This window comes from Psittacula echo, assembly GCF_963264785.1.
Source record: "Psittacula echo genome assembly, chromosome: 2".
Lineage (NCBI taxonomy): Eukaryota > Metazoa > Chordata > Aves > Psittaciformes > Psittacidae > Psittacula > Psittacula echo.
The window spans coordinates 95,149,063-96,280,580 of record NC_137737.1 but is presented as its reverse complement, the minus strand read 5'-3'; the positions used below and the strand labels follow the sequence as shown (position 1 = coordinate 96,280,580).

Sequence of the window (1,131,518 nt, the reverse complement as noted above, 5' to 3'; positions counted from 1 at the left end):
ACGTGATGGCAGCCCCCTCCCCCGGGACCGGAGGGGAGGTGAGGGGTTTCTTCTCTCTCGGCGGGCAGGGAGAGCGGCGGCGGCCGCCCCACGGGGAACAGTAGAGGGGCAGGACCCGCGCGCAGCGGGGGGCCGGGCCGGTGTTGGGTACCGCCGCCGAAGGGCGTGCGGGGATAGTACTGATGGGTGCATGAAAGCCGAGCGGGTCCCGAGGGGCGGCGAGGAAGGCGGACCCCTGGCACGGCGTTCGTCATCCCGGGAGGTGGTTTGTTATTCACTAATAAGCCGGCGTGAGTGGGGATGGGGAAGAAAGCAAAGAGAGCATCTCTGTGGCTGATTAATTGTAAGGGTTGTGTTTAATATTTACTGAACAGCACGTATGGCGGGAGCATTTGTATCGATCCAAGTAAATAAACATGTTTACAGTGAAGGTAGTGACTTCTGTAACACTGTGCTTTTACCGTCTAAGGGTTTTTCCAGCCTCTGACATGGGAATGCTTCAAAGGGTCAGAAGCACTGCAAGGGTACAGAGTGCCAGGCACATCGTACCTTGTGTTGCTGTTGTTGTCTGGCTGAAAGCTTTGTGTGAATTGACAGCACTGTTACCATTTTCACATAGGGAAACCAGAGGACAATGCTTTATATTCAACAAGACTTTTTCCTGCCTCAGTCGTCACTGACATTTCATACAAGTTTTTTAATCTACTGTACAAACTGTTTGTACTGCCCATCTGCTTGGTTTCTCTGCTGCTGCATGTCACCAGCTTGCTGTAAGGTATAGCTCTTCTGTGAATAGACCTTTGAGCAGTTCGTTAAGCTGAGCAGTCAAGAATAAGGCCATAAATCCTGCTATAGGCTTTGGGGTAGGCACAGTGGTCAGACACATAAAGTCATATCATTGTCTTTTTAAATACAGTGATGAAGAGACAAGTCCTGTAATACTGTGACTGAGAGAGCAATTTCCTTTTGGCATAGGGGGTTTTACTGCCTCTGCCAAGCAAACATTCATATCATAGAACCACAGAATGGTTTGGGTTGGAAGCCTTAAGGTCATCTTGTTCCAACACCCTGACACAGGCAAGGACACCTTCTACTAGACCAGGTTGCTCAAAGCCCCATCCAACCTGGCCCCAAACACTGCCAAGGATGTGGCAGCCACAGCTTCTCTGGGCAACCTGTGCCAGTGCCTCATCGCCCTCACAGTAAAGAATTTCTTCCTTATACCTAATCCAAATCTACCCTTTTTCAGTTTAAAGCCATTATTCCTTGTCACATCACTAGTTCTTCTGTCATTACTTGCTCCTTTTGCTAGCACCAGTGCTAGACATCGGAAATTCTCTGCTCATCAACAAAGTGAGGCACATTAACCTGCATGGAGCCTGTTCTGCTGTAACTGGGCTGCTGAGATACATTGGCCAGGATGTTTCAAGCTTGCTCGATCTGCATACAGCAATCTGGTCGGCTCTTAAGCTGATAAACCTTTTAGATCTTTAGGCCACAGGACAGGAACAGATCTTGTGTTTTGAAGGTAGTACTTTGCTGTTGTAGGAGCAAATACTCCATATAACCCTTTCCATAAACACAACTATATCCATCTTACTCTAATTATGCTATTTTCCTGCACTTCTTGCTGGAGGGCTGGAACTGCCGTCACATTTATGTTAGAAAGCTCCTTCTAATGCCCAGCCTGAACACATTCAAGACCAGTTCATATCCACTTGTCCTTTTGCCATACGGTGTTTCAGTCAGGCATTGCTCTTTCCCTTGCATTTAAATCTACAATGGATTTATAGGCAGTAGTCATAGCCACTCTCAACTTGTCTAGCCTATCAGGAACTTTTGTTAGTCTCTTCCTGTAACAGAGAGCCTCTGTAACTCAGATTTTACTGCACTAGATACAATTTGAAGTCAGCTTTTTTTAGCATAGCTGATATGCAATGTGCAAGTTTTTCACAAAGTATTGCCAGTCTTTGCAATGGAGGTAGTCTCTCTTGATTTCTTCCAAAACTACCTCGTCTCATACAGCCAATTTGCTTTTTATATCACCAAATTTCACTGATGGCTCAGGGTCATGCTGTGAGTGACTGATACAGGCAACTACTTCTTGTTTGTCTGTCATATACAGTCCATAATAGAAATGCTTTTTATAAATGTCTAAGTGCACAACCTCATCTTTTCTATTATTGAGTTTTGTCTCATTTCTGTTATTCCAGTCCTCAAGATTATGTAGTCATCGCTGTAGAATATTTTCTGAACCTCCTTTCTATCAACAGTTCTGCCCAGTTCTTTCTGTCCGGAGCACTCCCACTTTCGCAATATTGAAAATATTTGCTAATACAAACTATTGCTCCCAGAACAAACTTTAAGAATCAGTGACAGTACTTCTCCCAGTTTAAACATCCCCTTCTGGGACAGTGAATAGGCAGCTGCAGTGAGTTCCCAACTGAACTTGCAGCTTTGTCTCAGTTCCCCATGTCTTTCAGCTTAACTAGGCAATCCGTATGAAGGCTTTTAACAAGTTCAGATAAATTGTAAGTAAACCTCAAGGGGTTTGACTTTGGGGTTTTTGTTGTTGTTATTTTTTGACCTCCTGGGATGGATGGGATGCCAGGTTTTTTTAGCTAGAAAAGCAATGTCTGGGTTGTGCTATCTGTCTGGATGCATCTCCAGCTAGTCTTAAGTGAGTGATACAGTCATGCTTGATTGGCAAATTCACACTATGCCAGCTGGGTATTCATTCTTATTCTGTTCTTTGATACATGTATTAAAAAAAAAAAACCCTAAACACTTTCCTGCCAGCTCAAGAAGCAAAAGAACTCCACAAGAATTTGAACAAGCTGCTTTTGCAACACAAATTGTTACAGGAGGAGGGAATGCCACACCAACGAAATGGCAGATCTGGTATGTCTCTGTCACATTTGGTACCTTCCATCTTTGGCAAGTAGATGTGTCTTTATTGCAATTATAGAATAATTTCACTTCTGCTCACCCCCAACTGCTCTCCTGTGAAAGTAGGAAGCCCTAAAGATTGACGAAAATTGTCATCCTCGGTGAGCTCTTGAACACCAACAGCAGCTTTTCAGTCCGCTGCTGGTGCAGACAAAAAATTCTGCTTTCCCTTATTTTTATCCAGTAATTGTAGGAAGGAAGATGCACAACCAAAGGGAAGCAGGGAATATGCAAGAGCAGAGAGGAGCTGCCAGACCAGTGAGAGCAATTTAATTTGCAGGAGATCTGGATACAATGCAGATATGCTTAACTGTGAAAACACTGCTTTATTTTATCTTAAGAGAACAAAATGGAGAACAGAGATCTATTGATTGAAGTGAATTGAGTGAAGCCATTAAATTGTTCTTTATTGCCCCTGCAACCCTATGCATCAGGCAGTAGAATCCTGCCCTTGCCAGGTATTTTGCCAGAGTATTGTGCTTATTAATCTCAATTTTAATTCTTACCCAAAAAAATGTTTCCAACTCCTGTAGTTGTGAAGAAGACATCAAAAATATTAAGAGGATAAACTGGAACAGTGCTTATATGAAAAAAAAGAACACAGAAAGGCTGAGGCCAAACAGAGCAGGCTGCACAGGACCATTCCCGGCTTTTGAATATCTCCAAGGTGGGAGACTCCGCAGCCTCTCAGGGAGACCTGTGCCAGTGCCCAGTCACCCTCATGGTAAAAAAGTGTTTCCTGATGTTCAGGAGGAACCCCTGTGTTTCAGTTTGTGCCCATTGCCTCTGACACCAAACCAAAGACATCGTCTAACCAAACGCAGAATCAGCCTCAATGAAACACTCAAAACATGGGAGTTCTGTCATATAAACTATTTCACTAATATTACTTTATTAAAAATGCTCAGTTTATCCAATTGTTGAACTCATTTATCTGTCCCAGTTTTTATCTACTCATCTTCTGTGCCCAGATTCTCAACTGACACCTACCTAAACCTGCCACCTTCATAATTTCCAACTTGGATAATACAAACAAGGGTCCCACCATATTCTGATAATACAAAGGGAGTGCGTGCAAAATCAAAACAGTCAAGAAAGGACCAGGTGGTATTGGCTATGTCATTTTATTTTCACATGTAGCTCATTAGCTATTAAATATTATATTTAATTAATTGACATTAAAATTCTTTTTTCAGCTCCACATAATTTCGTCTATGTTATTCCTGAATGCTTCAGCAATCAAATGCATGGCCCAGGATTTAGAGTGAGGTCACTGTAGGACATGAAGGCCTATCCAACAAGTCCCGCACAGATTTATCTTCCACACTCACCACCTGCCATGCAGACATAATTTTGGAGAAGTTTTCTTGCCTGGAAGGCTTTTTTACTGAACAGAAAGAATGTTTAGCACAGTACTCTCTTGCTTCTTTCAATTCAGGACTAAGCATGTGGCACCAGCCTCAGATCAGTACTTGCCCTCTGTTAAAGTTTCACATGTCCAGAAGCTTGATCAAGTGATTCAAGTATTGAAGACCTCTCAAAGCTAGGAAAAACCCTCACTATTTAGGCCAAACTGAATTTGCTGGCACAATAATACAGACAGACTGAGGGCAAGAGCTCAGGAAAGCCAAGCTTGAAGCTGCTGCTCCGAGGAGGCAGGAAATAGAAGTTTCATGACTGCTTGTGCCCTCTCCCCACCAATATAACTTGATCATGGCTCTGAGGCAGGCAACACAGGCATTGGCGCAGTGGCCATTTTACTGACCTCCTAGAGCCCTGCTGCCCTGTGCAGCAGTGTCCTTTTCCAGCACATAAAGTTGTCCCAGTGCCTCACCAGTTTTTGAGGCAGCAACACATTCAGGCTAGTTGTTCTTGAGAAGCCGAGATCTCTTTCCCATGTTTTGCTATGCCTCTGTTTTGAATCTTACACTTCACTCCTGTAGTTCTTCTCTTTGCTTCCCTGTTTTTCTCTTCACCTCTCATTTTCCAAATGTTTACCTACATTTTGTTTTCTTCTCTGATTTTCTGCTTTTCACTTTTCCACTCACCATGGTGCCAGATCTGTTTCTCTTGCAGTTGTTTTGCCTCTCATTTCCCAGAATATCTCCATTCAGTCAAAAGGCACAAGTAAAAGCCCATTTAGGTCGATAAGATGATATTTAAGAACCAGATAGAGATACCTTTCTTCTCATTACAATTTAAGTACCTTTCTCAATAACTTTCTACCCTGTTACAATGTCCCCTTAAATCAAGAAGTGTTGCTGAGCCCATTTTGCTGCTGAAAAAACTGGGGCACCAAGAGATTTATTTTTTTTTTTTTCATCAGGAACCACAGGATACAAAGGAATCTGTAGCCATTGCAAACCAAAATCCTTAACTTTCAAAACCCAGTTTCAAACATAGGCTTCTCCAGCGCCTTTTGGTTCCTCTCAGCGCTAACACCTTCTGTGAACTTCTGTCTGAGGGTGGTGGCAGAAAACATTCTCAGGGCCAGCACAAATATGATTGCCCATGTCACTTGTTCTCACTCATCCATTCCAAACAATCTTTCTCCTTTCTTGGCTTATATAATAAAATACAAGCTGTCATTTAGCACCTTCACATAATTAGGTCTTTTAATCTTTTCTCATTAATCAATTCTTCAGCACGTTAATCAGTTTGTTACCCTTTTCTCAGTTGATTCTGATTTGTTGACATCTTTCCCTTACTCAAATCCTGCCAGTCTCCAACTGCTGATTAGTAAAAGTGATTTCCAGACACTGATGAATGCATTTGTCACTTATTGACCAGACTACTTAAATTCTTGTTAGTGTGGACCCCAGTGAATCATACTTTGACTGCAGCTAATTTACAGCACAGTAACCTGTATGCCTCTAGGTGTACCAGGAAGGTCACACCTTACTCAGTTTTTCCACTGTATCCATAACACAATGCCGAGTTATCAATACTGCTTTCAGCTTTTGGCATCTTCAAAGGCAAATACTTCGTATATTTCACTGAACTTGAGCTGCATTGCCCCACCGGCTTTCTGTATTCTTAATCAGATGGATATTCAGTTTGCTTTAAGTGTCATCTTCCATTAATAAATAGTGTTACGGCTCTTGCCAGTTATGCCATTTGCTTGGAGAATACCTCTCACGTTGTTATCTGCAATTCTTAATCAAAATGTAAAAGCAAATTAAAGTACGTCATGTTTTATGCTGCATTTAATTGTCCCCAGTGACTGGTTTTAGTAGTACATTATAAAGTAAAATATTCTCAAACATTTTTGTCAAGGGACTCTGTCATTTCAATTTTATTTGATTTTGTTTTAATTTTTGCATCAGAACCACACAAGTGAATGCAGCACACAGTTTGTCAGCCCACTGAAGACATACAGACAGGGACTATTACTTCCCTGTGCTGTGAGAGTGAGTGGTTCAGAACTGCATAAGCTTTTCTTTATTGCTATATTGCATTGCATTTCCCAGACTAATTTTCTTCAGCCTTCTGCTGTTCTCATACTCTAGTTTTGCATAACTTTTCAAAGTTTATTAACCATTTCCATCATGCTGTACATTGATTTCTATCATTATAGTTAGCCTTCTCAAGCATAGCCATATGTGTTGTTATGAACAGCTATATTTCTCACGCTTGTATCATTACTAATCTGTCTAAACTGCATCTTATTAGTTATTGTAATGTTTACACAAATGCGACAGCTTACATTGTCCTTGATCCATGTTATATATAATGCTTATAAGCACAAAAGCAATTACATTATCATTATGTTAATACGTAACTATATACTTAGGAAAAAGAAATAACTGTCAAGAAGGAAAAACAGAAAATGTGTGGGGTTTTAACACGCACAGTGATTGTGGCATGTAAGATAAGAATTAGGCAAGGTGCCAACTCTAACCTAATGCAAGTTCAGGTTAATGAGAGATTAAGGGTCTAGAATAATGGCATTCTTAAATTATAATCTTATCTTGTTTCTCCACAAAAATTCAGAAAGAACTTCCAAATCTCATGGAAGCTCAGTGTGTATCCATTAAGATAGTAATATGCTTGTTCTAGTGGAGCACATCTCTAAGTATTTGCAAACCATGACTTATAAATGGGAGGTTTATTGGATTTCCAGAACCTCGTGAAATCTCCTTTGGTAGATAATAAAGCCAAATGAATACATTTCCATAGGAACTTGTCTAATATGATTACATTTGTGTCCAGAAATATGAGACTATTAGAGATTTAGACTGTCTGGAGCATCAGCTATCTTGCTTCATGTGTTTCTCTTAACCTGCTGGAAGTTTTCAAGATAAGAACACGACCCATTGGGTGAACTGTCACACCATCTGACAAGTGATAGTGAGGGTGCACCTGGAAATATGACACTTCTGGCCAAAGGTGGCTTTGTAGTGAATTAGGATGATTTTGCAATGGCTTGCCCATCTTGTTTTAAAGAAAGCTATCTGTACCAAGCATTGCCCATCAATCACTTACACAACTGTAATAAAGGTCTGAATTCAGCTTCAATCTTTTTGACAGAGTGATTTAATAAGTAGTCCCTTAACATCAGTAGTGAAATTTCTGCTTGGAAAGGTAGGAGATGAATATAACTTTTTGAAGGTAGAGCAGATCTCTTGACTTACTGTAATCACATGATTTGTTTGTATGCATTTGTGTTTCCCATCCTAGCTTCCCCTCAAGAAATGTTATGCTTCTTCCCTTAGATGGCTATATTGTGATGACCATTAATTTGCTCCAAACCCACCTGTTTCTGACAGATTAAATGTACTTTCTGCTTAAAGACTGGGCTTCTTCCACAGGATACTCGCATGACAGTTCTGCTGGGTTGAGGTGGCCAGGAGCTGCTCTCCAGGCTTCCCTGACCATCAGCAGGCTGCCTGGCTTTCTTTCTTCAGGCTGCTCTGCCACCTGACTTGGGCACAGATGACTCTGTTACAGGGATGAAACCTCATCACCAAGCTGCCTAAATATCTGGAGGCCCTGTCATCTCCTAACATATCTCAACTATATATCAACTGGAGTTGGAGCCGCTACCTATCCCTTTTCTGAGGCATGTGGCTGACGTGTAAACACAACACACAGCATTTGCATATGCTCTTGAAACAGCATTGCTCTGTGTTTAATAATTTTGGGTTCTTTTGTAGCAAATGCAGGCAGCATTAGAGTGTAGATTCAGCAGGTATTGGAGTATAGTATTAATTACACACAGTGTTTGAGTGTGGAACTTTCATCTGTATCGCAGGGTGCTTCTAAGCTTGTAAGGTTCACATAAGTCCTTCTCCCTGCCCCAAGATATGTATTTTGTGTCAGGAAGTGGCACTAATTGCTTGTAAGTAGGAAACAAGCTAAATTGGCTGAAATATATCAATCAATATGAAAGCACTGGCTAAAAATATTAAGAGAGATGCACTACATCTTACATAAAGAGAAATGACAGGACTATTGTGCAGTCCCAAGAGATGCAAGGAAATATTACTCCTATTTGATTATTTCCTCCCTGCCTGAAAGACATGGTGTTGAAGATACCAATGCGAGTCATAGTTAACTTTCAGAATATCATTAATCCCTTTGTTCTTCCTCAAGTCATGCATGCTATTGATGCTTGAGATGATGAAAGGAGTATTACTTCACAAGACCCTGAACTTGTCACACTTCTTGCTTTTACAAAGGGCTAAATGGAATTGCATCAGAACCACAAAACCTGTAGATTGCTCTAAAAAGACATATTTTTACCAAAGCACTTTCTATGCCTAGTAGCATAATCTGTAGTGGACTTATTGTTGACACAGCTCTGGATATTTATATTCCTTCTGAAACAGCACAACACGACTCTAAATATCGTGTGGAGCCTTACAATAGGATTGCTACCGAAGGAAAGAGAACTGGTTCTGAACCGTGTTCTGAATTTCAATATGCACACAATGAACTTTCACATGATGGCTGAGGGGAAATGAGAAATGACTTGCTTTTGTTAGTTCAGTTGAATTTTATGGAGCATTTTTTTCATCCTTTATTGATTAGTGCCCAGTATCGCCCGGATAACTCATTCTTAAAAGAATGTTTAAGTGAATTTGTAGTAATGATGGTAGCATGCAGTCTGCTTTTAAGGCTCCATTCTTGGAATAAGAAATGTTTCCATTTATTCAGTATAATTCAGCAGGAAGATATATCACAGTTTTTAATTCTATTTTTATTTCTGTCACTTGAGGTGTTTGAAATGTGCAACATCTATATTACTTAGGTACATTACTTTGAAATATATTTTAGTATGCAGGAAAGTATGTTTTCCAGATGGATATATTAGACATATTGGTTCCAGTACCCCCAGATATGCTTGCACCACTGTGGGTAAGATGTCATTGCTTGAAATGGCTTCCTGTACATACTGTCTTTTCATGTTATACCCACTTTTAGCAAGAATCTATCCCTGGGAACAAATAGTGGAAGGGCTGTTAAAGTCTGCTTATGCTGTACAATATCACAGTTCCTCCAGCATAACTGCTGCTGGGATGAGCTCAGAGCCAAATACGGTCAGTGTAACTGAGGAGAAAATGTTTAAGCTGTTCTCATGCTAAGAACCAAGGTGCTTACAGTCTGCCCTCCAGAATGCATATGCGCTCTTGCATAGCCTCAGCAGACATGAGGCTCCCAGCCCACCAGAACGTTTTTTTAATCCCAGTCTCCACTTCCTTTTCCAGGACAAGATCCATATGTTGAGGTCGTGCTGCTCACCCACTCATGAATATGAAGAGGACAAGTTTGACACTAAGAGAACCAAAAAGGACAAATCAATGAATATGTCTCAGAGATGGATTTGCTGTTGTTCTCCTTTCACTGTGCACCACTAGATAGGATCAAAATCCAACTTCTATTTGCCTTCTGGGAACCTGCATTATCCAGAGCTGTCAAAGCCACATCCTTTCTGCCTTTCTGAAAACCCTCTCTGCAAGGCAGATGGTGGGCAAGGAAGGAAAAGGAACCCTCATCTGCCATGCAGGCCTTTGTTTTTGGAGTTGGGAAGAGTCTGAAAGCTCCTCAGCGGGTATAACTTGACAGACCTCCCCACTCTGCTGAGACACTGGCCAGGGCAAGGCTGGCATGGCGAGAAGCACTGCAGCTGGCGCTTACGACAACCCCGTTCTGACAAATCAGGAGAGAAACAGATGTGTCACGTCCCCGATTTATTTTAGTTTACTACTGAAATGAAAGACGCTGAATTGAAATGAAAGATGCTGAACTGTGAGGAACATTGTAGTCATAGTGATGATGAACAGCACAAGTGCAGGTGAGCATGTATTTTATTAGAAAACTGTTGCTGTACATGTTCATTATTTGCTGACTGACTCCTGTAAGAAATAAACGCTCTTCTAAAATATCACTGTCTTGGTGGCAGGCTTTTCCTACATTATTTTAAGCTGAAAAGGCTTAAATCTGCAGAATCTCGCCTCAATCAGCACTTATGTGAACTTAGCTTTATGTTTTTCAAAAAGATGATCAGAAAAAACATCTGTTTCCTTCAAGTATTTATACGCTGAGTTGAAAAGCAGCTTACAAGTACCTATGATACATAGCTAACAATCCCATCTAATTCTATCATATGCACTTGGACATCTAAGAAGAAAACAATACAGCTGATTTGCTTCCATTGTTCTAAAGACTATTGTGAAAAAACCAGGAAAAGTCTCCTATTAATGTACGATATCTGGGGGAATGATATTGTGAGATGTCTTCACAGGAAAGAATTAGAAGTAAGATAAATATTTAATAAACTAGTCGTTATTGTTGTTCAAAAAGTTCTTATTTTTATGGCTAGACAAATGAGCATAAATTTCTAACATGTGTCCTGGTTTTGGCTGGAATATTTAATTTTCTCTCTAGTAGCTGGTGCATGCTGTGATTTGTATTTAGTATGAAAATAAAGTTGATAACACGCTGATGTTTCACTTGTTGATGAGTAAGGCTTACTCTAAGGCAAGGGCAATTCAATTTCCCATACTCTGCCAGCGAGGAGGAGCACGGAAAGCCAGGAGGAAGCAGAGGCAGGACACCTGACACAAACTGGCCAAAGAGATGTTCTATACCACAGCACATCATGCCCAGTATATGAACTAGGGGGAGTTGGCTGGGATGCCCTGATCACTGCTTGGGTTAGGCTGGGTATCAGTCAGCATGTGGTAAGCAATTGCGTTGCGCATCACTTGTGTTTTTCCTTGGGTTTTTTTTCCTTTCTCTCTCTCTCCCACTCATTTTATTACAGTATTAATATTATCATTATTATTGTTGTTTTTGTTATATTGTACTTTATTTTAGTTACTAAACTGTTATCTCAGCCTGTGGGTTTGTCCTCGTTCAGCAGTAGCAGTCAGTTTTTCTCCTTCTTAGTAGCTGGTGCAGCACTGTGTTTTTGACTTTCAGCCTGGGAACAGGGCTGATAACACCGATGTTTAGACTGACCAAGGACTTTGTGAGTCTCATGCTCTGCCAGGGAGGAGGAGAAGCCGGGAGGAAGCAGGGACAGGACACCTGACCCAAACTGGCCAAAGAGGTATTCCATACCACAGCACGTCATGCCCAGGATGGAGAACTGAGAGTTCCCGGAAGGGCTGGATCACTGTGGGGTGGGGGCGAGGTACCGGTTGGTGAGCGGTTGTATTCTCTTCCCTTGTTATTTCCTTTATCATTATTACTATTAGTGGTAGCAGTAGTGATTTGTATTATACCTTAGTTATTAAACTGTTCTTATCTCAACCCGTGGGAGCTGCATTCTTTTGATTCTCCTCCCCGTCCCTCCAGGAGCGGAGGGAAGAAAGGTGGGGGGGGGTAGTGGACTGCATTGGTTCTGATTTACGGCCTGGGCTTAAACCACGACAGGGTTTTACTTTTTCTGAGTCTCCACACCATCCCATCAGAGGCAGTCTGGGGGAGTGAGCAAGTGGCTGCATCGTATTTAGTTGCCAGCTGGGGTTAAACTGCAACATGTTTAAAAGGCACTTTTCCACTAGGGAAGAGAAAATAATCCAGCAGTACAACAGCATGATGTTGCTGTTTCAAATGTTTTATCACCAGTTTGAGGTATCTGACTAATGACACATAGTGAGAGCTTTCTTAGGGAATAGAACATCATTTTAATATTACAAAAACTGCATTAGACAAAGAAATGTAATATGAAATTAAGATAAATGTAATATGAAGATATAAAATAAGTACTTATTTTGTATAAGCTCTAACATATATTTATAAATCTATTGACTCGTCATAGTTTAACCCAGCTGGCTACTAAGTACCAGAGAGACACTTGCTCACCTCCCACTGCCCCTGGTGGGATGAGGAAGAGAATCAGATAAAGGTAAAACCCATGAGTTGAGATTACAACAGTTTCATAATTGAAATAAAATATAATAATAATAATTGTAATGAAAAGTTACACAACAAAGAAGAGAGAGAGAGGAATAAGAGCCTATAAACACAAGTGATGCACAATACAATTGCTCACCACACGCTGACTGATACCAAGCTTGACAGGAGCGGCGATCAGTGGCTCCTGGCCAGCTCCCCCCAGTTCTCCATCCTGGGCATGACGTGCTGTGGTATGGAATACCCCTTTGGCTAGTTTGGGTCAGGTGTCCTGTCTCTGCTTCCTCCCGGCTTCCCGTGCCCCTCCTCACTGGCAGAGCATGAGAGACTTAAAATGTCCTTGATCAGGGCAAGTGCTACTGAGCAACAACTAAAACATCGGTGTGTTAACAGCATTGTTCTCAGACTAAAGCCAAAACACAGCACTGCACCAGCTACTAGGAAGAAAATTAACACTATCCCAGCTAAAACAAGGACAATTCATAAGATAGAAAAGGCCAGTCTTGTCTAGAAATATCCTGGTGCTCCAAAGAGCCCAGCAGGTAAGCAGTTTCCAAATCTGGGCTTTCTGGAAAACCTGTCCGCCTATTTCCATATCTAAATGCCAATAGCTTACTGACCTCTACTGAAAAATCCAGTGCTTAGAGTCTGCTTCAGTTATTATCTATTTAAAATAAAAGCTGTGACAAAGACTGTTCTAACTATCAGAGAAATACAACTTCTGTTGCAGCATCTTCCCACCTCCTTTCAATTGCTCCTAACTTGGGTACACTTAATTTATTCTGGGTACTAACGTTCCAATTATGCCTTCAGCACAGCAGCATTTTCTTTTGAAGTGAGTCAGCAAGCTCTGTGGTATTATTCTAAACTCTGCATGCTAAGGCAAGAAGTGGTGATACCTTCATTTCAAATAACCAGCATTTTTCTGCTATAAAATGCCTTGCAGCAATATTTTAAGTAACTATGTGGTTTCTTCAAGGTTTACTATTTGGCACCAGGGTTGTCCTTGAGTCAAAAAGCCAGGAACCCTTTTGCTGGCTGTATGAAAAACAGAAAAGGGCAAGTTACCAGCTTCCAGGCCCTGCCATTTTCCAAGTGCGATTTGTTCCATCTGACCTGAAAAACTGGCAAAACCTTTTAAAATGCCAAAACCCCATGCCTATGCTGCTCCAGCAATTCAAGATAGCATTGTGTATGGAGGAGGAAGAGATGCTGATCAACCAGCCACTCTTCTGTCCCTTCAGATCACCAGAATATCCCTTAGTTGATGAGAGATGTTCCCTGAGCTTTCTGTGCGCAATGTACCTGATCACAGAGCACACAGCAGTGCGCGCACTTTCCTAAAGCCACATCTGTAGCCGGAAGGATAAAAACTTGAGAATGAATTTGCCAGTGTGTACAGAGAGCAGATCTGTAGAGCAGTTGGTTCTGAGAACCAACCTCAGAATCTGTACCTGCAATACACATTTAAGGATGTCCTCCTTCAGCCAGGTTAAAGTTGGTCCCCTGAGCTGCACACATATTGGCATCTGGATTACACCTTCCAGTTTAGTTTCATGCAAAAGGAATCAAATTTGTGTGTTCAGGGAGCCCTCTGTAATGTGAATCAAAACACGATCATTAAGGAGGACTGGGAAATGCACTCTGGGGCTGCACTACTGATCTGGACTCAAGGTGAATAAAATCAAAACACAGTAAATGGCTGTGTTTTCTGTGTCTGAAAGGTATTTCTCTCCAGGGAGGTTTACTGTGTTCTGCTCCACAGGAGTGTGCTTCCAGGAGGAAGATGATGAAAATCCAATGCTGGGTAAAGAACTGTGGCTCTGGTGCATTGCTGTGGTTCCTCAGGTGAACTGAAGTGAGTGGGAAGCGTCAAGGAGAAATGAAGAGAAGGCTAACCTATTGATATTTACAAATATTACATCTTAAATTATATCAGTCTGAACATTTGCTTTACTTATTATTTATTAGTAACACAGTGTATGAACCCACAGAAAGCAAATGGGGGACTTCTGAGCTTTGCTCTTTGTTTCTAAGGCAATGGCAGGAAAGGGATGGTGTACTGCTGTGTGTTTACAGAACACTGTTAACTCCTGCACCCTTACTGATCACCTTATAATGTCAAATTGTGTAGCATAGTTGTATCTTTTATCTTTTAAAGAGTTGTTCTATAAGGTCTAATCACCACATTTCCATTGAATGCAAAGCCCAGCTGATCAAAGTGCAAATATATGGCTGCTGTGGCCAAATCATCCTTTGATTTTGAACTAACTAGTCCAACATCCCTCAAGCCAAGACACAGCCCTGAGAAGATCACACAGGCACATCCCTGTCAGAAATGAACAGTGTCTAAAGAGCTAACATTTATCAGTCACCATGAAAAGTGTACCTGAAGTAGAAGTTCCCATTTACTTGAAGCAAAAGGTTTCACAGCCCAATGCAACACCTCACTAATGACTGCAGCTAATATTGTGAGATGCTACTTAACGAAAATGCCTGTGCGATGTACTAATAATTAGTCAGACTGCAAAATATAAGTATATGTATGCTTGAAAGATCTGCTCATACAGGGCCTGGATAACAGAAAACCAGACACACACCCCCCTTCATAAACATTTATTTTTCCATTTGCCTGTATAGGATTGTCCTGGATCCTTGGTTCCTTTCTTTAACTTTCCCTCTTTCCTTCCCTCTGCCCTTGAACTTTTTCCGCTGTTGGGTTCAAATGCTGAAGTCTATTTATTATTAATCTTATCATGGCACTTTGGGACAGAAGCATGGCCTTTCATTCAAGCACTTGGAAAACAACATGAAAACACTTCAAGCAGAAATTAGTCTCCTGTTTTTACTGCTTTTAGGGTGGTTTTGGCCTTTCAGGGTTTTAGCAGAGCGCTGCCTGCAACTGTCACATAGTTTAGCAACTCTCCCTTCATGATGGCAGTACCATATCTGAGCTGGTTTTAACCTGTGCTTAACTTTTCAGGCGGTACATTACCACACAAACAAAAAGATCTGAGCTCTATTTTAACAAGATACCTATGGGATGACAAAATCCTGCAGGTGCGCAGGCTGATCCATCTTTTTCCCGACATATTAACTGTTCTCAGATGTATGCCAGGCTATAATACAAATGTAAATATTTCTCTGGTACCAGCTTCTGCAAGAGCTTTTGAAGTCTGACTTTTCTGAGCAGATTTTAACTTTATTAGGTGCTTATATAGGAGCTGCATAAGTTATTTAATACCTTTGTTAAGGTAACTTAACTTGAATTTCACTTATCAGCTTCAGGTAATTTTAAGTTTTATTCACTGATTGAAGGATACTTGAGCTATAATGTGCAAGTTAAAAATACAGCAAGACTAATAAATAAGAAGTATCATTATTATGCTGAAAGGAGCGCAAGGGAGGAGGTGCTTCAGGTGCCTGAGCAGAGACTCCCCTACAGCCCCTGCAGAAGACCATGCTGAAGCAGTCCACCCTGCAGCTCCAGTGGACGTCACACCACAGCAGATGAATGCTTCCTGAAAGAGCTGTGACCCTTGGAGAGCCCACACAGGAGCAGGTGTACCCTGAAGGACTGTAGCCCATGAAGGGACTCAGGCTGGAGCAGGGGAACAACTTGAGGAGGAAGGAACGGTGGAGAGGAGCTGTTATGGATGGACTGCAGCCCCCATTCTCCATCCCCTACACCACTCGGGGTTGGGGAGAGGTAGAGGAGCTGGGGCTGAAGGAGCAAAGTTGACCCTGAAAAGAAGGCAAAGGCATTTTAGCTTTTGCCTTTGTTTCTCACCATTAAAAGCTATTTTAATTTGCAATTAAACTACTCTTCCCCAAGTTTTCTGTTTTGCCTGTGAGGATAACTGGTACATGATCTCCCTGCCCTTATTTCAACAGATCAGCTATTTCAATCTATTTCCCCCCATCCTGTTCTAGTCACCCAAACTAGAAACCTGCCAAGGTCAACCCACACAAGCAGTAAGTATCCCAGCCCAAATAGAAGGGGGCAATCAGAAAAGTTTTCGGAAGCTGAGAGCTAAATCATATACAGTCAGAAAGCTGATGACTTCTGAGTTCATGGGAGTTTGATGTTGCCTTGAGCCTATGACTGGAAATAGAGACACTCTGTATAACCTAACCTCTGATAGCTGCAGAGCACATGATGTATTTTAAGGTGAAATAGAGAATATTTTTAAGTCTACCAACTGAAGCTCAGCTGAAAGGTTTAGTGTTAGTTATAATAAACATTTTGAAAAATCTTGGGGGAAACACTTGCAAATGCCTTTGGCAGGACGTTTCCATTCCTCTATGACAGAAGGGCTCAGTAGTGTTTGACAAGCTGTTTGTGACTCAGTAAAAAATTCAGGAGCAATCCCTGTGCCAGGACTGCATGGACATGACTGGCAGCTGGGCAGAGCTGGAGCAGAGGTTGCTCAGTAAATCCTCAGCAGCATGAGGGAGCAGGCCAGGAAGCACCAGACCCTCGAGGATCCAGCTGCATACCAAGCCCACCACTATTCCTCAACAGATCATCTGGGAAGCCACTTCTGTTTGCGAACTGCATTTTCTGCATCTCACCATTCCCAAGCAAGCAGTATATGTCCTGCAGTTGCTGCCCTTGTTCCAAGGCCTCAGAAGATTCAGACTCGTATTTTAACTACCGCATACACAAAACGTGTTTGCATTTGTTTGCTTACTTGACAGCGTTGCAGCCATGCTGGAAAACTCACTTTTACATCAGTTGGATCCTCAATGCTGAGTCAGAAAAATTACATTCTTATGTATGCGTCATCATCAATTTCACCACTTTAGATCAAAGAAAGCAAAATCATCCGGATTTTGTGGCTTCTGCGGCTTACAGAGTTCCAATAAATCTAAAGTCAGTTTGTGCACATACTGAAAGAAAGTTGTATGGGTTTCTGAGGATTCTAGGTCATATGAGATGCAATTTTCTTTAGCTGTTTCCATCTTCGTATTTCAGAAGCTGATATTTGTGTCTACTTAGGTTGGTATGCCTTTTCTCCACTTGCATATGAAATGTCAATCGTCTCTGCTTTCAGTGGAAATAAACAGCTATGAAATTTTCTGTGGAGTGACACATACGACATTGTACAAAGAATCTCCTTCTTGTCTTGTCTAAAACTATCCACTAATCTGAACATAAGATACATATTGTAGCTTCTTAACTGAAACATAACTATGCAAACATATTCTATATTCAGGGAGGTAATCAAGTGCTCCTAGCTACATGCAATATTGTGCAAATTTTGCAGCTACAGTTTACAGACTAAGACACTATCCATCTTAACAAATGAGAATGTAGTCCAAAATCATAAAAAGTGTGAAAATATTATTGATATCTGAGGTTAGTTTTGATCACAGCCAATTATTTCACAATGACGGTGGTCTTTTCACCTATTTCCTAAATAAAATCCTGCTAAGCAAGCAAGAACTGGTACAGAAAATAAACTCCCTCATGTTTCTATTCTGGATCAGTATGTATTGTTGTTGCCACAATGTAACATTAGAATGAATTGTTCTTTAATGGATTTCATTGGAGAAAGAACTGTCATAAACATTTCCAGGTTTGGGTTGTTTTTTTATTTTGGGGGAGGTGGGTTGGTTGGGGTTTTTTTTCTATTTACTTTGCATGAAATTCAGAATTTAAATACAGGCAATTTTACTGCATAGGTACACAAGTTGTGACTGATGCCATTTAAGCTGCCTAAATCAAACACCCAGCTTCTCCGGGCTCAGCTGGTAATTAGTACCAGAATTACACTTAAGCGTACAGCTACACTGGTAATTTAGATCAATCCTGCAAACCATTTCACATGCTGTTAAGCCGTTTCTTTTCTGTGTCACTCCTTAGTTGTAATCCACATAATTCTTCTGATTGTTGGACCAGAAAATTGTCTTAGTTTCTGCGAATTTTTCTAGTTTCTTCTTTCCACCCTGTCCCTAGTAAAGGGCAGAGGAAAGGAAGCAGGGTGCAAAGACCAAGTGTGGTACCTGATATTACCAGTTTACCAGTCACGTTGTGCATGATAATTTGGCTTCAAAATAGACAAAGCTGTGTGGACATATGAAGAAAAAAAATTATCATGGTAACTGCCCAGGGGCATGTTCCTACCCTGGAGTAAATGTGGTATGCCTTTATGAAGAGGCAAACCATCTCCTGTTTACCATGAGGAAATAATGTGAACCAGGGTCACTGGCACTGAGCAGCTGATGCATAATAATTTCTTATCCTTTAGCAAGTTATTTCTGGATCTGCAATTTCCCCCCCCCATACAGTATCTGCTGATTCCCTGTCCTGGGTTCAGCAGCAGCAGTCAGTTTTTCTCCTTCTTAGTAGCTGGTGCAGCGCTGTGGTTTTGACTTTTGGCCTGGGGATAATACTGATAAAACCGATGGTTTTAGTTGCCAGTTAGCCAGAGGGCAAAGATTTTGGAATGTCACCAGAGGAGGAGGTGATGCGTGCTGAAGAGGCCCCACCATATAATAAACTGTCAGAAAGTGAAAAGCAGTATGCCTTGTTTACTGATGGGTCCTGCCGTATCGTGGGAAAGCATCGGAGATGGAAGGCAGCCGTATGGAGTCCTCAACGACAAGTTGCAGAAACTGCTGAAGGAGAGGGTGAATCGAGTCAGTTTGCTGAGGTGAAAGCCATCCAGCTGGCCTTGGACATTGCTGAACGAGAAAAGTGGCCAGTACTTTATCTCTATACTGACTCATGGATGGTGGCAAATGCCCTGTGGCGGTCGTTGCAGCAATGAAAGCAGAGCAATTGGCAACGCAAAGGTAAACCCATCTGGGCTGCCGCACTGTGGCACGATATCGCTGCCCGGGTGCAGAACCTGGTGGTGAAGGTACGCCATGTAGATGCTCATGTACCCAAGAGTCGGGCCACTGAGGAACACCAGAACAACCAACAAGTGGATAAAGCTGCTAAGATTGAAGTGGCTCAGATGGACTTAGATTGGCAACATAAAGGTGAATTATTTTTGGCCCGGTGGGCCCATGACACTTCAGGTCATCAGGGCAGAGATGCAACATATAGATGGGCCCATGATCGAGGGGTGGACTTAACAATGGACACTATTGCCCAGGTTATTCATGAGTGTGAAACATGTGCTGCAATTAAGCCAAACGGTTAAAGCCTCTTTGGTATGGAGGACGATGGCTGAAGTATAAATATGGGGAGGCCTGGCAGATTGATTATATCACACTCCCACCAACCCGCCAAGGCAAGCGCCATGTGCTTACCATGGTGGAAGCAACCACCGGATGGCTGGAAACATACGCTGTGCCCCACGCCACTGCCCGGAACACTATCCTGGGCCTTGAGAACCAGATTTTGTGGCGACATGGCACCCCAGAGAGAATTGAATCAGACAATGGGACTCCTTTCCGGAATAACCTTATAGACACTTGGGCCAAGGAGCATGGCATTGAGTGGGTATATCACATCCCCTACCATGCACCAGCCTCTGGGAAAATCGAACGGTACAATGGGCTGTTAAAAACTACACTGAGAGCAATGGGTGGGGGAACTTTCAAGCATTGGGATACACACTTACCAAAGGCCACCTGGTTGGTCAACACCAGAGGATCTGCCAACAGGGCTGGCCCAGCCCAGTCAGAACTTTTACATATTGTAGAGGGGGACAAAGTTCCTGTGGTGCACATGAAGAATTTGCTGGGGAAGACAGTCTGGGTTATTCCTGCTTCAGGTAAAGGCAAATCCACTCGTAGGATTGCTTTTGCTCAGGGACCCGGATATACTTGGTGGGTAATGCGGGAAGATGGGGAAGTCTGATGTATACCTCAAGGGGATTTGATTTTAGGGGAAAACAGCCAATGAACTCAATTGTATGCTGTTGCCTGCTATGTAATACTTTTATAGCCCATCAATTAGAAGTCTGCAGGGCACCAGCGACTGGCCCTGACTTCCCTCTGACCATCATCCCAACAGAGAATGAACTTTGATAGAACCAGACAAGTTTTGTGGTAAAGGAATGATCAGCATCAGCAGGCAACGATCCCACACTGCACACAGCCTCTCCTGCCCTGAAAGACCGTTACAAGAGGTGGAGCCCAACATCATGGACCAGATGGACTCAGCAGCTTTATAGGAATTTGTCCATGCACTAAGATAACAGTGCACTGAGATGAGAGGGAGGGTATATTGAAAATGTGAGATCTGAGCATGACGTGAATGGTATGGAATAAGGGGTGGATACTGTCCTGGGTTCAGCAGCAGCAGACAGTTTTTCTCCTTCTTAGTAGCTGGTGCAGCGCTGTGGTTTTGACTTTCGGCCTGGGGATAATATTGATAAAGCCGATGTTTTCAGTTGCTGGTCAGAATGTTTACCCTGACCAAGGACTTTGTGAGTCTCATGCTCTGCCAGGGAGGAGGAGAAGCCGGGAGGAAGCAGGGACAGGACACCTGACCCAACCTAGCCAAAGAGGTATTCCATACCACAGCACGTCATGCCCAGGATGTAACTGGGAGTTACCCGGAAGGGCACGCTCTCTGCTCTGTCGGGCTCGTTTTCGGTGGGTGGTATCGTATTCTCTTCCCTTGTTATTTCTCTTATCATTATTATTATTGGTGGCAGCAGTAGTGATTTGTGTTATACCTTAGTTACTGGACTGTTCTTATCTCAGCCCGTGGGAGTTACATTCTTTCGATTCTCCTCCCCATCCCTCCGGGGGCGGGGAAGTAGAAACTGCGTGGCTGACTTGCCGGCTGGCTTAAACTACAACATTTCCACAGATAACAGCAAAATCTCATGTAGCAACTGGGTCCATCCTTACACCAGCACTTCTGTATGAGGCCGTGAGGCAAAAGGCTTGAGATGAAGAGGGCAGGCTTTCTGCTTCCTGGCATGTGGGAAGAAGATGGAACGGGTAAAGACACTTCAGTTTTTCCTGTGTAAAATGGAAGAGAAGGCCAAGAAGGTAGAAGTATGCAGTAAAAAATAATAAAGGACCCTTGGGGCTTGGAAATGGTGGTGGTAGCATACAATTGGAAAACAGGGTTTGGAGGCTGGATAGCAGAGGAGTAAGGACTGGTATGGCTTCTGGAAGTCAGAGGGATTGGAAAAGGATAAGAGAGCTTCAGAGTTGGGATCAGAGCAGATGGTGTAACAGTGGGGTGTTGTCAAACACTTATGTAGAGGACTAACCAGCTGGACATAAAAGTAACTCAAAATCAGTCTGGCGTTCTCTACACACACTGCTTTTAGAAAACAGATCTTACATCTCTGCACAAAAATGGAGCAATGCAGACCTGTCCTGGTATCTGGAACACCCGTTGGGGGCATCAGGGTCCTCCATGCACTCTCCCATGCAGTTCAGCTGCACAGCCTTGCTGCAGACTGCTCTGGAATGGAACCTTCTTGCTCCCTTTTGTCTGTCTTTCTCACAGTTTAACATTGCACAGAACAATTGCATATCTACCAGGCCAAGGAGAAAGTTCTCTTCGTGGAAAATGAGTTACATGCTGTCAGCCAGAGGAGGGCACTGGTTTTCCAGCTGTCTTTTGTGGACTATAAAATCTGTGGCATTTCCCCAGGTTTTGAATAAAAGAGAATGCACAACACATATTTTAGCTTTTACAGCTCTCTGAAATAAAAGCCTGTTCTACGATTTTTGTTTGTTACAGAAAGTGTTTATGCACTTCAAATTAAGGTTAAAATGTTTGGGGTCAATGAAACCCCAAGTCCCTGCAGTCCAGTGTTAGGTGGCTAAATGCTAAGGATGGTGCTACTCAAGAGATTTCACTGTTTCCTATGAGCTAGATGAAGTGACTCTGAGTTAGAGTTTAGGCTTTTGAGCATCCTGATCTTAGATACCCATATCTCTTCAAGGAGAGAAAATACATTATGTGGAAGAGAGGATCTTGCAAATTTTTCTAGCTGATAATTAGGCATGTTAGTTCCCTAAGGAGCATCAGTGAGTAGCGTTCAACAGGGGGATGTCCTTAAACTGACAGTCCATCTAGACACCAAAGCCCCAAGTCTTCCAGATAAGATTGGCTCTATTGCAAGCTGTATGACTTTCAGACTTCATAACTGCGGTTGTATGAAAAATAGCCCCAAATATTTCAGATTTATAGAGAATAATATTAGTACTTTAAAGAAGGAGAACCTTCACAATGAAAACGTCGCTATTAACATTTTGAAAGAAAAAGAATTATGCACTTGAGAGAAGTTAGTTGAGTAGCCAGTTATAATGGCTTTATTAAAACTCACAGCGCGCTGAACTCACAGCTTAAGAAAAGAGATTCCTGCCGGTGTTTAGAGACATTAGAATTTTTTTATGAATACAAAAATATTTTGTATCCATATTAAATGATTAAAAAGAAAACCGGGCAGCCAGTGTAATGAAACTGCTAAGACGCTTGTTAAAACACTTCAAGGAACAAACGCAGCCGCTCTTTCACTGCTTGTTCTTCTCCTGATGGCAAATGGGACGTTCCAAAGATCCTCAAATAACTTATATGCAAATCCAGTCTCATACAGTGATGTAGACTTTTTAGTCTGAGATCTAACACCAGATGTCTCATTTAGGACAAGACTGAATCTAATCTCTCAAAAGATGCCAGTTACACAGCGCACGTATTTCCACATACTTTCAAACGCACAGCCCTTTTGAAGTCTCCTTTTGTCTTTAAAAGTATAGCCAGACCTTACGCATTTCCTGCCCAAGAATATTCTACATGAACAGTTAAAAGTGCTGCATCTTGTTTTTCATTTCATACAATACGACAGTAAATGTAACAAGCTTTTCTGGAGGCAATGGGAAGGTGCATGTCTGTGCAGTGGTGAGAACTTTCTGACAGCATGGCTGAGCCTTCATTTGCAACTAGCTTTACACAGTTCCCATTTCTCTAAGATGTATGTGCATGGCATAGCAATATAATAAATCTAATGTAGGCAAGCAAGAAAGTACAATGTGTTTTCTCTTAACTATACTATCAGTCATTACAGTCTCTGTTATATTGACAATGCAAAACATATTCTTACAGATTTTTCTTTGCTAAATCCTCATACTTACAGGCTGCATGTTTTAAAACAGGGCCAAGGACTATTCTTTGGCCATGTAAGGTCAAACGACACAGCACGATCTTTCTCCCGATGACTCTCTCTCCTCTCCCCAAACAGAGTGGCTTTATCTGCACCACCTTGGGATAATGCAGCACTGGTGAGGCCACACCTTGAATACCGCAGTCTGTTTTGGGCCCCTCAAGAAAGACATTGAGATGCTGGAGCAGACCCAGAGAAGGGCAAAGAAGCTGGTGAAGGGTCTGGAGCACAGGTGTGATTAGGAACGGCTGACATACCTGGGGGTGTTTAGTCTGGAGAAGAGAAGGCTCAGGGAGGACCTTACCACTTTCCACAACTACCTGAAAGGAGGCTGTAGTGAGGTAGGGATCAGTCTCTTCTTCCAAGTAATAAGTGAAGGACAAGAGGTAACAGCCTCAACCTGTGCCAGGGGAGGTTTAGGTTGGGTATTAGGAAAAATTTCTTCACCGAAAGGGTTGTCAAGCATTGGAGCAGGCTGTCCAGGGAAGTGGTCACCATCCCTAGAAGTATTTAAGAGATGGGCAGATGTATCACTTGGGGACTTGGTTTAGTGGTGGACTTGGCAGTGCTATGTTAACAGTTGGCATCAATGATCTTAAAGGTCCTTTCCAACCTAAGTGATTCTATGATCCCTTCCAATGCTTCATCTTGAACATTTAGCACATATCTATGCAATGCTTTTTCCTCTAATTTGTGAATGAGTTTCTATTGCTGTGAAAGAACTTGGATCAGACTAGGTTGAAATGGTATATTTCCAAGTTCCTTTCAGTACTTTAGTCATCCTAAAGCAGACTTGCCTGTCTAATATTGATCTAATATTTATGGTGTTGCAAGGTATTATGGCTTATATGGTAAGGAATTTGGGTTGAACACACATGTTTCACTTCATCTGCAGTCCATTCATACTCCAAAACTGTCAGTAACAACAAATCGTGTATGAGCTTTGAACTTCACTATCACACTCTGAATGTCACCCAGTCCTTGAGCCAGGGCCCCAGTGTGTTTTCTAAGTGCTGTGCATTAGCCAACCAGGGGCTCCAATTATGGCTTCACCTTATGTTTACGTATGTCCTGAGAAAGATATGTGAGGACACTGAAGAATCCATTTGAACATGTTCACAGATTGTGACAATTGTTTTGAAGGTACTTCAGCAGTAGCTAAGACCTAATTGCTTCATTACTTTTTCTATAAAAGCATCGTGTCAGGGCCTGGGTAAATCCAGCACAGGGCATTTTGGTTATTACTGACCTGCTGCAACCACCTCTAAGAGGTTCTTTGCAGCATTAATTAAATAAGCTATTAGAGGCAGGAGTAGCATAAGCCATTCCTCATTGCTGTCATCACAAGCATACTGAAGTCACTGAACGTCTTTTGATTGATATTCAGTGAACTTTGGATCAGATCTTGGGTATAGCTCAGTTATGGCAGACAGTAATGATATTATGCTCTTGTGCTGATACAATATTATTATGTAGTATTGTAGAGTTTGGTATATTCGTAATGGAGTCTGTTCTGCACTTTCAACCAAAGTGTATACATAACAGACACTGCACCTGGTTCGTCCTGCTTTTTCTCATTTCCATAATATTCCCATGCCATAACAGTAACATTCTTCAGTTCCCTTTCAAAGCCTATTGGACTTTCTGACCCCATGACATTTTTCGGTAACTACGTGTTTGTTTTGGCTGCAGTATATCATTTATCAATTTAAAATATTCTGTTTTCACATTTTGTGTTCTGCTTTGTTACTCTTCAATCTTCACAAAGTCTGCTTACTTTACAGTATTGATACATAGAACTCACACAATATTCCTCTTTTAAAATTCTTATTATATACAGATTTCTCTCCTCTCCCACATATACTCTCTTAATTTTCAGCACCGCTGTCAAACTTGTCGAAAAAAATGATCAAAACTGAACCAAGAATTCGGGCAGCAGATGCGCAGTAACCATATAGCAAGTCACACTTTACATATATTTTCTTAGGTATAGTCAAGCCTACTGCTTCTCTTATAAAGCTAAAGAGATTTTGGTCTGCTTAACCACTATGAGGTATGACAGTATGTATAGTACTGCACAGTTATGGCAGAGCATTGCTATCTGTCCCTGACATAGTAAGGTAGATCACAGATTACTGTTGAAAAGGTGGGTATGCTATGTACCGTAAAATTCTCAGACTGCTCATCAGCCCCACTAAAGGATGCACCAGAGGTGCTTTTCTTCCACTACTGCAAGAAGGAAAACCTAAAATTCCCTTTCCTATGCTGCTGCTCTCAGCAGAAAACAAAAAAGTAGACTGCCCCTTCATGTAGCCACTGCAGCTGCTCCTGGAGGGAGAAGACTGCACAAAGCAATGCACAAGAAAGTGGGTAGGACAGAAGACCAAGAATGCTGTGCTGTGGAAGATCAGGATGACTTCATCTTTGGCTTAAACCTTTAATATCATCTGCTTTTCTCTGAACACATTGCAGCTGACTCCATGGGGAGTCCACTCCTGCACTGAATCTCTCCATCGCTCTACTCAGCTTCCCTGTGTGTGGCAGGACTAGAATGGGAAGATGTAGAAGACAATCCTTCCAGAATCAAAAATGCATCTATGCTCCAGCTTCTGGTAAAGGAAAATATAAGGTATCCCTGCCCATGCAACACAACCATCTCCTGACCCTGTGAGGATGCTAGAACAAGTCAAAATCAGGAACTGTTCTTTTTGCTTGCCTGTTAAGCAGAGCATGGGGAAAAGAGCATGGCAAGTCTATGCTCTCATTCAGTAACAGCACAATTCAGGTGCTGGTCACAAGTCACAGGCTTCTTCTCAATGTTCCCTGACAATACTCAGGCACTGAGTCTGCTGCACGTAAAGAAAATTATATTTCTAGAAGTTACCACTGCTAATCTCTTCTTAGAAAAGTTCATTAAAACCTCATCTTCATTAACATTTTAGTGGATTTTACCTTTTTAATGAACTCCTCTGGACTTTTTCAAATAGAACATGTGTCTTCTCCAGGAATTTATCTCTGACCCAGAACATAGAGGTCAATTAGTACAATCCCAATTTCTTTTGCCCTAAAACATTATGCTCCACTTTACTTTTCTTGCTTTCTTTATTCTGATGCATGCTGATTTAACTTTTGATGTGTGGTCTTAAAGAACAGAAATAACAGCTGTATAATTCAGACTACAGCTATAATTTTGAACTACATAACTACACTGGTTTATTTGCCTTTAGAGGTCCCCCTATAGTTTTAGTAAGTTTGGCGGTAAAAACTGTACTCCTCAAATTTCATTAGAAGTATTATATTGCAGCAGCCTCATCTCTGTGAAATGACTTAATTCAAGTAATTTTTCAAGTTAGTTTTCAGTTCACAGTGGTTTTACAGAGCTGTGTTTGGAGGGCACAATTAAATAAATACATTTCTGCTGCTGTGCTACAAAACCTTGAGATTATTCAATTTTTGCTAAGCTGAAATGCAAAACCCCTTTCAGGGACTACTCAGGAATTAGATGGCACTTTCTTCTTACCCTTGCTGCATCTGCCATTCCTTTCTTTAGATAATTGATAGAATGAATGGGGTAAAAGCAGCTGCTCTTCAAGAATACTATTTTTCCTGCTTAGAAGCAGAGAATATGGATAACTTGTAACTATTCTTATTTTTTTCTCAGTAATAATGGGGCCATGTATTTAAACCAAATGCATACCCATTATAACAGCAGCCCATTTGCAGCTACTAAACAGGCAGCATAATAACTTATGCAGGGATAATTGTGTTTAACCAATATTAATAGATAAAGAATAATTAATATGATGATTGATATAGCATGTGTAAGTTTTTATCAATGCCAACCTTTAGCCTTGTCAAGAAAAGCCCCCAAAACCCAAAGTAAAAAACCTTACAGTGCTGGACTGCTGCTCAGAAGAAGCCATAAAAAATTACTCCAGGAGGGAAAACAAGGAGACTGAGCCTTAGAATTGCTCATGGAAAGAAACCAAACCACTTCACTCAGATGTGGAAGCATCATACTCTGCAGTATTGCTCTTCTGTGGAGACAGAGATGATAGAACCCTGTTGTAAATGATCCCTGGTCAAGTGTCCAAGTGTGCTGGGGAGACTTTCTGTTTATCCATGGACATCAGTCTGTCTTAAGCTGACAGGTTTATTAGCCTCATAACTAGAGAAAATAAAAAAGTGCTCATGTTAAAAGATGGTGAATATTTCTGCTTAAGATTTATGAGCTTTTTCATGAAAAGGAGAACAAATAGTGTATTCTCATCTGAAAAGTCACTTGTCAGTGCTCAGGAGTATAATAGGCTTGTTCACATATTGTGATACTGCAGATCATTTAACTGTTGGTTTGCTCTACATGTGAATATATATGTCTTATACAAATATACATATAAATATATGTATGTGTGTTATTTATACAGGGAGCACTCCAGGTGCAGTTAATGATGTTTTCTACAGAGCAAATGAGGGAACAAAGATCCATTTAACACATTTTGAGATTTCCTTGAAAAGAAAGAGGGAAGGAGATGCTGACATTGAATATTCCAAATAGTCAGGTTAAAGGGCTTATTTATGAAGCAACTTCCCATACATCTTATTAATGACATATGCTAAGAGGGTTTTTATTAATACTGTGACTAAAATTTTTACCATTAAAAAATATTACTGCAACTGTGATGTGACTTACTAGCAATAACTGTCATTATTGCAATGTGATGGCTTTTCTAAGCAAAGTTTGTGATGACATGGTTGCATCTGTGACACTGTAGCTCCTAAACTTTTTGTAATATTAATTACATTTCTATATTCTCAAATTACACTTACATACTTTAATTAAGCTTACATACTTTCAGTGATTATCTATGTACTGATTACCCAACCTTATCCTAAATCTCCAGTGGTTTGGTGGATAAACACCACCACCATATGCTCAAGAAGTGATTGATATGATTTGACTGTGATTTGTGAATTTATGCTTCAACATGTCCTGCTTGGTTCAGCAATTACTGATACAGGCCAAGACCAAATTTAATCTAGTCCTTGTAAGAAAATTCACGTGTAGTCTAGGGATACAAAGGATTATATTAAATAGAGCTTAGAAAAATAAATAGGAGACAAAGAAAACCTGTGACTGTTAACCTTCACAAAAGCAAACTATGAAATGTAAGTTTTAACAGCAATATTCAGTGGTATACTCACATAAAAAAAGAAAAAAAAAAGAGGCAGAGAGTGTTTATTTGATCTATATCTAATTTTATTTATATATTTCCAATACTTGGCCAAATGAGTAGTCTAGCTAAGATGACAGACACTTGAAAAGCTTTAACAAGGTATAAAGGAGTAACTCTTTGAAGAGACAATCTCTGTTTTCATTTCATACCTTTCTTAGACCAGATAAATATTCAAAGCTCTCAGGCCCATCATTTTAGATTATATTTGGACAATAACCTGAAATGTATAATTTAGTTTCTATTTCATTTGGTCACACGCTTCATATGTGAAAGAATAATCATTTTGACTGTTACTACAGAGGGATAGTCTTAAAATGCTTTGCTTCATTCTCAAGTATTCCACAAAAGGCTTTACTTTCCTTGGTAAGGAATTACAAATATTGAGTTTATGGCTGAATCCAGTCTATTTAAAGAGTTTATATGACCCACAACTACTTATTCAAGTCCTGAAAAATGTAGTGTTCTAGAAAAGTGTTCCACATTCCAATGAAAAATATATGCAAACTTCAGAAATGTATTATTACTGGGCTGAATTCACAATCAGAATGCTACAATGCATTTATAAATAAGAGAAGAAATTGCCTCTTTTGAACTATTTCCATCTCTCTCATGGTGTCAGAATTCAACAGTCTCTCACCAGGTTCTTTTAGATATTCCAACAAGGAGGGTTTAAGGCCTTAACATCTAGTTTGCCTATTGATCTATTTGGCATTATATGCCATTTTGATTTAGAAGTGTAAGTCAGCAAACGCTGAAATCACAACACAAGCATAATATAGCAACACACAGTTAAACCATAAGACAAATGGCATGTCCATTGCTGGCCCCCGTGTGCTCACTGTCACAAAGCACATTTACTCCTTTGCAGTGTTTCAACAGCCTTTGCCATGAGACCTCCCCTCTCCTCATAGGTCATGGCACACTAAGACTCAGGAAGCTGCATACTGTTCTTGCTCCACAGGGTTAAACTGGTACATTGAGGCTTAAAAGCATAAGGTTTGGATTTTCCTAATTCTTGGATATTTGACATTTCAGTCCTTTCACATGGTTATCTCCACACAATTTAAAATTTACAATATTACGCAGAGGAACCAAGTACCTTTGTAATCGCATTGTACTAGACACTGTCTGAGAGCTCATGAATATACGTTTCAGATCTTTAATCTCAGAGAAGAAGTGACTAGGATACAGATTGCATGTAGACTATATTATGCTAAATGTATCCATCTGCTTCCTATGCACTTTCTAATTTTCCCTTTTGCAGAACCTTATTCCTCAGCACAGACTTTCAATCCAGTATATTTGCAGAACTTCAATTTTTCTAGTTTACTGAGCTATCTAGATGTGTTATCTCTGAAAAATTACCCATGCCTTTCAAAGGAAGAGTTAAGGACTAGGAGACCTTTACTCTTAAGGACCTAGCATTTTTAAGCAATTCATAGTGAAAATTGTATCTTTCAGATAGATACACTGCTTAATACTCTTCTCGATCTGTGTCAGTTCTCCTCACACAGTAATGGCTAGTCAGGACTCTGCGATTTTAAGAACAAATTCTTAGATCAAAGTTCAGTGACTCCAAAGAAGACTAACACCGCTTCAACATCACCCACCACCCAGCTGAGCCAAGCGATGCCACCACCTGTGACCCCCAAGACAGCCTATACTCCTCAGTCTGTGCTGGTTTCTAATCTAGACTTTAACAGAACAGAAACTAAACCTAACAAGCAAAGGTCCTGTGGCTGCATTTGTTCAAGGGAATAGAATGTAAATGTAGGAACTCAAGTTCCTCTGTCAAGCACAGTCCTCTCTAGTACACCTTTGTGCAGCTCAATTATAACAGTTTTCAACATCTTATTGTTTTCTGGTCTGCGGTACACCATTCTCATCCACAGATTTTCTTTCTTTACCCTCATTTCAATTACACTCTCACAGATTTTTTTCTCTAGCAATAGTTTTGTCTTCTCTCAAGTTCCACATCTTTATCTGAAAAACTTTCAAATTCAGCATGCATGAACGAAAGCTGAACTCAGCATCTTTCCCCTAAAACTCTCCTCCCCACTTCCTAGTCTCTGTATCTAATTACAGGGTCACATATTTGCTTTAAACAACATACTGGTGAAACTCATGGCTAAACCAGCAAACAGAGGCAGTATTGAATTGCATATGAATTATCAGCTCCAAAGAGACATACTATGGAAACATAGTAGGTATGGGTTTAGGGCAAAGATTTAGGAGTTAAACTTCTGCCCATTTCAGTGAGTCACAGAGCTCAGGGAGGGATGAGAGCTGGAAGCTGCCCCATAGCTGCAGCTCACCTGGGCTACCACTGAGATACAGGGGACGTGGTCAGCCCTGGTTTCCAGACTCCTGGCCTCTGGAAAGTGGCAGATGACCGCATGATACCTGCCAGCCCACTTCTGGTCTACTGGGTTGCTACATGATAATACAGTAATTCACATTAGAAGGGACCTAAAGAGATAACCTAATCCAACCTCCTGCTACCATCCAAATCAACTTGGCCCTTAAAGTAGTCTCCATGAGTGTGACTCAGTGGTTCCTACACTGCTAACAGCATGTGAAGAGGATCCTGCCTACAGTCCTCCTCTCTGACCTGGGAGAATCTTGCTTGAAATGTTTAAAAGAAATTGAACTGCAAGTATTTTCTTCAAATTAACATTATTTTTAAACTAATTGGTGATATTAGTGCTGGTTCCCCTCTTTAATTAACAATGTACAATGCACCTTTAACTACAATGTAATTACATTATGAAGGCGGAAGGCATTTTCTGAAAACTCTTGAATATTTTTCTCTTGCTCTTAGGGAATTAATCCCGTTAGTATTAATAGTTTATCTGCTTCAATTCCTTGTGCATTATTATGAGAACTGAGCTCAAAGTTTAACTGTTCTAAAAAAAAATAATGTAATGGTTGTAAATTGAAAATGTTCTACTAAATCTTAAAGACATGAAAATGGAAAGAGATACATGGAATTTCAATATGATTTTGGCTAACTGTGTTAGAGAAACTGAACTTTAATTCTCCTTAAGAAACATTGCATTAATGTACATGATCAAATTTCTCAAATTGAAAAGAGTCAGTATGCTACTTTCCAGGAAGATTTTGACATTGACAGAGGACACCTCTTTCCTGCCCAGACAGGAAGGTGTGAAAGCATTCCTATTTACATTTCTCAAGAGAATAAGCTGATTCTTCTCCCCTTGACTGCATCAGGAAAGACTCTTCACCTTAGCTCCTTGGTGTTAAGGTTTAGATGGCCAAATGCATGGTATTTTCTCAAAGTGAGACATCAGAGAAGTGGCTTTTGGTGTTGGTAACTCCTTGACATGAATGATTCAATGCACGTCTTAAAGCAGCTGTCTCAGGCTATCTGTCATCTTAGGTAGATAAATTTCTTTGGTTATACATAGTTCCAATGAGCTGATAGGCTAGAGATCCATCTGTACAGAAAAAAAAGAGAAAAAAGTCCATCCCCAAAATCATGACATTCTGATGCACCTATCTAACTTTCAAAAACGGTTCAAAAGGTAAGAAACAACATATCCTAAAACTCACTTTGACCTAACCTGCAGAGGAAATTCAGACATCTGCAGGAGGGTATAAGCAGAACACAAGAAAATCCATTGCATCCCCTCAAGTGGGAAATTTCAGAATAACCACCAGAGGCAAAACACCAGCAACACATTGATCACAGCTGCAAATGTGACTCTAATGAAAATGTAAATTTCCTTTAAACGTACAATGTGCAACTGGCTCACAACTGAATGTGAGTATATGTGCGTCATGAGTGCAAACACAAAGGTTTGAGTTGAAGAAGCCAAGGAGTAAAGAAACCAATACTGTACTCTCTCAGACAAACACTGTGAGGTAAGCCTACCCCAAATTCCCTAGCTGAAATCGGCTAACCTCAAGAGGAAACTGGCTGACTGACGGAACACCCTCTCTCAACCACTGGAATGAGAAGATCCAAATGCATTTTTCTGAGGAGACTGATGCAAATGAGTGGTTCCTACCAAAGTTTCTCAAAAGCAAGTTCTACAAAACAAGCTGAAAGAGCTCCATTCTTCCTTTGTGTATGCAAGGGGAAAAGTATTATTAGAGAGACATTTATCCAGGTAAAGAAACCCCTTCAATTTCTATAAACACACTTGAAAAGCAATTGCAACAAATAGGAATTTGGTTTTGATGGAACAGTATGCTCTGACAGAGGTTCTGAAATGAGGAAAGGTCTTTTTCCACGCAGTCAGGATTTCCTCCAAATTTCTGGCTCCACTTCTGAGGACCTTCTGTGATAAACAATGCTGAAAGCTGGAGCAAGAGGTCTGAGTAAACTTATGACACCCTGACTACAAAGCATCTCGGTAAAACTGACTATGGAGCAGGTGGAAAGTATCCTCCAGAGGAGAAGAGGCCTTCATAGAGGCTGCAGCTTTCTGTACGCTGATGTAGCCTCAGTCTCTAAGGCAGGAAGTTCTTACAAACCCAAGCTAAACCAGTGGCATCAACTTTCCCATACACATTTCTGGGTGCAGAGATCATCTCAGTTGTTTTTAAATAGAATCCTTAAAAATACTGACCCCTGGTGAATGCGTAACTGTGATACACAGACAGACTACAACAACGGCGGGATTTCAAGCATTGTTGTGCAAACAGCTCATTCTGAGTAGTCTGATTGACACCTGCCCTCTGAGAATACTTCTGAATAACACTAGCTCATGGATACCTAGGGCAGACCCTCAGGAGAATTGATCTTCCTGTATATAATTTCTTCGAGACCCCTGGGGAGACCTGAGAGGTAATTTGCGATCTTCCTGCTGCCAAGAACGGCTTTGGAAGTGCTGCAGTACTGTATATGGCTGTAATACTTTTGGATAACTCGAGGCTTGGTGATGCATTTTTGTTTAAAATTTCTTAAGCCAATTCGACTTTGTCAGCTTTGAATGCTTCTAATGTAACACCTTAATCACTAGACTATGAGTAATAAGATGAAAAATGAAATGTAGATGGAATTGATAAACTCTCAGCTAGTACAATAGTTCCCATCAATAAACAGCAGAAAAACCTCTACTGGGTGTATTCAAAACTATACTGAACAAAAAGGTTAAGGATTGGACTTCCAGGCATACAGAGCTGATCTTTTCCATTTTCAATTTTTGTGTAATTTGATTGATACATATTTCCTGGTTTTAATCTTATATATTGTACATTATTTTTCTATACTTAGAATTCTGCCTGTGTCTATAGTAATCAAGGTCATAACTATCCACAAGAGGTCTCTAAATTATTAGGTGGATAGTTAAAGCTTCAGTGAATCCAATACAATTGAAACCTACAGCAACTGATTTGCAATTTATTGCATTAAAAGCTACACAGCATGTATACAGATGAGGTAGTTTACAAAATGAATTAACTTCCCATAAATCATGGGAGCACTAAAATAAAATCTTGACTCTGTAAATTTAACACTGCCAATTTATATATAGATGTGATGAAAACACAAAATAAGAAGCTAACTAAGTATCAGCTGAGTATATTTATTACTTACAGATGACACTGCAGTCATAGTAAATACACAAACATTTTATCTGGTGGTGGCAAAGAACAAAAGAAATTCTAGAATCATAAATGCAATTTAAGATTATTTTCCTTGTCTTAAATATCAGACATATATCAGACACCTGAGATTCAAAGTGCAAAACAAGAAAAGCGTAAGACATAAAAAAACTATGACATGTTTAAAACCAGAAGCAGAAATAGCAATGAAAACATCAAGAGGACTTTTTTTTTAATAAAACACCAACAGAAAAAAATAATGAAGTTTCTGTTTGCTTGTGAATGGCTCACACACTCAGGCTTCTATGGCTTCTGACTTCTGTGAACAATCTTGTTGAGCAAATTCAGCCAAAAACAAAGTCATAAGTATGTGCTTGCACAAACTGCCAGTGTCAATGCTGGATTCAGGTGAGAAATGTAGAAAATGACTCATATACACTACTGAGCTGCAAGAAAGAATTACTAAATTAACACTGGCTGTTATTCGACTTTTCTGAATACAACTTTGCAGTATTTCTATTGCAACAGTCCATTTATTAGTTGCTTTCCCTGCACTGCTTAAAAACTCTTACTTCTCTATTTAACTCTACTGTTCCCAAGCTGCATTCCAATTTACTAGTAAGGTTATTTGGATACACAACTTCTAGTCTTTAATCTAGAGAAATCCTTTCACCAGATCATTCCCATTCCACAACAGGGCTCATAATCATTCTACCTTACTGAAATGAGACAAAACCAAAGCCGACAATATTGATTTTACAGATATTTGAATAGAGAGGGAAGTACAGAACCAGATTCACAAGAGTACTAAGGCTGAATGTGTATTTGGAAGCTTTATTTCCTATGAAACCAGGGAGTGGCTGGTGTTAAACCAGAGTCTGATATGTAAACATCCATAAGCACTGTGGACTATGAAGAATGTACATTATAATATCTCGGGCACCTCTTAAGACCTTCCTCCAGTTGTACTGATTTTGCCTATCTAACACTGAGATGGATTACTCTAACCTTTGTCTTAAAATTGCTTCGTGTACAATTGCTGTATGATCACATCCTTTCTCCACCATCACTTTGCAAAAGCAATGTGACTAATCTTTTCACCTTTGCAATACAGATATAATCAAAGCAACACATTTATGAATACTTCATGTTTCCTTACCGAAAGCACTACAAAACTTAAAACTTGTTTTGACTAAAAGCAGCATTCCTATTTCAGCCCTTGTCTTCCCCCTCCTTTTACCTGAACCTCAGACACAGACACAGGTTCTTTTCCAATTCAACCTTTTGAGAATGTCAAAACAGGGAATAATTTATACTTCTCTTTGAGTTACATCTCAGAAAGTAGCTTTTGAAAACAGTTCACTGGAGCAACTAGTCCTTATGTTTCAGAGAGAAATAACATATCCTTTACTGTTATCTGGGAAGTTCAGACTTCAATGCTCTAAGGGCTCCCTTGGTGTCTTATTCTTTCCTAGCCTTAGTCAAAGCTAAATGGTCAATCAAATGCCTGCTTAACTTTTACAATAAAGGCAAAAATGAAAGATGAAGGGTCTCTAGTACTTCAAGTTCTGGAAGCTGAAGCAACAAAAACCCCAAGAAAAAGACAACTGGATTTTGAATTTAGTGAATAAGATAAAGTTAGTCAAATTATGACAAATGCAGAATATCAAGAGACATTTCCAAATAATAAGGTCTATTAAAATGTGCATTATCTTATGCGTAGGAAGAAAAACTTTCACCACTGTAATTAAACCTTGACTAGTGTGAAGATAATGATAGCTGTAGATACAGAAGGATATCACTTCCTCATTTTCCTACGTGAATTAATTTCTATATTTTAAGAATGTTTTAAAAATACAAATATATACAACCTCCAAACCCCATAAATCACTATGAGGACAAATACTGTGAATTCAATCAGGAGTTTATGCTTGTCCGGCTGCATCTTAGTTATCAAAACTGCTACGAGTCTGTGCTGACACACTACTGGTAAAAAGAAATCAGTGGCTATTTAAGTGAAATTTCTGGAAAATAAACTTCATTGCTGCAATACCTTTCATAATTCTCTGAGAAGATGAAATGGGTGATGATCAAGCCTCTAAAAATGTCCAAGGAAATTTTTTATGTTTTTAGTATAGCTGTTACCAGCATCTGTTAAGTAGTCACAGGAAAGATCATAGAAGTTAAGACCAAACAAGAATACAACTTGCTTTTCTATGAGAAGAAGCAGTTAGCACTGAGTTTCAGGAGAAGCACGATCTTGTCACAAGCTATCTGGAGATCTACTACTATCTCACACATAGTTATGGCAAAAAGATGTCAGTAGACATTTCACTTCAGTACATCAGTATTTTTGAAACACTAACCCTTCTAAAAGACTTGTGCAGCTTTTCTAACACGATGAATCTGCTTAAAGTAATGGTTTTAGCCTAGTTTAAAATTGCTTTGGTTTGAAAATAGTCTGCTGATTTAGATGTGAACAATGTTCTAAACATTCAATACATATCAATACCAACATAATCCATGACCAAAGTTTTCTTTCATCAGCTTACATTTCACGTAACTTTTTGTGATCATCTGCGTTCTTAAGTGGACTTGCACCTTCTGGGATTCAAAAGGCTGCACAAATTCATGTTATATTTTAAATTACTTTAGTCATCTTTTTAACACTCCTATCTCCCAGAATTACATTTACTACACTGATTCTATATTGTATTATTTCACAACTACTGAGCTGGTAAATAGCACCTAGACATTTGATTACCTTGCTGTTGCAGTCCTAATAATAATACTTTCTTCCTAACTTTTCCAGGAATCACTGATTTAACATACAAATATATATATAAAGGAAAACGGCATGTGTCTTGTCTTGTTATGTAAAGCATCACTATGAATCTCTAGTGGATTTGTTAGGTATAGAAGCGGTTTTCCGAAGAATGCTGCACCCTGCTCATGACAGTGGCTGTGGTCCTGCTGAAAACAGGCAGTGGGATCCGCCTGCAAGTGATTTTAACCCTTGTTACAAGCCTGAGCTGCTGTATCCACATCAGTTAATCTACAGAACTCCCTTGTCTGCTCCTTTCCATCCAGCTTTACAATGATCCTGAGTTAAATATATCAGTACATACCATAAGCCCCCACTGCCACAAGAGCTCTATAGTTTCTTAACACCTTCACAACAATTATGCAGATCAAAGCCTATCATTCAGGAAATTCATTCTGTATTCAAGTTATTGATACTGCAAGTTTATTGACCAAAACTCTGTAATACTACCAGATAGTAACTGTTTGCTGTGATGCATGCATTGACTGGAGTAGCTCATATTTGTCTAAATGTCAGATTGATTTACAAAGGCCTGCTATCTCTCCAATTTTATTTCCTGACTTTTTTCCCCATCAGTAAACTTAACATTTTGGTATTAGAGGAATATATATTAGTGGAATATAAGCTGGGAAATCTGCAGAGGTTTCTGATGCCATTATTTTAAAATGGGAGATTAAATCGTTAGATATTTGATGGAGTACTGCAATGATTAGTTATTATAGCCACAAAGAGGTTTCCAAGCCATGGAAGGTTTACCTTTTTTTTTTCCTTTTAAAGGCTTGTTCATACCTGGCAAGTCTTGTTTTATGTGCTAAACAACAAAGACTCTTTAAGCAATGCTTTCCTTCACATGTGGCTTGTGCACCCATCCTAGATGTCTTACTGAAGCTTGTACATATTCTTTGTGAAGCAAGACACATTTTTATTAATAGGGAGAGTAAAGGGCACTGATCATAGTGAAGACAAAAAGGTATAGAATGAATTTGTTACTTGATTGGTCCCCATTCCCCACTGACTTTCTAAAGAGGAGAAGATTCATTTTGTCCGCAATTCATTCAGACTATGAATTCTGTATGGAATGAAGATTCAGGATACCTTCTTGATACGCATGCAGCGCTATCGGATGTCGAGGGGTTTGGCAATAAGTGAAAAGCCCTGATCTGTACAATATACAGTACATGGAAAGAAATATGATTCCTGACAGTTTGTAATTCTGCCAATGCTATAGAAATTTTTATAATGGCAGTAAAAAGCATCTCTGTAACCCAAAGACTCTTCCTGCCAAGCTTACAAAATGTGCAGCTAATCATGATGGAATTGGAGCTGTTAAAGTTACAACCCTTTTTTTCTGTTAAAGAAAGCACTAGACAAACTGACTTAGAGGTTGCTATTCCTATCACAATTCCTATACAGAAATGAAATAATTATGTCAAGCAACTGCTTTTCAAATAAAAATATGCTTGCTAATTTTTAATGTATGGTTCTAAACAACTATCTATACTGAGGATTGGAAATGCAGTGCTTATGTTTAGTTTGATAATACACCAAAGATTTGCAAGCTTCTGACTCCCTTCTAGAGTAAGGCAGGAATTTTTCAACAAATTATTTTCCTGAAAAAATGTGCATCCTCTATGGAACCACCCCTTAAGTACTGGAATACTGTGATGAGATCCCTCCAGCCCCTCTCCTTTCTAGGGAGAGACAAACTCTGTCAGTCTGTCCTCACAGGGCAGGTTCTCCAACACTTTGTTCACCTTCATGGCCCTCCATTAGATCCTCTCCTGTCAGTCTGCTTCTTGCTTGAACTGCAGGGTCCAGAATTGAACACCGGGCTCCAGGTGTGGCTTGACAAACATTGAGTAATTGATCTTGTGAATTTTACAGTTTGGAATTATTTTTATTGATTAGGATTTCTTCTTCCGTGGCTTCTAACCCTATTTTTAATGATATAAAATTGAGGAAACTATAAAATTTGAATCAGTGGATTTTAGGCTTGAGAAAAGAGGTTTGGGAAGACAGGATGTGCTTCAAAGAAAGCAGTACCTAGTGCTAGAAGACACAAACTGTAATTCATATAAAAATGTACACAGAGAAAATTACAAGATAATTGAAAATTGCAGATTTGGATCAACACACACCGTGTGATAGCAAAACTGTGTTTGGAGAAAAAAAGTTGAAAGGAAAGAAACACTGCTTCATCTGTTTTAGAGTATGAAGTGTTGAAACCATCTCACTTTCCATATAGTGATATCATAATTTATATAGTTGTAACAGTCACAAAGGGAATGATGTTTTTAGGAGAAAGTTTTTAACTATGCTTTTTTCTGATTGTAGAGAAAAAACTTTCAGTCAAAATAACTACTGCAAACGTAGTTAAAGACACCACAGATAAATCTTCTAAATGCAGTTTATTCATATGAAAAATAAGATGGTATTTTAGATATTAATAATGGAAAGCTGCTAAGGCTTCTGCAAGAATTCAGTATCCAAAATATTAAAGACTGGCAGCAGCTTATTTTTTCCTTCTCTTCAGTAAGTAATATGTGTCTTTTCTTTCCTTATTCAGAAACATACCTTCAGGTCTGAATAACTCATTATCCTTTTACCATTTTTAAGGCTTTCAAACCTAACAAGTTTTTAAAGCTGCTCTTCTGCTTTTGCTTCCTATTTATCTATTTTCAAGGAAGATGGTAGACTTTTTAAAGTCTCTGCTTCTCAGTTCCTAATCGTAAGGTTTTGCCTCGTTAAAATGTTTGTATACATGTTCTTAGAGCATTTACTTAATTCAAAAATTGTTATTTTTTTCCACAAAAAGACCCTACATATAAAAATATTTTGTCCAGAATCTGTAAAATTAAGTTTTTGAAAATAATGATCAAAACATCTGCGGAGAGACACAAGGAATATAGACAGCTTAAAATACTGTATTCTAAAAATTAAAAAACCTTGCCAGTAATGAATACTAACAGTATACTGAATGATATGATGATTTGCAGCTGCATCCTCAGCTGCCCATGGTTAGAATGAATAGTACATATATATAGAACAATAATTATTGAGAATCCACCCCAACGTTGTATCTCAGCTTCAAATGAACAACATTCTACGTGGACTTGGTAAAGTATACATTCAGGTACTAAATTATCATCATAGAAAAGTGAGAATTAACATTTTAAAGTATGCTTTCTTTAATGATTAACAATGTTATTTGCAGTAAAATTTGGAAAGTTAAGGTATTCCATAAATAATACTATATTCTAAAATGCCATTTGGTTGTCATTCTGTCAGCAACAGTTTTCTCTCTCTTCCACCTGGTAACAGTTTTGTATATTACTTTATTTTAGTAACTGAAAAAGACTCACATCCACAATCTGCTGTTGTGCAAGCAGGCAACCAAAGAACCCAGGTAACTGAGTGGCTACCATGGAGAAAAAGATAAGAAAACATGACTGTTTACCAAAGGCTTGTTCAAAAGCCTGAGGAACAAAGCTGTGTAGGGCCCAGGAATACTACCAAACTTCAGTAGTTAGGTTGATCTCAGTTTATCCTCCTATTTATTTTTCACTTTCAAAGGAAATTGTCTGATCCATGAGCCATGACTGTGATACACAACAAGTTTTTGACAAGTTTTGTGACATTACCATTGCCCTTCTCTACCCCTCAGTTTGATTCTGGACTAAGACAAGATGCATTTCTGTTGCCAGGAAGCACAAAATCAAACACTAGGGCTTCCATTATTTTTGTGCTGGAGCAAATTTTCGGTAATAATGACTCCGTGGTTAGCCCCTTCTCTTGCAGCTTACATAGCTGACAGGAAGATCTTACATGTAGTCAAGAGGATACTGCCAGCTTAAGTCATACCTTTACATCTTCAACCAAATTATTCTAAGCCTCTCAGCAACATATTTTGTATGTATGTATACATGTCTGCTTACTTACACATTTGACATTTCAAATTGCTTCAGTTTGCAAACTAACTAAACATACTTTGTAGTATGTGATAATGGACTGTCCATAAAGAAGCACTTATTTTTTATCTTTGTATAACTTGTGGGCTGACACAAGCTCATTTTACAACATATGGTGACTGCATTCGTATCTGGCATCAAACCTCAACTACCAAGTTCTTTGTGAAGACTGGAGAGACAAGCTCTGACTCAGTAATTTACTAACATGGTCTCCAGATTTCAGACTAGAGCAGATCCATGTGCTCTTTACTCAGAATGCAGAGAGCTTGTTGGTACCTGCCATCCATATAACACTGCAGCTGTGCTTTACAAAGCTGTCCACAAACTAATTACTAATGCGACTTTTGTCAGTATTTTATTTTATGCTGTTGGACCACTCCTTTATCCTTCCTTTCTTTCCTGCCCAAAGGAAAAATAGGACAGAACAGAATAAAGAGTATTTCTGTTCGAAGGGACCTACAATGGTCATCTAGTCCAACTGCCTGACCACTTCAGGACTGACCAATAGCTAAAGCCCTTCTTGTTATCTGACACAACAATGGCCATTTTCAGCTCTAATTGAGCTTTGGCCTTTTGTGTCTTCTCCCTGCATACACGAACCACAGATCTGTATTCTTCCTGCAAAGGCTGACCTTGCTTCCAGAGATCATACAATTTCTTTTTCCTCTTGAGCTTCAAGAGAACCCTGTTCATCCTAGCTGGGCTTGCGCTCTGCTTGCCTGACGAACACAGTGGGATTGCCTGCTCCTGTACTTCTAAAAGTTGCTTCTTAAACTCTGAGCATCACTTGTGGACCCTAAAGGCAGATTCCCAGGGTATTCTGCTAAGAAGATCCCTGAATAGCTTAAGCTTGCCCTCCTGAAGTCCAGGGTAGCAACTCTGCTGAACTTTTTTCTCATTACACTGACAATTTTAAACTCAACCACTCATGATCACTGTGGCCACCTACCATCACATATCCTACAGGTCCTTCTCTAGTCACAAATAGCAAGTCTAGGAGGGCACCTTTCCTAGTTGGCTTACTGAGTACCTGTGACAAGAACTTACCAACACCTTTTAAACTGCAAGAATTTCCAAGACCTGCCCATCACAGCAGTATGCTAATCCCAGCTGATGTCTGGGAAGTTAAAATCTCCCATAAGGACAAGGAGTACTGATCCAGTAATTTCTCCTAATTCCTATGGGAAACTCATCAGTGCTCACTTCCTGGATGGGCGATAGGTAGTAGACACCCATCACAATATCTCTTTATATTCCATCCTCCTACACCTCACCCAAAGGCTCTCAACCACATCGGCACAGTCAAACCTCTTCCTTATGTACAGTGTGACACCTCCACCTCACCTGCCCTGCCTATCCCTCCTGAAGAGTGTGTAGCCCTCCACCTCAGCACTCAATCATGGGATTTATTCCACCAAGTCTCACTGATATCAATTACATCAGTTCTGGGAACTAATCAGCACTTCCAGTCATCCTGCTTGCTTCTCATACTGTGTTCATTGATGTATAAGCATTTCGGAAATGCCTGTAGAAGGAACAGAAAGTAGAAGAGATTGGCACATACAGGTCACAGAACAAAGTAATGAGAAAAGCATTTGCAGGAAATAATACAGCAACCATTGCTCCAAAAGCAGTATTAGATCTCTCTGTATTTTGTATCTTCCTTTTTTGTGCTTTCTCTAGCTGATGAATGCAGCTTTAGCAATTGTGGAGGTTTTATCATGAGTCCAGAAATACATGATAAAGTGTGAAATATGATCCAGAAATATCTGGCGTTCAGCTTTTTGAGTTATTTGAAAAAGTCTGGTTTAAGTTTATGGGCTCATGATTGTAAAAAAAAAAAAACCAACCTGAAAGCAGAGATTGCTGAATCTCTGACAGAAGGTAACTTGTATTATTATTTCAATCTTAGAAGAGACTTCAAGTCACTCAGGCTTGCTTTTAGCATTTGGCTCAGTGTTTTTTAATACTTATGATTAGTGATTCTTGGCATTCTCTTTTCCTTGTCCATTTCTGAAATACTAATGTGCATGTGGATCAAATTTTCTTTTTTTCTTGCCCCTGAAACTGCAAGAGCTTGAAATGTATTTTAAAGGTATAAGCACTGATATTAATTTCAACAGACGTAAGCAGAACTTAGGGGCTTTAAAGTAAACATTAGAAAACAAAATTCAATATGGAGTCATGAATTCACAAGTAGGTATTAAGTCCTCTACACCAAATAAATTCCATGTAAATTCTTACATGTTCCAGCCTGATGTAGATGGCTTTGAACACTTCCAAGGACAGTAATTCATAATCGAGTAGGATTTTTTTAATTTTCTTTTGCTGTCACTCATGCTCTATTTCCAATTTTGTTTCTCTATTCTACTTTTGCACAGACATCTTGAAAGCATCAGTGGCATAGGAAACAGTATCTATTATCAGTATGTAGAATTCTACTATTTTTTGCATGTAAAAGCATTAACATATTTCTAGTAACTTTGTGTGATTGACTCAGAACTGGGAGTAGTAACTGGATTACTCTGGAATTTTGCGGAGTAGTTTGCTCTCAAGCTGAAGAAAGGAAAACAGGCAACTGCCTTACAAGAAAGTTCAAAACTGAGTAGGATGAAAAATATAAGAAAGTTAGAATCTGGAAATTCTCTGATGTCCAAACAGAAGAAAGCATTAAACTAGTCACGGTTCACAGCAAAACACAAAGTGAAAGACTTAAGAGAATCCAGATGACTGAACCCAGACAAACTGTAAAATCTTAAGTAATCCACCAGCACTCATTTTTCACATGGCTGAAGACCCACCATTCAGGGTACTAAAGGACAGACTGCCGTTCCTTCTGGAAGGGACTGCTGAGAACTAAAACCGCAAGTAACAGCTGAAAGCATAGGAAGCGCAATAGAATTTGACAGCTGTGACATTAAAAGTACTTATGTAGTTGTATGTCTGAGGCAAATACTATTGTATCTTAAAAGGTTAAGTTAGGAGAGCATGTTTTAGCTGCAGCTTTCAGGCCATCAGATCACCTGAAACAAGTCAGAGTGAAAAAGTGAGTGCAGCACAGCATTTAGTGTGCTGTCAGTGCCCAATAACAGATACAGTGCTTACAGAGCTGTGGTTTTTGTTGTCATTGTCTGGCATCAAGATCATTTGTTTTAATGCCCTTCTGCCACCATGCAAAAGCAATAGTTCTTTTGATTGGACGTGTAGTAAAATTAAAGGCTAATTGGTATTCCGCTGATGATATACAGTAGGTGGCTCGTTGTGCTGCTGACAAGATCTTACGGATGCTGCTTCAAGAACACACAGTTTTAATGGAAATTAGTTTGATACGGAAAAAATTGCAGTGCCACATTTTCAAGTTATCTACTAGTGTTCTATTTCATGAGAGATATTATAGCATCCAAATTTAATACATACCAGGCAGAAGAAATCAGAATTGCCATAATCCTAAATATTACTGTGGCATCTGTTATATACTGCATGGGGTTTTTTTTGTATCACAGTTTTGAAACAAGTGCACCTGAAAACAACAATAATTTAACAAGACTGAAGACATCAGAGCACCAGTTTATCAAAACAGGCAAGTGTTGAGGCCAACAACAGGTCTCCCACTCACATCTCTTCTTGCCCACTAGAAATGTTAAAGGAGTCATGAACATTAGAGCTGGGCTGCTAGACATGTAAAAATCCTGCATATGCTAAGCAGTTGCAGAGATGTAGCTTATCTAGAGCATTAAAAGTGCTACAGGTGGTTTTAGAGTTAATCTAGTTATATACAATTAGTGCAAAGCATTTTGGACACTATTCTGCAAAACATAAACAAGCTGTTGTGTTGGGTAGGTCTTGGGACATGCCACATGTGCTGCTATTTCTTTCCAGAAAGGACCAGAGAGAAATACTGCAATAATTTTAATGCATAGACTATACAGTAAACATCTGCATCTGTGATCTAGCCCTTGTGTCAGAACAGGTTTGCTTCAAATACTACCTTAATTGCAATCATAAAAGCTTTACTGATCAGAATGAAAGCTTACGTTATTCATTAAAGACAACCTTTCAGAATGCCATGGGAACTCTAGAACCAGACTGTAAATAACTGGCTTTAGATTCTGAGATGCTGAGTATCCATTACCTTCAGTGATTTCAAAGGCCTCTGGGTTTTAAAACTTTGATTTTAAACTTGAAATTAGAAGGACAACTTCCCAAATGCATGCCTTCCAATTATCTTCCGTATACAGCAGAGAGCCTACAATACAGCAAAAACTACTGTGCTCATACACTCTTTTTGAATCCAGCTCTTAACTGTCCTAGCTTTGCAAAGTAACATGAACACTAAAAATTTATCCCAACAGTACATTAAGAAGTTATGACTTCCATTATTACAGTCATTTTCAAAACACACAAACTAAAGTGGCAACATTTTTCTATTACAACAAAGCAAAGCAGGGTACAAAAAAGGAACAGACTGTGTCAAAGTTAAAGGTGGCATGCCATAAATCCAGCGCTGGGTTCAGCCCAAATAAAAAGAGTCTCAAGAGAGTTCATCCCAGTGCAACATCCATTTTACAGGATGCTGCACCTAGAACTGGAGGAAATATGTTACTACCACAAACATCATCCCTCACTCACCATGAATTTTCTCATTGCAAGTGTATGCTGCATTGTTGGCTGAGGTAAAGAAGTGAAGATAATGAGTGTCAAAAAGCCCAATGCTACCCCAATAAGATTGCAGCCCACCTTTGCTAACAGAGACAGAACATTTGAAATTCAGGCTTCCAGTTATACAACCAAATGAGGAAAAAAGGAACAGACAAATGAGGAAACCACCACTTCTGTGTTTTTTCAAATATATTTTTTTTTCTAATTAAGCAAAAGTGTTGATGAAAAAATCGCTACCCGTTTTTTAGACACACATAAAATGTTCTATGATGCAGACTCTCCTTGCCAACTTTTATAGGTAAATAAGAACTCTAAGCTCCAGACGATAAACTGTACCCAGACACCTTAACTGTTATATTCCTATGGCATCAAGGACCAGAATCTCCATCTTGGGATACCTTGTAATTATGCTGTCGATTCCCCTGTGAAGATATGTAATAACTTCTGCTACTTACAAGCATGCCGTGTATGAATAAATGCCCTTATTCTCTTCTTTCAGCATCTTCCAGTCAACGGCATTTACAGTAACATATAAACTTGCTGTATATTACTGTACTGTGCATACTGTATATACTGTGTATATATAGCCTTGCTAGATAACAAAACACATTATTCTACAGTTCTGAATAAGCCTCCCTGGAGTGTTTATCTCTTTCTTTTTTTTTTTTTTTTTTTACTTATTTTCTCCATATTCTTTTCTAGTATACTTTGCTGCTGCTTATATTCTTTTTCTTCCTGAAAACTCAGCCTTTCTGTGTCTAGATCTAATATCACAATACCCAACAACAATTACTACAGGTCACTGAATCTCATTGCCCAGTAGAGGCCACGCTGCCACTGCTCTGCATCCAGCCAGTAGCAAGGCTGAGCATGTTTTCTGAATAAGTGGAGATGCACACTATACACACACACTATACACATACAGATACACAGACAGAAAACACAGCCCTCATATTATCACCAACAGCACCAGCAGCCACATCATGTTTCCCTGTCTGGTTAGGATGAAAGCCTGTTAGCAAGGGACACATGCATGCATACAATACAGATCCCTCCAGCAGCTGGTCTTAGACACTCCATCTGTCCAGTAACTGGCTGCTGGATCCTCTGGTGTCTCTAGTTGCTGGCATCTGGACTTAAAAGGCCCTGAGGCCCATAGTCCCACAGGGGTTGCTGGCACTCAGGACCCCAGTGCATGTGCACACGTGTACACTGACAGATATACTACGACTCTCTCAGGTAACTAGCCTTAGTCAATCTAGTATCTGGCCCCTGAATCCCCTGGTCTGACAGCCACTTCATATGCAAAGGCTGTTTCACAGCTGGTCCCCTGATCCCATGGGTCCTTCTGACAGCTGGCGTGGACCTCCTGATCCCTCCCACAGACAAAACCCAGTGTGCTCTGGTCTCTCCAGCATGCAGCCCAGGCTTACGGATGCTCCAGCACTTGGTTCCCAAGCCTCTTATCCTTACTAGCCTGCTAGTCCAGCTTAAGGTTCATTAGCAATTATACACATGGATGTCCACAGCCACACAATATGCATGCACACAATATGCAAGTTGCTGCCACTCCACAGGGACACCTATGATGAAGAGCCTTTGTCCAGCTGGTGGCACTCAGACCTCCACGCATTTCAGCCTCTTCAGCTGCTGGTATTACAGAACCACGGGCCCCTGTGATCCCTGGTCCCTTCTCTGTGTAGTGGCACTCAGATGTCTACCTACACAGGACAGGCCCTTGCCCATGAAAAGTTACAAAATGAGTTCACTAATAAGACTGGACAAGCAGCATTGATCACACATAGGGCATGGCCAGAGTAGCATACTGACCAGCAGCCCTGCAACTGGCCTCTTTTGTCATTTCCTTCCCATCTTCTCATATTTGCTTCTCAAATCACCTTGGTCCTCCTTTCCCCACTTTGGTCCTTTCCCTAAACATTTTATAAAAAGTCTTAAACAATCCAAAGACTCTCATACATCCCGTAATGACTCCAATGTCCTTCTCAGGGTGAGCAGGTGTCTGCTGTGACCCAGGGACCCTCTTCCATTAACTTGTCTGGTGAGTTTTGCACTTGGAAATGAGGCTAATCCTCCCTCTCTGACAGGCCTGGGTCCAGGTCAGGGTGTTTACACTGACTAGGTCGCTGGAGCTTCACAGCCTGTCACTGCTCCTCTGTGCTCATGGCAATGAGCCTCTCATCATGTCATGTACAGCTTACACTAATATACTTTTCTATGTAACTGTTACATTATCAAGCAAAGATTTAACAATTTACAAATTATTTTCAATATTGAAATTCTAGATAAGACATAAGCATCAAAGAACACAAAATACAATAAAATTACTGAAAACAAGAGTGCATCAGACCCAACCTGGAAAGTTCGTGGCTTATAAATACTCCAGTCACTAAGAGTTTTCCACCTACTTCAATAACTGATGGAGGAGGCTAAAGGTAAAAGATGTTCTACCAGGAAAAAAATAGCAGAACTTTAATGGTTTACTTCTATTCTTTACCATTTTAAGAATTTCAGGATTTATTCTAGTAAAAAGGTCTAAATTGATATGTCCTGACTACAGCCAAGATTTGTAAGAAAATGATACATGTCAAAGCCCAGCCCTGGCAGTTAGTGCTTCCCCAGGCATTTGTGCAGCTAAACACAGCACAAAAAGATCTCATGCTCTTGCTGTGCAGATTCCAAGTAACTGTTTCTTTTCTTAAAACCTATTTCTGAGATGGAAAAGAATTTGTTGACACGAGAATGAGCCACTAAAGAGAGATAGGATCACAGTAGAAGGTCCTGGAGACAATTACATAAGGACTAAAGATATATTTTATATATCACCAAATATGCAATTGTTACATCATTGTTCAGTATCGTATTGGAGAAGACACCTACTGGAAGAAAATCAGAAGGCATTGCTGCTTTGTGGATTCCTTTATAATTGTGAAACGCTGGTAACAGAAGGATTACTGGAGATTTTAAAGCAAAAGCTTGGACAAGGTTACACCTGTTCACAAGTTGCGTGGTAACAGCTTCATAGTTTAAGGCAAGTATTTTTGTGAATTTCAGAGTTTTCATTTATTTTAGACAACATTTAATATTTGTAGTTACGTAGCTGTTCTCAATGAAAAATTAAAATGCAAGGAAGTATTAAACCTTCCAAATCTCAAATTTGGGTAGAATCTTAGAAGGACCACAAGCAGAGTGGTTCTCAGCATCATGCTCAGGGCCACTTCCCTGCCCACTTACTCATCCTCACCTCCACGAAGTGTGTAATATTGCACTCATACAACACATTTGCAATGAAGCCTTGCAACAGCTAGCAACTACAAGCAAAGAGACTAGAATGGCATGAACAGCCAGCTCCTTACTGGTCCCAAACTGGTAAGCTTTAAAACACTTGCCCTGATAGACACTCAGCAAAGCAATTAAGAAATCTCTGGGCAACACTAGTTGCGACAGTTAAGGGTAGGATTCAGCACCGCCTTCACACTCCAGCAAGCTGGAAAACATTGGCAATTGATCACACAAAAGAGGCCAAATTCCAAAGTCAGCTGGAATGTGTAAGCAGAACTGTAGCCACTGTACCAGCAATCTTAATTGATGTGACGGCAGAAAGTAAAACTCCGGAAGCAGTGGAAGAAGAGAGGAAACACAAGAGAGACTGTGCCTGGGACATACAGAGATTACAGGGTCATGGCCAGTTAACAGAACTGGTACAGCAGAGCGAGATTTGAAAAATACAGTATGCTTATTCAGAAGAAAGCAGCATGTTCCTAGCAAGTTCTGAGCCCTGCTCTGAGGCAATCTCAGTCCTTTCTGATTGCCTCTTCATCCAGTTGTGCACAGAGCAGTTTTATTTTGCCACATCATTAATGACAGGTTCAACCAAACAGCGCTCATTGCAATACCCTGGTACTTGTAATCTAACACTGGTGTTGCCTGCCATTTATCTGCACCCCGTTTACAACCCCTCGGTCCACTTCCAGTCCTTGCCTGCCCACACACAGGTACTCTTTCCAAGACTGAGAGTCCTCATACAAAACCCTCCTCAAGACTCTGAGAAGACTGCTACCACACCCAGCGCCTTCACCTAAACCACTGCAAGCCCAGAATGACTTGTGGTTTCAAGGAGCATTGATTGCTCCAACTCTCATCCACAGTTAATTTTAACTCTCTTGGGAGTATTTCACACATCCCAGCAAACCTTTGTACTCTGATGAATGCTAAATTCCCTCAGGATTCCACCTCCCTCCCACACCACCCCTGACTCTCACCTGCCTGGCCTTTTACTGGCTCCTCCTGGGCCCTCCCGAGCCCTCTAGGCAGACCCTTCCCTTCCCCTTTCTTTTCTTTCCCTCTCCTTCCCTTCACCTCTTTCTTCCTTTTCCCCTCCCTTCCCTTTTCTCCCCCTTTCCCTTTTCTTTCCCTTTTCTTTCCCTTTCCTTCCCCTTTCCCTCCTCAGGGGCCGCGGGACAACTCCAGCCACCATCGAAGCAACCCGCGAACCGCCACGCGCTCCGCCGCACCCATGTGACACCCGCCGCGCTTCCCCATTGGCAGCCGGAGAGGCGCGTGACGGCCGCCGCACCCGGAAAAGGAAAGGAAGGGGGCGGTGGTGTGGTGAGGTTGGGTTGTGCTTGTGCGTGGCAAGGCAGCAGTGGGGTAAGAGGCTGATGGGCAGCGGCCGGTGAGGTAATCTCCCTCTTCTCTTCCTAGGGCGGCGGGGGGAAGCCCGATGTGCTTCCTGGCTGGGCAGGGGCGGCAGCCGCGTGGCGCCGCGCCGTTGGAATTGCCGCCGGGTGAGGCGGGGCCATGCTCAGCGCCGCATCGTTCCGGAGCTGCGCTCGTCCAGCCCAAGCGTGCGCTGGCAGCCGCGGGTAGCGCCCCGGGAAGCGTCGGGCCAGCCCGGGGCCTCCCCTCCTGCGGTGAGGCGGGCTGGGCGCGGTTACGGCGTCGGGGGAGCGCGGCGTAACGGGGATGGTGCTGGTGCTTTCCCCCCTGTCGGCGCGATTTGTAGCGGGGCCGAGGATACTGGCGCGGCCTGCGGGTCCCGGCGGCAGTGCTGGGATTTTTAAGCGTAGTTGTAGGCTTTATGGAAACCGAGAAGTTGTCTGCATTACGTTGTGTTTCGTGCTTCCCTAGGGAAGGGTGGAGGCATCCTTCAGATATGGTACGTGCGCAGCCTGAGTACCGGTTAATTCATAGTCTTGCTAGGAGTAAGCCAGGGAACAGGGCTTTGAGCAACCTGGTCTAGTGAAAGGTGTCCCTGCCTGTGGCAGGGGGGTTGGAGCTAGATGAGCTTTCAGCTCCCTTCCAACTCAAACCATTCTGTGATTATGGAATAAAATACACAAGTGTAGACACTTGTAAGCGTTTGGTCTGCAGCCGTGGTCTGCCTGCCTAATGAAAGGAGCTGTAGGATCGGCAGCAATGTTAAAACATGCAGACAACATAAACGCGTTATTTTTCTGGAGTGCTGAAAGCTCACCCTGCCAAAAACTCCGGGAAGTTCAGAGATGGAAGGTTGGGAATTTTGATTTTTTTTTAGGCGTGAACATACAATTTGTACAACCTATTCCTTGCTAAGAGAGAAATTATAAGGCTTGTTTTTACCACAAGGAAAGCCTATTGTAGAACTCAGTTGGCACACCCTTGAGGGTGTTCTCTCCTTGTTTAGCTTGTGTTAAGAGGACTGGCTCAGGCCAAACTAAACAAAGGTAAGCTCACACCTGGGGGGTGTTTATGGCCAGTGATTTCTCTGTGGTATGCAGCTTCATCTCCTGCTGCCTGAGGCCATGGCACCTGGGAAAAGGTGATGAATGTGTAAGATATTTAAATAGTTGTTTGCTTACTGCATTGATACCTTGAGTAGGGTTTGTTTTGGTTAATTGTAGGTTTCTTTTGTTTAAGCAAATTATGAATGTCTGTTACAGAGGAAAATGTGATCGGTTTTATGGAAACTGTTAAAATTTTCTTTTTTTAAAAAAATTTTTTTTTTTTGGTAGAAAGAAACTGTAATGGAGAGTACAGTGTCAGTCACTTTCCTTCTATCGTTTTCCATACTACTGTGTGAAGTTTATCATCATGGAGTGGAGATGGTTACTGTTGTGCATACGATGGAGAGAACTTTTCCAGAAAAGGCAGCTGGTGTTAATATTGATTTGGCAGGCTTAATACGAAAGTTTCACCTTCAAGAACTCTTTCATCGTTATGGAGAAAACAACTCGCTGTCAATTGATGGATTTAAAAAACTGCTCCAGAACATAGGTATAGATAAAATGAAAAGAATTAAAATAGAACATGAGCATGATCATGACCATGACCATGATCATCACCATCATAATCATGTGCTGTTGAGTAAAACCTCCGAGAAGACTGTTTGTCCAAACCACGAATTGGATGCTAACAAAGACTACAGGAACAGTCACTCAAAGGAACCTCATAAAATACAAAATGCAGAACATCAGCATAACTTTGTACGCAGCAAGAATGTGGGTAGTGAAAGAACGGCATCCTTCATCACTGCTACCACGGGTGGCCACTCTGAGTTACAGAATGTGCAACCTGGAGAAGTGAAGCCTGCTACTCGTTTAGGTCTGTCCAGTCCTAATACCATTAATGTCACAGGTGGCAGCAACTCAAGCTCACCTGTGAACAGCAAAGCAAATGAATCTCATGCTTCCCCGAAGGAACTGGAAAAAGGGAGTTACCTGTATTCTAAACTGAAAAACCAAAATACACAAGAGGTGAGGCTGATTGTCCTGTGTTCTTGAGAATCCAGATCCACTAGGAATGTTGTTATGGCTTATTATGGTGCTTACTATTTAACTGGGTGAGTGTTTTGTGGTGTAACAGTACTTGTAGCCAAACGCATGCAGACAACTTCCCTTGGAACTTAATGTTTTGAAGGAATGTTGTGTTATTCTCGTGAGCTCGGAGGAAAATATATATGCAATCTAATTTTTAATTTTTCTGAAAAATATGTAAATACATTAAATATAAATGTACACTTTTATATTGCTATGTATTATTTTTAAATACTACTAAATGTGAAAACACTTTGAATTTAAACCTGCTGTTCTGCCTTAAAGCCAGAATCTGTTGTCTTTCCCTAATGATGTGGTGAAAGTGGAAAATAATCTAGCTAAAATACTGTCATTCTTATCAGAGCTACTTCACAAATGCTAAATAACCCTATGGTGGATAGTGTAGAGTTGCAGGGAAGTAACAGGCACCTTCTTCTTTCGACTCTACCCTCCCCATCTTGTTTAAGACTGTATGTAGACCAACTGTGAAACAGATGGCTGCAAAATGTTAACTATTACTTTAAAATGTTAAAAATTGGTATTGCTAATAAGGTCTGTAGTGCTTTAAGCAGTTTTGTTACACTATCAGATCCTTCTCCATTAAATGCTTTCAAAAGCAAGTGTCTCTCTGGGGTCTTAATGTATGCAGCCATGACAGATAATTCATTGGGTGTTGTGTAGTTTATTGTAGGCACTGTATTCACAAGGTTACTGCATTCTGCACAGTCAGAGCAGCAGTACTCCTGTTATTTAAATGCAGCAAGACTGTAGGTCATACATTGGGAAACTTCACTGTAGGAAGCACATGCAGAACACATCCTGTACAAAACTTTCCGTGGTTGTCACTTCTATAAAAAGGGATTTAACCTTCTTACTACTTCTTTATATGGCGTCTAAAACTCGGTGGAAAGTGTTAGACTTTTGCTTGCACAGCAAAGCATCTGACCCCCTTGTTTTGAGGAGGAGTTATAATTATGCTCCATATACCAGGACTCCCAAACTAGCTTTCTGAATGGCGTGGAGGTATAGTTCTTCCTAAATTGCTTTGTTACCAGTGTTTAATTTCTGTTGATACAGCCGTTTTCATCTCGTGCATTTCAATTAAAATAGGATGTACAGGCCTCTTCAAATATATCAGGGTGTTTTGGTTCTGATTAATCTTTAACACATCTTTCCACAGTGCTCCAGTGCATCAAAATTGATGCAGTCCCATGGAATAGGCACTCAAGTATTGTTGACTGCTACAGAATTTAGTTACCTCTGTCCAGCTCTTATTAATCAGATTGATGGCAAATACTGCATAGTCCATGCAACTACTGAAAAAGCTGAAACTCCTCCAAAGAGTTACTCTCTGCAAATAGGTAGGTTGTGGGGTTTTTTGGTTTTTGTTTTTGTTTTCTTTATTATTTTTAACATGGAATAAAAGCTTACTGAAAACCCATTAATGTTGGTTATAATTTTGAGAAACGTGTTTCAGAGTTGAAAGGAGTTTGTCATTTTCTGTTAGCACTTGACCATGTGTACAGAGAAATCTTTGTGGTATACAAGTTGTTAACATCTGATTAATTGAATGGTCAGGAGTATTTGATAGCAGGAATGTCAAGCAAAAGATCTCATACAGCTGTTATTTATTCTTGTTACTTTTTTCTTTCAAACCAGCTTGGATCGGTGGCTTTATATCCATCTCCATCATCAGTTTTCTTTCTTTGCTGGGTGTTATATTGGTACCACTGATGAATAGAGTGTTTTTCAAATTTCTCCTAAGTTTTCTTGTGGCATTGGCTGTGGGGACTTTGAGTGGAGATGCTTTCTTACACCTCCTTCCTCATGTAAGTATTAATTACTGTTTCATTCATTATCTCTAAGCAGAGAATTTGTCACCTGTCTGTACTCCTTAGTGATAATTTTAATCCTTGTTAATTAATGTCTATTTGGTGGGTCACTTCTCAGCCTTGTAAAGTAGATTATTTGATGGAAAGGTTTCCCATTTGAAACTGTATTACTCATTTTGCGGTCCTTATAGTGTAAGAACTTCACGCATTATTCCTCTATCTATTTGCTGTTCTTAGTCGTATATGCTGCTAAATCACTCTTGTTCCTTGCATGCGAGGATTTTGCATGTGTTTAGTCACTTACTGTAATGCCTATTTTATTTTTCCAGTTTAGTGAACTTCATAGATACCAGATATTGCTCACTGTACATTTTAATGTGGAATAGATAATCCATTGTTTTCTGTTATCACCCACTTATCTTGATTGCTTATTCACTGCAATTTTTTGGTTAGAATAAAACATTGCTGAAATCCTAGGAAAACATTACTTGGTGGATTTTGAAGTTAAGTGTGGACAATGAAATTGGAATGTGATTGCTAAATTTCCACCTTTCTTTGGAGCTCTTAACCTGAAAGCTGGAGCTTTTTGTCAAAGATGAACAAAAAGGACTGCAGGTAGTTTGAGACCTGCATGTAATTCATTAGGTTCTTTTTTTACTTTTGCTGTGTGAGGCTGTGTAAATGTAAACATGAGTGGGGGAGGTGCCCCCACATTTTTTTTTTTATTGTGAACTTACCAGTAGCCAGTAAGGAGGGGAAGAATGTCAGTTCCTTTAGAGAAGGAAATTACTGCCAAGTCCTTCATACAGAAACTGTAAGCTGTCTTAGATGGGAAAGTAATTGGTGTGCTTGCTGTGACTAAGTACGTAAGATGCAGTTCCTTGATGGTGTCAGGAGTTTTTGTGGGGACAGTTGTACATCTTATATTGAGCAGAATGCATGTAGCTTCTGTAAGAGGGTGAATACCAGGCCTACTCTTGATCCCTGCAATGTTTTTCTATATCAGCAGACTTATTTGTGATCATTTGAGTTTGTATCCAGAGCATTTGCCCCATGAAAAGTGGCAATTCTGGACGTGACTTGGGGAAAAGAATGTGAAGAATATCTTGTGTTTCTTATGTTATCAGTTCTGTTGAATATAATGACTTACCCGTTTGGTTCTCCCCTCAGTCTCATGGCAACCATCACCATCACCACGAAAAAACTCTGCTTGAACAAAACAAAAGCTCTATGTTCAAACATCTTGCTTCTCAAAGTGTAGAGGAGAGTGCCAACTTGGATTCTACATGGAAGGGACTTACAGCACTTGGAGGCTTATATTTCATGTTTCTAGTGGAGCATTTGATCACTTTAATAAAGCAGTTTAAAGACAAGAAGAAAAAGGTACAGAAACTACTACTTGAAGCTATAGTGCATTGCATGATTTCTAAATACACTTACAAAAAAATCATTTATGAATACCATAGATCTCTGATTTAATAGTGATTGCTGACTTGATTAGTGTTGTAATTTCATTTATATTAGTGACACGCGTACTTTGTGTAATAACTTTTTGTGTGGTTCTGTTATGGAAGAGCTCTTGAGCTATTTCCTTAACCAGACATATAGTACAGGCTTGACACAAGAGTGAATTGTTTGAGCAAACATCCATTTACATCCTTTGTTTTAACAGTGGTTTTGGAAGTTCTAGTTCATTATTGACTTCTGACGTCTCAAGGCAATTGCACAACTACTTGAATCGTTTTTATTATTATTTTAATTCTCATACTGGATGAAGTAAGATGGACTCACAGTTATTGTACTGTTGTTGAGGGAGGCACTTGCACAAATAGGGTAAGGGTTGGCAGTAAGTGCATACATAAATGAGCATTCAACTACACTGCAGAAAGTGACTTCATTAGATAAGTGTTCCTTCTGAAAATACAGTCTGTCCAGCCTCTTGTTTCTTTCCCTTCTTTACCTCTCTTCACCCCCTGAAAAACAAAAAAAACAAACCCAAAAAACCAACAGAAACCAACCAAACAAAAAAAACCCAAAAAACCCAAAAAACAATGTAGCTTCTAGATTACTATGCTGGTTTCGGTTTGGTTTTTTTTTTTTTTATGTGGAAGGTAAATTATAACTGAATTTTGATAGATCATAAGTGCTGTTAACTTACCTATTATTGGTAATTGAGGTCTTTAAACTGTAGCCAGGAATAAACAATGATGTAAAAGCTGTCTCAATATAAAATGATACAGTGAAAGTTGGTGATATATTAAATTTTGCTTGAAGACAGTTAGTAAAGTCCGAACTACTTAGTTTAAAAATAGCTATTTTCTATGCTACCACAATGACTGATAATGTCTGGATTTATTATTAAATTAGTCACTAAGGTAGCAGTCTCAGAGCAGATGCCATGTAAGCTCTTGGACTTCGGTCATGGGAAGTTGTGTTGGTGTGGTTTGTACTGAAGCTAAGCTAACTGCGCGAGAGAGAGAGGATTGTTTTCCCTGTCTAGTTATATGTAATTGCCAGGAGAGGTTCCAAGCAGAGTTCCAAGCAAAGCGAATATTTTCAGGGTCCTCTCAGCCACTGGCAATAGACTTCCTGTTAGACTAAGTATGCCCTTCTAGATACGGAGTCACTGATCACAAATTGTTTCAATACAGACATCAGTGAGCAATGATTAGACATTTTAGTTGGTTTTCCTTCAGTGCATTAGAAGAAACCATACTGATGTTGCAATGGAAATGAGTAAGTGGAATAACTCTTACTCAGTATTTGAAGTATTCCACTTTTCAGATAAACCTATCTGTTTTATTCCTTTTTCAAAAATGTGGGATATTTATATGTGTGGCTTTTGTGGTTTTTTTCCCCATCCTATGGAGCCTTTTTCATCTTACTGTACTTAGCTGAGTTTCTGATGTTCCTCTTCTGTACTCTTTATATGGCTTCCATGTTGTCCTCTTTCTGTGCAGGCTGCATAAATGTTGTGAATATAATGTTGCACATGTATATCCTGAAAAATAAGTAAAATATTCATAACTACAGTATTTTCTTTTGAAATAAGAAAAAAAATGAAGATGATGGAGAAAATAAGAAGTTTTCAGCAAACGAAGAAAAGTTAGACACAGATGATCGTAAGTCTCAGTGACCTTGCACAGTTGTTGTTTTGTGGCAATGCCGTTTAAAAAACAGCTGATCCATGGCAGCTCATAGAGTTGCTTCTTACCATGGGTTGGGTCACTACCTACTTGAATTCTTTTTAATACAAGACCTGTCTGTGTGTTGCTATGTAAAGGACTAGTTCTATTTGCTGCTTCACTTTAGAAAGGATTGATAGGTTGGAAGTGGTGAATTCAAAATTTTGAAACCTTAAGCCTTTTAGTTTTGGATTTAATAGCAGAAGCTGAAGTCATTTCTGAAGCAGTTCCGGCTATGCCTGTTGCAAATACAGCTGTACCTGCTGGTACAGACTGTTAGATGTTATATATGTGTTCTATTATTTAGACTTCTGTATATCTTAAGTCTGGGTTTTGTTAGTTTGAGTATTTATGACTTGAATAGTCTAAAATCTTAGAGGTTACTTGAAGTATTTGGGACTGCAAATGATCATTTTCCCCAAAGTCATAGTGTGAGCCAAAACACCTCTCACTGGGTACTTGTTAGCTCTTGTGGCTTAAAGATGTGTTCAGTTTTTCAGAATAATCTTATAACTAAAGAAAGAGTTGTCAGTAGTGCAAGGCGGGGAAAAAAGTGTATTTGTTCACTTAATCGCAGGGAAAGAACTTAGCAACTTTTAGGAGTTAGTTAAAATAACTATCCTTAGTGTGTCACTCATGTTTATGTGAGGATGTTTCCTGGTCTGTGATGATGGCTTTATTTTTGGGTGTTTATTTTTAGGTGTTCGAACTTAAGCTCCTGTATTATGTCAGTTACAGGAGTTTCCAAAGTGATCTATAATGTAATCCTCTTTGGCATTCTTATTCTTCAGCTCTAAGATGAACAAATGGCATATGCTTTCCTGACAGCAGTTTGTCATTCTGACACAGTTAAGCTAACAGCCTTCATGCTGTGAAACTGAGACGTAGAGCCGTATGCTGTTGTGTTTAAATTGCACAGGGTTTGAGAGTAAAAGCTTTTTTACCTTTTTAGGAGGCATTTGTGGCCTCCTAAATGTAGGGCCTGCTTCAGTAGTAGGGATAAAAACTTAAGTTTTTCTTATTTTGAGCTATTGGGAATTATCTCAGAAATTTAATGAGGAAAAAAAAAAAAAAGCTGTGGAAACCTTTGTGGGGGGATGAGGAGGGAGAAGCTTCTCGTGTATCACAGAATGCTTTGGGTTGGAAGGGACCTAAAAGTTCATCTATTTCCAGCTAGTGGCTGGGACACCTTCCACTAGACCACATTGCATGAAGCCCCATCCAAGCTGGCCTTGAATATTTCCATGTCTCGGTTTCTAGACTTACTAGTTTTTTCTTTACTACATTGCTTAGTCAGCTTACTGTATCTTTGGTTCCTAGGTGATTTAAAAAATGCATAATATTTTACTCTGGGTTTTTGTAACAGGGCCTGAGGGCTACCTAGGGACAGACTCTCAAGATCCATCAACGTTCATTTCTCAGCAGCCAACTGTACAAGAAGAAGAAGAAGTGATGATAGCTCATTCTCATCAAGAAGAGGCTGAAAATGAATATGTGTCCAGGGGCTGTAGAAACAAATGTCATTCTCACTTACATGATACTCTGGGACAGACAGATCATCTTAGTCATCATCACCATGACTACCATCACATTCTCCATCACCATCATCATCAGAACCATCATCCCCACAGTCACAGTCAGCGCTACTCACGTGAAGAACTGAAGGATGCGGGGATAGCAACTCTGGCATGGATGGTGATTATGGGAGATGGACTACATAATTTTAGTGATGGCCTAGCAATTGGTAAGTGTGGGCTTGGATACTGCAGCTTTTTTGTATGCAAAGACATCAAAGTCTTCTTGCTGTTACTTGTCTCTTTATTAGGAACATAACTAATTAATGGTGGATCTTTGAAGCCTGAGCTAATACCTCATAGCAGCTGTGAATGAATAAGAAAAATCTCCAGTTTAACAACCTGTAGATCAGTGGCAGGTGAAACAAGTTATGTGCTTACAGCTGTGTTTCTTTAGGAAGACTATAAACTCTGCTGTATTTCCTACTTTTAGCAAAGTTAAAGCTAATGTTTTTCAAAACTAAAGCTAGGCTTATAAAAAGTATTTAGGACTTAGAGCTGACTTTATTTCAGTGTCTGTAAGTGCTCAGCAATTTTGAATTTTTTTTTTTTTTTGTGGGGGGGTAAGACAAGCTTGTCTTCTTAGTTACATAAAGTAACTCTGGTTTTTCCACTTTAGTCAGGCCACTAGTATCACTGGCTTCCTTTATTTCTTTCTCTTCCATCTTCACTTGTTACATAGCAAAGTCAGGTTCCATACTTTGCATGTGTGGCTTTGCCTATGATGGGCACTGGTTACACACAGAATCACAGAATGGTTTGGGTTGGAAAGGACCTTAAGATCATCTAGTTCCAACCCCCCTGCCATAGGCAGGGACACCTCCCATTTTTAGACCATGTTGCTCAAGGCCCTCTCCAGCCTGGCCTTGAACACTGCCAGGGGTGGGGCATTTACCACTTCTTTGGGCAGCCTGTTCCAGTTCCTCACCACCTTCACAGTAAAGAACTTCTTCCTTATATGTAACTTAAACTTCCCTGTTTGTTTTGATCCATCTCCCCTTGTCCATTGCTGCAGTCCTTGGATGGATAGATACTGGAACGCTGCTAGAGGTCTCCACTCAGCCTCCTCTTCTTCGGGCTGAACAGCCCCAATTTTCTCAGCCTGTCTTTGTACAGGAGGTGCTCAAACCTCCTTATCATCTGTACTTGATCCAGCAGCTCCATGGTCTTCTGTGTTGAGGGCACCAGAACTGTACACAGTACTCCAAGTTGAGTCTCACAAGAGCTGAATAGAGGGGCAAGATCACCTTCTTTGACCTGCTGGTCGACTCCTTTTGATGCAGCCCAGGATATGGTTGGCTTTTTGGCCTGTGAGTGTATCACATTTAAGTTTGCCCAGAGCACTGGTGAATAGGGAGGTGGGACCCTTCATCATGCTTTAGCCTGAAGATCAACCCGGTGGATTAGGCTACATATATGTGTGATTTTTTTTGTGCTGTGGTAGGTAGGTGTAAGTTCATTTTTACTGTAAAATGAATTTGCTCCAAGGCATAGTGTTCTCTAAAGTGCTTTTATGCTTTTGCATAGGAATCCAGTCACAGTCATATTTTCAGATCCTACTATCTGCTGAAGAGCAGCATTGCAGTTCTTGTGCTTGTACTAACCTTCAGAGAAGGTCTGTGCTGCTTTTTGTATTCTAAGAATGTGAGAGTAGGCCATTAATTAGTAGGACAGAAATTAGCTATTATCTGTCAGAAATTGAATCATGGAGGAGATACCAATAAAGTCATTATATGTTGCCTTTATGCAGATTTTTTTGATTAAGAGGGTCTATATCAATTAGAGTGTAGCATAAGTAGATTGCTTCAGATGCTCAGTGTGCTGTTCTGTCTCAAAACAGGCTCAGTCTCTTGGAAAAAAAATTTGTCTTTTAAAATGTTGTACTCAAAATCTTGATCTTAAAATTGAGATGTTTGGGTTTTTGGTTTGATTTTTTTCTTTTAATTTATATCAGTATAAACTAGTACAAATTTTTTTTAATATACATAAGTATAAACTAAATTATTTTACATCTAAACAGACTTTTTTATTAATGTCCCTGTTTTTTCCCCTTGCATGTTGTAGTTCAGTCTTTTTTGAAAATGCTTCAATGAAAATATTTCTTTATCACAAAAATAACTTTGAATATTATGTTTTGGGTTTCTGGGTGGGAAGTCAGGTTTGAAAATTCCCTTCTTTTTTCTAAGAGAGCTAGACTACAGGTATGTTAAATTGAAATGCTAAAGTAAGTTATAGAAAACTAAGTCAAATCAGTAATCTTCAGTTCTTAACGTTAGTCTTTCATAACCTTGACTTTAGTATGTAAGACTAATCTTTACCAGTATTGGATTCATTTCTAGCTTGTATCGCATACTGAGGTCAGTCCATCAGTATCAGTCTTTCTGTAACTTTTATTGTAGAAACAAGTTCATTCTTGTTTGAGGAGAAACCCCAGTAATAATTTTCTCTCACAGCAGTATTTGCAGTTGTTCAGACTCAGTCAAAGTAAAATGTGAAAAGAGACTTTCTGATTTAATCTTATTTCTGATGAAAGTTGCAGCATGAAATGTAAATTTCCTGGCTGATCAGTAGTGAAAATGTGGTGGGAGGAGGAGGATGATTTGCATACAAATGACACATGGTCAATTACCTCCTAGCATTAGGTAGATATGGGAAGGAGCTATGACTTTATACTTATGAAGGCAAAAGTATGAGGAGGGGTAACAAAGGCTTATTGAGCAAGTGTGAACTACAGCTTTTAGATGTCCTGCTGTGTAGCTTGTTCAGGCTAATGGAAATGGGTTTTCTTCAGTTCTGGATATGCTCACAACATCAAAATGATCTGAAAATGCCAATACTACTTGTGTAGTGTTTTGCCTATATTTAAATGAAGATGTGAATGCTCCTGTGAAGATAGCTTTAGCAGTTCACTAATTTCATGTGATTTGTTATCCATAACTTCCCTCAGGTTTTTTTTTTTTTCTCAAATATCTTGTGCTAATCATGTAGGAATAAGATTTAAAAGTGCTTATTTCTCTATTAAAGCATGGAATGGTTGCATCTGACTAATTTGTCAGAAACTGTCTTCTGTGATTCAGACTTTTCTGTGTAGCTTCAAGAAATAACTAAACTGCAGAACACTACCCTTACATATATATTTTTTTCTTCGGCTTTTTTTTGAGAGAACTGATGTCTTAAAAGTGTATTTTAAGACACTATTAAATCAGTTTCTCAAGAGGGGATAATACCAGATATATATTTCAGCTTGTCAGTGTTTCAAGACATCTTTTTAGCAGTGAAAAAATGGCTATTCCTGTTGTTTTAGGTTACCTGGGGACAGAGGGTTCTCCCTGTTGCCAGGCTTCACTCTTTTCAAATTTTACCATTTCAGGTGGTCGCGTTTCCTTTTCGAGTGCTGCTTTGGTCCTGCTTTCCTCTTTAGTCTGAGACTCTCAGCTCTGTAGAACCCCTTCTAAACACTGTCTCAATACCCTGTTCATTATCCCTCATCCAGAGATGCCTGTATCTCCTTCAGTGCTGCTGTTATTACTGCATGGAGGAGCACCAGTCATTTCTTCCAGATGAAACCTGGATAGCAGTGTAAACCCCCAGGATTTACGTCTGGATAGAGACTACTGGACTACTTGTGGGTGGTGAGCTCAGCAAATTGAGGGGATTGTCTGCTGTGGTCTTACTGCCATTGTAACTCTTCCTCTGTGAGCAGTACTAGTGGGTCCCATGTGTGCCAGCTGTGTATGCCATGGCCTTGAGCCTCGTTGCTTATTGGTAGCACCCTGTTTGCTGGCATGCTCCTGGTACTGGATGAAGAGGAAGCTGGACACAGTTCTGCTTCACCCCTTGGTGAGGCCCTCCATGCAGCTGGTGACCTCCTGTGCTATGTATGAGATGTAGCTCAGCTCTTCACCCCTACTGTGTGCTGCTTCCTCCTGAGAAAAATAGCAAGCAACAGGAGTGGAGAAAACAAGAAAAATTACTTGGACTACTTTTAAGGGTTTCTTGTGTGGGCTTTTTTCCTCCATTCCAAGTATGATAGTTCACTTACGTGCAAGCTGCCTAGAATTCACAATCTTTCACTCCTGATTTCATATGACTATGTAGTCTCTCTTGCTGTTGGCTTCCCTTTTTCTGGTGCCTGACTCTTAAAGGCAGTTGAGCTGCTACCTTCTCTTTGTTTTGTTAAAAAAAAAAAAAAGTGTCTTTTCTGACAGTATTTCCATTTATTGCCTTTTTTTTTTTGGGGGGGGGAGGGTTGTGATATTAAAAGGTATTGGGCTTAGGTGAGAAATAAGATAATGAAATTTGCTTTAGATTCTGAAGGAGGATTTTGAAACTTATGTATCCTAAACAACAGCTGTTTAGCTGAATTTTAAATGCTTCCATAAGTATAAATAAAATTTGAGTGAAATTAATATGTCCTAATCTGATACAAGCAAATGCAGCAATGCTTTGGCACTTGATGTCTAAATGTGCAGTAATGTTCTTACTGTTTTCTCCCCCCTTGTGTCTTTATAGGAGCAGCCTTTACTGAAGGGTTGTCTAGTGGTTTAAGCACTTCTGTGGCTGTGTTTTGCCATGAATTACCTCATGAGCTAGGTAAGACCCCAGTGTTTCCGTATGCTGCAGGTATAGGTACTCAAAGGTGTAGTTTGGAGAATTTTAAGTGACTTTATTCTGTGGCACAGTAAAATTTGATCAGAAAACTTTGTGTGTCAGATTGTCTACTCAAGGGTACTTTTAAGAAATAAAGCAGTCTTTAAGTTAATTTAATCTTCCTTTAAAAAAAAAAAAAAAAATCTAAGTTCAGCTACTCTGTCTGAATTTTCTTTCCCCCAGTAATTACTGATTTTATGAATGGGGGAAAAAAAAAGGCAGATAGCAGTGTAAAAATAGCTTGGTAATCTTGTAAGAGAACTCATGAATACTCCAGTAGTTACATGTGGATGAAAACTTTGTTTTGTCCCTGTTGTAGGAGATTTTGCTGTACTTCTAAAAGCTGGTATGACTGTCAAGCAAGCTGTGCTTTATAATGCTCTGTCAGCTATGCTGGCCTACCTTGGGATGGCGACTGGGATTCTCATTGGTCATTATGCAGACAATGTTTCCATGTGGATATTTGCACTTACGGCTGGCTTGTTCATGTATGTGGCTCTTGTGGATATGGTAAGTGGCTAGACCTACTTGAATTGTATATAACACAGTTTAAGAATTAATGCTAATTACATTTTGAGCTCAAATTCTTCCATCTCTTTTCCCCTCAATTAATTTTTTTATGCACTTGAAGATGCTGATTAGTACGCAGCATAAGTGCTCAGTTACATGTTCAGGTGGATGATTGCTTTTGTTTAGTTTACTGTAGGTACAGAGATTTTCTCTCTCAGTTGTTAAACAGAAGCAGTTAACAGCAGAAGTAGAGTAAAAGAATTGCTTCTGACAGTGGCTAGTATAGGAGGTAGTCAGTAAGAAAGCAAGTGGCACACTATCTGCACCACTAAATATGCTTCAACTTTTGCATTAAACTATTATTGCTTATTGGCATAAAGACAGAATTGTATTAAAAACTATACCTCAGAAGTATGTTTGTACAGAAGTACAAAGTACTTGGTAGATACTCATAAAAGCTTAACTTTTGTCTTAAGAATAGAATTCTTTGTGTGGCTTGATTAAATCAGTTGGTAAATAGTCATATCCTGAGTAAATGGCTGGCTTAGGACATCAGCATAATTACCGTGAAAACAGTAATTGGAACATTACAGATTCTCTGTCTCTAAATATGAGAGTAGCCTCTGATAATATTCTTCATGTTGAGTGACACTTAATTCAAGGAGTAATAGTGATGTAATCAACAGGAAAGACTAGAGGAGTGAGGCTCTGCTACCTCATGCCTCACGGCTGAAGAACTGAGTTTGAAGTAACTGTTTATTTTGAAAGCATTTAACACTTTATTGTTTGTTTAGGTACCTGAAATGCTCCACAATGATGCCAGTGATCATGGATGTAGCCGCTGGGGATACTTCCTGTTACAGAATGCTGGGATTCTATTGGGTTTTGGGATAATGCTGCTTATCTCCGTATTTGAACATAAGATTGTTTTCAGCATAAACTTGTAATCCTGTTTGTCAGGAAGAGAGCTTGATGTTAAATTATAAGTGGTAGGGTTTTTTTTCTATTCAGTTCCCTAGTGGAGAGGTACAGTTGATATAGACTAGATATTTTTATTGGTGTGCTGTTGTTCTCCCTTCTCCCCTGATAGAAACAAACACTGTACGGTTGGGGTTTTGTTTGTTTGTTTGTGGTTTGCTTTGTTTTTGGGTTGTTTGTTGTTTTGTTTTTGGTTTTGGTTTTTTTTTGTTTTTTTTTTTTTTTTTTAATTTAGGATTTAGCATTGCATGCGGTACTGTGGAAAGCTGTACTAAGTAAAACATGCTGAAGGTGCCAAAGCTATTAAAGGAGTATTGGCTGCAGGGTTAAGGTTTGTGTTATGGTTCGGCTTTTAGTAAATTTATTTACTGTATGTAATTAACTTTTTTACTTCAGGGTTTTGTTGGTTTAAAGTAGTAAAATGACAGTAGTTTTTATTTTAGCACAATCAAAATTAGTGGACACAGAGTGAGCAGCGTAAAACGAGATGTAATGTGTAGTGTGTGTTTATATTGGCAGAAACTTATTTCTTCTGCATCCACCTAGTTTACAGGGAGTGGCAGATGAGTCAACTCCATCCTTTTTGCGGTGGTTCTTCTCTCAGTCGCTTGTGAGTTTTGTGTCTCATTCAAGCTGGTTTCTACTCCAGACGAAATGCTTACTTGTTCCGTCCCTTCTGATCAGTTATTAGACCATGAAAGCATAGCTCTGGCTCCAGTATATGTGAATTCCATCAAAAAGACTTAAAAGTAGTGCCGTATCCCACTTAATGCTCCCTGAAATGGCAAAGGTATATTAAATTCTGATATCAAGGGGAGGAGTGCTACAGGCTGAGACAGACCGTGATTTTCTACAACAGCTTCCTTAACTAAAGCATTGATTTAGTTTGGGAAATAGCTTGAGCAGAGTAGGAGAGCTGATGATTTCAGTGTGATTGCACACAAACCTGTGCCTGCGAAACAGTTACGGTCTTTGCAACAACTAAAGCTGAGAAATCCAAAATAGCAAAATTGCTTTGGGAACATATATAGGGAAGCAGCATGTTAATAGTAAGCGTATACGTAAGTATATAGTTCAAGCTTAATGTTTTAATTACCCTGAAAGTAAGGGAAGGAGAAGGATTAAAAAGGCAATGGCAAAATAAATTCTGCATTTGCAGAGAGTATTGCCATGGTACAGTAGCCCTCTGCTTATGTTTCTGTAGGATCTCCTTGATCACCCATCCAGTGTTCTTTTTACTCTTATAGCAATAGTATTCTAATGTTTCTGAGCATAAATTAGTAGTAGCTGTGAGTACGATGAAAATGGATAGGTCTATATATCTACCCATTGCTTTTCTATCTTCTATGCTATTAAACTGTTACTTTGTTTGAACTCTGAAGAGAAAGTAACTTGTGGGGTTTTTTTAAGTCTAAATTCTTATGATACTTATGCCCTTACCTCTGCAATGTTAACTTGACTGTTGTAGCTAAACTCTGCCTAAAACATACCTATTGATCTTCATCTTTCCTTTGCTACTTCTAGTGCTTGAATACCATTATTTTTGGCTCATCAAAGCTGTTTTGTTTCTGATATGTACACATCGCTGCTTTCTTCATGAAAACAAGTAAGTTCAAACCAGCCACACTGACCACCATGCTGACACACATACATACACAAAGCATGTCAAAATGGAATTTTTCATACCTTGACTACTGCATTTTTCTATACTGATCTCCCATCCTGGCAGTCCCACCTCATTCCAGATCTCTTAAAATGTGGCTGGTTTTCTTCTTGGAGGTCTCTTCCTGATGTCTCTTCATTGCAGATGAATGTGTTGCCCTTTGGAGTGGTCTGATTTGTCCCTGACCTGTCTAAATGAGTCTTGCCTTTGCTGGCGTCATGGTGCTGGTCTCCCTTGGAGCTCATGTGCCTCAGTTCATGCTCCAGTGCTGTTCCTCATGAGCTAGATACGTTCCTGGGCAAAAAAAATAATCAGTGAGACTTTTTCCTCTCATCACAGCTCTGTTCTGCTGAGGTGTAGTGTCTGAGGTGCAACCTCACTGCATCCTAGTGGGTTTTGTAGGGTTTGGGTACTGTGTTTACCAGCGGTCTGGTAAACCACCATAAATTCAGAGTGCTTTAGGCTATGGGTCATTTGCCTTCTGTCCCACACTTCAGCTCTTTCAGATGTCAGGCATGCTCTGTCTCTTTGGTCATGAGTACTTCTTAGTACATCAGACTTCTGTTTGTGTGCTGGATGTGACACAGGAAGCAGGCATGTAACCTAGGGTTGCACAAGAGATTTTAAGATAGATGATTAAGTGATGGAGATAAATCTACTAATTTCAGTCAGTGTTTCACTGGGTTCCTGACAGCTTTTGATGTAATCAGCTGACACTGAAATATCTGCATGTCAAAACACATTGCTAATGTAACAACATGACAAATTGCCTTTAGAGCACGTCAGCAGAAATGGCTCAATAAGCTGGACACAAGCATATCCCACTCATTCAAGTGATCTTCAGTCTTTGATGGAGAGAGTTCTGGGATGGACAGCTGTCCAGACTAAAACCTCCTGTAGGTTTGTGCCAGCGAGATGACAGAAGTTTAGTTGTTTTGTGGTTTGGTTTTTTTCTTTGTCAGCCTTATAAAGTAGAATCTGCATCTGTTGCAATGTACTTGCATTGAAAATACTCCTGGTTTGGTAAACTGGTGGGGCAAAGCCTCTAGGCAGCTCTTTACTTTTATGCATCTATTTTTCTGCAGCAGTGTGTCATGTGCCTCGCTATCTCTGTTTTGTGTATGTCTGTTAATAATGGTACAGACCTTAATTTTATATGCTGTTTACAGCTGCCTTATCTACTCCCTGGGCTAGATGCTGGGAAATAGAATAGGCAGATAGGGCTGGAATCAAAGTTGGGTGGCTTTGGGGTTTTTCTGTTTGGGTTTTTTGGTTTGATTTTCTCTTTTTTTTGTCTTTTTTTTTTTTTTTTTTTTTCCCTAACATGCTTTCCTAGTGGTTTTGGCATGTGTTTGTACAGAAACTGTCTGTAGGTAACTGTGTGCAGTGAGAGCCAAACCCGACGTGCCCAAGTTCTCACCTGCCTGGGCTGTGGTGTTGAGGTTTCTTTGGCCCTTTGTGGCCAACGTGCTGGGAGTGATGCCGATCTTCTTGTGGGAACACAGCTCAGTTTTGTTCGTATAAAATATGGTCAAGGTTAACATGGAATCCAGAGAGGCTCTCCTCCTGCCTGAACTGAGTGACCAGAAATATTACAGTTTTCTGTGGAAAAACTGTGTGATTGTTTGCCACAAGCAGGAAACAAAAATGTTTTCATGAAATGTGTTTTTATTTAAAATACTTTTGGGGTATATATATATGAGCACTGTAGTTATGACTGTATTGCTGTGTACTAGAGAAAATAAACCACTGAACCAAAGGCTGGGTTTTGAGTGTTTTCCTCGCTGGTTTAGTTTAGAAGACAGTAGCCTCAAGTAGGTTGGAAAAGACCTTCAAGGTCATCAAGTCCAACCATTAGCCCAGGACTGCCATAGCTACCACTACACCGTTTCACTGAGGCCCTCATCTACAGTTCTGAACACTTCCAGGGATGCTGCTTCCACCACTTCCCTGGGCAGTTCCAATGCATGAGCACCCTCCCTCTCTGTGAAGCTGTTTTTCTGAATATTCAATCTAAACATCCTCTGGCACAGCTTCAGGCTGTTACCTCTTGTCCTATCACTTGTTACTTGGGCAAAGAGACTCACTACATCCTCCTTTCATGTAGTTGCAGAGCCATAAGGTCCCCCCGAGCCTTCTCTTGTACCGCCCAAACCCCAGTTCTCAGCCGTTCTTTATGAGACTTGTGCTCCAGGCTCTTCCCCTTATGGCCAGTTACATCTTTCACTCGCCTTCTCGGAATGAATAAATAAATATGTAAGATGTTACTTCCTCACGGTCAGTAAACCCGGCTGCCTTCTCCCGCAGTGCCTTTCCCGCGTACCCGTGTGGTGCCGAGCCAAGGGCGTTGCCATAGTCGCGCTACCTCCACGGGCACAGGTGCTGGCGCCAGACCCGGGCGGGGCCGGAACCGCCGCCATCGCAGCGGGGCGGGCTGAGGAGAGCTAGGCGGGCGCCATGGCGGCGGCGGCGGCGCGGGGCGGTGCGGAGCGGTACTTTACGCGCTGGTACAAGCCAGGTACCGCCGGGCGGAGCTGGGGATCGGCCGGGAGGGACCGGAGCGGGGCGGTGACTGGTGTTTGTGCCCTATTGCAGACGTGAAGGGGCGGCCGTGCGAGGACTTCTGCGTGCTGCAGCACTCCAACAGGCGAGTGTCGCTCTCGGGGGCTTGGGGGGCTTCGGCGGCCGGCCCGCCCGCTCCCCCCAGGACGGGTGTGTGCCTGCGGCCGGCCCAGAGCCGCCGCGTTCTGGCGCTTAAGAAACCTCCGTCTTTCTGTAGCGAAGGAGCCGCCGCTGCTTTCTTCCGCTCCGGGCCGTGCAGGCAGCGTATCGAGGGGCCGGGCCATCGTCAGCTTGCCCTCCCGCTGCTCCTCCTCTTGGCACTCGGTAGGGAGCAGCCGATGCTGCTGCTTTTTGGCCGTGGGGCTGTTAAACCAAGGGGCATCGCTCCGGCCGGAACGCCTGGAGGAGCGGAGCAGGGGCGAAATACGGGCGAGACTGGGTTTTTCCGGAAGAGGGGAGGGTGGGAGAGCGGCAAATCTTAGCCTTCCTGTATCTCTCTTCAGTTACTACTCCAATAAGAACAGAGGAGCTTGAACTTTCTCCCCACACACCGTGTTGCTCAGGAGATGTTTATAAAGGCCCCGGCAATATTTGCAGTGTTGCATCCCCTCCTGCTGAAAGGTCCCGGTACATCGTCCTCAGTCACAGACATGAAGCATTTCAAGGGCTTCTCTGTAACGACGTTTAGAAGTAGTGTGTGTAACTTACTTTCTAGGAAACTAATAGCCTCCGTTTGAACGTTCAGCTTTTTCTATATGCAACTTAATTGCTTTTAATTACACATTTGTGTGCCACAGACAGTGAATGCAAGGTAGGAAATAAAGTGTCAAATAGTTTCCACTCTGATGTAGGTGGATATCCAGTCCTTTGGAATAAATCAACTCTGTACCTGGTGTAGGCTCTAACACCATACCTGTCCTTCCCCAGCTCCTGCCCTGCTGCTGCTGAAGCCTGTCCTCAGTGCAGGGTGGGTGGTGGCGTCATGAGTGTTTCTCGGGTGTTGAGTCCCTGAGGGAAGGACAGAACTTAACTACTGTCTGTGCAAAAACTGTCAGTGCCAGTTGCTCATGTGTTGAGGGACAGTGAGGAGGTGTCAGTCATTCCCAGGGGATTTCTTGCTCCTGTGAAGAATTTGGAGGATTGGGGTGTTCTTGGCACAGGGCAGAACTAGCGCCTTGCTGTGGCCTTCAGAGCTGGGGCTTCTCTGTGACTGCTTTATGCAGCTTGCTTTCTTGTTCTTTGGGAACAGAAACCCAACCTGGGAATAACAGGCCTGACAGCAGCAGCAAGAAAGGACACCCTCACATTTGCACTATGTACTCAATATGTCTCAGTTGTCCAATATAAACAACAGTTTAAATCCTGTTGATATGGGAGAAATAAAAATATAAGTATTTGTTCAAATATCTATAAAGATTATTTGGCCAATTTGAATTCTGAAATATCGAGGCCCTTGGCTTCTACAACAGCTTAGCCAAATGCTCTATAAAGTATTTCACCATTATTACATGTGGGGCTGTGGCTCAGTCTGGTCTTTCTAAGCAGTGTAAAATTCTCAGTTGATTTTTTGTTTTGCCAGGTCTCAGCTCTAATAGCTAACAGCTCAAATAGGTGTTCTGTCATCTTCCCCTCGGAAGGAGGCTGGGGTCAGGAGGAGGTAGCTGTTCTGGTTCCTTTGATTTGCGGGGCATGCTAAAAGGATTCGTCAGGACCCAGCTCCCTCTTGTGGGGAAGCTGCGCACAAGAACTTGCAAAGAGGAGTGCGGAGAGATGGATGCAGCATCCACAGGGAAGGACCTTCTGTGCTGTGGTTTTCTGTACAGTTAGCGTTCTGTTAATTCTGATCCTTGCTTTAGGTTTTAAACTCTTCTTAAACAGAATAGCTCCACCTCTGTTCGTTTACTGGAAAGTTCTGAGCTCTTCAGGTTTGTGCATTCAGCATGGTTCTAGCCCAGGTATGAAGGTGGACTGAGTCTTTACGGCTGGGCTTGTCTCAGCATCTCCAGTTTCATGACAAGAAACGACCCTCCTTTAGAAGAAGATAAAACTCAAGCAGCAGGTTTAACTAAAGCCCAGATCACCAAATGATACATCTGCTGTAACTATTCACCACTAACAGTCTTTAGCTGTTCTGAGGAAACATTGCCTTGGGTTACATTTTCTGACAAAAGCATACCGTACTTTACTTGATCATCTTCAGTGAGTATCTGCTTCAGCCATCAGCAGACAAGTGAACCAAGTATGCTCCTGTGGGGTATAACACAGGATAGAAAAGCTCTAGCTGTTTTAAATAAAAAGCTGTGGTTCTGTTTAACAAAGAAGTGTACAGCTTTTGATCAAGTCTGGTATTGTGGAATAAAGCACCTTTTGTGGGGGTTCTGTTAGGTCAGAATGCAACTTTCATTTGGGTTGGTACAGCAGATGTTGAAGATGCTCTGAAGAGAGTGAGTCTGATTTGATCCTGTATCTAACATTTTTGTAAAGGGGGAATTAAAATTTGTCTCTGATCTACAGCCAACAATTATTCTCCGTTCTCCTTTGTTAGCTCAAATTGTGTTCTAAGTTACCCTAAATGATCCTCATGCTGTCTCCCTGACCTGTCCTTGCTTCCACCCTGAGCCTGGTAGGTGCCTGCCCTGTGACTCCCACTGCAGTAGGCTGAGCTATCAGCTTAACTTTCCTGCTAAACTGTAAAGGGAAGAATATTGTGCTATAAGGAGTGAAGGCAGACAACAGCCTTCACAACACTTAAAGTATGGCTAGGATTTTGGAGCAGGAGCCCAGATGAAGCAGTATCATTTCAAATCCCACCAGTAGAGGCAGAGAATGGTGTTGAGCTTGCTTAGAGCATGGTTTCTCACAACTACAGCATAATAATTACATTTCCTTTTGCAGAATCTGTGTCATCACCTTGGCAGAAGCCCATCCTCTTCTTCAAAGTGGAAAAACAATTAAAAGCATTAATTACCAAATCAGTGCCAACTGTAGCAGACTCCAGAATAAAGTCTCTGGGAAGTCAAAAAGGGTATGGCTTTTTGGTTTGGTTAGTTTTCCTTTTACTCTCTCACACTGTCTGAAACTTTCTGTCCTGTCTAGGCTACAAACTTGCCAAGTTACCTTTGCATTCTATTTTAAAACAGCTCCTCCATGGTTAAAAAATACAGACTTTTTCCAGAGGTGCCTGTTTAACTGCCCCAGCCAGGGCCCTACAGTGCTCCTACAGCACAGGAAGCTTCCAGTGGGGCTCAAACCAAGGCTAACACTTGTGCTAATCATTTTTTTTTCATAGTATACCGGGGCACTTAAACATCCCTGAAAAGATGGAAATTTTTTTGCCACCAAAATGCCGAGGATTTGGAGATACTCTTTTTCTCGAACAGACCTAGAGAGCAGATGGGCTAGTTCAGTGTGTTTCATGGTGGGCTTTCAAATATGTGTAGCTTAACCTGGTTATACTGAAATTAATGGTGATGTTTTTCTCCTCTCTTTCCTGATTTTAATATGCTGAAACTACAAGTCTGTTATTCCACAAGAAATTTAATGATGACTTAATTTGTAAGCTCTTAACAAGCCTCTCTTTAATTTGTGTACATAACTATGTTGTGTCTTCCCTTCTACAGGGAAGCACGGCAGTGTAACTTGCAGTGACTTGTGACTATCATGCTGCCTTACTTTGTTCTGAGCAGCTTACAAACTTCTGTGGCTGCTGGTAATCCTTTAATAAGACCCATGTAATTAGAAGTATTTATATGTTTGTTTCTTTTTCAAATGCAGGGAGCTCAGTTTTTAACAGAACTTGCCCCTCTGTGCAGGATATCTTCAACAGATGGCGAGGAATACACCATTTATAGGTAAAGTTTTTCTCTTTCTCTTTGACTCACCTTGTGCTTCTGCTGAATCTAAACTCTTTTTTGCAGTTGTATACGAGGGCGACTGATAGAAGTGAATGAAAACATTCTCAGCAATCCCACTATTCTGCAAGAAAAGGTAAGACACTTTCTTGCTTTGTATTTTCCAACTTTTATTTCACTGCTAACTTCAGCATTGCTTTTTAGCCATCAACTGAGGGATACATCGCAGTGGTTCTACCCAAATTCGAAGAAAGCAAGAGTATAACTCAAGGACTTCTGACGCAGAAGGAGTATGAGGAAGTTTTGTTGAAACGTCTTAATTCTTCTTCATGAAATTAGTGATAGGGTTATCATCTGTATTTGATACTAAATAAGCTACTTTTATTGTATGCTGTAACATTCATAGTATTGAAATGCCTAATGCCTGTTTATAGAAGTGGAACTTAAATGCGTGATTCATACAAGAATAAACCAGTTCAAATGGTTTGTATATTAAGATTTGTTTTCTCTTTTTTCTCTGAATTCTAGCACTACAAGTTTTTAAATAAGCACAGGATGTGTTGTAGAGTACTTACGTTCCACAGGCAGCTTTGTTTCTGCTCTATGCAAGCATAATACATACAGAAAAATTATATTATTTAGCCATCACTTAACTTAGGTAAACTAACACAAGATGGAGTTTGACAAATGTGAACTGAAAATAAAAATGCAATGGAAGCCTATGTACAAAGAGCATATAAACTGAAAAATATGTATTTCACACTAGGTTGTATTTTCATGGTATCCTGAAGTCAAATAATGCCCTTTGTACAGAAGTTTGCCATGATCAGTATCTACTTTCTTAAATTTTAAATGGCATAATGTAAAGTCTACATAATACTTCTGTGATTCTACATAAAATTCAAATTATGCTCAGAAGTTTTAATAAAAAAAGGAAACAACTGCCATCTACAAGTAAAGAGGGTAAAAAGAAAAAGGGTTTGAGGCAAGACTATTAATCACTTAGAAATACACTTTTGGAAACATGAATCATTTCAACAAGATTAAAATTCAGTGATGCAGCTACTGAAAGAGTTCTGGCTTTTTTATTTTTTCCTAGAACTACTTCATTGCAGGTGTAACTCACAACTAAGATAAGATTTCAGTGCTTTAGGCCACAGCCTTTCAGACTACATTCCTGATTCTGCTTTATCCAATACATAGACTGAAATAGGCCAGAGATGAGTATACAGACTTCAACAGCAGTGTTACATATAGCATATGCAGCACAAGGTTCTTTATGTAAAATGTCTATTAGCAGCATCTTTGGGTTGAAACATCCATTAAGACATTCATAAGCATTAATTACAAAACCAGTATCAATAGTGAACATAGGAAAGGCATTCACATTACAAAAATACATAGCAATTAAACCAGTTGGTGTTGTAATTGCCAAGTAAAGGGACATCTATTAGATGTGACAAAGGTCAACAGTTTTAATTCAAATTAACCTGATTTGACTTTCCACAAATGAAAGCAATATTGAAAATTCACCAAGTGTTATTTTCAGATGGGAGTTCCTGCATTTCTAAGTGCTTTAATTACTTGCTCTCTAAAAATGTCATGCTTGTTACATGGTTTTCTAAAGACTTGATGCCAAATGTTTCAGCTCTCCTTTCTGGTGTATGTGCATTTGTACCAATCCGTATTCTGTCTTCTCTCCATGGTGGAGCAGGTTTAAGGCAGCCATTTCCTGCTTTATTCTGCACAAATTAAAAAAAAACATTAAAATATTTTTAAAGAAACAAAAAACAGCAACAACAAAAACCCCAAAACCCAAAATTGAAAACACTGCAGATTAGCCAAGTACTCACCTTTCTCAGCAATTTGCAGCAAAGTGGAAGAAGTTGGCATAACAGAGTCATCATGTTCCTTGTTTTCAGAATGCACGCATCAACCTAAACAAGTAAGACCACCCATTACTAGGCAATTTTTTTTAATGCATGAGATGATAATCTATTTCAAGCTTGAACAGGTAATATCTGTCCTTCATAAATACGTTCTAATCAAAAGACTTTGCCTACCCTTTTTGAATTTAAATAGTATGTGTAAGGCAACAGCATCCCTTCTGTTAACCCAAGACTTGAGCTAGGAAGTAGAAGGGAATGACACACATCCCAGGAGAAGGAACTAATAATAATACTATATTAAACGGTAATGTAGGTGTCTTGGAAAGAAGCTATTACCATCTAAGTATGATTAGTCACAATTCTTCATGTTTTTGCTTTAGTTTTATGTTCTGTCAGTTCTATGATTTAGAAAGCCATACATCATGTAAGCTTACCCTAGGAATTACAGTAAAGGTCAACTAAATCTTAGAGCATTTGAGTTTATGCCTCAAGTCTAACACTCAGCACAGGTCACAAGCCTGGGCCCTTGACAAACATTAATTTGATAGCCTATTATCTCTCTGTAGTGATACATCACGCTGTATAAACAGACTGGGGCTCCCACTTAGTTTAGCTAGAGAGTGTAAACCAAACCAAGCAGTAGCCCTGAGCTGCTCAGTTTGGACCTGTGTGGCTCAGATGCTGTTGCCAGTTTCAGTCCCTGCTGTAAAATTGAAACATCTTTTCCATAACTCATTAGAAACAAACATCCAGGTGCATAGGAAATGGTCTTGCTCACATTGATCATACTGAAAAAAGAAAAGGCTACAAAACAATAGCACCTGTGTTGAACAAAACTCCCTCTCGCGACAAGATAGTGTGGTAAATGGTTTGGATTATAGTTATCAGTGAGGAATGTCTCAAGAGACAAAACGTTTTCAACAAAAGTAACAGTTCTTACTGTTCTTCCTCTACACACATCAGCTTCTCAAATCATGCCAAGTGCAAAACAGTACTTCAAGTTGAAGTAAACTTCTGCAGAAGGAGCAGCACCAATTACATAGTGCATAGCAGAAAAATGCTTGCACAACAGCATCAAATTTTGTACTTACTGATTTTTATAGTCCTCCGTCAATCCAAGAAGTTTGCCTGTCATGGACTGTTTCATATTTTAGCAGGAACATAAATTAATAAGTTACTGTATTTCAAAAGCACTTAGGTCTTACTTTCAGGAATATATATAATTTTTAGCTCACCTTTGTAAATGTAGCACTTTTACCCTGAACAGAAGCTTTAGCTGTTATCTGGAGCTGCTTGCACATAGAGATCAGTTTTTCAGCCTCCAACAGAAGCAAAGGTTTATCATCAACATGTACCTGAAATGTGTTTCAGGAAGACAAAACCACTGTATTAAAGACTCTGAGATTAAGTTAATGGAGAAGACAGCACAACCAGCTTTTAGGCAATATTACAAGTGTTGAAAGCTGAATAGCTGGTTTAGAGGTCATACCTCACCTGATCAGAAAAGGCATGAAGAGCTGAAGCAAGCTTTGTGCCCTCTGTAGCAAAAATCTGAAATGCAGAGAAAGCATGTAACAAAATGAACCACAATAAAAGATGAGGCTCTTTTCCTTTGTTGTTTTAATAGTGCGCTATAAAGTAAAAAGGTAGCCCGAAACATCTGTAATAGTTGTATACATTTATAGTTAACAACTTAGCAGTTTGTGGCGACTTCTGAAATAACAGACTACACTACTAATTCTCCCAGATAAGCAAAGTATAAAGCCCTTTCCTTTACATATAAAAAAACCTGGCTTCCAATTATTTTTTGCACCGGAGCAGCTCACAAGAGTTTTGTGGGTAGATGACACCTGCCATTTGCTTATTGTCTTGACAAAGGTAACCAGCCTCCTGTTAAATACAGGCACATACTTTGGAAATGTCATACCACATTCCTCCATTTGTGCCCTTTTCTTTGTATTCTTCAAACTTTTACATCTTCTTTCTTTCCCCTAAAAATACTGCTGCTCAGACGAGGATGGAGTATCCATCAACACTATCAGGGACTCAACTGTGACACAATGAATACTACTAATGCATGGAAGTCCACTACATTCGCTATAATGCCAGTTTGCTATTCCTACTCCAAACTGGAATCTCTCAGTTTAATGAATGCTGTCTTACACTGCTACTGGAACACTGAAAAGCTAGCTTTCAGAAGTACGCATCAGAGTTTGGCTACTTAAAATCTACAGATCTATAGTTGCCAGTCAGTGCATTGCACACTGTACCTATGTGTAAGGAATCAGAGAGTAAGGTTCATAGAATCATAGAATGGTCTGGGTTGGAAGGGACCTTAAAGACCTTAAAATTCCAACACCCCCCACCCCCCCCCCGCCATAGGCAGGGACACCTTCCACTAGACCAAGTTGCTCAAAGCCCCATCCAACCCGGCCTTGAACACTGCCAGGGATGGGGCAGCCACAACTTCTCTGGGCAACCTGTGCCAGTGCCTCACCACCCTCACAGTAAAGAATTTCTTCCTTATATCCCTACATGTCCGTGTAAAAAGTCCCTCTCCAACTTTTGCACAGGCACCCTCTAGGTACTCGAAGCTGCTCTAAGGTCTCCCTGGAGCCTTCTCCAAGCTGAACAACCCCAACACTCTCAGCCTGCCTTCCAATGTGTTCTGCACGGAGTGCATAACTCCTATTTTGTTAAAAACATATTACCTCTGCTTGATGAAATAAATCTTGAGTAGTTTTCAGAAGTCCTTCTCCTCTGTGGGAAATAATGAAAGAGAATGTATGACATGTATAGATTGCAGATTATTTTGCCTACTACTTGCACACTTTGTAAGTATCTCCCTCTCACCCCATTCACTCTACTGAACTGTAAAGTATCACTCTTTTAGAAGATACTATGCACAACAATAACTTACTACAGGAACTGCATTTGAAAAATATAAACACCTCGGTGGTGAGGGCACTATTCAGGAATAAGCAATGGTTCAGTTCTCATCAGCTGAACAAGGACAGAAATCTGTGTCTCTGGCATACTGAGTATTATTGGGATAGGAGGTATGAAAAAAATCTCAAACCCTTCTCTCTTCTTAAAAACCCCTAAATTCTTCAAATAAGAGAGCTGTCATTGCATGGGCAAGTTTCAGAAGAGCACCTTTCACTACAACAAAGATCTATCTACCGATATATGCCTGTGCTTTAATCCCCTGAATTTTGAATGTATTTACGAACATGCTTTTTAAAATGTTTTCTGTACCCAAGAGATACTTAAATAGTTGTTCTGCAACAAAACAGATGCTTAGCACTTAACCCCCCCTTAAATTTATTACTAAACAGCTTAGAAATTTACAAGAACTTATAACGTAAGGATAGAAATTAAAGCTCCTTTCTGAATATGCCCCAATTATTATACTCTGAAAAATTAAACTGTCTTATTTCTCACAAACACTGTTGATGCTGCTCTTCCCACCAAAGCATGTTGTATATGGTGTAATTACCTGGTAAATAAATACATGGAGTAGGCCATACTTGACATCCCTTGTCCATGTTGCACAATCTCATTCTCCTGATCCTCCCATTTCTCTGTCTCAGAATCCACATCAGATGTGAGCAAATGCAATTCTAATCCAAGTTTTGCAATTTTTGCCTGTTCCTGTAAATGACAACCATATTTATGGCACTTGAAAATACATTCTTCAGACAAAATCAAAATACTAAGAAGTTTTTTTACTAAAATGATGGCATCTTACCTCAGTATCGAGTTTGACTGGCTTTAATGCTTTCAGATTTGCATTATGCTTCTGTTTCAAACAGAAAATAGTATTTTTAAATAAATTAGTAATCATTTTAGTAACAGATCATAAGAAGTAGTGCTATACTCAAGAGACAGACTTAGCAGGCGAGTTCCAGTGGTTCAGATAAACTTCCCAGTAGAAGATGAGAACCTGTTCTCATCTGGCTGTCCCCCTGAAATGGCATGTGCAATCGGGGGCTGTGCCTACAGACACCCCAAGGTTTTAATGAAAAATCTCTTCCACAGTTCTCAGACTGTACTTCCTCATGCAGTACCATCTCTTCTCCTTACCCTCTAAATACTCAGTAATACTTAGGACTAAATAGTCTTCATCAAGTACTACTGCACGGATTTTTCCATCAAAGATGATACTGATGTAACAGGGACTTGGAAGTTGATTTAGCTAGAAGCAAGCTGATCTAGGGTACAACCAATGTAAACGCTAGTGTGATGATGTAGGTTGTTATTCTGTGTCACTTTGTTGAACTAGCTGGAAACAAATACTGACACTTTGGTCTTTTCACGGGTCTCCTTCTTTTATTTAAGTAATGAACTATCTGAAATACCAATCTGGCTGCAAGCTAAATATTGGCTTAGATTAAACAACAATTAGTGGTGCTGATGTGAGCAGACTATCTGCTAAGGCAGAGCTTGCCCACCGAGTAACGCATAATGCACAGTGATGCATGATTTGCTTCAGATCAATTCACATGTAGAAAGCAGCAGTTTCTGGCTTTGTGTGCTGGTGCTGTCACTGTGCAGAGACAGCAAAAACTAACAGACATGGGAGCCACAGTCCACATTCAGAACTGCTCTGGAGTGCAGAGGAATGGAAAGTACAAGCTGGCATCACAATTTGGAGAGGTGTGAGCTACTGGAGGAGGTTGGATGCTAAGAGCGCAGGACTGAGATCCTTGTCTGACAACCTGGAAAGAGCTGCTATTCAGTAGTGGGAGTACTTGGGCAAATAAATGCAGTAATACCTGCAAGGGGAGCAAAAAACACTATCTAATGTGAACAGCATCAGAAATAAGGTTCAGGTACCATCTCCATCTCTCACTTCAAGGGTCTGAGCAAAAAAAAAGTACCACTATTCAAGTTCCCACTGCATTCTGCTGCTCGGTTTAGCTTTCATGCTATTTGTCTTTTTCCATCCCAAAATCTTTAGATATTCTGAATCTTATGAATATCTTCCCAGACCAGACACTGTAATTCTGCCTATGTATTAGAAATGCAGATCTTGTATCAAAAGATTTCGCAAAACAAAAAGCTTTTCTGTCCACAGATAACCAAAGAAATCTCAGGATGTTCCTCTGATCTGTAGTCTTTTCCATTCTGGTGTTCACTCACACGCTGTCTGAATATGAAAATTGGTAAAAATCAGGTAAGAAGTTCTTCTGCTTTTAAAATACGATTTGACACCTAATACTATAGAGAAAAACATACCTGTGCATTAAGCACATACACGAATGATCATTCCTGCTCTGTCCTCAGCTATGACCCTTGTCACCAGCAAACAGCACAGTCACAATGACACAGAGGTAACAAAATATGTAACCTAGTTAGATCAACAGGAACAGTGTGGCTCCTGTGCAGGCACAGTATGGGCATTAGCCAGGCACAGCAGACCTCTGTGATGGCAGCAGGGAGAGAAGAGGCAGTACTGGAAGTCACAGCACTGGGATGAGGGACAATTCCAAAGGTTAGTGCATCTGTTAGGCAAAGAAATTACTTTGTGAAGGAATCTGTTGTCTTAAGGATGTAATCTATATTTCCTTTCCACTGTCAAACTGTGTATTAATCATAACTCCTCCAAATCTATGTATCTTGCAAAATTCAAAGGGCGGCAGCAACCTGCCAAACAGCAACAAAGCAGAACTGCTTAAATCCTGGGAACAAAGTTAAAAATAAAGAATAAAATCAGATTACCACAACTTCTTTTCAGCATGTTATGGTGTATTCTTACTCTTTTCATTGTAACAATGCATTTTTTATTACATAGCATGACAGTCAAGTACATGGTAAAAAAAAAAAAGTTGTATTAATGAACAGGAATTAAAGCTCATGTACAATCAAAGCATACAATGTAACTAGTTACCCTAGTTTTCAGGATGTTTGCTATTAATTTAATAAATTGACAAAGTTTGATATTTTACTGTCAGCTATTCAGTTAAGATGCATGTTACCAAGACACTGCTATGTCTGCATCAAGGTGTGACACGGAAAGAAGACAGTTAATAGCAGATACAAAGTAAATACAACAATTCCAAAAGCAACTTACCCCTGGTCTGGGCAGTGACAGGTAGACACGCTTCTCTCCTATGAAGAACACACACGTTTACAACATAATTTGTATGCAGATTTTAATCTATGGGATCACAGGGTCTTACTTCATCCTCCCTTAAGTCGCAGTAATACAAAAGCCTATTACTTACCTGTAATTTCTCATCTTTAAATATTGCAGAGAGCTCCCTCACTGTGTCGTGCTTCCAGAGAGAGACAAGCCAAGAACCCTGAACTGCTCTGATTTTATCCCTCAGCAACTGGTAGTTAAGAAAGCTTCACTGAATTGTTTCCCTCAGATTTCTAGTCCTCTGCATGCAATCCACAAGTGAGTGTGACTGAGTAGCTACCACTACATGCACTCATTTTGTTGCAAAGTACAGAACATACAGTGGTAATTCCACATAAGGCTCTTCCCGGCATGAGTTAGATGATCTGAAGTCTGGAGTAGGCAATGCCTCTAGTGAGAAACCTAGGCAGGTTTTTTTGTAAGTAATGACAATAAAACTCTCGTGTTGTACTGTACTACATGTATCCTGTGTGCACTGTATTTTATAAAGGTTCAATAGCACTTTACACACCTATTGAATTACTTCTTATATCCTCAGGAGCCACAGATATTCCAAGTCTGAGCAAAGCAAATGGAGAGGAAAAGAAACACCAACCTTTTAGGTGCCACCTTAAAGTGGGTAAGAGTTTATCGGCAAGAGGAAACAGTGCCTGGGCTAACAGCCTGGGATTAGAGCCCCAGTTACCGGAAAACTTAGTATCTATGAAGACTTACATTTACTAAGGTAGATTCAGGAGAGCAAAATCTGCTAAATAAAATAAAACTAAAATAAATAAAACCACCTTAAAAGCTAGTAAAAACCAGATTTTTCACTACCTGAAGAAACAAAGGGCTACTATAATGGATATCAGTACCAAGTTTGCATAGAGATGATGCGCCTTGACAGACGGAAGGACAAGCAACATCCGCCTCCGACAACTGCTATTTCCTCCTCTTGTATGAGCTCCTAGAAAAATTCCATTCTGAGTCCTCACAGGATGGTTCTCCTGTGCATTCATGATTTTTTTTAAGTGAGCTCTTTATCTCCCGGCACCACAGAAAAATCATGAGCTCCATGTCGAGGCAACTGACTCCCTAAAAACCACATTTCAGTAATTAACAAGTGTACCTCAGTCCTCTTGGTCTTCCAGTTTTCCACTTTCCAGCAGCCCCAGTCATGCCTTTCTCTTCAAAATGTCTCTATTTCAACCTCTAAATCTTGCTCTTGACCTCAGTTCTTATCGGAAAGTAGGATAGCTGCAGCCCTGCTTCACCCTTCTTTCTAGAACTCCAATTTCCAGATTCTGTTCTGTATTCCCTATTCACCAAATACGGCCATCCCAAATCTTCATGGTCATCTAACTCCTCTCAAAACAAGTGGGCAAAACAAGAGGAGGGGAAAAAAAAGCCAGTTACCTTCATACGTTAATTCTTCACTCCTGACCAAGCTACAAGGGAGCAATTGGGTGATTATTCACATCCAGCATGTTGAAAACCAAGAAGTTAGGAAAAAAGAGACTGTCTGACAGTCAACAGATGGGATGGTACTTTCCTTTGGTGATTCATCTCAAAGTGCCAGAGCCTCAAAGTTAAGTATCTAACCTAAACCTTCCAGCTGACAGAAGTCTCTCTCACAAGACTCCCAGCACTCTCCTCAGCCCAGACCAGCCATGCAGAGATTCAAATGCCAACACTGGGCAGAAAGGGCCTCCTCACTGTTTTAGGATTAAGCAAGAGACGGCAAACTCAACCTCACTCTCCCATTCTGCATAGCACAGAGGCATTTTCAAAACCCACATGAAGGTTACTGGGCTGTGTTGTGCTCACTAGCATCCTCCAGTCCTTTCTGCACATGCACCCCTCTCTTCAAGACAAGGCCATTTCAACTTGGGCATGATCTGGTGCGATTACATTAAAATTCAGTAAAATATTGCTTCATTTCCAAGCAAAATCTGGTGCTCTGTCCATGTGAGATTTGAACCTCAGTATGAGAAATACCTAATTTGCTGATAGGAAATAAACCCTGGATAAGGAGTTATGCAATTGCACGTAACAATAAAGAAATAAGTATAAACAATGTGAATCTAGTATAATCAGAAAAATGTTTCTTTTATTTGATGTGTCCAGCACATTTAGTCACCACTCGATTTTTGCCTCTTAAACTGTATTCTGAACTCTCTAACAAAGCCAAACATTTAAGTTGGTAGTACAAAAATACAAGGTTTTAAACTGAGGAGAAAAAATATATATACCTTCTTATTTAATACTATCTTTTCTTACACACAATCACAACTCTACTAGAAATAAAGCACTTGTTACATTTTAGTCTGTAAAATAAAGACACTTTTACCAACGTTAACATTAAGATAAGTATCATGAGTTACGAGAAGAGCAAAATCTTACAAAATATTGGGAAACTTCACTGTGTTTGGAGACTAAAGTTTTGTGAATGCCACTCTTATAATCTCTTAGCAAACATGTATTTTAACTTATTTATTGGGTCACCAGTCATGTTTTCTAGAAGAAAAAGTGTTGAAAGTGGCAAGATAGACTTAGGATATTTCCTGGAAGCAAAAAGGTAGAGGTATTTAGGTGAGATTTTTGTCTTTTTCTTTTTTGGGGCAAGAGTCACTCTGATGTCCAACAAGAGATCACAACCAAGCAGAAAAAAAATAGCTGACAATACAGAAGAAATCTTTGTAGAAGATGAATGGACATAAGACACCAAATTCTTTGTAAGGAGATAACTGACAGTTAATATGAAACAATCCAGATCCAATGGGAAGTCCCTTACTAGGCTGGGACACGAGACAAGGAAAACAGACATGATTTCTTAAGCATTGTTTTGGCTATACAAGACCTAATGCACCTAAGGCCATTTAAAGAACACAAGCTGTCCTTACTATCTTACCAACAGTGATACCAGAACACTTCATGCTGAAAGACAGACTGAGAAAACAAGAGACACTAACAAGAACAGACTCATCTGGCTGTGCTAAACATAAGTCTTCACTGCAGCCAGGCCCACACACACTAACAGCCTCCAACGTGCTCAGCAACACCTACTCATTCTCTTCTCTCTCCTTCAAGCAATGACATTGGGTTGCCTTGTGAAATGATGCTTTAAAGAAACTGTAAACTACCACTAGCGGAAAATTGCTGTTACCTGCTGTCAACAACCACAAGAGCAAAGAAAGTTACCAACTAGAGGAAAGGCTGGGAATCTGCCACGGCATTCAAGAACTATTTGTTTGGAAAGCCAAGGACACGCTTTGCTGTGGCTGTATGGTTCCCATCCTATTATTTTTAAATACAGTAATACATACATGTATATGCACACATATATAAGATAAGTTTTTCATTCAACCCTGCTAGACCATTGTATGAATGTGAAAAAAACAGATAATGAATGGTCAGTCCTGCAAATTCCAAATTTATGATAATAAATTAATATTAGAGTAATACTCTATTTTAAGTCACATGATATAAAACGTAATGGTATGTTTAAATTAAGTCAGTATATCCTTGGCTCCTAAAACAAAAAAAAATCCCACTGAAAGTTAAAAGGCCCATAAACAGGATCTCTGATTGCTACACATCTTTAGATGGTATTCCAGACCAATGTGGACAAACAAGAGTAAGATAACAACAATCATGTGTTTCTCGAACACGTCAAATACCCACACACTTGCAAGGCACACAAATACTGTAAACCCACTCAGAATTTCAATATATGTTTTCCTTTTACAAGTCTTCAGGCTCAGACACACATTCATCTTAAGTGCCCTCACAACAAAGCTGGCAGGAAAGAACTGCTTACAGAAAAAGCTGATCAAGCACAGAAAGTTAAACTGACAAAATAAACTCTAAAAATGGAAAAAGGTTTCACATTAACACCAAGATGAAGCATTGCATCATTGATGAAGTGTCATCTAACCTGAAAAAGGATTTACTTTTTGTGTATCTTGTATACAAAACCAAAGTTCCTGTATTTAACTAAATCTAAGCTTTTAAACCTGAGTGATTTTCTCAAAAATACAAGACATTCAGTATTATCATATATTACATTCTACCTGTATGCAATTATACTTTGAAGACTGAAACAAACACGTAGCCGCAATAAATATGACAGGCTACATAAAGACAATCATCTGGAAAAAAATTATGTTAGATAAAAGTGAAAAACAATATGGTTTCCATTTAAAGGTAAACTACCCTATGCTTAAAGTAAACACAGATTTATTTTCTTTTTAAGATTCCAAGGTTTTCTTCTACATGTTGTACAAATACCAGTAAACTTACCAACCAGAGAAAATATCCCAAGATTGTGCAGTCATCAGAGATTCCATCCACGAGAAAGGACAGCAGTTTAAAAATCAAATAACTACATTCACTACATTATGAAGTGAATACAAGGCAAGCTGACAGCATAGAATATAGATAGATAGATAGATAGACAGATAGATACAGTTTTTCCCCCAGGAATACAGGAAATGAATTAAACATGTTACACAATTTAAGTTATCTCTTCACTGCAATAAACTGGTATGCCCTAGACAAGCTGAAGGGTGGGATGAAAGCCCTACATCCCTAATACTTGGACACCGCTGGCAAAGAGCAGTGTGGAATGCTTCTCTGTCTTTGGAACAATTCCACTTGATTTTACTAATCACAGTGTAGAAAGTTAAACATACCTCATTTTACACAAATCAGACCTTTAAATTTTTAGCTGTTTTTCTTTGAAAAAAGAAAAATCCTGTAAGCACCCAAATTCAACACCTATACAAAACCAATAAATTTGTGTATTGGTACCTAGATTCCACACTGCCATACGACATGTGGGACTGTCTATTGTGCTCTTAAGAAAACTGTACTTCCTGAATCACACTTAAAATTCTTAGACTATATGTTTTGAAAACTACTTTTCTATTTCTACATAGCGTTCTTACCTCTTCTTCCTTCAAACACATCATTGATTTCTCTTAACAACATAGACATGTCACTCAGTTGAGACTCCCAGGCCTCACAGAACACCTCAAGATTTTCTTTTGCAATCTTGCTAGATGGATGCAATGCCAGTGTTTCTGCAGCAGAAATTATCTGGACAGAGAACAAAATATTTGCTATTGGTAGTCATAGTACACAGCCTTGCACGTGAATTCACAAATGCCTTCGCAGGCAAACCACAAAATTGAACTGCTACTGCTATGTCTATAGTGTATTCATCTGACACCTGCAGGCTTGATGATCTTCCTTGTGCATTCATTTAGCTGCCACCCAAGATTAAAGTGTAATTTTTTCTTAATATTGTTTAGAACAGTTCAACATTAGGTCTTCAAAAAATTCATACAAGTAATTTTTATTGATTTACGTCCAGTAGAAGTGTCCAGATAAAAGCTAAGCATACCTGTGGGCCAGTGACCTGGAAGGTATCTTCTGCATGTATGCATGTAATCTCGAGGGGCTCAGTTCCAGAAACATGTCTCAGTAAGCGACACATCTGAATATATTTTATAAATTAAAGAGAGAAAGGAATGGTTAAAAACATGCTTTCATTAGTAGTGAGGAAAGGTGCACATGCACAAAGACACACACAGAGCCACAAAGTTATTGATGGTCCTTTCAGAAACTTGGAGACCATACAGCTGGGTGTTCCTCAGGGAGCATTTACAATAATAACAGGGCTAAATCCTGACTTGGAATGTGTAGAAAATCACCAAGAGCAAGAAAAGTCTTAATAAACAAATAAAAATAAGCCAACAACAATTTCACATATTTATGACCGAACAAACCTGAAAGCTAATTAGGCACCTACAGAACTTGGCAAAACTGTAGCATAAATGACTTCACCAAAACAGGCTGACTCAGCAATTAGTAGCCATGTGGAAAATTCAGGATTTCATCACCCAGGGGAGTGAATTATTTTTGAGCAAATCACCATCAAATTACTTTAGGGAAGAATTGTTTTCTTTCACAGTAAGTAAAATGTAGTTTTTGTTTTGTTGGCTTTTGTTTTTTCTTGTTAACAAGATTAAGAGTGAACTTTGGCCTGAAAAAGAACATTGAAGTTTTCAGATCAAAAGGGGAATTTAAAAGACAGAGACAGCAAATATGAAACTAATGGCACTCTCCGTCATCAAAAATGCTACAAGGCCTCATACAGAAACATTATTTAATCTCACAGTTATGGCTGGAAAAGAAAACAAAGAAAAAATCGTTGTCTCACTGGAACACTACTTAAGTCACAGAAAAAGGAGACAGCAAAGCTGAAATTAAAAGTCCACAGCGTTGATTTGCCAGCCCCAGAAATTCAAGGGTGATGCTTCTGCATATTCGTACTCCTGGGATGAATCCTCAAGCCCCATATGGTATCAGAATTTTTTTGGAAGTTGGTAAGACTTCTATGCCACGAAAGTACAAGTGTTGGCATCACCATGTTCCAGATCAAAGTGATGTATCTCTGCATGTATCCTACTGGTAGAGTTACTTCTGCTCATCTGTCAGATGAGAGAGCATGAGATAGATGGCAGTCACCCTCTCCACAGGCACTCCTAGAAAGCACGATCTCCTAAAAGCCACAATCTCTCAGTAGTCTCAGAAGCCCTATTTGTTCATGTGTGTGAATACTACGCATATGAAACCGTGTTAGTACATGAAACATACAGACTGCTTTTCACAAAGCAGAAAGATTTTCAGTGGCCCTCTTGTCTGACAAAAACTACATAAGATCTTCAAAACCGTCAAGTTCACTGCATTAAGAAACTTCACCTTACATTCCCAGCACTCTTAAAACATGTATTTGGATTCAGCTGTTGCTGAATGCCTACTGCACAAAAGAAAAAGGCTATCATCTCTATTTGGATCTAGAAACCTATTTTTATAATGACTGTTTTAGTCACAATATATACATAAAGATTGAAGCTAGTTTCAGGAGGAAATTGGGTATGGCCGTACATCCCTTCTACAACAACTGTATGCCACAGTGACACCTCTGGCTCAGACCCTACCAAGAGCAATACAAAATTCAACAGTATTATCAGGAAAATAAAATAAACATCATAAAAGCACAGACCAAAGCCTTCCTAAATAATAGATTAAGACAAATCTGGCTACCCATTTTCCAAGTGCCTTACAAAATGAAAGCAGCTGTGAACTCACCTCAACAAGTTGTTCTTTCTGCTCCGATAGCTTGCAAGTATATTCTGCTACAGCTTCAAGATTTCCTTCTACTCCTGTGATTTTTAATGCTTTGAGAACCATATGATCCGTATGGTATTTTAGCAGATCTGCTGCCAAAGATGTTGCTGCACTGTGAACCTTGAGTAGCATTAAAAGAAGAAGGAGAGATAAGCCGTGGAAAGAAAAAAAAATTCATCCAGTACCAAGTAAAATAAGATACAAACTGATTTTTCCAAGAAACAAAAAATATACTGCCATGAAAGCTCCTATACAGCCTGCATATTTTCTGGGACTTTAATTCTTCAATTACTATTCAAAGGACAAAGATAAACTCCAATGCACTCAAAAAAACCCAACCCCCACAAGTAAATATGGAGAGAAACAGAAGGGGAGCTGGGTGAAATGAGGACATGAAGTTATGATACTACTGCTTACTGATAATGCTACAGCTGGGAGAAAACCAGGTGCATGAATTTGTGCAGCACCAAGTTCAGCGTAAGCATAGCACAAAGGCTACTCCTCATGGAGAACACACACTGAACTGCGGATCAGACTGAAGCCACACAGCATCTGAGATTATAATCTATTAGAAATTAAGTTCCTATGAATAAATTGAAGTCTCAATTATGCAAAGAAATATAATCAGCTTGTGACCTGGCCTTAGAAAAGTAAAAAGCATCTTTTCTGCAAGGAGACTCAAGCCAGAGATGGATCTTGAAGAAGTGTCATTCTCCATACACTCCTGACAAGCAAGGAGAAGCTTCCTGTTGAAACATATCCCTAAATCCAGATCCACTATCAGACCCAAGGATCTGCTGAAATCATGCTGTGAGGAACTCTGCTTGACAACAGCTATCAGTGACAGCTGCTTCTAGTTCTACAGTGACTGGTCATAATAGGTTTACCTGTGATTGACTTGACTTAAAATCAGCCTATTTTAAAAACGTGAGTGAAACCAAAATAGTGATCTTTGTAGAAACAGCAGGGCATTCTTTTGCTCATAAGACTATTATGATTTTTGTAATAGTACCCTCACTTTGCCAGACTGCACTGAATATACAACAAACTTGGTTATTCATGAAAAAAGTTATTTTTCAAGTTCTTATGAATACAGTGAGCTTGAAACTGTGCCACTGGTGGGCCTCAACTCTGTAGATAAGAGAGTGTTTACTAGAATGATATGTTGGGGGGGTATTTATTCCACTGGTCTCTACCCTATTTTATCCCCTTCCCCAGCAGTACTTCCTCTGCAGTCCAGAATTAAGGTTGGGTTTTTTTGCTTTGTGGGTGGTTTTGATTTGTTTTTATTTTCATGCAAGAAACCTGAATTGTTGCCTCAAAACTTTCTGTGACTGTTTTCTAGAGACAAGAGAAAAGCTATGACAATCTGTTGTAAACTATTTTAAAGCATTGCTCGCATGCCATTAAAAATCAGCACAAACCACTAATATCATAAATGAAGTCAGGTCTGAAGAAAGGATATTTTCAAGGCTTGTAATGTTACAGTAGGAACCGGCAATTCTCATTTATATATAGCCTACATAGAGATTACTTTTCATCAGAGATTCTTTTCATCCTGATCTAAAAAAGAAATGTGCTTCTACTTAATGCTGCCTCTCATTGTTAGAAAAATCATCTCAAGGAAGGAACATACCTTTTGTTTCTTACATAAAGTGACAGAGATGGGAAAGAACTACTTTTAACAGGGCTGTCTTGTGTTCTCAGCCACCCAGGCTCTCTCTTTAGAGTCACAATACTTCAATTTCACCAATATAGATCCTGGTTTCTGGCTGATACATTGCAGCACCCGAAGTCAGACTGATACACAGTCCTCCTCAGCCACGTACAGAAGCATGGCTACCCTGGAATCAATCTAATCACTACACAGAGAACAAGGAAAACAACATAATACTCTAAATTTACCTCTACAAGCAGCATGAATCCTGTGTATTTTAAAAAAGCCTTTAGTAAGCAAACTTTCATGCTCTAAAGATCACCAAAGCAAGTCATACAGAACTTGGTATTTGTTTGTTTAGAAATCCACACCCGCTGAATTTGCTCCATTTCTAAACCAGCGTGCTACATTTCCCCCTGCATTGCTTTCAATATGGAGCTACACCCCAGGGCACAGGTAACCCTCTGTTTTGTATTTTATGCCATCTCTGTTTGCTGGTTTACAGAAGGTAATTTTCTATTATTGTCACCTGAAAAAAACTCTTTAACTTAAGTGTGGTAAATGTGTAGTCTTTGTTGTATAACATCTGTACAAATAGAAACCTGTGGGCAGGACAATAAGGTAAGATTTACATTTATGAAGCTGCAAGAAAATACAGGATATTAATGACTTCTTCCACATACCATATTCCAGCCATGTTTGGTTTTATGATCTATGCAATTATATGGTCACATACTATTTTGTCTAGGAATCTTCCCTCCTCATTCAGCACATGGGAGCAGTTACTCAGAAAGGATGATCTTACAGTTAAAGCAGCTGAACGCCACTCCAGAGAAGCTCTGCTACTGACTTCCTACATGATATTGACCGAACAAAAAAACCATTAATCAAAGTGTACTAATAATGTACCCTCCATTTCCTGGGAGCCCAGCACACTGCCTGACAGCAGCAGTGTAAAACACTTAACTGCAACTGAAATAGGTTCAGAGCACTGTTCAAATCTTCAGGACAGCTGCAAGAATCACAACCCAGAAAAGGAAATTTCTCATTCTGCCCCTATTAAAAAATATGCAGCACGATTTTTTTGAGCAGTTGTGGTTTTCCAGTTACAGCAGCTGAGAATTCAGTCTAAGCAAGCTCACCATACTTCCTTAACATCTTTGCACTGTTCTGTAGCCTAGTGTTGAAACCCTCACTGTTCTTAGTCGTCATTTCTCCATCTGTTGTCTTACTGTAAAGGAACAGTAATGTGAAGCAGTTATTGCAAGTATTTTGAAAGCTGCCAGAAACCAGTAATTCTGTATTTGGCTCAAATCTGTAGAACAGACAAGGCAGCAACGCTATCCATTAATGGAGAGGGGGACAGATGAATGCACACACATGACACTGATCAGCAAGTGCAGTCCATCCCATGTACCAAATGAGGCAGCTATCTCGTATGTGTATGTAAGTTGACACTCAGCATGCCTGCATTTAGGAAAAAAATGATTTACAACAGGAACATACAGAGCTGCCAAATGTCTAGAAAAATACTTGAGTGTAAGGCACTATCATAACACATTTCTGCTATAGAAATCATAGAATCACAGAATAGTTAAGGGTTGGAAAGGACCTTAAGATCATCTAGTTCCAACCCCCCGCCATGGGCAGGGACACCTCACACTAAACCATGTCACCCAAGGCTCTGTCCAACCTGGCCTTGAACACCGCCAAGGATGGAGCATTCACAATCTCCCTGGGCAACCCATTCCAGTGCCTCACCACCCTCTCAGTAAAGAATTTCTTCCTTAGATCCAGTCTAAACTTCCCCTGTTTAAGTTTGAACCCGTTACCCCTTGTCCTGTCACTACAGTCCCTGATGAATAGTCCATCCCCAGCATCCTTGTAGGCCCCCTTCAGATACAGGAAGGTTGCTATGAAGTTATCAACAGAACAGGTTAAGTACAAACAGCAAATGTGATTTATTCATTTAAGCACACAGTACACGAAAAAGTATTTAAAACAGTGATGCATGCATCTCCAGGGAAACTTTAGCCTTTACATTTAAAGTAGTGATTATATACATAGTACTTATGTCCAAATACCTTTTTTATTGTTGTCAGAGTTAGCAAAGAGCCTACATCTCTAACAGATTTCTAAGCATTTCTAGTAAGGACACAGAAGATGACTGCATACCAGCTCCCAAATGTAATTCTGATTTAGCTACTCTTGTCTATAAATAGTTCCTATCTTTTGAGGGTACACGATCCTATTTTACAATTTCACATACAACAAGCAAGAGAGTCAAGCTTTTATTCAGTTTATGCTTGCTTGAACTAAACTTACCTCCCTTTTCAGTTCATTCATGCACTGGCATGTTTTTAAAATGGCTACTTCCAAGTCTTCCATGAGATCCTTTGTCTTCTGGTTTTGCTACAAGTCGAAGAAAGCAACCAACAAAACATTACACAAATACCCCAGCAAATCCCACCCTCACATCATGTGTCATTACTTCAAGTTGCTTTAGAAGACAGCCTTTCCTTCCTAGATGTGATGTTTTCATTTGCACATCCATGTGTATTCTACTTGAAAAAGTCTTTTATAGAAACAGCTATCAAAAAATCAAATCTAAAAATAATAGTGATGCAAATTAATTGACTGTTTCTGCTCAATAGGAATTTATTTCTAAACCTGAGGTTTTTGGGTGGTTTTTTTTTTTTTTTTTTTTTTTTCAGGAAATTCACAACTTCCAGAATTGTTCTGTCTAAACATCCTAAAGGAGAGGAACAGCTTAAGGCAATTTTTAAGTAGCTTTGAAAAGACAAAGACCCTTTTAAATTAAAGTGGTACCTAAAATGTCATACCGAAAGTTCTATACTAGACTAAAAAAAGGTAACTTAAAGCATCCTTGTAAGACTCTAGATCATTGTCCATATAAATTAAAGGAGTACAGTAGCCTACAACATTTTATTAAGGGAGCTCCAAGACAGAGCTCCCACTTCCGCAAACAGCACCTATCTATGGAACAACCCAAATGCCAAGAGACATACATTGGGAAAAGAGTTAAGTAGCAGTAATTTTGCATTCTTCCCTGAAATAGATTGGAAACAATTATGCTAGCTGGGACTGTTAAAATGGCCATAGCTGAAAATATTAGTGTCTCAGAGTCTAAATTAACATAGACATACACAGACAAAATATGCGTAGGTATAGGCATGCATACCCTCCATTTTATTTAAAGGAAAAATCACCCACCCAAGCAAATATGGCAAGTTTTCCAGGTATTCTTATCTGTAAAGCTCTGTCTCAAAGCCATTTATCTCTCAAATTTAATGCTTTAAGTAATTTGTGTAAGTGCATTCCATGTGCAACGTTTTTAAAACACAAAGTGAAGGAACTGGCTAGCCAAAATATGGTTGCAGGAAAACAGGAGAGTATCTTGTGACCTTATGAGCTCAAACATACACAGGAAGGATATTAGAAATATTTAAAATTAAATGAACAGCAGTAGGTTATCTGTTTTGCTCCAGCTTCACTAACATACAGTAATACAAGAAAGAGCAGTCAGTGATGTGAGTCAAACCTAGACTTGAGACTTCTGTTGAAAAACACTCTTCACTGAAGACTCACAGTTACTCTGCTTGCTGAAAGGAAGTATGGTGAGCAAAAAGGGACTCTAAGAGCTCTACATATCCCCCAGTTCATGCACCCTAATCAATAATCCATCTTGAATTACATTAAGTTCCTCAGAAAATATTCACCTTCTGATGAAGCTGCTGGATTATTCATTAATGAAAACACTCAATGCGCAAGCACACATGTGCGTGCCCAAATATTTTCATGGATCATATATATGCATAGTCTTGCACTAGGCTCTCATTTCTATCACTTGAAATGCGGCATGTATGTTACTTACAGGTGACCATTTTCTACTAGTAACAGAACTTTGAAATATCCAAGTGCACTGGTTTTGGCTGGGATAGAATTAATCTTCTTCACAGTATCTGGTATGGTGCTGGTTTGGATTTGTGACAAAAATGGTGTTGATAGCACTGGGAAGCGTTAGCTATCACTGAGCAGTGCTTACACAGCTGCCTATCAATCAGGGCTAATCACCAACACCAAGCTAAACACAGTTTTAGTTTTTTATATGGAGTTAAGGAGTATACGCAATTGTTATTCTGTATGTGTCTTCTCTGTAGTAACAGCAGTCTGTATTATCAGTAAGATTTATATGCTGTTCAAACTGCATTACTGCATTAAGAACACCTGACTGCAGCATCTGATTCAAACAGGAGAAACGGAACAAAAATGGTTTCTCGGAAGTAAAGACACTCAGTTATGTAAGTACCCTACACTAGTACACATCTGCCATATTTCACAGTTTTGGTAAGATTTTGTGCTATACGTTTTCCCAGGAACAAGACCAAAAGCAAGTCAGCATCAAAGAGGCAGCTGCATTTTCCACCTCTGCTTTTCCTCCCCCTTTTGCATTTATGTTCTATCATCTTCAAGGGACAAGATAAAACAACTGTCAGAGGAAGGCTTAATGTGCTACTTCTCTAAAAAAGAAAATTATTGGTTAGATCTTGTGAAAAGGACACACAAAAATTCCCTGTAAGTCTTCGCGTGTCCTTCCTCTCTTTCCACAAGATTACAAAAATGTGAATTTTTTAGAGTATTTTCCTTTTCAATAGTTCAGGTGTGTTCCAATATTCTGTTGAAAACACGTAACAGAAACTGGTCACTGCCATGGGACCAAGACAACTGAAGTCTCTGAACTACTCCACCAAAGACCTAACTGTTTAAGACTGAGCAATACTTGCATTTGCCTTCTTGTTTCCACTTACAGATTCATTAGCCTACTGCCACCAGTAGCCTAATTTAGCCATCAAAGAATCAATGAAGCAACACCACCGGGGCAGGGACAGGACATATTGAAACTGCAGAAGCACAGAACAAACTCTGGCTTCCTTGATCAGCTCTCACTGTGAGGAACACACAGAGTTCTCTCTTCCTAGACCAGAAGAAACACTGCATTAAAAATGGCTTTCCAAAGTAGAGGCGAAAAGATTTACTTTGCTAAAAAGCTCTTACAGCTTGCATCCACACTGAAACCAGCTGCTCTAGTTCCATTTTAGCCTGTTTAGACAGCTCCAAAATATGTTCTCTGTGCTCATGACTGGTATAGGCAGAGTCCGTGAAGTCCTCCGTATGTTCCAGGATAACTTCCAGCATTGTTGAAAGGTTCTCTTTTGAGAGAAAATACAGATTCTCACGAAGACCCTCCACCTTATTCTGAAAAAGAAACACAGCAGTTCTTTGAGAATTTATGTGGCTGCACGGTTGTGACACAAATGCAGAAAGCAGATGCATCATTTTACGTTTTCTTTTCTCCTCAGTGCTTTCTTAATTATTCAGGTTTCTCAGAGTATTCCAATGATTTGCTTTATCCAGACATCCAGTTAAGGGTTTGGTATTTTTTTTCTTAATTTAAATGTAATAACACCATCAGCAAATTACTGGCCACTTAGGGAAAGTAACAGCAAATACACAACCGTTCCACTGCCGTCAACAAACACTTTTAAGCTCAGTAAGTTTCAGAAATTGTGTATTCAGGTTTTGTTCGATCTTCCCACATCTGTATCATCTCTTTTGAGTATTTTTCTAAATATTTACCCGTAACAAATTGAATAATCCGAGGCATTTCACAAAAAAATTCAGCCAAATTCTAAATGGAGTGAGGGAGAGAATGAATAACAAAATAGAATTAAAAAATAATAAAAATGGAATAAAAAAATTAAAAAAGTCACAGACTCCTAAGAAATAAGACATGGCTGCTCATAACTGTTCTCAACTGAGTAGGAAATTTAGAAAAGCCTTTATCAGGAAAAACTGACTGCGCTACAAGATGATACAATTTCAACTCACGATATTGCCTTTGACTGACGGTTTGCTTTTTTAAATATTTGGATTAACATTTTTGTGTGCAGTTTTAAAAATACTACCAGTTAAAAAGCAAGAATTCTTCTTCAAGAACTATTTTAATGAAGTTCTGATAGATATCCTGATACTTAGGTTTATTCAGCATCAAGGCATCACCTCAACAAACATTAAGAGTGCTGAATGCATCCTGATACAGGCGGAGATGGCAAGTATCAAAAGGTGCCTTTTGGCAACAACAACGAAATTATAACCATCTCTTGCCAGATTCTCTACTATTTTGGGACAGTTATTTAAGTTAACACTGCCGAAAAGATGCAGGTCTGCCACTCTGAATTTAAAAAAGCAGAACAAAACAACACAAAACCTTTACATACACACCCACCCTTCTAGTTTTGAGATAACTTATTAGGCCCTAGAAAACCATACTATTTATTTCCACGCTTACCTTGAACTCTTTGATACCAGAATATATGCTGATGGGGGCCATCTCATTTTCTCCATTGGGTCTTGAGTCAGTTACAATTTCTATTACCTGTTCCAAAGCTAATCTCATCCGATGAAAAACTCCATCTTTGTTTATACGAGCGGATTCACAGTCTGGATGCCTCAGACAAGTCTTTTTAAAGAAAGCAAAGTTAAGTATTATGAAAGAGCACACATGCAGTATAGCAAACTGAATGATTTCTGCTAAGGCAAGTCTAAAGAATGTGTTAGAATATGATTAATTCTTTGTGTTAAACTTCTATTGTGTTAATTCATACAGTTACTCAGAATATAAAGATTTTCCTCTACTCATGCTTTACTCTTACACCCGTCTTTAGCATGAAGTTTAGAGTGGGGCTGAGAAAGAAGAGTCAGCTATCCTGCCAGACACCATTCTCTGTGACTTATCTAAGCTGTGTAAAAGCATGCATACTCACTCACCTTTGAAGCAGTTAGAAGCATCATGGTGCACTTCTCAAGAACAGCCCTAGATGCTGCCATTCTAGCCTTTTTCTTCTCATCCTTCAAATCCTAAACATGAAAAGATGACCTGAGTATTACACAGTATCTAAAATGTTAACTGCTTGTGAGAATGGAAAAAGGAAACTCTTGCAGATAGATGTGTTGTAAGAAAGTTTCTTTATGTCTGACAGCTGCTATTTTCAGCCTAACTCATGATCCAGAACTTGATTTTCAGACAGATTTTAACTTATGCATTTATTCTTGGCTCTATTCAATTGATATTTCAAAGAAGGAAGATCTCAGAGATACAGAGCTTGTTATGTAAACTGCCACTAATCTGCTATCTTTATCACATAGCATTGTTCGTAAAACAGAAAAATGAGGCGAAAAGAATAGCTGACTAAAAACATCTTTCGTCTACCTGAGTGTTATATTTACTACATAAAAGTAATAAAGAAAGTTTTAACAGTCTAAAAAGAACCCCACTTCCTCTGTAGAAAGTCATTAAGTACAGAAACTTTTCAAGAACTCCCAGGCACAGGGATATACCTGCAAGACCAAACTATACACCCAGAAAAGTTAATCAAAAGGGAAGAATTTAGAGTCCAAATTGGGATAGGGGTGGGAGAGAGGAAAGAGGGGAAGACATTAATCCCTCAACATGTAAGAGGGTCTAACGAGAGGAAGAACTCACAAAACTGCAACTAAGATCTCAATGCTCACAAAGATAGCTGAATGCTATTTGAGTGTTAAACAGGCAACTGAATGGGACCAGCTGAAAAGGGAACTGTTTACAGGATGGAATTAATCCCAGTTTACTGTAGTCTAGCAAAAAACACGGATAAATCACAGCAGCAGTGTGCTTTGCCACCTTAATAAAAATCTTACTTAGCAACTGCAGAAAACCTTTAAGATCATAATCACCACATTAAAAGCAACTAAAACCAAAACAACCAACCCACCCCAAAACAGCTGATTTCTGGAATTCTGACATTACATTCTGATAAATCTGACAACATCAAGAGTTTCTAGCATACTTATTATTAATTATACTAAGGAAAAATAATCCAAGTAAAACTAACAGTGCTACATAGCACACTGTACACACTGTAAAGTGAGCATATCAAGAAAGTCCTGACACAATTTAAAAAACAGTAATGAAACACTCTTTCCAAAAGAAACAGGTGGGCAATGACAAGAGAGCCAAAGGCCAGAGGTAGTTGAAAAGAATACAACTTACTGGCAATGCACCTTTCTCTTTCCAAGGAAGAACTGCTATGAATATTTCAGGGAAAAATAAAGACAGTTCGTTTCCAGGTAGGTATTTCCTTTAATTATATGTAGCTTTTCAGAACTTATTCTTTCATACTGAGCATGTACTTGAACAGACTCGGAACACATCAACAGTAAAAGGAGATGCATGAGGCTGGCCAACTGCTTATACAAATTAAACTCTGAATTCTGCTGGATATGAGGGACCCTTCATATCTGTACCAGATCCTGGTTCAGCTCTGACTGGGTGATTTCATTGCCAAGGGGAAGCAACTAGAGCTCACAGCAGAAGTCTTAGGCCTCAGCAAACCTTTTATTTACTCCAAAGTAGCAGAAAAAAGCTTCCTGCAAGAACGAAAGGCTCTTGAAAGAGTAGCTGCCTGAGAGAAGTAAAAAAGCCATTACCCTGACCTTAAGGAAGTTTTGCTCTAAATGTAGAAAAATATGCAAAAATAATAATAAACAACCAACAAACAAACCCCAACGCAAACCCAGTAAATGCCCTATTAGGATGTAAAGATTTCTCGTTTGGAGTTTTCTAAAATAATTACTCCTCCTTCAAATCCCTTCACTGTGAGCAAACATCAAATGTTTGTCAAGTCAGAACAGAAGAATTCTCTACCAAAGTAATAAGCCTTAAAAGTTAGAGCCAAAAGATAGTGACTGAAGCTAAAAGAACACCTCAAGTAACACGCACCCAGGCTTCCGGAATATACATAGATCAAACAATGCAGTGATATTTCTCAGGCTGATCTTTAAAAATCAAAAGACGTCCTTCAGGTAGAGGAAGGAGAAGTTAGGCTTCAGAGGCAGGACACCAGCAATTTTTTATTAATCATCCTACAAAAACCCAAACCTTCCAGTGAATCACCAGATGAAAGCGATACCTTACAACATCTCTCACAGCTTGTTATTAATACTTACATTTTGCCGATCTCCAGTTAAGTGGGCAAACTCTACCATTTCATTTCCAAACTGGCTGAATATTTGTACAAACTCCTGGAAACTACTGACTTTTTCTAGTTGTTCCATTGTTGCAAGAACCTGCAAGATAAGGGAAAATACTGTAGATTACCAAGACACTAAACAGAAAACATTATTACTAAACTAGAAATATCTGCAGACACTTCTAAATCATATTGTTTAAAACTGATAGATTTTATATACATTCATAACTCAACAGCTGGAAATCAAGCCTAGATTAACAACCATGCTTCATTCAAAATGAGTTATTTGTTGTCAAACCCCAAAAAACATGTTCCTCACTCTTTCCAGTATAAACAGTAACAGTATTGCAGGATTCAGTTTCCAGATTTAGGAAAAATGTTATTGTCATTAAATTGAAAAACAAGTGGTTGAAATAAATATACAGATTATATCCCTATGTTGTGACACTCAAAGTTCAATTTCAGATGCATAAGTCTAAAACCAGTCAAACAAGTGTTCTAATGGCTGTGTGCATTAAAAAAAGCTCAACAGCATTCCATAAAAGAAAACAAAAAACTTAGAAATTATTTAAGATACAGCTTTATACTTTCTATAACAACTTACTCTAAACTCTGAAGATCTTTATTAGCTCTATGCAAAACAAAGACCTAAATGTACCCAGGTTGTATCAAGCTCTTACTCGAGCTACCTAAACGTATGCAAAAATCAGCATTTTAAAAAAAAAAAAACTTTCAGCAAAAATTATCATAGAGCTTATAAATTACTGAAGCTATCCTGCTGAAGTCACTGCAGTATGATTTATAACAGAGATTAACATTGGGGTTTTTCAGGTTAGAGGTAGAGCTGCTAATCCCAAAGTAATCTTTTAAAACCACTACATGCCTTCAGCAGGGGTGACAGTCAAAACAGGTTTTCTATTGTCTTTCAGACTGGAGATAAATAAGACACCACATGAAAATTTAACAAACTACTTGAAAGGGAGAAACTTGAATTTATTTTTCCTTTCCTATGCCAAAAGTATCTCTCTTCCCCTCCTCCCCAAAATAAGAAAGCATTCTACATACCTGATTAGGACAAACTACCCCTTCCCTGCAACCCAGGCAAACCCTCTTAGAAGCACCTACTATTTTGTAATACAGCAGCTGCTCAACCTCATAGTTATAATCTATGCAAAGCAAATGCTCCACTAAATCCTGTGAGTACTGTGGAACTGACTGTTTTATCACACATTACACTGCAGTATCCAAGTGTCTGATGTTATGCAGCCAGTTCCACAAAGGCTTCCACGAGACGAGAAGAAGCAGAGAACCACAGGACTAGGAAAGTGAGGATGTAGAAAAGTGAACGTGCAGAAAGAAGAAAATACACAAATTAAGGTCCAACTCTTTCTTCTAAAATTATTAGATTAAAGAAATATAGTAATTATGCTCAATCATTCTTGGTTTAAGCAAGTATAGTACTTCAGGAGTATGGTCTTGGTTGCAAGCAGTTCTATTGCAGTTACCCTAGAGCAAGTGTTTCTGTCAGGACAAATCTCTTGTCAAATAAGAATTTCAGTGAAAGCACATGCACTTCCATTACAGCTAACAATTCTAGACATTTCAGGCAGAGCTGACATTCCAAGAAACTACAATCAGGGAGAAACCATACAGACAGCTCTAGATTTGTCTAAAGCTTATTCAAGAAGCTGTTATAACGCAAAATTCCTGTTATGCCTTCATAATTTTTCATTTAAAACGTTCTTCAACATGAAAGGCAGAGACAGTAATTAAAAATGTTGCAATGTTTTTAAATACAAGGTTAAAATATGTATCAAAAAGGCTTTACGTTCCTATTAATAAATAGCTGAATTAGAACTTAGTATCACACAGCTACTGCTGCACTATGAACACTACCTTTCAGACAGTGGTTGTAGGCTGACATCACTTCAGGGCACATCCATATTTTGATCCAATCCACACAGTGAAGCAACAAACCCTGTCACTTCCTTGTTCATTGTTCTGACACTCCTAACCTGACTGATGACAGTAAGCGGAGCAAGACTTTAAGCTCACTGATGCAGTGACTAAGTTTGACGGACAGCGAAACAGATTTTGTAAGGTAGGAAAGACGTGGGCAGGAACTTAAGAAATGCACACAGTCTGAGAACACAGGGATAGTATATATGGTGCAGAGGATGCAGAAACAGGAATAAGATCATCAGGATTATCAACTAGAGGTTGGGTTCTGGAGCAAATCATCATTCCAGAAGATCTCAATCACTTCATCAGTCTATGAGATTGGGCATCCAACCACTAAGCTGTTTTTCTGTCCTTTGCCCTTGGTTGACTTTACTGTTCTTGATTCATACGAGGAAGATGATGATGATAATGAAAACTAAGGTGTTCAGAAAGAGGCAGCAAGAAAACTGGCACTGAAAGCTCAACATTGGGCATTCTGAAGGGAGCCTACAAAGATGCTGGAGAGGGACTCTTCATCAGAGACTTTAGTGATAGGACTAGGGGTAATAGGTAACGGGTTTTAACTTAAACACAGGGAGTTCAGGTTAGATATAAGGAAGAAGTTCTTTACTGTGAGGGTGGTGAGGCACTGGAATGGGTTGCCCAAAGAAGTTGTGAATGCTCCATCCCTGGCAGTGTTCAAGGTCAGGTTGGACAGAGCCTTGGGTGGCATGGTTTAGTGTGAGGTGTCCCTGCCCATGGCAGGGGGGCTCAAACTATATGATCCTGAGGTCCTCTCCAACCACAACCTTTCTGTGATTCAGTCTTTCAAATGAAAATGCGGATGAGATCTTCTGGAACAGTACCCTGCTCCGAGAAGCCAGCATCTGCTCCAGCTGGCAGCACTGATGATCCTGTTCCTGCCTTTCCATCCTCTATCCCATATTATACTACACTGTCTCTCAGTATTTGTGTGGATTTCTTAAGACCCTGCCCACATCATCCCTCTACTACAGTATTTCTTACAGGAAGAACTGCTTTGCTATCCATTATACCAGTATCTGACACACTTCTCCAGAGTGCACTCTATAAATATCAGAGTGTGCCTGTATAAGACACCATCATTTGTTTAATTTAGTACTAGAGATGTGAATTGCTCCACTGGTACCATAAACAGAAACACATACAGACTATGTGTAGAAAGGAGAATTGAGTAAAACCCAAAAGACCACTAAGACTAGGGTGACTTTGGCAATCAGAGTGAGACACACTTACTCTGGAATATGAGGCTTCATTTTAAATACCTTCAAAATTAAATCTTGTGCCTATCCTTACCATATTCATATCACTATATATATGGTGACAGTTTCACATATATTTAAGACTATCATAAACTATGCCCTGCTGCTGAAAGGATATATCCCTCCTTATCTTTTCATGCATTGGTATAAGCATTTGCACAGTTGCTCTGTAGCCTAAATCTGTGTTAGCACTTTTGGAAAGGTAAATTAACTCCAATCACTGCCTGGCTGCAGGTGATGGCAAAAGAAAAGCTCATAAAAGGCAGCAAAAGGTATTAAATGCACCATTTTGGCCTCCAGTGCAAGAAAAGACCAAAGCTGCAAGTAACTTCAGAAAATTAATATTAATAAAACTGTGGCCACCTTCACCTACCACTGGGAGAAGAGCACTAAGATAGTAAATCAGTGCTGCTAAGTCTAAAGCCAGCCTGAAGCAGGTATTACCATGCTTTCTGAATCCTAGACTCAGTAACTAAGTGTCCTGGATCTAGAAGATGCAAAATAGAGACCAGCATGTCTGGAAAGCAAACTAAGACAAAGGAAAAGAGATAGCAAGAGGAGTCAATGGAGGAAAGAGGGGCACTGCTCTGGATGATGAGTTGAAAATTAATGGAAAAGCCCAGGCCTTATCAAGCTCTCATTTTTCAAATATGAGGTTTTTCTATTTTTGTTTTAGCACATCAGAGGAGCCAAAAAAGAAAGAACACCCTGGAGGCAAGACGGTGCAGTACATGAAATGTGTTACACCTGGGGTTAAATGGACCTTCATACATTATTTAAATCAACTAAGTAATTTCAAGACATGTTAAACAGCACAAAAAACTTTTCATGTGTAAACCTCACTTCACTAGCACAGACTGCCACCAGCATTCCTCACAGCTTCCTGCCTTAAGACACACTCATAATGCTCTCCTTGTTTTGATCCTGACAATACAAACATCCTGTGCTTAGCAAGTAGAAGCTTTTATTGGCATTTTACTGACAGACATACTTTCCACCTCACAGCAAACAAAGTTAAATAAGCAGTAACACAGCATCTTCTGCAGCATACTAAGTCAACAGAGCAATACAGGTCAAACCAAATGCATGAAGTCACTGAAAACTCTTATTTTATTCATCCTGGCTTATAGCTATCCCCTTTCAGATATCTGGTAGGTGAACATGTGCAAGGCATTCACTTTTACCTCTTCTTTTTGCACTTTCCCTGAAGATATAATGAAAATATCATTTCTTTTACCACCACTCTTTAGCATTGACAGCAGGTATCAGTTAAACAAAACAAAAAAGAAGCTACAAATACCTTGTTTCTGGAAGTTATAATTTGCTTAATAACAATTCTGTCTGCTAACACCAGCACCTTTGTGACTGAAGACAGCAACAGCCTTGCAGCTTTTACCACACCCGTTTTGTCTGTAAAGATTGTTATGTGACTATCCGATTCTGGGTGATCCAGGCTTGCCACATCTGTAAGCTGTGCGATTGTTTCACCTAGAGGGAACAAAAGAAATCATTAGCACTTCATACTTACAAGAAGAGATACCGGGCCATTAAGCATTCCTAGCTTTTAGTTTTGATGGTTAAAACAATTTCAGAGCTACCTACGACTTTCATATTTTACTTCACTTCCTTCTACTGACTGTTGGTGGCACCCTCTCCATATTTAATTATGGGCCATTGTTCAGTACTGCTTCATTCTTCCATCTGTAACACACCCTAATTTTCTTACAGTAGTCTACAGATATTTGAGGCGGAGGGGGTGGAACCGAGGAGTGTGGAGGGAGAAAACTTTCAATGGGAGGTATTTTTCATATTTTAATAGCAAAAGTCAAATCAGTGGCAATGCAGCATCAACCCACAGAGTGGGATGCAGCAAGGAAAAACTACAAACTCCCCTCTGCTTTTGGAATTTCAGGTAGTATTCCCATAATTTATGGATTTCCTATTGCTACAGAAGTCTTCAGGCAATAAGAACAAAGAGGTTAAAACCAGTAACTTTATAACTTATAGGACTGAAGCATAATAGGGAGATTACTGCATTTATGTTCAGAAGAGGACCACCAAACAGTATGTTGTCAGAGACAGGAAAGAAAAAAAGGCACAGAAGCACCAACTCTCAATTCCTAAGCATCTTTTTATCTTATCAGCATTTAAAGTGATAATAGTTAAATAGGCCTATTTGACCGCTTTTATTTTTTAAGTGGTTAAAAGGTCTACAATGAGCTGAAGTCAACCTCCTCGTCTGATAAAAATCGAAGGCCCCAATCCCATTAAATCTTCTGGAGTACCCTACATAACAGTGCAATAGAGGAAAGGCATAGAGCAGTTTCCTATTCAATAACCATAGGAGGAGTGCTGGGAGACTCAAATAAGGCAAGCTCTGAGACATGCTTTTTGTTAGCATGCAAGACAAGACGATCAACGATCAACGCTCAACTAACTTGCAGATCACCCCTGAAGATAAAATCTAGGACATCTGATTGAGTCCCCTATGACTCATCTTCGAAACCTCAACTACGGTAATCCACCTAAGCAGACAAAATACTCCTAAAGCCTGGTAAAGCCTGCGGTTCCGTACAAAGAACCTGAGGGTGCATTATTACTCCGGAAATACCACACACAAACACTATGGAACAAGAAAGGCCTGACAGCCCTTCAAACCACAAAGCTCCACACTTCATAGTGTTTATGGACAGCTTTCTCTCTGACAGCTGTAATCCCTTGAGCTCCTAAATTGCCTGAATAGTTACTGCACTATGGTAAAGAATTTCCAGTACTTGTGCTAGGATCAGGCCAGGTCACAAAAACCATGCCCCAAATAATCAGGGGGTCTCACTAGTGTAAGTATGCAAATACGATAAACCAAGGAAAGGAAGGATACACAGCATCATTACCCCATTCCTTATGCTCTAAGATTCACCTTCTTGAAGACGAATTATCAAGTCATAGGTGAAGCACCTAGTTATACAAAGAGTAATCAGAGAACACAGAAAGAGCTGCAACATCTGCCTGTCAAAAGCTCCAGGCAGCCCTAGAAACTTGAGATTTCTGACAACGTAACAAAGGCTTCCTTCTCTGCCTGCAGCTTTGCAACTGCAGGAACAGGAATGGTGCCGCTGGAGTAAGCTATAAGGAGCAAGACCTGTTAGAGTAAAAAGACTAAGCTAGGGACTATTTAAGCCAGTTAGGTATATACATCCACAGGACACATCTGAGAGTGTCAAAGAGGCAGATCACTGTAATTCTGCTATCATGTCTGGAAGATTGTGGCAATTAAGACAGATTTCTAATACTAGAAAGGCAACTGTCAGACCCATCTTCAAGAAAAGCAACAAGAAAAATTCAGGCAATTTTGGGCTAGTCAGCCTCACATAGTTTCCAGGAGTATTATTAAAATCATCTTAGAAGCCATTATCACATACAGAAGAAAAAGCCAATTGGGAAAAACCTGTGAGGGTGAATAGTCTCTTACTAACCTGAATGTTTTATATGATGACATGACAGTGTCTCTAGAAAAGGAAATAACGGATGCCATGTACCTCAACTTCAGCAAAGCTTCCAATGTGATCTCCCATAATGTCCTTACAACTAAATCATGAGATATGGACTGAACAGGTAAACAATAAGGTGGATATGAAATGGACCTGACCGTTGGGATAGAGGACAGTAATAAGTGGTACAAAGTCCAAAAGGCAGTCAATTAGCAGCGGGGTCCCTTGGGGACTGATACAGGGCATCCAGTGGTGTCCCTCAGGAACTGATAAAGGGCATGAAAACTGTTCCCTGGGTGATGGGCCAGCATGTTCAGCAAGTATGTGAACAATACAAAACTGGGGGAATGCCCGATACGCTGGAGGAGAGGGCTGCTAGACAGGGGGATAGGAAGCTGGAAAAACTATCTGACAGGAAGCTTGTGAAGTCCAACAAAGGTGATAATACCAAGCCCTGCATTTGGGCCAGGATAGCACCACACAACAGTACAGGCTGGGATCAGCTGTCTACAGAGAACTTTTGCAGTGAAAGACACAGTAATCTCAGTGGACAAAGAGTTGAACTCACGGAGTCAGCAATGATGGCACACTGCATGCTGGGTTGTTAGTAGGGGTGTAACTGGCAGGCTGCAGAAATGATTCTTCCCTTCTGTTTGGCACTTGTGAGAGAGCAGCTGGAGTATCATGTCCAGTTCTGGGCTCCTCAGTGGCAGGGAAAACACTGGCACTGGGGCGTATGCGATGTAAGGGGTGAGGCTGAAGGAAGCAGGTTTGTTTTACCCCAAGAAGAGAAGGCCAATGGCAGTTCACTGTGGTCTACAACTACCTACCTAATGGGCAAGTATGGAGAAGACAGAGACAGACTGATCTCAGAAATGCGTGGTGACTGGACAAAAAGCAATGAACAAGATACAAGAAAATACTTTTGCTGCTGTAAGTGTGGTCAAACACTGTAAAAGGTGTACAAGAGACTGCATGTTCTCCATTCTTGGACTTAAATATCCCTTCAAACCTAAGTTATTTTGTGGCTCTATTTGTCCATTTTAAATTGTTGGTTTTCAACCTTCTTAATTTAGTCCTCTGTAGAGGAAGATAACGCATTTTATTCCATGTCTTTCTTTAGGACTATGTAGTCAACTGGCAGAGAATACTGCAAATGTTATGACACTAATTCATTCCTGACATGTGTTTTCCCTTTTAAATTAACCAGCTTTTCCTAGTTCTGGGAGGAAAAAAAGAAAATCCAAAAATGTGCTTCGAGTCACATTCCACTCCTATACTGACACCGTAAACACTGACATACTGCAAGACTAACATTAGGCAAAATCTGTTACATGACCCTTTACAGTGTTTTATGATTCTATTTTGAGTCAATGAAATTACAAGGTTTATTACAAGGAAATAGTCATAACAAGTCTGAAACACTTCAGATCACTGATTACACCCTTCACAAGAGACAGATATAACATCTGTCATCCTTCAAAGCCTCTGCATGATATGCAATTGATTTACAGACTTCCTACTTAACAACTGAGATGCTTAATGTTGTAATTCCCTTAGTGTTGAAATCTATCTTTTACACCTAACAAAGTACCCCTTTTTTGAAGCACTATCTAGTTTATTTGTTAAAAATCATAAATAAATGAAAATAATAAAAGCATAAAGATCTCTGTAACATTGTCTGTCCTAAACAGCAAGGGTCCTCTGCTGCCCAGGCCACCAGGACACTGAATTGTTTTATACAAGTCAATACTCTTAGCTATAATTGGCCAGGAGATTTTTATTGGCTTGCTTGGGAACACCAAAGTTGTTCAAAATGGCACCTGAGCAACTGCGTTCAGAGACTGAATTCAGAGGACAGTTATCCCTAAGAATTTAACTGCACTGTCTTATCTTGTCCAACACGTCCCAGTCCACAGAGATAATACCGGCACACGCAAATAAAACCCGCACCAAACTAAAAACCAGCAGCAAACGTTTGATATAGTGAATTTCCCACGTAAGTTGTCAGTTAGCTCTCAGGTAGATAGCTCAGAGAGCATAACTGACCCATGCTAAGGTAAATGTGAGGCTTGCCAGGAAAGTAAACAGCCTATACCCTGACTCTTCTAGACTGAGGTACGTTACTGCATAACAGGGAGTAAAACTTGCAATGTAAAAAAGCATAACTATTTGGTGAGAGAAAAATACTACAGACTATTTTAGGTTTTGAGCTCCTCTAAGATACGGTGACAGAGAGAAAAAGCACTTGGCCACAGGGTAACTAGCAAGACAAGAAACAGAGATCCAGACTGCACAGCTCTTTTAGGAGCTGAGATTATCAACGAAAACTTTGGCTTGTCAGCATTTTGCTTGGATCTCTGAAGAGAAAACACATGCTTCACCTAACAAATGGAATGTTTTCAAATTAAGACGTTTCTGTTTGCAGCCAAGTTTACTGGAGCAACCATGAATTTTCAGTCTGAAGTTTATCTAGGACAGTCCTTCAAATCACAAAAACCACCATTCAGCAGCAGCATGTTTCTAGACATCGTGGTTTGTTGTCAGGGATTTTCAGAGGTTTTCTTACAGTAACATGCCCAACTTCTAAGTTTGTTTTTTAATCGCAAAAGTAGTATGAACTGCATTCCCAAAGTTTGAGGCCAGCACAGTGATTCAGCAAGAAATACACCAGCACATTTCTCAGACTTCTGAGGTTACTTAAAAGCCAAATCCACTGTTAAACTTAGCAGATCAATTTTAAGTGCAGTAACCCATGTCTTGGAGTAGACTACTATTCCTTCTGCAAGCAGCACTTTAGTGTTGAAAAGTCATTTATTTGTCTCCACATTCGGAAGCCCCAGATCACCTCCTTGAAGCCACAGTAAGCAGAAAGTCTGTCACACCTGCAGGCATGTTCACCTCCTTAAAGAGTTGGAAAGCTTCAAGTAAGATTTCCCATGATCCATAGGTATTCGTAGGAAAAAAACCAAAAACCCACCACCACTAACAACAAAAGGAACCCTCTAATAACAAAAGGAACACTCTTCTAGTTGTCATCTCCTTGAAGGCTGTGCCTACAGATGTGAAATGTGCATTTACGAAGAGCCACTGAAATACCATGCAAGCAGTAGCACTTAATATCTAGGAAAGTAGTCTCTAGCATGACATTGGTATTCTTTTACAATGTCAGAGAATGTAATCCACTACAGAAATTATTCACCTAGACAAAGGCTTCTGAGGGGAGGAGGGTGACAGCTGGCAACTCAATCAGCTATCCATACTTCACATTCAATATACATACACGGCAAGTTTGCAAGAAAAGTAGAATTGAGCAAAAATACAATATCATTTTCATTCTATTGAGGGGAGTCATCAGATGACTGATGTGAGTCATCTTACTGAGTCTTGATGAAATATAGGTTGACACTGACCTTCATTCAGACCTTCAGATTTAGAACACAGTGACCTCAATAGTGTAACACTCAAATTACTTTAACTACTCCACTGTTGTAGCTTGAGAGCAATAAGCTCTAAAGTTGTACTCTCAACACTCTGCTCTTTGTAGTCACAACATAAACAAAGAGCAGTCAGGTAATTCCTTGTGGCAAAAGATCCTATAAGAATCAAAGCAAACACACAATTCCATTCCCTGTGTGTGAGATGACAGCAATTTAAGCGACAAAGTCAGATAACAGATCAGCCCTTGAATGCACCAGCAGAAGACAGTTAAGCAATCAGATAATAAAGTTCTTACACTATTCCTGACACTAAAAATAGAGTGCCAAAAATGGCACGAGCACAATTTCATGAGTAACTACATACCTGCTCTCCTTGCCTCGATGCAAGCAATACTCATTTCCTCTTTCAATTCATGATTTTCATTGGCTATAGCTTCACCTACTGTAACAAATCTTCCAACTGCCAGGTTAACTGCTTGGCCCACTCGCTGAATTGCTTGCAGAGTCTTGTCTGAACGCTTTGGTTTATCCTTATGATTAATAAGAGTAGTTATCTGTGAACAAGAAGAGTTAATTAGAACTGCATGCAAGAAGACACTTTAACTTCAGCATTAAAGGCAAGTTTTGAACTGAACTCAGTAATAGATTTTTTTACCATACTTCACTAATAAAATTTAGTGTTGAGTCATGAGATATCATTTAACTTCTCAGAGAATGAAAAAAATTTGGAGTATGACTAAGTTTGCTCATCTGCTGTGATCTCAGCTAATCTCACATCTTAAATGACCTGAGGACTTCTTTTTTCCCCCTCCTATTTGCAATATCAAAATAAGCTGTCCTAGGTCTCTCAACTGGCTGTCACTCTACAGACACAGTAAAAGCTGAGGAGTCCAATAGCAGACAAATCAACATCATTTTGTGTTTGCCAAAGTTTTTGTACTGCCAGGTATTTAAACCCATCAACTAGGATTCTGGAGCTTTGGTTCTTTTAACTAACATAAGCCTTTATAAATGATGTTTTATACAACTGATTAAGGCAGGCTGTAAGAAAGAATGAGTAGTAGCACAGTCTTTAAACAAAAAAGAACCATTCGTCTTTTAGAAATAATCTGAAGTATTTGAGCCCTCTCCCCATTAAAATATCCACTGTACTCATACCTTAAACACTCTCAATTACACCTGTTTTCTAGAGTTTAGAACAAGGTGGCCATTTAGATGCATGTTATTGGTAAAACAATTTGTGAGGACATTTGTACTTTGAACTCCACATCTTGTATTGGCTTTTCTGCCTGGCACTACACCAAACTGTACATTCCTTCTTGGATCACACTGACCAGAGATCAGGCTGCACGCAGGCTGCAGGATACTGAATATTTGCCCAAAACACCAAACATGAGGTAACAAACAAAGTAATACCTCTCCCACCCAAAGAGAAAGGCAGGATTGCAGAAGTAGGCTTTCAACCACAGCATTAAATAAACATGAGAACAGCATGCAATCCTGTCACTCAGAATTAACTAATTACAATGTGCATAACAGACAGTATAGGAGCTTTACATTTTTGGTATGACAACCATATTCCAGTGAGACGAAGGACAGAAGTTGAACTCCGTAGTTTCAAACATCCTACACCAGCATAAAAGCCATCCTTCCGTCCTCCTCTCATTTTTGCAATTTGGTGTGGGTCAAACCTGAGTTGTGAAGAAGTTGATGTTGATTCCACACAATCAGTTGCCCAGTCCAGTTCACTGCGTAGCTGTATGAACACTTTTGGTGGCAAAAGGGAAAAGGTACAGACAGAAGAAAGAAAGATGGGCAGTTCCTTTCAGCAGTAATGCTCCTTTTAGCAGCATCATGGTTTAAAATGCCCACAGAACTGCATTGTAAGCCACATCCCCAGGAACTTAAAGATGTCTGCTGAGACAACCTCAGAATTACATTAATTACTTAAGTGTCTGAACACCTCAGCTGTATCAGAACACCTCAGCTGTATCAGCTTACCCACAGACGCTCTTCCCTGTTCCTCAAAATAAACCATCATTCATTAATACATTCTTCTATCTTACCAATCAAGCCTACGGTAGGGCAAGAGCATAGAAGCTGTACCTGTAATGCTCACATTGACTCCAAGCACAGCGCGGGAAGCAGTGTAGGAACTTTTCCACTTCATAATTTGGTCAATGCCCAAGGCTTACCCTCATTGTATTTCTGGGGGGGAAAAGTAGTGGTGCTCTTTAACACCTTACTGTGGCTTGTTTTCACTGCCAGCACCTGGTTTAGCAAGTCTGCAGTATTAAACTCTCTGCAATGGAAAATGTCAATACTTCATAGAGCACTTTGCACCAAAAAACCCCAAACAAAACATTCTAGATGCTTCAGGTATACCAAACTAGCAAATACCCGACACTTGACAGCAGCTAATCTAACAATCCCAGCTGGGAAATTCTTGACAAGCAAACTTGACATGCCCAGCTGGCATGGACAAGCAAACCTAGAGACAGCATTAGACCAAATGCTGAATAAAACCAATTTGAAAGAGTCACAACTTTGTTTCCTTAACAGATTTTTAAGCAAACAGCAACCCAATCCTGAGCAAACAAAAGGCTAATATTACATCCATAGAGTTAATGACTCCTCAAGAGTATACATAAAATAGCAATGGCCTAAGACAAATAGAACACTAGTTGGAAGCACGTCCTGGCTGCAAGTTCACCTCCCACAGCATTTTATACCAGTAGAAGTTTAAATATGTTCTGCATAACCCTGGAAAAAACGCTTATGTCACACTACAGAGTGAAAGGAATCCCACTGTCTTAACAATCATCAAGGGCATTTGAATCCTATACGTTACTGTAGAGGTACTCAAATGATAAAAATTATGAAGATATCACAGTTTAAGTTGCTTGAATAATGTCTTACAAAACATTTTCAGAAACTCTTTCATTTGAGACATGGTTGAAGTTTACAATGCTATGACTTCTTTAGCACTTTCTTCAAAGGCGATCATCAGTTTTGCAGAAAAAGAAAACCCCTATACCCCCTCACATAAGGTGAAGCAAGAACCAGCAGCTGTTTTGGCAGATCACCTCATGAAGTTCAGCAAGGCCAAATGCAAGATCCTGCACCTGGGCTGCGACAATGCAGACTGGGGGACGGATGGATTGAGAGCAGCCCTGCAGAAAAGGACTTGGGGATACTGGTGCATGAAAAATTAGATGTGAGCCAGTAACATGTGCTTGCAGCTCAGAAAGCCAGCCGTATCCTGGGCTGCATAGAAAGAAGCATGGCCAGCAGGTCAAGGAGGCAATTCTCTCACTTTGTTCTGGAGAGACCCCACCTGGAATACTGCACTCAACTCTGGAGTCCCCAGTACAAGACAGACACGGATCTGTTGGGGTGCATTCAGAGTAGGACCACAAAAAATGGTCAGAGGGATGAAGCACCTCTCCTGCATGGGAAGGCTAAGAGAACTGGGCTTGTTCAATCTGGAGATGAGAAGACTTCAGGGAGACCTTACAGCAGCCATTCAGTAGATAAGGGGAACTTATGAAAAAGGACGAAGAAAAGACTTTTTACCAAGGCCTTGTATCCTGAATAAAACCCTTGTTCAGGGGATAACGGCTTTAAACTAAAAGAGTGTAGATTTAGACTGGACATAAGGGGGAAATCTTTTATGATGAGGGTGGTGAGAACCTGGCACAGGTTGCCCAGAGAAACTGTGGCTTCCCCAGCCCTGGCAGTGCTCAAGGTCAGGTTGGACAGGTCTCTGAACTACCTGATCTAGTGGAAGGTGTCCCTGCCCATGGCAGGGGGTTTGGAACTAGATGATCTTTAAGGTCCCTTCCAATCCAAACCATTCTGTGATCCTGCTGTAGACAGCCACTAGAGTAGCTTGCATATGCAGTTTATATACAGCAGCTGAGGCTTTGCAAATACCTCCCAGAATAATGAACTCTTAGTTAAACAATACAATTTCTTCTCAGACTGGCTAACTTAAGATCACTACAAGTAGTATCTAAGTAACTTTCTTAACATTAGAATGCAGAGAAGTTTGTTGAGCTCTATCACTTTTTTTCCCCAAAGTAAGAAACTATATGGATTGCCAGTTAAAAACAAACATTGTGAAAGAAACTACAACAGAAGTTGGTCAAGAAGTTTGAGATATATCAAGACAGACAGCTTCATATAACACCTTTTTCAAGTGTGATCAACACTACTTAGCAAATGCAGCCCGTACTAGTATAGTAAAATTTACATATGCTTCTTACATAAAAAGTAAGTAACAAACACTCCAGAAGTAGGAGTAGGTAAGTCATTATGAAAGAAAGAGATAGGTGAAGATATGAAATACAGATGAGCTGAAGAAAAAAGGGCTGTCTTTGGTTCTAGAAACATGAGTATAGACATATACCAAATGTAAAACGCTTAATAACATCAAAAGTGTGAGGAAAGTTCTTCAGATACAGATGGGCTTCTCAGAACTTGCCACCTGCAGAAAACATTGGTGTGCAAATGAGGAGAATGTATAATTCATAGAATCATACAATAGTTTGGGTTGGAAAGGACCTTCAAAGGTCATCCAGTCCAACCCCCCTGCAATGAGCAGGAACATCTTCAACTAGATCGGATTCCCCAGAACCACATCCAGCCTGGCCTTGAATGTCTCCAGGGACATTAATGTGCCAGTATTTTACCACCCTCATTGTATAGAATTTTTCCGCTCAGATCTTTCTCTTTCCTTCAAGGAGTGTAAAGAATGACAGGTATACACCCAGGTATATCTATCCTCCATTTAAAATAAAGTTATGAAAAAGCAGAGGTAATAACAACTGCAGGTTCAGATTCTTTTCAAGACTTGAACTTATACCCAGCAAATTAAAAATATGGTTTTTTTCCCCTGCAGCCCATCCGGTTGCAACCAGACCAGCACACAACTGTTGTGTTTCTTTCAGTTTTGTTTTGGTTGGTTGGCTGGGTTTGTTGTTGTTTTGTTTCCTCAAAACAAACCTGTGACTCCAAACACATTATCTAAGCTCTCCTTTAAGCTTAGCACCTCCCAGATATTTAATACGTTGTATTCCAATCATGTATTACCCAGTCACTAACATCCGTGGTGTTTGGGCAGGAGTTAACAGCTAAAAAGATTACCTCCAAGTCTCTTTGAACACGAGTAATACGTTACATGCTGTTTACTCAAGGATTTACTGATCAGGTCATAGAAAAGAAACAGTCCTTTTGATGGTACTCATGCTCCGTTTAATGTGAGCTCTTACACTATTTCCCTGGAATGCTTATCTGAGATTTGAGACAATCAGTTTAAGGAGTGTGCAGTTTCAAGAAACTGCCAGTTACAATCTTTTGTTACTTGTTAGAAGGAGCCCCAGAAAAGCAGCCTTTTCCCCAAGTACTTCACTGAAACTAACAGTTTCTATATAGCCAGGATGTATCAAGATGTACTTCATATTTTAGAAAAATGAGCTCAGTTGTGGCAGTTTCAGCAGCTGTTTTCAGAGCTTTTTGAGAGTGTCAGATACTGACATTTAAGTCGTTATATGCTTCCTGCACAGGAAGCATCATGACAGCATGCTTAGCTAAAAATATTCTAATGTCTATTTATTATCAGTGTAATTAAGTCTTGCATGACAGAATTAAGTGATACTTAAAGAGACAGGAAGTATTTATAGATAACTATAAATAAAAGCAGGGGAAACGTTGCTATTTCACAGCCACTGCTACAAACACCAGAGTTAAAGCGAGAAGTCTTATTGGAAGATACCCTATCCATCTTTCTCCTGGGTGGATATTGTGCTTAATACATTGGACGATTTAGACTCTCAAGAGTAGTATTTGAGATGTTTACTCTATGCAATGAGGATTAGCATCCTTAAAGTAACAGCTCCTCTTCCACTTTGTGTATTTTCTGCTTTCTACTTTCCATTAATTTCATAATGGTAGCTTTATTGGGGCTTTGAGCATCCTGGTCTGGTGGAAAGTGTCCCTGCCCATGGCAGAGGGCTTGGAACTAGACGATGTTTAAACCTCTACCATTCTATGATTTTAAGAAAATGCAACAGCAGTACATACTAAAGAAGGAGCTACAAATCTCTACAATAGAACTGTGTTGTAGAGTAAATTTAGTTGCATTTGTCAGGACATGTAGGAAACTTGGTCAGAAAGACCTTTCCCACACTGTTCATACTTTCATTAGTTCATCTTGAGTATGTGGGTGGGGAGGAACTTCTAATATTACATTTTAGGAACTCGCTCATTAGGTCTTGTGCTTAAGGACAAATAGATCTTCAGACTCATTAAGGCAGAGAGGGGCACAAGTTGTTCCAACACCCACATCTGCTACAGCATACAACCATACATGACAGCACACAGAAGCAGCAGCTGGCATTTGACATCCAGTCCATAATGGCTACAGGCAGAACCGTCACATAGATTTCTCATCATAAAAGATGAAATTAAAGGATCTTGAGACATGAACAAGGACTACCTGCTTACCTGTCCTAGAAATCAAAAGTCTGTTAAGATCAGATGCCCACCTAGACATTACTGAAAGCCTTCCTTAGCATTTTCTAGGATCTCAATCATTGAAGTATTTTTTAGAAGTCTAGCTAACGTGCAGATTTTTAGAATTGGAAATTGGAACGCCTTATCTTCCTACTCAGTTTCCATTTTGCGGAAAACCCCTGCAAACAGACTTTGCAGAAACTCAACTTTGAAAGTTTTCAAAGGCTGGAAAAGAATAACTAAAACCAGACACAACTGCATTAACTACTAATGCACTAGTTTATTGTAAGAACCCATATTCTATTTATCCTGAAAATCTTATTTAAGACAACTGCCTCTGCTTTACAGACACTTGAACCAGAACAGTTTCATTAACATGTTGTTACTGAAAAGAGGCCATCAATCCCTTCTTGCAGAAGTCACACAGCCCTCAATGCATCATTCAGGAGCTCGAGCCACCAGTTCTGTAAAAGAACAGCTTCCAAGAAGTGGTAGGAGCCTGCTACCTCCTATTTATGTATTTTTCCCATAGAGCCTATGCACCAGTGTCTAGAAGGGCAGTACAAATACACTGCATGCCAAAGCCCGTCGAGTTCTGTTATGTCTGTGGTATTTAGACTGTTGTATCTTTACTTGAAGGCTTCTTAAAAGCATCTTCTCATTGCTTTTGTACACATCTTTCATAAAAGCCTTCAGGGAAGCAAATGAAATAAACTAACAACCTCCAAGTTGGTTCACTTGTCTGCAGGCAAATGCTAGCATGCTTAAGGGAGCCTCAGGCAATCTTTCACATGTAGAGTCTAACCAGCTGATAGGCCACCTCTGGAAAGGAAGAAGGAACAATCCAAGACCTGCAGCGACAAGCAGAAGCTGACAAGCAGCACAAGAACAGCCCTACCAAATCAGATCACTGGTATACCTAACCTAGTATCTTATCTCCTATCTACCCAAACATGCATACCTAAAAAAAGAACATGAATAAAACAAGCAAACGAGACAGTAGCTATATTGCAGTTGTGACCAGATTTTTAGTTAACTGCAACTCGTACATTTAATTTTAAAACACCATACCATTTAATTGTGCACTTCTCACAAGCACAATAGCCTCAACAAGTAGAAAAATATTATTTGGAAGGGGTGAGAGCAGTCCTTTTCAGATCTAGGCTTCTAAACCTACTCTTTGTAAAGCTTGCAGGAAAGACAAAAGTACACAACTTCAAATTCGAATACACACCTCGGATTGTCAGTACCACTGCTATGTACTTGGTACACATTCTTGGAATTGTTAAGAGATCAAAAGAAAGGATTCAACTCACAGCAAGACCAGTAGTGAATACCCTTTCTTTATGCTGAATGCATTCCTGCAAAACCAAGAGCCCTTTAAATTTCAAGATCCAAACCAAACACAATCAAGAAAATTATTATCTAAAATGCAATACAAATGGATTTGTTCAACTGAGATGTAGTACTTTGATGACACCAATTTATTTTCTCCAGTGTGCGTTATTTTTTGGTTTGAGGATTTTTGTCATTTTTTCAAAGTAATAAAAACTCTGGAAAATTCAGAAATTCATCTTCACTGGGATTAAATTATTTCCAACTTTTTCTGCAAGTTCTTGTGAAAAGGAACTCCAGAGAAAGCAAAAAAAAGGAATAAACACAGCTGATCAGTTCTTGCAACCTGAGGACTGTTAGATATTATGTGGAGGTTTGAATTACTTTAATAATGTTACTGAAGTAACACTGTAGTAGAAGAGAAATACGCTTGCTTTTTAACGTTCACTTTTCAGACTCCTTAAAATTAGGGATCTCCATTGGTCTGCAGATACAAAGCAGAAAAGTACATGAAAACTGACCTGCGCTCCTGCCATCCTCCCTACTTTTCTCCACACACAGAAGGATCACCAGTGAGACTTGACCACCAGTCAAAGCTACCTCATTTATTATAAACAGAGAACCGCCCTACCTTCACCCTAAGAAAGTTGCTTTCAGAATGTCTATAGAAATGGGTGAGGATGATATTTTCAGATAACTCAAGTTAGAGCTTCCTTCTCTTTCTGAAGAGATGTATAGAAATTCACAGACTGAAATTTGCACCTTTGAGCAACTTGACATGAGCTGGCAAAACTAATTTTTCAAACTGAAAGTCCAAATGAACCTCTTCTGATTATACGGTACATGCATCAACAGGTATACTTAATATCAGAAAACATGTTTACCTACCATAAAATGATCTAAAAACAAAAGGGCCTCTACTGTGAATTGGCTTTCTAACTCAACTGCTGTCTTGAAGTTTGCTGAAATGCACAACTACCTCATGAGAAAAAGTGAATTTAAGCTAAGAGACTCAATTTGGTTTAGGGGTATATGAACCAGTACATTTTCCTCCCCTCCTGTTGCCCTCCAGTTCAGTATCTTCTTACCCAAATGGGTAAATTAACAAACAAAGCTATTACCCTTTTTCATTCTACACCTAGAAATCCTGGGCACAAGCAAGCCTAAGAAAACAAAACCAACTCAGAGGGAAGCTCGTTGTTTAAAATGTACTTTCAGATGTGGTCAAGTCAGATGCACACATGATTTCAGCACTAGAGAGATGCAAATCTCAGAAATAATTCCATTTAGTAACATGATCAAGTAACCTCAAACCCAGAGACTGAATGGCAAAGTATTATTGTGGCTTTCCTCACTAACTTGCCTTTGCTAACTAACCTTCTACTGCTTGTGCAAACAATGCCTGAGCCAGCTCTGAGCTGTGGAACTAAAAATTCACATACTGTAATACAACAAGGACAAACACACTGATACCATCTGTGACTGAGAACTTTCTATGCAAACTGGGATTGGCTCCTGAAAATGCAGAAAAGATTGCTTGTTAGTTCCATAAACATGCAGCTTCACCAGCACAAATACCAGCCATTCAATCCATCTTGCACTGCATGTTGCAGAGAGTTCCTCCAGCCTTTTTCAGAGAAGGTTTCCTTAGCAGCATTTTAGCATACCACTTCAATTCAGAGCAACACCTGGTATTTCATCTTGAAAAGGACACACTTGCCCTAGGGATTAACACAGAAATACAGTGTGCTCTGGAAAAGGCTATGCAAATCCAACTCCTATCCACCTACAGGAGTGCAAAACAAAACAAAAACTTCATATAATCCAGGAACCATTATCTGATTTATGTTAAAGAGCCTGTATATTCTTCTGATTGCTTCCTTGAAGAGCTCAAGGGCAAAAAAACCTCACTTAGTTGGAAAATTCAAGAATATTTAAATGTAACATTGAAATACAATAAAGAATCTTTGATAATTAAAAGGGAACATTCCATACATTGGTCTAGCTCCTACATGTTAAGCACTAGAAACTTTGGACAGTATTACCCTTCTAAATGATTTTGACACCTGTGAATTAAAAATAAATAAATAAATAAAAACACCACTCCAAAACCTACATTTACAACATTATGTTACTGCGGCACAATTTTAATTTACTATTATTTGAAAATACAAGATTGGTGTAGTTATGTTCATTCCGCTTAATACAAAAAGTCAATACAAAAATGCTTCTCTAAGAAAAAAAGCAAGTGTTATTTTTTATTTTTCTATATACATCTGAAAGAACTGTGAGATTTGTTCCAACATGATTTTGTAACTTGTGTTTAGGACTTATTTTACCATTTGAGAATTCATTTTATGTATAAAGAATAGAAATCATAGAACCATAGAATCATAGAATAGTTAGGGTTCAAAAGGACCTTAAAATCATCTAGTTCCAACCATGCCATGGGCAGGGACACCTCACACTAAACCATGCCACCCAAGGCCTCATCCAACCTGGCCTTGAACACCACCATTCACTATCATCCCATTCACTATCTAAAGTAGATTAACATTTACAAGTTGGCACCAGAGCCTATAACACTCATTCATCCACTAGCTTTAAACAAGGCTGGTGATGGAATGCAATACCATTCAATGAGTAAAAATCACCATTAAAGGCTCTATCTAGCAAGGGTTATGTGTTGTCAATGAATTAATAAACACAAAATAAATCCATGCATAAAGCCTTAGGCTCAGGGTACCTACAGTAGTTTTACTAAACTATAATCAGAGTTGTTTGCAATCATTAATTCATAATTCATCCTTTGGGGATTTCCCTACGTAATCTGTCTAAAACCATCTGTTAACAATGCTGATTAGCAAGAAGGCTGCTCTAATTCTTTTTGCGCAGGATCACTGTGAGGCAGTTTTGATTTAATACTCACTCAACTGCAGAACTACAAGAAATGTATTTAATCTATACAAAACTCATTAATCAGATCTCATAAATTTGAAATATCCCACTGAAAAACAGCAATTGATTTTTAGCTATGTCAGTAAGAAGCATCTTACTTCAGCTACTTGAAATGCTAGTCTGACTCATCTATCACATCAAAGACTAAGGTACTGAACATTATAAAGCAGTAGCCAAGTAACTCGAAGCCAATTTCACCATCCAAGGGTTCACAAAAAAAACCCACCCTGAAACCACAGCTATTTCATGGTAGTGCTGTTGCTCACATGATAAAATATTCAAAAACAATTTTCATGTAAACCAGAATATTATTAGTGATATTAACATTATTATTAATGTAGGAAAATAATTTCATTTACCTATTTAGGATACTCTAAGGTAGTCCTGTGCTCTCCCCCAGCATACCTTGAAAACCACAATTGTAAATTATTATCTATTTCCCTTTCACTATTTCATAACAATGTAGCTTCAATGACTAAATAGCTTTCAATTAAAAACCAGCCTCAGTAAAGGGAAACCTGCAACCACATCAGCCTAGAAATACAACTGATACTGTGACTGAAATGAGCATACTACCTACAGTCAAATGATAAACTCATAAGATTAACTTTTCTGCATAAATCAAAGAGAAAGACTCAGCATCCTTTAAGGGCACAGAGTACCAACTGCAGGCCGCGTAACAGCTGAGCTGCTGCAAGCTTCATTTTCCAGAAAAAAAGAATTTATATCAAGTGGACGATTTGTAATACAAACCACAAGCTCACAACTTAACCAACAATGCCTATGGAACCAAACGGAGGGGAAGAGTCAGCGAGTTAGTGACTAATTAAAACTAATGAGGTGCAACTCTATACACAGGCAACATACCACATACTTCCAGAACGGTCAGCGCGTATTACTCTGCATTGATGGCAGTTTCTCTGTGGTACAGGATGTAAACTAAGAAGAATTTAGCAGGAGGTTTGCTTCACTCAGTACAAGTTACAGTGCAAGCCTCTATAGCGTAATTCATAATTTCATTACTCAACAATAGCGGCGAGTCTCAAGTCTAAAGTGAGTACCAAATTAATTCACAAAGAAGAAAATCCTGGAAAAGGGGAGAAACAGCTTCTCAAAGCTTGCAAGTTACCAGAAGTACTGAACAATAAAGATTAGCACCCAAGAAGCATTTTAAAAGGACGGCACTCAGGAGTTCCCCCCCCCCCCCCCCCAGATGCACTGAAGAAAGCAATAAGACAAATACGGATTACACTACTTTTTCTGAGGAGGAATTTCCTGTCCTCCAAAAAGAGATGTAAGGGGCAAAGCACAAGCCCTGGCACCATAAAGAATCCTTTAGCATCTTAGAGGTGGGGAAAGGAAAAACCTGGAGGTACCAAAAAATGCCTAGGGAGGCTGCCAAGGCAGTCAAGGGACTTGCTGGAACAATTCTCTCAGTCTATCTGCTGCATGGGAAATTGAAGTTGAAATGCACAAGAGCTTGGCCTAAATGCTGAAGTTCAGGAAGGCAGTGAGGCTACACATATTCCTTAATTTTATTAATGTTGTCCAGAGAGTATATGAGACACTTCTATTTAGTCTCTAAAAGAGGGAGAACACATTTGATTCTAAACAAATTCAAAAGTAGGTATGCAATGATACTGTACTGCAATACAATAATACGACTACAATACTACAACTGTGAAGGAAAAACACATAGGAAAAGCATGGTGTGCATTCCCACCCACCCCCCCACCCCCCAGTTTTTGTAGACTTTCAAGAATAAAAAGCGAACGATACCAAGTTAGAAGTCTAACAGTGCTCTTACTACAGGACTTCCTTCTTTAAAGCTGTCTGCAAAAAAACCATTAAGACAAATCCATGACTAAATAATTCCCAAGATTACTATTACAGCTATCAAGTTTAGAAGAAATGAGCACTCATCAAAAGGTATCATGTGTATGTATCTCACTTATACAGAAACCTCTTACATAGGTTTTGGCCAGTGTTAGCACTACATGTGTACATCCCAAAAAAATAAGCCTTCTGAAGCTCCTTTGCTATATACAGGGGAAATATCCTTCACTAAGGAGACATACTAAGGTCCATTTCTACAAGCATACTGAAGAACTGAATGTGAGTTGCTGTTCAGAGTTGTTCTACCGGTTACAACATAAGCAACCTAGTAGGTTCCAGTCACCTGAGGACTTCCAAGCCAAGACCAAAAAAGCTTTCTGAAAGACACTACTAGAAAGACCAGCGTCACGGAGCAGTAGCATGCTGAACTCCATGTCTACAGTTTTAAATCTCTCTCTTTGATAAAACATGCTTGTTCAGTTCCATGGAGAATAACATTAGTTCCACTAAACATACAGTAACTTATCAGCTATTGCAGTGCATTTAGTCAGGACTTATAACTCCGATATACTCAGTTACTTAACACAGCTTTGCCCCATCCCTTGGACAGACAATAAGAACAGAGGAGAGCAGCTATTCATATTTGTGCTCAACTACAAAAGTAAGTGAAGCGATCTCTGCTCCAGAATGTATCTATGTGAGGTACGCAGAGAATCTGTGTGGAATCAGTGACTGCAGAGGAGGCTATGAAAATATTAGATAAAAAGGACTGGAACAACTTACCAACATTAGATGCCATTCACCAAGATTTCAAGGGACTTGAAGATGCAATGGATTATATCAGCTTTCTCATGCAATATCCTGCTTGAAACTATATTGACAGGTGAGGTAGGAAGTTTGCCCAACAACCCTGGTACATGGCAAATCAGTAAAAAAAGTGGGAAGAACAGAAGTAGCAAACACCCAAATAAATATGTACTGGCAAAGACTCAACACGGTGTTTGTTAAAGGAATTCCTGCCTCACAAAACATTGATTTCTCTGTAGACATCGCTGATTACATGGATAAGGAGGTACTCTGCTTAAAGAAAACTGGGACACAAAGTCCATACCAAAGGTTTCAAAAGACACTAAGCAAGTCTCTGGGAGGGTAGGGGGTGGAAAGAAGGCCTTTTGAATAAATATTTAACTCATTAAGAGACAGAATGGTGAGAAGGAAGATGAAGGAAGTAAATGATTGCTTACTTTAATAGAGGGAGATGACCAATGGAGTTTCACAGAAACCTGTGCTGGGATATAGATTTATTGGACATAATCATACAAAGTGAGGAGAGATAAGCGGGTAATAAAATGATGAAAATTTGCTGGTGATCCTAAGTTATTCATGACAGTAAAGATAAGGTCTGACTACAGAACTGCAGAAACATCTTGCAACACTGACCAGGAAACAAAACACCAGACAAAAAAATCACTGCAGATTAAAGATGGGAAAGTACCATCCTGGCTGCCTATATGAAAGCTAGGTCCTAGGTGACCATTACTCCTTATTACAACACATACCTCCATGAAAAAAATCACTTGTTTATTATGAAAGGGACTTTCAGGGTTATCTAGTCAAGCTTCCTGATCAAACCAGGTACAGTTAGAGCATGTTGTACACGGCCTCATCCAATTAGTTCTGAACATCTTCAAAACTGCAGACTCAGTAGGTGCTCTACACACCTCATCCACTATTTGACCACTATTACATTAGAGAAGGCCTTTTCCTAAATCTCACTTTCCCATGTTCCAACTTCTGTCTATTGCTTATCCAATCACCACGCAGCTCTGGGATCACTCTTCCTGTCTTCTCCACATCTGGCCGTTAGGTGGTTAATTGCAGACCACAGTAAACTCTGCAACTGGCCAGATGAAAATTCACTGCAGATTAAAGTGATACAGATGGGGAAGTACCATTCTAGCTTCCCATGTGAAACTTAGGTCTTAGCTGATCATTATATTTCCCCTCGAGGCAAAACAAAACCCGCTTCCTTCAACCTCATCACTTACATCGTATGCTCCCCTATGCCAGTGTTTTCCCTGGTACTGAGGAGCCCAGAGCTAGACATGATACTCCGGCTGCTCTCTCCCAAGTGCCAAACAGAAGAGAAGAATCATTTCTGCAGCCTGCCAATTACACCCCTACTAACAGCCCAGCACACAGTGTGCCATCATTGCTGACTCCATGAGTTCAACTCTATGCCCACTAGACCACTATGTCTTTCCCTGCAAAGGTTCTCTGTAGACAGCTGATCCCAGCCTGTACTGTTGTGTGGTGCTATCCTGGCCCAGATGCAGGGCTTGGTATTATCACCTTTGTTGGACTTCACAAGCTTCCTTTCAGATAACCTTTCCTGCTTCCTATCCCGCTGTCTAGCAGCCCTCTCCTCCAGCATATCAGACATTCCCCAAACCCACCGTAGGAGAGTTCACATGCCTGTCGAACATGCTGGCCCATCATCCCAACATTCAGATCATTCATAAACACATTAAACAATATTTGCCTCTGTATCAGTAATTCCCTGAGGGATGACAAAATAAAATAGAGAAAGGCTCACTGTTTATATACGGACCTCTAGCCTGATCCAGTATGGCTATTCTAAAGTCATTACTTCAGTCTTCAGTAAACGGCATCAATGAGCTTTCCACATAGAAAGGGAAACATCTGCTCTTGGTTCTTCTTTGGGCTCTAACACATAACTCCAGAAACTTTTGGAAAAACACAATATTGGCAGAACATTATGTAACATTATATAACTATACAATTTTTACTGAAATGGGAATTATTTTAGCTAGCTTCAGAGAAAGCAAGGAAACAATACCATAATAAAGAACTATCTTTATCCACCTCAAGGCATATACCACTGAATATAAAACTGACAACAACAAAATTCAGAAACATTGGTATCATGGGCTTTTTATAGTTATTTACGCTTTTATTTTGACTATATAGGTCAAGCCAATACCAAAAGCTCTGACAAGATCTCCTGAAACAGAAGTTGGGAAAAAATTCTGTAATATATGGGCACATGATCATTCTCCAAAGTGCCCATGACAAAATGGGCTTTTTACAGGTTGAGCAGCTAGCTGTAATCTTACAGGTCTACACTCAGGATGTTGGAGAACAAGTCACCTTCAACCACAAAAACTGACTTTGTTCCTTTGTGAACATATACAGACAAAGCTATTTCTCAGTGAACTTTTCCCAAGTACCTGACTATGAAGGTTGACAAAAATCTATTCTGCAGTTTCTCAGCATGCTTCCTCAGAAGAGATCCAGACAGACTCCTACAGCTGTGAAGATACCAAACCGCAGCGAGACTATCAAACAGGTATATAATGAAAGCTGAGGAAGTCCCTGGTGGAGCCACATCCTGGAAAGTGCTTTTTCCATGTCTTTGCCTTTCCTTAACTGTTTAAATGACTTGTTATTAAATGAGTCAGCACTGGTCACTTTAAACACCCTTCCTGACTTTTGTTGCCAAAAACTTTCCATAAAAAATAAAACCCAACATAAATAGACTGGAAATAGGTAGCAGCAGTGAAGGAGATGTCTAGATTTTAAAGAACACTCTACTAGTTACATGTAGGGCGGTTAACTGAAGACACCTATCGAGGCAAAGAGAATTCTACTAATTCTGAAGAAAACTGTGGGGTTTGGCCCCAAAAGCTGTGTTTTGTCAACTGCATGCCACATGCTTTGCACAACAGTGTAGAATGAGCCACTTCAAAGCACAAGTATGTAGATCGTGGAAAAAAAAAGTATTTGCAAATAAGCTTAATACCGTGGCTTAAATCTGCGCCTTCTTTTGCCATCTGTGGCCCTATTAGAAGAGGGCCATATAAGGGTCTGAACAGATCTAGAGAAAACAAAGACCTAGCTTAACTCTGTAAATAGTACGGTTTAAAAACAAATTTATTAATAAACATATCTAGTAATGACTCCAAGAGTAATTACTCCTGCTGGGAGAACAGGAACCTCGTCCACTGAAGCAGCAAATACACTCTGATACTACACAGTCTATCAGAAAAATCAAGCTGCAAAGTGCAATTAAACAAATCAAACCAAAATAACCCTCATATTTGCTGAGTAAGAGCACGAGGTCAAACATACATTTACAGTATTACACACCAATTAGGACGACGTACTATATGGTACATGAATTTAAATTAGAATCAAAGCAGCCTCTTTTTTTTTATTCCCCTTTGCTTAAAGAAACTAGATTTAGCTTTGCAAGAGAAATTGAAAGCAAGTTTGTCAGACAGAGCACCTTTTGTTTCCTTAAGATAAGTAGTGAAAAGCAGTAGCAACATTCTATTTTTTTTCCCAGTAGTACACAAGTATCACATAGCACTTCTCAGCTTTTAACAAAAGGGTAAACTGTGAAGTTATTTTCACAGCAAGAACAAACCCCTTTGCAAGTGTGTTTCATACAAGCAGAAAAACAAATTCCTGACCTTTACTGCTGATACATAGCTCATGCAGAATATAAAAACAAATTCTGAGATTAAGTACTCCATAAACACTCTTTCTTGCCTAAATACCTAAAAACAGGCAGCCAGTGAGACCTCTACTGAACAATCTAGATGGAACAGTACAGACAGAACCGATAAACCAGCAAAGCAAGTGAGGCATTTCATGAGGCAAGTGCAGGAAGCTACTGCTAATACACCATCAGCAACTTCAGCCTGAATGTGAATGGAGCTCAGCACTCAGGCTTCAAGGGAACACGCTCATCTGCAGGCTGGGTCGCTTTACCGGGATCACAGTAAGCTCTGATAGTCCACAAATGCTCAGGCAGCTCACACTCTGTACAGGGAGAATGAAAGATGCTTAGCACTTCTGGAGGACGCAGTTGTAGGTTCTGCAGTCAATGAAATAACACATACGACGTATTACATATGCAATGAATCCACAGAGGAAAAGACTGCTGTTCTTAAAGAGTATTCCAGGGGGATAAGAATGTGCACATCTCCACAGAAATCTGTTGTAAGTAAGAATTCAACATATGCAATTAAATTCAGCCTGTGCAATTGGAGCTTCTGTTTGCTCTTAAGCTTCCAAAAAGTGGTCTCCGCATTTTACCCCTCTCAATTGTTTCAGAAACAGAAAATTCACTGAACTTTAATTTTACTTTGCCTTGGAACAAGTGGTTTAATCCCTTCGATTGGCTTCTTCGAACTGACTTCTCCAAACAGAGAAAGACAGATTACCCTAAGTACAGAAACAAAACTACCCATCACAAACCCTTCCTGCAGCCCAGCTGTACAAATGCAAAACAAGCCTTACAACAGTTTGTTTCCAGATGGGCTACGATGGTATAAACATAACTTGACCTCACCAGGACTAGTTATTTTTATAGAGCTGTTGCACATTCTTTAAAAAGATTTTGAACAGATAGGTTTTGACTTGCTAAGGTTAATAATCAGTGTTCAAAGTACAAAAGCTGCTATATAGCAAACTGTGCTGTTTTCATGCACTATTTGGCAAGAAAGGAACATTACACTGGGTACATCAAATGCCAACTTTGTAACTAAAAATCTAAAGGGAGGGGGAAAGAAAAGTTAAAAGAAAAAAACCCACCAACACCGAAGTGGTTGGCACATAGCTACTTAGCAAACCTGAAAGCCCGTTTTCTCTTTCTTAAGCTCATTTCGCACGTCGTGGTACATGCTGAGGGGTCACCGAGACACACTCTGCACGTTATTCAACTTCTCAAACCCCAGGTGCTCCCCTCGGGCGCAGCAGGACCTCCAATCACTGCACCGCTCTGACCAGACCTCCAAAACACAAAGCTCCGCCACCCCCCTGGGCTCCGGCCGCCCCCCGCCCCGCTAGCGTCAAGCTGCGGGGAAAGGCGAACACTCCCGAACGGAAAACCATTGGGCAAGAGACCGGTGCGGCCAGGGCAACAGGAATTAGCGCGGCGCGGCTCCCGGCGCCCCCGGCCCCTCGCCTCCCCTCCCGCGGCGGCACCCTGGGGCTCAGCGCGCCGACGGCACCGCAGCGCCTTCCCGCCGCGGCCGTTACGCAACGGCACCGCGACCTTGCGGGGAACTCCGGAGCCATTCCCGGGAGGGAGGTGCGGGCAGCATCCCCCCCCCCGCGCCGGCATGGGCACTCCGGGACCGAGATGCGAGGGAGAGACGGAGGGAGGGAGGGAAGGGGCGCGGCTGAGAGAAGCCACTGCTGCCCCGTAAGATATGGGGTACGAAGCGCCGCGACCCGAGCGCGCAAACTTCGGCTCGGCGGCGGCTGAGCTCCGTCCCGGGCGGGAAAGTGGAGAGGCAGCCCCCTGAGACGGGGAGAGGGAATCGGAGGGTGGGATTGGGGAAGGGGGATGGGGCTCTCACGGCGGCATTCCTACCTGCGACACCAACGGCACCAGCGTCTGCTCCACGGACCGCGTGCGGATCTCCAGCCCCGCGTCCGCGCCCAGCCCCGACGAGGACGACGAGGAGACGCCGCTGCTGCTGCACGGGGACGTGGCCATAGCGGGGGAGCCACGCCGCGACCCCCGCCACCGCGATCACCGCCGCCACCCTCCGCGCACCCTCCGCGCTCCCTCCCGAACAACTCCGCTCCTCTCCCGCCGACCGCCCCTCGGCTCGGCTCCGCTCCGGCTCCGCTCCGCCCGGCACCGCCCCCCGCCGCGCCCCTCCCCCGCCCTCCGGGGCACCGCTGCCTTTGCCGGGGCGCCCGGCGACGCCGCGCGCGCGCGCTCAGCCCCCCCCCCCCCTCCCCCCGCCTCCCTTCGCGGCCCCTTCCCCGCCCCTCGGGACGGGATTTAAAGCGGCAGCGCCAGTTTGCGCCCTCTCTCTCTAGCGGGCACCCGTCGCCCCGCTTGCTTTCCCTCAGGAGGAGGGGGGCGGAAGCTGGGGCTGGTCCCTTCCACCACAGCTCCCACCGGGAGTTTGCTCCTCGGGAGGGTCTCTGCCCGAGTGGGGCATCCAGGCTGGGCGGTGGCTGAAGGGTTCGGGTGGCCTCCAGGTATAGGAGTCAGGCTTGGCACCCGGCACCACGGCCCGCCGTGAAGTCGGGACGCCGGTGCGGTGTAAGGGAGGGCGGGCAGCGAGCTGTGCGCTCCCTGAGGGGTGATGAAACTCCCCCTCTGTTCGCGTACTTACAGCCTCTGGGAGGAGTGGTGGGCTTCCTAAGCTAAACTCCATCGGCCTTTCTCCTAGCAGCCGCCCACAGAAGGGAAGAAAAGGGTTTCTGCCTTTCAACGACCGGTTGAAAGCGGCACGGGCCGCTTTCGGGGAACAGCAGCCGTGTGTGTCCTTGGTGCTAAAGCATATACTGATCTGGCAAGAAGGCGGCAAAAGTAACTTCAGAGGAATAAAAGTCGGGTTTTGGCGGGATTTATTTTCAAGTTTTTCTTTGGGTGTTGTTTTTTGTTTGTTTCTGGTTTAAAATGAACTAAACCCACTTCACATTGCCTTGCACCCTGCTTTTGAAAAGTATCAAGACAGGAATGCTTACTGGTCTAATTAGGCTGCATGTATTCCGTATCTCTGATTCATCTACAGGCTTGTCTACATAAGACTGTGGAAGCAGAACAGAAGTCTCCTTGGCTGTGGTCCAAGCTGCCGAGGTGCAAAGCAGCACCAGCCCAGAAGTGGGTTAACTCAGTGTGGCGCTGTGCGTGAACCAACAAGCCCAATGTGGGGTCTGGGCTAGTAAACAACAGATCACAGAATCAACTAGATTGAAAATGACCTTTAACATCATCAAGTCCAATCACTACCCCAAGACTGCCAAGGCCACCGCTGAACCATGTCATTGGGGGCCTCATCTACACAGATTTTGAACACTTCCAGGGATGGTGATTCCACCACTGCCCTGGACAGCCTGTTCCAATGGCTGAGCACCCTTTTGGTGAAGACATTTTTTCTAATATCCAATCTAAGCCTCCCCCGGCACAGCTTGAGGCTGTTAACCTTTTGTCCCATCCCTTGTTACCTGGGAAAAGAGACTGACTCCCACCTCACCACAACCTCCTTTCAGGTAGTTGTAGAGAGCGATAAGGCTCCCCCTGAGCCTTCTCTTCTCCACACTAAACACCCCCAGGTCCCTCAGCCCTTCCTCATCAGACTTTTTCTCTCTGACACAACTGTTTGGTGTCCTGGTAAGAACTGACAATTTGTGTTTGACTGCTCAGCTCTCAGACAACACAGCACTGTAAAGTTGTCCTTGGCTTTCTGATGTTGTTAGATCAAGGACTTCTGACCTCTTTTGCACAGTTTTGAAACCTAGACATAAAATAAAGGACAGCATTTGTCATCCTTTGGAGTCCTATGGAGGTATCCATATTTATTAAAAAAGAAGATTGCCAGAACTGCAAGTCTAACCCAAGGTAATGATACAATCCTATTTCTAGCTCTTCAGGAAATTGGTTTCCAACATGGTATCATATTTTCTAAAATGACATCTTACATAACATCAAGTGTTACAGGAAAGAACTGAAGGCTTAAATCTGCCATGGTGCAAAAACATCTAAATGTTGGTGTAGACTTAAAATAAATGCCAGTCATGCTTGATCAAAGCTCACTTGAGATTTTTTGGGGGGTTTCACCTAAAATTTTCATTTTCTTACATCATCTGTCATTCTTTTTCAAGTCATTTGTTTTCCCTTCTCAACACCTAGATTCTAAGCCTCTGTCAGCAACTGTTGTTCTCTTGGTTTCAGTGGAGTACCCAGGTCAGGTGTGGTTGTAGCCTCTCCAGGGCTGTACGCTGGTTCAGGAGACTTGTGAATCTTGTCAGCTAAAGGGTACACCAGGGAAAGTGTCAGTAATACCAGAGAGAGAGAAGAGCTTTCTTTTGCCCTCTTCCCCCTTGTACTTGAGGTTGTTCCTTCTCTCAGAATCGTTAATTCCCACTCGTTGACTATTTTATGAACGTTACCATAATATCAATTATCTGCATCATCAACATCTACAGATATGAAACTATGATTTGCATTAGAAATGAACTAGAAGCACATGCACACTTGGATGCAGATGTAGTTTATAATTTGATATGGTCAGCCAAGTCTGTGCCACTTAATTTCAGAGGCAGCTGCCTGTCTTCTTCAATGAAAAAACAGATCAGACTTCCCAGGGATGACATTTTCTGAATCAAAGCAGAGTTAATATCAGAGGTTAATGATGAATTTTAAAGATTTTAACTTCACATTTTAAAAGAAAATAAGTTTTCTATAAAATATGGTAGCAAAAATAGCAGTTTAAAAATAATTTTCTACACAGATGGGACAACTGGTGGGAACTTTGCAGTGCCTTTCCATGGACGGAAGTCCTATTCCCGATTTACCAATCTCTTTTCCTGCTTTCATTTTGTTTTCACTAGAGAAGCTGCATTAGTGGGTGGTGCTAGTGACAACACTGCCTAGTTCTCCCACTTTTCCTCTTCAGGTGCTTCCAGTTTAAACATGGAAACCACATGCTCTGCTTCTGTGTCCTGTGCTGGGCAAACAGAATGCATGTTGCAAACGTTGTAATGTAACACACGCATGCTGCAGACTAACACCTTTGATGACACCTTGAGGAGATCTTCAAATGTGATAGCCTGGAGCTTAACTGTGCTTTTTAACTATATTAAGATAATTTGAGTAAGCCCGTGCAATAGATTGCAAACACACCTTTGGCACGCCAACACATACTTCTGGGGGAGCACTCTAAATGTGCAATGCACAGCACTAGGATATTTTGCATGCAATCACTTTCAGCCCACGTGGTGAACTTGGAAAAGCAATACCCCATCACCTCAAAAAGAATCCCCTCATGCCTATAGGATGTGAGGACCACTTGCCATGGCAGTATCTATATAGAGAGACTTAACCTATATATAGAGTGGTACTGTTTAGCTCTGCCTTGCATCTGAAAAGCATTTGAAGTATAACGATAGAGGACAAGAGTCCTCTAATGGATTATATTTCTAACTTCATAACTTTGTCGGTGGTCAAGGGGAAGGAAGTGACTCATATCTTTGTAGCATTATGAACGTGTCAATCTGTTCCTCCTCATATTGTTTCTAGACTTCACTCAAGAATGTGACACCTTCTGCTCCTCTGCTCAGGATCTCTCCACAACCTTGGTTTCTGTGACTGGTGACAGGTTCCCACAGAGACAGTAAGCCATTTTTTCCTTATCTAGCTCTTCATCTTTGTCTTCCATATATTAAGCACCTTTTGCAGGATAAAACATTACTATGACTTTTTTCTAACGTAGTGCCCCCCACAGTCATCCTGACAGTGACAGTACTGCTGAGAAGGATGTTTTGAGCTTTTATGTGTAGTTAGGGGTCTGACCATTGATGCTGGCTTCTTAGCTTTGATGGGAATGATATGAAATGTACTAATGAGTAAGTGTATCTTATTCTACCCACACCATGGCTTGTCTGAGGAAGCTGTCAGACAGTCTCAGTTTGATGGACTAGCTAGCACCTGCTCATACCTTCCAGCTAAGTCGTGTGTGTTCCCTGGTCTGTTTAAAACAAAACGAGATGGGTAACACTTAAGCAGATTAAATAATGTTTTTGCTAGTCTGGTCATACTGACTGATGTAAGGTCAGTGATGAGGACAGAAACCTTTTCCACAGGAAGAAACCTTGTGTCTAACCCTTTGGAAACAGGTTACAGTTGCTGTATGTGTGCTGTTGAGGCACATGCAGCAAAGTGGATGCCATTTAAGCAGTCAAGATGGGTTTGATCTTGTGTGCTGTGAAGAGGAGTTTAACGGTTTCTGGCCACAAAAAGCCAGGTCTAGGAGACAGAAACTGCAGGGAGATCAACGAAAACAGTGGTAAAAGACAGCTGATGGGATAACAGGGCCTTTCAGTAAGTTTTGATAATGAGCACTTTTCCATGCGTGTTTGCAATGAATCAGATAAAACATAGGAATTCTCTAGATTAATAACACTTTGAGGATGAATTCCAAGAGCAGGTAATTGCTCTTTATCCTCCCATAGAGAGCATCCCAAATATCCAGGGGTGAGAGGAAGCAGTGCCTCTGTTGCTTTCTTATTTACCAGCTGCAGTCTGGAAAGCAGAGCTGAGTGGGCTGAGTGTCAGATTGCTCCTTCTCTTCCCTCCAGGTGAGATTACAGTTAGAGCAGTGTGGGAGGGGAAAGTGCATCAATCATCTTTCCAGGCAAAATTTAGAAATCCACTCTTAAGATTAAACTTCTCCCCCGTTTACCTCCAGTTTTCTCTAAAACTTTGCAAAATCATATTTTTTCTTTTGTTTTGGTGAGGATGTTTTGCAGGCAATTTGTAAAATCAGTGTCCTGGTTTAGCAGTAGCAGTCATTTTTTTTCCTTCTTAGTAGCTGGTGCAGCGCTGTGGTTTTGACTTTTGGCCTGGGAATAATACTGATAAAGCCAATGTTTTCAGTTGCTGGTCAGAATGTTTACCCTGACCAAGGACTTTGTGAGTCTCATACTCTGCCAGGGAGGAGGAGAAGCCGGGAGGAAGCAGGGGCAGGACACCTGACCCAAACCAGACAAAGAGGTATTCCATACCACAGCACGTCATGCCCAGGATGTAGCTGGGAGTGACCCGGAAGGGCTGGATCACAGCGGGGTGGGGGCGAGGTATCGGTTGGTGAGCGGTTGTATTCTCTTCCCTTGTTATTTCTCTTATCATTGTTATTATTGGTGGCAGCAGTAGTGATTTGTGTTATGCCTTAGTTACTAAACTGTTCTTACCTCAACTCGTGGGAGTTGCATTCTTTCGATTCTCCTTCTCATCCCTCCAGGAGCAGGGGGGAAGTAGACTGTGTGGTTCTAATTTACGGCCTGGGCTTAAACCATGACAATCAGTAATTTTAAAGATAACTAAAAATGTTAGGGTTTTGAGAAATGCCAAAAGATGGAAGGCAAGCATTGCTTGAAATATCAAATCCTGATTACTAGTGGTTATTAACTCCAAAGTATGTTACACTTCTTCATAAAACCAAACAATCTTTTATGTTTGCTTTGTAACCCATAGTAAAATACTTCACTTTTCGAAGATAACATTACCTTGTTTACATAGATAGCATTGTATTAGACTGTGACTGTATATTTTTGTCATTTTGTGAATTACTAGTTTCACGGTCACAGAATCATAGAAAGTTTTGAGTTGAAAAGGACATTAAAGCTTACCTAGTTCCATCCCCCTGCCAAGTGCAGGGACACCTTCCACTAGACCAGTTTGCTCAAAGCCCCTTCCAGCCTGGCCTTGAACACTATCAGGGATGGGGCAGCCACAACTTCTCTGTGAAGCCTGTGCCAGTGCCTCACCACCCTCATAGTGAAGATTTTTTCCCTAATATCTAATGGGATTGCAACAGTCATTACAGGAACAATGAAGAGGAAGAAGTGGGATTTAAAATAATGCCTTTATCACACAGGCTGTAACTGAATGCAGCCAGAGGGTGATTTCAACAGTGGCTTCCTTTGAGTTTACAAGGTTGTAGTTGTCAAAATCCTCAGCAAATAACAGCTATTTGGCCATGCTACCAAATGTGGTACCTGTCCAAAACACTTCTGTTCCCTATAACAGTCACAAAGAAAACGAGGGACCCTGTTTGCATCATCAGCTATTAATAACCCATTGTGGCTTGACTGCCTCTTTTACAGAGCATGTAAAAGTACAGTTACCCATGGCAGTTCTCCAACAAGTGTAATGAGCCAGTGTGCTTCATAAATCCTAGCACCATCAAGAGACTTTTGTAATGAGTAGCTTAATTTTGAGAGTACAGACGTGAAGCATACATTTCCTGTGCATCCTACCTTTTCACTGATGTTTTGTATCCAAACCACCTAAACCTGTAAGAGAAGCGTGCCTGAGATAGGGAAGAGCAAGGGAGTAACTTTCAGTCCTGTGATATTTTACTTTTTTAATGACAATATGAGATTTTATTGGTAAGGAAATATCTCAGCCAATGGATAAATGGATATTGCTAGAGTTGCCCAAGACTTTCCAGCATAAGACCCATGCTTTTGGCTGTATGTGAATATGCTGAACTTCAAAACTTTGGTGTGATTCTCTGGCAGGTGTTGTCTCAGAATAATTCATTCTTTCATTTTTCAGAAGAAATGACATAGCTTTGTCTCAAAAAAAGAGAAAAAGTCACGGCAAAAACCTGAATAATTCCTGCCATTGCTTTGCTGAGAAAATCCAGGCTGGCTCACAAAGGTGAAATTTAATGACATGCATGTAAATGCAATGAGACAGTCAGAGAAATGCCTTTTGTAGTCTTGGTACAGTTTTCCTAAATTTAGCTGGAGAAAAGATTTCTGAAAACTTTTTTTTTTCATACATTTTGGAGAATTTATTTGTAGACTAACAAGCAAATTTTCTGAACCCTTCACATACATTGAGCGGGACTATTTTTTGAGAGCCTGGCATAGGGGCCAAATGTAAGGAGTAGGAATAAATGAGAAAAGGGCAGGCTGAAGGAAAGCACAGCAACTCATGTGAAGATAAGGGACAGATTCTGAGGGAGACACATAGGAGGAAACAAGTATTGTGCTAGTCAGAGATTTTGGTGTTCTCCAGCTGCAGAACTTCACAGGGTCTTGTCTATGTGATAGGCAGAGAACTGCGACTTTTACACATGTATGATGTAAAAGGACAAGCTGAAGCTGTTCTGTAATCAAGCCTAGTATTTTTTCCTTTATTTAGCATTTCCTTGTGCTGTCCTTTAATAAATGTTAGTGGTATACGGACGTGAGTCTAACACTGACATTGGTGTGACAGCTTTTGAAGGTGAAAAGTTTCATCAGTTTAGCTTTAGCTGTGAATTGGATCTTATTTCAGAAGAGACAACTGAAAAATACAGTTTCATTCTGAACCGTTAGTAGGAATTAATGTGCAGTTTTATAAAACCATTGCCTAGAAATTGTAGCTTACAGGTCCTTTTTCAGACTAACACTATATAGATTTATCAATGCATCAATATACTCTTTAAGACAGCGCTGCTGCAAATTATCAGGCAAAATCAACTAGATGATTAGTTCCTAGATGCTAAGCAATAATTTGGGCTTATTTTCCTTGCAGTCTGTGAAGTTCTTCTTTCATACATGTATATTTTTCAGAGGACTATGGCTGAGGCTTATTTATTACAGCAAGGACCCTGTTCTAAACAGGAGCCGACACACTAGTTTTAAAAGAAGGCATGAGCAGCCTCACAACATGCAGATATACAATAATCATACCTCATGAAAGTCTTGAACTGACCTGTAGTTAGGGGTGGGATTAAGCTTTGACTCGAATGTGTTATCTCTTTCACATCTTCTATCATCCTAGCACTGAATGGTCTGGGTTTGTCTTTTTTTCTGATAATTCCTGTGGGTTATAAAATAAATATGGAGGATTAAAGGTTTGAGGAAATCTCTAGCCTGCAAAATCTTTTAAGAGCATTTGCCACCTAGCAACAGCCAGGAACATGTGTTTCCTTCGAACAATCTGCAATTGTATGATTCAGAAGAAACCTCCACAGTGTTTGTAACTGCAATTGTAACTTATGTAGGAAGGGAAAATGCAGCAAAAGGCTCCGGTTACATCACTGACAAAAGGAATTCATTACCATAAGAAGTCCCTAACAGGGTGACAAATAATCAAGATTAAAAAGAATGTGTGGGACCAGCAGAAAGGGAAACAATGACATTCCTATTATAGCTGTGGCCTTTACAATAAATGATATGTCAGCTTTTTCATTTTGAATTGTGCTGGATAACTTGGTGATTTTAATTCATCAGCAAATGAATACTTAGATTAGAAGCTATTTTCTTTTCAAATATGCATTTGCTAGCTTAGTCATCCAATAAATGCCACATTCCTTGAAAAGCTTGAGTTGTCTGCCTATTGTTTTTAAATATACTGTTTATAGATGTTAACAATTTAAAAATATTCACGGATACTGTGTTAGTTTGCACAGATATCTGAGGAAAGTACTGGGAACTATGTGAGAGGAGGATAATTGCAACATGCATGAGCTGGCTCTCAAAATCCCATTGGTCTGCAGTTTGTGATGTTAATGAGATTGTACGAAAAAATTACACAGATACTAATGCACATGGGTTCTATTTTGACTGCTGTCATACATAATTCTTTGCAACATCTAAGAGTATGTTTTACTGGGTATCGGTTATCCCAGTTGCTCTATTTTCCTTTTTTCTTTTCCCGTACCTCATGAAGGAAAGAAACTGGGGATATCCAAGGGCACCGTGTCTTTCATACCTCCCAGACCTCTGCACTGTTGACACTTGTTAAGGAATTTTACTCATGTGACATTGTTAAATTAACCTTGATCTGTTTAAAAAAATTAAATAAAAGGTCAGCTTCTAGAGTTGTGGTCATTGCATTACTTCAAATTGCCTATTAAAAAGGTACTAAAAATTACTTTGGTTTAATATATGTTCTTTATAAAACACAGGTCATAGTTTCTCGGTTAACACACCAACTTAAACCCAACAAAGACATTAATATGCATTACTAATAAAAAACATCTAATGCTAAAAGATAGACAGTGCATTGTTGCTAAATTAGACTAATGTACTGTTTGGAGAAATCATTAGTCTAACCCCTTACAGGCAGCTGGTAAGATTCAATTCTGTTTCTGGCAGCAGGAGAGTACATGCTGGAGTATCAGAATTGGAGCAGAAAATTGTAAGTGCAGCTGAAATGGAAAGGGAAGCAGCAAGCTATTGCCAAGGGAACACAAGGATTTTTGTAATAAGTACATTCAGTGAATTTAATACTAAGTATAAAATGTTCTAGAAAACATAATGTAAGTAACTGGAAATTTAGAAACCTCTCCTTTTCAGTCATGTTCGACATACTAAAAGAATCAGAACTTGACATTTGCACTGACTTACCAATGCAATATCAATCATTTCTGCGAAATACCGTAATGCGCACAGGCCCTAATAAGCAAAAGTTTTGAAAGCAGGGGTTTCTTTGACCCTGTTTATTTATAAATAAATGGCAAAAATCCTGCTTCTCTGAAGGCAAGATAAACCAAGTGATAGGAGGCAATTTGTGTTCTCAGAGTTTTGAGCTTCTTGCCAGCTATTCAACTTACAAGTGGCTTCAGGATTCTCAGGACCTCATTTCACGTCTATACCTATATATATGTACCCATTCCGATTTCTTACAATACTGTGTATCTTAGCAGAACAGCATAATTAGAAAAGTGTCACTGTTTTAAAAGTATGGGTTTTTAAATTTAAAATATCACAGAGTAATATGTATTAATGCTTACATCCTGATGGAATTGCTCCTTACTCTACCTGTCATGCTAACATACTGATATGCATTGGGTAGGGAATCTCAGCCCTTCCCATAGGACCTGTTCAACAGCTGTATTCTATCTACTCTGTCGGTCTCAAAAGTTATGATCAAGGTGCTGAAGGAATACAGCAAATGATGATATTCTTTTAGCTGTAGCAGAGCTTGTCCTTGACTTTGAAAGATGGCAATTAGGATTCGTATGGGTTTTTTAAATGGGCATGGCAGAGACAAGACAGAAAGTGAAAATCCACATTGATCAGTGCAGTATGGTGTCCAGGTCACTTAGAAGTCTACTGAACCTGATTTAAATCTCTATTTAGTCAGCTTTAGGCCGTGTCTTGAAACTGAATTCCCAATTCTCATGTGCGTGCTCACCTGTGGAAGTTTCAGGGTGGTGTCTCTTTTTTTAAAGACATCTCAGACAAGCTTTGTCTTCATCCTGATACAAAGCAGAAACTGCTGCATTCCCTACAATTAGTTCTCACCTAAATCTAGGAAAAAATAATAGATTCAATAGGAAATTTTCAGTCCTTACATTTTACTAATGTACATGGTTTAATGCCCTTTTAATTTCAAAATTTAGTTTGAGACTGTGATCTGGAGCAGCTCGTATTATGTTTTGCAATGTTCCTGCCAGTTTGCCTTTCATCCCCAAAAAATGGTGCTAGAGTCCACTAAAGAGTATAAGCATAAATGTTTCTTTCTTCACTCCTAATGTTCTTTTAAATATCTGAAGATACTTTAAGATGCTTTCCCCCAATACCTTCCTAATGAAACTGAATAAATACTTTTGACTTCTTTTGACTTCTAAGTCATTTTGGTCATTTCTCTTCAAACTTTCTTAAAAAATGTCATATATGAATACAAGTTTTAGAGAAAGTTCACCATCTCAAGGACACCTTATAAAATTCATGAGTTCCTGTCTTCAAACAGGAATTTTGTTTATATAGGCTGATGCTAACAGACTTAATGTGCATGATGAAATTGTACTAGAGCCATGCATTTTGTATTAGACTGTTACTTTTATTTCTCTTATCACTACTCCTGTCCAGTTAACATCTTCCTCATTTACATCTTGAGTTTGTTATCCCTTAGGAGATTTTTTTATTCAGCTTTTACAGAGCAAAATGTTTATATGATTAGAGTCACTGGATTGGCATAGTCCTCATTTTAATACAGCAAACCTGCTTATAGTTGGTTCTGCTATACTTGGTTGCAATCCTCTAGCACAGAAGAATAAAATCCAACAAACTATTTTGGTACCTTACACTTCTCCTATTAGGATTCCACTGAAGGAAATTCTCTAGTAAGAGTCAGACCCCTTCAGACACCCAGACACTAAAATTATTCCCATGGAAGTCAGCTGTCATCTTCTGAGTCCTCTGGGTCAAGCACAGGCCAGTAAAGAGCACTTTTGTGAATCTCCCCTTCCTAGAGCTTATCTTCTAGTAATCTCAAACACTGTTCTTCAGAGACTGATGTATTCTGGCTTCCTACCACCTGGTAACTTTTCTCACTTGCTAAGGTATTCTCTGTTCAGCCCTATGGATGCTTTCATGTTTTCTCAGGCTAATGTGGAATGATTGCTAGAAGGAATTAGGCACAGGGAACTTGCACCTACTGAACCTTTCAATATTTATTGTCGTCATGACTCTGCTTTTGTATTGTGTTTCTAGGTTTGATAATGAGAGACATTTCATCCCTATTTACTCATCTTTTCTGTATTTATTCCCTTTCTAATGAAATGGATGCAAAATGGGGAGAGAGGAGAAGAGAGGAAACCTTTCCCTCTCTCTTTGATTATGTGACACGGCTGCTCACCTTGAACAGTGCTGATCATCAAGTACCCCAGTAGCTGTAGGGACAGACTTCACCTTCTAATCATGAATATCAGTTATGCCACTGCTTTTCAGACACACAGACTCTTCCAGCCAAAGATCAATGACAACCTCCAACAGAGGGGAAGTAGATTTGCTCTTCCTCTTGTTCCCTTTTGGCAGTTTTATCTCAGGAGAATTGGTTACAGATTTTCTGGGAACTTTTTTTGAAGAGTTTCCCTTTGATCCTAAGAATGCACCCAAAGCTGATCCAAACAAAGCTGATCCAGCCATAGCTAGTGTTCCCTTCTCTGGATTATTTGTGTGTGGCTACTGAAAGAATTGATGCATTCAGTCCTCTGGCTTTTACTTTCTATAGACCCTAAACTTGGAAAGCATCCTAGGTCAGAAGAAGTAGTGAATGGTATTATTGTCCTACAGGACCTCATACTACTTCAAAAACAAAAGCAAGCTGAGTAGGTGTTTAATGATTTCTAGTTGAGACAAGTTGCTGCGTACACTTTTATCCTTTTCCAGTGGATGATAGGCAAAATTTTGAAATGGTTAATTAAAGGGAAACTTAGAAGAGTCTGTTAAATGGGAAAGTAAGACTGTATTAATTTCAGCTGTGGTAGAAGACAATACCAGGAACTATTATCAAGGACAAAAAGGCTAAATTTAGCCCATTCCTTTCAATTTTTTTATCTGAGGTCAAGGTCTTATTGTTAATAGCTGCCTTTCTGCTAAGTCATGCAGTTTAGGTTATATGCTTCTATATCAAAAAATATCAGTACGTTCGAACATGAACATTTAGAACTCTTTATATGTATCCAACCATGCAGCTGTTAAGCACTAACCAGTTCACTGTAGCCATTTAATCTGAGAAGGCATTCTTCAGCTAATTTGAATATTATTTCATGGAAGAGTTCAGTATTTGGAGGCATGTTTAAAATCTAAGCTTGTTGGGCAGAGACAGGCTTAGCCGCCTCTGTTCCATAGCCCTAAAACACAAGGGACAAACAAGGCAGGCAGACAAAGCAGTTTAATAGAAAAAGCTTTCTTTTTAGAACAATGTCTCTAGCATATTTTGCTAAGCTGTAAGATGGATATACATGGAACTTGTTGCTCTGGTATAAGGCAGAGCAAAGAACCTACAGCTATCACCAATTCTGACCTAGGACTTAGATACATGGAGAAAGCTGTGAATGACTCAGTCTGAGATTCAAACAGGAACCTGGAATTCTGTAACAAACTTAAGTTTTCAGATACTCTATGAATATAGATATGTAACACATCTTAGTTCAACAAAATAAAGAGATAACAGATTAAATTTCAGTATCTAGTACTATGTTACAAAGCTGGTAGTTCATGAAAATGCCTTTGCATCTGAAAGACTTGGGAACTATGTATCAGGTAAGGAAAACCTGAACTAGCAATTACATGAAACTGGAAGTGTCTTTGTGCAGCGGCAACTACTTATGTGCCAGTAATATGGTCCAGACATCTGTGATGTCTTAGGGAAGACTATAAAGTACATTAGAATTGTTTGCTGACAGCCTGTCATATAATTTATAACAGCCTGACGCAATGAATGTAACTTCTTAATTATTTATTTATTTTCCCAGTACAAGCTTTACTGGAAAACATTAAACAAAGTTTTCATTAATTTCTTACACTCTGCTGTTTGCTATTTAAAAGCCAAAAATTAGGCTAACATCATTGGTTATAGATTCTCTGCTAACTTCTCCTTGGTTGAATGTAGACTTTTACCAGATTTCTACAGTTAATATTTTCCAAAGTAAATTCAGATTTATTTTCAACAAATAGTTCATAGTGAGACTGAAATCAATTTTATGCAGACATACGACAGATGGTACCATTCAAATGAATGAGCGTAGTAATGCATAAAATTGATGCATCAAATTAATTTAAATATTGTGGGGGAAATATATCCGATACTCTTTTCAACAGATTTTGTATCCTTTCAGAAAAAAATGCCAGTCCCACACACTAGTTAGGAATTGAAATGATGTTCTTAAAGAAACAGGTCTTTACATCATGAAATAAAGCCTCACAGCTCCTAAGCTTGCCTTCCCTATTAATATCTCCTAAGTGTACTTTTTAAAAACTCTTCTTTCAGCAACTAATGTGTCTAACCTGTATTCAGAACCAGGGAGGCTGTGAATGCTCCATCCTTGGCGGTGTTCAAGGCCAGGTTGGATGAGGCCTTGGGTGACATGGTTTAGTGAGAGGTGTCCCTGCCCATGGCAGGGGGGTTGGAACTAGATGATCTTAAGGTCCTTTCCAACCCAAACCATTCTATGATTCTATGATTCTTCTCTATAATTATTTTCTATATTTTCTCTGTAATCATTTTCTATGTCATTTATCTCAAGGGAATTTGAATGAATCAAACAAGTAGACCCTATTTTGTCAGCATTTTAATGGTATTATTTTGATAACTTCTTTCTTATTTACCGTAGTTTTATGGATCCTGTTATCCAATAATGCACACCGCAATAACTGAAAGCCTGCTGCTGAAATTTCTGTACTTAGATGAGTTCCCTGACGTTTGTCACTTTTCCCCTGAAATGAAATTTACCCAGTGCAACTGGGATATTAGCTGGTGAGGAAGGATGGCTGGAGGACCTGTGCTTGCAAGGCTCCCATTCCCTGCCATTGCTCAGATGATCAGGTGAGCAGAACATCCGTCACTTCTAGCAGGTGAGTGGTGCTGCTGCCTTCTAAAGTGAGAGACCTGAAGGGACCCTACCTGCAAAGGGCTATTTACACTGATGGTGTCGAACTGATTCACCTATAAATCTCTTCCAGGCACAGCTTAGGACTTCCAGCTTGGTTTTGTATAAAAAACGTAACTCGAGTTCTAAATATTTCTGACTGATGTTAATTCTGTTTATCAACAGGTGCAGGTGCACTATGTTTGGTTATAACTGTTAAGTTACAAAAGATGCTTTTTTATTCACTTTAAGAAAAGGGAGGTGACTTTTCTATGTTTTAAATATGTAAAACTCATGAGTACTTGTAATTGATGCTGCAACCTGTGCTTTTCAGTTCAACTCTGCTTGATAACATTTTGGTTTTGCACAGTTCAATGTAATGCTTTCCTATTTATATATTTATTTATTTATTTTTACATTCTAATGTGAAAAAACATAGCTTTCAGTTTTGGCTAGAATTGTTGTTAACCAAAATGACACAGGTTGCCATCCCCTTCAAATTAATTTCTCAGGTTTCAATGTGGTCTATGCAGTTAAACATGGCAATAAAACAAATAGTCTTATAAATTCATATGCAAGATGTTCCAGGAATGCAGTTAGAAGAAAAGGAGACAAAGAGGACTGGTGGATGATAAAACACAGTGCAGGCTCATTAGCAGTTCCACAGTGAACGCCTTTATGTGGCTAGTGCCTTTCTTTTCCCCTCCTTCTCAAAAGCAAGAGACTTTCAGGAGAGACTGAACTTTAAATTCGTTTTGGCATTCTTACAGGGAGGAATTTACTAGTAGCTACAGTAAAAAGAGTTAGTGATTTAGGACTAACTTCAGTGTATCTGCTTTTCCTTTAACTCCTTAAAGACAAGACTTCTATTTTACAACATAGCTAGATTTTTAATTTTTTCCCCTCTAATTTGCAGACTGAGTTAGAGGAAAATAAAGAGTTCCATTTATTTGGACTTCCGCAGCAAATCTGTAACTAAGTCAGAAACAGATGCCTGGATTCTTCTATCTCCTGCTCTAATCATGAAACTCACAGTGTGTTTTTGCTGATACATACATGATAACTCATGGTTTTTGAACGGACAGCATTCTGAACAGTTAGGAAGCTGCCCAAGTAGAAGCTGAGTCATTGGTGGATGATATTTTTAACTGGTATCATCATCTCACCATCCACTCTACCCAGCATAGGCTTGGCTGTGTATTTCCTTGCCGCCCATCCATTTGTTTCTACTCCATTCCTGCCAGAGAGTGTTTCTAAGCTGCTCTTCAGTATGCCCCACTACTTATGCAAATCCCGTAAGATATTATACTGCTTAAGAGAAGCTAGAAACCTGAGAACTACATGAGAGGCAGCTAGGCATCATTTAAATCTAGAATTTAATTCTGATTAATTACAAAACCACAAAGATAGTACCTGTATTGTAGATGGTTCCTTAATAGGCATATTTATTATAGTAAAGGCTGAGGATGCTTCAGGCTTACTTTCACACTGACTGCTACTACCATTAGTACAGTGAGAAGCTATACCCGCCAAAAAAAAAAAAAAAAAAAGGAGAAGTTATCAGTTCCACAACATGTAATAAAGTTTCATAATTACAGAACTGAAGGATTGCTGCAGGGACAGATCACGGCAACCGAAGAAGCATAAAGGCTGAGTCAAGTGGCAGGGATTTTTAGGTGTCAAGCAAATTGGAAAGTTGACTAATATAACAGTTACACTTTGTTGTAACACAGTGCTAAATGGAAAAACACCCTTCAAACACTGATATTGTTGGATCTCATGGGGAATCATTCCAATCCTTGCATAATACAGTGAAGAAGTTTTACCACCCTTCACCAAAGGAAACCCAGAGCAGATACTTTTAACAAAAGGATTTAACTGTTTCTCTCTAAAATAAACCCAGACCATTGGCTTTCCACCAAGCAATTTAACCTATATAAAGGAGAAGGATAGTTGAACCACCCTGGAACTCTGACTCACAGTGTCAGGCATCCTCCTTGTTACAGAGGGGAAACAGTTTGCACCACCCTTTTTCCTGGCACAGCCTGTTTCCTCCTCTCCCACTTCAGGACACAGCCCAGCCTGCTGCAGCGATCGGACAAGGGAGAATGGCTTTAAGCTAAAAGAGGGTACATTTAAATTAGATATTAGGAAGAAATTCTTCCCTGTGAGGGTGGTGAGGCACTGGCACAGGTTGCCCAGAGAAGCTGTGTCTGCCCCATCCCTGGCAGTGTTCAAGGTCAGGTTGGACAGGCCTTTGAGCAACCTGGTCTAGTGGAAGGTGTCCCTGCCCACAGCATTGGGGCTGGAACTGGATGATCTTTAAGGTCCCTTCCTACCCAAATTAATCTGTGATTCTATGAATTTCAATACAGTGGAACATCTGTTGTTCTCACAGAGTCCAATTACTCTGTTAAGGGTGCTAGAAAAGGTATATTTGCCACTTAAATTTATCAAATACGGTCGCTGAATATGAGTATGGACAGGGCTTTATGCTAGCCCTCCCAAACCTGACCTTCAGTTCTGGTTTACTGGTCTCCTGCCCTACCCACTGATGAACAAATTAAATTGATGGGTATGCTCTCAGTTCTGCCGTAATTAATTTTTAAGGTCAAGTAAAGCATCATGAGGTCAGCTACTGATGTGGTACTGGTCCTTTGCAGCACAAACTTTACTGTCAGCCTGCCTTCCAAGACACACAAACTATATCCAGGCCCTTAGCAGATCTCTTCATTTAGTCCCTAGTTCTGTAAGTTCTGTGATTTGCACTTGATCCTTAGGGCTCCCTTCCAACTCAAGATATTCTGTGATTCTAAGTTGGACCTCTATCTCTGCAAATTGCATCCCTCTCTTCCTGTTTTCCCCAAACTTGAAGCACTGGGAAAAGTATCACAGGTAGACCTAGACCTTGTGGTTCTCTGGTATAGCAGTCTCTTTCCAAAAGTAGTTTAAAACACAACATAACTGTCCTTCAGTGTCTTGCCCAGGAAAGAATCTACTTCACTCCCTTCTTCTTCTGCCTCAGTCCTTTAGGAGGCCTCCTAGGTGAGATCTAACTTTTTCCTCTCCTATCTGTTGGTTTATGTGCTGAATCAGACCAGGGATAGATCAAATGATGATGGTGATCCCCTCCAGCAAATATCCATACATTGCCTGTGCACCTCAGAGCTAGACTGTGGCAACAACCCAGTTATGACTGGGTTTCCCACCCACTGAGAGTCTGAGATTGATACAAGATGGATGGCTTCATTAAGCAGGATATTTTACTGTCAGCAAGTGTATCAGTGCTTTCTGCTCTTCAGCAATTGTTTGAGCATTATGGCTGGGGATTCAGAAGTGTTGCTTTAAACATATAAATCTCTAGCTGGCCCATGACTTATTTTCATGAGACTGTATTTTCTCCTGTATTGTGCTACTTCGCAACTGTCATGAGACTTTTAGCTGAAGTGCTTAGTGGCAGTGCTTTCTGTGCCGTTGTTATTTGTTTGGAAGGGGATTTCCAAGCATTGTGGAAATTGTCATTAGTTCCGTCATTGCATTATGGTTCCTTTTATTTTTTTGCAACAATGACTCAATTCCTTCAACCATATTCCATTGCTGTATCTTTACAGAAAGTTGGTATCAATGATAGTCTACCAATCTCAGAATCTTGTTCTGTTGCTTCTTGAAAAGGGGAAAATATCCTTTAGCATTTTAAAAAATCCTTTTTCTTCCAGCTTACACATCTTGTAGACAGATGACTAAAATGTACCGTGGGCATGGCAATGACTTCATAGTTACTGCTTCCCAGTTTAAATTGTAAATCTTCTGACATACTCCATAAAAATATCTCGAAAGTTTTTCTCTTATGGTGAATTTTTATTATAAACAGCTTTATAAATTCATCATGAACATAAAAGGAAAAATTCATGAAAGCTGAGTGCACTATAAGCTGTACTTGGCAGCTGCACTGGGTAATATACATGGCAGAAAAATAGAAACAGAAAAATTAATAGACAGTGGATATGAACATGAACTATGTCGGAGTTGCTCTAAATCACTAAAGTCTGACAAAAGATTCGTTCTCCAAAGATAACTTTTAAATGATTGGATTTACACCACTTTAGAATAAATTGTCATTCCTTTGAATATCCTTTGGAGAGAAAGTAGAGATTAAAGGAAAATATCAAGTTTACTTTCCAGTTAAACTCCAATAATGAAACACCTTTATAGAGATGCATTTCCTTCTCGATACAGGTTGGGATAGTAAAAAATTGTACACAATTTGTTTTCTTAATAAAAGACATTTAGGCCAAAAATTTCACACTTGTTTCATTAGGAGATTTTGAGGGTGGCTGACTTGGAGTGAGACAGCTTGGTCTGAAAGGTTTTCATATCTCATTTTGAATTACGCTCAGTCAGGCAGTGTCCCCTGTCATAAAGATGGTACAGTGAACTGTGGTGGGCCCCAGGCAATTGCAGAACCAACCTGTCTGGGAAGCCCAGACTGTTGAGAAGAATGGGAACACAAGTTGCATCTGAGGTACCATGAGAAGGAGAAGGGACAAGTTAGCTTCAAACCAAAGCAGCTCTACAGGTCACAGGGGCACAAGGGCAATAGCTTTCCAAATTGCTCAATTGCTAGTGCTGTTTCAGAGGATTTATTTCAGATTTGTGACTGTTCTGGGTCTTGAGCATCTGGGCTGTCCTGTGAGTCCTATGCCAATGCTGTGAGGATCAGGATGGTGTAGGAACCTAGTCTGAGGTAAAATGGCAGGTCGCTGTACAAAGCTGTGGACTAAGATTATGGGGATCTGCTTTACAGCTTTGTCTTCTTATGCTTGGCTGCTTGCTGGCTTCCTAAGCCTGTATTTCATTTGTATAAAGATACATTTCACATCCATGCCTGTGACAGCCAGCATGCCTTGTCTATTGGAACAAACTAACAGTATTCCATACACAGCAGCTCCCAGAGGGTCCCAGAGCATTTGGGATCGGTGCCTTGGCAAAGAAATGCTCTCATTGCTACAAGGAAAAGAATCCCATGGAAGTAATTCTTCTGTTCAGAGTATTTGTTGTTTGGTTGTTTTGTTTCCTTAAACAGTTTTCTTCATTTTCTCCCAAGGACTTCCAATTTCTACATTTTCCCATGCTGGCATAGTCAGGACTCTGTGTTATTCCAAAGCATTTGCATTTTGATGTGAGGATAGTGCATCCTTCTGTTAACACAGAACCAGAGCACAGCCTGCAATATGCAATAAGAAGAGCTTTCATAGATATAGGTAAAATCCTATTTTGAAGAATTTACCTCTAAGCCGTGTGATACTTCTGAGTATTTTACTTTCTAATGCAAACTTCAATATAAGCTTGTATTCATAGACATTGCTGTTAAATACCACTTGCTGAACCCTTGCTGAATGACATTTTAAGTTCCTTGTTTCCACTCAGCATATGTATTTGGAATCCTCTTTTTAAACATTATCAGAGCCACTATTAAGAATCCCCACCTTCCCATCACTGTCTTTCACAGAGTCTCCACAAAGAGAAACTCCTGGCTGATGTTAACTGGCATTTTTTTCTTCCACGGCCAACAGTTTCTGTTTCTATTTAAGAGAGGATGCTGCAAACTGGCTTCTTCTTGGACATGAGACACTGACTGCCTTTCTTTTTAGATTATCCGTGGGTTTTGTAGGATTGAAGTAATGAGGAGAGATTGACACTTGCCCAGGTTCCAAGGAGAGGCAACTGAGCGTGGACCAGCTGAGAGGTTGGCTGGGCTGTGTCACAGGAACGTCCATAGGATGGTTGAGGTCAGGAGACGGAGGACGGATGCAGAAGAGTTAGAAACTGTTTGACAAGAAAATGAGAAAAAGTATTAAAGCCTTGGAGTAGGAGGCACATGTTGGCTTTGGGAATGTGAGATGTTGGGGAAGAGGAAGCAAGAGAGGAGAAAGATAAAGATTGAGGGGAAGAGGAAGGGATGGGAAGGGAAGGGGAAGGGTTGGGGAAGAGAAAGGGAAAAGATAAGCTGGGGAATGCAAAGCATGTGGTTGGCTCATTTTTTTTGGCCTAATACAGAGCTCATGGTAAAGCCTGATGTATGCTTGGGAGCAGTGCCATCAGGAGAAAGTGAGAGCAACATGTATGCCAGATACAATGGACAGGAAGAGATAAGGGCTGTCCTGCAGCCATTATCACCTGCAGCTGGTATCTTCTGCAGCCATCATCTCCTGTATTTTTAAAACAGTCTCTGTGGGCAATTTTTGTTGAGTCCATTGATTCATGGAGGCAATGCAGACCAAGCTTCCAAGCTGGAAGGTATGCCAGCTTGCCCCAGAAACTTTTGGAGTGGATCCAAGAGCAGCAGGACTGCTGAGGGTTTCATGCTCCCTGGTGTTATACCAGTGATGCCCATACCATGATGTAAGAGGGAGGAGAAGTACTCTTTCCCTGGGCTGGGGACCTGTCTTGTACACAAACACTAGAGAACATGTGAGTCAGTGAGTTTGTGGGTTAGGGAATTTGTGAATTAATGAAGTAGTGAACTAGAAACTTAACAAGTCTGTTAAAAGGAAATTGAGTCTTTCACTTTTACCTATTGAGCTCATGAATTCAAGTTTGACTCACAGGGTTTGTTGTCCTGTAAATTTGAGAGGTCAAAATGAACCATGACATTAGGAACTGGCACAGTGTGTAGGTGAGACACAAGCTGCTTTTGTTTGCATGTTTGGGAGGTTTATTGGTTGATTTGTTTAATTTTACACTGACTCTTCTTTCCATTTTTCTGTTTTCTAGTGCCCAATGGCAAATTTTTTGCAAGCATTCTGGACTTTGTCACTTCATTACTTCAAATTTACTGGTGTTTTATCTGAGCATAATTTGCTGTTGGCAGACTGTTCTCCTCAAGCCCACAGAAAAAATTCAACTCACTCCCTGTGCTCTCATTCCCCTTTATTCACCCCATGTAAATGGTTTTGTGGATTTGAACATAACTTCTTCGGAACAAGGGATGACAGAGCATGGGGGACAGAATAGAAAATAACTGGGCCTTACAGCAGGCAGCCAGGTACTATCTTAATTAAAAAAAAACCCCAAACTTCTTAGCACCATCTAAGATGCTGAAGATGACACCAGATATGTCAAGTTCCCAGGGAAGGGGTCCACATCTATTTTTTAAATTAGCTTTGGCTGGTCAGAGGCATGAGGCTCATGTCAGTGGCCCAGAGGTTTTATTTTGCTGAATACCTAGTCCTGGTTTCATTTACATGAAAACACAGGCATCTTGAATTATTTATACCTGGGAAATTAAAGAGTAAATAAACTACCCAGATGAAATATTCAGTGTTGTTATGACAGAGAGAGGACACAAATATAGGTCTGTAGGTTCTTTGGGGATAAGGCATGGGGACGCTTAGGAGAAGCACCTATTAATTTATGCATACGGGTAATTTTCCCTAATATGCATATTTTGGTTTTTAGAATGTTTTAGAAGGGTCTCCAAGTCAAAGCATTGCTACTGGTCATTGCTGCTTCCCCTGATGACTGATACTGCTGCTAGCTAAGTGGATGGCATAACTGTTCAATGCACCGAGAATAATGAGTGTGAAATCACTCATTACCCATGAGACAAGCAGCTACTGCTCTCATCCCATACTGATACACCCGAGGCATGTGAAACTAGGATGCTGTAGGAACTGCTCGGCTAAGAAAATTTCAGTGGTCCTACACTCTGTGTTAGCTGCTGCTGACCTGTATTCAGATTTTGCCTCCAACTTAGTAGTCTGAAGGTCTGCCATCCATCAGAACATAGGAAGTGCAAAGTTTCTGTCACAGCTGAGCAGTTTTGGCTGCACTATTGCCTTGTGTCCTCACTGCCTTGGGTTACACCACTGCAGTTGCACTGAACTCCACATAGATACTCCTCCATGGCAAATTCCAGGTGCTTTTTGGAAACCTTTCTCGGAGTTTAGAAGACTGTGAGTTAAATTCTGCAGAACCTCATGCTGTTTTCTTCCAAAATTGGAAATAGGAATGAAAATATGATCTTTTTCACAGGGTAAAACAGCTTCTGGGAAGATTCTGGAAATCTGCCACAGGTTTATGCAGCAGCTGTTGTGAAGTAGAGGGAATGGTAGAGAGCTGGGAACCAAGACCAACAGCTGCAGAATTCTTTTTTACAGCTGTCTCATGCTCTTTTCCTTTGATACGCTTCTTTTGGTTCTGTGGTGTTTGAGAGCAAACCCTATTCCTGTGTCAGGGGTGCGCACCCCATAGTGACAAGAAGGTTCCCTGGGTTTTTTTGGTGATGATCTGCCTGGAGAGCACTTCCTCCGGGTTGAGAGATAAAATGCTTTTTCTGAGAAGTACAAGAAATAAGTAATTTCACCTTTCGAAGACTTTCCGTAGGTGATACTACTGAGGAAGGCTGCCCAGTGAGAAACGAAGTGCAGCCACCCTCTTGTTCTGTGTCTGAAGATGTATGCTGTTCAATGAGATGTTCAATGTAAAGCTACCAGCTCCTGAGCTGCCCTTGTATAGCTCTTATTCTTACCTCCCAACTAATGCCTGACTAAGGTAGCCACTATGCCATGACAGAATTATACAGACCTCTCCAAGTTTTGCAGGAAGGCACTGATGGAGCCCATATGTCCTTTCTGTGTGGCACCTCTTCCCAAAGTCCAAAGTACCAAAACTGTAATGGGTTTCACAGGAATGCAATAGTAACTCATTGCAGTGGGTATGTGAAGATGTAGGTAAAACTTCTCAGAAGATTTAAGAACTCTGGACTTAGCAAGAGCCATTGAAGTGATGTGATCACCTTTAGATGGAAGGAAAGAGGATAACTATGCAAAAAAAAGATAATCGGAAAATGTTTTAAGCAGGAGCTCTGTAAGCTTTAGGTGTACATTCACAGCTCCCCTAGATAGATAATTTTCTACTGAATCTCTCAACACTTACTATTCTTCATACACATTATTATTAAACAATCCAGTTCCAGCCTTTTGTCACATTTCAGCTCTTCAGTCATACTTATGACATGTTGAAAAGTGATACTTTTTTCTACAGGAGGTGGCTGAAAATCTGATACAAAAATGCCACTGAATTAATCCCTTCTCACACCTTGTGCTTTGTTTTAATGTGTTTCTTAGATAAAAGTTACAAAAGAATTTGTCATCAGCTCTGTGTCATAACACTCTCTGCAGAGACTACATCATTTCAGAACCCTCAGCATATAAAATGAAATTGCTCTAAGATTACAGCATTAAAAGACTTTTAACACAATGTAAAAGAAAATAAGTAGCATTCAATTACCAAAAGTGGTTTGGTAACCACCCACCCCTTCATCATCTTTAACCAATTTAAAGATTGCATTTGATAAATCTTCACCTAACATACAGAAGCAACCTAGAGAAGCTGGAAAAGCTTTTACGTGCCTTTCAATGGCATTACATACAGACAGCGATTTTTGGTGAATAAGCCTCAGAATATTTCTTTATTCTGCTGACAAAATGAAGCATATTCTGAAATTCCTAGACTTTTGGCCATATAAGAATGACTTTAAGATCAAGAGTTATCAGTTATGTATGTCATTGATTTATGCAGCATATGATCTGAGCAGTTAGATAAAAGAAAATATTCTTGTATTTATTAGCATAGTTACTAGAATATTCCCCTTGTAAGCCTATATTAACATGACCATGATAGCTATTTAATTCCAATTATCAAAAGTATCAGAGGCCACTGAGAAAAGTACATCCTTTTCATCAAAGTCTTTAATTATTTTCTCCATTTAAAGAAGGAGCTATTATAATTTTTTAATTATATAAAACTTTTTTTCTCTACAAGTTATAGGAAAAATGGTCACCCATTTCATATTAAATAATCTACTGTCAAAAATCATTCTTTGCTCGGCACACTTTTTATTGCTTCTGTAGCAGTCACTTGGCCTTTTTCTTACCAACAAAATAAGCCGTTACTTAGCAGAAATGCTGGACTTCATGATTTTCTCTTTTAATATACAATCTTATTTCTGACAATCCAGCATAAAAAAATGGAAAGCTTTTATATATTTTGATCTACGCAGAATTCTTCTGCAGTGAAGGGGTATCTCTTGTTTTGCAGATGCGATATTTCAGTCATCTTTAAAGTTATGGTCACTATATATAGGTATACAATTCAACTAAACAGAAATACGTGAGGGCCCTAACTCATGATCACTTACCTCTTTAGTGTCTGTCCATAGACAGGTATCATATTTGACTGTATATGACATTTTAATCAGGTAGGGCAGCACAATCTTTACAGAGGGTAATTCTAGCTGAAGACCTTGGAAGTCAGATACAGCTTTTCTGGAAGATACCTAATGTAACATCTTTCTTACACTTCAGCAGTAGCTGAAATCTTTTCCATATGAAGTTTACGAACAAACATACAAAATTTGGGATTCAGGATTTAATTCGATCACTCATAAATCACTCTAGGAGTGAGCACTCATCACACTTGTTTAAGCTGTTCCTGGTCTTCAGAAACCAGAAGGAATTTCCACGTCAGGGTCTTCTGGAGGATGTACTGTCTTTGGAATGCCCATGAGGTCTTTCTCTTAAGCTCGGAAGGGTCCCAGCTTGCTTTCCACTTCCCTCAAAAGGCCACAACTCTTATTTGTACAATTTGATGGTGTGTGTTGGAGAATACATCAGTGACCCAGTAAAACCCTCAGTTGCTGAAGGTCTCCTTTATTTATAGGATCTCCTTTATTTATAGGATGCCAGGCCTGTCATGAAACTTCCATAAAGCTCTAGTAAAGCTGCTACTTAAGGAAGAAAAAATAGAAACTAGAAGGGCTGGTTTCGTGTTTCTGCCCTTCCCACAGTACTCACTGTGCAATAAAGCATATTGGACTTCAAATAGCGTTAAGCGTTGTCTATTCACGTAGCTCTATGTGAAACCTTTGACTGTTTTTCTTTGTGTGCCATTTCCTTAACTGGGTTACAAAGGCATAAATGAAGTGTGGGGGAGCATCAGTCTTCAATAGTCAATGGCTCAAAGGCAACTCCACACCCATGAATTTGTATTTCAAGTCTGTAATTCGGGATGGCCACAGAATAACAGAAAATTGTATTTTTTCCTATGCTTTTTCTTTAGACTTTTTTGAAGGGTTTTATTTCCTCAGGCTGAACTCCAGCCAGAAACAGGGTTTACTCAGCAAATAGATCTGGTTGTGTTGGCTAGCAAAATTCACGCCAGTAGCATTTGACTGAATGGTTCAGCCTTCTCCATATCCTTCTGATGAAAGAAATAAAAATGTCCCTTACATTTAAGGAAGTAGTGCGCCCATGGTGAAAAGGTTCTTCTGCCAGCAGGGAATGCTGACCCTCATGCGTCCCATCAGCCTTTACAGACAGAAGCTGCCCATTTTTTGACATTGTCCTTAAAACCTACCTCTGTCCTTAAAAGCTGCCTGCTAAGCCCAGGCAGATGCTGGCTCACTCAGACTGTGTTGTCATTAATGATGTAGTTCAGGTCAGAATTATGCTTCTGAACCGATTCTCCTTATTGTGTCCACTTACTGTGCTTTGGTTCACATCACAGAGAGGTCTTGGCATTTGTGGATGACGTCTTCTTAAGGTCCCTGCAAAAACTTCCCCTTGGATGAAAGCAGACCAAATGTTTGGTTTGGTTTCATCAAACGGTATGCTTCAGTACTGCACTAAGTGTGCTCCAGCCACAACCAGGCAGTCAGTGCAGTCAGACAAAAGCTGAGACATGTCTAATGTCAATGTTGGATCATCACCACAACCTTGGACTGCAATCTGCAAAGTTGGATTCACTCCAGCTGCATCACAGAACTAGCTAATATAAACACAGCCTTGGCAGGAGAGAGATGGGAGACTTCTTTTTTTAGGGGTCAGACAAAAAAGTCTTTATGGGGGCAGAGTCTGATGTTCAAGAGTACATTGTTCTAGTCATCATGCTTCCTGTGTTTGCGCAATAGGTTTTGAAATCAAAAGGAGGTTTTGGACATGGTAAATGGGAGGACAGTCTGGTGTTCCATAGCCAAGCTGCTTGATTTTATCTGTAATGAATCTGCCACTAAGTCATGACGTCTCCAGGCACATGCTTTCAGACTGGATGTTGGGAACTCGTAAAAGACTTCCAAATTAAAATTGGAGTTTAAAAAATAGGTCACTTTACCTCCCCCTTATAATAGAGCAGCAATGTGTGCATTGGACCCAACTTGAATGAAGTGGGAGGTCACCACTGGTGTATGTTTGCACCTGCTCATCTTTGCTGTGAAACATTGTCCTCTCTTGGAAATTACAGCATAGCTGACCTTCCAGAAATGGGATAAAATCCTGTCTTCTGGGTTGCAATGTTACCATCATTAACAGTTTACTGTTTCCCTCCTTGGCAAAGTTTTAAGTAAGTAGCTGAGTTCAGCGTCGCTCTTATGTCCTCTAAATGTTGATTTTTCCTTTTGCTGTGATTTGGTTTCTCTGCTCCACTGCCACAAGGAGCTTTGAAGCCGGTGATGGGCCATGAGAAAATTTTGTCAATGGGGAGAGAAATACAGTGGGCCACAGATATTCAGCAGAAGACCATTCAGCATGTTGCTGACCCCACTGGAATTCAGATCATCCCTGGTAAAATAAAAGGACAGCTGGATATGTGCAGCAGTTATTTTTGGCTCTGGAACAATCTTTTTGGATTAGAGAAAGCTAGGTGCAAATGAAAGAGACCCATAGCTGTCTCACATTTTGAGGATTAATGACTAGTCAGTTAGCCCTAAGAAGGGTGAACAGGAAGATGGAAGACAATCTGTTTTAGCAGAATTTGTGAGTTGTATTGTCGCCAGCGTTTGCCCATAAGAAACATTCAGGCACATCATGTTTACAGCAGCTGCTCTGAAGTCTGAACAACCAAATCAAAACGCAGATTTCTCCCGACGCCCTGAAACTGAAGCAGGCCATGCTGAAACTCCCATGCGCAGATGGAAACTCCCAGCTATTATCTTCTGTTTACTTACCATGCCTGTGGAATGGACCATGACAATCTCCTGGTGATTGCCAGTCCATCCCGCTGTGCTTGCGTGGGCAGAGCCGCCACGGCTCTCTCACAGCGATGGGAGGCAGCCAGGCTGCCTGCAAAGGCAATGCTGAACACAGCACTGGGTCTATCACTGCCCATGGCAAGAGCCAGGATTTCCAGCCCGCGGTGCTGAGCGGGATGTTGTTTCCTGTAGCAATCCTTCCCCAGGATGAGTGATAAGGAGAAGATTAAACTTGCAGTGTGATCCTGCTTCTGGCTGTTGGAGGCTTTTGAAGAGACTGTGACGATGATCACTTATGAGCTAGGAGATTAAAAGTAGCTTCTCTTCTTTTAAAATGCAGAGCCACCACTCTGGTTACAGTGGATGGGAGACCAGCCTGGTTACAGAAGAGGATAAGAGCTCACTTGGACTTAATCCAGTCCAGCGACAGAAAGAAGTACAATGAAATCAAGCGTTTCAAAACACAATTACTGCCTGAGACAGTAAACTGTGCCCAAAGGACAAATTATGCACCAAAATTTCAAACCCTGCCTGTTTATATGCATTCAGGAACAATTTTACATCAAAGCAAACCTTTTTTTTTTTATGATGGCTGAGTCAGAAGGCAGTGGAATTTTGTCTGTAGAGAGAGCTCTACAGCTTTTTCTTTAAAGAAGAAAAGTCTTCCATAGTTGGCATCGAGTGGAAATCAGGAAAGCTGCTAGATCAAGAGTCGTCAGAAGTAGGATTTCTTATCTAGATGAGCCTGCTTGTGTTAAAAACCACCAAGAGGCTGTAGCAGAGGAGTTGGCTAAAGTCCAAATTACTTCTGACAGCTTTCACAGTACTACAGCAGGTAGATTCTACCCTGACAGAATGAAACTAAAGGGCATGTTTCAGCCTTCAGATCCATGAACACAGCTTGATGAACTGCATTTTACAGAATCTCTTTTGTTTCTTTCTGATGTATGAGTAACTGAGCTGGCACCTCCAAGCCATTAAGAGCCCAAGACTGCTCCATGGGCCATGTGTAAGGTCCTTTACCCTTTGTTTCCAGCTTAGTCTCAGGATTTATATGACCGCAAAGACACTGTAGTCTGACAAATCGTAATATGCTCATTCCTTGAACAGGAATACCCACTAGCCAGTCTAGTTTCCTGACAACTAATGACCTTCTTATCTGGCTTACATTTCTAAAACAAATTTTCAAACACAAACTCTTTCTTCTTCTATTGATTTGCTCAGCCCTGCTCACAGGCCTGCAGGGTTACAAACCCTCTCTGATCATATTCTAATGAGTCATTAGTACTGACTGTCTGTTAATGTGAATAAATCACTCCTTCTTAGTCACTCTTTGTCCAAATAAAGAAGTCTATTCTGATAACAAAAATGTTACAACCAGCCAAGAAACAGTTGGATAAAATTAGACCGGCTCTTCCTCAGGGCTGCCAGGAGCAGGGCTTAGCTCGCTCTGCCTCTGCCGGGCTGGTCCTCACTACCTTGGCCCCCTTGGTTTATTCCCTTGTTTTACTTAAGCATATGTGTTCCCTCAACTACACTTTGAATCTAAGGTTGCATAATTGTGTTTCAGTCAGATGGCTAAGAACAAAAGGTCAACACTGTTACTAGCTGTATAGCTTTACTGGAGTGTGACTTTTTACCATAAAATTGGCACAAGGTCATTTTAAGATATTTTTACACTTTCATTGGCAAAGAGGAATTGCCCATTCACTTCGGGACAAGGTTAAATAGCTGACAACAGCTACAAGTTAAATATTAAGCTGTTGGCCCTTCATTTCAGGTAAGAAATTGCAGTAGTCTTCAAAAACACTTGAAATTTCAGGCAGAATCTTGGAACTGGTACAATGACAGACCACTGTTAATTAGCACCCGGGAATTGTACAAATTTTGAGCCAGACTACTGTCTTGCACCTTCAAACAACTTTGCAAGAGTAACAAAGGCCATCTATTGCTGTTTGAAAACCTCATCATATTTTTTCAAGAACAGTGTTTTCTTGTGTTGTATTCAGCAGGACTGAAGATGCAATCAGATGAGATGGCTGAGCTGACTTCACAGCTTGCTACTGCTAAAAAATTGTTCTCTTTCTGGTTTAATTTATACCACTTCTATGAGCTTGGCCACCCACATGACATCCTTATCTCTAAATTGGAAAGACATCAATTTGATAGGTGGATCACTCAGTGGATAAAGAACTGGCTGGATGGCCGCACGCAAAGAGTTGTGGTCAGTGGCTCGATGTCCAGTTGGAGACCGGTAACGAGTGGTGTCCCTCAGGGATTGGTGTTGGGACCGGTCTTGTTCAACATCTTTGTCAGTGACATGGACAGTGGGATTGAGTGTGCCCTCAGCAAGTTTGCCGATGACACCAAGCTGTGTGGTTCGGTTGATACGCCGGAGGGAAGGAATGCCATCCAGAGGGACCTCGACACGCTTGTGAGGGGGGCTGATGCCAACCTGATGAAGTTTAACCATGCCAAGTGCAAGATCCTACACCTGGGTCGGAGCAATCCCAGGCACAGCTACAGGTTGGGCAGAGAAGAGATTCAGAGCAGCCCTGCAGAGAAGGACTTGGGGGTGTTGGTCTATGAGAAAATGAACATGAGCCGGCTGCAGTGTGCGCTCGCAGCCCAGAAAGCCAACCGTATCCTGGGCTGCATCAAAAGGAGCGTGACCAGCAGGTCGAAGGAGGTGATCCTGCCCCTCTACTCTGCTCTCGTGGGACCTCACTTGGAGAATTGTGTGCAGTTCTGGTGTCCTCAGCATAAAAAGGACATGGAACTGTTGGAACAAGTCCAGAGGAGGGCTACGAGAATGGTCAGGGGACTGGAGCACCTCCCGTACGAAGACAGGCTGAGAAAGTTGGGGCTGTTCAGCCTGGAGAAGAGAAGGCTGCTTGGAGACCTCATAGCAGCCTTCCAGTATCTGAAGGGGGCCTACAAGGATGCTGGGGAGGGACTATTCATCAGGGACTGTAGTGACAGGACAAGGGGTAACGGGTTAAAACTTAAACAGGGGAAGTTTGGATTTGATATAAGGAGGAAGCTGTTTACTGTTAGGGTGGTGAGGCACTGGAATGGGTTGGCCAGGGAAGCTGTGAATGCTCCATCCCGGCAGTGTTCAAGGCCAGGTTGGACAGAATCTTGGGTAACATGGTTTAGTGTGAGGTGCGCCTGCCCGTGGCGGGGCAGTTGGACCTTGATGATCTTAAGGTCCTTTCCAACCCTAACTATTCTATGATTCTATGGTTCCTTGAAAGGTCCGATAGTACCAAGTTAGCCCAGGGAAGAGCTGGGCACAATTGGAGTAAGAGGAAGAAGGAGAATAGCAGTGATAAAAAGGACAGCGAGTAGGACTGCCCCTTTATCAGCCCTGAACTGCTGGATCAGTTCAGCCTATTTGTTCTGAGTGAACTCTTGATGTTCTACAGTAGACCTGCATGAGCCCATCCCCACAGTTCAAGTGTTTAGACACAGATTTCATAAAATGTTTAGGCTCCTGAGGTTTTTTTCATTTGCTAGATTTGTAACTTCCTTTTTGATTTGCTTTTCAAAGAGCTTAGTAACAGCTAGGATCTATGCCTTATTGTGTTTGTCTCTGTGTAATTGTGATTATGGTGATAACTTTGAAAATACAAACTGAGTTCAAGTCATCACAGCTTGCAGTAATAGCTACCGTAGGGGGTAAAAAGCCACCTTTGTTTCAGATAGGGACTGTGTGCTTCTAAAGTGCATGATTTTTGGCTTTTTTTTTCTAAAATGTTATTGAATTTGGTATTTGTACTCTAAAATGGACCAGCTCATTGCACTGGGTCACCACCCATTTCTCATCCCTTTGTATGGCCAGGACGTGCTTGCAGCTCAGTTTTCCTTCCTGGTTTTCCTCACATGGCTTTCCAGGATGCCTGAATTGCACCACATGATGTCTGAACTGCTAAACCTTTACATGAATAAAAGCATATTCCCTCATTTACTATTCAGCCATACTAGCAGCCCTGGGCTATAGTGTGCTCCAGCTTAGCTCTTGAAATCTCACTGGGGATGTGGTTCAGAGCAGAGGCAAGAGACGCAGCCAGCATTTCTAAAGGTGGCCACGACCCACGTTCTGCACAGTCTTTGGCTTGAATAATGAAGTAAGTCAGGCAGAAACACAGGCTAAAAGGTGGCAGTCTGTAGCTGTGTAGAAATAGGGAAATTATTTAAACTGCACTGTACACGGGTAGCCTCCTAATTCACAAAGGTTCAAAGTCAAATACATTACCTTACTAGAGTTGTGTTTAAAATTGCCTTGATAAGGACTGGAAAAGTTTAAGTGTCCCTGGATGGCCATGCGGCCATTTAGGGAAGTAAAATGCTTCAGCTCACTTTGTGGTCTCCCAAAAAATGCTGACCATGTGAGTCCTTCTAGTTTTCTTTAGTTCAAACTAGAAAAGATCCTTTCCACACACCTACTTAAACTTGTGCTAAGATGATGAGGGAACTTCCCAGAGAAGAGCTGGCTGTGTAAAGATTGCTTAAAAGCTTCTCCTGACTGCACCTTACATGCCAGCTGCTCTTGGCTGGCTGAGTAGCACCTGGCTGTATGCTGATGTGGTCAGGTCATCCGTGGGTTAGGCAGTTTACTGGGAGAAGGGTCCATGCCAAAGCCTGGATGTAGACATGTTTCAGTGGTGCTGCAGGCTTTGTATAATGGGGAAATAAACCCTAAAAACTCACTATCATAATGTTTTATAAGCAGTATCTATTGTTGCTTTGCTTTTGATAACAAGTACTTGGCTATTGATGTAAAATTTCTACGAGGCCTCCCTTATATTTTATAGATGTCAGTGCCAGTCTGATTTACTGTGACAAATGACTGAGGACACAGTCCTCTTTCCAAACAGAAAGAGGTGTTCTGTAACATTTTCTGGACACATTTGCCTCTGTTTAGGGGTGGTGATCACAGCAATGGGACTGCTTTTTCTTAAGTAATACTCTAATTCATTTAATAATGCAAATGTGGTCCCAATAGTGCAGCTTTACTGCATAATGCCTAATCTCTGTCACAGCAGGATGCCAAGAATGAGTTTCTCTGGGAAGCTATGGGTATGCATAATGAACAGCTATCCCTAATAACATCTTTTTATCAGGAGCCTTTCTCAGATCAACTGAGTTAAATGAGTTTGCACTTTGTAAACACAAGGGTCCCTAGTCTCTGACCTAGGTAAAACACCACGTCTACTCTGAAGTCAGAGTACGCATGACATCCTGGGCTTAAAAGTTAACCTTTACGCACACATGTATAACAGGAAAGCCCATGTAAATCTATAGTTCTCCCAATTAATTTATGTAGAGTATGTGATATTGTTTTTGTGTATGCGCTTTGCTTTCCCTCTAACAACCTTTGAACACAAGTCACAGCCAAGGACTCTGTATCTGTCAGTACCTTTCCATCAAATTCAAAACCAAAAAGACAGATGTTTCAAAGATGTGATTTTCCTGTACGTTCAAAGAAATCAGATGAGAGAGAGACCACATGTATGGGTAGTACTCTAGTACTTTTTTTACGTACTAATTTTTAAGCAATTTTCCTATATGCCCACTCTTGCTCTGTGTAGTTTCATGTCTTCGGGTGGTCTCAGTGTGTACAAAAGGGATTAATCTGAAAAGATGAAATTGGACTGGGAGATGCTCTCCAGGATTGTCTTTAATATACTTCCATCACATATAAGCATATAGTTCGTAAGACCAGGAAAGGGATGCTCAAAAAAACTCAAAGTGTAGACAGCAGAGACTGCTGTCCTGTTCCTCTCTACAGACCCGGTCCTACTAGTCTGCACTTGCTTGCTCATACAGCTGTGGCCATCAGTGCCCTCACCTAAGACACCTCATCCTGGTTGACATCAAACAGTCTGTTAGATGCTGTCTCTGACCCAGCTTCAGGAAGGCTGGAGTTCATAACTTATTAGATGCTGGGGAGCCTAGTCTTCCATCAAAATGTGTCTCTGTTGACTGCACCTCAGCAGGGAGATCCCACTGAAAGCAAGCAGGCCTCCTGAGGTCTGGTGTTCAAAGGACTACCTGTTTAATAGAAACAGCTCTGCTTCCAGTTTGGGATTTGTGCAAGTATAACTGCTAGGAAAATCTGTTCTGGGAGTCTGGAACATTGGAATTGTTCTTATACATTAGAAATCACTTCAGGAACACATTAGGTGTTTGGGAGGCTGTAGTCCCTTGAGGATTTGCAATTGAATGGCACAGCATTGCAATTAGACATGAGAATTGGTAAGTAAAAATGACAAGTTTGACTTTGATGACCATCCTGAGTGTCGAGGCCCATAACCTTTTAAAAATGAAGGTATAATACAGGTATAACAGACTAATCTTTTATTCATAGGATCGTCACCAAGGAAATGAATCTGTGCTTCTTAATATAACCACTGGCTTGACAGCATTTTGCAGGCTTACCCCAAATTCAGGTGCATCTTTTCCTTATTTCTTTTGTTAAAGAGAAGTTAAGTCTGCTTTGTGTTCCATTAAGAATAATAATCTAAATTTCCAGTACAGGCAGACACAGGAGAAGCTCTTTTTCTCTATTCCTTTGCCTTGGCTGTTTCTACATTTACTACAGGGGTCATAATGGCCAGTCATAAAAATTCAGATGCTATTGGGGTCACAGTCACTTTTAAAAGGCTGGAAACACTGGAATTTTTTTTTTTCCCTACTGATTTAATGAAGTAAGAAAGTTCTGTCAATGCCAAAGACGCAAAGGAGATGTGCAGGATCAGTTAATAATTTCTAACACCATTTGCAAATACCGTCCCTCTAGAATTTCACACCAAACAGGTTTTGTAAAAGTCTAAGCCTCTAAATTTCATCTCTTAATTTTTTGTCACACAGGATGTGTCTGGCAGAGGGGAAGCCCATAGCCCACCAAGGGACATCACACCAACTCTGCACTTGTACTGTATAAGCACAGCAGCATATTCCACTCTGAGGTAGAAACATTTCTATCTTCTCATGGATATCCAGCACAGCAAATCTCTCTTCTGTTAAAAGCAGGGGGTTGCCTTTATTTTCTGGCTGTGATGACATGATTTATTTTTTTCTCACATACGTGTCCAGTTAAAATTCTAATTATTGCAAAGCCACGTCTGGCTTCTCTGGCTTTAAAGTCCTACAAAGCAAGTCATCATCAGGATGGGAAACCCAGGATGGTCTGTTGAAAAGCTGATTAAAAAAAAGTCTAAATTTGGTGACACATAGACTCTTAAAAGAAACACAATAGGAACCTGCCCGGTTTGTCTTTTGGATTCCTTCTCCCAGTGCTTGATGGCAAGCGTAAACCGTGAGGACTGTTTCAGAAGGCAAGATCTTTTTGCCTGAAGTTTTGATCAAGTCTTCTGGACGTAGACCTCCTTCCTGTCATGCTATGTGAAAGGGTACATGAAAACTATAGAAATGTGTCACCTAATACAGTGTTCTGCCAGTGAGCAGCAAGGAAATCTGGGAGGGACTACTAGATAAGGTTTATAGAAAAATTCATTATAGACTACAAGCCTGGTTAGGGGGGCTTGCTGCAAAATCAGATGTGGGATGTTCATGAGAGGGAAGTCTAGCTCATGAATATTATGTGAATTTTTCTATTTAAGCACAACCACTATCCATTTGTGTGTGTGAGATAGAAAGCTAGAGATAGATATCATTTCCATTTACCATATTCAAACTTTTCTCTCACCTGATATGACAGATCTTCAAGGGAAAATGGGCTGAAAACTACTATTTTGTGAAAGTGATAATTGACAAACTGGTCTGAATTTCACAGCCATTCTCAGGAGCTATCTGAATACGGCCTGAAAATGAAATAGGTTGTTAAGGATATTTCTTCTAAAGAGATCACCTGAATTTTTTTCACTGGAGTTATGTGACCTGAATTAATTTTTTTGGCAAGGTGTTGCTAACATAGAATCATTTGTTATGTTGATACTTTTATTTCCCAAACCTACGTAAACCTACAATCTATGTAGCTTAAATTGTCACTGAAACATAAATCGAAGGCATTAGTATACCCCTTCTGAGGATGGAGTATATATTAAATGTCTGTACTCATACACTAGATTAAATCTCCTAATTAGCAAGATGCAATAAGCTTTAAGAAATATACTTACGAATGAGAGTGCTCAGAAGCTTTAAAAAATTATATTCCTTATTAATACATTTGAATAAAGTCTGTTACTGTGAGGAAAAAAAAAAAGCACAAATATGGAAGTTTAAAGGGAATCTTGTCTCTAGTCTGCCCTGTAAAGACCAGCTTGTTCACAGCATGGCTGGAACAGCAAGATGTTCTGGAGCCTGCCTGAGATGGCTGATGATCACAGGTAGGTGTCTCTGGCAGGAAACCTGCAGTTGAAGAGGGATGCTTGAGTCTTGATGTGAAGTGGGGACCCAAGTACTCCAATTACAAATCTGGCACAAGGACTACTGGTGACAAAACCAGGAAAACAAACAGCATTTTGCTGGTTGCTGAGGGATGCTCTTTGCAAGGAGATTCTCAAGTCTTATTGATACTTTTATAAAGCTGTTGTCTTTATAATGCTTCAGGAGTCTCAGATGTTTTGGGGAAAATTGCTTCGCTTCCACTTTCAGACACTGGTAATGTTGTATTCCTCACCAAAAAGTATCTTTTTTTCTCTTATGGTCTCAAACAGATGCCCATTTGGGATCCCAAACAATCACAACCCCTAATGTCTAAAATTCCTGTAAATTGCTAACACTGTTTACCATTATGACCAGGATAAGAATTTTGGAGAGAAGGCTCAGGTAGCACCAAACAAGAGCAAGGAGTAACTGTCCAAATCTGTTCTGCAGGCATTCTGCAAAGCACTAAAGGTTGTTGCTCACTGCTGGCTACAGCCTGTTTTCTGCCTGTTTTCTGCTTAGTTGCTGGTTTGTTTTTTTTTTTCATCTGGCCTTTTTAAAGATTTAATAGATTCTATTCCAGGTTCTCTAAAATAATTTCTTTTAGCTAATCTTCTCTCTTAAATGGTCTGAAAACATTAGCCAAAGGCTAAAGTGTGAAGACAGCACAAGCACAACAGTTCTGCATGCTGTTTAGTAAAATGGGAAAAGAGAGTTCTGTTTCTAGAATGCTCATATTATTTGAAAAAGTGTTCTCCAAGTACCTTAAATCTCAAAAGCTGTATCATGGCACTTCCATTTCATCCCTAGGCTACTGTGAGCTAGTACCACATTACACCCACCTTTATCATAGGGCTCTGTATTATGGAGGTAGTAATGGGAATATTTAAAAATTGCCATTCCTCAATGAAGTGAGCACAGCCTGTCCCAGCTTTTATGTAATCACAGTAATAGCATGTGGTTGCTGAATGCAGGATAGTCCTAGGTTCCAATGAAGAGCACCCACTGTGTGAGAGGACCCATAACAACCACCTTATTTGGGGAATGGTGTTTGCCTTGGATATATTACAGACTTTTTCCATCTTTTTTAAATTGTATTGAGAAAGCAAGTAAACGTTCACACTTAAAAATACTTTCACTGCAGAGGGATCTGGACAGGCTCGATCAGTGGGCTGCAGCCAATGGTATGAGGTTCAACAAGGCAAAGTGCTGGGTCCTGAATGCTACAGGCTTGGGGAGGAGTGACTGGAAAGCTGCCTGGGGGCAGGTAGCAGATGAAGCTGAACACGAGCCAGCAGCCAAGGCAGCCAGTAGTATCCTAGTTTGTAGTGTGGCCAGCAGGGCCAGGGAAGGGACTGTCCTCCTGTACTCAGCCCTGGTGAGCCTGCACCTCAAATACTGTCTGTAAGACTGAGGGATGCTAGCACCTGACAGTTATCTCAGGCTGGGACGTACAGAGCCTTGGTTAACAAAAAGGAATAATGACAAACCTGAACACATATGCTCTTAGTTTCCAATTCTCTCCATGTTGTAGAGGCTTGAGTGTAGTGGGAGTCTCCCTTTCTCATATAAGTTTCAGCCAAAATACTCCAAAACAGTCTGGAACATGTAACACTTTGGAAAGGTTGTTTGCCTTGCATGGTGTGGGCAGCGGTGGTGCTACAGGCTCAGACCCAATCACACACCCTACGAAAACTGTCTTCTGCTCCCAGAGTCCTGAAGTTTTCTCATGTGTCTCTAGAGAACTGTTTTGGTTGCTTTATTCTTCCATCAAGTGCATTGTGCTGTTTCCTACAAAGATGCATCATCTATTTAGATAATAATATTAAAAATGGATAAAGATACGGCATTTGAAGTTCTTCTGTTTTTCCCGGTGTTAATAGTGGCAGATGGTGGAAATCAATTTGTCATTAATTTACTTTCATGTCAAACACTCCATATAATTAAGCAAAGTGTCATCTAAACTCTGATTACTTACTTTCAAATTAAAATGATGTGTAAAACAGACTCCTAATTATCATGCTAATACCTGTGAAATGTTGTTTTCAGTTTCCAAGCTTCATAGGCTTTTTAGTGTCAGACTTCAAAGCCTCCTGACAGGAATTATGGGTAGGAAGGTCAGGACTTAAAGTTAGATTTGTTTAATATTATCCTTCATGTGGGAGCAGTCAGTTCAGTTGTTAATTCCCTTTGCTAAGTTTCACATATGCAACGAAGCATGACTGTCTATCTGTGTTATACTTGGATACCATTTGCTCCACTTGCACACATAAAGAAAAAATGGTATTCTCCCCGATACTAATAAATATTATCCAAGTGCACCACAGGCATGATTTAAAACCTCAATGCAGTCTATATCACTGCTTATATTAGAAAAACAAAATCTATTCGTGTTAGTATTAATTAAAGCTAAATTAGAAGAACAGAAAAACAAATCTGACTGAGGAAAACATCATCATGCATGCTATTTGCTTTGTAATTGTGCACATACCTAATTACCCTTCCACAGAAACGAAACATCAGAAAGGACTCTCAAGCCCTTCTGCTCATTATCTGCTTTAGTCCAACATTTTTTCCTCTATAATCTATCACAGCCAATTGTGTTTTCAATGTTTCAGGCTACTGAAAATTATTTTTTTTAATTCCTTCTGGGAAAAACTCTGTTTAACCTTTTACAGACTGACCAAGAAAGTGTTTCCAGACACTCACACAGGCTTTCTTATTCCTCTGAGTCATCCAATCCATCTTGTGTCTGCTGCTGGACTTCAAAGTAGGATTATTATATCTGGCTTACAGCCTGCAAACTGGAAATAGGATTAGCCATTTTAGCTTGATCCTACCTGATAAACTGTGAAATAGCAGTGGGCGAAGAAACCTTTTCCAAGTAATAATTCTCCAGATAAGCAATGTCTCTGTAGAAATATTGCTGCCTCAAATAACAGGCGAAAATCATAACAATCACTGGGAGTGGGAGGGAGGATGATCCATGAAAAAATTCCTTCTCATTGAAATTTCTTGCACAGGTCTGAAAGTCAGCCTCAGCTGAACAACAAGGAGGAAAATCAAGGAGTAGGGCAAAGACCAGCAAGGCTACCATCCTGCTTCCTTAGGAGAGATTATGTGCCTTCCTAGCACAGCAAAAAGCAACCTAGAGGCAGAAGCTCTTTTCATCAAGGGGGAGACTAAAGGAGATCCACTTGCCAAGTTTTAAGACAACTAGCCACACAGGGCTTCGACTAGCCTATCAGTGGAAGACCGAGGACAGACTGTGTACAGGGTACAAAAGCAGCTGTGGGAGAAGTTTCTAGGATGTCTCATACAGTCTTGGGTGATCTGCTTTTATAGAGCTGACAAAACTCAGGACTGTCCCCAGGGCTCCTGACAGCGCCCTACATTCAACAAAGCAAAAGCACTTGGCTCTTGTGAGACCTCACTTGGAGTATTGTGTACAGTTCTGGTGTCCTCAACATAAAAAGGACATGGAACTGTCGGAACAAGTCCAGAGGAGGGCCACGAGGATGATCAGGGGACTGGAGCACCTCCCGTATGAAGACAGGCTGAGAAAGTTGGGGCTGTTCAGCCTGGAGAAGAGAAGGCTGCGTGGAGACCTCATAGCAGCCTTCCAGTATCTGAAGGGGGCCTACAAGGATGCTGGGGAGGGACTATTCATCAGGGACTGTAGTGACAGGACAAGGGGTAACGGGTTAAAACTTAAACAGGGGAAGTTTAGATTGGATCTAAGGAAGAAATTCTTTACTGTTAGGGTGGTGAGGCACTGGAATGGGTTGCCCAAGGAAGCTGTGAATGCTCCATCCTTGGCGGTGTTCAAGGCCAGGTTGGATGAGGCCTTGGGTGACATGGTTTAGTGTGGGGTGTCCCTGGCCATGGCGGGGGGGTTGGAACTAGATGATCTTAAGGTCCTTTCCAACCCTAACTATTCTATGATTCCATTCTATGATTCCGTGATTCTATGATTTTACTTTTGAGATTAAATTAATTTTTGTCATTTGCAAAGTTCCAACCTCAGTGTACTGTGGGTAAGAGCCATGCTAAAGGCTACCTAGCTTCCACCATACACCCTGTGTATAGTGCAGCTTATACAGCGGTCACATCAGCAGATGTGGGGCTCAGAGCACATCACATTCAGACATCTTCATTACCTCCTTCCAGGCCTTTATAAATAACACTCATTTAAAAAAAACATGTTTATTTTAAACCAAACTATACTCAAAAAACCCAGACCAAATCCACAAAATCTGCACTTCTTAAGTCGCACCAAAATTATTTTATAAGAGCAATGCTTTTTACTAGAGATGCTAACATTAAATATAAAAGTACTTGGACTCAGGAATGTAACCAAAACTTTCCTTTGTGTGGGAGGGCACTTGCCCAAACAGATCAAACCCATCACAGTGCTCAGAAGTGCAGAAGATTGGGGTCATAGGTATTTGCTAAATGATGTAGAATGACTTCATGACTGAAATCAATGACTACTTGAAACCAAACAACATTGAAAAGATGGATATGCTTTTGAGAGCTAGACATGCTTGTGCAAATTTGTGTTGCATTTGAGAAACTATATATGCACTGAGAGACAGCGGCCTTGCCTACCTAAGAGTGGTACTCAAATCATACTGACATTGAATACAAACTAGATAAATATACAATATATATTCTTCACCACCAATGTCTGTCAATGAGATAGGAATGGAAACAAAAGTATGACATTGTGTTTTAATTGAAAACATAACTGTACTTGCCTTGAAGGAACTCTGTTGCTTACTAAAGGTAGAAATATCACAACATCTCAGATAAAAGATGCCAGTTCTGAAAATCTGTACCTTATTATGTGGCAGCTGTGAAAGAACACTGTACAGAAAATAATAACATTTCTGACAGATAAGAAGCATCCTCATTTATGAATGTTGTGTCTTGCCTGGTTATTATATTTGCTGTATGGGTTGAGGGGATTGATCAAAAAACTCAGGCAAAACTTACTGCAGCAATTTAGGAAATAACAAAATGCACGAGCCCGCTCTGCACCTCAGAACAGCAGGAACAGCTCTCTAGTGCCGAGCTGGCAGGACAGAAGCATTTGATCAGAAATTCAGTGCAAAGCCTGCCATCCTAAGATGCATTCAGGTTACTGGACTTCAGATCACCGTTGGTCTTGCAGGTTGGCACATGTATCCCTGACTCCATAATAGGACAGGATTGATGCAGTGGGGAAAAATGGGAGAAATGCATTACCTTCCACTGTGCTCCTCTTTCTACAGAAAGGACATGGGGATGGGAAGGACAAGTGGTGGCCGATGATGTAGACGCTAGAGAACAAGGACGTAGCGTTAGGGATTCAGCAGCAGGTATTATACTGAAAAAGGAACATGAAGAATTTGTAAGGGTTGAAAAGTTTAGGCTCTGAGAAAAGCAAGAAGATGAGCCAGCTTCACTGGTCAGAGCTGAGAAGGCAGAGCTAATTACCATGAGATGTTAGGGTGTTGAGCAACCCAGACATGTCTATGGAGTATTTCTCCCTTAAAAATATTTTACAGTGAACGTTTCTTCTCTTGGTTCATACAAATTCAGTTTAATTTGGGAAAGCTATAGATGACCAACTTGCCACTGACTCCAGAAGGGGAGAACTGTAAATGACCAAACTCCATCAGATTTACAGGATGGGGAGCAATTGTCGTGCATTGATACAGGCAAGGTTTAACCAAGTATTTTCTCAGACATAAAAAACTTCTGTTGTCTCGTAACAAATTAGCTCAGAGTCTAATGTTCCACAGTATGTTTGAGTTAAAATATAATTCTCCTTTTATGGCTATTATAGATATAAATGCTAAACAATTGCCATACTATTAAATTGTGTAGATTAATGTATTTTGTAGCTGTGTATACTATTTGGTTTGCCACTAGATCTTACTGAGAATTCAATGATACTCAGAATGAAGCAGATCACTTATTTAGCAAAACAATGGCTAACACATTTAAGATCTTTAGACACAAAAACAATGTCTAAAGTTTTGAAAGGCCAAAATATTAGCTAAGATCATGTACTGAAAAGTAAAACATTCACATGATAATGTGCTTGTAAGAATCAAGGTAGGACTTAAACTCACTGGAAAGATAAGAAAGAAAGGGAACTATTATATAAGAAAATACGGACAAAACAACAATTGATAACCCCACACTGTTTATCTGAAAAAAACAATAGGCTTTTCATGCAGGTAACTTCCTTTAAAATGTAGGATGATGTTTCCATTTGGAAATGAACAGTAATGTGAAATAATGGTGAAACCCTCATTAGTTGTTCTTTATTTATTAAAGCTTCTTCCAACATATCGTCAAATTGCATCTAATGATCTCTTTTGTAAAAATGAACAGTTCTGGACAAATAGAAATAACAGTGCATGGAATAACAGTGGTGCAGAAAATAGAAAAGAAGAAAAGGAATTTTAGAAAGATACATGTAGATGAGCTATTTTTAGTGTCTGGAAAGACTTGGATACAGTAATCTGTGATAAAGTAGAAAAGGTAGATCCTGACTGCATGCTATAAAAGCAAAATAAAAAAACAAAACAAAGGCAAATTTTTGCCCAAAAGACCTCTGATCCTTTTTCTTTTTTCAATTTCACAAGTGCCCACCTAAAATTTATTCCATTTGTTTTCAACCTGCAGAAATGAAAAAGGCAGATTTCCAACATTCAGAAGAGGATTTTTATAATGTAATATGGATACAAGAAGATAGCAAAATTGATTTATGACACAGTTTACCAGGAATATTGAACACTTACTAAAGCAAAGAAAAACAATGCCATTTTCTTTCTCACAGTCCAGAGGCAAACCCTCAGAAGATGCAAACAATCAAAGGTTTGCTTCAATAGAAGTGTAATAATTTATATCAGCCCTTGACAACTCCTGTAATGCTTTGCATGTCTAGAGAGACATTAGGTTTATTTTAGGAATTCTTTGAATCATGACTCAATTAAATAAAGGAAAAAAAAAGTTTTCCTGTATGTGATGGAAATAGCAAGAAGGAAAACATGTTCTCTTCACAGATCTCAGGGAAAAAAAAAAAAAGGATTGTGGTTTTTGGGGTTTTTTTAATATATATTTGGGAAAAAAAATCATGTTTAAAACATTTTCTTAGCATTTTCTGGAACATCAACATCTTACATACAGTACAAGAATATCTGTCTTTACTTCCTAACAGATGTTACATGTTTGAAAGGGGATCAGAAAATATCGTTTAGATATAAATTTTGACGCATAAAGTGACAAACATACAAGATAGAAATCATAATGACTCTTACATATCCTAAAACTAATCACTACCTCATGCCACAATTTTTTATTCACATTGATGCCTTTTATCAGGAGAGTTTGGAAAAGGCTGTGATAACAAGTCCATTGGTGTACACCTGGAAAAAATACAGCTAAGCATGACAAAATTATTGCAGATTATATCATTCAAATACGACCTGGCTGGCTCTCTGGTTTTAGAGTTTTCCGGCTAATATTTCAGTTGGTTTTGTACTGTATTATAAAGTAAGAATGTTGGTTTTATTATAATTAAGTTAGTCATTCCTTCTACTAAAAACTGCATAAAGATGACTAATGTTTGATGCAGTCGGATGCAGGCTGTAATAAAGTCCAAGTAAATAACACAATTTCTTTTTTGGCTCCAACATAAATGTGCCAGCTTCTTTTTCAGTTTTCCTTGAGGCTAAAGGTTTATCCTTTTTTTGCCATCCTTATTATTACACTCCAGTGTTCAAAAGGTAGAACTGTGCTAGGGGTAACAACACCATCTATTAAGCTCATGGTGTGTGCAGACTGTTACAGACCACCCTGGGGCTCATGCTTTTTCCTGATAACCCATCTGACGCTGTCCTATTGCAGTGACCTTGGGTTTGCTGCAGGCTTAGGAAGAACTCTCTTGCAGGAGACCTGTGGTGGAAAAACTTCTCATTAAGAAGAAAGTTTTGCCATCTGTCACAAGCCTCATGTAAACAGCTGAAGTAAAATGCCTTGGCTTCCCTGGATCCTGAGCACTTCCAGTACAAGTCAGGTAATGGCTAATGACAGTCAGGAAAAAAAACAGGCAGAAAGCCATTGAAAACAGAATAATTTAAAGCCATTCTCACAAAGTGCTAACAACAAAACAGAAAAATGGGCAGGTAGAAGTCATTTCAGCAGCTCCCCTTTTTCTTTCTTGCTTGCTATATGTTTCTGGGTGACTTGGTGGCATTTATCAAGCACATGTAATGTATGATGAATGGTCTGGGAATGACACACAGCTACCTGGCTCAGTGTAGCTGGTTTGAGGCAATTCTTAGTGCAGAGTTTTCAACTTCTACAGAACCCTTTTCTGATTTTTGTTTTGTTTTGGTTTTTTTTATAATAATATAAACTCAACTAATTTACACAATTTAGGGAACATGCTATAGTTTGAAAAATGTAAATGCAGTGCAAACGCACTGAGGTGGGTGACAGAGTCTTTCAGTCCCTGGTACTTGGACTTTATAGTGTCTCGCTAGCATCAAAGTCTTAATACAGTCTGTGTCTCAGGGCTGTGAGGTAGAAAGTGAGTTAAGAGAGGTGGGCTGAGGGTACAGGGTTATAGCAGCTGGTACCTGGAGTGGGGAAAAGGCAGAGGTTTTTCTGCACCAAGGAAGGGGTTGAGGTGAAGGGGGAGATGGATGGAGCAAGGCTACTTATGGATATTAAGAAATTCCAGACAACAAGAAGCTTAATAAAATAGCAGGTTTTGTAAGACAGGATAATAAGAGGAATATAGATAGTGAGTACATCTTACATCTCTTCAGGTGCTGAGCACCCCATGTTCATGCAGCATTGGATGAGGCCCAGTCTGATTTTCCCAAGGGGTGCTGTGCAGCACAGATCCTGTCCATAGAGAGGGTATTATCTGGGTAGTCTGTCCAGCTAACAGACAGCTTCCCCAACAGGCTGGAAGGTTATCTCCATCCTAGCATACACCAGCTCAGGGTGGTGTGGGGCAGCAAGCTGCCATGCAGCACCTGCTCACGCTAACAAATGGGCTGCTCAAGTCCTAGTTACCAGGCACAGTACAGCAGGCATATTCAGGATCGCTAGCTTCTTGAATACAATGTCTTCTACAGGGTGCCCAGTGCAGAGGTTAGGGTAACAATGAAGTGAATAGGAGAAGGGAAAAGGAGAAGGAAAAAAGAAGTTTGTGGGATGTAAGGACAGAGTAAGATCAGGGAAAAGATCATAGAATACCTCAAGTTGGAAGGGACCCATCATGATGATCAAGTCCAACTCCGAGTTCCTCACAGGACTAGCTAAAATTACAGCATATGACTAAGAGCATCATCTAGACAGTCCTTGAACTCTGACAGGTTTGTTCCCTCAAGAACCCAAAAGTAAGAGACTGGAAAAGAGCAGGTGGATGCAGGTTTCTTCACCTGTAGGAGGTCTGAAGCAAAAGAAAAGTTTTGCTGTTGCTGATTACACAGATGACGGACATTTTGGATGGGATAAATGGGAGAACCGGGGAAGGAACCATGAGGAATGTTGTTGGAATTTACTTTGCTAGTATTCCTTAGTAAAATGGCAATTTTTAACGTATTCAAAATAAGGTAAAAATTCACTCTAGCCTGTGTAAGTTTAGTTTTGTTGACCGTTAATGCAGCATGAAGCATAGACATCTACTCTCTGAGTATTATTACTACTGACTGTGCAGAAGTTGCTTCTTGTGAGTGAATTTCACTGTGCTCTGCAGGCTTTTGGTATGTGCCCCTTCTGCTTAGTTCTTTCATGCAAAGCTATTTGCAGAATGTCCTGTAAGTCTCACTAGTGCAGATATTGCTTTTGCCTTCATTCTCTAGACACTCCCACTTCAGTATTTTGCTTCTTTAAATGGTTATATTTGTGACTGGAAATGTAAAGAAAAAGTAAACAAAATAACTTACCTTGAAAAGCATTAGCATGTGGGAGTTAAAACTCATGTGCTTGGAAATGCCAACTTGAGTTATGTTGTATGTCCAAATGATTAAACTAATGCAGCTATCACTGTCTCTGTAAGTCATTATTTCAAAATTTCTCAATTTCATGGTGTTTTCCCAATGCAAACTCTTTTTATTTTTTTTTTTTTTTTCTATTTAATTCAGGGAGTCAAATTAACTGTGGCACAGATTAAGCTGAACTATGTAGGCATGGATCTTCAGAGCACTTAGGCAATTGCATAGAAATTGGGTTCCTAAGTCATGCTGGTGATTTGGACCTTGGTTTTAACATTTCTCTTCACCTCTTCGACAGTTAGTTTGATAAACCAGTTAGGTTTCATCTCATATGTGGTTTTGCTTAATTTGGGAGGGAGGAAATAAGAATGGTAAAATAATGATCTATGTCTCTGTTTAACGGTGATTTCTGATATTTAGGGTATATTGTGTGGCTGTTTGATGTTTAAATTTCTTATGGTTGCTTTAGCTGTATATTTTCATATGTGAAAAGTATCTGTGTCATCTCGTAAATAAAGTAATTTTGCATAATGAAAAGAGCAACTTAGATATGACATTTATTGATGGATATCTTGTTATTTTAAGTATCAAAATATTTACTCAATGCCCAAATAGCATGGGTTTCTAGAATTATTATACATAAAAAGGAGGTTGAACTCCAGCTTTAGGTAAAAGGCTACTTTAAATCTGAATTCACTACTTTAAATCTGAAGATATATCACAAGTTCCTGTTCAGTTAGGAACAGGAACTTGTGATGTAGAAGGAACCAGATATAGAAACTGCAGCTTCCTAAATCTGGTATACTCTGATTGATTTACCATTGGGATTTTTTTTCCTCATGTTCAGTCAATATTTTTCTCTTCTAAGTTTCCTTCCCATCAACCATCATTCAGTCTTATATCTCTGTAAGAAACACCTCTTCTGTTAACAATGCTTTCTTAATGCTAGTGGGTATGAAGTCGTCTTCTGACCTGCTTATTTAAGCCAAGCCACATTAAATAGGACACACTTTTTCCACCCTTCAAAACATAATTATTTCCCTGCTGTTGCCCATGGCATCTGTCCAGGTGGTGTCCCACTGTGGGTCTCAGAGGGGTAAAATAATACCAGTCACCTACGATGCCAACTTGAATGGCACAGGGCACTTTGTGGCCACTGCGGGAGGACAGGTTCAAGCCTGTGGTTAAACCATGGTTCTTAAATATTCCAGATGGCATTTCCATGTACTCTTTGTTTTGTACGTGTGTGTACGCACGCCCTCTGGAACGCACGCCCTCTGGAACGCACGCCTATTATCAAGTCTCCTTTTAGAGCTTCTGCTTCAAAAACATAATGCATAATCAGTTTGATTATGTGACAAGCTGTTTCATCCTTTCTCTTTTTTTCTCTCCTCCCAAGCGATTTTCTAGGTCATGCTTTCATTAGGTCTTCTTTTGAAAAAAAGAAAAAAAGTCAGAAAAAAAGAAGAAAATCAGAGAGATTTTCTGTGGAATGTCTTTCAGCCAGCAATTACAGCCATTGTTTGGAGAGCTAATTTTGATGGTATTTCTAAACAATTAAGTTTATTTTTTCTTTGGAAAATCAGAAATCCATTTAGGCAGTGGGAATGTAAGCCATTCATAGAATGCTTAAAATACAGCCTTCAAGAAAAATGGAAATAGCTATAGTTAAGATTTGTTCCATTCAACCACTTTCACCCACATCATTTAACTTTCAGTCTTCAGTGAGATGAATTAAAGGAGAAATTGTCTTTAAAAACTTGTTGTAAACACTTTAAGTCCATGTAAGTGGCAATATCTACTTTTTAATCTTAAGAAATGTATTTGAAAAGGATGCTTAAGACTTACATTATGCTCAAGATACACTGGAAATCTTTTATTGAAAACAGGACCCACAATTCCAAAACCAATTGGTGGCAGTTAAAAACTAGCCTGACTCTGAATTTTAATGGATCCAGTCAGTAACTTTGGGAATGACACTTGTCCTTGGTTGTCCCTTCTGGCACTGAATCTTGTAGGTGCAGGCTCAAGGGAAAGAAATCCCAGCAAAGCCATGTTAGTGTTCCTTGCAGACTGAAACACCTTCTGAATCATATTTCACAGGTGGCAAAAAGGAGGAGGCTGGATTTGTACTTGAGAAAGTCAAAGACAATGGAGTGGTTCCTAGCTGTTGTATGGGGTATCCCTGTGAAGCTGGAAAATGATATAAACTCATCTTTATGGCTTTGGTCACTAGTATTTATTACTTATTTTCACAGTACTCCAGCTCTGATACCTAAGATGAAACCCTGGCTCTGCAGAAACAGCCAGAAGTGTTCCAGCACTAGAATCCTATTTCCAAGTTTTGAAGGCTTGCAATCTCAGCTGGAGGCAGTGGGTGCTGTGGGTGGTTAGCCCCTCTCTTGAATGCTATCCTGCATCTTCCACATTGGGCACTTTATCACAGAAGAACTATGGTGCTTTTGTTATGAATTCTGGTCCAGGAAGAAACTGTCACTTATAAAATGAATATAATAATAGCCCTCTGCCTAACAGTGATATTATGAGACGTTCAGTCCCTGTGGCAGTAGAAGTCACACGCACAATAAAAGAAGGCTATTAGAAAAAGTCTATTTCTGTGCTAAGAATACTGCAAAGCAAATGAGGCCTAGGGCCACAACATAACTAATACATAGAAACTGAAATAGTGAATAGCTGCTTCCTAAACCAGGCACTGTTCATCCAGGTTGCTACTGGAGGCAAGCAACGTACAGTAAAAATAGCAGGCAGTAATTTGAATATGAGATAACTTCACTAATGATTACTTCATAAGGCATGTATACAGTGAAGACACATGAAGTTAGGCTAAGTTCAACAACCTGCAAGAACAAGGCCCCCAACCTTTTTGTACTTGGCTTTGGTAGTTTATCAGCATTTAAGCATTCTTCTAGAAGATTAAACTGCATATAATTAAACTTTAAACCTTTTCATAGTATCACGCAGAATGACTCATGTCTATCCATCTATATTCCTTTATACCAACATGACCCCACACAATAAAGGAAAGCAAAAAACTTTGATTTAATATATCAAAGATCAGATTTCTTCTCAACGTGCATTCAATTAACAATACATGCAATATATTTCCAACACTGTATTTTACTCATAAAACAAGAAAAGAAAGATGAGGCTAAATATGTTGTGCAAGTTTCAAAACTTGTACGGAATGAAAACATATTTGCAACATTATTACATTTTCATGTCATTGTATAGATGTAATTAGATAAGTATATTAAATACTATATACCATTTTTTTACTAGTGGTGTATTTTCTCAGTCTCTAAAAGCTTGAAGGCATAACTGGGTTGAGTAGAGAGCACATGAAGATTACTAAGCCACCTCTGCCTGGAAAACCTGACTTGTAGACATGAGTTTACCATCAAAATGGCTATTTTACTACTGCAACATGGGCCACAGTGCACTCACAACCTCAGGCATGATGGGCACCTCCACACCTGTCTGACACAAACATTATCCAGGGCCAGCCCGTTTACAGGACAGCAGCAGCCGCAGGTTGTCTGTCAGATGAATAAACTTTTCATGACTCAGAGAAACCCCCCCACAAATCTATCTTGGAAAAGCCTAGACTTCTGCCCACAACCACAGTCGGAGCCAGCTTCGTTCCCACAGCAACAAACACAACTCCTGTAACATGCCCCAGCTTTTTCACAATGCCCGACCCCCTTCTGCCGGAGCCCCGACTGCAGCCCTGGCAGGGCATGCTGAGAAGGGGGTTGCTGCGCAGCCATCCACGGCAGCTCGGGACAGCACTCCTCAGTTAAAGCACGCTTTGATGACTGGATCCCTACATTTTTCTGCAAGGAGTCATTTGTTCCCTTAGCAGCTAACGTTTCTGGCTGCATCTTGTATGCGATCAGGCACAGCTTCTTTCCTCTCGTACTCACTGGAAAAAGCTGTGCCTGGCTACAACATTTTTGTGTCAGCTTACAGGGTTACCGACAGCCAGTATTCATGAACATGCAGGCACACCGTGGGATAAAGGCCAGGCATTAGGGTCCAAAGTGTTACCTCTACTATGCACAGTGCTTCCCTGGATGACCACTTGCTTTCTGCTGTTTCTCTTTCTGCTCTTCCCCACCTCCTCCCCATTCTCTGCACAGCCACGAAGAACTGTCTTCTCCCTCCACCCCAGCCATCCCAGCTTTTCAGTTCAGCTTTGATTATTCCAGGAAATCACAGGTGTGATCTGTAGGCAGGAGTAGTCTGCTTTATATGTCAGCCCAGCCTCAGCTGTAGGGCCTTCTACCTGTGTGGAGAGCAGTGTTTGGAGATAGAGTGGATGTCTTGGAGGTCCTGCTGAGACTCCCACACAGCCTGTGGGATAACAGGTTGTAGCCACTGGGAACTGGCAAAGTCCTTGAGCCTTCGAAGCCAAATAGCCAAAACAATTCACAGCACGTCCAGCTCACATAATACTCTCTAATGATCCCATTTCTTTAGGCCGGTGACCACACAAGTAAAAAACTTGAACACTACTGCAGTATTTATCTTTCTTAGGTTTAATTTCTTGGGCAGGGAGGATAATAAATACATCAAGAAACAATAACAATTTAGAGAAGTAACAGATGTAATTCTCTAATCTGCTATAACCTCATCTTTTTTCTTGAAATACAGAAGTATGTAAACATATTCAGAACACCCCACTGGGGCTCTGGCCATTGCTCAGTTGCAAATTCTGATGCTTTCTATGACAGTAATTGTAGGTCATCATAATACACTGTAATATAAATACACCCTGAGCTCAGTGATTTAAGAATGATTATCAGAGGGAGATATTACAGGTGATGGAAACAGATCAGCAATGGGCAATAACAGCATGATCTGTGGTACTCAGTTCAGTTCTTTCCTAGCATGTGTAGGGTCCACTTCTGTGCACGACCCCCCCTCAAAACCAAACCAAACCAAAACCCAACCCCAAACCAAACAAAAAACCTGACAGAAAAGTTTTAAACTTCTTAAACCTTTGAGTATTTGACAGAAGGTGCAATGAAGATTAAAACTCTCCCCTAAAGAAAAAAAAATCAACAAAAAACCCCGAAACAAACAAACAAAATAACACAAACCAAATCAAACACCCCTTCCTCTCCTCCAACAAACTAATTGCAGTTTCACTGTTTTTTGATGCCCGTTTTAAGCTCCTCCGCCAGTGGAGGGGTGCTGCGCCGGCGAGGCCCGGCCCGTGGGACTCCATCACACTAAGCCCAGCGCTGGAAGCCTAACGCCGGGCTCTCCCTGCAGCTTTCCGGGCTCCTCATACGGACTCTCCTTCGCCCCGTGGCTACAAAGGTAGGGCAACCCGGCCGAGCCGGGCCTTGCTGGGCCTTGTCGTCTGAGGCACCGCCTCCTGGGACGCCGCCGAGCGGGGGTCCTTGCTACGGGAGCTGCGTGAGGTCACGTATGCGGCGGGGAGGAAGATGGCGGCGCCCGTGGAAGTCTGTCACGTTGCGTGCTGCGCCAGTCGGGCGGGCGGCGGGGTCGTGTCCTGGGGGCGAGGGGGGCTTCTCGCCTTCGGCAGCTGCCGCGACGTCATCCTCTACGAGCCGGCGGTGAGCTGATGCGGCCTGGGGCGGCACGGACCGGGATTGGGCTTGGGCCTCATGTTGGTGTTTTCTGTCTGTCCCGCAGATGAGGCGGGTGGCCGCCGCTCTCCGCGGGCACGGCGGCAGGGTGAACTGCGTGCGCTGGGTCCGCCGACGAAACGGCGGTGAGTAGCGCTGCCTTTTTACCCCGTCTCTTTGTCCCTTCGGGTCGGGGTCGCCGGTTTCGGGGGGAAGGGTTCTGTGTGTGTGTCGCGGCGGGGGCCAGTTGCCGTCGATGTTGCTGGTACTGCTGACCTGCCCCTCGTTGGGGAGGAGAGGCAGGGAGTCTGGCAATAGGTGTAAGCTGAACGAAATGGGGAGCTGACCCGTTAGCAAGCATCCTCTCGCCTTAAGCCCAGTTTCCCTATAGGGAATTTAACAGATGGCTCCGCAGGAGCCTTGCCCGCCAAACTCAGGTGAGCTGCCGGGTAAGAGCGGGGGTTATGTCGGGATGTCTTTTCAGAGCCCCGCAGCCGTCGCCCGCCCTGGAGGCTGTTTTGCCTGGGGCTGCGGTGGCTCTGGCAGATGCTGTCGCCGGGCTCTTCAGGAAGGGTCTGGAGTTCTGCATGTTTTGACTTTGTAAAGTAGTTTGCAGTGTTTTTTAAGGAATTTCTGATTGTAAAGGTTTCAGTTGAATATAGGTAATATACGTGAAAAAATAATCACAGGGTTGGAAGGGTCCTCTGGAGATCATGTAGCCTAATGCCCTTTCCAAGGCAGGTTACAATCCAGCTTACACTGGATCCTGTCCAGGTGGGTTTTGAAGAGGGAGAGTCCACAACCTCCCGGGGCAGCCCGTTCCAGTGCTCTGTCACCTTCAGTGTGAAGAGGTTCTTTCTCATGTTGAAGAGAAACTTCTTGTGTTTTAGCTTACTGCCGTTGCTCCTCATCCTGTCACTGGGCACCACTGAAGAGAGTCTGGCGCCATCCTCCTGGCATCTGCCTTTGAGCTATTTATGTGCATTCTTTCAAGCTGGGAATGTTTGAGACCCTTATGAGGCTTTTCCTTTATAGTAATTCCAGGTTTTAAAGTTGGTTAGTGGAGGCTTTTCAAAAGCACGTATTCTTGCCCTTAGGCATTTATAGAAACTCACTGACAAAGAGAAATGGAGCTGTTGATTAGAATGTTAATGTAATATGCCTGTTGGTTTTGGGGGGGAGAGGAGTACTTAAATGAAAACATTGCTTTTGTAATAGTGATATAAACTCCCATCCTTTCAGCTGGTTGCACTAAAACATTTTTCTTCTTAAAATTTAGTAAAAGAAATTACTTTCAGGGAACTTGGGAGTTGAATTTTTACATGAAGCTTTGAATTCATTTTGGTTAGACTTCTCTTGCATTATTTTCCTAACTTCCAAAAAGACCAAACAAAAAGAAGGAAAATATTACACTGTTGGATTTGAGAGTCTTTTTTGGAAAGAGATATCTATTTATACAGAGTGACTTTTATCTTTATGTTTTCTTAGTGAATACCTTTGCTCTTAAGCTGTCCTGCATAGTGCAACTCAGCCATGCTTTATTTTGATGAAAATTTACAGTTTGATAGATGCTTACAGTTGATAGATTATATTTTTGTGAGTAGTAACCGATATAACTGCTTATGCTGTTGACTGCTGTTAAAAAGTATGTGTTTACAAAACTTGCCAAAACATATTTTCCAGCTTCTGAAACAGAGTTAATTTCTGGTGGATCTGATAAACAACTCATTCTTTGGGAATGGAATGGAACAGGAGCATGGAACGATCAGGTGAGCAGCAGTATCCTGTTCGTAAAACTCCCCCTGCTGTAGTACACAAAATACCTCTTTTGTCTGTATTTCTTATTCATATATCTTCATTTTACCTTGACTTTTGAACCCCCTGTGTGTCTACTTTAAATTGTTGATATTCTGTCATGTGGTGTGTTACTTTAAATGTTGTTTCTTCTGTCATTTATCTTTTTCAAATCAGCCTTCATTAAGAAATTAGCTAACCACTTGTCAGGTGGAATTGTCTAGCATGTCTAAAAGACCATCTGTCTGTTCTTGAGTCATCAGTTTTCTGATCTCATATAGCACTTTCCTTCAAGCTGCTTTAAAATCTGCAAACCATGAGGTTCATTTTGAGTTGATATTTCCTGTACCCTTTGTCCTCCCTTCTTTATATCCATTTCTACTGATTTCTGGTCAGTCTGTGCAACAGCGTAGTGTTTGTATATAGGTGGCCTTGCCAGGATGATATCCAGGTTGGGGTAGGTGTTTAAAAAAAAAAAAAATTTGGCTTTTATGTCATTATTCTGAAGGAGTAAAAGGCTGTTTTGATTTGTGAGATCACACTAAACATTGCTGCTAGAGCTGCTGTAGCTGCTGCTTATTCCATTGTGTTCTCTGCTCTGTGTCCTTCACTAAGGACAACCTCCAGACTTTTATGAGATGTTCCTTAGGGTGAGGGGCAAGAGAAGGAGGAAAAGAAAGGAAAACTACTATTCCTAACTTCTATTTCCAGCTTTCCTCAAGGAGTGGTGAGGTTTGTATAGTGTATACATGAATGCTTAATTCTGTTCAGCTTTGAACAAAATCTTATATTAATAGTCATTATGTATCCCTTCTTTGTGTTTTCCTGGAGTATGCTGTAGCTTAAGCATAGTTTGGCAGATGCTCTGCCTGTGCAGCTATACAGTTTGTTTCCAGTGTTAAAATATTTCTTAAAATGTCTTTAAAAATTGTCTCGAATAAGTTACTGGAATTTAAAGCTTTCTGATGTGTTCAGCTTGTGAAAAGCATTCTTCTCAAAGGCCATGCTGAAGCTGTTTGTGCTGTGGATGCTGTCTACCAGTCAGAGGAACCTGATTTAAATCTGCTAATAGCTTCTGCAGCTTCTGACTCTACTGTGAGAATCTGGTCTCGGCAAGGTTCTGAAGGTAACTATTTTAAAAAGCTTAGGAACAACAAATGGCTTAATAAAAATGATGCATGCTTATCCATTGAAGTACTCTGCTAAATACTAACATCTTTTAATGCAACTACATTGATTTCTCCTGCAGCTTTGGTACATCAAACTACTGTATTGCTCTTTGAAAGCTAAGGGTTATGCTAGTTAAACAGCTTCGGGTCACTGTTGTTCTGCAAAATGATGTATCTTTGTTTTTCATTAGTGATGTGTGGCTGAATTTACTTGTTTCTCTTTAATATATATTGAGAATCTGATAATCCAAATTCGGTCATCTCTCTATCTGCTCAGTTCATGGAATGAGTTTTAGCTTTCTGTGTAGTGAATGCTGTTGCCACAGGATATTATTTGCAATATTTATCGCTTCTGATGTGTTACCACAGTGAAGCTGTACAACTTTAAGACTCAGTGGAGAATAGCGTTTTAACTTTTAATTGGATGAGTTTCTGTGGCTCCACAGAAGATAGTGTTATTTAGGCTTCTGAAAAAAGTGAAAGTTTTTCAGCTCCTTAAAATAAAATTGAATGAGAAATTTTAGCTACATAATGAGGTAGGAAATGAGTATATAACTGTAATACTTATGATGAATGAGGTCAACACTGTCTGTTCTTGTTTCCTAGCTAAATGCATTGAAATTCTGCAGTTTGGGAATGGATTTGTTATGGATGTCTGCTTATCTTTCTTGCCTGGCAGCAATGGTAAGTGCGACTGCACGTCTTGAATATCAATGCAGGATACGTAAAATCTAAAAAATCCCCCCCAACAGATTTTAATTTGACTGACTTCAGACCCTTGTACTGTATTTTTTTTTTTCTACAGAATCAGCCTAAGCTGCTGCTTGTATCTAAAGATTTTCACTGGTATCTTGTATCTAAGGATTTTCTTCTTAGGAGTCTGAAAAATATTGTCTGATTACAGTGTCTTCAAAATGCTGCTGAAGTGGAGTTCTTTACTTGAACTCTTGAGACAGAGAGGTTAAAAAGGGGGTAGCAGGGCTATAAGTGAATGGGATAGGATGATGCTGTTTATTTCACCCACTCCTTGTGATGCTGCTGCATATACTTGTTCTTGTTTGGCTTGAAGGGCAAGATCCAGAAAAGGAATCTACAGGCCTGCATTAAAAATTGCAGATTAATGAGCAGTATTTTTCACCTGTTCAGTCTCAAATAAGAAAAACTTGAAATACTGGACAAGTTTAACCTGACTATTCAGTATGATTTGTATAGTTTTATATTGATACAAATGTTCAGATTTTGTAGCCTGCCACAGACACTTTCTTCTATTGCACATATGTAGAAGATTTAAAAAAAAAAAACCAACCCAAACCCAAAAAACCTCAAACAACTAAATGTATCATCAAGCCAGACATAATGTGTTGAATTATATTTGTGTTTAAGTATCATTAGAGCCTTTTGGAGTTTCTTGCTTCATCTAGAGTTTTCAGCTATTTGCTGCATGTGTTCCACGCTAATGTGGTGTTTGACTGCATGCCTCCAGAGCAGTTATACAGGAGCTTATTTTGTTCTTTGGCTTGTGATAATTCTGGGAGATATGAAAGCTCTATCAAGATGTGTTGCCCCGTCTGAAAATGCTAATGTCTGATATCAAAAGCAGCATCTGTACAGCTAAAGAACTTTAAACCTCTTTTTCCTGTAAATATGCTAGCAGGCGGTTGTTGAGCTGAAATAAAAAGGCTAGGGGGCAAATAAAAATCATTACCTCCATTGTGAACTTTTGTTAGAAATGAAGTGTCTGTGGTGCCAGTTTAATGAGTATAGAACTCATATTGCAGAGCAATAGATTATTTCTTCATTTATGATACTGTACAGTTAAGAGATTCTCACTGTAATGCTCTAGAATAGTGCTCCTTTTTAGTGTTGAAATCATGTTATATGTAAAAGAAGTGAACATTCATTTTGGAAACATCTTAAATGAAGACTATCATATTTTTAAAACTAAATGCTTCTGAAAAACCAAAATTGCATGGAGTGCTTGAAACTTCTTTGAATGGTGTCATAGCAAGCATTTTGTTCTGTTGTGATGGTCACCAAAACCCAGTGTTGCTTGAAGTTGCATTCGGAGCAGAACAGTCCTTTATTATGGCATTTTATTATTTGTTAAAGAGTACTTTACTTTTCTGAAATACTTCACTTTTCTGAAGAACTGAATTTATTTTCAAATGAGAAATTATTTGTGAAGATCTCATATGGAATTAAAAACAACCTATACATTTATGTTTTTAATGCCAGTTCCAATATGATTTGTGCTGCTAAAGTTGTAAAGAAATCGTTTAGATTTTGAACCATAAATGTATGGTTAGAGATGTTTCCCCTTAGAAATCTATAAAGGGTCTTTTAATATAGCAGAGCCATGTTCTGTGTTTTCCCCCCTAAACCTGACAAAGTAGCCCATACAGCTGAATTGTTTTTATTCAGAGTATGATGTTAATTCTAAAATCTAAATGAAGTAGCTTAAATATATCATTAAAAATCTCACTGCTGATCGTTTTGTCCGAAACTTTAATCTGTAATGTTAGTTTGGAATTCTGATGAGCTTCAGGGAAAAAATGATCTATGATAACTTCAGGAGTTGCTCTGAAATCCTTATGAAGGCTATGTTGGCAGCTGTATTAAGATTTAAAGAAGCTTTTCTCTTGAGGACAATCCACAGTTCTTGAGTCAGGAATTAAATACAGATTTGGTTTTCTGAAAGTCGTAAACTACTCTCCTGAACTAGAAGCGTTTACAGTAGCCTCTAATTTTACCTATCAAAGGAATTTAAAGCTTGCATTGAAAATTGATTCATATGTAATGGATGCTTTAACTTCCAAAAGACATTGAAGTTCTTGATGCCTAGTATTTTAACTGATTGTTCTTGAAAATAAATTACTAAAAAAAGTTAAGAGCCATTTTTGTGAAGAAGTCAGATGGGGAAAGCCTATAGACTGTTCATAAAAACTTGAAAAATCATTTGCTGCTGGAGTCACAACTTATGCACTTTACTGGCAGCCATTTAGTTAAAGAGTTTCTTTACAGCTATTTTCTAAGTCTCGAGGAGGTGCTTAATCCTGTTTTGTTTGGTTGGTTGCTTTTTGTCTAGCAATGTCTGCAGAAACTCTGCTGCTAAAATGCTGGGAATGGGATTTACTGTTTCACTGATCTTGATCATCTGTTTTGTCATGTACTGTGATTCTTCCTACCACCTGGATAATTGTATTGCCATAGCTTGGACTCTGACAAGTAATTGTCTCCTCAGAACTGAATTACAACAGGTGAAAATAAAAAAGGAGCAAGTGAATTTCAAGAGCTTTGCCGGTCACTGCCCCCCATTGCAATTGGACCACAGTTTCCAACTTGACTGCTGAGATCAATAAAATACACATAATTAACTAAAATCTAATACTTGAACTTCCCACAGATATGTGAGTTTGAAGGAAAATACTCTTTAGCATCTTAAGTATTTGTAGTTATTATTTACATGCCAAAATAACTTCAGAGTTTTGTGTTATTGAGATAATAGTTTATTTCAAATAGTATTTGGTCTCTACATAAACATAAAACCCCATAAAAATAGTAGTATCATGCTTGCCTGTCTATATTAATATATTTCTTGATACTGTATTGTTTACATATTTATGTATATCCTACAATATTAGATTTTGTCGCTTGCGTAATGGAAGACTTTTTCCTTTCCAGTACCAATACTGGCTTGTGGTGGTGATGACTGCAAAATAAGTTTGTTTATACAGCAGAATGATCAGGTAATTAGTTTTTGTCTTTGCTCAGAACATTGCTCATATCTTCTGCTTCTTTTCATTTGTGCTGCAGATTTTTTTGAGGTTCTTCAGTAGCTTCTACATCTCTAGATAGCCATAACATACAACTACCTAATTAATCCATTCCCTAGTAATGATGAAATGCAAGTGCAGAATGTTGAAGTTGGATTCAGTGCATATAAGTGTTAGTTTTTCTTATTTTTTTCCTTCTATGAAGATATCCTGTGTTTCTATTCCCACTGATATAAAATAGCTGTGACGCTCCTTCTGTATTCAGTATCCATGCATTGAGTGGTTCATATGGAAATGATGTTCCTTTCATTTTATAAACTCTTAAAAGAAAACTGTTGCAATTTCTATCTGTGGAACTATACGTTTGTTGCTAAGTATGCTCTTTGTGCTGAATGCTTGTGAATGCCAAAGGAAGTATTTGAAGGGGTATGTGATCTTCTAAAAGCATGCACATTTTTAATGTATTATTTGGAAGCTGGCAATCTTAAGTTTTTCATACAGATAAATGTTCCTTTGAAGCCCTAGGAAGATTCTGTCCTCTCTTGCATCTGTTTTGCATTTGCATTTGTTAGACTCTAAAGCATATGTTGAATGACTGTTTTCCAAAACAGAAGTCCGTGTCACTTCTTTCTCTCTATCACTCCCATAAAAAACCAAACAACCCAACTGAAGCTCAAACCACAAACACTGACTCCAATCACCAATGAACCTACCATTCAGAAGCCTCCATTGAAAATTACGTATGTAGAAATCACATGCTCTTCTGGATTTGTTCAGACACAGTGACCTTAGAGATTAAAGAATGAATAGTCCCTTTTGCTTTTTGAGAAAGTTAAAAGCTACCTTAAAGATAATTTTGCCTGTTCATACTGCCATATACAATAGCAAGATCTTGTTGTTGTTGTTTATTAAATAAATACTTCAGCCTTTATCTCCTATGTTCAGTGATTTCTTGACCACTAAAAGAAAGAAGGGTTGATTTCTTAGCTGCACTTTTTTTTTCCACCCTCTATATAGCTTATGAATCAAATCAGTTTAATGAGATTCTCTGAGAATTAGCAATGGCAAAATGCTACTTAGGATTCTCATCATGCTGAAGAAAGACTTTTATCTCAGGGCTGTGCAGTTAATTTTCCTCATTCAAGATCTGGAACTTGTTTTCTTGTATGGTTCAAATTAACAAATAATATGCAGTTTGAGTGCTAAAAATGTTTAGATATACCTAACTTATTTTGCCAGTTGTTGACCAAATTTTTGAATATAACAACATTCTTAGCTGTTCTTAAATACAGTCAGTGGAGGGTAAAAGAAAGTAACTGGAATAAACAAGCTCCATGGTAAGGTTCATAAGTAATTTATGGTGCTGTCTGTTTTTGGAGGTAGGAGACCTTGTTTATACAAGGGGTGAGGAATTTTCTCTTACTTTACATGTGTTATTTTTCACACCTTCAGTTTTAGGAAGTATTTTCACCAACTGTCTTGGCAGAGTTGGCATTCAAAGTCTCTTTTTAAAAATGAGGTGGGACTTCTGGTTGATGTCTGTCTTAACTTTCTAGAACATCTCTTTTAGATCTGTACAGTCTACTTAGTTAGAAGAGCCCAAGTCTGATTCCATGTGGAGTAAAAGTGCCTGTGTAGTGCGTTGCGGCTGTTAACAGAATGAACACATCTTTGCAAGCCTTCTAATACAAATTCCTTCCTAGGTGTTAGAGGGAGGTTCTCCTCTTTAGTTGTGTTCTCTCAGATCTGCTGACACTTTTCTTTAATGGCTTCTGTAGAACTTTTAAATATATTTGAAGGATGTTATTTTCATCCTGCCATTTATTACTAGAACTTAGCATAGAAGAGCGAGTGGAATCTAAGCTTCTGCATCATTCCCTTACTGATAAGGGCCTGTAGCTCTGTCCTGTTAGTTACGACTCTTGGAAACCTCTTCTATTGTTAACATCCTAAAAAAGATTATATGAACCCAAAGGCACAATTTAAGTTAATAATGGGATATCCTAATGAAGCTTGGAAGGCACTGTTACACTAAGGGAGGATGACGCATCTTCAGTTAGCTGATTCAGGCTGACTTTTAGTAAACTCATTAATTTTCCAGCTAAAATATATTTATTCATAAAAACTACTTGGTTTTTGAAATTGAGTGGGCAGGCTTCAAATCCTTTAAGACTTTCTACCTGTAGATCCCTTACTGTGTTAAACGGTAGAGAGAAAATGAACTCTTTGCTTTTCCGAGTTCTTGAAAGAAGGTATTGATTTATAAAAATACCTAGGGAGAAATCTTTCAGAAACCATTATATATCTGCCTGCTTGAGATATTACAAGCCTACAGAGAGGAGGCAAGTAAACCAGAGAATCAAAATAGAGCTTTAAGACAAAACAGTTCTATGCTGAGCTTGGTTTCTGAGAGAAGATATTGCAGTGCACATTTGACTGTGTTTCCCCCAAAGAATTAGGCCTAATTGAAAAGTGTAATAAGAGACTCAAAGATAATTCAGGCTCTTTCTGATTCCATTGCATTAACAGCTTGGTAGAGGAGGGGTATCATTTCTAGGGTCCAATGGAGAAAAGATGGAGAAGTCTTGGACCTCTGTTGCCAAATTTGCCAAGCAACAACCAGCCTGGTCCTGAAGGACTTGAACCACAGTGTGTGCAGTTAGTTATGCAGACTGTGCTGAGCATGTTCACAAACAGTCTGGCTTCATTAGTTCTGCTACCTACAGAACAGCTTTATTCTTTATCTAAAACAGAAGGAACTGGAATGCTCAGAAATTAATTAAGAGCCATGGGAAAGCCTGGGAAGTTGGTGAGTCAGACCATGAGCTTTTGTTAGATTGAACTGTTGGTTCTGTAACTTCATATGTATCTAGTGAGGACCAAGGGGAAAACTGAAATGGAGAAGGAGAAATATGAGACTATAGAAACAAAATCTTTGAGAAGAACAACAGATCAAAATGTGTATTTACAACCTAGGCAATAATAAAAACTTTGAATAATTTACAAATAATGACCATGTGCATCTGCAAGAAGCTTTAAATTGATGCAGTTTTAGAACAGAATACATCTGAACAATGTGTGATACCAAGGGACACAGACTTCAAAGAAAATGCCAAAAGCAATACAAAAAAACCCAAGCAGGAGGCATGACAGCAGCATTACTCCTTCCTCAGTTTTAGTGGACAGTTTTTATTTTTATGGGAAGCAAAATATTGAAAATTTTGAGTGAGTGCTTGTTCTGTAGCACAAAAGAGCCGCATGCTTGACTTAACGTTAAGTAGTGCCTAAATCATAGAATCATAGAATAGTTAGGGTTGGAAAGGACCTTAAGATCATCTAGTTCCAACCCTCACACTAAACCATGTCACCCAAGGCTCTGTCCAACCTGGCCTTGAACACCGCCAGGGATGGAGCATTCAGAACTTCCTTGCGCAACCCATTCCAGTGCCTCACCACCCTCACAGTAAAGAACTTCCTTAGATCCAATCTAAACTTCCCCTGTTTAAGTTTGAACCCGTTACTCCTTGTCCTGTCACTACAGTCCCTGATGAATAGTCCCTCCCCAGCATCCTTGTAGGCCCCCTTCAGATACTGGAAGGCTGCTATGAGGTCTCCACACAGCGTTTGGGAAATGACTTAAAAACCTCGGGTGGTATTAATAACCCCAGAGTAAACAGTTTTACTCTTTAAAAAGGGAAAGTAAATGTCTGCTTTTCTTAATAGTTCTCTGATGTGAGACAATAAAGGTAATGTGAGAAAACCTCAACACTTTGAAAACAGGAAAATTATTAGATGTGTGTTTAGATTAATAGTAAAGTCAAGTTTCAGGAGATAATGCACACTGTTTAACATAAAAGTAACCATAAACGACAAGAATGCTAGCAACATTTCAGCCAGAACCAATCCTTCAGTTGGGACTAAATTTGCCACCTAACATTGGTTAATGTGAAATACAGAGCATTGAGTCAAAGGTCATATAAGTGAATGAATAAGTAGGTGTTTTATTTATTATCTGAAATATGTATTGCTAAAAAGTTTTTGTTTATTTGTTTTTTTGGTGTGGTTTTTTTTTTTTTTTAATTTATTTTTTTTAAAATGTATTGCTAGAAACATGCAGTGTTCAGAAAAACCTTTAGGTTGCTGGTTGATCTCTCTTCCTGGGCTGATTCTGCCTTTATTTACAGATAACCAGTTGGGTGTTTAACATAAACATCTATCTGGAATGCCACATCCAGAAGTGCCAGTGAGTGCGGAAATGACTAGCCAGATGAGGCTTAGGTGGCTGTGAGAACACGTTCTTAAGACCAGAACTGTGTGATTTGGAAGTTTCTGTTAAGCTATTCTGGTCATGTGTCTCATACACAGATCATGCTGTAATATTAAGACTGCAAATGCAGAACAAGGAGAAGCTAAATGTTGTTGTTTGATGGGAAGGTGGTTTTAGAGAACAGCAGGAATGTTGGACCAAAGAGAGGCAGTAATTTCTGAGTTTGTATTTTTCATACTCATACAAATTGGGTGAGTCACTGTTGCTGTGTTGCTCACCATCTCCTCTCTAAAGGCAAAGACAGATTTTGAGCAGGCTTTTTTTTTTTCTTTTTTTTTTTTTTATGTTGCAGGCTTGCCAATAGCAGAGCCTACCATTTAATCTTAACCCTTAGTAGGCCTAGGTAAGGGTTTTAGCAGAATACAATGCCAGAAGTAATATGATAGTTATTCATACTAAGCTACGCTAATGTTTTAACAGTAGTGGTCATTTCAGAAATTTTAAGTTAATTTGGGATCAAAAGATGTCATGGAAATAGGGCTTTTTCTGGGGAAAGAAAAACAAATGATATGTGTATCACAGAAACATAGTGGGATGGCTTCTATGACTGGAGTGTTGGAATGGAAGGTTACAGACTCTTTAGAAAAGACAGGCCTGACAGATGGGGAGGGGGAGTTTCTATTTATGTTAGGGATAGGCTGGAGAGTATGGAACTCTGTCTGGGAACAGGTGAGCAGTCAACAGAGAGTTTGTGGGTCAAGGTTAAAGGGAGAACAGCTATAGGGGATGTTACTATGGGGATCTGTTACAGACCGCCTGATCGAGAGGAATCTGTGGATGAAGCGCTCTATAGACAGATAGGAACAGCCTCATGCTCACAGGCCCTTATTCTCATGGGAGACTTCAACCACCCTGATATCTGTTGGAGGGACGGTACGGCCTGGCACAAGCAATCCAGGAGGTTCCTCAATTGTGTGGAAGGCAACTTCCTTCTGCAAGAAATAAAGGAGCCGACAAGGAGAGGTGCCGTGCTTGACCTCATGCTCACCAACAGGGAAGGGCTGGTTGGAAATGTGATGCTCCAGGGCAGCCTTGGTTGCAGCGATCATGAGATGGTAGAGTTTGAGATCTTCAGGACAATGAGAAAAGCGTGCAGCAAGCTCACTGCCCTGGACTTCGAGAGAGTAGATTTGGCCTCTTCAGGAACCTGCTTAGTAAGATTCCATGGGGTACAGCCCTAGAGGGCAGGGGGGCCCAAGACTGTTGGTTGTTATTCAAGGATCACCTGCTCCAAGCTCAGGAGTGTTGCATCCCGACTAGAAGGAAGTGCAGCAGGAGGGCCAGGAGACCTCCCTGGATGGATAAGGAGCTGCTGAGGAAACTTAGAGGGGAAAAAACAGGCTTATAAAAGGTGGAAGCGAGGACAGTCAGCCTGGGAAGAATACAGGGGTGTTGTCTGGGAAGCTATGGACCAGGTCAGGAAAGCTAAGGCCCAGCTAGAATTAAACTTGGCTAGGGATGTGAAGGATAACAGGAAGAGATTCTATAGGTACATTGCAAATGAGAGACAGACTAGGGGCAGCATGGGCTCTCTCTGGAAGCTATCAGGAGAACTGGCTACCCTGGGTTTGGAGAAGGCTGAGGTTCTTAATGCCTTGGTCTTCACTGGCAAATGCTCTGGCTGCACCACCCAAATCTTGGAAGGCGGACGCAGGGACTGTGGGAGTGAAGACCCTAGGCCCACTGTAGGAGAGGATCTGGTTCGAGACCATCTTGAGAACCTGAATGTACACAAGTCCATGGGACCTGACGAAATCCATCCGCGGGTCCTGAAGGAGCTGGTGAATGAAACTGCTGAGCCACTGGCCATCATATTTGAAAAATCATGGCAGTCAGGTGAAGTTCCCGATGACTGGAAAAAGGGAAATATAACCCCCATTTTCAAGAAGGGGAAAATGGTGACCCGGGGAATTACAGACCAGTCAGTCTCACCTCTGTGTCTGCAAAATCTTGGAGCAGATTCTCCTGGAAGGCATGCTAAGGCACATGAAAAACAAGGAGGTGGTTGGTGACAGCCAGCATGGCTTCACTAAGGGGAAATCCTGCCTGACCAATTTGGTGGCCTTCTATGGTGGGGCTACGGAACTGATGGACAGGGGTAGAGCAGTTGACGTCATCTACCTGGACTTGTGCAAAGCGTTCGACACTGTCCCACACGACATCCTTGTCTCTAAGTTGGAGAGACATCAATTTGATGGGTGGACCACTCGGTGGATGAAGAACTGGCTGGATGGCCGCACGCAAAGAGTTGTGGTCAATGGCTCGATGTCCGGCTGGAGACCAGTAACGAGTGGTGTCCCTCAGGGATCGATGTTGGGACCGGTCTTGTTCAACATCTTTGTCGGTGACATGGACAGTGGGATTGAGTGCGCCCTCAGCAAGTTTGCCGATGACACCAAGCTGTGTGGTTTGGTTGATATGCTAGAGGGAAGGGATGCCATCCAGAGGGACCTTGACACGCTTGTGAGGTGGGCTGATGCCAATCTGATGAAGTTTAACCATAGCCAGTGCAAGTACTTGAGGGTGTTGGTCTATGAGAAACTTAACATGAGCCAGCTTCAGTGTGTGCTTGCAGCCCAGAAAGCCAACCGTATCCTGGGCTGCATCAAAAGGAGCGTGACCAGCAGGTCGAAGGAGGTGATCCTGCCCCTCTACTCTGCTCTCGTGAGACCTCACTTGGAGTATTGTGTGCAGTTCTGGTGTCCTCAACATAAGAAGTACATGGAACTGTTGGAACAAGTCCGGAGGAGGGCCACAAGGATGATCAGGGGACTGGAGCACCTCCCGTATGGAGACAGGCTGAGAAAGTTGGGGCTGTTCAGCCTGGAGAAGAGAAGGCTGCGTGGAGACCTCATAGCAGCCTTCCAGTATCTGCAGGGGGCCTACAAGGATGCTGGGGAGGGACTCTTCATCAGGGACTGTAGTGACAGGACAAGGGGTAACGGGTTAAAACTTACACGGAGGAAGTTTAGATTGGATCTAAGGAAAAAATTCTTTACTGTTAGGGTGGTGAGGCACTGGAATGGGTTGCCCAGGGAGGTTGTGAATGCTTCATCCCTGGCGGTGTTCAAGGCCAGGTTGGATGAGGCCTTGGGTGACATGGTTTATTGTGAGGTGTCCCTGCCCATGGTGGGGCGGTTGGAACTAGGTGATCTTAAGGTCCTTTCCAGCCTTAACTGTTCTATGATTCTAAGTGCTAACTAAGCAGTAAACGTGTAACTGAATCAAAATGTAGCATAGTAATGTTGCATGTTACGAATGAAAATATAGTACTGTATATTTCAGTTTTCACACAGTTTGAATTCCTCTGTTCTTGAGCCTGTGTTCGTGCAGTTTACCATCAGCAGATACAGTTCTTGATGTATGCCTTCCTTAGAAATTTAGTCAATAATCTTAAGAAACATAGAGAATATTTTTACCCTCATAAGTAATTCTTATTAATAGTATTGTATTACAAGTTAATTATTGAAATAATTTCAAAACACCTACTCTTCTTTTTACACTTGATTTTATCTGCATGAAATTTTCACATTATCTGTGGTTGCATCCATTTCACGCATGTAATAGGAATTGTTTACCATGTCGTACCTGCGTTATGTTTTTCTGTGTGTACCATTATAAGCTTGATTAAAAAAAAAAAAATCATCTGTATCATTGAGAAACTGTAGCCTCTTCAGGGTAAGCATCTTAAATTCTCATTTTATCCTGCCTGTAGGGGAAGTGCCATAATGTGTTACATCTTTACCCTGTGGTGGCAAACCCATAAAGGTCTATTTAGAATCTATCAGCAAATTACAATCCTTAGTAGCAGCTAATTTTTCCAGTGTCATATAATAGAAGCTGTAAATGTAAAAGACTTGAAAATCCAAAGCTAATTGCTGATATGTGTGTTGCAATTGAGTGCATTTCCATGATGTAACAGGAGTTTTTATTCAGTTTCAGAAAACGTTAATGCTCCCTGGCCATGAAGATTGGATAAGAGGCATTGAGTGGACAGCCTGTGGTCAGTATGAAAGATGAGTGAAGTGGAATACTAGTTTAATGACAAGTACTGCTGTTTTACCTATCCAACAGATTGCTTTGGTGCACTGTAACACCTAAGCTTTTGTGGTTGTGGGATTTTTTTTTTCCTGAGGTGGTGGTACAGATACTAAAAATCAAGATAGAAGTTGTGTCATGTTAAAACATAAGAACTGTTGAACTTAACACTGCAGTTATATTTTAGTTATCAAAATTATGGCTACTGTAGTATTACAGAATACTTGCATCCTTCATTTTGTCTTGCTTTCTTCAAGTATGTTTACCTGACTAGTACCTCAATGCAAACAACTAGGACTTACAGCAGCTTGTCCTTTTCAATATGCAAATGTCTGTACCTGAATGAGGAAGAGCTGACTGCTTTTTCAAAGAGGGAAATGGTACTTTTCTTCTCCCCTCTGTTTTAGAATAGGAAATTAAGAGGAGAACCTATTCAGATGTTCACTAATCAAACAGTTCCAGTTCTTACAGTGACAGAAGATGAAATAGAAGGAATTAGAGGATGCTACAATCCTGAAAAAAGAAAAGGATGAAAGAAGTTCTTGAACAGTATTGGAGCTGTCAGAATTTTGAGAGTAAAGGCCATAAGTAGTAGGGAAAAATACGTACAGTTTTTGCCGTGTTTTCCATGTCTTTTTAAGTAGGGGAGTGTGCATAGTCAGTGTGTTACAAACTAGCAGAGTTTGAAATGGGAGAGTGAGTTGATGTTGAAGTAAGACAGCATTTTAAAATGCTGTGTACAATAGGAAAAAATAGCATAATGCTGTACCACCATGTTTGCAAAGATGGTAGGTTACCCATCAGTTGGAAAAACAGTGAAAACATAGCTCTAATTTTTTTTAATTTCTTTTTTTTTTTTTTTTTTCCACCAAATAGGTGCAGACCTTTTCTTAGCGAGCTGTTCTCAGGATTGTTTGATCAGGATTTGGAAAGTGTGTACAAAATCAAAGCAACTTCCAGAAACTGAAGATGATTCCATAAGACTGAAAGAGAATGTTTTTATTGTCAAAGGTAGGTAAACAGCTGTAAAATTCTCTTGTACGGATTTTCATTCATGTATCTGTTTGTTGTTTCAGGGGAGCTAACAAGGTGATGGTTACCATCTAATTTGGCTTGTTTCTTGTATTTAAAGAATCTGAGAGCTTTTTGACTGCTATTTTTATTCTGCTGTTAGAAAAAGGTGGAGTTACTGTTTCAAAGCCATGACTATGTAAAGTTAATTATGTTTTACAGAAAAGGTAAAGCAGGGAGAGAGCTTAATACCAACATGCATTGTGACACGTATTCCAAATGCAGTATGTAGGAGCTATGTTTGTCTGTGGGAGGTAAGCTGTACTGCAGTTCTCCTCCAGTTTAATAGCATACCTTTAATTTTCTTTCAAATTCAATACATTAAGAGTTACTACAATTACTTAAATCTTAGAAAACTACTGGAGAGAACAGATAAGAATATACAGGATTACATAATGGTTATTTAACATGCTGTTTGAGCGCTGTAACATCAGAGGCTTGCAATGCTGATATTGTGAGGTAGGTTATTAGGCAATTTAGGTAATATAATGAAGTTTGCATGATGTTATGTGTAGAAAGTGCTCATGCTACTTGCTGCAAATTCTGATTTGTCATTTGAAGTATCTTAATGCTTATATTTACAGTCATTTGGAGATGTAAATATGATTTAGAATAGGGGTAGAGCCAGCGTCAGAGCATTTATTTCAAAATGTTTGAGAGCTCTCCAGGAGTTCTGTGCTACCACTCTGAGTGACCTCTTAGTGTTAACCTGCTACTTGAGGCTTATGGCAAAAGCAGCTTTTCAAGGAGCATTTCAGTGTCAATAGCCTATTGAGATATTGGTAGATGATGAAAGATAATTTTGTTTTCACTGAAGATACCAGAAATGACTTGGTCTTTCTTGGCTTTTAGAACGAAATATGCTTTTCTCTGATTTGTGGTAGATACTGATACAACATATGCAATTACTTTGGAGTCGGTGTTGGCTGGTCATGAAAACTGGGTGTACGCAGTTCACTGGCAACCTTCATTTTTCAAAGGTAAAATGATACCAAGCACTTAGCACTTACATTAAGGGTTGTGTATGTTGTGTACATAGTGTACATCACATGCCTTTATATTGCATTTGTACGTTCAGTTGTCACTATGGAGTATGAAAATGTTTAAATTCTGCAAATAATGCTTTATATGTAAATGGATTCTGCCTTTTACTTATATTTTCTCTAATGAATGAAATAACTGAGCTGTACTGGCTTTATTGTAACTGATCTATTATTTATGGAGTACAAATTAGTATAAATTAATAACTCTAATAGTTTACCTTGATACATGTGTTTGAAATATCTGTTCTTTAGAAGGTAAGCATTAGCTCAGGAACACTCCTTTCTTTTTCTTGGAGTAGAAAGGAACTAATAGCAACATTCAGAAGATTACTCTTCAGTCTTCTGTGCATTAATATAACATGCCAGGGATTCCTTAAGTATCAGTTTTCTCTTACATGTAGTTTTAAGGCATTAATGCAGATGCTCATTGGACAAAAAAATCTATTTACAGTTTAATTTTGCATTTTGCCCTAGCCTTTATCTTTCTTTTTAAATCCTTAAATTCTGACAGCCTTGTTTGCAGTACTGATTTGCTGGTGTGCATTTGCCTGGTGTGTAAGAGAAGGAGATTCTTCTTGATTTGACATGCTTGCACACTCAGAATGTGCTTGTGTATTTGTACTGGCAAAGGTGCCTTTTTTTATTCCCTGAGATGGGTTAGAGTTACTGATGGCAAATGACATCACCAGTACAAAATACAGCTTTGCCAGCATATATACAACACTTGAATGGTAGAGTGCAATTAGAATGTCAAAATACCTTTGGTGAAAGACACAGAACTTGCTTAAGAAATATTAGCTGAGTTGCCTGTTCTTTATATTTTTTTTTCTTTTTTTTTTTTTTTTTGTAGACAGCAATGAAAGATTTTGCCTGTCAAAACAAGGTTTAGGCACAATATAAGCATATAAGTCTTCCACTACAATTTCAAAAACTGTTCTATTAAGGCCATGAAGTTTTCCATGTGTCTTACGTTATGCCTCTGCATGCATGCAGCTGTTTGCATTCTGTGGCCTGCCCAATCTTGGGTTCCCCAAAATAGCTTCTCCTCTTCAGTAGAGGCAGCCTGGTCTGAGAGACATACTCTCAATGCATAAGGTAGGAGGTCTGGTGCTGACATAGGATACCACCTCATGAGGTGCCCACCAGTATCTCTGTTCTCAAGAGAGGTTCCCCAGTGGTTCTCCTATGGATTTTTCAGTTGGGTGATGAGCCAGCTCCATCCTCTCCATTCTGGCTGTGTTGAGCAGTTGTCTGGAATGTTTCACTGCATTTTGGGGAGTAGTCCTTGCTACTGTATATATTGCAAAGTGCTACAGTCTGTTGAAGTCTATATTGAATCTAACACTTAATTTTGAAAAAACCCCAGTGAATATTGGCATAGAGATTATTTTGTTTTAAACTGTAATCTCTCAGTAAAAATTTATTTGGGGAATAAAACTGATAACTGCTATACAGTGTCTCTGTGAAGCTCTGGCTTTTTCTTCACATTACATTTGTTTCAATATCAATTTTGAGTGAATAAGCAGAATATGGTTGTTCTCGTGTATGTGTTTTACATTTTCTTTGGGACATTGTGGCTGAAAAATACATTAACTTCTAATGAATGCTTGGCCAGAACCTAGAGCTTAAGTTTGGCATTTAAGTACTACATTGCATGTCTGATACGGAACAATTTTCTTAATGTGTTGGGATTTCAGTATGATCAAATACTCTTAGAGTATTCTCGTAGGTTGTAGGATAATTGTTTTCCTTGTACTGTAGATGGCAGCATGCAACAACCAATGCGGATAATGTCTGCGTCAATGGACAAAACTGTGATCATCTGGGAACCTGATAAGGAATCTGGAGTCTGGCTAGAACAGGCAAGTGTAAAGTCTTTCTCACAATAATGTACAGTGTTCAAGTTGCATTTCCAGCATCGTGTGTATAGTGTAGGGAACAAAAACTCTACAAAATACTGATATGAAATGCAAAAGCACCTTCTTGCAGAAGTACTCGTTATGATGCTGTGTTGTGAGTAAAACTATATTTTTCAAAAAGGATGTGATGCAGTATGATTTGTTTGCTTTCTTGTTACCATATTGAAGAGTTTCCAAGGGGAGTTTGTGCTCCATTGTTATTTATAGTATAGCAAGCTAGGTGTTGTATGGTAACACATGTTGTGTACTCCTGGCAAGAAGAAGAAACCTTTCTGAATTATTTGTAGTAATCCTCATGGGAATGTGTACCCAAGCAGTTACTACAGAGCAGCTGACATGCAATTCACAAGCCTGGTTTTACTCACAGTAATTTGTGCATGGACTGCGTCACTAGGTTTTTCTGCCATGTGGTCTGGTTTTTCACGTTTCACTGTAGTATTTTGAATGCTGTTCCGATGTGGATCATCCTAAATAAACGAGTAGTACAACGAGATTTATCTAGTCCTGTGGCAGATGTCTTTGTTTTCAGTTGACCTGCTTTTCCAAATTCCAGTAGTTTGGCTGAAATTGTTTGTGTTGGCTTATGCCAACCATTGTTTATGATCTTTCCGGTCACAGAGAAAATTCTAATCCTTTCTTGGGTGAAAAAGAATTACAGTAGTGTGTTTACTTTTTCCTTTGTTCCATTGAAAAGCTCTTATGCCTTTCTACTTGAAGTAGAAATTGCTTCATAATAGGATGATCACATAGAGATACCATGTCCCTGGTTGAAATGCTTAGTTGTGGCTAAATTTACAAGCTTCTAAAAAGGGGTTGTGCAGTAAAGCTTGTTGCGTGGTGTTACTCTTTGTTTTTACATTCTGTTAGCATTGGCTAGACCTCAAATGTGCAGCTTGCAGTTCAGATTTGAACTGCAGCAATCCTTTTTGCATTGAGGGAGGGAAACCTGAGCTGGAAGCCTGCAGGGAAGAGGGGCACAAGGGGAATGTCACATTTTCTGTCTTTCTCATGATAAACAAGAAGTCTTCACAAAATCATTCCCATGCTCAGAGGTGAGACTAGAATTCTGCCTCTGTCATGGCGTATCAAAGTCACTTCCGTGAGAGAAGTATATTTTTGAATGAGTGCTAATAAAATGGGCATATTAGTCCACAGCACCGTTTAGAATGGTGTAGGTTCATTTCATTGTGATCTTAAAAGCAGCTGTATAATAATGGGGGAATTGTAAAGAGTTTAGCTTGAAGGGAATTGTGGTCTTGTCTCTTGAATAAAACTTGATAATTTAACTTTAATCTTTTAATGTAATTAAAAACCTGGAAGAGCACTACAGGAACTATAAGGCATTTGTGTGTGTATGCACACATGCATGTCTCAAGGGAAGCGCAAAACAGAGGCCAGAATAGGCCACAACAGGAATGCAGAGCAAATTGTAGGGATTCATGGAGAAACAGGGAAGTGGAAATATGGTAGTGAATTTTGGAAATTAAGGCTTGGAGGGGCAAATAATTGGGAACTGTTTTCCTTTGGACCATTTTTCCATTTTGTGCAACAGATGACAAGAAACTGTTGCATCCAACGGAAGGGAGTGAACCACAGGAAGATTGTGTTCCCCATTTCATCTAGTGTAGTGTTTTCTTTCCCTTGAGGGATTGAGCAAGATCCTGTCCTTTTATGAAGGGAGAGGCTCCATTAAGGTGGCCTGCGGCTTTAATTCCCATGATATTTTAGTTCTTAATTTCGCAATTAAAATACTCTTTAAATGTATTTTTTTGTGTAATGCAAACTCTAGCCTACAGCTAAATTTTCATCTCATGAGGTTAGGATGTGTTTGTATGAATGGGAGACAGTTTTCATGGATATTTAACTTCTGATTATTAATTTAGGTGCGTGTAGGTGAAGTGGGTGGCAATACCCTTGGATTTTTTGACTGCCAGTTTAGTCCAGATGGTTCAATGATAGTTGCTCATGCTTTTCATGGAGCGTTACATCTTTGGAAACAGGCTACAGGTAATAAGGTACGTTGGTTTTTTTATTAGTACTTAAAAAATTACACTTAGATGTCACTTGAAGTAAGTTCTGTTCTTACTATAAAAATTTAACAGTACAAGCTAAAATTAATAATTTAAATAGTCCTTCTCTGAATGTAATATTCTGTGTGGGGGTCTTGTGCCTGCACAGAAGGGGGATTGCAATCTCCCATGCTCTAAAACCGGTTGCTTCCCTATGGAATCATAAAGTCACTGGAATGCACCAAACTCCTTAGGGGGGATGTGCTTTGTTCAGAAGTGGCAGCTAAACCAATAACACAAGTTTCTTTTAGGCTGGAGCAATAAATCAATATTTGTGTCTCTTTCACCACTTCGAGTTCTAATAATTTGCTGTTTTCAATGCCCTTTTTCTGTTGTTTTCCCCCCCCCCCCTTTTTTTTTTTCTTTCTTATAAGGGCACTGATACTTTTATTTTGGTTAGAATGTGTCAGTCAGTCAATTGCAAAACCCTTGCTGCTTTCTGACTTTTGTAATAGAAAGAATGGACTCCAGAAGTTGTGATTTCAGGACATTTTAACAGTGTAGAGGATGTACAGTGGGACCCAGAAGGAGAGTTTATCATCAGTGTTGGTTCTGATCAAACTACTAGACTCTTTGCTCCATGGAGAAGAAAACAAGAGACAGAGGTATGATCTTCAAAGATTTTGTGAGCTTGGTAAAGAGTGCTTGTCTGTCCTGAGTTTGGAACAAGTCACCTGAACATAACTCAAACCTTGAATTGTCCCCAGGCTATGATATATTCAAAATTGCTTGTGTAAATGCTTGGATTAGTCATTGAGTATGTGCTAGTTTTGCTTTAAAAATGCTATTGGCAGAGTTTTAGCAATTGACATAGCATGACTGCTGTTTAATCCTGAGCTTGCCTCCAGATTACCTCCAGTTAGTGTTCTCTCAGGGTCTGCAGTAATTCAGAACGTATACATGGCTGATTCCAATAACCATCTACTGCCCTTATTTAACACTTGTCTAAGGACTGCTGCAGGTAATCATAAAGTAATTCAGCTTTGGTTGTGTTTTATTACACAAACCTAATCTAAGCAAAATTCTCACTGTATTTTTTACACTATTTAGGTTATGACTCTGACTGTTTTACCAGAATGATTATCTGAACTTCCTGAGCGCAGTTGGTACCTATGCAGGCAACTTTTCAGGAAAAATTATTCCTTGCTAACTTTGTATATGCCAAAATAAGTCTAAATCATGGTAGGAGAAACCCTGTCTAAGAATGTAAATATTTGTTTCTAGTTGCTCACACATTTTCCTCATCTACAAGTACAGCTTTTTCTGGCAGAGCAGTATGGATGTTCCATTCAGGAAACTGGCAGAAACTAGATTGAAATCATGTGAGGCCCTGTGCAAGCTGTGCTATTAGTTGAGGGAGGCAACAGGTGGATCTTACAGTTGTCTCATCAATGCATCTGTAGTGTGACCAGCACAGGATGTCTGATGTTTTTCAGAGTGAATTTGGCATCAATGTCTCCATTTCCTTTTTTCAGGCCACACAGAAGTGGTGGCGAACCCAGTTCAGATGCTAAGCTTTGCCTTGTGTGGTAGGAAGGGCATCTTCAATTTCCTTCTCAGTCTTTTCCCCCAGTCTCCAATCTGGAGGGTACAACAGCTCTGTGGAAAAGGTAGTATGTTGAATTTGATGTATGGTCGCAAAGTCCAGGGCTAGCACATGATGTAAGTTGGCAGCATTCAAAATGGTTGTCAATACCGCATTCTCTGTGACATACTCAAGTACTACTCTTTATTACACATACTGCTTGCTAACATTTAATCCTATTTTCTGGCAGACCTGAGCCCTTCTATGACTTACATGTACAGCTGTTCCTTCTTTCTCTGAAACTTTTGAATTAATTGATTTAGCATAGTGATTGCAGTCTTCATGTTGAAGTTTGGTGTGAACTGAACTATTTTACTTCCCTTACCTGTTCTGACACAATATCATGTGGATATTTCAACTAGGTGTAAATCCAAGTAGCATCAACACTTGTTGTTGCACAGGGTGTGGGAGAAAGCTATAGTATCCTCCTGTTGGTGGGTTGAGGTGGAAGGCTAAGGTAGAAATAGATCATTTGAAGAGGTGTATTCAGGACTTCTGAACCCTGAAAACCAGGTTAGTTCTGCTGCTCATGAACTTAGATTTCAGGCTTTTAAAATTGGCTACTTTCTTTACCATGCTGGGTTTAGCATCTGAAAAATGTAACAGGTGACATCTGATGTTTACAGGACACAATGAATTGTTCAAATAGTTATGAAAAATACTACAGCTCAATGTTCATGTTTTACTCTGTAAAGAGAACTATGTGTTAAATGCAAATAATTATCCTGTCTTGAAACCTCAATTCTGATGCCATACTGGGCTCAAATATCAGAAATGAGTGACAACAATTGGCTTTGATTTGTCATGCAGATTTGCACCCTGATTTTTCTGGAAGAAGCTTATTGCATGACTTAACGCAGCCCTTTCTTTGTTTTGGGGTTTGGTTTTGTTTTTCATTCCTGTTTTGTGCGTGGTTCCAAAGTATGCAAACATGTACCTAGTAAAGGGTAAGAAGGGTTTATAGCACTGTTTTCATGTAGATTTGTTTGGTTTGGTTTGGTTGGGTTTTTTTTGTTTGTGGGTTGGGTTTTTTTTAGGGGGGGGTGTTTTCTTTGTTTTTCTGTTAAAAAAATAATGCCTTTTTCTCACTGGAATAATCGAGCTCTTGTGAAAACATGAGATTTTGTAGGATCCCATTCAGGTTTCAACATTTGAAACTTAGTTCAATTTTTAGTGTGATTTATGCAAGTTCACAGGCAATGTGAAGCCTTTCCTTATGTTTGTATATCTAGTACAATGTGAATTCTATCTTGGCTGCAGTTTTCCAGGCATAGTAACACTGATCTAATTCTGCTAGTTGTTAACTCAAAAGTACACACTGTATTTTTCCAAATGAACAATCATGTAGGAATAGTAGAAAATGACACTAAAAATCTTTTCCTGAAAATGTGTTTTCTAGAAAATAGACGTGTGGGGTTTTTTTGTTTTAGAATAATTTTTTTTTCATGTCTAGAGTAAATGAGATTTTTAGAAAACCAGTCTAAATAATGTATTGTATTTTTTGCTAATATTCTTTGCTTAGTGTGACTGTAAAACTAGCTTGTCTGTCTAATTTTTGATTAGCTGTCAATTCTGGTTTTCTTGGATTAGGACTTGAAGCATGGGTATGATTATTTTGGGAAACTAGAAAAAAAAAATTAATAATTAAAATGAAACGCTTCTAAAATCATTAGGATTTACCAGATGTTTTTTCTATAAGAAGCTATTTTGGTTTTGTCAGTGCTTTGCGAAGCTTCTATTAAATGGTCTCACTAAAATCAAGTATTTAATGAAAGAGGGGAAGTAGGAACCTGCAGCCTGCTGACAGCAGTGCTGCTGTACTTTGTGAGAGAGAGATAAAGGAAGCAAGGTAATTATAACTACCTGTCTTATGTCTTTCAGAGCTAAAGTTTTGAAAGTAGTAAATAGCATACAATCCTCCTTTTGCTTAAGCAAATTATGTCCCATTCCTGATTATCTAGTATAAAGAAGTCACAGTAAAAGGCAGTGTGCCCTTAGTAACAAAGGTAAGCAAATGCCTTAAACATATTTGTGCAGGGTCACAGTTTACTAGTTACAGGAATTGTTTGGTGGAAAAATAGGATTTAACTGGTGTATGTGAGCATACATCAGTTTTATGAATCGTGTGTAGAAGGTTGCTATAAACTTTATGTTAATAAATTCAGCAAGTAAAGTGTTAGTACTTCTTTCGAACTCAAAATCTCTAGTTACGAATTGTGTTTTAACCGACTATCTGTTCATCTAGGTAACCTGGCATGAAATTGCAAGGCCTCAAGTACACGGATACGACATGCGTTGTCTGGCAATGATTGGCCGGTTTCAGTTTGTGTCGGGAGCAGATGAAAAAGTGCTTAGAGTTTTTCGTGCTCCCAAGAATTTTATAGAAAATTTCAGTAACATCACTGGTATTCCAGTGGAGAAGCTGTGCTCCCACGTAAGTGTGCTAAAGCAGTGCTAAATGAAAACACCCCTCTTTCATGTAAATAAAATTAATGCCTTAGAAAATGTCAAATTTCACTGAACTGCATAAAAATTATATTAATAGTTCTGAAACCTTAACCTGGTTTTTCTTTTGCCTTTTATTAGCTTCAGTGTGTGGTTTTTTTATATGTATTTTTTGGTGTCATCTTATAAAACAGATTGCATTTGGAACTTACCAAGACCTAGTGTCTGAAGGTTGAAAAGAGCACGGGTAAATTTTAAAGTTGTCACACCAAGTAGACTACTGCACACACTTTGTGGTTTGAAAGCAAACAATAAGGACTGGGAATGTGCTTCTTAATTTAAGGGTATAGTAGTCTTGTCTAGATGTAATTACGGTTGTGTGGTTATGTATCCTTTGTTTTGGGTTTTTTTTAATTCTATGCTTGGAAATAGCATAAAGCTTTTTCAGTACTGTTGTTAGTTGTTACATGTAAATATTTATAAATATGTACTTGCTCATGCTTTATTTCCTCTTGGCATTGAAAATTTTCTTGAGGCCTTTACATTCCAGTTCTTAGTTGTCAATAAGTGTAGTTTCCTACTCTGTGGAAAGATAAGACTGCTGAGTTGCTGATCTTTCCTCCCCATTTGCTTTAAGATCTAGTTCTGTTTTTCTTTGCATTTTGTACAGCAGACCTCATTCAAGGTAGCTGCCTCTGTACGTGCCTTGCATGCTTTTTGCATTTCTGGTTCAAAAGCAAACGGTGTTTTCTGTGCAGCTTCTCAGACATGGATTAGACTTTCCATTTAATTTAACAATTGAGATATGTGGGAAAGAAATCTATTAATTTTTTGATAGCAAGAAGTTACTTAAATAGCTGTTTAGTGCTTTAATTCCATCAGACTTTGTAAGCATGTGCGTTAATGATATTGTGCTTTCATAATGCTGGCAGATGTCATTAATTTGCTTTCATGCTGACTTTCCTTATCAAGCCTTCCTCTGAGTGCTACTTTTTGATTCATGATATCATAGTGTTTCATATGGGCTTAGTTTAAAGAGGAAGGTTTTATTAACTCTAATATACAGCTGCTCTTAAAAAAACTGTATAGCTCAAACAGAAAAGTAATAAAACCAAAAAAAGCTATCTTAATATTCAAAAAGGGTTGAATAGGATTATATTTAGTTCAAATCCATGGGATTGTATTACACCCTGGGTTGTAATGAAGAACCATTTTTGGTTTAGAGGCCTTAGACTTGTGTGTGTGTCTCCCACGTTTTCTCATCAAATTATGAACATTTAAATAAATAACATAGTATTTTAAGTTGTCATCTAAATTATTAGTCCAAATCTGGAAAGCAGTCTTTCTTTGAACTTTTCGGACATTGTAAGGAAAGGGGTTTACAGTTGTTAAATCTAATCTTTTTCCATCTCTGCACAAAGGCCCTAAGTTCACTTACCCTTTCTAAATTTTTGCTTTTATCCCCATACCTTTATGGAAGTATTTGCTGTGATGATTTGTCTTTCCTCTGTGCTGTCTTGAACAGGCATGTACTCTGGTCTGTGCTATGTACCAAGTTGTGTGTGAAGCTGTGGGCACAGGCACTCACCCTCTGTCCCCTTTTCCAAAATGCTGCTTTATTATTTCACCTCAAAACAGACCATTTCCCAGTCCTATGGTGTTAAAAACTGCAGTGCTCTCAGTTAATTGATTACTTAACAGATTCTGGATGAGTTGGGAGTTTTACAAAGCGCCTCCCTTCACCTCTCTAGAAGAGTCACTCTTGAGGGTTCCTTGGACTGTGGACTTTGAAATCTGAACCTACATGACAATTCATGTGTAAACTTTATTTATTTACTTATTAAATTCAGCAACCATCTGATCTTCCAGAAGGCGCAACTGTGCCAGCTTTGGGATTATCCAATAAAGCTGTTTTTGAAGGTATGGCTAATGAAAAATAATGGTGGTGGTGTTTCATGTGGAAACTTTGATTTAAATGATTGTTCTAGTGTACATCTTTTTGTTAGGTGTGTCATTGTAAGCTTGACTGCAAGTTTAGAATCTTAGAAATAAAATTGTTCAAAGTGTTTATTTTTCTGGTAGCACCTAAATACAGTGCTTAAAAAATAAAAAAGCACAAGTCAGGATCTTTCCTCCCTTTCTCTGTCTTTGGTTTCTCCTCTAACCATTCCCTAATGTCTCTTGCAAACCTAAAATACTCTTTTCCTGGTTTCCATATTGTGTCCTGCATCTCTCATTGAAGGAGCCTCACTCAGTCTGCACAGTGCTCCTGTGAGCCTCTGCTGTTGACTGATCTTGATGAGTTTCACGGAGATGCTGGGGCACATTGCTCTTCTGTGATGGTTATGGGAGTAACCACAGCAGGGTATTATTAGAATTTCCCCACCTGCGTTTTCTCCATGCACATTACGCACCCCTCTAACCCCCTAAGAAGTCTGGTGACTTTTAGTCAAAAGAATTAGTGTTGGATAGCGTACTGTAAAAACTAGGTTCAGAGTTGTTAAAGCTGGACTATCTGTTGCTACTTGTGGTTGCTTTGTAAAATACTGCTACATTCTGGAGTCCTTTTCAGACTTTCCTCAAATGTTAGCCCCCTTGTAGAAGCTTAATGCTGCTTTGAGGGGGATCAGTGGCATGTTTTCTGTTCCAGTGAAAGTAGCCATAAACGTGGTTTTTTTCTTCCAGGAGTGTGTTGCCTTGTGAAAGTATTTGAGAAGGAAGAATTAATTGGCCAGCAGTAGCTAATGTTCTGTTGGTGAAAGGCTTGTGAGATGCCAGATGAATTTCGTTTTTCTACTGCTTTTTCATGAGCTCTGCTGAGAGGGAACAATACTTCTTTTTCCTAGAGTATTGTCACACAGAGAATAATTAATTTCCATCGATTTCTGGGTACACCCAGAAGAGCATTATTTTCCTGCGTTGTCCACCGTTGCCCACCCAGTGCTGTCAGGTGCTGATGGCTTATGTTAAAGCCCCATAGACCTTCGTTCGTGCTTACTCTGCAGAGGAATCTTCCTCGTGAGTGTTGATCATCAGATAGCAGTCTCCAATTAGATAAATATTGTTAATTTCATTTTCAAGAGAAGAGAAGACAGGATGAATGAGAAGAACAGTTTTTCTGTTCTGCTTTTTCTGTACCTGCTTTTTTTAACCTGTGCTGTATTTAAAATGTGCATTTGGCAAAAAGTTAGATTCTGTCTGAATTCCCCAACTCTGTATCTTTTTCTTAAATAATACCTTCAAAATGAAGGACAGGGCTGAATTTTAACTTAACTGGAGTAGTGTCAGTTTCTTCTGGTACTTTTGCCTAAAGCTAAGGACTGAGCCCTTGGCAGTTCTGCTGAAGTTTGGTGATTGTAGGTAAGTTTCTGCAAGTATGGCTTTTCATTTAGGGATCTACAGTAAATTTAGGAATTCACCACTTGGCTTTGAGATTTTTTGCCTTAGGCATTTTCAAATACAGAAGGAGAGGTCTAATGTTGGGGAAGCACAGGTTCAACTCCTGGCAACTACTTCTTCCTGGTAAATCAAAGTCTGTTTTAAAATCTCTGAAAGAGACTTGTGCTGTTGGAGACAGGTCAGTCTCAGAATGAAATTAATCCAGAGGTTAGATTTTATTTTTTTGTCTTTTTTTTCTCCTTCTCATTCTTTTGTACATTAGAATAACTAGATTCTAATATTCATATAATTGTAACTCTAGAAACAAAGGAACCTGATTTCCATTGCTTATATCATAAACCCAATAGATTTGTTTTTTACTTGTCTAATAAGTTTTTTCCCTTATATCAAGTATTTTCTCTTGAGCTAATGAAGTCCTTACTTTGAATAGGAGATATAGCTGTTCAACCAGTTGAGGATGAAGAAACATTTAATACCATTTCGAATCAGTATCCTGAGATTTATTTTCAACCCTTGATCCTTACAGGTATGATATTAATTTCTATTGTAGGAAATAGAGAATGAGGTTCATTGGATATAAACTTGAAGCATTATTTGGCTGATTTTTCAGATTAGTTAGTACCAAATTTGAATATGTTGTACAAATGTCTTTTAGAACCTCCCCCAGAGGATCACTTGCTGCAGAATACCTTGTGGCCTGAAATTCAGAAGTTGTAAGTTTTATTTTCCATTTTTATTTAATTTATGAAATTTCCAGAAAGCTATTGCAACATAGTCATGTAGTCTGGTCTTATAACTCTTCCTGTTTTACTACCTGATTGACCTTGTGTGCAGTGTGTTGCTTATAAAATAAATAATTTATATGTATAGAAAAATGAGGAAACAATGCAAAAACTGGCAGTTAGAACTGATGTGTCACGAAGTTTTATTTCACTTGTTGTTTCTGTACCAGTGAAACATGCATATTTTTTAGCACAAAGCTAAGCTTTTGAATTTGTAATGAGCAGACTTTAATTGTTCCTTTAGATGCTTGTCTTTTGGAGGTTTGTTTAGGGCACCGATCCTTGATATTTTCATCTGTTCCAAGAGAATAGTAAGGTTTGCTACAAGGAGCTGCAACATGTTCTCGTGGTCTTATCTGTGCTCGGGAATGTGACGGGCCTCTCTTTCCATGCTGCAGCCTTTGTTTATATCTGCTCAGCACATCTGCTTAAAACCTTGCCTATACTGAATGTGTCTTGGCATAGGGAGTTTTCTCTCTTTCCACTTTGTGGCACTTGCAGATCAAGTCTGTCTTTCTGATACAGAGGTAAAGGCTGAGGCATCAATGCAGGAGCTTCCCCTTAAAGCCTGACAGAGCTGTAAGGTGCAACAGATGGAAGCAGCAGTCAATATCAGATGTGTCTAGTGGTAGAGCAAAGTGATGAATATTGAGTGAGATGGTTACAAACCCAGTTTAGGTATTGAATGCTGACAGAGCAGGTTGTGGATTGCAAAGATAATAGTTACATAGTCATGACGGTAATTGTTTTGAGGTTGAGCGATTCTTCAGCTATGTTTTGTTCCTTCTTTCCTGAGATTCACAACAATTTGCAATTGAAGGTTGTCGCCTTATTTGTTCTGTAAGGATCATGGTAACACTGTGCTACACTTTCACAATCTTCAAAGCTTTGGTATCAGTCTTCAAAAGAAATGAGTCATCTCAAGATCTTATGGTTTATTTATCTTAATCTCCTGAAAGAGTGGTCTCAGGCAGGAGCAAGAATAATGTTGAGCCTTTGCTGATGATTACAATCGCCTTTCTACATTACAAGTTTTGTGACTTCAGTTGGAGGGCAGGAAATAAAAAGCTTTGTGAAAACAGTTTGCAGGTTGTTTTAATTTGACCGAGTAGGAGGTTTTGTGGGAGCTCATCTTTACCTTCAGTCGGGCAGTTAATTTTCTTTGAGTGCTTTTAAGCTCTATTACTGTGTTTGTACTCAAAAGTGCTTATAGGAGGCAAGCTGCTGGATATTGAACCATACCTGTACGTTTTGTAGTTTCTAACCATTACATTAACTGCTTCTCCTGTGTGTGCTATGGCTGCTAATGTACCCACTCACATAAAGATACCTTATCAAACTACTTACGTAGTGAAAAGAAGCAGAGGCCAAAATTTTTCTTCATTTAATTTTGACATTTCTCGAAGTCTAGTGAGACATGAATCTTTGATATTCTGTTAACAGGAGTACTGCATATCTGCTTTTATATCCTGCATTCATTAAAATAACTGCATTTTATGATGGTCTTAGGTGACTTATCTGAGCAATTTTTTCTGTTTTTAGAGACACTGCTAGTGATAGGGACTCTTTTATTCAAGGGCAACAAGATGTGAAGCATTCATAGACTTTCAGGTTTTTTCCTCAGGATAATCTTGAAAGAAATAACATGAAATTGCATAATGTAGATTTCAAGTTGCCATAGCAGCAGAAAAACAGTGTGAGGAACTGGCTTGCTAAAAATAGCTTGTTTGTCATTGACATTTGTGCATTTCCAGCTCTAACTTGATACCAAATTTTGAAGGATTTGTGTTGGGTTTTGCAAACCTTTTGCTTAAGTAGGTTTTAGTATGAAGAACTTGCTGATTTTTTTACATAATCTAATAACTTTAAAATAAAAATATGATAAATCCTGTGAGAGTGTGCTAGTCTTTATCTTCTTGGAAAATTACTGTAGACAGTTCATGTGCAGCAGGCTGAGATTAAAGTGTTGTCGTAAACACACATGCTTGTATGGATGTACATTTCATGTAATACGCTTGGAAGTCTTGAGGAATCCCTTTTGACATTAGAAAATTACTGTAATCATTTGTCTGGACACCTTGAAAGTCCAGTTTACCACTGCATAAAAATATGCTATGAATTGCACATTGTTAAGGCAGAATCTCTTGTGTTTGAAAGTGTAATTTCATTATTGATTGATTCTCTCAATTGTGAACATTTTTTTGGTATTGTATGACATAATGAAGAGATCAGATTGCACATATGGGGACATGAGAGGGGGTTGTACTGGAGCTTCTAAACTCGTGAGGCTGATACTTGTTCATACAAACATCTCCTCCTGGCAGCCACTAACTTTATTCTCTTTACTGGAGGCAGCACTGACCTGTATAGGCTGTCAGTCTGACCTCTGGTAGTCCTGCTCATGTGACTTTGCAGAAGACAGTATTTTAGGTTTTGTTTTGATTTAAAGATTACATTTTGGTGGTTCTGTTTAGCAAGAGTAAAGTTGCATGCAGGAGCTCAAAATATTTCTGTCAAGTGCTCTTCAATATTACATTTAGGAGGTAATACCAAAGTAATTGAGGACTTGTTTCACAAGGTGTTCCACAGATTGTTTTTTCTTTTTTCAGACTTTTCATGGAATAAATACTTTTCAGATTTAGACAATTGACTTCAATGGTTTTTGCTACAGAATAGTCCCCAGGAATGTGCTTTAAAAGTAAGCATTACAATAAAACTCCTGCTGGTGACAGATTAAGAGGAAGACTCGCAGTAGTACCTTAATCATTATAAGATGCAATCAAATTTGCAAATTAATGTTCCAATTAAGCACAGCCACCAGTCCCTCTCCCCAGGCACAGTTACCCTTCATGAAAAACCGGTGCATCCCCAGTCTTCAGACATTAAGGTGGGAGTCTGTCTGTGGGATATGCCCAGCAGCGACTCTTCTGGATTCCGTTCAACAGATAGAGACAGTAATTTGTCATTGAAGCAGATGGCTGTTTTGGCTGCAAGTGAAATCCTATGAATATCAATCCCTTATAAGAACTTTGCAACACTCCTGACCAAAGGAGTTTATTAAGGGAACTGCCCATCTCTTCAGATATAGGAGTCAAAGGAGCAACACCTCCCCCTCCTCCCCCACCCACCTGGCTGGTATTTAGACGATATTTGTCCACTGTTTATAGGTTTCATCTCCAATTTTGCTTTACTTCCATTCTGTTTTCTGACTGTTTTTAATTTGTGTTAATCTGTGTGACCTTTCTGCTTATCCGCTAAATCCCAGTCCAGAAATATGAGCTTCGGTCCCAGCACAACTCGTGCAAAGACTGATCAAAAATATATTTCTGGAGAGAGCTACAAGGTTTGGGATTTTTACAGTGTTGTATTTCATCCACAACATGATTTTTGTCCTCTGGTTCAGAGATCTTTTGCTATTTCACAGAACAGGCATGCTTTGGCTGAGTGTTTGTGGTGGATTTCTTTGGTGATCTTCAAATGTATGGCTTCTGATTTTTTTAATGGTAGTGTTAAAGCTGCTTTAGAAGAAAATAAGAATACATTTCATGCTGTTCTAGTCTGCTTTGTTAATCCTTAGCATGGCTTCTGCAGTGCTGATGTTTTAGGACTAGGGAATGGGCTGGGCAATTTTTTCTGTAGTCAGTTCCTAAATGTGGAAGAATTTATGCAGATGTTTAAATTTAATGCTGAACATGATGAGGAATTACTTGGACAAAGTACTGAAACACTGGTGAGAAGTTCCTGGAAGGTGCCTTTCATGTTTGCAGAGGGATTTAAATTAACGTAAGAACCTTGATGCATACTGCAAAAATGACTGTGATGTGTTATATATCTTTTCACATTTATTTCAGATACGGACATGGATATGAAATTTTTTGTGTTGCTTGCAATAATTCAAACACTTTAATTGCCTCAGCGTGTAAGGTAAGAAAAGATTCTAGCACCATCTAGTGAAAAATGCCACCATGCTTCCAGGGCTGACAGAGCAGGAATCAGAATTTGGTTTGAGCTGAATCCTGTTCTGTCACTTAAATGTGAAAAGATTTTGTATAAATGATAGTTGTCTTGCAAAGATGAGAGTGAATGCAGATAAATTATTATTCATAACCTATGCATGATTCATTTGAAGATATTAGTAAGATAAATTCTAACAAATACAGGTATAAAAAATTTACTTCCTGTAAAATCAGTGTTAGCAGAAAGTAACAAAAAAATCTTTAAACTTTTCAGGGGAAAGCGGGCTCTAACTTAATTGCAAGCCTTAAAACATGCACCCTGACATCTTTGTCTTTTGAAATGTGTGCCTTTTGTATTTGCTTTTGATAATTCTCACTGATACTTTTTTTCCATCAATACAGGCTTCCAAAAAAGAACATGCAGCAATTATTCTGTGGAGCACTGCTTCTTGGAAGAAACTGCAGAGTTTGTCGTTTCACAATCTGACTGTTACCCAGCTGGCATTTTCTCCTAATGAGAAATTTTTATTAGCAGTTTCTAGAGACAGGAATTGGTCACTGTGGAGGAAGCAAGACTCATCAGAGTCAGGTAAGCTATGTGAAGTGGATATACACATTTGAAGACTTCATGGTTTGTTCAATACTTTTGACTTCAAAATACTTGAAAGAGAATTGGTAAAAATATTTTAATGGACATTTTCAGTACAACTTTTAAGAGTTAATAGTATTGTAGACTCCTAGTGTTTTAAAAAGTGCAGTTAATGGTGTATAGGAAAGCTAGAAAGGGAATTAAAAGTGTGGAGAAGAATATAATCAGGCCTTAAATACTGTTTAATTGATGGATGTAATGAAGTCTGCTATTTGTCTTCCTGCCTCCTACTTCTGAATATAGGTTTCAGATTTACTGAAATCAAGCATCCATGCTGGACTGTAATGCTGGAACCTCAAACCAGTATTCTGTGAAGGAAAACCTTCATCTCAGTGTTATATGCAGGCAAGGCTTTGGAGGTTCATTGCTGTACCCGTGTCCTGCATAGAGCTGCCTTGTTCCTGTTTGCAGGGCATGACACTTTGAGACTCTTGACAGGATTAATCTCTGTCTTTGGTGTGGCTTTCTGATAATCCTGCACAATTAATTAATTTGACTAGGACTGTCTCTGTCTGGAATAAATGCTGATAATAAAGATTCAGTTGACTTTTCTCATTAAGACTTTGAGCCTTGCAAAATCATGAGGAGATTGCTGTTGAACGCTTAAATGGATTCCTAGAACAGATGCTTGTGCTGAAGGCGATTATCTTGCACTGTTGGCTTAATAGCACGTAAACACTACTGGGGTCTGTAGTTTTCCTAGAAACCTGGCAGTGAGTTTTGGTCTGTTCATACAGTGTCTGGTTGTATCCTGGCTTGAGATTTGTGTTTTTCAGACTTCAGTTCTAAAGCCTGGTGTATTGCCCACCATAGTTACACAATGTTTCAGGATAAGGAGTACAAATTCTCACAGGAAGTAGAGGAAATCCAGTTTTCATCTGTTCATCAGTAACTTTTCTGTCTACAAAGAACATTGTTATCAGTATAAAGCAAAACTGCTGGTATTGGCATCGTAAGAAGTGGTGATGCAAAGTTTATGTTCCAAATATTTTCTGCTACTGCTGAACCCAGGACAGAAAAGTATTCCCATTTGCTGGTCAGCTTTATTGCCTGTTCGTATGTATATTGAAATGGCAGCCTGTTTCTTTGAGAACAGATTAATCTTTACATTATTATGATTTAAGTTCTTGGGGCTTTACTTTGCAAATAAGTACTGTTGTTAAATCATTTAGGATACATGTACACAAAATTTTTGAAGTCAGTGTTTTTATGAAAAACTTCTATAGAAAGAACATGAAAATCTTATATTTGGACTTACATTCTTCTGAAAGAGGTCTGGGTGTGAAAGATCAAACTGTTACTGTTTCAGTGTTATAAGGGCTGACTGATACAGTGTTGAACAGGTGCTAATTATCATTGTGATATGTGTTGGACAAAATATATATATGGTGACGAGTATTCACAATTGCTTTAAAGATGAGTGGAATAATGTCTTGAGTATTCCTGCAGTTCTTACTGAGGGTTAAGAGGAGTAACAATTACTTTTAACATGCAGGCATTTTTGTCTGTTTTACTCCAGGACCAGTCTTCAGTTGCTGTGCATACACAGACAAAAATACAGCTGTTCACAGTCGAATCATTTGGTCTTGCGATTGGACACCAGATAGCAAGTATTTTATTACTGGCAGTCGGGACAAAAAGGTAATTAATACAAAAGAAACTTTAAAACCCCAGATTTATTTTAGAAGTATTTTTAGATTAGCAGGTGCTGTGTTCTAATGAGCCCGTGTTCTATAAATACAGAAAAATCTTCGTGTGTGTATTACACAGAAATCAGTGAGACTTTCGTATGCTAAATAAAGTGCTTGTACAAGACTGTGGTCTGCCAGTTGGACCTTCTCCCTTCTTTTGTCATGCAGTAAGACAAGCATATGTCACATAACTCTCATGGGTCTCTCAGTTGTTCTTTAACTTTCATAACAGAATCTGTTTTTGCTGTCAATATCTTTAATGAAATCAGACAGACTGTCTCAAACGTTGAATCTTTGTAAATAGGCATTTTTTTATTGGTTTGGGGGTCATCCACTATTTTAACTAAGTTATTTCTTATTCTTTTGGAATCATGGAATCATGGAAATTTTTTTCTAAAATGCATTTACAAAAATACTGAAGTGAAAATTCCTAGATGATTCTCTTTCTTACAGGTCATTATATGGGGCAATTGCGATTTATCTGTGAATACTGAAGGGAATATGTCGGATTCAATCAAGCCTTGTTCAGCAGTACTGGATGCTGGGGATTCTGTTACTGCTGTTAGTATCAGCCATGTGCTTACTCCTGATGGAAGGTATTGGTTTTTTTCTGTAATGCTGTTTTGTGCTATTAGGATTTTTTCTGCTTTAGTCATTTTTCTGTGGCTGAAGAGGCCTTAAAATCTACTGGTAAAAAATATTTTGACCATTCTTTAACTGAATGGCCTCTACTTTTTTGATTTCAGAGCTGACTTTTCAGGTGTATGGTGACCTCTCCATACAGTGTAACAAGGAAAAAAAAATGTCATGAGCACACCTGAAACATATTTATTCTTCCAACAGCACTGACTGCTCTGATGTTCTAATAACCTCCTTTTACCTAACCAAATATTTTGTATGCTTCTGCTTTGCAAATTTTTTAATGAAAAAGCTATGATACAAATTGTGAAAAGTAAATATTGTTTTGAAGGGCAAGGTGGAACACAGTTTTGAGTATTAGTTCTTTCTAGCTTGCATTAGAGCCAGCTTCACTGAGCTGCCTACTGTAATCTCTTTCAGAACTAATGCAGTTATTCTCTTGATAGATATATTGTTGCAATAGGCTTAGAGAATGGGAAAATTACGTTGTACACATGGAAGCAGAGTGAGCAAGAACCAGCACTAGCTGATTGGACCGTGTGTGTTGAGATGGATAACAGGTATGTCTTGAAGTAGGTTAAGTGCAAGGAAGTATTACTCTTGAGACTCGTGCTGGAGTTCTGTTCTTATAGTATAAAATGATATGAAACTGGTTTATTTTTATATTGAAAATCATTTTCCTTTTAGGAAAAGGTTGATCCCTGAAAGTCTAAAGATGTCTTTAAGGCAAAACCTGGAAATAAAAATACTGGTTATTCAGATCTATTAAAAAAACAAAACAGAAAACCCCAGCAAACCCCAATGAAATACAAGGGGGCAGCTTAAACCACAAAATACTTCAATCTGTGCAAATACTTTGAGAAGACTTACCCTTTGTTTGCCCCACAAAAAAACCTTTATTATCTTTAGCCATAAAATAAGGTGATAGAATACGCTGAAGTGTCTGTGTACATCAGCAGAACATTTTGAAGTGGATGACAGCAAGCTTTGAAGAGCAGCTTCTAGCAGAAACCAAAGGAATGACAAGCTATATCTGGTGCTGCAGTGGTGACAGCTAGAGAAACTCTCTGTAGAGAGACCTTGATGTTTCGCTTGAAGCACTGTCCTAGATTTTTCTTTCACATACTGGCATTGGTAGTACCAGAAATGAAAGTTGATGGTGACTTTGGCCTGCATGTGCTTGAAGTGCATTGGAAAAAGACACCAGATAACAGGAAATCATAGGCTAAAAGCCAGAAATCTGTCATATCTCAGTAATTGAAATGCTAGACCTGCAGCTTAATGTAGTAAAACTTGAAATCAATAGCTGTTTGAATTATTGATAAGTGAGAGAATAAAATGTCATTAGTGTTAATGGCCCTACTTGTTTTAAGAACTTAGTACCTGCTGGTTGTCACAAGTCAGTTTTTCCCTCAGTTGGTAGTGTTAATAGAAAAGTACTAATTATATAAATGTTGATGTTTAGACTCACATGCCCAACTGTGTGTGACATTTTGTAGCTACCTATGGATTTCTTTTTGTTGCAGCCAAAGTCATGCTCTTGCTGTGAAACGTTTATGTTGGAGACATCATGCAGGCAGAGCTGGACATAATGATCAGAACAACAGTGAGTGGTTGCAGCTTGCAAGTTGTGGAGCTGATCACTGTGTTAAGATATTCAATGTCAACAGATTTGCTGTTTAGCAAAGGCAGCCGGCCTGTCTTTGCAGAATGGATTCACAACATTTTATTTCAGCATTTAGCCATGTTGGTCGTTGAATTTTCTGCTTTCTGCTGTGGAAAGTGAAGCGTATGACATGTAACTTATTAAAGCAACTTTCGTGGTAGTTTGAAATGTCAAATATTTTTTTTAATTCTGCAGTTCCAGAAATATGAAGTATTTTATATGTTTTGGTTGGTGGATATCCTGGAATTGAGGGATGGGAGGTGGGGTAGGGTGTGGGAGAAGGATAATGAGACAGCTTTGTTCACTGTGACTCCAAGGGTAGGTGGGAAGCTGCCGGTACTTGTGTAGTTCTGTGCTTGGGTTTGCAAGTGGAATACTGATTTTTTTTTTTTTTTTTTGAACCCTTTATTCCTGTTAAACTTACCTGTCAGTCAGCCTGCTGGGGCTGACACTGTGTATTTAAGTATGTGCAGAGATCAGAGTTAATATACAGCTTTCTCTGATTGCCTTCTGAATGTATATTACAGCCCTGGTCCCAAGTCTCAGACCTCCTTATTTTCGAAGGAGTAGTTTGTGCTTGCATGCTTGGACAGGCCTGCTTGTTTGTTTTTATTCCTTTCTTCTGCTGTGCAGAGTGCTGGGCTCATGCTTCTTTGTCATATGGGGCTTAAAGCTTACTGCACAGACCACTTAGGTCTTCTGGTGTCTCCCTTGTGTACCTGTGAGCCCTCTCTCAGCAGAGTGCTCTAGGAGAGCCACCTCTTACTCTGCTTGAAGGCTGTCCTCTGTGGTTTGGGCTGGAAAAGCTTACAAATACCACTGGGAAGGAGCTAAAGGGTGGCAGCCATTCCTTACACTGCCTTTGGACCCTAATTGACTTTTGAGTGCCTTATCTATTCTGGGGTCTTACCTATTCTGGTGAAAACAGGTTAACTTAGTTGTCTGATAGTGTTGGAATGTAAATAGAATGGTAGTATATGGTGAGTACTTCAGAACTAAGCCTTTACCTCAGCAGGTCTGTACCTGATTCCAAAGTCTAATTTAGAAATCAGTTTGTGAATGAAATAATTTTTGTTCCAGAACCGCTTGCTACCCAAACTGGTAGCTGTCATGGTTTAATCCCAGCCTGCAACATGCAGCCACTTGCTTACCCTCCACCCATGGTGGGATGAGGAGAAGAATCAGAAAACAAGGTAAAACCTGTAGGTTGAGATAAGAACAGTTTAATAATTGACATAAAATAATAATAATAATAGTAGTAATAATTGTGATGAAAAGGAAGACAACAAAAAGAAAAAGGAGAGAAATAAAATCCAAGATGCAGAAATGATGCACAAAACAATTGCTCACCACCCACTGACCGATGCCCAGCCCATAGTGGTGATCGGTGGCTCCCAGCCAACCCGATTCCAGTTTATATAACGAGCATGACAATCTATGGTATGGAATATCCCTTTGGCTAGTTCAGGTCACCTGCCCTACTTGTGCTCCTTCCAGCTTCTTGTGCCCTTCCTCACTGGCAGAGCATGGGAAACTGAAATACCCTTGATCGGGGAAAGCACTACTTAGAAACAACTGAAAACATTGGTTTGTAATCAACATTATTTTCAGACTAAATCTAAACCACAGTTACAGTAACTGTAACTAAATCTAAACCACAAGCTACTAGAAAGAAAATTAACTCTATCCCAGCTGAAACCAGGACAGTCATGCAAAAGTAATTTGAATTGTGTTTAATTCTTTACTGTTTTGCATCTTTAGATAAAGACTACAGTTCTTTCAGAGCGGTCCAAACTCTTTTCAGAGTAATTACATAGTTTATGTTGTAAAGGTTTTTATATTTTAGCTTTTTATTTTCAATTCTGTTTTTCAGCATTAAAAAGTTAATGGTTCAAAATTACTTAGGGGAATAAAACTGCAACTTCTTAATAAAGATGCTTTGCTACATTTTACTTGTGGTACCTGGTGCTTTCCTTGCATGTGTGCTTTAAGCATTTGAGTAGTGTATTTTACTTGTTCCTCAACAACTGTAGACTGTATCTTGGCAAAAGAAGGACATTGCCTATCACTCATGAGGTTTCAGAAAGCTGCCAAAAGTGGAACTTTATTCTATGTCACAGTTGTAATTTGGTATCTTACCTAAAATTTGATGATAGTACTGGATAATATTTTCCAATATTGGTACATCTTGCCATGTGGCCACATTTGTGTATAGGCAGAAGTGAAATGTCCCTTTCTCTTATTTTGTGAAATGCTGTCATTAAACAAGCATCAGCTTTTGTATGATTTAGTAATCCATTCCATTACCCCTGGGACTTTTATGACTCAATCACATTGAAGAATATACCTCATTGTTCCATCTTTAAATACATCAGATTAGTCTGTTGATATCCTAAGTCTAAATGTTTATGATAGACACTTTTTATTTTCAGTCAAGCTTGAGGCTGTCAAGAGACACCTTGACACACAATATTTTTTTTTATGTACAGTGTTACCACTTTGCTCACATTTAGTGGGAGTGACTTTTACATATGCCTTTATCTTCTCAGTACATCCACTAAAGTCTTTTCAAACCATCATGTAAATCAGCATCAGGATAACAAGTCAGGTAACTGACTTAATTATCTCAACTAGTGTCAGAAGATTATTTGGATCAATGTAAATGTGACACCAAGGAAAATTCAGTGTTATCATAGTGATTCTTTAGGGGTAGCATTGACTGCCTTATCAAGAACAGAGCTCTTTAAACAGCAAAATGGAGTCCTGAGAAAATTTGTTTTCTCTTTTGCTTGGTTTCTTTGTTTAAAAAAATGGAGAAAAGCAAGCATTTGCCAGTTATTTACTATACTTACTGTATTCATTCTACTTCATTATTCTTGTTTTATTGGTTTGATGAAAGCTGCTGGAATCAAGTGCCTTATTGCCAGATTTATTTGGTTTTATTTTTCCCCAAAAAATGTTTTAATTAGGTTTTTATTTGAAGAATCTATGGTTGGTTTTGTCCACAGAAAGAGGCTCTCGCTTTTATTTTCTTCCATGTGTTTTTCTTTTGTGTATACTTACTCAGAGAAACTGTATTTAATTCATTAAAAGTAGTGTGTACATTCACGTACTATTTAATACCTTAAACAAAAATACTACCTGACTGACCTGACAGTATACTGCTTACATATAGCAGTTAGACATCTTAGAATGTATCTGTTTTTATTTCTACAGTTTCTATGGTTTTTGTAGCCTCCCTTAAATGAAAATTCTGATTGCACTCAGGTGTGTTTTGGAAGATGGAGTTAGCCTCTATACTTTGCAAGTTGCTCATGTCACCTTCTTTATAGCAGGTGGTTCAACATTGTCACAATATATACAAAGTTGAGGTAAGTGTAGTCTTGTTTACTTCTTTCTATTTCTCTTCAAGACTATCAGATAAGCCCTGCCAACTCCAATCTTGGGGATATCCAAGTTTTCACAGTGCAGCCTCTGATGTTGCGTTTGTTTTCCCTTAACAATGTGATGCAAGATGATGTCCGATAGTCAGGGGTAAAACTTTACTGTCTGGAATCATGATGGTTCCAGCCTTGCCACTACCCTTTCCTGCCAGTCCTAAGGTGAGATGTAAGGGTGGTATTCAAGGGATGAAAGCCCAGAGGCAAATGGTACACATCAAAATGCACCCATCTATAGCAGCCTCATCCTCTGGATGAATTTTCTAACCAGTAGCACATTACATATTTCTGAGTTTCTGTCTGTATTCCTGTTATCACTTTGGACAAGAGCAGTGTGTTTATTTTAACCCTTTGTGATCTAGCAGGATGCCAAGATGATACAGCATCCCCTGCGATCTGAGGCTCTCCGTAGTGCTATTCACACTTAACTCTTCAGGCCTTTTTAACCAACCTTTGCACTGAAATGCACAGAACTGGGTCTATGCAGGTTTAGAGAGATAAGCGTAGTGCCTCTGCAGCCCTCAAGTGCTACTTTCTGAAGCACCATGGTCTGATGGACATATGTCTTTTCTTCCTTACTGCTAAATACTAGCGTAGATTTAATTAGATGTTGCCATAAGCACTGTTGTAGCTGAGGCCTTGTTTCCCACTTGGGTCCTTTGCAGATTGTGAGTTTTTCATTATTTTTCCTGTGATTAGTTACTTTTCACAGCTTTTATGTGTAGATTTTCATCCCCAGCATGTGAGCTCCAGGTGCAGCTTCTTGTCTAGACACTGATGGAATTTTTTTTGTTCTTTTTCAAGTCTGTAAAATCTGTGGATTTTTTCCTTTGAACACTCTGCCTTACAGACAGACCTGGGTGGAAATGATCCAGTTGATTAAAATAAGACATAAGGGTGCATGCCCTTGTGTGTAATCTGAGAGACAGGTTTGATGTACTCTTTAAGATCAGGGTAAAAACCCCAATTTACAAATATGTAACTAAAGCTCTGACAAAATATCAGCACACACCTCATATTTTGCCCTTATGCAGTTAATGCTTTAACTGATTTCTTTTAATGATGGTCTTTAACAATAGGTGTAAAGCTTTCATGATACCAAAGTAAAAACAACACAGAACACTCATCTTTAAAATCAGTTTATTGTATTGTCCTTATAGTTGCTATTGGAAAGTATAATAGTGGTATTGGGACTTATCCTCAATCTCAATTTCAGGAAGCAGATTGCTTCCTACACTGCAGCTGGTGGGTAAGTTTCCAATTTTTTTATTTTTTTATATCTAAATTTTAAAATATGAGCTGTTGCATCTTTCTGCATCAACTGTATGAAGCCATAAATATATTTCAAGAGCCTGTAATCATCCCAATCTGAATCTCGGTGGCATCTGCTTTCAGATGCTACACACCATAGTGTTTATTTCCGCTCAGAGTTTCATTGTAAAGTTACTTTGCCGCTTTACATCCCCTTACCTGATTCAAAGGCGATGCAAATAAGCTGACGCCATTAGGCCCTCCAAGGTGTCCCATTACAGACCACTTGGAAAATGCACCATTAGGAAGGAGAGTATCATGTTCTGCAGTGGGAAATCTCAATTCTAGTATCTTTAGATTTATATCAGAGCAAAGATGTTTAAAGACTTCCTTAGGATTTACAGGTTAAAGGGCTAATATACAGGAAAGACAAAAGAAGAAAATATTTTGAACCTTTTTCCTTTGTTTTAGTGAACATGTAAGAGCCCTTTCTACTACTGAGAGTAAAGCTCTAGATTATTTAAAGATCAAAACTTAAGACTTGACACTGGTCAAATAACTTAAAAAAGAAAAATTGTAAAATAGTGTGCAGTAGAAGAAAGTGTAATAACCTGTAGTCTTTTGAACTAGACTGAAATAATGCTTTAAGAAATGAGCTGTTAACAATATGCATGGTGCTCTGAAATCTGCTGCTTATTGTTCAGTGCCATTGGCAATGGGGTTGAAAAAATCGATGGAATAAACTGAAGTTCTGCAAAGAATACTCTAATACCTGTTGATATATTTGAGGTAAAGCCATTCCATCAATACTTTGGATGCACACTATCAGAAGTATTTTACTGGCCTGTGTTTGTTCTGAGGAGACTTCATGGCCAAGAATATGAACAGGTTTAAAGGAGTAGGTTTGTCTTGACTTACACTACAGGCATCTGCGAAAAAGCAGCAAGGAATAGTGTGGGTCTTGTTGATTGTATTCTGAAATCTATAACCAAAATCAAATAGTTACTGAGATTATCCAGAGCCATCTTAAATCTGTCAGTCCAGAATGCTGGCATCCTCAAGTCTGTGTTGGACTGAAGAGGCATGCTAACACTGACTTTAATGGCAAGGATGCTGTGGAGTCCACTGGGATCTGGAGGATGAAATGAGCTGCTTGTGTAAACTGGGAAGATGAGAGAAGCTGACATTCAGCCTTAGGAACACCTGCCTGGTCTCCCTGTGGCAGGCTCTCTGAGCACTGCTGCCAGCAGCAAGCTAATTGATTGTGTCTATTTCTTCAGTTAGGAAATGGGAAAGAAGGAAGAGGTTCCACATCAAGCTAAGATTTAGAAAAAATAAAGTACAATCTGCTGTCATCTGTCTTGCGGGCTGGGACTTCAGAAGTAACTAGCAGCTAGTGAAAATCTCAAGGAAGCCAATTATTGAGCTCTCAGCTATTGAAAACATCACTTTGGCAACTCTGAGTAATCTCTGTTTTCCCAAATATTTAATGGGAAGAAATGAGAATGCTCTAAGGCTTGCTGCCGATTGCAGCTATTGCGGAGATGAGGAGGAAACAGCTGCGTCCTCATTTAGACTCAAATCTCACTTTAAAGAAGTGGCTGTTGCAAATAAGGAAACTTTAAAATAACTGAAATGGGCAGCAAAAATATTGCTTGCTCTGTTTTAAGGAGCATCTGGAGCTGTGCAAAAGATGAGACAAAATTTCTAACAGCACGAAAATCAGAATTTGCCTTTAGTGCATTAGGAAGCTGTTAGAGGTGGGAGTGTTGAGCACAGCTTAGCAGTGCTCTGCTACTGCTAATTTACTCAAAGTATGTTATTAGAACCTGCAGCAGTAGTTTTGAGCTGGATGGGCAGCTTGTTAACCCCATGAATTTCCTAGCTTGACCATTCCCACTTGTGCCCTGTACATCCTTGTACAGTTGTGGGACCTTCCTTCAGACCCTCCTCTTCCTCAGCCTTTGTGCAGACTCCTCTTAGGCTCCTTCTGCCTTTTCTGGTAGAAAGCCTGGAGATCTCTGGGCTCCCTTTGCCAGTCTCTGATGCTCACACTTGAGCACAGTTTCTGCTCTTGGCTTGTGTGACCAGCTCTGGTGACTGTATTCAAGTAGTTTGTATTCAATGGCATTTTCAAACTTTGCTGGCATCGTTCTATTTTCTGCAGTAACTCATCCACACTGTAATGCAGCAATAAAACTAAAAATGCCTCTTGCTCTTTCTGGAAGGAATTTAGGATAGACCATAGGACAAAGCCTTGATGCTGTACCATAATAGTGGGCCTAGCTCCAGTACCTCGGGGTAGCTGTACCAACCGGGCATGCCCTGGAGTTTAAGTCCTCTAAGAGAGCAGCTCCATGTAATTTGTGTTTGTGTGACTCAGCCTACATTACTGCTGAACAGAGGAGAGGAGGTGTTATGCCCGAGGTAATTGCCATGTTGTGGAAGTGTCTCCCTTATATAGATGCCAGCTGATCCCAACCGAAATAACGAGGGATGCAGCAAACAGATTTTTTCTGCAGAGGAGCTATTTCCCCTTGAATCAAGGGCTTGTGCAAACAAGGATGCCTGATCTGATTTTTTTCAAAGCCTTTTCTCTCTTACGCACTCCTCCTCTAAGACAGTGCTTTGCCTTCTTAGCCTCTTCTCCATTCTTGCAGGTTCCTAAATCCTCATATAATCAATCCTTATTTCCTCAACATCCTCTTACTTCTTCGTATTGTTCTTGTAAGATAATCCTACACTTTTTCATAGATGATCCTAAGAGATTTTATATGTATCGAGTATAACATTCTCTTGGTATTTTCTCATCTGCATTCTATCTCTCTGTGTCTGATTCTTCCTCTGCTGAGTTTGGGCTTTTGGCATTTACGTAGGCTGTCCAGTCTCATTATCTCCTTTTTCCCTGTCAGCAAATTACTGGCGTATGTGCGAGCAGCATACCCTCCCTCTGTTGCTAAAGTATAAGTTGTCTACCTGCCACTGGGGGGAATTTTTCTCCTCTACAAAAATGAATTGACTGCAGTCTCCCCAAAGGAAACTCTTTTCGTACTTTTCAAGATAAAGCAATCGTATGCTTGCCTTTCCATTTCATAGTCTTGGAGTGTGTCCATCCTAGGTGTTTTCGGATAAAGATGTGTCTTTCAAAGAATTTCTGTTGTTGAGGACATCTGTACTCCACAGATACACTTTTTAGAGCATGGGAGCTTTCTGCTGTGTAAGATCTTTGCTCTGACATGGCAGGCATCCTATATGGGGCAGTCACCTATTGATTCTCTGGTTGCTGGAAGTCTTCACCACTGTCTGCAGAGAGCACAGGGCTGCACCACACGTTTCTCTTTCTCTGCAGGAGAGGTTCAGCCAGGGAGGTTGAAAAAGCTGCAGTGCAGGAAGCGTCTGAGATGCCTGTATGCTGCTTTGTGTAAGTCTTCAGGGTGGGTCTGTCTGACCCACACAGGCACTAAAAGTGCAGTGTAGGAACCAATCATAGGTACTTCAGTCATACGTCTTTTTTGGCATGTGCATACAGTCTCTCTGCATCACAAGTGTTGCTGTGCCTTCAGTAACAGTTCCAGTTCACTAAGCCCATTAGGATTAGTTGAGGTGGGAGCCCCTCTACAGCTGGTGAGCATAACTCCTACAGTTATAGCTATGTGAAGCATAGCCTGGCAAAGCCAGTGAAAAGGCGTAAATGCTCGTTTTGTTTAGCTGCTGCTAGGCAAAGGGCAGCTTCTACTTTTTCAAAAAGAATTTGGGTATGTTTTGTGTAAGAAGTAGTAGTATAGCTCAAAACAGGAGTCATGTCCGGAATGTGAAATTCTGCAACTCCCATTAATTGCTCAGGAGTGCATTTCTGTAGGAGAGAAGTACTGAAAATTGTTAGCACGGTTTTTGCTAACTGAAATAAAAATACATTGTGGTTGACAGAGCAGTAGGGTCACAGGATTATTAAAATCGTAAAGGAGCTCAGGAAGCCTGTAGTCCAAGCTTCTGCTCCAGGCAGGGTCAGCTGTGAGATCAGACCAGGCTACTCGGGACTTCATCCAGTCTGGTCCTGAAAACCTCAAAGGATAGAGACTGCAGAGCCTCTTTGAGCAACCTGTTTCACTGCTGACTGTCTTCACAGTGAAAAAGTTGCTTCTTATATCACCTCTGAACCTCTCTTGTTTCACCTTATGCCTTTCCTTCCTGCAGCTCGCCGCTGTGAAGAGCTGGGCTCTATCCTCCTCCTTAGGTATCAGAAGGCTGCTACCAGGTACCTCCAGAGCCCTCTCTTCCCCAGGTTGAACCTGCCATCCCTCTGCCTCCCCTTACAGGGCAGCTGCTCCAGCTGCTTCACCACCTTGGTGGTACTCTGAGGTACTTGGTCCAACTTAACATCTTTCCTGAATTGGGGTACCCAAAACTGGACCAGTACTTATGGTGCCATTACAGTAGACCAGTTTAAAGTCTATTGTGCAATTTCTTTCACTGGTGGCAATTCAGTTCTGAGACTGAGATTTTAATGTGTTTCTGGAGAGCTGGGGCCTTCCTGCATCCACTGTGCAACGTACTCTGACAACTCTGAGATATAAATGCAGACATTGCTCCAGTCATGTGGCAACATTGCTTCTGGGAACAGAAGAGCCCTCTTCATGCTAGTGAAGTGTCCTTACACCATGTTTCCGTCACTAGAGAGGTGGCAAGGGCAGAAGGAAGAGATGATGGTTTAACTCTGGCTGGAAGCTCTGCTCCTCTCCTGCCTCCATCTGAGCGTGGGTTGCCAGCACAAGTGGGTGGCCAGAGCCTGCAGTACAGCTGCAGTCCATATTAACCATTTCCCTGTGACATGGAGTGGCCCTTGCAGCCATTATTTAGATGATCAAGAGCTGACTACACTACACATGAACTATAGCATTGGTGGTAAATCCAAACAGCCCCTAACCACTACAAATTCTGTATTAAAAAGTACTTATCTTCCATCTTGGAGGAAAAGTAATGAATGCTATTTAAAATGCCTAAACTGTGGTCATTTAACTGAAAAAAATTGGCGTTTATTGTTTCTATGTGCCTAGGACCACCAGGTGGCAATATAAGAAAAAGGATAAGTCCCTGTCTCCAGCACTTGCCATGTCTACCCGAAAAATCAAAATAGATTACAAATATATTGAAAGACAGGTATGTGGTCTCCTCTGAGTTGTTTAAATGCAGTATTTCAGTGATAAGCATTTCGCATCATGAAATGCTGATTTTGGAAGCATTCTCTCTTCTCATTTGGTCCTGGAGTTAGAAAAACTGTACAGTTTCAGAAAATTATGAGCACCTCCTAATCACACAGGGCCTTACTGTTTGTTGCACACATTCTTCTTCTGCACAACATCTCAGTCTGAAGAGTATATAAAAAATTGTGATTTTCTTACTTTACCTTGATGAAGTGTAAAATGGGACTTATTTTTCCTGCATCTGTTTCCTTTTCTGTGTTTTGTATTCTGAAGGGTTGTGTAACCATGTGGATGCCCAGGAAAGGTTTAAGCTCATGAAGTCCCATGAACCTCCTGCAGGCAGCTGTGATTTGTATGTGAAGAGTGACGATATTGGATAGTATGGTGAGACTCTCACAGACTCCAGTGACTTATGTTTCAGAAACATCTTAATCCAGAGGAAGCCTCCTTTTGCTATTAGCAAAATTTCCTTTTCCTTCCATAGGTTTGTCCAATAGCTTTTTGAATCCATGCAAGCCTGTAATTCCCCCAGTGATTAGTGAGAAAGAATTCCCCAGGTTAAGTCGGTGCCAATGAGAAGATGCATCTCTTGTTTGTTTTGAACATTTAATCACTCCTTGTTGTTCTATTAGAAAAGAGAAATATTAGTTGGTTTTCACTGTCTCCTTGTCATTCCTGATTTTATAGACCTTTAGCATATTCCCCACCCGTGGATTTCTCCTCCAGTCTGAAGAGTCTGCTGTAATTAAGTGTCCCTTTTATGGCAGCTGTACTCTTCCTTTCGTAAAACTTGCTGCCTTTTCCTCAGTACTACCATATTTCTACTAAATATTCTACCATATTCCTACTAAATATTCTACCATATTCGAATAAATAAAGAAGTATTTATTACTCTTTTTGCACTTTTTGATTTATTGATATTTTCCCAGGAGTGTCTAGTCAACCAAACTGTTTATTTAAAGTATTGGCAAATAATTTTCTTTCTGGTTTTGAAACAAGTCAAAACTTGAGGCATGTGAGGCTCGTGATGCTGTCTTTTGGGTGTTTGTGACAGCCTGTAGCTTCTTGTCTTTGGACTATTTTGTTCTTTCCTCATTTAAGCCATAAATTGATTTTTCTAACATTATTCTGCAGTGGCAAGTTGCAGAGGCCTCAGAATCACCACACAGTGTGGAAGGATTAGCACTTAGAATCATAGAGTCATAGAATAGTTAGGGTTGGAAAGGATCTTAAGATCAAGTTCCAACCCCCCTGCCATGGGCAGGGACACCCCACACTAAACCATGCCACCCAAGGCTCTGTCCAACCTGGCCTTGAACACTGCCAGGGATGGAGTATTCACAGCTTCCTTGGGCAACCCATTCATTAGCCTCAAACCATTAGCCTCACCATCCTAACAATAAAGAGCTTCTTCCTTATATCCAATCTAAACTTCCTCCGTGTAAGTTTTAACCCGTTACCCCTTGTCCTGTCACTACAGTCCCTGATGAAGAGTCCCTCCCCAGCATCCTTGTAGGCCCCCTTCAGATACTGGAAGGCTGCTATGAGGTCTCCACGCAGCCTTCTCTTCTCCAGGCTGAACAGCCCCAACTTGCTCATCCTGTCTTCATACGGGAGGTGCTCCAGTCCCCTGATCATCCTCGTGGCCCTCCTCTGGACTTGTTCCAGCAGTTCCATGTCCTTTTTATGTTGAGGACACCAGAACTGCACACCATACTCCAAGTGAGGTCTCACGAGAGCAGAGTAGAGGGGCAGGATCACCTCCTTCGACCTGCTGGCCACGCTCCTTTTGATGCAGCCCAGGATACGGTTGGCTTTATGGGCTGCGAGCGCACCCTGCTGGCTCATGTTAAGTTTCTCAACGAGCTTGCTGTTAAAGGATAAACCTAATACTAAAATAACAGGGTAGCTGCAACCCAAGACTGAAGGTACTGGCAACCTATGTTTGGGATGTCTGAGCAGCAGCTGATATTATGCTTCCTGCTTCTTTGCAGATCCATCAAAGAATCAGTCAGTCATGGTGGTGAGAGTTTCCTTTATCAACTCAGTAAGAATAGAGGAGACTGGTGAGTGACTTCTGTGATTCAGTGAGAGACTGTCCAGCCATGTCAGGAGAGAGTTTTCACACTGTGTGGAAGGCCTCCCAACAGACGTGGCAGATGCTGGAAACCTTTTCCAGTTGACCTTCCCAACAACATCAGTGGAGAGGAAACAGTCTCCATAAGATTTTACAGATTTAAAAACAAATCATTGATTTTTTAAGTCCAGAGGAAAGTGCTCTAGCTCTTCAGCTTGTCCTTTTGCATAACATAGGAGGGAATTGTACTCTGCCAAGTTACTGAGCAGTGCAGTGACTTGTAGGTTTTTTCCATGGCAGCACTTTGTTAACCAGGAAGATATTTCAGAAAGTAGAAAGATTGTGTTGTTGGTCTTAAGACTTGTTCTGTTACAGTGGTGCTGGGGTTGACTGGTCACCTATAAGACATCCAAACTTTGTCTAATGACCATTAAGAGAAGTCATGTAAAAAGGTAGTACATGCTTGTCTTCATGTGTATTGAAGAAGCAAATGAAAGTTTGGTTTTGATATGCCTCTAAGACAAAACAAATGTTATAAATACATTGCCCAGAGTTGTCCCTATCCCTTTCTCCTCCCGTTGACTATTAGATTGAGAATGGGCATCCCAGACACAGGCAAAGAGCCATCCCAAACCAGGCAAAAATGCCTGACTTCAGCCTGAACACAGCTTCAGTGTGGCAGAACAACAACAGATGAAGATCTTGCAGAGTTTTGAGATTTGCCTGGGTGCTCAGTAGCTGCAAACCCTCTGCCGCACCTGAGAGCAGACTGTACTCTGCTGTGGTGATGACGATGGTGTGTGTGTGGGGCCTGTTCTGCGCCTTGTGCTTCTGTGTAGGTGTGGGAGAAAGGTGAGCATATGTTTTTGAAGAAGCTGTGGTATCCCTGTTTTCTCCTAAAGGTGCCATATGCATTCTGTGAGTCACTGGGACATAGTTTACCCTGTGATAGAAGTATGTCTTGACAGCACTGCTGGTGTAGCAGGCTCAGAGGTCAGTATGGAGGCTGATGTGCTTTTGGATCTGAGATTCATACTCTGCACCATCCCCTCACTAGCGGTGATGAAAAGGCTGGTTTTCCCACAGCTGGGCTGTCGGGGCTTAGAGTCATTCTTCTCTGGATATTTTTCTTATAGCTATCTTCCATCTTGTATTGCAGCCTGGTGGAAACCCTTTTTTTAGGCATGTACAGCATTTTCTCAGCAGGGTGGTATTGAAACTGGCCCGAGTTATGCTGTGCTCATGTTCAAATCTCAAAGCAGTTTGACATGTCTCATGGCAGTGTGTCTGCAGACGACCAATTCACCTCTGCTTCAGAAAGCACACCATGTCCTGGGCAGACATTCTCTTTTTAGCCATCAGCTGCTGGCTAATATAAACAATATTCACTTCCCAAGTGGCACAGATATGCAAATGAGCCTTTCATAGGATAATGGCCATATGAAGCTTTGCTAGCAGGCATGCACGACATGTGGAGGCATGTTGGTGCCAGATGCTTGCAGGGTTTTGGCTGTGCTATTCTCTTTTCCAGTAGGATAGTCAGTACCAGGCTATTCTGGGAGAGCCACTGTGGGCCCAGATCAATGATTGGTGCTTCTTTAAAATCTTCAGGCGCTAGTGCTCTCCAGGTTGCCACAGGATTAACTGGCCCCTATACTGTCATTCTGTCTCCGAAAGCCCTTGGCTTGTCTAGCTGCTATGAAGTCTTTTGCAAACACTGAACCAATGTCACGTTGCAATATCTCTGAAATGTGATAGCCTTTCATGACACAAACAGAATAATGCATCATTCTCAGCGAAACCTTCTGGGGAATCATGCTGGGATGGGATGAGCAAAGCTGTAATGAAATCATCAGATTCTTTTGTCTTTTCAAAGTAGGGTAAAAATTTGTATTGTGTATATCATCTTTTGTAATGAGGTAAGAGCCATTCATATCGGTATACATGGAACTGTGCAATTTTTCTTCTTTATTTGTCAGGTTAAAAGTCTGCCAATATACTGAGGTCTGTTGCTTTATCACTCATAGGAAAACACCAATCTGCTTTCCCTTTTTCTTCTTTGAGGCTTAAAGCTCACCTAAAATAGCTGAATTCAGTCTGTAGCTTGGCCAGCAGCAGCTGTACAAATGAGATGGTTCTGACGCTGGTGACCAAGCCAAACTCATAGTCTTTGCTTGCATTCAAGTTACTTCAGAAAGTGACCAGGTCCCATCTTAACCATTTAAACCTGGCACTTCCACTTCCATCCCATCCACTATCAATGCTGCAGGGCAGCAACTGTGGTAGGACAAGACAATTCATTGCTCTGGGAGACCAGAAACTGGAACTGAATCCAAATGCCCACTGCACAGATCTTCCCCTAATGCCCACTACTGTGCACTGGGAGGGGGAAAGCAGTAGCAATTGTAATGCAGTGTGGTCCATATGACTTCCTTGCATTAGGGACACCTCCCAAGACATCCCTAGCTTTCAGCAAGTTTGTTGTCAGGAGAACAGGTACAGCTCTTCTCATCAACTGTTTTGCTATTTGAGTGACCACAGATGAGTTGTCCTGGGTTTCACCTTGCCATTGTGCTCTTTGCAAAGTGGAACTACAAGAGGCAGCAGGGACAGCAGGGAAGCCAAAATGTGTTGTGGATGGTACAGTGGTTTTCAGTATTCAAAGCTATCCAGGGCTTTGGGCTCTTCTTCATTCTGCTCACCACAGAGCTAACACTTTCAGGCTAAGGGTGACAAAATTTTTTCCTACATAAAGAACAGAACTGTGCTACATCACCCTCTCGCTGAGAAGATCCCTGTCCAAACATCTTTGTCCATGGAGCTGGAGAATCAGTGCTTTGCCTGTTTTTGTGTGGGATTGCTAGGGACAAAGAAGAGCCCTGAGTGGTCTTTTTTCTACCTAATCCACCTGCATGTCCTGCTGTTGGGCAGGCAGCCTGCTACTGCTTGTCCAGCGATCGAGTCCTTCTCAAGTGCACTGGTAATACCAGCATTTTTGCACTTATTGTTACCCATACACACCTCACAGTGCTGCTTTTCAATAGATGATATTTCCTCTGTAAATGTCTATTTTAAATAGAATACGGTTGACTTTAAGTAGACAGAATGTTTGAAAGGCCTTTACTTGCATTTCTGACAATGCACATGATTTTTCCGACACCAGTATGGCTGTTTTGTTTGTCAAATGCTGATCTATCTGTCTACTAGCTTGAAAAGCGGTATAGCTAATGACAGTGAGCCCCAACAGCTTTTCCAGTTGCCTGTTGTTGTTGTGAACCACAGTAATTTTCTATTTTCTTTGTTGAAAATGTAGAATTGGAAGAAGAGGTTATTCTAGTGATCAATATTGGACTATTGAGAATAGCCAGAAATTAATCTGCCGTCAGGAAAGCAGAACTACAGCCTTGTTTTTTGGTAGTGACTCACTACATAAATTAAGCAGGATGGTCCCCATGGCTTAGACTTTTCATGCACTCTGCATCATGTTAGAAACATTAAAATATTAACAAACTTTGATCCCAGTGCAGCTGAGTGCTCGCTCAGCTCTGTTTTCAAGCTAGAATGCACTCCATCTTTGGAGTTTGTCGCAAACTTTGGAAAACTTAGCCTGAAAGCCAGAGCATCACCTTTCAGCAGCATCTACACTCCCTCTTCACTCTGAGATCCTCTGGAGTTGTGTTATAGATGTTTGTTGGTGTTATATTTTTTCCTTGCAAGACACACCAGACTTTTGAACTCTTCCCCTCACCAGCTCCTGTGAATGAGATCATTAGTATTTCTAATCAGCAATCCTACCACTTCTTTCACCCGAATGCACTGAAACTGTCGATGTACTTCTTGTGTATATATGTCATAAGGATGAGACCTTAAATATCTCAAAGGCATTAGTACGTATCTAGTGGTTCTCACACCTGAAAACCACTGAGATCAAGTTTCAGGAAGCAAAACAGGTGGTTGACGGAATATACCTTTTTTCTTTCTCTGAATATTCCAACAGGAGCATTGGGTACTGGCCAGCTTGCAACACCTTGCTCTTTCTCACACGCTCTTCTCCCTCACAGCCCTTCTTCCAGGAACCTCGGTGGTGGCTGCAGTGAGAGAGCGCCTGTGTGAGGAAGACAAAGAAAATCACTGCCAGCTCTGCCTCCTGCACTGAGCTGCCAGTCCAGCACTGACTGCTTTCTTCACAGGCTCCTGCAGCCCCATTGCATAAGGCTGTCATCACAACCAGATCTGAAGGGCCCAGAGAAAACTAACTGCTTGCGATAGCAGCAGTCTCAGTGTTGGTGTTGCCTGACAAGCAGGTAGTGAAAAGCTAGAAAGCAAAGAGATAGGTAGTAGCCTGTGTTCCGTTATGCTTTTAAATCTTCCCCTTCTCACCCGCCACTCAAGGCTGATTGAGCCATGTCTAAGGAAGTTTGGGGTATTTCTGAAACACGTTTTGTTTTGAAAAGGCCTTCTGAAAATTTTCCACCAGTTACAGCCATGTGAAATCACACATCAGAAAGAGCTCTGGTGTGGCAAAACTACATGTCCATCATCTCCACATTTCTCCCTCTAAATGTCTCTCAGCATTTCTCCTTTAAACTTCAGCAATGCCCTCACCCTGTTTTGATTGTTGCTTCTCTTTCATCTTTGCACAGCAAATATTTTTGAGACACCTTCACCAGAGGAAGCTGAAGTATCACCTAAGGGTGATGGAGAAGGGGGAATAAGTGCACACCTGGGACAGGTATTTAGAAGGAAGTAGCTCCTGCTGGTGTTTGGGAGTCCTCAAGTGATGAGTACCTCTGGACTTGTACTTCCATCTGAGGGGCAGCTATTTTTACTCACTGCTGTGAATTTATAGATCATCAGACAGACATTAAGAAACCCTTCTCACTGTGGACTGGCTGTGAACTGAATGAAAATGAAACAATAATCAAAATAGGCAATTCTGAGTCTTTTGTTATCGTTGGCAATCAGGTTACTAGCAAGTGGTTTTGGTGACCCTGGGATTAAAAGCCACTGAAACTGGTGAGATAATTAAGGAGGGAAGGAGATGTGGAGGATAATGTATGCAGACCTCCAGTAAGCTGAATTGAATGCAGATCACAGCTTTGCTATATTTGTCAGAAATTTTCAGTGTGTCACTACACTTCTGTTCCTCAGTTTCCCTCAGAGAATGTCTCTGTCACATTTCTGCCTCAGTAGAGGGACTAGCTGATTGCAGTTTCAAAACACTTCATATATATGTATTTCTAAGTGGTTACACGATGCTTTATTTAAAAAGTACTGACTTCCTTACTGTTGGTCGTACAAACAGACTTGACTGTATTCACAAAGGGCACCTCCTACCTGCAGAAGGATGAACAAGCAAGTTAAAACTGCCTGAACAAACCAAGTAACATTAATTCAAAGAAATGAAACCTTAGCAAATAGGCTAACGAAAAAGTACCTGAAAGAATAAAATTGCTTTCTTGCTGGTTAAGCAGCTGGTCTCCATTCAACTACCAGCCATGTGATAAAGTGGATTTTTCAGCCTCGCTTGGTTTTATTAGCAAATAAAATCTAAGCCTGATCGCAAAAACATAGGTGACAATGCCATGTTCCTATCATGGGCAGAATTAATGCTAATGGCATCAGATGAATGAAAACAAAGGGACCTGGCCCAGGCTGGCAGCACAGCTTGCTACATACACACCTTAGTTTGCTGAAAAGGATCCTTGACACGTGGGATAACTCCTGAAAGGGCCAGGTGTATGTGCCCAGTGGATGAGTGGTTCATGGAGTGCATCAGACATTTAAATGCAGTACCAGGGTGACCAGGAAAAGGATAAAGCTGCAATGCAGAATGTGCATAATGGAAGCTGTGGCTCAGTGCTTAGGAGTCTGGCTGCCAGGATGCCAGCCACCACTTGTCCGTGTTAGGCCAGCAATATGCCTGCCCACCTGCCACCTACCTAGGTGAATAAAAACTGAGGATGAATTGGGTACCAAGCTGAAATCAGCAGGTTTGAGGATCCGTGGCTATGGGGAGAGGCAGACCACAAGGGAAAGAGAACAGATGTAGCTGCAACAAAACCTAACGTGTGGCTTAGACATCTTTTCCAGGCTCAGCTTTTCACAGTGCTTTCCCCACAGGGCATCTCTCTCTGAAAGCGAGTTGCCTCTGCTCCCCAGGAGATGGCAAGCGTCTGTGGGTTAATGAGAGTTACACCTGCTACTGAAATGAAGCTGTAATTATCCTGCATTTCTACATAGAGCTGGGTTACCTGGCTGCAGGGTGGCTGCGGAGGTGTTGCTTTCCTGGGGAGGCTTTGGAGGCTGCTGCAGGCTTTGAAAGGGGGAAAGTATTGTTTATCTGCTGGATAAAGCTACCAGAGGGCAGGTAAAAAGATGTGTGTTCATTAGGAGCACAGAATGTATAGGGTGCTCTTGATGAATGCTTTTCTGTGCCGAAGCGTCATCTGGAAAGCCACTTGTTCACCTAAGAAACCCAGTGGAAACTGTGAAATGGGATTTTGAAAAGAATTGCAGCAAGGGATATGAATAATTTAGTGATTTTGAGAATGGCAGGAATGGACAGAAGGACTGTACCTTGGCACTGCTATCTTATTTGTTCTGGAGTTAGCATAGTTCTTTTAAGTCCCTTCCTAATATAGGGGGACAGAGAGTAAAGGTAACAGAAATTGGCAGGGGAGTGCATTAACAAATAATTTGAAAACCAATGCTGTATACCTGGTAGTATAATGTATACATACTATACATTGTATGTACACTATACATATATATACTATATATGTATATGTACTATACATATATATACTATACAATGTAGTATACCTGGTGTCTCGTCACCAGCTGTCCCAGCAAGAGGCAGGTTTCTTTCCCTTTCCTGCCCTTCCTTCCACGCTGGGATCCAGGACAGTTTCTCCTCCCAGTCCAGGTGAGGACAACAGAAGCAGTGTGGTGAGGGATCAGCACTGAGATGGGTAACAGCAGCCCTTTTCAAAACAAGGCTTTCCTGATGAAATGTTGTTCTATGTAATTTAAATCATTTACCTGAGTGTGATGATTGGTTATTGTGGATGCCAACCGTCAGCTGATCTTGGAGTAGCATCACCCCAGGTAGCTGACCACCAGCAGTATCTCTATGCTTTGCTGCCCATGCTGTTGCCCAACACACGGTGAAGAAGCATGGATGCTATGTGGAGCTGCTGTGCTGTTAGCAATTCCCCCCTCCTCAGCAGTCTTTCTTGGCAATGAAATCGTCTTGCTTTTCAACAACAAAATCAATCAGCAGGCTCCTCTGGGGTCTCATCACCACCTTGCTGCTTACGTTACATAAACCAATTTTTAACGTTCTGACTTCTTTCTTCTGTTTTGCTGCATTATATATAACAATTCTGCTTAGTACTAAAAATGAAGAAGTAAGGAAGATGCTTTTACAGACCACCTAGACAGCTACAGAATCACCCACAAGCCCACTCCCCCTGCGACCAGCTGTGGCACAGTAAAAGTCCTTGATATTTAGTGTGAAATTGCATCAGGATAATCATCCAGGTGACAACCGATGTCGATTTAGGCAGAAACCAGTGTTTTCCTGCAAGACTGCAGGAATGCAGGTTAGAATCCTATATCTGAATCCCTCTGCACCCAATTGTTTTGTTTTCCTTTAAAAATATATGAACAGGTGAAGTACACTGAGAATCTTGCGTCTGTAATCTGCAGTCAGGGATCAGAGCTGGTGATGGCTGCACTTTTGCTACAAGTGAGTGAGACACATAGCGGTTAAATTTTATTTGGGTCACTTGTAACATTTCATTATCACAGCCAGTTTGGTTGGCAGAATATTTGATTATATATTTTTTTTGCATAACGAAGCAATGGAAATCTGCAGCGGCCCTCCTCGATGAAAGGCGGCGTGATGGTACATATTTAAAACCTCTGCATGGGCTTTCCTGTAAGCATGAGGCTTGGGAAGGGAGGCTTTTTCTCTTGTCAAATGCAGCAGAGCGGAGCTAGGCCTTTTGAAAACTGTAACAACCCTCAAAGGGAAGAAAGAGATGTAAGCTACAGTGATGTGAGGGAGGCAGGAAAAAACCCCACACCCTGAAATGTGTGTAAAGGCATGTGAGAGCCAGTCCTCTGAAACAGAGTGCAGGCAGGATCCACCTCTTTTGCTGGTGGAGCAAGAAAGGATTTACATTTCATTTGTGCAATCCTCTGGGGCAGGAATTGGAGCTAAACAAAGGCGTCTTCTGCACGACAGAGGAGATCACCACTATTTACGTAACAGCTACGTTTTATTCTTGGTGCAGAGGACTGGACTGCGCTGTACCAATAGCCTGCTGCCCAGTCAGTCTGGGCTGCTGGCACTGGGGAAGTGCAGCACCCGACGCTGGCGTGCCTCAGTGGCTGGGGTCAGCTGCCAGCAGCAGCATCCAAAAGCATCTCACTGGGCTCTTGGAGCCTTTGTGGTAGGGGAAGCAGAAAGGCAGCAGGTTGTGTAAATTCGCAACAAAATGGGTATACTGAAATTGCAGCGCTTCTATTTCTTCCTTCTGAGCGTGGGCATAAAAAATACTTCTTCAGTAGGCAGGGAGTGGGCGTGTGAGAGAGCAGAGTGTTTGCTCCCCATTCCCACCATCTGGAAAAGGGTGGACGTTTCAGGGGAAAAGATCCTGACAGCAGAGTTCATCTTTGATTAGCACATCGTAGAGAACTCACACGTTGCGTTGCCCGGTCTTGCATGACTGCTGAAGAGATTATGGAAGGAATAGACAAAATGAGCATTACCAGATCACCAGGAGTGGAAGATATTCACCCAAGTCTCCTAAAGCAGACTGTGAGGATGCAAAAGCTGATCTGCATGCAGCAGACTGCAACCTCTTGCCTACAACCAGTTTGCTGTCATAAGCCTGTTACAAGCATGATGCCAGTTCTTTAAAAAGGTTTCCAGGTGAGTGAAGGGAAACTGTAAGCCGGTAAATTTGACACTTATGCTGGGAAAACTAATAGGACCTATAAAAGTAAGAGAATTAGTGAACAGACAATAAAAATGACAAACAGAAACGTTAGTGTGACTTTGTGCCCAAGTCCTGTCTCATAAATATATCAGAGTTCCCTGAAGGTGGGTAAGGCTGGGCTGATCTATATCATCCTCTTGGATTTCCTAAAGACTTGTTAGGAACTGAGTTGCCAGGCTGTAAAGGTAACTTCACCTCTGGTAAGAGATGGTGAAGATGATGTGAGGGTGCAGCTAGTAAAGCAGGAGGCTGTGCAGTGGTAAGAGTGGTAGAGTGCAGGGAGAAAGGCATAGCAAAATGGGGACAGGCACTGGATGGAAATAATCCAGGAAACAGGACAAGGAAGGAGACCAGAGAAGGGAATAAAAGACGTGGGAGGCAGCTGTGTACTGTCTTTTTAACTTCTAATTATGAGAAGCTGAAATGCAGGGGGGCAGTAGGAGTAGTGCTGACAGAGGCAGCCAACAGAGTGTGCTGGTGGCCGTGTGCAGGTGCACTCCGCAGGACATGGTTCCCTGCAATGACTCCAGCAAGAAGCCTTGGCACGGCAGAGGCCTTGAGTCAATGTCATCTCCGAAGGGAGGATGCTGGTTCCCAGTGGAAGGATAAGAGACAATGGGCAGAAACTGAAATATGAGAAATTCTATTTACACATCAGAAGGATCTAATTTATGGTGAGGGTCGTTAAACATAGGCACAGGAGGACCCCAGGAGGTTGTGGAGTCTCCCTCCTTGGAGATATTCAAAACCCACTTGGACATGGTCTTGAGCAGTTAGCTTTAGATGGCCCTGCTTGAGGGGGTGGGTCGGACTGGATGAGCTCCAGAGGTCCCTTCCCACCTCAGTTTTCTGTGAAGAGGAGGATAGGCCTCTTGTTTGCTTGCGGAATAGCAATGGGAAGAGAATAGCAATGGTGAGAGTAAGACCATGCTTTTTCTGTGTATGATTTAACTTCCAGATTTCTAGATGTAAGCTTTTAGTGAAGACCTCTGAGAATTGAACCAGCCCTGTTTTTGCCAATCAGTAACCAGTACAAGAGCTTTGGTCTTTCCGAAATTTATTGGTTACCTTGTTTTTTCAAATCTGCTGTTTTTCCTCCTAGGAATGAACCTATCAGTTAAATTGTAGTTAACCCCATATTCTACATTACATAGTGATCTTGAGTTAGTTTCTTGGTGCAAATGGAAGTACTCCAGAAAGCAGTTAAAGTTCTCAAATATCTTAAAGCCCAACTTTCTCTTGAGTCATGTGGTGACAATTAGAATTGCCTGAAGCATTAAAGCTGACATCTCACAGTGTAGCTGAAGGAAGTTGAGACACAGGGTATTTACAACAGAGGAGACCTTAACCTTGGAAATAGCTTTTCTGCTTGTCCTTCAGGGACTGTACCGGTCTGTCTGAAGAGTTTTGCTGCAAAATTTCCTAGGTGAGAAGAATGGCATAGATGAGAAGATGCTGATGGTTGGGAGTTAGTTGGTTCATGAATGGTTGATGATGGTTGATGTTAGCATAATTGTTAATATTTTCATCTTTTAATATATTTTACTTTTGAGCCCAGAGCTTTGGATGACTTAAAATACCTATTTTATGTGTAGTTTAAAAGCAGACAACTTTGTCAGTAAGCCATTTAGCTAGAAACTTTCTTTAACTCCGTAGTTAAAGACACCATGTGGCATCTTGTTAGAAAGCCTAAACAGAGTTGATAAGAGCTAGGTAGGACTGCCAACATCTTTGTATAGATAACTTATTTTCCTAAATTTAGAAAGCTATCTAGAGACAGCGCATCCTGCTTTTCTTGAGTGTGAGACCTCCTGCCTTAAGTTTTCAGACATGGCTGATAGTTTTTAGATGCCTCAGTTTTGCATGTCTGATTACAGACTGCTCTAGTGGTCAAGTGGTTTTGAAAACCGAAATCCCTCAAAATACATTTTGGACAGTCAGCCTCTTCAACTGGTTTTCTCATAGCTGTTAGGTCTTATATTGAATAAGTCACTTTTTCTAGGTATATGCTCTGTTCTTTTTGCTAATTCTTGCTACGGTTTGCTGGGGAATTGTTCACTTACCACAGGTTTTCAAGTACCCAAAATGAAGAAAGCTCCTTTAGGTTTGCAAAAGCTAGCCTGCTGTCTCCAGAAAGATATCTTTCTAAAGGCTCAACCTGCTATACCATCACCAGTGAGGTAACAGCAGAGACACAATCAAACAAAACAGTGTCAGCAACTCTAAGGCCTGGCTACCTGTCACAGAATCACAGAATGGTTTGTGTTGGAACGGATCTTAGATATCACCCAGTTCCAACTCCCTGACACAGGCAGGGACACCTCCCACTAGACCAGGTTGCTCAAAGCCCCATCCAGCCTGGCCTTGAACACTGCCAGGGATGGGGCAGCCACAGCTTCTCTGGGTACCCTGTGCCAGCACCTCAGGACCCTCACAGGGAAGAATTTTTTCCTAAGATCTAACCTAAATCTCCCTCTGTTAGCTTAAAGCCACTCCCCCTTGTTGCTGTAGCCAGTCCTCCTGCTAATGCAGCCTCTTGCTTTGAGGATGCCTGGTGCTGCCCAAGCAGCTTCCTGCACACACACTGTAGTTAGGCGGAGAAAGCATTGGCTATGAAGACATCACCTGAGCATCTCCTGCTAGTTAACACTTCTTGATGTGAAGGTGGTTTAGGCTGCGGAGGTTGGGGGGAATGTTTCAGAAAGCTAATGGTACAAGGCACTAATTGACCTCCAAGTCCTTCTCCCACTAGGTGTTTCTCTTTCATTAGTTTCATTGCCTGTTTCTCATCCCCAGCAAAGTAACTGGGATCATTGCACTCTTCAGTAGCTGTTGAAAGAATTAAACCTCTACACTTTAATATCCATTATGGTAAAAGGTCTTTTAAAATACAACAGAAGAAAACATCCGGGCTTACATATACTGCAGCAAACATGAATGGATGACTGAGGAAAAACTGCTTCAGTAGTTCATTCAGCTTTCACTGTGCAGTCAGACTGTCTGGTAGGGCCTGCCATCGTGTAGAACCCTCCCATCTGGCTCATCCTTTTGGTGTACACTTCTGCTCCCTTCTCTGAATTTGGCCGCTCGAAGTATCTGTAGTGACAGAACCTAAAACTGGTATTTTCATGTAATTTAGAAACCTTCCAGCTGTCTGACAGATTGTTACAGAGGTGAGGGTATGTTATAGACCTATAAATACACAGTACTCTTGTAATAACATCAGAAAACCTGTGTCAGTTTTCTTCTCCCATTTGGCAGGACTCCAAGCATGTGCTGTCTAAGAACACCAACTTATTGTAGCAAATTGGTATACTGAACCAGAATAGGTCCAACTTTCTCATTCCATTAGTGACTGGGAAAAAAAACCAAAACAGAACAAAAATTGCTACCAGACAAGAGAAGATAATGAGAACTATGAGGTCAGAGTTATGTTCCTTATAACATAAGACTCTGGTAATAATGCAGACATCACATTAGATTTTATTAAAAAATAACAAAAATCCCAACTCTATTCATTTTTTGGGCTGAGCATCCTCCCGTGATGGGTCTGGGAGTAGCTAGGTCAGTGTTCGTCTCTGTCTGATTAGGGTATTGGGGTTTGGCTGCCTGTCATCACTCCTCTGTGCTCCTTTGTGTTGGTGGACATGGGATCTTTGTTGGTCTGACTGCTCTCCAGTGGTGCCTGGGCATTAGCAATGTCAGGGTGCTCTGTTTCCTTCACTAGCAGTCATTGTGTGGATGAATCTTTAATTGCATAACCTAACAGAAAAGACACAAAATCGAGCTCAGTTTTGGTAAATCAGTTGCAAAGCTGAGGTTTTATAGCGAAGAAATTAAATCTGTGTTAAGAGAACTTGCAGAGTTCTTCTTTTGCAGGAAGGCTGCACATCCACAACTGTCCTTGCAGTTAACAGGAGGTGAAGCTAATTAAAATTGCTTGGGGGTTATTGCCAGCAAAATTACATGGAAGCATGGTATTCATTATTTAGTAAGCTTTGTACCCTAAACGTTACCACATAACCTCACCATCATAAATCACAGTACATTCAAAGAGCAGCTAAAAGGGCTTGGATATTGCCATATGCTCATTTCTCATTCGTTTAATTCTTGACTCATGAAGCTATTTTTGTTTCACACTCCTAAATTAAAAATGAATTGGCCCAAGGATGTCAATTTGAAGTTAATGATTAAAAAAACCAAAAACAACAACAAAGTAAGGAAAATGTATAAAGGCAGGACAACAAAAGCTACTGACAAAGCTAGCTATAAATCCTGGCATGCTGTGTAGTAACACTACAGGAAATCATAACTACTTGCTGGTGTTGTTCACCCCACATTTCTGCTTTACAGAAATAGTAACAATTTATAAAAAATGTATGAGCCCAGAACATCCTGTCAAAAATTCCTTACATGATAAATCATAATAATATTTCTGTAATATTTGTTATCAGACTATGGATATGGGTTATATTAATTCTGCACATAGGACTTCAGTTTTCCAAATTTGGCAGCAGAGAGGTTTAATTCTGCACTATAAAATCAGTGTCCTTGTATGAATCCAACTTGTCAATACATCCAGACAGCAGTTTTTGATATAAAACTTAGGTTAGAAAAAATGTGGAGACTTATTCTATATTTCTTTATAATTTTTCTGGAAGACTAACTGATTTTCTAAAACTGCTTTTAATATATGCATCCATACATATGTTTTCCCCCTTCTCCAGACTCTGTTTTGTTTTGCAGTAAACTCTAACCCTGCTTTATGGTTTTCCATCTGGGAAACCATATGAAATAACCATGGCTCAATATTGAATCGTCTTCTGCAAGTAATGTTTTCTGCCTGGTGACTTGTTTGACCAGCATAGCAACTGGTGGAGGAGGGGTAAGCAAATGGTGGAAAATTCAGTCTTTTTTACATTCTTTTATATGTAGTTTTTTTGCTTGTTTGTTTGTTTGTTTTTACCATGTTTGAGATGTTGTTCAGAGTGATCTAAAACCTGAGTATGAAATTGTTATTTCCCAAGGAGAAGGAAGGGAGAAAGCATTCTTCTCCTTTTTTTCATTTTAATTTTGTTTTCTGGATACTTGCCTGTGTTTAGAGAATTGATTAAAAAATGATCATAATAAGGCAACAGTCTGTTCTCCCTTATAGATGACATGAAGTTGTTTCAGCAGAGTAAACCTAAGATGAATTTACAGTGGCATAAACGCTAGAAATAATGGTGAGTGCTGAGGGAGAAGCAGGAAAGTACTTCTCATTGTTGTCAGCCTTTTTATGGTGATTTCAGGGAGCATTGAATCATTTACTTTATGTAACTCTGAGGATATAGACTTATTTGTACAGAAAATACCTTGTATCTCACAGAGCTAGTGAAGTCCACTCTCCCTCTCTCTCTGGTGCTAATGCACTAGAGGAGAAGAGCAGCAGACACATGCCTTTTTCAGGTGATTGAACCACTTGAGATGAAAGTTTTACTTTTTATCTGTTTTTATCTGTTGCTTTAGACTGAAATTGCATGAAATTTTTGTGGGCTTTTATGCACACCTTTCCTGTGCCTTTCTGGGCCCTAAAAGGTCAACAATGCTAGATTTCCTTTAGAAGAAAGGGTTTACAGTGAGCTGTTGGTCACCTGAATTCTTCACCAGAAGGAGTTAAGTTGTGGGAGTGGGCTCCCTTGCTCCAGTCCTGGGTTGGTTTATGGGAGTTATCTTTGTGTCTTCCTAAACAGTCGTCTGTTTAGCCATTCTTTCTTGTTGACAAGCTAGCTAGTTTTCTTGGACCTTTACTCTATAGAGTTAAACCTTACCACTGCAGTCAGCTTCAGGCTAAAGAAAAGAACAAGTCAATCAGTTATTACCAGCTCTTCAGTGATTCTGCGGCCATAGCCAGACTGAGATCAGAGCTGCCGAAAACACAACACAGTAAGTTCTGATAGCAGAGTCATTGGTAAATGCAGATAGCGTAGTCCACTACTAGCAATAACAACATTGATCTACTGGCTTACATCTTTGACAGAGGTTTCGCTCTTTGGATTCATGACATTTCACCTGCAAAAGAAAGGCTCAGTCAGTAGTCTAGCAAACTGTTAGGTGGCCAGATACTCCAGTGTGAGGAGCAGTTTTAGCCACCAAAGAAGCCCAAAGAAGTGAACAGGATTGGAGGAAACCAAGGAGGATGCTAGGTAGGGCAAGAAGGACTAATGTAATTTATGGGTAGCCAAATGACTGCCTGAGAGGTGCAAAAGATAGCAGATTGTGGGATGTTTTAATGCAGAAATGTCTGTCATTGGGAAAGTGCAGCTCTGCCCACAGCTATTGCACTGGGAAGTGCCAGAAGGAAGGTATACATGACAGAGGACTGTCATCAGCAAAGAGGCTTCCACTGTATGCTAAGCCAGTGATCTGTTTGTTAAAGAAAACTACAGTGCACAAAGCAGGGTGTTGCTTGATGTACCACAAACATCCAAACAAATCTTTGCCCATTAAATGAATACATCCATGAGAATCATATCAGGCTACTCTACTCTTCTTATGGGCTAATGCTATCTTACTGGGATGTGCAAGTTAGTGATAGCAAATTTCTCTGTCACAGATGCAGGAGTGGACATCTATCTTAGACCACCATAGTTAACATGGTGCAGCTTACAACATTGCATGTAAGTGGAGACATATGCAGATGTATCCTGAAAAGTGTGGCAAGTTCCATAATGAATAAATTCCCCTGGTCAAGGGTGTCTGCCCATTCAGCATGTGGAGTATGAGGGTAAAACCAACATCTCATCATACCAGCTATGTCAGGAAAGAAGAGAGCAGTCTCATGCAGTGTAGCAGAGGAATCTCATGATAGGAGTCAAGTGAGGCAGTGGAGTCTGAGAAAAGTACTTTTTAAATAATAAGCTGGTGACTGGGATTAGCAAGGCTAAAAGACAGCCTAAAGTTTTGGGATGAGGATCACTGATGACTGATTCATGTAATGAAGTTCCTACACCAGGGAGAGGAAGATGCTTTCCAAAAAGCGAGTTCAAGACTGGAATGGACTTTTGGAGGAACTAACGAGCTCCATAAATCTCTTTCCCTTTGTTATGGTGTGAAACACGTTTCTGGACTTCTGTGATAAACATTAAGTTTGTAGTGTAAGTAAAAAAAAACCAACTCCTTTCCTTACTCCTCTTTAGTCTTTCTAAGTACAAACGTTGTACTGTAAACACTGTTCCCCTACAGGGACTGAAAAGGGGAAAAATAAGATGAAGTCCTTATTTGCATGACTAGTGTAATGCTAGTAATGTAATCATAATGAAGGTAATATAACATCTATTTAGAACAGAGTAAAAGAACTGAATGTCAGTAAAAGGAAAGCATTATTCTGAATGAGAGAGAAATTAATGAGAAACATCTTTTCATCATTTTGAATATACCCCGTTAAATTAATTGGAGCAAGGTTGTCTAAATTCTGATATGTTCACAAATGTTTTCACGCATACCAAGCTGAACTAGGTTCTGAAAGAAAGAAAAGTGCCTTCCTAGACTCTTTCTGTACACACAGCCAGAGCAGCAGGGTATTCATCAAAGCCATGAGCAAAGTGCATAACCAGAGATTTAATTCTTGAAATTGCATTTGACTACAAAACTTTCAAAGCCATGTGGAGAAGGCCTTTATACAGAGTGCCTTACTGTAGCTGTAGAGTATGATGAACTGAATTAATTCAAGGAATTTATTATTGCTTGCAGTTTGCCTGTGATGAGGGCTGGGACTGCGTTTTCTTTTTGGAGCTTGGATTTTAATCTATGTTAATATTCACATCAACAGGGTAAGTTAATGAGGCCCAAGCTCATTTTATTATCTTTTATCTGACTGAAGCTCTAAGCTTCTACCCGCACAGCCTGAGATACGCGCTCTGCATGCTGGATGAGGAGAAGCAGTTTGTACTCGAGCATTTGTACTGCACAGACACAACTGCTCTGTGGTTGGTGTTCTCCATATGGGAAAGTTCATTTTGTTTCTGTCTTGCTTGAAAACAAACAAGCAATAAATCAGCAACGTGACCACATAAAAGAAAAAAACCCCAAACAACCAAACAAACAGAAAATAAGGGGTATGAAAAAATAATGCAAGCATGCCTGTGCGGTCTGACCCAGGCTGGGTGCCCTCTTTTTTTTTGTAGAAGACAATGAGTGGTTGATGATTGCTGACGTACACTGGGAAAAAAATGGAGAGCTTTTTTAAAAAGAGGCTGTATTAAAATAGGCACTTTTTGATTCTTGAAATTATTTTTGTCACATTTGGGACTCCTGAAGTGAGTGTTTGCTCCTAATGATTTCTCGAGTAAGGACTGACAGCCTTTTCAGAAGGATTTGAACATATCATGTATTCCAGCACGCAATAACAACTATGCAAAGAATAATGGAAGTTGCTTTGAAGCCAAGATGGTAAAGAAGTTGAAAATATAAAATGAAAAGAGGAAAATAAAAGGAGAGGTGTTGCATTGCCGGGAAATGTTGTTTGGAAAGGGTCTGGCTGGCTGCCTAATGTCCCAGCCACTTTACCTGCCTGTGAGCACATAGGATGCAGTAGCAGAGTTGAGCAGACGCTTAAGGATGAAGGAGAGGTTTGACCTTCTTGGTATATTTAAAAAGACTCAGCCAGGGGTGTTTATTAAAGTCTGGAAGCAGAGGGGAGTAGTGAGTCTTGCTGTCCTGGGATCAGGTTGGAATAAAATGCAAAGAAAATTTCTCTTGAGAGGAATAGGTGGACATCTGATGTGACTGCTCCCATCCTGTGACAAAACAAATAACCTAATGTTCAGCAGGGGGAGATGCCTCTGGATTAATCAGTTTGCCACTCCTAATACTGAATTGCTTTGCCACAGACCAATTAAATGAATGTCTTCATATGCCTTTCCACCCTCATTACAGTTTTACTTGTCCTTAATAGGAGTACTTTTATATCAAATGGCAGTATCATAAAGAGCATAATGGGATGGGAGGAGTGGCAGCCCAACACAAAGCAAGAAAAGGTCTATGGAGAATTCAGATGTGCTAGTCTGAATTTCACAGTTAATTCATTCATCTTCAAACTCTCACAAGCCAGTTTTTGTGGAGGTGAGGGCAGCTTTAATTAGCAGTGAGCAAACAGGCCCCAGAGGGTTGAGCAGTTGGGTTTGTTCTTGACTTGTGGCAACCTGAATCAGACGCTCAAGGATAACTGAGGGCTGACTTTGTCCTTTAACTCAATGGTCAATTAAACCTGGGACATATTTACACGATTTTGCTTGGAAATTTTCTCATTTGACGTAGTGAAATACCTCTGAAAGTCTTGAAATGTAGCAAGTACTGTTCTTACTTGTTTACATAGATTATGCTGGAACAACTCATGCGTTTTTTCCACTTTGCTGAGCTTCACTCTCATCATAAATTGCTTATTTACGTTCAAGTGTCAGTTAATTCTTCAGTAAATAAATTCTTGGGTTTTAAAACTAAAACAAAGCAATAAAAATGGAATATTTAGTGAGTAGAGGAGGAGGGAAAAGACTGAAAAGTCCTCAAAGAAAGAATGGGGATGTTTGTTAGAGAAATATTTCTTATTGCAACAGCACTATGACAGATTTTCAGCTGTACTTGAAGTTGGAGAGTCTGTAATCACAAAGGAAAGTTCTGTGCAGGCCTCTAAACAGTAAAATGTGTATATGTAGGGAGAACAGTGAAATATGCGCTCTCCCCACACCGTGACTAAGAGAGAGCAGTTAAAAACCACATTTCTCTCTGTGTGTGAGAACCAGTTTCTGTAAGATTTTCATAAGGATTGGCAATGTATAAACTTCATGCTTCTGCAGCCCTCCAGTAATAAGGAAAGCCTGGAAATAGCTTGGGCTATGGAAGTATTGAACTGAATTTCAAAATTTGAGCCTACTAGAAGCTGAGGTAAAAATTTGGGGAAAGTTGCTCCCATTTTAGTGACTAGCAATAGAGGTAGTTAGTGATGGTTTTGGCTTCAGTTCTGACAATTTTAACACCTTCACTTGTACAGCAAACTTTGTGGGGTGACAGTGACTGTCTTTTCCTGGGGGTGCTTTTGTCTGATGCTGAACATTGATGTGTCTTCCTCAGAAGTGATTGCAGCTGAGTCCCTTGTTCGTTTGCGTTTTTATGACTCCCAATCCATCATCTTGTTCGTGTGTGTTGGTTGTTTTGATATTTTTTTTCCCTTTTCTCCCATTAGCTCTGTTACTTTGCTCAAATAGTGTCTTCCACTGACCTAAGTATGAGGCAAGGCAAACTGAAGAGGATTTCTTTCCAGTGTTGAGAGTCAGGATAAGTTATGGAGCTTACGGAATTGTTAATTTAAAAGCTTTTACCCTCAATGTCATCACGCCCCCTCTGCAGCACTACTGTGAAGGTATTGCCCTTGTCCCCCCGTTATGGTTAGTGTCACTCTACTTCCCTTGTCAGGGTGAGAGTGGAAGTCTTTGGAAGTGTGACCGCCTTTAAGATGAGCAACTAAGACTTTGCTTCCTTTTATCTTTCCTGAGGAGAAACTGATCTATTCGCAGCAATTTGCTTTTCTCTGCAGGTCCTGTGGTGGTACCTCCGTCTGCAGGTGCCCCTCAGAACACTCTTGGGTCCTAGCACTGCTGCTCCACTGGCTTTATCTCCTGAACTGCTCAAGAGATGACTTCCACCTCTGCTGTTGTGTCTGTGGCTGTCTGCTTCAGACACAGCTCTAGTAGGGGATAAAGGGATCAGTTTCTCAGGCTGGAGGAACAGCAAGAGCTGTGCTGGTGCTGTGTTGTACAGATGTAATAAGATGTGGTGTCCAAAGTAATAAGAAGGTTTCTCAAAAAGGGATGTTCATATGCTGGGGATGAATGCTTTCTTCTTACAAGGCTTGTACTTGCTTGCATAACCCATTGATAGGCTACTTAATAATGTGGACTAATCATTATGTCAGCTAGCTTATTCGGTGAGGATGTGAGGTTTCTCCCTCCACGCGAAAAGATGTCTCCGTTCCTGTCTGCTGGGAGGGGTACCTGCTATTTGGAAATACTTGAGTACCCTTAGCTAGGGCAGAGTAGGAATCAGTTGGGTAACAGTGTAGCAGAGCACTTCATGAGTACAAAGCCATACATGTATTTCCTACCTGCCCTTTTCCAGTTTTTAATTTCTGCTTTATGCTCGTTTTTCCTTAAGCTTGGACAAGCAGGGGATGTTCAGCTGCGGAGGCTCAGGAGTTTGCATTGTTTGCAGAGCGGGCCAGGGCCAAGGAACATTGATTCTGAGCTGGGGATGGCTTTGTGGTGTATGTCCTTAGAATGGGTTTTGCTTTTAGATGGTTGACAAACTGCCAAAGCAGGAGGTAGCATGGATGTCTCTGCCTTAGCCCTTATGATGTTTTCCAGGCCATTAATGCTGGGCTGCTTGCACTTGCTCGGTGTCCTGCCAGTGCTCTCTTCAACACACATGCTGTTTTCCAGTCAAACTTGGCATAATGGATGACTTCATGTCTGTGAGGTGGTTTGCTACCAGCGGCAGCTCCTCTGCTCAAGCAGGCATCACACACTGCTGACTGCAATAGCAGGTAGGAGGATGTTCTAGTCTCTGAAGTGCTTAGAGCTGTAGGTTGTAAACGTAGGTGATACTTTCCTCAGTTTAAGTTGCACTCAGGAAGTGTGGGTACAGGGTTCAGCTACACAACCCCTTGCCAGAAGATAAACATCCTCAGTTCCAGCCAAAGCCTGTCTTTGCGAAGTCATGAAGATGTCTGTTCTTTCTCCTGAAGCTCAAGGTCATCTGAGCGCCTTTCTGCTATGCTTCTGCTAGGGAGCCAGCTCAGAGGCTGCTTGCTGCTTGTACCTAAAGCTGACGCTCCCACCTCCTGCTCCTGTCCTCAGATCTGTTTGACCTCTACTGAATTTAGCCTTTAAAGTTCAGTAGGTTGTTTAAATGCTTTTGTGCTGTTTGGCTTTGATGGCTTTAGTAGCAGCTGCTTTCCTGGGAGTGGTGAAGGACACAGTGATTGGAGATGCTTCTCCTTTTTCTGCCTACCTGCCCTTCACTGTTTTCCTTTGTTTGGCCCACTTCAGCACCCCATCACTGGGGGGTGCGAGTGTGTGTGTGTGTCTAACCCAGGTGTAGTTTGTAAAACTGGTGGCTCAAAATATCTGCAAGTAAGAGACGTCTGAGACGACACTAATGTGATGGTACTGCCACCCAGGGTTGCCTCAGTGAAAAACCCAACATGGGCTCTGTCCATCTCTTCCCCATCTCTCCCAATGCAGCCCCAGACCCTCTGCATTGCAGATCCTTTGCAATGTCATTTGGTGAGTAGCGATAAGCACAGTAAACTGGCAGAATCCCGATCGGCTCAAGAGGCGGTAAGCTCTTGAAAGTGCACTTGTGAATAATATTCATGCATATTAAAGTAATGGCCGTAAGTACTATTCACATCTCAAGAGATGGAAAAGGCAGTCAGTAACTGAGGACCAAACTTGGATAAAAATCATAATGTTTAATCCACTGTAATAAACCTGTCAATCTTCTCGGGCATAGAGAAGAAAATCCCTATTAAATGAATCAGTGACAGGGAGAGTCAGTACACTGAATGGGCAGACCGGCCCATCCTTTGGGCTGTGGAATGAGTGCACAGTAAAGCCCTGCTGATATCCAAAAGGGTGCTGTGGAAGTGCTGAGACAGGTCTTGCTGGGCTGGCTTCCAGTAGCTAAGCAAGCCTGAGCAGATAGGGACAGAAACACTAATCCAGCCGTGTGGAGAACAAGAACACCATACTGGGATTTGTAATGAACAGACTCTGAAAAGGCCAGAAAAGATTTGATAAACACTTAAGAAAAGCTGCTGTATCTTTTAGAAGAAAGATAAAACTGAAAAAGTGCCTTTTTTGGTCCTCCCTCACCATCCTTGACTTAACTATTTGAAAGGAGAGCTGCAACATTAGTAATCTTCCATTAATTCAATAACAGTTTTATGATTTTGAAGGAAATGTATTTGCTGTAACTGTGGAATCTCAATAGTTCAAATAAATCTGCTCCTCTGACATCTCCCTCTTATTTTTATTCCTAAGACCTCTTTAAGCAATGTCTTGCTTTGTTCTGGTTTCCGATTATTCTTGAGCAGCTCTAAGTTGTTCACATCCTCCCACAATTTCTAGTTGAATATAGGTTTCATAGGTTTCACAGGTTTCACAATAAAGTGGTCTAGATTTCTTTTTTTCCCTTTATTGGATGAGATCTGATGTATCTGAGTTTCTCCTGCCATCTGGTACTGTGCATTGAGAGCCACAATCCATGCTGTTAACTCCTCACTGGTATTTTCTCTTTTGCTTGTGTTCGATGGGACTCATAAGCTGCATTAGAATTCTACAGAAAACACATTTGTGGTGGCTCTGAACTCCCTCATCTTGGGCTTCATGTCACTTTTTGCTGGCTTGAGAATGTTCCTGTTGAAAAGCAAACTAAAAATGCTCTTTCCTTTAGCTGGCTCATTGCATTACATTCCTACCCTCTTCCTGTTATGCCATGCAAAAGAAGCTGATTTAGGATACAAAACCCACCACATGGATGGAGAGGTTTAGTGTTTGCCTTCATGAAACAATGCTCAGAAACTTCTCATTTGCTGAAGTGTCAATTTTACTGTAGAGCTAAATATTGGCATGACCAATAATTTATGTGAAATAGTAAAATCTTGGTTTTTCTCCTGAATTCATACTGGCTGTGGTGCAAGAGAGAGTAGCGCACGTATTAATTGTGGTATGGACGTAAATGTTCAGCATATGTTTGATTATTTTCCCATTTGAAAAAGGGCTTAGACTGCACTCATGAGTACAGCAGAAATTGTATTTCAGAGCAGAAGCTCATCTATCTATTTTCTCCAGATGTGAGACCTTCAGCTTCTAGGATGTGTATTTTGACTTTTTGTTACAATATGGTGGTGTAATAGGATTCTTCCTTCTCCAGAGGTGCTTTTATATGTACATATGTTTATATATCTACACACGCATTAAAGATGGCATCAAGTGCGAAAAGCTAGATTTTATATATTTTATTCATAAAAACAGATTTGCAACAATTTATTAAAAATTGATCTCATGCAGTATAAGGTTATACAAGAAATTCTTCATTTACATTTTATTCTGGCAGTTCCAGTCTAGTTTAAAGCATTTGTGCACTAACATCATTGGAAAATGCCATTGGGGCACAGCCTCTTCATAAATTTACAGTACATTTTTGCTGCAGTATAAAAGAACAGAAACATTAAATAGCTATATTCACTTGGTTGGTCTTGTTATCTGCAGTAAAGTAAAAAAAAAATGTTATGGGAGAAACTACAGTATCATTGAGACAAAGAATGTACTGCATGGTTTAAACCTAATAAACGTCGCACAGTCAGTATTCACGAAGTTACAGACACACACACACACACTCACCTCCAATGGTCCGATACTTCTGGTTTGTTTTTTTCCTGCTAAGTTGGAATAATATTTCTACAGAGATCTTTGTGTACACATTATATACAATATTGTAATTTTCTCTTTTTAAAAATTAACATTCCTTTTAAAATAAACCAGGCCCTGATGATATTAATAAAGCAAGAGAATACTGTCAACACACATTGAGTGACAACGTCAGTGTTTAGTGCTTAAACAGAGTAATGAGTTCTATTTTATCTGTGTTTATACTTACATGTTTTTGTTCTAAAAGCTACAGATATTTCCATAACCTCTCTTACTGTATGTGCCAAGTGAAATATTTTGTGATGCTCCTGATTGGAAGATTTAGATATGTATTCATGTTGGTTTTGGCCACTATGAGGTGTATTTTATTTTTAATGGAGATTTATGCTAGCTTTTCAAAGCTGTGGTTAAGCCCCTCAGCTAATGAACCTCTACAGCTGTGCTTCAGTCATTGCTGATTTGTAATCCTTTATAGGAATGTCATTCCAAAGGTTTGGTCTGACGTGCACAGGCATTGCTCAGAGAAAACTGAGAGCCCAGTGGGTGCTTCATGTGTACTCTTAGCAAACAGCCCTGGCAGTGAGATGCCACATTTCCTGTCCCTTGGAAAAAGAAGCTGCATGTCTGTCTCACCTGTGCCCGAGGGTTTGGCTCCAGAGCTGGTCCAGATAGTATGCCACTATTGTTCACCCTAATTAATTTGGTTCAGGGGATGGAGCTAATGTATTAAAACCCATTGCTTTTTTACAGTCCTTTTAGGATTCAGATAAAGTATTCGTAAATTTGATTTGTCCTCTCCATTATCCGCTACAACTGTCACACGCAGGTACAAAGCAAACATAGTGTATATTCACATCTATGTGCTCTGCAGGCTTTGCCTGCAGCAGCAAAGTGCTGTGCCCTAAGCCCTCCCCCCCCAAGTCCACTAAATTAATTTTATTGTAATGTGTAACATAATTCAAACAAACTATGAAAAACAATCCATCCTGTGACATTAAGACTTTACTACCCATCTGTCCTCAGCTTCTTGAATTACCATCGCTAGGACTTTTGCTGACAGTTTAGTACAGTACAGTTGGTGGTGTTTATTCTGAAAGAGATGCAGAAACTTTGCTATAAATAAAGCTGCAGATGGTCAGCAGTCACTACCATCATCCCTGAAGAAGGGTGAAGTGCTCTGCTCCCAACCATCAGCCCTCCAGCTCAGACAACTCGGAGTTGGAGCTTCAGCCTCTGCTTGGGTTTCACCTACAGCTGCAAGTTAAGAGTGACCCTGCTCACAGCACTGCAGAGTCTCAATGACACCCGAGGAACCATTTCTCACGATCCTTTCCTATCAAACACCGTCTCTGAAATGAAAACAAGCAAGACTAACCAGTGCAGAATGCTTCCAGCGATTTAAAACAACTCTTGTAAAAATGAGTGGATCTATTTCAATAAATATGGTATAGCTCAACCATTGTATTTTCCTTACATGGATACAGTATAGAATTGCATGTTCTCAGGAGCCACATAAAGCTCAGTGACATTTGATTGTTTTGTTGTTTTTTTTTTTTTTTTTTACCAGTGTCTTATTTGCAAAATCCATATTTCCCATCCTCCTTGTTGCTAGTAGAAATTTGGGAAGAAATGTTTTTCAGTGACTTCTATGTGAAGAAATAAAAACTCCATGAATAAGGCTACAGATCAAACTCCTTGTGTCCATCTCCTTTGCCTTCCCACACGAGTTACGCGGACACTCCTGTGATGACGGCCTCAGTGGTAGTTCCTCTGCAGTAAGAGCCAATGTTGCATGTTTGTAGCAGAGTTCTAGGTCAGATGTTTAGTCCAGTCATTGAGTATTTAAAAGCAGTTCAGGAAGCATTAATCTCCCTTTCCTACAGCCCCGAAACCATTACTCGGAAGGAGGGTGGCACATGTCTGTGCCGAGGGCTGGCACTGGGGCTTACGCAGGGACTGGCACAACTAGCATCAACTCCTCCTATGGATGGCAAGTAGGCATGATGAAGAATGGGCAGCTGCAAAGACAGCCGACGCTGTATGCTGCGGGAGAGACACAGGGAGACGAGTATTAGGCAAGAGGAAAATGTTATACGTTACATGCTTGATATGTTTGCCGGTTGCTGTAAGGGTATTTTCAGTGCCTGCTGCTGTGGTGGAAAGGGTCAATGCCAAGAGAACTGCTCTCACTGCTGTTGAGCTGTGCTACTGCATTATTTCCCCTTGGGGATTTTTTTCTGACAGGGTAGACATGACAAAGGAATCTAAGTTCTCAGAATCCCACAACCTTCTGAAATTCCCAGGCACTCTCAGGTTAATTGTTTGACTGCTAATACCCGAAAAAGGGAAAACCTTAAGTTTGCAATGAGGGCATATGACTTAGCAACCCCCATGGCAAAGTGATCTCTTGCAATGCGGAGCCCCAGCTAACTGTGGAGATACGCAGAAGGTTGTGGCTGAGTTTTAAACCATGCATCACTTAGCACAGGGATGTTAGATTGAAGAATGGTATTTTTGCAAGCCCAGCTAAGGCAAACGTAGGCATATGGATGGAGGGAATTTGAAATGACAGCTTTTTCCAAGTAGTTGCTCTTTGCAGTTTAGGTCTGTGCTTTTGAGGTGCTGGATGCTTTTGGGTTCCTGCAGTCAGTGTCATGGAACTGAGGAGTTGGCACTCTAAAAAGAGTCTAACCTGCCACCCACACCCAAATTAAGTAGTTAGGAACCCAATATTCTGTATCCAACTTTCCAAGCAGATTGACATCATAACTGGTGAGGTTTTGTTTTGTTTGTGTTTTTTAAAAGGGATACTAAACCATGCTCAGAGCTAACCCCTCTCTGTAGAGAGCATGGTGCCGTGAGACAAGGGCTGTGCTACCCCCATGCTCTGGAGGTACTAGCACCTTTCACAGCATCAAAATCCAGATGCGATTTGTTAGTGCGAGAGATATTTCATTGATTAAGATGTTTTCATACCTGGACTGCTTCTACATTTGGAAACATTCACTCTTGAAACACAGAGGCACTTTTTCAAGCAAAGACAGATGTCAAAGTGACAGAGCTGAACTGAAGCTTGGCTTTTTGATTCCAGAAGAAATATGCCAGTTCAAAGCATTGTATCAGTACAATCATAGAATCATAGAATAGTTAGGGTTGGAAAGGACCTTGAGATCATCTAGTTCCAACCGCCCCACCATGGGCAGGGACACCTCACACTAAACCGTGTCACCCAAGGCCTCATCCAACCTGGCCTTGAACACCGCCAAGGATGGAGCATTCACAACCTTCCTGGGCAACCCATTCCAGTGCCTCACCACCCTCTCAGTAAAGAATTTCTTCCTTATATCCAATCTAAACTTCCCCTGTTTAAGTTTGAACCCGTTACCCCTTGTCCTATCACTACAGTCCCTGATGAAGAGTCCCTCCCCAGCATCCTTGTAGGCCCCCTTCAGATACTGGAAGGCTGCTATGAGGTCTCCACGCAGCCTTCTCTTCTCCAGGCTGAACAGCCCCAACTTTCTCAGCCTCTCTTCATACAGGAGGTGCTCCAGTCCCCTGATCATCCTCGTGGCCCTCCTCTGGACTTGTTCCAACAGTTCCATGTCCTTTTTATGTTGAGGACACCAGAACTGCACACAATACTCCAAGTGAGGTCTCACGAGAGCAGAGTAGAGGGGCAGGATCACCTCCTTTGACCTGCTGGTCGACTCCTTTTGATGCAGCCCAGGATACGGTTGGCTTTCTGGGCTGTGAGCGCACACTGCCGGCTCATGTTCATTTTCTCATTGATCATCTCATCAATCACCTGGTGCAATGATTGTGCATAGTCAGACTTTTATAAAAAGTGTATGTTTGAAAACTTGCCTTTGGACAGCCTTCCTGATTCAAATGATGTTTAAATTCTTTTCTTGCTTTGTTAGGAAGTGGAGACAGCTACCAAAACATCTATTGCAGTACCTGGGGACCAAGCAGTATAGCTTTCAAATTCAAACAGAAAGAAATGTGATGTTACTTCTTCACTACAAACTAAAGCAGTGGAAGTAGTTGTAATCTGCCTAGCTGGGAAATTCTTTCTCATTTTCTCATCCCTCAAGCTCCCCTTAAAAGTTTGATGAAATATTAATCCAGGGTGTTGATCATTGTACTGCTGGCAATGCATTCCTGGGACTAAACAAAATCCATTCATTCTTACTTTGCTACTGTTCGTGACTCTTCCTGGCGCTATCAATGAAATCGTGCCTCGTTCCCAAGGAGTGTAGAAGTGGCGTGGCTCGCTGCTTCCATGTGCTGCATCCTTATGAGCTTGACACTGCAGATTGTCATTCTGTCTCTTGTTACAGGGTCAAATGCAGAATTGCCCATGCTTATTTTCCCACGAGTGGAAATGCTTACTTTGTTCAACTGTTATAGACTACTCATTAAAGAGCTTTTTGAAGCTATTCCAAGAGAATCCAGTTGCATAATCAAGTAAATGGGATTTTTGTCACTCATTTAAGTATTAGCCATACCACGGACAAAGCATGTTTATTTGGCTATGCCGATGGTGGCTGCAGTGGGTAGCGAATTTTGCTTTAACTGTACTTAAAGTTTATTGTCACTTGAAAACTTTGTTCCTGGAAATTGAAGCTGAGGGGTGTAGCCTGGAGACTTGCACACAATTAAGAATTTGGGCAAAACTCTTAGGAGGGAACACAAAACAAAACAAAAAGTAACAAAATCCAAACAAACCTGCTATTTTCTCCTTAAGCAAAAGTAAATCTTGTACCTTGCCTCACTCTGTAGACTTTTTTTTTATTCAATATCAGTGGGTGTCCTCTTCACCCACCCCTGCCACATTTTGTCAGTGTGTTTGGGGCAACGTCTGGTATCAGCTACTGGCCAGGGGATGAAGGGATTTAGAATACCCCTGAGGAGAAGGACTGGGGGGTACTGGTAGATGAAAGATTTGACATGAGCCGGCAGTGTACACTTGCATCCCAGAAGGCCAGTTGTATCTTGGGCTACATCCAAAGAAGTGCGTCTGTCAGGTGAAGAGAGGTGATTCTGCCCCTCTATTCTGCTCTGGCGAGACCCCACCTGGAGTACTGTGTGCAGCTCTGGAGTCCTCAGCATAGGAAAGATATGGACTTGTTGGAGAGGGTCCAGAGGAGGGCCACAAAAATGGTCAGAGGGCTGGAGCACCTCTCCTATGGAAACAGGCTGAGAGAGTTGGGCTTGCTCAGCCTGGAGAAGAGAAGGCTCTGGGGAGACCTTAGAGCAGCCTTCCAGTACCTGGTGGGGGCTTATAAGATAGATGGGGGGGGGGACTTTTTAGTAGAGGTTGTTGCAATAGACAAGGGGTAATGGTTTTAAACTAAAAGTGGGTAGGTTTAGACTAGATATAAGGAAGGAATCTTTTATAATGATGGTGGTGGAACATTGGCACATGTTGCTCAGAGAGACAGCAAATGCCCTGGACATGTTCTAAACCAGGTTGGATGGGGCCATGAGCAACCTGATCTATCTGAGGATGTCCCTGCTCACTGCAGGGAGTTTGGAATGGATGGTCCCTTCTGACTCATACAACTCCATGATTCTATAAATTTGTTTCAAGTTGTCCATACAATATAGATGTGTCAAAGCATATATATGGTCAAGTATGTTGGGGAGGGAATGGTTAGTATTACTGGTTTTAGAATCAGAGGAAAAAAGACAACTTCTGAAGAAGATGGAAAGGAAAGGTGGTGTCACACACAGAGCAGCCACTCATCAGGGTATTGTGTTAGAATAGGGCATATATCCTCAGGTCAGTACAAAAATGCCATTTATTAAGGATAAACAAAATCAAGTGAAAGCTTGACTTTCAATGTCAGTGCTCATAGGAACACAAGGCAATGCACATGGGAATACATGATTCTACATCACGGGTAGAGGTATTTGAAAAACGTTTTGGTTCTGCTACAGAAAACCACTGACGAGATCCATTGGTAAGTAGGGGGGACTGAAAAAACTGCATTACAGTCAAACATCTCAAGACGTGCAGGAGTGTGTAAACTGTGTCTAAACATTCAGGGATCATTTCAGTTGATTCTTCAGCCCATTAATGGAGAAGTTCTAAAAGACTACAGCAAAGCAAGATGTACTAGCAAGTAAACTAGTAATTCTATATCCACTTTGTTTTAATGACAGATTGAGTAGGATCATCATCATCCTCAGAGGTGTTTTAAAGACATGTAGACGTGGCACCTAGGGACATGGTTTAGTGTTGGACTTGGCAGTGCTAGGTTAATGGTTGGACTTGATGATCTTAAAGGTCTTTTCCAACCTAAATGATTCTATGATTCTATAGATAGACTAACATGAACCACTGTCAGGGAAGAAATCGAATAATAGAAGCATGTTCATGCTGAGCCATATGACTGTCATGCAAGAATCCAGTCATAATTAACTTCTTTTGATGAGAATTTTTGGTTACTAAAATTGACATAACTGGCTCCAGCAGGGTATTTTACTGTCTTTTTAAATGCTGCTAAAAGCAGAGCTTTAATTCAGAAAAATAAAAAATCAAGTCAGTTTCTATGATAATGGTTACAAGGTGATAAGCTGCTTTGAAGGTTACAAAAATGACCACATAAAGGAAATAGTCTATCAAAATGGCAGGTTTTAGCAGGGTCCTGCAGAAATCTATCATCACCTTTACTCAGAAATCTGGAAAACTGTTACATATTGTTGCTCTTAAAAATAGAACAGTATAAATTTTAATGGTGCCAAAACCTAATTCACCAAACTTAGGTCACTGATGAGATAACATGCAGGAATGAAGATGCTTAGAAGAAAGTCTTTAAGGTCATGGAAGATATCCCATTGAATGTATTCATGTGGCCATCTTACAGATAAGCTGTGTGTGATCTAAGATGTGATCTTTAGATAAGTAAGCAGGACTGCCAGCAAAAAAGAGTTGACTTTGTGTAAGAGACACCGCAGCCTACTGGGAGATGAATGATTATATGTATTCTAAACTGGTTCAAGCTGCTGTCTAGACTTGAGATGAACTGGCATGGTGCTGCTTCCATCCATGCAACTAAGCTACCCAAACAGGGTTTCTGAATACCAGGTTGAGCCTGAGCATTACCCAGGAGAGCCCAAGTTGATACAACTGTGCTAGGCAGTATGCTAACAAGCGCCATGGAAAATCAAAGTGCAGGGCTTGAGCCTGTGCACCAACACTGCTTTGCCTACCAGAGGAAGTGTTAATTTACATTGTGTAGTTGGTGTGAACAGGAAAGAAAACAGCCAGCCCCAACTTTTCGCTCCTTGTATCTGATGGTCTGACTTGGGTACGGCATATTTTACATGCCACATGGATAACCTACTGGGTCCTGCCCAGCAGGAAAGGGAGCTAGAGGCAAAGGGAATTGTGAATCATCTATATTCATGCTCTAAGTCTGTCTTACCATGATACAGACTGCATTTTTCATAGATCAGGGTTCTAAATCTGAGCCAAGAACAAACCAAATGCTTTTCACATTCTGACTGAGATGACTACAAGGGCATGTAGCGGTAGAACAAGGGGGAATGGCTTTAAACTGAAAGAAGGCAGAGTTAGGTAAGCTATAGGTAAGTTGTTTAAGTCCCCCCCACATGCCAATGGATCTCATCAGTGGTTTCTTGTAGCAGAAAATAAATGTTTTTCAAATACCTCTGCCCCGATATAGCATCATGTATTGCCATGTGCATGTCCTATGCATGCAGTGAAATGAGAAAGCACAAACTACAGCTTGTCTTTAACATTTTTTTTGTGTGTTTGTTTGTTTCTTGACAAAAATGTTATATTTAATAGCTGTGGAAGGACAGAAGTGCTGCCAGGCAAGTTGAAAATATGTCTTGCAAGGACGATATTCTTAAAGATCTCGAAGTTTGGAAAGAGGCAACCTTTTGTCAAAGAGAGGGAATCACAAAACCCTAGTCTTGAAGATGGCTACAATTCTCGCCTCTGGCAGTTCCACTGTGCCTGCGTGGTGTGGCTGTGGTATCCAAATTACCAGCTCATCCTCAGGGGAGATACTGACCCTTGGACCTGGCACAGTCACAACTGTGCAAGTGCTGAATGACACAGGTTTGATTTACAGGACTTTATTAATTGCTTTCCACAAATGTCAGTGACCATTCAGATTTGTACTGACCTGCTCTTTAAGACCTTTAGGAAATCTCAGTTTTCCCCTCAGTTACCACTAGCCTAGAGGAAGTTCTGTCATTGGTAAATGTTGGGGTTTTTTTTCTTCTGTATTAAATCTGTATTGGGACAACTGAACTATCTAAGTGTCTGTGTTTTTCTTAGCATCTCTCTTAATGTAAGAGGGTCACGTGCGGATGAGCCTGCATTCACACTACATTATTTCTGACAAATGGTGCTGCAAAAAGACAGACCTCTAATAGCTATGCATTAAAGCACTCTGCTGACCCCGTAAAGTCACGAGAGCTTTCTCAGTGAGAGCCCTGGTTCTGTGAAATAACCAGTTATTTCAGCTAATAGGGGCTTTTTTTTTTTTTTTTTTTTTGGTGCATACATGTGCACTTGTGTGTGTATTAGATCTCGTGCATGTTTGGATTAGGGATAATTTTGAGTGCAAGGACAAAGTGAGAAACCCATGTGTTTTTCTGCACCAGGTAGTACAAGGCAGTAACTGCTATCTGCAATCAGGTTTGCTGTCACTGATGTAACACGTGACTCAGCCTTGTAGTTTGTTTAATTTATTGTGGTTTTAAATTAACTTTTAAGATGCCTGTGTACAAAACAGGAGTTTGACAGCTGTTAGCCCAGAACCTGATGAAGTGGTACCTGGGTAACTAGGCTGCCATGGGGAAATGGCTGATCCAAGGACAAATGAGCATGGTGCTTCCCTGAGCTCTGGCCCACAGAAGGCCCTGTTGAGCTGGAGGAGGGTAGTGTGTGATTTTATTGTACAGGTTCCTGGAGGGAAAAGCTGATACCATAAGACTCTTTTCTCTTTATGAAACTAGCAAGTGCTTTGTGCCATCCTCTCCTTGTAGCCGCAGCATTGTTTCTAAGGGAAACTACTTGGTGCAGGCTTTCCTGTGCCAAAACTCAGTACCAGCTGCTATGGCAACATTGAAAAGCCCTCAGACTGTTTTATTTCGCAGCTAGTTTAAGATTGAAAGAGAACAAAATGGCTATGTACACCATGAACTCCTCTAGCTGGTGTGTGAAAAGACTTGAACTTTGGATAATAGCCATGGCACACATGCACACATATCTTTAGACATCGTGTTATGGATGTTTCTAACAAGAGAAAAGAATTATGCTAGTCTGCCTTTTGGGGCACCTTAGGATCTAGTGCCCTTGATGTCTTTTACATTTGGTGGGGATGGTAAGCTGGTGGCATGGAGGCATCACAGTACAACACTGGTGCCTCAGAAGTTGCCATCCACATCTGTTGCTGATGGTCCAGGCTTTCTGTGTAGCTGGTGCTGGCTGAAAACGTTTACAGCGAAGGTCTTCCCATAAAAATTCACGAAAGAGTAATAGGGGTTTTGATGAAATGTAATAATTTAAATTAACATCAGCCAGACAAATGGTGTCCAGGAGGGAATTTATGGCTAAAACAGCAGAAAGCACACATGTCCGAGCACAGGTATGATGAGAGCGTGCATTTCTTTCTGAGAAAGGAATGCCTCTTTCTGTACCAGTATGTAATGGTGTATACTTACTGTTCTGGAGAGTTGATGTCTTCTATAGGATCTTTGCTTGTTCTGGAAGGGTCTGATGAGCCCCATTGTGCTGGTGGATTTTGATCAAGATGATTTTTCAAAATGGCTTTCTCACCATCTGGATGGACAACACATTCAATTTTACCTTACTGTGACTGAGTGACACCATTTTTAAATTGCTTCACCTTAAAATTTCACAGATGCTAATAATGCCATGACATAAGCTCTTTATGCCTATATTCCAATACAGAGTCAGGTTTCCCTGTGAGTCTTTGGTACTCTTATGTTTTTGATGATGTTCTCCTTCATAGGAGATACTATGGGGAAACAGAAAAGGGACAAAACCTCTTTCGCCCTTCATTTGCTCTCCCCCACCCCACTTCAAAAAAACCAGACACAAACCAAACCTTGTTGCTCATCTCTGTGTAGTTCTATCATGCTTTCTTACCCATTCGAGGTTGCTTAAAAAAATAATGTAACTGCAGCATCATATTAACTTGCACTCAAACATTGTTACCTTTTCTCATGAAGAAAACCTCTTATTTTAGTGTTTTCCTAGAAAAACTACAATCTCATTGACGTATAAAACCTTGGCACTCTTGCAATCTCATAAGCATTTAAGTGCCGTCATTTAACTATCTGCTATCATTTAGCATGGAAATATGATTCGTATCAGTTGCAGTGGTCCATAGGCTGCCTGCAGGAAGGACAGCTAGTGATTTCATTAAGCTTTCCCCTGCTGCTCTCATTTCTGCATAGTGATAATACAGAAGATAATAATTTTCCCTGTAGGTAGCTTCATTTGTTTCCCCTGGGTGTCCCAGGAGTCCCAGGCTAGCTGCGCTGAACCCTGTGGCATTGGTCCCCCTGGGAAACATGGATGAACACAGCCATTTTAAGAAGTCTGCCTTCACCAGGGATCCCTTCTGTTCCTGCCTGCTTTTCCAAAGTCTCCTCCTGTGTTAAGCCAAATAAAGTCATATGGAAAACATCTGAGTAATGAGGACAGTGCACAGTTTTCATAAATAATTAGAGAGCAGCTCCAAATCCATCACAGGCAGTTGTTTGCCACACACACAAAGAAACAGTGATTGCTGCAGGCACTAAGGCAGCATGGACGAGGACTTGAAGGTAAATTCTTGAAAAGGACACTGGAGGATTTGAATGCAAAAGATGGGTATAAGGAGGAAAAGACAGAAAATAGCATAGAGAAAATGAAAATAGCATAAAAAACCCCAGTGTGCATTGAAGGCTTAAGCTGGTTTTCTGTTCTACTAACGCTCAGAAGCCTCAAATAATGCTTAGGTCCCAGCATGCTAGGAATATATACGTTATCAACAAGCACTGGTGGGACAAAACAAGCAGTAGAGACAAAGAACAAGGAAAGAAGCTGGAAGCAGAAACAGAAATGTTTTGAGGGCAAACTCCAATATGTATAATTGCCCTCCCAGCATGGTCATCACTGGCATTATTTTGTAGCATTCACTTTCTGCTGTTAAAAATCTAACAAGCAGCCTGGAAACAAGTAAACAGGTGAGGATGCAAAAATGTGCAGGCATGGGGACGTCTATAGCTCAGAAGAGCAGGAGGGATTATTTTTCACTTATGTTGCATGGAAGTGAAGGGTCTGAGAAGGGAGGCATCCAGAACACATGAAGCTTCTTCTGTTGGGGCAAGAAAATGTCAGTAAAAGAGAGCTAAAGAATTCAGTTGTAGCACAAAGAATGCTTAAAAAGATGATACAACAGGATTCAGTGATGGTTTAGATGTGAAGGGAGGACAGCAAAGTGTCACACCTGACAGCGGCTAACATAAGCAAGTCTATCATCTCAGGGCAGGCTGAAGTTTGCTGGTGTGGCATTTGCTGTCACAAGTTTTTATTTTCCATATATCACATTTCTATGTATATTAAGCTTGACATTTGCATAAAAGCCTTGTGATGTCTATAAACAGACACGTAGAAAAGAACACTTTTTACTTCCATGATTAAAACCAACATTCAGCCCTGAGCTGATCTAAGCTGACAATGAAAACTGCTGACTTTTCGATATAGACCAAAGTTAAAATTTGAGTAATCCTTGTAATTAGGGATGGAAATGTATATTATTTAACTATTTTAGGGTTCCAACTCCTTTGGCCAAGATAAGTGATTTAATCTTTTACAAAGCCACTGAGGATACAAATCTTCATCCAATGATGGGAATATGCAACTGTTTGGCTTCTGAAGTATGTTATTTCATATCTGTGTTGTACGCTCCTAAAGGGGTTTCTTTATACTGTGAGAGAGAGAAGGAGGTGGTCCCTGTCAAAAAGGTGGGGGATTTAGTTTAAAGTAGAGCAGTAATCATATATTCTCTGCCTACTCACCCCTCAACACCAACTGCCCATATGTCACTGTGTGTTATTCTTAATAGACCCTTTCCTACCACTCTTGCAGATGACTCTCCCTTAATACACTGCATAAATTTCTGTATGTAAAGTTACTATATACAAGTTTTAATGTATATGTATAAAATACAGACAAAATCTACATAAAACCTGCCACAATGTTGAGATTTTTTTTTCTTTTCCCTCTGCTTCTTTCAAAATACAAAAAATTTGGGCAATTCTTATTTGTTAAGCTTTTTGGGAGAAGAGTTGTTAGATTTTTATTCTGCAGCTATGGAAACAAGGATATCTTTATTTCTTCTTTTTTTTGTTTTTCATTTACCTTTCATTTAAATAATGGAGAACAAAATTCTCACTAAGTCATATGCTTCCAGGAGCTGGAGCTTAAAGAAAAAAACGCTATTACCATAGGCACTTCAAAAACTTCAGGAAACTGATTTTATATACATGAACAACTGACAGAAAATAAATTAAGGGTACCAGTAAACATTTGAGTTCCCAGCTTCCCCTGGAAAGTGTAGCACTGCTTTTGGTACTTCCACATCTTTTCTTTCTCCGTCCACTAAGTATGCCACTTGAAAAATGCTCTTCGTTCTTAGCCTAGTGTCTGCCACTACAGATGCGACTGAACAAGTTGCACTGTGATGATCTATCTAGCTCCCTTCAAAATTGAATTTACATTAGCCAGAAGCACTTTCTAAGTAGTTGTCACCTTCATAGACCTCAATCCGGAGCTCAGAAGTCTAGATAAGTGATGCCGGAGCACTTTCTATTTGGAAAACTGTTGGGAAAAAAAGGCAAACGGATCTCAAGGGCCTTGCATGACGCTCACTGATGGGTTCATTAGAAAACAAAGCCTGCTGCCCAATTGTCAGTGAGAGCCAGAAGGCTTTGGCTCAGGACCTTTGCCTACCTGCAGCAGAGAAACAATTTCCAATTACAAAGCTCTGAGCTGAAAGAGCACATCTGATGCTGGCTGTGGGGAGGCTCAGTGAGGAGGTCACTGTTCCCAGCTGCTTGCCTCTCCCTCTGCCAGGGGTGATGCTCGTTTCAGACCTGCTGTACGTATAATCACCCAGCAACCTGGTGCTGTCAAAATTACCTGGGCTGGCTTAAATGCACTGTGCATTTTAATGCCTTTTCAGCTGCAGGCAGAAAACACCAGGTGACTACCACTGCTGCTATTTCTTCCTAGATTTTAGAAACTCTATTTCTTTAACTAAAAGTGTGTTTTGTTGCTCTTCGTACACTGCAGCTTTATTAAACATCTTCATCATTACGTTTTAGTGGCAATATTCCTCCCATGGCTTACAACTGGATGGCAAAACTCCTTTTTGCCCTGCATCCTGCAATTCCACTGTCGTTTTCTCTCTGCTAGAAAGCATATTTTATGCTCCACAAAGAAGCAAATGTGGTTTAATAATGACTTATAAGAGGTGGCAGAGATAACCTTGCTGATTTACTCAAGAACTCTGGAAACTTTAAAGCTAGAGGTAGATTGTTAAAATCTGCTGTAATTTTTCACAGTTCTGTTTGGACTGGGAAACATGACTAGCCAGGAAAAATTAAAATGAAAGGAAAGACTAAAAGGATCACACTGTCTGCTGGGTATATCAGAAAAAGTCTCCTGAACTAAGCTCATAGCACCAGGCAGTCTAAATCATGACATTTGATTGCTATGTTTTGAAAGGAAGAGTTTTTAAAAGAAAAGCCAGCAAGATTCTCCTCTGATTTATGCTACTTTAAATCAGAAGAAACTCCCTTTACTAGAGATTTATTCTGTGCAAAGAAGGGCAGGCACTGAACCTCTGGCAGTTTGGTTTCCCTGTTGAACTAGAAACAAGCTCCAATTTCAGATTGGGAATCCATTTGCTAGGCTTCATAGAAACTAGTGAACGTATCTCTATATATTTCTATGTACAAGGCATATAATGAACTATATCTTTTCCTTAAAACAGTGTTCCTTTAAAGGGGTTATTTCTGAAAGCCTTTCCTTTGAATCTGTGGTTTCAATCTCAGGTTTAATGCTTGAATCACACTAACTTCATAGAAGGAATATTTCTCCCCTCTGTCACAGATGAACTCTGTTTTGCTTGACGTTTATGAGCAACATGCCTTTGAAATCTGTTTTCCTTTGAGCTGCTTTTCCATGGGGAAAAACTAACACTAGAAAACATTGGAGTGGGGTGACAACTGACAGTATGTAGGCATATCTGACATGTAAATGAATGCTCCCAGTCCATTTACAGCAATGAGTAAAGGCTGTCTTCAGGCTCAGAACAGAAAAAGCTTTCTGAGCAAGCAAGGGTGCCTGCAGAGAGAGAACCTGAGAAAAGGGTTTGTCCATAAGTGGGGACTATTGCAAGGCTGCCTCTTGTTTCTTATGTACTTTCCATATGATGGCTGTCATTCATTAATTTCCCTAATGCGCTACTCTGAAATGTACTGTCAAAGGTAGAAATAAATGGAGATTCTTCTGCAGGATTTCTTCTGAGCTTGGCTTTATATGAACCCCTTGCAATCTATGAATCATTCATGTAGAAATAATTTCATATAATAAAATGTCAAATAGAAGTCAAATGGAGTACGATTGTACGATTCCAAGCACAGCAAAATTATCCAACCTCTCTCTCCCTCCCCGCCCCCCAACCACATAGGAAATTCTCTTTGTATTTTTTCAACTTTTATCTCTGCAAGGACTTGCACAGTAGAAATAACTTCTACCTTCACAAAGTCTCTCCTGCTTCTGGCACACCAGCTATGTGAGTGCAGGGAGCCCTTTTGGGAAGCTCTGGTTTGTGCCTGTGCCAGGGCATTTCTTCCCTGGAGCTGTGCAGCACAACCTTCCTCTTTACACAGCATCACAGTTACAAGCGTTTGTCCTCCTTTTTCCAAATGTTAGCCTGGAAAACTCAGCCGTGTCTCCAAGCTTGGCTCTTTTTGCTGAACGGCACTGCCAGTTACAGAACTGCCCGAACCAAGTGTTGGTCTCACCCACAGCCCATCGCTGCCTCAAACCCAGGCTGTAATACAGCCCTGCTGCTCCAGCAAAGCAACCAGATTCCACAAATGCCAGGGGAGAAGTTCATGTTGCACTGTGCACAGAGCTGAGGTCACTAGCAGACACAGTGACTTAACATCATCTGAGGAATGTATTAGAAGTTAGAGTGATGCTCTTTTAAATTCAGCTGAGGAAGCCACTTGATTGAGGTCCCAGAGCTGCAGTCCATGGAGCTCGCTGGGAACTGCTTGACCACACAGAGCTGTCTAGCAGTGCAGACAAAAAGCCTGCATTAAAAAGTAAGCAATCAAACCATAAACTACAAGCCACATTTTCCTAATTGCTTTTCTTACATAGCCAATTGCTATAGGTGTCTCAGGGACATTAGAGGTTTGTGAACAAGAGATGAGTGATTCTGATAATATCTGACTTTAAATGAGATCTACTGGAATGAGCCATAAAGAAGTCCCTGTGTTGGCAAAGACCTCCTGGGCTACACCAGGAGCTGTTGCTGTTAATAACTAACCAGGAATCCCAAAGTTAGCAAACCTTGCCTGAGGTCAGGCAGTTATAGGAGTAAACAGCTGTGTCTGCCTATTTTGGTTAAAGTAATTTAAATTTTGTATCTTAAATCCATATTTGATGCAAATAAGGGTGGTGGGAAAGAAAGGGGAAAATTCAAATAACCTCCTCTGGCACTTGGCTTTAAAAGTTAGTAATTTTAACTCTGGACAATTTTTACAGATGAGAAGCCCACTGAAGTGTACTATGACACTAAAGTTTTATTAGGACTTGTTTGAGATGCATTGCAGAAGTCCAGTGTTATTATCAGTTCTCTGAAGTGCAGTGAATTTGTGTAAGCAATAACAATGGAATACACTACGTGAAATTGTCTATATGAACTCCTTAAGAACAGCAAGACATTTTATAAAGGAGACTGACAGGATTCATCCATGTCCACAATACAAATGTGGCAAATGATCTGCTATGATTTTTAGCTTCAAGTCAGCTGCTATTTTTAGCATCTCTCTTCTCCATCCTACTCCCACTCTCTCAGCTCACGTTTTTTTACGAGGTCTAAGGTAGGCACAAACCTTGTCATCACCTTAAGAATGCTGGACTGGCTTCCTCAGCTGCACGGTGGAGGTGAGAGACTTGGTCATTTCCAGAGGTCATGCTAATTATTCACAGTTCCAACACTTTGCTCAAGTACCATCAAGGACGCATAATTTCAAGGTTCTGTACTTTCATTTACAGAAAGTTACATGAAATACATAGCTACAGAAAGCATAATTATGTCAGTCAGAGTTAGCTTTCCTATAGCCGTAAGGGCAGGAATTTTTTTAAGTACCATTTATGTGATGTCTGTTTGCATCTGCACAGAAGCAGCAGTGAGTCAGCAGCATGAATTCTCCAAAGCCTTGTTATTTTGATTGGAATGGCAAATTTAAATTAAGCACAGAGGTTGACTATTGGGAATGGATGCAATGAGAGAAATAGCAGATTCAGACATGTAGCTTAGGGACGGGGAAATAAGGAGAGAGAGAGAACATGAGGCAGAAGAAATGGAAATGGAGGGACGGAAAAAGGCTAGCAAGGGTTGGGGACATGGTGGCTCAGAGCCTGGACGTATGAATATTTGATATCACTTGAGTCAGGATCAGAATACTTCATAATGCTCATGCTTGGGGCATTCACCACCCAGTGTGGGACCAAGATTCAACTACCTTCTGCAAACTAGGATCCAGGTTCTTCCTCATTCCAAGATTAATAGATGCTCTAACCTGTCCAGTATAAAGAGGGCCAAGGAAAAAAGTCCTTCTTCACCTCCCTCTTTTGTTTGGAGCTTTATGTAGTAGGCCCATTCAGAAAACTGTGCCCCGTGACTTCAGCGTGCAGAAGAATATCTACCCTGTAAAGCCTGATAATGCATAGTTGCAAGCTACTCTGTACATTAGGGCTTAGTACTTACAGGTGATTTTAAATATATACCTCGCAGCAGAAATATAGAATTTGAGGAACTGTACTGAGGGAAAATAGGAACACGGACAACCTTGGATTCTGCTGCTTAAAGCAGCAGTTAGGCATCAATGTCTTTTGTAGATATAGCCACAAGTGAGTGCAGAAAGGTTATATTTTCTCCTTGATTTGTTTGCCAGCATCTTACTGCTAATGGAGTGCAACCTGCTGTGGGAAGCATCCCATCCTAAATTTATACCCGTTGTATCTCTTGAGAATAATTTTTGTTTCTCCAACCCAAACTCAGATGGGCATTTGGCACAATGTACTGTATCTTTTTTGCTTGAAACATTATTCATGATTTACCATTTTTCCTGGAGCATCTGACATGAGTGGAACATTCTATGTGTTCCTTTCAAACACTTGGTAAAACTGCCTCATCCCACTCACTGATGTTAGTTCTTGCTGCTGATCTCAGCCCAATAATCACACGCCTCCAGCAGCTATTTACGTTTTCCTCTTCCTCCTTTCTCCCCTTCTGTTTTTTAATTTTAAAAAGGACACTGGGAACTCTATGGAGCTCTTCCTTTTTTTTTTTTCCTCACAAGTTACACAACCAATTGTATACCCAAGCTGAAACAAAAGGCGCATGAAAAAGTAACCTTATCCAACCAAAACTTCAATAGGCTTCAAAAGCATATGTGAACCATTGCTGTTGTTCTAAAATTATTCTTCAGCAACTATATTTACAGGAGGAACTTCTGTTCTACTCAACCAAGCTTATGCTGCCACATCAACAGGAAGCCTGAGCCTCTCATTGCAACAGACATGTAAGTCTACGACTTCCCAACACAGAGCAACTAGTTTTTCACACACTATAGTAATATTCATCTGTACAAAGTCATTTGCCAAAAGTCACAAAGTAGATACATTCTAGAGTCAGAAATGGAAGCTGGGTGTCCTGGCTTCCACTTTATTGCACTATGCACCAGATCTTATTACTTCCCAAAAGCAAAATAGCCTTAATGGAAGCAATTTTTTCACATGTATTTCTTTAGGGAGCAATGCAAGAGACACAGTAGAAACAACTTAGGAATATTACAGTGATCATGAAATCCTTTTTTATCAATTCCTAGGGAAGAATTTTCATACATGAGTGCCTTCAATTCTACATTTAGAGTCCAAATCATCACTGAAATATTTACATGCTTCTCTTCTATGTGCTTGTTAGCAGTGTCCAAAAGCAGGATTTGAGACCCTACTCAGACAAGCACATATTAAACTGGGCTGAAACATTCTGTGACTTTCCTCCCTCCAGACAGCAAAGAAAACTTCTGAACACAAGTACACTTTTGTAAGTTTTCCACTTTACCATGTGTATTACACACACAGGGCATACAATAGAAGAAAACGTTCAGAGAAATAACAACTCAGTGGGTACCATATAGCTTATTACGTGAATCTGCATGCTTTCTGCAACACAACCAAAATATTTAAAGCTCTGGCTTACTAAGGTCTAAGTGCTCAGGAACTAATCTGATGAAACTGCTATTCAAAATCTGGGTGAGTTAAGTGGGTTTTACTAACTCTCACCTTTACTGTCTGTAAAGTTCCGTATACTAAGAATGTCATTAAGATCTTGATAGTGGTTCTGCTTAATGTATGTTGTTTTCTCAGGAGTGTCCTGAAGTTGCATTGTGACCTCTTCCAAGTCTTTGTCCAGCTGCAAAAGAGAATGAATATGAATCCCTAAAAATTCAAGTCTACACTTCAGGTATCTGCAATGACTTCATGGCTTTCTGTAATTAGACTGGAAGGCAGGTGGTAACGCAATTTCCACACTGTGCCAAATACACCTTTCTTATAGCACTACAACACTACTTCTATAAATCATATTACAACTAACAAACTGAATTCAGTTGTGATATTGCACACAGGACATAAGAAGAATAAGCTTCTGTAGATGACAGTTTAAACAATTCAGATGTAGTGAAGAATGAGAAAGAAATGGGCATTAGAAAGCCCAGACTGAAAACCTCTCAACTATCTATTATTTATGCTTACAAATGTGGCATGCATAGACATTACCATTTTGTTGAGTCAAATTATTGATCATACAGGAGAATATAAGTGAACTACAGCATCAGGGGCATGTCCAGCCATGTGAGTGACTGCAGTCAACTCTACAGGAATATTTTGTTTTCCTAAAGGTTTATTTTCACTCCTTTTACCTTAGAGAGACAGAGCCCTGTTCGACTTTCTTTGCTTGTGCCTCTGTGTGTGTGAAATTTTGAAGAAAAATCCAACTCACAGTTTTTAGTTTTCGATTTGAAAACTACCCCATGTTTTATATCTTGTGTCTTAAACTGCGTTATCTGCTAGTTAGCACTAAACTGCTGTTGCAAGCATAATTTTCAAAGAGTTAGAAAAATGGAAATAAGACATGGGGGAAGAAACAAAAAAGGCTAACTTGTATTCAATTGGCTACAGCTCTAGTAGAAAATAACCAGATACAAGCATCATAATGGTGTTTTGGGATGCTCTCTGTGAACAGTTGTACAGGATGTGGTGTTCAGAGTATATCTCACTCACTACTGGCTTATCTGAATTTTAAAAGTGCTGAATTTAAATTTACACTGATTCCTTATGGAACTGGGACATAGCAACTTAAGGTAGATAAGCCAGAGATGTAGCTGCCAGCCCACAGTAAAGCATGCTCCAAATCTCCTTGACAATGAAACACTTATTTGGACCTACTGGTGCTGGGTATTTAATCTATTTAAGCAAAGTCTACAAAGATCAGTAGTGCACTAATATGGTTCAGTTGACCTGACCAGACTTACCTGGGAGCCTTGCAAGACACAGGCTGAAATCTTGTGAGTTAAGAGACTTAGTAGCAAAAAAAAATACAGTAGGGTAAAGAAAGTGAAATAGCCAGTAGCCAGCTGAGCCTTCATTAGAAACTGCAAGACTCTCACACGAAAGGGAACTGGCAAAGCTGAACTAAATTTCTTTAACAAGACAGAGAGAACTTTTGGTTTTGGGGTCTTTGTTAGTCTGAGTAAACATCTTTTGGTTACTTAGGCAATTGTTAGTTAATATCCAGATAAAGAAGTAATGGTTGCAATAAAATACCTTTTCTTCAATGTATAAGAATACTTCATGAACTAGGCAAGAGCAGGTTAATTTTTTGTAAGATATAGATCAGTTATGGTTATCTTGTCTCACAAAATGGGCAGTATTCAAGGCGGATTTATCATCGTTTGAGGTCCTGAGCAAGGATGGATATAATTAAAAATATACATGTTATAGCGCCATTGGAATTCATGCACCCGATGTACTTAGCCTTTCTCTCGGTAGAGACTGAAGAAACTTCACAGCTTTTGTGCCAAAAGGATCAGCTTACATGACCGTAAAGGCTTTTTCCACCTTAAGAAAATACGTAATTCTGTTTTGTGGTAGATGTAAAAATCTGTCTAGCAAGTTATTGAGTGAACTCTCAAAGAGGTTGACAAGTAACAGCAACAGCAGTCTCTGAGCTCAGCCATAAACAGGAACAAAGATAACTCTTAAGTTTACACTTGCATGTAAAGGTTATACTTCTAGAGCTATTGCTCTATGGTGCTCAGCACATCCATGTGGAACAGCAGGGTAATTTGCCTGTTACAAATAAATAGGGAAAGTTTCATTTTAATTTGCCAAGGTGCATTTTCATTTTATCATACCTGCCAAGTATCTGCTGTATTAATTAGTTATTCATATAAATCATCTGCTTCTTATTATTTCAGTATCTTTCTGTTGAGAAACAATTTTATTCCTCTAAAAAGTAGTCAACATTTAAGCAGATTGTAGAATTGTAATGAAAAACAATAATTAAAAAAAAAAAAAGCCTGGGCAATATATACACTAAACAATACCTCTGTAATTTTCATTCTCAAGCGGTGGTTCTCTGACTGCAGTCCTTCTAGTCGAGATGTGCTGGCCTGGTTGACGCTGGTGACTGATGTTGATGTTTTTGAATCTTCTTTCTTTTGATTTTGAGTGAACTGAAATCGTCTGTTCTGTGTGGCTGCATCTGGATTTGTCCTTAGTGTAATGAGCTGAAAGGTTGAAAAGCCTTAAGAAATCCCGTCCACAGTTTTATTTTTGCAGCTATTTCTTTTGTAGCTCAAATTATTGAAAGGCAAACAAAGAGTTCCTTTCTGACTTTCAAGTACAAAATTCTGGAAAGTGAGCTCTGCTTGCCATATACAGTACTTGAGACAATTTCTGAGTAACTTTACAGAATAGGTTGAACTAAAATGATTTTGCAAAGGGAAGTGTTAAAAAAATTAAGAAAAATAATTTTAAATATATTTGAATTATTTTCATTGCATTTAAAATATGTTTTAATATTTCATCAAGCATTTTTTTCACCTTCTTTGAAATCTTTATACATTCAAAAGATATATTCCTTCTTTAGGAAAAAAAAATCCCCCACCAATACCACCTCTTCCCAAGCAGTTTCATCTGAAATTTCTCCTTTCCTGCTGTTACATGTAATGCTCAAGCAGAGAAAGGCATGAAGCAGGAGTATTAACCAAAAGAATTTATGGGAGATTGCACTCTGGAGATAACAGAAACTTAATTAGGTTTTATTGACCCAAAATAAACCAAATCTGTTCTTATAAATTAAACAAGTCATCTAAGGTTAACCTTAAACGTATTTAATTTAAGCAAATATAAGTAAGATTTAACACTCAGTGACAATGTGAAAATATTACCTCTACATGAAGGAAAAAAAGCTACTAGCTGTTTGGCAAGGGGGAGAGAGTTTCTCAGATTACTCTAGAGAATACAGAATTATCATTACTTGTCAAGCAGTGTACATATATATTTATATGCAGGCAAAGCTGAAGGAGCTCCCTTCCCTGAGAGCATAGGCATGGCATTATAAATCCAAACGTGTGGAGTTTTCTGGAAAGAGAGATGGGACAATCTTTCTGTAAGCACAGCCAGATTATGTGGTATAGCCCCACTTTGGAATTGGTTCCTCTTGTTCCTCAGAGCATGAAACTGCTCTGCATCTGCAGTGGCATGAAATAAGGACCTAACTTTTGATCAAGTAGTGAAGTAATGATTCTCCTGAAAAATACTATAGGCACGTTGGCCCTTAAAAAGGTAATTAGACCTAATTGACTTCTAACCAGAAAAATATATATAATGTATTTGAATTCTGCAGATCACTTCTGCAAGATATCCTCAAACCCAGAAATCTGTAATAGTTTAAAAAATATTTGGACATTTTTTTGATCAGACAATAAGAATATCTACAGTTACTCAGCTACTGTAAGTAAGACACAGTATAATGGCTATCATTTGTATTTGAGGATACCTTAAATGGAAAAAGCAATGGATATTTTTCCTCTGATCTATCTTACTCTACTACGGGATTTTCCCCACATTTTTCTGAGGAATTTGGTGCTGAACAATTCACATCAGTGAATGAGGTGAACGTTTAACTGGAGAAGTACAGTAACTGCCATGTTATAAGTAAGTAAGCTTAGTAGAGCCGACAAGAAGAAAGGGGAAAATGCCGTGTTTCGTTCCTTAGTTTGCTTACCTTATTGAATAGTTACCTAGTCAGATTCATAAAAGGGCTGTGGGACAAAATTAAATTCCAGCACTGCTGGCCCAAGAGGCAGCTGAAGATAAGTTAAAAGGAATACGTTTTTACTCTGTGTAGCAGAGAAGTAGCTCATCTGCCCCAAAACAACATTACTGCTTGCATCTCTCTGGCTGCAGTTTAATAAACGAAAAGTGTAGTCTTCCTAGATTCATTATCATCTCCCACACTTGATGAGCCACAGACTTTAGGATTGCACCAGCAATCTCCCTGTCTCCAGAATCATAATAATGGACTACATACTTCTTAAGGGGAGAGATTTGGTGCCTGTGTCACATTGACATCTTACCTAGATGTACAAATTGGGTGGTGTCAAGTGTAATCTTCTGCAGGGTCCAGGCAGGCTATTGTGAAACCTGTGCTGGAGCAGGCTGAAGGAGAGAGTGCTTGCCAGCCATCCTGCTGTGTCACAGCATGGTGAGAAGAAATGTGGGGCAAAATATACGAGTGTAAGAAGAACTCTCCGGCTGTGAAAGCACTCACATGAGCATTGGAAGTGCTGCATTCCAGCTCCTGCATCAAACTCTTCTTTTTTTTTCTTTTTTTTTTTTTTTGTAGCTTATACATTGACCATTTTTAATGCAAAATAGCTGAGCATTTGGAAACCTGACAATACACAGAAAGAGATGAACTTCACACTAGAAGGCTATGGTTCACACTTGTATTTTGAATAGAAAGAACTGAGGGTAAAAATAAGGGCAGGGTAACTGGAGTTTAAAAGAAGAGCAGATGAAGGGGTTAAAAAAGGAAACAGAAAAGTCATTTCAGAGCCTGTGGCAGAGAGAAGAAGGATGGGCAAAGGAGCATGAAAGCAAAGGGGCAGAAGAGCATGTCACAGTACTAATAATATTTTCTCTTTGAAGAGAGTTCTGACATTCTGTGGAGGTATTTTTTGACATCAGAATTTTAATATGCATTTTCATGCAGCTTACACACTTAAATTTTGCAGTAGTTTGAAGTACTCTCCATTGCTGTGTTTGTGAGTGTACTCTTAATTTAGAAAGAAGCTGTGATTCTTCCCTAAAATACAGAATAAAAATCTGACTATGTACGTCTGCACGGCTTTTTAATATTCGAAACCTGAATTGCAGAACTTGTAAAAACATCCTGGCTAGTCAGTCCTGGAGAATGAATTATTTTGCTATTTTGCAGATCAGAAGTCAGCTTCTGTTGCTAGTTTGTACCTCTAATTTCTTTCAGAGGGAAAACTTTGAGATAAATTTATCAGCTTGTTCCTTTTGCATGTATAGTTCCTGGTCCTCCTGTTAGAATCATCATCGAGGTATGCCATTTAGCAACAGATTTATTTGCTATAGTTTGCTCAATACATGATTGAACATGGACCAGTAAAGAGTCACAACATTTTTATCACTGTTCTTTTGAAAACTTATTTTCAGATTCCAGAGGTGCGAGGATCTGCATCTTGACTCCTGCCTTGCAAATAATTCATACACCCAATTGGACGCACAATTACAAAACAGAAGGAAAAAAATCCAGACCCGTGCTAAACAAATTCACTTACCTTAGGTACAAACACAAGGCAGAGAGTAATGGTGCTGCAGAATATTATGACTAAAGCAACGATGCAGAACTGCACATTGGGTTGGTCCCGAGTAAGGAATGAAACAGCAGCACCAATAATGCACATTATTCCCACGTTGTATACGCTCATTCCTATGTACTTGCTGTCATTCAAAGCAGGAATGCTGACATTTCGTGTCTCCCAGGCTAGGAAACACCCAAATAACTGAAATGGTAAAAAAGGAAAAAAGATGATAATTATCAGAAGAATTGGCTGGCATCCAGAAACAGCATTAGTTTAAAACTGGTATGTTTTCTAACGTGACAAATACAGATGAGATTACAATACAGAGATAAACACCTACCTTTTACCCAATATCTAATAACCTATGTGATTTGTTTTGCTCAGTTAGGACAGATTCCTGCTCTCATAAGAAAAGTGAAACTCAGAATTAATTGTGATAGGAATGTGGTTCAGATTCCTCCGAATGCTATGGCCTTCATTATATCACACTTTCAGTAATTTTTACAGACAGTCTTTCCTGTTTGTTTTCAAGGATTCCAGTAAAGACACAATGTGCATTGTTCTTTTAGCTATTTTTAGCAGCTGTTCTCAATATACTCTTATCAATCCAGTCATTCATTTTATGATTATCACCTACATTAATAAACAACAGTGTCAAGATATGTCTCGTGGGAGACAAATATACAGTGTAGAAAGTGTCAACCTAGTTGTTCAGACTGAAATTATAATGTCTTTTCTTATAGTGTGAGCTGGTAATGGCCTTTCAATTGCAATTGTCTAATGATTTCTGGCATAAAACATCCTTGTGGCATTTTTTTTGTTTGCTTTTTTATTTGGTGTACTTTTAAGTTTTAGATCCTTTGTTATTTGCAATATGCTTTTTGCAATTCAGCAGGGGAAAGTCTTTAGTGCCAGGAAGCCGTCTGCATCCCTTGAAATTTAATTAGATTTTTCTACATCATGAGCTGCTGGAAACAATTATTTTCTTTCTCTTGCATTCCTCAGAGAAATTCTGGCAATGCAGTAGAACCAAAATGAACTCAAGATGTTGTAAATAGGTAACCCAGCTTACAGTCTAGGCAAAGCATGTTAAGAGTATATGGTGCCCTGGGTAGAATGGCAGACAGCAGATGATGTTGGAAGGAAGGGAAGGACAGATTGAGACCATCACCAAGACTAACCACATCATTTCTGTGTTTTCTAGCTTTTTCTGATTATACTGTAGGGACCCTGACAATGTTCAAGGCCAGGCTGGACATGGTTTAGTGTGTGGTGTCCCTGCCCATGGCAGAGGCTGGCTGGAACTAGATTATTTTAAGGTCCTTTCCAATCCTAACTAGTCTATGATTCTATGATGGCAGACAAGAAGATGAAAGAAAAAAGGTGCACTCCCATTTGCCTTGGTACCCTTCCTCCCAAACTATCACATTTGCCCACTGCCATGTGGGCAAATCTCTTTTCTACAACTGCAACCTCTGTTGTAATCCAGGAAATTAGAGGTTTATGATGATGCCATTTGGGGATTAGTTGCAGTTGCCTAATAAATATTTACCTTCTCTTTTTTTCTCCTTTGGGAAAAAATACGAAAAATGTCAAAGTCAAATAACCTGGACTAGAAGAACACTGGTTGCTATGTCAAGTGCAAGAGGGTAGGGAACTGACAGATTTATGTTTCCTGTACAAGCTCAGTTTTGCCCTTATGTGCTTTCAAGTGTAGTAATAAACGGACATTAATAACTGCAAATTTCCTTGATTATTTGCTTAGTTTTTACCTAAGCTGACAATGGCAACAAACCCAGCCATTTGTGATTCAGCTGCTTTGCACTCCCACAGAAACTAGCAGGCTGCAGCCACCTACCTACTCACCCAGGCACTTCAAACCAGGACTTACTGCTGAACTGCCAGCCCTGCCCTCCCATTGCTGAGTTTGTCTGCAAGCTTATTTCGTTCTCTTGCCTACACCACATATGTTACCCTGCCACATGCTCATGAGTGGAGCTGGCATGGAAGCCCATGAAGGGTGGCGGGCTGGAGATGCTGCCTAGTCTAGGCAAGCCTTTTGATCACTCACTTGCCAATGCTGCCATCACTGCCACAATCCTTATCATGATACATAGGCAGGGGTGCCCCTTTCCAGAACAACAGCAGCAGCTGTCCTTGCAGTCCTTACCTAAGTCTTCCTCAGCACCATTCCCAACCTGCCCCCTTCCTACCCAGGGCACTCCCATGCCTCCTTGTTGCAGGACCATCTCTTCTGCTTTACCTCTAGTAGGATTAGAAGTCACACCTCACCCCAGCACCATGCTTCTTCCCCTGCCCTTCCCAGTAGCCTAAGAAGTGCAGGAAGGAAAGTAGTGGATGTTGCAGGTGGAGCATGGGAGGGAGCTGCTCTTGAGAGGCCAAGGCATATGTAGACATCTAGCTGGAGCAGAGAGGAGTCTCAGAGCCATTCAAGTAAGGCAGTTGAGGTGGGTAAGCTGTTTGTTAAGTTAGGTAGCTTTGTGCCAGAGAACAGGTCATGCCCTAATACATTTTGAGAGCTCTCATGTACCCAAGATGATACTTTCAATAAGAGTGGGTTGCAGGGGGCACTCCTCTGCTGTTGGGTCTGGCACTGTGCACAGACGGAGCAGGGAATGTACAGACTCCATTACAAGCCCTGCAGAAGCAAATTGTCCACTGTATTGACCTGGCTGCATCAGTGACACCTTCTTTCAGGATGCAAACATATTCCTCCCAGACTCGGCAGTTGCCTGTTGTGCACTCCCTGCACTCTTGGTCCTTCACTGTTTAGCTGTGCTGCAAACTTACTCTTTGCCAACACCTGACGTGACAAACAGGCTGGTCTGAGCTGAGCTGTTTTGAGGGGTAAGAAGAATACTTCTGTGTATGTCTAGATCATGTTTTTAAAAGGTTGAGACCTTGATTAACTATGGCAAGATTTCTATCTTCTCTTGCTAGAGTTAATTATTAATGAGATTTTTAGGGTTGCAGGTCGTCCCTCACTCTCCCCCCCTTCTCCCAGTATGAACAGATTTCCTTCCAAAAGCATTATTCTGGGAATACAGCCAACATACTTAAATGAGGCCAGCATTTATTACAAATAATGGGCATGAATTTATTGCTGAGGCAGTTATAAAGTGATCTAAAATATCAATTATAATGGAAAAAAGATCATTTGAACAGTGTTGTGGAGGTTATAGTTTGGCCCATTCTCATTTATAATTGAGAACAGCATGGAAAATGGTTAAGTGTCTTCCACATGAAAGGAAGATATTTATTTACAAGATAACTAAAGAATGGGAGAGGCTCTTGCAGCAAGTGGGTTTCCTCAGAGTGGTGCACTATAAATCTGAGAGCATTGTTTTTAATTTTTATTAGCATTATGGTTAAAATGCTTGCCTCAGGAAGAGATCTCTCCTTTTCTAAAAGTCACAGCTCATCTTTGAGACTCAAACATGGATAAAAGCTGAGTTTTCTGCAACCTCCTGCCAGGATATTGGTGATTGCAGAGGTGCTCCTTTTTTGCCTGCTACAAATGCCTGCAAGGCTCCATGAGGTTGGGAAGATTTCTCCTTTGAGAAAGAGCTTTCCCAAGAGAATATGACACTTCTCTTTCTCTCCATATGCCCTTCTTATTCTCCACTTTCCTGAAGCTCAGCCAATCTGTACAAATAAAAGATTGACTTTTATGACAGCAAAAAACCCTGAAAATATGTAAAATGGCTTAATTAAGGCATAGGACACAGACGTTGTTAGTGAAAGGTCCTGATTTCCACGATTCCTTGACAAGTTTTGAATACGAAACTCATGAGCTCTAGCTCAAACCATGGACATTTAGTACCCCAGTTCAGCTGCTCTTTACTCCTGGTACTTAAACTTTAAACGTTAATCTTCCCCAGATATGTAAATCACGCTCGTCATTATGCTTGTGGGCACCTATGTCTTGAGATTGCTGTGCAATTTAAGGACTATTTGATATTTAAGGCTTCCTGCTGGGATTTGCAGTGCAGCAGTCTCTCTTCCTATTGCTCCTGGAGAGTTCAAACTGGTAAAGGCTTCTCAGAGTATGTCTACCAGTTTAGCCTCCCTCCCCCCCTCCCCCCAAAATACAGTAGCAGACATCTTCATACAAGACAATGATGCTGGTGATGACCATTGCACAGGGTCACGTTTTGACCACATGGTGCAATTCCTAATTTTGCCTGAGATTTAGTTCCTAGGTCCAGAGTAGAGATTGTCCCTTTGGGGGCACATCAAGGATGAAACTGGGAAGGCTTCCTACATTGTTAGTCATTAACTTCAAACATTTTCCTATTTTGGTCTACTAAATACACATCTTGTTGATGTAGAAAGCATCATAAAATGTTGGTTTAGGTTTTCTCTGAAGGGGTGAATTGTACAGGCAAGATTGGTTTGCTTCATCTTTGAAAGTAGGCAGCTTCTATTTGACACTACACTGATTTAGAATATAGTCTTTATAGCAGTTAATATGGTGTGTTTAGGCTGTGTTGTCAATGAACCTAAATAGGTTGTGGGACAATCATTGTATGAATTTGGGGAAAACAGTATCTGAAGACAACAGGATTATACCACTGTGACTAAAGATAGAAATCTGGTCACTGAGAAGAATCTGTATTAAAGTCTTAGAGGGATAACAGGACTATGGAGAATACAATATATGCATTAACAGAGTTTAACAGGCAAACTTTATTTTTTTTAGATCTTGTACTGACTAAACCATGATAGCTGGGAATATAATAGAAATGTTTGTAGCTGAGTTACTGGAAAGCATTTAACACCATTTTTCAAAACTCTACTGGCTAGTTAATTTTAAATCTTGTTCACCAGAATTACTGCTAAGCACAGTAACGACTGCTTACTGATCCACAACATACATTAATGCAATCAAATGTCTAACTTGCTATTGGGCCACATAGACTGTGAGATGACACGCAGGAAACTGTTTATCTTCCTATATTCCCTCTTGCCCTGTACTGCCTTTAAACCATTTTGTCTATCTGTTTCATTTCAATGTCATGTCTGCTTATACTTTGAACATTGGTTGCGAGCAGTATTAGGAAAGAAAGAAAAAGAAAGAAAATTATACTGAGGATATCAGACAAGAGCAGAAAAATAGCAGAGGAGAAGTCTCCAATCTTGTCAGAAGTCATGCTTGCCAATATCTAGAGCGTATGGTTTTGGAAAGATTATACATTGGACCAGGCTGCAGCTTTGCAACTCATTACTGTACTGTAATAGCACTTACTGTGCTGACCTGTGGATTATAGCCTTGTTGTTCTGCGTGAAAGACCAAAAGCAAGCTTTTACTTCAGAATCTTATATCTGGAGATTTTGTTTGTTGTTGTTATTTTGGGTTTTGTTGGGTTTTTTTGTTTGTTTCTTGGCTTTTGTTATTTTTTCTAGCTAGATTATTGGGACACTGCCTATCCTGCCACCCTTAAAACAAAGGCAGTTCTGGACTCTGGCCTGTAAAGACCCCTCAGTCTGAAGTAACTGTGAAGCTGGACTTATGGGTTTGCCTGCTCATGTTCATTCATTAAATCCAGAACATCACAGGCATATTTTTATTTCAATGAAATAGCTGCAGATTTTTTTCAATGAAAATTTTCAAAACATTTTGATTTTTAGGTGCTCACTGGAGAATTGGGCCATAAAAATACTGAGCAGTTTTCAGGAAGATGCAGTGATTTGTTTTTTAATTGCCAGCACACCAAGTAAGGTTAGCAAACTGAAAGACAAACTATACCCTTGTAGGTCTCCTATCTTCACAGTCAGTACAATCTGGTGTCAAGCCATCATCACTTTCTCTCTGATCTGGTATGAGTCAGCTGTGTGTTTAGTTCATGTTCACAGAACTGCTCTGGATAGACAGTACTAAAGGGAAGCTTAATATTTCTATTGAGCATCAGGATAATAGCTAAATATTTTTGAATTGCAAGATATGATAGTCAGCTATTGAGTGACGGGCTTTCTTCTTAAAGGTCTTGGCAAAGTCCTTTACACTGCAGGGCACTTAATATAGTCCTGGCCAGGGCAAGATGGAAACCCAGCTGCACAAAGCTATACATGTTAGCATGCACCCAGACAAAATTTTCCACATTATACCTCAGCCTCCCAAATCAACAGGTTAATAAAATATTTTCCCTTCTTTCTATTCAGACTGTATTTGGCTTTCATCCATGAAAATCCTTCTTAGTCATGAAACACATCATAGTAACTAATTTGAAAGACATATGCAATTGATTATTAGAAAATATCCATTTGGAATAGCTCTACCTTTATTCTGGCATAAGATTACCACAGACAATCACAGCACCGTAAAATGATAGATCATCTCTGATAAAAATAAGAGTGTGCTATAATTTAAATCTATTTTTGCTATATAAAAACTGACGCCAAGAGACATGTAAGGGAATACTGCAATATCTGCAATATTTCAAGAATATATTTAAGGTTTCCTTATGGTCATAGTAGGGAAAAAATTATCTTACAAAACCATATGGTAACTTATGTTTTGGATGCTAAAACACTGTCAATGATTTATTAAAGTTATACAAATATCTGATGCCACTATAAACTACCCCCTCTACCGTGTCTTGCACCACCCCAAGCTTAACTCTCTTCCTCTCTAATGACTGTAAGACGGGACAGATGGGTTGGTGCTAAACCCACCAAAAATGTAAGTTGGAATAGTGCAGATTAATGGAGAAGGAGACAGTCCCTTCTTCTGAATACTCTTTTCAGTCATGAAAGCCACGCCTGGAACACTTTTCTGTTTTGGTCCCTGCTATACAAAAAAGATGTGAACAGACTGGAGAGGGTCCAGAGATGGGCCACAAAGATGATTAAAGGACTGGAAAACTGCCGTGTGAGGTAAGTCTGAAAGAACCAGCTGTGTTCAGCCTTGATAAAAAAAGGCTCAACAGCATGTGCCAGTATTTAAAGGGTGGCTACAGAGAAGACGGAGACTCCCTTTTTACAAGGAGTCACATGGAAATGGTGAGGTATAATGGGTACAAGTTATTCCTGGGAATATCTCAATTGGACACAGGAAAATTTTTCACAACGAGAAAAATCAGCCATTGGAATTCACCAGGGAAGTGGTGGATTCACCAGGGTTGGATACGTTCAAGATTTAGCTGGACAGGGTGCTGGGACATCTAGTCTGGGTCATGCTTTGCCAAGAAAGGTTGGATCAGATGAACCTTGAGGTCCCTCCCTTCCAAACTGGGATTCTATGATTCTACAAAGAGAATTAGGAAAAAATGCAAGTAAATGTGTTAAAAATCAAAGCTATTTTCAGAAAATAATTAGGAATTTTAATATAATCTGGAGACTATTAAATTTTTCTACATATAGAATGTATTAATTAAAGAAATTAAAAAGCGACTGAAAGGTGTTTGGGTATGTGCTGTAAATGATCTGCACCAAAGTCTGTAAGTGTAAAGAAGTTTTCCTTACTCAAAAGTTGTTTTGGTTGTTATGCAATTTAAAACAAACAAGCAATAAAATTAGCCAAAGACTAGGCAGAATGCAACAAAAGTTAAAGAGAGGAAATTCATAAAAATGATTATGAATTAAAGTTCTAAAATACAGATAGTGGAAAGGGAAGTTAAACATATAGTAGAAAATGAACGGCTAGCAGCATTAACAGACTTCATACAGATTTCTAAAAATGTATGTGAAAACAAGAATCCTAATAATGATTCATTCCTTGGAAGATGACAAATTCAATAGTGATGATGCATGATAAGATATGTTTAATGAGTATTTTTGTCTTATGTTTATATAGAAATGGAACAATCCCTTCATGTCTTGCCTTGCCAAAGCAGCAAAATGTAGTTAATTTCAGCAGTAGGAGAGCTCTTGAAGACCCTGTCAAGACAAGCTGTTGTAATCAGAGGGATCCAGTAACTTGCATGCAGAACTTCTAGGGATTGATTTAGAAGTTGTCTGGACTGATGGACTTATTTGTTGGTATCTATTGGAATTCTGGCAAAGATCCACTTAAGATATAAAAAGGCCATATGGGAAAAGAGAAAGTAGAACATCTTCAGCGATTATGGAGCTATTACGGTAATTTCTAGCCTAAGCAAATTAATGAAATGGCTGATACATGAACTCAGGAAACAAATGACAAAAATAAAAAACAAAGAGAGATATAATTCAACATGCTATTATTTTTTTTTCAATGCGATTGCAAGACTGAATGATCACATTTGTGCCTATTTGGATTTCTCAGTAGTGTTTGTCTTAATACTGCTCAGTACTGTTATTTAAAAATAGTATGTCACAAAATTGATAAAACAAATTTAAACTGATCGAAATCTATGTGATAGATCTCAATGTGCAATTAATAAGAATTAATGAGAAGCTATTGACAAAAGAGATTATCCAGTTCCAACCCCCCTGCCAATGGCAGGGACACCTCCCACTAGACCAGATTGCTCAAAGTCCCATCCAGCCTGGCCTTGAACACTGCCAGGGATGGGGCAGCCACAGCTCCTCTAGGCACCCTGTGCCAGTGCCTCATCACCTTCGTAGTAAACAATTTCTGCCTTATATCTAATCAGCAACATAACAAAACTTCCAGCATATGGACACCTTGAATCTAATGTTAAATAAACACATATTAGAAAGAGGAAAATGAAACTGTACACAAATCTAGTGTGTATGGTTAATAAGCAAAGCACTCTCATGGAGTCCAATCCGTCCTTAATCTGGTATTGTTCTGGCTGAAATCATAAAAATAATTCGTACCCTCAGAAAGATTTTAGTGCACTCACTAATAACACACCACTGGCAAATTTAAGATGGTGTGATTTCTATCATCCTTTGGAATATATGAAATGGTTTTCAACCATGTCTACATCATCAGAAATCAAAGCTAAACATACTGCAACTGAAGGTCACCATGTACAAATAGACAGACCTTGAACTTGTAGGTAACCTTTTAGGAGCTGAACCTGAGATGGGAAAAAAGCTGAAACCCATACGTATGGTGGGACTTGGCCAGTGTCACTAAGACTAATACAGTAACAAGATTTAGAATGGCTGTCTTACTATTATTATCTGGTCTCCAGTCTTGAGGAATATGAATCCAATAACTGAGAAGCCTTCCTGCAGTTACTAAGCATTTCCTTACATCCCTTCAAAGACAACTGAAGAATCACGAATCCGACTTTTAATGTTTGCTTAATTTACTGTAGAAGGAACAGGTGCATTCTGGAGAGTAATGCCTTGTCTTATATTGCCTTGTCTTGCCTTCAGTGCCCTTTCCTGTCCTTCTGTGCTCTCCTCTACCTTGAGTGACTTATATGTATCAGTTTTAAGTCACCAGAACAGACAGTATTGCTTTACATCTTCAAGCCAAAAAAGAAAAGTTCTTTTTTAGGTTAAACGGATTTTCTTATTTTCATTTAGAGATGAGAGGTTGCTATAAATAATTTTGGACTGAGTAAATCATTAAGCCATTTCACCTGAACTATTTCATTGTACTGTAATTAGCAATGCTAGCTCTTTATTATAAAGTAATTATAAAGTTAAGTTAGAGGTATTTTATTATTACAAACAGCAGAATTTTGTATTAGCTAAACCCTTATAAAACGATACAGTAACATGAGAGTTTCTGGGTTTGTTCTGAAGGTAAAGTTTGTGTGATGTACAGAAACATCATTGGTGATGAGATAAAAACCATCAATCCTGTTGTCCTTATATAACTCACTGTAGCAATTATTTAAGTGATTCAGAAGAGTATCTTCCTTTTTAACATGTATCAATTTCTGTGATAAAAGGGCACTGGAGTAATAAAAAGTGTATATTTCACCGGTAGTTATGAAACCCTGTGTGCCTAAAATAAGTGTAGTGAGTAATGCCAAATGGCATTTGCAAACTTGAACAAACTGAGTCACATATCTTGTAGAAAACAGTTCAACATACATGACAACTAATCAATCTCGGGCAAAGGACTAGTGAGAACCAATGCAGCTTGATTACTATCCAGCACAACTCAAACTTGAAAGAAACTTTAAAGAAAATTACTGGAGAATGGTTTTTAAAAATATATAATGTTATTTTCCCTCTTTAATTTTTAATAGAAAACATAATTGAAGTTATTTTTACAAAAAATCCCCACTGCTTGAATTCTTCAATATTTTTAAAGGAATGTTATTTGTTCATTTACACCTCTCTAAGTGAACCAAACATATTTACTTGTTTACTTTTCAAACAGAAATCCCTTGATGCTGTGCTAGAAGTTGAGATTACTGTGAATCCAGAGCCACTCAGAGCTGTGCGGTAAGACATGTTGAGATGTGAAAACTCTCGTAATTCCTGATCCCTTTGGGAGGATCAAGTAAGTACTAGCTCTTGAGTTCTCAGCCTGCTTGGGCATTCCCTGAAAAATAGGCATCTACACCTAAAATAGCTTCTTTTTTTTATTGGCTTTTTTTTTTTTTTTTTAAATGGGAAGGTGGGAAGGCTTCCTTTTGGCTAGTCCCTCCAAGATCAGAGCTCTCACCTGGGAACTGGAGACACTTGGTGTTGGTGCCTTCTCTGCCTGAAGGCATTTCCCAACCCATTCTGACCACAAACCTACTGATTATTTAGAATTATAAAAAAAAAAAAATAAAAAAATAGCCCTCATCTCTTGCTATTGAGCTTCATATTTCAAGATCTTTCAGCCTGAAAAAAAGCAGCATGACTTTGAAGCCCAGCAAAGCAGTCATTCGATGTGGAGAGGGAAAACAAGTACTTCATTCACCAGCAGCTCCCTCTCCCCAGCTTCCCCCAGGCAGCAGCACCAACCACTCTGAGAGGAAGCAGCTGACCCAGTCTTTCACGGGTGTCCTAATGAACAGGCATGCTGCAAATACACGGAACAGATTGAACCCTTCGGGTAGTGTAAATGAGTGTTTATCTAGATTTAGGATCCAGATGGGACTCAACTCAAGATAGGTGTTCAGCTGGTCAGTGCTGTCAAATTCAGATGTTTTTAAAACCTTCAGGCTAAGGAGCTTTTAATCACTAATAGTCACTATTACAGTGTTTTAATCAAGGTTCAGGATTCCTGGCTCCCAAGGTTTTAGTAATCTTTTCGTGGAGATGGGCTTTGGTGACAAAGGGGTTATTTTGATCCAGGCTTCAAATTAACATTGTGTCTCCTGCGGCTGTTCCTGAAGGACATTTGAAACTCAGAGACAAGCATCTAGAATAACCTAGTCTCATCTTTTTGGAAAACCTAAAGGAATTCACATGATTGGTCTTCTTTACTTACAAAGTTGACGCCCTCATGGATCCATCTTTTTACTATTGAATTTCTTGGTTTGCCATATATCTGTATTATTATCTTTAAGTGCTGTTAATGTCTTATTTATTTTGCATATGCATATATCCATATATTACTACCAAATAAAATTTAGAACTGGTCCAATTATAGAAGATGTATTCAAGGAAGTTTTAACTCACTCCCAGCCATCAGAAAAGCAAATATAATTCAGTTCACGCCTATCAGTAAATAGCAGCTTGAAGCCAGTGTTGTGCAAAACAAGCTATGCTTACCATCAGCAGCCCTTTATACGCATAGACTATCCCAAGCCATATTGTCATGTGGGTGTTTTCGCAGTGCTCCAAGATTGGTCGGATGGAGATATCTCTGCCCGCAGGGTCCGGCTGGAAAAAGAAAGGGTGAAATATTTAGAGTCAGATTTCGTTTGTATCCACACCTCAGAGGTACTTAAATCTATTATCAGTAGATTGAGGATGTGCAGAATACAGAGTGGACAGATTTAAACTAGCAATGACTGCGGACCCTGCGGACCCTGACGAACCTGCAAAGGAATACAGTCAATAGCAAAGATCTGAAGAAACAACTGCATGATAGCTACCCCCAACTGAGGTCACCTTTATTGCAAATCAGGAAGAAAATGTCTGAAGTCACTCTGTCTTTAACAATGTCAGTCACATTTATCAACTTTAGGACACCTAATTTTTCTACAAGGCAAACAGCTTGAATGCACAGGCATGAGAATAAATGTACTTAAGGCCATCTGTCCTTTCACCTGAGGTTCTTGTGTCACTGGCAAATAGCTGATAAACAATGTATGAAACACTGCTGTGTTTCAGGTGTTTTTTCACTGATAACCATGAGCTAAAGCAAAGACCATTTACTATAGAATCCACAGCAACAGCTCAGAATAGAATACAAATCATCAAAAATCTGGGAAAAACGTGTCCTTTAGAGTGAGTGAACATCAATGAAGAAGAATTTAATACTGCTGGAAGCTTTGCAGGTTTCCATTTATTTTGAAAAGGATATTGTATAGAAGTGCAGAATCAAGACAACTTGCAGCCTATGAGGACTGTTTATGTGAGATGGAAGTTATAATAAGGACTCAGAGAAAACTGTAAGAACCATCCCCCTCAAACTTCTTTTTAATGGTGTACGTTTTATAAGAACACAAGGTGCTTTTCATGTAACATACTAACAGATTCCGCAGAATATTCCGGCTGGCTATGTGTGTACCTACAGTCTGTTGTACATTACAGGAAACACTGAAATACTGAAAGCTGTATTTCCTTTCTACTTTGAAACACTGAAATTCGGCTCAGCTAAGATCAACCCAGACCTAACTTTCTGTACCCAACTGGGTACAGTGGGCTTTACAAATTTCCATTTTTGATGAATAACATCTGCAAAATGTCTCATACAGAAGTATGAGATTATTATAAGAGATAAGGAAAAGTCATGTTTTCACCAACTGAAATGTAGAATTGTGTGTGGAAGGACTTCAGAGAGATCTGAATAGTTTCCTAAAGCTTCTTGCTGCCTCTGATGCTGCTATGAATTTTGCTATGGATTTCAATGGTCACAGCATTAGTCCTTAGCTCAGTTTCTTTTGTCAGTCTTTTTGTATAGGAGGCACTGCTTCTGACCTCATACGGTGTAAAAAAATAATGTACCGGTAAGGAGGATAGGAAAACACAAACAACCTTGTGCTGTGCACTGCACAGTCAAAGGATTCACAATTTTCTTTGAAAACCCTGCAGTAGGCAAGACATTAGCATTTAAAACCTTTTCTGATCCTGGACTTTTGTAGAAACCCTGAACAGGAGAATAAAGATCTTCAATAAAAGGTGTCCTAAATCAAAATAAGATAAAAACCAAGTAGAAGATATTAACTCTCCCAGAGAGCTTATGACTCCATCATAATGGTTGCTGATGGCAAGCAACCAACAATTAGCTGAAGAATTTAAATGACTGCAAAGATTAAGTGGCATCACAACATTTAAGATGCTATGAATGTTTGTCTAGGGATCAGTTGAACTACCTCATTTTCCTTCATCAATGGCAAAAGCCCACTGCTAAAATCTAGGTGCACTGAAGGGAAAGTACCCTTTCATGTTAAAGTTACATACAGCCTGCTAAGTTGAAAATAATTTTTGGCTAGTATGAGGTAAAGTTCACATGACAAGTCATTCAAATATAGCTTTGAATGTGTATCTGATGTGTCAATAGGACTGTACTACAGAGAAATTCTTCTGAAATTCCAAACTACACAAAAATTTCAGTTTTGTGCTTTTGTGAAACAATAAAATATATAAATAATGGTGACTTCCACCTGGTGTGATGGACAATGTAATGTGGTTCGTTTCCCTTGTCCCTGCATAGAAACCTCCACTCACACTCCACCACTTTTAACCACCTATAAGCCACTGAAATTATTCCTTATTTTGAAAAACATTACTGAAATGAGAACTCCTACTTGGTCAGTGGCAGATAATATTTTTTATTTTTATTTTCAGTATGCGGTTATTCTCTAATGCAAATTTGCTTCAAAACTGGAAAGTTTATATCCATTTATTACTCAAACCTGAAAGACCCAGTCAGAAAAATAATGAAATGGAAAACATAACTTGTTTTCAAATATTGTTAAAGAGAAAGAAATTGCAGCATATCCTATAGTAGGAAGGTTGCCAGATTTTATTAGGCAATGATATTTTTTAAATTATGTTAATTAAAATGGTGCATTCAGATTTCATGTCCTGTGAAATGCCTAGGGGGAGTAAGAGAAGAGAGAATACTGATTGCGGCATCAGCAAAAGTGTATATGGGGTAACACTTCTTCCAATGTACTTTCCAGGTCTGCAAGGTGGTAGTATTTTAAACAAAAACTTGCTGAGGTCTTGTGCATGTGGAGTTAAGCTTTGGCAGGTAGCAGTAATTTTGCAGTGAACTGATTTTGCTGATTACTTATCGCTACTGCAAAATGACATTCCTGTTTTACTGCTTTTAATTTGCCATTCTGTTTCTTCACTGATTTTGCATGAATTAACTAATCACAGCAAAAAGCTGGGTTAAAAAAACATACGATATTTTCTGATGTCAAAAGAATTTTTAAAAACTCTACAATTACAGCTGAATGGAGCACTTCACTGACCTCTCTAATCATCCACCATTTGTGCACTTTGTTATTGCTTTAGAGAGGATGACAACATAAATGCTACCAGTGATTATATATGTACTGGAAATTTGCCCTTTCCTTTTATAGAAAACAATCTAAATGCCCTTCAGATGTCATTCCTAAAAGCCTGAAGACCTCCTATCTTGTGATTAAGCTAAAGCTTTCCTACCTCTTCTGAAACCTAATAGGGTTTCTGACATTGACATAAATTTCCGGAGTATTTTCAGCAGTTGAACATAAACAGTTTAATCTGTTCACTTCATACAAGAGCTGTGTATCATCCCCTTTAAAATGCTTGTTTTACATTTGATCTGCTAGGTCTAGAAAGCAACCCAAACCAGTAAACAGACTGCCTACAGAATGTTTATATCTGTTCTCTGTGCATGTTCAAATCCTTATTAGTCAATTCTGTACTTTTGTTGCTTTTTCATTTTCTTTGCTCTTTAGTCTGCTCATGGGCTGGCAGAAACTCATCATAATAGGTGAGTGATGATTTAGGTGGGTACTCCAGAGGGAGGACTGAAGTTTAAAACCACCTGGAACCAGCATGGAAATTTGCAGGAGGGACCCTGGCAGGGGCAATGACAGAGATTGCCAAGTGCCTCCTGCCTTCCTACACGTCCTCAAAATAACTACGCAGCAATGAGCCTCTTGTTTCCTTCACATATCTGTGGATTGCAGTACAGAACTACAGGCTGGTTTAAGCTGCTTTTTGAGAGTGGCCTGTGTGAGGGAAGCAGAAAGGCAGTGCTTCAAGTGCAAGTGTATTTTTCACTGAACAATAATCTCCAATTCCTTTAAGGATCCGGCTTTGCTTGAGGAAACAAATGTATGCAATGTAACAGACAGCTTTCCTTGTCTCAGGCTAAGGTGTGAGAAGATAGAGCAAATCACCTTGAGGCACCTGTGCATTCTAGACATGATGTTACTTGATCCATATATGCTAGCTCCTATCTCCATTTTTTCATCTACAATTTCTTAGTGGCTATTATACTAGCCAAAATCCCTCTGGAAAAGACCCTGTGCAGTGGGGAGATATTTATGTGAGGATTAATTTATCACTGACTTATTTTGTGTCTTTATTGCTATTCCTTCTTTATAGCTCCACATAGGTCTTAAAAGGAGAAAGCATCATGAGGCATTTCACCCAGCAAACCACAGAATCATTAGGGTTGGAAGCACATCTGGATATCATCTAGTCCAACCCCCAAAAAAACTGTCTGTGAAGAACAGATTGGGCCACCACACAGTATCCAGAAGACCTTGACCTTCCTAAGCTACTTCTTCTACATGGTCACCTCTTCAGGTCCCATTGTTGGTATAGCAGGTGATCCTTATTTATGGAGTTGTGGTGCTGCTGTGTAACATAGCTCACAGGTGGGAAATCTCAGCAAGCTTTCTGAGAAACATCGCAGCAGATTTCCAGTATGACATTTTGTCATTTCTGCAGCTGCAGTTTCGTAAGTGAGAATATCAGAACATTAGGGCTCAGCCTTTTCCAAAGATGGATGCGAAACATAAGATAAATAGCTGCAGCTTCTGTTTACTAGGTTTAAAATAAACTGTACGGTTCCCATAGCACAGAAAATACAGGATCTTCAGTCACACTGTTAAAATGATCTTCGTATGCCATCCCACTCTCTGTTTTATTTTCTTTTTAAATGGCTTCTATCTAACTGGCATAATGACTGTATACTATTGCTAGTCTTCAGAATGAATTAGACATCTCTGGCATTTTCAATTCGGCATATTTAACAGTCAAATGGAGCTCCAATGTGATTTCTTATCTGAAAACCCAGACTTTGCTAAATTAGAAGATCATCCTTACTTCTTTTAAAATTCACCCCTCCCCCCACCCAAGTATAAATATAGTTAGTTGATGCTATAAATTCTGTAAAGGTGTTCCACAAAAGGATTTAAACAATTTTCACATGCACTTTGTTGTAGCTGGGCTCTCAGTTATTGATAAAAAGAGAAAGAGAAGGATCAGAGGCTGTCTACTTTTCAATTACTTAATAATTCGAGGGCATTTCTAGAGGAAAACAACTGTGATATGGAAAAGAAATTTGCCGGGAAATGGATACTTTTATTTATTTTTTACTTTGTGTATTCATACCTGCCATGAATGCAAAATAGCAAACGCAGTGGTACGCTGGAGTAGATCACTTGGAATGTCTTCCAATTAAAAATTTACTAGACAATGTAGAATAAAACATTGTTTGTCTTTGATCAACACTGAGATTGGGTTCAGACACATTATGAATCAATTGTATGTTATATAGTAGCTCAGCCAAGTACAAAATTGGTCCTGGATTCTTGCAGTCCAGTGACCAATTCCATTTCTTTTCAAGATTAATTGAGAAGTTTGGTCACTTCTGTAATACTCTAATGATTCAGGACAATGATTGATTTAAAGACTTTTTCTCCATGTATTTTTCTTTGATTCAAAGTCATGGGACAATACGATCATGCAATGGAAAATCAGCTTTTAATAGCTGAACACAGTACTATTTCATATAAAAAAGGCTGGTTTCCAGTATAGAAATGCAGGATTCTGCTAATAAAAATGCAGCCTTCAAGTAAATAACTATCCTTACACCCAGCCACTCCATGACTCCTGCGTAAGAAACATAAAACTTCTGACCTCATGCGAAGCTAAGGATGAGGTCCTAAGCAATCACAACGTGCAGTGCATCCCGCATGCATGCCTGATGCTCTCTCATGCAGGTCCCAAGAAGAAAATCATTTTAGACTTGAATTTAGATACATTTTTTTTCAAATTGGTTAAATAATGTTATTTATATTTGTAAAAACATTTACAGTTGATGACTATTGTCTAAAAACATCGGTGTTATCAGTGTTGTTCCCAGGCTGAAAGCCAAAACCACAGCAATGCACCAGCTACTAAGACTGAGAAAAATGACTCCTACTGCTGAACCCAGGACAAATATCAATACATAACTGCAGCAAGATAGCGTGCTATATCAGTTTCCACCTGAATAGAAAACTTCTCCTAAGGATCAAAAGTTTAGGAATGTTACTTTTAAATTTTTTTTCCATAATCTGAAGTGCAAGGTAAAATTTTATTTCACTAAATGGTTACAGCTGCTTCAGCCCAAAATCTGCGGATTTGTACCAGAGCAATGGATTAATGCTCATGGCATTATCAGAAAGGGAGCTGTTGCCTCATTTCTCATTTCACTGCATATTACGTCTGAGAGGTATTCAGCCTATTGTGCCTTACTTCTTTGAGTTAGAAAAAACCATCTTTCTTTCCAATAATTATGATTACTAAAAATTCTCACTCCAGTTTTTATTGCTCCAGAGCTAGATTCAGTGCTTTTACAGTAAATGTCTAATTAGAATTAGGAATTTCTTAAACTCTAATTCTATTTATAATTTTAAATTGAAATTTGCTAGAAAATATGTTAAAGAAAAATTCTCTATTTGATTTTTTTTTTTAAAAGGATCAGTTTCAATAAATTTAATAACTTGAAATCATATTTAAAATCAGGTTTGTAATTCTTTATGATATCCCCCTGCAAAGTTATTTAAAATGAAAATGTATGATTTTTAGGTTTAAAAAACTTAAAATGACCTTTTAAAATTGTATTTATTCATATTAATCATAGGGACTAAAGATAAATTCCTGGCATTTCAAATTGATGCGAAACAAAAAACAAAAGCTGCTTAATTTTATCTTGAAGAAGATTCCATCCACTTTAAGTATGTTAATGAATGAGGCTAAGGATTGCCCTTCATGTTTCCAGTGGTTCCACGGTGGTGACGAGCACTGCAGCAATGCAGTATAGCAGTATTATTTTAAACTCTAAGCCCACTGCTTACGCTCAGGTGGGAATTAGGTGGCCCAGCAGTCAGCCTTGGGAACAGCACGCCCCGAACAGTAGTATGCAGTTCAGCAAACGCTATGCACTCAACAGGAGTGGCTCGGTGGAGTCCTCTAGAGGAGGATTTGCACAGAGCCACAGTATGGAGTGATTCAGGACGCAAGGTTTCTCACATAGATCTCCATATACCCCCCTGCCCCTGTGATGTGAAGTAAAGGATATTTTGAAGTTACCCAGGGTGATTTTAGGTTATTTCTGATTCAGTTGTTTTCTTGTTGTACTGAAACTCAGCTCCCACTACACCTCAGTCAATGGACACTTCAAAAATAAGCTCTTCCAACAGCTCAGAAGAAATCCTGTTCATACGGTAACTCCTAAAAAACCTTCATTCCAAGTGGTATTGTAGCATAGCATACTTATGGGACAGTAATTCTGTAATGGTTGCCTAACTAGAAATCATTGCACAATGAAATAACATTTGATTGAATACCAACCTATATATCCCTATTTTTTTATCTGATCACTTTTTTTCAATCTGGTTTTCTAACACATGGAAAAGATGTGCCACATAAGCCAAGGAGAAAAGTACTAACACATTTTGGGGTTTCAAGAATTTCAACTGTAGTTATTTTATATCTCTCAGTTGCTGCAAATACAGAATTCAAGTCTAACTTTGAAAGTGGATGAGAGTGAAGAAAGATAGAAAAAAAAAAAGAAAACACGTTAGAGAAAATCACTGTAATTCCTGGTAATACAATCATAGTGATAGTCACACTGTAATATCTTTAAAACAAACCTACTTTCTATCTCCCCATCTGTCTCTTGTACAACTAATTCCATAAAGCAGGAAACATAAATACTGTAAGTTAGTGTGATTTAAAGATGATAAAACGGCAGAAGAGCTATTTATAAGTCTTTGTATTTTGATTATGTCCATACACTTACTCATAAAGAAAATCTCTCAGCAACATTATTTATAGCATCACTTAACTTAATGATTTTTATTTTACTGTTGTGGTGCTTCATTTTTGTTTAAATGACACAGTTTTTTGAGACCCAAAAGGTTCCCAGAGATTTATTGATATTTTTATTAAGATCATCCCCTAGTCCAAGCCGTTTCATTTATTTGCATTAATGGAAAATGCAAAATAATGGGTTAGAGTGAGTAAGAAACCCCTGCGATCCCTGTAAACAAATACAGACAAGCAAAGAAAGGGAAAGGCAAAATTTTCTTGCATCATGGAGTGGTTCAAATAACTGTGACTAAGTCTTCCCACTCTGCACCCAGCAGTCTCTCCAGTAGAAATTTTACATTGTGTTATTTCCTCAGAGAATGTTGCCCCAATTACTTATATAGGGACTGGCTAATGAAATGTTTCTGTGTTCTGCATGAGGCAGACTTAATAAATCATTCTTGGCAGTAAAACATGTTTTCTTGGAAGGGAAGGCAAAAGGCCAAGATAGATGAGAAAAGCAGGTTAGAGGAATGAAGACTTTTGTTACCACCCAGGCCCTCCTGCACTGCACATTCTTCCAGAAATGTGCACTTCCTAGTATCAGCTTCACAAACTGAAGAAGATTATTTTCCTCTCCTTTCCTGTGAAGTTGCCCAGAATTGTGGCTGACAAGCAGGACTTGCAGCTTCTTTCATTTGTTTTTTTTCCTTACAAGGTTGCCTGCTACACTGAAGACCATGCCAGCCGCTCTTGTTGGTGGCCGGAGCAACTCAATAACTCCTTGCTTACAGTAATGGAAACAGACAGCATTAATGTGGAAGTACAGCAAGTGTGTAAAGGAGAACATTAGAGCAAAAATGCAGCAGGCAGCCAAAGACAAACTGTAAGGATTGCCCCAACACGAATGAAGGCACAGGCTCTTTTTGCAGCTAATCTGTCAGTGAGTAGGCTTTGACTTGTAAGCAAGGATACGACTTACTGCTCCTTCTGTGGCATTTAGAGAAATAGGATTTAGCACTTTTCCTGTAAATAAGTCAGGTTTGCACCCAGCAGCTGGCAGAACCTATCATCCGTTGCTCCTCCCAATAAGAAAAACCTCTCAGGTCCCCAGTTCTGTCCAGCTATTTGGGACAAGAAGGGAAACAATCTCACCTCTTATGTTTGTGTTTAGTGCTGAAATTCCTTTGATTTATGGATTCTGACAATATTTATTACCATGCTTATTTGCATTGCAGTGACAACAACAACAAACAGACACTGTGTTCTTGCCAAAAGTGAAAAATCCATTCCTTAAGAGGATTTAAAAGCACACATTTGAGTTGCAGGAGAATAAAGAAACATAAAATAGGGTTTTTATGACATTTTCAGAGGCAAACATCAGTTGGGACCACTGTCCCCCTATGCAGTCACTGACAAATGAATATATTCCTGGCTACGGCAAATAAAAAGGATTACATCTCAACATGAACGAGATTTTAATTTCCTCAACTATTCTTTTATACTCTCTAAAATGGTTATATGACAGTCCATCATCCCACTAGTGGATGATTTTGCTGATATTTTTATGAATGAACTAAGACATCATTCAGAAATTGTTGTATTAAGTGCAGGCCTTTGTTTTCAAAAATTTTGAGCAAATCTTTAATTCATAAATGCTAAAACAGCTTAAGCATATTCTCATAATTACATCACAAGAGTTGCAGCAGAAGCACCCACATCTCCTCCAAAGTCTTTCTAGAATTAGGTGATTCAACTTCCCCATCACAATAATTGCTCTGTCTAAAAATCAGCTCCCAATTTCTTGTTGACAGTCAAATGTAAGGTGCATCTTAGTATATGAAAGTACATGAAAAGATTTGTCTCAGAAGAATTTTGAACATTATTTTTCTCACCCTGCAACAGTAGATATGTCTGAGATATAAGCATTTTTACATACCTTCATCCAAAACCTGAATGGATGAATAAATCAATAAAGGTCAGGTCAACAGAAATATTTTGATTACTTCAACAGATTTAATTTGGTTTTGAACTTTTAAAACTGTTAGCCTTATTTGATATAACCTAACACCATTTTGAAAAGAAAGGTCATTTTGAAATAAGAAGAGATGTTCTTTAGTTAACAAAGGTCAACAAGAACATTTTTGCACTTTTCTACCAAAACAATTCTGCATGGGGAAGCTCACTGAGACCGACTTTTTCTTACAAGTAAATAAATCTTAAGACTACTCAGTGTTTTCTAAGAAAAATATCTTAATACCTAAATTAAGGAATATTATCAGCAGTAAGATTGTAAATTGATGGTCTTGACAGATTACTTCTGAAAATTCACACTTGAAATTATAACTGATCCTGTACTAGAGCAGAGTGACACCAATGAATGAGCCACACGCCTTTACAACTTTTACTGGCATAATTTTGCCAGCAAAGCCTACAGTCTAGGGGCGAGTATAGGTGACTAAAGATACACAAAGTATGCCTTCATCTTTGGTAGAGTCCTGCTTCAGCTGTCAATGATGTAGCACTCAACAAACTAAAATTACTCTTGGAATCTTAAATAGATTACTTTCCTGCCATAGGAATCTGAAATGAGGCTTAAGATTCCATAGTTATATTGGCATTACAGTTGAATGAGACTGTTTTGATAATTGTCTCATCTTGAGCAAAACACAGGATGTAGATTTCTCTCACATTAACTCCAGTTTTAAATGCAACAGCACTTTAAGAAAAAAACACTTAGTGTTGATGAGCATATATAACTCTCACTGAGTCAATTCTGTTGACTGCAAAAAAATTGGCCCTCATTTTGCTCCTTATTTCTAAAGTGAATTTACTGTCAGGTTCCTTTAGCCCTTACTATGTTTTGCCTAACGAATTGAAAGGCTACGTAACAAAATTTTGATGGTATGTATAGATTTTGGCCCAATAAACTCTTAATGTGGTCCTTGATAAGCTAAATATTGAGCTCCCACTGTTCTTTTAGTCTTGACATGTTTTATATTTCTTTAAAAAAATCTTACTTCTCTTCACTGGGCTATTGGACCAGCATATTTCCTGAATTCTAAAGAGCGGAACAGAGCACACTGTGCTGGTTGCGGTTGCCCTGGAGCCATACCTAGGATTAATAGCACTGTAACACCCAAGGTTAAGTTAGATCAAAGTGTATGTATGAAACCTGAAATGCCAGAAAATTTCTCAGTTTCTCTTTTCTCTAAAACCTATAGAAAAGAAAATAGATAATTTTGAAATCTTATTCACCAAGTATTTCTCCTGATTTCATAGGAATAGTTGACATGAGTAAGAACCATTAATAGTTGCACTAAGCTACCTTGAAAGTTACGTGCCCCCAAAACATAAAAAGAATAGCAGTTACAGAAATTTTTGATTTTTCCATTATGTCTTTCTTCTACAAAATAGCTATTTCAGTGTTGCCACTTCTATTGACGTTATTCAGTGCAAAGCAGGTAGTCATGGGAATTTATTCTTTCTCTCAGTTCAGTAAAACTTCTATGCAATATTTCTCTTAAATAATTTATCTTCTTTCAGCATCTGTCAGGCCAGATTTCATTTAACACAAGCCTACCACACACTTTAAATGTTGCAGGTCCTTTACTCTGATATACAACAGAAGAATTTCCAAGAAGGCAAGCCAATATGAAACAAAACCTAGCAACCATAAAATCAATTTTATATTTCCATAGAATTGTTTTTTACATTGTAAGCTCCATATCATATAGTTGATTTTCTTGGCTTTTGTAGCATATGCTTGATATATATGTAGTACAAGCAAATAACTCCGAACCTACTCTGCCTTGCAATTCCTACATCTTCTTGACAAAAGTAGTACATTTACTTATTTATAAGATTATGTTTCAGTGAATTCTTATATTAAAAGATCTGGAAGAGACAAATTGCTTATTTTCAAACCAAAGATTTACAGGAAGCATTGACCTGCAACCATTATCTGATGTATTTTTGCATTTTTTTCTATAACTAAATATACAATGTATATCATTAACTATACACTTTTTCTGTTATCACATGAACTTTAAGTTGTCTTGGTACATACAGATGATCTTACCTACAGGCATCTTTCCAGTACAGATGTGTCAGGCATCAGTGTGTTTCAGGAAAAAGGATTGTTTCAGGAAACAGGATTATTTCAGGATCCAGTACTGGTAGCAAAATTTGTAACTTTTACTGGCCTTGATGGTTCACTGAGGTGGTTATTTCTGAAGTAAAGTGTTTACACCATCCTCTGAACCTATATCCATCCTTTTTTTTCAATTATTTTTTCAGGAATGCCTATTACATAATTTTATTTTAGCAGGTGAGCATTTGTAATTCTTCTAGGACACTTCTGAAGATGACATGAAAGCCCTCAAGAGCTCTTTCCCAGCACAGCCCCCAACAGCTTACGTTTATACCCAAGTTCTTATTTCTGAGATCAAGGCACTGAAAAGAAACAGTAAGTGGATTCATGCCTTTGTTCTTGATACCATTTTCACTGCTCACTGAAAGACAGCCAGAGGAAAGATAAGCACAGGCTGACAGGCAATATCAGCATGAGGGCAGGAAAGGCAACCTATTTCTGAATGGTGATGGCTGGTGTCAGCTAAGTTTGTTTGACCTGATATTCACCTCCTTTGTGGTACTCACTGACAGCCAGTAACCTGTCACACATTCCAGGACAAACTTCAGTTTGAGCTACCAGAGCAATAGACAAGACTTTAGGAGAGGCAGAAGTTGCAGCCTTCTGGCTCTTACACTGGACTGTGCACTATAGTGCTAGAAGACTTCCTTGGAGGAAGGCCGGCCTAAGTAGCTGGGTAAGATTGAGTGGCAGCAGTACGACCCCAGGAAATCTCAGCTTTGCCAGTGTGCTTGAAGAAGCTAAGGAAAACGCAGAATGTTCTGCCACAGAGCTCTTAGTTGATCTTATGCAAAATAAACCCACGCTGAGGATCTTTAGAGCAGCTATCGCAAGAGCCAAAGGATCCAGCTTGGCAAGGTAGATGTCTTAGCTTCTCTGCTGGAAAAAGCTTTCCTTACCAATGAGAAACTGAAGCTTGAGCTTGTGTTCACAACTCATATGAAGCTTAAAAAGGTGTCAGTGGTGACAATTCTTTGTCATTTGATTATCTATACAGCAGAGCAGACTTTTGATAAATTAATCAGAAGATGAAGTAAGAGTGTCATAAATACATCAAGGATAGAAACATTGGGAGAAATTATGAGATCTAACGGAACAAAGGAAATATTGAAAACTTCAGAAGATTGAAACATCAGAGCATTTTGTTTTAAGAAGACTGTGGGGAAGAAATGAAATGGTGGTGGAAATGTTCCCTTTTGCCTGCCAGACTAAGAAAGGGAGGAAGGAGCTAAACCAGAAAGAGGCCAGGTTCACAAGCTCCTCCTGAATAGCATCTCCTTCTGCCACTGTCTGCAACAGATAGTGGAGCATGATCTGACTCAGCACCTATACACATTCCCCCAGTTAACAAATATAAACAAAATATAGAAAATAATTCTTTCCAAAACTTAATAAATATCTAAAACCAAATTTTATCTTTTAATGAACTTTATAAAAGTTACTTTTCTTTTTAAATTGTGTTTGTGTAAGTAAACATGTATTTCCATGGCAACAAGGCCTGTTGTTCCCACAATCACCTTGACATTATTTTATGAATACATCAGACATTCAATACAAGAAATTAAACAATAGCAACTATCAGTTAGAAATGGAAAACCGCTTTCTTGGAAGGTAGTCGAAAGCTATGAAATTCACCTTTATATAAATCAGAAACTATATTATTATTTTAGAAATAGGAACTCCTATCAAGGCAACATACAAGTGCAGTGTTTTAATCTCGATTTAACAAAAACTGTCTCTATTAGCTTGAAAAAAAACCTTCCAATGTTCCCATTCAGGGAAGAATGGACAATGAAAGACGTATGACAGTTATTCATACACTTCTTTATGAATAAACAAGTGTGTCCACCATTGAGCAGTGCTGGGATATCATCAGTGGGATGAACAAATGGAAAAAATTGAGTGGACCATGATTTAGCTAACCTGTTAAAACTCCAAGATTTATGTATTACGCAGACTAAATAAGTAGCATGGTTTGTTTTCATACAGTATAGGGATTAGAACATCTATTGGTCATGAAAAATTTTACAAGCAGCACCAAACAAAAGGTTCAAAGTACTCATATTTTTGATTCATTTTTTATTTTTGGGGAGGGAAGGGAGACAACAAACCGAAACAAAAACCCCCAAACCCCATTTCAGAATAAGTTTTCATGTTTTTACCTGGACTTTTTACCAGAGTTAGAAGTTACATGAACCATTTCCTTACAGACAGTTTAAGATAGCTTTCCTCAGTTGAATAGTATGAAATTCCACAAATAAGTCTCACTGTAGTAATTTGGGCAATGTGTGGAATAAAGTCTAAGTAAAAATTAATAAAGATATCTGAATCTAGTGCTTAAAAAACAGATAGTCCACATTACCCAATTTGCAAGTTAAATAGTACCTTAGTGCTGTAGGAGCAAACTGTCACAACCTGGTCCTGTGCATTGAAATTTTTATGGAGGTATATTAACCTCTAATTCTTCTTTAAATACCTTTTTTTTTTTCACCCAAAGAAATTAAGTGTGTGGTATCTCGATTACTGTATCTGCTAAATATGACTAAATAAAAGGTTTTAATTTTCAATGTAGCATATTTAAATATACTGCGTTCAAGTACTGTGCCAAATATAGGAGTCACAATATGCAATTTGAATTGAATCAAGAAAAAATGAATCTAAACATTGAGATATGGATTGTTCACATGTGAATCAAGTGAAACCCAAGGACCAGTGCTTTGTGACATGCAATAATAGCTTCCCCAAATACACTCTGATCTGTATTAGCTCTGTAAAAACTTTCTTTTTAATTAAAAAGTATATTCTCATGATGCAGATGTTATAGTTTAGTTTTTATTCCCAACATATTTTCATGAATATGACTCCTGATTCTCGCTTTAATAGGTTTTATGCCTGCCAAAATAGTCTCGAAAGAGTCCAATACCATTTCATTCCATGGGTAAAATCATTTGCCTATGCCACGGGTTATAAAGACGCAGCACATAGTCTACAGACTGAAATAAAATCCACTGGGTACCATTTGTTGCTTCTGGATTTTTTTTGCCAGCATTTTTTACTTGATGGGGACTTAATATAAATTTATACCTGAAATTTCCTAATTAAACATTTGCCTATATGGACATAACAGTATCTTTACTGGTGTTGCCCGGACCAAGATGTGGGATTCCCCTCTACTTTGCCTTGGTGAGGCCGCATCTGGAATATTGTGTCCAGTTCTGGGCCCCTCAGTTCAAGAAGGACAGGGAATTGCTTGAAAGAGTCCAGCGCAGGGCGACAAAGATGATTAGGGGAGTGGAACATCTCCCTTATGAGGAGAGGCTGAGGGAGCTGGGTCTCTTTAGCTTGGAGAAGAGGAGACTGAGGGGTGACCTCATCAATGTTTACAACTATGTAAAGGGTGAGTGTCAGGATGATGGAGCTAGGCTTTTCTCAGTGATGTCCAGTGATAGGACAAGGGGTAATGGGTGTAAACTGGAGCATAAGAGGTTCCATGTGAACATCAGGAGAAACTTCTTTACTGTGAGAGTGACAGAGCACTGGAACAGGTTGCCCAGGGGGGTTGTGGAGTCTCCTACGTTGGAGATATTCAAGGCCCGGCTGGACAAGTTCCTGTGTGATGTACTCTAGGTTACCCTGCTCTTGCAGGGGAGTTGGACTAGATGATCTTCTGAGGTCCCTTCTAACCCTTGGGATTCTGTGATTCTGTGATTATCTGCACATGTGACTGGCTATCTTCAACCTTTAACATTCCAGCATTATCTAAATGAAACAATAAAAATAGAAATAATAAATACACAGATGAAGGACATGACTGAATATCCTCTTTTTTACCATTATTGTGCCACTTATTAACAAATGATGAACAGTCACACCTGTACAAAATTGTGTTTAAAATTGCTATGTTAGCAGGTGCAGGCTGTGGCAAACAAGCTATGATGTTATTAAAGCTATCCATTAAAGTGACTGCTCAGCAGGGTTAATACTAAAAGGTGTGAAAAGGTGCATTTTTTTTAGCTCTGCAGATAAGTGTAATTCAGAATACATTATGATTTTGGATCCAGTGGCCATGTCTAAAAAATCGAGTGCTGTAGTTGTTCGCTCTTGTCACCCAGCTGTCAGGACAGGGAGAGTGCCTACTCTAGGTATGATAGACCTTCCCTAAACTGAACAGGAATCTTATTTTTCACTTTAGTGTAGTCAGGATTATGCATGTGGTCTTTTGCATTTTTCAAGCTTAGTGGGGTTCCTACAACTGCAAATACTTTCAATCAACATGTGTATCACTTTCTGGGCTACACATGCCTCTTCAAATAAAGTTGTGTGGTCTGAATACCCACCAGTGTCTGGAGCACACTAAGCAGACTTTTGGAGCACACCCGATTTAGTTTCACTGAAAAGGACATCAGTTCTTGTCTTCATCTCTGAGAATTATTCCAGAAGTGCATTCCCAAATCAAAACATTGACGCAGTCAGGCACAAAGTTCCTTGGGGAAGGGAAGCCACTTCATATCATAAATAAGTTAAGACATAGATTGAACTGCATAGCTTGCATTACCAAATGTACATGTGTGTATGTGTCTACAGTTTCATATGACATTTCTCTGACTTCTTTATTTAAAGAGGAAATTGACATTTAAGAGGCTGCAAGTTAAAGATTCAATTTCTCTTTTAATTTGCATTAGGATGCTAAACTATAATTTAACAAGAAGATCAAAACAGAAAACAGAAAACCCAATCACCTTACAAAAGCTCTTTCAAGCATGTAGAGATTCAAAATGTTTCTGTAAATTGCAGTGTTCAGGCTGATTAGACATTTGCCATGACAACATGACCACGGACAGAAACCTGGAGGGTTATTTTAGCTATATCCTCACTCTAGATCTATGGTTTTTAGAGTATGCCAAATAGTGATAGCACTGTATTTTGTATGGTAAGCCTGATTTGTAAGTGTAGCTCCTGTGTACCATAATACAGAACGCTAGTAATTCTTGGTAGCTCCTTAGAGATGTTGCATCCAACCCATCACTCGTGATATGTAGTATGCACAGGTACACACGTGCACTTGCAAGAACTCCAGGACTTGCTGAAAATGATCAAGAGAGAAGCCAATATGCTTTCTTCTCCTTAGTGTATACAGCTTACACAGTCAACACGTGGAGAACCTAGTAAAAAGCAAGGCCCCCAAGTATTCTTTCTTACAACCAAAAGAGTGTCTTGTGGAGCAACTGGCAAGTTTTGGAGTATAATGCAAAGTGCATACTTTCAAATCCTTAGTCTCTGTTAAATCCACAGTGCATGGAGAATGGGGGTAAGGGAGTGGAATTTAGCAAAGTGTGCTTTCCTGTCTTTTTCACTTTATATTTACATCTTCTGAAGAACATCTATAGCTCAGTGGACAGACTGTTGGAAGGGCAACATAATATCAGGTTATTCACATATTCCAGTTTCAGGGAACGATGAGGTCAGCTAAGGCCGGCCACATACTGTGGTCTTTTCTGGTGGTATGCAGGGCCTTCCTAGAAGGGACTTTATACTCAGCTTGCTTGCCCATAGCTGGCAAAACTGTAGTGCTGTGAGTGAAGATTAGGGTAGCTGGTGGTACAATTAGCTCAGGCCCAAGTTCCTGTCTTGTCCTGAAGTTTGCATAGAAATACTTCAGTATTCAAGTGTGGGCTTTGGTCTGCACTCAAAATAAAGTATAGATATGCCAGTGGAATATTCCATTCACAGATCTGAAGAAAAAAAATCCCATGTCTTATCTTCTGCTCTGTGTTCATGTATATGGCTTTTCCTCCAACATATGTCCCTGATTCCCAAAGTGCTGGGTATACTGAAAATTTATGCATGCTTTACATTTAATTTAAGCATTCCCATAGCAACTGCTAGATTTCAGGGTGTTTTACTTTCCTTCCAAGATCCAGAGTATATCCTTCTCAGAACAGTTTCCAAGGTTGTGTTTAGCCACATTCATATGACTTTCTACAATTCAATTTTCAATGAAAATTACCGTATCACTTACCAGAAGCAAGAGTTTTAATAAACAGACTGTTTTATGACCTCTTCCATCTCGCTCTGTGTTTAAACAAGTAGTTCTGCATCAAATGTAGCTAATGAAGACTGGTTGCTTAGAATCAATGTTTTTGACTGACAGATACAGGATTTAATAAGGTCCAACTCCCAGCTGACATGTTCTTCACTCCTGGAATACCTCACAGATGTGTCTCCCCCTCTCCTTCTCTCTCTTTCCCTTTCCCTCTTTCTTTTACACAGATCTTCTACTGTCAGGAGAGTCTGAAGGATGAACATGGTTACCAAAAGCCTGATATTCATAATGACATGAAGATAGGTAAAACAAACATATGACTGTCTGCATGCTGAAGTCTGGAACAAAATTAAAGGGACTTGAAGTGAGGTATGGTGCACCTAGCAGTAATGTATTGACCCATACTTTCCTATGGGTGACCTTAAACCACTTTAAAAAACATCAGATTCAAGTAGGAGCAAAAAATACAATACAGGTAAAAAGATAAAATACATATACAAATAAAGGAAAACGGAAGGTGTGGGAAAGAACATCTTCCCTGCAAATATTAACTCGCTTCTCATCTGCATTTTGACTTTCTAAATGTCACTTCTGAAAAGGATTCCATAATTGCAAGTTATTCTTCCTGCTCCTTTCCTGTCACAATAGAAAACTTTCATCCCATCTGATTCTTGTTCCACAGCCACAGCTGGTCAGCATGCATCTTTTATACTGGTATATCTCCATGAACAGTCAGCATAAAGCACAAACCTAATGGAGGTGAATGAAGAATTTAAATTTGACACTAGGTTTCACACACATCACCTTCATTTTGTGCAAGTAGTAATGCCCAAGCCAAGTGGTGAACAATCAGGCTTCCTATCCTGTTAGGCAGCAACCTGATGCTTTACTTGCCTGATATGTCACACAAACCTAAGCTGCTATGTAAACAGCAATAAATAACAGAGAAGTGGATGGTGTCACATTTGCATTTGCCACTTGCACGTTTCTTCCAGTCCCCTTACTTTCGTTCTAGGAAGCAAGCAAGGCAGTAAAGAGATTCTCAGTACTCTCAGGATCCTGGCAGGCTCCAGGATATAACCATCAAATAAATCAATTAATTTATCCCTAATGTAATTATCTGCTTTAGATGAAGGGTGATTTCAGCTTGCTGAATTCACTTATAAGATCAAACAGTTATCCTAATAAGTTTATACTGTTCTAAAGATGATGGTATTCTCAGCGGCCCTGGTACAATTCCAGTGGCTTGAGCGGAGCTGCTATACGCTTACATAAATGAGAGCAGCTTTCAGTCAGGCAGCAAGGATTTTATTTCTAATTAAAAAATAAGTCTTCAGATATAAAGCCTACCATTACAATTAAACTTTTGTTGGATCTATCTTTCAATAACAGATTCAAAATCGAAACTGTTTCCCTTGTTTTTCATGCCCAATCCATTGCTATTGTAAGTTGCAGTGTCCTTGGGAGGAAGGACTGTTGGTGAGGATCACAGCAAGAACCTAGGATATTAAACGTTACAACTCAAAGATCTGCTGCGTTGGGGTTTCCTTTTGGAAAAACAGGGTAAAAAGGAGGAACAGTGACAGACAGGGATTCATAAAAACTGACCACTTCATTACAGGGATGTGGCATTCTCAGCTCCTGATCATGTAAAAGAAAGGCCAAGGTACTTTTCCAAGAAATGCAATAAAAGCCAGGAGAAAAATTGATATATGTTTGTCCTATATTCCCATAGGTTATTAAAGAGACTACTGCTTCTGTGATATCTGTTTTCGGTTCTTTAATGCAGACAATGTGTCCAAGAGCACAAACAGAAGATCAGAGGGAGGAATGCTCAGACTGTGAGCAGAGGTGGGGAGAAGCCTGGCTGCTCAACAACCACCAAGGCGTAGACAGTTCTCCCTTAGAAATGGCACTTGGGCATCTGAAAAGCATAAGAGCTAGAATTTCAGAAGCCTGAAAGGAAAAGTGGAAACTATACTAAGGTTGTGAGAAGGTTGATTTTCACTTAGGTGCCTATGAAGCATAGAGGCAATTAATAATTCAGATTAATTTGGGATCCTTACCCTCTATTCACAACCTACCTCCTGCAGTGATTTGCCTGTTGCTGGCTTTCCAAGAACAACGCACCACCATGCAACAAATAATGCCAACGCATAACCAATGTGTCTGCTGCCACCAGCCCCTTTTATTCTGCTTCCTTTGCCACTGTCCATTTTTCCTGTCCAAAGGAGATCCCCTTGTTAGCTCTGAACATTTTCTATGTAGCTAATTGATTTAATTCCTTTCATTCTTGGCATCTGTAGGCACATTCTCTGTTTACAATTTCCTTATTTTCTGGTGGTGGAGACAAGAACGAAACACCCAGGTTGTTCCGAGGCTGAGAAAACCTGAGAAGCCACATTGTCTGTGATGTCTGAGGTGGGTCAACCCATGTGAAGCCTCCATAAGCTGACAAGCAATCCTTTATTCGCAGCATGTGGAGAAGGGAAATAGATGTCTGAGAGAAGGTTGTAACAGTAAGAGTACAGAAACCCGGTAATAATTGCCTACTGCTTCCAGAGCTCCCCAAGCCAAAGAGAATCTATTATGTTCAACTTCAAAACTAAATGGGTGCTCAGCCCATCTGAAACACAAACTTGGCAGGTTATAATGATGGTCTCTAAATCATAAAAAGTATTGAACACATAATACCGAAGGAGATACATGGCAGCTGAAGCTAATAAACTGTTGGTAATGTATTATTTCAGCTATCCACATATAGACTGGTCAAAAGTCATGCTGCGACAAAGTTTAGAGAAGAAATTTCTTTAAAAAATAGAAGAATGTCTAAAGCAAGACCTAGGTCTAAGTACTGAGAAGAAGGCATGAATCTCAGCAACAAAAGAAAAAATTACTTCAGCTAGAATGAATTTGGACATTATTATTCTAAAATCATAAAGGCTACACAGATTAACAGCAAAAGAACCAAAGGTAGTAATTGATTTAATTATTTCAGTTCGTGTTTATTTGCCACTCAGTTCTCAGTCCTAAAGCTAGAAGCAGAAGTTCATTTTAGCAGTAGCTGGAGTTGAACCTTAAATAATAATTAAAAGCAATTTCCTTGGAGGAGAATAGATAATGATACAATGCAAATCCTATTTATATCTATCATGAAAATTCAAACCCATCTCAAACACAGCCATTAGAACTGAAGAGCAAACAAGTATATAGACACAGGAATACATAGCAGGCAATTCTTTTAAATGTGTTAGATAGAGGACATTTTATGAGACCATTCTCATCAAGACTAAAGACAACAAAGCAATTAAGGTGGAGAGAACTGTCACAAAGATGCTCAAGGCTGTACTTACAAAGGGAACAGGAGTGTTGTGTTTCAAAAAGGATGCATGTCCATCATTTTGATTTCACTAATATCTATAGCAGGTCAGCTCTGCAGGCGCCTGATCCCTGCAACACCCCAGTTTCCTTGGCAAACATTTCTAGGAGGAACCTCTGTTTCTGCAGCTAGATTTATGTGTGGTACCTGAGGAAATCCATTCACCGGTAGCTTGTCATATGATGAGCCTTACCACAAGTTTCCCAACTGGCTGACTTGTGGGATTTGATTTAGTAAAGCTGCGTTGGTGGTACCTATCCCTGTGTAAAACACAGCTTGAGGGAAGAAAAGGAAGGCATCGTTTTCTTATTCCCTCTTCCCATCTTAGTCTTCATCTATCAGGACAGAAGAGAGATTGTATCAAAACTGTCTTCCACCTCATCAAACTTGAATCAGGACCTTTTATTTGAGTACTCTAATCTGATTGAGTATGGTAGTGTTTGAAACCTTGTACTGAAATTGGGAAGAGAGAGCATGAGAGAAGCTGTCACCTTCTTGTGTACCCTACACCGTGATGTATAGCTGTCCACAGGGGGATAGGACATGCACAAATAAGGCACTCCAAGCCCCAATTTGGGTTCAGAAGTTCTATTAACTCATGCAGGTACCTGAAAATGGACCCAGTTCTCTGCATGGCTGAGCAGAGAGAGGAAGGAAGGTGACTAGCTAATGGCAGGGTTAGCTGACTGGGGAGGAGGTAGAGAAATTTTGAGAAGGTGTACTGGAATATGGGAATCACTGGCCATTAAGTGCCTCTAATCCTCTTGTATTTTTGGTCTAACATTTCATTACATATGGCCCAGAAATCAATCCTGCCAGCTGTTTTGCTGGCTTTAAGAAAGAGAAAAACAAGTTCAAAATGCGGTAGAAGTCAAGATAAATTAAACATTTCTTGACATCACAGTATCACAGTATCACAGGATGTTAGAGATTGGAAGGGACCTCAAAAGATCATCTAGTCCAATCCCCCTGCCAGAGCAGGAACACCTAGATAAGGTTACACAGGAATGTGTCCAGGCGGGTTTTGAATGTCTCCAGAGAAGGAGACTCCACAACCTCCCTGGGCAGCCTGTTCCAGTGTTCCGTCACCCTCACTGAGAAGAAGTTTCTTCTCAAGTTTAAGTGGAACCTCTTGTGTTCCAGTTTGTACCCATTACCCCTTGTCCTATCATTGTTTGCCAAAACATACCACTGTATGACTCGAATAACTTAAAAGGTAATAACAGGGCAGCATGGCCATCAGCACTATGAACTACCATCAACCAACCTTTTCACACTTTTAAAGTAAAATTATCTCCAGTGCCTGCTTGTGCACAGTAAACATAAAATTTCTCAATGGGAGCATTGCTGTTCTACGTTCGGAGACAAGTCACTTTTTGAAAAGATCTTAACAAGAAAATACATATGCACCATCTACATTAACTATTTGAAATCATCTGTTCAATCAACAGTCAGTGCCTTTAATTTGTTTCCTGAGGATGAAGACAGCTTCTATGGCTAATCCTGACTTTAAGTCCTTAATATTTTAATCCTTCTCATACATGGACAACACTTGATTAGAGGTAAGCTGCATTTCATTTGGTAGAATATGAAACTGCTCAATTATCTGTGTCATCATTCAGTTGGCTGGCAAAAAAGAGGAGGAAAGCGATGCATTTTTCATAGGAATATTGTAAGAATGACAGGAAATATCTCAAAAACATTTTGCAATTCATGTTATAAAGTAATAAAAAATAAAACATTTTGCCCCACTCTCCAAAAAACAAGGCAATGATTCCCTGAAAGAGATGGTTATAAAAAATAAGGGTATCTTTTATTGAAATTTTCCCAATCCCAATCCCAACAACATCTTCAATATTTTGAAGAATATAAAATATTCTTCAAAAAAATATTCTTCAAAATTTTGGAGAAAATAATGATTGTCTGATTTTAGTGGTAGGGAACTATGAAAGTGAAAGTTTTAAATAGATTGTCCAAAGTCACAGAATCATAGAATCATAGAATAGTTAGGGTTGGAAAGGACCTTAAGATCATCTAATTCCAACCCCCTTGCCATGGACAGGGACACCTCACACTAAACCATGTCACCCAAGGCCTCATCCAACCTGGCCTTGAACACCGCCAAGGATGGAGCATTCACAGCTTCCCTGGGCAACCCGTTCCAGTGCTTCACTACCCTCACAGTAAAGAACTTCCTCCTTATATTCACTCTTAACTTCCCCTGTTTAAATTTGAACCCATTACCCCTTGTCCTATCACTACAGTCTCTAATGAAAAGTCCCTTCCCAGCATACTTACAGGCCCCCTTCAGATACTGGAAGGCTGCTATATATATCATAACCACAGTAACTGCACTCCAGACTGAATTAGAACTCTGCCTCTAGTTATCAGACCATTATGCCAATCTACTACCCTGGGTATCAATAGCTATGATTGAGCTTTGTACTGAGCATCATCAGATCCTACCTGTACCTTTCTGTAAAACAGTATAAATGGCAACTACTGAACTAGTGTGAAGGACACACGTAGCAGGAAAATGAAGCTTTAACCTTACACTTTGAAATCTAAAATGTTTCTGAGAACTGGGAGGTAGGAAAGGAATGACCTTACCAGAAGTTTCATGATAACATATAAGCAGCACAAACTTCTACTGTGGTAGCAGACTTGCTTAAATTTATGTAAAGAATTAACATATTGCGGCTAGTAAAGAACATTTAATTTCATTTAAGTGGACCTCAGATAGAACAGTACAGAAAAAGTTGGGTCTTTTTTATTGTCATTGCTATATAGTAGTGCTCATCTTTCACGAAGAAAGACAGGTGTGAATTTAGAACCACAGAATCAACCAGGTTGGAAGAGAACTTTAAGATCAAGTCCAACCATTACCCCAGGACTGCCAAATCCACCACTAAGCCGTGTCACTAAGGGTCTCATCTACACAGTTTTTGAACACTTCCCGGGTTGGTGATTCCACTACTGCCCTGGGCAGCCTGAACAATGCCTGAGCACCCTTTTGGTGAAGAAATTTTTCCTCATATTCAATCGAAACCTCCCCTTGTTTATGAGGTGGCAGCATGAGGCCATTACTTGGGAGAAGAGATCACCACCTCCTTGCTCCATTCTCCTTTCAGGTAGATGTAAAGAGTGACAAGGTCCCCCTTGAACCTTCTTTTCTCCAAATTTACACTTAAAAACTCAGTGGTTTTGCACTTTTTAGATTTATTAATATATCTTTTGCAGCACAGCAAAAACATAGAAACTGTCACTGCAGATATGACCAATAGCCCAGTTAGCTGGTTCCTTGCTTCAAGAGGTGTTGTGAAAATGCAGAAAACTTGCCAGCTAACCATATTTCCAGCTGAAAAAACCCAACCCTTTTCTCACGGTGCTGGAACTGTTTTTTCCTGTGAAGGAGCAGTAAAATCTTTATTACTTGTATAAGGTTAGACTCTTCTTTTTTTTTTTTTTTTTTTTTTTTCTACTGCACCTTTTTCTTCTGTATTTCTTACACAAGTGAGTTCAACAGGTTAATTACGCATAGTCTACAAAGTACACCCTTTCATCTGTTAAAAAGGTGTTGGTAGAATTTAGGCTTCTGCTGGCAGTTTGCTTATGTCACATTAGAAAGTAAATACACTGTTTGGCCTTTTTCACCATCAATTATTTTATATACTGCTATTGTATTAGTCCCTATGTATTTTCTGAGTTCTAGAAAGCGTCTCAACTCAACTCTTCACAATTTTTGTTATCCTCCTGTAATTTTAATTTCTTTTTCATCTTTGTTTTCTTGCCTTCCTGTATTTTATACGTTCATTCACTGTGTGCCATTCACGTTTACCATTGTTATCAGCTATAAAATAGCTCTTCAGAACGGAAACTCCAACATTATGTTTCTTTTTGCTGCCCTTCCTTAATCCTCTTAAATTGTCTCACAACTATTTAAATTTAACTGGACTAATGAACTCATGGACAATTGTAAAGTTTGCTACTTAAATATTCACAACAACTTTAAAACTTCCAAAGTTACTGTGATCTTCATCCTGATTTTGAGGCATTTCATTGTTAGGTTAAACCTATACATTTTTCTATTTATTTCTAACCGATAGATGTATGAAGCCAGCTTTTTCTGAACTGTTAACTGCTTTTTGAGCTAGAGTAGCAAACCAAAAGCATCATCACCTGACTTCACTATTAAAATGTAAGGTAATAATAATACAATCTATTTTTTGTATTAGAGTAATGATTACCTGGATCAGCAGCTTATATAATACATTGAAGTCCTTTTCTTTGATATACTTACAACTTGATGTCTTGTGATAAGAGAGATAGACACTGTAAAAGAGCCTTTTGAAAATGTATGAAATTGCTCAAATCTGTATACACTCAAATTCTGTTGCTCTTCATATTTTTTCTCAGGCAGTCTTGAGAAGAGAATATTTCAGTATAACGTATCTATGCACAAAGTACTTTAAAGAAAATATGAAGGACTGGAATGCTTTGCTGTTTTTGTGATGTCTGAAAGGAATGGTAATCTCATATTCTTTCTGAACACCCAAAAGGTGTTTGAAGGCAGGCTATTTCACCTTCTGCTGTACTTGAAAAGTGAAACTCCAAAGGTATCCTCTTTGCTACACCTTTTATTTATTAGAATTACATTTCTTTCTAGGATTCACACTTGAAAGTGGGAGGTTTGTCCTACAAAAGTGTTTGAAAGTTTCTACCTTCTTCATATATGACTATCAGAGCATGTAGGATATATTTAGGTGCTTTTTTTACAACTGGATGTAGTGACTAATGCTTTGTGGCTGTTCTTTTCATTTTCAAAGCAATTATTCCTGAAAAGGCTCATATACTGAGGTTGTCAGCTAAATATTTCTTACATGCCTGAAAAGAACAGGCATCTTTGCAGAAACCCATCATTTGACAATTTGCTAGAGTCTGTGCTAGTGTTATATTTCATTGAATATTTCAGTTTGGATTTCAATAATTTTTGTTCGTCGGTGCTAAATTAATGACATGACAAATCCAGGACCAAATTAATCCCTGATAGAAGCATAGATTTACTACCTTAAAGCAAGTCTCTGTTTATTAACAAAACTAACGTCAAGAACAAGAAGAAACCTTCAGGGAGTACTTAATTGAAATGAACATGTCCTTATACTGTGTAGTTAAAGCATAGAGAAAAGAGAAGTTATGTTTAGAGCTTCTTCTGTGGTAGCCACAAATAACCTGTATTTTAAATAGGCAACTCAACAGTATGTGAAATCTGTTAGCACATCTCATGTAGGATTTTACCCTGCTGGCTGGGAAAGAGAAAACTGACAGCCACAGCAAATTATCTTGAGGAGCCCTTTCAGACTAAGCAGAAACAACTCCACTTAATGTGAATCTTACATCTAAATAAAATGCAAATAACTCCATAAAAGGCTACAGAGCTTCAAAGATTTAGATTCATTAAGCTAAATTCTTTAAAAAGAATGAGAGAAGCAGAAGCAACCCATTCTAGTGCATAGCCAGCGTTACACAAGACACTTTATAAGTTCCTCTGTCAGAACTTCTTATGACTGTAATTCTTCCTTCCCAATGTCAACCTTGCTGTAGACATTTCCATGCCTGTGACAAGGAAAGGAAATACTATTCTCCTGTTGCTTTTGGGATCATTACGTATAATCACAGTAAAGCTCCTTTATCAGTACAAATCCAGTTTAGTGTGACACTGTTGGAGGTCTCTTGGGATGGCTAAACCTTTGAGGTTTTCTCATGTAACTCTTACTGTGTCAATATTGCTTTTAAGTATGTTTCTGACATACTGATAGACAGTTTTCCTTTAAAAAAATGTATTGTAGGTTTACAGGAATATTCTAGTTGAAAGGGACTTCAGGGACCTATCTCTAGTTTAACCCACTGCTCAAAGCAGAGTCAGCTATGAAATCAGACCCTGTTACTCATCCAGTCCAATCTTAAAATGGACAGAGACTGTAAAGCCTTTCTGGGCAACCTGTTTTAGTGCAGGATTGTGCTCACTGTGAAAAAGATTCTCTTTGTGTCTGGGCCAAGCCTTTCGTTTCAATTTGTGCCTGTTTTTTCTCATCCTCCACTATCCACTTCCGAGAAAAAGCTCACCCTGCCTTCTCATTAACTTCCTTGTAGCATTGGAAAGCCGATGTTAATCCACCCTGAAGCTTCCTCTTCTGGAGGCTGAACAAGACCCATTCCTTCCACCTCTCCTCTCAGGTCAAGTGCTCTGGAAACTACCATGTTAGTGGCTCTCTGCTGAACTTGCTTCAGTAAAAAGCTCACATACGTTCAGAACGTGATACTGCTTTACTTGAATTCCTGCAATAATACAGGAATTCTACAAGTCAAAGAAATGGTATTCCAAATAAAATTGCAATTTTTGGTATCACCAGTTATGTAGGAGGTATGCTGATTGAAATTTTAATCACATGCATTTTAGACATTAACAGCAGGAATTTTAGGACCACAAACTGGTCCTGTTCTAGTTTCTTGCTTCATCAGACTTAAGATCACATGTGACCTAGCTCACAAAAGAATGTTAATTTTACAACCTCCATTTAATGTGAATTATGGTTGACAGGTGGATATATATGTTTGTAAAATCAGCAACTCTACTTGAATGCTGACAGTGAGTAGCTGATTCTGTAGGACAGAACTGCAATAAAAGGCTTTCACATGCAACAAACATGGTGAAAAGCATAAAGCAGTTAAGGTTTATTCTGAAGCATCTGTCATGGTTTATACTTTATCTGAAATGAAGTCCAACATAAGAAATTACCTATTTTTATGCTGGCAAACACAGGTTTTTTTATTGTCTTTACCCTGAAGATAGTTAGTGACAAAGTTATATAATAATTTGAAGCATGATGAAAGCGCATGGTGAATTCTCCGTTTTTTTTTTTTTTTCCAAAATGATGAGATGTCTTGTTGAAAGACCTTCTAGACAAAACAATACCTAAGCAGAGAAACTACAGTAACTGTTGCTCTGGCATTCAGATTAGAAATGCCCCTGACATAAAGTATATTGATCGAAGAATGCATTTTGAAAAAATAAGGAAAGAAAACCAGGACTAAAAATATGAAAGAAAAAAAAAACCAAACCAGAAAAAAAAATATGTTTAAGGAGAAATATTTTTAAAACAGAGAAATCTGAAAAGGATGGGTGCTAATATTGGACTGATTGTCCTACAAGTCAGGTGCTCAGCCTTTGCTCCTGAGGCTATGAGCACCCTGCCAGGACACTGATTCAGCCCAGAGTGGCCCTACGTGTTCCTGAGACCAACAATGTACCACAGGCAGAAAATGTGTGTTAGACCTTTATGGTGAATGAGCAGCAATGTCAGAGCAGCCAGACGTGCACAATGCGATTGATCTGAGGATACGCAGCCCACCTGACCCTTCAGGAAAGCAAGGGGTGTGTTATGCAGGCCCAAAATGGGTTTAATACAACCATGCTATAAAGAACGGGATGTGGTGAGATCACAGGTAAATAGCACTGTGAGAAGGGTGGATTGCCATGCAAAAGGATATAAATAAGAGGTATTCCAATCTCTCTTCCAAGAAATAAGCTACACTATTTTGCACACTCAACCCGCTCATTACCGTTCTGCATCACTTATTTATTTAATTACACGGAGGTGACAATTCAGAACAATAGAAAATAGAATAACTACACATACCATTGTTTCCTGCAAACAGATAACTTCCCAGATATTTCTCAGGCAAATGGATGTGCCAGAACTCTGAAAGAAGGATAAAAACTCTATCCTAGTTTCCTGCTTCATCAGACTGAAGATCTCATGTGACCTAGCTCACAAAAGAATGTTACTTTTATGACCTTCATTTAATGTGAATTATGGTTTTCACCATAAGGAGGGATTATTATGGACTACAATATGTACTATTATAGATTATAATTATGGATTTCACTGTAAGTGAAGGATTTCAGTGAATTCTGAAATTCAGTGCCTGAATTTCCAGCACTCCCTTTAAACTCTGCTGCAAAGTATAGGTGGAGTACTTTGTGAATTCCTTTTTTGAAATGCCATTAGGAATATGAGTACTTAATAAGATATCCATCACTTGGAATTAAGGCTGTGAGATTTTTTTAGACTTAGATGAATCAAACAAGATTTGACTCAAACATCCACATTTGACATGGATCACATCTTTTTTGTCCTACTGTGCCTGAAAGATAGTCATTTTCTGTAAAAAAATGTAACAACATTTCATTTGCCCTTAGAGAAAACACTGTTCCAGAAACCTGTTAAAAGAACAATGCTAAAGAAAGCCTGGACTCACCAAACCAGGAAGAAAGGATGGGTTCATTCAACCATTCAGGGATTTGCAGCTAAGGAGCTCCAAGCTCAGATGTCTTTGCTTGAGGATATCTGAATTTCTAATTCCTACCTCCCTAGAAAGTGCCTTACCCTGCTGCTGTAATGGGCAGCATGCTTTGCATTTTACCTGTTGATGTTCTGTATTAATAGATGTTAAGTGTATTAGTAGATACTAACTCAAGTGAACACTGATGCATGTACTGCCTACCCAGCAAATGTCCCAGCCACGTGACTGGAGAATCAGTCACAGGCTGCTCTCATTTTTGTGTAATTATGTCAGTATTTAATAAGTAATAAAACAACCTCAAGGGGGAAGAGTGAGGAAGCTGTTGTTCAGAATGTCGTATAATCTGATTATCGGTACCACCTCCTCAGGCTTCAGTCTTGCAGAGGGTGGATTTTAACATTGCTGAGTCGAGTCCCTTCCAGTCTATGACATTGCTGTAATGCCTGAGCCAGCAGGCAGATACTAATTCCCCTTGTGTAGCTCAAACTCCCTTGTCTGGCTGAAGCGGGCTTTTCTTCACAGGAAATTATTTGGTGAATTGGGTTTACATCTGTAAGATATTTCAGAGCAAGTGAATTTTCCCTTCGGAATCATTCCACTTTTTATGGCTAAAACAGTTTGTCCAGCTCTGTCATAACAATAACCCTTGTTAATAAATAGTTTGGTGAAAAATAACGACAATCGCACACCTAAAAAACTAAACACAAAAACAACATAAAGAAAAAACAGCACGAAAAATTAGAAGGCCACGCAGATTTTGCAAATAGAAATCCTAAGAATAATAACCAAAGGAACATTTCAAATAGAGTATTTTGGGTTCTGTACGTGAACATAGCAGCACCGCTGCTAATACCCACCAGGTGGCTCTCCACTCTGGAGCATAGCAGGTTGTAAGAATCGCTTTTAGTAGGAGAAAGGGGCTTGTGCCATACCCCAAATTACTGAAGTTTGCTTTTTGCATTTACATATCTACCTCAGCTGTTGAACAGATGCTCAGTCTGGGAGACAGTGTGAAAGCCTCACACCCAATTCTTCTGTTTATTTTTAGGCTGTTATTGTTGAGTTATTGTTCTGGATCTGGAGGACTGTAACTCCCTGCTTACTCAACTCCAGATCCCATAGTATATGCAAACACAGTGTATGTTGGAGTTTTCTGAGTGCCTGTCTACAGTAAACAAGTAATAAAGCTGAAGTCTTACGCACTGCTAATATCCCAACTGAAGGATTATACCACCTGACCTCTAAACTGTGTTTTTGTTTGTTGTCTGAAACTTGTATTTCACTTTAAATCTTTCCTATCTTTACCCATGACTGTTTAAATTGTTCCCATGATTTCTCTGAAATAAAGCTCCTATTCCTTAGTCATGGACTATACTGTCATTCTATCATGGTGACAGGCATTTATAATGTTGTTTTGTTCCCCATCCCTGCTTACCTGAGGTAACAACGATTATCAAAGTCATCACACTAAACTGAGGTGTCGTTACTTGGTTATAGTCTGAAAAGAGTGCAGCGGACAACATCATTCTTATGTTGGCCCAAATCCTGCTTTAATTGAAGGGCACAGCAGAATGGCTCCTGTCTCTCTAACTTCAAATGACCTTGGTCTTCACTATTTTGAAGGAAGACAGAGTTTTAAAGTCTGAGAACTTCATTTTTTCATACCTCGCGGCATTAAGCCATCTTTTCCCCTCTGCCCATTTAACAAGGTTTTAACACTGAGAAACAAGCTTTGTCCGAGAGCAACAACAGTGGAGACACAGTTATGTTTGTTTTCTTTCTCATCCTAATTTTTCTTTTCGTATTGATTCTTCATAATGCTGTCACCCGGGCAAAAAAACAGCACTTCACAGCCTGGCATTGCTTCTCTGTGGGGTTATTGCATAGTCCTCATTTCAATCTTTATAGAGCAGCCGCTTTTAATGCACAACATTATCACCAAAGCAAGCTAACAGAAAGAGATGAATTTACTGAGAAACCAAGGCTATTCTTATAAAACTAGGCATACTTACTGATATTAATGGGATTGCTGTGAAATAAGCTAAAGTGAGTATATGAAGAGATAATCCGTGAACCAGGTTGCAGGTGCGGCTTTTTTTTTTCTCAGAATCCAACTCCACATTTCGTGGGTTGGATCTATCCTCTAGGTACAATGTATCATATAATAACTATGTATTTAGAGAGAATATATGTTTATAAATACCTTTTTTCTGGTTTTTTGTTTGTTTGTTTGTTTTGTCGTGGGTTTTTTGTTTTTGTTTTGTTTTGGTTTTTTGTTTGGTTTTTTTTTTTTTTTTTTTTAAAGTAATAAGACTCCTAAATTCAGTGCTAAAATGAGGAGCACAAACTGCCTGTAGCTGAAGACAAGGTTCTGGTTTGTCCTCTTCTGTGGTTAAAGTCTCATAAACCTGCTATATTTTACTGGGTGCAACACCAAGAATCATCATTCTAGCACGCTGATGTTGCACACAAGGAAGTGGAAAGTACATAGGCAATCTCCTGGGGAAGGAACATGATCACACTCTTCTCCACTCAAGGATGCTGAGAGAGAATGTGGCCATGGCAACAGCAAAGGGATGGATGGGGCCTGCCTCCTGGGAAATGCAGAAAAATCCCTTTGCCAAATAGCACATATGTCACAGATGGTGGTAGCATGGGCAACCTAGGGATGCTTTCTGCCAGCAGCAAGTGTGTTTCCACACATACACCCGAGCCCACTCTATGGAATTACAGTTGACAGGATTTTAAAGAAATACAAGAATTGCCTCCCAATACTCTGTTCTACCTTAAGGTGCAAGGGTCAAAGAAATATGTAGAACTTAAAAACTTCATTTATGTCCCTAGTTTATCCCTTCTCTAATCTTAGTTTATGTGTTTGTAAAATGTATATGAGACTTCATAGGCACTTAAACAAAAGTTTAAATATATTTATTCTTTTAATGACAAGACTACATATGTTCTAAGGATAATTAAGGGGACAGTGAAAAAAGCAGCAGTCCCACATTTTTTAGAATGTGCAATAAAGAGCAGACTATGTAGTGTCAGGAATGAGTTCATTTCTAATTTCAAAGAAATATGGCCATGACAGAAATGTTAATCATGAGAAGTATCCTGCTAAAATTAATACAACAAAGAAACCATTTCAAATAAAGGCAAAATTTTTCAGGAGAGGAGATAAGAAAGCTGAGAAAACCCTCAAAAGCATGAAGCTCATGATAACATCATCAAAACTTCAAGGCAATAAGCTGATATTCCTATGACTAAATCCAGCTAGACTTACAGATACATACCTAAGCATCTTTAATATTACCTGGTAATATTTCTGAAGCTAGAATATTACTTCTTGACTTTCTGCTTTACCAGTGCTTTTAGATTTGTGATACAGACGTACCAGCATAGTTTTGGCACTCATTCTTCTTGCTGCTTTGCATTGCCATGAGGAAAAATATAAGAAAAAACTTTCTGCAATTCTAACCATTACCAACTCAACAACCCATGGGGTTTATGTTCACAAAAATCTCTGGATGTGTGTCAAGTTCAGACTTGCCTCTTTTTCCCTTGGGCATTTTTCTGCAAGGCTAATTCTATAGGCCAGAAGTACATTTTACTCAGACAGCCATTTTTAGTGGTTAAAGACCACTTTTTTTTTTTTCAACGATGAAAGCAGTACAATTTGCAGAGTAATTGCTCTATACAGCAAACATTATACAGATATCCCAAGTGTGCAGAAAAGGCATCTGCACTTGTCCTCTGTCCTTGATAGTGACAGTTGTTGTTTTTTTTTTTTTGTATTGGTTTGGTGTTTAGAGATTCTGGAGTGCCTAAAACACAGTCCCAGTGTTTTTCATGTAGAACAATTCCAGCAGCATCCTGATATGGAAGTTCTTCCTACAATCAGGTCAAACACAAAGAATGCAATATTCTAATAGTGGGAAAGGCCAATCATATAGGAAGCACTGTTTTGTAGCGTAAGCCCTATTAAGGCAGCAAATGTTAGAGCAAATTACCACAAAGAATGAACAAAGCTGGCTTTTGAGCACTTACCAAGTGCTTCTTCCAATCCCTGCTGCCATTCATTATATCTCTGGGAGATGCACTTCTAAAAAAATGGAGCTGGGGAATTTCACATCTCCAGTCAACAGAGTATCAGAGAGGCTGATATCTGTCAATAAAACTGGTATTTACAGCAGAACAAACCATGATGAAAACTGAGATACAGATGCAGCTGAATTACCCTTGGTATCCCAAACAAGGAGATAGAGTGGAGCTCTCCTAACAGACAAGACTTGCCTGCTGATCCAGGAAGATAAGCATTTGAAAAGAGGCTATCAAAAGCCACTCGTGAGCAGTCTTTTCTTCCAAAGCAGTTTTCCTTGAGGATACAGGAAATCAAGTGTTCATTGATAATGTTTACTTTGTAAAGCAGTCATGTGGGCCAGATTATCAGATCCGCTTCACTTACTCTCACAATTCAACCAGTAGCAAGGATTAGAGACACATTTTGTCAGTTTGAGATTCTTTTGGTACAAGACAGCTCATTATCATCACAAATACAGGAATATCCACCACTCCTAGCAAAAGAAACTGTGTTGGAAGGGCTGTAATTTTCTTGGACTCTGCTTATTTTGGCAAACTCATTTAAGCCAATTGTTAATCAGCAATGATCAGAACAACCCTAAATTCTGCAAATGCCATAACCCATGCAGAACCGTCCCCAGAATCAGGAACCAGGCAGTCTCAGCCATGATATTCAAGAATGGAAAAACAAGCTTATCACAATAAATCATTTTGTTCTATGAAAAAATATTACATATTTTAATTTTTGCTAGCTCAGAGCAAATACAAATGTTAAAATAACTAAATTTTTTTGAGACAGTTTTTCCTCCACAGCCTCAAAAGAGATCCAGAGCAGCGCCTTGCTTAATAAAGCTATATAATTCTTTGCCTTGAATTACAAAGATGATTCTTTTTTTTTTTGTTTTGTTTTGGATCAAGAGTATAACACACAGGTTATCCACAGACAGAGAATTTGTGTGCGTCTCATCTATATCTTAATTATTGATTTTTAAAATAATTTAAATATGTAACTATGGATTTATCCCCTCCAAGTGTCTGACTTATTGTGTAACTGTCTTGGTCATAATAAATAGCTGACTGGGTACAATTCACATTTTCAGTGCTATTGAAAGTCATTTTCAGACACCTCTGATCATACTCTTGAAAAAAATTATGCTGTCACCAGGAACAATTATAAGTGACTTCTCCTTTTTGGTGTCATTCTGATTATATTCACTGTTTCCCTTTATTTTGTTCTCCTTGCTGCTTGAAAAGATGAAAATTACCCATGCCTTCAATTAATTTCTCACTCTGCAAATAAAACTACCTGAAAATTTTTCACTTATAAATGAATTTATTACTTTTGCAACTGGAATCAGTCTGCACCCAGATAATCTCATCTTCATTCTCTCTCACAAATATCCACTAGTCTCAGATGGCTGCACTTTATTATGCCCAGTTATGGCATTATGATGGTCATTTAGAAATGGGTGAATTTAGAATAAACAGATATATTTTTTTTAAATCTGATCCCTACCTACAAAGTTGGACTGTGCTGTTTGGAAGATACTCTTTGGTTATGTGGAGCTTCACAAGAATTTGTGAGATGCTAAAGGTTATAGTTTACTTTTTGTTGGGACAGAAAAGGGTAAGTAACATTTGAACAGCAAGATTACTGAACTGAGCAGACCCTCGATGCTGTGGACATGCAACCTCTGTGTATGATACTAAAAGTAAAAAAAATGTTTTCATTTTTTCTACAAAGGACTGGAAAATGTCCAAAACACAATAAAGTGTTTGGAAATGATTACCAGGGGAACTTGCTCTATTACCTCCACAGGGATTAAGGTGATGCTGACTGGCCCGTATTTCCCTGGATCCTTCTGCTTGCCCTTACTGAAGGCAGCGGTGATCTTTGGCTTTTCCAGTCCCCTGGAACTTCCCCCAGTCACCACAACCTTCCAAAGATAATCAGGAGTGGTCTTACAACGACATCTGGCAGCTCCCTTAGTCCTCATGGACACACTCAGTCAGGTCTCACAGATTTGTGTATGTCCACTTGGCTTAATGTTCCCTAATGTGATTCCCCTAACTGAGCATAAAACTTTATTGCTTCAGACTTTCCTACTAGTCTTAGCAGCCTGCAGTTCCTCAGGGCAAATTTTATCAGTAAGGACTGAGGTGAAGAAGGTATTGGATACCTCATCCTTCTTCATGTCCTTGGTCACCAAGTTCCCTGCCTCATTCAGTGTAAGGCCCTTATTTTCCCAAATCTCTGCTGTTCTGTTGATGAGACTACAAAAGAAAAGTCCCTCATGTTTGCTTTCTGTCTCCCTCAAGATTCAAATGCAGATGGGCTTTAGCCTTCATAACACCCTTCCTGCACAATCAGAAAGCTATTCCAGCTTTCACCTCTTGTGCAAGTCCTTTTTAGGTCTGAATCAGGAGCTCCTCCTCACTCATCTGTGCAGGCCTCCTGCTGCTATGGCTTGATTTCTTCTACAATGGCATGGCTCACTGTTGTGCCTGGAGAAGGCAACCCCTGAAAACCAGCTCTCCTGGTCTGCTCTTTTCCCCATGGCCATCTCCTGTGGGACCCTTCCAGGTAGATGAAGTCTGTTCTCCTGTAATCCAGAGCTGTACTCCTTCTATTTGCTGCCTTTTCTGCTCTCTGGTTTGGAATCTCTACCACCTCATTCCCCCAACTTTTATATCCCAACTTTTAAATCCTCAACCTTTCCTTGTTTGTGAGCGTCCATTCAAATGGACCGTCAGCCACTGCTGGATCACAGCTAGGAAGTTCTCATCAGAGCATTCCATGTATCCCCAGGATTTCTTCTTTAATGCTGAGTTGCTATCCAGCACATATTAGTTCCCTCATGAGAAACAGGCCTTTTGAACATAAGGTTTCTTCTCCTGTCTGAAAACAGCAACATCTTCTTCCTGATCAGGCAGTCTGTAGCAGATATCTGCCACAACATGGTCTGCCCTCTAATCCTAATCCATGAATCACTGACTGGCTCATTGGCCGTCCCAGGGCAAGGTTCCATGAATTCGTGCTAGTCTCTCACAAAAAACTAAATGCCTCACAACTTTCCTCACCTGTCCTTGCAAAAAGAGCATGTGTCCATCCACTGCAGCACACTGGCTGTGGGAGTCTTCCCACCATATCTATAAGGGGTCATAGTCCTACAACTGCATACATGCTTTTGATTCCTCCTGGTTTTGTCCCATGCTACGTGCATGCTTCAGTATAATGGCATTTCAGAGAGGTGCTCCAGGCTGCTGATTTCTCAGACAGTATGACAGCTTCCCCCATGATGCTATCAGCTTGGCACTTCCCTCTTTGTATGCATGTGCTTGAAGTGGGCCTCTTCCACCCTGTTTTGTCATTCTGAAGCTCTCTCTTGTCTACCATACCCTTTGTGCTTTCTTGCCAACACAGCCCACCACTGTGGGTCATCATCTCCCTTCACCCCCTCATTCCTAGTGTCAAGGCCTTCTCAGCAGGCTTTGCTGCCAGTCTGTTGGCAGACATATTTTCTCCTGAATCCACCTAAGAGCTGTTTTCTAGAATCCACCTAAGTACTAATTTCAGACATTTGCATTACTAAGTAGAAATCACACAAAGCTAGGCTGAAAGAAACCTCTGAGACAGGATGAAGTGTACCCAGCTCACTCTTGATTACACATTCATCCAACGTGTCCTCAAAAACCTCCAGTGAAGGAGACTGCATAGTTAGCATGTTCCAGCACAATCTGTCCCTACACTTACTTTTTCTTAGCATCTAACTTAACTCTCTCTTGGGTAAATTAAGCTAAATAACTTTCTCCTATCCTCCGAGGAAATTCTAATTTCTTCTCACTATAATAATCTTAATATTTTTTCCTTCTTTTTATGACAGGCTTTCTCATATTTGTTTAGTTTAGAAAGAAGAGGGCACAACAAATCCACAAATTCTCAAATCTCTCTCACAAGCCATTTTCTAAACTTCTCATACCTCTTCTGACTCTATTCTGGACTCTTAGCAACTTGTTTACCTTTTCCTGAAATCTAAGAATCTGACATAATGCTGTAGTTAAAATGACATGTAAAATAAAATATCTCCCCTCTCCCACACTCTACATACAAACATTGTTATTCATCTGCTCCTTATTTTTGTAGCAGCAGTATTAAACTCTAGTTTCATATCTGGATTGTGATCCACCCCTGCCCCTTTGTATGATATTATCACACTTATCAAAAATTTTCTTTTTGGACATTTTATTCTTCCTTAGTAACAGTAGAACCTTTTTGCATGTTTATTCAATGTAATTTTACTGATTTTAGATAACTCCTTTGAACTTCCATGACTTTTATATTTTAATCCTGTCCTCCAAAATATTCCCTTCTTATAATTAGAAAAAAAAAAAAAACACCAAAAAAACACCAAAAAGACCCAACAAAATACCCACAACTTTTTGATGAACATTTTCTGCTCATTAATGAAACTGGAACAAAACAGAGGAAAAGTCTGTAAAGCATATTATATAAAACATCTTCTCAGTTTGAAAGTGAACTGTCATAACTATTTCTTGCTACATTTCTGTAACAAGTGGGTGCACCCACCAGATGGCAATTTCTTTCAGAACAATTCCCTAAGTTGTGTATGAGAACGCATCTGGTAGTGTGTCAAAAGCCTTATTAAAGTCCAAATATGGCACATCCATTGCTTCCTTTGAATCCACTAGGTCAGTTATGCTGTCAAAAAGGAAAACAGATTGATCTGACCTGATATGTTCTTGATGAATTGATGTTGGCCGTTTCATATCGCTGTGTTATTTTATTATCTATGTGCCCATAAACTGATTATTTAATAATCTGTTTCAGTAACTTTTTGGTTATTGAAAGCAGTGTGACTGTTCTACAATTTATATTTTGTCATTGGCAATATTTTCATTTTGTCATTGGCAATGCAGTTCTGGTGTCCTCAACATAAAAAGGACATGGAACTGTTGGAACAAGTCCAGAGGAGGGCCACGAGGATGATCAGGGGACTGGAGCACCTCCCGTATGAAGACAGGCTGAGAAAGTTGGGGCTGTTCAGCCTGGAGAAGAGAAGGCTGAGTGGAGACCTCATAGCAGCCTTCCAGTATCTGAAGGGGGCCTACAAGGATGCTGGGGAGGGACTCTTCATCAGGGACTGTAGTGACAGGACAAGGGGTAACGGGTTCAAACTGAAACAGGGTAAGTTTAGATTGGATCTAAGGAAGAAATTCTTTACTGTTAGGGTGGTGAGGCACTAGAATGGGTTGCCCAGGGAGGTTGTGAATGCTCCATCCTTGGTGGTGTTCAAGGCCAGGTTGGACGAGGCCTTGGGTGGCATGGTTTAGTGTGAGGTGTCCCTGCCCATGGCAGGGGGGTTGGAACTAGATGATCTTAAGGTCCTTTCCAACCCTAACTATTCTATGATTCTATGATTCTAATATAGAAAGATGCAAACAAGAAAGGGATGATTTTGCTTGGTTATAAAGTAAAGATGATTATAATGAAATCTATGATTTTACAAAATGATCATCATTTCTATTGCAGGCAACGCATTCTTGAATGCCCAAGTTCAAAGTCAGCAATTTATAATGTAACTAAATATTATACATTGTTTAAATTACAAATTCCAACTGAACTTGTGTATCTCTGTCCTGGCTTTTGTATTTTGGTTTTGCCTTCTATTTCTTCTACTATTGCAATTGTGCCTGCTCCAATCGTGTCTCTTTGTGAGAAAAAGTAGTGAGGACTCTACAGGTACATTTCTGAATTCCTTCTCTGAATTAGGTCACAAATCCCTTTTCTTATTCTCTTTCAAAGTCCTCCTCAGGAAGATCTTCCCTCATGATCCTTATGCAGCATTAGCAAACCAAAAGTAGTTTGCTATAAGCTTGTCTGCAAACTCCTAACAACGATTAGTAAAACAAAACCGTTGATGACATGATTTGCCCTTCCTTTGCCAACTGTCTTTAAACATCAAAAGGGTTCAAGAATTCAAAACATCTCACTGCTTGGACAGTGAAGCCTGATGAACTAAACAAGAAATCCAGTAAGATCTATGTACAGCAATCTGAATTATAGATCTACTTTTACTTCCAAACTTTTTCTTCATGTTCAGCCTGACTAAATAAACACTGAACAGGGAATCAGTCACTTCTGAGGAACAACAGTTTTAATTAGATCACAGTACAATGCAGTGCAGCAAAGGACTGTGCGAAATAATACACTAGGAAGTGCTTCAGCCATGACACAATATTGCCTACAAGTGTTAGTCTTACAAAAACTTTCAGTAAAAAAACCACTTCAAGGTTGCTGTAAAAAATCTGGATGCTCTGAATGGCAGGTTAGACCGTTGTGTTGTCTCTGTTTTTAACCATTATTCAGAACAGTGTCCCCTTACTGTGTGACTCCCAGGACTGCTCAGGATAGTGTTGGGAAGACAAGGAGTTTCCTGTCTGTCCTGGGTTCAGCAGCAGCAGTCAGTTTTTCTCCTTCTTAGTAGCTGGTGCAGCGCTGTGGTTTTGACTTTCAGTCTGGGGACAGTACTGATAAAGGCGATGTTTTCAGTTGCTGGTCAGAATGTTTACCCTGACCAAGGACTTTGTGAGTCTCATGCCCTGCCAGGGAGGAGGGGAAGCCGGGAAGAAGCAGAGACAGGACACCTGACCCAAACTAGCCAAAGAGGTATTCCATACCACAGCACGTCATGCCCAAGAGGTAACTGAGAGTTCCCGGAAGGGCTGGCTCACTGCTGGGTGGGGGTGAGGTATCGGTCGACGGGTCATGAGGTGTTGTATTCTCTTCCCTTGTTATTTCCTTTATCATTATTATTATTGGTGGTAGCAGCAGTGATTTGTGTTATACCTTAGTTACTGGACTGTTCTTATCTCAACCTGTGGGATTTACATTCTTTCAATTCTCCTTCCCATCTCTCCAGGAGTGGGGCGAAGAAGGGGGAGAATGAGTGAATGAGCTGCCTGGTTGGGTTTAAACCACGACAGTTCTTTTTGGCACCCAATGTGGGGCAAGAACCCACGACCCTGAGATTAAGAGTCTCAACCCTTCATTCATCTTGTTTGAAGCTGCTGGACTAGTGGAGCGTATTATCCAATACTTGGATGAATTTAGCACTCAGGTGTTATACAATTCACCAAGCCAGATTTCATCGTCCCAATTTATATTAGAACTTGTTTTAAACAGAAGAAACTCCTCTTCTTAACACAGGGTTTGCTTTCGGTTGGCCAGGCTGCTCCTGCACTCTAATGCAGAGACCAGTCCACTTCCCTATGCTGCTTCCTCTCCACTGCAGAATTTGCCAAAATAAGGTCACTGTAATGCACTTTTCAGAAAGAGCTTGCCTGTGAAGCCTGAGATACTGAAACCTTGTTACATAGAAGGATGAGTAGGAGTTAAGCCCATTACACTACTACCTTCAGCACCACTGTAGTAGCCTCCAGGGAGCTCCTGGGTGGAAGTGAAAGGGACAATTTAAGCCTATAAAGCCCTAAATAGTCTGACAAGGATCTAAATAGTAGCAACAAAGTCCACTACTTCTGTTCTTCAGCATCTAAGCATACCAGAGAAGCAAAATCTCTGCTGAAGATGTGACAGGTAACTAGAATTTTGCCCTAAGAGATCTTCAGTTTTACTCTTCTCACTCATGCTATTTGTCAAACTTCATCATGCTTTAACAACTAATACAATTCTTCTGTATTTCAGAGGAAAAGGCAAGATCAAAGTTAGAGAAGGTGGTGAATAATTGATGTAAGTATACATGGAGCACAGAATTAGTCAGAGCACAGCCATATGTGGGAATCTGTAACTATTGCAGCAAATCCATGTGTTCATACTTTCCCATACCAACATCTACGAAAACTATCTATTCAAACCTACATACAAAAGACTGCCAAATTTAATCCAAAACTTATTCAAACAACTAAAATCACATTAATGCCAGTTCACAAGCATTTCCTCAGTCATGCCTCTCTCTCCAGATCTCAGACAAGCAATATAAAGACAAGACAGTTGATCAAAGTAAAATTTAACTGCCTGTGGCGGAGATTAGAGAAAAAAAGTAATAATTGCTAAATGAGAGAAAGCACTTCCCAGTTAACAGGCACACAAAAACCTTAGGTCTGTATTTGAAACACTGTAGACTTCACAAGTTGGGGGAAGGCTCGCATGACATTAACTGAGCGGTGCTTGGCACTCAAGGGGACAGAAAAGCTGCAACCAATAAGTATTCAAAACTTGAATACTTAAACTTGAGTTTGAAGTTGTAATTGCTGTTTTAATCATTATTGTTAGAGGACAGGAATTCCTATGAAACAGAGTGCCAGGTAACTGGCTTGTTTCAACACCCTTCACATTCCTGTTAAAATTGAAATGGGATAACTTCATGTCAGTTATTTTGCACTTTCTCAGCCCTTTCTCTTTCTGCTTCTGCTATTTACAAAATAAAAAAAGGGAGCACATAGATTTATTTATTTTTTTTTTTCCCTTCATAACTGCACACTCCCTCCCACCAAAATCTGCAATTTTGAGATCCATGCAGTTTCCATAGAGGACAATTGAATCTAGTAATTCCTCTAACATACTTCAAAGTGTGTTTACCCTGTGCTGATACTATCACTTGTCACTCCACAGGGAATTGAAGACATTTCAATACAGAGCACTCCTGAAGTTCTTTTTTTGTGTGGAAAAGTGGCTTGAGCTGTTTCTGATCCCTCTGCTGTTTAGCGCTGGCCTTCACTCTCAAAAGAAGAAACAAGTTCTAATACTTCTTTCAATCCCCTAAATAAACTATTTTATTGTATAAACATATTTATGAATGGAAGACATGCATTTTCTTCATGCTTATTTTAAGGCAAATGTCTTCAAAGAGTCAGGTTTGTCAAATTAATGTGTCTTTGCATGCCATGGAGTCTAGAACAACTATACTGTGTTTTACAGACCATGTTATCATGAATAGACCATCTTGGGAAAAATTCACACTCAGTATTAGAAGAAATGCTCTTCTCTCCTCACCCTTTTCCTGTCTCTAAGATGCCAAGGAGAGGATATCAACAACGCAGACAGACGGAATTAGAGAAGTTTAAAATGAATATGTTGCCTTTTGAGATAACTAAAACTGATACTTCTTAACTTCATTCTGACCTTTACACCACGTATTTTTGCCATTGATTTTATTTTTTTAATGTTTCCATCTGATATGCTAACTTTGACAGCAACAAGGGTCCTGCTCTGCTTGGAATACAGTTCGCTGCAGTGCTGTCAGATGCTACATGCCTTTGCCACTTCTCTCCATGCTTTAAAAAGATGTTGTTGAGTGCTCTTTTAGGAAGATACTTTGAATGTCCCATGGCAAGGAGGAAGATGAGGGCTGGAGGGAGTTGAAGAAGGGTAGAAGGCCTGGGCAGTAAAAATGGTAAAAGAGAGAGCTGAAAATTATTCTTTGGATGTTTGTAGAAGAAAAGAAAACATTACCATGTTTCTCTACTGACCCTGGACGGGTTCTCCTTTTCTACTCCTTCCATATGAAAAAGATAGGTATGTGGCACATAAGACAGAGACAGTAATGTCAGTGTTTCTGAATGAAGGGGGAGCAGCCTCTGATCTCCCCAGGATTACAGTGTGGCTCTTCAGACTCCACCCCAGTCATGAAGAAGTTTCACTTAATTAAGGCAACTGAGATGCCTGAATTATGAGCATAGGGCTCAGATACTGTCAATGGAGATTTTACAGAGTGAGATAACACAAATGTCACCTTAAAAGCTCCTGCCTCATAAGAACTCTTCAAATATGGATATTCAGATTAGGGCTTGTATTCTTCTTTCTCTACGGCCCTTGCCCAGGAGCCAGCAGCTCTGCCGAGGCGAGCAGGGACCCACAGGGGGCGGTGCCAGGAGGGACGGCACCGCCCTGAGTGGGGAAAACACTGCCCAGGGAGCGCGGTAAACAGGGCGTGGAGAGCAGGGCGAGCGGAGGAGAGGCGTGGCAGCCAGGGGGCCACAGACCGGTTTCACCTCTGTGCAGAGCAGTGTCTTGGAGCAGATTCCCCTGGAAGGCACGCTAAGGCACATGAAAAACAAGGAGGTGGTTGGTGACAGCCAGCATGGCTTCACTAAGGGGAAATCCTGCCTGACCAATTTGGTGTCCTTCTATGATGGGGCTACGGAACTGATGGACAGGGGTAGAGCAGTTGACGTCATCTACCTGGACTTGTGCAAAGCGTTCGACACCGTCCCACACGACATCCTTGTCTCTAAATTGGAGAGACATCAATTTGATGGGTGGACCACTCGGTGGATAAAGAACTGGCTGGATGGCCGCACGCAAAGAGTTGTGGTCAATGGCTCAATCTCAGGCTGGAGACCAGTAACGAGTGGTGTCCCTCAGGGATCGATGTTGGGACCGGTCTTGTTCAACATCTTTGTCAGTGACATGGACAGTGGGATTGAGTGCGCCCTCAGCAAGTTTGCCGATGACACCAAGCTGTGTGGTTCGGTTGATACGCCGGAGGGAAGGGATGCCATCCAGAGGGACCTCGACACGCTTGTGAGGTGGGCTGATGCCAACCTGATGAAGTTTAACCATGCCAAGTGCAAGGTCCTACACCTGGGTCGGAGCAATCCCAGGCAGAGCTGCAGGCTGGGCAGAGAAGAGATTCAGAGCAGCCCTGCAGAGAAACACTTGGGGGTGTTGGTCGATGAGAAACTTAACATGAGCCAGCAGTGAGCTCCATGGCAGGGGAGTTGGAATTAGGTGATCTTAAGGTCCTTTCTAACCCTAACTATTCTATGATTCTATTCTATAATAAAAAACTAGCAAGCAGATTTCCTGTCAGGGCTTGAGTTATTATTATTTTTTTTTTTTTAATTTGTACTGGTTTTCTGGTTTAAAACTAATCAGAATATCAGTTCTGCTTACTGAACACTACGAAGTTAACATCTACAGGCAATTTTTCTGCAGCTTGGCAATGCAATGCATCCATCTGAACCCTATGTTACATCAATTCCTTTGACATTTGCTTATTTTCTTGATAGAGACTACATAAACAAATTGCAATACTGTGAAGTATTATGATGGTGTAGGTAGGTTACGTCTAACAGCATTAAGAATTGCATGAAGCTCATTTAGTATGTCTCTCTGTACAGGCATTTAATAAAATAGAAATTTTATTGTTGTGCAGAGCTCTAAAATAAAACAATTGCTCCACTTTTGGAGCACATATTTTTAACCTGACTTACCTCAGCAAAAATCTGCTGCTTTTCCTTTTAATAACTGTGCTCTTCTGAGACATGCCTTTTCATGTGGAAGCTGTACTATATAACATTATTGCTGCCTGTATGTGTGCACAGACACACAACACAGGCAGGACAATCTATGCCTGTGTTTATGCATATAGTCCAAAGCATATATGAAGTGTGTTACATAACTGTAGTTTAAAACATGAGTAAACTGATAATCACTAAACACTATCAAGTTTAATTAGAATGATAATATCAATGAGGAGGAATTCTGTACCTGGATCCGGAAATGGTATCTTGTACCATTGTACTACTCATAACCTGACCCTCAGTGCTCTACTGAACCACTGGATGGCATCAACCTATAACATAATCAGTTGCTGTTGCTTTTATAGTTTTACAGTTCTACTGATTTCTACCATTTGCAACCCTTTTATATAATCTGTGCATTCTTCATCTAATACCTGTAAGTCCTGTAAGTCCATCTCTTTGGGAAAAAAGTTATCAGAGTTTATTATCATAATAGTGACACTGTGACCTTATCACCATTTCAGTAACTAATTTTAATTCTGATACAACATGCAGCACCAGCTGCACAATACTGGAATAGAAAGGTTTTGTTCTCATTTATACAGTTCATAGAATCTAATAGAATCATTGAGGACTCATGATCCCTTTATGCTCAACAGACTTTTAAATAAAAAAATAGTTTTAGATTATGAAAGCATGTAGTGTCAAAGAAACTTCTTGTTTTATATCTGGCATTATCTGATGGTAAACCAGAGCTACATATCTAATTATATTCTATGAAGAAGGAATACTGGTTTTTAAAATTTTCTGAAATTCAAATATGGGAATTTTTTACAAAACACTCCTTTCTAATGGCTGTGAAAAGCCATGTGTCTTGTGTTCAAAAAATTTCCCTCTTGTCAAAGGTATTGATTTCATAAAACCGTACATCTGGCCATAACGTTAATGCTGTCAATGGGACTCTTTATACGATGGGTTATTTGCATGCGCGTCACACTTTACAGGAATGGGGTCTTTATGGACTCAATTCTGCCTTCAAGTATATTTGAACAACTCCATTTCAAGCCAATGTAAATTAGAAAGAAAAACTGACTGCTGTTTTTATAGTTTGGCATCACTGATAGTCATCTTCTAAGGAGAAGAAGAGTGCTTGACTGGGATGACCAGATTGTTATAAATAAATGTTGAAATTCACTGGCTCAGCTGTAATGCTGTTGAATCTGTACGTGAATTTGTACATACTAGTCCAGTTATGCTTTATACATTTGCCATGGCCATGACAAAACCCCCCATATAACTGAATAGGACTAACAGCAGTTTTTATGTACTTCCTATAAAATTACAAGCTTTTCCACTGCCCTCACACGGTGTACTGGTAGAAACCTCACAGTTCTAATTCATGTTAGAATTTGCCATCTCATGCCCATCAGTGTGTCCATCAGTGTTTATGCCCTCATGCTGTTTGTGCTTCACTTGAGGGCAGAAGTCAGCTTCATTTATCTCTGAAGTATTCAACAATGAGCATTCAGTAACAGTCCCTATAATTCATTTTGTGCTGTCTTAATTAAAACGAGATTTATTAGAGAGAAAGAATCAAATTAAACTTTAAGCAGAGTAAAAACATAGTTAGATTAATGTCATGATAAATTTAACTCTCTGGGCCAGACTCTTTCTCTTTTTTAAGGTTGCAATTTATTAGATAGATAAGAAGGAATTTTAAAAACCTGCATTTCATAAAGTTAATTTGCTGCTGCCCCACAGCAATGTGCTCTCAAGGCTGGATCCAATAAATTATGATCTCAAAAGTAGGGACAGGGATGGCTATCTTTCAGGCATCTGCCTTCACAGGTTTGGTGGCTAGATTAGATTTGTGGACATAGATAGATATCCTCAAATGGGAATCAGAACAATTAGTATCTTGAGTGGAAAGCTGCCTAGAATTAGGCAATAGTATAGCAGGATCATTAAATCTTGCCTTTTAGGCATATCACCCAGATCCTTTTCTTTTTTTTTTTTTTTTTTAATTCATCACAAAATTCACTCATCAAACGTACCTCTGAGCTTTTCTTTAAAAACAAATTTACACAAGAAATGATCTTTCATTTACCCATAAAAATTGGTATCTTAGAGCACTGATTACAGAGAGGGAAACCACTTCCTGGATCATTGAATAAAATGCAAAAAAAAGGTAACCTTGAGGTTAGGGATCAGTCATCTACAAAGACAGTTTGTGTCTCAAATCCAATAATGCAAAGTGACATAATTTTCTAGGAAACAGAGAAATGTTCCTACAAGGAGAGTCAATGCTTGGTGATTAGGGCATTGATTGATGAACCGCGAGCTTAAATGCTGTGGAGAGAATTGAATCTGGTGTCCCAGTTCTTGGGCAAACAAGCTTACTATCACCTTCTGCTATATAAATGGTTATGTTTTATAAGGAAGAGAACTACAATAACAGTGGGATTTTTTTGACATCTGAGTTTGTCAGAGTGAGTTAAACCTAATGATGTTTGGATTAAGCTGCTCAAGCTTAATAAGGGCTGCTCAAGCTTAATAAGGGAAGTGATGCATCCTCTTAAAGTATGGGGGGAAAACAATGTAAGAGTGCCTCCATTCTGCCTGAGGCATACATTGTGTGTATTATTCTGGAGGCTTTTAAAGCAACAATGGGAGAGTTTCTGGTTTAGGTGACAGCTGTGCAGTAGTCTTCAACAGTTTTGGATGCAATTCCAATAACTCTGCTCAAGACTCAATTAATGTCCTTCAATTTCAGTTTTCAATTTGTCTGTTGACTTTCTAGGGTTTTTTCTCTATAGTGCATATCAGCTCAGCATTGGAAAGCTAAGAATAAAAGAAAGCAATAGGTAATATTTATTCTGTAGGTCTAAACTTCTCTTCACAAAGCCGCAAGTCTTAAAAATTACTTACTACTTAGAGGTTGCTGACATGGAGGGGTAGAACCTCAACTTTGGTTTCCTGCTACTTTATCTCATCACAGCATGGAGATGCCATTGCCACTACTGGCTTTTTGTTCATATACAACTAAGTAATGCCTGAAAGGATCCCTGGATATGTCTACAGCAATAAACTTCTGCAGATATGTACTGCTGGAGTAGTGGTGTGCCTTTTCGGTTGAAAGGGAGTCATCTCTCAGAAATAAACCACCTTTTTTAGTCTGACTTGCTATGATGACTGACTTCAGGTTATGTGGAAGAGGCCAGTTCTGCTAGTGTGCAATAAAATATCATCATGTCAGCTGGTAATGTACTTCTCAGTCCAGAATTCCCATCATATTCACTTCTGCAGAGCTGCTCTGGCTAATTGACTGCATATCATGGTCCATAATGTTCCTGTTAGTAGCAGTGTGTTTAAAGACATGCCTCTAGCAATGCAATGACAGTATCAGAACATGTAATTGTGAGGTTTCTGGGAAAATCCCTTTTTACCTCAAAAGTCAGGAAAATGCTTTTCTCTGCGCAGTAAGGAACACCTCCCCTCCATTTCCCCACAGGAGCACTGGGATGCAGACACGCAATAGTTTTAGAAAGTAGCCTCAGAATTTGAGGATTCAATTTTTAGGTTGGATTTGAGACCATTAAGGAATTATTATGGCCTTGTATTTTCATCTCAGATATACAGTCTTACTCTTATATTATTTATATTGGGTAAGGGAACACAGATTAAAAACAGATTTATACAGGATAGACAGAGGCCAGATTAAAATAGCCTGTCTGAATATTTTATGTAGTCTGACTCTCTGGAAGGCTCATATAGATTAGTTTAGTTATACCGAAAAAAAGATTACTTTTCTAAGAAAACACATTTTGCTTTTCCCCCTTTGACCCCTTCAATCTCTCTTTCTGTCAGCTCATTCTAGATTAAATCCACTTTTCTCCTCAAATGCCAGTCTTGTGAGTCCATGCTGTTTGCTTGTAAAAATCTGACAGAATTCATCATCCTATCGGAGAAACTGGAACTCTATCACCATTACAGTGATACAGTGTCTGATCGAGTGCTCTGTCTGAAGTGGGTAGAATAGTTTTTTGTTCCTAGTAGATTAGCCGTATGTCTCTTTTCTGCTGACATACATATCTAGCTGCAGTTGTACTTCCCAGTTCTACCAAAACTTAATATTTCAAGTGCACCTGTCATGCAACTGGTATGTTACTCAGACAAGAGGTCAAGGTGCATGAACCTAGGATGACATTTCGATTATTCTTGCTTGAAGACAGATCATGTGTTTTGTCTCTGTGTCTTAAAAGAAAGGGTCCATAATTCTAATTATTTTTGCCAGCATGTATTCTTCTCTTTATTAAAGATGAATTATTTATAGATTTCATAGGTTATAAACTGTCATAGTGTTGAGCAGTTTAATGTAAAATATTCTATTCCAACATTTGCTGAACAAATCCAGATAAATGCTAGCACCTTCTCTCACACCAAAAATAACCTGAAAACAAATAACAAGCCACTTACCAAAGCAACAAAGAAATTGCGTGTTCTAATTTATATCTTATGAGTACTGTTTGAATTTCCTGCATGGATGATTCATATTTTACAAAAAGGAGAATGAATAGTGGACAGTAACCATGCTGAAAAAACAAATTTGCTCTATTAATAAATAGTAATTTGCCATAAAATTTAGAATGTTTTTAGATTTGAGAAGAATTTTGCTAGGTATTTTAAATTTCAATCCAGAATAAATAAGGGCCTCACAACGATTTGCTAACTAGTACAACAGCTAATCTATTATATTACTTATAAAAACATCAACAGTATAAATGTCTTTATAGCAGTGGTATAACTTAACAAGAGAGACACCAAAAATCACAGAGATAACATTCAGATTTGCAGACAGACTTCAGAAGAGGAAGAGAAATTCAAAAAGTAGTGAAATAATTGAGGTTATTTCTCTATAATGCCTCCTCCCACCAACAAAAGCAGCTGACATCCATATATTGACTGAATTTACTATAACCACAGTTCTCTGAAATATTTGTCTCTAGGTATCCCTTGTATATAGGGATACTTTCCTATTTCTCATACTTCTGGCTGGTGTGTAAGGACTTCAAATGTCTCATCTCAGAGACATTAGAAACTTGTATTACATCTTTCCATACAACACTATTAAATAATCCTAGAAGCACAGAGATGTGATGGTGTAGAGAGAAAGAAAAACAGATAATAGGGTCCACATGGACAAAACATTCCAAATGGCTTTCATTTCTTAAAAGCAAATAGGTGTGGACTCTGATAATGCATGGCTTTTTATAAGGATGCCAAAGGGCTTCTCATAGAGGGCCTGGAGTGCAATCTCTTATGGCATGGAATAGTATGTTTTCAACTCATTACTCATTCTCCTTCTTGTATTGGCTGCACTGGCCTTTCACATAACCTGGCAGCCTGAGGATTGTTGACTGCTTAAAATAGTCTGGTGGGTGGTTGTTTACACCTGGTAACTGCTGTGCTGTAGCAGTTATTTCACGCTGAATGTATAAGGTTGAAAACTGCTGCCTTACACAGTGAATACAGCCAGTGTAACATATACCGTGCAGTCTGTCAGGATGCAAAGTGACTTCTTTTTTACAAGAATGAAATCTTTGCAGGTGAACGGGATTGTCTGAGTTTCAATTCATTTTCAGGAAGAGTGGACGACGAGGGCCCACATGCCTTCTGTTTGCATGTGTTGAGGCATATATTAAGAACATATATGTTGAAGCATCTATGAGCCATGATGAACTACACCATAACTACAGAAGTCAGTGTGACTTTGAGCAATTTCAGAATAAAGCATTAAGAAACAAGGATAGAGACATTAAATGCAGGAAAGCATTCCACAGTAAAGGTATAATGTCAATATGATTGAAAATTATAATGTCAGTCCTGAGCCTAGAGAGATGTAAGCAACAGAACTGATAATAAGTATCAGATTCTTCAGTGCTAAGGAGTTCACAATCCACCTCCTTTCTTTACTTGTCTGATCTTTATTTTCCAAGAAAAAAGTCTATTTAACCAAAGCAGGATTCCTGTAGGAGAGAAAAATCACACTATTCTTCTATATGGTTTGGATACAGTAACATGTAGGAAGAGGAGAGTCCTGATAACTGAATCGCTATACTGAAGGCAATTTTAATGGTAAATCAGAATATGTCTTTTACAGAGATTGAACTCTCTAAGGAGGAAGTTACAGAGCAATTATGGATGCAATTACAGTAAGTCATCAGGACCAGATGGTATTTCATTCAAGGATTGAAAGGAATAATGTGAAAGAATGTACTGAAGAGGATATTTATTCTTCAGCTTCCAAGGAGGCACGCTTCACTCTCTCAGCAGAATGAACAGTGCACTGAATAGTCACTGACAGTTGTCCAAAGGGACACTAGTGACAAAAGAATGAGCTCTGGTCTCCGGGTCCTTGATGCTCCCTGAGTAAAGGAATGAGTCTTACACTGTACCTCTGAAAATCAACACAATTGGAATGAAGAAAATTTGACATTCATATGGAGTGATTTCTGATGAGAAAATGGGCTTCATGAGGTCAAGATGAAAATCACTAACTTCACCACAACCTCAGATATCAAAATTAGTAGAAATGCGGAAGTATTGCATATGTTCCTTCCTGAAATAGGTAAGCTGTGTGGTTCAAGATGGATTAGTTGTATCTATGAAGTAAAAATAAAACTCTGGCTAGAACACCAGCGCAAAGAGACAAACTGTGGCTGACGTGCGATGTGCAAACTGCTGCAATGCAACTCTCATGGCAAGAGTATGCTACAGGTTTACAGGATTACGCAAAAGAATATTGCCCCATCCCAGAGCAAGCCATATGATTCTTCTAATTAAAACCATTTCTTCCCTGTGAATTAGAATAATAGAATCATAGAATAAACTAGGTTGGAAAAGACCTTTAAGATCATCAAGTCCAACCATTACCCCAGGACTGCCAAGTCCACCACTAAACCATGTCACTAACGGCTTCATTTACATGTTTTTTGAACACTTCCAGGGATGGTGATTCCACCACTGCCCTGGGCAGCCTGAACAATGTTCCAATGCTTGAATACATTTTCAGTGAATACATTTTTCCTAATATCCAATCTAAACCTCCCCTGGTGGAGTTTGAGGCCATTACCTCTTGTCCCATCGTTTGTTACTTGGGAGAAGAGACCAACACCCACCTCACTAAAATTTCCTTTCAGTCAGTTGTAGGGAGCAATATGGTCCCTTTTGAGCCTTCTCTTCTCCAGACTAAACAACCCTAGTTCCTTCAGCTGTTCCTCATAAGGCTTGTGCTCCAGGCCCTTCACCAGCTTTGTTTCTTCTCTGGACCCACTCCAGCACCACAGTGTCTCTCTTGTAGTGAAGAGCCCAGAACTGAACACAGTATTTGAAGTGCAGCCTCACCAGTGCTCAGTACAGGAGGATGATCACTGCCCTGGCCCTGCTGCCACACTATTCCTGATACAGGCCAGGATGCTGTTGGCCTTCTTGGCTGACTGGGCACAAGCTGGCTCATGTTCAGTGACGGTCAGTCATCACACCCAGGTTGTTTTCCGCTGAGCAGCTTTCCAGCCACTCTTCCCCAAGCCTGTAGCATTACATGGGGTTGTTGTGGCCCAAATGCAGGACCCAGCACTTTGCCTTGTTGAACCTCATACAACTGCCTACAGCTCCATCCTGCCTAGCTCCTTTTGCAGATCCTTCCTACCCTCAAGCAGAGCAATGCTGCCAGCCAATTTGTTGTCCGCAAATTTACCGAGGGTGCCCTCAATCCTCTCATCCAGATCATCAATGAAGATATTAAACGACACTGACCATGTACCAAGCCCTGGGATACACCACTAATGACTGGTCACCACCACTCTTTAGGCTTAGCCATCCAGCCAGTTTCCAACCAAGTGAAGAATACACCTATCCAGGCCATGAGCAGCCAGTTTCTCCAGAATGTTGTGGGAGACAGTGTCGATGCTTTACTTAAGAACAAATAGACAATGTCCACAGCCTTTCCCTCATCAATCAGGCAAATTGTCCCTGAAACTCTCCTTGATTCTGTTAAGTGTGATATTTTTTGTGGCTGTTGACCGTGAAGAGCTTTGTCTCATATGGTCTAGAAGTTTGTGCTGGGTTTTGTGCCTTTACTTTTTTGGCTGCCCAAAATTTAGCATAAGCCTCTTGTCTGCAATGGTAGAGAAGAAAACTTTAGCTGAACACAAAGGAAATAAAAATAAACACACAAATGTATAAAGACATTTATAATTTTTTTAATTTATAGCAGTATCAGATTACCTTATCTGTCACAATGATCTGAGAGGGACATTTGGGAGGCATGATATTTTACTTGCCATAGTACCAGTGGTTAGGAACTAAATAGCCTTGGGCTACAATGAAAATGATGAAGTGGGCCCAAGTCTGTACAGATAACTTCACGTGACACAATATTATGGTATTCAGTACTAAAGACTCAAAAAGGTTTAATGGGTAAAAGGTAGAATAGATGCAAGCGATGTTAATATCTGGAATTCAGACCTTCAAGACCAGTAATGACTATTTCAATAGGCAGCATACATAGGATTTTACACTGTATGTGCATATATTTCAACTGTGCTATGCTGTCCAGTAAGAACTGATTAAATACGGAAGATGAAATCCACCCCTAACATTGAATAGCTAGAAAACATGTTTCCTTTCTTTTTCTATGTACTTCTGCATATTGAGCTAGCTCTACCATATATCTGGAAAACACTGTGCATAATCCAGTGCAATTAAACCCACTGTTTATGCAAGTTATTCTTAAAACCAGCAACTATTTCTAAAGATAGCAAAGCTGCTCCTAGAAAGACAATCTTATAAGCTGTAGATAGAAGCAACTTAAATCAGAGCCAGGGAAACTGACTGAGAATCTAGTTGAGAAGTTAGTAAGACACTGATAGATACAATTTGAGATAATTAAATTTAATATTTGGTCTATCAGATAAAACAAACAAACAAACAGGTAGCGTGAACTCTGGCACATTTTGTCCTCCCTCAAGTGTGACTGTACCTAGGGCACTTCTCTTGTGTGAAGCATCTCTGCAGCAATACCCCAATAGTCTCTACTCAAAAAAACAATCCCATTCTTGGATGCCCAAGGTGTAGCTGATAAATCAATAGAGCGACAAAGTGTGCAGATTTATACTGGGTTAGAGCACACAATAGCAGGAAAACGCCACTTTCACATTATTCAGCAAGGTTAAAGATTAAAAGGTTATAGCCTTCAGAGTTAATGTAAGCCATACTTATTTTACATATTTATAGAAAGGGAGGACTGGGCTGTGCATTACTGAAGTTTGCTGATTGCACTAAATGGTTTCAGGCATAAAAATACTACAATGGACTTAAACTACAGAAGGATTTGCACGAACTGTGGGGGGGATCGAGCTGTCTTACACCAGATGTTGCAGAAATGAGCTTTTTGCCTTCTTAAAGCACTATGCCAACATTAACTAATCCCTTGAAAAACTTACTTTGGTTTGGGCTGTGCAGGAGTATGAATAAATAACTTTGACAGCATAGGTGGGAAAACAGAGACAAAAGATTATGCCGGTAATAGTATGCCAGATTTTTGATTCCAGCGGTTCCAGGGCACTCATCCATACTTTTAAAGAATACTATCCATATTCATGCCCATATATTTATAATTTTGAATGCATAGTTGAAACTACAAGATGGAGCTGTAAGATAATGCACATAAACAAGCCTGCATTTTTAAATTTTATCAACAAGACCCAAATCTGTGGCCTGCTGGAAGGGAAATAAAACTGGGGTGGGTAATACAGAGTTCACTAGCCATGTAAACTCTGAAGTCAAAATAAAAATTCTGTACTGTTTATATTCTATTAAAATCTTTATTATCCCCTCAGAAAAAATGCTGGATATAGCTGGACAATTTTCAGAGCATCTGAGATGGAAAACCTGTTAGAAAGTAACTATATATAACCTGTTTCATTTAACAATTTACCTATATTTACCCACGTTTTGCAAGGGCTGCAGAGATGAGCAGCCAGAATGCTTCTGTGCTTTGATGGTTAATTGGGATGAATCCTTTCCTCAATATGTGGAAAGGCAGAGATGGGTTTTGCCACTCTTTTTCCAGCCCTGCGACAGGCAGCTTCAAATCCCGTTTGATGGAGCCTGAGCATGGATTACTACATCTGTTCTCTGACTTAGTCCTTCCCTATCTCTGCTCAGTTCTTTCAATGTTTTTACCTGGTAGGATGGCCTTCAGTTCTGCAGGAGAGCGGGCTTATGGATAGTTTGTTCAGCTGTAACCCTATTTTATGTAAAACTGCTGGCACCCCTGATCTGAAACCATGCTTCCTCAGTTGTCATCTTTACAGTCTTCAGCTCCCTCACTAGATAGGTGAAATACCACTGGCAGTCAGATGAGAGAGTTATTTGAAAGACAAGAGAATTTTCCACAGAAAGTGCTGCAGGGAAAACACCATGAAATTACCATCCCAGGAAATGTTTCATGCAACATTAGCAGCTCTAAAGGAACGACTGTAATGCTGATATTGCTGACTCACAGTGAGGACTGCAGTAGGACGCCTGAAGCTGTTGTATACCTTTGCCAAAGGATGGTTGAACCACACTGGAAACATTCCCAAACTGCTGCAAAAAGTAGCCTGACTGACTATATTATTTTCCATTTTCTGGATTGTAAACTTCATGTGTGGTCCTCACTTTGGAAGGGGCAACATCTGGGGCTAGAGGTGGGAAAACTGGTAAAAGCAATATGCACTTCTGCCATATCTTAATTTACCCTTCGTCAACTCAACTGGATTAAAACAGCAGGGAAGAAAGGTAATCAGCACATCAACCTGGATGAGTAGCTACACATGGTTTCTCTGTAGCATGAACTTGAATGCTTCAGGCTAGTTCATCAGACTGTGAATTGGTACAGGCAAAGCACATAAATAGATATTTTGCCAGCCCCCTGCTCTTTTGCACAGTAGAAGATAGCTTGTGATATTCTAATGTGATCAGCACTGTAAGAGGTCTGTGAGGTGTTTTTAACTGAAAACTAACATAGAATCATAGAATCACAGAATCACAGAACAGTCAGTGTTGGAAAGCATCTAGTTCCAACCCCCCCTGCTATGGGCAGGGGAACCTCACAATAGACCATATCTCCCAAGACTATCCAACCTGGCCTTGAACACTGCTGAGATGGAGCATTTGCCTCTTCTTTGGGCAACATATTCCAGTGAGAATGGTCAGCAGCATCTTCTGTTAGCATATATAATAATATAAATCTGCTTGTAAATTACAAACAAAAATGATAATATCTTCCTCTCCTATCCCAAAACACATAAAACATTGCCAGTTTCTACACAGTCTTGCAAATCTTGGTTCTAGGGTTGTTGTGGCTTGGCAAAGGAGAATGTCAGTCTGTATCAAACCATCTAATCCAGTCCTCGTATTAAGTTTCAGGGCCACACTCAACCCAGATGCAGAAATACAGCTTACTGTGTCAGTCTTCATAGTAATGAGAGTAAAATTTTAGCTACAATAAAATTCAAATGGCTACTGTGAAGGGATCTGTGAGTAATTTCCAGATTTTGGATGTTCATGCATGCTCCCTGAAACAATATTACTGCTTATCTTTCAGGAGTACTGGGAAACAAATAAAATGATTGTAATACTTTGTCGTGGTTTAAGCCCAGGCCATAAATCAGAACCACGCAGTCTACTTCCCCCCCCAACCTTTCTTCCCCCCACTCCTGGAGGGACGGGGAGGAGAATCAAAAGAATGTAACTCCCATGGGTTGAGATAAGAACAGTTTAATAACTAAGGTATAACACAAATCACTACTGCTGCCACCAATATAATAATGATAAAGGAAATAACAAGGGAAGAGAATACAACACCTCACGGACTGGTACCTCGGCCCCACCTCGCAGTGTTCTAGCCCTTCCGGGAACTCTCAGTTCTATCCTGGGTATGACGTGCTGTGGTATGGAATACCTCTTTGGCTAGTTTGGGTCAGGTGTCCTGTCCCTGCTTCCTCCCAGCTTCTCCTCCTCCCTGGCAGAGCATGAGACTCACAAAGTCCTTGGTCAGGGTAAACATTCTGACCAGCAACTGAAAACATCACCTTTATCAGTATTATTCCCAGGCCGAAAGTCAAAACCACAGCGCTGCACCAGCTACTAAGAAGGAGAAAAAATGACTGCTGCTGCTAAACCAGGACATTCTTCTTGATTTTTTTTCTGTAAGTCAAAAGTTAATTACTTCACAGATGGCAGAATGGTGAATGGAATGAATGCAGTCAACTTGCCTAGAAAACTGGATTCTAGAACATATGCAGTGAAATGAGACAGAAAAAAAGGACTGGCAAACAATAAATATCTCTTTCCTTTTTGCTTTAAATAGACTAAAAGGTCAAGAGAAATATATGACTGATATTTATCGAAGTAAGTAGCAATTACATTACTAGGTATATTGGTCCACAAGCAATCTCATACAGAGGGATGAGCACTAAATTGGCTAGTAAAAGATATTCTTCCATAATATTTTATTCTTTCATATTCTCTAATCAGAATAGATTGAGATAAATAGTCCTAAAGTTCACTGCTATTCTGCCTCATTGCTAACAGTTATAGAGGTCAAGTTTTTCTTACACATTTAAGGGATATAAAGAAAATATTTTCATGGGTTTTGAGTGTATTCTATGTAGGAACATTATAGACAGTAATTTATAGCATTCATGGTTGGCACACATTTAGTAGCCATAGCAAAATATTCCCTTTTATTCTTTTGTGCCAAAGTTGTTTGACTATCATCTCAATGATTTAATAATGAAACACTACCAGTAAACTATATTAATAATGGGAATGGCTAAGGCATCCTAAAATGAAACAAGCTAAAATATTACGGAGCTAACATTAGAGATGGGGCTTAAAATTTACAAAAGTAATCTACCAGTTCTGGCTAAATTAATCAGGTATGTCTACACAGCTGCACCAGAAATAACAGATGCAAGTGAGTGCTATGGTTTCCTTAGTCCTTTACTTAATCTGCTAGGTTTAATTATTTCAAATATTATATTGTACAGATTTATGCATGCCCATCAGAGCCTTCCCACAGAAGCCCACCAACTAACTCCCTTACACATTGCCTGAGGTTAAGGAGACAGTGTATTTTAGATCAGCTGTTTGAATAGCCACTAAGCAGCTGATGTAAAGATGAATGAAACAACTTCTACTGTTTGAATTGCAATACCTCATCATTAATTTGTTTTAAACTTGTTTGTATCTGTGATAAGAGTTCTTAATGATGAAAGGTAAGGAGCCTCTGAACTGCTGTTGTATGAACTTGGATAGGCTGAGTCTTCAGTAAAAGTTTTGGGATCATTTGATTTGATCAGTCAATGTACATTAAATATTTTCCACATTAACTTTATGACATTGATAGCATTTAGATAGCCACCCATGAATCCCTTATGCTACAGTTGGGACAGTACAATTTTTATTTTGATGTGATACTTTGGCAACTGAAATGATATGATTTACACTCATTTCTAACTAAATTTTTCATATGTGATAAAACATCTCTTGGACTTGGAAGTGTATGTACAGCTTCTGTTGTGTTCAGCAGAACATGAGAATGAAGATAACGCTCTATGCAACAATTCAGATCTACACATGAGCCAGTGACAGTGACACATCCCTGCTGAGCTGAACTCTCAGATATGGCAATGCTTTTGGGACCCGTGAAATCCTAATGGCAGGATATGGCAGGCTGAAGAGTACATAGATGAAACCAGCATATTCTTGCAGAGATCCTGGGTGCTCTGCTCAGGATTCATCCTCTACAGCCAATCATTCTTCAGCAAACACCTTTTAAAAGGGCAGATCACAGTTTTCGTTTATGTTATAATCACTCTCAGTACAACAATTTTTACCTACCCTCAGTACAATAATTTGTACCTTAATATGAAGCCTTTGTCCTGATGGAATTTCACTGTATAAGCAAGACTGCAAAAGAATCTCGGAGGTTTAAGTGCCTGATTCCCTTAACTACCAACTGGGACTTAATACATATTTTCTCCACATCCTTTAAATATTGTAGTCTGGGGAGAAAAGAGTGTGTTTTGGAAAACAGATATATTTAAAAAATAGTTAAAAAAATTGAATCTTATTTAAGCATAACCACAGTTATGCCTGTATTTTTAAAAACTCCAGGGCTTGATCTTGGCAATTCTAGGCCAATAAACCTCACATCCAAACCTGGCAAATGGGTTGAAATGATGAATTAAGCAGAATGAAAAGAGACCTGAGAGACCAGGCTTGCTGACATGATCTAGTTGGCATGGATTTTGCAAAGGAATTATCTCTTACTGCTCTTTGACTGTAAATAAAATAGTGGCTATGGGAGAAAAAGTTAATATATTCCATTTAAACCCCCAAGTTTCTACAAAAGAGGTTACTGTAAAACTGTGAGGTGAAGGGCAAAATACATGCAAAATCAATGAACCGCAAAAAGATAATGCCAATATGCACATGACACAAGGAGCTTGATTGCAGACACCTGCTTTAAAAACCTTGTAGTGAAGGGTGTTTGTGAGGGTTTTTTTTGTCGTTGTTATTTCAAAACCAGAATAATTTAAAATACCTAGGTATCAAAGTATCTGAGTTAGACATTTAAATTCCCAGTGCAGTCAGTGACAGCTTTACAATCTCTCTGCAGTCTCTGGGAATTCATGAAGATCCAAAAGGCCACCAATCTGAGCTGTTTACCTCTGAAGAGGTTATTGGCACTGTAGCAGACATGGTAGAATGAATGATATACTTACTGCAATTCAGTGCTCACACCTTAACTTAAAATCACTGCTGACTTTCTTTTAGGTTAATAACTTAGGCAGAACACTGTGGCAGCTAAAATGTCATTCTATCAGTTCTGTTAGAGATCTGGAGAGCCCCAGTAGGTATCAGGCTTGGATGTTTAGTGGCAGTAAATTGCCCAGAGACCATCCGCTAGAGGACAGCTGACGGCAACTGTGGTGCTTTTAACAGGCATTTCAATGTTCTTCTGTAGTTGAAACTCCTAGAGGCATGTTAAGCTGTGCCTCACCACCAACCCCTCCCAGATGCTCCAGCTCTTTGCATGCTGGGCACTTTGGTCTGCTCAGATCCAGAACTGAGAATCCTCCTCTACAGTTACCTGCCTCTCCTTTCAAACAGGAGAAGGGCTGCAAGTACAGTAAGCAACAGCACTGAATAACAGCAAACTCAAGAAAAAAGAGGAATTCCTAGTATTCTTCTTGTTTACATAGACCTGTCTCCACACAAATGCCAAAAAGAGTTAAAATGCACTGGTTAGCTAAAGTCCAAGAGAGACTGTGGAGAGAGCACAGCTGGATTTTGATTGTACTTCAAGAAGACTCTCTTCTTTCCACCACAAAAAATGGGTGATATAAAATACCAAAAAATCTGATTTCATGAATGGATTATGCTAAATAGATTACCTTAACACAATCTCATTCATCTGCTACAATTGCATATAAAGAATGCATATGAAAGAGAAGCAGCAAACAATGATAGATTTGAATCTATCCCCTTCAAAATTAATGAGTGAAATGAACATTGAAAACCTAGTGCTATTTTGTGACCTGAATAGAAACTCTTTGTAGAGCTATACAAAGAAACCTGGAATACAGCATAGGACACAATTTTGTTTAGTATCTATGTAACAAAACCTTGGTTACTGTACCAAAACCTAGTATTACTCTGCCAGTCTTCATAGAACTCAAACAGATTATCTCTGCAAAGCATTAGTAAACTGTTCATCCGGCCTTCTAGTTTCATCATTTGCATGTGGTTGCTACATCAGCTTTTCCTTTAACCTCACACACATATATAGAAAGGAATTCCTCAAAAAATAGCTTCATGGCACACATACAGAAAATATGGAAATATGTCAGGTGTTCTGCTCTTCCACACAGTACAATAACAGCAGTTTTGTTATATTCAAGCTTTTCCAGCATGATTTTAGATCCAAAGCTGGGAAAATACTCCACTACTTAACCATATGCTTCTCTTAAAGTATGAATCACCTGTTGACTTCAGTGAGACTACCCATATGCTGAAGGTGTACAACATATTGAAATACTTGGTTTGGAACCAAAGTTAGAAACAAGATACATCCTTCTTCTAGAGATCTGAAATGGTGTGAAGTTCACAATGTGAAAGATTTACAGATTGTATCAGGCTAATGAAAAAGAGAAAATAACTATCAGTGTAATTGGGAAGATGAAAAAGAAAGGGATTACAAAAGGACAAGAAAACTTCTATATTCTGGGATGACTAGAAGAAGATTAATTTATGGTAATACAAAATCGAATCATTATGTTTTCTGAGGCTTGAATGCTACAGAGCACTGCTGAAATGAGGGTTGCAAAGAGAGAGGAATTTACTATACCGTCAGGATGGTTTAATGGTGCATTTAAAATGTTCTGCCTTGCTTCTAAATGTGGACATTAATAATTTTATTGTCATTCAGTAAATCACACTCTTCTTTTTTGCCAGATCGAAAGCCTAGCTAACTTGTATCTTTTACCTGTGTGTAGGCATTTCTGAATTTGCCTTAATTTTGATTTTGAAAATAAGAAGGCCAGGTGGCAGCAACTGGCAGAAATATTAGATGAGGCTCTAAAGAACTCAAAAATAAGCATCAATGCAAGACAACATGGTTATGAATTGTGTATATTTAGGCATTCTAAAATTGCACTTGATACCTTTTCCAACAGCTATTTATAACTCAGAGGAATATTCACTGAGCTGTGCACTCTCCCACTTACGTATGGTAATATTTCTGAGCATTCAGATTCTTTAGCATCAGTTAAGACCTCTTAGTGCTGTTGTTCTGGAGTAAATATGTATTATGCATTTTATTCATAAGGTCACCTAAGGATATTTTAGGCATAGCTGAGCATAAACCCCAGGTTTTTAATGAAACAGCTACAAATTTCCTAAAAGATATGCAACATTACTGTAGTTCCAGCTCAAGTGTTTTAATGACATTGAGAATAACAGGTTTTGTAGGAGGAGGCAATATATCTCATTAGATTGACTGGAAAAAATCAAATAAATCTATGGATTTATGAGCTTGCCATAAGGTCTGAAAAGGAAGCAAGAATTTTGACCTAATGCAGGAAGAGAAAAAAAGTTCCCAGTTAAACTTAATTTTGTTAGGTACTTAAGATAACTTGAGACAAATAGACAGTTATCACTAATGGCTAAAACAGGCATTTTTATCACTTACTTGTTCCTGGATTAAGGAAGACAAGCTAGGCATCAAATACGTAATTTACAATTTCAGTATTATTTATGATTGCAGTACTTACTAGGCACTGTGCTATGGTTCTTCTTATAGCACTAAAAGAAAATATTTGTTCTGAAAATCAGAGAGATCAAAAAGTTGGAAAACTATTTGTGGTCCAGGGTATTAGATATATAAATGACAAGACTGACCTAAGGAGTACCTTACCTGAAGCACTGCTCTAGATTTTGTATACCTGACGATATCTATTGTGGTTTTTAAAATTTACTTTTTTTATAAGTATTTATAAGTAATACTAAGCTAGCATTTTCTCTTTTGGCCTCACTGGCAACAGAACATCTCTCTGTATAATATCTAACGTACTGCAGCCCAGTTCAGTAGAATGCTAGAGCCATTCTTGCTTAAAATATTCAACTGACCTTGTTGGCTACTGGATTCAGCCTCCCTATCTATCAGCATGGTCTGCATGCTTACTGGAAAGCCAGAGTTGCACAAATCATTGTGACTGAAATACCTATTACCTACAGAAGTTCCTTCTCCCTCCTGGATTTAGTTTGCTTACAGGCCACTGTGGGACTGTGGACAAAGAGCTTCATTCACCAAAACTAGCAGCTGTTACTCTTTCATCAGTAATAACTCTGTATGACAGAAGGTAGTCTTCAGAGAAATCTGCACATTTTTAATTTTTTAAAAAAGCCATGAAAGAATTAATGGCTAATGCACAATGTGGGTCACAACTGTAGGTAATAGGGAAAGCTCCTCTCATTAACTTGGGATTCTGCACTACAAAGGACATCATGCTACCCTGCTTTTAAAGCACCACTAAAAAACAGATCTGGTTTTCACTAAAGCAACTCTACCCTGTCATGTATCTGCAAAACACCCAGATCTCTGAAGGACTCAAGTTCTGTTTCCAGATTTCACCTCTGGTCTCTCCACTAAAAAAGGTTATTCAGTATGGTTATACTGGGAGTACACGCTTGACTGCCCTTCTCTCCTCAGTGCAGTAAACAGCTACAATGAACATAGAAAACCTGCCTGTTATGAAATTCTTTTCCCTTCCAAGGTTCTTCCTTAATTCCAAATGACAACTTGCTCAGTCTTAAAAAGGGTGAATTTATATATCCAGACTTTCTCAGAAACTGCCAGAAGTATGCGTGAGGAAGTAAACTTTCTCCTTTCCTAGAAACAGACCAGATGATTTCTTCATATCCGTATTAATCTGACAGATTTTAAACTTTTGAAAGCAACAGACCTCATAAAAGCAGTTTTGAGAAGACTAATTATCTAGTTCTATGATATGAAATCTGTGCTTTGTTAGTATATAATCTTATAATCTATTTCAATTAACCATGAAGTGGAATGTTAATTACTGTTGTCATTTCATTTGAGACAGTCAGATCAATTTCAGAATGGACTTCAGTGGAAGTTATTGAAAACACATTTCAAAATCAAACATGTGACAAATTAAAGTGTTTTAAATAAGCACCATTCAAATTCTGTTCTGCAAGTAGGTGAGAAAAATAATTTTGGTCTGCAGCCTAGATCCTGGATGTCATGTCACTGTAAGGAAAAGCTTCTGTGGCAAGGAGATTAATATACACAGTGCTTTATTTTTCTACTTAACCAGAATTTCTGCAGTAGACTGAGGCTGCATAGACATATTCTGGAAGGGCAAAAAGAAGAGGGGCATTTCTAGACAGAAATCTTCCCTCAAGTATTTTGGAATATTTCCTTGTCCTAGCCCAAGCATTTGCTTATCTGCACTTTGCAGCTGTCTAGCAGACACTAATGAGAGATTTCATGTTCATACAAATTATTTGAAATATTTGATGTCCTTCTTAAGGTGCATTTACACATCAAAGAAATTACTCAGTCCAAGCATGCCACAATGCTGCACAGGAAAAGAAAAAAAGTTTCCACTTTGTGCTGTAATAGAAATTATTTGAGTTCTGCTGTAGCTAAGGCTACATCATCAGTTTTATTTTAAACTTTAATTTTCAGAGGTTGATAACCCAGGGCAAAACTGCTGTATACATACAATTCTGAGTAGATAGCATATCTGGTAAACACTGAAGCCATACTCTCCTTTGCCAGTTAATGATGTTCTCAGGTGGACAGCAATCAGGATCCCAAAAACACTTTGGACACAACAAAAGTAAAAGATGCTGTGTAACTAATAGGCAGTTGAACTCTGAAGCAAAATAACCAATCTTGTGATATGCAACTACAGTGTTGGAGATCAATTTTTAAGGTCTGAGTCAAATCACTAAACTTCTCTGTCTGTAAATACACCCTTATGGAAATAATAAATTATTATCCTTTATTGGTTTTACTAGAAATCACTCGATAACATTCATAAAATGCCTCTGTGAAGAACACTGGGTGTTAATTAACCTTTTATAATTTAAGAAGAGTTACTGAATCAATAAGTTTCAGTTGGTGAGAAAATTATAAAACATGTAGGCTAGGTTGCTTGCAATGTGTTGCAGTGATGATTGCCAGTAACTTTAGTAGTAAGTCCAAAATGTATAAGATCTTTTAGTATTTCTTTTCTTTTTTCATTTTTAACTAAGAAAAAAAATACTCAGCCATATTTACCACAATGTACATGAAATGAATGGAAACCTGGGTTTATTAATTGAAAGGATCCAATTAATTGTATATCAAACTCATTTTGTGTACTACTGTCTTACTGTAAGATTCTGATCATGGCGCTCAGGGTGGCTGGTTATAGGTCACTGTTGCTTATGTGTGTACTGACTTGCCTCTGCCTAAGCCTGCCTACAACAACAGCATTTCTAGTTGGTGAGAAAGGATGTGATCCATACAGAAGTCAACAGATCAGCTGGGTGGCAAGAGGTGAGCCCAGCAATGCCTGCATGAGCCATCAGGTACTGAAGCACCCTCCCTTCACTGCACCAAGAGGCGACCTCTGTCTTGCCATTTTCCATCCAAAGAAATTGGTGTTATTGCTAGAGATGGTTGCTCACAAAGACATCTTGCCCTCAGTATATAAACATTACCTGAATTTAGCCTCACATCCTTTAAGGTCTTATTAGATCTGTCTCTGGTAAGTAAACATCTTTAGCTGTTAAACTGAATAACACACATATTTCCTAGCACACATATTTCAGTGTCTGAGTTTGGTTTGCAGCTAAAATCTGTCTCCCATTTTTTACTGTTTTGAAGAGAATTTCCTGTCTTGAAGTTACGGAAAAAAGAAACTAATGTGTTAGTCTTTGAAAAGCAATATAGTTCAAAGTATTGCAAACTCCCTGCATTTTATTTTGATGGGTAAGAGTTGATATTCAAAACAGTCTAAGGAAATCTTCTTGATAATAAAACTGACAGTTCTGTCTTTAGTAAAATACATACTTGTCATTCTGTTTAAAAAAATTAGTTGCTGAATTTTCAAGAGTAAATTTGGTATTAATAGGACAGGCAGTCTCTGTCTGATTTATAGGTCAGATGAGAAAAAAAGGTTCCTTTGACATCGTTAGCAAGATTTCCAAGTACCGGCATGCAAAGGAAAGACCCAGCACAGAGAGGGAGCTATGATGGGAAGTGATGATTAGCAGGTTGTGCCCGTGTGACTCAACTAGAGAAGCTCAACAGTCCAGTTGGGGAATTTGGCATGCCTGGAGACCATCAAATTGTCCAAGTCCCTCATCTGAAGGAGGCCTGCCCTGCCTCCTGCCGGTTTGTCTGATTACAGTTTCTTCCCCCAAAGGGCAGTCAGGCATTGGAACAGGCTGTCCAGGGCGGTGGTGGAGTCACCATCCCTGGAAGTGTTCACAAACCGTGTAGATGAGGCCCTTAGTGACATGGTTTGGTGGTTGCCTTGGTAGTACTGGGGAGCGGTTGGACTTGATGATCTTGAACGTCTTTCCCAACCTGGCTGATTTTGTGATTCTGTGATTACCAAACCCATGACTGGACACGGCTGCCTTAACCTGCTACACACTGAAATAGACAGAGCTAAGGCATTTAGTGTGAAGCGCGTTCCTGCAATGCACAACAGATGAAAGAAATGACTCAAGTGCCATCTTTCAGCATTTAGTTTCTGTGTGTCTTAGATTAAAAATGTAAAGGTGTGTCATGCAACAGGCACAGTGTGAGACCCAGCATTGCGGTGCCTGACTTTGAAGTCGTTGGCATCCACTTCTGAAGTGCAATCCACAGTCCTGCATTAGCTGTCTCTGTGGTGTTCTGAATGAGATTCAAAGCAGCAGCACACTGAGCAGTGAGCCACAAACACTACTCCAAGGAAGAAGCTAAGGAGAGAAGTATGTTTAAAACCCCACGCTCCTTCAGCCTTGGAATCGCAGAAGAGGATTATCTGTGCTGGGGAATCACACACTGGAGTCTCTCCAGTACGGTAAGACATATTCCTAACTTAAGACAAAATCTGTGGAGAGTCTATTCAAAACTTTTTGGACTGGGACACCCAGGCAGCACAGCTGTAGTAATCCCCAATTGTGTAAAACATGTCTTACTGAAGACACGGGACTGTAGATGTTGAGAAGCTCAATCACCATCACACTTGCAGTCCCACCTGCAGAAACTGCTGTTGGTCCTAACAGAAACCATCCTGGATATACTGGGCTACAAAGAGAAAGAAAAAGGTAGCACAGTGCAAAATGTAGGCTGATGGGGAACATCTCAGTTAGGGTGGTTGAACCAAGAACAGTTCCCCTGCTTTTTTAATGAAAGCATCTGACACTGCTGTGTTTTCAGTGGACCTCATTCTACTTGCATGTATTAGACTTGCTCTGACAACATACACTAGTATAAATGCCTAAAGAAATATGTGTAGGAAAAGGCCTGAGGTACAATGTGAACTTCCACTTACATGGGGTATGTGCAGATGCAGAATTCTAGGTGCCAAGGAACTAACTAGTGGAACTGAAGTGCCTACAGACCAGTTGGGCAGGGATTTCTAAGAAAAGTATAAATACTGCAAAGATAAACAGAAAGAGTCCGCGTCCTTTTGTCTTCTCAGAAGATGAAATCAAATCATGGTTTGATATGGAATCAGAGAATACCAGGTTGGAAGGGGCCTTGAGGATCATCTGATCCAACCTTTCTTGGCAAAAGCACAGTGTAGACAAGATGTCCCAGAACCCACCTTGTTCAGCTGAATCCTAAAAGATGTTGGGGAATCCACCACTTCCTTGGAGAGATTATTCCAATGGATGATTGTTCTAATTGTGAAAAATTTCCCTCTGTGGTCAGTTGGAATCTCCCCAGGAATAGCTTGTGCCCATTACCCCTTGTACTTTCCATGTGACTCCTTGTAAAGAGAGAATCTTCATATTCTTTGGAGCCACCCTTTACTGGAACGTGGTTATAATACTGGAACATGGTGATAAGAGAAACTGAGAAACAGGAAAGGACAGAACTGAAGGAAATACCAAATAAATGATGAAAGGTAATTCTGATTTTTTGTAAATAGCAGAGGTGCAACTATAGTGTTACTTACATGTGAAGTGTGAATTAGTGTACGTGTATGTGTATGTGAATATAATAGCTGTGCTGAGTACATACAGGCCACCACAGCCTGCCCTTAAAGGCTGAAAGCGAATAAAATAATATTAAATAGAGTAAGATATGACACAAAAAAGTGAATGCAAAACCATAAAACAAAAAAATGGCAAAACTCACCACTATTTTGGTTATGAGAACACTTCAGAAACTGGTACAGGATTATATGCTCCTGTGAAGAGTACTGCACACATGGGCAGAATATTACTCTTGCTTTTAAAGAGTTAAGCCTATCAAAAAGCCTAAATAATATACTAATTCATATGTGTTGTAAGGAATGTAAGAATTTGTGAGTTTTAGATCTCATTCATTCACCTTTGCCTGTTACAGCGACTAACCAACGCTACTGCTGCTCTTCATCTATATTCTTCTTAGTTCTCACTTGAGTACTCATGACTGCTTTTCTCCTTGTGCAATGAGGCATACAGATGTGCACCAACAACTGGTAAGACACTGTCCTTCTCATAATATTCCAGAATCTTAACAACAAAAATAAAAAGCTAAGGAAAGGAATTCATCTTGAAGGCAGAATGGCAAAGGTGATGCTTGGTAGATTTCATTTTAGTGCATACATATAATGCTACTAGACACTCCTTATGTACAAAACCTCCCTGCATTATAAAAGATCAATAAAGTTGTAACGTAGTATTTAAGGATAAGTCTTTATCTCTGTGGGTGTTATTTGGATTCCTACAAAAGCTTGAATATTGTAGCAAACTTTCCTGGTACAGCTTGTTCTGAGTTGAAAAGTCATACTTAAAACCTCAATCCAAGCACTGCTTAGAAACCCACTCCTGAAATCAGATGGATGCTTGATGATTGATTAATTCATGCAACAATACCACGAAGGCAAAAGACACAAAATGAATACCCCAGAAGAATAAAGGAGAGAACTATTATCAAATCCAATTACATTTACAGCCGTAGGTGACAGGTCCTTTCCCTCACAAGTTAGACTTCTAGGTCGACAACTGCTACTGTCTTTGGTGAGAAGCTTGTCATCTCAAGCTACTGAGCAGTGCTGACAAACACTGACCTTGCTTAATCACGGTCATTAACTATGTTCACAACCACGTATTTAACAGCACTTCTGTTTTACACTACTTTCTCTGACTCTTTTTTTCCTGGCATCTCAGACCTGGCTCGGAACTCTTCTTTACCAGGATGAAGCCTCAGTGTCAACTTTTCCCAAATGTTTTTTGTTTATTTTTTTTCCCCTAATCTGTGACCTGGCCTGGATGGCTAAAGGGAAGAAGCTCAGCAGTCTGTCAGATTTGACAGCTCCCACAGGCTAGAGAAGCAGACGTGGCTCTTTCAAAATGTATTAGAGTGCCGAGGGGACTATTAAGAACAGAAAGGAGAAGGGAAAACAGTCCACTGGGTCCTACTTTCTGAGAATGCAGTGTGGAATAAAACACTTCATGTCCTAAGTTTTGAAGGCCAAACAGAAAAGTGAGCTCCCTATGGGAAAATAACAATGATGTGTTTCTCGCATTCATAGGTACAGAGCGTAGTTATCCAGGTAGTTCAGCTTTTCACAATATACATTTTATTTAAGGATTTTTTCTATGTTACCCTAACTCAAGTATTAAATTATTAGATGCATTTGTGCAAAATTTCACACTAAAGAAAGTGTATGTGCTAATTTGATACTGTTGGTCGCAGTTTGGTGGATGGGAAATATGCAGCAGTGAGAGGCAAGACTTGAGTAAAGGGAAAAAAATAAACACCATAAAATACAATACATTAAAATATCATTGGTTCACAAATCTCACTACTGTTGGGATAAGCTGATAACAGCAAGCAGCGGGAATTCTATATTTCAACGAAAAGCCTGTATATTCTTCCCTAAGTGTCAGATATTTGGACTCTAATGATAAGCATGCATAGGTTAATTAAAAGAATGTAGCTAAAATGTCAAAGGTGTCAAGGTCAATTTGCTCTACAATTTATAATCTGGGTGTCGCCTCCAAAACTAAAATATTTCTTGGAGCACAAACCAGTGTTGCCTGCATCTCAGGAGAGCCTTGCCAGTGAGGAGTCTCAAGTGAATTATGATGGTCTCCCATTCATCAATGAGGAGGAAATCTATAGTCCATTGTTCAATGTTAATAATTATCTTTATATAACAACATTTTTTAAAAAAAATTACAAGGATATTTACGAAAAATGTCCGATTTATTGCACATTGAGAATATGCTTTGCCTGCAGCAGCCATCTGTCTATGCACTTCACAGCTCTGTTTTCTGTAGGAGACAGGCTGTCATATGAAACGTTTCTGCTTTTTATTTTGGGATTCTCAATTTGAAGGAGTTCAAGTATTTTATATATTTTTCAGCACAAGAAGATGTATTTGAAGGCTGGCATATGAATCAAAGGCCCAGAGAAGGTGTTAAGATTGTATAAGAGTTTAAGTGGAAGTGAAGATTGGGTCAGATAACTGTCAATGGCTGGAAAAGCTTTCAAGAAAAATGCCTTAAAGGAGGGTAATACTCATGTTCAAATTGTAAAGAATCAGGGTGCTGAGCACAGCAGTCTGGAAAACCAAGTATATTGCTCCGACACCAATTCGTACTCTTTTGACATTGCAACTACAGCAAGAGCGCCCTTTAATAATTCTCTCCAAACAAGCATTGTTTGCATGTATGAACATTTATGATGGAGTTCTGCTAAGAATGTGTATTGTTAATATCAGAAGATGAATTTTTTTTTTTCTGTTTTGTTATTAAGATTCTGGGATTCTGTGGGGACAGTGTCTTCCCAGCAGTAGCTGCACATCTGTATGCCTCACTGTTACCTATATCTGCATATAAATGAAAGGGAGGCTCCTGAGTGAAAAAAACCCAAAGGAAAAAAAAAAAAAAAAAAAGGATAGTTTCAGAGGTTGATAGAAATCTGACCTGTCTTGGATGTAGATATTTCAGGAAGAAAAATAGAGGGGGTGTTTTACAGCTTGTTTTGCAGCAATATGGCCAACTTCAAAACTGCAGCAGTAAAAAAACCAGTAGCAATAAACCTAATGTCTCTGCTGTTGAACCACATTACAGAACATTCAGCTGGGCAAAATCAATACATGCCTCACTAGATACAGAGGTAAAGTAGCAGAAAAAGAAGTACTTGATTTAGCCAAAGACAGGTGTGTCCTCAGCAGAGAAAAACAGGGATCTTTCCTTGAAGGAGGTGTAAATGCAAGATTTCAATGGCAAAAGCTGAGATAAGACATGTAGTATGTTAAAAATGTATGAATAAAGAGGAAAGGAATAATCTGAAAAGGAGGCAGCTGAAAGAATGAAAAGGGAAAATGCAAAATATACAGAGAGAGAGGGAGGAAACCAAGGAATGAGGGGAGAGAAGAAGAACATTTAAATACTTATCTGGATCAGTACAAAGCCACTAATTTCTGTAATACTTTTTCATCACTTTCAGCAGGAATTGACTCAGGGTTATAACTTGAGTTTATATTCCTATTAGACATGCAACTGTACACAACAAAAGGAAGAGAATTTGCAGGATCTGGTTGTTTTAAGATAAACAGGAATGCTAGGCTGACAAGCCACAGGAAAAATAATTCTGCCCAAATAAGCAATAAAATGGCTTAGAGCATATTCTAGTTTCATGTGTGTTTCACATGGGTTCAGTTGGAAAGACTGTGCAGATGTGAACATACACCTCACTGCTCCTTTAGTGGTTGTGGTTTCTTGAGATAAAAATCCATTCAGGACAAATTGATTATTGAAGGGGAGAAGAAACAGCAAAGAATTCTGGTATAATTTTGTCAGATATTTGCAACATAAATGGAACAGATGCATCTTGAGATGGAAATGTGCACTGTGTTATGAAGTGAAGAAAAGGCTTGGAAATTAACTCCTCTTCAGGGCTTAGGTACAGGAAGTCCATAGTCTCTTCAGTTTAGTGACATATGTTTTTATGTTTTTTTCTGCTCAAAGAAGCAAACAAAATCTAGAACCCCTAACCTCAGTGTCCTGGTTTAGCAGTAGCAGTCATTTTTCCTCCTTAGTAGCTGCTGCAGCACTGTGTTTTTGACTTTCAGCCTGGGAACAAAGCTGATAACACCGATGTTTAGACTGACCAAGGACTTTGTGAGTCTCATGTTCTGCAAGGGAGGAGGAGAAGGTGGGAGGAAGCAGAGACAGGACACCTGACCCAAACTAGCCAAAGAGGTATTCCATACCATAGCACGTCGTGCCCAGGATGTAGAACTGAGAGTTCCGGGAAGGGCTAGAATGCTGAAGGGTGGGGGTGAGGTACCGGTCGGTGAGCGGTTGTATTCTCTTCCTTGTTATTTCTCTTATCATTATTATTATTGGTGGTAGCAGTAGTGATTTGTGTTATACCTTAGTTATTAAACTGTTCTTATCTCAACCCGTGGGAGTTGCATTCTTTTGATTCTCCTCCCCATCCCTCCAGAAGTGGAGGGAAGAAAGGTGGGGGGGGAAGTGGACTTCGTCGTTCTGATTTACGGCCTGGGCTTAAACCACGACAGTGGCACTTCCTTCAAGGTCAAATCAAATAAATAACCCAAAGTGCCAAATTCTGAGAAGTTCAAAGGAGACTTGTTACATTGGTTCACCAAAATCCACAATTGCAGATAACTTAATGCAGGAGCAGATGTAACTTCTAGCAACAGCGAGCATTTATTTTATTCAAATAGAAGCAATACAAATAAAAAAAAAAAAAAAAGGAGAGAGAAAGAAAAACAAAAGGGAGGAGAAGAAGAAAAGAAAAAAAAAGGAAAAGTATAAAAGGAAAAGGAAAAGAAAACCTCACCAAATGGAATAATCTTAACTCAGAATCTGGTGGTAAAAGGAATACTGCATGTGTACTCTGGGTGTTAAGGACAGGGATTTCTACCAGTAGTTTTACACTACTATTTTCTTTTTCAAGTGCTAAACATTAGGTACAACAAACTCTACAGTTTGCACTGGCCGTGTCGATGATGTACTTTGTTTCACAATGGTCTTCTACCCAATCTCCAGGAGGAATATTTGTGAACAGCCAATACTTTCTTTTTAAAACTTAAGCAAAAAATTACAGTGAAATTCACCTGTGTGTAGGACAGCCATTGAAGCATCAATGTGTTCTTAAAACAAAACCTAAATGATAGATAGTTCTACTGCTCTTATTAATATCCTCTGTGCACACACCAGATTCCAGAAAACATTAAAATGTATTATTGTATAAAGATGATACTAGCAATAAACCTAAGATAACAGGGAGAAATTACAGATATTAAGAGAAGATGTAAAATACCAACCCATACAGTTTTGCATTCAGGCATACTTCTGTTACTTTCTCAAACATTCAGTGAAGTGAGCAATAGTTTTTGTTTTATTTATCATCAATTTGCCTTATTTAGTTCCTCATTCCCTTGAGAAACTACTTGTAGGCTACATTACTTGATTTCTTCTGCTTCTCTGCGTTTGGTTCCATGGCAACCAAGGTAAAATTAGTAGCAGAGAGGAAATCCCAAGCAGCCCTGAGCTATAATCTTAGGCAACTCACCTTTTCATTTCAAAGAACCAAAGAATCGCAGAATGGCTGAGATGGGAAGGGATCTCTGGAGGTACTCTGGTCAGCAGGGCCTCCTAGAGCAGGTTTTCCAGGACCGTGTACAGATGGCTTTTGAGTGTCTTCAAGATGGAGACTCCTCCACCTCCCTGGCAACCTGTGCCAGTGCTCAGTCACCCTTACACTAAAAAAGTGTTTCCTGATGTCCGGAGGGAACCTCTGTGTTTCAGTTTGTACCCATTACCTCTGGCCCTGTCACTGGGGGCCACTGAAAAGTGCTTGGTCCCATCCTGTTTGCCCCCTCATTCAGGTATTTATATACATAGATAAGATCCCCCTCAGCCTCAGCTCTCTCAGCCTTTCCTCATAGGAGAGATGCTTCAGTCCCTTTGTTTTTGTGGCTCTTCATTGAACTCTATCCAGTATGTCCATGTCTTTCTTGTACTGGGGAGCCCAGAACTGAACACAGCACTCCAGGTGTGGCCTCACCAGTGCCGAGTAGAAGAGAAGGATCACCTGCTGGCAATGCTTTGCCTGATGCAGCCCAGGATACTATTAGCCAGGAGGCTGCCTTTTCTGCAGGGGCATACTGCTGGCTCACATTCTTCGGGTCCATCAGGACCTCATGTTCTTTTAGTCAAGCTGCTTTCCAGCTGGTCAGCCTCCAGCACATACTGGTACCTGGGCTTGTTCCTCCTCAGGTACAGGACTTCGCACTTCCCTTGTTGAATTGCATGAGATTCCTGTCAGCCCATTTTTCCAGTCTGTGTAAGTCCATCTGGATGCATCACAACCCTCTGGTGTGTTGGCCATCACTCTCAGTTTTGCGTCATCAGCAACCTTGATAAGGGTACAATGTGCACCATCATCCAGATCATTATTGAGGATATTGAACAGGACTGGACCTAATATTTACCCATGGGATACACCACTAGTTACCAGCCTCCAACTGGACTTTGTGCCAGTGATCACAACACTTTGAGACCAGCCATACAGACAGTTTTCAATTCACCTCGCTATCTGTTCATCCAGCCCCTACATCAACAGCTTCTCTATGAGGATCTTATGGTAGACAGTGTCAAAAGCCTTATTCAAGTCAAGGTAGACCATATCTACTGCTCCCCCCTCATTCACTAGGGCAGTCATTTCATCACAGAAGTTTATCCTCCTTATTTAAAAAGGATGATGTTAGACTGAATGTGTGGTTTGATGAGATAACTAGTTCTATATCAGGATTTCTGAGGAATGAAAATTGCTAGTATACCTGTATACAAAAGCCAGTCTTTAAAGCACCAGTGTACTTAGAGAGCCACTGAAACTACCCAAGTATCAGAAGCTACATTGTTGGAAGCACATTCATTTGAAAAATAAAAAAATTTAAGAAACGAAGCTAGAAGAAATTGAATTGCTATCATTTAAACAGATTAGGATGGAAAATACCATTTAATCAAAAAATATCTGTAAGTAGTTTTGTCTGAGCTTCTCTCTGGCATATGAAGCCACTGTAAAAAGCTTTGCTGTTGCCAGGACTGCACTGCCATATGACAAGATAACATGAAAACTTAAGCATGGAGTTCCAGGGAACAGTTTGAAATTTCTGTCCTTTTCATTTATCAGGCCATGAGCTAATTAGTTGGAGTAAGTAAGAAACTTCCCTCACGGCATATTAATTCACAATGCATATTCATGGGGGTTCCTACTCAACCTCTCAAGCATCCTGGACTGCCTACTGAGAGGCAGCATGGTTTGCCCTCCAGTATTGCCCTGCAGAAAAGTGGGTATAACACCACTTACTGTGTTTTGAAGTCTAATTAGCTGTTTGCAAAAAGAACTGAGGCTGGCAGATGAAAAGTGCTTCAGAAATGCAAAATATTATTATTACTATTATTAATAATAAGAAAGAACATGCACAAAATAATTATCATAGCAAAACAACACCAATGGTTTTATAAGGTTCCCAAACTATCTGAAATGAATGTTAAAGGAATTTAGGAATATACCTTCTTTTCTTTCAGCAAAGCCACTTATATATAACTGTGTTTTAGGGTTTTTTTTAATAGATTCTGTTAATAATACAACTAGCATTAAATCTTATGCATAGACTAGGTGACTTTTCTAAATAGAGAAAATAATATGTCTAATGTTTTAGAAACAAGTCCATATTAGGTTAACAAATACTGAATGTCAATCAGGAGATTTTCCAGATTCTCAAGCACTGAATTGGTTGGTCTCTTGAAAAACATGACCTATTTTTAAACACTGATCTTCAAAATGCTCTACTTACAGTCTTATGTTCAAAGTATTAAGCTGAAAGGTTTGGAACAATCTAAATAATTGATGATCTTCTAATCAAAAGGGACGTACATCAAAGAGGAAAAGCTACAGTTCTGTTCATTGAAAGGCTTAGGCAAACATGGAAAAAATAAAAAGGAGGGTAGTGACCAAAAATGTGGGAAAAAAAGAATTAAATCATTATTGAATGTTTTTTTACAGACCACTCCTATCATAAATCCCACAAATTGTTTATGATGAATAATTCAGTTGAAAATATCAAGAAAACACCAAATCCCAAAGCAAACAAAATTTTTACTTGATTTCCACAGGTCAAACTTTCTATCCCTTTGTACACAAACCAATAATAGACCCTAATCTAAGTATTCGAATGTCTAATAGACAAGATTCCAATACTTCAACTTATTCCACCTAGAGTGAATGTGTCTTTGTGCCAGGTAACTTGCTAGCTTAAAAATTCATGGCTTCCACATATAATAAACATCACTGATTAAATAAGTACAAAATATTTTGGTTACACTGGTGAAAAGAATTGCAGAATTAGAAAAAGGTTTTACATTAATAACTGCACACCAGCAAGAGCTCTGATACAAATTAAATGGCTATAACCTAGGTCAAAACCAAATTAGAGATGTCATAAAATATATTCACTTCAGAACACACCTTAACGTAAACCCTCTTAACTTCATATGTAAATCATGTCAAGGAATACTGAGGCATCTTAAATCTTTCAGTACCAATGGAGGCAAATTTTCATGGATTCTAATGATAAAAGGAAAATAGTATCAATTTACATAGGTGCAGGGTATTCCTAACACAGAAGAATAATGACATCCCTTCACCATACAATTTTCTGAACAGATCTGTTAAGGCAAAAGTCTTCTTTTTAATTAATATTTACTAACTGCACTAAAATAGTCCTAACTCCAAAACACGCTCCAAACCTGCAATTTTAATGGCTAGACTACATTAACCTTTTAAAAAGGATCTATTCAATTACTACATTGCAGTCCATGTCTGAGACAATAAAAGAATTGTCTTGGTATTTTCTTTACAGATGTGTCTTAGATATGTGCAGGCACAGTTATTTTCACTGGTAGCCACAAGATGCCTTGTCATCTTTGCTGGATACTGGGACTCTGATCCAAAAAAATACTTACCTTTTTTCATTAGACCACCCTGACCTTCACTCCTGTTGCTCTTGGTTTTGATCAAGTAAAAGCAATAGAAAAGAACTTCTTGTTTTTACATCAGTGCATATAGTCAACCTTATCACTCAGAAAAGTTTAAAATATTCTGAAACATTCTAATATTAAATTAGTTTTTAAAAGAGATGTAGTTTTTAATCTGTTTTATGGGTTAACTCTACCATTATAAAAGTAACCTTTTATAAAGATAATTTTTTGTCCGTTCTAGAGCTTTTATGCAGAGCTTTATAATAAGGCTGTATTCTCAGTGAGCTAAATATGGTGCAAATGTATGCTGGAGTGTCCATGACATGGAATGTAGGATTGCAACTAAACAAGTTGGCTTTGCGTGAACACCTACCAAACACTTGGTAAGGTACATTGAAACCAGAGAAAAGGAAGTGTGGATAGCGCAACTCATGTACCCTAAGGCAACCAAAGCCGTACGCCGCAATACAGAAACCTGGAAAACAAACTCCTTTTGAAGAAAAAGATTATGAAATATATTTTTGTCCTTTATGCCTTCCACCATTTGGACACAAAGGCAAGATTTCCTACAACTCTCCCACATCCAACACAATTACAAAAAAAAAAAAAAAAAAGTAAATTTTCTTCTAACTAGACTGTATTACAGGGTGAAAAAAAAAGCTCAGCACCTACACTTGCCACTTTCCCTGATACACACATGCATGTTTTTCCCATTTATCCCTCAATAACACTGTCAGGCTTTGAATAACATCAAAATAATAAGTGGCCACTTCCTCTAGCTGTCTCTCCTTTCAAAACTGGAATATAAAGGAAAATAGACAAAAATGATTAAGCTAGTTTAGAATATGGGCTGAATGTCAGATGCTGAAATCAGATTTTATTCCCAGACTTGAAAAAGGAAAGGTTTGGGAATAGTCACACACTGGACAGCCTAATAGTTTGGTATCTCTCGTGTTTGAATTACACCCAAAGACTAAACTAAAAGCTCTCCATGTAAAAGAGCAAGAGTCTGAAGATCTACAAAGTTGCCTTTTATCACATTCTTGAACCTTCATAGTAAGTTACTAAAGGGAAAGTCAGAGCCAGACTTGATTTAAAAATGGTACATGCTTTCAAATCTTCTTCAAATGAATGAGAATTGAATGTCTTAAATTATTTACTAGGGTCCTGTTTCTATCTAAAGCTGAATATAGAGGGTCTTAATTAAATTGTAAAATTTCCTTTCGCTTCAGGATGTCAGCATGACACTATTGTTAACAATGCGGGGTGTTGGAAATGCAGAAATGCAAGATGTAAGAGGAGGATGCTGATTTACAACTCAGCCTCTTGGATTGCATTAGTCCATTTCCCATTAGATATCAAGGTAGGCAAAATGACTCTTTTCTTCTCTACCTGCTCCAAAACATGGAAGATAATTGCTTTGTAATGAAAGGAATTAGTTTAAAAATCATGCCATTTTCCATAAACTTAATAGTCATGAGAAGTCACAGCCATATTTGCTGGTCAACATTAGGTTCATTCACCAATATAGTTACTAGTTTGTTTCAAATACAAGACTGGTAACAAGAAACTGAAGATGTTTTCCTTTAGCCCCTTCTCATGACTCATGCATGAAATCCCTGACACAAATTAGAGTACACTGCTCGTAGTTAAAGTGTGTCAGCTCTTTGCTGAAGGACTGGATGTATCCCGCTTTTAAACACTTCTGACATGCAGTTGGAAGCACCTTAACTCTGACTTTAGGTGAACATGCCTTTCTTTCACCAAAGATTAAACAAGTCTGTCACATTGTAGGCCATTGTTTGGCCATTGTTTAACTTCTCCTATTAGTTTCTACAATATGCTGTGATGGTTTGATAGATTCAAAGCCCTAACAGTATCTCAAAAAACCCTCTTACGTAAGATGAAGATAACTATTTCAAATAGGTTAAATATATTTACAAGTGCACATATATATAAAAGAGGTTTTGAGGTTCCCAGATGTGTATTATTCTGTGTTGGCCTACTGAAAAATAGCTGTGATCTAAAAGAGACTTTATTCAGCCATGCTTTTATTTCTCTGCATTTAGTACAGCCTTTTACTTTCCTAGTCAGCAGCATGCCACCTGCTCTTTCATTTCCTCAAAGTAGGTCAGCAGTCAGCCATCAATCTTTCATCTTCATTACAGCTAAATCCTAAAGCCTGAGGCAAATGAACCATTTTAAAGGAGATGCAGTGATAGCTGTGGTATTCTGTCTCTTGTGTTAGCCACTTATGGGTGAAAAAATATTACAAAATCCAGATGAAGCTAGCCAGCCTTTAACTGGAAAATAACAGGAATCCAAGCAGTTTTCCCGAGGTTGTTGCAAAAATCTGGGCCCAGTTCGTACACAGAAAGATGGGTCCAGTCTCCACATCATATAATCCCCTTCATATACTTATTAAACTCTGAATTTCAATTGTTAAATTATTAGCCCCACAAAATAAGACAATTCAAGATCTTAAACTAACTTAGTGCCTTAAAAACATCTCACTTCCAGCTCTTTACTCATGACCAATTTTTAACTATTTTTCTCATGTGTCAGCACTGACGTACAATTTGAATGCCTCATTTCCCCTCTTGTTCTTTAATTTTCCATGAAATTTAGAGATGGCAATCATATATACACCTGGCATCAATTCTGCAAAATTAAGCAAGCTGTACTTTTGCAGACTTCTTTAATAACAGATGTTTTCAATTTTTTTTATTGACCCAACATTTCTTGCACGTACCTGTTCCTTTGTGAGTTCATTTTTGATCACAGATTTAAACAAAATACCACTACTAAGAATTTTTTAACAAAGTTAGTGGAAATTGGATTTTATGTCTAATAATTGTACATATTTGTACTGAACCCTGAAACCCGCCTTCTTTCACACAACACTTCTATTTCTTTAAGTCAGTGAAGCACTAAGCAGTTTTCAGAAATACGGGTGTCTCATAATTTCACCAGTTACATGCAATAACTCACTGATCTTTTCTTCAACAGCGGAGGACCAAACAGAATGAGACAGACAAGAAAGATCTTTAAAGCAACAAAACAGGATGGAAGGAAGCCCACGTGAAGCGTATGCATGCAAATGCCAGGATGACAGGGGGGAAGAGAACAGTGGGGGAAGCATTCACACTTTTTCTGGGAAGTCAGCATGATGGAGCATCTCTCTGAAGTGCCTGTGTACCAGTCACAGAATCATAGGATCACAGAATGGTTAGGGTTGTAAAGGGCCTTAAGATCCTCCTGTTTCAACCTCTCTGCCACTGAGCATCATAATGACATTGTCTTACAACTATGTACTACTGTATTGAGATTTTTGCCATCACCCAGCATTTATTTACTTTCAGTCCCACCTATCATTTATTTTTTGTTGAAAACAGAAATCTTGCTTGGGATTTCAATTTATGAAATCAGTGTCATAGTGACTTGTGAAAATGACCTCTTAAAGTTCATCATTTTAACAGCTTAAGTAATTACCTCGATAATTTCTGATATGACTCTCATTTCAGATTAATTTAAATTTTATGAATTTATTAAAGAAAATCCAAAACCAAAACACTAGCAAAATAGGAAAAATATCCAAATTATCACACTCCTACCCCTACAGTGATCTTTTCCACCTTGCTCCAGCCTAAATCTTTTGTAATACCATTTCTTATAATGTTTTTGATGATCTGCCATCATACATACATTTCCATATTGAATGTGTCTCCACCGTGCTTTCTTCTATATTAGTATATGTAAATGAAGAATATGAAAAAAACTTGCTTTAAAACTTTGCTCACAGCATAATTGGAAATTAAACTGCAATGAAAACATTAAGGATATATGTCTTCAACCTATATAACAAAGCTGAAGAACACCTTCATGTTGGCAGCAAAAAAATTTCATTTTGCTTTCATCTGCTGCACAACATTACTTGCTAGCTCAATGGCATTATTGCAAACAGAAAAATTCACAGTAAATTATTTTCTATCATTAGCTCTATAAATTTATGATCTAGGTGTTCAGTTTCACTTTTCATTGCAAAAGTCCCACAAAATAAGAGGACTAATCAATGCTGTTAGATCAAAATTCCTTTTCAGCAGAGAAGTAACCAGCACACAGAAATATGTAACACATGGGATATCCAGCTTTTTGCCTACACAATCAGAATCATGGGTTGTTTCCATTATGGTTAGGTTCTATAGCATTCCATAACAGATTCTTTAAATTCACATGAGCTAGGAGCATACACATTCAAGACTACCAGAAAGCAAAGGAAATTCTCTCCCCTGTGCCTCTTGGAAAAATACATGTACATCAAGTTTTAGAAAAAGTAGAAACTAAACAAAAAAGGAATTCTTTAATTGGACACATGGCCATCTGAGTTATCCCTGACCAGATACCAGAACTGAAACATCTACAGTGAAGATATTAAATATGTATGTATATATGTACCCTACATAAATAGTACATCTATATGCAACATACTGAAATTAAATATTCAGAGAAGCGCTTTTTTTTTCCCTCCTCCACAAATATGTGCCTTTTCAAGTATCTAATTCAGTAGCACATATCAGAAGAGATTCTTCCACACTGGTAAGAATTGCACAATATTTTATTCATTCCTGAAAAAAACAGGCATAATGATTTTAAAATGCAAGCAGGATATTTCAATAAAATGAGTCTTCTAGCCTTGTAAACCCTAACATGATATAGTAACAGTAATAAAGGAACTATTAACCGCTGAGAAAGTTTCTCTGATCTTTAAAATTCCTACTTGGGTCACAGATGCTGCATGAGAAAGCAATAAAAATATTTCAGAATGAATAGAAACTGTTGAATAAAATGGCAATACTATAGAAATTAGTATACTAAGGCACTTAAATCCAAAATGTTATTTGAGATAGCTAGGAGTCCCTTATAATATAATAGGTTGATGTAAAAAAAATTACGCATTGCAAAAGAAATTATATGAGCAAAATTAGGATGGCTAATACAGGTTTTCAAGAGCAAGTAGCTAAAAGACAACATGGAATTTCTTTAAATATATGTGAAAATAAAAAAAACGGATCCATGACATTGCCGGAGTTAAGGTGAGAAGCAAAAATGACAAAAGAAGTCAGCATTTTCTGCTGAAGAGACTGTGGACAAAATTTCTACACCAGATCCTTCTTTGCAGGTAACAAATTATTACTGCACCAAGATTCAGAAGACTAGTGTTAGAGTGGTATTAGAATGATGCCTAGGAATATATAGAAGCACTTAGGCAAGCTGTGAGATGGCTGCCCTTGGTCAGGGATTCACTTAGACATGGACTTCATAAGGTGTTAGGTAGGCAGCTGCTACAGGTCACAGAACAGCTCCTGTGAGGTGCAGTACTCTTGCTGTCTATGTAGCCTATAAAAAGAGGAGACAGTGCTGGCTGGATAGACTACCACCAAAAAAAAGAAGAGCAAGGAGGGCTGCCAGGCAGCTACAGCTGTGTGGAGCGGGTCTCTATGAGATACTCTTTCCACATATCTCTGCCACACAGCGACAGCAGCAGGCCCAGCTCTTCCCTGTCCCCTCCAAATCTCTGACTGTTCTCAGTTACCTTTGGCCGTTATCATCTTCCCAAGTTCTTCAAGATCTTCATCTCAGGCTTCATCCCAACCTCCACTAGGAACTAGCTCCACCACTTCCACATAATTAAGTTAGTAAACATTTATATTCAATTCTTACTACAAAGATTAAATCAGGTCTTACTGGGAAGCCTTGAGTTGACTGTCCACAAGCACGTCAACACCAGCCAAGTAGTACCTAAAATATGGCTACCTGCAGTCAGGTCATTGCCAGTCTGTAATAGCTTCTCATGTGTAGGTACTGACCTAAAACTGCTGTCCTGTCACACAGTCAATTTTAACAATGACCAGCAGATTATGTGACAGTAAAAATGAGCATGAGGTGAGATTTGATAAGCATGAGAGTTCATGGACATAGCCAGGAGAAAGCATTTCAGGAGGGTGGAGACACATGGAAGGCAGGCATGCACTTGCCAGAGTACAGATGCAGCTGCTGAAGGTATAGGAACAAAGTCTGGAAAGTAGACTTTAGGGTGATTCAAGCCATTACAAAGCAAAAAAAGCCTCCTGTTTTTTAGCTGTTAAGAATACATGTATCACTGAAGAATTGCTAATGCATATTTGCCCCATTAACAATGTGGTTAACAGCTATTATGTGTTTCTTGTCTTTTCTCCAGGGAAAGAAGGATATGCGTTGAGATGTTTTAAAATAAAAATACATATGCATAAACACATTCTGCTGGATACTGATGCTGAAAAGAGCTAATTCAGAAACAGTCCTTGCTCTTGTAGGAGTATCAGGAGACTTGTGACAATCTGCATTTTTTGTAGAAAAGTTCATTCTAGTGTTTGGCAGGTACCAAAAAAGCTTTTTCTCACTTCCATATGACATATACATTTGAATTTTTAGAGTATGCTTATCAGAGAAGAAACAATTTTACCCTCTAAGGCAAAGCAATCTTTACATATATAAAATATAGATATCCAAAGGTCTTGATTTTCTACTTTATGGGAAACCAAAGCAAAGGATGGCCTAAGCCGCTTGCAGTAAATATCCTGTGCTGGTACTTGCAGGTTTTTAAAATAGTTCCCTAAATGTCTGTATTTTCCTGTCCAAATATATTGCATTGGTTCTTTGCAGATGATAAGATATAAACAACTAAGAACGCATTGCTTTGTCACAGTTGGACAGTCTTCCAGGTTTAGGTACCAATATGGTATAGTATTTCTTACGGATTCTGCTCTGTAAGAGTGCTTAGCAACAGTGAGAAATCCAGAACCAAATACGGAAGTGAAATGACCTGTAGTGCATAGACATAAAGAGGATGTCTTTGTGCATGCAAGTTCTTCCTCAGGCCCTCTCTCCACCAGCATGAAATCTGTTTTACATGGGTTAAGTTTCCAGCACTCCGCCATCTGCTTATTGCCTGTGTGTGTGCCCATGCTGTCTAACTAGTTTATTGAGTGTCTCCCTGTGTATGCTGGAACAGAAGTGCTCTGCATGGCACTTTGCCTCTAAGTAAAAGTACATCAGTACCTATTAAGTTTGAGCAGCACTGAGGAGATTTCAGTGCTAAGCCAAGGTGTGTCTTTTAGATTGAGGGAGCATTACTTCGTGGTCAAGCATGGCATAAAGTTCTTGCAGCAGGTGAGTAGATGCTTGTTTCTCCCCATGACAGCAGGACTAATCCATCACTGCCATTAATGCGTTTCAGTACAGTGTCTTGGCCACAACTCAAGATGTTCCAGATAAATGATACTGACTACAATCACTTTATTATAAGCTGAGGCTTGTCGTCTCCATAAGATTGGTCATGACTAAAGGCATAGGGCATAGTTTTGGAGTACCAGGATACCCAGGGTGTGTCTTTTCAGTATCAGCCTATTAAACATTTGAAGGAACAAGGGAATATTCTTCCCCCAAAGAAACATTAATTACATTAGACAATTTGTTATCCTTAATAGCTATTTTAAAGCAGAATTTGCTACCTTCAGAGAAGTCTGATAGAAGATTTTATTGGTCTCTATTGCAGCCTCAGCATATTCTTCAACTAATTCATTATACTTCATTTCATCTGCACATCAGCATCTGTTTCCTGACATAAGCATTAATATCTTTCTTTATACAGTGGTGTTTAGTTCCAGAAAACAACTGAGAGATGTTACAGGGCTAGAAAGTGCTGAACACTGAATGCCCAGGACAGAATGCAACAAGGCAGATTAATTAGTTCCTGGAGTCTGTTTTCTGGAAGTTTTTTATCAGGCTTTGGTTTTTGATGGAGGGAGTTTTCTTGCCTTTCTTACTTCTGATATTAAGAGCAACTCAATTCAGTGACAAAAAAACCAAAATATGTTCCTGTCTGGTTTATAGTGCCTCTAAATCTTGACACTTAATATGTATTTCAAGTAAAAATGTGTTCAGAGATCCTTCAGAGATTTACCTTTGAAAGAACAAGGAAAGCAAGTGAGAAGATGAGCTTCTAAGTGTTTCCAAGTGTGGCGCTGCTGAACAAATGCTGGAATATCCTAAAGCCAAGTATATTACTATTTGGTAGGCAGTTTCTGACTGCCAAAAAGCATCACTGTTGTCCTACACCACCTCTGTAGCTGTTTGCAGCCTTATAAAGGAGCATAAAATTAATGTTAATTTTGGCTTCAGCTTCAGAGGAATAAAACTGAATGAATGCACCCTATGTATTTGAAGTTTAAAGTCAAGAAGTGCAACTGGGTCTATCATATACTGAGCTTCCTCAGTTAATGAACAAAACTGTCACAGTGCCTTCTGTTTGAACCAGCCAGGTAACACAATGATAGATGATATGTCTGTTGCTTTTAATGATGATTAGGTTGTGAATGATTCACTGGTAGTGTCACACTATACAGAGCAACCTCAGCAGTGTTGTTACCAAAAGCAGTACATGGCTGCTTTTAATCCACATGTAATGACTTCACTGGTGTTAGATAATTGCCATCTGATTATCTTTCCTCCAATAGTCTATTTCTCTTAGGACTGGGGATTATACCTTGAAATCCCAAAGGGAGAACAATAGTCTACCAAATGCAGTGGAAAGGATGGGTCCTGTTGGGTACCTCTGGTAGCTGAGTCCTCTGAACAGTGAGTTGCTACAGCAAAATGTTCTCAGAGCATCAGCAACATGCCAGAAGTGTGACTACATAACAGCAGCACAAGTAACAATAATTATACATTTAAAAGAACAGTATCATGCTTTCATATTTCAGAGTAACACTTCATCTCTAAGGACCATAATTCCACACTAAAATCAGTGTTGCTCAACAGCACAAACATGAAAATATGCAGACAAAGATGTTCAGGTTAATTGAGTCTAAAGATCTGTAAGGAGAGTAACTAAGATGAGTAGGCTATATGATGACAAAGGGAATTCAATTTTAGTAACCATAAAGCCATTTTCACCTAAAACCAGTGGAACTACTTACACATTTTCTTGGGGTCTTGATTAGAGCATAGAAGTGTCAAAGTGGAATCACTTCGACAGTAAAGTCCAACATTTCATATAATGGTGTATAAAAGTGAAAAGGAATACACTAAATATAAGGAACACGATGAAAAATAGATAAAACCATTGTGCAATATTAGCCATCCTAACTAAAACCCGTACTTTAAAGCTTCTATGCCATAGGAAAAAGAGTTTAACAAGATCTGCTTATAAAAGACAGAAGAGGAAAATAAGATTCAATAGTAAACACTCAGATATATAGTAATGAATGGTACTGTAAAACTAGATGTGGAAAACTTGGTTCTTCCTTTCCCTAAAAGAAAAATAACGCATGTTCGGTAGGACTGTAAAGCAACATTTCCTAATCTGAAAAAGGAAGTTCTTCACACAGTGCCTAATTAGCAACTACACTGAACTGTGAAAACTTAGCAAGAATCAGAAACAACTGACATCTATGGGAATAACAAAAGTATTCAGATACTGAATGCATAAACCAGTTATGAGGTATACACAACCATACGTTTGAAGTCACTGTTCATTGTGAACCATGGCTGAAAATTTAAGCATGACAGATGAACTCTCACATGTGCACTGCACATTTCTATGATCCACCTCTGAAAGTATTTGTGCCAGTCGTTGTAACCAAGACACTGAGCAAGACAAATTACAACTCTTGTCACCAATAGTGGTTCCCATGTTTCTGAGGTTGGAAAGTAGTGCCTATTGAGAAGTGAATAATGGAGGCAGAACTAAAATTCAAATTGCTTACTGAAAAGGGACAAATACCAGCAAGCCTCATTTTATTAAGTAGCTGAAGCAGCAGCCATTCATCCTGCCATTTTGGAACTGACCCTGCCCTACTTCTTTATTTTTGCCAATTTGATACGTGTTTCCATAGAAACAGAAGCAGGACTAGCCACCAGCTGAGTCAATCCCAGCTGCTGGCTCCCAGTTCTCACGTTTTGTTCCGTTTCCTTGGAAACTGATGTCAAACAAGAAAGAGAAGTAAACCAGCTTTTGCTCTTTAATATTTACTCTTTCTTTGGACCTGCTCTAGATCCTCTGGGCTGGTGGAAGGTTTACAGCTGACTCTAATAGCCATTCATTTTCCTCTTCTCTGGAAAGGCTGCTAGCCACTGGTGGGACCTAGCAGATGCAAGTAAGAGTTCTCAGTTTCAGCTACTGCTGGGGGATGCCTGCTGTGAGCTACAATGGCAGGGTTTGAAAGCAGGCTACAGATTTCAGGAGACATTTGGCTCCCACAGTCTGTAATATTACAAATTGGAAGGAAAGAAATTAAATTTATTTAAAAAATAGTAGGGGAAACAGATGAGTGTAATGATATTTAGAGAGCAAATTGACTAACAAGCTCTGACCTGCATTAGGCTGAACACCCCAGAAACTACTTCAGCCAATTATATTCTTCATTTCATAATGTACGTTTGACAAAGTTCTTTCTAATCCAGCTGTTAGCTGACTGAATAGCCCAACAGCACAATGTAAACACCCCCTAAACACATCTGTTTATGCATATATATATATATATGCAGAAAGAGAAAATAACATGATTTGATTGTTTCAAAACGGCAAGGAATCTGCATAATTCTACTTAAGCACATGAACGTGAGCCAGACATCTTTACTAATTTCAGACCTATGTTACTCCCATATATTTATCATGTATATCCAAACACACCCATCCTTCCTCCTCTGTATGTCATTTTAGGCCAGGGTATTTTCAGTTCTTACAGCAGCAATATGATTGAAGATGAATATTAAAGAAAAAAATAAAAAAAAATTAAAACAATATTAAAGATTATGAAAGAACACTGGAAAAGCAAAGCTGCAAGTAATCTATGACTTAAGTAATGTTTTCTATGAAAATGATACTTGATCTACATCTGTGCAGTTGAATCCACAATTTCACGTATTTTTTTGTTTAAAAATGTAGAGACAAATCAATTTCACAGGACAAAAAGCTGTCTTAAAGAAAAGGTTTTTTTTGGGTGGCCTCTGATCTTAGTTAATTAGCCTGACAATTTGGGTACTGCACCATGCTCACCTTGGACATACTTTTACCCTTCCTTTTCTTTCACACCTAAGCTATGAATTCCTTCTTGTGTTTTCATTACATCACATCTCAGTCACATTCACACGACTCTCACTTATCAGTGGACTGGCATTACTACCATAAGTAACTTCTATAATTGCTTATTTAGTTGAATTCACATATAGTCCAAATAATATCTCTCAAATGTTCATTTCTTCAGGTACTACACTAGGAGAAGTCTCACAGAAAAGACACTCAGATATCCAGGAACAACATTTATTCCTCCAGACTTGTTGAAATTGCATCTATCTACTGTGAATAAGCTCAAATATCTCAGGGCACTCATAGAGTTGTGCTGAGTCAGCTCACACTGTGATTTTTTTTCTGCATTAGTTATTTGAATAAAAAACTTAGGCAGCTGTAATTGCTTTAAACCAGGCTTATTCTGTTTTATTCAAAGAGATATAAGACATACTAAATTTACCTAGTATTATTTATGGGTTTCCTCCAGCTGAATTTAAAATCAAAACCTAAAATCCCATCTTCCTCTATATCAATAGACTTCGCATAGCAAATGACATAATAATCTTTAGGTTTGCTGCTGCAGCCGCAATCAGGAAAGATCATTTAGCTTTATGTTGAGTTTTGCAATGTCCCTCCAGAATTCTTCACAATAAACCCTCATTTTTATTTTTTGAAACAACTTACTATAACTACTAAAATATTGTCATCTCATGATTCACTTCTTCTTCCACTGAACAGCGCAAACCTCAGCACAGGGACTTGTCCTGAAGGACTCTACAGGCTACATGCCTCCTTCTTGGAAAATTAATATTTATTTCTTCTTTAATCTGTTTCCTTGTTCTAAAGAATTTTATATCCATTTGAGGGCTTCACTCTTTCTCCATGGCTATTAATTTCCTTGAGAGCCTTTGATGAAAGAAATTGCTGAGTCCTTTTTGGAGGTTTTGCAGGCCCTGTCAGCCTCTGTTCACATGCCTGCTGGCTTCTTCAAAGGACTTCACTGAGTTTCTGAATAATTTTTTCCTCCACAAGTGCCGTGTCAACCCTTCCCTAATGTAGCATTTTGAGTTTTAATTCCACTCCTGATTTTAATTTTTATAAGTTGGCCTGCTACAGGCATTAACTTACAAGTTTGAGGCTTCCACTCTGTCTTAAAAACATGGCAAGACATTTGCAACTTTTCACTCAGATATCAAAGCAGTTCTGAGCTAATGATTGCATACTGCTCTCAGTAGTTTGACTATTACTCCTCTGGATTGCTTTAGAAAGCCTGGGATAAGATAATCTGTTCCCAGTGATTCATTTCTGATCAGTTTCTCTGTTCCTACCAGCAACTCCAGTTACTCCTCAGTGAGTTCATCAGAAGGCTTCTAGCATAGCAATCTCCACAAGCTCTTCCACAAAGAATTGTGCTGAACAAAGCAGCAAGGTAATCTTTTAATCAGTCTACGATTGTTTTCTGCAAGTAATGCTCTTCTATTCTGACCAAATATTGTCCCCAAAGATTCTCTGGCAAACCTCCTGCTACCAATATTTAGAGAAGGATTTATTATCCTTTTTTCTTTTTTTTTGCCTTTTGCAAGATTTTTTTTTTAGACTGCTTTATTGTGTTCTAGATTTAACTTACTAGAATTTAAGATCCTTCCTATTTTCCCCATTTGGATACAACTTCGTTTTTTTGAAGGATATCTTCCTGCTGTTTCTTCATGCTGAGCCTCTTTTTCAAGACTTACTTGATGTGTGGCATACATTTACTCTGTGTCTCCAATTTGATATTCTTAATACTCTCTAGGCCACCTGCAAAGATTTTACTCTCTACAGTGTCCTCTTTAGCATCTATTTAAGAGGTTTCCTCAGTTTTATGTTGTTCCCCTTTTTGAAGTTGAGTACCACTCTACTGATCTTTTTTGGTTGTTGCTTTTTCAAAGCTAAGAATGATATATTTGCAGCTACAGAAAAGTCCTTCATAAACCAACGCTTTGGAACAGATTCTGTATGCTATTGAGAATGAAGTCAAGGGTAATTCTCTCTTTGTGGGTTCTCTGATATTTCGAATTACAAAGCGGTTGCTGCTCTTAAATGAGTTAAGTCTGAGCAGCAAATTTGTCTAATTTACATAGCCATTTTTTGCTTTTGCAATGTCTATGACTTCCTCAGCATATCAGTCAAAGCTGACATTCTGGCTTGTTGGTTAGTAATATGTGTCCGACAGCATAGTCATATCTTTGGAATTCATAGGAATTCTGCTTCACTCACTGAAATGAATTATTTGCTAATCTGAATTGACTCCTAAGTTTTCTTTAACAGAGTGCACATAAATGCCACTAGCATGGCCTACTCAATCTTTCCTTCATATTGATTTTTTTGTTATAGCAATGCCCTCATGTAAAGTTGGGCATTCTTAGTTTCCACATTTTATTTCTTTATCAATGCTAGAAGCCCAAGTAGGATGTCTCATTGATTCGCTTTTCCCTTCTGCATCTTCTAAAATGGCACTCTCTCTTCTGTTTTTTTCTCCATTTCATGTTTCACATCATCCCAGGACAATTCAGTGTGAAACCTTAAATACCGGTATTCCAGATACCAGAACAATGTTTATTTTTAAATATTGGTAATGCCATCATAGGATTGCATAAGAGGGCACACTACAGAGATAACTAAGTAACTGGTACTATGACATCAAGGAACACAAAGGTTGCTGCCCTGGATAAAAACGTTTTAAAATTTAACAATAAATATTGGGATCCAGTTTGCAAAGTGCTAGTCTTGTTGAGTGTAACACTAATACAAGATCTTTTTTTCCTTGAGAATTAAAAAATATAGTCCATCTCTCCTAGTATACAAGTTCCTATTTATTAAACTTTATCATCTGTTACTTCCAAGGCCACAGTAATTCAATCTGCGTCATAGATATTTGTTTTGGAAGCAGACAAGACAGTCAGAGGCTTTCAAGTTAAAGAATTACTACACCATTGTATTATGAGCAAGACATGAGTGTGACTATTTATGTCTGTATGTCTACACACAGACTTACTGAACTGTAGTAAGTACCTAATTGAATTATGATACAGCTATTTCACAGGGAGAAACAGATTCCACTTGCAAAGGATTTTGCTGTTTCAGGCTGTGGTTTCATTCCAACATAGGTGTATCAGTCAGCAACTGAAATTAGAGCAAATTGGTTTCCTATGTATTTTTTGTCTTCTGGCTGGTTTCTCTGTGTCTAATTAAGTGTGAAGACCCCCATAACAGCTAACTTATGATGTTTGTCTTTAGACAGAGGGATAAGCTCACTCTGTGACCCTTTCTTGTGGGGCACATTACCGGAACCTCTTCTCCACAAAGCTGGCTGTTTCCATCAAATCTGTAGCAGTGCTAGGTGCTTAAGAGCTGTATCTGATCTGTCAGGTTTAATTGAAACTGGCAAACAACGTTTGTCAGGCAGCAGAAAAAAACACACAGAACACCCTTGCACATAAAAATTGCTGTCTTAAGAAACCAGGACAAAATCCAGATGGTTGGAAAAAGGTGGTAAAGCCTTGCCACCAGGGCAAAGGTCTTCCACAACCACATACACAGAAGCATCAGAATTCTTCATGGCCTGTCGAGCCAAAAACCTGGTTGGCAGGATGGTGGGAGAAAATGCGCTCCAGTTCACATGACTGGGAGACACTTAGTCTGGCAGGAAGCTAGTCAAGATCTGATATATCTGTAGAACATCCTGATTATGACAAAAATGGTGAATTAAGGTGAAAAAGAAAATTTAAAGTTCAACATAGGAAGAAGGAAGTGATTGGTCTCATCACTGGTCTGAAACCTTAGGGAAAAGAAAAACAGTTGCAGTTGGTTTAAGAAGTAAACCAAGTGAACAGTGGTAACTTTTTGGATTAATTCCCATTTTTTACACTGCTGTTTGAAGTTGAGATGCATTTTGGGTTAGAATATACTTCTGTACTACGTGAGAATCAAACCTACAGTACACTTTATGAAGTGTGTATAGGTGGAACCTTACAGTTCTTCTGCAGGTGATTAGTGTACAGTTACAGAAATTTTAAAGTATTTCCTGCCTTTATCTGTAAGCTGTTTGCTTTTATCCAATGATTTTATTGACTATATATCATATATCAAATAACTGGCGTAGTTATGTTTGGAGAATCTGAATGCTTTATGGCTCAGTCATTAAAAATTTTAACATGGTCTCTTATGGCAACCACAGATATACTTTTCATAAGGATACCTGACATTAGGGTAAGGATGCCAGACACAACTCTGCAAATTTACATACTCAACATCCCATCTGATTTCTTCCTTCTGTCAGGGGCAGAAAGTCACCACAAGTGCCTTCACTTCCTTTTGTACTTTTAGATGTAGACAGTCCATCCTCAGCTTTTAACTCCTGGGTAGGCTGACTTCACAGACAGCTCTGGAAAAAGAGTCTGGATTTTTAAAAAGTGCTTGATAATTTGCTGGTGTTTATATGCAAATAAATTATTTTGTGGATAATGCCTAACAACTAAGGACACCATAAGTTTTTAGCCTACTTGTCTTGGTTACTTTGATTGACATGTTTATGAAGACACAGTTAGCAGAAGGCCACCCAATAGGAGCCAAATGCAGAGCTGTCACATAGGCAGCTGATGAGCATTAGTAGTTAAAATAGCACTGTAATAGTTCATTAGCTAGAATGACTAAAAGCGTTCATAACTTTGGAGCCTACATTTAGTTTAGTCTCTATCACTTAGATCAACTTTAACAGAGAGGACATACGCCTTTAAAATTACTTCATAGAAGCAACTGAAACACGAATATACATGACACACTGTTCCTGAAATAAAACAGAAACTTGCCTCCAGTAGTGTTTACTATGTGGTAAGCACTTTTCAAACACACAAAAGATAATACCTGCTTAGGCAACCTCAATTAAAGAATTCACCATTACAGAATGCACTCAAAACTCACTAAAATTTAACAAAGCAAACTAAAATAACAATGATAATAAAAAAACCAAATAAAATTGTCATTTGCTTTTGCTAAGGAGTTTCTGAGATGTGAGGAGGCGTACTTTAGGAAAGCAAACTGCACTTCACCTCACTGCTTATATAAGATAAAAACATATTTACAGCATTTTAATGACCAACTTTTCTTGCATAATACTTTTATTACCTTCCCTCCTTAAATCCATTAGCTTAAAAAAACATCCTGCACAACTTACAGCTAAGAGCTGAAACAGCAAGTTTAAGTCAGTTCTATGCTGAGTGTTCAAATCATTAGACATTCTTGTGTGTGCAGTCAGTGACTGTGAGTTTGCATGGGCTTACATAGTTCACAGAGAATTTCAGTTCTGAATCAAAGTTCAGGCAACTGGTGTGAAGCCCTGTAGTCTAGGTAGCACCAAATGTGGAACAAACATACTATGTTTTTAGTTGTAAACATCACACGACCAAAGAACATGCACTGGTAAGTTCAGATGGAAACTGCAGTCATTAAGAACTACAATAAATATCATTTTTCAAATATATGATATTTATGGTTTGCTAACTTCACAGTTACTGCTACTGTCAACAGAAATTTCACTCAAGTGATTCGGACAAGACCAGGTATCAGGATCTTTAGATATGGTTTCCCTCTGATCAGGGAAAAAACGTAAAAGTCCTTCTAACTCATTCACCCACAGTATTAAAATGAACATTATTTCAATTGGATTTTATTACTACTCATCATAATATGTTTGGTTATATATGAGCAGTGAAACTGTTAACACCACTAACAATTGAAATATCAGTTCCAGTACAGCTGGAATAAAGTTAAGTAAATAAGGCTATTGACAAGATGCTGTTTCAAGCTCTGCAAATATAGAGCAGAAGCGTTTCACATGGCAAATTTCAGTTACATTTTCCATTTTTTATTGACAACCATGGCAACTGGAAAGTCTCTCCAAAATAAAGTTTAAACTCTAGGGAACGACTGAGACATATCTTTTCAGACCCTAAAATGATTTCTTGAGAGGCATCCCTTGTGGTTTGGAAGTCATCATTATAAGATATCTTCTACAAATTATATTAAAATAATTTATTTCTCTTAATATAATTAAAATATTAAAATAATTTTATTTATCCTAATAAAATTCCAGAGGTACACTGCACAATAAAGACAAAGTAAAAATAATGGAATAAAATAGCATATCTTTTCTTTCAGACATTAACATCAGAAGAGAAAACTACCATTCTTTTACTTTCTGATTGCCAACTATTGGAGAGTAGAATAACACTTCTAGATTGTCCTCATATAATCTAGTTTTTAGATATCACCAGTTTCCATGTTGGAGTTAATAAACTCTCAAAGACTGCCGATCTGCATACAAATAGATTTTTTCCCCGTAGTTCTGCATTGTTGCTTCCGTGTTTCTTTCTGTCAGTTTGTTTATAAAGCTCTACTTCTAGCAACCTACCAGAATGCTGGAAAACTCGTACGTGTGGCATTAAGCTATTATCTTTTCCCTATCAAAATCTCTAGCATGACCTTTCTGGGACTGACAGAATGACATTAAAATAGGAACAATCAGCGTGTGTATGCACATGCTATTACTGAAAATAAATATAGCAGTAGGTAATGCAATTCCAGAACATCTCCACAAAGAATGCAGTCTAAGCAGAGACCTCTTCTGCACTTATCTTGAATGAGCTCTTACTGAAATCTGCTAATGGGTTCTGATAATCTATTATTTATTGCAGCAGACTCTAATAGAGAGTCTTAGCACAGGAGTCGCCTGTGTTTACTACACTTTCACCTAAAATCCCTCACAAGTGGCAGAAATATGGCACCTTCAACTGCAGGTGCAACTTCGTTTGGTTGCAGTTATTTCATTTCTACTTGCTTTTAAAAAACAGAACCCCTCTTGCACCCCCAAATACGCAGCTTGACTTGCTTTCATATAACCTAGTGCATCTTTATCTTGGTCTTATAGAAAGCTGTAGATACTAATATGCAACCATAAGTATTAGTTGGGCTTGAGGACATACCTCCATGTTATACTTTTCCACTGTCCTTCTCAAAGGATCCACAACCTGCCAGCAAATCAGGATGCAAAGATCAATCAGTAGCATCCCTCCAACTATCACCAATAGCTTCTGGTCTTTAATGATCTGGAGAGACAGAAAAAAAAAAAAAGAAAAAAAAAAAGGGGGGAGATTCCCATGAGCCATAGACAGATCCCTGTACAACTTTATTCCTATATAGGGAGAAAAGCACAGGTTGCTAACAAAAAGGTTTTTAACAATGAGCGAAGGAAAGTTTCAGAAATATCAAAAGATGAATGCAAGAAGACACAAATTATTTCTGTTTGTTTCATGGTTATTAGAAGTATCTAAAGTGCATTCTGATTTCTAAAAAGAAATTGGGAGGACTCTTAAATATTAATATTGATGTCCGAGTTTAATATTAACTCCTGGAAAGTAAAAAAAAAACCCAATTCTAGAGAGCCACTACTGTGGTTATGTATGCAAATGTGGAAACGTGTTCAATACATTTCTCAGAGTAGTAGGAGTTGAGATAGTTTTTACTAAGATTTAAAGTGTTCATTTCTTCATAACTTTCTTGGATGTAGAAAACAAACTTGCAAGGTATTAAAAGATAAGTTCATTTTTGAGGTTTTTTGTGTGTGTATGTTTAACATTTGCCTTTGTTACCCAGGGAGCAGAAAGGGATGATGTATTTTTTTTTATTTTACAAAGGTTAGACACTTCTATGCACATGGAACTTAAAAAGTTTTTGATTTTGCATGGATTTTGCATTCAAAAAAGAAAGTAAGACTTGCTAACAAAAATAACAAGCCAAACCATGTATTACAGTCTTGCATAGCTGCATGCAATCCCAAATTATTGCTACTGTTATACACATAGCAATACAGGAAAAGTACACTGCAAGAACAGTATTTCAGTTGCAAAGTTGTATACATGTTCAAATGTCAGGGTTAAATTAACTTTGTCAGTCCTCTTGTGCCTACATTCATGTTTTTTAAATTAATATGTACTTTTATTGCTAATGAACACTCATCTAACATTCAAAAAATATTGCCAAATTGTTTTAAAATAGACAAACCCACATATTTTCCCTAGTTTTGATTCTCAGAAACAGCTGGTTTAATCCAAATGAAATATTAAAAAATATTAAGCCTGAGCAGCTTAATGAAATTGTGATTATTTCAATTCAATTTGATACACTTGTTAGAATTTTAAAACATATTACAAACCCAGAAGTGTCAGCTAATCTCAATACAGGAGAGGCTGATATTTCTGCCTAGAATAAATAATATTCCTATCAAGCTTAAGGAATTTATAAAAATGAATACAATTTGAAATAATGTAAAAGGAGCTTTAGAAAATTTGTTTTTCATATTACTCACTGAGATATATCTTTTATTTTGAAATATGTTTATGCAATATTGTGCACTGCTTTGTGTTAATATGCTAGTTTCTTTTATAAATCATTTGGAGTAAACTAAGTGTAAAACAAAGGCTTGCAATCAGAGTGACTTAAAGGACTTGATGCATTATTTTCATTTCCTGAGACCAGTTATTTAAATACATGTAGCTACCATCACCATAAAGAACCAGAAAATCATGCTTTCCACATGTTTGTGGCAGCAATAAAGCACTACATCCATCTCATCACAGATAGTACAGGCATGCCTGGAGAGGGCAGGTGAAGGGAAAAGGTGCAGTTTTCCTAGTATGTCTCACTGATGGTTGGTTTGGCAAGGAGAATGTCACAGGAAGGAGGTGTCTTAGCGGGAAGTGCAAGGGAAGGAAGACTGTTCCAATGTGTTTCTTCATTAAGCTAAAAGGAAAGTGGATATTACACAAAGATTCTCAGACATAGTTTGGTCCCTTGTCTTCTTTGGGAAAATGTTAACTATGCCTAACCTTTCATTTGTTTACCAATCTGCAATCAAAACTGAAAAGGGACTATTAAGCACTCAGGTTCCTCTCTGTAGAAAAAGCCAATCCATTTTTTGTCTCTTTTCTAGTGCCTTTAAACAGGACTTGGGTAAGACATACCTAGTGTTGCTGCTAATATGAGTGGAGATAGGAGAGAAAACCATGGAAAAACAAGTTCAAGAGAATTTGGATTTAGGTGAGAAGCGGACACCTCAACCCAAATTACTTTTTCTCCCTCTTAAATGGATAGGTAATTTATTTTATTGGCGTATTCTTAGTCTTTCTTTTTAACTATAGGGTTTATTTTACTGAAGTGGGCTGTTTAACCATTGTGCGTCTAGCTTCTTTCAACACCCAGTGGGCAGATGCAGAAGTCTTTAAAGGACAATTCATAACACCTATCTTGGGTACAATTTAGGATCAGAGAAATTACTGTTCTAAAACATCTCACTCTCTCACCCCCTCTGAGAGGCTGTGAAGACAATTAACTTCTACTAAAAACACGCATTTGAGAAACTTAGAGCTATTTGAAGAAATAGCTTCAGAAACAGAAATGTTTCCCTCTGCTCTACTGAACCATGAAAGCTCCTTGCAAAAACCCTGAAATATCAGTAATGATGCCTTATCTTTTCTTTCTAATAAAAATAGTGAACATGTTATCTAGCACTAGTAAAACATGTGGCAGCTAGCCCATTGTATTCCAAATTTATATGGACTATCCTGACAGCGAAGGTAGGGTTACATTAGATGCAGTTTTCCCAACACCTAGAAATATTAATCAAACTTGTACAGTAATGCCAGAAGCAGGAGTGAAAGCATCCTATTAAAAGCAGTATTACTGACAACCCAGTCACTATCAGGGTCAAAAAAATCTCATGCCTATTCACCCTTTGTTGCTTTTGTGCATCTTTTATTTGTACCTGACCTTGCAATACCGCAGGTTGATACTCATGTTTTAGTTCACGTGTAAGTATGGCAACCTTTTTGGGTGGCAGATAACTATTAGAATGAATGAAAGCTGAAAGACAGCAAACACTGGAGCTCTTCCTTGAATACCTCTTTGAACATTTTTTACTGCATTACATTGTGAACGGCTCTTTCAGGGACAGAAGGGGAGAGATGCATAACAGCAGCTGTCACTAGCAGCAGGTGTTATTTATCCTTTACTTCTGTCAGCCAGCCAGGAGGAAAGCAAGCAAAAGAAAGGCCATAAGATAACCTGAGGAAGTGATCTGTGCTGCTGTAATGAGCTCTGCAAAATCCAGCGCTACCAGCGCTGCATGCAGGGTGATTGGGCTGAAAGCAGGGCTCCCAAAGCTGCCTCACATACTCATCAAAACGCTGGTCGGTCCCTGGCAAAACCATTGCAGTAATGCAGCTCTGAAGTAGAACTCTTCACCTAAATGTTGGCTTTTCAGAATGAGACATTGGAATTCAATTATTTCACTTCTGCCAGTGATTAGCAGTTTTTCCTAACATAAATTTGCTCTGAGAAATGCTGTTGGAGTATCAGTAGCAGCATTTCTAAAGCCTTGATGATCTCCCCCCTCCACCCTCAGGAAGCTCAGCTTTCCCTCTCCCCAGCCTTCACTCCCACCCACAGGCACTCCTTAAGATCAGTACATTCACTCCTTGGGAAACACCAGATGCACTGAAGGAGTCTTGACTCAGATCTTGTGAATTCAACAATTTCTGTCTGACAGAAGAAAGCTATGAGCAACTGAGGCTCCTTACAAACAAATATTCTTCTTTCAGAGGAAGGTTCTTATTTTTCCCTTTTCATCCTCCTTCTAGCATAGAGGAAATCAGCCTTTGGAGAAATGCATGGTAGCTAATAAAATCCATTTTTGTGAGTGCTCCTGACTCCTTGCTGAAGCCAAGCTCTCTTACAGCAGCTTGTGAGTAATATTTTCTACCATCTGTGATTGGATAGGTGAATCTGTCTTATCCTGGCAGATCTGCCCACTGTTATAAATGCCACTGTTACCAGTCTGGACTATATATCTGTATATGAAGCTATCTGTCCTCAAAACAAATTCACTCAAAAGAGAAATTGGTAGGCCATTTTCTTCGCAGCCACATCACTGTATGAGCAAAGCAACACAGACCTTGCAGTTTGATCACAAGAGATATAAAATCTGTCTAAAGTTTTGAGATGAAGTTTCTGCTCATGAAACTCTTGGGCATTTTCTAGAACTATCACAGGCTGTACTACCTGCCATGGCAACATCAACTGTCCACTTGGTTATGATTTCACAGACCTTTTTTGGGGCTTTTTTTCATTTGCTTTCTAAAGCACATTCATTGTGCCCTGCAGCATCCTATCCTCAACCAGTTGAGGATAAACCAACAATAATTAAACATTAGGCTTGCTTTTTGTAGTTAAGCCGAGGAAAACTTTTTGTTATCTTTTACATTATTAGAAACCAGCTCTGCAAATGTGCATGACCTGGGCCTTAAAGCTGAAATCCATTCTAAACCTTACATATGAAAACTTACCCTCTTCTCATGCCGCATTAATCTCTGAGTATAAATAGCTCTTCAGCATGGACTGAATAGTTCATTTCCTCCTACCTTTTTTTTAGAGTTAGTCTTTGTTGCCAAGAACTTCACCTCTCTTTTTCAGAATAAAATATCTTTAAATTTAAAGGAAGATCTATTAGCTAAGTCTTGGTGCTTTATATGCTTGCTTCTTTGTTTGTTTAATTGAATTCATAGAAGCATAGCAAGGCCAGGAGTATTTTTGCATCTATTTATAGGTTTTGAGATAATTTTTTTGTTGTTGTTTTTTACTTGAAAATTTTGGGGTATTATTTTCTGTTTAAGAAAGAAATTCTGGTTTCTCTTATGTAGATCGACCCTTTCTAGTCTCACTGACAGATCTGGCCCTTGCCTTCTGCCACTATCTGGATAAGCATTTAATGTTATTCAGCAATTTATTTTTTTTTCCAGTTTCCTCAGATGGAATCTCTAGAGAGAAACCCTCTTTAAAGGATCTCTCTGTGAAGCTTCATAGACCTTATTCCATTAAATGAATAGCACTGACAGCAATTATTGAAGCTCTCAGAGTTTCGGGGAAAAAATTATGAAGTCTGCAAGGTTGGAAAAAGTGACCATACAACCACTCTTAAGCTCAGGATATTCTCTCCATTGCATAAACTACCCTTTCATTTCTCTCAGTATGATTAGTAGGCATAACAGGGTTGCTCTGCTACATTTAGTGGGTCAGCACAAGTAGGATGATGCCATGAGGCTGATGATACAGAATCAGTGGTAGATTGGTGAACTTTGCCATACATGGGCCAAGAGAAATATCTATCTTTGAGTTATTAAAGCCATTAATATTTTAGAGAACTATTCTGTAATACATTCTTAATTTCTATTGTGTAATGGAATGAGGAAAAAGGACTATTGAAAACACATTATGCATTGCTCCCAATAACACCACAATGTTTTTTTCAACTGCTATTACGAGTATGTTTTATTATAGGTTCTATGATTAGTATTGGGAACACTTTTCACACTACAATTACATGAGTTTTAATGACTGAATGCTAACATTTTAAAAAGCATATTTGAATTAATAATTTGAATTATTGTTAATTGATTTGTATAACTACTTACAAATTAAAAAATAATTTTTTTTTTCTGTGAGTATCTATGGTGATCCCTGCAGTCTGAGAACTTGATGATTGTTACTGCTTTTCAGGATAGTGGAGTGCAAGGTATACTAATAATAATGGACAATTAGATATGATCAAAGAGGTGGGTTTGATAATTAAATAGCTACAGTCACTAGTCTGCTAAAGCACATATTTCTAGAATGTGTCTTTTCTGACTCATGCTCAGGATATTGCAAGGCGTCTTTGGGCAGACTCACCCTCTCAGTTACTGCATTGCAAATGTGGACGTGCTGAGTCTATGCCTTGCTGCCTGGAGAAGCTATCCAATTAAAAGACATTTTCAATTCATATAAAATAAAGGGGGAATATCCTAGGGGAAGGTTCCCTAGGGGGAGCAGAAGACAGAAACTTTACAGAGGTTAGAGAATGAGAGGGATTCAATGGCAGCTTAAAAAATTATAAAAATCTTAATATTTGAAAGCCTGAGCCTCTATTCTGGCTACAATGTGTTAGAGAATTAGAGATTATTGTTTTACTAACATTGCTAATTCAACCAGAAGGAGCACATAGAGTTCTAAAACATGGCTAATTTCACAAAACTCTCTTGAAAGAAGAAAAATGAAAACCATTGTAGTCTTAAAAATCAAAATGGCACTAAAGAAATACAACTTGACACCATTAGAACCAATCATTCCTGCTGTACAAGGTTTTGGAGTCTTAGAAACAAACCTCAACATCATGTTAACTTCTGCTCACTACCATAAGTAAATCAAGATATGCTGCCTCGAGAGAGCTGCATATCCCATCAGCACAGCAGGTCAAATTCACATTTGAGAGAAATGTTTCTGCTGAGACCAAGATTCCATGGTCCATAAGTGTGGAGGAATTTCTACCAGGGATGTGAATTCTCATCTTTAGTGCTAAAAGGGATCCCATCTTCAGGAAAAAAATGCACAAAGGATTTGAATGGTGTGGAAGAAATATTCTGATTTTGTTTGAGATAACATTAAAATACCTAGACTTTAATATTTTCTTTAATGAACAATTCTGTGGGAAAGCATACTGCATTGTTACCAAATAGCTGGGGACATCAATGCACTTGATTACATTTACAATCCAATTTCAAGCTATTCAGGAATAAATTGCCTCATACTGTAGAGCGACATGTTCTTTATTTCTCTGTCATCCATTAGTCTCATAATACGTAGAAATTATGGTTGTAGAACCATTTATGAGCAGTTAAATTTCACACAGTTTTCATTGTTTCCAGTGCTACTGAGGTTTTGCTTTATCAAACTGTACCATGCAGAAATTTATATACATAAATCTCTTCAAAAGCATATTTTTCTCCTAGATGTACAGTTTATTAGCTCAACTTCTTTCTGTGACATGAGCTTGGATTTAGATCCATGATCCACATTTATATGAATGTAAATTTTAGAAATGTGATTCCTATTGTTCGCTGCTTGGCATTTTGGCTGATTAGCTCTGATGAAAAACAAGATGCTTATTTTACATCTAAATATGGATTCTAGGATTACACTGACTATTTTTGAAGCTTTGGACTTAAAATATGTAGTTAGAACTATTTCAGGGAAGAAATTATTAGATAATCAGATTTCCACTTATATCACTTTAGAAAGTACTATACATATATATATTAATAACACATGAAGCTTTAGCTGAATAATTTACACTGCACTGTAAGCATTATGGATTACTTGGTCCGGTGGCAAATGTTCATAATGGAAAAAAATGGCTCCCAAACATAAGCAAATTTCAAATCTCTGTTGTCTTTCTTATGCTCAAAGACTGAACAATAATGCTGAACATTTGTTTAGGTATCCATATGCTGGTTCATTTTCAGCAGATGGTCCCTAATAGATTGTTGCACTGTTGATATGGTTACCCAAAGCACATTTTTGGATCCTGACACATCTCCTTTTCAGACTTATGATCTTTCATACATACTTAGTGAAATACATGTGTATCCTAGGGGAAATCCAGCATATAGCTTTTTGTTGTACACAAAAAAACCTCTAGCTAGATTGAAAAAAATGTCCTGGAGGAGTATAAATATTTACAGTCTGAAAACTGACCTGGAAAAATATTTTATAGCAGTAATTACAGAAAGAACTAATGAGGTAATATGAACTACATTTATGCTAATACAGAATTACACTACAAAGGCATTTAAGCAAGTAAATAAGATGTGGTCTGTGAGGTTCTGACTTAAACCTTAAACAATATAATCTGAAAAACTTTCCTTCATCTATTTTTAAACTATTAAGATAGTAAGTAACTTATTAAAGACCTCTTTAGGACTTTTGTGAAGAAGATTATAAATTGCAATAAATTCTAAATTCCATAGGTGGCTTGAAAAGCCTATAGAAAAATTTACAACTAGAGATTAAACTCATAAACTTTGTTGCATAGGTTTACAAACGAGGGATGGGGATAGCAATAAACAGAGCCAAGTTGTGAGGGGAAGGCGGCTGCGCATAAGCTTGTAATCCTGTGGCCTTCAGCTGTTTTCTTCTCAAAGCTGCTTCATTCCGTCTGGGACGCTGTGCCGTTGCAGGTACTGACAGCTTGCCTGCAACTGGTTCTGCAGGGTGATAGCACACAGCCAGCTGCTTCCTATCCTGGATGGAGGGGTCAGGACCGGGTGCTGCTCAGAGCAACCCACATGCCCCATGCTCCAGAAAGAGCGTGGATGATCTCTTACCCTTCCCAGTCTTCCATGTGCCTCAGCTTATGGACCATAAAGTATAAGGATTAGGGAGGTGGGGTGGCCAAATTTGTGTTAAAAAAATGGAGTGGGACAGCAACGAGGTTAAAAGTTTGAGAATTCCTGCACTGCTTCACTCAGGTAATAAATTAGCTTCTCAAAAACAAGTGCTATCCTTTTCTGAAAACCGTGCTCGTACAGATTTCTAAGCATAACAAACAATTATGGCAATTAATTATTTTTCTTCATGTTGGCACTTAACTGTCTTATACAAGAGACCACCTTTCTCAAAACTCCTACTGCCTTCTTCATTATGTATTTTTTTCTGGTTTAAGTGAAAACTACTGCAACAGAAAACTGCCTTTTTTATTACCCTTTTCCATTGCATGCTCAGACCAGGCTGATCGTGCCTGGTCCATGACACTGGCATCCTGTAGGAAACAAAGGTTGCACTAGTGTCCTAATAATGCACATGGGGCAGCAAACATACACTTCTAGAGATCCTAGCAAGCTGTAGGTTTTCAACTATTAACTTCTTATCCATAACATAAGCTTTTTAACATTTTCATGAGCCCATTCTTTTTAAAGAAAATGAAAAGAAAGAGAATTCAATTATAGAAAGCTGCACTCATCAGCAAAAGAAACCTTTAGATCTTTGCACACCTCATCAGCTGGAACTAAAAGAGTAACTAGCAGCTATCATGAGCTGTACAACAGCATAATGGGACAACAATGCACATATTTTGCCTCTAGGTGTTAGAGATACATAGTAATGGAAAACAGAACAGTGAAACTGTAAAATCCTGTGTTCAGTTTCTATGCTTTGCCCAGACTTCTGTGCAACCATTCTGGCCAGTCCTAATTTCCTAATTTCAACCTTCTCTTGCCTGTTATTCCTTTCCCATTCCTATGTTACTTTCCCAGTCTATGTCCCTACTTTTAAGCCCTACCAATCTGCCTCAAAATTGCAATCTTAATCTAATTTTAAATCAGACCTAGTCCCTCAACAAGAGTTTGCCACTTGAATCCCAAACTCAGGCCTTACATCCCACCATACACAGCTTTTTTGAGGACTTCTTACAACCCTCCCCGCCCCATTCAACTCTTTGCTGGCTCTCAGTTTTCCTTTAACTCTCTGGGAATTCCAAATTCAGTTCCTTCTTCAACTCTTTCTCCTGTCTATAATCCCAAGCTTTTCCCTATTCTTTTTATCTGGACAGGCTCCCATTCCCTCCAAAGCCCTTAGCAGCTAATCCGATTTCTCATTCTCAGTCTCTCCTCTGCTCCTGACCTCTTGGCCCTGTGGTTCCTTTTCAGTGCCAGACTCCCTTCACCCTTCTAGTGTCAACAAAGTAGGCTGTACAATCTCCTATCTGTCTCTGCAGTGCCTGAAGACCACAGCTCCCTTCAGAAGTCTTTTAAGGACTTAGTAGGCTGAATGGAAGAAAGTAAGTTTGCCAGACTGCAGCCTGACAGGCATAGCTAAGGCAGCCTGGACTGATAAGTCATTTTTCTGTGTTGCTTTCTAAGTCTGTGATAGTACCCATATCTCAATACTTGTTTAAGTTCTTTAACTCCTTCTCATCTGTGAGAACTCTACAGTCACACAGTAAATTTATGAACAGAGAAAAGCTTACAAAATATCATCGATGAGTAGAATAATGTTGGCAAAACTACAGCAGTCTTAAAAAAAGATGCTATGACATATCTGTTCTGCAATTATATTCTCTGTTTACCTTGCAACAACTGTCAACATAAAGACATATGCCACCAGAAGTCTACAGTGGTAGAAGTAACTGATTAGATTGACAATATTTTCAGTGAAAATTAAACATAAACCATCCCTATCCTGAGGTCATAGTTACAGAATTAAATACAAGTAGAGAGACCTTGAGTGTACTATATTAAAGGCAGACGAGCTTATAACATCAACTAAGAAATATTGAACTTTGAAACACAAACTACAACAAGCAACATTGTAACCCAGATCATCATGCATTATGGCATTCACTTACAAATGGTCAAATACATGTCTCTAAACAGAATATATAATGTTTATGGAGGCTTTAAGTACCACTGCTTTGAATTTATTGCTATTCTGGTTATTTATTGAGAGTGAACAGTCTTTATTTGACATACTAGAGTTGTGCAGAAGCAGTCACTGTGCAGGGCTGTTTTAATGCTCCCTAAAACCTAAGATACTGCAGTTCCCATCAAAAAAGAAGCTTCAAAAACTTCTAAACTTATGCTAGCCAAGGCTTTCACAGGACATCACATGCTCTCCTGCCACTGATATTCTCCAGTCTCATTCCTTACCCATGGCCAGTCCTTCTGCTGGCAAGGGGAACGTAGAAGCACGCCCCATCTCTCAATTGATAAGAGTCCCCATCCTTTCACATCCAGAAAACCAACAGAAAGGAGACGTATCAAAACCAGAATTGCACTTCAATTATAAGTGTTACAGTTACTTTTAATACTAATTCTATTCTACTTTCCATTATCTCTATTAACCTTTTTAAAACTAAAAACTAATTTATTTCCCCTACTGATTTTGTCATTTCCATTTGACAAAAATTGATTCCCTTGCACCCCTCTGTTTCAGATTCAGCTAGAATTAATACATTTTAGTTTGCTTCCTTTGAGCCCTAGCAGGATCAAAAATGGTAACAGAGCTCTGGGAATTTTGTAAAATTAGTCTGTTATTAGCCTGATAGCAGAAGGAATATATTCTGAATTTTATTAGGGTTTTTTTTTTTTTCCAATAACAAAAGAGTAGATGTATTAAAGGGTGAAAACGAAAGAGATTTTTGACAGCTTTATAAATAGAAGCTAATAAAAATTTTCAACTAATTTAAGACCCTCTAAATAATTTAGTTTCACTTTCCACTGCACTAAAATATAATGTATTACTATTTATAACTCTATACATTTTCTCACAATAAGAGAGAAATCCACTCATCTCTTCACAAACCCATGTTGTGCATTTAAGATAAGTGCCCAATAAAAGTTTGGAAGCAAGCTTGCACTATCTTATGAAGATAAACAGATTCACTCCTAATACCCACTTCCATGAAATGAATAAACAAATATTTTCAAAAGCTGTACAGACAGTCTTTCTCTCTCTGAAGAAATTTCACTCTTTGGAAATTTTTCCTGATGAAAATATTCAGGATAACAGGCAAAAGTTGTATATATAAAGGTGAGATTTTACTGTTATATACAGGTGGAAACTGAAGCGATGAATATGATGAATAGGATCCATGGTACTCAGTTAATTTTGGAACTTTGTATTCTCATATTGAAATGCCAATCTGTTCTGTCATGGCATACTTAGTTCAAAAAACATTAATGTGCTTCTTCATGCAGCACTAACTTTGCTTATTTACCGGTTTAGATATTGTTTCTGAAAATGTCTACTACCTTCCATAGATACAAAATACTTTGTCTGTAAACTACATCTGTTGAAAATGAAATGTCCTTCTTGTAAGATGTAAGTAAAGAACGCCATGGTTTTCAATCAGCTCTTAAAACCAGTTTTATCTGTCCTGGCAAATCAAAGACAAGAAATGTATGACTAGTAAACGTTTATTATGGATAGGTAATTTGTTTTGCATTAAGAAAACTGTTGTCTTTTATGATTCATGGTCATGTTCTGGAGTGGGATATTCAAATAGAGCAAATAAAGATAATTCTGTGGAAAAGCCATTCTTTAAAGTTGACAGAACAAAGAAGTGTTATTTTCTTAATCACAGAATGTTGAATAAGGTGTCCTAATAGACTTGACATTTCCTGTATAACTCAGAGTAAAGCATCTTATTGGTCAGCATCCAGATGTCTGAAAATTTATTTCCTGTATGCCAGTCAATGTCTTTTTAACTGATTTGAAATAATCTTTATAATCCAGCTATGAATGAAGAATTGAAATTTGCAGTTGTTGATGGGCCTGTTGAAGAATAGGCTCTATGTAGAATTTGAGGATTATGTTTAATTTACAGGCAGCAAAATTTATTGAATAGCAACTGGAAGCTGTAAAATGAAATGTTTTCTGAAAAACAGAAAAGAAAATACTTAGTGACAGCCCACTGAAGTACCTGTTCATTCCGATTTGGAGTAGTCTGTATTGTAGAAATGATAAAATTCTCAGGATAATAAAGGTTATAAAGTAAAAGCTTTTATGTGTTACACTGGCGGTATCTTCTATAGCTTCATTAATTTACAAAGATTTGTACCAATATAGCTGAAAATATATTTGCAAAATAAAATTTCACTTTTCAAGAAGGTAAAATACTGACTTAACTTTGGTTAAAAATCTTTAATACAGGAAGTGTAAGATCCTTGAAAAATATACACTGGACTATGGTAGCATAAACTGTATTACGATGGGTATTTTGCTCAGGTGCAGAAAGGATCATCTCCACTTCCCTCCATCCAGAGTATCCTCTTTCTAGTGAAGAAACTTCTTATAATCTTAGTTACTTTTAAGATATTTGTTATTTACTCTTCCTTACTTTTTATACTGAAAGATGTTTGGGATTTAATTAGCAAAAATTTAAGCAAACTTGACATGAGTAGGGGTAAATGCTAGGTGGTTGTGTTGTTAAGGTGCTAGAGTGGTAGGACCAATTCAAGCCACAGCACATATTTCCTTAATTATGTAAGACATAAATCCCCTTAGAAACTGAATTAACTCTCTGCCTATCTGAAGTCCAAACCTTTTCAGGGAAAGGTGTATCTTGTGGTGACAGCAACTCCCTACATGTTGCAACTGTGGAACAAATGACATAGGTCAACCAGAAAAATAGTAATACAGTTCTTCCATGACCACACACTGGGAGAAACTAACAGGAATCTGAAGAGGTTTTGGAATATTGTTGTACTTATTTTGAATGTAAATTAGTTTTTAACACTTATTAGAATAAATCTATTCAGCTGTATATAGGAAATGCATTTGGCACTACTTTTCTCTCTAATAATAATTTAATTTCTCTGTTTCATGCACATTTCTCTTAATGTTTTTTTCATCAAAATGATTTCTACTTACCAGTTTTCCAATTTTTAAATAAAACCATAGGATTAAAACCACTTCATGTGTGAAAAGAAGCTCTATGGGAAAGATATCAAATGAACAGTGAATACGTGAAGTGCTGTACTACTCCTGAGCTGAGACTAGCATTTTACAGAAAATGTGCTGTACCAAAAATGCTGGATACAATTACTGTGGTTCAGTTCCTACCAGTTTTAGGGTAAGTTTATGCAATTTCAATCTAAATTAGAAAGCAAGCTGTATAAACAGCACTTTTTCTTGCCTCCTCCAACCAATCCATGAGAAATGTATGTGTAATACCTGTATCCCAAACAGACATACACAGAAAACACTTCATAACATCTGTGAATCTACCAGGAGAGACCTCTGGATGCTGAAACAACATAATAAATAAGAGTGAGGATCCAAATTCACTTTGACAGTTAACAGCTATCTCCACTGTCCACCTCTCATTATAAAGATTGGAGGGCTGATGATCAACTCCAGCTCTCTAAAAAGGAGACCAAGAAAGCCCTCATATCAAACCATCCAGAATCTTTGAATGTGACACATGAACAGTCAGCACAAGTATGGCCATCCAGGAAAGGTAGCAAACCAGAAAATTATATTAACAGGGCAATAAGAGTTTACTTCCCCTCACCTTCTTCTTCATTTTTACATTTTTGAAAATTGCATGAACTCTCCACGTTTTTGCAAACATTGCTCCAAACGCAGTTGTGTATCCCACCGTAAGAATCCATGTTCGGACCTAAACAAAAAATAAATATATATATAAAATAAGACAAAGCTACTTAATTTTCAGTAGATAATATGGATCTCATAATTTCAGACAAAGTTTTTCTCAAGACCTTGGGAAAAAATATTCAAAGAACTTCAGAACATGTTGTCATTTCAGAATTGTCTCTTTCTTGCTATTTTCCTCCTTCCTCCATCCTCTTTCCAAGTATAACAAATCTGGATGCTGAATTAACAATCTCTTCCTTATATAAAATTACAACTCTTACAATATTCTACTTTTTTTTTTTTCAGCTTTGTTGTGTTCTGTGGAGACAGGAAAGGAACTAGTGGAGGAAACCAAAAGACTGAGACTATAAAAAGTACCCAGGGAGCCAATATTAACATTTTGAACAGAAATTAACAGAGAAGTAGAGATGTTATTCAGACTAAATAAGAAGAAATTATACTATGGGAGGTATGCATCACTTAATGCAGACCCTGAGCATTCTGAAAAGAAAAATAGACCTTAAATTTTCATATACAGAAAAATGGCAAGACAGGAACATAGCCTTGGTGAGCAGGCCTCAGCGACAAGACCTGAATCAAAGATAATACCTGCAATACGGGCCTAAGAAAAAGCAGATGGTGAGCTTACACAGAACGATGGAGTAATGGGATCTTGAGCTGGCCACAGCTTTGACATAGACCTATCTAGATGTTTTCGTCATAGACAGCTTCCAAGAGAAAACCAGATTCTTAAACTAAAAATGACTTGATTTCTTTAGAGTAAAAACTAGAATTACTTCTCTTTTTTATTTTCTATTTTTTATTTTTAATAAAAAACCCTCAAATTTCCCAGGAAGGACAGAATACAAGTCATAAAAGCTATTTGTGGAATTTCCCACCTGCCCATAGCATACTTGTAGGTAGCCCTCACTTTCATCCTTGGTTTTAGCTAAGCCAGTGACTTTAAGAGTTATAGTAAGCTCTGCCTGCACAGCCCCTTCTAATTCCATGGAAGTTTCTCTTTTTGTTTCACTGAAGGTTTTGCTGTTTGAAAGCTTTTCTGTCTTGAACAGACTATTTCCTTGTCCAAAGAGGGACTAGGGACTACAGAGTGCAGCAATGTTGCAAGTGGAAGACCATGAGAGAGGCACAGCCGGCGAGCTGGAAGCTTGCAGCTGAATCTGAGAGCTTGAGAAATCACAAGGAAGATGAACAATTTCCTCTCCCTCTAGAGACTCCACATGGGCTGGCTGTCAAAAAGGGAGACTGCACAAAAGGGAACAAAGAAGTAAAAATAAAATGCACTGTATATTGCAGATGGAAAAACATGGGGAAAAAACAATGGCTAAAGACGGTGAAGGCAAAGCTAGAAAAAAGGCAAGCCAGTCTTAGCCATGTTGACCACGCACCTTTGGCCACTAGAGATAAATTTTGATATAAAAGAATCTGATTTATGAAAACCAGGACGTTCTGAAATAGGATTTAAAAAAATTTCTTTGGATGACCTAGAGGCAATGTTTTTCACTGGAAACCAGCCTAGTTTCACATCTGACTTCTGCAGTGTTTGGGATTTTGAATTTGTAACTTTAGGACATGCATATTGATGAGAAACTAAGTGTTGCAGTAGGATGCAAAATTTGGGATCTATTATAAACATTAAGAGTAATCTCAGCATTTCGCTTCTAAATACATGTTATCTATTTTTTGCTTTTCCACACATCTTCAGAATTTCAACTGTTTAAATTCAAAATGTGATTTTTTTTCCCCCCAAATTTTCTGTGGAATAGAAATTCTGATTTTTAGTAATCACTAATGAGTGGGTATCAAAGTGAAAAATAAAAAAAAAGTTACGTGACTCACTCAAAAAATATTGGTAAAGCAATAAGAAACATAAAATGACTACTGTTCCTAAAAATAAATATGCATGATCAAAAATGGTGAATCAGTGAGATAGAAGTAGGCACAGCACCTTGGGTCTTGACAAATAAGAATATATATGAATTGACAACCAAAAACTGTTTGTAAGGAAATATGCCCAAATCTGGTAACACTGTGCACCACGCAGGGACACACACCTCAAGTGTGAAGTGTGAACTCAGGGGTGTTGCATCACCCGTGTGGGCATTGTCAGTTTGCAGAGGTATATACCAGGGCACAGAGCCCACATGTCTCACAGAATGTGTATCTGGGGGAACCTTCCCCCTTAGAAGAAAGGGTGTGCTGGTAATCCATGCATCCTGTGAGGAGATTCCTGCTTGTAACTCAGACTGTGCATTTATTAGAAAATGTTGGGATTGCGCATAGAAGACTGTTTAGATACTTGTATGTATGCATTAACATTTTATTAGCATCTAATGGTGTGGTTTATCTGTTGCATTGCCAATACTGATCCTGAACATATCATTCACTGTCTGCTGATTAATCTCGTTAATAAAACCAGTAAACCAATCGCGATTAGATTCAAACCACGTGAGTGTTACCCCTTTGTAATGTTTTTTTAATGTGGTATTAGAAAAGAACCCCGTAACCTCCCAAAAATGGGGATAGGTCAGCAAAGTATTATTTTGAATAATTTTTCATACTATTTTCGTGTTAATATGTTAAATATTTTTTCAAGTCTTTCTTGCTATACATTATCATACATTATACTAATAAATTCAGTAAAACCAAAGTTTGATCTGCTCTGAGTGATTTAAAAAATATGTTTCATATCAACATGTTCGTATTAGCCAGTTACATCTTTTTTACTTCACATCAATTGAGCACTGATAACCGTACTTAGCATTCAATGTCTTTGCTGCTATTAATAAGTATTCAGCTCTTTTGTATACAGTTTAGTGATATATTTGGCAAACAGATACATGATATTTTCATGTCTCTAATAAGACACTGTTTTGTTCTCACTGAAACAGTAATTGCCTCTTGGGAATAGTAATAAAATCAATTATGGTCATAATATGTTTCTAACACAATATTCAGAAAAATGTTATTTCTACAATTTTTAGTTGAAAAAGTGTTATGTATTCCTGATCTGGATTGTGTAAATTAGAATAATATAACTATTGGCTATATTGGAAACATTATATTTTAAACATACCAGGAGATTTTGTAAAAATGATATCATTGCTGCTAAGAATGAGACAATAAGTTTCAGATGAAAATAAATTTTTAATTTTGAAGAAAATGACCTCGAATTTGTCAGCTATAATTCATTAGTGCATGTAGCAAAATGAAAAATTTAGAAAACAGCAAAAGCCTCTGAAATTCATATATCTGCCTATTTATATTGTTAAATGTATTATACCTACAAATCCCACTCATTTGAAAGAACATGATAAAAATAACACTAATAATTGGAGTGCATGACCATGATGTTACACAGTAGATCAGGAATTCTCTCATGTTGGAAGTTTTTAATGATGCATTTCAATAGAAGAAGCTGAGGAAGACCACTCTCCCCTCAGTACTTACCAAACAAACAGGAAAGACATCTCCTTAGGAGATGGGAAACTTGCATTCAAATCCCTACTCCAAACTAGACACAAAATCCTGAAAATATTCCTGTGTTCCTATAGAAGGATAATTTGTAAAAATAGGTTGAGTCATTACAAAATTTCTCATGCCTGCACAGAATTTTAGGATATGCCTTCAATTATCTGCTTATATTTCTTGGTTACTACTACTTTTTTTTTTAGTAAGATGTCTTGACTACTTGAACCTCTCCTCTCACAAGTGTCAAAGGAGATAATACTGTTTGGTATACAACAACCAAGTATGTCTATGCAGATGCTAAAATGCAGTTTTCTATTTTTTTTTCCTTATCCTTCTTACACTATATTGGTGTGGGGCCTATTTATGAAGATACTGTGTATGCACGCATGACTGGAATTTGTGCTTTTTATAAATTACTTGATTGAGCTCTTGCAAGGTGCATTACTTGTGATAACTGAAAAAGCTAGAAATACGTGGGGTTTTTTTATTAGTGGACAACACAGCTGAATACCACCAAACACTGAAAGTGTCTCCACAGAGAAACAGAACATTCTGGGTTATTTCCAGACTTGGAACAGTTATCAGGTTTATTTTAAACAAACAAAATTTGCCTTTTTCAAACAATGTTTAAACAAAGGTTGTAAAGTGTTTAAACAAATGTTGTAATTTTCAGCTACAGTCACTGCATTTATGAACATGATATTATGTCCTTACGTCCTGTGGGAGCCTTTCTTTTCAACTTCCCTTTGCAACAAAACGCCTGTTTTAAATCTATCCATAAGGTGCTAAGTAAGACTATTCTTCCATCATATAATAAGCACTTATAGCTTAACAGCTTTCTATAAAGTTACTTCCATTGGAATCATATTTCCTCTCAACTTTGAGCTTTAGCTGGTTAACCTATGTTTTGAATGCTGCTATTTGATATTTTCACATCTATCTGCACCTTTCCCATCATCTCGTTATGTGAATGGTGAAGTGGTTACTATTTATATATCTGTGTAACAGACCTATAAAGTTATTTGATATTACAACTCATTATTAACAAAAGAAGCCATCTAATTGTGAGCAATGAGTTATTAACGGAAAATTAGAAAGTGGTGAAGGCATCAGTAACATCCTGAACAAAGTAAAGTCTGTCTTTGCTTATATACTCTTAAGAATGAAGCTTACAAACAAAACCGCTATTTTAGGTACTGCTAACTTTCAGACAACCAACAATAATATTTATTTTAAAAATATTTAAATGCAACTAAGACTTTACATTAAATTATAAAATAAGGTTATCTTGGAAAACAGACTGAAATGATGAAAGCTAAAAAGTTTCACTTTTAGAGAAGCTTCATTAATTTCCCGGGTTTGGCCATCACTGCATATGCATTCAGAAGACCACAGTCATGAACTCACAAGGTATGCCTGGGAGGGTACCGTGCTCATGAAAGCAATAATAACATTTTCAAATGCAGTTGATTAAGAAAGTGATGTATTTTATTCCTGTGTTAAACTGCAAGAAAAAAGCCCCAAAGCTAGCCTCCTGAACTGAATACGCTACAGAGTCCTTTTTTGTTGTTCTCACAATTTTAAAATTGCAAAAAAAAAAGAAATTGGAATGAAGAATAAAAAAAAAATAATGTCAGCACAAAGAACTTCCATAAAAACTTGTATAAAAAGCTATAAACTTATCACCTCTCCAGTTAGCAAAACATTTAGATTATGTTTCTGCAAACAAATCACCCAAATTAAAGATTCACGTAAGCATTATGTTTACCTTCTCAAGATCTTAATTTTTATGGTTTCTTTTAAATAAAAACTATCAAATCTGTCTTTCATAGGATTTGACATTCCACTCTCCAGCTCAGTTCAGTTTGTGAGACTCAGACTGAATCCTTTGGAGAATATCGATAATTACCTAGTTTTGCACACGCACTGGGTTTGAAGCTGCAGTGCTGACAGGGTTAGGCTGCTGAACATTAGTGCTGAGTGGCTTGGTGGCATCTTAGTACTAGACTTAGGTGCTTAAAAGTGACAAACACAAGAATAAACCGTGCTGTGCGTTTAGCCCCTGAGACCACAATTATCTTTAACTAGACAATTCTGTTGATTTCTGTGGACTACTCATGAGCTGAAAATTAAGTGCTTTATATTTTTCTTGGCAAACTGGGAACATAAAGGGTAATTATGATGAACAAAAACGTGTCATCTCAACAAGTTTTCACTGGGGTTTGATCCTGCTTCTACTAACCATGGCAAAATCCCCAGTGTGAGCACAGGAATGAGTTCATCCATTTGAATTATACTTTTCTCATTTATATCAAACAGTTTTTGACATGTGTTTATGACTTTTAACTCATTCTTCAGAATTTGTGTGGCACTGGCACAGTTCTTGTAAAACGTAAGTGGCAATAACATTAGAGAATTGAATCCTGCTGTTTTCACATAAATTAAGTACAGCGGCACTTCACATGCTGTGAGATCTCCTGTAGTGATTTCTTAATATATTTCAAATCATTTTTCAGAATTAATCCATGGGTAGTGTAAAAGATATTGCAATTGCTCCTGATTCTATAAGGGGCTTTAAAATCTGTCTGTTGTCCTACAGAAGGAGAGGCAAAATCTTCTAAAAATATTATCTTACTAAATAAATCTCTGGCAAGGTTGTGGTGCATTTGCCTCAGCATATGAATTAATTTAATTTCAAGGATCCATTCAATGTTGTAACTTTTGTCTCTACTTTTTTTATTTCCCCCCCCCCCCCCCAAGAAAAATGTCATTTACTAAAATAGAAGCTGATCAGGCTCATGTTAAACTCAGTAACAGAATTGTCTTTGAATTTAATAGGAGTGAGATCAGTCTCAGACTGAATGACAGAGAGGACAATTATGGAAGTGATTATACAGAAAAAGGAGATTAAAATTAACAGCTAAACAATCAAGAAGGAAACAAACTAAAGAATACACACAAAATTAAAAAGTCCAGACTAAAACCACAAAAAAGGTCTATGGTTTGGAGAGACAAAGAAATGGACTAGAGGTCCAAATCCTTTTTCATTTCAGTAGGAGCTGAGTCTCTTATCTGCCGCTTTTTTAATTCCTGGCCAAAATTAAACCATTTCAGAAAAATAATTAGGTAAATATAAAGTCTAAAGAGTGAAAAAAACCTTCAAAACCAATGTCAATCCCTGAAGAGCATAAAAAGTACGAATAAGGAGCACATCATCAGCTGCTAACCAAAAATCAAGGCTAGATGGCATTTGGTCACACAGAGTCTATTCCAAGTGGTTCTTACCCAGAGTACACAGAGACAGCACCAGTTTTGAGGTGGCACTGCCCAATTTCCTTTTAGTCAGTCCTCACAAGAATGGTCATAAAGAGAAAACTCAAAATGACAAGGCATAAATAAATAAATAGAAGGTTCATACATCTTCTTCTTCTGCCTCCTCTACCATTAAAGGCAAGTCCTTTCTTCCAGAGCTACTTTCAGCCGCAATGTTCAAATTGCCCAGCATCCCATTCACCCTGCAGCCTGTCCCCATCCCTAAGAACCTGTTCCATAACCTCTCACACATGGCTTTTCCTTCCTGCTCTTCACTGCAGTCTCTCAGTCTTTGTTTGATGTTGTTTTCAGGATGTCTCTCCACTCTTACACTACCCTGGAGTCTTCATCTTGCACAGGTTCAGGGTTTCACAAGACAAGGTGCAGTGTGGACCATAGAGTTCCACCTTGCCTAGCTGTTCTCTCAGTGAGGCAGACACAAGGCTATGAAAAATCAGTAAAGAAAGACAAAATCTGCCTTTCATGTTGCTCTAAGACACAGTGTATAACATATGCCATATGTAGATGTAGGTGTAGAAAATTCAAAAAGACTAGATATTGCAAAGCACTTCACCTTCCAAAAAATGTTACAAACACTGTGCTATAGACGAAGCACAGACAATAAGTTTAGAATGTAATAGCCACAATCTGGAAAACATTTTTCCACAGTTTTGTGGGTTGACTCAGGAGTATTTAAGGACCTTCTATAAGCGTTGTAAAAAAAATTATAAAAAAATTAAACAGAGACCATATATAATATATATAATTAAATAAGCTTGAGATTGTGTTTGCACTGCAACTGGTGAGATCTAATAGCTTTTGAAATATAGAAGGCAAGGAGGGTGATTACTTGACTTAGAGAGGGGATAACACTAATGACAGTTTTTAGTTTTGCTTCTACTTTCAAAAGCTGAATCAAAATTTTTATTTTCATAAAAAAAATAAAAAAAAAATCTCTCCCTTCATTTTCATGACTCTTCTCTGTGCCTGAAATGTAGTTGTTATAGGTTTTTGGCTCAGTTGCTTTTTATGATCAGTCACCATTGTAGCTGGTTCTTTTAAAAACTAAGCCAGTCTTGCATAAAAAGGGAATTTTAAACTAATCTCTAATATGGGCAGAATGGGTAATAAAAAGAATGCATTTTCAGAGAAATGGATGATCAAGACAGGTTTGTACTGCCCTCATCCTATAAGAACTGGTATCTGTAAGTAGTCCTTATGAAACCACTAAGTATGTTGCTCATATGGAAATACAAATGTTCATGGTATGAAGCCAAATGTATATGTTGTACCCAGCACTTAGTGGATATTTTGGGGAGAAAGAAGGAGAGACTGAAGAGTTATTAAACAAAAAAGTGGGTTTGTCTCCCATATTTATGAATTCTCCAGCAATACTTCAGAGTTTTCTAGATACAAGGAAAGTGCATTGCCACAGTCAATGGTGGCCATATAAATGATTTGTAAGAGAAGCATAATCTACCCCATTGAAAAAATTATAATTGGAGGAAGAAATTTTACAAGAATTGTTTTAATGAGCATGAGGTTAGAATAGGATTCCCTGGTAGGTTGATTCTGAAGGGTTTCTTGCATTTATAAGTGTAATACTAATCACTGACAGAACTGGGATTCATAAAATAAATCAGTAGCCAGGCACGAGAAAGCGCAATCAGAAATGCTTCTGTACTGGACTGAAAAACCCAGACAGCCAAGACTGGGGAGAAATCTCTCAGGCTCTGCTCTGTTTAACACAGTGAAATATAACATTTCACTATATTAAGATAAAAAAAAACAAAACAACTCTTCTTTAAGACATATCACGATATTTCTTAATCAAAGTTTGGCTTTAAGAACACAGTATTCTGCCCTACTCCTTTCTTTTATTGGTCAGTTAAGTAGTTAGCTTACTCAAGTGCCCATTCAGATATTTCCCTCTCTGGCAGACAGAAAAACAGACTTAACATAGTGTGACAGATACAAATTGAAGGGGAAAAAAAATAAAAAGAAGGAAGAGGTATGTAAGATCAGACAGACCTCACTTAAATTTTGATGTATTTAGAATATGAAAGTAGCGGTTACATTTTGAGAAGCATATCAGAGAAAAATCAGATAGCAGAAATGTTCTAGCTCAGAGGCACAAGATTTTGGATGATGGTTCATTTTTCAGAGTAAATTCTGAGCTGTTTCACATTTAAAGGGTGATGTAAATTTAGTTTTATATAGCTAAATCTGGATGGAAACCTGTTCTGTAGAACAGCTCCATGATAGGTACCTCTGGTTCCCACTTTCTTTCCTTCTGTTCCGCAGTGCCTGGCTGCTTCAAAAGGAGGGTTGTAGGATAGTCATACAATGGCCTACAACCTGGCAGTGAAGTCAGGAGCTCTGAATACAAGACCCTCAAGGCTGAGTAGACACCAGGAGCTAAAATTTGCACCTCCTGCCACTATATTCTTCTACAATGGAAAGCCAGAAAAGAATGGAGATTTATGCCAACAACTGGTTTCCTGATGACACTTCAGCTCCATTAGAAAACTGTTTCACAAAAAAGGGCCATAATTGCTGGATAAAAAATGGATGCTGGCATCTTCCACTTCCTATTGTTCCCTATGTATTCAGGCAGATATATGCTAGTTTGGGAGAGGTGAACAGGATCACCCTTTTGAAGTCTTTGAGGCATCTCTTCTAGCTCTACAGAGAATTTGTGCTCTAGCTGTAGGAAGACTAGGTATTTTCTCCTTCTTTCTTTTGCTGCTAACATTTAGTGTCTAAAATACAGTTGTGTCCAGGTCTAAATGAGAAAGTTAAGACTTTGCACAGAAAACCCTGTAAGTTTACCTATACTATAACTTCTAGTGCATATTAGCATACACTAAAGTGTTCTCCAGTGTTTTGAAATGGTATAACTGAACAAGTCGCATGGTACTTAATTTCTATATTGGTTCTAGTCAGTATGAAGAATTTCAGTTGAAATACTGGGATGTGTCTGCATCACCTAGGTTTAGGCATCCAACTTTCACGCTTTGAATTATTCTCTGGAAGTAAAGTTTCTCTTTTTCCAATGCCACCATCTGAAATTCAGACTCCTAAAAAAAGGTGCTGTGAAGTGCAACTTTCTAGAGACTTGAATTTGATCCTTGTTACTCAGGGTACATCTGAGGCAATGGGCCAAGCATAGTCTTAGAATTTTTTGAGGAGAAAATATCTGATACATTCAAATGATGATTGTATTGGCTTTGGAAGGAATATCCTTGCAGTGAAGTTCTTTTCCTTTCTTTGCAATGGCCTCTGTAAGCCAAGCTACTTCTTACAGCAAGCTATTAAGACAAGCTCTAGGTGGACATGTTTAATTTGGTTTCAGAACAGCTTGTTTGGATTTAACTAGAATATATTCTACATGCATCTATGCTTGTGTGAGTGTATAGTGTAGCCTAGAAATAGTAGAAGTCTTTGGAGATTCAGCCAAAAAGACCCAGACAAGCAGCTGTCACAAAGTCTAAAATAATATGGAATCCATGAAGAAAATGTAGAAGCTTCACAGACATCACTAGTTATCATGCTACAAACACAACCTTTAACAAATCATCTTCATATGTATAATTTCAAACCAAGAAAGTACATCTACTCTTTTAGTCTGAGGCAAAATCCCAATTCACTTGAAGCTTCCAATAATAATAATAGTAATATCATTAATACAGCTTTGTGCATGTTTCAGAATTTGGACCCAAAGAATATCTCAAGGAAGAGCTAAGAGAATCAGTGATTAAATGGAATGAGACATCCAACTAATGAATGTTTCTATTTGCATTTCTTGTAAAGCCTCCTGCAAGACTATCTTCAACTAGAATACACGGAATTACTTACTGTGCAAAGTGTCTCAAATGTCTTTTCGGAGACAAAGGATCCATCAAGACCAAAAAGAAAAATAGATGCATAAGAAAGCATCCCTCCAAGGATAATAAGGTTGTTCATGTAGGGACTGGACATCTTTATTAGTCTATGGACAAAAGGTGATAGTGCATTAAAGAGGAAAAGATTACTACTAGGCTATCAAAACAATAAAGAAGAGATTTTTGTAACCAGGCAAACAGATAACCTTTCCTGTAGAACTCTATGAAATCTATAGGCATGCACTATAAAACTGTTTGCAGTTTTAGAAAGTCTAGCACTGCTTCAGGTTTTTGAATGTTTTGTAAAAAGACCTCCTATTTTACTGATGGATTAATTAGCTATGGTTAATGTGACTAGCAGACAGTCAAACATAAATTAAAATAAATCCACTTTCCAGGTAGTATAAAAGAACTTGTCTTAGCACATAGACAATCTGTTTCAATGTTAATGTATTACACAATGATTTCAATTAAACATTTCTAAAATATCATCTTTCCACATCTTTCCTTATATACATGGCATTTAAATACAAAAAAAAGTAGTGATACAAGTAACATGAGTGTCTTACTTCTGATTTCTGTTTTTGATGTTAAAGAACAAGAAAGCACTGGCCATTATCATTCCTAGGATTGTGAGGGCAGAGAGGATGCTGTAGAGAGGCAGGGAGATCTTGCGTAGCTCCTCCTGTATAATTGTTTTGTCCTTTGGAGGCTCAAGTCCTAGAATTACAATAAGAAAAAAGGCTAAAGCTCAGCCAGATGTAAAATTTCTCTAAGAAAATTTGCCTCTCAAGTACAATACCGTGATCTGCTAGATTTGGCAACTGTGAGTCATATCAGGAGCTGATTAAATCATTGACTTTGACAGGCATGTGTTAGTCACATTGATTGACAAGAAGGTTTGTGGTTATGGAGCAGGTGAACAACTTCTTCGAAAGAAAAAACCAGCAATACCTTGATGCAGAGCCCCATGAAATATATTCTAACCATCCCCATTTTAAAGTGCAAATAAGCACAAAAATTCATCCTATGACTTTAAAGTTTACCAGGAGGTTATGCTTTCCTGAAACAAGTGACAAAGCATTAAGTAGAAAACAGAGAGTATTGTTTCTCTGCATAGTGTCAATATTACAAGGGCAAATCCAAACAGCCTGTGTAGATACCTACCACAGCTGTAGGCAAGCCTTGGGGTGGCATCACTGGCGCAGGGACCAACAGAGCTGGGGGGCTGAAATAGGGTCCCAAGCTGAGGCCAGGGTAGGGGAAGGCCCAGGACAGGGGGAGGCAGGGCTGTTGGTGCCCTTAGGACTTTACAGGGTAAAATAATATAGAAAAATGGATAGCAAAGGTTTTATAGGGACAGACCCACTTTGCAAGTCCCAGCAGATGTGGACTTGGATGTCTCAAGTTAGAAACTATGTTTAAAGCCGTGCGCTTGATTGACAGTCTAGTCTCACTAATTAAAGGCTTCTCACTTTAATGAGAATTACTTTCCGATGATTGCAATAAAGCTCTGCATCCCCTAGTTCCCACACTCCATTTTATCTGCTTACTAATTTTTTCCTTGGTACAGGCGAATGGCAAAAAGGCCTTTTGCACCACTGTCTTCCTTCAGAAAGGAATTTGTGTGCCCTACAACTCATAAGCCTATTCTGTCATATCAGACTTCCACGGGGCTGAAAGAATGACCACCCAGGGCCAAGAAGCTTCTTATCATAAAATGGGTCCACAGACAGAAAGAGCTCTATTGACCAACTGATCACAGAGTTGTACATAACTGACTAGCACCTGCCAGCACTAATTTTTATGTCTACTCTTCTGTTTTTCACCTAGAAGAACATTCAAAGATTTACACAATAAAATAGCTTTATCCATATAAGTTAAGGAGAAACAATTCTGGTAATGGAAACTTGCTATCCTTTGGTCTTTACATCCAACATTTTCTGCAAAAAATTTCCTTTCATGTTGTCACAATGAAGTGACAGTCAAGGGACCATTTGCTAATTTCATATTAGAGAAAAGTACCTGAAATTTCCTCCTTTTCCCTTTCCCACCACAGAGCATGCATTTACAGGGCAGATGGACAAGCAGTCACAGATAAGATCACTTCAGGGATACTCCAGTCATGTTCTTGTGGACCCTGGGGGTTGGGACACTGGAAGCAAGTGTAGCAGAGCACAGGGTACAGAAACTTGATACTCATCCATCACTCCCAGGGGCAACCACACAGATCTCACGAAGCTGGCTTTTCTTTCTGTTACTAAATTGCACCACAGCAGAACTTCAGATTAAATCTTAATTATTAGCTTTAAAAACAATCTATATGCCTATATTCAACAGGAAAGACCCTTAAAAATAATTTCAGCTGACGTCTGGCTGACATGATCATAGTCTCAGAAAGATGTGGTTATGCCCACACTTCAACTGCTATGAGGGCAGAGTAAGCCCTCCTGCTAACTTTGGAGCAGCATGGAATAAAAAATGGTAAGAAGGTAAACCAGCACAGCCCATATGTCTGCCAGGGACCTTGAGAGTGCTTCTGGACTCAAAACCCTCTGGCCTTGTTTCACACAGGCCATCTTAAAGCTATCTTCGGTATCTGGAAACCTGTTTTCTAACTGCTTAACAAACACTTCCCAGAGAAAAACAGACACCTTCTTCTTGTTTGTGCAAACACAGCACAAAAGAGCAACCGTCAGGTGTGATGAACGAGGGGACTGGGAAATGGGGATAAATCAGAACATTATTCATTGGTGTAGATGAAGAAAATCATTTGTATACACATATAAATTTGAATTTGTCCTAGCCATTGGAATGAAAAACAAGTATACAATATCAAAATGTTGCAATTTTCTGTTCAGAATTCTCCCACTTCTTTTTTAAAGCACAGCTCAGTTCCTTTTCTCTTTATACAGTGTCATATCTTTTTGATATTAAAAATCCTAAACCAATTCTTTACACAGCACACAGTCTTATAAACTATATACAGCTATCCATGTCAATCCTGTACCTCTTTCCAGTTTTCTCTCCTACCTTGGAACCTGATGCTGTTGTTGATTATTTCCAGTGTGTCAGCCACAGCATTGTACTCTCCCACTTTCACTTCCTTTCTTTCTGCAGAGAAACAAACAAGAGCAGTTGTTTATGGCAGTTCACATATTCTCAATTATTTAACTGATTTTGCCTTCTTTTTTGACAGTACGTTAAGAAAACTGCATGAGTTATTAAAGCAGAATGCCAGACAGCTGATATCATTAAAAGGAATATTTTCTTTGAAGAAATGTAAAGTATTTTTGAGAACTCATTTACCTACTCAGGGAATTGTGTTATTGGGCACAGAGATCTCCAGCTTAAAGATCAGATGCCTACTTACTGGCTTATATCATGCAGGACATTTTGTTGGGAGAAAAGACATGGCTAAATCAGACATTCTGCTCTCATTTAAACCACTGGGACATCTTTCTTAGTGAAGTATTTCCCAGGGGAGTCATATTGGCAGGCTCCAGTCAGTACAGAGTAGACAGGCTCGTTAATACATATGCTGGGAACCTAATCTTTTATGCTGATTGGGAATTAGCAACTCATTACTACCCTGACTGCAAAACGTACTATGTTATATAATTAAAACCAATGTGCACTTGAACTAAAATCTTACTATTACTCTCATCTGCTATTTTAGGACTATTGTCACATAGATTGCCTTCCTGTACCTAATGGAGCAGAGTAATACAGATATAGGAACTTAATTGGTTTGGCTGCTGCCTTGGCCACTGTAGCTGAAACTCCAGCACTCCTTGTCCCACATGAAAACATCTGAAAACATCTGGCACCAATTAATTTCTGCTATTTCTGTTGGGGTTTTGGTGTGGCTTAGAAGTGCAAGAAGTTAATAAAGTATAATTAAATATTAATTTTTATAATTAAATATAATAAACTTCTACACTAAAAGTTTTGCATTTTGATCAGAGATTTATAAATCACAGACATAACAGCTAAAGTTTTCTTTTATGAGCTGGCTCAGCAGAGCCAAAAAATTTCCCTTCAGGCCTCTGTGTCTGGGCATTCACAACCCAATTTAGACTTAAATTTTGAGCTCATGACCATATTTGTGACACTGATTTTGGGAATTGATGATCTTGAACTAGATGGCAAATTTGAAAAGACTGTATTTCACCCAGCATTTCCATCTTAACCCTTTCTCCTTTCTTGCTCAAAGCGATTGTGCTCATTCAGTTCTGCCGAATGGAGCAGCTACCTCTATTTTAGTAAAATCTACAGGGTGATTAATACTAATCTGAGAACTCACAGGAGGCAAAACTTTTCCTTACATAAACCGCACATCTTATTGTTAAAATTGTTTATGCAGAGTTGTAGAGGGGGCAGAGATAGCTAAGCGTTTGCTGTACCCCTGTGAAAAGATGGAGTCTGCAGTTCTAAAACCTGATTTGTCTTTCACATGAGCATCATCCATTTGTGGGACCCTAAAACTAGTTTGGAATAAAATTGCAATCCCCTGGTCTGTGTCTGTAGGAAGAGTTTCACAAAGGTCGTTCACATACTCTTAGAAGCAAATGTCACAGGCCAAAAATCCTCTGTGAAATAATTAAAGGCATAAATGCTTCACAGTCTTACACAATAAAATCTTCCCAAAAATCATCTAAAAGCTAAAATCGTTACTGCTAAAAACTGGACCAATTCACTTCCATCTGTATTTGTAGCATGACAGCTATTATCTGTAGTTCTAAAACATCACAACCTAGAGAGAAGAGAGACAAACACCTGAATACATACCAACATACACTTTGCATATTAGATGCCAGATTGTCCACAGCATCTACTTATAACCAAACTGGGAGGACATACACCTTGGTATTGGTCTAGCCACAACTTTACAGCAACAGGCCAAAATCTGATAGCTCTGATGGGCAAGAAGAGAAAAGGGCAATTGCTTCAAAAACATTTCTGTATGGAATACTTACCGGGACTAGAAACACATAATATGGGGGGAAGCATACACAAAGAGAATCTGTGGTATGTTTAAAGTCCTGCAATTGAGAACTTTTCCTGTGATTGCTTCATGTGACATACAACATCATTCCTTTTCAAAATTTATAAATTCTTACGTGGCTTCCTTTACAGTTGAGGTAACATTGAGAATGTGCCTATGACAGTCAGGGGCTGGAGCACCTTCCATATGAAGATAGGCTGAGAAGGCTGGGGCTGTTCAGCCTGGAGAAGAGAAGGCTGCATGGAGACCTCATAGCAGCCTTCCAGTATCTGAAGGGGGCCTATAAGGAAGCTGGGGAGGAACTCTTCATTAGGGACTATAGTGGTAGGACAACGGGTGATGGGTTCAAACTTAAACAGGGGAAGTTTAGATTGGAAATAAGGAAGAAATTCTTTACTGTGAGGGTGGTGAGGCACTGGAATGGGTTGCCCAAGGAAGTTGTGAATGCTCCATGCCTGGCGGTGTTCAAGGCTGGGTTGGACAGAGCCTTGGATGACATTGTTTAGTGTGAGGTGTCCCTGCCTATGGCAGGGGGGTTGGAATTTGATGATCTTAAGGTCCTTTCCATCCCAACCATTCTATGATTCTATGGTAACTGCATTGTAGTGCAGTATAGATAAGGTAGCCTACAACTAGCCAGCCTGGGTGCCAGGAGCTAGCCCTTGTGGGAATGGAGTTTTGTAGAGCTGCTTGGAGAAACAAACTTTCATGACAGACTGAACTTAAGAGCAAGAGTTATTTGGACTTTGAAACTTAAGAGTGTGGGAAAAAAAAGCATTTAGTACCTAGGAACCACATGATCAATGTCTCATCCCTTACAAATGGGAAAGGATAGTTCATAGAGCACATACCAATGCTTATTAAAGTCAAGAAAAGCAATAAAGATGTTTGATATCTTAAAGAAGTTACAATGGTAGAAAGTAGTCAATGAGGGAAATAAATCATATTTTTATACAGCAGAAGGATATTTTATCCATACAGGGGTGTTGAGAGGGAGACACAAATAGTCTTTTTGCTCTTTTGTACCCCCAGCTAGGAGTGCAAATACAGCTATTGGTTTTTCACTTCTCCAAGTGCAAGTGCTGAGCAGTGACAGCCAGCTCCAAATATTAATTAAAGGAAGCAAGGAGGCAGCACTATGGCTCTTTGCTCTCTTGCACAAGCCGACATAGCTAAGGATAGGACAGCAGGCTCTACTTTTCTACATGCCATTCGCTTTGGAAATTCTGAATTATTCAAGTCAGTATACTCTTTGTATAATGTAGCTCATATCTGTCAAAATCTTTCTGTGTTCAACAACAAAAGGACAGGAGGAAGTGGAACTCCTCCAAATAAACACACCAATAAAATGCTTTGCACAATATTCAGAATATGCTGTTCCTTCTTTCTATAGAGCTTTCATTATTTTTAAATTATATTTCAATGCTCATGATCAATAGACTGTATTGAAAGCCCCCTTTTTAACCTGCTCAGGTTAAAATGCAGAAGAAAACATATGAGGGAAAATATATTTGTTTTGTGAGATAATGTTTGTGAATACCATGACAGGAGTGTTGGGATTTTAAAACATGAATCTGCAGCTGTTCTTTCACATGGAACAGAAAAATATGAAAAATGGCCAACCCAGAGAAAACTGGTCCAGAACTATATGACTCAATTTTATGCTTAACAGAATCATAAACAACTAATCTTTGTTGTTAATTAATTGTCACAGAATAGATTACTTACATGGCCAAGATTAAATTCTTCTGCCACCAAAAACTAACCTACTCTTAAATGTGAATTAAAATGTTTCCTTCTTCATGTTTTATTGCAGAATTAACAAAAACATGATGACATACTACCACTTCATTAATTGGGTCAAATTTCACAAAGTTAATTCAACAGATGCTTAATTGCGTATCAGGTAGCTACATGTTCTTGTTGAATAAAGGCAATAGTTATCCTGCAACCGACATCAGCTGAGTAAATCAAACTTACCAAAAAGCACATGAGTATTATGATTGCCAGTATTACTGTTACATACTCACACTGATTTCCATATGACTTTATGCTTAGTTTCAGTTCCATTCACTGCATATCATAATTTCTATTTCCACTACATTTTTATAAGTGTGCTTATTCACACCTCATGAAGATATTTTATACTAAAAGATATTTAAGGATGAGAGAAAACACTTGTAATGTGTACAAGATGCGACAGATGGATTTCCCTCATTACCCTCTATATAGACAATACTGGTCAGGTCCTAACGACACTAAGACTTTGTATATATATAAGGTTTCTGATGGAAATGGTACAAATAACCCTAGCAGTGATACAGTTGAGCCAACATAAAAATAATTACACCAGTATAATCACTACACAAGTACTCACATGTTCAAAGACACATTTATCCTATTTGACAGTTTAGCATTCACAAGCTATTGACAACTCATTGAGAGGTTCAGTCCAGAGACAGAGTGAAGGGTGTACACACATATTACATTATGGTGTCCTGAGGCTTGCCTTTCTCCAATTTGACTTCTGGTCACATTCTCTTTTAAGAAGTGAATGTTTTCTCAGCACTTTATCGGTCACCTGGCAATCAATTGTCACTGAGAGGTCTTTGCTCTTCATTCTCCTTCCCTCTATCACCTACTGTGAAGGCTCCTGAAGAGCTAATGCGTCACACTGAGCGACAGCAATCCTGTGACCAAGGGTATTCAGAGAACAAGTCCAAGCAAAGAAGATGGGCCAAACACAAGTAGTGGAAAATCTAAGCTGGAAACTTTAAATTGATGGCAAATCTGAGAACACTTTCCATATTTCAGTAAATCCTGTGCAAATTGCCTGAAAAGTCTCTTCTAACCTGTTTTACCTTTGTTTCACTCATTTAGAAAGTTGTTTCACAAACTAACGATCTACCACAATAGCTGGAAGTGCTGTTTTAAATGCCTTTACATTGCTGAACAAAACCAAGAGTCATGAAAGCTAATTTTCTTCAGTATAAATACAGAAACATTTCATGTTATGGGCCCTGTAGAAACTCTTAGAAAATTAATGTACTCTTAAATTTCATAATATATCCTTGTCAAACAGGATGGGAAGCTTTTCAGTTTTGCTTATTACATATCGGCAATAACCAAAACAAGTTGAAAATTTACAATTAAAAAAAAAAAAAAACAAAACAAAAACAAATCACAAGAGAAGCTTATAAATAATTAATGATCAAAGCCTTTTTCATGATTTTCTATCTACTTGTAGGCAACCATTTCTTTGTTTAAAGACAGAAATGCTAAGATTAAGAATCGCCGTTCAAATAAGGAAGAAAATGTCAGGTCAGATAGAAGATTAGTCCTCGGCAGAAGCTGCCAGAAAAGAAAGAATCAAGGAAGAAAAATATGTTACCTTTTCAAGAATTTGAATTACCTGAGGTTTTTTTACCCTTGTAATTAGAGTTAAAAATCTGTTTTGCCCAAAGAAATATTACCTTCAACTCCTGCATAACTATTTCCTTCATTTGAAGATCTGATGGTTTATTTCTGAAATCCAGAATTCCAGGGCACGCAGCATATAGAAAATCCTGATTTATGAACGCAGTATGTATAGCAAGTGATAATTGCTTTTCATAGCCAGCTCTCAAGTCCTATCTTTCATTCATCCATAAATCAAAACAGACAGAGAGGTAAAACCAGCCAAATGCCAAATAGTGTATGCCAACCTTAGAGTCAGGATAAAAGCTAAGAAGTCTTAACCCTGGGCTTATTTCACTAAGCTAGTAATGGTATTTAGCCAACAAGACATAGCAAGCAAGTAGCACATAAAATGTCATTAAGTATCATGCATTCATAAAAAATCTAGTTGTTTTATAGCCCAAGAAGATTTTTCCATAAAAAGTTCAAGCATCTACATTCTTAAAAGCTTATAAATTTTATTTTACTGATTCTTTATAACCTTTGTTTTTACCTCCCTGATTTTACATTTGTCTCCTATTTTACTTGTCAGACTGGCTTCTAGCTCTGCGTAGAAATTTAGTAATATAGTTCATGTGGATTGATACTTAAATATCTTGGTTATTTATATATTATTCATCAAACAGCTATAAAATGAAATAAAAATAATGACTTTGAGTTTAAAACAATTGCTTCTTAAAATCTGAATTGTTAACACCATCATTATACCTTTCATTCAGGAAGCTGGGAAAGGCATAAACAAATATACAGTAATGAAGGCAGATTATCCATGAAGTATAATGGCTGGTGTGATGAACCAAGTATAAAGAGCTTACATTAATTTTTCTAAAAAGAAGTTCCTGTTTTTTAGGATGCTTAATATATTCCTTGATAGTTTGAAATGAAGTTGTATATAAGATCACACTTTTTTGAGGGTTTAATACTGCTAGCATGAAATCTTAACCAAGAATTATAATCAAACTGTATAACCACTGAAACATATGCCAGTAATATGAATTATCTTTAAATCCCTTAAGGAAGTTAATAGATACGAAAAAGAAAATAATTCAGATGGGTAGGGTATGATTATGTTTTAGGATACTTGCATGTGCAATATCTGCAACATCTCAATCCAGCTAAGGGTTTTCTGATGCTATTGTTTGTCCTTTTTTATGAGTAATTAACTTTTCAGAGAATTAAAATCCTCATCATTCTGAGAGTTTATTTGCTGTAAATTATTCATTGAAGTCATCAGTGTCTCAGAGTGTAAGTATACATACGGTTTTTAATATTAATACGTGTCTAAATGTAACATGGCCTACAAACAAAAATTGGTATTTATTTCACTTATCGCTTGGAATCACCTCTTCCTAGCAGAGTCCAAAACCAATGTGCTTTTCTTAACTCAGAATTCACAAGTGGGAAATAGCTCTGCCTATGTAAAACTACAGGCAGCCACCACGAGAAGGAATTTTCTCAAGTATTAAATAATAACATAACTCTATTAATTGTTGTGTGCCTTTAAGTACCTTTACTTTCATACACTCATCTACTTTCTACAGTGGATGTGACAGGAAATCAACCTGTGGAGACACAGAGTCTTGGGCTGGCTTCCCGGGACACCGCCCAGGAGCTTCCCAGGTTTGAAGGAACATCCCGACAGTGACAGGTTTGGATACAGATGCCACTGATGTGTGAAGAAGTCCCTCTGGCAGCAGCCCAGGGCCCAGCAGCAGCTCCATCTGTCAGAGTCTCTCCAGGAAAGGGACAACTGAAGCCAGGACTGCACAGGAGGTGAGGGTGCCAGTGAGAGAGGCTGCGGCCACATTTTGTTACTTCTTGAGCTTTATTTCAGAGTGCTGAAATGTCAGACTGAGAGGCACAATTCAAGAGATACCATGATACTGCACTAACTCAAACACAAGGGACAGCAAACCATAGGATGGCAACATATATATTTTGACAATCTATGAGACTTCCAAAGAAACCCAAGATGACAGAGCAGTAGTGTTTCCAGACTTCTTATCCAAGGAGAAAAAAATGCAATTATTATCTCTCCAGTGCCGAGTCTGATTACGCACAGTGTGCACTATCAGGAGAGTCTGGCAAAGGAAAGATCTGAATCGTTATCAAATGGACAGAAAATGTTGGGCTATTTTTTTTCTTTTAGTTAACCCAAAAGCTACTCATGAACTAAAGTCAAATTCACCAAGCAGTGTTATTTAGGGAAGAAACACTGGGAATAGGACTGCTGTCAGTCTCTTCTGACTCACCAGGTTGAAGTCTGTCAGTAGCTGAAAAACGCAAAGCACCAAGCCATCAGCCTAATCTCAGCTTCCATCTGCTGGCTCAGCATTTAAGCTTTCCACACAAAACTGGCAGAATATGTGACTGGCCACCATCAGCGGATGTCTTGACAGGAAAGACAGTCCTGGGAACCTGGATGACCCTGACTCCAGCCTGGCTGCATATGTTAGAATCAGACAGAAGATCAGGGTGATCTTTTCCTCCTCCAGTAGGTTCAATATTCTAGTATTTAATTTTATTTTTCTCACGCATGCCCAAAAGAAATGTTTCACTGCGTTTACCTCGACACATTGCTTGCCTAACTGAAAGTTTAAATTTAATTCAATGTGGAGTATCACTCAGTTTTTGCAGTTGAGAGAACAAATAAAAAAACCCCAAATCAGTAACTTAGAAAAACTCTTTCCCTAGAGAGGCTTTTCTTCTCAGTGTGGTGATGCACAGCATGACCACTGACAGCAGCCGCAGTCTGTGGACAGCTCCAGCTGACCTGAACAGTGCTACCAAGTCACTGCCACTGGGATTTTGGTGGCTGCTCAGACATACAGACCAAGCTGCATGACACAGTCCTCCTTCTGAGGGCTGGGTGGCCCTTCCTAATTAATTTTATAACCAGACTTAAATGCATAAAGTGACAGGAATAAAAATGTCACCTGCCACAGAAGAGGTGTGCTTGGCCAGAGAACAGGAGCAGAGCAGCATGCCAGCTATTGCACAGACATGACAAAGTGACTGAGTGGCTCATATCAAGGTTGTTTTCCCTCTGCTTAGCAAGGCATGCCTGCTTTCTGGTAATCTCACACAACACAGAGACAAAACAAAGGCTCTATTATAGCACATTTGGATGCATACCTACGATTATATGATTAGGGCCTTCCCTTGCCATCTGTCAGGGTTGTGCTTCCCCTCCCCTGGGAAGGGAGAGCTGAGCACATGCTGAGCAGCTTCTCAGCAGCCTGTGCCTGGCCTGCTCCAGCTGAAAGGTCAGAAAACAACATGCTTCGGCTTCTTCCTTATGTTCTGCATCCATAAACTTTTCCACATTTAAAAGTGCATTACTTAGAGGTTGGAGTTTCACAGTTACCATGCCTGAAATGGGAGGAGAGCAGCAGCTGTTGTGCATATTACGAATGTTGGATCTGAGCTGCTCGCTATGTCCTGGAATATCTACTCTTGCCATAACACCAGGTGGCCTGTGAAAACACTGTTGCACGTAAATAGCTTGGAATATCTTCTTCACGATTCAGGGTCATACCCAAAGGCACAATTCCCACTGGCCTCATCCTGAGACACAAAATAAGGTAGCTGAGGCAGTGTTAAACACATTTATACAAAGCTACAAACTACATGCTCTTTTCTGTCTTGGAATTTATACAGTGACTGCCAGGGCTTTTTCCTGTAGAAAAAAAGCCAGGTTTGACTCACCCAGGCTGGTCTATTCCAAATACTTTGTTCAGGAAGAATAGTGGAAGGATTACAGAAAAAAAAAATTTAGGGCAACAAAAATCCCACTTGTGTAACAACCTGTATCTGCAAGCGACCCTTTGCAGAAACATAGGAGAGACTATAAAGGCACCTAAGTAGTGATACTCACCTAGATCACTCTTCCAGCTTCTACTGCTGAGATGAACAAGAGAACTGTCACTCAAAGAGGCACTGAAAGCCACAGACATTGAACCTTTCAAGCTCTAACCATTCCCTGACAATCAGCTCCCTGTGCTTAGGGGCTAGAGCCACATGGGATCACAGATTGTATTTCCTTGTCCTTGGGGAGGGTAGCTCCCTGTCGGGGTCACTGCTACAGTTAGAGACAGCACACCAGGGAGTGAGAAAACAAGAAATGTTATACAACCCCAGGATGCCCATTTAACCGAAGAATTGCATGATTCATAGGGTGAGAAAAGCGTGTTCATGAGTAATACTTTGAGTGTTTTTACAAGTACAAGTGGCTGCTGGGAAATTCCTCTTCGAAATCTGCATTTCTTGCCTGTCTTTTTGACCCCAAAGAGGCTACCTGAGGAATTTGCAAAGTTTGGGGTGCCCACCAGGAGGAGGGGTGCTTGTGAGAATGTAGGCACATATGTGAGGAACACAAAGCCTGGGGCACAGGCCAAAGGGTGCAGGCAATGAGTCTGTGCAGCCTGACATGAAATCTCTGTATGAAATATCGGCAGCTAGAAAAAATGACTGTGCCCTGCTCAGGTGTCAAAGGCTTTAAGAGACTGATCCAGGAGGTGAATCTACTCACAGGAGACTGCTGACCTACAACAGAAGTGTTGGGTTTTCGAAAACCAGTGCTTGAAATTCTCTGTCTACGCCTACAATGATATTTCTCATTTTATGAATTTCAATTTGACGCCCATTTTGTTTAGGTGTATGTGAATTTTATGTCAGGATGAGGAGGCCAAAACAGTTTTGAAACATAAGAGGATACTAACAGGCAAGTCCGAATTTAACCCACCCTGACACACATTTCTCATGTTGGTAGAGATGTTTGCCTTCCTTCAGTTAATACCAGTACATTTTAGTAGGATGCATTCTTATCTTGAACTTCAAAATTTATCACCACCACTATTTCTTTATTTTTCCTTTAAAATTCTAATGGTGTTAAAAATCACAGGAAAAGATGCCCCAATAATATTTGCAAAATAAAGCTCATTCAGGAAACTATTTTGGTTTGGTTAGATTTTTTTTTAGCCTGTAAGCTAATCTTATATTGAAGAGGAAAGAAACACACTACAACTTCAACTTGTTAAATGTTCCAGAGAAATACTCTGTTTTCCTGCTATTTCAGCGAACCTCCACCTGCTTTAAGCTGTTTTAAGTAATCTGCTCGCACTACTAACCCCCTAGAAAAAACAGAAAGGAGATAAAAGCCTACAGTAATCTCTTCTTAGTACTAATTAGGAATAACATGTATTTTACTAAAAGCAAAGCAAGTGATGCAGAAGATTGATTAAAATATAAAGAAGAGTTTTGAAGTGATAGTCCCTGATTTTATCTTTAGTGATTTCTTCAAAATTTTCCTAAAATATGGTATGCTTCATTGTTGGGGTGGTTAATTTTAAATTCTTTTGTTTCTTCATCAGAGATTGAATATTTACAAAAACCAAGCCTGCATTAAAGGAAAAAACCTCCCATGGAAAACTACAGCCATTAAACTACAATTACTCTAAATAATAAAAGATTTAATAATTAATATAGAGCTGCTATATAATAAACCTGACAGACAGCTCTAGAATAAAGTTGCCTGGCAAAGCACAGCTAGAGCACACAAGTATTTATACATAAGCATAGCGTTATTTCTGTGCATAACATTAAATACGCTCATCTAAGAGTTTCCAGAATCAAAACAGACATGTCAGGTACCAAGAGAAAAAAGTCTGACAAAACATTCATAGTCTGAAAGAAACTATTCTGCCCAGAACATTGATAGCATACAGTAATGATGATTTTAGTTTCTACATTAACTTTGTCATGGTTTAAGCCACTTGTAAATTTAGAAAACTGGGCCCTCCACATTTCAGCTACAGTCGTTTTCTTATTCTTAATGCCTTCCTCATCTCAACAGTGCATCTAGCACATCCTGACTTTCTCGAAGGAATGAAGATGTCCTACTCTACATCCTGGCAGAACCAGGACAAGGAGAGAGAAAGGACAATAAAAAGGCCTGGATTTATGATCTCTTTTACATGCCACAACACGTGCTAAGACAGGGTTTCCCAGTGCCAAAAGCCCATGCTGCTTAAATCACTTTTTCACTCAGCTAGACCATGCTATTCCTCATTTCATCAGTAGCATGTGTAAACATGGGGAAAAAACACAGCTGCTAAACAGAACAGTGCTCGTGTGGCATCTTCCTCTGCTCTGGCATTGCTGCAAGAGGAGTTGCTGGCTCCTTTTCAATCACACTATTCAGAGGCGGTCATTGCTGCTTGGCAGTGCCCCTGTTTCCCGTGTACAGCATCAACACTAAACTGTAGCTTGCCTTGCCCTGCCCTGCTGAATAATTTCTGGAACATGGCAGTGGATATACACGTAGAAATGGAAGTTTCTTACTTAAATGGAAAATATTCTATAACTTCCACAGCCTATTCCATCACATTGACTGTTTCTGCAATTGTTTTTCATACCTCAGCTGCAGAGGATAACAGTGTTGCAATTCACGCAACCAGGGTCAAAGTGATTCCCATTTCTGCAGCCGGTATTATCCTTTATGGACTCTTCTGGACTAGCTATTTACATCACAGTCCTTTCCAGTTCATGCTTCTAACCTCAAAATACTGAAACCCTTCACAACTTTCACACCCCTCCCCTCCAAATACATGAAAAAAATAATGTTTATAGAGCAATATACCTCAACTGTCTCTAACAAGACCAACAAAAATCTTTACCTGTGCCAAAATTTCATTGTTTTTCATGGTCTGTTTTTAAATTAGAGCAGGGTTATAGGGCTGAAAAACATTTTAAAGGACCAGGAGATCTGACAGAGAGATCAGAGACCAGAAAAAGCCAAGAGAGCAGCTAACGCATGTACAACTGCAGAACATACACAGCTCAGTGGTCAGGTAGGGCAACAGCGCTGATCCCAATGACCAGAAGGCACAGGTGGTGGGAGGTGCAGAGAAATGGTGTGAGGACAAAGACAAGCTTTGCCATGCTTCATTATCAAAAGTTATAGCAGCTAATCTCGGAGAGACGAGCCCTGAGATCCACGGAGGTCTGTGGTCCTGGTTGTAGATCCATAATCCTTGTATACCTATGTCGTGGTTTAAGCCCAGGCCGTAAATCAGAACCACGCAGTTTCTACTTCCCCCCCCACCTTTCTTCCCTATGCTCCTGGAGGGGCGGGGAGGAGAATCGAAAGAATGCAACTCCCATGGGTTGAGATAAGAACAGTTTAATAACTAAGGTATAACACAAATCACTACTGCTACCACTAACAGTAATAATGATAAAGGAAATAACAAGGGAAGAGAATACAACCGTTCACCAACTGGTACCTCGCCCCCACCCCGCAGTGATCCAGCCCTTCCGGGAACTCTCAGTTCTACATCCCCGGGCATGACGTGCTGTGGTATGGAATACCTCTTTGGCTAGTTTGGGTCAGGTGTCCTGTCCCTGCTTCCTCCCAGCTTCTCCTCCTCCCTGGCAGAGCATGAGACTCACAAAGTCCTTGGTCAGTCTAAACATCGGTGTTATTAGCCCTGTTCCCAGGCTGAAAGTCAAAAACACAGTGCTGCACCAGCTACTAAGGAGAAAAACTGACTGCCACTGCTGAACCCAGGACAACCTATCATTAAGTCCTTCTCACATGTAAAGAGTCTAAGTTCCTCAAAACTGATCAACTGGTTTGGGCATATCATTACCATTTTTAAGTTTTCCAGAAAAGTTCCAAAGAGTTACAGGTCTTGTTCAGCCAGGTTTGGGTCAAAACAAGCAATTCACCAACAAGAACAGTGCACCTACTCAGCTTGTGATTTTTCTTTATACATCTGTCTTATTGAGTTCCTGATTTTGCTTATAAAAATGAAGTAATGAACAAACAGAATAAACTGATATTGTATTTTTGATAATATATAAAATCAATGTGATTTTCCTAAGTCAGGATGTGATGTTTGCGGGTGTAGTGTTTCTATTTCCTTCAGTGGGATTTTCCATGTCTTAGCAGTTTTCTACAGGAAATGCTATATAACCTGAAAGGTAAGTGCATTCAGCTGAAAGCAAAAACTAAATCCATCTTATGATCTAGCTGGCACATTGTCTGTTACCTTCAACAATACTGTTTTTGTGAAACCTGCCCACTTATTTTAGTAGGTCTGGTTTGAAGTCATCCAACTTCCTGCTCCTATTTTCTTAATAAAAGCCTCCTTCTTTACATCTCATCCAAACCTTTCACTAAGCTTAAACACAAAATTACTTGCTATGTGAAACCCAATAATACGCTTCTTAATTATCTAATTCTTATTCACTTAAAACAAATGATAATCATATATTCTATACCTTGACCTAGCGCAAAGTGTAATTTAATAATCAAGAGAGCACTATACACATAATTTGAAATGGTGAAAAATCCATTTGAAGAATGTTGAATTTCTCTGCTTCTTGCATGAAACCTTTTCATAGAGGAATCTGTGTATGACTAATTTAGTTCTATATTGGAAAGAAAACAAGCTTTTTGAAGATAAAGTTGTACAGAATTATCACAATTAATTTTTGCTAAGAGTATGCCAGCTCAGATGATATTTTTTTAAATTATATTACTATAGCTTTCATAGCGATAACAAGTTTTAAAGCCAATTTTAAAAGAGCTATCCAAATCAAGTTACAAATTTTCTCAGTATTTCAGTGGAAATATCTCATGGATTAACAAAATGAATTTATTGTTCTCATTACTGTATAAATGATTTTTTTATTTTCTTGCTAAAAATTCTTTTCTAAAAATAGTTTTCTACTTTTCTTCAAAAAATAAATTAATCTTGCAACTTTTTTGAGCAAAACCAAAAAGTGCAAAACATACTTAAAATATTTAGATCTCTTTCCCAGATAGTTAAATGGATTACTAAATTTAGCAAAATTTAGTAAACTGTAACAAATATATGTATAAAAGCTTCAGAAAAGAAAGATTTAAAATTCCATATTTATAGCCAAACATAGTGGGTTGTTTGCTTTTTGGTTTTGGGTTTTGCTTGGTTTGTTTGTTGTTTTGTTTTTTCCTGCCGAGATGTAATCGTCAAAGTATTCTGTGTTGACAACAAATTGGTAAAAGAGAGACACAGGACTCTGTACTCAGGTCACTAGGTAGCAAACTGGCTTACCGCACTGAACAGCAGGTATCACAAGGGAACACATCAGCCAACGAGACCACCCAGAAATGTATGAGAACACCTAGTTCGTCCTGAGGTACTAAGGCTTAGATGTGCCATATTTTAGTGTGAGTCCAGAGCAGACAAATGTTTGTGTAAATATGGGCATGCAGGGAATTAAAGACCAGGCAAACATCTGAAGAACTGCTCTGAGGATCTACATTCTTAATCTCGTGTAGCAGGGTAAAACAAAGTCTCTTTAAATGAACTCCAGTTCATAGAAAATCAAAGTCTCTTTCAGTACCGCTCAGTTACTGAATAAAACAAATTTATCATCTGAATTTAGAAGGTCATTTTCACCTGGCAAGCATAGCCAATTTGTGCATGTGTCGAAACTAAACACAACCAAAACCACATTCAAAATGACATGTGATTAGCTAGCTGTACAGGCACTTTTGCAAACACTGAATTCTAAGCACACCTTTTGCATTAGTTCTCCTCTGAGAAGGCATTGGAGCAGACTTTCATATGCCTGGTATATCTCTGCATTTCAAGGAAATAAAGATTTGGATTTCCTATGCCTCAAGAACATAATTTCTATAATTGGGTACTTATTAATATTGATTCATTTTTTTAATATATACAATGATATAAAAGAAGGCTGTGGAACAATTCCTCAAAAATTAAAATTAGCTATAGCTCCAGATGAATATTTAAGACGTGCAAAATGAGTTATCTTACATTGTCTGTCAGATTAAAGGTTTGACTGCATGAGATGCTGCAAGTCCTGAATGTCTAACCAATTTAATGTTTCAGGATCTACTCAGAACTTTGCTGGATCAGAGTTTACAATGGTACAACTACAGTGCCTTCCTAAAGCACAGCTTAATTAAAGTATTTATATACACAGCAGTAATTCATCATACCACAATAATTGCTGATTAAAACCAGTAAGCTGGTTTTAAAACCTTGTGCATTCATTACAATCAACAGTACGGAGGACTTCTAAAGGCTTGACCCACTTCCAATGCAGTTTGACCCAATTCAGTGTGATGCAGCTCCATTTATATTTTATCTGTTGATTGAGTTTTATCCAACACAGTATCACAGTATCACAGTATGTTAGAGATTGGAAGGGACCTCAAAAGATCATCTAGTCCAATCCCCCTGCCAGAGCAGGAACACCTAGATAAGGTCACACAGGAATGTGTCCAGGCGGGTTTTGAATGTCTCCAGAGAAGGAGACTCCACAACCCCCCTGGGCAGCCTGTTCCAGTGTTCTGTCACCCTCGCTGAGAAGTTTCTTCTCAAGTTTAAGTGGAACCTCTTGTGTTCCAGTTTATACCCATTACCCCTTGTCTTATCATTGTTTGCCACTGAGAAGAGCCTGGCTCCATCCTCGTGACACTCCCCCTTTATATATTTATATACACTAATAAGGTCCCCCCGCAGTCTCCTCTTCTCCAAACTATAGAGACCCAGCTCCCTCAGCCTTTCCTCATAAGGGAGATGCTCCACTCCCTTAATCATCTTAGTTGCCCTGTGCTGGACTCTCTCCAGCAGGTCCCTGTCCTTCTTGAACTGAGGGGCCCAGAACTGGACACAATATTCCAGGTGCGGTCTCACCAGGGCAGAGTAGAGGGGGAGGAGGACCTCTCTCGACCTACTGACCACCCCCCTTCTAATACACCCCAGGATGCCATTGGCCTTCTTGGCCACAAGGGCACAGTGTTGGCTCATGGTCATCCTGCCATCCACTAGGACCCCCAGGTCCCTCTCCCCTACACTACTCTCTAACAGGTCGTTCCCCAACCTATACTGGAACCTGGGGTTGTTCCTGCCCAGATGCAGGACTCTACACTTTCCCTTGTTATATTTCATCAAGTTTCTCCCTGCCCAACTCTCCAGCCTGTCCAGGTCCCACTGGATGGCAGCACAGCCTTCTGGCGTGTCAGCCACTCCTCCCAGCTTAGTGTCATCAGCAAACTTGCTGACAGTACACTCAATTCCCTCATCTAAATCATTGATGAATATATTAAATAATACTGGTCCCAGTACTGACCCTTGAGGCACTCCACTAGATACAGGCCTCCAACTAGACCCTGCCCCATAGACTACAACTCTCTGGCTTCTCTCCTTCAGCCAGTTTGCAGTCCACCTCACCACCTGATCATCCAGGCCACACTTCCTCAGTTTAGCTATGAGGATGCTGTGGGAGACTGTGTCAAATGCTTTGCTGAAGTCAAGGTAGACCACATCCACCTCTCTGCCCTCATCCATCCATCTTGTTATTTCCTCATAAAAGGCTATGAGGTTGGTCAAGCATGACTTCCCCTTGGTAAAGCCATGTTGACTGCCCCTCATAACCCTCTTATCCTTGACATGCCTTAAGATAGCATCAAGGATAAGGTGCTCCATCACTTTTCCAGGGATGGAGGTGAGGCTGACCAGTCTATAGTTACCCGGGTCCTCCTTCTTGCCCTTTTTGAAGACTGGAGTGACATTTGCTTTCCTCCAGTCCTCAGGCACCTCTCCCGTTTCCCAAGACTTGGTAAAGATGATGGAGAGTGGTCTAGCAATGACTTCCGCCAGTTCCCTCAGCACCCGCGGGTGCATCCCATCTGGACCCATGGATTTATGGATGTCCAGATTGCTCAACTGGTCCCTAACCCATTCCTTGTCGACTACGGCAAACTGCTCCAGTGACCTGACTTCATCTGAGGTCTCAGGAGTACAGGGTTCTTCAGGACTGCCTCCGGCAGAGTAGACAGAGACAAAGAAGGCATTCAATAACTCTGCCATCTCTGTATCTTCTGTCACCAGGGCACCCATCCCGTTCACCAGTGGGCCTACCTTGCCTCTGGTGTTAGTTTTATCAGCTATGTATTTGAAAAAGCTCTTTCTGCTGTCCTTGACCCCTCTTGCCAGATTTAATTCTAAGGAGGCCTTAGCCATCCTAGCTGCCTTCCTACATCCTCTAGCAGCAGCCTTATATTCCTCCCAAGTGGCCAGCCCCTCCTTCCATGACCTGTAAACTCTCCTCTTCCACTTGAGCATACCCAGCAGTTCCTTATTTAGCCACACAGGTCTCCTGGCCCTCTTCCTTGACTTCCTACATGTCGGGATGCTCTGCTCTTGAGCTCGGAATAAGAAATTCTTGAATGTCAACCAACTATCTTGGGCCCCTTTACCTTCAAGCAGCCTTGCCCATGGGATTTCCTCTAGCAATTGCTTGAAAATGCCAAAGTTTGCCCTGCTGAAGTCCAGGGTTGCAATTCTACTTGCTATTGTACTGGTCCTACCACACAAGATCCTGAATTCCACCTTCTCGTGGTCGCTGCAGCCAAGGCAGCCCTCAACCTTTACTGCTTCTACCAGCCCCTCCTTGTTAGTGAGGATGAGATCCAGCAGCGCTCCTCTCCTGGTTGGCTCATCCGCCATTTGCATCAGAAAGTTATCATCCATACACTGGAGGAACCTCCTGGACTGTGGCTGGGTTGCTGAGTAGTCCTTCCAGCAAACATCAGGGAAGTTAAAATCCCCCACAACAACCATGGTCTGTGACTGTGAGGCTGCTCTCAGCTGCTTGTAGAAGGCCTCGTCAACTTCCTCACCCTGATCTGGTGGCCTGTAACAGACACCCACAACAGTATCGCCCCTGCCAGCCTGCCCCTTAATTCTCACCCACAGACTCTCAACTCGCTCATCCCCTGTCCCTGGACAGAGCTCAGTACATTGCAGCTGCTCTCGCACATAAAGAGCAACCCCACCACCCCACCTGGCTGGCCTGTCTTTCCTGAAAAGGACATAGCCCTCCATGAGTATATTCCAGTCATGTGAGCTGTCCCACCACGTCTCTGTAATTGCCACCAGATCATAATCTCCTGACTTAACACAGGTCTCTAACTCCTCCTGCTTATTTCCCATGCTGCATGCATTGGTGTACAGGCATTTCAAGGAGGGAGCTGAGCTCACCGATTCCACCCTAGGATTATAGGAGGCCTCCCAGTCTTCATCAATCCTAGAGTGCTGCCCCAATCAGATCAGCTATTGATTTCCACAGAACAACATAATTTATAGAATTGTCTGAGATGAAAAGGAGAAACACCTATTGCTTGGTTTTGTTTGTCCTTGGCCACTCCATCAGGATTAATTATCTAATATCATCTTTAGTAGAACAAAAGCCAGGCTAGCCTGTTCTGAAGAAAGAAACGTGGATGGGATAAACTTCCTGGCAGCTTGTTCTACTGCTTGACTATTATGTAGAGTTACCCAATGACTTGGCTAAAATTTCTTCCTGGTTTTGACTGGGGTAGTCATTTTTCTTCCTAGTAGCTGGTGCAGTGCTGTGTTTCAGCTTTTGTCTGAGAATAATGCTGATAACACACCAATGTTTTAGTTGTTGCTCAGTAGCGCTTACCCTGATCAAGGACTTCTAGTCTCTCCTGCTCTGCCGGGGAGGAGGGGAACAAGAAGCCGGAAGGAAGCAAGGACAGGACACCTGACCCAAACTAGCCAAAGGGATATTCCATACCACAGCACGTCATGCCCAGTATATAAACTGAGAGGGAAAAAGCTGTGAGGGGCTAATTGCTTCTCGGGAATGGGCTGGGTATCAATAAGTGGGTGATGAGCAAGTTATTGTAAATCACTTGGTTTTTGTTGTGGGTTTGTTTGTTTGGTTGGTTGGTTTATTTCTCTTTGTTGTCTTCCTTTTCATTTCAATTATAAAATTATAATTATATTTTATTTTATTTCAATTATTAAACTGTTCTTATCTCAACTCAAAGGTTTTACCTTCTTTCTGATTCCCCTCCCCATCTCACTGCAGGACAAGTAAGTGAGTCACTGTGTGATACTTAGTTGCCGGCTGAGGTTAAACCACAACACAGTTAATCTAAATATTCCCTTACATCTTCATCTAGTCTCATGATTGTGGACTAGAGGCAAAAATCATATCCTTAAGAATGGCAGCTAAATTGTAGTATAGGAAGGGAAACCTACCAGGTGTACAAGCCAGGAAGCTTTCCTTCTGTTTTAGACTTTTATGAGGCACCTGCATCTTTTTGTTTAGGTAATCAGTGGCAATTTCATGACCAGCAATTCACAAATCTTAGATGAGGACAATTGCCAGCAAATCTTATCATCTGAGAAAAAGGGATACACAGGAGAATATTCTAGTGAAAGCACAAAGGAGTTTTCCAATATTTCAGTGACTGATTCTTACTGGCCTTCTACAAAGACTGGAAAATACACACATGATGGTGACAGAGGGAATACTGTATACAGTTTGTGCTGAATCTGAAACAGTATATGTAAATCACTATTTTTAATACAAAATTTAACCAGTTGAGAATTTCTCAGCATTTTTGTCAAAGGAAGAACTGAACCTAGTTTTTAAGGTCTAATTTTCTAGCAGTCCTCTGCTCTGGGAGGGTATCAACAAGGAGGAATAAAAAAGGACTGACATAGGGGAAATTCAGAGAACCCTGTAATTTGCATTTCCTTTCTGCCCATCTTGTGCAGCCTTCCTGTTTCTATATTAGTCAAGAAACTGTAAATGCTAAGTGGCAAACCATTTGACTGAATTAGATTAACATTATGAAACACTTCAACTCTGCGTTTCCATCTCCATCCTTAGCAATCTAAAACATGGACAGAATTTCACTTTGTTAATGCAAAGTGACTAAAAGCCACTCTATGACCTAATCTTTCACCTAGTTAAAATTGGGTCTGTCAGCATAGAGTATTCCAGTTTCTTTAACTGGACCTTGAATGAGCTTACCTCAGCTGCTTGTAACTTTTGAATTGCTAAAGATTATCAGCGTTAGTCTTCTTTATACTTAAGAAGAGAAGGGAAAAAAAAATACTTATGAGCTTTTACATTTGATCTTGTAATTGCTGATTTTTGAGTGCTTGGTTTATGTCATGCAAGTATCACATCTCACTCCCTTATTCCCATCTCCCCCTTTTTTGCTTGTTTTTAATAATTGTTGCAAAGCCAAGAAGATGAAAGGAAAGCAAGCAAATGGAATATATCTACTCTTAAAGCATTTCATATTTCACCCTAAATTTATCCAAAATGATGAGAATACAAATGCCACCTGGAATGAATATTGCTTGAATGAGTGTAAATTAAAGGCAGTCATGAATCGATAATATTGTAATGAAGGATACTTCTGAGCCACTTTTACACCTGTTCTTTTTGTGAGCTGGTGAATGCACAAAGCAACAGGTACTGCTCGGGCTAGAAATCATCTCTTCTCTCACCTTCCTTTGCATCCACAGCTTGTAGTTATCTGAAGTTCAGGAAAAGCACTGTGAATTCTGGGCTTCAAACAAGCATCACTTTATTGCATGCCAAGAGTTCATCACTGGCGGCAGCCCTTGGGGTAAGTGCACCTTCCCATAGCCCATGCCTGGCTATGACAGAGCTGGTTGAGGGAAAGAGGCTGTACCTAATTCCTCACATCTGTCATGAAAGGGGTAGCATGCATTTCTGCTAGTATCTTCTGCGCAGCACATGGTGGTACATATGCAGATTGTGAAGGCTCAAGAGTTATTCTTCCATGGCTATCTGCCTATGGCCCTATAGCATACGAAGTCCTGTCAGGGGTGCTAGCTGAATTGTTTTGCATAGGTGCCTCTTTAGGCAGCAAAAAGAGCCTTTTCTTCCAACTTCTCTGCCCATGCAAGAGCAGCCAAGGTTTTGCAAGTGGCAGAGCCCCAGGCCAATTACTGCAAATAAATTGAAAGCGATGGATCATTTATGACAAACTTTTATTCCTTTTAGAATCTCATGCTAAGAAAGTCTCAACATAAAGTTTCACAAGGCAGAGCCAGGAGCTTTGCAATGCTCCTATGTAGACTGTTTTTCTTTCTTAAATCAGTAAAACACCAAGAAAACTATCAATATTGTGGCAAGATCTCCTTCATTATCACAACAAATATCTAAGGGGAGAAAAGCTTGGAAAACTGCTTACATATTCAAGTCTTCAATTATGATAATGAGGGAGACACATTTATCTGACTATTTCATCTTACAAAACAGTTATGTTTCAGACTTGCTCTAGTTGGGGAGAATCCAGTTTGGGTAGCATTTTCAAAATAACTAGCTGATTTAGAAATATAAGTCTTATGACTCAGTTGTCTTTCCCCCTAATATCTTATTTTTATATTTCTTAGATTTAGTCAGCTTCCTCCATACATATAGATAGATCACAGAGGGCTAAAAACAGAACTTTTCTTAAAAAAAAAAAATTATTGAAGTACTAATCCATAAGAGAAACAGAAGCACAAGTCCAAGCCAAGAGTCGGGATGCAACATTCTACTTACCTACTGGTCCATGGCATCAGTAGGGCACTCTATATCCCATAGGGCACGTTTATGACTTGTGAGCCAAGAGTCCTTCCCAGAACTCATGCTTCTGTAAACACCACTAATTCCAGAGCCAGCTCACAGTCTGAGTTATGTGCACCACCGATTTTAGCTATCAGTACATCATAAGCTGGCCTAAAGCTGCCTGAGTCTTGGGAGGTTTTCAGTGATTAAAATAGGCCTACAGTGCTGACAAATGAACCTGTAATGCACAGGCAATAACCTAGTAGCATTTGGCTGCAGGTTATCACTTAGATTGTCAGATGAATTTATCAAACCTGGATATGAGCAGTTAAAAAGCTTTTGATGATCTATAGCCTCTGTATACAACTGCAACCTTAAATCCAACTTAACATTTCCTGGGTGTGAAAATTCATGACTGATTTTTCAAAAATTTTGCTCTCTTTTTTGAATTCAACAAGCTCTTCATGGATTTACTGACCCTTGTGATTCACACTTCGGGGCTTTTCAATAGTCTTTCCTATTTGAGGGGCAAAGCACAGACTAAATAAATTGTGAACAGCTTCCTCTTCTTTATCAGGCCCTCTGCCATTTACTAACACAATACAACATTCACCTGCTGTCACATAAGACTGCCACAGCCATGCTCCAAATGTCACATTAGCAAAGTCAGGTTAAAATCACTTTGTGTTATAACACTTTCTGCGCTGACCTTTTGAAGGGGCGGAATGACAGGAAGGCTTAGTTCCTCTTTCTCTGCACAGGGAGCCTTTCCTTATTTTCTGTCGTAAATGCTTTGTACTCAACTGTGTGCCGAAGTTGCCAGCTTCTATGAATATACAACATCCCATCGAAGTTACTGTAGCTCCATCCTATAACCTATGTGGCACAAGCAGTCTTGTAAAAGAGTAAAATCGATTGCTCAAGGATTTGGGTCTCTGTATATGTTAGGCACCTCGTTCTTTATGATATGCAGATTGAGGAGTACCGGAATTTGCTTCCCCTGATGTACTGAGCTTTTCATGTTAACACTGTTTAGGGTAGAATTGGAAGCTATTTGCCTCACCAGGCTTAAAAGTAACCCGACTTTCTAAAATGAGCAGAACAGGGAGGTACATCCGGCTCAGAAGTCTGGTACAGGAAAGATATGGACCTGTTGGAGAGGGTCAAGAAAAGGCCCACAAAAATGATCAGAGGGATGAGCACCTGAGATAGTTGTGGTTGTTCAGCCTGGAGAACAGAAGGCTCCAGGAGACCTTATTGAGGCTTTTCAGTTCTTAAAAGGGATCTATAAGAAAGACAAGGAAAGACATTCAAGGCCAGGCTGGATGTGGTTCTGGGCAATCTGATCTAGTTTAAGACGGCCCCGTTCCTAAGGGACTAGATGACCTTTGAAGGTCCTTTCCAACCCAAACTATTCTATTATTTATTATGAGAAACTTAACATGAGCCGGCTTCAGTGTGCTCTCGCAGCCCAGAAAGCCAACCGTATCCTGGGCTGCATCAAAAGGAGCGTGACCAGCAGGTAGAAGGAGGTGATCCTGCCCCTCTACTCTGCTCTTATGGGACCTCACTTGGAGTATTGTGTGCAGTTCTGGTGTCCTCAGCATAAAAAGGACATGGAACTGTTGGAACAAGTCCAGAGGAGGGCCATGAGGATGATCAGGGGAGTGGAGCACCTCCCGTATGAAGACAGGCCGAGAAAGTTGGGGCTGTTCAGCCTGGAGAAGAGAAGGCTGTGTGGAGACCTCATAGCAGCCTTCCAGTATCTGAAGGGGGCCTACAGGAATGCTGGAGATGGACTCTTCATTAGGGTCTGTAGTGATAGGACAAGGGGTAACGGGTTCAAACTTAAACAGGGGAAGTTTAGATTGGATATAAGGAAGAAATTCTTTACTATATGAATGGTGAGGCACTGGAATGGGTTGCCCAAGGAAGCTGTGAATGCTCCATTCCTGGCAGTGTTCAAGGCCAGATTGGACAAAGCCTTGGGTGGCATGGTTTAGTGTGGGGTATCCCTGCCCATGGCAGGGGGGTTGGAACTAGATGATCTTAAGGTCCTTTCCAACCCTAACTATTCTATGATTCTATTGTATAACAGGGAATCTGCATGACTAATTTGGGACCTATAGCATACTTTTTGCAAAGACTCACCATGGCTTAATGATAGATGGGAATGTGTTTCCCTGGGAAAAGCTACCCAGGCTGATCAGTTCAAAAGCTGGTGTGCACTGTGCAGGAGGACTTTATGGGATACCCTTTCAGTGAGGTATTGCTCTTTTTCCTCCTCCTTCAAACTGGCCCTTCTTGGTAGCCCAAGACGATTTGCGGTGGCCCAGATATTGATAGATAGGCTGTGCCAGAGCTTTCCATGTCAAGTGGGGTTTCTGAACCCAACTAGTGAGACCAAGCAAGTCCCAAATCTGGAAAAAGTAAAGGAAGTTGATTATTATACATATATGCTTCTACACAAGGGATTAACCAGAGAAGACTGTATACAGTCTGTCAAGGTCAAGCAAGGCCTGGGTAGCTCTGAACTGGATATGCAGAAAGCAGCTCAAGGAGGAAAAACGTGCCCATGGCACAGAGGTTAAAAAAAAGGAGGGAGCATGTTTGTGAGAACACAGCAAGGTATCAAAGAGCTTTGTGTCATTAGTTATGAATCACATAACATAATTGTTTTATGTACAAATGAAAGTTCCATATTCCTCGCCTGACCCTGTTTCTTACACATACAGTATAAATTCAATGCATTTTTCATTCTGGCAGTAGCTTAAGCCAAATTACTGCTAAATCATCTGTGGTGAAATCAATTCTTTACAGGTAGATGTACTAGATCAATCTAATGATATAATTTACTTATGAAGAATTCATCCATCCCTTGCGCTCCATAATCATTTAAGAAAATAATTATACATGCACTCCAGTTGAAGATAACAAAACCCAAGATGAATGGAATTGTGAGCAGACATTTTTCTCAACAGTCCACATTCATGTTCTCTCTTCGGTTTCAATTTTTGAACCAATGACTCAAGAGTAAGAAAAGTATGACTCAGTCCTTTTGTTCCAGGGGCAAGGGGAAATTAGGATTCATAGTGAGGTTTTTAAAGATGTTTTGCCTAAGTCCTAAACATCTGGCCTTTTTTTTGACTCCCAGTGTCTGCAAGAGGGAACTTTGAATAATGAGTTTGCTGTCAGTCAGCTTATGTGACTAATCCTTTGTGTATACTTCCACCAGGAATGAAGAAATACAAAGCTACTATTTCCTGAACTGGCATCCCCACTTCATTTCTTTTGAATGCTTGTCAGCAAGTCAGCAAAATTCATTGAAAACAGAGAAATGCTTATCACAGAAGTATAAAGAATTTAATATAGTTACTTCAAATAACATGTTTCGAGACAGAAAATGACACCTGTACTGTTAGAGAGTGTTACTTAAGGTCAGACATATAGAAACAAAAGTAACTTTTTTTTTCTCCTCCTAAATCTATTAATTACATGTATTCATTTTCTATTACCATGCTTACATAATCAGAATTCATTCATTTCTGAACTCAACTCCAGTGATCATGTACTGAAACAGATTGTTTTTACAGAAACTAAAATGTCAGCTTGGAGAACAAGATGCCAATACAATGACTGCATGATCAGGTATGATTTGAAATTAAATTAGCAGTTGTGATGACAGAACAAAAAGAAACTATGATTAAGATGCAAAAAGCAGGACTAGTAAATTTAGTAGATTTGAAAAGCAAGTTAGTCTTTTTGTACATTTAATAAGGGACTAATATCTGAATTAATCCTGTTCCTGTGCTCTCAAAGTTTAGTACCAATGACTGTAAGAATTCTGCAGCATACGATCCACAGCTGTCTTTGGTCACCTATACAGTGAACAAACTAATCTTCACTGTTTTTTAGAAAGTGCTCCTTCTTTATCTCCCTTATCTATGACAGTTCTGCCTGTCACCTCTGTTTTCTCATAACATTGTGGTAATACTGCCTACCATCCCAGAAGTAGTTATCTAAAAGGAACTTTTTGTCAAATATTCTGTTATAAAATTCCATTGACTTGGAGATCTGTCAGGTGTTATAACCTTATTTCAGTACCTTCAGCCTACAACTACACAAATCTTTACGTGCTGGCGCTGTACTAATAAATAATATTCCATTTTTTCAAATGCTGTAATGTCAAGTAATAAATCTGTCTTTTTAGTGACCCAGATAAACTTGATTTTCTTCTTTTCCACTCATTAAGAATTAACGTTGTTCTATTTCATGGGTTTGTATCTCTTGGGAAATATTTGAACTACAGGTTAAGGACAATGTCAATGCAATAGACTGCCCTCTCTATCAATTACCTTAAATGAAATATTTTCCCATCATATATACCAGAATCTGATGAGTTTCTCATAATTCTAAAGGCTCCTTTAATCCCCCTGTAGCTGTATTACAACTCCTTCCATAAAAAAGTGCATCTCTCTGAGATGCTGAGAGGAGAGACTCACCAGAACACAGCTCTGTAGAGAGCGACAGGTTGGGGCAGCTCCACAGCCCTCAAGAGATACTCTGCCTCTCTTCAAAAGGTGAGGAGGACTAGGTGCTGAAAATGCACTGCGCAGCATTGTACATCACCTGAAATGAAGCACCTGAACGAGTTAACTCTAGTAGAGGTAGGATTCTGAATACTGATTGCAAAAAGTTAGATGTTTTTTAAGTTGCAGTAAAAGTAGAAGAGCTCTGAAGGAGACAGCTGTCAGTTCTTTCAGGCCCTTTTCTGACACCATTTCTTTAGTGATTTCTGTTAACTTTCTGGAGCTGGATACTTCAAATTTTGTATAGGCTAATTATTGCAAATTTAATTTTTGTTGCTTTTCTGCCATTTTTCTTTGATGTTACTTTTGAAACAGTGCTTTTCTTTGGTATTTAAGGCAGCTCGTAGGACATTTTTGCACAAAAATAGGGAGACCTTTATCAGTTCCTATGAAATACTGTGCCTCAGAGCATGCCAGATAAACTGAAGTGTAATCCTATAAAAACTACAGCTATTTCTATAATTTGTGTGCTTGTCCCAGAAATAATTGTTTGCACAGTCCAAACCACTTCTTAGTGGATGAACTGCTCTATAAAACACAAGCACAGACACACAGCAATAAATAGGTCTCCTCTGCTCCTCACATATGCCTTCCTCTCATGCCTGGGGGGAAATAATGAATTCAACTCTTCTCAACGACTCTGTCACACTTACTACAATTTTGGGTGGTGCAGAAGTACCCAGCTAGCCTTACATAGCTGGCTTAAATGCCAACATCAGCAAAGTTATGGTCTCCCACAGCTGTGCTCCCAAGGGAAAGACTACCTTATGCTTATTTTGGTCCTGGGCAGATTTCCAGCTTATAGTATGCTCCATGTTATTGGTGCCATGCTGCTATTAGAGACAGCAGACAGATAGACTGCTGGTAGAGAAGGCAGTCTATTGCAATGACATTGTCCCTAACCTGTAGCTCAAATATTTCTCCAAGAGTTACAAACCCATGAAATAGAATAACTTTAATTCCTAATGAATTGAAAAAAAAGAAAATTAAGTTTATCTAGGTCACTACAAAGACATTGACTTATTACTTGACATTACAGCAACTGCAAAAACTGAATATTATTTAGTAGTACAGCATGCCAGCATGTAAAGATTTGTGTAGTTGCTAGCAACACCGCAGTTGGCCTGTTTAAAGACAGCTCAGGTAAAACAAAATAAGCTGCTGTGAGAACCAACAGCTGCAGTATCAGTGTACCCTTTAGTATGTCCTCCCTGCCTTTGCAGTTTATATCCACACAATATGGCTTGTTCCAAATCAGGTAACTCTATCAACTCCACACGCAATCCCGTTAATCTTCCTTTATAAGCAATATCCCAAGACCACAAACAGTTTCTGTCCTTTCTCCAGTTGACAGTACATGTGAAGAACTTGGGTACCTGAATCTTAATACATTATTCCGTGCTTATTTATAAATCAAAATAAACAAACAAACCCCAACTACTAGTAAACAATACTAGTAGAATAGATTACAAAAGCAATAACTGGCTCAGGGCAAAATACTGCTGCTAGTGCGAATAGAACAAAAAAAGAGAAATTGAACAGGAAATGTGTCTAAAATAATCTTACAATAAAAGGGGAAAACAGCTATAAAAGTTCATAAAAATACAATCTCCTTTATGCTTACATCTCATAGAGGACTGGTATAAAGGTACCCGAGATACTGATAATAAAACGTCAGGTGACTTCAGGGCTAGTAAGGTACAGAGTAACATACAAGAGACAAGAATATCAAGTATACATATATAGAACCAAGTGGTTGGTCCTAATTATTTAGTAGCATCCAGGATGAGACCATGGACTTATCATGGCCTTTTCTTTGAAAACATCAGTACCATGCTCACTGGTAGCCAAAGAAGTGAAGAGAGGGTGAATGTGGTAGAACAGAATATTCGGAAAGCAGTTAAAATAACACAGAAAGGTCACTCAGCAGTGTGAGGTATAGAAGTGGATATTTCAAAGCTATGTGTGGCTCTCATTAAGCTCTTGCAAAAAGGGAATATGAGTATCAGGAGAGGTAGGGGATTGTTAGAATTACAAAGCAGCTTGTACATGATGAAGAAACTAAAAGGATGACAAGGACTCATATTTCTAAAAGAAAGTCATTGAAAGAGAGATCTGTAAATTGTGAATGGTATGAAGAAAGTGACTAAGACACAGTTATACATTGCTTCTCACATTACAAGAATAGCGTACGCCCAATGAAATTGTGAGATAGCTAGTTTAAAAGAAACAGATGGGAGAGTTTTAATCATTACATGCATAATTATTTTGTGAAACTCATTGCCACTGGATGTGTTGAAGGCCAAAAGTATAAATGAATTCATAAAAGATATGTCAAATTGATAGAGGATAAATACACGTGTAACTGTTAGCTCTGATGGTCCAAAGAAACCCTCTAGCTCAGAAAGTCATGAAAACCCTTGCTTTGGGAACTCAGAATGTAAAATAGAGAAAAAACAATTATATACATGCATGTTTTGATATAGTTACCCATTATTGCCTCTGTATCCACTACCTAGCAGATATTGAGCTGGACAGAGCTTGTTAGCTGACCCAATATTGCAATTCTTTATACACTAAACATACAAATAATTATGGACAGAGTCAAACAGGTTATCAGGTGTCACATCATTAGGCATTGAAGCACCAAAATCTCTGCACCCCAAATACCACAGCTTGGTACAGACAAGGGATAGGTTTCACCTGTCCTATTTGGGGTTGTCAGGTGGTAAATAGTGTCTCTTGATAGATTCCTTAATATTATGCAAATGCTTTAGCTGCAATTCTCATGTATTTCAACCATCTCTTTTCAAAACAGCCTAGATCATCTGCTTTTCATAATGAGACATATTTTTAATCTTTACACATTTTCCTTATGTCAGCATTGGACACAGTAGTTAGCTATGGCATTTTGGCACTGGGTAGTTTAAAAAGATACTATTATTTATACATCCCAGTACAGAATTTTTCTTTTTTCACCTGTTCTTGTTTATGTTTATTCATGTTCAGCCTGTGACCCACTGTAACCTCTAATTCCTTTTATGCATAAGTATGGCCTGGTGAATTGCTCCCCTCTTTGTACAGCAGTTTAGTCCCAGCATAGCACCAGACATTTCACCTAAATAAACAGCATTCTTTTTTTTTCCCTGATTACTTCAATTTGTTAATATCTTTTCAAATCCCTGTCATCTTTGTCGAGTTTCCTTATGTTTGCTGCCTCCTTCAGAGACCATTGTACATTTTATAATCGCACATTCTAGTTCAGCTTCTTAATAAGGAATGGCAATATTCAGTGACTCCAGATTTAAGGCACACTGTTTCAGGACTCTACTTGGTATAACTCTCCATATTAGGAGGCTATTTTTTTTTTTTTTCTTTTTTTTTTTTTACCTTTTTTTTCTTTTCTATTTTTCTTTCTTTTTTTCTTTTTTTTTTTTTTTTTTTTTAATCGGTTTTATGGACACCTATAGTTTCATATAGACTATGCTATCACAAATTGCTCAAGAAAATTTCTTTGCCAACTAAAAAGGGTAGTGGTAATCTGCAGAGGTAGTGTTACTGAAATGCAATGCCCAAATTACTTGTTGAATAAGCTTGTTCTACGTGACAAGTTATAAGACACGATAGCACCAGTGGGTTTTTGCATACCACAGTTCTGACTACCAGGATGAACGACACCAAAACACCTGGTAGCATGTAGAAAACTATAATTTAGGGGAACTTCAATTTGTAGGGACTTATTGGAGTTCCCACATAGTCACCACGAACCTCCCTGGAACTGAAAAAGCAGTTCTGGGGAGGTGTAGGCAGGGGTGCTCACGTGTATGGTGTGCTGGAAAATTGCTAAAAACCACTGTGGGTACTGTTTAACAGACTTAATTCAACAAGGAATTGATCACGAAGTTGAAAAAAAAAAGAGGTCATAAAGATATGAAGGGCTACAATCTAAGTACACGACTCATGCAGATAAAATTGAATGGATATGGTACACCAAGAAGTCTACCCAACACACATTTTTGTGATTGCAGACAAGCACTCCAGTTAGCATGTACCAGAAGTAAGCTTTCTGACTCCTTAATTAGTTCCCTTTTTTGTGTGCAAAATGATAGTCCTTAGTGACAGAATGATCTTATCCAGAAGAATCCAGCTGCTCAGGATGAACAGCATGCAGTTTGTTTTACATCTGTATTGTTCATCACATAACACTAGAGATCATTTACTGTTCGCTATTCAAATTCTGCTCACCCAACAAAATTCTGTACTACTTTATTTACTTTCCCCCTAAATTCATATGTGGCTATTCAAAGGTACTTCTTAATCTCTGAAAAAAAATTAATATTTGTAAGGAGATCTTATTCTGACTTTGTAGGTATGCTGCAGAAACAGATAAGGCTGAATCCACTGATTCTGAATATTTGACACCACAGATTCCAGATATCTGACACGAGATATTTCAAATTTGAGTTTTCAGAGTTGTCACTAAATATTTTCTCTTTATTGGATTATATTCCTTCAACATTATCAGAGACTAAAAATCCATAAACTGATTTTATGAAGTATATACTGGACAGACATTAAAATTAAAACAAAACAAAACAAAACTGAAAAGCAATTAGTCTCATTATTTATATGAATGCTTATGGAAGCAAGAACCTTCAGTAGTTAAGAGTCTGCTAGATTGTATTTAGAATAGTAGAATGATGCTTTTCCAATGTTGGACTGATGTCCCTAGAGAACAAGTTATTGTATATGTAAGTGATTCTGCAGAATTGCTAATGTCTCCTTCATTGAAGCAGTTGCAGACAGCAGACAAGTCAGAATTAGACAGATGAACTGAGGCTCCAGGAAAGTAATGCTGGATTCTTATGTACATTGCTCTTGACTGTACAGTACTTATTTATCTATTTCTGTAGATTAAACTCAGAGAAGAATAATCACTGGGTTTACTGCAGAAATTCAGTAAGGCCTTTTATAAGAAGATCTATGGTGTTACACTTGACAAGCCGTGCTCTCACTCTTGCTTGGCACCCAGATACACTTTCAACACTAACAGAAGTCTTATCATGTTACCTGGCTAAATGAGTTGAAACTATTAAAATATTCCCAGAAAGACACAGCAGACGACCGCCCACTTTCTTCAATATTTTTCAGTATGCAGTACTACAGACATTTGTTCCCATCTACAAGAAGCATGATTTATGCACATTTCAATGGTGTTTGTTTACAATTCAGCTTTATTTTTTCCTTTTTAACTTGTTCTACCACAAAAGTCTCTTAGGTTTTCTCTAATGCCTGACAGAAATAAGACTATGACTGAAAGCAAGGTGCCTTTAAAGCACCTGTGAGATTCATCAGAAAAGGTCTGCCAAAGAGAAACCCTCTGAAGGACAGGTATGTATCTGTTCTTGCAGCCTCCTGTATCACAGCAACATAAAATGTCAGTTTTATTCCTGCCCTTCCTGCTCCATGATATACACACAAAAGTTGCCAGGACCCTCTTTCAGCTCTCACAAACTGAAAGATTTTGGCCATCTACTCCAACTACATGTTTGACAGTGACAATAGTCCTTTAATTGCACCCATGGAAAAACTGCCATTCATTTGGAAGGATGCCAGCTTCAAACAGCACTTGGATATTTGAGCTAGACTGACAGACTGCTCTTTATTTGCCAGTAAGGTAGGTGCAGAAAATGCTATTACATGTCTTTTGTATCCCCTGCTGCATACTAAATCGTTCCTGGGTGGTATTCATGATCCATAAAGCAGTAACTACTTCGGCCACAGCTATCTCTGGCACCATCTGTTTGATCACTTGCAAAACTAACAAGCTGCATAGAAGCTGGAAAAGAGACATGACTGGCATGAGTTTGAGGAAAACGACATCTAGATTCAAAATTAAACCAGCTATTCAAAATTTAACCAGCTATTCAAAATTTCATCATGGCGTGTCAGGCATCCTGCAGTTACCCTCTGAACTCTCACAGGCTGGTCTTCCCTTGCTGCTGGCAGACACAGCTGGCTGCTTTTTCCATAGCTAAAATGTTTGTAGAAAGTCTCATTAACACAAAAGTTTCCAGAAAAGAATGGAAAATGAAGCTCCTGAGTCCACTCTGATGATTTTCCACCCGGACAAATGAGAAAGGGTGGTTTTAGCCAAGAAATCCTACTTCTGATATATTTACCTGATTTATTTTTCTGCATTGAGTTATTTGTGGTAACTGGGCATTTTCATCTGAATTGTTAACAAAACTATAAAGCACTGTAGATGAAGAAATGACTCTAAAGGTATAGAACACTAAAACCGATGATTCCTAACTACTATGTTGGGATAATAAGCTTCTTTGAACATATGATGTACTCAATTACAATTGATATCGTAAAAGCATTTACAAGACATCTTGCAATGTAAAAAGACCATTTGGTATGGTCTTTTTTACCTCAAAATCAACATGATTGGTATTACATTCTAAAAAAAGTGTAAAGAGTGAGGTGTATCTCTGTCTCAAGCTTGATAGCACCTAGCAGCTCTAACTACAAATGAAGAGCCCATTTGCCATTTTAAGTGCTGGACTTAATTAATTTCTTTCCATTATAAGTAACATCCCCAGTAGTCCAAAATTTATTAAAAGTTAATGAGAATGTTTCAGAAAGCTTCCTAACCAATAAAGAACTCTTTTGAACAAATTAATAATTTCTACAATTATACCACAAGTATTGAATATAAAAACCCTGTATAAAAAAAAATCAATGAAAGAACAAAGAAAACAATTGTTAATATATAGAACAGAATTTGCAGTTAAATAAAAGGTGATTACTTTCACCTATGTTGTTATACTTTTCCTTATTTCAGGTTCTCATACATTTTTGTACATTTCTTTATTTCCAAAATTGGTAAGAAACCAAACAAAACTTAAGATCAGGCTTCAGATGTGTTGACAGACTATTGCTGGCATGAGAGATAATCCAGCACTTCTCCTGCATGTCTCCATAGGATGCCTGGGCTATTTTTTCCCATAGGTTAATTGGAAACTTTGGTTGATGATCAAAGTCTTGTGAATGTGCCCGAACAAGGGGTAAGGGGTTAAAACTTAAACAGGGGAAGTTTAGATTGGATATAAGGAAGAAATTCTTTACTGAGAGGGTGGTGAGGCACTGGAATGGGTTGCCCAGGGACGTTGTGAATGCTCCATCCTTGGCAGTGTTCAAGGCCAGGTTGGATGAGGCCTTGGGTGGCATGGTTTAGTGTGAGGTTTCCCTGCCCATGGGAGGGGGGTTGGAACTAGATGATCTTAAGGTCCTTTCCAACCCTAACTATTCTGTGATTCTATGACTCTATGAATCAGTTCTGGAATTTTGTAATTGCAAGGAATTAAAAAATGGGCAGCTGTCTCCTATGTTCTTATTGACCAAACAGTACTTCAACTGATGGTAAAATACTGGTGTTAAATAACAACTGATGTGAAACTGAAAGCATATAAAGAAACTCAATCTGAATGGCTGGAAATAAAAATCTATGCAAAATCAACTATCCTGTAGATTAGTTCAGAAGACACAGGTTGCACCTCCCCACATCACCCCCTTAAAGCACAGAGGTAAGGTGTCAAACTTTCTCCTCATTCAGGTCCTCTAGAAGGGTACACACAGGAGCCTTAGGCATAATGCACAACGGCTCCTTCAGACAAAGGAAAAAAACACCTCTTGTAAAATCCCCTTACAATATTTTCTCATTATTCTTTCATATATCTGTAAACACTGCTGCTATAAAAAAAGGGGGGAGGGGGAGAGTACAAGGAAGAAGAGGAAGCAATTGATATTTATCACTAACGTTGAGCAAGAATTTCTAAACTACATTATCGTGAGATGATGTCTGCAAAGTTTTAGTGGGTAGAAATGCTTCAGGGAGCATGAGTTAATAGCATCAGTTATAGTTGTGAAGGCAAGAGCAGTCCTGAAGATAGCTTCAGTAATTTAGAATGGATAACAGATCCCCTTAAGTGCATTGTTGTTCATTAATAATGATGCACATACAGTAGGCGATTTCTGTTTAAAGGATGAACCTTTGGTCAGCAGGGTTGTGTTTAAAGTGATCTGTAGAGAAAGGGAGTGCAAGCTTCTTTCTCATGCATTGTCTGAAAAGGTTTGTTGCCTTTCTCACTACTACTCTCACAAGACCATCCAAATGCAATCATTTCCAGTTTAATCTCAACCTCAGTTTAGGAACAAAAACATGAATTGCATTCTATGAACTGTAGACAAAACTACATGTTTTCTCTGAATCACTATTTTTGCAGAAAACTCTCCCAAGCAAGCACCTCATCCCAGCTGCAAACAACCCTTGACAAATCACTACAGCTGCAAGTGTGGTCTCTGCTGCTGAGACCATTCCCGCAGGGGCACCTTGGGCTGAGAGGATGCAGCAGGCTTGGCAGTTCACACTGTGGAGTGTGTTGCCTCCAAGAGATGGGGTCAGCAGCTTGTGTCCTCTGCACACTGAGGGGCTGACTCCTGAAGCAATTTCTTTAGCAAGCAGTTGTAGAATGTCAAGAGCAAGTCTTCAGAGAGCACAAACACTAACTCAAAAAAGCTTAACAGCAAAAATCCTCTCTAAATTCCTCTTCAGATTCAGTTTTCCAAAACAACTGTATTAAGAAGTGGGTTCTTAGCTAACCAATAGAGTTTTTGCAACAGCTATTAGCTGATATAGATCAGTAGTTTCTATAAATGTATAGATTTTCTTCTAGAAAAATTCTTGGAAGTATCTGGGTATACCTCAGAACACTCAAGGTTCAAAATACAGTATTTGAAACAGGTAACAAATATATCTAGGTACCTTGTTGCATCTTCCAAGCACTTCATTTTTAAAATAATTGTACAATTTTAAACACCTTGAAACAAATGCAACTGACATACAAGTTTGAAACTGAACACATAATAAATAAAATATCGTAATAATGAAAATTAAATTGTTTGCAACCTACCTTGGAATTGTGTAAATTTGATGGTTCCCATCCTCTCTCCATTTCTGAAAACAACTTGACCCTAAATAAAATAAACAAATAACTTAAAAGTTTTATAAATCTCTCATAATATAGTTTAATTAGCACTGCAATTATTTTCCATTCACTATTAAAATTTTCCAAGCAAGTTTTAAAGTTTGAAGATAGCAGACTCAATAACACCTCCTTAAAGCTTTCTTCCACAGACTTCAAATGGCTTTAGAAAGCTGACCAGTGTTATCACTCTCTTTTCATGGATGGAAATGTAGGTACTATAAAGCCAGAAACTTATTGAATCTCAGATTATGAGAGATATGCAAACAACTGATTTTTACTCTGTGACTGTTTTTATCAAGAATACGTAAAAGCTATCAAAGACCACACAAGAAAACCATTCTCCATTTCATTCATCATATGGTTTTTTTCAAATGGCTCTATAACCCACTTTTATCATTTCTTATATACTTACCCTACTTGATTATGGATATCAGTAGCTCCTGTGGCTTGGTTTTGTACTACACCAACACACATGGCTTACTATTCTTTTTACATGCGATGACTTTTTAAATGTAAACTACCCTTTGTTGTCCACGCATAGTCACTCCACAAAATAAAGGTCATGTAGCACTGAAACCTCCTCACATATCCCTAGCACATTACTCCCATATTCCATCCCTTCCTTCCTATTTAAATTGAGGAAACATTTTGCTAAATTTCTTCCTTACTTAAGCTATTTCATAATTGAGTATGAAAGAAAAGGTTTTTATTTGTTTATGCTAAGAAGGATATTTAATATTTTGAACCTGTAGTGGAGTGTTGAGTGCTGTCAATATAGATTGCTCTGTTACTGCATCCCCAGTTTGCTTTATTATTGTCATCTCCATTAATCTTTGTTTTAGCAGACATAAAGGTAAGAGAAAACAAACAATAAGCATGTAATGCTACAATACATTTCTCTATGCAAGCCAGCCCCTTTTTGGACAACCACTTCTGGTCACTAAGAGGATGTACTGAAGGCGACCATTACTGAAGCCAGCTCTCTGAAGGAAACCTACAATATATGTGTAGTACATCACACCCCACATGTCCTGTGAGGCACAAAACACCATTTCCTTCTGATAAATAGAAGACACCCTTCAAAAAGTTTAAGCAACCTTGTGCTAAGCCTTAAAAGCCAAAAGCCCCAATCTGTGAGAAAAAGATAGCAAGAGAAATGAACACTAGTAATGGGAGAGATTCTGGCTGTAACTGCAGAAGGACACGGGAGCTTCTCCCAGTGAAATCCAGTTGAGCTAAATCTCATTTAGTGGTTGATAACATAGCTCCTGGAGAAAAAGTAAAACCTTAGCAGGAAGTTTTACGTGTGCACCTTATCAGCCTTCATCCAGATCTCCTTTAGCTTGGAGAAGTAGTTTTTAATATCCTTTAATTTGTTTCAACATAATTATAATGCATTTGGCTACTTGGTTTAAATAAAAAATGGAATAGTAGAAACTATTAAAGCCTAGTGAAGATGTTATGCAAGTGTCATTGCGGACATATACCTATGGCAAATCCAGTCAACCTTGCTAAGTTCTTGGTTCTGTGACCTGTGTTGAGAATTCTGTAACTGAATTTTTCATTTTGTGGAAAAATCATATTTTCATTTGGTTTTGAATTTACTGCATTTTAATTTAGTTCTGCCTCTTCTTATTTTTATTACAAGTTAATAAGACTGTAAGTTGTAGTCTACTAAAGTGCTATTCATAGATAAATGTACAGCAAGCAACACTGCTATCCTCTATGATAACAGTCATCCATAATTGCCACCTGCTACTGGTAGTATAATATACCAGCCCACAAAACTTTCTAGATCCAAGTGCAACTGGTCTGGAGTATTATCATTGCTTCTTGCAAAATCACTCACATTTTCATCATTCAGTAGTACAGATGTATACCACCTGCATAGTCCACTGACTTCAGAGAAATACATACAACCTTATTGATATGTTCTGAAACTACAGAGGAAACATAAATCAGGTCTGAATGCTTTAAATAAATGTAAGAATTTGAATTCAAAAATATAAACAAAGAGAGTCTAGATTTACAAATATTTGTTTTTATCAACTTCCCTTTGCTCTAAGATTTGCAGCTTATACTGATCTAAACAGTAAATAAATGAAGAGATGATGGTGATGAAAGAGTTATGGAACAGCTAATATGAAAATTTCCTTGTTATCTACAAATTATTCAATCATAGTGTTATGCTTTCATTAAAGATTACCAAAAAATGTTAAATGGGTTACAGGCATAATAATTTCTAAATACTATTTGATGAGGTCTGACAGTGTCCTGGGCATTGTTCACAAACTACAGAGTCTGTATGTTACACATGCAGATACTAACAGGAAACAAAATAACAATTGCAAGAAAATGAAATTGGCTATTTATTCCATGTTCTATCCAATGGATAAAACTACATTTTTTGTGGTTTTTCAAAGGTAAAATGAACAAAAACCATGTCAGCAAAGAGCTGCAGATCAGGAATCTCTAGTGCAATTCGTGATGATGACAGTACGTATTTATTACCTAGGCATCAAAATGCAACTGCAGCTGCAGTTACTGTTTGGTTCTTTGCTCTTCCGAAACATGCTGCTTTATAATAACATGTGACATGCAGCTACAGCATCTCAAGCACCTTAGACCTCTCATGACTCTAAAATTCCTCTGTGTTGGGTGAGGAAACATTCCTAGATTTTTACAGGGGCTTTAGGACATAGTGTCACTGCTGTAGTGTTTGGGTCTGCCAATATGGCAGAATGGAGCATTCCTCATGAATACTGAGAAATTGTATAAATAGCAATACCTGCATTTCTTAACAGAGGAATAGGAAACAAATTAATGAGAGTCATTCATGTTCTATGCTTTCACCATTATTTTATGAAAAATAAGACAATTGCATTTGGAGGAAAAAGTGTTCTAGACATATAATAAACTTACAGCAATGATAGTAAGAAATAAGCCAACTAGTGTTTCAGAAACTTATTTCTAGAAATTATGTGCTGATTTATGGCATGAGCAGTGAGTTATAATCTGATGATGTTCTATGGGTCGCACCAAGTCCTTTCTTTGCCACCAAGGTAATATACTATAAGATTTAGCTAGAGAGATATCTTCTAGCCTTGAGAGTCATAAATTACTAACAGTGTTTTTTCTTTATTTAAAGTAGCAGATGTTTGAATAATAGATATTACTAATACACACATTAAGCTCTGAGATTACAAAAGCCAGTCTTAGTACTATTACGTCCTTTATTTTTACCTCATCACATACTCCAGCACATGTGCAGGTTACAGGCTGCAGCTTATGGTGTGACCCACCATAAAATCTAGATCTTATGAAATCCACATGAATATAACAAACAAAATCCTCTTTTACCTTCCACCATGTTTTGGTGGCATTGCGTAGGCTTATTTAGATACTTACGAGCAAAAGGATCAATGATTGTATGGATAAGTAAGTTTTTAAAGAAAATAACAGAAGAAATGTAGATACTAACTTCTTCAGAACTTAATTGTCAGATTCAAACAATATTTCTCAGTCAAATAATTATTTTACTTCAACAGATGTAAAATATAATCTCTGTCCTTAACGAGCATTTAAATCAACTACACAAATGAATTACTTGCACTTGATAGAACCACATATTTTACTATACATTAAAATCAACAAAGCTTTCCTCTTCATTACACACATTACATCCCAATGGAGACCAATAAAAACCACATCATGGTTTTTATTATTATTTTTATTATTATTATCAGTGTCTATTTTATTTTCTACAACCTACCACGTACAGGGTTTTGGGGTTTTTTTTCTTTCTTCACCATTTGCAAAAGTGATGCTAGAGTAAATACCAGTTCTATAACTGATCTGCCCATCTTTGAGTTGTGGACAAGCAATTTCACACCAGCAATTACCCTTGAAAAGTTGATGGAAAAGAAATCACATGTAGTTTAGAGTCCAACAGACAGTGATGTGAACAGAGCAGGGAAAAGAAGAGGAATGAGCTCAGTCTGGCACAGTGTGGTACCCATGGATAATGCTGATGGTTTGTGCAGTGGCTGCTGCACAGAGCATCCCAATAACCTATATTTGGGATTCACTGCACCTGCATAAGTCATAATGCAGCCTTACCCAACTTAGCTGGCTTAGTCAATAGAAATACAGAAGCTTATGTTGTGGGATTTCTAGGTTTTTGTTTGGGTTTGTTTTGGGGTTTAGTTTTTTTCAGATACGTCTCTGAGTTCAGCTGCTTTTCCTGTAGTTGCCTTTTTTTTTTTTTTTTTTTCCTTAAAAGCTGCAGTGCTTTAATTTCCTTTACAAACGATGAAAACCAGAACTTGAATAAACATTTCAATGGTGTTGGTCTTACAACTGCCACATGCAAGGACATCATCTCCCTGTTTCTTATGAATACCATCTTCTTCTAGGTACTCTGTTTTACAAGCCTAACATTGATTTTTATCCTTTGTTGTACAGCATAACTGCATTTCATCTCATTACAAAAAAGACAGTCTCTAACTCCTCCAGATGTACAATTTTCACCTTTTTCCTTGAGCTGATGTTCCTTAAGCCACCAGTCCTTTTTCTGTGGTCAGAATAAGAAGTCCACAACAATCATCCATTTGCACTAACAAAATATTAGCCAACGTTAGGTTTATTTTAGACACATGGGTCTTTCCCTGTCTTTATAGCAGCTAGTCATTTGTGTACACTTGGAAGCAGATCTTATCATATTTTATTTTTTCCCGGTGGATAAAAAGTATTTACCTTTGCTGTATTATGAATATGTCATTAACCTCTTTTTGAGCTATGAGGCACTATCATTTATTAGAATTTTTTTTGCGTTATCACTATCATTATTCAGCTCTGGACACAGGCTCATGCCAAATTTAGAATTCTTTCATTCTTCATCCACTAAAATCCACAGCCAACAGGTTTTTCATTCATGTCATCAGCTTTCTTCATCAGGCAATGCAACTAGAGTTGAGAAGATTCTTAACTGCTCTTTCAGTCAGGGCCAGGTCTGACCTTTGACCATCTTTTCTCTTACTGCATATTTTCTTCTGCAAATTGTCTCAAATACAGTAAATAGATAAATATACAAATAATATTTATTTTTGTGATTTTCAGTACTATATCTAGAATAAAGGTCAGCTTTAGACCATGCTGGCTTCTTTCTCCAACATCTTCACCCACATAGCACCAAAAATTTTTTTATTAATTCAGATTTGTATTATATACTCAGTTTACACTTGGTATATTATTATTGATTTCAAATGTCATATTATATATTCAAACTAAATTGGAAACAGAAATACCCCTTCATCAGAGAGGAGATCATAGATATATTGACACACACATTGCAGCTGGATGCAAAAAACAGTTACATGCCACTGGACTCATGTCCCCTGAGCGTTTTCAGGGATTCTGTCTCAATTCCATGTCACTGTCCAGGAATCTGGGCTATTCTGCCCTATAGACAAGCCATCTTCCCATATAATAGTGTTTTCTCCCAGTGGCTTTCTCTGAAATGCCTGAGCCTACATAGTCAAACTAGTTCCAAAAGTGACTGTATTTTTTCCAACATAAATTAAGTTGGTTACTTTTGGGGTTCTTGAGTTAGATAGTTAATATAAGGAAACCATTTAAAAAAATGCATGCAGAAATGCTTGAAAAGCAGTGGGATAACTAAGGCAACTGAATCTGTATTTTTATTTAAAACACAATGCATTGTTCTCAAAGAATAATGAGAATACAATGAGAAATGTCTCTTTAAGTTCTGTGACATCTGCTGAAATCAAGTAGGACTTGTAACCTGTAGTGTCCTTATTGGACTAAGTCCGATAAAAGTAGGAGTCAAGGAGGCTGACACATCTCGTGGCAGCAAAACTAAGAGCTTGCCAACATTCAAAAAGCAGGTATTGTCCTCCCATGTTGCTCCTAGCTGTACAGTCCTACACTGAGTGATGGTAGCTCAGCATTCGTAAGGCTCCTATATGAGCTGTAGTGGCCTATTAAACCAGCAAAATGTATTCATGTTTTATTTTGTATTTTTTTAGGCAAGTGGAAGAGATATTTTTGAATTGCTTTCCAGTGCCAGAATGAGAGCCAGCACAAAGGAACCCTGGAAGGATGCAGGTGCTAACAGAAAGAGCTGAGGGAGGGAGCGAGACATCCTCTGCTAGTCCCAGCTCCTTTCAGAAGCTTTTCTGTGTTATTGTGCAATTCACACAGCCTGCTACTTGTGTTACACCTGAACCAACTCACACAGGACTCCTTAGCTACAGACATGCATTTCCTTACAGACATAAAATAGCAAGCTGGCATTCTGTGGGTCTTGTCTCTGCAACTTCTAGGTGGTGAACAGATACACACTGTAATTCATAACCTCTTCCATCATGTCTAAGCAGTGTTTATAGAGAAAGGGAATATTGTTTAGTCTATCAAATTATATAGTTGAGAGTAAACCAATAAGCTTTTAGCTCTGTAAGTCTAACTTCTAAAACAAAAACCCCCAGCTTCTTTTAAAACTTCTAAGCTCCCAGCTGAGGGCAGCTTGTGTGCAACTCATCTGGTTTCAACCTAGTTACATCACTCAGTTACCTAGAGAGAAAGAATTAAGCACAGGAGATATAAGCACAGTGCAAGAGAAGATGCTAGGGTGACAGCAATAAAGTTGTCACCCCCTGTGGGATAAAGAGGCAATTGTCACCTTTGGAACAGTGGGAGGAGAGGAGAAGGTAGAGGGTGAGGGAAATTAAAATGCCGCATAAAAGTAAGAATGCTCCTGAATCCATGATTTTATATCCTTAGAGCACTGCAGATAAAATGTTTCTAGAATGTTTGATCTAAGCAGACCCAGAGACTGCTGCTTTTCAAGCTTTGAGATTATTTTCAGAAAAGGTTTTTCTGTCAAAATTTTCAATATCAAAGATTTAAATTTGAAATATTTTATGATTCAAAAAAGATTTCTTCTCCCTGCCTGTTTTCTCTCTTACCACATTTTCTAAAAGATTTAGGTAACTGAACACTGGTGTCTGGAAAGCAGCAGCATTAGAGCAACTTGAAGATCAGGTGTGAAGCACAGCTAAAAATCTGGTGTTGGCTAACATTATCCAAATGAAGCAATACCACCATTCCCATCTAAAAAGATACTAGCTATGACACAGCACGCATAAAACTGCACGAAAAAATGAACACGCTTACTTTTAAGCAAAACATGGGTTTTGAACAAAGAAAGTTGGGAAGAAGGAAGACAAATTGATGGAACAAAAGTGCCCAGAAAAAAAAAAATCAAAAAATCTGGTAATAATGACAGTGATGGAAAAGATAAAGGAAGAAGTGGCATTCATCAGATCCCATAATATTGGAACTAGGAGGCACTCATCAAAACTATTAGGACATCAGTCTAAACCAGAAAAATCAGTGATGTTTTTCAGGTAGTTCCTTTGCACAGTAGGTAATGAACTTCTGACATTTCCATTGAGTGTGGATTACTTATTTAGTTGTTTTGTTTAGAAACAGAAATCTGGGAGGTGAACTGGTCTTCTGAAATTATGGGACATATATTCTTCATCTATTCTTATGTAGCTTCTGTGAACTCCTGGTAGACAGAAAAGTAAGTGAAAAATCAGCTTTATCTCAGAGTTCAGGAAACATTCATGATTTTTTAAATAGGTTACAGAGACTGCTTCAACATGAGCAAAGTACAGGATAAGCAGATGTACAGGTTCACATCAGAGGCCATTTGGAAATAGAAAACAAGAGAGACATACAAAAGTGATGGGAAAATATATCCAGCAATTTTAATACAAAAGAGGGTGCCTCATATCCGCCAAGAGAAGATCTCTGTTAATAACCACTGATACAAGTAGCCTGTGGCATTGGCCACTTGTGCTTTTTGGCACACATCTCCCTAAAGGCCTACAGAACAAGTAATACAGTTTGCAGAAATTAAAAAATAAATTAAAAAAAAAATATTTCTCTGATTCCATGACTATGAATCATCTTGAATTGCAAACATTCCAAAAACCAAGATTCCTCAAAAAAATGAGCGCACCGTGCATTGGGTGCATTGACTGGGCTGGAAGAAAAGGCAACTGAAGAGCAGCACCTTAAGTTTCAAATTCTGGGAAAAGATGATCAAGTATAACAACATCTTTATCTGCCTGTCATTCACACAAATCCTGAATCTAGGGTTATGTGAAAGTATGAACTACTGTAAGAATTACCACCATGATTTCATTATGCTGCCACTTAACTCTCTGCTAAATAAAGAGCTCCAGTCCGTTCAGTCTCTTCCTCATAAGAAGAGGGCATTTTTTTTTTCCTTATCTCTACTCTCTAAGTCCCTTTCTTAATTTTCTTACGTGTTTCCTGAGGGCTATCCTAACTCAAACACAGATGCTCTTACAGTGTAGAAGGGTGCCTCGATTTCTAACTAATATTTTTGCTATCTGAACTTTACCATAGTTTTGACAGAACTTCATCTCTTTTTTTTTTTTTTTTTTTTTTTTTTTTTTTTTTTTTTTTTTTTTCCATGGAAGTGCTGGAATCAGATGGGGAATTGATGGGGAATTGACAGAATTTCTTTGGATGAAATTTCTTCCCTTCATCTCAGCAGTGTCCTCTGTCATCAGTTGTCTTTGCATGAAAGCGTGTTGTTGCCAGCACAATGACATAAGCCCAGACTCAGCTGTTCCATTAAATTAGCATTTAGATGCATGTACACAATTTTACACAGCCATGCTAAAATGAGACAGCACAATGATAGCATTTTTTTCAGCACAGTAAGCAAAAGTATGATTTGTGAACATCTGAACACTCTGTTTTACACGCAGAAGCAAGTCCAACAGATTAATGTTCCTAACAAGGTACCAGAAATGCATAAGCAGGTGAAGGTGGAGAAAAAAGGAAATCATGCATCAAACAGTATTACACTTGCTGGCAATTGCAGGTGAAGAAAGATGCTTTGCCACTCATTAATGTGCTTTTACACATTCAGCTGATGGTTAGCACAGGGCAAAGCAGTTCAATGCTCTTTTTTACAATTCTTTCTTGCCATATCACTTTAAATCAGTGATAGAATTTTTCTGCTATGTGAGCCATGTCTTTCAGTACCCATGTAAGCTCTTTGTTGGCTGCCTAAAATATGGTCATCGTTAGTGGTTTTAGGTTTAAAAGCATGAAAAGAAAGAAATTAAAATGAAACATATATACTTGACTTCTTTAATACTTTGGAAACAAAACGTCAGGCACTGTAATTGTTTGCAGCACTTTCAAGTCCCATGATGAATGTGACCAAGTCATGACTACTAATAAATAGCTGCTTTCCTTATCTATGTTTGGCCTCTGAAGCATGAGCAAAATAATTCCTTTACTCTTGCCTCAATCTCTTTCAGATGTGTGTAAAAATGTAAACAACCTGTCTTTCAGGGTGGTAAAGCAAGAAGAAACAGTCTGAAGCACTGGGACTAGGAATTCAAGCCCTTTTCAATGTCTATTTAAAAGTAAATACCAACTGCTAAGGTGATGTTCAGAATTGTTCTTTTGAGGTTGAGTCCCTGACGATTTCAGTTTCTAGCTCTGTGTGTCTGTAGAAACAGCATAACAGCACATTATAGTTTACCATCAAGAGGTTTTTTTCACTGCTTTTGCAAGAATGAATCAGAAGAGATGACATAAAGACTTTCAAGGACACCACATTAAGCAGCAGTCCTATCTCTTCAACAGTGCAATTTCAGATGATGTTCTGAAGTAATTTCTTCCATTTTCTGTAAACTACATTAATCCCAGCAGAGAGCTCAACCGCACAGGCTGTATTTCATTTGTTCTGATGATGACCTGAAAGGCTGCAAGAGCCACTATCTCCTATCCACCCACTTCACCCTGCCCAGGCTATCTCACACTGGCTGTTTGCAGGAGATTGCTTTGTTTAGTATGTTATTTCTAATAAGCAGATAGCCTATGTTATTAGGAAGGTCTTTGCATCCAAAGTATAGCATATTGGCATTGTTCACATGCAAGTGCTGAACACAGTATCTTCAGACTATTATTTTTCTAAGTGAGCAACTTTAATTCAAAACTGCCTTAATGGGAGAGAAAAATAATAATTTTTAAAAAAGCCAAACAGCTTTACAAATCTCTTTTAGAGTACAAATACCTGTCAGTCTTGGAGGATTCTTGCTACTGGCTAGAGAAAAGGCTATCACACGAGACTCATTCGCAGTGTTATATGGCTGCTCCACATCTGAAAATTCCCCTGCAGGCAGATGTGTGAGCTGACGCGAATCAGGAAAGAGTATTTGGAATCAGCTATAAAAGGCTGGGTTTTTTAGTGAACAGCTCTATGCCTAGAACACAAACCTTGACTTTTCTTCTTTATTCAACATAAGATCTTACACTCAAACTCTTTTATTCAATACTCGTGAAATGTTTCTAGTGATTAGAGGATTTTAAACCCTTCTTTGGCAAATTAATTAAGGCAGTTCAAGGTACACAGACACTGTCCAGGACAGAAACTTTCTAATATATATTCCCAGAGACAGCCACTGAAATGGGCTGGTTTTCCACTTCATAAGGGAACAACAATAATCTTCATTCATCTAGATTTACAGCTCCTAACACCCCTTTATTTTAGCCCAGTTGTAATTTTGGCTTTACTTGAGAATTGTTAGAATTACTATGACATTTCAGATGGTTATTTCTGTAACGCTAAAAAGCCTAGGCTAAACTATTTCTAATCCTAGGACTCTTAGAATTACTTTTCTTTAAAATTTCAGGTTTTGTCTATATAGCTTTCCTTCACAAAGCACTCTTGAAGACAGCTGTGTTTGATGATAATGAAGTAGATGTTTCATCCTTTTCCACTTCTTTAGCGCTGCATGCCTCCAGGTGATGCTTTCATCAGCATCAAATTCTGACCAAAAGCTGCAAAGAAGAGCATTAGCATTGCTGGGCATGAGGTTTGAACAGGCTTGGTAGTGGCAGGAAGGAGGCCTACCCAACATATTCTTCATAAAATCAAATTCAACCCTTTTCATTGTCCATTTTAATCCCTCAGGCTATTCTAACCCATGCCAACAGCCTGCAGAGAATCAGTGAGATATGACTGGCATAGTTTTGACACTTTATAGATTCTCTATTTATATCCTTGTAGCAGTTTTACTGAGGAAAAACAGCAGTCTCTCCATGATCTTCAGAAAACAGACAGATCCAAAGATGTTGGAATAGGCTCTTTTAGGTTTTTGAGTTGTGAGTGATCATCATCATATACCATTAGATCATACACAGCATAACAGTATAACAGCTTTCCATCTGGCATATATCAGAGCTCTCAAAGGTACAGCTCTCTTCATTCTTCATAAAGCAACGCTTAAGAGTAATGGTGTTACTTTGGAATCAGTTTTCCTACATTTTCAGAACACTGAAGTTAAGGCTTATTGATATTTAAACATCTTTCCACTGTGACTGATGCTTTCAAAAACACTTGTGAAATATTTTGTTGTTTTAAATACATTCACTGCCTCATGTTAATTTAAAACCAATATCATACTAAAAAAAATTGAAACATATCTAGAATGCACACTTGCTTAATAGAAAAAGATACTATTTGTAAGCTTTTCAAGCTTTCACACAGTATCACAGTATCACAGTATGTTAGAGATTGGAAGGGACCTCAAGAGATCATCTAGTCCAATCCCCCTGCCAGAGCAGGAACACCTAGATAAGATTACACAGGAATGTGTCCAGGCGGGTTTTGAATGTCTCCAGAGAAGGAGACTCCACAACCTCCCTGGGCAGCCTGTTCCAGTGTTCTGTCACCCTCACTGAGAAGAAGTTTCTTCTCAAGTTTAAGTGGAACCTCTTGTGTTCCAGTTTGTACCCATTACCCCTTGTCCTATCATTGTTTGCCACTGAGAAGAGCCTGGCTCCATCCTCATGACACTCCCCCTTTATATATTTATATACACTAATAAGGTCCCCCCGCAGTCTCCTCTTCTCCAAACTATAGAGACCCAGCTCCCTCAGCCTTTCCTCATAAGGGAGATGCTCCACTCCCTTAATCATCTTAGTTGCAATGCGCTGGACTCTCTCCAGCAGGTCCCTGTCCTTCTTGAACTGAGGGGCCCAGAACTGAACACAATATTCCAGGTGCGGTCTCACCAGGGCAGAGTAGAGAGGAAGGAGGACCTCCCTCGACCTACTGACCACCCCCCTTCTAATACACCCCAGGATGCCATTGGCCTTCTTGGCCACAAGGGCATAGTGTTGGCTCATGGTCATCCTGCCATCCACTAGGACCCCCAGGTCCCTCTCCCCTACACTACTCTCTAACAGGTCGTTCCCCAACCTATACTGGAACCTGGGGTTGTTCCTGCCCAGATGCAGGACTCTACACTTTCCCTTGTTATATTTCATCAAGTTTCTCCCTGCCCAACTCTCCAGCCTGTCCAGGTCCCGCTGGATGGCAGCACAGCCTTCTGGCGTGTCAGCCACTCCTCCCAGCTTAGTGTCATCAGCAAACTTGCTGACAGTACACTCAATTCCCTCATCTAAATCATTGATGAATATATTAAATAATACTGGTCCCAATACTGACCCTTGAGGCACTCCACTAGATACAGGCCTCCAACTAGACCCTGCCCCATAGACTACAACTCTCTGGCTTCTCTCCTTCAGCCAGTTTGCAGTCCACCTCACCACCTGATCATCCAGGCCACACTTCCTCAATTTAGCTATGAGGATGCTGTGGGAGACTGTGTCAAATGCTTTGCTGAAGTCAAGGTAGACCACGTCCACCTCTCTGCCATCATCCATCCACAATGTTATTTCCTCATAAAAGGCTATGAGGTTGGTCAAGCATGACTTCCCCTTGGTAAAGCCATGTTGACTGCCCCTCATAACCCTCTTATCCTTGACATGCCTTAAGATGGCATCAAGGATAAGGTGTTCCATCACTTTCCAGGGATGGAGGTGAGGCTGACCAGTCTATAGTTACCCGGGTCCTCCTTCTTGCCCTTTTTGAAGACTGGAGTGACATTTGCTTTCCTCCAGTCCTCAGGCACCTCTCCCGTTTCCCAAGACTTGGTAAAGATGATGGAGAGTGGTCTAGCAATGACTTCCGCCAGTTCCCTCAGCACCCGCGGGTGCATCCCATCTGGACCCATGGATTTATGGATGTCCAGATTGCTCAACTGGTCCCTAACCCATTCCTCGTCGACTAAGGCAAACTGCTCCAGTGACCTGGCTTCATCTGAGGTCTCAGGAGTACAGGGCTCTTCAGGACTGCCTCCGGCAGAGTAGACAGAGACAAAGAAGGCATTCAATAACTCTGCCATCTCTGTATCTTCTGTCACCAGGGCACCCATCCCATTCACCAGTGGGCCTACCTTGCCTCTGGTGTTAGTTTTATCAGCTATGTATTTGAAAAAGCTCTTTCTGTTGTCCTTGACCCCTCTCGCCTGACCAAGCTTTCCTACGGACATGATGATGGACATTAAAACATTGTCACCCCTGAAGTCACAGTACCTAATTTGTGGAAATAAGACGAAAAGCAAGTTATTAGTAAAGTGAGTCTTCTTCTTGCCTTTCTTCTAATTCAAGGCAGTATGCAAAGACCAATTAATGATGTGAAATAGCTAAAGACTAGAATTTTCTCACTCTACCCTCCCCCCTGATCCTTTTCATACCCAAATTGTAGCTACCCCGTGTCATGCAGACTAATTCAGATGTACCCAGGCAAGTGAACTGGTAAAGTTATATAGGAAAGCATGATCAGCTTGAGTCTGGAAATACGATCAGATTCCAAGGCTATCAAGCTTGGTCTATTGAATTCCCTTTCTCAGCTCAGACATGATTAAACTGCCCCTGAACCAAAGTAAAAAACAAACAAACAAACAAACAAAAAAAAAAACCACCCCACAACACACACACACAAAAACCCCCCATGTACCTTTAAGGTACTGCTCTCAGTTCTAACCTCAAGAGGAGCACAGGCAGAATCAGAGTCAGTAAATCTGGAACAGGAAGGGAATTACTATGCATCAATGAATTTGCAAGAGTCTGTATTCGTATCAAAGCCTTTTCTTGAAGTTATGAAACTCAGCACAGGGTTTTTTTCACTTCCATCATTTTGATAAGAAAACTGCTTCTGAACCTGAGTCTTCTGATCATTTTAAGTTTTCCTGTAGCTTTCAGGTTCCTCTTATATTCAGTCACATACTTTTAGGCTTACAGTACAATTTGGACAAAACAGCTTTCCCCCTATATTTTTTGGCTAATATTTATGCAGAGAACAAGTAGTTCTTCTCTCAGCATACTAGGTTTTCTCCAAGCTGCCACAGGGAGCCACAAATATTGGTATTATATAAGAGGTAGACTGTTACCAGCCCAGTCTGAAATGCCTCTCTTGTGCACAAAGTATATAGGGAACCTCATGTTCCAAAATGGAGGTAGGGATTGAACTCCAGGGTCCTGAAGGTGAGACTGGGGAGGAACCATCCTGGGCTGCTGCTGCCTGAACTTTGAATGCCTACATTCTCTTTAAATGGCTCTGGTATTTCTAAAGCAGACAACCGCCTCAGTTCGAACGCTTGCATTTTTCACTTTTATTTCCTCCAGTGTCTTACTGGAGCCCTCGAGATCTCTTCCTACACAATACCTTAATTGTCACCTAATTTAAGAGCACCTTTCAAATCCATGTTATCAACAAGTTGCATGAATAATACTTCTAGTCTAGCCTAGCCTAATTCTAATTCTATTCTATTTATAGTGTGAGGCATAAATGAACATATTCATTAATGTAAGTTTAACAGCTGATACTGGTGTCTTGGAGAAGCTGCTGGAAGAGCCCCCGCTCCTAGCCCTTGCAGACCACCCTGGGGTTACCTCTTCTACAGCTATATTCTAGCTGCCTTTTCAACTAATTTTTCTCATGACCCTGCATCAAATGACTATGTGAAACCCAGACAGATATATTCTACTACATTTCCCATGCACTGAGGCTTGCCATGAGGTAGAGCTGGCTATGTATTTGGTATAGTCCAAAGAACAAAGACCCCAAACTTCCAGACTTGGGTCTGCTTTAGTACATTTTAATAACACGTAGTTAAAATTATGGTATTTGGGCATTGCTAATTCAGTTGTTTTGGTAAAGTTTATATCTTGTTACTTGCTCATTAAGAGACTAAGGCTGCGCTCTGATAATTCCACAGAATAACACAATTCAGTTATTTAATACTTAAAAGACTTTGAAATTTGTATATTTCTTACTGTTACTTAGTTGCAATACAAGGGAAAAAATACATTTCAAAAGAAGTACAAAAAATGTTGGAAAACAGGAAAAAAACCCACAGAATTTTCTCACATGCAAAAAGGACTTAAGATCAATTTTCAGATTCCAAAAATAATTTATCTGAAAATAAAATGTTAAATATTTTCTTTTGAAAATATAAAATCAGTTTTCTACATTTTTTTGAAAAATTAAAATATTCAGATATTTAAATTTTGAAAAAAAAAAAAAAAAAGAACAAAAAAGCCAGCTTTGTGTGTAACAGAAGGCTGATGGTGGCAAAATATCGCTCTAAAGAACAGATAATTTTTGACTGATTCATAACTGCACTCTTTGGAGAATAATATACACAAATGTACATTAATTTCCTTAACATATTCAAAAAGGACTGCACTCATTTGAATACAAAATAAGGTTGTCTTTCCCCAAATTACTGTCTCAACAGCAGTATCCCAGCCCCACACCCCTGCATCATGCTGAGCCAAGCTGAATTGCTATTAGAGCCCCAGCAGTGTTGCTCGAGCAACGAGGAAAGCCAACACCAGTGCAAACTCACTGGGACCACTTCTGCTGGCACCTCAGCTCATGCTGAAGGAAGTCCTGAAACTCTGTTCTGTGGAGGGTACTGAATTGATTTTAAGGTAAGATCTTCGAAGTCCAGCCCGGCAGCCAAGCCCTTGCTTTGCCCATTTTTCTGTTCCCAGAGAAAGAGCAGGTTGCCTCATACTCAGAAGCCTCCTGGGTCGATGTCAGTGTAAAAACTAGTATTTCAGCAGATTGGCTGCTTTCTTCAGCCCTGTTTGAGAAATAAGACCTTCAAGGTCTAGGAAGCATTATACTTGAAAAGACCTCACTGGAAAACAAAGATGCCATTGTTTAAAGATGCATTCATTTTCCTACAAATGATCCAAAACTACAAGTTGAATCTGACACAGACACCTCCATAATAAAAGCATTCCAGCATCAGGCACTAGGATTCCGGGGGAGGAGTACATGAAGAAAGACAGCAATAATATCTAAACAGCCTGAAGGAAGACAAATGAAAGATTCCATTATTTTCTCTGGCTATCCCTAGTGTTGTACCCTTTTCCTTATCTTGGTCAACACACTCACACTGACTTGAATTTCTTTTTAATATTTTGACAAACAGTACTGTTATGTACAATACCAACAAACCTTGTATTTGCAGCTGTCCTTAAAAATCCCTTAATTCTATTTTTTTAATACTTGTTATCAATCATCTAGGCTAATTGTCCCATAATAATACCCTATATATGGTATTCCTATAGTGTACTGAACGTCCCAAATAACTAATGACAAGTCTTTTATTTCATCTGACTCAAATGAAAGCGATGTTAAAAGAAGAAAGTATTTCCTTCTCCGCCACTGGCATTCAATGAATATTTATGATGTTTTGCACTATATTGCAGTGATATGACAATGTTGAATTCCAGCTAGAATGAGGATACAGCACTTAAAAGGAGATTCTACTCTCTATCACTCATAAAAGGAATTAATAAATGCAAAACAGCTAACACAAACAATCGCTTCTCAAATTAGATCTTATCTTATCCTCATATTCTAAGATGGAAAAGGAATCTCTTAATTTGTAGCAACAACAATCTTTAAAAATACTAATAACATGAACCCATTTATTTAATATTTGTAAAGCTATTTTATGCACAGTACTAATGCTGACCGATCAAAGCGCACATAATTAATGGACAAGAAAGCAATCCTTGCAATAATGGAAATCTTATTATCATATAAATTATCTTGTTTTCAAAAGCTTGGAATACACATACAAGGAAGACACTGCTTATATAGGCTGTTTTTCTGAAGCCATTTAACCAACACAATCTCCCTGGAAGGGTCATATTGCTGTGGCTTATGGTAACTGAAAAAACCTTATCTTCTGGACAGGAACTTGTAGGAAATTATTAGGAAGTTTCAATGCAGATATATGTGCCAAGTGGTACTGTTGGGCTATATTACTGCCCAAGTTAGATAAAGGAATTTATGTAACTGTGTTTTTCAGTCCTATTTTTCTTTATTGCTAACCATCAGATAACATGCACTGGTAACCCCTGGAGAAAGCGAGCTTCATCTATCAGGCTCTTCGGTTTTTTTCATGGGAAATCTTTCCTCTGCAATGTGGCAGGGGGACTACATAGGAATGCAAGAGGTGAGACATTTGCTGGTGAGGATGTGACTTTTTTTGACTCAATGTGTTCAGAAGAAGGAACTTTACTCACTAAACCCTGACAATAATTTCTGTGGCTTGAAGCCAGGAACAACTTCCAGTGCTCCCTATTTGCCAGGGTAGACACAGTCTGTCCTACAAAGACACAGTGTTCATATTCTTTACAGGATATGTTCATACTCATGAAGAGAGATACAATGTTTATATTATTACATTTGAGAAAATTTTAAAGACTTACATTAAAAAGACATTTTATTTTGCTCCTTATACAGTGGTGTGCATACAGGGAGTAGTGGATGCAGTGATAAAGTTGCTCCTAGTTGCAAACCTTTTCATATCTAACCCCCAAAATACTATCAATGTCCTATTTAAAGGTGATGCCTGTGGAGAAAATTAATGTCTCCAGTCATTCTAATCTGTATTTGATCAACAGGATCATTGAAAATATCGGAAGTCCAGTGAAGTCTATTTAATACAAATTTCTGTCTCAAGACAGCATCCATCTTTTTTTTTTTTTTGTCAAAATGTGTCTAAATGATAAATATTTTTACCTAGAACATGCACTACTTATAAATAAAGACCATAATTTGGAGGTTTTCCGAGCCTCTGAACCTAATTTATTCCTGGAAGTCAAGCCGCTACTCAATCCATCAAGATTTTATTCATGGAAATATTCCCATGGAACATAATGGACTAAATATTCTAGATCACATCTAAGCAAATGAAACTTTCTTATTAACTGTTCTCAGTGAGAAAGATGAGACTTTTTATTTTATTGAACTGTATATAAAAATCGTAATGTCACACATCACAGCTATTCTGAATATTATGTATAGGTGAGGAATAGGGAAAAGGCAGAGAAAGTTATGTTTATAGCTAATGTAATAAATAATTGTAAATTCCATGTTTTGATAGTGTAGTAACCCAGCACTATGCTATCATAAAATAAATATGATCTAATAACTACTATGCTATTTTAGGATTACAAAGTATTCCTCTATTTTTTTTTTATCAGAAGCAGTTTCCTAAAAGAATATCTGCATGCACGGCTTGAGATGAAACATCTTTAGTTCCAAATTTGTCTAAGGAATCTATGGTAGGAAAAGCAAGTATGCTCCAAATGCTCAACCTCCTACTGGAGTCTTATTTTAAGTTTTTCTGTACATCAGATACTAGAAACCTCTTTCTCCTAATTCTCTTCTCTGCAACAGATATTAGTTATAATAAAATTTTACTTTTTGTTTCTATGTGTATTAATTCAAGTCAAGACTGTTTGGTCACTGCATGCAGTCAATCAAATTGGTGTCTCAGAATGGTGCTAATCGGGGACAAGTTATTCCAAAACTTTAGCCCACTCTGTAATGAATTTAGGATACTGTCGTAGTACGCTTTTCATGACTCTTTAGTAATTTTGTTTCTTTCCTATTACTTATCTCTTTTACCTAAATGGACAAACAAAAACATGAGCGAAAATACTGTAACTCAACATTTGAAATCAACTGCAGATTTCCTGAAAATAAGGTATATAAAACAGAGCTAAAGTCTTTGGTTAGTTATCCTTTTCCTCCTTTTCCCATTTCATCCACAACTACTGCAGAACTTCAACAAGCATGAGATCCAGCAAAAACTTTCAAGTTTTGTCAAATCTGGCTGTTCATTTCAATAAGAACAAATGCAAGAAATTTTCATACAGACACACTGCACAAAGCACCATTCATTAAAAAGAAAGATCCTGCAGATATAAGATAATGGGTTTAAATTGGCCGCTGGCTACACATGTAACACACTCCAAAACTCTTAGAGCTGATTCTTGTGTCTGACGTTCGAAACAAAGCCATCCCACCATGCAATGAGTAAATTGTCATAGGCCATCAGAGACTATATCTTCAGGCAAAGTTGGAAATGGTGCCTAATCCACAGCAGGCTTGACTCAAGTGCTGCCTCTGCAGGGTGTGTGATTCAAATACACCAGCCCAAGACTACTGCTGCTGGGTTACTGTACTTTTACAATGAGAAACAACCTTGTGAGTGACAAGAAAGCAGTTATTTTCAGACTTCCAGTTCCCATCAGTTCTCATTTTACTGTCCATCATAGTGGGTTTGCTGATATCACAAAAGTGAAAAGGAAACAGTAAGACAAAATGGGGAGGAGAGCTGAAAAGCAGGCCTGAAACAAGAACACGAGACGCTGTTGTTTAAGATGAATCATCTTTCCTACTTTCATATACTGGATGGCTAATCTGAAGAGGATTATGACCCTTCCTGCTGAAGCAAACAGTACCATCTGTTTCTAGAGCAGGTTTTATTTTTTTCTTATTTTCACCTTTTTTAGCAGCATGGGAATATATGGCCCCTGGAAAAATGATGGCTTGCCAGTTACAGCATCTTTAAACTTATACGTAACCTTTGCTCTAGAGAGAAAAAAAGTCAGGTCAGGTTTTGTTTTTCAGATAGTTTGTAAAACCAAAATCCATCAACAACTTTCAAGAAGCAGCATTCAATATATACCTTTCCTACTTAACTTGTAGGAAGAAGCTTCCATGTTGCTCCTCTTACTTTATGAAAAGCCTTGATAACCTATTTTGGAGTTTGGAGAGTTTTAAAAGTGGCTTCCACTTCAATCATACTTCAAATAAAAATACCTTACAATTTCTTTTTGCTGACACAAGTAGAAATGTCAACAATAGCATTGTCAGACTTCTGAGGAGAATTTTGACACATCCAGTTTGGAAGAAATGTTTAGAATTTTTGATGATAAATGTCTACAATTAGTGAGTACAAATTCATGCTAATTACTGCGCACTTGCGAAGTACTATACAGCAAATATAAGAATCACTCAAAGGCCTTGCATGGCATTTATTAGCATTAGGGAGAGATAAACTGAACATACTCTGTCAGTAAAGGTATCCTTGTTATCCTGTCTGCAAAGAAACTGCACAGAGGAAGGCCAGGCGGGATGCCATCTATTCCCACTTATATCAGTACTACCCTTCTGCAGTTAATTACAAGATTAAGTTAACAAAACATGCAGGCTTCAAGAACCCAGACAGAAAAGTATCCCATGTTCACAATAAGATACGGTAGATCTAAGCAAACTAATGTGCAATCTAAAGACAATGAAGAAAAATGGTGAGAAGAAGTGTGACTGTGGAATAAGCTTTGGGATAACACGTATTGAGAAGAGCCCTATCACTTACACACACTGCCACTGCAGAAAGATGTGAATTAATGAAGGGAAATTCAGAAATCCACAGAGCAAAAGCAGCTTTTGCCAACATCATGCATGTCAAATATTATTTCCCCTCTCAGATCACAGCATTTAAATCAATGGCCTGCTCACTGCCACGTAACTTCTTAACATATGCATTTGTAGAGGAATTAAAATCAAATTAAGTACATAGGGATTAATTTCCTGGGGAGGATTAGGATCTTCACATCTATACAGAATGGTTGAAAAACAAGTGAAAAGAGATACTGCCACAAATATCTGAAAGAAGCAATCAGCAAAAAAAGCTTTTTCATTTAGGTACTGCAAAGGTAAATAAAGAACTAATGCAGGAGAAACAGATTAGATCTACAGCACAGAGAAGGCTAGGAAAGAGAAATATGTCTTTAATAAAGACTTCAAGCTTTGGTCATGACCATTCTGTTGCAGGTATAGAAATAAAAGCAATAGACAGTGCCATCTTGGAGTGGGAGAGAGACGGTGGTAAAGGGCAAATCGTGCGTGCAAGGCTTCAATGCTGTACAGCGCAGCATCTGCATTGTCACTCTGCAAAGCAAACTCTGCACGTTTGATTAATTAAAATCAGTGTTTAAGACAATCAGACAATGTAGTCTGATTCACGAATGTACACTGTGTCTCATTTTGGCTGCTAACTAAGAAAGGTTAAAGCGACATGAACTTGCATTTATCTAAAATACTGCAGTTATTACAAGTAACTTTTCACACTGCTATAACCAAAAGACAATTGAAACAACAACAAAATATTGTGAATGTAACAGAGCTTAAATATTTTGCAATGTGTCAATTTATTTTACAAAAATGGAGAAAATAATTTTTACTTTGGCAGAGTAAGAAAGGCATTCCTATTTTTCTTTCCTAAAATTTCATTAAAGCACAAGGGAATTGCTGTGTTTCAGAATTTTTTACTTATTCTCTCACCCACTGCTGAATGAGATGATACTAGGTGACTCACGGGGCATTTAGAACAGGTTCTTTCCTGGCTACCCTTTCCTATATATTGCCAGGCACTACTGAGCATTGTGGAGAGCAGCCTAAGATGTAGCTGCTATGAAAGACACAAGAGAAAATGAGGTTGATGTGTTATACTGTGATTGCATCACATACAGCTGTGGTCTTTTCTGAGATGAGTCAACGGTTTATGTATTTTATAAAGCATTTGCAGACCTTAATGTATAAAGTGAACCTAACACTGAAGTTATTATTGTAATATTATCTCCATTTGAAATTCCTATTTATAACTTAAGATCATAAAATACACACAGTCTGCAAAAACCTAGCGTATTACATCTCTGCTAGCATTGTAGTTTGGGTTGCAGCACTGCCTACCATGTCGTTTGGAGAAGTGAAAAGCATGTCACAAACTAGATTTTCAGGCATGACAAGCCCTCAGGCTATGACATGCCTTAATTGAAAAACCTAAGTCTGACATGCCTTTAATTTCACCAAGATACACATTAAAAATTGTATAATGCTCACATTTTGTATAACGAGTTTATTCTCTCTTGCTGATAGCATTTGGGATATGGTAAAACAGTTCCACAAAGAGGATACTAAACATTAACTCTATATGGCAAAAGTTTCTTTTACTTGGCTAGAACCTACCCTGCAAAGCAAGGAACGTACTCTTTTAAGACTTGATTCAACACAGCCTTTCACCATTTGGAACACACATGCTTAATATTTAGTGTGCTCTTAAGCACTTCACTTAATCAGAGCCTAAGAGGAAGGCCAGCATAAACAGTTTGAAAGCCTCAGGGGAAATATTTTTGAGAAATAGAATATGAAATTCAGTTATTTTGTCCCCAATATTTTTAATTACCTGTATTAAGAAGCAGAGAAGGAATATTCTACAGTCTTTAAACAATTGATTACTCATTACATGTTCCCTCAATTTACAGTGGAAAAAATACCGTCTGACATCTACATAGGCAATAGTTAGGATCTTCCATGTTTACTTCTTATTTTTTATGGAGTTCTTTCTAATGCTACTCTTTTTTATCACTCATGATTGGGTGAGCCTTTGACTAATTTACCAATTATTCAAAATACTTATCAAAAATTCCCCAAATGTATAAGGCAGATAATATGATTATCAGGATATATGTAAGGTGCATCATTCACTTTCCTGTGGAAATACCCAATAGATTAATTTCAATCAGAAACACAACACAGTATGTTTATATTTAAATACATACTATATAATAAGTTGTGCAAGAAAATCAATATTCTAGGTGCTTAGCTGCATATTTACTTGCTTGAACATTTTTAACAGCTGACATTTACTCACTGATGCACCGTACAAATAAAGAAAATCTAAAATGCCCAGATCTTAAAAACCCCAAATACCCAAATATAAAAACCAAATCTGAAAAGAAATAATTGGCGAGGTAGTTAAACATTTTCCTTCCTTTCTTCCATATGCTATTTGCAGTAACAGCTACGGAAATTTATGAGTCCAGTGACTCAGATGCCACTACTCAGGTTTTAAGGGAGAGCATGCTTAACATTCATGACCCATAACACTTACTTATCCAAATGTTTTCTAAACCACATCTACAGGGATTTCTGTTCCTCCTGCCACAGCTTTGCCTGTTGCCCAGGAGCAGCTGGGATGCAGGACAGAACTACTTTGGACCATGTTTCCTCCCCTCCCTCCCACATTAGGGGCTACCTCTAATAAGAAAAATAGCCCCTGCTGTGTCCCTTGAGGCTTAATGGCTGTGCTATAGAAATAGACATAAAACTTTCTTCTCATAAAATTTCGCCTTACTTTCTGCAAGAGGTAAAACTGGATACTAACACATACATTAGGTCTGAAACACTAGGCTGAAAACTAAGCACTGAATCTTTCCTACAATACTAAATGTAGCCCTTTGACCTCTATAAAATAAACTGCATCTTCAACATGGAAACAAGCAGAAAATATTGCCTAGATACAAAGAGATCCAAATTTCCACAGAGCCACAGTGCTTGCATTCAAAAAACAGACTAAAGAATAAATCCCATTAAAATCAGTAGCTTTAAAATCACATAGAAATTCACAAATCAATAAACAACTTCAGAGGTACAATGGAAAGGTCCTTACAATGGCTTTGTGACACTGCTGAGGTCTGCATATGGCTCACAATGATCGCTACATTACCCAGTATTTAATGCTGTGTTGATTAATTTTGCACTCAGCCAAAGGGACCAGCAAACAATTATTCCTCAGCTGTACATGTAGCTGGACTGATTTAGTTCTAGATTCAATTTAACTGATCTATGTGTTGTTACCTGAGGCAAATTATGTGTTTAATCCCCTATAGAATTTTGTGGTGTCATACTTGCCTCTTTAAAATTTTTACCTACTTCTATATCAATGCAATTGACACAATGAAGAAGAAATTGTGTAGCCAGGAAAGGTTTCCACTTAGGAAAAAAAAAAAGAACAAAAAAAAAAAGAACAAAACCATTTTGGGTCTCAAATGCCTTCAGGGTCATTCATAACAAAAGCACCAAGAACAAAATTTCTGAGATGTGACTGTGATCGTAGGAAACTCAATGTTAAGAAAGTCAAACACTTCCAATTGGAAAATATCATTGCAGGTTTTTTTGGAGATGCTCACATTCTTTTCTGGTATGTAGCAAACATGTGAATCAGAAGTTGGCAAGGCAAGAGCCTCCAGGATACAGAAGTTTACCTCTGTCTCACAGAATTCACATTCGGCTGAGACATGCACTTCTGATCACTGTAACTTCTTCTTCCCTTTATAACTCCAGAAGAACACTTTAGCCAAAGTCATTCAACTGAACATGCTGAGGCTGCAGTCCCACAGTCAGCAGGCAGATGCAGCAGCCCCACCACAGTGCATTAGAAAACAAGTGGTGGCATGCATGACTAGAAAGCCAGGTGAGGCATGACCTTCAGTTCATGAGACTCCACAAATGATTCAACAAGCTATTTCTTCCACTGCGTGAAGCAGGATCCTGTCCTTCACTGAAGGTGGCTGAGGGAAGGAGGGAAGGAAAATTGTCAGCCTCTGATGTTGTCTCTCACTTCTGAGGCAATATTCTTTACAGCCTCTAGCTGTGTTTTTTAGCTCTGTATATTTTGCAGCACTTATAATGATGACTACTTAGACACAACACCATTCTAATTACATGATCAGACACAACTGAACTGCTGTCTAATTCAGCAGCTAGAATGAATGAGGCAGAACTGAATTTGCACAACGGAAGGATTGCGAGAGAAGTTTTTGAGGCACAATTTACTTCTAGAACCCCAAAATACCAGGACCAGATGATCCTTGAGGAAGGGACCTCAAGGATCATCTGGTCCAACCTTTCTTGGAAAGCAGGACTTAGATTAGACAGCCCAGCACCCCGTCCAGATAAATCTTAAAAGTGTTCAACACTGAGGAGTCCATCACTTCCCTGGGCAGATTATTGCAATGGCTTGTTGTTCTCACTGTGAAAAATTTTCCTCTTGCATTCAGTCAGAATCTCCCCAGGAGTAACTTGTGCCCATTATCCTGTCTTTCCCATGTGATTCCTTTTAAAACAGGACTCTCCATCCTCTTTGCAGCCACCCTTTAAATACTGGAACATGGTAACAGGGTCTACCCTGAGACTTCTCAAGGCTGAAAATATTCAGAATTTACAAGATATAATCCATAACTATATTTTTCAAAGTTTTCCAACTAAAGAGTTGGCTCCTATATAGCTAATTTATGCCTACTGTTAACAGATTTGGCAAAAAACCTTATGTCAATACATCATAGATGGAAAACCACTGTAGGTCCACTGCAGCTCCAAAGCTGGGACTCAGCACAAGTAGAGCATGTTGTCCTAGACTGAAGGGGCTTCAGCAAGGGCCTCACTGCACTTTCTGAATCCTTATCTTCCATTGTTTGTTCATGTGAAGAACTCCAAGAGGAAAGTCCATATACTCTACTGAAGCACAAGATCTCTGCTGTGTTATGAAATCATAGAAAAAGAATATGATCTTAACACTGCTCTAGCAGGGTATAAATAATTCAAAAAACATCCTCATCACCAGCAACAGCTGAGGTAACCTGATATGAGAAAATGGTGCAGAGAAGAGCAGAAGGTAACAAATACAGAAGTCCTAAAAGCTGATTCCAAAAATAATAGAAAACCATTCAAAAATGTACTTTGCATCTGTATACAATAAATGCCATTATAATACTTTAATTTTCCCATGTTTTACTAAAATGCTTGCAGGCTCCAAGAGCCCTCTTCGCAACTGGAACACCTCTCCAAGGAAGAAAACTAGTTCATCATAGAAATCATGACAGCCAGAAAAGAGAAGCAGTGATGTATGAAAATATAATCCATCGAACATCAGACGTGACAACCTTAGAGCATTTCCAGGTTAAGTCAGCTAATAACACCATTTTTAACATTATAGGTGGATTCATGATCAGCGAAATGCTATATTCAAGTTAAGGAATATTTTTGCCTTGAGCTGTCATAAAGATTAACAACAGCGGACAGTACGTTAATTGGTGAAGCCCAAATCTCAGAAGTACTGCAATGTGAGCAGAGAATTAAAATAATTTTAAAGATTTAATTTTTTTTGCTGGCCAGAAAACAAAAATGTCATAGTGCAGAATATTCTCTAAGGGAAAATTTTGCTCTTAGGTGCACACAAAAATTCCCATGAGGCTAAATTCTAATTCTTGTATCATCAATGTGGGTTACTTTCACTGAAGACAAAAAAAAAAAAGACTCCTTTTAAAAGCTTCTTAAATTTGCCCACTGATGGGGTAATCTAGTTACTATGCAACTATTTGGCAATGGAGAGAAACGGTTCAAATAACCTAAATCAACATATCTTTGTAAGCGTGGTATCAAAATTATCATAAAAATGCATTTCTTTTATTTCTATTTGTAAAGTTCCAAATCAGTGATGCAAAGGATAAAAATAAACATAACTGATTTTATACTTCATAATTTATTTATAATTTCCTAAATTATCCTGGTTTAGGATTTTGGCATATTGAGAAATATATTTATCATTTATGTGCTTTAATCACTCTCTAAACTACCAATACTTAACATAAAGCAAAACAGATGTTTAGAAGATTTTAGAGCTGTATGATAACAGCGCTTCAAACAACAGTAGAAGAGATATTCTGAAGATTTTCACAAACTTGTTTATTAATAGTCTTCCTATTGCTTCGACTTTCATAATATAATTCATAAGCTGTCTGAGATTTCTCCTTTTTTTTATATTCCCAAATATCTGATATCCAGTTAAGAATTTGTTGTACCATGAGAATATATATAATGAGCACAATTGATCACTAAAATATTCAGAATTTCTTTGATTTACATGATCTGCATTAGAAGTTTCAGCCTTTTACAGGCATCACTATATGTTACTTTTAAAATTGCTATAATCCACCACATTATTTTAATCGCTCACATTTATTTGACATCTGAGTCATGTAATTCCACATAGTACACTGTCTAAAGGCATTCTCCAAATGTGCTATCTAATCATTCATTACTAACTTAAAGCACTACAACTGATCATCACTCTTAAAATATACTCATTAACTCTAGAAAGCATTTCAGAAGTTTCTTCTAAGTTTTCTGTGAGCAAAAAGGATTTTAGAATAACATTTTGAGTTATATCCACAAATTATTTATTAAAGTGCTTTGCTAGGTAAAGACCTCCTCCTGCTCATGATGAAAAGAGATTTGCCGCTGACTGACACAGGAAGAAGATCAAATCAGTTAAATTTTGCTATACTTCGCCTGTTAGTGAAATAATAATAAAATGCAATGCCTACTAAAGGAAGGCAGAGCAATAATGATAAAATTTTGCATGTTTATGGCATTTATTGTGCCAGCAGAGTCTTGGTGTAAAGCTAGTAAATATAACTTCCTTATCCATCTGAAATCTCAGTGAGAATTTTAGGTACACAGAACGGAATTACCAGAGCTGGAACAACCCCAAGGCAGCAGGGCTAACATCTGTTCCCTTGGAAAATAAAACAAGAACGATAATACCCTCTAGCACTCAGAAATTCCGTTTTATACCATTTCTAAAATATGCTATCTCTAAAATCATAGTGGTTTTTAACTCTAGAATCATGACTGAAAGGCATTCACTTCTCTAACCTAACTCAGGTACTTTGGCAGTGCTGTCATCTAGGAAGGAAGAGAGATAAATCAGAAACAGGTCTCAGAAAGTTTGTAGACTGAAGCTGATGCAGGATAACTAATCTTGCTGCTCTGACCACTGTGCATATCAAGAGGATATGCTGCAGCTGAAGGCTGTACTATGGTGAACCTCATCCTCAAGCCACTGGGCAGCTGAGGGCTCGGGAGTATTCATGGAAGAAGTCTGCTTGTTGTTTCAAATGGAGGTGTAGCAGATAGAAGCTGTAGCATCTGTAAATTTGCCATGTTTTTTTTTTTTCTTCTTTAGTGACACCAGATGCAGGAATAACTATACCACTGAAAAACACTGTTACTCTGGAATGTCCATAATTCATAGATTGTTGCCTATATGTCATTGCATCTGCACTCACCTGGAAGCTGTGCCTGTATGAGAGTGTACTTGTTTGAATCACACACCATCTGCCAGGTAACAATAAAAGAGCCTAGCTGGCTCTTCAGGACCATCACGCTCCATCTAGTAAACACTTACATGGCCCATCTGGGCCCATGGCCCAGTAAAAACTTGACCTATGCATATATATCTGTATCTGGACATATTTCTATGGAATGAATATTATCTGTTAGTGATCTACTCTTCAACAAGGATAATAAAATCTGTTTCAAAAAAAGCACAGGCAGGTGGAGATGTCATTAAACTCTACATGCTATTAAACAAATTACAAGAACAGGAGGCACTGGAGACTGGAAGTTCAGAGCTGCTCAGTGATGCAGATTATATGAAAGCCTTTCAGGAAATCTTTTCCTTCCCCATTATATTCTCCTAAATACACATTTTCCTGCAGTATTCCTTTCCAGACTCATTACTTTCAAAAAACAGGTGTGTAGGGTGTAGAGACATAGCTATGGATTTAATTCCTCTCCAAGGGCATGCCCATCCAGTACCCAGAATCTGCAGACCCTTCATCTGCCCCATCTGCACTCAAGACTTTTGTCTCTTGTGGAAGGAGCAGCCTTCCTCTACAGGAAGAAATACTTGAAAGGGGCTTGGAATAATTTTAACCTGCACTATATAATCACAACACTCCAAACAGTTGTTTGCTAGTCTACTGTATTAATTGACATACTATAGCGACTAAGAACTGCATCAGGTCCTAGAGCATTTAAACCACCTAAGACTCCTTTCTCCATCACGCTTCATTTTCCTTCTGCACCGCCCTTAACAGCAATGTTCTAGCCCTTCCTTGGGAGGTTACAGCTGCAGTTTCAGTGACAGAAATGGCAAAATTTCACAAATAGAAAATTAGAAATTTGCAACGTTGTCAACACCACACGACTTGCACCAAATTTTTGATTTTTGATTATACTTGCAGGAGAGATGCTGTCAAGACAGTTTTTGTAGCATATATTGAAAATCCTGAACACTTTTCCACAGGCTTGTATATGAAGAGGAGAGACATGCTGTGCAAATTCTCTTGCTGATATGGCCTCATCATCAGAGACCCACACTGACGCACCATCTGCCTTTGATCGTAAGGTACTTGACATGGTTTGAAGCCTTGGTATAAGTGGATGGAGATACTCCAGGTTTTCTATTGTTTTTCAGAGATGATATTTCATTGGAACACTTACTGCAAGAGGGTCACTTCTGCATAAGTGTCTTTTAGATTTTTATCCTATCACCTTTTTTCAGTAGGCACATGAACAACATTATGTCAAAAAGAACTTGCTGAAGTGAGGCACAGGGGTTTACTACAATGAAATAGGGTACATGACATTTTTCCTGCTTTTTCAACTACATGCTGGAGGGGTGACAAAGAGCACCTTACCTACCTAGTACTTCTGTCTAAACAGAACACAAAAAGCCATCTGACCATCAAGGGAAACAATTTCCTGCTTATGCAAGAGATACCAGGAGCCTTAGTTCCTATGTTGCTAGTCCAGCATGTATAGGCTGTTCCCTCTTCCAGTATTTTTTGTCAAATGGCCCTCTATAGCAGCCTCAGACAAAACCAACTGGCACAGGAAAAAACTGTCTTGAAAACTCTCTTCAGAACCACTGGTATTCTTTTCCAGTTTATCTGCTAGTCTAGAGCAGGACAGAACTTCCAAATTTAGTAAATGTTTTTTCTTTAGTCTGTCATCAGTCAAATTCAAAGAACACAGAAAACAAAACCAGAATAAGAATCAACCCAAAAACCAAAAACCAGCACTCCCACCCCCCAAAAAAAAACCCCAAACAACAAACAAACCAAACCAAAACAAAAACAAATGCACAACACAACAAACAAGATAAACCAAAGGTGCAGTAGAAGCAGACAGCTACAAAACGAATCACACTTCAGAAAAAAAACAAGAGTGGTGGAACTACTGACATGTGCGTTGTTTCTTTAGAACCTTGAAGAACTATGCTGCGAAGCAGAAACCTGCACCACCGCTTAGGCAATGCAATCACCTTCACTACAGCTTTGTTTCTTTATTATTTGTAGGGATAGCAACAAAGCAACTTCTAGGGTGTATTATGTAGTATGTTAAACACTGTCTAGGTACAGACAAAATTAAATATAGAGCAGAGAAAGCTAAGAGATGTTAGCCAGATGCTTTTCTGTATCTATGTTGTTCATTTATTTTCATCAAATATTGACCTATTAGAATGACAGATGGAGTAATAAGTGTTCTACAACTTCAAACTAAATCCTTTTTTATTTGCCACCTACTATATCTATTAAATCATCAACTGCTGATTAGCTGGAGGGCTAATCTTGAAATGTCACAGTTAATCTCAGTTCTCACTTTAAAAAGTTAGGATTTCCTTCTGCATGCAGTTTTACATTGTTGGCAGATGAAAACATTTGCACTGAATTTTCCTAATGAGCAAACATTGTTTATGACCCTGTGCAAACTTGCTGATGGCTTACTTTAGCAGCTCTCTATTTTGAGGAGTCTCCTAAGAGAACTGGCCATATAGAGAGCAAATTACTTTACCAACCCTCTCTAAAGCTCTCAGTTGCTGATCTGAGTGGATAACGCACTGGAAATCAGGAGGGAGTAAGAAAGTGGGAGATTCACCATGTTTATCTCCACTGGCGGAAGCTGAGATTTAAGGTTCAGGAAAAACAAAAAGATATGCAGGGGGTCTTGCACACAGCAAGACCCAAAGTATTTTTTTTTTTCTTGTGCTAAATAAGAAACCCTGTAACAGGAAGCAAGTTCTGAAAAATCAAAAGGAAACACAAAGCATCGAGTTCAGAGTAGTTCACATTCATAATCCATGGGGTCAAGTGCGGAAACAGATCTGCCAACAGGCGCATGGAATTGTAAACACACACGTGTGTCTGCATATATATATACATATATATAGTTTCCTGACTATGGATTTTGTTACTTACTGAACTTACTCATATCACCTAATTATGGATAATGGGCAAATGCAAATTTTCAAATGCTCAAAATTAAGATCAAGTCAAATTTGATGGAACGTTCAGAAGCATTTCTCAGGAAAAGTTATCTTTACAGTATTAGGTATTTCACTGCACACTAAACCTGCACATCTTCCCCTTTATTTACTTTTAAAGTATGAAATGTAATATTAAAGCAGTATTCTATATTAACAAGAAGATACTTGATTTAAAATTTCTGCCCTCCCCCCAATACTTTTGCTATCAATCAGCAATGCAAAATAAGAAAATTTGACTCTATATATATATAGCTCTTGAGAGTTAATTTAGAACTGTTCATTGCAAATTAACTAGACTGATCAATGCCACCACAGAAATGTTTGCTAGTCCCCCATATTAATAATAAATTCACTCTGCTAAAGTCTTGGACTATTCCACCTGATTTTCTGCCAAAGACTGATGTATTACTGAACTTAACAGTCTTAGGGTTTGTTGTTTTTCCAGGATGGATAACATTAAGTAAATATTTTCTCCTATTCCTATTCTGATGATAATTCATCCTATATTCTGAGATTCCTGTACAGCACAGTGGCTACTGAAGCCTGGAAAGTAGAGTCAAGCCGCTAAAATCAATATTTAAAAATAATCAGCATCAAAATATGAAATCAACTTCATATCAATAAACATGAAACATGACTGGATCCACTCAAATGCAGGATGCCAGGGACACACTTGAAAGTTATTTCATGGCTGTGGTTCCAATTGTGCAGGAGGTATTGTGATGCAATTTTAGCCTACAGTGCTTGAGTCTCTGGTTGACATAAAAGGAAAGACAACACTGTTTAATTTTCTCTCTCCTCCACTGTATTTTTTCTTTTTTTTTTTTCCCACAGCACACAAATAATAGAAGGCCATAAGAATGAGAAATAAATTAACAACTCTGAAGCCTGATTTATAATCATAGATAAGAGAAATAAACTCAAGTAGAATACCCTATAGCAACAGCTACAGGACTTCAGGCATAAACCAGGGAGAATGGTAACATTCATGACATTCCATCAGTGACAAAGGTGAAGTGATTAGAAAATGAGAGGAAAACTTTTTTAAAAATCATTTCATGCTCTGCATAAAAAATAAATTGAAAATTATGTCCAACACTCGTATTTTTCCTACCACTTGGCTACCCCATGGAAACAATACAAACTTTTACCATATGAGAACAAATGCGGTATTTAATATGATCTTTCCAGTTGTAATCAATGTTTTTTGCTAACAAATATAAATATTGTTGTAGTTGTAAGGTACTATGTAACCATCCATAGTCTTTACAAAGACTGAAAAAATAGAAAAAGAATGCTGAACCGAAACGTTTCTATTCTCTAGATGTGTTTTGATTCAGTATGCGCTAAGTATGACTCAGTATCCTGAGAAGACAACATTAATTCTTCACTAATAATAAAGTCTACAAAGTTGTTCTATGGTAGTATTACACAAAATAAACTTTTTTTTTTTATTACAAAATAAATTTAATTTCTTTTCACGTATATGATGGATATGCTACAGGTAGCATGTTACAAACTACTGTATAATTTAAATGCAGATATATAGACATCTCATATATATATATTGTTTCCAGTCACTTTATCACTCTCTACTGATTCAAAGTAGTAACACTCCAACAGAGACCTCAGTAGATTCTCCAACTCTAAATTATCTCCAGTGGCTCTACCAACTACATAAGTGGACTCCTCAGACACCTAAACTGTCAAAATAAATTGTGTGAGCACTTCTTATCTTTCATTTTCTGACACAGGTTATCAGAAAGAATGTGTACTACTTGAGAAGAGGGATATATTTAGCAAGGAAATAGGAATCTGGCAGATTGCAAACCACTAGAGTAGCAGATTGCATTCAGTTTACAAAACTGGCTTTATCTGGATTAAGAGAAGTGAAAAAAAATTGTTCAGAATCCTTGAAGAGTTTGGGGGGTTTTTTTTGTTTATTTCAATAACTTTCCCATTAAATAGTAAGTGCTCTTATAAGCAAGGAATTAGAAAAATGAAAACCATGAAAGCCAAATCAAAAGAACTCCTGTCCTGAAAACTGGTCATTGCAGATGAATCTTTCTAATCATACAATACCTTACTCAATTTGAAAGCAGTCAATATGAAGGAATCTGACTGCAAAATCAGAACAGTGATTAACAAAACTCTAGGAACATCCCTGCAGGTCTTTTGTTACTTCACACTGAATTTTTGATCTCAAAGTCCTTTCTTGAAACAGTATCCATTTTACTTTTTAAAAAGTATAGCAGATAACTATATTACTGTTTTCTGATAAAACACCAATTATATGTTTCCTTGCTTTATATTCAAAATATATGAGAAAATTGTATGATAATCTGTATGACTGTAAGTCAGATAAGCATGAAGGAAAAATAACAGAAGAAACCGTTCTGCTAATAGAAAAAAAAAAATCTAGGAAATTAGCAGAACCTTCAGGAATGCTTAAGGAATAGCTATAATTTTCTTTCCAGTAGATTTCTCACAGCAGCATTAGAATAAGCAACACCTATGTACTGAGTTTCTGATGTATAAAACTGGATTAGCCCTGTCAAGTCTTCTTTTTACTAACCTAAACTGTTTTCTAAGTGTTGTGTCCTAGGGGAAAAAAAAAAAAAAATCAAAATAAAGAATAGAAAACTGAAAGAATGACATTCTGCGTAATCAGGAACGGACGCACTTCACTCTCAACAAGTCTTCTCAAAATTCCACAAAATCCACTACTCAATAGTAATTATATTTTTTTTTTTTTTTTTTGTGGCTTGCTATAAATAATTGCAAAGAAAATGAAAATTGAGTAAAGGGATTTATTATTTACCACATGACAGTGTTTCTGATATCATATTCACAAAAAGCATAATAAAAGATGCCTCTTCTTAACAGATTTTAAATATTTAGATTCTAGTCTATGGATTCTTGTCTATCTTCTCCTCTTGCCTAATAATTAACAACATAGTTTATTATATCATTAGATGAGTTTTTGACTATTGCTAAGATTTAGTTCTTCCTTTTATTTCTTCTTTTTTCCAGAAACTCATTTTGTCTTTGGCATAGATACCCTAGAATAAAGGAAAGCCCTTTTCCTCTTAAGAATTCTTTTTTAAAGAAATTTTGCACTAAAATCCTTTTTCTGGGAAAAAAAAGAAAAGATATTTTGTACTCTAAGCCCTAACTTATGTTCCAGTGGAAGTTTTAAATTAGACTTAAATTAAATTTAAATTTTAATTAGACTGAAGAATAAAAGGTTTAAAAATATTTCTGGTAAGAAACAATCTGTTCCTTCAATTTTCTGAATACATCAATACAAAATATTTAGTATCTCTCTGTTAAGAACTCTTCTTCACACTATCTGGAACTTTGGGTATTGTTTTTTCTAATTATACCCTAAGAAAATGTAGGTGCTACAGATTTTCTTCTTTTCATATCTTTCTGATTAAAATGCATTTTGTGAATATATTACAGGAACCAGAAGCATGATCCTTGCAAATACCAGGTATGGGCTGTGCACTGTCGCGATGATTGGTGACAACATTAAAGAGAAACGTTTTAGAAAATGCCTCGGACAAACACTAAATGCAGTGAATAATTGTGCGGTAATTTCTTTCTAAAACATTATAACTGAGGGAATAAAGTAAATAAACACGGCTGGTGGAACTTTGATTCATTCCCTCCCTAAAGGGATGAAACTAATATATAAGAACCTTCTTCATCTTAGGTTTCGGTTAAGTTTTTTGATTTTTTTTTGAGGGAGGAGCAGTGAAGGGCAATTAAGCAGTGCTAATGAAACCTATAAATTTTAATATAAGTGGCTGTCAAGACTAAACAGCAGGCAAAAAGGCTAAGATGGGGAAAGAAAAAAAAAATGGAACTACATAACAATATCCAATTTTAACCTCATAGCTGCTATTGTTTTACCAGTCCTGCTATGGATGTAGTGGGATACCAGATTCTCCAGATTCTTTTACTGAAACCTTCAGTCAAATTCAGTGTAAAAAGGAAACAAAATGCATACTCTACAGGTAACTAGATTCTAGTACTCTCTTGCCATGTGGTTTCTTTTTTACTTGCAAATTCTAAATTAGTTTCAATTGCACTGTGAAACAAGACATGAAGAAGTCTTCAGCAATTAAGAAAGATATCAAAAAGTTGAGCCTGCACACATTGTTGATGTCTACACGTAGGCATTTCCTCCTTGAACCAATTTGAGATATGTATGACAACCTTAGTTCTGCTACTTCAAAATCTGTTTTGAGGGTAACTGATAGGAGATTTTCTAACTATGATTTTCAGGTCACATTCCAGCTACTCCTCAACTACTATAAAAAAAAATCACCTAAAAGGTCACTGCTGCTTGCAATATCTGCGATTCCCTTGAGACCACTCTGAGTTGTTAATTCAGATGACATTCATGCTTAAAAATCTGATAAAAATCAGAAGACAGGTAATGAGCAAGAGTCTCAAGGCAATAACAATAATTTCCAAGATAAAGTTGAACTATGGAAGCTCTGAAGAGACAAGAAATATGCAACTGTGTTTCTCTTTTTTAAAAGCATTTAAAATTTAATGCTTGTTTCAGATGCTGATATAAAATCACAAGCCTCCTCCACCCCACAGGTATCTGTTCAGGACTTACCGTTACTCCAAAGAAGTTGGTTTCATTCATAGCATCCAGAAAAATTTTTCCAAGTTTGTGATTTGTGTAGTTAAAATCTTCAATTTTTTGATGTTTATTGGTGGCATTCAGATACTTCATTGCCCGCTGCAGGGTCTTGGCAATCACCCATATTCCATCATAGGCATACCCATGGAATTTGCTGGATTGACCATCACCACGCTTAGCATTGTATTCCTTTTCATATTGCTGTGGAGTCTGCAGAGGAGAAAAACTTCAGTTTTACTTCAATATTTAACATTTTACAGAGTTGCATCCAAACATACACCTCAAACTGCACCCTCCAATTCAGAGACATGCATGACTAACACAGAAATGGCCACAAAAACAAAAATTAAGAAAGAAACTAAAATTCCAAAACCATGTTCTGCCTAACTTACAAGACTGATGGTGAGACTGGGAGGGAGGTCTAGAAGATAGAGAGACCGAAATGCAGTTGTTGTGCTTCTTTTTATGAAGGACAACTTGCTTTGCTTTTGGACAAAAGGCTTCAGTTCAACCCAGCTACCAGCACACTGGTAAGCCATAATACTAGAACAGAATTAACCTGTATCCTTGCAAATTAGTGATCTGATTACACTTTAAAGGAAATGAAACAGACTTTATTTGAGCAACTATTTGCCTAATATGAAACTATGTGAGTGGCAATTTGTTTATGTTTTACAAGTTTACTATGCTTTTTTTATGGTGTTCTATCTTATGATGAGTAGCCTTTTTATAAAGTTGCCTTTCATGCTCACTCAGCAAGGCATGAAAGGCAGATGAAAAAAAAGATTAAAAGCAGCAAAATCAGGCATGTTTATTCATTGGCCAGAGTTTGCATTTGTTCTGTGACAAAATGTTATGTTCCTCATGGAAATACCGCATATTTACCAACAAGTAAAAAACAAGTGCCCTCACTCCCTAGTTCTGAGAGGCACAAATCACCACTGAAATTAGCCGTTTACTGGATTAGGTTTAAATATGAAAGTTTTCTGTTTCTGTGTTGAACTATTGAATCTGACATGACACAGTGCATACTACTGCAGACAATAATTCAAGGTTTACTGTACATTTAACTGTAATGTTCATACAGTGGGAAGAAGACAGATGTGAGGCAAGGGACTTTACTGCTTCCTTACCCTATAGAGAATTCAAATTAACTTCTAAATGTTTAAAATTTGAAAAACAGTGGAAAGATAAGACTGACCATGATGACTGCCAGATCTCTTTGTAGAAGAACCCTTTAGCTTCACTTCCTTCCTCAGTGCTTTGCTGTGTCAAGACACTGGTGAGACAACTAGCAGTTATAATAAAATAGATGAAGGAAAAATACAAACCCTTCCTGATATGGTCTTCAACATTTTTGAGCTGAGAGGCTCAAAGTCCACTCCAATATAACCTTCCATGGCTGCAAGAAGATTTTTGCTGAGACACTGTGAGGAATTAATCCAGGATTCCCACCAAAGATTTTCATACCACCCTGGAATTATCCACTGATATTTGCTGCCATACATTTCTTCTTCATAAGCCTACGAAGAAAGGAAAATAGAAAAGCTAATAGACGCTGCAATAGACGTACTGAACATAAAAGTGACTGTTTTCTGTTCATTTTTTTCCATTATTAATGAAATTATGGCATAATTAAAGGTTACAAAAATATTTTGAACAGTTTAGGATAATTACTTGCTAATAATGAAGACTACTTTGTTGAAGATTCCTTTCTTTAAAATTCAGGTTATGAGAAAAGAATTTACTAAAACTTGTTTTGCTTTCAATAGACCATTTATTCAAAAAAAGAAAAATAAAATTCTGGATTCTAAAACTGGGGGAGATAAAGAAGAACATTAGCAGAAAGCATAGCATTTGCATATAAAATTCTCCATAAGACAACTATTGTGCGAGTCGTAAGACCATCATGCTGCCATGTTTAAGTTATTATCATCCTAATATCATACTGAAGACCACATAAAAACAAGAAAACTTTTATATTAGACACCACCAAATTATAAGGGGGGTTGGAACTAGATGATCTCAAGGTCCTTTCCAACCCTAACTATTCTATGATTCTATAATGTTGCAAATACGAATTATGTGACTGTGCTAAAACAGAGACCACACAGATTTGAGTAAGCAGTTTCTCCTGGGGAGCATGAATCAGTAGTAAATTGATAAAGCAAGCAAATCTCCAACTTCTTTTCAGCAAGAAATTTCTTCAGGTGAAATTCTTTATTGTTTGGATACTGAATACAGCCCACTGTACTCCAAGATACTGAGATGATGGTTATCTCCTTTCAATACATAGCAGATACATATCAAAGGTAACAAATACTTTATTACTCAGGCACGTATGTTTTTGTGCTTAAAAGCTTATATATTCACAATAGATATTCTATTCCATTGTGAAGAGTGTTCTAGGATAAAAATAGCAAATTTTCTCTCAGATGTTTCTCTCACTGTCTTTTAACTAGATATTTCTCTTTTGACATTTCAGTCAGACTCCATTTCAAAACAGCAGGTTTCATGCTTCTTTGGCTCCTAATAGAAGCAATACTGGAGATACAAGGCATACAATAAAAATTCCAATTTTTAGAAATACATGGTGCACCCTTAGAGATCTTAGCTGGAAAACTGCTACATCTTCACAGAAAATGTTACAGAAGGAGGAAATGATGAGAATGCAAACAGGACATATTAGTCATTCAGAACATAATCATTTTGAAAAGTATCCCAAAAAACACAGCAAAAGCCTATCAGATATATAAAGATGAATAGCAAAAAATACAAAAAAAGCCTCCTGAATATGTTAATATCCAAATTAAAATTGTGATTTAAGTCTGTGAAGGCTATTATAATGGTGCTAACTCAGTTCATAAACGTATTGTGTACAAAGCAGTTCTGTTTGGCCTCTGGTTGCAGGAGCTTTTGTTCAGTCAAAATCTAATTTCTTGTATTTTCATACAATGCCACTTGAAAGTGCTTCTGTCTGAAACTCAGTGTCTTGCATCTCACATCCTACTTATTCCATGTTCCACATAAATTATTTGTCTTTCTCTAGCTCATTCATTTTACCCTTCCAGAATCACCTCTGCTTTTGCCCTCCTGCCCATCTCCACTTCTGCTACAGCTATGGTGACGCTGCCTCCCAGGTCCAGCTGTGAGGAAAACTGCAATCCCATCCTGCAATACTTCCTGATTCTAAAAGAGTTTCCATTACACAATTAGGTCAATCAAGAGCTTTCAGTAATATGGTGTCTTTTATTTGACAGTTTTAAAATCACTGAGGACACAAATTGACACAGAAAAGTGCTTACAGAGAAGGGCAATCTTCTGTAGCTTACCTTGCTCTATACAGATAAAAGTATCGAATCATGTGTTGCAAGAAAATATTGGCTGTGAACTATCCTGCAAATGTCCTGGGATACAGCATAAAAACTGAGTTTCAAAATAACTGGAAATTCCACCCTGGAAACAAGGGGTCACTCCCAATAAAGTTGCACTCAAGCTTTCACATTCCTGCAAGAATGTGCCAAAAACAAAACCCAAAGAAACAAAAAAATAAACACAAAACAGACAAAAGCCAACAACAAATGCTGTAAGAGCTTGCAGCTCTTCATCTGCCGGAATGATAGGGCTTGAAGGGTAGCCTGGGAAAGACAAAATGACCAAAATTAGCTCCTCCAAAGCTGAGCACCATGAGCATGCACTCATTTTGTAGGGACAGTTGCTAGTGTCCAGGCATTTCAGCGTCTGGGTCCCAGAGGATTCATTTCAAAGCAATGTTGTTTTTTTTTGCCACTACTCCTTCCTGTTGATTCTCCTAAACAGAGATGATTTTGATGCTTTAAAGATATGCAGATCTTTCACGAAATGTTTGAATGCACACAGACCGCTTCTTACAGGTTTTACTTTCTAAGGGGAAGATTTACTGGCACACAAGAGCAGGGCAAAGAAGGTTTACAAGTGCTGTGTGCCATTAGAAGAGCATAAAGTAATCACATATCTTCCCTAATCTTTCCCACATGCCCTATCTAGGCTGCAAAACACTGAGCTGCTACCAAGCAGCCAGGAAATGGTCCTGGACATTTTTTTCCCTTGTGAGACTGAAGTTTTTTTGTTTGGTTTTGTTTTTTTAAGTTTTCATTCATGTTTGAATCCATAAAAAGATGCTTATTTACAACAAAGAAATTTCTGTGCGAGATCGTTCTATGTGTAGTAAAAAATTACTGGAGTTAGTGTAAATGGGCCTGCAAAATCTTACTCTTATTGAGTTTCCATCATGCCAGCATGGACACATTCTATATGCCACCCTTTAGAGAAAGCCCATAGAGTTCTAAATTGCAATGAATGTCCATCTGTTTCTCATTAAAAATCCATAGTGCCTTTAACTCCCAAACTCAGGAATAAAACTCTATCAGATCAAGGAGAGCAGACACCAGCTCTGTTGTATCAACAATGCTGATTAAGTCTGGCTTTAGTTATTACTAAATGTTTACTAAAATAACCACCTGAAGCTCATGCAGTGACCTATGGATAATAGTAATCTTCTTTAATTGTCTTCAGACAGATAACCGTATCAGCCAGGCATCAGTTTTGATGTGCTCATGGCTGTACTGCAATATCTTTATGGCTTGAAAATCAGCTGTTGGAAAAATTCCTGCTAACAATTTTTTAAAAATAAATTTTCTGCAGAATTGAAGATTTCATTGGGAAGATGCAAAGTCATGCAAATCCAATTTCAAACAGAAAAGAAAGTATGTCTATACAACACAGTTGACCATTTTGATTGTTGAAGTATTAAGTTTTGAGCAAAATACCTTAATTTCCATTCCATGAAAAACATCACATCCATCCCACTGAGACGAAAAAAATTTTAGAAAGCCAAGATTTACCATAGAATTAAAATTGCTAACCGTTTATGACACTAGTGGTAAATGAATAGCTAAACTTATCTAAATCATAGAATCATGGAAGAATTAGAGTTGGAAAGGACCTTAAGATCATCTAGTTCCAACCCCCCTGCCATCAGCAGGGACACCTCACACTAAACCATGTCATCCAAGGCTCTGTCCAGCTTGGCCTTGAACACCACCAGGGATGGAGCATTCACAACTTCCCTGGGCAACCCATTCCATTGCCACACCACCCTCACAGTAAAGAACTTCTTCCTTATTTCCAATCTAAACTTTCCCTGTTTAAGATTTAATCTGTTACCCCTTGTCCTATCACTACAGTCCCTAGTGAATAGTCCATCCCCAGCATCCTCATAGGCCCCCTTCAGATACTAAAAGGCTGCTATGAGGTCTCCATGCAGCCTTCTTTTCTCCAGGCTGAAGAGCTTCCTCAGCCTGTCTTCATACGGGAGGTGCTCCACTCCCCTGATCATCCTCGTGACCCTCCTCTGGACTTGTTCCAACAGTTCCATGTCCTTTTTATGTTGGAGACACCAGAACTGCACACAAGACGCCAAGTGAGGTCTCACAAGAGCAGAGTAGAGGGGCAGGATCACCTCCTTCGACCTGCTGGTCATGCTCCTTTTGATGCAGCCCAGGATACAGTTGGCTTTCTGGGCTGCGAGAGCACACTGAAGCCGGCTCATGTTAAGTTTCTCATTGACCAACACCCCCAAGTCCTTCTCTGCAGGGCTGCTCTGAATCTCTTCTCTGCCCAACCTGTAGCTGTGCCTGGGATTGCTTCAACCCAGATGTAGGACCTTGCACTTGGCATGGTTAAACTTCATAAGGTTGGCATCAGCGACCTCACAAGCGTGTCAAGGTCCCTCTGGATGGCATTCCTTCCTTCCAGTGTGTCAACCGAAACACAGCTTGGTGTCATCAGCAAACTTGCTGAGGGCGCACTCAATCCCACTGTCCATGTCACTGACAAAGACGGTGAGCAAGATCGGTCCCAACACCGATCCCTGAGGGACACTACTCATTACTGGTTTCCAGGTGAATATTGAGCCATTGACCACAACTCTTTGCGTGTGGCCATCCAGCCAGTTCTTTATCCACCGAGTGGTCCACCTATCAGATTGATGTCTCTCCAATTTAGAGACAAGGATGTCATGCAGGGCAGTGTCGAACGCTTTGCACAAGTCCAGGTAGATGACATCAACTCTACTGCTGTCCATCTGTCCACCAGTTCCATAGCCCATCATAGAAGGACACCAAATTGGTCAGGCAGGATTTCCCCTTAGTGAAGCCATGCTGGCTGTCACCAACCACCTCCTTGTTTTTCATGTGCCTTAGCATGCCTTCCAGGAGAATCTGCTCCAAGATTTTGCCAGGCACAGAGGTGAGACTGACTGGTCTGTAATTCCCCGGGTCATCCATTTTCCCCTTCTTGAAAATGGGGGTTATATTTCCCTTTTTCCAGTCATCAGGAACTTCACCTGACTGCCATGATTTTTCAAATATGATGAACAGTGGCTTAGCAACTTCATTCACCAGCTCCTTCAGGACCCGCAGATGGATTTCATCAGGTCCCATGGACCTGTGCACGTTCAAATTCTTAAGATGGTCTTGAACCAGATCCTCTCTTACACTGGACCTAAGGTCTTCATTCTCACAGTCCCTGCATCTGCCTTCCGGGACTTGGGTGGTGTGGTCAGAGCATTTGCCAGTGAAGACTGAGTCAAAGAAGTCAGTAAGAACCTCAGCCTTCTCCAAATCCAGGGTAAATCATCATAAGAAACACCTGCAAATATTCACTTCGGCTTCAATTAATCCTGTCATGTTTTTAAATTTTGCCACTGAATCAGACTATATTTTAGTCCATTTATGTTTGAATTATGTGCTCACCATCTTTTGCATGTGTGTGTATTCAGAGGGGTGGGGAAGGGAACAGCCAGGCAAAATGAGAATGAGCATATTGTGTGCAAAGAAGAGCAACGAAGCTGATGAAGGGTCTAGAGTACAAGTGTTAAGAGGAGCAGCTGAGGGAACTGGGATTGTTTAGCCTGGAGAGGAGACTCAGTGGAGACCTTATCACTCTCTAAAGATACCTGAAAGGAGGTTGTAGTGAGGTGGGGGTTGGTCTCTTCTTCCAAGTAACAAGTGATAGGACAAGAAGAAATGGCCTCAAGTGTTGCCAGGTGAGGTTTAGGTTGGATATTAGGAAAAATCTCTTCAGTGAAAGGGTTCTCAAGCATTATAGCTGCCCAGGAAAGCAGTTGAGTCACCATCCCTAGAGGTATTTAAAAGTCATGTAGATGTGGCACTTTGGGACATGGTGGAATTAGCAGAGCTATATTAATGGTTGGCCTCAATGATCTTACAGGACTTTTCCAACCTAAATGATTCTATGATTCTATGAACTCCAATGGATGTCCTGAGGAAAACTCACAGCATATGATTGTTGAATCCAGACAGAAAACTGAGACAGACTTTAAAGATTTTCCCACCTACACAGACCATTAGCAAATACTATTGCAGTTATAACCACAATCAAAAAAAAAAAAAAAAAAAACCCAAACAACCAAACAAAACAAATTCTCACACTAGTACAATAGCGCTTTCCTTTAACAGACTCGAAGTTTTTCTCTGGCTGACATCAGCCACCTTCCAAAATATAATAAGGACCCAAAAGTGTGACCTCTCTAAAGATACTCCTGGGGAAGAGGGTTAAAGAACTTAACATATCTAAACTATTCTGCTCTTTGGGGCACATAGCTGTAGAAATGTATGAGCCAACAATACATTTTATGACTAATAACAAGCTTACTGACATATTGCAGTGCATTAATATATAAATGACCTACTTTGAACAGCCTTCTCCTGCAGTCTTCTGCTGAAACTCTATATAAATACATTAATACAAACTGAAATAAGTGATCGCTCAAATTTCTCCAAGTTCCAGAAAAATATGCCTTATTATTTTTGACACTAATGTATTTTAGGAGCAGCCATCATTCTTTAAACTGTTCTGACTTACACACACTTCCCATGCTACTAGCAAAGTGTTGCCCCTAAAAGATGTAGCAGGTATTTGTATGAAAGAGACACCCCCCACTTTAAGGAGGTGCAGGGAAAAGAACACTCTTCTCTTCAAAGGAATTCTAGGATTTCTTCACTGGCCTCACATGCACACAGACTTGGAAAAGAATTGTAGAGGAAGGCAACTAGATACTAAGGGCAGTGGCATAAATGAAGCCAATCTCTTGTCTAACATTGAGTCTGACTAGGACCACTCAACTGGGGAAATGCAGCCCCACCACAAGAGCTGGGCTGTGGAAAGACTATTCTTCCTTCCAGGAATGGAAAATGGAAGATTATCTCTGTCAATCTAGTTTAAATGCCAGAGCAGAAAGATCTATATACAAAGACATATTGGAGACGAGAAGAATTAAAAAGAAAATAATACAGTCCATTTCCTTTTGGACACAAACAGGTTTTGTTTCTTCCAAATATACTCTATAACTGTTGTGGTTTCAGCCCAGCCGGCAATCCAGAACCACACAGCCGTTAGCTCACTCCCCTCCCCGTTCCTCTCTCCGCTCCCAAAGGGATGAGGAGGAGAATCAGAAGAATGTAACTCCCACGGGCTGAGATAAGAACAGTCCAGTAACTAAGTTATAACACAAATCACTATTGCTACCACCAATAATAATAATGATGATAAGGGAAATAGCGAGGGAAGAGAATACAACTGCTCACCACTCACCAATCGATACCCAGCCCGACCCGAGCAGTGATCTAGCCCTGCTGGATAACTGCCCCCAGTTTATATACTGGGCATGATGTGCTGTGGTATGGAATAGCTCTTTGGCTAGTTTGGGTCACGTGTCTTGTCTCTGCTTCCTTCCAGCTTCCCCTTCTCCCTGGCAGAGCATGAGACTCAGAAAGTCCTTGGTTAGACTAAACATTACTGAGAAGCAACTAAGAACATCAGTGTTATCAGCACTGTTCCCAGGCTGAAAGTCAAAAACACAGCACTGCACCAGCTACTAAGAAGGAGAAAAAAATGACTGCTACTCCTGAACCCAGGACAACAACCTTCTTTCCAAATTTTGCCAGCAACTGGGACAGCTGCTGAGTATGAGCCAACATGTGTCTGATATACATGTAGCACTCAGATTTTGAACGTCTGCCTTACTTTTCTTTGCTTGGATACGCAACTGTCTCTCTAAGTGAACACTACAAAACACCCTCTGAAATCAATATTGCTTTTCCATTATATTGTGTTCTGCTCATACAGGATTAATAAGGTTATTTAGACTAAGAATTCAATACCAATAAAAAATTTAAGCCACTAAAATCTGCCTTTTGTTTTGGTTTTTTTTTTTTTTTTTTTTTTTTTAGCAGTTATAAATACAGATCCATATTTTAGACTTGATTCTTTCAATGGGTATCACATTGTGTGTTTTTGCACCATATTCACACACATAAACAAATGGAGAGGATTATGTATGCTGGTCTTACTATATTTCTTTTAATTCAAAACACTTTATTTTTTATAAACTAATATTCACTTTCATGTAAAACATACAGCAGTCAGAAGTGAATTACAACTGGACAACTAGCAATATTTTGAGTAGAAGAAATTATTAGGGTTGCTTAGTTAGCATTTATAGGAACTACTTGAATTTCTTGTTCTCTTAAAGCAAAACATGCAAAAATCACACACATGCTGACATCACCACCAGAACACAAGTCTTGGACATGATTCAAATCTTACAGTTATCTGTATCTGCTGCTACTATACAAATGTTTCCCTGGATCTGATATGAACAGAAATGCTCAAGATTTATTTGGCATTTAATTCCACTACTAGAAAAAAGTAAGAAGCTGCTAACCATGCAGTCAACACCTAAATTACGTTGAAGTCAAGTACAAAGTATTTTATTGAAAGAGAAATGGAGCTAAGCATATGTAACCTGTTTTTAGAATATAAACCTTGACTGAGCTGAACCACATGAAGATATTTTTATGCTCAAATTATTTTTTTTTATTCAAACGTAACATATTCTTTATTCTGATATGAAATGAAATGAAATATATTTACTTACACAGCAGAAAACTTTCACAGCCATTTCCTCATCAAACTGGCCAAGGATTATTCGAACATCATTACCCTGCAAATTGAATAAAATACGTGGCAGTTAAATACAGTCACAGACTTTCTAGAAACCACTTCAGTTGGCCATTCAAATTGTGCAGAGAATTTGCACAAAATACAGCTGCAGACAGCAAAATTTGTTCAGAACTATTCCATTTTCTACAAGTTCAAGAACTTAAAATGCTTCAAGACAGCATCTGAGGTGTTTGAAGAAAAGCATTAAGCAATAGCACTAATGAGAATAAAACTCCTATGTTTAACTTGTCAAATATTATTAATTAATAACACTAAAGTACCAAATATTCATATGATCACTTTTAATTTTTTTCTGATTTCTTTTAAAACTTTGCATATTAAAACGATCTGAAAATATATGCTTTTTATTGCTTACATGAACTACTGATGTAAAGTTGTGAAAAGGGAGATTTGAGATAAAATGCCTTGATATTACACCTGCTTTAGTAATTTTAAATGTTTTAATCATACTGCATCTTCTCTACAGTCACTATAACACATTGTCAATCCTTTCTCTCCTCCTCCTTCCCACCTCCACAGATTAAAAAAAAATATCATACTTTAAGAATCTATGACTGAAGTCAAAAGAGAACATTTTACTTTCATAATGAGAAACATATTTAGAAAATATTCCTAAATTCAGGAGTATATACAGAAAAATATTACTTCAAGAGCTGGGCTAGCCTTTTTCTCATGTGAAAAATTGCTGCTAACATCTATAAAACACAGAACAGATAGCATTTTATGACTTAATATTACCTTTTATTTCACACAAAAGCTGAGTTCTCAGATGAAGGTTGAGCAAATCTGTTTTCATTTCTTTAATGAAACACTATTTAGAATTACTAATAGCTCTTTCCCTCTCCAAGGAAAAGGAAACATATGATTCAGCGTGAATTTCGGTGTTGAAAACATTTCACTTTTAATTAAATCAATTTATCAAATAATTTCAGTTTAGATAATTTCAATGGTTTTGTTTTTTTTTTTTTTTTCTCCTGTTCAGCAGAAAATAGTATGATGGACATTGCAAAAAGATACCAGAATTGTTTTGCAATTAAATGCATGATATTAGTATCATCTTTAGCACGGTTAAAGTTGAAAAGAACATAATATGTTTTGCTTCCTTTTCTTTATTTTTATATTTAGCCACAGATTTATAGAGTAATGTAAATCTTACATAAACTGCTTAGATTCTTTCTAACAAATTGAACAAGGTCACAAGAAACTAAACAAATTACACAAGTTTGTCTCTCTAGAGGAGGCCACGAGGATGATCAGAGGGCTGGAGCACCTCTCCTATGAAGACGGGTTGAGAGAGTTGAGGTTGTGCAGCCTGGAGAAGGTTCAGGGAGAACTTAGAGCAGCCTTCCAGTACCTAAAGGAGGACTATAAGAAAGCTGGAGAAGGACTTTTCACAAGGCCAGGTAGTGATAGGACAAGGCAGAATGGCTTTAAGCTCTAAGAGGGTAGATTTAGATGAAGTATGAGGAAGAATTTCTTTACTGTGAGGGTGGTGAGGCACTGGCACAGGTTGCCCAGAGAAGCTGTGTCTGCCTCATCCCTGGCAGTGTTCAAGGCCAGGCTGGATGGGGCTTTGAGCAACCTGGTCTAGTGGAAGTTGTCCCTGTCTGTGGCAGGGGGTTTGGAACTGGATGGTCTTTAAAGTCCCTTCCAACCCAAACCAGTCTATGATTCTATGAAACTGCGCAATAGTATTACAGTTTTTGTAAGGATGATAAAAAGATTTAGGAATTATTTAGCAAGAAATACCTCATCAATTATTTCTATTTTTCACATTTAAAACTTAATTTTGGTCACTTTTGGAACTCAACTCTGAATCTCTTGACCTCTCTGAACATAAAAATGCAGATGCAATATTTGAAAAAAAGAGTAGGAAAGTCTGGTTAAAAAGTAACAGACACAGCACCTAATTATTACAATTGAATAAATTACTTTTCATTTTATAACATGATGAGGACCAATTTTAGAAAATAAGAAGATGTGCAGCCTCATAGTTTATGAGTGCTGGAGACTGTAGGCAGGGTGTTAGTGAAGAGCCCTATAGTGCGTGTTCAGCAACACTGCCCACTGGCTGTTCAACAGCCTCCATACTGAAATCACAATGCCTGTGCTGTTCCATGCCTTAAGACATTGTTTCCACCTGATTATTACATAAATCACAGTGCAATTCCCATAGTGACTGTTCTGTTACTGTAAAGCAGTACAAGAACTTTATAGTTCACTCCATTTTTTTTTTTCTCAGAAATATCCTATGACATTTCAACAGCCTTACTGTCTGCAAAGATTGTCTCAAAGCAATATCATTGTGCAATTAGTTTGGCAATAGCACTCAGACACAAATTTTGCATGTTCAGCCACAAGTATGTGGCTCTAAATTCCTTTAGAATTCATGCAAGGATTCATTGCATTCATGCAAACAGGCACACAAAAAACTCTTCTTGAAAATGTTTTTCACACAAGGCATAACAGACCATCCATTTTAATAGTGTCAGTCAATCCTATTTCCCAACATAGAATCATAGAATCATAGAATAGTTAGGGTTGGAAAGGACCTTGAGATCATCTAGTTCCAATCCCCCCTGCCATGGGCAGAGACATCCCACACTAAACCATGCCACCCAAAGCCTCATCCAACCTGGCCTTGAACACCGCCAAGGATGGAGCATTCACAACTTCCCTGGGCAACCCATTCCAGTGCCTCACCACCCTCTCAGTAAAGAATTTCTTCCTTAGATCCAATCTAAACTTCCTCTGTTTAAGTTTTAACCCGTTACCCCTTCTCCTGTCACTACAGTCCCTGATGAAGAGTCCCTCCCCAGCATCCTTTTAGGGCCCCTTCAGATACTGGAAGGCTGCTATGAGGTCTCCACACAGCCTTCTCTTCTCCAGGCTGAACAGCCCCAACTTTCTCAGCCTGTCTCCATACGGGAGGTGCTCCAGTCCCCTGATCATCCTCGTGGCCCTCCTCTGGACTTGTTCCAACAGTTCCATGTCCTTTTTATGTTGAGGACACCAGAACTGCACACAATACTCCAAGTGAGGTCCCACGAGAGCAGAGTAGAGGGGCAGGATCACCTCCTTCGACCTGCTGGTCACACTCCTCTTGATGCAGCCCAAGATGTGGTTGGCTTTCTGGGCTGTGAGTGCACACTGAAGCCGGCTCATGTTCATTTTTTCATCAACCAACACCTCCAAGTCCTTCTCTGCAGGGCTGCTCTGAATCTCTTCTCTGCCCAACCTGTAGCTGTGCCTTGGATTGCTCCAACCCAGGTGTAGGACCCTGCACTTGGCATGCTTAAACTTCATAAGGTTGGCATCAGCCCACCTCACAAGCGTGTTGTGGTCCCTCTGGATGGCATTCCTTCCCTCCGGCGTATCAACCGAAACACAGCTTGGTGTCATCGGCAAACTTGCTGAGGGCGCACTCAATCCCACTGTCCATGTCACCGACAGAGATGTTGAACAAGACCGGTCCCAACACCGATCCCTGAGGGACACCACTCATTACTTGTCTCCAACTGGACATTGAGCCATTGACCACAAACATACTGTGCTCTTATTCAGGCACCCAAGCAAATGGGTATATTTGCTGATTTGTCCACTTGTCAGCAAATCCTAGTTCTGAATAACTCACCATCTCAATATCCAGCTAAGGATTTCAGGGAAGATGGATTTTCTGTCAGGCAGGAACCTCCATTTTCAGTGTGGGCTGAGCTTCAAATGCCAGAGCAGAAAATCTGCAAAGTGTGTGAACCAGTTCTGAAACAAGTTCTCAAGTATCCCTGATGCTCAACTAGAAAGTTTTACAATCCAAATGCAAATATCAGCTATGGCTCTAGAACTTGATGATCCATGATATTGTGTCATCCGTGGGATGTGTGATCAAGCCAAAATGTAATATCCAAATATTTGGGTTTTCTTTGCCTAAACTTAATGAGTTTCCATGTTAATCAATAAATTAATGGTTTTGAAGTACTCAGTACAGTAAGGAGGACATTAAGATGTCTGCGTTCACTACAAGATTTGGATGATATCCCACCACAAACTGACTGAACAAGATCAAAATACATGTTCTTCCTCTGTGCAATGACACACTCATCAGTAAGCCTCTTTCTCTTCAACTCTGCTTTTTGCACGCCTTTCCACATTTTTTCAAATTTGTTCCTGAAGAAATATATATGAAGTGATAGATAAGCCTAGATTCATTTGATGCCAGGCTTGGGTCTGCTGGCTCCATCCTGCACAAGAGACACTGAAGATCCAAATTCAGGCAACTGGACATAGCTCAAATCCCTAGAAGAGATTTTATCTAGATGGATAAAGAAATCTGTACGGAAGTTTACCAGAGCTGGATATATGTCAGCGCTTGCAGAACAGGATAATATGTCCACTTTATAGTCTCATGCAAAGAGATAAATCAGACATTTACTGAACCATGATTTTTGCCCCCTTCAGTCACACTGTTAACTGACTATCAGTCACTATGATTTCCTTGCAAGGCTATGCTATTCCTTTACATCAGCCTTCATAGGACTGATGCAAGTTAACACAGTGTAACTCTCTTATAAGGATCAAAGAAGTCACCTACTGGACTCCAGCAAGTGCCAAGTACTCTTGGTTTCTCAGAGTTGTAAATTGCTTGCATGGAGCTAAAGCGTATTTGACAGGAGACATTTGAAACTAGGCAGGTGATCTATGAGATGATTAAAAACATTCTAGAGGGAATGCAACTCCCAAAACCACACTTATGTAAAAAGACCAATGTTTAGACCATTTGCCAGATGATGAGCTGTCATATTTACTCGTCTCAGAGATCAGAGTAACAATATCAGCATTTAAGATTTGCCCCTCAGTAAGCAATACATATGTTCCCACACGGACTAAAGTTCAAACAAGAGAATGAAGAACAGTTACCTTTCATTTACCCACAGTTGTGGCAGACTCTCCATAAAAACATATTTTATAAACGAAGACTATAGCAGAATCTCAAAAATGAATGAATCTCTTGCTCCCTTCGTTCTTTCATGTAGGTGAGGATATTATTCACTCACCAAAGTGCCTTTGGTATTACTGACAGCTGAGTAGTATAAATCCTGAAAACAGTGAGGATCAAGACATCTAAGATGTTCCACTGAGGGATGAAGAACAACTTGTCTCCTCCACCGCCATTTCCAACTGCCTCAGATATGAGGCATTCTTTAGCCTTTTCAGAGTTTTTGAGTGATGCACATTATGCAAGAATAGGCAGTTTGGGTGGTTTTCTTTTTTTTTTTTTTTTTTTTTTGCTGGCCTGCAGAGCTTCCCTTCTGTGATTGGATTTTAATCTGTCTCATTTCTAATGAATAACACCACAATGTTGTGCTACACAGCTTTCCAGAGAAGGATTGCTACAATATCTCATTTGCCAAGAAAAGTCAATGTCTTGGCAGGCTCTTTATGAAATATCTAAATTGAAGAGCTCAGATGCTCTGTCTTATTCTCTACCATGTATCTGACAGCCAAGATGTTATCAATAAATCTACTTAATGCTGGGTAACTTTGTCAATACAGATATCCACATGTTCTGCCTTGTGAATGCCTGGATGTCCATCTGAAGAACTACAGATGAGCCTCTGACATCAGCTATGGAATCACTGATGGTGAAGGTGAACTAGAGGATATCAGCTCCCCTATCATAACGTGCTGGTAAAACTTGCTGATGTCTGTTAGTGTGCATGCCACCCACTTAGGCTGAGTCCACATTCAAACATGTTCATTGCCCAAAATTTTAAAATTTAATTAACTTGATTGTTAGAATGAGAGATCAAGTTTGATCAGTATCCAAAACACCTATTGTATTGGGGAAATCAGATGGAAACTGTTTCATTGAATTGGAATTCATATATTGCTTTTTTTTTTTGTTTTATGGGCAAGATATAAGAATATTGGAAGCAGAAGTGTCACTGCTCATTGAAGTTGCCTGTGCATGCCAGATATTTCTATTTTGCAATGCATAAGCAGTAATTTCATCAAAGTGTGTTACAAAAATAAAAGATATTTTATGTCCATGTGAATCACAAGTACAATAAGCAGATACCAGTTTACTATATTAGGTTTACATCTTTAAAAAAGGAACGAACATTTTTAGAATTGGACAGCTAAGTTGTGCCTGATGTGTACCTAAGGATTAGTAACCTTATATTCCTATCAAGAATAAACTGTTGTCTTGATAGTTGCTTATTTATTGTTGTAGTAATTTGGTTTGAAGAAGAAATCAAGAGATAACTTTAATACATTGCTTGTTAGAATCTTCTCATCTTCCCTATAAAAGTGTGTTGTTGACATACAGGAAGGCTAGAATCCAAGTGCTTCTTCATTTCTTCATGTTTATAAGTAGTTTAAGATTCATATCTCCTATGTTTAGTTTATTGTTGGTTACACTGCTTGGTAATGCTAAAATGTAGTTTTAATTTTATGAGATGCCAGGAACCTAATAGATCATTATAATAAGAAAAGGAAGGTAGATTGTTCTGCTATCAAACTTATTTTTTTTTTCTGTTATGATTCATATGAAATAATGCAGACGATATAAGCAAGGAATTCGATCTAAAATGTGTAATGAAGTTAATGGAAAGATTCTCAATGTTTTTGCTATGTGATAGTTTGCTTTAAAAGTGTTCTGGTTCCAAGCTTCAAGAGCTTTTACATGTATATCACTAAGACTGGTGCAATAGGTACAATCATTAAGCAAGCAACAACTTTCTCTACTTAGTGTCCCTATCAGGAACTATAAAAATATTTGCTATATGCATAGATATTCATTGATTTAAACAGGACTAGGCTCTCAAAAGGCCATTTGTTGACCTTATTATGCAATGGAATGTAGCAGTATATCGTTCTTAAACAAATTTTGTTTTATTAGCATTCTTCATAGATAAAAAAAAAAAAAATCAAATGCATTGATATAATCATCACTTTCTCTTTATTCGTCAAACAGAAACACATACCTTAAGCTTCTTTACACTTGTGCAAGGATCATTGGAGAAACTCTCAGTATCCGAAATCTCAATGTCTTCACCGTACAGGACACCAGTCAGATCATTCCTCACCTGTCAGAAGTTGAGAAAAAGGCAAACTAGTGAACTGAGACTCAGTGAGGAGGAAGCAGGTGGACTATATTTATCACTTTAACAAACAAGAAATGACCTCAACAGTGGTATAAGCATACGTCTTTTTTCCATTTCACCTTAAATGATCAAGGCACTATTCTTCTATGACTGTGATCAGCTGTCAATGGATGTACTATGTAAAAAGCTTTATTTTTTGTCATGAAAACTTCACAGCAAGGTCTCTCTTTGTATCACTGGAATGGACAATTCTTGTGTATTTCCAGTGCTGTTAAGACCAATAGCTTTCTTGTAGCCAAAGTGATGTTTGAGACTCTATAAAGGGAAAAAACTCATCAAGGAAGGTGTTGCATATACTTAGTGCTGAGTACTGATTTGAAAACACTGTCAGCTGGTCCTAGCATGAATCAGCAGAACTTGTCTTACATCTGTTAGGAATTAGTAAAGCTTAATGAACATCTCTGTATTCTCACCCTTTCTTACAGCATGCATCTTATCACAGGGTATGGTTTGCTTAAAGGTGACGTATGCAACCATGCACCAGCAGATTTTCTCTGTTATTTGGTTTTTTGTTAGTAGCAAGACTATGTCCTCTTTGAGCTGCCTAATAGCACAAAGAAACTAGATAACATACAAACCAATCTGTTTTAAAGATTCAGGGGTTTTTTTCCATAACTACTCTGAGGTTTTCTGTCTTAAACATTGCTAGCTTTCCTCCAGTCATGTGACTGCAAAAACAGAGTTGCACATCACTATTCCTAATAGATGAGCAAAAATAATTTTAGCTGTATATAACATGGTTACGGACTGAACAGAGCAGCACTCCAATTTCAATTTAATAGAATTACGATCACATTCATTGCACTGATTGTGTTTTTTATGTATTATAACAGAAGTAAGAGAAGCAAATCATAGCATAAAACAGGTATCTTGAAATGCAAACACAGAAAATACAATACTGGGAAGAGAAAGATATGTGATACTAAACAGGAAAATTTAGAAGTCTGTAAATCATATCCAGACACTTTCCTATAACCTTCTGTGTGGATTGCTGGAATTATATATTTTAAATGTCCCTACTAACTCTCCTTTTCCTTGACCTCCTTTGAGAGAGAAGCACAATCTATTCAAACCAATCTGAAAATATTTGATATGCAGTGATGTGGTGAAATAAAGAGGAAGTGATCTCTCTTTCAGGAGTAGGAACTTCTTAATTTGACTTAAAATAACCATAAAGTTTATCTAATGAGAAGACACTTTATCCATGCAAAAGTAAGGTCCAGTTATTGCGAAATTTCTTCTGCTTAAAGTCTATCACACTCATGCCTAAGTATACAGTAAAAACAAGCAGATGCAATGAGATATGAAAGGTCACAAGTGAGACTTCTGTGTTCTGTTGACAGCTTTATTTTCAAGACAAACTCACCTCTTCACTAATCATTCAGCTTTTTGTTAATGTATGTTTGCGAGCATCCTCCTAATCTATGCATGTCAGTAGTTCTGTTGGGTGATTTCATGCAATTTCTTTTTTTTTTTTGATTCTCAAACAGCATTCCACCCTTTTGCTGTTCCCTTTAAGTTGTTTCTGCCAAGTTTCTGGGTTGACCAATGAAGTATGTCCTGACAATCATTACAACAATGGTTGCCCTAATTACTTCTTTCATGGCTTCTTTTAGGCATGCTTTAAAACTACTAATACATATTTTTACATGATAACTTTTTACAATGATTAAAACAACTGGATATATAGTTATTTTTAAATTAAAAAAATACTTTATTTTAAATAAGCAACAGTCAATGTTCAGTTCATCAAGATTTGAGTTATACCCACATCTTTTGTGATGTTATAATGAGCTTTTAAGTTCATTCTGTAAAAATATATTCACTGACAAAAAATGATCAGTAGTGACTCCTATTATTATCAGTACATTAGCAAAATAAATGATTGATATTTTAGTTCCAGCAATGCCATTAACTGCTCCTTATGATACAGGTCTTGATACAAAGAAAAATTGCTTTTCTGAAAGAAAAAAAAGACAAACAAAAACATCAGTAGTAACAAAATAAAAAAGACCTCTCTTGATCATAGTTTAGCTAATGTCCAAAATCCTTCTATCTAGTATGAAAGTTCACTTGGAAAAAGTAAAATTTTCCTTAGCCAATGGAACCATACTTTCCAAAGGCCTACAACTTATCATATGCTTCTACCTTATCCTGTCCTACTTTCTTCTGTAAAACAAGAAATCTTTTGGTTGCATGTTTGCTTTTCTGATATTTTCTTGATTTTGTTTTTCTGGAGACATTTGTAGTCCTTATTTTAATCTCAGAGAGACTAGATTGACATTGCTCCGCTGATCTGAGTAGAGAACAGCTGATTCACCAGTGCCATTTAGTCAAATTAGACTATTAACCTGAGAAAAATGATAAAAATATACATTAAGTATTATTAAAATAGACTAACACTTAGGCTTCAGTGGAGGGTACAAGTCTGACTCTTGATTATAAAAATTACACTTCAGACTGTCTACCGACTTGCTGTGATTCCTTCCTTTTAGAACTTGTTCACAGAGGCTGCAACTGAGGTATTCAATTGCAATGATTTTTTTCTGAAAAATTATATGATTTTTTTTCTAAGCAACACTTATTTAAATACTGGAAAACTACTGAAACATTTCTTTGACACCTCCCTGCCCCGTCTGCCAGAAGCCCAATACTTTGCAGCTTTCAGAGCTCTTAGGCTTTTCATTGGACTACTGATTAACCTCCAAAAGGACATACCTTATTAGATTTGGTGCCAGAGAATTTGGCAAACCTTTACCTCCACTGCCACAATCAGATCCTGAATGCTTTCCAGATTGCATCTGTTGTGGAGATTTTGCCAAAAGAAAGGTGTTTCTTTCCCATTATCGCAAGAAGATATTAAGAGATTTATAAGAATTTACAAGGTTTGCATTGTTTTTCCAGATAATAATGTTTTCTTTTCCCTTTCAATTCTATGACCACTAGTCTGACACATCTTATCTTGCACCTGTTGATGGGGTATTTTCACTGGGGGTATTTGTCCTGGGTTCAGCAGCAGTAGTCACTTTTTCTCCTTCTTAGTAGCTGGTGCAGTGCTGTGTTTTTGACTTTCGGCCTAGGGATAATACTGATAAAGCCAATGTTTTCAGTTGCTGGTCAGAATGTTTACCCTGACCAAGGACTTTGTGAGTCTCATGCTCTGCCAGGGAGGAGGGGAAGCCGGGAGGAAGCAGGGACAGGACACCTGACCCAAACTAGCCAAAGAGGTATTCCATACCACAGCACGTCATGCCCGGGGATGTAACTTTGAGTTTCCAGGAAGGGCACGCTCTCTGCTCTGTCAGGCTTGTTTTTCAGCAGGTGGTATCGTATGCTCTTCCCTTGTTATTTCCTTATCATTATTATTATTGGTGGTAGCAGTAGTGATTTGTGTTATACCTTAGTTACTGGATGGTTTTTATCTCAACCCGTGAGAGTTCTTTTGATTCTTCTCCCCATCCCTTGGGGGGGGTGGGGGGTGGGGAGAGTAGAAACTGTGTGGCTGACTTGCCAACTGGCTAAAACCACGACAGTATTCCAGTCTTTTTTTCTTATTTCCATACTTTCTTTCACCATTCTCAGGTTCTTTACTTTCTTTCTAAATAATCTATATATCTCCCAGAATTTAAACTTCTGTTTTTCTTCCTAAAGAAGTTCTTCACTTCTTTCAAATAATTTAACTACAGAATCTTCTGATTTGGGTCCAATGTCAGAATTTGAAAAGCCTCACCTCCAGTTCTAGAAAATGCTGGGGAGCAGCATAGGCTGGCTGCTCCCTAAGGAAGAGGGACACAAGTGCAATAACACAATCCCTGGACTAGAGACCTCATCAGCCAGCATCTCAGAGAGGGGAGCAAGATAGGCTTGGAGAAAACAGTTTCAGCCATGAGGTTATATCTCCAGGTAAATTTACAGCAATAAGGCAGGTGCAGGGTAAAGCTGGGAAGTCCCTCCATGAGTCTGGGACACAATTTTGTCTGGTGAGAATATTCAGGGTCAGACAGAGTCCCATGATTGCTGGGCATGTCTGTACCAACCAGAAAGGCCTGAGAACAAGCCAGGAAATGAGTCCAAACCACCACAGTCCGTGCCAGGCACAGCTGTGATGGAGAGGGAGGGAGAGACCAGGAGTCCTGCAGCATCACTAGGGCAGGGACTGATGGCACCAGGCTGAGCTGAAACGGGGTCCTGGGTCTAGGAAGCGGAAGCCTCAGGAGGCTGGCCAGCGGCAGAAAGGGGAGAGCTCTGACACTGAATTTTGTTGTTGGCATGTTTGTTACCTCCTATATGATCTCTGTATGATGATTCACTGCATGCAATATATATATGATGCCCTACCTTACAAGGATACAAAAGCTGCACACATAGTAATTTTGGTTTAGGTTAACAGATACTGCTCACTTCAGTGGGATTATTAGTGAAAGCACCAGCTCACCAGTAGCAAATATCTAGCATCTATTTGACCACAATATCTTCTTTTCATCAAGCCCATTTTATTCCTTTTTCCTAGGAATATAGTAAAGAAAGGTGATATCCCTGGTGCGTTGATAATTTAATGATGATAGTGGATTCAGGGATCTCCACCAATCAGTGGTTCAAATGAGGTTTCAGCTTATACATTTAAAAGCACAGATCATTCATTTAATCCTAACTCTGCCAGTTACAAAATAAATGCAATAACTTCCAGATTAATCATACTACTTTGCTTTTAACAGATATTTCTGATGACATTTTGGTTCACTAAAGCTGCATGTAAATACTGCAAGCTAAATCCTTGTTGTTCAGGGCAGTCTGATCCTACCAGATGTTGACTATAAGAGACTCCTAATGAATGAGAACTGTTGAGACCAGATGGATTTTACAGTCAGGTATTTTACTAAGATTTCCTGCTGCTGAGATTTATACTGTGTACTTTAAAATGTTGCTCTGTAGGAGTTTCAGTACAAAGAGATAAACATTATGCGTACAAAATAAATGTATTAATTATTAGAAAAAATATTTCCTCATTTCATAGACAAAATGTAAATTGTGAGTAATTGCAAAGGGCAGATTATAATTTCTGGGATTAGTAAAAATACAGAGATCTCACCATTACAATGCATTACAAGCATACATAGCTATCCCTATTTTCATTCCAATGAAACAAACACATATACATTTAGAGGCTTAGAAACACTGAGTGAAACTTATTTTCAAGAAATATCTGGAGAAGAGAAAATGTGTAATACTGCACACTGATGTTTGTCATTGCCTTTAGATATAGAAGAAAATTGAGGTATATTTTCATTGATATACACATCATTTTGGATTATGAAAATGAAAGAGGAACACAAAACTTATTTTAAGCAGAGAAACAACACAAAAGATAAATTGTAGATAAACCAAAAGAAAGCAGTGAGATATTATTTTGGGTATTAGGAAAGAGTTCCATTTACAGGAAAACTAAAAACCTAAATATACCTTATTGCATAAAGGAGAAATAAAATCAGAGATGAATTGAATTTCTTTTTTGTTCAAAAGAAATCAGATATGTTTTTAAAATGACATATTGTCTGCAGCTTTCAAGGTGAGAGGAAGGAAAGAAGGAACCCTGGGATATTGGGACTTTTACATGGGAAAACTGTCAGTACCGGCTTTCAAGAAAAATATGACTTTTTTCTTCATTGAAGTAGAACTCTAGCAAATGGATCTAACATGGAAACAAATGACAATATAACTCTTGCCTGCAAAAAGTATCTGAATGGTTCAGACTCAGTATTTTTGACCAGAGTGATATTACTACTACTAAAAATAATCAAACAAAATAGGATATTGCATTATATTTTATATATATAACTACATCTTCCAGTTAAGAAATACTAATTTTCCTCATTTCTGCCTGGAATGTTAATGCGGTAAAAATGATTTCACATAAAACTTACATATGCCTGACTACCACACAGATCATACAAATTTAAACATAAACCTTTGCAAAGTTATATACAAAATGCTCTAATTTTTCCCCAAATTCTCTACAGTTGTTTTTTGGTCTCAGAAGCTAAATGTAATCATGAACTCTGATGTTAACTATAGTTGGTAGGTAAACAGAATTAATAAGAATTTAGGGTTCTTATGGTACAGGGAATGTTTATTACAGGTTGTTCAAGTGACTTACAGACAGTTTGAGTTAGAAGCTGATTTCTGTGCAACAAAAAGAGAAAAACAATCTGTCTTACCAAGAGGTGGATCACTTGCTATCAGGTATTCCAAGATGCCAGCATATTACAGTGAGTAAAAAATTTAGCTAGAAAAAGGAACAGGGAGATCTGCACTATGACAATGCATGAATAGATTAAGTTCCACTTAATCTACAAGCACATTAAGGACCTGCACAACAGGCTCAGCAGGACTTTGAGTAGTTTGAAGGTAAAATCTCTCTTCAGTAAGACTGGATCTTAAGACTTAGAGATATCTGTTATCTTAGAGAGAGGGCAGAGGGTCTGGAGTTTGTATACAAAAGTAATTTTCATGCCAGGTATTATGGATGTGAATAGGGGACATACCAAGAATACATTATTTAATAATCTGTAAACCAATGCCGGAAGTAAAAGTAAGTAAGCAAGAATTTAAAATGCTTGTTTATTAAATCAAGTGAATGTAATAGGACTACTGAAAGTTGGTGCAAGTATTCAAGCAACTAGGAATGTTGAAATACTGAACATCTTTATATTGGAGGGCATGTAGGGGCAGACAGGTGAAGGCACTCTATATTATTATGTGTAGACTGTAATTATAACATAGTATGCAAAATATAGAATGCATCTAGATCTTCTTAAAAATGAAATTTTACAAGGTTTAAAGTATGCATTTAGAAAAAAAATAATTAGAGAAATAAAAAATCTTCTAAAAAATGCATAGTACTTGTTAGTAATTCTTATATATGCACAAGATTCAAACATATTTGTTGCTCAGAAATAGTCCATTTGCTAAAACTATTCTGAGCAGAATTCATTGAGAGGGATAATTCAAGCAAAGCAACATGAACAATAATTAAATCTTATTTAAGCAAATATTACCAGTGTCAAAAGAGCTATGATTAAAAAAAGAAATGTCTTTACCCAAAATCCTCCTTGATTAAGCAGAATGAAAGCAACAGTAACATTTACACATTTACAGTCTCTCCATCCATGATGCATGAAATACTTTTTATTCCAACACTAGCTAGGAAAGGTGTTACACCGATATTGCCAAAGTTAAGATAAAAGAGAATTTCTAAGGAATGAGTCATCCATACGTAGATGTCTAAAACAGGTGAGATGAATTGCACCCTGAAAGTGTCTTAACTGTAAATGGAACTTAGATGACTCTCAGATACCAACAGACAGCTGAACTGTAGCTGAATCCCAGGTCTCAAAATCTAACCCTGTCTCAAAAGGGTATTCCAGTACTGGTAGCATTCATTGAAACTTGGAAACCCCAAAGATCCCTTACCTTCATAAAATTTTATCAGGAAAAGATCAGAGAAGTGGGCCTACTTCCTTGCATTCCTTCTCAATCTGATCACCCAAACCCTGAGGGAGAACAAACAGGTTCTTCTACTTTAGCTGGTAGAGAAAGTTTCTACAACCCAGCGGTTTTGTTAAAAGTGTGGAAGTCTTTATCTATATGGGATTTCTTCTGTCTGGGCCAAGTTTGAAGTTTTACCATGCACTCAAGTTGCTGTACTGAAGCTATAGTTATTTACTAATGGTTTAATTGCATCAGACTCAGGGGACTATGACATTTATAAAAACACCTCTGTATCCAGCAGTAAGTGTTGTTATTAACTGAAAAATATGAATACAAGTCTCAGTGGGAAACCAAACAGAAAGAAACGTTTACCTAATATGAATACTGGATGACATTTTGATGAAGGGAAGATGATAGAAAACATACCTGTGAGAATACAGACAATAAGAAATTATTACTATTTAGATAATCTTCCAAAATAGCAATCCATATGCCCCAGACTTCCTAAGTGTGCAAAGGTCATCAATATCAAGATAAGATTTAATTCTGTTCTGTGCTTGAACTATGGGAATATTTATCCTTATTGCAACACACCTGGGTATTTGGGCTTTAGGCCATTTAGGATCAGAGGGACAGGTTTGCTTAAAAGTTGAGAACAGTTTAATAAATCATTTTATTAACTTACTTTCCACTTGGCAAGGCACTGCTCCAAACAGTTTTGTTTAGATCAATGTCCTGGGTTGAGCAGTAGTAGTAATTTTAGTCTGGGTTGCTGGCTGGGCTTAAACCAAGACAATCAACTGATAAAAAAATCCCTGTGGTTTAAACTTCGTAAATGTTGTGGTTTTTTTTTTTTATTATTATTCCAGGTGGAAAGGCAAAACCAGACACCACTTCAGGTATATCAGATCATCACATGATATTGTTGCACCTAATGATAATTCTAATAAAAGAGGTGTGAAAATTTTACCACATGAACCATGCTTCAGCCCCATGTTCCTTCCTTCTGGAAAAATACAGAAGTTATGTTCTATGGCTTCTGACCCAAGTAGGTTCTGCTATATTAGAGAACTAAATTAGATGCTAATTGGAGTGATACTACTGAGCAGAGGCATGTAATCAGGAGATTTTAAAAATATATATTTTTTTCTCTTTTTCGCCATGGTTTATCATTTACATTCAAAGAACTTACTTCACTTGCACTGGTTCTTTTAAATTGTGCCATCATTTTCTGGTTTTTTAAGGCTGGAATTTTGTAGTGCATTACACTGAGTGTAACTTTAATCCATTTGGAAACTAAAGTTAAATGAAACTAAATTGAAGGTACACAATAATGAAGTAATAATGCATTTCTTACAGTGTTGCATATTGAAATATCATACTAATGTTTAATTTTCAGTAAGAATTGAAAAACTTTTTGGAGTCTTTAAAATAGGAAGCATACCATACTGATTAACTTTCCTCTGTCTTACACACTCAAATGCTCACAAATACCATTCCTGTGATCATTAGGATTATTATCTGAGGAAACAACTGATTTACAAACCTGATGGCCTCATTCTGCACATGCAAGCACTGCTGATCATTCTGTCAAAATGCTTCAGCATCAGCTCTCTGTGACAGACACCTTCTTTCCTTTATTATTTTTATAATTCAGAAAAATGAAATAATTTCACAAATGTTCCTGAAGCATAATTTTCTTTTGCATCCTTTCTGTTTCTGGGACCCAGCAAAATCAGCGTCTTCCAAAGCAGTAGTGTAAATCTTCCTATAATTACTGGCACCAAGAGTTTGCACTCACTTATGAGTACTGGAGGAACTGAGGAGTTATGAAACCATAAAGAACTGAGATACTGTCAGTGTTACAGAAGAATCACTTTCCTTCTCACTTTCAAGCCTACAATCCATAAAACTGAAATTCAGTTTTAGAAGTGTCAGTCTTCACAATGGGAACCACACCCTTCCCTTTGGATCACCTCACACTACTTCATATTTCAAATAATATACATACTATCTTATAGGCTAGCTGAAAAGCTACATAACCTGGGATATATAGAGAAAAAAGGTCTTCCCTAGATACCCAACCAGGTTTTATCTACAGAACAGACTTCTGTAAATCCCAGCTGGTGCCCAAGTCTGTTAACTTATCTGTTACTACATTCTGATCTATATATTTTGCATTACTTTGTACAATGAGGTGTAAAATTTCAGATAATATGTACTAAGTTCAATTTTATTGCCATTTGATGTTGCAAGAAGGTTCAAATGACCAAACATAACTAATACTTGTTCTGTTTGGGAAATTCATTATTCAGTGCAGTAACCTCTGACAAAGTGTTACTTCAGTATATACTATTGTGAGTATTCACAGAGCCTCCCATGATGTTTATTCAAGTAAAACTGCTTGCTATGTGTTTTGAAGACATCCTGTTTAAGAACTTAATGCTACGATTAAAACTTTTGTAGGATGCAGCTAGTCCAGCCTTTACCTGTATGAAAAATAAATACCCATAGAAGTATTTTCATCAGTTGCAAACAGAAAATTTTGAGACAGAACACTGTTTTAAGAATGAGTCCTTGACAACTTGACTCTACCAAACAGGCATACACATCAGTATGCTGTTCCACTTGAAACTACTATACTTCCTTGAAGATGGGTCTTAGATAAAAACATGGACTTCTTAAGAAAATGGAGCTGCTTACACATATACTAATACACTTTTAGTATTCCAATAGTTACCAAACGCATTCTACCGGCTAAAGATGAATTTCCTGTTCAAGACAGTACAAGAATGTGCAGGAAAATAATACACAAACAACAATTATTTTTAATAAAGTATATTCATACATAAGATGTTCTATGCCAGAGCAAGCAGGCCAGGGGAAATAAAAAAAAAAAAAGTCCAGAAAACAAAAAAACAAAAGTATTGGGATCTATGCTCTTCATATAGGCTTAAAGCATACTGCAACAGAATATTTGCCCTAAGCAAGAGCTGAAGACTCAGATGCCATTATGATCTGTCTAAAGTAAAAGTAACCAGCATGATCCATGTCCTTCCCTTTTCTCTTTGGAGCCATGAGTGCACACAACAATACCAATTGAGAATTTAAATAAATTAAGATTTTAAAGAAATAATTTTAAATAAATTCTGTGTATACCTTCAACAGAATTTTTCCTCTATCTCACCTGCAAATTAAAACCAAGACTTCGTTGAATTGTTCAATAAAGAGTTGTTAAACACCTCTTTGAAGAAGAGACATTAACCTCAAGAACATTGAATCACTGTTTTCTGTGGAAGCTATCCCTGCCAAAGGAAGTAGCAGCCATGTAGGAGCTGTATGGTGGCAATGCCCCTGTCTTTGTCTACTGCTGCTACCAGATAAGGACAGCAGTGGCCTAAATCTGCCCTACTATTGATCCACCAACTATTAAACACTGCAGGAAACCTCACTTGATTGAATGCTTCCTGAAGAAATATTCTGATTTTACTATTATGTTTCCAAACCAAAAAGAGGGCAAGCAATCCTAGAAAATGTTAGAAAGACATATGAAGTGGATCACCTACAAAATTAATTATATCTAATATTTAGTTAAGCATGATAATGCCAGCCATTGCCTCAGGAAAAATGATTAAAAACAAATAAAGCTGTCAAACTCAAGACTGCTAGAAGACTCCCAGGCATATGATTTCATCTACTTAAAAGTATTTTGAAAAGGTGTCATGCACATGACACAAAATCAAGTTGTTCTTTTCTGAGAAGCACACAAAGCTGTCCCCTTGTCCCTTATATGTAGTAGCAAATTGAAGTCCAAGGATGCTTAAAGGAGTGAAAATTGTTACAAGTCTGCAACAGAAAAAATATGCTTAAATAGCTTAAATAGTTGATGCTTAAATAGCACTCTTTGGCAAAAGGTGAGATACAGTGATTTCTGTCACCTGAGGAGAAGCAAGTTACAGATTACTGGTTTTGCTTCTAATGTTTCCTTCTTTCATCCCCTCCTTCCCCCTAGGAACTCATAATGGCACTATCATCTATCACATTGCTGATTCTCACAAAATCATCATCAGAGACATGACTGCCCTTTGCTGAAGGCTTTGGAGAGGAACCACTTCTGTTAAAAAAAAACAAGTAACTTAAAAATGTGTAGAAGCCATAATCACATTCTTTTTGGGTAAAGCAGGAATTTAGATAAGCAAGCTACTTAACAGCTCAGTTAACCCATGCTAGTTAATTGATCCAATTAATATATGATATGGTAACTTTAAATTACATTCACTTTTTAATCTAAGTAAAAATAAGGTAAAGCAAGAGAATGTAGTGGTTCTATTAGAGCATTTTCATCCTATTTTCTAAGACTCCTAGATTGTTAAACATTCTTTCAGAGTTTTGGGATTATCATTTAGTCCTCCAAGTTTAAGGAAAATACAGAAACTATATCTAATTATTTTTTTTTGAATATTGAAGAAAACCTTGCAGCAGCATTTCCTGCAGTGGTGTATAACTGTTATTTCACACTTTATTTACTTCAGAATCCTCAGAAGGATGCCATATGGTGGTGATAATTTACTGTACTTGAGCGTCTCAGTTTGATTCACATACTTCCTCCACTGAGATTTCAATTGTCAGCTGAAGCGATACTCGCAGTTACGTGTGAAAAGTCCTTCTAGAAAAGGAATTATTCCCTGGCTCTTGCACATATCTTTTTGAACCTTTTAATACCTTTGTTAATTGCTGTTGCTCTTTTCTCCTTTGGCAGACTTTTGTGTCTATATCTTTTCCTGAAGATTCTTAAATCACAGCAATTCTTGGTATATCTCATATCAAGTCCCTGATAAATAAATTTTGCACATTATGTTATTCTAAATGGGATCCTGAACAGGCATTATGCTGCTTCTTGGCATCTTGTCTTAAGCAGCCTTACTGTGGTTTGCACTTGTTCTTACAACAGCATAGTTAAAAATACCATGGTGGCATTTTTTTCATTTCACTGGCTTCACATTCTCTTTTCCTGCAGAGCAATCCTCCAGGGTCACATTAATACAAACTATTTGGTTTAAGAAAGTAAAGCAAATTTTATCCATGACTGAAAAATGATAAAAAAATAGAAGCGGTTTATCATTACCATCTGAGATGAAGTCCTTAAGGCAGTGTGAAACCAGAAGATGAAATCTTCTAGGTTACCTGAGAATTACTTGACATGCTTTATGCTACAAATTAAGCAAGCAGTTTCATTCTTGTCTTTGGGCAAATTGTTGGCAACTTGACATGGTGAGAGTTATGACTGCTTCTTAAGAACAAACTGACAACCATCTCCATGTGTGCTAATGCTTTTTACTGTCACTGCCCTTTTCATTTTAACATAAAAGATTGTTCCCGGAATTCACAGAACACCTGGAATCAGACTTTACCCTTCTGTATGCCCACAAGAACTAACAACAATCTGGCATGAAAAAATGTTCTGTACCTTCATAAGCATACATAATGTTTTATTTTAGTTGCCTTAGGGAGGAGAGAATACACTTAGTGTCATTAAAGGTTATGTATTTGACTTCACCAAATTGAAAAATCTCCTTAAAAATAACTTCTATCTACTTCAGTTTTAAATAAATTCATTGCCATTTGTTACATGGTTTTAATAGGTCTGAAGGATAATACCTATTTTTCTTTTTCCTTTTTTTTAACCTAACATTAATACTCTGTAGCATTAATCTCCTTTAAAAAAGAAAGAGACCTAGAAGCACTGGGAATGATCCCAGTAGCCCATAAAAGCAGACTGTTCAGGCAAGAAGCAGCTGGACTGGACTGGGACTTTGGAGGAAGGCATTAATTTTTTTTTTAGATGATGTATTTTTATTTACAGAGCATTTCTGTGAAAGCTCTACACAGGCATTTTAAAATTTAAAATTGCTGATCCTGAAATCTGAATAATTCTTGAAAGTTTCATCTATTTATAATTTTAGTGCTTAGAGTTTAATAGATTAATTTTCAGCTTTACAAGGGCAAGTGACATGCAAACGTTTTCATACAGTGCTTAGGTGTGAACAGAACCTGCAGGAACTGAATGGGGCTTTTTAGTAAGGTTATTTATCCTAGTGAAAACAACATCGAGAGGCAGAGCACCATCCTCACATATGCTGGATTCAGGGCGTACTTGGATCATGCAAAAGGTGGAGCCCTTTCTGTGAACTTTTGTAAAATTCATGATGCATAAACATAGTTTCTCATGTTAGGGTTCTGACAAAAAGGCTTAATGCATTTTTTTTTATTTATTAATAGTGTAAAGAGGTGGCAATAGCGTCATTATATAAGACAAAGTATAGTGCTGGAGTTTCTGGTCTGCCATGGGCATTTCCAAGGTATTTTTCAGAAAGGTATGAGTGTGCTCTGACCATTCTTCTTTTAAGCAACCAGCAAAAACTTCAACCTCTATATTCACAATGAGATGCAGCAGGGAACTAAGCTAACATGATCTACCTCTATGACAGTGGTCTCCGAACTTTTTTGATCATGCACCCTTTTCAGTAAAAAATTTTTGAGCATGCATCCCAAATGTATGTATGCATATTTATTTTTTTACATTATATACATGTTCTTGATACTGTAGTAATATATTATGCTTATTATAAATCAAACAAAAAAGAAATTAAAAAGGATGAAATAAAAAATATGTTTGAATAGGCTTTATTATTTTTTAAACTCTTGGTTTAACACTTAGCAATTTGAAGGTCTGGTTCTAGGTCCAGTTTATTTCAATACCTGGTTTTAATCCTGCTAGCTGAAAACAGTACTTCACAAAGATATGTAGATCCAAATGGAGGACATGCATCACTGGTTACACTTACTAAACCATAACATTATTTTTTAAGTCTCATACTCCAATTACACAAAGTCTAGTAAATTTCCATCTTCCTTGATGTCAATCAGTTGTTCTTGCAAGCTAATCAGAAGGTGCTACATTTTTATATACTTAACAATTGGGTTCAAACTCCAGTGAAACTCTTGTTGGGATGATTTTTAAACAGGCTAGAAAATTCAGTTTCCATGTTTTTTAATGTACGGATATAAGAGTTTCTATTACGTAACTAGCTTACGTCATTTGTGAAAATGAAATCGCATAATAAGCAACACATTTCCAAAGTGTTCTCTCCATAGCACAAACTTCTGAAAAGCAGTGACTTTCTCACTCATTGTTAAAGCATCTCTTTCATGCCGAAGGGGCACATAACATGGCATTTGGGTTTGTTTTTTTTTCAATATCTTTTAAGGACAGCTTCTGTTCATCACAGATAAGGTCAGCAAGTTTGGAACATTTCTCTTTTTGTAAAAGAAAAATGCATAACATCTTCAAGTTCACCAACTCTTTTAGGACTTCACCATAAGAAAACCAGTGAACATACGTGGGGTACAAATGACTGTCGTAATCACTACCTGTCTCGTTACAGAATGTTAGAAGTATTCTGCTATTTAAAGGTTTTTGAGTTGTTTTTTATTTTAATACATAAAAAAAAATTAATTACATCATTAGCACTCTGTAGCACTTCATGCACTTTTGGCTCCAGCTTCTTTGCTGCAAGAGCTTGCTTACGAGTGACAAAGTAAAGTAATTTCACATGCTAGCTCTGTAGCCTTACCTTAGAACACATTTTTTATTCCAGAGGCTCCATCAGTGGTTACACTTACACAGTTTTTCCATAAAACATTACTCTTATTAAAGAAGTCATTTTTGTGAAGAATGTATCTTCTGCAGTACATTTTTCCTTCAGTGGCTCACAAAAAAAAAAACAACCAACTTTTTTACCTGATTCATTATTGAAGCAGAATTCAGCAAATGCTGTAAGCTGAGAGATATAGAAACTTCTGTACTTTCACGTAGCTGCCTCAAATCTTCTCCACTGCAGGACTTGTTCTAGTATCTAATATCAGAATTTCTTCAACTCTGTAACTCTTCTGTGCGTCTTCCAGCAGTATTTACTGACAAAAGAATGGACTTCAGTTTGTCGCAGTGTTGTTCTCCGTTTATTATTTCAGCCATTTTTACCAGAGTGGGAAATGCTGCCCAATAGTATGGGGTTTTTTTCTTTGCTGTTAAGTGAGACACCTCAGATTGAGTATCTCATGACTTTAAACTTCACTGAAAAAACTGCAGAAGTTTGTCTTCATGTTCTGGATGCTTAACTTTTAAATGTCTTTCTAATAGTAATAGATTCATTATCTATAGCTAGTTTCTCAGTGCACAATATACACTTCATTACCACCACCAGCAGCTATAAATCTGTATTTCAAACAGTTTTCTTGATAAGTTTGCCTTTGGGAGGTGGAGGGAGGCAAATTCTTGTCAGATCTGGTTAGCTTGTCATTGTTTGGCTGATGAAGAGCTTGTACTAGCCGTAGGAGAAGTGTCAGCTCTGCCATTTTATTGTTTACTTGTACTGGCATTATCAATACTATCTTCAATCTGTAGTTTCTTTGCAGGAATCTTGTTAAGCCACTTGTCCATTTTGTAGCTTAGTAAAAACTAGACATTATGATCCATAAATCTACTTAATTGGGCACATGTGAGTGAGGATGCCACCGTCAACCCCTCCACATTGTGAGGTACCCACGCTTTCTTCAAGGCAGCCCATAAACCCTACTTGACCATGTGAAACATGGACTGACTAAATGCAACAGTGTCAATCTGTATATTAAATATTAGTAAAGGTTAATTTTTTTCTTAATTTTTTAGATAAAAATAAATATAAATGGAAGTTCAACTATTTTCTTCCTGTACCCCGATGAATCGTCTTGCACACCCACTGGGGTGCACACACCCCTGTTTGAAGACCAGCGCTCTGTGGGATCCTTAGTCCTACTCACTCTTCAGCTGTGCAAAGTTCAGTTTGCCAGAATCTATCTGGATGACAGCATGCATTGAAGGCAATCTGTGCCCACCTGCAAAAAGGCATATACTTCCAGGCATATGTCTATAAAAAAAGACATATGCTTAAAGTACCTAGAGTCCCTATACACTTCCCCTCCCATGACTGAACATAGCAATTCTATCCAGTTTTCCCACTGGAATGAGAAGCAATGCCAAGAACAAAAACCTCAAAATTGAGAAGAAAACCATAAGATTGATTTGTAATTTGGAAATAGACTGTACAGTAAGAGACCAAATGAGTTCTAAGATGGATTAAGACAGAACTAAATCATGATGATACAGTCTGTACATGATAAATTACCTACTTAAAGAGATTTTCTAACTCCAATCTCTTTAATCTAGCGGGCAAAAATACATAAAATATAGTGACTGGAAGTTAAAGATGAAACGACACATTTTTTAATGCGTATCACTAGGCCTTAAGACAATAACAAAAAGTATAGTAAATTTCCCAGCATTCTGGTTTTCTTGAGCATGAATACATGAGAAATGACAGTATTACACATATATGAATTAAATTCTGTAGCATTTTATTTAGCAAAGCAAGAAAATACCTGGGGTTTGACTATGAAGCAATTATTTCATGCTAGAAATATAACCAAGCTTTTGTACTTTGAACTTCTTACTGACATCCTCTCTAATCCACGCTTCTGAAAGGTACCCTTCATTTCTTTACACCTTTGTGTCTGTATTGGCAAATTGAGAATAAATACCCATAGGTAATAGCTACAGCTGAACCCAGGACAATAATAAAAATATCAAGTTCTTTTTAACTATTTAAAATCTACTGATGGAAAACCACTGATGACTTTCATTTCACTGGCAGGAACTTGAGCACAAAGCAGTAACATCATATAGCAAGTCCAGTTGGAATGAAGTTATGAAGTCAAGTTCCTTCAGAGCACCCTGTGTAGTGCTGTGCTTTGCATTTGTGGATAAAACAGCAGTCATAACCCACTAGTGCTTTAGCTATTGTTCAACAGTGCTTGCACAGTATCAAGGATTTCTTTCTGCCTTTTGCCCAGAAAAGTCAGTAGCCTAGGAGTGGGCAAGATGTTGGTAGGGGACACAGTGAGAACAGCTGACGCAAACTGATGGAAGGGATATTCCATATTGTATGGCATCGTAGTCAGCAATAGAAGATCAGGGAAGGATTTTTACATTATGCACAACACTGTATTAAGATCTACTGGTATATAAACAGGATTTTTAAAGAAAAAATACAAAGATTTTAACACCCAAAAGAAATGTATCAGTCAATCTGAACTCCTGCAAAATACAGGGTATAATGCTTTAGTCAGAAGGTACTGCACCAAAACCACGGGACAGATGTTGACAGAATCTCAGCCTCAATAAATATCGTTTTTGAAAGCCCTTTCTGTCTTGGAGACAGGTGAGAAATTTTACTTTTTGCTGCAGACATATTCTTAGGATCACTCTTAAAATCCCAGGTCCCATAGAGTTTAGCATTTGCTTATCAAGTAATCACATTTAGCTTTCTTTTTTCTTAGATAAAAGCTTGCAAATAGGCCTAACTACAGCTGAGAATTTTTTCCTTCCTTGCATTGAAATGCAAACATCCGTACTGCGTACTTTTGTAAATACTTGCATTGGTTTTCCTTGTCAGTCTTTCATTCTTACACTAAATTTTACAGGAAAAAGGTCTTTCATACTGATAATAGAAAATGAATGTGAGTTCAGTACTAGTCCACAGTTTCATTTTAAATTGACACAGAATTTCTACCATAGCATCAAAGGATCTGCAAGCCTTGTTTAACTGGCACCACAGCATCACCCCTACAAGGCCTCTCCTAAGATTCTGCCAAAAACCAGGCTGTAATTTCTCCTGAAGAGATCTATTTGTCCAAGCTACTGCAGCACAACAGAGGGTAGCCCTGTCCTCTTCTTTCTTTGCCTGTGTTTCCTGTTGAGCTTACTTGCATCCATCCAACACAGCAAACCAGCTGTGCAAAATCTCTCAGGTATTCCACTGGTGAAGCTTGATGACTGCATGTGCAGCTCAAGTTCTTCCTGCTGGTTTCCCAGTCTGCATGCATTTGTGTATCTTTGAGTCAGGTGTCCCTTCACCCTGCTTTATCGTTCCTGAATTCTGTCTTGTTCCCATCACCCTGCACTGTGTGCTTTTGGGCCCTGCCTGCCATTATCTCATTCAACTGTGGGTTGTCTCCCTCCCATGCAGTTAGTATGTTTGTAGTTTTAGTAAGCCAATGGAAAGCAGTATGGATCTGTACAGTATCATCTATTTTTTCTACTGAGACACCTCAACTTGGGATGAGAGGTGCCCATCGGCTATGAAGGTTAACTTTATCTGTCTAAGGGTATTGGTCAAAAATATACAGGAATCTTGACTGAGAAAGAAAGGCTCGATCAGAAGTAAAATTAAGAAATTGATGACAAGTATTTTATATGGAAAAAGCTAAACAAACAAGTTATGCAGAGAACTTTAAGGACACAATGTTTAAGCTAAACAAGGCAGTTAAGGTGATGCGATTTCTTTAGTTTTGTCTAGTAGAATTGCAGAAACGAAAAGCAATTCCAGGAGAAGAGAAATGCTAAAAAACGCTAGCTTTGAGGCAAAAGGTTGTTAAGTTCTTGTTTTTTGCCTTTGACAAGATTTGTCCTGAGGTGTCTAATATTCATATAAACAAAAGCATCCATGAAACTATGGGTGATGAAATCCATCACAGAAAACTTCCTAGTAAATACCATGTTTTTTCATTTCAGCAAGCTGGACAAGCAAAGTGAAACTGGTCTGAGGGCAGACCTTAGGACTAACTGCAGAAGGCTGACAAGGGTAACACAGAGCACTTGTCTGTTCCACCAGTGCAAGAGCAAACACTTTTGCAATCATTCGACCTGACAGATGCAACAGAACGAGATTTTTACTAGGCTGTAGGCAAATTAGTGTGCTAGTACATCAGAACATCATATAGCTGAAATTAAGTAAAGCTAAAGTAAGGAAAACGACTGGAAAGCAAAATAAGAGCTGAAGGCTACACTGCAGCACATTCTAATCAAAAGGTAATTCATATATTCCCCTACTCTCCTTCTCCAGGGCATACCATTTCAATGTGATGCAGACAGCGCTACAATCTCTCATACTGTAAGGAGTATAATTTTTCAGTATAGCCAAAGAAACATATCAAAGCTGTGAACTTCACAAGCAACATACTGCATTAGCATGGCAATTTGGATCAGTACTAAACTAGGGGTCTCTGAACTCTTCTGAATTCTTACTGTGATTGTCAGGACTGGATACAAAACCCTACAGTAAAAATGAAGGTTTATGTAATTTGTTCTAAGCATTTTGAAACAGATTTTCTTCCTTTCCCTTCCAACTAGTGATTTTAATAGTGATATAAATTGCTGGTTTATAGTCTTAGAGAGAAAAGACATCTTGAAACGACGTGGACATCTTGATGAAGCTAGGCAATGATAAAAATGACTTGGAGAAAACGGAAGGATACACTTTTCATTGATAAAGTTGCTGCAGCTGGATCCTGCAGTCCCATTCTGTTTAAAATTAGTATCTCACATACAAAATCACTTCAGATAAATGAAGTATAAGATAGATCATACCTCTAGTATATACAACCTCAAAAGGCAGAAGGATCTCAGAAGAGAAGTTTTTGAGCTGGAGGCATAATAAGAGTCAGAGTTCAGCTTAAAGCAAGGGGGGAAAGTGAGCTAAGTAAGGTCTGGGGTAAACATACCTGATGCTTCTTAGTGACTGCAAATGAGCAGTTAGTCATATTCTTTGCTTGAAGGCAAGAGGAACTGTGGAGAGTATGGTTCTATACTGAATAGGAGGGTTTTTTTGTGGACAGATTCTTGCTTCTGTAGGAAGCTGTGGCTTCAGCTATCAGCAGGCAAGCACCACTCCCCAGAACTGCAAAACCACAGCCTCCTCTTTCCCATACATGTACTTGGAGTACTGCATATTCCTAAGTACTTTTGTTTGTTTACTTGTTAGAAAATGCAACTGTATCCTATAGTATGAGCCGGCTTGACAGCTTCCTCTGGTCCTTGATAACTGTTTGTTTTGTTTGGCAAGTTTCACTTGATCACAGGTTAAGGAAGCTTTGGCCTGCTTGTTAGGGTCTCCTATATAATGCCACATATCATCTTGTCTCTCATGGTGCAGTTTTAGTTTCTCTTAGCAACCCCCATTTAGATCAGAGAGGCAAAATGTGTCAGAACAAATCTTCGCTATGTCTCTAAACTGCAAAAAAAGGCAGTAAAGACACTCCTGCTTATGCCACATTACTAACTACGTATCTAAGGAATGACTACAGCTGTGCCTGCAGAAGAAAGACCAACATCTGCTCATTTCTCATCATCCAAACAACTGCCAGCTTATTGTCTATATACAGGCTGAACCTTAAAAAAATTTTTGTAAGTGAAATAATCTCTACAACACTGTCTAATTCTGTTCTGTTGTCCTCCTCCCTTCAGTACATGTGTAATTTGCAGAATGAAGTACAGGAATTCACCATCCCACCTTCCTCCCTCAAAGCAGCGCAGTGAAAATATAAGCATTTCTTGTTATGCATCAGTTTAAGGGTATCTGGATGCATTCCTTGTTTTCCACCTACTCTGCACCCTTCTGGAATGGGCTGCACTCCATTTATTACAGTAGTTCAAGTAGTTGGGAGTTACCGCTAGGAAAGGATGCAGGTATCTGCCACTCTACTGATTCAGGCTCCATCCTGGTCATGGGCTGATATGAGTTTGACCTCCCTTTAGAAGAATTAAAGAGAAGGAAACAGAAAGAGAATTTCCACTTCCTTGGTGTGTTCTTGAAAAGAAGGTAAGGAAAAAATACCATCATCGCAGAATGAGGTCTCTGAGAGTCAGGAATGACCTCCACTCAGCCTTTGAAGTACAGACAGTAGCAATTTGGGGTCCAGGAAATTAATTTGGGATGCAAATCCTGCATGTACAGAACTGCATCTCTATAGGCCCATAGGAAGGCTTTAATTTCCTGGAAAGTGCCAGGACACATGGAAATCTTGGTGCTGAGTCTTTGCTACCTTTACTAGTTCCTTGGCCTGTGTGCTGTCATCTCTGACGGATTTTGGGAATGTATCCAAAACCTACTCCAACAATTGCATAAGGAGAAACAACTAAACTCCACAGGTCTTAAAGCTAGAGACAAGGGGTCTAAACACCTTTACAGACCTAGCTTTATGAGTCTTCTTAAAGATTCCTCTAGTGTCACAGCAACAGCAAAGAGATCTGGAGATGAAGTTAAAACAGCTACTGCAACATTTTTAGTGAATTTATCTCCTATTTAACATGTATGCAATTTAGCTTTTGACATTCACAGAAAGGGTTGTCTCAAGTTCTCTTTACCTCTGTTGATTTCAGTCAGTTTAGAAATGGGTATGCTGGAAGAACTCATGCATTCATTCAGCCATGAAATACCAATACAACGTCTAAGTAGTTTGTCTTATTTGGATTAAAAAAAGAGGCATGTAGCAAAAAATTGTTCATAATGAATTTAAGACATCTTCAAGGGTATCTCAATATCATAATTATGATTATTATCTTAACATTTGCAATAATCATCAGTTTGATTAATTCTGCATTTTCTAACAAAAATAAATAAATATATTTTTATAAAATATGTCAGTCGTCCGCAAAGTGATGGAACACTGAATTAACAAATCAAATACATTCACTTGTAGAAGGATCCCATACTTGCAATTCTGTTTTATTAGATCGGGGGGGGGGGGGGGGAAGGAAAGGAAATTCTTATAAAGAATGGGGTGTATCTAAAATCCACAAGAATTTATCACTGAAAGGGACTGCCTCAGACAACCAAACAGTTGATACATAGATTAAGAAAATCCACACAAGGGAGGTCTCTTCATACGCTGTAGGCTCGAGAACACTTTCCAGATCCAAAACTTAGATCTGTAATAAAATATTAAAGGCTACAGCTATAATGTTCCAAAAGAAGAGTTTAAAAGTGAATCTGAAAGCACCAACGTCTTAAGATCCTACAGCAGCTGGGATCTGTTAAATTAAAATCCTGGAAATTCTAGGAAGCTTACCACATGTAAAGACCTACCACGTGTGAAGCTCTACGCTTCATTTTCTGATTTCTGTTAACAAAATCATACCAACTATCCTTTAAGATCATAGAATCATAGACTCATAGAATACTTAGGGTTGGAAAGGACCTTAAGATCATCTAGTTCCAACCCCCCTGCCATCAGCAGGGACACCTCACACTAAACCATGTCATCCAAGACTCTGTCCAGCCTGGCCTTGAACACCACCAGGGATGGAGCATTCACAACTTCCCTGGGAAATCCATTTCAGTGCCTCACCACCCTCTCAGTAAAGAATTTCTTCCTTAGATCCAATCTAAACTTCCCCTGTTTAAGTTTGAACCCGTTACCCCTTCTCCTGTCACTACAGTCTCTAATGAATAGTCCATTCCCACCATCCTTGTAGGCCCCCTTCAGATACTGGAAGGCTGCTATGAGGTTGCCACGCAGCCTTCTCTTCTCCAGGCTGAACAGCCCCAACTTTCTCATCCTGTCTTCATACGGGAGGTGCTCCACTCCCCTGATCATCCTCGTGGCCCTCCTCTGGACTTGTTCCAACAGTTCCATGTCCTTTTTATGTTGAGGACACCAGAATTGCACACAATACTCCAAGTGAGGTCTCACGAGAGCAGAGTAGAGGGGCAGGATCACCTCCTTCAACCTGCTGGTCACGCTCCTTTTGATGCAGCCCAAGATATGGTTGGCTTTCTGGGATGCGAGTGCACACTGAAGCTGGCTCACGTTCATTTTCTCGTCGACCAACACCCCCAAGTCCTTCTCTGCAGGGCTGCTCTGAATCTCTTCTCTGCCCAACCTGTAGCTGTGCCTGAGACTGTTCTCACGCCTGGGTAGGACCCCTGGTAGGATCTTGCACTTGGCATGGTTAAACTTCATCAGGTTGGCATCAGCCCACCTCACAAGCGTGTCGAGGTCCCTCTGGATGGCATCCCTTCCCTCCGGCGTATCAACCGAACCACACAGCTTGGTGTCATCGGCAAACTTGCTGAGGGCGCACTCAATCCCACTGTCCATGTCACCGACAAAGATGTTGAACAAGACCGGTCCCAACACCGACCCCTGAGGGACACCACTCGTTACCGGTCTCCAGCCGGACATCGAGCCATTGATCACAACTCTCTGCATTCAGCCATCCAGCCAGTTCTTTATCCACCGAGTGGCACATCTATCAAATTGATGTCTCTCCAATTTAGAGACAAGGATGTCATGCAGGGCAGTGTCGAACGCTTTGCACAAGTCCAGGTAGATGACATCAACTGCTCTGCCCCTGTCCATCAGTTTCATATCCCCATCATAGAAGGACACCAAATTGGTCAGGCAGGATTTCCCCTTAGTGAAACCATGCTGGCTGTCACCAACCTTGTTTTTCAATGTGCCTTAGCATGCCTTCCAGGAGAATCTGCTCCAAGATTTTGTCAGGCACAGAGGTGAGACTGACTGGTCTGTAATTCCTCGGGCCATCCATTTTCCCCTTCTCAAAAATGGGGGTTATATTTCCCTTTTCCCAGTCATTGGGAGCTTCACCTGACTGCCATGATTTTTCAAATATGATGGACAGTGGCTTAGCAACTTCATTTGCCAGCTTCTGCTTCTTCGTGTTATGGGAATTTCTTTATTCCCTTTGTCACCTACAGTTTATACATTGTTTTACTCAAAGTAATGAATTAATACACCGAAAACAATTGGTCTTTCCTTCTGGACTTTGCTATTCCTGCACCCCATAGAGACAAAGCATTCTTTGCAGCAGTCATGGGCTTTGCTTTGTGTTGCTTTTGGGACAAGGTCCAGGATCATCAGGGAACTCTTGGGAACCTCCAGAGGTCACTTCCAACCTCACTCTTTCTGGAATTATCTGAACTCCTAAAATTGTGCTTCACAGTAATAGTTGAGATTTCAGAATGCTACTAAAAAATCCATAGGTATGTCTAAACTGCCTTGGAAAATGTTTTCCTGGGTCTTGGAAATAGAATTGTGCTGAGAATTTTGAGGGACTTTTTTGGTGAAGATCTAAGCCACAAGATTTGGAAAAGGGAAATACCCAGTTGGTGTGCCCTGTATTTCTTCTCATCTACAAACGAGCCCCTACTCTGTAACTGAATGTGTACACACCATTTCTTATATAGATGGACAAACCTAAACTAAATTCTATCTCTCTGCTTTCTCCTAATTTCCAGTATCATAATCCTATGACTTTCCCATAATCTCATGGCCTCTAAATATTTATCAGAACTCAGAAGAACCATGTTAAACCTAGTATTTCAGTAGTGTTAAAAACCTCTAGAAGTCCCACTGTAACTTTGACAACTTCTCCCTATTTAATTTCCATTGCGTTGTCATCATTTTTGCAAAACAGAAAGGGAATTCACCATATAAACACTGTTTCCTAGCAAGCAGAAACGCCTAGATCCACTGCACGCCCCACTCCCTCTTGGAGGCGAGCAAACATCTCAAACCCAAAACCACCTGTTTTCGTAATGGCTTTCACACTCTCACAATGCAAAATCTGCACTTTGCGCTTTGCGAGATATCCAATAAGTCTCCAAGAAAGTTAAGTTCCTTCTTTTCCAAAGGATATGAGAACTGCAAGGAAAGTTATAACCACAGAGCTCGAGTCACCCTTCAAATGGAAGATTAGCTTTGGACAGATGAGCTGATTCATGACACAGTGGAATGACTGCAAAGATCATGTGCAACAGAGAAGGCAGAAACTTGGGCAGGCAGTTGCAGGTGGAGGACTGCCCCTTTCATCAGCAGTCCACAGTAAAAGTGGAGTAAATAAAACATGAAACTGCACTGGAAGCCTAACTGTCTGCCTGCTCCACACAAATGAACAAAAGAGTGGCCAGATGTTAACAGCTTAAATTCTTATTTCTCTGCGAGGCTGTCTGCCTGAGACATATGCTACAGAGTGATTCACACCACTGTTTCACTAAAGATCCCCAGTTCAACACTGTAGCACAGATAATCAGAGGGCAAATGGCACTGCATTAGTGACACAACAGATACATATTCAGGGGATGACTGGGAATATGTGAAAATTCCTTAGAAGAGCAGTGTTAATCCTCATCTTGGACCCTTGCTTCCTTTGCTATAGGGTGAATTATTAACATGAAAAGAAGGCAAAATTGTGACTGTGTGACACTACATCATATGTTCTCCTACATTTCTAGATTTCAAGTCCAGGAAGGATGACTGTGATGTCTTTTCTTAAATCCTTTTCTTAGGGAAAAAATATTTCCAGCCCTGCAAAATTCCACTTTTTACATCAGTAGTTCACAGCTTGGAAGTACATATCCAAGCTTGCTGAAAATTTGCTTTTGTTTTGCTTTTAAACCAATGAAAGAAAAATAAGAAACCCCTGTGTTTAATGCAGTATATATTTCAACAAAAGTTTAAAGATTATTTCAGGTCATATCAAGGCATCTCAAGCATCCTCCAAACATGAGAATAGACTATGCCAATAACTATCCAATAATGATGACAAAATTTACAACTTTTGCCTCACAAACTGGGCAGAAGTTGTCTGTTTATTTTGCCCTGACTATAGCAATCTATGTTAGGAAAAGATTTCTCTTTCCCCAAAAGCAGCTGAGCACGAGAAGATGGGAGAAATTCCAGGGTGGGACCAGGAAAGGAAAGATCTGGCAGAAATTTTCATTTCCTTTAGAGACAAAAATATGAATCAGTAAAAGGAATCTGAAAGGTGTTGTGGAAGGAATGAAATGACACAGAAAACAAGCAAACAGATGGATACAGTACAGGAGGAAGACACATGTTGAAAAAGTAAGAGACAGTAAGAAAGGGTAATTTGAGAAAGTTCTACAGTTAAACAATTACCTTTGTAATGTCTCAGTTTTCCTGCTGTCATTCTTTTCTCTCCATGTATTTTCCCATATTTTTTCTTTTACTAGCTCCTGTCTCTCATATGCGTTATTTTCTGCCTCTCTTTTCTACTTCTCTGCTATCAGAAACAAAGGTGCAGGGCTCCCTCTAGTATTAAATCACTGAGCACTATGCAGAGCTTCCAGCTTAAATATTGCTGTTATCTGGTAAATTTGATCCTTCCCAGCTCATTCTTGAAGAAAAAGTACCATTTTTCTTGCTGCCTTAATACTGTTGGCAACTGCAATGGACAGTGCAAATCTCTGTTCTTCTGTCTTTTCTCAGAAGCCAAGCCTGAGAAGTCAGAGTGTAATCACACCTTGGAAGTCTGCCCAGGGCAGTGGTGGAGTCACCGCCCTGGAAGCGTTCAAAAAACGTGTAGATGAGGCCCTTAGTGACATGGTTTAGTGGTGGCATGGCAGTACTGGGGTAATGGTTGGACTTGATGATCTTACAGGTCTTTTCCAGCCTAGCTGATTCTACAATTCTATAATGTATACCTACAGCCATCAAGCACTGGTCGTTTTCTGGCTGAAATTTGAAAGGTCACCAGACATTGCATTTCTTTTCCCTACCTATTCTCTCCCAAACCCTCAGTAACTCTCTCACTGCATCTGCTTATCCAATGAATTAACTGACTGCCAACTCAAATCCTAGTTCACAGACTCCAAAGAGAGAGAACAAAGATACAATAAGCAAACTTAATCAGGGACTGTAGTGACAGGACAAGAGGTAACGGGTTAAAACTTAAACAGGGGAAGTTTAGGTTAGATATAAGGAAGAAGCTCTTTACTGTGTGGGTGGTGAGGCACTGGAATGGGTTGCCCAAGGAAGTGGTGAATGCTCCATCCCTGGCGGTGTTCAAGGCCAGGTTGGACACAGCCTCGGGTGACATGCTCTAGTGTGAGGCATCCCTGCCCATGGCAGGGGAGTTGGAACTAGATGATCTTAAGGTCTTTGCCAACCCAAACCGTTCTACAATTCTAGTTTAATAAGATTTCTACCCTGCTTTCTCTACAGGTATAGATATCGGCTGCTTTTCTTTGGAACAATTTTATTTTTTCCAGTATTACATTTTCTGGGATGAAAATTGGAATTTATAGGTGCTAAATGCTTTTAACATGGGTAAAAAGGACCCTGAGGACCTGCTGACTTTGAAGTAGATGTTGGTGCACAAAGTGCAGCACAATCTTAAGAAATCCTAAGAGTGTTAATCATGTCAGCCAAAAAAAGTGCTATTTTGTCCACTTACAAGGGTTTTTTCTCTTTAGTTTTTGTCACCAAGGTATTTTTAGGTTATTAAACTCAATAAAGATCATCACAGTGTCACGAGAGAAAATTATATCTTTTATTTTTCATATTGTTAATCTATTTCATTAGCTTACTGCACACTTCTCATTTCTTCTGTCTTTTTGAAATGCCACCTACACTGATAAAATTGCATTAGGAGTTCTCAATATTTCCAGGAAGAAGCAGAGAAATCACATAAAGAGACGACTATTAAGAAGTAGGGAAAAACAAAGAGTCACTTGAGACGATCAGATTTTAACTTGTTTTAAAAACAATCCCAGACAAGATACTCAGTGGGAGGGAAATACATATTTTTAAAAATCTAGAAATAGCATGAATATGCCACCAAATATGAGGTAAAAATGCAGTTTCACTGAATTTTAATACGACAGGGGAGCAAAAAGAAACTGAAGTCAGCCCAGAGGAAGTGTCATATCAAAACAAGGAAGCCAGAATCCCCCTTGTTGTACCAGTGAAATCAAGTGCCAACTTTCAGTTTGAAGCATACCATGAACAAAAAAAAAATGTGCATAAATACATAAGCAATGTGCAGGAAACAACAGTAAAATACTGAAGTAAGGCAAACTAGAATTACTAGTTAGTAAATACAGCATTATCTGAAAAACAGTAAATAATCATGCAATTTTCTGTTTCACAGTCATATTTTGAAGCCTTCACATCTTCTATAATACTGATGACTCCCAACAACTGAGTTATTGACAGTTAAGTATGACTTTGTTTTCATGAGTCTTCCCACTGAAACATTAAACATAGCAGGAGTATTGCTTGTTTTGCCTAAGTCAAAATACAATCCCAAACAGGTAGTGCTAGACAGCAACAAAATTAGACATACTGATTACTGCATAATTTCCAACCATCTGAAAGTTCACTAGGGAACTGGAAACAGGATATGGTCAGGACTTTTCTAAGAACTGTGTATGCAACAGCTATAATTCTTCAGGGATGATAAATATTAAAGCTAGCCTTGCTTTGAGCAGCAGGTTGGACCAGGCAACCTTCTGAGGTCTCTTTCGAACTAAATCATCCTATGATTATATACCATAGCAAACACTTAAAGCTGAAAATCGGGAAAATATTTTGTAACCTCATTAACAAATCTTTGCCAGAGAATTAACTTTTGAAACAGAATCTTCTCCCAGAGTATGAGAACAGGGCACAGCAAGCCACAAAATATAGGACACAAGAGCACAATAGGGATGAATTTGTCCTAGTTAGATAACAGGATGTATATTATCCTTATACCAGGATGACTTATACAATTTAAAAAATAATCCAATAGAAGAGGCCATGGATTTCAGGTCACTTGAAAAGTCATAATCCTTGGGATTCTCCCAAGAAAGGAACCTTCAATATATCAGATATAGATATACATAGATATCAGTACCACATATATAGATACTGGCTTTGTGCTTTAAGAACTGAAAGCATGCTGGTATAAACTTCTCTATTCTCTCTACACACATTTTGTCTCTCTCAGTTACCTGGAGAATAAGGAAGATATAACTTTTTTTTTTCATAAGAAAGATGTTTTTCCACCAAGTAAAAGGAAATGTGTGATTGTGATAATACAAAGTCTCTGCAGGAAGGGTTCCCAAGGGAAATAGCTAAAATAGAAGCAAGAAATCCTTTGATATTTTGGCTCCAGAGATAAATTGGAGTAAAAATGATAATCTAAGCAACTGAGGCAACTGTCACATTACAAAGCAAGGTAAACCAAAGAAACAGCAGCTTTATGACTTTCAGAGGTAGATACCTTCCAGACAAGTTAGATAAGCTTTAATTATCAGGATATAAGATCCTAGTACAAAATGCAGAAAGACAGGATACAGTGATCCAGCTAAAGAAAAACAGCGATCAGCCCCAAAAACAACAGAAGTTAGATGGCAACTGAAGGATGCAATTGGAGTCCCTGTTAACTAAACTCTATGGATATGAAGTCTTCTCTATATAGCATGAAGAAGGCAATATCTATGCCCACATGTGTTTAGGTGGAAGGACATCTGGAGGAAATTAAGACAGAGATCTGTCAAACTGACACAGTCTTTTTGTGTGGGACTTCCACCCATGCCTTTATTCCTGTATCTTCAGTCTCTGCCATGGACCTGCCCAGCTATCACTAGACCTGAACCTGACCTGTGGACTGATTTCCCGGCTTGGGTTTAGACCTGCCTCACTTGCCTGACAGTCTGCACCCTTGTCTAAGCCCGGCCTTGAACTCTGGGCCTGCCTTTCCCCCTTTCAGTGAAGCTAGGCCATCTGCCCAGCCATCACATGTTCTCCGCCTCCACTGCTGGTGGCTCCCATCCCTCACTGCTCCTGGACAGACAATTAATTATTTCCTCCAGTTTTTCCTGTGCCTTCACACGGAATGGAGAAACTCTGCATGGAGCTGAAAAAGGAAGGATGGAGCTGTAAAAATTTCAAAGGCTCAGGATTCAAAACTCTCTATAAAATCACCTGATTTCAAGGAAGTTTTAGCTAGATCTTGCATTACCTGAAAGCTTTAATGAATCACACTAAATTGAGTTTGCAGTCTGACACAGAAGGTTGCTTACATTCCAAGAGAAATTGAAAGACTTTGAATTCAAGTGTATTACTCTAGCAAATCCTCGAAAGCTGCAGTTTTAATATTTCTTAAGTGACTCTGACAGACATGAAGTCCATCCTGTCCCAAAGGAAAACCACGAATTCCTATGTTGTTTGTTTAGCCTTATCTTAGCAAACCCTATATAATGAAGGTTCAACAACCTATCCAGTCTATTCCGCTGTTTCCCACATTTAATCTTTTGCATAAACATGTTTCTAGATTACTGAGCTTTTTTATAGACATCTCTGATCTAATTCCTTCTCAAAGACGATACTAGACCTGATGTTCCAAAGTACCTCTAATGAGCATTAATTATTGTTAAAGTTTACTCTGTGTATCTTAAGTGTCAATATTGCATCACACCAGGGGTGGTGAAATGAGAGCTGCTTCCCTTCCACTTTCTACAGTAGGTCAAGCAGTTTGAACTTCTTGACCCTTATCCAGTTTGTGGTTCATTGTATTGCTTCCCATATGTTTCCCTGGAGATGTGCTGCCTAGATAGCCATGTTGCACTTTTTACTTAGCATATTATTTATATTAAAACCTTTCTCTACTTTTCAAGATCATCCTCAAACCTAATCCAAGCACTGCAAAGTGCTTGAAACTTTTCCCTACTAGGTATCAACTGCAGATTTAATAAACATATTCTCTACCCCAGTATCTAAAGAAAACCTCATCTTTCTAGAGAAAACCACTTGACAGAATCTCATCCTTCTTTTTCAACAGCAAACCACTGATAACTATTCTTTGAAATTATAATTCCAAGCCAAAGAAAGATAAAACATATCATAGTTTTTGGTGACTTTTTCCTTCAGCATTTGTTTTAAAAACTAATATTTGACATATCTCATGTCAGTTAACCTTGGTGGCAGAAATATTGGTTAGAGACTGCTCTTACAGAATCTTCTTCAAGATTAAGTTTCTTTACTTTTTTTTAGGAATACCTTTAACATTTTTATAAGTCATAAAACATCACACATCACCTATGCCATCTCTTTGAAACCTGTTATCTTGTCATAGAGGGAAATCAGACTGCCATATGTCATTTATTCTTAACAAATCAGTTTTGACCACTGCTTAGCATCTTTTTGTCTTCTCAGTAATTCCAAATAGATTATCTGCCCAAATGTCTTTCCAGGAATTAAACGTAGCTTGCATGGTCTATAATTCCCTTGGTCTTTATGTGGAAAGACAGAGGGAAATCTTTCTTTTTTGGAAAGACAGATACAAAGCTTTCTTCCTTCCCCCTGCAATTCACCTTCTTTTTGTCCTTTAATTCTCAAAGCTCATAAGGAAAGACTCCAAGATTTCTTAAGTATGTTATAACAAATTAATTGTGCCAGATGATTTGAAAATATCTTGCTCATCTAAGCAATTGTTAACGTGTTCTTACCCCTCTTCACTAGTTTAGTTATGCCAGTCTTCAGAACACAGCCATCTTTTTTAACGAATGCTAAGAAAAACAAAACAAAACCCACCAACAAAAAACAAAACCAAACCAAAACATGCAACCAAGAAACTGGTATGCTTCTGTTAGTTAGTTCATTAATTGACAGAGAAGCAAAACCCCTTGTCTTGCTCTGTCTAACTACTTCTAGGATCTTTTAACTACTCCATTGTTAAAAACATGTTTAAAGCACTTGGTCCATACATTATTGTCATTTCTATGATCAAAATGTTGCTCAGGGTCAAACTCAATATTTGGAGGGTGCATAGTATTTGGTCTTATCAATTCGGGGGGCTTCAGCCATTTCTCTCTCAGTAAACTCCTCCAATATTTTCAGTTATAGACTTACCAGATTTTGTTCCTCAATGTTCAGACTGATGCTTATAATATATCAGAGTACAAAAGGAACATGATGAAATTAGACTCATTCTCTCTTTTAAGTGAACCAATGTCAGGATACAAGACTCCTTCAAAATCATACACTTTGGCAAGTCACAGAGCATAAAGGAGACTTTGCTGCAAAAAAACTCCCATTATTATTTTGCACTTAAGTGCAGTGATCTTGAGTGTTGAAAAGCAGACAAGGAAAAGCATGAGTAATTTTTATTACAGACAGTCAAATATTCCCCAGAAGGGAATTAAGTGTATTCAGTACAGCGAATGTGACCGAGTAAGACAAAGCCAAACACTGCTGAAATAGTGTGTCTGTTTCTTTTTACTTAATTGCCATCAACATAGAAACTAGCTCCTTGGAAGTCTGATATTAGTAGCAATCTTGATATAGTGGAAATTATGCAAATCTTACCTCAGAGAACCTTTGTACATCCTGAGTTAAAGTTCCTACTCTCTTCCACTGATAATATTTGAGTAACTTCAAAATTGCTGGATTCACTGCATTATCAGATGGCACTGTTCGGAAGAAATAAGGATATTTTTTCTTATCAGCCAGCTCTGGGGTTGTTGCTGCAAATGAGAGCTGAAAAAAAATGAAACAACAAAAAAATGAAAGTCACCATAAGTCATCTAGCAGCCAGAAGAAAAACTTTTGCTCTACTCAGTGAAACAAGACACAATCCACACATTACGGTCATGTAGAGAACTTTCATCATCATACAGTTTGGGAGTGCTACCAGCACCATTTACTTGTTTACTTTTAAAGGGATTTTTGAAATATGTTAGCCCTATAAACCACCTGCTACAAAATTAACCTAGGGGATCTTCAAAGTCAGGGGTGTTAAATCGTCTATTTAAGATCACGCATCTTACAGCACAAAGCAAGAAGCTCTAAGGGAATAAAATTCTATGATGACCTTATCAACTTCCTTCTACTTTCTCTTCATAAAAGCTGAGAATAGCTCTAAGGGACTATTCTCAAAATCTTATATATCTATCTTTAAATTAGAGGATGAACCTCTAGTAGCACTTTTTCCTATCTTCAGGTAACAAAACTGCTCCAGGTAGCAGAAAAAGAGAAAATAATTATGGCAGCCAAGGCTGCAGATGAGAAGTTTATCTGGCTCCCAGTTTCCTCCACTAAAGCAGGCCCGTGTGATCTGTGCCATCAAAGGCGACTCAGTGCCTAATTCTACATGTCTGAAAACACCAGAATTTGTACATGGTTTGAGAATGCTTATAATGAAAGAAAAGATAAATTTCTCAACACACACATACAAGCACAAAACCAAACTGAAAAATTCACTGAATTCTTCTTCTGCCCAAGTTAAAGGCAGTATATCTTTGTCAATGTTTTTCAGGCAGTGTCAGGAAGAGAATGACTGCATATTCACTTTTTGAAAATATTCCCATTCCAAAGACACTTGAGGTTGTTCCATCCAGTGTTTTTAGGTTGCTAGGAAAGTGTTTCTCAAGTGGGGTTTTTTTCAGTTCTGGATAGCAGTTGAGGGGTTTTTTCAAGTACTGATTTAATGCAAATTGGTGTGACTGTCCACAAATAACATCCCTAATACAATTATATTAAGTCTGTCCAACTCAGAGTCAGAAATGCAGGCAAATTCAAGACTATATAAGTACATACAACCACAGTATTAACATATACACTATACACATTTTCTTCAATCAACCATTCAGTATATTTGGGAAAGATACCCTTTTTTAAATTCCAAATAGACAAGTTTAAAGTGAAATAACAGTTCTAACCTTTTCTTCATGTTATAAAGTATAGATTTTGCCTGGCAGAGACAAGACTCATTCTCTGTTTGAGAGTTTGCCCACAAAAGTTGTGGCTACCCCCATCCCTGAAGTGCTCAAAGGCAGCTGGATGGGATTCTGAGCAACCTGGTCTAGTGGGAGGTCTCTCTGCCGTGGCAGGGGGCTAGATCTAGGTGATCTTTAAGGTCCCTTCAAACCCAAACCATTCTATGATTCTGTGATTTTAGACTCACAAAGAACATATTGCATTGTTATAACCACCTGAATATAATTTGTTTTCCTAATTAAAAACCCTGATATCCAAACAACTTAAAGTGTGCATAACCAGACAGTTTATACTATACTATTGGAAAAGAGATTCTTTCTGTTCACCAATCACTGATCACCAATCAGCAGCTAGAGAATATTTTTTAAGACATTCTACTGCCATGCAATTCCAAGATAAAACACTTTTAGTACAGCAACTGCTCTTTTATTAGATTTTATGAAAAAAAAAAAAAAAAGAAAAAAAAAAGTGCAATATGAGGTACTGTAATACTGCCATTTTGATTTTCCAAAACCATATTGGTTGGCTCACTTAGAGCTTTATAACATTTAGTATTCAGCAATGAGTTTGCAAAGAGCCAATTTCAAAAGAATGACGGTCTGCCAGGTAGACCTAGCCAGCTTTTCTGTCTAGCCTTGTAACGCTGAACTCCATGTACCCATTGCACAATGAAAGTGGACATAAGGACCTCTATCTCTGACTAATAAAGAAGACTTTAGAAACCCACCATGAAGAGGAACGTCTCTCAGCAGCCTGGTGACTGCAAAGGACTTGCTTTTCAAGTTATTATGATTTTGGATCGAATGTAATTTGATTGATTCTTAAGAAAAAGAAGTAAGGAGCAATGCTGAAATAACAGTAGCAACAAGCAGCATCAGCAAGGTTCACCTAACTCAGGTTTACAGATTGAACAGTAATTTTTTCTTACCAGAAGTACAAAAAGCCTTAGTAATGAGAAGCATCTCTATATCTGTAAGCTGGCTTTAGGATGAAGATCTGTGATATAAGCAAGGCAATTCAGATCCATCCTTTGATGCTTTAGTGGTTTAAAGTACTCAAATTAGTATTCTAATTGCCCAAATTTCCTTGGGAAACAGTGAAGCAAAACCTTACCTCTTCTCATTGATTAAAGAAAGATAAAGAAGACTCATAAGTTAGATTTCTGAGCCATGGAAAGTGAAATGAGATGAGATGAAACCAGATTTATGTGTAATACTAATGACACCTGAATTACAAAAGAACATTCTTTATTTTCTTTTTCAAAGAAGGTTTTATTAAAATATAAAATGGGAAAATTTCATCCTCAAGCAATTCTTGGAATGTAGGTTATGTTGAGAGGCCTTTCTTTCAAGTATCACATATACCATGGTTGGTCTCATTCTGCATCACTTTGCCATATTAATAAGAAACTCATGAGAGATGGACAGATAACCTGAAATAGTTATGTCAGTCCTTGCTTTTTTTTTCTTTTTTTTTTTTTCCTACTTGTTTCTCACAGAAGTTAGGTCATTGAAAATATTTAGCTTTTCACAAAATCATCCCTATGAGAGTTTGGAGACAGGCAATGAACTTAAGCAAAGAATCATCAGCACTCAGTATTCCGTTTTGAGAAGAAGAAAGAGGGAAAAGAAAGAAATCATTATATTTTTTAAAATGGTAATGAAAGACAAAAAAAAAATTGTTTTTTTTTTTTTTTCAAATTGACATAAAATGAAGGACACAGTGGACATATACCAGGTAATATATCAAAATTGTGTGTGTGTTGTTTGTGTATATGCATATGCAAACTGGCTCCCTGCATGTGTGTACACAGATCTAGAGAACAAAGAAAATCTATAATATACATATTATAAATATCTATCAGTTTGAATACTGTCAGAAAAACAAGCTTTTTTTCAGGTTACGCCTGAGAAATCTTTAGAACATCTGCTTACAGCTGGATACAATTTGTATATGCTATGACTCACATGGAGATTTTGGAGATTAAACAGTTTGAAACTTTTAAATGGAAAATAAGTTTTACCTTTTCAAGTAAGAATATTAACTATAGTACAAAATGAGAGCCAAATAGACAAGGTATTGAAAAATGAATGTTTATTTCTTCATAAAAGGTATAATTTAGTGAAAGTTCTGTTGCCTTAATATCACTATTAAGTCTGTTCAAATTCTGAAATGAAATACGAAATATTTTAACAGCAAAAGTGCACTGTTTATGACTTTTTAAATTATTCCTATTGCTTGTGTGATCACTGTACAAGTGGATTCTAGTTAGCAGAATTTCATCAGAATGCATTTTGTCTGCACATGTTAAATAAAAACAAAAATGTTAATGCATACAGTTAATATAAAAGGAATCAGTGCAAAAGACTTTTGAGTACTTCACCTGAAGTCAATTTACTTATGCAATGTTTAGCTTACCGTGGCATTCTCCCTGTAATATACTACACAGACCATGCAGGAGCAAAATCACAGCTAACTAGAGAGGTCCATAAAGCCCACAGAAGTCAGTGCCAGAACTTCCACTAACTTAGAATCCAGATTTCAAGCCTGTTATCTGAGTACCTGGAAATCAGATCTAGTTACTGAGATTTAACTACACTCATATCATTTTAACTCTATAAGTCATTGTGACATTTTGCAGTATGTCTAGACTCAGATCTGTAGTCTTGCAGATTCTTCTGTTTGAAAGATAAATAGATGGCTGGCTCAAGAGTGAGCTGAGCAGTTGTGCTTCATTTCTAGAAATGGAGAAGCAGAGCAGAAACACAGCTAATGGCTTTATCCTACCCTGTGAATAGAAAGGAAGCAATTAATAACAGTTCTGGAATGCATCCAAAGCAAAATAATTCAGGAAATGATGTGACTTAGAAAACAACAAAAGATTAAAAGTGATGTGGAAAGGACTCAATAACATTGTGTGTGTAGAAGAGAGCATTATGGTAAAGAATTATGAAGTCACAAAATGTAGGATTTTTTTGTACTAAAAAAATGAAATTATCCAAAATTGAAAAAGGCAATGAGAGAGATTTTACTTTAGGAAAAAAAAAAAAAAAAACACAAAAAAACCAAAACAAAACAAATGCAAACAATCAACCAAACATTATTCCACAGAAGTCAAGGAAATTTCTTTAGCTTCACACTGAGAGTGAAAGTAGAATTTGATAATAGAGAGGACAGGAGGGAGACAATGTGATAAAACTATTATGAGAAATGCTTCATCCTAATATGACAGATGGCCAGGCTAAGGAATTTGAACTGGTGGACTTTGCTGAAAACCTGAAAAATATACAGAAGGATTTTATTAATGAGTCTTTTTGGTCATGTACATGCTTGGATCAATCAAATTTTCTCCAGAAAGATGATACTTTTTGAAAAAGGAAAACGTTAATTTTGCTGTAAAAACATAGTTTCATGGAAGGGACAGTAGATAAAGTGAGACGGAAAAAATATAAGTATGTTAAAGTATAGAAAGGAACAATTCTGCAGAAGGGGAGTAAAAGCTAGCTCTATAATCCTGTATTAAGCTAAAATGAGGTGTGGTAGGTTAAACCAAGAATATTAATCTAAACTGCTTTCAAGTAAAAGCAAGAATGCTCCCATTTGAGGAAGTAACAGTGAAAGAAAGATATCATAGAAGCAGGAAGGGTTAGGTGATAAAAAAATGGGATGCAACACTAATGAAATAAATGAGAAAGATGAGGAGTTCTGGAAGAGAGGATGGATATTTAAAAAGCTGAAAAAAATTAGAAAAGGAAGCAACACTATATATAGAGTGTATCAGTGGCCTATAGAAGTCCAAGCAGTTGGAAGCTGGAGGGTTGAAGGCACTCTGCTGTCCCAAGAACTGCAGAGGGACAGGAAACCACCAGAAATGGCAGACAGTCTTCTGGTGTTTGGTTGTATTATTATCTCTAGGAAGCATTTATGTTTAAGTTTTCACACTGTGACGATGTACAGAAGACTGGAAAAATAACAGAACTATCCTTGGGGTAAACAGTCACTCTCATCTAAGGCAACAGGTCTGCTCAGGAGCCATGTTTATTTAAGAGGACTGTATTAGCTAACGTAAATCGATAACAGAAACCTGTAGGTCCATAAACCAGTAGGGCAGGAAACCGCATTCCCCTCATAAAGCAGAGTGGCCCTTGGAGCAGGCTAGAGGATCAGAAGCATCTCTCTCCCACAGCAAACTCCCTGGCAGCTCAAAGGAGGCCCCTGACGTCTGGCAGAAGGTGCCAGAGCATCTGGATTTGTCAATCCCAAACTGAGAATGAGGTGTCACTATCACCACTTGCCTCTCTCTCTCCAAAGGAGAAGGCTGTGGAGAAACACACTGCATTTGTGGAGCGCTATACACTGGGGGGGAGGGGGGTGCGTGGGGAGAAGTACCTTAGGTAACAGGGTAATCTCCCTTTAATAAAATGTCATCTGCTGTGACAACCATTTCACATTTGCAGGTACAGAAAATTATATTACTGAGCACCAGAGAGATTAGCTTAATTTTCCTAGGCTTCTGCACTGTGGCTTGTACAAGTATTTTAATAATGATCCCTAGAAATTCAAATCTGCCCCTAGTTGCTGCAAAATTAGTCTTGATGGAGAACTTCTTAGATATAGCAGATATCACCTGTATTCCTGTAGCTTTTCTAGAGAGCTAGATTTTGCTGATAAATCAGCGTTGCTAAACAGGACATACACTTCTGATTCAGTCAATTGGTGATATGAACTACTATCATCATAACTAAAAATTTCATGCCATGTATGTTTAGATAGGAAGCAATATTTCCTGTGAAAAAGGAAAATGCAAATAATACATTCCAAAATGAAGGCATAATGTCATAAAGCTCCACTGAAAATACTCTTACAATGGCACAGGACTGCACCTGTAGAAACTTGCCATGGGAAAATAACAAGGACGAAACTCAGGAAGATGATAATTTGCAACAATGTGTACTTGTGACACCATACACCATTCCTTTGTGTGCCTTGCCAGGAGCTCTACTGCTTTGACAAGCTTGTGCCAACAATAATAATACTCAAGAGCAGGCATGTGATGACTTGATGGTCCCAGGAGCTACAAGGACCAGAATGGAAACCAATGAATAATGAAGACTTAAAAAGATTCGCCTGCTGCAACTCTTGAGACAGCATTAGATGATGTCACATACAAGTTAAACAATATACTCTTAACTCAGAGACAAAGATCATAGTATAACAATTAAATTGCATTTTTAACTGAATAGCAATGGATGTTTTGCAATAAATATTAAAAGACACAAAATATAAAAATCTAAGTTAAATGTTAATTCACTACTTAAAATTAACAATAACCTTACGATAGAAGCAAACTTGCCCAGGTGTGCAGAACTACCACTGACCTTGATCTTACAACTAGTCAAGTTATGAATAAATTTTAATACAATAACAGTACTTGGAATAAGAAAATAGCGACATATAATAGAGAAGAATATTAAAGAGAACCTTAAGAAATACATGATAGCACGCAAAGTATGAAAGTGATATATTACACTGCTCCTTCCCATCCTAATGCACAAAATGTGTCATCTACATTTGGTGGATGATTTAGAGAAAAGGTATGTGGAAATAACTTTGCAAAGATGGTGAAAAACACTTATGTTTTTGGAAAATATTTCAACACAAGAAGCTAAATGCAGCAATTTCATTGACAGAAGTTCTGCAGAGATCTTCAAAGAGGTTGAAAGCAACACAGTAATAAAGATCAAGAAACGAAGATGTGTTTCTTGAGAATCTGCATGCACAGCTGCTGGTGTGTCTGTATATAGACAGTAAATTACCTGGTTTTGAATCAGACCTATGAATCAAAGTGGCAAGCTGAACTCTGATCCTGACCCCTAAATAGCACAGGTAACACACTAACATGAATCGAACAAAAAAAGAAGAGGGACTAAAGAAGAAAACACTAACAAGAAATTATACTTTTCCAGCAATGGTAAGTCAGGTACATTTTTGCCTGTCATAAACACTCTTAAATATTTACTTGAATGAAAGCTCTGGAGACTCCACCATACTTACATACAGAAGATTTTATGGGATTGGACAAACTTCAGTTCTATAACAAATACAACTAATGATAATTGAAAAATGTTCTGTTAACTCTGTATGGGCTTTCATTATGACACTTGCAAGAGCAAAATGGAAGTCTGGGAGAATATCTATGATGGTGCATGAGCAGGATGCCTCAACCAAATGGGAACCATAAAAATACACATTGTATTAAGCACACTGGACAAGAATGGATCTTGTGAACGAACATCCCTTTCATCATACATAACTCATTACCCATCTGATTAGACCTACTGTTCCTTTTAAAAATCAGATGTTTTGCCAAATACTCCTGCCCAATATCATCTGCCGCTACCTTCATTAATTCTGTGTCTGAAATTGCTTCCACTGACTGCCTTTTGGCACCTGGGAGTTTCCAGAAAAAGCACTTCCAGCTGGTCTCAAGGTTGGAAGGCACCCGCCTCCACACTGATGGCATTCCAGTGAATTAATCCAATCACAATAAGACTGATATTCAGCTGCATGCTGCTCTAGAGACATTTCAGGAAGCAATTCTGGCTACTGAATGAATCAATATTTTTGGGGATGGAAAATGGTTTAGATAAAATAAAATCCATATGAGAAGTACTTCAGCTAAAAAATGTGTGCCTACAGGAAAGGAGCATCCAGCCCTGTTTGCTTCCTGCTTGAGCAGCCTGACCTACTCCCAACACGACTCAGTAGGAACTACAGATGTCTGAATGCAAGAAGTAAAAACCAAGAGACAGTCTGGCCTTTTGGTGTTAAAATGCTCTACTCCCATAAAGTCTGTGGGAGACGTTGAAGAGTAGTGATTGATCTGATCATCAGTTGAGGGCTTTTTAGTGTCTTCAAGCAATGGAGAGGATAAATACTAGCGGAAAATTGTAGCAGATGTGCTAAAAAAAAAATATGAAGAAAATTATCTAAACATTAGTATTGCTGCTTCACCTGCCTCTTGGGCTGAAAGATTAAAACAGCCACCTATCTGTTCATACCAGCCAGAGCCTAAATTTAAGAATCTCTTAGGGAAAAAAAAAAAAATTAAATTAATTCCTAGAACAACATTTCACGTGAACAGAAAATAGAAAAATTATTAGTGTTCAGAGAAGAATAAACTTATAGATCAAATCCAAGTCATGGGATCCATTGTAAGTTCTAATAAATACTAACAAAATGCATTCAACTTACTCCTGAGATGTGCCAAGGAAGTATATCATGAAATTATGGAGGGTGTCCTTCAATTCAGTTCAACCAGTAGCTGATAGAGACTACGATTTATTGATTCTGTGGGTAGCCAGCTGAACAGAAGGTAGAATGATCTCATACAGATTACCCCATCCAAAAGTAAAAGTTCAGCATTGCACTTAACTTGATTCTTTCAGTATTAATGGAAAATAAACAACTTCTATCCCCTTTTCATTACTTTATTTTTTCTGACCACGCATTTAGAAAAAACACGATACTTAGGGAATAACTGTGGCAATCACTAACTGCTTTTTCACTCTCCAAAAAATATTTTCAGATCCATGTTGGGCACAAACCATTTACACCTAACACACATGTCCTGCTTACTGCTAGAGGTTGACCAGAACATTGAAACTGAATGGCAGATCTACAGAAATTGCTGAAAAATTTGTTTTCATTTCCAAACTGAATAAAAGACAAATCTTTTGAGCATTTTCATAAATAGAACTGCACTGCAAAAGAAGGCTGTATATCATTGTCTGTCACACTCAGTTGCTTAGCATTTGGCTACTGGCCTAGATTAGACCAGAATTCAGCTTCAAATCCCAGTTCTGCTTCAGTCACAGCATTGTTGTTTATCCCAAATCAAGCAGAGTCTCCTACACTCCTAACCTCTTCCTACCTAGCCTCCTTGTCTCTTGCCTATAACAGGTCATCCTCAAAATTTAGTGAAAAATGACAATATAGATGATAGATGTTGCCAGTAAAATAAATACTGCTTGCCCAGCAGCAAGGACAACTTGAGTTATATTGCCACGCTACAACCTTCAGCAAAAATGCCAATCATAATTATGACTATAATATATTTGACATTAAAATGTCAAATGTGTTGTTGATCCTCCTCTAAGAAAAAACCAAGATCACACATACTTTATGGTTTTCTTAATCTGCAGTCAATACAGATTTTAACAAGATGCTTTAGATAGAAAACTATGTGTACAAAGCTTTCCAGTAATGTATGCAACTTGAAATGTTCATGCAGATATAATTCAGACAACCTAAGTCACAAAACTATTTGTCAACTTAGAGCTGTATTCTGTGGTTTCCAGTCTATAAGTGGTTGTAAAAAAGTCTTATGAGGTGTTTTAATCTACTTTTATAAAACAAAAAGTGGCAAACAGTCTTGGTCTGAGTACAGTTACAAAACAAAAATCCCCTCCTGAATGTCACTGAGGAAGTAGAAGAAAGTGAGTGTTTCCTTCCAGTGCCAGTGCCTCCAGGACATCAGCTAGTTGTCGCCTGAATAACCCTCAATGTGTTTTTGTCAATACCTATGCCTTGCAGGTCACTTCAGCAGTTACTATTAATTTAATAAGCGTTTCTTTATGTCTGCATTTGATTTTAAGTACAGTACTTGCCTCTGGTCTTAGAATGCATGCTGGGTAGAAAGCATTAACATTATCTACACCATTTGAGATTACGCACACTTCAATTAGATCTCTCAGCCATTTCGCCTTAGTTGCCGCCATTGTCCTAGTTCCTGCAGGCTGGAAGCTGAATGTTTTTCTCTAGACCTTATTATCTTTTTTGTCACTTGGTCCATAAAACTGTTCATTACAATCCCATCTATTCCTGAAAAAAGTCCTTATCAATCTACTTTTCTTCTAATATTTTCCGTAACTTACACTGATCCAGGTGAGATAAAAGCAGAATTAAATTTCTCCACATGTATATATATCAATAAAGCCAATGTAGCCTTAATTTTTCACGTACAAAGAATATCTTTATGCTTGATCTTTGTAATGGAGCCAGGAAAGTGCTTAAGGATATAGTTTCATTTTTAATATTTCAAGAGTTATATTGATTTGAGAGAAGGAACTCATATATGAAAACTTTGTATATGCATTAGAGTTTCGTAGTGCTTATTAGTTTTGGAAGGCTAGTTTAAATATCATCTTTCCTAATTCAGTCTCATGTAATTCATTATTTATTACTCACTTTTCATGTGCAGTGATTAAGCTGTAATTTTTAAAGTCACTTGCCTTCCCTCAGTACTCTCATATGCAATCCAGTGGTTTCTGAATTGCCATTTATTTTTATACATTTCTGACCAACTTGTCACATATGTGCTTTTTTTTCTTTTGGCTTTTTTTATGTTTTGTTGGGTTTTAATTTAGTTTGCTTTTTCTGTTGTTGTTTTTTGTTCATTTTTTGTTGTTGTTGTTGGGGTTTTTTTGTTATTTAACCACACACATATCTTCTGGCTTTGTCTACTTAGCTTTAACAGGTTACCAACACTGGCTTCTGGTATTTTGAGTACTTCTGTTATATTGACTGAGGAGTTCTGGTCTTTTTCAGTTACTCTTGGACACATTCCTGGCAAATGTGAGCAAGTCTACTATTTTTACTGCCTCTATGTGGGACAAACTCATGATGGGACAAACAGCAGGGTTAATGGAGAGCATCTTTGACAAAGGTGACCAGTGTGATTCCAGATCAGAAAATATAAACTGTTAGTATTTAGCTGAAGATTTCAGAGATCACACTAGTGATCTGGATGGCTTTTCCTGATTATATTGTACTCTGTGCTAAAAACTTTCACTATGAATTTTGAAGTACCTCCCACAGTTAAAATAATGTCAGCTTTAAGAAGAATACATATCAAGACACGTACTAATAACCTATATTAATGTACTGTGCATCTGGGTGATAAAGAAAGTAAGATTAATTATATCCATTGCCTTTTTTACAAGCAGGTTATTCTGAAATTCTCTGAAGTAGAACAGTTAAGTTTGCTAATGATCAGCATTATTTTTTTATGTCCCTCTCCCCCTTAAACTTACCTACTGAAAAGAACTTTACCTCCTGAAAAGAACTGAGATGCCTGGCTTATTTGATTATTTATACAGTAAGAAAAGATAATGTAAATCACAAGTAAGAGACCACCTCTCTGTCTGAGCAGCAGAAAAAAGAGCTGCTTTTCCTAATGTGTGCATGGTATCTTTGCAGCAAGCTCACAAATTCCTAGAAATTATTAAGCATTTTTTCTTTTTTTTTTTTTTTTTTCTTAATATGATTATCAGATTCATCCAGTTTACTATCAATAAGTTACTGGAATTTCCAGCTTTTGTTTCTATCATAGCAATAGCTTGTTTATACCCGAGCTACTTGGACTCCTGACTTTCAGCTTGTACAGAGATTCAGATTACTCTGCGCAGAAAAGTACCTCCCAGAGTACAGATAAGGAGTGATCAGAAGATGGCCAGCTTGAATTCAGCCTCTCGACCCATGCCAAAACAAGGCTCTGAAGATAAAAAGCAGGGAGGAAATCGTGGCAGGAAATAAGCAACACTGCAAGAACTGGATAAGAGACTGTGAGATAGATGGAAAAACAGCAAGAGAGGACAAAAGAGATGCTGTTCAGTGCACTGAAAAAGGAAGACATGCTGTAAGAAAAAAGAGATGAACACACCAAAAAAAACCACAGAGAGACACCGTGTATGGATGCAGTGAACAGGAGGAATATTGGCTGCATTTATAGAATCATAGAATTATAGAATAGTTAGGATTGGAAAGGACCTTAAGATCATCTAGTTCCAACCTCCCTGCCATCAGCAGGGACACCTCACACTAAACCATGCTACCTAAAGCTCTCTCCAACGTGGCCCTGAACACCGTCAGGGATGGAGCATTCACAGCTTCCCTGAGCAACCCATTCCATTGCCTCACCACCCTTGCACTAAAGAGCTTCCTCCTTATGTCCAATCTAAACTTCCTCTATTTAAGTTTTAACCCATTACCCCTTGTCCTATCACTACAGTCCCGATGAAGAGTCCCTCCCCAGCCCCCTGTAGCCCCAACTTTCTCAGCCTGTCTTCATGCAAGAGGTGCTCCACTCCCCTGATCATCCTCATGGCCCTCCTCTGGACTTGTTCCAACAGTTCCATGTCCTTTTTATGTTGAGGACACCAGAATTGCACACAATTCTCCAAGTGAGGTCTCACGAGAGCAGAGTAGAGGGGCAGGATCACCTCCCCCGACCTGCTGGTCATGCTCCTTTTGATGCAGCCCAGGATATGGTTGGCTTTCTGGGCTGCAAGTGCACACTGAAGCTGGCTCACATTCATTCCATGTCCCTCTGGATGACATTCCTTCCCTCCAGCGTGTCAACCGAAACACACCTTGGTGTCACCAGCAAACTTGCTGAGGGAGCACTCAATCCCACTGTCTGTGTCACCGACAAAGATGTTGAACAAGACCGATCCCTGAGGGACACCTGAGGGTCTCCAGTCAGACATCGAGCCATTGACCACAACTCTCTGCATTCAGCCATCCAGCCAGTTCTTTATCCACCAAGTGGTCCACCCATCAAATTGATGTCTCTCCAATTTAGAGACAAGGATGTCATGCAGGGCAGTGTCGAACGCTTTGCACAAGTCCAGGTAGATGACATCAACTGCTCTGCCCCTGTCCATCAGTTTCCGTATCCCCATCATAGAAGGCCATCAAATTGTTCAGGCAGGATTTCCCCTTAGTGAAACCATGCTGGCTGTCACCAACCACCTCCTTGTTTTTCATGTGCCTTAGCATGCCTTCCAGGAGAATCTGCTCCAAGATTTTGCCAGGCACAGAGGTGAGACTGACTGGTCTGTAATTCCCCGGGTCATCCATTTTCCCCTTCTTGAAAATGGGGGTTATATTTCCCTTCTTCCAGTCATTGGGAGCTTCACCTGACTGCCATGATTTTTCAAATATGATGGACAGTGGCTTAGCATCTTCATTCGCCAGCTCCTTCAGGACCCGCAGATGGATTTCATCAGGTCCCATGGACCTGTGCATGTTCAGGTTCTTAAGATGGTCTCGAACCAGATCCCCTCCTACAGTGGTCCTAAAGTCTTCATTCTCACAGTCCCTGCATCTGCCTTCAAAAACTTGGGTAGTGTGGTCAGAAAAACTATTTATTTATATTAAAATAAAATATATTAAAATTTAGTTATAATCTGCTCAGAGCCTGGCTTTGTGAGTACTTGGGCTGATACATGCAAACACAGGTATCTAACCAACTGCAGGATTCATGTCCATATGGTCAATGAATTAATTTCAGATGTCTACAGCTGCTGAAAAGCCCTGGTCACTTAGACCTCACTGAACATTAAGCGAAGGATAGCAAATGCTTTCTAAGACAAGATTTTCTTAAGTCTATAGGGGAATTTTACCTCCCAGTATATTAACAGCAACATAAAGATTCAAGTTTGACATGATTTATATCGGTACATCATAACTTGTATTGACTTGCCTGGAATAAACCTTAAGGTGAAATGAATCACTCCCTAGAAGCATCTGCTTCACACTACTGTAGGCACTAATGAGAGACTATAGTGAGAGTATCAGATGCAGCCACCTACACCATACTTGGTTGAACAAACTCCAGAAAAATCATCAGATCTATATAGATATTAAAGTACGTGAAATACAGACCTAAAAAACACCTACACCTGGGTCAGAGCAATGCCAAGCACACCTACAGGTTGGGCAGAGAAGAGATCCAGAGCAGCCCTGCAGAGAAGGACTTGGGAGTGTTGGTCGATGAGAAACTTAACATGAGCTGGCTTCAGTGTGTGCTCGCAGCTCAGAAACCAACTGTATCCTGGGCTGCATCAAAAGGAGCGTGACCAGCAGGTCGAAGGAGGTGATCCTGCCCCTCTACTCTGCTCTCATGAGACCTTACTTGGAGTACTGTGTGCAGTTCTGGTGTCCTCAACATAAAAAGGACATGGAGCTGTTGGGAGCAAGTCCAGAGGAGGGCCGTGAGGATGATCAGGGGACTGGAGCACCTCCCATATGATGACAAGCAGAGAAAGTTGGGGCTGTTCAGCCTGGAGAAGAGAAGGCTGTGTGGAGACCTCATAGCAGCCTTCCAGTATCTGAAGGGGACCTAAAGGGATGCTGGGGAGGGACTCTTCATCGGGACTGTAGTGACAGGACAAGGGGTAATGGGTTAAAACTTAAACAGAGGAAGTTTAGATTGGATATAAGGAAGAAGTTCTTTACTGTGAGGGTGGTAAGGCACGAGAACAGGCTGCCCAAAAAAGTGGTAAATGCTCCATCCCTGACAACATTCAAGGTCATGTTGTACAAGGCCTCGAGCAACCTGGTCTATAGGAGGTGTGTCTGCAGGGGGATGGAATAAGATGATCTTAAGGCCCTTTCTAACCCTAACCATTGTAAGATTCTTTGACACTGCAGCCTCTTAACCCCTGAGGATTTTTAGGTATTTGATCTCTTTAAAAGTTTAAACTAAACAGTTAATAAATCTGATGGTGCCTTAATTCTTCAAAAATCATATTAAAAGGACAGATTACTGGACAAATAATAATCGAATAGTTTGGGTTGGAAGGGACCTTCAAAGGCCACCTAGTCCAACCTCCCTGCAATGAGCAGGAATATCTTCAACTAGATCAGATTGCCCAGAACCATATCCAGCCTGGCCTTAAAAGTCTCCAGGGATGGTGCATACACCACCTCACTGGGCAACCTGTTCCAGTGTTTTACCATGCTCATTGTAAAGATTTTTTTCTTCACATCCAGCCTGAATCAGCCCTGTTTTAGTTTAAACCCATTACCCCTCATCCTATCACAACAAGCCCTGCTAAAAAGTCTCTCCTCATTTTTCTTATAGGCCCCTTTTAAGAACTGAAGGGCCACAATAAGGTCTCCCTGGAGCCTTCTTTCCTCCAGGCTGAACAGCCTAGACTGTCTCAGCCTTTCCTCATAGGAGTGGTGCTCCATCCCTCTGATCATTTTTGTGGCCCTCCTCTGGACACTCTCCAACAGGTCCATGTCTTTCCTGTACTGCGGGCTCAAGAGCTGAGCACAGTACTCCAGGTGGGATCTCACCACAGCAGTGTAGATACTGCAACTGAGATCATTTTCAGCTGGGGAGTCAGGCACAATTATCCCCGTGTGACAGCCAGCTAAATATGGAAGAGAGGCAGATGGGTCGAAGGCTTTCTCACTGGTTTTTTGCACAAAATTGTGCACCATAGAGATGAAGTTTCCCTGGAGACAGCAGGAGCCACAACCAAAAAACAAAGCAGAGTAAAGCCTCAAAACATATGGTGTGGAACTGTTTTGAATTAGTGGATCCAGAAAAAAAGAAAAGTATATGTAAGTATTATACTCTCCTCTACGTGGGCTATAAAATTTGTTGATGGTTTCAGGATGTCATTCAAATTGTAGTTGTTTCAAGTCGTTTTGTGTTAAAGTGATGTCTACTTTCAAGTTATTAATCAAATGAAAAGGGAATGGCCTCACTGCTGATGGAAAGTATTTTTTTCTGTATTAACACAGAGTACATATTAAGTCAGAAATTTTGACATTGCATATTGATATTATTGAGAACTCATAAGCTACACATAAAGATCAATGCATATAATTTTCCCATATTGACAGCCTCTATTACTCACTGTCAGTAAACCCATGTATTTATTCAAGTTTTGAGCCTGCAGGACTCAATTCAGTGTGGTGGGTGGAAGACAGCTGGTTGGGAGGTGACAGCAGAGGGGGACAACTCCAGAAAGAATACCATAGCTCCCGGGTATTTCTTGGTGCTTGCTTTGGGAAGGTACAGCACTGCTTCACAACAGCTTTTGAAGAAAGAGAAGCCACTCCAATTTTGAGGGAGTGAGTTTGGGAATAGACATTTGCCTCCACTCCACCATATGCCTTCTTACCTCTCCCCTCTCTCCTGCAATACATACTTGCCTTCTTTTTGAGATCCTCAATACAAAGGCACAAAACAGGCATCCTTTTATCCATGGCATAACCTCAACTTGCCTCCTCTTGAGCTGCTCTGAAGAAGAAAGAATCAGAAGCTGTTCATGAAGAAGGTGCAGTAGAAAAGCGAGGGTAGATCAAGCAGACCAACTACTCAAAAGGCAAGAGAAAATGGTGCCTGCCCTGGCTGATCTGACCCTCACTTCCTTCCACAGTGATCCCTCTCCCCAGCTCCTGACCCACAGCTGCCAACCACCACTGGTCAGTGAAGGAGCAGATACCATAGGGCAGTCTGCCCCTGTGTCGCAGCACAGAGGCAAGACAGGCAGCCCCCCACAGCACTTCTGTTCCTTGCAGCTTTCATCCAAACCTAGAGCTAGTGCCATGTGCAAAGTGCTGTTGTTGAGCATCACTGGGATTCATAACTGCAGTCTATTGTGAGATGTGAGCTATGCTTGTTGTTGATTCCTGGAAACAAAGTAGTTGCTCATAGCGTCAAATATTACCTTCATTCTTATAAAATTAAACTATAAAAAAAAAAAAAATCCTAAGGATTTTATGCAGTGTAAGATATATGTGTGTGTATATATATATATATATATATATATATATATAATTTTAAGGTCTTCCCTGAGCTTTCTCTTCTCCAGGCTAAAAAATCCCAACCCTCTCAGCCTCTCCTTATAGATAGATGCCCAAATGCCTCCATCCTTTCAGTGGCCCTTTGATAGACTTGCTCCAGTATGCCCATGTCTGTCTTGTTATGGAAAGCCTAAACCTAGACATACCACAACTCCAGATGTGCCCTAACCAAGGCTGAGCAGAGAAGACTAGCACACTTCCCTGGACCTACTGGTAACGCTCTCCTCTGTGCCACCCAGGTGCTGCTGGCCACCTCTGCCACAAGGACACTTTGCTGCCTCATGTTGATGTCCATCAGGTGCCCTGGGGCCTTTTCTTTAAAGCTGCTTTCCAGCCAAAGAGCACCCAGTCTGTACAGGTGAGTAACTGAGGTTTCTTCCTTCCCAAGGACAGGACTTGGCATTTCCTTTTGTTCTGCTTCAGAAAATACTTGGTGGCCAAGATCTCCAGTCTCTTGACATGCCACGGGGAGCACAACCAACTGATGTACCAACCGATCCTCCTATTTATGTTATACCTGCGAAACCTCTGAGGGTGTGCCCTGCCCCATCATTCAAGTCACAGAATCATAGAATAGTTAGGGTTGTAAAGGACCTTAAGATCGTCTAGTTCCAACCCCCCTTCCATGAGCAGGGACACCTCACACTAAAAGTCATTACTGAAGATGTTAAGCAGAATTGGCCCCAGCATCAGCCCTTGTAGTCTAAATACTAAATAATATATTTTGAAATGCCTACATGCATACTTGAATTCTAATCTTTCATCTTCTCAAAATATTCTTGAAAAAAATAAATTAAAACAGAAAAATAAAACCAGTGAAAATAAGCAGCCATAAAGATTACTTTTAAAAACCACTAAGGTGCAGTTGCAAGCTAATGCTCTAAAGCAGAATAATATGTATGGTGTATTCCTTTTTTTATCTCTTTGTCAACAAATTTAATAGAGCAAACACATTATTCTGAATGGATGATGCCCCTTAGCCCTATTATTCATACACAGAGAAAATATCTTCACTAAATCTGAACTAACAATGTTCAACCTCAATCCTTTGTATTGCTTCCGTATATGCAGTTACTGTGCAGTATTTCAGGCTCAGGTAGCCAGCTTACTGTCTCATTACTTAGATTTAAAAATCAGTGTTATTTGAGTCACTTAATTCCAATACATGAGTTCACAAATGCAAATTTACAAATCCCACAAATGCAGTTACTCATTGCTTCTGCACTCAGAAACCGCCATCCATCTAAGAACTGCAGATAAGAGAGCAGCTTTAGATTTCACCTAAGATAATCAGCCATAAATTTGTTATCATTTCACTCCTCTTCATGAAGCTTGAGAGCTGACAAAGGACATGAATGGGAAAAATCCACACAATGCTCAAATTTATTCATTCAGATTTGTTGGATCAGGTTGTTCACAAAGGAAGGCAAACACCTATGCTGGGTCCACTGTGCCCGAACTACAGGCTGTGATTCAAAAAAAGCTTAAGAACAGATCAGGGCAATGGTCACACAAAGTCAGAACAAAGATATACACTGCTATTTCCCTCACCTCTGCACCTGCTCTTTTTAGATATCTGCCCTCAGGTGCTGTTAGAGACAATCCTAAAGGAAACTCCCAACCTCCAGGAATTTGTGGCTCACAGATTTCTTTGGATCTTTCTGATGTCTTTGTGTTTAATATGCCTCATGCCTGTATTTTTTTTTCCTTCCATAATTTTCTCTAGTTCATCCACTTTTTGCTGCAACGTTGGCAACAAGAAAAAATATTATTTTGCATAATAATCCACAACAAAGAGGTGCACAGCTTATCTTTACTTGAAGAACCATCTTTACTTTGTTTTTAACCTGTTTCTTTCATGTTTCATTTTGTACCACGTAGTTCTTGCTTAGAAAAGAGGGTGAATAAAATGCTGGCTTGGTAAAAATACACAAGATCTTATGACCAACACCATTTTAACTACATGAGCAATACAGTGTGCTCATTATCATAATAAACAATATTTGTATTTAATAGGAAAGTTGGGATTTCAAGATCTGAGTACAGTTGCTTAGCAGTTCAAGAATCAGTAAACACAGTTTTGGCAGAGACAGTGAAAATATTCCTTCTACCAACAAAAAAGTAGATGCTCTGACCTGTTACAATCCTAGATTAATCAATAATTTTGCGTATCCCATTGGTAACGCTTAGAAATGTTATCATTATTTACATGCCTTAGAAATTTATATACCAACATGACATCTTAAATACTGTAGGACAACTGGCCTATGCACTTTTTATATGCATACAAACTGGTATCTTTAAAGGCTTATGTTTTATTACTAAGTTCTCCTATACTCACTGCAGCCTCCCACACAGAAAACAAGCAGAGGGTGAAACCTGCTGGCACAGTGCTGCAACTCTGTCAGTTCTTAGTTGGAAGCTAAACCTCTAATCCTCAGACTGCTTTCAATTGTACCCAGATAGGAAACAGCATGGAACTGCTCCCAGGATAAGAACTTTATAAGTGGTTCCCTAAAAGCCCATCCCCACCCCTCCAACAATAAATAGAGAGTACGGCCACACTGACAATCCAGCCCCATTCTTTCTTGAAAATGCAAGGACAGATGTAAATAAAAAAAAATAAAATAAAAATTTAAAAAAACCAAACCCCCCCAAGCCAAAACCAAACAAAATTAAGAAAAAAAAAAAAAAAAAAAAACAAATCCAAAAAACCTAACAACCAAAACAAAGCAATTTTAATATTTTCATGTAATAAAACTTATCAGCTGATTTACCAGCAAAAACAACTACATGGGCATTCTAAAATTCCTCAGGTTTTATCTTAGCAATTGGATTTCACCAGAGCAAGCAAAGACAGACAAAAGAGATGACAACATGAATCCTGTATTTCAGGGTTTACAGCTGTTACATACATTGCTGGGAAGGCAGCAATGCTTGCAGCCATCAGGAGTCCTGCAGTTCAGTGTTCCTGGGTGTTACAAGCTCCGTCAGGCAGCCTGAGATGCTCTGAGCTGACATTAATCACCAACTTTGTGGTTCATAGCTATCACAAGCAGGTCCAGCAACTTGGCGGTGCTAGCAATAATTCATTTCACTTAGCAACAAATGCAGGCATATGGGTGTTGCTTATAATTTCTGAGGAGCTTTTTATCAATGCTACTAGCTACCACAGTCAGCTGGTGCTATGGTAATGGGAGATTTAAGACATTTTAAGAACATTTCTAACAGCAGTGCCTAACAACAAAGAGTACCTTTGGCTATAGTAACTGTGCATACAAACATTGCTAATATGTTGGCAACTTTCCTAACAATAAACAAGTGCCTGATACTACCTACAGCTGTGGAAGCATTAGTCAGTGCTTGAAATCACTGGTGCTATGTCAACAACATGCATAGAGTTTAACAAGCAGTTCTTACAATATCAGGAGATTTTCTGCCAGAGCTCTGTGCTGCAGCTAAGTCCCCCAGCAGGGTATATTAGCTCAGGCTCAGCACTGTGTGAATAAAGTCACAGAGATTCTGAGCAATGTGAAAATATTGAAAGCTACACCACCGAGAACACAGGATGCTGAAAACACAGAAAGAGGCTCTGCTTCTGAATATTTTAAAAGGTGTTTAACACAGTCAAGAATCTGAATAGAAAATTTTAATTCAGACATCACTGTCATTATTTATGAAGATGTATATTATTGGGTTTTTATATTAGCATTATTATTGGCAGAAGACAAACTTCTCTCAATGTTAAAGAATATTTGTGAAATTCTTTGTTTCAACTCTTCTTAAAAGTGTATTATCTTCAATTTCCTCCTTTCATGTTGAAAATGTTTACTCTACTTGGTTTGCATTTTATGCACTATACATTTAAATATATAATACCAACATAAATGCTTTGAGATGCATTAAGGTATTTTATATGTCTAAAGGTAATTTTGATTTTTTAAGCTTTTGACGAAAGTCAAAGTACACAATTCTGCTGCATAACTGACTCTGTTTTCATGTTTCTTTCCTTTTCACAGCTGGCATAAAGGGCAAATAAAGCTAAAGCAGTCAGATCATCTTTTTTGATAGAGAACAGACTTTGTACCTGAAGGAGAAATAAGGGAAGCCACATATCTCATTTTTAACAAGGCTTTTGACACTACTATATGATATTTTCTAAGAAGGCTAACAACAATCTTAAGCAGACTGAACTACTATTCAATTGGTGTATAACTAGATAGAAAACTACAAAAGAAAATTAGCTAAGAAAATTTCATCGGTTATAATATGGTTTACTCCAATTTCATACAGTCTGTTCCAGCTCTGATATCTTACGGGACCAAATCGTGAAATTACATATAAGCTACTACACTTGCAAATGACAGCTAAGAGGAGATCCAAGGTACAGAAACACAGTTTAGAACTGAAAACAATAGTAAATGAGAGAAGCACTCAGGAAAAAAATAAGATGAAATTCAGTAAGAAGAAATTAAAGACCTTCGCACATTTAGAAAAAATGAACCCCTCCAAATTCTATAAAAAATAAAATGGCTAAACCCCAACTTGTTAGTCTTGCACAGGGGGAAAACAAGATCTGAGTATATAAGAGTTTGCAAGGCTGAATGCGAATGGACAATGGCATTCTGCAGGAAAAAGGGCATGCTGTTGTGTATGAACAGGAGTGTTATTTGTACTCCGGTGGGAATGGAGCTTGTCATCTACTGCTGATATATGTCAATATAGTAGCTAAGTCTAAGAAGATATTGTTGTTCCATGTACCAAAAGGAGAGGTCAACCATTTCTTTTGTGCTTCTTTCCAGAGGTTATACACAAAATCAACCAAGATTTTGTATCCAGGTGATACAACTACTTAAAAAAGCAGCCATTTCAGCTGGTGTCATACAGTCTATATAATCTGCCTACTGCAATATAAAACCAGACCTTGATCATTAAAACCAATTTCAGCAGTTGCAGGATACCAAGTAGTAAGAAGAATCTATAGAACATGTGCTTCAATAACCCAAACCCACAGAATATCCCCAATTTCAGCAGTTGCAGGATACCAAGTAGTAAGAAGAATCTATAGAACATGTGCTTCAATAACCCAAACCCACAGAATATTCCCTACACACTTAATTAAACTGAAAATTTGTCGTAAAACCCCCATCGAGACAGCAATGATGTGCCACAAAATAAGAGCATAGAAACATGAGAAACACTCTCTTGACCTACATAGAAACTCTTGATGCTCTTGAAACTCGATGCTCTTGACCTACATAGAAACAAGAAATTTATTCTGTGAAACTCTTAATGACCTTTTCTAGAGTTGTTGAATCTGGTGGCTCAACAGAGATGAGACTGCCATAGCTCTGTGTCCCAGGTCTAGCCAGCAGCGAGGCTGAGCAGGTATACAGAGAATACACACATACACGTATACATATGCACATATACATATGGCCAGCCACACAGATGAACATAGGCTAAAAACACAGCACTCAAAAACACAGACAACACCAATGGCCTCATCCTGTTTCCCTTTCTGGTTGGTCAGGATGAAAGTGCTTTAGTGGAAAATATATACATGTGTATATATATACACACACACAGACACACACACACACAACATGGACTGTGAACATTTTGGTCAGATTTTTGCAGAATATTCTAATGGTTGAGGTATTACCAATGGTTTGTATTGTGATGTTAATTGTTTCTTTTTCCTATTAAGAATCCCTTACCATGACAAAACTGAGTTACCTTTTGCATACACATCACAATGGTGGTTTATACCCACAGGTGGCTCAAGCCCCATGTCTGCAGCAGAAAATTTTACTATTAGTTTTGAAATGCATGATTGCAGAAAGTGAATCCTTCCTTACAATTTCTATAGCTTCTTTCAAAACTGCATGTCTTTCCTCTGGAATTCAGCAAGAACATTCTCTTCAGTAATACAAAATGTGACAGCTTTGACAAGAGGATATGCAACTTCCCCTAAATTGCTGAACAGCCAACACACCAATTGGTTAAGGGGTCTTCATGAGATGGTGGTGCATAGGGGTTTTAAAACCTTCAGAAGGAGGGCAGTAAACCTGAATATAACATGCTTCTGAGTCCCAAAAGTTTTAAATGAGATGTGTGTCTGTGCACAAGCAGAGGGAAGAAGGAATAACAAGAAATGTTGAGGTATGTTGGAAGAACTTATTGATATTCATTGCTGTAGTGGAGGAAGTGTAATTTATTGGGATGTTCAAAGCAATATTCCAGTTTGGGGGATATCCTGATTTATATTTCTTTGTATTTACTACAGGGCATAAATACAGCAATGGTTTGGTGTGATTGTTTTTTATATTATATTTATCCTTTATAAGGAAGTTTACAGAATATTTAACTTTGTTAATATGCGTTTAATCATGTTGCTAAGTAAGACTCATTGATTTTACCTGATTAAAAAAATGGGTTTTTTCTTCCCTCAATTTAGTTGAAACAGTGTCATGGTTTAAGACCAGCAGGCAACCCAGAACCACGCAGCCGCTCTCTCACTCTTCCCCCCAGCCTTCCTTCCCCTGCTCCCCGAGATTTTACAGAAATACTGCACATTTTTACTGTTGGAGGTATTTTGTTTTTTAAAAAAGTATCATGTAATGATACTTCTTATAAGTCTTTTTAATTTGCATGCTAATAATTTCCTTCAGCACTATAATCATGAGCAGTAGTCATAGAAGACAACAGAAGGTACAACAGAGAAAAAGATGCATAATTTTTGATACTAATTAATTACAAATGACCAATTAGAGGATCCATTAATTTTATTTTGTGGCACCAAATCAAATGGCCCATGTGTAAAATGCGAAGATTGCTTCTTGCAGGGGAGAAAAAGAACCAAGCCATTAGGGTATAATCTGTTAGCTTTCACACGCACAAGTTGTAGTGAGGATAAAGAGAAATCTGTCTAGCATTCAGTGGCAAGATCTGTCCCAAATTTGCCTAATTGCTTCATAAGTGCTATTGAGACAGGAAATGTAGCTGCTACTGCAGTTGTAAAATGAAAGGCAGAGAAGGAAGATGGTTATTGAGTCTATTTTTAAGTTTGAAAAATGCACTCGTGTAGTACAATGATGCAGACATTCAGACACACTAGAATGGAAATATGAATAGTACAGCGAAAGAACTGGCTTGTGTTACATTTCAGGGTAACGACAACCACCCTAGACCTTCATATTATAAAAACCTAATGGCTGAATAGCTTATAAGGTTTAAAGGTAAGCAGAAGCATCCTACAGATAATCTTTACTGTCTAAAATATATTTTTCAGAATTTTATGTTACATCACAGTTTAAGAACCACAGGGCCACTGTCCTGTGCGTTCATGTAACTTAAAAGCTGTCAATACTTTCCTGAGGTCCCATTAGTCAGAGGAGCAAATGACTGTAGCGGCAGTGGCCCTTCTAAACAAAAAGTGTGCATTGTGACTTATTTTATGTCCTATTAGAGTGACAGAAATTTTACAAAAGTATTCCTTCAGAGCCAGGTAGCCTCAGAAAAGAAAACATAGCTCTTTTCATTACTTACAGTGGGAGAAAAACTGCTGTAAGGTACACCAGGATCTGGCAAAACACTTGCCACAGTCCTGAAACAGCAAGCTATGATGACAGAAGTGACTGAAGAACTTTATCACAGAGCTAATTTCCCACACACCCCCCGAATGGATGGACAGGGCATGGCAGTGATGCAGTGCAATGGCACTGAAGTGTTTCCAGCTACAATTCAGAAGGGCTTTTAAACAAAGAGAAACTTTCTACTGAAGACAGATTGCAATCTTCCCATGGGTATAGCAAAAATGCTTCTTCCGAGTGATTTACCTGGGATGAAAATAACCAGCATTGAAAAAAAGAACCCAACCAAACCCAAGTAGTTATAATTAACAGAGGTATTATCTAAAGTCATTTTAGCAGTTAACCTGTTAAAAATTTGTCTACCACTGTTGATAAACAGATCAAGAAAAAACTCTCAGTAATCTACAACACTACCAACATCAAGCATCAAAAAAACCCCACTTGTTCCTTTGCTCAATTAAAATAAGATTAAAAAGAAATCACAGTGGCATTCTGTTTTTTCTCTTCTGTTTTATAAGGTTCATAGTTCAAGACTGATCTACTCATCCTAGGGGGAGGGCAGGGAAACAAGAATTTATTTTTACAGGGAGGATAGAGATACTTGCATAACAGCAGCAACGCAGGAACCGAGGCGTTGAGTAAAACAACTATCACAAGTGCTGCAACTGAATCCTGGGGGCTGACAGCTCTGTTCAGTCCATGCCTTCAGGGTCAGTGGTAGCTGACAAGCTGGGGCTGAAAATGAGGGAGTTTGTGTACAACTGAGGATCTGATGACATGTACCCACTGACTAGCTTGTGGGTGATGACTCAACTAAGTTTGCTAACCACTTACTAAGAATATGGTCCTAATTAACAAGTTAGTGTGAATGTGGATTTGTGGCTTTCCAGCAGTCACCAAATTACAAACCCAATGTCTATGTTTGAATAAAAATACTATCTTTCAAAAAGCATGCTTTCCCTCTCCCCTCCTTTGGCTAAATAATGAAATTCCATTGCAAGTAAACCCTTATCTTCCTAAGATGCTTATGTAGATTTCAGAGAGGTGTCTTAATTAAACTAAAAGAACATCCCTGCATGCATCCTATTTGTGATCTCACCAAACTAGCAGGTTGAGTTCTGCAGGGCCTGCAGATGAAAGTGTCTGCTTTATTCACACCTCCCCCAGATCCTGCATCCATCAGTGGCTCTTTCAAATGCAACCACAAATTACTGTTGTTTTAAAGTAACTCTAACAATCCTCAAGCCTCTACTTGGTGTAGCTGGAACTCACAGCAGAGTGGAAGTGGATGGCCCTCAGTCAAGAATCATTCACCACTTCTCCTCTTTTGCAGTGTGCTCAGAAGTGTTACCATGAGTTGGGAGACCCAGGAATAACAAACGCAGATGCCATCCAAGTAGCAATTCCTAATCCTGTTGTGTAAGTATATGGAGCAGAACACATATGTGCCTTCGGCTTCCAACAGGCAGCACATGAGAACAGTCAGACACTTCAGAGCTTCTGTGTAACTGTCTGTAGCCAGAGGGAAATGGCATACAGGAAAGCAGGTATGAAACTCTGCCTTTCTCTCAAGATTACGTTTATTTTCCTTGTAAAAGCCTAGCAGCTAGGATTTCCAGGACGTATGCCCCTCTTTAATTCCAAGTGTTCACATCCTCCTCTTCCACCTTCCAGAATATCATTGTAACCACAAGACCACATCTTCGCCAAGGAAGGGCACAGTACTTGCACCTCACATCAAAAGGTCATCACAAGCCATGCAAGAAGGCGTTCTTACTTCGCTTTCTTGGCCCAATCTCCTCTTCTTGTTACATCTTGGAAGAAACTGTGGAAGCCACTGCATTACTCAAAAGGCCTGACCACATTGATGTGGCACAGGCACTTTCACAGCATGACTTCAAGTCACTGCTGTCAGGAGATCAGGCTTAAGCAGGAGCCAGGTGGGACACCCCTCAGATTACAGTGGTTCAAGTATGGGTACAAGCAGAAGCGTCCATGATGGCAGAACTTTAAGTTAAATAGACATGCCAACCAACTATACATAGAGAGCACATGAAAATCCTTCAACAAAAGCTTCTACAGCTTTTGCTTTAGGCACCAAAAGCTTTCGTACCTCAAACATTAGGTCTGCACACTATCTCATATTTGAATTATCCCATAAAATTGTTGGAACAGGTTGTTTCATAAGTGGATTTCTCTTGCCTTGGGAGAGCTTATCAATTAACTAGTTATGCCAAGGGCAGAGAAAGTAGTTTGGCCACTAATCCTCCATCTGGTTGTGACAGACATTTCCGCAGCAGCTGGTTGTGATCTTAAAACTAGAACCATGTAGTTATGTGGTGATTAAGCAGACTGAGAAAAATGCTAACTTCATAAATATTCTGCAGGATGTACACTAATACATCTTCCAAAGGAGGATTTCAGGCTTTGCCACTGCCGTGCTCTTCCGTGCCTTAGAGAGGTTTAGGAAGATGGTAACTTGCTAGAAAAGAAATTAGTTGACATTTCTAACATCACTACAATGAAGTTTAAGCTTATTTTTGTCCATTTTATGTATCAGGTATTACTAAAAAGACCCACAGAGATTTTGAGTTGATACAGATCCATATAGGAATGCATGTATTCTGACTGCCAGTATAAAAGCTACAGTTAGCATCACATGAAAAACATGTCTAGGATGAAGCAATGAAATTCTACCCATTGTAGGAAATGGACTAAATGAAACAATGAAGAAAGAAATTAAATGAGAACCCAAGAACTAGGGTAATATAAAGAGAATGTTAGTGGATTTTATAAATGCTGTAGAAGGGTAAAGATGGAATAAATAACTTGTTGTTTTGCCAAGAGAGATTTGTTTGTATTTCTTTGCTGTGAATGGGAACTTGGTACAGCACACAAAACAAAATTACTTGGAAGAAAAAACAGAAAAAATAATTTCTGAAGAATATTAATCAGTGACTGCAGACTTCCTATTAAATGAGCCTAGAGGTTTAAGAAGTATTTTCCTGTGATGAAAAAAAAAAAAAAAAGATAAAAACATCATGCATATGGATCTACAGAAGAAAAAGAAGCTGAGGAAGAGCCTTTAAACATGCAAAAGCAGGAATAAGACAGGGATTGAATTTGGGTGCCGGGGGATTGTGCAACAAGAGCTAAGACAGAGTCCTGAAGCAGACAGACTGGCAGACAGACTGCGCTCCATTTCCTTAGTCTGACAAACACTTAATAAATTTGGAAAGTTGTTTGTGGGTTCTGAGCTGAATCTTTTGCACTGCAGTGAAGGAAAGATCATGCCTCTGTTCTCTTCCGCCTTCATGCTTGAAGCTTGTCTCCATTCTTCCTTCCCACCTCTTCTTTCATAACTTCAGTGCAGGTCTACTTTTCTGGACTAATCATAATTCTCATTGCTCACATCTGAGCACAATCTTCAACAGTCATGCTCAGACGCGAACACAGGCTTTACTGGGCTTGAGTGCTTATCCCATTATCGCATTTCCACCTGCACTTCTGTTGGTCAGAGAGCTGAGCTAATTCTTTGGGCTTTATTATGCTGTTTCCTTTAGGAAGGTAATGACAGGGTCAAAATTCAGACATCACCTGGTGGTTCAAACTATGCTAATTAGCTGAACACAGAACAACAAAATTGAAAAATCTCATAAACTTGTTAGTTTCTGGACTCCTTAACAATATGCTTCTGTGTTTCTTCAAAAGCCAGTATGTTTCTTGCTGTTTATTGGCATTTTTGCTCCCATTTGTAAATCCTTCAAATACCAGAGTTGCCTTTCCTGCCAGAGAAATTGTTAGATAAGAGAAAACTTCCCAGTGGCAGCTCATCAGTAAGCAAAGCTGACTCACAGGCGCAGCAAGTATGGGATTTTGTCTTTGAGTTTGGGACTATTGCGTTAACTATTCAATAGCCTTTGAACACAGAACATACCTATTATATCATCACATGGCACTAGATAAAGATAGGCTGTGATGAAATTAAAGGTCAAAATTAAAACTAATAAACAAAATAATAAATTGATGAAATAGCTTGAAAATAAATCAGGAATTCAGTAGAAATACTAGAAAGTTATATATTTGCAGGCAGAAACAATCACTTGCACAAACATAAAATGTGAAATTAGTGTTTTTTCTGAAACAATCATTGGTCCTGTTTAGGGAATAAGGCTTCAAGTAGGCTGTGGATCGAAGAGAGGGCGCTAAGAGATGAGCATGAGGAATGACCAGAGATCAGCAAGAAAGATTCTGGTTAGATCTGATAAACAGAAATTCTGCTAGCCAAGCACTGGATAAGGCAGATTGCACAATCATCAATTTGAAAAGCTTTAAAACCAGATTAGTAAAGTAACTTCGTCAGTAATGATACAGATATTATTTAAAAGTCCTTCCCAACTAGGATTGCCTTGGTGACAAGATAATGATTTCTGAGGTTTTTTTCTCTATTATTAGTTTAAATACAGAAATGAAATCACATTTTATTAAAGATCAAATATTCCACTGTGCATATAGTCCCACAGGCTGACAAAATGAAGTAGAAACAGAATTGCCCAAACACCAGAAAAATCTTGGGGTTTTATGACCAATTGAATCCTGCGGTCAGCTCTATCTTTCAGGCCTATGCTTGGCCTGATGGACTCATGAAGATCACTAACCCTGTCTGAAAATTTTCTTATATCCCTACGCCCTAATTAATGCATACTAACTATTCTATGATTCTATGATTCTACCATAAGCCCATTCTTTGAGCTGAGAAGCAATAAAACAAATTAAAATGAGAAACAAATGAATAGAAACAAAACCACTAAATATGAATAGAAAGTTGAATAAGAAACCATTTCCACTGATTTCACTCCACATGTGATGTAATGTAGAAAGAGTACCAAAAAAACCCCCTCAATCTCCTACTTTTCCACTTTCATATATTGTTTAACCTACGCTTTTGCAATTTTCCTTGTTATTTAACTTGCATGCAGACAGCCATCAAAGTACCTAGCAATTGGTTCCTCTTTAACTGAATATGTATATAACAGACTAAAAAAAGAAATACTGTGTCAAATATTTCCTTCAGCTTCCAGCTTTTTAAAATCTGAATTTCTTTTTAAGCAAGAAAAGGAGTAAAGAGTGCTACAAAGACAGCTTTCATAAGATTGGTAGTCACAGCAGATACATTCAACAAAATATCCTAATTGCTGCGTATTTGTTCAAATACATTACCCAATGTAATTGGTCTGACAGAACATATTTATTTAAACGTGTAAAAAGACAGATTTTCTTTAATATGTTTTTATCTGATGGTGTAAGAGAAGTTATTTTTTTAAGTGGTTTGGAAATAACACCCATGTTTTACTTTCCCATCTGCCTGCAGGCATGAGTTGGCATTTGTTCTACTGCAGTGTCTGTGGTAGCCTACCGAGTTGCCATCAGGACTGCATAGGATGTTATATCATGTCAGACCAATAGTAAATGCAACCAGACTTTTAATTAAAAATAGCAAACCCAAAGATGATACTTTTATGAATGCATACAAAATTAATAAACGCTTATATAAAGAAATAACTCATTCAAGTACAGTCAGGGCTTTTTTGGCGTTTCTGTAGAGTGTAGCATAGGTCTGTTTATTTTCCCTATCCACCTTTTTTTTCATGTTTGCTTTTTAAATAAATTCTCACTACAACTAGTGGACAAAAGTAATGCTATCTGTCAATTAAGGATAAGGAAGTACACTGTCCATAAACCCCAAGCTCCATTTAGCCACTTTAGGAGGAAGCCTCCTGTGACTCTATTTCCTTAATGCCTGCAATGTACTTGATACTTTCAACAAGTAACAGACAAAGTATATGTTACTTCAAAATATGTCACATTTCCCAAGACCTCATATTCTTTGGCATAAAACTCTCTAAAGGAATCATATATTTAACTATCAGGCATCTTATGGTTTGGGAAATTTTTCTGCCAAAAATGACTGCCAAAGTCACACTAAAGGCTTTGCTTTAGCCTGCAAGTTTGATGCATATGGGGCACATATTGCTTTTGATATTTTTCAAAGACATATCCTTCTGTGTGTTGTCATTAGCTACCAGTGAAACAAAATAAATGTCTGCAGACATTATGTATAGCTATAAACACATTACACACACACAGAGTCCAACTTTGCAAACACTTTATAAACACCAAACCCTGATCATTAAAGTGCAATAATGCTAGACACTGAAGGTCATCATATGTCTGTACATTGTGCTACATCATGACTTAACACTCAGTGTGCTGAAAGTCTATATTGCCTGTGACATCTACCCCTGAAAAGACTGCAGAAAAAATGAGTGTGTACTTCTTTCACTGCAAATATCTAGTCATACTGCGTATCCTTCATGAAGCAAGCAAGGGCATTATTGATGACCTCAAGAAAAAGTGGACAAAATGGGATCTTGTCAATTTGATTTCATATTAAAATAATGCAATATTCACTTATGTCTACAGGATTAAAGTACTAATGGATTTTTATGGAAATTACATTTACAAAACAATCAATCATGGCAGGCAAGTAACTTCACACAAGACTGCAAAATTTAAACATGTAATGTATAGACTTAGGCAGAGTATCTGTCTTCAGGAGTCTTGTCTTTTCACTGCAGTGGATTTCAAGACAATTTCAGAGAGACTGAAAGACCTTGACTGAAGATTAATGATAAATTGCAACTAACAGAGCAGATTCTGCTGCTGCCTTCTGCTTCCACAGTGAGAACAAAACAGATTATAAAACCATTAAGATATGATTTCCCCGAGAAATGCACCCCTATACCTGTATACATTGATAGAGAAAAAAGAAAACTCATAAGAGCCACTCAGATCATTCCTCCTCCTTCTCCCCATTCAAGCAAAGGGTTGCTAATATCTGGAAAACAACTCGTCCCGAAGGTAGTGTAAGCAGAAGGCAGACCACTCTCCATAGTGTTAGGGGCACAGGGCACACAGTGCTACCTCTAACACACAGCTGGACATATCTGCATTGTCTCCTCTTAGAGCAAATACTTTTAAGAAGAACTTGAAAGTAGGAGCAACAAAACCTAAATGTGATCGTCCTCAGAGACTGGGAAGGTGCAAGAAAAAAGAGAGCTGTTACTTCAACACTTCAAGCCCTCCTGTAATCTATTTAATGTTTAATTACTATCTTATTAACTGAGTATAGAGCAGTAATTTTAGAGGCACAGGATCATACAATGGTTTGGGTTGGAAGCGACCGTATAGTTCATCTAGTTCCAACCCCCCTGCCATGAGCAAGGATACTTTCCATTAGAGCAGGTTGCTCAAAGCCACATCCAACCTGGGATGGGTCATTCACAAATTCTCTAGGGAACCTGAGGCAGCACCTCAGCACCCTCACAGAAAAGAATGTCTTTCCTATATATAATCAAAATCTACCCATTTTCAGTTTAAAGCCATTCCCCTTTTCCTATCACTACCTGCCCTTGTAAAAAGTCCCTCTCCAGGTGTCTTGTAGGCCCCCTTTAGGCACTGGAAGGCTGCTGTAATATCTTCCCAGAGAGAGCTTTCTTCAGGCTGAACAAGCCCAAACTCTCTTGGATTTCATAGCAGAAATGCTCCAGCCCTCTGATTATCTTCACAGCTTCCTCTTGACTCATTTAAGCAGGTCCACATCCCTCTTGTGTTGAGGGCCCCAGAGCTGAACTCAGTACTCCAAGCGGGGTCTCATGAGAGCAAAGTAGAGGGGAAGAATCACGTCTGTCTACCTGCTGGCCATGCTCCTTTTGATGCAGCCCAGGATACAGTTGGCTTTCTGGGCTGCAAGAGCACACTGCCAGCTCATGCTGAGATTCTTGTAGAACAACACCCCCAAGTCCTTCTCAGAGCTGCTCTCAATCCATTTTCTACTTAGCCTGTATTTAGGCTTGGGATTGCCCTGACACAGGTGCATCTGAATTTAAGCTTCAACTAATAAATTTCAAACAGAATTTCAAACAAAATCTTTACTTACCAAAACTATGGTTGTGGCTACTTTTTTCTCTTGCATTTTCTATAAGAATGCCTGCCACTCAAACTTTTAAAAATACCGTGATTTTTTTCTACCTTTTAATATTCAAACCATCTTTTAGTGTTTAACAGAGTGCCACATTAAAAATTCTGGGGTTTTGTTTGGATTTTTTTTTTGTTTGGGTGGTTGTTTTTTGTAGGATTTACATGTCCCTGAAATGTTAATGCACAGGGCTGCACTGGGGTTTATTAATATACTGAACCAGCCAGATTGTACTCAATTGCACATGTGAAATGATATACTCGTGTGGATGCCCCCTGTATTGTTAAAGGCTGATAAAGCAAAATTGCAATTCATTTTTTTATGCAGAAGAGAGAAGCAGACACGCTAAGCAGTTTTGGGTGTCCAGGCTACGTGGAAATTAAGGAGCTGTATTAGAAGTTGCATTAGGCAGGCCCTTGGTACATACTTTATCCTTCATAATGCACATTATGGCACAACCAATTGCTAGTCACCTATGGTGCAGTAAATTCAAACTATACTTTAAAATGTCATTAGGAGAAAATTTAGACTTGCTGAAACACACCAAAAACAACAAAAACTTTTGTGGATTTATGCATTCCTTTACTGACTATTCTTTTTTCTAGGATCATCCTATCTCACTATGTACATTTTCTTCTTTCTAGAAAACTTTTGAACACTGGTTAATTATGCAACAATGATTTTTAACCCCTTTTTAGCCATAAACTTGGCAAAGGTTCTCTCTCTTATAGCTTAGCTTTAACTCAGAGCCTGAGTTTTGCAACCTGCATCACAAGAATGGTGTTATTATAATCACAGAAAAAACAATTCATGAGATTTCAAGGTTTTAACCTTAAGGTTTTAAGGGCACAAGGTTTTAGCTGAGCAGTAGAGTTAATTAAGCCTTTAATTTGTAGCAGTAGCTTATAGGTTGAAAAATGTCTGGAAGCTAATAAATAGAAGTTGAAAGAGGTCCTTATGCTTGTAATTTAATGACAACCTGCTTGGCACTTGTAAAGACCTAGTTTGAAAGAGCTTATTTTCCTTTTTTTCCTTCCCTCACCCAAGCTGTTTCCTCACAATCAGTGCCCCTTTTCCTTGTTTTCCAAGGCCATCTATGATCAGGTTTTGCTCACTGCAACAGATTTTGTTATGTCAACGGAAAAACAATGAGGGCATTGCTGTGCACTGTTGCTATACATGTGTTGTTTTGAAATGCCGAAACTTATCTACCATAAGGACTTTAAAAATCACTATTTCTAAGATGATGTTATCGCTTACTTCAGTATCTTTATTTCAATGCAACCGAAACTGTATAGCTAGAAAAGGAAATAAAGATTAAACATAGTCACTTCTCTGCATTCCCTTCTATGCAGATATTGTATTTCAGCAGGTGCTGTCAAATGGCTAGATGCTCAAACCATATTTTACTATTACATTATTATAAATATTTCTTACAAACTTAACTACTCATAGTGCAGCTGGTGCCCTTTCCATCTTGATGGCATCTAAACTTCAGTCACAGCAGAGAGTGTCTAGATTTTTAGGAATAAACAACTAAAGATTTCAAGTCCACTGTGTGATAGTTCCCCGTTTATTGAAGACAAACAAGGTGAGCCAGCAATGTGCCCTTGTGGCAAAGAAGGCTGATGGTATCCTGAGCTGTATGAGGAGTGTTGCAAGCAGGTGAAGGAAGGTGATCCTTCCCCTCTACTTAGCACTAGTGAGGTCACACCTGGAGTGCTGTGTCCAGTTCTGGGCTCCCCAGTACAAGGCAGACAGGGACACGCTAGAGAGAGTTGAACAAAAGGTGGTGACGATTAAGGGACTGGAGCATCTCACATGTGAGGAAAAGCTGAGAGAGCTGTCTGGCCTGGAAAAGAGAAGCCTCAAGGGGAACCTCATCAATATATATAAACACCTGAAAGGAGGAGGCAAAGAGGACAGAGCCCACCAACAGAACAAGAGGCAATGGGCACAAACTGAAATAAGGTAACTTCTGTCTGAACATCAGGAAATACTTTCCACTTTGAGGGTGGCTGAGCAGTGCCTGGGTGTACCCAAAGAGGTTTTGGAGTTTCCATCCTTGAAGATATTCAAAAGCCACCTGGACATGGTCCTGGGCAACTGGCTGTAGGTGGCCCACCTTTGAGCCAGAGGAGTTTGAACCAAATGACCTCCAGAGGTCCCTTCCAACTTCAACCATTCTGTGACTCTGAGCTTACATGTTTTCTATCAGTTTAAATATTTTAATAATGTTGAAGTACATAATGTCATGAGATCTAGTGTAAGAAATTTGGACAATTTTCAGGTAATTTTCATTTAGGACTCTCACACTTTCAAGAACAAAATTTTTGTTAATTATCTCAAACGTTGCATTTACTTTGCGCTCTACTGTGTCAAAAATAGGCATAGCTAATTCATATTAGCATTTGAACAATCTGTTATAATTTTACTGGTTTGTACTTTGTTTGCTTTAAGATTTTTAAACAACTTTTCTCTACCTCCTAATGGATTTTTGACTTTTTTCACTGTTACCAAGCTTTCCAAGCAAAATTAAAACTGAGCGCAAAAGAGGACCATGGAGATGATTGTATTTGGTTTCTGCATAATCATGTGACCACACTTTTTTCTAACATAGGACAACATGTATCACATTTTAATCTGGTTGACTACTGGAATTTTAAAATAAGAAAATAACATTAATTTGTCACAACATCTCTATGACATCAGACTTCACCCAATTTCTAGAGGAGCTGTAGAATCTTGATTAAATAATGCACGTGATGTTGAGTTTAAAACATCACTCTGCTCCAATGCTTAATTGTGGTTTCTTTTAAGCATTTGTATCTGATTCTTAATTTGCTAATTTTACTTTCTAGACACTGGGTAGTTATATTTTCCATGACAGTTTAAAAGGCCTTACTTAAAGCGTGTCTTCATATGCACATACAAGGCCAAAGATTAGTAATCTCTTAATAGGCACACTGATTAAGCAAATATTATATTGTACTTTATATGATTCTATGATTACTGTACTCATATCTAAGATCACAGGAAAAACACAGAGGATTTTTAAACTGATTTAGAGAACACATGACATTCCTGGTCATAATGACACCGTAGAGGCCAGGTAAATTCTTTGGCTTCAGGAAACAAATTATTTTCAGTTTCAGTTTAATTGTATAAGCTGGTTCAGAAAAGAATTGCAGTTCTTGAAAATACTTCATTCAGCACCAAGGGAAATTTCTTACTTCACATTCTCTTTTTCTGAAGAATTGTACAGTCTTGTAAAGCATATACTCTCAAGAATAAACTCAGCTAATAAGTTTACTCAAGAATACTGGGAATAGACACCTAAGGGATATCTGCCTGATTCTAAGGGTGGCGGGGGGAGGGGTGTTGTTTCGTTGTGTTTTTTGTTGTTTTACCTTTTTTTTTTGGTGGAAAAAATATTGTACAAGTGCTGCAAAGAGAACAGTTCTGGTGAGCTCCAGAGATTCTCTAGAATATGATGAAACTCAGTGATTTTGAGCCACAAGAACTCAGAAATATCTGACTACCTCTGGGTCAAATGACAAAAGTTTTCTAAAAACCACTCAGAAAATTTTATGAAAACCACCTCAAAAAACTGTTAACTTCGAAGAACATACTTTCCCTAAGGCATACCTTGTATTTGTATGTAATACATACAAGTGATAAATGATAAAGGCACGTGATAAAGAGAGAGAGTCTGAGTTTCAAGGCAAGACTAGGCAAACCAAAACTGCTACTTCCTTTTCCTTCAGTGCAACAAAAATATTATTTATAAATAACAACTACTGCAAGAAGCTAGACAGATCCCTTTTAGGAAGAATCTGGGACATAAGGTGAGGAATGGGAACGATTATATTCTTCTAGCCTATGTAGAGATGTTTTCTACCAAAAGAAGAGGAAAAGCAAAGTATTGCATTAACTACCTTTATGAAACTGAAAAGACTCATATTTGCCAAACACTTCTTCTACAGTTATATATATAGATATATACACACACACACACGTATAGTATGGTAGGATTATCAAAGATACAAATGTTAATAAATGACACAGTGTTTTATTCCATGTTGCATTGCAGATACTCAAGTCACCCAAAACTGATATATTGCAGAAATTGCCAAACCTCTTTTCTGTCTAAACAGACTATTTTTAAGCTTATATTGAAAAATCTAGTTTCCTTGAAATTCTTTCCTTGCTGTTAGAGCAATTAAGAAACACTAAGACACAGACTGTAAAAAATATAAAAGCTTTACTATAATTATTTCACTGCAGCATTTTTTTGCTGAATTTGATATGTGTATATTTCATTTTGAAGACAGACACCAGTATGGAATTGTTGTGATGCTATAAGAAACATTAACTGTGAAAAGCAGTAATGGAATATAGCATGACTGAATTAAAAAGAAAAAAAAAGACCCGAGCAAGGACTCGGATTTAAACTGCATGCCACAAAACTGTTGTTAGCACAGATCTAAATCTGATTCATGTGCACATTTGTGTGGAAAACAGCCAGTCTTGGATGCACAAAACCACGAGTTAAAACCTTATTGATGCACCTCATTACCCTAAGCGTGGCCAATATGCACAAGAGCACATAACAGAACTGTGAACTCACTTTGAACAGGCAAAGTGCAGTGCTAGGCAGCAGCTCTGGTCCCCAGCACACTGAAACCATCATGGCATGACATTGAGCTAATTTAGCCTTCCTCTCAATAGGAAATAATCTGTGGGGAAAGCTGCATGCTGAGACTTACAGACCCTGAGTACCTCTTCCGTGTCCTGCTTCAGAACTAGCTTCGTCATACTATTTGCGACCTCCATGTAGACAGACCTCCAAGATGATGATGAAAATGTGTCTTCAAAAAGGTGAAGGAATTAAGAAAGCTGCAGAGGAAAGTCACTAAGTTTTGTAGCCTTTCTTTGTCCTGCAGCAGGAAGGAGGAACAGAAGGATAACCAAGCCTAGAAGGCATAAAACTCAAATGAAAACAGAAAAATAACAGAATCTGTGGCTTATTGGAATCCATAAATCGGAAATCTTGCTGACCAGAAAGATGAGCTGGCAGGACACTGGTGTGGTAAGGGTGGCCCTGGAAGTAAAAGAGGCAGGCAGGTCTCCAGGCGAACGTCTTCAGGGAACTTTAGCAACATGATGGAGTTAAAGTCTTCCATATGGTTTCTCATATCTCAGGGGCCAAAACCAGCGGTCAGAAAATATTCTTCAACTCTACTGGTGAATTTAATAACATGCCATTGTTTTATTCATTGATTTTACTTCGGTCTTTAATACTTCTTTTAGGTAAATCTAGATTTTTTTTTTTTTCTTTAGCTGTATCTGTTTAAGGGTAATCAGTGTTGAAAGCTCTACTCTGATCTATCTTGCTAGTTGTAGCAATCTGATTGTCATTCTACAAGTAACTTTGTCTTTCAGCTAAAACGTTTTTATAAAATGCAGGGTCATCAAAACTGGTTATTGATGTACAGTGAAGCTGCTTAGTTATTAAGGAGACTTTTAAACAATTCAGCACCTATTACCAGTATTACAACATTTTTAGTCTTTCTGCTTTCACTAATGGGTTACAGATCCGCAGACACAGACATTTTAAAATATAAAACCTCAAGTAGTTTAAGACCTTTCCACCCAACAGCTATTCCAGATATATCATATAGGTTGCAGGGATGCTCAGAAAAAGTTATTGCATGTTTTGGGAATATAATTTTGATGTAGATTCACTTTCCACTCAGGTAGATTTCTCTGTTTAAGCCTTCTGAGTGGTTTCTTTTGCTCTGGAAGGACCAAGCTGAACAGGGTAGACTGTATGACTGCAACACTTGCAAAAGTTAAAAGTTACCAGTCATTACTCTGTAGAGACAGGAGAGAGTATTGTGCATCTATTTCTTAAGATAACAGAGTCTCTGAAACCTGTTTGCATTTTATTTTACATCATTACTTACAATATCAACCTCTTGACAGCTGATCAGAATAAATCACTCCCTAGGACATTGTCACCAAGGTTGTAAATTATTAATAAATGTAACATATTAATAAATGTGACATATTAATAAATGTGACATATTAATAAATGTGACATATTAATAAATGTGACAGCCTAACTCTATTAACTGAAAGAAAAGGAAGTTTCAGAAAGTGACAATAGCAACTATAATATAAAAAGAACACCTTTCAGATTTTTCCACATTGATAAGAATTTCACAGCACATTGTACTTCAAAGTTCCATCTGCTATCCCTTTGAGTATTCTGTCCTTAACATCAAAATTAAGATTTTATTTAATTTCTAAAGTGAGGATATGGCACAAAAATATTGGTGTATTTTAAGTATCTATCACTACTCTGTGTTGAAGAACTATCCCCCAGTTAACATTTCTATATTTAACTTGTTAGATTTTATTCAATATTCTATATATTAACAAGACATAAATTTCCTAAATATGATTTTCCTTTCAACATTCACTTTATGTTCATCAACTAGAACAGTATATGAGTAATTGAATAATTTTAAAAAGGAAAAATTCTATTAAGTGATTGTTTTTATTTATATTTTGGATCAATATATTTGATTGGTTGTTAAACACAAAAGAAAAACTTAAAGCTGAAGAAAGATGTATTGGACCCAGCAGCAATACCCAGCTACATCATAAACATAAGCACTAATGGCAGGAACCAGAAGCAGGCGGGATTGTAGGTGGGAGGTATGGGTATTGTTTTCTAGGTCACCTTTAAAGAGCAGGAGGGATACAGAAATAATTTCTTTAGCTAAATTAAGATGGTATTCTCTGCCAAGGTAAAGCACCGGTGCCTAGTGTTATATAGGACAGTGCTGTTTTCTTTCAGTTGGCATTAATTGGGTTGATTTGTCCAATTTCTTTGTTTACAGAAAATAAAAAGTTGCCAAGTTTCAAGTCTGGATTGCTGTAACTTGGTTGACGTGAAGACTCAATTTTAAGACCAGTACTTTTCTATTTTAATTGATATGCATCTGCAGAATTGCAGAAAGCAGACTTCAACTTTATGCATCAGTCAGTATCAAATTAAAACTAGTACAGATCCTAGAATTCTGTTTACAATAAGGGAATAGCAATCCGAAAGAGGACTCATTTGAATACGCTACTTAAATGCCAAATAAGAGAATGAAAATAAATTAACATTTCTGAAGAAACTGGGCTGCAAAGTAGATATGGACTTTGGGAAATGAGTTCAAAGGGCAACAAAGACAATTAGGGGACTGAAGCATCTCTCCTATGAGGAGAGGCTGAGGATAGTGTAATTGCTCAACCTGGAGAAGAGAATATTTAGGGGAATATTTATCAATGTGTATAAATACCTGATGGAATGGAACAAAGAAGATGGAGACAGACTTTTCTCAGTGGTGTCCAATGACAGGACAAGTGACAATCCACACAAATGGAAGCACAGGAAGTGCCATCTGAACATCAGGAAAACCTTTTTTTATTTTAACTGTGAGGGTAACCAAGCACTAGCACAAGTTACTCAAAGAGGTGGTAGAGTCTCCACCCTTAGATATATTCAAAAGCTGTCTGAAACTGGTCTATATAGCCCTATTTGAGCACATGGGTTAGACTCTACAGTCTACAGAGTGCCTTCCAGCCTCAAGTAGTCTGTGAATCCCACAAAAGGGGCTGCAGTTGTCAGATGCTAACTCTATACCAAACTATCAGAAACTTATCATCTCATACCAAGAAGGCGGCTAATTAGTGATCTCAATTTACAATCAGTAGGTGAGAAGTATGTGCGTTCCTAAAACAGAATGCTACAGATGTATTTGGAGGATTACTGGATTAAATAGTTTCTGTTACACAGGAAGCAAGTCTAAGTGATAATAGTAAAAAGGCATGGATTTCTTTGCCCATAAAGACTTTCAAGGAGGTGTTTTTAGTTATTTTACTCCAGCTAAACCTTTATTTTATTAGAAGTCAGTTTAGTCAAAGGCAATACAGAAAATGCCGTCAGACACATGGCTAAAATTTTGGAGTTCTAAACAACTTTCAAAGTCTCACTTTTGAGCTTTTAAACCTCATAATCTCCTGTGACTCCAGTGGTTGCTTGGGATACGTTTATGAGCTAAAAGTCAAAGTCTTAACATCTGTATAAAATTCTCACCAAAAAAAGGTGAGCAACCACCTGTGTAACTGATTTCTTTTCTAGAACAGAAGTCAACTGACAACACCATTGCTCTATTGCTTGTATCTTAAAACAGAAGGTGCTGCAGCCCTGCAGGAACAATTTGCAATGAAAAATGTATTAAACCGAGTAGGCAGATTCACTTTCCTGTGCTGTTGGAGTACTGGTTAAAGACAACCGGATAAGAAACTGAAGAGTATGGCAAACATCAAGGTGAATGAAAAGTACCAGTGTTGGTAACATGGTGGGAAGATTCTTTCTTCTGCTCCTTTTGCCAGGACAATACATTTCCTCTGACTACCACTTCTCACAGTGCATTAAGGAATCGTACACATGCCTCACAGGCCAAACACTCTCTTAAGATACCATCCAAGCTATCAACTGTGGTGACCCAAGTGCAGAAAAGTCATGCTTTACTAGTCTTGAAACATGTTTGCTAGGATGTGGGATGACTTTACAATTGCTACTTCAGTCACACCGATTTAAGTTCTCATTTAACAGACTTTGTTCTGTAACACTACTTTTATCTTCTAACTGAATGTGGCAAAATATTCAGTCTATACCTTGCAGCTGCACAGGTGATAGTGTAATAACATGCAATAATTACATTTTACTGTCTCAGCTGTTATTAACACTTGTGTTCAAAGTTACACATAGTTTTCAGCTGTCAACTTCAGAGTTAGGTGAGAGAAGCAACAGGTGAGAGCATCTTCACAAATAACTGCCTTTTAGCTGCAGAGATTTCTGTATCAGGTTTGCCCTTTGGGCTGCCTTATTTGCTATCAAATTAAAAATGCAGCATTTGATGCAACATCATAAGCTACATTGAAAGTGCTTTCATGTTAGTGTTTACAGGTCTCTCAAGGATTTCTGAAAATTATTAATAACTCCCACAGATTTCTCTGTCCACATAAGACAGAGAACTGTGCCATAAATATTTTTATGTTCTGCAGCCAGATAAGAAAGCTTAATGTGGACATGTTAAGTGCAGGATATCTATACATCTACAGTATTTGCACATGGGAAGCTGTATCCATGTAGTAAAACCAAACAAAACTGCAGCTCTAATTAGCTGTATACAAAGTTGCACTCTAAAAGGTTAATCAGCATGCAGTTACGACAGGCAGGACTCTGCAGACATCATGTTAACATTCAAAAGTAGCCAATATTTCAACAGAATAATAAGAATCTCTAGAAAAAGATCATAGCAAAAAAACAGGACATCTTTATGACAGCATGTTTATGTCCATGATGTCACCTTGCCTAAAATACTAACCACTTCCAGTTCCCTTTTGCATATTCCATTTCAAAAAGAGAGACTAGTAGAAACAAAGTAGGTATACAAAGGTGCGCCAAAAATTATCAAAATGATGGAATGATTCCCCAAGTGTGCCACTAAAAAAAAAAAAAACATATACACGCAAATGAGTTTGCAAAGGGGTTATGAAAATATAAATGATAAAAGAAAAGATGCTGAGAAAGAAATTGGGAAAAAAAAATGAAACAGGTAAAGTGAAAAAAGGACTATAGTTCTCCAAGAAAAAAAAGAAAATCATAACAACAAACAGTTGAAACAAAATGGCAGATGTTGTGGCATTCCGCTGCTCTTATCTTTCAGCCACATCCTTGTGGTTTTCCAAGTTCGATCCAGGAGCACTTTATAACACGGACCTCTCACCCCCAGCTCCTGTGCAAAGGCCTAATTCAGAGCCAAGTGGAGCCTTTTGCCACCCTAAGTAGATCAGATTCTTTGAACCCAGAAATAAGTGACTACCATCACTTATTACAGCCTTTTCTTGGAGGAGATAATGTTGTTGCATTAATGTTTTACAGAACTCCAAATGAAGGGCAAGTTCTCATCAAAAGAATGTTGACTATAATAAACACAGTTCACATAACAGTTTGCTTCCTCTGCTGTGAAAGACACTCGTACCATTCAAATTATGGTTTTTCCATTGGAGTTTGCTCATTTCTTCTCTTTCAATTCTATAAAAAGAAAAAATCACTGAGGAGCAGCTGCCTGTTCTTCAAGAGCAAAAACCTGCAACCTAATCTAAATTCTGTTTTTCTTGCTATGTAAGCATTTTTATTTCTCCACTCACATTTTAAACTCATTTAACACTAAATACACATTTAAAAAAGTACCAAATACGTTCAATTTTCCATACAATCACAGCAAGTGGTTTAACAACAGAAATGGACAAAATACTTGATATCTAAAAGCTAACTGACCTCAAATTATACTTTACGTATCGTCACACTCTGATGTGATTGGGTAGATATCTATCTTTTGGCTGTATTTACCTACTTAGTTTTATCAAGTAAGTTTAAGGCAACCTTTGTTAACACATCATAGAGCAAATTTTTTACATGTAGTGCAGATTCACTATGAAGCCTCAGTAATGCAGCTTGCTTTATTTCTAGAGCTCCTGTAAGGCAGAAAAACGCAAACTTCTCTAAAGAACCAAGGCAGAAGATATGTCATATTTATCATGGAGCTTTTCAGGGCCCAAAAGGATTTCTTGAATATCAGAAATGTTAGGTCTCAATGAGATATGTTTTTATTCAACTGCTTAGCCTGACTGAAATTAGAAAAGATCAGAGATTCACTATTCCTACTACAAACTCTTTTTTTAAACCACATTTTTTTCTTTTTAAATAAAGATGCATGCACTACCATATTGCTTGCTTTTTTCTGCCTCCACTAATTCTGCAGAAACATTCGTGCATGGCAACAAGGCTTACTTGGAGCAATGAAGTTTCTTCTGGTTGACATTTTCTCCAACTTTTAGCTCCATAGCTCCTACACAACACACATCTTGAACCATTAAGTTCTTACTGCTAGTTATAAAGACAAATTCATTTTCTTTTAATTACAGGCCACATAAGGATTTGGGAGACAGTTCTTGTTTTCTATAATTCCCTATAGTGTTTAACATTATCTTGTTTTGGTTTTTTGGGGTTTTTTTATTTATTTATTTATAAATTGAATAACACTAATTCTTTTAATTGCTTATGTTTTGGCTAAAAACTTTCCTCTTTCTTCTTGGAGATCCTTTCCAATTTAGCTACCACAGTTTTGTAGGTAAGTATCCACTACTGTAGAAATATTGATTTCATTCAGTACAAAAAAAAGTATTTAAGAAGTTATTACTTTAAAATAAAGCATGAGCACTGCCAAAAGATTAAAGGCCTGAAGACTGTAAAATTAGGGTCCATGACTTATGCATGCTTTAAAAAGGCTAATGATCTGCATCAACTACGAATGCATCAAATCACTGAAATCAAAAAGCTCTATTTCTATTTTTACCACAAAGTCATTGACAGAACAAAGAGACTAAAAGTAGTGCAACATTCATGAATGATTTAGCAAGAGAAGATGCCGATTGCATAAAAATTCAGACGTCAGTATTTGTCAGCCAAACAGGACAGAAGGCTTCTTATAAATGAGCTCTTAAAAACTGCTGAAACAGAAAATAGAAATGCTGTCAACATTTTCTGTTCGTTATATATAGGTAACGCAAATATCTGGCATGTTTTTCTTGTATCTCAATATATTTTCTTCTGTTTGCTGTATCTTGTCTCATGAGACATAAAAGGATCTCTAACACAAAAGGAATAATCTTTGTCTGATCAAATGTATAGTTGAAACAGCCTGTACACCTCCCCACCCCTATGCACTATAGAATTAAATCACTGAGAAAAATAAGCACGAGAAAATCCACTATGCATTAGACTCCTCTTTTGTAAAAGTCTGACCATGTCTCCCCACTATGTACTTCAACAGAATTGCCTGGACTGTACAGGTTGCAATTTAGTATCACTTTCATAACTTTATCATTTTAACAATGAATTTCTAAAAGTCTTGATTTGAAATTCTCTAACCTGGCCTAAGTAACCCAAAGTAGCTCTCTTAGGGTTTGTTGGGAGGTTTTCTGGTGGATTTTTGTTCTGTTTGCCTTTCATTCAAAAATGGAAATTAGAATCACATCTTATATTTCAAAAGATATTGTAAAATTAATTACTCAGCAGCTATAAAATATCAAAATGAAACTGCTGATGCAAGTAGTATGCATGACATGGTATGTACTGATGGGAATTATTACCAAATGGGGTTTAATTATGTTCCGCTGAGGTGCCCTCTCAAAAACAGTTGAACTGATCTGGATGTAACAAACTGATTTGGAACTAGAAATACACAAACCCAAACAAAATCTGCTGCAGAAAGATTTTGGAAAGAAAAAGAACAGCATAGCCATCCAACCAAAAGCATGTCAAAGTGTAGTATCAGTGATGCTAGGATGAAGTAAACTTCATGCCCAGAGAAAGGCAGGTGTGTGAAAATTCTTGAGAGAGCAAGAGGAATTTCAACAAATTCCTAAGAAAAGAATGTGGCAATGTGTACAATGGGTAACCTGAGGAACTGGAGCCATTAATTCGTAAGAAAATAAATCCTAAAAATGGATAATAAAAGACACCAAAGCATCTCTCAATTTTCTTTAGGGACAAGCTAAAAGCAGAGAAAAAGATTCCATTATACCACTACTATGAGTCTCAGGAATGGAACTAGATTTTCCTAATACTATGATCAATATCAAGACTCCAGAGATTAAAATGGAAAAGACCTGAAGAAAGTTTGCAAAGAAATGCACGTAAGTAGCTGAAAATGTGCAGCACAGCATTCTCTAGAAACTTCAGTAACAGTAAACTGGAGAAACTTGAAATCACTTTTGGATACATCTAAATGAAACACCAAATCTTGTCTCAACTCCTGCAATACAGCATGGGACAACAAGTTTCAGATTCAGTGAGGTTTATGAATTACTTGACTCTAACTAGACCTTTCTCTAGATTCACAAAGTACATGCTTTACTGAACTAATAGATTGAAGATAAAATTATTTCACTTCATAAGCTACAGTCTAGGTTTTAAAATAGAATTGGTGTTGCTCATTGCAGCCGTGGAGGTCAGTGAGAACTGCCTGGTAGGTGACTAAAGTGATGTTACTTGTCAGTCTGACTACCCTGCGACAGAGTCCATATTTCTTTGTGTTGCGTACTAATTACATGGTGACCGAAATAGAGTACTTCAAAATAGAATAATTCTATTTGCATCTTTCAACCCAAAAGGCACTATTTTCTTACTTCCAGTTCTTTTCCAGGACAGCTGAGGTGACATCCTCTTACCCCTTCTCAAGAAATGTGACAGGTCTCACATTTAGTACCAGTGGGAATAGTAAATTGACTGAAAACAACTATATGGACCAACTGAATTTGGAGAATGAATTATAAAAGATGAGCCCATCCTAGATAACCGCAATGTAACAAAATCCGTCATTATGGACAAACATCATATTTTGGATTTGCTGAAAATGCTTATTTTCAATTCCACTTTTTATATTTCATTGCTATAAACAAAAAAACAAGAATAATTTTGAAATTACAGTGATCTTTCTTATTTCTAAAATGTTTAAATTACTAATTTTGGTCCATCCATTCTAATCTCCCTGAAATTATATTGCTGTTTTTTTCTGAAAATATACACCATATTAGATAAAACCTCTCACAAAAACTCTTGCAAAGTTCTACACTTTCATAAACCATTTAGCTTCAGCAAAACTGCTTGTTCCAACAATGTAAGATTCTTCAGTCTGCTCTCCAAAAACTGATGGCATATTTGAAACTTCTGAGTGACTCACTCAATGATACTTGGAAGTTCATAGTCAGGAAACAACCCACTTTTCTTTATGTGAAATCAGTTGCACCATAAGGCCCCTGAGTTATGGTAAGCAACTAAGTAATGCAGCTAAATCACATCTGTGGATTAACTGGAAATTAAATTTATTTCTGACAAAATTGAATCTCAATATAGTGAGGTTACTTGTAGAAATAAACTTAACTTGGCAGGAAAAGTGTGGGCTTAAAATGTACTTGAAAATGTAGGAGAAGAATGGAAATATCCATAGATAAAATTGCAACATGCCAGAGAGTAATAATAAGAAGAAAAATGTACAATCAAAAAATACCAATTGCAGATAAATTAAACAAATGGCAGCTCTTTGAAATCAGACTTTCAACCAGAAATTCCAGTCTTTATCAAATACAAACTAGAAACAAATACTATGCTGAAAGTACAGAGACATATTTCCATGGGTTCTTCAATAAAAGAATTTTTTTTTTTTCTTTTTAATAACTTTTTCAAGACAAGGTTCTGACATAGTAAATATACAGGGCAGCAATTCAAAATATATATAGTAGCATTCTCATTTCAGTAAGGCAAAACTTTAAACAAAACTTCATGGAACAAAGAATAAAATTCCGTAATTTGTATTTAAAAGAGGTGTCATTTTAAGTGAATCAGGAGAACAAAAAATTACATGATTGAAAGCTAAATGTTGTAATGGAAATAACTACACAGATATATATTTTTACAGAACAAGTGAAAACAAGCATGTAAAATCTATTTAGTTATATTAAGAATACATTATACCTAGCTCATGGCAGAAAATTCATGGTTTATGTGCAAGTGGTGGCTGATCTTTATCAAATAATACTGAGCATGGGTCTACAAAATAAGTGTTCTGCATGTGTGTTGAACAGCTTTCATTTTAAGTGGTACTTTCAGGGTCTGTTTTAAACTAAATACTATCAACTGTGTGTGCAAACCAGAAAGAGTGCCAAGCTCCCTGCAAATTCCTTTTAAAATGAACAACATGCACTGAGACGCTATGTAGAGTTTTACTGCTTCCAATGCAAATAATGTCTACATTTTCCTCAAAAACAAATTTGAAAGCAGTTTTCAGTGACATACCTGTATTAATTGAGACACTCATGGAGAAGATATTATGGCTAGAAGCTAAAAAGCTAAAAAAAAATAAGGATGAGAAGGTTGTGCAGGTGGAAGGTGAATTTATATCACAGAGAAATCTCCAGCATGTTGATATAATTAAGGCTTCCTAATGAGTTTGAAATCCAGGCTAGTCACACAAGCTATTTATTTTCTCTAGCCTTCCTTTACAGTCTCTTCTTGAAGGCAATGCCTAACTCGGGAGCCGTTCTCTAGAGGGCAGTCTCCTGCTCTATCCTGCGCTGAATACAGAAAGAAATTGGAAGGATTAGAAATTAGCAGCATCCCTTTGTTAATAGCCTCACTGCATGCTAAACTGATGTGTGGAAAGACTGGCAAGGGTCACTTGGCAGGAGAAAGAGAAGAACTGAAACCAGGTTATCAACATGCCAGCCAGTAAAGGTAATGATGCTGATCTCTCTTCTGTGGCTGTGGGACTCATCTCTGGAACACACACTTTTAAAATCTTGGTCCTGACAGCATGTGTATACACATAGATTTTTATATCTGAAAGTCATTTTAATAATGTTTTATTATCTTTTAGATCAAGCACCATGACACCATGACTCTGCTCTTTCTCCAATACCCTGTGTTACTTGGGAGCAAAACCACAAAATTTTGATCCACAGGAAGCTAGCCATAGGTATGGATGAATTCATGAACATTCACAAAGCAGATCAGAAGTGCTGGTTACTATATTTTACTTCCAGGAAGGCTTAAATAGTTATCATTATTTGTTCACACCCAAAAAATCTAAAAGGTCAAACCTGTGAAATTCTCTCATTTCTTCAATTCTACACAGCAAACAGCAACTGTCCTTACCTTTTAAAGGCAGAAAACAGCAACATCATCACCATCACGGACGTTATGGTCCCAAGTATACGTTGCACAGCTATGCCTGGCATAACCTGGGAGCTGTTTGATGTTCTTTTGTCTTCCTGAGTTGGCAGAAAATAAAAGTCTGAGACATGAATTTCCCTACCCTTGGTTAATCTAATTGGGTTATTCGCTCATTTCAAGAGCCAGCATTAACTGTTCAATGATCCTGTTTTGGAAAGCAGTTGTGAGAAGAAGTGGAACTGAAACACAGGAGGATCAGCTGGGAGTTCTCAAAAGCAATAAAAAACAGAAGGAAAAAGTAAATGAGAAACAGAGGATGAACTGGAAAAAGAATACTAAGAATGCCAGGAAAGAAAGACAGTAAGTAGCGTCTCTAAAACTGGCTTTCCAGCTCCTTGTGACTGACACTCTGTCTCACAAAGACATTTACCCTGTGTACCAGCAGTACATCTACCACCAGTAGATATTATTTGTCTTATCTTCTTAAGAACTTTCTACCCTCTTTACAGGGAAATCTGTTCTGTATAGAGGGTTCAGGCTGTGGACAAAGACAGAAGGCAGCCTCCTATGAGGATGTGATCTTTTCAAACTTTTACAGTGCTCTGGGCATCAAGTCAAGAAAAATGTGCTTTTTCTGAACAAAATCACCTTCTTGTCTGGAACCCACAAGAGCAGAGAAGGAAGGCATAATAAGCTCTTGGCTTTTAGGGGCAAGTTAAGATAACTTCATAACTTACCCATGATGAGATGGCATGCAGAAAAAAGTAGAAAACTTTATTATTTACAATGAAAAATAAAAAAGGGGAGGTATGAGCTAGCAGCACCCTGTTCAAAATTCTAAATGCTGGGCTAAGTTACAGGAACAACAATAAGAGGATTTCATAATATTCACTAGTAAAATTGGTTTTGACACTGCTGACAGCATCAGTCAGGATAATCAACACTGCCTAATAACACAGGCAACTGTTCATTAAACAATAAGAAGAAACAGCTAAATGTTTTAATGCAAACGAGTAGCAAGCAAGTTATCATGAGGAAAGCCGTGGAGTTGCAGCACATTTCAGCTCTAATATAGTGAGGTATTGAATGATAGACACATAAAAAGAAACTTTTTTACAACTGTGAAATCAAAGGCATTCCAGCAAGTAAACCTTAACCAAATATTGCAGAAAAACGAAACATTTCTCACTTGACATTGTTACAGATATTTTTTACTTCAAAGTTTTGCCAATTATTAAAAGGAATGACAGCAAAAGCAGGGCTTATATTGTTTGTAAAGAAAGAAAATATTGATTGTTCAAGGGGATATGTTTTGGTATCTTTGATACCAAAAATGGAAACCTTCCACTGCAAATATTAATTTCACATCACCCCAGTTAAATCCCTGGTTATTAACAGTGACAATCTTTCTGATAAAAATAACTGAAATTAAGTTAGATTCTTATAGACTTAATACTAAAAGCAGGAAGGGGGGGAAAATTCATATGCAGTCTTTTAGGTCACTTTCTCAGAGGAGATCCAAATGTCACAACAGGCAAACAAACACAATAGCACACATGCATTCTTTAGTCTGCTCTGCAAAACAATCAAAAAAGCAAAAACTCAAAATATCTTTTTTAAACACCTGCTGCCTTGTTCTCAAGAAAGATAAAACCCCTAAGCAACTGAAACTAACATGAAAAAATGAAACTGATGCAAAAAAGATAGTCACCTGCTTTAAGTGAGAAGCTGACAGTGCTTATTTATCAGAAATGCATTCTATACAATAGATGTAGTCTACAGTGCCAAAAGAAATTTGTAAAAAATTTGTCCATGTTTTAAGAATACACAAGTGCAGTAGAGTTTTCACTAGAGAAAGGATGTCTTCTAACTCCATCTAACTAAGCAAAACTTAGAAACTTAGTAGAAAGAAATTATATAATTTTCAGTAGTTTTTCTGTCAGCCTTAAAACTCTTTTCCTGCTTATCCTATATATACTACCACTAAAACAAATAAAAGGTAAAAATTATGAGTATCAATAAAAGAGCTGGGGTGCCTAAACAGTCAGGAGGAATCTAACATTACTTTTACAGCTTGATTTTATTTGCAGTAAAGGTATACATCATAAGACAACATGCTAAGAAGCACTTGAAAGTGAATACAAGTTAAGTTCTCTAAATCTTTATTTGATCTCAGAAAAACTAGATTGAGAAAAGAACATAAAACAATTGCCAGAACATTTCCCGGACAGTTACAGCACCATTTTCATAAATTTTATTTTTAAGGTGTTCTAGTGCATGTCATATCCAAGTCCTCAAACTATTCTTTCTACAGTTTCCAAGACATACATACAACAGATAACCCAGTAGTTCCACCTGTGCTGTAGGTAGAAGCAAACACATCATCTTCCTTTTCCATTTTCTTGCATTTGCTTTATTAAACCTGTTGACCTATATGCTCAGTTCACTCAGCAAGGCTAATCAAATTATTTCAAATTCTCCAATTTTGAGCCTTTACAAACATTTACACTTAATATGCAAAGTGTATATAAAATTAGGATCTATTTCATCATGTTAATTCCAAAGAAGTAAGCTTTCTCCACCATGGTATTACATGCCAGTAAAACTCCCTTTCTTTTGCATTAAAGGAGAAATTTTAGATCCTATAATTCTAGACTCCATATATGTGAGTTCAAGGGAAATCAGACTTGGAAAACCTACCATAATGGAAAAGGCAGTGATACCAAGAGCTATAGAAAGGCTTGGAAATATTTGAGAGAAAAAAATAAAACAAAATAAAACCAAAATTAATATTATGAGGAAGACCAAAAACATAAAATGCCCAAGAATATACTTTTAGACTTCAGTATGAAAAAGGAATATTTTTGTTTTAAAGATCACAAGCACTTCCTTTCATGAATTATCTTCTGTCAAAGACCAATACACCAGAATCTCTTCTTTCATCAAAAATGAAGTCTCATAACTTGGGTCTATAGCTCAGCAGGTACCCAATTCCTCTTATTCACACTAAAATCAAGAGGCAACAAGGAAACTAAATAGCAGTGAAGAGACTAAATTTTTAGTACAAGTTGGAATATGTGCCCTGCATATATTTGCCAAAATGGCAGCTCTGAATGGTGCTTTTTCTCTTCTTCCTCGTTCTGGAAATATTTTCCAATAGTTTCAGCCACACAACTTAAGCTATCTATTCCACAGAGATTCTTATATTGCACATGGCACCACAGACTTGAAACAACCTAATGTAGAAAGTAGTACAGATTTTTGGAAATGAAGAAAAGCTGCTCTAACAGGCTTCAAGCTTAGTCCCTTCTCTTACACTTTGGAAAAAGCAGATTCAGACAGAGATTGTGTGTGATCTCAGTGATCAAAGCCTAAGACATGGCCATACTGCTTGGAGAACACATGTTGTGGTTTAAGCATGAAAATAATTGTTAAAAATAATAAACAAATTTTATGTTGGATCAATATTTTCGGCTAAGAGTCATATTTTGTTTCTTTACAAGGAGTAGAAGTGAAGAAAAAGTAGTGTATTACTTAGCAATAAAAGAAATTGATATCGCCGTGGAATTTAACAGCTGCTACTGCAAAACACAGAGGCTGCTACAAGAGAATTTGATGACATTGTGCAGCAGAATACAAATTACTTCAGCTACATTTCAAACTATCTGTATGAAAACTTTCAAATTTATAAACTGCTTGCAAGACCTTCAAACCACACGTGTGCATTGCCATACTCTGACTGGTTATTTATGAAAAGACATCATCATTCAAATCAAAATATTTCCTAGTCAAAACCCTAGAAGATCATTCTATGTAAAAACAAAACAAAGCTACCCACACACAAGCACACGGAACTGCATATAACCATCACACACAGTCTTCAGCTTCTCTTATGATGCTCCAAGCACGTTCAGACAAAATCAAAACACAGACATAGAAGAACAAATTACACTTGCCTGTTGTTGAGGAAAACGCATTAGAAACTGATATGCATTGTGATTTTTTGAGATTTTTTTCAGTTGGGACTACTACAGAAAAGAAAGCAGAAATATCTCTTTCAGAAAAAATCACACTACTACTTTGTTCCCACATACAAATAAAGAAATACTGTGTACAGGAAGGATGTTAATAATGGTAATAATAATGTAAAAGTAAAAAATATGGGAATTTAGATGAAAATAATTGCTTAGCTTTAGTCCCAGGGATCTTGAGAAGATTATGGGAAAAACAGAGGAAAAAGAGTTTAGCGATAATTAACTGAAACATGATTTATAATTGCACATGGACAGAGAGCACAAAGGAAAAGAAAGAGGCCTTAAGATTTGAATGGTGTTGGGTTTTTTAATAACTATATTTGATTAAATACCTTGATTAGATGACCTTTGCTGTTACCTAGGTAGTTGAAAATTTTGTTGAAAATAAGTTTGCTATAGAACCATAACTACTGAAATATTTGACCTTGCTAAAACAAGCATTCCAACCAACCAATAATCCACCAGTTACATTCTTAACAATGACAATGACATTTAATAACTTGGAATTAAGACGTGTGTATTTAACGACTACTGCTAGGCTCACTTTTATGCCTAAAAGTTATGCATATATACTTAATAATTGCTGAATCAGGACCTTATATAACAAATTTATTTTTATCAGATACATATTGGAGTGTATGATATTAGAGGCAATTTTGAATGCTGACAACCTGGCTTCTGACTTAAAAACTTCCAGAATTCATGGTTTATTTATAGAAAAATTACAAAGACAGGCATATCCTTTGTTTGATTAGAAAGAATGAACTGAGTAATAGAATAATACTTGTTTAAATTTTGTGACATAATACATTGTGCTAGAACAAGAGATTCATTTTTCTATTAGCTATTAATTTGCATTGCTTGTATATTGGCTTGTCTGATAGAGGCAATATTTTTCTAATGGCTAGAGAACTGGGAGAAAAACTGCAAGTGAATAAAAATGAGTTCTATTTCCTGATTGTTAGTGTCTTTCTGTGTAATTTTCAATAAATTCAAACACCATACCTCAATTTACTCCTTATAAAAAAAAGTGGAATTAATTTTAGGCATCACCATCTACCCAAATGCGACTGACTGTCAAAAGATCAAGTTGTGAAATGATTCAGTAATACAGAACACGGGTACTTTAGTGTTGCATGTCAACAAAGCTGCCAACTTATATTGCTCATTCAATAAAGCACTGTTTCACATGCAGCATGTGCTTAGGTGATATGGATAAATGGGGATCTGCTGTCTGTTTTGGGCATTCCTGCCTAAGTAAGTGAAGCTTAGCTGGCCAGCCATTGGTTCGTGGGTTTGTTCACCAAACCTCAGACACCTGTTTTCAACAAGCTTCACACAAATTGTCAACCAGGTAAAGAACTTCTGTCAATGAGAGAAAGGGTGAAACACTCATGTAACCCACTTACAGTGTTATTTCACAGAATTAATGAAGAATTCAGGGTGGAAGGGATGCCTGCAGATCACACAAGTCAACTCCCTGCTTTGAGCAGTGTCTTCTAAATGAAGTAGCTTATGGCTGTGTACAGTCAAATTTTGAGCATCTCAAAAACAGAGACTCAAACCTGCCCTCCTTCGAGAACCTGTTCAGTCTCTGATCATCCTCATGGTGAAAAATAAAATAATTTTCTTTATATCTAACCATGTAACAACTTGTCCTACTACTGTAAACTTCAGGCTGGCGAGCCTGGCTCCACCTTCTCTACACTTCCCATTAGGTTTTTCCAGTTTCATCATTTAGGATAAAAAGAGGTTTGGTTCGTAGCAGCTGCAACAGGAAAACTTTGAGACATAACTGATTTAAAATAAGCATGTTTATCTCTCTGAAAACAATGATATCCGAGATAAAAGGGAATGCTATTCCAGCCTTTATTTCAGCTCATCACTATGATTTGGTAAAAAAGCCCCCCAATATCTTGCAAACTCAGTATAACTATACTATAGCAAAAGGACAAAGAGAGATATCTCTCCTTTCCTTGTAATTCCTCTGAAATTGGAAAGAATTGAAAATAGTGTTTTAAATTCTGATCTCCTTTTTTTCAAAGAATTTTGAAAACGCGTGTTGCTTTCACTGAACTATTTCCCCAAGGGCAGCAAAGTTTCAGTTTGTAAGTACCTATTTATTAAAAGATTTTTCAGTGGCAAGCAGCTTCTTGACAAACAAAGGCAGAAAGATGAATGACTGGAGACTGAAGCTAAACAAAGTCTGACTGGAAATATTTTAAGAGCGAGTGCAATTAATCAATAGAACACCTCACTTAGGGTATGCCAGATTCTCTGTAGAGCATTTTAAATCAAAAAATTGATGTATTTTATAAAGATATGGTCTAGCTTAGCAATAAATTACTAGACTGTACAAAGATGTACATTAGATGACAAAAAATTGGACTGAGTTTTAATTGGATGTCAAAGTAAATGTCCTGGTTGCTTCTTCTGACCTGAAGATTTTGGATTGTGAAAATTAATTATTTTCAACTTTAAAAACCAGCAGTTTCAATGAAGTAAAGTAAGGTAAGTAAAAGTAAAGTAAAGTAAGGCCCAGAATAAGAGTGTAGAAGCCCTCAGTTACACAGAGGGATAAGCTCTGTGCGATAATTCCACCCATACGGTCTCATGTTCCATACCTGTGAATATTCAGGACTGTAGTTGTAGTTCAGGCTTTTTAAGATGCAAGAGAGGAAAAAAAAAAAGGAGAAGCACAATAGCTGTTCAGGAGCTTATCCTCCTTAGCAGTGTATGCTCCTCTGCCACAGAAAGGGAACAAGTATCTGCTGCGCCAAATCACATAAATTAGCTCTAAACTGGTCCTGCAGGAGAGGACAAATTACTAGAGAAGAAAAAGTTATGTTTCTGAAGAACACATGGCTCTTGGGTCTTCATTGTAGAACCTAGGTCATACATCCCAACATCTTCCCTTGGTAAGAACCAAAGCATGGTAAGTGTGGACAACAGTAGGATTTATTTCAAAATCACATTCCAGATCTGAACCACAATGCTAATGTAGGTATCCCCTTAGAGCCCTAGTCAACTAGGCCCAGATGCAGTAAAAAAGAAAACAAAAACAAGGACAATTTCCCTGAGAGGTTACTTCTATATCTTCATAGCTGCAAAAGAATCTGTTACAGCTCTGATGTCTTTGGGCACAGAGACAAGCTTTCACAATATTAAAGCTATAAAATTACTAATTATGAAAATGGAGTCTATCTTTTTTTCGTGTAATTTAAGGAACTGGTGTTCAAACATTTAATAAGATTATTTGTTTTAATTTAAGAACAAAGTAAAAAATAAACTTACATAATTCCTTCTTCTCCGTGGAAGCTAATGTGATTTGGAACACTATTTCCTTTCTATCTTCCCCCAGAATATAGATCCACAATGAACATGTTTTCCAGTTGAAAATTATAAATATTGTGTTCCCTGAAAAGGCTGAAAATAGTCTCTTTCTGCAGAAAGGACAGACTCATAGCAATTTTTCATTGTGGATTTCAGACAAAAAAAAAAATAGAAAAAAAAGAAAATAAAAAAGAAAATCTGCTGAATTATTTGAAGATCTGAGCTGAGCAAAGAACTTAGTCATGCTTATTTTTTTTAATCCGGTTACTTTATCTTGTGTACAATGAACTACAATTTTGCTTCATGCAATTTTCAGGTGAATAATTACCTTTTAGTATTTTTTCATCAAATTAAGAAAATAAGTAGCTTTTTTCTCCGTTATTGAAGGAATCTTTTCTGATTTTTTTTAAGTTCATTTTCCATGCTTTCACACTATAAATGGTAACAATTAAATTTTCCTTTAAAAACATCTGTGCTCAGCTGACTTGCAGATAAGCCTAGACCAAATAATTTTGAGGATCTAAGGTGACCTTATACGTACTACATGCCAAAGGACTCTCCTGATTTTCTTTAACCTACAGCACAGCATTAGAAAAGTATTTGCTCTTAACTTGCTAGTAAGGTAGAATTGAATGAAAGCTTTGGTAAATCAGTCTGTGAAATGTCTCTGTTGTTAAAAATGTATACCTTATTTCTAACCTTATTTTGTCTAGCTTCCACTTTGAATTATCTTTGATATTTTTCTTTGTAGTCTGAGGTGGTTATAAAAAGTTTTTACATAGTTCAGGTGACAAAATTTCACCATACTCATTTCTGAGGGGAATGAATAGAATCCTTGGACTCTCTCTTGATAAGGAGATCTTTTTACTGAATTTATAGATTTGCTTAGCTGTTCTCTAAAAGATTTGGACTTTATGAATATCTTCTGATATGAGCACCAGAACTGGACACAGAATTACTTCTAAAAATTCCGCTATTTATCTGCCTAGCCATCTAAGAATCCTGTTTTGTTGAATGCAGCACCACACTGTAATGACAGGCTAATTATTTAACAAGATTATAATCCTTCTTATGAAAACTGCTTTCCACAAGAGATGAGTATGATCCAGAAGAAGGAAGTATGAAATGTATTAAGACATCCTGTTCCCTCACTAATCAGGATCACTCTGTGCTAGTGACTTGTTTTCATTACTTGCAAGGAAAATGACTTATGACAGATAACTTAGAAACAAAACTCAAGTTATAAGCATTTTTTGGTTTTGGTTGTTTGTTTTTTTTTCTTAACAGAAATTGTAGCTTTAAAACCAGACAAGTTTGGCAGTAGCTAATTTTTTATAATTCACATGGGTCACCTTTGTCTTCTCTCCGTCTGCTTGCTATTAGTCAAAACCTGTGTTATGTGCTCCATTTTGTAGGACTCACTTCAGCCTACATCAACTCAAACTTGTTTATAACTTAAAGAGTTAAAAGACTCAAGTTTTTTAACTTCCTAGTGCAGTGTTAGCTTCTTTCCACCTCCTCTGAAGTTCTTCAATGGACCAAGATATTAAGATTCATGAGAAAGAGTCACCAGGTTCTTTGACCTTTTCTTTGGAAAAAAATAAACACAAAATTATTTAGAAAAACTTGTAAAATACTGAACCGTCATCCTCACAGGTTACTGCAAAAAAAGCTTACAGCATTTGTTTTGCCATCGGTTCCCCCAAAACCTACCGATTTTCATCAGTTGGTATTATTTTCTCCTTTTTAATATTGTTTTCATTAAATGTCAGACACTAAGCCAGTTAGATTTTTGTTTGGTTGTTTTTTATAATCAGAGTAACCTGTAGATGCCTGGATATGGAGTAATATTATTTAAAAATTCGGTTATAAACTGGGTTAATTTAAACATAAACATGTTCAATAGTCTTCTTGCTGTTGTTCAAGAAGTTGATATTTCTACTGTGTTTCACCCAGACTGAAGTCCTGTATCATGCATCTTCGTTTTCCCCTGTATATATCATAAGCTCGCGATGCAGTTATCTTGTTTTCTAGTGGGATCTGATGGTCTTCTGCAAACATCAGGAAATAACTTTATACCGATTATTTGTTTCATATTTCTCTAACCTCACAGTAATGTCTTAAAAACTCTTTTTTCCCCCTCCCTCTCCCCCCACGAGGTCACTGACAGCAATGAGAAATGCTACTTTAGAGTACTCCCTCTTGACTTTTGCCAGCTTGATCTTTCTCAAAGAGTCTGTGATTGCTGAATTTAACACTCCAATCACGTCAATCTTTCCATCAGGATTCAGTGATATATAAGGTTGAATTTTTTTATAGATGAGCAATTATAGTTCTTCTCATTTGAAACTCCAGTACAACCAAGCGAAGAATGTCTTTACCACTGATATTTTGACTGACTGCAAAATATCATAATTTTGAACATTTTCTCTCTTCCCTATATTCTTTCTTTTTTACTTTCAGTGCAGTGATCTTCTGACCATCTTAGTCAACCTGTCTCCCCCGGAGTTTCTATCCTTGCTTTAATGAAGAGGAAACTACACAATTTATTCAGTCTCTGCTCAGGATAGAAAACTGCCACTGTTTCTGTAAATTTCTGCACATTTCCACCTGGTCTCTTTGGCTTTTGGGCTTGACAAGATTTTTTGAAAGATTTTTTAAGTATTATTGCCTGTCATTTTTTATTGTTAGGGTCATTTGGTAACTAACAAAGAGGCCCAAGAACTTCTTTTATAGCAATGGCTTTAACACTTTAATAACCACCAAATATCATTATGACAAGACAGGTTGCAAGTTCTGTTCATCTGCATGTAACCCTTATTATTGCAGTTTTTGGAAAAGGGCTTATTATTCAACTGGGAAGCAGTATGTTTTCAGTACCGTGCAGTTTCTGGAGAGCAATTTTTCCTTGTTTGAGAATAATTTTAAGCCTACATAAGCCAACATCCCATGCACACCTGTTAATATGAATATCTACCTGCAACAGGGAGTTTTCTGAAATCCATTTACTTTGACAACTTCTCAATCCTCTTGTCAGTATACTCAGCAAGAAGATATACCCTTCATATCCAGCCACAGAAGGCCACATCTGTGGCCAGAAATGATCATACAGAACTGAGGTAAAGAAATACTTTCTATACGCCCCAGAAACAGATTGTGAAATAAGCAATTCTAAAAGCCTGTTTTAATTTCACACTTCTTTGTAGAGTAAACTAGTTTGGATACTTGATAGAAGTTGAGCTTAACTGATGGTAAAGCACTTCAAGAGAAGTATCACAGTATCACAGTATCACAGTATGTTAGAGATTGGAAGGGACCTCAAAAGATCATCTAGTCCAATCCCCCTGCCAGAGCAGGAACACCTAGATAAGGTTACACAGGAATGTGTCCAGGCGGGTTTTGAATGTCTCCAGAGAAGGAGACTCCACAACCTCCCTGGGCAGCCTGTTCCAGTGTTCTGTCACCCTCACTGAGAAGAAGTTTCTTCTCAAGTTTAAGTGGAACCTCTTGTGTTCCAGTTTATACCCATTACCCCTTGTCTTATCATTGTTAGCCATTGAGAAGAGCCTGGCTCCATCCTCATGACACTCCCCCTTTATATATTTATATACACTAATAAGGTCCCCCCGCAGTCTCCTCTTCTCCAAACTATAGAGACCCAGCTCCCTCAGCCTTTCCTCATAAGGGAGATGCTCCACTCCCTTAATCATCTTTGTCGCCCTGCGCTGGACTCTCTCCAGCAGTTCCCTGTCCTTCTTGAACTGAGGGGCCCAGAACTGGACACAATATTCCAGATGCGGTCTCACCAGGGCAGAGTAGAGGGGAAGGAGGACCTCTCTCGACCTACTGACCACCCCCCTTCTAATACACCCCAGGATGCCATTGGCCTTCTTGGCCACAAGGGCACAGTGTTGGCTCATGGTCATCCTGCCATCCACTAGGACCCCCAGGTCCCTCTCCCCTACACTACTCTCTAGCAGGTCGTTCCCCAACCTATACTGGAACCTGGGGTTGTTCCTGCCCAGATGCAGGACTCTACACTTTCCCTTGTTATATTTCATCAAGTTTCTCCCTGCCCAACTCTCCAGCCTGTCCAGGTCCCGCTGGATGGCAGCACAGCCTTCTGGAGTGTCAGCCACTCCTCCCAGCTTAGTGTCATCAGCAAACTTGCTGACAGTACACTCAATTCCCTCATCTAAATCATTGATGAATATATTAAATAATACTGGTCCCAATACTGACCCTTGAGGCACTCCACTAGATACAGGCCTCCAACTAGACTCCGCCCCATAGACTACAACTCTCTGGCTTCTCTCCTTCAGCCAGTTCGCAGTCCATCTCACTACCTGATGATCCAGGCCACACTTCCTCAATTTAGCTATGAGGATGCTGTGGGAGACTGTGTCAAATGCTTTGCTGAAGTCAAGGTAGACCACATCCACCGCTCTGCCATCATCCATCCACAATGTTATTTCCTCATAAAAGGCTAGGAGGTTGGTCAAGCATGACTTCCCCTTGGTAAAGTCATGTTGACTGCCTCTCATAACCCTCTTATCCTTGACATGCCTTAAGATGGCATCAAGGATAAGGTATTAGATATAAGGTATTATATCTAAAGTATTAGAAGAGACTTCACAACAGATACTTTGCTTTCTTGAAAGTCATTGCTGTTGCAGGAGTTCTCGGCTGGAACTACCATAGGAGTTACCTAGAAAATGGCACTAAAGGTTTCATGGATCTAATGGCAGCTCAAAGCGACACACGTACATATCTATTACAGAAAATAAAACTCATCAATGCAGAAAAGCTCAGCATAAGGGCTGACATTATCCCTAGAGTTTAGACATCATTCCCTTCTCTCCAATACAATCACTACAAAAATCTTATGCCCCTTTACAGAAAAATAAATAAAATCTTAGCGCTATGATAAAATTGATCAGTTAATTGTAAAAGGGCAAACAGATCACCTTGCAAAGACTCTGCTATGATCTAGAAATACATGAACCCATTATTAGAAGTTTCAATGCTCTGGCAATTGCCAAAAATGCAACATTTGCAAAATTATAATGTGTGAAAGATAAACCATCTTTAGTGCAGGAATAGCCATGGCTCAGCAATTTCACTATCACAGGATCACAGGACAAGAGGGAGCTCAGGAAATAAAATAGTCCATCTTCCTGCTCAAGGGAGGGTCAAACCAATGTTATTTGTGTTATTATGATCTCTGTTTTTCAGAATTACTTGTTTGTGTATGGAATCATATTCAAATCAACTCAGAGATGATAGCTCTCTGTTTCATTGTTACTGCTTTTAAAGCGTGAAGGAGGATTTGGAAAAAACACAGTAACAATAAATGCATACCAAATTAAGCAGGATTAAAGCAAAATCTGTCATCATCTTTAGCTGATAAGGGAATCTGTAGTGACTTCAGCCTAACAGTGCAATTTCATTGCTGTTCCTTACTTTTTTTTAGTCTATAGTGTGAAAGTCAAGATTAAGACTAGGAGCTGCATTCACAGAATCACAGAAAAGCTGAGGTAGAGTGACACCTCTACATATTGCCTAGTCCAACCTTCCTGCTTAAAGCAAGGTCTCCTCAAGGAGGTTGCTCAAGACCCTGTCCAGTCAGGTTTGTAAATATCTCTAGGGGTAGACTTTCCACAAGTTCTCTAGGTCTTGTCACCCCTACAATGACATGGAATTCCCTGCATTTCAGTTTGTGCCCTTTTCCTCCTGTCCTGTTACTGGGCACCACTGAGTCCATCTCTGCCTTCTTCGCTTGCCCCCATCAAGTATGTATACATACTGACATGATTCCCTTAAGCTCTCTCTTCTTCAGGCTAAATATTCCTGGCTCTCTCAGCCTCTCTTCATGGCAGGTACCCCAATTCATTCATCATTTTTGTGGGCCTCCATTGGACTCATGTCAGTATGCCCCTGTCTCTCTTGTACTAGGGAGCTCAGATCTGGACACACCAACACACCACTCCAGATGTGCTCTCACCAGGCCTGAGAATAAAGGAAGAATCACCTCCCTCAACCTGCATAAGACATCAGAGTTTCATGTTTGGAACCTCCAACCACAATACTAAGGTATTTCTCCCTGAAAGAACCACTTTTCAAAACTATTTTATGCAGAAAATTATTAAGAATTTACATCTTTATCAAAGACAAAGCTACCTAGATTAATAAAAACACAGAATTGGAAGTATTGCCAGATATGTTTTTAATTTTGCTACATTTCATCAAATTTTACCTATTTACAAAAAAACCCAAACCAAAACAAACAAAAAAACACTTCAATATTTTTAGCTCTGATCTGCATACTGTATCATACTTTTACAGTGCAGAATTTTATACTTTTTATGATCAAAGAAATAACAGAGATACTGCCACGGACAAAATTCTGGAGGTTCATAAATATTTATTTACATATTATTTATGTATTTGAGACCTCACTTGGAGTACTGTGTGCAGTTCTGGTGTCCTCAATATAAAAAGGACATGGAACTGTTGGAACAAGTCCAGAGGAGGGCCACAAGGATGGTCAGGGGGCTGGAGCACCTCCCGCATGAAAATAGTCTGAGAAAGTTGGTGCTGTTGAGCCTGGAGAAGAGAAGGCTGCGTGGAGACCTCATAGCAGCCTTCCAGTATCTGAAGGGGGCTTATAAGGATGCTGGGGAGGGACTATTCATCGGGACTGTAGTGATAGGACAAGGGGTAATGGGTTCAAACTGAAACAGGGGAAGTTTAGATTGGATATAAGGAAGAAATTCTTTACTGTGAGGGTGGTGAGGCACTGGAATGGGTTGCCCAGGGAAGTTGTGAATGCTCCATCCCTGGAGGTGTTCAGGGCTGGGTTGGACAAAACATTGGGTGGCATGGTTTAGTGTGAGGTGTCCCTGCCCATGGCAGGGGGGTTGGAACTTGACGACCTTAAGGTCCTTTCCAACCCTAACTGTTCTGTGATTCTATAAAATGGCACATATGATCTTGGAATCAGCACACAAGGATAAGTATTTTCAAACTGCATAGATAGCTAGTCTCTGAATTTGCTTGAAGAATACTTAAAAAAATCACAATTTTTTTTAAAAAAAGAAGTTTTGAAATTTTACAATCTGTATTTCTGGATTGTGTACAGAACAAAAGGAGCCAATAGATTACAATTTTTGGTACACGTACCCATGGCAGGGTGGCTGGAACTAGATGATCTTTAAGGTCCTTTCCAACTCAAACTATTCTATGATTCTGTGTAGAGTACTTCGATGTATGATGTTATGTATTCACTCAGCTGCAACTTTCAGTAAAATAAGGCACAGTGTGATTTGTGTTAAGGTGGTGAAGAATCACTCGAGCGATTTTGGAAAACATGGGCTTTAAAGTTCCAAAAATTGAGTGTAATTCATACTTAAAACATATAATATTTTTTCACTTTGAGTACTTTAATTATCCACTAGATTACAGATAAACTGAAGGTTTCCCTTACTTTACAAAAAAAAAATATTATAGCCACTTGCTCCTGTAAGACAGATAACTTCAGTGCCCTATCCTTAACTGACTCTAAAGAATTAACAATATACTATATGAATGTAAGTTTAGACTTATCAAATGTCAGATCCTACATTTAATAAAAGCCAAAGCTGACAAGATCAGTCATATACTCTATAAATTCTATCTTTGGGAGAATGACAAAGGGGTTGGTCTTCTATTCCTAACTACACAGCCTTTGAAAATGAGCTCTAAGCTATAATCAATAAACCAGGTATTTTCTGTTTCTATCATTGCCATTTGTTTATATTGTACAAGAAAACTTCAGCTAGCACAGTGAATACACACAGTTATAGATGAAGTATCCCAGTACTTACAAGTCAAATACTGTAAAACACAACTTATAGGAGCTGGGTCCCAGAAGTGGACCCTGGATTCTGCACACATTTATCTGCCTTATAGTATGGACTGGAAACTACAGTTGTGTAAAAACAGAGCTGAAAATAACCATATACTAAACAGGGCACATTTAGCTGTTGGCAATGCTGAAGGTAATGGTGAGTGCCAAATCCCTCTCTCTGTGGAGACTAGGCATATCAGTCAAAGTAGCACATCCCTATGTCCATCCATACAAATCACAGGCAGAAAGAGAGCACTGATACCTGCTCTGCCATAGCTGCTGGCTGTTTCATTATTTTTATCTAGACACGCTCGCTGCCAGAGTGCAGGCGCACCCATATTTTAGAGGCAATACAACAGTGGAAGTCTTGTCCAGGAGAAAGGAAGAGTAAGCGGGGTGCCACCCTGAGCTTGAGGCACTGGGGCTGTCTTTGCCATCACCCTAAACTCAGGGTGCCAACTACCCTGTGTAGTCTCCTCCTTCCTCATGTCAATAATGCCTCACTGCACAGCAAAGTATTTAAAAGTTTCATGTGGTCAGAAAACCAGAGCAGGTGCGGGACCTGGTTACGGCACTCAGATGTGATTTTACTGTCTAGGGGAGAGCTCTAAACCTTTAAAAATCTCAGGGAAAGCATTCCAACTGTATTATTTTAACAGTCATAAGCACCAGCATCTCCTTTAATAACTTATCTGCTGGAAACAACTTTAAAGAAAAACAGTGTATTTTGTTAAGGCCTATTTCTGCTGCTAAGTGACAGCAGCCTGCATCAACTACAGCGGGTCTAAATGAAATGTACAAAAGCAAATTCATACATATCCAGCACCTGGAACCATCTGAGATAAAAAGGAAGCTGCCTTGCACATTTAGGCGTTCCTAAAATCATGCAGAATCTCTCTGAAGGGGATTTTTTCAGTGTATTGGTCTTCAATGTATAAAACTGGCTTCAAACCTCAGTAGAGGCATAGAACTTCCTCTGTACTGAGCCCATAAAGTTATAACAACTTTGAAGAGATTTCTCCGGATGACTATTAGATTGCAGAACAGGAAAAAGAATTTGGCTAATAACTTCTCATTTTGTTCAATAAAGCCACTTCCACAGCAGCCAACTGTGATGTTAAAATTAGAACTGCAATTTTATATATGGTGATTAAACATAGTGAACAGTTGCAGTATGATAGGACAGATATGGTTTCGGAAATATCTGCCAAACACACATACTCTGAGAACATCAATGCCTTTTCAGAGTAATGGAATACAAAGTTAGGCTCTTAAGCTTATTGTATGCCACATAGGGAGAGTTGAGTGCCTCAGATGGGACTCAAGCGCATCAGGCATGCTGGGCATGGAGGTGGTTAGAGCTAGAGCAATGAGCCATTCCAAGTAGAGGAGTGCATCTGAAATCCCAATGTCTGCAGGGCTTAGGCAGCAGACGTCGTAACTTTATGCTCTTGGGGACCAAATTGCACTCTAAAAACATGTACACTTCACTCTTTTTCACTCTTCTGTTTTCAGCTGAACCTGAAAGGTGAGAATGCTTATTATTTCACACAAATATTGGTTAGAGAACCCAAAGGCATGTGGAAACCCATCCCTTCTCTTCAGTGGTGCAGGTACTCACACAGAGCTTAGCTTATCAGTAATCACCAAACAAGAAGCCAAGACAGTACCACTTCAAAACCCTGCACATTAATTTCACCAGGGTTAGCACTGAGCTAGGACCACTTGAGACAATTCACTGCACCTTTGATGTTTTGTGGCAAGACAGAATTGCCTTCCTCAAAGGCCAAAAGCAAAGGAGACACAAAACCAGAAATCATTACATTGGCCACAATAATCTTGATGACAATTCAGAAAAGTGACATTTGTTTTGATCTCTGATTTTCTTTAAATAACAGAAGAAGAAATTGAAGTCTAAAATACTGGCAAACTCACAAGCAGTATCATCTGGGACTGGACCCATCCAAGAATGCCATGGAGGCCCTCGTGACTGACTACCAAGAAGACATGCAGAGTAAGACACATTTATGCTCCGAGGTGGTAAGTCTGTGTGCCAAGTTCAGGTGCCAAGGTCAGGTGCCAAGTCTGATGACAAGTTTATGAGATGAATGGTGGGACTGCGACTCAAAGTGTTCTCATATGATGGGGTTACCAAAACTCATTTCATACATGGACAAGCCTGAGGCTCTGTAGAATTCACATGATCTACATTTCATTATTCAACTAGGGAGCTAAAGCAATAATGTTACTCTTGTATGGTCACAGAAAGCAAACCTCACCCTCATCTTGTAAATTCAGCTTTTGGGGAACACATTCAGGTAGGGTTTATATAGTTTCTGGGCAGGCAGCTGAGACTTCCAAAGTAGCATTCTCAATCCACTTACTCTCAGTAAAGACGAATCATTAGATTTACTGCACGGTGCCCTCTCCCCTTTACCACTCTTCTAACAATGTCATATTCTGTGTGAATTCATTTGTGACTGGAGACACAAGCCGTCTTTCCAAGGCAATTATAACACTATAATAATCTGTCTGCAAAACAATAGAATATTGGGCAACAACACTTAAAGTTTCATTTTCCTGGTTCACATAACCAGTTAAACCATTGAACTAACTATGAAATTACACCCTGTTGGTTCATCTGCAGTAATAAATGTGGACGTCTGGACATAAAAATAAATGCCTACTGTTCAAATGAGCAGTCCGCAAGCCATGACTAATTGGCAGCGTGTTGCCTTTAAGTCCTCCTAGCATTGCTTGTGGCAATAGGAAATTGAAAAGCTAAGAATGAGGCTAACAGGAAGAGCAAACCACAGAATTATTTGTACAAAGATTATTACTCTGCTTTGTTGTCTTCTGTTTTAAAGATCCAATTGGAAAAAAAAAAAAAAAAAAAAAACCAACCAAAAAAACCAACAAAAACCAACTCATTTTCTGTTAAGGCAACACAAGTAGCAAAATCATAGGCCTCTTACTGTGGTCTAGCCATTAGACCATAAATGTGAGACAATCAAGCCAGTGCAAGCACATTCGTTATGAAGGAAGATCTGGGTTATAATTGAGGACATGCTTCTTGCAACCTTGAGTACAGACTACGTAGAAGGTGACTATGATAATTATAGTTGCAAAAAACAGTAGCTCAAGTTCTTGAGCAACAAAGGTGGATAGGTAAGGCTGTGAAAATAAGGGCTCCGTAGTTGTGCCTTTCTGTCCTTTGCTCTAAAAAAAAAAAGCAAAAAGAAAAAATTTCCTGCATTTTCCCTCTTCTTCTCAAGCTAAAACCAGCATAAGGACATTTATCACACTGTCAGAAAGAATTGCAAAAGCAAGAAGAAAAATCACATTGATCTCGAGAGTTTTCACACTGACAATTCGAAGAACTCATTATCAACATTAATGTTAACATCATGAAGCATTATCAAATCTGGCAACTGTAACATTACTGAATTTTAATAGGTTTTAAGACACAAGGATTTGAAAAGATTGCGTAAAATTTGTTAGAAAAGAAATGTTTCTACAGCCAAATTTTTCCAGGCTGGTCTGATTACAGTCTGTATTTCTACAATCTGTAATTTTGACCTCCCGTATCAATATCAGCAAATAATATGCAGGATCTTTATATAACAGTGGTTCTGAACCTTCCTTCTCTTTCAGATTTGCAAATTTGGCATATTTTTTTAACTCTCTATAAGTAAGCAGAAAAATGTGAAACGGGTGAAGGGCAAAAACAACTAGCAACCAAAAATTTACAAGAAAACAACTTCAAAGCATGCTGCTTATGTACACCTACACATGTCAACCACATTTCTGAATGATAATTAATCCTGATGTGAGGTAAGAGAATTCAGCTACATTTATCTAAAACGTAACAGTACCTGTCAGGAATGTACAGCCATAAAAAGGACTGAAGATAGTTTTAGATCATTCTAGCTGAAGATAGTTTTAGATCATTCTAAATATATGTGTGCACATAAATATATAGATAGATATGCACCAGAGAACCAGCACCTTTGTTTTCCTTATTATATGAATTGTATTTGATTATCAGATACCTTTATTATTTGATTAATTTTGTTAAGAGCTAGCCATAACACCGATCTTCTCTATTGCTTGCTCAGTCACTCTGCTTTTCTCAGTAACCTTCAAAAGAAAATCAATGAAAATCTGCTTACCTAAACAAGTCTTTGGTTTGATTGTTTAAATTTTAAAAAAAAGAGACATTAGGAAAATTATCTCTTTAGCATTAATATGTCTTAATAGCAAAACGTTCCATAATTATCAATGATGCAAGCCTATCCCACTTTCCCAGAACTGATCTCTTCCTTGCCGCTACAGTTGATCTTAAAGAGAACAGTGGATCCAATTTAGAAATTTGTTTACAAATGCAAAACCCAGCGTTCATCCTCTGATTTGTAATTGTATTGAAATCAATTTCAGATTGAGACTGTCATTAGTCTTTTACAAGCTTTTATTTTCAAAAGGGTTATGATAAAGAACTTTCTTGCTCTGTTTTATAGAGCAAATTAAATCTTTATGTCAAGATGGCAGTGTTTAGTGATGAATACAAAGTTGTAGCTCCCAAGTACTTCATGCAATACTTTAGACTGCTGAACTGGAGATCTTTCACTCCGCAACCCCATATATTCTTATTCCCTCATCTGAATATTGAGGGACTTGAACAAACCCTTCAGAAGCTGTGCCACTAATCTTTTTACTTTCAGGAAACAAATCAACATAATGAATCCACATCCCAATACATATTGTGCCCTCACAGCAGCTTAATTATAACCATTGAAGTTTCTTGGCTTAGTATTGTAGTAGAATACAAACAAAGCTTGTAGTGGTAATAATGTCAATCCTTCTGTAGCTTATTCATCAACTTGTGACAGGCTGTCTATTGGATAACAAAGTCTAATAGACTTCTGCAAAACAAGCAACTACACTGGGGAAACATTTTCCTTTACTCTGAGAATTAGGAGTAGAATGTGTCATAGCTTTACACAGAGTATGGAAATTTTAAGCTGCTCATCTCCTAAAAATTAATTAAACCAAAGCAAGATGAGATATCAAAGTAAATCTGGATTTGCAACTACAGTTCTGAAAGACTGGAACTACCAAGAGACAGATGCCATAGTGGTTGCAATACTAGATAAATCATATACCAAGAACACTGCCATGCACTTGAGGATCAGGTCCTTAGAACAGCTTCTATTACACGAGAATTTGTATTTTAGCGCTTACTTGTCTATAAGCATATCAGCAATATGTTACTTCTTCAATGGAGCATAATTAGGCTTTTTCCAGTTTTAAAGGCCAATAATTATTTTATTTCAGTTTTAAAATTATGAAGAAGTGTGGTTTTTTGCAACTGCTTGGTTTACGAGTTTGTTCTTCAGTCTATGCCAGGAAGCTGCTGTTGCTGAATTTGTATGAATTATACTATTCCTCAAAATAAGTAATCAAGTAACTGCCGCCAAAACAGCATTCAGGAAAAAGCAGGTTATTTTACCACATGAGAAAGCTTTCCTTGTCCTGTAATAGGATATTAATATGAAGGAAAACATTGAAGTAAGAGGGAATGAAATGAAGAAGTGAATTTAAGACTGTGGGAGTAATGGTATGAAACAACAAATTTTATCACACCAGTTTTGCCTTGGCTTATCTGTATTGACCTTCCTAATGTGGCCAGGATTGTATGTTGCAAGGACAGCAGCAGCTATAGGAGGGGGTGTCACTTTACAGAGGGCCACTCAGGACAGGCTGGTCAAAGGGACTGCAGAGAAAGCAGAAGCAGATCTTTCCAAGGTCGATGTTGAGAAACAGGCCAGCAAACTGATCTTGTAGAACACTTGATGCTACCTTTCAGAAACAAACTAAAGCAGTCACTCTGGCAGATAGCATACCAAAATAACCAACTCCAGCTTTATAGAAAGTATAAGAATGGTGAAAACAATCAGAAAGACCACATCTAGGGAAATGGTGGTAAAAGAAGCTTGAAACCTACATTCTAGAATATTTGAAATTATGCAATAGTCAGAGAAATACAATACTGTAATCTGAATATTTTGGAGTAAATTAATAATGATTGCCAAGAACCAACCAGAAAGTGACAAAGTTATATTTTCAGTGAAATAAGATCGTTATAAATCAATTTAACCTTTAAAGCAGAAAAATCATATACAGATGGGCAAACAATTAGCATCTGATTTCCCTGAACTAGATTTCAAATGAGAAACATAAAAACAAGATTTGTGTAAAGTCAGGCAGAGGGAAAAATGCAAAGGGGAGCTCAAAATTCAGTGTTTCAATTGCCAAGAAACTGTAGTAATGCTCCCATTTAACAGTAGGAGACTTCAAGCCAAGTTTGTGGGTCACAAAGTAATGAAAACCATGGGATTAACAAATCAAAAGCTGATTCTTTGCCCTGGCAGAGCTGTGAATAGACTCAAAACTATCGCTAATGGGATGTTGGTGTCACACAGGTATATCCTCACAAATCACTTGACATTTCCCAGAAGCAGTCAAGAGGAGACGTGCTGATCAGCTATGGGCTAGAAGGAAATTTAGCAGCAATACTGTCTAGTGGGTTGAAATCATACACAAAAAAGAAAAAAAAAAAAAAAAAAACAAAAAACCAGACATCAGACAAAGTACTAGAAAGTGTGACATAAAAAAAAATAAAATAATAATCTCAAACCTAAAAAAAAAAAAATCAGTGTATATCACAATCCTCTTCATTCAGCATAACAAAGATGCCAAACTACATGTGACTTCCCAAAGAAGCAAATCTTAAGTCTGTCTATCATATCAAGACAGGGAAGGGAAGAGAAGAGAAGGCAGAGACGGCAACCTGAGGTACTGTCATGGTTTAAGCCCATCCGGCAACCCAGAACCATGCAGCCGCTCGCTCACTCCCCCTGCTTCCTCTCCGCTCCCCCAGAGGGATGGGGAGGAGAATCAAAAGAATGTAACTCCCACGGGTTGAGACAAGAACAGTCCAGTAACTAAGGTATAACACAAATCACTACTGCTACCACCAATAATAATAATGATAAGGGAAATAACAAGGGAAGAGAATACAACCGCTCACCACCAGCCAAATGATACCCAGCCCGACCCAAGCAGTGATCTCGCCCTTCTGGGTAACTGCCCCCAGTTGACATAGTGGGCATGACATGCTATGCATGATATGGAATACCTCTTTGGCTAGTTTGGGTCAGGTGTCCTGTCTCTGCTTCCTCCCAGCTTCCCCTCCTCCCTGGCAGAGCATGAGACTCACAAAGTCCTTGGTCAGAGTAAACATTACTGAGCAGCAACTAAAAACATCAATGTTATCAGGGCTGTTCCCAGGCTGAAAGTCAAAAACACAGCACTGCACCAGCTACTAAGGAGGAGAAAAATGGCTGCTACTGCTGAACCCAGGTGCCCACCTACCTCTTAAAAACACCTCCAGAAAAAGCAGTAGCAGGTAGTAACAAATCAGCTTGAGGTGGCATGAAGGAATACTGTTTGTAGCAGTGGAGGAAGCTGCAGCAAGAGCTGTAGGGTACTGTAGATACTGAAACATTTTTGTAACTGAATAAGATTCTATCTGGCAGCTCTATCCTAGCTGAGGGGCTGCAAAAGCCACAGAAGACGACCACTTCAATACTCTTTTACAGAAATTACCAAAGGTAATACAAGCAGTGAGACAGAATACTTTGATAAAAATTACACAGGAAAAAGAAACAAAAAAAAAAAAAAAAAAAAAAGAAAAAGTCCCAGCAAAGCCCGAGCTATTATTTGTTCTGATAATAAATTAAACTGAATATCTTAAACACCTTACCGATCAATTGAGCTAGCATTAAAACACAAGCCTTTGTGTTCACAAAAACATCAATGTTTGTTACACTAAGTGTTTGGGTTTTCCTTTTTTAAATGCATTTTATTTTTCTTTGAGGAAAAAAAGAATAAAATAAGAAAAAGAAAAATCTTTCTGATTGAAAGGAGGAGTACACGGAGGAGAGGGAATATATGATTGGTTCAGTATTAAATGTGTTTTCCCAAACCCAAAGTATACTGCACACAAAGTGACACCCTTGCCTCTTTAGTCTTGGTCTGTTCCCTAAGCCATCATTCATTCATTCCATATTATTGGTTCAACACTACAAGAGAAGTGAATGAATGATTATGGAAAAACTGCTAAGAACAGCAACAAAAAAAATAGTAAATAAAGGATTTTTTTTTTCTCTGTCAGAACACGCAGATCGTTGTTAGAATAAATATACAGGTTCAGTCTTCAACAGCTTCGACCTAACTCTAGAACCATATTAAAATGCCTTTAGTCACACTTCATATAATGAACTGAACTTGCTGACTTCAGATCAAAGGAAAATTAGATTGTATGCTGTAGTTTTGCTGTTTTCTCCAACAGCAGAAACACAAGACAAACAAGACGAAAAAGAACAGCTAATCATATTTAAATAAAATGAATACTGGACAGAAGCCAAATTCAAGCTGATGGAAAGCCAGGTTAAGCCATATAAATCAATTTCATATATTCAGGCAGAAGGTGGGAAGAAGGGAAAGGAAGGTCCTACTAAATCTTGCAGTGCATTTGGAATATAGGATGTGCAGTTTTTACCATGCCTCAGCCTGAAAATCTTCTGAAATTTCCAATTTAAACTCTGTGGATCAAATTTCTGCTCTTAACAGCTATGTAATGCTAATATCTCCCCTGCAGTACAACTGAAATTATGCACTGGGAATCAGGGTCAGTGTTTTTTTTATCACCATGAAAGAATCTTTGTCCTACTCTCTTCTAATGCATTGAAACATACATTTCTTTAAGTTTGAGGGTGAATATACAATTACTCTCCAAGTCTGCTCTATCTTGTGCATGTTTGCATCCATCGACAGAGACATGGTCTAATTAGGAGATATGGTACTGCTGATATGCTTTAACTCCCCATGCATTTTCTTCCCCAGCAGCAACCACAGAACTTCAGGGGGCCACATCAATAACAGCAGAGTTCCTGTTGGCAGCTTGTATCAAGGGGGAGATTTGCAGAACTGAAAGGTCTATCTCCCTCCAAATTCACCAGAGCTTCTCTCAAATGAGGAGACAATTCCCATGCAATCTGCCTGAAGGTCAGTCCTACTGTGCTGTCTTCCTGTTTAAGAGCTCCCAGGCATTCCTACGGTGAAGTGAGCAAAACTTCCTTATGTGCTCAGCTAACTCCCAAAAGCAGGACCAGAATGTCATCGAAGTGTTTCCCCTCACCTGCTTTGTCTATTAAAGGTACAACACAAGTACAGAAAGTCTATAAAGTCTATAAAATCCCTCCAATCCCAGCAGATAAAATAGGAAATCAAAGAGAGGGAAAAATTGTGGGCCAAGAAGCCAAAGAGTGTAGTTTTATGGTGTATTGGGTCATATTCTAGTGGGAGAAAGGTCTGTTTAAGTGGAACTGCCTGCATCTCATAGATAGAAGTAGCTAATCTTCTTAGCAAAAGACTAGTTTAAATGCCCTTTTCGTTGCTCAAACTAATAATACATGGAAATTGTGCAGTGAAAGCAAAAGTAGCAGAAGCTCACTGTACTGGAACAAATGTGACAAGGAATTGCAAAAAGAAAAAGGGAAAAAAACCAGCACCCAAAACCCCTATGTTTTTTATCAAATGTTTAAGTGCCCATGCCAGATCTCCAGGTTGCAAGCACGAGGATTCAGAAAATTTTAACAAGAAGTTTGATTCAGCGGCGAGTATAAACATGTGTGTGATTACTTGCATTACTTATGTGTTAAAGTGTTAAAAAACACCAGCTGTAACCTGCATGTAGTTGTGAAATTCTGTATTAACAAGAATTTTGAGGAGTAACAGGGCCAGCTAATAAAGCCTGGTTTCCTGCAGATACACGTGTCCTACGTTTCTACACACACAAACAAACACCACAGCTCCTACTTCGTATCCTTCTGCGTTGCACCCCTCCTCTGCATTTTCCTAACTAACTTTCTGCTGATTTTTTTTTTTTTTAACTCTTGTTTTCCATGCCGTCAGTCCCCTTCCCAGCTGGGAAAAGAGCACCACATGTCACAGCTGGCTGTCATGCTGCGAGCCTCTTGTGCACTGGATCCCTCTCTCAGCAGCTCATTTTCACAGGAATGTATAGCAGCTAATAACCTTTGGGAAATCCTTTGTTAAAATTTGGTTGAAATTGGCCAGTGGTCAGAAGTTATTAGGAGGAACTGACAATGCAATAACATCTGCTTTGTTGCAGAAAGAAACCAAAGGCTAGAAACATCACTGATTTTCTTGAACACCAGCAATCTTTCTGGTAATTCAGACTTGTGGTCTTGATCACCTATGTATCTCTGGGATAATAAAACAAACCTCAGGGTAAGCTCTTTAATACTCAACTATACAACAAGCCAGAGAACTAAGGCAGTTTTTCCTTTCTAGCACATGAACCTGCCCTATATTAATATGCTCACAAAGCAAATAATGTATCACGGTTGTGGTGCCTATACAAGATGCTGAATCCAAACCAAGGTTTCTCTGTTTTGATTGTCATTACTATCTAGGCACTGGATCGCCAGTAGCAGTTACTTGCCTAGAAGCCAGCAGTTATGACTAAATTACATTAAATATAGAGAAATGGAAGATATTCCAAGGAAGCACTACTTTTATACTTTGCTTCTGGTAGAGGCTTATTTTCCAGAGTTAAAGGAAACTGTAAATGAAGCAAGTTATAGAAGAATTTAAATAGCACCAACAAAAGAAAAAAACAAATCTCCAAAATGGAGGAAGAGTTCTGCAAATTAAGACAGATAACAAAACCCTCAGCCTGGTTAAATGCTTATGGTAATATGTCAATCAGGAAAAGTGAGATATCACAACGCAAAGCAGGAGAAACAACAATCAATACAAATTTGATGCATTTGTCACTGTAATAAATTAACGTGATGGGGTAAGCAGTTGATGGATATCCTGAAATACAAGAGAAAAACTGAATTGCAAGCTGTCTTTTCTGTTTTGCACTACCTGGATACTAGCAGGAATGCTTCAGTGTATGAAATAAAGAAATATGACTGGTCCTTATACTATCATTAATAGTATTGTAGATACTATTAATGATTCTTCATCACTTTACTGTTTTGTCTTGAACACACACTGAAATGGAATGATGAAGAAGATAAGATGAATCCAGAAGAATGTGATGTTCAAATCTTTCCTTACGGTACAGCAACTGCTGAATATTATGCCCTCATGCCTTTATGACCCTCTGCCAGATGCACAGAATATTATTGGCACTTTTTAACCAAAATACCAAAGGTTCAAATGGATTTCACACCACAGACGAGAAATCAAAGCCACACATGCAGCCTCCAGCCCATTCTTAAACTGTCACTCAACGAAGTAAGGACATCTGGCACACAGAGATTACCCACAGGGAGGCTTTCATTTGAGAAGCTAAGGAATGGGTGTCTGCATCTGTCCTACTAAGAATGTGTGTTCAGAAAACAGTTTGCATGTTGCATCATGTAGCATACCTCAGTGATGATAGCCCTTAAGGATGACATAAGTGTTTGCAGACTAAACTAACTTGCTCTTTCCACGGATAGAAAATTCTCGATTTAAAAAAAAAAAAAAATATTTAAAAAATCATTAATAATAATAAAACATTAATTTTGTTACAGTAAGAGATAATTAGCCAGAAATTGAAAGCAGCCAGTTGAGAACAGAATCTCCCTTTCTACAAAGGGAGGATTTGCAGAACTGAAAGGTCTGTCTCCCTCCATAGTAAATCAAGTAAGTCAGAATTTGTCAAGATGGGGGAGAACAAGTATTTTGTTTAGATATGGTACAGAAATAAAGCGAGTCACCTTTGACTAGAACTCTTTTCAGCCTCTGGTAGTCTTCCCTATTTCACATGTTGCAGGTCATCAATGACCTGAATTAGCCACTTAAGTCAAAAAGGCAGTATCACTATCAGCAACATACAGTAAGGAGATTGAGACTGAAGGGGTCTCGTGAAAATGTTTTCTTCCCCAACCGTCACTACTATAAAATGTTGCCTGAGTAGCAAATGCCACATGGTAATTTTCAACATATTTTATTCTTTGCCTTTTATTTCATTGTTTGTTTTCGGAGAATTCTTATTTCAGGGAATGGGAAAGAGGCAGAAAAGAAAAATTTCCCCAAACAGCCACCCAGAAACTTGGAATTCAAAGCTAAGAAAGGCTTTCAGATATTTTTCAGCCACTCAGCCTCATACTGTATTTGCCAAGAAAAGTAATTTTTCAGTTGTAATGTTTCTGTTTTTCTTTTCTTCGCTATCCCTAGTATCAGTACTGTCAGCATCATCCAGCATTTCTCCTGCATAGAAGACAGTTGTCAGTTTGCTCCACCACATGACATGTGAGTAAATCAAATCACATGTTCGTAGTAGGGGCAAGAGCTCTCTTTTCTAACTGCCTGCACAGGGACAAAGGGATGGAGTCAGGCATTCAAATGCATATCCTCTATTCAAAAATACAACGCCAGGTTAAGTTTTGTCTGTATGCTTTTTTCCCTCTTCTTGAATGCAACATAAGATGAATTCACCCTAATCACAAATTCATATAACTCTTTATGTGAGTTTGCTCTGAATCCTTGAGATGAACTCTCAGGTTAGAGGGAGGAAAGTCTTGTATTTTATCAAGCTACATATTGTTGCTCCACTTCCAAGAACTACAAATTTTGATCTATTCCTTCCATTGAAGTTATGCTTTTAGTCAGAGATGTTTATGACACTGGATCCTGAGGAGGATTTGTACTCCATCTCTCCATCTTTTACATGCTATATCTGCCGATTCGCAGATACACATATTGCTGTCACTGCATGACATAATACTTTCACGAAGTGTACTTAGACTGTTTCCATTGCTGCTATACCATTCACTAAGCCTCACATTACTTCCCAGCCACACTGTCATTTATGTTCTCTCATAATTCAATCAATCAATATATAAAACCCTGACAAGACATGGAGTTATGCCATGTGAGGATTTATCTAATGCCTGCAGTATACTAAGCCCAAGCAGCAAAGGATCCCTTGATGTACTGATATCATTAATAATGTTCAAGGCTTAGTCGCAGCTCTAGTGTTTAAATACAAAGAAACAGATACTGCCTCATAGCAATGCTTCATATCATTACATAAGTTAACACACATATTGACAAATTCAGGCATTTAAAAGCAAATAGAAGCTTTCTAATTGCCCTTCCTATTGACTGAGCAACTTCATTAACAAATTGATTTTCAGACCTTAGCAGGCAGAACTTGACAGTAAATAAAAAAGATTTAGCACAATGAAATCCAACTCCTTAAAACGTTCTACATCATCTGGAAGTTTCATGTGACAAATTCAAAAAAAACACAGCTCCAGCCACATATTTCATTATAGGCCATGGACTAGGCCATTTTTAAGAGAGTGTTAAATGACAGTTTCAAGCTTTTTGTTGCTTTCTCCATTCTCCCTGGAGAAAAACTATTATAATATTTCCATAGTAGAACTGATGTTTTTCACATCAGAAAAAAAATCCTGATGTATAAGGAAAGAAAAAAGATCTGATCTGACAAGCATTGCAAATACAGTTAACAAGCTATTTTAATTATCCTCCCAAGATTTTCCCATTTGTACTCTGTTCATCATCTTCTTCACAAACTTAATTATGCCTCATTTGTTCATTCTGCACTAATCTCAGTGAGTATTCCAGGTGGAAAAGAGAAGCCTGCTTGTAACTGAAACCTCAGGTAATTGTTACATTATTTTGCTACAGAATGTTTCTTTATTTTAATAAAAATGATACAAACTTGTTTTTGGATGTTTGAATATTGAGAAGAAAATCAGGATATTCCCACACCTGAAAAGCAAACCTGGCTGGCTACCTTGCATGAACAGCCCTCAATCCAAAGATCATCAGTGGATAGATGATGGAAGAAATTAAGTAAATCATACAATTATAATCTGCATTTTATAGATTAGTATTAATAAATTCTGACTCCTCACTTGAGGGAACTTTTCCACAAACTTGACCTTTGAGAAAGTCAAAAAGAACAGCTGGGAATAAATGTGTTTTGCGAGTCAAGTACTGAGATACATACCCAGTTGCTACTTACAATTTATGCACTTCCAACACTTTCAAAGTCAATAGGAATTACCACATTATGACTGAGAAGGGACCAAGTAAAGACCCTAGTGTATCGTAATTTAAGACCTGATGAGTTGTTTCTGCTAACTTTGGATAAGTCCTAGATTTGCTCACCTACCATGACTGAACTTCATTTCATTTAGGTTGCTTTTTGAGATACATTAAATTAATTGTATTTAATTAATCTACTGAGACATGACTGTTGCTGGATACTCTCAAACATTTTAAGCCTAATACCAGGCCTTAAAACCTAGTTCTACGTAGAAGTAACCGTTCTTTACACATCACTGACCTTCAAAACCGATATGCTAATTACGCAAAATGTTAACCTTGAAAAGTATCAAATACTAAGTTTCTAAATTTTAAAAAGAGATACAGAGATGCAAGATAGTCAGCGTTTGAATAAATTCCATTCCTTACCTGAACCAAATTCCATCCCTTTAGAGACTCAGCAATGATAGATGTAACAGTTGCACAAACACCACCAAAAACCATCAGATGATTAGGTCCATATTTTATTGCATCATAGAAGGCTTTGAGTCCTTTTGCATTGTCACACTGGAAAAAGAAAAGAAAAAGACAATATTCAACGCTACAGATAACATACTTAACTACTACTGGGCAGTGGAAAAAAATCATGGGGTTACACTGATGTAAAATTTGTACAGTGTGTAACATCTAAGACCCAAACATGAAAAACTGGACCTTTAATGTGCTGTAATAAAAGAACAGGAATATCCCTCCTTATTCATTCAAAATCCCTTATGTCTTCCTTCCAAGACAAAGCTGCAACATCTGAATATTGATTCCACCATTTGACAAAAAAGTCTCCTACCCGCCCCAAAAAAACCTCCAAACAAAAAACAAACAAACAAAAAACCCAACAAAAAACTGTTGACTGAAACCTTTCTTACATTCAGAGCTGTAATTTCCCAAAGCAAAATTTAGAATTTAACACCAGACGTCAGCAGGACATCCATAGTTGGAGAAAAGTTTGACAATAATGATGGTCTCTGTAAAGAAAGTTCTGTTTCTAATGAAGACTCCTAAGTAACCTATCCTAAAGGTCCAACCTCAGTATTCCGTGCAATATTATATAGTAGAGAGCCTCTCATTTAGAAGGACAACATAAAGTCTTCAAGAAGCATCAAGAAAATGTTCTTTTAAAGTGTTAAAAGTGAATTGCTATGTTCTCATAGCTTGCACTTCTCTGAGCAGAAGACTGGACCAAATAACATGAGGTCCCTTCTAACCAGATGTGTTCTGGGTTTCTTTGGTAATTAGTTAGATCATTATTTCAGGTGTAAAGAATTTTATCACAAATAGACAGCAAGTCTGAAAACTAAGAAACAAAGGATGATGCCAGTCAGCACTGCAAAAGATACATCAACCCTTGATTAGAGTAGTATCAATCATCCATAATAACTTATGTAGTCATGACTTAATTCCTGATCTTGCAGAAGAGCATTCATGAATTATGTACTTAAAGTTAAGAATCTGATTCCAAACCATACTGGAAGTTAGAATTGCCAAGAGGCTATCATGGTAGCTGCCACTGCTACACTAAAAGCCACTTCTTTAGCTCTCTTTTTGAAGCAAAGTTTTGCCTCCCCTACAAAGTCTTCCTCATATACTGTCTTTATTAGAAGGATCACACATCAGGCTCCAATATTTCATTATGATAATTCAATAAAACAGTTAATTTACTATCGGCATCAAAGAAGTAATTGTATAGCATTCTGTGGAGAGAATAAAGATTTTGACTAAGAAGTTTGCAAGCTTATATTAATCTCCTTACTGAATTAATATGCTAAAAGAAAAATTATTCAATTTGCATTCTATCTGCAAGAATAGAATTATTACTCCCACTTACTCAAATAGTATAGATTCTTACTACATAGATTTTTTTTTTTAAATTGCATAATATAGCACAACATTTTCCTTCTTATTACAGGTGAAAAAAAAAAAAAAAAAAAAAAGGATTAAAACCCCTCAAAACATTCAGTATGGCAGAGGCTCCCTTGTCAATTTGACAGATTGGTGGCAAATTCACATTATAAAGGAATTAAGACTGTGATTACTGCAACAAACACCACCTCCATTCTTACTCCTCCATCTCTTAGCTAAAGAGCAGTTTATTCAAGAGCAACTAGAATACTCAAATATTTCTTTACTTTTATAAGCAACTAAGGACACAAGAGCTTTAAGTATCTGAACTTAACTGACAACTAGCCAACTCTAAGCCACATATTTTAAATATACCACTAACAGTTTAAGAATACAAATCATATATGAAATAAGGGAGATGCTGATAGCAAAATAAAAGCCAGAAGCTTGAACCCCTGAAGGACTAGATATGTAAAATTGATGGACAAATAAGATTGTGTGTTCTACGATAAACAATAAAGACTTTTGTCTATTATCAGAAGTAAAATTCATACTAAAATTCACCATTTCATCACAAAAGACTGATGCATTTTTAACTACTATTTGCCTACAGATTATTTCTCACTGCAGTAAACTTATGCAGTTACAGATCCCAGTAGGTCAATTCACTGAGAGGTCCAGAACTGCAATTATGATAAGTTTTATCTTTCTTATGTATTTATTTATACTTATGAAGATACTTGCATAGCAACAATCCTTCTCAATCACACAGAGAGTCTCTTGGGAAGGTGTGCTGAAAGCTTTATACATCTCTCCCAAAGTGATAGATTCACACTGCTGAGATGCGTCACTGATCAATCCAAAGAACACAGAATAACACATGGGCTTCTCTTCAGTGGGATTCAGTTAAAAGCCTACCATGTTTTCATGTTTGTACTTTCTTCCTGACTATGCTCTGCTCTCTCCCTTTTAGACCACCACAAATAATTACACGACTCGATCTGCTCCTTGAGCAGAACTCCCAAAGTGATCAAAAATATGTGTCAGAGATAAAAGAAAAAGAACTCAATGCTGTGGCTAGCCACAACGGGACAGAAACAAAAGCAAAAATGAGAAAGATGGGAGAAAGCAGACTTTCACATTTGTTTAACATCACCTTTCACAACATGCAGTGTGTATAACATTCTTCCCTGCAAGCAACAGAACAGTTTGTCACAAGCTTTAAAAAATAAACATTCAGATACAAATAATAGCCATACCAAGCCAGACAGAAAAGCAGTCAGCAAAGGTTTCTTCCTGCCTCTAGTCTGAGGAACATATCCTTAGTGAGCTTTTAGCAAGCCCTTTTACCAACTTTACTTTTTCAGAGATCCCAGAAGGCCACCATTGCTGCTCATGATCTATTGCCAAGCCCTACATATTTAATCCTAAAAGAGGGCAATATTGATGAAAGCAACGAGCACACACCACTGAAACTCCCACCATATACCCACCAAATGAATTCCTGAACTGTCATAAAGTGACTACAACTAGGTCCACAAACAACGCTATGGAGCAATCTAATTACAGTGCAACAAAAGACTGCATAAGAACCAAAATCCACATTAAAAAGCACAGATTAGAAAGTAGAAAGTCCTGGCCACATGTGGATGATGAAGCTGACTGGCTTATTAACTGGAGCACAAGTAAGGGCAAAGAAGGAGGAAGAATCCATCATAAAAAGACAAACTCAAACAACAAAAAAATATCACCGGAAGGAGCCAACACTGCTTTTGTTAGCTAGTTTTTTTCTCACCTGAATTGTCATCAACATCTCTATTTTACTGAGCTGAACTGCAGCCAGCTCACTTTCAACTCATATAATAAACAGAGCCAGCCATGCTGTGCTGTTGATCTTGACTGCACATTGGAACACTGAGGATGGCTGCAATACCTTTCACTGGAGAAATCTATTTTTAGCGTAACTGGAATTTCAGATAGCATGTACCAAATCACATGTGCAATTTTCTTAAGAGGAAGGGGCTTAAAACTACTCACCCCAAATATATTAATTGCTGTGCTTAGTCTCAGCCAAAAGCTGATAATAAGCCACATATAAATAACAAACATACATATTAAAGAAATAATTACATTAAATGCATTGCTCCACACACTGACTTGATACAGACTATGTGAACAGTTCACCAGGAGAAATATCAGCAAATCACCAAGCAAAGGTCTGTGAAAGGTCCTACCTCTCACTGCGACATATCACAGGTGGCGCCTGACAAAGGCATAGTTTTCATTTCCAAGGAAATGAACCACTTATTTTAACTAACAAAAATAACCAGATGAACTGTTACATAGGAGAGGAGTCTGATGAGCTTGGGAACTGAACTGTTAACCCTCCTGAATCCTTTCAGAAGGACAAATAAAAAAACCTATCACCCTCACCAAGGATGTGGATACACAGGGAGGAAGCACTGCCTGAAGCATGGGAGGTGCACAAGGACAAGAGACCTTTCTGCAAAAAACAGCGCAGCAGCTGAATACATAAGTGAGACCTTCTCCACTGTATCTAAAGACCCTCTGCAGTGGAAGGAAAGGATGTCCCACGTGAAGGACACACGTCACTAAAGTCAGAAAAAGCAGCAGAACTGACTCGTGAGGACTTCTGGCTGTCAGAAAGGCTGTCTGGCTGACCATGACAGAGATACCAGGGTGTGTACTCAAACCCCTCATGGCCATAAGCATAACAGTGCAAATCCTTAGTGCACAGAATGCAAATTCCTATGGGTCTCATACATAAAGCTTTGCTGATTCCTATAACACTGACACATTTGAGTAATTACAGGACTAGCAGAAGAACAGATACTTGTAACTTAACTGATCTTGTTAGATTCGCATAGCAATGAGAACTATTGGGAACGAATGCACTGGTAAGATGAGTGATTATAGTAAGATTTCTAGCTGTTGGATAGCTATGCTCAGCTGTTTCTCAGTTAGCTATATCTGGGCACAACTTACTTATCTGAGTAAATGCAAACCTGAGGAACAATATTGCTACCTATTGAGCTACTGACTACTGAAGTTAGAGATCTTGTATGATGACAGGGAACCACTGACACCTGTCATCTGCATAATGAAATCTCAAACTTCAAGCTTTCATCATCACTCTGCACTGAATATCATCAGAAAGAGAAGCAAGTGCTCATAAATATATTGATGAGACTTACTTGAACAGAGAGAACATAAGTACAAAGCCTTATTCCTATCCTCTGCAAAGTCTTACTTAAGGACTAACTCTACATTAGATTATCAGCTTGAAAGGAGACAAAAGAACATCAATTTTTTTTAATTATTATTGTTTATTTTCATTCACTTCTTTAAAGTCATCAAGCAATTCAGACAATTTGGAGAAGAACACACAGGGACAACTGCTCTAAGCTACAATAATAGTCAATCAGGTTAACATCCTCTATGTGGTTTTATAGGCAAGGCATGCTTCTCCTGAGGTATCCTCTCTGTTTCCAAGTATCTGCAGCATCGGTACTTTCAAAGCCAGCAATTTTTACTTTTTTTTCCCCCAACTTTTTATTGCTGTAACTAGCTTTTCTTTCCATGAGCTTGTACAACTGCTCTTGGAACCACCATTTTGGCAACCACAACATTTGTGGCATCAGTTATCCATTCAAAGACAAAACACTTCCTTTAATTTGTTCTGAATTTCTTCACACTACATAAAGTAGGTGTGAAACACCTTACCGGAGGATGTTACAAATGTTAAAAAGTTCACAAATGCAGGAAAAGAACTTGGACTAGTTCATAGATCAAAACCAAGTCAAACCTTCTTAACAGAGATACGGTGATTTTCTCAGGATACTCCTGAATCTGAGATTAATGGTGGCTAAGACAGTGTTCTGAGGAAGGTGGGTTAAAAACTTGCCCTGTCCCGCCAATCTACTCTTCCAGGATAACACTGACTGTTTGCACCAAGTCTGGTCTGAAACACTGTAGGAATTCCTGTGTTCTGCATTTGAAAAACACACAAAAAAAAATTACCCCATCCAACTACTACAGCAAACTTCCATATCTTTAAACTAAAGTTAACTTATCCCAAACTGTGGGCTCTTCTGTATACGATTTCTCAATCATCTTTGAATTTTAACGACTAGCAATCAGATTTCATCTTGGTTTAGAAGGATTGGACACTGCAGAGAAGGACTTAATTCAGTGAAATATTTCCCAGTAAATTAACCCTCTCACCTTGACAACACTTGACACACTTTAAGACTTTACCTAGCAACCTGTTTATCTGATCCTGCCTGCTGTACAGTGAATAGTTGACAGAGTGCTACCACTAAGGCACTTGTGCTTGGCATCCCATTTAACAGCTTGTATTCTGCCTCAGGTGTCACTTACCTCTTAAGTCACTGACTCCACAGCAAGGGTGACTACTCACTCTCCTGCCACCTCACTTCCTAAGAGACTGTCTAAACACCTCATGAAATCTCAGCTTCTTTGCTTCCCTTCTCCCCTTATAAGAGGAGTATATATACTTTATACATGTTTCCCCCATTTATTCTTTTTTAATTTATATGACTTATAGTTTCTGTCTTGTTACTATTTCTTTCAGTATACATAACATTTACACTGGACGATTCTAATTTAAGAACTCCAATATGAAATGGAATTGGAGTGTAGCGAATGGATAAACCCTATGTAATCAAAACTGACTCTACCTAAGTTTCCACCAGGAATAAATATGCAGTAATAGCAGCGATCAAATTGACTTCTTCTTTTCACAGTAAACTTATATTCAGCTTGGAAGTTGGTGTCTTACCATAAAGAGGAACAGCCCAGCGACACTAAGGACAGTGAAGAAGGATGAGGTGTTCTTGGTGCCGGAGCAGAGACTACCCTGAAGGCCATACTGAGAACCATGGTGAGGCAGGTTGTGCCCCTGAAGCTCATGGAGGACCACAGTGGAGCAGATGTTCACCTGCAGCCCAGAAAGGATCCTATAGCTGAGTAATTTTAGGTAGGGTCTACTACATGCTTTTTTCTGGCTGTTCCACTTATCGAATGCAGGAGTTGTTCCAGGGCTGCACCGCAATGAAATTTGTATTTCAGGTAACACTTGCCAGGATGTCTTTAGGAAGGTGAACGTGAATTCAGAACATTAACATCTCATTCTGAATTGCTAATGAAAAACTAACATTTGAGCCTCAGAGAGATCCTATTGTGCAATATAAGCAATTAGTCAGATCCCACAGCATAGGTTACTGAGTTCTGCTAGATTATTCTGCAGCTGGACCCATCATTAACCAGAACCAAACTGGTGTTGACTGCAATATTCCAGGGCCAGAGGACATTTTGTAACATCCACACAGTTATTTGCTCACCCACAACATACAGATCATTTTATTTATTTATTTATCATCTATCTGGACTTGTGCAAAGCCTTTGACACTGTCCCACATGACATCCTTGTCTCTAAATTGGAGAGACATCAATTTGATGGGTGGACCACTCGGTGGATAAAGAACTGGCTGGATGGCCGCACGCAAAGAGTTGTGGTCAATGGCTCAATGTCCGACTGGAGACCAGTAAGGAGTGGTGTCCCTCAGGGATCGGTGTTGGGACCGGTCTTGTTCAACATCTTTGTCGGTGACATGGACAGTGGGATTGAGTGCGCCCTCAGCAAGTTTGCCGATGACACCAAGCTGTGTGGTTCGGTTGATACGCCGGAGGGAAGGGATGCCATCCAGAGGGACCTTGACACGCTTGTGAGGTGGGCTGATGCCAACCTTATGAAGTTTAACCATGACAAGTGCAAGGTCCTACACCTGGGTCAGAGCAATCCCAGGCACAGCTACAGGTTGGGCAGAGAAGAGATTCAGAGCAGCCCTGCAGAGAAGGACTTGGGGGTGTTGGTCGATGAAAAAATGAACATGAGCCGGCTTCAGTGTGCGCTCGCAGCCCAGAAAGCCAACCGTATCCTGGGCTGCATCAAAAGGAGCGTGAGCAGCAGGTCAAAGGAGGTGATCCTGCCCCTCTACTCTGCTCTCGTGGGACCTCACTTGGAGTATTGTGTGCAGTTCTGATGTCCTCAACATAAAAAGGACATGGAACTGTTGGAACAAGTCCAGAGGAGGGCCACGAGGATGATCAGGGGACTGGAGCACCTCCGGTATGGAGACAGGCTGAGAAAGTTGGGGCTGTTCAGCCTGGAGAAGAGAAGGCTGCGTGGCAACCTCATAGCAGCTTTCCAGTATCTGAAGGGGGCCTACAAGAATGCTGGGGAGGGACTCTTCATCAGGGACTGTAGTGACAGGAGAAGGGGTAATGGGTTCAAACTTAAACAGGGGAAGTTTAGATTGGATCTAAGGAAGAAATTCTTTACTGAGAGGGTGGTGAGGCACTGGAATGGGTTGCCCAGGGAGGTTGTGAATGCTCCATCCTTGACGGTGTTCAAGGCCAGGTTGGATGAGGCCTTGGGTGGCATGGTTTAGTGTGAGGTGTCCCTGCCCATGGCAGGGGTGTTGGAACTAGATGATCTCAAGGTCCTTTCCAACCCTGACTATTCTATGATTCTATTTAACTCATTCAGTTCTGCAACAATCCTACTGCACAAGACAGTTTTACAGATGTTTTTTAATCAACAGCGTTAGTTAAAATGGATGAATGTTCACATACGCAATGCCATCCTGAGTTAGAAGCTTTCCAAGTAGCCTTAAAGCTGTATGTGGACATTCAGTTTTATACCATAAATAAATAAAAAGCACTTATCAGATATTTTGGTAGATTGAACATTAACAGGGAGACCAATACCTTGCCTGCTTCTGCTTCTTCCTTCCTACATAATCTATACTGCTCCATGGTTAACACCTTTCATGGAAATGAGTGGAATTCTGGGAAAAAAATAAAAGTCCAGAGCTATCATATAGGGAAAATATTCAAAGATGCTTGGAAAACAGATAACATGTCCTGCTATTATAGTATAGGGAAACATATTCAAAGATGCTTAGAAAACAAATAACATGTCTTGCTATTGAGAATATAAGCTGGTTCAGTTTTATCCAGGTTTTCCAATTTTTCTACCAAAGAAGTTCAACTTTACAATGATTTCTAATAAAACAAAGAATTAGTTTTAATTACTCAACACATGAGGAAAATATCTCTGTTCTTTATCTCCATCAAAAGGCTTTTTAAATTCCCCAAAGGAAGTCAGTTATGGATTTGCATCTAGGCAACCTTAAAGTTGCTAATTGTTTCAGACACTTGAGTCCCAAGATCATTATCACTTAAATTTCTTGTTGCATACTACTTACTATTTTGTTGCCTCTCATTCTTAGAGGCCTGTGCTGTAGTAGTTTTACAAGGCATTTGCCAGTTGTAAATCAAGTACAAAATGAAGAGCTGAGGAAGATAATTTTGGCAGGCTCAACACCGTCACTAATATCAGTTGTTCAATTTTGTATTTGCCTCATCTTTTTCTTCTCTTCATTCATTAATATTTATTCTTACGCTACCATAAATAGCCTATGTTTTCATAATCACACTCTGTTGGGCTATTTTAATTAAATTTCCTCTCATTCCTTTCTCTGTACTGTTTAGAATACAGGGAAGAAGTCACAAAAGTGGAAAGATGCATCATTTAAACATGGTATTGTTTTTTTCCAGATCTGGAGTGTGAGCACTGCAAACGATATGACTTTCAGCATGAACAATCAAAAATAATAAATCAAAACTTAATACAGAAGAATTTCATTCTATGTTTAGTAAAATAGATTTTCTGAAATTATCTTTAAGAAGTTGATATTTTTCCAGTGTGCTCCTTTTCTCATGTTTTTCCAGTGTGCTCCTTTTCTCATGTCTAGTATTGGCTACGTACTTACTAGGAGGACTGGGGTTTTACTCAGGTCATTTTTGGAGAAGGAAAAATCACCTCCTGCAGGGAAGGGTCACCATCTTTGAACTGTTGGCTTGCTTCTTCTCAGCACACTGAAAATAGTTGCATACTGAAAATGTGAAACTACTTTTAACAGCGGCTGTGATCTTTGCAGCAAACAGAAGTTGGGACTGAAATAAAAGACTATAGAGGGAGAGAATCAAAATTTATAAACAAAAATCAGGAAGCTTTTGTAAATGGAAGAAAATGGAAGCGTAACAGTGTGAAACATTTGAAATAACAGCAATATACATCAGAGTATGCCTGGCATCCCACTCTCCAGGAATAAGCTGCAATCGAAACCAAGATAGGAGTGCAATGATATTTTGAAAAATTGCTTGGCCCTCAGCAATCAGCAAGAATCAGTTCTTAGGGAAGTCTGGTGTATGAATTCTTTCTTTCCTATTACCTGCTTACTCCTGAAAAAGACTCTAGTTTTATAAAGGTTTAAAGAAAAGAAAAAGGAATCTTTCATGATAAAAGACAGGAAAGGTGGTGGTGGGAAGTGTAGGACCTGGCACGATGCGAATGGTGTGGAATAAGGGGTAGATATTGTCTTGGTTTTGACTGGGATGGTTAATTTTCTTCCTAGTAGTTGACGCAGTGTTGTGTTTTGGCTTTAGTCTGATAATAATGCTGACAGCAACAACTGAAACATCGGTGTGTTAAGTAGCACTTACCCTGATCAAGGCCTTGTCAGTCTCTCATGCTCTACCACTGAGGAGGGGCTCAAGAAGCCAGGAGGAAGGAGAGACAGGACAGCTGATCCAAACTAGCCAAAGGGGTATTCCATACCACAACACGTCATACCCACTATATAAACTGAGGGGAGTTACCTGAAAGGCACAAATCGCTGCTCAGATCAGGCTGGGCACTGGTCAGCTGATGATGAGAAATTGTATTATGCGTCACTTCTGTTTATTGGGGGTTTTTTTCTCCTTTTCTGCTTTCATTTTCTATCTCTCTCCTTGTTATTCCGCTTCGTAGTAGTATCAGCATTAGTATTATATTGTACTTCAGTTATTAAGCTGTTCTTATCTCAACCTGTAGGTTTTATATTTTTTTAATTCTCTTCCCCATCCTGTCCAGAGAAGGGTGGAAGGGGAGGGCTGGTGAGCGAGCAGCTCTTAAGCTAACACAGGATGTTTGCAGCTGTCTTGAGAATATATTTGAATTTTAATAAAACATCAGAAAGTATCTGGTATGTTTTGAAAAACAGATTAAAAATTCTTGAGAGGAAACTCTTCTTAATGAAGAGTGCCAGGTGGTGTAAGGTGCACCCACCACGGCTTTTTCTGAAGCCATATTCTTTATAAATCTTTTTTAATTTTAGTTCCCCAGCAAAAAATTTGGAAATACAGACACAGGTCAGAAGAACATTAGGCTTCTGATAAATTAAGAGATTAAAAGGAGCTTAATGAATTAATAATGGTAAAGAGATATGTCTTGACCCAAAGGTCTTCATCATGTCTATGATTTTTAATTAAAGTCTTACTGGGATGTAAAACAGCTGAACTTGTCTATATTGAATAAAACTCTGCTAAGCTTATTTACCTAAGGAGGAATAATGTGTGATCAGATGAGTAAGCTACCATTTAAGTTAGCCCATAAAAGCCAAATGAATTCATGGTACATTTTAATTTGGCTTGAGGTAACATATAAACATTTTATAGAAGTCTCAGGCTGGAAACAGGTAAGAGTGCATAACAGCACTGGTAAACATCATACATTTTTTTTTTTTTCCCCTTAATACCCAGTAAAGCAACAGTATGAAGAGAATACAATTTCATTTTAATCACTACCCAGACGGCACGACATTCAGTGTGTGAGTAGGCACAGTTCTTCACAGTCGGCAGGTACCAAAAACCCTCAACATCCAAGTATCTCTGCCTTGCCTTAGTTATGCCTGACGCTCGATTTTTCCAGTAGATGGAATGTGCCTGTAGTGACTACAGCACTCAAAATTTCTCCTGAACCCATTGGCCACCATATTTCATGCAGTGCAAATTGTCACAATAAACTCCATTATTCACAGGAGAACTACAAGGTCCGAAGAACTTCCCACTTCTGTGAACATTTTGGAAAAGAGGGACTTTTTTGAACAGTAAAAAATCTGACATGCTGAATGTGCTCGGGGTTCAAACTCACCGTGACAAATTGTGTCACTGTGCATGACAGCATTGTGCCAAAATGGTGTACCACCCATTTGCCACACACACAGCATTTCCTGAGTGCAGAACACGGCAGCAAGGCAGACAGTGGTAGAGACTCCAGAAAGGAACCAGCAGACTAACACAAACCTGAACAGTGTTAGCTCCTTGTTAGCAAACAAGGAGCAGACTCATAAGCCTCAGAGACAAAGGAAAGAAAAAGGAGCAGCCCTGGAAATACTGGGAGATATTGGAATGGAAATATGTTTTAAAAGGATTCAAACTTCATGAACTCTACAGGCAGAAGTTTTGCAGGTATTTATTTAAGCTTTTCCTTTAGTAACTTCTCCAATTTAATTTAAATTTTCCTTATTTAAAGGCTCACTTTTACCTAGTTGTTTTTTATACTCCAGGAAACTAATTAGTAGAGATTAGGAACCACTTCAGAAACACAGAATGGTAGATCTGTCTGACTAGTGGTCCTGTCGCATTCATATGTGGATACTAAATTTTTCTGGCTTTAAAGCTAGACAAGAAAAATATTGCCTTCGTGCTGCAAGTTGCAACCCAGTTAGCAAAGAGCTGTTCCTCTGCAACACCAAGACAGGCTAGCAGACTGCCAAATAAATCCTCCACACTCACATTCAGCAGCATAGTATGGGATTTCTGCAAGCAGAATGACCAATACGCTTCCCCTTTGGAGCACCTACAGAGAATCTTAATTAAGCTTGCCAAGTGCAGGGTATTACTCACCTTGATGTATCAACCCTTGGGGGTTCCCCTCCTTATGCTTCAGAAAATATAGGACATGTGGAACAAAAATGAAATAGAGCTGTGCTTTAAGCAGGTGAAATACCCACAGAGTGCATAGATCAAACCTGAAGTCAGCCCTAGATTAATCTCCCAGAGGTTTAAAAGCAAATACTTTGAGTGCAAGTCTGGAAACTGCAAACAATCCATACTAGAAGCTAAGACCTGCTAGCTTGTCCATCTCAGCCTGATTAAGTCAACCCAAGTCTCTTCCTTAGTTACCTTATTTTAGTTTGTTAGATGTATATGCTTGTAATACACTCACAACAAACCCATTTGTTCAATTTCTTGCCTGTTTGCCACCCATGGTCATCCAAAAAAGAGACTTTTTTGTCTCTGTGCATGCTATTCTCCTTCATAATGAAATCCCAACATGAACTCCCACAGACATGTCTCACTGAAGTAGTAATTCCTGATGGTTGTGTGTTACCAAACTCTACAGAAATCTCACTGATGCACCATGAAGAAGTTCCAAACCACCAAACCCTCTGCCATTTGTCCAGATACCTTCACACTGTGGTTATATCTGGCATCTCACCAATTTTTGCTATTAGTTTGGCACCTAATGCTCTGCTAGGCACTGCTACCCTGCAGGCAAAGCACATATGTGAGAGTGTAAATTGACTTTTTTGACTTGTCTAAACCCTACTAAAAATGGCTTAACTAAAGTCTACTGAATCATCATAGCAGAAAATTCTCAGATTAGTTTAGTAGCTGGATAGACGAACAGAATGGTTTTTCCATCTGTCTACAAAGACCTCCCTGCCTTAGAAATCTTCATGATTTTTCCTACACTCACTGAAGAGAATTGTGCAAATATCAAGCTCTTTGAGACAGCCTCTTTTCTGTTACACTATGTACTCCTACATAACTAAATTGCTTTAACATTGAACAGGGAACTGAGCAGATTTTTGATATCCCTTTGCTAAGTAAGCACTGATTGTCACCCACAATCCTAACAGGTTGAAATGGTGTAAAATGCTAATAAGGATGATTTCAATCATTTCATAAAGCATGGCTTACACTACATTGTCAAGTGAAAAGAAAATAGTAATTTTTACAGCTCTGGATCAATTTTACTTCTTATTATGGCATCATAAAAGTAAATGAAATTGTGTGAATGAGAGAAAATTTTCTTGCATCATTTTAGGGTACAAATGAAAGGAAAAATGTGCATGTGCTGACCAGGTGAAATATTAAATTGACAGAGACCCTGCCCAAGGAAACCATTCTCAAAATTAGGCAGTGGTTTGAATACCTTAGTAGATTTCAAATGTCTTTCTTAAATACAACAGTCAGAGCATCTCTAAGGGAGGAAAGAGGTTACTGTCATTATATCTTTAGGCACGAACTTGTTGTGCAGTGTGAGAGAACTAAGTAGGTTTTCTGTTGGTTACCTAAAACAGCATAAAAATTGAAAGCTGTAGAAAGTGTTGATGCAGGAGGGAGACATAGCATTTATTTCAAAACCAGTAGCGAGAATGCATACTAGCAAGCCTATATTAGAATTTCAAGTCTTTGAGAAAATATGAGAACAGATGCAGCCCAGTGCTGTAGGCCACATGGTACAGCAGCACCAAGAAAAACATCTACTTAGGCTGTGGTTAGAAACCATGACCCGGCTGCTACCTTTCCACAGGCCAGTGAGAAGACTTTATGTGAGTGGCTCTCACTTCAGGTAAAGCAAGCTGACAACTTACAGCTGTTATTTACAGTTCTTCAAATGTAAATCTGCTGACCTCACACTAAAGTGGATGAAAAGACTTCACACCATATTTTCCACTTTGGCAATTCAGGATGTGTGTGTGTGCTAATGTGTGCATACAGGGGCAGGAACTGAAGAAGGAGAAGGACAACAGCATTGCTGGTTGCCATGGATCTTCCTGCAGCATTTGACTGCTCTGCTTTGAAGGTGAACGACAATACAGTAATCCAAAGCAGACACTCTTTTCAATCACCCTGTATCTCAGCTTCAAGAATGACAGTTTATCAGTGGTCTTCTACATATTAATTGTAAAAAAGAAAACCACAAGCAAACAGAAAATCAAAACAAACAAAACAAACAAACAAAAAAACCCCACAAAAAATACGACCTTCACATCAAAACAAAAATAACAAACAAACTCCATAAACCCCACCAATCTCTCCAGAAAATGGAGCTGGAAGTTCAAGTCAACTTGCTGAGCTAAGAAACACATGGTGATAAATAACATCTCAGGCGCCAGTTCATGAAACCATGGAACAGCCCATTCCTCAGGCGCAGTAGAGACTGTATTCCCTAGCAACAGTAAAACCAGTGAAACAAGCAAGGATAGATTCTCCCACTGCCTCTTACTTACACTGCTAGGTGCCAGCTGATGGGAGAATGAGTGAGCACCAGCTTTGAGTGTGCTCAAAATATAGTTTAAGCTACTATGCGAGTTGGAAGATAAGAGACTCACACCCACACCACAGAAGAAGACAAGCAAAGATATGTATTAATCATAAAATGCACAATATTAACATGGATTTGGGTGGCATATGGCGTGTTAGCGTGCAAATATGTGCCTGAGTTGGGGGAAAAACTGTCGCATGTCTCCCCTAACCACAAAAGCTTAATCACTTCTTTCAGCTCAGCTTACCAGAATTTTTCAACAGATATCAGTTAGAAACAGATATGACAAAACAGTTACACCTCCGGATTTCAGAACTCCTCATGCTTTAAATTCACTATGATAACAAAACTCCACTGAGTGAAGGAAAACCAAAAATTTGCCCACTGCTTTCTTCATTGTGCTGTAATCACTCGTGTGAATTTGATTTATTAATAAACCATGAATGGTGTGTTCAACCATACACATCAGAAACAAATAAGAACATAATTAATTGAGATCACAACAGAAAACATATTTAGAAAAATCAGACTATAAGAGTTATTTACACTGTTACTCATGAATTATTTCTCAAGTTAGTATTTAAACATTCAAATCCACATACAAATGTTTTTTCAGTACTTAAGACTTTGTATATAGACTACTGATAATCAGCTTCTGCATCTCGTGTACTTCCATTCTATACCACAACTTATGAAAACAGAGAGTAGCTGATAGCTAACAAAGTATTAACGCTTCTTTTGAAAATTTAAAAAATACTCTTTTGGGACTTGTTTTGATGGTTTTTCAACTTGTTTGTGCATTAACAGATGTATTATGAGCAACCTACACTAGTCACCCTCATATTCCTCACCGGGTAGAAATAAGGTGCCTTTTGATGCAGTACTTGGTTTATCACTGTCAATGAATTTGTACACACATCTTGAAATGTCAATTAACAGTCTAGTTTAGACTTTTCAAAAAAAACATTCAGCAGCATTAATTCCTGAACTTTGTCACCTTCAGTAAATACTGGTTAAGTTCTTAATTACAAATTTTTAGGGTCCAGCAAATGGGATGTTATGATTCCAAAGGCCATTTAACCAAAAGCGTGTGAAACAATATGACTTCTTTTAAAAGACCTGCTTAAATTAATCCAATATGGAGTACTGATTCAATATAGACACAACCCTTTTTTCCAAGAAATTACATTTTTATAAAATGTATACTTCAAAAGGGACACACAGATTGTGCACGATTGCAAAAAGCACTACTTTCTGTTCAGAAATAACAAACCAGAAGTTTTAATCTGTAATAAATAATATAATTGCCTGCCATTTACAAAGAAATGCCATTTTAAAATCTTGCAGAGTTTCTGTAAGCACTCCTATTGACATTACTCACTCTGGGACTTCAAACTTTAAGAAAATATTTATGATTTAATGTCTTCAGAAAGATATTTCTTCCAGTTCATGAAAAATGTTTATTTTGTGTGGTACAATTTTGTTACCTTTTAATACAAGCCACAAAAAAAGGCATCAAGGACCTGAGAGGAAGATACCTTTTTTCCACCTGAATGTCTAGTCAGAGTAATGCTCTAACATAACCCAAATAATTTCAGGACACCTGTAGCAGAAAAGCAGAAGCATACTTTGTCCAGATCATCTTAGGCCTGGGAGTTAAATAAATAAATAAATATATTGAATCTTGAATGGCAGGACTGAACTACCCCAAGCTGAGAAAAGACACAAACATGAGGCTCTAAATATCAGCTAACGCTTTAAACACAAAGGTCAAAGGCAGCTAACCCTCCTTTTATGCTTAGTCCAACCCCTGCCAGCAAGTGCTTGTCAAAATGATCCCTTTTGGACTCAAATCTAAATGCAGTAACTCCTTAATCCCGTTGATCCCTGAAGAAAGAGTTCAGTGATGTGCAAACATAAACCCCCCTTTTGATGTCATTGATTAAATCTGTAAGAAGCTAGCAAAGCAAGGAATATTAGCTTGAAGATCAGTAAGTTATAGTAATGATTCAAAAACTCCTCAGAAAGTACAAAAAAGCGAAGGCTGAATGAGCTAAAGGGAACATCAAGGCAACCCCACAGAGTGTGGAGCCAGTGGAAAAGGGCAGAGGCCAAAATTTTGTCACACCAGATCTCTGAAAGACACAGCTTTGTCCTTCAAGGAAGCTCTTGGAACAGCAAACTAAAGTGCTTTGCTTATAACTCATTTACCTAAGCTCAGCCAAGTCAAATTGTTATGTTTGTACACTGGTGGGCTGGGCTGCCCTTCAGTGGAGCCTTGACAAGCCAAAGTTATGGGTTGACAGCACCCTCGTGAATGTCATCAAGGCAAATCCAAAGTCTTGCACGTAGGAAAAAAAAGTTCCGGCTGAGGACTGATAGGCCACGTAGCACTCTTTAAGAACGGAAAGCGGGAGTCTGGTGAACAAGTAATTGAATGTGAATCAGCAGTGTGCCTATGCAGTAGTGAGTGCTAACTGCTAACGCATTTTTTATGCATTAGTAAAAGCATAGCCAGTGGTTTAGAAGGCAATAGTCACTCCCATTAGTCATCACTGTTAAAGCTGCATTTCAAGTTGTGTACTCATATTCAGGCCTTCAGATATAAAAGAAATACTGAGAAACAGGAGAGAATCCAAGGAGGGACAACGAAATGGTGACGGAGCACATGAGGAACAGATGAGGAAGCTGGGACTCTTCAGCCTCAGGAAAAAAGACTACCAGGGTATCTAATTGCAGTCTTCTGGTCCCTAAAAGGGGGAATACAGATGGAGCCAGACATTTCTCACAGATGCCCAATGGAAGAACAAGAGGTCACAGTCTCACATTAAAGCAAGAAAAATTCTGATTAGATTTAAGAGGGAAAAAGGCAAACTGAGTGATCAAGCACCGGAACTGGTTAAACTGCAGAGTGTGGGAAATCTCTGTCCTTAGAAGTTTTTGACGCTGAGCAGGACAAGGTCCTGAGCAATTGGCCCTACTTTGAGTAGGATTTTGGACCAGATGAGCCTCAGAGGTCCTTTTGAATCAAAATTAATATGTGATACTTCAACAGCAAGCAGCCAAAAGAGCTGAAGCAGAGCAAGCAAAGCAAAAATCAGCCTCACAACACCATGTCCAGTCACAGCAGCACCCATGACATGGGGGAAGGGGTGGACAATGCAGGGTCTTCATCTTATCTTTGGGGTGAAGCCATGTGGTTAAAGACTGCAAGGTTTCTTGGCTGAGGCTTGTATCACACTGTTCCACCACCAATAAGAATCACTTTCCATTGGGAAAGCTGAATTTGACTTTGGCTAGCATTTACTTAAGACAGCAATAAGAATACATTCATAAGAAATGGCATAAGAAAGAATGGCATTGCTAATTTTCACAGAAAAGCAGCATGATCTCTGGCTTTCATATAAGATTTTATTTGAAATCTTGTTTCTTGTTTTGCTTTTTTAAATTACATTTCCATCATGATTCGTTCCCTGCTAGCATAAAGAGAATTATTTACAAATTGCTATGGATAGTTGGACAATTGGTATCATCTGCTGTTCTCTTTGTACTAACATCAGGCTGTTTTGCTGCAATTTTTCTAACTAGAGGAATATCAATTTGTCTAGTTAAAAACATTTTTTAAAACATAATTTAGACAAGTGATATCTGTGTTCTTTCATTTTTTGCACATTTCTCGTATTCACCCAGCAACCTCAAAAAAAAGTGCGGAAAAATACAATGTGACAATATTTAGTCCACAAACATGGGATATGTCACCTTTTGCTGAGGTCCAGAATAATTCCTTGCAAGTCAGAGTTTGTAAAAGCTCACTGAAAGCAATGATAGTAATTTTCCTTGTAATCATTTAAATGAAATATTGAAATACTATAATCAGTTAAGGTATTTATAAAACTTAATGTAATTACAACTTCCCCTAGAAAACACCAGATTGTCTAGGCTATATTCCTAGACAGAAAGCATCTGCTAATCTTGGTAAACAGAGTGGAAAAGTGACATCTGATTTAGAATAAACATTCTTAATATCCATCCACTGCTTTTCACAGGACTTCCTTGATCTCGGACCAGCCCCAGAAGTTGCCAACATACACTACACCCTTGGAATCAAACCCTTGCTCTGCATCACTTCACTCCCCAACTCTATGGTGCACAGTATTTCACAATGGAGTTACTGCTAGTCAGGAGACACACAGAAGCCTGCAGCTACAGGAGAGCACCACTTGAATATAATTTTCGTGCTTCAGCATCAGGATCTCTTTCAAAAAACTACTATACTTTATAGGTCTAGAAGGTGGAAAAACAGTCTTGGGAAAATATAGTTTGGGATAGTGAAACGGGTAGGAAAAGAGAGATGGCAAAATTAGAAAATTTAAGGGGACCTGAAACTATCCTGGCAGACAAAAATTTACTGAGAAAATCTGAGCTAAAGTACTCTTCATGTATATTGTGATTGTGAGCCTTTGTCCTTTGAGGACAGATCTCATTTGAATGACTTCATTTCGGTAATCAAATAAAAAACTTCTTTTGATTCCCTTCCATTTGATTAAAATAGCAAGGAAAACAGCAGCTTTATGTGCAAGAAAATACTATCATGTCAAGTTCCTTTCTTTTCTGCGTGCTGCATAACCCTAACACCACTTCTGCCCCAAGATATCCCAGCTGCTTTCACTCCAATCCTTCTTCTTTATACTCAGCCGAAAATTATTCCCCATTCATGCGTTCTATATACTCTTACCCCAGGGCTAGGCTTACTTACAGAGCCCAATTGAAAATAAGCATAATCATAATGTTTTCTGCTGAAGAGTGACAGAAAGAAGCATCTGCCTATACAGCTTCTGTGTGGTTCTCTGTATATCCTAAAGTCTCCTGTGTATCCCAGCTCCACAAATACTTGATCCTAAGCTTAGACCTGTGTCTAACCCAGCACTCTCGGTACCTTTTCAATACTTCTGTCCTGCATTCCCACTGACTACTGCATCCCTCTTCAAAAGCTACAACTCAAGGCCTCTAAGTGGAAGAGGCTGGGCATGATACTGCAGCAGATATCTTCTGAGAAACCACTTCTGTGGTGGACTTTCAGGAACCAATGAAATCACTTTAAAAAGGTAGTCTTGCCCACTGGTAATTTGGATTTCTAACAGACAGCCAAAATTGTTTTACTGATCATTCATTATCATTTTCACTTGGGAGAACACCATGTATGTTGCTTCGTTATTATTATATACTCTGTTATTCAGTGTAGTTTACACAAGGCTTTTTCAGATCTAGCATTCTCAAATGTTGGCATTCAAATAGAAAGGAAGCAGTCCAACATACTGCAGTATCAGTATGGAAAATGTATTTTTACAGAAATTTATATTTGAAATTATTTAAGTACAAGGACATGAAAAATGGGACGTGCTATTCCTGTGCTTTATATAGTACTATCGCCATGACTTTTTCCTTCTTTTCCAATGAACGTCACGTCAGTCCCAAATATTCATGACATTAACATACTTTCTTGAGTGTAACATGCCTGTGTTGATTTCACCAATATATTATCCATGCAAGATAATTACAGAGCTTCAAGGAAAAGTATCTCATATTAGATGCTTCCTCTTGCTTCTTCCTCATCTTTATCCTAGCCCACTGGCCAGAAAGAGAGGGAGATACAAGCCCTTGCATCAGCAAACTAGTATAAAGCCACTGTAATACAAGGACCTCTAGGACTGTCACCAGACAATTCCCACAGCAGGATATAGCAGCATGCACCAGCTGTAATAGCTTCTGTACAATTCTTCCCCACCTCCCATAGTGTTCAGCAAACACTGTAAGACCAGAGAGTAAAGAACTAGCACTTTCTTGTATGTCAGGAATAACCAGCTTCCTATCACCTACCTTGTGCAGGTAGTACAAGTTAAACAACTTCAGATCTTTAAAAATTAAATTAAAGGAGGTTAACATAGTTAAAGGAAAAGTAAGGAGTACAGGCAGTCAGCAGATGAGTAGAAGAGTGAGATAAGCCCAGCATTAAAACTGAACCTGCTAAACTGCAGTGTACATGTTCTTTTGCCTGGATTATTCTCTGCAACAGAGGATGGTTACTGTTGTATTTCTGATTGTCATATTGACCTGTAGTCATCATTAGGCCATGCATTTTATTTCTACATAGACTCCGAATTTGCTATAATTCAGCCCCTGGTTGTTAACAAGGTGGATTTAAGTTCTGCAAAGTTGTGTATAGGATCCTCATTCATTGCTAGACCCAATATTGTTATCAGCAAAGGCTAGAACATTCTTCTGGGCCTGGTGTAGAAGATGAATTTCTACAATTCTTAACATTTTTAGTTAGTGGTAGTGATTAATCACTGACAAAGTTAATTCCTGTTCACATACAAAAGAAAAGTTTACCTGTGCTAAAACCAGTTTACTTCTGCTACCAGCTGTTCTTTGTTCAGGAGGTAAAGATTTGTACTGTGCTTTAAGTTTCTCCTTTCTAAATATCATGCCGTCTCATCAGGAGCCTGGCACTCTGAATTATTCAGGTACCAAAAATATCCATTTCAACCTATGGCTCAACATTGCTCATGAACAGTCAACAAACACTGGGAAGATTAGATGCACCCAGACCAATAAATCTACTGCTACTATTGAAAGCCCATGAAAAACTCTTTTCTGGTATAACAAAAGGGAAATGTAAAGGCAAATTAAACAAAACCTGATGCTTGACATCTAACAATGAACAGAACTAGAAGGGTGATCTCTCCATTTGCTGTCTTTAAGAAAGATGCTGTGAGGACATACTGCGTGGCCCAAGGAACCCAACAGACTCAAAAGACTGAATCTCACGGTCAAAGCTGCCACCTCTGCACACACTAGAGGTGCAGAAGGAATGAGCTAGGGCTTGGGCAGTCTGACCAGGCTGGAAAAGAAACAGATAGCACCTCCATGGGAAACACAACACACTGCCACCTTCTCTGCCTTTCCTTAGATCACAAATATCTGAGAAGCAGCATCTATGTTCCTGCTGTCACAAGTCTGTTACCTTCTGCTACTTAAGAGTCTCATATGTCCAGCAATATTCTCCTCACAAGCACAAGACCTTTAATAAAACCACTGTGAGCCTGTCCTCAAAAGGGCAAACTAGAAGGAGTTTTTCAGGTCACTAAGATCTCCTCTGGGAACAGTTTAAATGTCCATACTCACCTGTGGGGAGAAATACTGGTTTTTAGTGTGAAAGGTATCTTATATGAAGGTAAAGACTTTGCTGCTTTTTTGAGTCCTTATTTAGAAGTGTTCGCACTTACCAAAAAAAGACAAACGTACAGCAAGCAGAAAAAACCTAAAAGATAAATTGTCATAGCAATTCACGTGTACTTATCCCACCTATGCCCTTAACTTAGCTGATGGTACAGCTTATCCCAGTGACTGAAGCTGAACTAAGACCTCGCTGCTGACAGGAGCAAGAGGCCCTGACCTTCTGCTCCTGCCACCCTCTCAGTACATCTGGTTTTGACAGTCATATGATCTGACAGTGGATAAACTGAAACTATGAAAGAGCAGAAAAGTACACAGGTGATTTATTTCCCCCTCTTGATCAGCTAGTTATATCAACTTATCCTGAAACTAGGGGCAAGCAGGTGAGGAGGAGGTTCAAGCAAGAGAGGCACAAGAATTCTCCCCCTTCCCCATCAGCAAGCCCATAGTTGGGCTGGCTGCACTGTGACCATATGTCGTGGTTTAAACCCAGGCCATAAATTAGAACCACGCAGTCTACTTCCTCCCCCCCCACCTTTCTTCCCTCTGCTTCTGGAGGGACAGGGAGAATAATCGAAAGAATGCAACTCCCACGGGTTGAGATAAGAACAGTTTAATAACTAAGGTATAACACAAACCACTACTGCTACCACTAATAATAATAATGATAGAGGAAATAACAAGGAAAGAGAATACAACCGCTCACCGACCGGTACCTCGCCCCCACCCCACAGCGATCCAGCCCTTCCGGGAACTCTCAGTTCTACATCCTGGGCATGACATGCTGTGGTATGGAATACCTCTTTGGCTAGTTTGGGTCAGGTGTCCTATCTCTGCTTCCTCCCGGCTTCTCCTCCTCCCTGGCAGAGCATGAGACTCACAAAGTCCTTGGTCAGGGTAAACATTCTGACCAGCAACTGAAAACATTGGCTTTATCAGTATTATTCCCAGGCCGAAAGTCAAAACCACAGCGCTGCACCAGCTACTAAGAAGGAGAAAAAGTGACTGCTACTGCTGAACCCAGGACACCATACTCTTGAGAACAGCTGCCAAGCTGCCTCTGCTGTGTGTTTTATAACAAAGGGCATAACTTTGCATCTACTATGGCCATACTCCTCTTCTGTTGTTCCTTTGCTGATTTCCATTCTTCCTGCTCTTGCTTTTTTTGATTTAAATGCTCACACATGTGCACAGTGTTTCAACATATGTCTTCAGCTTACAATTGTAATAAATAATAATAATAATATAATACTATGTCTTTACTAGGCAGTTAGCTAACTTCCCACCATGTCTGGGTATCACTGAAGAAGGACATTTAATTCCGCTTACATTTAGCTTGACTAAAATACGATTAAACCCATAACTTCAACCAAACCCATGATTGTGCATCAAATGGGAAGTGGGTGATAGTGATTAACGCTACCAACAATAAGGCGGATTACTTTTTCTGGCAGCATTTCTGAAATTTATGTCTTGTGGCCTAATTTTGAAGCTGCAGTTTTCAATAGTTCATTGTAAAAGCAGTTTTATGAACAATTATTTTGATATTACCCACACTGCCTGATGCGCCTCTTCCTAACTGGTTATTTGCTACAGTAATTTCACTATCTTCAGAGGACTTAGTTCTAGCTACATTAATTTAAGTAAGTTCAAAAGTAGGTCATGGAAACAAAATGAAGTACAGGCAAAGCGCAAAAAACTCTTCAATGGTCTCAATTTGACATTTAAAATAAATATGGATTTTATTCAGAGATGTATTGTCACCTTCAAAAGATTGCTAATCCCAGAAGTTATTATATTGAGTCTTCGGTTGGTGATTTTAAAGCAATAATTTATTTCAATTAAATGACAGCATCTTTTAATCACGAGGAAGTGACTTGACAGACAAGCAATTCTGCCTTTGGAGCTTTCATACATTTATTCATCTGCCTGAATTTCCCAAGACTTTGGAGTTCAGATGAAGTTCCATCCTGAATTAATGATGTGGGGAAAGCAGTCTGTTTCATCACAACACATAAGAAATGGAACAAAGTGAATGTTGTGATGAGCAAGGCTAATATGATAACTTCATGCCTGAAAAAAAGCAGATGCAAACCCACTGTGCTCATTGGCCAGCGCATCTCCATGTGCCAGAGTTAAAATTAACCCACAATAGCTATGATTTTTATGTCAATAAAATCATAGCTTTCCCTGAAAATTATACATATGTCGTACAAAGCTGTTGGAGTCTTTCAAGCAAGCAAAGATTTTAAGCACTGCTGGTACAGTTAAAAAGTATCTCTGTGCCTGGAAGATAATGTTAACATCACTTCTTCATAAAATAGGGCAGAATAATTAAGCCCAGTAGTAGGCACTAGATCCTGGCACCCACAGTAGTCTGAACATTTCTAAAAGGGCTTGAGGACACACAAACCTCCATTCACTTACACCAGGTCGCCATGAATGACTGTGTCCTGCTATAATATTTCATTTTTTAAATCTTTTTGCCTGCACATCACTGGAAAAAAACAACAACAGTGCCCCAAGCTTCCTGATAATACATCTTCCTCCCCTTGTTGTATTTTTCAATTTGGAAAGAGCCCTAATAGCTCCATTTTCTATAAATGGATGTTTTCATTTGGCAAAGGAGCAGCCCTTAGACACCAGGGCACTGTTGGTTTTTTTTTGTTGTTCTGATGAAAATTGTTCTGCTGGAGTGCATCAGGAACCATTGAAATATCCTTACACAGTTTATTACATTTGCTTTCTTCAGCCAGCAATGAAAATAAGTTATAAACTAAAGAAAACTAAGCCAGCCTTAGAAAGAAACGTAGAACAAAGTTTCACATTACTAGACCAGTGTTGTAATTATAAAAATGCCACACAAACACCCAATTCCTGGCCTTATTAAAATATTCTTTTCTTATATTATGCCTACAGATCATTGATCCAGGCTAAGTAGTGTGTTACTGCCTCACCTCCCAAGAACAGAGATAGAAAATATAAATAAATGGATTTCAAAATATGCAATAGGAATATCCATGAAAGTGTTCGGCATGTTGTAAGATAAAAGCATCTAAAAAGGCTCACTGACCACCACTCTTGCACTCCATCTCAATACTACTTAGGCTAACAGTCCAGTTTCTATTCTAATCCACACATCTGTCACAAAAAAAGCAACTAAGCCAATCTACCATGAACTCTTCTCCTCCCTGAATCAAGGATTTACCTCCAAAATCTGTGCAAAGCTGGGCACTCACTGTACAGCACTGAAATCCTGAAAAGTGTCAGGTTCACTACATATACAATTAGAGGAACAAGAAATTGGTACTTAAAACGCCTGATACCTTGATGCTGTGATTTACAGATGAGCTTTTAATCATGTCAAGAACCTGGCACTATGTCACTAGGAACGCTTGGTACACCTAAATAAGAAGTAGGAAATGATATAGGGGAAAACTCTGTATTTTCAAACTGAAGGTGCAGCCACTAGACACTCCTACAATTTTTTACCTGAGAAAAGAGGTCACGGTGCTGTGACACAATGGGGAAGGGTAGAGGGAAAGACAACCACCAAACAAACAGTCATCACTTTGAGAAACAGCTACAAGGTCTGAAACTTAGACAGACTTACAGCTTTTTGCTAGCAGCAAGAAGCCATAGTAAAAAGAGGCGCAAAACATCCTGCAAGCAGGATGAAATAGTTAGAATGAAATAGTTAGAACAGCCAGTAGGATTTTCACTTTGATACATGTGTATGAAGCTAAACCAGAAACTGCAGTGCTAAATAATGAAAATAAACAACCTCATGGCTTTAACAGCCTTTGTAAAATAACTGTGTTATTTAGACAGTGTGTTTGTAAAATCCAGGAGATCTAATCTCTAAAGTAATAGTGCTTTCCAGGGTCAGCTTGTAGCATAGGCCAGAAAGTCAGTTCTGTATAACCCCAAATAGTATCCTAATTCAATCATGTTCACAAGCCTTAGCTGCACTGGCAGCTGGAGTATCTGGAAAACTTACACACTCATTAAGCAATGGGAACATTTAAAGGGTGTTTAGGAGCACTGCCATTTGAATGACACAGAAATAAATCAGACCAAAGTTCAAAATTGTGAGGTGTACCTCAGTATTTACTGAGAAAATAATTGCCTACACTTGGTTTATATTTTAAAGGCTAACTTATTTGAATGGGGGAAAAGACAACAGTTCATAGAGGTTGTGTCATTTTTTCCCCCCTAAGTGTCTTTATTGCCTGAGGACATGCTTTATTTTGGGGGGAATGCCTCTAAACTGGAAATTAAAACTTTCATAATAAAATGTATATAATATTGCATGCATTTGACCTATTCATTTTTGCTGCATTTGACCTATTCCTTTCTGCTTATTCCAACATTTTGTCATAGGAATGTTAATATTTGGTGGTAGGTAGTAGGTAGATCTCTTCCTCTGTAAAGTATAAAATTGGCCACGTTTCAACTTGTTTGATTTCCTAGCAGTTACATAGTTTCAATGGCTACCATATAGAATATTTTACGGTTGTATAAATACACCTGATAACTGCAAACTCTACAAATGAGGTTACATTTCCTCACGTACCTTGACGTTTAGAAATTCTTGCACATTCTAACTACTATACCCTCTGTAAAACATTTAAACACCTCCAGAGAATTCACTAAGATGATTTCCATGCATAATAGATCACATTTAACAAATCTCAGTAACACAAAAAATATCACCATCTCTGGAATTAGCTCCAAATTCACAATTTCAGACTTAAACTGTAGCAAAACTATGCCTCCTGACTCTTCCCCAACAACGTCAACTTGTTTTTACACTCCTTTGCCTAATACTAAACAGGGATGACATCTTGAATGAATAATTTCTTCAAGAGCACTGTCTTAGTTCCACCATTATGCAAGTCAACTTTACTCACTTGGTTTCTCATGTGCTGTTGCACAGCACCCATGGGGCAATCACAGAAAAAGCTTATTTATACAGCAGCAGAATATTGGATTATTTCACCTGTGTTTCGGTCAGGCGCTTCAATTGGGGTGTTTTTTTTGTTTGTTTTTCTAACATCTTTCCTTACCCCTTAGTTTCCTTCCACCAGAGAAAAGCTGCAAATCAAAACCACAGCCCTGTGCCGTACAAAACTCATGGGCGGCATATGTTTCAAAACACAGGTGCTGCTGCTCATGCAAAGCTCATAAGCAAAGTATTAGTATAAAAGGAATTCACTGGAATTAGGACTGTAGGGGCCAATCTTCAACCACTATCAATTCTTTTATGTGCCAGTGAAGTAAGATCACATCAATAGTTTAGCCTACCCTTTAGTCATCTTAAACACCTTTAATGATTCAGTGAAAAAAATCATGTTTCATAGCTGGTACTAATAGCTTTCTCTCTGCCATATTCCTTGAAGTCAGTATTTCTCAGCCTATTTTGCAGTTAGATCACAACTGCTCATTAAATACGTCTTAAACATAGCCTGATATTAAAAAAAGGTATCATTTACTTCTCCCAATTTAGTTAGAAAAATCTCTACTTCTTGAGTAGCTCAGGAGATAAATATATATTTCTTGACTGTTAACTCAACTTTAGAATTTAATATTTAAACCTCCTCTCCTCCCCAGTTACAATTATAACTTCAGGTTAAAAATAATGAGACTTTACATTAAAATAATGTGATACTTTACATTAAAACTGCAGTATATATAAGATAGAGTGGTACCCATTAAAAATGTTTAAAAAACACAACCAACTGCTTCCATGGCAGTATTGTACACACATCGCTACTGCAGTGAAGAGAGACTTTTGTCTCTCTAGAAAGCAATAGAATTGCACAATGGCAGAAATATAACTGCCTCACAGCACAGGACTGCATACCACACTGGCTGTTACTAATAAGTAAGCAAAGAACTATCCCTCCCAAAACTCCCACAATAAATTTGTCTTTTTAGCCATATTTGTGTGGTAAGTTACCAGCACAGCTATTTGCACTGCACTGTGCCCTTGTGAGAAATTTCTTCAAAGAAAATTTGGTCCTTCACTGCCTTTCAAAAAACAAAAACAAACAAATCACACACACACAAAAAACCCCCCTATAAACCTATCTAGAGAAAAAACTCACACTGTTTTTTAATCTTATAAATTTAATGCATTAAGCTTATGATGAATGCTGCAGAAAATGAGGATGCAGTATTAAAACATGCTAAAGTCGATGGTCAGTATTTTACGAAGTTAAACCTAGAGTTGTACTGATTAATGTTATACATGTCATATATTAAGTCTACATTAATCTTTGAGCAAGCTTAGACATCTACCCCTTAATCCTTAAAATTAAGGACAGAAATAACACAGTGTTTAAGACTGTGTGTGTCCCACAGTAGAGTCCTTCCCAGAGCAGTTTCTGAGTTGAGAAATTCAGAACAATTTTCCACTGGAAAACTCTCAGTCATAGAATTACCTTTTGTAAGGGTTGTTGTCTCAAACACATTTGCTGCAGTTGTATTTTTGATCTAAGTAAAACAGAGATTAAGATAATGTTTCCTTGCCTCCTTGCCCCTTCCCCTAAGGCTGGGTTGGCACCCTTACCCAACCAGTCCCTCTCCCTGCCAAGTGATGCCTCAGCATTGCCACATGGCTTTCAAGCGTAAAGCTCAGGCACCTGTCTCTGGAGCTGCCAGGCACACATAATGAAGCTAAGTAGGTTAATGCTAAGAGACTGCTGAAGTCAAATTATAATATCAAATAGATTTAAGAAAGCATAACTGATGAACTCTGTTCTTTCTCTTAACAGAATAGCTCTGATCTTGTTTAAGTACTGAACAGATGCGCTGACCTCTATGTGTTGACCTGAAGGTAACCACATTCATATCCCTGAATGAATCTCTAGTTTCTTAGCACACAAGTGATAACCCCTTTTCTGATGAAAGGCAGAGATACTTTGTTGCTGAAATTGATGCCTTTATGAGAATCTTAACTACACTGTCAGTATCTCCATTTACTCAAGCAAGTTCTATTTATAAATAGCAACCTGAAACTCAGTTCCCCAGAGACAGGTAGAGGTAGGCCACTGCAAAGGTTAGGAAAATGGGGTAGGAAACAAGCAACAAATCTCTTTTGTTTGCTATGCTCTGTTGAAAAGTTTATGTAATTGTGTCTCATCTCCTTAAATATATAGTAATGCTTATATCTATCCACACCCCAGGGCAGGACAGTAACTAACAAAGAACAGAAGGTGAATAAGTTTTGACACACTTCAGCTTTCACACCCTCGTAAAACTGTTCTAACAGAAACCATTTTTTACTGCTACAACTTACCGGTTTAAGTCCAAATTATACTGGGGCATACAAGTTCATAATAAATAATTTACATAACACTGAACTATAGGGTGGAAGTTGGCATAGATCTAGTACTGCCATCGAGAGGTCAGGCAAGGTGACAAGGAAACTGGACGTCAACAATTCATCAGACAGAACAAAACCACTACTTGTGTCCTTGATCTACAGTTAAACACAGCACCATTTAGCTGAAAAACATGTTCATGTTTATCTCTGCTACTTCCGACTTGTGTTTATTGCCCTACTGTAATCCCCAGTTCTAACTCCTCCACTACCGTACCTTCATGCCTGTTCTCATTCCCCCAACAGAAGTGATTATGAGCTTACTAGTAACGCATACCAACGTAAGTTATTTCACTTAAAAGTGCCCCTCACAAGAGCATCAACTGTCTTATGTACAGACTACAGGACGTTTTAGGTTTGCTTTGAAAGTGTTGGGGCAGGAACACACTTCTGATTTTTACACTCTAAAAAAATGTAAGCATGCACTTCTGACACTACAGCATAAATCTGTCCCATAACTCTAGATTAATATTCCTCCAATGAAAAGTGAAAATAGCCAGAGACCTAGGTACTGAAACAGCACATTAAAGGCTGTATCTGAAGTTGGATCACACAGAATTGCTTCAGAAAGAGAGTTGTCTCCCATTATTGTCACAAAAAGAATGCTTTTTACTTAAAATAGCAATGATCAGATTTTTTTAAGAAAAAATTCATTTAATGGTCATCTTTTATTTTCACCTTGTACTGTGTTACTATACAAGACAACACAATTAAACAGCTTTATCGTAGTTGAGGTTGCCATTTTTTCCCCTCCATCTTCTCAATAAGATTAAGATCATCTCATTATTCATTTGGATTAAAACATCTTGATTTACAAAACTGGGGGGGGGAAGCCTTCAATTTGCTCACAGAAAGCAGTTCTGAGGTTACACTGCAACAAAAGACCACAGCCACACCAACTAATTGACATTAGGTAGCAAAATGGAAAACGAAGAGAGTTCTTTTGTATGTAAAACTATACTGGCCAGTTAAAAATTGACAAATGTACAAAGGGATGAGATAATTAACACCTCCTAGTTCTCTTTTTGGTCTCTAAATTACAACCTTCTTCCTCATGCTGGCACACTATTAAGAGTCATTTTGTTCTTGCAGTAAGTTATAGATCTGATGCAGCATTCCCAACTACTGTCATTTATTATAACAACTGGAAACACTGTAGACATAAAAAAACCCAGGTCGCTCACTGTCAGTTAGCATGAGACTACACATTCGTAACACAGAAGAAGCTGTTGTAATCTTAAAAATCGCTGAAATGAGAAATGAACCGAAGGGCTTCCACATACTGAAAATGAGAAATTAGCAGCTCAATATTTTTAAAGTTTTAAATCCAAATCTTCAGAAACGTTAGAGTCTTTGTTACCTCTGAATCTGCAAACTCATATATATGAGGACCCTGATCAGTAGACTAGGACGCTATATGTCACGAAAAAAATGCCTCACAATCCCTAAAAATGTCCAAAATGTCAGAAACTAAAAAAATAAAATGATTTTTAGAAAAGTAAGGCTTGCATGTCTAAGTCACATTCCTTTTCCAAATCCTAAGCTCAGCATTTGAAATCAGCAAGTCTGGTTCCACACATAACATACCCAGTATCACTTGCCCTTTCAGTCTCCATCTGCCTCTTGTTCTAGTTTTCTTGTTCCTCTATTATGGGAGTAGCAGCTTTATATATCAGTTATACTTGTTCCTTGAGTAATAATAACAATATTGTTAACAGGTTTATTATAAAAAATATGCTATTATAAAAAAACCAATATTGTTAACAGGTCCACTTTGCAGAAGGAAATAGTAGATTTTGTCAGTAATCACATATTTTTTGCCTTCATCAGCACATATTCAGATGCATTCTTCAGCTTAGTGTTTCCCTAAGCATGAAGGAACACAAGAGATTGTGAAGGTGGGTTGGGATTTTGTTTTCTCCTGAAGGTGCAAAATTCTTTTTTAAACAATCATTCTGAAATAGCTTTCGTAGTATGTATTTCAGAATAATTTATATACTCCAAAAGATATTTTGGAATGACCTATGTTTCAGAATACACAGATACCCCAAACAAATCAGACCTGGCCCAATATGAGAAGAGTGCCACACTTTCATATATGGTAGCAATACTAACTCTGAAAAACATCAAGCTGGAACTGCAAGTCAAAGACATTCATGGAGACTCATATGCCTGACACAAGAAAAGAGTATGAAACGGGAAGAATTTGAGACCAAGAAGACAACATTGGATTGTAATTCTTTTTTATATTCACAGCAGTAAAATACTATATAAATGCTAAATTTTAAACTGAAACTGACTCGTTTCAGCTTAAAACACCATTTGCTAGAACACATCTGGAAAAGCAATTTGTATACTCAAGTGATTTGTATGAGTCAAATACATTAAGCACAATTCTGTTTCTTCCCCAAAAGAAGTACAATATATTGCAAACAAGAAAACCACCCAAATTGTTCAGCCTTTCCTTCTGTACAAAATTTCAATAATATTAATTGAGAATTTTTAGTGAATGTTTTCCATATTGAAATCAAATAGATGAATTACATAGTTACAATACTAGTAAGTGCAAAATGAAATAACTGCTATAGTTTTCACATAAATGTTTTCATGAGATGTGTTCTTATGGGCAGAGAAATCTCATGGAAGGAGAAAATATTTCTCTTATTCTCTCTCCTTGTAATAATCTTACTTCTAGAAAAATCTGATTTACAATATCAGTTATAATCACAGGATTGGCTGGCTGACTAGACATGCTGTCATTAAATAACACTTTCCTCCTGCCATGAGTTAATACTTATGAATTATTTCAGAAGGATTTTTTTAAAAGGGTATATGTGAGTTCTCTATCATAAAGCAGCTTCATGGAAGTATTGACATGGCAATTCTTGCAGAAGCAAACCCACATTTCATTTTAAATGCAGAATTACCTGGTACATACCTGCTATTGGTCTTTTGCATGTACAACAGCAACAAAAACACCCAAACTTAAAATGCTTCATGATAATATAAAAATATAGCTGCAGTTAAAAATCACCAAAATAATTCCACTCACTAGAAAATTCATTTAAAGAATCCCTGCAGTTGCCATAGCTTAATAAATAGCTTAATGAATTGGTTCTTTTCCTTTAATTTAAAATCAAGCATGAAATACGTAATAAAATGGAGATGGTTATATATTTTATAGCTACATTAAGGTTAAGAAATAAATATGCAAATAAGGAATTGCAAATTGCATTAGAAACCATGAAAGCAGGCAAGATTTATAAATATGAAGGAAGTCAGCCCTGGTGAAAGCTCATGCAGCTCCACTGACATTCTTAATAAATGTGTATTTTTAGAAACACATTCATACCAGGTTCTGTTAACACTTTGGAATCTGTCCAGTACAAATACACATTTCCATATTCATTTTTTTCCTAAATTATTTTCAAGAATTACCCTGAGCCGTTGCTGTGACTCTTCTGTTTACTTTAAGATGAATTTAAAATTTACCACTATTTCAATGTGACAGATTTTCCTTTAGGTGTTATTTTTCCCTCCTCTGTACTGTTCATTGCTTATCTTATTGTTTGCAAATTCCAGTTCTGTGCTGACTGACTGAAATCCAGGAAAGATCATCCTGTTCCCCAAAATGGCAAGGTCCGAATCCTGCCCTAAGAATCAATCCGTCAGTCCTTAACAGAGGTGTTAGCGCAGAGTGTTCCCTAGGCTGAATGCATTACATGTGGGGAGGGTTGTCTTACCAATAACAAACAATCACAGTGAGGAATAGCTGCTTTTTAATCCCCAGACACTAAATCCTAAAGCTGTAAGAAACATCACTTCTTGTTCTTTGCTTTTTCATTTCTTGAGTGAATTCCTAAATGTACTGGTTGTTTTCAGCCTGGTTTTAGTCCACACCTCCAGGAATTCATCCTCTCCTCTTATCCATCATTCTCCCTTCATATCTCTTTACCTTTGTGAAGTCCCAAAGGATTATTTTAAAGTTGGATGAAAACTAATGGCCAAGTAATAGGAAGATGCAAACTAGAGCACTCTAACTTCTCAGGTGAAACAGTACCACTAGTTCATTCATCTGCCAAGCAGTCAGCACACAGGTACTGTCTGGCCACACACAAACAGCCCATTAGCCACAGCTGCCTCTTCCAAAGGTATTAGGGAATATAAGGTAGCTGGCAATGCTATAAAGGCTAAGCAGGAACAAAATCACTGTGGACGCGAAAAACCTTTGAAATTACACTTATCACAGTAGATACAGAGATCAGGCAGAGGGACAAAAGACTTAAATCTCCAAGACACCAGGTGTTTTTAATTTATTTCATTTTTTTCCCCCCACATAACTTATTTCTAATTGGATTCTACACTTTCAATGAGAAGTATACTATGGCTACTCCTTTCTCCACAATTATATCACTAGTCACTGAATACCACGGTCTTTCTTTCAGAGGAGGACAACAACAATGACATAACATCTCCAGTGAAATTTAAGATACCTTTGAGTACTTTCTGAGCTTTCCCCATTATTTGTGCTATAATGAGTTTACTAGCATAAAAACCCTGACTCTACTAACTGGCATGATAATACAAGGAAATAGTAAAATCAAAGCTTTACATACCTGCCAGTGTGGAAGGTGAGATCAATTTTTCTCTTAACTGATTCAGTGGAATCTCTTAAAACAGAAATATAGGGAAGGCAACAATCACGGTGCAAGACCAAACTGTTTCCATGAAGCTTTCTGAGAAGTTTCAGAATCAGCACAAGGTAAGAATCTACAAAACCAATGTCCCATCAATGTCTCATTCTCATAGGGTACTGCAACTGCCCTAACATCTGCTGGAAGGGCAACATGGCAAGACACAAATAGCTGAAAAGATTTTTGGAGGATGTCAGAGACAACTTGTTGATACAGGTACAGGATGGGCCAACCAGTTATGATGCACAGCTGGATCTGCTGTTCAGTAACAAGGGAACAACTGGGCAGGCATGTGATAATCAGTGGTACCATTGGCTGTCATGACCCTGAAACAGGGTTAAAGATCCTGAAACGAGTGAAAAAGACCCCAGACATCGCAAAATAATGGGGCAAGTTCTCTTGGAACACACTTCTGGGTGCACAAAGGAGCAGGTTACCCTGAAAACTCAACATGGGCTTAACAAGAGTAGGTCCTGATGGACCAACCTGATTGGCCAAACTCAGAACCCAGAGGAAGAGTGGATGGGTGAGCATAACACCAGGAATGAGCCAAACCAGAGAGGTTTGTGTGTAAAAATTTTAACAGGTGGCATTATTAGTCTTGCTTTTTCTACAATTAATAATTAGACTCATAATATTTCAATTACATTAAGAATAAATGCTTTTCTTTACTTACATGAAGTATATGCTTATCTGTTACTTATATGTATCTTTTTTGCCCATAAACACGATATTCAGTATAACAGAAGCTCACACTGTTTCAGCCCTAGTCAACACTGGCCACTGGGTCCATACTACTCATTTAAGTTGCTGGAGTTGTGGATCCCCACGTACACCTTTGTGTGCCTTAGCTTTGTAGAAAGCACAAGTGGAACATTTTCTGGGAGTTTGCCTTCTAAAGGCAAAAATTTACCATTTCTGTACAGGATCTATTAGACACAGTAGATGTGTCTTGCAGATGCAGATGATAAATATGCACTGCATATTTATGCATGTATAACAATTTCATGTAAATGAAAACCTTCTGCATATTCATGGAGTGTCCTTCTGGGCTCCCAGCTGAATAGGAATGCCTTGTGCCCAGGAAGTGGGCCACCTGAGCAGCCACCTGCAAGGGCAATCCAGGGCAGAGGGTAACTGAAGTCAAAAAGAAAAATAACAGATGGAAAATCTGGGTATAACCCCCACCCCTTCCGCACCCAACTGCAAGGGGAAAGGAACAAAAAGGCAGGACTGATAAGGAAGGAAGTGAGACAACAGAGGCACGTAGTGATACGACTTAAGCCAATTTGGGGTCCTAAGGTGGAAACCTCCAATTCTGGCCTGTACTGGTCTGACCCTGCGAGCAAAGCTCCTTGTTCATCATGCATGAGTGCTTCTTCGTGGTCCCCTCCCAGCCATTCCTGGAGTTTCCCCACTTTCATCCTTTCCTTGAGGGCAGCACAATGTGCAGCCTGCCCTTCCAGCAGAAACATCTTCTACCCAGCTCAGACCATAGCAGTCAGCACCCAGGCAGCCCTCCCCTGCCACTCAGATCCACTCCTGTTGGCAGAAAATAGACTCATAGTATCAGCTAGGTTGGAAAAGGCCTTTAAGATCATCAAGTCCAACTATTACCCCAAAACTACCAAGTCCACCACTAAACCGTGTCACTAAGGGACCACATTTTTTTTTCCTTCTTTTCTCTAAAACACAAAACTGAAACCAAGCGATATTACAGAATAATTTATGAGCATGAGATAAAGGTGGGTATCTATTTAATATACACTGACAACAAAAAAATGCAACAAAGCCTCCAGTGAAGCTGGTTCACAGTCACCCAGTTCCAGAATATGCATTGACTACACCCAAAACCAGAAAGGATGTAATGTGCAGATTAGCCTTTTATCCAGGTGTCACAAACCTCTCAATAATTTCACCTGATCAATAGGGGCTTACTTCTCATACACGGCTTTCTGAATAGCTGACAGTCCCATCAACAGAGCCACCGTCATTGTGAGATTATACAAAGGCAAGCACAGATGCAGCTCTCCAAAAAAACCCACACTTATCTATTTGCTTTTTGAACAAAACAATTCCTCATAAGAATATGCTGGTTTATACATTTCAAGACTGAGCATTCTCCTTCTCCTGCCTGTTACTCAGGGAGACTATATGATGGCATGGTCACCATGGAAACAGTGGACAAACTTAAGATGTTTTCATTGCTGTAGATAAAAGCCATCTGCATCATTTTCTCATTCGTTTCTCACACCACCAGTGCAGACTCCCAAGCCAAACCATAGCAGCTGTGGTGCTGCACAGCAGCCAGGAAGCCTGCACCACTCCCAAAGCATGCCCCACGCTGCACCCATGCACCAGCACGGTGGGGAACAGAGCTAACCACAGCTAACCAGAGTTAACAACAAAGTGTGCCCTCCTTCCTCTCCCACCTCGTAAAAGTCTACCTGGAAGTTCTGACCTTGTTCTAATAGGGAAAAGTACATAGTTTGCCTAAACACACACAAAGAGGTTAGAGAGTGTTTGTGTAGTTTTATACAGAATATATTCCAATATATGTGGTATTGTTGCATGAACATAACCTTTCCATCTATTAAAAAATTACATTATTGCAAAAAGCCAATTTCTTCACAACAGCACTTCCATTAAGAAGACAGACAACTCAGAGATGCTTCTAAATTTCAATAATAACTTGTAATTCTGTTTTTATCTTTCACTAGGTAGAAACATACTGTTTAATGTTACATGCCTGTTACCTGCTTACTCTGCCTGTAGACTCCTATCAAAAAAGTATGAGTCATTTTCTCATTGGATTTCATTAAGGTTGGGAGTTTCTTATGAAACCAAGACCTGCCTGTAATTTAAGGACAGTCACCAAGAAGGCAGCTGGTGTTTTGGACATCAGGAGTTTCTTGCCTGCTTGTTTACAGCCAATTCTACCCTGAACAGTCTCCAACAATTCTGCCCCAGGCTGTGATCAGGTCACTTCTTAAGCAACTCTTTAGTAAGAAAAATACTTTCATTTTGCTCTCACATTAAGGTTATTTTTCCAAATGCCACAGCTTCTTCGCTGAATGGATAAACCAAAACCAGGTACATTCTTGGAGCAGAGGTCTCATTTAAAAATGGCTATAAATTGTTCCTGTCACCACCTGATATTTTCATTTTTGTTCAGCCACCAAGTGATCCCAAAATCCTTCTTCAAGTTGCTGCATCCATTGTCATTATACCCAATAATCCACTGATATTGTACACAAAGCAAAAATACAATTACCTGTGGTAGCTCAACCCTCTGAATTAAAGAGCAGAAGTAAATTTCTGTTAGTTGTTTTCAGATCCCAACTTCAAAACATAACAATTTAATGTTAAAATTTATTAAACTTTCAAATCAGTGAGGCAGCCTGAAATCAGTTGACAGCCAGAACTATCTAGGTTCAAGGGAAGTCAATATAAGCTATAGAGAAAAAATAACTGATACTAAAAAAAAAAAAGAAATTAAAATTTATGGTTTGCAACTTTTCTGCCAAGATTTGTTACATCCACATCCTTTTGTTAAAATAAATGGAGACAAATAAAGGGAAAATTAAAGTTCTAGTACAATGGAATGGTGATTCCATTCAGACAAAGAATCTGCTATTGGCAGACGCAGGACACTGGATGTTTTGTCTTTCCTTATCAGCCTCCTAAGAATGCAGCAGTCAAAAAAAGTTAGTAGGAAAATGGCTATAAGACATTAGCAGGTTTTGGCCCTGTAGACTCCTGAAAGAATGTGTGTCTTAAGCAGGCAGAGATCAGAAAGAAGAAAGCGGGAGTCTCTATAAGATGTTACAGTTTTTTCTCCAGAATGACAAAAGCTGTCCTTAAGACGATTGGCCCTTCTGCAATGTTATCTATCAAACATTTTTGATTATTTGGTTTGGATTTTTTCCCCAGCATAGTAGCTGGAAGCAGGGACATTTTCATCCTTTTTGTAGACAGAATACTATAATTACAACCATCCTCACTAATCCAACCTGCAAGGTGAATGTATCTTATGCAGGCCATTCCTAATAAGTTTAAAGATCTCCTTCCATTTATCTTATCAAAGATGAAATCATGAGGCATTCTGTCACAATTTGTAAAAGTCCATAGGGAAGAAAGGACTTATTTTTAGAGACCAATTCACCAGCCAGAGTTTAATGAAATCTAATGGCTGCATGTTGTATAATAATATAATACGGAGCTTCTCTAGGCTTCCTTATGTACTGTATGCAACAGACAGCACACAAGCTTACAACTTCCTCAATAGAGCAGAAGTGATATGAAGATTTAAAATCAAAGCATTTGTGATGAGATTTAGTTTATGATTTGAAATTCTATCTGCCATTTGAAGTATAATAATTTCTCACTCTTTGATAAAACTATCACTGTAGAGAGGAGAAAAGATTTGTTTTACAAATATTCTTTGCGATACAGACTAAATCAAGGCAGCTAAATGTCTTGTCTCCAAGTTTCTTACTGTAAGTCAAAACTGTATCTGGAAGGCTGGCTGTGGAGACATGAATGGTGTTTGGGAACACCTACGCTATGTTTTGGAAGCATGGTAAGGTGCAGAGCAGGATAGGACCAGCACAGAGGTCAAGGAAAAGAGGTGCAACAGACCAGTTGAAGGAGGGACTATCTGAAGAACTATTATTAAGAAATTAGAGGTAAACCAGCCAACGGTAAATGTCAAGGACACTAAACAAGCAAGTCCAGAAAGCACCACGTTTACAGAACATGAGATACACAGCACTGGAAGGCCTTGCAGCAGGCTGCTTGAGAAGAACTGCTGCCAATGAAACAGATAGATGAATACTTCTCTTTAACGGACCTCCTCCTCATTTTGTAACTACAGATGGTTTTGGATACAAAAGACATCCATCAACACCACAACTAATTCTGGGAAAGCAAAGGGCAAGGATGCGAAAGAATGTTTCGGTGCTATCACATACAAAGTTAGGAACTAGCGAGAGATACATAAACATTGATAGTACTTTGGCACTTACGTACACATGCTAAGCACCCTTGGGCAAGAAAAAAAGTCGAATTATATTTGAGTGCTATTTTTCACCCAAGAGATATGTATGTTTACTGTCACCTTATTCTGATAGCAAAATTGAGTGCTTTCAGCCAACCTACATCTTCTTCGGTTACCTTTTATCAGAAAGTATTTATTGTGGTACCTCAGACCAAGCAAGCCTCAAACCTGCTTCCTTCCTTCTGCTCTTCCCAAAGAGTTGGATTTTCTCTGTTTACCTGCTAGTACACCCATGAGCAGGATCTGAAACATTCGCAACAGTTGGTTGAAAATGAAAATAAAAATAAAATAAAAATGTCGCTTTAATTACAGCATAACTCCCCAAACCAGCACTCCTGGAGCTGCCCGTGTCTCCCCAGACATCTCAGTTCTCAGGATGATCTTTACATCTATCTGGTTGACAAGCATGCTTTCTGAAGTCTTCTAAGGATAGATAGCTCTATACACCTTAAAATACAGTGCCATTACTTTCAGTGATAATGCATCCTTGTGACTTAAAAGGACAGTCAAGCCTTTAATCCTTTAAAATTACAAGATGAAAGAGAGGACTGCAGCAATATTTTTTAAAATGTCAAAGTGATTCACATGTCTAGTTCTTTCCTGAGATTTTGAGAATGTAGGCTTTAAAGTTGCTTAACAACTTATTTTGAAGGACCCAAATCTCTAAATAATGATAAGCATGCTCCAATTATGTAAATATTAACTAAGAGAGCATGCTCAGAACTTATTTTTCTTAAAAACACTTCAAATAAAGAAATTGGAAGATAAAGGAACAGTAGTGGTCAGATTTTTCCAAAGTCTCAGTACTGAGGAGCATATATTATGTTTCAATAACTGGATCACAGAATCACAGAATATTAGGAATTGAAAAGGACCTCAAAAGATCATCTAGTCCAATCCCCCTGCCAGAGCAGGAACACCTAGATAAGGTTACACAGGAAGGCATCCAGGCAGGTTTTGAATGTCTCCAGAGAAGGAGACTCCACAACCCCCCTGGGCAGCCTGTTCCAGTGTTCCGTCACCCTCACTGAGAAGGAGTTTCTTCTCAAATTTAAGTGGAACCTCTTGTGTTCCAGTTTGAGCCCACTACCCCTTGTTCTACCATTGGTTGTCACCGAGAAGAGCCTGGCTCCATCCTTGTGACACTCACCCTTTATATATTTATAAACGTTAATGAGGTCACCCCTCAGTCTCCTCTTCTCCAAACTATAGAGACCCAGCTCCCTCAGCCTTTCTTCATAAGGGAGATGCTCCACTCCCTTAATCATCTTAGTTGCCCTGCACTGGACTCTCTCCAGCAGGTCCCTATCCTTCTTGAACTGAGGGGCCCAGAACTGGACACAATATTCCAGATGTGGTCTCACCAGGGCAGAGTAGAGAAGAAGGAGAACCTCTCTCGACCTACTGACCACCCCCCTTCTAATACACCCCAGGATGCCATTGGCCTTCTTGGTCACAAGGGCACAGTGCTGGCTCATGGTCATCCTGCTGTCCACCAGGACCCCCAGGTCCCTCTCCCCTACACTACTCTCTAACAGGTTGTTCCCCAACCTATACTGGAACCTGGGGTTGTTCCTGCCCAGATGCAGGACTCTACACTTTCCCTTGTTATATTTCATCAGGTTTCTCCCTGCCCAACTCTCCAGCCTGTCCAGGTCTCGCTGGATGGCAGCACAGCCTTCTGGCGTGTCAGCCACTCCTCCCAGCTTAGTGTCATCAGCAAACTTGCTGATAGTACACTCAATTCCCTCATCCAGGTCATTGATGAAGATATTGAATAATACTGGCCCCAGCACTGACCCTTGAGGCACTCCACTAGATACAGGCCTCCAACTAGACTCCGCCCCATAGACTACAACTCTCTGGCTTCTGTCCTTCAGCCAGTTCACAGTCCACCTCACTACCTGATCATCCAGGCCACACTTCCTCAGTTTAGCTGTGAGGATGCTGTGGGAGACTCAAACGCTCTACTGCGTATCACACATCTGCTAGAAATGTAGTTTGCTTAGAAGAAAAAAGTTTGGGTTTTTTGCTTTTTATATTCGCAATATAAACTTTTTCCATATATTTGGAGAAATTATAAAGCTACATTTGGAACCCAGTCAGCCCACTGCTGAACACCAAAAAACAAAGGAGACTGAGAGGTCTGGAGAAATAAACAAAAAACAAACAAACAAACAAACAAAAACCTAATCAGAAGCACTTCAAACAAACAGACAAACAAACTTTTTTCTGTTGATTTTCTCATCTCTTGGAGCAGGAATCAGAATTTCAGAATGCAGGTCATTCAGCCTTTTCTCATGCTGTCTGAAAGCTCCTATGACCTAATCCTCCTTTGAACCATGACACAGGAGATTGATCCTTCATTTCAACACTCCTGTTCCTGCCTGACATGGGAAACAATCTCGCTGGTCTATTAGAGATTTTCCCTTCCAACATACATGCAAGTATTTCTTTGCTAACACTAAATATTATCACCTGCGCTGGACCAGTTACTAAGCAACTTCTTGCTGCAATGAAAAGTCTAAATTCTTGCCTTCCCTTTTGGTGGCTGTTTGGCTTTATGCAGCAGCAAGGAATGCATCTTTCACTGAACCTTACAGTTTATATCACTGTGAATAAAAACTACATGCAATACAAATATTTTAGTAGGCTAATTGTAAGTAGTTTATCACTGGCTCTTGACTGAGGCCAGATGTGACGATGACCAGAAACTCCTGGGTGCCAGCAGCATTGAGGCAGTTGTAGACATTCTGCAGAGGACAGGAACTTGCTAAATCTTACTACCTGGCAACAATCTACATAAGAACAAGGTTGAGAAGAAAGTAGTTATTTATCAGTTGCCCTAATATTGCATTTTTCCTTCTGTGTTTCAAGGAAAAGCTGTTCTTTCATAGGCAAAAGTAAAAAGAAAAAAAAGTATAAGTACTCTTTTTTTTCTCTCACACATTTCTAAGTAGTCTAAGAATCTGGTTAGATCTTATCAGGCTGGCATCCATGCTACATCTCTAAAATGCCATAAAGCTTATGTCTATTCACTTTTGCAACTTCTCTTCATCAGATCAAACAAAAACTCACTCGCTAGATCTACAGGCCAGCTACTAGAAGGAAATCACATCTTCATGCTATGCGAAAGACACGTGCTGAAAAGACATTTGCTTTTCACCTCTCATAAGAAATCAAAGGTAATTAGGTAACCACCATTGCTATTTAAACAAATTGAAAACAAAATAAACCCCACCAATCTCTTCCAATTCCCATAATTCTTAAATTCTAGTTTATGATAGAATACTGAGTTTTAATAAGTTTTATATTCAGTTGACTTTATAATCAATAGAAATTTTTTAGTACATGCATTTAAAACTTTAACTCAGAGAAATAATACTCTGGAACATATCTAACCTAGTTAAGAAATGCAGGCCTAAAAGACCTCATGAGATTACCTCCTTGATCCTCAGTCAGTGTATATTCACAGCTTTGTATTGCACAAATAGAGATCTTGCAGAGGAATAAAGGGAGCCCTATTTCTCAAGTGTGTATACATACATATATGAACAAGCATAAGGCACATCTATGTTAGTTTGTTTTGTCTTTTTTCCACTGTTCTCCAGAATGTAATTTAAAGCTTTTTGTCTGAGCTATTTTTAAATGTTTCACTTCATTGCTTCCACTTATTTCCATTAAGGAAAAGTTTTCTTTACTCTGCTTAATCCAATTATTAAACAAGTGTTAAATTAAAAGGTTCATCAGGGGATTAGGATGGCAGAAAAAAAAAGAAAAGACTGTTCAGCACTTAATGTTTCCTGTCTATATTTCCATTTGTATCACGTTTCTGTCTATAAATACCATTGATTGCACATCGTGTTAGGTTTAACTAAGGTAAGATTTCTGCTTTTTTGAACAAACAAGTAAGCATTATTCCTGATTTCCCTATTTCATTACAAAAGTTACTCCACTTTCTCAAGAGGGAGACATATTTCTTATGTTTGTAGGGTACCAAGTAAGCTGCTTTACTTTATGCAGTGATGCTGAAGTCTTCTTGCTAGATCACACCTGTCCTGAAGTCATGCAACCAAGGAGCAAGACTTCACCCACAGCCTAGATCTCAGCTTGAGCAAAGAAACAGAGCAAGAGAGCAGCTCTCCCTAGTACACTTCAACAGCAGCAGAGAGCACTGCTCCTGCTCGCTAGTGCATCACGCAGCAAGTCATGGCCAGACTAGAGGGCTGGAGGGGCAGTAACTTGCCTCTGAAACTGGGAAATTGCCACTGGAAATAAATCATGTATTCTGATGGATCTTTTGGAGAAGTATACAGCTCCATTCTACTCATAGTCTAATGCATAGGCTTAATTTAGCCTTACAAAAATTACCATCTGCAAGATGCCCCTAAACATTTTTTTTTTTTTTGTCTTTGTAGCTTTCCACATATAGTTCATTCTGGGCAATATGCTGGGTAGCTACGCAAACATTTTTCCATCACATTTATTAGCTAGTATTGTTTCAGAATCAGTGCTAGTTTGTTTTCCAAGTATATCATTGCACCACAGCATGATTTAAGAGCTAAATTGTCACACTCAAGTCCAACATTTTAAATCCTAGCTCTGTGTCCAAGTTACTGGATTATTTTATACAAGTTGCTTAATTGCCAGAGCTTCTACTTCTTCATCTGAAATCCTGTTATCAGCAAGGTTGGACTCTCGCCTTAAGGCTATGAGATTCATAGCTGATAACTATGAGTCTTCCTAAAACCTTTGCAGATTCGTATGTATTTTTCTACTTAGAATTTTAAGCTACAGTTTAGTAAAGCAGATTATATGAGAAATCTCCCCTATTCTCAGGTAAGTGTTTTGTATATTTTAGTTTAACCTCCTCTGCCCTGGCTTGGGGGTTCAGATAACCTATATGTGATAACTGTATCAAGGACAGAGGTGATAAGGAAAAGCCTATTTCATTGTTTCAACACAATCAGTTAAATGTAGGAAATATTTTCTAGGAAGTGTAGAAATCTGGAAAGGAAGGAAGGCAATACTGCAGAGATCTTCCCAGAAGTAGATAATAAAGTGCTTTATAAGATGCTAATAAAAATTGTTAGTGCAAAGATAAACACAAATATAAAGAATAATTGTTTTTCTGCGTAAGTAGTAATGAGTTTACTGGGAATACTAGAGGGTTTTGCATGTTCACTACAAGTGATCCAAGAACCTCATGTAGCGCATCAGAATCATCATGAGCAAAATCGCTAAAGAAGGTCACAGACACAAAAAACTTCAAGGTCTTTTGCATTTTCTGTCTTTATTTGCTTATGTAGCAGCTCAATGAGATTAAAGATGCCACTCAGTAAGTTGGCAACAATTAGCTGATCTTTGAACTAAAGATGCTTATTGCTAAGATCTCAGTGCTAACACCCTGAAGTCAGAATTTGCAGACAACTTCATGAGTACCATATCCCAAATGCCACTCAGCTGGAAAACTGACAGTATGCATGGACTCAGAGACAGAGATTTATTAACAAGTTTCAAAATTAAATAAAAAAAATAAAATAAAATCTCTGAAGATTTAGTCTGCAGGTGTATAACAAAGATAACTTCTGGTCTGAAGTAATACAGCAAACATACATACACTGTGTTAAACAGCAGATGAACAGCTGTCTTTTCACTATGAAAGACATGACTGGGTTTCAGGAAGCACCAAGTAGTCTATTCCCTGCCTTATTACCATAAATACATCAAAAAAATCCATGTGCACTTGTACAGGTATTGGTCTATGAATGCCATTTGTTTCCCTGTGATACCATCTGACAGCAAAGCCTTCCTAAGTCCTCACCTGAATTATAGACTTCAGTCAAATGTATTTTGAGTTCATCTTTTCACACTTTATTTTTAATAGGTTAGAAAAGAAATATAAGCCTAATACAACCCACATCCAAATGACTGAAAATTTTTGCTTTATGCAGGAAAAATAAAAAAAAATAAAAAAGTAGTCCTCCTCCCTGAACAGCTTACATTGGCAAACCTTCTAGGGGTTCCCATTCAAATCATGGGCGTCTATTTCAATTCAGTGAGAAGGAATGCAAATGTTACATTTTCAAATCTATGGATGTAGGATAAATTGCTATGCTAGGAAAATAAAAGGCGCAGGTGCTGATCTCTTTTCAGCTGATGATGTATTGTATACTTAATAAAAAGTAAACACCATGCTGGCACACATGCAAGCATATACAAGGAAGAGTATTGTCCATAAGACAACTGAAGCAATCCTTTTGCTCTGTGTAGTACTAGCAACGTCTTCACCAGCACGCCTAGTTGTGGCTGCTAAATCTGAAACAATACCCAGACTTTCCTGAGCTGATAGCCAGCTCTGGAGACAATGGGACCAACCAGAAGACTAAGAGGCATAGCTTGTAAGGAAGGGTTAAAGGAGCAGTAACAGTTTGCCCAGAAAGTGAAAATTAGTAATCTTCCAGAGTCTTCAAGTAAGTGATAAATTAAAGGAGCTTGGGTATCATTTTCCCCTCCATGTCGGTTGGCAGTAAAGTATGCACTTGCATCAAAAATTTAAGGTAGAACGTTTCCTGTGCCCAGTACTGAAAGCCAGAATATATGACTAGAAGAGGACATGAATCTCTATCATAGGAGGGTTTTAAGAATAGGTTAGACAAACACTTATGAGAAGTGACAGTTACAATAGATCCATTTATATTTGGATGGATATATGGAAAACATAGCCTCTCAAAGGCCCTTCCAGCTCTCTTCTCTCCAATTTGCCTGACAAGGATTTGCAGAGTTTACCTCACCAGCATAACCAGAACATCTCACATTTTTGCCCACTCCACAACCAAGTTTCATGCAGCTTTCAAGAAATTATTACCCAGGCAAATCAGGATAGGAGACAATAAATAGCAGAACTAAGATCCACTAACCAAAGGAGAAGACAGCAGTGTGGTACCGCACCTTGTTTCACCATGTACAGTTTCTAGCCCAGAGCAAATTAGCTTATGAACCCAACAGTAACAAAAAGGTGGAGGAAAATGTTTAAGATCTGCAAAGATGTGACAGGGTATTCAAAAGCTCCCTTCTTCACTGAATCCCAGCTGCCAGCCAACAGCACTACAGGCAGATGTAGGGAAACACTGATGCAATGCTACAGGACCTCAGTAAGTGCTTTGGGCACAGGTCAAGACTAGAAATGAGTTAGAACTGCAAAGCTCAGTTTACCAGCGACTGACCTTAAAACCTTGACGGATTTGGCCAGTATGAAAGTCTCCCAGTGACAAACGTCAACAAAAAGTAGAACAAACAGCAGTGAGAGCAGCCAGGATTCAAAGAAATTTTTCAAGAAAAGGTGCAACAAGGACACTTTATATTTAAAAAAGCCAGCATGTAAAAAAGCCATAATCTGATGTAACATTATATATGTTTCTGAGCAAGGCAGTAGGCGTAACACAATATTTTTCTTAATGACTGTATGTACTTTCCACATTATAGCTACCAAGGATGTGTAGCTTCTGATACAATCAAGGCAAATGAACCACTAATTTGAATTGGGTCAAACCAGATGAATTGATGGTGACTCATTTCAGAGAATGTACCTTAGCAAAGTAGTAAGAAAAGCTGGCAGAATTTATTCTCCCATCTGAAGTGGAATCTCCTTCACTTGCACTTTACTGGAAGCATGCAATCTTTCTTGTGACTGCTGTCCTAGTTTTCAGGTATTGTTGTCCTGCTGCATGGGGTGACGCTTGGAATCGTTTCAAAGCTGAAATCCAGGGAAACAAAACCCTTTTCTTGAAACACTGGGTGGTAGGAAGACCCAGAGCCGTTATCCAGTGTTTACAGTGGCCTCTGCAGAAAACTGCTGAAGTATACTCAGTTTACTGCTAATTAAAAGAGCTGATTATCTTTTCAGGGACATACTGCCAATGTCAGAAATAGTTTTGTTCACTGGCTCAACTGCGTCTGTGTGTGCTTTCAGACCTTTTTATTTTAGCTGTTATGTACTAGATAATATTGCGTTTGACTTCTTAGATTGCAAAATCCTGCTGATATTCAATATTTGAATCGTTTAGTGGGTAGCATGAAAAAATGTTCAGCTTTAGAAAGTATTCTCTAGACACTGTATTTTATTGGCACTCAGCAGGAGCATTAAACCCACAATGACTTTTGTATTAATAACGCATGGAGATAAAAAGTCACTGCGTCAATCTGCAGGCTGGTATCACAGCCATAATAAAACTTTGGAAGCAGAAAAGGAAGACTAGGCAAAAACCTGTAAAAGTTAGCATTGGAGTCTGACACTTGGGTACTAGTATGAGCGTCAAACACGGTTGCTCTGCCCTAGCTGACCCTTAGCAAAGGCCTGAGGGAGCAAGACTTCAGCTTGCAATTCAGCTCTTCTTGTTTACAGTCTGGCTTCTTGCCAGAAACCCACTCTCATCAGCACTTCAGTCTAATACAGGTTAAGAAACAGAGAGGCTGAACCACAGACACTTGCCTCATCCTTCTGACTATAATGAAGATGGCAATTTTCAACAGCCAGAGGAAATCTTAAAATCAATACAAGCAGATTCATCAAAACTCACCTTCCAACTTCTAGGCTAATTGCAATGCATAATTGCCATAAAATCCTAAGTATAAACAGTCATAAACAGACTGACTAATTAGGTACATGGATACTAATCAGAATCAGCTACAGCATTTCTTATATCAGCCACAGCTATACAAAAAAAAAAGAGTTAAAAACTTCAAGGATTCCTTATCCTTTGCCAGGTCACTCTTTCCCCTCTAACATTTTCACAAATAAAAGAAACCCAGCAGTTCAGGCACACAGTTGCTTTCTCCTCCTATCACAGGAGGTGACCTTATTATTAGACTGCCACATCAACAACTCTTTGATACATCTCTGCCCTTACACTGTCCTGATAGTAAAGCGAAAACATCAGTAACCACAGAAGCTAAGGATAACCACTATGCCATGTTTTACATACTTATAGTACTGCTACTTATAAGCTACCCCTAATTTCTGAAGCTAAGGCTTTGACTGTGATGCTCACCTGGCACTACTGCAGGCCCCTTGCATAAGAACTAATTGCTCATAATATGCTGTGTGCACTTACAGACCACATTATGGCCTATGACATTATATACCCTCTCTTTGCACTGGGCTGAAGAACTTAATTCCTTCAAGACCTTTTACTTCTCATTTACACCACAATAAGGTAGCAGTAATTCATGTCAAGTGAGTTAATGCAACATGGAGAGACTGTATCTGTCCTTACAGTTCCTACTATAAATTTAAACCGTTTCATGTGATTCTGAGAAAAAGAGGGAAGGGAAAGTGATAGCTACTCTTTATCCTGTCCTACTTAATTCAGCACACAGCTCTAGTGTATTCTACTTCTATGAATTCTTTCAGTGAGCTCAATGTAAGTTCACATTGAAGACAATTAATGTCTTCTATGATTCTTTATAAGTTCATTATTACAACATGTACATACTTTACATACATCAATACATTTGTTTCCACAATACACCTATAGCAAGAATTATATCACCTTTAACATAAAACTAAGGCCCAGAGAGAAAGGATAAAAGACCAAAAAACCACCCCACACTTACTACTAATTTTGGGTGCTCAGTCTGAAAGTGCTGAAAACTGCTTTTTCAGAAGACTTGCTTCACAGTACCCTTCCATGTTCAAAGCCAAGCTACTATTAACTTCAGCTGCAGCTGCAAGTACTCAGTGCTTCTGCAAATCAAAAACTGAGGTCGCAAGTCAGCAACCCAGAAAATGAGAGCCACCTGTGAAAAGCTGTGTTCCTCTGCTGTGACTGGTACTGCATTAGCAGAAATGCTTCTTCACAGCCGCTCAGCTGTGACTGAGGATAGGCAAGAGGACTGTTTGCTTTGTGGAGGGCTGTTTTTTATTTATTTTTAATAAACAGTACACTATTTACAAACTCAGGTTGTATTTAGTTAATACAGAGCTTGACAAGTGGGAAAGCTCTCCCGGTGTCTTCCCACCAAAGCAGCCCTGGTTGTGGGGTGGAAAAGTACTTGGAGCAGCCAGCCTTACTGCTGCATAGGCATCAGCATTGCAGAGATGTTGGCAGGGCAATCACCTGTCATCTGACCTTCCTTTCAACGAGGAACCAGGTTGCAAAGAGTTAATGCAAGCTCTTGGAAGTAATTCTTGTTTCCTACCTTTGAACAACTTCCTGTTTCGTGTCCCTGCCCATTGCAGGGAGGTTGGAACTAGATGATCTTAAGGTCTTTTCCAAACCATTCTAAGACTCTGTGAAACAGTGGTCTGGACTGGGGTCAGCCATGGAGAAGGAGCTTGGATAGCCCTGTGGGACACTCGCTGGCAGCATCTAGGATCCAGCAGGATCTGTGCCAGCTTGCAGGTATATGGCTTCACTTCAACACAAAAATTGTGCTTGGGCCACCTAAAAGTTGTGAGCCTCAGGAATTCAAGAGCAACAAAAGTTTATGTTCAAGATATGGCAATGACAAGCTAGTCTATCTCAGTTGTGCTCATTCTCTCTCTACAATAGAAAACCAAAAAAATTATATTAGTTGGATGTAAAGTCTCTAGAGGCTTTTAGACCATTTTACAATTCACTCATGATTTTATTCCAGGTGATGTTCTTCGTTTCAAGATTGCTTTCAAGATACTTTCATGCTTTGATTTTTATTTTTCTTGCATCATTTCTGCCAAGGCTCAAGTCTTTTAGTAAGTAAACTCTCCTAGTAACCAGGCCATAGGATTAATTCAAATCGGCCCCTAAGGACAACGGTTTAGTGTTTATTCTTTCAGAATTATGGCTATAGAGGAACATGGCTTCCACTTCCATATATAACCTCACTGCTACTCATTGTATTTATGTCTCGGCTTTAAATCTCTTGTCTCTGTCATTAAGTGCTAGCCAATGCCTCTGGCCACACACAATAAGGAATACAGTAGTAAAATTGAGCTTACTTCTGGCAATGTGCTGAAAGTAAAATTTTCAGAGGAGATTTTTATGGTTCAAGTGTTATTTGAAGCTTACAAAACTACATGAAGCTGTGTTACTTTGCCCCTTTTATTTCCAATCTCTTTATTAATTGTCCTTTTATTCATAGTCAAATATAACAGCATTTTGTAGATACCAGTTGCATAAAATTCAGACTGAAGAAGAGCAATTTTATGTCAGTAGGTTTCTGTCTTTTACATTAACCACTTTCATAAAGGACATTCATTTTTTCTCACATTGCTTTTACTGGGATACAATGACATTTTTTTCAGTTATAAATACAAGGTTTATAGTTGCTTAATTCAGCTCTTTATAGGATTTTATTTGTTACTTTTTAAATAGTTTGCAGGCTGCACGTCTCTTTGTACATTGTCTGGAATGATTTTATTGCCTTATCATGGTCACCTTGTCTCAACCCATTTTGCTAGGTCACTTACAAACTGGTCACCTGTACGTCTAACTCTGCCACTTGTTCTTTGTTGCTAGAAACCACTCTTGCGTGTGTGTCTTATTGTGCCCTTCATGCCTGACCTCTGTTTTCAGATGCTAGTTGCATTCTTGGTTGGCTAGAATATTGGACGACCCAGAAACCTACCTATCTCTGCGTAGTAATACTTGATTTGCTACCACTGGCTTGATGCTTATAATCACATTTTCAGGTGCTCCTTGTCTTCAAAGTTTCACTTGCTATAAACAAGACAGTCTATATACAGTGTGACACGAGGTGTACTGAAAGGCTGCCTTTGCCTTCTGCTGGTGTTTTTCTCCAGCCTACAAATTCTTTCTGCATGCTTTGTTATTCTGATATGCTCCCACTTACTTATCCCTCTCCATCAGGGCAGGTGGGAACCACAAAAAAAAAAAACAAATCCAAAGCCCGGATTTTTGGCAGTCCTGAAAGGTTTTTCTGCCTTGTCATGGTGGAAGCTGCGCTGCAAAGAGCATTATTTATGTTCAAGCTCATGACAGGAAAACTTGAGGCCCATTAACTGCAATAAGACCTGACACCTGTTGTTTATTATGCTGTCAGGTTACAGGAACTTCCCCAGCCAAAAGTTAGTGTCATCTGTGTTTGTATCTACCCCCCCTGAGGTCTTGTACAACTAAACTAATGTCATTGGCACCACTATGGCACCTGGAAAATACGTGAAATGTCCTTCAAAACTAGGTGTATCTGCCAGAAGGCACCCAGAAGGTGAAAAAAATACTCATGTTCTTTGTAAACTGTTGTTGGAAAGCATTCTAATGGAAGCATCTAACACTGAGTCTCTTGCCTGTGTGACTGCTAGCTTTTTAACAATTTTCAGTTAGGAATAATTTACTGTGAAATAAAATATCAGTGAGTCAGTAGCTATGAATTTACCTGTGTTTCTGTAAAAGTTATTACGCTGTTGATTCCATCTGAAGATCGTATGATCTTATTTTAAAGCTTCTGCTTCCCCCAGGCTATCAATTTGGTTTGATTTCTGCTTCCAAAGACACTGTTGTTGTATTATTTCTGCAGGGATGATCTTCAAATGACATTTTCAAGCAGATCACTTCAAGCCTTTGCCTATTGTATCCAGTTTTTGTTATAAAGGACAACCTACATTACAGCAGGAGGTCATAAATGTTTTTCTATACAGCAGACATTCATCATTATTGAAGTCATAGACCTGGGTATGTCTCTAGTACTGATATCAGAGTATTATTACCCCACTCGTTCTTCTTCCTTCACACATATTGGCAGTATTTAATTTCTTAACTCTGAAATTGATGTCCAGATTTTTATTTGTACCATTACTTTTTCTTCTTTGTTTCACAGCTCCACCTCAAGGAGTAAGAAGCTCATGCGAGTTAAGCTCATCTCCCATGTAACATTCACTTCATGTCTGCTTCTGCTGCTAAGGGAATCACTGTTTAATCCGGACACTGTACAAGCAAGAGTTACAAAGATGTTGTACAAGGGCTGGCCTTCTGAACAATAGGATTACCAGCAAGCAAATTGTTTTCCTGTTGCAGTTGCACAGATTAGCCGCCTTGTATACAGCAAATAGAATAGCATGGCAAAGTAAAAACGAGTTATCTAAAATAGTTGAGTAGTTTGCATAACAGTCACTGCTTCCAGAAATTAGTTATTTTCTCCAAGGTAAATAGAGGTGATTCTAAAATTATTTTAAATGATTGTAACTTCATCTCAACATTCGCATCTGAAGTAATGCAAGTACTTCTATTTATTTATTTATTTATAAACCCTAATTTGCATGTCATGTATTTTCATATGCTTTCAAAAAGATGCTGAAATGATAAGGAGGAAAACAACAGGCAGTGTACTAGTGTTTAGCTCTTCTAGAAGACAAACATCACATTATCCTAGAAGATAAACATGTATAAATAAACACTTGTTTTGATTTGGGGGGGTAAGGAGAGGGACAAACACAACACAAGAAAAACCCAAACCAAAACAACAACAAAAACCAAATCATGTCTGCCTTGGTAAACTAGGTTCAGCCATCCCTCACACCAGCAGCTTGATAAGAACTGAGCCATTGGATGAGCACAAACACCTGCTCAGGCTAATAACCTTTATTAAGCAGTGGTCAGGAGACTTTGCAAGGCGAATGTAGCTTGAAGATTGGCTTTGGTACCTTTACAACCAGAAAGCAACAACATACTAAGAGTTCCAAAAACCTGTGAAATCTCATTAGATTGCAATTAATTTTTTTTTTAGGCATAATCTTTCCTCCTTCCCTCTTTCAATGGCATTAACAGAAATATTTTAGATGGCCAAAGTTAGGCTGCATTAAAACATTTTTCTATGAAGAAGCAGTGAAAGAGCAGTAAAAGATTTAGTAAGATGTACCCATCGCCATCCAACCTATGTTGCTTTAGGGTGGGATGGGGCCCAGGGTGCCCTATCATCTCAATCCTCTTGTGCTCCAGTTTCTGGTGGAAGGAGAGCTGAGCAAAGGGCTTCATGTACTTTCCCACTCTAACCCATCCGCACAGTTGCAGTGCCGGTGCTTCAGAGCATGAAGCAAACACACTTGTCAGCTAATGCACAGCCAGTGAGTCAATTACTATAACAAGGGTCTTCTCTAAAAGATGTGAGTAGCCTCTTAAATCAGAAACCTTTGTTACGCTTGCTTACAGCATTACAAACTCTACAGGGATGTTTGAAGAGGTAGAGAAAGCATTGGTATTGTGCCTTATCTCAAAAAGAGCCATGAAACCGGTCCTGTGACCATTACAAAAAAACTTCCCATCTAGGGCTTCCTGTAAAGATTTTGTTTCTTCCAACAATATCTAGAAAAATTATCAGAAGACTGTTTTCGGTCATCCTTTTTTCAGTCCCTTGTCTTCACCAGCAACTAGGGTTAGAAATCAGCACTTTCAGTGGACACTGAAAACAGTCCATCAAAAAACAGAAGGCTTTTTGTCAAATGGGTGTTTCAAGGAGTAAAATGAGAAAGCACTATTTAAAAAAAATAAAGCAGAAAACAACCAAAAACCAAAGCAGACAAAGAAAACACTTTCAAATACCAGTAGTTGCTATTGCATCAGAAGCACCAATACTTTAAATCTGAAGATTTTTTTTCTATATTAATTTTTTGCCTGGTGTATTCGAATTCATCTAACTGGGTTGCAACGACTTACGGAGCAGGGGAAGGGGAAGACTAGCCTGAAAGCTACAGAGACTGCTACATCCCAGGTAGAATCTCTGCTGTTATTTTTCCCAGCACAGAATGATGATAGACCAAATTTTCTGACTACATATTTAAATTATTTTATTTTTGTAATTGGAAGTGTTAATACAAGATACTGAACTTCTTGGGAAGAAGATATCAAACAAAACTTGCAGCCTGGGGGAAGCAGAAGCTTTAAAATAGGATCATACGATCTTCAGATGGAATCAACAGTGTAATAACTTCTACAGGAACACAGGTAAATTCATAGCTACTGACTCATTGATATTTTGCTTCACAGCAAATTATTCCTAACTGAAAATTGTTAAAAAGCTAGCAGTCACACAGGCAAGAGACTCAGTGTTAGATGCCTCCGTTAGAATGCGTTCCAGAAACAGTTTACAAAGAACATGAGTATTTTTTTTACCTGTTATCATTCATCTTGTATCAAGAGAACAAGATCTCTGGGATAGGAACACTTTTTTGATTACTAAAGTTACATCATATGGAAAAGTTCTCTTTTTAGGACACTGCTTGTTATCATAAGATTAAAAAATTAAGTATTTTGGATACCAATTCCTAACCTGTTGTGTAATTACAAACAGATTTTACACCGCCTCTTTATGCCAAGTCATGTTTCATTTAAAACCCAGTTATGATCTGGTTAAAGAAAACCAATGTCTTTTGAAGTTGAATTGGAAGAAAAAGCAAGCAAAACAGGAAATATGTTTCCACTTTTTTATTAGAATGAGATCTGTGGTAAATGTCAAACTGGACAAAGGACTACAGAGAAAATCAAGAGAACAGAAACACAGAAGAGAATCTGCTCAAATACAATTTATACATAGAAGCTTACACATGATTTACAAAGTTTGTGATAGGAGGCATCTACTGTTTTCTTTATATCCTTAAAAATTATAATGTGTACTGTATGGAATTAGGATGGGTTTCTGCAATTACCATTTTTTGAGCAATTAATCATGTCTGCTTTAAAAATACAATTTTTAATAATATTATTATTTAATTAAACAACCCAAAATAGATGTCAAAAGTATCAGTAAAGCAAATCCCTCTTATCATCTTCAGTATCTTTGTGGAGACTAGCAACTTCTCTTTTGGAAACGATACAAGGCATTCTGCACTCACAGAGAGCTCACAGATCTCTCCTGTGCAGTCCTCCCTGCAAACAGCACTGTAAGAGATGTGTATCTTGTGAGTCCACAGCCAGAAAGCAAAGATGAAACTAGCCCGCAATCACCTTCCATGTTGCCTTCCTTCTCCAGCCTAATCAAGCGCGAATTTCAACTTAAGTTTTTGCAAAATAGTCCTTGCATTTTAAAGTAATTTTTTAATATTATGATAAAGAAGACTCATGTATCTCAGACTGCATAGTGCTGTTTATGTATTGCACTGTTTATGCTGGCAAGACTTCTTAAAAGTATACCCCATTTTTTTGTGGAACTTCTAAGAACAGCATCATTTTAGAAAATATCTTACCACATTTCTCAAACGTTTCTCAAACACTATGACATGATGCAATTAGCCTGTAATGTATTTAGATGTAATTAGACTAAAAGAGGGAAGATGCTCTCTTCTATTTGGCACTGTATATGGAATACTCTATCCAGATTTGGGTCTCAATCAAAAGCCCAGTTACCAGGCTGGTCAGGAGCCTGGAGCACACAGTCCAGCATGTGGAGAGGTTGAGGGAGCCAAGCTTGTTTAGTTTGCTGGAGAGCAGGCTGTGTGGCAACATTAAAGTACTTGAAAAGGAGCTACGAACATGACGGTCCTGGCAGATGTTATAACTGTAGGCAATAACTACAAACTGCAGCATGGGAGATTTAGTTGGACATCAGGAATAACATTTTCACTGGAGCAGTGCTGGGGCAGGTGACCTAGCAAGGATTTGGAATCCATACCCTGGAGGCTGTTGAAGTCTGGCAAACTGAGCTGTGATGACCCACTGGAGTGCAGGCAAGAGAGCTACTTGGAGTGGGAAGTTAGAGCATGTGACCTTCTGAGATGCCTTCAGACCAACATGTCTATGATTCTAATGCAGTATACGCCTAAACTGGACAGAGCCAATACTATCAGATTTTAAACCAGACTTCTACCTAAAAGTTAAGTATGCTAAAAATACCTATTTGCAAATATGTTAAGAAAGCTGGTGAAAATGTCTACTGGAGTACTTTTGCTTTAAAGATCTTTTAGTATTTTCCATACACATCTGCCAATTTAACTGTTTTGCTGAAGTCAGTTCAGCTTTTGCTTGAATCTTTTACTAATGGCACTCGGTAGGAAGTGACCCAAGAAAATATTTAAATCCATTAAAGGTGCTACGGAACCTGACTAGTTACACATGAAATATAAATGTACCTTACCTTTGACCAACTCTAAAGAGGTACTTTGAAATGTGAGCGCTATCTAACTTTAATAACTCTGTTTAAAATTAAAACGGAATAAAATTGTTCTGAACTGAAACTGGAGTTACACACCTCCTCACACTGATGATCATTCAGAAAGAATTAAAATGTACTTATACCTTTCAATGGTAGTGCTTTCTCTGAAGACTGATTTGGAGATTTGCATAAGCAGGTCTACTCACACACTTAAAGCCAGTTATCCTTTATGTTTTCTACCCACAACTGCTTTAATTTTCATTCTTCCTTTTAAATGGAGGGAGACATGAATTATATTTCACTCCAGTTCCATCATGGCTTTGCCAGCTATATGCTACTCAGATTTTAAGCTAAAACAAAACAATGGAAAAACCCACTAGCATAAATCCAAACAGCATACATTTGCCATTGATAAAAAGGGCTAGAAAAATAAGCAGCATATGCACTGTCTCTGGAGAAGTAAGGAATAGGTCTATCATTTCCTCACGTATTTCCCACATGCTACCCCCGAAACCAAATTTTAAGTACACAACAAAAACCTTCATACCAGCAGTACTAAAGGTTGAAGAAAGCATATTTCAGAACCCTCTCTGGCTAGCATCTCTCATCTGCTCCACTCCTGAACTTGCTGCTGCTTTTCCAAAACACTTAGCCTCTCTATGAATTACTTGAGGGTCCAGGCTATCCAGTTTTCATGTCATGGTACATTGACAGGAATGTTGTTAATAGACATGAAAATACACTTTTGAGGGGGAGAAGAAAGAACTCATCTTGGGGCATCCAGCAAGGTCACCATTTAAAGAAATCTGAAAGAAACCGTGTCTACAAGATGGACAATTTTTTATAACTTTTGTGCTATTTTTTTCTTTCTAGCACCTTGGCATTTGAGATTCAGAAAAGAAATCTTGAGGGAGCTGGCTGTTGTGTGAGAACCATGGGTAGAGCTGAGGAAAAAGTGGTGCTAGGAGAGGGAGCTGATCCTGTATGAATCAGGCAACTCAGAACCGGGTAAGTTGTTGCGAGCTGTCAGTAACAGCGATGTAAATGAAGGCTTCCTGCCTTATTGCACACCATTACCATAGATACAGAAAATAATTCAAGTTTTGGGGCTTTTTTACTTTTATTTGGCTAGTAAAGTGCTTGCTGTGCTTCACTGCTGAAATCACAGAGAGTTCTAAAACCATGTTGCACTGCAGCTGCCAGACATAATGATGGAGTCTGATGCATAGCTGTTCAGCTGGAAACTGCCAAGGGACAAACAAGGAAAAAAAATTAGTGCTACATTTGCAGATATTCACACAATTGCATGTTGCGTGTAAGCGGTTCCTTTTCCATACATTTCTATATATTTATTTTTCAAATACTGCAATTTTAACCAAAATTATTTCAATGACAAGCTCGACATTGTCTTCCAGTCAGGCAGCAACACCTTTCAATACTTTCTGGTAGTATGCGCTATTTTTTTAACTGTTCATATATTAAATATATAATACATAACTAACATGTTTTATATATATAATTATGCTATATATCTTCCGTAATGATCTGGAGCCTTATTTCCCCAAGATACAGCTTTGCCAACGACAAACAACAACCAGCTCCTCTGTATGTGCAGAAGATGTATACGTATTTTAGCAAAAAAACCAATAGGAAAACATTTTTATAGTGTACATCTCTTCAGAAACACAGAATGACATACCCACTTACATGATGCAGTAACTGGAGTACCTGTATCCACTTAACGCTACATTTTATCACAGTGTAATTTTTCTCCCCAAATTAATCTGATGGGCAATTCTAGCACAGAACAGGAATGCAGTAAATTATCCCACCTCCATCTTACAGACAATGGAGCAAATCACTACCCACCGTAACTGACTTTTAATATGTTACAGAGGAAAATGACAATTGCAGGTCAACCTGTCAATGGAATAATCTGAGCAACTGAAACTAGTTGACCTTTCTGGTACGCTGTTCCAGGACCAGAACTGCTCCCCTGCTAAGCAGCAGCAGATGGCCAGAGCTGTGTAGTTCTGCTTCCTGGTGAAAAGTAATTTGTTTTTCAGGACTGTTAGGTATGTAAAGAAAGATTCAGGGAAGCTTTTATTTAAGAATCCCAGCCTAACAAAAAAGCATGTCTGCAAAAGCGGCAAGAAAAGAGGCTGGCTCTTTGGGGGTTGTTCAGCGTAACCAAGCTCATTTGCAACTCACACAGGCACTCGGAGTATCCATGAACAGTGGAAAAGAACATCATGACTGAAAATTAAAAAAGCAGAAATTGAAGATGGAAAAAACATGAAGCATGAAGTCAAGAAGATTGAAACATTATAGGAAAAAGAAAATTTCGTCACAATGATGGAAAATAAAATTTTAAAATAAAACCTGAGGTTGAGGAAGAACAAAAAAAGAAAAAGTCTTAAGTCTGCCTAACTAGTTGTCTCCTGCACATTGTGGATTCAAAATAGGAAATCTGCAAGAAAAACCTATAGCAAGAGTGTTACTGGTCAGTTCCCAAAGGCCAAGAAACAACAAAAACCTTTACTTCTGTCCTCTCATACTGAAATACACCCCACTATTAGTTTGGTTTTATTCTGTTCAGATTTCTTTTTGACAGCATGTAAAAGGAATAACACTGGTGTATTAAAGGAAGCTTTTGCAGGAAAAACGCTATCCCAAAAACTGAATATTTTTTTCTCGCTAGTATTCTTAAGGCATGCAGTCTTCAATCTCAGCAAATACCTTTACTGAGCACCTTAAATATTAACTTTCTGGAATGTTTATGTAGTATATTGAACACAGAATGACAGTGCATGATAGTATGTACTTGTACCTTAGGCTGCCCAAAAAGTACCTGAGGATAAGAAAAGATTCATTTTGGAGATAACTATTCAGAAGTTACTAAAAATCTAGATATTTTTTCTTCGAGCATGCTGCATTTTTTACTGTGAGATGAAGTTGTGTTACCATTTGGGCAAGAAACATTTTGTTAACATGGCTGTTGAATATTTTTTTAATTCAAGCAGAGCAGGTTCCCTAAAATAACTTGTTTAAAAAGAATTTGTATTCAGCAGGGCTCATAAATAAATAGAGCTTAAAAAAAAATCCACTCATTAGTGGTGAGTGGGAAGCCACTAATTCTCTGTTGTAGGTCCTAAGCCAACAATTCCTGCTAGTTTTAGACTTTCATTTTTAAAGCTATTAAGATTAATCCTTTAGAAGCAAATAAAGCATTTCAAATGAATGTATGAAAACTAAACGAGCAAGTTCTTGATTCTGCAAAGAGTGCACGCTCTAGTCATGTTTTTACCAGAAATTAACGCTTCTGGTCAATTTTGTGGTTGTTCGCCTGAAGATATCCAGAGGAAAAACTAATGCTCAATACTCCTAATATTCCTTAGACACACACACCTGGTGTGCGTACAACTTTAGATTAGTTATGAAAGAAGCAAAGAAATTAAGGTCTTGTATTTGAACTTCTTAGCTCTGATGCATGATCTACACGCCAGCATTAAGTCCCTTGTTTACACTTAGCCATCCATGTAAGAGACTAATCTGGCTATACGCACTTTTGGCAAACTCTTCCCAGACAGATGAATGGATTTTCCAGAAGGACGTATGAACTAAACTTTTATGATCTGCTGGTGATACTTACTGGGTCGAAGGTCCAAAAAGCTTTGCTTTTTGGAATGATGCATCACCTTAAATTTATGCTAAAAATTCTTACTACCATTGACTTTATCAGGCATTGTGACCCAAATTATTACTGTGTGTTGCATCCCCTGCAGAGTGCTCACAGACATTAATCTCACTAATTCCTCTTGTGCGTGCATAAGACTTTACGTAGTGTAGCTCAAAAAAACCTATCTGCGTTAAATTAAATTTGTAAAGCAAATGTCCAGGATAAAATGATCAAGCTTAATATGTATTACATCTGATCTTAATTATAAAAGACAGAAATAGGCTATAACAGAGATTTAACCCATTCTCTCTTTAGCAACTGTGTGTTTTGGGGAACAAAATACTGTCAAGCTTGTGAGAGTAAGAATGTATATGTACATATATGTATATGTATATGCCTACAAATACACACACAGAAGAAGTGCTCAATCTGAAAATTAGCTACCCAGGAATTATGCAGGCAGCTCATGTTGCTTTAACTTTTGCCACACAGGTAGAATTAGAAGATTTTGTTTAAGGTCTTCACTTGAAGAAAAAATCAGAAATATTGGTACTGAGGAGTGTTAAGGTATCACAGACAGTCTTTGTTCTTTCAGTTTTCTCTGCACATATGAGCCATCTGCTTGGAGGAAAATGGGAAAATGTCACTTCTAATAAACATACAATGCCTGTGGCAAATTAAGATTGTATTTGACAATCCTATAAAAGTACAGAGGAGGCAAGTTTGTTAATGCTGATTATCTTCCAGATCTTCAATAGATTTTCAGCAGCCATTAAAATAGGCATCTTCAAAGAACTTGTCAGGGGAAAAGTAAAATATTGTTATGTGGAGCAAATTCTGTCATGCAAAAATACTTTTTACACGGTTTCCTACCCAGGATCATCAGTCTTTCTGCAAGAAAAGGAGAATATTTTGGATCACATTTCCTATTGCATTTGAAATTATAACTGTTTAATTTTGTGACAGTGTTCCCTTAATTGTCAAATATTATATGTCATTTTGCATTTCTTATTGCCTGAGCAAAAACACTAAACTTGGTATTTTAAATCATCCATCTTGAAAGCAAAAGCATACATGGATTGTTAAGCCTCTGCAGATACAAAATTATACCAGGATCTGGTAACATATAATGAAATTATTATTAATTGGTCAATTAAAAAAAAAAGACACAAAAAATTGTTATTGTTGATAAATAACGTGTTCCTTGAGAACAGAGCATAGGACAATGAATCTCTGAGGTCTCATTATGCTACAATGTCTGCCAAAAGCACTCTTCCATCTTCTGCCAAAACCTTTGATCTAAGTTTTATTATAATTTCCACATTGTAAAAGAATTTATCTTTCTTGTACATTTGCTGAAATTAGAGTTGCATTACACCAAAATAGCAGGATGAGAAAAATATTGAAAACCAGCTCTAGGTCCACATCATCTGCAAGTCTGGGCTTAGATCTCTGCAATCCAGCCAGCAGCCAGCAAACAACAACTGAACAGAAGCCTGTGGAAAGGACAACTTCTGGCCACGGTACACCTTGCTTTCACTGAAATTGCTCCCAAAAGAGCAGAAAGCAACTGGCGAAAAAGTTTCCCTTTGGCAAAGAGCTTGACTAAAAAGACTTCAGTTTTAGAATCACACTGAACTGCTCAGAAAATATTCTCAGATCAGGACCAAAACATGCATTCTCTAAAAAGACATCCTGGACATTCCTCAAACAGAAAGATAATGGACAAGTTTTCTATTGCTGGCAGATGAACCAGTGCAAGAGCCTACCACTGTGACCTGCTGATGCAATTGATCTTCTAGCAACACGGAGAGGTTATACTTCTGATGCCAGAAGATCCAGGTTTAGCCTACAAAACAGACCTGGAGAAAGCTGCACAAAGGAAACTGCAAAGGAGAACACTACTATCCCCAAGAGTTCTGTGCCACAGAACAAAGTGTTCCTGGAAAAATTTTCACTTGTAAGAAGGCACAACGATGTAGATTCTTTTGGAGGCTGCTGGTACAGACAGGCTTGCCTTCTGTTTTCCTGAGTTTTTGGTCTGGACAATACATCCTTTCTGATAACCAGTGGATTACCCATGTTCTTCCCTTGTCCTTCCATCATGAGCTCACACCTGAGTGACTGAAAAATTAGAAGTTCCCCCACCTCATAAATAAATTTCTATTTTGCCTCAGTAATACCTGACTTTAAAATTACAACAATTTATAGACCATACATGCTTCAAAATACAGAATTCTAACTGCATACAAAAGGAAACCTAGTTCTGGTCAAAAATAGAACAACAACTGCCTTTGAGCCATCTTTCTTTATTAGCTCGCACATACATCCAGAAAGAAAAAAAATACTCTAAACTACTTCCTTAAAGGTGCTTGAAGGTCTGAAGTCATCTCTGACACTATTATTTTATATTACTATAACTTCATTTTATAATAAATGCTACTATATAGTACACTATATATGATGTACATACCATACTATTATTATTCTCTTCTGACAGATCAATGTATTGGTGAGAAGATAATACACCATTAAGTGCATTATAAATGACAAAAAATTCATGAGGGTAATGTAGCAAATGCCTCTGCATAACTCTCTGGCTGCCATACCTAGTCTCTGCCCATTTCTTTAGTCTTAAGGGTAAAGAAACACTTGGAACTGCCAAGCAGCTCTCTGGCAACCCTCTGGATTTTCATTCAGATAGTATTTTCTGTAACTTTCCAAGATAAAAGCCATTTCTATGCAGATGTAGGATTTAAAGCTAGTTGCTGAGGAAATGTCTTTGTTGCATAAACCTTTTTATAAAAATCAATACAAATTAAGCCAATCTATGCAGATCAGATTATAAAACCTTTCACACAAACAAAAATTTGTTGTTTCACACACACAAAAATACTACTTTGGGCTTGGGGCTTCAGTTCCTCCGTCATCAACTAGTACAGCATACAAATCAGTCACACATCTGTCTACATTAAACATAAACCTCCAGCAGGAAGCAAATAGTTGCCTCTTTCGATGAGGCAAGAGGCAAGACACAGGTGACCTTCTTTGCTCTTTCTTGCTAGTTTCAGGAGGTTTTTGTTTTGCTTCATTTTAACTAGAGTTTCTCACTATCCATTCATCAATAGTACCACAAGGACACATGCTACCCTAAGTCCAAGACACTGTGAAGTACTGTTCAAGAGCAGCAATACAAAGCAACTCCTGGAATAAGGTTAGTTTGGGACAGAGTATTTATTTGTCACATGAAGAGAGAAGGAGGGCCTCCCATTTCTCCTGCTCTGCCAGGGATTTGAGGCTGAGAAGGAAGGAAGATTCAGGGAAGTTGGACTTAGCCTGAGGTGTTTTTACATGACTAGGAACAGTGAGATGTCCACATGACTGTGGACAAATGACATTGGTGGAGCACCATATGATAACCTAACAAATGGGAATAGGTATGAAAAAAAATACACAGAAAAAAGAGTGAACAATAACTAGAAACTTAACTGAAGTCCTAACTTGGGCTCTTTACTCCTCTCCAGCTCCTCCACCTCTGCTAGCCCACTGATTGGACTTTTCTGGACAGAAACACAGCCTTTGCCTTTTGGCTTGAGGAGCTGGGAGTTCACTACTCCCAGCTGGGAAGCAAGAACTGTGATTGCTGTGATTGCTGTGTATGCAGTCAGACTGTATCTTCTATTGGAGTATTATGTTGTTATGGTCCTCTTCTCCAAGAGAACAAGGGAAAATCAAACTAGCAGGACTCTTTTGTTTGACAAAGGGTTTTGCTCATGTTTCCTAAGGAGATCTGAAACCTCTCTACAGGGACAAGTGAAAGCAAGAGTCACTGCTTCAAAGACATACAGAATTTGCAAGTATCAGGTAGCAGCAGAGATGCACAGGATAAACCTTTGTATCTATTCAAAACTTGGGAACAGAGCTGCATGCAACACAAATCAGAATAGATGCAGAAACTCTCAGAAGAAACTAAGCGAAAATGAAAGAGAGTAGAGATAAAAGCATTTATATGTATTTACATAGATTAAGCTGGGCAAATTGACAGCAAGCCAATATGCTCTTATGGAAGTGGCTGGCAGCAACTGATTACAGGAAAAGGAGGGAGGAAAATCAGAAATTTCCGAGTGCTTCCAGGATATATGCATCCATGCAACGAGATGGAACAGCTGAAGAGAAAAAAGAGATTTTCCAGGGCCACCAAGAAAATCTGTTTAGAAGAATATCACTTGTTTGGCTCCAGGGAGAACAGAAGTTTGATTACACATGCACACTCTATCCCATGCATTGGGGAGAATATAGCACTAAAGAAATCGAAAACTGACTTCAGCTCTGTCGATCAAAGTATCACAGTATCACGGTATGCTAGAGATTGGAAGGGACCTCAAAAGATCATCTAGTCCAATCCCCCTGCCGGAGCAGGAACACCTAGATGAGGTTACAAAGGAATGTGTCCAGGTGGGTTTTGAATGTCTCCAGAGAAGGAGACTCCACAACCTCCCTGGGCAGCCTGTTCCAGTGTTCCGTCACCCTCACTGAGAAGAAGTTTCTTCTCAAGTTTAAGTGGAACCTCTTGTGTTCCAGTTTGTACCCATTACCCCTTGTCCTATCATTGTTTGCCACTGAGAAGAGCCCGGTTCCATCCTCGTGACACTCCCCCTTTATATATTTATATACACTAATAAGGTCACCCCTCAGTCTCCTCTTCTCCAAACTATAGAGACCCAGCTCCCTCAGTCTTTCCTCATAAGGGAGATGCTCCACTCCCTTAATCATCTATCAATCATATAAGCCATTTTTTTTTACCATAACTTTCTCACACATAAACCTAAAACTCACTAAAATATTTTGGTTTTTCTTTTCAGTCCTCATTACTTTAAAATAAACTTTATTTAAGACCTGCTTTGCATGAATATGTGAGCTGCTCTTCTGAAGAAAAGTGCTTAGGCTTACAGAGTAAAGTGGCTGGAAAGCCATCCTTGTACCTGCCCAAGTGGCCATAGTCGGAAAGGTACCATCCCACTGCACTGCAAGAGTCAGAGCTAAGGGATACTGTAAGATTAGAAATAGACAACAGGGAAACAAGGATCTTTTATTACCTACTATCCTGAGACTGGCATCCTCATTTTTTTGTCCATGTACTGCCTTCCTGCTGTATGACAACCTGCCTCTGCTGTGACTTAGGTACTTTGGCAGGTCACTTCTCAGCCCACTTCCTCTAATGCTGTTGTTATCAGCCTTCTTCTGCAACCTACAAGTAACATCTCTACACACACCCATCAGCACTACTTCTGAATACCATGGTGAAACCCTTCTTTAGGCTCTTTCAAATTGTAAGACCCATGGCATGGCTCTTCCTCGACTGGTATGCTTTATCAGAAACTTACCCTGGAATGTTCTGAACTAAAAGATGATTTGTGCATCCCTTATTTTAACTAACACTTCCAGATCTACCCAGGCAGGTCTCAGAAGTCCCTGTTCTTGCAAAGCAGCCCCTAACAGCGCTCCAGACCTTCTTCTTTCTTAGGGCAAACCCCCAAAGTCAGGACAGCCTTCCATAATCAAGTTTTAATCTCAACTTTCTACCTCCCTATGGTTAGGGTTTTTTTAACACCACTGCAGGAATTCCAAGGTTTTGTGTTCATCTCCAGAAACAGCAGTCCAGACTCATATTAACCTGTGTCATCCACCGCAATGGTTGCACATTTACTTATTTAGTGCCTTTATTTCTCAAAAACAACAATTTTATGAAAAAACCCATGAAAAAATAGTAATGCTATAGATTATTAGGGTGCAAAACTTAAAAAACAAAACTTGCTGGTCAAAATGTCATTTTTGGTCTACTCACTCTGATGCACTCTCTCAAGTTATAAGCATGATGTTGATTATGAAGTCATTTACACTACTGTCATGTTACACCTATGAAGATAAATAAATTGTTAATGTATGTAGATTTCAATGATGCACACATTTTGTTCCATTAAAAGCTAACAGCAGGATAGATTGCTGCAGTGCTAATAGAAGCACATTGTTCCTTCCTCTTCCCATTTTCTTAGTTCTAGCAGGAATCTCTCATTTGACCTTGAGCAAGGCATTTAAATTCTTTGCACCCATGTTTTCTCATCTGTAAAATTAAGGCTATAATACCTACCTACTTCACAAGAGGGACAGTGTTAAATTTAATGTATTAATATTTTAAAGTGTTTTCAGACAGCTGGATCAAACCCACTACAGAATGTAAGTTATTATTAAATTATGCTTCACGGAGTTAATGCTGTTGCACTACTGTATCTGATTAAATACATAAAAATATTCAAGCGGCACCTCCTGGACTTTTTTTTTCCAGAGGATGAAACTGATGTTCTTTCAACCAGCCTACAGATGGACTTGAAGGCTTATTTTAGAGAAAGAAAGAAGATGAGGAAATGTAGCAGTCAACAGAAGTGAGAGAGTCCTGTGGAGCAGGTGATTATGAGGGTATTTAAAGCAAGCATGAGTTAGAGCAGAAGGCAACTGCGCCTTGTGCCCCACTGTGACACATCAGTGTCTAGTAGCAATACGGTTTCCATTCATCTCCATGCCAGTGGAATAGGGACACCCCCTCAGTACCATCACATTAACTGCCGCATTTGGCTTCAGCTCCGAGAAATGAAGTGCAAGATCTGTAGCCTGGAATCGCTCTCCTGGTGGAGCCAACCAGCTCACAGGGACAGTTCAGGTAGACTTTGAGTCTGCTCTGTCATGGCAGCTAATCCATCTGTGATGAACGTGGCACACAAAAATGTCAATTATAAAAAGGGGGGTTTATCGCAGGAGGGTTGTTCATACCTGATGCCTCTCCTACATCTCCTCTTGACCTGATGCGCAGATGCCTGGTCTTGTCCTGTGATCTCATATCAGGATCTTGTTGTGTGGGGGGAAGGGGAAGGAGTGTTTGGAGCAAGAGCTGCAGGAAGATGAGAAGGGTTTTTGACAGCATGTTGAGTTGGATGTTGTACTGGTGTTGATGCCGCTGGTTCCAATGCCATCAAGGCATTTCTTGTGGATGACAAGGAATCTAGGAAAGTAGTGATTAACATGCATATCAGTGTGATTGACAAGCTATGTTGTCTGCTTTGTGCTAATGTATTGCATGGACAACACCTATTCTAGGCATATCAGAATCAGCATATAGATTTAGAGTACAGACTTAAATCAGAAATATTTAGCATCTTTCCCAATAAATAAAGAAAAACTGTTTGATGGATCCATATGCTCAATAGACCGTGGAGATCAGATTCTGTTTGGTGAGGAAATGTTTTCTCCTCACAGGGTACAAATGGATAGTAGACAACATTCTTTCAGATTGCAGAAGGACCAATTCATTTGTTTTCCCGTTCCTCCATCCCCGATTCATCATTCCAAAGGCAAGAGAAAAATAAGTACAACATTAGGTTCGATAACCTTCTGATAGTGTGTGATTAAATATACACAAATCAAGGAGCTTAAAAAAAATACAAGCAGGGAGCATATTGTCTACCATATCTGCCAAGAATACTGAAACGGAGGTTGCCAAGTCTAGGGTTGTATATATTTTATGCCATTTCTGACACCGTGCTGCATACATCAAAGTATCCATTGTTGTCTTTTTTTTTTCTTGTCAGATCTGGAGAGAGGCTAGACTACATGTTTTATTATACTATACTATACCAAAGATCACACAGCTTTCTAAACAGCAGTGATGTTATTTCAATTTCTGGAGAAAAATCTGCGGGATGTGAAAACTTACCACAAAAGCAGTAATGTCACTTTCGTTTGCTTGAATTCCTGCAGAACTGCTGATGAGTAAAATGTGCAGCAGCTCCTAGGAATAACCCTCTATGCTAACTCTACTTTCCGCTGGTATAAAGCTTGCTCTTGATTTTCCTCTCTTCACCAAGACACGTGAAAGCATTTCACAATGACTTTGTTTTTTTCCCTCCACCTCATATTTTGTAAAATCTAAGTCAAGTGCCTGAAGTTGATTTCAACATGACATCTGTCATATTTATTTGCTTGTTTGGCTGACTGTGAATTTTTAAGTAAGTCCTTGTTTTAACTCTAATATATCATCATCCAAAAGCAACCTTCTGTTGCCAAAAATTTTCTGTGTCCTTTGATTTAAAGATCAGCCACTTCCTTTGGCATTTTCATGCCAAATGTTAACCTGGATCCTCTGTCAGCAGCAAAGAGGTAACATTTTGCAGTCTATTACGCATGGAATAGGCTACTTCTGCACATTGCATGTAACTTTTATCAAAGGATTAATGAAATGAAAAAACATATTCCTGAGTGGTAAGCATGAAAATGTATTGTCAGAATATCCTCAACTGGGAGATCACTACTGCAGCAAAACCTTTGATTTCAGTGGTGCCATATCTTCTAATATTTACAGCTCCACCCTACAGCCAGGCTGGCTGAAGGAACAATGATGTTATTTATATGAGAAAGTCATTTTCCCAAAATAAACTACTATAAAATAAAGTATGCTCAAAAGCATAATTTAAGACAACTATTGTCATGAGAAGATAAAGTACATAAATTTGTATTTCATTTAGGAATAGCACAGCAATAAATGTTTCCGGTAATATTCCAAGTGACTAATTCAGCAGGCTGTTGCAGGGCAGTGGGGCTGTGTAAGCAGCAAGCTAATTTCCAGATATTAATTTTATGTATAGAATATAAAACCTTATAGATAATCATCTCACTAATTACAAGGGCAAGGGGAAATGGCACTGTGTGTGAAAGAAAAGCTGTTGAGAAGGAAAGAAAGAACTAGAGACCAGATACAGTGAAAAGTAAGGATGTCAAGTTATGATCAGAGTTAGAGCACGGGGGGCTGCTATCAGAGGTGAAAGGAACAGGAGGAGGTGCAGAAAAGATGATCTCTCTCTGAACAGGCAGATGCATAGCCTCCTACTGTGGATTTTTTGTAACAATTTAGAAATGAACTGATTCAAGAGGTTTCCATGTTTCACTACTCTTATCACAATAAAAACCCCACTCTATTTAATACTTTAATTTCCACATGTTGAGAGGTCTGTTCCACAATTCTTGATCTTCTTCCTAGCTGTTTCACAAGACAAAAAGGAGAGGGAACGTGGGGTTGTTTGTTCTGTGCGATGCAGCAAGTACATTTGTACCCCTGGCATTTGCCTTCCTTTGGCAGCTCCTCTACAGAGCACCCTGCGCGTGAAGAATATAGAAGCAGCAGGACAGAACATCACAGCAATCTATGTTTCTGAAGCTGATATAGTATCTCCAGCACTGAAGCTAAGAAACTATTTCAGTGACATCTGGCAGAATTTGCCAGATGTTAATACATGAATTCATGCATGGGAAGACAGGAAGAAATGCAGATCTTCAGTGAATGAGGTGTACAACATTGAAGAACTGAGAGAAAGCAGCAGAAATGAGCCATAAAGTAGAGAAGCATAGAAAAAAAAAAAAAGCAGGTCCTTCATATGATCATTTCTCAAGCATACTTTTGATTTAAGTGAATGTCATTATATGTCTTTGTTCTTATCAGATGACAACTTCTTATAAGACTTAGGTGCATTTAAAGTAAGACATCTTGAACATATATACAAAAAAAGAAGTTAAAAAATATATGAATTAAGATTTAGGGATGTGTTATAGCCAATGTAAATATGAGACAATTGGTGTAGAAAGAACTGATGGTCCTAAACCCTCTCTAAATATCTTTTGTTAAAATATATGTCCCCTTGTCAGTAAGGAACCAAGATATATTTAATACGCTATCTAAAACTGAGGAAAACAAGCATCAAAGATATACAGACCTTGTCTATTGCTAAAGCTGGAACTCTGCACTTATCTGTATGGAATTGTACCTATGTTTTCCAGACTGTTTCTCCCATTCATCAAGACCATATTAAATTTTAATTCCATCCCCCAGCTAAAACCAAGGAAAAGGCATCAATACAAATTTACAGATCGTGTCCTGAACTTCTGTGCAGATGTCAGATAGGAAGAGTATGTTGCACTTTTATTTTAGATTCCAGCAGAAATGTCCATAGATTATGGCCCCAAGTTTGCCTGTTCCTGACTTTCAGAAAGATTTAAAATATATTCTCTAAACTACTCAAGTCATTTCAATAACTATGGAAGTCCTTCTGCAAAAGCAACTTGAAGCTACAGGATTCCAACAAAAGTCAGTTACCAGACCTGTTATCTATGGAGTCTTCTATAAGCGACCAAAGCAGCCACTGTTCCCACAGACTCTGTTTTGGACCAGGCATTTGCCAGACAGGATACATTTATAGACTTTAAGGCTCTGGTCACACCAGCTTGATTTCCTTCACACAATTTTGTGTTTGTTTCGTGTCTCATTGATGCACCTGTTTCACTCTCCAAACACTGCCTATGCAAGCTCTTACCAGACTTGTGTAAACCCATTGTTTAGGTCCTCATCCTCCAGCGCCCCACATGAGAATATCAGATCTCACCTCTAATTATACCAGATGATGGCACCACCATTGCCATATGCAGAGCACTGTATAACTCTGTAGATTTCTGAGGTCTACGAGAAAGCTCATGAGAGTATTCACCCGAGCACCTGCTTGCCAACCAACACATGCCTTGCATTTTGGGCTCCCCTGTACAGAGGAACTGAACAGTACTTGTCTGATGGTTCAAGATGATGGGGAATTTGACAGCTGCTTCTCCCCAGGACTGCGTGCTGTGTAAGAATATACTACTGCTGCTGCTGCTGCTACAATACTACCAGTACTCCCACTTGTACTACTGCCATTACTGCCAGAAACAATAAATATATAATAATGATGTCCCTTTACACTGAAATGCCACTCCTTCAGATTTGAAGAACCCTGACTTCCAAGCTAGAGATTCTTCCATAATAACCAGAAGAGTTTTGGGGTTTTTTGTTTGTTTTTTTTTTTCTTATATCTTAGTTTTAAATAATACAGATTTTTCCACAGTTTTGGTTTGGATTTTTTTCCTTGATGTATCTCGAAACTTCTACCCTAAAAACATTTGGAGCCTCATGATGAGTAACTGTGATTCTACCACTGTTAAGCTTACATACAGATTGACATTTGAGTCAGGTTTAATATAATAGATGAACCCAACTGCTGACCGATTCCAGTTATGTTAAGGTGTTCAGTGACTTTTAAAAGTTGCAAAAAATACTCTAATTCTCTGGCAGGCTGAGGAATTAACAGCACACTGAAATATAGAACTCTTCTCAGGTTATTTGCTTTGTTGGGGAGAGCTTTTCATCCACCTGTTATTAAGAGAACTTGTTTATCTGCCAGATGGATATTGCAACACTGAGTGCAGTAGTGAACAATTAACTCATTTATCTCACTGTGGTTTTGCAAATTATTTATGGCAAAATGCAGATTTTAATATTGGCAAAATGCAGGTTTGCTCATTAACTGATTAACATCAATCCATTTTCATTTCTACCATTCTTACGGAATTCAAGTTATATATGGATTAAAAGAATGTAATGTACCTCCTTGCATTCGCTTTCCTATGCGCTCTTCTCCCTAATCTTGCCATTTGGTTAGGTGTTCAGGTTTTTTAAGTGTCACTATTTCACATTAATAAGACTTTTCTAATTTTAAGATGGGAAGGGAATGGGGTAACATGCATAACTTTGACTCTTTAACATGGTTAAGTGAAATATTCAATCCTTAGCAATTTAAATTATCTTTCAGGTTTCCTATTGAACAGAAAATTCAGGTATCCTCATAAGAACCTCTTATACAGCAGCTTTCACCATGGACAAAACACGAAATTATCCATCTGCCAATGCTTCATATACCCAGATATTCCTGAAATTTCTTCAATGTTTCCCACTCAGGCTCAACTTACCTCATCTTGCTGGACAATCAGAGAATCACAAAATGGATGAGGTTGAAAGGGACATATGGGGATAGCCTAGTCCAACCACCATGCTCAAAGCAGAGTCATGGTGTTATTGCTCTCTGGGGTAAGACTTTGCACTTCCCTTTGCTAAACTTCATGAGGTTCCTGTCTGTCCATTTTCCACCCTGTCAAGATCCCTCTAGCACACCCACCTGGGTATATCAGCCATTTCTCCCAGTTTTGTATCATCCACAAAGTTTTGTATCATCCCAGTTTTGTATCCACATCCACAAACAAGAGGGTACGGTCTACCCCATCATCCTAATCATTAATTGAAAGGTTAAGCAATACAGAACCCAGTATATATGCTTGGGGTACACCACTAGTGACTGATCTTCAGCTAGGCTTTGTGCCACTGATCGCTATGTTTTGAGCCTGCCAGTTCAGACTGCTTTCAGTTCACCTTGCTGTCCACGTCAATAGCCCATACTTCATCAGCTTGTGAGCTGCTTCTTGTTGTTAGGATGTTATCACCAATGCTGTCCAGAAACTTCCTGAGCTGCTCATGCCCTTCCGTGTTGTCTCTTCAGCAGACTTGAGAGTGGTAAAAATCACTCACAAGATGAAGAGATGATAGCTCAATATAGTAGTTGCACTTTACCTTCATACTAGTGACTTACCAAATGTAATCTGTTTTACCTTCCCTTACATATAGTTATGAAATGAAATTTTAACCTGAAGTTTGTACATCAAGTGCTCCAACCCACTTGGTAACCCTCTGCTGGACTCATGTCATTATGTCCATGTCTTATACCCGAGAGTTCCAGGTTGGTTCCTTTCAATGTGATCTTGTTGAGTTCCTTCTGTATAGAGCCCTGCCTCCCGTCATCAACCACTCTTCTAATCTGGTATAACTGACAAATTTGCTAAGGGTGCACTCAATCCCATCTTCCAGGGCAATAATATATGCATTACACAAAGTCAGCTCCAGTGTTGCTCAGCCTTAGAAGGATATCGCTGCTAACTGCCCAATCTTCTCAGTCTATAGGAAGGAGGAACATAGTTAGAGGAAAAAGTTCTAAGTAAGTGTCATGGTTTAGAATTGAAAAGGAGTACTTATAGGTTGTTTTTCACTGTAGAGATCTGTCTCTGTATTTTTACTGACCCATACAATATATTCACTATAGCAAAGTTTATGAAGCATTATTACACTACATTTCTGTTTTCAGAAATTTTGAGGACTTTTATCTGACCAACTTTTATGAAGTTTGTTTATAAACTACTTGTTCTGTCATACACAAAATTTCAATTCATATTTCTGCTTTAGCACTATCAGACCTACAGGAATTGCACAGTTACCAGAGGTAAATTTAAAAGCCTCTTAAGAAATATATGCTCAATCTCTTGCCATTACAAAGAAGAAACACAAAATAGAGTCTCAGATAGATAACTACATTCATTAAGATGAGTTTGAAGTTGTTAACAAGATAGATTTCTTCAAAGTCAAATGGAACAATATAAAGGAAACATCTACTCCACACAGAAGAGCAGGAATTTAGGTTCTGCTGCAAAAGGGCTGACAGGTACTATGCTCCTTACTTGAATGCTACACATTAGGAATCTCTTTCATATTTTTCTAGTAGCATCCATTACAGATGTTCAAAAGTCATGAGTCAGGCTCCAAGATATCATGAAACTGAACCTAATCATAATGAATTTTTATTGCTTAGTTGTCTTTTGATTTCTAAATGCATTTCTATTGCCTTTTCAAGTTTTATTCTGCAACCACACAAGAGGCTGCAAGTCTATTTTTAAATGAAAGCATTAGAGTAGCTTCCTGACCATTCATCACACCACCTTCCTCACTGCTTCCAGCACTCACTTCAGAGCTCTCTCCTATTTGTTTTTTTTTTCTAGTATGCTGGGGAAAGTGTCCAAGGCATCAGCTTCATTTCAAGGTCCCAGAGTTTTCCCACATTTCCTTATGCTCTAAAATAGCCGTGTTTGGGAAACTCTGAGTCAAAAGAAGGAGAGGATGAGCTGGGCTAGCCTTTACATGTAATAATAATAGGAGCAGCAATTTTATATATCAGTTCAAGCAAATCAGAGGAACGGCTGCAGGACAGAACTGTCTGGGTGGTGTGACTCCCATATGCATTATGCATTGGGTGATACAAATAATGGACTAACACTCAAATATGACTAGAAGTACCAAGAATCTATGTGGATACTCCAGTGAAACCAGAAACCACAGTCATTGTGTTCTACTTGTTATATCTGGGTGAATTAATATTTAATTAAGCCAAGCAAAATGCAACAGTAAACAAAAAAAAAAAAATCATATTTATGATGGAGTACAACTCACATGTAGACGTGTCACTGATTTATCTAATGTCTGTTTATAATATTGTATCCACTATTTTCCATTTCATTTGTTATGCATTGCATTTTGATTTTACTGTACTTGCTTTCCTGATGCATCTGCCCACTAAGTGGGAATTTTAATTGAAAACTAAACTTGAACTCACTTATAATATTTGAAATCTAGCATATCATTTTATATTATCTCACCAAATTAATTGCATACAATTACATATGTGTGACAGGATAGTCTGAACCGTGGCAGAAGTACCACAGTGATGCTAAGTTTGGGAAAGCTGATTATGATTAGACTGTCGAAGGATCAGTGTCAGAACAGTCCCATTTAACATTTTAATTTTTATATGGAAGGAACAAACAACTGGTTAGTTTGCTGGAAATTTGCTGATGCTATTAAACTGGGTGCTCCTGAGAATACTAATGAAGACAAAGAAATAATAGCAAGGAACTTTTAGTTTAAAAATATGCTGAGAAAAATAATAAGATTAAATTTTCAAAGCTGTAAAATTATTAATTAGCAAAAGCATCCTGCAAAATGAAGATACTCAATTAAAAGCCCAAATTTGAACACAGTGCTAGAAGCAGCACTGGAAGCAGAAAATTAGGCAAACATGAAATCTACAATGGAGGTAAAGAAAACATGTATTAGGTAACACAGGCAGATTCTGGAAGGTAGCAGTCCCTCAGGTGCAAAGATAGATTTCCATTAGTGGGTTTAATTCTCACACACTAAATGGATGGTCTCTCAAGTAAAAGCCTACATGGTATCCAGGCACTCCATTACCACACACAGACTTGAAGGTATTTCCCGAATTAAGAGATTGGTTCATGAACAGAATAAAGTAAAAAAAACTATGAATGCACAACTTGCAAAGCAGCTGGTCAGCAGTACGGTTGACAGTATCTGAACTGTACAAACAAGAAGTCTCTATCTATATATCCATATACACAATGTGATTCATTTGACCTTAGACAATTACTAGTTAGTTCTATAGACAGCAGAAAGAAACAGACTTTTCTAGGGCAGGATTCATCTCATGCTAAAGCAGACATCTAAATGTCTTGACTATGAAGGCTGACCATCTCAAACACATATATCTAAAAGTAGGTATGATGAATCAGACATCATCTTTATATACATCATCACCTGTCAGTTCAGCTCATATTTGATGGGTCCTATCCATAATATGGATCCTGATTATGGATCAGGTCTTAAAAAGGGAGAGGAAGTATTTAGGAACTTTATAAGGATAGTTAGCAGTAGTTAGATAAAAAAAATAAAGTATTCTCAATAACCACCAATGCAGAAATCCATACAAGCTAAGTGTATTAGAAAGCAATTGTTTAAATAAGAAGTAATGGGAGTTTTTGAAATGCCATCGTTTCAAATTAGATAACAGTAGTTCTTTTCCAGAGATTTAAAGAAATGTCTATAAAGTGTAAGAGCTCTTATACAGAAGAGGTGAAACCTAAAGAAAGAGAACAGTCATTTGGATTTTGTATTCAGGACTAGCAACAATCCCACACCTTTTCCTGTGGTACAAGATAGGTACACATATTTACGCATTCAGGCTTTTTAGCTAAGCTTAAAGTACGCAATATGTCTGTCATCATGTCTGTTGAGAGAACTGCATATTTATATACGCAGTGTTCTGTAAATAAAGATTAACAATCTTTCATGGATATCTGAAACTGTAAAATCTTAAAAATATCCTCAGTTTCTCATGCTAATGAGTTTTTTGTCATCTGGGAGAAGGTTTTCAAATTTCTCTCAAGCAGAAAAGGTCATACTGCAGTTGTCCATCAAGAACATTCAGACTGAGACAATTACAGTTTAAACTCCTTATACTTCATGAAAACAGCCTGTATCACAGCATTATTCCAAGAAGGGAATTGTCAGCACATTTCTATGAAAAACAACTGAAGAATGTCAGAATTTCTACAGATACTTTCATATACAATTCATATGAAATTTAAAAATAAATAGGGCTCTTTTCCTGTATCATATGTGCATCCCTCCTGTTCTTTGGACCTCAGCATGTCAATAGGAAAAGTAGAGCCAATTGGTATGGGAAACATGCTTGTAATACATGAAGGTGAAGTGGGAGTCAAGTAGGGGGATGGAGAATGGTGATACTCTTCTGTTTATCACAGCAGATAGAAAGTGGCAAAATGAACATGATCCACAATCCATGGATGACAGAGATGACGGTATAATCTTAAACCTAATACAGAACGCATTATATGTTGCAACTGATACATGAAATCAGCAGCATTTAACCAAAAATACTATGTGAAATGGCCTATTGCTGCAACTTTGCAAAAATGCAGTAAATTCTTCACCCTTGGAAGACTGAACAAATATTGCCCATCTGTCTAAAAGATAAATTACAGTTCTGGGAGAGACTAGTAAACCTGACATAGGAATTATTTGATGGATAGAGCAAGTGGTCCATGGAACTTTGTGCTAATGAAGTTTGCCATATTTTGCAAATTAATCTGCTGGTAGGTTTTGACCAAGTTAGGACAGGCAGCAGTAACAACAAATATTAGAAATGAAGAACTAGCAGTTCTTGTTATAAACATACCACACTCAGCCTGCTGACACCTCTTAACACCATGTCCATCATTGCCAAGATTACTATATTAAAACTATTACTGATACATTAATATCTACATGCAAATATCCCTACATGTTTTGTTTTGCTTTTCTATCATCCAGTTTTCTCTGTTGCTTGGTATGTAGGTTGTGCTACAAAGGAGATGCTTTCCCATATTCCTGCCAGTTCCTACCATATTTTCCCATATAGGAAGTTCTTATGATCTTTTAATAAACAGATCTTAGAACAAAGGATGAAGGCTTGGCACTTAATTTGGCTTAAATGCCTGTATTTTAGTACCATTTTGTCTGCAGCAACCAGCACACCAAACTTCAGACAAGCGACCCTCTAACTGTTACATCTTATCATTGCATTTCTACCCATCCCACAGGTTAAATGTCTTACTTTATTAATACTGTTTCTCAAGTTTTGTGGAGAGAAGAGTACACTGAAGTTTATTCTGCTGGCTGTGGCCGTGGTTTCTGTTCTATGTAGACTTAAAGATCAGACCTTTTTAAGGCACTTTTACCTTGTCAGGATTCAGTAAAACAATCCCTTATGTAAACGAGAATTGGATCAAGAGTATTTTTCCCATTGTAACACAAGTATCTACATGGTTGCATGTATCAGTAAGGTTTTAATAATTCAACAGCTTTCGCATAAATATTATAAGCCAATCCCAGCTACCTGTCTGATCTTCATGTGAGTTTTCTTGAGGAATTGTTATTTCTGTTAGCATTGGTTCAGAATTGGAACATCATTGGAAAAAGATAGTGAATTCAATATCCCTGCTTTCATAGTAAAAATAAACAAATATTTAACTGAACATCATTTAATCACAAAACTGAGAAAAAACACAAAAACCTCATTATTTTCTTTAACATCATTTCCAGAAAATTTTCCATTCCAGCCTGCAGTCTATGAAATATATTTGGTAAAGTGCTGTAGCAATACTGAATCCACTCAGCAAACAGAAGCCTATTCCAAACAAAATGTGAATGAAATGTATTTCTCTCTTATTCCTGTTGCTAAATACCTCTGGATTTAACATGCCTTACTACAGCTTCAAACCCCACTTCTTCATATACAGCACCCTGTTCACAATATTTGAGTCTTTGCGTTTCTTGCGGTTTTATATGGTCCCAAGCCACGCACTCCTAAACAACTCCTATGCTTGAAAATTGTTCATAAGAAATTGGAGAGGCATTTTTTCCTGTTCCTTCTCTTTTGAAAACCCTGTGAAATGCCTACTTCCTCTTCATAACATTTCATCAGCCTCCTGGTGATGACTCCTCTTCTCTTGGATCCCTGCCTCTCCCACTTACTGCGGGCAGATGAGAAATCACAGAGCACAGAGAGTCAGTGGTCATGGGCAGGAGAAAGGAGCTCTGGAGCAGTAGTGATGTGAGCCCAGATAATGTGTATGCTAACTGTGAGCAGGAAGACTCCTGCAGCAGGAAACAAGGATAAGAGCCACAAATGGAGGAAATGGACAGCAGGACTCAGTACTTTGACTATGATGGACATAGAAGATTTGGAGATTATCCAGGAGAACAGAATATGAACAGCCTCAAAGAACAGTGTTTCATTCGTTTTTTTAAATTCAAGATTCATTCTGTATTTTTAAAAAGTCTACTGTGCCTTTGTGTCATACAAGAAAATGCTTCTAATGATATGGTATCAGCTGGTATCTGACATGGATGGATGGTACCTGAAAGTGAAAGACATTTTTATTTTAAAATATTGCCCATGCAAAAAAATGAATAAAGGTAATGCAAAACCAAAATGTTTAATCTTTCAGTGAAACTACTCAAATCAGTTAAGTAACTTGACCATCTCTTGCTTACTTTAAAAGAAACGCTGATTTACTTCTCTTAACACTGTATTAGTTGCCCAGCAGCTCACCATTCTCAGAACCTGCCATACTTTAGCCTTGCTGCAAATGATCCAGAACTTAACAATTATTATTTTTTAATTCCTTGCCTTCAGAAGCAAAACAGATCCCTGCATTATTTTATCACTGCCCCGCAGTGAAAGCAAGATGTGACTGAGAATAACAGCAGAATAAAGACATCACTGGTGGTATTTCTTTAGAGACAGACTGCACAAGTCACAAATCAAAATCATGTAAATTGCCCCAAGAGCAATAGTATTCACCAGAGACTTGGATTCATTCCAACACTACACACCAGCGTAAAAACTTGCACTGAAGTTGCCCTAAACAAAGTGTACTTAAATGTACTAATTTTCCCAGAATCTTGTTATTTTGACAGCTCTCCATTTTCATTTTAGAATCCAAAAAGAGGGATTTTATGAAACTTTCACCATAAAGATTCCATTATATATGTCTGTGTAGAATTTCATACAGGCAAAACATCCATGAGCAGACATGAGCAGGCAGGTGCAGAACAGAAGAAAGTGATTCTGTGAAGAATTTAGCAAGGGGTTTTCATGTTAGTGGGAACATAAAATCCCAAACATTGAATTTATCCATGCAAGCGAATTCTGAAAAGAATCCATTTTGTGTTGACTGAAATGTTCAATTTTCATAAAAACAGTAATTTAAATTTTAACTTTTTTGTTTTTAATTTGAATATGTAATATAATTCAGAACTCTCTCAATTTAAATTAATTTTGAAAGGAAAATATAAGTGCATATGATTTAGACTATCTAAACTATCCTTTCTTTGGCTTTTGAAATTAAGGCTTGGTGATAGTAACATGATTTCACAGTCTTTGTGATTTTGAAAGAAACTGTGCTCTGCATGAATAGTTCTCCTCACTATTTTCTCCTTATTCAAGAGTTAAAAGCAAGATCAGAGGGCAGCATCACCAAATTTCATCTATAAATGGGGAGGCATATCCATGCAACACCCATGAACTACACAGCAGCAGCAAGCCCTTCGTCAGCTCAGGTGAGGGGTGGCCAGGGTGCCTACAGGAGTGTCCCAGAAGAGCTTGTCGGTCTTCACTCCTGTCGTCAGTGCTGCCTCCACCATGGTTCCTAGCACATGATACAGCTCTACTGACCTGGTTTCCAGGTTTTCTGACTAGACATGAGAGACCAGAGAGGGATTTTTGGAAACCAATGAAGATGAAATGGGGGTGGTGGGAAGTGAGTTCTCTGGAAAGCCTGTTGAAATCCCACTGAAAGCAAGAGGTGATGGAAATGCACTGTTACTACATTGTTTTACATGAAGATTCTCAGACAACTAGGGTAAGCTCTAGCTGATGGAACACAGATCTACACATAGGAGACATCTACATCTATACTAGCCATTTGAGGCTCCCTTTATACTTCACAGAGAGAAATAAGCTTTCTCTAGGATACAATTCTTTTTGTCTTAAAATAGTTTCCTAAAATAGGTCCCATGAATTTTTCCACACAGAAGTGCCTACTTCTGGACAGAACAGGGAACCCTGCCAAACTAACGAAAAGAGATATCCCCAGCCCAGACCTCCAATCCCAGGTCACATAAAGCACAGTCCTAGCTGAGCCCTTCTACCCTGGACATGCCTGCAAACACACCCTGGTTTCACAGCACCAAACTCCTCACCTAGGTTGTCAGCCCTCACTGTGTCCACCAACCAACTCTGTTAAAATTCCTTATGGCTCAGAAGCAGTTACAGGTATACAAGAAATGATTTGGCCAAGCTCAAATCACTTTTCTCACATCAGATGTCTGCATATATACCATCCATATGTATAAGGTGCATTACACCAACCAACTTCAGGGTGACACTAAGAAAACAGAATAAAAAGATAGAATTACATCGATGAATAAAGACTGAGACCTTCAGAGCCAAAAAGTAGGAAAGAGTATATTCCTTTTTGCTATATGAAAATTAGCTCAAATAACACACAGAAAGGGTTAACGTAAGGTAACTGTTGTGTTCTCTTTGTATATCTCTAAAGCTTTGCTGCACTGAAAAGTGAAACATCAGAATAAAACTGAAACTGGATCCCTTTTGTGGCAGTTCACAAGAATAGCTTATAAGGAATTTAACCAGGATCATCTACTTACTCTTTTTCTTAAATGCATGATTTAGAAAACAAAGAGCTCTTGCCAGGAATCATAATAAAGACTTTTGTGGGAAAAAAAAAAAATGCTTAGATAACAGAACACCCTTTTTTCTTGTTTTCAGTTAGACAGGTCTAATAATAGGGATAGTAATAATGGTAGTTTAGGAAAGCTAAAATTAGCATTTAACAAGTATTTTATGGTTCACAATTTTCATGTCTACAATACTGTATTGAGAAACTGTATTCTTTAAGAGACAAAATACAATACCTTGCTCTCGTGAATGTTAGTTGTCAAGAACTGACTTACCAAACACATGGTCTTCTAGTAACTTCCTAGGGCACCAATTTAGTTTCCAAAATGTCATGTCTTTGCCAGACATGAAGCTTTTGTTTCCTGTGCCTATCCTAATAGTTTCATAGAGCATCTCAGAAGGCATGAATGTACAAGATGGACTTACAGATCACATGCATTGAGTTGCACACATGAAAATCAGTAGCTGTTTTTTTCTTTTTTATGAAATAATACTCAAGATAATAAGTGAAGTTGTATGCTAATGCCACCACAAAATGCCTTTTTTTTTCTTACTTTCTTTTAAGCCGAAATTCCTGTACACATCAATCCAGAAAACAGTGCAATGCTTCAGTTTACTGCAGCCCGAGCCTGCAGCAAATATTTTTCTTGTTTAGGTAGGATTAGAAAACAAGCATGCCTTGAGATTTTCCCTGTAGAAATAATTTGCTTAGCAATGTCATTTTCAGTGACTGTTCCATTGCTGTTTGTGGGTTTTTTGAGTAAGCACATAAAGATATGCCTTAAGTAAGCTGACACACAGCTATCATGTTATTGTGTCATTCCATTACAAAGGAACCAGTTTACTACCAAAGAAAAGACAACCAGCCTTTAAGTCAAACCGGGACATGTTGTATCATCTCTGTCAGAGATGATACACATTAGGATAGACTCAGCCAAGTGTCAACAAGCAGTGTGAGTACAAATCAGCACTACTCAGAAAATCACAGTGGTAGAGTTAAGTCTATTTGTATGCTCAAGCCATGTCCTAGTTACAGCACATGAGTTTCCTGTTAACATCATCACTAATCATAGCACTGGCTACACAGTTCTTGTACTGGATACTAACTCACAAAAAAACTAGCTAAGGACAGAAGAATAACTCTGGAGGGCTAAAATATCGTTCTTTATTCACCAGTAAACCTATTTTTAGATTCACCTAAGCCTGAAAGAATCCACCAGTCTGGTCACCCTGAGGAAGGCATAGAAGGAGAGCCTCCAGACGTCAGCCATACGGTGAAAGACAGAAATAAAGCAATACGCAGACAGCTCAATTATACCTGGCTGCCCTCCCCCACAGGTAAAAATCTCAAGGGCATAATTTCCCTTATTACACTAAAAAGCTGCTCCACAGTTGAATTCACAAGTCTGCAGAACCATTTTTTCTGCCTTCCCACACCCTCTGACCAACACTTCACAAATTAGGGCTCTCCACACAACCAATTCAGCCCTGCTTCACTTAGAGGGGGAAACACATCACACCCTTCTTCCAGATGCCCCTGCTTAGGATGGCTGGAAAATAGGGACTATCAGTCCTGTTAACACTGTCTTTCTGGCATAAATAAATAAACATTGCAGGCATAGATGTAACATTTCAAGGATAAGCAGCCATCTACCAAACTAGAAGACCATTTTCACTTCCTTGCTCTTTATTCTCAGTGAATATTTAAGCATTTTTTTTTTATGTGGAAGTGCTACATCATGAGTGTTCAAGGGATTCCCACTAGCAAGGAAGTGGCAACACAGTAATTAGGAAACACACAGTCAATCATAGGAAACCTGAAAGAAATCAGTCACAGAAACTATTCAGTTCTCAGCTCAGCTCCAAAGCCACTGGTTATAAAGTCCTCTGCTTAAGAAAGTTTTCCCAAAGGCTCCTGCTGAAACAGCTTCATTTAGTACAAAAGAACTCAAACAGTTCTTGCAAAAGTACCCTCTTTGCCTCAGTTACCATTCATATTCCAGAATAGTGAAGGCTTAATTAGTTGAAATAAAACAGTAGCAAAGCAAAAGACTGAGAACCCTCCCCAAAACACCCTACTGTGCAGTAGGGCAATGATCTCTCATAGGAGGCAGAGGACATGGATTCAAAACCCCAGGGGCACAGAGTGCAACCCTACTCCTCTGTGCTTATAAATGAAGCTACAATGCTGTTCAAGCCCTCTGCAACATCATATATTGAATGATGTGATTGTTTTCCATTTCTTTTTTTGGCAAACTCAACACAAATATTTTTGGCTGTAACTTCTCTCTCTTCCTAGTTAACTGTGCCAAAAAAGCCAGTTATCTGTCCCACTCCTGAAAGTTCTCACATCCAAACAGCCAAACATCTGTATTTTCTACTTAAAAGAAAGTGAACTGAAAGGTTGCATAAGGTCACATATGGCAGATCTGGGCTTACAACATTAATAAACAGAATCATCTCTCTTGTATCCACACCGTCCCTGAGAAACTATTAAATCCAACACCCTCTGTAGCTTGCCTGTAATCAGTACTTAAAACTCGAGACTGCGCACTCTACTCTCATAACCACGAAGTAAAATCAGAAATCTTAATGCCTCACATTTTAGTAATCTCTTACAAGTCAAGACACGTCTTTTTCCAGGGGCTGCTTCAAAAAGATAGTTATAGATTACTTCAGTATTTCTATTCAAGCCATAGAGGTCAGTGCAACAGAGCTGAAGTTCTGCAATTCAAGCCTGTGGAACATTTATGCAGGAAAAATATTTTGGAGTTGCTCCTAGAACTGGGAACTATGCAAACACAATTAACAAATAGACATCCACCTACACCCCCCAAACCAAATGAAACTGGATTAAAAGCATGGAATTTGAGCAAGTACTAAAAGGTTTTAAGTGCTGCCCACTTAAAACTCGCATCTACACTTCCCAGTTATTTAAGTTGAATCTTCATCTTTTCACATGAGGAACTAAGACAGATGTATGCATTTTTCAGGACTGCATATTTATAATTACATTTACAGTAGGAACTTACAAATTAATAAATAAACCAGTGAATTGCATTAAAAGTAATTTACAAGACAGACATTTTCTTAGTGAGTATGTGCAGTTGATACATTTATGTTACATTATTAACCATGGAAGCTATACTCAAGTAACTTTATAGCATATGGGATCATGTTTGTTATATGTTAAGCACTTCAAAAATTACACATAAGTGCTTATGAACCAAATGTACAATTAAAATTACATTAGAATATCTCCCTTGGATAATTTTTTAGAGCTTCAAAAGAAGATGTATAATACATCTGTCTCGTTATAGTACAACTGTTATTGGTGTAATAATGTCAAAATTTAATAACTTAATCATAACGGTATAATCCATGTTTAATGGTTTATAGATAAACAAATATTTTTCAATGCACTACTTTGCAACTTCCAAATATTAAGTAGTTTCCTACTATATATGGAGCCTGTACGCACATATGCGTGTAAGTGTGTACAAGCTTGAGGTCAGCCTCTCCACAACACGCCTCCAGTGAAGGAGACAGAAGTTCAAATCAATGAAAATCTCCTAAAGGACAGGTTTGCAGTCCTAGATCACCCTGTTATGTGAGTCCCTCCTCTTGTTTCAGCCAGGCTGAAAGGCAAGCCTTAGAAAGTAATTGTCTTGATTTAATTTCCGCACAGAAGATAGAGATATCTCAGTCCTAGAAGGAAAGGTAAAAGCCACAGCTTTTCTCAAATTTAAGAGCATTATGATGACAGATATCATCGCAACACTCTTTATTGAGAGATATCTCAGAACCCTCACCTCTTGGCTCTTAATTTTTCCCCAACACAGCAAGCAAGGTTTTACACAGGCACCCTGCCCTGATGGCTCAACCCAGACCTCTCTTGTGCTTATGCAGAAGCAGAAACCAAGGGCAGCAATCTATAGAGCTGTTACCAGAGAAACCAGGAAGAGTAAGACACAGAAGACAATGCAGAAGAACAGAGCAACTCAGCAACCCATAGATTTGGGGAATGCTTTCTGGGTTCAGAAACGCCTGAAGAGCAGTAGGTGTTTGCTATCCCTCCTAATTCACTCACTCTTTATTTCTGCTTCTAGCGCCTGGGCACAATTGCACTGCAAGATCCCTGTCACAGACAGGCAGCCACCTAAGAGCCCAAACTTTTCCAGACAGCCACATTTGCTATATTTCAGCAGAATGGGATTCACCAGGAAGGAAGTCAGGCAAAAGCTTTCAAAAGCATGCTCACAGAGGAGGCTCAGACATTACACAGCTCTACACCTACGCCCATTTACCTGCGTGTCATGGAAGGATACGTGGAGTTCATAGTTCTTCAACATCCATGAATGCTTGTATAAATGTTTCAAGGCTAAATGGACAGCGGGCAACACACCCGCTGTTAGGTTTCTTCTATCAATCAGGCAGCTGGTGGGTGAAAGCCCAAGAAGGGAGAGGCGGGTGCGATCCAGTTCCTCAGAGCACCTGACTATTAGTAACACAAACAGCATCACCGTGTCTAGTTTCCAGTTCCAGAATACCATCTTTCCTGGTGCTTTTCTCTTTCTTCCTTCCTTTCCCCTGCAGCCCATATCCCTGAGGAGCAGGCCTTAGATTCCCTAGTTGCCCGACATTTTGCAGCTTTCCTTTGCTTCAGTCAGCTGTGTCCCTCTAAGAAAGGAGCTAATTGCTATTAAAGGATAAAGACTTCTCTACGGCTGGCTTTTCCAATTTGGACTGTAATCCAGCTCACAGCAGTGCTGTGAATCAATACTTCACAAGAATAATCTCTAAGCAAATTGCTCTGCCAAGTCTAATTTTAAACATGTGTCATTTTAAACATTTCTATAGCAGAAATATTCATCCATAGGTGACAGATCAATAAACAAACTAGTGTGATTCCTTTGAAAATAGATGTTCTAGGGGCTGATCGAAGTGATTGCACACTGAACTCTCCCATTGGCAGCAATCTATATGCCTCTGGGTCAGAAGATTGCTTCAGTTTGTTTTATCTTGCACAGATCACATATTCAATTGGCTTCATATAGGCCAAACAAAGAATATAGTCTTGAGTACTGATAATACTTTATATACTTCTAGTGCAAAAGCTGCATCATCTGAAAGTTGTATACCCTCTCCCTGATTCTGCTTTTCTTAGAAACCCCATGCTTCCCTTAAAATCAATGCCAGCTGTGAGCATATACAGAATTCAGGCCTGTTCCTGCCATGTACAGTCACACAGCTTTTGACAGGCATTTCACATATTGTCGTGGCTAGCTAAGTAATGTCATCACACTATTTGCAGTTTTCCGAGTTATATGCCAGGCTATGGAATGGAACAGATGCTGTGCATGCCTAAATGCAGAGAAAATAGTAATGCTGGAGAAAATCTTCTTTGCTGAAGGATAAACAAAACTCAGCAGGGTGAGAAGGGAATATACGCACCACCACACCAGAAAAGAACCTGCACCTCTGCTCCCCAGCATTCGCAGCCTACCTCACCCCTCAGGAAAGCCACATCCTCCCTGCCTCTTTCACTGCAGCAATGCCACTCTTCTCTCCTGTGAACAGGCACCTGGGTGATCCTTTCCCCAGGGATTCAAGCAGCCAGCTCTCCCCATGCCCAGAGAGCCCTTCACACCCACTGGGATGCTGCCATAGGCAGGGGATGGAAATAAAAGAGCCAAGCCCAGGGAAAGGCTGAGAACATCTGGCCTGAGAGATGCTTGTTTGTCCAGGAAGATAAAAGCTCAGATTTTCAGCACAGTGTCATCATACAGGCAGCTGAATAGCAAATTATTTTGCCATCTTGTGGAAATTCAAGATTTCAAAAGAGATGCCCTGTGCCAATCTGGGATGGAAACCCAAAACCTCAAAGGTTTTCATAACTTAATAATCTCAAAGGAAAACATATGGAAGGGCTCATAAGCAGAAGTTTAATTTTGTATAAATCAAATTTTAAATTATATGTTCAGAGCTTGGCAATTTATTTTGTGAATAGTTGACATTTCAAAACAAAGTATTAGCTTGCTCCAGAAAGCAAGGGTGTTTTTTTAATTTTCAGAACACAGAGTTTCAGGTTAACAAATTATTCTGAAACTGATGTACTCCTAAAAAGCTTCTACAGAAAATCTCCAAATAAAGTCTAATTATAAATATTCTAATTAATAATTACAATCTATATATTGCATGACATGAGGACATGGAAGGAAATAGGTAAATGAAAGTAAAAATAGCAAAATAATATTAAAGAAAGAAGTGATAAATGCCTGCCTTGGGCTCAGCAAATAGCCCCAAGCAGGAGAATTCTCTAGACTAAGAAATCTAGCACATTAGCTGGGCACAACGCTAAGTAGGAAGCACACTCTGGTAGCACAATCCAGCATAGCAACAATTTAACACAATGACTTGACAGGTATTTTTTGTTTCTTAGCCTTATGATTCTATAATGTGATTACTGAAAACATGCTTTTTAAACATTTTTTAAACTCAGCTGAAATTCTTCTGTGAGCAGAGGGCCAGTGTATGCCAAGATGTCGCTTAAATCCCATTTAATACCTTTCTTAGAGGCTTAAATAGGATTTTGTTGGTGAAGAGTCCTTGGACCAGCCTTCTTTACCAGCATTATTTCAGCATTTACTACACTAAGGGAGAGGAGGTGAGGAAAGCAGGAAGCACTTATGCTACCAAACCTCAGTAGCTAAGGTGGTCTGAACTGCTCTTCTTCCTATGCCTAAATCTTTTCACTAAATGGGAACATAGGGCTCCGTTAATCATAGCTTTGGCTCATGTTTAGGTAACAGAACAAATGTGGTTTGAATATCTAATATCCTCTTCTGCATCTAAAGACAAATCTGTCCCCACGCCTCATTCAACACCCACTGACCAACCAGTGGCTTTAAATTCCTAAGAGAATTGTCATCACAGGCTATGAAATAATTTTCAGGACCATTTGGGTGAACATCCTTTTTGAGGACATACATTTTAGGGAGCATCATCTCATTCTATAGATACATGACTGGATTCAACCTAGACGAGTGTTTTCTTCTTGTGCTACTTCTGGGTCTCCTTAGAGTTGCTACATTTAAACCATGCCTAACAAAGGACCAAATAAGATCATGTATTAGTGCAGCCTTTGTTACTTGCTTCCTTAAAATTTGCTTCCTAACAGAAACATTTTACTATCCAACCAGACAGTTGTTTCTTATGCAGTACTTTTATTGCTAATTAATTCTGTAGTACTTGCGTCAAAACATGCCCAGAAGTTTTCAATCTGATGAAAAAGACAGCCATGTTTCCCATGCAGGTGACTAATCATACAGGTACAATTTGCAGGTTTAGAGTAGCATCTCCTGAAGCTTAATACCTACAAAAGCACATTGTTATGCCCCTGTCACACATTTGAAGATGTAATCTTTCAACTGAATTTAATCAACACCCTAAGAATTTACTACCAAACATAACAATTGTGAAATCTTAATCTGATAAATCAACTCTCTGCGCCTTATATGCATTTCTCAAAAGTGAAGCTGAATTTCTACGATTATTTGAAATAGTATTAATTTTGAGACTTGGATTCAGGGTCAGAAAATGAAGGCCACTTCGTTTTGAACCCTGCCTTCCCCTCGATTTTGGGAGGCTTTACCAAAGGTAAGTAACTGTTCTTCAGCAGGGTAAGGATCACCGTAGCTGCTGTTTGCAAGAGCTATCTGACAAACCTTAGGACAGAGCTGGTGACCAGATGACTCACTGTTGGCATCTCCTCTGTGAGATCTGCACAAACTGAGTAATTTTCAGAGAGGAAAACTGTAGGAGGAAATTGTGCTCCCTCGTAGGAGCACAGTCCCTGAGAGCTTAAAAAGGAAAATACCCAAACACCTGCCATAAATGTGCTACCTATAACCAATACTTCCCGAAGGCAAAAGGAGAAATCATTTCTGTTTCATCCTCCTTACCACATTTTCCTCTGCTTTTACAGCATTTTAAATTGAGTTCTCAATTCCCTGATCAGTATTTCTGAACTATAAATCACTCAAAGAGTTATTAGTTCATGCAAAAGGTTGACTATAGACTGTATTAACTGTGTTAAAGGCTGGCTATATATTCAAGCTGTATGTCACCTCACGCCTCTCACACAAAACTTCCTCCCCCTTGAGTAACACCCATTAACATTTATAGGATGTTCTAATCCCAGCCTCAGATGTTAGTTTTTTCAAAGTAGGTTATCATTCACCCTTCTTGTCCCATGTGTCTCTGTTCTTGCTGCTTAATTGCTCAATGTAATTAGAGTACAGAGCACTCACACATCCTAAGAAACCTTGGTAATGCATTGGAAACCATCGTGATTTATTTTGGACAGCAACTCCTGTAGTTACATCAAGACCAAGCCTCTACCTACGCCAAGAGCAGCTTCAATACTGAGACACTATTTATCTCCTCTGACGTGTCCCAGCTTTTTAAGAAGCCGGCTGTTCAGCTAAAATTATGTGCCTCCTACAGCATCACCCAAATGACCAGGCTATCTTCTTCAAACTGCCTGACTGACCAGATTTGCTTGTAGCTAGCGACAGTCATCTGAAGAAGGTAATGAAAACTTATTTTTACTGCAAATCCTAATGTGTCACTCCTCATATGTAGCCTGGAAATTTCATCTCTGCTTTTTCACCCTCTTCCCCAGCATTGCAGCACAAAGATCAAATTCATTTCCTTCATTCTGAACAGAAGGCTTGAAGAAAAGAGACAAAATTACTAGTATATACAACATCAGTGAGATTATTCCTGAAGTAATAGATCAAATTCTAGTGGCAGCACTTTGAGAATGAAGATTACAAACTGTAAAAGATTCAGAAGAAAGCCTGAAGAAGAAATGCATAAAAAGCTGGGGAGAACAAAAAACAAAACAAATCAAAAAAGAGCAGTAGCTTAGTCTATCTAGTTTAATATTCAGAGATGGCTTGATCTGAAACTTGCTCTATAATGGATGAAAAAGTAATTTCTAATGATACCAAACTTTTGAACTCATTGGTCAAGGAAAATGCACCTTCTACCCTTCAGCAAACTATTCCTTTTAAAAGAAATAACCTTTATCAGATCAGTTAACTATAGTGCTGCTGCTGATACTGAGGTAACACCTCCTGTGTGACATGACTGTGCCAGTGGTATAGATGCGCCTTGAGTAACAAGGCCCTGGGGACGCAGTACTCCCACATCACTCCTTTTGTTTACATCAAGAAGCTGTTATTTTTGCCAAGGTCAAACATACTGTTTTCAGATATGTGTTAATTACAAAACCGACTATTTATTAAATGACAAGTTTTTAAAAATACCCATACCTTGCATATTTCTCAACTTCAAGGTCTTTGAGAGGTAATAATATAATTCTAAAGGATATTTAATTCTGATAATACTGACACTGACCCTGAAAGAATCTGTATCCCAAAGGCTGAACAAAATCAGCATTTTATTCTGCCAGGCAATTTGAAACTTAAATTACTTACTTGAAGCAAGTAACTATGAATGCCTTTGTTCTTAATTAGAAGTGGCAATTCTAGGTCTCTTCCTCATAGGAGCACGTTGCATTTTCATAGGTGGGCCGGCTTTCTAAAGTGCTGAGTATTCAGCAATTCCCACTGATGTTGACAGAAAATGCAAATCACTCAGTGCTTTTGGTGCAGTTGAGGGACCTAACTTGAAAAACTTCTTGGTTTCAAGAATTGATCTGCAACTGATGCCACTAGCATTGTTCACAGCAAGAAACAGAAATGAGGAGCAGAGGGGAGATTGACTACATTTAAAGACTTAGAAAGCAAAAGTTTTTTGATCACTTTCTCCACATAGTGGTTGCTGTTGTTCTTTATTTTCTTTTACTACATTACACAAAGTCTTCCTGCCACTAGCACGTTCCTTCAGATTAGATTCTCACCAACAACATGGAATTTGGTCCTGCTTACAATTTTTCTAAAGGCAGAAAGTGGAAGGGAAAAAGAAAGAGAAAGTTGACTCTATTTCAGTGAACCTCCTATAAATTATTAATACTTAGGGCTCTCTGAATTCACAGGGAAGAGGAGAAAGCAGAACCCACAGTGCTTTTACGGAACTTGAAAGTTCTATCAAAGACCCCACAGAAGCGCAGAGCTTAATATTTTTATACTACATGTGTATACTAAACATCTCTGCATAATGCTGTTAAGATACACAAGAGTGCACATCTGCTAATCACACCACTTGGAAAAGGTTACATGCTATATTTTATAGCACGCCAAGTGTTAATCTGACAAAAACTGTCGCCTTAGGTAGAGTAAAAATTGTAAAGTAAGGTATGTGTTCTTTGCTACAAAAACCCCACATTAGAGTCACTGTGAAGGCAGGAGCAGTAAACAGTGGAAAGGAAGTTAATTAGCATTCCAAAAGGGGCCTCTTACTACTTCTCCCGGAGGTTTTGTATGTACAATGGTTACTTAAGACAGCTATTGTGTATATGATTCTTCACATAATTCTGTAGTTCAGTGGAGCTGCAGCAGAAGCTGAGGCCTACTGTAGGCAAACAGTAAATTAAAATACATAACTACTTTAAGGAAACAAAAGATTGAACAAATACATTCTTTTAAATATGTATGGTCATGATTCTTTAATCCCGGAAAAATGAGGTTCAGGAAATAATCAGGCATACAGCATGAGTTCCTCTAATGGGGACTGTTGTCAAGGAGCACGTGATTCCAGCAGACACAGCTTGCCATGAAAGAAGTCAACAAGGTCTTCACATATGGTCTGTGACAATCTGAGGAAGGGAAGAAGACTCCTGACTCCAGCAAAATCTAATCCACCAGAACCCTTCATATAAGGCTGGATCCCTTGGATAGCCGTGAAAAAAGCAGGAAAGCCTTGGTCACCCTGCACTTGCAATGACTTCTGACCTCCATAGCCAGGAAGGGATTTCAGGGAGAGCAGCTGTGCAAATGCTGGGAGCTGCTGCTCTCACAACGGTTACGGGGCCAGAGGTTTAAGCTGCACATAGGAATGGACTTTTAAAGGGATTTCAAGCAAATCACAGAGAAAAGTTTTCAGGGAGGAGGATTTTGGGGGATCCTGAAGACACAAGCAGAGGGTTTTCTAAGGTAGATATTCTAGTTCATGGTGGAGCAGGCAGAAATCCCCAAGTGAAATATATGGCCTATATTTTAAGATCTGAATAATCCTAATGGTCCTCTGATCTTAGAACTCATTCATTTCTTAAAAGAAATACTATAGCCATAGCAGGAAACCTAAGTTTTCTAATCCTATCCCTCAAACTCGTGATGTTCCCTTTAAAGCAATTAGTCCATTATCTGGGCCTTCATGTCTCAGGAGCCTCAAAAACAACAATTTGGACAGCTCTGCTGAACTAGCCCTTATGTTCTTCATTCTTTGTGACTATTATTTTCTGAGAGAAGGTGGATATTTGCCTTTAATTTGTTAGCTTTCATTTTCACGTTTGAGAATACTTATTTGGAAAATACTATGCACAAAATTGTCAGAACTAAAGGCCACTGATAATGAAAAAATAATGGCACGGAACTGGACATCAGTCACTGGCTTGGCAATGAGAGTACATGGTTATTTCATCACAAGGGAAAAGAAACAAGTGTTGACTGCTCAGTATGTCCTGTTTCCACTCAGCAGGCAGTATGAAGTAGCCCCCAAATCCAGCAGATCTTATCCACAAACAAAACCTCTGCAAGGAAGCCATCCCACAAGTGTCAGTGTTATGGCAAGGGAAAACACAGCATGACTGAAAATATATCCCAGCTATTCTTAGGGGCACTACCTTCTTTAAGTTGGAGCAGTGCTGTGACTGAACTACTTTGCTTCAGGCAGGAGTCAGTCCTGGTACATTAATGCTAGAGGCAGGGGACCACAAAAGTACTGCAGATCTCATTTCTAGCTCAGCTAGACCCACAAATCAGAGAACGGTGCATCTGGCTCCTGAAAAGCTTCTGTCACTGGTTTAGTTCCAGGATTCTGAGTACAAAAATAAGTTTTTAAAAACGATGATGTATGTGCAGTGTACCCCCTCAGTTTGGAATCCCACAGTTTGAAATAGAGTTCTTTCTTTGGGTAAATGGGGCTGCTGCATATCAACACGGATCTCCACAGTCACACCTGCGCTGACTGGCCTCAGTGTACCTCTCTGTAGAGCCTCAGCAGCTCCAAAAATTATTTGAGCCAAAAACAATCATGGAAGGTTTTGCTCTGCTAACTTCTAACACTCGATTCCCTGAGCCAGACTGCCATATGCAGTGGTTCAACCCTTCCCAAGGAGAAGTATTTCCTTTCCTGTGACAGCAAAGGCCTCCACTTGAGTTTCATGAAAGAACTGTTTGGCTCCCAGCTTCTGCGGTTTGCTCAAATGCATTGTTCTTCCATCATATACCATGAAGATGTCCATAAGGCAATGAAATTGAAAGCAGAGAACAAAGCTCAAGACACGCATGCACCATCATGCATAGATCATTAATGTGAGATGGTGCTTTGTAGCCTTGACATGTGATGCTATTTACGCTGTCATCCCAAATAGTTAAGTGTATTTAATTACAACAGTATAAATATTACATTGACAACTTTTTGTGCGAATGCTGTCATTAAATCTCTCTTCTAGCTCCTCCTTTCCCTTTTTCTATCGCAAATATTTTCTTCACAGTTATCACAAGGATATTACACCCCATCTTTTCCACAAACTTGGGTAATTCAGTCTGGTTGATAACCATATCAGAGGATAGGGCCTCCCCCCTCTTTCTCCAAACATAAACGGAAACTCCTTCCTGGATTTATTCAAAAAATAATTTTTTTCCCTGCTGACAGAGCGTGTTTAGCATTTGAATCAAAAGATTCCAGAACAGTGTGTTTTGCAGTATGCATAGGATAAGTTATACATGAAATTGCAAGACATATGCCAGAAAATGATACAGTGGCTTTAATCTCTTTGCTGAGATATTTAGAGGATATACATTCTGCAGGTCTGGGATCCGCACCCAGAGGAGTGGGTGCAGTGAATACATGATTTCTCTCCTCTCCCCACCCACATCTTAGCATCAGCAGAGAAGCCAGCATAAAATTAACATAAACACTTAACTTTTAGATTATTCCCTTCAAGTTTATAAAACTCTAGAGCAAAAAGAGGTTATGTCACAAATGGAGCCGTATTATGCGAAAGTCAAAGGGGACACTGACTATTTAAAGCAATATGTCCCTTCCAAGCAGAACATTGCCAGCAGAGTAGACAGTGATCGTCATCCATACACACAGCATACTGCATTTTAATGCTACACTCTGCATATATCAGACAGTGCAAGTACTTGGTAATATTTAAAGGCAACAAATTACCCAACTACTTCAACATATGCCAGACACAAGCTCATCTGACGTGACAAGTATCAGCCTGATCAGTCTGCTGTAAACTGGACCCTCTTTCAGACCCTAATATCTCCTCTGTGTTCAGCTGACTGTTACTCTTAGATGACCCAGCACCGCCTTACCTGTCCCATTCTAAGCACTACCTTAAAAATGAGAATAAAGCTCCAGACAATTTAGTACTCAGAGCACTCACAAGCATGTCAGGGATCACTCCCAGAGTCCCGACTTGGCTTTGGTACACTTTACTTCACTGCACAAAGCCAGCTGCTGTCAGAGTGACTTGAACCTATGCCTCCTAAGACAAAGGGCCTAACTAACACGTCATGTGCACTTCTTTCTAAAAGTGTGCCCTTGCTCACTTCTGTTAGGGCAGAGTTGGGTAAACGGTAGGTGTTTGTCCCTCTCTTAGGGCTATCAGCTATGACTGAATGCTGTGATTCATGTTCCTGGATAGACACCTTATTTTGCACCACTGACAACAAACCCACTCTCCTGTTTCCAGAATATGTACCCCATCCTTAGTGAAAGCAAACATGAGTCTTACTTCCACTTGCAGGAACAAGATATGAGTCAACTTTGTCAACACCATTCATGGCTGGACTTTCTGGAAGAGACATCTTTATTTGGATGCTGAGGGTCTTTTTTAACTTAGGATAGCTCCAGGAATGACCCAGACTGGTGCACGACCTGTAAAACTTTCTTAAACTTTGAGTGAGGAGGGGTTTACTGAAAATACAGATAATTTTTTAGTAAAAGAAGAAAATAAAGAGAAGGTCTACTCATATTATACTTAGCCTGTAACTTCCTGTCAGATAAATTAGGCAAGGCACTTTCTACTTAATTACAGAATAGAAGGCAAATATGTATTAAATGTCAGTAAGTTCACATTTTCCTTCAGATTATGCGGAGTCCTATGCATTTTCCAGCGCACACCCTTCTATGCCAACCTGCTATTTAAAGGTATTAGAGTGTATTATTACACAAAGATGAGATTATATCAGGATTACGGAATATTATTTGTAGTAGTTAGAGAAAATTACATAATCTCATCCCCATAGCATGAATATACTTCCCTCTTTGGGCTATTATACACACTTACTTCTGGAAGGTGTCTTTTTCAGCTTGTCAAGGCTCACTTTGATCTTCAGAAACAAGTAAAGGGATTCTAACTTGCATACAAAGCTTTCTTGACTATACGTGTTTAGATCTAAAACAAATTCAGCCTCCCTGTGCACCACTTGCAGCACTGCTCCTACAAGGTATCAGAAGGGTATTTGAGGGAAGATGTCCAGCTGTTGAAAGGCAGATATCCAACTTCCATTAAAGCCCTTGTCTTTCACTACGCCTCTTCCTCTAGTTTCTGCATAGTCAGTTTTTGCCTGATGCAAGTGAAATACTGTTGAAATTGATTATTTGTCTACTAGGATGTTTAATTCCTTTATTTCAGGGTTGTTCTGCTTTTTTTTTCCTGTAACAGATGTGTGTCAGGTTGTGTCAGGTTCTCAAGTGTGTGTCAAGCAGAAATCATCTTTCCTGATTTGCATGAAGTTACCAACTGCATCTAGTTTATGTGAAGCTTTTTATCTCATTATTTTGCAAAACACTTATTTGCATTTTCGACCAACTAAAGATACAATCATAGGGACAGGAAAAGGAAGAAATATAATATCATGGTTATTGATCAAAAGCCATAAACTATCAAGCAGCCTTAACTTCTAGGACCTGGTCCAAGGGCAGTTAGAATCAGTGCATTACTGCCATTAATTTCAATGGGGTTTGGATAAGACTCTTCACAGATGATCACTTTATAAATGCTCTAGCTTCTAAAATAATGTTATTATGAAATTTTGCCTAAGAGTCTCATCTAGAGTTTGCTCCTGCTCTCATTGAAATGAATAGCATACATTAAAGCCACTAACTCAGACCAGAGTTTTGCAAGTGCCTACACCTGAGCTTTTTTTTTTTTATTGACTGAACCTACATAGAAATGTCCAAATAGATAAAGATACGCTCATGGGGTAGCAAAGCACAGTTCACTGAACTGGATCAGGATCACACTCCAAATACATTTAATCATCAAAAATGCTCAAGACAGAAGCCTCTGCATTTTTATTACCAGTGGCCATATTTTGTAATAAAGACATAATTCACACAGTCACAACTGGTTGAGACATTAGATTAAGGATTGTACTTAAGTGTTTAATTTAGTTCAAATGCTTTGAAAAACACTAGGGCTGCTGCTCATGTACTCAAAGGTTAGTGTGTTCAAGCGCTGACAAACATCACTCAAACTTAGAAGGTACAACTGCAATTTTTCACATGGTTGGTCAGAAAGTAAAGGCCTTATAAGGCTTCATTATACAAAACAGAAGTACCAAACAAATGAAAACATTCAGTTCAATGCTGACAGAAAACTACCTGAATGCATAATTAAAAAAGAAACCAAAACAAACCCAAGAAATCCAATGGTCATTTTAATTATTATTTGCAATACAAATATCAGGTTGCAACAGTGGGAGATTTTGGAAAGCCACGAGGGAGAATATAAGAGTTTCTGAATCACTGCCATGCATTTCCTACAAAAATATACTACAATTATATCTTCAGTTATTAAAAGATCCCATGTGTTCAAGTCTCCACGTTTTCCTTTTTCAAGAGCCAACAATGTCACAAGCACCACCTGGGAAGCCCAGAGAGGACGAACTACTCCCTAGTCTGTGATTACGCAACGATAAAGATCCAGGCCCTTCAGGCATACCTATTTATTGGTGACCTGGGAAAATAGGCTCAGGACCTAAGTGGGCATGATGAGCCATCTACCCTTCTGCTTACCGTAAGTGCAGTGAAGGAATAAGGTAATGTCTGAACCCAGTGAAAAAGTTTGTGCTGCCATTATGTATTTAATGGCTATTCCAGCCATTAGTCTGTTCCGCTTTGGTGCAGTCAATCTAGCGCTCTTCATGAATGCCAAGTTATTTACTTGTCACTACTAAGCATGCAATCATGAGCCAACCGTACTCCAAATATATACATTCGCCTGACTTAGCATTCCATAACCATCCATTTATTAATTGCTTAAAAGCATTCAAAGCTACAGAGCAAGCTGGCAACATGACCCTGATTCTTTATGTCCCTAGAGCACAAAACAGTCAAAATGCAATTTTTATGAAACTGATACTCATTCTAGAACAAAAAGGGCATTTTTTCCACTGAATATTTTAACAGTAACTACCTAGTTCAGAACCTAAAATCTGTATGAAGAACTTCAAAATATTTTGACTGCAATAAAATGCAGCACCTTATTGATCATAATGCTACTGTATGAAGAAGGAAGATCCTGTCTAGGCTTCTCTACTTTCTATGACTGTTATTTTTGTAACAATTCCACCCAAGTGATGGATTTAAATAAAATAATAATGAAAACAGGCTTAGGAAAACTGTGATTTTTGTCTAACATGTACCTCACTTTATGAAACTGGTTATGCCAGTCAGAAAATCCCCCATAATTCTTTTCATTATAATTGCAGAGTTCCCTGAGATTCACTGTGTTTAAGGAAACAAGCAGTTACTCTAGGCTGTTCTTGCCCGTATTCCCTTTCGGTACTCAGTCTTGTTCCCACAACACAACATGATGGCAGCATGCTCTCTCCTAAATGACATCTTCAACAGTATTGCCCTCCACGCATTTATGCTTAGAGGTATCTGAAAAATTACTGTGATAAATTTATGTCAATAAAAAGCCACCTTACAGAGGCTTCTGTAGAATTTTTGGGATGGAGATACTGTCACACGAAGCAGTGCAGCCTGTCATTGCTGTTCTCAGCTTGCTCCCTTCAGATCCTGAGAACCGAAGGGGAGAAGACAAGGGCTTCCTTAAATGACAGCCGGGAAGATTTTCAGTAGTCACTGGTTTTACCGCGGATTGTCTTGGAAATGAGCACCCACCGCCAGCGTTATACGGGGAACGACTGCCATCTTCAGGAACGCCTCGATATTGAATCACCACGTACCCTTCGCAAGCACACGGTTACTGAAGTTGTGACCAAAACCAAACGCAGTTGTGGGTGATTGGTGGTGGGAACCAACTCCTCACCTCTCTCCCTGCCTCTTTCTCGCCCCCAGGTAAAGCAGAGATGTTTCCCCTCACCGCACCGCGCAGGGCTCCTCGCCCAGCTCATCCCGCCCGCCTCTGGCAGCGCTCCGGAGCGGGGCACCCCGCCGGGCTCTTCGCGGGGACGGGTACTGCAAATTTAACTCTTTCCGAGGGGCACCTCCTCTCCCAGTCGCGCCAGAGGACAGGTGGGGAGAGAAGGAGGGAGACCCGGGGGAATCTGCAAGACCCTCCCCTCCTCCTTCTCAAACACGGCTGCTGCCGCTGCCCTTCGCGCCCCGGCGCTGCACGGGATAAATCGGGATGCCCGTTGGCGGGGAGGGGGAGTCAAGCGGCCGGCATGCATCTGTTGCTGAACGGGCAGCGGCAGAGAGAGGGATGAGATGCGGCCGCAGCTTTGCTGGGCAAGGGATCGCCTTCCTCCCGCCGCTGCATGTGCGTGCCAAGGGCAGCGGATCCCAGTCGCCGCCAGCCGTCGCCCCGGGCCCAGCGCCGCGCTGCCAGCTGCCGGGCAGGGGCGCCCCCGGAGCGACGGGGGCGAGCCCTGGCTGCTGGGAACCCGCTCGGAATGTGCGGGGCGAGGAGGGTACGGCCCGCCAGCTCCACTTCCTCTCCCTCCGCCGCCGGTCCCTCCACATCTGCGGGGCCCGGCGGGCAGGGTGGGCTCGGAGGCGCCGCGCACGGCCCCGCCGGCAGCCGCAGCCCCGGCCCGGGCGTCCGCGCTGCCCTTGCGCCCCGGCACCCGCAGCGCCCCGGGACCGGGCGGTGACGCCCCCCCTGCGCCCGGCGGCAGGTCCCTACCTCCGTGTCGTAGAGCCGCAGGTCCAGGAAATAGGGGTTGAGCAGGGATTCGTTGCGGATCTGATCCATGGCAAGCTGCACGGCGGGCAGCACCCCCCGGCCGATCTTGCTCTTCTGGTCCTCCTCGGACTGGCTGAGCGGCATCAAGCCCATGATGGAGATCGGCGTGGTGGCGTTGGGGGGCAGCCCGGCCGCCCCCCGGGAGCTGCCCCGCGGCCAGCCCCAGCCCGGCGGCGCCCAGCCCAGGCACAGGAGCAGCAGCAGCATGGCAGGGCTGGAGGTGGCAGCGGCCGGTCTCCGCGGAGAGGGATGCATGCTGCTGGATGGTGGGAGGAGGAGGAGGAGGACTGAGGGAAGGGGGGACGGGCAGAGCGGCGGAAGGGAGCCGAGCCCCTCTTAGTCCGGGCGCATCCCCCGGCGGCAGAAGCCAAGGCGGGAGGAAAAGAGCCGCCTGTCTCCGCTTCTCCGGGAGCCTCGAGGTCTCCTCTCTCTTCTCCCCTCTCCCCTCCCCTCTCCCCTCCCCTGGCAATAATCCTTCTGGCAATGGCGCCTACTCCTTCTCAGGTCTGCCAGCTGCAGCCACCAGGAGCAATAAATAAATAAATAAACCCCCCCACCACGCACACACAGGCACGCTCCCCACCACCTTCCTCCTCCTCCTCCTCCTGGCTCCCAGGCAGCAGAGCAAGGGAGCGGGACCTGCCTCTGCCTCCCCGGCTGCTCTCCCCCCTCTCCGCTCAGGGAGGGACAGCACCTCTCAGGCGCGGAGGGGGGGCCCGAGCAGCCCTCATTGAACACCTCCCTCCCTCCCCCCTCCTCCTCCTCCTCCAAAAGGGGAAAAAAAAGGGGGGGGGGGAAATAAGGATGCTCCGGCACAGCAGACGCAGAAGAGGAAAAAGCCTCCCCCCTCTCCCCGAGCAGCGGAGGAGAGGACGGGAGCGGTGCCGAGGAGCCGGGGCGGGGGTGCTAGTGCCGCATTCCCGGGGAGCTGGGGCAGCGCAGCGGGCGTCCCGCGGGCCGGGCAGCCCCCGCCGCGGGCGCGAGATGCCTCCTGCGCCCGTCCTTCCTTCGGGTCGGGGTCGGGCAGAGCCGCCGGGCTTGATGAGCGCAGCCCGGGGATGAGGGCAGAGCAAAGTGTGCGGCGGCGGCAGCGGGGCCGGGCCCACGTTCCCGCACGGCACCGGCTCCAGGTGGGGCTCCCTGCGCGGGGGGGTTGGGGGGGAGCAGCTCCCTCCCTCCCTCCTTCCCTTCTCCGGGCGGCGGGTGCCGCGCGCACCGGACCGCGCGCTCCTCGCGCGGAGGCGCGGACGCCCCACGCGCGACCCGCCACGCGCGCGCGCGCGCGCACCCCCGCGCCCACCCCCGCGCGCACCCACTGGCGGGCGCAAGGGAGCGGCTCCCCCCCCGCCCCACGCGCTGCCCGGTGCACCCCTCCTCTTCCTCTTCCCCGCGCACACGCGGTACGCGAGCATCCTCCCACGCGTGCCTCGGCTCCTCCGCGCCGTTTCCGCACACACACGCACACGCGAGGCGCGGCGGGCGGGGAGGATGCGCGTGTGTGCCCGTTTCTGCCGTTATCATTTCCCCGCCGAAACCCGGCACCGTGAACGGAGGCCGCAGCAGGACTCGGCGGTCCCCCGCGGGCTGCCCCCCTCCCCAGCAGGTTACTTGCGTGTCTCAGCGGACGCGGGTCGTGCCCCGCACATTGCCCGAGGCTCTCTGCCCCGCTCCCGGCATGGCCCCCCGCCGCCTCCCAGGAGCACGTTCACGTTGCCCACCCTGCATCGTGGCATGCAAAGTCCCCGAGGAGCGGCGCGGTGTGCTCGTTTGTCCCGAGACAGGAGGCAAAACGGGAAACTTTCCCTAACCCTGCCTTTAGGCACCTCGCGTTTTACGCGTGTTCCTGATTTTTCCTGAAGTCACTTGCAACAAACCTTTGAAGATCAGCCTAATGCATCTAATACCACATATGTGGCACCTGTGAAGTTAATTGGAAGGAATATGGATTAATTAATTCTAAGATCATTGCGACCTGACTTGAGGGTAAAAGGCCTTGTAGCACTCGCTGCTTTGCAGCCTTTCTCTCAGAATGGCATCCAACGGTGTTGACTTCAAGACATCAGTGGTGAAGAGTCCACCACATCTCTCGATAAATCCTTTCAGTCATCAGTTTGCTAGGAAGTGCATCCTCTATTCAGTAACAATTTGTCTTACTTCAGTCTCTAGTCACAGGTTCTTGTCATACCTTTATCAGCTTAGGGAGACAGAGTGTCCGTGATCCTCTCCTATGCATGGGGGCTAAGATTAACCATGGCATTTTGCTTCTGTGAAATAATGAGACCAACCTTCCCTTGCCTCAGGAGTCCTTCCTGGGGGCACTTCCGAGGCACCTCTCCTTTTCCAGATTTATGTGTGAACTGGTCTGTGAGACACAGCAACCTGTCAGCGCGGGGCACCGGCGCACCTGCAGCACCTCCCTCAGCACCAGCCACCCCCAAGGGCCAGCAGGTTGGCAGAACTAAACCTGCAGGCAAACCAGCCAGCTGGCAGGCCTTGTGTGACTACCTCTTCATGGAACACGTTTAGTATCGAAAGGGGGCTGACAGGAAATCTAGAGAGGGACTTTTTACAAGGGCAGGTAGGGATAAAACAAGGGGGTATGGCTTTAAGCTGACAGAGAGTAGATTTAGGCTAGATATAAGGAAGAAGTTCTTCACTATAAACGGTTAGGCACTGGCACAGGTTGCCCAAAGAAGCTGTGGCTGTCCCTGGCAGTGTTCAAGGCGAGGTTGGACGGGACTTAGAGCAACCTGGTCTAGAGGAAGGTGTCCCTACCCATGGCAGGGGGTTGGAACAAGATGATCTGTAATGTTCCTTTTAACCCAAACCATTATATAATTCTATGAATAATCTACACCATGTTTTTAACCTGTACTGCCTAAAAGTATGATCTACTTGTTCCTTCCTGTGCACACAATCTTGCTTTATCTGTATAAATGACCTGTCCAGCAGTTTGTCACCTGAAAACTTACTGGTATCTTACTTTCCTCCAGAAAATTCTCATGACACCAAGAACAGATCTTCCTAGGATGCCAACAGGAATAGGTGCCACACAGAATCTGTATAATGTTATTTTTAATCAGAACTTCATATGCTAAATGATGTTTCACCATTCTCAGCTTTCTCTGGAATAGATACGAAGTTTATTTGTCAAAATCTGTTTCACAGAAAATCGTTCTTCACTGCTTGTATCCCGTACCATTCTGTGATCTTCTCCAGCACTTGGCTACCAGGACTACAGCTACTTGGATCACTATGGTTATCATTTTACAATACTGGCAGCATATTAACACACATACTCACACGGTGTCTGGAATGTCATCAGCTTCCAAAGCTTTTTGTATTTTTTAAAAGCCATTTCCCAGCAATCAGTCTTTCTGAAAGAAAGCTTTAGTCCAAGTTCTGTGGCACAACAGAATGAATACCTTCAATATTAACAGCTGCTTGACATCCTTCTTCTTTGTTACTGATGCAGCAGCAGCAAATGCCCCTTTGTTGCTTTAAGAATCAAATGCATCTCCTCACTTCTTTCCAAACATAGGTTATTTCATAGTACCATTCAGTGTAAAGCTCGAGGCTTGCCCTCGTGTGGGAGGCAGAGCCCAGCTGCCAGGAAGGGAGATCCTGGGGAGGGACACACCTAGGAAGTGCTATGTCATGGAGCTAGCACTTACCATGGAGTACAAAAACAGTTCCAAAATCAGGCCCAGGAAACCAAGATTTACCTTGCCCAGAAAGTTAAGGCAGACTTTTCAGAGTTAGTCTCTGATGATACCTTCTCATTTTGGATTCATCAGGCAGATCACAGAGTCATAGTCATGGAATCACAGAAAGGTTTGGGTTGGAAAGGACCTTAAAGATCATCTAGCTCCAAACCCCCTGCCATGGGCAGAACACCTTCCACTAAACCAGGTTGCTCAAAACCCCATCCAACTTGGCCTTGAACACTGCCAAAGATTCATTCACAGCTTCTCTGGGCAACCTGTGCCAGTGCCTTACCACCTTCATAGTGATTCTCTCTGTATACATCATTCTGTGCAGAATGGGAACCCTATGGTGGTAGTTCATCTGTATGGGCAGATCCACCTTCAGACAAAAGAAGTCCCGGCTCCTGTGGCTGACCTGCAGAAGCCTAGAGTATTGCTGGATGTCATTTAAACCCAGCAAAGCCACACTTCAACTTGCAGTATTTAGTAATGTGGCACTTCTGACCTGACTCTTTTTTTGTCTTTGCATTCCCTGTCAGTAAAATAGAGGTGCTCTTCCTTCATGGTCTTACTGTGAAGATGGAATAACATTTGGGAATATTATAATTTGGGAAAATTATAATATTTGGAATAATATTTGGGAAGGGCTAAGACAGTGTAACATTCAAGCTCCATTAAAATAAAATGCTAAGAAAATAACCTTTATTTTTCAGGCTAGGGATTTACTATGGGGAAGTAAATAAGGCTGTATATTGAACAATGAAGATTAGGGAAATAAGCCTTTCAAAATTGTTCCTGTGTACTCAGTGAGGCACGAAAAAGCCTCCCTATCTTTTGTAAAAACAGTAACAGGGAACATGCTGCAAGAAAACCACGTAATTCAAGACAACGGTGTAATAGATGCACTGAGGCTAAATTCAGATTTAACAAATAACTTTATTTGTGACACTTTCAAATATTCATTTGCAATCCTATAAAAAAACTTTTATGTCACACACATGTAAGTTTCCAACGTGATGTAAACATGTATTTTCTAAACCCTGCTTCGTTTGAATTCTCAGCACTGAGAAATTTCTTCTTTCATAGGTACTGTCCCTTGTTTACACATAACAGATGCCCACAGAACAGTTCATTTTAAATACAAAGCCTAAAGGAGAACTCCACTAAACTGCTTATTAAAGATTGTGTCAGACACAGCCGCCTGCCCAGCTGCCTTTTTTTCTTTTTTCCCTAGAAATCCCCAGAATATTTTGCTACCATGAAATTGGTAAGGTGCATCCCATAGGATTTAAAATCCTTTAAAGTAGCACACATCCTTTACCTGTTACACAAAAAGGCTTTATATTCTTATTTGGTGGCCTACACCAGACACCCTCTATATCTGTTTACTCCTTGTTGGCTGAAGTGTCAGTTCACAAGGATTGTAAACCCTATTCTCTTTGCTCAAAAATCAGCATCATTTTCTTCCTGGCATGTCACCCAGTCACTTCAGCACTTCAATCATGAATCCTTCAACTGTATTTCAGTAAAAACAGTTATGTCAAACATCTTCCTGCTAACGATCATGTCTAATTTCTCTATTACTATGTCTTCTCATAGTGTACGCACAGCTAAATTTTGAAAGGTTCTGTATTCCTTGTATTTGCACATCACACAGTACCTAATTCATGAATTTCAGGTCTAAGTACATGTATTGGTATGAGTCCCTTGACCACCTTTTCTTCAGCTGCAAAAGTTAAGTATCTTCAGAGCATAGGCAAGTCCAAGAAACCCAGAAAGCTGATTTTTCCCTCACCATCAAGAAAGAAAATGCATTTTCTGCAAAAGTCCTCTCCCATTCTGAGAGATGGTCTGATGCTACAGGAAACAGGTCACACTACCCATCAGGCCAGTGACTCACTTCCTGCATCTTCCATCCTCTTTCTTAATGCTTTTGCAGTTAGAAAAAGTCACTCAGAAGATCCTGACTCGTTTTTGTTTCCAACTGCTTTTGGAAAACCTGGAAGCCTCTAAAAGTATGTCATCTATACCTGCACTACTCCTGACAGTGCTGACTAGGGCTGATCTAAATAGGCTTTGCCTATTTGTATAAATGTCAGTGAGAAATGGACTGAAAGATTGACAACATCCAGGCAAAGTAATTTTAGTACTGCATATACGTACATAGTTTTTTTCTCTGAAAATGGGAAACTGAAGAATAATGCAATGCTCTAATTCAAACCAAGCTACCATTGTTGCACCCCAACAGAAGGCAGGGAGCTCTGCTACCTCTCTCTTCCCTCCCTCTCAAGGACTTTTCCACTTATCTCAGCTAACTTGCTAGCATAGTCAATACTTTGTGTTTGTGACAAGCCTACACAAGCATTCTTCACCAAAAACCGCCACAGTTGCAAGCGTGTAGAATCATAAACTCACAGAATCAACTAGATTGGAAAAGACCTTTAAGATCAAGTCCAACCATTACCCCAGGACTGCCAAGGCCACCACATGTACACAACTGCATGATCCTAACCCTACAGTCTCTCTGGATATCAATAGCTACATCTTTACATCAGGGTGTCAGAACAAAGCTCAAAATCAAATTAATTCCCCAATATAAAGACTGTAAGAGAGCCAGTGTAATTAAAAGATCAGATTCTGAATTACCAACCTAGCAGTATCACTGTGTAACTGCCCATGTTGTCATACATAGGGAATAGGAGCACAATCCTATCAGCCCCAGTGTTACCGACCAACACGCATTTTACTTTCCAGTAAATCTTCTTACTTCGTACAACAAAAATTGAACACAGTTTTCAGCCTTTGTTTCAGCAGAGCTAGCAAGAAATACTGCTTCCAATTCATGTTGACTGATGCATATACAACGATGACTGCTGTTCCTGGGTGTTTGTGCAAGCTCTAACAATTCTCCATTATAATGGTTTGGTCAAGACTGCACATACAGAGGTTTCAGTGGTTTATTTCTTAGAAAGAAGGTTCATATACTGTTTTATGTTGATGGGAAAATCCAGTAAGTTCTAGCCCACGTTGAAGAAGCGCAATGTTTAAATGAAAAGACAGCAGTGGAAGAATAAAAGAAAAACAAAAAAAGCAAAATAGTTGCCTGATGAATTCAAAGAAATAGGATAAAGCATTAGCTACCAGACTGCAATCTGGATTGCATTTATTTTTTTTAATAAAAGAATACAAAGCCTAAGTAATAGCCATTTTTTTAGTACCTTTCTAAAATTATTATTATTATTAAAAAATATCAGCAAGTTCTATCACTACTTACAACACCAAATTCTCAATTTTGGGGATAATAGCATCAGGTGGTTTATTAAAAGTTAAAGATTCCTTACATGTTACTATTCCCCTAATAAGGTGTATTTAGCTTAGGATATTGAAAACTGGGAAATCATTTTTCACAGTTGTGTGAAATATTTCTCCTAGCTTAATGTTTTGTGCCTCAACCACGACAAATATGCCCCATACCCAGGGAACTTCAGACAAGAGGAGGGGAAGGAACCTGGGAGAAGACAGAATCACATTGACCCAGTATAATGCCTAAAAAAGGGGGATTGTATTTGCAGCCAGGCAATGAGGAAGGACTAATACCTGTTTGGAGGACAGATTTCTTCATCTTTATCCTAGAGTTTTATATGGTGTACTGTGTGCTGGCATGATACCTTCTTAGGACAAGTTGTTCAGTTAATCTCTTCATAGCTAAAGAATATCTTTTCCTGTTTTGAACAGTGATGGTACAAAATGGAAGAAGGACCCTTGAGATTTCCCAGTGTGCCCTGCCACTGTCCCACTGTTTTAATCTAAGCTTATTACTAGGCTAGAGTTGGAAGTTTTGGTTTTATGAGTGCTTCACACAGTTAATGACAAAAGGGAAAGGAAACATGTGGCTCCAGTACCAAGAAAGGGGGCACCTACCGGTTCTGGATTTGTACTATGTGGAAATTGTTTCTCCCTTCTCATTTTCAAAGAGAGCCCTAGAAAGCCAGAACCAGATGAAGTTCTGATTTGTGGCTGAAGGCCTCCAGTTTTTCCATTTCTGTGAGGCATCCAGCCCCTTCTCTGCCTGGGAGAAGCCCAAAATCCACAGAGTACCTCATCAGACAGCCCTGACCTCCCACAAAAGGAAGTTTGAAGATGTGCATTGTGACAGAGTCCTTCACCCTTCAAACCTAAAGCAGACAATTCCAGTGAACTGAGAAGAAGAAAAGGCTATCAAGGAGAAAAAATGCTAAGTAGATGGACTAAAAGGCCAACATAAGGGGAGAAAGCAGGTGATGTTGGTAGATTCAGTATCTGCTTTTAAAATCAACGTGTGTTTGTTTACCTAGTGAATATGCAACCCAGGCTAGAAGGTTTGCTGGTATATGAGAAAACAGCTCAGCTGCATGTAACTAGAAGCCCAAAACACCAGTACTCCCCTTTAAACAAGTGCAAAGTGGGAAGACATATGGAAAATAATTTCTAATTATCAAAGTTCACTTACATACCACCGCCTGATGATGAAAAAATCCGTAAGTCTCAAAACTAAGAAAACCTCATTGATCACGGAGGTCAATGAGACTTTTGTTTCCAATTGCAGTAGTTGGGCTCTCATTAAATTACTAATGTAATTCAATCGACAGTAAAGAAGGCAAAGCAGAAATGAACAAAGCATCCTTGCTGTGTTGCTGGAGCTCTCAGGGTTCTCTCATGCAGCCACCCAGTTTTGATTTGTGGCTCCACAAAGTGCACAGCAGTGCTGCTAGCAGGTGAACAGAAGCATTACTGAATTCAGCAAAGGGAACTTGAGAGACCATAAAATAAAGCTGTCTTCTCTCAAGTGCTGCAGGGATCAGGACCTAAGTATCAGAGAAATGATTAAAAGAAAACCACTGATCAGAAGAAAAAAATATTTGTAAATATAAAAATAGATACAAAATATATCAGGTAAATATACAAAAAATAGTTGTAAAGACAGTTCTCACTCTACTGAATCACAAAATATTTTATTAATTCTAACATTAATTTCATCAGTCCAGCCCACAGAGACAAAACTTTAAAGGTGCTCACAAAATCATTCTATCTACATTTGTTTAGATAGACCTTGGAAGAACCTACATAGGCATCTCCTACAGGCAGAAACCCTCCCCCACACACCCTAATCACATAAATAGGCATGCCAAAATGGCACAAGCCTATAAGGTTTCAAAGAAAAAGCTGTACATTTTTTACCGAAAACATGAACAAAGGCAGGTAACAAAATACATACAAAACTAGTTGAAACAGATGGCAAGACTTCTGAGGGAAAAAAGGTTGACATTTTCATGATTCTACACATAAACATACTGCCAGCTAATACGGAAAGAAACTTTCCTTATGAGCTGAAACCCTTTTAATCAACATTATAACAACTGATGATGGTCAATGACCAAGTACGTTGCTAAACATGCTACTTGTCTGATTGAGTAAAGCAGATCCCACATAGCACGGCAGAACACATGTTGTACTGGTGCAGATCGAACCCCATGTTTTCAATAAACTGTATGTGTTGACACAGACAACTTACCAGAAAAGGAGTTCCCAGACAAAATGCAAGTTAAATCTTAAAGACAATTCTTTTTGTAGTGATACCAGCTGTTTATCATGTCAATTAGTTGCAAACCAATTTTTATCTAATAATTTTTTATACTAACTACTTAAACATTTACAATTTAATTAGAGATACAATTTCTTAGATTCATTTTCTCTAACTGCAGTTTTGAAAGTTGTCAGAAGAATTATAGCTAGGTCTGATCTTGGAAGTTTTACACATGTTGGAAATCCACATGATATTGAATTAAGTTGTGCAGCCTGGGACACAGCCGCATAACTAGATGCATATGAATGTAAATAGCTTTCCCTAGAGCATCACCTTTAAATATTGTTGCTGTACTTCTTTAAGATGAGAAAAATCCCCACTTTACTGCAAAACCAGACTTAAGCATGTTTAGAAACTTGTCAAGTGCCATTAGAACATGAAATTGCTGCAATATTTGATGTACGGTATTGTCAAGCATGTGCAATCTGTAAGCATCTAGATTGTTATTTGTGCAAATACATGCAGACCTACTCTGCCTTCATGTGCAAATCCACACTGTCTCCAGTGACAGTTTTGTGGTAGTCACTTAGGGCAGAATCTGGCCTACATTCACCTTCTTGGTATTCAAAAGCCAAGAAGAATGATTAACTACTATCTTCTAAAAGGCCCAACTGCAGAATGCTTTAGTAGAAAAATAAACATTTTAAGTTTTTGGCAGATAACATTAGTGCAATTATTTTGACTGCCTTACTTTCACACAGTAGATTAAAAAAATATATTGTCACTTGTGAAAAAAACCTAAGACACTTCAGAAGCAGTTACGTAGCTGCCAAATAAACAGTAAAGAAGAGGAGTGATTCTGTGGCATAACCACAAGCTCTCAATGCCTTTTAATGCTCCAGAAAACAAAATCCAAGGCTTGTAAACTAATTACAGTTCTTTCTGCACAAAAATGCATCACTTATGTGATTTCCAAAAGGCTGACTAACTGCTGAATAAAAAGAGCACATTTTCATATTCAGCTATAGCCTAGACCAGATCTGGATCAACTTCTTTCTTTGAAGAACCATTTTTGGTAGTCCGAGTCTGTACATGGTTGTAACAATGGTGCTGGGTTACCATTGTAAGCATTTGACTCTGCTTGTACGCACTTCTGGGTTTGAAGATGAAACAAGGTACCATCCTACAAAAGACAAGAGTAAGTTTTGCTTTTCAGGTCTTAAAAATTACAGGCATATCACTGTGTCTTAAAAGCAACAGAAGACATTCACAACAAATAAATGTCACACATATCCTTCTCATGGGGCCATTCAGTGAAGCCAAGAAGTACAAGATCTCTAAAACGTTATCAAAAGACCCTGCTTTTAAACTTATATTACCATTGCTTCAGAATGATTCGTGTCTTGACATCTAAGCCCATAAAAGATGTACTAACTTCATTCACTTTCATTGCCTTTTGTTACTGTGCTTGAATATGGCCAGAGAAAACCAAAGCATAGTATAGGCATTACCCAAATTCACCAACTTACTGCACATCTTGCAAGTAAAATGTAAATGTTGTTAGTTAAGTGTAGATGTTGGTTACATTTTTAGCAAAGAAAATTCCCGTTTCTTCACAGAGTATATTTTTAGCGGAAAACGCAAAAATATCTAAGCACGCCCCTTGCCTGCAGATATGTGTGGAGTTAATCACACCTCAAGCCGCAGCCCCTGATGCCCAGCACTGCGTGCTTGCTCATGGCTTGCTGACAGGCTTAGCTGCTGAATGACTTTTCTGTTTCCATCGTGATAATTCAAATTTTTGAGTGGACTAATCAATATCTCCCTCAGTCATTTTTGACTCGGTGCCCATAAGAACTTAATTCTTGCCAGGCTGGTGGGAAGGCTGCTCAAATCTTTGATTATGCTACATACATAAGGACAGCTTTTCCAGTGTCTGAAACTTCTCTGCACAAAGCAAGAGAAATGTGGTATTGACACCTCACCCATGACTCACCTTGAAAAGTGGAGACCAGTGATTTTGATTTAATGCAATAGAAGAGGAGGAATTGGAGAAGAGCAAAATGCTCAAATCGCACACAGGCACAAAGTGGTGACAAGAAACAAGAAGATTTGAAGCAATTCCTGAAGTTCCATATGCTAAAAGCTAATGGTTAGGAATGCATGGAAACAGACGTATTCCAAAACTGTGTTTTCTCAAGTAGTTCCTGAAGTGACTGAGGGTCTTTCAATATAGGGATTAACAGATATGACCTTGAAAAATTTTATTAAAAGTCAGCATTGAAAATGAAATGTCATTTATTTATAAAGTCAGCCTTTGAAATATTTTGTTTTACTCAGTAATGCCACTATGAGCTTCAGACTGGACTAGATTTAGTGAATGGACAATAGTTTTTATATTTTTCTTTTGAATTCACCCTGCCACCTATCACTGGTGGTAGTATCCAAGCATGAAATTTGTCAGCCATGGAGCCTGTAAGAGTTTAGATGCATTATGCAGACACATTATGTAAACGCACCATTTTGATATATTATGTGACCTTTTCCCTTATCCAAATAATATCGCTCCAGAACCTGACCAAGGTCATCATTTTTCATCCAATTTATTTTCTCTCGGGCATCCAGGAACTCCTTCAGAGATTAAAAACTAAACATAAGGTTTTCTAAGATCACGTGATATGTTTATTAAATATACTCCCATACTTCTCAGCATTTCTCCCCCTTGGGAGTAGGCATTAAGGCTGAAGAAGAGGGGTGCAGATTTGCTGAGTGCCCACAGCCAGGAAGATTTGTCCTGTGTAGGAGCAGAAGTAGGGCAGAAGGTAGTTTTTCGATGGTGCAGCAAAGTACCCAATGAGACGTAACATTGCAGAAGAGCTCAGGGAGCGCTTCTGGTGTGCAAAGGGAGGGTCGCGAAAGATGGTTTGCAGAGGAGAAGCAGCAGCTCTCAAAAGCAGGGAAGAGTGTAAAGTAATGGTGGTATGCGAAGTATCAGGGATATATGGGAAATAAATTAAGTCAACGAAAGAAGAGCAGAGATAGACCAGCCACAAGATTGGTTGGGAAAGGGGCGTAATTTCTCCTCAGTTCTCAGGAAAAAGGGGTAGGCATGAGATGCAAGAGAGCTGAGCAGCCCAGAAAATACTAGATACAGACAAGGCAAAAAGAGATCTCTTTCAACATTCCCAACTCCTCTCGGGTGAAGAAGGGCATTTTCCTTTATCTCATCTTCCTATTCTTTATGCTGGCATACTCTTCACCTGCACACTGCTGCTACTCTGCTTCTGTGTTCAGATATCATAAGAAAGACAGCATATCTCAGAGATCTCTACTGAGGTTGTGGCCTGCAGGATGTGTAGGCAGTAAGAGAAAAAGAAAGGGAACCTCAACAATTCTTCTTCCAACTGCTTCCAGAAACCCCAAACCCAAACCGGCACACTTACCTCTCTGAAAACAAACTTCTGGTTTTCAGGAATACTGTGGACGTTTTCATGACACAAGTACATTGTCAAGTAGTCGGTCCCTGAATCAACTGCTGCACAGACTTCTGGCTGTCTGGTATTGTAACGTATTTCATTATGGGATGTGTACTCAAAAAACTACAAACCCAAAAGAAGCAAAAGACAACAGTCATTTCATACGTACACAAGAAAGTATTTATAAGGAGGCTACACTAAGATACTATAATTAAGTTCACATATTAAACTTGCCACTGTGAAGAGAAATTCTGCCAAAAATAGTCAAGGAGCCTCAACTTCTGCCATTTGCTAACCATTTTACAGAAAAATCTATCTTAGCACAGCACTGCTTTACTCTGGTAGCACTTAAAATGTATGAATTGCTGAATAAATGCCCTGGAAAACAGACTTTCCAGCATTAAAGAACTTACAAAATTTGAACGTAATATTCTACTTGCACATTCTAGATAACGCTTAAAAAATAGGATGGAGAACATTTTACAGTCTGACATTTTGCCTTCTGAATTCAGTTGTCGCAAAACAATGTTACTTTTAATTAAGGAGTTGCTCAATGCATAGTTCAAAGCAGTTTGGTCAAGGTTCATTTCCAATTACAAAGTACTCCAGAGGCATGGTGATAAGCATTTTATTATATAACATTTTTAGATATTATTTGAAGCAAATCAGCTACAGTTGCTTTTAAACACAAATTTTATTAAAGACAATTTACTGGCTTTGCTTGATGCACAATATTTTACAGAGGTGCTCTGAACATGCTCTAAAACATTTTGGCTTCTTCAGCAATCACGGCTGAAGACTTCCTTAAAATTTTTATATTTATCATGGACATATGCCAAATTTTGTACTTCATTAAAGAGCAGCAGAGCTTGAGAATTGTTTGTATTTAGCATGCTTGTAAATAATTCAGATGGCTATAGTGCACGGATGTGTGTTTAGATCCAATTTAGATTATACTCAGTAGAGGACAGTTTTATACACATCAGAAAATTGCTTTTTACCAATAGTATAGGTGCATTAGTGGAAATCAATAAAAGGATGGAGGGGCAGAAGGAATCCTCTTCTGTTTTGTTTCACCTCTGGAGAAAGAAACTGTAAGGCTTTGTGAAAGGGGCTATGCCAATTCAGAAATATTGTGTGTACTTGAACTTAGTGCAAAACCATCCTTAGCAACCACCAAGGCTAATTAACCTTGAAAGAGAAACTGGAAATGGAGTTCTAATGTAAACAGAACTGTGTGATTACAAAGTCTGAAGTCATCCATTTCCAGATGTAAGAGCTCTGATTTAGACTACGCTGATGGTAGTTGTTTCACAAAATCTGCCCCTCCTTTTAACACAATCAGGTATTTCTCTGCTGAGGTGGCTGTTGCAGCCATATTCAGACCAATGTTACCCACTACATCAAGGCCTTGTTTTTTTTGGCAGTGGTGCAAGTGATTGACCCCCTATAATCAACCTGTTTGCCACCATTCATTTGTGGTACGCCGCAAAGGGAAGTGAGTGTTTTGAGAAAGCAGCTTCACCCAGGAGACTCTGTTTCACCTTGAAACCTATTGCTATGATGTAGGCTGCACTGCCTTTACGACGTTTGCTTTATGTCAGAAATGTTGCTTCATCAATAGAAGTCAACTGTGAGAACACTGGCCTATTATTATCATTATTATTATTATTACTATTATTATGAAAAACAAGGAGGTGGTTGGTGACAGCCAGCATGGCTTCACTAAGGGGAAATCCTGCCTGACCAATTTGGTGGCCTTCTACGATGGGGCTACGGAACTGATGGACAGGGGTAGAGCAGTTGACGTCATCTACCTGGACTTGTGCAAAGCGTTCGACACCATCCCACATGACATCCTTGTCTCTAAATTGGAGAGACATCAATTTGATGGGTGGACCACTCGGTGGATAAAGAACTGGCTGGATGGCCGCACGCAAAGAGTTGTGGTCAATGGCTCCATGTCCGGCTGGAGACCAGTAACGAGTGGTGTCCCTCAGGGATCGGTGTTGGGACCAGTCTTGTTCAACATCTTTGTCGGTGACATGGACAGTGGGATTGAGTGCGCCCTCAGCAAGTTTGCCGATGACACCAAGCTGTGTGGTTCGGTTGATATGCCGGAGGGAAGGGATGCCATCCAGAGGGACCTCGACACGCTTGTGAGGTGGGCTGATGCCAACCTGATGAAGTTTAACCATGCCAAGTGCAAGGTCCTACACCTGGGTCACAGCAATCCCAGGCACAGCTACAGGTTGGGCAGAGAAGAGATTGAGAGCAGCCCTGCAGAGAAGGACTTGGGGGTGTCGGTCGATGAGAAAATGAACATGAGCCGGCTTCAGTGTGCGCTCACAGCCCAGAAAGCCAACCGTATCCTGGACTGCATCAAGAGGAGTGTGACCAGCAGGTCGAAGGAGGTGATCCTGCCCCTCTACTCTGCTCTCATGAGACCTCACTTGGAGTATTGTGTGCAGTTCTGGTGTCCTCAACATAAAAAGGACATGGAACCGTTGGAACAAGTCCAGAGGAGGGCCACGAGGATGATCAGGGGAGTGGAGCACCTCCTGTATGGAGACAGGCTGAGGAAGTTGGGGCTGTTCAGCCTGGAGAAGAGAAGGCTGCGTGGAGATCTCATAGCAGCCTTCCAGTATCTGAAGGGGGCCTATAAAGGATGCTGGGGATGGACTCTTCATTAGGGACTGCAGTGATAGCACAAGGGGTAATGGGTTAAAACTTAAACAGGGGAAGTTTAGATTGGATATAAGGAAGAAATTCTTTACTGTTAGAGTGGTGAGACACTGGAACAGGCTGCCCAAGGAAGCTGTGAATGCTCCATCCCTGGCAGTGTTCAAGGCCAGGTTGGACAGAGCTTTGGATGACATGGTTTAGTGTGAGGTGTCCCTGCCCATGGCAGGGGGGTTGGAACTTCATGATCTTAAGGTCATTTCCAACCCCAATTATTCTATGATTCTATGATTCTATTTACCCTAATAGGCAGGGGCTATTCCCTGGCCTTCAGGCTTTGGTTCTCATGTTCAGTACCTGATTGGCACACGGAAAGCCTACTTCAGCCACCACAGTGAGCTATAAAAGGCACTCACTCATTTTAAGCCTAGGACTTATGAATGAAAAAAAAAAGGTTCAATCCCGCTCGTTTATGTCTGAATGGACACTTTTTTACAGCTGCCACTTTTACAGGGCCACATGTAGAACCTTGCTCATTAGTAGATTTATTAGATATAATAACTCCTTTTAGCAATTTGCATTCAGTGTCAGTGAAAGCCCGCAAGCTCCCAATTGCACCAGATGCATCAAGAGTAGATGGAACAGCTACCAGGACAGAGTGCTCCTTACTACTGACATCTTCCTTGAATGACCTCTCAAGGACTTGTACCAGATTTTGGAATAGAAGAGCAAGTAAAATGGTTATTTCTGAATAACATTAATGTTATAATAACAATAATGTTATTTCTGGATAACATTAAGGATTGGAGTTGTAGGATTAGCAACTAAGGACTCCTGCCTCCTTGTCCAATGGATATTATACAGTTCTTTAACCTATACTCCTTCAAATGAAATAAATACTTCAGGCTTCAGGGTTTTTCAAGCTCCAGTAATACATGAGATAAATCTCTTTGTCCTCAAAAGGTAAAGTGTTCTTATAGTGCCCTTTCCTTGCTCAGCTGGTTCTGTGGACAGAAGGGAAGCATTTTCAAACTGATCCATAGCTCAGCAACTAGTAGCTATATAGCATTTCTTTGCTTCAGAGAACCAGCAGACTCCTTTAAGTGTTACTGGGAAGCTTGATGAGGCCTTTTACCCAGTGCCTACAACTTCTGGGTGATCTATTGGTTATGCCCCAGCTGCATCAGTGTTCTGCAGAAAAAGCAATGGAGGCAGATTTCAGCTACCTCATCACACCCTGTAACCCTACTCTCATCCCTCCCTGTGCCTGGATACTGCTCTTCTGCACATATGAAGACGTTTGCACTTGATGGGTGCAACCAGCAGAGAGGATACCAGGTCTGATATCCCTTTCACAGAAAACCCAAAGGCTTTGCTAAGCTATTTGTTTGCCTCTCCCTATTTGCCTCAAATCTATCAGCTGAAAATGGGAATATTGGAGGAAGTACTGCCAGACAAAGCAGGCTCCTCAGTGGTTTCCCATCCTCCTACCACATCAGATCAGCTTCCTGCCATCATATGTGGGTGCCCTCCATACTGCTTCCCAGCCATACCAGGAAAGGCAATGGGCTTTATTGGTGTTGAATTTCAAAGCCTTCATTCTCGTTTACTGGGGACAGACAATCTCCAGCAGCCTGAGGTGCAAGCACCAAGTAGGCAGCATTTTGTGTATTTTCTGTCTCTCTTCCATAAACACACAGGTCCTACCACTGTAGTTGTATCCTCATCTTCTTGCTATAATGAACTCGCTAATTTTCAACAACCTCCTTACACAACTCCTTACACAAAAGCAACTCAAAATGACTAAATGGAACAGTCTCACTTAGGCCATGGATTCAAGGAAAAATAGCAACAAATTACCAGGGACCTTAGTTTCAGTAGTTTCAGAGTAGTTTCAGAGTAGTTTCAGTTACTGAGACATAATATGGGAGAAGGTGCTGGACTTTATAAATAATCAAGAGCACAGAGCTCTCTCCTCTCGGCACAGTGCACACAGATATTCAGAGGTCACTTTAAGTGGAGAATTGCTTCCAGTGAAAAAAGCTTTTGCAGTTGTTCCCTACAAAACCAGCCACCTGCCAGCAGCATATCATGCCAGAGGATGGGTGTACTGGAGTGTAAGACACAGATGTGTGACCAAGTTAACCTTCATTAATGTTAAATTCTATCAAGATGTTTTTGGATAATAACTTTACTGAGCTGTACTCTGGAGAATAAACTTCATTCCTTTATACTATGAAACAGAGTGAATGTGCAGCAGGGAATACTATTTGAGGAAGAAAGTGATGAATCATGGAACAAACACTGCAACTAGAAGAAGGGATGAGAAAAAGACTAAAGGATTCAAAATGGGAGCTAGCCAGGAAAGAAGAAAGGCATGTGAAAAGGAGCAAAACATGACCTAGTCTGGGTAGTAACTGGGGGAAGAATAAGTGAGAGACACAGCAACGGTGTTAGCAAAAGGCTGTGAGACAGCCAGCATGGCAAAGAAAGCGTTAAGTAGCATGGAGTGAAGAAACTGCAACTGTCTTTGATACATGGTGCTGGACAGGGGACTGCATGGAAGCTTTGTAATGAGGGTTTGCTGCTAAAGCTGTATATAGGTAATGAGCGATGAGAACAGATTGGAGTAGAACAGGCAGAAGAGTTCTGTATTAAGATGCCAGATTCCCATCCAAGGACAACCAGAAGTTAAGGGCTACCTGCTGTTAGCAAACATCTGTGAAACTCTGAAATGCCCTGCTCACCTTAACACAACTAGAAGATGACAAACCTGGTCACCATCAGCTCCATCAGCTGACAGCGATGGATGTACATGTGGGAGATTTGACTGTTTCAATCCTGCCACTGTCACCTGCCAACTGAGCTAAGGAATTCACACCACCAGGCCCAGCCTGCTACCTTTGAAGAACAACTGTCAAAAGGTGGGGGACAGGAAGGAAATAGACAGAAATATCCTGCTGGTAGGTTTCACGGCTATTTGTGAGCCAGAAAAAGAAGGTGCAAGTTCAGCAACCCTGATTTCCATTTCCTGTCTCACTTGTGCTTCTATGTCTTGCCTTATTTTAGCCTCCCTCTATTCCTGTACCTGCAGTTCTTCCTGCTGTTCACTTCTCTTGCAACTACTACTCATGCCCTCATTTGCCAGTCGGTATCTCCACTAAAGGAGTCTAAAGTGATTCTGCTTGTTTCATGCTCCTTCCTTGTCTTCCTCTATCACACGAGGCTCCTTGCCTGTTGCCCTACCTCTGTCGCGAAGCTTCTTCTGCCTCCTGTGTCACCTTGGTCCCCTTTCCCTGGTTCCATGCCTTTTGCCCGTTTCCTGTGTTCGGCATTCCCTCCTTAGGCTTTGCAATTCCCCGTGTCACCTCCTATTTTCTTTCACGGGTTTATATTGCAGTCAGTTTCTCGATTTCTCCTGCTGCCTGGATGCCAGCAGAGGGAGCGCTAATTGCACCGCTCCCACAGCATCGGTGCTCTCGCCCGGTGCTGCTAGTGCAGGTGTGTCGCACCATCAGCAGAGATGTCAGAGCATTACTATCCAGTAATGTGGTATCTTTGCAGCAAATTCAGTTAATCTTTTAGTGCTAGCTAAACAAAGGATAACTGTAAAAGTGTTATCTCATGACAACACATCTCTCAGCTGCACTTCTCTTTTGCTTTCACCTTTTGTCCTAGATCATTATTTTTTCTTCGTGGAAGAGAAAATTCAAACAAATTTTTTTCTCAGAAAAATGCAAAAAGATTTTCAACCCCTCTTCTCTTGTAATCTAAAAAAAAAATCTATAAATACCTTTTGTGTTTGAGTATGCAATCCCACACTTGAAACACCTCTTAATCTACAATAGCAATCAACTCTTCCTCATAAGGAAGTGGCTTAACTCTGTTGTCTGATTACCAACTTATCTTCTATATAGGTGTATACAAGTGTACTAACTTGTGCATGGAGCTGAACTGGAGGAGTAAAATGAGGTGGGGTGGTGTGACTTAGTGCGCTTGACATACATCTGTCAGTACTGAGATCCTTTGGCTTTTATGATGCAAGATTCTCTGCCTGCCCTACCCTGCATCTGGGTCTCCAGGATAGAAACATTAGGAAAGTTAAGACAAAAACTGATAAATAATACTAAAAACCAGAAAAGTTTGTTGTTAGTACTTAAGGCAACAAACTTGCTACCAAAACCAAATCTACTTTCTTCTAAGTTCCAAAGCACAGTGCTGACTATTGTTTTCCTTTTCTTATTTAAAATGCAATTCATATTAGAAGCTTCTTTCTTAATACAGACTTGCTTTTTACTCCTCAAGCTTGTATATATTTATAAAGCAAAGTTCAGAAAGATAACAAATACACTGCTTATCTGCCACATCTCTGGTTCGTTCCCAAACTTGTTTTTCCTTTCCTAACTGAATGTTTGGGTTAATTTCCTTAAGAAAAAATAAATCCCAAAGAGTAAAGCCACCCAAGCCGTCAATTTTATGTACTTACTCTCAACAAAGACCTTGGTTATTTCTCTACCCCTCCCCACCAGAAGAATGCTATATAGTCTAATCTGGGTTAGAAGCCAAAAATCAAGCTAACATGTTACATGCCACAGAAACACCAAACCTTAATCCTAAAAGGTGGCCACTCAGAGCCATGCAAAACAACCATTGTAAATTGGCACATGGTGCCCATAAACACTTTTAACATGGCATTATGCAGAGAACTTTATGGGTATCATAACTAACCATGAATGCACACACTTTCAATCAGCAGGGAGAAAGACACCAGCAAGTACTTTCAGCTTCGCAGGTTAAAACCAGGAAAGGAATAATGAAAGAGTTAGAGGGATCCCTGTTCCCCAGGATTCTGGAGCACAAGCCCAAGATGACATTTCTCTACTGTGGAGCTCAAGAGAAGATGCCATCCAAAACCACTTGCACAGTTAAGACAAGCATGAAGAGTAAAGACATGATGACAGACACAGGCAGAACTAGGTGAGGTTTGCAATATTATTAAGGGCTTTGGAGACATGGACAGACAAAAGCTTAGAGATGTGCTGGTCTGCCCAAGACTGGCTGGAGGTGAGCAAACACTGGCCTAATAAACACTACAGCTGCACTGCTGTGCTATTAACCCCTGCTAATGAGCTCTGTGGAAAGGCATAATTAAGGTATGCATGAGTTCCCTCATCTGGGTAGACACATCTTCAGAATGAAGAAAATCTGACCTGGAGATAATCAAAATTACAAACATTCAGTGCAAGAATCAAAATCAGACCTAAGACTACCTCATTGTGGCAACATATTCTCTCAGCCCTACTGCAATGCCTTTACCATACGTTTTTACATCACAACTGTGTTAGCCAGAATTAAAGTAAGCCAAATCTTACCTGATTTTGTCCCATGCCATGACATGGGTACAGTATGATCCTGTGTCCGGTTACTTGATGTTCATTTGTAGGGTTATAATCAAAACAGAAGTTTGCCATTCCTCTATTCTTCAGCTAATCAAAACAAGAATATTTTAAAGTATTAAACTAAGGAAAATATGCTGTAGTCCTTTACACCCATCCTGCTGGGCTGTGAGGTTTATATCCTAGAGCTAGAGCAAATTAACTTGAATAGATCAAATGGATCCAATGGCAACGTCTCTCTGACTAATGTGAAATAAAACTGTTGGGATCATCCTGACTTTGGGCATTGAAGCAGCCAGGCTTCTGCTAGGAATGACACTGTGTTCCTGTTTATTTGCAAATGAAGTAGGTAACGACTATGAAAAGCTGTGTTGAAACCCAACAAGCCAGCAAGTCACGTGGAACAGAAGAGTCATCCATGTCTTCCCCCCCCCGGATGTACTTGTTCAATTTTTCTTATGAAGACTACATACTTTTCTGAGTTTGTCAAATGGGAGATATTACAAGGATTTGTTCTCAAAAGGATTCCATACCCTCTTGAGGTTGAACAAGAAGACAGGTTTTAAGAACAGTATCTTACACCTCAAAGTGGGTAACATACATCTTTGGAGAGAGACACTAGATGTGATATTAAACATTCTTCACCAGTGTTGCTGATCTCTGACATACTAGGTGCATAACTTTTAGATTAAATTTTAAAGTATTAAGTCACCTCATTTTAAAAACATCAGGCTAATTAACAGGGACTTGCATTTAAGTATTCAGGAGGCAAAAGTGACTGAAAATAAGTTAAGCAATGTCATAACAATTACTGACTCCTAGTATAAGCCACTTAACCGAATTTAAAATTACTCAAGGCAAAAGAGGTTCTGCAAGCACAGGTTCAAGCTGAATGCCCCCGTTACTGAATGCAATTATATCACAGACAAAAAGAATGAGCATAGTAAATCTCAGATGAGTTAGCTCAGCAAGGCGTAATTTCACTACTCTTAACTAGTCATGATAATTGCATCCTCAGTTCTCAATCGGGAGAATGGATGTATATGAAGGGACTGCAGAAAGCTAAAACCAAACAAACAAGACAAACCCTGCAGGACCCAAACCCACCACAGAGCTAACCACACAATTTGAAAAATTAAATATTTGTGTTCTACATGTATTTTGCTTTCCTAACTTCTGTTTTTATTGCTACCCGACGTCCTCTTTCCACTGCTTTGTGCCTATTCCCGCTGAATGACAGCCAAGCTCTCGGTGCTCTGCATGCCTGGGCTGCTGGCCCAAGGCAACAGTAATACACAGGGGCTCAGGAGGACCACCAAGGGCTTGGGGCCCCTTGCAGGCCTGCTAGGGCTGCGAGGCTCTCCTGTCAGAGCCAAATGTATAAATGTGGGAGTGAAGCCCTTCCCTTACAGGCTTCCTTCTTAATTTCTCTCTGAACATGTTTCCACTAGCATTTGGTGGAATTTTTCAGTACAAGGTAAACCAACATGTGAATTTGGTGTTTGATAAAATTCATCCTTACTTTACCAGAAGCAAAAAAAACTCCCTCGGCACCCTTTCTACAGAAAGCACTGCTTGGTTTGTTGGGAACCCATTAGGCTGCTGCACCCCTCCCTTGAGCTGTCAGAAGACATTTTATTTACTTTCATAACACAAGGCAAGCACCACACCTCCAAAAATAGGAAAGTTTCTTTTACAGATGGATTTTTAACACTACTGTGTTAACTACGTAAACCAAACAATAAGCTTCTCATCTTTCTACATTCTACATCAAGAACGCGCAGACATATTCCTAAACATACATGGCCCATATCTCACCCTATTTCTTTTAGTTTGTTTTATCAGACATCAGTAGATATTCTTCTATACCCACACTTCATCAGGAAGCCTAATAGATATTCAAGACATAATTTGTGGGAATAGTCCATACTAAGCTGTTAGATGACCTGATCTGAAATGATAAAGATTTGAAAATCTGATCGTTGCACCATTGAGACAAAAATCTAAAACCCGCCCTCTGTTCCTAGGCAGAAAAAAGAAGTATGAGAGAATTTGTGAAAGTAGTGTTTTTCTCTTGTTAAATGAGAACACAGTTTAAGTTCCCTTTATGTGCAACAGCTCTATCAAAACAGTAATCATCCATTCATTTCCGAAGCTATCTTTATTCCCATATCTACCATAAACACATCATGCAATAAGAGCAAAATTTTCTCTGTGACTTACCTTAAATCTTTTGCAGAATGCTGCATTAGAGAAACAGAAGCAAGAAAAAAATGTTGATCACCTTGCCATTAAAACACATAGATCTAAAAAGTTCTACCCATGCAGGATTACTGGCTGCATCTTTCTACAGTGTTTGTCTCCTGTTGAAACATTGCAGGCGAACTCTACAGTGCCACCAAGTTACCACTCATTTGCAGGCTGGGACACGTAACAAACAGCAGCTACTGAGATGTTAATCTCAGACCTTTAGCCCTTACTGCTTGGAGAAATTCAAATCTGTTTTTTCCTAACATCTGCACACTTGCATATATTGACAGAATACAGGTATCAGTCAGGTTTTGGGGTTATTTTGAAGATAAAATCAATGTCCTGTAACTGTAAGCAACACATCAACAACAGATTTTTGACATTAAAACTTCATTATGTTAGTTCGTAAGTACAGTCAGTGGAGCACAGCCAACTTCTCATCCACAAAACAGATCAGAATCCTCTTTATTCCACCACAGTGGCATTGCTGCTGATGCATTAATGGAATGGGCAGATGATACTGTGGGACACAGTAAAATATAAATTTGTAGCAAGCAAACAGCTTCATGGTACTGACCAGGCATAAGCTTTTTCCTCAAAGGTAATCTGAGCAGTCACAGGGGATGATTTTTCTGAGCAGATGATATTTTCATATCATGCCTTTTTGAATTAAAAATAGTGAATATCCTCAGATTTCTGTTAACTTCTTAAATTCAATGCTGAAATGGGTATACAATGCTGATGACTAAGACCCTTTGAAGGAATCAAAATGACGAGACACTGCTATTGGAATCCAGTTGCTCACTCCAGCAAGTCCCGATCTCCCTGGGAAACTCAAGAACATACAAGCACATGTCTCAAGTGATGCTGTATTCACTTGAGATTAGTATCGAACACTTGAACTTCTCCCACTTCCTTTAAAAAGGTCTCAAGCTTTCAGAGGCTGCACAGCCAATGGAGTGGTGCATATTTTGCTATGATGGCCATCAGATCTCCAGGCCTAGTCCGCCATAACACTGGGTACCAATTCAATTTCAAGTGGTACAACAGAAATTGTATTATAATGCAGTTTTAGAGGTATGCCCTAGAGGAGGCTGTTTAAGAGCCTGATGCCTCTGAGGACTTGTAACACCAGACATGCAATAGTCTTCTTGATTATATAACTAAAGCCACATAGCAAAGACCTCTTCTGTAAGCTTGTCCATATATATCATGTGTTATTTAGATAATTTACAAAATTCTCTCTTCTATGTCACAGTAAAACAAAATTCTTTATAGTTTTAAAGGCTTAAAATCCTTCTTCCTGATTTTTTTTAAGGTTATTTCTGACCTAAATTAAAAGAAAATTATGACTAAGTATTTGGAAATTCATTGAAGATTAGATTGTCTTGAGGGAAAATGTGGAAGTAAATGGCCAAGAGAAAACGTCAAGTTTTTGATCTCCCAACTGATTCAGTCAGTCTCAGGTGCCTTTACGGCTGGATGATGAAAGAGCCATCAGCTAGATAGCCACAAACATCTATCATCTTAGTTGCTTCACATCAGTTCGAATAAAGACCAGATAGAAACTGTCTGAGAAGAACAGAGGAAAACTTCTCATACCTGAGCATAACGTGGTCTCACTGCCAAGTAATAAAACTTCTTTTCAAAGCAATCTGGATGCCAAGTTCAAAACCAAATTCACTGGCTGACCATAATCTTCAATCTCAGATACGTCAGCAATACTTAGTATGAGGGGAGAAGAACCCTGGCTATTGAACCCTTGCTTTGCAGCCATGCATTTCCACATTCATCAACAACATAGAAAGATCACAGAGCTGCCTGGTTCCTCCATTTTCACCTACCTGCACAATGCAGCAACGTCACAGTACTAATATTAGACACACAAAATGGCTCAAAGTTCTTCCTAAAGGTGTTCACACCATCCCATCCCATCCCATAGCAGTTAAGATTTTTAAACAGACCTAGTCTGGGCTCTGAAGGTGGGCAATCTGCACAGGCCTGGGGTTCAAGTCTTTTTAAGATTTCACACCAGTTGCAGCAGAAGTACAGTATACACTTCACTGGTAAGTACATGCTCAAGGACAGCCAAATCAGGTGCTATGCCAGCAAGAAAGAGACATCAGTGCTCTGCACAAGAACCTAAAAAGGATTTTCAGCCTTTCCAGAAATGCCGACATCTTAGTATTTTAACCCACTAAGTGCCTACCAGCATCACTTCCTCCTGCCCCTCAAATAAATTCAAGTCAAAAAGTTTAGATCACGTCCTACACAAAGTTCCAAAGCTGCATGGAGCCCAAGGAGAAGTTACAGTATTTGCCTCATTTCTAGGCCTCAGACAGTTTATAAGAATGCAATCATAGTTTAGGCACAAATACTAAAAATTTGGTATGTTTAAATAAAATTAACACTAGTATCTATTTGTCAGTGCATGGCACTGAATGCTGCTCAACAATTCTTGCATTTATTTCAATAACATATGGCTGACCTATGGGTAACCTTAGAAAGCTTTTCAACTTCAGTGTAAAGGGACGGAGAAATCCCCATATTCCTTTGCAGTCTCTCTGAACAACTGAATAACCTCACACTAAGCTGTTCTGTTAGCAAAGCCAACACTTTGAAACACAGTATTTTTGTGAACCAGAGAAACACTACACAGCTAAAGCAAGAGTAAAGAACATGATCAATGATTCACTGAAGTTAGCAGATGGGACTCAATATCCACAAAACAGTTGAATCACTAGGTGTCATTTTTGCACTGTCACTTTCTTAGAGTATAACTGCATTTTAAACTCTTCCTGAGGAAAAAAAAAAAGTGCATTCTTATTCTGCTCACAACTAGATGACAGCATTTAAGGATTGATTTTAGAGAAATACACAGAGCACATCTAAATTACACCACAGATACCTCAAGAAGCACTGAACAAGAACTATTATTTCTAGGTATTGCCAACACCTTTGCTGAGGATGACACGTGCAGTTAAATCGTGAAAGAAACTGCACAAATCCCTTCCCCTCTGAGGGGGTTGAAGCACTGTCACTGCCACCAGTCTCGGCTTTGTTTGAGAGGGCAAAGGATGGAAGTGGAGGGGAGGATAAGGTTACTGAAATGCTTGTGGAAGGTAAGTCTCAACACGTTATTGCTTCAGCTCTCGCTGACCTTGTCAGTTAGCAATCCAGCACAAAACAACTGAAAATGAACCAGTGCTCTACTGGGGTCCATTCAAAGCATTTGAGTAATGGTGGATATTACCTTTATTGCGGAGGAGGGTGGCTACTCTCTTGGAGGCTCCCAAGGGCTTTGCTGGCAGCTGATGCACTCCCCAGGGGAACTCCTACAGCTCCCCAAGGGAAAAACTGTTCTCTATGGAAAACTACAGCATTTCCACATTAGGATCTTTTCCATTCAACAAGTAAAAAAGCTATTAGGGAAGACTGTGGGGAGACTTGGTTCTTGTGTGTTTTGTACACCCACAATGATCAGGTTTTTTCCTCCACTGAAGGAGATCCAGCAGAGACTGAGTAATTGAAGTGCAGATGGCAGCAAGACAAGACTGTTGTGACACAGGCTAGATGTGATGCAGCAGTGTGGGAATGCAGCTTAGCTAGATCTGCAGAGTGATCAAGTTACCAGCAGAAGTACTTCTAAATCAATGCGGCATTGGTAATCAGGAAGGCATTTTATACAGCTTTGCCTGGCAGAAAGGTGCAGTCTTGTCTTGCTAATAAGACACGCAGCAGATATTTACTCATTTTTCAGACAAGCAGGTATTTGCTGCATCATTTCTGCCTTCATACCTTTCAAATGAGATTACAGAAATGTGATATACATGGAGGTAGTTTATATTTATTTGTAGACTGCAAAGAGCATAGAAAGTTGTCAAGTCTTAAAAAAGGAGAAGGGGATTCTGATATTGAACCAATGAAAATTACTTGTGAACCTGTGCTGGTCTGAAGTGACCTCCACATTAAAAATTAACATGTTGGTTTTGACATGTAGAATCCTGTATGATCTGTGAGCTCACAGCACCAGCTCCCTCTCCCATCACAATTTTCATCAGATAAAATGTGCAAATACGTGTTTCAAAGCACTTTCTATTGGAAATGGTGGAGTCACTGTCCCTAGAAGTGTTCAAAAACTGTGTAGATGAGGCCCTCAGTGGTGGTGGACCTGACAGTGCTGAGGTAAAGGTTGGACTTAATGATCTTAAAGGTCTTTTCCAACCCAGTTGACTGCGATTCTATTTTCAAGTCAACAACTAAAAAATGAAACACTTTGGTGTTTCAATAAATTAAAAAAGTCATCTTTTGTTTCCTTTAACACTCCCAAAATGTCAACTGGAAGGTGTAATTCATGGCCTGTTCTTCTCCCTCCTCACAGAACTCCTTCACGAACAGCACCCCCTAGAATAAAATTCTGATAGAAACCACATGTTAAAGCCTACCAATTTTAACTGAATTTGACCAAAAATCCCAAACTGATTTTAGCTTAAAAATACCTTGATACTGAGTTAGTAGGAGAGCTCAGAGAACCGCAAGGAGGCCCCTTCTCAGCAGTCACGTACCATTCCAAAGAAGCCTGGTCTGTCCTCAGGTACATGAAGCTCTGGGTACACATTCTCCAAGAACCATTTGAAGTCCTTACATTTCAGCTTCTCTCGAAGGAGTCTCCTTTCTGTCACATCTCCATATGGCTCCTGAAAGAAAAAAAAAAAGAAAAAGAAGAAAACGATTAAAAATAACCCCAACCAGAGCAGATGCTCTCTTTTAAATTATCTTTATACATTATTAGGAACCGTATGCTAAAGTGATGAGTAGGACTTTTAGCCAGCAAAAATCCTCATGTTTGGGTGCTAGATTTGATTTCATTATCCTTACATTTGTTAAATGTTGACAAAAAAGAATTGGAACAGTGTACATAAAGCTCTAAAATATTCTAGAGGACAGTTTGTCTGAGAAAACTCCTCAAATCTGCAAGTAAGGAAGTCCTTGAATACAGATTTCTGAGAACTGAGATGATGTATTGGAAAATGAAACTCTCTTTAGCTGTATAACTGAAAATCTCAAAAGCAGTGAATGAATCTTGGGAATGTTAAACTATTACACCATGCATTTGCAAATTACCTGTACCAACAGTTTTACAATTAGCTGATGAAATTTATAAAATCTGCTAATGTTTCCTTAGAACTTCACAGTTTTGGTGGGTGGAGAGTATGAAGCCTTAAAACTCCAGAGAAAAGCTTTCATGGCAGACGTTTCCCTGTCTATAGATGGAGCAGAGTTCACATCTTTTCATGTCTGTCTTCAAAAGTCTGTCTTTATATTGACTAAGGACTTCAAACAGTCAGGCATGAGATAGCGTTTGCAGCCCCCAGATTTTTATAGGTCATTTGACATACTCTTTCATCAAACCACAGATATATTTGCATTTCTCAAAGATGTGGAAATATCACTGGAAACAAAAAGCTGATATAGAACAGAGGCAAAGATGCGTGCTTGAATAAACAAAGAGCATGACATATTAGCTCCAAGGTCTGAACATTAATCTTGAAGCGAAACTTTATGGAACCAAATTCTGCAGCCATAGCATCAATCATTTTTTCATTATGCCATGGAACTGAATATTTGGATTAGATGAAGTAAAAGGGTCTGAACTCAACCACTGCAACAACTGGTGCATAGAGTTCTATAGAAACCAGAGTGCATCAGTAGGAGCTTTGATACATGCAAAAAAACCCCATACAAATCTCAGATCACATCCATACTGTTACAATAAGCCAATATGCATAATTCCCAATACTAACACACAAATATCCTTTAAAGTTCTGTCATCACAGACATAAGTTGCCCAGAACTTTACAAGAAAAACTGTCAGCATTTATTGCTGTTTTCTCATTGTATACGACAAGCAGAATCAGGCTGGCATTGCCTGTGAGCTCCTGTCTTCAGATATACAAACCCCACATTTCTCAGAAAGTCAGACACTAACAATAAAACCTAAATGGCTTTTATGATGTTAAACAATTATTACAAATGCATGGACTATAATAACCTAATTATCCAGTTTAATCCAAAGGAACACAAGATGGAAGCTAACCAAATTCAGCTTCCCCAGTGTCCTCCAGCACATTGTTTAAAAGCCTAATGGTTTCAAGAGCACTTTTCCCCCCAGCACATCTACTGGGGAAGACCACTCAAACATGTGGGGCGCTCCCTGTTCCCCTGTCTGGTCCCTAAGCTCTGCTCCAGCACAGCCAGACGTGGGTGCTCAGCAGCCCACCCATGACAAGCACAAAAGCAGAAAGCCAGCACTTAGAAAACTTGCTGTGCAAAGAGAAGTGCCTGAGGAAATTAAGCACCTCCAGAAATAGGAAACAGCAAAGAATTATTTCTTTTAGGCCTGAATTTAGAAATCTGTGCCAGAGGTTCATTTAAGGCATTGTGTGGATATTTCAGTGTTAGTCTCCCAGCCTACGGGCCCCTCATGATAAGTACATCCAAGCTATGAATTTGCACACTGTTACTGTTTTGACCTACTCAATTTTGTTAATATTTATCATTCTGAAAAATACAAATGATCTTGTATTTTCTTCCTCACAGACAATAAAGATATTAACTGTTTGTTTTTTTAAAAAACCCATCAGAACTGACACTTCAGACATTTTATTAGGGACATGTTCATCTGAGTTCCCAGGACTGACTTTAATTACTTTAATCTTTGCAATATTGATTTTATTGGGATTTTTTTAATCAAATGTCGTGCAGCAATAAATCAAACAGGAAAATCCATTTTGTCTTACATCAGTCCAAAGCTTTACAATTATCACAAGATAAGTAATATTGCTAAAGATTATTACCATGCTGTTCACTTAAAGAGCTACTGCTTATTGAAACTTGATGATTAACATTCGTCAAGTGTGTGTCTCTTCTGTAATTCTTCATTGATAGAACTCTGTATGAGCTGTTTCACAGAAGTGCACATTTTAGGCTAAACAGCTCCACCTTCCACCTTACCTGAGTCACCTTGCTTAACTTTATTCCTTCACTTATTCATTCATTCATTTAATATTGACAGAGATTTAGCTGCCTTCAAGTCTTACAGAATTTCTAACTTTTTTCTATATTACTATACATGCACTGACTCTATGCTTGGAACAAGTTTCAGAAGAAATAAGAAGCAAACATAACAAGCACTTCATGTTAAATATTAGCTTAATTAATAGCTATTTCACTGAAAATAAATTCTGAGTTTTAAATAAAGATTTAAATAAACACTGAAATTCTAAGAATATGGGACTTGAACTCACCAGGCGAGCATGTGGGTTTCGGTGGTAATAAAGTTCTTTATATTCATCCATCCACACTTCAGCTGCACGCACACTGTTTGCCAGAGCTTTGGACCGTGAGTACGGAGCTTGCTTGGGGAAAACATGACCTACATGGGAGCAAGGGTGGATCTCAAGACTTCCTCCACACTGCCATATCTGAGCAAAGAATTGACATTGTGAGTCATTACTTTGAATCTTTGCAAGCAGAAATATCACAGTATCACAGTATGTTAGAGATTGGAAGGGACCTCAAAAGATCATCTAGTCCAATCCCCCTGCCGGAGCAGGAACACCTAGATAAGGTCACACAGGAATGTGTCCAGGTGGGTTTTGAATGTCTCCAGAGAAGGAGACTCCACAACCCCCCCTGGGCAGCCTGTTCCAGTGTTCCGTCACCCTCACTGAGAAGAAGTTTCTTCTCAAGTTTAAGTGGAACCTCTTGTGTTCCAGTTTGTACCCATTACCCCTTGTCCTATCATTGTTTGCCACTGAGAAGAGCCTGGTTCCATCCTCGTGACACTCCCCCTTTATATATTTATATACACTAATAAGTGTACAGTAACAATAAGCCTTTGTAAGAATAACACCTCAAGAATATCACAGCATACTATAAGCAACATGGAGAACAATTTTGTTTCTCATTTGATGAATAATCCTTGTGAACTCCGAGCAAATCACTGGGAGTAACAAGGAGATAAATCCATCTCTGGTTTTATATGGTGTGCAATTATTGCCTCCTTAGCTTTATTTCTCTGAAGGCACGGTAAGAAATGGTCCACAATATTTCTGCAGGTCTTTGGGCTACAATTCAAGTTATACAGGCCTTATTTAAGCAAAGGAAGAAAGAACAAGAAAAAGATGAGAGGCATGATTCTTGTCCAAATTAAGAAACTGATGACCAGTAACTTATTTCTTACCAGAAATCTTTGCCCATATTCTACTGGAAAAACAGGGTAAGGTTGTCATAGCATTGGACAATGGTAAGTTGTGTTCCCATTTCTACATGCACTCTTCAGAAGAGAGGCATAGGTACCTGGTCATAAAATAAAACTAACTTTTTTCATTGAAAAGCTAGGAAAGGAACTGAAGACCCAACACATGAGAAGAGAAAACAAATTCTGTAACTAATTCATGGTGGTTAAATCAGCAAGAGTGAAACAACCTCCCTTATTTAAAGCAATATTCCTACTTGCTGTCAAGGAAAATACTTGAACCTGAATGTGGAATTGGCAGAACTCACTCTGTCCTTGTGCTCATACTCATGCCTCTGGCTCCCCAGGTCAAGGAAATTGTACACCCCTTGAGATAAAGCCCATAAATGACCACTGAGGGAATACATTAGCCTCAGCACTCTACAAATTTTTGTAATTGTCTCTTCTCTTTTCAAAACCACAGGTTTTTGGCAGTTCATCTATACACCTATACTTTCCCATGAGCCATTCTGTTCTCAAGTTTGATGTAATGAAAGGAAAGCACAGCTAGGTATTTCCTACGTAATAGTGTGCGAGATCACAGTTTTGTTTCTGGAGAGTGCCCAAAACACGGTTTCTGAAACTTACGTCATATGGAAGGAAAGGTAGAACATGCCACTACTCCTGAACAAACTATCACCAATAACTCCAACAGACTTTCAACAGAAGATTTTCGAGAACTAGCACTCCAGCAAGCTAATTCTCCTAGTGTATTCAACCACGCATAGGTGGCACCTCATCTTTCCTTTGTAACTGGAGGACATAGGAAATTAGCTGGAAAATGCTTAAAGGGTAGAGGTCTGACAACATTCTTGTATAATGCATACATTTCTAATTACATACTATTCAAATAAACACAGCAGGAGTGAAAGCTATGAGGAGGCAAATAAAACTTCTCTACCTAACAACGACAAAAGTTCAGTGATGGGACTCTTCTCACCTCTCTCCCTGAGACTTTCAGGGGCCTAGAAAGCCACTACAGTTGAAGGCACTTCTTAAGTTACTCATGATTTCTATTTTCTTAATTTAGAAATCAATTAACATCTCCACTGATTTGGTTTTGGATAATGACATCAGACCTTCATGTATGGCACAATACTGTGCTTAACAGAACTGTAAGTGCTCTAACACATCTATTTACTTTTAAAACAAACCGCTTCCTTAAAGGTATAGGAAATTCATTATTCAACTCTAGGGAGCACTGGATAATCTTTACTTCCTGGATTTAAAACTAATTTCTTGCTTTTCATGTGAGGTTTCTCTCATCTTTTTTTTTTTGTTGCTTTTTAGAGAAGCAGTGTATTTGTCATTTGAACTGGAACGTAATTAAAGGAATTATACAAGAAATATAGATTTCTGTACTGATCTGTTAAACAATCTGCATATTTGGACATATAAGTTACACTACTACCATTTTGAAAGCTGATATGAAACCAGCTACCTACTTCCACTTTAAGATCTCCCTTTTTGAGATTCATTTCAAAACAATAGCTTTCTTACATTATTTCTGTATCCAATGTTACTTTTTTTTGAAGTTGAAATTTGTCACACAAGGATACGAGGAACAGACGGACCATAAAGACTACTGAAGTAAAATTGTAGTGAAGTTAAGAGGAAAGCACATTATTCTACTCTCCCATGATAAAGTCTGATTTAAATAGGGTAATATAGGCAGACCATACCTCTGTTAAATTGCTGGCATTAAGAGAATTTCACAACAGCTGAATTTTCATTAATTAAAATTCTAAATATCTCTACAAATTAACCATAGGTTGCTAAGCAATGCTTATTTAATTCTGCCTCTTTCATCAAAACAGTTCAAAACCACTCATCTTCCTATTACCAAAAAAAACCCAAATTACATATATTTCAGCTAAACAATCCCCATAAAGGTTTATTTTTATTTTAACAGAAAACATTTTGGCCTCTCTCTAAGATCAGGTACAAATTAACAGCCTTAAAATAAAGCGAGGAATTCAATAGAGAAACTGAAGTTGATCACTAAATGCTAAGTAAGTGACTCTGAAGATTTTCCCCTAAAACGATTTCAATCTTCTGTAACAAAGAAACACATTAGATTTAATGTATACTTCCATGCTCACGTGCATGCAAATGTGTTTCTTTACTAGGTCTGGCTACCTTGCAGCTCTCATTATAAAAGCATACTTTTTTCCTTCACTGTACAAGGAAATGAAGGTGACGTTCCTTTTTACTTTCACTTTCATCTGGATGCATGCAGACTATCGATATTTCCTTCTTTCCTTTTCAGAGACAAGATGGTGGCATTATGAAAAGCTACAGTAAATGTTCAGGCCTTGCCTTGGATCCCCATCTCTGCCAGGCTCTCTGGACAGCTGACCTAATGCTGGGTCAATGAACTCCAAATTAGAGAAGCTCTGTAAGCTCTACCATCTCCACTCTAATGTTTTAGGACTCTGGAAGAATTAAGAAATAAAAAATGGATGCCGACTCCTGAACAAACTGGAAAGCACTCAGTTCCATTACCCCTCTCTGCTGCAATTTTACTGGCTGGCTGGTGGCCGTGGTGCTCACCCCTGATCTTCTGGGAGCTGGGTGGGCAGAAGGGCCTCCCCAGCCACTCAAACCCTTCCTGGCTGCTCCCGCCACAAGACAGATTTCCAGATCCAGGCAGAAGGAAGCAGTACTAAATACCAGAAAAAAGACAACCTGAAGCGACTGGAAGCATATGATCCAGGCTCATGGGTTATGAAACTTACTTTCATAATAAATAGTAAATAACTTTCCCTTTTTCCCCATGCATGGTTTTCTCTCATGCTGTGATGGTGGGTTGAAGGACAGACCACAAGGGTATCAAGCGCTGGTCCCCAGAAACAAACTCACACTGCAGTGCTGCTAGCAGGAACAAGAACAGAGTAGGGGAAACCTGGTTGTAGCTTCCCCCCCACCTTGCTCCATGTACAGGAGGACGAAGATGAAAGGGCATGTTTTGCATCCCTCAGAAGGAGACATTTCAATGCCCATTATGCTCATGAAGTGAAATTTTATCTACCCTAATAGCATTAAGCAATCCAAAATCAAGGCACATTGACTCGATCCTGCATTCAGCACGCAGCTTCAATCTCTCTTAGTCATCATGCTTTTAGCTGAAGCTGTGTCCTTGTTGCACCTCTCAAAACCACAGAGAATTTCTTCAGTTTAGAATAATTGAAGCATGAGAAGGAGAGGCTTGAGGAAAAGTCCTTTCATATCATCAGGAGAGGGTGGTGTTCTCAGAGACACGAAGAACAATAATTTACAGTGGTTTTCAGTACACCTGCTCCTAATTTTCAGGTCTGGTAGGTCTAGAAACAACAGAATTAACACTGATTTATCCCTCTTGACCTTCTTGAGTACCGCGAGCAGCCAGAAGAACACAATTAAGCAATACCACCACATTCCGCTCTCTTCCACTGTAATCCTCACTGCAGGAAGCACAAATACAGGGGCTCTATATCAAACAGAAGAAAGCATGTTGCGTACAATGCCCACATTCTACTGGCAATTTGCACTAGTAAAATTAACACACCCAGACACATTTAGTGGCCATTGCAGAACTCTTGGCCTCCCAGAAGAGCAGCTCCATTCACCTGCAGCTCACAGGCATCTACACCGGTCTCTCCGCTTCCTTGCTTGAGCACTTCCCCTAGCCTGTGCGAGCCATTTTCCCACTCTCAGCCTGCTGCACGGCACACTGCGTGCCTGTGGAGGCTGGAGGACTGTCCTGAGACCCCAGGCTTGAGCACCCATGTGCCACGTGGTGGTCTGCTTCTGCGGGGCATGGCAGCATGCTCGTGCAAACCCCACAGTACGCTGGCTCCTGGAGATTCTGCTGCTGCTCTTTTTGTGCTTCTCCACGCTGAAGGAGTAAAGGCACTGCTCAAACATGCTGCTCACCCCTTGGGGTCAAACACCTGGTTCAGAGGAACTCGTGACATCAAAAACGAAACCTGCCGTCTGAGCCTGGTAGAGGTCAACAGATAATGGTACCTTGACTCTAAAGCAGCAGCCAGTGCAGGGGCACTCTCTGTCATACAGGGCAGGGTCAGACCTGTCCTGTCTGCAAGCCTTGATCTCCCTAAAAGCGGAAAGCCAAGAACTGGATGCAGAAAGGGCCACCTTCAAGGATTTCTACAAGAAGCTGTATAAAGCTCCCACAATCCATTTCAGAGGAGAACCACTGCCATCTAGGGCAGTGCTACTCCTAACTACTGCTAGTTAAGGGGCAACCACATTGGTACCACCAAACTGTGACAGCCAGGGTCACAGACAACTGCAGGCATTTCAGAAACGTTAAGCAGAATTCATGATGAGCTGTCAACTGTGGCTGTTGTTGTTTCCAAGCTTGCTACTTTGGGAGAAATTTCTGCATTGGTGCAAATTTCTGCTGAGGTAGCATGTATGATTCTTTGCAGTACCACTTTCAAAAGCAGCATCCTCTCCACCTCACGGGTGCTTGGTCTGGTTGCTTGTGCAACAGCAGACACAAACAAGAGCCTGCAAGAGCCAGTCTTGCTCAGGAGATGCACCTATCCAACATGCTTGCTACTGTTATACTGTATTTGTGGGAGATAACATCATGCTTTTCGATGTAGGTTGCTGATAAACTGGCAGTTTCCTGTCTCTGTTTAGTTTTCTGCTGCAGGGTGTCATAGCTGAGAAACCGGAGAAACACAGCAAGCCCCAGGTCAGTAAGCATCTGTATCCAAAATGTGTGACTCTCTCATTGTCATCACCCCTCCCCATCCTTCAATAAGCAAGAAAAACAGGGATGGTATGCACCGCCAGGCTGCTTTCCAGTTTAACCTACCTTGGGTTGCAGCTGATGATCAACACAGCTTCTTTGGGCTCCCAAGTATAAGACCAATCTATTGCTACTCCTGGCTCCCTGAGCAGCCTCTCAAAAGGAGGTATAACAATAATTTCACCAAGAGCTATTTCATAGAACCTGACCTTGTGACTGAGCAAATATCCCATAGAAAGGAAATCCCTTCCAGTGGAAAGAGGGGACCCAATGCAACAATCTACGTGGGCTACATCAGAACTGGAGACAGCTAGGAGACTCTTGCTTCAGAAGGTCACAGAGCTGATAGAGCTGGATAGGCCGTGCATTTGGACTTACAGGCCAGAAACATTTCCCTATGTGAGTAAGGAGGTGGTCATAAATTCAGATCAAACAGCAATCCCAGCTGAGAAATCCCCCTCCAGACAGAAGCCACGTCAACTCCAGGTCTGTGCTTATTATCCTCCCTTATCCTTATCCTTTGCTTACTTTTATGCTCTCTTTGCTAGGATTTCTACACTACAGGCAGCAGGAGACAGGAACAGCAACCAGGAAGACTCCATGCTTCTCTGGTTAACAAGCAGACATCAAGTGAGACAGCCTGCTGATGCCTCCTTTCTCAAGAAAGTGGTTTTGTAACATTACAGTACTACTTAGCCCTGAAATTTGGTGTCAGCTGGTAAAAAAATCAACACAAAGACATGAACCTGCCTCACACCTGAGCACTGGTCCCTGGTGGGGTACAGCTCTACAGTTCCTGGAGATTTTCCCCATCATCTTTTATAGCTTTTATACAAACTTTTCCTGAAGTGAAACAGAAAAAAGTCTTAAAGAACTGCAGGGACTGGCGCATCCTGCCCCACTGGTAACTGCCACCTGCTGCCTCCTGCTCACTCCCATCAATCACAGTGAGAGCCATGAGTCACATTAGAGAATTATACACATTTCTTTCCAATGATCCTCTTCAAGCTGCAGAACATAAGCTTCATCTGCTAACATCACACCACTACTTATATTTTATGCTGGTGTTCAAAACAAAGACATGTTTCTAAAGATTGTTTTTAAATGGCTATTGGGAAGGAAAAACAGCTACAACAAAGTGTGGGAACACGGAAAAGATTCACATAAATATCTCCCAAAATACTCTCTTAACAGTCGCTTACATTAAAGCCATCTCACCAAGTAAAAGAGCATGAAGAAAGACACAAGAAGCTTGTTTTTATACTCAAGGAAAAAAACCCTTTCAATTGAGCCACTTACCCTGAATGAGAATTCAAGGTTTTCTCCTCCCCAGACTTCCATTCCTGTGTCATATGAACCAAGATAATCAAAGTACTTCTTGCTCACAGAAAATAATCCACCTGCCATGGTTGGAGACCTATACAAAAGAGAATAGTAACTCTGAATTGAATAAAAAAGCAAAACAATTAACAAACCAATGCAACAGATAAAAAATACAGTATATTTTTATTTTCCATTTTCTGTCTTGGCTGGACACAAAGTAACAGTTATCAATTGGTTATCATCAGGCCCCTTAAGTTTAATTTTGTACTAAAAATTTGTATCTGAAACAATGAAATCAGAGATAAGCACTGTGTTAATATAAATTTTTGCAATCACAGTGTCTTTGCAAGTGACAATAAATAACTAGTTTCTCACCTTCACGTAGTAGACCAGACTTTTTCTGTGGCAGAATTATGAGTCAGCTCTGAAATTTTAAGTGCAACATCCTTATATATTTTACTTAAGTGATAAGTAAATATTTGTGCTTTAGTAATTAATAACAACTTTATTGATCCCATATCAAGTGCAAAATCTCTCAGACATCAATTAAGCAGGATTAAGTAAACATAACCCTAAAGAGACTTTTCTTTCTAAGAAGATCTGCCCAGCTGTACTTTTTTTTTGGGCGAAAATCAGGGGTCAAGACCAGATCCTCATCAGACATCATAAGGCCCAGAGCTACAGCAGACTTAAGGGATGTACTTTCAGTAGGCTACTGTGTGCATATATATATATATACATAAACTTGTATTTGTTCAGTATTGTCCCTAATCGTTTGCAGTCTTAAAAAATTACCCTCTTTAACGCATCAAGCATATAATGCTGGTTGGAACTAAATTCATATGACATGTCATGCATTTTACTGAACTGCTGTAAATACTAACAAATTCTACGTGCAGTGATCAGTTACTCTTAATCTGTCAAAACTAATTTTACCCGCCATCTTTTTGAAGCAACACTGTCTTACACTGTCATATGTTGTTTCAAAGAATGGAAAGAGATGAGGTGAGACAGAAGGAAAAGAAGCCCAAACTCCATAACCAGTCAAGCTCTTCTGTCTCACTCCAGATTTCATCTTTCCAAACATAGCTGTCAGTGACACCACTCTCAGTACTGCTGCTTTCTCCAGACACTTGCTGCGCTCACAGTCCTTGGGCTAACCATGAAGATTTATCCCTCATCATTTTCCCCTTGGCATGCCAAACATAATTCTTCACGTCATGGAGAATAAAAGCATCATATTTATATCAAAGGCTTTAAAAACATTTACTCTATTTTGAAACTTTTTTTAAGGAGGATGTAGACTAATATATGTTGAGAAGGATTAAATTACTGCCTCACTTTTCCAACCGAAAAAGCCCCCTCAGTTGAGGATAAGTTCATTAATATTTGTGAAGTACTGGGTATTATTATCATCATAAGTAACCCAGAAAACACTGAGAAAAATTAATCATTCTGTATCTGTTGTAGTCTGCAAGATATTATAAGTAAAAGCAAGGACTAACAAAATCATGATGTTAAAAACGCCAAACACCTGCTTAATTTCTTACAATACACTGCTGAATACAGCAACCCTCAGCTATCAGGCTTTTGTCTATACTGCCCATTTTCCAGATGCATTGCTTGGTACTCTTACCTTACCTCTCCTAAAAATACAGCATGGATTGACAAATAATATTGACTGACTATAACACAAAACTAAAACCCCCAAGACAGACATCTGTGTGAGCTCCTGAGCCCTTAATAGAAACAATGGTGGGTAGAGCTGTACCATTTCATCTCAATAAAGAACTGGCAAGCTAGTTCACCTTTGAAAAGAGCTCAAGAAACCACCACTATTAGTACAGCTTAGATAAAGTCTTCGAAACTACTTCTGCCCCCTTACTAGTTGATGATTTTTGTCCCTTTTCATCATTGACCATGATACGTTTTTTACAACATGGGTTAATCTGTTACAATCTTTCCATGTTCGAGTTTGCCTGCAGGAGCCAAGAGGTCACTTGTGCAATAAGGATTCTATATGGAAGATTACAGAGGAATTTCAGCTTTAATATTTTTCCAGGAGTATGGTAAGCTGGAGCTATTTATCAAAAAAAAAGGGGGGGGGGGGAGGAGAACTAAAATGTAATTTTTAGTAATATGTTCATTTCTCAAACATTTTTCAGCACCTGGCATTTTCAAGTGAAATCAAGACCGCTTGCAACATTCACAGTTTCAGAAGATGCATGAAATGTAACCTTATCACATCAGTCTTGGACTTCCTCCGCTTTTGTTCTCTTTCAGGGGTACTATGCCAAGTGAAGACCAGCCTCCAGTCAAATCCGCCAATCTGTGGCTCACCAGCATTTCCCAAGTACTCAAATGTATTCCAGTCAATAACATCAATAACAGGGCAGACGACAGCCGATTCTTCTTCCGCAATCCTAGTATGGTTTTAAAAGAAAAGGTTGACCTCCATTAGAAACTTATCCCAAAAACTGTAACTGTCAAGAACAGAGAATGCCTTCCAAACAGGAAGTTTTAACTCTTTTACAGTTCATGCTGCAATACAAGGAAATAACGGCTACCAGAATAACTACCAACTTCTTGCTGAGGATGCATCAGGAGGATACATCAGGATGGACTCAGCCGTAGGCACCTGGCAAGCATCAATCTTCCTGGACAGTGGAGGCAAGGTATGCCAGATGGCTTGAGATAACACATTCAGCATCTGGCTTGGCTGCCATTGCCAGCACCACATTCTCAACAAAAATGTCTATTTTGCTTTATACAGGCAGCTGTGTTTAAGATATTAAGAGAGCAACATGATTATGTAGTCCTGCAAAGTTGAATAGTTAGCTAGCCTCTTGGCCCTTAAAGTAACAGTTGTTCTTGTAGCTGTGATCATCTGCAAAAAGTTATACTGAACACTACAACAGTAACTCAAAAAGAAGCCATGAGCTCAAACAAAACGCCACGCAACATGGGAATTAGATCTCCAACAGTGAAACACACACAAAGGAGGCCTCCAGAAACCCTGGCACCATAGGTGATAAAAAAGGAGAAACAAGGTAGTGCTGCAGAATAACATACCTATCAGCAAGGCCGATCTAAAGACAGTTAAGATCTTTATCATACTACAAATACATCAGAGCTGACAACATTTTTGCAGGTCTACTTCTGCAAGGACATAAACCCCTTCCTCCCTTTTCTCATTACCATGCAGGGCTTTCTGGATCCCTTTCCAAAAGCATTTCCCTTACAAAAGGCAGTGGGATTCTTCGCTTTCACCTCAACCTCTGGAAAGGCCCCTCTCAATACTAGGAGAAACTTCAAGAATGCAAGCTCAAGCTAAGTTCTCTTAAATCACTCTTTAGCAATCTTCTCTACACTAGTCTCAGACATCTCCCGTTAGTTCAATGAAAAAAAGTGACTTATTTAACGGTAAGATTCTTGTACTTATTTTAGCCCTGATTTTCTGATATGCATATTCCAGAAAAGGAGGAAAACTGAATGCATTATATTGACAAACAAGGAAGAGATGTGAGGTATCTGTCATTCAAAAGGAGCTAGTTTCTCATGAGATTATTAAGCTTAAAACCCGCAGGCTGACCAAAGGGCTCCAACTGTGAAATCAGAGCAGCTTGTGATGGTTAAATGCATCACAGAAAAGCAGTGGCTCCAAAGAAGTATTGTCTGAGCTGAGATCAAATGCCTTAAGTATGAAATGGTCTCTTGTTGCTGGAGGGAAGATGCAACACAGCTGTTTTCTTCTTTAGAATCTCCCATTGAAATCTTGTTTGGTAGAGCACACAAAAGGGCTTATACAAATATTGCTGTCTCCTGTCTCACTTGCATACAACTTGTGTACAAAGCAATGAGAATGATATGTACAGATAGGGAAAAAATCCCAATAAAATGTAAAAATGCTTTGTTGCTCCTGTAAATGAAAAGGAGTAAAGACTAGTAGTTGGCACGTTATTTCAGTTATGAAAGGAAACAGGTAAGTGAAAGGACATCACCTTTTCTATAAGTTAAGAATTAACTAGATGATACAATTCACAGGCAACTTACAAATACAACTATGTTTGCACTGCAAAATGCTAACACTGTTGTACTGCTCCCACACATTTGAGTCACATACACCATGCACACATCCCCTTAGAGATGTATGTCTGCATCTTCAGCTAGAAGGGCAAAAATTCCAAGACACATCCTATGCTAACTTTTTACAGCAGGTGAATTACTGCTCTTAAAATTATCCCAATCCTTCCTCAAGATTGCCATCTAGTGGCTTGCTAAAGAAGTTAAGAAATTACAGAATCTCCACAGTTAGGTACCGGTATTTTTTTCAGAAGACAGTCTTTATAACTGCTTATTCTTTGCTTTTTACCCCTTTTCCTTTGTTCACACTGTCTAAATTATCCATAGCTAACCCAAAATAACTGGAATATACTTGGTGTGAAAGTCAGAAACAAATTAAATATGACAATTTATAAATTATTCCAGATACAATTTCAAATGGGCACGGAGAGTTTGAGAACACAAGTTCCACTAGGAATCAGAAAGACTTGCATGCCTCAAGACAGTCTCTTCTTTTCAAAATCTCTCTCCAGTTTGCACAGAGCTGTTTTTAATAGCCCTTCTCTGAAGCTTACAGAACCTGGTGGGAAACGTTATATGAAATCAAACCTCTGACCTTGAGGAAAGGATTGTACTGTATCTATCAGTATCTGCTAATAGCATCCAAAGGAGTGAAGACAAGCTTTATGCTTTCAGCACACGGAGTGAAAGCAACACAGCCTTGTGCATGCGATGTAGGTGCAGCAGCATCCTGCGGTGAGGTGTAGCAGTGGCTAACTGACACCAAGAAGTGTATGGCTGCTGACTACACAAGAGTGAGGCTTTAAGAATATAGTAATTATTCTGAGTTGTAATAGAGAGCCAATATTCTGGTTTTTAGGGGGCTTTGTTGGGGCTTGGGGGAGTTCTTTGTGTTTTAGTTTGGGTTTTGGAGGGTTTTTGTTGTTGTTGTTTTTTGGTTTTGGTTTTTTGGTTTTTTTTTACTAATGGAAGTTTTCTGAACTGCCCAACATATCTGCAGTACAGATGAAAAACTACACAGCTGAACAGTGTCCCAGGACAGATGGTGTCCAAGCAGAAATCAGTACTGACATATTAACTCCTCCCTTGTCCTATCAGTTCTGATGCTTCTTATCAGAACTGGTTTGGAAAGATGGATTTGCTCAGGACTTGGAAGATGAAGTTTACCGACTTCTATTCCAATCTGCTTATGTGCATGTTGCCCTGCAATAGGGGATGCATCTTTCCAGACCTTCTTATCCACCATCCAGGCTGAGAGAAGAAACTACGCTTCCCAAGGTAGTTTCAAGGCTAGGGGACGACTCCTCTGCCTTAAAACAAAGCCTTCTCTTCTCTGAAGAAAAAGAGCAGCCTGGAGCAAACAAAAATCCACCTCCCAATCTTCCACTCTTCCATTCGCTACCTGACCTCTGGGAGACAAACACTCACAGTGCCTCAGTGAACAGACTGTGGTAACCTTCAGTAAATGTCTGCACAGAGTCATTTTTTCCACCTCAGAAGCATGCAAAACTGTCTCTTCTCCCAGAGCATCACCTCACCTTGCCAGCAGCGGCTCCAGCCAGCCCTCGTGGCATTCACAGTGGCAGTCCAGAAACGTCAGTATGTCTCCTTTCGCCACAGATGCACCCAGCAGCCGGGCTCGAACCAGCCCCTCTCTCTTGTTGGCACGGATAAGACGCACCTTGCGCAAGCCAGCCACATAGTTTTCCAAAGTCTCCTTTAAATGTTCTGGAACAAGCATCAACAACAGAAAAAGACAAAAAAATTAGTTCTGGAATGATTGGTTTAGGTCATGCCACAGAAAGCTCTTTTTCTCAGTAACATATTACTTACACAGTGCATCTTTAACTCTGATTCTGCTACACTGTCCGAGTTAGGAAGGGACAAGGAAAAAGCACAGAACTTGGACGGATGCAGATCACTGCTACTTTTAAGAAACTGAGTGCTCCATATTCTCCTCTGTGATTAGTTTTCAAATTGTTAAGCGCTTCTAAAACATTATGTAAAACTTTCCACACTGAAGTTTTATTCTTAACACAATTCATGTGTGGCGGACAATGCCACCATCGTCTTTGTGTCCCGTAATTGAAAAGAAAACATAACCAGGTAGCTCTCACTATACTAGACACCAGGGCAACCTTAGAGCAATTGAAACTTGCCCAAATTAGGAAACCTGAAATGCTCTGACCAGCCTGTAGGTTATCTATATATGCAAGCAGCCATGTTACAACACAGCAAATGTGCTTCCCTATTCTAAACTAACTGTGGTCCAGAAGGGAAATATTTCACTGGCACGCTACAAGAAAAACTATTTTCCAGTTAGATGCCTACGTTGTACCATTTTATGGCATGTTACTCAAACTACCTATCTTTTTCTCCCGTGGACTGGCTGACTAAAAAAACCCCATCGACAATCAACATTATTTAGGATTATTCTTCCTACCTTTGTCACTGTAATCATCTACAAGGATAATTTCTTCCAAAAGTATATCTGGAGATGTCTCAAGAACACTATGAACAGTTCGCAGAAGTGTTGACCAAGCCTCATTATAGAAAGCTATCACAACAGAGGTTTTCGGCAGGCTGTAATAATCATACTTTTTCTCTCTGCATCTGGAAGGGAGGGGATTACATTTAGTACAGTGTAAAAGCATTTGATAATCTTCAGAGAACTATTCTCAAATGCAGATTTTGTATGCTACTTATTAACTGTAAGCAAGAACATATAAAGGATATTAAAAGAACTGTATGCACAAGGAGAAGTCATGCTAACACCTTCAGGAAGCTGGTTTTCCAGAAGTCCCATTTCTGCAGCACCATTATGACTAAAATTGTGCAACTCTCTCAATATCTGAAAAGGAAAATAATAAGAGATATTCTGGGCTGGTGTGTGTGCAGTAGCTGTCTTTGCACAATATTACCTCAAGCAGAAGAACAAGCAATGGCCAAAACATGCCTCAAATAATAGAAAGAAAAATAAAACCAACGTGCAGTAAAAACAGTAGCATAAATTACTGATAATTTGTGTTTTGGAAAATAAAGTGCTAGATGGTAAAAATATAACTGTGAAGGAACAGCAACATAGAAAGAAATTAGCAACAGAACTGAGATGTATGTACACTGAAGCAGAATTTCGGAAGACCACAAAACTGCCAAGACATAATAGTGAAATCAGCAAAAATCACACAGACATAAAAATGCATGTTTTGGCTCTGCGGAGAGCCAGGAAGTTTGCAAACCTTTGGATTAAGCTCCAGAATATATTTTCTATAAATACATACATATATATGGATTTCCCTAAATGAACATAAGGATGCCAAGAAACTTACAGCTGCGCCAAATGTGTAAACTGATAAAGACTTCCCTTGTCTGAAAGAATTTTAAAATAATGTCAGTATTTATTACCATTTCTTCCTTTTTCTTGAAGCATTCTGTATGAGCAGCTTTCTTTAAAACCAAGAGAAATGGTTTAGACATGTTTGATTTTTCTTATACCTTAAGCTTTCTGCCTGGACTCAGTGGGGCTTGTAAGGGGCAGAAGGACATACTCCAGCTTCTTCTGACTGCTAGATCACAACAGATACTGAAGCAGGCAGGACATCCCTCCTACCAAGCCAGAAAAGCAGCAAGTCCTCCAAAAAAACAAAGAAGGAAACCAGAACTGATCAGTAGAAAATGTGACAGTAAAACCCCATAGGTTGATTTAGGGGAATCAAAATTCCCCAAAACACCCAGAAAATTACATTAAAAGTGCTTACTGACAGCATATTGAGAATATATTTACTAGCTATTTGATGCTGCTGTGTTTACGATAAAGACTGACAGGTGTCTTCAAAGATTAAGCGATACCTATTAACATCTGTGATGGAGAAAGAAAATAAAAAAGTTTGAATATTCCTAAAATTAAAATCCTTATGAGAAAAATATCTATCGAGTACTTTAGTAATATATACCTAAAATGCCATCCAGAGGGACCCTGACATGCTTGTGAGGTGGGCCAATGTCAACCTCATGAAGCTCAACCAAGCCAAGTGCAAGGTCCTACACCTGGGTCAGAGCAATCCCAGGCACAGCTACAGGTTGGGCAGAGAAGAGATTCAGAGCAGCCCTGCGGAGAAGGGCTTGGGAGTGCTGGTCGATGAGAAAATGAACATGAGCCGGCTTCAGTGTGCGCTCACAGCCCAGAAAGCCAACCGTATCCTGGGCTGCATCAAGGGGAGCGTGACCAGCAGGTCGAAGGAGGTGATCCTGCCCCTCTACTCTGCTCTTGTGAGACCTCACTTGGAGCATTGTGTGCAGTTCTGGTGTCCTCAACATAAAAAGGACATGGAACTGTTGGAACAAGTCCAGAGGAGGGCCACAATGATGATCAGGGGAGTGGAGCACCTCCCGTATGAAGACAGGATGAGCAAGTTGGGGCTGTTCAGCCAGCAGAAGAGAAGGCTGCGTGGAGACCTCATAGCAGCCTTCCGGTATCTGAAGGGGGTCTACAAGGATGCTGGGGAGGGACTATTCATCAGGGACTGTAATGATAGCACAAGGGGTAATGGGTTAAAACTTAAACAGGGGAAGTTCAGGTGAAATATAAGGAAGAAGCTCTTTACTGTGGGGTGGTGAGACACTGGAACAGGCTGCCCAAGGAAGCTGTGAATGCTCCATCCCTGGCATTGTTCAATCCACATTGGACAAAGCCCTGGGTGACATGGTTTAGTGGGAGGTGTCCCTGCCCATGGCAGGTGGTTGGAACTGGATGATCTCTAAGGTCCTTTCCAACCCTAACTAATTCTGTGATTCTATAAAATTAGGAAGTAATAAGGAGAAATGACACTTGGGCAGAAGAGGCACACAGAAGGCTGCTTCTCAAACATGAACAGAATGCTGTGCAACACCACTCATTGTATATGATGTGTATACATGACACACCATACAGATATACACAGACAGGTAAATACACATACAGACATTGATACAATGAAGCACAAAAATGCCCATCCCTCCAAGCTGTAACCTGTCCTGAGGCAAATAGGGCCATCCACACAGAGAACTGCTTCACACCAATGCCTGGTGACAGAAGTGATTTATTTTGCCAAAAGTTCAAGTATTAATACATGAAAAAGGAGTGACATTTTAATTAACTTTTTTTAATGCAGAAAAAAGCTACTGTATGAATACAGTTTTAGAAATACATGCTTACTTTAGCCTACTGAAAAACACTTATATTCAGTACTGCCAGGAAAAATTTCTTCATATATGTCACAGTCACTTATACCAAGTAATTTCAGTTAATTTCTTGATGAAAATGGGATAATTTTTACCTACCCATTTTAGAACACTGAACAAAAACAATAAATCGAAAACCTCCAGGAAAGCTTTCTCTGGAAAATACATCAGAAAGATTCACAGAATAATAAGGTTGTATTCCATTATTTAAAAAAGGAAATCCAAAAGGTCTAAAGAAGTTAATAAGCCTAATTATAGATTAAAGAATTCAATGGATTTGCCTGAAAATTATATACTGGAGATGGGAAAAATAATTTGGCACAGAGCAAGGCAATCTTCAAACTGTTTGTGATTCACTGTGCATAGCTGCCTCCTTCACTGTGTATACACCACACTATGGGAAAAGGTCAGCCTCCTGGGGGACATACCAGAGTACACGTTTCTTAGGTTTCTGAAGTCAAGAAAGAGGACTATTTAATAGCTCTATGGTGGAAGGCAGTACACAAGTGCAGAGAAGCGTCTCTCCAGGGCAGCAGGGCAGGCTGCTGGCTGGCATAGCCACTCTGCACAGAGCAGTGCCTAGATTCCCTGCTGCTTACCTAACCCAACAGGCTGGTGGGACAAGGCTGACAACACACTGAAGAAAGAAACCATCTCTCACCTTGCTTATTGAAATACAGATAGCACAACCGAAAGCTTAGCCCTTTAGTATATTTAACTTTATTCTGGGGAAATACTGCATTCAGTTCCCAACATAAGGAGGACATGGACCTACTGGAGCGAGTCTAGAGGTGGGCCATGAAGATGATTATAGGGCTGGAGCACCTCCCCTATGAAGGCAGGCCGAAAGAGTTGCTCAGCCTGGAGAAGAGAAGGCTCTGGGGAGACCCTAGAGGAGCCTTCCAATAACTAAAAGAGGCCTATAAGAAATCTGGAGAAGGACTTTTTATAAGGGCAGGTAGTGACAGGACAAGGCAGAATGGCTTTAAGCTGAAAGACGGTAGCTTTACATTAGCTATGAGGAAAAAACATTTACTGTGAGGGTGGTGAGGCACTGGAACAGGTTGCCCAAAAAAGATGTGACTGCCCTATCCCTGGCAGTGTTCAAGACCAGGTTGGACGGGACTTGGAGCAACCTGGTCTAGTGGAAAATGTCCCTGCCCATGGCAGGGGGGTTGGCACTAGATGATCTTTAAGGTCCCTTCCAACCCAAACCATTTTATGAAAACTAATCATCACATATAGACAAGCTACAATTATTTCAAAACTTTTACTTAAAAAAGAAAAAAAAAAAAAAAAGTACATTTACTCAACTTATATGCATATTTGCATGTTTATCTCAGAATTAATTTCCAAGACATATATTCCTTACTAGATTGATACAAGATCTCAATTGTTCGCAGTCTCAAATGTTGTTGCTGAAATGAAGCACACTTTTCCTCATCTTTCTCTACTGAAAGAAATTTCAAAGATTTTTGCTAAATTTTAAAAAATAATCCCATTGGGGAGATCACAAACCAAAAGCATTTAAACCCTGAAAAAACAGTAGTGTAAGAAAATCTAAAAACCCCTAAGGAATGCCTGAAATGGAAATACTTAGAAGTGTTGCCGAATAAAAATTAAGCAGCATGCACATGGCCATTAAACATTACCACTTCACAAGTTACACAAGCTTCAAAAAGCCCACTACAAGTATGAAACCTGACTTAAAGCCCAGTAGTCATAACTCATCTTTCCCATTTCCCAAGTCTTATTTACAACAGAACTACCTTAGCAAATCTGTATCCACCTTAGCAAACTTCAGGATGTATTTTTATTCTCTGTGTGTATCCAAGCTTCTACCTTCCAAGTGAATCTTTTCACTCCTACTTCAGCTTATTTAGAAAAACAAATGCGTTATGAGTTGCAGTATGTCATTAAAATGACAGGGAGGATACAAACTAGTAACAGCACTCCCAAAGTATGTTTCTGCAGATATCGGGAACGTGTATTTATACTGCCTGTAATGCAAGCTGCTTTTGGCTTCTGACTAAGGCACTCTTCAGTGCCACCCTCAGATGTGTAACACTGTCCTTTCCCAATACAGGGAATCATGTTAAGACAGGATTAATTGCATCTCACGTTAGGCATCTAAAAGCTAGGTGCTAACTTTGATCTAATCATTTGGACTCTGCATGTCCTTAAAGACAGATTCAGAAGGCGATTCACCTCACCCTCCTTAAGCCACTGGCATAGACAAACAGACCTCTGTGGATCCCCTTCTCCTCCTTGTCTATAGAACGGATAACTTTCCTACAACTAGTTAAATGACAGGAAACACCTATAATTCACAAAACAAACACCCAAGTGAAAAAATGTATGCATGTTGAGTGAGTTCATTTTCTTCAGAGAAGTACATGTATCTCTAGTCAACTGATTTTGGAAAGTTACCAGGTAGCAGAATCAGTCAGTTAGGAAGATCCTATTGTCATCATGAGCAACCTTTTTTAGAGCCAGCAAAAGAAAGGCATAAAGTTTTAAATAGGACTCGGATATCACTGAAAACCACTGATACAGAAAAGATAACAATGATAAAAGATAATGTGATGCAAAGGAGTGACACCTGCTCAGCCTCTGCCCTCCAACAGCTCCTGCTCTCTGCTTCCCCACAAGAAGAGTCCTTGTGCACAGCAGAGTTGCACCAGAAAAAACTCAGCCAGGATGGCCCTAATCACTTCCCACGGAGTGGGCTGGGACACTGCCCTACTCCAGCACCAGCCTGCTTCTGCATCCTCCTCCATTTTTCTCAGGCAGTCTCTGACACACTGGGTGGGTGTTCCAGGAATCCTCCTGCTTGATCACTGTGGCTTAAAAGACGGGTATCAAACAAGAAATGCCAAAAAGACACAGCTTTTGTTTATCAATGTATACCAAACCAAACATCTACATTTTTAAATTCTAACTGTTTTTATCCACAAATCTTTAAATCTCTAGATGGGGAAAGGAAACAGAATAACACTAGTACATACCTGAACACAAACTTAAAACCACGTTCACTATGTACCATCTTTCCTGGATCTTTCACTATAGCATCTACTTAAACATCTAACTCCATAAAACACAAACTGAAGCAAAGCATGCAAAGATGTATCATCATACATCCATATTCCTGTGGGTTGTTTTATCTTTTTATACTGCATTTGCAAGTCATGGTCTAATTGAGACTATACGACTGACAAGTTTAATAATTTAACCTTGGAATCTGCTACACTACAAAGTCTTCTGTTAGCAAGTTTTAAAATAGGTTATTTATTAGAAACTGAGGAGACATCAGTCAGGAAATGCCTAAACAAAATTAAATGGGCTATTTTGGAGTACATTTGCATCAATTAATGTCATCACTCAATTTATTTCATTGTAAGAAGCTGTTTCTCTTAGAGATGTGTATCTATACACAGGGAGAGAGTATGAATGCGTGCACACCGGGCATGCTGCCATGAGTTAATTAGGAGTGGTTGCTGGCATACTTTTATGTAAGACTTTCGCCACAAGTGCAACAATACAGCAAGAGAAAAAATATTTTTAATCTACAAATTTGATGGTCTATATGCACAGTTCCTCATATTTTAAGAAAAAAAAATATGAAATGTTTTGTGAGTTTTTGAAGATTTGTTACAAATATACTCTGTTCATAAATTATTTAATGTTTTCTAACAATATGCTATATATGTTTTGCTTTTGAAATTTCAATGCAAATGCCAGAGAATACAGGCAAGTTCAAGATTGCATAGCTTCTCTCAAGCAGATCAAAATAACACGTGTCACTGCTGTATCTGATTTAACGTGATTTAAGTGACTAGGGTATGTGACATTGCCATACACGCACCATCACAGTGTCATGTAGCAAACACTGCTAGGGTCCTACTTCAGGCTGGGTTTCACTTGGTGGGCTAGGGACCAGGCTTGCTGGGTTTGTTATGGTGGGCTGTGGACATGCTGACTCACAACACAACCTCCTTTCCCTTGGACCGGGTTAAGGCATTTAAATAAACAGCAGATGCCCTTTTAGTAAGAAGTGTGCTCAAACGTGGCATTTTGTAGGCTGAAAATTAATATGACTGATCTACAATAATGGCAGCAGCCATGGGCATCTCAATCTAGTTTCACATTATCATAGAATCATTTAAGTTGGAAAAGACCTTCAAGATCATCGAGTCCAACCGCTAACCCAGAACGGCCACGTCCACTTCAAAACCATGTCCCTGAACACCACATCTACAAGTCTTTTAAATGCCCTCAGGAATAGGCATCTTCTCCACTCCCACCCCACAAACTGCAGAGCCAGCAATGAGGACTCAGGGGTCTGCCAGGTATCTTCACCCAAGAGAAAACATCTCCTTCTCCCACCCTCACAAAGTCACAGCAAAGGAAACAGCTGTGCTGGGGTACTCTTCTCCCCCTTTCTCTAATTATCCCTTCCCCCCTGCTCCCAGCAGCAGCTTAGGGTTCAGCAGGTCTACCCACGAGCATCCTAAGCTCACCAGCACAACACAGGTCACAGAGCTGGTTTCTGAGCCACCGTGCAGAGTTACCGAGGCCGTGTTAACTGCTCCAGGCTGACCATGTGTTTGAACGGCCACTCCTCACCCCTCCCTGGGGGAAGGCAAACTATGGATAAAATCTAGTGCATGAGCCAAAAGCGACCCAGCCCTATTACATCAAAACCTGAGACACAGAAGTGTGGCGTTTCCAGTGAAATTAAAGGTTATGACGAAGCAGATTATTCTTATCTCCCCCAAACACTACCCAATTTTTCATGCTCATTTATTTTTTCATGTAAAAACTACCTTGAGCCAGCTGTCAGTCCTGGGGTTTGGGAGGGGGAGACACCAAACCCCAAAAGTGTCTTAACTGAGCATGGAAAGGCTGCAGCTGGTTTTGCACACCTCCTTACCCCAAGTGTGTTCAGATATTACAGAAAAGTAATGACGTTGACAGAAGGTGTGTCTTCGTCCAACTAGCAAAGCAGATAGCAGCAAGGTGCTGATAACTGACAGAATAGTTGAATTACTGGGGGAAGGCTGGAACACGTAAGCAGTGCGAACTACAGCAGTGCTGGCCCACGCTTCCTCACCACTCAGTTTCAGCCTGAGCAAATGCTTCCTAAATTGTGTCTGCTGAAACAAACCACATTAGGAGAGAGCCCCCCAGTAGAGTCTATGACACCATGATATGATCAAGTCTCTGAAAACAAGAGGCTAGACAGACTGTGAAATGGTTTTCCAGATTATTTGATGTTTTAAAGAACAATTCTCCCAGTGACAGCAAGATCTTGACAAGACAAACTGCCAAACACCATTTTAAGATTTCAGACAATAAAGGGCTGCACTGGCTAGTAAAAACACACAACACTGTGAGGAGCAAGGAAGAAAGCTGGGAAGCCTGAGATAGAAGAAAACATTTGGAAGTAAGTTAAAAAAAAAAAATCTGTTTAAGACAGATTAAAAATGCATTAAGAAAAAATTGTCTAGAAAGCTCAGTTAGGAGGGTGAACTAAGGCTATATCCTAAAATCCACAAATTTAAGAAAACCATAGTTCCTTCTAATTCAAAATTGTTAGGAAAAGGCAGTGGAATTCCCTACCTAGCAGATGTGCAGACAAGAAGGAATTTCTGCACGTGTCCGTTAGGAAAACCCTTTTTTTTTTTTTTTTATTTTTTAAATTTCTTTTGCTGGTTTAAAACACTGGCTTCATTTTGCTCAAACGGTCAAACTGGTTTGCAATTTTCTCCCAAGGTAGTGAGATACATTTTGCACAGAACCATGCAATTTCCTACACCTACACTCAGAAACGTACTTTCATGCAATTTGATTCAGGACAAGAAAAATATTTTGCAAAGTAATACAATAACTGAAATAAGTTACGGTACCTGTCACTAACAGTAGGGTGTGAATGCACCTGATCCTGACAGGAAATTGTGTATGGCAAAGGCACTGTTTGCATAAAGAAAAAAATAATCTTAACTTGTGGTTACTATCACCGATCAGGGAACCTTGTCAGGTTAAAAATGAAACCAACCCAGACATCAGAGGAAGCTGAGAATCTCTACCGGAAAGTGTAAAGAAAAACAGTGAAAAAAAAAAAAAACAAAAAACAAAAAACAAACATTTAAGCTCTTGTGGAAAATGTCTGCAGGTGACTATTAAATGAAGGCACAACGACAAAGCAAACTGACACATTTTTACAGAAGACAGGAAACAAAAATAGTAAACCAACCTAAATATCATCATGCTTTGCGTTTTGGAGGGAGGGATGAGCTGGCAAGCTCGAGCTGCTGCAGATAAGTTCTCCAAAGAGTTCACTTTTGCCTACTGCACACATCGTTAAAAAAAATAAAAACATATATAAATATAAAATAAAAATCTCTGCAGTTATTTCACCTTTATATAAGAGATGAAAGAGAAGTTCCTGGGTGAAGTCAGGCAGTCAGGGTGGGCTGAGGAGGAAACACCCGGCTGCTACACCACTTCCTGGAACAGGTCAGGTTAAACTCCTGGCAGAAGCATGCCTATCAAAATCAGATGCTGTGATTTCTGGAGTAGAAGAGGGACTAAAACCTAGTCTTGAGGATTATTCTAGGAATTTGCTAGCGAGATACTATCAGATGAGTAGGTGCATTATTGGGTATTTACAACCCAGTAAACAAAGCAAACCATGGCAGCAAGACTGTAAGAGAATGACACTCAAATCTGGGAACAGATGGGAAAAGCAGTTTTGAAAGTCAGAAAACTCTTAGCACAAGATTGTTACACTAAACCCACAATATCCCAAAACCTAAATCATAATATAAGCATAAATCATAGTGACAAAGAAATTTAAGTATTTGTGTATATCTATCGATATAGACACTTCAATTATACACATATAAAACATATATAAAACCAAACTCTCTCTCCAAGACATAGAAAATTATCTAGAATTAAAGAACAGATCTCTAAAGCTTCTTTTAATAACTGCTAATCATTACCCAGACCACATTCAATATTTTGGGGGCTTCTGTGGCTACTCAAAATCATTTGCCAGGTAAGGAAAGCCAGAAAAGACTTCCAAATCCATTTGCTTGTGAGTACAAGTGAAATGACGGCAAAGGGCTGATTCAGGCTTCTACCATGAGAAAGCACAAAATGCTGAGTCAGCACAAAGGTGCTTATCTCTTCCTTGTTCCTTTTGTAACAGGAGTCAACCAAAAGAAGGCTGGTGTGATTTTACAGAAACCATTCCTGAAACAGATTTGCAATGCAACCCTACTGTGAGAAATGTAGAAAGAAAAAAGAGAAGGCAGAATGTCTAAAACCAGGCACAATGCTTGAGAAAGGCCCTTGGTCTAAAAGAACTCAAACAGAAAACCAGGAAAATTATTTCTTACACATTGCAATAAACTATAAACGGCTACCTAAGAGACCTTATCAGTTTTCTGCCTAATCCTGCAGTCCTGCAAAATAAGCATGCAACAAGAAGCCCCACAGGACAGGATGCAGCTAGGATGCTGCATGGGGTGAGCAGAGCAGCAGCGGCCAATATGCACAGCTCAGAGCTCATCCCGGTGCACTTAGAGGACATCAGTCCCAGCAGGACCCTCAGTAAGTCAATGTCTGATGGGGGATGATTGCTTAGTTTAAATTTGCTATAATTGCTGCTTCCCATATGGCATAAACTCAAAAAATGAAGGATAGACACTGTGAAGACAACCTGGGCCATCTAGACAACATTACGATCACGAAGTGAGATTCAGTGTGGCAGTGATGCAGTCTTGAAAGAGATGCTTAGACAGGCTGCTGAATCTCCATCCTTGGAGACCACTCAAATTTGACATGACAAGGATGGCCTTTAGCAACATGCCTCTACCACTGAAGTTGCCCTGCTTCAAGTAAGAGGTTGAAGTAGACACTGCAGAAGTTCCTTTCAACCTCCTTCATTATCTGACCCCGCAGCATATTTCACTTCCAGCATTGTACAAACTGTATCACCATTTAGTAATTTCCTTACATTCTTATGCATAAGATTTTACCAAAAGACCATTTTTTATAGTTTATGTATATGTTTATTTGATTTGGTTATATGCTTAAATGTATATATTTATGTATACACGTAATCATATACGTGCATATATACACACATATAATTCTAGCCAGCAATAAAACTAATGAGTTCCTATGTGATGAAACACAGCTTTATCAGTTGCTGACCTTGAGCACAGACAGTTAAAGGAAGTAGGAACTGTCTAAAGGAAACAATAGAAGTTGTCGAGTTCATCATATCTGTGTTTCAATAGAAACAGGATCAGTTCTCAGAAAAAAACAAACAACATTACAGGAGTCTGAGAAGAAGAAGGAATAAAGGCCTTCAAATATTTACACTGGCAAAAATATATTAGTAGGAGAAACATCTGAAGCTGAAACTTTATAATAAAGTGACATTTGTATAGGTTTCATAGTCAAATATCATCAAACAATACATTATTTGGGGAAGTAATCTCAGTTAAACTATTCTTCTTCTCTTCCTGCACAGTATTAGCAGACAAAGCATTAGCAAATAACTGCTAACAGCATCAGCAAATAACAGCATTAGCAAACAACTACTGCCACATTTCTGATCTGACAGCAGGACCAGGATGTACAACCTGTAGCAGTGGAAAAAGTCTTCTGTCATCCGTTTCTGATAAAGCAACACCTCGTATCACAGTTTCACAGAACCCATTTAAAGGCTTACTGGTTCAGATACTCTCAACCTTATCAGCAAAATTCTAGTTTCCCCTAGATTGACATGTTTGTGATTTTCTCAAATTCACACCCAGATGCAAGTTCACTGATGACTGTGGGAGGACACTAAGGTTAAAAGAAGCAACAGGGCATCCAGGTGGTGGGGACACTGACTCTCTTCATTTCCCTTTCTTTCATCCTCCCATTTTCCTGGTATCTAAAATTTCCAGACTCACTTCCACACACATAAGAATATGCTGAAACAGACAAACCCCCGTAGCCCAGAATAAAATCTCCAACTATAGTATCTGTCAATAGCTCATGAATACTTAATTTGAATTTTCTAGTCAATACGCTTCCTCATGCTTTACAGTAAACAGATTTTCAGAACAAGGAGGCAGCAGAATTTGGTTTATGCATTCACCTAGTATTGCAGAAGCTTGGCAAAAGGCACCCTCTCAGTAGCCTGTCTTTCAGGCTGAAGTGCTGCAAATCAGTCACTTCTTTATGGAAGCCATGCTCTAAGCTGAACATCATTGGGTTGAACACAGATTTCTGTGGGGCTTTACCAAGTACCCTCCGCTAAGTAAAAAAGAAAAAACAAACAAACAAAAAAACCAAACAAAAAAACAACAAAAAAAACACCCAAACAAGTGCTTCCCAGCTTTTATCCAGTTATTTATAAATGCGGGAAATTTTCACCTTATATCACAGCCCTTTAAGGAACGCATCAAAAACCTCTGGAAATAACACCACACTTCCTTATCCCTAAAATTACCACCTTCAAAGAACTCGAACAGGTGTGAGAGATGTCATCCTTGATAAAAGCCAGGTTGACTCATAAGAGATCAAACCTACCTATCTGCTATTAAATTCTTCTCCTATCACCATTTGTAAATAACATGCCTGGAAGAAATCCAAGGCTTGGCAGCACATAGTTCCCTGGTTCTCTTCCGGATCTGCACTAAAAAAAAAAAAAAAGGTGTATCTGTCACCTTCTGGTCTTCAGGTACCAAAATTGCTTCATTGATCACATCTCAAAACTTACTGCCTTTGCATCATTTTTGTGGGCAGTTGAAGCCTAGCTGAAGTCTACCATTACTACTTATTTCCTACCATTGTAGCCTCACTCATCACCCAAATTAAAGATCACAAATGGTCCAGATTTACCAACCTCAAAATAAAAAAACCCTTAAATCATATTTTCCTTAGAGTTGACATTTTAACCTGCACAGCCTCTAAACGCAGTGAATTTTCTATCCCTATGGGCTTGGAGATGCCTTTTTTCAATACTTTTTTTTTTTTACTTCCATCTCTTACATGGTCTTCCTTCTTAAGATAGGGAGTCAACCAACTTGCAAAACTGCCTTTGTGGAAGTTATTTTTTACATTTGCTGTGTGAGTAGGATAGATGTTCAGTCATGTTTCTGCCATAATTTAGATTTTTTGTGTGAAAAGGCATGAAGCACCTGCTAGCAGATACTACAATATTACAATATAGCCCAACCTCAGAAGCCAATTATCTCTGAGACTGTGTCACTGATGCTTTCCAATCCTTTTGGTTTGGATACATTTTGGCATTTCAACATCTAAATATTCAACCCAAAAAGGGTATGTCACTGTAGCAAAATCCATCTGCCCATTTACATTATTTTAATTCCAAGAATTATCCCTGACATATCTATGCCCCCTACTCAACAACTATGATCTCCCATTTCTTCTAACATCCTGTCACAGAGCAATGTCAGGAATCCAAAATAATGCATTGAAACGATTTAAATTCTTCCTACAGGAAAGCAACTAAAACAGTCCTTTTCAGCCTATGGTCTATAGACTGCTTACAAGAGGAGAATAAAAGATGACTAAGAAAAACAAGCCTTCTGTCAGGCTTAAACTTACAACAAAAAGGCCTTGCATATTCACTGCAATTTTCTGAGCGCTATCATAGAATCATAGAATAGTCAGGGTTGGAAAGGACCTTGAGATCATCTAGTTCCAACCCCCCTGCCATGGGCAGGGACACCTCACACTAAACCATGTCACCCAAGGCCTCATCCAACCTGGCCTTGAACCCTGCCGAGGATGAAGCATTCACAACCTCCCTGGGCAACCCATTCCAGTGCCTCACCACCCTCTCAGTAAAGAATTTCTTCCTTAGATCCAATCTAAACTTCCCCTGTTTAAGTTTGAACCCGTTACCCCCTGTCCTATCACTACAGTCCCTAATGAATAGTCCCTCCCCAGCATCCTTGTAGGCCCCCTTCAGATACTGGGAGGCTGCTATGAGGTCTCCACGCAGCCTTCTCTTCTCCAGGCTGAACAGCCCCAACTTTCTCAGCCTATGCTCCAGATTCAGCATTTATAACTGCAGTTGGGTGAGCAACCAGACAGGACACACAGACATGAAGTGAACACACAGCAGAGACAGAGCCCTGCTTTTTCCACAGCTGTCTGCAACCATACCATACAAACCCATTGCAATGAAATAAACTGGCTGAAGCCAAGCTCAGGTGAAACCAAGGAGCAGGCGCTGAGGATCAGTAGCAACTCCAGCTCTGTCCTGTCATAGAATGATTTGGGTTGGAAGGGACCTTAAAGATCATGTAGTTCCACCCCTCTGCCACAGCAAAGGACACCTCCCACTAGACCAGGCTGCTCAAAGCCCTGTATCCAACCTGGCCTTGAACACTTCCCCTTTAGCTGAAGGCACATATGTGTAACCAGCCCATTTCTCTCAGCAGCTGGCTGCTCACTCACAGGACAGCCCACACTGAGGTGAGCCACTCAGCTAAACCAACCATTTACGTTAGCCCCAGTCAGACTCGCTCTGCAGCGCTGACTTGATAACTGCACCGAACCGCTGCCTGTAAACTAGAATCATCTTACCGAGCAGTACCTAATCCTTAGATTTAAATTGCTTATGCCATCATCTAGCATTTAGTGTCATAACTGTAAATGTAATTTGTAAATGTAAACTGTCCTAGCAACTAAGTACAGAGGAACAAGCAAAGTGCTAGTTTAGAAGGACGTTATGCATCTCTGGGAGCATAATGCTCCTCGTAAATCTGATGATAAAACAACCTGCTCTATTCTGTGTGGCATAAGACATTTGAATACAATGCAAAGCCAAAGTCTGGAATCATCACAGAATCATAGAACAGTTTGGATTCGAAGGGACCTCTGGCGATCATCTGGTCCAACACCCCTGCCAATGCAGGGCCACCTAGAGGACCTTACATAGGAACGTGTCCAGGTGGGTCCTGAATGTCTTCAGGCAGGGAGACTTCACAACACCCGCGGGCATCTGGGAGAGACTGGAAACGTATGCTGTTGCCCACGGTGACTTACCCCGGGGAACAGCAAGAGGAGAAACAAGGCACCAAGTCGCTGCTTACGGGCTGAGCCCACGCCGCTCGGGCTTCCAGAGGGAAATCGCCTCTCCCGCCTCGCAGACGCACCACCAACACGCTACTTTTCCTGCCCTGTGGAGGTGCAGGAGCCAGGCAAACCCATGGAGGGTTTTAACTCTGTTAGCGAACGCCGTGATTTGAAAGCTTTTGGGGGGAAAAGGTTTTAAAAGTCTCCGCGTTTCCGAGCGAGCCGCAGCTGGGACGCTTTTATCCCGCACTGACCACCGCCACCGAATGCTCCTCCGCTCGGAAGAGCCGCTCTACGGGCAGGCACGGCCCCCGACCCGGGTACTCGCGGGACCCCTCGGCAGCGGGGCAGGCGGGGCAGCGGGTACTCACAGCGGGTGCCAGCGCTCAGGCAGCCGGCGGTGCAGGGAGATGCGGTCGCTCAGGTAGATGTTGATCTGGTGCCGGCGGATGCTCTCCTCCTGGAGCCGCTTCTCGGCCGGGCTCAACTCCAGCCGCACCGCCCGGCCCAGCTCGCCCGGTGCCCCAGGGTTCAGCGCCGGCTTCGTGTACACTGGCTTCCTCAGCAGCTCGGCAGCAAGCGGCGGCTGCGGCGGGGCGCGGCGGACGGCGTGGCGGGGCGGCGGGCCGTGCCTCCAGGCGAGGAAGCCGACGGCGGCCAGCACCCCCAGGGCGAGCAGCGTGCTCCCGCCACGGCAGCCCCGGCCCCGTTTGCCCCAGCACATTCCGCGGCCGAGACGGCTGGCCATGCCGAGCAGGCGGCCAGGCAGCTGGTGGCCTCTCCCGGACACGGAGGCGGACGCGTCTCCGCCCCGGGCGGACTCGACGAAGTTCTCACGGAGCTTCCCACACCGCGCCAACGCTGGCCCCGCCAGGAAACCCGCCCGGCTCCTCCGCCGGCAGCTCCTCCCTCCTCCCCGCCCCGCCGCCGGACAGCCCCGAGGGGCGCGGCGCGGAAGAGCCGCGCACGGGGCGCTACCTCTGGACGGACAGTCCCGAGTGGGGAAAGAGCCAGGGATCTGCGCTGCACCTCCGCCCCAGCAAGATCCCCGGGTGAGGTGCTCCTCGGTTTCATAGAATCATAGACTCAAGTAGGTTGGAAAAGACCTTTAAGATCACCAAGTCCAACCTTTACCCCAGCGCTGCCAAGGCCGCCACTAAACCATATCACTAAGGGCCTTATCTACACGGTTTTTGAACACTTCCTGGGATGGTGATTCCACCACTGCCCTGGGCAGCATGTTCCAATGGCTGAGCACCCTTTCGGTGAAGAAATTTTTCCCAATATCAGGTCTAAACTTCCCCTGGCACAGCTTGAGGCTGTTATCACGTGTCCTATCACTTGTTACTTGGGAGAAGAGACCAGCCACCTCTTCTCTCCATCCTCCTTTCAGGTAATTGTAGAAAGTGATAAGGTCCCCCCTTCTCTTCTCCAGACTAAACAACCCCAGTTCCCTCAGCTGTTCCTCATAAACCTTATGCTCCAGGCCATTCACCAGCTTTGTTGTCCTTCTCTGGACCTGCTCCAGCAACTCAACCTCTCTCTCGTAGTGAGGGCCCCAGAGCTGAATGCAGTACTTGAGGTGCAGCCTCACCAGTGCTGATTCATGACGGTCAGCGGGCTGCTTGGCCCCAAGGGTCCCAGCATGCCTGGAAGACACCCAGCTCCTGCTCAACTCAGGCTCCTACTGGGAACACAACTGGTGGAGCCAGTCACGATCTTGATCCAGCCCCGGACATTTCCCCCACAGCTCCCAGAGCAAGGCAGAGCCAGCCTGGTGCTGCTGGGTCATGCACATCCAGGATGTGGGGAGAAGGGAGAAAGGCATGTCCCCTTCATGTGCTTGCTGTCACCCATGAAGGAACAGGTGAACTGGTCACCTTATAGCTTGAGGGACTTTCATGAGCACTGCATGACAGATACACAGGGGTACCCCCAACAGGGGGAAAGTTTGGCTGGCACTGGGCTGGCATACCCACAGCAAGCTGCTTTGGCCACTGGAGATCACAGGGATGGCCCCAAGGCTTGCCGTCTGCTGACAGAGGTAGCCAGGGCTACAGGAGGACAGCAAGGGAGGTTATTTGCAAGGGGCCAGGAGGCCATGGGGGTTACTGATAAATTCTGTCACTGAAAAAGCAATGTTCTTGGTGGAAAAAATAAAAGTCAACCAATGTGGCCTCAGAGAGAAATCCAGAAGACAAGTGAAAATCCCAATTTTTTTACCCATATAATGTGCAGTCCATTTTGTGGCTTGACAAAATTATGGGGAAAAAAGCAACTGTGGCATTTAATCAAAACTTTCTAATTTGCTTCATCCTCAATAGCACATCTATACCTCTTCTTTAGTCAGCCCCCTAATAGGATGCAGTCTTATCTGTCTAAACTTGTGATCTTGAGGCCATGAGATTACATGCAAATTTGTGATTTTGCATCTGAAAAACCTTAGCATAAATGTAACATAACCAATACAGTTTCTCTCTCACATGAAGCAGGGAGCTGAAATTGTTTTTTAAGTGTCACTTGCCCTATGCATTTAACAAAGAGACTTTACTGCTCTGTGCTGTAATGTTGGAGGTCTGTCAAGATCCACCCAGCAGACTCCCTAGAGAGGGGCTGCAAGTGGTATTGGGCGGCGCTTACCAGCATTGCTGAGGAATGGATCAAAATACGTCTGACACCAAGGAAGGGGAAAAACCTCATCACTGCCAGACAGGGTCACAGCATACAGCTATGAGCTGTTTCTAGATTTACGTGATAATAAATATGGTATGTGACAACAAACACAGAGGATGGCAACTACAGTGGAGGCCTTGCACTGGGCAGAGGGGTGCTGAATAATAATGAGTCATCCTGACATTGGCAACCTAGCACAAATCAAGCAGTTTAGGTGGATTTGCAGATGAGTGTGTGCGTAGAGATATAATTTCATTATTTCTTATTCAGCTATACAGTTATCTATCACAGATGATTACATATGCATAACATCTAGATTCAAAGCATACAGGCCAGATGGAATAACTTAAGCATAATAGTAGTGAAGTATGTGTGTGTGAATATGCACTGTAGACAACTACTAAATACCAATATTCTGAACATGGCAATACGCACTGTCTAGAAAGGAAGCCATGCCTAGGAAGCTTTGGGACTGAAAAGTTGGGTGACAGTAGTAGATGCAAGCCCAGTGACTTCACTGTTTCCTTGCTTATCATCCTTCCTGCATAAAGGAAACCCAACTGGCGTCGTTAGTATTGAGTTTATAGCAGAAGCTTGCTAGTTTCTGGCTGGTGTAGGGCTAAACCCTGAAGATACAGCCACCATTTCTGGAACACGCTGCTGGGTTAGATTTGGTTGTCCGGAACAAATATTCTTGGTTTTTTTTTCCTTTGTGTAATGTTGCAAATTACTTAGAATAAGGTAACAGCACTAAGCATGAGGAGCCCAGGAAGGACTTCCTGGAATGAAGGAGAAGGAGATCCTTCCAAACTCCCTAAATAAATTACTGGGGCAGGGGGGATTGGGAAGATGTAAAGAGCAAAATGTAGGATTGAATGTTAGCTAAGAACAGTGAGAAAGAAAACAGGAGAGTTCTGCCGCAGGGGTTCTTAAGTATTAGAAGAAAAAGTATTTTGTTTAAATATTTTAAGTATTAGAGCAATATGGATGAAGCACAAGAATATGATCACGTGACTAAAACAAGTTTTGAGATAAAAAATATTGGAAACTGAGAACAGATTGTGACAGGACAGCAGAAGGCATGCTGGAATCAGTGGCAGACGAAAATCGAACCAGACTGCTGAAGAAGATAACCATAGCAGTCAGATTTTGAAAGGGAAGAAGGGCTTGAAGAAAAGGTCGGAGAGCATCGGCTTGCTTTCACAGAACAAAGAAAGGTTACAGCTCGTGGGAAAGCACGGGAGGTGGCACTCAGCAGTGATAATGAAGGTAATATCAGTGAATGGTAACTCCCCAGGGATGATGTCCAAGCACATAAATCTGAGGAAATTCAGCAAGGTACAATAAAGGTGTTAATGCAAACATTAAGAATAGATCAATTGCACTGACAAATAAGTTTGGACAAGATGTAAAGAATGTGAAGTCAGACACTTCTTAAATCTTTTTAAAAGTTTGTGGTGTTTAGTTAGGATGGGAAGAGTGAAATTTCTGAGCTGAAATACTTAAAAGTATAAAGACTTCTGCTCTGAATGTGGAATTAGGCTCCAGAGAAGAAAAATCTACAACTAATAACACAAATGAGTTTCCTGCTAACCATAAAGCTTGTAGCAATGTTTTCATGGAAAAGTTCCATTTAAGAAATTCTGGTTTGGGTTTTGGGGTTTTTTAAAGGTTTAATAACAATGGAAGTTAAAACAACTGGGATTTAGATTTTTTTTTTTAAATATTAGTAGAACAGTTAGTGAACTGCAAATTCAGTTGCTTCAGGAGTTTCAGTCAGAAACAGAGTAACCAGACAAGTCATATAAAACCTGTAATTACTTATCTAGAAAGACCTATTGTGCCCTCAGTTCTCAAAATTAAACCAGAAGATCAGTAGATTAATAAATTTGTAAAGTTTATTTTTAAAGAGCTAAATCTTATTTCCTGCCCCCCCAAAAAGAAAAAATATTAACTAAACCTTTCAAAAAGAACTAAAAAGACTAAACACAACAATACCTAATTGTCCATAAGGACTTACATTATAGCAAATGAAATAGCTGAAAAAGAGTATATCTGTTGCTCACTGAAAAACCCATTACTGAAGGAACTGATCTACAGACAAGGAAAACTTAAAGAGGTAAGTTAAGATTAATTATTTTACATATCTATTATTATTTATTCTTATTTGGTAGTGATGACACACATTACAGGAAAAAAAAAGTATTAAATTTTGCAAAAGCTTTAAAAAAAAAAAACATCCAATGTTTTCTTTTAGGTTTTATTTTGTTCAATCTGTATTTTCAGTCAAAATTCTAAAATGGAAATGGGATGTGGAGAAGTATCAGCTGATAGAGACTGCATTTTTAATAAACCCAAAGTTCAAATAGTTTTCTATATTCTTACTTTCAGGGGAAAAGAAAGTACCAAACAATGTGTTCCAGAATAATTTTCCTAGTTTTAGTGACTAGGTAGTTACAGCCAACACATATTCTAAAAAAAAAAAAAGAAAAAAATTATCAAAGGAACATGATGTACAAATACATTGTAGGAAATTTGTTCAAGGAGAAGAAGAAATTTGTAGGAAATTTGTTCAAGGAGAAGAAGATTATCACACAGTATGCTAGAGATTGGAAGGGACCTCAAAAGATCATCTAGTCCAATCCCCTTGCTGGAGCAGGAACACCTAGATAAGGTTACACAGGAATGTGTCCAGGCGGACAAAGATTCAGACAAGTTATATAATATATCCACTGGAGATATCTTTGGACCTATGGATCATTGTTTACCACCGCTTTAACTGGCCATAAAATAACATTGCCCCACAAAAAAACATCCCCACCCCTTACTCCTACCTCGGCTGCTTTCTCTCCTATGTCAGCACAAGTGTACCTGTATTTTTAAAATATTATTTTTCATCCCATTGTCCTCCCAGTGCCAAAGATTTTTTTATTAATGTGTCTGTGTTGACAGTGTCTGTATTTAAGACAGCTGTGTAGCTCAAGCAAAACGTGAAATGGGCTGCATCTGCTTTCCCAGCTGCAGGTCTCTCCCGAACGGTGGGTGTTGAGCTACTTGGTGCTTCAGTGTGGGCCTTGTTTTACAGGATAGGCTTTGGGACAAGAGGGAAGCTGGGTGCTTAGTGCAGAGGCAGAGTGTATCAGGAACTTAGATGAGAGGAAGAACAGTGGGTGCAGAGGCCTTAAAATAAAATAAATTGAAAAAACAGACTTGATGAGTGAGATAGAAACTGTCAGCTATTTCAGGGATCTTCTACCAGACTGATGAATGCTCTGTAATTTTCATACTGTGATGCCAATAAAAATGGGCGTCATTCAGTGGATTACTTGGGCAAGACCTAACCTGTACCAGTTTGCAGATCTCTGTAGTACACATACGCATGTATGTCTACGTATATGTACATACAAACATACAAAATACCTTGTTCGAGAGGTCATATGCAAGCCCAGATAGCTTAAAGGTAGGAAGAAGATGCACTCGGTATATTTGCTTGCTACAGGTATGTACTGTTGATACATAAATGTTCTTTTCAGCTAAATAGCAAGCATGAACTACAGGCAGTAGAAGACATGTTGTACATAAAGGAAGCCATGAGTAGCAATCTTAGCTGTCAAAACTATTGGAATAAAACTGCAGTTTTATGTACAGAATATGGTATGACGTGACCTGTTACTGTTACATTGGAAACCTCACTGATTTTTCATACATTCTTTTGTGGACGCAGTGAATTAAAATACTGAGTTGCAAATAACTTTTGAAAGCTTACTCCAAATTATGGCATATTCTGAGACATATAAATGAAGTAAATTCCTCACAAAGTTATAGCAGATGGTTATAGTAGACAAAGCGGAGACCTGCTATATACACCATGACTAAAATTCTGAACCAAGAACTCAAGGGGATATTACGTGGTAGAATTAATCTTAATAATCTTATATTGTAGGCACTTATCACAATTTTTATTTTTTTAGTAATTTATTCAAGGTTATTTCTGTTATTTCTTTTTTTTCTGTTATTTTCTTTTTTTTCTGTTATTTCTGTTATTTCTTCATATATGAGTCTAATGATACTGGAGCAGGGTCTGCTTTTATATGATACTATTTCTAATATATGTCCTTGTCTTTTCATTAAGGCAGACATAAGAGTCTTCACACAAAACACATGTTAAACTTTTAAGTTTTCTTTTTCTCAGAAGAATGACTTCCTTGTGATTCATAGCAGTAGGGTTTTACAGTAGAAAATAAGCCTTTTCCTCCTGGAATTGCCATGAAAATAATACTATCGTGTTCGGGGATTAGAGATGCCATTATCCCCACATCTTCATAGTGAAGATTATGACAGAGTCAGCTATCTCTATTTTTCTGGATTTCTTTGGAACAGATAGCTTGACTACTTGCATTTTCCCCTTTCTGAAATGCTTTTGATTATGACGGTAATTTTATACTCTTTCATATTACGAGATCCTGAATTATATATGGGGTAGAAATTTGCTCATGTGTCATAATACAAGGATATAGAATCATAGAATCACAGAATGGTTTGGATTGGAAAGGACCTTAAGATCATCTATTTCCAACCCCACTGCCATGGGCAGAGACACCTTCTAATAGACCAGGTTTCTCCAAGACCCTTCCAACCTGGCCTTGAACACTGCCAGGGATGGGGCAGTCACAGCTTCTCTGGGCAACCTGTTCCAGTGCCTCATCACCCTCACAGTAAAGACTTTCTTCCTCATAGCTAATGTAAAGCTACCGTCTTTCAGCTTAAAGCCATTCTGCCTTGTCCTGTCGCTACCTGCCCTTGTAAAAAGTTCCTCTGAAGATTTCTTATACGCCCCCTTTAGGTACTGGAAGGCTGCTCTAAGCTCTCCCGAGAGCCTTCTCTTCTCCAGGCTGAACAAGCCCAACTCTCTCAGCTTGTGTTCATAGGAGAGGTGCTTCAGCCCTCCAATCATCTTTGTGACTTCTGCTCTGGACTTGTTCCAACAGGTCCATGTCCCAGAGCTGAATGCAGTATTCCAGGTGGGATCTGAAGAGAGCAGAGGGAAAGGATCACCTCCCTCAGCCTGCTGGCCCAGCTTCTTTTGATGCAGCCCAGCATATGGTTGGCTTTCTGGGCTGTAAGTGCACATTGTTGGGTCTTGTTGAGCTTCTCCACAGTTAACACCCCCAAGTCCTTCTCCACAGCGCTGCTCTCAATCCATTCTCCACTCAGCCTGTATTTGTGCTTGGGACTGCCCTGACACAGGTGTAGGACCTTGCACTTGGTCTTGTTGAAATTCACGAGGCTGGCACTGGCCCACCTCTCCAGCTTGTCAACTTCCCTCTGGTTGGCAGCCCTTCCCTCCAGCGTGTTGACCACACCACACAGCTTGGTGTCATCAGCAAACTTTCTGAGGGTGCACTCAATCCCACAGTCCATGTTACCAACAAGAACCGGTCCCAACACCGATCCCTGAGGAACACCACTTGTCATTTGCCTCCACTTGGACATCGATCCATTGACCGTAACTCTTTGAGTGTGGCCATCCAGGCAATTCCTTATTCACCGAGTAGTCCATCTGTCAAATCCATGCCTCTCCAGTTTAGAGACAAGATTGGTGGAACAGTGTCAAACGCTTTGCACAAGTCCAGGTAGATGTCAGTTGCTTCTCTGTTATCCACGAACACTGCAACCCCATTGTAGAAAGCCACCGATTTTTTTCAGGCATGATTTCTCCTTCGTAAAGCCATGTTGGCTGTCACCAATCACCTCCTTATTTTCCGTGTGCCTTAGCATAGTTTCCAGGAGGCTCTGCTTCCTGATCTTGCCAGGCACCAAGGGAGACAGACTGGCCTGCATTTCCCTAGGTCTTCCTTTATTCTCTTTGTAAAACTGGGTGTTATGTTTCCCCTTTTCCAGTTAACAGGAACTTCATCGGACTGCTGTGACTTCTCAAATATGATGGATAATGGCTTAGCCACTTCATCTGCCGGTTCACTTACAACCTGCAGATGCATCTCACCAGGTCCCATTGATTTGTGCAGCTTCAGGTTCCTTAGATGATCTCAAACCTGATCTTCTACAGTAGGTGGTTCTTCATTCTCCCAGTCCCTGCCTTTGCCTTCTGCAGCTTGGCTGGTGTGGATGGAGCTCTTGCAAGTGAAGACTGAGGCAAAAAACTCATGGAGTACCTCAGCCTTCTCCATGTCCCAGGTAACCAGGTCTCCCATTTCCTTCTAGAGAGGGCCTGCATTTTCCATTGTTCTTCCTTTTATCACTGATGTACCTATAGAAGTTTTTCTCGTTGCTCTTTATGTCCCTGGCCAGATTTAGTTCTATCAGGGCTTTAGCTTTCCTAGCCTGATCCTTGGCTGCTCAGACAATTTCTCTGTATTCCTCTCAGGCTACCACCTGGGACGTTTTTGCTTCCACCATCTGCAGGTTTCCTTTTTCTGCTAGAGTTTGTCCAGGAGCTTCTTGTTCATCCACACTGGCTTCCTGGCGTTCTTGTCTGACTTCTTTGTCAGGATGCATCGCTCTTTAGCTTTGGGGAAGGTGATCCTTGACTATGAACCAGCTTTCATGGGCCCCTCTTCCCTCCAGGGCTTTATCCCATGGAACTCTACCTAGCAGATCCCTGAAGTGGCCAAAGTGTGCTCTCCTGAAGTTCAGGGTAGCAAGTTTGCTGTGCACCCTCCTCTAATGCTGTAAGCTTGCTGAACTTGTTCCAACTCCACCACGTCATGGTCATTGCACTCAAGGCTGCCCTTGAGCTTCCATTCCCCACCAGTCCCTCCTCATTGGTGAGAACAAGGACCAGCACAGCACCTCTACTCATTGGTTCCTCTATCACTTGGAGAAAGAAGTTGTTTTAATAGATAACTTACAGGGACTTAACACAATATTCTTAAGGGACTGGTCAACTGCAGTTCAAGAGTTATTCCATCAGTGCTTTATTTTCTCCCCTCACTTTAGCTGTTGTAAATCAATATAACCTGAAATAGCTTTCAGGTTACCTGGGACACTGAAGCTATAGATAAGATGAAATCTAAATTTTACTCTCAAACTCTCTAAACTGAAAGACTAACTGATCAGTGCTATTGGAGCATGGGAAATACATGTTTGTTAGGGAATGACTCACCTTACTGAGATAACTTCGTTTATCTCAGTGAAGGAAGAGACCGGTTTGGAGCTGAAAGCCCAGGTAGGAAGGCTACAAGTAAAGGCTGAAGTATCATGTAAGCGGAGTGGGGCTGACAGACAGAGACCTCACAAATCATACTGTGAGGCAAGAAAAAGGGGCTGTTCTTGGGGTAAAGGCAAATAAGTGAAGTCTTGCTGCGATGTATGGGAGTCGGTAATAATAGCAGAAAGACGGTGTGGAAAACGGCTGCAGCCCGTGGAGTGGATGACAAAAAACACCTGAGGAAGGGGCAGGAGCCGCAGTGACCCCGGCGCTGGGGCGGGAAGAGGTGACATAGCCGGGACTGCAAGCGAAGGCAGGGAAGGGCGGTCGGGCGGAGCGGCCCCTTGCCGCCTCCGAAGAGCGTGGCTCAGCGCTGCTTCGCCTCCCGGCTGTGCAAGAGCGGCTAGGGCGCTGTAGCCGCCCTCGGCCGGCCTCCTCCCGCAGGCGGAGTCCCCTCCTTCCCGCTGCCTTCGCCGGCGGCGGGGCGGTGGCGGGCGGCCGAGCTGCTCGGGGCCCGCGGGCGCTGCCCATGGGGGAGTGCGGAGTGCCCCCCCCGGTCCAGCTCTTTCTCCGCGCCTGCGAGCAGGGAGACTGCGAGACCACCCGGCGCCTCCTGGGGCTGTCCGGCGCCGGCACTGGTGACCCGGCGGCCCCCTCCTCCTGCGGCACCGAGGAGGCACCGGTGGCGGAGCCCCGCGGCGAAGTGTCCTCGCCGCCAGCCCCCGCCGTGCCCGTGGACTGCACCGACGAGGCCGGCAACACGGGTCTGCAGTTCGCTGCGGCGGGGGGCCACGAGCAGCTGGTGCGGTTCCTGCTGCGGAAGGGGGCCTCGGTACAGAGCACAAACCACTACGGATGGAGCCCCCTCATGCAGGCGGCCAGGTAGGACAGGGATCAGGGAGAGACAGATGGAAGGGAGGGGGACTCCGGTCGCCATCCTGCTTCCCCGTGGCACTGGCCTAGTCAGCGGCAGGGCGGCTGACTCCCAAGGCGGGGGAGGGCTCCCAGGGCGCGGCCCTCCCTTCCCTGCCTCGGGGCTGCTGGCGGCGTCTGGCTCCTTCGCCCTCAGAACTCCATTCCCCAGGCCGGGTGAGGGAGCCCGGGAGCGCCGGGGAAGCCCCGGGTGTGTGTGGGAGCGGGCGGGGAGGCGCCATGTTGTAGGCCGCGGCCGGTCTCCGCCGGTACAGCGGTGGTTGGTTATCCGGGGGAACCGGAGTGGTCACCTGTTACCTTATCCGGGGTGGGGTGAGGAGGTGTTGAGTTTAAATATCGGTAAGCATTATGCTGTGGTGTTAGGTTTTCTCTTTCTGTACTATGGTTGAGGTGATTGGGGCTGTGCATGCTATTTCTTGGGTAAAACAAGTGTAGAATCACAGTAAGTGGCAACCTGAACATGAAAACACTGCTCCTCTCTTATGTGGAAGTAGGATATATGTACACCTTTACTTCGTTCTTTGTCTTTTTCTTTTTCATCTTTAAATTTTGTGCATGCATCTTATCTACCTGTTGAAAAGTTACCTTTGACATAAACTATACTGAAGCAAATTTGTTGCACTCTGCTTTTCCATGTTTTCCTGAGTGTTTAGCTGGATGATGTGGAAAATCATTGCTGAGGGTTTTAATGGTGAAACTGGGTTTTCTGCATCAGTGATGCTACGCTTTATGTAACCCGCTGCTGGGTCGTGGGAGACCCGTTATTGCAGCACCCATTGCTAATACTGGTGTTTGTGTTTATCTTTACATATACAAGCACCCCTTGGGTTTACAAGATATGTTTACAAAAATTGGAGGGCAATGATTTCCTGTCATAATTGAGAGGAGAAATGTTTTTTGATTTTGGTTGGTTTTTGTTGGATTTTGTGGTTTTTTTTTTTTTTTTTTGTTTTTGGTTTTTTTTTTTTTTTTTTTTTTTGTTTCATAAATACTTGGAAGAAAAGAGTCTGTTTCAAAGTCAACATTTCTCTTTTCAATTAAAGCCCATAGAAAATTCCCAAAGAATGAGTCACACAGCTGGTTTCCCAGAAGAACAAGACAAGGTTCAACAATTTTGTTATTTTATGAAGGTTAAAAAAAAAAAAAAAAGGGGGGGGATTTGAAATTGCAGAAACAGTCTTGGATTTATTTTTTCCCTTAATAAAAACCGTACACTCATTCTCTAAAAACAACAAACTCAAATCACTATAACTCTCTCACTGTTTCAAAGAAATGACTTGCTGACATTTGTAAGGTAGTGCAGATATCACTGAAATCTGTGGAGAAAGCATGAAGTGAAAGAGCACGTTCCTTTTTTCTTTTTAATGGATAACCAAAAGGAGACATAGTGTTTGTACAAAGGTAGGTTTCATGCACACATTTAATTTTCTGGCTGAGGCTAGTTGTGTTGAAATTGGACAGGAGTTAGCATATATGCGTAAAATTAATTGTGTGTAAAGGGGTTGCAGGCTCTACTGAGGTGACGCTGTGAAGCTTATCAGGATAGACCTAGGGACAGGCCCTGGAGGCTTCCTTCTGCAACTGTGTACTTTCTGAAGGGAAACCAGGGGGTTCTGGTCTTAAGTCTACTCTTAGTGGTTAGTAGCATTCTTTGGGATTTCCTCAACTAACATTTGCTTTACTGCAGTGTACAAAGACTGCTTTCAGGGACAGAGTTTGATTGTGTTAAGCACTGCAGAAGCATATAGTAATGCCTGATATCTGCAGCAAGAGCATGAAGTACACGTTTTGTGAATGTATTATGTTTATTAACGTGGAGTTTCTCAGCTGAGGATAGTCAGAGGTTTCCATTTTCTCACAGCTAGCTGGTTGGTTGTATGGCTTGCATGATTGCCTTTGCTGACTGACAAAACTAGCAGCATCTCTGATAATTAAATGTTATCAAAGCTGCATTACTGGTGAAACCAGTGTCAGAGTTCAGTACTCTGACCACGTACTGTTAGGTATTCCACATAAAGAGGGATTAATGCTTTAATACCAAGTTTCCTTATTGGAAGATATTTGATGTTACCCAGGATTTTAATTCAGCCTAGTGATAACTGTAGTCTCCTGAAATTATAACACAAGCCTAACATAGCAACTGCGACACACATTTGAACCACAAGACATATGGCATGCCCATTACCAGTCCCTATATGGTCACCAGCATCATGATGCTGGGTGTCCCCATTTATGAAAGAGGAATATGTGACTGGAAGCCAGCTTAAGCCTTGCTCTCTTTAAAACCCCATTTGTTGTGTTGGGCTGAGCTATGTAGGCACTTCCCCTACTGCTGGCTTGGTCTGGCTGATTCAGGAGGATAATCCTTTCTATTGATCATTTTGGGGAATACCATTCATGCAGCCACTTGTCCCACTCTGCTGATTGAGCAGTTTCTCTAGATCAAGGGCCACCCTCTGGTCCCCTTTGTGTCGAGAAGTTCAGTTCACTCTACAACAGCAGTGGCCACTGTCTGTGCTCTCTAAGCTTCATGGGCACATGCCTGTCTTGTCTGAGCCTTCTTCCATTCTGGGGCTTCACAACTAGAAAGCAAGGAATGATGCAAGCACAAAAGATTGGGTATCGAGATTATAAAACAACTTTTTTGTTCAGCATTGACTCTGAAGCTTTAACTCATTCAATAGTAATCACTGTACTTAGTTAAGATCTCTGCAAACAAACTGGCTTTGATTCTTGAGTGTGATGGTAGAAATAAGAGGATTAAAGTGACTGTAGTTTATGGAGGTCACATGTTGATGTCATGCAGTTGAAAATGAGGCTAGCGCTTTGCTGCTTTGAACAGAACATTCTTTTAATTAGGTGCTTGGTTTATGAGCATGGTCACTGGTTCATGTGAAATGGTTTAGTTTACAAGTCCTGAGGTGTTGATTCATCCCCTCCAGTAAGGTGGCCACTGTCACATTCAGTGATGATCTCACATAGCCTGTTAGTCAGTAGGCCAATTTAGTAACAGTTTACTGTGTTCAGATTATGTCAGTTTTCTTTGAGAAGCCTCTGCCATCTAAGGTGTTAATTCTTCCCTTCTTCTCTTTCTCTCAAGGTTTGGGCATCTAAGCGTTGCTCACATCTTGCTGGAGAATGGTGCTGATCTCAATGCGCAGAATAAGTTAGGAGCCAGTGTCCTTACAATGGCTTCCAGAGGTGGCCACGTCAGCATGGTGAAATTGTTGCTGGAGTCTGGAGCTTATGTAGACAATTACGATCATTTTAGCACAAGTGTACTTAACAGTAGCAGAGAAGACTTTCCTGACATCACTCCACTGATGGCAGCTGCTCAGCATGGACATGAGGCAGTGGTACATCTGTTACTAGACTGGGGAGCTGATTGTAATTACACTGTGAAGACTATGGGCTGGAGTCCTCTAATGCTGGCAGCTGTTAGTGGAAAGGTGAGCTTGGCACAGCAGCTCATGGAGAAGGGTGCCAATCCTGATCACCTGAATGTGCTACATAAAACACCTTTTGAAATCTCTGTTGGCTTAAAACACAAAGACATGAAGGACTACCTGGAGTCTCTCACAACGATCAGACCCCAGGCAGGTACGGAATGTTAGTTTTTTGTTTCACTTTCTTGAAGTTTTGATTGCACATTTAGAAATTAAAGAGGTTATTTTGTGTGTATGTTTTCTTGTAATTAGACTCTTTTGAAAATGTTGGAGTAGGTACACCTACCTGGGGTGAGGCAGAAATGCCCAACTTCAGCAGATTACCTTTGCATGACAAAATTCCTGTCCTGCAATAAAAATCACATGAAACATTTTAAAATGTTTAGATGTTTTAAATGCGTTCTTTTTCTTCTAAAATACATGATCCAGGTGCTCGTTTAGGAAGAAAATTACAAAGGCCTGCTTGAAGTGGCACTAAAGAATGGGCATAAAAACCAGAATGTCAAAGAAAGGGTATTGCTGAATTAAAGGCAACTTAGAAGATCTAAATCTAGAAAACCTGCCCTATGAGGAGAAACTTAAAAAGTTGTCTGTCTGGATTTGTGAGGAGGTGTTTAAGAGGCATGATTATTAAAGTCTTCACATTAAGAACAGGAAGTGCAATACTGGAGGGTCTTTATGACAGCCAAAAAAACCCCAAAAAACCAAAACTGTAAATTTAAAGTTAGAAGAATTTGAATGGGAATTAAGATGCTACATTTTCACTGCGTGAATCTTAGTGACTTAGTGTGCAGTCTCTGACAGTCGCAATCAAGATTAAATGCCTTGGTCAAATTCATCATTGAGCTGTCTTCCCTGGGTGTCACATACAAGACCTGTGACATGCAGAAAACCAAATGAGGTTAACCTAATGCTTTTTTTCTACCACTCTCTATGAAACCTCCCCAAAGTGCTTTGACAGTGGATTGTGTATTCTAAGGAAACAAAGCATTAATTTGAATGAATAGCAAGTCGGCATGTCCCTTACTTTTCTGTTCTTTGCAGGAGAGGGTAATACTTAATTAACTTTAAGGCTTCATAAAATTTATGAGCAACCTTCTCCCTTGAGACTTAGAATCATAGATTCATTAAATAGTTAGGGTTGGAAAGGACCTTAAGATCATGTCACTCCAACCTCCCTGCCATGGGCAGGGACACCTTACACTTGACCATGTCGCCCAAGACTCTGTGCAACCTGGATACGTGTGCACACACACAGAGATAGGCATGCACACTGCTCATGTATGTACAAAATAACATTATTTCAATGCAAATCTCAATTAAAATTAAGAAATGCTGCTTTTATGGTTTTTAGTTTTGCCCTGTAATGCATTTGTTATGTGTACTGAATGAGATGAGAACTGCTAAAGAAACATTTTTGTCACAATGTGATTAAGGAATATGAAGTGTTCATGTAGCTTTAGCCATGAGCATGGAAGGGTATAAGAAATCCAGGCTTTTGCAGAGAGAGGTGATACCTTATACTGGGGGCTGTGAAGGCTAAGGAAGGTGTGAGCAAACCTAAGGCTACAATGTTTTTCATTCAATCTTAAGTGGTATGTCTATTATCATACAGTCTACCAGGACAGAATAGTATATTGTGTGTCTTTACCAATTTTTTCCAATTACTAAAAAAAACCCCCTTGTACTCAGTTAACAGGTTTTTTATATGTGAATCCTAGAATTTTTGCTTAGTAGTAGACTTAACCTACTTGCTGTCACCTGTCTGTTTAAAATGTTAATGAATTTAGGTTTTAGACATTTTTTACTTATTGCAGCTATCTCTACCAGCTGTCTTTCCAAATTAGCTTTTCTTTCTAGCTGGTTCGATAACATAATGTTATGAATGCCATATGTTAGTGTTGTTAAAGTACTGTGGATTTGCTTCTCTTTCTTTCTCCAGGAGTTTTATGTTAACAGAAATGCATTAAATCTGTTCCTGAAATCAGATAGCTTAGTTTGGACATTGTGTTGGACATCTAAGTGTCAATAAGTGATTTCAGAGATTGAGACCTTTTTCTGTATGTGGCTGTTGGGGACACTTTTCAAGGTATTTATGCTTTATGATGCAGACCAGTGTTGAGAGATGCTTAACAAGAAGGTTTGGAAAGGCGGCATCTGGATTTTTCAGCTATGGGAGTACTTACTATAAAATCTAAGGATGTGGTTAGGCCTAGAAAGAGCCATTTCCAGGTGCTAGCACCCACCTAGCCATGGTGGCAGAAAGCCTGTAGAGTGGGATAATCCACTCTAAGCTCTCTGCCACTTATGAAAGATAGGCTTATTTAAATCTTACCTAATTATGTCAATATTACACTGCTATGTGGACATTTTTTCTTTACATTTGCTGTTATTCCTGCAGGTCAAGCTTCCCTTGTACTATTAAGAAGAAAAGAAAAAATCTGACATTTGTTTCTGCTTTAGAGAAGGTGTTAACTTAGATGTTGACTCATAGGTTAAGTTGGAGCTAGGGCTTTCATAGCTGTGCTACCAGCCAGAGCTGGCTGACTCTAGACGTTTGCTCATGACCAATCTCTGAGGAATAGACATCAGTTGGTTGCAGTACACAGAGAGAATCAGACATCTCTGGGATTCGCTAGTGCAGTGCTTTATACCTTACCCATGCATTTGGATGTACAGAATCTGTATGCATGCAGGGTTGGCCTGATGAGTCTTGAAAGTCTTCTGTAGTCACAAGACTTCAAATATTGGAGATGTCGGTTTAAGCTAGGAGAGTGGGCTTGCTTTAAAGCAGATGAGTAAGTGCTCCTGTCACCTTTGCTGAGGGGGAGCTTCTATCAGCAGAAGGGTAGTAGCTAACTGGGGCAGAGTTGGAAGTAAAAACGTTAAGGTTCCACACAAATTTCTGTGTTGGTTTTTGACCACAGCTTTAGTCTTCTAGCACTGGAGTCTTCTATATCCTGGGAAATAAAAAAGGTCCTTTCTCTCATATGGAAGGCAGCAAAAAAGGAACTTGTCCTCTGATCCATTGCTGTAAATAGCATGAATTGCCTCCCAAAAGAAAGCAACTCATTTATCAGGGCTGTTTTCAGCATCAAATTAGGAATGACCTGAAATAGGTCATTCCTAATAGTCTGGGTGTTGACTGTGTTCTGCTCCTGTCCTTGCTTTGGTTTACCTGAATGGCAGTTCTTCCTTCTGGCATCTCCCCGTGGTCTCCTGCTCCCTGAGACTGCCTCTCTTCTAGGCTTTTCATATGCGAAGTATGGAGTCTGGTCCTTTCCTAAACTAGTGTTTTGAAATCTGTTTTCCAATGGTGAGCTCATAAGAAGTTCCTTCTGAGCTTAAATGAGCGCAGTTTCTGAAACAGGAGGAAATGTAGGACCCACCGTTCTCTTTCTCCATCTTAAAATTAGAGTTTTTCATGGTTTTGAGGGGCTTTCCAGCAATTACTTTTGTTCAACATTTTCAAATTACTTCCTTTGAAGTCAAGCTATGAAAATTAGCCTTTGCTCATATTACCATAAAAATGGCAGAATTTGGCTTGGGAAATCTCTCCAACATCTTGTTTTCCTTAAAGTCTTTTTACCCCAGTGATTCTGTAGTGTCAGTAATGCTTTGCAAGATGGAGGAGGATATATTTTTTGGGCTTGTGGAAAAGTGGGAGGTGTAAAATATATCACTGTTTTTAACTTATCTTAGAGACAGCAGTTTCAAAGCACTGAAGGCATGTCAAAGGAATGGTCCTTCACTCAAAATACTAAAATTTGTAATAATTGCTTTTCTTCTCATGGAGATGGTGATCTGGGAGCTGAAAGATGGACAAATAGCAAGCTGTGTAGTTAAATCATCACTATTATTTTTGTGACCTTCATAAATTAACCTGGCAGTCCTCAAGAGGAAATAAAAATGGGACTGCTTGTAAAACTCCTTTTGAGTCACCTATCAAAATAATCCTGAACTATTTGAGTGTTTGCTGTTGTGCAGAGGATTACACCAGACCACAGAACTATACTGTGGGTTTTTAATTGATATTTTAGTCTTCCAGGCAGGAAATGCCAAAGTTTCCAAATACAGTTTCCTGATGGAGAATGGAGGTTGTAAGGAAAAAGCCTATACTGATGCTTTACTATAGTTTGTAGCTTTAGCTCTGCACAGGGAACCATACAGGTAACTCTTTCTTCCCCAAAGAATAAAAAGGTTATCAGTGCTTTCTTTGTTCTTATTAAATGCATGTCTAAACTTATGTTTTATAGTACCTTTATGTTTTTTTTAAACAGTTTTTGCTATCAAAACTTTAATAGATTTTTTTTTTTTGCCTTTTTAAATGATTGCTAACAGAAATACTTCTATTTATTCCAGATACTGAAAAGAGGCAACCTGATGTCTTTCATGCTTTGAAATTGGGTAAGTCCTGACAGGATTCTTCCACCATGTCCGGTTCTTCTAACTTCAGAGCATGTCTGTTAACATGGGAAACCAAAATGTGCTCTGTTTTTACATGTGACTTCGGTTTTTCCCTTGTTTTGTTTTTAATTTTAAAAATACACTTGTTTCTGTAGTTTATTTTTCATCACGTTCCAATATGAGAAAATCGTTATGAACTCCCGGCTGTGCCCTTCATACCAAAATGGTGTGATGTAGTAGTTCTAGTTATTCGAAGACCATGCTACCTTTAATATGATTTTTCTTTTTCCTCCTCGTAAACCTGAAGTATAAAGACAAAAGTGCTAACTGATGCAAAATATATGCTGGCCTCTACTCTGTTTGAGCATTATAATTGCTCTTTAAAGTTGCTTCAAGAAAAGAATAAGTGTGTTGGATCTTGCTTGTTCTCTCATGAGTAAGAATGACTTTCCTGAACACACAACTGGTAAAACTGCTCTGTGGCAGACAGAGCCAGTGCCATCCTGTTGATTTAAATTTGATCCAGGCTCTGATGAATGTACCTCTAGTGGATGGCAAGCTGCTTTGTGGTTACCTATTTTCCTGGATCTTCCAGCATAGGAAAGGGTGCTGAAATGTTCGGCCTGAGGCTTGCTATGTGATGGCTTTAGCAAGGGAAATAAAACTATTCATTTTCTGCTGAGGTTCCTGGTAATGTCACAGGTCAGAAAACTCTTTGCAATCTCTTTGGCAGGTTAGAGAGATTCAATATTTGAACCTATTCCTGCTCTTACTGTTGGTATTTTGCCATTTGAAAGTTTTCAGTGGGTTTGGAACTAGATGATCTTAAGGTCCTTTCCAACACTAACTTTCTCTGATTCTGTGATTCTATGATAGAACATTTTGCCTGTTGCTGGCAGTCCTAGCAATATAGGCAGTTAGAAAGAAATAGTAATAAAATTCCTGATGGAGCTTTTTTTTTTTTTTTTAATAATATTGGAAGATGTTATTCCCATTTGAGATTAAATTTTATATCCAGTGAGGTGATGAGAGGTGTCCTATGAGACCTAAGGAGGGCTCTCTTCTCCAGTTAGCCTGTACTTACTTGGCACTTAAGGATGCCCAGGCAATGAGGAAACATAGGTAATACAGCCTTGCACATGCAGTGGACCTAATAATCCTTACTGGTACTGTGCTTTCTATGTCTGTGGCATAGAAAGTCTGATCATAGCACACTGAAAGCTGGCTCTACCTCTCCTGACTGTGGTATGTGCATATGAAATAAGTAGAATTGAGCACAACTACCTTTCATTCAATTTTTTTGTCCATGTACCCATGTACATGCTGAAGGACAAATCATGGTGTCTCAGCATCGTCAGTTTCCCTTGCACAGCGCCATCTTACAGCAATTTTACAGAACTATTCCCTACTTGTGGCTTCACATGTGAGGTACCCTTCAGTTTTTACAGCCTTAGGTGTTCATTTCAGAAAATGATTCTAGTGATGGGATTGTACTGCAAGGGTACAGGTAGGGAAAATGAGAGAAAACAATGCCTCATGCTTATGCCACTGTTTTATGTAGGGAAGATGGACTGAATTGCTGAGACCAAAGATCAATGCAAATATTTAGCTTTAGTGTTGCAATTGCTCTAGTACTTTATTTTTTCTGTGTTAATTCCATTAAATGTAGACCAGTGTTGGCAAATCAGAATACATTTTAATTCAGTGGCTAAGCTGAATTAAACTCTGTTGCTCATGTAGATTGTTTTATCACTGTCTTGCAGGAAACTTTCAGCTGGTTAAAGAGATTGTTGATGAAGACCCAAGTCAGGTCAATATTACTAATGTTGATGGCGCATCTCCGTTAATGATTGCAGCTGTAACTGGACAGCTGCCCCTTATTCAGCTCCTTGTTGAGAAAAATGCTGATATTGACAAACAGGATAATGTTCATGGTTGGACAGCACTTATGCAGGCCACATACCATGGGTAAGAGATATGCTTTCTTTGGGTCTAGCAGTGAAAAAGTTTCTTCTATCGGGATGTAGGAAGAATGAAATGTTTTTGATACTGACTCTGGAAGCAGAGAGGTTTTAAAAGACTTTGAGAGACTTATGACCTCAGTTTTCCATGACTCTTGCACTGCCCTCTGCTTTTCAGAGCAGACTTCAATGCCATTTGGATTTTGGAATGAGTGGCACATCTGGGAACTTGAAGCTTGGTCAATAAGTGCTGGGAACATAGTGCTCCAGGCAGGCACTAGGAGCTTTCATGCAGATTTCAGTTTCCATCCTTTGATGTTTTTTAGTCTTTTGTGAGATAGTATCACCCCCTGCCAGGGTTATAGGCCTACATCAAGTTGTGAAACTTCAAGGCAATGACCCTTTTATATGCCATATTTTCCAGTCTTAAAACCATTCATATGTTCCCCTATTCAGTCTTTAGTTTTCATGGAGTTTTCAGAATTGCACCCACTGGACAACTGATTGCCAGCTTCTCTAAAGCTACTTTATAAATGCAGGTAGGCACTTAAGAGTCAGACCCTAGAAATTGGCCTGGTTCTTCAGATGTGATCTCTGTCATATATTTGACACTGTCTAAATACAGGGTATTCAGTTTTGGAACTTTTCTCCATTGCTGTAGACAAGGCCCTCAGCAAGGTGAAGAGTCACTTCATTGCTGATTAATGCTCACATTAATTGTACAAATGCAGATATCCTGGTCCAGCATTTATATTTAGACATCAGATCTTATTTGACTATGAAAGTGCAACAGAGGGGAAGATAGGAGGTCAAGTTGTCACTGCTTTGTGAAAATTTTCTGAAGTAGCTTGTGGGACCTACATAAGATGAGATTCTCTGCTTCCTCTCTAACACAGTACTTGTAGTAGCGATAGGCATTTTAACGGAAAGTGCCTGAAAATGAAGTTTCCTGGTGCATCCATTTTGCTCATCAGCAGCTACCCCAGCGCACAGCTAGAGTAGAAGCAGCCAGCAGAAGGTTATGCTGTTATGTCCCCTTGCTGGTACTGAGGCACTCCTCTTGTCTGTGGAAGAACAGAGTGCAGCTGAGTGCTGTGTGTGTTCATATACTGCCCTTTCAGTTTCCTGGAGGGCTGTGTTATAAAAATACCCTTCCCTATTATATCAGTCAGTCTTTATAGTATGAAATGAAGTAGACAAGTTGAGATCTCTTTGTCAGCTTTAGCATTAGAATTTGCAGTCACCTATTGCTACTTAAAACCATTTTTTGCTCTGTGTTGCTTATGCATGTCTGTTTTCATACAAGGTCAGTCTCTGCTCAAGAGGAATTTTGGAGACTGAATTACAGTATTGTTTTTAATTCACAAGGCAAGTCCTGCTTATTTATTCAGGTGTTTGAGAAGGGAAGGGGGCTAATGAGAACAGGATGGTGAGTTCATGCAACTAGCTTTTATGAGCTTTTGTAGGAAGGTATTTGTGTTGGTTATCATTTAATGCTGATTGGTTTTGCATTTTAAACACCTCAAAGAAGTGAAGTACTAATTAAGTGTTTGGAGTTTGTAAATTATCTTCAGTCAGTTTGGCTTTTCTATATGCAATTTCTCATGTGTTCTGAATATGAAGTTGTGTTGAAGTATTAGTGACGGTGTATGATGACTACTGGACTGATCTTTGTCTTTTCATCTGCTTTTTTGCCCTAGGCATTAATGGCTTTTCATTGGGAAGGTGTTTGGCAACAAATTCCGGAGTCAGTTCTGAAAGGTCAGCTTAAGAAACTGACTATTCAGATTAGGGTTTTTAGGCTGACTTTCTGCATGTTGATTAGTATAATTCAGAGTGAGTAAACAATGATTGATAAAGGAATCATGGAAGCTTTTGAAGAGCTTGTGAACAAATTTTAGACTTGGTTAGCTATAGGAAAGGTAGAACTGATTTCTAATTGAGGAACAATGATATAAAAGGATGAAAATGGAGTATTAGTGTTTTATTTTGTTCTGTTTTTAATACGAGCAATGCCTTTTTTTCTTCCCTTAAAGAAACAAAAACGTTGTCAAGTATTTGTTAAATCAAGGAGCTGATGTCAATCTTCGTGCCAAAAATGGATACACAGCATTTGACCTGATAATGCTCCTTAATGATCCAGGTATGTTATTTCAAAAAGCACTGAGAAAACATACAACATAAACAGATAAACATCCCTTCCAATCTATAGAGTATACGTTAAAGTTGCTAGGAGTGTCCTCTGAGGACTGAGCTGGACTGGACCAAGAAAGGATACTGCCTGAAAATGGTGGGTTTGAGTTAATGCATTAGATGAGTGTACACATTTATGGGTTTCATGCATTCCTCTTTCCTTTGCTTTTGAAGATGCTCCAAAATGTGATGTTTGTGTCACCAGAGTGGCATTTGACTGTAGTGGGCCAGTGTGCCCATAGCACAGAGCTATGAACTGGAGCTAGAAATTTCAATTCGGTAAACAGCAGTAAAGGGACAGAACAAAGAGAGTGCGGTCAGAACAGTGAACTCCTGGCTGAACCTCCCACTAGCTCTGTGAAGGCTGAGAATAAATCACACTTCAGGGTTCAGGCTGGTTTTATGGTAGTGCTTTGGAAAAAGCATGTCTTGGGGAAACTTCAGTGAAACTAACTTAGTTTTTGTTGTAGTTTGTTTAGCCTAAATAATTTGTTTAGCCTATGTAATTTGTTATTGTTAGCCTTGCCTGGTACCTGAACTGCTTTATCTGAAGCGAGAAACCACTGCTGTCAATGGAATTAATGTTTATTTCCTCTGTATTTACTAATTATGGTGGTTTTGGTTACTAGCAGATACCTTTTCTTTTCTTACTAGCAGATACCTTTTCTTTGTCAAAGTAAATTACTAATAGTATGAAATTGTAGAAAATAAATACAGTGGATTATTTTATAATTTCTTGTGTGACAGAGTAGTTTGTCTTGTTACCTGTCAGTATATATCTATAAGTCAGTTCTATCTGCCCTTCTGAAAGCACTGCCTGACTTTCATGGTCTAGGGTGAAGTGTCCCTGCCCATGGCAGCGGAGTTGGAACTGCATGATCTTAAGGTCCTTTCCAATCCTAACTATTCTATGATTCTGTATAAAATACAGATTTACAGACTGTTTTTTGGCTTTCCTATCCTCATGCTCATTCTTTTTTCTTCCTCTTCCTTTCTTGTGTTCTTTTTTGTTCTCCTTTTTTGTTACCATGTCTTTTCAGTCCCTTCATTGTCCAGGCTGAACATCTCCTTTCTCTTTGGGATTTAATTTCGAGCTTCTTTTCTGCAGCCTACGCCTGAAGAAAGAATATTTGTTTTTCTCTACTCTCTTCTGTGTCAGGTGAGAAAAGGGAGCATCACAATATCGTTCGTAACTTCTATGAAGTGTGACAGGAGGCAGTTCACTTGGTTACACATGACTGATTCTGAACGTATAGCATGCTAATTTATATTTATAAATACCTTTACGGAGGTGATGTTAAGACTGCAGCCCACTGTGTGGGGAGAAGGTGTGAGAAATGTAGCTTGAGAAAGAAGGCCTTGGGGATTCAGCAGCTTTGTATTTGAGAGAGAGCTCACTTGCAAATTATATGGGGATTTATAGGGAAAGTGTCAGTGTGTCAGTCATAATTTGGGAAAGCAAAATAGACTAAATGTTATTTTAATTTGTTTTCTTTTAGACACAGAGCTTGTACGGTTACTGGCATCAGCATGCATGCAAGCAGACAAAGACAAGAATAAACTGAACAACAGGTCATCTTTGCCTTGTTCCAGAAGTAGGCAGTCCTTAAATGTCCCAATATTGCCAGATGACAAAGGAGGTCTAAAGGTAAATGTATTCACTCTTAAAAAATAACCAGTGCATTGTTTCCTGTAATGTGTGAAGCAGAGAAAGTAATTTCAAAGAAGTACTTTGGATCTAATATGTAACTTTTTTTTTTGGTGTGTGTGTGTGTGTTCTGAATTCCTTGTTGACAACACTTTTCTGGGGACAGGTTGCCCAAAGAAGTGGTAAATGCTCCATCCCTGGCAGTGTTCAAGGCCAGGTTGGACAGAGCCTTGGGGGGACGTCATGTAGGGCAAGGTGTCGCTGCCCATGGCAGGGGGGTTGGAACTGGATGATCTTAAGGTCCTCTCCAAGCCAAACTATTATATGATCAAACTCACCTCTCTTTGGACCAGTATGTGGAGAGAGTGCTGCAGTGAGGGGCCTCTCCTGGGTCCTTCCTACTTGTTGTGTGGACATCTGCTCTGTGCTGGGCCAGGACTGTAAACCAGAGATGGTTAGGGTGACTCAGCCAGTATATAAATTTTGTGTCCATATTGGTACAAATGATGGAATATGTGGTCTGCAGAATTGTGGAAATGTAAAAATGAAAGGGAACTCAGGAGACTCACCTGCCTTTACACAGGAGAACAGAATCAACATGCCAAGAATATCCTTGAGGGAAGTTTCTGTTCTCTTTTCCTTATCTGTGGTGAAGAAGATCCCTTGGTCCCATGATCTCTGTCAGCACCCAGTTCCACTGCTTATTGTTTCCTGTGGTCAGGTTTTTTTTTTTGCCCTGATCTAATCTGTATGTCTCTTGCTGCATATTAAGTTGATTGATTATTTCTCAGTGGCCACCTTCAATTTTGTAAGAACTGTATACTTATAGAATTATCATAGTCTCTTCAATAGCTTTTTTTTTTCAGACTAAACAAAAATAATTCAAATTTCTTTATTTGCAGGCTATTTTCCCTAAGTCTCCTACTATTTCTAATTTGTCTTACCTATCAAGGTGAGGGAGCCAAAATGAGTCATGGGGTTCCAACTAGGGTCTCAGTATAACATAGTAGCATACATAAACAACTTGCATAGTTGTGAATTTTATGTTGTTTTCCATAAAATTTGCCTTTTTTTGTAGCAGTGAGACACTGTATCTATATTTAGTTTGTGGTATGTTACAGCTCTTTTTTTCTTCAGTACAGCTGCTTTGCTGCTTATTTCCTTTTCGGTATTTGTACACTTGATTTCTTCTTCTTACGTGTCGGCTTGACCCCACCCGAGTGAATGATGCCATTTTGTTAGTGCTTAAAATTAGAGTATCTAAGGCGCTTACAAAACTGTCCAGATAGATGTCTTCCACAAAGTCCATCCTCCCAATTTGAGGTCAAATTCTTGTTAATTTGCCTCCTAATATGTCAGGGTTTTTTTTTGTGATGCTTTCCCTATATTAATTTTACTTGAGCCATGTTTTGCTCAGTTGGTTGAATGTTACATGAAATAGTGATAAAAGCTTTGTTGAAGTCAAGCTATGTTACAGCTTTTCATCCCTTCTGCCCACTTGACCAGTTACTCTGTCAGAGAGGGATTGATTTGGTGCTATTTATTCCAGAAAACAATGCCGGCTGTCTCTTATTATCTGTGATGACATATTAAGTATCTTCAGTTATGTCCTTTGAAGTCAAGCTTTGTGATCAGTAAATCTACAGGTTTTCCCCTTTTGGATAAGGGTGATTATGTATTTGCCTTTTGCCTGATTTCTGTAACTTCTGCCGTCATCCTAACTTATTTTGAAGATAATTGATATTTGTTCTGAGATCGTGATGTCTATAATTACTCTAGGGTAATTTTTAACAAGTCTTGTCAGGTTTTAATTTGTTTAAGCTCATTTAAATATTCATACTCTGTTATCAAATGCACATATATTCCTCCTTCCTCCTGTTAATGGTATTCATACTAAAATATCTGATCAGAAGTCGTCTGCTTTTGAAGTTATAAAAACCCTTTTCTGTGTCTCCTGTTTGATCACTTTTGTCATTAACTAGTTGACTTTTTATTTTGTTGTGTGCTGGTTCTATTTGTAATTTATGCATAACACAGGACCTTGCTCTTTTACCTACTGATTGTGTAGTGGATAAGCAGGATCTTACTCTTTACCCTTTCACACAGGAACTGTTAATGGGTTTTTTCCTCACCATTCTGTGGACTTGAAAGCAAAGTTGTATCTTTTCCATATGCAAAAATTTGTTTCTTTTCTTTTACTTTCTGTGCTTCTTCAGTAAGCTATATTGTCGATGTCAAGATTAGAGCAGTGTGAATTACCATGTTCAGTTTCTGGTTTAGATTAAAGTTGTTTGTGGGAAGAAATTTCCAGTTCTTCCCCTTAGTTTTTCATTCCTAACATTGTTACAAATGTCTAAGGTATTTCTTAAGTGGCAACACCATTTTTGTGTTCTCTGATGCTACTGCCTTCTCCCACTGCTACTAGATTTAGGCCTTTTGACAGACAATATTTTTACCTGCGGATGCATTTTTGTTTCTTGACTGCTTCAGTCTAGTTTAAAGCCTTTATTGCAGCTTCTGTCTGTGTGTGATGTGGTAGCTTATATGGGGAGGCCAGACTTTCTGCGGTAGCAAACTGGGAACTCCAGAGCTCAGACCACCATTCTTGGAACACCAGAGTACAACATGAACCTCTCCATTATCATTCTTTTTTTTTGCCACAGAGCAATATTGTTTCTATATGATAACATAGTGGCTGTACTTACTCCATTTGGGTTAGTCTGTGGTGTGAGCATATGTTAATGAAACAGAAGCACTGTGAAGAAGAGTAACAAAGATGACAGGAGCTTAGAAGTGATCTTTGTCACAGAAGCAAGCTAGCTTCAGGGAACAAAAACCATGTTTTGCAAGCGGTCTCTTTTGTAAGCTCATTGTACTCTGTATTAAAACTAGATGGATTTTTTTTTCCCTTTCAGTTCCTTTTGGAAGGTGAATAAATGCTAAATGGTGTGGGTTTTATTGCTTTCTTGGAACTATTTGTCTCTTTTGCCTTTTTCCATCAGTTCTTTGTTGTTGAAAGTAATGTAAATATTTTAGTTATGGCTCCAAAGAGATACAAAGGTCTGAGAACTCTGTCCATTACTAGTGTTCCGTGCAGAGTTAAAATCTTTTATGATCATCTGCTGGAAGGATTGATTTACAGGGGGTAAGTTTACAGTTTATACTGTGTCTGCTCTATGATAGTCGGGAAGACATATCAGTAAGCAATTGAAAAGTGTTAAATGCCAAGGAGAAAGGGGAATATGTATGTTGAGAAGGAATGGCCAAGAATAAAGGAGTGTGTATTATCTGGATGGGATATCCCATAAAGCTGCCTTGATGAAGTATCATCACTTTTACACAACTTTGTTATTTTTTTTACAGTGTTCTGGAAAGGGAAGAAGCAGCTTTATACAGAAGATATTTATAATCTGATTGGTTTACAAGACACATACTCTTTAATACAGATTGCATAGGTCTTCTTAATACAGCCTATAGATCTCATATTCTAGAGAAATGTCCTGCTAAATATTTGAAGCATCTTGCACTGTCTGATGATAAAAATGTATAACTTTGTGAATACTTTGATAAATCTTCTTTTGAGCGAAGATAATCCTTTTGTGTAACAGCTTTCATGTATGTGATACCTGTATGGTTCCAGGTTGTAAGTGCAGTAGTGCCCATCACAGGTGATGCTTACCTTCCTTGCTGTTTTCAGTTTACAGCCTTTCCAGTCTGGCAGAGTGAGTTGTCTGTATAGCAGCACTGTATGGACTGTGGATCTGTAGTTTGTCAGAACTCTTCCAGTTTGCCACTGATTTTGCAACTCTTAAGGAGAAGCTTCTTGCAGATCAAATAAGCTTCAATGCACACCTCTGAAAAGCAGAAAATACACATGCCAGGGAATGTGTAAGAATATATGGTAAAATTGGAAGATAATGGGAAGAGTAAATATTTGCAATGTAGCTGTAAAGATTTCCTGTTCAAACTCTCCTAAAATTTTTATTTACCTTAGGTAGTGTGGGAAAAAACTGTAAGGCATTTACCAGATAAAAAAATAAAGAAAAAAAATTATATTGCACATAGAAAGTATGGTGAAGGATTCTGTTGATAATTGCAAACCACTTTAACATTGCTTTTGTAGTTGATAATAAAAATGTCTTGATAGATTTATCACTGCTGTAAGGATTAAGTAATTGTGCTTTTTTTTTCCTCTTTTTTTCTTTTAGTTGGAACTAAATTGTTGTGTCTTCTTATCAATCTAGTCCTGGTGGAGCAGGATGTCCAATCGATTCCGCAAGCTGAAGTTGACTCAGACATTACGCCATGGATTTCCTTCCAATCAGTTTGCACCTTTTCCTGATGAGCCTGAACCTTCATTAAATTCCACCATAAAAGCAGTTTCGCAGAGTGACACAGACACCTCTGGAAACCTTGATGGTGCTGCAGCTCGGATCACAAATAACAAAGCTAGTGGTAAAGCCAGAATTGTCGTGTGGGAAGCAAGCTGTCATGGGCTAGTTAAGATGATACTATTTCTAATCTATTGATTTTGTTTTTATTTAGCTTAATATAATCGAAAAGACGTGTAACATATCTGTAATACATAGAAAGAGAGATGTTTGTACTCCTTATTGTTGATCATGCTAAACACTGAGCATAGCATCATTTAAGCAGGCAGATGCTAACATAACCGTGTTACTGTTCTGTAGCAAGCACTATTAGATTGAACAGTAGAGACAGGTTGTTCAAAGTCTGCTAGTATCTTTGATAAACTAATTTATGTAGTGAAAACCAATTTATTTAAACGAAAAATAATTCTCAGAAGAAAGAAAGACTGGAAAAACCAAAATTGTAAAGCTCATCTATGGAAATTGTAGAGGTCTCCATGCAAAACCCCCCCAGATTGTGATGGGAAATAAGACTATTGGCTTAACTTTAATTTAGGTACATGACAGTGTCACTGGAAATCTTGTTTCTGTGTGCTTCCTGAGAGTAAAGTTGTCGAATGTTTGAAAACAGTAAGTTATCCTTGAGAACAAAAGTAAGAGCGTGTAAACAATAAAGCATCATTTATGTATTTTTCAGGTGTAAACACTGCAAAAGGAGAAAAGGATGATGAATTATTGACAACGATGGTATGTCAGTGTTCTTGGGGTGTTCAGCTCAATTCAGCTCATGAAGCTCCCATGATTTGAATTTTTTTTTTTTAATCTCATATTCAAGTCACCATTAGGAAGAGAGCTATCATTTGTTTATAGTCACTAGACACAAGCTGACAGGCTGTGATACATCAGTAGCTCTTAGACTAGGAAGTACTACAAGAAGTATGGTATGGAAACTGTTCACAAAAAACTAACTTTTTAAAAAAGTTAACCCATACCTCTGTATGGTAGCAATGAATTAGCAAAATAGGCAGAACAGCTGATTAGTTGCTGACATGCAATATGTTGTGAGGAAAGCATGGATGGAACATGGTACCGGTGTAAGTGTGAGAAATCATTAGTAGAGGCAACCATGAAATATTTAGTTAGGGATGTTTATTTGTATTATTCTGTTTCTTCGTTTGTTATGCTGTAACTTTAAATTCCCCCATGGCTTAGTCCCTGGAGATGTCATTAAATTTGGCTGGTTATCCTTTGTGTTCTTTTTTAAGAAGATTGAGCAACTTTTGATGTGACTGACAGAACTCCAGGGAGCCAAATCAGTTATATTGTTTATTTCTCTTTCTGGAGAATGCATGCAGCAGAAACAGGCAGCTATTCACTCTTTCCAGGTGTCCTGTCTTGGAACAGAGAGGACCACCTTGTTATTTCTTTGGAAATTAATTGTTAACATTCCTGTTAAAATCAGTTTGAACCAAGATTCAGCCCGATGAAGGAAGAGGCAGTTTCTGCCACTTAATGAGCATACTGATGGGTGCTGGAATGTCAACTGGAATTGGTTATGTGTTGTACATCTTCACAAATACTACTTTTGTGTCTTGTTTCCATTTTATTTTGTTTAAAAATGCCTACAATTTTGAAGCTGTATCATAAGCTCCCAGTAATCTTTCTTAAGAGGAGGCTCTTTTTTTTTTCCCTTTCTTTGTGTCCGTCACTCAGTTGAGAAGTAGTGCTCCTTTTACCAGACTGCCCAGCGATAAACTGAAAGCAGTGATACCGCCTTTCTTACCACCCTCAAGTTTTGAGCTTTGGAATTCTGACCGAACACGACTCAGCAAAGATGTCAAAGCTGAACAGATGAGAACTGCCTGGCCACAGAGAGCGATCAAGCATGATTTTAACAGCAGTGGTAACTCTGACATAGTAAGCAAACAAAATATGTACAAAAATACTGTGTTATGTCCAGGCCATGCTGGCATGGTGGTGAGCCACACTGTGTTTCTGATTAGAAATTACTTTAAACCTACTGTCTCAAATAGCTTGTCCTTTTGAGTTTTGCTGTGTAGGAAGAATACACATCTTTCTGGAAGGAAAATAAGTGGAACAAAAGTGTTATATGAAATGACTTGTTTGCTGTTAACCAGAATAAAGTCAAGGCCTAACACAAACTGTTAATGTAGCTGCTGGTTCCACCTGTATATTTTAGTTGCCAAAGTAGGTACAGTCATTGGAGTATGGTGGAGAGTGCTCTGATTTGGGAGAAGACTACAGACAGAAGAAAATAAAGTTTCTCATTTTTTTAGCAATTGGGGGGAAGAAAAGAAGTATCGGTGAGGCATAAATATACAGACACAACATTCTGAAAGCTTAGTAATAGATAAATTTGTAGCAATTAGTGCTCAAGTGGACTTGAAGACATACTGCCTTAAAGCTTAAGTACTGTAAAAAGAAAAAAGTTTGAATAAATCCTATTTTTTGTAGAAGGGACTTGTCTGATTCTTCAGTGTTTCTAGTGAAAACGCAAAACAAAACAAAAGAAAATGGCTTGCTTCTATTGAGACAGGAAGCAAAACAAACTCGACCACGTTTACTTTCATGATTACTAGGAGGAAAAGGAGAAGTGCTTGCTCCCCTGAATTTAGACTCTGATAGTCAAGTGTAGAGAAGAGTTTATTTTATTAGTCCATAACTGTATTTCATGTCAGTTCTAGAAAATGGGACAATGAAAACATTTTAGGAGGATTTTTTCTGTCTTCCCTTTTTGAGTGAAAGCTTAATACCAGTTGAGGTAATTTAGGTGTGGACTAAAGTGAAGCATTAGATCACAGGAAGGCAAGTGTTCATCATCCTAAAAAAGGTGATTATAATAACTTACGTGGATAATTGGCACCCATTTATAAAGTGAGGGAAGGAGAGAAACTTGGTAAATCAGAGTTGGAAGAAGTAATTTGAGCAACAGGGTAAGAAACACAAAAAAGCTGAGTTGCAGGAGCTGTATGTCAGATGGTTGGCAGTGGTCTAAAATCAAAAGAATTGGAGAATGTGGATGTGACAGAGATTTTGGCTAGTTTATAGGTAGATCATTAGTTCCTCAGTTAACAATAATCAATAAAATGGTGCAGGGATATGAAAATGCAACTGGAGGAGAGAAGGTTCATGTTGCTTGTTGCAGCATAGTAAGAAACAAGGATATGGATGGTAAGTAGGTGGTAGCTGTTTTGTAAGACAGGAGAGTCAAAACCAGGATTCTCCAGAAGTTTCACATATGACAATTCCCCCCACCCCCTGCAGTATTGTGTATATTGTGTCTCTCAGGTGTCTCTCTCATTTATAGTGATTTTATATTGGCCAAAGGTTAAGGTGAATTAATGCCTTTACTATGGTGTCATTTCTGTTGTTGAATATACATATTCAGAGGGTAAATTTAGGTTAGATATTAGGAAAAAAATCTTTACTGTGAAGGTGGTGAGATGCTGGCACAGATCGCCCAGATAAGCTGTGGCTGCCCCATCCCTGAAGCGTTGAAGGCCAGGTTGGATGGGTCTTTGAGCAACCTGGTCTAGTGAGAGGTGTCCCTGTCCATGGCAGGGGGGTTGGAACAAGATGATCTTTAAGGCGCCTTCCAACCTAAGCCATTCTATGATTCTGTGATTTTATAACTGCATATTCAGTATATTTTTATATGTAAAATAAGACTAATTCTGATAATCCCTGTTCTTCACTGGAAGTTGCAGAACTTACAATAAATAGCAGTTGAAGTTTGATCTTTGTTTTGCTCAATCAAGAAAGATGAAAATTATTTTTCTTTATGTCTTCCAGACATCTGTTAGCAAAGGTACTAGACCAGTCAAATTACCAACATTTGCAAGAAGACCTGCGTCTCCTTCAAATTCCAACAACTTCAACCATTCTCCCCATTCTTCTGGTGGATCCAACAACATTGCGGGAATTAACAGGCATGGAGGAGAGCTGCATAACAGATCAGGTACCTATTTAGTAAGCAATTCATTTGTATCTAATTCAGCTAAAAAATTACTGTTTGTGATGATGAGGGCTCCTACTGCCACGTAAACAAAACTGCTGTAAATTTTTGTTGCATTGGACTTTGTACACCTACCTAGGGGAAGAAAAGCCTCACATCCCTTGCAGAAGTCTCGTAGGTTAGCCTCTGTCTCAGAAAAAGTATTTTGATATTGTTGAGTCCACCCAGGATGGATGAGGTGAATGGTGGATCATTGCAACATACCTTTCACAGAGCTGTCTCTTAACCCATGTAGCTTGGTTTTTTTGTTTAAAAGAAAAATCAGTTTTTAATTAAAATAAAATCTGCAAGCATTGTATCTGGCAGCTGTAAAGACAGTATGGTGAAGCAGCTCATGAAATGTGTATCCAAGAGTATGAAAGTCAGCTTTTTTTGTGTATGTAGACAAGTCTGGCTTCTCTCTTCTCCTGTGACTGGTTTTTGTTCTCTTCCTGAAAGCTGCTGAACAGGCCTAAACCTTACAATTCTCTCTCTCTTACTTCATCCAGTCAGTTTTTAAAAGGAAGTGAGTAGTGGAGTGAATTGAGAATTCACAAACATTTTAAAATTATGGTTTCCTTGACTCTGTTTTTATTTGAATTTTTTTTTTTTTATTTAGGTGGCAGTGCAGATAATGTTTTGTCTCAGATTGCAGCTCAAAGAAGAAAAGCAGCAGGCTTACCTGAACAGAAACCCAACCAGCAGAATAGTCCAGTCCAGACAACTCCTTCATCCACTCTGCCTGATTTGCAGTGTGCTCAAGTTGATGGCAACGGACATGTTGTAAAGGTACAGAAAAATGTAAATTTTTGTGCTTCCAAATTGGCTAATTTTAATAGGTCATGTCTCAGTCCTAGATGGTTGATAAATGTAACTGCAAGACCTCACACAGCCTAAAATGAATGAACACCTATTACACAACTTTTCAGCTCCGCAAACCTTCCTTTTAATTACAAGTCTCCAAAGATCAGACCTGATAATAAAACATGATTTTGGTTTATTATTAATTTCACTCTGTTTAAAAAAACCCAGCAAATGTAATACTTTGGGTAGATAGATCCTCACTGTTACTTTGATTTCCTCTTATTTCTTCCTATGGTCTTGACTGAGTCCTGTATTCTATATTTGTGATTCCTGGGCATTACTTTGAAGTGGCATAGATAGTTTCCCTCCAAAGGCACAACCTGAGTGCTCAACACTCAGATAATTTGTACCGGGATCTGTCAGCCACAGCAATATGTGTGTATCTAGTCTGCTCCAGAAGGCATTATTTTTAAACAGCATGGACATTAAGTTGTCATCACGGTCAGGTTTTCCTCCTGAGTACAAGCGGTATTATCTGTGCTGACTTGCCTATGAATTTCCTGGGATAGCATTGCCCTCATGACCTGCCCATTTTAGTGCATGTTCTTTGAAGTTAAGAACTGCTTTGTACAAAACTTTTTTAAGGATTAAGATTTTAAATATTTAAAATTTGCAGAGACACAAGTTAGAAAGCAACATCATCAGGGAAGATGTGATACACTGTTGTGAAATGTATGGGTTTATTCACCCAGGGAAGCATTGCGTTTCAGAGATCAAGAGAAAGAAGGAACATAATTTGGGGGTTTACTTCACATGTCTGGTATTCTAACAGTGTTAGAATACATGACCAAGAGCAAAATTTCTCAGCTTTTTGATTGTGTAATCTCCAAACAGCTTGTTTTGCTTTGTTTTTTCTTGGCATCCTTTAATGAGATTCTTCTTGAAGTTTTGCCCAAAGAAATAAAAAAGGCCAGAGTATAAAATTACTGCATTTGCTATCTATGTCTTATATGACAACAGTAAGCAAAATGTATATTTAATCAGTAAATATCAATGATAAATTAAGTTACAAAGCTGTCCAGTGATTTAATGGAAATTTCTGGAGGACAAAAATCAGAAAAAGTGAGCAATTACCAATGCCAAAACAATTTCCATGGATAGTCATTTTGTCTCTAATCTATCAGTCCTGATTCTGAAGGGACTAATGGTTGCTTTTCAAAGATGAAATTGGGAGCTAAAATTTACTACTCTGCCCAAAAGCTATGGACTCATACTGATGCTTTGGCACATGATTATCTCTCCTCCCTTTCTGTCCCACATAGCTGCTCCTGGGGCTATAAATGATATGTCTCTTTCTTTCCTGTAGCTGAAACCACTTTATTATCCTTTTCCCTCGTTAAAGTCTCCTCTACTGAACAGTTACCAAATGCGTTTTCGTTCAGAGGTGGTCTGACCAATGTATTTCTGATTAAGTTCTCAGCAGTTACTCTCAGTTTATTTTTATCTTGGAAATAATTTCAGAAAAGCTGCTTGTGTGCCCTCCCCAAATCTTATTTTTCTCCAGTTTCATTAGTTAGCGTATTAAGAGATAGTACCTGTACCACTGAGCTTTGGGCTGCAGCTTTTGAGGCCTGTTGTTACTGCCACTAGGAAGTTTCACTGTTACTCCCACAGTGGAAGACATTAGGGGATAAAAAATAATAATGAGATGCAGTGCTCTGCAGATCATCTTCTAGGAAGGGAGTTCATTGTACTTCTGAAAAGATTTTTGAATAAAAATTATGCCAGTATGTTGGAAAGGCAGCAGCTCTTTCAGTGCTCTTTACTTGGATACCTAGATGAATTTCTGTCTATCCAACAATAACAAAACATGCAATCAGTGTATCACATCTGAGGTGATATTTGGGATGCAGTGGCTGTTGGGAGTACAGAATCATGAGTGGATCTACTCTGGTTGCAAAAGCTTAAACAGACTACTTTGTAATCAACATTACAAATGCTGAAAATTTAATATCCATTGTAGAAGTGCTTGTGCCCTCCCATTAGGATCATGCTGTCTCAACTTGGAAATAACTGATCTAAAAATGCGGCAATATTTATACTAATCAATTTTGTAGAAGTTACCTGTGAGAGGTGGGATTGTACAAGCCTTAAAGGAAAACTCTGTAACAGTTCACAGGGTGATGTATTTTAAATAAGTGCAGACAGTGCACTTGAGAGGGAAGACCATTCTGAATCACAAATGGTTAATGAGAGAATACAGGGATATTTGGGGCAAAAAAGTTGAAATGAGTTCATACTGCTCTTCAGAAACTTCTCAAATTTGTATCATGCTACATTGCTTTTAGTCAATTTAATGCAGGGCTAAGGAGGTAGTGCATTCTGTCACAGGATAGAGTAATAGAAGCATGTTGCCACTCAAATAAGTTTTATCTGTTAATATGCATCTCTTATGTAGAAAATTTCCATTTATGCTATAGCACAGAAGCAAAATTGTACAGAGGCACAAACCACTGCCATTCTCCCTTCTCGTCTCGTTACCCAGCTCAACTTTGTCAGTGTTTTCCTTGTAGCAGCCTGACTGACCAAAGGTACTTTGAGTTATTAATTTAGGAATCGAGGAGAAAATCACCTAACACTTCTTTTTAGGTCACATAATGCCAACATCAAAATTTGTGAAGTGATACATAGATTGAGGAATTTAGAAGATGCAGGACATTAACTTGTTTTGGAAAAGACTGATAAGAAACATATATATATATGTATATATATATGTATATATATATTCTTATTCTTCACTTTAATTCATGTATTTTCTGTGTCTCCAAGTATGTTAAATGTTTGCAGAATATTTAATAAATTTGAATCTTTTGACTCATGTCAAGTTTAAGGTTTGACTGGAAACTTTCATTCCAGTGCAGCAAAGGGTTTAGACGCACAGGGTAGTTTATGCTTGCTACATATTACTGGTTAATCCAGCATGAAGTGCTACTTTAAATTAGCATCTGATGTACACTGATTAATTGAGGCTTTATTTATTTAATTAAATCTCTGAATGAAAAAGACCTGTTTTCAGAGTCAAAGTAATTTCAGCTTTTATAAAAAGAGTAATTGTGCTTGTATATAGTATTGCTTTATAAGAAATAATTTTCTTATTCCAGAATTACAGCCTTAATAAATGTGCTTTTCTTGATGAATTTAAGGGAACAGACTCACCTGGGATAAAGCAGAATTGCTCAAATTATTTCAATATGTATCAAGCAGAAGCTTCTGATTATAACTACATGCTGTGTAGATATTATAGAAAATTTAAATAATATTGAAGCATCATATATAACATATAATTTTATTTATTTTTATTGAAATGAATATATCATTAACTACAGCAAAAACTGGAAATGAACAAAAGACCTCCATCTGGGACTTCATCTACATCTAAAAGCACATCACCAACTCTCACACCTTCCCCGTCACCCTCCCCGTCTCCTAAGGTTCACAATGCAGAGTCCTCTCTCTCTTCTCACAGACAGGCCAAGAGCAATGGTTCCAGCAGTGGTACTATTACAGATGATGGTGAGTCAGTCACTGGAATGACAGGAGATTTATTCATCAAGAGCACAAAGTGTTTAAAGCTCTAACTGTTTTGGTTGGTTCTTTTGGATTTTTTTTGGTTGTTGCTTTGTTTTTTTTTAATAAATGTGGTGAAGCACATCACTACAGGCATACAGTTTTAATTCACAGCATGTCTTAGCTACATGCAAATGAGTTTCAAGAGCTGTATTGCATTTATTTTTTTAAATTGCAAAAGGTAGCTTATTTTGACCTTACTTTTAACTTCAGGTCATAATAAAGGGTAATGATGTCATTACTTTTCCAATAAATTTACTGTCATTTAAGTAAAACTTTTAGGTCTAAATTACAACATTTTATTTTAAAATGTCTTGTTACTGTATTGGAAGCAGAATATCAATTACTTTTTCCTTTTCCTTCAAGTAAACTTAAATTAGAAAATTGCATTGAGTATTACTGTGAAGGAACAGTAAGCAGCAGGGTTCAGAGGTGTGCATGGTTTCTTTTTAGGCAACCACTTGGTGGATCATCAACAGCTTGTCCCTCTTCTGAGAGCCAGTGATGTAGAGAATCATGACCGACGAAACCATGTGAGAATAAAAGGAGGCTCTGAAAGCTTGGAGAAAGGTAATCTTACCCTTCTTCTACGGAGTAGTACAAAAGGAGGTGCTAAATAGGAGTGATATGGAAGAAGAAGAGCTCTGAGAACCTTTGGTTTGTCCAGGGATGTGGGTAGGAATGCAAGATATGAGTAGAGCAAAAGAAAGACATGGTGAAAAAGCCAAGGAGAAACAATATGCTATGCAAAAGTTGTAGAACAGAGACGTTTCTGGTTTTGTTCAAACTTAATGTGTAATACAGACACTGAAAGAGAGAGAGAAGAAAACATGAAAGGCTGACAGCTGAACACATTGTCTCTCTGTGTGAAGTGGTAAATATTATAGTTGTTCATGACAGCAAGACTCTGAGCTCAGACCCTGAATTTTTCTCCCCATATCACAACCTCTAATTTAAGCACACTAGTGTGATGAAAGAAGTCTAACAAAAACAACCTAAAAGAAAAAAAGTTAATAATATATCTGAGATCTAACGAAGTTTTTACTTTCTTCCTGTAAGATGATATTTTTCATCAAACTGCCTGGAGAAGTTCTCATGCTGTTTTTAAAGCTGGTTACCTTTTCCCATAGATCAACCTCAGTTAGGGTACCTAGACTTTTAGCTTGAAACTATGTCAACGTTTACAAATCGTGTTAAGCATGTCAGATTAATTGGCCTTGAGGTAAAAAAATCAAAACCCTGGCAGAAAATAAGACTCAACTAGAATTTTTCACTTCAGTTTTCTGTGAAATCTGCTATGTAAAGAAGGGGGCTTCCAGAGTGGTGCGTGGAAAAGTATGCCCATCTTAAGGTACTGGATGTCTTTTAACAAGCTTAGAGAGTGAGATTCCCTTCCAAATTTCTGCTGATGGTGAAAGAAAAGAGACAGTCAAAAGACAAAGAAGTGAAATAAGTGAAACTTAAATTGTGTCCAGGTTTCATCTTAGCTGGACTTCAGCTATATGTGTTCAAGATGCCTGAATGTCAGGCACTTAAGGAGAAGAGGTTCAGATACACCCTTGTTATTTCAGTGGTTTGAATGGGCAGCTGAGTGGTTGCTTGCTCTACACTGTGCCTCCTGGATCATAACATGGAAACGTGCCATTCAGTTCATGGCCTGCTTGAGGAGTTTTGCTGTCTAACCTGCATGATCTGAGTTGTTCTTAGTGGTTTGGTTTTTCTAAGATACTTCTAATGAGGAAGAAGGGCCAATACAACAAATATTTTGTCCTAGCAAGGTAAGACTTACATGAAAGTAGGTAAGAACACCTTAAACCAATATTTTAATTTCTGATGCAGACTAAATGTGATTGGGTTTTTGTTATCATGTATGCAGAGATCACTAAAATCTTTCCTGATCCATGGAGGGGGTTTTGTTTTATTTTCTATTATTACAGATGAGCTGACTGGCATCCTTAAAAAATTGTCACTTGAGAAGTATCAGCCTATTTTTGAGGAACAAGAGGTATGTCTTTTTTGAAAGATTTATTTTTTAGTTTTAGAAAAAGTAGTGTGTGACACACATTGCATCAGAACTGTGATCCAGAATTTCAAATTTAAGGTTTTACAACCATTTCTGGTTCAGAATGGGCCTCAAAATATGGAACAAGTATTTGTGGCGTTCTTCAGGATACTGCAAATAGCAACCTACAGTTTTGATACAGGTAGACTATATTGCCTCAGACTTCCTCCCCCTCCTCTGTTTTTATACTCTACTTTTTCTGTATATGGCTAAACAGTTATAGGGCACACTTTTATCATCCCTAGAATCACAACTGGAACATCATTTGTAGATGGAGAACAGCAGGTTGTGAGTCACTGAGATGGCTTCTTTTCCTTTTGTATCTGCTATGAATAAGTAACAGGAGAATTGGGGAACCTAAGCATCGTTGTAGATGAGGTGTGCAACAGTGATTTGCCTGAAGGACGCAATGAAAGGAAACATTGCTAAAAATAAGTAAAATTAATTAATTACAATGTTTAAGACAGTATCAGTTGTGAGCAATAATTGTTTGGCCAAAGGAAGAGAGTAGTGAATGGACATACAATAAATTGTCATTGCTTCAGAGTTCAGGATTCAGCACCACGAACACCAGTTATTGAGCAGCATCACAATACACCAAGTTTATTATTGTTCCCCTGCATGATAGGGAAGGGAGGGAGCATTTTATAGAAATGAATATGCTCTGAAGGTTATATCAATATGAAAAGTTTTAGATGTGTTCTTACTACGGCCTCATGGATGTGTTGATATAAGAAAACCTGATATATGAACAAACTCTAGGTTTTCCTTAGGAAACACTGAAAGAGTGCATACAATATTCTGAAATTCAAAAAATACTTGGTGGAGGGGAGAGGGAAGAAAATAAATTAGGGAAATGTTAGGATTATTCAACTAGCTGCTGCTGTAAGTAGAGGAATTTTTGTGGAGAGTGTGTATTTTATATTGATAGAGGTTTTCTGAAAAGAAATGGAAAATAATATTTTAAATATACTATCATAAGTAATTATTAACAGCCAGTTCAAAACGTGACAACGAGTGGTAAAGTAGGTACCATTTGGTGTTGGTAATTCAGTAAAAATCGTGATGTGCACAATATTTAGAGTAAGTCTGTGTGATAAAAAAAGAACACTTAACCTGTAATAGTTAATCTTTGCCTAGGTAAATTTGCCTTGTCTTTTTTTATCCTTTTTACATGCAGGTTGACATGGAAGCCTTTCTTACACTTACTGATGGTGATCTGAAAGAGCTGGGTATTAAAACCGACGGATCAAGGCAGCAAATTTTGGCAGCTATTTCCGAACTGAACGCAGGAAAGGTAGATTTTGAAGTGCTGAACTTAGTAACTTCATTCAAGGCTTGGTTATGTTGTTAATTTAACATACATTTTAATATTCAGTTTCTGATGTTAGTTAGAAAAAACTATTTAATGTTTTCCAAACAAAATATTCAATGTATTTATTTGATTAGTGAAAAATACCTTCCTTTGTGGTACTCCCTGTTCTCTTTCATTAAGTCTTTCTAGTTACTGGAATTTGTACCAAAAGTAACACAAACATTGGAAACACTGCAGTTACTGAATATTGATTTTTCAGTTTTTTGACACTAAAAAGAATCAGCTGGCCACTGTGGTCCAGCTCAAAAATGTAATGTAAAAAGAAAGGTCTCCTTTGTTTTGCCTAGCAGTTCTTGATTTCTCTGTGACTAGGTAAATAACACTTCTGTCATTCCTTACACTTCTATTGCTTTTCAATTTTATATTGACATAAACAGATTTGCTAAGCATGGCATACAGTGAGAAATGTTCTTGTCAGAGGGATTATGGACTGGAGCATCTCTTTAGTTAGGCCTGCTGAAACTTCTCAGCTGCTTTTTCAGTTTTGAGCTCCATTCTCTGGTACTGGAAGCTCAGGTAAACAAAACATAATTTCTCAAAGTTAAGATCAATAGCAGCAAGTGATGAGGCTAAAAATATCAGGGAAGGTGGATGATGCGTTTGATGTGCCATTCTATAAAGCTATGAAGAAAATAATGAAAATATTTACATTGCTGTCTGATAGTTTCAGGAAAAGATTACTGCAAGGTAAGGATTTTATATTATTCCTGGTAGTACACTGTGACTGTCTGAGCGTAGATGCACATATTGACACTTTGTTTTGTGTGAACTCTCAATAAATTCTTTAAACAAGAAATTTAAGAATACCGTATTCTAATCTATTGTGCTTTTACAGGGACGAGAGAGACAGATCTTACAAGAAACTATACACAATTTCCACTCTTCCTTTGAGAGTAGTGTTAGTAACACACGACCTCCAGGTCATTCCCAGTGTAAGTAGCACCTGAAATTAATTGAGAAATGTATGGATACTTTTAATTAATACTGGCTAGAAGACAGGATGTGGCAAACAATCCGGTTAACTGCTTTCAGGGTTAATGATTGATGCATGTCTGTGTCTTTTGCTGAGACTGTACACAAGATTTCAAGGTAAAAAATTAGCTATATCTGTAAGATTTTTATACGCACTTCAGTACTATCTGAAATAAGCAGATTTTTGTTATGTGCTAATAAACACAGAAAATGGATGTAAGTATTGCAAACTATAGTGTACAGTACACTGTAAATTGTATATACGTATATATATATATAGCAGCAGTGGGAGGTGCATTTCTGTATGATTCATAATTTACTTTTGCATACCGTAAAGGAGAGAGTTTTATTTAGTGCGATCAAGTAGATTAAATACATTCAAGGTTTACAATTTGCTGGCTTAGCTAGCCATGTTAATTATGTATTTATGTACGTATGCATTTAGTTATTTTGTATGGGTAATATTTTACTGTGATTGTCTATAGTCGGTTTCTTTGGAATGCATCTATTTCAACTACCAGGGTTAAAGTGCCTCTTAAGCTCCTTCAGTTGCTTACTTTGCAGTTCGCATTCACTCAAAAAAATAATCTAATTTCTTTAGTGGTTTTATTAAATAGTATCTCAGGTATTGTGTGCTTTAGGAGGCCTTAATAAATGACCAAGTCCCAGTTGTTCATTTTCAGTCAGCTGAATGTCACTAGATACGTGAAAGTGGGCACTAACTGTGTCTTGAGGAAAATGGCATGCTGGGGTAGCTAGTCAGTGTGGGCTACTTTCTGTAGTTTGCTTGGCTGAAAGCCACTATCAGGTGTCACTGTGTGCATTGTGCAGCTTACTTCCCATTCTCAGAGTAGTCAGCATGTGTAGGAACTTCTGGATGTCTCTCAGTAACATCCCAGACTTGAAGAGCCTTTTCAGTAAGTACTGCTAGGTGAGCAGAAGCTGCTATTTGGGATTTGCTAACACAGTGCAGTGAACTGGAATTACTTAAGAACTGAAGAGGCATACAGATGTAATGTCTTCAAGCAACTTGCTGAGTTTCCTCCTAGGGCATTTCTTAACCTCATTATGAAAAAAAAGAAATCAACAGGTTTGGAGGTGAAGCTAACTGCCATTTAGCTTAGTTTACTTTCTAATATAAAGTTCATTGAAATGCGTGAAAGAACAAGATGAGCCTCATCACTTGGTATAGACATCCAGCTGCCTCCCCACCTAAACATAACACTTCTCTTATAACAGTTGAAAAGAAAAGAGAACAACCCCAACATCTAGCAGGGACACTGAACAGTGGGGTTTAGATATCAAAAGAATAAGTGTTCTCCAGATACAAGTTAAATGAAAAGTAACTATGCCTATAATGAAAAAAGAATATGATGCTATTCAATCTATAATTCTGTGCAAAAATTCTGGTCTTCCAGTTTCTTTTTACATACGTAAAAGTAAAGAGTATGTTGCATATTGATACATAATTACACATATGTATTTGCAGATACAAGTATTTTAAAAGATGTGACAGAATAAAGTGGAAGAGAGCGAGGAGTTGTTTGTATATTTACTTTCCACTTTTGGATTCAAAATCAAAAATATTGAATGGAAATTAATTATCCAGAGGAGGGAGTTAAAGAGATTGTAGAGTGAGAAGTAAAAATAGGAGCAAAATCAGTATAGACTTGCAGATAAATACTGTACAGGATTCAGGTACTCACTTGCTGGAAAGGTGCACATTGAGAAAGGACTGATTCTGGAAAAGTTTGTTGCAGTAGATGAACTTTTCACATGTGACTTCAACTTTTCATACCTTCTCTGTACAGGAGAGGCCTTAAGGTGAGTAAAGTGAATTAAAGAGTCAATGATTGAGTCTGGTCTAACTGGGAAATGTGGGCCTGTTTCTAGTAGTTCTGAAAGTATTGTCTCTTTAAAGTCTTGTCTTGCTTGTCGCTGTTTTTCAGATTTATTTTCTTTTCTTTTACAGCACCTGGCTGCTCTGTAAAACCACAAGAAGTTGTTTCTCCTAAAAGGTAGCTACTGGAAAAAAAAGAGTTTTTTTCTTGTGGTGAAGTTTGGCATCTGGCTGAGTAAGTCCAAGTGTACAGATGGAAATTTGAAAAGCTAGTCCTAACTACACCTGCATAGGACTTTCTGCAGTAATGTGCTTAAAATTCAAATCCCACAAAGAATCAAAGAAAATAGCAGAGATGGCTTTAATAGTTCAACCTAAGTGTTGAATGGTTCAAGGCATCATTGGTCTGAATTTGAGAAGAACGAAGTCAGAAGAGCAGGAAGAATGAATGACTATGTAAAAAGATCCCTGTTTTCATTCTACTCTTGCCCATAGATGAAAAACCCCATAGGAGGCCGTCCTGGGCACAGTCAAGAAAAACAGAAGCTTGGAAGAAGGCATGAAAACCTTCACAAATTATGAGACATGGAGAAATATGTAAACTGATCACACCCCTATTGACTGGATACAGATAAAGGAGTTCAAATTGAAAACGTAATGGTTTCATGATAAGGAATATGAAGGAAAAGTAATGCTGCATTCTTCATTAACCAAAATACACTTTTATCTATTCAATATTAAGAGATTAGAACAGCAGTAAAAGTAAATATGAAATACCTATTTGTAAAAATAGCACTTTATTTAATGAAATTCATAATCTGTCACCAATATTTAAACGGAAATAGTGTTAAAATATTTTATATTGCTGATCATTTGTTTGTTTGGTTGGTTTTGGGTTTTTTTTTTTGTGAGAATAAAAACGTCTGATATTGGCTGGGTTTTTTGAACAGTGACACTATCAGATCCATAAAATATATTTTTGTAACTTCTGTAATAATTTTGAAAGTGCCAGTTATAGTAATTATGAGTGGAAATAATTTTCTGCTTAATAGGAATTATTGTGCAGGAATTATTGTATGACAATTAAAATACAAGTCCTCAGACTCACAAATGCATAACTTTACCACTGGCTGAAGTCACATACAAGTCAGCAGTACTACTGCAGGTGAAGTCAAGGTCTTAGAGCTCTAATGTGGAAGAGTGATGTCCAGTAATTATTCTGTGCTGAACTAAAGAATTTGCATTTCTCTGTCCTTCTCACTGCACTGGTTTTAGTGGAGTTTAGCAAAAACAAGAAGAGAAGTGAGTGCAGTGATAGAGATCAGATCATCAGCAGTGATGCCCCTGCTGTCCCTCAGGTGCTTCTGGGCATGTGACTTGGTTCTGTAATGGCTTAATTTTTTGGCCATCTGAGATAGAGCTCTGAGTTGCTGGCAGCAAACAGCAGAGCAGCTGAGCTGTACCAGGTTATGCACTTGTGCTGAAACAGAGCTGAACTTGAACATAGGTAGCTAAATCGCTAGGACAAAGAGGAGAAGAGATTACAGGGGTGTATTGCAGAAAAGAAATGCCTATGAAATGATGAGTCAGTCAGATGCTATCAGTGTCCTGAGATCCGTTGAGTTCATGCTATTAACATTTCAGGTGTTAAGCTAACAGCCCTGTCCCTTCCTGAAGAAACGTGGATAGTTAATACACCTCAAAATGCAGCAGAGACTTAATTGTGGCTTCTTATTAAGACTAAGAGGCAGTTCCTTCTGAGCCAAAACCGCACAGCAACACCTTGGAGCTGTTCTCGGTGTAACCAAGAATAAGTGATCTGGAATGAGCTGAAACATCTTGCCTACTACCTAGTACCTGTGGGCCAGAAGGCAGCACAATTCTGCTGTACAGTTTTGTGCTTTTAATGTAACAGGTGACAATTCAGACATCCAGTTACACTGCAGAGTCCGCTGAAGCTTCCTGATAAGAAAACCTCAAGGTGAGATGGGTTCAGCTACTCCCTTTCAGAGCTTGTGGACCTTACTCTTTGGAAGAAGTACTGACTTGCAATGAATTGAAGGGGTAGGTGTTGTTTTCTCCATTTTTTTTTTGTTTGGGGGGGGGTGTCCTTTTCAATAAGCCATTGAACAGTTCAGTATGAAAAACACCTTGCAAGTTTACAGTTTTGCAAGTTTACACTTTGCAAGTTTGCAAGTTCACAGTCTGAGAGGGTTCAAATTCATACATACCACTGCCCAGAAAATTGTAGGAACCTTAAGGCTATAAGGTAAGGTTAGAGGCATGCTTTATTCCTCTGGCTAAATCTTGTCTTACTTTGCAGAAAATAATTCAAGATTCACAGATTGTGGTCCCATGGGGCAGACATTGGTCTAGGATGGCCTAACTGAAGGCTGTAGTTTCTCTACTTGCTATTTACAAATTCCTAAGCTATATAGTGGCTGAGGATAAATAGTGCTATAAATCTTGAAATGTTAGCCAAAGTGCATCAAAGCATGAGCAGCAAAGAGATTTAAACAGAACACAACAGTGTCAGAGGAGACCTTGCAGTGCACGAGGACAGGCTCTTAGCATTTACATGACAGACAGAAAGGGTTCCTCAGACTGTCCCACCATCAACATTCTTTCATATTTTGTGCTGCATTTATTTCTTAAATGTGGTCTGTTCCTTCTGCCTGATTTAGCTGCTATCCCAATAAAACAGGTTGCTTACTGTGGCTGCTTTTTATGCCTCTGAGAAGAGGTAAGTTTGAGACTGATACCTATGTTTATGTGTCTCTGTGTAAGGGCTGACATGAGCAGCTGTATAAATTCTGCTGTAGGCAGTAGAGGTCATCAGTACTATCACTGGGGCACCAAAAGCCAGAGTCTGACCAGCCTAGACCACAAGCCCGATTCAGTCGTCCAGGTATCCACTGGCATTTGCATTCCTTAAGACATCCAAAGCACACATAAGTCATGCCAGGCATGACAAAATGTGGAGGTTATGAGCAGTTTGTTACAGTCACTTGGGTAAAGAGACCATTCAGAGATGGAGACCGTCATTTGATTGACCTCTCCTGAGACGTGCAAAGATGAAAAGCTGTTTACTGTTAATTTTCTACAAAAAAGTTCCTGATGACTGGAGAAAGGGAAATATAACCCCCATTTTCAAGAAGGGGAGAATGGATGACCCAGAGAATTACAGACCAGTCAGTCTCACCTCTGTGCCTGGCAAACTCTTGGAGCAGATTCTCCTGGAAGGCATGCTAAGGCACATGAAAAACAAGGAGGTGGTTGGTGACAGCCAGCATGGCTTCACTAAGGGGAAATCCTGCCTGACCAATTTGGTGGCCTTCTATGATGGGGCTACGGAACTGATGGACAGGGGTAGAGCAGTTGACGTCATCTACCTGGACTTGTGCAAAGCGATGAACACAGTCCCACAGGACATCCTTGTCTCTAAATTGGAGAGACATCAATTTGAGAGATGGACACTCGGTGGGTAAAGAACTGGCTGCATAGCCGCATGCAAAGGGTTGTGGTCAATGGCTCAATGTCCGACTGGAGACCGGTAACAAGTGGTGTCCCTCAGGGATCGGTGTTGGGACTGGTCTTGTTCAACATCTTTGTCGGTGACATGGACAGTGGGATTGAGTGCGCCCTCAGCAGGTTTGCTGATGACACCAAGCTGTGTGGTTCGGTTGATACGCCGGAGGGAAGGGATGCCATCCAGAGGGACCTCGACAAGCTTGTGAGGTGGGCTGATGCCAACCTGATGAAGTTTAACCATGCCAAGTGCAAGATCCTACACCTGGGTCGGAGCAACCCCAGGCACAGCTACAGGTTGGGCAGAGAAGAGATTCAGAGCAGCCCTGCAGAGAAGGACTTGGGGGTGTTGGTTGATGAAAAAATGAACATGAGCCGGCTTCAGTGTGCGCTCGCAGCCCAGAAAGCCAAGAGTATCCTGGGCTGCATCAAGAGGAGTGTGGCCAGCAGGTTGAAGGAGGTGATCCTGCCCCTCTACTCTGCTCTCGTGAGACCTCAGGAGTATTGTGTACAATTCTGGTGTCCTCAACATAAAAAGGACATGGAACTGTTGGAACAAGTCCAGAGGAGGGCCACGAGGATGATCAGGGGAGTGGAGCACCTCCCGTATGAAGACAGGCTGAGAAAGTTGGGGCTGTTCAGCCTGGAGAAGAGAAGGCTGTATGGAGACCTCATAGCAGCCTCCCAGTATCTGAAGGAGGCTTATAAGGATGCTGGGGATGGACTCTTCATTAGGGACTGTAGTGACAGGAGAAGGGGTAACGGGTTAAAACTTAAACAGGGGAAGTTTAGATTGGATATAAGGAAGAAATTCTTTACTGAGAGGGTGGTGAGGCACTGGAATGTGTTGCCCAAGGAAGCTGTGAATGCTCCATTCCTAGCGGTGTTCAAGGCCAGGCTGGACAAAGCCTTGGGTAGCGTGGTTTAGTTTGAGGAGTCCATGCCCATGGCAGGGGGGTTGGAACTAGGTGATCTTTAAGGTCCTTTCCAACCCTAACTATTCTATGATTCTATGATTCTACATTCTTTAGTTTAAATGAAAATCTTTGTTAGCAAAGTTTTCTTGCCTCATAATGAAAAGTAATACCTTCTGGATTTTGCCAAAGAAGTAAACACTACAAGAAACAGTTCTTGTTCTGACTCAGTCTAGAATTATGGACTTGACTCATCTGTAGTTGTTAACTCTAAGATGCCTTACTTTGCTGAGGAGTAGTTATTTTACAAAAAGCTTCTATAAGGTTCTTTGAATTTAATTTCCCTTTTTTTCTGCACTTTGAGCATTAATCAAGATCAGATTTTAAATAAAGATACTTCAGTAGTTCTTGTGCTTCAGTAAATGCTTCAGAAGCCAAGTAGCTTCTCAAGGGAACAAATTTTGTTTCCAAACTGAAGGGGAACACATGCCAACAGAGTTCCTTAATACCAAGATTATCTTAGTTCGGAATTGCTAGGCTGGTCTGACTTTGACACTAATAGCCTCAAACTTGCCACTTCAAAATTTTCATTTGATTTCAAAGCCCTCTTGGCAGTACAAGGGTACATTTAGTGGGAACAGGCTTTGTCCATTAAACCTGAATCTTCGTATGTTATTTTTAAAGCTCATTTGGAATACTTAATTTTCAGCCTCTCAGAAGTTTGTATTATTGAAATGAGCTGTTAATGCAATGTCCTCCTTCAAGTGTCAGGGCAAAGAACTGTTTCAAAGCAGTTTTTTGTCACTTGTCATTCACAGCATTCCAGTGTGCATTAAAACTTAATAAAGTTAACATGCGGTCATAAAACCAAAAGCAAATAGATTTTGAAGTATGACTGCCATAATCTCAACTTTGCATTTTGTTGCATTCTAATTGGCTTCTAATTCCTCTCAACACAGGTTTGTCTGATCTTAAGAGAAGTGCCATAACATGGCTGTTAGCAGAGTGGCTAGTGCTGTACTGGAGCAGGGTGCTTGATGGGGATAAATGGGTAAATGTGAATGTAGAAAAACAGGCCCATTCAAGACACTTACTTATAAATGGTCTAAAAATATTCTGTGTTCACACGTATACTTGATATGCATCTCTGAGTTCTTGTTTTGAGTAAGCCTGAGTGATTTGTTACACCACAGGATCAGTGGCCTGCAATTAGCTGGAGCAGAAATTTATGTCTTGCTGAGTTGTGGAACAAAATCTCTGCACAGAGAGCAGCCAGCAGAGTGCAATGGCTTTGATACTGTGGGTCTGATTTCAGCTGTTCTCCACAGATTTCTTCATATATTGTTTTTCCAAGTCACTCTCTGCTGTCCTAAGAAGGGGATGGTGGATTAAAAAGTAAATAATAAAAAGTTCAGGATAGAAGCACAGATAGTATTTTTACTAGATTGGGATTACTGGTTTTGTTTCCAGGATCTGCCTCTCCTTTAGGCTGTTTCTTGAATAGTTAGAATTAATATTGAATGCCCTTGGATTCAATTCCCTCTGTAGCTCAGGACTCCAAAGCATGCCACAGTCAAGGCAAAGCTGATTGGCTCTAGTTCCCTGCATTCTCTTTCTTGCCTTTCCTAAAGACAGAGATGTCATAGGCTTCCTTTCAGCCCTCAGGAATGTTGCCCAATTGTTCCAATGTTTCAAAGATATTTTAGAGTGGCCTTGCAATGGCTCCAGACAGCTCCCTCAGTACCTGTGGGTGCATTCCATCACATCCCATGGACTTGTGTATATATCGCGCAACATCTCTTGGAATGCCATGTAAGGATATTCTGTCACCTACATGTCCCCCTCAGACAATACCACGGGTGTTCTGCACACACCTCTGCTAGTCCTTTTCTGTTTTACAGATATCCTCTTGCTTCAAATGTTTGTCTGCTATGTTACAATCATCCCATTATTTCAGTTGCACAGCAATAGTATTCGTGGTTCCCATTCTTTGGACATGCTGTGTTTCTTTTCAGCTTATACAGTGATCCATCAGCTTTGGAGTCATCCTTCTACGTCCTTGGAGAAAGTGAGTGAAATTTCCCAATTCTTTTTTTGTGTTACCAGCATTCAAACAAACTCAGCATCATAATGAAGTGGGTGAGGGTCTGTTTTAAAATGCTGAAACTTCAGTGGGCTCTGAATAATTTAAGGGGGAAAAAAAACCCCAACAACAAAACCACAACAAACTAGTACATACTGAAGATTGTAATACCCTGTATTTCCTAGAACATCCTAATACCATTCCTGGTACTCACAACATTGACAAGTACAAAAAAATGAATTCATTCAAATAAATACACAGTTAGGAAATAAGCTATTAGATGTAGAAACAGAGTAGCAAATCCTGTAATGATATAATATGTCTTCTTAGTGTAGCCACAGGTGTTTTTCTGTGTTTTATCCAGATAACAGACAGTGAAGTCATGCTGACTAGTAGCCAGCCAGCAAACTTGGGTCCAACTCTCAAGGAAGCCAATTGCTCCAGGTGCTGTTTTCCATTCATCAGTAATTATCTGCAGCTTTTCCTTATTTCCTCCACCTGAGGAGAGATGCACATTCTGAAGTATCCCAAAATGCTAACCTTGATAATCAAAGATACTCACAATGTTAATATTGTGAATTTGTTGCTCAGTTTAGAGGACAGTGGTGTTTTCGGATTAGGCAGTGTCCCTTGACAGCTTCTAAATGTGCTAGGTCTTGTGATAGCACTGCTTAAACATAATAATGGTTTTCTACTTGGGGCAAATATGCTTGCTGAGAAGTTCTAACAAAAAAAGAAATGTACCTTTATAGCTTCCAGTAAATAAGTAATAAAGTAAAGAGCCACATGCTGTCCTGATTTGTGCTGGTGTGACTTCACCAAATCCACTGCGGATTTAAGTGCAGGAAACTGACAGAATCTGGGCTGAGGTAATCTAGAAATGGAAGATCCCACTCACCATGTTTTATTGCATCATTTCTGTGCAAGCATGGTGTGTAACAGAGAGACTTGTGTTCTTAGGTTTGTTCTTGGACAAGTAGCTGCAGAATGTGTCTGTCATGTTGCTTTAGATACTGCTTTAATTTGCTGGAGCTCACTGACCTCCTTGTGAGTTGGCATTTACTGTGCCATTGTTTAACACCTTGGAAAGCCCTTCCACTCTCTAATCTGATAAGTAGTAATTTGAATAAAACAAATATTACAAATGTTAATAACGGACTTGCTTTATGTTGCCATTCTTTTGGATCAAAGCAACACAAAGAGCAATTTGTACATAGAGATGGGTGGGCAAAGAGGACAAAAGAAAACTGAAGAAGAAACCCCACCAGAAAAGCCTGATTTGGGTGGATATAGCAACAAAACTAAGCAACTGATTTAGCATGTTCATTATGTGGAAATTAGCCATAGCCTTGTCATGTGTTAGCCATTACGTACATGTGTGTATTTTAAATTAACTTGGGAAAACTCTGCACAAGCACAGCATGACTAACACCTTCATTCTCTCCTGGAGACAACGCACAATATACGAAGGGTCACACAGCTGTTTCACAAAAGCATTCTTGTCTTTCTGCTGCAACTTGCTGCTTTCTCACAGGCAGGAAAAGCCAAAGAAAAAGCAAATACAGGAGCCAGAGCTGATGATAGGATGGTGTGTTGAATTCAGCAGTAGCAGTCGTTTTTCTCCTTCTTAGTAGCTGGTGCAGTGCTGTGTTTTTGACTCTCAGCCTGAGAACAGCGCTGATAACATTGATGGTTTTAGTTGTTGCTCAGTAATGTTTAATCTGACCAAGGACTTTGTGAGTCTCATGCTCTGCCAGGGAGGAGGGGAAGCCAGGACGAAGCAGAGACAGCACACCTGACCCAAACTAACCAAAGAGGTATTCCATATCACAGCACATCATGCCCAGTATATAAACTGGGAGCAGTTACCCAGAAGGGCTAGATCAGGCCGCATCTGGAATATTGTGTCCAGTTCTGGGCCCCTCAGTTCAAGAAGGACAGGGAATTGCTTGAAAGAGTCCAGTGCAGAGCCACAAAGATGATTAGGGGAGTGGAACATCTCCCTTATGAGGAGAGGCTGAGGGAGCTGGGTCTCTTTAGCTTGGAGAAGAGGAGACTGAGGGGTGACCTCATCAATGTTTACAACTATGTAAAGGGTGAGTGTCAGGATGATGGAGCTAGGCTTTTCTCAGTGATGTCCTGTGATAGGACAAGGGGTAATGGGTGTAAACTGGAGCATAAGAGGTTCCATGTGAACATCAGGGAAAATCTTCTTTACTGTGAGAGTGACAGAGCACTGGAACAGGTTGCCCAGGGGGGTTGTGGAGTCTCCTACGTTGGAGACATTCAAGGCCCGGCTGGACAAGTTCCTGTGTGATGTACTCTAGGTTGCCCTGCTCTTGCAGGGGGGTTGGACTAGATGATCTCTTGAGGTCCCTTCCAACCCTTGGGATTCTGTGATTCTGTGGATCGGGCTGGGTATCGGTCAGCGGGTGGTGGGCGGTTGTATTCTCTTCCCTTGTTATTTCCCTGATCATTATTATTATTGGTGGCAGCAGTAGTGATTTGTGTTATACCTTAGTTACTGGACTGTTCTTATCTCAACCCGTGGGAGTTACATTCTTTCGATTCTCCTCCCCATCCCTCTGGGAGCTGGGGGAGGAAGGGGAGGACTGAGTGAGCGGCTGCATAGTTCTGGGTTGCTGGATGGGCTTAAACCACGACAGATGGAAATCCACGTTATGCTGTTTCCACCTTCTATGGATGGTTCCTTGAGTTATGCTGGATTCCTTCTAGTGTACTTCCACACAGACAGAATAAAAAATAGACTTTCCTTTTTCATGTCTTTAAGAGGACTTCTCACCAAGAGACACTGGTGGTTTCTTAGATGGATCAAGGATGATTCAGGAAGGGAGAAAGAGGAGAAGACATTCTTCTGTGCTTTTTGCATTTTCAAATTAAAAATTGCATAGAAAGTTTTAAAATATGACTGACAGCTGTGTAATTACATTTCTATCGAAAAACAGTGGGTTTTTAATAAAACAAAACCCATCCACATTTAGAAATTTCCCATAAAGCCTCCAAATAAAAATTTTTTGCTTTCCATTTCCAACACAAGTATTTTTGCCAGCTTTGCTTTTTTTAGTTCATGTACCTGGTTTTTTCAGCCTGTCATCCTAGATTTTTAACATTCCCCAATGAGCTCGTGTTCCCTGTAAGTGCTTATTATCAGAGCCAAGTGCATGTTACAATGCAGGTAATTCACTTCACCATTGTGTTGCTTTTCTGTTTGTAAATTAGACATGTATATTTCTAATGCAATGAAACCCCAGGCTGAGGTCACTGGATGGAAGGAGCATTTGTTTGTCTCATGGGTTTGAATGGAAGAGTATGTTCTTGGCGATAGTTGTCATGTGATGGATTTGGAGATGAGTATGTGACCAGGAGGAGCACATCCTGAGTTCTGCTTCTGCCTTGAAAACAGACATGCTGTGTGATGTTGAGTAAATCAACTTGCTGCATGAGTTTCCCTTCAGCAACAGTCAGCTATTAATATTTCATCCTTAGCTGATTATGCAGTAACCAACACTGATGACAGAAAACTCCAGGAAGAATTAACATTGGCATTAGTGGTAAACTGCTCTTTGACCTGGCTGTCAGTATTTTCTGTGTGTTGAAATAAGAAAGTAAAACCACTATAAAAACATTTGCAAGTGTGTTGGTGCCCAGACAGGAACACCACCATTGCCCCTGGCTTTGGATCATGCTCCTTTCCAGGATTTGGGATGAAAACTGGGAGAAGAAAGTGGGAAGATTCAGCATGAGTTTACCGACTGCCTGACCAACCTGATTTCCTTCTATGACAAAATGACTAGGTTTGTGAATGCAAGGACAGAAGCTTGAATTTAGAGAGGCTTTTAGCATTGTCTCACAATATTATTATATCCAAGGTGAGATACCACATTTTGGATGAGTGGACAAATAAGTAAAATGTGGAAGATCAAGCTCAGATGTTGGTATTTAATAAATCATGCTCTACCTGGCAGTGAGCAGTAACATCCTAGGCTGTAGTAGCCACAGGCTGAGACGTGTGGTTCTGATTTACCAGCTGGACTTAAACCACGATGACTTTTGAAAAACTTGAGTGTCCTCTGGTCATCTCTTGGTACGCACCCTTACCACGGCACCTCAGTGACAACGGCTGCAATTACTCGCGGCTATTGACAGTCACAGAAATAAACGTTCCCTCCCAAAAGCCTCAAGAAAGAGCACTGCAGCACCCTGGTTATAATGGCCAAAGATTATACGCAATTACGGCCAGAGGAGCCCTCACCGCTCCTCGCGGCGATACCCCCCCCATTCAGGCCCGAGCCCGGCCCCAGGCCACGGCTCGGCCCCTGCTTGGAGGAGCGCAATGACAGCATTCGCCCGCCAGGGGGCGCTGCCGTCGCGGCGTTGGAGCCGCGGCGCCCGCCAGCCGTTACGAGCCGAGGCGGAGGGGGGGCAGCGGACGGGATCCACCGCTTGGGGCTGGCCTAGTCCGTCCGCTGCGCAGCCTGCCGCAGGGAGAGACCGCGTTTGCCAGCGGGGATGGAGCGGTTTAAACACACTGCGTCTGCCAAATACAGTGGCGGAAGCTGATGTGAACGTCTGCTCTGCTCCGAGGGCCGGGAAGGAGGCCGCGGAAGTGTCGCTGGGTTGTGGGTCCCGTGGTCGCCCTGGTGGCTTCAGGTGGTGAGAGAGGCTCATAAAGCGTTTACAACTTACCATTTTGTTGTGCCCTAAATATAGACAGAGAACCATACATGGAAAGGACCTTAAAGATCATCTAGTTCCTGGGAGAGGGTGGCTGAGGAGCCAGTCTGCAGTGGCATTGTCGTGGTTTCAGCTTAATCATAGAATATGACAACCACAGACTGGTTTGGGTTGGAAGGAACCTTAAAGATCACCTTGTTGCAACCCTCCTGGTTCTACAAGACCAGGTTGCTCCAACCCCTGGCCAACCTGGCCTTGAGCATTGCCAGGAATGAGGCAGCCACAGCTTCTCTGGGCAACCTGTTCCATGCTCATGCCACCACCTGAACATTTCTGACTGCTGCTCTCCCATTTAATGCAGTTGCTGCATGAGAACTGATCTAAAGTTGCCCTTGTGCATTCTCTACGATATATTTTTACTGTAGAAATAGGGTACAGAAAGCTCAAGGAAGGGAAATGTAAGAGGAACATCATGTTATCATGTAGGCCCCAAAACACCAGGGTTGTTCTCCATGGCAGTCAGCATCCCTGTTGGAGTGGGAAGCAGTTTAACCCATCTGAATCCTCCAGACTGAGTATCTGTTAGTTTAAGCTATATGAATCAAAAAAATTTACAGTAGTGAAAAATCTCTGATCTGCTTAAATTCTTCTCAATTTAGGTTCAGTGTTGAGTCATCCTTATTTCCTGTCAAATGGTTTTGTGAAGTCACCCAAAATAATGAGATGTCACTTGCCTGGATACATTAATAATTAGAAGGATTTATTGTAGCAGGCATCATGGGAAAGTGTAACTTTCCCATTAGATGTCCTTAATTAGAAAAGAATGTGTCAGATTTCAGATCAGCGTAGGGGAACTACAACTTTCCATTAAAAAGCGAAGGACAAATAATGCAAGTGACAGCCCTTGCAGAAGAACAAAGATTTAAATACTTTATAAATTAAGGGGATTGAAGGTGCTCATTTTCATCACTAAAACTCTATGACCTGTCTTCATCATTAAAAAGATGCAGTCTCCAGACTGAATTAAGCAACATAAAGTGCAAATGCTGTATGTAATCCTGACAATGGAATATTTGTGTAATCAGCAATTACTCCTTTTTATGTCTTTCAGCAATGTCTCCTTAGGGTGGGCCAACTGCTCTGGAAAGTGTTCAGTTATGCTAATAGGAAAATTTTATAGTGACAGTGGTATCTCTTGAACCACAAGAACCGTAGCTAGTACATTTGTTCAGCTGGTGGCAAGATGTGGGGTAGAGAAATGGTCTGACTGAATTTTAGATAAGAATTGGAAGGCTTTGAGGTAATTGTAATGCATTACTGTAAATGTGAGGCATTACTGTAAATCCAAGCAGAATGAGGTGCCTAACTACTTGGGCATGTGTGAAGGGTTAATTTAAGTACCCAGCTTTTGTATCTTCCTTTTGGCTGTGGATAATTCCTCACAGACCCAGGCCAAGGGTTTTACTGCACGGTTCACAGAAGCTAGAGTGTAAGTCTTATGATGCTTATATTTACTTAGAGCCACGAGTGGAACCAGTTTACACTCACATTTTTGCCTGGTGCTAGGTTAACATACAGGCATGTATTTTGTTTATGCAAATCTTAAAATCATGCCATGAATGACATCAAAGCTGGAGTAATTTAAGATACGGAACGTGTGTCCACAGTTTATTCCAGCTTGCAAAGAGATGATGTTCCAAGATGGGGATACTAAAATTTTGCATCGTAACCAGCCTTCTTCCTCTGGTACATTGGATCTACTCATTCCATGTCAGTTACACCTGAAAGTTACTACAAACTAATGCTTTTTCTGCAGCCTCTATGAAATCACTCAGTAACATTGGAACAGTGCCTAACTGACAGGTGGCCACATTATCAAGTTATCAGCTCATTTGCTGCTCTTGATAAGTGTTTCATTAGGGCTGCTTTTGGTAGGAAAGCTGAATTTGTTTCTTCTGGGGAAAGAAAATCCTTTAAGAAGCAGGCTGAGCTGTATACAGCCTTGTTAGATAAGCTATTCACTTTGACTGACCATTTTATGCAGCATTTTGCTTGCAAAATATGTCTGGGTTTTTATGACTGTTTATCTGAAGCATAATTATGAGCACTAGGTTTGGAATTAGAAAAGTGTGAATCTAGTTTGCCAGAGGGCCTGGTGAAGACAGGCACTCAAAACTTGTATAGTTCAGTGGGATTGAAAAATGTGCATGTATTTCACTCAGAAATTAATTAAAACATAAAGTGTAGGTAGAACTTTAGAGACATGTCATAAACGTCCTTTTGAAGTACTATGTAGAAGTCCTTTTTATTGTTAATTTAGTCTTTTTTTCTAAATGGAACCTTTCATCACATATTAAATCCTAAGAGGGCTAGGGAACACAGGGTGTGTTCCTAAGGGATACATAAAAATCACCTTGCTTCTGTAAGTTGTTTGCATCCAGCATTTGTGCTTTTAATGAGCTGAAATGAGAAATGTTGTAAACTAATTTGAACAAACTATAGAGTCTTACAGAAAAATGCCTCAAACATCAATCAGCTCTTGAAAGTTTGTTTGTGAGATACTTCTCTAGGAATCTTTCATCCTAAAAATGACACTTTAAAACTCAGCAGTAGATCTTGACAAGATTCACCGTGAATGCCCAAGAGATAAGCGATGCATTGTTTCACTGTGAAAAGTGTTATAAATATTCCACTTCTGACGCTAGGTCTAAACAAAGCTTACCTGCTCTTGAAAACATAATGAAACTCGACTATTTTACATACTGCTTTGTAAGTGAGATTTCCTGAAACACACCTTTATTTTCAGACCTTCTCTGCAAAGCCTCTGGGGATAAGCAAAGTTCAGTGTGATAAAGAAAATGTTTTATTCAGCTTTAAGAGCTGGAATGCCTGCCTCTGAAGAGCGTTATGTAGGATGGCTACATGTCACACCATCAGTGGAGTTGACTATTCTCTTGTAGTAGTAGTAGTAGTATTTTTAGTTTTATATTAAAATCTGCCTGAAGCCACACATGAGTTCTCAGCTTACTGCTGAGTAAGGATACAAATCAAAATTGACACTTTCCTCAGAAAGACATTTTGAAGGTTAGCTGTCCACTTGGACTCAGTAAAGCCCCTTTGACTTCAGGAAGACTGCTGTGCTGAAGGAGCTCCCAGGCCTGGAGTGCTGTCAAGCACTAAGAGCAAGAGACTTCCAATGTACCAAACAGTAGCTTTTTCAACTTTTTAAATACAGACCAAGTTATGCTAGAAAAAGAGACAAAGAAACAGATTGAAGCCACATGACCTACCATTTGGCTTTTTTTGCAAAGGGGGGTCTTCACTTACCTGAATATAATAATTTTAGGGTTTTTGCGTTTTAAGAATCTGTCTCATGCATTCAGGTTTATGAACCAATGCACCAACACAAATACATGCCCAACTTAATTTTGCCAGTAAAGTCAATGTATTGTGCAGATTATACAATGAAAATGTTGCCCAAACCAAACAGGTGATCTGTCTGTGCCTGCAAAAATTGGAAATTCAGTCATTCAGACAGTTTAAGGCTCCTTGAAATCAAATCTGGTATGTCGAGTCAGGCTTGTTGGTTTTTGTTGGTATACCCTGAACAGCAATCTTGAATATATGTCATTACTTATGGGTAGCCATGTATACTCATGGCCAAAGTAATTGCTCATATACCAAACACCTTCCCATTTACTGAGCTTTCAGGAGCCTCTTTAGGATTAACAGTGGTAAGAATGATAATAAACAAAATCAGCAAAACAGGGCTTATGCATGGAAGATCCTGAGGTACTGAATTCTATCTTCACCTTAGTCTTTATTAGTAAGATCCACCCCAGAGGCCAAGGGACAAGTCTGAGCAAGGAAGACCTCCTTTCTAGAAGAGGATCAGGTTAGAAAGTAGTTAATCAAACTGCACATACATAAATCCATGGGCCCTGATGAGGTGCACCCACAAGTGCTGAGGGAGCTGACGAATGTCATTGCACTCTTGATAATTTTTGAATGATCGTGGTTACTAGAAGTGTCTGAGGACTGGAGGAAAGAAAATTTCACTTCTGTCTCCAAGAAGGGCAAGAAGGAGTACCCGGGTCTCATGGTTTAAGCCCAGCCGGCAACCCAGAACCACACAGCCGTTTACTCACTCCTCCCCTTCCTCCCCTGCTCCTGGAGGGATGGGGGGGAGAATCAAAAGAATGTAACTCCCATGGGTTGAGACAAGAGCAGTCCAGTAACTAAGGTGTAACACAAATCACTGCTGCTACCACCAATAATAATAATGATAAGGGAAATAACGAGGGAAGAGAATACAACCGCTCACCACTCACCGATACCCAGCCTGACCTGAGCAGTGATCTAGCCCTTCCGGGTAACTCCCCCCAGTTTATATACTGGGCATGACGTGCTGTGATATGGAATACCCCTTTGGCTAGTTTGGGTCAGGTGTCCTGTCTCTGCTTCCTCCCAGCTTCCCCTCCTCCCTGGCAGAGCCTGAGACTCAGAAAGTCCTTGGTCAGAGTAAACATTACTGAGCAACAACTAAAACCATCGATGTTATCAGGGTTGTTCTCTGGATGAAAGTCAAAAACACAGCACTGCACCAGCTACTAAGAAGGAGAAAAATGACTGCTACTGCTGAACCCAGGACACCAGCGAACTACAGGTCAGTCAGTCTCACCTCAATCGCTGGGAAGGTGATGGAGCAGCTAATCCTGGAAACAATTTCCAGGCATATGAAGGACAAGAAAGTCGTCAGGAATAGTCAGCATGGATTCACCCAGGGGAGGTCATTCTTGACCACCTTGATAACCTTCTGCAGTGAAGTGAATGGCTTGGTAGGTGAGGGGAGAGCAGTGGATACTGTCTGCCTTATCTTCTAATAAGGCTTTCAACACTGTCTCCCGTAAGATTCTCATGGAGAAGCTGATGAAGTGTAGGTTGGCTGAGCAGGAAGTGAGGTGGACTGAAAACTGTAGAGTCCAGCGAAGTAGTATGAAGGGGATCTCATAAGTATGTACAAATTCCTGACAGGGGGTACAAATAAGATGGAGCCAGGTGGTTCTGGAGTCTCCATCCCTGTAGTTTTTCAGGAGTCATCTTAACACGATTGTTGGCAGCCAGCTTTAGGTGGCCCTGCTTGAGTGGACGGGAGCTGGACGAGATGACCCCTAGAGGTGCCTTCCAACCTCTGCCATGCTTTAATATGTGCATTATGCCATGCTTTCATTTCAGGTATAAAGACAGATTAAATAAATAATTCTAGTCTGTATTTACAACCCAATATCTGAATCACAAAGTGTAAAATTAAAGTGAGGAAAAGAGCTGCAGAGGGTCATGACACTGCAACAAGCAAGGTTGTACTCTCTAAAAATAAACAGTAGTTTTATTATTTCAATTTGGATTTCCTTTGAGTAAGTAAAATGACTAAACAGTATCCAAAACAATAGGGAATGAAACACCTAAATGAGAGATTTATTCATTACCATCAGTTATGGAAGGAGAATAAGCAAGATGTGTAAGAGGCCAGAGGGAAGAGGTAATAATTCCTGGAAAGTGTTTGTGTTGTGTCAGGAATTTTTACCTGTTGTAGGCAGTCAGCAGAGCCACTGCAGATCTTTTCCTGCTGTGCCAACAGGAATGCCCTTACTGCCTACTGACTCAGGATGCTCCACACCAGGATTCTGAACCAATGTGGTGGTAGGGCGGAAGTTTGTGTGTTCATTCCCTCCATTGAAGTCTTGATACTGTTTACAGAGTAATTGTATGTTTTCACAGTGAAGAAGAGGTCTGAAAAATGGTGCCACAGGAAGATTTGTGTAGACATATGGCTACACAATTAGCACAATTAGCTGATGTAGCACTCGAGCTACATCAGTTTGCAATCATCTGCAAAGAGGGCCTCAGACTGTAGGCCATATGAAGTTGTTAGGTGCAGATAGGGGTCAGTCTGAATCCTGTGAGAAGTGAGTTTAAACATCTGTCTCAATTCTGTAGAGCAGGGAATGTAGAAATTAGCTTCCCAAAATGCTGTGGGACAAAACAGGGGCACATGAAAAGGATTTTGCAAGGAAACTGTCTTCCTTTGCACTGATTTGTGAAGTCGATAGCTCCTTGCTCCTCAATGTGCTGGCCAAAAATGGTCTCTATTCAGAGGTAGGGGAAGTTGATGGAAACAGTTAAAATGTGCCCAGGCTCTTTTTATCTGCCTGACTATAAACATCCGTGGATATTAGCACAGTTTGTGTATTATTTTTCCAATTACCATGGAAGTGAGCATTGCTGCAGTATAAGCATTTTCATCCATTTGTCTTTTGAGAAAAACCGAGAAAAATAACCAATACCAGAACATCGAAAACATTGCAAAATCAGTAAGCATTCATTACAGATGATTCAGATGTCCACTTTGACCTACTGTAATGCCGTGAGTAAAGTTCTCAGTATTTTGGCAGGCTTCATTAACCTAGTTTCATTATAATTTTAATCAAATGAGATTTCAGCTGTGTATTTCTAAATTTGATTTTATTATTCTTTTATTTTATTCCTTTTTTATTTTTTTTTTAATATGAATGTGAATGTGACTGGAAGGATTGCAGCTTTTTGGTGTATCCAGTAAATGTGGTCTGAATTGTCTTCATATACAAAACAGCTAAAATATGATTACAAACACAAAGTCACCAAAGCATTTTCTGTACTGGCTATCATTGTGCTTGATGACTGAAGCTTCTGCTTTGCATCCTCCATTTTCTTCAAAGCATAATGCAGTTTCTGTTTTCCTGTTGTTATGATTGTATGAGACAATCCCTAGCTTTAGAAAAGGCAGCAGCAAGTCAGGGCATTAAAATTAAAAGGGAAAAAGTCTACACAAACCACTTAAGCACACTCATTATTATGGCCCTTGCTACCTCAGGCCACTGGAGAACTTATAATTTAGTCAGCATTATACAGTTTGAAGTGTTTTATGTTCTGCATGGGAGCAGGCTGCAATTCAAATATCAGTGGCCATGAAAAATATGCACATACGTTTAGTATGAAAATCTCCAAGGGCATAACGGAAGAGACGGGCACATGTAGCTGCAGTGTGATGCAGAATTTCTGTGAATTAATCATTTGGACATAGTTTATCACCATTTTATATTTTGCCAGAGATGCTTCCTCGCCATTTGTTGGGAAAACTTATTATACATGCACATCTTAGAAAGATAATAAGGCCAAAGCCTTTGATGCTTAAAGGCAACAGGCTTTGTTAGATTCTGTTATGACACAGACAACTTCTCCACTGACAGAGCCATTCAGATAACAAGAGTAATTGCTTATTTTATCGAGTTTAGGGAATTGTGCTCATTCTCCCTTCTTGCCTATTACATCAGCTATTATAACCCATCTTCTATCATAATTTAGGGGGAGTGGAGTATATATGTGCATTTTGAAAGCTTTCTTGAAAGAATAGAATGCTGTATTTACATGTTTCCTTCATTATCCCAAAGTGCAAATGTTTTCATGTATTCCTTCCAAAGAAGCAGGGTGGTGTGCATGTGCATCCGTTTATGTGCCTAGGTGTTTGTGTGTAGTTTACTGTCTGCAGTGGGTAGGGGAGTAAGAAGGGTTCATTTAGTTATTTATTTCTATTCTCTTCTGACTGCAGACAATACCACTGTAATTTGTATTAGCGAAACTACAAACACAGCAATCGCTTCTGACACTTTAAAAGAACTTTATTGACATCTCCAAACATGTGGGGAATTTTAAAGTAGAACTTTTCCATCTGTAAGACTTCATATGATCAAAGGCCTGATAGCAGCACCAGATTACTGAAAGTAAGGCTACAGACCAGATTCCAGCTCTTTTGGAAACAAAAAAACCAAACCAAAACCAAAGCCAAAAGTTTTAAGTTAGATTCAGCCTAATCCTCACAAAACTTTAGAAAACTAGCATTGCAAGGAGAGGAAAAAAAAAAAAAAAAAAGGTTATTTTAAATTTTATATGCCATCCAAAGATTCTAAGAAGTACAAAAGCAAAATGTAAGTGTAGGATTCAGTATCTTAAAATGCCACTGTGCTGTACAGTTTTATTACCTAGAATAACCAGTTCTTCCCACTTCAAATTCTAATTCTGAAGTAGAATTTTTAAAGTATGACCACTCTAGCAAAGTCATGAAATGGTCATAGTCTGAATTCTGAAGTAATACAAGACGATACTGATAACAGAAAGACAACTTTCAAATGGAAGTTGGGAGTTAAATGGAAACCAAAGCGAGTTAATAACTTTTCCAATATATAAAATATAATTTTTCAAAAGTGTAACCAAATACAGAAACCAGTTCTGAGCAAATTCTTTCAGGTATTTTAGGAAAACAGATTTCATTATTTTTACCCCAACAGCACAGTGTACTTTCACACTCCAGAAGCACTGGTGGAGGCTGTGACTCATAAGTGAGAACTTTGTGTTTACTAACATTTGTTTTCCTGGTTTATGTGAATGCCCTGGTAGAGTATCTGAACTCACTCAGCTAGCACCATTGCTATCAGCTGAGTAGATTTGGACACCAGCGTCATATCTCTGATGCTTGTTCTTTTTTTTCCGTATAAAGGTCTTCTCTTCTTAATACATCCACCTTCATGTTTGTCATATTTAAGAGTGAAGCAGATTCTTAGTTTTGCAAGGATCTTTTCATCAACTTTTGAAGTCCTTCCATGAGACTGGTAACGAATGAGAGCTTGCCAGCTACGGAATGAGTATTAATGAATTTTCCACAGCAGACATTCATGCGTTTGTCTTGTGACTTGCTGAGAGTACATAATTGTGTTCTGCACCTCAGTGGAGCAGCTGGTAAAATACGCAGAGTATCTGGATTAATATGGCCTGCTGTAATTTGCTCTGTAAAGAGGCAATTGGCCTAGGCAGAGGCCTGTGCTGGAGTAATGAAAGCACACTTTTTTTTCAGGACACTCTGCATAGCACTGGTTTGTGTAAATAGACCAACTCATTTGGGCCAGCTTATTCATGACTAAACTATGCTACATTATGCTTGGTACTTTGTAATTTCCAACTGCAAGTGACATAACATTTCTGTAGACTTGATATCCTTGGCAAAATTAGACATAGCTGTTGATAACACTTTGTACTGAGATCAGATCATGTTTGATCCAGTTGCTTTTTGACAACACTGAAATATTCTCTGGCTGTGTCACATTCTGCATTACATTGCTGGCTCCCAAGCTTCATGTACTAGGGTGTTTAGTTGTTGAAGTCCTACACATAAATGGCATCAGTAGCTTTTTAGGTTTGCTAAGAGTTAGTCATGGCTTCTGTGTCAGGATGTCGCTCTATAGCAGAGCTACTTCAGGATTGTCTGAAGTGTTGGTGGTGCTTTATTGCAGGTACTGTTGAGTTGCCTGAGGTTACTTGGAGCACTTGCTTCACTATTTAACCTTCTCAACATTCTCCTGCTTCCCACTTCCCACTCAAGTCCACCTTCCCTTCTTCTTTCATGTTTCTTTCGATACATACTGCTTCCTGCTTGTTTTTACTGCTGGTAGTGAGACTAAATGAGCAGCAGTTAAGTGCTGATTCAAGTATCAAGCAGTGTAGGACTTGCCAGGGCTGACGTTTCCCAGGACAAGGTCAGGGAGAACTGGATAGAATTTTTGATGGGAATCCCAGGAGGGTATTTCCCTTCACAGTGCCTACTGGTGTTCCGGGGCACTCATAGCCCATGCGCTTTCTCATACTTTTCTTCTTAGACACAACATCCAGTGAGTATATTTTGAACAGCAATCTTGGAGAATTTATTAATGTTTCCATATTGCCACATCCTTTCCAGTTTGTATCACTTGTAGCCTCCTTGTTGGGGAGGCTCTTTCAGGTCATTTGTCTGGCCTTTGCTGCCCAGTTTCCCATTGTTCATTTGTTCCCTGTTGGTAGGCTGAGCTCTAAACATATTTTTATGCCTTCTAGTACAAGCTTGGCATTGTATGTTGCTGTTCCTTCTTGCTCTAAATTAACTAACTGCTACTCTATAGATCTCTGAAAAATGGAAAATCCATGTCACTTCTGTAGTTAAGTGTAAAGACTGTAGTCTAACAGAGCACAAGGCCTAATAGAGGAGAAAGCCTGTGGCCTAACTCTATTACTTAATCGAGGTTATATATATTAATAACAGAAACAGCAAAGGTAGCAGAAATTGCAAGTAGGGACAGGCAAGATCAAAATGGCTCTGGCAAAAGTTATTTTAGTCAAGTGAGTTGGTTTTTTTTTTTTTTTTTAATTTATTGCTTGGGACAAAGTATGAACGCAAGCTAAAATTGCTACAGCAAATAACCCCAGAGCGTGGCGAGTTATACTTAGCTGGCATTAAGGTAATGTCATGTAGAAGCAGAATATTTGTGGTTAGCTAAAGTGACAAAAATACATCTGCACTGATATTAATCCTGCATTAATCTTGTAAAGAGATGGGATTTTGAGAAATAGAGGTCCTTGGAAGGAATCTACCTGCTTCCTCTGCATAGACCAGTTTTCTCTTTTTAGGCATTAACTGAACTTGTTATTCTGATTTTGTTATTGATAACCTGCCTAAGTAGAGAGCTAAGCTTTACTGCTCACTTATCTGTGAGTTTTATGAGTTTATTTGAAATCCTCATAACAGCCCTTAAATTTTACTGACCATTAGAGGTCCCAGTTTGAGAGTTTTACTGATGTTTTAATAACTGGTTAGTGATTCAGGATATGTTTTTAAAGATGCAGCTGCTGGCTAAATACTTTTCAATGGCAATGTGAAAATCTGAATGGATATAATGTGATTTCAGAAAACAGTCCTAACTCAGGAGAGGATGAAATGTATCCTTTGAGATATGTGAGTACATAGACAGCAGTTGAATGCTTCAAAATTTAGTGTATATATTTTATTAACAGATCCTGGCTTGAAAGAGAGCACTGCAGGTAGTATAATTCCATTCTGCAGGGGGCAGTAGTATATATATGTGTCTAATGCATAAACATGAACAAAATTAGTATTACTCAGTATGAAGTCACTTTTATTCAAAAAAAAGGTGGTAAGTTGTGTACTAAGCTGTTATTCCATATGGCTACAAAATTTGGTTTTACTGAGGTATAAACAGGAAAATGCTAATATTTGAAATAATTTGCTAATAATAATAATAGGCTAAATTGAATCTGTGAGAAGTCAATCAGCCTGTGCCATTGTTGCAGTGCTGTCATCTGTTACAAAAATTACATTGGAATTAGCAAGCTTTAATGTTTCTTTTGTTGGTATAGGAGAGGTGTAATAACCTGACCTTGAGAAGGGGCCTTATATATTTGAAACAGAATAGCAACTCTCGTGTTTTTACCCTCTACTAAAGGGTTAATAGGATGCCATTTTGTTGTCATCTCTCAGCATTTGTTTTAGTTCTTTATTTCCCTGGGAAGTGCTTAGGTGAGAAATGTTGGTAGTGAAATGGAGACAGCTCAGGTAGGTCTAGAAACCCTTGAGCTCACATTACTGGACATCAACCTTTCTAACTAAATAACTACTGAGCAGTGTTTGCACTCAGTGGAATATTTTCCAATAGTAAAAGGGGAGGAATCATGATCTTCAAGGTATTTATAGCTTTGGCCAGCATCCTTTTTCAGTTTTGCAGTTTCCACTCATGCCACTGTGCCTTTGGGTTTTTTTTTCCCTCCAGACAAACACACTCTGCAGTGTTTAAAAACTGACTGCACCATCGTTCTTTGAAATACCAGTGGCTGTTTGCTTCAGATCTTTTATTTTCTGTATTACTGGGTTCGTGGTTATTGTGTTACTGGATTACAAAAACAGGCCGGTGATGAATACCAGGGTGTTCATGACTTTTCCCTCCAGGGAAATACAATGCTGAAATGTGATTTCCTTTTAGTGAAGCAAATGTTGCACGCCTCTGTTGAGTTTTCAAAGGGAAATTACAAAGTTTTCAAAGGGAAATTACAAAGCAATTTTGGGACTTCTCATGCCTACACTGTCATTTTAAAAATTGTAGCATGGGTATCCAGCATGGATGTTCAAATTTTATCTCAGATATCAGTCCTCATGGAATTAAAGTATTGCAGAGGGAAATGTTATTTGATTTGGAGCATGTGCCTTAGATTGTATCCTCTATAGTTTCAGTGAGGTAACTGGTGAAAGGATATTGCATAGCCAACTATTTTCACATGACTTCCCCTGCAGTTTCAGCTGTGGTGGAATGAAACAGCAGTTGAGGTGGGGGGATTTTCAAGGTGATTCATGCTTTAGCAGGATAAGAGCATATTTTAGATAGCTGTACTAAAAGAAAAATCTACAGGGTTTTTTTTATGTGTTGGTGCTGTTACTGCCACTTTCTGACCGACTAGAGATACTAATATTTGCTTGTGCTTCACCTTTCTGAAGTAATCTAATTGTTTTCTGAGTTAGTTTATGGGCTGTTCATTAGCATCTTCATTTGATTTTCACTCACAATGCTATCTAGCATAGTGAATGCATACTCCAGTTTGTTTCTATTTTGGGTTGTTTCCATTAAATAATACAGAAATTCCGGTCAGTGCTATGAATCTACCACTGATTTTGAATTAGGTTTCTTTAAAAATGGAGGAAAGGAGAAACTAGGTTATTCCAGGTTGTTTGAAGAAACATTTTAAACCCAGCAGATATCACAGGAAAAGCAAGGATACTGTGGTAAAAATGATCATATGTAGACAGTTATTTGGACTGCTCTATTCTCCTTTTTTTTTTTAATGTGGGTTTGGGTACTTGCCTACTAGTCACCTACTTCTCCACAAGGCAAGGAAGAGCATTTTTCTGTTGCCCATGTAAGCCACAGATGCAGAAGAGAATGGTGAATGGCTTTGCCTTAGCCTTGGTTAATAGATAGAGCAAATGGCTTTCTTCTCATGGATTTATTCCTTGTTAATCAGGCAAGGAGAGATACTAAGAATTAACAATCAGATATGTCTGCAAATTGACCAAGTCTTCTGGAGGGACCATCCATTTAGGAATTATTCATATTCCTTAACCTCAGTGTCACTACAGGACGACCCATCAAGTTGTCACTGGTGTTGGTCTTGCAAAAGAAACACTTACTTGAAAACTGGAGGAAGTACCTTCATATCTACATGGCTAGCAACCAATTTTAAGACTGTTGATGTTTTTTCCTGTTGTTGATCAGCCTGAGCTAGATTTAAGTTGCACATTTAATATAGGCATCACAAAGGAATTTGAAAACTGTGTCTTGATACCAGCGGATATTAGAAGTAAAAATAGAATTGGCAGTTTGGTCTTACTGCACTTTGTTTATAACATAATATCCTAAGTGGGTCATGGTATGATACATCATAATACAATTGCAATAAGATACAGTGCAACATTAGCATCTTCAAATTTTCTTGTTAAAACATATTAATATTACACGGACTGTGTCTTTTATTTTGTGTTGCAGAGTGTTTAGGTGTAGGCAAACACATTGAAATCAGAGGAACTTGCAAGGAAAGTAAGAAAAGTATAAAGGAGTATTGTTAAAAAACAAGCTACAGTAGCTTTAGAGTAGATGGCTTACTTGGAGGTCCAGGTTGCACAGCAGTTAAAGTTTTCTTGCTCATAGAATCATAGATAGGATCACAGAATCATAGAATCATAGATAGAATCAAAGAACAGTTAGGGTTGGAAAGGACCTTAAGATCATCTAGTTCCAACCCCCCTGCCATGGGCAGGAACGCCTAAGCATTGCTGTTTTATTTGTGTTTAGAGGTGCTGATTTATGCTTTTTATAAAATGTATTATTTTTCAGGGTGATTGGGGGAATTCTGATACATTCCAAGTGCTAACTGCGTGCCACTGGAGGCTGGATGCAGCATAAACCTTTCGCAGCCATCTCATTACTAGAGTGTTTTATGTGAGAGTGAAGCAGAGCATGTAAGCCAGAAAAAATTCTATTGACTTTAGTGAATATTGGCTTATGCACAGAGAAGTTTGCTGTAAAAAACAGAGTCAATAGAGAGAAGACAATAGGGAAAAACTGGGAATGAGAGTTTTGCCGCAACTTCCCTACTCCAGACATATGAAAAGCCCATGCAATGCTGACCTCTCCCTGCATATGATCCATTAAGGTTTGAGGTAAAAGCCTTAGCTGAGAAGCTGCAGGTCCAGCCTGCAGTCACTGTGTAGCTAAAAAGAGATGTGTTTTTCTCAGAGCTGTCAAAGCTATTGCTGTTCATAAGCAGTAAATTTATACAAATTAATTTTAAGAGATGGAAGAAGTTGAGTTTGCTCACAGGTAATACATTTGGACTTCAACAATGTGAAAAATTTAAGAGCAAATGAAAAGAAAGTGAGAGAGAGAGCAAGCTGTATTTTTTCCTTATATTTAATGAAGCACTATGAATTTCTGGCTCTTTGGGAAAGGTGTATTACTAAGAGTCATTAATGGAACCTAGGCTTAAAATACACTCAGCTGAATTGCTGACTGAAGAAATGTCTATGTAATACTTAATGTTTTCCTTTTTGTGAATATTTTAGAATCTTTAAAAAAATTTTTGAAGAAAAAAAGAAATCAGTGTTACACTTCTTACCATTTGCTTTAAAAAGGATTTTCCACTTGCTCATTTCCAGAAGGTCATCTCTGAGATGTACAAGCTAGCCCTTCATTTAGGTCTCCTCTTACATTCATATTTAACTTTCTTTCATTCTGTGGCCTTTATTAGCTGAGCTCAAGGAGCTTGTAGCACATTTTAAACAGCAACACTGGGAGGATGTAAATGCAGAATAATGTATCAGGACTCAAATTTGCATGGTCAAATGTCAAAAAAATTAGGCCTTCTCCAGAACCATGTCAAGAGAAATAACATAAGTGGCCAGCTCAACAGCAGGCATGCCATTATCAGTTAGTTCAACCTGTCATCACTGACTGGGAGTGGAAGCAGTGGTCATTAGGTTTAACTCTGCTGGGGAAGGTTGCGCTTCTTTTTATTTTATTATATATATTTTACTGCATCTGACAGTATTTCACAGAGCACCACAATGTTATGGTTCCCTCCTTGACAGGGGAAGGGGGGGAGATGCAGGTGAGGGAGCAGAGAACACTTGCAGTCATCTGTTGTCACCTGGAGGAGGCAGGAATTGCATTGCCTATCGGATAAATACTCATTTAGAGTAATCACTTTATTTCAGCCCTGTAATGACATTAACAAGCTTGGAATACAGGGAATTACATGAGTCAGAACAAATAATTGAATATTGCACTGCTGGGGAATGCAGCACAAGTCTGTCTTAATGTCATGCCATCTCTGAAGCCAGCAGTAGCATGCAATTAGATGATAAGCTAAAACAGCATATAATTGGCAGTACTAGTATGAAAAACATACTATTAATTGTTAAATTCTTACCTGCTTGTAACTTTCATGAAGTAAAAGTATCTTGCATATCTTATTAAACAAAAATAGCCAGAAGAAACATTTCAGTAAGTTTTTAAGAAAATAAGAATTGCTAGCAAAGCAGAGGGAAAGAACCGTAGTTCACAATGTAGAATTATAGAACCAACTAGGTCGGAAAAGACCTCCAAGGTCATCAAGCCCAACCTACCCCAGGACTTCTAAGACCATCACTAGACCATGCCACTGAGGGCCTCATCTACACGGTTTGTGAATGCTTCCAGGGGCGGTGAGTCCACCACTGCCTGGGCAGCCTGTTCCAATGCCTGAGCACCCTCTCAATGAAGAAATTTTTTCTAATATCCAGTCTAAACCTCCCCAGCTTGAGGCTGTTACCTCTTGTCCTATCACTTGTTACTTGGGAGAAGAGACCAACCCCCACCTCACTACAATCTCCTTTCAGGTAGTTGTAGAGAGCAATAAGGTCCCCCTTGAGCCTTCTCCAGACTAAACAACTCCAGTCCACTCAGCTGTCCCTCATATGACTCAACTTCAACATGAAAAAACTACAAGACATATTTGGGTAATTTTTTTTTCTTTTAAACGTTTGATTGTGAGAAGGATGAGAACGATTTAGCATAGAAAATGCCATCGTAGTTCATATCCAAAGAGAAAAGTCTTCATTTGTTCTTTTTAATTCAGTACCTTTGGTCAGTCCACTGGTTTTTCTGCAGATATTGTTGCCCCACAAAGTGTGTTTCACAGCTCTTAGTGTTTTTTTCAGTCACTTATTGTTCTTGGGATGATGTTAAAGGTCTTTTCCAATCTAGTTGATTCTATGATTCTATGATGTGGTTAATAATGCAAAAGCCTATACACATAAATTTGCCAAAGTGTCCAAAACTACTCTGGTCTTAGGTAAACAAGGAATCTTAAAGTGATTGATTAACACAACACTTCGTAATCTGTCTGATTTATCACCAAACTCTAGGTTTAATTTTTGCCACATTCTTACAACATCCCAAGTCAGTATAATTTGGCAGGTTCCATCATTTTAAGCATCAACTAAACTGACTCAGTGCATCAAATTATACACTTCGTGGTAGAATATTAAAATGATTCAGTTGCGTATATTGTATACTTCAAATGATTTGATAGCAGTTACCACAGATAGCACAATTCCTGAAGTGTGTGTCAATTTAGGTAAAGACTAATGTTGAACAGATAGAATGTAAATGCAGAAGCAGCATCGTCTCCATCACCTACCTAGCTTACCTCTAAAAATCACAGTCTTATCCAACAGATAATACATTAGATTTGCAACACTTGAACTAAGCAAAGTGGACAGCTTCTCACATTTATTATAAAGATAAAAAGATCAGGCCATCTTAAAACTTAAATCCTGTTATGGATCTTTGGCCATTGATTTCAGCAGTGTTGGAGCTTCCTTATAGTTAAAACCAAAAATTGGCTCTGCAGCTGCTTTTTTCTTTTTCTCACCAGCCTATCATCAGGGCACCACTGACCCTTCCTGTTGAGACTTGAGCAAAAGTCTTTGCTATAGGAGCATGGTAGGCCTGGAAAATAGCTCCTTTTTCTAGAGGAGGCTTGTGGGGAAGCCCAGGCCCTATGCAGTAGTTCAAGCTGTCAGGAAGGGATTTTTCTTTGAAAGGAGAGAGGAATCCAAGCTGACAGAGAATTGTGGGTTCTGATTTGTGAAGCTTTGTGTGGCTAGCTGAGTCTCAGAGATCTGAGACTTGTCATGTTGAACACCTATTTCTGTTTTCTTAACAGAATAGAATGACCCCACCTCTTGCTTTCCTGCAGATAAAGCACTCTGGGTGATCATACTTCAGATTATCTCTGGCATTTGGAAAACATGACCCATGTGTTTGACAAGTTGGCTGGAAGAAAAGCTGGCTGTAAAGTATCAAGCGCAAGCTTTAGATTAGAAGGTCAGGTGAAATATCTACTAGAACGGGATGCAGTTGATCCCTGAATGGAATCCAGGTATGCCACTCTGGTAATGGGGTAGGTTTGAAATATATGAAGTTTTTTAAAAAGGAAATATTTGGTGCATTGCTACTAATTAATAACACAATTTTAATAACATTTACATTATTATTCCTGCTCAACAGATGGCATACTCTCAAATACTTCCATTTATTCTAGCATTAAGAATACTAGCAATTAAGAGACCTCATGTCTCTTGATTTTAATAATGATACTGCAATTACAGAATGTATTCACAATTGACCTACTTAACAAAATTTAACTTACTAAAACAATATTAACACTTAAAAACATTGCAATTACTATAGGCAATCTAAACATTTATATTAACTTGCTATAATTCTCTACCTGCTCATATGTGTATTTATTTCAAGAAGGCAACATCTCTAATTATATTAGTATTATCCATGCTTGTGCCAGGATTTTATATTCTTATGCTGGTTCAGTCATTTTACCTTGGAACTGTACTAGCACCCCTGAAGGGGCAAATAAAAATGTTAACTTATGCCAGAGTAGGAATTTGCAGATAATATTTATAAAACCCCACAAAAATATTAGGAGGTACCTACTGAAGAAAGGTGAATGTAAATGACTGGTTTCCATGTCACTTGCTAAGTATTTGTTGGGTTTCTGAGTATACTCACTCCCCACAGTGGGTTTGGCAGCCTGAGCTCCAGGTCAGTGCTGATTTGGCCCAGCTGCAGGGCCTTGGATCCAACTGCTGTGAAAGAAGTTGTCTGTAAAAAAGAGCTGTAAGAAGTTTTACTGGGGTTTGTTCCTGATTTGCTTGAGTGCTCTTTTTAAGCTCAGACCCTTGCTCATTGCTGCTGCCTGACTTTTATTGCACCTATGCCTGTGGTTGGACACATACGCCCTCAGCCAGACACTGACTTACAGACTTAACTGCCTGGTTTGGTTGTGGAGCTGCTTCTGCATTACAGATTTGTCCAGTCCTGGACTCCTGCTTCCATTTGCTGCCACCTGACCTGTTTTGCTCTTCTTTTTTTGGTACTGTGGGTCTGTGCCCCTATTGATGAAGCCTGTGCCTGCCTTGCTGGATGGTTTTTCTTCCCTTAGGAACAGCCAGCCCTTGCTGCTCCCTGTTGGTTGTTTTGGACCTTGAGTCCTGAGCCAAGCACTGTAGAGCCTGGCCGTTGGGCCAGGTACAAAACCTGTCCCACACCTTGCAGTTTGCACTCAGGATTCTAACAGCATTCTTAAATCCTTAACAAAGCAGATAACTTTGACAGCAATGCAAGTTTGAAAATTACTTCAAAAAGGCCAGCTAATGCCTTTCCATTCATTTATATGTATCCTGTCCCTTACAGATAGCAGTATCACTTTTGTTTCTTTTTATAAAAGCTTTAATGACTGGGACTGTAGCATCTCAGTTCTTAAAATCTCACCTGAGAGCTAACCTGAGTGTCTTCTTCTATCATTGAAGCTGATAGGTTTTTGTTTCCCTCCTGCTGAATATGAAAGAATATTTCTAATTTTATGTTTTACTACAAATCTTACAATGCTTTTAGAGATTCTCCTCAAGGCTGGACAAACGTAATTCCTTCCACCCATCTTCACAGGCCGTGTTGTCTAAACCTGTCACCATTCTTCTGAGCACTTCTCTCAGTTCTCTGCTTTCTTGAAGTATGGTGCTGGGAACTGGACCCTGTGTTCCCAGGCTGACTGAACACAGAGTAGAAAGACCTTTATCACTTTGGTCATGTATATGACAGTCCTACCATTATATGCTAAATATTTTCCTTTCACAGCAGCAACATCACAATGTTGAGTCTGTCAATTTATGGACCTGTATGCTCTAGTTATGCTGTTATTCTTTATATCATATTATGAACTCCACTTCTTCAAGCTGCAGAATCTTCTTTGCATTTGACTATTGAATGTCATCCTGACTTATTAGATTAATTTTAATACCGCTTCTATCTTTGGTGTGAGGCCTTCAGATCAGTGTCATCTGCAAACTAGTAATTTATTTTCTTTATTCTGCCATTCAAGTTTTAAATTAATATGTTGAATTAAATTAATGTGTGTATAGAGTTTGGTTGACAACTAAATCATGTTCTACTCCAATTGAATTGTATTCCAAATCTTACCCTTGTATTCCTTAATGTGCACATTTTTGGTCACACTTTTGTAACTTAATCTCACTAATTTTGTTTGTTCATTTACAAGACTATCATAAGAGAAATAACAAGTTTTGAAAAAATGAGTTCGTCACAGACGCTGTTTCACTCTTTCCATTATGCCAGTTGTGCTATCAAAGAAGGTAAGTCGCTTGAGTTGATGCTGCAGGTTCTTGATGTATTCGCAAAGTCTTCGGCTTCTATGTGCTTAAATGCTGACTGCTTAATATGTAGTTCTATGGTCTTGAAATTGAGCTGCTTTGCAATTCCCTTCATCTTCCTTTTGCTTCCTTATAGGTACTCTGTTTCACTTTTGCTACTTTACCAATCTCTCAAAGTTCTCAAAAATTAGCAGTTTAGAGATCACACTGGCTCTAAATGTGCAGGGGACTGATTCCTCACCAGGGAAGCTAGTTTTTCACTAGGCAGTGAGAGGTAAGATGGCAGGAATATGCTGAGGTGTCAGCAATAAGGTACCAATTCTGAGCTAAGAAATCATTGCCAGACACATTTTTGTGGTAGATGAAGCACAGCAGCCATGCTGAGACTGAGACAGCAAGGAAGGAGAGGCGAGAAGTCCTCCCTGCAGATGTCAGAAATGGTGCTAAATTTCTCAAATACAGCTTCTCACTTTGTTGTTGTTGGGTTTTGGTTGGTTGGTTGGGTTTTTTTGTGGGTCTGGTATTCTGTCTTTGATGAGCATTAATTGTATAGTTTTGCAAATGACTAATGTTACTATGAAGAGGTAGACCATACTCCCTTTAGGGGAACTGAAGAGAAGATTCCTGGAGAGGGAATTAATCTTTCCTCCCTCCTTTTGTTTTGATGTTTTTTCAGAGGAGAGGCCACCTACTTGTGTAGTTGTTCAATATTCTGATTTCCTGCTATTTCTCCACCTCTCCCCTGCAGTAAGCAACCAGAGCAGCTTTGCTTCCTGCTTATCCTCTGATAATTCAGCATTCAGTGGACTAATAATATGGGTATTGAGGAAGCCTGGAACAGAAAGTCTGCTTGCTGACAAAGCATATATAAGCTTTAGCTTGGTACTTACAGACAGATGTGTATAGCAGCTGGATCTGAAAGAAGATTTGGAGTGCTCAGCACTTGGTTGAAGGCTGCATCCATATATGGTTTTCATGTCTGGATGAGCAGCATTTTGTGCTGTCAAATACTGCATGGGGGAGAGAGGGAGGTATTATGGCAACATTTGGTGCTTAGCTGTGAGAAGGCACCGATGCCAGAAAATATTTCAACATCAAGAATAGCTGCATTTCTGTACAGGCTTGAATAGGATCCAGGGGGTCAAAACATCAGATTCTTGTTTTCACTGCGACTTGTGTAATAGTGGACATCAACATAGGACCAGAGGAATCTTAAATTTATAAATTAAACTTTCTTTTTATTGGGAGTGACCTGTACAATCTAGTGTTAGGCATGATTCATTATGAATCTGCTCTGGCTATTCAGCTGTTGGTTATGATAGATTACTTCTTAAAGAGAAGAAGCTTTTGTTCTGCCCATGGCAGGGGGGTTGGAACTAGATGATCTTAAGGTCCTTTCCAACCCTAACTATTCTATGATTCTATGGTTCTATGATTCTACAGCTTTTCTTTACTGTAAAGTTTCTGTACCCTCACGAAAAGAAGTAGCTTGACTCATCACATGCCATGCCACATCCATCACATGCAGTTGTGAAGTTTTCTACAAGAATGTCAACATTTTAAATTAAAGGTAAGTCATCTTAGAGTGCTGTTACAGGTGGAAAAGCCGAGTTTTCTTAAGTTCTCTTTGTCACGGAAGGAAGTGGCAGTAGCATCTTTTCCTTCTTTTTTCAGGTTGGGAGTAAAACCACCATTTCTTTATAACTCCCCAGGTAGTCTCAAATTATAATTGTTCAGCAGATAGCTCTGTCCACCAACACAGTGGGGGACTGGGGATGTGACCACAGGCCCAGTTCCCCTTGTAACCTTGTGATGTATCATTACAATGGAGACTTGCAGAGTGATTCTGCCTGTCTGTATCCCCAGGCAGTAAGATGGAGGTCAGGAGAGTGTGCCATCATTCATTGAACTCTGCCTGGCGTTAGGAATGCTGTGGCAGCTGGCTGCCCCTGCAGGAAGGAGTTTTATGGATCAATTTTGCTATGAAATTATGAGGATTAGAAGAATAAAAGGAAAAAGAGGTTGAGGACAAGAAATCTTAAATGACGAGAATTGGGTGATCCCTGGATGAAAACAGAGCTGCTATAGGACTCATGGGAAAAGTCATATCTACTATGCTTAATAATGTTTCACCCAGTATTTGTCTTTCTTGTTGAAATAATAAAAATACTCCCAATAAAAGTAGTTTCCAGCTGGGAAAGAGGAATAACACATTTGTATGTTTATAGTATGTCAGCAAAGTGTATCAACTTAAAACCCCCCAAACCCAGTTCTGTAATAGAAACAATATACATATAATGAATATGGAGCTCTTTGTGCTCACAGGAACTGAGGATATGTTTCTAAATAAGAGCTGGAATTTTCATGGAAATGGCATTTTTTTAATATTTTTTATATCAGTGTCAGACTGGCAAAGAGCTGGTGAGATGAGAAACCCTGCTGACGAATTTGCCCAGACAGATGTTTAAGAAGAAGATATTTCAAAGACATCTGCATCTGTATGGCATTCTGAGGTTGTTTAGGGCTGTTCAGCCTGCTGGTTCAAAGGAGGCTGACAAGGCAGCTAAGTACAACATTTGGCTTACATGCTCTTCTATTTTTCCTCAACTTATAGTTTATTTTTAAAATTTTTCTGACCTTGGGAAGACTCAGGAGAAGGGATTTTAGATGTTGCAATCGTCATTCTATCAGGTTGAGTAAACTAGTGTGTATTCCTGCAAATGTCTTTGATATGTTATCATTTAAAAACCTGTATATAAATATTTTTCATGTCTATACATTAACATAGTTGCTGCTTCCTCCACTTCACAAATTTATGGAAAAACATAAGCCAGCTTTCTTCCTTTCTCGATTCCTGTAAGCAGAAGATTTTCATAAAACATACAGTACTAAACCCCCTGCTATTAAGTTGCTACCTGTAGATTCTAAAGAGACGCAATATTTTTCATGTTAATAATTTCATTAAGTATGTTTTCATCCTCTTCTTTGGTTTAGTTTAGTATAGTTTTATAGAGCATCAAAGCTGCTGATATGTGAGTCATGGTCTGTTTTGCATAAATTATCTCTGGCATTAGAAATTTTATTCTATGACAGTGTTAACTATCAGTCCCAGGTTGGTTAATGATTTGAAGTAGGAACTCCAACACATGGGCATAGAGTTCAGGTAAAAGCTCTTCAGACATACTGATTTTATTTAGCCTAAAGTCCAGACCATTATTAAACTTGATTAAAAGTCAGCAAACCATTCCTGCTGTTCAGTCCTACTGATTTCAGAGTATTTGTGTAATGATTTGTCCCTTTTGAGATCCCCATGTTAACCTAGAATCCATGTTTGCAGATTGTAATCCTTTGTACTGTACTGGCCTGAGTAATCAGATTACAATACGCCAGCTTTAAAGAGATTTGATGTTTGAAGCTGAACAAATTTGAGACCAGAATTTGAGACCAAATTTCTTGTTAATATTTTTCCATTGACTTGTTGAACAGTTGTTGTAGACAAGATATTGTTATGGTAGTCACGGAAGGAATGCACCTTAAGAATTGTGCAGCCTGAAAATGTTTTCTGTTAAAAATAGATTTTTTTTTCCATTTGTTTCCCATACGTTCTGATGTAGAAGTGCTGTTTGGGGACATCTCTAATAGCTGTAGGGTCCTTCAAGTTATAGCTTGTGACAGGCACACAGGTACAGATTCCCAAAGAATGGATTGCAGTGAGCATCAAACACCCTGAATGTTTAGTAATATCTTCTGAGTGCACAAAATCAGAAGTTAATATTGGTACAAGAAGGTCTTCCTTCCACTGCCCTTGTGGTTCCAAACAGAATTAGGACATCCAGAATTTTTTAAACCTTGATAGAACTGCTACTACACTACAGATAAGTTCATATCAATAATTGCAATAGGGCCAGGGTTTTAGTCCCTTAAACTGCATACTATTCATTTCATATTGCTGCAGAAAGAAAAAAAAAAAAAGGAGTTTCAAATCCCCCAGTCCTCCAAATTTGTGTTAAATGTTTGAGAGAATGTGTAAAAAAACCCAACTATTTATCACTGATAAACTGAAAGCACAATTTTTTGTTAAGGGTCCATTGGAAAATGAAACCTTATGTAAGTGGTAATGAGATTTTTTAATTAGTTTTGAAAGCACATAAAGCATATTTCTGTGTTTTTATGATTCAAAGTATAGTCCTTTGGGGATACTGCCTTCTCTGTGGCTCTTGTGGTTGCTTTCACTGCAGATATGGAGGCTGAGAAATACCAGCTTCCTGCTACGTACAGTTCAGTCTTTCTCATTAGAATATGAGACCTTTTCAGGCTGTTATGCTGAAGAAAATGAGGGACTTTTACCCATGAGTAGCTTTAGAATGATCTCCGGTTTTTCAGAAATTAGTTTCTCATCAACTCTATTAATAATGAATTATTCTATTTCACAACAGCTGTAGTTTTCCAAGTTAGCATTAAAATGATCCTTACATTGCCTTTCTACAGTTTTGTTCAGCTGATTAACTCTAACTGGTTTATCACTGTGCCATCCATTTAAATTAACAATCTGCAAAGAAAGCAGATAAAGTGCTTCACATGTCCCATTACTGGGGTAGTAATAGTTACTCAATTAGGCACAGCTTCTTCAGTTTCCAATCTGTTCTTTAATGATCAACACAAGGCATTAGTTTAAAATATTATTACCAAAAAAATCTATTTAAAGAGATATTTTTAGCAGGTAAAAACATTATTAATGGTGAGAAAAACATGTTGTTTTACTTACTAAACATCTGTACTACAATTGCTATCATATCTGTGAAGCAGTACAGTGTTACAGATTTTCTAATCGTGACCTCTATTTTCAAGAGTATAACCTCATCGATTATCCATTGACTTTCACTGAGACGAATGAGGAACATTTCTTAACACTTTTTCACAGCACATGGATGGGGGTAGGAGTGGGGAGTTGAGGATAGGGCTGTTCCCTGTTTTGCTATAAAGTTTATCTAGCATTTGATATGTTCTGAGAACTCCTGTGAAATAATGATAATAATTAATCTTTAACAGTTATTTAAGCAGCTGCTGTGTTAGCAATCTGATAACAAAATTGGTCATAGGGAACATACCTCAGAACAGGGAGACATTAAAAAGACAGTTTGATGACATACTGTTCTTAAGCATTAACATTTTTACACACTGGAGAAAAATAAAATGGAACATGCTGACAATCTTTCTGTCTCAGGAGCACTACTACAGAGCTGTATTTATACCCTAATACACTTCTAGTATATTCAGGGCTGCATTAGCAAAATGGCAGCTCTGACTTGGAGAAATACTAGCGTATTCTGTCTCTAAAATGTGAAAAGCATGACTCATTAATGATTTTAACATTTAAAAAGTGGAACTATGCTCCATTTTTACCACTGTGTCGATGCTGCAACCATAGGAAATAAAAAGTGCTGGTACTTCCTACATACATGCTACTAGGTTTCCGAAGCTGAGTGCTTCTGTGAAGATTGATTAAACATCATACTAATTCTGCACAATCAGCATGTTACACAGTTTTTGTAGGTGGGTAAGCCAAAGCGTGGAGAATCTGCTTTGCCCAACATTACACAACTAAGTTGATACCCTTGAAAACACCAGAAAAAGAGTGAAGTAAGGAAAAAGTATGTGGAAGGATGAGATTAAAAAAAGATAAAAATTTGCCACAGCAACTGATAACTGGAAAAAAAATTTGTGGTTTATTGAAACTAAAACATACAATGAAATTTTGTGATGAAATGAAAGGAAGAAAAGGTTAAAACTCCCTTGAAAAGACATATCATTAGATCAAATTTGCTTTTGAATTTATCTCTCTGTTGCATCCTTGCAGATATATTTTCAAAGTATGTTCTTTTCATCAAGCACTCCTTAATACTTTTGCTATAAAATGATTGACACCATCATTATTCAGGATTAAAATAAAACTGTGCTTGTCAATATTAATGAACAAAGTACACTCTGTGATGCAGTATCCTTGACTTTTTTTAATCCTGTTTGTTTATTTACACACTAATTGCAAAAATTGATAATCCATATGAGGTCACCTAGGTCCATGCAAATGAGTTTTTACTGTATGTTCTGATACTGTAAATATTTATTTAGCTGTCCAAGGTATTGGAACAAATCTCTATAATTTTTCTGTTAAGGGCAGATTTCTCTCTACGAGCTTCCTCAAGGGGAAAAGACAATAAAGCAAGAGTTATTTGGGGAAAGATTCTTTTTAATGTTAACATGCAATATTATATATATTTTCTATAATTATAAAAATGTATAATAAGATTGCATACTATTACCCACATATATCATGGTATAATATTCCATGATATAACCAGGTTTATTTTGTATGTTCAGTGAATTGACAATTCCCAACCAAGTTGCAGCCACCTTGAAGTTTTTGGGGAAATGCATGAAAATGTAATTCAGAATATTTCTAGATTCTCTACTGGCTCATTTATTAGGTGCTATAGACAACCATTTTTACAATAGACCAATGTAGATAAAGTCTCAAACATTGAGGAATATAACTTTTTTATCACCAAGTTTCAAGTGTCATATATATTTGATGAACATACATTGATAATGGCAGATATTATTATTTTAATAATAAATAATGGCTTACAAAAGTCATTAAGCTTTTGTTGTGCTTTTTGTCCACATTTTTATCTTGACGGGATGGAGTTCTATAGGAGATTTAGGAATACCAAGGCTTCTGTAACCTGACTGATAATTATCCTTAACATTTCTGTTACAAATGTGCAAGGTAAGTCATACTATGTGGTTTATATTAAAATATGTCTATAAACGTCAAATGTTTATTCTTTCTGAAACATTTCAGGCTTTATAACTTTAATATGTTAATAGTTTAACTATGCAGAATGAAATTGGCTTGGACTTATGTTTGTCTCTGTGTATACTCAGAAATTAATCCTTGAAGAAACTAGTTTTCCTGTTAAAAAGAGTTGTCACATCTTCTTTCATTTAGGAGAGAGTTTCAGTCGGCTTCAGTCTCTTTTTATTAAATATCAGATGAAGTTGCAAAAATGATCCAATGTAAGTATTTCTAAGATTGTTTATTGTAAGTTATTAAGTTTATAAAAGGGGCTTCACTGCATCTGCATTAAAATATTTCAATTGCATGTATGTATGCTGAGTATCTGCATTCATACACACTAGTGTGCTCTCGTTCTGTAAAGTAAAGGCTGCAGATCTCTAAGTGCCAAGATATTCCCTCTAGTTTTAAAGAAACAGTGTGTGTGTGAACTCAGATTTGCTCAGTGGTAGGCACATAAACAATCAGGCAAACATTAGCATTTGTGAATATCTTCCTTAACCTCTAAATATTGCGGAATTGTTTATGATTATTTTTTGGTTCAGTTGTTGCTAGTAATGGTAATTGTCTTCTTCCCCTTGGCTACTAAAATGTATTCTGAGGGCCAAATATACACCATGTTTTCTCTCGTTACAGCTTTAAAATGTCAGGTGTAATGTTCTTGACATTTTAAGTTCCATATTCAGTGTACTTAATTTATGTTGTTGACACATATTGGATTCAAGTGCCTGTCTTTAACAAAAATAGCTTCCAGATCCTCCAGCCATTTTCAGCGGTAATTATCTATATGTTGTCTAGTCCTGAAAAGACATGGAATCTATACTACCAGGATTGATGTCATGCCTCTTGATCATGCAACCTAATATAAAGCAACACAACTTTATAATATTGACATCATTATAAGCTTGATACATAAAGTAGATCTTCTTTGCCTTCCTCCCCTGAGATTACCAGGGAAAACAATGGAAAAAAACTTTCTGCTAAAATCTGGTGGAGAGAAGGGGAATAAATGAACAAATAGGCATCAGTAACATATTGATACACTGTACTTTTTCAGGAGGAGTGAAGTCACCATCTTACATGTTTCTTCTGCTCATTTTGTTGCCTTTCCTGGGGAAGATTTTAATTTTATAACTTGAGGTACCACAGGATGATAGTTGCAGGGATGAGACGGTAGACATTTCTTTTGCAATCTCAGTAATACTATGATTTGTTAGCTTTGGTTCATTCCCTGCTAAAGGGACTTCTTGAGCTGGAGGTCTGACATTCGTGTTAACTCTGATCCACAGAATCTTGTGTTGATCTTTGTGTGTTTCATGCTGTACTTGACCAGAGGTAAGTTTTGGGGGTTACCCTTACTGCTCACTTTTCTTGCAGACATAAGGAAGTTCCGTGAGAACGGTCTTAGACTCATACATTGACCTTTTCCTCCCCCAAGTCCAAGCAGCAGTCAAAGTCTCTTTTCTGAAGCTTTTAAGTTAAATTCTTGAAAATGGTAGTGTGCATAGGCTTCAAATCCTCACCTCCACTATTTCATTATTTAGCAATGTCTTAGGTCTGACATAAAGAATTTTGCTTCTTATGTGCAAAGGTCAGAGCTGTTCAGACTAATTTCTAACATGTAATTAATTCCATGAATTCTGTTTGCAAATTGCTGAGTGCAAGTTGCTTGGTTTTGGATATGCTTTGTTACATGGACAATTTTATATGAATATAAAATTTTATATGAAATGTTGAAGTACTTGCTTCATCTGTTTCATTCCTCATGCTGAGTGAGTGACCACCTCAGCTGCCTAGGACTGAGTTTGTTCCCTGACTGAATGACTGAAACTTTCAAAATGCAATAAGAAATGAATAATATATGATAAATGCTCATGTTTACACATGGCTAGGCTGGTTTGCATGCAAATATTGGAATTCAGATTGTTCTCAGTGTTTTAGAATATCTCTAGGAGTGGCCTGAGAACAGGAACATTCATTTTAAGCATTCATATCACATCACTGTTAAGTGTAAGTGCACTATCTGTGCACCAGACCTTTTGTGGTCCTGCATGTTTTAATGGGCTCTTCTTTCCTGCCATTGGAGATCCATATCCTCCGTTGCTCAACCCAGTTAATAAAATTGCCTTCAGTTTTGTTTCATAGTAAGAGATGGTAGAAGTGCTGTGCTGCTACTTGAATATACAGGGGTGATGGCAGCACCGGAGATCAGGTGGCACCATGACTCTTGGCTAGTGAGCTCAAAGTGGTATGTTATGTTACGTTGTCTTCTAGAAAAGCATCTCTTTTGCATAACCTCAAGGGAGAAAACTGATTGATGAAATGGCAGTAATGAATTGAATTTTTCTGCACCTTGAAATAGATACATGCATATATATAAATACGTATTCATATATATACTCATACATATATAAACAGTACATATACACATACATATGTATGGGTGTGTGTGTATATATCTCATGGTGGAGAAGACTAAGAGACAGCTATGGCTCAGCTTTCAGAAGTAATTTGGAATTCTTTACCCTCCATGTAAATATCTAAGTGCAGTCTCGTGAGTACAGTGTTTCTTCCCTAGGTGTCCATCCCTGATGGTCATTGTAATGGGCTTCTGGGGTTATAATGGTTGCAAGGCATGTCAAGGAAGGTACACAGTGCCTTCCCCAAGGTTTCTGCAGTGTGAAGATGTTCCTTAAGATGATATAGTTCCTGATGTCTTCATTATAAGTGGGTATTTTTGAGGTTTGAGCTGACCTTCAAGAACCTGCCCTAGAAATGCTTAATTAGCTGCAAGTTTGCAATTGTTTTGTCCTGGTATGAATTCTCCTAGCTCATCACTAAGTCTTAAATCTGCAAGGGAAGCTTATAGCAAGTTAAAGAATTTCTCAACCAGTCTGGACCTAATTACATGCTTCTGTATTTGTTCAGGTTAGACCAGAAATCCAGCTCAAGAAAATGAGAAAAAACTGTATGGTAAAGAATATCAGAGATTTCAAAATTCTGCCTCAGTAGTGTAGCCTTTGCCTTCAGAAGCCAGGTACAATAATGTCTATGAAAGCTGCTTCATCTTTTATAAAGGAGACTTCACCCCCTCAAGTTGAGGGAAGTAATTTTTCCCTGCATGTTCTACATTTTTTGACATTGAGATGTTTTTTAAATTGCAAAAGGTAACTAAGTCTACTCAGAACATTGGCATGGCACATGGGATTCCTATGGCCTTACCATCTCTCTTTATGAAAAAATTTACATGATGCTTTACATTATACATAGTTGTGTATGCATAGTGCCAAATAACACCTTTAATTATATCAGCATAAAGAGGGCTACAACAGCTATCAAGCATCGCATCAAAAGTTTTTACCATCATGCACATTCCTATCACAGCTAGCTGTTGACTTCTTGGACTGTTTTTCTGTAGTACAATATATCTATATTCCATATGCAAATTCCACTGTGAGTGATTTGCCTGTTTTGTAAGCTAGACTGAACCTGTAACATGTGGGATTGAGTTAAAAATGACAAGCGGACAAGCACAAGGCACATTATCTTGACAAACTTAGGCTCCGAAAATTAGCCTATGCCTGAATTATTAAAATAACAAGGAATATTTCACTCAGCTGTGGAGCAATGCTCCTAATTGTCCACTTTAGCCAACTTCTTTCAGACTTCACGATAGGTCAATTTACGGTAGCAGCTTGCAAATTCCTGAACTCCCATTAGAGAAAAGTGCAACAGCAGTCCAACACACCCTCATTTATTTTAATAACCTGCCAAGCAGACATGAAAATGTTAAAGTTGGAAAGCTATAACATGACAGGAACCTGACTTGTCACAGCCACATTATAATCTAGTTAAACTACTTTCTTTCTGCCTTTCATGTCTTTTCAGGTAAGCGGAAAACTAATTGTCAAATTACTAATTTTGTTGGCATTAATATCAATACTGAGGCTAGAGAAGCATGAACAGATAGGCCTGTGGTTTTCCTTTATATTGTGCTTGGATGCTGAAAGGCATTCTGAAAATATAGAAGGATAAAATCGGAGCCCAGCCTTTCTATCAACACTGACCTATTTATTTTAAGAGGCATTGAAGCTCTATAAAAAGGCTAGTTAAAGTCTCTGGGTTCTTTTATTATTATTTAATGCTTGGAAATCTTGTTTACTTCAATCTTGTTTCCTTTGTGCATAATAGTGTACCTGATGTAACGGGGCCAGTATTCACATCTAAAGTATTAATGACAGTCTGATCTTGCAGGAGAATACAAGGAACTGCACTACCAAGAAAAAAAAATCTTCAACAATGTCAGGGTCACACTATCTTTCAAAATCAACTGTAAGTAGGTCATGCTTCCACTGCAGGCAGGGTCAAGAACATTACTGCAGAAAGTGCTTGGGATGGTTGAGGAGCATGTTGAGAGCCAGGGGCAGCTCAGGTGAGTGAAAGGAGGACCTAATTGTGATGAACATGGAGATATGAATCCAGCTGCAGTATGCTAGACCCTTACACCTACAGGGGGCTACTTGCCCTACTTGACATGAAGGGTCCCGGATGCTTTCTCATGGCAGGACTGAACCTGTCACTTATGTTTTCAATCCAGTTTTCTTATTGATGGTTTTCAGTTTGGTTTTTGTTTTATTTTTTGAGGGGAGTTGTTTGCTTGCTTGCTTGCTTGCTTCTTTGTTTTTCTTGCCCACTTGATGATAACCTTTCTGGGGAATGGGTCTTGACTTCATAAGTGTTTGCACAGATCTTTCTGGCCATCATGGCACAGATAGCTTAGTAGGATTAATAGGTCTTCCACAAAAGAAGTGAGATGCCTTAATAAGAAGCACAGCCTTTCCCAGAACTACATGGATGCTTTTACTACCAAGCTTTGTCTCTATTTCATCTGGAACAGACCTCTTACACTGGATCTAGGGTACAATAGCAGGTCTTATTAACTGTGGCTTTGCAGGGAGCTAAGTGTTCAGGTTGTAGAAACATAATACTGTTTCTTGTACAATTTGAGACAGCAGTTATTTTCTATTGCCTTTTACCTGTTTTTTTTTTCTCTGCTGCAAAGAAACATACAGAAGCCCATTCCCACAGCCTCTTAGCATGTCAGTTCTGTCCCAGCTGGAACATGAAAATGTAGCACTATTGCAATGACCAGGAAAAGGAGATGAGAAGGGAAGTAGGTCTGCTGGAGCACAGGCAGGGAAGGGCGAGCTAAGTGATAGAGTTTCTGTTCCCAGAAGATAATAAGGACCATGTGCAAACTTAGGATGGTATATGAGGCAGCTAAGGGTATAAGAGCAGTCAATCAGCACTGAGACTGGATCTCACAAATAACTAATTTTCTTATGTTTCTGACAGAGCAGGGAAGGTTTCTGTAGTCCCCTGAGAACTGAGTCACCTGGGAGCGGATCTTACAAGGCTCCACTCCAAGTAGGATGGTAGCTACTTTGAGATGTTAAACTGGCTTTTGAGAAAACTCAGATTCCCAGAAAGACTGATGGCTTGAGTTAGATGGAATTTTTGTTAAATCATTTTCCTGCCTAATTAAATTTTTTTGAATAGTTAGAAATTAATAGAAATACAATGACTCTGTGTCAGTGACACTGCTTTTGTGTTCCCATGTGTATGTGTGACATGTACTCTCCTCTACATAGTTCTTCCTGTCAGCAATCTAAAAAGTACTTGTAAATGTGCTTTTTACTTTTTCCATTGTCTGTTTTAAAAATGTCTCCATTTTGGGAGACAAGAAGACAGCCGTGAATGTTTAACTTGCCATTAGCATCTATATTTTATGTTTGAAACATTTAAAAGCTTCTGTTTTAAATAAAGATAAACACATCCCCAAACAGCTGTGCAATGCATGACACAGAACAATTGAGTAAGCATCAAAGTGCTTAATAGATAGAACAGTGCTGGATGTGGTAAAATAAACAGGACTTAATCCCTTTATAACTTGAGTAAATAAATACAGCTTTAATTCAGATACAGTTTTGCCTTTAGGTTGCTCTGTTCTGTTAACACCTATCTGTCAGCAGTAATACCATGTAAATGAGCCACTCTGAGCCTTTCCCCTTGCATCTTGTTTAATCCTCTTCCATTCTTCTAATCATCCTACACACAGAGGTCAATATCTATTTTCATCTGGCAAGATAGGATCTCCTAAGGAATTAAAGACGGTTTCCACTTAGCTCCACAGTAGGCAAAGGCTGGGCTGTGATCTAGGGCTTTAGGGACTTCTCATAATGCGCTGGTGCTCGCTAGATCGAAGAATTGAGTTCTGGCTACTGGATTTTTAATCCTCCTGTGGCTGATGTTGGGAGCTCCAGTGATTTAAGATCTTTGATTACTCAGAGCTTGGTCCTTTGATTGAGTGAACTTCTGAAGACAGCGTGTGACTGATTTCGAGTTAGTGGTTTTAAGTAACTACTGGAAAAAATAGATAGGAAAAGCCCTGTGATTAAGATGCACCGTCTCTCTTTTTAATTGACTTTCTGAAGCTATCTGATGCTTTACTCTCTATACACAAAAGAAAAACTGTATTTATTCTAATGAAGAACTCAAATGTCACAATATTTGTCTGCACTTGTTTGCAGTGACATGTCTGTTAAAACTGTAGACATTAAAGGATATATTTTAAAAACATATTTCTCACAGGGCATGTACTAGAAGTAGCGGCAAATGGAGCCTTAATGCACAGGGCTAAGTTAGGCAGTTGATATAATTTCAGCTTGCAATACATGTTCAGATACTATATATTTGCCAGCAGAAGAACTGTACATGCACAAAGGCAGGTAGGAGTCATGGAAAGCTGTTTACGTTGGCAATTTGAAGTATTAGCAGTTTGGGAAACTGAAAATAGATGGTTTGATGCATCTAACCATATTCCTGCAGAAATGTTGAATGGCAGTCATCTGAAGCAGGTGAAACTTCTCTGCTGAGAAATGTTCCAATAACATTTGCCTTTTTTATAAATAAACCGGCTTTTTTGTAAAATTCAATTTTAGTGCGGTTACCTTGTTTTAATGTGGTCCTCAAGAAAAAGATAGTGCAGATGTTAGCTATTTATATCTTAGATGCCTGTTAAAAGCAACAATAACCTTCTTGTTCAAAAGGTGAGATAAAGTATTTTACTGTATAGTTACTGTTTCAGTGGAAGCATTGCAGGAACTGCTTGTGTCTCTTGTTTGAAGGTGCAGCATCCGTACCTTGGGAAATAAAAAAGGACGGACAAGAAAACTGGCTTGGAAAAAAAGAGTGAATATGTTTATCTAATGGGTGAGCTTCAGGATTCTTAGGAGGTGTTAGTGAACTATGGAGTGGTCCTACATTTAGTTTCGTGTTCTCAGTAAGATTTTAAGTATAAAGGAAGTGAAAAAGACTGTCTCCGACAGATTTGTATCAACGTCATTCAGCATTTAGGTTCACATTTAAGCAAGCTGGAACTCTGGTCACTCTCTTGGAAAAGAAAGGGAAAAATCTGGGAAGTATGTTACCTCTCCAGTGAAGGGCTTGGCCATGAAAGAACAGAGTGCACATAGACTTCTCCAGGATACTGTACATCACTTGTTTTCCTGAAAGTGGAACCCTGCAGATGCATGGAGCAGCTATGCAAGTGCAGTTCTTTGAGTCTGCGGTATAAAATCCCATAAACTAAAGCTTGACCTTACCAAAGCTGTTTAATTTTGACATTAGGATTGTGAACTATCACTTTGGAGCAACCACGCATATTCCTTTAATGATAAAGCTAGGGCTTCAGAAGTAGCACAGTGGGTGGGAACTGTACCCTTTTGTTAGTTAGGAGCTGAGTTTTCCTTCTCCTGTCTTACTTGCCTTTTAATTGTCAGGTTCAGAAAGCCTCGCAGAAGGATGCCACTTTTGCTCAGTCAGTCATAGGGTATTACCCATGTTTCAGGACAGCCACAGCTGGGTATGTAATTTCATTCTGTTTCTTAGACTTCTCTGCAAAGACCATATTATTAGGATCTTTTGCTTTACAGCAATGCAGACATTTCAGGTATGCAACATGAACAGCTGGTTGCTTAAAAAAGTAAAAATGACACTGCATTTCTTTACTGACCTTTGATGAAGGTTTTTTTTTTGTTGTTTTTTTTTTTTTTTTTTTTTTTTTTGTATGTATTTATATAGGAAATGTTCTGTTTTGTATATCTATAAATCACTTGTGTGCACATCCTCTGACTCCCATATATGTGTTTACAGGAGTTTGGAAGCTTCAGGAACTATGACAATGATTATAATTTCTCATTTAGTGAAATGCAGTCTTGCTTGTCTTCTCCAGTGAGTTTCTGGTGTACTCCCTTCACCCATTTTGTCTGCTCAGAACAAAATGTCAGGGTTTCCTCCATTTTTCACTCCCTTGTTGCTTTTGCTTTGTGCAGTCTCTGTTAGCTTACTGTTTTGGGTGCCTGTCTAACAGTAGTTTTATGTCTTTCCCACAGTTTGCTTTCACAAGCTAATGTTTGCAGTCCTCCTAGATTTCAGCTTTTGCATGGGAGCTGCACCAAAAGGAGAATGGAAGAGTTTAATGCTGATACCCTTTTGTTCTATGTGAACATCCTCTGTAATCTTCTGAAGCAGGTTTTAGGGAATACACAACTTTGCTTTTGCACTTGAAACTGGGCTGCGTGAATATGCTAATAAACATATGAGTTTGGGAATCTCATTCATATAGTGTAGACTGTTCTGCTGCATTTCTGATGGGCACATTCTGGGTCATTTGGGCGTGCTTTTTTGTGTGCCCATGATATGGCAAATCTGCATAACCAAATACTGAACAGTATAAAACTCCATGTATAATCATGCATTAGTTTTATTAAAGGTGGGCTGGGACTGGAATGAGGAGTAATTAGAAAAAGTAAAAAGCATAATTAGGAACATATATTTCCTCTCACAGCTTTCTTTTTCTCTGGATTCTTTTTCCTGGTGCCCTAATTAATTCCCATCTTTTAAAATTCACTTTAATTTTAATTTAACTCTGCCTGGGCATGCAAGTGTTTTCTTTTTTTTTAATTTTTTTTCCCAAAGATTGGTTGACAGCAATTTTGAAACTGCCACAGTGCTAATCAAAACCTTGAATATATGTGTTTATGAAGCCTGAAACACTCCACACTGCTGCAAAATCCTGGGTCTTGTGTTTTGAATAAGTTTTTTTAACAGCTAATGTAGAATCATTATAACTTGCCTTTCCTCAGGCTTGATATCCAGCTCTCTCTTTCACACTTTATTTATCACTGAATTTAGAGCTTGTATTGACAACACGATAAAGAGAAGACCTCCCAGGCAATGATACCTATTCTGTCTAGCCAGTGTCATTTTACACATTGCCTTTTGTGCTTGGCAGAACTGGGCAGAGTTGGCCCTTACTGAAGTGCAGCATAGTTTGACTTACAGTCCCTGTGGGTATCTGGGGAATTCATGTTACAGATACAGTTGTCATATTTTACTGTCTCTGGACTGACTGACTCTACTGGAACTGTGTTATGAGGAAAGTTTTACTTTATGCTTAAAAAATGAATATTGGTAGCATAAGGCATTGATTGCTCTGTGCATCAGACTTGGGTCCTGCTTTCTAGTTTGCAAATTTTCTACGGACCGGAGTATTTCCAGACTCTTAAGAAAGGTATGGCTGGAGGCTAAGGCAAGTATCTGCCGCTAAGCCACGATTGTAAAGGCAAGGTAGGATAACAGTCCTTGCATTCAGCTGCAATATGGCTGTATTTCTGTTTCTAACCCTGTATTAGTCAGTTTTCCTGTAAAGCGGAGAAAACTATATGGAGGCAAGGTGAAGATTCTGCATCCCTTTCTTTATGGCAATCAGTAAAAATTAACTGTGGAAAACTGTATGATATATCCTGCAGCAAGCACACTACCAGTCCTGGTCAGAACATCTAGAGCAGGTCTTGCTGCTTCTCATCGTCACGACAGCATTGTGGTACCTCTTTGTAAGTATAGTTCATTTAATACAGAATACTTTGTGTGATAATAACTGAAAAATGAGCTCATTTTCTCATTCTGTTTCTTATTGTCATAAAAATTCTGAAAGATTATTGTATTTAAAGAGTGATCAAAAATAGGAAATATTATCCTTGTTTAGTGTAAGTATTCTTGTACTAAATTGTGTGACAATTGGAAGTTTGTCTTTGTTGAGTTGGTTATTGCTACCAGCAATAATTCTTGCAGAAACAAAATCAGAATTTAAACAGTTTGGCTGAAAGATTTTTCCTTTCTTAGACACTCAACCTGATTCCTTAGCATTAACATTGTAATTGTTAGTTCTCTCAGCCACCATGAAACTTAGGCCCTATTTCGCTGCTAGACAAGGTGCTGGCTTTTCAGTGCCTGAGACCTTTTTGAATGTGGTGCAGTATCTGTCAGACTCAGCCACCTCATCTGTGGGCCTGAATATCCAGTGTAAATCTTTTAGCGTGAGTGCTTTTGCTCTGTCTGAATGGCTATGTTTTCATCCTCATCAAGGTCAGCAAGACTGTCCAGAGGGAAAGGCAGAAAAACAGCATAGTGACAAGAGTTAGCAGAGCTCAGTATGAATTGATTGGTGAAGGATGATTTTAAAATATCTCAGCTGCTGTAAAACCAACTACTAAAAACCCCAGCATCTCCTCCAGTTGATGATAAGGATGATGTGACTCTTGCCTTTCCATCCCCCACCCTATGCACATTCTTCCTATGTGTTCAGAATGTATGTATTTCTTAAGTCCCTGCCTGCATCACTCCTCTGTCACAGTAATTTTCATGGGAAAATTTGCTATCCATCAATTTGTGAGCTGTTGGACTTTTTAGGAATACATCATAAGCATATCAGGGTATAGAGGAGAGAGGTGAAAATGCATTTAGCTATGGAGGGCAAAAAGCAGATATCAATGCTACATTTTTCCCTTCCCTATGCAGAAACCTTTCTAGCAAAATTATTAAAAGGTGCTAACATGGTTATTCTTAAGTAACTGCTTTTACCACGTGTGTTCAGTCTTGGATAGAGTGGTTATTGCTTACACTTCATATTTTAATATGAATATTTGCACAAGAAATAGTGTCTGGTGATAGTAACTGCATGCTGTGGCAGTGATTGTGCCTAATTGCAGACAGGAGGTATCCATAGGTCCATCCACATTTAAAAGCTGCTCGATTGGATCCCTTCCACTCATAGAAGTAGAGTGGATCATCAGATTTTGTCTTCTTTTTACTTCAAAGGAACCTTTATCAGTCCCTGATCACTTTGCACCCTTTCAAATAGAAAAAATATAGTAGTTTAAATATAAAAATATGAATTTTCTTTTCCCCACTTTTGAATTATTGGTAGTACTTGTAATAAAAGTGCCCTGATTAAAAAGTGCTAGGCTCCATATAACATGTGATATAAATACTCTTGTCTACAAGTGCTTGTAAGGTAATTTTATGACAAGTACAATAGATTAAAACCAGCTAAATAAAGGATGGGAAGGTGGTAGGACAGCATAATGATCTTGTTTTGCATGAAAACCAGTATTATTAGTTACTCACACTCTGAGACAGACTATAGTTCCAAAAAAAGAATAAGTGTAAAATAAGACGGAAGGTGGTAATTTATTTTTCCTGAGTAGGACTTTCTTATCAGTGAGCAGACATTGGAGGCTCTCTTTTCCTCTTGATGGGTATCAGAGTGCAAAAGGTCTAGCTAATAAAATTCTTTAATGATCTAAAGGTAACTTTGGGAAGTAAAGGATATCAGATATTGGAGGCTGAATGAACTATCGCTCTCTGTATAGTAGCAGTGGCTTACCCTATTGACAGTGAAAAAAATGAGCAATATTTGAGGCAGATTGACAATTTATTTGGCTTAGTAAATTGGATTTAAACAGCAGGTGGAACGGAAAGAATGGAGCAGTGGGAACCACTGTGATTTTCATCTTTTCTCAATGAATTTTTTCCTGTTAGTGTTCTTGGAGGAAAAAAAGAAATAAATCCTGACATTGTTATTAATCATAATTATTATTGCGGTGGTTAAGGGTCAGTCAAATATTGATCCCCATTTTGTTAAGCATTGTACAAACGCAGAGCTGACAATCTAACTAGACAAGTTGCAAATAATGTATAGCATAGGTGGAGTAATCTGGTCATAGCAGGACTCATCTTGTCAATTCTACAATTAATTTTAGTAAGAGATGAATCATTTGAAAAGAGAAGCAAAAGGAAGTTGGTCAGGAGTGATTGAAGGGCAGTAATTGGAAGAACATGGAAAAAGCTAAGTATGTGTTGGAGTCACAGAGCTGTTTACAAAGTAAGAACTGCATTTTCATTAAGAGACATTCAGCTACTGCGCAGTCTCCTCTCTCCTCCAAAACAGAAAGTCATAGTCTCCTGAATGGCATTAAATGTGTTCAGAACCTAATTCAAATGTACATTTCTCGAAAGCAACATACTTTTTTGTGTTTCCAGCTTGCAAGCAACTTGATTTCACCGATTTTTGCATTATCACATGATAACACCCAGAAAAGTTGAAGTGAACCTAGGGCTGATCACAGCTTTTCAGCTATTCTCCACCCTGTTCTTATTTCCTGCAATAACAGCATGAACCAGTTTCTAATTTTCCAGATAAGTTCTTTTGTATCACTGACACTTTCTACCCCTTCAGAGTCAGGCATGCTAGACCGCCTCTACAAAGTCTTCTCAGTTTCTGTTGTGGCCAGGAATTGGATGTGGTTGCAGGGCCTTGTACTCTTTATTCATTGTGAAAGTGCTAGTACTCCTGTATGTGGGCCACTTCTTCAGAACCCTCTGTCTAAGCAGTTCTGCATAACGGAGACCTGCGTCACTACTACTGGAGAGGAAATCCTCAATGTCCCAGTTGCTGTTAGACACCTCCCATTGCTTCCACTGGTTTTCCAGTACTGTTACTGCATTAATGTGCAGGAACAGTTTGGCTGGACAGGTTGTGAAATACCCATCCTCAGAGAGCTTCAAAATGTGATTGGACAAGCCCTAGGCAATCTGATCTAGCTTTGATGTTAAGTATGCCTTGAGCCATATGTTCAACTGAATGGCCTCCCATGGCCCCTTCGTACCTAAATTATTCTGTCAGTACATCAGTAAATTCTCTTGGCAAAAGTTTTAATTTGATCATCTTTTAAGTGCTAAAGAAGGGATGGAAAAGGTGGGGACTGAGTTGCCTCCAAATGATACCACAGATCTTCCAAAACTGTGTTTGGATCAACTGTGACTGCTCCAGAAAGCTTGTCACTAATGTTAGAGGCTTTTTTGATTAAGTTTTATGGATTTAGTTTTTCTTGTCCATGGAGTCTAAAACAGCTGGTGCACAATTCTTCATTACAAATGATGTTTTATTTAAGGACTCAGGTGGGTTAAAGAAGTTCTTAACAGACCTTAATTTTATGCAATCTATTTCATGGGACCTTTACTAGCCATTTCTATATGCCTTTTTCAGAGTTTCAGGAAAAAATTTTAGATTTTTAGAATTCTACATTTCTAGCTACCAATAAGTAGTGTTTTGGCACAAAACCAGATGATAACCTTGCATTGGATATATATTTGTAAAAAACCCCTGTCTTAATTCTTTCCTTCTCTGAAATAAACCAGAACAACATTTGTGGTTTTAACTGATATAGCTTCAGGTCCATTCACAATGCAGCAAAATCTGATCAAAATCTGATCAAAGCTCTTCTCTGTTTTAACCTATTTATGCCTTTCAAACCTGGCTTTTTTATGTAATTATAAAATACATGAGAATATGTTTTATGCATGCAAGATGTTGGATGGTTGTTTGGGGTTTTTTTCAGTCTCGTTAAGGAAATGTAGACCAGACACAGGCACTTTTTGGTGGTGCCCAGTGGTAGGACCAAAGGCAATGGGCATAAACTGAAATACAGGAGGTTCATTCTGTTTTGTTTTATTCTATTACATTCCGTTCCATTCTGAAGTTCAAGAGTGGTTGCAGAAGATTGGACATCAGACTTCTTGAAGTCCTTTCTAACCTGAGTTGTCCAAAGAACCTATTCTCCTATCTGAAGAATGCCTTACACAGTGGACAATCCCAAATATGCAATATCCTTTTGAATAAGGATTTAAGATTCACCTAAAATTTCATCAAGAATATTAATGGTGATCTGAGTTTACCAAAAGGTTGATTCCTTCAGTAGGAACTTGACTAAAGTTCTATCTTGTGTTTTTTATATGTGCTCTATGTGAATGTTTTTGCTATGTGTATCTTTTCTTCTAAGGAAGATGAAGAGACTAAAAAACATTAATGCCTTGACAAAGGTAAATTACTTTTCTTCCCCTTCCTGTTTGACTCAATGACTTTTCACATTCAAATGGGCCTGTGACATCTGCAGTTTCACTTGCCCAGTTTAGTTTTGACTCTTAGGCTTCTCAGCAATGAGTGATACTATAAATTTTTAACTTACTTAGCAGTTTCTATAAGCAAAATAATTATGAGGTACAAAAAAGACATGGATTTTGACTGAGCTCATTGTTAGGTCCATCTGCAAATTCCCTAATTTATTGGTACTTATTTGCACTGAGAAAGCTGAAAAGGCAAGTTTAAATTTTGTGTTTCTGTAAAAATCATGTAATATGCAAGTATGCATTTGGCAGTTCTCATTAAAACATTTTCTGAAGATGCACTAAAAATGCCTAGTTTTGGTATGATCAAATTCTTTTCTTGAATAATGAGCTGAAGGGTCAAAGTGGTGTGAAAGCAACTACAAAAATGAGAGAATGACAACTTCAGCAAATGCTGTCTCTCGCTTCCTGTTAAGATGTACATTACCTGATGTCAGCACTGATTGGTCTAATAGCTGAAGCTTAGTCAGCAGGGATCTTTTGGATTATCAGAAACGGAAGGAATACAGGAGGAATGTACTCTTTTTCAGGATCTGGATCACTTCCTTTTAGCTTTTCACACAAAATCAGGCCATAGTTATAGCAGTGAGTGGCAGAATAATTCTAGGGGTCAAGCTTCAATGAAGGAGGGTAGCAAGTGGGATACAAGTTGTTCAGAGGCTTGTGAATAGATGGGAATGACATGCTGGTTTTTTTTTTTTTGTAGATCTACAGAGATCATGGGCTTCTACTTATTGAGGAGATACTGAGTCATGCAAAAGGTGTTTTTAAAAGCACTGATAAGTACCACGAAGTTTCACAGTGAGGTGTCTAATTTTTTATTTGACCACCAAAGTGAGTGAAATTGTTTATCTTAATGACAAACAAATAGAAACTTTGAGCAGAACTGGGCTTCAACTACACTTCTTAAAACAGGCAATTTTATTTTATCTTAGTGTACTAGGCACTAAATGATTATACATTATTGATCTGTGTAGCCAGCTTTCAAGATTGCTATTAATAAAGCAAAGTCTTCCCATTGAACCATTTTTTTTGAAGAGAGCATGGTTTTGGTCTTTTTAGTGAACTAGAAGCAAATTCTGAATTTGCTTTCTTATCATGTCCGTACTCTGGCTCTGTAATAGGTTATTATATGTTTCAAGTTCTTGAGGTTTTGGATATGGTAAGAAAAAATGTAATTGTCATTTCTGGGGTATACGGTAGGTAGTTTACTTTGTAAAAAGCCAATAACAGCTTTTTTCTTCTCCCTCCAAAAATATAGGTGACAGGTTATTTATAAAAACACATCTTAAGCGAGTAATTCAAACCTCAAATTTTTATATTCTTTAAGTGTCATTTTTTCCTAAAGGCTGTTATCAAAATAATCTAAATCACTTTCTTTATATTAATCAAAGAATTACAGCACTTAAATTTGTAGTTGTCACTCACATAGTTTGTGCCTAAAGCATTTTGAAATTGTTTTGTGTGGTCTTTTCAATCACTGTGGTTTCTTTCTTAAGACATTGTGTCATGGTTTAAGCACACATTGTCAACATGCACAAAGAATGGGATCACAATTGTAATGAATTTCATTCCTTTGGGACTTTGAAGGTGAGGTGTAATCTGATTTCCAAGGGTTTTAACAAAATAGTCATTGTTTCATGAATTTGAACATTAAGCACAGTCAACAACTACTCAGTCATGGAACATCTTTTCCAGCAAATTGAAAAATAATAAAACCAAGAGTTTCCTACTCAGTTCAACAAAACTTAATGAAATCTGTAAATGAGCACCTTCAAGAAGTAGTTTCTAGTTTTCATATTGAAAGTTCAAAAAACAGTTAATAGCTCATCATTACTTTGGCATTTTATATTATAGCAAAATTCGTAAAACACCAGATGCATTGTGACTTTAGATTAGATTTTTCATAGTATTATTATTACTAGGAATTTTTTTTTTTACATTGTAGAAACTTGGAAAAGCAGAATACTGCTATAATAAAGAAGACATAAGCTTCTTGAAATAGGTATTTTTGCCTGTAAGTAAAAGGGATTGAGAGAAAACATGAATAGCTCAATGACTGACTGAATAGATGCATTTGATTATTGGACAGTTATGCATAAAATAAATGTGAAAATAATATCTCCAATACAGGCTAATGTAAACAGTATAATAATTTTAAGTAGACTCATCAATTAACTGGATATTGTTGAGGTCTACCATATTTATCTTTGATTATGTATCTTCTTAAGCAGCTCAAATTCAACAAACAGGATTAATCTAAAGACTTATGGCATAAATAAATACAAAATTTAACACAGCATCTTGGGTATATTTGTGGGTTGATATAGACTTTTTAATTTACTCTCAGTTTGTGAATTAAACTGTAAAGGACAAAAGAGGAATATTAATTATTACATATTAATAAAATATTATTTCAGGTCCCATATAAAAAGTTTATTATACATTTTCACACTTTGCTTAGCTCACTAGAGTTATTACAGTTAACAGAGACATAATTCCCAATAGAAATAGTAATTGCTAATATTTAGCACTTAGTGTGGTATGTTTTTTTAGAGCACAATAAATATAAGTAAGTTGAAGTTGGTCACCCTTTGTGTAGTCACTCACATCGAGGGTATTTATCTGTGACAAGTAATCTCCTTAAATTGCACTGAATTAATTTAAAAATAAGCAATAAAATCAACAGTGGTAGAAAAAACCCAAGAAGGAATTATGTTTGGATTTGGACAAGAACATCGAAAGAAAGAAAAATATAAGTGAAGGAAATAAATGTGTTCTTTTTTTCTTCATTTTATTCAAAGAACAGCCAGAACTCTTGGGTAATTTTCTCCACCTTTTTGACAGCCCTGACAGAACTGAATGTTGTGCTTTGATGCCTTTTTTTTTAATCAGTAGGACAGCAACTAAGAATTTTACCCATGACAGCCAAAGAGTCAGAACCAGACAAGAAAGATAAATTTCCTCTGGTTACTTTTATAAACTTAGAGGCAACTCTGCAAGTCTTTCTTTAAAAACTTTATTTATTTTCATTTGTTGATAATGAAATAAATGTAGATTAGAATAATGAAAAATAAAATTCTTAGTAATTTACACATCTGTTTTCATTCTGAGAATAATGAGATACTGAAGCTAATAAATTACCTTGTTTAAAGGGCTAAGTTTGGAAACCCTTTAGCATATTAGTGAAGAGGTGGGGCAGTTCCATTTCTCAACTCTGACTCACATCACAATCAAGATATTAATAATAGCATCTTTTAAAATAAATTATATTATTTGCTATTTCTTCTCGGTTTGGTAGCTCATTTGAATTTCTCTAACAAGCTGATCTTGCTTTTTTTCTTGATTTCTCCTTTTTGTTTCTTTAATGATGTCTTTGATATCTCTGGATGCTGTTGCAGGGAGAGGGAAAGTAAGAGAGAAAATATGGAAGTGAATACATTCACTAAGTAAGAAAACAGAATTTGGCAAGCAGTTGAATTAACTGTGTTTAGTAGGTGGCTTGCATCATGTTATCCTCTTCCCAGACACAATCCTGTACTAGTGTATTTTAAGGAAAATATCTGAAATCACACAAAGAATTGAGAGATCAATAAACGAGCTTAGTTGCTCAAGCAGCAAAAATCAACTCTGTGGTGTCTTGTTTTCTAAGTGAGGTTTGTGGAATTACACTGTAATTATGGACAAAGTATGCAAAAAATTAACCTCCATGAAGGACAACAAATAGGCAGTTGTATATCTTTTCTTTAATAATCAGTACTAAATTCCATTCTGTAATGAAATTTTCAAACAAAGGTTATCACTTAGTACAGTTATCTACCCAGTAAATAGTTATTTTTCTTCCTATATATATTTTATTACTATTATTATGTATTATGTATATAGTGTTCATCTTCATCCTTTGTGTGTTTGATTACAGTATTTACTCTGATATGAAGCACAGACCTTTCCTGTCATGAGTGGAACAGATATGCTAAGGAGGGCAGAGGCCAGTTTGTTCTGAATTTTTTTTCCAGTAAATTGAGAATGCATCTGTACCACCAGTGACAAAAGAGAATGCATGGTCACAAAAAAAGTCTGGATCTCAGACCTGTTGTGTTCAGTAAGAGACTATCCAGTGGCCAGGATTCAGTGAACTACAATGAGATTTGCATCATTATCTTTCAAATTATACATCCTCTAGAAGCAACATACAGGAAGGTTAAAGATGCCTCACTCAGTTTAGGTATGTGTCACACCTATTTGTGAATGTAAGATAACAGCTACTAAGTGACTGTTGTGGGTTTGATGGATTCTGGATATTTTCATAGAAGACAGATGTCAAAACTAGCATCACTTACTGGATCACCTTACAGTAGACTACGTATGAAATGATAGAGGTTCTAGTCCTTAGGCTGCATATAAAAGGTTTGCTCAGCTTTTTTAAGAAGATGTTATCCTTCTCCCTAGATTTATTTTACAGAATTGTCCTGTGACCTGACATGCCCAGGAAAAGGAAACACTGACTATTCTTACCTCTATGCCAGGCAAATATCTGCATCTGCTAGGTAAAATTGAAATACTGTATACACAGCACTATCACTCTTGAACCGTTATAGTTCGTATGGAGTGTGAGAATATGAAAATAATCAGAATGAACCCTAGGGGTGAGATATGCAGAGATGCACCTAGTTTGAAGTTCTGGATGATGTGTGAAGAATGGCTGCAAGACTGCTGTGTACCAACAGGAGATGGTTAGTTCATGGCTGGTTGCAGAAAATTAGAGAACAGTATTAGCATCACTGAAACCCTGCTAGGCTTAGAATCATAGAATCATAGAATAGTTAGGGTTGGAAAGGACCTTAAGATCATCTAGTTCCAACCCCCCTGCCATGGGCTTCTGTGTCTTTCGATGTGGCACCAAAAAGGGAAGGGGACAGATAAATTTAATGTTTAAATTTTAGAGTGTGCTATGGCTCTGAGAGTATCGAAAGCTAACATAAGGCTCATGTGGATGAGGAAGTTCCCTACTCCCATACAGACAGTACTGTATGCACTGTGTATGGTATCCTACAGCCACAGGGTCAGAGGCTTTAATCTCCTCATCAGGCTCAATCTTACTCCCTGTCACACTTACACAGCTGCTGCAAACACCAGGAAAAAATGGTGGCCCCGTGTGAGGGACGCAACTAGCAGTTGGGTAGAGGGTGGTGTCTAAGCCCTCAGTGCCTCCTGTCTAGTGCTGTTTTTTCTTCTGAGAAACATCTATCCATTTAACCTGATGGAAGTAAAAATGTGACAGTGGATAAGGTTCATAGTTATAGGCAAACATTTCACATATTTAAAGAAGTGGACAAACTGTAGTCATCATAATGTTTTAAAAGTCTTAGTAGGCTTGTTGCTTGTGATTTTAGAAAACTTACTCAACTTAAACTCCAAAAGGATTTTAACAGAATAAAATGTTCAGAAGTAGCAATTCTTAGTATTTAGAATATAAGTGGCCTGCTCAAGCCAGTGCATCAATGAAAAAGAAAAGCCAAGCTTGCCTTTTAGAGTTCTTTAAACAGAAAGACTTATTTTGATTGCAACAAAAACACCCATAAATCTATGCACATATCTATTGATCTTTCCTTCCTCTTAAAAATGACTCTGTCCCAGTGAGTTGGCATATTTCATAAACAAACCAACAAATTATTGATCTATCGTATACTCTAAAAATCCTGTGAAGAATCTAGGTTGCTTTTAAGTTCATGCTGTACCTGAGGGAATGAGAAACTCCAAAATGAAAAATAGATATTTAAAAAAAAAGCACAAATAATAGAAGATGTAAGCTATTTTTACTTCTGCTCAATCTTTCATTGTAATTCATTCTCTGTTCATCAAAACTATTCTTTATGAGATAATATATAATGTAATTTGGCAATATGATTCTTTGTGGTGGCTATTAGTTATTAACTAGTTATATAGGCCTGCAAATATCTCTTTCCTTTTTGTCAAATGCCATGATAGTGCATATTCTCTTAAGTAGGAATCATACAAAATTAAGACAGCCTAGCATCTTGTTGCTGAAAGCAACGTTATATTCAGTTTGTATTAGAGATGGACTCTAGTCACATCCTTTTAAAAAGGAAATGATGAAGTAGATTGCAGATGTTTATTAGTACTAAGTTAGTGAACAATGCTATGAAATGTGAGAGCCAGGTAGCTTTTCAGTTAGTTATTCAACCTATCTTCCTTAGACTGTTTTGAAGAGCTCACATGAAGATAGGCTGAGAAAGCTGGGGCTGTTCAGCCTGGAGAAAAGAAGGCTGCGTGGAGATCTCATAGCAGCCTTCCAGTATCTGAAGGGGGGCTACAGGGATGCTGGGGAGGGACTATTCATTAGGGACTGTAGTGACAGGACAAGGGGTAACGGGTTCAAACTTAAACAGGGGAAGTTTAGATTGGATATAAGGAAGAAATTCTTTACTGTTAGGGTGGTGAGGCACTGGAATGGGTTGCCCAGGGAGGTTGTGAGTGCTCCATCCTTGGCAGTGTTCAAGGCCAGGCTGGACAGAGCCTTGGGTAGCATGTTTTAGTGTGAGGTGTCCCTGCCTATGGCAGGGGGATTGGAACTAGATGATCTTAAGGACCTTTCCAACCCTAGCTATTCTATGATTCTATGATATACAGAATCACCAAGAGCTTAACTGTGAATGACTTCCCAGTGAGGAATGGCAGTAGGCTAACATTGCCTTTTGGGAAGGACAGGGAATTAATAATATTAGTTAGTGATAAAAATAAACCAGTGTTAGTGGCTATTTATTCAGACACTGATCCATTATCTACAAAGATGCAACTCCTCCATTAAAGTGTAGTAGCAGGGCTGCAGAAGCTAGGTCTATTTTTGCAAAACACCTCCCTTGAAGTAGCTGAAATTCCTGTACTGAGGCAAATATAAAAAAAAAATCTTGGACACCTTGGTGCAAAACTGTCTGAAAAAGACTTTCCTCTCAGCAGCTGTCCAATACTGGAGATTCTTTCCAGTTTGACCTGAAAGTTTCTCATGTTCCTGCTTTTGTCATTTTGTCCTTTCCCTTTTGTACTTGCTCCCACCTGCACAGGTAAATATCATCCTCTGATAGGGCAGGAAACAGTAACTCCATGAACAGCACTTAAATCCGCTGTTCGATCTTTAATAGTAGGCATGTTATAAAGTCGCCTGTACACACTGACAGGGTTTGGCATGAACTAGGTGTGTGAATCACCTGGTCCTACCTGAGAAATGGCACAGCTTCAATGAGAAGAGCAGAAACTGCATACAGTTACTTTCTGCCCCCTATTTCTTTAATTTCTTGCTTTGGAATTTCAAGCAAGCAGTGCCTTACTTTTAAGGCTTTTCTTCTATTTTGTCAATTATGTGAATAAGAGGAAGGTTGAAAAGATCAATCAAACCTTTGCAGAACAATGTAGGATTTGATTAAAGATGTTTTCAACCATAAGTGTAAAGAAACCTTAAGCAGAGCACAGGATCCCTATGCTAACCAAAAAAGAAAAAAAAAATTAGAAAAATAAACGCTTCTTTGTACTGCTCTAACAGGACACTGAACTACCTGAAATACAGATCATGGAGCTGATCCATGAGATAGTAATTGGTAGATCTTTTTTCCTCACTCACCACAGTAGAGTAGAGCTGTGCAAAGGAAGAAGCCTTTGGGGCTAATGGCCGTGTGAAATGTGAATGTTTACTCTGAGCGCCCTCTGTATTTTACTGCAGAGATCGAGTGAATACTATGAGTAGGGGAAAAGCCAGCTCCTCTGACTGCAACTTTAAAGGTCAAGGGCCTTAACTGAGTTTTCTGAATTATCATTTGAGTTTGCCAGCCTGTGTATTGAAAGGAATCTGCAGCCTTTGTGGAGCTTCACTTTACTATACTGCTACTGAGGGGACTTTAGAGAGGAGTTTCTGAGCTGTGATGTGGAACTGGGAAAAAAAAATTGTCTTTTTCTGAGCTTACAGTAAGGCCCAGCTGAACTTTTCAGAGAACTGTGGTGGAAAACTTCCTTCAAGCTGGATACAGATTCATTTATTGAAGCAATATGAGGAGAGAAGCGTAAGGATTTTCCTCACTTGTTTGAGTGAGGGGAAAAAGTCTCAGCACAACAAACAGGGAGAAGTGATATTAGTATTCACTGCATCAGAGGGATATCAAAATGACTCAAACTGAGCTGCTGCTCTGAAGGCTACTTTATATTCTCAACCCACCTGGTCTAAGATTAAGGCTTCCCAAATAGGAATGTTTTATACTCATAGGCTTAACATACTTTATTCTTGCTCTGACTTCTTTAAAAAAAGGATCTTAACTTGAAATAACCTGTGAAGCTATGATTACTACTACCATTGAAATTCAGAAAGATACTTTTGAAATGTATTTGTTGAGCAAATGTTGCATACTCAACGTGCTGACTATATAAAGATAATTGTACTATATTTATTTAACATGGTTATTTTATTTACTATTGTCATATTGGTTTTATGGGACACAATACTTTGAATGGTTAGTTCAGTGCTCCACACACTGTATGATAATGATATAAAGCTAAGCCTAATTATTGTTTAGGCTTTTTGATTGGTAAATAGGATGTGAATATATCATAACTTTGATGGTAAATATAAAAGTAATGCATCAGTCTTCAAAAGCGAAAGAAGACTTATTTGAACACAGAAAATTTGAGGGTAACAGATACTTCAAAATACAGAAACATCAAATGTTCCTGATATTTTTTCTGAATGAGATGGTCAGAAAGTGTATACTACTTTTTGCTTAATTATTTTTGAGGAGAAATGTTGGATTTTCCAGAAAGGTGAACAAGGTATTTTTCATGACCAAGTTTACAATGACTGAGAAATAGTTGTGTAATTCCTCACAAAAGACTTTCAGATGCAAAAAAATACAAACATAAATCATAAAAGTAATTCTTATACAGTTAAGAATACACTTATTAAAACAGTGTTGCTGCTAAAAAAATCCTAAGATATATGCTACCAGTCACTCTCACAGAGGAGCTATGTGTAAGTGCAGTTTAGTGAGTATATAAAGCAATGTTTAAGAAAGAGAAGAATCTGTGTATTTTCAACAAAATGCAGTTCCTTGTTTAGCTGAAGAAATAAGAATTACCTTGGTTGGAATGTGTTTCTCTATTGCTGCTAATACTTCAGAACAACTGCAATATGTAATGTTTCCAAATATACATAAGAATAATTCACCCTTTTTTTAGACAACAATCAAATGGCATTGGAAATATTTGATAAAATAATAAGTTTAAGTAAATTTAGAGAGTTTTGGGCAGTTTTTCATTATTTAGTGCCTACCATGCTACTGTTAATTTTGGAGGATATCAGTTTGTGCTAAATAATGGAAGTGATTTGCTTCTAGCTAATTTCTTAGCTTATATGGTGTGTAATGGAACAATATATATGATTAGTTATCATTTGATCATGTAGAAAACATAGTATTAGTTTTCAGTTACATTGTATTGTAACTTGTTTTATAATTGCTGAAACAAACTTAAATTTCCTAACCTTAATTATATGGAAGTGTTATCTTTATGATCTTGACAGATTTTTGATTAATTTCTAGCTGTGAAAGTTCAATATCAAATGTTAGATGAGACTGAGATTTTTCAGTTCTCTGACATGAAGAAATGGGAATGATGGATTCACGTCTGGTGCCTGAATACTAATTATTTATTTTTCAAGAGTATGTTAAAACATAAGCCTGGAAAAATGTAAATTCTCTCTATTTAATTATATACACTTGCGCTCAAATATGTGACTTCACTTTTTGATTTGTCAAACAAAACTAGCCTTACCTGATCCAGTCAGCTTTTGAAAAAAACCAAACCCAAACCATCAAGCATTTTTGAAGGCTCAGTAATGAAAAAGACAGGTTATAGAGTGTTTGTCAGGAATACTGTAGTGAGATGCTTAGTAGAGCATGCATACAGCTTCAGAAGTGTTGTGTTAGGAAACAGCATTTCAGTCTTCAAATCTTGAGTATCTTAATCACTTAAAACCTGTGGAATTTGTGTTCACTCTAATACAACAGTAAGAATAATATTCCCTTGAGTAAACAGGTTTGCAGAAATCTGATAAACATGGATTCTATAGAGACTGTTTAAATTTAAATTTTGTTTGACTTATACATGACTAAAGTTTTACGAATTGATTTACAGCACCTCTTTGCATGGAACTGTATTAAGCAGGTATTTAAATTTGTAATACTTACTTGTATGTCTGAACTAAAAGACAATAAATATGTGCTAATGCATACACACACACGTCTACTTGAAAAACATGATAAACTAAATGGTGCGCCCAAAAATATTCCTTGAAAGAAACTTTTCAAGAAAAGTAGTTTTCTTCTTTGGATTCTCTTGATCAGACACTTTTTGGGGGCATGAGAAGCAGGTGTTTTAGCCTGTTTTAACCTGTTGTAGGTGTCATACCTGCAAGTCTGGGGCTTCCTCAGGTAGCCAGTGTTGTCCTGTGTAGTGGATTGACCCTGGTTGGGTGCAAGATGCCCACCCTTCACATACTGTCACTCCCCTCTCCAGCTGCTGTTTGTTGTGCAGTGTTGACTGCTCACCCCTTCCTTCTTAAATACATTTTCCCAGAGACGCTACCATCATCGTGATGGGCTCAGCCTTTGCAAACAAAGGCCTATCTTGGAACCAGCTGGCATTGGCTCTATTTGACACAGGGCAATCTTCTGGCAGCTTCTCAAAGAAGCCACTCCTGTAGCCTGTCTGCTACCAAAACCCTGCCACAAGAACCCAATACACTATGGAAAGCATTTTAACATTGTAGCAGATGTTATGATTTGTGCAGCATGTACACATACAGATGCAAGTATAAATTCATACCCTTGTACCCACTTATTGAAAGATGACATTTGGATTTCCATGTAGTTAGTTTCCAATGAAATTACAGTAATAATTGTTGTCTCCATATTTCACAACTGATAGGTATTAATAAACTGAGTAATAATATTGTTCAGAAGCCAGTGCCTCCTTCTGTTGCCAGTCTTTTGAATATGAATGTAGTTTTTTTCCATGTTGCAGTTCTTTCATATATGTCAGTGGTGACCAAAACTTCAGCCTGGTTTTCTACTGCATAGTAAAGAAATTAAACTAAGCATGAACGTAGTAGTTCAGTACCAAGTGATTAGTCTTAGAGGAAAACTACATATATATAAGTTAGATCCATTCATTTAATAGATCAGAATGATTCACCCCTGGAAGAATAGTGAAAAGGCAGCAGAAGGAAGCTCCTCACAAGATTATCCTGTTGAAAAAAATTTCTGTACATGGGATTATCTGTAATGAGATTAACCACTGGGAGATCAAATTCTGAATAAATGCTTCAGGGAGACAAAATGCCCACTGAAACAAAAGAGAAATGGGAGGGAAAAGCTACAGAATTTAAGATAAAACCTGGTCCTGAAAGTCTAGTTCTTCAGGCAGCAATAATAGGAAGAAGACTGATTGGCAAACATTCAAGAGACCAATGTTAGGAAAAATGTTTCTAATGAATGGAGCAATGTGGAAATGTGATAAAAGCTGGGCACTGGTTCTTCTGCATCAATGGGTGGCTGAGAATTCTCATGTGAGCAGCAAAATGATGCTGCAAACAATCACAATATGCTTTACATTTTGTCTATGATTACAGAGATCAGCTTACACAGGAGCCCAGAATGGAGGACAAAGCTGCAAGACATTCTACAAAGAATGGGCAATACTTATTCTTAAAATCACCCAGAAGGTTTCAGAGAGAGATATTTGGCAAATTATTAGTGCTTCTAGTAACTAGTCAATAAACAAATATCTGAACATCTTTTCACTGGTGCCACATTTAAACAAAACAGAAAGTGGTTTTGGGGGATGGAGCTATTGGTATATTGTAAAAACACAGGGAAAGGAATTGTCACTACATCTAAACTTAGGTAAAAATCAGTATCTAAATTTTCCAGAAGTTTCACTCCAACCCAGTATTTTGGCATTTCTAATTCTCAACAGATGCTGCCAGTGGGTAAGTTTATATTTTTGAGGCATAACCCAAAGCAGAGGTAGAGATTGTACATTTCCAGATTCCAGAGATTGTACATGTACAGATTCCAGAAGTGCAACTGTAGCTTTGCCACTCAAACCTTGGCCATTCTGCATATCTTTTCCTGCTCTTGAGGCAGTAACTCCTGTGTGGCATACTTGCTTTGCAGTGACTTTGGCATATCTAGTAGAGAGCGCTGAAGGCTAGGTTTAGAAAAGCCATGGAAGACTACTGTGTCTATGCAGAACACTATTGTGTTCACAGATATATTTACACTTCCACAAGTTGCAAGATATGAGACTTCTGTTTAAGCGATAAATTGAGGAAAAACTGGATTGGAATCCAGGTCTGGCCTGGAGTGCTTACCCTGCCCTGTCTCCATTATCCATTACTCACTCTAGTAAAATGTATGGACACACAGCTGCAGTTTGTGGTGTGCCCCTTTGCTGAAATGTCCTTAGCTATTCTGTATGCCACATATAGGAAGGGACATGATGTGTCTGATTTGTGTGGCAAGATTTTGACAGCGGGTGGGCTACCAGGGTGGCTTCTGAGAGAAGCTGTAGAAGATTCCCTCATGTCAGATAGAACCAATGACAGCTGTTTCCAAGATGGGCCCACCACTGGCCAAGGCCAAGCCCATCAGAGATGATGGTAGTGCCTCTGGGATAACATAGTTAAGAAAAGGAAAAAAAAAAAATCTGTGGAAAGCACAGAATAATGGCCTGAAATGTAAACCACACAGCTGGATATAAATCTTAACTGTGGTCTGCAAGATACAAAGGTATAACTAAGTATGTACAGAACATTCTTTAAGCAAGTATTTTATGTGTCTTGGTGTGTGAAAATATGAGTTTAAAGCTCTGAGCAGTCTGAATCTGCTTTCTTGTCTGAGTTATCCAAAGTATATGGGAAATGGAGAGTTAGTCAAATGCCATAAAGCATGTACAACTTACCAAAGAATAAGGCCAATTTTTGTAAACAGAGTTTTAATTATTTTTAATTAGGAGATGTCTTAGATTTGATTGGAACTTAATGGAGCTTGTCAAATACTTGAAAAGATATTCTGCAAATAAATTATTCAAAGGATATTGCCATTATACATGAATTCATTTATTCAGTGAATAATATTCAGGCAGCTACAGAATTGGTCAAATGCTGCTAAAAGCCATTTGCTGAAGGATGGTTTTGATGAATAACAGCACTACTGTCTGAGTAACACATTTGACAAAAACTACCTGAGCGGTTCTATTTTTATCAGGTTAGGGATTTTGAAGTCTTGCAATTGAGCAGCCACAGAAACTCCAGGAACACAAGACCCATGGGAAACTCAGTTATTTGAGTAGTTCTTGCTACTACAGTGAACTAGGGAACGGTGAATGTTTTGCAGTAGTTCACATTCTATTAGTAGCTTCTGAAAATTAAGCTTACAGGTCTGCTACTCCAGAGATTAATCATGTGATTGTTTTGCCTATTTAGTGTAATGCTTAGTAGACGATTTGTTCTCTGGTCTTTCTTTTTCTTCATAACCTGGCTAAACCCTCCAAGAGATTCAGAACTTCTGCCGTCCATCCAGCAGCTCCAAGAAGGCAGTGGAAGCTACTGAATTCTTCATGACTGTTGAAAAGCAAGGCCATCTCTAGTTGTTTCGGTTCAGACTCATCATGGAACTGACTTCAGGGTCTCAAAAAGAAGTGTTACAGATGTGGAGGAGTTGGGACAAGCTGCACTGACCTGCTAAATTCAGAGACAGTGAGGAGCAGGCATCAAAGAGAGACACTGTCCCTCCAAAACAGGATTTACATGATTTAGCCCCAGAGCGCAAAGCTTTGAGTGTCATTCTCTACACTATTTGTGGACATGAGGTAAACTGTTGCATTCAGAGCAGCAGCAAGGTTAACTAATCCAAGCCAGTTCAGGTTGTGATTGCCTGGCTATTCAGCCCTGTGCTTTTGTTTAATTTAGAAGGCCAGGACTCCTCATGTTGCACTTCCTACTCTGAAATGAACATTTGTCCTTGCCCAGTCTTTAGAGAGAGACTGATTGCACTTAGTGTGTTTGAGTGATACTGCACAGTCCATTTGAACTATGGTCAGAGCTTATGGACATAACTGAGGAAATTGGATTTAAAATACAATATAAAATAGGTATAATAAAAGCCAGCTGGGAAGTATGGTACTTACACATGAATCTATGCTTTGCTGGACTCCAGCTCCCTGGGCTGTCCTCTTGTTACATGCAGTGTTTTATAGCTGAAGCCTTATGGACCTATGTCATTAAACCTTAAGCATGTCAAGAAGAACTATACTCAGAAGTTGGGCCTATAGACAAACCTTTACAGGCTATGTCAATCTTAACCATTGAATTAGTCCCGCATAATAGGAACAGCCTTCCAGGGCTAAAAGATCCAAAATCCCTTCTATATACATTTCAGTGGAATTTACTTTTGGCTAGTTCTAATTTGCTCCCATGGTCTGAATGCCTGATTTCATCTGATGTGCATTAGGTATGTTGCAGAGGAGTGTCTTCCAGTTTAATTTCATCCAAATAGACGCTCTGAGACTGCTACACAATGCAAATGAAAACACTGTTACTTGGATGGATTGAGAGATTTGCTTCAGTTGAATAAAATGCTAAGATAGACATACTCCTTATTGCTCAAGGAAGTAGGCTTGCTGTGTGCTGGATTTTAGATAATCATGGAACCAAATTAGATTTTTATTATACTTTCTTATTAAAAAAGCAGTGAGAAAAGCAGCTACAATTTACTGAATTCTACCCTTCAGATTTCTTTGAATGAGCTTTCACTGGTGAGTGGGTTGAGCAGAGTGAAGTGAGGTGTTTAGGATTTGAGAAATATATTTATTCCACAATTAATTAAATCTGGAATTACAGATGTTTATTAGTGTTTGTCAGTCTCACAGCGTTGCATATACTGTTAACCACTGTGTTAAAATTAGCATCTCTTCTGAGCTGCAAAATTGTGTTATTAGGCTCAGTTACAGTACCGAAATAAATATATAATTTAAATCCTCATTCCTGCAACTATACATGTATTTTTTTTTTTTTCACTATCTATGAGAAAATCCCGAATGGTATGATGAGCAAAGACCTTTAAATCTGCACTCCCTCCGGAGTATAACAGTTTTACTGTAATTGCATCCATGAGTGAGAAATATTATGGGTCAAAAGCAGGCTTAGGAGGCCCTCAAGTCTGACCTAATTATCTACCGTACATTTCCACTCTTCTCCAGATACAGTTCTATATCTGGAGGCCAATTAATTTTCATGCTATGTACAGTGAAGCATATTTTTGTGTCTCTTGTAGTCACTTGGGACTTAATAATAATATACTATTTCAGTATAATAACAAAACACAATTGAGATATTGTGATTTAGTAATATAATAGAGCTCAACATCACAGCTAACTACTATATGAACTACACCAGAAACATACAGCTGTGTGCCTAACATTTTAGACAGAATTTGGGGTGAAGAACACTAAAACAGGGGAATTTTAGATTGGATATAAGGAAGAAATTCTTTACTGTGAGAGTGGTGAGGCACTGGAATGGGTTGCCCAGGGAGGTTGTGAATGCTCCATCCTTGGCAGTGTTCAAGGCCAGGTTGGATGAGGCCTTGGGTGTCATGGTTTAGTGTGAGGTGTCCCTGCCCATGGGAGGGGGGTTGGAACTAGATGATCTCAAGGTCCTTTCCAACCCTAACTATTCTATGATTCTATGAAAAGACAATCCTCTTCATCTCCAATCTACTTGTCTCCATTTTGTCTGTGTTCTGTGTAACACAATGGCTATCCTGCAATGTGTGAACACTCACGTCAGGACTCAATCTGATCTAAATGCCCCAGAAAACCATTATTTAACTGTTTTTGTGATTATTCTGCTGTGTAACTTTGAGGCATTTAAACCTTCTATGCCTCTGTTTCCTGATGTCAACATTCAATTCTGTTCTTACAATGCTTTGACATTCCACTGTGGACTACCAATGTAAATCATCAGTAAATCATCCTAGTTATTCCCCTCTGTATTATAAAATAGGGATCCTTCTCAGTGCATCACCTTCTAACATGAAGCTGTTTCCTTTCCTCTGCCAGTGGAATGGGTTCAAGAGGGCGTACACAATGCTGCTCACTAGGAGTGGGTCATTCCACTTCTGTGCTGGAGCATGTAAGACCTGAGAACCAGAAAAATAATGCTTTAGTGACAGTACTGAAAAAAAACAAAAGAAAAAGAAAGCAACAACCACCACAAATTAAGGAGAGAACAGGGGCAATCACGTTTAAAAGAGACAGAAAAAGACGTGATGACACAGAAATAAAACCAGGAGGTGTAATTTCTAAGGCACCAAACATTGGACTGGTGCTATGCCATCAGCAGATAGTTCCAAAAAACCTATGTAAAGCTTGTTCAAATGCACTTTATATTCACTATTGTCTGCCTTGCCGGCTGTGATGACCTCATGCTGTCTAAAGTAAAACATACAGTTTCTTAATGTTCAGCCTGTACAGCGTGTCCCCTTTTACATGCATCTTAGACTGGCATCACAATTGCTCACTATTATTTTAAAATTCTGTGAAGAACAGTGCGATGAATGGTTGAACTCTTTATTTTGCTTGCTGGATACACACTGTGTTCTCTGCTTTGTTAACAAGCCTGTAGCTGGGCAGAGCACATTGTGCTCAGGATCATGAAAGCTGTATAGATGGAGGGGGGATTGTGCCTTTCCTTGAGAATAATCTTGTTGTGCAGCTGGGAGAGGTATCTGGGCTGTGGGGTGGTGCAGCTAAGGATGGCTGGAGGTGAGCTGGATTTTTGTAGTGTGGGTTTTGGATGAAAGGTGGATATGCATCCAAACCTTGAGGTGATGGAGATGATAAGAGGCTGCTGTAGAACTCCAGAGGGTGCTGTAAGGTTTGTGCGTGTTAGGAGTTTGTTATTAGCTTGAACATCAGGACAAAAGGGAAGGGCATCCCTGCAAGGAAGAGTAGGTGAATGTTTCCAAACCTCTAGTTTCAAGCTGCCTTATTCAGCAGCCCTGAGTTTTACCTTAGAGCTTGTGCTATATTAAGCCTACCTTTAGCGTATGGGACCTTCCTGGCATCTTTGCTGTGGAAAGGAGGTTTCTTCTCTGAGTGCTGTATTGGGTGCTGTTGCAGATTGGTCTAATTCTGCATGCAGTCCTTGGGGTGCTTTGGGGCCAGATTACGTGGCATTGTGGGACTTTGTTTAGTAGGGGACAACTTGGTTATTTTAATGCTGGCTAAACTTTTAGGTGTTATATTTGTTTCTCTTGAATAAAGCTGTTATCAGTTGTTTTACCACATCTATTTCTGGTTTTTTTACATTTGCTGAAAGACACAAAATAGCGAGTGGATGTTTTTGTGAAAACACTGATGAGCCACTTCTCCCTAGTGCTGTAGGTGGCAATATTACAGAGAGATTTTGATGTTTCTTTTGATTTTCTACTTCTTAGTGCCCATAGAGAAGTCATTGGTAAAGAATTAAAAACTAAACAAATGATTATACGGAAAAAGATTCTTCCTATACTGCATGGGCCTGTAATCTCTGTGGGAGAAAAAAAGAACAGGCTTCTACAGCCAAAAGCTCAAGAGGAGGTGGCTGCTGAACTGAGTCAAACACTGCCTGGAGAGTGAGAGATTGGAAACACGAAGGTGACAGCCCTTCACCTAGAAGTCTTTATTTCAGCTATTTCAAGCCTAGTGAAAAAACAATAAAATTGGTGACAGCTGAGAAAATAGTGACCGATGTTAAGCTGTCAGAGATTTGCTAAAGTATAAGTAATACTCAGAAATTTGGGAGAGAATGTTGTAAGAACTTCAGGATGCCCAAAGCAGTGTATATGTAGCGCTGGCAAGACTGAAGCACCAGGATTGCTGACATATTGTTTTCTTGCTAATCAGAATGAGTAACTCAACTGAAAACAGCCAAGTTCAGCTGAAAAATAAGGCACACATCATAAACGGTGAAATGAAGTAAGCTGATGAGTGATGCAGTCTCAGTCTTCAAGTCTGACCACCTTCTGGAGGAAGATGTGCTGTACATGAATGTAAGCTTCTATCCAGAGTGAGACATATCTGAGTAAAATATAATACTTCTTGTTAGACTGAGCTTTCTGCTGGTTTCTTCTGACCTTAATATGTGTAAGTTCTCACCTTTTTGACTGTATTGGTGTGGGTGCCCAGGTGCTGGACCTGCAGTGTTGCAAGGGCCTCTGTGAGGGGAGGCTGGGGCTGCCCCATGCCAGGCACAGATGGTTCCAGCTGGGTCCAGCTGCATTCAATGGATGCACTGCAGGGCATGGCTTGAGCCCCACAGTCAAGGTGGTGGTTACTCCGAGACCAGAGCTTGGTTAAGAAAGGGTGGAAAACACCACACAGGCAGGTTCCTGAAGGACTGCAGCCCATGTGGAGAGCCCATGATGGGAAAGTGGGAAAGTGTGAGGGAGAAGGAGCGGTAGAGAGGAGCTACTGTGTACTGCCCATTCAGCCCCTCCTCCCTCACTGCCGCTGCACCGCTCTGGGGATGGAGGGGTGTAGATGAGTCTGGGGTGAAGGACTTCATGCTGCACATGGGAAAGGGAGTGGGAGGGGGGGGGGTTCTCACCACCTGAATCTGTTTAATTCGCCATAAAGTAAATGAATTTTCCCCAAGTCGAGTCTGTTTTTCTCACAACAGGAGCTGGTAAGCAATCTCCCTGTCTTTATCCAGCCAGGGAGATTTCTCATCCTGTTTTCTCTCCCTGCCCCATTGAGGAGGGGGTGTGAGTGAGCAGCTGAGTGGGTATTTGGCTGTTTCTCACAGCTGACCCAAACATTGACACATAGCAGGTGAAAAGTCTGAGTATGCGACATGAACCTAGGGTATACTTTTAAGCTGTAATCTTTGCTGCAAAAACAGTGTGCATAGAATGCTTACTTTGGTCAGATTTCCTCTAAATTTGAGACACATATATATATATCACTTAATTAAACAGGATAAAAAATTATATTGAAATTTTAGGTTCAAGGAGAAGTAATTTAGGCAGACATCCTGATAGAAGACTTGGGTAATTCTGAAACTGGCACAAAACAGGAAAAGTCTTAAGTTTTCCTGTAAGACAATGCCAGAAAAAACAGTGCTGTGACTATAACAAGAGTGGCTGGAGAACATGATACTGCAGGTCAGCATGTGTCTATTTCCATGTAGGTAGTATAACTACAGTCTGTAAACAAGATAGAAGAATTTAATTGAGAAATTGAAATGACAAATGAGAAATGGTCCTGCCTGTATGATGAGAAGAAAATCACATAAATTTGAACCTATGTACATGTGTGGCTTTTATTATTCCACTGTCTCTTTGGAACAGGTATTAATCCACATTTCTATTATGTTTTATCCAGGTAGAACCAAAAGAGCAATGCAACATGGGGAAATCAGAGAAGAAAGCCTAACCAGAACACAGCTTAATTGGTAGATTAGTGATCTTGCAACTACCAGTCAACTATAACAAAAAAATACAAACCCACAACAAAACAACAAAGCAACAAACATTCAAGAGACGTTTGAGTGGGATTTGATTGGTTAAAGTTAAGGTTAAGTTTTGTTCATTAAATCTATACGGCTTTTCTGATAACTGGCCACAAAAGCGCTTGTGACATGATGTGTTCTGCTCTCTGTCCACCTCCTGGACATTGCAAGCAGCTGAGGAAAACCTTGCCTGGGTATGCCTGGCAGCATACTAACCATACAAAGCTTTCCAGAGTCCTTAGGGAAATAGGTTTCTGTGTGTTTTAGAGGATGGCCTTCTGCTTTGCCTAGGGCTTCATGTCTGGGGGTGCTATCTAGAGAGATGGTGAATCCGGAACTGAAGGAAGAGCTTCTTTCAAATGACAGTCTGGATGTACTTGTGGGCACCAGATTTTCATCTGTCAGGGCTGGACCTGTGAACTCTGCAGTAGTTCTGAACAGTAAGCAGTATTGGGTATGTGATATTAAAGGTTATGGACCTATACAGTGCATTATGTTCCACGCACAGCCATTCAATTTTGTCAGGTTAGGCACTGTAAGACATCTTCTACACTCAGTGCCTATTATAAATTTATTTTGAGTTTTGGGGCCCCTAAAATATAACAGTAATATGCTGTCCAGTTGATATACATGTGCTGCAGAAACTGTAGCAAAAGACATTAATGGATATTGGAAAAAGCAGGGGAAATGGAAGATGGGATTCCAGGTGCTGGAAACAATATTAAATACAAAAAAAATACTACTGTGGACGTACGGAAATTTTGCCTCTGGAGATATGGTGTGCTTCTAGGGCATATGACCAGTCCCCAGTTTTCACAAGTGCTAAAATCTTGCAAATTTTTGACATTATCCCTGTCAAACCTCAGTGGTCTTTGAGAAAGAGAATTCTTTATGGCACTGTAGCTCTTAGCAAAGGGATAAAACAGAAATGTTCAAACACCCTTGAGTACCTGTCTCAAGATAATGGAGATTAAACTATCATTTAATCTCTGCTCTGGTGAGACTAAAGGCCTGAGAAAGAATTTTTGTTTAAAGCAAAATTGGTGAATTTGGACTTTTGTTCATTTTCTGTGAGGACAAAATGTTTCCAGTGCTGTTGTGAAAAATAGCTCACACATTTTGAAACAAACAGAAAAAATCAAGACAGCTGCAGATACAAAGTCTAGTTGAAATGAAACTGGTCTAATCTAGTAATGCTAAAAGGAGTAGTTTAAAAAGCAGTATCTCAGGATTCAGGAGCACAAATGTAGTCTTCATGACCCTTGTGTTTGTTAAAAACGGTTTCTTTTCCCCTTCACCTTCTATTTAAATATTATAGCTTTCTGACTTACCACTTTCTTGTGTCTGTGTAGGTGACTTTCGTTGTCAGGTTGTGCCCTGCAGTCAGGTGTCGCTGAACTAACTTGAAACCCAAGGAGCCAGGTTTTTACTGTTACATTAACCAGAACCCAGCTTCCTACAGAGAGCTTCTCAGTTGCAACCTTTTTTGGTTTTGAGTATTTTTTTCCCAGCTCTCATAAAGTAACCAAGTACAGTCTTTATTAAAACTCCTCCATGTGGGCACTATGACAACATACATGCATCAGTATCAATGTGCTGAAACCTTCTGATATAATGGTAATAGTTATGTAGATTTCCCCAGTTGTACCCAAGGACAAAGATCACAGGCTGTGGAAATCTGTAGTACTTTGTGGCTGACGAGCTACTTGGTTATATTCTTTAATTGCTAACTGTGACAAGCGGTAGCAGATATTGTCATATAATGAAGAAATTGGTAATTACTGAACAGCAATAGTTGCACTGTAGTGGCTGGTGCTTGTAAAACCCTACAGCTCTTGTCTGATTGATGGCTTCCAGCTCACTGTGTACCTGGCTGCTAAAAGTTCACGTGCGAAGGCATCCAGCTCATGGTCCTCCCGCAACACAGCTGTTTCTCCTTTGCCAAGTGTAGCTAGGGAAAGGATACATGAGAGTGCACGTAGTGGGTGGTTGTCACCAGTAGAATGTGAAAGGGGCTATAGATTAAGAGATGAAGGGGACTGAGAGACCGTCAAGTCATGCAGGACGTGTACTTGCTGAAGTGCTCTGCATCACAATTTCCTCCCTGACCTTCTGTGTGGCCAGGTCAGGTATTTATGGCAGATGATTTGAGGAGATGCATTGTTTGGCTTGTTTCTTTTGCCTGTCGTGTGGGCATCAACTTCTAAAAACCCTGTTGAAGCTAAACTCATTTTAAATCCATCTCCATGCAATGACAGCCTGCCACTGAGGAGGATTTTTAAAGCTCTGTTCACCCTGTATGCATTACAGGTACGGTAGAATACATAACATAGTGCTTTCTGACCCCCTTCCTCCCCATAATGACTGTAAGGACATGCATGCATGTGTGGTGCAGAACAGCCGCTGAATAGTTGAACCCGCTGGACTGCCCTTGTACTCCTCGGGCTCCTTTCTTCCTAACCTGCTCTTAATTTAAAGCTCTTCATGGCTCAGTCAACCTTTTCTAAGTATGGGAGCTGTCAAAAGAACATATCCTCCTCTGCAGGATTTGTAAAGCTCTGCAGAGTATCTGCAGTGTGTGTATGCTGGTGTGTGGACACATCCTCCCATGCTGGCATGTTATGTGCTAGTCAATGAAAATGTATTATAACAAAAAGTGAGCAAATGTATTTTAATGTGGTAATTATAGGAGGTCCTCAGTTACCAAAGTTATTTCTTCTAAAATCTGTCTTTACATGCTCTACTTCTCTTTGAAGGAGAGTATGAGTAAGGCACATCTATGAGATTCTAATTGTAAGAGTTTATTATTTGTAACTGAAATATTAAAAACATTGGTGGGCTATTTCAGGGAATTTTACTTAAGTAAAGATTGATGTTTTGGCTTTTTTTTTTTTTTTTTTTCTTTTCTGAAAGCTTTTCAGGCTTTTCTAGTGTATTCTTTTCTTTGATCTTCTTTTGTAATAACATGATAGTCTCACATTTCAATAGAGAAACTGGAACTAAAGTATACATGAAAAAGTCCATAACAGCTCTCTTGCTGTTTATTTCAACAATCTTAATTAAAGAAAAACCTAATCCTACAACAGACTTGTGATTTGCCTTTTCTTTGAAGCACAATTAGTTTCCATTCATATCCCTTGATGTCAGTGAGGGAGAACTATTGGTGGGCACATCAGTGCTGAGGGGTTCAATTAATTTTGTTTTTTTCCCTGAAATGTATCTCACAATAAACCATGCACACAACGCACGTGCACACACACACATATGAAATAAGCCCTGTGTTCATTCTGCCTGCAAAGCCATGTCTAAGTCTCTCTTGGCTGCTAGCCAAGGTCTCTAAAAACCCATTAAGGCTATTAGAGAAATTATTTCTCTTCCTTTGTGAGGTGGGTAAATTTCACAGTTATCATTGCAGGAGGAAATGAATTGGGAATATATCTGTCTGGGGATGGTTGGCCCTTCGGTGGGAATTGAGCCAACTCAATGTAAAACAGCAGCTGTGTGTGTCAGCGCACGCACTTACAGGAGAGAGTCAGTGGATGGCACTGTAATATAACTATTGTGCCAAAAAATATCTTGCAAAAAATTGTAAGTGCTGTCTGGTATTTGTGAGTAAATTCATATCTTCTTGCAATTACAGGCTTTATTGGAAATCAGCTTTTGCTTTAAAATTATATGTAAACCAATATTTCCCATGTGGTGTGTTTTCCAGATAAAGGAGAACTAAGCAATTCACTAGTCTGCATCAGAAACAGCATAGCCAGCAGGGCCAGGGCAGTGACCATCCTCCTGTACTGGGCACTGGTGAGGCCGCACCTCGAACACTGTGTTCAGTTCTGGACCGCTCACTAACGGGTTATTTAGTCTAGAGAAGAGAAAGCCCAGGAGGCACCTTATCTGAAAGGAGGTTGTGGTGAGGTGGGGATCAGTCTCTTCTCCCAAGTAACAAGTGATGGGACAACAGCCTCAAACTGTGCCAGGGGAGGTTTAAATTGGATAATAGGAAAAATTTCTTCACAGAGAGGGAGCTCAGGCATTGGAACAGGCTGCCCAGGAGTCACTGTCCTTGGAAGCGTTCAAAATCTGTGTAGATGAGACCTTTAGTGATATGGTTTAGTGGTGGCCTTGGCAGTCCTGGGGTAACGGTTTGACCTGATGATCTTAAAGATCTTTTCCAGCTTAGTTGATTCTGTGATTCCCAAAATGGTGCAGCAGCATCATGTATGGCATTGTATGTTGACCTTGTCAGACTATAATAGCAATATAAAAACATACAGTACAAATTCAGGAGTTTTGCAATGATGGCTGGACGTGGCCTGTGTCCTCTTTTATGGTTCTCAGTTTTTGCATTTGGAATCACCCATTCAGAGGAAGTTATTGGTCGGCAAGGAACTCGGAAGCAGCAGAATTTGTTTCTGATTTGTGTGCTTTGGTAAGTACAATTTACGCCGTCTGCCATGTCAAAGTTCACAAGAGAATAGAATTGCTTTTCTTGGTTTTAAAATCTCACTTTTCAAATACTGTGCAACTTGGTGTTTCTGGAACCCACATGTAAAACATGCAGTGGAACAGGTACAGAAACACAAGTGTGAGTAAGCTTTGTACTTAGTCACGCAAAAGGTTTTTATCTATCAAGTGAAACAAGCAAGATATATTTCCCAACTTCTAGCTGTGTTTCCTTACCCACATCATATACTCTTTCCGAGAGAGCTTGTTTATTTATTCCCTCATTTAAAGGCCCCCCTTTAAATCCTGGCCTTCTGTCTTCATCTGTTTTTCTTCCTGGTTGCTAGCGACTAGCAACAGTCTGTGCAGAACTTTTTTACTGGTCTGCTTTTAGGTACTGCTGGTGACAGAATTATGCAGACCCTCTGAAGTTATACCCTGTGTACCCTCTGATCCTGTGAAATTTTCAGACCTTAAGATTACGGTTTCTCAGAGGGTCTTGCATGTTTTCCAAGCTTCTCTTATAGATCCACAATGGCACAGGACTCAAAGGAGTAGGACTAAGGCAACTGAAGTGAAGCCCTCACATTACATTTTAAAATGTAAATGCACATGGGTCTTTCCAAAGAGTGCATACTCTTTGTAAGCTTTGTTATAGAACTACGTGGTTTATCTAGGTCTGATAGCAAGATATTATCCCAGTATGAAGCCTCTCTTTTTCTCCAGAAGGCTAGATATAATAGCTGGAAGAAATGAAATTAAATGTGTGAACCACTTAAAAAAAAAAAAGCAGCCAAAAGTATGGCTTGTGCAGTTACTAAGGTAATACTTGGTATGATATTTGCCCTGAATATCTGTCTTTTTTCCCTGCTTCTGTTCTCTCCGTTGTTGAACTCATTCAAAAAAGTTTTCTGTAAAATTCATATACCCTTTTTCATAGAATATTTGATTATTTGCACTTATGTTCTCTCCAAGGTTCACTGATCTATTAAAGTGCAGGCTGTTTTTTCAACTTATACTTTGAAGGGATGTAATAAAACAGTCATAACTTCAAATGAAGTAAGTCATGATGCCATAATGATGTATATCCAAAAGTTTGGAGGAGTTTTAAGTATGACTCTGCTGAATTTCTAACTAAACCAACAGCTTGCTTAAAAATGGGTTAACTGGCCAGATGATGAGAGGGTAGAACTGCTTACCATATCTTTTAAAAAGGTTCTAGAGGCGTTCTGTGGGACTACTTGTTGATAAACCTCACTGGGTACTTAGCTAAAATAACAATGAAGTAGAAAAAGGAGTTGGAAGATCATAGAATCATAGAATCATAGAATCATAGAATAGTTAGGGTTGGAAAGGACCTTGAGATCATCTAGTTCCAACCCCCCTCCCATGGGCAGGGACACCCCACACTAAACCATGTCACCCAAGGCCTCATCCAAACTGGCCTTGAACACTGCCAAGGATGGAGCATTCACAACCTCCCTGGGCAACTCATTCCAGCGCCTCACCACCCTCTCAGTAAAGAATTTCTTCCTTATATCCAATCTAAACTTCCCCTGCTTACGTTTTAACCCCTTACCCCTTGTCCTGTCACTATAATAATCTATAGCTAATCATATAGTTCTGCAAAGTAAACTTTGGCCTGCTAATGTCATAAAATTCTGTGAATGTGTCAGCAAATAAGTAGAGGGGATGTTAGGTGTATCTTTCAAAAGGCTTCGGACAGGGTCATAGGTGAGAGAATAATCAGCACTACTCCCAGAGTTTTCTCTTAACCCGTATACTACCTAATTTTGTTCCTTCTAAATTCTTCAGTATGAAAATCAAGAAATTGAATGAGAAGAGTTTGCAAAAAAGAAAAGAAATTCTAACCCACCGCCAATCTAGAAGCTCACGAATTAAAGCTCGTGGTCATGAATCAGTCTATCTCAGAAATGGACCTCAGGAGAAACAGAATTGTTATTATGTCTTAATATGTCATGATTTGTAAACTATCGGATGATTCCGTGACTAGCCATGCATGGTTTTTTGAAGGCTGTGGATTGATAATATGTTTCCTAAAAGAAATCAAGTAGCCGTGAGGCAATGTAATATCATGGATCAAAAAGTAGCTGAGAGGCAGGAGACAAAGCAGGAACAAATGGTCCATTTTCATCATGACAAAAGGTTAATAGCCACAAATTTCTGTACGGGGTCTGTTGTGTAGTGTATTTATTAGGTATCTGGACACAGGAAGGAGAAATCAAGCAGCAACACTATGTTTTTGGTAGATAACCTCTTTGTAGGTTACTTGTTAATCAAGTCCAGAGAAGCCTTAAGGAATTTCACATGGACTCAGTCAGACGAGGTGATTGTAAGCTACATTCTTTTTGAAGAAATATAGAAAAAAAATAAAAATAATTGCATACGCAGTCATTGTACCGGCCAGCAGTAGGGTGTTACATCAAATTTATTGGGCATTAATGGAAAGTCCATCCTGGAAAGAAAATACTGTAGAATTGGACAGGCACAGATGAAAGTAGAAAGGGTAGTAACATAAAAGTATCTGAGAATGGAGTGATAAAGCATGTGTGTTAAAAAAAAGCCAAGGAAGAAAAAAGTAATGCAGCAGAGAACAAAGGTCAGGAGACTGGTTTTCCTTGTCTCTTAGAGAAGAAAGAAGCATTTAAACAAAAGGTAACCATATAAACTGTGGAACTCATTGAATCTGGATGAAGGTGAAATCAAGAATTTTGCAAGCTTCAAAGAAGGAAGAGGAATTTATATGGATAACAAGAATATCCAGAGTTATGATAGTAATGCTAAAAAAAGAGTATTTGAAGGGATAAAAATCCCCATGCATCAGGATTTAAGGGAATCTATAACTAAAAGGATTATGATGAGACCTTCAAGGGAGACAGATTATCCTGCATCTGTGGGGGTTTCTTGTACCTTTCACCAAAGCATTTGCTGCTGGTTACTGCTGGACACAGTGTATAAGGCCTAGCTGGTAACAAGTTTGAGCAAGAAAAGAAAATGCACATATCTGAAAAACACTTAGTGTGCATCGCTTGTGTTTGTACCCACTTACAGTAGGCTTTGCCTTCTGTTTAGTTGCATCATCATATTGTCCTAGCTCAGGCTCATGTTTCCGATGATATAAGTTTGGAATCATTGCAATGAAGAAGTTGCGAGAGCTAGTGGGCACCACACATGTTCTGAGAAACCACTAACATGATATCCAGCCAGAGGGAAGATCCTCAGTCTTTCCCTAATTCTCCAGCTGTAAAATGGAAACCAGTAATGTTTATTTCTCAAGAGGAATTATCAAGGGGCATTAATTGACTCTTTGAAAGGTATCATGAAGTGCTATTTATATGGCATACATCATGAAGTACCATTATGTCCTGACCATTGTGTCCTGACTTCTTTCCTAGGACTGTGTTTTGATTGAATTAATTTTTCAGATGTACTGAGCAAAACCCTTTTAAGAAAGGGGAGAGAAATGTGTGCTGCTTCTTTCAATACAGGAGTACAAATTGTAGGGGCAAATATTTCTAGTTATACACATGGTGGCTGTGTCCAGCCCACACATTTTAGAACAGTTTAGCTTTGGGTAGCTTCCAGGTTTGCAGTTTCTTCTCAGAATCTTAAAGGAAGACAAGTTCAACCTCAAAAGCCAGTATCTAAAGCATGTTCCAAAGAAAAAGAGATCTACCTTTATATTTGATTAATTGTTTTTTTCTGACTGCAAAATATATCTGTCAGAATTCTGCGGCTGTGCCCATGTTTCTATCATAAAATATATTTCAATTTTATTGCTACTTCATTTTTCAGTGATCCTTTTTTTTTGTATCTTCATTTTTTAAGAGTATTTTTTCATAGTTCCTGATATTTTTTTTTTTCATTGAACTTTAATATCTTTGACTTAAATATTAAGACTTCTGTATTTCAAGGACTTCATTTGGCCCATGTGTCGGGAAGACATGAGCATGATTTTGGCTGCAAAATTGTAAGAAATTTTTTAAATTCCATGTAAGAGCTAAACAATGGTGCAACCATTTATTGCATCACATCTTTATGCAACCATTCAAGAAAGTAAGTTAGTACTGATCAGGTAAATTTTCCATTTCCTGGATTTCCTGAGGCTTTGTAATGTTTACAGCTACTGTGTGGTGAGAATTAATTGTTAAGGCATCACACCTAATGCACAAGGTAATTAAGCTTTTCATTAAGAATGGATAACATTTCATCCCTATGGCATAAGATCTACAGATACTGTAGCATTCTGTGAATGCATCTAAACTCTCTGGGTTTTAAGTGTGCTTTTTCGTCTTATCCTCTTTGAGATTTCATGGTTCAGATGCTCAGTATTAACCATTGTTAACTTTGTCAGATTTCATTTTTAATTTTCTTCTTCCAAGAACCACAAAGTTTTCTAGTTGAAACATAGATCTGCTGCCTTCTTTTTGTTTAGATCAAACAGTATTTTTTATCAACTTGTGTAAGCGTGTTTTCAGATTCTTTTTGTGAATTGATTGGTAATTTAACTGCCTTGTCTGGGAAGCAGTAGTGAAGTTTCGCAAATCATTTTGCAGAGCTTCTACAAAGAATTAAGGAAGTTCAGCTTCTATGAAACTGTTTTACAATGGTAAAATTGGTAAAATCAGGATTTGTTTCACTTTTAAATTCATTTTGGCTCAGTGGTAAATTCAGGTATTGCAGTCTGCCTGGCAATTTCTTTAAAAATTTAAAATTATGGTCTATCAACTGTTTCACTGGGGTATATGACCTCTAATCTTTATTAAAATTGGGTTGAACTCAGTCAGTAGTTGGTGGTAAGATTTTAGGGTTATGCAGACTTATTTGCAGCCACTTCTGCTATAGCTTAAACAACAAGTATTACTTATTGCTAAAAATAACCTTTGGAAATACTTGACTGCTTTTGAGAAAACTTGTTCAAACTTCTCATCTCTTTCTAGGTCTTTCATGGTTTTGATGAAGCCAGATAATATGTCACTAGATTATGTTGAAAAATGCCAGAACAATTTCACCAAAATTGAAGCAACCTCAGAATTTTTACCTTTAGCCTGATATAAAATGGAGCAACTTTTATCTGATTTTTTTTCCCATTTGTGAAAAATACTGTAGACTGATAAAATGGCAACATCAAAATTATGCAGACTTAACATGTTCTTTTCTCATCCTTATCTTTCTTCTTGAAATGAAATCTATGACATCTGTGATTTAATCTCTTCCTTTTTTTTTCTTTTTACTGCTCTGCAATTTCAGAACCTTTTGCAGTTTTAGGAAACTGCGGAATAACAATATCAATAATGAGTAAAAATACCTGTTTCTCGTTTTTTAGTCTATTTTGAATAGGCAAAAAAGAAGGAGGAAAAGAATGCCAAACTTCATATTTTTTCTTCTGTCTGTGACATAATTTCAGTTTGAATCTTTGTTAGTAGCTAGTTTAATGTACCATTTGAAAAGCTGACAATATTACACTAGTAAAATAAGAAAAAAACCTCTGAAGACCATTTCTGTTGCAAAGCATTGACGCCATATCAACAATGGTCTTCTTTGAAGGACAGGTATTGAGCAGTAGGTACTGCTATCCCATATTCCCCTTGAACATTCCCAGTGCTATGTGCAGTCTCTCTTGTGTCATCTGTGTGAAAGATAGTCTATTTCCCATGTAATTCTTGTAAAAATATGCTCCCCTAGCAGCGAAGTCATAATCATCTCATAGTGTAGTCCTTTGACTGTTAGTTGACCTCATTGTAGTTAACCCCTTCTCTGGAAGAAAATTTAAATAACTTTCATGCAGCAGCTTTTCTTAAATATATTTATAGATCATGTAAGTAATACCTAAACTGATATAATTGAGAGCCAAAGGGAAAACAGTATGGAACCACTTCCCTAAAACCAAAGGTTAGATAAGGAATGACAGCTCTTTTAAGCTTAAAATATGTGGGAGGATGGGGATGTAGAAAGTGACATACAGTGTGTGGATCTCACGTTAAAATATGTGTCTGACAGTAAACAGTAATTACTTACTGTTTCATACAGCGCATATCCTGGTTTATAAAGTTAGAGTTTGAAGAAACCTACAGTACAAACCCTGTCATGATTATCCTTGCTGGGACCATGTTCTTATTCTTGGTGCAACCTTGTGATGAGAAGGGCTGGTTTATTTCAATAAAGATGTGCATATCTCTGTTCCCTCAGAGAGGCCAGCTCACCTGTCAGTTACAAAAACATCTGCTTCACTAAACACCAGCTTTGAGCATATACTAGCTTGGAAAAAGCACAGCTACTAGAGAAAATGCAGGTCAGAAATGCCCCCAGAGATGCCAATACAATAGTACTTCTCTTGGCAGACACTTGTCTTGAATATAACCTTCCAACTGTTCTGTGATCCTGGCCCTTGTGGAGTCCAGGAGCTCTGGGCATCTTGAAAGAACTGGAAGTCCTTTAACCTGACTTCATTGTACACACTGCTGTCATGCCTGTTTTCCCATGCTGATGGATGATGACTTTTGGCACATGTAGTAATCCTAACTAGTGTTGTACAGTTCGGTCCTGTCCTCGTTGCTCCTGAAGTAAGTGCCAGATTACCTGTGTCACTTTGCTGTTTCTCCCTTAAGTTTCTCTCTCATGATTCTCCTTGACTTTGGCAATTTATAAATAAATAAACAAATAAGTTAAATTCCTGTATTATCACTTTCTTCTTCCTCAGTACCCGAAGTTCTCCTGTCTGTGATTGACTGAAAGTAAAACATTTTCTATGTGTGTTCTTTTTAATCAACACCATGTGTTTAGGTTGATAATAATAACAAAACTAACTGCAGTTTTCCTGGTTTGGAATAACATTAATGATTCACAGCAGAAAGAACAAACACATACTTCAGGCTCTTAGTGTTGTTAACAACTAAAATACCTTATTCAGAACAAGCCCAAGGTTCTGTACGGGATGAGTAGTCCAGCTTTTGTCCTATCTCTGCTTCCCATCTTTCTCACCCGGGAGCTGTTGTTCATTGTTCCTTGCTGTAAGGAGAACCATCTTTTTAGCTGACTTCATCCCCCCAGTGGAAACAAACAAATTTAAAAGGGTCTCCAAAATCAACATGGAGACTGCTTGGAAGAAAACAGTCAAAGGGAAAGTCTATTGTAAATCCCGAGCTATTTTTACTGTTATGAACATGTCTAAATCATGTCATGGGGAATGTCATGGGGAATGACATTAGTTATGCATTGCTGGTATCAAATGAGTTGAGTGCAGACCAGACCCCGTCAGTAGGACTAACCAGCTTGCCTAGTGAGGCATAGTAATACTTCTGCTATGCTTATGGGGCAGTGCTTTCTTTTATTACACCAGATAGATATAAAAAAAATTGGAGCTTGTTCATTGCTTTCTAACATGCGCCCAATTGTGCTGTGTGGACATGGTTTTCATCACCTTGGAAATGTGGACTTTCCTGAACCGCATCTCTTCTCCTTCCATATAAATATATTTTCTATTACTGCCCACGGCCTCTTCTGTTACGTGCAAAATTTCCCTGAGTTGCCTGTGATTTTTCTTGAGGTGTGGTGCTTCAATCATAAAACCATAAACTAAATGAGACCCTTATTTACAATGGAAAACAGATTAGAATATTTTCATCTGCCTTGCTGAGAAGTCAAAGGGAGATTAAAAAGGCAGTGGCCTAAATTTACGTTATTTGTATTTCTGTGAGTCAAACCTCAACCATGTAAAACAGCCAGTAGGCCTGTATTAATGGGGGAGGCCAAGAGAAGTGAGTCACAAAGGGTTGTTGCCCTTAGGACATAGTGCTTTATGATAATGTGATGAAGAATAATTACCAAATGTGAAATACGTATTGTCAAACATAAGAGCAAGCTATTCCTTACTGAAAGTGAGGATGTGAGAAAGAGAGTGAATGCCAGGCAGCCAGGGGTAGGTTTCTAAAGGGACCTTCACTAAAACTGAGTGTAGAGGCACTGAATCAGCCCTCAGTTTTCACAGGTTAAGACAGATAAGTGGAGTGGAGTAAGCTTGTATTGTTTGTACTGAAGCCAGATCTTAAAGCTTACTGCAGAGATTATACATTTATATTTATGGCAGATTTAATGGTAGCGTTTCTGATGATGACCATTGTTATGATAAAGCCCAATGAATGGTAGTGATGACAAAAGTGTAAGACTTCACCAAAGTATATAAAAAGATGATGCAGAAATGGAATAGGAACAATTACACACATGTTATTGATATTGGTTATTTCTGACAAAATACATCAGTTCTTCCATTTTCTTCTTCAAAGTGTGTTAGGATTCTTTTTCAAAAGCTTTTTTTGTGGCCATTGTGTGTGATGTTGTCAGCATTAATATTGTGTTTATGACATTCAGGGTGGGACACAGAGCCTGAACAGTCCTCTGGCATCTTTTCTATTCATACTTGTGTGGTGCCAGGCAGCACTATAGTCTCCATGGTTCTTCAGTCAAAACAGTACCCTTCTTCAAGGTGGCGAGTAACTGGATTAAAGCACAGGACATATATTGTGGCTTTGGTTAAAGGGCATATACATAGGTGTAACCTCAAATATATAGCCAACTGGATTGAGATCAGCGATATTATTTTCATGCTTCAATTTATGCAATGAAGTGTTTACTGGATCAAGCCTTTATTATGGGTATATGTACAAATTCTGAGTGAAATCTGCCAGTAAAACCTCAGGTAAGAGGTATAGCTCAAAAAAAACCCATGTCCAGCTAAGTTGTGTGAAGGTCATCAACCAAAATGTACTTGTGACAATGAGGTACAATTAATTTGCAATTAATTCTCTGTCTTGGGAGAGAACAGTGATTTGGCAGTGAATATAACCAACTATAGATGAAAACTGTTGGCTAATTTGTCAAGTGTATTTTACTTCTTCGTTTGCCGAATACCATACCTGTGAAATAACTTCCCCTTGAGGTATTATCTGGTTTAGATATTATATTGTTGGTATCCTCCCAGCTCTCAAAGCTGTTACATGTGTGCCTCATGTTCTATAATAGCTGTATCTACATGCTGCTACTGCATTGTAGGGTGGAGTTGTTGGCCCGTTTTAAGACAGAGAGCTGGTGTTCAGATCAGCTTTGTCAAGGTCAAATAGGAAATTTCTGGCAGAGAAGACCACTGATTCTATGCTTCAGAAGTATATTCAAAGTACTGCTTTCTGTGCCTCTTTGCCTATCTGGCAAATAAATGTCATCAGGAAATCACTACGAAGAGCCTCTTTTTGTTGTTAAGCTAAATAGCTTCACACTGGCCCTGATGAAAATTAAATATCTTACAAGATTTTCCATGTCACTGAAGGAATCATTTGAAGAGTTTTGGCATCTTACCACTAAAGAAAAATGCACAAATATATATCAGTACTTTTAAAATCTATTTATCGGTAATCTTGGGTTGCCCAGATGTATGGATCCCAGGCTAGACAAGCAAAGTAATGGAACAATCAAAGTAAAAATACATTTCTGAAAAATACTGCCTTTTTACAAAGAAGAGGTAGAAATATTTGGTGTAAAGAAATAGGAATAAGTCTTAAACTTGTACTTCATATTTTGTATAGTATAAGCAAAATCAACAAATGAGATTTTAAAAGACTGTATCAAATATACACATCTTTTGTCCCGCTCACTTTTCTTTCCTTTTTTCCTTTACAAATCATAACTACGTGATTTGAAGCTAAAAGGTTAAGCCATAGAGAGTGAAACATTTTCCTTCTTTTCTCTTGAATTTTGTAATGGTTAAAAAATGAGGGGAGGGTAAATAATTGGCTAGATCTAGTCTTCACCTGACTCTGGGGTATAGATCTATTTCTAGATCCATGTTGTAGTTACAGTATTTAATTTTGGTTCTTCTCAGTTGAATGGAATATCGAGCTTTTCTGTTTTGAAGTCTTCCAAATGTTACCGTACAGCTGAGAGAGGTAGATGTTGAATAAAATCATCAGGAATCATAAAATTCTTTCCACAAACCTCTTCCTCTAAAAGGAAAAGTGGTAAAGCAAAAGCTGTAGTATATGTTTTGATCTGAAACCATCTCTCTCTCAATTTGCCCTTAGGCCAATGTTAATTGCTGAAAAGCCAAATGGTATGAGCAGGTTTTGAGAATACAGAACTGCTGCTGAAAAAAAAATGCAATAAGAAAACAAGATAAATACCCACTGCTAAGAAATGATGATTCTGTAGATTTCCTCAGTCAAGCAATATTTATCAGGTGCATTGATTTAACTAGCGGCTATTGGCAGTTACAAATGGATGATGACAGGAAACAAAAAACCACCTTCATTTGCCATAAGGGGGCTTTTCATTTTAATGTAATGCCTCTTGGAATTACCAGTGTCCCGACTACATTTCAAAGATTAATGAACATCATCCTGTCAGGTTTAATATATCATACTTCTGTAGTACACTTGGACAAGATGCCGTTCTCATAGATTCCTGGAGTTTTCAACAATGCTTATGAGATTTTTTTTAGACATAAGTTCTGAGAGGAACTAAATGTTTAGCAGTTTAAAAGAGAGCTTTCATTCTAATCTGGATACACAGTAAATAGAATAAAATTAGTTTTTATCTCTAGAAAACAAAAGCATATTAAAATGCTGCAGGAACATGCAGAAAGTTGCATATAGCTGTGTTCTGTTATCCTGGAAGTAGTACTCTTGTGTAACTGGAAGGAAGGAAAAAAAAACATTATTCTCAGACATCAGAAATTATTTGACAACTTCTTGAAGTCTCATGGGTCTCTTACAAAAGTGAGATTAAACCAGGAAAACTTGTTCTTCCTTTTCTGTAATTTGAAGAATACAGCACAGTAGTTTCAAAACCTGATATTAAAGCTGATATTAATAAACAAATTTAAATTGGGAATTTCATATTACAAACTTATAATGATTTAGGCTTAAAATTATTTTGTTTCAATGAGTTTACTCCATGTCCCATGAGCTCAGAAAGCACACAACCACAATTTTCTGATATGAAGCACACTATATACTATGATGAAATAGTATCAAACATGCCTTCCTACATGAGAATAGAGAAACAAAAAAGAGAATAATTTTCTTTTTCTTGAATAATAGCCTTATAATAACTTTGAACAATAACCTTGAATAATAGCTGAAATATCATTAACCATAACTTATTTTTTGACACATTTGAAAGCATATTCTAAAATGATAAAAATTAAATCAACAGTATTTGTTACACTTCATGAGCAAATTTTTTTGTTTCTTCTTTTACACTAGGGAATGTCTTCATTTCTGAAGTGAAATGGAAAGATTTTTCCTGACCTCTTATGTCTCACAGGTCTTCTTCATAAATGCCGTATTGAATAGTAAAAATTTGTTTTACCAGTGGAATTCCTTGCAGCGTACACAAAATTTGATCTTCGAAGAACACTTTCCAGTGGATGGATATACATGCTATATATGTGTTAATTTGATGAATGTGTGATTTAGCAATTTTGTATAGAGTGTTCTATTAGCTTCCTGTAGTGCATAAACAAAATATTCTATGGAAAAAGAGAAATGCATATGCAACTCGATGTAAAACATGTAAAATTTTAGTATAAAAAAGTTAAATCAGAAAACTTGTTTATCACATGTCAGTAATTTTTTTTAAGCCTAAAATTGTTTGGGCTTTGTTTTGTTTTGTTAGAATTAATATTGTGCCAAAAGTACACAAAAATAATCTGTGATAAGAACATCTAATGCAGCTGAAATTAAGCAGTCTGCTGTATTTCACTTCAAAATTCTTGAGACCGTCAGCTTCTTCTGAGTTTTGAAATCTGTAAGGAAATACTGGTGTTTACAAAAACACCTGGCAGATAATTCTTACCCTGAACAAGCTGTTTTGTGAGCTGTTTGAGAAAAAAACCTTTGCATCTTTTGGCTACAGAATTCTGTCTTAAATAAGCAGCAATGCAAACTGCAATAAGACTGACCTACAGCTGTGCAGGGTGGCTAGCACACAGCACTACTTACCTTTTCTGGGTGCAAACCCACTTGATCCTTATTCGTCTTTACCATCACTAATTTTTAGGAAGGCTTTTTAGAATTTTTGCATTTTTCACATTGAATTCCACTTCCAGGTTGGCTACTGGAAATCTAATGAGGGAAGATGTGTAGGAAAAAGGAATGTGATAGTAAGTATCGATAAATTTATTTTCTTTGGGTGAGCGAAAAGCTTGATGAATCAAAATGTGCTTTTATTTTTGCAGTAATTTTTTTGCAAACCAACAGCAAAATGTCCAAACCCCCAGAAGAGCATAGCCTTTCAGTAGACATACTAAGAAATCTGGGGTGATTCTTTGGGTGTTTCAGAATCTTCACAAATTGCCAGAGATAGCTCTTAAATGCTGTTTATTACTTCTGCTGTGTAAGGCTTGCTTTGTCCTTCCAGGTGGAAATACTGACCATTTCTTCCATTACAGTTGTCCAGGAGATTCTCCACAAACTCATGCTTTCCAAGAAGTACATCACCTCCAGCCTTCCTTAGCTCATTCCTCATTCACCTCTACTCCACATATGTGTATATATATATATACTCCACATATGCAGTGTTAGCTGTGGTGTTAGTGATGAGTCTCCTTCCTATGCTGTGATACTATGGCATTTCTCAATCTTGTGCTACTTAGCATGCCAGCTGCAGAAATCTCTGCGTACTGTGATTGGGTAATGTTGCTTCCAGGAGTTTTAAGTCCTGTTTTCAGCCCTTCCTATGGTTTTCGTGTATGACACAGGCAAATCTTGATCTGGTCTGAGGTGTAGAAAAGTGCTGAAACTTCAGATGTTTATTAACATCTGTAATCAAGCAGAGCAGGAAATTGAGTTATTCTTGACTTATTCTACCATTTCCTCCTCTCATTTGCTAGAAAGCATATTTTCTCTTCACCCGAAAGACTGAGGTCATCTGCTCAAGTTTCGCAATTAAATTGTTAAGAATCTCCTGTGTAAATAAGTGACTGTAACTTTTGTGCCTTGAGCTAGTGTACTGTAAATTCTGCTGGTGTCTTACAGAGTCCATTACAGCTTTAAGTCATTATTGTCACCATTCTCAGTGGTGCACTGAGATACTGAAGACCTAATTTATCAAGCTGAAGTGACTTTATGATGTTCTCTAGTTTCTTATTAAAGAAACAAATCTTGAAAAGTATTAAACGACAAGTGTGTTGTTTTCTGGACTGGTTTTGAAGCTGTCATTCTGTTCTGCAGAGTTCTTTGGGATTTCTATTTTGGGCTCCATGAAAACCTTTTGAAGCTTTATGTATGGCTTTTTAAAGCTGAGAGATTTTCATTTTTATTTTTTAATACCAGAAGAGCCAGCAGACTGGACTGGGGAGGCCCACTTTCAAACGCTTTTCTTTATATTGCCATACATCCACTTGTACCTCTTTGGGTTGCATGTTTGTTAGAAGTGGTGCACTCTGTCTGTGCAATTAAACAGTGTTTAGAACAAAGGCTTTCATTGGAAGATGAATTAGTGGTATGCTGGGAGGACAAGAGGCAATAAGCCCAAGTTGAAACATGAGAAAGTCTGAGCAGACGTAAGGAAAATCTCTTTCACCTTTTTCATTCAAGCATTGGAACAAGTTGGTTAGAGAGGTTGGGCAAACTGTCCTTGGCATTTTCAAAACCCAAGTGCATAACATCCTGAGTAACCTCTTCTGACCTCAGAGGTGACCCTGTTTTGAGCAGGAGACTGAGCTAGAGACCTCCTTAGGTCCCTCTGACATAAACGATTATCATTCATACATACAGTTCCTACAGTAGTGGGAACTGTTAACAGTCCTGTAGTTCTCATGCTGTTTCATCATATAGTTATTAATTTAAGCATTTAACTACTCATCTAAAATTTCTATAAAGTTTTGAAAATATAATAAGCAAAGTGCCTTTTCCTCTGAGCCCTCCATCGCACAGAAAACTATATTAAAAAAAACCCAACAGAACTAAACATAATGTGAAATACTTTGTTTGGGGTCTTGCCTGATATAAAGCAAACTGACTGTACCCAAATTTAGCTCAGAATAGTCAACAATATTTTAATGCAAGTTCAGACATTGCGGTAAATAATCTGTGGTTGAGAGGTCAGGATATCAATTACTTATATATATACAGTACACATTGCTCTCTGCCTAATATTAATAGTAATTGGAGTGAATACACATGCATATGTAAGTTTCCTGCCTAGCTCTAATTAATTTGGAGTATGTGACTGTGTCACTCCAGTAAGGTGATGCATTTGGTCACGATATGCCTGTTCAGGGAGCAGCCTCATTTGCTCATGGAATTGACATTACAGAATTCTGCTTTCAAATGCATTATCCATCCTGAACAGAACATGAACAACATAAAAAACTAAGAAAATGATTCTTCCCCGAAAGATAATGCCACATAATTGAGTCTCTGTATAGGTTGTTTGGAGACAGTAACAAAGAAATGTAAAACAGGATCCCTGAAACTGGTACAGCTTGTAAAATCTTGTTAAGCCATGTTAAAAAAAATACATTAATGCCCCCATTAGAAGCTGCAGTTTATTTATTGCATCCTATTCTTTAGCCTTAGTAGGCATAGGCTTTTTTTAATCTTCCATCCGTCCTTCCCCCTCCTCTTTGAAAGTGCACTCATTGAACTCTTGGCAATTAGTGTAATTGAAATTTATTGACAATGCGGCCGTCTGCTGAAGCTTCATTGTTCCGAGTGCTTAGTGCACAGCGCTATTGAGCAATGCCATGGCAGTGTCAGACAGCTCATACCTTGCTCAATTATATCAATGGACCAGTGACTGCCAAAGGTTCCTTTGGGGGTACGAATGTTACTTAGTGATAAGAGCCTTTCGAAACAGAATCCCTGGGCCCCATCTCTAGTGGGAGATGGAAATGAAATATGTATTTCTCTGCTGTGGAAAATTAATGTAATTGGCTCCCTTAAAAAGCTTTGACAAGTTGACCTGTTTGAAATCTGAGGAGGGCTTATACTGCGGTATCATATTATCTCTAGCATAAAACCCCTTCTTTGGTGGCAGTGACAGTGGGATAAAATGGAATTTGGATAGTAATATTAAACTTCAGCTCCACTGAACGCCTTCATATGTTTTTCCGTTTATAGCTGGAAGATGGGGGTCTTGTAAAACTAATGCCTTATTTTGTATTGTCATCTAATCTTTTTTTGTTTTGATTTATACTAGTGCAGGAGACTGAGTAACAACAATGTGTATGAGTAAGATCTCTATACTTTATTTTTTCTCTAAAATATATATGGATGGAAATTTAAATAATATGTCAAATGAGAATATTGATTCAGGCTAGTTCGTAAATCAGAGTTAAACTGTCAGACAAATTAATCAGTATATTCCTTATACCCATAAAGGTTTACACACCAAAAATAAATAAGAGCTTGTCAAAGCACTCAAAGAACAAAGCTGAATACTCAAATATGCATTTTACCTTGTGTTTGAATATAAATGCCTACAACAGTTTTGTATATTATTGGAATTAAACTACCGTCCTGGAACAGGAGGCATTTACAATGGACCATATTATGCCAAGGATTAAGCATCCTGCACTTCAACTAAATTCATTTGAAATAGTGTGTTCGAAAATTAGGCAGAGTGGAACTAGTGTTTTTTACTTCAGATAGTATAATGACTTGATGATTCATTTTATTGAATATTTTAAAAGTTTGAGTGGGAAACCTCGACATATAAATCCAGGATTGTATTAAATTATCATTTATTTTACTGTCTCTTTTTTTTCTTGTCAGAATCAGAGCAAAATCTTTTCTTGGTAAAAGATAGGGGAGTAAGTATACACATTGTAAATTTTCACGTTACAGTTGTCTTTGACCTTCAGCACATGGATGAATATCTACTTCTTTTATTCATGGCAGTTCAGGGAATATAGGATTCTGGTCTATGAGGGGTTTGAGGAGCTGTAAAATCTCTTTTGTCACCTAAAGATATTTGCAGGCAATGAGAAGAAGTGTTTCTGGAAGACTGAGCCACCTGCAGTGGCAGAATCTTGGGTGAGAAAAGTGTAGGACAGAAGGGAAGGGTGAGTTTATTTGATGTAAAAAAAAACCTCAATACCGAAGCAGAGAAAGGAAAGAGCTCACAAGGTAGATTGGTTGTTATTGCTCTTTAAAAAGGAAAAAAAAAAAAAAGAAAAGAAAAAAAAGAAAAAAGAAAAGAAAAGAAAAGAAAAGAAAAGAAAAGAAAAGAAAAGAAAAGAAAAGAAAAGAAAAGAAAGAAAAGAAAAGAAAAATAAAAATCAGATAAAACAAAGAAATCTCCTTTGACTCATGTGAAGACTGAGCTTGGTGATTACTCTATGATTTTAATTGCTTCATCTTAATCATTGCTTCTTTGCTTACCATTGCCTCCTAAACTGGAAGAGCTCCTTTCCTGGTTTCAGTTTGGATGCCACCAAAACCTCTTGAGAATATCTTTCAAGATGTTGAGTACTGTTAAATCAGAATTAAAACTCTAGCCAGGTTTTGGCCTCAGGCCTAGAATAATCCTACTTTTCTTCTAAACGTCTCTTCCTCAGCTTGCTGCTGCTCAGAACATAGTAACATTTGAACTCACTGATACATTTCTAATGTTAAAAGCTTTAGAAAGAACTCTAGGCCTAAGTAGCCTAAAATTTATTCCACAGGATATAAAATACTCCCAAAAATCCCTTTCAGTGTACAGAGCTACCTCTTACTTTTGGGAAAAAACATGGGGAAGGAATGTAAGAATTTGAAGAATTAAAGTGTCAATATCTGAATGAAAATACTTTAAGGATATTTTAAATATTTTAAAAATATTTAAATGAAAATATTTTAAATGAGGAAATAATTCTTTTAGATAATTATTTTTTAACATTAAATATTATAAGTCTTTTTAGCATTTAGTATTATCAAATAATACATTTGTATTTCGTTAACTGGAAATCTACCTTGATAAGGTAGAGTCTCTCTGAATCTTACACTGAGTTCTTTATGTAGTTATCACCCCTTGATTGCTGGATGGTAAACTAATTAGTAAAGAACAAATCCTTTATATCCCAAACACGAGACATAATCAAAGCTCAATCATCAAACCCATCCTCGTACAGATTTTCCAACCAAGATCATCTTTCTTCTGTTTCTCCACAAGAGAATCTTACAGAAGATAAATACATACAATGCTGGATTATTTATATAACTTTAAATAATTTCCTTTAATCACATTAAACTTTAGTGAATGTTGTGCATGTGATGGGTTTAAAGCTTTCATCCTAACTTCATAAAAGTTCTTTCAGAGCCTGTACTAGGGAATGATCATTCTGAATTGCTACTAACTAATGTAAGCATACAATTATTTTAAATGTTCCTCCCAGGGATTCTCTTGGTAAAGTATTTTAAATTCATATATAAAACTTTAATGATAATGTCAGTTTAACATCCTCTGAATCTGGGCTAACTGCAGTAATCACATAGAGAAAGTTATTTTAATATCTTTATTAAAGTACAGTCTTGAGATGCATACTTTTTTTACTTAATAAATTGCTCTTCTAAACTTCATAAAATTACCATACAGCAAAATATACTTTACATTTCAAATCAACAGATTACCTGATACTCATTTATATAGTCTGTTCTTAGGAACATCTATTGCTTCTTTCTTCTCATGCATTCTGCACACTGGCTGATATAAAGATTAGGCAACTTGCTAGCAGCTTTAGGGGATAACTATGGTCTGAAACAGTATATAGTAGGGCTGAAAGTATTCCAAAGTACTATTAATTTTTTAATACCCCCACTCCTGCAAGCACTGTATATTATTTTAGGCATTTTTTTTTAACTAAAGTGTTTGTGGCATTATCAACTCAAGAAATGTATACGGTGGGGAAAGGAGGCAAAAGAGGGAGAGAGCTGAAACTACGTATGAAAGGTGTACATGAGTACACATACATCTGGAGGAAGAAAAGGATCCCCATAGCTCTAAACCTGATTACATCTGTTTTAAAACCTCATAAATTTCTGTGTAGCAGTCCAGCTGGGCAGAATCTTAAAAGAACATCAAAAAGATACTCATCTTGATAAAGCAATTATGTTGTCAGTTCCCTTGATCAGCACGAGCTTGACAAAGCGTGCTCCAAACTTGTAATTTTAGCCTAGAGCTCACAAAACTTGAAGAGGTGATCTATGGAAAGGAATGAATTATCTGAAGGTATGGGTTTTCATGAATTGTTCCTTAAGCACCAAGTCTTGGCCTGCAGTTATTCAAAAGCTGGGCGGTACCAGCCCTGGGGTGGACAGAGAGAAGAATATTTAGGCAGTGAATGTATTGTCACTCCCAGCTGACAGCTCCATACCATAACTGTCAGCCATGACATCTATCTTAAGAGCATAGCACTTTTCAAGTTCTTTTGTGTGTGTCATTCAACTATTGACACACTGTGTGAATTCCTCGCCTTGCAGACAAAACTCTTGCTGACTGCCCAGATTTCATGCCCTCCATGTGGAATGGGGGAGAGGCTATTTCTGCTGTGAGTATTCCTGAAATTACATCTTGGCCTGAAAGTTTGGATTCTCTGACCAAGGTGCATGGGGACATGAGTTAAGCAGTTGCACCGGAAAGAGAAGAACACCTTCTATGAGTCTTCTCTTTTGTGCTTGGTTGGACTAGGACTGGGCTGGGCATCTATGCCGTGCTCAATGAAAAGAAAGGAAAACTATAGGAAACACTGTGCATGAAAAATGTAACTCGTATTCATGAGGTGTGCATAAAACAGCAAGAATTTGGGGGCAGTAACTGTTATCCACATGCTTATGTAACACTTAAGCTAGGTTTTGTTTCTCAGAGAATCTATGATAGTTATAATTGTGGAGCTTTTATTGTTTTTTGGTTTCGGTTTTGGTTTTTTTTTGGTTAGTTGTTTTTTTTTCCCCTTCTCTTCCTCCTGGAATTAGAAAATAAATTCCTAGCAAAATTTGAGTTTAAAAAAAAAAAGACAAATTCTATTTTCTGAGCTGAAACAATTGAAATATTATTTTCTAATTTTTACCTGAGTCTTATTTAAGCATCATGATGTCAAAAATATCTATGGAGACAATCCAGTATGTTTTGGATTTTGTGATATGTAATGTTCCACTGAACCGATGAAAGATGGCAACTTGACAGAGATACACGTATTATTAGATCAGAATAGCACTGTATGTTTTCCTTGAAGTTTTGCTAGTTCACTGCCTGATGCTTTTTAATTCATGCTAGTACATAAATTTGACACATTGAAGTATTGAGTATTCAGCATTAGGTTTCTGATAGAGCAAATGCAGTCCCTTGGCTGTCCAAGAGTATAAGTGGTTTGAAACATGATCATAACGCCTGGGAGAAATCCTTCTAATAGGCACTAGAGAGAGATGACAATTTTAAAGGATAAAAGCATATGGTAGTCATACAAGAAGGTGCTTCTTTGAGACAGAATTAACATGAGATATTGATAGTAGTCCTTTCAGATTAACATGTTGCACAGTCATTACTAGTTTCATTTGCATTTACTTAATGCATTTCTTCTAAGGTAGAAGGTTATTATTATTATTTAATGCATTTCTTCTTACTTTCTCAATAGGGATTGTCTTCTAATAAACACTGTGGCTGTGTGATGTGTTCCAGCATATTCTCTGACAAACATGCCAGAAGGGCTGAAATACCATTGCCTGTTATCAAAGTGCAGAAAAAACCTGTTGAAAGATTTAAAAGTCTGTAGAGTTTTTTTGTAAAGGCATATTGAAAAACCTACAATGAAGCAGAATGGTGGGATTTATAAGAGTTTTTACCTTTCGGCCTCCCATCATTTAAGAAGATTTTACATTTGCCTGTGCCTTTGCAAGCTTTGAGCACACTGCTGGAGTGGTCTTTGGCAGAAGACAAAGACAGAAGCAAAAACTGCATTGCAGATTTTACAATAAAATAAATGTTTTGTTTAGCTAAAGGTTGGTACTGTTTGTTAAGCGATGAGTTTTGCCTTCTGGAGTCTAGGGCAACATCTGACAATTTATCTAACTTGCACAAAACAGGTTACTTGTAGTTTAAACTTCAGCAAGGTTTAGTAGCTCTGCTTCATATTGGAACCTTACTCTTCATGCAGGTATTTAAGAAATATTGCATTGACCTGAAAAACATCCTGATGGCTTTATGACAAAATAGAAATGGAAAAGATTTATATGAATGAGTTTAAACAGTGTACTGCTGTAAAGATAAAAACACTGCTGCCATGCTGGATAGGATTCCATGGATATTAAAGTACTAACTTATCTTATAGGAACTACTTAAGCTTAAAAAAAAAACAACCTGTCAAAGAGCCTCAAAAATGCACATAAAAAAGGGTGCACTATATTTGATGGGCTAGCTGTTCATGTTGACATGAAATGTGACAAATATTTTAAATCTGAAACATTCATTTGACTGAAATTGAGTAAATGATTCTATAAACTCCTGCTAGTGTGAGGGTTTTATTTGTTTCTTTTTTTGCCTCACGTCACAGATCCTTTGCAGGTCTATGTCATGGGTTCCTCTCTTCTACCCTATAATCAGTCCTAAAACCCTGTTAGCACAGAATCCTGAACCCTTATTTCTTATCTTAAGGCAAAAAGAACAAGAATTGCATTGCAGACAGTGATTATCATGCATTATGCAGAACCATATGCATTATGGAAGGGTAATATTAAAAACTGGAAAAGTAAACAAACAATCACCTACAATATTAATAAATTTTCCTAAAGCTAAGGCAGACCAAAACAAGCCTCAAGATAGCCAAAAAAATGCAAAATACAACAAATCAAAACAAAACCCAAAACCAGAACACCAAGGTAAAAAAAAAACCAAACAAAACCAATTCACAACAAAAAGTGCTGTCATGTTTCCTTTTTGGGATGTCCAGGGAGGTTGTGTCATTTCTGTGTGAAATTCTGATCTATCAACATGTATGATAAGTAAGTGTAGTGGGAAAAACAAATCTAATGTTTGCTTTTTTGATTTGTTTTGTTTAGTTTTTGAGTTCTGTCTTTTGTTTTGCTCACTCTGATAGACCCTGAAATAGTTTTCTTCCCAGTTTTGTGCTGAGAACAAGAAAGCTGTTCAGTTTTGCAAGTCAACCATGTATATCATCACTTTCTCAATAACTTCCTGCTATAATTTGAAGAAATCTACAGGGTGTGTTGCTTGCCGTAATGTAACTAATAAAACCCAGTGGTTTCTTTAGTGTTTGTCTGTATTTGCTATTACATATTTTACAAGAGGTATTGGCAGTATAAGCAATATTATATGTTTGCTAGTATATGAGACAACTGTATGGTGTTTTTTTGTTTCCCTGATGTAAGAAAAGGGAAAATCTGATTTGTGTTTGGAGTACTGTCATCCAGGCATATTTTATTTTTTAACATTTTGTAGGGGAAGTCAGAGGAAAGTGTTAACTGGTTACTCTTGATTTGTAAATTATGTGCAGTAAGAAAGGTTTTCAGTAAGTCAGAATTCTGTTTGCTTTTAGCGGTGTAGAAGTAGTCCATTATATTTTCAGTGTTTTTTCTCTTCAGAGTCACTGGAGAAAGGCAAATAGTTTTGAAAGAGGCAGGTGAATTTAGAAATCTCAAAGAGAATATTTATAGCCATTTCTCAGTGTACAGGATTCTTATATGAATTAGTATAAACAGTCTGGCTTGCTGAGATGTAGATTACAGTAAATTTACTGATTTTATATATAAGCAGTCTCACTTATGTAGGAAAAATAAATGCATATCAATGTGACTAACCTGCTCTGAAATTTCTCCATGTCATTTTATAGGAACTATAAATATGAAGCAGAATGACATTAACTTGATTTTTTTAATACCAAAGGCAGCAAGTGGAAAAATGTCATAAAATCAGATTTTGTATGACTGTCAAAACTTGTCACCTACGTAATTTATGCTGTAAAAATATGAATACAGCAGGATGCTATACATGATTTATAAAGATATAAATAGTAAACAGTGCTTGAAATACATATATATATATTACTGCTAGCTATTCTCTAACCCCATTGTGTAACGCTGATAAGTGAACTTGTTTCACAATTTTTGACTTTTTGTCTCTAGCAAATCATTCACATTGGAGTGGGGCATACTGAACTGGGAAGCAAATACAAGACCAGCTGGATTTCTGAAACCCAACAACCAGGGAAAAAAAGTCATGTAAATACAGCCTCGGACTATTAGTAGTTGGCATTGTTGTCGCATTTTAAATCACAAAAATGTAGAAAAGGTAGGTGCTTTCTGACAGGGGTATTTTGTCTGTGTTGAGGAGCTCTCTGGCTGTATATTGAAACAGCACGAATTTCTGAAGTCTAGGGAGGAAATAGAATAAGGTGTGTTTTGGGGGGAAAGGGGTACGGATAGGAAACTGCCATGATTTTTAGGGGTGCAAAACTTTGTTTGCAACTTATGAATGTCCTCAGTGAGTTGTGAATGTTCTTTTTTGGATATTAATTGAGAATGTACTGGCATATACAAAATAGTAGATTGTGTCTCTTTAGACTGATATACAGCAACTGATATGGTATGGATCATGAGATCTTTCATATCAGGGATAGATAGGCAAGTCAGTAAGAAAAATTCATTCACTATGGTTCCCCAGTCTCATTGTTGATTTCTACCTAACTTTTATACGTCTTTGCTTGGCATTAAGACCAGATTTTGGTCTTAGGCATTGAGTAATTTCACTATTTTTTTTCCCATGTGTTTTTTTTCTTACCACTTTTTTTAAACCAGTCTGCCTTTACTGCTTCCCAAGACAGTGTAAATTACTATTATAATTATTATTTTATTATTATTATTATTATTATTTTGGAATAGGTTTCTAGAGCTAGGTTATCAAATGCTGTATGTCTTGGGGAATATTTTAATGTCACATTATTTCCATCTCTGGGTAATCATCTGTCACTTTAAATACCAGTGTCAAGTACAGACTCCAAGTCCCTCAGGCCAAAAAGCTCATGCTTTCCTCTTCTATAAATTGGGGCACATTAGGACTTACCTCCTCTTACAGTTTGTATTTTATCCTATTCTTGCTGACAACGACCATCTGAACAGAAGTTCTTCTTTGAGGTACCTAATATTTAGCTGGGTCTAATTGGTGGAAGAGAAAAAGAAGTCTTGAATGACACCCTGGTATTTGGAAGAGGGCCTAAGAAATCCTTCTGTTGACTGTCCCACAGCTGCTTATGAAGGCTCAGGTCACTGTATTGCTGCACTCTGGATTGCTTGCTCCTTTCTAAGAAGAGCCTCCTAATGCAGATGGGCTTATTGCCAAGTGCCAAGAGAGAGGGGATTACTCACCTGCATAGAGGAAACTTGCTGTAGGAGAGGGATCCCAAGGTCTCTCTTTTCAGATGTCACTCTCATTTTCACAATCTCATGTCAAGAAACCACACAAGAGTTGTCATGAAGATAGGCTGCAGGTGTTACTGTATAGGTCATCCTTTCTCTCTTTCACATTACTGTCAAGCCAAGCCTGAGGAGAAGAGGATAATGGAGAACCCCTGAAAGTGCAGGAGGAATGAGTATATTGTCCACAGGGAGTGGTGGAAAGCCATGTAGGAACTCTGAAGGTTCTGTTAATTATGGGTCTTTGATGGGCATATGACAGAGAAGCTTCATGCAGTCAGTAATTAGTTAGTTAGTAACTGATTTTTGATAAGAAGTTTTAAGTTTTATGCTACCTGTTAATCAGCAGGAGCTTCTGAAACAGGGGACAGGTTTATCTTTGTGTGTCAGCAGAGTTGACACAATTACGTGTAATTACGTGTCATTAATGGGAGGTCAGAAGACTTGCAAATGTGTAATAGAAATACATTCTCTTTTTTTTATCAGTGGGATTTTGACATAGAGGTAATGATTTTTTTCTGTTGTTTGACTCATGATATGTGAATGTTTGAAACTAGCAATAAGAGTATCGAATGGGAAATGTTAAGGCTTCAAAATTTAAGAGGTCTCCTCACATCTCAGGAGAGCTAAAACAATACAGCAGTTTTGCAAACGATATTCTTTAGCTAAATATCTCATTTTGTACAATATCACAGGAGAACTGAATACAGTTGGAAGGCCTTGGACATGAAGTAAAACATCGGGTGGTTCTTTCAGGTTTCCAGCTGGTGTAGATTATGCTTTGTGGCCATGGTTCTTCTTCCTATGAATGTGTATGAAGGGAGATCTCCCTTGATACATTTCTCTAGTTGGATATTCAAAGTAGTAGCACTCGTTTTAGGCCTTACTCTGTGAAATGCAAGTTGAAGGCTGCTGGTTTTTCAGTATGAGGACTGGAGGTACTACACATGCAAATGACAAAGACTATATTTTTGTACATTGCCTCTTCTAGGTTTTATACTACAGTCCGCAATTACCATAATAAAAAACAGCTTTGTCTTCTAGCTCTGAGATAAGCTTGGGAAGCCTTGAAATGCTCGGAATTCAGATTTTCTATAATTCTTTGTGGCTAACGAATATAGAAGTACTGTGGAAATCCATTTTCCATGTATGTTTAGCCCACATTTTGGCTGCCTGTATAAACAGCATGAGAATTTAAGAAGATGTTTAATATAAATTAAGCATAGAAGATTTTTGGAGATCTTCTTGAGTAAATATTTAAATATATATTTAAATGATTTTTTTTCCCCTAGATCTCTGTGTGGTTTATAGAGTTGCTCCTCTTTAGTAGATAATCATAAGTCAGTTTGAATTTTACCCTCAGGGGGTTTAAAAATGCTAACACCTACTGAAACTGCATTAAGAACCATTGTCTTCATTGTCTGAATATTTTGTAATCTGTCTGAGCCTATCTTCAACTTAAAGGTGGTTTATTTTGTACATCTAACATCAAAAGAGGTTTCTTTGGTAATATTTAATATATGTGCTTTTGTAAATTTTTTTTTCTTTCCCACTGGCACAGTGTTTCGAATGCTAAAATTATTTCAAGAGAAGATCTTCCCTTTAGAACCTCACTCTTCGTACACATGCCTGAAGTCAAGAAAAGCATGCTACTGTTTATTCCATTAGATCACACAGCTAATTAATCAAGATTTAAATGAGTATCAAGATGTAGCCTTCATTCTGTCTGCTTATTAACTTTCATTATGTGTAAATCTAAGGTGTAATTGTTAACAGGATGGATTATGCTGTAAAGTTTTTTTTCCTATAACAGCATTCCTTCACAGGTCCCCTTATTAAAACATACCCAGGGTGATATATTATGTTAAGAATGTTTAAAACATAAGGTGACAATGACCTTCCCTTTAATTAACTATGATTGAAATAAAGGTGAGAACAATGATGATGAAGCTCTGCAGGAGACCATAAATCATTTGCTGCACTGGTTCGACAGGACACAGCTACAAAAATAACCTTGCAATTCACAGGTTAAATGGCTGTTCCATAGTGCTGCATTCACTATTGTTTTTATTTACATATATACAGATAACTTTCATTTTGTGGCAGTGTAAAAAATGTCTTTGATCAAACATTGAGTTATTTTCTGAAGATATTTGAAAGCACTTAAGTATTTTGTTCGTTAAAGTATTACTCAATATTCCAGCTTTAGTCAGCAAAGTGCTATATACAGCAATGGAAAGTTAGGATACTTATGTTTTCTTCTGGAAACTTGTGCTGTAAAGGACAGAAAGCAATCTAATGTTTTATTGTAAAATGGTTCTTCCATCTTTCTAATGATTCTGAGCTTTCACCTTACTATGTGAGGTGAGATCACCAGTTCTGTTTTTCATGATCTCAGAATGGTTTCTAGCTTATTTAACCAGGTTTAAGAGCATTTCACACACTCTTAGAAATAAGACTACCTTTTTTTCTAGATACATCACTTTATGTAAGATTTATAGTCCTTTACCATTAAGTATAGCAAGCAGAGTTTGCAATACAATATATATAATTACAGTTCAACAGAAGTGATAAATACAGTTAATAGTGTCAACTGCTGCACAATAAAGTAAGCAAGATTTTTGTCACCTTGAATATTAGCATTATAGAAAGGACATCAAGGGCTTTGTGTTCAAGCTAATATGTGTTGGATAATCCTGTAAGATTACAATAGATACTGAAGCCTTACTACTAGATTAAAACAAAAACCCCAAACGAATCAAAACCCAACAAAACAAACTAGTGAAAGTAGTACAGAGCATTTCATACTTCCTTTATGTTTTATATCTCTTGATTTCTTCACAAAGATGTCTTTGAGACTGGTAACTCTAAACTTGGAAAGCAGACAGTCTGGTGAAGAAAAAAAGCTAGAATATTTCAAAGTGGATGTTAACAGGCATTAAGCCGCAGAGTTTTGGGATATTTTTGCAACTGAGAAGAAAGAGGTAGGTCTCATAGAACTGAAAACACCCAGAAGAAATGAATATAACAGCAGAAAGCCCAGAATTAACTGTCCGTTCTTTTCTGTGTTGTAATGCCAGCAGGCATTGCTGGGGTAAGTTTTGGGTGGTAACATGTTTTTTCTTCAAGATAGGAGCATGGAGTTTTATCTTAGGCTATTTCCCAGCTCCCTGAATTTAGCATGTTAAGATAAATCATCAGAGAAGTTTTGGCTTTTTGAAGTGCTGAAACACAAATGAAGGTAGATGGATGGAGAGCTAGCTGTCTGGGAATTGCTTTTGAGTAGACGGACTTCCTAGGGCAGTGAAATGTTATTTAGTTAAGTAACATTATATTTATGTGTTTAAAAAGAGTGCGTAAGAAGGGGAATAGAAATTCTTATTGCTTTGGTATATCTTGTGCATAGCACTTCAGCAGAACATTATTTTTTAAAAGTATTCAGTTTGAGTTAGTCTTTGCTCTATATGGGTGGCAATGTGCATAGATCTTGAGACTATAGGAAACATTACTGAGCATGAAAACAAGTTTATTTGTGTCCTGGGAAATGTGCAAGTGATGCACTCAGCATTCTGCAATCATCTTTCCCTGGGTATCTAGTCCACAGGACAGTGGGAACAAGTAACAGCGGTTTCTCTGGTGCCTGCCTTCACATGTTAAACAAGTAACAGGGGTAACTGGGACGTCATCAGTTCCAAATATCTCGGCAATAATAGGGAAGTGATGAGGCAAGATACCTCCAAATCACCCCAGTATTAGTTGGCATTGGATAGTCCTGTAAGTGAGAAGATAATAGTGATAATTCCTTCTCAGCACACCTTTACTGCTTGATGTGAAGTTTGCTATTTAATTGAGGAATATCACACTGATGTGGGGAATAATGCTCAGCATTCATTGCAGCTCATGCTCTTTGGTGCTGTTCGATACTCTGCCTTGGTCAGTAGGTGGTCTCTGATGCCTGTAACCTGCCTTGACCTTAACACAGACAATGAAGAAGGAGAAAAATAATTTCCAACTCTACAGGCATTTGACCTTCAAACAGAAGATTTGTTTTCATGCTTTAATGTAGCGTAGAACAACAAATGTTCAGACCATCTTCTGGACAGAGAAATAATAAAGAGGACATGCTTAGGGTAGGCAGAAAGGCCCAATTACTGCCCAGTCCCTAACAGACTAACCTCTTTCTAACATTATTTGCACTCTTAATGTGGCCCAATCCCTTTGAATGTCATTGATCCTCTTGAAACTCTGAGGAATTTTTTTGAATTATTTGTTTGGGCATTCCTATGAGAACTGCAGCCTCAACCTGCTTTTCAGTCTCTGGATCTGATTGTATATTTTAACAAAATTTTCCAATGGAGAATATTTTTACCATACAAATGTAAACCAGGATTTCTGAAGAGTCACCAAAATGACTATTTTCAAGTCAGTGGAGAAAAATGCCAGTGTCAGAGAACTGTTGAGTTGATGCTGGGGTAAAGTGCTGTAATGGGAGAGCAGAAATACAAAGCATTAAGCACAAAGCTGGTGAGAGCCAGAGGCAGATCTTAGCTTGGCTTCTTCCTGCGACAATCACAACAGACTCCACCATTTCAGGCCGGAATGCAAAATTCATTAATTTTCCCTGAAGTATCTGGTCAATAGTCAATCTCCTACAAATACTAAGAAAAAGAGAAATGAGAAATTACTTTCCTGCTGCTGCTGTTCTTCTCTGGGTCTGCAATTGATGTGACTGTTGTGGCTCAGTTTGACCTAATCTTTTTAGGAAAGAATGAATATTTTACTATTGGTGTTAATTCTTAATAAAAGTGCTTAGGTGTGATTCCCTGCCCCTACTTTATTGCCTTTTTTGTTGGCATTTCTATTAGAAGGGATAGATTCCCAGGGAGGTTGTGAATGCTCCATCCTTGGCGGTGTTCAAGGCCAGGTTGGATGAAGCCTTGGGTGGCATGGTTTAGTGTGAGGTGTCCCTGCCCATGGCAGGGGGATTGGAACTAGATGATCTTAAGGTCCTTTCCAACCCTAGCTATTCTATGATTATATGATTCCTACAAGATGCTTTAATTATCTGTTTTTCATGATCTTGCATTCATGCCCTGGCCTAATTAAGTGATGAAGGTCCATAACGCTTGCTTAGTATTTCATAGGCCTCCCACAATTCCTTACTGATTTTTTTCTTGTATGTACATTGTTTCTGCTTGGCTCCAAAATTTCTCTCAGTATTTCATTTTCTCATTTCAGTAAGTGCTCCAAGACTCACACCCACACTGGAGCCAAAAGTAATTTGTAATTAATGTAGTGAAGCTGAAAACTGTTTTTTCTCAACAATTTTGATTCCCATGTTTTTAATATAAAGGGAGATTGCTGTTAATTTCTGAATTAGAAACTTGGCAGACACATGAATAGTACTGAGCAAATCATAAACAAGGTAATGAGGAGACATAAACAAGCAACAAAGACCAGAAATTAGGGATCAAGCCTAAATGAGGCTACTTTTTGAAGTATCAGGCTGCCTTGTTCATGGCAAGGACAGGGTAAGGAAAGAGAGAAAAAAACTGTTGCAGGTTTGCCAATTTAATGACCATTAGAAACCTAGGAAAAGTTCCCATGAGGATGCATAGGTATACAGTTAAGAAATATGGTTTGACTTTTTAAATCTAAAATAAATATTACTTATTGTTTCTCTGCCAGACAAATATTCCTTTTTGATGACTGGGTTTTTGTTTATTTAGCTTCTGATTTATTTATTTTATTTAAATGGATTTGAAAGGAATTCTCTTGTCCTACACTTGAATTCCTATTTATTAACATTCTTTGAATCTTGGGCAGCCAAACTGAATGCATATTTATAGGCACATTCATCTTCCAGAAAGTTTTAAGTCAAAAACCAAAAAAACAAACCAAACCCTAGGCTGAGAATCTGATTTGGATCATGTAATAATTTTTTCCCATAACATCTGTGGAAAGACACGAGCAGCATATACACTTCAGTGGCAGAAGTCTGGTTTTGTAGCAGTTTTAATGGATGTAGTGACATCTTTTGCATTTTTAGAAGGGTTCAAAAATTGTAAATAAACTTTTCACCTCTATGCAACAGGCATTTGCATAATGTTGTCAAAGCATATCTCAGTGTATTGAAGCCACCTCTGAGAAAAGGGTCTCAGCCAGTGAGGTGAGGACACAGCACATGCATTGTGCGCTTGATCTGCACATCTGTGAGGGTCTATATATTGCGTACCAATTGAGGCTAGATTCTCAGTATATGACATTCAAGTACTGTATCTATATCCTCCTGATTACTTAAGATGAATTAAATGCAACCATTGTTTTACAGTTGGACTACATGCAAGTAGTTTCTCAGGTAAATTATTAGATTTTTCAGGTAAAATGTTACTGTCAAAGAAATGACATTCACCTTAGTGAATTCTGTAATGTAGACTCATATTTAGGATAATGAAATGAAAAGCTGGTTTTTTTATATTACAGAGGGAGGGAGGTAGCTATGCAGGTTTAAAGCTGTTTTGTTTTGCTTTGTTGACTCCTATTCATACGACAGAGGGCAAGATGAGTTCGTTTCATAATTCAAATTCCAGATATCATTCTAAAAGATCTTTTAGGTAAATTGTGGGGGTTATACACAAGATTTTTTAAGTTGCCTTGAAAAATAAAAAAATTGAGGATTAGTTTAAATCAACAGAAGAATCCTGTCCCTTTGAGCTTTCTTAAATATAATTGAATTTGGTTGCAACTTTTTCTTTCATTCCACACTAGGATAAGAAAAAAGCTTTATGGATTGTTAATAAGAGAGAAGACTATTGAAATCACTGACTTGTGATCAATCTCATATTTTTAAACCAGGAAATTTGAGGAGTTGTTAACAAAACTTATTTAGCTAAGGAAGTGGGAAAATGAGAAAGCCCCACTGACTTGCACTCTGGGAGAAGTTTACACTTACAGGACATCTAGTGTCAAATTTTCATCCGGTTTCCTGACTTTGGGATACAAAATATTTTTCTAGACTTTCCAGAAGAGTTTGCAAGAGTCTTACAGTTTTTCTAGGAGATTCTGAGATTTTGTTTAAAATACACTTAGCAAGCCTAGACGTCACCCAGTATAATGGCTGAAGACTTTAACATGCTCTTTTTTTCAATCACAAGCTGGTAGCAGAGTAATTCAAGTGACTTAGAATGAGAAAAGCAAAGGGTAAAACAACAGCATGATTATAAAGTCCAGTAAATCAAAACCTCCCACCCAAATACTGAGTAAAATTATCTGCATTGTAATATTAATAGTACTCATGGTGCCAGTGGGATGGTAAGAATTCCTATTCTGAATCATTAAATTAAAAAAATCCAAACAAACCCACAAAACCAAAAAAAAAAAAAGGTGGCAGGAACTACAATTTGCAGTTGAGCAAGTGAAAGTCAAATCAATTTGACTGTATCTTTTTAAAAGCAGATTTTGCTTGTTTTGTTACCTTTTTAATTTTTTCCCATACTTGGTGCTAATCAGGCTTGACAAATAGGCTCACCTTTGAACACACTTTGCACTAATAATGTCATAAAGTAACTCCCTTTAATTGGTACCTCAGGCCACTGTCATCAAACAAGCTCATAAAAAGAAACTAGTGACAGCTTTCACTTCTGCTAGATTTATAAAAGACTTCTCACCTATGCCCAGCTGGTATGTGTTTACATTACTATTCTAGGTTTGACCTTTGATCAAAGAAGCAATATATTTTGTGTTCCACAACAAACCTGCACCATCACTTCAATTCAGACATTTATTCTCGCAGTGCATGGCTACTGTGAAAACTTTGCACTTAGAAAATAAAAAGAGCAGACAGTTTACATTCAGGCTCACAGTCCACTATAATATAGCAAATATATTTTAGAGACAGATACATAATTTAAAATTAGTAACATATTCTACCACTGATATTTTTTTCTTCACAGTCTGTATAAGCAAAGACTCTCATATGTGCTCATTATTCAAAACTATTCACCTGATAACTTTTGTGAACAATTCTTGGTCTTGGTCTGTCGCTCATTCTCAAGGATCTCATTGTGAATATTTGATCATCAAAATTCCAGCTCAGTGACTCATCACCTAAATCATATGGTATGCTTCTGCCAAGATGAAGGAACACAGCCCTTAATTTTCTACTTAATGATTCAGAAAGTGGTGAGCACTTGTCCTCTGAAAGTCAAGGCCTTTTATCTAATATCCAGAATTTGAGGTCTTAGTCATTGCTTTTAGCAGATATTGGAGGTAATAACCAGTAAATGCAGATTCAAAATTATTTTTGTAACTACTGAATTTTAAATTAGGTACTTGGATGCTCTGACTTTTCTGTTCTTCTTTTCCTGCAAGTATTCCAGGCAACTAACAGATCAGAATGAAATTATTCAGTGTGTTTCTGCAAAATATAGGATTTATAGGAAGAGAAATTCTTGCTAAACTCTAGTAATAATTGCTTGTAAATTTTATTATGAAAGAATTTATTTTCAGCTTTACAGCATAATTCTGTCTACATTTGGGGTGGTTCACAGTAGGATTTCTGATCTTGATTCATATTAGATTTCAGAGCATATACAGATTTTGATTTCTGGATTCTACAGGCACACACTTGTCTTTATGATATCTTTAATATTAGAAAGACAGAAAAAAGGTTTTTATTTTAATTCTAGTTCATCTGTGGTTTTCCTCTTTAAATAACACTAATTCTTCGAATGACAGTTTGTTTTATGATGTAAATTTTATGTGACCTGCATTTTGCCTGCACAAGTGCTTTTTCTTAGTAATGGATATTGTTAAGCTAGAAATATATTTATTAGGTTTAAATTTAGGTGGTTTATTTGATCTGTCCATAATACCTTGCTATTGAATCAATTTGCTGTCTTTCAAACAACTTTATTTCAGGGTTTTCCATACAGCATAACATTTAGAATCGTAGAATCATAGAATCATAGAATAGTTAGGGTTGGAAAGGACCTTAAGTTCATCTAGTTCCAAAACCCCTGCCATGGGCAGGGACACCTCACACTAAACCATGTCACCAAAGGCTCTATCAAATCTGGCCTTGAACACCGCCAGGGCTGGAGCATTCAAAACTTCCTTGGGCAACCCATTCCAATGCCTCACCACCCTCACAGTAAAGAACTCCTTCCTTGTATCTAACCTGAACTTCCCTGTTTAAGTTTGAACCCGTTACCCCTTGTCCTGCCATTACAGTCCCTAATGAATGAATTCAGCAATTAGTGATACCTATTGTTCATAGACACGTGCGTTAAGAGTTAACAGTGTGTTTGGAGTATAACTTTGTATAGTTTTATAAGTTGCCATATACCCAGGCCTTTATAGTTTGCTTTCCTGTGTTTCAGGTTCTCAGGGTTGTTAGGGGCCTAAGTTAGTACACTGTGAGTGATACCAGAAAGGAATTAATGATTTTCAGAGTCCTCATTCTTCCTCTTTTCCCTCCTTATCATAGCAATGAGAAAGTTATTTCAGTATTTTCTAATTTACCTATCCATCTGCCCTTCTCTCGACAGTCTATATAGATCAGATCAGCTTTGGTGATGCGTAAGTTGTGACTCTATTAACTTCTTTAAGAAACGCATAAATGTACTATCAAAATGACAGGTTGGATGCTGTTCTGAATGTTGTTTATAGCATTGTATTCACCATCAGTAACTTCTGGTTTATAACCTGCCTGAAGTTGCTGTATATTTTTATTTACTAGATAAGTAAACTATGCATCCATCAGACTTAACTTAGACCTAGTTTTAAAGCGATTACATGCTATTATAAAACTATTGCTAATGAATTAAAGCATTTTAAACATGTTTTGTAATCATGTAAAAACATCTCATTATGAGGAATATACGTATTTGAATAGATATAATTTGAACATTCTATAGTCCACAGTGTTCAGAAAGAGTACTATTAAAAGGTTTTGCTCTAACTTAAAGATTTCTAGTTGTATTTTAATGGTGTTTGGTGAAAAGGTGACATAGTGACTTTAAATGAATGCTGTAAAAATAGCTCGTAAGTTACTACATATTTCACATTAATATAGATTTTTATTAGTTTTTTTATTCTTTTTTATTTCCCTGCAGGTAGAACTTTTATGTAAAACACGTCACTTGCATATTTTATACTTGATAAAAGTTTTAAGCAATATTTCTCCATTTTTTGGGCTTTGTGCAAAAAATTTGCAAACCAGTCAGGTGCTGATGGCAGTAGACACATTTGGGAAAAAGCCCTGTCAATAATGCCACAAAATATTATTTCCTTATGTGTTCTGAGGTTTCAAAATTCAGCCCTCCAAATATGTTAAGAGTCAGTATGGAATAGAAATATCTAGGTTTTCATACTGAAAAATTCAAAATATGCAGTTAAATAACAGTTGCCTTTAGCTAGATGAATTCATTTGAATAAGCTCTTTCTCAGATCCAGTAATTCCCAAGTGGGGTTTTGCTGTGCTTGATTTATGATAGATTTAGTGGAAAGATGGGAATAGCTTAAGAAATTCTGTCTTCCTTCTTCTAATAAATTTCCTTCTTCAATGTTAGACAAGATGGACTATTCTCTGTTGATCAGCACTGTTTTCAAACAGGTGGCCTGTCTTCACCTTCTGGCAAATAGATAAGAGATGTGAAGGGAGGATGGTGTAAAGCTGCTGCTTTGGTTTGGGAGACAGGAATATTAGACTGAACAAAATGGAAGTTTAAATTCTCATTATAGGAAACAATAACTGCACCTATCAATGCACAAGGTGTACAGCAAGCAGCTTGAAAGTGACCTCAGTGGTTACTTCCATTTGCAAATTTCATTTACCTCACAGGCTTTCTTTCTAGTGAAAAGAGAGGATGGGAAGGGACTGCTAAGCATGAAGAAAAAGGCACTAACTTCCTACGAAGCCACCAGACTGGAAAAGAAGTAATTTTGCCTGAATCCATCCTGCTTCACTAAGCCAAATAGCTTGAAAAAGTACATTGTACTCTGACGTTTTCCTGTTCTAATTTATTCAGTTGACATTGGAAATATAATAAAGAAACCAGTCAAGGATGCCTAACTTTGTAAACAGTGCAATAACAAAGTTAAAGATTTAGAATTAGAAGGTAGTGCACTGGTTTTGTGTCTCAATTAACAGGTGCAGTTCAAAAAAACTGGATTTCAGTCTTTATTAGATATACAAAGAACTGAATTTGTGGTAGTTTAAAGGATTTCTCTAAATTGCTCCAGGTGAAAAGGTGTGTTCTAGAGTTAAAATCGTAAAACCCTGATTTTCAGATATAACTCAGTCGAGATTTGTCATAAGTGTAGGATATTTTGTGTGTGAAATTAAATCAAGGTAAAACCTCTCCTATTTCCTCCCCTTATTGAATCTTTTCAGAATCAGTTTTTTTTTTTTTTTTCTGGTGGGGCAGATGGCTCCTTAACTGCAGGGCTGATGCAGCTCCAGGTCACAGGGGGAAAGATTTTTGAAGGAAAAAACCTCTGAACAGATGGTGAGCATTTAAACTAAAAAATGTTTTCAAATATCCTGATGTGTCTGCAGGACACAACAAAGAAAGGTACGTACGGTTGGGGCTGGCCTTACTCCTCCTGGTGGGGAGCAAGGTGTTGGTACAGTGGTTCATGAATTGCCATCCTTCCCTCCTTTACAGTACTGTGCAACTGCAGGTGTGGCTTGTGCAGCCTTAGTAGCCTCAAAAACTACCTGAAGGAAAAATTCTTCTAAAGATAATGCGATCTAGTTTTCAGGTGGTGTCCAGATAAAGAATATTTGCCCTTTGATGTTTTTAATTACATGTAGTTAAAGTAATGCTTTCAAACTCCTTAATTGGAAGAATTCCTGCTTAAGTATCTAAAAATTGTTTGCCTTTGATGAATGCAAATATGATAAAACACTTAAAAGTATGTTAGCATTCAAAACTGCCATAAACTTGCTTAAATACTGTTTGCAGTGAATATGAATAATTTTTAATATATGTAAATCTATAATGTGCTTTTAAAAAGGCGGTCTCAGTATAGTCTCCACATAATAGTTTAACCATATTCTGCATCCCCACACTTGTTCATACAAGTGACAGAATTTGCACAATTAAATCCATTTATTCCAGTGCTGTACCGTGAGAATTCTGTATCAAAACAACTACTTCATATCCATCATTTATAACTACTTTTTTGCCTTTTCTGTATTTGTGCGGTGTCATAAAGAAACTCAAAATGCATCTCCAAGTGCACATAATTAAACACTGAAATGAAATCTCATTGTTAAAAATGCTTTGCTTTTCTGTTTTTCTTCTGCTAGTGACAGATGCCCTGAATTGTTTTTCTTGTTTTCCAGCTCTGGTTGCCTATCTATGTTGAGAGAAGTGTCTTTGCCCAAAATTTAACTTTTTTCTTTCTGACAGTATTTCTAGGTTTATGAAAAATAAATGTTTAGAAAGAACCCCCCACAGAAGACCAAAACCTCACAGAGTAAGCAAAATAGTTGCCAATAACTTGGCAGGATTTTTTTTTTTTTGACCTTCAACTCCAATAATCAGTTATGAAGGCAGAGTTTTAAGTGAATTTAATGTTTTTTCTTGAAACCTGTAGAAACTATTACCTTTGTCTCTGCAAGTGTCAAAACATAAATTTGTGTCAAGAACATATGCTTTCAGTACTTAAAACAAGCTTGTTTTTGTGCTGCTGCTCTGCCTTGTTAGTTCTTACACTTCGATTATCTGGAAAGGTTGCCCCTCTCTACTACACAAAAAAAGGTCCAGGCATAATTTCACCGCTGATTGAATGCATGTAGCGAACAGTCATTCCTGGCAGAGAAAGGCTGAGCCTCCTGCCATTGTTCTCTTGACAAATAGTGAGTGTCCTCCCTTTCCACTGTCTGACCTTGACTAATTGTCTAGAATTGGTGCAGCTGTCCCTGTCTCATTCAGCACCGCAACACAAGGGCATGTAAGAAACTTTAAGCTGCCATCATAAAACTCCAGTTTGAGGACTTCATCACAATGCGCAGTGCTCACTTCTTTTGCTGTATGCTGTACAGTTTGTCACCGTTTACTTCCTCCGATAGCGTGTTTTATAGTCATGCTGTGTTTTCTTCTCACTTGCTGTTGTATATGTTTTAGAAATCTGTAGAGATAGTATTTCTGAAGTAGCTAGATAAAAGTCACATGGAAAAATACTTACAAAACTGTCAATTAAAAAAAATTATATGGGAAATTAATCTTATCTAGAAAGGTAGTGGAAAAGCATGTTTCTACTTTTCTTCTTCCTTATTAGTGGCACAATCTATTGTTGGAAATTCTTTTGGTAGAAACCTTCAGTATATTAATTTGGAAACTAAAGAATATAATGAGAAAACCAAGTACCTTGTGCGTGTTAATATAGGGATAAAATTTTCTGGTGCTACTTTTAAATATTAAACTTAACTGAATATTTTCATTAGCATGTGCACCAAAGCAAGCAAAGAATGTTCATAGGTAATTTCACAGGTAATTTTTCATACAAGAGGTATTGGTTAAATGCATACTAATGTTAATATAATAAATAGGTAACGTAACCTGGAAATTTTACTTGAAAGCTCCTGAGAATTTTTATTTTTTTATTTGCTTAATTGAGGCTAAAATTTGCCTTTTGAAGAGGGAAAATTCAGTGTGCCTTTTAAGTCATGCTTAGCTTTTAGTATTAGGGTTAAATGGACTTAGGTTTGAGTGATAAATAGGTCTTTTATCTGGGTAAATTCCATTCATATAGAAAACTATTGGCTTGCTTTATTTAAGGTTGAACGTAGTTCAGTAATGTTCTGTTTGTCATCTACTGTGTCTTTCAGTCGCGCTGCTTCTCGGTGACAGATTCTTTTGACAGAATAAGCTGATTGCTATAAAAACATCATACAAAAGTGAAGGGCCTTGTTTGTCTGCCCAACCTATATTGTAAGTCTTTCCAGAATAAAAACTTCTGGGTCCTTGGATTGTGTTTCTGCCAACAGGGTAAGTGGTTAAGTTTGGCACATGGAATAAATTAAGAAAATCAAATAAAACCTCTTCAAGAAGTATCTGCAGAAACACAGGTCTCAGATCAGGTGGAAATATACTTACTGAAGGAAATGCAAGTAGTGGATGAATGTTCAGAAGTGGTCTTTGGTGGCCTATATTGACCTGGGCATGTCTAAGTCAGACAAGGCTGGCAATATAACACTTTACCCCATGGAATATTTTCCTCCTTTTGGATCTGCTCCAAGGAGTGTGACTTGCTGCAGTGAGTAGGAGGCATAAATGACTAGGTTCATGAGATCTTTCTTCCACAAATACTCTTCCACTGTTACCCGTGTTAATAGGCAAATTAGGTGTTCCGCTTGGCATATTGCTTACTGCAAGAGAAGAGTGGTAACATTTGACCTGAAGTACTGCAGGCAGACATTTAAAACATGGTTATTCTGTGTTCGTGGTATTGCAATATGGTAGCAAATGGAGTTCTCTTTTAACAAACTCCCTCCTGTCCTTGCTACTCAGACCTGTGGCAGGAAAGCCTCTAGCACCAGTTTGTGACCTGTTCGAAACATTTCCAGTGATATTAAAATTTAGGAAATGTGTTGATTGGCTAAAACCACCAGTTCTCATAGCCTGAATGAGACCTGGTAGTCTCACAATGATGTTGCTCAACTGTGATCTGCAAGTCCCTCCTTGGTTTGACTTGAAGACACATGATGCCTACTTCAGCAAGTCTTGATCATGATTTGCTTAGAAACATTGGACCAGATGATCCTTGAGTTTCCTTCCACCTTGGTATTCTATGATCTTCCCTTCTCATCCTATAAGAACTTTCTGGCAGTCTTTGATCTCTCTCTAACTTATTGTGTAATAGAGATAACACCCTTGTTGTTATCAACAATTTGATGGCCTATTTTTGACTTCTGAAAATGATTAGCTCTTATTCAAAATTTGGAGCAAGCCATATTGGGAAGACATTGCCATATGTTGAAGGTTGTAGAGTTATATTTTAATAGCTCATATGTAGAAAACAAAGCTTGTTTTAATTTGCATAATAACAACAAAATAAAATAAATATAAAGAGAATTATTATTAATGGCTATCTATGGTATCCCTTAAGAACAGTCAGGACATCAGTGCCCTGCTGTAGCTCTGCTGCTGGGGGTGAACTGAGAAATGAACCCCAACTTCTTGGACTCCCACCAACTTCCTAATAGGCAAATGAACAGTGTTGCCCTGGTTGTAGATCCATGCTACAGAGTCCTTCAGAAACAGTGCCAGTTTAAGTCCTACTTGAAGCTGCAGGTTTTTGGTTTTGCATGGCAGCGTGCTGCCTTCCTGCTTGTGCCAGCACAGATGTTGCAGGCAGTGAGCTGGCTCAGAGACATACTAGAAGCTAGTCAGTGAGGCTTATGCTTATTCTTCTCCCTTTTTATAGGGACTTAACAAAGATAAAAGGCTGGAATATGCTCAAAGACGAGGGATATTTTCAACCCTGGTCACACTGACGGTCTCACAGTTGCAAAAGAACTGCTGGGGCATGTGAGTATGTTGCATGTGGATAGTAATTGGAAGGTGTTTTGAAGAAGAAATCTTTAATCTGACTTTGTTGCCAAACACTTTGTTCTGTGGATATTCACACAGTGGATTGGTTTAACTGTTGGTGTTTTAGATATTCTATTGTGAAGTAGATTAGTATATGATTAGTGAGACGCCACCCTTGTGCTGCCTGTCTTCCAAGTCCTGTGTGGATCTTGATTTTAGGCACAGAGAAGCTTATCCTCTTAAGTGGGTGTGAAGGGATGAAACAGAGACCCTGCTAGGGATTTTTTGCCTTTGCCATTTCTATCTGCACAGCAGCAAGCTAACGTGTGGGAGAAACAAGGAAACAGAATGATAGTATTTCAGGGTTGTGTGTAGCTATGCCTTTGCATCCTTCTCAGCTATCTTGCAGTGTAGTACTGGCTGAGTGGTATCTGGTTAAGGCAGTCCTGCTTTTCTTCCTAGCAATCTTAGAGATGCAAACTATCAAATGGGTTTTTCTAGCTTGTGGCATTGTTGAGAGGCTTCTTTCTTTTTAATTCCATAGAGCATATGGAAACTTTAGAGAAGTAGTGCTTCCAAGAAAACTTGCAGGTCTAAAATAAGTGGGACAAGAACACAGAGGAAGAGACAGGGTAGTAACTGTCTTATTCAAGAGAAGATGAGGTAGGGCTTGCTTTTCAACGTGTGCAGGTATGATTGCTCTTTTTCCAGTGAGTCTTCTACTCCTTTTCCCTTGGGTATCTAGTCACTAGTTCTTTTCATTCCTTCCTTTTCTGATTTCCTCCCCCAGCCCTGGTCAGACAGGTCAGCAAATCCTGTTTCAGCTTCTCTAAACTCTGCCTGCCACAGGAGGGAAGAGAGAATCACTAGAGACCTAAATTAGAGCAGCAGTGAATGAAAGCTGTGGGCAACAGTGGAACAGCTGCCACGTTTTACAGCTTGGCACAATGTAAATAAAAAAGTTCTTTTTTTTTTTTTTTTTTTTTTTTTTTAAATAAAGCCAATTTAAATGCAGGTTTTCTGTGTTGTGACTCAGAGAAGCTTGTTTATCGTACTAGTAGCTAACCCGCTTTTAGTTCTGTGTGCCTAGCTTCACTCCTTAGGAGCAGGGCTGCAATCTTTTCGTAGCAGGGCTTCGCATAGGCTCCCCAAACTCTCTAGTTATGCTTGGAAGCACTGGTGGACAATATTCCACAGCCGAATTCTGATTCATCCTCAGTTGGTTGAATAGCCTTCCTGAATGCTGACTGTCTGCTGTACATATGTATGTCGTCTTTATGTTTGAAAGGAAACCCAGCCAGAACACAACACAGAAGTTGCAAACTGGAGAGCTTAATTTTTTATTTAGGAGTGAACACTTCCATTAATTAGTTAGGCCCTGGATTAGATAACAGGTTTTGTGAGCTTATTGTGCAGCTGGGCACATCTAAACTCTGCTTTCCTAAGTGGTTTAGAGCAGCTTTATTTATCAAGCGAATGCAAAAATCAGGAAGATCACATTTTTTCCTTGGCATTATACTGCCTGCAGTATTTATGGCATCCCATGCACAAAGACAGATATGCATACAAAAGTATGGATAACATGCAAAGGATTACAGGAGAGCTAGCTAAACTGTTTGATTTTCATATGTTCAGGCACATGACAGGACATGACTTTAGTACAATGAATGTTCTCTAAAATCCTATGCACCATACTAACTAGAAATTAAAATAAAGCCTTGCCTTTGCTTTCAAATAGAAGAGGGATTGGCATATTTAGATTTGATGCTTTTATGTTCTTTTCAGGAAAACAAAATTTCAAACGGGGTTGGAGTGCAATTTTCTGAGTAGGAAGACAGTGCTGCTCAGAGACAGAAGACAAATTATTGCGTGTCTGATTTCTGCAATTCTTGATTCACAGGATTTGGAAAAGCCAAATGCTGAGGAAGACATGCAAGGGTTAATATAATTTCCATTCCAGCGAGTTTTGCTTGCCATTATTTTCTTTTTCTTTTCTCCCTTTTAACTGATTCATAGCATAAAATCTTCCTGGACACCTAATTATCAAGCCAGCTCACAGTCACAGCTGTCTGCTTGGAGAACCCATTAGATGCAGCAGTTGAAGCCTCCATAATTCCCCAAACTTCCCGGTTGTGAATATTAAGAAAAGATTTTTACATGTCATATGCAATTCGGAGGCGGTGTGAATGGCGTTGGAAATGACGAGCTCTGAATGCTTGTCCATCACTCCATTCACTGGTTACAGGTGGTCTCATTTTCCACTTTCAGATATCGGCTAGCTATGACAGCAGGCACTTAATTTGCATGTTCAACAGACAACAAACGGCCCTGTGCATGTCAAAATAGGTGGTGATGCGTGACAGTTCCTACACAATACTGTCTCCTCTTTGCTTGACCTTTGACCTCCCTGCATGTCTTCTTTCACAATCAGAAAAAAATACACTTTTAGGCTTTGGAATAAATTTGATACCAAATTGATTATTTTCCTTTCTTCTTTTTATTCTTCTCTTTCCTCCTCGCCCACTTTTAAAGTATGCATGCACCCAGGCTTTCATCTGAACAGCTACAAAACTCTGCCAGAAGAGTCTCATAAAATTTAAAAATACATAAGCAGTGAGGACAGGAAGCTGCCTTGTTAAAATTCATCGTAGTTAAATTGCTTGAAAGTTCTTTGTAAATGCAAATGTAACCTTTAAAAGAGACCTTAAGTTGGGTTAATATTTGTTAAAAATAAAATCAAGTTTAAATAAAAAAATATCTCGAAAGTGCTTTATGTTTATATTTCCTCAGGCCATATATCCATCTCTATATGTGCAAGCTGAGTAGTTTAGTACACATTTCATCAAGACATTCCTCCAGTGTTTTTATGGCTGCTGTGACTTGTACTAATGCTTAGTTACAAGAATCAGACTTTCAGCATCATTAGAAGCACACCTAAAGTTTTCAGTTTTATATAAGTCAAAATGCTGAGAAGTGATTAAAGTGCAAAAATGTTTGAATGATGGCAGCTCTGTGCAATTTATTGGGTTATTCAGTGTTTGGTTCCAGCGGATTGAAGCTTTTTGTGTGTGCTGCCTCCTGGTTAAATCATATCAAAGGGAAAACTAAGACAATCTGGATTCAAGTACAGTTCAGCATTGCAGAGTTCGCCCAAGCACCTGAATTTTAGTTCCAAAGATACACGTTCCCCCTTGTCTAGCCAAGAGTGACCATAATCCTCTCACAGATCTTATCTGAGCTGCAGCTCTTGTTTTAATTAAGAATTAGAGCACGAAAGCAGATAATCACACCTCTGGGGTGTTACAAGATTTGAGATGTGGTTGTATACCCAATACCCAAGGGTGTGATTATTCTGTGATAACCCCACCCCTACTGAGTCGTCCTGTCCAGGGCCTCAGTAATGGGCAAAGCACATTACGGTTGGCTTCGAACATTGAGCTGGATCAGCAATACACAGTGGGCTGATCATAAGCGATAATGCACTAGCATATCTTTTGTTGTGGGGTTTTTTTTTAGCACATCTCAACCTTTTTCCATAGGCATTTCAGACCATTAGGAAACTTGGCAAGTTGTAGGCATTCCCTCCCTCCCCCCAAGAAGTAAAATCTCCTTCATGACGCAGCACTTGGTGAAATTTGATGAATATAGAACTCCAGTGTTAAATGAAGATACGAGATTGTCTCTTTGATGTTTAGCTGAAGTCCTTACAGCATTACCTTCGTGAGCTTGTTCTGGCTTTCTTGTCGTTCTATGACACTTCACTGTCAATTTGAACAATGGCTGAATCCAGCGGGCCAGATCTGGTTCCTCAGGAGCACTGAAATATTTGAGCTAACTGATGAGTTAATAGCTCATACTCACAAATGCAATTTACAGATGAAGTTAGTTATAATATACAGCAGGACTATTAGCAAAATCCATTCCTACTGCTAGTGACAATCATGCTACTGACCAATGGACTCTCAGAGTCATGTTTTATGTATCAACTTGCCTAAACCCCAGTTGTATAAGGAACGGGGAAGGAAGTAAGTGCTGCTGAGAAATGAGGCAGTCCCAGCTTCTAGGTACAAGTGGTGTGATGACAGAGCTGCAAAAGAATGGCTGCTCTGTGTGGTTCAGTCAGTGTACAAACACTGGTTTCCTTTCAGTGTGAAAGGTTGTTAGGAAGAGCAAAATGAAAGGTAGAATGGCTGTATCTGCTGTCAGTCAGATTGTCCACTGACAGCTCAGGAAGACATTTTAATGTTTACCTCTGTCCACTGGCATTAGCAAAGACGCCGGCTAAGCAAACAACTGTTTTGCTTTGAGGGAAACAGTTGTTCAAGCTGGCCTACCCTTCAACAACACTAAAGAGCTGACTGGGATGCTAGCTCTGCTCTAGCCCAGGCAGAGACTTATTTCTGAAGGTAGATCTTAGACTGTGAGATCAGATGGAGTAAGTGAGGATGGGGCAAGTTTTGTAGAGAAATCAGGTCCAGCACGCACTGAATAGCTTGCTGCATTGGTCACTATAAGAATAGAAAGGCTTGAATTTCAGTAGAGTTGAATGAAAGCTCTCACTTCCAAAACTTTTATATAAATTTTATTCTTCATATGTCAAGGCGTTGTTAAATAATAAGGTGGTTTATCTGATGTATTTCCTGCTGATCATGGATGTCTGAACAGAAATTTTATAGGTGCCAACGTCAGCTTAACAGGCTGTGCAAGAGCAGCTGACACACAGGATATTGTAGACTGAGGCAGAGCTGAAGTATCTGCCTGCGTGGACATGAGCCAGCAGCCGTTAGTCTCTCAGTGGGGCTTACGAACTGAGGCTCCATGCTCTGCTAATGGCCATCCAGCTTCTGAATCTGACTTGTTTGTGTCCAGCCAGCTCACAGCATAGGCAGAGGCAGGAGGCAGACACATGCTGTGCAGTGCTGCATCCAAAGTGAGCAGATTAGAGAATTATATCCTTGGAGAGGACAAGGTGTATTCAGAGAAGTAAGGAAGGGAAGATGGACGCAGCTAGCCCTGTAATCATGACAGCTAGCTTATTTTAATCCCCCCTCCCTCTCTACCCCATAGTGGCGCAGCCAAAGGTGAATGAGGTGGAGCATCAATGATAGAATAAAACCTACAGTGATGTTCAAAGACTCTGCGCTCCATCAGTTGTGTTTTCATATGTGTTTGCTTTGGCATGCATCCTGAGGTGTTCTGGATGGGTACTCCACTTTCCCAGTAGAAATTCACACCTGTATTCAGTAAGAATTCAATACAAAATGTCAAAGCCTGAGTGAAGTCTCAAAGAAAATGGAAATTACTTCTCCAGAAATCCCTTCCAAAGTGATATGATGACCAGCTTCTTTGTTTATGAAATTTGATTTTTATGAATAAAGAGGGATGCAGGCCCAACATTCAGCTATCCAACCCTTACTTGTGTGAAGATCTCGAGTGAAGACTGCTTGAAGATCTGCCTTGATATATAATTTCCAGGCTTGTCATTTCTCAGCCTTGCTTGGGAATATATCATTTATGAAGGCCCAGGTTTCTAAAGCTTTTTAGTGTTGGAGGCCTGGTGAATTGTGCAAGACTTGGATGTCTGAGGCTGTAAGGTAAAGAATTTTTCAAAATTCTGGGTCACTTAGGCCTTATCACTTTAAATGGAAACAGCTGAGAAGATAAATTTGCTGTTGCTAATTCGATTAGTAGAAAGTGATAGGTAAAATAATAGGAATAAAGATTAGGCTAGTTTGTTTTCTCCTCAGATCTCAGGACCGTGAACATAGGTTTAAAAGTTACTGGTAATCTTTCTGTTACAAAAAACCCCACCCTTATTACAATGCTGTATTTGTTACCACTTAATGTACTGAAATACAGCATTTAGTAGCATTGCATTGCTCATGGATATATTTGTATGTGATTGATTTTCATTGTGCAGTTTTGATGCTTGGTAGAAGAGTGTAAATTTTATGGTCTGCTTACTACAAATGTTATTATTTTTTCTCTTTCTAGCGTAAATTTTCAAGGCAAATAAAGAGGAAAGGAAAACAGTGTAAGAATTGCTGTTGAATCTATGGGTAACATAGGCCCATCTAACTGTCTTCCTCCTTTCAAGTCAAGGATGAATGCTGATTCATGATTAATTGACATTAATTGACATTAAAGCTCACTGAAATATATTTTGCCTTAAGTTGGACATCTTTGTTTTTGATTTCTTTTTAATTGTAATTAAAAAGAATTTACTAAATTAAATATACTAAATTTAAATTAGTAAACAATAAATTTGCATTCTACTTATAATGTACATTGTACTTTACATTGTATTAAATAAATTTACAGTGCACATACTCTTCAACATGAAAAAGGACTAAAACAATAGAAGTAAAAAATATAATATCTAAAAATGATACAAAGGTATATTTTTTTGGTTTTATTCCTCTTGGTGGAAGCTGGCAAAACACAATTTTAACGCAACTGTGTTACGTTTCAGGTTAGATTCTCTGTTCCCTTTTTTGAGACCTGGAGTAGGCAGCATCTGTCCAGCACCTAGCTCAATGAGCCCAAGGTCTTGAAAACCTTTTCATCAGCGAGAACATTCTCAAAAGTTTTAACTTGTCCTTAAAACTGGCCTAAAGCCTTTTGCTGTATCAAAAGGAAAGATCAGGTGTTTTGTTGCTCGAGCATAGCTGAGGTTTGTTTTCACTTGTTAAAATGATAAGATCATCTCCAATTGTCTTTATTTGTATATATGGTGTGAATGAAGGAAGTACTTCTGTTCCTCTTTCTTCTCTTCTCAAAGTGTTTGACATAGAAGCCCTGGAGCTTCATGCTCCAGATATCAAAGCTACTGTGTAACAATTCTGGGAGCCTGAACAAGATCCAGAATTTGAGTAAGAAAACTGTAATGTGCATGGGTGGGACTTATCTTACACATTTTAAAGTCTTGCATCAAATTTAAGTAAGTTCATTAAGCTTCCTCTGTAATCAAGAGATAGAGTGTGATTTGTTTCAGGATAAGGACAAAGATACTGGAGATAAATCTACCATTGCCTAGTGAAGATGTGTAGAACAGTGTCTCATACTAGATGCAAAACATTCAGATAGCTGTTAGGTCATATACTTGCACATATTTCTTTTCAGCATAAACAATTTGTACTACTCTGTAACAAGAAAATCCTGGATAGAGTATGAGATAGATAGCTTATGATCATGGGATCACAATAACTTTTTAGGCTCTTGTGTCTTAGGTTAAAGACATATGTGAGGGGCATGAGAGACGCAATCACAAGGTGGCTGGGAAAGGGCAAGTGGCAGACTGTCATAAGTTGCATTATTAAAACATCTTCTAGGGTTGTTATATCAGAAAGTCTGATAATGTCCTATCGCAATTTTCAGAGGAGACGGAGGCAAAGGACTTTTCCCTCTTTGTGTAGGCTCCTTTCATGAATAGAAAGGATGCATTTTTTTGCAGGTTGCTCTTCCCAACTTGAGGTGTAGCTTTATCACTCTTTATCCTGAAGCACTGCATCTGGCTAACTGACTTAACAATATATAACTGTAAGAGCCTTTCACCAGGGCAGTGGTTCATATACATGAGCAATAAAGTCAGCTCCCAGATTAGATCAGTTCACTTCTGAACCTTTACCTTAAAAACACCATGAGTTTCACCACTGACCGTGTCAATTTGGATTTTCTTTCTTTTTTTTTCTTTTTTTTTTTTTTTTTTTTTTTTTTGTAGTTTTATTTTTCAGTTTGCTTTCTGAAGCGGGGCTCCCCTGCCCATTTTGACAGTACATTTAAATTGTGGCAGCCCTAGAACTGGTCCAAATTTATTTACAGATATTCTGCTTTTTCTTTGTTTACAGTTTCTTGACTGTTGATGTTTCAGCTGTCAGCATGCGCATAGAATGAATATATTTTTGGTTTTAAAAATTTGAAAAGGAGATAGAAGCTTTTTTTTTTTTCTTAAGTGTGACATGTGATGACAAGTAGATCATGTACAAGTCAAACTGTGGTCAGCCACATCTAAAACTCAGAACCTTACAGCTTCATGTTTCAGGAGACCGTGATAATCCTCCTGAAGTAACCTTTAAATGCATACTCGGTGTATGCGCTGGGGCTACCCACTCTTAATTCTTTTGCATGATACATACAGCCCTTGTACTTTAGGGACAGCAGTGATTCTATTTGTGCTCCATTGCTGTATGAGGGCTTAAAAGTGAATTAGAGAATGGGGCTTTGCCTAGACAACTGTCCTTTGCTCCAGCTATGACCATAGGTTGCAACCAAGTCATTATGGCTGGAAAGACAGCATGGCACTTTATATTTCCTTTGCCCCTTTAAAACTTTTTGTAAGGGAGACAAAAAAACCCCACTCATCTGACTCTGTAAACAGATAGTTCTCACTAAATCTATACTATGATATTGCTGTTTTGTATTAATTTGTTAGTAACTTTGTACTACTAGTGATGCCTATATTATACCATTTCTATTGCTGTACTACTAGTGACTATACAAGTGCCATAAAGATAGTGACTCTACTCCCTAAATTTGGCCACCTATTTGATGAACTTTATATTAAAATTGAAAACATGTACTGTGTTAAAGAAAAACTCTCAACAAACAAACCCAAATTAGAAATGTCTCTTTCTTATATTCAGCCTCAAAAATGTACACTTGGAAACACAGCCACTTTTTAAGAAAATCTTGCCCTAACTACCCTGCCTGACACATTTCATTATGGAATGTTACTAATGACTGTAATGGGATTTTCATTTAAATTTCAGAAAGCTATCTAAAAAAGAGATTCTGGGTTTTTTATATAAAATTCTTTACTTGTAATTAGAACAATTCTTTCCAGGATTTCTGAAATTTTGAGAAACAAACTGTTTCAGTGGAAAAAAAAAGAAAGGAGGAACTGAGGCTCTTCAAGTGTTTCCTTTGTGTGTGTGTGTGTGCAGGAGAAGGAGAGAGATCGTTTTGCACATTTATGAACAACTTTGAATAAACAAAAGCCTGTTTTCCTATTGAGCCCTATAAAGAAAACCTTACTTCTTATCTTTTACTTCTAATTTTCAGCCTTGCCCAGAATCAGTGAGAGCAATCACTAGCAGCATAAAAACTGTTTATCTTCTAGCTTGTAATGAAAAGCACAAACAAGAGGAGAATTTTCCAAAAGAAAGAGGTTTGTGTAAATCTACATCCAACCTTTTGGCTTCATTTAAAAACTTATCTGCAACACAGTTTGTCATATCTGGGCTCCGATTTTAGGAGAAAGTTTTTGTGATTAGAGTCTCAAGATGCTGCAAATTAGTAAGTTCTGATTTCAATGTTGCTACCTTTATTAGAGAGTCAATTCTCCTTTTAGCAGACACTGATACATAATTGAATTCTTTATATCAAGACATGGAACCATAGCCATCCAAAAGGCATTTTTGTTCTGCTGACCATTTTACACTGGTGGAAATTTTAACATGACTTAGAAGTTCCTTCCTTAGCTTGCATCAGCTGGTTATGAATTTCCTTTTTTCCATAATATGTCAGAATTTACATGTATGACCCAGGCCAGAATTTGAGCATCTGAGATTGGATCTATACACAAACTGTCTGTGGCACCATGTCACCTCAGATTTAGGTTTCCTCTGCTACTTGTCCACTTGTGTACAGCATGGAGTTCTTGACGTTGCCAGTAAATACCTACTGGCACAGATGGGGCCTAAACTAGATTCCTAAATCTCTGAGGTGACCATATGGCTGATGAAAAATCATTTACTATTTAATGATCTTCCTTACATGGCTCTTAATCATATGAAAGCTGATAAGTGAAAAAAAATTTAAACTAATTGTTTAAGAATCAACACAAAACCAGAGAGAAAAAAGTCCTGCAAATCTTTTCTGGAACTTCTAGTGTGTTTTATTGCAGTTCTCGTGAGAAGTAAAACTATATCATAGAATCATAGAATAGTTAGGGTTGGAAAAGACCTTAAGATCATCTAGTTCCAATCCTCCTGCCAAAAATTAATAGTTATTCCATGCCTTTTTCCATTTTATAATGTAATTCCAGGATTAATTTTAACTCTCAGAAGCAATTGTGATAGAAAATGATTTTAAGTTGTAATTAATTTTTAAAAGAGTAAGTAATTTCCAAGGGGAACGTTAAAATGTTATAATACTGTGCAATGTAAATAGGAAAGAGATCTTAAAACATGAAATATTTCATACTGCTGGCAGCTAACTCCTATATCATGTTTGAATCAGAAAGAAACACTTGACTCTCAGGTTTACTTTTTTGTTTCTCCTTTATTTTCACATCAGGTGCTGCTTTTCCTGTCAGAAATTTGCCACCTTGACTTATGGACTGAATGCAGTAAATCCATATCATTGTATCTCCGTTTCTCCCCACTGTCTCTATCCTCTTTTCTCCAAGCCTAAAGAATGCATTTTTTATTAGAAAATATCAGTCATTAATGCTGTTATTAAAATAATAAAGATAATTGTTCTTATTTCCACTGAAAATATCAATGAAATATCCCAAAATTCTAGGTAGGGCTACAGTATTCAGGTCATTTTTAATAATTAATGGCTGTGTTATAACACAGACTGTGGTGTTGCAGTCATTTCCACATCTCTGTTTATAAAAGTGTTTTCTATAGTAATACTGAAGCATTGTTATGTTGAACTGCTGGAATGATTGTAGAAATTTGTATTACATATCAAATGTACCAATAAATGTACATACCAAATAGAAAGGTGAATGAAAAAATATAAAGGTGGCATAAACATGGTCCAGTCGTAATTCCTGCCATTTATATGTCATTGTATTCAACAGCAGAAAAAGAAAAGAAATGGTATGCTGCTAAACTACTTAAAATATCTTAAACATTAGTAGGTTACAAGTGCTATTCCTCATATATGCTGCATGATAGCTTTGTAGACATACTTTTTTCTTAGTTTTCATTTGTGCTTTGTGCTTCTAATTTTTATCAAACCAAGCTGTGCCTTTTGTGCTCCCCATTAGCAAAATTCACAGAAGAATATATAAGGGTTTTTTGGATGGAAATCTTGATTTAGGCAGAAATACCATGTGAGACCACTTGTGTTTCTTTGAAGTTAAAATGCCAAAACACCTGAAAGGAAAAAACTCAACTGTTTTGGTTTTGTTACAACACATATTGGAAAAGTATCTATTGAAATAGCAGAATTCACATCTGGAGAACAGATATGGACCAGATAGCATGCCAAACCATTTCCAAAATTAGATTTTGGTGAAAAGAACAAGGAAAAATTTTGGTTTATTAATTTCATTTTCCGTACTTACCATCTTCAGCTTAGTCTTAGTTTAGGTCTTATACCTCAGACTGAGATCGTACTGATCACGTTAAAAAGTATCAATTAAAGCAAGACCATAAACTTAGCTAATTACAAGTCCATAAATTACTGTCAGTCTATAAAAATGTCATAAGGATAGACATAATTTTTTGTTCAGTGTTAACTTTGTTAAGCCTTGACTGTAGCTACAGAATATTCAAAATGGAAGAAAATTGAAATGCATGCATTTAGAGACATAGTTTTTACAAATCAGCTGTGTAAGTGGCAGCATTATTTGTTAAGTATTTGTAATAAATTCAGTCCTCCTGGTTATGAAATTTTATTGTTTGAATTGAGTGCTATCTATATTATACACACTAAAAATAATTTTGAATGTGGTTTCATCTGAAAGCTAAGCAGTTGTAAATTTAGAAATATCAGAATTAAAGAATGAAACTCAAAATTAGCATTTTAGATCTCAGAGCAGCTAAATGAACATGTAAATATATGAGCCTAAATAACAATAAGTTGCAAAACTTTGTTGTAAAGCCATGCCAAAAGATCACTTAACAGATAGACTGATCTAGTTTGAGGTCACTGAAAACGCTAGGAATTGCCAGCACAACTGAATCAAATTTCAGTTGGAAAGGCATGTGAGCTTTTATCAATAATGTTTTGTACTATTACTGGACAATGTAGTGGTGGTCTTAAACCTATAGTATATGAAATGGTGGGATTAACTGTAGAATACAGCATGCACTGGGATCTTTTCAGCAATACTCTTGATCAGCAACTGGAGAGATGGCCTGAAGGAGTTTTATCTTATAGAACATTTTTGTTTTTTTCAGGCAAATGGAGTATTAACTGGAAAGTGTGTGTGTCTGTGTAGGGAACACCAGGATAGGATGGGAGAGGAGTTCAAGTAGTTACAGCCACATGCAAACAAGAAGTTACCAAGTATTTGCAACCTTGACCCCAGCAAGTGCTTCCAGACACCTGGAGGGAGCCTGGGTTATTATACTCGTCTTGTTAGCTCCTGGAGTGAAAAGAGGACAGATAAGGTCTGGAGGCCAAATAGTTCTCAGCAATTTATGTGGCAACTCCTGTGTCTCAAATGAAAATAACCTCAGGCTTGCTTTCCATTTTTGTGTCTTGTTGTTACCTGCATTTTGATTATAGTTATCCATGACAAAGCTGAAATCCGAAGTATCAGAAGATATAACACATTAAGGTTTTGGTCTTCCCAGTATCTCTTTATCAAGTGATCTTTATCATTTTCTCATCTCCTGAACCTCTCCCTTGCAGGAGATGGTTGCCCACTGTTGTTTCCCAGTGGTAGCTGTGGTTTTCATTACCCTTTTTTGGATATGTCAAAACTACATAAACTTAATTTGTTTGCGCAGCTCACTCCTTAATATACCCTTTCATGAACCCAGTTAAACAAACATAATTTCAGCCTTTTGATCTTTTATCTCCTCTAATCCTACATACTTTTTCTTCATATAAATTTGGCTTTAAATGGGAAGGATTTCTTTCAGTGCCTTAGTCTTGAATATCCCACTCTTTTGCTGCCGCTGTCATTCACAGTGATGTTGTTTTTTATTTCATTAAAGGCTATTTCATGACCACTGTGTTCTTCCTTTTTTCATATTTGCTCTTCTGTGTGCACAAATATTCAGCATTGTGTTCTGAGGTAGTGTTACCTCTTAGGAACTTGCTTTTCACATTATGCTATTTCTTCTGTATTTCTGCTATTTCTTCTGTACTTGAAACTCTGCAGTGCGGTGCCCTGAAGGAGGGATTGTTTTCTTGTCTGCCCAGGCTCAGTGATATGCTTTTTGCTGAGAAGGTGTAATATTATATAATAAACACATTTATTTCTCACATCTCATATGGAACTGGGGTAGCAGGTAACAAATGTGTACAGCGTCTACAATCTGCTTTATAAGAAACTTGTTCCCTGTTTAATGTAAATTATAGGAAAGGGTTATATTTGTACTAAATGAATGGTGAAGTTAACACAATACTTAAAAAGATGAATCCTAGAAACAGAAAAAAATTTCCTTTAAAGTTCTGGTGACTTTCTCTTAATGGACATATTTAGTTAGATGCACTTAGTGATTCTCACCTATGCATCCTGGATGACCAATATGCGAAGCTGGTTTTACACCAGCTCACATGATTTCAGCGTAGAAGGTTTTTGCATTCAAGTCTTACTCTAAACCTGACCTTCCTATCTTCAAACTTTGAATGCAGAATTTCCTGTGAGAAAGGACAAGGAGTGTGGTTCATAAAGCAAGGCTGCCCTGGTACAAACTGAGTGCCTTGCCTGGTTTCTCAGCATTAGCCTCTTGTTTATTAATGCCTGAACAAAACAAAAGTCATTCCAGTATGTGACTACTAGCAAAGAGAAGTGGAAATGCTTCAGATACTTCATTGCCATTATTAATTTAATGACACCTGGCTACAGATTCCTCTTCCCTGCTCTATCCTAGGAACCTGTCAGTGTTGCTGGGATTTAGTGTCCGTTCAAATTGTTTCTCCCGCTCCTCTGAGTCTGTTATGATTGAACTTGCCAGTCCTTGGACACAGCCATATGCAGAGCTAGGCTCACTGAGAAGGTAGGGCTCATTTCTGATTTTGGCTTGGTTGCAGATTAACAAAGCTGTAGGGAAGAGGTGTATGCAGCAGACTGCTGCTGTAGCCTTGTAGTTTCTTTCACTGCATGCTCAGCTTCAGGGCTGGCTCTTAGACACCAACAGTGTCTTTTTACCTATGATTCAGAGGGGTTTTTTTTCTGTAGAAATGCCGATGAGATGAGGTGCATCTAGGCAAGACTTAAACCCCCACATATCTTAAGACTTGTTGCTTATGAATGTTTCTTATCAGAGATGTTTATTGCAAAAGGACTTTTTGTTGGAAGGATGAGGCACTCATTTTTCTGCTACCCTGTGTTAAATCAGAGTAGTACAGAGTTCTGTTCTGGTAATGTTTTTATGTACTGGGGTCTGATATGAAAAAAATGTCAGGCAATCGGGCAGCTGTTTTAAGATGACCTGCAGCACATGAATCTTGATGTACCAGTTTTGCTAATTGAGATGCTGCTGAAGAAACTCTAGAGAAATAATTCTTTGTAATAAATTATATTTTTAATCTGATCATTCTAAACCAAAAGTTTCCTTATATACATTGTATCCACAGACAGGAGCAATGAAATAGAGGGAATGCCAGCTAAAACAAATTAATGTGGAAAAAAAATAGAAAAGTATGTAAAGAAAAAAAAAGGCCAGATAACACTTCCTTTTCCAGGAGAATAGAATCCTAAAAAGAAGAAAGAGAGGCATTGTAAAATGACAATTTGTGACAGCTAGCCCTGCCATAATTGTTACTGCAGATAACAAGAATTTTAGCAGGAATGTGTAGATTGCTCAGTGTGTAGTTAGATTTGGAAGCTAGTATGTAAATTGTCCATTTTCTATTTTTTTCTTACTAAAAATGATTTTTTCAGATTCCATTTTGGCACCAATGTAAAAGTTGTGTCAAATGCAGGAAACATGTTTCTGGGGAGAATAAAGAAACAGTGGAGGGATGCATTTCTAATCAATATAATTTTAGGAGAAAACAAATAATTTAAACACTAAGTGTTGACAGCTAAAATATTGTTGTCTGCTTTCTATCCACTTGTGCTGAGAATGGACATGAGGAGATGAAGCCCTACAGTAAAACTCGAGCTTCTTCCCCCCACCCCCCACCCCCCCCATTGCAAAGGAAACACTACATTGCCATAAATAAAATTTGGAATAAGTATGTTTTGGTGGAAGATGAGGTCTTGGGAGTTGTTTGCTTGGAGATATAAGATCCTACTGTCAACATGATTATTTTTATATTGCACAATGTGTCCTGTTTTACACTTCATTAGTTGTGGCTCTACACAAGAAAATCATTCGATCCTCATTTGCCATTAATTAACAGTTGTGCATATATGTTTTGAAAAGATATTTTTGGGTTAATATATATTCTATATCTTTTCATTCTTTGATGACCCTGCTCTTGCAGGGGGGTTGGACTAGATGAACATTTGAGGTCCCTTCCAACCCTCGGGATTCTGTGATTCTGTGATTTTGTAGAATGTTAGTCTTCATTTTAAGCCTTAGTAGTTTCTTTGTGATGGGATTTTTGTTTTTAGAGCATCTCCTAGTAGTAATTACTTTTCTGTATTATGGAATTATTTTCCTTAAATGTTTATACTTCTAAAAATATTTTGTAAGCAACTTCAGAAATGTTCCTAGGAAATGGCTTGAATACAGTGCTATCTAAATAAATTTATTTCACTGTGTTCACTTAACAGGCTTGTCTGTGAGTATAACTCACATGCTTAAAGTTTGGCTGTTTCCATTTCAGACCTGAAGAAGGGATTGTGTGCTTGAAAACCTGTCTGCTTTTTCAATTGCATCAGTTAGTGAGATAAAAGAGATTAGAACAGAGCCCATGATTACTTTATCCTTTACGGCAAATGATACAAAAGTGGTGAAAACTACAGGCTAACTTGTTTGGAAAAAAAGCAATAAAAAAACCTACCAAATGTACTTACAGCTTATTTCAATGTTGTGCAACTGTGGAAACAATGAAAAGCCCAGAATGATGTAGTCATAAAGTATCAGTAAGTGATTCCTAAGAGTAGTAATTGATAATAGTACTTTAGAAAGAGATTGTTCAAGACATCACAAAAATACAGGCAGCTTGGAATTACCTCACCAAAGTTTAATTAGGAGGGGTTCTTTATAAAATTAGAGACTGCCTTTTAAACTTAACCTTTTTCACAGAGAACCACATCCTGAACTATGTGTACTGTTTAGATACTTTCTATACGAATAAACCATTGAATTAACATCTGTTCTAATCAATGCAGAAAACAAGAAAAACTAGTAAGATATCTTTGGATTTAAGTTGTCACTGAAAAAACTTTCTTTGCTAAGGGTACTTTCCTTAGCAATATCTGTAAATATGATGCAGAGCGTTTATCCCTTGCAGCATCAAGATTTCATGAAATAGATAAAATCACATGTTCATAATGGACATCAGAAGCAAATTGCTAGTAATAAAATGCAGCACACAAGGTGATTCACTACTGGTCTTGTAAATAAAGTACTCAGGACTTTTAAATCTTCAAGGTAAATGATTTTCCCCAGCTCTACATAGACAAAATCCAGCCCTGATCTCAACTTGAAGGGTCCAAATAGACAAATAATATTCATTATCCCTGAAAGAAAGAGGTAGATTCCACCTTGAAATCTATACCATGGGTTACAGATGTCACAGAAAACCAGATTTTCTGCAGCTTCTAGTGTTCAGAAGGCTGGATGTTTTTTCATTGAACTGGGCCCTTAGCTAGTAAAGAAAAGCAGTTTAAAATGTACTTTGGCAGCTTTAGTATGCTCAAAATGTACACTTATTGCCATATCATATCAAACACATTTGTAGCCTCTTTCACGCTAAACTTTTCTTAATGTGCTTTACAGAAACAGATCAACATATTAAAGGGACACTGTCAAGGCTGTTAGTCCTAAAAATTGACCTACTTTGACACTGGTCCCATACTGAAGCTTTTACCTCTGAGATTTGTTCTATGTACTTCTTCCTGGATACCTGTTCTACACAAGGGCTAGACAGAAAAATATACATTCATATTAATTTTGTAGTAAAAGGGGAATTTGAAAAAAAAGATGATGTTTTGGGCAAAGTTTAATTTTAGGATCTTCAGACATGTTTTTTTTTCTTAAGGTTCAGATGTAACTGCGTTGCTCTTAGTATGAGATTTTTGAGGACATCCCACTGCAAATAGAATGTATGGCTCAAAGGGCTGACTGTTTATATGTTGCCAGGTTGATACATGCAGAAGTGACTAAGAATGTGTGCATGGAGTAAGATGTCCATTTAGACAAAATGTGTTTTTCCTAGCTTCTCAAACTTAATAGCCAGTTTCCAAAAGATTACTTACTTGCACTTGCTTGAAGCAGGTGTTCTCTGTTTTCCTACACATTAGGAATATATTAGAAGTGAGATATTAATTAACCACTTAAAAGCTTGGACATGCCAGGAGCTTAGTTTATGTGTACTGATTCAGTAAAGCATTCATGCATTGCTTGCCAGACTGGTAAAAATATTATCACAGATTGTTGAGTATGTTGCATGACTATTTATCTTGTTCAAATCCTAACTTTCCTCTAGTGCTCTATATTCCTAGGGAATATTAGTTTTTAAAAAATACATTAAAATTCCATACTCTTCAGAATCAAGTATCTATTAAGAAAATGAAATAGGATAACTCTGTAACTCTGGATTGAAAAGGGGTACCTACCACATATTGTTTGCTGTTTTCTTCCTAATTTTAAATTATTTTGTAATGACAGGTATTCTCAAGTTCTGGGCAGATATACCTTTAAATACAATGTGTACTGATCCAAAGTGTGGATCAAAATCCAAACTTTTCTATTATAATATTTTAATATTTTTTATTTCTAGTCTGGGCAATTGTGTTACCAAAATCCAGTCCTGAATGCATAGCTGCACATGACTGATATCTCATCCCCTCTCTATTTGTATTGGCTAGTAATATTAAGAAAAGAAATTACTCATTAACTGATGTTTTCAAGACAACAGACCTGATGTTTTTACAAGAAAGCTGACGTTTGTAAAGCCTTGTGCCAAATCCCATGCCAAGTGCCACATTTCCCAGGAGGTGTGATCTGGCAGTAGTTTTGCTGGATCCATACCAAAGAGAGAATGGAGCATTCTCTTGGAAATAATTTACAAGCCAATGTTACTGGAAAGCAAGTGAGCAGTACCTATTAATCTGCATTAAGTGTTTTAATGTATTTAATAGAGAAATATTTTATTTCATTATTCAGTCGTACTGCTTCTCTGTCACACCTGTATAGCTAGAAGAAGGAGCCACACTTTGTTTCAAAAATCTAGTTCAAAGAAATTAAACAGCATCGCTATATATTCTGCTACTGTATTTCTTCAGTGGTTCTATATCTAATAACACTTCATAGTACTAATATTTGGGGATTTGGCTGTCATCATAAATGAAGTACTTATTTTAACAAAGATAGTATATTGAGAAGAGTATAAGACTTGCACTTCATTTTGTAATGTCAGGAAAATATGCTATGCTTGATTTTTTTCCTTTGCTCTCTTCTTTGGGGAATTAATTTCTACAACAAATGGACATTACAGTTGGATTTCAGAAAGGATTCTGTGCAGTTTTCGTGGACGCCTCTGGCTAGCTGAAGGCTGCCCTTGTATAACTGTTGCTACCAGGCAGGCTACTTGGTTGGTCTCAACTCCCATTTTCCCCCTTCCCTCAGGACAATTCACCGAAGATTGTATTATCCCTCCTGGCTAACCCCGTAGCCGTTTTAATAACCTGAAGCCTGTCCCCAGGCTAGCTGTCTTGGTGCTATCTCATCCTCTGTCTTGCAAACGCAAAGGTAGTTAAAGTGACTTCAGCAGAGGGTCAGGATTATTCTGGGTCAACTGTCAACTCTCTTCTGAGTTTCTGAGCTGCTTTTGCTTCTAACACAGGGCTCCAGTAAGCGACGTACCTAATTTCTGCTAATCTCTACATGCTGTTTCTAACAGCTCTTCTGTGTCCACGTGGAGTGTGAATGGCTCCTTAGTACAGAGAAAGAGGAAAGTGGTCAGTACAGGGTTCAGATATAGTTATAGGCTAAATATAAAATGTAAGCTTAACACTTCACTTGGAGTATCTCTTTGGATGAACGGAGTTGTGTGGCTATGTCTACGGCAGAGACAAGAATCAACATGCTATTAAGCTTTCTTTACCTTCTTTGAAAATCCTGGTGTACAGTCTCCGTAATTTTGAGCACTTTATAACAAACCAGTAACTGACGAAATATGATTTGAAAACCAAACATAAATACACTGAAGGGCATTTTTTTGAGATCTGTTTTCAGTTCGTTCCGCTTATCATCCTTAATTTTTGTAACTCCATCCAAGTGCTGCTATAGCCATTGTTGTTTGTACTCTGATTTCTCTTGCTTTTTTCAACGCTTGCCAGAAAAAAACTTTCTCCAGAAAGACTTGCTTCAGAGTGTCTGTAAACTGTTTTGCAACCTCAATACTGCATGTACAAATCTTTATGTATCTATCTGTCTCATTTGTATTATATTTCTCAAGAGCTTAACATTATGATTGTAAATTATAGTTCCACAATTTTTTTTGTCCTTTCTGATTGTTTTGGTTGCAAGAACTAACACTTATGCAAAGGATTATATCAAAGAAATCTGTGGTAGTGCAGAAGGCAATATGTGTTCAAGCTTTAGCTAATGGGTGTTGGGAATATCATTATTGCCATCAGCTGCACACTACAAGATCATGTGGGACCCTGCTACTTCTGTGGTACCCTGCCAGCTTCTCACAGATATTGGCTCCCAAAGGTGCTCTCCAGTGGTGAACCACAAGGAGCTTCACAAGGTGAGTTGTTTGCTTGTAGTTTATAGGAAAAAAACCACTAGAATTAGAGATTAGTTGAGGTTGGAAGGTTATTTTTGAAATTGTCTGCTCTAGACTCCTGAGCATATCTAACTTCAAAATTAGGTCATGTCATTTTCTCTTCATGTCTTTCTGTCATGTCTTCATATTTCTTGTTTATATACTGTTTATGTGTGTTGTATCTCATATATATAATGTTTATTACATAAGACCTTGGTCCAGAAGAATGTAAGAATATCACTGGACATTTTTAATGTGCATGGATGTATTGACACAACTTTCAAACTGTGGTGTATCCCTATAAAACTATAAAATATAACATAAATAATTATTAGTTTACTAAGGCTGTGAAAAATAATTAATACAATGCTGGATGTTATTGCTTTATCAATAAGATACCAATAAATCAATAAGATTTTTCAAATTTTTTAAGTAAATTCCTTTCTAATTTCATGGCCTGAATGGCTGAGGCCAATGGACTTCACCAAAAAGAATTTCTAAAATGCAGAGTTGCATTTAATTTCTTGCATGTTGGTTTTTTTCCCCTAATGCTTTTCAAAGTTCATCAGTTATTAATGATACTTCTCTTATATGCTGTTATTAATTTCTTATTTTAACTTTTCTTTGAGTTCCAGGTTTACCTCTTCCTTGCCACTTGAGCATATACTCATCACTAGTGAAACTAGAGCATGAGCCATCTTATTCGTGTCTGTTATTTTTGGTTTATATTTGAAAAATCATGGCAGTCAGGTGAAGTTCCCAATGACTGGAAAAAGGGAAATATAACCCCCATTTTTAAGAAGGGAAAAATGGATGACGCAGGGAATTACAGACCAGTCAGTCTCACCTCTGTGCCTGGCAAACTCTTGGAGCAGATTCTCCTGAAAGGCATGCTAAGGCACATGAAAAACAAGGAGGTGGTTGGTGACAGCCAGCATGGCTTCACTAAGGGGAAATCCTGCCTGACCAATTTGGTGGCCTTCTATGATGGGGCTACGGAACTGGTGGACAGATGGACAGGGGTAGAGTTGATGTCATCTACCAGGACTTGTGCAAAGCGTCCGACACTGTCCCACATGACATCCTTGTCTCTAAATTGGAGAGACATCAATTTGATGGGTGGACCACTTGGTGAATAAAGAACTGGCTGGATGGCCGCCCGCAAAGAGTTGTGGTCAATGGCTCGATGTCCGGCTGGAGACCGGTAACGAGTGGTGTCCCTCAGGGATCAGTGTTGGGACCGGTCTTGTTCAACATCTTTGTCAGTGACATGGACAGTGGGATTGAGTGCGCCCTCAGCAAGTTTGCCGATGACACCAAGCTGTGTGGTTCGGTTGATACGCCGGAAGGAAGGGATGCCATCCAGAGGGACCTTGACACACTTGTGAGGTGGGCTGATGCCAACCTTATGATGTTTAAGCATGCCAAGTGCAAGGTCCTACACCTGGGTCGGAGCAATCCCAGGCACAGCTACAGGTTGGGCAGAGAAGAGATTCAGAGCAGCCCTGCAGAGAAGGACTTGGGGGTGTTGGTCGATGAGAAAATGAACATGAGCTGGCTTCAGTGCCATATCCTGGGCTGCATGACCAGCGTGACCAGCAGGTTGAAGGAGGTGATCCTGCCCCTCTACTCTGCTCTTGTGAGACCTCACTTGGAGTATTGTGTGCAGTTCTGGTGTCCTCAATATAAAAAGAACATGGAACTGTTGGAACAAGTCCAGAGGAGGGCCATGAGAATGATCAGGGGACTGGAGCACCTCCTGTATGAAGACAGGCCAAGAAAGTTGGGGCTGTTCAGCCTGGAGAAGAGAAGGATGCATGGAGACCTCATAGCAGCCTTCCAGTATCTGAAGGGGGCCTACAAGGATGCTGGGGAGGGACTATTCATCAGGGACTGTAGTGACAGGACAAGGGGTAACGTGTTCAAACTTAAACAGGAGAAGTTTAGGTTGGATCTAAGGAAGAAATTCTTTACTGTGAGGGTGGTGAGGCACAGGAATGGGTTGCCCAGGGAGGTTGTGAATGCTCCCTCCTTGGCGGTGTTCAAGGCCAGGTTGGATGAGGCCTTGTGTGGCATGGTTTAGTGTGGGGTGTCCATGCCCATGGCAGGGAGGTTGGAGCTAGATGATCTTTAAGGTCCTTTCCAACCCTAACTATTCTGATTCTATTCTATGATTCTATGTCTAATCTGCCTCTGAGTTTTTGTCTTAATCTAGGACACTTTGCTGATTTAATTTCATATTTCTCTGTCTATCATATTTAATTATTCACTTTTTTCAGTTTTAATGCCCTTTTTGCAGCTAGATGGAAATTTGTGTTCTCCTGAGGTGATCCAAGTGCACAGTGCTGTGTCTCCACTGCCAACATATTCTGAGGGATTCCTAGGAAAAGCGAAAGCATTCTCAGCGGTAGGAAAGAAAGAAATGGCAATGCATTTGCAGATATCCTAGCTGAAGTAAGCTTGCTTCTGTTTATATATTTCTAGTAGAAAGAATTTTTGCTCACATTCCAATGGAAAGAGTAAGACATGCTGTTCCAAGCATGCCATTCAAAGACAGATGTTTCTCTTTCAGTAAAAGGGGTCTGGTGGCCCTCTGTGACAGTGATGATATGAAATACCATTTACTTGATTTTTAATGAAAGCATCAAGTGCATATTTCACATTCACTCAAAGAGAAGAGCTGTCTTGGTTTTGCCATCCTGTGTATTCACAAGGAAATATAACTGCATTGTTCTGAGGTCTGACTCTGCACTTTTGCCTAATCAGAGCTATTTTCCTGCTTGTCATGCATAACATTACTACAGCTTTAAGCAATTAATTGGATAGTTCTGTACTAAGATATCCCCAAACTGAAGACTTGTGGAGCATAATAGATGAGCTGTCTGCATCAGAACTGCAGCTTTAAAGATGACAACCTGCAACGTCCAGCAAAATTTCTTTCTTCAGTGGCAGTCCTTATTGCTGACATACATTTGATGTGTGCTAAGCACTATCCATTGTGTGTCAGTTTATAGACCTTTAATTCTGCAGACTTTTCAAATTTGTTTTGAAATTCTCAGTACGAATTTTAGGATAAAGCCTCATAGACTGAGATCCTGCACAGCTCTGCTTGAAGATTTCAACCTCATTATAAACCTCATTTTGTGAAAAGTAGAATCTGGCTGTCTTGGCCAAGTTTTCTTGTCTTATCATGAAATGTACCACGCACTGACTGCCTGTCATTCTCAGCTTGAAGGAGCTGAACTTGTTTAAAACACACCGTAATAGTTTTGGTAGGGAGTGGTAACAGATGGCACAGAAGTAATGATGAAAAATGTGATATAAAATGATCTGAAGTGAAAGGGTTAATTATTCCAACAGCTCACAGTTTCTATGTAAGTAATTTATGCCAAAAGTTACTTCTAAAAACTTCTGCAGCTACTGAACAGTAAATGATGAACATCATATATTGCCTGTTTGCGTGACATTAGCCTTTCCATCACGGGTTGAGAATGAAAAGTTGCCAAAAAGTTAAAACAACCAGTCCCCTAAATTCAGTTGGTGTGTAAACCTCTTATTCCAAAACTGCCAAAACCAAATTTAGGTCATATTTAACCTAAATAACAAAATTACTAGTAGAGATTATGCACAATTATTATTAACTGAATTATTTTTGCTATTAAAACTTCCATTTTGAAAGTCCATTGATATGATAACTGTAATATCTTTCTTAATTAATTTAGTGATCTGGTAGTATCTCTTCAATGTACTAGTTATTTCAGCTTTAAGTAGGCTAAAAATAGAATAAGACAGTTAAATAACCATTAATACATTTCAGATGCATATACCAGAATTTTCCCCTTTAATGTTCAGATACAGGGTGTGTTGTACAGTTGCAAATTATTGTGAACTTTCTGTCTACATTGCTTCACATATTTGATTCAAATCATGTTCAGGACAGAGTACAGCAATTTAAGAAGCTACATGCATATAAGTTAGTTATCTCGCCACTTTCTTCCCTTTTATAAGGACTGGTGGTAGTTTAGGCTGGTTCTGATGTTCCAGGAGAAATGTATTGTGGCCAAGTAGATGCTGAGTGTGTAAAAAAGCCTCTAGTTGGACTGCTGAAGTCTTGCCCAGAGAACTTCAAGCTTGCCAACATCCTGCTGTAATTTATGAGTCAGGTAATATCCTTTCCAAAACAGCTATTTAGCAACACAAAATCTTTTGAAACTTGATTGAGGGCAGCCATTGTCACATTAAGTCAAACTCCTCTCAGCAATTAACAAATGGACTGGTTTTGCAGTCCTGTTTTTTAGGAATTACAATGGTGTTTGCTGTCAGCCAGGTTTTATCTGCTGTAGGTAGAGGAGCAAAAATTAGAAAGTGCTAAGAAAAATTGCTTTTTCTTGTGTTGTGAATTAGGTGATTAAACAAAAATAAAGAGGTTTTAAAAAAACAAAACGAAACAAAACAAAAACACATAAAATTTAAAGCAAGTTAAAAATAAGACCTATCTGGCTGTGCTATTTGCCTTGGAATATTAATTTTAATTAAATTTTTTTTCAGTTGGAGCCCAGTGACAATGGGGATGCTGTCCAATGTGATATATGAAATGACAGATACTGGTATTCTTTAAACTAATTGATCTGGGCTTTTATTTTTCGCAACTTAACTGTAGTTTGAGCTCTCCTGTACCTTTCTGGTATCTCTGGGGGTTGTGCTTCAGGATTTTCTTGCCCCATCTTTCCCTTCGTAAAAGCTGCTTCTTCAAGCTGCATTCCACACCAAAGTATTTTTTAGAATTCTCTGAAAAATCCCTTTGGGATGTAGCTTGTGAAAGGGAAAATAAAAAGAAATTATAGAAGACAGTTACTCTGAATTAGGAGTTTAGAAGTGAACCTCTCATCTTCAGGAGATGCCAGACAGCAGACCAATTGTGAGGGCAGAGATTTATTTACAGATAAGAATTAAGTGTGAGCAACCAGTGCCACAATAATCTAAATGAGTACTCTATGAGTCAGAAATGCCCTTTGGCAGGGGCACTTACTGTACTTGCATAATTGGCATTTGAAAAGTTATTTACTCTCAGAATCTTCCTACTGCAGGTCTGGCTACTAAAAGTATAATAAATGGTACTTTTTCTCTTATAAACTTTACTGCATAGCCAGACCGATGCACTTATTGTTTAGCCATTTAGCTGCTGACCCGGTTTGCTAGCTTTGGTAAATACATGAAGCAATGTAACCACTAAACTCCATCAAAAACCCAACCAACCAACCAACCAACCAAACCCCAAAACCCCAATCCTCCAAAACTCCCCTAATTTAATTAACCTCCTTCTTATTGCATATCCAAAGAGACAGGAAAAAACACTTCCATTTTACATACACATCTTTTTTTCTGCAAATTTCAGATTCTGTGGCTGAAAGAAAATTTTATGCCAGCAAGACTCAGGATTAGGCCTAAGTAGGCATCTCTTTTCTTTTCGAGTTCATTCTGCTTCTCTTTCAAGAATAATTTAATTTACATGGTTGGCATGTGTCTGTTTTGTCCTGTACTTAAGTGGATAGGAGAAAGCTAGTAGTGGCAGGAAATGAACAGAGATACTTGCTTACCAAGACACAAATGAGCTTACCTACTTGTATTTGCTCCGTGTTCAGATCAGCAAGAAAGTTGAAATACAGCCTAGAGAGAAACCATGTTAGTGACCTTACCAAAGAATTTAAGAACTAGAGGAAAAAATTAATAGAACTGCCTCTCTTGCAGCATGAAAGATGTTTTATATGATAAAAGATGTAAATATGTGGTACTGACATCCAGTACCGCACAAACAATTCCAGTAAGATTCTGAATATTATCACTTCTGGTAAAAAGAAACATTAAAAGACCTAGTAAAGTAGTTAGGAGGTATTTTAAAATAAATATTTCAACAGTGTTTTAGTGTAATAAATGTGTTAGTAAGTTTTAAAATTGAGGAATACTTTTAAGAGCGGAAAGACAACAGGGTTTTTACAGGTGCACTACAAATTCGGAATGTGTGAATTCAAAGTTGTTTCTTTGCTTTCAGCCCTTCTGTTATAAATCCTACTCATGCTATGGAAATTTCCTTTAATTATTTTTTTTTTTTTTTTTTTTTTTTTTTTTTTTTTTTTAAGGTAGATAACTGGATAAAGTAATGGAGGAGTTCTCAGTTTTCTGAAGTGCTTAAGGTGACCTAGGCAATTCAAAGACTTGAGCTTCTTCCTCTGGAACAAGGGACCCACAGTTGCAAACATCTCACACCCCCATGAACAGTCAGTCAGCAGGCTGCTGGTCAGTATGCACGTTTTAGTAAAGGCTGTTGGGCAGTATTACAGTACAGAAGGTTCTATTGTGTATCATGCTCCAGAATGTGTGTGCAAGTGATTACTGGCATACTGGCTTACTTTACTAACCACTGCCCTCTAAACAAAAGTACTGTAAGACAGAGAAGAAAAAAATGCAGAAAAATTAAAAGTAAATTAGCTGCATCTTGGCAGAAGACAGTAATGGAGTCTGTTTTATATCAACTTTTTGCAAATGGAAGCTCCTGTGAGTTGGTTAGCTGTGATTAATCATGGGGTTTTTTTGTGGCTGTAAAAGTTGCCATGAATAGCCCTTATATTCATTTAAAAAGAAACAAGTAAAATGTTCTCTATGGGTAAAATAGTATTACAAACTTTTCTCATTTATTATTTGTTGCAGAAATTGAGAGGGAAACCATTAAAATATACTAAAGTAATGAAAAATGTGATTTTTTTAAATCTCACTTTCTCTAAATGAACTGTGTGTTTAGGTTTTTAATGTTGGAAAATATTAATTCCAAGTCATTCCAAATAGAATAAAATAGAACAGAATAGAATAGGATATATAGTAGAAAGAATCTGCAAATCCCACACATATGGGCATTTTTTGTGATGAGAAAGAGGTATGGACAACCTGAATATTTAAGAGGATTTCCTGACTTGCAGTTTAAAAGAAAAGCCTAATAATGGGAAAAAGAGACTTGTCAGGCTTTGTTAGTACAATAATAAACAGCATTTTTTTGCAGCCACTCTACATTTCTGTAGTTAATATGCAGTTAATAGTAAAGCAGAATCTTCCCATGTCAGTATTCAATAGTTGTAGAACTAGTGCTTTTTTTTAAAGAGGTTACCTCTCCCTTGCTGGTGTCACATAATCCTCTGCCTTCATACATTGTCATAATCTACATTTTGCCCCTACTGCTTTGCTCTGGCCTTAATTGTTTGTCAGGTATCATTTTTCCTGCCCCTGCTTCACAGAACAGAATTTCAATCAATTTGCTTTTTTTTTTTGTGCACCTTGTTCTTGTCCAGTCACTCTGTAACATCTGACACTTCGCTTTTCCCCTTCCCATTCTCTGTCTTTCTCTGTCTCTCTTTTGTAAAAGATTGAGATGTGATTTATGCCCTAATCCTTTCAAAATACTGTGTACCTTTCTAAATTATGGCAACTTTCTGACAAGGCAAGAAGATGAGAAAGCTGGAAGCCACGTCAGGAGGACCTGCTATATCTGTTGTGACAACAGGGAGGAATGCTCTGACTTGCTCCATTTAGGTGTAAAAGCCCTGTGTTGTGTTTCTGACAGAGAGAGAGAGGGTGAGGACCTAAACTGCTGGTCCTGTTCTGTGCTGCCACTCAGCCCAGCCCGCATTGCTCACCTGCTCTCCATCTCTCCCTTCCTCCCTATCTCCCTCTCTTCCCACTCCTTCTTAACATCTGAAGAAAGGGTAAAATAGCAGAATTATGCAACTCATATTGAAATAGGCAAATTATCCATTCCTGACTGAAAAAGCAGAGAGTAAGAGAAGCTAATTTGTGCCTCTCTGTGTCACAAGTACTGCGTTCCTGGATTCCAGCCTGGATCAGTTGTTATTTTAGTCCTGAATTCACTTTAAAGAAAAAGAAGCATTCTCTTCTTTTTTTTGCCTAGTAAGTTCCTCATTTACATGAAGCTGTCAAGTGTTATGACACTTAATGCTAATAATGCCACTTTCATTATTTTTCTGTGTGTCTGCTGCACTCTTGTAAGAACCACGGGTATGAAACATGAATGTTTCTGATGGTACTGTCATAACTAGGGACACTGAAAGAAACGCAGCAAAAATGCCTGCTACAGGTACCACAGGAAAGGCAAAGGCCTTGCTATCTTTATCACTCCATTCTTGTGGGGCAATACGCAGACCATTTGTTCTTGCATTGCAATAATATTCTCTAATGCCACTCTGTGAGTCATACTTTTGCCAACAGTGATAACTATAGAAAAGAAAGCTTAAAGTGAGGTGCTCACCCTCTCTAGAGATGCTATTGCTGAGGAACAGGAGAATAGCTTCAAGACTAAATGGCAAAACCATCATCTCAGGGATTTTGTTCAACCTACAATGTCATAAAGGGAAATTTGAATGTCATTTTCTGATGCCAGAACTTCAATCATGAGCTAAATGGAATATCTGAAATATATACAAACCTAAATACTGACAAACTTAAATACAGGTTTTGCTACTGTTATCATAACCGAAAAAAAAAAAAAAAAAAAAAAAAAGGCTCCTTACATTGTTTTTTTTTTAGTTTCACTGGCCAGTCTGGAACTTCTGGAGCTGAAGTGCATTAAGATGTAACAGCATTATCATATTCATTCTGTATAGTAATGCATATGCAATAGGTTATGAATTAAAAGCCACTTTCTTGTGATGGGTAGGCAATTTCATTTGTTTCATGGAAATGAGACAGAAGGATGGTCAACAAAGTTTTCACAAACCAGTAGTAAGTCTAGGGGTATAAATCAGCGGTTTTCTCCTCTTATTTCTGCATTCACTCCAGTACACGTACTACCCTGTGAGACAGAGACTGTTCTCATAAAATTCCAGCTCAGGTTTGAAAATCCAGGTGTCCTGGATAAGCATAAAATTTTGCATGCCCCTTCTAAGGTAAAGTTCAAAAGACTTAGAGGTTTTGTGTAATTGGGATAAGCAACTAGAATTTCATGCTTATCCAAACAGTGCTAAACCTCTCAGTCTTTGAACTTTTTCTTAGAAGGGAGCACCAGAAGAAAGTTAAAGGGATGGGAGAGGGTGTACATAGAGGGGCTCAAGGAAAAAGAAAGTACAGAAAAAAGAGATGTGTGTGCGTGTTTGTGTATGTGAATATGGAAGTGTATTTGGCAGTGGTAGGGAAGATCTACTTGAAGGCAGTAAAGAAAAAGGTCACAGAAATACTGTACAGAATCAAGCCTTTAGCTCCAGCCTTTTAAAGGAGCTGAACTGGTATTTCAGAACAAAAGTGCACTTGGGAAGTTTATCAAAGTGTTTGAGAATCACTGCATGTTTTGTACAGTAAATTGGGACCAGACTTCTATTCTGCTCTGAAAATAGACATGATAATTATGAAGCGGTAACCTAATTTTCTTCCTTGCATTGAAAACAACAAAGTAATTGTGGTAAGACATGTTCTAGCAAAATAACTGCAGTTAAGGGTTGTTTGTCCTTTAGCATGTTTCTCACTAATGCAGACTGTTTGCAATGAAATATGGGCTTGATGATTATTAATCAGAACAGAAATTATAATAAAGTGGTTATATATTCATATCTACAATGGCTGAATGAATGATTTCAAGGCAAGATGTAGCAAGAAATAACAAATCAAAGTAATAGAGTCAAAATTATTTTAAAAAGGCAGACATATTTGAATCCCATATCAAAATGATCCATGGCTGCTTTATTGAGCTCTTTATTAGTTTGCCACTCAAACTGGAAGGTCTAATAGAAACTATATCTACTACTGTCTGAATTAAAGTAATTCAGAAGTTGGAAACTGCTATTATACTGAATTCTCATTTAGCTGAAACTAACTCAATTTAGCTGAAAACTGTTTTCCCAGGTAGTGCTTGTTCACAGCTACCAATATTAGTGCCATCCACTAAATATTAATTGATAATCTGATTCTGATTTCCTTTATGTTGATAACAAAGTTTGTATTGAATTCAGTGATAAGAAATTCTCATACCTTTAATGTTCAAAGCGATTTGTAACTTTGAGAAGTCTAAAATCAGCACGAAAGTAGCAGTCCACATTTTTGAGTATATATGTAAAGTGTGCTAGGTGTTGTTTGGACTAAGCTGTATGTTAAATCAGTGAATACTTAATTAAAACTCATAAATATAAACTTAAGTTTAGAGAAGTTTACATATTCATGTAACATGATAAATTACCATCATGGGAAAAGCCTCTGGCTTCAAACTACTTTTAAGCATGGATACTCTAGCTTATCTTTTTTTTGTGTTGCTATATTGAAATAATTAAACTGACTCTGTACTTGTAATTCTTGATACTTACTGATTTACAAATATTAAGGTTTATGAGCTGAAACTTGTTACTGAAATTTAAGAGTGTCCTATACTAACTGTGCCATCAACTCCATAAATTAGTCTAGGTAACATAACTTCAGTTGCCTTGAGCATTGCAGGCTAAAAACCTGTCTGAGAAACTCCAGTAATCAGTTGCAAACAAGATCAGGATGCTGTGTTTAGACTGCTTCTGGTGTTGGTGCTAGCTAGTGCAATGTTTACTTACATCTCTCTTCAGTAGTCAGTGTAACTGCAGGGGTGATACGTTCTCATACATCAATTTTTATAAAGTAGCTTAAGGAATTTAAACACCCAAATGTTCTTAGACATCAATAGAATTAGGATGCTTATCTACACAAAGCTTTTAAAATGATTATGTTTTTTAAATACCCACAACTAGGGCATCTAGTTGCATCTTAGGTGGCCATTGTTGGTCAGCCAAAGTGTCAGTGTCTTCATCATGATAGCTGGTTGTGATGGCTTGAAAATCTGAGTTATAAGGCTCAGAACATCAGGTAAGCTTCATGAGAAGCGGCTGAACACCGGTCTCAATACATGAAGTAATTTACGTTCCAGCTTCTCAGAAAGCAGCAATAAATTTTTTCATCCTTTTTCTGCCTGCACAGAGTTGCTATAAGAATTAATCCAGATCCTGTTATAATTGAATATTGAATACCATGTAATAATTTAACACCATGTGACATCCTGATTAACTGAAGAGAAAGCAGTAGAGTGAGAAAGTAGGCAGAGAGAAGAGTAAATTAGAACAGGGGAGGGAGGTTTCATCACAGTTCCCCTTCAGGCTACTTGGCAATCTTGGTTTTTTTCCAGATTTGACACTGAAGCAAAAAGCACTTTGGAGGAGTGTGCTTGTTTCATAGCAGTATAAGGGAACTTCGAACATCTCTCTCTCTCAGCTTGCCATTGGCTCCTCATACTTCCTTGTAGTTGTTTGCATGAGCATCAGAGAAATGGTTGTAGTATTGCTTATGCTTTTTTTCATAGTGCTTCAGACAGAAGTCATTTGGCATTCTCCATGTCTCATTTTGGAAAGGAGTGTGCGATTGAAACAGAGGTTATTAGTAGTAGCAGTACAGCAGTCAATTATGGTTAGGATGTCTTTAGTTGCCCTTTTTTTCAAAAGCTTAAAGCCCTTGCTAAGTTTCTGCAATGGCTGGACTCCTATAGTGTGGAGGTCTATCACCGAAGGTCTGTACCCTTGTGAGCGGGCACCTTTCTGTATTTCAGTGTTGGCCTTCCCTCCCACAACACAGTGCTTGCAAGGAAAGCTGCAGTGAGACATCTGCTGTGATACAGATAACATACAAAATAACATAAATGTAGATATTTCCAGTCAGCCAGGAATACTTCCATGGTTAAATTGCACATCCTCTAAATAAGACAGCCACATCAAATTGCACGATCTTGCTTAAAATATATTCCTATAGGAATAGCAGCTCTTTGCAATACTTTTAGTGATAAACATTTATTTAATTGAATTTCATACTTCGGTGGGGTTTGCAGCCAAAAATGTCAGTAGCAGTCTATTCAGAGAGAAAAAAAATATAGAGAGTGATAAGGTGTAGGAAGGATAAATTTATAGTAAGATTAGGGTATTTGAGAGTTTGCACAAGTCTAGTCCACTGAGAAACAAAGATTTACTTCTTTGTTATAAAGATGTGTCAGACACTGCCATACTTTTGATTCACTTCTATTTTTTCATCCATTTTTCTTTCTGAATGTGTGAGAATACTTATGGCAAGATGATTAAAAAGAAAAAAAAATGTAAACATCGATCTCCTATCATTGCTTGTCTTCTGTGAATTTTACCAATCTTACTGTTTTTAATTCAGTGAAATGGTAATGAATGTGTTTTGCTGAGATCAGGCTGTATCATATGTATTGACAGAAAGGGTAGTATCTAGCTGGATCAGAAAGATATTCAAGATGGAAAACTGTAATTGCCAAATAATATTACACCATAAGCATATGGATGTATGCAGATTATTAAACCTAGCACTGGTACTTACTAATAGCTAAATATTTTTGCATGTATTGAAAAAGTTCTTGCACGCATGCTGTACAGGACAAAAAGACACTGAAAAAAGTAAATTAAAAGCTCCAGGATTGCATGCAGAAACATATTTTATATCTATTGTGTTATGCATATGCCCCATTATGATCTTCAGTCTCCAGGAACAGGTTAGTCTTCAACAGCTCTCTCACATTAGTAGTACACTTTATACAGATCTTTACAACTTCTTTTCATCACCATGTTATCTAACTAGATGCTAATCCATTTTTACTTCAGGGAACGTTTTTGTGATAATTTTTAAATTATTTTCTCTCTCATTGTGATGTTTCCATTTTCTCTTTAATTCTTTTTTGTTTCAATTTAGGATGCCAGAAATTAACTCTCAAGAAAAACAGACAAATAGCTGTTTTCCCTTGTTGCTCATCCAGACTGCGTACTTGCATACTACATTGTTCATTAAGGGATGAAGCACCTCATTTTTAGAAAAGCTACTGCCATTGAACTGTCCTTGCTTTAAAAAGGTGTATAAAATATTAGCAGTTTTGTCAAGTCCAAAGATTTAATTTCATGAACACCTCAATTTCTTTTAAACCAGCAAAATGAAGTCTGCAAGGAGGTATAATTGATCTGCCTCTGTTGCTCATTAGGGATGAAGGGAAGCCGAGGGAGCAACAGCTGACACTGAGGGGATAAAGAGCTATTAAGATACAGTGCTAGCTAAAAAAACAGTGCTTATAATAATAATATAATAATATATAAATAAAGTATAAGTTATAAATTATAATTTATAAATAATAATTTAGAAATAAATTTGCTTGGAACAACTTAAGATTGAATATCAGGGTTTTCACCTTTGGGCACATTTCAAAGTTGAAATTGTTCAGCTTTGCATGAAACTGTATGAAGTCATTTAAGTAGATTTGATAAGCTTTGATAGCCAGGCTGGTTCCTTCAAGTCTTGTATTTTGCTTTAGCTCTATGGCTTTAATAGTTTTGTTCTAACTCAAGAATGTAAATTCACAACAGGTAGAGCATAAGGAACAGCATAGGAAGAGCAGCTACAGTAGCTTCTGGCACACAACTTAGATGGGTTGTATAAAGAAATCTCTTTTGTTGTTGTTGTTGCCGATTGAATATGCAATCTACTAATCTTAGTTCTTGCCCCTAGCTCCTGTATTGATGAAAAAAAAGATGAACAACTCTTTGTCCTGGGTTCAGCAGCAGCAGTCAGTTTTTCTCCTTCTTAGTAGCTGGTGCAGTGCTGTGGTTTTGACTTTCGGCCTGGGAGGAATACTGATAAAGCCGATGTTTTCAGTTGCTGGTCAGAATGTTTACCCTGACCAAGGACTTTGTGAGTCTCATGCCCTGCCAGGGAGGAGGAGAAGTCGGGAGGAAGCAGGGACAGGACACCTGACCCAAACTAGCCAAAGAGGTATTCCATACCACAGCACGTCATGCCCAGGGATGTAACTGGGAGCTACCCGGAAGGGCACGTCCTCTTTTCTGTTGGGCTCTTTTCCGGCGGGCGGTGTCGTATTCTCTTCCCTTGTTATTTCTCTTATCATTATTATTATTGGTGGCAGCAGTAGTGATTTGTGTTATACCTTAGTTACTGGACTGTTCTTATCTCAACCCGTGGGAGTTACATTCTTTCGATTCTCCTCCCCATCCCTCTGGGGGGCGGGGGGGGGAGTAGAAACTGCGTGGTTCTAATTTACGGCCTGGGCTTAAACCACGACACTGTTCTTAGTTCATTGTTTCCTGCCACTTTCGGTTTTATAGACCTGTTATATCCCTGTCAGTAATCCCTTCTTCAAGCTGAAGATTCCTAGTCTGTGTATCTTTTTTTTTTGTTCACAAACTGCTTTTTACCACTGGATTGACATTTTTGTAAAGTTCCCAGTATATTATCAAGATTTTTTTATATTGGAGTAACAGCAAATCAAGAAAGCCCCCCTTCAAAACTGTGAATAAGGAAAGTTCTTACTCCTTTTTTGATGTTAATCTATCTTCAAGTTCACCTGTTATTCTACCACTATTTATAACAAGGCTGGTCTGTAGTTCTTTGCAGTCAGTCCAGATGAACAATAAAGTTTATCAACTCATCCCCTTTCAAGAATGTTTACATTGCATAACATAGGCCATTACATGGCATAGGTCAGACTTCAGTTATAGCCACTTGAGACAGCAAAACCCGCTCATTGTTTCCTGCCTTTTAATTGGTTTCTTGGTTCTGTGGTGTTTTGTGTATCTTGGTTCACATACATATAGTCCCTCTGAATTTTAGCCTCTTTAAAAGCCTTTAATGGCGGACATCATCTAACAAACCTACATAACCGCCTGTGTTAACATTATCCTTTATCCACTTGTTTGTTCTAATGATAAATGTAAATGTAAACATTATTTCATTTTGTATGCAATATTTATTTGTTACAATTGATCGCATATTTTTTAGCTCTATTCAATAAAGCTGAGACATATTCTGCCTTCTGCAGGTTCATAATAGGTCCTGATGATTTGCAAAACATGAAGAAAGGGACATCTGGGCCTTGAAGTTGGGTTGGTAAGACCTAGCAAGTAGTGGGAATTTTAGAGGTAGGAGTGGTTGCTGAAGGATTTGCAAAGTTTGCAATAGTTTACAAGGGTTTACTTTCTTAATCACACCTAATTTTTTCTTGTTTGTTTAATTGTTTTTATTAACTTTTCAATCTCCTGCCTCTCAAGTACAAAGCTGATTAGTGACTTGGCCTGACAAGTTTATGCCCTTAAGACAGCACTTCCAGTTACACAGATCTATTAGTACTTTCTAGCAAGCTTCACTGTTACCTTTATGTTAATTTTAATAAAGTCTAAAGCCACAAATCCAAAATTCTTTGCTTCTGTTTTATTTTAGATCTGAATCCGCTTGAGAATATTTTTTTGTTGTTGTTTGCTGCAATTGTCAGATGAGTTAATATCCCTTCCAAGCAAGCAAAGCACATAATTACTTACATGAAAAGCAAGCTCTTTGGAAGAATTATCAGCTAAACCCACCCCTTAGAGGAAAATAGGAAGGGCACTGGCAATTAGATAAGCTGCACTTTCAGACATGAACAAACACATTTATCAGATAATTAGTAGATACTTCTCTAGGTATTTCTGGCACTGAGATCCAAAAGCAGTGCTAAGGCAGGTAAGCTCATCTGATGAGAAAAGCCCTGTGGCTGCAACAGACTGCTAACTTGAAGGGGAGAAATGCCCTATATTGTAACTCCTTGCATGCTTCAGACATTCAGTGTTCTTTGTCTTGAGTCTTCAGTCAGTGTTATCTATTCTTCTCCCATAAGCTGGAAGGCAAGAAATGTCACATTCAGAGAAAGAGCAGCCTCCTGTGAACTATTTGCTTCTTGCAGGGGAGAAACCCCACCTTGAAGAACTTGAGAGAGGTATTTGGGGCAGAGTAAGGTGAGGGAGCAGACATACTGAACAAAATTATCCGGAAATATAGTTCTTTTTTCTTGTTGGAAATGGGGACTGGGTGTACTGTGGTACTAACATACTCAGCAGTACTATTTTAGTAGAAGCTGGCCTACCAGGGATTTTACTACTGAGATTGATGGCTCCAGACACTTGACAGTGATCTCTGGAGGCTCCTGGATTTCTCTCTGGACCTTCAGAAGAAAATCCTGTAATGCTTTTGTATTGAGAAAGGACAGTTAATTTGTTCTTAAAAACGGTAATGTTCTGATAGTTGGAGTAGAAAATGATGGAAATATTGTCTATTCTGTTCCAGTGCAAGAAATAAAGAATAAAAGATACTGCAGAGATGTTGTAATTTCTGTGTTTGTGGATATGCATATATATCCATAGAGATGTGCATATATATTAAAGAATACACATGACAAAAGTCTAGTTGTCTGCTTTCAGAAGAGAATAATCCTTTTAATGACCAAAAATATTGAAGGATTGAACAGGCAAGTGACTGAACGATCTTACGCTTTCATGCAATAAATAAAGCATTCCAGGCTAGTCAACATTGTGAATGAATTTCTTTTTCAAAATACAAAGCACTTGTGATACTTTAAGGCACAAGTTTACAAAATAGTCTTTGGAATATTCTTTCTGCAGTGAGATATATGCATGTAGAAAGTTATTAGGAACATTCCTCAGTGATCAAATAATAAAACACGTTCTCCTGAAAATTTTAACATGGTCTCCAATGTTACTGGCTTTTTCCTCTGCATCTGTCTGGATATATGTATATATTTGAAGGCATGCACATTATGAAATGTATAGAACACATGCTTATCTAATGGTATACAACTATAAGGTTTTTTTGACACTTGAAAATAAATGATTTTTTTATGAGTACAGGTAAAAGGTATTAAAAAAAGTATTTCAGGAATAATTTTGATTTTTTTTCTAATTCAGAATAAAAAATGTTCAAAAAGTGAACATTTTAAAAGCAATGGTGATATCTGTTTCACAATTAGTCTTATGGTATACACTCACTATACTATGCATAATGTACTATGATGGAAAAGATGATGTCATGTAGTAAGTTGCAACATTTCCTTCAAACTGCCTCAGAAATATATCTCTACATTTGACAAGATTTTAAAGTTTCTCAGCATGTCCGATTTTAATCTCATATGACAGTTGTCAATCACAGGTTGAACAAAAATGAGAGACGATTGTAATTTTGGCACTGCTGCCAAAACTATTCCCCCAAAAAGCAGCTTTCGAAAGCCTGTTTTTCATATATACATTCATAAGGTGAACATTAAATGAAACCTTGTAGTTCTCAAGCACTAGAAACTATTCCATGTGTACTGTTGTAATTTCAACAGCTATATAGGTAATACAGTAATACTATTGTGCTCAAAGGGAAGTTAAGTTCATTAATGTTTGTAAGACATCTTGCGAGCCACACACAGGAGGTATTAAATAAGTGCCTATGTATGAAGGCAATGAATATTACTCTAGCTGTGTGGCTTTATAGATATTATAACATAGGTGTGCTTTACTCAGACTGACCAAAAAAATGAGTTGTCTAACATGCTATGGAAAAATTAATAGTGTTGGGAGAGATGTATTGCCTTCTTTGCATGCATCTATACATCAGTTTTAATACATAACTTGTTTATTCTGCATTTTTATTTTCTATTTGGAAGTGAGATCACAGGACTTTATAAAATATCTACCTCTAAATATTTATTTAGAGTGGTATTTGTTTAATGTAAAGTTAGCTATCTGGAAGCCAGACATCTAAATGCACAAGTCATTTGTATTCTCTCTATAATCAGCACAGAAAAGCATGCATCTCCTGAGGGCAGTTCTTCCTTGATATACATTAAAACTGGGTGTGATGAAACACCCTCTGGAGATGTCTATCTGCATCCATTAACTATAGAGGGAGACTATTTTAGATTAGCTTTATCTATCCAGAAGCTGAAGATCTAATGGAACCAAGGGTCTCCCTTGCTGCTCCATTAGTGAAAGATGCTGCCAATTATTTTCCGAAAAAGAGGGAGCGAGACTCTGACCCTACTAAAATCAGTGACTCCATAAACCGTGTGCAAAGTATCTAACTTCAATCTAGTCTTTCTCCTCCTTGAACAAAAGTTGTGATTGTGCAAACTTATTTTACAAACACAGAAAGCTGCTGCGGCTGCAAAATACCGAGTCTAGGAAGAACTATAATCTGTGTAATGTTTGTGCTTTACTAAAGTGAGTGTTTATTTACTGCATTTAATTCTTTAGTTATACAGTTCAAGCAAATGCCTAAATATTTCATGCCTTTGTTCAGGTACATAAAATACTGCTAGTCTGTAAATGAAGGCAAGAGTAGGAATGATAGGCAATTAGAGATAGCTGCAGCTAGCTTTAAGCGAAGACTAAGCATGAGTAGAAGATAGCACCAGTTTTGCTGCAATAAAAAATTAATTTTGCCATCCCATGCACGAAAACAAAATAAGTTATTTCTTCCTTATCTTAAATATGACAAATTCAATTTTGCCTATGTTACTAAGAAACTTTGGGAAGGACCACAAATGGGCTCTGGTTTGTTTTCTAACTTCTGCCTCCTGTAAAAAATGTTGATGACTAAGTGGGAGACACCTTGCCGGACTTAAGGCTGTCACAGAAAATAGTCAGACTTGTGGCAAGCAAACAGAAAGTGATAATGGACTTTTACTGTAGTGACTTTTCTATCTGATTATTAGAGATATATTTAGGCCTTTACACATTCAGACAGCATAGAGCATTACGTATATCAAAGGATATCTCTAAAATCGGAAACACTCTTGAAACACAGAAGACAGCAATGCCAAATGAAACAAGAATTCCTAAGGAGTTTAGAATAAGCCTGTTCACAGAAGAAATTGAGTAACCAATACCAACCTCAACAAAAAATTGCAACAATAAGAGGTGTGCCCAGTATTTTCTAAAGAAAGAAATAATCTGGCAATGTGTACAGATTTTGATAGTTCGTTAGCTGTGCAAAATTATGCATAATATTGAGCACAGAAAGGTGCAGACTTCCTTTACTTCTGTGCTATTCTGTCCAGTAGAAATAAAGGAGCAATAAAAAACAGGTAGTAATCTCTTCCAAAGCCTGACACCAGTGCTGGTTCCTGGTTACTCATTCTTTTTCTTCAGCCTCAGTGAAAATCTTTGGGTAATGCAATTATCATGCTTTTTATACATCCCTTATTCAGTATATTTTTGTCTTATTCAATGTTATCCTTATTAAGCCAATGCATTCTTTATTCAGTGTTTTAGAGGTTACTTAAACTGGCTGCTTTGGTGAGTTTCCAAAGAGTTGACATGTCATAGCATCAAGGCAAGCCTTGATGAAATGTCACGTAGTTGCTTGTGAAAGGTGTACATATATTCGTAGCAGAAGCAGCTAGTCCTGTAACAGGAAGTATTGGATGACCTTAAAGATGATGATACCAGTTCTATCTATTCTTGCTTAAATTCAGAAGAAACACTCTGCAGGTTTCAGATTTCTACTTCCTTAAACCATAAGACTCTTACTATCTTAATCTGAGAAACACCTTAGGAACAAAATTCTGGCAGAACATATAGAGGAGACATATGTATATTGTACTTTCCACAGAAGCTTTATTATGTAGGAAAAATCATTTTTTGATATTTGCAGCTGCTGGGAAATCTCAGTAGCGGGGAGTTCATATTATGTTTTTTTGAGCTGATTTTCCTTTTTTTTATCTTTCTGAAAGTGAGCCAATCTTGTCTTTAAGCAATACCAACAGTAACTCTCAGCTTTAGTGGTGCTTTTTTACCTTCCCTCCTCCTGATAAGCTGAATGCTCTGAGAAATACAGAGCAGCTGTAAGTGTCCACATTTCTCTTTTTGTGTGCACCTTCCGAAGCTCTTTAATAGCCTGTGCACTTCAGCAGCAAATTGTGTGGGGTCAGGAAGGTCAGGATGATTTGCGAGCTCTTCCTTGTGTGACAAGTTAGTTTCAGCCGCAAATGCACTCAAATACTGCATTACGCAGTGATCGCATTCTGAAGTTGCTCTGCCCCCACACCCTGAAGAAGATGGATTGTTCCTGATCTGTGTGTGAGATGCTGCTACTGTAGTCTGTCTTCAGCTCCAGCTCACATATCTTACCTGTGGGCAACAGCACTGTGTAATTGATGTTCAGTATTCCTCAAGGGGTTAAAAGATTAATGCACCACAAAGGTATCCTGTAAGCTGCAGTTTTAAGGAGCTAGACTCTGATCTGCGGTATTAGGTTTCATTAAGAGGTTAAAAAAAATGTTGTACCAGAATGTATATTAGGCCAGCAGCTGTGAATAGTTGAATGGAGTCATAACTTTCCGAAAGTTTTTGTCACTTGGGTATATGATTTCACCATAAATGCCGAGTAGGATTACATTTGATAACAATATTTTCTTTAATATAGGTAGTGAGTCAGTATGCAAGAATGGTTGTTATTTTAAGAATTTCAAAACAATTTATGTAATTGCAAGAATTTTAACACAGAGCTGGATCCAGAACCCCTGATTTCCCTGCTTAGGTTATACTAAGTTCTTATGGCTTCAGTGAGAAGCTGCAAATGTCTGGAGCAGAAAAAAATCAACTCTAGGTATATATATGATTATGTGTACAGACACCAAGGCACGTGTGTGTATATATATATGTATAAAAATATATACATATCCTCTTACCCTCATTTCTGATTTTTTCTGTAAATGATAAGCTCTGCGAACATTTTGTCAAGGACACTCACAATAGGCAGATAAAGTGTTATTGCAGTGATTGTATGGAAAGCTGAGTAACATTAAACTTTGAATGTGAATGTTTTTTTTTCCCCTGTAACAAGCTTAGATTTCATATCTGATTCAGGCTTAACCATAGCAGTATAAGGGAAAAGAGAAAAAAACCCCTTTTATGTATATTCTGTTTAAATTAAGTGTTCTACTTTTTAAATTAGATGTGTAGATGTTATTTCACTGAAGCTGGAAGTTATGTTCACTGAAAGCATTTGGCCATTAGTATAAATAGCATAGAGGATGATACAAAAAAAAAAATAAATGAAGAAGTGGCATGACCTGGATAAGCCATTAATATTCAAGCTTCAGTTTGTCAGATATTTAAGCAACAGTGAACATCACCCTTCTGGCCTGTCTAGCTGGAGAAGTCTTCAGTAGAAACAGAGTTTTTGGTCTCATCTGAATCCAAACTCAATTCTAACTATTTATATATAGCAGTAATATGGCCATATCCAGTGTAGTTTGTTAGGTATTCTCAGGGAAGTTCAAAAAGATGGTTTAGAACAGGTATCCCTGATCTTCAGCCTAAGAAGTTGAAGCAAAGAACAAGTCATATGCCTGCATCAAACACAAAGTTTATTAACATCTGTCCTACCTCTGCTTCTGATACTGATCTGCAGATATAATCTGCATTTACACTAATGTTTTGTCTGGTTATTGGCAATTAAGTGCTTGTACAGTCCAGGGATGTTGGGAGAATTTGTCAATTTGAACTGAAATTCCTATTTCCTTGCAGCATTTAGCAAAACTGAAGAGAGCTGGAACAAAATTGAGCAATAAACTCAAGTGTGCAAGAAAAATAAAAACACTGATCTCACTGATAAGAACTGATATTTAAAAGGTGCCGTGAAGCACTGGGAACATTTTTTTTTCTCCTGGTTTCTGTAGAAGAGTGTGGGATGAGAAGACCCTGAAAATCCTGTGTTTGAAAATTCTTCTCAATAAGTGAATGAAACAAAATGACTAGAGAAATGGAGTGGGATTCTTAAGGAAAAAATAAGTGGGTTGAAAACCGGAGCAAAGAACAGACAATATGGAAAAGTATGGAGCTTGTAGCATATAAAAACCAGACACCCAGAAAAATTTAAAACCCAGCATATTGTGACATATGCAGTGCTTGGTGTATTGAGATATGTTGAAATATTCCTGATAGAAGCTTCCATGTATCTAGAATTTGTATAAACAAATTCTGTTTGTTCAGATTATAGAATATAATATAGATTATCTATAATAATTCTATTATTATAGACAAACTCTATTTGTCTATAAGCAAAATAATTTGAGAATATATAATTTATTCACAGAAATATTCCGTTTTGGATGTTTTAAAGAGATTGCTATTGTCCATTTAAGTATGATGGTCACCTTCAAGCTGACTCAGCTCCCATTTCAGTCTCCCAGTTATGACAAACTATCTTGCAAGCATTCCTGATATCATAAAGTTCACAAGTCTTCAAACACCACGTGTTTTGACAGTGTCAAAGCCAACCTGTGCTACTTTGCGGTAACAAGGTAGGAATCATATAACAAGTTGCTGGAAACAATGGTAATTACATAGTAAGTTAATTATACAATTATCAGGAGATACCTGCCAGTGGTAATATGAATCATATCACCACTATAATGCCAAGGGATAATGCAATCTGGAGTCGGCTGCTGTTAGCATTACAAAAGCACCAGAATGCAGAAGTCTGAGAGGCCAAACTATAGAAACTTAAATACTTCACAGAGGTAAGTACCACAGCATTATGGCAAACAGGGATCTCTGCATGATCACAAATCTTGTCTAATCTTGTCACATTGTTTGCATCACAGATTTTAAAGGCATCAGTTGGTTGGAATTGACAGGCTACAGATTTCACAGAAAATGTAAAAGTGAACCTCAATATTAGCCAGTGGTTAGGGACTGATTTTTGCAAGCTTTATTTTATATTCTCTTTTTAATTTTGTTTGTTCTAATTCCAAGAATTCATCCTAGCTTGCCCATAAAACTGCATATTAACATGACATCACCCAAGGGATTAAAAACGTAGAGTTTTTTTTAAAAAATGAAACTTTACTGGAGAATTTAGAATTTAGTAATTAAATGTTTGAGAACCTCTTAATAGATCACTTGTTACTTCATGAGGCACAAGTGCTGAAACAACTACACTGTAATTCTGTAAGTACTAGAACCACATGAAGCTTTTGAAGAGAGAAAAAAAAAACAACCCCAAACCCTGAGAATGATACAAACTTGTATCAGTATACACAGGGTCAAGCTCATCATACTGCCTGAACACTTTTGCTACAGTTGCCAAAGATTTTGAACAAACTCCTCTGTACCTCCTAGTGAAATGAGATAATAAGAATTATAGTATCTGCTTCCCTCCTCTTTGGTCTGATTAAGCTTATACTGCGAACTATGCATTGAGGGCTGTTTATTACTATAGGTAGAGATGATGCCCAGTCTCACCTGGGGCCTGTAGGCAGGACTATAGGTAAGCAGTATTATACCAAATAAAATATATTTTTAATTTTTTCAAATGTAACGTGGCAGATATTTTGGGCTGGTTTTTTGGCAGTGCTTTCTGAGATGTGGCAAGTCTTTCACATTCATTGCTGTAGTACAGACGGAGAGAGGGTTGGCTTTTGAAGAAAGCATTACTCTGGGGGCTCTGTGGGTCATATCAGCTATTACAACTGTGGCTGTAGGAAGAATGAGTGAGGAAGGAGCTGGAAGAGATGAAAGAGATCAACACAGGCAGTGAGGCCGCTCAAAAAGAGGAAAAGTATCACTTCTAACAACATCAAGGAGGAGGCTGGAAAAGCTGGAGAAAGCTGGAGGCTGTTGAGGAGATCAAGTTGAGGGGAAAGAGAAACTACAGGAAAACAAAATCCCTCTAAGTTGAGAAGAGTACAGTGATCTGTTTATTCTTACATGTGTGAGGAATACGGTGCTACTGCTGTCACTGATCCTTTTGGCACCAAAATGCTACAGTGGTAATGGAAGAAAAAGTAGTTGTCAGACTTGAAACAAAACAAAGGACACAACGACAGCTTTCATTCTAGCCCCTAGAGTTGTCACTAAGCAAAACTATTTTGTTAATATTTTATTATTATTAGTCATAAGTACAACAAGGGAGCTATTACAAGTGAAACACTAAAACAGACTGAGTTGACAGTAAGCTAAAACATGCCTAGAGCGACAAACATTTTTTTTAGTGTCATGACTTTCTAGTTTCTGCTTGGGATGAATAATGTGTCAAAAGAATCCCTAAACTCCTTTACTGATTACTAGAGTTGCTGAACAAATGATCTGGAAAACAGTACAGCTCTAGGACGACTATTTGAAAATAACTATTTTTTTTTTGTTAAAAATTCATGTTAACCTGATCTTTCAGATCCTTCATTCATCTGCTGCCTATACATTTACTGTTCCAAACGAACCTGACCTCCCAAAAAGAAGAGTGCATGTATGTGGAAACCTCAGTCCTGAGAATATGAAAAAACCCTATTTTTTTTTATGCTCTGTCACAAATTGCGTAAACCTCAGATTCTGTCTCCTAATGGGAAAAGAGTGATGCTGACTGCTCTCCAATTTAGACATTGGTGAAAGTCCATCTAGAGAACTGTGTTTATTTCATGAGGAAATGCTGAGAGAGTTGCGGTTCTTTAGCCTGGAGAAGGCTCTGGGGAGACCTTATTGGGCCTTTCGGTATTTAAAGGAGTCTTATAAGAGACATGGGAGACCTTCTAGTAGGGCCTGTTGCAACAAGACAAGGGTTAATGGTTTTGAACTGAAAAAGGATAGATTTAGATTGCACATAAGGAAGAAGCTCTTTACTGTGAGTGTGGTGAGGCACTTGGCATAGGTTGCTCAGAGAAGCTGTGGATGCCCCATCCCTGACAGTGTTCAAAGACAGGTTGGATGAGGCTTTGAGCAGCCTGGTCTAGTGGAAGGTGTTCTTGTTTGTTGCAGGGGGGGTTGGAATAGATGACCTTTAAAGACCCCTTCTAACCCAGACTATTCTACGATTCTATGTTAAGAACAGTGCTTATGAAGTAAACTAATCTGGGAATGCTAAACTGAGACTCATCCTGATGACTGAAGGCCAGGTACCTGAGCCAAGAGCAACTCAGAATTTTTTTTTCCAGGCTGTGTCTGAGTTTGCTGCGAGCTCCAGCCCTTGTCTCTACGTGAGCTGGAAACTTTCAGTTTTTGTATGCTGTTACCTTTTTGAAAAATTGAGTTGGTTGGAAATCTCAGTTACTCAGTTAAGGGCTAAAACATGTTTGGAAACCGAGGGCTCCTGTATTTCCTCCTGATGACGGGCTTCAGAAATTTGTTTCTATTTTCTATCATCTACCCTGGCTGACCTCATAAAAGATATTCTTTCCCCTTACAGATATTATTTTACAGGTTTTTGTTGACATCACACAGAGTCTTAAACTCCTTATAAAGCCTTGTTTAACATCTTTATTTTAATGTTGTGAGAATAGCAACTGACAGGCCTCGGCTCCTTCACTCTTCTGGTGTTAATGCACATACAGTAGTCGCTACTGCTTTCTATATCTTTTTGGATAATGTAGCCTGCACACTTCACTGCAGTTAGCCCTCTCTACTGAATGCTGTGTGTGGAAGGGAAGAGCAGGCTGACATTAGTGGGTATAAATGACTTTTAAAAGTGCAGCACAGACTAAAGTGTGTGATAAGGAAGGGACATATTTTTTTTCCCGCTGGAGGAGCTGCTGTTCTCAGTTGAAGCCATCACCTGCTAAAAGCTTTCAGGACAATAGTACTAGGGATGTTTCTTGCTTTTTCACTGGTGTGAATGTTATTTCCAGTAACATAGTCCTTGTGGGAACCGAAAAGGGCTACTCTGAGCAAAATGAAGCTTGCTTCTGCATTGGAAAGATGAAATTATTATCCAGAAACAGAAGATATTTGGAGTAGAAGAATCACAAATGACACTGCAAATAATGAGCTATTTTCATAAAATGAAATAATCAAAACATTAAGTGTTAACTTAAGAAAGTCTATTAGGCTTGTTTTTGCATTGTAGGTTTTTTCAAAGGAAATTAGCAAATGAATTTTTGTAGGGTTTGTTTTGTTTTTTTTTTTTCCTGGCTGAAATTTTATGAAAGCCATTTTCAAATTTTATGAAAAATACCAATTCTAAATCACTGAAACCTACAAAGAAACTGTCAATGAAAAATTCTTCAAGTGAGACAGCTTTTACTCATTTATTCTGGTTACCTACAGGTACATAAAAATTCAGTTTTAGTAAATACTGAGCTTTTATTACCCAAGTGAGTCAGGGGTGGGAGATAGATAAATCTTCAATGAACAGTCAGGTAGATACAGCAATCTTAAATCACTTCTATGTGATTCAGCAGGGAAACAGGTATAGGCAGCTGCCTTATTCTTGCTAGTGTTCTCTCTATGTCAATAGACTATCTCACAAATGAGTCAGCAAATTAGCCAGTGTTTACCATTTAAAAATATATTGCTCATCCTTCTGTTTTAGGAAAGGTTTGGTTACATTTAATCCTTCTAATCTCTTGATTGTACAGAATTATTCTAAGGCACGTTGCCTTCCTCCCCACTGAACTCAGCCAACATGACACTATCTTGTTTTTCCTGTAATCAGAAGCTAATGGGGACTATACAGACTGCTCCCTTCCCTCTACTCCATTCTTCTCCACCTCCCTCTGAGGCAATCAAACTGTGTAATCATTAGAGAGACTAATCGAGACAACAGGATTAAGATCCAGAATCTCACTATAAGCCTCCACTGAATAGTTATCTCTAAATAGGCCAAGAATACAAGCATGAGTAAGTCAAAAGTTCCCTGAGAAAATCATAGGTCAAGTATGAAAGAAGGATGTAAGCTTAGCTTTTGGTAACTTCATTAACTTGCATGTGGCGCTTCAGCTACAATGCAGACAGCACATGCACTTCCTTTTTTAAAGGGTACATGTTCTTTTTAAAATTTGCTATCAATCATTTATATTTAGTAGTTGTTTGTGCTGTTTCTTAGCTGCCTCATAGCATTCACTGCTATGTAAGAATTCTTTTTGTATGTGTATGTAGCGATGGTCTAGCAGTAAGCTTTCATGTATGTGAGTGCTTATTCAGCAAAAGATGTCTCAGAACCTGAAGTGTAAAATGAATTAGAAATATTCAAAAGCTTTGTGACATGTAAGGAATATTGTATATAGAGCGCAACTTGAGAAGAAAAGGAGAATCAACACCCAGTTCTCTGTGTGTCTGAGAGAGTGCACCCATGTTGGAAAGCTAGTTTTTATAAAAATTTTGTTTAAGCATGATAAGATGAGCTCTGCATAAGAACTGAAGGTATAAAAGGAAAAAAAAGATCCACAAAGGCTGACGGAAAATACCTTTCAGCTGTTCGGTGCTGAAAATATTAGAAATAAATAGTCTGGATTGCCAAAAAATCCTTATAAGCATTTATTTATTTATAAGGAAAGGTATGTTTATAGTTGGCTACACTTCTAAAAGAAAATAAATGTATAAAAAATTTTAAAAGAAGAGAAAACAAAGGTACAGTGTTGATCTTTTTTTTTTTATGTGTGTATCTATTTGTGTGAGAATATGCGTCTATGTTATGTGAATGGAAGATGGACTGACTGCGTATACAGTATATGGTAACGGGTAGTGGTAAATGTACTGGCCAGACACTAATAAAAGTGCAAAGCTGGTGTTTGTTTGTTTGTTTGTTTGTTTTATTTTGTACTAATTAACTCATGAGTTATTTTAAAAATGTGTGATAGCAATTCAATAAAGTTGCTAATTTAGTGCTAGGGGAGTTTAACTATCATTTTACTGTGCACATCTGTGTCATGGAGAATTTTGCCAATATGCTATTATTTCACTCATTTCAATAAATTTGTTGCACAAATATCAAGAGGAAAGAGAGTTCAGGTTGTTAGGAAACTATAGAGCTGCTGTACTAACATGCATAGACATGAGAGGGTATTATAGGCTCTGCTGAGCATTCCTCAGAGGTGTTAACGACTTTAAGCCTGTCAAGAATGTCTCCATCTTGTACAGCAAAGACAATTCAACAGTTTAATAAAAAGGTGTAACATTTCCTACAGGTGAGCTCAAGTGATCAAAGGATATAATAGAGCTTTTGTTACTTCATTCAAAGAATGCATTCTGGAGTTTAACCTTTGCTTTTGATGTAATGTCATCTTTGAATGCTAACAGACTTTTCTAGGAAGGATTAAGTCGTTTGAAGTGTTTTTTGGTCTTTATTTAGGACCTGGCTTTGGAAACTAAAGAAAGTGTGGAGTAACATGTTATAAATCATAGAAAGGCTTTAAATAGTAATAATCTAGAAGAATAACTAAAACTTATGAAGAAGGTCAGCACTGGATGGTTGAGTTTGATCATACTAGGTTTATGTTCAACATAGATGTCTAGAACTTCTCCATATAAGAGAAACCTTTTCAGTGAGAATATTTGTGAAATGGCACCAGCTGGTCCATTTTAGTGGGTAGAATATGTTTGCATTTCCATTTTGGAGTAAAACTTGTAGCACAGAAACTGGATAAATAACCAGAAGTAAATAACAGGAGAGCTGAAATTATACAGGCTTAGTATCTCCTCCAACTGTCTGTCAGATGTTTCTGTTCTTGGGGCTGAGATATCTTATTTTTGCCTTGATCCTCCCAGGTTTCATGTCAGCTTTTATATTAATATTACCAAGCCTATGAGTGTAGCTGCTGACAACCTGTGCAAAAATGTCCTTGCACTTGAGAGTGGTGAATATGGCATGGCTAACAAGGAATGATGACTTTTGCTATCTTATTTCAATCTTATTTCAAATACCTGTTGATTCCATGGTCATACTTCCACTGTACTGGCAGATGCAAAGGTAGAAGCCATAATGTCACTGAATCTGCCCAATTTTGAACTGTTCCAAATAAACACTCTCTCTTTCTACTCACAAAAGTGCAACCCAGCAAGCAGAGCATCTTATTTGCTTATGCTGTGCTAGTACAAGGCAAAGCACAGATGCTGAAAAGTAATATGAGACCTGACTTTTAAACAAATTCAGATGTAATGCTGTCTAAGATTTGGCAAAATATATATGAAAGATGAACAGAAGTGACAGCAGGAAAGAGATGTTGATGCTTTGTTTCTGAGTAATGAAGCTAGATAGGCAAAGATGGTTAATTCTAGTAGTTATTACCAATTAATTGATTGTCTTGGCTTGGAAGTACAAATGCATCTCCATCCTCTGGTTAAGGTGGTTCAGACCTCTTTCAGGAGGGGCTGTCCTGACAAAGAAACCAGAAGGTTTTTGAGGGTTACAGAATGGTTTTAGGCAAGGGAGAAAGTTGGGGAGAAATTCAAAAACAGTTTTCACATTTTGAAAAAACTAGATGGGCTTGAGACAGGCAAGATTATTGTAGCACATTATATCTTCAAAATCTGAAACAGGCATGGGAAGAGGTAGGGAATAGGCAACATTTAAAAAAACCCTCTTGCCTGATATTTGATTGTGTCTCCCCCCTCCAACTTTCCAACACTATAGAGCAAATAGGGAGCCTAAGAAATCAAGAGAGAGGTGTATTTCAGATTGCCGGAAACAGCCAGCGATGTGGTGTGTTTTAAAGTTCAGAGCAAGATGCTCTCTCAAGTCATTGCCTTCAGAGAGCATCTCAGGTTTGCTACAAATATTGGCTTACAGTTGGTGCTGGAACTTCAGTTCAAACTAAGTTGTCCCTTGTTGCACATCAATGCCTGTCAATTGCCACAGCTCCGAAGTGTTTCATAAATAAGCAGTGGAATTTATTTGCGTCTTTGAAGTATTTTCACACAAATGGAACACAGATATTAGACTCCATTCACTACTGCTGGCTTGGGAAGGTGCAGGCTGTGGGGTCAGGGCAACATGAAGCTCTGCTGAAGCACTGCCATGGATGGAAGGTACACTGCGGAGATGTTCTGAGTGAAGGTCACAGGTTAAAATGCTGCCTTGTTCAGATAACAGAACTCCTCAAATTTAAGGTATTTGCATATGCAGACGAATATTAACATGTGAAATAGATTAAGTTGCATTTATAACATATCTCTAGAGAAACACAAAACTTTCATAATAGATGGGAAAGATAAGGGAAACCCTATCTTTCCTGAAGCCAGAGATTGCAGAATATCATTCTAAGAGACTTCTCCATTGCTCTTCTCTCAACACTGGATGGATTACTTGCCAATGCAGACATGCTGAATACTGGAGAATAAGTTTAATACATGTGTATACACATATGAAAGATCGGAACATGTGTATTCTGAAATCTGTGGTCCAAGGGAACGAATCCTACTACTGCAGTTCTCAAAAAGTCTCCAATACTTTGATTTATAAGGCTTTCTCCAATGTACTGTATTCTGTTTTGGATGGGGTTTTTTATGACTCAAATACGTATCGCCCAAAATATGTCAGACAACTTATCCAAAACTATTCAGTTGAAATTCTTGGTCTTTGAAAAAGAAAAGTTTACTATGTTCATTTTAGACATCACTCTATTTACATTTCTATAAGTATTAGAGAAAATACCCCTCTACAGAATTAGAAATAAATTAACATTTATATCGCTGTTACCTATGATTCCAGTTTTTGGATAGTGCATGCATCCGTATGTATATGTTTTAGGACACATATTAAAATGTGTTTGTTTTCTTCTGGCCATACCAACAAATCCATATATATGCTGCTCAAATAAAACAATTTATGATGCACAACTTTAGGAATTATATTGCTTTAAATTGAGACATTATTAACCAGCATATGTCGTGATTCATATTTATGAACTCTGTGTGCGTTTCATTACCAGTGTAATTTTTTTCCCATTTTATGAAGAGTGGTAGGTTTTTTATGAGAAAAGACACCTGATCCTGTGAAACTATCGGGGGAATAAAATGAACACATATCCTGAGTGGACGTGTTCTTTATCTTGTGAATAAATCTATGCTATATTTTTTTCTTATAGAAGCATCAGTGAATAATAAGTACTGTTCACTTCTTTACATCTTTACTTCTCTAAATAATTGGAGAAGTAGATGATGTTTCTGATAAGACAATGAAAAATCCAGACAAAAATTTGTAAAAACTTCCTTGAGGTCATTGGTGTAATTCCAGCTTTCCATGGACTTCTTAGATTCGTTTGAATTTGAAGAGAAAACATGAAGAAAACTCGTCTTTCAAAGTCCATGCTCTACAGGCAGCAACTTGCATGCTTTTCTACTGCAAGAAGAATTTCTTCCGTATTGGATCTCTTTTCCAAATCAGCATCTAATATAGGAAGCTGTTGTGATTAAACCGTGAATTTCAAACCAGAAGTTTAGCTTAAATTTGCTCAATTATATCCACTGGAATTGTTACTGGACATTGAATGGAGGAAAAAAATTAACATCTGTGAGTCTTGTTTCATGGTTGATTTTGTGATTAAATATTTGAAATTTGGCAATATGCAAAATGCAGTGGTCTACTGGAGACAAAAAACATACCATGCGTGTTGACATTGTGCAGTGTTTATGTGCAGTAACAGTTATTTATCTGTTTCCAAACCATTCTTTTTCATTATAGCCAAACTTCTGTCAGTTCAAGCTTCAGTTATAGCCTGAGGTTTTGTGTCAAAAGAAGAGTGGTCAATGAAATATATGGTATTTCCATGGACCTCTAATATTTCTTTGTGTATGAATAGAAAATGACCAAATTTTCAGAAAGTACTAGCAGGTTTAAATTCCCGCTTTCTAGCTCCTGTCTTCTGTCTGTTTTTGAAGATCATGTGATTGATCTTTGCCTTTCTGTCCTTGTTTTTAATCATTCTATATGCAAATGTTCTGCTGGGTCTCATTAATGTTCAATTTGCAGCAGGAAAACATTCCCATGCACTATGAAAGTTGTATTTAGGAATGTAAACATTTAATCTTGTATGTGTCAGAAAATGAACTCTAAGGGAAAGATGAGATTTAGCACTTCTGTTAATCAGATGTTCTCAGTTCACCTCTTAAGGAAAAGAGACACATAAAATAAAGGAGCGTTTATGTATTACTATGAAATTTCAGAGGTTCAGAGAAAGAGACTAAAGGCTAAGTGAGTGTGCATAATAGGTTATCCTTTCCTAAAACTTGCTCTGCTGGTCAAAATTAGTGGGCAATCCCAGGAGGGCTCATACTCCCCCTGTCCAGACTAGTACTGCTATCTAACTTCTGTGGTTAAATTTCTGTTCAGATTTAGTATTTCACACACCTTGGGTATGGAATAAATTTTCTTTCTCATGCCCACTTCTGGAATTAGAGGTATTAGTCATTCAGTTGCTGCTAAATCATGATCTTATCTCACTGTTTTTTGCATAAAAATACAATCTCTTTTTAGTCAAACTACTCCACTATTAAACTAAATAACAAGAGGGGAGTTAGGCCACAGTCTGCCAAGTACTGGAGAAGAAACACTGTTGAAATGAAGCATATATGTGTGTGTACGTGTGTGTGTGTGTGTACGTGTGTGTGTGTGTGTACATGTATGTATGCACACGGCATGTAAGGGTGTATAGCAGAAGACTGGGGAAGGAAATATTAGGACAACAGCTTTGCTGAGATAATTTCCTGGGAGATAATCTAATCTAAAGAAGTTGAATTGGAAAAGCATCTAACTATTTGCAAATGCTGTAACAATATCTGCTGTAAACAGACACTGAATGTGCATCTGATTCTGAGGTTGCATATATGAACGCACAGGTTTCTCTAAGAAAGGTGGAAAGAGGAATTATTTTCTTAGCACATAGAAATTCAAGGCCAGGACGTTTCTTACCCCTTTGCCATTTTTTCTACAGTAAGAAGTTAAGCAAAAAAAAAGACTGGATTTTAAATCTTGCAATTTAACAGTGCTGTTCAGATTTACATACTGATGTTATTAAATTTCTTTACACTGTTCATTCCATGAAGTCTGGTGTAGGTTTCAGATACTGATTTTTAATCTGATGCATTTCATCACTGTATTTCTTTCTGGTAAATATAGTATTTTGGAAAACTTGGTGATACAGCAACATCAATACAAGTGGAAATAGTACCACAGGATTTTAAGGATAGACTGTGCCAGACTTTCTTCCCTGTGGTACAGTCTTGACATACTGCTGACTGTTTCCATCAGACGTGCCAGTAGCAGCATTCAAAATATGAGTGCAGGATCTTGGCCTATATTTCTGATATTAAACCCTAACCACATGCAACCATAACAGGCTGGATGTGTCTCTTTTTCTGAGTCCTTACATGCAGAGTACTCCAGAACAAAAGACTCCATTCAGAGAAACATAAATGTACCTAAGGGAATAAACATTCTTGCCTGTGAGTTGCAGTTGAATCTTGTTTCTATGACTTCTTTTGGTGAGTTAGGATTTATTGATTTGTTCCCAGGGTAACGTCATGTAATATCACAATGGGACAAACAACTGGTCAGGAGCAGATGGTGTTTTTCCAAGAAAAGTTAAAAATCTTGGATCTAAGACCCTGAAGCCTGGAAACCAGCAGGTAGAAGATCAGAGACCTTTCCGTATGGATGATGAGGTTTACTGAAATTGACATATGTCCTCTGAATATACTGCTGTGGAGCAAATTTTTCTTTTTTGGCACTACCCTCCTCCCCCGTCAAACGACAAACAAATCGGGTAATTTTGCATGACCTGCAAGTAAGCATTTTTCCTCTTGCTTGCAAGTTCTTGTTACCCTTGAGGAGGTAGGGCATCACTTTACAATCCCTCTTGTCAGCAGATGAGTGGGACAAAAGTACAGACTCAAGATAGCAAAGTACAACATCACTCCAGCTTTGATGAGGTCTTGCTGAGTCTAAGCCTTACATGACGCACCTCTTCCTTTCTGTGCAGCAGTGTTCTTACGTGAAGTGTAGGGTTGTAGGCTTCCAGTGCTTAGGAATAGACTTCCCTGGAGCCTGCTGCACATCTGTAACATCAGCATGGGTTATTAGATTTCTTTGCTCAAAGAGGGCAGGCAGCAACACCCAGAAATGCAATTTTACAGCAGCTTTCACCCCATTAGAGCACTAAAAGAAGGTCAGAATCTCCTTTGTGTTCCTTACTGAGTCAGTTTGGGCCCTGAAAGGGTGGCAGGTAGTTTGCAGAAAGGTAAAGGTCTTCAAGAAATGTTTCTGACATAGTCATTCACAAAGAAGGATAAGTGAATCTTTATGCTGTTATTTACTTTTCTTATATTTCAAGGTCCTGCAGCCTCCATATATGGCACATGAGCAAAGCATGTCACTGAGGTGGGGTTACACAACTATGCTAAACCTCTTCCCTCACTCCTTATGTGAGGCTGAGGTGCAGCAGACTTCAGTGAATATTCAGTAAAATGAATTTACCCTCTTCTATCAGACAGATTCAGTAACAAACCCAGATTTAAGTAATGGTATTAAGTAGCTGTTTTGTGTCACAGGTCTAGTCTTCTAGCTCAGTTACAAAACCAGAGGTGTTGCTAATGTTCATAATGTGAAAGAAGTCAGTTCCTGTCAAAGAAAATATCAAAGGCTGATAAAGAGAGAGGCCTGTAGGGCCTGAGAAGTTGGGTTGAAGTTGCTTGTCCTGTGACATAGGGTCTCTCCAAATCCCAGTACATAATCTTTTTGAGAACTGCCGACTGATTGCAGTCTTGAGAAGTTGCAAGTTTCAGAAAAGTTAGTGTTCTGGCTTAAGTCTATTCTGGGTCACTGAGAGAGTGTGTCAGGAAGGCAGTATTATATGGCCATGTGTTTGTTGCCCTAAATTGCTCTACAATGTTTCTTTATATTGTTAAATAGCTGTTCCTGCTAAATAACAGGCTGGTGCTAGATGCTGTTCTTAAACAAGCAACCCACTACTCCTGCAACTGCTGTTGCCAGCCAGCATTCTGGTAGCATTAATGGGAGCAGGATAGCTGATAAAATTTGTAACATGCTTGTGGCCTCCTGGGCTAAAAAGCAAATGTTGAAACTCAGAATTTAAGCAGTGGTTTACAAAGTCACAAACCATTTGGGATCTGTGTTTTGTTTACTCAGATACATCGTTTTCTAACCAGTGCTAGCGTACCTTTTGAGAAACATTAATTAAAAATTGGCTGCCTGTAGAGTGTTTTATCTGTTCTTAGGGAAATTAAAGTAGGAGGGATTACTTCAAGTTGGGTCATTCTAAGGAGCTTTTCATCATAGCTTCTTCCTGGCAAAGTAGGGCAATTCTGGGCAATGTGAGAGGATAAGGGGAGATGAGAGAGACTATAAAGCTTTCCACCTGGAGGAGAGGATTTTTTTCTCCCACAGTTGTGTTAAAACATGTTTTCAGCTTCTGTGATTTTTCCTAATCCTGTGTGCTCCTTTCAGCTGTTTCAGCATGCAGAGCATGTTTACAGACAAGATAATGTAGGCAGGATCAGTAGCTGGTTATAAGAGTTATTCATAGATCTCTGCATAAGTAAGGATAAAAAGAAGAGTTTATTTTCTTGACAAAATTCACTGTGTTGTAGTTAAATGGAGTAGGTTTAGTGTGTTGTCTTAATCCAACACTTACAAACAAATTATTTATTCAGCAAATCTCTTGCAGTGGATTAAAATCTTAACTTTTTGAGTCCTCTAGCATGAAGATAAAATCACAAAGGTAGCATTGAAACTATTTCTTTGTGGTATTTAAACATTTGAAAGGATGTTTGTTTAACTTAAACCAAGATCTGAAAAAAAGGTTTTATAGTATAAAAAATTGAACATAATGGCAAAAAATATTTGAGTGAAAAATACGTATTATAATACATGGGAGTATTAATGGAGCATTTCTAATCAAGAGCTAAAAAATAATACTCACTTAGGACTTTTAATAGGTCAAGAAGAGCTACTGACAACTCAGGGTAGCACTTTCTTTTACAGACAAATGATTGAACTAGTCCTTTGATCAAACTCACCTTTCTACCCCCAAAATTCAGAGTCACCTCTGCTTTTACAATGTCTTTAATAATAGGTTCTTTCCTGATGAAATTTCTTCTTGTCTTCTTTTTTACCTTTTGCGTAGATTTTCTGTCTTTTCTGCATGCTAGAAATAGATTATTGCTTTATGCTGAGGACTTTTTCTACAGAAGCTTGCCACAATGAATAGCTTATGACATTTGTTTTGAGACACATTTTAAAAAATCTCAGCTGTGTTAAGAAACATGCTTCCCTTTCAGAAAAGGTGAATATTCTTCTCTACATAACAAAGTTATGCTCACACAATGAAGAGTGACGTTCATGGAGGTGAGGTATAACTACAACTATGTATTCAGATTTGAAGTCAAAAGTTTGAGATCTAAGCCATATAGTTGATAGAAGTTGCTTTTGCCAAAGAAATGTCTTATTGTACATCCAAATGGGAGACTTGGGAAATATTTCAGGAAATAATCCACAATACCAATGATTATTTAAATATTGCTGGGTTCTAAGTTTCAAGAAAGCCAAGAGGATATACAACAGAGCTCCGAATGAAGACAGTGGTAAAACACTATACCGCAAAGCCTGGCCATTTTTTTTTTTTTTGGTGCATCAGAAAATGCTTTCCAAAGCTAAACTAGCTTTACTTAGATTTTATTCTTGTGCCTGTTGGTTACAAAAGCTCTTGCTTTCCTTGTACAACCTGTGGGTTAACAGATTTGACCTTTTTTGGGTTTTGTCTATTGGTCCCTTATTCTCTTGCAGAGATTATGTAAGTAGCAAACCACAGCTTCAGAGGTGGCATGTGAATAATTGCTGTTGAGCTGTTGGAGATGCCAATCTGGCACACAGGAAGGTGCCTGCTGAAGAGTGCAGCCATGCTAGGAAAAGTCATCATTCCCTTCCTCAGCTTTTCTGTAGGCAGGGCAGGGAGATTCCAGTACCCATTAGGCTTTTTGTTCACTATCACTATCACTCATAAGCAGCTGTCACATATCGTATTTTCCATCCTTTCAAGCATCAGATGTGGTACTACTGAATAGCTGCAGCGCATTGATTCTGGAGTAGTGGTTACACTGGATTGCTGAGTGACTATTAGCTGTGGCAGGTCGACAGACTTTTTCCTAGTAGTACTCCAAAGGGGGTCCTCAGTAAAGAGGCAGAATGATTTTTGAAGTTTCTTTTCCTATCTGACTGCCAAGAGCTTCCAAAAATAACCCCTATTGCTCCTGCTATTACAGCTGAGGCTGGAGCTACAAGCTTGGGGAGTGTTCACTGGGCTCAGCGTGGATCCTGGCATTTCAAAGCCAGTGCTGTTCCATGCGTAATTCAAGCAGAAAAGTACTTACACCCCTTGCCCTGCAGTGGGCTAGGCCAGCTGTCCTGATAAATTTACAGCCTTTAACATTTCACAGCTACTTAACATTAAGCATGACTCCTCCTGACCCCCAGCCCTCCCAGGCTGGAATAACAGGCCATTCAGTGCCTTACCTAATTGTTAAGGCAAGATAATAATGAGAGTAAAAGAGACACGAAGACAGATCATGCTTAAATGAACACAGGGGAGCTTAGCCAGCAGGAATAAGAATAACTAAGATCTTGTGCTTATTGTTTCCATAACGTTCTGCTTTTATAAATGCAGCTTCTTATCAACACTTCAATCACACTTACAGACACACAGAAAAGGCTGAATGCAGATGCTTGTGACACAGTAGGGATGACCGCACAACATAAGCTGAGCTGCTGTATATCTTTTCAGAACAAGGAAAAAAATCCTGTACACTTTTTTTTCCCGAAAGGTCTCAGTATAGAACTGCAGCTTTTTTAAAAAGTAGCCAATTTAGCAACACAAAGGAAATAAAAATTCATCTTTGTGCATCTAAATTTATTTTAAAACTGACACTGCAGAATCAAGGTCTCTATAACTTATAAAAGCAATATTCTAGCCTTTTTTGGGTTCCTTAAAATTGCTTATCAAGATGAATGAGAACAGTAGGGTGTAATTTCAAAAATGTAATTGCTATTCTCGCTAGCTTTCTCGAAGCATTTTCAAGGTCACTCATAAAAAGGGACAGACAAACCTATAATCCAAGTCTTCTCCTGGTGTTCCATGCTAGAGCATATTACTCCCTGAATAAAAGTCTTGTAACTTCTTGTATTGTTCACTTCTACTTTTTCCCTCAAGAGAATACAAAAATCCTACCAGTTTACATATCATGTCATAGCATTAAAACTCCAAGTGACCATGGAACAAAATACACTTACATGCATTTTGAAGAACAGCTGCAAATGGATAAAGAACATTTATTTCCTTGTCCTCCACAGTGTGTATCAACTCCGGTTTGCTACTTCAGTCTCATATATAGAGAATGGGCCTGTTGAGAAGGGCTGCAATATTTGAGCTTGTGTCCACTGTATGGTAAGTGCAGGCCTGCTTTAGGAGGTGGTTGCCTGCACTGAGTTTGTCCTCTCCTCTGTTTGATCTACATTCTGCTTCAGTATTAGGAAAAAACTACATTAATTGTCTCAACTCAAGAAGATTTGCAATATCTTAAAAGGGCCTGAAGAACAAATTTCCAGTTTTGCCTTGGTATTTTCATATCACAAATTAATTCTCACCATGCTCTGACACTTTGGTCTAACCTTGGCAGTCCTTGGAGTGTGTGACTGGTGACTTGTCTTCTGCTGGTTGATGACGACTGCTGCATGCTCACACAAGGAATCAGGAAGCAGAATACTTCTCAGCTGCACTTGGCATCGCAGAGAAGAAACTGCTACCACAGCAGCACTTAACTTTCTTCACCACTTAGGAGCAGAATGGCTAGTTCACTATGATCATTATAATTCTGTGATGAAGCACACTGGTCTGAGTCACATTTGAGTCTTCTCCTTGCACTGGTGGCAGAGAGTTATGGGCCTTTGTTCAGGTGGTTCAGTCTTCTGGAGATTATGTATTCTACATAATCTCTAAATACTTGCTTTAATTTCCTTAGATAACAGGACACCTTTCTTCAGATAATTTTAAATGGTAGCGAAGCCAGGAAACCTGATTACAGTCTCACCATGTAACTCACTTGGGATTTGCTTCTTTTCTGTTAATCATTTGCTGAACAGGAAAATCTGCTTCCATGATGAGCCACCAGGTAGCAGATTGGATGGGGCTTTGAGCAACCTGGCCTAGTGGAAGGTTTCCCTGCCCATGACAATGGGGTTGGAACTAAATGATCTTTAGGGTCCTTTCCAACCCAAACCATTCTATGATTCTATGACTGTTCCAGGAAGGATTTCATTTTTTTGCCCTACAAGAGCAAAGGGGCTACTGGATCATCATAATTTTCCAAATATTTGGTAATGTTGCAAGGTATGGCCTATTTCTGAATAAATGTGTGTAAGAAGCCAAGCTTACACACTTCAGCTTCTCTGATGCTTTATAACTGCATGTAGGAAACCTGAAAAACTGGCTAGAAAGGCAAACTGGATAGAACTATAGAAGTAAAAACAACATAGATTTTTCTATTAAGGTCCCTTTGGGACCTTTACTTCTTTGACTGTAAAGAAAGTTTGAAAAAAGTAATTTTTTGGCAGCCAAAATTTATGTTCAGTACCAGAGGTCATCTACACCATCTCTTCTGGTGTGCATAAGTAAACACTTTCTAGGACTAGAGGACAGATGCATTCTCTGTTCAGCTATCTGCATGTCCGTAAGTGATCCCACATTAAAAATCTAACTATATTACATCCAGTCACCAATTCCAACAACAGCAACAACATCATAATAATAATTACTATTATTATCACTCATTAAGAACACATATCGCATCTCAGGTTTGCCACTGGCTATTTTTTTTTTTTTTCCATCTCATAATGCACCAACAGGTTCAGTTTTCCACTAGAAATCTCGGAATTGCTAAATATTCTGCAACCTGGGGACATATGTCTGTTATTGTGATGAACAAAGATATTCGAAATGGAAATCCACTGACAAAAACTGCATGTGGGTACAGGTTATCAGTGAGGGTTCTTCTGGAGAGCTACTTGTTTCTATTTAGTATCCTACTCTGATCTACCAGAAATCTGATTCATTAATCTTCTAGACATACTGGAAAATCCCATCTATTTTAATAACCACAAGAGAATAGAAATGGTTGAGGGTCCTGTGATTATGATTGATCTTTGTTAGGTAATCTATGGAAGACACTCTATCAAATTATGTTGATCGACAGTATTTGAGTTTGTAATGTTCAGTTAATTTTTTTAAGGGTTCCAAAGTCTGGATTGCTGTCGATTAGCATTGTTATAAATGGATATAAATATGTTCCACAAACTGTAACAAATTGAACTTTGAGATTTTTGTCAGTGAAATTATTCCTAAATCAATTATTCATAAGTAGTTCAAATTATAATCAAGTTTAATGCAATGCCTACTCAACAGAAGTAGGAGAGCTATTGAGAAAGCCTTTGAAGAGACAGTTTGCCTTGTTTCATGGTAATCCTAAATTGATTACTAGCCATATTGCTCTGATTTTTTATTATATTTCATGGGCTTTGCTTATGTGACTTATATTTCATTTGCTGGCATTGATTTCAGTTACAGATTTTCTTAAATTTGGCAAGGGAAGTCCAAATAATTCTCTTCCATTGTGGCTGTAGCCAAGGGGATCCTTATAAATTAAAACTGTCAATAATTTCTAGTATTGGTTTCCACTTCTCTGAAAAGCTATTGCTCCTTCTAAATAAAGGATATTTAGGGAACCCTAAAAGACAAAACCTTCATGGCTTGCTTTAGAAGTAGCTGCAAGGCCATTACCTGGAAGTCAGCTACCCTTCACAAACTGTCTGGCATTTGGTCTCAATCTCCATTTTGAAGTCTGTAAAATGACTAGTATTTCAGAAAGCAGCATTAAGTTGTCCCTTCTGTGTCTCATGGCAAGCACTGTGATGACAAAATAGTTCCAGTAGATCTCCGGGGGCAGGTGACAAAAAGATCCATAGTGTTGCAAGAAAAGAGGAAGGCATCATTGCAGATATCATCCACTCTGTTCCTGGTCATGTAGGAGTGTTTTGTCTCATCTGTGTTCTCAGTAGAAGAGGATATTTTTTAAGAACAGTGGGTTTTGCAGGGAATGTTTTCAAGGTTAAACAGGGATTGAATTTTTTTGCATTTTATGTATTTCAGAACATTCAAAGCTATTTCAAATGCATGGAAATTCTTTCTTGTCCAGGACTGGAGAAAATTGAAATTTCCAACTCCATTCAATCAGCTTGGCAGAAAAGGAGCTTTTGTCCGAGATGTTTCCCATGTTAGTTAGTAGTGTGTTAACCCTAAACAAAGAAGGGACAAGAAGACACTGATATCCTATCTTTTGGATATTTGTCTACTTCCAAAATCAGATGACACAGTGCACCTTCACAAGCCAAGTTAATCAATTTAATTATGAGTATCTTGAAGGGTTTCATTCTATTAGGAAGATCATGCTTACATGATGCTTTTCCAAAATAATCCTGTCAGTGCATTTACTCAAACAGATGAATCTTGAGCTGTCCTCTGGGCTTCAAAAAATATGTAATAACTTGCTGTAATAATATTAACAGAGAAGTGGGGAAAGGTTCAGTTACTAACACTACACAATCCACCTCAAACCTTGTTTTTTGAAATATTTTTTCAATTCAGAAGAGTAATTTAAGGATAAGACATTGTTAGCTATCCTGCCTTGCTTGGGGCTTTGCTGCAGACTGACAGGTCTTTCTTCTTCCATAGAGTGAATGCTCTAATTACACCTACTGTAAGCCAGAGCTACACTACTACAGCATCAATGCAAATGTCAGATGTCTTTTCACTTTAAAGTGTCTGATCTCTAATAACAATGTCTCATTTTCAGGAAGAGTTTTTAGGAAATTTCTCTATATTTAGATACCTTTTATTTGTCTCCTTCATCTTTATGTCACCAATTGTGTTCTGTATCATATTTCTTTTCTGAGGTCTGAGCGTAGTGCGTTGAAAGTTTATATGTTAATTGCCAAGGTCAAAAGAAAGAGAAAACATGCTCTGATTGTTTAATGACAAGTAGAGTGATTTGAAACAGAAGTTTAATGGAGTGCTCTTTGTCTGTTCATAAAAGTACTAATTCAGGGACACTGAATGTCTGCAATTTAATTCAAACCCATTCAGTATACTGCAACAGGTTTAAAAATACTTTTTTGTAGCACAATTTCCCCCCCTTGTTTCCGTACAGTTTGAAAGCTTGGTGAAAGCCTCACAAGCAACTTGGCCTGATCATGCAAGCCTTTGTTCAGAAAGTCATCTATAATGCCACTTTTGCATATGCTTGTAAAGCTGTGCTCTTTGATATTTTTTTTCTGCTGCTAAAAGCCAGTGTCTAAAGCACATGAATAGATTTTCTTGCCATTTCTGCATCTCTGTCAAAGATGATGACTATCTTTGGTAAGTGTAAGAGAATTCAGAATTGGCTTGTTATCATTTCTAACTGAGCACCAGATCCTGCCTTCACTGAAATCAATAGTTATTTACCATACCTCAAGTAGAAGCAAGATCTGTGTTGCTACATAAAATTTCATTACATTACATAGTATTGAACAAACTTTAAAACACTGCATTGAATCATAGCGTATTTTGCAGAACAAAAACCTTTTTGATCATAGCCGATTCTCTTCTCATTCTGTTCCTGCAAAAAAAAAGAAAAAAAAAAGGTGATTAATCCAGCTGCTTGATTTATTTATATCTGTTTTCCAGTAATAAGTATACTAAACCCATTTTGATCAGTACATGGATCACCCATAACGTATTATCTTACATGTATTGGAGATGAGCAATTAAGTGCTGCACTTTCAACTGGCTTAAATGGTGTTTTTAATAAGCATATCTCCAGTCTGGCTACTCAGTAGGAATAGTATGGTTCAGTTTGAATAAATAGCATTCGAACACCCTTCATAAAATGTTTCCGCTTGTTCAAAATGATAAACATGCATGCAAACATTTTCTTGTGTGTGTAGTACATGTGTGTGTTAGAAGGTTGCATTTTGTTCATTCTATGTCCATGGCATCTAAGACTAATTTCCAGAAAATAAAGTAGTTTTCTTATTCTCTTTATCCTCATTAGAGCTATGTCACAATACCACTCTGCTGTTCCCTGTACTGTCCTGCTACTATGGCTTTCAGTCTCAAGTATTAGTGTTTGGGATAAAATTAAAGGACTGTTGATTTATTTATTTATTTATTTTTAAAGAAAATGGCTTTCAGCCCATGAAAAATAAAATGTAGTATGAAATGCTCATATGTAAAAATGTTGTTGATCTGCTATTACAGAGCTGAATGCAGTACTGCAGGTGGGGTCTCACGAGAGCAGAGTAAAGGGGGAGAATCACTTACTTCAACCTGCTGGTTATGCTTCTTTTGATGTAGCCTAGACCATGGAGCAAGGTCCTGCATGTGGGTCAGGGCAATCCCAAGCGGAAAATGGATTGAGAGCAGCCCTGAGGAGAAGGACTGGGATGAGGCCCAGACAAAAATTTTAAAGCTAGAATTGATCTCACAAATCAGCCTTATCTGAACAAGGGCATGTTCAGTTCTGGACTAAGTCCTTTGTAATCTTGAGAATCAGAGGCAAGGAAAGTCACGCCTTTCCATTTGGTGTCACAATTGCCAAAGCAGATAAGACTCGTGCCAGCTGTCAGTGGCTCAATTACAACATTTGACAAAAAATACTTTTCTCAGCAAAAAAAAACATATGAACACTCTCTTTGACACTTGTTGATGTCAAAGTTGAGTGGTATTTAAATGCAGATTTAGAGTCATATATAGTGGTGCTGAAGCTGAAGTGCAGATACCTACATTAGTGTTAACAGATTTTTAACAGTCAGACCCATAGTTCAATTACACTATCAGGATATACTGGAAGCTTAGGGAGTTTGAGGTATTGGCATTGACATCTTTCTTTTTTTTCTTTTAATTTTTTTTATTTTAAGAAACAAAAACAAAACTAAAAACTGCTCTGTACATACATTTATTATTATCATATGCATTTGTAAACAATATTTACTCCACAACTTTGTAAAGCAGATAAAGGTGACCTTTAAATGCTGGTATTGTTTTGGTGGCAAATCTTAAGATGCTATTATAAGTTGTAGGTAGAAAATATTTTCTTGAGAAAGCACCATGCAGCCGACCAGAGAATTTATATGTAAGTGAAAACTGTGAGAGCCACTGGAAAAGCGTGTCTTTATATTTCAAGTAAGCAGGCAGTTTCAGAAAAGAAAGTAGCTGGTAGAGACATTCAGGATCACATCAGCTAACCTAAGCAGCAGCTCAGCTATGCTATTCTCTGGCATTTTAATTGTACTGTTATGTAATTTTTAAACAGCCACATCATTATGCAAATGTATTTTAAAATGCACAACCTTAGGTAGCTTAGCTAACCATCGGGGCTTGTCCACTGCTGGAATTGTTACCCCTAGTCTGTCTTATAATGATTAAACATAATGTAAGAAATTTAAGGGTTTAGGCCAAATAATTGCTACAGAAGGTCTTCCAAGGGCACCCTCTCTCTGTCTCTTGCTCTGTTAGACACGATTTTCTCATGATTAAAATTCAGGTGTAGAGTCCTTAAACAGGCACAGAGAAACAAGAATTATGCTTGTGCTGGGCTGACTGCATGGGAGAGTTGGTGGTTTGCTCTGAGGACAGGTACTGTTGCTGCTACCACATGCTTCCTCTTGGATTTCAGCAACGGTGGTTACTGTAGGTCAATGCAAGCATTTGTAGTGCTAGAAGGATCCTTTTCTTCTCTTGGTTATATGAAGATGGGAAGACCTCTGCAGTTGCTACAAGCTGAAAGTATGCTTAATCCTGGCCTAGTTGTAACTGCAGCAGAAGCAGGCAAGCTGGTATGTGCAGCATCTGAACATGAAAGTTCAGACATATTTGCAGAAAAGTGCAGAGAACAGAGCCAGATAAAAACTTGGGAGGCCATTGTCCAAAACAGTCTTGCACACATAATTACACAAAGTCAACATTTTGAGGGATAAGGGTCAAGGTAGCCCTTCCGAAACATCTTATGACAATTTTCAATAGCTACTTGAAAACACATGCGTGTGCCTGTGTGTGATTGCGTGTGCCTGTGTGTGTTTGCAAGTGCTGGAGAGGGGCAGTACACACAGGACACACTTAGCTGGTGAGTTAATTTTGAGAGTTGTACAGGAGATCGCCCTGAAACAATTCTTTGGAAGGAGCTTTGCTTCAGATCCTTCCTCACAAAAAGACCCCCATGTGATATGGACATACCCACACAATGGGACTGTACAAGCATGGAAAAGGTGTAAGCAACGCATTGCAGAATCCTCTGCAAAGCTATCCCTGGGGAGCGGGAGCTTGGGAAGACACAGACTGATCAAGAGGCCATCCCAAAAGCTCCAGTGTCCCTGCAAAGGAAGTGTCCCTGCAAGGGAAGTGTCCCCTTGAATAGGTGACATTAACAACTGTCCTTGTGGTGTACTCCTCCTTCTTGCTGATGGGGAGGCTTTCACAGCCCCTCTTGCTATCCAAGCAGGGCTCTTGAATGAATCTAAGAGGCAGATGATGCTGTAGCAGGCACGAGGATGCTTTTGCACTGCTGTACTGTTAGGCAGTAGAAATAGTTGCCAAAATGCTCATCCTATAATTCAGCTGTTTTCCCCTTGATGCTTGAGTGGTGCCTGATTCCCAAACACGCAGAACAATCCATTGCCTGCAATGAGAATGCTGTCACAGTGTTTTCCCTCCACTTTTTAGCTAGAGTACATGAATTGTCCAAAAAAATGTAACAGGAGGATTTCACAGAGAGAATATTTCTTGAATACAGTTAGGTTATATAAAAGGATTATTAAAAGGATTTTTAAAAATCCTATAAAAAGATTTTTTAAAAAATCCTTTTATTACTCATATTTGCCTCTGTATGCAGGTTTGTGTGTGCATTTGTATGCATTTATATATGTCTTTGGGTAAATTTTATAAATAAGACTTACTGATATTACAAGGGTTTTCATTAAGACAGCTTCATGTAGAAGTTTGTGTACATTTAAGGAAAAGGCACTTTTATAAGAAAACAATTCTCCACAGTCTGATAACTGAGTCATGTCAGCACGAGTGTACTGTCATCCTCAGCAACACAAATGCTAGGAGTGAAAGCTCTGTTTAGAACACAAGGCTATATTTTTAAAAGGCATGTGATAACTGTCTAACGTATGTTTGCCTTTCCAGCAAGGATAGTGAGTTCTCAGCAGAGAATATGCCAAACTGACCCAAGCAAGTCCTAAGTAAGTGCTATAATTTCAGTAACTGGAAAATCTGTCAGGTGATAAGAAGAAAACCAGTGTAAGTTACGTGCAGAAACAGCGAGGCTGGAAAAGCTGAGCACAGCCTGGAGAGGAGTCTCAGAGGACGGCAAGACATCGGCAGGTGGCAGCATCGTCCCAGCATGGCAAGTTTTCCCACCACAAGTTTTGCATATGGTAAGTTCTTTGACCTTTCATACATGTATTGTCAGCCGGGTTGAGTGGCACTGGGTGCAAATAGTCCTCCCCTCCTTCAGTATTTGCCTATGACTGGGTCTGGTAATTAGAGATTTCCAACTCTCCATACTGCTCGACTAATTTGTTCCACTCGTTGTTTTTGTTACGTGACACAACCTAAATTCTCCAGCTTGTATTTACATGAGCCCATTCTCAGCCTCACAGAGCGAGGAACCAGGCTACAGTCCATTGTAGTTGTGTGAGGATGGGTTTATGCAAGGGAGTGTGGGGTAGAGGTGAAGAGATTTAGGCTCATTCCTGGCTGTAATGAGCCTGAGTTTGATGTTCAGATCCATTATTCAAGTACGGTTGTTAAAATCAGTAACCGTGCAGAATTTCAAGGGCAGTCTTTTTGAGGGATTTCTAAAATAATCTGAGTGTTTTGTCTGTGCTAGCACTTCTGGCTGATAAACACATGCACATAAATGTAAGTGTTTGTTAGAGGTGATGTTATACCTGTACGCTTTAAGCCACCTAGGCATTGCAATCAGCCTCCTAGTTCTGACGTCCAATAGCAGCTTTCAAGGAGATTTTCCTTTTTTCTGTGTCCACTCTCCTCTTCCCCCCAATTTATGAAATACACTTTCTGAAGAAAGGCACTTCTTTTCAGGTTTTATCAGACTCAGGAATCAAAAGTCAAGCCCAAGATAATGAATCCTCTCCAGTTTCAACTATTCAGTTCACAGTGAAGTTAGTTTATCTTCAACTACATACCAATTAGACTTTCACCCTGACACACTGGTGAAGTAGTAGTATTATTTTTGCTTTTGATTGTTTTAAATCTAACTACTACTGTAGACACAGAATTATTCAACCTTGATTAAACATTTTCATGCTGTCTCACTAAGCCAATCGTGTGCACATACATTTTCACACACCTTTCTCACAGTAAATTAGTAACAATTGCTTATATGGTTCAGACAATGAAGTTCTCCCTTCAGAGATGTATTGTTACTGCCATAATGTACACCCCAAATTGACACTACATCGTTGTGTATGCAGGTTCTACTTAAAGTGATGGTAGACTGAAGCACCAGGATTCATTAAATCAGGCAGAGTTTCTCATTAAATGTGTAGATTGACACTCAGAACTGACTGTCATTTGTTTTTTTGCAGCTGTTCTTTTGCAGCTGTTTTTTCGCAGCTGTTTTTTCATACCATCAATGCTTTATATAGAATGAAACTTTACCACCCGGTGGCTGAGAGGTAGATGATTTGTGGGGGGGGAAAAAACAAGTAGAAAAATATTTTGCATTATTATTTTTCTCGAAAAGACAACTGGAAGTTTTCAGATTCACGTTCTTGATCTTGTCTTCTCCTTATTTTTTTCTCTGTGTCTAATTTATACCCTGAACAATGTATGCTATCTGGTTTGCAATGTGCAGTGTATACGTGTACATTTGTTTTCTAAAGGGAACCCAGTTAGTCTTCATCTATTTTCTATATAAACTCCTCTGCAGAGGTGTTAGCAAGTATATTTCATTTTAACTGTGCCCTATAAATCCTTCATGGAAAATTCCAATTAATATGGCTATGCAGTAAGCTGGGCCAAAAAATTAACTGATCTGTTCTTCCTCAGCAAAATGACTTGATGAATACAGGAATGGAACAGACTCAATACAAAAATACTGTTTCTCCTCAAGGAGCTGGAGTCACCAGGTGCCACTGTTTTGCATCTCAACATAAAAATCTATAAGACTGCACCTTCTGGTATTAACAGATAACACCAGAATGCTCTACCCTATGGCAATTTGCTGAGATGCAAGATATCAATGCCCTGAGACTCTCAAAAGATTTTTTTTCTTTCCATAAACATGGGACCTCAATCACTGAAGAGCAGAACTTGAGGAAGACTCTCTCACCATGAATCAGCCTTCAGGGGGAATGCTGAGTTCAGGAAGAGATATTATTCATGGGGGACATTCATGAGATGGAGAACTCGGAAGGGAGATCCTTCTGAAATGGAAGGAAATCTTCAAAGAGTGCAGTCCCTTTGTTAAGGACATAAAAAATATGAACTCCATGGAATGCTAAGTGCATGCATAACCTTGTGAGGAAAAGTCTTCACTGCAGGGGGAAGCAAGGGGATGCTGCATCTACCTCCCATGTTATAGCCTGATGGCCTCCTGGATGAGTCCAGGAGAGGTGTTCAATGTTCGGCTTTTATTACACATCCATACTTCTGGAACATATTTCACAGTATCTCAGAGTAGTCAAAGTTAGATAGGACCTCTGATGGCCATCAAGTCCAACCTCTCAGCATAAGCAGGGGCATCTAGACCATGTCCAGACAGTTTCTGAATACGTTCAAGGATGGCAACCCCGTAACCTCTTTGGGCAACCAGTGCCAGTGCTTGGTCACCCTCAGAGGCAGAACTGTGCTTCAGTTTCCAAATGTTGCCTTCGGTCTTCTCACTGGACACCAATGAAAAAAGCCTGGCTCCATCCTCTTTACACCTTCCTCTCTCAGGAATTTATATACACTGATTAGTTCCTCCCGTGAGCTTCTAGTCTCCAAGCTGAACAGTGCCAGCTCTTTCAACCTCTCCTCATGGGAGAGATATTTTAGTCCCCCCACCATCTTCGTGGCCCTTACAGTAGCTTCCATCTCTATTGTACTTGGGACAGACCTGGACACACTACTCCAGATGTGGCTTCCCCAGAAGGATCACCTTCCTGAGCCTGCTGGTACCATTCCTTGATCAGCATCACCAGGAAAACTGCATCACAAGATTAACAGAGGTGGGCACTGAGCACTGTAAGCGAGCTACTGTTTCTGGTTCAGGTGAAGCATTAGAAGGCTATTTTTCCCCCTACTTTTGTGCACCTAATGGTCCTGAGCAGGACAAGGACCAAAAATGTAACTTTCTGTATTCAGAGGTCCTCAGAGCCCACACACATGGCAGGAGGGTGAATCCTGGACAGATGGTTTCAGTATGAAATCTTCTTCCACACACAATTTCCATACAGCACAAATATGGGCTCAAGTCCTGATTTAGTGTCTAATAGAATATCATAGTTTTCTGACATTTTACATAATGCTTTTCTCCTAAATATTTTGAGAAAGTATGGTAGCACTGCATAGCACAAAACATCCCCAGCCTGTGCTCCCAAATAGAGTGCCCAGTCGTATGTGCTTCTTTTGGTAAAAGAAGTGTGTTGAAATTGTTATGTAATTTTTCCTGGCATTATTCATTGCACTTTTTAAAAATGGAATATTCACAAAGTCTTTCAACCCCATAATAGAGAAAAAGAAAAAAAAAAAAGACTTTTTTCCAAAACTTTTCACACAATAAAAAATAAAATCTAAGTTAAAAGGAACAACTCAGGAATATAAAAAGTCAATTTCTACAGGAAAAAGGCCTTATTCTAAAAGAAATTTTCCCAGTTCAGACCTGTCAGATTTCATAAACCCTCATAAGTTAAGCTTAACCATGTGTTAAGAAGTCAGATTAATGCTTAAAACTTGTTCTACTGATACTTGTCATGTTTTTTCCTACCAAGATTTGTATCTGCACAACACTTAATGCAAGTGTTACTTATGTGTTTGCAACTTTAAGTCAACAAACATAATAATTTACTAAAGATATTATGCTCTATGAACATAATGTGAGGAACTGAGAAAACAACATTTACAGAATATCTTCTGAAAATGTAGTCATTGGGAAGTGGGTGTTTTGGAAGGATAAAGTTATGAGGAAAAAAATGTAGCAGAAAGATTACTTAACACTACAACACTTAGAAATTAAGTAACACCTTTCAGGAATAGATTTCAGTGTGTTGGTTTAGGTAACCAAGTTTCTTCCACATTGACCACGTCTGTCTTAATTGTTTAGACTGAGCTTTAACTGAAAGTGACTGAGATGGACCAAAAAGTGGCTCAACCTGAATGAGCTCAAGCTCAGAGTTTTCATGTCACATTGAGACGCATTATAATCACCAGACTGCAAGAGGTTGGCTGGGAAGGATTGATTTTCAATTTTCTTGTTGAAGATGGGCAACAGAGCACTCATCAATGCAAGATCCTTGGCTTCAGAGGAAGTGAACACAAGAGGGTGCATGAGCTGGTAGCATGGGGCCTGAGAGCTGTATTGGCAGAGGGGAACTGCTGGGATCCTTATGCTAGGTTCCCATGGCTCAGTTGCCTCCTGCCCAGGACTGAGTGCCACAGTTCTCATCATTTCTTACTGGCTAGTTCAGATTCTTTCTTGTTCACTTTATGGAATTTGTGAGTTAATCTTTAAGTGTTTGTTATGATATTTTGCCATACACACAGGGTATATAAGCCATTCTTAATTTTAGGTAGTGTGGTAGTTCAATTTTTATTTACTATGCTGTATACTTTTGCAAAAATAAATCTGAAATGGTTGTGAAGCTCCATTTCTCCCCCCATAGGAAAATAAATTTAAAAGAAAATATGTACTGCAAACTTGGACAGCACTGATATGTTTAAAAAGAAAAAAATTATTTCTTACTTCATTTTAGGCATAGTGTGTGCTCAGGAAACACATCTCAGGAGGAGTATGAATAGCAGGATTATCACCACATTTATACATTGACTGAAAAACTCAAGAATATCCTTCTAAAATGTTTTCAAATACATTGATGGTAACAACTTGTTATAGCTTTTTAGGGTACTAATTAATTAGAGCTAGCTAGAAAATTCTTATTATGTCTTCATGTCTGGAAACGACAGCTGTAAGATAAATTTGCAAGTATATTACCACACACAGTTTTGTTCATCAATGTAAACATTTTTTGTATCTGCCAGTAGTTAGCCTACACTGGATACTGTTTTGAAAATCAGCACGTGTCATTAGCATATTAGAGAAGATAAGGCATTTCCAACAATAAGAAACTGTCTATATGGACTCTTAATACAGAACTGTGCACACAATGATCATATGTCATTTAAGTTTTAAGGTTCTGTTCTGAATCTGCTTACCTAAATTTTTTTTGGAGAATTGCTTTTGTCATTCTTTTATCCCACTTCCTTTGTAAATGCTGGCTTACTGCATGTTTTGTGTTTGTTGGTCGTTAGATTACTGAAAGGATGATCCTAGAAAGTCACTGTAAGAAGTCAGCACATTCAATATTTATTTAATGTTTTACTAACAGTTCTCTATTTATTTGGGTAATTTTTGCTATAAAGCACAAAATGCAACAATGAGGCGTACTTGGAGAAAGATGATGGGTCATTGGTCAGTGGAACTGAAACAAGGGTCACTGTCTAACTTCTGTCTACCAGAAGTGAAAATGCTCTGACTGAAAGGACATCACATCTAAAGAAATTCTAGCAAAGGTTGTGTTCACCTCCATGGTCCAGAAACACATAGAGCTTGGAGGTATCACAAACCATTATTCCTTGCTGCATATATGAATGCATGATACTGCATTACTTGGATTATCTTAGTTTTGGTTTAGTGCCAGTACTTTTCTTCTCTAAATCCATGTCTGCCCCACTCCTACTCTAGAACAAGTGCCATCTGTAAAGGTACTGGTTTCACGTCATGTAGACAAAGCCAGCTGCAGAGGAGGAGATTGTATTGTGCCAGGTATTGGTTTATTTCACAACCAAGTATGAGTACTTTCTCTTCAAAACTAGAATAGCTGGTTTATTTTATTTTGAAGAGTTACATTGGCACAGAGACCTGGTGAAATGTATTTGGTGACATGCTATTATCACGCTTTCCTTAAGGGTTATTTGGCTAGGCAGCATGCACAAAGAAACCAATTTATAGCCTGTCAATATTGCCATATTTGTAAAGTATCCTGGAAGGCTGACTTGCTTTCTAGGCCTTAGCACATCAGCACATCAGCAATTCGCCTCAGGATCTGGGTCCTTAAATATTATGGTGATGACTACAGCTTTTAAGTAAATGATCCCACACTTACATTTCTAGATGCAAGCTCCAATTTTGTGATAAATCAAAGCAGTTCATGCTCTGTTTCCTGGAGGTCACAGCAAAGCTAAAGTGGATTTGCTTCATTTATGGTTACTGAGATACGTATTTTGTGAATTTCTGTATTTTCTCCTTCCGCCCCGACGCACCAGCACAATTACTGGATGCATTACTCATAAAAGAAGGTGCTTGCATGTTATGCCAAGAGGGATCTCAGCTTGCAGCAAGTACGTTTTGATAAATACTGTACTCTTCTAAGTTGGTTCTTTTTATATTTGAAAGTATGAAACAAATTCCTTTGTCATTTCCATGAACACACAGAAATTTTCTTGAGCTTTGGAAGGAAAATAGGAGGGAAAGAAAATGCATGGCATGAGGGCATTTAATCCTGTTTTCCATTCACGACTCTTCTGTTCTACGCATTGCCCAGAAAAAATAAAGTCTAAACACATGCTTCAGAACAGAAAAACACTGTTTGAGAGGGCAGGATTATGCTTGTTTGCATTTTAATTAAAAGAGGGGTAAAAAGATTCAGACAGAAAAAAAACCCCAAATCTTTCGTTTAACACGGCAAAAATATGTTTCTTCAGCAGATACAGGCTATGTGTGAAATGCATAAATGCCCATTTCTTATTGCTGAAGAATTTATACAAGGTACCTGAATGATTCTCTCTAAGGCATTTTTTTCTTTCAGGGTTGAAATACTATATGGCTTCTCTGAGGGAAAATTAATCTACAGTTTTCTATCGAGTACCATGGGATAAAGTAAACAGTGCTTTAATATGTCTTCTAAAGGACATACTATAAAAATAAAAGTGACACATTTTTTACTTGTTTTGAGTGCACCATTTTTCACACCACAAGTAACTATGTAATTTATTGGAAATTACACATTTACTTTATTCATTAGTACTTGTAAAAAAATAATTGAATTACTTCTAGCCTATTCTAGTTTTATGGAAAATAAAGAAAGACTTGATTCAAACATTATTAACTAAATTAAGTAATACTTTATGAGGCATTTATTTCTAGACTGCCAGGACTTTCAGCTGCAAATAAGCCCCTTAGACCACGATAGAGATTAGTTCAGTGAAAGCACAGAGCTTCGCATTCTCAGTTTGTAACATTCATCTCATTAGATCACACAAGAACTGTAACTTCCAATAGCAAACAAAGAAAAAGAAGGCAGACATATGGAAAGAGATAGAGGAGGAGAGAGCTTTCCTTCTTCTGTAAGAAATGTATCAGGCCATAGCTAGGAGAAAAAAAAGCAAAACAATATGCTTGTCAATTAGAAAAGATGAACATATGCTATTAGTTTGGTAACAGCTTACTCTGCCGCTCTTCTTCCATGTTTTCACTATTTACAGATGTGCTCTAACACAAAGGCCGCTGGAAAGTACAGCAGCATTCCACAGGGCAGTATGCTACAACCTTTGCTAAAAGGATTGACTGTAATTGCACAGCTAACACCAATCAGTGTCAGGGTGAAAAAAGAACAAATAATGAGTCTACAGTAGGGGAAGAACAGGTTAAAGAGCTGTTCTGCAGGATATATAAATAATGTGAACCAGGTGATGCTCACTGATCCAGCTGGAGCAGTTGCAGACTAGAAGCCATTTTTCTCTGAGACCTTGTGGAAGTTTCATGAACAAGTAAATAGCAAAGCAGATCTTTAGATACAAACAGGAAAAGGAGGATGAAGTAGAAAATATAAGTTAGTTACAGAAACTTCCATTCCCAGAGAAAATGGTGCATAGTGAAAGAATTTGCAAACACCAAAGTAATAACAGAGAAGAAGAAACACCCAGTGGGGATTTCTGAGGGGCAAGTTATATCAAAACAGTTGTACGATAGGTGAAAGAAGAGATTAACAGTATACGTATTTTTGTAAAACATTTTGCACTGTGGTATTGCAAGAAAGCTTGGCTAATATGCTTTAGGTTAAATTGCTGCTATCACAGAAACTGATTGGAAGCCATACCCAGTTTATAGCTACTAGTGATATATTTTCAAAATGGAAGACTGTAGTGGGTGAGACTTAACAGAGATCTGTCTTTGTTTGAGTTTGTCACTAGAAAATTGGGCAAAGGACTTGAGAGGATGCTTAAAGAATCTGTAGATAGGCTCAGCCATGAAGTGCATTGGTGGACACAATTAGAATTAAAAGCCAGCTCTTGACAAATTGAGAAGATAGATATTTAATCATCAGATCACTGTGCTTAGATAAGAATAAAAAGTTGCAAGAAAAAATACAAGCTGACTAGGTAAGATGACTGAAAAAGCCCTAGGGGGTTGTAATGGACCCTCCCCCAATGGTGTTGCAAAATGCAACCACCACCTTGGGATGTCAAGAGTATACCCTGAAAAACATGTGACCTAATGCTTCAACCATGTTCAGTGCTGCAGTGATACCAGCTGACATATTATGTTCAGTTAATACCATGCTTTTAGAAAGAAAAAGATCAAATTAGTGGAGGAATAAGATCAGAAACATAGAAAATATGACCTATGAGAAAAGGTTGGTTGAAATGGTGTTATTTAGCTTAGAGAGAGACATAACTATAGTTTTTTTATATAATGGGAATAAACGTTTTTCCTTTTCAGTGAAAGAGGTATGTGTTCTGCGTTCCAACAAAGGAAAAAATCCTCTGAAAGTCACAAGTGCACAGTTCTGCAAGGAGGTTGTGAGACCTCCATCATTGGTGTTTCCAAAAAGAGTTGGAACGATTGTTTGTCATAAATGATTAAAGTAGAGGTTGTCGTGGGTAGGTGGAAGGATGAGACGACCATGTAACTTCCACCTTTCCTATTTCCTATGCCTTGTGTAGGAACAGATGATCAAGTAAATTGGTGGATCATGAATCAGTAGATTTTATCATGACAATAAATCATGATTGTTGAAATAAGAGAACTACTCATAGAGAGGAAAAAAGCCCTGAGGCCTAATTATAGTTTTTGTGAGACCTTTTATACCACATTGGTGGAGAGAAATCATAAGAATGTAAAGAAACTATATAATCAGCCTGAGTCCCACCCTTAGCATCATATAACACTGCACTGCAATATGTAAGTCTGATGTCTTATTAAGTTTTCAACTATTTGCAGTTTCAAAGTAGGAATTATTTTTCAAAATCAGTCACAATACACTGAAAAAGAATGACAAGAAAGAGGAAAAATAGCCACAGCTGTTATTGGTAGTCATGCCAGATACATAGCAGTCTGAAAAGCATAAAAGCGTGAATGTTCCTATGCTCCTTATTGTAGAGATTAAATCAACTAAGGAATCTGCTTGTTTTGTTTTATACCCATAATGTACCTGTGTAATAATCTGCATGTATATGCAAAGATTCATTAAAAATGCATTGCAAAAATACATTGCAAAAGTCAAAGTTTCAGCATTATAACTCAATTTTTCTTGGTTAAGTGAACTTGCTTAAGACACATCTTTAGGTAAAACTTGATCCCATAAGTCTTAGGTAGATGAGCAAAATTGACAGCCTGAGATTTCATCCTATTCAGAGCTGACAGACCTCCATGAAATTCTCTCTTACAGTCCTATTCATGTCCAATCCCTACTGCTACACAGTTGCTTTTGCAGAGTACATAGAATAGTTTGGGTTCCAGTCTAGAAGGAACTGAAATTTAAATATTGCTGCTTCTAGCCGAAGATTCCTGGAGGCCATACCATGGATTCCTGGGTGTTTTTTCTCTCTTTGCTTTTTCTTGCTTTCCTGTCAGTCTGACCTCCAGAGAGATCCAACTGAAAATCTGGTTCCCAGTTGGTTTTTTTTTGTCAATTGTTATAGTTCTAAGGGGTAATAGGTTGATCCAAGCATCTTCGAACATTTGAGAGTCAGCATGTCTGCAGCAAGATGCATTTTTCTAGGTGGTACAAGGCTTGTATTTCCATAACTGGAGGTGTTCCATGGACCAGACCATGCTCAGACTTTATGATCAGTTTTAGTGCATATGTGAGTTTTGTTTTGCCGACAAAAATTTGGTGATTAGAATATTTTCTGAGAGAAGGCCGTGCACATCAGGTAGGTGCTTTCTATAACTATGAACTGACTATAAGCCAAGGTAAAAGATATTGTAGTATTTAATTGAAATAAAGTACTGGAAGATTTGGAAATTATTGTGGATAGCACATCATATGACCTGTAGGGAAGGAAGTATGACCTCTGAGTGACTCTCTGAGGCACATTGTGTCATGTAGTTTGAAAATGAATTTACACTATTCCTTTAGCTCACCAATGGAGGAAGAGGTAATGGGGATTTTTACTAACAATTGTTGACCCAAGAAGTGCAAAACACCACGTTATCAGAGTAGTTATTATACTATCTGTCTTCTGGTATATTTGCAAAGAACAGACAGCCGAACAGATTGGTTAGCAAAAAGGTTGCCTTTCACCTCGTCAGCTGTAAAGGCTTGAAGCCACAATCTATGCTCTTCTCATCACAATTTACACTTGCACTATCTAAATAATTTTACTTAAAATTATGCAGCTCCATATAAATATGTTCTGAGAATGATTATGCTCATCGTTCCTGATTATAACATCATTGGGTTAGTTCCTAGCGACTGGATTGTCTTGGTTGTGCGCATATTGCACCCACAGAAACTCGGTTTAGTATCTTCTCCCTTTAGGAGACACTATGGCAGATAAAGTTGGAAAATGGTTATGATATCATAAATTTAAAACAGACACTGACCATATTTTTGTTCCCCACTCATTTGTGTCCTCTCCGGAGATTTCCATGTCACTGCAAGGAACTGTAGTAATTAATCCAGCAGATGAGGGCTATGCAAGTGGAGGGATGGAATCCTCTTGATTTTATGCTTGTTCATCAACATTTTATGAGTCATAGGAAAACCTAAGGTGGTGAATACAGATGGGTTTCTTTGTCAAGGTGCAACAGATGCTGTCCACAGGAAACTGAAACACTGTGTCTGTCTCACATTGTGGTCAGGCATACAAGCAATCTAATCAATTTGCCAGCACATACTTTTCATTACATTCTTTCCAAGGGCAAAATGACTAACATTACATAATGATTGTGTCTGTAACATTTTAATGAAATCATAAAATTTCTTGTTTAATACAAAGGATCACTTTATGATGAGCTTATCAAAGGAAGCAAAAATGATTAGGCTTCCTTTTCTGGATAAATATTGCTTTGACAGTATTATACATATTCTGTTTGCCAAAGAATGTATTAAATGATAACTAGCATAGAATTCCTAAATATCATCAAGCTTTCACCTTTGCTAATACTGTAGAAATCCAGAAAGATCTTGTCCCAGCTTTATAAGTTCATGTTAGGTGCTATAAGTTTTTATAAATCAGAACTGTACAGCCACCCTAAACCCCCACAATTTCTTGTCTCAGACATTAACATTTCACTGATAATACTCTTTTCATAAATCTTGGCATTGCTGTTAAATTATTCATATGGTGTTATATGAAAACACATGACAATTTTTTAAAATGTATTCGTCAAGCATCTTGCAATCAGCTAAGATGCCACTCTCCTGGTTATTTTTCTGAATCTTGCCATCTGAATGCTCTGAATAAATTTTATTTTATTCAATAAGTTTCAGTCTTGTTTCCAAGCATTTCTTTTATGATTCCTACAGCTTCACTTATATTGTATTATCCTTCTATTTCATTTTTTTTCTTGTCTTGATTTCCCTTTCTGTGTGCCATGTGCTCTATTTTACCATTCTTGCAATCTATCGTTTCAGCTTTGAAAAAGATATTTCCTATTATCTGATCTTCCCTGGATGTACTTAACTTTGTGACATTTTTCTTCTCTGAGTGACCTTTGTAATATAAACTTTCCTTGCTGCCTCCTAAAAATGTATTCTGACAGTAAAGGCTGACACACCTTTAATTCTTAAATACAGAAACCACACTTCTTATCCCTCTCCAATGCTCACATTTCAGCAATATGACAATTACATAGTGTTACTAAGTTGCATTATGCATTTCCTTTTTTGTTTTTTTGGATTGTCATACATTATTCTTTTGGTGTTGATCCAGAATGTGATGAATTACAGGGTGGATTTTCAACTGAGAAAATAATTCATGGCCAGAGAAGCAAGCAAAAACCAAATTCCATAATAATAATAGGAATCTTTGTTAATATGAGGTTAAACTGCAAATATCTAAGTTTCTAATATCTTTTGGTTATTTCTAGCACAAATCTCTGAGTGTTATTCTCAAAAAACAGAAATAATTTAAAGCACGAAAACTACACGGGATAGTTTCACCTTGTAGAACACTCAGAGCATCATGAATATAGAGAAGAGCAATTAAGGTAACCGAAACAATCTTAACTCTCTTCGTATATTATCGCTTTGAGAAAAGCAGTGATACTTCAGAGAACTCTTATGAGAATGCTACTAATTACACCCCAATATTGATCACAAGCCAGTGTTACTCGTTAATAAGCCTCTCCAAGAGTGCATATTTTAAGAACTTGTAGTTTCAGTTTATACTTGTAAGATTTTATGTAACAGCCTGGGACTGTTTCTCAACCCTTCAAAGTTCAGAATCATCTTTTTACTAAATTCCCTAAAGTATGGCTTAGGAAAAATATGTTGGTAAAAAGAAGATGAGCATAAAAATCAAGACAGTCTAAAGAAATTGCAAAAATACATTTCACTTTATGATTTTTTTTTTTTTTCTGGAAGAGCAGAAACTTCAGATTAGATTTCCAGTCTATTATACAGGTGTGACAAACTGGTCTGAAAATCCCCAGGGATGATCCTTACATCAGAATTCATTGTGTGCCTGTTAAACATGAAGTTAACGTGAGCGAGACATAGGTTTATCTATTTTATTAAAAAAAAATGATTGGTGAAAGAAAAGAAAAATGCTAACAAAAAATAACTGAAATGATTTCATTATCCTGATCTGAACTTTGTGTGAAAATCCTCATGAACATTTCAGTAATTTTCTTTGAAATATAATAAAAATTACAATAACATACAACAAAATAAAAATTAGTTTTCAGAAAACACTTTTCGTGTCCAATTCATCATATTTACAAAGTCCTGGACTCTATAAAGGACATAGAACTGAGCCAATGAACATTAAGGTGATTTGTCTAGATTGGCACAAAAAATCCTAAAATATTCAAAATAGCAAGTCAGATTAGAAATATCAACAATATCCATGTATACTTTTTCCCCTGTTCCCACTGAATTCTGCTGGAGTTTTCCATGGATGTTGGCTGACCAAAAAGCAATTAATTCCTGAACACTCCTCCAACAGGTTATAAATGAAGAACTGAAGCTCTGTACAAATTTGTTCACTTCTTACCTCTTCATGACAGTCATATTATTTGTGACGTATCATCAAGCTTAAATTTATTGCTCTTGTTTATTCAAATAATGTAATTCAATTCAACAATGTTATTTACCTGAAAAGATCTTTTTTTTTTTTTTTAACAAATCCTTGGTAGTGAATAAACGGTTAGTTTCAATAACTATTTTATAATCCTCAAGAAAACATATTAAAAATATTTAATAAGAAGGTTGTGAAATTTTTAGGTAATGGAGAAAGAAAAGGAACAGTCTATTTTAATTATATATGAAAAAAAAGACACTAAACATTCACTTCCAAAACAAGCCATTTAAGGGGAAAAAAACCCCCTTCTGAGTCAAAGTACTGAATTTTGTTATACTGAAATGATATTAATTGACATGCATGCATTATATTTTTCTCTAGTAGGCATCTTAGTCAACTCTGCCTCAAAACCAAAAATATTTAGGTAATAAATAGAAAAAATATCATGACCTTATATTGAAATTTAATTTCTTTCACTGGAGTCAGCTAGATGGTTTATAACAATTTAATGTAGAAGACCTACAAAACCTAAAGTTTTCAGGTCAGACATTATGGCTTACTTTTATTCCTTAGATATTTGTGTTAATAATATCCTTTAAACCCAGATGCTTGAGATAAACACTCTATCTCAAACATATATCTTACTTTTGTAACTGAATTGCCACTAAAAAATTGAAAGAGTACGCCAAATTATGAAAATATATTCCAGGTTAAGTTACTAGTTTTTAAATCTAAACAAACTCCTTTTTAATGGAAAAGAATAATTCCTTCTAATTCAGAAACTACTCAGGAAAAAATGTTGTAACTGGATAGCAAGGGAAATTACTTTGGGAAAACATAATAGCGCTTTCTGGCCTTAAAATTTACAAATGTATTAAAAATGTCTCATAACCCAGCTCATAACCCTTTTGTAAGTCTGTGGCAAAACATGACTTTACAGCTTCCCCAGAAGCTAACGAATCCTCTCTTGGTATTCCAGGAAAGCAGGTAAGAGCAAGAGAGAACACCCTGACACCAGAACTTTCATTTAATAACCTCAGAAGATAAGAATATAAAATTACCATATTAGGTTAGGTTAAATGTTCATGTAACTCAGTATTGCATCTCCACTAGTGCCTACTACAGGGCATTTAAGTTCTCTGTGTAAACTTTGACCCTCCTTTCACTTCATAGATTACATATCAAGCTTGGAAAAAAACCCCAACATTTTCTTGTTTTGTTATTAAGTTTTATTACTTTTTTTTAAATATGCTTTTCGGAACTATTTTCAAAATTCTTTTAATGTGTTTTATTGTGATTTTATTTGTAATTTGTCTCTGTTAAGTGAATATCATCACCTTTAAGTACCCCTTGAAAAAATACTCCGCTTTCCCACTTTTTGCTATCACCACAAAATTGTTGGCAACATTGTGGTTCGCAGGACACCAATAAGCTTGTTGTGTGATACCCTAACAAGCAGACTGCCTTATTACCCATTAGTTTAGATTTCTGAGCATAAGGCCTAAGTGGCCAGTAAAAATGTTCCAACCCCAGAATCTTTATTTATTTGCTGAAGTCCTTTACTTTGAGATTAGTTCACTTAACCAGAATAACAGCCAAGGAATTTTATTGTGTACAATAGTAATAGATCCCTTAAAGTAGGAAGAAGTGGTTAGGCCTTGCCTCTTACCCTTTGCTCCAAAGAGCATTCTCCATAAGCCATATAAAAAAGATTTGTGAGACTCATCCAGAATTCGCTGAGGAACTATCATCTCAGCTGCAAGTTAAGTTGAAGACCCGAGATTCAACCTTAGGGAATTTCTTAGGTAAAATTTTTACCTAAGAAACATTTCCTTAGGTAACCACATGTTAATATGGGATGAACCAAAAGACAGGTGAAAAAATTTGTGTCTTCCTAGTTTCAGGCCACCCTCAACAGCATTTTCAGTTATAGTATGGAATCTGTGCAGCTTGTGCTAACGTGGCAAGGTGCAGGAAAGAACATGGGTCTGCCTGGTTTTGACTCAGAGTTAGGAGTTCAACTTTCAGATGCCTTTCTTTCATCTGAAGGAAAAAAGTCAGACTGAGCAAATAAGTGCTGATCAATACAATACATGACTGAGAACCCCTGTTTACTGACAGCTTCATTTAAGAAAGGGAAACTTCAGGGCTGATCCATTCCCTTCCAAATTCTCAGTAAGAAGAATTTTGCTCTGTTTCATTGCATTGGTGACTAGCTATTGTGGAAAATTTAATAGTGATGTTTTATGCGAATAGTGTGCTCTACAAGTAAAACAAATAAAAATGAGGAAATGTACACATTGTACCTTTGAAAGGTTGCAAGCAGTGGCACAGAAGGCTTGGGTTACAATAACATCTGAAATGAGCCTGGGAGTGGGAACGTAACAAGGCTTGTTTCAAATGGGAGCCAGTTCACTAAGCACTAGAGTGATTTAATGCACCATCAATTATTTCCTGCTTGTCACTTAAACAGGCTTCACATATGCATGGCAGGTCATGAGTGCAAAGAGGAGGTAGAAAGCATGATTTATTGGCTGGGGCAAACACCTGCGAATTAAGCAGCTCAGAAATTAGCCACAAGTAGCATATTAGTGCAGCTAATCAGGCACGGTTCAGTATTTCAGTTTCTTGATTTGCTCATAAATAAGGCTGTATGTGGCTGCCCTGGGGCATTCTGGTGATTAACAGCCCTGACCTACAGTAAAGTGTGCAATCTAAACAATTTAGTGGGGTCTGCAGGTGTACATTGCAAGCTTGTTGCATATAAGGCTGCTACATCCAGTACGTAGAAGGCTCCAGGTATCTGGATGTCTTGTTCATGTATTTTATCATGCCATTTAATGATCAATTTTCTCTTCATTCATTTACCAGAGCCTGGTAACATTAACGAGTTTTAAACTATGAGGCACTGATGCAATAACTGTGAAACTCAGTTGTCTTCTTTGTCTTCCTTGGATGCCAGGAAAACAAGACCATCCGTCTTTGCAGCACACTTTCATATCTCACACCACAGTTGACTTTCATCACAGCTGAAATGACAAGTTGCTACTTGATTATTTCAGTGTCTGTGGTTGGCTACCCTACCTGTTGATTGCTGATGTAAAAGCATTGTGTGGAAGAGCCTGTACACAGTCAACAGCAATCTGTGGTTCTGATTTTGCAAAACACTGAAACAAAGACAGCCATTTTTTGATCACTGCATACTGACATGTTAAGCACACATACTGGAGGAGGTTTGAAGCTCTCTTGAAGTGTACGTGAATTCATATAAAGCTCAGCAGTAGCTGTATTGACTTTAACAGAAAAATGACACTTATGAGAAAAAAAAGGAGGAAAGACATCTCCTCAGTAAACAAGATAAGGCACTCTGGTTACCCAGAGTACTGTCACTAGCCTACTAATTCCTCACCTCCAAAAGAGCACATGAGGACATGGGCAAGGATAAAGATGAATGACTGGTGGAAAAGTCATATAACATCATTTATGAAGGAATGACATTGTGTAAATTCTGGAACTGTCCATATTTTCATATAAAAAAAAAAAAGTGCTGGGAATTAAGTACAGAAGATGAATCATAATGGGAATATGGCTGAGAAAAAGTAGGGCAAAAATTGATATTTGCCCTTTTTCCTAATATAAGAATGACATGGTATTGGTTCTTGGACCAATAGGCAACAGATTTTTTTATGCAACAAATGATTAATTATTTTAAGATCTCACTGAGAACCCAGAATTATTTGAGGGAGAAATATTAAACATAAAAAGTAAGCACATTCATAGATAATTAAAGTCCACAACTATGTTTCATAAGGCAAAACTTTACAAGGGATATATCCTCTCCTATTTCATATTTAAGCATTAAACATTAAATTTAGCTAATGCTTTTTCCGTACTAGGCCAGTTGACTTTCTATTATACCATGCTGTACTGATGACTGCTGGGATATGTAACTTAGTGTGACACTGAAGTGATCTGGAGTGCCTTTGCTTATGTTTATAAATGGGAGACATCAAGGCCCACATCCTTAAAAGTACTCATGTGCCTATTTATCTCTACAGGTCATACAATCGTTAGGGTTGGAAAGGACCCTAAGATCATCTAGTTTCAACCCCCCTGCCATAGGCGGGGACACCTCACACTAAACCATGCCACTCAAGGCTCTGTCCAACCTGGCCTTGAACACCACCAGAGATGGAGCATTCACAACTTCCTTGGGCAACCCATTCCTGTGCCTCACCACCCTTACAGTAAAGACCTTCCTCTTTATATCCAATCTAAACTTTCCCTGTTTAAGTTTTAACCCGTTACCCCTTGTCCTGTCACTACAGTCCCTGATGAATAGTCCCTCCCCAGCATCCTTGTAGGCCCCCTTCAGATACTGGAAGGCTGCTATGAGGTCTCCATGCACACTTCTCTTCTCCAGGCTGAACAGCCCCAACTTTCTCAGCCTGTCTTCATACAGGAGGTGCTCTATACTGTTCTCAGCACTGCTTCCTAGATGTCACCCACAGAGATGGAAGGCTCTGACTGAAAAGGTCAACTCTTTTCTTGCTGAAACAAAGACAGGAGTTGGCACCTTTAGCTCACTGTTCCCTTCCCCTGAAACTACATGGATTGCTTCTCATGTAGTAGGCGTGGCTGGACAGTGTTCACTTATGAGCTGGCACAGTTTAGAAACTCTTATACCAAGGTAAATCCACATCTATTTAATTTATAACCTCAGATCATCAGCTGCAGCTTTTGCTTCATGATCCTTGTCAGATTTAACATAGGCACCTGAGACGTGACTTCTGCTGTTTGGCTACCCTCACATTACCTCTGATTGCTCCAGAGCATCATTGCATTTCCCTGGTGTGTTGAGCATGAGTAGGTGACTGGCTCATGGCCAGTTCCTCCAGCAGTGTTTTGACTGATCTGCATGGCACATGTTCTCAGAGATCTCATTTGGTACCTTTTTCATAGCCCTTTGCATCTACACCTGTAGGACTCTCACGCCACTTACAGCACATTACTTACAGCACATCTGTTTTGCTACATGATCTTATCAACTCCCACTTTAATGGAGTCTGGAATCACACTGTTGAAAACCCTCAGCATGGACCATCCTGATGAGTTCCTCCAGACAAGCATGAAGAGCATGTCCCAGTCTTCTCACTACACCACCCTGTGCATCTACAATAGCTAGAAGCCCTTTTCAAGGCTGGTTTCCACCCTTAGTCTACACTGTTTTTTCATTTTTGAGTCTGAGACACTTACAAAGTTTCTTCAAGAATTAATATAACTTTGCATTTGTCGTGGTTTAAGCCCAGGCTGTAAATTAGGACACCCCCCCCAGAGGGATGGGGAGGAGAATCGAAAGAATGTAACTCCCACGGGTTGAGATAAGAACAGTTTAATAACTAAGGCATAACACAAACCACTGCTGCTACCACCAATAATAATAATAATATTATTATTAATAATAATGAGAAGGAAATAACAAGGGAAGAGAATACGATATCACCTGCTGGAAATGAGCCCGACAGAGAAGAGGACGTGCCCTTCCGGGAAACTCCCAGTTACATCCCCGGGCATGACGTGCTGTGGTATGGAATACCTCTTTGGCTAGTTTGGGTCAAGTGTCCTGTCTCTGCTTCCTCCCGGCTTCCCCTCCTCCCTGGCAGAGCATGAGACTCACAAAGTCCTTGGTCAGGGTAAACATTCTGACCAGCAACTGAAAACATTGGCTTTATCAGTATTCCTCCCAGGCCGAAAGTCAAAACCACAGCACTGCACCAGCTACTAAGAAGGAGAAAAACTGACTGCTGCTGCTGAACCCAGGACAGCATTGAAACAAAGATAGTTACAGGGCTGCTTTCCATCACTGCATATTTCTCTTTTAATAGTGTGAAGCTGAGAGTAAGTACCATGAATGTGGTTTTGAAAGTAACGTGCTGGCAGACTGGGACGGGCAACGGAGCAAGCTGTCTCACTGCTGTACCTGCCTACCAGTTTTCAGCCAGGCCTGGGTTCTGCCTGAGTAAGGACCTGGTTGCTCCATCCCAGGAAATATCTCACAGTCCTGAAGTGTGGCCTGTCAAAAAAGCAGGAGCTCAGAGTGAAACAGTAATTAAGCCAATGCCATTGGCACACCCTTTGCATTTCTCTTTGTTTAGTTGAATCAGAAAGAAAATGGGACAAAATAGTTTTGCTGGTTGACATGAAAGACTGCTTTTCCTGGAAAAAACTTCAAAAAAGTGCTCTTTCCTAGCACATTTTATTTAGCATGTTGTCATCCTTTTACTGGTATATTATACACCCCTCATGTATTTATTGAGAGTTAGAGAGTTAAAAATGTAAGAGAAGATAACAGAAAAAATAGATGTACTTGAGAACTTTACAATATTGCTACATACTACAATGACGTATGGAAGAGTTGCAAGATGCGTGTGAAAGAAAGTACTCAAAAGTGTTTGCAAGTATTGATAACGGAATAAAAAATAATCAAAATATAATGCTTAATCTAGAATGGTAAAATGGCAGTGCAAGGGCAGAATCAGATCTATTAAGGTTCTTCAGATGTATCACAGGATTTCAGATTATGTCTTTGGGAAAGTTAAAGTGACAGTGGAAAGTGTATCTATGATTTTGAAAAGCATATAGTATCATTAGATCATGAAAGTGTCAAAGCTCTTGTTCTAAAACAGCTTTTGCCTTTTGGTAAAGGGGAAGTTAAATTTCAAGTACAGCAAACTCAAAATGGCTACATAAAACCAAGCACAAGTTAAAAAAAGCAGATTTATAGTGAGAACTCTGAAATGTTATCTAGATGATCCCCTGAGCAGCCCTTGAGATGTCAGAGATGATAATACAGTAACACATTTGGGAAGTATTTCTAGTTTTGCACTTAGCCTTTTGGCAGGAATTTATTAAGACAGAATAAGCCTGTGACTTTTCAATTCCAAGTACAATTTGTTTCTCTAATATATCTGCAGGAGTAATGTGTGATGGAATTTTTCCTTCTCTGGGCCCTGTAGTTGTGGGTGATGATGTGCTGTAATAGGTTCTCACAGGCCATATCTCAACAAGATAAAACACAACACATGTACATCTGTGGCCCAGTGTCAATGCCTTAAATGTACATCAGAAATGCATTAAATCGTCTGATTGCTATTTTGTTTGTACAGCATGTTGGTTCAGAGTTTCCTCCATAATGTACTCTGCTGATTACCTTGAATTATTGGCATATCCTTGGTAGAACAAGCACACCTTGTTCAGAAATACAGCATTACAGATGTGGCTTGAATCTTTTCCTTTATTAGTAGAAACAGAAAAATATTCTTCAAGTTATTCCAATGCACCTCCTGAAAGCACATATATCAAAATCAACTGTGTCTATCAGTTCTCAGGACTAAAAGGAAAGGTGTGTGATATTATGTTAGAAATTTACCTACACAGTTGTCTGCGTGTGTGGGCTTCTGCAACTGTGTCTACACATAACAGTGTAGAAAAAAGTATTATGGACAGCTATGGAAAATGGTGCATCATAAGATGAACTTTTAGTTTTGGACACCCTTTCTGGGCCAGATTCTCTGCTGGTTTAAAGCTTTACATCTCACATCAGCTTGCTTGCTCATATATGAAAATTCTTTTTGAAGAAAGGAATGTTTTACAAGTCATCTTGAGCTAGCTGTTGATGGAAGGCATGGAAATGAAATAAATACATATAAAAAAAATATTATTTAACACCAGACAGCTTGCTGAAAGCATACACTTGGGCACAGCTATGCTTGAATTCATCATTAGGGTTTCAGTTTATGTCTAACCAACTTGTAATGTGTCCAGGGCAAGATGGTGACTGCTTTTGTAGATAAATTTTCCCTTTTGTCCATTTGGTCATCAGCGTTACTTGTGAGAGTTGTGTCTCTGTACCTCTGTTGACACTGTGAGGCTGATAACTACTCCATGAACAGCACACCTCTGGCCTTTGAACTGTCATGGTTGGAGAAACTACTGCAGTGGCTTTCTTCCCATTCATATCCCTGAGTTTCTTTTCAAAGCAGATCATGGGAGAGTTACTCAGGATATGGCAGAGGTGTTTGCCTAGAGACAGGCATTTAGCCAGATTGCTGAGTTGCACAGGATTTGAGGTGGAAGATTTTTGGTCAATTCCACATGGTCCATCACGTAATACATCTTGTTAAAGTAAGTCTCAGGAAATAAAAAGTCATGCTTTTCCATTGTCTGCTCAAAACAAGGTTTTAATTATTTTTTTATATGGATGTGAAGTAATGTATACTTGTGGCATTTCTTCACTGGTGTTCACAACTTCCCACAGGTGAATGAAAAAGTCACAGCTCCCAGGAAATGGGTGGGTACTGAGTACTCTACTGCTCACTTCCAGTTGTTTTTCCAAACGAGAGTGAAGGGGTCAGATCGTGCTGACATTACTGCAACTCAGATTTAGTTCATACTGGTGTTTAGAAAATAATTGTTCTTTGCATAGATGAATGTATTATTGCTGTTGTGGCTATATTAATTACTGCCTATACATTTTTTGTATCCAGTTCTGAAGATGAAGTATTATCTTGCAAGATCAATGTTACATAGGAAAGTCAAAACATGATTCTTGGTCACTCCTAATACAAATTAATTTGCATAGACTCTTTACTGCATATGGATGAGTCATCAGTATATTCCTATAGATTAAAATCTGCATTTGTTCTGTTTTTTGTTCTGTATTTTATTACAGTCAATGGGACTGCTTTTAGACGTGAAGATTGCAGAGATGATATACTGTTTGTAACAGTTATCTGTTAAGTATAATAAGCAACAATTCCTATTTCTGAAGAAATTGAATAAATTCATTAATCTGCTAAGTCCTATGGCTGCCAAAGGTGATTTTTATATTGAATTCAGTGGAAGTAAGAGACTAAGGCTGCAGCTAAGTAAAAGAATACTTACATATTCTAATATTAATAATATTATATATTGAATTACTATATACAAATGAGCAAATACAGCTGATTGATACAACTTACTTTGGAAATACAGGCTTAGGTCTTTCTAATAAATGTATCCTGAAGTAACTGAAAGCAAAACCAGCCCTATATTACAGATGCCCAAGTACAGCTGTTTTTCAGTAGAGGTGCAGAGGTTAGGGGAAGGCAGACAAGTGTGTCAGTCTCATGTTAGGGTCAGTGTGCTTTCCCTTGCAGGAGTCCCTGCAAGCTCCACTTTGAATGTAAATAATAAGCCAATATATTGTACTTTTATGCTAAGACTTTATATAAAATAATTTAAAGGTTGGGGTTTTTTTTGTTGGGTTTTTTTGTTGATTTTTGTTGTTTTATTTTTAAAGTGAACTATAAAAAGTGAAAGTATGTCTGTATTTTTAAGAAATATATGCTATAGATCAATTTTTTTAATCAAGTAAAATGAAATCCACTGTAAATGTTAATCCTGTACTACCATATATGTACTTGTTTTGTAGATACAAACTCCACTGGTGAAATAACAAAGGAAATATGGTAGATTGATAACAATGTTTTAAAGTGATCACAATGTAATATGGATAAAAAAATAATTAGGTTAAAATTGCTGAGGAAATGTGTAATGCCATTGCTGTATTTTGAAGCAGGTACATTGGTTTTGAAAAAACAGCTATTTTCACTATATAAACACCTCAGTATAAGCAAAAAATGAAAACTATGCAGATTATAACAGAAATAACTGACTCATTTAGGAATCTGGGCTACTATATCATTTACAAAATTCTTCTGGTCCTTAAGTCTTTGGTGTGTTCATTGTATACTACTGGTTCATTATTATAGTTTCCTATTTCTGTTAATGCTATACTATAAGCATTGCTTCCAAAATGTGGGTCCTCTCCGAGGACATGAAGAAAGGTGAGGTAATCAACTTTTTTGACTCAGTCTTCACCAATAAGTGCTCCAGTCACACCGCCCAAATCACAGAAGGTAAAGGAAGAGTCCAAGAGAGTGAAGAACTGTCTGCTGTAGAAGATCAGGTTCAAGATCATCTAAGGCACCTGAAATTGCACAAGCATCCATACATCCTAAGGGAACTGCTGGGTGAAGTGGCTAAGTCACTATTTGTCATATTTGAGAAGTTGAGGCAGTCCGGTGGAGTTCCCACTGACTGGAAAAGGTGAAACATAACCCACATTTTTTAAAGGTGAAAAAAAAGAAGACTTGGGGAACTACAGGCCAGTCACCTTTGTGTCTGACAAGATTGTGGAGCAGATCCTCCTGAAAACTATGCTAAGGGACATGGAAAGCAAGGAGGCGATTGGTGACAGTCAGCATGGCTTCACTAAGGGAAAATCATGCCTGAAATATTTTGTGTCCTTCTATGACAGTTACAGCATTTGTCGATGAAGGAAGAGCAACTGATATCATCTACATGGACTTGTGCAAAGCATGTGACACTATCCCACATGACATTCTTGTCTCTAAATTGGAGACATGGAGACATGGAGACATGGAGGCATGGAGACATGGAGACATGGATTTGACATATGGACCACTCAGTGGATACGAAACTGGCTGGATAGTACCACTCAAAGAATTGCAGTTGAATGTCCAAGTAGAGACCAGTGACAAGGAATGTCCCTCAGGGGCTAGCACTGGGACCAGCGCCGTTTAACATCTTGGTGACATAGAAAGTTTGATTGAATGCACCCTCAGCAAGTTTGCTGACAACACCAAGCTGTGTAGTGCAGTTGAAACACTTGAGGGGATGGATGCCATTCAGAGGGACCTTGACACACTTGAGAGGTGGGCCAGCTCAAACCTTATGAATTTCAAGAAAGTCCTGCACCTGAGTGAAAGCAATCCCAAGCAGAAACACAGGCTTGGATAAGAAGGGATTGAGAGCAGCCCTGAGGAGAAGGACTTTGGGATGTTGGTCAATGAGAAGCAAAATGTGACCCGTCAGTGTGTGCTTGCAGCACAGAAAGCCAGCAGGACGGTTTACAAAGGCTACAGTGATAGGACAAGCTGTAATGGCTTTAAACTGAAAGAGGGTTGATTTAGATTAGATATGAGGAAGAAATTCTTGACCCTCCCTGATAAGGCGAAGGTGGCTCTGTGAATTTGTGACTCTCTGACTTCGAGATTAATTTCTGTTAAAAATACTCTAAATAGTTCTAAAATTTAATTTCTGCAAAATTTAATTTCTTATAGAGCTTCATATTTATATGTCAAGAAAAAGTCGTCATGATGAAAAGTCAGTTGGTATTCAGTGTGTATGTAAATGTTAATGATTTAATTCCAGTGCCTTCATTGTTATTCTCTAAACTGATTTGAGACTGTTATTGCAAATCTCAGCACTCTATGAATTACAAACTATGGCTCTTAGCTAAAGTCCTATAACCAGACCTATTACCATACAAGAAAAACTTCAGTTACAGCTGAAAGTGAACATACCATTTAATGGATCACTTCCTTCGACCTGCTGGTCATGCTCCTCTTGATGTAGCCCAGGATACAGTTGGCTTTCTGGGCTGCGAGCGCACACTGCTGGCTCATGTTCATTTTCTCATCGACCAACACCCCCAAGTCCTCTGCAGGGCTGCTCTGAATCTCTTCTCTGCTCAACCTGTAGCTGTGCCTGGGATTGCTCCGACCCAGGTGTAGGACCTTGCACTTGGCATGGTTAAACTTCATCAGCCCACCTCACAAGCGTGTCGAGGTCCCTCTGGATGGCATCCCTTCCCTCTGAAGGGAGGGTATCAACCGAACCACACAGCTTGGTGTCATTGGCAAACTTGCTGAGGGCGCACTCAATCCCACTGTCCATGTCACTGACAAAGATGTTAAACAAGACCGGGCCCAACACCGATCCCTGAGGGACACCACTCGTTACCAGTCTCCAGCCGGATATCGAGCCATTGACCACAACTCTTTGCGTGCAGCCATCCAGCCAGTTCTTTATCCACCGAGTGATCCACCTATCAAATTGATGTCTCTCCAATTTAGAGACAAGGATGTCATGTGGGATAGTGTCGAACGTTTTGCACAAGTCCAGGTAGATGACGCCAACTGCTCTGCCCCTGTCCATCAGTTTCATAGCCCCATCATAGAAGGCCACCAAATTGGTCAGGCAGGATTTCCCCTTAGTGAAGCCATGCTGGCTGTCACCAACCACCTCCTTGTTTTTCATGTGCCTTAGCATGCCTTCCAGGAGAATCTGCTCCAAGATTTTGCTAGGCACAGAGGTGAGACTGACTGGTCTGTAATTCCCCGGGTCATCCATTTTCCCCTTCTTGAAAATGGGGGTTATATTTCCCTTTTTCCAGTCGTCAGCATCTTCACCTAACTGCCACAATTTTTCAAATATGATGGCCAGTGGCTTAGCAACTTCACTCGCCAGCTCCTTCAGGACCTGCAGATGGATTTCATCAGGTCCCATGGACTTGTGTACGTTTAGGTTTTTAAGATGGTCTCTAACCAGATCCTCTCCTACAGTGGGCCTAGGGTCTTCATTCTTATAGTCCCTGCGTCCACCTTCCAAGACTTGGGTGGTGCGGCCAGAGCCTTTGCCAGTGAAGACCGAGGCAAAGAAGTCATTAAGAACCTCAGCCTTCTTCAAATTCAGGGTAGCCAGTTCTCCCGAGAGGAATTAGAAATGTGTGCATGACTGCAGGAGTATGATATAGTAGGCATCACAGAAACATGATGGGATGGCTCCTATGACTGGAGTGTTGGAATGGAAGGTTACAGGCTCTTTAGAAAAGACAGGCCTGGCAGGTGGGGAGGGGGAGTTTCTATTTATGTTAGTGATAGGCTGGAGAGTATGGAACTCTGTCTGGGAACAGGTGAGCAGTCAACAGAGAGTTTGTGGGTCAGGGTTAAAGGAAGAATAGCTACGGGGGACATTATTGTGGGGATCTGTTACAGACTGCCTGATCAAGAGGAATCTGTGGATGAAGCACTCTATAGACAGATAGGAACAGCCTCACGCTCACAGGCCCTTGTTCTCATGGGAGACTTCAACCACCCTGACATCTGTTGGAGTGAAGGTACGGCCCGGCACAAGCAATCCAGGAGGTTCCATGATTGTGTGGAAGACAACTTCCTTCTGCAAGTAATAGAGGAGCTGACAAGGAGAGGTGCCATGCTTGACCTCATGCTCACCAACAGGGAAAGGCTCGTTGGAAATGTGACGCTCCAGGGCAGCCTTGGACGCAGCAGTCACAAGATTGTCGAATTCGAGATCCTTGGGACAGTGAGAAGAGCGTGCAGCAAGCTCACTGCCCTGGACTTCAAGAGAGCAGACTTTGGCTTCTTCAGGAACCTGCTTAGTAAGGTTCCATGGGATATAGCCCTAGAGGGCAGGGGGGCCCAAGACTGTTGGTTGATATTCAAGGATCACCTTGATAATGTAGCTACCTTTAAATCAAAGAAATTCAGAGCTAAATTGCACTCATGAGAAATCCAAAAGTATTAGAGTACAAACCACCCTAAAGACTTCATTTTTGATCTTCGATGATGCCTTGCAATTGCCAAAAACTTATGATTACAGAGTACTAGCCCTGGAGAGCCAAATTACATTAAAAAGTTTTTTAAAGTTGCTAGATTCCTTTTGTCTCCTTTTAGTTCAGCCTGATTGATAATCTCTTTTTTGTAACTAAGGGGAGATCTGTGTCAACTCTGTTTCTAAGAAAGGTTTTTTTTTGTAGGGTCAAAGTATTTTTACAATTGCAAGAACCATAAAGGAGGTACATAACTAAACCCAGTAAAGTAATAGAGATGGACATTGACGTTTGTCTGTTGCATGTGTTTTAGACAGCCTTGATCTCAAAAAGCTTGTGGTTTTAGTGTCAGTAATTTAGAAGAAAAAGCAAGTAATACCAGGATTCTGTGGTTGGTTTGTTTCTAAAATAGGTGCTCCTACAGTGAGCTTGGATAGGTATATCAAAAAGATATGTGATAAACCTCCCTCCCTCCCCCCTCAAGATGGACATAGGGTTGTGGTGAGAAGAACTGCATTTGGCCAGTCTGCAGGATCTCTGTGGGAACTTCTGCTGCAGTCCTGTATGCATTCCAAATAAAGCAATTTAGTTTAAGAGCATCTGCTTTTCCCTGTTGCAAGATACTGCTAATCAGCCAATTGACATTGTTTTGCCTCTGTAATGCCAGGGGCTCTTGAATAAAAACATTAGTGCTGCCATGCTGGATCAGATGAAAGAGTCCGTCTTATCCTGGTTTCCTTTCTTCATTGATGACTAGCAGCAGATGCCTAGGGAAGCATACAGTGATAATTCCCTCTGTGTACCCTCCTAGCTGCCAGCAATGTGTGGACACAGTGAGTCAGGAGTGTCTTTCTGATTTTTGCTTCCATGAACATATCTAGGTTTTTTTGCTTTTGCTTTTTTGTGTTCATTACGTGATATGGTATCACATTTTTAAACATGCTATTTCATTATTTTAATTCACCCAGGCCACTCTTGATTTTATATCATGGTCTCATAAACCAATTTGCAGACTTATGAGACAGTGATATAAAATAGATATATATAGATAGATATACATCTATAAATAGATTTATGAGACAGAGATACAAAGACATATGAGATATATGAGACAGACCTACCGTCTTTCTTCCAGACGGTAGAGTTATTATCTTTTTAACTATTCTTTGCATGGAAACTGTGTCACAGAGTTCTCTCCACTCTTCCACTCTCTATTTCTAATGCTATTTCACTCTTTTTGGGACCAGAATAGCACCTGATTCGATTCTGTATTTTCCCCTTAATAATAGTTAAAGTTTGTACTAGGCATTTCTACTTATCTAGTCTAATTTGAGAACCTTGGATAACAGTAACATCAGCTTATTTTAAACACTGTGCAGGCTCTGAATCAAACTCCATTGTTGACCTACCTCTACAGAGTCAGCATTTATCTTACTTTTTGTTCCATAATATAGAAATGAATATATGTGTCACCCCTTGGAATTTTAATCTCTTTTAAAGCCTACCATGAGATATGGCAGATAAATCCAAATATAGCATGCCAATCAGATCACCCTCACTTTGAGTCCTACAGAGGTAATCAATAAACAGTAAACATGGCGATTCTCTATGAATACTAGTTATTTCTTCTCTACTGAATCACATGTCTTTGAGGCTGTTGTTTCTATACTTTATTGATAGTTTCTACAGGTTTACTCAGGTTTAGTGACATACTTAATGATCTCAAGTTCCGCAGATACTTCTCTTCAATGCAGCCATTTTAAAAATTTGGTATCCTGTGCAAATTGGTATTATGGATCACGACTATTGACAAAACTAACATAAGCTAAGAACAGATGTGTAAATCAATATTTGAAATGCTGGCACTGACTTCCCAGCAGTTTAATTCCTTCCCTTTCCATTAAGCACATTGAATCCCATTTATTTACAGGTGGTTTTTTTCTTTTTCTTTTCCTTTTCCTAAAATGCAACATTTTAATTAAAAAAATCATTCATTCAACTAAATTTCTCTGTGGAAAGTCCTGTCTATAAAAGAATAGAGAGAGAGTAAAAGAAATACAGTTTTAATAGATGATCTTACAGAAATGGTGTTACTGTATTATGGAGACCTACAAAAATAAAGAAGACTTTATAGCATTATTTTTTTTCTTTTCACATTTTATGGTAGGTTTGTCTCCTGGGCACTACCCAGTGAACGTGATGTAAAGCTACTTAATTTCCTTGGAATATTTGCTATTTCTTCAAATGGTCTATTTATATTGAAAAAAAGGTACATGCTTTTCAAGAAATTACAGAATTTTACTACAGGGAATGGAAAAAGAATGGGACATGATTGACACTAGGTTAAATGAGGCAGTAAGCCAGACACTCTGTGGATGTGAGGAAGAAGAGATGTATGGCTTAACCTTTGGCCAAGACTCCCAGAAATGTAGCACCAGCATATGGAACATCCAGATATCTGTTGAGTACACTGTGTTGATGCTTCCTATCTATCTAGCCTCTTTCTCAAACCTGGTTAGATATAATGGGGTCATTTTGTCAGTTATACCATAAAGATGCAGTAGCTGCAATAATGTCATGGTGAATATATAATGGCTTCTATTAATGAAGCTTGGAGTTAATAAAGAAGTTTGCATCTTGAGAAATGTGAAAGTTGTTTCAGCTGAAGCTCAAAGGCTTCCTCAGACCACATAGACAAACCCAAGGCAAGATGACTGAAGAGTTGAAAAGATTTGTTATAATCTTATTAACCCAATCTTGCAGCCCAGCTAAAGCTACTTTAAACTCCTTTTACATTCCTGAAAGAAGACAAAGTAAATAAGTATATCCATGAAAAAGAAGCCATGCTGGCTTAAGAATGAACAACAGAAGCCTGTGGATCAAGAATCCTCCCAGTTTCACTCAGTTCTCCCACTTTCAGTTTCGAACAAAGACAGTCTTTGTTGGGATGATGCATATTAACAGTCTGCGACAAGTTATAAATACACTGTGGTTGAATGTTGCTTTTTTTTTTTCCTCAACAGATTCTTATAGTGGTTTCCTATCAGAATTATAAGCATGGATTTTAAACAACTTGAATACATTTCTGGTACTATATCTCTGAAAGTTGACATGATAGGCAATAATGCATATTCAAGATGAGACAACGTAAAGTCATTTGGCAAGTCTATGACCCAATAAGGCAGAAAAGAAAGTATGCTAAATAAAAAAGAAGGAAAAAGCCAACTAATTTTTTATTATGAAAGAGATTAGAGAAGTTAAAAAAAAATGTCAATTTCACTCAATTTTCACTACCTTTTGTAGCTTGAATTTAAGTAAGGAAGAATAACTGATAGTATCCTGATTTAATATTCTGTGCTTTCAAAATATAATGTCAGTGAAAAAAGGATAGTATTATCATACTTCCTTGACAGTTAACCCACAGTTATAGCTTTCTGTAGGGACAATAAAGTTTCCTTCACAATACTCTCTTAGGTTTTCTATGGAAGAAGCATATTAATGGCTGAACATACTAGCATATACCTTTTATTAATTCCTTATAATTAACAGTGGATATTTCTAGTGAGAATTATTTTAATAATTTGAGAAAGCTTAGATTCTAGGAACTCCTCCAGAATCTCAGAGAATGGCTGCAGTAATCAATGTTCAGACGATTTAATTTGTTTCCAAGGGAAAAATGTGTGCCTGAAATTTGAATTTTATGACATCCAGAACCCGGAAGACTTTACATATGAAAACCAATGAAAAAAATACTAAATGAAAACAACCGGTTTTGTATATTTTCAAGTGATATATTTTCCTGCAGATATTAAAAAGAAAAATGCAAAAGTTCTTTTAAATCTCAAATAGTTAAATTTGAAACTGTCCTCAATAAAACAAAAACTAACAAGGTTTCATAATTAATAAGATTGTGATTAACATTCCATCAAAATCCTGATTTTGAGTGTTCTCAAAACATGCCTCTGGCTGAATACTGAATGTATTAAATGTATATTAAAATGCATGTTACTTGAATACACCAATAATGCCATGTGATCTAGATATCTCTGAATAAGCAACCTATTCTCATAATTATTTTTAGTCACATAAACTCTGTGTCATCAATAAACTTGATCAATTATTTCATAGGAATTATGAAATTACTGAATACACTGACCAGTATTATTCACTAGAAATAACCCCACCAATTACTTTGTCAATGTGTTTGGTTAAGAGATCTGTCAAATGGTTGCTTTTCAATTCAGGTAACATCAATAATTTTGATTTTTTTTATACTGTAGTTATTTAAATAGTGTTAATATCCAACAATAGTTCAAATATCCAACAAAAAGAGAAGTATGTAACTTGATCACGTTATATTTTTATGGCCATTTCCAACTTTCCAATTATGTTTAATCAGCAAGTAGTCTACTTCTGAACATATTCTAAAAATAATTGATTTTATTAATGGTCAGTATTCTTTTAAGTATGTGAGATAGATAGCAACCTGAAAGAAGCATTACTTACAGGAACCATATGTAAAATATAAAATTATACTTATTAAAGGCTTTAAATTAGTTGCAAAACTGCAAATCTATTGCAGTATTTTTTAAAATAAGTGGAGATTAACAATATTTTATGACTTTCATCAATTTGAAGGTTTAGGAGTTTGGGAAGAAAATGTCCACAACCACTTCAAAACAGATTAATGCAACAATTTTCTACTATTGTTTACCAGACAAAGAAAATATTTTGTTAGTTACTAAGCTTACTTCAGGGAAAGTGGAAGGGTAAAAGAGTGGTACTTTGTTTTACTAATCTTGCTCTTAATCTGTTGAAAATTTTATCCCTGTCTAGTAGTATTTAATATTTTAGTTAGTGGTTTGTGGTCCCCTTAGATGGTATAGCAACTTAAGCTTTTCAGCATGAAGTGCAAATTGATCGCTAAGGAGGGAGCTGCTGAAGACTAGACCAGACAGATATGCTGAAGCATATGCATATGACTGTCTCTTTGCAGATCCTTGTTTACTTTGGAATCACAAAAGAGAATTTTAAGCTTTCTTCTGGAGAAATAGATTAGATTTGATTCTTGAAAAGACAGCAGAAGGACATAGCCTTACAGTTAAAACCTTTGCATGGCATAAGAGTGGCCTGGTATTCCTCAGCCTCAAGCTGTTCAGGCCAAGATACCAGACTATGATCATTGCCTTGGGCTGAAAATGTTCCTCTATGTGGCAAAACCTTCAATGTTCCCAGGGTTTGAAGAGTAAGAAAGAAGACAAGAAAGAGCAAGTTCTGCAACTTGGCATTTATGTAGGACATTTTGAAATGCTGCTTGCCACCCCTTGCTTCAAGGATTGTTTGTGCGTTCTGTCCAATGACCATGTGATATATGCATATTGAAATAATGACATTTTCTAGTACTAGGAGTTTTTAAGGAAATATAGACTGAGAATTGTAAAAGTACGTTTCATGTAAGGAATATATGATCTGAGTTGTGAATGACATGATTTTGATCAGAAATGAAGATTCTGAATAAATGAAAAAAAACCCCAACAACCCAAATTGAAACCCCTGATGGTTGAAGGGCTCAACCCTTCACCATATCAACAGTTTTTACATAGTAAGTATTCAAGATTAATTTGGGAAGGGACACTTTTGACTTTGTGCCTTGTTTTAAAAAATACACACAAAAAAATTTGCATATAAAGTGTATCTGCGGCAGGAGGCCGGTTTATTAACTAATTAACCTGGTTTTTAACCTCATGTTCAGTAAATTTTTTAAAATTGCAAAAGCTCAGTTTAAGTATACCATTTTCCTTTTTGCATATCAAAACAATTTAATAACTATCATATACTGTATTTTCTGTCAGCAACTATGCATTAATACAGATTTATCTAAAAATGGGTTTGGATTGATTTAAACTCACTCTAGATTTTCCTAGAAACTTGGTCACACTCATGAAAGCTTTTCAGGGGAGTATGGCAGTTTTTCTTAAGGCTTGTAAAAAACACTTTCCGGCTTTTTTTTTTTTGTACCCTAATATTCAGCTGTTATTGGCTTACTGAACTTTTTAACAAATTGGTGATGCTTTCACAATTTTTTTGCTTAACATAGGCAATGAAGAGGTTGAGGTAAACCGCTTTTCAATTTTTCATTTACATAGGAAGTGTAGACTGCAATTACTTTAACAATTTTGGATTATTTTACCTTTTATAAAAACATATTTACTTTTCTGGCATATTTCTTTTTGGGGGTGTGTGTTTGGGTTTTGTTTTGGTTTTTAAGTGCTGAAGACTGTTACGTCTTCTGGGTCTTAGTTATGACCTACAGGGCATGTGGTTCCTTTGACATGAAGTTTATTTTTCTAAACCCACAGCTTGATATTCTAGCACTTAATTTCAGAATGCAGCTTAAATCACAGAAGCCATAATACGTCAAATGATCCCACACTTGCAGGGGGAAAACAGTAAGTAATGAAAAAGCTATGATTGCTTTTCTGTCCCTCCAAATGACAGTTATCACCTCAGTGACCTGCTCCAGGCGGACCCATCTAAACATGACACACTAAGGGATAACGTCATCTAACAGGGTAGTTACAAAAATCAATACAAAACCCATTTCAAAGATACTCTGTGTAAGAATCCTGGTGTAACGTTTATTTATTGAATAGGCCTGAGGAAAAAAACCCACAACTTTTCTGATAGATATGCTTTACCTCCCAAGCAAAGGAATTCTGTAGGTAAGCAATAATTGTATTTTTCAATCTATTATTTAGTTTTGCCAGAGCTCAACCTAGAATCTAATATGTGGATGACTGCTATAACTCAATTATGAAACCTAAGCAGAGCTCTAATGCATCTGTAATGCAAAAGGAACATAACAAGACAATTGACTGTACTTTTTTCAGTTGAGGGGTAGCTGTCTGTGTTTGTGCAGGGATGAACAAAAAAAAGGAGGGAGAGTTCAATATTGTATTTTTCACTGAAGGATTAAGAATGTTCTGTAGTTATTTCTCCTCATGAATATAGAAGGTATGGTTACATCGTTGAAACAACTGCTAGCTCACAGCTGACTGAAAACAGGTTTCTATTGTTTGCTTTCTCAAATGACAATAATACTGAAGCCTGGAGCAATTTTATCCAGTCATATCCCATGCTCAGGAGATGCATTCTGATTGGTTTAAAAGTCATTTAAGAAAAACTAGTATTTATTCTCCTTATGTTTATCAAGCTCTTTTCAAATCTGCGTGAGCTTTATCCCCCTCAGGAAATAAATAATAAATATAGTATGGATCTTCGGTTTTGATTTCTTACAAAAAGATGCAGTATAGCTTGATAGTTAAAAAAAAAAATCATAAAGATGGTGTTGCTGGCTATTAAAGTAAAAACATTTTTATATTTGGGAAAATAACTTGGTTTAGAAAATAAGATAATTTTTTATGTTAGCTTTTATTGCCACTTAATCACTGTAAAGATCAGTATTATTTTATGGTCAAAAGACTCGAGATATTTTGTAGTACAATATGGGATCTGCCTTAGCTTCACACTGAACATAATTCTGGCAATTCCACATTCATACTGAGAAACGTTTGATCACTGACATTGTTTCACTGAAATCATCTTGAAGACCTCCAAACAGAAATGTAGGAGAAGATTGAAAGAGGAATAGGGAGAAGAATTAAAGAAAATAATGTCATAATTCTTAGGATCACTTAGAAAAGTGTAATGAAAATCTAAGCTTCTGGTAAACAGGGGTTGCATTTCTAGAGCAGAAAGACACAGTCATCATCTTCACACCTAAATATCAATAAAATTCAGGAATGGATGTGTCTAATCACATAATTTGAATGGGAATATTTAGAAATGCTAGATGCAGTGTTTCCTCAAGCACTGCTCTGCTAAAGAGCTGATCTGATGCTCTCTGTATCCCTCCTAAAACCAAGCACTATGTAACTAACAGTTCTCTGTTTCAGATCATCTCTACTTTCTGTTTCTTGCTGCAGACCAGCTGCCATTTTTTATACAGAATGAAACTTGGCAACTAAAATAAAATTCACTGAAGCAGAATTTCCTGTGAAACATGGCCAGTATACTCTTCCTGAGTAAACTGTACCATAATTGTGTCCTGTGTTTCCTCCAAAGACATGAACTGCTTGGATAATTTCTGTGCATTGGGCTTTTGTATTCAATTCAGTCTGAGAATGCCTGAAAAAATTAGCTCCTGGAAAGCAGTATCCCATCCAAAGTATATCCAAGTATAGAAAAGAGATCTGTGACAGTCCGTGAATGTGCCATTCAAGTGTCATGCAGAAAAGTGCCATTTTGATTGTTTCTAATGTACTTTATTAATTGGCACAAAAGACTTTTTTAAAGGTAATTTTTTAAGGCATTAGTAGGTTTTTAGTACCCATCTAGCATGTATTCCAGTTATGTCAGGGAAGAATAGAGCCCTTATACAATTGGCAGGGTAAAGCTAATATTGGGACATGTACCCCAGTACTGGATACTGTGTTCCAGTATCCTAGCATCATACTGGGAATTTGAATCTCATTAGCAGGTGCTAATGAGGGGCAGTAGAACACTTTCTTAGAAGCGAGAAGATCCACTGCTAATGATCACTGACTAGGAAAAAGCAGCTTATGTTGCCCCTTAGCTTAATGGCTGCTGTATGAAGCTCTGTTTCCTACGTTACTCAGTTACAGATGTAAGAATACAATTTTTTCCTGCTTAGAAACAGTGATTTCTTGCTTTCATCTTCCAGTCTTTTGTTCTATGCGTTATACAACTGCCAGGAAAATCCTGAGCATAAGCCTACTCTAAGAGATTTCAACCATCATCACCAAAATCCTTTCTAACTAGGGGTCCAGTTCTCTTGAAATTAACTGATATTCTGGTTTCAGGAGACCTACAGACCTGCAGCACAGCTCAGGCAGGGACTGACAGCCTGCAGGAGGAGGGGAGGATCTAAAATGGGTTTTTGAGCCATGGGCAGGGTTAGGGAAGGTTCTGCGAAGGGTGACAGGGACAGTTAGGGCTGGAAGTGCCTCAGAGCACTCACACTGTAGGTTGGAAGTGAGATCTTTCCAAATTGCTCAGCATTTTTACAGTTGTTGTCCTAAAAGTCTACATCATCTGTAAACACCGTAGGATGGGACATTTATGGGACTACGGCTTTCCTTTATAATAGTTAGATACCTGAACTGAAACAGAGAAGTCATATCTGGCTTAAAGGTGACATTTATTGCTCCACAAAGTTTCTCTTCAAGCAATTAGAATAAGAATTTTGGTTTCACAAGGTCTTTATATTAATAAAACTTTTATGAATAAATGACTATGGCAGTGTGCTTGTTGAAATATCTTAAACCACAAATATCCAGCTGGAAATGATGTTTGGAAAAGCTGTTACAGGCTGTACCAAATTGTGAGCTCAGGAGGGGAGTCATGATTGTGAATGCACAGTTAATGAAAAATTGAACAGTCCCTTCTAGTTTGTCTCTCAAAACTCTTGGAGGAGAAGGGGTCTACAGCTGTAAACCACCCCCATAAATAAACAAGTTAGAGCCTGCATGACTGGTTATCCACAGAGGGCAAAGAAAAATCTTCAGTAACTTTTCTTTTGATGTGCCAGTGTGTCCTCTGAGAAGATGAAATGGCTTTAGGAGAATAAGCAGGGGCAGTTCCTTAAGCCAAAAAGAGTTGCTTTAGAGAAATCCCTCTGTAGTCCTGCACTGCTGTGAAAGAGAAGCTGATTGTCATGTGGAATACTGGCTTGAGAAACCTGTGTATCTATCTTGGGCCTTTCTCACCATAGCTGTAAGCAGAAGTCCTAATTGAAATTTGAAGATATGGCCTGATGACTGGAGACACAGGATGCTTAACTGAGCTACATTCATCCTTTGGGGTAACTCATCAGAAATAAAGTAGTCTAGCAGTCAACTTTGAGGTGGATTTTGTCTAATTGAAGCGACACTTCAGGAAAGAACTGCTTTGTTTTCACCTGTGCTTTTATGAGGTCTAAGTGACCTTGGAGCACCTTCATAATGCTAGAGGGGAGGCATAATCAAGTCTAGATTTTAAAAATTGGAGTCCTCTTTATTTACCAAGACAGTTTCATTTGTTTCCACAAAGTTTTGGAGGGCAACATTTGGGAGAAAAATTGTGGACTCTAAAAAGCGTTGACTTTGCAGAGAAAAAATTTCACTCACACTTTAGCAAAGAGAGCCTACATTTCTTCAGGAATGCTATTAGATGCTACAACTGTCAGCTTACTGTAGAGCATACGGGTTTAAGAGGAACAATTGCAAATACATGACTGAAGAACTGGGACTTGGGAATGCCACAAACTCAGAAACTGCATGTCCAAGAGATCAAATTGAAGCAGTATTAAAACTCCCTTTTAGTCTTATGAAATAGATCAGCTTGTGCTGATCCTCACCTCCTTGGATGTTATTCTGTAACTTGATCTCAGTATTGAATTTTTGTCATATTCTGGCTCTGTATTGTTGCCTTTGATGAGAGTGTGAGAGAGATTCCATATTTGCTGGAGCTCTTACAGGTTTTCCTGGTTTCATCTGGGATAGAATTAATTTTCTTCCTCATAGCTGTTGCACTGCTGTGTTTTGGCTTTAGTCTGAGAACAATGCTGATAATGCACTAACGTTTTAGTTGTTGTTCAGTAGCACTTACCCTGATCAAGGACTTTTCAGTCTCTCACGCTCTGCCAGTGAAGAGGGGCACAAGAATCCGGGAGGAAGCAGAGAACACCTGACCCAAACTAGCCAAAGGGGTATTCCATACCACAGCACGTCATGCCTAGTATGTAAACTGGGGGGAGTCACCTGGAAGGGACCTGTTGCTGCTTGGGTCAGGCTGGGTATCAGTTGGCAGGTGGTGGCTGTTTTCGTAGGACTGTCAGCAGTGAAGCCAGCATAAGTTCCTGAGATGCATGTCAAGACATTGGCAAAACATGCTCCATTAAACAAAGGGGAGAAGTAAACGCAGCACATATAGAAAGGCTGGGATGTCCTTTAGCAGAAGTAGCCAATCAGCCAGTAGAACTAAAATCAGTTGCACTGAAACATGTATGGGCTGCTGGTCTCCAGCTCAACATTTCTGTTATGGGAACATCCTGAGAATTAAGTATTATAATGAACACCCAGCTCATAGTGTTAACCATAGCTAGCGACTCATTTATATTACAACTATGTGTTTGCACTTTTGCCCTTATTAGTTGAAAAGGAGGTGATATTCTACAGATAAGGCATATAACCTCATTAGATTAATCACAAAGCTTTTTTCCTATGTATTTTTAGCTGCTGTTTAGTAGCAGTGTGGATGTTTGCATTTTCAAAAGGTAAAATTGTGTCCAGAGTGGCCATGATCAGGTTGAGCAGGAGGGGTGATAGAGGGCTGTGCAGTTGAATGACAGGTCAGTGTCATGTGAACCGAAGCATGCAAATTCTATTAGGCCATGGTAATCAGGGCAGAGACGAAACTCCCTTTGTTTTGTCTCCTCACCCAATAAATCCGTGCTTGAGAAATGTCTGACAGATATTTTAGCTTTATAGATATTTTAATGCATTTGTTAATTTTTGATCTAACTGGAGATACATACAGAATATTACAGTCTTCTGTGTTTTACCAGTGTAGCTCTGTCTGAGTAGCATAGTGCTTTCATGTTGCACACCAGTGTTTTAGAGTAGCCTTTTCAGGAATCAGTGTCAGCCAAGTCATGTCAGGTCATAGTGTTAACTGTACAGTATCTTGAGGGAAACTCAATCAAACCCAACAAACTTTTTATAAGGCATCACAAATCATCCTGTATTAGCATCACATAGATTATTTATGAAAATGCTGTTGCTTGTCTGACAACCTAGGTGACATTACCTCTGGAGGATGAGCATCACCATGGCAAAACAGACATGTCACCATTAGACATTAGTCTACTGTAACTAATTTATAAGGCTGTCCTGTAATTTGTTTTGATCAGGCAGCCTGAATACAGTTGAAGGGGATGAAAGGAAGGAGGGAGTGCAAGGAGGGAGTGCAAGGAGGGAGAAGGGAGAAAGAAAATCCAATATTATTAACTAGAGAACTCAAAACTAAAAAATCAAGCCAGCAGAAAGTGTAACATTTTTTTTCACCTCCATAACTTCTGTCTTTACACACAGACGTAGCTCAGAACATCTAATACAAAGTTTCTCTCTTGGTTGTGGAAATTTTTCCCAGAATATTTCTAACTATGCTTTCTGTGCTTTTAATTTATTCAAGATACCATCTGATATCCATCTTCTTGCTTGCAGTTCTTTTTTTTTTTTTAAATTACTGATATACTTTAAAAGCAACTTTGTGAATATGGCACCAGAGTTAATCATGTTACAGTAAATGTCATATTAAGTTCGTCTGCCAGGAAGGAAAAGGGAGTGTTTCAAACTGGAAGGTTTACAAGTCAAAGCAAACACATAAAAGTCAAGCTTTGAGCTGTGCCCCTTCTGACTTATCAAATTCTTCAGTAGAATACTGCAACTTAAATGATCTTTTCCAAATGCTAGTTGATAAATAAAAATAAATAAGCAAGAAAGAATAGATAGGCTATGCCTGAATATGAAATAGTGAGCATTTCTTCTGCTATTGTTGACAACTGCTAAGAACAGATTTAAAGGTGTCATAATTACATAATAAAATCTCTGACCACATATGATCTTGAGAGGATCTAAGCTATCATAGACCCTCCTGTGCCTGTGCTGGGATACCGAGCACTCTTTTGAGCTGAAGTTTGCATGGCTCCATCCCGTATTCCAAGTTTTGAAGGAAGATATTTTCTCTGGCCAAAGAGAAGATTATTATTTTAAAAGGAAAGGTATTCTCTTCAGAGTCAGGGTCAATGAAGGAGGATATCAATGACTTAGGGAAATTATTAATTTTTAAGAGACCCCAGAAAAGGACATTACTGAAGTGTTCCAAAGAAAATTTTTCGTAGTCTGAGAAGATGCTGCGGTTGACACAGAGACTAAAATTTGGAGCCAGCCATCCCCTGGTTAGCTGTAGCAAGAGAAACCCAAAGCAATCCAACCCTGTCGTTTGGGTTTTTTTTTTTGCAACATACACACCTTTTCTTCAGACTCCATTTTAATATCACAGCTGAAAAGGAACTAAAGTTATAGTACTGTATCCCTATTAATTCAAGCAGTAGTAAGTAGAGAGTTAACAGAAAAAAATAAATGGGCTTCGTTTTGTATCTGGAAACTCTATGGTTAGCAATATAGATGGAAGAAAGAGATCACTCATTTTGAGAATTTCTCCCACTTATGAGCAGAGATATCAACTTTGTTAACATTTTGTTTTAAGGAATCCCACCAAAATTTACCTCTCCTTTACCCCAACCTTCACCAAACATTCTGCAAATCTAACTGCTTCTGTCAGAGTGTCTAATCTAAATAGAAAAATGTTACAGCACATAATAGGGATGAAAAATGGGAGGATAAACAGAGTATCAGGAGCAAGGATTGCTTATATTAATTAGATTTACTTTTTCCTTGTATTATGACTGCTCTGATGAACTCAGGAGGAAAGCAGAAGGACAAATACATAGGCATAATTTGTCTGGTGGTAATGTGAACTTTTGCTCTATAATCATATGATAATTTCTTTTCCTATTTTTACCTGCTAGTGTCTCAGCTCCATGCTGTGGTCTCTGGCTCCTACAAACATGTCTGGCAGTGTCTCAGCTCTTTAAAATCTTGTTAGGCAAATCTGAAAGCAAAAGAAAGAGACTGAAGAGGAAGAAGAATGTTCCCGCTGCTGGTGGGTTTTTTCTGCATTAGCACCTTGAGCAGTTCTGAAACATTATTTATTCTATTTCAGTGGTATTATAAAATATCATTAACAACTAGAACTGGAAAACATATAGGTTTCCATCATAATAACTTAACATCATTTTATTTGTTTCAGCAAACCATGTTTTCTGGTCAGCTGTTTCTTGATTTTGGTAGGTCCAGTTTTTCTCAGTCCCTCACAAGTTTTCTCAAATGCATTATTCTTAAGTCTTCTCAGTAAACAGTTGATACCATTGGGAATGATGAAGTGTTTTCCCCCCCCTTTTTTTTTTTTCTGATTGGCAAAATATCAAAACTAAACAGGAGCACGGTACACAAATGTTTTCCTCCTGCCTCTTCAACCCCTTCAATTCTATTCTACTTGCAGCACAAATCTTATTATGCATCAGCCATATTATTAAAAAAACACTAGCAATACCTCCTCTACAGTTACTATCTGGAGCTCCTCTGTAAAATCAATTAAGTTCCTTAGTAGCAAGAAATCAATTAATATTTCCATTGAGTCCTATACAGGCAGCACTTTTGGAATAACTGTTATGAAAATATTAAAAAAAAACAAGGCAACAGTTTTTCTTAGCTCGATTAATGACTTAATTCATCTGTTTTTTCTGAGAATTTCATGCAAAGTAACATAGCTCCCAGCTAGTTATTGCCCTTAGTGATTCTAAAATTCAGGTTTAAAGTGTGCTATGCAAACAATCCAACATTCAGATATCCCTAAATGTATCAAGTTATGACATACCCTTGGCAAATTTATTTACTCTTTAAAGAGTGACCTTTTCATTGGACAGAATGCAATAGTAGCAGCAACAATATGCCCTACAAAAACACATCTGTGATTTAGTAGTTTTCTTGCATTTCCTCATACACTGAGTTTCATTGTTGCAGCTTGTAAAACTTCTCCATAAAACAAAAAAAATCCTACAATAAAACATTTCCCTTTATGGAAACACACTTCTGATGCAAACTTTCTCATGAAAAAATTTATTTCTATGCATGTGTTCTGACATTTGTACATAGTAGCATATATAAATACACATGCATACAATGTTATTTTAAATTTTGTACCTACCCCAAACTTCAGAAAAATAAAAGTATGCCTACACTATACATACTTAAAAGTAAAACATAGTAAATTAACCTTCACCAAACTCCATGACATTGCAGTGAGGCTGATTTCAGTCAGTAGTTGAAATAGTTTGCTTAAAATTAGTCCAGCTATTGTTGCATCTTGAAGTACATATAGAATATTAGAAATACAATAATACATTTACAAGTCTTTATTATTTTTCTTTCTCTAACAGCAAGATCCAATACTGCTTTTTTTTTTTTTTTGCTAATTTTAGCAGTATATTTAAATAAAAATGTAAGTTGCCTGTGCTATATAAGTTGTCTTCAACATATTTAAGTCCATAGTGAAATTTCTGGTTTATTCAACAGCTGGATTGTAGGATATTTCTGTAAAGGTGCTGGTGGTCACAGTAAGGTTGAAGAATGTAAGCAATATGCTCAGAAAAGCTTTTTCCTGCATTTTAATAAAGCCATGTAGTATGAAATAATTACCTTTTTGAGCAGGATGTTATCAGACTTCTGTTTATGGAAGATCTCTTGAACTTGAGTTGTTCATAATGTGAGAAGTACCGACTAAATGTTTAGTGGTAATAAGACATGAAAACATTGGGATTTTTTTACTGTTTACTTTTTACTTTTTAATAGAAGACACTGTCAGAATTATTCCTTCAACAAATAATAGCTACTGTATTTCTCTTTAATTTGAGGCCCTTTCCTAAAATTCCCAAAATAACATTTCTGGCAACAAGATCAGTTATCAAAGTATTTTCACCAATGAAATAATTTTACAAGTATCAGCCCAAGGAGAACTTGTGTGTAATAGAAATGATGGTGGAGGATTTTTCTTTGTTTGTTTTACTTATCATAAGCTGTCAAGTTTTGAAAATGTGTACCAACTTTAATAGAGCTGCTGCGGTTTTTTTTAACTGTCTCACTTCTGAGTTATTTGAAAGCTAAGTTTTTTGTGCTGTTCATTATCAGACCTGAGTTAATCTTTCAGAAAATTATATTCTCATTTACTTTTCTCTATTTTAATTAGCTGCAGAATAAGCTTTAGAATCTCTCACCTTAAAGAAGACTCAGGTTTGTGACAGGAAAGCAGCACATAATGCTTGATTTAGGCATGCATCCTACAAGGTTTCTGAGATTTGACATTCTGCTTAATGCAGTAATTTTGAAAACTCTTTGTCATTTACCACATTAGAGGTATTTGAGAAGCTCCTCTATCCCAGGTATGAACAAGCAAGCCAATGTCTCTATTCTTTACCGTTGGAGATATAACTCCAGCTAACCAGTTAGGAAGCCTTTCATTAGAAAGATCTGGTGGAGATGCTCTTTGTACCCTTATAGGTAAACCGATGCAATTGGCTTGTGACTGAGTGCTTAAAAGCTGTTATCAGTTTCATGGTTTTACTTCATGCAGTAAGTCAGCATTAGGCATGCTGTGCAGTTTGTTCTTGATTCTGCTGTGATTCTATTGAGGAAAAAAATTCAAATGTTTATATTGCATTCTTAATTTAGATATTTTTGTAGTTCTTCATCATCTTCCATGATTTGAAATTCTGCTGATCCTCTTAATGACAAGGGCTGGAAAATATGTTCTTCAAAGGTGTCTTTCTCAAAATAATACTAGGAAAATGAGGAACTAAAACAAACAAACAAAACACCATTAGGTAATATCCATTAAAACAATGTCAGGGAGTGGCTTATTTTTTTTTTTTTTTAATGCTTGAGAAAAATGGTAACAAAATAATATTATTTATTAATAAACTCCCCCCCTCAAATTATTAATTCATCAAAGGAAATGAACCCAGAGTTCCTGTTACCTACATCATGTCTTAATTCTCTATTTCATATCTTTTGTATTTGTAATCAAAAAAATGTCTCTCATTGTAAGAATGTGACAGCATTATAATATTAATTGTGCAAATGACTGAGAATAAAAACCTGAATTAGGTCCTTCCTATGTTGAGGACACCAGAACTGTACACAGTACTCCAAATGAATTCTCACAAGAGCAGAGTAAAGGGGCAGGATCACCTCCTTCAACCTGCTGGTCATGTTTCTTTTGATGCACCCCAGGGTATGGTTGGTTTCTGGGCTGCAAGCGCACACTGCTGGCTCATGTTAAGTTTCTTGTTGACCTTTGGGACCTTAGCCTCTGTGCTGAATTTGGCTGAAATTGGCCAATTGGTTCAAAATTTACTGTAGAAGGAAAGACAATTGTATGCCAGATGAACAAATAGGCAAGTCAGATATACAGGCTCGTTTTCTAAGATATAAGATGAAACATATTGACTGGTTTTTGTGTTAAGTAGTTATTTTTGTGTCATGCCTTGTCTTTCTGGCTCCCTTTTTTTTTTTTTTTGAAGAAGTGATAAGCATGTCTGACATAAAGTGAAAAATTGTTATTAGTATTATCAACCGTGAGATTTTCCTGTTTGTTATGTTACCATAAATGTAGTTGCAAAACTACTTCAAAACAGAAAATGCTCAGGAGAAGACATCATTGGGTTGATTACTTTTATTCAGCCATATCTTAGATAGGCCACACTCGTAATAATACTATTGTAGCAGTACCGTCAAACAAAGCTTCCTTCAGTGAATGAAGGAGTTTCTTATATTTCATTTGAAATATGAAATATAAGAAATTGAGTTATATTTGAAATGGCCATTAAATTTGGACCAAACATGTTTAGAAACCCATGGGTTCAATAGGCTTGGGTGCAACCACTCAGGACATCAAACTTACTTGGGTCACCAAATTTGTCTGTTACAGTAAAAGCAGTCATGCAATTTAAGCATCTGTTTCTGAGCAGTTTCTAGAAATTGTCTCTTATATATGAGACACATATAAGTAGAGTTGTGTGCTCTGCTTTACCTTATCCTCAGTCCTGATTAATTTTTAATTCTTCACAAATAGGTGGACACTACACTTCCTTTTCCTTGTGCTTGATCAAAACCCTTAATGGGGAAGGGGAAAAAACCATCATTGGCTCCTGCAGCAAGCTGAACCAATGAATATATCCCCAAATTATGCTGGACTTGTTCAGCAATGCGATCCTGCAGATGGAGTAGGCAGCCTGTTTCCTTACTTTACCTAGTTGACAATTGTGTCCCATCTTCCAAACCAAACTATTCTATGAATTTATAATTATATATGTTGTTTTCATTCTTTCCTTTGGCATTTTTATCTCCTGCGTCTCTGACAGGGATAGGTTGGAAGCAAGTCTTATGAATTTAACAAGTGGCATTCTTTAACCATAAGTGTGTGGGAACAAAGCAGTTAGAGGTTCGATAACATAACTGTGCTCTTAGGGGAAAGGTGGAGGAAAAAGTAACTGTCTCTCCTAGACATCATGTGACAAACTGAAAATGCTGTAGGCAACTCTCAAGACCATCTTCCTGAGTAGACCATCTTCCTGAGTTCTAAAGCAAGACAACACAGGAATTACCACAACTAATCCAAACCCAAGTATACCTACTCAATTTGTTATGCCATCTAGTATGCTAAGCTCCAGAATTTTCTTAGAATAAAATGAAAAAACACAGGGTTGGTTTATCAATACATGAACAATTTAGAATGTTCAAAAGAGAAATACCAACCATAAGCAAAATAATTTCTCGACTGGGATTTTTTGTGTGTGATAACAGAGTTTTATCTCATTTTATTATTCTCTTATTCATATAAAACTTTTTTGTATCCTGTGAAGAATGGGTGCATTTCGTCAGTTAATGAAGTTGCATAGAAATATAATACCATTTCTTGTCTTCAAATTTGTCATACTTAAAATTATCTTCAGCTGATAATTTAATATCTCCTTGCTGCTGTTTTGTGAAAAAGGTTGTACAGAGGTGCCCCGTGTGTGTCTTTTAAACTATTCATTATTTTGTCCCATTTTATTAATTTTCTCTGTGAATTAAATAGCTTCATCCACTCTTCCTACTGACTTCCTACTGAAAGGAACATATTTCTAATGATTCACATTGATTCTCTGTGATTGTTTTCAGTGATCCACCCTTTTGGAGCTCCATAGTCTTCTATCTGTCATACAAGTTTTTTCCCCTTTCAGCAGACACACACATTTGCCCATGCAATCAGGATGTTGCACTGCTATGCACACAGAATTCACATCTAGAGAACTCTTAAAGCCAACATTTTTTTGCTGGAACAAGTAAAACCTATTCCAAATGCCTATACAGCACATGGAATTGTTATTATGGAATTGTTATTATGCACAAGCTACCATTGATACATGTCAAATACATTTACATGCATTTATATATACATATTATTTTCCTTGCAAGCAGTTGGAAGCAGTTGTATTTCTCTTTATATTTTTGCATGTCTTCAATGTATAAAGGGCAGCCGTAGGATTTTATAATCTTTGCTTCCAGCTCTGATAGCATGACTGACCTGAGGTTGAAATAACACATATTTCAAAGGAAAAAAAAGATCTGCTGTTAACTGTGTACTGAATACCAAAATTAAAGTATTTCATATAATTATCATCAATGACTCATTAGTCAGCATTTTTATATCGGGGGAAAGCTGGATGAAGTTGATCATAGAGCTACAAACAACTATTGCTGTGTGGACCAAAACAAGTTTATTTAGGAACTTGGGTGACATGGTTTAGTGTGACGTGCCCCTGCCCATGGCAGGGGGGCTGGAACTTGATGATCTTAAAGTCCTTTCCAACCCTAACTTTTCTGTGATTCTATAATTCTATGTTTTGGAGAATTGTCACCTCTGTAACTGTGACACATCCTAGTATGGAAGGTAAGAAGACATTAAAAATCAAAAGGACGGATCAAACACAGTCTCTTATTTAAGCAGTGCTTTAATTAAACTTATGACTTTAGGTATCTTGCTCATTATTTTGAATTTAAGGGTTGGCAACTTACGTATTTGCATCCTCAAAATGATGAAGTCTTCTTAAAACATTTCCCAGTTTTTGCTATGAATTTGAGACCTGTGCTGACGTTTGCCAGTTGACAGTACAATGGAAGAAAAATGATATCTGATCCCAGATACTATTTAAATGTTTGGGGTTTTTGTATTGTTTCTTCCTTAATTATTTTACATTCCTGTATATGCCACAAGTTTTTCTAGTAATTATGCAGTGCCAAAATCATGATTTTGGATAGGTTTGACACTTTTTTTTTTCAGTATTGATAGTAGCTCATTATTGGCAGTTTTTATTAAGTATAATTAATAAAATATATCATAAGCAATTAAATCTCATTTTTTCTAATATCAAAACCCTATTAATAGACTTTGGGAAAACACAAGGGGGAGTACAAGGCAGGGCAAAAAAAAAAAAAAGTCTTTCACTGGCATATATTGTTGTGAGACAATGAAATCTGAATATTGCCTATACTGATCTCCACTGGGATCTCTGAGTCCACAGAATGGTCCTAATTGAATTTTCTCTGCCTAAATGGAGTATGTCCTGTTGTGAACCTGCTTTGAGCATGATGACAGGATGGGACATCTCAGAGCATCACTTCTGTGAGACCCAGGGCCTTCCTTTTATTACCTCTATTATCTAAACAAATAACCTTGGACAAACCAATTTACATTAATCCAACCTAGTGGTTTAAACCTCCCTCCTTTCTTTTAAAATATCTCAATCAAGTTTTAAGAAAAATTGCTTGAACGTCTGTCTCTTAAAATGTGCCCGTGAATAACAAGAGAAATCTGTAAATCCTTATTGAAAATACAGAGATGTTTAAGAGTAAATTAATGTATGGGTCATAGCAAGCTCTTTCTGCTCTGCAACACCAAGCACAGAAACCCTTAGCAACACATGTATTTCTGTTTATGTTAAAACTAGTTGACAAAGTAAGATTAATATTGGACTCCTTTTTGTTTTCTTCTTTCATTTATCACATGAAGAACTTAATACTTCAACATTTTATTGTGTAAAATTAAAAATCTGCACCCATAGTGAGCTTCAGCCATGCTTATTGCAGCAATCACACGTTAGTTCTTTATCATGCTTCCTATGTAAATACTTGAAATAAATAGCATTATGAACAATGATTATTTAAATTTATGGGGAAGCTGTTTGAAATGTAATGAATTTCAATACTCTATTAGATAATACGGCATTTTTCAAGTCTTGCCTTTTTTTTTTTTTTAATGTGTAAGGGATTTTATGTAAGCAAAAAACATCTAATTTTGCTTTCTCTGATTTTGAAAATTGCAAATCACTGTATTATTATTTTCACACATGCCCTGAGTTAATCCAGTGTTTGTGTAATAACTCTAGTATTTTATAGAAATTATAGTAGTAAGTATGCTTTTTCAAAAATATGATGTAGAATCACAAGCTACTTGGATGACATCCCTTTAAATTCTACTGCATTTTGTTTTCAGGTTGTTATTCCATGAAGTTTCTGCTACAATATGAAAGAGCTTCAATTCCTAATTCCAGCTGAGATTTGGGGTTAGATGCATTGACCTGCAATTAAAAAATGGTTTGCAATGCAACTGAACTTCACATCTAGGAAAGGCAGTAATTTGAAAATAAAGCAACAGTTGACTTTCTTAGAACACCACATGCAAGATCACAGTATCACAGTATCACAGGATGTTAGAGATTGGAAGGGACCTCAAAAGATCATCTAGTCCAATCCCCCTGCCGGAGCAGGAACACCTAGATAAGGTTACACAGGAATGTGTCCAGGCGGGTTTTGAATGTCTCCAAAGAAGGAGACTCCACAACCCCCCTGGGCAGCCTGTTCCAGTGTTCCGTCACCCTCACTGAGAAGAAGTTTCTTCTCAAGTTTAAGTGGAACCTCTTGTGTTCCAGTTTGTACCCATTACCCCTTGTCCTATCATTGTTTGCCACTGAGAAGAGCCTGGCTCCATCCTCGTGACACTCCCCCTTTATATATTTATATACACTAATAAGGTCACCCCTCAGTCTCCTCTTCTCCAAACTATAGAGACCTAGCTCCCTCAGCCTTTCCTCATAAGGGAGATGCTCCACTCCCTTAATCATCTTAGTTGCCCTGCACTGGACTCTCTCCAGCAGGTCCCTGTCCTTCTTGAACTGAGGGGCCCAGAACTGGACACAATATTCCAGATGCAGTCTCACCAGGGCAGAGTAGAGGGGAAGCAGGACCTCTCTCGACCTACTGACCACACCCCAGTTGAGAGTGCACAACATAGTATTTCAAAGTTCTTATCTTTCTGATTTTTTGATCTTTATGATTAGAGCTTCATGCTGAATAGCTAGAATTTTTAAGTGCCAAATGCACCTCCCTCATTCATGGGCAGGGACATTGTTCACTAGGTGGGGGAGTGCTCAAAGCCCTGTCCAACCTGACCTTTATACTTCCAGGGATGAGGCATCCACAAATTCTCTGGGCAACCTGTTCCAGGGTCTCACTACCCTCACAGTAAAGGACTTCCTAATATCTAAACTAAATCCATCGTCTTTCAGTTGAAAACTGCTGTCTCTTGTCTTATAAAATCATAGGATGGTTTGGATTGGAAGGGACCTTAAAGATCATCTAGTTCCAGCCCTCCTGCCATGGGAAAGGATACATTCCCCTAGACCAGTTTGCTCAAAGCCCCATCCAACCTGGCCTATCAATATAGTCCTCTCCTTCTGTCTTTCTTATAAGCTCCCTTTATAAATTGAAAGGTCACAATAAGGTCTTCCCACAGTCTTCTCTTCTTCCAGATGACCGAGTCCAACTCACTCAGCCTTTCTTCTTAAAAGAGGTATTCCTCTGACCGTTTTTGTGGCCCTCCTCTGGACACACATGGTTGCCTTCTTCCTTTACAGTTAGAGCAAAGAAATTGTGGCCTTATCACAAATATTTTCAAGGGCACAAAAAAAATTCAAAGATTTTCTAAAATGTAAATAAATTAATCTGTCATCATAGTGTTTGTACTCTTACAGATCTTTTTACCTTTTTAACACTCCTGAAAGAGGAAGTATTCTTTGATTAAAACCAAAGGGCTCATGATTGAAAAATTTTTATTAGCTTTACGTTTCTCTGTTCTCCCTAGTCAGTTCAGCTCTCATTACATTTTGCCAGAGTGGCACCAAAATGCTCTTCAGTGACCATTCCTCTCCATTCCCAAGCTCACGGGCCAATCTGCACCACAAATACGTATTTCCTGTGTTCTGGCACAAAGACAATTCTTGAAAACCCTACTGAAGTCCTTTCAGAAATATCCCAGTAGTTAGAGACAATCTGTGGAGTGAGAAAGGACCCAGTTGGGAGAACTGAGATCATCTTGCTCTTCTTACCATGCTTAGTACTGCCATGGCTCAATAGCTTCATATAAATCTTGTTCTAGTAGCCCTGCACAGCCTTGCAGACTGCAGTGCAGGCATAAGCCAAAATTATTATCATAAACCCATCAGTTGATTCCTTTGTGCTGCACTCCAGTCTCTATAGGGAAAGTTTTACCACTTCCCTCACATTTTAATCGAATCCATTCTACAGCTGGTAGCAAGATGTCCGAACAAGTGACATGAGTTGACAAGCCTTTCAAAAAATTGGAGTGGGTTTTATCTATTGGTGTGAGAGAGAACAGAAGAGGAGAGTAAATGAGAAGGAAAAGTAAAAACAACTTCTTCCCATGCAGTGTTCTCCCAAGTAAAGCAAAAAGGTGAAGATTGTATAACCTCTGTAGCCTACTGCCTGTTTATGAAGTAAATCTATACCAGTAGGAGATTTATTAATTTAACTGTGGCCTTGCATATAAGAATGATATGAGTAGTCTCAGATCGTATTTATTCATGTAATAGGGGGATTTATTGGCAATTCCTGATAACCATATTTTGTAATTTAGATATTTTTTTCCCTTCATATTAATAGTTCCTCTTTATCTTGCTGTTTAAATAAGACATGTCTGTAGTCCTGAATATCAACAAAAAAACCTCTTTAGCTGGATGACATAATTTGGTAATCAGCAAATTCGAACAGCATGTAGCTTCTGATGAAAAAAATATTAAATGTGTGTCTCATAACTCTGCTGCTGAGGTTTAGCTAAACACATAACCTTTATTTGAACTTATCTCATTAATCATGGGCAAAAATGTAGCTATTTCACATATGGTATTGTTGAAAAGATAACATGGTCATTTACCATTTCTGAGTGCTCAGTCCTCACAGAAGAAAGATAATTTCTTTAGGGAGAGTTGACAAGGCGCAGGTTAAATACCCGTATTAGCTTTCCCCTGGAAAGTTCCTGAAAATTGCCTCTCTTTTTTTTTTTTTTTTTTTTAACTGATAAATAAAAAAAAAAAATATACTCACCATATTAGAGATTGTTAAAAGTTGTTAATAAGAACTCAAATTTTTTTAGGATTTTTTTTCTTTTTAATGTGACTTCAGTTTCCTATTCTGGACCCAAAAAATGTCTTCTTTTCATTTGCAGTCATTCCATCATTGTTGCTTCTACTTAAATCTGCAGTCCTCAGCCTCACACAGACAACTAGAAGCCTGATAGTTTCTCAGCCAATAGGTTTTTACCCAGTTCGATATCCCACTAGCTCATTGTTTTGCAGCATCCGCCAGCCACCATTTACTTGACTTGTTCTAGCGATCTTTTGTTCCTGAGTGTTAGAGGGTGATTTAATCCTATCTATGGGGTTTTGCTAGATGCTGTGACCTTAAAGAAAGCGATGCCCTGTCAGTTTCAAAAATGACCCTATGCTACTGAAACACTCTTTATATAAACCCTCCCCTGAGGGGCAAACACAGTACCGTGTTACACTGAAATGTTGCCATTTCCTTGAACCTAAAAATACACAAGGTCCAGGATTCTCCTAACATATCAAATCCCTGGCTTAGTCCACTGTGACATATGTGAAGATTAAATTTCATCCTCCAGATGATGTGGGAATTTGGGAAATTAACATTCAAAGCTTCTAATTATAAGAAGAGTGGTGTGCCTGTCAGTTTCCAATGATGACATGTGTGATAAGGCTATGATCTTACTGAGTTTTCTTAGGAACCCAAAGCATGTGTATGTTAGATATACACACTTAACACTAATCATCCCCTCAAGGTACCTCTCATAGGCTGCCCTCCCTCTGTGAGGAATGTACATTTGGGCTGTAGGTGAGACATAGACTATCTTATGATATAGTGGACAGTTCTGGGGATACAACCACTTTCTTCTCTTCATTATATGCTCCAGTTAATAACAGTGCTGTAAGTTTGTAAAAACCTTGTAGTATTTTGAAAACAAAGCTCTGTAAATACAAAATCGAATCATAGCATCATACAGGTTGGAAAAGATCCTTAACACCATCAAATCCAACCATGAACCCAGGACTGCCAATTCCACTACTAAGCCTTGCCCCTAAGAGCCACATCAACGCGCCTTTGAAATACCTCCAGGGATGGTGACTCCACCACTTCCCAGGACAGCCTGTCCAGTGCTTGACAACCCTTTTGGTGAAGAATTTTTTTCCTAATATCCAATCTAAACCTCCCCTGGTAAAACTTGAGAACATTTCCTCTTGTCTATCAATAGTACTCTAATAGTACTAGAAACATAATGCTTTGGGCTATGCATTTTGCTTTGTCATTCACTAAGTTAACTGCATGTAAGTACCAGAAGCAGGCCCATGAACCATGGATAGGCTGGGATTATATGAGTGAAGACTTGACTATGCATCAGCAACTGCATGCCATAGCCAAGGTTTGGGGTCTTCTGCAGGAACTGCTCCAGTGAGTATCTGGAAAGCAAGGATTCAATGTCAAAGTCTCTCATTGCAGTGGAGTGATCCAGTTCACAAGGTTGTTGAGTCAATAACTTTCCTCTTGGACTCAGTGAAAGTTGAAACACTGATGTAACATGGCAGAGTGCCACTGAGGCAGAGAATACTGCCTACAGTACTTCTCCAGGATGGAGATTCACATCTGTCCTCTAAACAGAGAGAGTGGGTATTAGAGTAAGGATATCCACCATCTCTAGGGACTCACCATGGGTTCTAGTCCTTACCATGCTTTTTCCACAGCTCTGGGACTGTTTTCTCTTGCTGTTTGGAGAAAGAGGGCTTAATACAGTTCCTACTTAGGAAAAAAAAAAAAATCATTGTGGAAGCAGCTGCCTTTATTCTCTTTTTTCAGCACAAGAAACTTGCATGGTGATGCATGACCACAGCACTCTTGCATGCTACTTCCAGGACCTAGAAGGTGACTCCCAGTTTCCAAATGTTGCTTTTTATTTTCCTTTTCTTTCTAGCCAGCTAGAAGAAAACATTGTAAAAACCTTGTAGTATTTTGAAAACCAAGCTCTGTAAATACAAAATAGAATCATAGAATCATACAGATTAGAATCATAGAATCATACAGAGATTAATCTGCAACAACAGAATATTGAAGCCAAGATTTGAATGTGTCTGGCAGGCATGAGTCAGCTGCTGCCTTCACAAACTGCCTGGGCAGCTGCAGGTCCATAAAGCACCTAAAAGCCACATACTGAGAACTACCCATGTGTCCTGTTGCACAGAACAGTGATAGCCTCTGATTTGTTTTCAATGTTACTACACATGAATGTCATATTAAAAATAATAGTAAATATATGACCAAAAAGTGATGTTCTTTTCCTGTCTTATAAACATGATCAGGTTCCTACTCTGCAACCTCCTGCATATGCACTGAGTGCCATGCACCAAAAGCTACAAAAAGAGCAAGCAGGGTAAACCATGCAGATGCCAAAGTGTTTCCATGCATCAATGGATTCCCAAAAGCTCTGGAATCACTGCAAGCCCAGATCTGGTCGCTGAAACATGTACATCCCTGCAGCCTCTGGAGGTGGCTGTACTTAACCCCTTTCAAGTTATTCAAATCAAATCATGAGTGTGGGCAGCAGGTGGTGTCACCTGCAGGTTTTCCAAGAGAGATACAGCTGGGAAAGACTGATACAGAAAAGTGCTAAAGGGTTCATATCAGCATGGGCTGAGGTTTCAGGCTGCAGAACAAATGTACTGAAATAGCCTGCCCTCTGACTGGCTGGGCCATCATTCGCTGCTTCTCAAGACCCTTAGAATTTGGCTACTCTAGCTGATGGTAGAGCTGTTCCAACCCACCTCCCAGCTGTCTGGAGTAACAACTGAAACTGTGTTTACCCATAACAGCTCGTTTTCAGTTTTGTGAATACCAAATTCATCATTTGCTCCCTTTTGCTGGGTGCTTGTGAGGAATCAAAAAGAATAGCAATGCCTCATAGAAGTCTTTAACATAACTCACATTGTAGCTGTCATAATAAATCAATGGGATGGGGATATCCTTTTCCTTACAAGTGAAATGGTGCAGAGAACAAAGAAAGGAGATAAAAATACTTTAAAGTTTTTAAGGAATTTAGGTACTTATAGTATTAGAGGACCATACATAAATAGATGCAAGTTTTATGCCTAATTTCAGAAGCCCTGGCTGGTTTTCTAAAGACACAAAAATTATTTATACTCATTCACCAAAATCTCTTGCAGTAAGCAGTACCAGATGTGTGGGTCATGATGTAGACAGACATCTGAAACTTGAAAACCGCTGCCCAAACATACAGATTGGCTCATATTTTGAGTCACATCCAGTCCTGTTGTGGATTTAAAGAGACAATTCAAACATGACAGGCCAATTTATAATTCTTGTTTGTTCCAGTTTCACCCACTACAAGAAGTGAGGTTATAAGATAAATTGAGGTGATGAAGCTAGAGGAGGTGTGTCTCATTTCCACTCTCCCAGGCTAGTCAGATCTTCTATCTGATACAAATACTCCTTGAAAGGCAGGTTAAAATTAAGGAGTTTTCTGAAGGAGTCTAGGCTGTGTATTTGTGGTGAAGTATAAATTCTTCAGAAAGAAAATTCTACACTTAGAGAAATATTTATATTATTTACTATTCTGTTTGTAATGACCTTCTGATACCTTACTTCTTTGCAAGTATTGTTTGGGTAATCTTTCATTTTAGCAAATTTAACAAATTATGCTAAAACACTGGCAGGTTATAAAGAACACATATGCTAGATAACCATTGATTTTTCCGTTAGTGATCTGAAGAAGAGAAAAATTAATTAGCAAACAGTGGGATTTGTCTGCTGTACACCTCCTGCTCAGCCAGTTTTGAAAATGTCTACCAGGTGAAACTGTTAATTAGGCAAAAGACAGGAAAAGCACTGAATGAATCTGTTTCTTGTCAAAATATTTCAATTCTGATATCAAATGTGGCTTATAAAAAGTTATTCCAACATTTAAAGACTCTTTGTTAGTCAAGTGGAACAAATAGTCTAAAAGGAAAAATGCAAAAAGTATCATAATTCAGGAACTAGAATAGTCTAAAATCTGAAAATGGTGAACTATTAAATGAGCTGCTCATGAGCTTCCAAAGAAAAAAGTAAATCATATGTGAAACATGTATCTGTGCCCATGACTTAAGAGATAACTGACTCCCTGGGTTGTGTTCTGTTTATGTGGTAGTATATAGGTAGTTGAAGAACATATATTTCACTTTACCTTTAAACCACTGAAGTCATTGCTATATGTCCTGAACCAGGGTTGCACTAGTTGCTTTTTGCCTTTAAAATGAAGAGGCAGTCCTTTTCTGAATGTAGTCACCTAGAGCTTCCAAACATCCTGTTTCAATGAGTTTCAGTAAAGAGAAGTGAAAAGGGAACTGAAGTGTTGTGTTTAGGGTGCTCCAGCAAAGAAATGATAGGATAAGAAGAGGTAAGAGTGAGAAATCCCCTATTCTTGCCTTTTCTGTCAAGATGATGCTGAAAATGCTTTATTGATCAGGCCAAATAAGTAAAATAGGAGAGGCTTAACTGGTGAATCATGGGATAATACATGATAAAAAGTAGCTATTTTGTAGCTCATATTCTTTGACAACGTTGGGAACTTAAATTTTGAAATTAAATACTTTCTGTGTTTATGCCAGTTAGATGGCAGCTGAGTCATGGCTTCAAGATACGTCTGTTATGGGCAGAAGCAACTACAGTAGCTCCTGGAATGAGCTGTCAGCCCACTGTGGATCTAGCCCAAATGCTACACTCCTTTTTCACACTGAATAGTACCTGTTCACCAGAATGAACTAATTTGAAGCAGATCTTCCCCATGGGAAAGCTGTAATAAAAAAAGGAAAAAATAAAAATACAAAGAAAGTTCATTTGTGCTAGTAAAAAAAAAAAAAAAAAAAAACAACAACCAACAACGTAGTAAGTTTAAAATAGTGAAATAAATTAGGATTTATATTTAGTTAACAATGAGTTATCACAAACTATTCCCATATATTTCCTGATGGTTTACCATTACATAACCTGCTCTATATTTATAATGTACATCTGGCATACTGTACTTCTATTCAGGTCACTTTAATTAAACCAGCCTCCAAGTACCCATATAAAACAATGGAAGTTTTGAAATGCAGGAAACCAGCAGCGTGAATTCATGAATAGCCCAGTATGTGAAAGCAGGCAATCTGCAGATTAGTGCAGTGGTTTCCTGTTATTAACACCATAAACTTGTAGAACTTTGTTAGCTAAATTCTTCTAACTTCAGCCCAGTTGCTGCTGCTACCACAGAAGAGATGGGCCAGAAAAGAAAAGGAAAAGATTAATAACTTTTTTAGATTGGAAAGAAAGAAAAAAAATAAAAGCTAGCTTTGTTGGCTAGAAAAGAAGCACAGTGCTTCAGAACTCTCTGACTAAAATTACAGTATCAGTGATCCTTCTCAAAGACAAAAATTGCCTAAACAAATAATCAGTAATAGATAGGCATGACAGGCCAATGGCTAATGTTGAACCCATTTCTAAAAAAGGCTTGATGGGTGAGACTTAATTTTCTGTAAATGTCTTGCTTAGCCAACAATCACAGAAGGACTGAAAAGTTCCCAGTAGGCAGAGCTCTCCTCATGAGGACCTCAATTATACGTGTTTAAAAATAAATGATACTGCAGTGTTTGGGTGCAAAGGCTATTTCCGGTCTCGAAAAATCTTGATATCCTAACAAGCTATATAAATCCTCAACCAATTACCAGAGATTAATTTTAAAAGCTACAGGAATTATATAATTCATAATTTTTAAACTTTGTTACAGGCCTCTAACAAATTATCACTATGGAAAAGGACCCTTGTATGAGCAAATAAGTTCATAGAATCATAGAATCATAGAATCATAGAATAGTTAGGGTTGGAAAGGACCTTAAGATCATCTAGTTCCAACCCCCCTGCCATAGGCAGGGACACCTCACACTAAACCATGTCACCCAAGGCCTCATCTAACCTGGCCTTGAACACCGCCAAGGATGGAGCATTCACAACCTCCTTGGGCAACCCATTCCAGTGCCTCACCACCCTCACAGTAAAGAATTTCTTCCTTATATCCAATCTAAACTTCCCCTGTTTAAGTTTTAACCCGTTACCCCTTGTCCTGTCACTACAGTCCCTGATGAATAGCCCCTCCCCAGCATCCTTGTAGGCTCCCTTCAGATACTGGAAGGCTGCTATGAGGTCTCCACGCAGCCTTCTCTTCTCCAGGCTGAACAGCCCCAACTTTCTTAGTTTTCTGATTATATACTTATTATTATATACTTATATACTTATTTTTCTTAGCTATTAATCAATGCTGCAGAATCTGAGAACAAGTCAGAAAAACATGAATATAGGATAGTGACTTTTATACATTTATCTTTATGCATAATATATTAGTATATTCTACAATAACTATAGTAGAATAGTATTCTGTTACAGGGTCATATTATTATCATAAGATATATAATTATCATAGATAATTGAGGTTGGAAGGAACCTTAGGAGGATGATAATCCAACCTTATGCTTGAAGCAGGATAGACAATGAAATTGATAGATCCTCCAATTAGATATCTGCAACTAATAAAATATAAATCAGCTGAAACATTCCTACAGAACCTGGTCACGATATAGCTTAGTGGTTTTAAAATGTTGGTAAAATTCCTTTTGCCACCACCTGCTTAATTCAACTGAAAGCAGAAATAATTGGTAAAGGCTGTGCTATCTACTAGTGAACAGAATGTGTGACTTAAGCCATCAAATGAGTTCTTAATGCAAATGCTCACTTTGTGAACTATTTGATATATAACTGATCCAGACTGCAACATCTGTTTAACCATATATTCTCTGTCAAATGCTTTGCCAAATGGTGTGGTTTTCATTTTTACCTTTATTTGCACTTTTTTATCCTCTTTTTCCCTTCTGCAAGAGTATCCTAAACACAAAGCCATAGACATGAAGGTTTTGTTTTCTGATCTCTTAAACAGAAAGGGCTAATTTCACCAAATTAATTATTTGCAATGCTTAATATGACCAGTGCAAATAACTCTATAAGCCGCAGGGGAGAGAAGTTTCTCTTTTTTCCTGCTGCTTCTGTTGTTCAGGAAGAATTGAAAATTTTAGACATTATGAAGATTATCTAAAATGACATTAGTCTAGTCACAACTGTAGCAAAATCCTCCTGTGTAATACAAATTAATTTGCTGTGAAAACCTGTATAAAGAAATTCTGAACAAATAGAAGAGTGCTGAAATCTTACTCCTTGTTGTACAAATAAAGTTTGTAATTAAGATTTAGGAAGGGAAGCTTCCATTTCTGCTCTCAACAGCCCTTCTCCATAGAGCACTGATATCCCTTTTATTTAAAGATTCAGGAGTTAGAGAATTATTTTATTGTCAATTACAGGATGTAATAATTAACAGCATAATAATTCCAAAGGGAAATAATTTTGAGGTAATGATGTAAGGCAAGACTCTGGCTGTGTGGAGATGTAAGGTACAGGGGAAGAGAAGGAAGGGGAAAGAGGAAGAAAAAGGAAGGAAGCCCAAAATTAGGATGCTATCTATATATCTAAATGCATATGGCAACTGAGAAGGGGCAACAGACAGACAGGGGTCCAAATGCCTTACCCCTGTAGTGGGCAGCTGAACAGCGGCTGAAATAAGAGGCAACAGTTGTGTCCTTCTGCCAGTCAGAGACCTGCAGGATTGCTCCTTATGCTGCTTTGTTCCCTAAACTGTGGGTGTGGATTCACCCACGGTTGCATGGGCATTGTATATTTAATTGGTACTTAGTGAAGAGAATGACTACAAATACAGTAGAGAAAATACAGCTATGCACAGCCAAGTGTGAATTTTCTATCACATTGGCTTGATACTGCACAAGCCAAGCTTATTCTGGAAATCTTGAACCTCTATAATTCCCGGGGAAATAATAACACATCTACATTCAATAGGAGCTATGATGCTCATTTTAATTTGCTTTGAAATTCAAATTTTAACATTGGTTACTGTCCTAATATTAAATACTATTCAACTGCCACTCAAGAGAAGGATGAACAATGCTGATTTTTAAGTCTTATATGTCATGAAGGCAAAGTGGTGCACACAACACTCAGTGTTGCTTGATCATGCAGCAAACTATTCATCAACACAGATGAACAAATGCATCAGTGTATTTTTTATACATAGACTTGAAAAATGCAACAGTGAAGACCTGCCTGTGTTACTGAAGTGAATTAATGAGTCCATGTGGGCTTCTAATCAGTGGAGCTGGTCAGTGATACAGTCCTGAAATGGAAGAAACAGGTCCACTAGAGAGAATGGCAAACTTAACACTGAATCCAGGTGCATAAGTCACTGTTGAGGTACTGAGAACAACAAAAGAATGCAGAAGATCAAAACCAAAGCCTAGATCTGTAAAAATAAATGACTGTGATCAGCAGTAAAGAAAATTAGGGTACTTCTTTAGAGGAACAGTAAAGCCCATCTGCAGACGGTTTATAGTGCACTTCAGAGTCCTGAGGAACTGGGCAGGAGAATAGCAGCCAGGTGAATAGAGACTGGGACAGAAACTGCCAGTGATCAGTTATTAGCCAATAACAGAGAAAAGCAGAAAATAAACACTTGTAGTGTTGCTGCTGCCTCTCAAACAGTGCCCTATAAATCCTGCTGTTTTCTCCGGGTATTAGTCTTTCTGTTTTCACAGGGATAAGAAATCAAGAAAAACATGGAAAGGATCATGTGTAAGTTATGGCCATGTAGGGAACTGAAAGCTCCCTTGTGGACATATCAGTTGACTTAAAATAACTGGAGATTAGGTGTCCAAATTCCTCAAGATGTTTGAATGTTTTAGTCACTTCATTAATCACTGAAGCTAGGAAGGGGATAGGGTATGCTTGCTTCCATGCAAAGAACTGTAAGGGGGTTTTCTGTGATTGACACAGATGTTAGATGTTAGATTCTGAGAAAGGTTTCTTTGGACTCATTTATTTGATGAAAATCGCAGCTTTAGAGGAAAGAAAAGAATGTAAAGCCCTAGATTTTGTTTCAATATTTGCAAAATAAATTACCTTGATTTTTGAAGTGACACTTCATTTCAATATTGCCTGAAATTAATGCACAAAAAAGAAAATAAGTCATTTTGCACATACAGGTGTGCTAATAAGATATGGCATTTTTATGGATTGCTGGTCTCATGAGGTTTTCAAGGTCTGAAAGGCAGGTAAATCATAATGTGCTGTGTGGATCTTCTAGCTGTTAGCCTGCCTGCACTCCCTGGCACAGAATGGGACACATATCCCACAAAAATCTGAGATTTTCTTTTTACTCCAGCAGAATGAAATATACTTACTTGCAAAGGAAACAAGATTTCCCCGTAAAAACTAGCTAATTTTAAATTGTGAATAAAGTACCAAAATACAGGTAGGATCCCAGGGATGTTTTGCTGTGTAATTCAATTTCCACAAAAATTGTCAACTAGTAGCAGGGACTAAGAAGTCAGTTTGTGTGGGGAGCACTTGGGTAGAGAAGATACCTTATTTCTTAGACCTGTATTTAGATTAGCTCTTCTATGATCATGATGAACTGCATGGGTTTCATTGAATACTTTAACATGTGAGGAATTGTTACAGCAGTCAGGAGATGCTGAATGAAAATCAAACCAAAGGGGCAGGTTGAGCACAGCTGTGAATGGAGTGAATGTATTTAAGGCAACTCTTTTATTGCAATGTTCTCCTCCTTATTTTAATATTTCTTTCCTTTTTTTTTTAATTGTTTTATCAAGCAATTTTCACTACTTGGAATGGTGGATAAACCTGCAAATGTTGCATCATTGAGTATCCTGAGATTTTGTGCTATAGATAAGTCCCATAGCCAGCTGTATCTCCTGCAAAATGTCAAAGTACATGTGATGTTAGATTGTATAGTTATTTGTTATTCATTGAGGTTTTAGGATGTGTTCACAGTTTTCCTCTGTCTCTTTTTTAACACTAAAGCTCCTTGCTGAAAACGTCTAATACCTGTGTGTTACAGTCATCTATTACCCATTCATTAGAAGGGCTTCTCTGAACCACTCCTTTCCCTCCTCAACATGGAGGTTGAAAAACAACCCACACATAAAACAATTGTAGTCAACAAAACAATCAACCCCATTGCTCTCTGTGGGGATTTGCTTCAAAGAGTACATCAACTGGAATTATTTAGAAAACTAAATTACTGCAAGATGGAGTCAGAAGCCTACTGGTAATTTTTTGAAAAATCATCTTGTTTGTTCTCTGCTTGCCTTAAAAAATATCTATTCATTAAAAACATTAGTGAGAAAATATTAATAGAAAATTGCATATAGCACGTTCAGTGTAAGAATGAGACCTTATTACCTGACTTTTGCGGTCTGCTGTAACTTTAAGTTTTAAATGAGATTTTTTCATGAATGCAAATCTTTTTGTTTGTACACAGTGATATATAATATGGCAGCAAAAACTTTTTCCCTATATTTTCTTGTATCAAAATTATATGGATATTTTAGTGAGAATCAATCTGACTGAGGATGATGACCAGCTCTTTCAGTAACAGGTTCCTAAAGCAAGTGGTCTGGCATTTCTCAGTGAGTCAAAAATGGTAAAGAGAAGACACAAGTCCAGAGGAGGGCCATGAGGATAATCAGGGGACTGGAGCACCTCCCGTATGAAGATAGGCTGAGAAAGTTGGGGCTGTTCAGCCAGGAGAAGAGAAGGCTGCGTGGAGACCTCATAGCAGCCTTCCAGTATCTGAAGGGGGCCTACAAGGATGCTGGGGAGGGGCTATTCATCAGGGACTGTAGTGATAGGACAAGGGGTAACGAGTTCAAACTTAAACAAGGGAAGTTTAGATTGGATATAAGGAAGAAATTCTTTACTGTGAGGGTGGTGAGGCACTGGAATGGGTTGCCCAAGGAGGTTGTGAATGCTCCATCCTTGGCGGTGTTCAAGGCCAGGTTGGATGAGGCCTTGGGTGACATGGTTTAGTGTGAGGTGTCCCTGCCCATGGGAGGGGGTTGGAACTAGATGATCTTAAAGTCCTTTCCAATCCTGACTATTCTATGATTCTATGATTCCTGATGCTGCTAATGATATTTTGATAAATTTAGTCTGTGTTCTGCATGTTAACAGGTGATGTCAGAACCTGGCTTCACACAAGATCATCATGAGGATGAAAACACAGTGTGTGTTCTTGACCATTACTTTGAAGAAAATGCCCAGTATCTCCATTTTAGACAGTCAGAATGAACTGTTGTTATCCATAATAAATAAAAGGTGCAAAAGTCTCATTACTTTTCAAAAGATCAGGATTTCCCCCAGAAATTAGTTTCAGTTATGACACTGATTTACACAGTTACCAGCTGCAATTAGAAAACCAAGATAGGCCAGTACTTATCACACAGCAATATCTGAGACAGTATTTTTTTCCTTCCTAGCCTGATTCTAGTAAGCCTGAAACATAACAGTTATCACAAGATGAGCTTGTCAAAGTCATTTAGAATACAATTTTCAACCAGTAACGATTTTGGAGTTTTGAGAGACCCAAATTAAGCACTAAATGCCAATTTAGGTACCAAATTAGCCGCAGGTTGCTTTTAAGCTTGTATCAGTGAAAGATACAGGCATTAACTTAGTTGAAGCTAATGATTTAGCTGCCTCAAAGAGATGGGAATGGTCAGCTAGCCAAAAAAACTAATGTACAATACGTGTGACTGGAAAATGAAATACTAGAGAATTAGTACTTGCAATAACAGTTGTCTTTTAAAGAGGTGATGATGCAAACGAAAACTCTAGGCTGATGTTCATATCAGTTATCAACTCTTTTGATCTGAAAGCAAAATATTGCCTGGAGTATTTTTCAGTAGCATAAGCGACAAGCATGGCAGGTAAAGCAACTAAAACACTTTGGGACTGAGCAAGGGGAAAACCATTCTTTGCTTCTGAGCACATAACAGGGCAACTTGGCATTATTGGATTTTCTCTTTTAAAAAGGTAATTTTCTTTTGATTCAGAAGTTATTTAATTTACACTGTGTCTATGGCACACATGAAGTAATTAATCTGTAATTTCATTGTGAATTTCATTATATGAAACTATTTCATGTGACAACAATCTATTCTGGAATTTAGTAAGTATATCCCAGAAGTGAGTGCTTATTCTCTGGGCTGGTAATATTTAGAGACCCTCATGTGCAGGAAAGCTACCATGCATAAGAAAATTGAAAGTGCACATGTATGTTCAACATGATGATTGGAGAGCCGATAAATCTACCAGGATAACTCTCTTTACTTCCAAGAATTTTTTTCTTAACTTTAGTAGTAAAGCTTCATAACTGAAGAAAACGAACAGCCTCACATCCAGTTTCAGTACTGTTAATCTCATAAGAGAATTTTATGATTACAATTACACTTGACAAAAAAAACCCACCAATTAATTTCTAGTGGTAGATATCTTAGGGGTTTTGCCTGTTTTCTCACAACAAATTAAGTGTCACTTTGATATTCCACTTCTTTTTTTCTCTCCACCCAATAAAGTTTGAACAAAAAGTCATTATGTATTTAAAGTAGACTCCACATTCACAGCCTTTCTCTATAAGCTCTTGATCAAACATCCTCAAATGAAAGGTTAGCTTTCTAATATATAGAATTTCGAACTCATGGTTCTATAACATTTGAGAATGGAAGACCTTAATATACCCTAGTCAATGACAAAAATCAATAAGGTACCATAATGTCTAGTTCTATATCAAATTGGACTAACATTTTAAGCTGCAGATTAATATAAAATATCATATGATACAATACTATATTATATGATATAATATAATATAATATAATTAAGTTATATACATACATATAAAATACATAATACTGATGAAACTTCAGTGAATCTGAGTTAAAAATTATGATCAGAGAAGACCACACAAAAGATTTGTATGAGTGCAAATGTACCATTAGCTACCTATTGAATAAAAAAAACCCAAAACAACAAAAAACCCCCCAAACACATAAAAGCCGCAGTGCACACATCCAGACTAATGAGGCTGCTAAAAAAAGTAATATTATACGATTTTTGTTATTTGGAATCAATTAGCTGATAGGAAAGAGCAACAACACAGAAAGGTAATTTTCTGCTCCTTGAATGATCATTCCTTGGGACAGCAAGTATCAGAAAAGAGAAAGACTTTCTCATCTCTGAGATTAGCTCAGAAAATATGATGCACTCACATCACACAACAAACGATATAGACTGCAGCACAATTAACCAAGCTTCCAGAAAAGATCCAATAAAGAATTATTAATATGGGACAAGCTGTGCAAAGGAGAGTTTAGAAAAGAAAAACAGGACAACAGAAGAATTTCTATAAACATATATATAAGTAAATATATATTTAAAACTGTATGTCTGAATATACACATACATATATGTATTTGTTATCTCTATCATTATGCATGCACATGTTTTATGTAAGAATAGAACTGGTATGAAAGGATTAGATTTTAGTGCAATGTGCAATCAGATAGCTTTCATTTACAAAAATAAGACAAACTGGATAGGAGAAGGGCCCATGAGCATCAAGAGGAGAAAATAGCATGCATTTTTAACTCGGGAAGGAAGACATCATTAGGAAAATTTGTGAATTTTTTGCTTTATCGTGGAGTAGAGGAAATATTTAATGCAAACACTTACTTAATAAGTTAGTAAATTATTCCTTTGTCTTCATTTGATCTGCAGAAGGTGGTGACAAATAGTTTCAAAGATAAAGCATCCCAAACAAACAGATCTATTTTAACATTATAAAATGTCAGCATAAGCTCCACTTAGATCAGAAAGGTTTAAAAGACCATTAGCTTCTGGTCTTCTAATGGGTCTGAGAGGGAATTTGAAAGAATACTGGTATGGCCATGGTAGCAGAGGGGAAAAAGGTCAACCAAGGGACTGAAAGGAGTCATTTGACTAACCCAGAAGGCCAAAGAACGCAGAAGGAATTGGTCAGAGGATACCACTGTTTTAAAATATACTGATCCTGAAATATCTCATCCCAAGATATTTAAAGAATTCACCGCTTTTGGGGTTGTTACATTTACTTTTTGAGAACTTACAAGAGCAGATGTGTCACGAAAAACAGGAAAAAGAAGAGATATGGTACATATCTGTAAAAATAGGGGGGAAAACCCCAAAGAGTTGTGGACTGTTCAACTTTTTTTAAAAAAACACTGGAGTAAGTAATGAAATTATTTAGCTTCAAAAAGCAACAAAATGAGTACCAGTCAACATGGGTCACTTAAGTACAAATCATGTCAAGCCCATGTAATTTTAACTTGTGGCAAAGATGCAGTATGAATAGAGGAGAAGAAGAAAATATCATACATATCTTGACTCTTTACTAAAATATTGACTCTGATACTGTATTTCATCATATTCTCAAAGAGGAAAAAATTCTGACACTGAAACTGTGCTTTACTAAGTGTGCTTTAGGATAGTGTAAAACCAATAAGAAAATCATTGATAAGCAGTGTTCATTAATGGGCTACTCCTAAAATGAAAGGAAGCACTGAGTCTGATTCTGCATATGTCTGTTGGGGATCTGGCACTATTCGTGTTTTCGTTAATGACCTGAATATGAGAAGGGAATGGTAATTGAATCTGTAGGTGGTGCTGAGATGGAAGGCACTGCATTATACTGATGGATGGGATTTCAGTTCAAAAGGATCTTGACAGATTGAAAGCATGGTCTGAAGAAAACCAAAATGCAGTTCAAGAGGCACAAGTGAAACAGCGCAGACAGACAGGCCCAATCAGCCACACAAATTCAGGATCTAGAAAAACCGGCTGAGCAACAGACCAGTAGACAAGGATTTAAAGGTATTAGTAGATCACAAGTGGAACGAAAGTCAATAATGTTATACTGTTGAGAAAAAGATAAGCGCTACCCTGGGAAGATAAAAAGGAGCAGAGTGAATAAACATATGGTATATCTTTCTGCTCTGCTCAGCATTTGTAATTGTTCAGGAGTAGCGTATGAGGCATTTCATCAGAGGTGTGGGAGACTCTGCAGGAGAGAAAAGAGAACCGTCAGAGATCAGAAAAGCAGCTCCTGTGGCAGACAGGCTGAGCGATCCGCTCTTTAATCTTTATTGCACAGAAAAGAACAGGGAAAGTGTTTGACTCATAGTGGCCTTAAAAGGCTGCTGGAAAAGAAACAGAATTGTCTTTTCTCCATGGACACAGCAAACAGGAAGAAATAGGCTCTATTTACCAAGTATTTTTGGTCAGGTATCAAAACCCAGGATTAATAGGTGTTGAAATTAGTTACCAAGGCATGTGTAGGATCTTCGTCACTGGTCTCTATAACAGCTATTAGAGACTTTATTAACTGTTTCAACAAGGGTCTGTTAGGAATGATATACTTAACCTTATCGTGTGGAGGGCCGGACGACTAGAAGGATCCCTTAGAAATCAAGTGTCTAAAGCTTTAGTGCCTCCTTGCATAGTGTAACCTCTTTGAAAGCATAATCCAAAGTATTTGGTGTAAGAGTGGAAGAAACAATATGATGATGGAGTGGTGGGACAGGAAAGCTTACTTTACTGACTAATATTCCCTCACATTGGTAAATACTTTTTTTACCATCAAGTTAGGGAAGGAAAAGAGAATTTATTACAAACCATCCTTGCACTTACCATTGTTTGCACTGAATATTTTGCTGCTATTTCAGTCAGGTTTTTGCTGCTATTTCAGTCAGGTTTTTGCTGAAGGTAAAACCAATAATAATGATCTACTTACATGGCCTGTTCTCTGTATATCTGTCATATTAAAGTCCATGCTGTTTGTTTATCATGCAGTGATCTATAACTCTCTATTAATTTAATTATACTAAAAGATCTTAAAAGCCTTGGGCTAAGTAACATGTCAATTACAAATGAGTTTAACTTGGAATAAATATAAACTTAATACTTGTAATTTATTGCTTTAAATATAAACAAAGCCCTTACTATGACACAATCTATTATTAATTGCTCCAGTGCCCCAAGTCCAATTAAGCAAATCCATTTACATTTTCTTCTGAGGAAGTCGATGTTCATTTCTCATAGGAAGTGCAAGGAGCCTACCTTTCCACTTCTTTTAAACCTCCTAATGTAACAAAGCACTTCTGTGTTTAATGAAGTGTATCATGTCAGGGGTGAGGGGACTGCTGGTGGCGTGGGAGGTAAAGCCATGTGGGAGGGCTTGTATTTCCTTGAACAAAGTAACTTTCAATCAAATATCTGGTCATATACAATTATTTCTTTAGGTATAAGTAATGAATGCGTGTGTTCTAGTTGAAGAGTCTGTATTATCTTTCTCCAGTACTGTTTCAGTAACAAGCAGAAGCTGTTTGAATTTATACATGTATATAAGTGTATGTGTGCATGTATCTATATCTCCTTTATATACGTTTAAGTGAAAAGTATCTTAAACTTTTTTATGTTAGTTCTACCTGCATGTATGAAAGTAGCAAAACTGATTTTTTTTTTTTTTTATGTGTGTGAAAACGTGTACATATAAAAATGTCAGCCGCTGTGCTGAAACCTGGTACTTCATGCCTGGGGTAAAATTTTATTGCCTAGTTGTAAAAGAGAGGGTTTATAGTGGAAACCCTGACACAACATTAACTATGGTTATACTATCAAAGGAGTGCAGCATTTAAGAATTTAGGACCTATTTTGTTTGTGTGTGTATAGGCAGTCGTGGTGTCTGTGTCTAAAACTTCAACTTACACATGCAGTTTATGTTTATTTTTGAACACTTCAAGAAACAAAGTCACAAACTGGCTCTGACAATAGCATCTTCGCATGTGCATCCTTCCTGCTTGTTGTTTATAAATAATAAAAACATTTAAAAAACTGGAAAAAAATCACCAGTAGCACATGTATAGCTTAAAAGTGGATAGGTGATGCTTTCTTTTCCTGTTTTTTCAACTTAGGGAACCGAGTAATGAATAGTGAGTTGCAAGAAGTCACACGCAAATCAGTTACAGAGTGGGATCAGGATATAAATCTTCTGAGTTCCAATCTTCAGATTCATGGCCTCTTTAATGACATTCATGAAAAACCAAAATGAAATTAGCAGAATGGAGATTATAAACATTCAATAGGCAGAACTGAGATTTTTTGTGAATGAGCTCATTCACACACCTCTGCATTGACTGTCTGTCTAGTTGCGTTAAATGGAATGGGCTAGACAATCATCCTTGGACCTATCACTCCTCAAGTTATGAGAAAGATATGTTTTGTAAACCTGCAGAGGGTTTACAGAATTTCTCATGGGACTTGCAGCTAGATCCCTAGCTCCTCTGAACATAAAAGGTTGCGTAGGAGGGGTAGAGACCATCATTTGGGTTGCCTGTAGCAAGAAAACAATAGAATATAGAAAAAATGTTGGCTAGGCAGTATTTCAAAGGATCACAAAGAAATTTGGTGCCCTAACACTATTCAGTCTTGATGTAAAGCAATCTTACTTCCTAGCAAATAACTCCTGTGTTTTCTTGTGGGTGACAGTGATATCAAGAAGAAAGCAAAAACAATTCCTGTCACATTGCAAAAAAATCTTGTTTTGAATCTTATGATTCTGAAGGCTAATAATATACCACAAATGCAAATACAAAACATCACTACTTTTTCCATCTTATAGTATGTGGCACTGCAACATGCCAATCCACTACAGGCAAGCTTTTTAATTACTAGCTGTACAAAAGTAGCTGTCTTTAAGCTATTAAACTCTGTTAACATGAGTTTTTAACTGTTGATAACACAGAAATTGAAGGAAATGTAATAATTCAAGATTTTCTCCCTGGGGATGGCTTTTTAGCGAACAAAGGGAAAGAAACAAATTAGTCCCAATGATGTTAGATATGCTATTTAGGTACCTGTACTTGAAATGCTTTTCTCATGTTATTTCAAATATGGTTTTAGAATCATAGACTCATAGAATAACTTAAATTAAGAGGAATCACTTGAGGTCATATAGTCCAACCTCCTGCTCAGAGCAGGTCTAATTGATAAAGGTTACTCAGGGTCCTATCCTGTCGAGTCTTCAACACTTACAAGGATGGAGACTCCACAACCTCTCTGGGCAGAATTCTCCAGTATTTGACAATGCACACAATAAAATAATTTTCCGTTTATCTAATCAGAATTTTTTAGCTTGTATTTGTGCCTCTGGACTGCCATGGTGCACATCTGAGAAACTTCTGTTCTTTTATCGGCATCCTTTGATTAATGCAGTTGCGAACTGCAGTAGGGTCTCCTTGTAGTTTTCTTTTCTCCAGAATGAATAAAGTCACTTCTCTCAGGCTCTCCTCGTATATGCTTCAGCTCTAAATAATTTTGGGATCTCCGCTAAACTGGCTCAAATAAGTAATTATTTTTCTCGTACTGAGGAGACCAGAACTGGACAAAGCATGCCAGACGCAGTCTCCAAAGAGTGGGGAAGGATAAACTTGCCAGGTTTGCTGGCTGCAGTCTTCGTAATACAGCCCAGGATTGCTTCTTCCTTGCTGCTGCACTGCTGACTCATGTTCAACTTGCTGTTCACCATGACCTGCAGATTCTTTTCTGCAGAGCTGTTTACTGGAGAGTTGATCCTCACCCTGTATTTGTGTAGCCAGCTACTCTGTACTAGATGCAAGGCTTTGTATTCATTCTTGTCAGACGTCATGGGGTTCATGTCAATTTTCTTCCAGTTCTTTGTCAACTTTATTCCAGTTCTTATTAACTTTGCTCAATTGCCATGAGCTTTAAAAAGATAGTACAGTGTTCCTACAATGACACTGGCAGGCTCCTCTTGCTTATATCCCATGTGATCCCATGGACCTCCATGCATATGTTGTGATTGAATGATCAGATGTTGTCTAGTAATTTCCATTTGCATACCTACATTTTTCAACTGCTTCAGAAATGTCCTCTTTCTTCCACATTAGTAGTAACATAAACATAGATTATATTTAGACTTGTTTAATGGCTCTTTGAACAGCAAAGTACTGTGAAGGCCTTTCGTGTACGAGAGAATACAATTCTCAAACTGTAATTAGAGGAGTGTTTCTTTCCATAGAAGGCTGGCTAAGCCGTCCTCAGTCTTCACCATTCCTTCCTGGCTCCAGACAAGTCCCTATATTGTGCAGGTACAACTATTTGTGTGGGTGTTTGGTGAAATGGATTGCAGGGGTTAAAACCAGCCTTGTTTTTTCATAGGTTTTTTAAATCCAGTTGTCTTATCGTTCTACTTCCCCACAGAACAGTCCCACTGCCAGAAATAAGGGGAAGAATAAATATCAAGGTGCAGTATTGAGGAAAAAACAACAAAGCTGATGGTGAAACACTTGTCATGCTGCGTCCTCAGAACAAGAAATAAGAACAAGAGTGATACGAGGCAGGAGAAAAAATCAACTAACACAAAGTAATCACACCATCCTATTTCCTACCTTTATTGTAGCATCCTACCATTCTGGCATACCTAAAAATCTCTCAGCATAATGATGACATTTCAAGTAGCAGGATCAATTGGTTTTGTTATGGTGCTTGTATATATGCAATGCATATGCCCAGTAAAACCTGATTCCACTTACATTGTTTGGTAATTACAATTTATTAAATTCCTAAGATAGATAGAAAAGTACACTTTTTATTACTCCATTCTAGCTATCATATCTTAATGAAATAGCAGGCACACAGAAATGTGTTAACTGTAGTCTGTTCTAGTAAATGTGAGGTGCTCTTGAGCTGAGCTAGTCTGCACCAGTGAAATGGACTTTAAGAGGAACAGAGGTAAGACAGAGAGCAGATTGAGCAATAAAATATTCACAGAATATATGCCACAACCACAAATAATTGAATTAAGCAATAACAAGGCAGACACAGGGCATTTCCTGGGGATTAATGACTAGCTGGGAGAGTTGATGGTCCACGGCGGTCATCAATTCCCTGGGAAATGTCCTGTACCAAGGTCATCGTTGCTATTATATCCCCCTTTTCTTTTCTCCATCAAAGAAAAAGAATCCCACATTTTACCTGTTTTCACACAGTGTCATCACTCTTTCAGATGACTGTGGAACAGATGGGTTTGAATGGCAGAGCTGCTGAAGGATTTCTGTGTAACTGATGTCCAGTGCCACAACCAATCAAAACCACTTTTTCACCATTGAATTTTTAATCGGGTTTACACAGTATTTCAGTTTTTGACTTATTTAACTCTTGCGAACCTCCAAATAACAACTTTATTTTGTTGTGGTCTTGTAACACTGACAAATCTGTGTCTGCATTATAGCTAGGTGAGCTGGAGGAAGCCGGACATATTTTATTCCTTTAGAAGTTTTCCTGTGGCATAAAGAACCTGCTGAGACAAATGGCAGAGAATTTATGCATACAGCCTGCTCTTTGGCAATAATGTGTGGATTTATAACATAAAGTACTTGCTTAGAACAGGTCAATAATGGAGATAATTAAATCTGTCTTTGCTATTCAATAACAATTATGAATTAAAGTTTGTTATGTCAGGTTTTTCAATACAAGGCCTATCATGGCTGAATTCCTCCAAGTCATAATTTTATCCAGACATGTTTAAGATATTTTTCTGTGGCAAGTATGTAAATCTTTAAAATCTATTTTTCAAACAGTAAAATAAAAAATAAAGTACTAAACCCAAAGGTCCAGAAGATAAAGGAGCTTACGATTATCTGCGTGCTCTTGGGTCAAATTTATTTTACAGTTATGACAGTATTCCTTAACCCACTTATCTTCAGGATTTGTGAATCTTAATCTATCATTTTTCCCCCTTAAAGTAACATTTGACATTCAATTAACTTAATCTTGAAACAGAACACTGTAGACTGTACATATTTTTAAATTACTGGTTATGATCCTTTATTCATGTTCCATTCATGCACACTCTGTTACTGTTGGCATTTGCATAGTTGGTGGTGTGCAGCAAGTTGTTCTTTCTTTCAGCATGATGTAGTTAAACCGCTTATTTTCACATGCCTGGAATTTTTTGGCTCTGTATACCCATATTAATTTAACTGGCCAATTAGTTGTTATTAAAATATTTTAAAAGAACATACAACAACATATGCACAACAAATTATTTCTTTCCACAATTTTATTAACATTTTTGTAGGTAGTTTCCAGTTTCTCACCTCCTTTTCCCACCAAGAGAGAGACTTTCCAAGTTTAGGAATACAGACTGTATGTTAAATTCAGGGCCCCACTAAGTTTCCTTGAATTCATTTTAGCTACATTGAGAACATGGAAAAAACCAGGCTGAACTAATGAAATCTTAGATCCCTTTCTTATCTCTCTCTAATGTTAGGAGTTGATGCCACCCTTTCAACATCATAGATTCATATAATCTATGACAACAGGCTCCTGGAGTTTTCAGGAGGGGCTGAGAGATTATTATCAGATTTAATTGTTCAACTTGGTACAAGGCAAAAATCAACATATTAAAAGGGATGCAATACCATGCATTTAATCTCATTTTAATTTGGTCAGTTTTAACCATTTACCATATGCTGTTCACAAAATTGATTCTGGAAGATCAAAATAAGACTGGTCTCTAATACTGAGGTTTTAACTGTCAGTTCAGCATTGGTAAGGGAAATGTGCCTAAATTTGCCTTGCACATTTCTTTTTATGGCAAAAATAGCTCTGTTTTATGTTTGTAGATCATTTGGCTCTTAATCTGTGATCTGGACTTCCAGAAAAATATTAATAGAGAAATAATTTAAAATGAAAAGTGCTAAATAATAGGTACTTCACAATTTTCTCTGACAATTCAGTTCTGCAGCACCAAAACCAAAAGGAATCTTTTAAATACACAGCCCTGTGGCTACCAGATGTAACATTGCTTCCTATTATACTTTCACCTCTTCTCAGAATTAATCTAAGATGGGTATAGTGGTGGTCAAAGAGCAAAAAGGTAATAAACTGAAAGGCAGCAAATGCTTACATCTCTGTGTGTCTGTGTTAGTACATAGGAGATATTTACCTTGCTATATCTTTGTCTAATGATGATATCACATTTGAGATATGAAATTTACAGAAAACAAACAACCCCCCACTTTTAAAGATGGATTAAAAGAACTTCAGACACAAGTAACAAAATGTCAGAATGGTGTTCAACTCTTTCTCCCAATAAATCTGCTCCATTCCTTTCTGCAAGAAGAAATAAAAAAAATACAGCAACAAAAAACCGCTGAAAACACATTTTTAAATAAGGAAAGTGGTATCAAATGTAGAAAGGAGAAGTAGAAAGAAGCTGAAGTAGAAACAAGCTGAAGTAGAAACAAGCTAAAGTAGAAAGAGCTAAAGTAAAAAAAAAAAAGTAAAAGCTGTTAATTCTGGCCAAAATTTGCACATACAGTAAAGTTAATAGAAAAATCTTTTTTACTTCATGGATTTACACTTTTGGATTTAAGACCATAGAACAGGTATGGCCAACCTTTTAATCACTGGAAGTCAAGAACATATAATGTCAGAGCTTAATTTAGTTTTTGGGGGTTTGGTTGTTTTTTATTTGTTTGTGGGTTTTTTTCTGGAAATCTTTACGTTTGAGCTCCACATTTTAATTCTGGAAATGAGAAGAGGAGCATGTCTTGTCTTAGGATATCTTATTTTACCTTTGTGGGAAAGTTGACTGATTGCCAGCAATCTCAAGGCCAAGGTCCTGCAAAAATTAAAATTATTCCCAATGCAAGAACAGTTACTGTAATTGCCACTATCACCATGCTTTACCTTTGAAAAGAATGGTGTGACAATAGACTAAAAACCAAGCAGTGTTGCTTCAGCATTTGCCAGTGAATCTCTTACATATTGATTCCAAAAGTATAACCCTCTGCTCCCTGGCTGCTAAAGCATATAGGCAAAGACAATATTTCTAGATGTCTTTTCTACTGTAGATGAGAATGGAAGCTCAAAACCGTTCTATAGCATGGCCTAGAGGCAGCAAAATGTATACAAATGCTTTCCTATCAAAGTTGTTGCTGTCCAGGGAATTTCTGTGATGAGAAATGAAGAGAAGGTGGTATACACAATTACAGGCAAGTTGAAACGATGCTAATCAGGTATCTTTATATCAGGTGCATCGCAAACCAGCAAAGTGAAGTGTGGAAGGAGGGAATACCATGGACTAAGTGGGTGCTTTCTCTGCTGGTTGGAAATGAGATCCAATTGAATGGCTGCCTGGCGACCAAGCACTCTTCACCCTAAAACAGCGTCTTACCAGTTCTAACTCACATTGATAAGCAAAGAGGAGAGCTATAAGTGGACTTCCTGAACTGCAGCTATCTTCTTCTGCCTGGTCCAGCTTGGCAGTTCCCATATAATGGATATTGGTGGCAGCCTTTCAGTGTATCAGATGATGCCAGTGTATCAGATGATGCCAGTGGCTGCTGCTGCTCCCAGCTGCTAGCTGGGTCCCCGTGTGTGATCAGCATCAACTCCTTCAACAGGAACACTTCCCCATGTCCAGGAACTCTGACACAAATGTAGACAATGTGTGCTGGCTGCTCATAGAGTTGGCTGCATGGGCCATGCATGTATGCGGGACCCAATAACAGTTGATTTACCATTTAGTAATACAAAACTGAACAGGCCAGAAGAGTTCAAAAAGTCTTAACTTTACCTCCATACTCAAAGCACTTTGATTTAAGTGACAGAGTGCAGATATCACACACTGAGCATGCAGAGGTGTTTCTGAACAGGTGAATACACTTGTTTGTTAGCCGTCCAATTACTTCTGGGAATGCTCTAAGGTATTTTTATACAGTTCTTGTGATAAAGAAATCTTTCAGTCTGATAAAACATCACACCTGTGTAAACATGAGGTATGATGCCATAAGCTTTACTTACAATTACAGTTGTTTTTCTTAAATTACATGAAGCATAATCCACAATAAGACGTTTCGTTGTTGGCAGTTATTGCAGATGTATCTCTGAAAAGTCTGATTGCTTAATTACACCTCTTATCATGACTACTCTGGCAATTTTTTAAAAAGAATCTTTAACAAAGAACTGGATGAATGTTTCCTCTATATTTTTCAGTTAAGGTTTGATTGTTCAACCGTTAGATTTGCTAAAGTCAATCAGTTCAGCTTCCATTTTCTATTCAGAGTAATTTTACTTCAGGCAAATTTCACTTATGTAGTATTTAATCCAAATAAGTAATATTATTCTAAACCCTCTTTCTTTCTATTGCAAAAGGTTGTTAAACAATTGTCTTCGCAAAATCGTCATTAATATGACAAGTCTCAATGTTAATATGTTATCATTAGCATTTGTAGTAAATTGCCTTTCTTACTCATAAATACTTGAGTTAAACATTAAACAGATTATTTTTCTGAAAATGACTCTTCAGTTAGATTTTACTCCCTAAGCACAAAAAGCTTCCAGTTAGGTAAATGGAAATTTCAATGGATGAGTAAATTAGGATTTGGGTCCATGCAAAACCAGTACCAAATTTATGGGCATCTAACTTCAGTCTTTGTATCAGAATCCTGAAAATGTGATAATTTATGCAAAGAAAATTGCACACAATTTAGAAAATAAGAATTAATATCTCTGTCTATTTTTCTGTTATTTTCTAATCAAATAAGTCTTACCTTCCATGAATAAAAGTAGAAATTATATATAAGGGCTTCAAGACTATTTCCTTCATTTAATTTCATAGGGATTTTTAGCAGCTGGATTATTCCAGTGGAACTAGTCCTAATCCCTGAATTTAATCAGACATCTGAACCTTTTCAAAACCAAGGCTAGAATAGAAATACATTTTATCATTTCTGGAGAAAAGACTGCTTTGATGAGTGCTTCTTCTGAATGAAGGATTAAAAAAATGACAAGCAGTAGACTCAAAACTTCTTATTTAACTAATAATATTCCCTCTTTTCCTTTTAGACTCTGATTAAATTACAAGTATTTGTGAAATACTTGAATAATATTCATTAAAGCGCTTGTCAGTATTGATTTGGTCCAACTCAGAACTGTATGTAAGCAGAAGTCATACTGTAATGAATTAGTTGACTTGAAGTAGTCTATGTTTCTTTAAGCTGTGTCTTTGGAAGAATTCCCACTTTTGTTTTTCTAAAACCAGAGACTGGAGATGGTTAAATTATAGAATCATAGACTTGTAGAATGGTTAGGGTCGGAAAGGACCTTAAGACCTTCTAGTTCCAATCCCGTTGCCATGGGCAGGGATGCCTCACACTATTCAGCTGGGCAAGATCCTGATCAACATGATCTAACCTTAAAGTTAGCCCTGCTTAGTTAGGAGGCTGAACTAGCTGAGGTCTCTCCCAGCACAAATTATTTCATAATTCTAAGATGAAATTTACTGTGGGTTGAACATGAGAAGCACTGCAAGTATCAGGGCCTAAAAAAGCTACAGCAGAAGGAGAGAAAATGTGGCTTGCTGTTATTGAACAATAGCCTCATTACACACAAAGCTCCTTAGGAATAACAAAAACTGGAAACCAGCCAAAACAAAGATGAAAATGATAACTGTAGTAACTGCAAATCCACTGCTGGACTGGAGAATCTTCCTGCATGCACTTTCCTCTTCACCAAGGGACACTTGGTAATAAGAACAGCAGAATATACTTTTTAATGCATTTGTTTCTATATGTACTTGACATCAGAAGTACCAAAAAGGTGAAACTAAACAAACAAAACTCAAGCAATACTAACTGCTCCAAGTTAAACCCCTGCAAATGTGAAAGTGACAGCACACATCACTCAGAAGAAATTGATCTAAAATGTTCAGAAAAAACGCTTTTCAAAATACACATAACAAACATGTAATGCTGAAATTATTCACCCGAATCCTGGGCTGTTAGGAACATCGCCAATAGCAAGTGAGGTTCATAATACAGTGATGTATTTTCCTACTGTAAGACAAATAATTTCCCTGACAGCTGAAATAAAGTGTTGACTCTTCTTAAAAATTAATTAGTACCGAAACACAACAGAAAAAATTAAATGCTTCTTGTTCCTAAAGGTTATTCTGTAAGGAAATAAATCATACGAAGGCATGAAGTGTGCTCTCCTGTACTTTATGATTAAGTGCTTATAATATAGACAGCCTCTAAGCCTCAGCTTTTGCTAGGAAGTTCACATCAAAGGTGAATTAAATCTTTATTATAAATACACGATAAAATATAGAAACCAGAACTGCTTTAAGTTGGGAGATCCTCTGGTTTCAGTAGAAAGACCTTTCTTTCTTTTTATCGACTCATTTTACAAGTGATGCCCCAAATTTATGCTAAGAACATTTTCATGAAGCTTTGCTCTTCTCTTGGCAGAAGGCCTTGAAATTTGTGTCAAATAAATTAGAACTAATGTCTTTGGCTAAAAAAGGAAGCCTGTTAAAGGGCAGTAGTAATCAAGACAAGATAATGATTTATCTGTGATTTTGTGGGTATTAGTCTAATATCCTGTCTATTCACAGCATGTCAAAGATAAGAGCAGTCATTGGTTTACTGTTTTTCTGCCCTCTCCTTCCTCCCTCCCTCCACCCTTCAAGCCTCAGGAGATAAAAGATAAAAAACACGTATTAGGCCAATTGCAATCATATTGCACTAAAAGGGATACATTGTTACTATTATAAATTAATACTTTAAAACTTCAGACTAAAAGCAACTACTATTAGATAATTATCTGTCCCTCAGATAATTATGCACATAAGTAATTCTGCCTTTCTGAAGAATTTATAGGATTTACTGGAAGTCCCTAGAGGTATCACCAATGGCATGTGAACCTGTTTACAGGACTGTGACTGTAGTTCCAAATGACAGTCATGATAATGATTTCCAGAAAAGTTTCAGGGTGAAAAATAATCAAGATAGATACCTCATGGGTATTTTTGTCAGTTCTTTTGTTCCTATATGTAACAATTTAAGCATTAGAGTTTAAATCTGGTACTTGCTCTGACTGCTACAGATGTTGGGGATAAAAAAACCTGATCTCAAATGTGTTGCTGAACTTCACTCTAGATGTTAGAGATTTAATCCTGTTCATTTTGCCACCTTGCTACTTTTGAAGGCTCTCTTTCCTGATGGGGAACCATACTTAAATGTCAAATAAAGAACGTAAGTGTGAATTTTGTAGTCTTTATAGCCACTTTCCTGTCATGTAGTGATACAAAGCAGCCTTGAGAGCTGACTCTAAGAGCTTCCCCAGCTTGCAGAAACTTTAGGCTCACCCTAGTTAGTGAAGGGAAAATGGTTTGCAGCCTCATATTTTTTTGCACTCTGTCTTTTGGCATAAGCGTGAGTATTCTCCCTGAACTATGTTAGGAATTGAGGCTCAGTTCACCTCCTAATTAATTAAGGCAAAGTAATTTATTTAAAATTAAATTATTTTGTTATTGTGCATAGTGGCTAACCTTTCACATCTGATGTACTGCATAGATCTTTTATTTTATTTGGAAATGTGTGTTTAAAGAAATGATTAGTTCTGTAATTTGTTCAGCAAGGCTTCTTTATAGCAGAGCCCTCTTGGGAACTCTTATGCAAATAAAACCCATCTGGAGATTGGAAGTAATGCAGGTAAAATTATAAACAATATACTTAATTTTTAGGAGGATTTAAAGGGATATAAAAGCACACTTCATTAGAAAATCCAAACTACCAACACATATTGTAGTCACTGTTTTTCAGGAGTGTTGCTACATACAGCACCAGCTGACCTTTGGGGTCCAACCCAAAGTATTGAAACCTGTCCCATATCAAATATGCAAATAGTTTACGTATTTACTATTTTTCACAGTTTAGTGACTGACTTGCATTTTAAAGGCAAGATTCAAATAGAAAATGGAGTTGTGCAGTGAGGATCTAATATTAAAAAGAAGTGATTGTAGCATCCAAAGAGGAGGTAAGGACGCATTTTCTCTGATTTGTCTTATGCTCCATAGCCTGCACCATTTCTTTCACCTTCTTCTACATGGTGGGGATCCTGTTTGCACAGGAAGCTGCTGTGCTGGGAGTAGATAGTGAGAATTAAAAACTGCTCACAATTAGTAGAATTTTCAGTGCTTTAGTTCATTAGATTATGTATTCTAGCAAACTGGAATCTATTATAGCTATTAGGAAACCATTTTGTTTAGTTTCTTTTATTTCAAAATTAAAAATGGCCTTTGACTGGATGTTATCAGAACCTGTATTACAGAAATTAATTAAAAGTTTGTAGCTATTATTTTCTGTAACTATGGAAGAGAAAAATAGCATAAAAGGAATGCCTTAGTTGTCTCTCCTTTAAAAGTATATGTGCCTTGGAAATTTCAAGTCATTGCCACAGTGTGGCTATTGTGTAAAATTTAGAAACCCAGCTTACTTCCATGAGTAATTTAAAATGTGTGGAATCTATAGAATCTAGTCCTACTTTATCACTCCATCACAAGGTCAGCCCCGAAAGAATACAGGACACTTTTTTCCCCGTCGAAAAAAAAAGATAAAGAAAGGACAGAGAAGGGAAAGAAAGAGATATGAAGTAAAAACCTGCCGACATTTGCAGGGAGTAAATCTGCCATTAAAGTACATTTTTGGGACACATTTTCATATGATGCATTTCATCCATCATTAGCACTGGCAGGAATTTAAGGGAGACAATTTTGAAAAGTTTAATGAGTTTTCGATTGTAAGCCCTCTCTATCATGTGACCCGGAAGAAGAATGGTTTTAAATGGGGCCCTGAGCAACAACAAGCCTTTGAGCAAATTAAACGTGAGATAGTTCATGCAGTAGCCCTTGGACCAGTCCGAACTGGGCCAGATGTAAAAAATGCACTGTACACCGCAGCTGGGGAGAATGGTCCTACCTGGAGCCTCTGGCAGAAAGCTCCAGGGGAGACTCGAGGTCGACCCCTCGGCTTTTGGAGTCGGGGATACAAAGGACCCGAGGCCAGCTATACCCCAACTGAGAAAGAGATACTGGCAGCCTATGAAGGGGTTCGAGCTGCTTCGGAGGTGATTGGCACTGAAGCACAGCTCCTCCTGGCACCCCGGTTGCCCGTGCTGGGCTGGATGTTCAAAGGCAGGGTCTCCTCTACACATCATGCAACCGCTGCGACATGGAGTAAATGGGCTGCACTAATTACACAACGAGCTCGAATAGGAAATCCCAGTTGTCCAGGCATTCTAGAAGTCATCATGGACTGGCCAGAGGGCAAAGATTTTGGAATGTCACCAGAGGAGGAGGTGATGCATGCTGAAGAGGCCCCACCATATAATAAACTGTCAGAAAGTGAAAAGCAGTATGCCTTGTTTAGTGATGGGTCCTGCCGTATCGTGGGAAAGCATCGGAGATGGAAGGCAGCTGTATGGAGTCCTCAATGACAAGTTGCAGAAACTGCTGAAGGAGAGGGTGAATCGAGTCAGTTTGCTGAGGTGAAAGCCATCCAGCTGGCCCTGGACATTGCTGAACGAGAAAAGTGGCCAGTACTTTATCTCTATACTGACTCATGGATGGTGGCAAATGCCCTGTGGCGGTGGTTGCAGCAATGGAAGCAGAGCAACTGGCAACGCAGAGGTAAACCCATCTGGGCTGCCGCACTGTGGCAAGATATCGCTGCCCGGGTGCAGAACCTGGTGGTGAAGGTACGCCATGTAGACGCCCATGTACCCAAGAGTCGGGCCACTGAGGAACACCAGAACAACCAACAAGTGGATAAAGCTGCTAAGATTGAAGTGGCTCAGATGGACTTAGATTGGCAACATAAAGGTGAATTATTTTTGGCCCGGTGGGCCCATGACATTTCAGACCACCAGGGCAGAGATGCAACATATAGATGGGCCCATGATCGAGGGGTGGACTTAACAATGGACACTATTGCCCGGGTTATTCATGAGTGTGAAACATGTGCTGCAATTAAGCCAAACGGTTAAAGCCTCTTTGGTATGGAGGATGATGGCCGAAATATAAACATAGGGAGGCCTGGCAGATTGATTATATCACACTCCCACCAACAGGCCAAGGCAAGCGCCATGTGCTTACCATGGTGGAAGCAACCACTGGATGGCTGGAAACACGCTGTGCCCCACGCCACTGCCCGGAACACTATCCTGGGCCTTGAGAACCAGATTTTGTGGCGACATGGCACCCCAGAAAGAATTGAATCAGACAATGGGACTCCTTTCCGGAACAACCTTATAGACACTTGGGCCAAAGAGCATGGCATTGAGTGGGTATATCACATCCCCTACCATGCACCAGCCTCCGGGAAAATCGAACGGTACAATGGGCTGCTAAAAACTACATTGAGAGCAATGGGTGGGGGAACTTTCAAGCATTGGGATACACACTTACCAAAGGCCACCTGGTTGGTCAACACCAGAGGATCTGCCAACAGGGCTGGCCCAGCCCAGTCAGAACTTTTACATATTGTAGAGGGGGACAAAGTTCCTGTGGTGCACATGAAGAATTTGCTGGGGAAGACAGTCTGGGTTATTCCTGCTTCAGGTAAAGGCAAATCCACTTGCAAACCCACCTGCTTTTGCTCAGGAACCCAGATATACTTGGTAGGTAATGCAGGAAGATGGGGAAGTCCGATGTATACCTCAAGGGGATTTGATTTTAGGGGAAAACAGCCAATGAACTCAACTGTATGCTGTTGCCTGCTAGGTAATACTTTTATAGCTCATCAACTAGAAGTCTGCAGGGCACCAGCGGCTGGCCCTGACTTCCCTCCGACCATCATCCCAACAGAGAATGAACTCTGATAGAACCAGATGAGTTTTGTGGTAAAGGAACGATCAGCATCAGCAGGCAACGATCCCACACTGCACACAGCCTCTCCTGCCCTGAAAGACCGTTACAAGAGATGGAGCCCAACATCATGGACCGAATGGACTCAGCAGCTTTATAGGGACTGGTCCATGCACTAAGATAACAGTGCACTGAGATGAGAGGGAGGGTATATTGAAAATGTGGGATCTGAGCATGACGTGAATGGTATGGAATAAGGGGTGGATGCTGTCCTGGTTTAGCAGCTGCAGTCACTTTTTCTCCTTCTTAGTAGCTGGTGCAGCGCTGTGGTTTTGACTTTCTGCCTGGGAATAATACTGATAAAGCCGATGTTTTCAGTTGCTGGTCAGAATGTTTACCCTGACCAAGGACTTTGTGAGTCTCATGCTCTGCCAGGGAGGAGGGGAAGCCGGGAGGAAGCAGGGACAGGACACCTGACCCAAACTAGCCAAAGAGGTATTCCATACCACAGCACGTCATGCCCGGGGATGTAACTGGGAGTTACCCGGAAGGGCACGCTCTGCTCAGTCAGGCTCATTTTCTGCGGGTGGTATCGTATTCTCTTCCCTTTTTATTTCTCTTATCGTTATTATTATTGGTGGTAGCAGCAGTGATTTGTGTTATACCTTAGTTACTGGACTGTTCTTATCTCAACCCGTGGGAGTTACATTTTTTTGATTCTCTTCCCCATCCCTCTGGGGGGAGGTGGGGGGGGAGTAGAAACTGCGTGGTTGACTTGCTGACTGGCTTAAATCATGACAGTTTCTAAAGGTGAATGCATAAAAAGGAAAAGAAAAATGGTGGCTTTATTTTGTGTTTGTGAAGACTAACTGAGTTTCCTGTGTTTCATCTTAAGAATGAAAAACCGTAACTGAACAATTTGGACAGTTCTGACAGTGTTACCAAAACAATCTTTGTTCTTTTGTTTGCTTAGACTCACAAGAAAAGAAACTTCTGGCATCAAGAGGCACCATTAGTATCAACATTTTATCAAAATATATACTGTTGAACCAGTGTTTCACCTTCAGTATTGAAAGTCATTCACGTTTGTCTTTGTGGGTTAAAAGTAGCTCCTTTTCCAATAAATTCAACCTCAATAGTTTCTTGATTTTTTAATTTAAGAAAAAACATACATTTCAGGTTATGAATCATGCTTCTCAGTACAAAAGAGGTAAGGGATTGTACTCTTTGGGCTTAAGCATAAAGCTAGTGTCTGCGCAGATTGTTGGAAAGGTAAAATGAGTAGCAGGACTGCCAGCAATCAAAATAAGTCAGAGAGGATAAAAGACATATCCAACCACTGTTGTCAGAGAAAAGCACACTATTCTTGCAGTTTCTCGCAGAAAAAAATGCTGTAGAAGGAAAGACAACTGTAGTCAGATTGTGTCATCAGAAAGTGGGGCTGCAGTCATGGGATTCTGACTTAAAAAGCTCTTAAATTCAGGCAGATCTCTCACATCGTCAGCTATATGAAAGATTCATGGTATACAATGTAATTTTCTTCTGTAAAAAGGAAAACTTCTCATCAGGAGTGAATTCACTGGAAAATCCAAGAGAAAGAATCTTCCAGGAATTAATCTAAAAAAAACCCCGTTTCCAATTAAAGATATTATTGATCCTTAAGATGCTTGAACTGTAAGGTGAACCATCCAAAAGAGGAAAACGTGAATACTAAGGTTATCTTTGAAACCTTTGTATATTTGCTTCACAGCACATGTCTCATCTAAGACCATATCACACAGTGTTTCCCTCCTATGGAGGATGCGCCAGCTGGGAAAGTCATGCTTTCTTGCTTTCTTTTTAATTGCAGTACAGCAGCATGTTGGCCTGCATGTCACTGCCCATCCTTAATCTTTATATACATTATATCCTGCAACTTTTGATTAATCTTTTAAACATTCTTCCACATCAAACTACTACTCTTTTTATTTATTTTATTTAAATCATTGCTGCCTGTGATGTGAGTCAGAGACTGCAGCTGTTTCTGACAATTCCTAGGAAGCTGAGTCATGTGCCATATTTGTTTTCTATTTGTAATTAATTTCTCTATTTCTCTGGATTTTGCATTATTATGTATGTTTGTGCATGTGTATCCCTATGTATGCATATATGTGTGTGCATGCATATAACATTTCTCTGTTATATATCTGAGTAAATATGACCTCTATAATATGTACACTTTCTTCTTTTTAATCTTACCACAGACTTTTGAATAGAATGTTAGAGTCTATTGCAAAAAGAGAGAAAACAAGCAAAAAAAAGAATTTTTTTCTTTTTTTTTTTTTTTTCAGTGGTTTGTACTGCCCACAACACACTTTGGAAGGTCCATAAAAAGAAAGTTTTGCTGCATGTGAGGTAAATTACCAGTGTATCTGTTAACAGACCACATAGCTTGCTAGACCATGTGGCACACGCATATGAATTTCAGGCCCACTTTGATCTCTGCTAAAGCCCAGTGCAGTCCTTCCTAAGTGGCCTGTTTTCCAAATTTCAGAAAAAGCCTTGGGTAAAACATACTGCAGATCTGCATTTCTATTTTCCAACTTTCTAGCTTTAGTATTTTTCATTTGACATATTGTCCAAGAAAATGCATTATCACTTGAAAGTTAGAAAACATGTTTTTCATTCTTCTTGTGCTTAAAAATGGCAGAAATATTAAAACCGAGTTTTGTTTTTTTGATTTTTTTTTTTTCAGGAGTAATTTCAGGCATAAGAAGGATTGGAAACTAGGAATAAAAAATGGCATGCAGTCTTTATGCCTTATCTCAAGCAAACACTGTCATTTGCCCTGTAACTCTACCATGAAAATGTGGCAGGAAATTCTTATGATGGGAGGGAGAGGTAAAAAAATGTCATTTCTACCCGCTTACATGATGTTTACTATACTACAATAAAGGAAGTTGTTTGGTTATTTACCTAAAAGACTTTTAGCCTTTCCAGTAATTAGATGGGTAACTGTCTACCAGTAGATTTAGCGTCAGAAGTCACTCTCATATTAGTAGCTAATAAAATTTGTTTCTCAGTTGTCTCTTGAGAATGTATTTCAGAGTAGAAAAGTGACATAAAAACTGATACTGGCTTGCACCTTTTTTGGACATTTCATAGATAATCCAAAAAACAACTGGATCTGGCGAATAAATTCTATTTCCTTTAGAAAAAGTGGTTTCTTCTATCCAGGTAAAAAGCATGTTGGCTCAGCAGTGAAAGAAACTTGCACTGCGTATGCTGTATATAGGCTGTCAATAAATAAAGAGGTTCAATTTCCAGGGCTGTCAATAAATATATTATGTATGAGGTTTTTCATTATGTTCATATGCAACTTGAGGTATTGTCTCTGCCTTCTTGGAACTAAAGCTATTTCTCTCAACTAGAATAGGATTTCCTTACTGCATGTTTGCAAATACGCTGTTAATAAGCCAAAGAATTGCATTTAAAGATAGCAAACAAGTTATTTTTCTTTTTTCTTGATTCCTTCTGGATACTTTGAATGAACTGAAAGGTGATCTTAAACTTCTTTTTATGCTGATATCACATAGTGAGAAACATTAACGTTTATAGATAAACACTCTCACTTTTAATGAAAATTATTAGCTATTAACGTTTTGCTTGGAGGCATAAGCTATAGCCCAAACTCCGTTCAAATCCATTAAATATGCTTGAGACCCAGCTGTCAATAGGCACCATGAAGTAAATTTAATTTTCAGAGTCAATACAGAGCACAGCTGCATTAAACATAGGATAATTCTGGCACATTATTAATTTGAATGGCCATGTAAGGCATTGTCTAGACAAGATATAAGCCCAAGTTTTCATAGGCAATCTGTACATAAAATGAAGTATGTCAAGGTTGTAAAGAATACTAATAACACAGATCTGGCCTATTAACCAATATTGATTGGTCTTACTGTGACATGTTCCAGTAACTTTAGAGGTGAAATAGCAAGATGTTCAGCACTACTGCTTCTTTTCGAAAAGCAACACTAAGCATGGACTTTTTCAGATGAAGCTTGAGTGCATGCGATCTCAAAAATTTACTAGCGTTATGTATAATTTCTAGTAATCTGTTTCTGTGTAGTAAGTCATTTTAAAAACAGGTGATTCATCAGAAATAGCAATTAGTCTTACTGGTAATATGAGGCATTTTTATTTAAAATGCTGTCAATATTTGATTTTTTTTTCACAATAATTGTAGCTGTGCTAAGCATAAATAACATCTGTTTTAGAAGGTTAAGAAAATTTATACTTGATACTTATACTATTTATGCATAGTTGTACAGAGGCTATGTAACATTTCCAAAAGAAATAAAAAAGGAAAATCAATCTTTTGAAAAGCGTACAAGTCTATAGTAAAATTGCTCAAAATTATTTCTGTGGTCCTGTATGAACTCTGTTAAATGACTGAGTATTTTGGTGCTTGCACACTGTTCTGTGTGCAAACAGACAGTAAGGTTTTCTAAAACCTCAATGAAGTATATCCACTTTACTTTCAGATGATACAGTAACAATATTTGATCTTTATTTTGTGGATTCTTTCATAAACTGAGCCTGGAGACTTGGAATCATTACTGCCAGCCCTAGCTGCGTCCACTTTAACAAGTAACATAGACCAATAGGAGGGGATCTGCAGAGCACAGCAGTTGCTGATCAACATCCTCACTGTACATATTTTCAGTATGTTTTAATTTTGACTAGCTCCGGTGCAGCCCTATGAACTGAATGCCCTGTTGCAACTCTATAAGTGCACTCCCAGGGTGTGTTTTCCAATTTTGTTTCATCCAGGTCATCTCTCCCAGTGTGAATTAAAGCACAAGAATGGAAGAAAATTGGGAGATAAATTTCAGGAGCTGAACTAAATCATAAATGTGGACGAAACCTTTGGGTACTTAGTTAAGATGACTGAGGATAGAATAATTCATACTGTAAGTGAGGTTAGAAGGGATCTCAAATGGTTGTCTAGTCAAGCCAAGCTAGTAACTTAGATCCACTGCAGTGAAGAGGAATAACCACCTTCACAATGCAAGTCAACACATGCTATGATCTGAAACACTGTTAGTTTTTTTTTGTTTGGTTGGTTTTGGGGTTTTTTTGTTTGTTTGATTGGGGTTTTTGTTTGTTTTTGGTTTTGTTTTTGTTTAACACTGCTGGGCACTTGAAGCTACCTGAGGATAAATGCTTAATTCCCAAATTCTATCACAATAGAATAAGTCACATTTTCTGAGATTAATGGGACATTTTATTTCCTAAATAAAAGTATGATTAATATCTTTAGTTCTACATTAGTTAGGGCAAAACAAACAGTTATTCCTAATAAAATGATTTTTTGGCTGTTAATAATTTTACACATAATCTTATGTATAAATACAGCATTTAGGACAAAATGTACTGCAAGAGTGAATCCCACAAGTTAATTTTAAAAGTGGTAAATTGTTTGCTTGCAGTTTTGTAAAATCTGTGTTTCAGAGAAATTGTGTTCCCTTATTCTTCTATTATATAAGAATTAGTTTTGTCGGGAATGAAGGCTGACTATTAAATTATATGCTAGCCATTAACTAGCTTCTTATTCTTATGTTTTTCAAACAACTTTTTATAGAATTCTTTGTCTTGCTTCATTGCCAAATGCAAGCATTCAGAAATGCAGTTAAAAAAATTCTAAATAATTAAAAATAGTTTCAGCATGTAGAACTTTGTTTTTGTTTTTGGTTTGTTTTTTTTTTTTGTCAAATGAGGCTCTCAGGAAAAATGTCTGACTCCAGGAATATAAAATTTGAAAGGAACAATAAGTACTTCAATATTTGCAAAAAAATAATGAGAACTGGCAACACTTAAAACTTTTCTTCTTCTGCCGATAACTTTCTTTAAGGAAGCTGGTGTTCCTTGGGACATGAAATAAAGTCACTCAAATGCACTGTTGCAGTCTGTAGTTTTAAACAGAGATTCAAATGTTCTGGGTGTTTGGGCTTGCTAACATTGTACCTTTTTTAAGAACATCTCTTTTTATCATATAGAGCAATCAGACCACATAATATTTACTTTCTTTGTTCCTGCTTCATAATTGTCTTTTGGTATGCCTTAAAGTCTGCAGCTAAACAATATTTGTTATTAGAATATAGTTTCCCTTTTAATTCCTCTTTGTATATATTTTCCCCTCTGGATTATTTTCCCTAGAACATATATATCAGGTTAAGTATGATTGCATTTTTCGCCTAAAAAAGTTCAAATTGCATAAAAGGTATTACAAAATAATCATTATTTTCTGATTTTCAGATTACATTGTTGGCATATTACAAATATTTTATGATTAAAAGTTTTGACTTACATATTTGGAATTCTGTAGTAAGAGTCAACTGTTTCTGACTGGTTATTGAAAAATCTGCTTTTCAGATTGCTTCACATACTTTTTTCTTCTCATGATCTTTCAAGGGTAGTTCATGATGCCTATAATTTTCCTACAGTCCATTACAGCAAAAAGGATGAACTTACAATTTGCAAAAATCTGTCTTTTAAAATTTTCTAGTTTGCATTTTCATACATAATTGGACCTGTTGATTCCTACATGTAGTTTATTTCTGCTAAGTGTTTCATTTTTTTGTTTGTTTATTTTGATACCTGCCCAGGTCATCATGTTTTCCTTTGGAACTCTTTATCCCGCTGTTATCCATCACATTTTTGTAGGCCTGTGAATATGACGTCCCATGGCCATTGCTCCTGGAAACTCACTGGGATATTGACGTGGATGTAAATTTAAGGGAACAGATTCACTCATTTTCCATCTTGTGAGAAGGAAATCCTTCTGAAGCTTCAACTGGAATACTCTGATTCTAGTATCTGCACTGTTGCTGCACAGCCTTTCTCAGAAGTAGGGGGGGATGTTTTGCAAACGTAGGAATCTCCCTCTTTCAGTGGTGTGTAACCTGAACTTTAGATCTGAATACACATGAATATTGAAAGAAAGTGATTTTTGATACAAACTTGGACATTTTGGCCAAATAGTGCTACATTTACCAAACATTTTTCTGACACACATGAGCATTCTTTTTCAAAAGGAAGTGAAGTTTTTTTACTATTCTTACACAGTGATGAGAAGTGTCACACTCACCTGGTCAATTTGGAGCTAAAGAATCATAAGTCCTATTAAGCAGAGAAATAATCAGACACAGAAGACTGTAAAGGCCTGTTAGATGATTCTTATTTGTATCAGTAGTTTTCAACAGGTAGTGAAATTTTGAAAATATTGAACTTTATATATCAATTTACAGGAGGTCTTCACAAAATCCTGCAAATGGGATATAAGCCTAAAAGTTCTTGTGTGAAACATACTGAGACGAATATTCTCCTTGTGTTTACCTTCAGCTACCAAACGGTCTGGAGGTCTGAGCTACTGCCCGGAATTTAAAACTTCAAGAGAGAAACTTGTTAAAATAAAAATGCATTGGTTGGCTAACACAACACTACACCAGTATTACCACTGAACATATCCAATAAAATTTCCCATATACTGACAGTATGTTTGTATTCCAGTAATAAGAACAGGAATATTCTATTTTAGAAATTCTGATCTGTGGATCTTGTGAAGAAGGCTCTATGCCTTCTGACTGATTTAAGCAAAGGCACATGAAACTTGAAGGCAGCTTAAAAAAGATGGTTATTAAGAAAAGAAAACACAATCTGCTACTGGTTTGGAGAAAGTAATGTGAAGTGTCTTCTTCCTGCAAAGAAAAAACAATGAACAAAATAATTTTAAAATCAAGCAGATCAGTTAATATCAGTGTTATCTCATGGATGCTCCCTATGCATAGTGATGTGATATTATGACAATACAGCATCTTGCAATGGACAGACATTGCTTACATTTGAGACAGAAAAGCAGCAAAAACCTCTAGGCTGACTTTAAAAAAAAATTTAGACCAGTCCCAATAACGTTTTTATATTCCTGGATTTGGGAAAAGCTCAGTTGTGCCTTGGACATACCTTTAATTCCTCTCCTGCCATGCTTTGGTTTCTTCTGCTAGCAAAAATCCCGGATAGATAAATCAGCAGGAACCATAGCTACCTGGGGCACCTTTCTCCACTTTGAATAATGAAAAAACTGGAAGTAGAGAGCTCCCTGTTGAGTGTTGCCACCCTTTTACACCCACTGCTTCTTTTGTTGCAATGGAGCCTCTCAAGATCTATCAAAATGTTCATTTTCCTTTCATGACAGTCAGGCACAAAGCACAAGAGGAGAAAGTGAAGAGAAAACAACAAAGAATAAGACACTAGCAATTAGTCCAGGTATTTTTCACTCCCATTAAACATTTTGGTAGGTGACCCATGCTGAGAAATTGTCAGCACTTCACCACTGGCTCCAGTGGAAATCTTAGTGAAGCTAATGAGTACTTTCATGTACAGACGGTCTGTTGGATTAGTATCATTACTCACTGTACAACCTGGAAGTGTGGCTGCAGCCAAGATAGGTGCCCTACCAGGCTATGTGCTACACCAGCACATCGCAAAGCGCAGATATAACTCTTGATACAAGTTTCTTACCGTCTAGCTGTAGGCAAAGGAGAGGAAGAAGGAAGAACCTCAGCTCTGTTTAGCTCCAGGCCACAGCTGAGAAACAATGAAATAATCAGATGAAGGTCATACAGAAAGTCTGTAGCAGGGTAAGAAAGTGAATGCAGATCTTTCACACTGGTGAAATCCACTCATTTCAGTACCAGACTGCTGTTTACTCCGAGCAATTCGCATGAGCAAAGAAAGAACATCTTTTGAGCAACACTGAACAGGGATTAAGCCTGCTCAGCTGCTATTCTTTCTCATAGCATATCTCTTTCACTATAGTTTTCTTTAATAGCCTGTAAGTTACTGACTATATGCAGGTAGCAATAATAAATGATATAATTAGCTAGATAATTCTGTTTTTCTTCAGTAAAAGCTTAATTGTTTGTATAAGGAAGAACTAGATTTCTTTCAACTGTTGTTATTTGCATATGCTGAAACCACAAAGGACATTGATTATTTTAACTATGCTCAATTTGCCTTTGAAACTGACATTCTAAAAAGCAAAAGAGCTTAACCAAACATGAAAGTAATCTAATACTGACATAAACATGAAAGATAATAAGATTACTATGAATTGATCTAAATATTACTTAAAATAATTAGAAATTATTTTCTCATGGTATACCATTTAAGTCAAGCTGTTTTTTAATGTAACTTAGAAAAACAAGCAGAGCACTACTTTCAAAAATTTTACTTATTGTTGTTTATGTTTATTATGTTATTCAGTAAAACAATGGGCAAATATGCCTTTCTCTTTATTGCTTTATATTTTACATACAGCTTGTAACCAACTAGTCTAGTTTTCCATCAGCCAATTTTGTAAGGGCAAGATTGTTGCCATTTTAATGCTGCATCGTTTTATTACTTTAAATCATGAAACTTTTTTTTTCTTTTTTCCTTGGCACAGTTTCTGCTAGTTAAGTTTATGAAAAGCAGTAACATGAAAGAAACAACCCATGCTAATAACCCTTACAGCAACCAAACAAAAAATGGCATGCATAGAAAAAAATACCAGTTAAATTTCAGGGACGTTTGTCAAGTTAACGAGAGGGGCCAACCACCAGATTAACCCAGTTTGTCACTGCTTTCTCTGCCTTAGTCCCAAATGGCTTATTGGAAGTTTGGGTGTCCTGGGTTCAGCAGTAGCAGTCATTTTTTTCTCCTTCTTAGTAGCTCATGCAGTGCTGTGGTTTTGACTTTCGGCCTTGGAACAGTGCTGATAACCAGTACTGATGTGTTTAGTTACTGCTCAAATGTTTAGCCTGACCAAGGACTTTGTGAGTCTCATGCTCTGTCAGGGAGGAGGGGAAGCCGGGAGGAAGCAGAGACAGGACGCCTGACCCAAACTAGCCAAAGAGGTATTCCATACCACAGCACGTCATGCCCAGGGATGTAACTGGGAGTTACCCGGAAGGGCACTCTCTGCTCGGTCGAGCTCGTTTCGGCGAGTGGTATCGTATTCTCTTCCCTTGTTATTTCTCTTATCATTATTATTATTGGTGGCAGCAGTAGTGATTTGTGTTATACCTTAGTTACTGGACTGTTCTTATCTCAACCCGTGGGAGTTACATTCTTTCGATTTTCCTCCCCATCCCTCCTGGAGAGGGGCAGGTGGGGAGTAGAAACTGCGTGGCTGACTTGCCAACTGGATTAAAACACGACATTGGGTCTTGAAGAAACATAGCATTTAGTTTTCCTCCTAAGGATTATCTGAGTTATCAGAATATGACTATATTTTGGAAAATAGGATTAAAATCTGATAAGACCTTGTTTTCTCTCAAGATTTAAAGATCTACCTGGCTTTAGCGAGTCTGGAAACTGTTTTCTCTTGTAATTTAAGAAGCATTTTTCCTCATTAGAAGGAAACAAAAGATATAATTTGGATAAACTATTTTCCATTGATTGGTTGAATATTTTAAATGCTAAGGTGAATTTAAAAACAAATCCACAGAAGAGAGATATCTGGGTGTTTTGGTAGAAATATGAGGACTTACACTGTGTTTCTCACTCAGCTTTTCAGTCTGTTTTTATGAGGTTTACCTTTTCATGCCAAATCTGAGAAAAAAGATGAATGTCGTTTATGTTTTTGAAGATTTATCAAGATGTTTCATTAGATGTAATTATAGTTTCTATACAGCTGTATTTGACAGTTAGGTAGGAAGGGCCTGAAGTGTGATCTCAACAGTTGCTCATGGAGCACAAAGTGTAGAAGTAGTTTAGAAGAAACTTTTCTGACTTGAGTGTAAAAATAAAGGACACTGACACATGGCAGCAGCTGTTCATCTCGGTGGGAGAAAGAATAATGGGTTCCTGGTACACTCTTTCCCCTAGCTTGCCATTTGACTCATGATGTTGGGACCCCTCACAATGGACATTTGACTTTCCCAGACTAAGGAAAGTCATGGCTTTTAGGCCTACTAAAACCTAATAATAGCGTTATATCAAGACAAATTTTGAGGCAGCATTATCACAAAGTTAGTCCCATGAAAATGTCCCTTAAAGCAATCAACTTCCATGGTCAGACATGGAACGTGACAAGGAAAATATAGAAGTCAGGGCCAGAAGTGTACATTGAAAATTAAAGGAAAAAATAGCATTGCACTATGTTGCCATAAATTCATGGGGGAATACAGAAAAATTATCTACTTCTTTAGGAGTCTCAAACAAAATATTCAGATTCCCATTCTCCTCTCTTCCTTCCTCCATGCTATCCCACCACCACCTTACATAATGCTGGAGGCATCTGCATTTCCGACATGCATGTTTCCACCACAGAAACTCTCAAGACCCCAGAATTTCATAGAAAGGGCTGTCACTTTTGAGAGAACTGAGCTGTAGTGCTAGTTTCATGCTAAAGACCTCACAAGCTTAAAAAAGCAAGGTGCACTTCTGCCCATCTCACTTGCAATGTCAAAACTTACCCAGGGGCCAGGAGTAGAGTTCCTGACACCATGGCGATGAGCTGTTTAATGCCTAGGAGTACTCACCTTTTGAGTGAATTAGGATCAAATCCCAATTGTCTCTGAACACAAATCTCCCACAAAGGTGACTTAATCCATGGGCTACTAAATGATCTTAATCTCTCCCGCTGGAAGTGCTCTATTTCCGGTATGTAATTAACATTCATCTCAGCAGGGACTGTGACTGCAATCTCCCACACCCCAGGGGAGTACCCTAGTCATTGAACTGTAAGATTTGTTTGTCATTTTCCCATCTTTCTTCTAGCCCAGTGAATATTTAATTATTTTCATATACAGTTATACAGACATACACACAGTGGATCATACATTCGCTTGTTTATAGCATAGTATATATAATTACAGCCATAGTAATACATGCTTGCTTTCTAGAACTGGAGAAATGCAAAAAAAAAAAAAAAATACAGATGCCTGGCACAAGTGTACTGTGTTTATTTAAAAATCACAACAAAACAATAACAAAACAAAAACAAAAAACAAACAAAAAGCCCCAAACAACACAAGAACCCCCCCAAAACAAACAAAAAAACACACACAAAAATATCCCTCCAAAAAACCCAAACAACAAAACACCAAAACAAACAAATCAAAACAAAAATAACCCAACCTACCAAACTCTAAAATGGAGGAAGGAAGAATTTTTATGTTAGGAAACAAATTTTTTACCTATTAACATTACTACCTCACAAGTGGCTGAAACACATCTTTGGCCTGTTGCAATGACTCCCAGTATGTGTATATTTAAGCTGTGCAAAAATCCTAAACCACAAGTAACTCCCTGGGTTTCAGTTTTTGTTATAAGCTCAACACTCAGTTCAGGTTCACTGAAAGGACATTACAAGGCTGGAAAGTGCACAAATGATGTAATGCTGACTTCTCATACAGCCTACTGTATTGCACAGCACAGTATATGGACAGATAGCATTTGCTTCCTATTTAGGGATTACTATCATTGTAGCACTCCAAAGATGCAAAACTGTTTCATGTAGACGTCATTAAATGAAGACCCCATTTTTGTTGACAAAATGCAGAAAAGATATGGAGGCAAGAAAATTATTATTTTTAAGTGCTTGAAAAATAGGTCAGAGAAATGATGCTTAGGGGGCAAAATCCAGAAAGAGCAAGTTGGGCGAGATGAGATTTATGGTACTCTGTGAGATCTTAATTCTGCTCCTGTGTGCATCCAGCCTGTGCTAAGAATGGAGCAGTCTGATGAAAAAATAGCCTGCCACTACATAATTAAGGTCTGTATCATAATACAGATTCATAAAGGGTCAAATAAAATTTGCTGAGACATTTTCTATGTTCTTCCTTCTGAGATGGAGGGTAGAGCCCTAGGAATCTATTCAGCTAAATTTCTTTACATATAAGTTCCTAATTTTTTTTATAAAAGAGGTAAAAATCAGCAGTTGATATATAATACTAACTTCTATGTAGCACCAACAGAGTTAATTGCTACATTTTGGACATTAAAAGAAAATATTTTTAACTACTTAAACTAAACATAGAATTACTGTGAACAAACACAGAAGGTGGTTGCTATCTCAAGGTAATCTTGCCCTAAAATGGGCAGTCTAGTAGTTGTCAGAATACACCAGCTGATATAGTGGTACACAACCAGAATTGTTCTGAGCAATCTAAATTTAAAAACCAAAATAATGATTTGCAAGAGTTTGTAACTTGGGTGTAACTTGTAAAATGGGTGGATTATCATGAAGAAATGAAATTATTTCTTCAACCTATAGGCTGGGTTGGTTGGGGTTTTTTTGCTTTTGAGTGTTTTTGGGAAGAGGAGGAGGTTGCTTTACCTTACACAAACTGTTCAGTTGCTTGTTACTAATACTGTAAATTTCACTAATTCTTTCTCAGAAATTTTATTCTCTCCAGGGACAAGTCCTCAGTCACATAGGAAGTACCCACTGAACAACATGAGAATGAGTCAGTGAGACGGGATTCCTTCACAGTTATCATGGAGGGATACTATGCAGCCTTGCTATATTTTGCTAGTTCAGCTGAAATCCCCACTGCATAGGAAAGTGAATATCTGTCACCTTGTTGTGATGGCAGATGCCTCAGTTCTACATTGTATGTTTGCTTTACAGCAACTACTTAGGAGCTTTCCTAAATTGGACACACCAGAGTACACAAGGGATGCTCCAGTTCTGCAGCCTCTTAATCCAGCTCCTTTCCTTAGTCAGAGAACAGAAGAGTAGATTTGTCACTAAAGGAGGTATAGTTTGCCTTTAATCATCTCAGAAGAGAGCTACCTTTGAAGCTTCTGTTTCTTTATGCCCCTGGCAGAAAATAGTGGATAAATTTAATCTAAGAAATGAATTCCTGCTTATAACTGTTATTTGATAAATCTTATTATTCTGACTATTCAACAGAAACTACTCCTGCATGGTAGTTATTATTCTCACACAGTTCTAATCCGTACCATGTCGCTTTTGTACACATTAGTATTTTATTATATCTAAACTAAACATTGTTTGTATAAACTAATTAAACATTTTGCAAATAAATACATTCTGACTACAGTTACACTATCAGAACAGTAATGTAAAGGTTTGAATACTTAAAGAATAAAATGATTGCTTACCAGAAATTTCCGTTGCATTAACCAAACATCCAGCTGGCTTTGCAAAAATTAAAGAACCCTACTTAGTCTCCTTTATGTGCACTGCATTTCCTTTCTGTAAAATATTTTGAGAAGATGTATAAGATAAAACATTACAAGATGGGTGTTTATAATTCAAAAAATGTCCTGCTAATGCTGAAAATATTGACATTTCTTCCTGAGGTTCTGACAGAAAAGACAATACACTATCTTACGCCAATTGAAAAATTAGAGATTATAGTAATTCCTGCAAGGCTTTCATATGTGGCAAATTCTGGGAAAATTACAAAAGATGAGATTTGCGTAAAGGTGGGTGTCATGAAATACTAGATGCCTCTTCTCCTGTAACAATGACATACTACAGACGAAAAAATGAAAACTCTTCTGGGGAAAAGTGCTGGCAATGCTCAGGTAAATATTGGGAAAGCCCAGATCGCAAGCGGAGAAAGGAGTTGTCAGTGTGCTCCATACCGTGTATGGGAAGAAGTATACAAAGACAATAACAGAGCATTTAGCATCTTTGGATTTAAAATCCATAATAAAATAAAATGATAACCACTTGCAATGATTTACAAGATCACTTCTAAAATTTTTAAGCAAAAATAATGTATTTGAATCATCAGTGACTCAATGCTATTTTCCCTCTCCTTTTTCCCTTTAATATTGTGTACATATTTTATGTGCATTTTATATACATTTGTCAGGAGAATATTAATGTTCTGCTTTATGATTACCACCACCTTTCTAATCACTGCTTTTTATTATTCTTGTTCAGTACAGCTTAGCCGCCGAGCATGAGCAATGAAATGGGGGGAAAAAGAAAAGCAAATACTGTATTATATCATCATCTGGGGAGCATGATTGTTTCTGCTGTGTTAATTTACACTAAAATCTATGACCCAGTGAGTCTGATTGATTGCCAAGGGCAGAAATCCAGCCCCTGGCCTAGTTTATTTTGTGAACTGTAGCCTCAGATATCGCTGCAAGCCACAATGATATTGATTTGATATACACTAGATGGCTCTTTATGTTCTTTGGGAAATTTATTGTGCAGAGTCGGAACTCAGACAGATGGGGAGAAGCCGCTCTTCAAATTGAAGAGGGTTATCATGGTTTGACTCCTGGGTCACTCAGGTTACCAAGTGGCCTGAGCATGGCTGGGTCGGAGAAGGCTCGAGGGATTAGTGTTCATCAGTTTTGAATGTCAAATCTCCTCGATGGACTTGAATTATTGCTAATAGGAACTTTCTTGGGCCTATAACATTTGGATGGCCTATAAGTTAAACATCATAACCCTTTCTTCATGTCACAGTCCTTTAAATTATGTCTGAGCATACCACCTTTGCTCTGGATGTTTAGCAGGAGATGGCTGTGTGTTATAAAGAAACCTGCCTCCGAGGTGGACCGCACCATTACAGCTGCTGTCTGCAGAAGAGCTGTACTCCCACGCTTCCCACTTGAGGCAGTGCCACAGCCGTATCCTGTGCCTTCTGCTGCTCACATGCGGTTACCACCTTGGCTTTGCACAGGAGTTATCATGAAAGCTAGAGCACAGTTCTACTTGTCCCTGAATTTAGTATTTTTCCTTCAACAGAAGAGGAGGAGTTCTCCTGAAACTTCTGGTTGTGGTATGAAAAAGACTGGTATGGCGGGAGATGCCATATTATTTGGCAATAAATTTTGGGCAGTGAATTCTAGGCTATTCTCTGGGCAATGAATGCATGAGGAAAATAAATGTGCTTCTAACTTTGGATAAAGTGTTCTTTCAGATTTTAGCTATTTTTCTACCTAAACCAAGGCCAGGTCTGCTATGATTACCCTAAGTCTAATTAACATTTTCACTAAAGCACTGCTAATCATTAACCAATACTTCATGCTACAGTAAATACTGAAGAGATCAGGGAAAATATCTGTGAATCTAAAAGGGGACATTTTTTATATCATAATACAGTCAAAATTTTTAGTTACCAAAGAAGAACCTCACCACTTTTTAACAGTTATCTCCAACAGAGTTACAAACCATTCACAGCCCACATTTCCACACTCAGGGTGCTTGTATTAGCATTTAAAGAGAAGGGTTTTCAGTCTCATTCAGGGAGGCAGAGAATTAACGAGTCTCACATGTGTCCAGGAGATAGGGTAGGGGTCTGTGTTGCTATTACAGTGCAAAAGATAATTTTGGTCCCACTTTTACAAGTAGCTGCTGGCTCCCTACACACAAAAATTAAAGAGTTCTCCTCTATTTTTCTTCAACTAGTATATGATTCACACAGGAATGAGAGACAGTAGAGATTGTTTTTCTTAAGTAGTTCTTTACTTTTCTTGATCTGATTTTGGTGAAAGTGGAAATTAATGCCTTTACAGAAAGTATAGTTTCCCACAAACAGTGCAACATTCCCACTAAGAAAGAAAAAAAAAAATAAAACAAAACCAGAAAGAAAACAGAAAAGCACCTTTTGGAAACACACATCTATTCTATTCCATTTTGCATACCTATCTAAAACAAAGACATCTCAGGAGGTTAATGGTAAAGGGATTAGCCTAGCCTTTTGGACTCTGTTCTTGGCAATACACGGCAGCTCTAGCTGCATATTATAGATATACTATTACCATTTAAACATAATACTGCCTGGCTTGTGGTCTGAGATTCATGGGATTTTATTCTTCATTTGAAGTGAATACTAATTGAGAAAGTTACACATTTATATAGCTCCTGAAGAATAACATCCACTTCACCTATCTCTCTATTGTAAATTAATATGTAGCAGATGGTGAGCAGAGATAGCTTGACAGCCTACTTACAGTACCATCACTTTAACCTCTGTCTGAAAAAAAAATCCCATTAGCTTTTCTGCTGTTGGGCTCTTAACCCCCCAAAGTATCCTTAGTTATCATATCATGGGATTTGCTGCTATGCCAAGGAAGAAAATAATTAAAGATACCCTCTTCCATTTAAATGCTTGTTCTAATTTTACTGGGCATATCTTTTCCTCTTAACTTCTCCAATAATTTCAATTTAAATCTTCGTTTAGAATGAGATTTTTCTTCCAAGGGGGATTTTTTTTTATCTTCAGGGACAACTTAGTGCACTGCAGATGCAAACACGGAAGCCCTTCCATATATTATGATTAATGTGGTGTAAGGAGCTCCCCTCGCTAGAAATGCAGAATCAAAGGAAGCAGAGCCCATAAGTAGAATTTAAATTCAATACACATTGGAATCTTATGGTTCAATTCAAAGTGGCTCTAAAGGAAGTAATTAGACACTCACCAAGGCTTTCAGTAAGAAACAACTTTCCTTAAGAAGGACCTGCTCAAAGTCCTCATTCAAGGTACTGTCACTCTTTTTTCGCTTCACTCTATCAGGAGATAGAGAAAGAAGGCTTTTTTTAAGATTTGCGCATCCATGTTAAGAGCTTTAAATTTAAGTCTCCTTTAAAAGGAATGGTCTAATTGAACAATTTCTTTTGATGGGCTGATAAAAGTGTTTTATTTGTTGCAGAATATAGATGTATAGATGATTGTCAGAGATTTGCAAGAGCATTGATAGCATGTATTTAGAACTCTTCCACATGGGCTGAAACAAGATAATGTTCAGTCCAATAGTATTGTTCACATGCTGTTGTATGGGGTGTTTGAAGTCAAAGAGGAAATGCTCAGTGACTCTGAGAATAATATCTGGCCTGGAACCCTCATTCTTGCAAGTTAAAAATAAAGACCTGTAATTTGTGGACTTGATAAAACATGATCGACTTAGGCCAGTACTTTCACCAAAGCTTCCAAAGTGTTGACTTCTTCACAATTTTTAGAAAAATGGACCAAAACTTTACTTGTAAAAGGGTGTAAATTTCCATTCAAGTCTCCTCTTACATGAGAGTGTGAAGGGAAATTGTCAGCTTCATCATTCAGTCCATCTCCACAGCTCTTCTTTACTTTGGCAATTGTAATGCACACAGATGAACACAAAAACGATGGCCCATATAGATTTGTTCACTCTTTTTCCTCTCTCACAAATATTACTTAAAAATAAAACCTGAGTTACATATGCTAAAGACTGTGTCTTTCATGGATAGAAAGAAGAAATTAACATTAAAAATATCACTGTGGCTTTCTGTTTAGATGTCTCGTCTCTTTTGCTTTTCACTTGTGAGTGAATGTTAAAGGTTTCTGCTTTTATGTCTGACACCTGGAAATCAGGGATGTTCCAAGCCATTACCACACCAGTTTCATCTACTGTGGTGCAGTCAGAAAAATGTTCTCCTTTTTCACTGTTTTTTAACTCTTTTGTGAAGTATGGAGCACCTTTTTTTCTGGATAGATATTCAGTTAAGGAGGGACAAGAAAAGTTATAAATTGCAGTCACAGGACACCAAAACCAGCTGCAAGGCTCTATAAACTGCAGGGAGAGATTGCAACTGCCATTCCCAACCAAGCATTGCAAAGGCACAAATGAGAGCAGCTGGCTGGGGAACTGGAGTGGTGCAGAGTAGTCATGAGCCTCAGACTGGGAAGGATGAATTTCACCTCACCAGTCCCTTTATACAGCCATTGCATAGATCCCAAGTTATTCTGGCTTCATGTGAGTTAGGGGATTGAATTTCACCCAGAGAGTTAGAAATACAAATAAACATTTCATTAAACAATTAGAGCCCATAATTGTGGATTACCTTTCTTTTGTATTACAGAAAGGCACGGTATAGTTAGACCCCGAGAATCTTGTTTGATGTTTACATCACATCGGATTACTAACTGGCATTTCAGGATTGGTTCTCTTTTCTTCCACATTTTTTTTTTTTTAAATTTAAATTGATTCCAGAGATTAGAAATATAATTAATTTTCACGGACCCTATATTGAGATAGGAGGCTGAAATAGCAGGTTGAATACAACTTTAATTTTGTTTCTAATAAGAAAATACTTTACTTTTTAAATTGGTCACTTTTAATGCCTTCTTTTTGCAAGTCTGAGAGGTAACCAAAACATTTTTTAGTTGTTTCCTTAATTTTATGTACTATGGAGAACGTCAGTAATCTCCCTTAACACACAGCCAAGTAACATAATAAACTCCCATCATATTTCAGTACAGCAGAGGTTTAAATATGACTTTGAAATACTTTCAGTCTCTTGTTTTTAATAAGGGAAAAAGGTCATGATTTTTAATAACACTTAAAGTACCTGTGGCTGATTAAAACTTTATTCCTTATTTGAAAACCTTAATTTGGATCTTGATTCACATTTTTAGAGGAAGCCCTACGAAAAGAGTTTCAGCTGCTGTCTTTTACATAGGACTGGTACTGTGTTTCCCAGGAACTAAGGAGGAGCAGGGACTCGGTCACTCTTGGAAAGAGAGTGGAAAGATCTTGTCATTTCTGGGAAGACTCACAGGCAAACTTCTCCATGATTTCCTGGTTGGAGGGGAAGATAGTGAGTTATCTCCTGCTGTCAAAGAGCACAGGCCTATCAACTGCGAGCTAAGCAAAGCACTTTAAACAAACAGTCAGCAGTGAGGTTTGTGATTAAGATCTACACATATTTCAGGCACTTGAGGATAGACTTGAACCCAGGAAACAGATTGAAGAAGCCAACTAAGAACCCCAGTCCTAGTGCTAAGATTTTTAAATGGAAAAAAAATGGAGACCATGACGTTTTTTATGAACTTCTGTATTTATTTTCAATTTATAGTGCAATGAATTGCTAGAACAATGCCACCTGTAACATTAGTGACACCACTTTAAATCCTCAGCTAGGTTTGAAAATACAGTATTTGTGATTAACCATGGCGGTTATTCAGAGCTGCAATAATTACAGTTACCTGACAAGAACAAAATCCTTCTCATACAGGTAAATCAGACTAGAATGACAGTAGCCTCAACATTGCCAAAAGTGTGAATGAAGGCATTAGCCAAGCACATGTAGAATTCAGAAATAATACTAATGCAGTGAAATGATTCTGTATGGTCTTTCATGCAACATAAGCTGCCCCTGAGTCACCCCTATTTGGTTCTTCTCATTTCTGGGGAAAAAAAATTCTAGTAAAATAAAAAGCAAGTCACCAACCAAAATTTTAAACCCTTCTATGTTAAAGAATCAAAACTTAGTAAGCAATTTCAATAGATTTATATACTTTTACTACTGAAAATATGTTTTATTTTTCACTCTGAATTTACTAAGGTTTAACTTCTAGCTATTTAATCTTATAATTTGTCTGGTAAATCAAAGAGTACTCTGTTATTAAATTTCTATTTATCTTGGTATAGCATCTTTCTAAGAACCCTTGTTCAGCTGATTATCTTCCATTGACCTTGCCTTCACCCCAGGAACCCTTTTCATCATCACTGCTTTATACAGGACAGTTCCCCAACCCACAAACATGTCCTTCACTCTTTGTGAGTACGTGTAGGATTTTCCAAATGGCTACATTTAAATGACCCCATATTGCCAAGCAATCCAGACAGTTCTGCAGCACTGAATTGTCTTCTTTACTGTGCTTTTGTGCCATCTGTAAACTTCATCGGTTACTATTTAAAGTTGTCTTCTCGATCACTGATAAAAATATAAGTAGGATAAAGTGTAAAACTATTTTTTTCAAACTTCATTTAGAAGCATGGGCATTTGATGATAATTTCTTCTTAGAAGTATTTTTTGAGACTTACTGGTTAACCAGTTTTTAATCCATTTAATATATTACATGTTGATTTTGTATCACTCTCATTTCTTAATCAAAGTGTTGTGTAGTAATAAGTGGAATGCCTCACTGAAATCTCAGTACTCTGTATCAACTTGATTAACTTTAGCAACCAAATCTGTAATCTTATTAAAAATAAGTTAGCTTGATAAGATCTATTTCTGGTACAACCATATTGACTGAGAGTAGGATTTTTTTACTCTCTCTTTTGATTCTTTATACGTCAAGTATCCTATCAGTCATCCCATCATCTTTTTCCAGTGTTATTATCATGACAGCAGGCCTGCAGTTACTGATATCATCCCATTTTCCCTTTTAAATATCAGTATCTCACTGGCTTTCTTCTAGCCTCCAGGAAAACCTCAATATTTTAAGAATTAGTAAAAACCAATAATAATAATACAGAAAAATAATGCTTTTAAATTATTAGAAGCAAATTATTTAATGCTACTGATCTTAAAATGCCTTACTTCAGAGGCCTTTTAGTATTCCCTTGAATTACTATGGGGTCAGAAAATGTGTCATGATCATGATCATGAGATGATTAATACCTCATCCTGTTTCTCCTATAACACAGAGCATTGCTGTTCCTGTGTAACCTCATCTAGGTGTTCCCGCTCCGGCAGGGGGATTGGACTAGATGATCTTTTGAGGTCCCTTCCAATCTCTAACATACTGTGATACTGTGAATATTTACATACGTCCCATTACAAGCTCTGTTCCTTTTCTAAGATTCCCTTAATTCCTAAGCTACTTTCAGACAAGTACTGCTATCGTGTCCTTAGCTCTTTTGGTCACTGATTTTTTGGTGGGTTTTTTTTTTTTTTCATTCTTTGCTTTTCTCTCAGTTTTGCACAATTCCCAGTTTGTATTCATTGCTCTCTACTTCTCCTCCCCTTTACTTTCATCTTGTTTCTATATTGGTTTTTGATTCCTTTCTTTATAGCTGCCTTCACTTCCTTACTAAACCAGGCTTTTTTTTAATTCCACGTCGCCTTTTCTGTCAGATATAGAATTGTGGCTTTTCGGACATGTAGTAAAACATTCTTAAACAGTTCCAAACTGCCATTTATGTTTTTCTCTTTGATTTCTTTCTCTGGCCTGATGTGTCCTGTAATTATTTTCAGCTTTGCGAAATGGTCCTTTAAAATATCAAGTACATATATTGCATTTTGGACGCCCTCCTGACTAGTCTAGCCAGCCTGTCTCCAAGCACATTGGTTCCCCTTCTACTGGGATGGAAACCATCCAAACCCTGCAGCATGATATCTCATCACAGACAGTGAAGCAATTTTTTAACAAATAAAACCTGTTCTATGCACTCAATTGATCAGCTACTAAAGCTATTACTGAAAATCTGTTGTTGTCAGAATTTTCCGCTTTACATTTCCTTTCTCTTTTGGCACAGTTTATATTCTCCGACAAAAATGTTCTCCCATTTCAGCACATGCTTTGGTACCATTAGGGTTTGGAAAACTGGGAGGTGTCTTGTCTAGAACAGTGACTATTTGACTTGCAGGATTCATTGCTAATCTCAGAGTCACATTTAATCTCCTGGGTCTCCCAAGACAGAATCAATCTACTTTTGCAACATTTCCCATGCATGATGCAATCTTTTAAGGAAAGAATCCCTTATGAGGACCATTCCATGAATTGTGTCCAAATTATATGAATATAATTTGTCAGACTGGGTTCTCAAAGGCATTTCTGTCATTTTTATACTGAGAAGATGACTGTACAACTTTAGTAATGCTGAGTTTACTCTAGGGCTCCTCTAGTGAGACTTGGATCTGGGATTCCTAAATGTAGGAAGGAAAATCCACAAGAAGGTATCTAGGTGTGCTGCAGGTATCTGAAGCTCCTACACATGTCCAGCCAGGACAGCCAGTGGAGCAATATGGAAACAACTAGGCTCACCCTAAAGAATCTCTTCCTAGTAGTGAATAGTCAGTAGAGTATATAAAAAAAGAAATCCTGAGATATCTGAAGACAATGAGGCATTTCTAAATCTCATTGAAAAATGACAGGGAAGACTCAGAACTGTTTTAATATTATTTTATGGATAAGCTCACACGGCTTCCCAGCTCACTCACAAACTTACTCAACCTATCACTTCATTTGACAAAAGTTTCAGTGTAGCTTTATGGTAAACACCACACCATCAGTAAATACCTTTGGGATTTTAGTGGTTGAGAGTACATACATAAAAGTGGTTACAACCATGAGGTGAGAAATGACATGTCAGCCAACTTTAATAATGCATTGCTCTTGACCTACATTGCTTATCAGTTGCTTGTTGGCAAGACAAAATACTGGTGTTAGAGTATCTTAAGTTTCATTTTCATTAGAAAACAAAACGAACACATCTAAGATGTAGAGAAGAGAAGGGATTCACAGCAGCCCTGTGGAGAAGGACTTGGGGGTGTTTGTCGATGAAAAAATGAACATGAGCCAGCAGTGTGCGCTCACAGCCCAGAAAGCCAACCGTATCCTGGGCTGCATCAAAAGAACCTTAACCAGCAGGTCGAAGGAGGTGATCCTGCCCCTCTACTCTGCTCTCGGGAGACCTCACTTGGAGTATTGTGTGCAGTTCTGGTGTCCTCAACGTAAAAAGGACATGGAACTGTTGGAACAAGTGCAGAGGAGGGCCACGAGGCTGATCAGGGGACTGGAGCACCTCCCGTATGAAGACAGGCTGAGAAAGCTGGGGCTGTTCAGCCTGGAGAAGAGAAGGCTGCGTGGAGAACTCATAGCAGCCTTCCATTATCTGATGGGGGCCTACAAGGATGCTGGGGAGGGACTATTCATTAGGGACTGTAGTGAGAGGACAAGGGGTAACGGGTTCAAACTTAGACAGGGGAAGTTTAGACTGGATATAAGGAGGAAGTTCTTTACTGTAAGGGTGGTGAGGCACTGGAATGGGTTGCCCAGGGAAGTTGTGAATGCTCCATCCCTGGTGGAAGGCCAGGTTGGACAGAGCCTTGAGTGACATGGTTTAGTGGGATGTTTCCCTGCCCGTGGCAGGGGTGTTGGAATTAGATGATCTTAAGGTCCTTTCCGACCCTAACTGTTCTATGATTCTCTAATTCTAAGGTAATGTTAATGAAGTCAGCATCAAGTTTAGTTTACAAGTTTAGTCAACATCAAGTTTAGGAATGTCAGCATCCTTCAGATCTAAGAACCTATTCATATTTTTACATTGTTGAGACTTGAGGAACAGCAAGACAGGTATGGAACAGCTCCTGTTTGGAGAGTCACTCAAGGTATCGAATGATCCAGTTGATTTTTACTCTTCTAATAAAATGCAAATTATATAATTTTTCATTCTTACCAAATGAGACAGTTAAAGCTTGTATAGTATGTAGCTGTTATAGTCCATTTAATTTAGGCAAAATACCTATGGAAGGAAAATTTGTGAGGCCAGGTGCAAAGTTTATAATCACAGTAGACATTAAAGAGCCATTTCAATACTCTCCTACTTCCTTTAATTTTTATGCATGAGGAATATATCCATAGCAGCCTTATCTCCTGAGCTTAATACCAGCCTGGAGACTGCACTCCCTGCTGAAAGCAAAGAGATTTATTTTTCTGATTCCTAACTTAATGTTTATTTCTTCTCTGTACCTCTTAGGTCTTCTTTAACTTGCTGATTTTAGATGCCTAGACTTCTGCAGCATCAGTCAGACCTTTCTACTTACTGCAGTTTCTTCACGTCTCTCATAAAAAAAATAGAGACTCACAATATATAGTGTTTCTAATATGCCAAAAAGACACTTTTGCCCCTTATCAAAACAGGAAAACTTAGCAGGCCTGATTAAGTTACTTGTCCATTGATAGACATTGAGAGCTTTAGACGTCTTTTCCCAAGTTTCCATATGAATCAGCAATTCAAAAATTTTATGTTGGTTTACTTTCTCACTTTAAACAAAAGGAATTTGGAAATTCTACTTATTTTAAATTAAAACAATGGAGACTGAAACATAGTTTCATCAGGCTGTGTCATCCCTCATATACTTTCACAAACTGCTGTTCATTATACTGTAATGAAAATGTATCTTTGTGGTAGAGACTGCTTTCTAACTATAAAAGTAACCATAGTCTCTAATATAGCTTTGCAATGGTTCCTGAGCTTGGAGCATACAGACAGAATTTCTTTTGTGCACCCACAGTCGTAATTGGTGGTTAGTAGATGTTGAGTTTTGTATAATGAAAATCATTACATTTAGAAAACAAATTCATCCCTTTTTTCACTTTCAATAACTTTAGAATTACTCAGTCTTGTTTTTCCATGTTATCATTAAAACCTGAGTCCCATTAAAAAATAACATAGAAATCTATGTCTTATTGACAACCAGCATGATTTAGCTTGCTCAGTACCAGATTTGAAGCTTCATTTGTTGCTGAATTGGCCTTTGAGAAGCAGCTAAATACTGAACTCCTCCAATCAAACAGACAAAAAACCTATACAAGACTCCTTCCTAGACCCATTCAGTAAAGATTCTTTTCTAGCTTGATGATTGCTTAATGTTCATAGCAGTCTTACAGGTATTTCAAAAATTGAAAGTACATGTTTGTACAAGTTTAAACCAGATCAAACCAAAAATTTTGGAAACGAGGAATATGAAGGTGTCTGCATTCTTCTCCCAGAATACAGAACATCTGCAGAAGTGGTCTGTGGGACAGAGTGTGGGAGATGCTGAGGAGACATGGTATTAAGTGAAAGGACTGCTGTTCTGAAAACCTCCTTTGCTTCTTTCTGTGCTTATTGATGGAAACTCTCTTGGCCTGTCATTCGCAGGAGGATTAGATATCCCTGTTTTGAATCATGCTACTGAAAGATGTTTGACTGCCTTCTGCATAGAGGTTGATGGATCATTTTTAATAAATCTGTTTCCAACTGGGCTACACAATAAAGGTGCGAGAGAAAGCAAGCTGGGGGTAAGCAGAGAGGGTACAACAGCATATGGAAAGTTTGTATAAAACTTATGATGTTAACATGACTTCTTTCACCTTAGGAGAACCTATAAATTTACCTATTTTCTCAGCCTACAAATTCCTTAGTATTTCCCTAGGGACAGCTGAATGGTTCAATTCAAAGGATTTTTTTAATTCTTGTAACCCTAATCTTCATCATTATTTCTAATTCCTCAGTACGAGACCAGAAATATTGATGATCTAATACGTTTTACAGAGCAGCACACAACCTTCTTTATGGCACTTACATCATTATGTAATATGTTATAAAGCAACTTGCATGTTGTAAAACTCGTTAAAAAGATATATTTTTTTCTCTTAGCTTGAGTTCACGATGGCCAAAATTGAGGTGGAAAGCTATTAAAGTTCCAGAAATCCTAGCAGTACACGTTTCTTTCAAATGTTCTTTTCTGCCCTCTTACTTGGTGTTTTCTGTCACATTTTCAGTATTTCTGATGTGGGTCTATTGAGAGGTAATTTCTCAGCACGGCAGCTGAAGTAAGACTCCTATGGGATTAGTAACCCAACCTTATAAATCGTTACCTGGTTTCTGTCATTTACCCTGATTTGGTAAGGACAGTTGTTAACTGAATGAAAGTCGCATAAGCCAAAGTGAAAGAAGAATGAGACTGAAATACAATATAAAAATATAAATTAAACTTTTTTTCCTAAATGACTGGACAGATTTTAACACCTGTCAGAGCTTTATCACCAGTGAGCTACTAGCCACTTTGGAAAGTCACAGAAAAGGACAGGATAGTATGTTGAGCACTTTTTAAATTCATTTAGTGTTTTTAGCTTCTTATAGTTTTCAGCAATTCTCATGTTCCTCTCCTATTCTCTTGCATACTGTATATACACATCTTGTGCTGACATTGTGGGAATTTTTGGCTGCAAAACCAGACAATTACCGGGGCACATGCTTACTGCTCTAGTGGCTGGGAAAATTAGGGACTGTCATTACATTGAATTATCAGCAGGAATACAGCTCAGTTCTGTTCCCATTGAAACTGGTTGATTTCAGAAGGGCTATGTTTCAGACTTACGCTGTAATTTTTTCTACTGAAAATGGCCACCCTGCCAACAGCATCTTACTTCACTTGTAATTTAAGAACTAGCATAGCCTGTCAAAGGTAGCAGTAAGGAGGCATATCCTGTTTTTGTTAAGGTAAAGCAGAAGACAATGAGAATAGCAGCTCCCTGTTCTCCCTGGTGGTCAACCCAACTTCTACTACAAACTTGCTCATATAGGCAACAACAAAACACTATTGTCATGTCTTCCATTTAATTTGAAGGTAACCAGAAGTGTTGCACTACTAATTTACATGCCATTTCACCGATTTTTTTAATCAGGTTACTGAAGAGAGCTTGTCTTCACCTTGGAATGAAAGACCCTATCACTGCATGAACATTACCCTAAGTCCCTATAACCTTTTGCTAGGAAATGAAACTGAGGCAAGTCTTTTTACTTTTCTAAGCCTTCACTGTTGAGATTAATTTCTCTTTGTCGGCCATGAAAACAAAACTCCAGGTATTCACAGAAGAGAAAAAGTCCAGGTATACAGTAGGTAGCCTTTATGTAGGATTCACTTGCTGGACAGGGAGATAAATGATTAAACATATTACAGTAAATTCAAGAACAAGAGTGTTGTTTCTGCTTTCTGAGAAACATTGCTGTTTATTAAAAGCAATGCAGCTGCTTGGAGAGCTAAATAGATCCAATAAACTTCAGGCCATACCCTCTCAGTGCTAATTAAGGTGTTAATTAAGAAATGTTACCTTGAGGAGGCCTGTTTGAGGGAGGGAATCCTTCATACATTTTTGTGTACCAGTAAGCCAAGGATAAGACATGGTAATGTTCTCATCCCTGGATTTTTTTAAATGAGAATATTGATGGTGTTGTAACTAAAGCTCCAGTATATAGAGACATTTAGCTGCAGAAAAAAATCCTTCTATTGTTAGGTAAAGTCCAGTCTTTGTGACTGTAAGGGGGAGATGGAGTATATTGACTGTTTCTGCTCACTAGTTTGTATTGGTCAATAGTGCTTAAACGCTATTTCGGGAGTGCAGTGGATCTCACCTACAGCTGTCTCACCAGAAGATGTGTTCTAGGAGTTCTCAGTCTCCCTACATCATTGTGAAGCAAAAAGCCACTCTGCTGCAGGAGACAAGTACAAGGGAGACAACTTCGCTGTTTCCTTTCATGTTCTGTAAAACTTCTAGACAGATAAGAAACTCATAAGAAACTCTCAAAAGATTTGAGAAGACAGGAGTAATGATTTGTTCTGAGCTTGCAAAAGAGATGCTATTTTTTATTATTTGACTCTATAAAATTAGGAATCTAGTCTGAATTATATCCCCATATATAAGTGGCTATACATATAATGAACATTTCTGTTCAGGTGAGGGGTGGGAGGTGATCACAGCAAACAGCAAGATGATGCTAAACACCTGTAATCTGACTTGCATAAAAAATGACAGCTGGCCTTCACACTGAACTTTCCATTTGGAGGCCTTCTTCAGCCTTCCTTCACCGCCTTTGCTTTAATGTTATCTCTGTACAATACTCTCTCATTTAATCCATGTCGGTCTCTAGTAACTTGACTGCAGCTAACTGAGTTAATGTGATTTATGTGGTGCAACTGAGAATACAAAATGCTTCTAAACCATTTTTTAAATAGCTGTGATGGCTTTAGGATGTCTGCAAAGAGCATGCTGAATTAGAATTGGTGGGTCTGTCCTGCTCCGTAGTTAGCTTATTTACAAACCTCTGTGCTATGCAGTAGAGGTGAGTGGTGGAACAATCTGTGTGTGAGTAGGAGATCCCTCATGGACTGTCAGGTTACAGAAAGTTTAGCCTGAGACAATTTGTTTGCAAATATGTGGCATCTGTGGAGAACATACCCTCATACTCCATGCCTTCACTGTAGACCTACTGGGACAAGAGGATTTGCTTTTACCATCCTCTCTTGTCTTTTGTGTGACCATTGCTGTGCTAAGATGCATGTTTAAAGACCAGGTCTCTGCTAACCTGTGCTTTTTTTCCACACAGGCCTCGTGTTAGGCCACAAGTATTTTAATTAACCCATGACCTCCTATTTTTTGCCCAGTTCCTGTCAGGACATGGTTAGGTCTAAGCCACCCTGCCGCCGGGCGAAGGCCGCCCAGGACAGGACTCCACGCCCGGTGAGGAGGCCGGCAAGAGAAGTTTTCCTCCCTGTTCTCCTCTTCGTCAAAAATACTCCTCTATCGACTTTTTTTCCCCTCTTTGTATTGCTGTTCGGACGTTGCTCTCCCCAAGTCCCTGCGGCCCCTTCCCAGTGAACTGCGGGCAGTCGGACTGTAGGGGGTGCAAGAGCTCCACTGAAGTCCGGGCCCGCATGCCTCCGCGGGCCTGACCCGACGTGGAATAGGCCTTTATGGCCGCGGCGAAGCCCAGCGGCTCCCCGAACCCGGATCAGAAAGAGGGGATGGGATCAGCATGGGTTGTGACAGCGTGAGCTGCTCATAAACCCGAAGCTGGAAGTAAGATCTCAGAACAGGGAGCAAGCCTGTATTCCTTCTATGAGTCCCGTCCCTCTGCAACAGCGTGGTGTGCCAAATGTTTCTTCAGTGAGCTGCAGGAAAGGGGCATCTGCCCTCGACAGGAGTGCCAAACTAGTTTCTTCCTCAAGAAGATGTAATTAAGGAAAAAATGCAGTGTGCTAGCCATACAGAAAAAAAAAAAAAGGGGGGGGGTTGGGATAGAATAAGAAAGCAGTTGATGAGGATTTTCTTTGTAATTATAATTCCTGCTAGTATTTTCTCATATCTGGGGGATCCTGTGAATGTTGTGCCTTGTCTTTTTCCTTAAATATTTTCCCTTCCCCCCCCGCCCCGTGTGCATTATCATTACTATTCACTTATTTTTATAGTACATTTCACTTTTGAACTCAGTGTTTCCGTATGCCACTTAAGAGACTGCTCTGCTTAAGTGATTGTCACTCAAATGAGCCCTATTGTTTTGTGATATATAAGTCTTCTTCTATACCGCCTGGATTAGTCAGTTCAACGGCAGTGACAGACGCGCATTGTTTGTTGTTGGAGAGAGGAGTCTCACATGGAAAAACACATGTACATGCAGTCTAGACACATGCGTTTCCCACCAGAGAGGGAGGGAGAGTTTTAGCAACCTGGTATTTATTTCTTATTCTTGCATGCATGTTTTGTGTGTTGGGTATCACAGCTTGACAACAGGAAATAAGGTATTGAAGAAATGTTCAGGCATGTAAAGATGTGGCTCTCAAAGGATTAACAGAGCTCCTCTGCAGTTAAAGTATGAACCGATTATTTATAGCTCCAAATTTTGTAACACTGAAATTAAGGTTAAGCCTGAAAATAACAGGTACAAAAGCAAGGATCCAAATCTGTGCAGGCTGAGTTGGCAGTGTTTAGAGAGAACTAAAGCCAACGGAAGCTGTGTGAAGCACTTGAAAAAATCATTTTGTTCTCACAGAAGTGCAAAAGCATCAGGGGAGAAAATTAATTCAATACTTGTATTTGATGGTATGATATCATATGTTTAGACAGAATGTTAAGAAACATTATATAAGGAAGACTTCACCAATAGAACATATTTAATACAACGGGTGCTTTTATGAGGGAATAGTACAGAAATTTTCTTAAATATTTTCAGTCTAAAAAAGATTGCACTGTGCTAACTTTAATATTTGCTATGCTATAAAGTGTCATTTCTTCTCTGAAGCAAGTGAATTTATTAATGTGTATCAATCCACTGTACCTGGGTAGAAAAAAAAACCCAGTTAATTTCTCCTCACTGTTATTAGTACCTGTATTCCAGAACAAAATTACAGATTCAGAAAGCCTGCCAGAAATCAGTTTTCTGTAGGTAGACAACACGGGAAGAGTCATCTTTTCAAATCTGTAGTGCCTTCAGTTTTTCCAAGGTTCCTGTTGAAAAATTAATTCCAAAAAATAAAACAGTTTTTGCTATCAAAACAAGGGGGATCATAGTGTAACATTATAAGACATTATAAGAACTCCAAGAAACTTTTGAATCAATTTTCCTGTTATTTTTCCCACTGAAAAGTGAATTGCACAAGACTGATCTGACCAAAACTTAGGTGAATAGGCCAAATAAATTTCCTCTTGTATTTCAACACAATTTTTCTCTTATTTTTCTTTGTCAGAAACTTCCTGTGTTCTCTTCTTACAAATGCTTGCAAAAAACCCATACATATTTATCTGGCATAATTTTGTACACTAGAAAGCAAATTTTAAATGTGATCTGTGGTCATTTGTATAAAGAACAGATATCAAATTGGTAAAATAATAAGAAAAAAAATATCGCTACACACTCCATTTCTTTGGGTATTCAAAACTAAGCAACATCACTGAAATTTCAAATGTTTTTTGGTTTTGTTTTGGTTTGGTTTTGTTTGATTTTTCTTTTCCCCTTGATTATTAACCTATTACAGAAAATATCTTCTATTCCTAGGTAAATAAGAAATCGAATCCATTTATAGACATGAGCATAAGGCAAAACATGAAGAAAAGAATGGAGTTCTCAGGTCTGTCTGTTTAAATCAACAGGACTGCTACAGTAGAAATTAAGGGGTTTACATGTGCATGTTACCTGTGGTGGTTATATGGGATGTTCTGCATTAGAATATACAGCTATAGTCTCTGTTTCATCAAGATTCTGTTTCCTTATAGATTTTGCATGGGAGAAATGTTACTTTCAGATGCATGGGTTTTTATTACATCCCAGAATTTCAACTGTTGTTATTATTTTTTCCTGGAAGTTAGAATTGTTTCCCGTGTGCATAATTTCATTTGTAATTTTTCATCAGAAGCTGCCATAAAATACATTCTAATCTTATTTATTAAAAGCAGTTGCCTCTTACAATAGAACTATTTTTTGACAAGGCTATACAGGCTTTTCTCTAGGAACTACTCATGTTAACAATGACATTGGTTTCAGAGAATAAAATTATTTGAATGAATGATGAATTTAATAATTTGCTAGATGAAAACATATCAAAATAGATTTTTTTGAAACTTGCAGTCTTTTTCTAAGTTTATTTTGCTATGCATTGAGCTTGCGAGCAGAAAGCATTAGGAGGACTTTTCATCTTGATTAGAGGTTGACGTGCATAACTCTTCATGCACCGAAATAAACATATGCCCCTTAGAGCAATGACACTGGGCTTAACAACTGAAGAGCCATTTAAAATCACAACGAGGCACACAAGTCAAAAATCACAAAAATGCATGTGACAATTTTATTAAAAATTATGAATGAATTCATTCGTCAAAAACAGTTAAGAAAATCCAAAGGCACTCTGCAATTTGTGTCTTAGGGCAAAGTAATTGATTGAGTAGATTGTATGTTTTTACAAGAAGGAAAAAAGAAACTTTACATACGTAAATGGAAGGAAATGGTGAAAGATATCATCCAACAAGTTTGCAGAATAGCTGAAAAGAAACAGAACTGAGCCAGCATGTCATGCGATTTCTCACTCAGACCCATGATAAAAGCTCTATACAGGCCTCTGAAGAATGAATTCCATAGGTGGAGTACCACTGCCATTAAATACTGTAGGTGCTGAGGTTGTTTTCATTTTCCTTTACTGTTCCTTTTGAAGTTAATCACTGTGTGAATATCAAGTAATATTTTTAATGCTATGGTGATGGATTCTGCATTTAACATTATTTTTGCAACTAGGACAGCCTTTCCATCTCTGAATGCAGATTTGGTTGTAGGAAAGGCAAAACTCCCTTCTCTGATTATATTCAGTTATCTAACCTGAAAAACACTGCTGCATATTCTACATTTGTTCTGTACAATAAATTCCCATTTGGTTTCCAGAGTAAATCTGCACAAAGGCTGAGTCAAGAATTGCAATAGCAATCCACAGTGGAAAGGAAATTTTCTCTATATGTGCTGCTGCTGCAGCAGGCTGCTTCACCAGGATGTCAGCTCTGAAGCACAGAGCCAAATTCAGCCTTATGCTACCTCCTTTTTGGACTCGATGAGGCTATGGAGGGTAAAGAATTTGTTTTCTACTTATTATGAAGCTGTTTAATGCAAGATGTATGGCAAAGAAGTACCAGCTATGAAATGTAAATGTTGAAAAATGGCATGACTCTGTTTAACTCCTTGTTACTTTACAATGCTATGGACAAAAATTGGAGCTGACATTTCTCTTTGATCTGGCTTACCCATCTCACTCTGCTGCTATCAGCAGTGTGTGACAGCAGCAGACATTAGCTAGGAAAGAGGGAATAGGGAAGAAAGAAAGGTAATCCTCCCCATGGCCTTCTTTGGAGAATAGTGAATTAGAGCCAGACGCTACACTTTCAGGTGGACTTAGAAAATTATGCCCTTCTCCCAGCAACTGTGTGCACATGCCAGGATATTGGGGAATACAGTCAAATGAACTCATTTATTTACAAAATCAATAAATAAAGACAAAAAGACAGAAAGCAAAATTGAAAAAGTGGAATACACCTGAACCCTGCTAAAAACATGATGTTTTGTTTCATTCTGCTTAGATTACATAATACGAATCAGGATGTGCAAGTTGTCCATGCGTGTCTCCTTTTGAATTTTGCCATATTTTTGGTCTCTGTGGCACAGAAGGGGATCAGGGATGGTTAGATGAATGGAGTAACTTATGTGAGTAAAGACAGTATTTCCTTCAACTTCAAAAAGAGGTGTCTAAAAGGAAATACGGCAGGGATTGATGAAATAGTGAGTAATTTGGAGAAGGCTGATTAGGAAGAGACTTCAATATTTCAGTACAAGGTTTGCAGGGCACCCGAAGAAGTTATCAGTATATTTAAACCGCGTACACCAAAAAGAATGTTACGAACTCTCCAACCACAGAATTCAAAAAAGAATGAATGCATTCAAGGAAGATTTGTCTAGTCATGCTAGAAAGTGTCCAGCTTTTCAAGCATTTCTCTCTTAATTCTCTGTCAAATGCCCACTACTGCTGTTGGCTGGGGACAAAATTCTCTACCAACTGGCTGATCAATATAATGATGATATTCTGAAATTCCTACCATGATTTCAGCAGTTTCAGTGTAGGTTACTGAAAAGTGTTTAAATTTCTGAGACTCAAATGCATCATGTTTCCTTGTGAGGCTCTGCTTCTGTTAATAATAGTTCAAAACAAGGAGTACAAACCCATATTTTACCTTTACATTATATATTTAATTTTAAAAATGTTTATGTTCACATAACCTACTACTCCTCCTCTGCTCACCTCCCAGCTTTGTGATGATTTCTAATGCAGAACACTGCATCCCAAATACTGTAATTCATTCTTCTTTTCTTCTGTTAGTCCCCATTTTCATTTTCCTTACATTTTAAGAACATTCCAGACTATCAGCAGAATTAATACTTAGCATTTTAAATTATTATTTTCTTTAGTATGCCATAATTTCTAGAATGTTAGTCTGGTTTACAGTCTGAAGTCAAGCCTCATATTTGGTTAGTTGGTGAATCAAGGAGGAAAAGGAGACAGCAACTTCTACCTCTTGTGAGGGTTGAATACTGCAGCTTCCAGTGATCTTTGTAATAAAGGACATGGAGAAGACTCAGATACCCAGTCTTTTTTGCCTCACTCCTTTACTGGTAAAATTCTCATTCAGGAATCCCAGGTCCTGAATCATTGGGGAAAGTCTGGAGAAAGAAAACCTTACCCTTGGTGGAGGATCAGCTTAGGGTACACTAAATAAACTGGACATAAGTCTATGGGACCTAATAGGATGCACCTACAAATACTGAGGGCTGTCTGATGCCATCATGAGGCCACTTTTGTCTTTGAAAGGTCATAGTGATCAGGGAGTTTCCTGACAACTGAAAGAAAGCAAATGCTGTCCCTATCTTCAAGAATGGCAAGAAAGAGAATCCAGAGAACTATACCAGCCAGCCTCATTGATTATGTTCAACATGATGCAGGAATAATTCTGGAAAATATTTCTGAGCGTATGAAATAGAAGAGGTGATTTGGAGTATTCAGGATGGTTTTAGGAAGGGTATATCATGCTTGATAAGTTCAATAGTCTATGGTTAGATGACTGACTTGTTAGGTGAGCAGACAGCAGTGGCTGTTGTCTTGGCTTTATTAAGGCTTTAAGTGCTGTCAGCTGTAACTTCCTCATTGACAAACTGATGAATCACAGGTGAAAAGACAGTGAGGTGGGTGGAAAACAGTCTGAACTATTGCACTTGAAGGGTCGGGGTCATGGGCATGAAGTCCAGCTGGAGACATTCAAAACCCGCCTGGACACATTCCTATGTAACCTTATTTAGGTGTTCCTGCTCTGGCAGGGGGATTGGACTAAATGATCTTATTGAGGTCCCTTCCAATCTCTAACATACTGTGATACTGTGATACTAGTTCTGTAATCCAGTGCTCGATTGTAGGGCTTGTACTGTTTGACATCTTCATTCATGACAAGGGTGATGGGACAGAGTATACCTTCAGTAGGTCTTCAGGTGAGGAGTGGCTGATAACACCAGATGCCTATGCTGCCATTAAATGGGATATTAAGAGGTTGTTGAAGTGGACCAACAGGAATCTCCAGAGGTGGAAAAAAAGGGAAGTGCCAAGGCCTCTCCCTGGGGAGAAAGAAACCTCCTGCACTCACCCAAATAGGCTAGGGCTGACTTTTTCAGCTTTGCAGAAAAGGCCGCAAGGCTCCTGGTGGACACAGTGGAATGTGAGCCAGCAGCAGCCATGCTGTGTTAGAGAGAGCTTCACCAGCAGGTCAAGACTGGTGATTCTTCTCCTCAGCCATGCTTGGAGCATATCTGGAGTGGTGTGTTTGGGCCTGGGCTGCCCAGTGCATGAGAGACTTGGACATGCAGGAGCAAGACCACTGAAAGGCCACAAAGATGCTGAAAGGATTGTAGCCTCTGACATGAGAGACTGAGAGAGTGGCAATCACTTAAGCTAGGGAAGGGAAGGCTCAGGGGCAAATCTTACCAGTGTAGTAGCAAGTAAAGAATACTGAGGCAGACTCTTCTCAGTGGTTTTACTAAAAGGTTGAGAAGCAATGGGCACAAACTAAACCACAGGAAATTCTGCTTAAGCATAAGGAAAAAAAAATGTTGTAAGGGTGATTTTCCCTGGAACACATTGTCCAGAGAATCCTCGGAGTCTCCATCTTTGGATGTATTAAAAAATGCAGCTGGTCAGTATCCTGAGTGACCTGTTATAGTTGACCCTGCTGTGAGCAGTGGGGTTGAAGATGTTCTTGAGGTCCTTTCCAATCTTAATGGTTCTGAGATTCTGCGATAATAGCCAGCAATACCCACTTGAAAGGTAACATCAATGAAGTGTTACATGGGCAAAATATGAGCATGTGTGTGTTATTTAGTAGAATATTGTACATGTAGCGCAATAGTGGTAGTAATGACTAGGACCCAAAACAGGGCATCTACAATAACCAGGTTTCTGCTTGGTGCTGCACTGTACTATATGGACATGTCATGTTTTGGTAGCGCACCTCCCTGATTTGTTGTCATGGTTTAAGCCCAGGCCGTAAATTAGAACCATGCAGTCTACTTCCCTCCCCACACTTTCTTCCCCCTCCTGGAGGGACGGGGAGGAGAATTGAAAGAATGCAGCTCCCACGCGTTGAGATAAGAACAGTTTAATAACTAAGGTATAACACAAACCACTGCTGCTACCACCAATAATAATGATAAAGGAAATAACAAAGGAAGAGAATACGACACTTCACCGACTGGTACCTCACCCTCACCCCGCCGTGATCCAGCCCTTCTGGGAACTCCCAGTTCTACATCCTGGGTATGACGTGCTGTGGTATGGAATACCTCTTTGGCTAGTTTGGGTCAGGTGTCCTGTCTCTGCTTCCTCCCAGGTTCCCCTCCTCCCTGGCAGAGCATGAGACTCACAAAGTCCTTGGTCAGGGTAAACATTCTGACCAGCAACTGAAAACATCGGCTTTATCAGTATTATCCCCAGGCCGAAAGTCAAAACCACAGCGCTGCACCAGCTACTAAGAAGGAGAAAAACTGACTGCTGCTGCTGAACCCAGGAAATTTGTGTTGTATGGATATAGCTTACATAGATTTCAGAATGCCAAAAATGTCAGTGGGAGACTGTTGTTTCATTGTCTGTATCTAGAAAAGATTTCAGATCTAGTAATAGTAAAGACTTTGATCTGAAGTAGATACAGAACTGTAGCTGGAAAAGTTTTGGGGGATTAACAGATTAACAGTGCTGGGGCTAGGTAGTAATGTGTTGATGCAGTAGTGAAAAAGATGCGTTCATGGGGAGGGACACACCAACAGAATTACTTGTCAAGGAGTAATGTGTATAACTACATTAAGGAGAGTTGCATCCTGAGAAGCAACTGACCCTGAAAGTGTCTGAACGCAAAGTTGAGGCAAAAGAAGAAAATATGCTCCTATGATAACAAGGAAGTAGTGAACATATATGTAGGAATATCCAAACACTCAATTTTAATATCCACATTTTAAAGTATGCTCAAAATTGGAGAGGACCCACAGCAGTTGAAGCTGAGGAGGAGGCATTTTACTGCAAGAAACATAAAGATCATTCTGCTTATTGTATTAAGAATGTCAGAGGTGATTTGATCTCACTGTAAAAGTAATGTCAGGAGAGATAGTGCGGGATACTAAAGGCTCTTTAATCTCACGGAGAGAGGCATAATTAGAACCAATGGCTGGAGGCTGAGGCAAGGCAAAGTCATCTGAGAAATCAAGTGCACGATTTTACAGTAGGTCTGAGAAGCCCTTGAAACAGATTACTGGGATAAAGCGATGGCCTTTCCTTCTGATGGTGTCTTCAATTCATGATTGGATGTCATTCTGGAAGATATGTTACTCCAAGGTATTATGTTGCATATGGTGAAAACAAGATGAAAGGAAGGCTTGCTGCTAGTAATGGATGCCCTACAATTGAGCTCCATGCCACTGCCACTGAGGAATGAAGCTCTCAGCCCTGTTACTGACTGTGTGAAGTTCTTTTAAGATGAACTGGATGGTACAGCAAAATAACTGCTTTTGGACTTAAAATCTATGGTTTGTATTAGAGGAATGAAAGATGTCTTTAATGTGTATTTCTAACCTTAATTATCATGCCCTGCTCTGCCCAAACAGCTGTAAGGCCACATCAGAGCCACCAGCTCTATGGCCTGATCTGGCTGTCTTCAAACAACAAGGTTTGTGTGTGTTAAATGTTAAATGTATTCTAAATATTGTATAAAATGAGTTTAGATACACTGAACTGAAAGAGCAGTTTCAAGGCACTTTAGTTAGAACAGTGTATAATGCTTAAGTAAAGATGATAGAATTATTATGCTCTGTCTAAAAATTAATACATTTTATTGCAAGGTGTCAACAGGTTAATATTTTACAGCCTAAACACTGGCAGACAGTCCTCACATTCTACTCTACTTACATTTTCACAAGCTTAGTAAACTGAAACAATAATCTTAATAGTAAGGAAAGCCAAGACTAAATTACAAGTTGCAGAGGCTTTTGTCAATTTTACAAATCCAACAATAGCCTGCAGGGTTCCAGGTTTGTTTTTAGCTGCTCAGGAAGCTTGTGTGATTTGCTCACACATTTTTTTCTTATACCCCAGAGCTGTGCATCTGCTAGAGTCAGGGATCTAATATTCTCTTTGAACTTCCTTAGCATCCTAGTGCATGCTGTGATCCATAATTAGTGCATGCACACACACATACACACACAAGCTATATTAACTCCTAAATGTCAGAAGTTCTGCTGTGCCCAGCACCTGGTTTAGAAGAACAAGAAGAATACAATTCTTGGTCTAACCTCAAGGTTGAAAGTCTACGGTTATGACTTGCATCCTTAGAGGGAAAGAAAATAGCAAATAGAACTTTCTGTTTTTCAGATGTGATAGTCTGACACAGTTTTTCAGATGTGAAGAAGTGCATATGTACGATCAAGGAGGCAATTGCAAAATGGCACAGAAACCTAAATGTTTTAAAGTTCAATTAATGATAAAAGATGTGACTGCTAATGCCCCTGGAACACCAAGATGCTTTCTTTGTCTGTTTGGAGGGCAGCGTGGCTAGGATGTATCATAGAATCATAGAATCATAGAATAGTTAGGGTTGGAAAGGACCTTAAGATCATCTAGTTCCAATCCCTGCCATGGGCAGGGACACCTCACACTAAACCATGTCACCCAAGGCTCTGTCCAACCTGGCCTTGAACACTGACAAGGATGGAGCATTCACAACTTCCCTGGGCAACCCATTCCAGTGCCTCACCACCCTAACAGTAAAGAATTTCTTCCTTAGGTCCAATCTAAACTTCCCTCATTTAAGTTTTAACCCACTACCACTTGTCCTGTCACTACAGTCCCTAATGAAGAGTCCATCCACAGCAACCCTATAGCCCCCCTCACTCTGGAAAGAAACCTTTGGAGCCAGAAGGCAGGGGTTTGGGGGTTGATTTGTTTTCTGGGTTTTTTGCTTTGGTTTGGTTTGGTGTTGGTTGTTTTTTTTTTTTTGTTGGTTGTTTTTTTTTTTTTTTAATTTTTTTTTTTTTGGGGGGGTGGTGGTGGGAGTTTTTTAATTATTTTTATTTTTATTTTTTTCTTTTGGAGGGGGTTGTTGTTTCGTTTCTCGTGTGTGTGTGTGTGTGTGTGTTTGTGTTAAAAAAACCCCACACTACCACCAACTAACACCAAAACACTTGGACTCTGCAATCAGTGGGATAAGAATACTGGTGTGACAAGTTATGCCATGTGTGGTTATTTTTACAAGGGTCTTGAATGAGTACATGCCAGCCTGTCTAAAACAACTGGATAAAAGACCAAAATCCATGTCAGAGACCCCATTTCATGGCAAAGGGAAGTCTGAGAGGGCTGCCTGGTGCTCCACTGTGAGCACTTCATAGGTTTGTTAGGGAAGAGCAACATTTGTTGAGTAATTATTTGCAACAACTGAAAGTGCTCTCATTTCTGTTAGTGACAGTGAGAAGGGCACCGATCAAAGATTCATCGTGGAGTATAAGCAGTAATGTGGAGGGATATTGCCTCTGTGAACTTGAGGAGCTTTAACTTCTTAGTACTGATGTGTTGCATTTTAATTGTACCAAAAGAAACATTACGTTCAGTCATATTTAGCGACACAGCTATGGATCTGTATTACATTATTGTTGGGGACATCCCAACAGCTACGTTTGAAGCTTCACACCTTTTTACAAAGACTAAATAAGGACCTCTGTTAAAGATCTTTGAGATTATAAACTATAGTAAAACAAGAGCCAAGACCCCAAGTTAGCAGAAGGTTACATACTCAATAAGAAATTCAGTGGTCAAATTGCATTAATATCTTAAATGTATAAAATAATTGCAGGGCCCTTTATTCAGATTCCTGACACTGGTTTTATTTTTTCAACAGGCCACTGAAGTGTGCCAGGCTGTCAGTAAAGTACCACAACATGTATTTGTGTGGAAATTACTGTACAATATTTTGCACCAATTTGCTCTTCTGTCAAACATGTATTTTCAACTCTGTCACAGAAAATTCCTGATGCAACAGGCACACAGCATTACTTCCCAGTTTATTAGATAACCTTCGTACAAGATGAGTTTGTTCTTGCTTTTATCCATTCTTCTCTGATACAATAGTAGGGCTTTGCATACACATAAACATAAACAAAAAGAGTCTTTGGTTAGCAGATGGCCCAAAGTCCACTGAGACTGCTGTTGAGCGTGTAGGATGTGTAGATATCATGTATGCTTAGTTTTCCAGGATGGACAAGAATGGTTGCATTAAGTACACTATAACCATATTATTCCAAGAGGTGAGCACTACAGAATCGCAATTTGATTTAAAGCCAGCTGCCTGACTGAATGTCCAGGTGTTAAAGCAAGATCAGAGGATGCATTTCTGGAACATGTATGAAGTCTTTCACTTATGCACTTCATCCCACCTCCTAGAATCCAGGCTGTAGCTAACTGTACTGCAGTTCAGGCTCCTCACAAGTGTGAGAGTGATATAATGTTTAGGTTGCCTCTCAGCTGAGCCGAAATCTTACTCGCATTAAGCACATTTTGAGGATGTTGTGAAACTCAGTCAATGCAATGTAATCACAGGATTGTTACATTTATTTATCAGCTGCAACTTTCATAAATTAGTGTATAGTAATCTCTTTTGATGATACATGTTCAGATTAAGGTTCTGCCTTCTGCAACTAGCTGCAGCAGAAATCTAGAACAAAAATATGACCATTCATTATTATTATTTATTTATGCTTTTATAGTACTTCTGAAAGGTCCTGCAGCTGGCAATACTATCTTCTAATCTGCAATCCAAGACAAGAGTAAAAATAAATAGAGTTTCAATATTATGTTAAAAAGGATTTCATCATGTTATAACTTGTGTCCTGGTGTCAACTGGCGCTGGTCATATTTTGATTTCCTATTGTAGTAAAGGTTAAATGTAATTTGGTATTGTTTGCTACAAAGGTATGCAAGTATGGAAGACTGAAGTACTGCTTAGAGCATCTAAAGTTCAGAAACATGTCATCTGCTCTTACTGATGACTGCACTTTTGCTCCTTTCTGGAAGTAGAAAGGAAGCAAGAAGTTCCTACTATGTTCTTCTTGGAGTAATATGGAGAAAAATCCGGATGTAAAGAAAGATACCTTTTTGGTTTTTTCTTTTTAGATTAGAATCCATTATTAAAACCACTGAATATTGGTGAGATTGATATGCTTGTGAAAGTGCCAATGAAATAATGCCCATGATAAATTATCAGCTGCTCAATCCACTAATTGAAGCAGAACTTTTTTTTTTAGGCTAGAGCTTTTCTACTATCATGCAAGCAATGCAAATGAATGGTCAAAATACACAAATGAAAAGAAAGATATTCCAATTTGAAGTCTTGCAAGACACTTTGTAACCTAGAGCGAATGTGTAGCAAGTCTTACTCTTTTTAGAATAATTAAAAAATAAAGTGAAGAAAATTTCTCAAGAGACTCACACTGGGTGCAGCATGATGGATAATACAGAGCCAAGCTGCACACCAGGGAAGGAACTCAGCTTCTGTATGTCTTTCACCTTTATCAAGACACTGAGATGTGAGCACACAGATAAACAAAACTGTCAGAAAGTTTGTGGGTCAGTTGGTTGGTTGGTGGGAGTCGATTTGTGGTTTGGTGGCTTGGTTTTTAGTGGTTTGTTTTGTTTGGTTTTGGTTTTGGGTTGTTTTTTTTTTTTAGGAAATAACCTTCAGCATGAAAGCTACCTAAAAACAAAGAAAGTACAGTCCTCATCTGGTGCTGTTTAAACCAAGTGCAGAGAGCTTTAAACTCACTGCCTGAAGATTGTTTGTTATCCACTGCTCCATGGCAGTTCTGAACAATTCATGCTGGGTTTGAGGAACTCTTGCAGCATGTGTATGTAGTCTGCCTACCACATCATCTTCCACTTGTCTCTGAAATGTGGATTAAGAGTAGTTTATTTAGGTATTTTCAGGTGCTGGGATGATTGTAAAGAAATAAATTATCTCTCCAAGCTCTACTCTGAAGCAATAAATATATTCCAATATATATTAACATGTTATTTGTCTCCTCTCATGTGCAAGTTATTTCAGTTTGCTTAGAAAAGCAAATGTGAAACTATTTTCAATCAGAAAGTATACATGCATTAGCTCTGCACGTATATCTCTGTTTGTTCTACAGCTCTTTACGAAATGCAGTGTGGATATCTTTACAGCTTTTAGCTCCCTACACAGTTACAGCATATCATAAAGCCTAAACTAGATCAGTCAAAGGAACCAAAGGAGTTTCCAGCTCTATTTGATTCAGAGAACCAGCTGAAAATTTCCTTTATGACTACAGTACATTTGGGCCTTCAGCTATAGTGAACTACCACTGGAAAACACTAGTTTATCATTCACAGCAGTGAAAAAGGAGGTCATACAAGGATCACCTCTCCAATGACATAAACATGAGACTTTCCTCACAAGCTGTCAAGCTTCAATTGTTGGTGAGATCTGTTGTGTCAGTGTTTCATAATAATTGCTTCTAAGTCTTGTTAAGAGTCTAAGACAAATTACCTGAGTGACATGCTTTTGGCACCAGTGAAGGAACAGCGAGGGGAATACATATTGCATAACAGACTTGCCCATCAAGATTTTATTTGAGTTTATTGCAGCAATTTTACTATTACTTCCCATTATTTGAAATACCATAATAAAAGTTGCAAGTTATCTCATGCTCACAAGGAAACATTTGTTCCCTGGATATCTAGCTGGCCAACATAAACTCATTCATAACAATGGACTTCTTTTTAAGAAGTTGTGTTTTAAACAAAATGAAAAAATGTTGATCCTTTCCATTATGCCTTCATAATGATCTTTTAATAATCTTTTCCTTAGATTTAAAAAGTAATATTGGCTGTCTTTGCACCATAATTCAGGTACCATTTCTTTTGCATCATATGCAATAAATGGATGGCAGGTTATGTATATTAGTGAAAATCAACAGCACACCTGTCCTAATCTACAGGGATGTACTTGTCTGCAAAAAGATATCAAATGAAATATATTTTTATATATAACATTATATATACATAATGTATTATACATATTTCCTTGTTAATAGCTATAGAGGAAAGTGAATGACAGTGCTTGCAAAACACTGCTGCTGTTTGATTATCTATAATGAGATTTATATGAGAGTGTGGAAAGGAGTTTTGTGATTGAGTTTTTGTTGGTTTTGTTGTGGGGTTTTTTTACATTGACCAAACAAGCAAACAAAAACCTCACTGAATGAAGAATGGGTCAGCCTGTCTCCTTTTTACACTCATAAGCATATTTCACACAGAAGGTCAGATAGGTTAGCACCTTACCTTGCAAAACTTACAATGTCAGCAATGAGTCAATTTAAGTGTAAAATAACTCAGAGGCAGACAAGAGGGACAAATACTTGATTACTTACTTGTGACTGCCATTTCTTCAGGTTTTTATTTAAAAAAACAAACAACTAACCAAACCCCCTCTCTGTCTGCATGGCCAAGTTTATTTTTTCAGGCAGAAACTGCTTTTTGGATTTGATAAACAGGACACATCAACTAACAATTTAAACTCCAAAGCCATAGTAATAGGTATGTGGCTTTTTCCCAGAGACTTGAAGTTAAAATGCTACAAGCACTGCAGAATGGCAGCTAAACACATGTCCCTTGGGCTCTGCAGGGCTTCGTTCTGCACAACGATGGAAATGTGAAAAACAAGTTGAATGCAGATTTGGTTGTTTCCACCAGGCTGCAAAAGCCTAGAGGATTTTTTTGCTTATGTCAGGGATCAAGCTATCATTGCTCAGTTTAAAGCAAAAAAGTTACTGTGATGAACTTCACTTTTTACTTTGTCCAGGGCCAAAGAAATCAAAATCTTAATTAGGAGCTTGCAGACATGGTGTTATCCTTAAAATAGGCATAAATCATTGCATAAAACAAAAATGACATTTCTTTGTAATTTTTTTTATGGTAGTTTTCCATTTGCTATCATGCTACTTATATGGATTATGTTGGCAACTGATCGTATAAACACCACCCCAATATATAGATTTGAGGCAGTCTTCCTCTCAGTTGTTTTTATTAGCAGTGCCCTTCACTGTTACTTGTTATTTTCTGTTTCAGAGGACTGAGAAGTTACCACCCTGGCCTTGTGCCTCCATGCCAGCACAGACAGGGCCTGGAATGTGATGGAGATGCTCTTTGACCTGCACAGTGAAAGTCTTTCTGAACATGCAGAGGTCACAAAGGGCTTACTCAGCAGTGCTGCTGGTTAGAAAGGTGGGGTCTCTTAGAGAGAAGCAATAGTTGATGTGCAATAGGAATTATTCAATTTTGATTAACAGCTATTATTTTAAGCTTTTATATGGTCATATAGTTGATGATTAACAAGCACATAATTCCCTTAGAATTGCATTTGCTGGGTGCCTTTAACAGAATGGGACTAAGGGCTGCTGCCTTGGCTGAGGTTTGCACTTGCAGCTTGTTTCTGCCTTTGTAGCCTACTGTAAACAGCATAAAAGCTGTAGTGTGTAGGGACTGATTAGTATTCTAAAATAGTTTAAGAGCCCTCTGATGGGCCTCCTTCACATGTATTGTGTAAGTCCTGAGTACCAGTGCCAAAGGAGACATAAATTAAGCCATGTATGTTAGCGTGTAGTTGGCAAATGCAGTTATATGGACCTTTCTCTGCAATATATTTTTAATATATTGAGTCAGAAGCAAAGATACAACAATAGCCTTTCCCTCTAGGTAGAGAACCCAATTTCATTATGTGTTTGCTTGGTATAGGAAAAAATGTAGACTGCAGTGTGGTCTCCATTCCAAGGGCTGTTCTGAGTATTACTGCAAAATAATGCTAATAATGCTAGAAAGTGTTTGACATTATTATGGTGGCAATGTGTATGTGAAGTTTCACAAACAACTGTTCCCATAGTCCTTGGCATCAGACCACCATTCTGCAAAAACAAAGTAATTCCACTCCATTTCCAAAATAAGACAAAGTCTTCACCTCTTGCTGAGAAAATACAGTCCTACAAAACTATGCACCATTTATCACATATGGCTTGTCAACCCAAACCAAGCACTCTTCTTAGCTGCCCACAAACTGACAATAAGAAATATTGTATCATCATATTTTATTTTCCACATACATTCTAGAAACAGCCCTATTTCAGATCCATTGTTCAGCTATGATTTGGACAGCGTAAGCCACTCTTCCCACCCTCCAAAGTATATAGTGTCTGTAAAACCACTCAACAGCTCCCTGGTTTACCTCCTGATATAGACTAAATGCCACATTGTAAGAACTTTATGGTACATGAGCAGTTTCATGCCTAATTACTGTATTTCTGTGTGCAAAATTAGAACCTCAGTCTAGAAAATTTGTGTCTAAGTTGTTTCAGAAGTTGGTTTGAAGGGTATGGATTTTCCTTTTTATTTTTTTATTATTACTGTTTTTCAACTCACATAGGCCTAAATGCTGGAGTCAAAGTCATTCTTTGCATAATGAATTTTACTTTCAACTTTTCTCATATTCTAAAAGAAATATTTAAAATCTTAAGGTTAGCTTTATCCATGTAGTGACATATATCTTTGTTTTGGAGTCCAAATAAAGGTCTTTTGCAGTTATTTAGAAGCTAGTCTTTGTAAATCTTTTAAAAAGTAAGAAAAATAGTAAAATATTTTATCACAATCTAGTCTTTGCATTTCAGAATTCCTTTGCCTGTTAAATAGGAGTCACATATTCTCTGAAAAGTCTGTTTGGGCCTTTTTGATAAAGATGATTAGCAGAGAGCTGAACGCCAGGTGAAGTCCTCTAGCTTCAGGCCGGGCTAGAGGAATGGCCATCACCTTTTTCATCTCTACTCTGCTGAGTAAATTTCTGAGTAAGTGTATCTGTGTTGTTCATAGACTGCATCAGTCCAATCCCATTCTTCCAGCAAGGAGGCATGATGAAGAATAGCTCTTTGGCACAAAATGCTTATAGTGTCATGGTATTGTCTTACTTATTACTTACTGCCTAGCATTGTGGCTGGCTTAAAGATAAGTGGTCCATCCTGTGACTGCTGAGATTTCATGATTAGTTCTTATTCTAGAGGGAGCAGGCTGACTGGACAAGTGAGGAGGGCTGATCACATATCTGTGGTGCTTCTACCAGTGTAGTTCTTAATCTTAGACCTGAAATTAATGTAATTTTACCCTGCATTTATGAGGAACAACCTTTCTTACAATAATCTGAAGGAATGATCAGACAGGCTGCCAAATATCAATTAAGTCCTATTGACTTCAGTGACATGGGATATGACCATACACCTTCTGTGATTTATATGGTGCTGTAAGCTAAAATATCTTTTACAGAATGACAATCAGTGCAGTTTTCTGACAGCTAATTATGTGACTCTCACAATTTGGAAGTACTAAACAAGATTTCTGTCATAAACAACATCATAAATCTAGAATAATTCAAGTTTTATTATAATGCATTACTTGGAAGTTTAGATCCCCTGGTGAGGTTTCTTTGCACTTTACCTCTCTTTGCACTAGTGGAGTTGTACTGGCTGGATTTCAGCCTATCATACTGTTTCTGCTACCAGAAATGTTAGGTTTTACCAATGAAATCCTGAGAAACAAAGAAATTAATTGAGTCTGTAACTTTGTCAAACCAACTGACTTCAGAAGATTACCTGCTATAGAAAAAAAGATTAAACAGACCATTTTGGATATCATTCTTTTCAATTAATAAGTACAGATTCATAAAACATTCTAGTGACAGAGCTTTTGCTTGCTTCAATCCACTGTGTAATCATGTGGAGAAGCAGAGATGGGTATTACTTGTCCTTTTTTTCCCAGCAGAAATCAATTTTTTCCAAGTTTGTTTTAACTCTAGCTTAAAACTAATCTTGTACTGTGACCAGGTAAAACTTTTAAAGCATGTTGTTCGTACAAGCTCACTAATCAGTGATGATGCACCATCCTGTTTACCAGATCAGCCAATCAGACATTTAGTAAACTTATAAGCTAAATGAAGTCAGACACTGCAACTACAAGGCAATTTCCTTTTCTGAATTGAGATCAATATTTACTAGCTTTCTACAATGTTGCCTATGCTTGCTTGATCAGCATCTGCTTCTGAAGACCATTGATTGTCCAGAAGGCCTTTTCAAAGGCAGATAATGCTCTTTTCAAATACACTTTGTATTGATCAGCAAAAAAGAAAAGTTTCTGATGGTGCAGAGTGCAAAAGCCATTTATAAAGATTAAGGACAGTGATATGTCGCTGTGGGTCACAGCGAGGTTGAATTAATGTGGGCTAATGCATGTTCTACTTTTGAAGACAATAGACAAAAGTATTTGAGGATTTAAGTGATAGTATACCTTCACTTGCAAAATACCTGCTATACCATCACCAGGGAATTAAACCATTCTCCTTCAAAAATGAATTGCTTGTACTTACTCTCCAGTCCCTTCTCACATGACTTCATATTCTGTGTCCAACGACAAATTAATATATTAACTTGATGGACCATGGAATTTGATAAAATCAAAGAAATTTTCTTTTCTTTTTTTTTTTTTGTGGCTTAAGCCAATACAAAATAAGGGAGATTAATGCAGTCAGGATTTTCATAGCAAAATAAATAGGTGAGGGTAGTGGAAAATCTTCACAAAACCCCCAAGATTAATCCAGAAAAAAAATCAGATACTTTCATAAACTTTGCATTTTATTCTTCTCCCTGTTGTTTTTGTGTTTGAGGAACATGGTGCATCTGAATTTTGGCCTAGAAATGTAAGACTGTGTATCATCCTGAAATTAAAAATGATGACAGGATATTCACAGATGTTTCGAAGTAAGAGTTGGTCCTATGAGAGTTTTATACAGGAGATGAGGCTGGAAAGAATTAAGAGGTCTTCTTCAAGAATTTCATAGACCAGTTATGCTGCTAAAATAAACAAAATGGAGTGTATATGGTCTGCTGGTGTCTACATCTCTGAAAGAATAATAATTGCAGCATATCTATGAAATAAGCATGTGATTTCCTAGCTGGAGTTCTCTGCAAATGCCAAGATTGATCACTGGAGTATGGCACATACCTCCCATTAAAGTAAGCAGCCGTGGCATATATGTTCAAGGACAAATTTTTTTGTAACTTCAGTAGCATATATTTTACATACAGGCAATATGTGTCTCTCCTGACCCTCTTGTCAAAATAAAAGTGATATCCATAAAGAGCAAATAACTCTTTATTGTCTTAAGTAAATTGATAATGATTACATAATTGGCTAAAGCTCACATTCATATTATTTCTGAGGCCTTCTTCATATTGTGGAGTTCTTGGCTCCTTTAATGGTCCCTTTCTTTCCTCCTTTGGTCATGATGCATTAAAATAGTCTTTGCTCCAACAAGTGAAACTTCATGGTGACACTTCTGAAGACAGAAAGTACAAAAGAAACTGGTACTATATATCCCTAATAGTCCCCATACAGCAACACACATACATATAGGTATATACATATGTGTATACACAAAAAAAATAAAGAAAATGCAAGCTGAAGAGTTGTTAAATTCTAGTTTAATTATGAGTGTCCAAGGAAATTGATTCTGACCCAAAATGAATAGTCACACTAGCACAGAAGGAGCCTGGGAAGGCTGAATTCTTTGTGGAGTGCCCAAGTAAGTCTGTGATGAGAACTTGACTGAGATAGAAAAGAGGTTATTTTTGTTTTGCTTTCTCCCTTTCTCATACAGAAGCCAGGTTTTTTTCCCAGTTTGACCCTGAGGCTTCCTTTGGCAGTTTACTTTTGCTCTTTTAAACTCATTGAGGTTTTTTTCATAAACTTTTCCTATTTTTGTCCACCTCAGGTCTCTGGAGGAGGTCGCTCCCTCCAAATGTTTTATCATTCTTTTTCTTGTAACACTATTATATAATACATTTAATATGGAGGATCCTGTGAAAATGAAATCTAAACTGGGTTAGTGTGAGAATTTATCCTTTATGATTTTTTTCCTGCTGGCTAGCTGGGGAGGTCTGAATTTCGTCTGTTTTCAGATACGGTTTTCACTCGTGGTCCACAAGGATGGCATGTCCTTACCAGATTGCAGTTTACAGCCTCATACCTTTCTACAGATGTCAGCTCATACTTTGATTGCACTTATTTTTTTCTAAGACATACCATATTTTAATTATGGGGATAATTAATTATTTCTTTTCTGTATGCATATTATACTATTTAGAATAGAACTTTCACTTCTACACACTGTTTAAGATACCTAGCGTCACTTAAATGATTTTGAGATTTTATGAGAAGTATTTTTTGAGTATACTGCATTACGCATTTAAAAAAGTCTGTGTTTTTCGCATTTAACACCTTAGTGCCTTTCAAAGTGGTCTCCACTTGTTGTGAGAGAGCAAACATCTACTATTGGTATCAATAATTGTCATATTAGTTTTTTCATGAAGGTTCTCTCTATTTTGCAGATATCATAAAAGACAATATTAAGCTCTATAACAAGTTTTTTAACAACTGTATATCTCATGTCATTGAAAAAAGTATCAGCTGTCACCATGAGTAATGAGCAAACTCCAGTGGAAGAAATAACATGAATACCCTGCGCACAAAGAGGTATTGCAGGACAGATATTTTATTACCCATGTTTACAAATGAACATCACATAACATGTGTTTATGGTTGATATAATTGAAGAAAATATGCCAAGAATTGCAGTTTTTACAAAAACAATGTTTGTTGAATATGTAATGCTAAGGTCACTGTCACTAAAAAGACAAAACATCTCAAAGAAAAAAAAAACAAACAAAAAAACCCCAAACCCAAAAAACCCCATGTTCTGCATCTTGACTGAAAAAAGTAACAATTTTTTAAAACTCAAAAAAGACATCTGAAGACAGTGATATTATCATTGTTGTTGCTACTGTTGTGCCATTTATATTCTATAAAGGGATATGCCAAAATAATGTAATTTCAATACTTATTATTGAGCAAAAGAAATTTTTACAATTTAAAGCAATGTTTTCTGTCTTCAGAAAAAAACCAGGCATTGTTTATTTATTTAATGGAGCAAAAAGACACCCAAAAATGTTGTGGTTTGATTTACAAATAAAGTTAAAAAAAAAAGAAAGAAAGAAAATAATATCTACACTGTTAGTATAATCTATGGTTTTATTTTTCTTAAGACTTGACTGTGTGGTAATCAAGACATATGAGAGACTCCTTGACATTACTGTAATGAAATAAACCATTTAAAGGTATTACATTTTGAAAATCTTTTTTCTGCAGGTATTCTCAGGCATTTTTGTAGTGTACTTTAGGTGCTCAAGAATTAGTCTTACATACTTCTCTGTAGCATTTTCAGGGATTTCTTTCACAGTTCTTTCTTATACTGAGACAAACATCCCATTATTTCTCAGCTTCTTTAAATCCACTGTGACAGTTATCAAGCAAAGGCGGCAGTTGGTGAACCACCTCTCCATACACCATGAGATGTTTCTTGTTGAATGCTTCTGCCCCAGGATGTACAGCTTGAGAAAGTCCGATGTAATATATGATCAGAACAGTTCTGAGTCCTTTATTACCCATTCCGAAGACAAGGCCTCCTGAGAGACTTAGAAATTTATAAATTGGTTTCATCTGGTGTGACGGTTTTTTTATAGCACCTCTCCAGATCCAGAAGAGAATCTGTGCCTTTTTGGACATCACTCAGTGGCTTCAACTGCAGCAAAGTAGATGTACCACAGAAAGATTCCAGGACAACCTTTCCTGGAAAGGTGTATGCACCTGGTTGAGGCAGAAATGGACTGCAGCCACACATCATGAGAAGTGGAAAGCTGCTGGGAGGGACAGTCCTACGTGGCAGTCCTCCTCCTCTCAGCCTAAGCTCATTGTATTTTGTATCCAAAGTGTTGCACCACTGAAGTTCCTGCTCCAGCACTCCAATATGATTCTAATATTGCCACTAATAAGGAGTCAAAATTTGCTTAGTCTATGAAGGTAGATAATGTTCAGTTGTGTGAGGCCCAGTTCACATTTCTGGTGTAGGCTTACCTGAACCAATCACACTTGCTGCCAGCTACCCTACAGGGTGTTTTCAGGTGCCTGCTTAGACATACAAATCTGCTGCCTCATTATCAATAGGTGCTGGCCTGACTAGATCTGTGTATCTGAGTAGCCAGTGTATGTAAGAACAATGTCAAACCAGAAAAAACTGAACAACAGTGGGGTTTTTTTAGGTTTCAAGAATGTCCTTGCAGTTTACAGGATTCAGAATCCTGCAGTGTGAAGCCTGCATGTTTCTCAGACATTGCAAAGCTCACAGCCTTGCAATGATTAAGTTCAAGATGGTGCTTTTGTTATAGGCTTGGCTTCTCAAGGTCAGAAGTTTGGTCTGAGAAATTTTCTTTCAGGAAGCTGGCCAAGATGCAGAAGCAAACTTGGCACTTTAATCACACTAAAAATGTCTCTATCTATGCCATAAACATCGCTGCATGCTGGAGATGGGGCCAGCTGGGCCTTTTTTGCTGACTTTCTCAAGGACGTCTTGGCAAGGTGGCATTATTGAAACTGTCTCAGGTTATTAGTACCTTTCTGACCTTGCTTGGACACAACTAAAAACACTCACAAAGCACTTGCTCCAGCCTCTTCTTTGCTCAGACACTGTTTGCTCCTTTGTTTACTCCTTTGAGAAAGGAGATGAGTATGGAAGTTTGTGCTGGGACATCTAGTCTAGGTCATGCTTTAAGTAGAAAGATTGGACTAGATGATCCTTAAGGTCTTTCCCAATCTGGTATTCTACGATTCTATGATTCTGTGAATGAAAGATATGGAAGCTCGGTAGGAATGTATGCTAACCATGGATCCCACTTCCTTACTCATATTTTCCTTTCCTTTCTGTTTTTGCTAGAAGGCATGACCAACTTTCATATACAGGGTAGCACAAGGAGCCTTTGAGTGTATGTCAGTGTGCCTGTGCCACGCTGGACATGCCAAACAGCCCATGATGTGAGAGTAATTCATCTTAGGACATTTTCATAGTGGGCAGCTTTAATGTATGTGTGTGGACATAGCCATGGCAAACATATTACTGTTCTCAGTTGGGTGTCCTTGCCCCTTGTTGAATATATTTCTGACTATATTATGTCCTTCACCTTAGTTTAATTCAGTCACTATGGGTACAAACTGGAACACAAGAGGTTCCACTTAAACTTGAGAAGAAACTTCTTCTCAGTGAGGGTGACGGAACACTGGAGCAGGCTGCCCAGGGAGGTTGTGGAGTCTCCTTCTCTGCAGACATTCAAAACCCGCCTGGACACATTCCTGTGTAACCTTATCTAGGTGTTCCTGCTCTGGCAGGGGGATTGGACTAGATGATCTTTTGAGGTCCTTTCCAATCTCTAACGTACTGTGATACTGTGATACTACTGGTCTTACCTTTTCTGCTGTTTCCATTCTTCTTTTCATTCCATATGCCATGCCTATGCTTCACAACTTTCCATTCCCCCAAGAAAAGCAGCCATGGGTTGACATTTGTTGCGATCATGCTGTTCAGTTTATGAATTTTATTCCTTCCTGTCATTTTTATATATCTTGTTTAATTTAATTGTAAGCTGTTTAAAACAGGGACAGCTTTTCTGCTTTCATACAATACCTTGCTCAACGTGTCTGTAACCTCTATAATTACTCAGGTGCAATTATAATGAAGAGTTATTATCAGCTATAATAATTATTCTAGGACCAAGAAAAACACAGTCATATCCTTAGTGCATTCCTCTCCGGTTCTTGAGCAATGAATGAGCCTGAACACAGTTGTGTACTCTGTCCTATGTGTTGTGGTGATATTGTTTTGGAAATGTTTTTGAATGTTTAGAATACAATAAGCCATTCAGAAGTTTTGCTCATCCAGTACAAAATATGATATTAACCAATTGCTGACCAAGGAATGAATCTTCCTATTTTGTCTTACATTGACATTGTTGCCATTATTAAGATTATTTCAGAGATCTTTTGAGGATATTTGCATTTTTCATCTGAGACATTTTTTAGAAAATTAGAAAGGCTTGAAACTGGTCAGAGAACTAATTTAGTTTAGATCTAGCGACTATCAGCATAAAATGGTCTAGGACCTCATCAAAACAAATAGTGCAAATGTCCATGATATTGTCACAACATATATCTAGTCTGAGGAACTTCGACCTGAGAGTACTGTTAGTGCTAAAATACCTACAAAAATTCAAGAGGTGAACAACTGAGTGAATGGAAAAAAAAAAAAAAAGATTGAAAAAGAGAATGAAAATAAAAAAGTTTGTTAAGTACAAGGATGCTAGTTCTGGCTTATAAGGCTCATGTTGCAAATTGTTCAAAGCTGGAATGGTGTTGTGGGAAGTACTACTGTGCGGGCACTATTCTGTTGTGCTTAGGCATCCATTTCTTGTTCCCATGAGACACCAGAAATGATTTGTGTCTCTGATCTGGCCTACTACAACAAGTTTTATATTCTTTCATTAAATTCTTATGAAAATTGCCTGAAACTTCACATAGGAGTAAGAATGTGGTATTAGTATCAGAATCAAGCACTAACGTTTCAGAGATGTTTACAAAGCTTAAACATACCTTTAAAATGACATATTTTTCTGACTTTCTTTAGTATTCCAATGTTTCTGATCAATAATTTCTGACATGTAGCCTACCAACGATATTGTAAGAACTTCGTTTACTCATATACTTTGATGAACTACATCATAGCTATCATACAGAAAAGACAGATAAAGAATTACATTTGCAGTGCGAGAGATCTGTTGAATTATTTTCTTGGTGTCATGCACACTTACAGAGCACATGGAAGGCAGTGGTTTCCAAACATTTTTGTTTCTTTATATTATCTATATTAGAAAGCAAATACCATACTTATCAAGGCAGCATGTTCTCACAAGTATATAGAGTATTCTCATTATCTCTTGATTAATAGACAGAACTCATTATGTAGATTTGATCTTGTAATATTTTTAATATTTAGTTTTATTATAGGTGCAAATAATAGTAATAAAAAGTACCTCATTCTGGTACCATATTTTCTGGATATGAAGCGTTCAGATAGTCACCCAGGGGCTCTATTTCTGCTAGTTATAATGGGTTGTCCTGTTGATCACACTCGAGTTGTCATTCAGTAACCTCTGCAACTGCAATAGAATAGTTGCAGAAAAAAGCAAAGGCTAAAAGAGCTGGCACAAAGTAAAAAAAATCACAGCTGCATTTTATTCAGATTTTTCTACTCTGAAGTGGAGCTGCTTTTGCACTCAGTAGCTTCCCTGTTGTAGCTGATCCAGCACAAGGTTTTCTAAATGGTTCTGCTCTTTATACAAAGAGTGTGTCTCTGTACATGTAAACGCAACTCAAGGATAGAATTGAAAAACTGCTCTGCTGCATTGCAGGGACTGTAGACCTGCCTCTGGGATCTGAAAATATTAAAAAGCTAAATCATATGGACAAAAGTCACATGTCCATGTTTGACTCGTTTTGTAGTAAATATGAATTATATAACTAGGGATGGTTGCCCACAGATGAAGCCTAAAACGGGCAGTTTTCAACAACAATGGCCACAAAAAGGTAAAAGCGAAGAGCGGTACCTTTTGGAAACCAGTTTTATTTGGCACTGGCTACTAACAAATACTAGCTTACAGCTACACCTTGTTCTGCGGCTTGAGCTCTTGCGCAGTGAAGAAACTCTGGGCCAAGAATCCTGAATCAATGCTTTGCCCTGTTCTTATGCTCTGTTCACATTCCAGGCTTCTGATACTCCCTTTTTCACTTTTTCCAGATAGATAGGCATGCATCCTAATCTCTGCTCCCAAAGTCTGAAATGAAATGTGGATAATTGCTCTGTAAGCACTAAACATGTTCAGGCTCCTTCTGTTGTAAAAATTGTGAGGAGCTGTAGGATACTCAGAGGAGACAGGCTGCTGAGAGCATGAGCTTTTTACATCTACAGAAACTGAATTTTCCAGAGATCATGTTTGGGTGAACATTTCTGGGAAAAG

General features: G+C 38.7%; 7 protein-coding genes across 8 annotated transcripts; 4 read left to right on the top strand and 3 right to left on the bottom strand.

Annotated features, from left to right (window-relative positions):
• The first annotated feature begins 50,284 nt into the window (after positions 1-50,284).
• On the top strand, positions 50,285-66,178 carry SLC39A6 (solute carrier family 39 member 6). 2 transcript variants are annotated; one of them, XM_080610641.1, is made up of 10 exons: positions 50,285-50,362; positions 51,676-52,416; positions 53,657-53,837; positions 54,136-54,305; positions 55,479-55,691; positions 57,361-57,430; positions 58,860-59,237; positions 63,580-63,660; positions 64,037-64,227; positions 65,022-66,178. In XM_080610641.1, the coding sequence occupies exons 2-10, from the start codon at positions 51,688-51,690 to the stop codon at positions 65,172-65,174; spliced, it is 2,166 nt and encodes a 721-aa protein (XP_080466767.1). In that variant the 5' UTR covers positions 50,285-50,362; positions 51,676-51,687; the 3' UTR covers positions 65,175-66,178. The 2 variants fall into 2 exon arrangements, with proteins under 2 accessions (XP_080466767.1, XP_080466768.1); XM_080610642.1 differs by lacking the exon at positions 50,285-50,362 and having other exon boundaries at positions 51,433-52,416; positions 64,037-64,063; positions 64,160-64,227.
• Positions 66,179-69,323: 3,145 nt separating this feature from the next.
• On the top strand, positions 69,324-73,616 carry ABITRAM (actin binding transcription modulator). The gene is made up of 6 exons (XM_080610718.1): positions 69,324-69,386; positions 69,464-69,515; positions 72,326-72,455; positions 73,205-73,281; positions 73,348-73,417; positions 73,486-73,616. The coding sequence occupies exons 1-6, from the start codon at positions 69,326-69,328 to the stop codon at positions 73,612-73,614; spliced, it is 519 nt and encodes a 172-aa protein (XP_080466844.1). The 5' UTR covers positions 69,324-69,325; the 3' UTR covers positions 73,615-73,616.
• A 1,220-nt stretch (positions 73,617-74,836) lies between these two features.
• On the bottom strand, positions 74,837-128,635 carry CTNNAL1 (catenin alpha like 1). The gene is made up of 19 exons (XM_080610717.1): positions 128,462-128,635; positions 109,775-109,964; positions 103,783-103,970; positions 99,218-99,337; positions 97,001-97,090; positions 96,522-96,692; positions 95,228-95,428; positions 92,477-92,563; positions 88,456-88,614; positions 86,705-86,797; positions 86,247-86,397; positions 81,247-81,284; positions 78,922-78,972; positions 78,670-78,824; positions 77,882-77,930; positions 76,665-76,721; positions 76,406-76,525; positions 75,135-75,218; positions 74,837-75,023 (listed from the first exon to the last, which is right to left on the bottom strand). Exons 1-19 carry the CDS (start codon positions 128,585-128,587, stop codon positions 74,862-74,864), a joined length of 2,292 nt encoding a protein of 763 aa, XP_080466843.1. The 5' UTR covers positions 128,588-128,635; the 3' UTR covers positions 74,837-74,861.
• Positions 128,636-178,899: 50,264 nt separating this feature from the next.
• Positions 178,900-219,478, top strand: ELP2 (elongator acetyltransferase complex subunit 2). Its single transcript, XM_080609979.1, has 23 exons — positions 178,900-179,962; positions 180,042-180,120; positions 181,658-181,743; positions 182,744-182,894; positions 183,544-183,621; positions 186,619-186,683; positions 194,974-195,040; positions 195,952-196,086; positions 197,031-197,126; positions 198,951-199,051; positions 200,992-201,123; positions 201,633-201,782; positions 205,008-205,196; positions 207,058-207,127; positions 209,037-209,132; positions 209,262-209,319; positions 213,240-213,312; positions 213,747-213,933; positions 215,513-215,634; positions 216,138-216,280; positions 216,770-216,883; positions 217,850-217,929; positions 219,070-219,478. Exons 1-23 carry the CDS (start codon positions 179,831-179,833, stop codon positions 219,159-219,161), a joined length of 2,496 nt encoding a protein of 831 aa, XP_080466105.1. The 5' UTR covers positions 178,900-179,830; the 3' UTR covers positions 219,162-219,478.
• Positions 219,479-255,311: 35,833 nt separating this feature from the next.
• Positions 255,312-711,140, bottom strand: GABBR2 (gamma-aminobutyric acid type B receptor subunit 2; the record flags this gene model as incomplete). The annotated part of the gene is made up of 19 exons (XM_080610768.1): positions 255,312-255,477; positions 263,143-263,260; positions 272,084-272,213; positions 274,408-274,590; positions 277,678-277,902; positions 289,285-289,395; positions 384,283-384,405; positions 398,238-398,345; positions 408,983-409,115; positions 409,578-409,728; positions 412,042-412,122; positions 447,471-447,531; positions 483,501-483,737; positions 484,859-485,050; positions 493,528-493,593; positions 500,600-500,701; positions 533,321-533,491; positions 611,745-611,882; positions 710,826-711,140. 19 exons carry the CDS (start codon positions 711,138-711,140, stop codon positions 255,312-255,314), a joined length of 2,811 nt encoding a protein of 936 aa, XP_080466894.1.
• A 10,060-nt stretch (positions 711,141-721,200) lies between these two features.
• GALNT12 (polypeptide N-acetylgalactosaminyltransferase 12) lies at positions 721,201-770,511 on the bottom strand (the record flags this gene model as incomplete). Its single annotated transcript, XM_080611512.1, has 10 exons — positions 721,201-721,338; positions 723,599-723,754; positions 731,686-731,799; positions 738,525-738,656; positions 741,267-741,443; positions 748,320-748,437; positions 750,581-750,766; positions 753,965-754,154; positions 754,870-755,039; positions 770,135-770,511. The coding sequence occupies 10 exons, from the start codon at positions 770,509-770,511 to the stop codon at positions 721,201-721,203; spliced, it is 1,758 nt and encodes a 585-aa protein (XP_080467638.1).
• A 9,622-nt stretch (positions 770,512-780,133) lies between these two features.
• Positions 780,134-813,439, top strand: ANKS6 (ankyrin repeat and sterile alpha motif domain containing 6; the record flags this gene model as incomplete). Its single annotated transcript, XM_080610307.1, has 17 exons — positions 780,134-780,486; positions 783,638-784,137; positions 788,346-788,390; positions 790,154-790,358; positions 792,388-792,494; positions 794,044-794,192; positions 798,437-798,647; positions 799,260-799,309; positions 800,276-800,479; positions 802,376-802,541; positions 803,197-803,366; positions 806,768-806,954; positions 807,462-807,578; positions 808,946-809,013; positions 810,251-810,367; positions 811,281-811,377; positions 813,390-813,439. 17 exons carry the CDS (start codon positions 780,134-780,136, stop codon positions 813,437-813,439), a joined length of 2,796 nt encoding a protein of 931 aa, XP_080466433.1.
• Positions 813,440-1,131,518: the final 318,079 nt, after the last annotated feature.

Bases quoted from the DNA above. Each gene is read 5' to 3' on its own strand.
- ELP2 (XM_080609979.1), top strand. From the start codon at position 179,831: ATGGCGGCGCCCGTGGAAGTCTGTCACGTTGCGTGCTGCGCCAGTCGG. The intron at 199,052-200,991 runs GCAAGTGTAAAG...TTATTAATTTAG, and splicing joins CTGGAGTCTGGCTAGAACAG to GTGCGTGTAGGTGAAGTGGG. The intron at 216,281-216,769 runs GTATTGGTTTTT...TTCTCTTGATAG, and splicing joins GTGCTTACTCCTGATGGAAG to ATATATTGTTGCAATAGGCT.
- ABITRAM (XM_080610718.1), top strand. From the start codon at position 69,326: ATGGCGGCGGCGGCGGCGCGGGGCGGTGCGGAGCGGTACTTTACGCGC. The intron at 72,456-73,204 runs GTATGGCTTTTT...TTTCAAATGCAG, and splicing joins TCTCTGGGAAGTCAAAAAGG to GGAGCTCAGTTTTTAACAGA. The intron at 73,418-73,485 runs GTAAGACACTTT...ATTGCTTTTTAG, and splicing joins CCACTATTCTGCAAGAAAAG to CCATCAACTGAGGGATACAT.
- SLC39A6 (XM_080610641.1), top strand. From the start codon at position 51,688: ATGGAGAGTACAGTGTCAGTCACTTTCCTTCTATCGTTTTCCATACTA. The intron at 52,417-53,656 runs GTGAGGCTGATT...ATCTTTCCACAG, and splicing joins AAAACCAAAATACACAAGAG to TGCTCCAGTGCATCAAAATT. The intron at 64,228-65,021 runs GTAAGTGGCTAG...TTGTTTGTTTAG, and splicing joins ATGTGGCTCTTGTGGATATG to GTACCTGAAATGCTCCACAA.
- CTNNAL1 (XM_080610717.1), bottom strand. From the start codon at position 128,587: ATGGCCACGTCCCCGTGCAGCAGCAGCGGCGTCTCCTCGTCGTCCTCG. The intron at 86,798-88,455 runs GTGAGTTCACAG...AAATATATTCAG, and splicing joins AGAAAGAACAACTTGTTGAG to ATGTGTCGCTTACTGAGACA. The intron at 81,285-86,246 runs GTAAGAACGCTA...TGTTCTTCATAG, and splicing joins TGTGTTTGAAGGAAGAAGAG to GAGAGAAGCGTGTCTACCTG.